Here is a 1,060,626-nt window from a genome sequence, read left to right on the forward strand (position 1 = left end):
CAGGAGTAAGGCTTGGCCATCTGAAAGCCCTGGATTGAGCGTTGCGATTGTTCGCGCAATTACATCACAACGCTTCGTCCGGCGGCGGTTGACTTCCTGTGACTTGGCTGGGAGATTATGCAATCACGCCGACCGGAACGCCCACATGCTGCATGTCGAACATCTGAGCTTGGTAGTGGTGTACAGTACTTCCAGTTTGGCGCCGTAAGGGTCCTTCGGGCGGCGCAGAACCATGTGAACCACAAAAGGCAAGTGCTGGCGACTAGTGGCTTCGCGTGCAGAAGGGAAATGGTGCGGGTCTGTCGGGGGTTGGGTGTATGTAGCTATACTTTGACAAGAGGCGTCCACTTTTGAGACCTACCAAGTGTCTTGGTGGTGGGGTCTTTTGGAGATTTGATGAGATGGTAAAAGCCGCGTCGGGGTCCCATCTGCGCTAAATGATTAGCAGCTTTCCAACAAGATCTTCCACTCCCGTCCGTCTCTTCAGGCCCGTCGCGATTGAATGCCTGGCCATCGTTAAGACCTTCATCTTTTGGCTTGACGCTTATACGGCATATACCAGAGCACCCGCTCTGAGAAGATTTTCGAAAGGCTAGAGGCAGCACCGTTGGAGAAAGCGATCGTTGCTGTTTCCACCTACGCTCGGGGAACCGCCAAACTCGATAGTCTTCCGCAGCTATCGTGGGTTACGGGCGTTCCTCTGATGGTTGGTTTCGTGTCCTCACCGCCTTGCATGAGGCCTAGATTTCGGTGGAGCATCGTGCCGATATTGTGATCTGTTTCTCCAAGTCATGTGCCCGAAAGGGCTTTTTCTATTTCGCAATAGTGTGCTGAATCCATCCCCTCGGTATGTCGGTCTACACGAACCTCCAAGTGAACAAGACCGAACGCTGGGGAAGTGTGCAGCCATTCCATTCGTGTCTTGGCGCCCCTTAGCAAACCCGACGTTGAGAGCCGCTATGTGACGGTTCACGATGGCTTCATCTGTGCTGCCAAGCTTGTTTATATGAGAATCCGTCTCGATACTCCTTGTTGCGATAGCCGTGCCATGTACCAAACATGACGCCTATGTAAATCTCCATTTCGTTTATTTGCAGTCGTATCCTCACTTTGTTATCCTAGTGATTGGAATAATAACGTGCCATCACCCACAGCTGGTTGTCGTTCTAGGAGACTGCCCTAGAATCTTGTGACCGAGTTCGCTAAGCTTAAGCTTAGCTTTCCTTCTGACCACTTGGCCCCGCGGGCTAGGAAAGGGGAGTGAGTGTATTTAACTCTATGAGTTGAAATAGTCACCAGACTCACTGGAGTCTTTCTTGCTTAAAGAGCGGATCATATCTTCGAATAATGATCGCCTGCGAGAAATAATTCTGAAGATGGTGTATATAGGAGAATAACATCCTTACCAATTGAGCAGTGCTCGAGCAATACAAAGTGGAAACGTTCAGGCTCCTTGCGGCAGGCGCCGTCAGGGAAGCATTCCATAAATAAAGGACCCGAGCAACAGAGAAGAGGAAGTGAGAGAGAGAGAGAAAAGTCCATTAGAATAGGAAAAGAAATAGAAAAATTGGTCCGAGAGATCGCCCGCGGAGAAGGCTTCCCGTTTGTGTTTTATAGTGACATCTAGATTTTTTTGTTTGCTTATCTCCAGGAGGCCTGGAATGTTTTGATGCAGAGATAAGGCGGGACCAAGCGATTATTAAGAGATTGACAATCCCGCGGGATACTGTTACCAAAAACTAACACCCCACGATGCAGCTCTACTCTTGGTTTGCTAAATACACCGGCAGAATCATAATTTGGTGGTACCAGAGGAAAACAAAACACGAACGTTTCCTTGGCTGCTGTCGATGTATAGTTTTGATGTCTCGCGGTTCTTGGGTTCTCATGTACGCATAGACATGGGTCGAGGACATCAAGGATTTCGCCATGGGCACGGGACTTGTGTTTCCTGTCGCTTCTATCAATAAAAGCTACACAGACAATGGTGCCGATGAGCGAAGGGTTTTGTCTCTCGGAAAATGATTATGTATTGTTTATGATTGTTACTGTCATGAGCACGTTGAGCAGATGCTTGCGCACACTACACCTACAGCCGTCAGAAAACGAGCTATCGGGACTTCACACCAACGATGATCTAGATTGGGAGCAAGGAATATGAAACAATGACACAAAAGAATTACAACGGCCGGCAGTTGCTGCAAATTAAGATAGCAATAAGCGTCGACGGCGCTGGACCGGGGACTCCAGATTCTGCCGATCCGGGGTAGTATATGGTAGGGCTGAACTGGTGGCTCTTGCGGTCAGATCAGTGCAATACATACCGTGCTGTGGTACTGAGGACATGGGGACAGCTTGCTGTTACTTAAGCGTTCCACCATGTTGTCATCTGCACAAGATTAGGCTTGAGCCGTTGGTTTGGCATTTGGCTACTATAGTGTGTACATGGCTTGTTTGTGCTGCAGCCGTCTTGCACAAAGTCTAAATCTTGGATATTATTTTTATTTTATGTAAGACTTCCAACGATTGGGTTCTGACTATCTACAGAGCTATCTGACTATCCGACTACTATCCGTGGACGGAAAGGTCATAGCTCCTTGTACGGAGTACCGTCTGCCGAGCCGTGCTAACTCAGATGATGTATTGACCTGTGCTCAAGCTATGTAGTTCAATGAACGAGTGCGTGTCGAGCTGACTTACTATCCCAGCAGAAAGAAACGGTCATAAGCCCAATGGGATTTTTGGTTTGATCTGATAAGACGCGGCCGTCGTTTATGTTAGACGAAATGTTGGTTTTAATTGCGAAGCACGGGTGTTCGGGCCATGTAAATAATAACGTGGCAGCAGGAAGAGAAGGTTGACAGATGGTATGGAATATGACCTCACAGAGCTTAACCAAGGTCCAACCCTAAGCAGGGCACATAAATATTTCGCGGGTAGCTCAGCAAAGGTGCAAAAAGCACGGTTCACCTCGGGGGGAAGCGCAGAGCAGCGGCAGAGCGCAGCCAGTCAGCTAGCTAGGAGCTGGGAAAAGCAGCCCACACAATCCAGGTGATTCCAACTGTGCGTGTTGCCGTGGTCGAAAATTTGAGCTCCGTCCCCCCAATCACCCACTCCTGCCCTTTCCCGCTTGCGGATTCGATTCAATTCGACTCGACACGACGACTGACGGATTTTATTATCACGAGGATATGACCACCTAGGCCGTATCCTTTCCCATCGTCGCAACACCCCATCATTGATCGATAGACGTCCTTAAAGCTACGCCTTGCTGAAAGGCGAATATATCGACGGCACAATGTCGGTCGCTTCAAAGGTACGCTCTCGCTCTCGCTCTTGCTCCTGCTGTTGCTCCTGCTCTTGCTCTTCTCTTCTGTCGTCTGTCCAGAGGACAAACAGAACAGAACAGAACAAGAACCTCCGGCCTCGACCTACTTTGCACATGTGCGAGGGCTTTTGTGTCTTGGGACCGTTCCTGCCTTGCAGTTGCATTGCTGGCATCATACCACCCCTCTGCCATTCTTCACCTGGAATCCACCAGTCAATTCAACCCGGCTAACAATGCGTCATAGAACCTGTTCGCCCTCCTCGGTATGAACTAAACCTCCACGCCCCATGCTGGCACAGGGACTTCGGAACTTGATGCCAGCGCAGACTGTGCAGATGCTGACCAACCGCCCTTCGTGCAGGCAACGATGAGGAGGAAATCCCCAAGGGTCCCGTCAAGACGGTCGACAAGACCCAGCCGCGCACCACCAAGCGCAACGTCGAGCCCGTAGCCCCTGCCGCCCCTGCTACCGCCAACACTGGTCGCCGAGGCCCCGGAGGCAACGAGGGAGGTTCGTGCAAGAGATAGCACCTTGTATCTTTCGAGCAGCAACTAATTCCACCAAAAGCTTTCCGTGACAGAAACGCCGGTCACTCCGCCAACCAGCGAAGAACCACCGAGGAGGCTTCCCGCGGAGGTCCCCGAGGCGGTCGTGGTGCCCGTCAACGAGGTGGTATGTTGGATCCCCGCTCACCATTATTTCTCCACCTTGCTGTAGCAAACTCGCTAACCCATACCCAGGACGTGGTGGTGGCTACCCCCGCGACCGCGATGACCGCCACGCTAGAGGTCTCCCTGGCTCCGAGAAGCAGGGTGCCCAATCCTGGGGCGCCCAGGAGGGTGAGGCCGAGCAGAAGGATGAGCAGGCCGGTGAGGCCATTGCTCAGACTGAGCTGAAGGAGGCCGTTGTCGAGGATGCTCAGGCTCCCGAGACCCCCGTCGAGCCCGAGGAGAAGAAGCTCTCCTACGATGAGTACCTTGCCCAGCAGGCCGAGAAGAAGGCCGCTCTTGGCGGCGACCTCGAGGTTCGCAAGGCCAACGAGGGAACCAAGACCGACAAGAAGTGGTCCAACGCCAAGGCCCTTACCAAGGAGGAGGGTGAGGACTTCATTGCCAGCAGCGGCGGCAAGACCAAGCGTGAGCGTGAGCGCAAGCAGAAGCAGACTCTCGACATCGACCACACTTTCCAGGAGCAGAACCAAAACCGTGGCGACCGTGGCGACCGTGGCGACCGTGGTGACCGTGGTGACCGTGCTCCCCGTGGTGGACGTGGTGGTCCCCGTGGTGGTCGTGGCGAAGGCCGTGCTCCCCGTGGTGACCGCGGCGGCGACCGTGGCGACCGTGGTGAGGGCCGTGGTCGTGGTGGTCAGCAGCGTGGTGGCCGCAACGAGAACGTCTCGCTGAACCCCACTGACGAGCGCGCTTTCCCCAGCCTTGGTGCTTAAGCGTCCAAGAAACACGATTCCTCGTCGACACACGGACACGGAAACAATGACGCCGGTCATTGATTGCTGAATATTCATGATATTCACGTTTAGGCATGTGGGCAATAGCCAGCTGCTGAAATATAGTTGAAACTTGGCAACGCTCTGCAGAGCAAAGTTGTCACGATCCTCAAAATGAAAAATGAAAAGTCCTTTCCTCCGATCATCGCGTCCGGTGTGGAAAAATGGTTGGCCATGTAAGGAGGCCATTTCGTTTGCATTGTACGGTAGATTCGGCTGTTAAATTGATTTCCTTGATTCTAGTTGACCTGCTCTCCACCAACATGACCGTGACTAAGACTCCGTGATATTTTAATGGAAGATATACCACGACCTGAATAAAGCGATCGTATAGTTCTGCCTAGTCGTATAAACGAACAAAATTGCCGACATGATAGGAACATAATAATCTCTTTGCTGCTTTGTTGCCACATCAATCACTCTAGTCTAGCATCAAGTTGACTATACTGCCTGGTCTGGTTATTCGTCTTATGATTCCGTGCTTGAGTATTGGGCATCAATTTGGATTCTGTGTCGACGTGATGGATTATTCATGACAATTGCGCCTAATCGATCCCGGTAGCAGTACTAGTTGCAGTCGGCCGCGCATGATAATAACCAGCTCGCCATTGATACATCGTACCACCTATCGGTTTTAAAACCATAACGCAGGTGTCCCAAGGGTCGTTCATAAAGAACAAAGTCTGCAATTGAACAAAAGGGTAAAGTCCCATTGATTTTGATCTTCAGTGTGAATACAAACCTTGAAATGATAGGTGTCGTTGGGGTCGCTGGTGGAAGTTAGCTTCCTGATATTGTTCGAATTATGTTGATCTTCTTGAAGGGAGTCTTCTTGCTCCGAGATTGTAGTGATACAGCTTGACAGATACAATCGACAAAAAAGAAATCTACAAGATGATGCCACTTTAGACTTCGTGCTTCATTGATAATAAGGACGTCGTTGAGCGAAGACAAAGTCCAGCCGTACAATGCGTACTGTATTAACAAAGGCATTTTTCTTTAACTACCACGTCTGTAAGGAGAAAAGTATTGTCTATATAAACACCACATCTCCTTCTCGATCCAAAGCCAGAAAAAACACAGGGCACATCAAACTCATCTAACTCACAAGCTCGAAAGACCAGAAAACAGGCATTTTTCATCTCAGAGCTTGTAAGTACAAGTCTCATCTGATTCCAAATAGTCCAACCATCAGCTGTATCATACTCACACAGCAACATTCGCTCAAAAAGGCAAACAAGATGTCTCCCTCCAACAAGACCACCCACCGTGGGGCTGAGCAACCTACTGTTGCTTCCAATCCCAGACATGAAACTACCACTCTGCCCAACTTCACCTTCGGATTCAGCAGCGCATCCGCTTTCGACTTTCACATACTCCCCAGCCCCACCCGACTACCTCCCGTCGTCAGGCGCGAAGACGCTACGATAGGCACCCGGCCTGAACCTGCACTGCAGTGGGAGTCAGACCTGGAGTACTGCATCGAGGCAGGGACGGTCGGCGAGCTGGACGCCGAGCGCGGATGTGCTTGCCGCTCTTCCACTACTCCCCCCTCCCCTCCTCGTGTTCCAGCCCATACTCTTTATCCCCCTCCTTCTCCTCCTTGTGGTCTTACTCCTCCGTCTCCCCCGTCCAGTCCTCCTCACACCAAGATAAATGGTGCTACATTCTCCCCCCCCCCTCTTCCTCTTCCTCCACTTCTCGCGGGAAGGCGGGCGTTGATGGCGTCCCGAAAATTCTAATCCGCAGGACCCATAATCCCGTGTCCCCGGGGGGGAGAATCGTCTTGTCTCCACGATCTCCGGCAGTCCAATGTGAGCCCGGAAGTTTCATTCCTAGCGATGATGATAAGTTGTTGAAGGTTGGGACCTGGAAGCACGAGGAGGCGTTTGAGAGGCCTTGAGTACCATGGCTACGTTTGGAAGTAATCAGGCGAGTGACGATAACATGTGTGTATGGTTAGGTGAGACAAAACATACGGACGGACAAAAGATAGAAATGTAATTACCAGATAATAGATTTGTGTTCAATGGGGAATTATATTTGCTTCATCTGCTACCGAAAGTGAAAATGTCGCACCAGACTAGTGTAGACAAGGTCACATACAAATGCAAAAACATGCAACACCGGGAACTCCCCAGTGATCACCCAACTGAGTACTAACCCAGTGCGTATAGAACTTATCGCTACGCCGCACCCCTCTGAAGGATTGCTTAGTTACGATCTTGTGCGCTCGAAACGCATTAAACACATGTTTTTTCGTCTTGCACCATCTTTACTTTGTGCCCCAGCAATGCCACGACCGAGTGCTCGAAATAGCAGTGTAAAGTTTTGGTACAACGAACCATAATCGATCTCACGATATGCCAGTCGACCAAGTCACACCGGATAATGGAATATGAACTGCATAAACATCTGCACGAGTTGCAACACAACCTTACGGGAGGTGGATGCAAGATATCTTCAGAATCTTCACGCCAAAGCTTGCTGCCTTCTTGGGAGCCTTGCTATACCTGTTGTAATTTGTATTATTAAGCAAGTACCCGGTGATGCTTCAGGATCGGCCAGTGTTTCTGCTGTGTAGATGATGTGAACTGATCTAAACAGCCGGGTCTTAACGTTTTGCCTCGGCTGATTGGCAAGCAATACGGTGTCTGTCACCGAAATGCGGCTGATCCTCCCATCGCCCTTATACTAAAGACTGATGAGGATCGAATGTCAAAGTAGACAGTGACAGGGACAATAAGTGTAGTTCGTGTGTCAAAGTCGAGGTCTCGGTTTTTATTGCATCAATCTGCCCCCATATAAGAGATAGGTATAAAAAAGTCAGTACCCAGTTCAATATTATCTAAGCTGAAGAGACCTTATAATATGAGTTTGAGCTATGTTTGAACAGTACGTTGTGGTCAGATTTATAAGTAAAGATGGCGAGTTCTGGTAGACGAGTAGATTTTCAGTACAATGGGCTGTAAGTGTCCGAGGACTTGTGGGAACCGCTTTGCGTAGTATAATTTGTTTCCTGGCATACCAGGGCCCCTTGCCAGAACAAGTGGGACAAGCTAGAGCCATTTCACGCCTGAGAGGCTGACAGGTACTCATGTGATGCTTTGTATAGTATTTTATTGCACTAATTCACCCATCTAGCCGGGTTCCTGCCCCAATCAGACCTCGGGAAACCTGCTTGTGGGGCCAATTTTATTCTTTGATCTATATAGTAAGATCACAAGTAGCGGCTTGTATAATTAGTGTATAGATATCTTAGAACACTTGCAAAATTCGTATTCGGGCTAGTAGTTACACACGTATCTAACAAGATAATGCAAACATATTTAATTACTAGCCATATAATCATTACTACGTTGGAGCGGCTATCCAGAAGGTCTACTTCGATATGCAGAAGGTCTCTAAGCCTAATCGGATACCCAAATCTCCTCAAGGCATATAATTAAATTAGCAGTACTTCACGAGGCTGAAGGGGACTTGAAAGAGATCACCAACATCATCACAGAATTGATGATTTTCATGATAATGGTGACGGCTTTTAGAATTATTTTGGCTATGTGTGTTTATCCAAGATTAAAGCAATAATTCGCCAATTCGCCATCTCCTTCGTACGTACTTCTTCGATTTGAGAGCTATCACTTATAAAGCTATTGCAATTTCAAAGCGATGTCGAAGCCCTCCTATTTTTGTCTTGGTAAAGCGTCTGTGACGCGGCTTCTCATATCAAAAAGAACAGTGTCCTTAAGGTCTCTAGAGGTTAATAGCGGCGACGAGGTTGGCGCTCTATTACTACGTCGCACGAAGATTGCTGCACTCTTTCCTTACTTGACTACTAATAGGAGTATTGTGTGGTCACACGCGATGAGACTTGATGATCTAACACCTTGTCAAGTCTCGCTTTGGGTCCATAAGCCACTCCCGAATCAATTCTAGCCCGTAAATATCATGGCTGCAATGCGAAGTACTGAACGGCTTTTCCTGCCACTCAACCGTCCCTCCCTGCATCAATCTTGCCCCAAATGGCTGACAGCACCCGAAATCGATTAGAACCGGCATGTTTTCCGTGTCCAACATAATGTTACTTGGTTTGAGATCGTTGTGCGCTAACCCTAGTGAATGTAGATGGTGTATTGCCGACTCCAGCCTCGCCATAAAAACCTCTACAGCCAGGTTTCCGCACGCCTTTTGGAAATACTCTACCAGAGTATACTCGTATCGTCTCAAGGCTATTCCTGTCAGGCGGCCGTCTCTTTGGTAGCATCCGTAGTACTGGGCGATGTTCTTGTGAGGCGCCCGTGAGATCTGCTCCACGATCTTTGCCTCAGCCAGGAAAATATTACGAATCCAATGGTAATCACCATCCTCGATCCACATGAAAGACGGCCGTTTGGTGAATATATTGACGTCTGACGCCCAAGTAGATGGTAAGATTGTCAGTTCTACACCTGCGCTTAGGTCTGGGTATATCTTTTCGTCTGGCACTCGTTGTAAGGCTGGTATCACCTCTTCTATCTTGGTATCGAGCCTGCTCTTAGGTACGATTGCAACATATGCATCGCCATTTTCGTAGATTTTCCAATACGTTGCGAAGACTGGTTGATTTGTTTGCTGTGTTTCCACTATTCCGCTAATATCGGCAAACGACTTTATATCGTCAGGATGTGTGATGCTACCAATTGGTGCTGTCATGGTGGAGAAGCTTGCGAAGGAAATGAAGAGCAAAGTTCGGTTGTTCAGTTCATAGGGTCAAAAACAAGGATGGGCACTCAATGATACAGTTACCAAAAGAGCGAAGATGTGATACACAGCGAATCATTATATACTGTAGGGAATTGGTAAGCTGCTGTTGCTACTTCAACCCCGCATTCGACATTCCAGGTACGCAAGAACTAGGGTAAGCTGAAGCACTTCCGCATGCGGTGAAGTGCGATGGCAATTTCAACTTCACCTGCTGTCTTATGGCACGTCTGACGGTAATGCTGCTTTTGTTGTATTTTACACCATGGCTTACGTTGACAATCGTCCCATGCCAAGATGCTCAGGAGCTTTCCAGGTGGATTAATATTGGTAAGCGCACACACACCAACGAAGCTTTCCCATGCATTATATGTTGGTCGACCTCTACTTGACTACGTGCATTCCACTGGATTGCCTATGATGAAGCCGTTTGCGTCTTGTATCTCGGGTGGCGATGATCATCGGCATGTGACAAATATTGCGTTGGTGTTTCCTTTCAATTCCCTTTTTGGTGAGGATACGTTGCTACGATGGCATTTCAGTCTGTCCAGATTCGTCAATCCTTGGCGCTTTAATGCTTGGGTGTGCATTTGTTTCGTGGTGCCACTTTGCAATGAAGTTACAAGCATGTATCAACGCAAGAACACGTTGGAATCAGGCCTTCTCCAGTGGTGATTGTTAGTTTCGATTTTTTTTCCCTTGTTGAATGCGTTTCTGTAGCTAAAGGAGCAATAGAAAATTCTAGTATATAAGTCTTCCACTTTCTGTAATTTTATATTTGAGTTCGATCGTCACAATCGTTTATACGTTATCATCATTATAGACCAACCGCTGAAATCACTTACGAAAGCCCAATATGTACGTTATAACATATCTGGTTGGATGGTTGTCTAATTTTGTATTAATGTTGCTATAACAGGTGCTCACAAATAACTACTATGAAGACCGTCTATGGACCCGGCGGTGTTATGTCTGAGACGACTACTAGGAAATCAACGAAAGATGACTTTTTCGCGGATGCGTCAAGTCATACGAGAGAGTTTCTTTTATTTCTGTCACAAATTCTTTTTTGAAAAAAAAAAATTTGAAAAAAAAAGGGGGGGGGGGGAGGGAGAGCACTAGGTTAGGTTAGGCTGTAGGTCGGAGAGTTATTACTATTACTGTTCGGAAGTGTTCGTTTATCATTATTTTTAAGTTCCTTTTTCCATAAGAATTATCACCCTCGGCGCAGAAGAATCACATTCATTTGTTCTTACAAATAGCATCTCAATTTCATGAAAGCTGCTACTGGCATTAATTACACCGAATTTAGTTTTGCGTATTTCATCATTACCGTAAGACTTGCACTAAAGGAAGGGTAAGGGTCTTGATAAATTTGGCGTATACAGCCTAGAGCCTTGTGTTTCAAGGACTCATTATTTATGCACTCTTATCGAGGGCTTATATTACCATGGTGTATGGTTTCTGTGGTCGGTCCTGAGCCAGTCTAGGAGCAAGGGACTAAGAGACTTTTCCGGCCATAGGAGCCTCCAAGAATATGCTGTGCATTCACTAAACAAGCTGTTAGAACCAGCTATATTCGCAGTACAGTCTCAGCGCGTCTTGAATTTACTCTTTCTAACATCACAAGGACCTCGCTAACGTAGTAGTGCGACGACTGTTTCGCGGGAGTTCACCAATCATATCTTTTGAAAGTACCGCTGCGCAGTCTACTCCGAACGTGCCCTCGTTAATTTTGTGCGTACTTTATTCTTTGTATTGTTGAACTATAAAATACTCTACTCTCGCTTCCTCAAAGAACCCATACTCAGCAGTAAAATATTCCTTGCATTGTGTTTAGAAATGGAAAGCAACACGCTTCGAAAACCCTTGACGCATTCCGCTCCAAGAGTAATGTCTGTTATAGGACGACCATTACTAAGGGCTGCTATTGCGTGAACGTGAAATCAAGAAACGGAGCAGAGTAGATATAGGAGACTGCTTGAAATGTAGTGATTTGACAAATAGACAATTGCGTTCACGATCGGAATATATTAGTAAATGTGTCGGTTTTACCTTAATTCAGAAAAGAGAAACCTTGATCTAGGCAGCATATTAAGTGAATTGTGCTTCGAATTGTAACAACATCTTAGCGGGCATGGTTAACATAAATCATTATCCAGTTTAGCTATAGCACCACTTGATGGAGGGAAATATGTTAACACTATCTACGTACCGGCTATCGACTATAGACTATCGAAAATCTGTAAGGTATAGTACGCTAGGAAGTTGTGTAAAGGTACAATGAAGAGCCGATAATGACGGTGTCAGTAGAACAGCATTGCAATCGCAGTTGACAACTAGTAACTAGTAAAATAATTTTATTTTTTTAGTCTCTCGACTGAGTGACTGAGTTATGAATATCTAGTTGAGAGTGAGGTTAACGCTGAACCTTTCCACTTGTAAATCTTATAAGGGGCAGAAGTTCAAACTAAGGCTGTGAAAGTTGGGCGTAGGCTTCTGATTAGCGCAGAACATATATCTGCTGGTAAAAGACTGTTAGCGATTGGACTAAGAGACAAATGCGAGAGCTTCTAGTCGACACCTCGATAAACGAAGAATAATCATTGCTTCGACTTCCTGAGTTAGTCAGACTCTAGCACACTCTGTGCAATGGAATTTTAGAACAATCCTTACCCTTGATAGCCTTTTATGCTTCCTTACGTCCTTTACTATAGATAGATAGCATGCAAGCTTTCAACATACCTAAAAGCGAATATGCCACATCTTCCTCTTACTTAGTTTGTCGATTGCGAATCCATGCTTCTCGTTCTAGGACAAGAAAGTTGGACAGAGGTGTGCCACATAAAACACCAGCAGGAATGCCCTGTGATAACGCAGATCAAAGGTCCAGCGACCTCTTATCGCCTCGCGCATCCCCTTCCTCCGAATAGAAATCAACCGTCTTCGGGGTGATGAGCTCTTAAGCGTGCATCGCCGAGTGAACCATCTACCAAGTAAGATTTCAGAATACCTGTTGCTTACCAGTTTTACCCTGCTAGGGGGAAATGCCTGAAAGATGCGAGCAAGTCGAATACACAATTATGAGTAGATATTGGAATGGTGTGACTAGGTGGCTCCCAAAACACAAATAACATATCTAATTTGAGCAGCAAACAAGGCACTGTTGTAGCGCGAATCACCCTACTTGGTAGTGTGATTTGAAGTGTGTTGATTCATGGAGCATAGATCTGGTCTGGCTATGGAAGCAATTAAACAGTCAAAGCGACAAAATAGCGAAGGTTCAGACACTGCTGCTGTTGTTGAATAACAAGTTTAATTTTGATTGCCAGATTCTTATGCAGATTCCATACTGCAGCTGATCGCTATATACTGTCCCCGAATCGCTTGCCATTTATCTACAGCGAAAAGCAAAGGGTATCATGGCTTTTCATGACCGTCTAGTATCGGTCGGACCGTTTTCATACGCCGTGAAAATGCCTTTTCCGTCTTAAATCATAACGCCGCCTAATGCAAAGGTGTGTTTCCTCTTGGTATTATTACATTCCTGCGTGCCTGAGCGCAGGATCAAGGAGGCCATTGAGATCGTTGGGCTCAATGAGTTGTCTCATCTCCATCTCATCATGTTGCCACTCTTGTTCGGCCTCTGGGAAGTAATCGGGGACATGTGGTGTTGCAGGGGCAGAGTAACCCCACTCTTCGCCCAACCCCGGAGTAACTGGCTGGCTACTAAACGGTGAATGCTGGCTGTGGAACGGCGAGGCCATCTCGAAGTTGAGGAAGCTGACATCGGGAACGTTGGGAATGGCTGGCACGTTGGGCATACTGAAATCCTGCGCAAGTGTGGCACCGAGGTTCAGGTCGAAGTGGGTTTGCAGATGGTTCTGCATCTCAAGCTGTTGGACGAACTTGAGGGGACAACCAAACCAAGAACAGCAGATGGTGCGCCGAGCCATCTCATTGGTGTTGGTGAGTTGGCCAAGCATGTCCTGAGGCGCAGAGGGCTGGTGACTCAATCTAGCGGGCGGGTCTGCTCTTGGTACGTCCAGATGGACATGGCGAATGTGTTTTTCCAGGCTGGCCTTGGTTGCGAACCCACCCTTACACCCATCGCTCAACGGCCAATTGGCGATCTTGGGATCCTTGGCGCTGGTTACATCAAACTCGCCGCAGACGAAGCGGTAGCCATCATGAAAACTCTTGATGTGAGCTTGCAGGTTGGATTGCTTGCTGAAGACCTTGCCGCAGTTGTCACGTGTACAAAGAACGTTCTTGCGGCCATCTTGGACAAGGCTGGCATGCTCCAATTCCGTGTGGGATTCCATGTCGTCTCGGCTGGGGAAGATGAGGTCGCAAAAGGTACAGCTGATGTGCGACTTCTTCATGTGCTGCTGCAGCTGCTCCATGGTCGGGAAGCCGGTGCGATTCGTCGCGTTGTCTTCCAGGTCCTTGTTGCATTCCTCACACCAAAACTTGATGTCGGCGTGCTCCTTCTCGGTGTGGCGTCTGAGGGAGGAAGCAGTATCGAAACCGGCTATACAGCCCTCGTGCTTGCACTGGAAGGCGGGGACCTTGAGGTGCTCTGCGCGAATGTGGCGCTGTAGAGTCTGGTGTTTGCGGAAAGATTGGTTGCAGGGAGGGAAGTCTCGGCAGCGAAAACGTTCCTGGCCCTCGTGAACGAGCTGATGACGGCGGAGACGGGTGCTGGTCAAGAAACTCTTGCCACAGTCGGGCTCTTCGCAGATGTGTTTTCTCTCAGTCGAGTGGGAACCGCCGAGGTGCTGTTTCAAGTGTTTCTCCTCGAGGTAGGACTTGTCACAGCCGTCGTGGGGACACTTGAAAGGCCGCTCGTTGGTGTGGGAGCGCAGATGAGCGGTCAGGCGGGCGGGCCGATTGAAAGCCTTTTCGCAGCCAGACCAAGTGCATTTGATGGTCTTGAGATCCGAGGGGAACTTCTTCCTGGGCGACATGCCAGACATGGGAGTCAAGGGCGTAGTTGCTGAACCGGCAGCTGAGACGTTGTCGGCGTCGTCGTCGTCGCGGTCATCGTCATGGTCGTCGTCATGAGCGAACGTAGAGACGTCGGAATCCTTGGCATCATCGCCGTCATCAAGGTCGGGATAGACCTCTGGGGGCGAAACATGTTAGCTGTTGTGAGGGGCGGGCCGCCGGTTCAGAAAGGCAGGATCTCACCATCTACCAATTGAGTCTCCTTGAGCGTGCTTTGTGCCAGACGCCGACTCCGCTTGACCTGCGCTGGAGGGTACTCTTCGGACTCGGGGGTCATTCGCTTCATGGCTGTTGAAGGCCAGGCCGGCGATGTCAATGTGTTTTGGACTGGGTTCGATGCGATTCGACTCAACTCGGCTCGATCCGATGTGATCAGAATGTCACATAATGGAACCTCTCAAGAAGACCCGAGCCGGCGACTGTTGGTTTGGAAGAGCAATTCTTTGGGAGGGACCCCTCCAGAGGAAAAGTGAATTTGAGGTTCGGCTTGTGAATTTCCTGCGCTAACTCACAAAATTTAGTGGGGCCTCTCCCATTAGCTCAGAAGGGTCCCTGCCAGCGGTGCTAATCAGTGCCTTATCGGTGCCACCGGGCCTCTATCGGGCCAATGAGACACGAGCCACCAGCCACAGCTTCTCCATCCCGCGTTGGAGCCTTGGAAGACTTTCTTCCCGTTCGCGTCGGCTTCTTCAGCCTTGCGATAGAATTTTTGCATTCCACCGTTGTCCAGCTTTGTCCACGCCAGCCACGACCTCGCTGAGAACCCCATCCACTCAAACCACTCAACTCGCCCATAATGTCTGACTACGGCGGCGGTGACGACGATGACAGAGTCGATGATGTCGGCGGGTGAGTCTCCCCTTTGTCCTTTTCTTTTGCTTGTCCCGCCCCTTGCCAAATGCGCTTGCGGCATGACATGGCATGGCATGGCATAGGCATGGCACAGCACAGCATAGCTGACACCGCGGCAATAGCGACGAACCCATGTTCGACGACGAGGAAGAGGTCGTGGACGATTTCGACGACGAGGTCCCCGAAGACGACGATGGGTACGGGAAGTCCCGCGCTGAGGCAGAAGAAGACAACGTCGTCATCTCGGGCGATCCCTCTGCCAATGCCAACCGCGCGAGGCAAACAGAGAAGGCCCACAAGGACAAGAAGATCCCCAACGAGGAGCGGAGCACCACACCATATATGACCAAGTACGAGAAGGCCCGCATTCTGGGCACCCGCGCTCTGCAAATCTCCATGAATGCCCCGGTCTTGGTCGATCTCGAGGGCGAAACAGATCCTTTGCAGATTGCCATCAAGGAGCTCCGCGAGAAGAAGATCCCCCTCATTGTCCGCCGATACATGCCTGACGGATAGTACGTGCACCTATAACTCAACACCACTTTGAACCAGGCGACGCTAACACACCTTCAGCTACGAGGACTGGACATGCGAGGAGCTTCTGCAATAGACGAGTCAACACGTGCTGAATTTGGGTGGCTGTCCCTCGGAATTTACCCTCCATGTCGCAGTGCTGGGATGTGGTGCAGTTGACATGGATAGTGGAACGAGAAAAGGTGCATTGAGCGAGGCGTTTTCTGGTTTGCTTCTAGGAATATAGCAATTCTCCTGAATCGCTTTCCCTCGCCATCGACCAGGTGTTCCTGATGCTTGTAGCAGCCCGAGTAGTGCCCTCCCGGTTCCTTGAGCGCCTCAACATCCGAAGTGAGCACCCCACGTGGGAAACATATGGCACCGTGGACCGACCGCATAAACCCCCCGGGGGATATCCTCCACCACGCTATTTCGACATGGCTTATAGGCAGTCGAATCGCCGCTTGACGAAGTCCTGTCGAGATCATGCAGGAAATGTGATAGCGGCATCCTCGAATGATAGGACGCCTACAATTCGTTGCCACCAGCTGGGTTACGACAAGGAAGATAATGCAGCAGACAGTTTGCCCGGCATGGGTTGCAATCATGGTGCCGTTTCTCGCGCTCAAACAGGAGTACAGCGAAGCCTTGCTTTCAAACCGTAAGCTAGCTTGGCAATAATCCTATTTTTGACCAAATCATGATTGTTTGTACTACATTTGACCGATTTATAAAAAAATAATTAAAAAAATTAAAAAAATTTAATTTAATTTTAAGGATATGGCCAGTATGTAAATGGGAGAGATGTATCACGTATGCTTGAGCTCTGATTTACAAGATGGTCAAGAAAGAGGATTGACCTGATATTTCCGACGATGAACATTTATCCCTTAGAATGGCATCAAGAAGTGTTGCTCAAAGGGCGACGAAATGCTCGTGATCATAGTAGCCCTACAACTGCAGCCGTATGCATGCATCATCATTGACTGGCCTCATTGTTAGACAAAGAAAGGAATTCGGCATCCAACTAATCTGTGACATATTATATGCTTCTCCACTTTCTGTTCATCTGCTACATATGTACAGTATGCACGTATATGCGACCGGGATGTACTCTAATTGCTTAATTGCCAACTTGGACTCTGTATTGGCTGGTGCTCTCAGGCCCTTCCTTCTGTGCCCCACAAGCAAATGACAAACGTTCAAATCCCACAGAACAGTACCTTCCTACCAGCCTCCCCCTGAAGCCCTGGAGCCCGTTCTCAGTGTACCAAGGTTAGTCATTACGAAAAGAACAAGCATATCCGTTGCAATTTTTGTAGACACATGTTACGCCTTGCCATGACGTCTTTTCCCTAATGTCATCTGTCAAAGCCAACGAGCATCTACCACATCTAGTAATCTATCACGTCGGGTATTTTGTACACTTGTCACGATGACACGATATCAGGCACAAAGCGTGCAGACTGCATACTTTCGAACACGAGATTTCGTTCGGAGGATATCTGCAGGATCTGCCAACCTGACCCAATAGGAATCCGACGCAAGCCCGCGGTTTGGTTGCAGGATTCCGTATCTGAATCTGACAAAGCCGCATGCAGTATGCCGGTGCCCGCCTCCCCAACAGGCAGTTCCTATTCGCCGCAGCCCCGGAACTGTCAGCGGGGAATTAGATGGCTGGGGTCTTTTCGACCTTTTCCCATCCCTAGCTTTCTCTGCCATGAATAGCAAGGGCAGTCTTCTGATAATGTAACACTGCCGTATGGAGCCCGTCTCTACCGTGTTCGTCAGAAATCCCATGGTGATCCTGGTCTCACCAGGCAGCTTTCTTTCATGCGGATGGTTGGTATTTCTGGGGCCATTTAGTATACGCCGAGCACAGTCCATGTACTTGACGTCGTTGGTCTTGGCACTCAGAATCTAGTCAAAGCAGTTGAAACTCAATACAAATAGGTCTTGCATTCCACAAGGCTTCGCTTACAAGAACATGCTTCCAGTCTGCAACGTTGGCTCTTGCAAATTATCCCTTATACAGAAACAAGAAACAACCCTTTCGACCAGAACTCAATTTTCCAGTAGTCATCATGCAAATCTTCACGATACTGGCGAGCGTCCTAGCTGCGGTCGTCTCGATATCGGCAGCACCAACAACAGGAATGGCAAAACGCGAGATTGGAGGTGTACGCCACCCTCATCCCTTTGCTTGACATCTCAGCAGCATGTCTAACATCCGACTCGTAGGTACTCATCTGCCATGGCGCGAACGCAACAGGAGATTGTCACTACGAGGTGTATTCCCTGCAAGACTGCCACGACCTTCCCGCCGGGCTCTCTGGCAATGCGTCGACCTTTGCACCTGATGGAGATGCCTTCTTCTGCTACCCTCGAGCGTAAGTGCTTTCCACACAATTCGGCTTGTCTAAGGATTTCCTGTCTGATCAGCTCTGCAGAGGCAATTGCTCGCAGATCTGCACATCGCCCACGGGCTGTACGTTCGGTGCTGTCTCCTTCTACAACCCCGTCAAATACGACCTGAGCTCGATAAAGTGGGATACCTTGATCAAGTCCTTCAGCTGTCACCTGAATGCGACGACAACACCCTGGCCGTCCTCCAAAGCATAGGTTTTAGACAACCTTGTGATAACCTAACGATCTCATCACACGATGCGATTGACGATAATAATTATGCTTCATACATGAGCGGAAGCAGCAGTGTTACGGCATGCTACGGCATGCCACGACGACCATGGGAATGTAAAAGTGGATAAACAACAAATACATTAGCGGCGCTCCGGGGGTTCGGCGTTCGTCTTGGCTTATGACGCCAGGACTATGTATTCAGCGGGACCCAACAGCTTAATTTCTCCAAGACGGGCGCTTCACAGCGGGGTAGTGCCCCATCTGCCGGGAGGGGTGGACGGCCGACTGACCCGATCAGGTGTCGAAGCTAGGTATTAATGGAACAGATCGGATCTCCCGAGCTTGGGTATCTTGGAAAGGAATGCTTTACTGTACATATTTGGCTTTGAAAAGTCTTAATCCATTGTAATTGAATATCCAACAAGAGCCGCGATCGTCGTGTTTCTATCCTAGGCCCCAAGCGGTACGTTTGTCGAACCAGCTATACTACCTATACTCGACTCTTTCCATTGTCGTGTACTCCAATTGCATGCTTCGCAGCGTTCAAACATCGACAGTCCGCTTATTCAGCTCCAGACCAATCCTCACGATGTCTTTCGAGACTAAAGCAACGATTGCCAGCTTCGGCGGAAAGCTGCTGAAGCTTTCCCACCAGTCTTCGAGCACTAAGACGCCCATGGATGTCAACCTGTACCTACCTCCCCAGGCCAAGACTCAGAAGGTCCCTGTCCTGATCTTCTTATCCGGCCTGACTGTAAGCTCTCTGTTTCCTCTAAACAAAAACATCTGCTGCATAGTCATGCTCCTATCAAGGAAGCAATGCCGGGGCATCGAGTCGAATCCACGGCTGAGCCGCAGATCATGGATCTACTCGCAAACAAAACATCAAGAATGCTGACAGAACCTTCCCACCAAAACAGTGCACGCCCGCAAACTGCTCCGAGAAGGGCTTCTTCCAGGCGGCGGCCTCGGCGGCCGGCATCGCCATCGTGTACCCGGACACGTCGCCGCGGGGCGCGGACCTGCCGGGGGAGACGGACTCGTGGGACTTTGGGGCGGGGGCCGGGTTCTACATCGACGCGTCGCAGGAGCCGTGGTCGCGGCACTACAACATGGAGACGTACGTGGGGCAGGAGCTGCCGTCGGCGCTGTTCAGCAGCGAGCAGGGCGCGCAGCTGGACGCCTCGCGGGTCTCGCTCACGGGCCACAGCATGGGCGGGCACGGGGCGCTGACGCTGTTCCTGAAGAACCCGGGCAAGTACCGCAGCGTGTCGGCGCTCGCGCCCATCGCCAACCCCACGCGCTGCCCCTGGGGCGAGAAGGCCTTCTCGGGGTACCTCGGCGCCGGGGACAGGGAGGCGTGGAAGCGGCACGACGCGACGGAGCTCATCTCCGGGCCCGAGTGGAAGGGCAAGGAAGTCCCCGCGCTCATCGACGTCGGCACCGGCGACAACTTCTACAAGCAGGGCCAGCTGCTGCCGGAGAACCTGGAGAAGGCCGTCGAGGGCAACGGCGTCAAGGGCGTGACCGTCAGGTATCAGGAGGTGAGCTGAGCCCCCCCTTCCCCCCCATCCTTCTTCCTTCCGCCTCCACTGAGTTAGCCCCCCTTTTTGAAGAGTGGTGAGCGGATGTTGGGTTGTTTATGATGCTGATATGAGTTGTTCTAGGACTATGACCATTCGTACTTTTTTATCTCCTCGTTTGCCGAGGATCATGTCAAGCACGCCGCCAAGTATCTGTTTTAGACTCAGTGTGATTACAAGAGACTGCAGAGATAAAAATAGAAATAAAAATAGGTTGCAATTACACCTGAAGTCTGGTCAAGATTCGTGGTTGCAATGCGGAAAACATTTGTTGTTCTTCCAGACCACCCGTGATTGTTTCCTCCGGTGCCAATGTATCCATATCCATATTCATGCCAGTCATATACATGCTCCCAAATCATGGCTATAATTCAACCCCGAACGCCTGCTTGTTCGCTCGACCGACTATTCATCACCCCCTTCAGAGCCACCATTTGTAGCAGGGTCCGCTGGTCCGTTGCCGCCCACAATTGAGTTGACAAAGTCCTGGTACTTGAAGACCTCTCCCTTCTTCCGCGAAGCCCCCGCTGTCATGGTGCTCTTGGTGAAGGCCCTGCGACCACTGAAGCTAGCCATGATCTTCTCGACCTCGCCCGGCGTCAGCGCTCTCTCACCGGGCTCAGGCGCCGTGTTCAGCAATGCGTCCCGCAGTTCGGCCAGGTCGACCTGTCCGCTATCATCGTCGTCAAAGGCAGAGAATGCTGACAATAGCTCGCTGCTGGGCGACATTGCTGATAGCGTGTTCGCTATGCTGTTGAGGAAGACGGCAAGGGTCATGGTCTGTGACCCGCCCGGCGGAAAGAACTGGGACAGCTCTGATTGACTCGACGAAAGACCTATAGGGGGCAGTTTTAGTTCCAGCTTCCGTAGTGGAGCGCATGGTGCACAGCCATGCCCGACGTACCTAGTTGGTTCAACATGTCAGCGACGTCGTCTCGATTGACGGTTCCGTCGCTATCCCTATCCAATATTTGAAAGCCGTCTCTGAGGATGCGTAGTTGTTGTGGTTGCAATTGCGAGAGTGCGTTGCCCCCCGATGCAGGCACCGGGAGCTGAGTCCTGATCTGGGCGGGCGACCCTAAGCGCTGGGAAGCCATGATACTCTCCGGCTGAGGCAATGGCCTCGGTGATCGTCTGGGTTCTGGCGATAAGGGGATGATGGCGGGTAGAGAATCGTTTCCGAGTCGCGAAGGGGTTCGAAGGTGGCTAGATGCGGGCGCGACTTTGGAAGGCGAGGCCGGGGGTGTGGACTGTCTGAAAGGTGACGATGCGGCGGGAGATTCTGGTCTGCGGAAAGGAGAGCTTCGAGGTGAACCGTAGCCCAGAGGTGATGGTTTGTATGCAGCTGACATAGCCTGGGGGTTAGAGGGAAATGATTTTAGTGTATACTCTCTAAAGGTCTTCTCCACCTCGATCGTCATACCATGATGTAAGTTGGCAGAAGCGGTGTCTGGACTAAGTGTCTTGGTTGCGTTGCTAGCTCATGTAAACAAAGCGGTCTGTTGCGTGCGAGAAAGGCAGTCAATCGTGGAGACGACGAGGGTAGAGTTTACAACGTGGATATGGTCTTGTCACGATTTTTGTGAGACGTGCTGCCAAGTAGAGTGCATGGACGACAGATTGTCGTGAAAAGTATCCTGCCGTTCCTGATGTTACTCGTGGGGGTGCTACTCATGAGTGGTTGATGGGAATGAGGCTATCGGCCAAAGTAAACAAGGTGACCAGACAACGATAGCCTCGCCCCTGCGGCGGCAGACGTGGATGGCACGGATCACAATGGTCTGGGGCTAGATTACGGAGTAGACTAACCATTTTACCCCACTTATGCAAACCCCCCCCTTTTGCAACACTATTTCCGGGGTTCCCGAAACTATACTTCTAACTTCGGATAACGTTTTCAAAGCAATTTCATAGTAACTCGATTATGATAATTAATCCTATCGTCTTCTACGTGCCTTTTTACGTGTAGATGGTGTCATTGTGACGAAAGAGTCAATAGGAAGCTGATCTTCGTGCGGCATTTCACGTAACCTCTTTTCCAACTTGTCTTGCGCTGATCGAATATCTGGCAAGCTACTGAACACCTTGTTGGGATCTTTTTCGACTGTTTGACGTTTATCTGGTTTGTATTTACCAAGTTCAGTATCGAGGATGAAGTTATCTTGGTGTGTTGTTGCTATTTCAACACTCATCAAGTCGATGGTTTTGACGCCTTTCTTGAGTAGCATGCTCACGTCCCTTGGTAGCCCTGGGTATTGACGTAATACGTGAGAGACTTGATCCCTATATTCTTTCGAGGTTTCTGGTGTAAATGGAATCACTTTTAATTGATCTTTCGGTTGTGGTGGTGTGATAGGCCTTGAAGGAATGGTAGGAGGGAAGAGCTCTGTATCCTCAAGTACTTGTGAAGGATCTGGGGGCCATATACCAGTCTTCTTCCAACCTGATTGTATGATCTCCTCTGTAAAGGCATCTTGAACAGCCAAGCCATAAGCTTCTAGCATTCTTTGCTTTTGAATAGGTCCTGTTGCTTGCATTCCTTGATATTTGGCCAGTCGTTGATGATACTTCCATTTGAGGGACGAGAAACACGACTTATCGAGTGGTTGTAAAGCTTCACTGGTATGAGCTGGTAGGTATACAAGAGCGATACGCATCCTATACGCTAACAACATGAAACGGGGGGATACGTGGGTATTATGGCCATCGAGGATGAGCATCCGCCACGATTTCGGACGGCGACTTGACTCTCGAGGTTTGGTTTCAGGACCGAATGTATCCTCTAGCCATTCACAAGCAATTGTGGTGTTTGTCCATCCTTTCGGACTTGCTGTGTATTCTTGTTCTTCGAGATCTTGTGGTAGCCATTGTGCTTGAAGATGTGTGCCTTTTAATATATAGACCACGGTGCCATGAATACCCAACGCGCTTACGTAGTGTAGCGCGGTCATCCAACCAGTTTGTGGTGACTTCTTTATACGTGATCGACGAGATCTCGACGTTCCTACGACTGTTCCATTACGATTCTCTCCTTCTTGAACACCAGTTTCATCCCAATTGTATGTATCTTCGGGCTGTATATCGTAATAGGTTCGAGTACGGTCGACGTATAAATAAAAGTGTTTTATGGACTTGGAATTGATACCATCGATTCGATCAGCATCAACAATACGTCCTACTTTAGTCTTGAGGTTATGATGGCGATTCAAGAACTTATCTACCCAATTACGACCAATCTTCACAGCTTCGTCAACGGGTCTGAGCCCTGACGCGATCTCACAAGCGAATTCTCGCACGATTTTCTTAGCCGGAGCACGTCCGCAACGTTCTTCGTGTAATATCCATTCGGTAAGCTCTTGTTCTTGAAGATTTGAGAGTATTTGATCGCCTTCGTGGGCTCGTGAATGTGGTTGCGATCCTTTCCTTCTTCGTGATATAGTGGAAGCCACTACTCCAAAGCCGCGGGCTGCGCGACTCTGAAATTCGCCGTTTTCGACCAAATTAATTGCTTCTTGTAAGTCGCGTTCCTTTGTTTTACCCATATTGTGAATATAGTATCAATTGAACAAAAGGTGGTGAAGGAATCACGTAGTTACAGTTCAGAGGGAATCTTCGACTTCTCGGAAATTGCGTTGCAAAAGGGGGGGATTTGCATAAGTGGGGTAAAATGGTTAGAGGTTGGCTGTTTGGATGTTTGGCCTGGAAGTCCAAGCTCCCAAAACCGCCAAAAAGCGTTGGCCTTGGCGCGAATACCGAGACGCAGGGTCCCCGTCCCACTGTCGCTACCAATGCCACTACCACCACCGCCACCGCGACGGTGCAAGTAGCTTATTTACCTACAGCCATTTGTTTATTGTAGGTATGGAGTCAGGTTGGTTCCGTACCTACGGACTTGTGAAAAAGAGAAAGAACAAAGTCGTCGGACTGTAGCTCGTGAGTTAGGACGAAAAGATGAGAGAGCTTCCACATGCCGTCTAGGTACGCTTCATGCTACATACCATGAACAAGTACAATAATGGGCACATGAGCTAGTGCAAGAGTGTGCTTTGCACGTGCTGTTGCGATTTTCGACTTTTCTCACACCTTTTGGACAAACTACACCAACCTACAGCATTGTTCATCAGGCCCTTGGAATTGTCCTCGAGTCAGGTTGCTGACTGGCTGAAGGAGGAAGCAATGGCACTGGTGTGGCATCCATCAGGTTTCTCTCACAGTAGTCGTTGGCGCTAACTGCAGATATGGGTTTAATTTGAGATTGAGTTCTCCCCTTGTACTTGTAGTTGGCACCAAAAACTTCCACGAACATTCCATTTCTCTTCGCAAATTATCTTCAGCAGGGGTAATTTTTTTTTAGGGGTCCTGCACGTCAGCTTGTCACCATACTCTGTATGCTTTACCTGCGATGATGAACTTGATTGCCATGGAGGAATCTTTGCAGCTCCCATGACATGGTCCGATTTCTCAACATCATCTCGTTAGGAATTGGGGCCCCAAAACATGGCAAGGAAACAAGCAGAATAATAGCGTAGCAGATAGCCCCGTGTCTCTCGATCCGGTCGCTACTTTAGGCTTCCCATGCACCGACGCTTCCCCCCTCACTAACACCGACTTATCTACATACACCCTCATTCCTAGTCAAAAGATCGGCCGTCCTTCCTCAATCGCATGTTCTCCTGGTGGAAATGTTTCGTAATGGCACGGAATTGTGGGTGAAATGCACTAATAGCAAAGGATGGAACCAATACATTTGCGAGCGCACATAACGGCAAATCTCACAGCCTGCCACAGCATCCACGAATGGCAACGGATGGCGCTGATCTCCAAGACCCCTTTTACATCCCATCCCAATCCCATCCATAGAAATACTCCGGACAAAGTGTCTGAACCGGGGGCCCCCAATCCCAAAGGAGGTACACCACTTTCAGCCATAAGACGCACTGCACTGCACGGCACGGCACTGCGTTTCTGTCACTGTTACACGAAAAACTCCTTGTGCAGAAGCGACATCGTATTCTCGGCCCAATCGAGTCAAAGTTGAAACATTTCTGCTTCTGCGTTGCGACGATCTCTGCATGTACGCATCCCAAGTGTTAGAATACCTTGCAGGTGCATATCCAAACCCCGACCACACGACAGTACCAATACACGAAGCAGGCACCGTCCCGCACGGGACGGGCCACTATTAAGCTTTCCACTATGGCTTCAGTCTCGGGCACCGCGAGGCCGTACATACAGAGAGCAAACACCACCCAGACCATCAACAATGGCCATGCTCCCCCGGTAAATCACGGCCACCGTGCGTCGCTCTCCTCCTTCCCATCTTCGCGATCCCCCTCGGCAATGTCGCACCACTCGCGACCCTCGAGGTCACCGCAACCCCCCTTACAGGCCGATCTCGATCGAAACTCGAACCCGAGTTCGAAGTCGAACAAGACATCGTCCATCAGCAGCAGGACGGCATCATCCTCTCAGCACTCGTCCCTGGCGCCAGTGCCGAAGAGGGTCAATCCCGATGCCAACCCTCCGCGGCGAGTGAGGTCGCAGTACCCAAGAGGCTCGGCGGATAATCATGTGGAATACATCCTCGTCGCCTCGTTCGACATTGACCGGGGCCCGATCATGGAACACCAGTTTCCTGTTGCTATAACCGGAGATGAGCACATGCTGGCCGAGTTGATGTTGCCGGATCAGGCCCACGCCCGCAATCAGGACTGGACCATCTTCTTCCTGCACAAGGACAGCACACAAGAAGAGGATGAAGAGGAGGCTAAGAAGAAAAAAGCACGTAGAGCGCGGAGGAAGCGAAGGAGGGACCGGGCGGCTGGTCTAGTTAAGCACGATGGCGACGATACCGCCGATGAGGAAGACGACGACGACGATAACGACGACGAACATGATGACTTGGACGACGAATCTAGTGACGACGATGAGCCAGAAGGCGGAGAGGGCCCGCCTTTGGTGTACGTACTGAATCTGGTTAATACGAAGCACGACAAGACGGCCAAGAGAGGAGCGGTCGTGAAGGCCATGGCAATATGCACGAGACATTCTTTCCTGCACATATACAAGGTTGGTTTATGACATCATTTTCCACTCTGGAAGGCCGAATTGCTGACATCGAGAAGCCGCTTCTATTATTAGCGCTGGAAGAATACTTCAAGTCGCCTGTGCCAGAGACTTTATCGATGCTATACGATGCCGTCAACAGTATGGATTTGTCACTTATGCCAAAGCTGAGTCTTCTGGAAAGAAGCCTCTTGCTGGCAAGTGACAACAAAGATCTTTTCGTGGAGAAGTTCGCCCAGATGATTGAGATCCGCATGGCAGAGGATCGAAGAGGGTCGGTCACAGAACCGTTGGATGCAAACAGGAGCCCGCCAAAGCTGCAGGAAATCTCTCGTGCGGGCACAAAGGCTTATTTGGCTGGTTCATCTGGTCATGCTCTGCCTCGAGATACCCATGAGTTCGAAAGCAAGGTCCTCTACAAGGGTATTCCCATCCCCGTCAAGGTACCCACTGCTGTCATGCCAGAGACCGTGGGAGACTTTTCCATCATCAAGCTTATCCAGACCTTTTCGGAACCGCATGCAAAATCACCTCAACCTTTCTCGGTGCATCCCCACCTTACAACGAACGGACCGAATACTCATCCTATCATAGTGCTGGCCAACGCGCTGCTCACACAAAAAAGGATCATCTTTCTGGGCCATAACATGCCCTCAGGGGATGTTGCCGAAGCAGTACTTGCTGCATGCGCCTTGGCGTCCGGGGGCATTCTGAGGGGATTTACCAGGCACGCCTTCCCTTACACAGATCTGACCAAGATCGACGACTTGTTGAAAGTTCCTGGCTTCATTGCTGGGGTCACGAATCCCACTTTCGAGCTTCACCCGGAATGGTGGGACGTATTATGCGATATTCCCAGTGGGCGCATGAAGATTAGCAGCAGGACTGAAACCGCACCCATCACAGAGGGTCTAGTTTACTTCCAACAACAGCACCCTAGCTTTGCCAATTTGGTCAGTGGCTCATCGATATCCAGCGACCTGACCGGAGACGTGGTTTTTATGAACGATATTTTGAAAGGCATCGCCGCGAGGCTTGGCGAACGGGTCATTCGTGCGAAGTTGCGCGACTGGATAGTCAAGTTTTGCAGGATAGCCGCCGCTTTTGAAGAAAGTGTGTACGGAGCTAGTGCGTTGTATATTGGTGGCGACGACGCCGAGAACAGCAACATCGGGCTGAGTGGGCACGGATATGTGTGGGCAGACGATACCGCCAAGCAGAAGGAACTAGCAGGCAATGTGTGCAGGATCGAGGGTTGGAGAAACACTCGAAGCTATTACAGCTTCATCCAGGTACGATTCTGCTTCGAAGAAAACATCCCACGTCCAACCACTAACTCAACAATTAGGACCTCGCGCAGCTGTACACGATCAAGCCTCTCAAGGGGTTGGACCTGCATCATTTGCACGATCGTCTGCGCACACAAAAGCTCAACCCGTCTCAAAGTCGGGAGATCTACATGGCCTTCTCCAAACACGTTTACTCATACGACGAAACGTGTTTGCTGCTTACTGTCGCTCCCGAGTCTCATGCTGGGTTATTTTATCTGGCCTTGGGTCTCTTCCATAGAGACAAGGACGTGCGTATCAAGACTACGGAGCTTTTAGAGAGGATTAGCGAGCACCAAGCCGGGCAGCACTGGTGGAAAGGGCTCAGCCGATTTGAGAAACTGGCTTTCCATCGTATCAAGAGAGAGGCTGAGGCTGAAATGCGCATCAAGCTAGAGAAGGAGGGATTCAACGCCGAAGTTGATAAGAGAATCAGCTGATTGTGCTGCGGGACTCTTATTATCAACGGTTGGCTCGAAGTTTTTCGGAAATTGGAAGGAGATGATAAACGTGCAGAAGACCATTATGCTCGCGAGAGGTTGATTTTGTTCTTCTACTTTTTTTGCTGTATTGCTTCTAGATATCCCGACGTAAAGTGCTCTGTAGATGGGTGGAATTTCCGCTTAGCTTGTCAGCCGATCTATTTATATACCGGTTTACTTTTTCAGAACCTAAATGTTCAGGATCATACCGTCCGATATTCAATTCCTGTAAGTCGTACCAGAAAATCACTACGAAGCACATCTACAGGTACTAGTGAGTCCCCATACCATCGGGAGGTCTGTATATGTGACGCAAACAGTGATGTGGAGACTCATATGTATGTTTTAGTCCTAGTTCTTAGTTGACTTGTTATAATTATATTTCGCGGGTTTATGATGCCACTCACTCCTACTATGTAAGATATCGATTTCAATTGCATGTTGCTGATCGTCACGATCTCTGTTCTACATGAAGCCAATATCGCTAGAATGTCCATACGTCATAGTCGAATTTGGCGTTGCCTACAATATAACCGTTCTCCTCTTCATTTCTTCGTTGCATGGTTTTTATTATATTGTTATGCTTTTATGGATGTCCGTGACATCGAAAGTTGGCGCAGACCTTTGCAATGCACAATTTTTGAGTGCATCTCAAGCATAGGGAGAGTTCATTGGATTGGGCGCGACGCTTAGATCTTTGTGATATAATCACAGTTTTGCTATCGAAGTTTCTGTACCACACAGCACGCTCCAGTGGAGACACAAACGGGCAGCCGGGACCATTTGAGCTGGTGGAGAGTATAAGATACCACATATGAGATCAATTTAGATTTAGCACGTGGGGAAGAACTAAAGAACCTTGAGGAAAACTTCAGAGACGGCTCGAGGTATGCCCTTTGCATAATCGCGGGCGTGTCGTCGGTACGTTCGCACAAATAGTACATGCTAAACAATGTGACAAGTTTACGATCCACTGGCCTGAGCGTCATGGTGATCAGTTCTGGCCCCACAGAAGCTTCGAGAATCGATATTGCGGCTGGCGATTCTGACCGAAACACGGCGGCTGGTGGTCAGCAAGTGCGACAAGGCACCTGGGGTTTTAGGCGGCGTTCGGTTGGTGACAAGCTGCAGGGACTCCCGCTCGTGGAAGCATTGGCCCCCTGGACCCTGCTAGACTTTCATAACCCCAACGGATAACTGATACTTGTACAAGGATTGGGGGTGACCAGGCCGCCGGGAGCAAGCGCCCGCTTAACCGCATTGTCTACTCCAAACGGGCTCACCAGTCGATCGATAACCTGCGTTTGTGCCAAATGCTGGGAGAAGTTCTGGAAGAAGTAATGACCAGACGCAATCTGCACTATCAACGCAGGTTCAACCTCCCATATTTCTATGGTGACGGGGTCGATTGGATAGCCACTATGGGTCTGATCCGTGGCAGATGACCACTGAGGACACCGCTCTGTCGCCTGTAGATGCAGCGCTATGTAAACAAACTGCAACACCCTGTATCTATTGGATGAACCGCTCCATACTCAGTGAATACTGGGCCGCCTCTTTGACGAGTGGAACCCTCCTGTGAAAGTACCAGACACCTGGGTCTGCTCTGTGGAAGGGTGCGGGGGCAAGTAGACGGAACCCAGGAGAATGACGATTTGTCGAATTTCACAAAAATTTCCCAATCCCCAGCCTGACGATTTTTATTCCCCGGGGATGGGAAGAGCATTTGAACAGCACATCACAACTCGTTTTGTGCAAGGGAGATAAAGTACTGGCCGGCTGTGTTTGTGCTGTGCTGTGCTGTGCTGTGTTGTGCTGTACTAGGCTGATAAATCGATCAAGGTCGAGGCAGAGACGTCAAACAAAGTCGCAAGTGTTCCCCGATATCTATCAATCAATTCTCGTGGTTGAAGCTCGTCCCTCTCTGACTCCAGTCCTACTCCCGTCCTACTCCCAACCTTTTCCACCTCTCACCTCGAACGCAACACCACGCAACGCATCGACCATATTCTGTCTCTTCCTGCAAAAGGGTGTTACTCCTGTCTGCGCAACCGACTTACAGCCTCCTTGCTGGTTTCCGTCTCGGTCCAGTATCCAACCAAGTGACGAGCGTTCATCACCGTCTATCTTTGTGGCAGAAGAGAGAAAAGTTGCGCCGTGCCAAGAAGAATCCACCAGCAAGTGCAAGCCAGCAGAGTCAGTCATTGAGACTCTTGCAAGTTGTGCGCAAAACAGCAGAGTCACGGAAGCAAGGCAGTTTGGGGCATTATATTTCCTTTGCTGAGATACAGTTTCTCTAAATAAGCGCACAAGGTCGTCGAGTGTGGCTACAACTGAAACGTTTTTGCAAGCCAGAAAAAAGAAAAGAAAGAAGATAAAGAGATTTGCTTCTTTTGCGATCGCATACTCCAACTCCAGGACGTCGATTCATGTGCTGGAGCCTCGCTGTCACTGGACTTGCACATCTACAGCGGCGTTTCTGAACCTCCCAAGACCGAGCCCGGGGGGTCCCTTCTTACCTAAGACAACTAAAAGGGCCTAAAGATTGCAGGTGTGGGTTCCGCAATTGAGCGCAGCACTACGCAATACCCAGCGGGTTAAGAGGCACCGGCTCTAACTTATTTTTTTTTTTCTTACTTCGAAATCTTGCCATACGCTTCGCTGACCCAATGAAGGGTTTATTCACCTCAAAGAAACCCACCTCCCCCAAGAAGCACCCAACCGGCGAGAACGACGAGAACAGAAACCCTCGCCACGGTTACAGCAACAGCAACAGCAACGGCACAGGCAGCACAGACTCGAAGCCACACTCGCCTGTCAAGCCTGCCACTGCTTTACCGCATCCATACCCACAACCGCCCCCCCACTATACGCCCGCAGTGAAGAGGGAGAGGGAATCTCAACCGCCCAGAAAAACCACCAGTGCCAGACCCGCTTCGCCCGCATTGCCTGCGCACACGCAGACGCACACGCACACGCCGACCTCGAAGGAGCAATCCCCTGCAAAGCCACGAAGTTCACGACCTTTTGGTAGGCAGAACACAGATTCCTCTTCTTCCCGTCGCAGCAAGAAGATTGACCCCAATACCCACCCCCTCAACCTTCCCCCCGAGGAGCGAGCCAAGCGCCTCTCAGCCCTCTCCAACATGAGCAACCGCAGCTCGACCGACAAGATGGACATTGACCGCGAGCCCTCGGCCGCCCCTCCGTCGTCGCCGCCGCCCGCGCAGCAGCACCCCAACAACTTCACTGTCCCCGTCACATCGCCAACCAATGGTCGCAAGACGCCGCCTACGAACGGCGATGGGCCGGTGCCCCCGCCTCATCGCTCCAACCCGTCGAGCCCTGTCCCTTCTGCGGCAGACGAGGCCGAGGCCTACAAGACCGCGGGCAACAAGTATTTCAAAGACAGGGACTACAAGAACGCCATCCTGCAGTACTCCAAAGGTAGGTGTCTTCGCATTCCCTTCGTGCCGGCCTTGATGAGTGAGACCTCGCTGACTAATCCCATCTCTCAGCTGTCGAGTTGATACCGGACTCTGCCACCTATCTCAGTAACCGTGCCGCTGCTTACATGTCGAATGGGCAATATGCGTCGGCTCTGGAAGACTGTTCTCGCGCTGTTGATTTAGATCCCTCCAATGCCAAGTTCTTGTTGCGGCTCGCCCGCATCTACACCAGCTTGGGACGCCCCGATGAAGCCCTGGTCACCTTTGGCCGCATTCAGCCCCCGGCTTCGGCCAAGGACATGGCTCCTGCCAGGGAAATGCAGCACCATATCAAGGCTGCCACTGACGCCCTCAACAGCGGCACATCTGGCTCCATGGTGCTGCACGCCCTTGACCAGGCCGAGAGATTCCTCGGAGTCGGCGCACCAAAGCCTCGTAAGTGGCAGCTGATGAGAGGCTCGGCCTACCTGAAGATGGGAGGCGTCAACTCGTTGGGCGAGGCGCAGAACGTCGCCATGTCCCTCCTGAGATACAACAACTCAGATCCCGAGGCATTGGTCCTGCGTGGCCGTGCCTTGTACGCACAGGGTGATAATGACAAGGCTATCCAGCATTTCCGGAAAGCCATCAGCGGCGACCCGGATTACCGTGACGCTGTCAAGTATCTGCGAATTGTCCAGAAGCTCGACCGCATGAAGGAGGAGGGCAACACCGATTACAAGGCCGGCCGCTGGCAAGCTGCTTTCGACAAGTATACTCAGGCGTTGGAGGTCGATCCTACGAACCGAGGCACAAACTCGAAGCTTTACCAGAACCGTGCACTTTGCAGGATAAAGCTCAAGCAGTACGACGAAGCCATCGCAGACTGCGAGAAGGCTATCAGTCTCGATTCTTCATACATGAAGGCCCGCAAGACAAAGGCCAATGCTTTGGGCCAAGCCGAGCGGTGGGAGGACGCCGTCAAGGAATGGAAGGCCATTCAAGAGATGGACCCCGAGGACCGCAACATCGCCAAGGAGATCCGAAGGGCCGAACTCGAGCTCAAGAAGGCTCAGCGGAAGGATTACTACAAGATCCTCGGTGTTTCCAAGGACGCCAGTGACAGCGAAATCAAGAAGGCGTATCGCAAACTGGCTATTGTCCACCACCCCGACAAGAACCAGAACGATCCTTCAGCAGAGGAACGTTTCAAGGACATTGGTGAAGCGTACGAAAACTTGAGCGACCCTCAGTATGTTGATATGTCCCCGTGATTATTATACGCACAACGCTAACAACTTAACAGGAAGCGGGCCCGTTATGACAGTGGCGAAGACCTCGTCGACCCCTCGGACATGTTCTCCGGCGGTGGTGGCATGGGTGGCATGGGTGGGGGTATGGGCGGTATTGACCCTGAAATTCTATTCAGCATGATGAACGGTGGAGGCGGCTTCCCCGGCGGTGGTGGTGCCCGCTTCTCGACTGGTGGTGGTGGTGGTGGCGGCCGAGGGCCTCAAGGCTTCCCCGGTGGATTCCACTTCGGTTGACAAGAGGAAGGAGACGGAGGTGGTGACGAGCCCCTAGATCAAGCAGAATTTAGGAGGCGCCGTCGTCGCGCTGGACGTAAGCGGCGAGCTGCGAGCTCTGACATGTCCGGTGACGACAACACGTCCCGCAACGCCGACCTGGACGATCGAGTAGCTCAGGTAAAGCGCCTGGGTATGTTCGTCCTCGCTGCCTTGGTCTTCTTGCCTCGGGCACTGGCGATCAGCACAATTGTGCTTGTGGTCCTTGTGTATACGGGCGTTGCCTTGTTTTCTTAAGCTATGATCTTTTCCAACGGGTCATCATGAGCATGGCGGACGATATTCATGACATTCATGTAAGGGACGGTGAAATGATAAAAGACCTGGTTGGGGATAGACTTGATTTGCATCATGCATATCTGCACTGGAAAGAGAGCACCGATATCGATAGCCCAAATCATTTACAGGCGTTTCCATGGAGTTGCTTATTTTATGAACACGGCACAACCAATTGGAGCTGTTTTGGTTCATGCGGTTGGCAGCTAAGTATGTAATTTGATTGGACTCGAGTTGTGCAATTCAACCATTACACATGAGACAATTAGATAGAGATTCTACGTCTATAAATTGAATAAGTTTTCCTGTCGCTTACACATCTCTGGTTTGGCGATATTTCGTGGACTCCCCGTGGCGTTGTTCACCACCGTACAAGGAAAGTACCTCAAAATCATCCATTGGCGGGCAAAGGAGCCATTGTTTCCGCACGCGGAACTTGGCCTAGACTACTCGAGAGATGCCAAGTCGACGTCAGCTTACCGTAACCCCATATTTGCGAAAACGAACTCGCTATCAACTTGACTTCCGAACTTTTGGTGCACCCCTTTCAAGCGTAGTACTTACTGCCTTCTCGAGTCGGTCATGAATTGTAATCCCGATTTTAGTCAAGTGTCGTAAAAACGGTAATTGCCGAACGGTAGTTCTTCTTAGACAATTCTATACAACGACGAAAGGGTAACGTCAGGAACTTTGTAGAGTTATCTAAGTAACATTCGCATTATCAAGTAATAGTTTGCGTAACATACCATGCGTTTTCGTCAAGTATTAACTACTTGGAACCATTTTCATAGCATATTACGCCACGTATAATCAAAGAAGTGTGACGGCTTTGACCAAGGCGAAGCTACGCGATCATGTAATATGTATAAGTGTCTCGCGATTAAGTCTTTTTGTTCTTTAGCTTTCTTGACTTCACAATACATACGGTAAACAACGATCCAAGTCTTCGTGCTCTGTTGCGACCGTGACAAGAGGCCTAGCAAAAGCTCAGCATATGTAAAGTACTCATTCAATTTAAAATATGTGTATGTATAATTATATGCATAAACTCACCAAGTGCGCAGGGTAACTAGTTCAGACTTACCGGTATGCTGTCGGTTGTTTTATAATACCCGATACTACATCTGGTACGGAGTTGATATACATAGGAGACTTCTATTAATAGCAGAACTTGAATGTTCACGAACAGCGTATGGCTAAAGTGACTTGATATAGCCGGTCGGCCTGTGTCGTGTCGCGATTGCTTCTTCCGACTTGGCCTCAGCATACCCCACAGCTCGAGGTGGTGCAATTGTATAAGATCCCTAGATCCGAAAACCATTAGGCTACGTTTGGCTCTCTGTTATGACCCGGTCACGTCTATAGGATCGGGCTTCATGGAATATCCGGCAGATGCAGATTAATGGACGGCCAAATGACAGTAACAGCTCTGGCACGTTATATAAACATACCAAACTTCAGTGGCATTAGGATGTTGTCCGTTTGATGGTCGTCATATGCATTTTTGTCGGAAACAACTCATGACTTGAACGTTGCCGACGATGAAAGCAATAAGTTTTCTCCTGGCCATCGGCGCCGCTACACCGACCTCGGCGCTCTCTTCATGGCGCCGCGCCGCAGGTGACATCACGGTAGATTTAAGCAAGACTTACCAGACCATGGACGGGTTTGGATGCTCCTTCGCCTTCCAGAGGGCCAATCTGATAACGAACATGTCCGACAAGACAAAGCAACGCCAGCTCCTCGACCTGCTCTTCAACACGACCACGGGCGCCGGGCTGTCCATCGTGCGAAACGGCATCGGGTCCTCGCCCGACAGCAGCAGCGACCACATGAACACCTTCGCGCCCACGAACCCGGGCGGACCCAAAGCGGCGCCGCGGGACAGCTGGGACGGCAGGGACTCCGGCCAGCTGTTCGTCAGCCAGGAGGCCTACAGGACGTACGGCGTGAGGACGATATACGGAGACGCGTGGAGCGCGCCGGGCTACATGAAGAGCAACGGGAACGAGAACAACGGCGGCACGCTCTGCGGCGTCTCCGGGACGAGCTGCCAGAGCGGCGACTGGAGGCAGGCCTATGCGGACTACCTGGTGCGCTACGTCAAGTACTATGCCGATGCAGGGGTTCCCGTGACGCAGTAGGTGTGGTTTCTGATTACGTTTTTCCGTTCTTTCTTTTCTTTCCAAAATGTGTGTATATATATATAACAGTATTGGTATCTGTTCTGACTTCTCTGATCACAGCCTCGGCTTTCTCAACGAGCCAGAATTTGCGGCAAGCTACGCATCCATGTCTTCGAGTGGTGCCCAAGCTGCCGACATGATCAAGGTGCTGTCTTCGACGCTGCAGGCAGCGAACCTGTCCTCGCAGGTCGGCATCGCGTGCTGCGAGTCCGAAGGCTGGGGCAACCAGGTCAACATGCTCAACGCCATCAAGTCGGCCGGGGCCGAGGCCCTGCTCAGGACGGTGACCTCGCACACGTACACGGGCGGGTCGTCGAGCCCCATGAACACCAAGGTGCCCGTCTGGCTGTCGGAGCAGTGCGACCTCAACGGCCAGTGGACGGCGTCCTGGTACGCCAGCGGCGGAGCCGGCGAGGGGCTGACCTGGGCCAACAACATTTACGCCGCCGTCGTCAATACGCAGGTCTCCGGGTACCTCTACTGGGAGGGCGTGCAGTGGCCGGATCCCAATACCAACGAGAAGATGATCAAGGTGGCCAAGACGGCGCCGTACGACTACGAGGTCTCGAAGAGGCTGTGGGCGTTTGCGAACTGGAGCCGGTTCGTCAGACCCGGCGCCGTCCGGGTCGGAAGCAGCGGCGGAAGCGGTGTCAAGAGCGCGGCTTTCAGGAACGTTGACGGCAGCGTGGCAGTCGTGGTGATCAGCACAGGGGGCTCGGCGAGCGCTGTCAGCGTGAGGATCACAGGGTTCACGCCGACGACGGCGTCGGCCTGGGTGACAGACGCTGCTCACAACTGTGCCGAGACCAACGTGACTGTCGCTGATGGCTCGGTAGTGGGCACTGTTGCCGCCAGGTCGATAACGACGTTCTTCATTCCCGGGCAAGCGGCGGCGGCAGCGACTCCGACCTTGAAGCCGTTGAGCAAGAGAGGCTGGCGCTTTTTGTGATGCTACGGGTGTGTGACCTGGGACCCAGGGGTCTGGACGCCTATACTTGATGTCTGTCTCTATTTAATAACATACAAGTAACATAAAAGAATGACCGAGCCCGTAAATATATATATATTTGGAGAGAGGGGTCCAGATCTTGTACAACAGCACGCTCAGGGTCCGTTGTACGACTGCTTGAATCTTTAACATGTAATCAGTCCTATGATGTTCTTTAAGGCACATATGCCTGCGTTTTCTTGCACACTCATATAACCAGATGTTCGCTCATCACACAACTATGGAGCCCGACACTAAGACACGACTGGTCATGTCATCTCGCCCAGCCGTTGCTGTTGTAGGTGAGATGGACCATGTGCTGTATCGCCTTGAACAGCCACACCACCAGGCACAGTGGTTGAAATGTGTTTGGCCACTCGAAAGCCAGGTAGACAATTTCCTGGAGGGGTTCTTGGTGGGATCAGGGGATGGTATAGGAGGAGAGGTCCAGTGCCTGAACCTTCCTGCCTCATTGTCGTGGAGACACTGTTTTCAACGGTGACTCCCGTCTGTGTGATGCCGCTACATACAGTAGACTGTCTTCACAACTTGGACTGGTGGCCCCACATAGCAAAAGAGAAATATTCTAATGCCAAGCCGCAGCTGGCCGGTAGGTGACGAGCCCACAAAACTTAACTCAACACACTTTTACTTACGCTGGCTTACCCGCTTTTGTGAGAATAACGATCCCAGTTTTTTTCCTAGCTAGAGAAGAAAGAGGAGACTAGGTGAGCTGAAAATTGTTACTTCTTATTTCCGCATAACTGACCAAGAATCCATGAAGCAGAACAGCTTTCCAGCCCTGCTGGCGCAATGGTAGCGCGTTAGACTTCTAATCTAAAGGTTGTGGGTTCGACCCCCACGTGGGGCTTCTTTTTGAGTTTATTTCAGACCATTAATCTGCTGGACACTGTTTCTTCTTTTTTTATTTATTTATTTATTTTGGTTTCTTTTCTACTTGGCAACTCAAATATCCGGTGGGTGTCATGGAGAGTTAGCACTTGCAATGCGGCTGGAGTGGGGACAAAGGACCATACACATACAACCTGGATGGCCCGGTGCACGTTTACCAGTAGGGGCCGCGGTGTGCTGTTGTTGGTCCTGTAGTCGGTGCCGTTGTGTTGTTCTTACTGTAGAGTAGGCACCATTTTTTAGTTTCAGTATAGAGCGCTGCCCAATTGAGAGCAGTTGGTGTCAACAGGGTAGTCAGTGTAGTTAACATTGACAGAGTTGTTCAGCTGAGTGCTATGTTGTCCAAACGCATCGTGCTATCTGAAGGTAGTGTCTGGGCAACTATGATTGTCTAACTGCTGGACGTTATTTATTCCCGTCCTATGCCTGGTCCTAACTAGTGCCCACACTCTTGTTGGCGTTTGTATCCTTCCCACCGCTGCCTGTGATCAATGCGACACTGTCCATGCAGCCAAACCCAGCGGCTACACCACCTTCTTCGCTTTGGTCTCCTTTTGTCCTGAGCAGATAGCCTGCCTGCTCGTTCAGTTGAATGCCGCGGCCTTCCGAACTCTTCTCCCGCTGGTCCCAAATGCATGTGCCGTAGATACCTAATTCACAGATAACGCCACCCGTCTCTAACTTGCCGTTACGTAGGATGGTGTTCTTGACCGGTGGTGGTGTGATCAGCTCCATAAGGATATACGCACCCCAGTGGTCTTCCGGCTTCGACTTGAGAAATCCCGGAATCGCCGTCCGGTAGACGTTGTTCCCGCCGCCCTCGCGCTGCGGCTTGAGGACGTACTTCTTGCACTCCTCCGCGTCGAGCGCGAGCTTGCGGGCCTCCTTGCCTGCCGGTGATGTGTCGAGTGGATAGATATTGGTGAACGTGGCTTCGAGGTCCTTGAGCGCCGTGTGGGTAGCCGGCGAGAGAAAGCGGTGGAGGATAGACGACTTGGAGGAGTCGTCGGTGTTGGGCGTTGCGAGGACTTGTTGCACTTTCTTGGTTCCAGCGACTTGTGTGAGCACGGTGGGGCACTTGATGGCAGCGGAGCGCTCAAGGTGGTAGCGGGCATCCCATGCGCTTTGGTCAGGGTAATCGGACGGGCCATAGCCACAGCGCATGTAAATCACAGCGACTTCGAAGGTCAGATGGGGTAGCTGAGGTGAGGTGTAGAGGAGTTGTCGGCCCTTGCCTTCCGCGAGCTTGGTGTGCTTCAGGACTTGCGAGAAGGGAAGTCGGAAGACGAGGATGCTCTGGGGTGGGCCCGAGACCTGGTATTCGAGATGCTTCTGATCGAAGATGTTACGCTCGCCATCTTGAGTCAAGAAAATTACACACTTCTGGTTTCCTGTTACGGCCGCCCCATAAGCTCTGTATGCTTGCGTAATGCCATGGGCTAACCCTTTTGTGCTGTGGTTGTCCGGAAGGGTAGTAAAGCCTTTAGTGACTGGGCTGGAGAGCAGGTTATACTCATGCACTGAGAGATAACGGTGCAAGAGCGAAGTCTGGGCCGCAAGACCGCCAAACGATGAAGCGATGGTGTTGAATTCCACCTGTTTGATCTGAGGCGTTGAATCGGGACGCTCCTGGTGCACCATGTAGTCGGATCTAAACAAGCCGAGTGACAAAGGCTGGACATAACCCTCCTCCTTGACTTTCAAGTGTACTTTCCAGAGAGCTTGAGTGAAGTCATCACTGTCGCCGATTCTGTAATTTGTCAGCTCATGATATTTCGTCCAAAAGGGGCGAGAGCTACTCTTTCACGATCTGCGCAAGAAAGTCCTCATCCTTGCTGATCGAAGCATATAACTCATTGTAGGCTTTTTGAACGTGGAGTCCTTGGTCGAAGCAGAGTTTTGGGAAGGGACTTGGAAAGAGCGTGACAGGGACAGCTGTAGCCAAGATATTGCTAGGATCTGCCTCTGCTTTAACAAGATTGGGAGGTGGGCGAACAGTAAGTCCATGTGCGATAGACCAATCTTTCACCACTTCAGTGAGTCTCTCGCCTTCTGAGGCGCTTAGTTCAGGAGGGTAGGATGACATCTTGTCTGAAGAATCCCGTATAAGTATCTATGCTGAAAGCAATATGAAAAGTTATACTATTGTATAAGTTAGCACTCCCGAAGACAAGTCGTGAATTGGCTGTGCAGATATTTCTGTAGCTACCTTTTGATCAGAGGGTTTTTTTTTTGGTGGGTAATCTTTTTGTACGCTGTTGTCTCACGGCTGCTGCTCTTCCGTAAGGGGGATCTGGTGAGCAAACGGATGAGCAAGTGGCAGTCAGTCAAACACAGAAATGACACCACTATGTATGTCTTCGGTGCGTGACGTGACAGATGGAACGAAGTGGTTAACCTAGAACTGCCCCACTTGAGGAGCACGATTGACGCGATCACGGAGCTTAGCAGACGAATTGACAAATTGGATGGTTGATTACAAAGCTGACGAAGAAAGAGTATATTCTATGCTCGAAACTAACTATAGCAATTTCAAAGGACTTCGGATAACAGTTCAAAACAATCCAAGACATAAAGTATGTAGTATGTCCTTAATGGTGATCATTGCGTCATGCTACTTCAGACAACAGTACTGATTCCGAACGGTACTGATTCCGGATTTCACATGCACAACACAATAATATCAGTTTGGGCTTCAAATACGATAGAACAGAAAGCCCTCAAATGCCAAGAAGATAACTACTCCGACTCAACTCGCTGGAAGGCTTCAGCTTCGACTCCGACTCCAACTTTGGCTTGGATAGTGTTATTGGCAACATCAACCAGATGGGTGTGACGTCGAGCTCAAGAAATGTATTCCGCATGATGTGAAATAACAACTACCCCGCCCCCACCTGAACGAACCGTGTGCGGTAGAGTTCAAAGCTCAATCGCTTATCTTATCAGTAAGTTAAGTGCCACAGAGTGCTACTGTATGTACATACAAACGTACCTAGGATATACTTTTACACTCTATGTACTAACCTAAGGTTAGTTATATGTGGAGTTACACAGGCGCCACTTCCGCGTCGCGCCCCGCACATCCCCCCAAGCACCAGCGCGTCCAGCTTGTGGATTTCGGATTTACAGTAGGAACACCAAAACGGGACATTAAACATTCAACATTCGGTTGAACTGCCGTCGTCTGTCTCTGGTCGCCACTCCTTGTCAAAAGTTTACTCGAAGTCGAATAACGGGCAATTTCATGGTTGGCGAACTCCCCATTTATTGGGCAGCGATTTCCTCAAATGGTATGATGTGGAGCAATCTGGGAGTGTTCAGCTCTGCGATAGCCAACTCTCGCCCGTTTTGCGGTTACTCTTGACCTTGGAATAGCCGCTCACTCCATATCTTTTTTTTTTCTTTTGGTGTTTCGGAGCATTTTGCACTCTGCCCGCCGAACTCACTCTCCTGAGCTTCTTGGACCGAATCCATACCTGGACCGCCAGTTGACAAATCCACCATAAGCAACCAAGTATTTGTTTCTTATCACAAAGTCACCACCCAGCGCATACCTTCTGTCGCAACGCCAACCTGACGATCGGAAGCCATTCTCGAACAAGCCGAATATCTGCAATCGCGAACAAGGTAGCCCCGCAGACCTCTCTGCCTCTCTGCCCATCACAGCTATCCCAGCATAGTACACATCTTGCATTACCCTTTCTTTGCGAAGCTCCTCATAGCAATGAACTGGTGAGACCACCGGATTGCGTGCCTCATATTCTCAGATTCGGGTTCAAGCTTAGCTTCCTAAGGTAGGTACGATAAAACGTCGACTCTAATTTATCGAGCAATAGTCCCTTCCTCCATCATATTATCTCCCCCATGTAGTTCAACAGAAAGCTTCAAGTTTGGCACCTTGCTATTGCTGCTGGAAGCTGCCTGTAAAACCCCCAGCAACGAAAACAATCACTGATTCTAACTTTCCAGAAATATTCTTCGTCCAACTTTCACCAACACCAGACCGCAGCTCCACTCATTCTCAGATCTGCGATGCGACAGTCTTTGCGACGAGATGACAGCGACTGTTGATCCCTGGGAGTGGGACACCGATAGGGTGGTACAGGAGCTCTGCACGGGAAAACGAACATGGAAACCATCGACCGACCCGCCCAAGCTACCCAATATCGAGCATCTCCGAGAAAGCTTACGAGAGAACGAAGTTGACGGGCAGAGCCTTCTCGGCTCAGCAAGCGACGCGCCGGACTTCTGGTTTGATCTCGGGATCAAGGCGATCAAGCATAAAGAAACACTGAGGGATGCCATCACCCAATTCCGTCGCGCGAGTCGCAAGTACAAAATCTGGAAGCTTCGACAAAAGGAAGATGACGATGACGATTACAATATCTACAATGGGGTGCTGGGTCGCCTCGACGAAACAAGCAGGAAAAGAAAACTAGAGGAAGAGCGCAAAGATGAGAGCGCAGAGTCTGCATACAACACTCCCCAAGCAATCTTGTCTGGGCCTTCGACGCCAGCTGCACCTCTTCAAGCTGCAACCCCTACAGTGTCTTCACCCGCTGCACCACCGACTTCGGCAGCCAAAGCGTCCCAGGAACTTGCAACTGCAGATGGACCTATTCGCAAGAAGCGCAGGATTGCCCCCGTCACGCTTTCTTCTGACGTTAGTGCCGAGGGTCTTCGCAATATGCCCCAGGGTAATCTAGTATCCGACTTGACACCCGAAGAAGAAGAAGCGGCTGCGACAAAGCTTTCAGGAGCCTACATTGGCCCATATGTCCTGAATAGAGCAGACATAATCGAGTTTCATTTCTCTGCTCAACCACTTGCGAACGAGGATTTAGAGTTCGAAATCCAACAGGAATCTTATCCGATCGGGTTGAGAAGACAGCGTGCTCGTCTCGTCAAACGCCGATTGGCTAAACAGCAGCATGTCTTCAGACCTAGCAAGGCAGACATGGTTCTAGGAGGCGACGACCCGGAACACGATCAAGTGCTGCCGGCATGGGGCGAATCTGACGACGAGTACGATTCGGAGACTTGGAAAGAGATCGTGGAAGAAGCAGATGAACGTGAAAAACTCAAGGAAAAGCCTCGCACCGACCTCTCGAACGAAGAGAAGAACACGATTGTCGACCAGATTATCTCGGAGAAAACCGCTGCTTGGGAGACTGTCAAGTTGCCGGCACTCCAACATAGAGCCAATCATATGTGGAACAAAGCTCGCAAACAAGGGCTCAAGCAGGCTATTGACAGAGAGAGTCGACTCATTGCTCGCTATCGTCAACGACTGAGTAATTTTCGAGAAGAGATTGTCAAGCAGCCGTGGACAAACGAAGCGGATGTTAGGAAGGTTGAAGGAATCTTCGATCAGACCATCGTTGATCTTGAATACTCTACTTGGCTCCTCAATCTGCTGCTGTCCCTACATGAACCAAAGAAGTTACCAAGAGCGCCTCGTCGGCAGCGACCAAAACTGGCCAAAGAACAAATTGTTGGCTCCGATGAGGAGATTCTGGCAAGTGATTCAGATTCTGACGAACCTGAATTCTCCAGCTTCATCATCGATGATGCATCTCAGATACGCGATGAGGTCATGTATGAAGTCGAGGATGACGGGCAGACGAACCTCGAAGAGCCCGCAATTGTCAATGAACTGATTGAAGTTGGAACCAGCAACAGCACTTCCACTAAAACGTCTGAGGGCGTCGAGCACAAGACTGGTGCTGCCGATGTGCTTCCTTTGGAACAAGACGAAGAAGACGTGCCCACGGACCTTGCCGAGGGTACAGATCCCAGGTCCTCAGAGGTGGCTCCAGCTGCAGAGCATGCCGAAGGTCCCCAGGACCGACATACTGCTGTAGCCTCTCATGCTCCCGCTTTGCCGGCCGCTTTCGCGCGCACCATTCAAACAGAGCGTGCAGACGCAGACAACAGCAGTATGCTGGACGTAGTGGATGAGGAAGACGTCTTGGACCTGACCGAGCCCAAAATTAAGGTCGAGGAAACGTCGACTCCAATGCCCAAAATCAAGCGTGCTTCAAGGACTTATAAAGGTGTAGAGCTGGTTGATCTTGTGACCCCCGAGAAAGGCAAAGCGATCGTCAAATCGTTTCAAACGCCGAGTCGCCCTCAGTTCGTAAAGTCGAAATCGCTTGGACTCTCACAATTGCAAGAAAACGGGTTGGCTGAAAACCAGAATATAGTCCATGAACTTCTGAAGAGCCTTGATGAGGTTCACCGGTCTACTATTTTCAGCTTTGCACTGTGGGAAGTGGACGAGCTATGGAATGGCTTTGTTGTCCCTAGCCTTCACTCTCCCTATCTACCCAAAACCCCGCTCCGGTCTGAGAATGAGCAGGACTTGTTTTACGGACTGCACCTGGCCCGTCTGTTCGACGCTTACCTCGGAGATAAATCGCAGCACTTGAGGCGTTGGTTCCAGTCACAGGCCGGCAGGATTGCTCTCGAGGATAAAAAGGACTTCTTTCCAGAGTTTGTATCCTCTTTGCGGGAGCTTTCTCTCAACTACAGCATTGGGATGACCCCCAAAAAGCCGATGGCTACACCTCTCTCATCGCCCAAGAAAAGCACCAAGGTCTTGGAGGAGCCAGAAAAAGATCTTGAAGGAGATTTGGATGATCTTGATACAGATGAATCATCTTCAAATGGCAAGAAACGCAAGACAGTCATTAAGCGTGACCAGGCAGCCTTGAATCTTCGCGAGAGTGACCAGCGACGTGTACAAGAACAAGCTGAGCGAATCAAGGCATTGCGGACAAAACTGGCACTTTCGAACGATATTACTGCAAGCCAGAACATGGGTTTCATCATCAATGAATCCAAGCAAGATGATCAGGGCTTCATATATGTACCAGAAAACATCGCTCGGCGTATCAAGGATCACCAGATATCTGGTGTACGCTTCATGTGGAATCAGATCGTTGTGGACATCAAGTCTAGGCAGGGCTGCTTGCTCGCCCATACAATGGGACTTGGAAAGACTATGCAGATCATTACTCTGCTCCTGACCATCTCTGGCGCCGCTGCATCAACGGATCCATCCGTGTCCTCGCAGATACCTGATGACCTCAAAGAGTCCAAAACACTAATTCTTGCACCTGCCTCTCTTGTCAATAACTGGTACGATGAATTCATCATCTGGACCCACGGTTCTAAGCATCATCTTGGTGAGGTGTACAAGATTGATGCAAACTACAAGGAGCCTGATCGATTGGAAACCCTTGAATCATGGTCTACGAAGGGTGGTGTGTTGCTCATCGGCTACACCCTGTTCAGACAGCTGCTCATGCAGGAATCGGAGAAAATCGACGCACTCCTCCTTGAAGCCCCAAACCTCATTGTTGCAGACGAGGCGCATTTGCTGAAGAACAAGGTCTCTCTTATCAGCGAATATGCAGCAGGTTTCCGGTCGCATGTCAGAATTGCTTTGACCGGTTCACCTCTAGCTAACAATGTTCTGGAGTACTACTCCATGATCAATTGGATTGCCACCAATTATCTGGGAGGCACCACAGAATTTCGACAAGACTTTGCTCAACCGATTGAAGCTGGACTTTCTGCTGACAGCCTGCACTCTCAACGAAGAAAGGCCCTCGTGAAACTACGATCACTAAAAGAAACGGTGGCACCCAAAGTTCATCGCCGGACCATCCACGCACTAAAGGACGAGCTTCCACAAAAGACGGAATTTGTTATTTCAGTCCCCCTTACAGATATGCAGCGTAAGGCATACGAGCTCTACATGAATTATGTCTACGTCAACGGTGAAACAGCGAGACTCTTTGCTATTTTACAAATACTTGCATTGCTTTGCAATCACCCTGCATGCTTCCGAAGCCGCTTGATAAAGGCGACTGACAACAAGACGGACGACGGCAAAACGAGGAACGCGGCCTTGCCTCCACAACTAGTAAGCGAAGAGCTTACACTGATTCGTCACGCCGATGTTGCGGGCGCAGCAGGTGAAGTACATTCTTGGAAGATTCCACTATTCAACAAGATAATCAATGAGAGCATTCGGCAAGGAGACAAAGTATTGGTCTTCTCTCAGTCCCTACCCACTCTGGACTATCTTGAAAGCGTTCTTAACCGTCAAAAGCAGAACTTCATTCGATTGGACGGCTCGACCACCATGAACAAGCGTCAAGATATGGTCAAAGACTTTAACAATGATAGGAATACATTTGATGTCTTTCTGATCTCCACCACAGCTGGAGGTCTTGGCCTAAACATTACAGGCGCTAATCGTGTGATTATCTTTGATTCCAAGTTCAACCCACAGCACGAACAACAAGCTGTTGGCCGTGCATACCGCCTGGGACAAACCAAACCGGTTTTTGTGTACCGCTTGATCTGTGGCGGCACGTTTGAAGAGAAAATGCAAAACAAGGGTGTGTTCAAGTTGCAACTTGCGTCTCGTGTAGTAGACAAGAAAAACCCCATCCCCAAGGCCCAATCGTTCCAAAAGATGTTTGACAAGCCCGTCGAGCCTGAGCAACAAGACCTGTCAGCGGTTGCTGGGAAGGACAATGTGCTGGATGTTGTACTCAACTCAGAATTGGTCCAAGGCATTCGATCGATTGTCCTGTCGGATACTTTCGAAGAGGAAAACCTCGAGGACGAACAGCTGACCATCGAAGAGATACAAGAGGCCAAGCAGCTTATTGAATTACATCAGGCTCGTCTTACTGGGATGCCAATTGCCGCTGGTCATCATCCATTGCCACCTATAGCCTCCTCCTTTTTTTCGGTGCCTCCGCCTGGTGGGTTGAATGACATATATGCTCAGGATGCAGTTGCACAATTTCATGCCGGCGCTTCAGGCGATGGTCCACGTGCGCCACATCCTGTAAACGGTTCCATGGGTACGGCTCCTACTGCGCCAAAGAGCCTGGAGGGTGCACCACACCCCTCTTTCCAAACAGGCACAGTACAGCCGGTGTTGGGCCCAACGACACAAGTTCGAGAGGCAGTAATTCAAATGGGAAGTACTCTTTCGGCATCCGAACTGAACTTCTGGGGCAATGCCAATGTCCTCAAGGGGGAACTTGGCAGACTTTTTACAGCAGGCGAAACTGACGCCGAGACCAAAGACAAAAAGAGGCAGGCCGCCCAAAGTATTGCCAACGCTTTCCGAGATTCGGATGGGCAAAGAAACCACCACGAATCAGCCCAAGCAAAAATTGCGCTTATTGAATCAGCACGCTCATCACATCTCATTGAGGCGATCTTGGAGGGCAAGTATACCCCCGAACAACTGGCTTCGCTAAGCGGGGATGCTATTCGTCAGCTCTCACTGGAGTTAGCACCGGTCTCCTCGGATGACCAAGGCAGCGAAACAGCCAAAGCTGCAGACGACAAAGTTCACAGTGCCGACCAGATAACAAAAGCTGGCGCTAGTGCAACCGGGCCTCAAGGGGTAAATAACCACAGACGAACACAGACCCATAACCCATCGGGTAGGGCCATGTCTGCCATTCATCCTGAAGTAGGTGTTCTTGGTGACGAGCACACGTGCCGTCTTTTGCCTCCCATATGACACTACAAGACTTGACCACATGACCATCGTTGCTAACAAGCTTAAAGCAGCAGAAAAGCGCAGAGCTCCCGTCCGTCTCCCAGAGAGGAGGTTCGGCTCCGGTTCCACGAAAGTCGCACAAGCACGACGACCAGGCGGTCCTCGAAGAACTGAAAGCCGATAGAGAGGCTAATAGCAGAGAGCCTAGACTGCCGGACTGGGCTAGGAATGCAGTTGCGAGTCAAGGTCGACCTGCACCTTCATCCTCAGCATCGCCTGTACCGTCAACTGCGCCACTTAGGCGCGCCAGAAATCCGTTTCTCTAAACCTTTTGGTGTTTGTATTTCTTCAAGATGCGTCGCTTTACATGACATCTTCGGGCGTTTGGTTGCATTTCCTAAACAGCGCTTGTTTCATGTCATTATGAGATACCCAGATCACTGACGATAAGCATTGGCATTTGCGGCTTCATTCGCCAAGTCATTGGGGGGGGGGGGGGGGGGGGGGGGGGGGGATTAAACGTGACTGGCAATTTGGTAAGGCAATGGGCGTATGGAGCGGACAAGATTTGCGATAGACAATTGACGCACTTTGAGACGCGTAGAATGACGGAGGTATTGCTTTTGGGGGGTGAGGAACTTTGAGCGAGTTGCTACCCTCTCACCTTATATGGATAGTACTATTGACTCGGTCTCAGGTGTGGTGTGTTCTAGGGCGGCAACTGCTGAAACGGAACGGTCCAGTCAGGCGGTAGATAAGAAAGAGGTGTTTGACTCGCAGATCAGATAGATCTCTGCTCTAGTCTAGCACCAGACTCTTGCATAGGACCAAGACCAATATAATCTAAAACCAGGTGCGTAGAGTGCACTGGATCAGTGCTTGGATTGATTTGATTGATTGTCGCGCTCGTGACAAGAGAGAACCAAAGTCGGTACGGTAATTCGTAGTGGTGTGGTGCGTGCGCCTAACCTACATACTGCACTGTGCCATATGTGACTTGTATTAGGTAACAACAATGGGGCAAGAGGGCACTGGAGATCAGTTCAATGTTCCTGCACCCCAGACTATTACGTCACACTAGTCTCGCATGGGATCCTGCAGTACACACATAGCACATACGGATCCGTACGTTGTGCTTTGTGTGGGAGCCGTACCACAGACGAAAGAAAGCACACAGAGCAACTGCAGGTTCCGACAGGTTGCTTAACCTAGTCTAGTCTAACCTGGTCTAGGTCTCATGCAGGTTGTCCTTAGCGAGACTGACTTTGGAGCTTGTGATCTCTATCTGTACCTAACAAAGGCAATCTCGCTCTTGTCGAGCGTAATTCTGTGAAGCTTGTTCCTTCAAGTTTACACAACCCCTTGTAGTCATGGTAAGTTGGTTTTGTTTCTCGGGGCCGTGTATCACCTTGCGGAATCTCTAGAGGCCGTTTTCGGGTCAGGTCGATGAGCTCTGCCTCCCCCAGCCTCCCTATCAGCAGACCACGTGAGCATCTCATGGCGAGCACAGAGCTGACCTGCATCATGAACAGCCCTCGCAAAACACGCCGCTGCTGGCCGACGACCGCCGTCGAGAGCGGCGCCGCTCGTCTCTTGACTCTGCCATGACTGATTCCGAAGACGATGCTCTGCGCGGCGATGCCCCTTCCACACACCACGGCCGATCATGGCACCTCCGACTCCGCGAGGCTCTCATCTTCCTATGGGCTTTGCTCGCCACTGCCGGTGTCCTCATACTCGCCATCTGGATGTCGCACAACTCGCAGACACAATTCTCCAAGCCGAGCGGAAAGCGAAACCTCATCTTCATGGTGTCAGATGGTATGGGGCCAGCATCGCTCTCGCTCACACGGTCCTTCCGACAGCACATCGAGGGGCTTGAGTTTGGAGATACCCTGACACTCGATAAGCACTTTTGGGGCAGCAGCCGAACGCGAAGCTCCTCCTCCCTCATCACCGACTCCGCAGCTGGTGCGACAGCCTTCAGCTGTGGGCGCAAGAGCTACAACGGTGCCATCTCCATGCTCCCTGACCATACACCTTGCGGCACAGTCCTGGAAGCTGCCAAGAGAGCCGGCTACACCACCGGGCTTGTCGTCACGACCGATATCACCGATGCCACGCCTGCATGTTTCGCCAGCCATGTTGATGTACGCGAGCAAAACGACGATATCGCACTACAAGAAGTTGGCGAGGGCGCACTTGGCAGGGTAGTCGATCTAATGTTTGGTGGCGGCCGATGTCACTTCTTGCCGAACGGGACGCAGGGCAGCTGCAGAGCTGATGATATCGACGTCGTCTCCATCGCCAAGGAGAAGCACGGCTTCACCTACGTCGACGACCGTGCCGGCTTCGATGATTTCTGGGAGGGCAAGAACGACGTTCCCCTGCCCATCCTTGGACTTTTCGCTCCTACCGACATTCCCTTTGAGCTTGACCGCCGTAACATGAACGAGATCTACCCAAGCTTGAGCGAGATGGCCAAGACTGCCATCAAGGCTTTGGAGAAGGCTACTGCTCACAGCGACAAGGGTTTCTTCCTTATGATCGAGGGCAGCCGAATCGACCATGCTGGACATATCAACGACCCTGCTGCTCAAGTGCGAGAAGTGCTCGAATACGACAAGGCTTTCAAGCATGTTCTGGAATTCCTCGACGAGAGCAAGACCCCCGGTGTCCTGGTGGCAACGAGCGATCACGAGACTGGTGGTCTTTCTGTTGCAAGACGTATGTCACCTCCGCAAGAGCTCCCCGCACATGGCCAATCATACTGATCAAACTGCACAGAAACCAGCATTGACTACCCCGACTACCTGTGGTATCCAGCTGTCCTGGCCAATGCTTCATACTCTTCTCTGTATCTGGCTCACAAGTTGCATCAGCACATCGCAGAAGGTAAGGATCTTTCAGGGAAGATGTTAAAGGCCTATATCAACGAGAAGGTCGTTATTCCGGGACTCGGCATACTCGATGCTTCGGACGATGAGTTGACCCAAATTGCCGAATATCCCATTCTTGCTCAGCAGTACTTTGCCGACATGGTCAGCCGACGGGCTCAGATTGGCTGGAGCTCACATGGCCACTCAGCTGTGGATGTGAACATCTACAGCTCAGGAGGACCCGGCACTGATGCCATCAGAGGCAACGTTGAAAACACTGATGTTGGCAAGTTTCTAAGGGACTATATCGGCGTGGACGTTGAAGCCATCACCGAGGAGCTGCAGAAGAAAATGAACAGAAAGCCCGAATCGACCGATGCCAGTACCGTCAAGGTAGAGCGCGTGGGGCACGATCATTGGGCCGTCCATGAAGATGTTGAGGAGCAATTGGAGAAGGATGGTGTTGAGTCATCCTAAGCCTTTGTCTTCCCTCTTGTGTAGCTCAAACTGTTTTACTATTGCATCGCATTTTAGGGTCTAGGTTTTTTCCATGTCGTTTGAAGGTTCGATGAACAAGCACTTGGAGTCATAGCTGTTTGTATTTGTTCCCACTGTGGGGGACCATATCAATCATATTTAGTCAGCATACAAGATACCCATATCGGATTGGATCTACTCATCAGACCGGCCAAGCCGTTTTGGTTTGGCTAGATATCGCTTGCGACTAGCAATCTCGGTGAAATAGTCTTGCACGCAGCTTCTAGAACATCGAGCACTGGCGTATTTGGCTTCTGTTCTTTTCAGATGAGTATGCTGCGTGTGTCACGAAACTGGCGGTACCCATGTTTCGCGCGCGGCATCTATCCGTTGTGCGTTGCTGGATTTTATGGGACGGTTTTGTTCAGTAAACAGCAACTTGTTAGCACAAAAACTTCGCGCGGTGATTATATCAAAACTAAATGATTTTCCCTCACAACATACATATATTGATTCGGCACTCGACGATGGTCTGGATAGTCTCCACCACACATATACTCAGTAGCATTGATTATGCAGGTTTTAAAATCATATCCTCACAGTCTAGCCAAAGCTGACTATGATGTGGAAGACATAGAAGATAAGAATATAATTATAAATGAAAAGATAAACATAGGCAAGTCAATCGTGTTCCCCAGGTCGTTTGTTCACACGCTTCTGTGTCAGGGGTCCCACGTAGCGAACCCGAATCTCCATGTGGTCACAGCTTGCAGCTTGCTCACAGTCACTTGCTCCTTTCCTCGCATGCCGGCTTGTTATATAGCGACATATACGAGAACGGGGCAGATGAAACTCTGCGGGAAGTGGAAGAAAAGTGAACAATCATCCTGGGACAATATGTTTGATGTGTGCTCATTGGTTTTTTGAGGGGCTTTTTATTTTATTTTCCTACGTTGCTTCTCCTTAGCTGGTCAAGAGAAACATCAATGTCATTTTCCTCGTAGAAAGAAGAGAAAGTTGCAGACATATTTCCGTTGGGCTTTACTGGTGGTTCGTCCTTGTTCTTCGTTGTCACGTCACCGGGTTGCGCCTCGATGACGGGCCAACCTACCTTGAATGTGAGCCGAGTATAGAGACTGAGAGAAAACCCCCAGGAGAGAACCTTGCAGGAACGATGACGGGTTGCTTCCTCTTCTGGATTCTCTCCACTGAAACGATATCTGCCACGAGATCCATCTGTCTCGAGATCACTGCTTGACTATCATTAGGGCGCGGCTTTTTGTGTTTTCGACGTGGTTGTTGCTCGTGGACTGCTACTCCTTGGTTCGCATACCTTGAATAGCGACATCCCATCTTCAAAGGTTGTCCCTGCACCACTCTTGCCATATCGTCGTCTGCGAGTTTTTAGGCGTATTCACATCACAGCCCTTCACCAAGCCTTCACTGACAAAGTGGGAAAAGATTCCGCACGAACAGCCATTGCCCTGTCCGGAGAACGTGAGAAGCCATTTGAACACTTAATCAAAAACGACCACCCCCTCCGCATCGACATCCTTCCTGTGAGTTCCAATTAAAAGAATATTTAATTTTGGCCATCCAACAAGCTCTCAGCTGACCTGGTCGTAGTTCAAGTTATCGAGCAGGCCACAGCTCCCACAGCCCGCCTATTCAATATGTGTCAGTTCATCCATCTGAATGCACTGTGCGGCCACCATCGACCGATTGTCTTGGCCGGGCCCTTCTGCCAAGAGTTAAAGCGGCAGCTCCTGGCCATTTACGGCCCGGTCTACGACTACTACTTGCCCGAGCTGGCGGAACCGGCTTCCATTCCGTTCCGGATGGACCCGGCGACCTGCGAGCCCAACGCGACCAACACGTTCGTGGTCTGGATGTGGTGCGGCTGGGAGTGCCGCAACAGCTATGACGCCACGGGTGCCATCGAGATACAGTTTGGGGGCGGCGCTTGGAATGCACCGGTCGCTGCGCCGGTACGTGCCCTTGGTGAGCCGGGTGCTGTGTTTGGTGTTGAGAGGGTTGGTGTGGGCTGGCGGGACCAGCAGGGGCCAGCCTGGAGGGATATCGAAGGAAACGGCTGGTGAAAGCAGGGCGGCCCTGCTGTGGTGCATATGGATGGTTAATCAGTTGGATGATGATCAGGCTCGAAGTGAAAAGGAGCCTTGATACTCGTTGCTCTTCTCAGGTCAACTTGGAGAAGACGGCGTGGTAATTTCCCAACGCCTTGTCAACTCTGTTACTCGTAAGGCTCATGCCAACCACAATGTTTCAGTGACTCCTCGGTGAGTTAGCAATAAGCTTGTTCTTTGAGCCGCTAATGAATAAATCGTCCATTCGCTCAACCCAGTTGCTATTCCTTTCGCACATCACCTTTCCACACAGTCAATTTTAACCGCGTCCAACGAGCTCTCGCAACTACGGCGGTGACCTAAGCCTCCCTGACAGTCGCTTAACCAGCATTCCCCGGTGGCCGTCCTGATACCTTCGAGCTGCCTAACCAACTAACCTCTTTGCTGCTCGTGGCTGTGGTACGTCGTTGATCTGTGTCATCAGCTCTCCGAGTCTTCTTTGGGCACACTGAACCTGAAGTAACACTGATATTCTCCGGCCTACCCGAATAAGGCAGCAATGTAGGGCTTCGAAAAGAACCAGTTCTCCAATAACCCAGCTTCAAAGTCGCCTCACATAGGAAAGCCGCTAGAGCAAATCAGATATCGAATGGGATTTCCTTTTCACTCCTTTCTTTCTCTTTTTGCTAGCCACTGTTGCAAGGTCATCTATCGCCTCGAAATGGTCAGTCTGAGCAGATGTTGCCGTCGAACCGCACACTGGAAAGCAGCATGGACTGTGATGTTGCAGCTGCCTGTGCAGCCAGGGCTAATTACGTGCGTTACGACTCAAAGTCGTGGCTATCTTCCATGTCTTCTGGATTTCATATGTTATACTCTCGGTATTCTGTACTCCGAAATTCTTTTATTCTCTCTCTTTTGGTAAGTATTGATGAGTGAGTCTACGTGAGCGAGAAGCTGGAGACAATGGATCTATTACTCAGCGGTCTTGTATACAGCCAGTGAACATAGCATACTGTTGATCACCGGATCGTTGGCGTTAAGCATGCGACTTCCGGGAACAGACTTTTGCGTGCTAGATTATGATGATAGTTGGTATGTATTGTACGGGAAAGTAGCACTTGGGCAGATTTGGAAAGAGTGGCGTTGATGTCGCCTGGGGTGAGTTTATCGAGTATCAACTTATTCATATCGTCTCATACAACATGAAGATTGTGCATGAATGAGTAATCCGTAAGTTTGAAGCATAAACGGCTGTTCGGTTGCCAATTTCAATGGCAGCGTCTCAGGAGAAAGTAGAAGTCTAGATAGACTTGTGGCATAGAAAACAAAAGACTACGGCTTCGCGAAATACAAATGGAGCAATGGTACAACAAGAAAGTATGACATTGGTCTCGTGGGGGCCACAACTCGCTAAGGTTAGAGACGCTAGAGCTCCGGCCAGCTCCAGCGGGGTTAGTGCTCGTTTCCGACCCACCGGCCACTGTGAGCGGGACACCAGATGGAGAGAGCTACAGTGATGCTACAGTACTTACTAACCTTAAGTAGTACCTAGCCAAGTAATATGGGCAGGGGGGTCACAGACGCGGCTGCGCTCGCTTGGTGACGCCGGTTGGTTGCGCGAGGGCGAAGGTTTTTGGAACAGCACCAGGAGACAGGAACGCAGCCGTGAACCTGAACCAGCACAAACCCCGATGCAGTTGTAACATCAATCTTCCGCGTCGCACAATTCCCAGCACAGGCGCGCAACCATGGTCGGCAAAGTTAGCGAGCGTGTCCTCCTACGGGAAGGTGAGTCCCCTTGTTGCTGTTTCGTCGCATTCCATCGCCAGATTGTCCCCCTGTTTGGTCTTGGTGTTGAGGCCCGCCGAACCCTCTGCTCTCTGTTGCCGGCATGGAAGCTTACTGGCGGCGCCAACTAGGACTCGAGAGGACCGACAATGGCATGAAGCAGACCAGCTGGCCCGACGTGCCTCCCATCAACCAGAAGAACTACTACACCGAGTACATGAAGCGGGATGACCAGGTCCTCGCCCTGCGATTGCAAGCCGAGGCCACGCGAGATCGTCTCGTGCAGAGTGCTAAAGACCGCGATCGGGCTCTCGCGCGCAACGGAAATGCCGAGGTCCCCCTGGCCTTGCCCGATGCCGACCAAGATGAGGCCGCCGCAGTTGACCCCGATGCCATGCTTGACCCGAGCAAGATCATCGTCATCCATCCCGGGAGCCAGAACCTGCGGATCGGCTTTGCGAGCGACGCCCTGCCCAAGACCATTCCCACCACCCTTGCCACCAAGTTCCCCCAGACCGAGTCGGAGATCCACGAAGCAATCCCCCGACGCAAGTTCGAGGGCAAGAGCCAGGACGACATCTACGGGGAGGAGTGGTCCAAGAAGTACCAGAAGCAGTGCAGCGACTTGAAGGTCGACATGCGCGCCAACAAGCGCAAGGTCTTGCCAAACTCCAAAGAACTGGTTACCAACTACAATCGCAGGACCGAGCCCGAGAAGATACCCACACACAACGATCCCTTGCAGATCGAGTGGACAGACATCGCTACCTTGGAAGACCCCGAGTCGCCAGCTTCGGCCTTCCTCGGCCAGGCCGCCCTCAGGGTCCCGGACGACTCAAACCCAAAGTTCAAGCTGTGGTGGCCGATACAGCATGGCTGGCTCAACGAGGATGAGTACGCCACGGCAGAGCACCTATACGACGACTTCGAGACCTTGTTAGACAAGGCCATCAGACAGGAGCTGGGGCTGACCAAGAACAGCACATGGAAGGAGTACAGCTGCGTCTTCGTAATACCTGATCTCTACGACAAGCGATACGTCGAGGCAGTCCTGAAGTCATGCATGACCTGGTTCGAATTCAAGAGGATATGCTTCATCCAGGAGAGCATTGCGGGCTCTTTCGGTGCTGGCTACACCCAGGCTTGTGTCGTCGATGTTGGAGCTCAGAAGACTTCAATTGCCTGCGTCGAAGACGGCCTTATGATTGAAGACTCACGCATCAACATGAAGTATGGCGGCTACGATGTCACCGAAACATTCATCAAGATGATGCTTTACGACCAGTTCCCTTACCAAGAGATCAACCTCAGGAGGCGCTACGACTTCTTGCTTGCCGAAGAGCTCAAGATGAAGCATTGCACCATGTCTCAAGCCAACATCTCGGTACAACTCTACGAATTCCACCTCCGTGCACCTAATCAACCTACCCACAAATACCAGTTCAAGACCTACGACGAGGTTATCCTAGCTCCCATGGGCTTCTACGACCCTGCAATCTTCGACAACAGCACCAAGCTTCGCGGCCGCAGGAAACTCATCGATCGCTCGTACAATGCCTACGATGTCCAGGTGCCCGACGACCCCCAATCAGCGGCACAACTCGCTATACTGGCATTAGTCCAACCGTCCGTGGCCGAATCGTCTGTGCCCTCAAATGGAATCAACCCGTCGGATCCCAACGTTGCCACACCCAGCAAGGAGAAGCCGGCATTCAACTTCCTTGCACGAGCAGAGGGCACGCCGATGGGTTCGACGACTGCCAGCCCCGCGCCTGAAGGCGCCTCGACTCCGGTACCGCCGCCGTTCGTCTTCGGTAACAGCGGCACAGCTACTGGGACCGACTCACCCGCTCCTCCGGGCCCCAATGGCAGGAATGGGACCTCGCCTGCTCCGCCGGGCATGTTCGTCGATGCACAGGTACGGACAGCAAAGCAGATTGCTGACGAGAGAGATGCCGTCCTGCCTGTGGCGCCTCTCGATATTGCCATTTTGACTTCTATTCAGAATGCGGCTAGAGGCGACGAGAAGAAGCTTCGTGACTACTTGGGTTCTATCATGGTCATCGGTGGCGGCTCAAAGACACCACTGTTTACACAAACGCTCGAAGAGAAACTAAGGGCGAGACGACCGGATTTGTTCGACCGTATTCTGGTGTCCAGAAGTGCTAGAGATATGGACGAGCAAGTCGTTGTGTGGAAGGGTGCGAGTGTCTTCGCGAAGCTTGGCACCAACGATAGTTGGATCACACCTTACGAGTTTGAGCGACTCGGTAGCAGAATTTTGCATCACAAGGTGCTCTGGGCTTACTAGAGGCAAAACCAGGATGCCCTCTGAATGCATTGTAGACAAGACCAAAAAAAGAAAAGAAAAGGACATTTGAAAGTAGCGGTTCATGATGGTCAAAGCAGCGCGCGCTATGAAACACATCGTAATTTGATCAGGATGGAGTGGAATTTCCTGGAGGGCGTTAAGGGACTGGGGATTAGGAATCTGCTATATCAGTAACGGCTCACGAAGACTAGATTGGGAGTTCGATTTTCACTTGGAGAAATCGATGACATCAAAAGCCTAGAAAGCGTGACTCAATCGATAAAGAAAGTTTCGGACCTCGCCCAGCCTTGAAGAGATAAGAAGTTTGGTGTTGCCATACCCCGGATTGGTGCCTCGTCGTTCAAATAGATGTTGCTTGTATGCCCAAAGCACAGCCTTTTGTCACTCATACATAGTCTAGTATAACACCAGAAGCGAAGGTTGGCCATAACTCGACGACGGAACGTCGCATGCTTACAATTCTTCTGCGGGCATCACGAAGACAGCGTCGCAAAATCTATATAAAAGTGGTCCTATACGCAAATGATACATGACTACTTTGTCTTTTTTCTCTGTCTTTCTTGCTACGGTGGGCAGGCTACTTCTGACTAATTGTGATTGAGTTGCTACGTAGTCTAGACTAAATCGACATTCTTTGCGAGAGTGAATAATGAAGCAGAGAAATTGCATGCACATTTAAAATGCTACTTACATACAGAGTATATACATATTAAATCATCTGTCTCGTAATTTTATTCTTTCTTCATGTTCACCAACTAAACTCGGGGCTGATTAGTGACATCACATCACCGAGAGCTGGAAGAGACCACTGGTGTTTAGTTCACCTGTCAAGGGGTTGTAGCGCCCCTGCCCAGTACCGGAAGCTCCACAACCCGCGAAGCTGGCAAATGACAGACACAATAGTACGGGCACCTTCTCTTATTTGTTTCGTCGTTTCCCATTGCTCTTCCAGCTTTCCCCTACCCTTAATAGACCTTTACCGATATGTTGTAGGATAAATAGAACTTTGAGTACCACTTCCATTGACGTTGAATCGGCTTTGCTATCACAGAGTGTCAGAACCAGTAACCATTGCGAGCGACTGCGCCATCTCCCGTACCTGCTCTTGCTAGGGTAGCTCTTTCCATACATACTTAGCCCGTGACCACCGATCTGAGTACTTCTCGAGGTTTCGACCTCGGACTCAACTTCTTATCGGCCACTCTCTTCCCATTCAGCTACTTACGCCTGACTTCTCCGCAGTCATTTGCTCCTCATCTCGCAACATGGCTACCGAGATCACCATTCGCCCTCCTCTTAGTGAAGAGCTGTCTAAGCCTGACTCAGAGTGGTTCTGCCGGACATGGGCCGTCGCGCACTCAACGCTCTCCATGTGGCGGTCCTCGAGGAACGTGCGTATCACCTACACGGACCTCAAGAACGGTTCCGTCGACGATCTCGTCGAGTACGAGAAGAAGGGCTCCCTCAAGACCGTCGCCGGCGTCGACACGGACCTGGGGAAGGGCGACTGGAAGTGGCGCGGCAAGGGCCTGCTCAAACTGATCACGTCCGAGTGGAAGGTGCTCGGCTACGGCCAGCTGCCCACGGGCGAGGACGGCCAGGTCGAGCGGTGGATGGTCATATGGTTCGCCAAGACCATGTTCACCGAGGAGGGCATGGACATCCTGACGGAGCGCAAGGACGGGCTGCCGCAGCAGACCCTCGAGACCATCAAGAAGGGGCTTTTGGAGCTGAAGGACGCCCCTCATCTGGTGAAGCTGGTGGAGGAGAAGATGCAACCTGTAGAGGTCAAGCTACCCTGGATATTAAGCGATTCTTAGGAGAATGCGCGGCAGGGATGCGTGATGTACGACGAGGCTACGGATGAATGGGGCATTGGAAGGCCCGATGGGAAAGGAGATCTGTTTGTCTGGTGTTGTGAGGCGCAGCGATTTGTGCCTCGTGGTCACTATACCTGGGCTCAAAGGGTCTGGGAAGCGGACGCTGCTGCCAGGAGAATATTTTGGCGTGGTGTAATGCGAACTCGATGAACATGGACGCCGTACTTACCATCTTCCTCTGTATGATGTACTATGTTACTACATATAATCTTGTGTAAGCGGCTGTAGACGCTGGGCACCATGTCATATTTATATCTATTATTCTAGGGTATGTGGTTGCTTTGCATGCCCAACCGAACGTCCCAAGTGACGGGCCTGTAGAGACACGGATTTACTGACTTGTTATAACTTCCAGGCCGTCAAGCGTTTACCCCCAGTCGTGATAGCTGCTACCCGTGTAAAGGCCGCGTTTTTGTTGTTGTGTCGGCTACACAGGGGCTCCTTGCCCCGGCCTCAAGCCGTCTTGTGACTAGCGATGAATGCCACTCGACAGGATAATGATTTTATAGAGTATTCCTGAACGCACCACACCGTATCATATGTTTGCATGATAATACAGGAAATATCCGAAGAAAGAATAGACGCATACGAATGAGTAAATCTTGCGAATCGGACAAAATAATTTAGACCGCGTTTGAGCAATTCCTTCCCCTTCGTATCATCTATTCACTGACAGGTTTCCAGGTGCTAATATAGCATTATCCAATATCGTAGCCAGCACCCCTGTTTCTTAAGTAATGACATTGACGAGCGGCTTCGCCGGGCTTTTCATAAGAGGCTACATGCTTTTCAAGTACTGAAATATGTCCTTGGGGTTAGTACTCGACTATAGCTTAAGCGCAACTGTTTTCGGACATGGTTAGTTCATAGAGCAATCATATGATTTACTTAGTCTAGCGATAGATGTGCTTTGAGCTACGCATCAACTTCCAGTTGCTACTTGAACTCATTAGGATATTAGTTAAGAAAGAATTTTTTTTATGGAGATGAATCCCGAGTATAGGTGAATTTGAGATCGAAGGTTGTGCAAACGGCTAGCGCTCAAGAATGCCAGGGCTCGCTGAATGAATTATGATGAACCCAAGTAGTCATCGAAATAGCAGACAGCACGGAGATCATTAACTCCACTGAGAACAACTTAGCGCACATTTTCTAGATGGCATCATTAATAGAGCAGTCCTGATTGAGAGCCCCCCCGTCTTGGAGGTTCTGGTGTTCTAGTGGCCCGCGAATGTGCCGACGGTCAGCGCCACTTTCAGGCCACTAGGACAAGGAGCACATGAAGAACCTGTTGAGAAATATCGTGACTACTAATCGAAGAGGAGACCCTCCGATCATTCCGTGAATTGGTGGGCCCACGATTTTCACGCCAACGCACGAAATTAGTGAGTTTGTAAAATAGCTGGAATAATTATATTCTCAAATAAGAACAGTGCCGATAACACAGTTACAAATTTGCCTCTGTGGCGCAATGGTTTAGCGTGGGTAATTCCCTGACATACACGTCCAACTCAAAAAACTAATGATCGAATAGGCGTCAGACTGTAAGTCTCCATCACAACTTCGGTTGTTGGAATCGTATCACTAATTCTCCCTCAGTCTACCATGTGGTTTATCTGAAGGTTGCGGGTTCGACTCCCGCCAGAGGTTCAATACCTTATAACAAATTCTCTTTTTTTCCTTTTTTTGCTCATATCGTCTTTTTGCCCACTTATTTTATTTTAATGGCAATGCACACACGTATGTTTGGCAAGTTGACGACTGAGTTCGGGCGAGAGGGGTTGCACACGACATTGAGAACACAGCTATAAGAAGAGAAGGGTACCCAAAAAGGAAGGTATAGTACGAAAGGAGGGACGTTAAGAGCAGAGAAAGCCTTACACGATACGAAGTTTAGCATCTGCAGGCGTTAACTAACAGGAAGAATGTTCGCTAAGGCTATCATTCTTCTAGCACTTCGCCAGTATGGGACTTTCGTGTCCCACCCGCTTCACCTCGTCGCCGACTCCTCGACTGGATCTAGATGGGCGAGATAATATGGCTCAACCGATTGCTGTTTCTAACTGGCTCCTGGGCTTCATAATAGTCTGATTATCCCAACACTATGAACCACCTTGTGTACTGCCATATTCTGACACTGTATACTGCTCAGTCATAGCTAAGGTTTGCATTTCAGTATGTCGAGACCCACGGATTCGCGGCTACGAGAGTATACAAATAGTGAAAGCACCCGACATCGCACGTTTACGAGACTTGAATTCATGCGTACTCCAGACCTGGTATTTGAAGATGTTTTGCACTTTGGTGGCCATCTCCCTTGGCTTGCTTAAACGCTTTGCTCTCCTGAAAACCTCCCGTGCCATGGCTTTCTGGCGCCCAGCTCCTAGTTGCATGGTCTTTGCCATCGTGATTTCCAAAATATTGTAATCTAATGCTGTTCCAAGCGTTGTGCTGTTTAGCACTGCGACTACGAGCTTTCGAAGCTACCTATCTAGGCTTGCCCGCTCCGATTTAGGGATTGACGAAGCGAGTGAGCCACCAAAAGAAGTAGATTGTACGAAAATCATGATGCTCCCGTCAATAATGAATGCCTAACTACTTGCTTGGAAAACCCTAGCTCAGTAATCAAGAAACAACCACGGTGTTTTATATCTCGGTACGCACACCAACTCATCTTGTGGGACGGTCCCGGTGGCTGGCCGATAACTGGTTCCAGTCGCTCCGATCGCTCTCTCTGCTTCAAAACCCTCCTGAATATCCCAGACTGGTGCACCGAGAGCACCCGTATCAGCCCACCAAAGACTTTTGATTGACGGATAGCGTGAAATGTTCCAGTTGTGAGTACTGGTGTCGTGTGTGAGATCTTGTACTCACCCCCCTGCTGTGGCGTTTGCCACAAAGCTGCTGGCCTCCAATATTGCCTACGTCCTTTTTGCAAACTGCACTGCATAGTGTAATATCAATTCAATACACCTGACAAACCGTTAAGGATCTCCCATAACTCCTTTCGCCCAAACATATAGATAGATTGCCTCTCACATGCCGTCCTAGGTTCGTTTCCCGATATGGGGCTCATGGTCCTCTTGGGTTCATTACGCTTATATAATGAGCACACCCAAGCCTTGTGATTTTCAAGCCGCAGCTTGTGGCGGGACCAATGTGACAAATCCTTGAGGTGCGGCGGCAACAGGAGCCGGTGCGGGAGCAACAACCGCAGAGGGGAGAACAGGAGCGACCTCGGCTGGTGCAGCCTCGGGCGCAGCGGTCACAGCCGGTGCTACGGTGGCTTCTGACGCAGCAGCGGGCTCTGAAGCTGCTGCCGCCACAGATGATGAAACCAGAGCTGCCGATGATGATGACTGAGCAGCAGCAGCATCCCCATTTTTGCCGTCCCCCTGGCCCTTGTTGGCGTTATTGTCGTCACCATTTTTCTTGCCATTTTTATCATTGTCACCCTTGTTCCTATTGTTATTGTTGTTGTTATTGTTATCGTCCACGATGATGGTAACATCATTGATGATTACAGCACCTGTGACACTCGGAGTCAGTATTTAGTCGTTCTCGCGATAAGCCGAGCATGGGAAAGAGAACACGACAAAAACAAAACCCGCTTACCGGCTTGAGCCGCGGCCAACTGCTCAAACGAACCAAAGACCTGCGCAGCCTGGAGCTGGAAGAAAGCGTTCGACTGTGCACAATCGGTAAGGAAGGCACCCGTGTCTTCGATGAAGAGGTTGTTCTGATTCGGCAGGATGATGGACGCCGGGTCGGCAAAAACCTGATTGATCTTGGGGGCCTGAGCGCCAGCAGGAAGGATGAGGCTCTGATTTAGCTGGCCGAAAGGGGCATTGGGGTCAAAGGCTGAGATCTGCGGTGCAGCAGTGGGCGCAGAGAGAATACTAGCACCGCCTATGACAACTGGTACCGATGGGGCCGCAATAGTCATAGTAGCTGCTTCAGATACCATGACGACGATCTCAGACTCAGGCTTGCCATTGTCAGCAAGGAGCTGCTTGATGAGGTACCGGTTCGATGCGCCCTTCGATCGCTGGTCAACCAGGGTCTGCACGGTTACAATAACTGTGTTCTAATTTGGCAAGTTAGCATAGATGAATGTGAAGTTCAGGTGGAGAAGCTATGCTACTCACCACTTGGCTAAAGCGAGCCTTGAAGTGGTTGACACGAATGTTGTTCTTGATCTGTTCCAGCTGAGTCACAAGAGCTACTTCCGCCTGAACAAGAGCAGCAAACTCTTGCTCAATGATCTGCTGCTGTGCTGCAAGCTGTTCCAAGTTTTCTTGCACGACAATGATGTTGGTCTCCTGGACCTCCTGAATGATGGTCAATGGGCTTCTCCTCTGAGCCCTTGATTTCCACCTCAATCCTCGTTCAGTAGGGGGCTGAAGGTCGACTGTCGGTGCTTCGAAGGTTGTTAATTCATATTCCAGGTTGCAAAACTGTTCTCGTGCTCTTACCAGAAGTAACCAATGATGAAAGACCCAAAAGGCCAGCGGATATATGTATCAGCTGCATGATGATGATTGAAAAAGCACTCTTCAAGAGGCAAGGAAGAATAAACAAACCCTATCGAAGGACTAGAGAGTAAAAGTAAAGTAATATTATCGTAAAGAATAATGCTGCCTCTAGGGCGCTTTTGAGAAATGAAAGAATGTGATATGGAAGAGAAGGAGGAAACAAATCATACGATGCGCGATAAGAAGATCTTTACCTGCGAAAGGACTCTTTCGTTTTTATACTTGCCTGAAGATCGTCGTAGACGATGTCTTGATCCCACCGGATGATGTGCCATCCGCCCGGTATTCAGATCTTGGCGAAGCGGCTCCTCAGTCCTACCAAGGTGTCAAGCCTTATTTCCCACGTTATATTAAGCTTTTTTAAAGATGGAACCAGTGCAAACGCACTCCTTGAGACCGGCACCATCAAGCATCTAGGACGGAGTTCTTGAATTGTCATCACGGTGTTTCTGGTTTTCTGTAACGACTACAAGCTGCCCGAGCTTAGCCGCGGCGCGATTGATTGTATCCTCTACATGCAACCCCGTGAAGTATTTGAGATAGTCCCGGCATTGGGAGATATGGGGTTGGCAGTCATCGGATGCAACTTTGCGACGAATCATCTGAAAGAGATTAGGATGGCAGTTTCTGACAGGAGCATCCGTGCCTTCGGGCTTTGCCAAGAGCGGTAGCGACAAGGGTTCACTCACCAATGGGGCGAGCATGCTACCCTTGTTGGAGACAGAGAACAACAGGGTTCTGAGAAGACATGAGACCCACGCGAAACGAGCTCCTTCAAGAGCCTCAACAGGCATTATGCACCAGCCGGATCAAGTGAACAGAATTGCGTGCTTCTTAAACAACTGTGCATGACCATCATCGAACGTTTTGCTCGAATGAAGAAGTTAATAGTGACGCCTTCCTGGGTTGGTGAGATCTAAAGGCACGGATTTCGCAAAATATCGAAGTAACGACAGGGCTTCTTGGTACGACCGACAAGCTCATGCTTACAAGTGTGTTCTGACACCGAAGATAGAGTATAATTACGGCGTCCACATCTCAGAATGTCAAACGGCACGAGATTGACAAGTGGATACTGCCTGATAACTCTATTCTCTGGACCCTGGAGAAACAGGATAATCTGGCAGGCCATACAATCTGTCCTTACTGGTGGGTGCAAAGACATGGATGGGAAGGAGGTTCACCTAAGTGCGGACACCGGTCATATACGCCAAATCTAGGTTGTTGTCCAAATGCCGAAACAAGAGTGGCTGTGTAAGTATCAGTCTTTTCCAAGAATGAAGTTTACGAAACGTGACATGGGCGGATCAAGTGAAAGGGTTTGTGGTTGTAAAAACATGTTATGAAGCTTGCTTGACAGATCCGCCAAATCGACACATTGTCCTGTTCTCATAGCTTGATCGGATCAAGGTCTTGTAATGACCGTTTCATACCTTATTACTGGTCTACCTTACTCTTAGATATCTCAACGTTTTTGAGCTTATGTTCCTATTCCACGGAGTCCACAGACTATGACGGCTTGAGCAAGTGTCGCCCTTAAATGTCCACGGGTCCTCGTGAAACAATGGGTTGTTTGAAGAAGTTTGTAGACAGTAGTTATTGGTGACAGTCCCACAATCGTTATACGTTCTCCAGCATAGATGTGGTTGTTGGCATACATCGCTCCGCTCTAATCGAGCGTTCAGTTGGCGCTTTGATATCCTGAGAAGGGAATGTTGTTGAGCAAATTCAACTCAGTAGAACGGCATCGCTGACTCCGTTGGTTGGAAGTCCAGCTGCTGACCTGTAGAAAATTATTTCGAACTTTCCGGATCTGTGCCGTGAGATTTTAGCGGTCAGGTAGGAGCCAGATGGAGGGTACAGTATAATCTTTGTTGATACCACCAGGACTGTCCGTGGCGGTCCAAAGAGTTCTAGATCTTCCCCACATCACGAACATGTTGTGTAGTCGACTGCGAATTCCGAGGCATGTCCTAAGTCTGCCCAGCCGGCAAACTAGGAACATTTTAGTGTTGATCAGTGGGTGAACATACCTCTTGCTTGCATTAGTGATGTGCCGACTAGCCCATGATAGCGCTTGAATATTCGCTCGCGAAAAGAAATCGGGGTCAAGTTCGACTGAGGGTGTTTGCTATTCAGGGTCCTACCCAGTGACGTCTTTGTGCATGGGGGCTGCGTTCTGGGGCTATCGGCGCCCCCGCACCATCTACCCCACACAATGGGCCCAATAGCTGTGAGCGATAGTGGAGATGACGATGCTTTCAATGGCCACCTCGGCGTAATATTTACGGTGGGCAGTGGGGTTATATGTGAGCTTAGATTGAAAGACGTCCCTTTTTACCGCTGTCAACCGTTCAACAGGTTTCCTGCAGTTCACAACATTTCATACACCTAGACCTCAGTTGCTATTCATCACTAAGGCCAAACGATCGAAACTACTATAACCAAGATACCTTCGTACAATTACATCTAAAGCTGCGGAGAATATTATAAACAACATGGGTTTGTGGAGAAGGAAACCATCAGCGAGCTCTTCCGAGGGCAGCAATCTATCAGGCACAGTAACGCCTGTCAACAGCGAAGAACAGGAGCTCAGCAAGACCACGTCACGTTTCTCCAGGACATTTGGATGGTCAAGCAAACCGAAAAAGCCAAAGCCGGCCCCAGAAGACCCCGTGCTAGACCGGCCATTCACACAACAGAATCTTGAGCACCAAGCATTGTTCGAGAACTTTACATTCAACTTTGGCAGGCGTAAATTGAGTCACGGAGGCCGAAGCACAACGAGCGGCATCAGTCCAAGCGCCTCTAGGAATACTAGCGTGGACTCCAACAAGCTGCCATTATTATATCACGACCAACACTACGGCGACCGGAGGGATACGCATCCCAAGTTCAGCAACTCGCTAGCCAATGAGGCTCCCAAGGAAGTGCCGGGGGAGGAGTCGGATGGTGACATTCGAGAGCACCTGACGATCGCAGCACCAGGCCCACCGTTCGATACATTGTCAACTCGCAGAAATCTCAGTTGAGAACTGCCATTTCAAGGAGTGATACGTTATATAAGCGCCCTGCCTGGTCAAATAAGTGATCATCCAGTTAGAGCTTCTTATTTCAAACCAAAAAATAAATCCCACCACACGAAGGTGGATACCCATCTATGGGGGGAGCGGAGTCGGCCACACAACCAGATTGATGCATGATTTCACGATCAGGGGCAGAGCTCCTTTGCTACATTCAAAAGCTGAGCTATGCTTCCCACACAAAGCAGGATTAGAAACGTCCAGCTGTATGAATTGTTCTTGGTGTATTCTCATGGGAAAAGTTCGGCGTTTGGAGCCCCCTCTATGATTTACGATAAGTCATGACGAGGCTGAGTCGTTGATCGTCAGATTTTGTACAGTACTGGTCTTCAGATGAGAAATGTTTACCAGCTTGTATTGTAGTCCAGGATATCTCAGCACTATAATATTCCGTTTTCAGCCCTTTCGGTATACGTTCTCGGCAACGCCAAGTCCAGGGTAGCTTAACATCAATAGAGAGAGAGAAGGCTTAGCATGTTTCCCATACGGATGCACCCTTTTTTCTGCTCCTCCTATTTACGATACTAGAACCCCCAAAGCTTCTTGTTGGCCAAAACCGTACCACTGAATTATCCTACAAGCCCAAATCAGCCATCGTCTGCGCCGACAGGACAAACTCCCTGGAGCCCTCCACCTTTGCCACCCACTCCTCCCTGTTCTTGCAGAAGAACTCGAACCTAGGCTTCAGCCCCGCCTTGTCCCCGTCTATTATGCCCGTGGGCACGACGGCCATGACACCCTTGCGCCTCGTGGCCTCGTTCCTGACACGCGAGCCGCAGATGCTGCAGAAGGACCGCTCAAGCGTGCTTCCCGAGAGAGGCGAGCCGTCCACGTACGTCTTCAGGACGTCGGGCGGCGTGACGGTGTATTCGAGTTGCTTTTTATGGGATGTCAGTATGCGTCTTGGGAGGGAGATGTGTTTTTAGGGGAGGGCGAAGGAAAATGAAAATGAAAAAGAAAGATAAAGAAGAGGGAAAATAACGTACCTCGGGCTTGAATGCAGCGACAGAAGCGAGTATGGTGCCTGTGCTCTTCTGGCATGAGATGCAGTGGCATAGGTTGGTGAAGAGGGGCTCGCCGGCGATCTTGAGTTGGATTGCCCCACAGAGGCAGGAGCCTGTCCTCTGGGTTGTCGAGGTTGCCATGTTTTCCTGAAAGAGTGTATTCGGAGACGTCTTCAGGTCTTTAGGATGATATGACATTATCGAGAAATTGGGTCGGACCTTATAGGGGAATGTATATATAGTTATGACTCGAACCGATGCACCAAGAGGGGGGCTGGTGCCTGGGCGGGTCTTGGTCTGGCAATCGAGACGTAGGGCTCATCTAACATCAGCGACGATTGAGCTGTCAATGGCGCTAAGCCTTACGTTAATTGTGCTAAAATAATGACTGAATCGTATCGAAAGTGATGGAAGTAGGCACTGAGATTATATAGGGTTCCCCCAGATGCCTGTCGGTTTAGGTAAGCGCTTCGTTCCATGAGTAAACTCTATATCGGGGGGTCCACACCGTGGGATCGTTTGCCCGGACGATTAATTTCAGTTGCAATTCCAGGGCGCAGGACGATTGCTACGCCCATTCATCTTAGTGCTTTTTGGTCTAAGACTCTGGTCTTATTGAAGGCTACTTTCTGCAATGCGATTTTCCTGACCCAGGCAATGGTGGTTCAAGCAGGCACCCGTTGAGGTATGTTTAGTGAAACAACAAAAATTCTTTGGCGGTGATGCTAGAGGTGTAATAAACAATACATGCATCGGAATATAGATGCAAGAAAATTAGGACAAGATTTGATGTTTGAGTGATGACGATCGTACGAAGGAGCTATGCGGTTATACACATTCATTTCTACCGCATGAGCAGTGATTGCCTCATCAACTACAGAATGAGGAATTGATGCAAGGATATTACAGTATATATTAGAAATTATAAGTGCTTGTAATTACTACGACATATGATATCGAATACCTTAAGTAGAGGCCAAGCCCTTGGACGGCATACGGGCTTTAAAAAAGAATAAGCATCTTGCCCAACATTATCATATCGTACCATGTCTCATGATTTCTGGCAATGTCCTCATGTATAGAAGATATTGCCCGCCCAAAGTACCGCCACGATCACCAAAACTTTTATGCGAAAGTCCCGAGTCAGCACTTGTCCCAAATCATTGAAACGACTCGATCCAGCGTGTCGGTTACCGTGGCTCTCGTAATTTTCATTAAGCTTGATGTCCGGGATTCTCTTCCTCTCCTCACTATTTCGCCTCTTGTCATGGAATTCTGATCTGTCTTTAGCTGAGTGGTTTGATGTCGATGTTGGTTTGGCATAGAATAGCCATTTGGTGAGTGCCTCTGTCGCATATCGTGTATCTGAACTAAGGCAGATAAATAGAGCACCTATGACAACCATCTCAAAGTACCTGCCGGGACCTGCAAACCAGGCCAAGCCAGCATAGCGTTTCCAGATACCAAAACCAAGCTTTGCAGTTGCATCACCCCCCAACCAGATGTGGTACTGCAGGACGTATGTCTCCAATGATATTTCCCCCAAAGCTGCAGGAAGTGTCATGAAGGAATTTCTCAAACGTCTGTGAGAATTGCGGAGGATTAAGAATGACAGAATTGGAATCCATGACATGTAAGGATGCGCATCATTGTACTGCTCCTTCTCGTGAACTAGCTTTTCGTTCATCACAGTGAAGAAGAGGATGAACAAGGCGGAAAATGCACAGGCCAGAGGTTTGATGGGTTTCGTGTGTGCATCGGGAAATACAAGTACTGATAATGCCGGATCAATCGAGCTGGAACGACTGATGCCCGGATTCGGAGCCTGCGACCAGCTGGAAATGGATCTACTGTCTTTGATGACAGACATTCGATGAACGATAGATGCCGTGACAATTCCGAAGAATACTATGTACCGGTCAAGAGAAAGCCTGAAACGTGCCTCGGTTGCGTCCCAATGCATGCGGAAGACATTCAGGCATGCCCTGCTCAGCAACCGCAGAGGTTGTTGAGAAAAAATGAAGTAGCTTGTGACGATAGCTGCAATGAGAACTTTAGCAAAAAGCAGTACTGGATCTTGGTTGAGATTTTTGAACACTCGAAGTGTGAGGAAAACCACTAGATACCAGAACGTAATAAGGGGGGCGAAATAGTAGAAGCTATAATCTGTTTTCATGATGTATGGCAGCAGGGCACTCAAGAAATTGAGCCGGAAAATGACAGCGGCTGCTCGCCGCAAGGAGTAGTCCTCTGTTTTGAGCAGGTACATGGTATGACCATAACCAGACAAGAAGATGTACCCCGAAACTAGAAGCCGAACTAGCTTATACACCCAAAGGGTCTGTGACGCATGATTATAATGATAAAGCAGGATTAACGCCTGCATCCATCCTTTCCATTCGTTGGATTGATCGCGAGATAAGAAGCCTTTGTCGTTGACTGCATCAGAGCCGAAACGGGCTCTAGCTTCTTGCGTCGAGGACGCGCTGGCAAGACTGCTGCTGCTCTTCAGAGAGTTAAGGCTGAGCAAAAAGAATATGAAGCAGCCCTCCATGAATGTGCTGAAGTCGTAGTGTCGGTTAATTTTCACAAAAGTATGGCCACGGTCGGCAATTGCACAGTATGCAACTACAATGAGGATAATACAAATGGCTGCCTGGACGTGAAGCCCGACAGAACTCGACTTTTGCCGTTTGAAGAAGCCAGAAATTGCCAAGCAGACGACTGCGACCGTTGCACCGAGATAGACGGCGATCTGAAGTAGATTCTTCTTTGGATATTTCATGCAACATGTTATCTCATTCGGAATCTGGTGGCCTTTTGCAGCATTGCATCGAGCATTCAACACGACGTCGATTTTGCGCTCTGCAACCTGATCCTTGACATGAATACCGTTGGCTTCGTACGTGTTGATGGTATCCGATGTCATCTTATTGTAGGTCCAGAGCACATGGGACTGTGCATCCCGAGGAAGACCTCTGAGGTACTGGTTCATTTTGTCTATCCTTTCAGGCGTGATCGTTGTTGCTCTATTAGCGGAAAGCTCGTCGTACCAAGGTACCAGAACAGGTGCAAGTAAGATCTGATTTGGAGCCTCGTCGTAGTTTCTGCGCAGGTCGTTGCTTGGAGAGCTCAAGGTTCCATCTAGATTCGAACCGAGGTGGATTTTGATGCTCTCAACTCCATGCTTGAAAATTTCAAAGTACTCGTCACCACCATGCCGAGCAGCCCATAAGCCAGGAGCTCCTATAACGATAAGTGCAGCTGACTCTTCATCCTTTGACTTGATTGTGCCGATATCTGCAAAAGTTTCCTGTACTCGAAATTTGGTGAGTTCGCTGTGGAGGGCAGACGAGTTCAACCACGGATCCCAGATGAATTCCAACTTGACACCTTCCGCTTCGAACTGGAGATTGTCATGCTTGGTGTCATCCACGAAAACATCCAGGAGTGCGACATGTGCTTTCATATGGTCGAGCCTAGTTGCGGCGGCCCAGTAAATTTGTCGAACCGTTGAGTCGCCCGCGAAGACAACCCGGCGGCCGCCTAGGCAATCATGGAAGGCATCTCTTGAGTATTCCACCATGCGACAACTTGCGGGCTCCCATTTCTCAAAAGCCCTTTCGGGGTCCCAATTCGATGTCCGCGCAGGCCAGTTGCCATGACTTAGAAGTGATCGGCAATGATATGGATCATTTTGCGCAATGATTAAGGTTAGGCACGCGAGCAGAGCTGTGAGCACAACAAAAACTGGGGTAACGGACTGAAGCCCAAATCCCAGTCTGCGTCCGTGTTGTGACATTGGAACCACAAGCTGCTGCCCATCGAGTTGTTACATGTAAATAATGGCCGAAGAAGATGACTCTCAAGAGACAACAAACAATGACCGAAAAAGAACCAGCAAGTCCATTTTGCGAAGAATCCGAGCTAGTGGAACCTTTCATATCGTTCTTGCCCTTGGCGAGACCAGGCGTCAGGCGAGGGATCTAGGGACCCTCCTGGGGAGCTTTGCCAAGACGATAGAGTAGGAGCGAACTGGAAAGGATGTGGTAACAGAAAGGCCGATAGGAGAGACATCCAGGCCCGAGCCTACCTCACTTGAGTCAATGTATTTGTTTCGAAAGGATAGCAGCTCCGGATCGACAACATGGGGAAGTTGCATTAGCTTTGGACAATCCTTGTCGAGATATAATTGTCTTGGATGGGAGACTTTGACAACAGTTGCAACAGTCATCTTCACAAGGGACAATGCGCGGCGGTGTGGAATGGGATGATCGAAAAACCTTTCAAGCCGCAGTCTTTGAATTATTCGTTGTGTCAAGTATATGTACGCCAGTCCGGACACGTACTGAATAGGTGTTTGCATTCGTTTCCACTTTGCTTTCCAATAGCATGGGTTGAAGTTGGAGTTGCATAGGGAAATAGGGCACGCGAGCACTTGCTTGGTTGCTATTCATTGTGACGGGGTGGGCCGAGATAAGGAGAAGAGCAGAGGAGCTTGATTTGACCTTGCGCAGGATAGCGAATGCGGATACCAAGTCTGCGCTTTGTGGCAGCGGTCAGATGGCGAGCACTGAACACACCATCTCGCCATAGTAGGCCCTTTCTGGTGTTGATCAGTATGTAGCCATTGAAAAGCAATGATCTTCATTATGAAGAGTTCATCGAAGGTTAAAGCTGAAAACGCGACGGTTGTGCTGTTCAGAATCCGCGGTGCCAGCCTCTCATTGTAGAATGTGGGTCGTGCCATCCCATTGACACCTCGGCTCTGATTATTTAGCGGACTCCGACTAGTCGGTGGATCGGAAACAACCAAACGCAAAATCTTCCTCATTAAAATATTTCTCCAATGCACTGCCAGTCACCAATTGACTTGAATGCCAGACGTTCCTATGCTGCTTCGCCTCAGTCAGGACTGCTATATACGCCCGACGCTTACATTAAGACAAATGGCCTTTCCGATGGCGTTACAGAACTCGGCTACAACGGCACGCACACAACCGCCGCCAAGAGATCAGAGGATCTTTTGGATCGAGCTCTAGACACTCAACCGCAGCTGTGCCTCATCTGATTCAGCCGTAAAAGGTAAGGATGCCGGGTCCCGGCAAGTGAGTGTCAAACGATAGTTGCAAGAGAGGTGCAAAACTCTTTACGACTTGAACTGATAAACCGTCTTCTGCCATGCTCGGTCAGCCTTCGTCTGCTTCCACGACTGATCTTGAGCCGGATACCCTCTGCTTTGAGCGTATAAGACAAGAACAAATTTCTTACAACATTCATTGAGTGCGGACCCTCCTGGCTTCTAGCGTGGAGACTTCTGCAATTTCTTGTTGTCACATCTCTGTAGAATGATCTTACATTTGCTATACCGTGTAGTCCTCAACCCCGCTGGAATGGAGCCTTGACCGTTGAGGCATTCCCGGACACACCAAAGCGACGGTAGAGGAGAGAGAGAAAAGAACAAGAGAAAGAAAGAAAAAAGGCCTGTGTGGTTGTACCAGAATCACTCAATTGATGGGTACTATTTTCGAAAACAAGGTTCAGGTTCGAACGAGGTTCACCGGATTTGTCGGTCACCTCACAGAGCTTGCATTAAAACACATTTCGTCAGATTAGACATTGCTTCTATTCTGTAGTTTACATCCAGATGACACAAGTACAAACATATCCAGCTCCAAATCCAGACAAACGATGCAGCTGATAAAAACCATTGAATCAAACCGTGTACTCCTGCAAGTATGAAGACTAACTAAGCCTTATATATCACCATACTACTCGCGCTCCTATCTAAGCGTACCACTCGCCGGCAATCCATCGGTTGAAGAAGTCCAATGAGCCCTCGGGCTGGTTGAACGGAACCATGTGGCCGGCTTCGTAGATTCGCATAAACGTAAGGTTGCCGCTGGACTTGACCTCACCATACTTCTTGTCGCTAACCTCAAGAGGAGACAGCTTAGCCTGGTTGTACTTCTCCTTGCCGTTCCAGACAAGCTCCTCAGTCCACGCCTTGTTGCCGAGCCAGTTGCAGATATAGTCAGCATCACCAGCGTAGATCAAGACGGGAATCTGCTTGATGATATCGGGAACGAGCAGGTGGAAAGGCTTCGACCAATCTCCGTTGAAGAGGAAAGCACGGTTGACGTCGGTGTTGCAGCTCTCATAGTCATTGACCTCAGCGCCGACAGCCTTCATGACTTCGGGCTTGTTGAGGTATTGAGCGATCCATGAAGTTTCGGTGTAGCACAGGTTAGCCTGGTCCTTGCACTTCTCACGGATATCGTAGACATTGTAGCCAGAACGCTGGAACGGTCCAATCATGGCATTGTTACAGTAAATGGCGCTGGGGACACATGACCAAGCACTGCCGGAGTCGTAGCAGTTCTGGATGAGAGACTGGCATCGAGGAAGAGCGTTATCCATGGACTGACACTCAGCCTCGTCGAGAACTGGGCCATAGTTGCTGCCGTCATCACCACAAGCCATAGGGCGATACTCAGCGTATTGAGTTTTGGGGTCGGTCAGACCATTGCCGATGGCGATACTCTGGAGGTTGATGTTGCGGTTCTTGTGGGAGAGGATCTCAGATGCGAAGACAGGAATGTAGTGACCGGCGTAAGATTCGCCAGCAATGTGGAAAGGTTGCTTGCCGTACTGGGGGAAGTTGTGGAAGAACAGGGAGAGAAGAGCATAGATGTCCTTGCTGGCCGCGACGGTATCGGAGACAGATCTGCCGCTGTAAGAGTAACCGGTGTTGACAGGCTGGTCAATGAAGATGACCGAGGCGTTTGCATTCCACGAGAAATCGTTAAACTTGAGCTTGAGCTTGGAGTCGACGCTGGAAGGGCCCAACTCCATGAAGAGACCCATCATGGAAGAGCAACCAGGGCCACCGTTCAGCCAAAGAACAACGGGGTCGTTCTTGGGGTCGTTTCGGGACTCGAAGAACCCTGCACAAGTAAAATTAGCATGCCAGAGAGAATATAACTGCTGACGGCCGGGGAAAACTCACAGTAGAACAAGTGCTTGTCGTTAGCCTCGTCGTCGAGGTAACCACTGTACTGCTTGACCTTGTCGACACCAAGAGCTGAAGGGTCAACGTTCTTAGCCCGCAGGTTATATGCCTCGAGGGAGCCGTCGATAACGCGGTGTTCCTCGCCGTTAGTCTTGGTCCACATGCTCTGAATGTCAGCACCCTTGACGACATGATCCCACTCGCTGTCGGGCTTGCGGGTGTGAGGCTTGGGAGTAGAAATCATGTGCTGGGCCTTCTCCATAAAGCCGGGGACCAGGAGCTGCATCTCATCCCAGAGGCCTTTGGCGTCCTCAGGGATCTTGCCCAGAGTCTCCTCGATCTTCTCGAGGGTAGACTTGGCGGAGCCCGAAGCAGAGCCAAAGATAGGCTTGACGGCATCCTGGACGCCTCCAAGAACGATCTGCGCATGCTGAGCTACAGCAACGGAGCCTGCGCCGAGCAGTAGCGTTGAGGTCGCTACTCTCATGGTGACGATGATAAGATACGGAGCTGGGAGATAAGAGAAGCTGTAACCGTCGAGGCACAGGTGATGGAGGCGCGACCAGATACGATATCAATACGATACCGATGGATCTGGGGGTTCGGAGGAGAAGATGATGATGGATGAATGATGAAGGAGGATATGAAGAGAGGAGGAGAGAGCTGTCTGGGGAAGATGGCTTGAAACGACCTTGAGGGTGCGAAGGCGCACTGGGGCAAGGAGCTTCGGGATGAAGCTGCCCTGACAACCAGGCTCGAGCTTTAAGCCGATGGTGCCTGGCATAAGTTGCTCAGTAACATGAGGATGCTGGGGTTTGGCGGTGCGCTGCGCCTCCCTCAAGGGTCTTCTTGCTAAGAGTCTACCTGCCGCATTCGGAGTAGATCAAGCTATCTCCACTGCCAGCACAACGATAGAGGCGGGGCCTGGTCTGATAAGCGTCATAGGTCAACTGAGGTCCGAATGACTCGTCTGGAGATCTCGGCTCCCAAAGCGTGTGCACGCCCCGGCCATTTCGGTCACGAGCTTCTCCGTAATCTATCCATGTATCTAGCATGCCATATTGAACGCCAACGGTTCCTGCATTTGCTCCTACATAACGAGACATTCTGCAGCAAGGTTTGCCTTGATCTTGATATTCAGATATGACTGCGAGCCAGTATGATGCAGGATGATTCATCGTCGTGCCAGCATGTCCCCGCGAGTGTTTGATCAGTAGTGTCCATTGTAGCAGCGGTTCGTCAAAGGCCAGTGCTTGTGTCTACAGTAAAGTAATACATACAGCAGTTACAGATCCGTCGCACGCAGGCACGTTGTGCAAGGAAAAGAAACACTGACACTGGTAGCAAGCGCCGCTAGGTTGGGTTGAGCTGTCCCGCACCTGGATCGCAAATCCGCTCGCCTATTGCCCCACGTCACCGCAGTGCGAAATATTTCGTATGTCTTAGAATTGCGGGCAGGATAAGACTCACAAACAAGAAAACAAATCACTTTTTGATCCCAAGTAAAACTTTTTTTTTTTCTCACAACCCCTCTATCGTACCACAAATATCCGTTCAAATGTCGCGACAGATCAACCAGCCCAGCAACCAGATCAAACTCACAAATGTCTCAGTTGTGCGACTGAAGAAGGGCAAGAAGCGTTTTGAGATCGCATGCTACAAGAACAAGATCCTCGAATGGCGCAAAGGCATCGAGACCGACACAGACGAGGTTCTGCAGATCCCCAATGTCTTCATCAATGTCAGTAAGGGACAGACGGCACCGAAAACCGACCTGGCAAAGGCATTCGGCAAGGACAAGCCTGTGAACGAAATCATTCTCGAAATACTGAACAAGGGCGAAATTCAAGTGGGCGAGAAAGAGAGAGATGCAGAACTGGAAAGGGTGAAGCACGAGGTCATATCGATAGTCGCCAGTAAACTCATCAACCCACAAACAAAGACACTGCACACTACCACCTTCATCGCAAAGACATTGGACGAGCTGAGCCAGGCGGCGCATCAGCAACAGGGCGACAAGAGTGCCACCGCCAGCGGCACCGCGACGCCAGCTACGGGTGAAGAGGGCGAGGCGGTCAGGGCGAAGACCAAGCGACACAACTGGACTGGCGTCGTAACGACCAAGAGCGCAAAGAGTCAAGCCCTGGAAGCCATGAAAGTTCTCATCGACCATGATCCCAAACTGTGGAAAAGATCGAGAATGGAGTTGCGGGTCACATGTTCCACGAACGTCCTCAAGCAGGTCGTCAAGGCACCGAAAGCAGCAGAAGGCGATGGCGAGCCGAAGGTGGCACGAGGAACCGTCAAGGACACAATCTTGAGCTATATTGAACAAGTACAGAGTCAGGACGTGTTGGGTTCGGAATGGGAGGTGGTGGGCTATGCCGAGCCTGGCGCCTACAAAGGTCTGTCTGACTTTCTGAGCAATGAAACCAAGGGGCAGGGCAGAGTCGAGATATTGACGTCGTCTGTTGACCTCAAGGATGACGTTGCCCAAGATTTCTAGTTTCAATCCTATTAGAGCATGGCAGGGAGTACGGCATTGATAGACCACGGGGGTGACGAACATAAAATGTTGTCGGAATGGCAATATATCACATTCACGGGCTAGAGAACGGCCACTTTTCTCGAAACATTGTATCCTGAGTACTTTAGCACGTTTAGATTCATGTCTCATGTCATGAACTCATCACCTCATTGACCCAGGAGAAAAGTCAAATCATTTCAGGAAGATGTCTCTTCATTCATTCGTGTAGAGTACATCCATGATGCCGAAAACCCTTGGCAAAAGCAAATGACCATGACGTTTTTTCTCGTTGATGCGTAATTCCATGTCCAGCCTTCACGCCAATCCGATCTGCAATGATGACCAGAACCAATGAAACCACTCCCCCACTGCCTCCAGACGTTTAACCACCCTTCTTCTTGGAGACACCGACAGTCCTACCGCGACGGCCAGTAGTCTTGGTGTGCTGACCGCGTACACGGAGACCCCAGTAGTGACGGAGACCACGGTGAGCGCGGATCTTCTTGAGGCGCTCGAGATCGTCACGGAGCTTGGAGTCGACGTTGTTGGCCAGGACTTGGTAGTCCTTGCCGTCGACGATGTCGCGCTGTCTGTTGAGGAACCAGGCGGGGATCTTGTACTGGGTAGGGTTTTGAATGATGGTAACAATACGCTCGAGCTCTTCAGATGTGAGTTCACCGGCACTAATAACACAGTTAGCATCTCTATCCGCACATCTGTCTCGTTGCTGTTCTTGTAGTGCATACCGCTTGTTCAAGTCGACATCAGCCTTCTTGCAGACCAAGTTGGAGTAACGACGACCGACACCCTTTATACGGGTCAATGCGTACATGACCTTCTCTTCACCCTTAACGTTCGTGTTAAGGAGACGCAAGATCTATTCAACCCGGTTAGCCAATTGGTTCCAAGCATTCTCTTCGCTATCGTGCAAATGCGCAGTCGTCGCGGGGAAACCGTCGCCGTTTTGCGGGTAGGCGGTATTGATTTTTGGGGACTCGGGGATTGGAAGGCAGGGCTGACTTACGAACTGGAAGTTCGTCTTCTCTCCGGAGACCAACGACATGATGGGCAACCGTTGACTTGATGTTGCCTTAGATGTCGATTCCTGGGATCGTGAAGTTCAGATCTTGGGGAAGAGAGAGAAAATTGGCTGGATATTTCTGCAGGGTGGGACTTTGGTAAGTGATTAGGGTTGCTCACTGAAAAAGGGAAAGTGCCGTCAAAAAGTGTGGGTGGCCAGAGCTCAGGCCACGTGACCCGCTCCCTAGCCGAACTTTGGAAATCTATGGATGGATGGCCTCCTAGACTTTAGCAGACTTTTCTTCCTCGTGTTAGGTTCAACAAAAACCACTGCTGCAAGTCACGCAGCACCTTGCGAATGTCGACGCACGTCGGGACAGATGAAATACGACTACCTTCAGCCACGTAGCCGTCGCGGTACTACTGTGTTTTCCTGCATCTGTCGCACAGCTCCAGCCTATGGATAGTTACAGATGTTGGTTTGGCACAAACGCATAGTCTTGTGCCTCCGTACGGCGTTGATGGAAAGGCTCCAGATTATCAGGACCGATGGTGAATTTTCACCCTCGGGCTGTCCTTTCGGTTTTCGCCAGCTCCCGTTTAGACATTCAACAAATGCATGGACGTGGTGATTGCATTTCTGCTTCGGGATATACATCTATCTATCTCGGGTTCCCTTCTGGTGAAAGTTCATCATAACTCGAGAGTTTCTTTCTCTTTCCGAATGGCCAATGATGATTACTTTACATCTTTTCTCGATGAGGTACAACCCTCCTGGGAGTTTATTCACACTGAAAATTCTGAGGCCTGAGTATACTTGTTACTCAATATCCATACACTCCATATACATCACATGCCACATGAGACTTCTCGTTGGCATGTACATACTTCGTAATAATAAAAACATTCAATTAAGCACAACTATCATGGCTTAGATGCCTACTCTCGTGAATACGCCATTTGGAAGTCCCCTGGGACAACAGTCCATCGCGCATGCCTCCACACATCATGTACACGTACTGATTGAATATCCATTCTCTTGGTACTGCCAGAGATGCATATCGACGTGCTCCGTAATATGGAAGGCCGACTGCCGCTGCGTATGTCCTATCTCAGTGGAACTGGATATTACCGAGGTCTATATTGCTCCGGAATCGCCATCCTTTTTACTGAAGTCATGTCATGTTATGTTAGCGTCATCAACGAAAGGCCGGCGTTCAGGTCGTTCACAAACTCATAAGTAAAACTTTTTAATTTTTTTTCCTAATCGGACGTTACTAATAAAATTGTACAAGCCATGCTGCGACGAAATAGCTCGGGGGAGTCGGCGAGAGAACGAGCACGAGCAGTTACAGAGAGCTTCGCTTGGTCGTCATGATTGGGTTGTAAGCTGATCGTTGGCTACTTGCAATAGTAAACAATCCGCAAACGATAGGGTTTCTTCCCGCTCCAGATGTAATTGTAACACACAGAACACCATGGAGTCGACCTCGAAGACTGGTGCCAAGAGCAACTTCGAATTTGAAAAGCAACATGCCGACAGCCTTTACCAAATCGTCAATGGTCCACGGAGATTAGATGGAAGATCTGGGAGATGATATTACTACCAGTTCACATCAGCTGGTCTGTACTGGACAAGAACCAGTCGATAATTCTTCATGCCTGCCAGGAGTCACAAAACTTGGCCATAGACTATGAGCGGTTAATTTGTGCTGTTGAACTGGAATACGATTGGATCAATTCCAGGAATGGCTTCATTACCCTATCCGCCTTCAAGGCCACCTGATATCCCGTTCATCGGACAGAGCACCACTTTGTTTTATTGAAGGCAAGGGAAGGTTCTTGGTGCCCATGTAGACGTATTGCAACGAACAACCAGGGCAATTATGGCCGTTATTGGGTGTGCACATCAGCGACCAATGACTCTATAGTCTTTGGTTATAACGACACCAACCTCGTTCACCTGTTGCTTATGTTGACCTCGGAAGCTCAGCGAAGACGTTATGTAGGATTTGGATTGCATTTGGTTACAAGTGACAGACAAAAGCTGCGCACACTGCACAAGCTCTTTAGCACCGGTGAATATACTGAGGTTGATTTACTCGACAGTTGAGCAGTGGGTGAGGCCTTGGGGATGATATAAACGCAGGGAGTATCTTAGTGTCTCGAAGAGCTTGAAGTTGTGAAGGACACTCCCCGATAAGACAAGGTGTCGAGACCCTGATTTGCTCTTGGTGGGAGGTAGTGGGAGCCGATGCACGAAACGTGTGGTTTGATACAGAATCACGTAGGTGCGAAACACCCCACAGCACGCATGTTAACGGATACGGAGAGTCAGTGGAATATTAACGATCACCGCCTGACTGGAATGCCTGCCATCGATAGATGTCCATCCCAGGATCCTTGATGTTCACATACAGTAGATTCGAGGGTGGGAGACGCAATGGACAAACATGTATCTTCGAAACTCTTTTAAATTCGAAGTTTGTGGTCCCGTATGGAACCGGAAATAAGACTTCCAGTAGGTCAGCAATGCTAAATGCCTCTTGTTCCGCGCATGCGCAGCTTTGGTACATAAAACACCCCGTGGTCTAGGGTCTTATAATCTGTGGAGTGATGTAACTGAAGTAACTCCACTTAATGCAAACAACCACCCAAGCTGGGAGGTTTCATGGATTAAAAACAACAGTCCACAAATCAGAAAACTTCAGCCGGCCATCAAGCTTGCGAATGGCCAGGCTCGCTTCTAGATGGTGCGAAATAGGGAAGCATTGGGGTTTTAACTGATTAATGATTTATGAGCAAGGCCTTACACATCTTCGATATAAGAAGTAATATTGAACTGATTAAGTAACGCCAATATCGGAAATTGAACATAAGGCTCAAAGTATTCAAGAGTATGCAGACTACACATATCCATTATATAGACAAAGTATATTATACATTGCACCAAGCTGCGGCCGCCATGTTCACAATAGAGTTCTCATTTCTTCGGTAGTTTTATAAACAATTAAGAAAAACTCCCTCGATAGACAATCAAAAAATTTACTTAGTCTAGAACGAGGAACTCGAGTATCTAGAAAGTAACGTGTTCGAATACGAGGAACAAACATATTCCTGTTCAGTGTGGCACATCCCAGGAGTGCGAACATGTTATTTCATGTTAAAATGTTTCTGGTGAGCACAGCTATGATAGCGATCATCGCCTGAACTGTACTAGGTTAGATTTGTTAGATGTCTCTCAGCCTGGTGTCAGCGACCTTAGCAAGCTGGCAAGACTTGGCCCATCCCCATCATGCCCGATGATGTGGCGGCTTGCGGTGTGGATCCGTCGAATGACCATTCTCGTCTCAATCGTCCCAAGACGTTCCGGAAAGGTGCATCGCCGGAGATATCAGGTTCCGTGACACGCACTCTGTTTGCGTTGTGGGAATGTGGCATCTGGGGTTGCTGGGGACGTCTGAATAGCCTACCAGCCCACTGCTCCAGTACGGCCCAGCGTTTATTTCACTAGGCATGGTTTACGATAATTCCACTATTAATGCGCTAAAGAAAGGAGAGGAGAGAGGACATGGGTAACCTTAATAGGTACAAGTACCCTAAAGTTAGTGGCCTAGCGGGATGCGAGGGGCAAATGATCGCCGCCAAGGAATTCCATCTGCCGTGTCAACCAGTCACGTTCGTTCTTCAATCCTGTCAGTGGCGCATTTGCAATGCATGTCAGATGTTCCAATTGATTGCTGTAGTTATTGCATATACGCAGTGCCTTTACCTTTTTTGCCCCTACGTCACAAGAATACCGGAAATTAAGTGGCATTTGTGTTGGATTAGACGAGGCGAACAGGCCAATTGGTGGGGTCGGAGCAATGCCACAGTCAACATTTCGTATAGTGAGAACAGGCATCAACCCACGCTGTGCAACCAACAGTCTGCTTCCCAACCTTGGACAAATGCGGTAGAGTCTAGTGCTCAGCCACGCTTTGGCAGTTTTGAGCAGACAGCAGAACGGGTGGTGGTGGTGCTGTGTTTCGCTTTGGTTTGGATGCTTGTAACATCCCATCTTCTCATTGGCTTCGAATTGCTATTCTCGTACCGGGACTTTCCAAGGGTCAAATACTGGCGCCTGCATATCCTCGACTTCGCCCGCTTTCTCTTCTGCCCTACCCGCTAGGCTGGCTAAGCAGCTTTCTTCATCTTCTCGCTCCCGGTGCATGGCTGAGCCAAGATTCGAGCGCGTCGAGGAAAGGGGTTGATGAAACACGGCGATCTTGACATCCAAAGAGGACTAAGATCCTCAGTCCCCGCTATTTCCAGAGTACCCGTGTCGCCGATCCGACAAGCAAAGCAACGGGTTTCTTGTTCTCTAATTCATTGTTCGTAGCATATCTCTTATCATCATTCCTGTTGTTCGACTGTTCTGTTTCCTTTGTTCGTATCTTTTGCGACTGTTCGGTCGCTCTGTCACCCAATCCCAAAATTGCGATTTCCGCCCAAAGTGTGTGACTGGACTGATTGATTAACATGTCTGAAATGAAGGACGTCGAGATGGCGAGAAAGGACGAGCGTCCCGAGGGCGCATACCAAAATCTGGCCGAGCCTACGGAATATAAGTCGATCAACTGGAAGAAACTATTCTTGACGCCGAAATACATACGTATGTCCGAGTCGATCTGGTACTATCATTCAACAGACTTGTAACTAATATCGGCTCCACTAGCATGGTGGATTCTACTGATTATTATAACAATTATCACGGTCTTAATCACAGTATATCACGACAAAGTCGTCGAGGTTTGTCATACAAGATCACAGTCATATTTCCGTATAACCATGTTGATTGGTTTATAGATCCTACGGCCATTTTCAGAAAAAGTTCGCGATGTGCCCGCAGGCTGGCTGATCCCGATAGTCATTCTTATCATAATCTCGTTTCCGCCTTTGTTCGGCCACGAGATCATCGGATTGTTATGTGGTGTCGTCTATGGGTTATGGATCGGATTCGCGATCGTCGCCGCCGGCACTTTTCTCGGCGAAGGTGAGTGTTATGACACGTTGCACAAGATGGTTACTGACATGAATCCAGTGGGCACATGGTTCGCGTTCAAGAAGGCCTTACGAAAGAAAGCAGAGAAGTTGGAGAGAACAAATTTTAACTATGCCGCTCTTGCCAGAGTCACGAGAGACAGTGGTTTTTGGATGGTGTTTATCATCCGCTTTTCGATCGTGCCGTCGCATTTCTCCACGGCCGTCTTCTCCACCTGCGATGTCAAATTCTGGCATTTTTGCGTCGCAACTTTCCTGACGCTACCGAAACAAATATTCATCGTCTACTTAGGTGTATTGCTTGTGGCCCAGGATGCGAATAACAGAACGCAAACGATTGTGCTGGTCATAACGTTCCTTGTCACGATTGTCATGGGCATATATATTTGGTTCAAGATGAAGAAGGCTAAGGACATTTTGTTGCAAGAACAAGCCACGAGACAAGCGAACTATAGCATGGAACAGTTGGCCTTAACTGAGAGCACAAGCACGTCGGAATCAGTGATGAAGCCAGCAGGAAGCGGAAGTGTTGGAAACGCCAATACGATGTGGGACACAAGACCCGACGTGAGACAGGATATGTCAACGCGCTACTCGGTAGAGCCGCCACAGGGTGTGGTAGGGATTGCTTATGGCGAGCCATCAATTCCCGGGCCAAGTGTTTCGCGATACAATACGACGGATTCGAGAACAGATCTACCAAGATATAACGCGACAGACTTGGAACCCAGCCCGTATCAAATGGTAGAGCCAAGACCGGCTGCCCCGTACTATTCGATGGAGCAGAAGCCTTACTACCAAAAACCTTCGGTCCAAGACGCGCCGCCTCTCCCGTCAACAGGTCAGCCGCAGACGGGGCGGGAATGGGTATGATGGATTTGATTTGTTATATTATACGGGATTGGGATTTGCGACATTTTACTGCAAGGCGCCTGGAGTTTTGACACAAAGCTAGACTATTGTTGATGTTATTCATATTGCCTAGATTGGTACCAATATAACGCCAAAAGGGGGGAGTGATGTGGCACTTCTGACCACTATATGTTGCTCCAAGCTGCATGGAAATGCCGTGATGAAGCTTTGCATGTCGCACCTACAGCACAGCCTCATGCAGAGATACGTACCATGTGCATGAAGTCAGTGTGGCTCGCTAAGGCATTCTGCGAGGCTTCTTCGGGCCTAAAATTGGGCACTCAATCTTACAGTGGGAAACCACGATGATAGATTCTTATCTTACATTTGATTCCATCTGAACCTATCCAATATATCTTGATTCTCTTTTATAGTCTATAATTACCTGAACTTTTGCGAAAGCTCACACGTGAGACCATACCGTAGTGAACAAGCCCAGGTTTTGCGCTCCCCTTTTTTATTTGCGGTTCTATTTTGGCGTATACAACTGCGTCCCTGGTGATTGAGCGATGGTCTCCTGCTGCCTAGCTAACCAAGTGACTTCATGGGTGACGCAGTAGGAGCGGTCGGCACAGCAGCCGGCCTGGTATCGCTCGGCTTACAGCTCTACAATGGTATATCGACGTACCTCGAGGCGCTCGAGAGTCGCAAGGATGACTTGAAGTCGGCACAGGCACAGCTGACGAACCTGCGAAGGTCGCTGGCAGTCGTGGATGATGTGCTACCACAATTGGCATTGATCCGAGGTTCCGCGGTCGACACCGTGTCCTCCTCATTAGAGCAGTGCAAGGCGGAACTGAGCCAGCTGGACATTTTTGTTAAGAAACTGGTGGGCATATCTGCTTCATCCTCGACGTTCAAGGAGCGAATGAAACTGTTGAAATTTCCCTTCAACCGTCATAATTTAGCAATGTTGGAGGAGAGGCTGCATAAGACCAATAATGTATTTCAGACTGTTATAAGTACTTTTCATCTGTATGTCAGGCTTCAGTTTCACTGAGAACGTCGTTAACAGCAAGCTTGCAGGCTCAATTCTCTCGACATTGGAAGCAAAATATCGGAAGTGAAGACGGATATGGACCAGATCCCTGAACTCAATTCCAAGGTCGGCCAGCTGTTGCTCGAAATCCATGGTTTACGGACAGTTGTAGAAGATGTGACTACAGAAGTCAATTCCACGGCTGCCGCCATACATGCAAGCAGCACTACTGTAGGTCACCTCCAATCTGGTGTCGAGGCGTTTGCGCCCAAGGTCGTTTCTCAGTTGAGCACTATTAGGCAGGGTTTCGATACTGTTGCAAAGCGAAACGACGTGAGCGAAGTAAAGACTATTGTCAAGAACAATGCCGATGTCCTAAAGCAGATCACCACTGCTATGGATCACCTAACCGGAATGACAGATAGTAGTCTGCCAAATCTGGCCCAAATGAGCAGCACCCTTGCTTCTATGAATCGAATGTTGCAGGGCTTGTCAGAAACAGAGCGATTACTTGACGTAAAAGATCACTGGCAACCAGGTCATCGTCGAGCGGCAGTGTCACGGTTGTTGGCCAAGCCAAGCCAGACGAAGGAGTTGTATGACTTGTTACCACCGAATTGGACGGCCACGGGCTTGCGAAAACGTACTCGCAATTCTATACCTCAAGTATTCTACGGGGATGTCCGTAGGCGGCCACGTTGTTCTTGTCTTCACCAGAAAGATCATACTACGAATCAATGGAGCCTTGGATATTTCTGGATGCGGTCAGAGAGACGGACCCACGGTCATGCGCCCACCTGCGAATATTTCAATGACAGTGTTAGACAAACGTCACGTTTGTTCGATTTGGTCGTAGCGGGCCACAACTCCATTCTATCCGTGGGCTTGCGCCTGACCTTCGCGATAACCACGGGAGCTGGCGCCTGGGGCATAAGTCCTAACATTACTTTTCGGCCTGTGGTTGATTCAAAAGTTTCGCCTGTGTTCATGGTTTGCAGATTACTGCAGCATGTCCTTTGTTTCACAACAGAATGGAGCGATGCTGAAGCATCGCGTGTGCTCCAATCTGCTTTGCAGACAATAATGCAAATTTACAAGGAGAAAAGATCAACGCCCAACGATGTTGACGAGTTCGGAAAGTCAATATTACACCTGTGGGTACAAACATATTCCATGGCACAGAGCATTCAAAAAACGATGCAGGTGGGAATTTTGGATTCATTCGCCACAGAGCTGGTACGAGCAGGTATTCCTGCAAATATTCCTGACTTCAATGGAAGGTGAGTTAGTCTAATGAGTTGTTATCAAGGTGGCTTTGCCAGTTCACCGCTTGATTTATCGCACTCATGTCTTAATGCACATATAAGTAGAAGTCCGGCTATGAGTCTGGCTGCGAATCAGTTCGAAACCTATGCCATAGGCACTTTACGACTTCTTTTTGAAGAGGCACCAGAGTTGTACTTCAGTAGTGGAAATAATTTCCGCTACAACGGGCACGCTTATTTTTTGAAACAACATCTTCTAAATGACCGAACTCATGCTGAAAGTAAGGCCCCTTTCTTTCCACCGACTTTGTTGTAATTAGACTAAGTAATGATGAAGTATTCGATTCTGGGCCACTGAGTACGGCAATAATTACAAATCACTACGAGCAAATTGACTACATTCTTTCCCACCAAACCGCGATCTTTGAGACCAATGCGCTTGGACAAACGCCTTTGCATCTGGCGGTAAAAGATTTACGCATGCTTAAGAGTGTGTTACGTGTTTCGGAGGCAAATTTAGTACGTCTTCGAGACAACTCCCGGTGTCACGTCATCGACTATGCTATGTTACATAGTTCAGCCCGGTGTCGAAACAAATCACGTTGGAGTGTTTGTTCCGGCTGTGATTGCTCGGATGCTTTGAATATGCTGCTTTCTATTGACGGTTGTCTCGAAAGCTGGCTTGATGGCATGGAGTCGCAGCACTTTGGCCAGACTAATCTAGTGATTTTTTTCATCCGGGCGTCACACTGTGTGAGAGAACGACTGTTGGGAGAAATCAGAAGCAGACGACTACAATTGAAGAGGATAGCCTTGGAAGTTTTGAACGAGCGAGAAATCCAATCCTACGAACTATCAAAGGAAACTGTGCTGGATCGTTATACAGTTGATGTCATAGCGTGCTTGAAGAATTATGGTTATGAGGTAACTGAATTCCTCGGCTTCGGCTTGTACCATCAGATTCATCCGGAAATGCCTTCAGTTGCAGCGTCATTGTATGGGCGAATTGCCTCCTCGTTCTCTGGTCATAAACCGGCCCATATTGTGGCAAACCTGATCTATGAGTTGGGATTTCGGGATGTCGACATTGCGGATAGTTCAGGGTACACTCCGCTGATGCGGTCACTTCACAGACCTTTTCAGGATATTCACCTTACACTATGGCTTTTGGACCACGGTGCTGATCCTACTACAAACTTTTCCACGTTGGACGCCACAGCGCGTTGGAATTTGGGTCGGAGGCCGTATAGTTGGAGTCGGAACTCGCTCTTGACGGCAGCGCACCTCATACTATGCTGCGATGATGTTTGGAATGGTCCTCTTGGCCACTATTCGCAAAGCCAGGATAAAGAAGCGTTTGCCGCACTTATCATGCGTGTCTCATCACTGGATGTATTGGACTGTTGCGGATGCTGCTGTACAGAGAGCGGATGTAGTCCCGCTTCACTCCTCTTCTTAGGCCTCTGGCGATGTTTCGGGTCGAAAAATAGAACGGACTCACCCCAAGCAATCGTTTCGTGCGTTGTCGATTATTTCACGAAATACTCCGTCGATTTGACAGGTCATAACTCTGTCTGCTTATCGGCTTTTCGTATGCTCACTTTCGAAGCCCTGGGGATGACTCATACTTGTTGTCAAGGAGGGGCTGAGTGCAAGTTGTCTGACAACGAAATCACCGAGGTCTGGGATTCAGAGAGCCGCTTGACGGTTTTACTAAAAACGCTACAAGTAGAGTTTGCGAAGAGCTACCCCGAGCTGGGTTTGAGTTTCGTCGATTTTCTCACCTCGCAATGGGCACCGCGATTGGAGAGGGCTGTCCTGGAATTGAAAAATCAGAAAATGAGCGAGGACGAACTTGCGACCACACTAGTTCTGGGTGTTCGATGGGATAACGAGGAGCTTGCAGACACGACGGTATCTTCATCGTCAGAATCAGAATCGGAAGACGAGAGTGATGGTGTACACTACTGGATTGAGGAGCTCAAGAAGATTGCGAAGAATGACCCCAGTGCTAGAAAGTGGTAGTAACCACTTAATATGTTTGGATACATTTGACCGAAGATGTGCTTTCCTTAGACCCTGAAACAATTTCCCGAATTTTGCATAGGCTTATACTCTATATCAAGCTCTGTGATAAAAGTTCTAAATCTTATCATGACTTATGTCTTCAATCAGCTCACGTGATCGTCTCCCACCGTGAACTGAGCTGAATAAAATTAACCAAATTCCATAATACGAGCCTCAAAGCACAAATAGTTATGTTCGTTACATATCCGTACCGGGGGGAATGGTTATAAGAAAGATCTATGTGGCTATTAAGGAAATCGATCTCGTGGAAGAGCTTACCACCAAGACTGCCTTCTAAATGAGCAATGGCTCATCGTCACGTATATAACAACGTTGTACTTGGTCAAGATGTTAGTCAGGCAGTTAGATTCATTTAATGTTGAGGTGATGGGTGCATGTGTAGCTATTTTAACCTCCCGAGGGGTATAAGGCGTAACGGGCTATTCATTCTATAATATAAACATGAAAGACAGGGGTCGAAGCCAATTTTTACCACTTTAGCATGCATTCCGAGTCTCTTAGCCGCGTCTATTCGGTCCTCAAGGCAGGTTTTGTTCCTTGCCATAGCTTACTCGGATTTTGGTGCAAAGGGGTGAATGTTTTTTGTTGGTTACAATTTGGAAGGGCCAGTAGTCCTCTTAGGTCATGCCACTAGCCTGTTTTCTCTCTTCCTTCTTTTCTTTTTCTTTGTCAGGATGTAGTAGTGCGAAGCGGTAGTACTATTCTGTGTCCTATATGGAACACCCTCTGATTTAACACTATGTATAGACTTCCTTACAAGTGCCTATACACCTGTCGGAATACTAAATGCGAAAACCAAACCAATAAAACACCACGCTCTTTGCCGTCAAACGCCAGTATATGCTTGCCGCAAAGTCTCGAACGCCAAAGCTATCCATAGATAGTCCACCATCATGAATCCATTTGTATCGTATCCTTCATATAGTCTCGCTGACATGCCTTGCCTTGCCTTGCCTCTACGAGGCAGCCTTCTTCTTTCTGCCACCCCTACCCTTCTTTTTCGGCTCGGCTTCCACTTCATCGTCACTGTCGGTGTTGTCGTTGGCCTTTGCCTTGTTTTTGGGCTCCTTGTCCTCCTTCTCGCTGACCTTGGCGACAATGTCTTGCAAGAAATCCCACTGAGGGTTCACCTCGACCGCTTGCTTCAACATCTGGGCAGTGATGCGCTTGGAGTTCTTGTCCTTGGCCACATCGGCGCTCTTAGACACGATCTGGACCATGAATAATTCCAGGGCCTTGCCTACTGCAATGGGGGTTTGTTGTGCGACCTTGCCGACCTCTTCATCTGCCTGCATGATGCGCTTGATGCGTGCGGTCGGGAACTTTGTCTTGACGGGCGACTCCATGATCTCTGGTTGCTGTGCCACCTGGGCAGCTGCAGTTCTTCGCGGTGGCATGGGGCTACCTAGATCTGAGGGGTTTGGCAGATGCTGATCGAAGGAGGGTGGGAACTCAGATTTATAAAATTGAGGTGGTTGTGGTGGAAGGTAGTGGCTCGCCGGGGTTTCGGCATATGCAGAGTAGTAAGGTTGTGGGCCAGAGTGACTTGGTGCTGGCTGTGATATGACGTAGTTGGGTTGAGGGACTTGAGCGAACGGATCTTGTGCCTGTGGTTGCTGCGGAGGAAAATATTGTTGACGAGAAGAATTGGGCGAGGGAGCGGTATAAGAATTCAAGTTGTTATAGTTCGCAGGCGAAGAATAAGTCTGGTGGGGCTGTGGCTGACCGTAATGTTGCGCAGCTACTGGAGCTTGAGCTTGAGCTTGAGCTTGAGCTTGAGCGTGAGCGTGAGCGTGAGCTGGAACTGGCACTTGAGCGTGAAGTGGGTTATTGTAGACTGGCGGCGAGTTCGAGTATCCAGCGCCAGATCCAGGACGAGGGACGGAGGTGAGATTCGGCGCAGATGTGAATGGAGCGGGAGTATTTGGATCAGGCCCACCGGACGAGAAAAAGGACGAAAGGTCTGGCGACTTGGGCGCCCAAGTGCCTTCCTCGGTAGCCATTTTCTTTGTTCGGACTGATTCTGGTTGTGCTTCTGGTTTTGGTTCTGGCTTTCGACCTTTGAGCTACTGTCTCAAAGCGCGACAATCGGCACTCTCTCTACCCAGACAACAACAACTACACACTTGCACACTTCTCCCTTCCAGACGCTGCCAGTCGCCTGTGGTGTTTACAGCAGTTGAGGTACGTACTAAGCTTGTGGCTTGATAGATACCAGCGCTGCACAACCTTAGGTAGATGGTGACAAGGGTGTTTATCGATGGAGGGGCTAATGCAAGGACTTGCTCGATAGCTTCGAGAAGCGAACGAGACTCTCGACAGACTTTCTCTATGCAGCCTCAATGCAAGTGCATAAATGCTTGTTAACAGGATCAAGCTTTGATGTTCGGATGGACGAAACCGCAGATCCGAACCCGGGGTAAGTCCTGATGCTTTCCGCCGCCCTTGGGGTTCTTGGGAAAAGGGCTTAGGCAGGAGGCAGTTCACGCACAGTTACTGTTGGAACCGACCTGGGCAGCCAGGCAGGCTACAATGGTCGGGTGTGGTGGGGTCGTGATGCGACAGCTGTGATCGGGTCTCGACAATCAATCCTGTCAGCTTGCGAACTTCTCATTAGGCGAGTGAGTGCTTTGAGCTCGCGCCGGATCAATCAAAAGCCGTGTGTTGGGCTGGGGTCATGCGAACAAATTCGAAGGTCGAGGGTCGAGGGTCGAGGCTTGGTGGGGTTGTCAATTTGGACGCTTCAGAACGGAAAGCCCGAGCGTTTTTTTCTTTCTTTCTTTCTTCCTGGCCTTCCGAGCTCTACAGTGGCCGCTGGGCGGCGCTTGAGCTTTTTTAAATATCCAGTCCAACAGACTTGGACCAAAACGTTCAGGGGTCGGGGATGCACCTTAGTGAGCTTTTCTCATTTCGAGGCAGGATGCCAGCACAGCCACCCGAATATTTCCTCAAGGCTCAAATGCAGATCACTGGATCCTCCATCCACCCCACGCTTCTTTTCAACAAAAAAATCGCCCGGCTCAAACTGTCCACAGCGGTAGCTTCATCATCATCACCATCACCATCGCCATCATCATACCTAGTCCATCGTCATCGCAACCATCGACAACAACGACACGATGTATCAGGCTCGCCACCAAGCAACGCCGAACCTGTCTGCCTCGCGTCACATCCTCGCTTTACCCCCGGGCTAGCCCGCCGAACCGAGAGTCAATTTGCTTCTGTCACCACCCGTTCTTCTAGGCCCCCGGCACTCGACGCGCTAGTGAGTAAGCTCTAGCTTAGACGTGCTTAACATGCATGAGCTGAAGAAAGCTCTCCCTCTCCTGGCTACAAGTAGAGTTTGTCTACTGCCTGCTGCAGTGTAAAGGAATGTAGTATCACCACTGCAGCTATAGTTGCATTGCATATGATATGTCTTCTGCGTCTTCTGCCTCATCTGTGCTCGATGATTTATCACAGTATGGTTCAGGCTTGAGGAAAGTCCCGTTTGCTTCTCCTTTTCAATCACAGCCTTCTGGACAAGTGTCTGTTGAAGCTTTCCGCGCATATTCGGAACCACCTGCAACCTCGTCATGGATGATGACAGACGTATCAAAGAGCTTTAATTGGGAGATCATATGCATGGACGGACTAGAAGCCGAGTGTTTACATCAGTACACGCTATGGTTCCTTATTCGTTTCCACCCGATCGATGATCCGTTACTTGATCTAATCTGACATGACAAAACGCTGTGCACGTGTTGCTGATCCCGTCTATTTTATCTATGCCCCGTCTACTACGACGGTATGTTATCTTTAACGTATCGTACAATACTTCTCAATCCCCTCTGTCTGTCTTCAGTTGAGCTCGCCAAGAATAGCGCTGCAACTGGCCAAGCATGAATGCCGCCGGGCTCTTCTCTGCTAGCAACGTGGATCTTGTTCTTCTCCAAGAATTTCAGAAGATTCTCAATCTCTGGTGCAAACACCTCTTCAGCACCGTATGCGAAAAACATGCCTCCTGCAGGACAGGCTCTCTTCCACCAAGACAGGTCCCTGCAGTTACCCGGTGATATCAACGGGTCATCTGCCCTCGATTGCTTACCCACATATTCTCGTGCATACTGGTGCAGGCTCCCGGCGTCGAGGTAGTCGCTTGCTGTATTCTTGCGCCTGTTTGAGACGAGCGTGACCCACGGCGAGATGAAGGCAGCCATTCCGGGTTTGGGAAGCTTCCAAGCACTGCTCTCGTCCATCTTCTCTCTGTCGCACCCCCGATCTGCTATATGCAGAAGCAAACTCAAGAGCACGGTTGCGCCCGCACTGTCGCCGCTGACGCAGATCTTAGATGCGTCGCCCACCATGGATACCACGTGGTCATAGCCGGCGATGGCTTCGTGCATTTGCTTCGGGAACGTGTCATCTGGCACTAACGTGTATTCCAGAGCAAAGACCGCCGGGTTGCTGAAACCGCTATCGCCCAGCAACGTCAGCCAGGCCAGTAGGAATTCTAGATAGAAGTATGAAGATCCCATGCTGAACCCACCACCTGCTCACACATTAGCTCGGATCCTCGCATTGGCTAGTCGAAGACGCTCTCACCATGCGCATAGTAGATACAAACATCCGGTTTCTTGGTAGGATCCTTTGTAACCCAGATGCCCTTGAATCGTTTCTGCAGCCCATCAGCCTCGTATCCTACAAGATCGTACACCCTTGGGGGGAGCAAGGCAGACTCACATCAACGTGCTCGCGCCAATGTACCGGCTTCCGCAGAAAACCATGCCTTAGCATCCGAAACCTTAGAAACGGCAACGCCACCGGCTTCGAGAAGAACACCCTGCCGACCTTGGGCGGCACGTTTGCAAACGCATACCGCACGCAGCGGATCACGAAATCCTCGAAAGGGCTCGCTACCTGCACAAAGGGGCTCTGCTTTGAGGGGTCCGCGAAGAAGCGCTCGCGAATGAACTCGTAGGGGAGTTTGAGCACTATTCGCTACATGTCAGATGCCACAGAATAGGTGAATTTTTTTTTCTTTTCGGGCCAATTGGGGATTGGTTGGCCAGCTTACGAAGGAAAGGGAGACACTGCAACGCAACCCCTACGGTCTCGAACAGTCCGACGTGTATGAGCAGCTGCGGCGCAAGGAAGACGCAGAAGACGATGCAGTCCAGGTAGGATATAGGACCCAGGATCATATTGAACAGCGGTAGTGGTCGATAAAGCACATAGCTGATTGGCAAGTACTCCGTCAGAGATTGGTTCAAATTCAACAAGAAGGGGAAACTATGCGACAGTCCGTATTCAAGAAGAACAAAAAAAATCCAGGTTAATGAATGCGCAATATACGCGATTGAATGATTCTATGAAGCACGTGTTTTTTTTCCCCCTCCCCTTGTTTCCTTTTGAAACATTCGACAATTGCAAGATAGCTTGCGACTCGCATAGAAAGTTGGCTTGGTGGTGACGTCGAGGACTTTGTCACCCAGGGAGAGCCCGGGGGACAATGGCACAGGGCTCCACCGCGAGCGATTAGTGCATGTCTGTAAGCCCCCCCGGCGCTGTGAGCCCCCTCGGAGCTCTACTATGGGATACTCGAATTAAACATGATAGATCTACGATTTGTTTTACCTTCGAGCATATTACATGTAGGCCAAGTACCTGTCAAAGCTGCTCAGGGCCAGGATTTATGGGCAATGACATGCGCAGCTCTCCAATGACTGACTTGAGTCCACTGCACCTGTATCTCCAATCCTCGTTCTGAGGTTCGTTTTAGGTTGAGTTTTGTTCTTTCTGTATTTGGTCTAATGTAGTCTTAATGATCCGCGAAGCCGCGCCTAGTTGTGAGCAACCTTGAGGATCTCGGCCTCCATGTTCCCAAATGCTCCCAGCACACTTCCGTACTTCTCAAAGACACCCTTCTTGTAGCCCTGGTCGACTCTCTCGATCGCGCCCTCCTCCGTCCATCTCTTGCCGATGAGCTCATCGAAGCTCTCGCCCTCGCTCCTCTCAAGCGCCCAGACAGCCTTGTACGCACCACCCAGGGCGCAGGCGTTCCCGCCGACATCCAGCTTGTAGACGCCGTCTACACCGCCCAGAACGTCGCCGACGACACGCTGGATGGCCGGGTTGAGAGAACCGCCGCCGACGAGGTAGATGCGGCGCGGCTGCGCGGGCAAGCCGTCGCCGGGGCTGGAGACGAGCTTTTGCGAGCGCAGGCGCATGGACAGAGCCTGCGACTCGACGATGATCCTCGGGTCGAGAGCCGCGTCCCATGCCTCCTTCTCTTGCTGCAGGTCTGAACCGTCCGCCCTTGCGCTGTATCGCCAGGTGCCCGCCTTGATGTTGGGCACGATCTCCGGGAGCGGGAAGTAGAGGCCGAGCCTTGCGCGGTCGCCGGATTCGGATGTTGAGCCCAGGGGAGGTGTGTCGAGCACGTGCTTGTTGAAAGGCGCCCATGGATCGCTTGGATCTTTGGGACCTGCAACTGCATCGCGTACTTTTTCGCGCGCGAGGCCACCATTCTTGTAACACAGCATGAACATGTAGTGGCCCGGGTTTGCTGGGTGGTTCATGAAATGATAAGAAGGATCTGGCTTGTATGTCGGCGTAACCATGAGGAAAGTTGTCGATGTACCCAGCGAGACAATCGCATCGTGGGGCCGAAGCGGCAAGGCAAGAATGGTGGCCGGGTTGTCACCTGTGAAGGGTGCGATCTGACAGTCCTTGCTGAAGCCGTACTTGGACACGAAATAGGACGAAATAGCACCGATGCTACCACCGCCGTCTTGCCGTACCTCTCCAAGCTTATTGCGCAGCTCGGAAGCCGCTCCCTTGTCGCCGGCTGTAAGCTCAAGTAAGGAATCGTCCCACTTCTCGTTCCTGATGTCCCACAGGTTCATTCCTGTAACGTCGCCAATATCTAGGGGAGCGATTGCACCATGCAGGACGGACGCAAGGAAAGAGGAGACGAGTGAGATCCGCGCGGTCTTGGAGTAGACCTCTGGTCTCTTCCTTCGCATACGCATGATCTGTGCTCCTGTGAATCGCTAATTGCCAACGTCAGCGACCGTTCTTCCTCAGCCTTACTTGGGGAACTTGCGTGGTCGCAAACCTACATGATGCGCCGAACTTCCAGTGACATCCGCCAACTTCTCCGCACTGCCGAGATGCCGATCAAACAGGTCGCACTCGGCCTGTGTGCTGTGGTCCTGCCAGTTCGGGCCGTACTCGTAGGCAAACACATCCGCCAGCTGGTCGTGCAAGCTCTTCCCGCCGTCCAGCCTCCCCAGGGCCTCCTCGCCCCGGGCGTTCCAGAAGACGCTGCCGTGCTGCTGGCACGAGCCCGAGACCCCCTTGATGTTCTCGACGGGGCACTTGTTCGCCTTCAGGCGGGCGAGGACCAGGTCGACGGCCTCGAGCCACATGGCGACGGGCGCGAAGACCTCACCCTCATCCTCGTTGGTCAGGACGCCCTTCTTGATCTGGTACTTGGCCGCGAAGTCGGCGTCGAAGTCGACCTTGGCCTCCGAGACGACCTTGAGGTCCGAGGATACTACGATCGCTGTGCGTTGGGGAAGGGTTCTTGTCAGTGAAAAGGGCGACGACCTTGAGGTGGGGAGTTCGGTCGTACAGGGCGCCGGTCTGGTGTGCAGGGTGATTAAGTTGTGGGGGGAGTATTAACCTATAGCATACCTTTAAGCTGCTGCGTCGACAGGTCGAAACCTAGGTATAGTGGTCCGGGGGCCATGATTTCCTGTTGGCCTCGAGTGAGTTTCGTTCCGTGGCTATGGTTTTTTTTCTTCCTAGTCTGTCACCAATTCAAAGGCACTGAGGTGAGCAGGAGAAAACATGTTCGAGAAATGTTCGGAGGAAGACCCGGTAGTAGTGCCACACTGCTGGAGAAGCGCATGTCGGACCCTGACGCAGTGACGTGGGGTTGAGCTCAAAGTACGGAGTATATAGCGGGGCGGCATGTCAATCAGCCTTGCTGCGAGGGGCAATTAGGCTAAACAGAAGCGCTCCAATAAGGTCCCGAAATTCATGGCTGTTCGTCGAGTATCGTGAGGTCCAGCTTGTCAGGGCTCGGAGGCGAGCTCAGGTAGAATGCCGAGTCACAGTAATTCACAGTCGCTAGGATTCGCTCGCTTCTAAGGGTGCCTTGGAACACGTACCCAGATACAAATCAATGATTCAGAATGATTCTTTGTTGTTGGTTTTTTGGTTTATTTTGTTTCGTATGACCTGCTCGTCAATCTTCACAAGCCGGTGCACAAAATCCTCCCTTCGGATGTGAATGCTGCATGCTATATAGCAGACTATCCCCCAACGCCGTCTAATGCAAGTTTCTCTGAAATGGAAGACAAAGTACAAATAGTGTACATACACAAGCTTCCAAATCTAACGGGCTCAGCTTCCCCCAGCCTTCCGCTCAGTGGTATCATGGCCGCCGCCTTTTATGTCAAGAACAAGTATCCATGGGATTTCCCTTTCAACGCCAAAACAAGTATGTGCAATAGGACTGAGACTAGGACGTCCGCAATTAGTGGGACTTGTTGTGTCCATTACCGTGGTCGTGGTCGTGGTCGTGGCCTTCGGGCTCAGGGCTAGACTGCGGGCTGACATCGCCCGGGATGAACTCGTCAAACTTGGGCGCAACGGCAGCAGCACTCGGCACGAAGCGCACGCGGACTCTACGAGTGCCGCGGACCTTGCTACCAACGCGGGTGCGGATTTGTTCTTCGATGCTTCTAGCTCGTTCAACAGTCCAGGCGTTGGGCACAGCAACTTCGACGTCGACCAAGTAGTTCTGACCGGACTTGACACCAGAGACATCTCGTAGCTCGATCTGGTGGCCCTCGGGAATATCGGCAAACGTAGTGCGCAGGTGCTTGCGGACCGAAGTCTTGACTTCGTCGTCGATGCCCTTGTCGGCCAGTTCAGAAAGGGCGGAGATTGTGTTCTCAGCTCCAGCCTTGACCACCATAAGCGAGATGAGGAAGCCGCCGACGGGATCCAGCCATGCTGCGTTCTCAACAATGTTTGCACCGAGGATGACGGCGAGCGTAACAATGCCGGTAAGACTATCGATTCGGTGGTGGACGGCGTTGGATGCGAGGACAGAAGACTTGCGCTCTTTGGCGACCTTCATGGCTAAAGGAGTGTATCAGTTAGTCGACGTGTTCCCAATGGCTGCAAGCAATGTAAGGTTCAAAGACATACTAGCATGGTATAGCCATTCCTTGATCGCGACGGTTCCTGCAGCGAGCCAAGCGGCGTGCAGGCTGGGGACAATGTCGGTGCTGCCGTGGTCGTGACCGTGTGCGTGGGAATGGGCGTGCTCCATCAACTCTGCAGCTGCAGCAGGATCCAGGAAGAAGTGGCCGTAGAGAGTCAACAAGCTGCCGTAGCCCATCCAGACTCCACCAATTAGAAGCATGCCGGAGACTCCAAGCGAACCCAGGCTCTCGATCTTGCCGAACCCGGTCGGGTACTTATCCGTGGGAGGCTTCAAGCTGAAGGAGAGTGTTGCCAGGGTGAGGATGTCGGACGCAAGATCAGTGACGCTGTGAATGGCATCTGCCACCATTGCCTTGGAGTTGAAGACATAGCCGCCAATGCCCTTGGCAATTGCCATGCCAAGGTTAGAATAGAGGCCCAGCCGAGTGATGCGAACACCTGCATCGTTCTTGTTCTGCGAAGTCAGATAGCTGTTGTCGTGATGGTGGTGGTGACCGTGGCCGCCGTGGCTGCGGGTCTGCGTCGTGCTCATGATGAGGAATGAACGCTGGTGTTTCGGTCTGCGGTAAGTCTCCAGTAACGAGGGAGTGTGGAATTCGGATGGATTGGAGTCTGAGGAATTGGAAACCGAAGAAGTTTGCAGCACGCGACACGAATATAATGAGTTGGGGTTAGGTGTCCTCAAGGGGTAACCGCGGTGCAAGTTCTGGTGCAGGGCTGATGTGAGGGACGACTGAATTGGATGGCACTCCTTTCGCAAACGAGTTACGCGGCCCAGCCCCAGTAGTCTCAGGCCTGCGCAACGTCGGCCAGACATGGCGGCGGAGGCTTTGGAGCCCTTCCTTTTTATCCCCTTCCCCTTTCGCTTTTATTAGCTGGCCCAGTCTGCTCAAGTACCTCTTGAGTCCTACTGCTGTTCACAAAAGCGAATGTTAGGTAACCGTGCTGCGCGTGCTACACCTCCAAGAAGATAGTCGCATGCAGACCCAAAGATAGGGCAAATCCTAAAAATCAAGGTGCGTCCTAAGATCCCGTGCCTGTATCGGTAAGCCGGGCTGGGGGTCTCTCGACTAGCACATCTATATCGACGACATCGGATAGGGTGCTTTGAAACGCGCGATTCTGGATTGCTTGCCCAGAGCTGGGCTACGTAAGCGGGTGCGCCCGTTGGTCACGGCTTGTGGGCGGCGCAGACAGGGTACGCGTTGCTGTAATTAGACTCGAGGAGTATAATTCTCCGGGATAGATGAGACCTGCTTCTTCTCCGTACTGAAGATGGAGACCGAGATGGTGAAAAAGAAAACAAAAGAGAGAACGCGGTTAGAGGCCTGTGGAAAATCACTCATTGCAACGCGTTCCACTGACTACTTGATTGTCCTGGATACTGATACTTACTCGGATCTCAAGAATCGGCTAGCCTGCGAGACAAGGTCGGATAATCAGCATGTTTACCGACCTCGCGTTGTATCTATCATAGCCGCTAAACCCCTTTAAGTAGTATTCAGTACTTCACGGCGGTGAGGAGCTGTATAATTATGGTGGGCTAAAAGCACAAATACGTACGGTACTGGCTTGATACGTCCTAGACGTGAGACTCCATGTCTGTTCTCTAAATAAACAAGGGGAGTGAAAGGTTCCATTGGACTTGGGGGGAATCCTTTACTCTGCAAAGCATCATGTGTGGCAACCGATCAAGCGTGAAAGAGAGGCCATGCGTGAGCTGTAAGCTTAATACCGGGTACCGGGCCCAACCGACTGAGGATTAGCGTCCCGCAATCACTTTGAGACGAGCATGACAAGACTAGCGCCAGTGGTGACGACTTGCACTTTGAAAGCATTGCATTGTGGTTTGCGTTCACCCATGCAAGTCGAGAGTATCACAATAACGACCCTTGGAAGTCTAATCAACCGTTGTAGCCAACCAAGTAGCCACTCGGCAGTCATATGCCGTGAAACCAGAGTTAAGGGGCTGGAAGAAAGAGACCGTCCAAAAACGGCAGTGTGACATTTTCCCATGTTGCGCAAACCATATATGCGTATCCCTTACACGGATCCCCTGGCAGCACCAACCGTCACGCCCAGAAGTGCGAACACGCTGAGCGGTGCCGTTGCGGCATTGCAGGAATTCTTCACGGCGCCAACCTCGAGAGGTGTGCCGGCGTCTACATTAGTGCTCACAGGAGCTGGAATATCTGTCGCCAGTGGCCTGGCAGACTATCGGGGCACAAACGGCACGTATCGGGTCAATAAGACATATCGTCCAATTTACTACTCAGAGTTCATAAAGAACCATGAAGCACGGAAAAGATATTGGGCTAGGAGTTTTCTCGGATGGACAACACTGCACAAGGCTAAGCCCAACGCTGGACACTATGCGGTAAAACATCTGGGAGATCTGGGTCTGGTCCGGAGCGTCATCACTCAGAATGTTGATTCATTCCATCCGAAAGCTCACCCGAGCCTTCCCACTACCGAGCTACATGGATATCTACGGGCAACAGTCTGTGTTTCCTGTCAAACCGAACTTCCCAGAGACGTCTTCCAGGACGAACTAGCCAGGCTGAACCCTGCCTGGGCCGCATTTCTCCAGGAGATCATAGCATCTGGAGCTCTCGATACGGAGAATCCAGATGAACGAAAGAGGAGAGGTATGAAGACGAACCCCGACGGTGACGTCGACCTTCCAGATGCGCCGTACACCACCTTCAGATACCCTGCGTGTCCTCACTGTCTCGCCAACCCGCCAACACTAGCCGAAGGTGGCAAGGCTACGGTCGAAGTCGATTCCGACGGAGCATTGAAGCCGACCAGTAACGCGGGTATATTGAAGCCCGCTGTTATCATGTTCGGAGAAAGCGTCCGCAGTCAGACCAAGATAGACGCAGAACAGGCTGTGGAGAGTGCCGACAGACTTCTCGTGTTGGGCACCTCACTTGCGACGTACTCGGCGTGGCGGCTGGCCAAGAGAGCGAAGGATCGAGGTTTACCCATTGCCATCGTCAATCTGGGAGGTGTGAGAGGAGAGGAGACCTTCTTTGCAGATCTAGATCCCTTGCAGAAGGGAGCGCAGGGCGCGCGAGTGGAGCTGTCGACGGATGAGCTATTGCCAAGGCTTGTGGAAGGGTTGCGGCAGTCGTCGGATGTTCAGCACGCTCGTGAAAGCATAGAACATGAGCAGCATGGCGGACTTGTTTTCAAGGATATGATGTCTTGATTGTGTAGGGTATATGATGTACATGAAGCCGCACGTAGATTAATAGAATCCAGAAAAGCTGGGGGTCGAGGACTTGGGCTTCTCCGTCGTACTTTCCGAGCGTGATTTTGAGTCTGGTGCTGGCGTCGGTTCTGGCTTGGGTTCGTCTCTTGCGCCGGAAGAGTGTCTCGGCCGATCTGGTCGCTTTGGAGTTTGTATGACGTCGTCTTGTTGAATTTCCCTTAACACGTTCTCCCACTCTTTCTCGTGTTCAGCATCTCCTGTGCCCAGGGCCTTCTCGACATCGACGTCCTCTCCGCGCTGGAGCTTCTCGACAACCTCTCGTAAGATGCCGATCTTGGTTTCGGCTCTCCTCATGTGAGTGTTGAAGTCTTTCCTGAGGGAGATCATCTGGATGGACATGGAACCGATGAAGAGGAAGATGACGATGTAGAACGTGGCAGGGTTCCAGTCCTTCTTGGGCTTCTTGAGGGTCTTGGGGGGTCCGAAGTTGACATCAGGCCGCTTCTCCTTTGGGCGCCAGGGCTTTGGTATTAGGGATTTCCAGAATGAAGGTTGCGCAACGGTTGGTGCTGAGCTGTACTTGCGCATGGCGGGGAGGACAGAGCGTTGGCCATGACGGAGCATGGAGTTTCCGACTCCTGCCGGTGCTTGAAGCATTCGGCGAAATGCAACAGCTTCCATTTTGTTTTTGTTTTTACTTTTTTGTTGACCAGCGATAAGGAGAACAGATGCGTTCAAGTATGTCAAGTTGCAGCGAGCAAAAAGTGTCCGCCGGAAAGCTGCGACTCTCTCTCCCCTTGCAAGCCAAGTCGACTTTCTCTAGTCTAGGTTAGTCTAGTCTAGCGCAAAGGTTGCAACTCGGCAGCCATGAGACCGGCGAGGTCTACGTACATAACTAACCTACATGCATATGAAGTACCAAAAGCGTGCCCCAGAGGGTTGCCCTGTCAACGCCGCTTGACTATTTCTGGCAATTGGTCCACAACTACAACTAACTTACGCTGTGTTCCATACCCGCAAGTTACCCGCCGAGCTTGAGCACCCTGCAGTTGTCTGTATGCGAGTGTGAGCACTGGGCGCAGGCATTGCTTAATCTTGCAACTTGTGACCGCATCATCGTCGCCTGAAGCCTCTTTTCCCCAAACTACTGTACCGAGTACCAATTGAGCATTCGCTACCAGCACCGACGAAGCATTTTTCTAGCTCTCGTTCTTCTTGTGCGGTCTGGCGTTTCTTGGATACCCTATTAATGATTTGCTCACGACGACATGATTAGATAGAAGCCATCACCATACATGGCTTCCTTCACCACACAGGCCGACGCCATTCGGAGCGCCGTCACATCCATTCAGACATGCACACCCACCATATCTGCCACATTGAAAGAACTTTTATTAGGCGCCGACGCCCAAGGAGACCTCACGAAACCCCCACCGAAACCGAAAACAACGAGAACAACAAAACCCAAAACAACGACGACGACAAAGCGAGCCCCTCCGGCCAAGGCGCAAAGCCCACAGCAAGATGGACCAGACGCCAGCGGCCTTTCCTCCAAGGAGAAGGCACTCTTGGCCACCCAGGTCATAAACGCGACCTTGAAGACTCTCGGAGAAGCAGCCAAGAATCCCTCGCCAAGAACTGTTGCGCAAACATGTGCAGATGGAAAACCTGTCAAGTCTACGGCGAGGGCTAGGCCCAGACGATCTAACTCGGTGCCTATGACACCTCTTCAACCGCGGACCCTTAACAGGGTATCAACGACCCCCATGACGGCAAAGATTACCAGGACACCTGCAATATCAGCAGCCTCGAGCGGGTGTTTGGCCACCGTCGAGTGTGCCCGCGCAGCCTTTACAGCCCTACGAACCTTGTCGAACGCCGGCAAAACTGCCCTGCCAGAACTGCAATTGGAGTCGGGAATGTCCTCATTCATCAGCAAGCTGATCGCGCTGAACCTCTATGAACATGCCCTCAAGGAGTTGCGCTTGCTCAAGCGTCGCCTGGAAGCCATGGCCAGTGGTGCCGCTGGCAAGAAATCCAAGCCAGCCACGACAGCCGAGCCAGCTTCTGCCGCCAAAACATTTTCTGACCTTTTTGACTATCCTGCAGTTGGTGTTGGTGGACCTGTCCTTGCCCTGATCATATCTAGTCAGCTCCAGGCTTTGCGCATCTTGTACGGGTTGAAGAAATCGTCACATCTGGACACGGCTCTACCCTTCCTCCTGGCGAGCAGTCCGTCATCACCATCAAGTCTTTTGCTCCTTTCTTCGAAAGACGAGAAACCGGACCGTGTCAAATGCGCGAGGCAGCTGGAAAACTTGGCGCAGAGCCTTCTATCACTCACGCCGAGCGTTGCGTCTAGAGATGATGCTATAGCTATGGAACCGAGATTGAGCCCTTCGCCCGAAACGACCATTCAGATACAGTCTTTAGCATTGGTAACGCGGCTGCAATCTTGGGGTTTGTCTGGCCACAAAGGAAATGTCGATAATGATATCCTGCTTCCTCTCTCGAAATGCTTGTCAGCGTGTTCGCGGAGGAGTGTGCTAGAGCCCCTGGCAAAATTCGACAACATCAGCCACGCTTTCAAGCAAATCTCTTCAATGATAGAGACTGTGGGAGCCCGTCCGTCCGAATCCTCGAAATCACCGCTGGCTGCCATTTACCAAGTGCTTGGAACAGCCTCCAGGGATGCAGGCAATTTCAAGGAAGCCTTGGTGTGCATGAAGAAACTCAAAGCGGTCACGACACCGCAAGAAGATTCACCAGCACGTTGTTGTTCCGTCACGGCACAGCTAATCGCGCTCTCACTCAAACAGTCGCCATCATGTGTCAGCGAAACCCTGCTGATAGAGGTCCTGGAGGGCTTGCAAGGCTCACTCAGTGGCAGCTCTACCGAGCTGGATGATTTGCTTATCAGCGTTTGCCTAGTACGAAAAGCCGCAATACACCTAGTTCTCAGCGACACACAATTGGGGAAAGAATCGGCGGCGATACGGGATAACCTCGAATCAATAATATTGCAACTACCACGATTTGCTTCGAGGTGGCTCGGAAAGCCACCAGCGGCAGACAGCTCAACCAAGGATCTATTACGTTTCGAGCAGCGGCGGCAGCTTCTTTCCAAATACATCACTCCTATAATCGATTCTGCGCTCATGCTAGTAAAGTTTTTGTTGGACAGAAGCAAAATTACATGGGAAGTCATGGACCCCATACTTCAAGATAGCCTAGTGGTTCTGGAACACATGGGAGATCTCGCCTTACTCAGCATCAAAAACAATGCGGCCGCCTCTTATCACGTTAAAATCTCACATTTCTACTACCAGCAACACGTTGCTTTGCGGCAAAACCCAAAAGTCAAGGACAGCCAATCTCTACTCGCTCTACGCCGATCAATCGAAGCCGTCAAACAAAGATCCGAAGCCGAGCAGGTGAAAGCGCAACTTCTAGCCAAACAGGAGCGTCTGGTCGAGCTATGCAGGACTTCTGGTCGGAGAGATGACGCTACAGATACTTTACGGTCCATCAGAGATACACTAGTTCGAGAGGATGTTATCACACAGGTCACTGCAGCATTATCAAGCCAAAGCGTCCTTCAAGCGTGGATGTCTGCCGACAAGGTTGCGTCACTGTCCAAGACAGTGTGTAACCTGGCTAAATTGGATCAAAACCCTTGCGACTGGACATGGCTGCTGACCGGTTCAGAGAAGGCAACAGCACTAGAGCACGATCTGTACTTTATCTACTCTCGTGATGCAAGGAGTCGGAGGCAGCTGAAACCAGGCGACGCATATGTCGGCAAATTACTTGGCGCGTTCGATGCTCACACATATCCTATCAGACAACTCCGAACACTCGTCCAGCTGATCTCAGTAAACCTGGACTCCCCAGAAAATGTCTTTCAGTGGCAAGAACAGGCCGTAGCTTTGTCTGCTTCCATCGATGTTGAGATGCTTGCACAGGATTCCGGGTTGGCTCATTTTCTCCCTCATCTTCAGGCACTGACAACATGCATCACCGCGCTTGTTAATGGCGAACTTGAAGTGTCAACTATACAGAAAGCGTTGAACATGTGGAATTCTGTGCTTGAACAGTCGCATACCACGGACGACATCTACAAGTATATCGACAATCCGGCCCAGCTTGTAACGATCCTCCAAGGCCTTGCTGACTTTGCCAGAATGAGAGGATGCAATGGCTTGCTGGGATCGATTTTGTCTGTTTCGGCAGCTGTCTCGAGGAAAAGTGGCGACGATAACCCTGAGCTGTTCCTTTCCCAAAACACAGCGCTATGCCTTCAGCATCTCACCCTCGGTCATTCGAATAAAGCGGAAGAAGTTTTGGTTGCGACGCTGAAGTTTCTGGGACAACAAGCCGTGTCTCCTGAGGCTACGGCAAACCTGCATCTCTGCTCGGCTGAGTTCCAGATGGCTATTGGAAACTTCGACCTTGCTGAAAAGTGTTTAGCTGATGCTTATACTGCTGCTACAAGTCCGGCTTCCGACAGGTTTCCAAAAAGCAGTCGTCTCGCAAAAAAGTTGTCTCTAGCATACGCATCTTTTCTGCACTCGATGCTTGCACTTGAGCGTGGTCAGTCGCATCATGCGTTACAACAAGCCAAGCACGCCGTGCGAATTCTTTTTCACGATTGGGTAAAGCTTGAAACCTTGCGTGGCGCAGCTTTGGAGCACAACGACGAGGTGTCACAGACCGAACTGATGGAAGTCGACTCTAGCTTTAATAGCTCACAATGCTCTCAAGCAGAAAGTAACCGAGCCAACACGGGTCCAGAGTTCTGGGCCATGGTGTATCCCTTGTTCCGATTTGTCATGCGGCTTTCTTCAGTATACGCGCATGTCGGAATGTACCAGGAAACCATATATTATGCCGAACAGGCGCAGAAGATTGCGGTTAGTACTGGATCTTTGGGTCATGTTTCGCAATCGCAACATTGGTTAGCCTCAGTATTAATGACCGCCGGCAAGCCTGAACAAGCTCTTGAATTGGCAGCCAAAGTTAAAGCGGCTTTGCTTGAGATCGAGCCTACTTATTCCGCCATCGAGATGACTTGCCAATTGAGTCGAATATACCGTGATGCCTCAGATTACGACACCGAACTGCATCTCATGAACATGGCAGAGTCGATGTTGCAGAAGTTGAGTGCTACCAACGCAGAAGTTGTTCCACTTGAAGTCGTGGCTCAGATGGAAAAGCTTACGATCAAAGAGAAGCCGGCTACAAAAGCTACTGTGAGGCAAATCAAGCCGAGAACGGCAACGGCGACCAGGAAGGCCGCGGTAAAGAAAATCGGTGCTACGAGAGCGAAGATACCTGCGGAATCCAAGGTTCTTGTAGCTGCGGAAGATACGCAGCTAGCATTCCTGCGGGCATCTATCTTGCATCAGAAGTCTGTGGCATCTCTTGACAGCAAAGACTGGTCGGCAGCTGTCACGTCACTCCAGACTGCATATGAACTTTCCAAGTTGTCAACCGATGTTACACAAGAGCGGTTACTCATGGCTATTGCACTTGTTGGCCAGAGCTTGGAGCAAATGGGCAAAGACTCTGTCTTCTCTGTGATCCAGGACTCGACTTTGTCGTTTCCTGCCATTGCCAGTTCGCCGAAGGACAAGTCAGATCGACAGCCATCAGTAAAGGCAACGCCGCCGCGAAAGACGCGCCCCGCTGCGGATCCTAGCTTTCTGAGCAACCTACAACAAGCCCAAGATTATCTGCTCGAAGCACATTCCATTGCGAGTCTCAACGGTAATGCGAGGCTTGTGTATCGAATTGCTGCCTTGCTTCAAAATGTCTTCATTCTCCTGTCGACAACATGCCCTACAAGATCATCCGGCATTGGGCATCCTGCCCATGCTACGTGTTCGATTGAGTTAGCCCGAAACTTGGTTTGGCGTCGCGAACGCAAGACTCTCCGACTTGATCTCGATAAGTCTGAAAAGGCGGAATGGCCAGTATTGATGCAAGCCGCGGATCCCCGACGATCCAGCCTAGGCTTCTCCGTTGACATGAACCGATTTCAGCGTGAATACGTTGACATCATACCCAAATCATGGAATGTGGTTTCTATTTCTTTAAGCGACAATAAGCACGATCTTTGCATCACCAAGCTTCAGGCCGATCACAGTCCATTTGCCATTCGACTTCCTCTAGAACGCGCCAGCTCAAGGGATGCAGACTCCGAGGTTTTTGATTTCCTACAAGGTCGTACAGAAATGGTTGATATCATTCAAGTGGCTAACCGGACTTGCCACGATGCTCGCGACATGAGTCAAAAGGGAGCAAAGTCAGCATGGTGGGCGGAGCGTGAGGCTTTGGACGAGCGAATGAAGGATCTACTAGAGAACGTTGAACAAACCTGGCTCGGCGGATTTCGTGGCATCTTTGCGCAGCACCATCGCCGGTCCGATCTACTTGCAAGGTTCCAAAAGAGCTTCCACAACGTCCTTGACAAGCATCTTCCTTCCAGACAGCAAGTCCGTGGCAAAAGAAGCAAGACCGCATCTACTACCAAAGTCTCGCTCGACCCAAGGATTTTAGATCTGTTCATCGGCCTGGGTGACGCTACGATTCCGGATTGCGATCTTGACGAGCCACTCACAGATCTTTTGTACTTTGTCGTGGACATTTTACAGTTCCATGGCGAACGCAATGCGTACGACGAAATCGACTTTGACTCAATGGTGGTGGAGACTTTCGATGCACTACACTCATACCATGCTGCAGTTAAGGGAACCAGTCAGGGCGATGAGAACGTGCATACCATCCTTGTGCTAGACAAAGCCCTGCATATCTTCCCTTGGGAATCACTACCCTGCATGCAAGGCGTTGCTGTGTCACGGATTCCCTCGCTGGCCTGTCTCCGGCGCTCCATCTTAGAGCAGCGGGCATCCCCTGTCCAGCATTTCGAGGCTGGAGAAGATGGAGAAATGCACAGCAGCGCCTCCAACAATGGGCATCACATCTCTCTGCATTCTGGAACATATATTCTCAACCCCGGCGCCGACCTAAAGTCAACAGAGGCTACCTTTGCTAAACCCCTAGCCGCACTGCCACCAACCTGGTCTACCATTGAGACTCGCGTTCCAACCGAGTCCGAATTTGAGAAATCGCTAACGCACTCTGACCTTCTCCTCTACTTCGGTCATGGCTCGGGTGCCCAGTACATCCGAGGCCGCACAATCCGGAAGATGGAGAAGTGCCGTGCCGTTGCCCTGCTCATGGGTTGTTCATCAGCGAGTCTTGCCGACGTCGGTGATTTCGAGAGCCATGGCCCGGTTTGGAACTACATGCTCGCAGGCAGTCCGGCCGTCGTCGGTACACTGTGGGATGTCACAGATCGTGATATCGACCGCTATGCAGGCAAGGTCTTCGAGGAGTGGGGATTGATGCCAAAGGGCACTTTTGCAGAGGATGGACCGAACGTTAAAGGCAAGGGCAAGGCAACCCAAAGAGGCAGGAAGAAGAACGTCAAGGCGGTCGAGGAAAGCGACGAGATGCGGAGTGGTGCGAAGACGAGTCTTGTGCAGGCGGTGGCCAAGGCCAGGGATGCGTGTCGCTTTAGATATCTCACTGCGGCTGCGGTCGTGGTGTATGGCATTCCAGTGTACATCAGCAAGTGAGCTGTATATATGATGTTCCGGTATAGTATACATCAAAACATGGACATGGTCGGGATATATGCCCAGTATTGTTAGATCCATTGCATGCATGGCGTTCAGGGGTATAGTGGTGGTTTATTTAGAATTGAGGTTATGGTACCTCAATTCAATTCATGACAAAATGATTTAATATGACTTGCATTTACAGTATATATGATACAACGAACTGTATGGTGTCTACTACTTTAAACTCAGTGCTGGACCGATTATAGTGGAGCTCAGTCAAGTCCGATCAACAAGAATCGGGCTTGATCAACAAGAATCGGGGCTGATTTACATCAATCAACTCAATTTAACACCAATCAAGCTTGATTAACAGCAATCAACGAGAATCGACAAAAACCATGTTTGATCAATTATGATCCTATAAGATCAACTGTATGATTGAATTTGGCGAGAAATCTCCACTTGTCCAGTATTCACATTTCCCTCGCATTTTCCTCCTCCGCTCGGCCTTCTCATATACCACCTATACGCATGCCGACTCCTTTTCAATTAGGAACATCACCATTTCAGAGAAATCACTTACTCCTGTGCATGAGCTCACCAAAATGCTATCGAGGCCTATAGCATAAATACCACTATAAAAGATACGGTTCAAGACACCGCCAGAAACAATCAAAATCAAACCACACCAGTCATATAAACACTCGTTGGGAACACAGCCCGTTGTTAGCCAGCCTTGACCTCTCGAAACCATTAAAGACTCTGAATCTTCGTATCGAGGCTACTGTCTCACACTTTGAGAACAAAACAACAACAACCACAGTTACACCGAACAATAGACCATCAGCAGCTCCAACGATTATACTGAAGCGCGACACAATCAGCTTAGAGACCAGCAACACCACCACCAATACCCGAATCACAACGAGACACGTCTCCGATGGGAAGGAAGGGGGAAAAATGAATAGTGGCTCGACAGCGATGAGCCCAGAAGGAACCGCCGTACCGGCCACAGACCCATGCCGCGTAACTGCCCGCAAGATCGGCCGGACACCAGAAGAGCATGTCGCCCTCGAGAAAGCGCTGGCCCGACGCCGAGCCAGGCGCGCCGCGAAGACAGCGGCAGGTTCCGCGGCGAGGAGTCCTGCTAGACCTGATGCCGCGGTCACCGACACGATGACGACGACGTCGACGACGAAATACAAACGCCACGCGGGCTCGGCGTCGAGGTTGTCGTCTCTGCCTCTGACTCGCCCGCGCCCGAACGAGGATCGCCAGCCGGCTGCCCATGGGGAGCAGCGGAGTAGGGACGATGACCAGGGGGGGATGTCACTGCGGGACTGCTTCCGGGCGATGAAGGCGTTGCGGCAGGAGTCCATACGGGAACGACCGCTGACTGCGAAAGAACGTATGAAGAATCGATCAGGAAAGTCAAGATACTGAATGGGCAGCGGCACCGCCATGTCGCTCGTATGGAGCTGTTGGGGCGGACGCCATAGTTACTTGATGCACGAGAACGAGACAACTAATCAATGCGTATTAGCCCTGAAGACGGCCTCTTGCCGTGTGTGCCTCCCCAGATCTTGATATATATCGGAGGCCAACGTTCTTCGGAACCACCGACGATAAGCCTGACTTCATACTGTTGAGCTACTCTTTACGAAATAAACCACCTATAGGCAGTATGCCATCCAGAAGTCTATAAGTATGTGCTAATAATATGTGACAATTTTGGCAAATACAAGTACATACGACCATAGCTCCTAGAAAACTCGGCATCCCGTCCGCTCTGCCCTAGATAAACTGGGAAGCGCTGGATTAGTACTCAGGTGGGTGACCACTGGGGAATCCCCGGTGTTGTATGTATATATTTTTGTGTTTTTTAGTGGGGGCTAGGAGCCCCGAGTGAACCCGGGGAGTTAGTCATCAATCTCATTGATTTATATTGGCGTCGACACCAGCAGTGGCCTCGTGGCCTATTATCTGCTGGTGTCGAAACCACTAACCTGTCTTCACATCTGCTCATTACGGCCGAATAAGTTTATGAAAGATAAATTGACTGCATGGCTCGAAAAACGCATATCGCTCTACAGGGGAAATGGCAAGTGGCGCGCCGTGCGTGTGAGAATGCGAAAGTCTTGCCAATACTAATTCGTAGCCATAAAAACGATCACATTCGACGATTCCCGTAGGGCAGAGCGGAGGGGATACCGAGCTTTCTAATGCGTATGGTCGTATATGAGCTCTTCTCACTATAATGAGGTATATGTTTATTAAGTCCCTATTTGTGAAGCATTGAGAGCTTGTTAATAACTGAAATGAGTTTACACAATTTTGAATTTGAGCGAACACAATAGGCTAATCATCTCGAGTTTCGGGTAGGCCCTAATATCATGGCCTACCATTCTAATCCGGAAGGTCACAAGTATAATCAGGACAGATGCATTCGTCTTTCTCCTCCAAAATAGGTTAACGAAGAAAAGGAATACTTGTGCTCTCCTGAGCCCCTTGAAGGAAGTGACCGTTTGGGGCATATATGTCAGAGAAGATTGGCATATCTCGGCCATTTACTTTCTTCTCTTTCTTATCCCTTTTCGATTTGTTTGTGTTTGGTATCGCTTGGGCAGTGGTAAAAGACAGAGTGGGTGATGCGTTCACTGCAGCTGCTTTTGGGGCCACGTTCGGATCATCGATGATAGCTCTTCTTGCTTAAAAGAAATGGATGTGTAACGAAATTGTCATGCAATGTAATTCGTGATCAACCAAATTTTGATATATATCCAGAGCTAATCCCTGCTGCAATACTTCTAATAGATTTCATATTGACATCAAAAAGCGTTTACCAGTTTTCCGATTGCTTACTGTAGGATTGGTTCTAGTCTATTGGACACTACAAAATGACACAGCCATCTATACACTCCGCGTGAACCGTAATCGCCCGCATTTGAACAATCTGAAATTGTATACTGTTTCTGAGCGCGGCTTTTGAAAAGCATCATAAAGTATGCAACCAGATATCGGAAAAGCTACTCATCGTATTCAATCCGGATGAATTTCTTAGGTATATCCCATAGAAAGTACCTAATCATACAGAAGTCATGTGCCGCAAGAACTCCACACAAATTTAGCAACCTGCGTTGGAGTAGACTAATTATTCAGGAAACCATACCAGTCCGCTGCTACGCAAAACAGATCTTGGCGTGTTCACCGCCCTGTTTCCTCCCATACACGTATAGAACAAATTCTACCGAGGCCCCCGACGGCACTAATTCGATGTCGAGTTTCAACCTTTTAGTTGCGGGCCCAGATCCTTTCCTCGGGTAGTCTGGAAGGTCAGAAAACCCGACATCGAGTTTACAGGAGAGCTCGCCAAGTTTCCGGACACTGTTAGTTATCCTTGCCGGCGGCGCCTCGTCATCACACTGATAAAGGTTGAGTGTGAAGAACTTGCCAAATAACTCTTCTTCGTAAATCTGGTAGTAAGAGTGGCGAACTGGTTCCATCTTGGAAACAAGATCTCCCTGATATTCCATGCATTAGTTCAAGTCATGTCTACTGTAAGGTAGAAATAGTGAGAGACGTGAGAAGTGCTTTAGATCTTGGATCAGAACGTACCCGCCTTAGATACCACGTCATCTGGTTGGACGCCACATAACATTCCATCAACCTGTCCCATCGTTTGTCTTGCTCAAGATGACGTGACGAGTCAAACTCGGCACTGCAAGATATTCCATAACTAGCCCGAGATACCCTTGACTCAACTGCTATCGGTGGTACCCTAAATCCTCCATCTTGCTGATCGTTTTGTGCCTCAAGGAACCCCTTGATAACGGCACCTCGACAGATTGCCGTACGCCTATCAAGATATATTAGCCATGATAATGCATCAGTATTAAGTGAACGCCGCAGACGTACGGCTTGATTCCACCGGACTGAAGCACTGCAATTTCTGACTTGGAATAAATGTTCTTAAGATACTCGTATAAGTATGGACTCCCTCCTAGTCCCCCAACAAGAATGATGCCCTAGTAGAAGTCAGCAGTGATATTCCCAATAATACTTGTTTCCGAGCTTCGCAGTCATATTTACGGTTACAGACAGGCCCCTTTCCGCGGACTTTCGGATCTGTCCCTCGACAAGCTTCGAGATATCGGCAAAGACGCCCTCAAACGCCTTTTCGATATCGCAACTGGTTCCTGAGTGTTAGCTTTGTAGCTCATATGGGTTTTCTCAGACAACTCTCACCCATCGAAATAGATTCGCCCGTTCTTTATATGCGGTTTTCGCTTGGTATCGTCAAAGCTCGCAGTACCTTGACCCCTGAATGCCTCGGCGGGCAGCGAGACGATATATTGCTTCGCTGACTTGGGAGACTTGAACTGTGGTTTGATGCCGTATTCCCATTCGGTTCTCATGACATCCCTGATTCCCTCTTTGCTCAGGCGTTTCCATTTAGACCCAAGCCGACCACTGCACATATGCTCGAACGTCTGGTCGATGAAGATCCCGCCGCAAAGCCCGCCTGTGTGGGTAATGAATGTTAGCTTTTTTCAGTGACGATAATATTGAGCCATGCTTGGAAAGCGAACCTGTTCCAACCACGGCTTCTTGTAATATGATGGGTTTCGTGTCCTTCACTTCGTAACTGATGAGATCCTAAAGTGTTATCTATCAGCCACCTCTCCGGAAATAGTCAGCCCAAACTACACTTACCACTGTCCCACCACCTGCATCGCAGATCACGTAGACATTACCTGGCCGGACGCTATTGCCTTGCTCAAGGAGTGTTGAAAGTGCAGCAGCCTCTGGCTCAGGCGCAAATGTCAATTTTGTGGTCCCTGCCAAACGGAAGTTGAGGATACCAGATTTCTTGGCGGCGTCTTCCATAGCCTGTCTTGCATAGCCCTTCCATATTGCTGGAACAGTGATTATGACATGAAAGGCAAGGGCTTCGATCACAGACTCCCCGCGTGCCTTCTCGATCGTCGACATGATGTGTTCCCAGAGCAAGCGCAAATAATCAGACACCAGGTCTACCGCCGTCTTCTCAGACTCCTTCAGCATATTCCGAGCCTTGGCCAGAAAGCTGAATTCGCGGAGCTCCGGGTCAAGGTCTTCGATATGGAGCAGGAGAAGCTTGAACCATCGAAATGGGTCACCATCGGCAGGAATGGAATAGCCCCAGGCTGGCTCGCCGGCATCATTGTACCAGAGCTCAGTTGGGACTTTGCCCTCCTCGCGGGCATTGTCTGGCCAGGAGGTAATAAAGTTGATATGGCTACTCTCCAAGTCGGCTCTCGTTGACCAAGCCACTCCGGAGAACCTGTCTCGAAACGAATATCAATATGCTATTTGATGACGCCGCAGAAAACAATTTAAATTCCTGTGCCGTCTTTGCTTACGTTGTTCCAAAATCAATACCAATCACCAGGCAATCCTCAACATCGCTATCATCGTCGCCGACGCTGAGACCTTTCAGTATATTGCTGAGACTGCCTCCGAATGCCATCACAAAGGCTAACTGCGGTGCTGTTGTGATCTGATATCTCGAACGTTGAAGTCTGCGCAACAGCCAACCTCCGGGGTCTATGAAGAATACTCTAGCATTGATTCCAGGTGCCGTGTTAGTCAAATGCGCAGAAATCTTCCACTAGGACAGTGTGAGATCCAGAGTGCGCTCGCATGCCAACGCGTGCAGTTCCGGGGCGCGGTTCAAGATTCTTTGGTGTCGCTTTCAAAAGATGTGTGTAATGTCAGAAAGGAAAAGCGCGGGTGGGACAAAGTGACTTATAGGCTCGATACTATAGTAAGAACGCACAATTAGATCGAGTTCAACACATATCTCCAATTTGTTTTTGTAATGGAAGAGTACCTTGAAGCTCGGGTGTGAACTGCGTCAAAACCTTGGGTACCAGGGTTAAGAAGATCATGAAGTAACTAGGTTAATTTCTTTTTGTTGGGCAGTGTAGAGCAGCCTTCCAATTGGTCACCTCTTCATGGGTTGCAATGCAGTTGGTTCTGTTTGCGGTCGACGTTTCAGCCCCAGAACCAACTGTTGCTGCGCCTCCCACAGCGGTTGTGCATGTTGGAGAGGCATTTATTTCCAATGTTGGATTGCGAGGCCATGGCCAACAGGTAATCTTGGATAGACAAGTTTCACGAAGCGCCATGGAATGGCCCTTATCAAAAGTCCCCTGTAACACAGGATTGCGTTCTTTCGAATATGCAGGTGCAGAACATGTTGTTTGCATTTAGCCGTCCACTTTGCAACACTCTGTACACTGCTCGACAACCACCATACTATCATTTCTAAGCTTTCCGTGACATGAAACTCCTCAGATCAGCTGAGCGAGCTTTCAACGCCATGATGACGGGCTCGGAACTAGAAACTAAGGAAACCCCCCAACATGCTACAAGAAAAACGATGGCCAGCCCAGTAGCTGGAAATATTACTAGCACGGTTAGCGCTTCGAACGATTCACAGGCGGATCGTTCAGATAGTGATAATGAGGTTCCCGCTTCACAATTAATCACGTCTTCTCGAAGCCGTCAAACTTCGTGGGATGTTCCGCGACGAAGAGAGCGTGCCAAAATACCAGAACAACCAATTGCTCCGGGCCAAGACGATGCCCGTTGGCGCGAGGTATTTGACAGATTTGAGCACCTGTCAAAGGACACGTGGAACATCCAATCAGCCTTGCAAGAGCTGCATAAAGAAAGGCACGAGAAGTTGACCTCCAAGTCAGACCTACTGAGGGCTCAAAATGAGCTAGAGCAGGCCAGGTTAAGTTTGGAAACAGTCACCAAGAAGTGGAAGAAGACGGCTTCGGAGCTGAACAACTTACGGTCTCAAGAATCGAGGCTGTACCAGCTTCTCGACGCAGACCTCGACGGTTTGGTGCAAGGGCTTCGCTACGAGATCAGAAATTTCTCCTTTTCTTTTCAATATTCGGCCATCAATTCACCTGAACAGTTTTTGCAGCCACAAAGCGACGGCCTGGAAAATTATATGGTTGAGGCTATGGAAGAACTCCATGGAAATCATGGCCATCGCATATCGGAGACCATGGGCCCCGCCCTTGTCCAATCCTTCCTCTGGAGAGTACTCGTTTCCGAAATATTCGAGCAATTTCGTTGGGCACCGCAATTACAATCGTCTATTACCGACGTATACAATATCTTACATCCAGGTGGGCACCGTTCGGATCGTTTCCTACCACAATATCCGCTGACCAGAGTCTTCTTAGATCGCGATTGTCATTCTAGGCAAGGAATATCAACGGGGCGAGAAGCTGAACGAAAGTTTCAAATTTGGAAGGCTACTACCTCGGCCCTTATTCTCGAGTCTATGGAATGTGAGGGCGAGGAGAAGTGCCGGCGACGGATGGTTAAATTCACTAGTGACATTTCCGCACTGATCATTGATGTCGTGAAACCATTTGCATTGGGTTCAGACAAGATATCGGATCAACTCGAACTTATTATCAATATGTTCATTGGTCTGGACGAGAAAATCTGCAGGCAAGCGACACGCGTCGACTGGCTTTTTCCATCTTTGCAACACTCGGCACAATTCAACCCAGAAACAATGGCAGCAAGAGGAAGGGAGATACCACCAGAACCGGGACAGCATGTTGACATGATCGTGGCACCTGGCTTGAAGAAGCGAGGCAGACATATGGGTGAAGATTTTGAGTCTGAGTATCTCCTATTGAAGATGGACGTCATTTGTACTCCCTCTTCGAAGGGGCGTGGTGGCAAGGGACAATGTGGCCAAGTTGATACCGAAGTAACTTGATAATTTCGTTATAACGGGCCAAGTGTCGGATATAAATGGATCAACTGCATTTTCGGTAGCGAATAGTCTTATTCCAGTAATTTGGAAGCCAAATTTTGCAAAACATGTCTTTTACAATGCGTCTGATCATTATTTATCGCATTCTCCTACGCACACAGCTTACTTGCTAAGTATAGTTGACTTAGATCAAGGATCTGTTCGCGACTATCTCCAAATTCTATTTAGCTTCAATGCACGGTTGCTTGCTGATTTCGAGTCTTCGACAGTACTGAGTATGACGGTGAAGAGAAGAGAAAATTACATCGTCAATTTGCGTGGCAGTCAGCTTGGACATTCGATTCCTGGAGTTTGTGGCAGTTGCGACACTTTGAGAAGACGAGGCAACCATCGCCTTCCTGTACCATAGTCTGTACACGAGTTATTGCTCTCAACTCTACTTCCTCATAACCTAGGTAGTAATTACATTCTTCAAGCGCCCCAAACTATCCAAAACCCGAGACTGTGACACTGCCTTGATGGCAAGTTCCCCTGCAGGTATCCTTACATAGGCTTGGTTGGCGGCTAGCAGGCACAGCAGCGGCGCAGCAGCACAGCGATTGGCTGTCCATTATCTGCAACTGCACGACGAACCAACATGTTTCATCAATATGTACTGTCGATCTCCAGCATGGGAAGCCGACTAAACCACCAGGCCGCCAAGTTGCCGTGCGATCTTGAATAATTTTCGGAAAAGGCGAAGTCATGGGTTGCCGTCTCATGTAGCTGTGTAATCCTTGTTCGCTGGCTGAGTCTGGAGGTAACCTGGATAGGGTGATCAAAATCAAGGGTGGCAGGCCTCAACAGCAGATTCCGGGTTGCTCGCAAGATTGATAAATTATATAAGAGACTGGGTACTGCAACATATTATTGTGGAGTGTATATCCATAAGTCAAAATCCTGCTTATACAGCCTGGCCTTGTATCACGTCTATCATTTAGCCTCAATCGAGTACTCGAATCCACCTCGTTGGCAGGGAGTTCTCATAGTTTTGTTCTCAGCCATGAGTGATGCACCAGAACACGACATCTCTCTCGATTCAGTGGCGATGGATGAGTTGAGCAGCCCAATGGCAAGGGCTCTGCTTGACACCGTCGATAATCTCCGGGAGCTTCAGATCGGCGAGATTGTCAACTTGCCTCAAATCATCGTGGTTGGCGACCAATCTTCGGGTAAGAGCTCCGTACTTGAAGCTCTTTCGAATGTCCGGTTCCCCACTAAGGGCGACCTTTGCACCCGCTTTGCCACCGAGCTTGTGATGAGGTACGCCCCAGAGACGAAGATTGATGTTAGGACTGACCCTGCCGGCGGTGGCTCTTCTCAAAATTTCAATCGTACCACCTTCAACAAAGATGCTTTGCCTGAAATCATCAGAGAGGCCACAGAAAACATGGGAATTCACCCGGGAAGCTCAAAAGGCTACTCTCAGGACGTCTTACGCGTGGAAATTGCAGGACCTCATGTCTACCCACTCACACTTGTCGATCTGCCGGGCTTTTTCCATTCTGAGACGGAAGAACAGACACAAGAGGGCAAGGAGATTGTTCAGCAGCTCGCCGAACGTTACATGAAGCAGCCAAAAAGCATTATCCTAGCTGTTATAGCGGCGAACAACAACCTAGCCAATCAGATCGTTGTTGAGGAGGCCAGAAGGCATGATCCCAAAAGGGAGCGTACGCTCGGTGTGATCACGAAGCCCGATCTTGTAGCACCGGGATCACAAGATGAGAGGAAGTGTCTGCAACTGGCCAGAGCTCAGGAGAGCGTGCACAAGCTGAAGCTTGGCTGGTATGTTCTGCGTAATCGACCCGAAGGAAAAGAGGAGATGAGTGCAGACGACAGAGATGCTGATGAGGAAAGATTTTTCCAGACGGGTGCGTGGTCCAACATTTCTCCAATCAGCCGTGGTATCACTCCATTACGGAAGAAGCTCAGCAAGGTCCTTCTTGGACACATTCAAAAGACACTACCTGGCTTGATCCAGGATATTGAGAACAATTTATCCGCACGCAAACGAGCTCTTGATCAACTTGGAAAGCCTCGCTCAGAACCTGAAGACCTAAGGACATACCTACTCGAGATCACAGAGAAATTTCAGCGTCTTCTACGTGACGGTACTGAAGGTCGCTACAATGACGAGTTCTTTGGCGATCTTCATACCGACTGCGAGACCCGCAAATTACGGGCTGTACTCAGGATGTTGAACCGTGCTTTTCACGCAACGCTGGCCACTAAGGGGGTGGATCGCATGGTTGAATGGGAAGACGACGAAAGGAATCTACTTTACGATCGTGTCTTTCCAGGTGTGCTGGGCGGCATACCCGAGTATCTAGAGTCATATCTCGACCTCTTCGACGGATTTCCCGAACCTAGTGTTATTTCTGAGATGGATCTCCATGACGAGCTTGGACACCTGGCAGCGGCTAATCTGGGAAGTGAGTTTCCAGGTCAGCCAAATGGAAATCTTAGTTTACAGCTCTTCAAGATGCAAATACGGCCATGGGACGGCATCGCCAAATTCTATCTTGATCAAGTCATCGATTTTGTCAAGTCTTTCGTAGAACAACTGTTCCTTCACCTCATCGGAGGAGACAAGCAAACTTCCAATGCCATTTTGTTGTTCTGCGTCGACCAATTCTTTCACGATAAGAAGCAAGTTCTCAAGGATAAGCTACAGGAAGTTCTCAGGCCATATAAATCTGCATACGGTCCACCGCTTGACGTAGAATTTCATACTACGTTCGTATCAACGACAGTAGGCCGTGAGGCAGGGCGTATTGCAAGCCTACTTGAAGAGAAATTCCCGGCTGCATTCGTCGAGAAGGGAGGGAAGGGTCTTGTTCGCGATCATGTTGAACAGGCTCTTAAACATTCAGAGAAAGCTAGTGCCAGTGAATTCGGCATTGAGAAAGTTGTCGACTTGACGATGACACACTTTCAAGTACGGGAAGCACTTTTTCCTCAATTCGCAGTATTCGCAAGTTAATGCTAACACGTACATGCTCTGTAGATATCCCTCGGAACATTTGCCCAGAACGTGGTGAATTTAGCTGTTGAGAACTGCCTGATCTCCGATCTTCCAAACATTCTCACACCATCTATGGTCATCGAGATGAGCGATGAACGCTTAAAGATGCTTGCTTCCGAGTCAGAGGATATCCAGGCAGAGCGGTATACCCTTCAGCACGAGGTCAACATACTCATATCCGGCCTGAGAAAGTGTTCACAATGTCGACCTCACCAGAGAACAGGTATGTCTAGATAATGGGTGTCAATAATCGACTGACACTCAATCGCTACTTGGCGCATAGCTGATACAAGTGAACAACAGTGCTTCCCAAAGCCTTCACAAGCTTTTCCCCCACAACCTTGAGTCAATCGTCAGCGTCCAGTGATACCTCATGATTGCTTCCCATAGATAAATCGGGAAACAGTGAAGTAGGCCCCTCTAAGCTCTACAGGGCCGTAGGTGCTCTTTATCGCAAAATTAGGCAAAGTTTTCTCTTTAAAATTAATGTATTCTATTAGTATAAACTTAGCTCGTTATCTTGTTTATAATTATTAAACCAGGACCACTGTCTTGTCCCTTGGTTATGGGCCTCACGATGAGCTCACAGGCTCGTTCGTAGACTGATTAATAAGTAAAGAGTGGAAAGGATGAGTTCGACGACTAAAATACTATTAATTAGCGATAACGAGCTATTCTCGTTATCTTCCGAATGTTTTGCTGTAAAAACTAACGACTAACTGCGTAAAAGTGTGAAAAGCATCGTAAAGAAAGCTATTTATAAGTCCCTTCTCTCAGACCTTATAATGATCAGGCCGAGAACAACTCCGACAAAGTTATAGGCTTGTTATATCGCACTGTTATTGTCAGCCCTTATAACTTAGTGCTATCCGCACCTATACTCTTACATTAAGCTTATAACTTAAAACACTATTGTTAATGATTTTAATATCGAGTTACTTATAATAATTATTTTATAATGATATATAATGAAGTAGTGACTGTTGGCTGTATTATTACTACAAGGGAGCTAAGTGGGTCGTACGACTTTCGTCGAGGTTGTTCAAGGTCTGATCATTATAAGGTCTAAGGGATGGAACTTGTAAATAGTCTCCTAGGGCATGCTTTTACACTTTTGCACTGTCAAGTTGTTGGTCTTTGTAGCAGTGCGTTCGGAAGACAACGAGAATGGCTCGTTGTCGCTAATTAATATTATTTTGGTTACTAAGTTCATTCTTTCCATTTATTTCTCAGTGATTAGTCCGTGAGTGAACCAGCGAGTTCGTCGCGAGGCTCATAACCAAGGGGACAAGACAGTGGTCCTAGTTTATTATATGTTAATTTAATTTAATAAATAAACCAGATGGTATTTACAGAATAAGTTTTTGTTAATACTAAAGGCATTAAGTACGATGATAGTGAACCAGGACCACTGTCTTGTCCCTTGGGTTATAAGCCTCACGACGAACTCGCTGGTTCACTCGCGGACTGATCACTGATGAATGAATGGAAAGAATGAACTTGATGACCAAAATAACGTTAATTAGTGACGACGAGCCATTCTCGTCGTCTTCCGAATGCACTGCTGCAAAAACTAACCATGCTACCGTAGTCAAAAGCGTGAAAGAGCACGCCCGTTCGACTATTTACAAGTTCCATCCCTTCGACCTTATACTGATCAGACCCTGGACAACCACGACGAAGGTCGTACGACCCACTTGGCTCCCTTGTAGTATTGGTACAGCCAACACTCACTACTTCAATAGTGTAATTATAAATATAATGTAAGAAATATATAATCGTAACGAGCTTACGAGGGCGCTTATAGCCTCTTCACAAAGTGTAACTTTGCCTATCGTGGTGTACTGTCGTTATTAAGGAACATAAAATAACGACCAGGCTTTTGATACGGACCTCTAATAATAAGAAAATCGTAATTAAGCTAAATGAAATCCCGTTTGGCTATGCTAGCGAGACCTACATCTTGTGTTGTATATGGGTTACACGTTTCCGTGTTAGAAGCTGCGGGGCAATTGATCGTTTTACGCTAAGTAGGTTCGTCCTTAAAGCGCTGGATTAGTACTCAGATAGATGACTACTAAGGAATTCCCGGTGTTGTTAGTTTTGTCTTCTGTATTTTATATTCTTTCTTATTCTCCAATGGTTTTGCCTATATATCTATTGTTACAATACGAAACTGTCACATACGACCAGTATCGTTTTCTGCCCAACTATGTGAATTAAAAATTTAAAAGTCTTGTCTCAGCGAGGGCGCGAGACGCGGTATGCTGAGCTACTAACGATCCTTTTTTTTTTTAAGGCTTGACCATGCGGATGGCCAGTTTCAGGTCAGACAAATCAAACGGAGATCCATCCGAGACAGGGAGAAATAATGCTCCCACCAAAAAGGAACATCCAACCATTATCCAACTACTGAATAGAGCCACAGCCCTATGACAACTTTCCGCCTGCCCCTATACCGTGTACCAGTTCGCTAGCGTGAACTGAGATGCTACGGGAAAGACAATATAATCATTAGTGTTCAGCGTCACCCCAACGTCATAAGCACATAGGGTACCAAAGGAAAAATAAAAACAAGAACAAAAACAAAACCGAGGTTTCGAAGTGTCGTTTGAGTACAAGTTACGCGAGTATAGCTTCGAAAAACCCGAGACGGTGGGCGTGAAAAAGGCGTGTTGTGTAGACTACATCGTTTTATGGGGCGTGTATAATTACATAGAACGTTGTATTCTCGAAGTGACGGTATTTTTTGTACATCGTGAGTGGTGTAGTAGCTATGTACACAGAGCTGCTTGGGGTTCGGACGCCTTACACAGTGGGATTTCGCGAATGGATGATGTCTTTCTTGTGCCGAGAGAGGATCGAAAATGTAGAGACATGAATTTCAGCGACTCGGCAGACGGGCGCGCATGTGGTATTGGGTGTCTCATATAAAATGTATACTGGTGAACATCTCTAGCGAGGAGAAACCGTGCTTCTTCTCATGGAGAGACTGTCAGCATGCCATTTTCTAAACGGCCTAGAAGCGTTGATGTTGTCCTTTGAGAGCTTAGACTCCATGGATGACACAGCTATGGAGCAAGTATCAAAAGAGAACGGGCTGTTCGGAAAGTGCTATTCCTGTACAAACCATGACTCCTTACCTGGAGGACAAGGAAAGCAATCGTAACGCCGGGACGAAAGAGCTCGCCGGGATACTAGCTGGGACCGCGCAGGCGTGTTGCTATACGGCCTGGGAATCAAATTATACTTTTGCTAAAATTAGGAGTAGTTGTTGTTGTGCATACCCCTAAGCAGATGTTATACACCCTGACATATCATGATGGTATTTGTTATCTGCAATTACACTAGAGCATATACTAGTTTATCTTATGACGGTTCCCGGGACTAGTCTAGACTAGTGTCTAAGTTGTTTCTCTAGGTCATGAGAATTGGATCGTACGTGCAGATCTGAACGGACAGCCGCGCAAAGGAAAGCGCAGACAGTATGGTCTGATCTTCCTCATTGCCAGAACACGGAATCACCCGGCCATCAAGGAGGTCAAGGCCTCCTGCTTACGAATACATGGCCAGCCAAGACTACAGTGATTGGTCTTGGCGGCCTCCTTGTGAAGTCAGATCGCCCAGTCAATACGATATGCTATGAAAGCTAATAGCGGTGGCCGGCGTTGCCGATTATGAAACCGGTCAGTCCGGACAGGCCGGATGCACGAGTCAGTGAGTATACCAGGGTCCGGAAGCACAATCGAATCCTTCCGGCGCGAATATCAAACCTTCGTCTTGTCAAATATTATCTATTTCGGAAGAGAGAGAAGTAAAGGAAAAGGGGTGGCTCAGTCGTTAGGTAGATAGTGGGACCCGCGATCATGCTTTTGGGCATCTATTGATAGCTGATCACTAGCCAGGGATGGCCATGGGGAATTAGCTCAGTATCCGCATTTGTTATCATGGCGAGTTAAGAATGAGCTAGATCGCGGAAATCTTTGTTACGACACATCATGTAGTTTTATCACAACGTGACCCTGTTCGCAAGTATTGCACTTTGATTTCGCATGTAAAGAGGAGGGGAGAACAAGGGACACTACCCTTGGTAGAATGACGTTTCTTTTTAGCGTCTTGGTTGGTTGAATATATGCACATGTCGCATTGTGATACTACGCCAAATCTGCGTGTGATGGCCTTGATGTAGCTAGAGCTTCATTGCATGAAATTCTGTGACAATAACTACATGACGACGATCTTCCACTCCGTCGCTTCTCCAATCATGTTTCTTGACGGGCGATAATAAGCCCTACCGAGGTGTGTCTCGGTATTTTAGAGTCTGGGGTATAGCCCTCCATGACCGAAGCGAAGTCCGGGGCAAAGGACGAAATAGCTACTTGAGAGGAAGATGGTGGGTTGCAAAACGCATACAGCCTTGATTTCCGTAGTATTCCAGTTCGAGGTTCAATTTGTGCTTGCATAGCCGCAAATGTTCCACGTGTTGTATCGGCGGTCCTTCATGCAGGCAGGCTTATGCGCAATACCGAGAGCCGCGCGAACATTTAACCGCAGATTTCTGATTGTGGCGTTTTTCTAGGTAGGGGTTGATGTCAGACCTGTCGTGGAATAATAGATGCTTCATCGAATAGAACCGACCGGTTCAAGGATTAAGACAGTTGCGCTATAACCAGTCAAAGCAGTGCACAGTGTCCGATCAAGAAAGTCGATATCTCTGAGGCATGTTGCCGCACTGTGATTGGTGCGGAAGCAAAAGCATGGCAGAGATTTCCCCATGCGCGATGCTACATATGAGGAGATGTCAACGGTCAATAGTCGCGGCTAACCCCGAATTGCCATGTTTGTGGTATCCGCACTGCTGGATAATCTCGCGGCAAAGATACACATCCACTGATTGCTGAAGTCTGGCATTGAATCGTTGAGAGGCAGCGGTGGTCATGTGTATGAACAGGTGGACCTTTCAGGAAATTCTGTAAAATAATAGAGTTGAGTTACACGGAGTTGTCGATCTTGGTAATGCAGCCATGATCATACCCGGGGACTCAGCCCAGCCTTGCCTATGTAGTTCACCGAGCAAGCTGTACATCATACGCAAATACGCCAACAGGCCATGGATGTCCTACGAAGCACCAAACGGAGCAGCGCCGAGTAGGGCGACAGCGGGACGTTAAACAGAGATTCCCTTGCACAGATCTTGACAGTTACGTCGTATCGGGGCGATCATGAACAGCATGAGCAGCCAGTCGCAACTCGAGAATACGTTGTAGCTCAGAGCAGGGACCAGTTTGTGCCCCTGGGTTTCATGGGCATTCGCGTGTAGAAACCACCATGCCACGTTGGGTGTCCTCAGCCCGGTCGTTAACGAAGCAGGGCTGCTAGGCATGTATTATCGTTTGTTCTTTGCGCCCCCTGATCTGCGCAAATCTTGACGTGAGAGTTTGTCGTGGCTGTACATAGTAAAGAGGCTTGTACTAGACTAATCCGTATGTACAGTAGGGAACCAGGGGGCCCGGAAACTTTTCCGGTGGAGTTGCATACACGAAACATGTTCTTTGGAGGTCAAGGGCCCCTGCGAATATCATGCTCAAAGACCCCGCTTTCCGCTCTTTAAGTTTCAAGGATTATAGTTCATACCTACATATGGAAGTATTGAGAAGAGCTTGCTTAGTTCCCAGAATGACATCGATGGGTGTTTCTGCAATCACCGTCTTGTAACGAGACTGCGTCCTCCATCAAGTCACGAGACGCTGGCCAGAAGCGCGCCGGCTCCACAGTGGGCTTGCATAACACAACTGCGTTAGCATGAGCTGCATCTCCACCAGATATTGGGTGACGGTTTTGGAGAAGGTATAGTGGTACACAATCTATTTGCCCATGTGTTACCAACAGTCTAGAGGTAGAACCCCAAAAATTTTTGATCTGCATTTGTTGCTGGAGCGGGCCGAACTGACGTGGATGTCTCGGTTGGTTGCCTGAGAGATAGGTCTTTCGACGATGAGCTAGAGCTGGCTCTGACGCGTCGTTGTCGTGTATTCCTAGACACATGATAGGCGAATAAGAAACTTAAGAGGCACAAATACTGTGACACGCTGCCACAAGCGCATCTCGCTTGGCTGTGGTCGTATCAGTACGCCTGCAAATATCTACCAATGTCGGTGCTGTGACACGTGCGACTTGAAAATAGGGTTTAAATACCGTCCCAAATTTATCATTGGTTGTAATTTTGCAGTCCTGTATATCCTAAGCTCGCTTGGGCGAGTCTTGTGCCCTGATTATGGTCTTGCGATGCTGGTGGCAAGACTCCGAGCTTTTGGTGGCTTGGTGGTGTTGATCAGGCTATTATGTAGCGGATGATGAGAAGTCTTAAGCGCAAAGCAGGGCTATATCACAGGAACCGTAAACAATACAGAGCGATTACGAACAGAACCCGTAGCACGGTTGGATATCGAGTGCTGCAGAACGGTTAAGCTCCGTTTAGAGATAAAATAGAAGGCAAGTCGCAAACACGTACTTTTGCAACATTGCATTCATTAAACGATACAGGAAATTTAAAGGATTAGTAGAAAAGAATCTCACTGGAACGTCGATGCACAATCGTAGAAGGTAGACTAGAATAAACAACTTAAATCTCCGATGCGTAATGTTTCCAGTATAGGACTGCACATGGTCAATCACTTCATTATCAGACCGTTCGATGCCAGCATTCGAGAATAAACGTGGCGAACTAGAGTCACCAGCGTCGAGCGAATGCGACGGCGCTGTCTTGGAAATAATCAATCAGAAGTCGACCTCCTAATTTAGGCGTTCCCGATTCGATTCAAACTGGGATCTCTGTCCGAACAGAAGCACTTCGGAGATTAATGTTGACGAGCAAAGAAATATCCAATGACCAGCCGTGGGCATTGAAGCGCGCCAAGAAGCTTGATAGAGTGAGGTTGCAAAATGATTATGGTTGCATGGAGCGTAGATTCCAAAGCAATCATCGCATTGGGTATGTGGACGCTTCAGGTGTCGAGCTGATTTCAACGTTAGACTGCTGTGTGTTGCAGGTTACACTGTAGGCAGTCGTGATGACTTGACACTGTCGGGGTGAGACAGCAACAATCTGGTATAACGTCAGAACGAGACAATCTTTTTGTCATGGAGGACTGTCAACAGTCAATGGTAGTCGTGCCAATCCAAGACCCCGGTCCGGCTTTTGGATGCAAAGTACATGGTTATCTCACTAAAGAGGCCCTAATGTACCATCTGCCTTAAAAATGGTGTATAGAGGCATGGCAAGGCGAGTAGTCTGGCTGGACTAGCAAGACCAGCCAACGCCTTGCGAGGGTAAGGTGCTTGGTAAACGTGATCGCCCATCGCAAGGATGATCAAATAGCGTTTAGTCCAAAGCTGTACCTTGAAATCTGGACGCGGCTGGTCTTGGGGGATATTTTTGAGAGAGAGCGCCCTATGACGATCAATGGTCTTTGATGTTCTGGACTTTGGTGGCCGATTTCATCTTTACAGTCAAGAGATGACCATGTCACAACGACGGCGTCACCCTGCAGTTGACAAAGGACAGTGTACACTTGCAACATGACAGCGAGTTTAGTTAGCGATAGTAGTCAATCTGCTGCTCCAGAAGCTTGGACTGTAACCCCAAAAGGGGCCCCTTCGCCGACCGCTGCAAGGGGAGGTCATGTTCGTGTAGGGAAAGAAATCTTGATAATGCTGACAAACGGGTGCACGCAAACTCTATGCACGCACCAAACAGGCATCAAGCATCAAGGGACGATGGTATGGTGTCCTTCCGCGACCAAACTTGAAAAGCGGGCCGCTGAAAACCGCCGAGCTCCTTGAACAAATCAAACGTCTAGAGCAACACAACTGCACAGGGGACCGATGAGCACCCATGATCCGCTTTGGAAGAAACCCTGAGTGAATGCCCTCGATGGGGTTTAGCCGGTTGCAAGGCAATATGCAACACCATAATCAGATTGGAAGAGAGAAGTGCTGCGACTGGTATCTTTGTTGAGAAGACCTAGGAAGGGAAACACAAACGATGAGTTCAAGAGATGAGATCGTAAGATACCTTTGACAGAACTAGGCAAGTGGGCGGCCAGCACAGACGTGTCGTTGCTGTCAAAGCTCGTGATGGATACCATGGACATCATGGCAGCAGAAGATGACACAACGATTCGTACGGCTTGCCAGTTGACAAACGTAGCCTGCCCTTGGATTTCAGACGAGGAAGTCATGTAACACAGTCGACTCAAGAGTCTCTTTTGGGGATCAAATCAAGCTCGATATGGGAAACCCCGGACAGTGCCAAGCTGCACCACAAGGAGCTCCCCTCCTGACTTGCAGACTGCTTCTCCACTCACCAGCTGCCACTGCACATCTGCAGGCACCACTTTTCTCTTCACTCTCCCCCAGACAGACATTGTCCAGGCGGCCCCCAATCCCAATAGGATTGCTACAGATTATCACTTTCTCCCCACCCGAGCACCAACAGAATCCACAACTTCTCAGCCGCCGCCTACTCGGGCAGAGGAAATGCAAGAAACAATCATTCGCCGCCCAGAAAGATATATCAACAAAATGAAAGGAATTAAAAACCCCGATCTTGGTGTTCACCAGAACGAAACGATGATAGACTAATGCATGGTTTCCAAGCTGCCAATTCCTTTTTGTCTCGTGCCGATCGTGATGCGGCGCTATGCCACTAACACGAAAGTCTGCAGTTAATCAATCTGTCAAGTGTCAGGATGCACTTCATATTGAGGAACATCCAATGAAGATGGGGGATCACACGCTGCGCTGTACCCATCGCTGTGCATTGACTGCAGTAGCCATAGAGTAATAAGGAGCTTGCAAATGATACAGTCCATGGTACATAGTACAGCACTCTGACCGTGAACTTTATCATTTGCAAACATGACCTGCAAGTAAATATTAAGCAGCCAACAACGATTACAGCCGGGCTCGTCACGAATGCCTATTCGAGGTCTCAAAAAGATGCAAATTATCATCCCTCAAGCATGGGATTTGGCTGAAGAGGCGTGCGGTCAAGTTCTAGGTTTGAGAGCAGTAAGTGGCGGCGTTGATTGCAGGTATCAGTTTTGAGATGCGGTGCAAGTATTTTTGTAGAGAGTATAGCAAGAACCTCCTGCTGAGTGATCTCGTACCTTGCAAGCAAATAGTATTGCAGAGCGGCCATCGCCACACGAACCGCCCTTTATTGGCATCATTCAGCTGTTTCATCGAACCAGGAACTTGCGGCAGCAACCATTGTCAGATCTAATTGTGCTTCGCTCTCGCACTCCACGTTTATAGGTTGCGGTGAAGAAGACGCGCATAGTACTCTATTTCGCAACGCAGGTTGAAGCTAATAAGTCATTTTCGATTTCCCACAGCCGGCATCCAATTAACAAGCTCGAGTCCGTCCCCCACCCGCACCTGGACGCTTGCTAGTCAGATAGGTACTTCTGTCAACTAACTGGAGGTCTGGGTTAACTTGACCGTGGACCCTGGAAAGAAAAGGGCGAACAACCTCACTCTCAGACGATTGTCATCTCGATTATCACTTCAAGGCGTCGGGCTTGGGGTTTGTTTTTCAAAACAAGGCAACAGGGCTGCCAGCTATGCCATAATCCTCCCGACCTAGCTGCGGAGGGTACATGAGCACCCTCCTCCACAGCGATCGTTCAAGGGCTTGCACAATTGCCTCGAGGCTAGTGCCATAGCACCAGGCGCGAAAGCGCCAAATCTGTTAGGTTTTGTCACGCATCCCTACACTTTACTTTCCACGTTACCATTTGTCTTGCATAGCGTTTTACTACTATTCCGAGACATATAGGCCTTGTACTGACGGTAGCCTTTAAGCTGCAGAAGCAGCCCTAGGCGAACTGAGTCGCATCACGAGATGATCTGATGAGTTGAGTGTGCGGGAAGGACGGGCACCTCGTACTGCATCTGCATCTGCATCCTCTCTTCGCGGTCCATTGTACGGAGCACCAAGAAGAAGTAAGGTGGTGTACGCATGTCGAGGAAACTGGGTCTTCTTCCCCACATCCTCTCTGCGGCCGGCCACGCTGCTGAAGTTGCATTGCCCAATACCCATACCCGTATCCATAATATCCCCTGCCCCCATGCCATTACCACCTGGGCTTCGACCTAGTCTAAACTAAACTAGCAGCTTGAGCCACCTCGCGACAGCGACAGCGACAGCGCAGCGCCAGGCCTTTTGACGACGCCGTCCCTCTACCGCGGCAGGACCCCCGGTCACACACTATCCGTCTCCCGCCAATCTTCTTCTCTTCAATGTGCCTTTGGGTGGATGCTCACCTTACTTTTTGAACTTCGATCTTTGTCTCGCCATCTTCCTTTTTGACAGGTCGAATCCTATGCTTTTCTTCTTTTCTGTCCATATATAGCTCTTCTAAAAGCCTCTGCAAACCCCATGAGATACGACTCTACGACACTAGCGCTTCTGGCATCTCTATCCGGAAGGCCGAAGTTGTTACTGCAATATCCGGCCGCGCGGGGCCCTGGAGCTCAACAGGAGCAGGACCGCAACCAAAGAGCGAGGAGTTGAGAACGACTGGTACGCCCTCCGGTTGTTGCGATTGTTGCTCAAGCTGCGCATTGTATACATCGCTGCCTACCATATTGCCTCTGAAACCAAAGAAACGCAGCTGAGCAATGTCCGCCGAGCGAGTCCGCTTAAACCTGCAATCATTCTCTAAAGCTCCCCATTACCGTACTGAGACGGAAATTCCTGCAGGCCTACCCGGACCTACCGCCGACTTGACCGGATACCCGATTGATGCGATCGACAATGGTCTCACGGATCCCACGCGCCCACACAACATGATGGAGGCAACCGAATTCCCGGATTTTTCATTTCCTTACCACGGCATTCATGAAGCCAATCACATAATGACTTTGGAGGATCATGGCGCCGATATGTTCGCAAATGCCACCGCGGGCTCTATATCATCAATTGGAGAACGACACGACTCGGTGGCATCCGGATCCAACTATGCCATGGGCGAACTACCTGTCAAATCGCAACCTCGTGACGGCTCCGAACAGGAAAGCCCTGCGAGCAATCAACACGGCACCAACTCAATGGAAGATAATATGTCGGATGAGTTCGGACTGACCACAAAGCTGCCAGGAGATAGTCAGGACCTTGGGATTTCATCACGGGACCCCAAATCTGATACTCATCCAGCTTGGAGTGAGCTGAAGACAAAGGCCGGCAAGGAACGAAAGCGCCTACCATTGGCATGCATAGTATGCCGGCGCAAGAAAATACGCTGCTCTGGCGAGAAGCCGGCTTGCAAGCATTGTCTGCGCGCGCGCATTCCTTGCGTGTACAAAGTAACCACTCGAAAAGCAGCCCCACGCACCGATTACATGGCCATGTTGGACAAGCGGCTCAAGCGCATGGAGGATCGGATTTTGAAGATTGTGCCCAAGTCAGAGCAAGATCCCACAGCGGCACATGTTGTGCGGGCTCAGGTAAAGCCACAGCTTCCTGGCTCCGTGTCCAATAGCAAGCAGAACGCAAAGAAACGCGCTGCCGACGAGGCTTTCGGGGCCGATTTCGATAACTGGGCGCGGCAGCCACCAAAGGCCAAAACGGACGATCTCAACAAGCCGGCATCATTGCAGGTACAAGAGCAAGAGGACGGGAAGCTTCTAGTTGAAGGCCGCGAGGCCCTGCCTTCAAAGGAGATACAGATCCATTTGGCAGACGTCTTCTTTGAAAACATCTATGGTCAGGCTTATCATCTTCTCCACAAACCGAGTTATATGAGGAAATTAAAGTCCGTTGCGCATCTAGCCTTGACACGAAGAATCTTAAGTGCTAACATATCACAGAGCCGACGCTCTACCACCAGTACTGGTGCTATCTGTCTGCGCCATATCAGCACGTTTTTCGAACCACCCAATATTCACCAACAAACCACATTTCCTGCGTGGCGAGGAATGGGCAATATCTGCTCGCGACATAGTGATACGGCGATACGAATGGCCGAATATCACTGTCTTGACCTGTCTCCTCATTCTGGGGCTACACGAGTTTGGTACTTGCCACGGAGGGAGAAGCTGGGCATTAGGAGGTATGGCCATCAGGATGGCATTCGCCCTCCAATTGCATAAAGACCTCGAATACGATCCAACAGCCGCCAACCCCGCCTCTCAGCTGAGCTTCATCGACAGAGAGATCCGCCGGAGGACCATGTGGGCATGTTTTTTAATGGACCGGTTCAATTCTTCAGGAACGGACCGTCCGATATTCATCAAGGAGGAAACCCTCGGGATCCAACTGCCAATCAAAGAGAAATTGTTCCAGCTCGATATGCCGGGCCCCACGGAGGATCTCGACGGGAAAGTGCCACATCCGGTACCTGAGGATCAAGGACAACTTTCCAGTGCGAAGGATAATATGGGCGTCGCCGCTTATATGATTCGTTCTATCTCGTTATGGGGCAAGATCATCAGCTTTCTAAACCAAGGCGGAAAAGAAGCAGACCCTCGCTCCATGTGGGATTCCGACTCCAAATACTCGTCACTACTCAAACAGGCCGAGGACTTTGCACAAGGACTTCCTGATGGCTTGAAGTACACATCTGAGAACTTACATTTACATGACACGGAAGGCATGGCGAACCAATTTCTGTTCCTCCACATATCCATACAGCAGAACGTCTTGTTCATGAACCGCTTTGCAGTTTCCTCTCCTACAGGTCTTGCTCAGTCCGACGTACCGAGTACCTTCATAACGCAAGCTGGGGCAAAGGCATTTGCGGCAGCAAATACGATCTCCGACCTGCTAAGAGATGCCGACACATACCTCATAGCCGCTCCGTTTGTTGGCTATTGCGCATTCCTTTCGAGCACCGTGCATATATTCGGTATCTTCTCAGGCAATACCGCGGTGGAACAATCATCCAAGAGGAACCTGACGACTAATGTGAGGTTCTTGCAAAAGATGAAGCGGCACTGGGGCATGTTTCATTTCATGTCAGAAAATCTTAGGGAACAGTTTCGATCTTGCGCGGATGCCGCGCAGAAAGGATCACTATCCACAGATAAGACCACAGCATCCCCCATTTTTCAATATGGGGATTGGTTTGATCGCTACCCACATGGAGTTTCCCAGACAGACTTCCTCGACCCAGCTTCAACAAAGAAGAAAGACATAGGCGATGATGCTGTCCTTGGCCAAAAGCCGGATGCATACAATACAGTTGAGGAATTCTTCAATAAACTGTCACCGCCACAAAGTCAAGAAGGCCGAGACGCGAGTAATGGGCCGATCCGACCATCAGCAGCCAAACGCCGGTCATTTGCTGGCGCTGCTGGCAAAAAAGGCGGTCTGCCTCCGCGGGGTGATGCCTCGCAGCAATTAGAGCCTCTTCTTACTGATTTATCCTCTTCGATCCCAGAGCATGTGCAACAGCGTATTCAGGCGGCTCAGCGCCATCAATATGCCGCCCGTCTCGGCGGGCAGACCAGTGAGCCTACCTCTTTGCACCTTGATGTCACTCGCGACAGGCGCAACTCACACCAGTATACAGGAGCCGCTTCTGCAAATGCTGCATACCACGCGCTCTCGCCGATCAGTCCAATAACGCATGGCCTTGGTCATCAGTTCGCCGGGCACCACGCTGCAGGGCATGCACACAGTCATCCGGCCTTCTACAACAACCCCGATTTAGTTGCACTTGGGCTGACCAACAACACCGGCATGCTACCCCAACTCGACCGCCAGATGGTTTTCAACGCGTACGGTGGCCTCGATCCCACAACCATTAGTGGGCCCGAGGGGATGGTAGACTGGGATGCTTTAGCTAGTGGCGGTAGGCCGAATGGTACTGCGCCTGGCAATCCAGGCCGCGAGGTTGGTACTGACGGACTACCACATAATTTTGCCGAGCCCTCCAGTGCTTGGTTCATGCCATTCAACCTGGAGGCTCCTGAGCTTGGTCAGGAGCTCAATGCCACTGGAATGAATGGCATGGATACTTTTGGGGTATTCAGCCCAAGTGGCATGGGAACGCCAACGTCTGGACCAGGCCTTGGAATGAGGAGAGGCTCGCATAGGTGATGTCCAGAAATATGAGGAGAGGGCGTATGAGTAATAATCATGGCCTGTGTTTTGGGTTGGATGCGCACCAGTGGCGATCTTGCAAAAATTCATTTATCAGCAAGGCGTTGGATTAGGACGTTCGTTATATGCTAGACCGTGGCCTTCGTTTTCATCTCAGCGATGAGGTATCACTACATAATGTGGGCCGGGCTATGTCTGCGAGCTTTAGGCGTCAAATATTGTCTGGTGTTCTTTTTTTTATGTGTATAACGGATGAGATCGTCAATCGTGTCTGGCACGTATTGGTTCGGGACCTTAGGAAAAGTGGCAGGCTTGGGAGATGTGTTATTGGAAACCGGTGTGTTTGTATCGTCTGTTTTGTTCCTTCTGGGCGGGAGGAGGAACCAAGCTCACATGAGGGAAGAAGGATGAACTATTCGATACACATCCGAGAGATACATTCGAACTTATGTCCTGGACATTCGCAATTTAGCAGTGGACAACAAGAAATATTTACTGTCCATCGAATCCATTTCAGCTTACAAAGATCAACGTGGCGTAAACATGTATTTTTACAGGCCGTCCGCCTGCAAGTGCCGATAGCCTTCACAACTGACCACATCGTATGATTCAGCCCAGAGTGTCAGCTCCATTGTTCCGCAAGCTCAGTGCCTTTCGATTAATTATTTATACAACACGGCATTCGTCTCCACTCGGGCAGTCGTCATCGGGTTCGCGTAGCAGTGTTGTCCCGGTAAGCAAGAATACTCGATTACATCGTAACATTCTAGCTTACCAACCTTTGAGATTTCCATCTCTCGACCCAGACATGACGTCGCCACCGCTTGTGGTATATTTTGTGCTGGAATTGTAGTTAGAGGTTGGGCACGATGTTGAAACGGTGATAATATATCTTGTGTTTCTGATGCGTCTTTAGACTATTTGAGTGACAGTGCAGAGGAGTGTGGGTCTTGTATACAAAACCTCGTGTCGTCCAAACAGGTAATCACTAGCTGTTGGCCGTCTGATTAAACGTGCGATCCATATAGGCCATCTCGATGCCCGTTATCCCCTCCGATGTAGACAACGAGGTTTTAAGTAACAATCTCCCAGATCTTGGCTGTTTTATCAAGAGATGCAACAGCCAGGGAACGACTATCTGGCGAAAAACAGGCCGCGGTTTCTACAAACTCTGCTCGTACAGCATTCGGGACGGGTTGCCTTTCCTCTAGAAGTTCCTCTTCCCCCATAAGTGTAGAGCGCGGTCTCCAGATACAGTAGCAATGTATTTGCCATCCGTGCCAAAGTCAGTCGTCTATAAGTCTTGTTTGTGAGCCGAGATAGTTGTAATAATTTACTGGTTATTATATTCTATATCTAGAATGCATCGGCAAGCAGCAAGACCTTATGGGCAATAACAAGTAACGTACTCTGGCAAGCTTGTCCTCGTTTGCTTACTACAATGGGAAAATTCAATGGCTTGACTCTGAAGCGCTGTGTACCCTTTATGACCGTAGTTACTTTTCCGATACGGTATACAGAGGGCGTCACCGTGGTCATCACCGTGACTGGGCCGCCATGATTACCATAGCTGCCTAAGGCACTAATATGTATATTTGTGTATGACCACGGATCCATAGATCATTAAGTAGCTTATGAACCATCCCTTCTACACGATTCCTTAGATATCCTATATATGCCCGTGTCACTTTCGAAAGTGATCGGTCTCTAATCTTGAGCGACCTTTTTCCCCCACCCATTCATAAGCCCTTGATGGTATATGAAATGGTGGCAATTATAATAATATCGGTACATCAAGGTTGGGGGCCTTGGCCTGGTTTGTTAGCATTACGAGTATGATGTTCATTCTGTATTTTATTACATAGTTAGCAATTCCGACATCCCAAGCACATACGACCATAGCTCCTAGAAAACTCGGCATCCCGTCCGCTCTGCCCTGGATAAACTGGGAAGCGCTGGATTAGTAGTTGGATCGGTGACGGCCAGCGAATCCCCAGTGTTGTATGTTTTTTGTTGTTTTCCTAACGACAAAAAGCGCGTTAGATCATATGGGATACGCTAACCTAACCTAGTGCTTAACTGCGGGGATCTGACCTGTAAAAACAGGGATAGCAGTCGTTGATCTATGTACTGTAAAGCTTTGTCCACTTTGTCGTCCCGTTCAGCAGGGCCATCCAGCGTAATCAAGCTTCGACACGTCGGGCAGTTTAGGCAGAGTCAGACGCAGGTCGATCGCGGGGCGCGTATAGGATAACTCAGTCGCTCAAACGTGCGCTCTTACTCCGTAATACAGCAACGATTATGTCTCTATTCTATGGCATTTCTCGCTAAAATGAACGTCGATGCATACCGCCATCTAGTTTGTTCTCGTTCCCAGTTAGTATACTCCTAAGTCCCTTCTGACGCCCTTTCCCAGTAGGGATTTGGCTCCTGGCCAAAACGGTGGACAGCCTAGCCAAGCATGCCTACAAAGAAAGTGAACGGACCGGCCCGCTGCGCTATTTGCTACTATCAATATGGTCTACTTTAAGCAACCTGGCGAGTGTGTAATCCAAATCAGTGACTTGAACTTTTCTTAGTTAACTCGATCGGGAATATGAAAAGCGCCGTATCAATATGTCATGTAGCAGTCAAGCCGTAACTATGTAACGACGCGCATAGCCAATCAACCTCCCCAAGCAGATATTTAAGCGCCGAGGCAGACATGGCAGATTCTGATTAGCCTTATAACCTGTGCCCTATTTCCAGGATTGTTTTGCAGCCTTTCATCTTGCAGCTTTGAAAACCCCGCTTAGCATTCTGATAGAAGCTCATTCCTGTTGCAATCATTATCGTTCAGGGCGAAGCCATCCTGCTAGTCCCCAATATCGTCAAAATTATCCATCAAGGGGCAAGCCATATACCGTCCTACACAAAATGGCACCCCCCTGGTGGGAAAAGGTGAAAAACAGGATCAAAAAGCGACGGCAAACCTCCATCCTAGAGCCCACGTCAAATCCAACTTCAATTCCATCAAGAACGACACCTTCACCTACTTCGTCCCAGCCTATAGCTGAGCCAGCACCCGGGACTTCGTCACAATTACCAGCTTCTAAGCTCTCCTTGGGGGCAGATAAGGACTCGCAGCTGCCGAATCCTCAAGAGCGACTTTGGCACGAAGCCTACGATGACCTTGAAAAAAACGAGCCTAAAGTGACTCAGGCCTTTGAAAAGATCATAGCCGCTAAACTTGGCCAAAACGAACCGAGTACTCAGCTCGATCAAGCCGCTGAACACGTGATAACAGCTTCGTGGAAGCCAACTACCGTTCAAATGCATAAGTTAGTTCTTGACGGATTGGATCGGACGGAGAAAACGGCATCTGTCAAACAAGGTCTTGGGAACGTCCTGCAAGCCGTGCAAACTGCGAGGGTACTTATGAATAGCGCTGTACAGTTCGTTCCACAAGCCGCCGTTGCTTGGGCTGGAGTGTGTCTTGGGCTGGAGGTATGTTCTTCTAGCACAGGAAAACGGTCTATTTCTGACTTACGGTAAACAGGTTCTATCAAACCCCATTGCTGAAGATCGCGAAAATCGCGAAGGCATCATCTACGTACTATCGAGAATGGAATGGTATTGGAATCTGGCATCCCTTCTTCTCGATGAGAACAGCAATGAACAATCATTCGCAGGACTACGAAGCCAGTTGGAGAAAAACATCCGGCAGGTCTACGAGAAGCTTCTCTCATATCAGCTCAAGAGCATCTGCCTTTACGATCGCCACTGGCTTGCAACCATATCTAGGGATGCATTGAAAGTTGATGGGTGGGCGGACCAGCTTAGCAAAATCAAGGAAGTCGAAGCTGCTGTCCAAAGAGATATGGAACAATACAACACTGAAAAAGCCACGATATGGCTTGGGAGGCTTGCGGATACTGCCAGCGCTATGGAGAAGAGTCTCCAAGACATTCACTTGACCATCCAGAATCAAGCATTGCAACAAGAGAGGAGATTCCAAGATGACAAAGACAATCAGTGCTTACACGACCTTTTCGTGACAGATCCCCGCAAGGATAAGAAGCGCATCGAAGAAACAAAAGGCGGCTTACTCGAGGGTTCTTATTCCTGGATTCTCGAGCACGATCACTTTATTCGATTTCGAAACGACCGTCAGAGTCGGCTGCTCTGGATCAAAGGTGATCCTGGCAAAGGCAAGACTATGCTTCTCTGCGGTATCATCGATAAAATAGAGCAGAATCCGTCAGATTTGCTGTCTTATTTTTTCTGCCAAGCCACTTCGAATGAATTAGACAACGCGATATCTGTAATGCGAGGCCTGATCTATAACCTTATAGACCAAGATCCTTCGCTTATTAAGCATGTACGAAAGAAGTATGATGACAAACGCGAAAAGCTCTTTACCGGTGCGAATGTTTGGTATGAAATTCGAGACATAGCGACAGCTATATTCGAGGACCCGAGCCTCAAAGACGCGACTATCATTATTGACGCCTTAGATGAATGCAACACTGACCGAGAACTGCTACTTGATTTGATTGTCAACTCTTCAACTGTCAAATGGATCATTTCTAGTCGCAATTGGTCGGATATAGAAGCGAAGCTTAATAATGCGAAGCAAATGGACAAGCTACATCTCGAGATAAATCAAGATGCCGTAGCTAGAGCTGTCAATTTTTATATCGAGTATAAAGTGGACCAGCTGGAAAAATCCAAGAAGTATGACGAGAAAACGAAGGATGCCGTCCGGCATTACTTGACTAGCAATGCCGATGGGACCTTTCTGTGGGTAGCCTTGGTTTGTCACCAGCTTGCAGATCAGAAGGTCCAAAAACGACACACGATTGGAACGTTGAGGTCATTTCCACCAGGTCTTAATGCGCTTTATAAGAGGATGATTGAACAAATTTCTGAATCGAAGGATGCCGAAGTTTGTCGCGAGATCCTGGCTCTGGTTTCGACAGTGTATCAACCTGTCAGTGTGGATGAATTAAAGGGCTTGGTCCTGTCTCTCAAAGACCTTGGCCAGGACGAGGTTCAAGAAATCATTGCGTCATGTGGCTCTTTCCTGACTCTACGGGAAGGCAGCATCTTTTTTGTGCATCAGTCCGCCAAGGATTTCCTACTTGAAAATGCATCTGATGAGATCCTATGCTCTGGTATCCAACACCAACATGGTGAGATCTTCGCAAGGTCTTTAGACCTTCTCTACAACACGTTGAGACGCGACATTTATGATCTGCGTAATCCTGGGTTTCCCGTCGAAAAGGTCAAAACCCCTGCGTCTGATCCTTTGGCTAGCATTCGATACTCTTGCATCTTTTGGGTAGACCATCTCCAAGACTCGGGAGTTGTGACTAAGGCAGGCATGAGTAAGGAGTCGGAGTTTACCAGTAGTATCCTGAAGTTCCTGAGAAACAATTATCTCCAATGGCTAGAGGCTCTAAGTCTAATGCGTAACATCCCGGAAGGTGTGAAAGCAATAGAGAAGCTGGAGAAGACACTGGTAAGCTTTTATTGTGCTTTAAACAAAGCTTTCACATTATTAGTAGGAGAATCTAATAATGTACAGATCGAAACTAACTCACAAGAATTGCAAAGTCTTGTCAAAGATGCTCGCCGATTTATTCTTTCGCAGAAAGGAGGCATCGAGGTCGCTCCATTGCAAGTTTATACGTCAGCCCTTATATTCAGTCCTACCAAGAGTTTGATCAGGAGATTATTTAATAGGGAATACCCTTCTTGGATCAAATTAGCGCCGAAAGTTGAGGCAGATTGGAACGCTTGCTTACAGACACTCGAGGGCCATACTGGTTCGGTATGGTCCGTCGCGTTCTCGGCCGACGGGCGGGTAGCGTCCGGCTCATCCGATTCTACAGTCAAGCTATGGGACGCCGGCTCTGGCTCTTGCTTACAGACACTCGAGGGCCATACTGGTCCGGTATGGTCCGTCGCGTTCTCGGCCGACGGGCGGGTAGCGTCCGGCTCATACGATGATACAGTCAAGCTATGGGACGCCGGCTCTGGCTCTTGCTTACAGACACTCGAGGGCCATACTGGTTCGGTATATTCCGTCGCGTTCTCGGCCGACGGGCGGGTAGCGTCCGGCTCATACGATGATGCAGTCAAGCTATGGGACGCCGGCTCTGGCTCTTGCTTACAGACACTCGAGGGCCATACTGGTTCGGTATGGTCCGTCGCGTTCTCGGCCGACGGGCGGGTAGCGTCCGGCTCATCCGATCGTACAGTCAAGCTATGGGACGCCAGCTCTGGCGTCTGCCTACAAACGCTCGATGTTAACCGCATTATAAACTACATTTCATTTGACCCAGATAATAGCTCCCATCTCTTGACCGATGCAGATGACATATTTCTGACGTCATCTCTTACCGACCTTATGCCATCGACCCGAATTGCTTTATCAAACGCTTATAACCAGCATCGATATAGTATTAGTGCTAACCGTGTATGGATTGTTCAAAATGGTAATAACCTTATTTGGTTGCCTCCAGAGTGTCGTCCTGTAGCGTCAAGAGTAGCAGGATCAACGATCGTAATAGGTAGTAGATCAGGTCGTGTCTTGGTAATACGACTTGCTACGGCGGTAGGCGCTTCACCCTATGACGAGTTTCTATCCTCCAGCGAGGCTGTTCACCCCGCCATCTTTTGAAGCTAGTATAACATAGATCGTATAGGACAGATAGATATATAAGACTCTTCGCCGATAATTCAATATAATACACCACTTATAATTAGAGCTTCGTTTCTAGTTTTGGTCGAAATAGTGATAATATTTATAAGGCCCACCCTTCCGTCTACACTTATAGCCCGGACAGGCCCATTTAATGCCAGTTAGCACGTTTTCCAACGTCGTAACATTTCTCTCTTATTTCTCATATCTTTGTAAAGGAGGGTCTTAGGGGTCGAGTTCAATATATATCAAATAAATATACCCATAGAATTTTGTAGAATCTTGTAGTATTGTCGATTTACGATTCTCTGCGAACAAGCTTTATGGAATTACCTGCTTATAAACATATTAACAGTACCATTGTAAGCTGTTAGTAAAGTGCATTACTGTGTTATAGGACTAGTTGTCTGTCTCCTAGGCTGTTCCATAGGACCTGTGCTAGGGAAGCACAGGGCAATAAGCGCTGCTAAGAATTCCTTTGAAAACTCCATCACAGATCTAATAAAAGGGCAATTACTCTTCTTCTTTAGCCTGATATAGACTGCAATAACACCTATAACATTTCTCACAAGCGGCTTTATCCGCTTACATACTGCAGCTGGCAGATTGCTAGTAGCTGCCGCTCCCATAGACGTAGGCTTGCTCAGCCCTGTCAGACTGATGGAGAGTTCCCTGCTTCTAACAGTTACAGTAAACCGTATAGTGCCTAGCTGAGTCCAGCTACAAGGACTCTCTTAGCTGCCCATCGGTTCGATAAATATCCAGAGCTTTCAGTCCGGGTGAACTGAACCTTCAGCTTCGCGATTTGAATTATTTGCCTATACATAGATGCGATCCAGCTTGTCAAGATTTAGAGATTGTGGCATATAGGTTACGAGGATCCAGTACAATCCAGTCCTTGTGGCCCACGCCCACGCCCACGCCCACGCCCACGCCCATCAGCTACATTAATATGCCAATACCCCGATAAGAATTAAGACGACCACGGCACCACTCACGGCTATTCTTATGATAGCGACAGTCGACAAATGAGCCCCGGTATTTTTGTTTGAGGACTGTAATGGGTTTGACGTTGGCGTTGAGGCAGTTGATGTAATTCCAATCAAGGCTTGAGCAGCAGTCTGGTCGTGACTCAACCTTGCAGGAATGATATCCTCTGTTTGACATGTGATTGATTGGCAAGGGATAGATCGGCAATATTCAAGAAAAGGCGGCGAAGCTTGACAAGTATACCAGTTTTTGTCATCATCCGAGTCATCGCATCTTTGCTTGCGAATCTCGTTACAATGGCCTGATGAGAAACTTGAGGGTCGAAGGTCCAGTTGGGGGCAGTAGCCGGATCCGTCGGCAAACGGGTCAACCGTGGAGCAGCCGATGAAGCGTACTTTGGCAATATCACGAACATAGAACTTGCCTTCCGATAGGCAGCTCAACTCGAGCTCGGTATTAGGGTTCGACATTAGCTGTCAAGCAAAGGTATGCATGGGAATGCAAGCGTGTTAAACAGAAATGAAACCGGATGAGCCCAGAACTTCGCAATACTTCCTTCAAGTGAAACGACTATATGTCGTACCCGGGGGCAGCAACAGTAGACCAAGGCACCGTACTGAAAGGTGCATCATTTCCTAGATCATGGGAAGCCACAATAATCTACCAGCTGAGCTAAGCACTTGTCCAGATCAAAGAATAAATACATCAGTCAGGACTCTGGAGCATTTGCTGTGCGATGTAGTCTGGAGCTGAGTAAACGAAAAGCGTCCCGAGGATAGTCTGCAGCAGAGGTGCACCCTTTTGAGATGTCATCGGGATCAATATGCGCCGCATAAAGCGTATTGCCAAGGGTGCAGATATGGTGATATTGTCATAATGGAAAACGAGGGCGAGAGCGAGGCTTTTTTTTTTTTTTTTTAATTCTTTTTTTTTTTTTTTTGTGGCAGAATGTCATAAGAATTTACCAAGTCCCACGATGACACACGAATGATCAATGATGTCTTGCCAGTATCGAAGTCGCCCACGCATCCATGGTTCTATAAATGGATAGAGGTGCGGAATAGTTCAAAAACAAAAGGCTCATGATGAGACGAGTTCGGGCTCAGATCCAACTCCCAATTGATTCTACTTGGAGGTAGTGTCAGGCTTTGTTGTATTAGCATCCAGCTTCACAACAGTAAGTAGTCCTCAGTACTTAATATGACAGACATGAAGATCTGTCCAAAAATTTAGCACACTGGAGATTACCAATCGTAGGATATTGTATTCAACAATGACACTACTGCATGTCAGTCTTGCCAATCTTTGCCAGTCTTCCAGCACCACTTGCAGTAACCACTCCTACCACTGACACTATTCAATACTGCGGTTTGTTCTAGACTAGTCTTGTCTAGTTAGTCTGGCCTGGATTGGATTGGTTCAATTGGCCAACCAACCCCACCATTTGAAATCACTTTAGCCGGGGTTTTCCCACCTTTCTGTTCGCACCTGCCCACAATTCAATTTTGCTTGATGGCCCCCCCAAAAATCCGTAACTTTTTATCCAGCGCCTCGCGATCGACTTCTCTCAACCTCAACGACAAGCCTGACAACAGCCAGTCTCACCCAGAGTCCCGTCGCCCATCATGTCTTCCCCCGCTCTGAACAAGATCGCCGCCAACAGCCCTTCGAGGCAGAGCCCCTCCGAGTTGGAGACCAGCATTGCTGGTGCTCTGTACGACCTCGAGAGCAACACTGCCGACCTGAAGGCCGCTCTCCGACCTCTGCAGATTGTCTCTGCCCGTGAGGTAAGATAAAGCAAAAGAGCCGATGAACGTGAATTAGATTCCTAGATCCGCGACTTGGTCCTGTTCCTACGATGGCTTGGAAATGCTATGATACATGAAAAAAGGAAGATGAAGCAAAGAAAGAGAAGAACCACGACATCCCGAGCGATTCGTATCCTACCTAGACTTCCACCACGACATATATCATATTTCAAGCCACTTAGCAATACAAAACATCTGAAGGAATAGGACGGGAAGCGGTCCAAGGAACATTCATTTCCCTTCAGAATGTCTGTCTCCTGGAGCTCGCCTGCTGACTTTGGATCTTGATTAGATCGAGGTTGGCCACGGCAAGAAGGCTATTGCCATCTTTGTCCCCGTCCCTTCTCTCCAGGGATTCCACCGCGTCCAGCAGCGGTAAGTTTTCCCTATACACGCATCCTCCTCGACACAACCCGTCCGGCCACTAACAAACCACCAGCTTGACCCGTGAGCTCGAGAAGAAGTTCTCTGACCGCCACGTCGTCTTCCTCGCCTCGCGCCGCATCCTGCCCCGCCCCAAGCGCTCTGCCCGCTCCCGCAACACCCAGACCCAGAAGCGTCCTCGTTCCCGAACTCTGACTGCTGTCCACGACGCCATCCTGACTGACCTCGTCTACCCCGTCGAGATCGTCGGCAAGCGTCTCCGCACCAAGGAGGACGGCAGCAAGCTCCTCAAGGTTGTCCTTGACGAGAAGGAGCGTGGTGGTGTCGACTACAGACTCGACACCTACTCCGAGGTCTACCGCCGTCTCACTGGCCGTGGTGTCACCTTCGAGTTCCCCCAGTCCGGCTCTACTGAGTACTAGGGTTAGGCAGTAGCTGCACGGTGGGGAACCAAGGCGAACCGGAGTGACGAAACCCGGCGTTTTGACATGGAAGGGCATTCGGAAGGTATTGGTTCAGCATACATGACTTCGATGATAGCATGAATGGACTTCTCTTCCCGGCGTAAATACCAAAAAGGGCATGGCGTTCAGATAGCTTGTGATATTAATTAACGAGCATGGTTTTGATGACAAGCCCATAAATCCACTTCTTCTGTCTCTTGGCTCCATGTGATGTCCTTACTTAGTAGTTCACGTATGCCCCATCAAGAGGAGGTAATTTCAATATACATGTACCCTCGTTTTGAATATCATCTACTGAGCTTTTGACGAGCCATCAACCTTCACTCAAGCCCTCTCGTAAATGTCGTGATATATATTTCAAAATACAAATGTAAGCTAATCTCAGATAGTAGGATATATTTAGAATTGCACCATAGTGTGAATTTCGGTCGAAGTTCACTACGCATATATTACGTCCGGCGCTTCCGTTCTAGCGGATGGCACACTTCTGGTTAGAGCAGGAATCATCTTCATGAATAATATGAGTAGTATCCAATTGTTCATCGTGCGGTACTACCTATCTCGTAGGCTGGTCTTGGCTTCACTGACAAGCCCTTAAGAGGGCTGCCGCTACTAACCCAGGACACCACGAGGCCGCCAGACGGCATACTATCCTGAGTGGGTCCCGAATCGAAAAAGAAGGGCAGAACAACTGATCAGGCCATTCTTTGCATCCCGCCCTCCTGACGTGTCTGCCATAGTGATGCTGGATTGATGACTCCACCTGGCAAGCGCAAAGCGTGGACGGCATCATGGGAGTTGATAACGCCATGGGCTCGTTTGTTCTTGACCCGCAGGTGGCAGGAACCAGAAGCAACTCTCTGCCAGGACTCGACCACATCATGATTGAGCTCGTGATCCCAGGTACCAAGTCTTGTAAGTGTAGCTTGCCTTCTTCCTATGATAGATGACGGCGCATGCTTCTTCATGCTTGCTGTTCCAGAATACCATACTTTCCAGCTGCGGCATACTTAGCGCAGCTAGGCTAGCACTTTTTATTATTATTAGTGTATGAACACATTCTTACGAGGGGCCGTCTTTGTTAGAAATGATGATGTGAGTGTTGGCGATCGTGGACGGGGCCAAGTATGGGATAGCCAACAGGAGTTGGAAAATTGTCGACCATCGATCACATACGAGATGGAAAGATCTTCAAATCGACGACTTCTCGAGGCCAAAGCTTCCAACCAACGTGGGGTCTGCGACCGGTTTGGCATCTACATGGTCCAAGTATAGCGTGTCGCTGTCCAGTGCCGATGTAAACTGGTCGTTGAATTCTTCAAAGATGGATACTGTTCGGAAGTAATCCGGCAGAGCGAGAAGAAGAGCCACAATATAGCCGAGGTGCGAGGAGCCTCGACCTGCTGGCCATTGACCCAGCCGTGATTTGGGTCATGCCATCTGGTGTCAGCTACCTGCTGTTGGACCAAATCTCCGTCATCTTCATGTTCGAGTCTAAAATGATGGTTCTTGAACCAGTGTTCCGAGTCGCTGGGGGTGGAAAGGCGCTTAGCTCCAGTCCCAGACAACCTGTGGGCTGCCAGGTGTGAAGAACAGAAAGCAGCTTCAGCATGGCATATCTGACCGTAGGGCTAATATGTCGTGACGTTCATGGCCATAGCTCGGTCTGCTGACAACGGCAACAGGTATACCGTGGAAGCTCAATATCCAAACAGATATGTCGAATGAAACCTCTTCGTCGGGTAGTCATATATCCGAGTTCCTGTAAGCGTCATGCCTATAATATTAGTCAGAGAAAGTTCTTTCGTTCGACAAAGACTTGCCATTCTTTGCAAACGGCCGCGCAAGTAGTCCAGCCGCGACGCTTTTGGTGTGAGATTTCCTCCAGGTTCATAAGACGGATATCCGCATGCAATGAAGCCTAGGAGCTACCATTTCTTGCTTTGAAAAAGAATTCTTTGGCGCTGTCAAGCATCCGCACACAGGAGGCGTTATCGCTCTGTCTCTTTGACACATCGAGATAAAAGCTTGCTAACTGCTATGCTGTATTACGGTCAGGATTTCACACTTAAGTTGACATATGTTGAGTGAGGATCCTGCAAGTGTGATAACCAATTAGTGCGATAAGGGGCAATGATGGGTATCACACCCCGTTAGTAATATACAATAGTGTGTCTGCAGATACGATCTGTTGCACCCAACAAACCAATAATTGTCTACATCAACCGGTGCTAAATACTTAGCTACTCGTAAGTGTGTTTTTTTAAAAACGTGTAGAATGCTTTTGTTGTCTATCTTAAAAAGGGGGTATCATGTCTCTATCATTATCCAGTCTATTCCTGACTGATCTTTCCAATCCCAAGCACGCACCAATACGCCAGCTCTCTCTTCTCTTTTCCATCTTTGTCCTTGCCCGCCGGAGCACTGACATGGTCACCGGTGGGGTCGCTCTCCCACTCCAGTCTCACAAACATGGGTATCTCTAGTACATCCTCATCCTCTCTCAAGGGGCCGTCTCCCTCAGACTCGCCGGCTTTCTTTAAGAGAACTGATTTGTGCTCGATGTTGAGGGACGCCGGTATGACCTCGACGACAATACTGACCCAGTTGCGGCCGCGCTCCCAGACCTTTCCGGGCTCAGCTTGATGCATGCTGTCCGCGCGGTCACGTCGCACACGATCCTCCTTGAGGACCTCATTGATGTCATAGTCATCCGAATTGGCATCGATGGTGAACTGAGGGCAGAGTACTGTGACTCGTGACGCAAACCGGCCAGGAGTGGTATTGGGCGTAGCCAGACTAACCTTGATCTGGTCAAACATGAGGTTTTTGAATGTGAGCAGGTATTGCGTAGGTTTCATAGGGGTGAGGAAAGTTGAGGGAACCGCAGGGGCTCCAGGAGGTATGAGGGGTTTGATGGAGATGGAGGGGATAAAGCCTCCAGCCACCAGCCTTATGCGCCACCGCGTATTGTTCACCTTGGCCTCTGGCTTGCTCAGGATGTGCCGACATGCAGGACATCGTTTGGCCCTCTTGGAGCGAAGCAGGTGAGGAATGGGCCATAGATCCTCAGAGAATCGGGCCCCCTGTTCAACTTGGGAGGTGGCTTGGGATTGCGTGACTGTGCCATCGAAGCCAGCCTGTCGTAGGTCCGAGATAGAATTAGCCTCGTCAAGATCAGGTAGCCGAAAGCCCTCCTTTGACGTTTCAGCTTCGCGCATGACTGCGGGTCTGCTCTTTGTCTTGGTGGTAGACACGTTACTTCCTCCACCCGAGTAGAGGCTCATGATCCGGGAGAGTGCCGTGGGAGAACCATATCCATAGTCTCCCAAAGTTCCACTTAGACTGCCAGAACTGGTGTTGGAGTTGGCGAGTTGAGATTGATAGAATGATTTCATGGCTGCAAAACGTGACTTGGCGGAACCTGTATCGACCTCTGCATCCTTTCTCGCTGGCAGAGCATCAACAGCTGCAACCGGGATGTCGCTGTTCCCATCACCATGGCGTATCTTGGCCAGTTGGCCAAAGATGCCCTGAGGCTTGTCGAACTTGACGCCGATCTCGGACGAACTCCAATTACAATATGAGCAGCACAAAACCCAGGGGCCGGGTGCTGGCGGTGCTGCGTTGTCTGCCGTGAGATGGGAGGCTTCCGGTGCTGGCTCAAGGGACTGTACGGCGAGGGGACCGACACAGACCGGACATTGGAAGCAACTACGGGTGCATCTGTAGTGGATGTCGCCGACGGTCAGCCATTGGACGACAGGTGAACAGATCGAGGTGCAAGTTAGGAGTTGGAGAGGGGACTAGGCCCATCCTGTACGCTATGCTATGCGATACGACATGCTATACGGCACTGTGTACCTCGCCATGGATATGAAATGGTAGCACATTAGGGTTGTAGGGTGCATAGAACGCGTGGCACATACCGGTTGCCCTCGGTCTTTACGCTGCTAGCACCGACCTCGAACAGACAGCTGGGACAGTAGATGGTCACAAGCTCCTCGGAAACGCAACGCGGACAGCGGATTTGGTTGCAGTCGACGCAGTACAGAAGGTATTCTATGGGGTACAAGCTGTAGCTCGACCTAGGAGCACGGGGATCGAAGGCATGATCGTCATCGTCGGGTGCACCTGCTGTAGAGGGAGAGGGTGTGTCTTCGGACGAACGCGTGCGTCTCGCAGAATCGTAGCATGGGCATTGAATGTAGCTGTAAGGATTGAATGAAGCCATTGCTGGTTGTAGGCGGTGCTACATGGCCGCAGAGTAGTCGCAAGAGCTGACGCTGCAGTAGATGTCTCGTCAAGACTCAAAGGCACGAAACGAAAGCCAAATCGGACCTTGTGCTTGCATGATGAAAGTCGTCCATGTTTAACCCAGACAGGTTGAGGCTCTATCCTATCGATAAGCACACAGCTGGGGCATTGCAGCTGAATGACTAACTAACGGTAGTTAGTGCCTGGCAGACCTGCGAACTTTCAGGTGCCAGCAACTGTGTGAGACGCCATGTATAACTTCAACCTGGACTACGGTACAGTAGGTATTCACATACGCAGGCAACGAGTGCGTTCGTGTAATCTGTACCAAGCAATACTTAAGCAGCTCGAGAGAACGAGAACAGCATCTCTCTCCGGCCATAGCCTGGCTATGCATGGCCGTTTCACACCAATTGCATGTGCAGCTATGCGCTAGGGAGAGTCCGACTGTTTTCAACCGAAGCCCTTCGCAGATGCAGCGTTAAGTTACAGCCCAAGAAGGTGCCAGGTGCATTCGAATACCAACCGGTACGCTTATGAGCATAGGCAATATAGTAGGCCAGGTAGTGACACCATAGGTCTGAATCATACTTTCCAACGTCTGTCGGCATGGCTACCAGGATGCCCCCAGAATTCCAGAATTCCAAATTCCATAATTACAAGACTCCAGATTGCCGCCGGCGCCGTAAAGAATCTTCACGTGAGGGTTTTGTCCTGAACATGTCATCGCCCATACCATGCCATGTAATTAGTTTTGGCCCAGACTCCACGAGCTTCGATTGTGAAACAACTAGATCGTCATCAACTGTCGTGAATCCTCCTGCATGTTCCTACCACGGGTTTCTGCTTTGTCCCATGCTGTAGTCTATATGGCGGCATTCCATCGCGGCTCAGTGCGCTTCCCGCTTCCCGCTTCAGTAGAGGCAACGTTTCGACGCCGCCATGTAAATCAAATGTCTGACGCGTCTCACCATGATCCACCGACAAAACCCTTGTCGGCGCGACATTCAGCATACTGTTTGCCGAAGGCTTGCATGCGAACTGAGAGACCGGACCGTGTACATGGTACTATCTATACATAGTACCAGTGGGAGGCCACCCGTTTTTCGCAAATCCCTTCGAAGCTATGACAGAACGATCAACCTAGGTTAGACAATATCCTAGTTCCAAGGATCTGGCTCGCTAATCTGATTAGGTACAGCTGAAGGGTCGGACACGCCCCCGCACCTGGCCGCCGCAGCTTGTCATCATAACGCCACCAAAGTTATGAATTACAGGCGTTTGGAGGGTGGCCAGGTGGGGTTCGCATCTAGCTAACAGTCAAACGCGCCATGAACTGTGCTTGTATGTTGGCTGCAGTAGACCGTTCCAGGGGCAGTGTACACAACACCAGATACGATACCTAGCTGCAAGCAAAGATGGGGATACGAGCGAAGCGAAATAAGCTATCTAAGCCCTGCTCGGGCTGAGCAAACACAGACTACACTACACTAGGCTATACCCCTAACAAAGTCGGGGTGCTTATTAGATTTGCAACAATACAATGTGTCGATGGGAACGGCACTGATCAGCTCGATGGCCTGTCTGCCTTCCATGGGCTAAAGGCCTTGTCTGGTTGGACCTGGAGTTGCTGTTCACCAGGGTATTAGTCTAGGCGACTTCATCCCATCCGCTACGCGCAATGTTTCTTCAGGTCGGGATGGCTTGGCTGCAATTAGGGTTTCCCATTGCCAAGGCCCGGGAGCGCACGACTATCACTATCCGTTATCGCTGACCCCACCAGCTCATGCGTCCGCCCATTTATTAACACGGTCACAGCAAGCCACCTTTTCTCGAATATGCAACATGAGTTGTCAACTCTTGAACAATGGCTGGCTAGAACACTTTTGCCGGAACCTCCAGGGAAGCGCGTCCGCAAATGGTCCAGCTCATCCTGCAGGTCGCATTCGAAGCCCGGACGCCGAGAGCTGCAGCAACTCTAGACCACATTCCCCAAAGTCCGGTCCACTCGGTGTAGCTGTGGCAACTTTAGCACTAATGAGATAATTACGCTACTACGAATGTAGTGCCTCGGAAGTAAATCCTACTTCCTGGGCATTAATTTCTAGCTTTCAGTGAGCGGCTCAGACGGCATACTTAGTTGTCAATGATCGGCAACCACCAGGTTCCAGTTCCCAACGTTGGAACTATGCAGTAAAGTTACAGCGATAATCTGGCGGTCATGGATAACCCATATCCAGCCTCCCAACTTTGTGATGCCATATCCGTCCTCGGCAGATAGCTGATGCCGATGCGTCTTGAATTGGCGCCAATTGCAAGGGCTCTAGCTGATCCGCTGAATGCAGCAGCAGGGATGTCAAGTCCCCTGCTCCTTGGACCAAACTATCGGTGCGGCCAATGGGGACCAGTGGTGTCACCATTCAGCTTTAGGTGTTAGTCGGAGGATAGTGAACTCCTTGGCTTGATGAGCTCTTTTATCTACGCTTGCGTGATCTGCTCATCTCTTGTCGTCTCATTCCAATTTTACGTCCAGAAACAGGTGGGGTTCACATGGTCTGCCGTATTCAAGGACTTCCCTTGAGAGCTTTTTTTTTTTTTGGTTTTTTTTTGGGTCTTGCCTTCTTGTCACATATCTTCAAGGTTACTGCCTGTGACGATCAACTGAGACCCCCGAATATCACGATTAAATACATTGAGTTGTGGATCAACATATCGCTGGAAAACTGTCGATTTGATGCGCATGCCAACCTAACTATTTTTTTGGTCCTTTTGTGGCCGCGCCAGGAATGCGCCGGTGAGAGAAATCCGAACCGCAGACAACGGCGGTCCATTTATCTGGTTATCTGGCACGAAGCGCGGTTGTCAGCCTCATGTTCAAAACGCTGTCTTGAGCACTCGACGATATGTCCCAACTCCGGCATTTCTCGTTATATAATGGAGTCTCCGAGCGATCAAGAGGTTGGAAGCAGAAGAGATCAGAAAAGATCACAGAGGAGCACCCGCGGAGTCTGGGCACAATGCGATGGGACGGCGCGGCGAGGTCCAGTTCAAGATGGGATTGTTTAAGAAGGGTAAGAATTCGACATCATGGAAAGAAATTCAAAGCGTCTCGTGTGTACGATGCTGACGCGTAGGCTCGCAGGATCCTGAATTGTGGAATCGTGATGGTGACTGCTATGTACATTTGTACGGGCGTGGCCAGTCTCGAAGAGGACCAGCCTTCAAAGTCTCGTTCTCGGCGCTTCTAGAGGCAAACTGTTACCCTTTACTGGACAGATTCACCACCAACGAAGTCTCGGAAATAGCTTCGTCTTCTGAAACCGCCCCAGACCATGCGCATTATGCCCGAATGAGTAATCAGCCACGAATCGAGCTTTATATCCCAGCGCCTCCTGGGTCGGACAAGCAGCAAGCATATAAGTATCATCTCAAAACTAGAAATTTCTTTGCCTTTGTATTCCGGAGGTCGCTAGTCGGGGAGTACCTTGGCGAAGCACTTGAAAATCTACGCCAAAGCGTGCAAGAGTTTCGCGCAGCCGACGCAGACAACATGGCGGATCTGATGGGATACATGGACGAAGAGGGATATCTGGATATGAAAAATCAGCCAACTCACGCATTAGCGGTTATTCGTTTTGCAGAGGCTTTTCAAATACATGATCTTTACGTCGAGGCCTTTGCGCATTGCTGTGGTATGAGCAACCGGCTCTTTTTAAGCCCAGAATATCAGGTAAGGCGATTGAATGTAGCAATTGAATACATACTGACAGATTTAGCTGATATCTTCTGTCACACGAAAGCTTTTGCGACAAGCACTCCTCGAGACGGATGTGAAACTCGGGCAGATATGTAAGATGTTGAGTACGTTTTTGCAGGATGAGCTTTCGGAAGCTTATCTAGGCCTTCACTCTGGCGGACGAGCCCATCTGGAGCGATTTAGAACCTTGTTACACGGTTTCTACGCTGCCAAATTCGGTTACTATCCTCCACCATCCATCCATCCAAGTACCACCATCTTCGAAGTGGATATACTCCGAGAACTTCGAGATGACTTCGAAGCTCTCTACCAGTATTTAGTTGACGAGACCTTCGACCCTTCACAGGGAGTGCTACCCTCGGCCCAGGGCGGTATCTGTGCGTTGCAAAGCGTTCAAGCTTTTGATGCGAGAAGCAAGTTCATGAATCTTAGCCATCCATTCCCACTACTTCCAAATGTCCGTTCGCAAAGTTCTTTAAAAAGAATGACATGGTTTGGCAAACATTCTAAACTCTCGACAACTCAAAAGACTGAGCACCACGTTGCTCTACTTCGAGCGACTAACGAGATTAACATCGAGCTTCTCGACAACGATCTTGTGAGGGCATACAGGAGATTTGAGGAAGACTCTATTTATTCACCAATAAAAGGAGACAAGCAAGAACAGCTCAACCTCATCGATGCACGGAAGGTTAGGTGGATCCTCGTCTACGCAATGTACCAAACGCTGAGGCAGGTGACTCAAGTGCCTATTGAAGTTAAAGATTCTGCGGGGGCCCCTTACAACCTTTGCATTTCCACTACGAATATTCCTCCTTGGAAGGAAGATGCATTAATGCCTTTATCTGTCAGCAAACAATTGGATCGAGTGCCACGGAATTTTTCTATTTCGACGGATGGTCAGAGAACCGACTCAGAACCCCAAAGAACAATCATTCCTACAAGTTTCGATATCAAACCTGATATCGACTACCTTGGATTGCTACAAAAAGATGAGTCCGTCAACATTGAAGGCAGCGCCCCTTCACCAATCGTTCCAGTAAGCCCGGCTCGACGCGCGAGCATAAAAAAGGGTCTATCGAGGCATCGTACATTCCGGCGCTCTTTACGGCTGTTTAGCAATCATGAAATTGCAAACCCTCCCTCGCCAGTCAAAAGGCAGTCGCAACAATATCATGAGATCGTTGTTCTCGGTTATGGAAATGGAACCCATGATGTTGAATTTAACTTAACCGACGACGAAAATGGCATTGCTCTTACGGTTTCAGAGATTAAGAACTCATCAACAGCATCGCGCTCGGCGTCAACCGCCTCTTCAATGAGCGACTCGACAAGCGGCAGCGCATCCGAAAATGGAAGCGCCTTGACTTTGGATACATCTCTATCTGACTCAATGGCCAACAGTCCGTCAAAACCGACAAAAGCTGATCCATGGGAATCCCTTCGCAGCAACAGCCTCCGTGTCCGTGGCCAAAACACTGAATACTCGACTAAAAGAGCTATGTCGATGTGCTCTGGATCAAGACCTCCGGCTCTATTGTTCTCCACCGAGAAGCCCAACGATATCTGTACGAAATCGATCAAACCCCAGAGATCACGGAGTCTTCTGGATCGCTATCGTAAATCCTTGGAGCCTGCGCCCCTTAAGGTTCGCAGAATGCCATCGGTAAATTTTGAGGATGACGACCACAATCTGTCCAATGGGTCTGATACAATTAATGAGAATATCTGGGAAGATGTCGACATGTTCATTCAGTCCCCTGCCAAGAGTCTTCAAACGGACGTCAACTGGGACCATTACAATGACCTTGGTGGCTTGACAGACTTTAGCAAAATACACCCTAAGAGGGCGAGCACTATGTTTTGAAATTCATCGCAGCATGCCTCGGAAAGATAAAAAGGCCTATGATGAGGGTGTGCACTTGGTTAGAACGCCTATGGTGAGGCAGCAGTCATTACTTGATTGAATTTCTTTTGTTCCTTGATACCCATTATACCCAATTTTCACTCATTTGTCGTATGTCTGGTCAGCATTCGACAGCTTTTTTTGGACCTGATGAGGTCTTGTTAGGCAGTGCAGGCGACTAGTACTTAGTGGAGAATATTCACTACCTGGTCTTCTCTGACCTTGTGTGTTTGAACAAATAAATTGAGAATGGCTCGATTGATATCGGTATGAACTGTCACAAGTCACGAATTCCAAACATGAACAAGAAGTCAGTCGTTGTAAAATACAAGGTCTCATGCACTGTATGAATCCAGTCAAGAGAGGGAGCATAAATGACTACGACTGACAAATTATGTTAGTAGTAACAGGACTTGGTTCCAAAAGCTGGCACTGTCTGCGTGCACTACATCATATATGAAGGCTACATCGAACTATAGACCAACTGTGTTTGCTGGCGAGTGTCTAATAAACAAGGGAACAACTAAACAGCCAGGCTAGCCAAAAGTCTATCTGGTTCTGAGCGGTAAAGTGTGATAGAGACTGGTTCGTTGGCTCTAACCGGGGATGTTTGTTGAAATGCGAATCGAAATCAGCTGGCGCTCAGAATCTCGGCATTTCCATCGTGGTGTTAAGGACCTGCGGCTAGTTCTTGCAAAATAGAGCCTGATATGTTAGGAAATGGTCACCAATTGATACCTAGACATTTAGGGACTGCACAACTTAATCGCGGTGGCGCACTATTTCTTGGTATCACTTTAAAATGATTTCCAGTCTATGCACTGCTCCCAGGCATACGCTGCCTTGAATATTGTACTTTCGTCCCAAAATCGACCCACGATTTGCATACTAGCAGGCACTCTGATGTCTTGATTTGCCTTCGACGCAACGAAACCAATGGGCATCGCAAGGGCAGGATGTCCGCTAGCATTGAAAGCCGCCGTATTTTCTGTCATGCCCTTGTTCGCATCAATGTGCTCTAGCGGACTCGCATCCGCGGGTGGAAAGGGAAATGACGGCCGCAACGTCGTCGGCATGATAAGTAGATCGTATGTATCCAGCGCTGCGTCATAGTTATCCCTAAGTTTCCTAGCCAGGTTGACGGCCTTCGAGTATGCGAATGGGTAATGCGTCCACCCAAGCTCTCCTGAAAACAGACCTTCCTTGCTGAAGACACTCATCTTCGACAGCGCGTCTTGCGTATAAGGAAAGTTTTTCTTCTCAAAGAGGTCCGTCATCATGAGCTGCCTCCGCCCAGTCGCTCGACCAAGCATGCCCATGTGATTGCCCATCTTGCTCATGACGCTGTAGATCGTACGCGCCGAGCCGTGCATGGGAACCGAGACCTCTTCGACGGTGGCACCCAGCTTCTCGAACTCTTTCGCCGCAGCAAGGAATTTGTTCTTCAACTCCTCCTCCAAGACAGGGCTAGAGATGCCTTCATTAAGTATGCCGATCCTCAATCCTGCTGCGCCGGTTCTCCCACTCCTGGACAGCTCCCCGGCGTATCCTGGCACCTGCCCTGGGAAGGGGCAACCGGCGACCTGCCGGTCATCAAGCCCGTCCACGCCAGCGATCGCCCCCAGAAGCGTCGCGCAGTCCATGCACGTTCGGGCCATGGGCCCGACGAAATCCACGCTGGCATCATTGCTCGCGATTCCCGTATACGGCACCAGGCCAAAGGTGGCCTTCAGCCCCCAGAGCCCGCACATGGCCGCCGGGATGCGGATGCTCCCACCCTGATCGCAGCCGACGCCCACGTCCGTCGCACCGCTCGCCACCAGCGCCGCCGTGCCTGAGCTGCTCCCGCCCGCCGAGTAGCCCGCGGCCCACGGGTTGTGCACGGGTCCTGTGGCCGCGCTGACGGACACGGCGCCGCGCGACAGATTCTCGCAGACGGCCTTGCCGGCGATGGTGCCGCCCGCCTCGAGGATGCGCGTCGCCACCGTGGCGTCCACCTCAGGCGTCCAATCAGTGAAGGATTCCGTGCCCAGCAGGCACGGCACCTGGGCCAGCGCTATATTGTCCTTGAGGCATACCGTCTTGCCCCGCAGCAGGCACGAGGAAGGTGCGGTGTGCGTGCAGTCGCAACGCCACGCCCATGCGTTCAGCGGGTTGTCTGCTTTGTCCGGGAAGTGGACGCTGTTCCGTGGTGACTTCGCAAAATCTGGCGTTGGTGTGTAATCTTGAGACCTGGTCGTTGAGTCACCTGCCATAGTCTCATGGCCATACGGTTGATTTACTCACCGTCCATCTCTGATAGGGACTCAAGAACCCCTTTCATCCTACTAAGCAGTGTGGTATACTCCTCGATGTCCTTTTCCGGAATCTCATATCCTATGGCACCGGCTACCTCGAGCATATCTTCTCTACTGGCCGCCATCTCGTTTGGCGCGCTCACAAAGAACCTGTATTAAACTCTTTTTACGAAGCTGTTGACAATCACAGTCTGAGATGAATGCACGAAGACTTAAGTACCATCCAGAGTGAGTCGGGGTCCTGACAAATAGTTCGGAGGATTGTACCCGCCGCAAGTTGGAGACGCTTATCATCCGAGTTCAGGAGCTTTCGGCGGCGGTCCGACGCTAGCGGTACGCAGCGTTTATACATCCGATTACGACTATACAGGATACACCAACAATGTTCAGTCAGGTGCCTATTTCTCCGCCAACATTGCCCGTTATTAGTACTTGAAAAGCATCTACAGCCTAGTTTCACAATACAACTGTTCTATGTATGCTGTTGTGTATGATTTGTACGGAAACTGACCTATGCGATTTTCCAAAGCCTTGACATGTGCTTTGAATACAGAACTGAGCGTTGCTGCAATAGAAATCGTGCTTAGTTAGACCATGCTTCCCAAACCGGTATTTCCTGAGCTAGCTCTTCGGGTACGCCGAGATTAGAACGCGTTTCAGGCGTAGTGACGCCGTTTGGCAAAAGAAACGACATGTTATGCGCAGGTCTTTAATGGTCTTGTTGCCTCGATTGTAATGGGAGACATGACTGCCATTTATAGATCATATCCTTATTCACGCAAAGTGTGCATTAGATCACCATGAGTAACCTGCTATAAGAATATCAGACGCTAGCTTTTACACTGCGGTGACAACACATTTGTCTCATGTTTGCTTCGCTCCTCGAAATGCTCTTTGTTCTTGGTAGCTTTAGTGCTATGATTGTGCCATATCATAATATAGCAGTAACACAGATGTGTGGCATCGATTTGATTGAATCCAGAAAATATCCCCATTGAATCTTATAAACGCCTTGATTTGTATTGTAGTATAAATTACGATACCATTGCCCATTTACCGATGCCCATTTAGTCCGCTTAGGTGTTTTTAGTATCTCTTACCTTCTTCAGAGGAAGCCATTGATAACCGAAGATGACACCCTAGAGAAATTTCTGCTTATTCCTCAAAGCTACATCGTCTGTATAAGTATATCCTTGATCTGAGCCGGAGTTGACTGGAGAAACCAACGACGTCCCTGCAACAGTCGCTGGTGCAACCTTTTTCAGGATAGATATCGTGGTGCCATTTTTAGCATGGGCTTACGGATTATGTTCTTGTGGCTTCGCACCTGTTATCCAAAAGCTCGGTTTGGTGTGAAACTAGTTTGAAGGATTTCTGCCACTTACATCCTGCATATCGAGGCGGAGATTTTAGTCAATGAAAGGATCCTGGCACAGTTGGCATGGCGTCAAGCTTGCTTTCGGAAATGTTCACGATGAATTTGTGGAGGGCTTTAGATGCTTGGTGTATAGTAATTTATATGTGAGGTGCGAACAGGGCTGTATATGTGTATATTCGGGAGTCCAGAGGCAATGGCTATATTATAATAAATAATGTTTCGATAATATCAGTAGCAAACTTGTTTATAGATGTACAGTGTATTATAGATATACTAATTTAACACAATTAACTCAAAGGTCCATGGATACGATCACACTAATATGGGGTTGGTAGCTTTCGGCCTCAATGAGCCTGTGATTTTATTTTAGAACAGACGCGCAGCACCTACCAGTCGAGATGTGAACGAATTTGATCTCAGGACCAGCTTCGGATGCCGCTGAGCGATCATACCCGTCTTAATAGCATTAAACATATTCGTCGCTGGTAGGGTACGTGACAACACCAAAGTCCCGGTTCCACAAGTCGTCGCATTTGAGGACAGCAATGACAACGAAGTTGGATTTTGATGGACCTTATGCCGGGGTCTTCAGCTTACAGGTGGTGGCGCACCATGTCAATGGAGCAGAAAGTAGAGATCACAACAAAGTATCGCGGAGTTTCAGGCGGACTTATTTCGCCATGGCCACCCTGATTCTACATTCAGAGACATAGGGACACTGCGCCTAGAGACTAAGGAGCATAACTCTGAAGGGCTGTTGACGTCAGTTGTTCCTGGTGAGCTCGTCTCTCATGAGTTTTTCATGGGAGGTCGCCTCAAGCACGATATTCCGACGGGGTCCTTTCCGCTCTGGCTATGACTGGCTGAGCTCAGAACTAAGTATTATCATACTAGAGCATAAAAAAGTCATAGAAAAGGCGGAAGATGACGACGACAAAGAAGACGCAGAGGAAATTATCACCTCAGCCCAGAAACTACTTTCTCTCCTCCGCAAGATCCTTTTAACCCAAGAATGCGCGGAGGCCACTGTCCTCTGTCACAACGATCTTAATCTTCGGAATATACTAGTAGATCCCGAAGACAAGATCACAGCTATTGTAGACTGGGAATGCGTCTCAGCACTACCGATCTGGATGGCTACAAAGATGCCTAAGTTTTTAGCTGGAGAGAGCCGGGAGGAGGAGCCGAAGCGGGATTTCTATGCAGACGAGACACCCTCGGAAGCCGCAGCCCAAGAGAAGGATAATGACCCAAATTTCCTGGATAACGAGGGTAAGAATCAACTCTACTGGATACACAGGATGGAGTGGGAAGTGGCGCAGCTACGGAAAGTCTACTCGGCAAGATTAAGCGAGCTCTGGCCGGACTGGCCTTTGGAGGAGAGCTATATGAAGGTCGACTTCTTTGAAGCAGTCTTGCAATGTAGTGCTGGAATCTTTCTGAAAAAGGTGAACAAGTGGGTTGATAGCATGGAAAGGGGGCATCTCATACGATGGGCGGACGCTTAGAAGTTGGAGCTCAACAGGGCACGGACGAGGTCGTAGCGAATCTTTTGCCAGCCATGTCTAGTAATGCTATAGGTTTATAACTTGGGTCATAAGTATTAACGAATAGAGTAGACCTACCTGTCGATGATGATGCAGCCGTGATTGGCGTTTAATAACGCTGACATATAGGGTTACCAGGTTTCCAATCACAGTGGATATCCTTTCATGTTAAAGAAGCTCGAAGCAGGAAATTTGTGTCAATCCAGGAGTAAGTATACTCTAACTTAAATGCACATCGCTCTGGCGTTAGTCACTCACAATTCCATGATCCCACGTCTCCGTTTCTAACGGCTCATCGGCAACACCGACGCTTTGACCGTATAATGACGGCTCACCATGATAAGAAGATACCTCAGGTCGGCAAGGCCCCACAAACCTTCCACATATGCAGAGGGTTGTTAGACATCACGAGAATATAGGACAGAAACCAATCGCATAGCACAAGAAGTTTATCTTTTGATTCATCAGTTTCGCATCTACATTCGCAAAAATTCTAGCACAAATGAACTAAACATATCTTCTAAATATCCGCAGAGCATATATTATTCCGGTATATACTTGACTTGTCGGACTGGTGCTCTCACCAACTTGTGTCCCTGCTCTATCCTCATCCTCAATCTCATCGTTGTCTATAGCGACTGCTCCTGTCATTAAATTTCGGGCCTCGATAAAAATCTCAAGGCATAAAGCATCGGAGATGGGGGAACCCCGGAATATAAAAGAGTCCACGTCCCCTTCCTAGAATCCCCCCCCCCCCCTTCTGGTTTTTGAAAAAGAAAAGAAAACGCACATCGTCTTGGCCAATGATACTTACAAATATACTTTCCTTATCTCCCTAGACTCGAGAAATTCCACTACGAGCCTCGTAGGGCTTGGTCCAAAGGTGATCAGGCAGTGACAGATCTAGCTTACTGTTCGCTTTTCGATTCGTTCTTGACCGAAAAACTAAGAAAGCTTGTACTGTTCGAGAACTTTGATGAGCAGTATCCGTCATCTTTTGCGCACTGCGACGATATGCGAGCGCCCGACCTTTGGGTCGGTCGAGCAGTCTCGAAGGACAGTCCAGAGCTTGAGCATCTTTCTTCGTCGTCTGCTATTGACGCCCGCCATTATTTGACGCTGTCAAGTCAGGATGGAGTTGGTCTCCCCTTAATTTGCCGGCGCTTACTTCGTAACTGTTTAATGCTCAAGATCCAGACAAGATTGACGATATGTTGGAAGCAGCAGAATCGACGGCTTTGAAAATGCTGAAGCTTAAGTCGTTGGAAATTTGGAATGGACGAGTAGGATCGCAGCACTTCTCAGATATCAATCCGAGGGCAGCGGCTGCGCAGTCCTAAGCTGGAAAGTCACCTAGAAATTTACCTTGCAGCTTCGTCTCATCAGAGCCTGGAAATCTTGCCCTCAGTAAGGGTGCACCCAGCTAATAACAATTCAACATCCGCTGTAAGAGAATATCCAATCCTTTATAGAGATAGAGACATCATGGGCGAAGAAGGGGTAAACACGTCCTCCAAGCGCGCAGTGAGATAGCCTTTCAAGCCGTAGCCGCCACGGCTCCGAATTCGCTTACCGTCAGCACCTTATATGAGCAGGGCCACGTTCTTGAAACCGTATGGGACATTAAAACATTGCATTCATCTGCGCATATTTTAAGCCAAGACATCTTTTACAAATTTGCATCGATGATAAATCGAGGTTGCTTTCGCGACGTCTTCAAAACACTTACTCCTAAGTCATCGACCCCACACATCCCCTCCCTAGCACACTAGTTAATCTAAAACTGGACACAATGCCGGTCACGGACTACATCGAGGTCACCATCTCTTGGCTATTCAGTAACTTCCGTGGACGAGACGATGGACTCTTCATCACAAACCCGGCCTTCAAATCGTGCTCTAAACCCACGATTGCCATCACATCGCCCGACTGTGGCGAAACCAACGCGCAGCTGGGTCTAGACTACACCCATGACGGTGCCGGCAAATTCCCCGAGTTGAGCTGGCAAGTACCAGGAGACTTAAAGGACGAAGTACAAGAATGGTTACTCGTGTCAGAAGACCCGGACGCGCCCTTGCCGTCTCCCATTGTCCATGGGTGAGCTTACACAGCGTTTTATTTTTATTTTTAGAGATGCGGGCCTGCTTTTCCTTCTGAAACTAGGTCATGATAGATGTGCTGACAAGTTGAACAGTATATATGGGGGCATTCCACCGACCAGAACATTTGTAGTTGCATCGGACTTTGCGGTGGTGGATGAAAGCAAAGCTTTGTTGAATGGTGGGTTTCACTACGGGGTCAATAGACGGGGATCGGTCTATATTCCGCCCCGGCCATTGTTGAACCATGGAGTCCATCGGTGTAGGTTTCTCCTGAGGGGTGTTTGGAGTGGTAAATGTGAGCTAATCGTGTTTAATCAGATTTCTTTTTTATCGTCGGTCTCAGCGAGCCCCTCGATCAGGTCGTACTGGCCGCCAAGGCAACAAGAGAACAAATCGTAGAGGAAATCCAGGGGAAAGTCATCGGATGGGGCCAGTGGGTTGGGAAATGTGAGAGGGTTTGGAAATAATCGCACGTTTTGGCGGCTCAGTTCTGCACGGTGATGGCTTGGGGATGTCGCAGAGCTAGAATGCTAGTGTTATTATGATATTAAGGCACAATCCTGTGAATCTTCACTTAACCGTTCGTCTGCTTTGTGCAGCCAAACCACAACTTGACCCGATTCAGGGCGCTATACCTGGTGCTATACCAGGGCCAGGTGCAAGCAAAGTCGGCTCAATATTCCAGTCGAAATCATCCATGAAGCTCCAGTCAATGTTTGCTAGAGGATCTTGTAGCAGGATAGCAGCGGGTGTCTCGCCTCCTTCAACCGGCGGTGGTTGACTCTTAGGCCGCACTGTGTAAGAGTCCATCTCAGACTTCCAGCGGTTGAGACAGTCGAAATGAATACTCGCTCCCAGCCGTTGTGAGAATGATGAGATCGGCTCCTCTTGCCACCTCGTGAGTTGCGCATAGTTATTGATTGATTCTAGCAGATTTCCCAGACGGTCGGGAAGATCTCTATCCTGGACTACTGACCGCCGACATGCACTCATAACGTCCAACGCCGCTTGCTCAGACTCCTTATGGATGAGAAAGTCCATATAGGACGAGCGCAAAACCTTGTAGATGATACAGAACGCAGTGAGGAGGCTCCTGAAGTAGAAGTGGGGCATGTGCCTTAAAAAGCTGTGCGAGCGTTCTAACTCCAGAGCAACTGAGACAACGGTTCGAGCTGTTGTATAGGCTCTGATAACATGCCGTTTGAGGCTTTCAGGATTATAGCCTGGTAGGGGTATTAAGTAGTAAGTTTGAATCTCCAGTTGTACAAGTATAGCATTCCAACGATCCAGGTCGTCTAATTATTTTGGTCAGCTCCCATATTCAAGAGGTTACCAGAAGATCATACCTGCACGTTCTGAGCAAATAAGACCTCTTATGTGGTCGAACTCTTCTTCCAGATGTCGAACGACGTGCGAAGAAACCCCTCTCGTTTCGTCCAAGCAGGCTGCCATAGTTTTGCTAACTCGATTCGCAAATTTCTGGCACTCGAGCAGCACACGAAAGCTTCCAGGCACATGAAAAGGAGTATTTCCGTCAATGACGTTCTGCACGGTTTGGTTGAAACTGCTACCAAGCGGAGGGAGACCTCGATACTCAGCCATTCTGTATGATGTTCAGTAGATGCATGTGTCTGCTAGAGAAGGTGTGACTGACCTTTGTGATGTGATACAATATCCTGCCCAGGTGTAGTGGGCCTCTTCATCGCTAAAGTTGTTCTGGAACATACCAATACTATACTCTGGATTCGAGCCTTTTCCAGAGTGGATGCCCAACAGCAAAGCAGCATTCATGATGACACCTGAAAATATCGAGGTTGGGTCATTGAGAAAGCGGACGTCAGGGAATACCCATGTGCCCACAAGTATGAGCGCGTTAATTGAATGAATTGACAAAGGCAGCATGGAAATAACTGAAAACAATTCGCGTCGTACTGCACCCATAAGGAAGCTCAATGTGCTTGGCGTGCGTGCATAGCGGCGACATGCTATCATGATGATCGTCCAGAACAACACGCTCCCCTGGTCGTAGATTTTGTTGGGATCTCGGTACCGTACAATGGGCATATAGGGATGAAAGTGCTCGAAATATCTGTACATGTCAGTCGCAACACCATGTAGCCGAGAAAGAACCCACTTTTGAAAATAATAGTCTATATCCTCACCCGAGAACGGCTGGTTGTCCAAAGCTCTTGGCAGACTTGGTTCCACATTTGTGTCCACCACGAAAGTCGTCGCCGGAGTTTGTGTAGCGGAGACAGTGGGAGGATTGCCGTTCAGTGATATAGTCGGCCCGCTCAGGTTGGGCGATGGCATACCAAGACGCGGCAACACAGGCTCTTTGAAAGGAGCTGGCACAACGAAGCTCGGCTGAGCCACTGGCGTGGACCGATCGCCAACACTCTGTTTAATGGACTGAATCTCTTGTACCAGCTCATCCAGCTTACTGTAAAGCAATCAGAACACTGTCCTCCGAATTCGTTCAAAAGCAACTTACCTCTTCCTGCTCACGCGTTTATGAGTCTTATCAACCACACACTCCAGACTCAATTTGGCACAACGCTGGCAAGGCTGGATTGGATCTGAACTAGGGTTACACCGAACCTTGTGGTAGATCGTTCTTAGCGATGATACAGTTTCGCGCAACCGGTGTTGTAAGACATTGTACTGACCTTGGCATCTCGGCAAGAAGTACACGCAGTGTTCCTTTTGATCCTTGTGGCGGTTACATTTTCTTCCGGCATGACGGCGGTAAATGTGAGAACGGACCAAGATTGGTCCACGTCTCGCCCGGGCAATACAGTTGCAGACCGCGCCTTGGGTATACAAAGCATGCCCGTGGCGTCGCAAATCCCGGGTTGTCGGCTCACTTCTGCTTATCATGAGGAAATTTGAAGTTCTCGGAGCCGCGTCGGCGGGAGGGGAAAGGACCAAAGGCCCGTGCGCTTTAGAATCGCTCAAGCATTATCCGGCGATTTACCCTAGACTAGCAGCCATGATGCTTCAAACTTCTCGGACTGTAGTTTTCTATTTTCGGTGGTCTGCGGGCGCCACCTCAAGGAGTCAAGATATGAAGTGCAGTATTATTTTGCGAAGAAGTAGACCGACGCAAATTTTTTGGTCACAATAAGGTCTTCAACATATGAAAATAGTGAATTTTGACAATACTATGGCGCTAATGGCGCTGACTGGAGAACAAAGAACTAACACTAGGTTGACTTCGCGAGAAGGACTTGATCTCTTATTGACGGATTGGTGGAGCGTTTTTGGACCGTCAAAAAATGTAACCTAGTCGATAATAATTGAAGTCCAGTGATGACCACCATGCCTTCCGAGGCGAGCTCTGATCTCAAATCCCTATACAAGGCTGCCGTTGGAGCGGATCTTGTGTTAGTATGTGGCCCCCATGGTTTACTTGCCTCGGAGTGATGTCTCATGAACAACCAAGTGATTGTTATCGAAGTAGTCGTCGGTCACCATACAGAGCATTGTCCGAAAATAGCAGCAGCTCATGGGTATCAAATCTGCCTTCCTGTGAGACATGACCGACGCTTGAAGGAGTCTAGGGGCGCATGCGTCGGTCGTCTTAAGTGGTTTAGCGCCTGAAGGCTGAGCCGCTTTTCTGGGGCACGTTTAAGCAAGACGGCCCCTCGTTCGTCATTCCGAACGGGCTGCTAAGGACGATTTATCTTTCATTTCTTCAAGAAATGCTTTTTTGGGTCTTGATTACAAGATCTAGTGTTTCTATGTACGTCTCACTCGAAGCGAAACAAACCACCACGAATCGTCGTACCTGAAAAATGAAGAGCTGGGAATGAATGTGCTGCTATTATGCCAAAGCAGTAAAGAACAGCCCCACGCTGCATCACAGTATCAATAGGCTTCACAACACCGTACCACTAAAGAGCATGCGTTGCATGCGTACCAGCGGTGCTATTGGGATATAGTGCTAGAACATATGAACATATAAGCTGGGGGGAGAACATTCGTAACAGTTTATTCTATAATAAGATGGCTTCTGTCGCTTCAGCTTCGCCCTCGGCGCAAAGCCACCGCCGTACCGAATCTAACGAAGACTCCGATTCCTGGCAATATATTGGATCCAACGTCGGGTCGAACCCAGCCTCTGTCTTTTCCCCGAGTCCAGTCAGTGGTGCTGGAAGTATGAACAGTTGGGTTATACCAAGATATCCGAATCACGTTGAGCGTTCGCCGCAAGGAATGTCGCCATTAGATCTAAATACGGAATCACAGACCGCATTCTCTACGTCTTACCCCGATCAGACAGCAACTTCGCTAAAGCCAAATGCTGGGGGACTCAACACGCAGTTCATAGGTAGCGTTCCAGGCGGAACGGAGCAGTTTGCACCGGATCCGGACTTCATGTTTCAGGAGCCGTTTGACAGTAAGTAGGGACCCGAAACAAATCGGAGCAGTTCGCTGACAATCCTCTCAGGCACCTTCGATCTCTCAGAATACTACAATCCGCTCGATGATTTCGATGCCTCGAGTATTACTGGACTGGAGGGGTTCGATATCCCAACCCAAACAGCTGACCTCAGCGTTCCAGCGCACTATCGCTCCTCCGAAGACCATGCATTGCCATGGAATGCAGCTAATCTTAGGAAAGATGAACAGGCGTTCGAATTCATCTCTTCTGATGCGTCGCAGCACTCTTCTTCAAATAGTGGCCGCTTGTCGTCCAGTCCTGTTTCGCCAGGTATTAAATTAGAGAAGGCGCCAAGCCCTCTGCGAAAGATTCAAGGGAAAAACAACAAAATTGAGAAGAAGAAGGCGGAGCCAGCGAGTAGATTTGTGATCATGACACCAACAATCATCAATGCCTCTGCTGGTAAGCCAAACCCGTACGAGTGCTTTGAGGCGATGCGACCCTCTCATAAGGGCAGAAAAGGTCCTTTGGCAAATGAGACGAAGGAATCTGCTCTTCAGGTGAGACGACGTGGGGCATGCTTCTGTTGCCATGCACGGAAAGTAAAGGTGCGTATTTTTCTTTCATTGGGGTTTCTACACACTGACATCTCCCAGTGTGATACACAGAGGCCATGCAAAAACTGCACCAAACTCACAGCTGCTGTGCCTCAAATCATGTGCTGGCAATTTCAGGACTTCCTTCCTGTGCTATTCCCGGACTTCATACGAGGTCATTTTAAGAAAGACCAAATGGCTTCGTTCTTCAGTCAACACATTGAGAGCTTTACTATTGGCGGGGTTGAACAATCCTGTGAAGTTGAACTCTTCTCAGGAACCCGTTTTGACTCTACACTCACAGTTCGAGCAAATTTCTTTACAGCAAAGACTAGCGAAGTCCTCCAACATTGGCATATGAATGTCGGCATGAACCAACTCGACCTGCAGACTCGTGATGCTGCACCGATTGGTATTGATTTGGATAATGCACCATATAGAGACGACCTGCGGAAAAAGACTCGAGATTATATCCAAAGAATTACGCTTGAGCCGCAATTCGCTGAGCAGGTCACAGATTCATTCAGACACACAGACTTGCCATGCAAAGTACTAAAGATTGTGCAAAGGTTTAGCCAGAGATCTGACGTAAGTTCAATAAACACTCGCGGCATCGTTTCACTAACAACGATCAGTCTTCAATGGTGAAGAAGGCATTATCGATATATGCTATGCACTATATCTTGACTCGCCATCTATGCATGACCCCCGCATCTATTCACAGTCTTCAGGGTACGAATTTGATACCTCGAAATGTGCCTTGGCTCACTCCCCGGGTACTCAATCGCCAAGTGAAATCCATACTCGACGAGCAACTTCTCAAGGAAATGCAGTCTCTTTTTGATGGCTTCTCAAAATCGTTGAAGCCCAAGTCACGAAAAGAATGGGCTCCGTGTCTTGCCGCATTTCTGGTATTATGCCTCTTCATGGAAGCTTTAGAGACCGCCGCGGATACCTTTGTGGCCTCACAGAACGAAATCAACATTCGCAATCAGGCGAAGCCGGGGTACAAGCAGGATTTTGCGCGGCAAATATGCAAAGAAGTTGAAAACATGCCGTTCAAGCAGTTTGCGTACCAATTCCATCAGGTCTATCAGACGCACACCAAAGATGCAGCGACAAAGGCCTTTAATCCACTTTTGGATGGTAGTTTCGCTGAACAAGGCGAACTGGACGGGCCAACACACGAGATGGTCTTAGCATTGAGAAAATTGCTCCAAGGCGACTCTTGTAAGTGCTACCACTTATTACATCGTGCGGGCATGATCAATTCTAACGGGATGTAGATTATGAGCTTGACTTCCTGGTGGCTGATCCGATTTTGCCAAACGAGGGGACTCATCCCTTCCCTCGTGATGTCTCATTGAACTACACAGGTCGTCTACTGGCAAGGTTCCTGTTGTCATTCGAGGATGACAGGTATCTGTTCGATGGCAGATATTAACGACATTGTTCAAGATAGTCATAACGGGATGATGCATAATTAATGAATGCCGCGTGGAACATGCAGTTGTGGTCTAAGAAAATATCTCCACGATTCAATTGTAGGCTCGCACGTCAAAGCTTTTCCGAGGGAAGTCGATGTAGTGCTTTCTTTACACCTTGGGGTTCATAACATGTAGGCGTTGGAACCTCTTAGAATGGCTTTCATCAGGCACAATGGAATGTTTGTCCTATATAGTCCTGCTGACGCACTGTGATCTACAGCAGCAGGGTGGAATGGACGGGTTGTCTAGACCCTTGCGTTTATCTCCCACTGAACGATAAATTAAGTTGCCACTCATGCGCATTGAAGTCGCAAGAGGGAGGCATATTGTGGGTTTCTATCTAAAGTGTTTTGTTCGGCCGCAGTCAAGCAGTGCCCGAACGCCATGAACAGTGCGGAAGGAAGCGCGTTGGTTGACCTAGTTGGCGCGACGCTGTGCCTTCCCAGACCTACCTTGCATAGACTCGTAACAGCTTGTCCATATTCTCGGAGCTGTTCTTGCAAATCACGAAAGATTGTTGAGAAGGAAAGGTTGAGTGTGAAGTTGAAGAGAAAGAAAATTTGTGGTGAAAGCAGAGATTGCAACCTTGAAGTAGGAGAGGTTGGTGGCCCACTGCGAGGGTGGGCAACGAACGAAAGCTTGCTCTGCTCACGTGACCCGCCGTACCAGCGTCGGTCAAATCTCTGCCGCCGTCCGCCGTTGTTGTAGACTTTTCCTTTCTTCTTTACACTTATTTCGCACGAATAATCAACCGATAACGATTCTCATACTTCCTATCGGTCATATTTGCATGCTAGACCAACCCGTGATGGCCACCGATTATTCTTTCGTGATGTTTTCCTTTAGAGGGAATTGCGTATTTGGTGGCGCTCGGTACATATCATCGTTAAGTGATTGAGGCCAGCTATCGTCGGGGTTACAATCATCGTAACGCAGCAGTACAATGCTTTCTTGGGCCCTTCTTTGCAATCGCCTCTCCATTGTGCAGTGTCTCGGTCGCAGGAACTGGAAGCGCCGTGTTACTGGCTGACCGGCAGGCTCGGGCATGGATAAAGCATTTGAAATTTTTTTTTTTTTGAAAAATATCACCACAATATGGCAGTACTACGCCACCCGGTCCCCTAGGAGTACTTGCTGAGTAGACGATTTTGCTCTTGCCATTTGGTGGATGATGTTCGTACAAAAATTGGGTTCAACGTACTGTTCCTCAACCTTATTGAACAATTTGACCATGGTAGATGGTTGCGTAACGGAGTTTCGAATGGTAATTCGGAGATGGGACAATGGCGATTTTTGGGGTTCATACTGCGTAAGTCTATGTAATGGAAAGCGTCTCGCCCTAGTATCAGCCTCGCCATTGCATGCTATTTAATTGTTTATATTCGCAGGTGTTTGTCGACACCATTGCGAAATGTGCAATTCATTGGGTCCAGCCTGATTGTCCTCAAAGGGCAATTTTGAATCGCTGCTTTCCGATTCTGGCCACTAAGCGTTCATTGATCTGCCGGTTCTCATTGGCGGAGGTGTTTGGTGGGTTCAATGGGAAGTATCATCTCGGAAACGCCATGTGCCGAGCACGACCCTACTTAGCCACTTCCATCGCCCTTCAGGAGCACAATTCCCGATCCCCCGCAACCGCGTGTCAAAACGTATGAGTTACAGTGTTGATCGCATCGCGCCTGTAAAACCTCAGCTTACCTCGTAGGTACAAGTTTTGCATTCAGACCTGTATAACGTGCTCGGCAGCATCCCTACAGCCCTAGTAAATCTAAATACCATAGTTTAATTAGTTGTATACTCGACACGTACTGCACTTCAGCAAAAACAATGGTCACGACACGCTCAGCATCCAAGGCCGTCTCACAGGCTCCGAATCTTTGGTATCACGCGCCGGATCGTGCGACGCTCTACTGGTTTGCGATTTCGCTTCCACTCGTGATTTGGGACAGCATTTATGTGCTTGGACGCCCGTATACCATGGAGGGCGGCTTCCGTAAGTTCGATACTACACAACACGGCTGTTGTTCATGTGTAACTGAGACATCTTGCTGTAGTCAACTGGCCGCTCTATGTTCCTTATATACTGTACGGCAAGACCGACTATGTTTATGGTTGGAAGGCATACAATGAGCGCAACGGTTTCACCGCAGCGCAGGGGACTTTGAATGTCGTCGAGACCGCCATGTATCTTACCTACCTATACATTTACTTTGGTCGAGGCAAACCCGTGGGCGGAATTCTTGGTGGGGAGAAAAGGGTCTTGCAAGGCCGTCCCGCGGGATTGGCAGCGCTGCTCGCTTTCAGCGCTGCGGTCATGACACTAAGCAAGACAGTGCTTTACTGTGAGTGCGCCAGATGCTGATGTTCGTGGTATTGGACATGCTGACTGAAATGCTAGGGGCAAATGAGTACTTCTCGGATTTCGCTAACATCGGGCACAATAGCTGGCCTGACTTGATTACGCTCTGGATCATTCCCAAGTGAGTCCCGGTCATATGATTCGAGAAATGAGTTTATTAACAGTGATGTAGCGGTGCGTGGCTTGTTCTCCCCACTTACATCATCTATGTGATAGGTGGAGAGATCATCGATGGATTGGCAGCGGCTTCCACGGGCACAAACAGTAAGCTCGAGTAATAGCCGTCCTAGCAATCTTAAACGCTCGGTGATAGCTTCGATCAGTAACATCTCAACCCGAATGCAAGCCTGGAAATGGAATGAGAAATCTATCAAGTGGTGTATTACTACTAATCAGAAAGATAAATAATCCTCTTCATTTGTGCCCCATTGTGTCGAAACATCTGCCTCTCGGTGCATCCTCATATCTTAGACTGATGGTTCATCTTGTGTCTCCAAGAACTTTACTACCACTGGAATGTATATGGTCTTAAAGCCCCTAGACTGGGCGACCAGCTCGCATCATATAGTGGACACAAATAACTGGTTTTTCGTCCCAATTCTCCTTATGTTGGATTCAAATTTCGCAAAACAGTCACAACACAGTCGACCGAACGGCATAGAATTAGGTGCTGAAGGTTATGTGGCATCGGTGGTGAGTGGGGGCGTGCAGGCTTCGGAGGCTTGAGACCAGGGCCTGGTGAGTACTCGATGATGATGTGAAGTCGCTGTGGCAAGTAGTAATACTAGCCAGACCAGGCTTGGAACCTTTAATTCCACGTATCGCGCCCTTCGCGGGTTCGGTTAGCTGGCCTTCTCGGGAATTGGAGATGAGTGAGGCACATTCCCCAGGCTCATGCGAATGTCCTCACACTCGGGAGGATCTGGTTATGGTGACGTACGGAAAGCTGGTGGTGTTCCATCTAGGCTCATTCGCAAAGGTGGTGCACGGGGGTATATGTCCCAGAGAGCGGGCTTACTTCAGGCGCGAGACGCTTTCGGCTGATAGGACTAGGGTTGGGGGTACTAAACCTTACTGACAAGTTCGCTGTTGCTGGTATCAATATGACCGTCACCACCGTGAGACATCCCTAACGAGGTGGAGACGTGGAGGGCTCCGGAAACGGAAACTTTCGACGGGTCGGAGCGGCCATCTATTTTTGGGATCCGGGGCAGGAACATGATGGAATGCTGCCCTCATCCAGGAAAGTTTGCTTGAAGGCAGCGAATAACATGGCCAACACCGGCGCGTTGTGGACTGGCAGGGAGACCACAAAAACGCCCGCGGCAACCTCCTGAAGTGAAATTTTTGGGTATAACTTGTGGTAGTGTCGAGATTGGAAAAGTTGATATACTATCATTTCATCCCTATGTGAGAGGCATGCTATCTGTGTTCTTATACCACTCGCAGCTTTCCAATGATATCTTCAGCAAAAGACGTTGTCATGAACCTATTCATGTTATTAGAATTTGTTTGACTATGTTCTACCCATGACGCTATGGTTATGCAATGCCAATCATTGTTTGCAAACCGAAACTGTGCCTCTGGACCAACATTGACATGATGTAACAACAGTAAGTTTTGTAGTGTATCTTATTGAAGAAGAAATCATGGCGTCAGAACTGATATTCAACTGTGCATGGCATGGCTGTCCAACCTGCCTAGAGCCGGATGTGAGCTGATGGAAAAGCAACGCGATTAGTGGTTAGATAGATTGTGCTTGAAGATACATAAAAACTCGTTCAAGGGGTTTAATAATGCAGTGGATGGTTCGTGGTGATCGATTCAGATTCATTTCTACAACCTTTTGTGCATCTTACATGTTCACTTCTGATCTAAGCTCAGTTCGAATATAGCTGGTCCTGACAGAACCATATGCTAATGCTGTTAGACATTGCGCGTGAGTTTTGGACAATGAGAGGTGAGGAAGATGGAAGCCTTTCAAGATATGCAATGTTGATGAGTTCAAAGCGCTCACTGGTCGTGCCTAAGTGAATAACGAAAGGATAGACAACTCCTCATACACCTCTCGTAGACCTTCTCGCATTTTATTCGGTGGCATGCCACCGGAGTCTGCTCTAAGTAATAATACCATCGACGTCGACTATCGTCACAGTTGAAGTCGTTCACAGTCTTCGTCGCCAAGGAGTATGTGAATAATCAACATCGACAGCTTGCCTCCCTCTCGTTTATTCCGCTTATGTGTCAAGACAACTGGGTTCCAACCCAGCAGGGCCAGAATCTGTGAAACAATATCATTCATTCAATGGCTCAAGGGACCAGGTTTCAGCTTCGCATCAATCTAGCAGCTGCAGAATCCAGATAACCCCAGATCAGAAAATTCGCACCTTCTTTTCCGCACCTTCTATTGAGGATCACTTTGTCCATTCAATCACTTGTACGGCACAATAGGATTTCCCTTCTAACACAAGAAGTCAATCAGGTCACGGAAAGTGACGACAACAAATGTGGCAGACTTTTCTTGTGTGTCACTAATTCATTGCAATCATCTCAATTTTCACAAGTCTTTCCGAGTCATCTCACAATGCCTTACTCTTCTCGACAAGCCTATCGGGGCAGCAGCCGTGGCCACCGTTGGACCAAGTTTGAGCTTGACATCGTGCTCAGTCTGATCTGCAAGCTTGAGCACCTCACATCGTCACCTCTTACTTTCACTACCAAGCTCAACGAAGCTCTCAATAGCACGGGTAACCATATAGCCTACGACGACGACATTCCTGTCGATGATGTGCGGGCTCTGCTTACCCACATCGAGAAAGAAAAGAAGGGTCCTCTAGCTTTCATCGAGCGCCAGCCAGCACCTCATCGAATCACGCGCATGAAGAAGCGAGTATTCGAGAGGAACATCTCATTCACTGGTTCGCAGACTGAGTGGATTGCTGGCCGCCGGGATGAAGTGGCTGCAAAGAAGCAGCAAGATCTACGTGCTGGTTCTCAAATGACATTCATTAATAGTCAAGGCGTTCAGATCGAGAGATGGGTTCCAGGTAGTGAACCGCAGCCGGGTGCATGGCCGACTCAGACAGATACATGGGCATCTCATGATATCTTGAGGGGCACAGCTGGTCTGCCTCTTGGATGGGACAACCAAGGCAGCGTCGGTATGACCCCAGCTTGGGGTTACCCGGGCAGTGTTGGCATGACCCCTACCTGGGGTAATCTAGGCGGTATGGGTGCTACCCCAGCTTGGAATCACCAAGGTGATAGTGGCGGAACTCCTACTTGGAACCGTCAAGCCAGTACAAGTGAGACACCGGGATGGACCATTGAAGGCAATGGCGGCGCAACCCCCGCTTATGGACAGCGTGAGTTTATTCTTATACTGGCTGGCGACAGAACTCTGCATCTAATACTGGTCATCGATAGTCCCACCACCAGGCCTAATTTTTCCTCCGGTCACGCCTCGTAGTGGCGGGTGGGGTGCTCCTCCGTCACTGATAGTTGGCATGACCAACCAGAACACATCCGCCAATGTTATACCTTGGCACACAGCGGAGCGCCTTGATACACAGAATGATGCGTCGACCGCTGACCCAGTAGTCTTCGATCATGAGTCCAGATGGGCAAAGGAGGCAACAGAGACGCACAGAGCTACTGCAGCAGAGAATCAACCTCTTTGGGACGCTCAGTATTCTGTTCAAGAGAGAGAATTGTAGAGATCAAACATCTCTTCTGACCCCTATAATAAGCCAATGCTGCTCACCTATAGCTTAGTCTCCACAAGTAACAGTGTTATATTGTCCTCTCTGTTTCCTTTCCCGCTGCTTTGATTCCTTGGAGCTGCACGAATAGTCGGCTGCCATTGGCCTGTTCAACACGAGGTAAGCACATACACCACACAGCACCCGGGTCAGCACATTCGGTACCCAAACTGACGAAAACGATTAGCGATGTTTTACCTATGGTTCGAGTGACGACTTTCTCCGTCGAAAGTACTGAGGGTTCTTCATGCCAGCATGAGAACACTCAGATCTATAATCTTGTAGCCGGTATTTGGTACGGATGAATCTAGAGAAGCAAAAGGCATGGGTCTTTACATACTAGCATGTTTGCGGCTATCGTAGATAATCAATCAGTGATGACCACACACATTTGCCTTCTCATATCATATCAACGCTCCTCGCCCATGGCAGCTGCTCCGTTGGCTCAAGTCATGGTTTGCATTTATAGGTAAGCGTTAAACAATAAATGCCTTAATATCCGTGCGCATAATATTATAATGAGTAAGGAACATTGCCTTTATTTACTAAGGTCAGCCGGATATCAATCCTTACTATTTCAGAAGCTTTGGGTTCAAAAGAGCATCGCTTAAGCTTGTCATTCGAAATTAAGCACTAACAAGAAGATTGGCAAGTTTGCGGTCTCAGAGAGTCCGTTTTCACCTAAACACATCAGACTGGTTCCATGGAATCAGTCTCGCAGTCGGATATTGTCTGGCTTAATTACATCTGAAATGCAATACTATGTAATGTGTGGAGTATGTTCTTGGACGCGGAAGCCGGATATCCCGACTAGGCAAATAATATGTCGGGTCGTTGCAGCGGATCGCTCAAAGTGAAGATCAGCGACCACTGCAATGTTGGTTGCTGCAAGTTATTCTACCACATTGAAATGCCGGCATGATAACGCCTTGGCTTGTCGTTACTGCCGTTACGGGCGCTTAGATTTGCGCGTGGCTCAGCAAGCGGAAAGTTGCCAGGAGCCCAAAGTGCGAAGTACTTTTGTGATCAGCATGCCATCGCGAGCTTCCACCAGTTTGGTCATGGTTCAAAATGTGTGTACAAGTCTTAAGGCCAGGAATTGTTACGAGATACTGATTGTGGTCTATTTGTCACCAGTTTAGCACGATAAGCACGAACCCACAATGCGTGGCTGGACTGTCGTCATCAGGGTCCTGTTGAAACAGGGCTGGCAGTTTAACTCAATGGAACGACGAAGGGCTTGGTGCTTCGGTACTCCCAACCGCAAGCCACAATTATCTGGTGGGAACTGGTACTCAAAAGGCTACCTGGAGATCCCTGATCTATTTATGCTAGATGTGTCTTTTTCTAAAAATGTGACTTCGGAAGGTGTACTGAATCATAGAAACTGTGCTCGGGGTAATGAGCTTCAGCAAGAAATCGCATCAACTGCCGCGCCATGTCCACGCTCAAGAGACTTTGCGAACGCAGACATCTCGAACAGAGCTATAATGCGCTTGGATGTTTTTAGGGGGCAAAAAAAAATTGCTGGAAGAAAGTTGAGTTGTTCTGGCTCTGAAGATCGGCATTAATCTAACTTGTAGTAGAGCCAGATCGCAATTGATACTGTAGCTTTCACAAGGTTCACCCCACATGGAGCCCGATTGAGTTTCCATTTCATAACCCTACTTAATATGACATATTGTATGCTGGAAACAGTGCGGCTCTGCTGGGGAGGTTTATCTACGATAACGGACGTAACGATTCATGATTGAGCTCTGATCTATGATCAATTATTTGGGTACCCTTTGTTCGTCAAAGGATCGACTAACCTAGCGATTCCTCGAAGGGCTCAAAGAGACCTGCGAGACAACTGCGAAATTCTAATGACACCGGTCCTCGGCACGCACGCGACAGTATCACAAAACCTTGAGGTCATCACCCGCCAGATTGCCGTCTTGTCTAGCCCTATCATCGATTGGGTGAACTGCGATTTATGTTCCAGACTATAAAGGCATGATGCACAAAACAACGGTTCAATCAGCAAGGAAACTATCAAATGTCGCTTGTCGCATCCTTCCAAGCTAGTATTTAGATCATTAGCACGTCCAATTGGCGAATCTTCAAATTCTTAAGACTAGACTAGGTTAGCCCTGACCAACATCGGACTGTCAGGTCAACAAACACCGGTATATTCACACGGCAGTAGCAGGCCTCATCTTTGATCTTTCGTGTCGCGTCGCAGCTATCGCGGGAGTAAAAAAAACTTTATACTACCTGGGAATGCCCTGCAGGAAAGGCTGGAACCAGTTGAGCCAGCTAAGCCTACAATGGGTTGCCCCCGAGCGCTCACGGACTGTTGAGCGGCTCTTGGCGCTGACTTGCATATGAGCCATGCTCTGGAGTCACCTTCACAAGTTATCATCCCTCGTTCTCCCCATCTCCATAAACACCATCATCTGTCTGGCTAAAACAGTCATGAGCAATTGGATTGGAAGTTCAAATTACTCCGTCCTTGTACAATCCAACATGACTCCTGAAAAACAAGACTGCCGATATGCACTTCACACATTTTCGCGGAGTACTCCCGCGTTTTCACTAGACTGCTGTCACGGACCGGCCATTCTACATGCTAAAGATTCGCACCGCGTCGGCGCTGTCTGCAAACTAGAAGACGGATTCTCTTCCCGAGCGCTTCCAGTACGACTTGTGGTCATACATATCACTCGCGTAGTGCTCGAGCATTCTGCTCATTCCAAATACGCAACAAGATCTCCCTTTACCTAATTCATGCCACGATAGTTATGAAACCAATGTTGAGAAAGTTCTCCTGTAGCAATTATCCAGTAGATGCTTATCGAATTAGAACGGTGTTCCAACAACGGCTAGTAGACCAGTCGACAAGCGATCATGCGCCAAAATCTTCACGTATCCATACCGCATTGACAATTCCAGACTGGGAGCTTCCCTGGTTCATGTAAACGCAGGTACAAGTCGGAATGGATTGCCACTTTTCATCGAAAAAGTGATACCCACACCCACACTCACATAAGGTACGAAAGCCTACTCCGACTGACTAGTAGATCCTGGTTAAGCTATATATGTACATGGGTCCGGCACCCAAGCCGGCCGATGACTCTGTATCACTGGGTTCCCCATCTGTCTCCTTCAACTCTGTTATAGACTCAAAGTACCTTCCCTGCTGCATGCTACACGTGTTGCTTTTCCTGGTTTCTTGCTGGACGAGGGAAGGTCACGTCGAAAAGCAGTATAATGCAAAAGGATACCGCATAATTGATTGATGAGCTTGCGATGAGGCTTTCTACGTGGGCAGTGTTGTTATCATATGGCATTGTCGCAGTGTTAGCTGCATCGAGTAGCGGTAGCTCCTCGTCTTCGACGATAGCCCCGGCTTGTGGTGTAAGTCAACTCACCCCACATCGTCATGCTGTCTCGAAACCAACCACGACAAATATTGTGGACGTTTGAGAGACTTGGATATTGAGGACGAGAGAGGCTGACAAGACACGACCACCTGCAGTTGAAATGCATCACAGTAGAGGCGCTGCAGTCCACTTGCGGACTCAACACGACATGTATTTGCACCAACGAAGACTTAAAAGCCAAGATTGAAACTTGTTCTTTGGCGAACTGCACAATTCGAGAAGCTTTGCGTAGGCAAATTCATACCTCACATACTCAATATGCAGTGCACCCTAGCTTACGAGTACTACCACAGAGACGAAGGAATACTCATACAGTACCTGCGGAATTAAAGGCGAAGACAGGAGGCCGCTGGTATGGCATCTTGGCATTGCCTTCATGTTGACCGGGCTGGCAGCCTTCGGACTCCGTTGTCTCGAGAGATTGCGATCGCACACGTGGGGATGGGATGACTGGGCGATCACCGTAGTGTCAGCCATACTCATCCCGATGGGTTCGTTATGTATACCACTTTCAGAATCTGGCTTGGGACTAGACATGTGGACTGTGTCACCCAATAACATTAACCAGGTTCTTTACGTGAGTTGATCGGACTGATACATTTTATGACGGCAAGGTATGCTGACTTATGTGTAGTATTTCTACTGGGAGGAGGTCTTATACGCCTTCGCACTGGGACTAAACAAGATCTCCATCCTGCTCTTCTACCTTCGTGTCTTTCCACAGCAACATTTTCGAGTCATGGCATTCGTCATGATAGGTCTCGAAGTTGGATTCGCTCTAGGGTTCGGTCTCGCGGTCATTTTCCAGTGCGGGCCTCTGGACGGTGCGTGGAGGAGCTGGGACGGCGAATATCAAGCTAAATGCGTCAACGTAAACTACCTGGGATGGTCAGGCGCTGGCGTGAACATCTTCCTGGATATAGCGACCCTAATGTTACCTTTACATGCCTTGTCAAAGCTTACTATGAGTCTGAGGAAGAAGATCCAGATATTGGCAATGTTTGCAGTCGGTTTCTTCGTCACCCTCGTCAGCATCTTGCGTCTCCGGGCTATGATTCAATTTGGTTCGACCAAGAACGTCACTCGTAAGTCGGTCATATCACTTATCCATATGTCATGCACAGACTGACCAACTCTCAAAACAGAGGATTACGTTGAGGTCGGCTACTGGTCAACTATCGAGATCTCCATTGGCATAGTTTGCGCTTGCATGCCCGCCATCCGTGCTCTGCTGTCGCACATCCTTCCAGTCGTTTTCGGCGGAAGCAGCACTGGCGGCAGCGGTGCCCCCACCCAGCCGTACCCGTTCAAAAGCGAGAAATCCCGACAAACAGGCAAGGCGTCCAACTCAGCCGGGACTTCTGACATAGGCGCCAATAAGCGTAAAGTGGAGAGGTATAACAGATACGGAACTTCAACCGAGATCACAGTACAGAATGAGTGGGCAGTAGTGGGAAACCTGGCGAACCGGAGCGACGTCGAGCTGGTTGCGCTGGAGAAAAGGCTGGGCCTTAAATCGGAGCCGGGCTATGTAAACAATCGGATGGCAGAGCTAGACCGGTGGAGTGGCGACAGCGAACATACGATGGTGTTGCCTATTCAGGGGCGGCCGAGTCATTCGCTCTAATCTGCTATATGCCTTGCGCCGGTATTGAAAGATAATATTCCTTGTCTTGCGGGCAATTATGACGAATACGAAGAATTGAATTATACCCATAGTCGGAACAGGAAAGGAAGGGAACATGTATACAATATAAAGCGTGAAAGGTCAGAGTTCATATGTATTTTTGATAACTTTGCGATCTACCTACAGCATAAGTTTTGTACCGATACAAAAGTAAACACGACAGCGTTCGTTATCTTGTTGGAATAAGAACCATTGGATCGTGTAATAAACACGTATGTTCTATTTCCAGACTTGAGTGCCTCCACGAGCCTGCATGCTGTCATTTAGGATGACGTGCCAACTATTACTCTGTGTAATACTAGTCTAGTTGAACATGAATGGAGAAACACGAAGCTTAAAAGCAGTGGTAGGCAAACACAGTTAATGGTCAACAATGCGTAGAGTAATTTGAACTGTTTTAGAAACACTTGTACCACCGTCGATGTCTTGCGCATTCATTATTGTGGGCATAAAGGATCACGCATAATCACGTTATCATTCAACATAGACTATATCATAAGTTGAACTGCGTCAACAACCACAAATACGCCGTCTATGAACATGCACATAATGTGTACGAACTCTCCCCATTGATGCCTTGTTGAAGTGAAAATTATCTTTGGCAATGCGTTGAGCCCTTTCTTTATCGTAAGACCTGTGAAGCAATCATCTCGATATATCTCAACGTACCGACAGTCTTTCAGGGTAAATCAAGTCCCATTATGGTGTTAAGACTTATACTAATTTTTCATCCACGAAGCGATCGAGCTGCCTTCATATTAGTTAAGCTCATTAATCATGGGATACATAGATGCTCACCTCATGAACTACATCGTATTCGTTCATCCATTTTTGGAAGGCCGGGCTGTGCTGTGGCGCGTTTATATCCATAGTCACCGGCTCCTGAGCTGCGACGGGTTTTGGTTCGCTGCTGTTGTTCATGGCTCTGTAACGCGCATCGCGGGATTCTTGCTCTGGCCCGTCTGTCAAGCTGTTCGCTGCTGCATTTCCAAGACTCATGGTGGCAAACTTCTCAACTCTAGGCCGCCGGAACTGCTCGAATAGCTCAAGTAACTTCGGGATGTTCGCATTGGCATGATTCCTCCGTCTAAGGAGCCTAGCCAGGGCGACAGCTCCTTCTATTCCCTGGCTCACGCCGTTAGCAGCATGTGGCACCATTGCATGCGCTGCGTCGCCTAGCAGTAGCACTCTGCCGCTGACACCCCGCCAAGTCTTCAGAGGAGGAGCAACGGCAATTGGCCATCTTATACAGCTCTCAACATGCTCTAGGCACGCGTGAAGTGGGTCACCAAATTCGGAAAATATACTCCGCAGCTCATCAATATCTCCAGGGGTGTTCCAGCTGGCACTTACGCCGTCTGTCTGAGTCGTCCCGTAATTCATAACGACAAACAACAAGTACAATTTGCCGTCATCTGTTGCCCTAAAAAAAGTAAAGCGGCCCGGTCCGAGTGTACCGTGGCCCGATCCAATGTCCATGTAGGGTGCAATGCGAGGATCGGACGCAGTTACGTCCTCACTGAGCTGCGCCTGAAAAATGCACTCAGTCGTGAGGACAGGATCAAGAATTTGAGATGGGAACAGGAGCTTCCTTATTCCAGATTTGATACCATCTGCACCTATGATTATGTCTGCCGTATACTCTTGATCGTCGGCAGTCCAGACCCGTAGAGGTGTCGCATCCTCGTCTAAGCGTTCAACTCGTTTGCCAAATAGCACATGTACTCCAGAAGCGACAGCAGCCTCATAGGCAATCCGTTGCAACGCCGGCCGGTCGGTATGAACCATGTCTGATCCAGACGACCTGCCGAACGTTATCATTGGTCCACTAGGATCTTTATATGACCAGAAGCTGAACGACTTGTTTGGGACGCTAATGCTCTGCAGCTTCTCCCAGAGTCCAATTTCTTTCAAGGCTCTGGCTGCTGGAGACTGGACTACGATGGTACCGCCATTTGTTTGTAGGTTTGGATATCGTTCAAGCACTTTGACGTCGTGTCCATCTTGTGACAGTGCCGCTGCCGCAGTGAGACCAATTGGCCCAGCCCCAACAATGAGGATGCGTAGATTGTCAAGGGCAACCATGGCGTTTGTTATGTGGGGAGTCAAGGAGACAGCTCAAAAAAAGTCCGCTCAGATGGGTGAGCCAGCGAATAACCATACCAGCACAGTAATCGTGTCCAGCCGTGGGAGCAGACAATTATGTACAATTCAAGCCTGGCAGTGTATTGAATTTCAAGACTGTTGGTTTCCGTTTAAAACCCCGAATTCTACACACGTCAATATAGCTGAGCCCCGTTCAATAAGCATTCGCCGGTCCTTCATAGCGGCGGCTCTACCCGTTGGTGATTGTTCCCCGCTCACATGATAAGTCACATATGTATGGAGCCAAGAAATCTAGACACTGGCGGAAACCATATAACTGATACCGGTAGTATCTACTTACAGCGTCACATCGTTCCAACGGTTAAATTCAAAGAATCCTCAAGTCCCCACCCGGCTGGTAACCTATTGATTGAATATGTGCCAATTCTGCAATGCTCGTAAGCTGTACTGGTACATACCTCATTGCATTGCCATGTGCCAAGAAACAAGGATCAACCGAAGCGCAAAAGTTCCAATGGCCAGAAGACAAACAAGAACAACGCACAACTGGTTGTCTTTTCCTCTGCGGTCGCCGATTTGTCAGCGCGTCTGCGGCTCGACACCCTGATTGGGACCCTTGTATTACTTTTTTATTTTGGTTTTAGTTTCCTCCCAATGTTTCCTCTGCGGAACCTATTTGGTCACCGCTATTTAAAACTGTTTTCCCATACTGAATGCCATTCTCTCCATACTCAATGGCTAGTGCGAATACCTAAAAAGATCACAACACTATGGCAACTCCTCCAAAAGACGACTTGGTCGAGTCTCGCGAAAAGGCGGTTGAAGATGGCTCTCTGGGAGCCGGTGATGACGCCATGCCCACCACTGATAGCCAGACCATCGAACACGAGCCGAATTCTGTGAAACAAGTGCTTCACATTACCGTCACGATGGCAGCCCTAATGATCGCTTTGCTCCTAGTCGCACTCGATACTAACATTCTTGGTGAGTGCTGCTCTCGGCCCTCTTCCTTACCTCCTGTCTTCGTTTCGCGACTTGAAAGGTTGACAATGGCACCCTTCAGCGGTTGTCATTCCAAGGATCACCACCGATTTTGGCAGCCTAGATGATGTAGCATGGTATGGTTCTGCTTACTCTATTACCAAGATGGCTTTGCAGCCTACCTTCGGCCGCCTGTACTACACTATGAGCCTAAAGATTACCTTCTGCGTTTGCGTCGTTTTCTTTTTGGCTGGTTCTATTATCTGTGCGTTAGCGCCAAACTCGCCTGCCCTGATAGTTGGTCGTGCAGTACAGGGGTGTGGCTGTGCCGGTATACATGCCGGCGTCTTGAGCATCATGGCCTTCCTTGTATCGAAAGAGAAGATGCCCATTTTCATTGCCATCCTTTCCAGCGTGTATGCGGTGTCCTCCGTACTTGGACCTGTCCTAGGCGGCGTCCTGACTGAAAGTCGATTGACTTGGCGCTTCTGTTTCTGGATCAACCTGCGTAGGTGTATCTTATTTTCCCTCTTGCGCAATTCTCTTCTCGTGCTTTAGCCCCACAACAAAGCAGCCTTATTGACAACAAGATCACTTGGCTGATCATTACCTGCATGTAGCGATCGGGGTTGTCTCCATTTTAGTCACTATCTTTTGCTTCCGCGAGCCAGAACGGGAATCAACAAAGATGCCTCTTCGCGAGAAGCTATCTACTCTCGATCCCATTGGTAGCTGCATTTTAATTGGAGCTATCACTTGTCTTATCCTGGGCCTGCAGTGGGGAGGCATAACACTGCCTTGGTCTGACTCCAAGGTTTGGGGATGTCTTGTGGGCTTTGCCTTGTCAATGGCCGTGTTCATTGTACTTCAGATCCACCGGAAGGAACGGTAACATCCACCCTATACTATCGTTGTCGTGTCTTTGGACTAACGTAGACAGGGCTCTGATTCCTATGCGCATCCTAACGCAACGCACAATCGCGGCCACCTGTGCCGTTGTAACCTTCCAAATGATGGCAGTGACTGGTCTGACATACTACCTCCCGTTGTTTTTCCAAGCATCCAGAGGCCTTTCGCCAACCGACGCTGGACTTTATCTGCTTGGCTTTGCCTTGCCAAGCCCCGTTTTTTCTTTTTTCTCCGGCTTTGTGGTGACAAAGACTGGACACTATATTGTATGGCTTCTTACCGGTGGATCTATATTGACGGTTGGTGCTGGACTTTTGTCAACCCTTACCATAGACAACAGTCCGTTGAGGAAGATTATTGGGTTCGAGTTTCTTGCCAGTGCCGGATTTGGCCTCGCGGTTCAGCAGCCCTTGGTCGCCATCCGAAACGTATTAGTAGCGGAGGACATGCCAATGGGAAATGCACTGTTTGTGTTTTCACAGGCATTTGGAACGGTTGTGGGATTAGCCATTACTCAGGTGATCTTTTTGAGCACTCTAAAAGCTAGACTGGGGAGCCGGCTACCGGACGATCAGGTGGCTGCCATCATTGAAATGGGAGCTGGAAGCGTGAATCAGAATCCGCCTGAGCTAGCTCCATTCGTTGCAGCTTCTTATGGAGATTCCACACAAAATGCTCTATACTTGTCAGTTGCAAGCGCTGGGCTATCATTCGTCTGTGGTTGGCTACTTGAGTGGAAGAGTGTCAAGCGGGAACCACAGAAGAAAGACTAAAGTGATTAACCTCCAGTGGAGAGTTATCATATTTCGGATAGCTTTCCACGGAAAGCTATGGTTGGAATGGTGTTCCCGGCGTGAATATGCCTTGGCCACTCTGCATTGCGACCTGCAACCTCTAGTGATCAAGACCCACTGTATACCACTCATCCTAGAAGATGACACAGCCTGAGAGTGGAACGAGGTAGTTTGGATAACTTGCAGGAAAATCTTTTTTTTCTTTCTTTCTTTTCCTCGTAAATTGGGAGATATCAAAACTATTTTCGGACGCGTGTTGATTGGATGTGAATTGCGGGTGACAGATGCGAAAGGGAAATATCATTGTATCATATTTACCTCCTTTTGGGCTGGCCACATGGACCAGTTATATACTAGTCTAGAGTGATATTGGGCCCAGATTGTATGGTCTGGGAAATTTAAAAAAAAAAAAAAAAAAAAAACCCCCCCCTCGACTCACTTAACGTCAACAGTTCCGGAGAGACATTCTGTAGATTTTGAATTCTAAGATTGCTGCAACGCGAATTTCAACGAATAAACTTTTTCTTTCGGGGTTTCAATTTTTTTAATTCTTTTTAAAACCTGATCAATATGAGGATTAGCTCTAGTCTAACACTAGATATTGTGTGGGAGCATCGTAGTTACCCTCATTGGAACGGTCACTTTTCAAGACCTAGTTTCTGTTCTAATCCCCAGGGCTCAACGATCAGCGAGCCACAGTGTTACTGCGCCTTTTCCATTGCTTCATACTCGGATCCTACGGCTTTGCGACCGACTTTATGTGTGTTTCGTATGCGGTAGTATTATAAACAAACAAAGAACTGATACGTAAGCTATCCGAATCATCACTGTAGGCCTCTAAGAATCAGATACTCGCCGGGCCGGGCCGCCGGCCGCCTGGGCATCTATGACCCTAGTGCACGTATGTGTTCGTTCTAGGGAATGGGAAAGATATTTACCGGGGTCGTAAATTACGTATTTTGTCAGTAAAATTCCTTGTCCAATTGTAAATCTCGTGGATTCCTGTTCCCTGGTTTGTCCTGCTAGGTAGTAAGCATCCTTCATGTATGTCAGCATTTAGCGCTGCAGAATTCGCAACAGTGCCGAGTAACCTTTTATTATTATTATTATTATCATGGTTGTCTTCTCTCATTTCGGAAGGTGACCAACGTGAAGCCATACAGTAGTATTCATCCGAGAGCATGGAGCAATCACTGCGAGAATCTGCGTTGCCCATGAACACCTGATGTGGGTGCGGCTCTCTGAAAGGTGATAAAAAGATCGATTGAGTCAGGGACCCCTACGCCATCCCACGTACCCTGGAACGCCAAGGATGTCGTGCAACCAGAAGTCGTGCAACCAGAAGTCGTACAACCAGAAGTAGTATAACCGGAAGTCATGCAACCGGAGATCGTGCAACGGAGATCGTGCAACCAAAGCAGTGCAGGCGGAACTCCATTCCTATATGCAAGTTCGGCATGTCTGCAGAATACGAAACGACGTTGGCTATTGTAAGGCAGATAAACCATCAGATATAGATTGAAGGGCCACCACACGGGAGCTTTTGTCCGAATTATGACAAGCATTGAGGCATAGCCTCAACACACTGGATCAGAAGAATAGACACAGCGCACAAATGAAATAGAGGACAAGCTAACGAGGGAGCATCTCTAGGATTTCTCACGGAAACGGTGACGCAGCATATACGGAGAGCCTATGTCGAAGATAGTGATTACCAAAGCGTCCCACCACCGCACGATAAGTCACTGGTTAATTCCGATAGACTAGTATTTGCCCAATGGTACTGCACAAAGCATCGTGAGAAGAGAGATGAAATAAGTGTGTTTGTCTTAAGCCTTAGCTCTTTGAAGCGAAACCTACGTCCTAAACTCAGTCAACAGTATCGTGCTAAGGTCCATAGTCTAGACAAGATATTCAAGTCTTGGTAGCCTCTCTATACCAAAAATCGGTTCAAAAGATCCCTGCATGTCAAGAAGAACCTTTCCTCTCTCCATGTAGCAGCCGCCCAATCCATCTGCGGTGCTACCTCCGCGTTACATCTGTATAGTGTGCATTGCCGTATATTGATATTGGCACCTACGCAGTGTGCACCAGTATGCAGGCCCTTGATGCAGTCAGCGTAGTAAAGGAACGTTTGCGACATCTAACAAGTAACGGGATTTAAACTAAAGCAGAACTTTGAAGCAGTAGAATCGTCAACCCACACGGGTTACATGAGAGGATTTAACCGGCGGGCGCTTACTTATGGACTTTCGCAGAAAAGTGATCATCCATCACGACGAGCAGGCGGCCAATACGCACGGAACTTGCGTGCGTGCATGTATAGCAGGGGAGAGGTAGCAGACTCGACCAGGAGGCTCTCTTTCGAGGGCTATAGGGGTCAACGTGGGGTTGGTTATCAAGCTTGGCAACTGATTACACCATCTGGTGTGCCAGAGAATAATAGTCTATACTACTAGCAAAACAACAAACACAAGAAAGAAGGTAAATGCAGTAAATGATTCAAGGGAATTTGCATGGAATATTGCGGCGCGGCACGTACCTAGGTAGATAGCAAACCATATAAACATACAAGAGTAGCCCATGATTCTAAAATTTGAGAAGCAGTCTCCGTATTAAACATTCAACACCATATCATTCCTCACTCCTCACTCAACATGGCTCCTATCGAGCCTGTTCCCATTGCCGTGATTGGTATGGGCTGTCGATTTCCTGGTGGAGCCAACAGCCCAGAAGATCTGTGGTCGATGCTTGCTGAAGGACGTAATGCCTGGACAGAGATGCCCAAGAACCGTTTTAATCACTCTGCGTTCTATCATCCCTACCCAGAGATTGGTGGGGATTTCACTAATCATAAGGGAGGCCACTATCTAAACCAGGACATTGAGGAGTTTGATGCCAGCTTTTTTGGTGTTTCGCGGTTGGAGGCCGAGGCCTTTGATCCACAGCAACGCCTAGTCCTGGAGGCATCATGGGAGGCGGTCGAGAATGCCGGTATTCCCTTGAACAAATTACGAGGCTCCAACACCTCGGTGTACGGTGTGTGAGACTTGATTTGCCTTCTTGAAGTGTTTGAAGGTGTTTACTAACTTCTTGGCTCGAAGTGGCTGTGTTCGGGCATGACTATGAGCAGACTATTATGAGAGATCCCTTGTCTCTTAACAAGTATCACAACACTGGAGCAGCACGCACTATAGTGCCAAATAGAGTTTCATATGTCTTTGATCTTCGCGGTCCCTCAGTGCTGGTGGATACGGGATGCTCCGGCAGTCTGATTGGTGTGAATTTTGCCTGTCAAAGTTTGCGTGCAGGAGAGAGCGACATGGCAATCGCTGGTGGGGTAGGAATTGTCCTTTCACCAGAGACAATGTCCGTCCTATCTATGCCTGGGTAAGTTGCCTTTGTATCTGTTGTTGCTTGGTTCTATGAACACGTTCATGTCATTGCTGTGCGTTGGAGAATGAGGAGAGATGAAGATGGCTTGAGATGAGGCGTTGCATTTTTGGGGTCTCTATTTTCTTCTTTTTCTTTCTTCCTTTCTCGACACTTTTCCTGACCCAACATAGTGTCCTTAACCCTGAGGGTCGATGCTTCTCCTTTGACGATCGAGGGAGCGGGTATGGTCGCGGAGAAGGTATTGGCATGGTAGTTCTCAAGCGTCTTGATGACGCGATCCGGGACGGCGACAACATCCGTACTATCATCCGGCACTCCGCTGCCAATCAGGATGGTCGCACCAACGGTATTACATTACCCAGTCAGGCTGCTCAAGAGGCCCTCGCACGAAAAGTGCTCCAAGAAATTGGCTACTCCGCGACCGACATTCAATACGCCGAGGCACATGGAACCGGGACTAAGGCCGGAGATAATGCGGAGCTCCGTTCCCTCCGTAATGTGCTCTGCGAGGGTCGACCCACTGACCAGCCGCTTGTGATTGGCACAGTCAAGCCCAATATTGGACACACCGAGGCTGCCAGCGGTGCAGCGGGCCTAATAAAGACCATTCTCTGTATGGAGAAGGGCCTCATTCCCCCTCATCTCCTGCTAAAGAACCTCAAGCCTGGGCTGGACCCCGAGGGCTGGAATCTCAAAGTAATAGCGCCTACTCTTATCAACACTTGAGCACAAACTAACATACATTGGTTTGATAGATACCCACGGAACTGATGCCGTGGCCCGCCACGAAGACCACTCGGAAGGCTATTGTGAATAGTTTCGGCTCTGGAGGCACCAACGCATTTGTAGTGCTAGAGTCTCCCGATAGCATCACGAAAGACCTTTCACAAGGTAAGCACTAGAATTTCCAGCTGCAACATTTTTGAAAAGTTTAACGCTCATATGGAACGATACACAGAAGTGAAAGGCCACCAGAACGGCGTTCATACAAACGGGCAAAATGGTCATGTAAATGGGCATCAGAGCGAGAATGGGCACCAAGATGTTGATCAAAACGGCACACGCACGGGGGATGAAAAAGGTTCCACAAACGGTACAGAAACGCATAAACTTCCTCGCTTGTTTACTCTGTCTGCTAGATCCGAGTACTCTCTTAAGCATGGATTAGAGAACCTGGCTGGTTACATAGAAAATCATCAGGATCTTAGTCTCGATGACTTGTCATACACACTTACAAGTCGTCGGTCGCACTTCCCATGGCGCTCCTCCGTTCTTGCCGTGGACCTCCCATCTTTGGTCGAGAGCCTGAAGGGGAAAGAGGCGTCACCCGAAAAGAGCCATAGTCAAGTCGCGAACGTCTTCGTATTTACCGGCCAAGGAGCGCAATGGGCACAGATGGGACGCCACCTACTCTCAACGAATACCGAGTTTGCTCGCTCCATCCAACGGTCCGACGAGATACTCAGCGACCTCGGCGCCCCTTGGAGTCTTTCCGAAGAGCTCTCGCGAGATGGAAAGTCTACGCGGCTTAATGACAGTAAGTTGAGCCAGCCTGCAAGTACTGCTATACAGATAGCTCTCGTCGACTTTTTGGCAAGCTTGGATGTACACCCGAAGGCGGTCGTTGGCCATTCCAGTGGCGAGATCGCGGCGGCCTATGCCGCTGGTGCTTTGACCCAAGATACAGCAATGGCTGCATCATATCATAGAAGTTTCCTCTCCGAGGCTTCTAAAAAGGTAGCCGCGCAAATCGGCGCTATGATGGCGGTGGGTTTGGGCGAAGGCGAGGTTTCCGAATACATAAGCAAGCTCAGCACATGCGATGGAAAAGTTGTCGTCGCTTGTGTCAACAGCCCGTCAAGCACAACTGTTTCTGGTGATGCTCCTGCCGTATTGGCACTCAAGCAAGCCCTGGACGCCGATGGAGTCTTCGCCCGCGCTCTCAAGGTCGACACAGCATACCACTCACACCACATGCAACTAGTGGGTGATCAGTATTTAAAACGCCTCGAGAGTCTCCAATCGACCAACTCTTCCGATACGGTGCGCTTCTTTTCGTCCGTCACCGAGAAAGAGAAGAGCGGCGGGTTTGGCCCGTCTTATTGGGTTGACAACCTTGTTTCTCAGGTGCGGTTCTCCGGCGCCGTCCAACTACTGGGCAAGGAGCTGGGCCGAACGCCCCTGAACTTCATTGAGTTAGGTCCACATAAAGCGTTAGCGGGACCTCTACGGCAATCCCTGGCAGCTTTGCAGGAGCAGGGGTTGTCGTACAGCTACATTCCTACCCTGGTCCGGGGTGAAAATGACTGTAAGGCGCTAATGGACACTGGCTCCGCCCTGTTTAGGGCTGGATGCACCCTGGACGTTGGCGCGTTAGCTTCACTCGCCCTTTCTGGTTCGTCCCCGAAGGTTGCAAAAGATCTTCCACCTTATCATTGGGATCACACGACAGTGCACTGGGTTGAGTCTCGCGTGAGCCGCGAGTACCGTTACAGAAAGCACCCCCACCATGATCTGCTCGGCTCCAGAGTGCTTACATCGCCTGACGGACATCCAAGCTGGCGCATGTTCCTTGGCACGGAAAGCCTGCCCTGGCTAAAGCACCATGCTGTCGACGGCTTTGTGGTGTTCCCGGGGCCGGGCTATATCGCCATGGCCATCCAAGCCCTCAAACAGCTGAATGATGACCGCGATGGCGAGGAGTTGGTGACGGAGGGATACCGCCTGAAGAACGTGTCCTTCAAGAAGGCACTGTCATTGCCGGATGACTCCGGGGACTCTAGCAGAATCGAGGTCGTGTTGAGTTTTAAGAGGTTAGCCGCTGCCGATACTTATGACTTTTCCGTCTTCTCTATCTCAGAACAGGGCGGTAGTTGGCAAGAACATTGCACCGGAACTATATCGACTATTCTCAAGTCGCGTGGCGAGGATACCGTCGCCCCCAACCGGGAGGCCGAACTTCGCCTCCAATCCCAGCTGGAGACACTGCAGAGTGCTGAGGAATCATGCGTTCAGCTTGTCACTCACGATGCGCTGTATGCCGATATGACTTCCAAGGGCAATCAATTTGGCCCTACCTTCACCATGGTGCAGAGTGCCCACCTGAGTGACTCCAAGTCCTTGAGTAAGGTTCTCGTGCCGGACATCGTCTCAGCCATGCCGGGCCGCTTCATGCAGCCGCATATCATCCATCCTGCGCTTTTCGACGCGCTTATGCACGTCTGCGCCCACCACTTCCAGCAGAAAGCCAAACCAGGATCCACCATGCCCACTTTTTACTCCGAGGTCATTATTTCTGCCAATATTACAAGCCAGCCCGGCGACGAGCTTTATGCTGTAGCTAGTCTAAGTGACACATTTGCCTACTCGACCACGTTCAACATCGTGGCATTCCAGAAAGGGCATAACGGCGAGAGCCTCCCCGTTTTAACTGTCACCAATGGAGAGTTCCGTCAGGTCGGGATTACCCAGGAGCTGGAGCAGACGCGCAATGACCATATATTCAAGATGCAATGGGGCTTAGACGCCAAGTCCATCACGTCCGATGTTTTGGAATCGATAGTTACGCCCATGCAATGTGACACGATAGGTCTCACCCAGGTGGACAAGGTCAAGGCACTGTATACTGCCTGTGCTTATTATATTGATGCGAGCACCAGGGAGATCCAGGAGAAGGGCCTTGCTGTAAGCGACGACCACCGTGCTCAGCTTTTCAAGTGGATGACCAGTTTCGTGGGAGGCCCAGAGTGCCACGATCTGCTCAGTGGTGCTCCTGTCTCTTCAGAAGAACTAGCCATGCAGCTTGAGAAATTCGGCGTCGAAGGTCTACTTGTGGCCCGACTCGGTTCACAGCTGACTTCCATTCTCACCGGAAAGACCGATGCACTTTCTCTATTCCTTCAGGACAACCTACTGTACCGTATCTACCACGAAGACGAATCTCGGCGCGCGAACCACTACTTAGCCGAATACGTGAGGAGGCTCACATTCCAGAATAAGAAATTGAGGATTTTGGAAATCGGCGGCGGTACAGGAGGTGCCACGCTGCAAATGTTCCAAGCCAGCAGCCCTGACGGAGAACCGTTCTGCTCTGAATATATGTTCACTGATATCTCGGCCGGATTCTTCGAGCCGGTTCGTACCACGTCCCTCAAGGACTGGGCCCACATGCTCTCCTTCCGCACGCTGGACTTGGAGCGAGATCCGGGGGAGCAGGGTTTCGAGACCTATGCCTACGACCTCGTCGTGGCATCGAATGTCATTCATGCCACGAAGTCTCTAAAGACTTCTTTGTCGAATATCCATAAGCTACTGAAGCCTGGAGGTGCCTTGGCCTATGTAGAGTTGGTGAAAGAGACGCCGTACCACAACATGACGTTTGGCCTGCTCGCCGGGTGGTGGCTAGGGGTAGGGGAAGGCAGAGAAACTACCCCGCTGCAGTCAATCAAACAATGGGATCATGTCCTACAAGACTCCGGGTTTTCGAATGTCGAACTTGGCGTTCACGACTTTCCAGAACCTGCTCGCCAAGCTGCCTTGATCAAGGCAACTGCCCTGCCTGTGTCATCATCGGTCAACGGGAATGGTCGGCATGGTGCTCCTGTCTCGATCCTAAGCGCATTACCAGATAGCGACGATTCAAATACGTTCTGCAGCGATCTAGCGGTCGCCTTGGAAAACCACGGCTTCAATGCGACTCTTCGCAAGTGGTCGGAGACTGTGGTCGACGTCGCGCATACCTATATAGTTCTAGACTCGGCGCAGTATCTTCTCTTCAACCACGCTTCACCTGAGCAGCTCGCGCATCTTGTGCAGTTGGTGACGAAAAGCTCCAAGCTGTACTGGTTTACTTTTGCGGACGGTGAAGATAAAATAGTACCAGATGGCGCCTTGGTCACCGGGTTTGCTCGCACCGCGCGTAGAGAGAACAAAAGCCTCCAGTTTATTACTCTTGATGTTCAGGATAGCATTGAACACCATCGTGCCGATATCCTTTCTCTGCTACCGAGCTTTCTTACTTCCACGGAGGCTAAAGTTGCCATAGACGAGAATGTCGAACTGGACAGCATGCTCCGACATGGGAAGATCCACATCCCACGATATGTCCCCGATCGCAAGCTGGCGGCGGCTATTGTCCCTAATTCGCAGGAACCGGACTTGCAAGAAACCATTTTCCACCAGACCAGTCGGTCCGTACGAGTTCATATTGAAAAGCCTGGTCGACTAAACACCATAAACTTCGTGGAGGAAGAGTCCGGAGAGATCGGCCTCGATGACGTAGAAGTCCAGTCCTATGCTTGGGGAATGAGCTTCAAGGACGTCGGTGTTGCTCTTGCTCAATGGCGGCCTACCGAGAAGATGATCGGCGAGGGAGCCGGCATCATCACCCGCGTTGGCGCCAACATGGCTTCTCGATATGAACCTGGCGAACGAGTTGCTGTCTTCACAGGAACGCCATTTGCTAGTAAAACGATTACTAATGGTCACTTCGTGCACAAGATTCCTGACTCGATGTCTTTCATTGACGCAGCTTCCATACCTATCCCCTTCGTGGCCGCCTATTACGGACTTGTGGAGCTGGCCAGCTTAAAGCGCGGGCAGACCATCCTCGTGCACACCGGCACAGGCTACCTTGGTAAAGCAATAATCATCCTTGCACAGCACATAGGCGCAACCATCATTGCCACGGTCAATAATGCCATGAAACGCCAACTTCTGGTAGACGATTATGGCATTCCCGAGAGCCATATATTCAGCTATCGCACCACGGACTTCGCAACGGGCGTAATGCGTCTCACGGGCGGGAAGGGTGCAGATGTAGTCGTTAACACGCTCACCGGTGATGCTTTCAAGGCATCGTGGGAGTGTATCGCCAAGCTTGGAACCTTCCTCGAGTTTCCCAAATGGGAGATTTACAAGCGCTCTCAACTGGACATGAGTGTCTTTGATCGAAGTGTCCGCTTCATGTCTGTGGATTTGTTTGTCCTAGCTGAGGCGCGCCCACAATACGTTCAGGAGCTTTTGCATAAGGTATTTTCTTCCTTCGAAGCGGGCCATTTCTCATTGCCTCCCATCACCACACTGCCTATAGGAGATATCGAAGAGGCTTTCAAGCTTGTTCAGACCTTGGAGAATAATAACAGGGTGGTCCTCACCGCGGATTCATCTTCCAAAGTCATGGCCAGGGCCCAGCAGCTTCGCCTCCGGCCGGACAAGACATACGTTGTTGTGGGTGGCCTAGGGAATATTGGCAGACACCTATGTAGTCACCTGCAGAAGCGAGGTGCCCGCTATATTGCAGTTATATCCCGTCGAAAATCAGACGATGCTACCCGACACGCTCTAGAAACGGAGTTAGCCGAGCATGCCAACTCCGTAATCACCTTGGTATCGTGCGACATCACCGATACCACTGCTGTTGCACAAGCGGTGGCCCAGATACATGATGACTTGCCGCCTGTTGCTGGAGTTCTTCATGCTGCCATGTTTGTTGCGGTACGTTTTCCTCCGTTCCACTTGTCTTGTTGTACTTATTATATCTCCTTTGTGCTAGTCGTAGTTGCTAGAATGTTGTGTAGCTAATGCGAATGCTAGGATCGAACCGTCGCTCAAATGACAGTCGAAGACCTTCAGGCGTCCATCAGGCCCAAGTATACCGGAACAAAGAACCTGAGTGACGGGTTTGCGGGTGAAGACCTCGAGTTCTTCATAATGCTATCTTCTCTGGCCGCCATAGTCGGCTGTGCCGCTCAGGCCAACTATGCCGCTGCAAATGCTTACCAAGACATGTTTGCGCTCGCAGAAGCTTCAGGTGGCGTGAACAAGTTCGTGGCACTCGATCTTCCCATGATTACGGAGACCGAATACATCAATGATCAACGCATTGCACGTCTTGCACGGGAAGGTATCGAGGCAGTTTCCGTTCGGGAAGTCCTCCCTTTGTTGGACTACGCAATGGCTGGCCGTGCTTTCCGCGACGGAAGCAACCAGATCGGTTTCGGCCTGAGTCCTCAATATCTTCTCGATGCAGGATCACCTATTCCTCCTTTGCTTCAAACTGTCTCTGGCAGCGCCCACGCAATTGGCGGCGAGATACAACAAAAGCAAGAACGAAGCCTCGACGAGCTTATCGGCCACGCAGCGACGGCAGAGGAAGCAGAAGAGCTCATTCTCGTGGCCATTGCCGAGAGACTGTCCTCGTTAACGGCAGTAGATTCCTCAGACATCAGCCTAGATGCCCCACTTACCGACCTAGGTCTTGACTCTCTCATCGCCATCGAAGTCAAGAGCTGGGTTACCAACACGCTGCAGGCTCCGGTTCAGACCGGCGAAATCATGGACTCGGCTGATCTACGAGCTTTTGCCTCGCTTGTGACTTCCAGATCGGGCCTGGTAACAAGGGACAACCAGGCAAACGGTACCAATGGCATCGACGAAGCAGACAAAGAGCCCGTCGCCAATGGGTCTTCGGAACGGAACGGCATATTAGGAGACGAGGTAGTGCTTCCCAAGTTCCCTCTTCAGTCTTTGGAAGCCACTATGGATGCATTCCTACAGTCGGTATCTGCCTTAGGAACCGAGCAACAGCTTGTTAAGACTCGCGAAGCTGTTACCGATCTGCTGCAACCCAATGGCATCGGCAAGCGCTTGCAGGCACGACTCCAGCAGCTTGCCGATGACCCCAATGTCGATAACTGGCTCAGCGAGTTATACGGTACAGCTCTCTGGCTCAAGACGCGTGACCACCGCCCTCGTTTGAACAATTTTTTCGGCACGCACCGGTTGAGCAAGTCGCCGCAATCCCCGGCTGAGCGCGCAGCCTTGGTCTCTTTGGCCGCGTACCGCTACAAGCTGTCGCTTGATGATGGAACGGTGAAGCGAGACTACCAGAACGATCAGCCCTTGTGCATGGAATCGGTGCACTGGCTGTTCAACACAAACCGAACGCCAGTAGTTGGCTGTGACCGCGTCGATCGATGGCCAGGCAACGACTACATCGTAGCGCTGCGGCGTGGGCACGTCTACAAGGTCCCACTTCGTGATGCTCATGGCCAGATCCTGTCTCACGACAGGTTAAAGGCCGTATTCCAGCTAATCCTACAAGAGGCGCCGGAAGAGGTCAACATGGCTAGCGTTTTGAGCACAGCAAACCGCGACGCATGGGCCCAGATCCGAGGCGAACTCATTGCTACCAGTCCCGAGAACGAGCAGTTTTTCTCAACAATCGAGAAGTCTCTATTTAACGTCTGCTTTGACGACGGGACGCCCGAGAACGCTACTGAACGCGGTGCGGCCTTTTTGCTCGATGACAACGCCAACCGATGGAATGATAAGACAGTCTCGTTTATTTTTTGCGCCAACGGGGTTTCAGGTACATGGTATGAGCACTCCATGATTGATGGACTAACAGTATACGGTCTACAGGAGGCTATCGCAGCGGCTACTGTAGATCATGTTGAGGTCGATACTGATGTTACTCCCGCCGATCTGCAAGCAGTGGCATCCGGATTTAGCTATGTTCCGTTTCCCACGACCCCTGACCTCACGCAACAGTTGAGTAATCTGCGGCAACAACACCTTGCCGTCGTACAGCCGTACGCGCTGCACGCCTATGATCACCATGACTTCGGTGCGAAATATCTCCGGGGGCTCAAGCTACCGGCACGTTCGGTCTTCCAGATGGTACTTCAAGTCGCCCTTCGCCGGCACTACGGCTATAACCCTGGTTCCCTTGACGTCATCAGCCAGGCACAATTCCGTCGAGGCCGTGTTGAGACCTTCAATGTCCAGACGGCCGAGGCTGCTGCCTTGTGTGCCGCAGCTGAGGATGCATCCATCAGTGTCCAGGAGAAAAAACAGCTCTTGGTCGCGGCCATAAAGTCACATGCGCGATGGGTTGCTAACGTTGCCCGTGGCAGAGGTTGGCATAGACACGTCCTCGCACTGCAAGAAGTTCTAGAGCCTGACGAGGAGCTTCCATCGCTGTATTCAGATGCGGTTTACGAGAAGACCAAGGAGAGGAAAGTTTTTACCACGTTTGGCGACAGTGGCTGCCCAGAACTCGGCGGCTGCTGGGCCGACAAGTCGGCTCTATGGCTGTCATGTGAGGTGACTGAAGATGGGTACGTTCGCCGCTTTTTTGATCATCACCTTGACATTCATTAAGTTTTTGTGCTAACTTCTTTTCTCCTGCCAGGGCGAGGCTTGTCGTTATCAACGGTGATGGCAGGGGGGAGGAGTTCATAGAGCACGTTAAAGTGGCTGCAGATTTAGTGAAAGGGATTATTGAAGCCTGATGTGTATCGTATTCCCAGTTCAGCCATACAGAATAGATAATATGAGGTTGTCATGACAATTATGTGGAGTATTTTAGCCGGGCCAGGAAGTCATCGTTCGGGAGCATCATTACAGGAGCCAGCAATCATATCCAAGCAGCGCATTGCATCGCTAATAAACCTGTCAATGGATGACATGTGTCTAGAAAGAAATTCTATAGAAGGTCTAAGGTGATATGGTTCAATGAAAGCACAAGACCCGGAGAAAACTGATAGGCTTCAACACCTCGATCTACGACCTAGAAACATGTACAGCTTTCTGGTGGTTTACAAGACCGTTCTGACTAGTTCAATGGATCTCTGATTCCAACCACTGCTTAAATCAAACACCAATAAGGAGCGCCTTGATCCTCAGAAGCCTGGATATGGGATGTTGTAGAGGCCGGAGATGCGTGCCTTTGTACTAGCCCAAAACGAGTACAGGGACTGCCCGACAATATTTCAGGATGATCCCCCAAACCTCTTGCCCATCCCCATTCCGTGCGTCTGTGAGATAGGATCAAAAGCCTCATAAGCGAAACATTATCGCGCATCTACGCCAAAAGTACCGGGCATGTCTCGCACGCCTCACCGGAAGTCTTCTGGACGCGAAAGGGGAAAAAGAAAACGGCTGTCCCAAGGGAAAGGGGGGTTTGACTAGATGGTACCCAGCAGAGAAGATCAGTTCGCCCGCTCGAGGATGAACGCACCCCCGGTTCTGCTTTTCGATATCTGTCCTCCCACGCAGGTGCGGGCTAGTCATGATCGTGGCTCCCCAAGAACCAGGGGGGGCATTGAGATATCCCCCCCCCTCGCCCCTTGTAAAAACAGACGTCTTCCACAATGGTGCGGTGCCGTTCGCGATCCTCGGCATCTCCGAGGGGATTCTCAAAAGAAACCCCACGGCCAGATCGAGTGTGACCTCGGGGAGAAAATTATATATCTCATCACAGCCGGGCGTTTTCATCTGCATCCTGGGGCAAGGTATGGTGCTATATAATGTCAAGATTTACTTCTTCGGATGGCGCGGCTAGCGATCCTTCGGGATAAGAGAAGAAAAAAACAAACAAAGAAAGAGCCGCGGTCCGCGTGGGGGGCCAGCGTGGGATGTCTTCATCTTCGGTCGGGGCTTGGCTTTCACGTCTCACCGAGGGATCGATAGCCAGGATGCGTAGGAGAGAGGGGACCGAAAAGATCGGTCTCCGGGGTAAATCGTGAGGTTTCATTTCTGCCTTTTTTTTCCTTTCTATTTTACTTCATGTCTCTTCTGTGTGGGAGTCTCTCATCGCTTCTACGGTGCCTATCAAGATGTATTTCCGGTCACCTGGGCGGGCGGGAGAGAGAGACATGGAGCTCGCCATTACTATCGTGAGATCTCCCGGTCGGCTGAAATGGTCTTAGCGTGGGGAATGCAGCAAGTCTAGGGAAGAGCAATGCGTGATTATTATGATTGCATTTTGGAATCACCAGGGAGCTGCTGCTCACTATCAGATTTGAACAATCCTTGATGGTAATTTCCCAGGGCGGTGAAGATGGGAACGCGGAATACGCGATAAGCGATGAGAAAAAAAGAGTTTCGGTGAGCGAAGGTGAGACCCGCGATGTAAGCATGGTGGTGAGACTTACTTCTTGTTTTCCACCCGTGGGAAGCCACGTGCATGAGCTGGTCCTTTTCGTCGTCATGGTCGCTCGGGCATGCATTTGATCCGGCGCGGCCGGTATACTCTGCAGTAAAACCTTGCTGCATGAGTCGCTCACCGCTTCCTACCGAGGTGTGCATATATTGTCAAGGTTATCAGACGCTTCACCTTGCATTCGCCCGGCTGGTATGTCAATTCTGGTAATAAACAGTCTCGGCATACTTCTTTCAAAGCAATAATGGTCTATTAGTGTTGCATGCAGTACATATTCATCCAATCGGCACGGCCCGGTGTGAGAAGGCAGTTCAAGCGAATAACGTTTTGTTGCATTGCAGGCATATACCAATACTCTAGCTATAGTCCAGTCTAGAGAAACCAGTCCTCTATGTACCAATATGCTCACTGGCCACCCCTTTTCAGTCTGTAGCCCTGAATGTCTACCCACTTAGAGCTTGAGGCTCCCTGCTAAAGGAAACATTTCGCAATCGCTAGTGTAGAAATTATGAAATCCAAACGACGACGGATAACGAAAAGCTGGCACTCCCGAGGAAATTGAGACGAAATGAATGATAACGCGTGGGGGGTGTTAAACTCCATACTTCCCCCTTCACACCTCAGGTCGAGCAGTTATACCAACAGGGAAGCGTGGCATGCTTGAAGTAAAGAAGGCACACCCGAACGCCAAAATTCTCCAATCAAATGATGCCCAATCCTCCGAATCCAACGAGACATGGCGACTGAAGGAGTGTGTGCAGAGAGACACCGCTGTCTGATTTTGGGTACCGGTCCCGAACCTAGTCAAAAGAGGGTGGTCAAAGCAAAATTTCGTCGTGGATAGTCACGCCACATATGACAAACGTATGACTTGAAATAGAGATTGAATATGCCGCTTCCCGATCGTGTGTTAAACACTGGTTTGACCTTGCGGGCAACGCAAGAAATGACCTAAGAGTTTCGGGTCCGTCACTCCCATTGTTGCATCGTACAACGTCTCACAAGACCATTTGCGAATAATTACGATTGGGGACCGAAACTTGTGTTGCAGTTTGACTGTCCGGGCTCACTCGGTCACCGCCATTTCATCACCGGTCAGAACCAAGCTAGTCTGCATATGCATTCCTCAAGAGAATGCCTCCTGCTCCTGGCTGACATTCAGCAGCAGACTCGCATTTTCCTCTTGGGGCTTCAATGCGGAAGCCTCATATTTCGACGCCACCTGCACTTCGAATTACCTCGGACATCCTTCTTACTGCATCGAAGAAGCGTTACCCGGGGTCATGGCATGACCCGGGCTAGGGGGACGCACATAGTCCACCTCGATTTCGAATCTGGGGATGTCGTTCTTGCCCAGAACATTGAACAGCTTAGTGAGGTCGTCGCCCCTGTAACCACTCATGTCGTAAGCCTCACTGCCGAAGAAAGCTCGCTTGATGTTGGCTCTTAGGGTCCAAATCTTAGTAGGCGAGTGATCAAGGGGAGTGACATTGTCGAACGCGTCCATGTGCCCGCGGACATACGCTACTGTGGTGTCTTGTAAGGCCCGAATCGAAGCTCTGCATGATTCGAATATGCGCTGTTCGCTGTGATGAAGCCAGTTAATCGTGATCCGCGTATCGAAGAGACGTGGGTTGACCCCTGGGCCCATTGGTCGAAAACCTGGTGGGGGCGGTACTTGCGCAGCTGGAGTCGGGGGACCAGATGGTCCCGAAGCCATGCTTGGTCGGGGAGGAGGCGGCTGTAGTACTGGCATAGCTCCAGGGCGGTACATGGGGGGAGGCGGTTGCGGGGGTCCTGTCCAGCCAGCAGTTTGAGGTGCAGGCCGTGCTACTGCACGACCTGCTGGGTGACGGACCGGGTTTATGGCCTGACGGATGGGCCCGTCGTCAGCAAGCTCGTCGTCTGTCTCACTCTCGTATTTGCGGTTTTTTTGAGTCTTGCCTCGCTTGCGGTTCTTCTTGGAACTCTTAGAGGATGCACTGTCTGGTTTAGATGATGAGGCTGGCGTGACCAGTTCCTCGTCGGAACTCTCCCAGGTCGACAGCGCGACACTCGTGGCTGCAGAATGCTCAGAGCCGGACATGACAGAAGCCGTATCGTCATCACTTAGGTCCTCAGATTTCTTGTAACTTGGCAACTGGCCATAGCCATTTGTCTTAATGTAGACTGCGGTAGCCTCCGCAGATTTGGCGTGAAGAGATTCGAAGGCTTTCTGAATAGAATCGCACGGTTCAGAGGAGATTAAGGCGTCACGTTCTTCGTCATTCGAGCGAATTGCAACCGCTTTCCAACCGCCAGAAGGCTCTTTCACAGTGGTGATGGAAATTGTATCATCCTGGTTAGAAATGAATTCACAGTTGTCTGGACATAGATTTTTCGCTGTTAGAGGCAATACACAGATTAGTGGTGACTTGGGGTGGGATTACCGATAATTTGGCTCCTGTAATCGAATACAAGAGAAAATGACTGGGATGGCTTCATAATTGCTGGCGTGATAGGCTGCGAACGGTCAAGGTCGGGAGCGAGAAGACTATAGAGACGAACTAACATGGGTTCTCATTGTTGGGCAATTTTTAAAATAAAAAACTGGTAATGGCCGGGAACTTCTGTGTATTTATATGTGGATGGTAGCTGCAAGTACCCACGTCATATTCCGAATCAAGGTTGAATCGGGCATACCATGAGACTGAAATACCATTCATTGGACAGGGCGGTAGTCATGATGCGGTATGCTGGTAATTAAAGGACAGGCTTTTTTTTGCAGGGCGCTCTGCATCTCGAGATCATGCTGTGTTACCATAGTGACTGGCAAGGTAGTGAGCTTGTTTATGACGTGGTACTTGAACCGGTGTACCGCTAGAGGATCTCAGACGTGCTTCTGTCAAACACCATCCAATGCTTTTGTTAGACAATCACAGAAATACGCAGTAGTACAATCAAGCAGTCATCGGGAGGATGCAGCCTGCCATGATGCAGCTTAAGCTTGCCCTTGTGCCTTGATTCAGTTGGTATCTCGTGAAGCTCATACTTCCCCGTGTCTAGAGCATGTCAACAGCTGCCGATTGCCGCCTCTTGGATTTGTTTGGGACTGAACGCATGATATAAGGACCCATATCCTTGACCATCAACGTACAATTTCAACCACTAGAAAAGAAACAAGGCTCTGAGAATTGATTGGTAGCTGTTACGCCGATCATTGTTGCCCAAGATCCGGGAACATGGTACGAAATCAACTCTCAAAATGAATGATAGTACAGAGACAGAGAAGCAACTTGTTCTCGATGTCCACAGACATGTTCGCATCGAAAATGGAAAGAACAGGTTCGATAAGGGAAACGTTGAGGTCAAATAGTCCTTGTCGTGTGAAATTTTCTGGGACCAAGTCAGCCGCATCGATGAAGAACGCCATCAGCTTCCAATGCAACAGGCAAATACTGTACATAATCCCAGCGACAACAATAACAAAAGAAACTGCGACTTGGCGTGTGTGAATTGATTGTCCTTGTCAACGTGACAGTGTTGTCTGAATGTTCAACAAGGTACATTAAGGTTTTACGACAACATCAACGCGTCTACTGCCAATCGCGAGGCTACCAATGATTCGTCTCATATTGGTCGGGTCTTCGTGTTCCAGGCTTCACGGCCCATGCTTCGCGGGTCGCTGCTGGGAGAAATCGCCACTATCGCTCGATGTGGTAGTGATCAACAATTGAGGGATTCTATGGGGGCCACGGCTTAATATGTATGATAGATGCGATAGCCGGGTCGAGTGGTTCCATTGTCCGTGATTGGTCTAGATTTTTCACCGGCTGCCAATGATTCCATGCGCCCGGGTAAGAGACACGCGGGATCGACAGTCCTAATCCAGGGTGCACCATCTTCCATGACACTGCCTGACGGCAATTACCAGCCTTAGGGGAGCAACAGCCTTCCCACAATCGTCATCCCGTGTCCAAATGTCCCGTCGCTCGAATACCTAAGTGGTGACAGCTAGTCGTTCGAGCCTTGATTTGACTGCGTCTACTAATGCCGTCTCACGCTCCAGAAGCCCACGGACATTGCTGATTTTATTTCGTCTGAGATCCGTCGGGATACGAAGATCAGGCGCTAAAGCACCCGACTCTTCTCCATTGCCAGACGGCTTGGCGAGGCTCTCTGCCTGCGCTGTAAGCTCTTCTTTCAGGTGTAGAGCCTCATTGTATCTATTGCCGAGCTGTTTGAAGCGTGATGAACCGTCCACTGGCGGGCCGCCCGAGCCAGTGATGCTGGCATCCATACCCTTCACTTCACCAATCCATGCCTTCTCTTTGTCGCTTAGCTCGCGCGTCGTCGCCTTACCGACAGTGCGGCGCATGTTCTCCAAGCGCTGGCTGAGTCTTTCTCCTCTTTCCTTGGCGGCCTGGAGCCTCCGCTCGACAGCGGCGCTGCTTGTTTCTGGCTCGCCTGCTTGATCTTCTCCTGTAATGGCATCGACTCTGGACTTGACTTCGTTGGCCTTGGAGATTTGTTTCCTGAGCTCGAGCTGTAAGTTCTCAAGTCTTCGAAATAGCTCCGATGCTGCGGTGCCCAGACGATGCGTCTCCCCACTAAGAATCTGATGCGCATCGGTGAATACCTGCAGCGTAACGGGCGAAAGCCGAATCTCCTGGTGTACAATAGCCTTGTGTTTGCTAGTGTTGAGTTTGACAAGCAATTCAGGCAATGCTGAACCTTTCTCGAAGATATGTGGTGCCTGGAATGTGGGACGTGGCTCATAGAAGTCCAGGGGCTGTGCCTCATCCTTCTCAATGACGACGGGCGAGGCAGAACCAACTGGCTCGAAGTCGTCTACCGGCATCTCAAACATGATGCTGAGGGGCCCATCCGGAGTGGCTGTCAGAAGCATGTAGCCAAGGTCAGGGTCGCGGATTGCGACTACTGCCGGGATAGGCTGAGATGGTTCGACTGGGATCCTATGGAGTCTTTCGCGGGTTGAACTTTGTCCCTTCACAAGCAAGTCGATCCTGAAATCAGACCCAGCCTCGGAGTCGCTCTGGAGTTCCTTTTCTAGCCTGAATACCCAAGGTGACAATGATATATAGGTGATGCTGGCAGTGTTCGTAACGTAGAATGCGTATCGAGATGTGACATCTGGGCTGAACATTGGCCAAGCATCTTCGGCCATCTCTAGACTGCCCAGGGTATCAAGCGTCTGGAATGTTAATAAAGCCGGTATAGGCTCCTCCTCTTGTCTGATAATTCTGGATTTGCTTCGGGGTGGTAACCATTGTGCCTGGACGCCTTCCACATCAAGACAAATACGCAACTGGCCGCTTGATGATAAAAGGCAGACAACATTCAGAGACAAGCCCTCGTGATCCATGTCGTCGACTTCAAGCTCTTCGTCCTCGCCCATCATGAGTTCATCTGTGTCGAGCTTTTGTCCAATTGTGAATATGTCAGTCAACTCTACGTCTAGATCATCCTCAGTATCAGGACTCATCTCCAGGTCGAATGGCCCTTGCAACCGCGGGATTATCCCTGGTCTGGTGGGCCGCGTGTATACCTCGGCCGGCGGCTCTCCTAGAGGTCCGTCTATTTCGACTGGGTCCTGATTATCGATGTCGGTCATCCAGTCGAGTTGCTGCTGGGTCAGCAGCTTTGCGCCCTGGGAAACGACCGGGTCATCTTCGTTGGCCGCAAGATTGGCCATGATACCCACGGTTAGGGACGGGATCAGAGTGGGTGGCGGCGACCATCTGCTTGGGAGTAGTGGACAGAGGGCATATACGTCCCCTTCCCTCATGGCCACCCATAGCGTCATGGGAGCCCAGCCACCGGAACCCCTACCAGCAAAACAGGCGGAAGCGACATCCATCTCGAAGGAGTCGGCCGAGAATCCTTTCCGCGTGGTGTCGGTGGAAGCAGCAAAGTTCTGCTCTAGCGACGTGCCGTCTGCCAGCTTGATCAAATCAATGGTTAAAGTAGGCTTGTCGAAGGACCATCGGTCAAGCGGGTTTAGTTCCCAGACCCTCACGACAGCATCAGTGGTGACGGTCACGAGGGCCGAGCCATTGACTCCCAGCGGGTGCCATAATGCAGACGCGACGGGAGAACGGTCGACGACATGGGTTGTCGGGCCCAGAGTCCACCATTTCGGCTTGATGACCTCATTGCTAGGCTGCGAAAGATATGAGAGGTCAGGGACGGCACAAATACGAATGGTGTGTGTGGTCAAGACAGCCAGGTAGTCGGCGAACGGCGAAATGACCAGCTGGCTGATATCAGACCCGACAGGAACGTTGATGGTCTAGAGGATTAGTCAAAATATCGAAAGGGTACACGGAGCGCAGAGGCGACTCACTCGAAAGCCAGCGTAGTCCTCTTCAGCAGCAGCTCGCAGCAGCTCGTCATGGTGCTCGTGCTTGACGCTGATCCCGGAGCGGCCTCTTGTTGTTCTGTCGTGCCATCTCTCTTTCAAGTCGATCAGGTCGGCCCATCTGACCTCCTTCCCGACGGCGACAAAGACCTGGGATCCGGAGCGAGCGATGGTGCGCGTGGGGCCGGGTTTCGACTTTGCTTGGGAGGAGAAGGCAGAGCGCTTGGACTCGTCTGTAGAGGGTGAAAACAGGTTGGAACCCGGAGCTGGTTTGTCCAGCCAGGCAGGCGTGTAGCCTTTGATCTTGGGCATTTTTCGACGGTGAGAGCGGAATGGTTCGCGGCTTTATCGAAAGTGCATATTCTGCCTGGACAAGGAGAAAGATGGGGGTCTCGCTTCTGGAGAGGTTGGGGGGTCTGTTGGATGCAGGTTGCGTTGGTCAATGGCTTGCTGCGCTGCTGTAATTAAGGGAAGGTTGGGAATTGCCCAGTTCGCCCTGCTGACAACTAAGTTATGTTATGTAAACTGTCTTGAGACTCGAACTGAAGCTCTAGCGCATGCGGCCTGCAGTTGAACTTTTTTGGCGGAACAAAAACAGTAGCTGAAGTTAGCAGCAGCAAGTAGTGGCAGTCCCCCAGACCCCAGATCCCAGATCCCTGCCTTTGGCGGCAGCAGCTTCGCAGCTCACAGCTTTGAAACCTGCCCCCCTCCCAGCGCGACGCGTTCTACACACGTTCTGTACTGCACTGCAGTTACTGCGTACCGAAGCGTACATACAGTAGTCTGGGTTAGTTAGTGCTCCGTAGCGCTTGGCACCTCACTGAAAGCTTCCCACAACGGCCCGAGCTTCCCAGGAAAGCCCGCCTGCCTCTCTCAGCCTTCCTCATCAAGTCAATTTCCTTTCATTGGTTCGGCCTCTCATCAAACGCCCACAAGCAACTCTCACATACTTCTGCAACTTACCGAATCCAGCACTTGCTCCCCCGGGGACTCATTGCAGAGCACGCCTAACAACGATGCGCGGAGGCTTCAGGAATACAGTCGAAAGACTGGACCGCCCCAGTGCCTACTACACAAGCAGGGTGAGTCCACACAGCCCGCTAAGCTGCACATGATATGTGACCTCGAGTCTGACCCGGGATTCCAGAACAACAACAAGCGCAGGCGGACTGATCGTGGTCGGGAGGACCGAGATGGAGACTCCGAAATGGCTGACCAAAAGCCAGAGGAGAAGCCCGAAGAGGATCCTCTGGCCAATGCCACCACACTCTACGTTGGCAACCTGTAAGCCCTTCCGCCCATTCACCGTTCCTCAGGAGTAGGGCGGGCGCAGAGGCTGTGACTGCCCACAGTCTTGCCCCGATGCCTGCATTGGTCGCCAGACCGTCTCAAACCTGTTGTTCCGTGCACCGAATCACAGCACCCCCAAGTACTAAGGCGTCATGCAGTTCCTTCTACACAACCGAAGAGCAAGTATACGATCTCTTCTCCAAGTGCGGCGAGATCAAGCGCCTGATCATGGGCCTTGACCGCTTCCAGAAGACGCCCTGCGGCTTCTGCTTCGTGGAGTACTACACACACCAAGATGCGCTCGACTGCCTCAAGTACGTCGGCGGCACCAAGCTGGACGAGCGCGTCATCCGGACGGACCTGGACCCCGGCTTTGAGGAGGGCCGCCAGTATGGTCGTGGTAAGTCCGGCGGCCAGGTGCGTGACGAGTACCGCGACGACTATGACGAGGGTCGAGGCGGTCTGGGCCGTGCCATCAAATCCGAGAGAATGATGGACAATGAGCGAAACCGGGACAATGAGGGTGATGACCAGATGGAGAGAGACTACGGCAGATTACGATAGTCGCGCAGAATTCTATCTGACTACGGTGTGTTGTATTGATATAAAGATACCCTCAGGGACATTGAGCCAGAAACTCGGAAGTTGGGTCACGAAAAGCAATGGAAAGCAAGGTTTATTTGATTTTGTTGTTTAGATTTCGTATCCCTCGGCTGCTGAAGCCGAGCCACTGCTCTATTTGTTCATGTACAGCGAGCTCAATCTTGAAGCTCGAGTTGTCTGTTACAATATTGTACAGCTGGGTGCCGACCACGTGCCTTGCACTTCTTCTGCGGCCCTGCTGGACCCCCAACGATGTCCGCCCGCTCCTTCGAGCCGTGCCGGTGAATAATGCTTCTACTATGTGAATTGCTGTTGCGTTTCGAGCCGATTTGCCGGTGCATGGCAACGTGCATTTCCGCCCATATCCTGTCCAACACCTTAGTAACCAGGAGGGTTGAGTCTTTGCGATACTCTGGTCCACTTTGGCAGCTCTGTGGTTATCTTGGTCAGCCAACGCTCTAGCACCGAATGGAAAGATCCCGAGCCCATCTTGACCTGCAAGCCCCTCCCCCAATTACTGGGCGAGGCAGAGGAGCAGAACGGGGGGGGGGGGGGGGGGGGGGAGGAAAGACACTCACTGTGAATACCCTTCCTATACCTCTTCTCCTTGCGGTCGAACATGGTGTACTTGTCCCTGGGCAGCATCTCGGCCTCGGTGGGCATCTCCTGCTTCCAGACCTCGAGGCTCTTGAGGGACTCCCCGCGCTTGGCCAGCGCCGCGTCCAGCGTCGCGACGACCGAGTCGACGGCCCGCAGTCTTCTTCGTTGTCTGGTCTTCTGGAACTTAGACAGGCGCCATGGGATCTTCCTGTTTTGTTGGAAAAAGAAGGGGAATGTCAGCAAACACTCTCTCCCGCCAGCCCCCGACGCCTCGTGTGCTTTCGCATCTTTTCTCTCCCCCGGGACGTCATAAAACATACCACAGCAGACCGCTGGAGAGCGGACTCGTCGCTCTGAATGCGCCGAAGCCGAACATCGTTTGTAAGTTTGCGTGTGTGTGTGTCTTGGGTTGGTCGGTGATCGCACTGCCCCCTTCGTTGCCAGAATCTCAGCGGCCGAAAGTTGGCGTCGGAAAGCCTCAAAAAGTTCAGTAGAGTCGAGTCGGCTTTCCCGCACGAGCCACAGTGCATCCCCCGGCATCTCCACAGCTCCGTCCAACCGCTAGGGAATGTTCCACTAAAAGTTTTCACCCCACTATTCTTCACCTGACGGGAGCAAGTGTAGAAGAAGTGCCCTGTGTTCGTGGTTTGTGCTGCTTTGCAACAGAAATGCGCATAATGAGCTTTTTGTGCTTTCGGTTCCCCTGTTGATCAATATTCACGTCGCATTCCAGATTGTTCAGATATCACGATTGCATACTTATATGTGGAGTTGCCATGGTCGTGCTGCGGCTCCAGAATATATACCGTGGATGGAGTGCCTTTTATACATCCTGGAGTCGTTGGGTTTCTCCGTCATGTCGCATACCACAATGTATGTTACTCGTCAACGTCGATTGGAGGTTGGGCTTGAATTCATGGTTCAATATGAGATTATATCACAAATGCGCACTCCCCGTGAGGATCCCTGCAGGATGTGGGTTATAATTTTGACATCATGGAAGGCATTTGATACCGCCAGTTCAGACACTGTAAGAAAGCGTTGGATACCCATAGTATTGTCGCGAGATGGTGGGCTATATTTCTAGATACTGAGCTACATTCATTTTCTATTGCTCTATGTGGTCCCGTCAAGGATACCTACCGACAATGTGTAGCTGATAGCATGTCCCCCGTGGAGAGTTGGACATACAGCGTAGTAACTAACGTTAGTAGCGACGTATTTATCAGTGGACGAGTCACTAGGGTGTGTATTTCTCAAGCACAACCAACCTACACGCAACAGCGTCCTCAGTAGCCTGGAGGTGTTACTTCCTGGCTTTCACTCGTCAGTTGTGGGCTGAGTGAGGGAGGTGAGATGCTTTCCAAAAACATGAAGGTCATCAGTGACTTGATGAAACCCGCGCGGTTGCTGGCCCTCGCGGTAAGCTGGCTCCTAAGTGACCGAAGCCTCAGTACTTCGGTTTTGATGTGACGGATCCTGCGTTCACTTCTGACAATCTTTGAGATGAAGACTAGCCAAACCTTCAGATGATGATGACTTTGCTTTCTTCGCAACTCCTAAACCCCAACCCTACCACAAATGGGGGGCAGTCTACGTCCTGCCAAACGAAGGCACCAGGAAATCACAATACTACGACACCACTGAGAATCTGGCCGTCGAGCTCCAAGTGGCTGCTTATAACCAGGCTTTGACTTATCAGAGGGCTTACGGATGATGCTCAGTTCTACAAGGTCAAAGGAAGTGATGGTAAGAATGAGGACGAGTGGCCAATACTTGCGTCCCAGGCATACTATCCGTGGTGTATGCTCTCTTATATCTAACCCCTATCCATCTTAACCGCACCAGTCACGCCTACAAATATACGGAACATCCACGACCGCGACGTATCCGCACATGGGCCCAAATCATAGGACAGAATACGCATGCTTCACATGTGCTACACAGGAAGCAGATCCATGCTTGCCATACGAGAGAAGGTCAGGCTCTTCGATGATAATTCTGAGTGCCAAGATCCGTTGGCGGCGTATTTTGACTGGGTCATTGAGCAGGAACAGTTGTTGTCTTTCTGGCGTGTACAATCCAGTCTCATAGATGTTTGAGTTACGTCTAAGAGCCGCATTATGTATTGTTTGTGAAGATTTTGTCACAGATAGGTATTCAAGGTGTTTGTGAGCTGGTCATGTAGAATGCATCAAAGTAGAAAGATTTAGGTAAGCTCGAAAGCCCCACCCCAACAAGCTTCCTTCTGTCAGTTGCAGGAACAGGGTTCTGATTGGAGCGACAGGTGGGTCATATGAGGAGTGGGGGGGAAACCGAAAGACGGCCGGGGGCCCCAATCTCAGACCCTCCAGCTTCGAGGTCGCAGTCGAGGTCGAAGTCGAGGTCCTCCCAAGCCGGCGCCAAAGTTGAGAGGATTCCGCAAACCTAAACCCGAACCCGAACCCGAACCGGTATCTGTCTCTCGTCAGTCTCTCGACTTCCCAGGCTCACAGCTGAGAAGTTGTGCCAGAACGGCGCAAAGCGGTTCCCCCTCCGCCGCAGACAGACCGCCAATGATAGTGCGGTAGGTGACAGCATCCATCTTGCACCTGACTGCAACCAACCGAATCGTTTGCCATTCCTTCGGAGCTCGCCCAACATGTCGTACTACTTCGTGATAATCGGCACGCAAGACAACCCGCTCTTCGAGCACGAATTCGGAACCTCGAAGCAGGGCGGAGACGGGCTGTCGCGGTTCAGCGACGAGTCGCGACACATGAACCAGTTCATCGTCCACTCATCGCTCGACATCGTGGAGGAGGTGCAATGGGGGACTGGTCAAATGTATGTTTATTCTCCTCCCCTCCCCTCCTCAGGGTCCAGTCTTTCGGGACCGGCTTGCCCTGCTCCCCATATGACGAAACCCAAGCATACAAAGAAAATCAGCCGGGACTGCTTTCCTCTTCGTTATTCTTACCTCTCGCGCAGGTACCTCAAGAACATCGACCGCTTCTTCAACTCGTACATCTCGTGCTTCATGACGCCGAGCAACACCAAGTTCCTGCTGCTGCACCAGCCCATCCCGCCCACCGGAGGTTCGTCCTCGACGGGGGCGGCGACCTCGACCTCGACGTCGTCGCGCTCCAGCACGAGCATCGGCGCGAACCCGACGAGCCCGCAGACCGAGGAGGCCGTCAAGAACTTCTTCACCGAGGTCTACGAGAACTGGGTCAAGGCCAGCATGAGTCCCTTCTACCGCCTCAACCAGGAGATCACCAGCCCCGTCTTCCGCCAGAGGATCGCGGCCGCGGGGCGCAAGTATTTGTAAGAGAACGAACGGAAAAGGACAAACAGACAGACGTCTTCTACAGTCAAGGGAAGGGGGTTCAAAGAAACAGGGCAATCAACAACGGCATACGGCTCTCTCGAGCACTGGGGAGGGGCCCCAGCGGGTTCCAGCGATTGTTGGGAAGTCGCCGTTGGCAATTAGAGGCGCCACATCTGATACCAGGCGGTTCAGGCTGAACACGAGCATCAGTACGGCGTGTATACCCATCGCGACTCATGCGCTATTACCCATGATGGATGATACGATACCCACGCCGGTGCATGCTCTTCAGCGAAAACATTGGGAGGTCACTCAGTAGCTTGGTACATCGAGGTACATTTTGTGGAAGAGGCCTGAACAAGTCGTGATAGAACAGCCTCAGTCATGGACGGCGTAGCCAGAGATTAAATGCCTCCCCTCACTTGTGAGCATGGAACCATGGTAAGCACCAAGTAAGCACTGCCTGAGGTGGCGTTGGAACCGCGTATCAAGTATCGCAGCAAGATACCCCAACGCCTCGAGAGACGTTGGAATACCCTACAAACAAAAGCATGCAAAAAGTCACAGCAAACAAGACAGGATATGATGTTCATAGCAGCGCCGCATCAAGGCAACGCGTCAATATATTGAGTATCATGTAGCTTTGCTTTAGGCTGGTGCTCTGGTCGGTCCCCTTCCATTTCCTGGAAGTAGGTCCACCGACAGGCTGCCCGCAAATTAATCAAATCATACGCGTGACCATATTCCCCTTTGTGCCAGAAAAACGCCGATGAGTGTATCATGCCAAACCATGTCAAATCACAATTATGGTAGGTAGTAGTTTCCCTCCCCTACCGCCGAAAAAGCAAGCAGAACTGTAGTATCCGCTTAACCACCGAAACCGTACAGGGTGCGGCCCTGGCGCTTGAGGGCGTAGACGACGTCCAATGAGGTGACGGTCTTGCGCTTGGCGTGCTCGGTGTAGGTGACGGCGTCACGAATGACACCCTCGAGGAAGGACTTGAGGACACCACGGGTCTCCTCGTAGATCACTATCAGAGAAAACACTGTTTAGTATCTGGTCGTTTGTTCGAAAAGTAACCAGCGCCCCGAGAGGGGTTCTAGTATGTGGCAGTGTAGACAAGAGAACTTACTAGCTGAGATACGCTTGACACCACCACGACGAGCGAGACGTCGGATGGCGGGCTTGGTGATACCCTGGATGTTGTCACGAAGAATCTTTCGGTGGCGCTTGGCACCGCCCTTGCCGAGACCCTTGCCGCCCTTGCCGCCTATGGGGGAGAATATAAGTCAGCATGCATGACCTGGACAGAATGAAGTGGACGAGAGAGCGCCTGTTGCATCGTCGTCAAGAGACGCGTCGTAGGGGTTGAGGTCACAGTGTCTGGAGGTACCAGGCGCGTCACGCTGATAGCGAGTGAGGCCATCGCCAAAAACCCCTCCGCTAGTGACCACTCAACGCCGGCGAACCGCGACCATACCCAATGCGACGCGTAGATGGGATGCGACTGCAACGCGAATAAAAACAAAAACAAATAGTATGCAACTTACGTCCAGTCATCTTGATGGATGAGTAGTGTGTGAAGATGTGTTTAGTCGATGGAAAGTGGATGCAGATGCTTGGTGACGCGGCGTCAAGAAGATTGATGGAGATGGATTTGTGTTGATTGCTGTAAAGGGGAAAGGAGGAGAAACAGTAGACGTAGAGGGTACGGGGGATAGTATTTATTTGTGATGGGGGGCCCTGCAGCTACTGATTGTAAGGCGTGGACTGATTCTGTGCTGCTGGGGCACTAGTCTGTTTTGGGGTTGCAATTGCCTGGCTGATCTTCCAAAAATCAGCATTTGTCTGGGGTGGTTTGTTAATTCAAATCAAGTGTCTGATCCGGGGCGCAGGAACACTGCTATGCGCTCTTGTTTTTTGCTGGGCTTTTCGCCTATGTAGTTGCCCAAATCAAAATGGCCCGTGCTCTGCGCTATAATCCAGTGCACCACCAGCCGCAGCCGCAACGCGAGGGTGGGTGCATGGCCCGTGCTTTCTTTGGCAAACAACATCAATAACTATTAAGGTTACATGAGTCCCCGGAGGAAGATGAAAGTCGATGCGTAGTATTGCTACTCGGTTGGACATGGGACAGAAGAGAGCATATTTCGGCCATTCATGAAGATGAGCAGCAACGGCAATGAAGCTAGTGGGAGGTCATGTCAGAAGCAGGTAATACCCGCGACGCGTCGCCTAGTCGCCCACCTGATGCCGCACGTAAGGTTTAAAGAAAGTGATACTTGGTTTTGCAAAGAGCAAAATACCGGCAGGACAGTTGCTCTTGTTCAGACGGATATGCAATCTACTATTTAGCTGGTATCAACGGACCTTTTCCCACGACTTCACTACAAACAGCTCACTTCTCGGACGACAATCACTACCCTGGTCTATTTCCTATTTCCATGAAGCGGGACTTGGTGATGCATATGCAACTTGCATGACACGGGCAGTCACATGAGCTAGAAGCGCATTGCAACATCTCACGGGGCTGCTACTAACTACAGGTTTTCTTCTTCTTCTGTTGCTGGTTGATTCGTAAGTCGAGTGTTTCTAAAAGTACTCTGAGCTAGAGGATAGGTGTGTTAAAATTCACCAGATAAGTTCAGAGAAAAGAAGCTAAAAAAAATCTTTGGAAAGTCCATGAGATCGACCAAAGCATGAGCTTTGGTCTTTCTTGATATCTCATATTAGTTTGTGTCGAGACGGGTACTGATGATTCTCTGTACAATCCGGCCCTCCAAACCAGCATCAGTAGCTTCCCTAAAGTTACAAGACCCACGATCCTAAAAGTACTGTTACCTGCCTATAGGTAAAAACACCGTATGTAGGATCTATCCTATGTAGTCCTGAAACATGTAATGCTTCCGCAACTTTCCTGATGTCAATACCTGAACGCCTTTGCCATGCCGAATCAATTTCATGCTCAGACCATCAAGTCATCCCGTCTGGTCTCGTTACCTCATAATCTTAGAGCCCGGGGATACTCTTCCGCCCTTAAATGCATCAGACCGAGCCAATGCCGCTGAAACGAAGCAAATACAAAACCGCTTGACTCTGCAGGCGTGCAAAGCTGAAAGCATCATGCCCTGAATCATGCCATCATGGAATCTTCATAGCTGTCATCATCTTCAAGGCTCTCAATCGCCTCCTTGATCTGTTGATTCGCCTGGTTTTCCAGTTAGTACAATGCACAGAAAAAGAGTCTTGTGGAGAGTTAGACAAACCTTCGGGTCCAGATTGAGAGCAATGGTGTAATGTTTAATCGCCGAGCCGTTGTCACCAAGGGATTTGTAGAGTTTTCCAAGGAGGAAATGGACCGTGGCTTCATCAGGCGCAAGGTTCTTGAGTATCTCAAGTTCCGTCTGGGCAGCCTCTAGTTGATTCAATGCTAACAAAGCACGGGCTTTCTTGTATCGTGTCTGGGCAGCATTCGGTGCCAACTCTGTAGCCTTGCTGAAATATTGTAGCGCCTGGACTGTTTGGCGCTGCTTCTCCAACACATTTCCGATGCAACATATCAAGACAGCATTTGTCGGGTTGATAAGAGATGCAGAATGGAAGTGGGTATAGGCCTTATCGTAGTTGCCTAGCTTTTCATATACGCGACCAATACCATAGTATGCGTTGTAATGGCGGCGGTCAGCCGAAATTGCTTGGCGGTAGGCTGTGAGGGCCTTCTCGTACTCCTCGTTCGCAACATGTTCGTGCCCTTGTAACGTGTAAGCATAGGCGAACTTGGGATCCAGCTGAGTTGCACGCTTGAAACAACGCAATGCTTGTTCATGATCACGTGCCAGAGACCATGCATTGCCAAGGGCGCACCATGCTTGTGGGCTATTCCATGATGAATCGACCAATTCGTGAGCCAGGAAAGATAAATCGATTTCTCGCTTGAGAAACCACAGAATGGTCGAATAGATTTCCATATCTTCAAGACGGCTCGGTACCAGAACACGTAATTTTCTATAGCACTCCTCCGCCTTGCCGTATGCTGCTTGTTCGTAATACGCCCGGCCCATCTGAGACAAAATCCAAGGTGTATTTTTGTGACCGGAAGGAAGCGAGTTGTATGCAACTAGGGCATCAGGGCATTGAAATTGCGACAGAGCCAAGTATCCAGAGCCAAAAGGTTTTAATAAGCTGAGCAGAGACTTCAAGGCTTCCTCGACCTTGGTATTGTCCGACTCCACCGGCTTCGTCACCGGGGGATTTGGATGTGCTTCTTTAATCCTTGGAGCTTCGGCGTGATCGACATCCATTCCGTGCCCTTCTACGGGTTTCCGGTTTCCGCTGACTGCTCTACCGACACTGGTTCCCGTCGCAGAAGTTGGTCGCATGATCCTCGAGATCGGGGGTCTAGCCTTCTTCAATTCCCGAGTCGGCCCAGCTCCAATTGTCGAAGCTCCAGAATTGGCTTTTGTGTTTGTGCCTTTGAACATGTTTATTCTCGTGCTTCTTCTTGGTGGTGCACCAGGCTCTTCCGACGGCTGTCGTGGCTGGACAGGATGACCAGATACGGTTCGCTTACGCTCGACCCCGGGTACTGCAGAAGTCGAGGCCCTAAACATCGGAGGTGGCTGGTCCAAAATTTGCTCGTCTTGCACCTTCTCTTGAGCCCGCAGATTTCGCCGCGTACCAAGCCGGGAGGTGGGTTTGGGAGGCGCATCGAGTAGAGTCGATTCCAGAGCTTGGGCATTCCTCGTTCTCCGCACCGGTGCTTGTGGAGGCTCGGGAGGAAACCCATTCCGAGTTATGGGAGGATGGCTAATGTTTATTGATGGTGGTGTATCCATTCCTTCCGGCACCGGCACATTGCCAGCTGTCATTCTAGAACGAGCTGCACTGATCTTTAACATGAAATCATTCTCGGTGATGGATTTCGATAATAGGTTGTTGCCAGTGAGCGCACCGTTACCATCAGCAGAACCTTGGGAATCGAATGGATCTGCAGGGCCAAAATTAGGTATTCTCTGAGCTGCCTTCCTCAGCAGCACTGGTTCCAATGGGTTCGTCCCATTTTGTTCGGCCAGGATACCATGTTGTTGTTGTTCCTCTTCGAATCCTTGCAACAATGCCTCGTTCAGTCTGAAGATGTTTTGTGTCCTGACATGAATGCCCATGTCACACAGTGCCATAAAGGCATCCCACATGAAAGGGTTGATCTTCAAGGACTCCTCAAAACAAAGTGCAGCCTTAATCTTATCCTCGTATGCCCTGTACAGTTTGCCAAGGAGACAGGCGACACTGGCAGAATCTGGATTTGGTGCTCGAGTCGATGCGCCGTGCTTTCCAAAGCTGAACTTGTTGGTCCATAGACCTCTTGACTTTTCCAAGGCAGCGATGCCGTCCCTGTAACGGTCGAGAACGAGACAGCTCTGTGCAAATATGTAGGCGCACCCCAGGTGTACACCTCTGTATCCGAGAGGCTTGCTGAAATCGTAGGCAGTCCGATAATCGCCGAGGCGGAAGTAGCACAAGGCAACCAAGTAGGCGGTCTCGCTGGAGCGCGGGTCGTGTGCGCCGAGTCGTTCTGCATAAAAGAGTGCATTTTCGTAATTTATGTTGTCGAGATGGTAGTAAACAAGCTGTCTCAGCTGGCCGGTTACGGCTTGAGCTGTGAGCCCCATGATGGAGGCTGCCTGTCAATGATGGGAGAGGAGGTGTGTTAACACAATGGCTACTGACTCATGGCCATGAGGTGCTGTTGATGCGATGAACTACCATAGACTCCGGTATTGACCCCTGGGTATCTCGAAGTGGCGGCTGCGTCGGCTGGAGATGATGGCGCCGATGCTGAGTGCGATTTGTAATGGCCGCGAACACGGGAGCTAGGCCTGTTGGGATAAGCAAAAGGGCTGGCGCGACGATGGGATTAGAATGCTTGAATGGTCTTGAGCTGGAAAGACGAAGACGACAAGAACATGTCAGGCACGGTGGACGGGTACTCGGTGGGATGCACAAGGAGCGAGGGCTGGCGCAGGTTGCGAGTGGTGATTTCCCTGAACAAGCATACGCAAGCATATACTTGGCTGAAATTGGACGTGAATGGGAGCGGAAGGTTGGGCACGAGCAGCAACATTCCTTGTCGTTACGGTTGCCGCCTGTCGTGATGGCGATGGTGATGGGGCTGGGCGTGTCGCAAAAGTTGAAATGGTGACGGTTCTCTGCGTCAAGATCCCCCCTAGTCCCTCTGCCCTCTCTGTTCGAGAAAATGGAATCTGGTCCGACGGATGGGAAGGGAAGGGAAGGGACGATTATTAGCACTTGACTCCAGTCCTTCACAAAGTTAACCCTAGGCACAAGGTGGGATGGATGGGTTGACAGGCGTTTCCTAGTTGCCGTCCAAGCTTCGCGATGTTGTGGTGACTTTGACGGCAGGCCTCTTTGATTGGCTGGCCGCTTGGGTAAACGCCGTCTTTCGAGACCCGGCGCCCTGGCAGAGCAACAGCCAGTGAGCGCCTAACCAAAAATGACCATGGCCAGTCACATGGCCTGGTCCGCTGCCACCAAATTCAACTTCAGCCTCACCATCAATCAAATGTCCGAACTGCGACAGTACATACATAACTACCGCTTGTGATCATCCAACCTCCCCGCGCTCTGCACTCACGCGCGTTGCACTCACGCGCGTACTATTGCACTATCGACAAGCCTCACTGCCATTGTGGTCCGGATTAGCAGCAGCAGCAGCCTGGGCCCATTTCTGTGATTTGGCAAAAGCAGCCTCGGAAAACTGCCAAAAACAATTAGCTGGTCTTACTTACGTCACACACAACCTTTGACCTTCGTCCAACTCTCACTGACCTGCTCAACTCGTCCAGCCTGTTTGGAGATTCGGGTCCCAACGTCAAGCATGGCGCAAAAAGCGAGAAAGGACAGGGCCAAGTCCAACGCAGAGTCGCTCAAAAATCTCCATCTGGGAACCCTGATTGTTAACACGTGGTTTGTACTGGCCAACCTCCTATTCAAGCGCAGATCGTTGTGGCTCTACGTCCTTCTTTCTATCCCGGCCTTCGCCTGCGAGTATATCCTAGAGTCTACGGGGCGTCCCAAATATGATCCATCGACCAAGGCCCTGAAGACAGCCGGCGAAGACCTCAGCGCACCCGGATTGACCGAGTACATGTGGGATATCGTGTGGGTCACGTGGGCCAGTGTTGTTGCGGTTATTTTCTTCGGAAACGGTGGCTGGATCTTGTGGGCTGCCGTTCCTGTCTTTGCTGTCATTAAAGGATGGGGCCTCTTCGGCGCAGCACGAAACATGGCTGGTGGTATGCAACAGCCACCAGACGCTGCTGCCGCCGCTCCCGCGCCTGTTGGGAACCGCAAGCAACGACGAGCTGCTTGAACGACGGGTCGCCTCAATATCCTTCTGTCTTTGACTACATACCATCTATCTACGGGCTGTTCTATGCGGCTTTGTGACACTCCAGCTCTCTGGACCATTCTTCCAGGATCTCCTTCGGAACATCTTGCACCATGACATGGATGTGCTCTAGAGACCGAACACTCTGCAATGCGACCCAATTCTTGAACCAGAGGACCCGGTCTTGGCCGCCGGGTCCAAGTCTGTCCATGAAGAACCTCTTGACGAATGCCTCGATAGTCTTTCGACTTTCCGGGGTCATGTCACCTGTCTGGGTATCCGTCTCGACAAGGGTTCTTGACCATACAACGATATGGGCTATATCGGGAGTCAGTCCGTATGGCCAATCATTCAGCAGTACCCGGTAGTCTGAAGGATCCTCAAACGGCGTCTTTGATTGGGGGGTGAAAGGCGGTATGCCCCAAGCTTTGGGCAGTCGATGGACAAGCAGGTACTGGGACATGGAGCCATATTCTGCTTTTGTTTCTCCTGTCCACTTCATGTACTTGCGGAGATCTGAGGGCTTGCGCTTCAGGACCGAGAGATTATTCTCAGCTATCGGGATCGTTCAGCTCCATTTCCGCAGATAGACAACAAAACTAAATCATTCTTCTTCTTACTGACCAATGATCTGCCGTAAATCCTCCCAGTCATGATATTGGTACTCCTCATCTGTCAATGAGAGTATCCACTTGTCAGTGTCCGTCAAAGGGAACGGCGCCTCTGCCGTAATCTCCCCCATTTTTTGCCTTTTTCGACTTTCGGGGAAGGCAAGGACTGTCAGTTGGGGGGCTGCTGTGCTTGTGTTTGTGCTTGATAGCGACAAGGTCTACACTGCGGGAACTCCCACTTGCGTGGTTGACGGGCCCTCAGTCAAGACGAGGGTGGGGGCGCTTGGCGCGAGGTCCGAAGCATGTCCGGCATGCTATGAACTCTTGCCGAGCAGGTGACTTTGATAGTTAGCCTAGCTCAAGTCTTGGCGTCTACTTCGGAATTCTGTGTGCTCAATACAGTAACCGATTCCGCGGAAGGTCTGATACTGACACAGGAACCTACAGATTAACAGTAAGCAATTTAGAGGTCGTCAGATGCAATCGCTGCTGGGCCTTGCTCCCTGCAACCTGAACTCTGTCCTTAAAAAGGTGGAAGGAAGACCCCGGGTTGTTTATCGAGTCCGCTAAACTCTGTCGTTACAGGCCAGCTCCTTCGGTAACTCGATTTTTGTCCGCTAGATTGTGGGGGGTTTTCACGTCTGGCAGCGACTGCTAGCGATTGCCAGCCAGCACTTCCAGGGTGCGGCTCTACCTACCGGTATCTCCTCCAAGGCTATTAGAGCTCTAAAATTACAGCTTCCCGCAGTTCAAGGGTTCTTTCCGGCCCTCCGCCCTTCCCCCACGTTCAGGGTCGAAGCTCCTCAACACTTCAGCTTGTGGTGGGCTGATTTTCGAAATAATTCCCAACCCTTGCTTTTGCGCCGGACTCTTCCTCGAGAATAGTCGCTTCGTTTATAACCTTGCGGCGCCAATTCCACTTCCTACCTGTGGAAGATCGGACTTGTTCCCCTTTTCCTTTTCCTTTTTGTCTGAGACGGCAGTCGATCAATTGTTCATACACAACTTTCCACAATGAGCTCGTCCGCATCATCTCTGACCTCGAGTCAGAACTTGAACGGGATTATCATCCCGTCTGGTCTGCTTATTGTCGGCACTCTGATAGTAAAGAAAGAATGGGCACCCTTCGCCGTTCTCCTGGCTCTAGCTCTGGGCAGCTTCAAATACTTCAGCCAGCGTATGTACCAATTCAGAAGTCATCATTGTATTTCACTTACAAGATATCAGAGCCCAAGAAGTTCCTTAAGCCGGATCTGTTCCAGGACCTCGAGCTCAAGGAGAAGACCATTCTCTCCCACAATACCGCCATGTAAGTATATCGTCTTGTAAACCCATATTTGTCTTGGTAGACTGGGATGCTGATAGTGGTAGCTACCGTTTCAACCTGCCGACCCCCAACTCCATCCTCGGCCTGCCCATCGGTCAGCACATCTCCATTGGCGCTGCTTGCGAACAACCCGATGGCAGCGTCAAAGAAGTCATCCGATCCTACACCCCAATCTCTGGCGATCACCAGCCCGGCTACATTGATCTTCTAATCAAGTCTTACCCCACCGGAAACATCTCCAAGTATATGGCCTCCTTGAACGTTGGCCAAGCCATCAAGATCAGGGGGCCCAAGGGAGCTTTTGTTTACACTCCCAACATGGTGCGGCATTTCGGTATGGTTGCCGGCGGAACGGGCATTACTCCCATGCTTCAGATCATCCGTGCTGTTATCCGAGGACGCCCCACCGGCGACAGGACTGAGATCGATTTGATTTTCGCCAATGTTTCTCCCCAGGATATTCTTTTGAAGGAAGATCTCGATGCGCTCGCCAAGGAGGACAGCGGCTTCAGAGTTCACTACGTCCTTGACAAGCCTCCGGAGGGCTGGACTGGCGGTGTTGGTTACGTTACTGCCGATATGATTACTGTACGTGCTTGGAATACCCAATCTATGAGCTTACTGTACTGACCTAGACACAGAAATATCTTCCCAAGGCTGCTGATGACGTCAAGGTCCTTCTTTGCGGACCGCCCCCAATGGTCAGTGGCATCAAGAAGGCCACTGAGAGCCTCGGCTACAAAAAGGCTCGCCCTGTCAGCAAGCTCGAGGATCAAGTCTTCGCTTTCTAAACGCCTTCCGTATGGAGCTGGCGGAGCGTGCATGGGCACAGCACTGATATAGGTCCTCAATGCTCACAAAAACATTAAGCATGAGGGCCAGGGTAGTATTCACGTGTAGGCATGAGTCTGAGCTGAATATCTCTACAAAATACTCCAGCTTAGTGAACAATTGGTCAATTTGTTGGAGGCCCTCAGCTCATGCTACATGGTCGTAGCTAATGCAATCGAAGCCGCGAGTCATTTAAGATATAAACCCCGTCCATTCGATAGAGAATAGAAAGCCATTGTGCCATGATACCCGGCCTTGCAAAAAAAAATGAACTACATATATATCGGTCGACGACGCTTGGCGATTACTTACATTACACTTGATCTTTGCCAGCCACAACTGTACCCACGGAACGGACACTTTGAGGTTTGAGACAGCCATCGTAAAAAAGAAGACTCTTTCTGCACCCTCCCAGCCTCCTCTTGTGACAATGTCTCATGTTGGCAAGGTCTCATGTGATATTGGTCAACTTGCATCCTATTTTCGTAGCTCGACTACCCCACGCTGGTTGTGACGCACAATATTCGGTCACCGCGAGAGGATGCCGCTAAACCCCATTCTGCGACCGAGGCCGCCTCACTGCGTCTGTTCAGCCCGATAGCCTGCACGACGTACCAGACAAGACAGCTCCAACAACTTGGTCTCAATGCTACCCCGTAGATTTCTGTATCAAGACGTCAGTTTCTCAACTGTGAAATTGTTCACGCACTTAACTTCATCCTTTTGAACCGATCGTTTCCGTCCCCCGCGTCGTGATTTATGTCGTCTCGGTGAGCGCGGACGGCGCCGAGCAAGGTTGCGATGTTCATGATACAGCGCATCTCGCCACTCTGCATTTTGTGTCAATTTTTATCGTGCCTAATGACATTTTGAGGCCACTCCGGTCAACCCGAGATCTTCTAGCGATGGGAGATAATCAGCCATATGTCACGATTCGGACAAGGAGGCCTACGGATGGCATGAGCATTGGGAGCAGTGGTGATTCTACCGTACGTGGACGAGTGAATGCCCAGGAAGGAGGACGCCTACTCACATCATCTCACCAGTATGGGTCAAGCGCCGGAGATGACAGGACTCCGGCGACTACCCATGATATCAGCCGTGTCAACTACCATGTCAAACATATATCTGACTTTGCAAAGTCCCTTGAAGATGTAGGTATAATTCGGCGGCAGCTTTAGATACACGAATACTGATGCAGTTGGCAGTCCGCTGCACGGGCGTTCCCAAACCGCGGGCTATCCCAGAGGTATAAGAAAGTCCAGGCACTTCTCCTACATTGGACATCTGACGATCTCTTCGTGCTCCCGGAGCTAGAGGACCTAGAGCGGTGCTTTCGAGAAGAGTACAGTTGGAACACCGATACTTTTCCCATACCTTCTGACAACTCGCATTTGGAGTTGATGATGAAGATCGGCCAGATGGTCAAAGAGCATGAGTCTACCGATACCCTGTTTGTCATTTACTACGGTGGCCATGCAAGAATAGACGAATCCAGACAAAGTACCTGGTGCGGGTAAGCAAAAGGCTCCACGAAAAATTTGGGCGTGTCTAATCATTTCGCAGGAATCGAGGCTCAGATTCGCCCTGGCTGCAGTAAGAGTCCATTGCCAGATGTCTCTTCTCGCATATATTGGCTAACGTTCCTCAGGTGGTCAGCAATTCAAACTTTACTTGAACGTTCACTTTCTGACGTTCTCATTCTCCTTGACTGTTGTGCTGGAGCAGCAAGTGCCACGTTCCCCAACGGTAATAGCATTACTGAAACTATTTCGGCGAGCAGCTGGGATGCCATTGCGCCTGATCCTGGGAGGTACTCTTTCACAAGCGCTGTGATAGAAGTCCTGCAAGAGTGGAAGCACCGGACATACTCTGCTGCAATGTTGCACGCAGAAATCCTAGCTCGACTGAAGCATCCGAGGCCTATCATGCATAATGGTCGAAATTTCGAGGCCCGGTCAACTCCAGTACATTTTATGATGACAAACAACCACAAGGCGCCCAGTATCGAGATGGCGCGGATCTTGTCAGAAGACAGGATACCCCCATCACCGCCCGCAGAACCAGAAAACGAGCCTCAAGCTATGACTGGCAGATCCGGGGTTCCTCAGGACGCCGTGGCTTCCGAGCCGAATGAAGACGTCCCTCATGTCATGATATCGTTGGCACTAGAAGAGAACCAAGCACTTGATGTCAATGCATGGGAAAGCTGGCTGGCGGCGTTTCCAGCAATTGCGAAGTACGTCAAGGTACAGGGAGTGTTCAAAAGCCACTCAACACTCCTACTTCTATCTTTGCCAGTCATGGTTTGGGATCTATTGCCCAACGATCTCGCGTGCAACTTTATTGGTTTCATCCGATCAAATAATTTAGCCGCTCAGAGCAAAGGCGAGCCATCAAGTCACCAGCTTGCAATACCGACAGGTGCGGAGGAAGAAGCAATGTCAATCCTGTCAGGCACAACAGCAACGACTTTTTCTGGTACATTTTCGTCATCAGCAACACAAGCGAGAGAAAGCCGAGCACCTGGTCCGTCTATTGAGGGCTTCAGCCGGCGCAGGACTGCGCCAGCGTCGGAAATTACTACAGCCACCTCTAGTGAAAGCATATCCAATCAGATGATAATGAACCAATCCAAGGATTCGAGAAGAACCATATCGACTTCAAGCCGTAGGGCTCGTACCCGGCCTGATCTGGCCCCGCATGTACAATCTCGTCTGGAATTATACTTTCAAGACAATCCCTCACCAACCGTTGGAATAACGGAATTTCTCGCATCCAACCTGGGTGTCGAGACTACTGACATTAATGTGAGTTCCCCGTTCATTTGAGGAAAGCGAGCTTGTATTGATCGTTCGCCAGCTATGGTTCCTGCATCGCCGAGAGCAGCAGCAAGTGGACAATAAATTGCGAAACCTACCCATTGCCGACCAACGTCCAGAGCCACCAAGGGAGGGTGCTCGAATGATCCTACCAGGTCACCTCAACAACTTGTTAGAGATTGTATCTCCCGACCAGATCCTCCTTGTCGATATGCGCGCAAAGGTAGAATATGACAGGTCTCACATACATGGTTCCATCAACTTCAGGGCACCGGCCTCATTCGTCCAAAGAGCCCCGCTAGAAATAATTGAGAAAACATTGACAGATGAGGCCAGTCGAGAAACTTTCAATGGTTGGTATACCTGCAAATGCATTATCTTCTACGATCGGCACGTGGAATATGCATGGGAAAGTCCAACCGCCGAGGCTTTGATTCAGAAGTTCCGCAGCAAGAGATGGTCTGGCCAGGGCTTCATCTTGAAAGGCCACTACCGCGAGTTCTCAGATTCCTTTGACAAGTACATCGACGGTCAGAGGATATCTGGCAGTGCCAAGAAGTATTTGGAGAGCCTGCAAGAAAAGTCGGCCCAAAAGAAGGTGTGAACCCCATGCACAACCCCCCTTTACTCCGGAGTAGACTAATTTCTCCCCCCTCTGCAGAAGGAAAACCAAGAGGAGTACGAGGACTGGCTAAAGCTACTCGAGGGTGAAGATCGTGCGCTACCAACAGAACTGGCACCCGCAGTGAAGACAGAGCGTGCAGAAGCAGCAGAGAATCACCAGAAAGACCTTGAGATCGAACTGGAACGACGGTTGCCTCACCTATACCGCAAGGTCCTTGAGCTCAAGCCCGACGACAACTGGAACATCAAAGCCCCGATTGTCGAGCACCTGTCAAGGGGCCTGGAAAAGATGCACCACACCGGAAGGGGTGGTGTAGGTGGCTCGAGGCAGTCGGGCTATGCGGACAAACTCCAGCAGGACAGGTATAGAGGCGACGTCCGCGATGTTGCGGACTCGGATGACGACTCGCAGGGTAGGGACGGTGCGAACCAAAAGACAGGCGCCAAGTCGCCGCCGGAGGACAGCTCTGGAACAGGCGGTGCCGATTCCAAGAAGGGTCGAGGACGCAATGTCCTCAGGAACATCCTGAGGAGCGGGAGGTGATCCCGCACGCATAAAAGGTCGAAGCTTGTCGCTGTCAAACGAATGTTTACTGAGCTTGGGACAATCTGGGCCGCCTTGAGGCTCCAGATTAGTTCTCTGGGGCTTGGCTTGACGCTTTTTTTGCGGTCGAACCATTCGTGGGCACATGCCTGGTTTGTAGACTCGGCATATTATTTGAGCCAATGGATGCATTAGGCACGCGGGTATCAGGACAGAAACAGCCAGGAAGCTTATTCCGAGATGCGGCTGTCCGTGCTGTGTGGTGGGACGTGGTTTTTCTACAGCCACGATAGGCGACTCGCCGGGTGTTTCTATTCACTAATTAGAATATCAAGACATTCAAGGAGATTCCCTACAGTAGTTGACTGCGACTTGTTTCCGGGACGGGGGTACTGTGTTTATCGTGATGTCAGAAGCGATTTGTCCAGTGTTTCTATCTACGTCCTCGTGATTTCCCAATCGGAAGTGGGGAAACAACCGTCTCATCGGGGTTCTGCCACAACGATGTTACCGTTTCCGTCTGTGTTGGCATGGCACGATCATATTGGCGTCACTTTGATACTTTGTTGTGACAACCCGGCACTGCACCAGAGGCCAAATAGTACACACGAAGGTTGGGGCAATTGGCCAGGCACCAACCTTCTTTATCCATTCTGTTCCAAGTTCGGGTTTTGTAAGTGTCTGGCTTGGAGGAGATGCTCAGCAACCGGCTCCGAAGACGGCTCCAGACGACAACGGCTGATATTCGACGTGGTCCTGTAAATATCAATGACCATGAGGACCATATCCTCTCAAAGCATCAGTACCCTGGGGTGGCGAGCATTGCAACCCAGATGGAGAATAAGAGTTTGGAACTCCCAGCCCAATCTGCAGGACGAAAAGGGAAATGAGCTGCGCTCTTCCACGTTGCGGAAACGCCATTTGCCGGATCAACAAAGCCAAGTTTACAACGCTTGACAAAAAAGTGCAGCAACTCTTGTGCGGATCGCCGGCATGCCTTGGGGGAGAGGTCAGAAGTCATCCGAAGTCTTGAATGGAACAGTAAGCAGCGACAAGGGGTTTCCTCTGTTTGTTTGTGCTTTGACAGAACTATACTTCGTCCGCTGGGAGGTCGAAACAGGCCGAACTGCCCATCTGCCAATCGCACGGATGCACCATCACGTCAAAGCTTGGATCTCACACACACCAAGCTGTCAAAAGGCCCGGATGCGTCGCGATTGCATTTCCGAGAAGCGTCCAAATCGAGTAGAGCTTGCTAAACCCAACAGCCACAATGTCACCCATATATGCTACATAACATTGTGTTGGTGCCAGCTTGGGATCTGCTCCAGGCTCAAGAAGGCTAACTTGGGTACCATGGTACGCACTTGGCAAGCAGCAGCACAAGAGTTCGCGCAAATAGTAAGTAGCTCCCAAACGCCCAGCAGATTTTTTTTTCTTTATCGTACTTTGGCAGGATAATACCAGCCCGATATTGTTCTCTACTTTACTAGCAACGCTCTATATTGTCTAAGATTGTTACCTTGCTGCCTTTGTCGCTAGTCTAGTCGAGTAGCATGACACGAGTACTGCCGGTATGGTTTCAGAGCAGTGAAAAATACGTTCAACGTCAAACGTCTAAGCCCTACGCCAATGTGAACAAAGGGAGTCTAGGGAGCCCTTTTAGATGAACGTGCAGGAATTGCCGGAGTGTCAAAATACATAGTGGCCCTTGGTCTCCGCCGCACGTCACTTGAACTCTAATTGATTGAGGCACTTGAAGATCATCAGCTGATTCTTGCAGAGCCTTGCAGAAAGACCTGATTTCTTATTCCCACTCGGATCCATCGCCCTAGTTCTAGACATAGGTTTTGGTATTTCTAGACTGTTGATATGTCGTAAGCTGACAAGATCAGCCTCAGCGACAGTTGGGCGAGTAATCTAGCACCAATTGGATGTCGCATGCCCGGATGAGATGGGGGGCCGCTCGTTTGTGGGCGACCCGCACCGAGATCCAGGGACTACTGATCTCTGGGTTTAGGCTTGCAGGGCGCCCGCCGTCAGAGGAAGCTCATATCTTGCTTTTACAACCACTTCCGTTGATAATCGAGACACGGATCTAGTGCCCGTGAATTCACGTGGCTGAGAAACATACATATATGTTATCGTGTTTAGTGATCATGCATTCAGCTCAATTGAGCGGATCCTGAATTCGAAAAGAAAAGAAAATAGGTCCGTCAGACATCTGCTGCCATGCTATTACCTTGCCTTGTTTGTTCCCTGGGGGTCATTACGTATACATCATATCCCCCCGTCTCGCCCCGTTTTCCTGTAAGATGCGGCATATCATGCATCGATAATCAACCGACGGACAGAACATGAGCAAGATCGATAACGCGCCTCCTTGGCCAGGGAAAGCCACATTACAGCCCCTGGTCAAACACCTTGAGTGGGTATGTGCAGTAACTTTGTCACTTACAAGCCACCCGTCACCGGGGCCCCTGGTAAGAATGGAGGGTCGTCCCAAAGATCAAAGGCCGATTGCCAGCCCGATGAGGACCCGTGGCGATCCCAGCAGCCATCGTGTACGAGTATATCCACGCTCAGGGATCTGGACAACACCGGCATCATAAGCGAAACTCCAGCGTGGTCACCCACCGGACCCGCCAAGAGCTTCGCTTCGAGCTCTGGAAAGTCATCCTGAAGATGCGATTCGACCGTGAGATGCTCCCCTGTCGCAGCTAGGGGCCCCCCCTGCTCACCTGCCATGCCCGCCGGTAGGGTGGGATGCTCTTTGTCAGAAAAGCCCCTGACCGAAATAAGTGATGACAGGTGCTCGGACCAAGAATCGGGAAAACCTTATGGGCGGCGGGCTCTGCTTGTGCGTCCCCGGGTTGCAGCTCCGGGTTTTTGAACCCCGGAAATGCCTGTCAGCACAGAGCAGCCTGCACCATGAGGCGTCGTTCAGCATGAGGCGGGCTCATCTATACTTCTACTGGGATTCATCTCGTTCAGGTGAGCGCTGGATATTAATTGGAAACTCACTTTGTTGGTTAAAGGAACATTCCATGGGGAATGTAATCTGTCTGCAAGGATCTCCCACTGGGTGGGGCCCCCCTCGCTTAACGCACCGGCGAACGGGAGTGGAACCTAACTTACTGTACATAGACAAGGGAGTCTTTGAACTGGCATGGGCAGCCGGGATCTTGCGAATCTTGGATTTTGTGACCGTGACAGCAACCCCAGCCGACTGGCCCGTGGATTTCTCTCGGTGGGGTAGGGAGGAAGGTCGTTCGGATATTGAAGCAAACTAATAAATTCTTGGGGGAAATGCTTGCAAGCAGTATTATATCATGACGGGATTATCGACGGGGGCACCCAACTCGCCGTTGTGACGATAGACGGCCTCGGTCGGCCAACAACGGGACTCACATCTGACTTTACCACCCTGTCTGCCGCCCCCTGAGGCTGTCAAACTGTCAGACTCGGCCGACACTTCCCACAGTGGGGCCCCCTGTGGGTTGGGATATTAACAAGGTTGTCCGAGATATTACCTCTCATAGTAGATGACGAGGAAGAGCTTTGATCACTTGAATTCATAGTGCGGCAGTTCGCAATTCATTAATGTGAGAAGATGAGACTACATGACTCGTATGAGATTGTTCCCACTTTCGATCTCAACGGCTTTCGCAAATATGCTGATCATACAGATTCTAGTTTCGAGTCTCGACCGTACAATCAGCCGACCCCCTCGATTGTCGTTCTGCATAGTAGATGAATCATTACAGTCCAAAGCCAATCAAATTAGCTGGCTATTACAAAGTGCTGTGCCAGAGTTTGCAGTGTCCTGGGTCTCCATGTTCTGCAGAGGAGCATTAAAAGAGCACGAGTCAAACGCCATACGCCGAATCGCCTCGTGTTGCGATGATAATAATAAAAAAGTTGGCAATACGAAAACGAAAGCAGGGCCTGACATTTACCCATTTTCCTGCTTCACTACCCAAGGAGCGATACTTCTGCATGGAGTAGGATAACAATATAGCTACTGTGCGGTGAGGGCCCAGTCTTTTATTTTGAACCCTTGACAAGGTGGGAGCCGCGTCATTCCAACGAGTCCAGGGTCACATCGGCGGGTGAGCAAGGGTTATGCATTTAGACTTTGGTACCGACAACGGTCAACCAGGTTTGTACATATTATTCTGATCTGACCAAGTGTCATCTAAACGTCTTTTTGGGGACTGTAAGTGGGTGTGACGGATTACCAGAACAGCTCTCCAATGTGTGTATAGTCGCGTTAGGATACCAAGATCCTCCAAATGACATCACGAATTAAAAAAAAAAAATTTAATCAGGTGTCGTAAATGCACCGTCATGACCTCTTCCCTCTGCCGGTGAGCAACACGGATATTCCCTTTCAAGGACCAGGGTGCAGAGTTCGGAATATTTGTTACGGATAATCATCCGTTTCCGGTGTATTGACGCGAAGCGAGATCGCCGGGGATCATGGTTTGCCATCGTACATACATCAAGAATCCGATTGATTATGAAAATAAATAAATAAATGGGGAAAGCAAGGACTACAACATCTCCATCTCCGGGACCGTGTCAGTGCTTTTGAACGGCATTTGTGAACGAGGATTTGCTCAGCAGCGGGTGCGAATGAAGTTTTCCTTCTGACACCAAGGCCCCGCTGCCATACAGTAGTTATGCGTCCGGTGTGGCAGCCACAGATCTCAAAGTTTGCGGCTGGATGTGATATATCGAATCACGAAATGCGCTTCGTTTTGGCATGGGAAAGTGGTGACAGGTCGCCGACCGAAATCGAAAAGCAAACCCGCCAGGGTCCTTAATTATGAGTGAGACATACAACCTGGGTGCCGTGAGGCCGTGGCTGGTGATTTACGACCGTTGAGATGACCGTTGAGATCATGGTGGCTGCCAGGAGAAGAAATGTGACCACATATCTCGTGCTCTACAAGTGACACGGTCCTCTTTTTCTCTCTACTGGATTCTTCAATATGTCTTGGAATGCCTGCAAGTATTTCTGGATTGCACAGAGTTTTGCTTTTTTGTTCTTGCTGTGACACATCCGGATCTGTGTATCTATGCTCGGACGGATAAGGAAAACTGGTTGGATGAAATCCGGGGGTCTCGTAGCAACTACCATAGAAAGCAGCGACTGACAAGGTGTCCATACTACGGCGTACGACCTAGGTATACAGCGGGTGTCTAGTGCTCTGTATTTGACGGATGACATTAGGGTAACGCAATATTAGGTCTGCCACTGAAGCAGAACCCCAAGATCTACTAGAGGGACATGCCATCTTCGGGCGCTTGCTTTTCGATCAGTAATAATCCCCGCTCGAATATGCGTGATTCCGTTTGTGTTGCAAGTAGAATGGCGGTAAGAGCTTACGTCGACGATGTCATCCAGAGTGTCGGGTGGTTTTGAGGTCAGCAGACAGGGCATGTCATTCGAGGGTAGCACAGCAGTATGCTGAAAAGACGGATGAGGCTGGTACCACATGCAGTTGTTGTCTGTTTTGAGTGATCTTGACGGCATAGTTATCTTCCGCTGATCAGATAGTAAACATTTTCTAGGACGTCTGAAACTGCCTGCGAGATTAGCGAAGTTGTGTAAGAAGCCACAGCCTGGTTTCATCTCCCTGAGGTTGTGGAATCAGGATGCCCATTTTCTTCTTCTTTCTTTTCTCGATGATAATATCACACTATTTCGATGAACAGTGATGGAATCTTTCATGATACTTGTTCCGTGTGTGCGGATGCAGAAAATACTGAAAGCAGACTTCTGTTAGCTTAGAGAGCTGGCGCACTTTGAAATAAGAAAGCTATTTGATTGCGGAACTTCCTCAGTCGGGGTCTCATCAATTGTATACATGGCACTTTCTTCGAACACTGGCTGAATTGTATGCACCTGGATCATGCACTTCTCACGCGTATGTTCAGTTAGCTGAAATGCAACGATGCCTTTCCGGCGATTTGGTTGACAGTGATGGTCCACCGCATATGCAATGTTGCGCTCTTGCGGGCAGCCTTTGGTGAATAAAGGTATGCCCAAGAATCAACGCCATTGCTGTTTCCCTACATAGTGACACATGAAGTCGTCCAGGGCCGATTGGAGGATCTTGCAGATTGCTGGATCCGAAACTAAGGGTTCTCTCGAAGCCAAGGGGCCAAAGGCCCGCAGGCCCCGGAGACAGGTGTCGATCCAAGACTTCAGGGCGAGCCGAAAGCCCTGGACCCCCAGGTTGAACCCCGTCTACATGCATGGCATTTGAGAGATCACCACTCCTTTCCTGATCCAGTTATTGTCGCGAATCCTGTCCGATGGGGCCAAACGTCGAAAGCTTAACAATGCGGTCTTCTCACATGGAGCTAAGATTTCGGCTGAACTTGACAGACGGACGCACAAGCCCCATCAAGACTTGGCAGTTGTGACTTCTCTAGAGCATCGTGAGTGTCAGGCACGCATCAGTCCAGGATGAAAAAGAAAGCACCATAAGAGCGCTCCATTTTGGGTGCAACATACACGAGGTGGCTGCATGCATAGCACAGATTTTCTCTGGCCAGCGACTACCATGCCAATCGGCTCATATGAGCAGTTCGATTCGACGCCGCCGGTGGATAGCCGCATGGCGACAAGGGACTAGAGAGCCATGCTGCCATGAGGAGACCAGAAAAAGAAGTGTTGAAGATTAAATGCACCCTGTGTGTAGCCGGAAAAGCAATATAGCTCACCACTCTAGCTTTCAGTAGAAGCCAAAGCAAGGTGTTGTTCTCCAGAAGCCAGGATCAACCCAAACGTCGGAGGCATCTCGTGTTCAAGGTACTAGAATGTGTACTGCATACACGATCTTGCTCGGGATGCTATGTATGCGTTAATTAATCGACATTGCAGCGCTTGTGCAGCAGGATCTTAGGGAGCTTTGCTGCAACCGAGCGAATGTACATCAATCAAATCAGAAAATCCAGTAGGTTAGGTGAAGGTGGCACTGAGCCAAGAGCTAGCACTAGCGACTCCAGAAAAGGCTCAATGACAGCGGCTTCTGTATTGACCAATATATTCAATAGTGGGATCGCCAGGTCTGGTCCTTTGGCCTTTCTATAAGGGATCCTTTCTATAATAAGCAGTGTTAAACTAACCCAATTGCGCATAATACTATGCGCAACCGGCGTGCCGCAATAAGCACGCGGAAACGCGCCGTTGCGTACTTGTTAAAAGAGACAAGAGCGATCACTGGCACTACTGTACGTAGAATGGATACTGCTAAACTGCGTTTTGATTTTTGGAGGGGAAATTTAAAGGAAAAAGACATTGCATCTCGTAGCCGGACCTGAAACAGAAGATGCATACTCACCCTGTCCCTGGCTTGTCAGCCTTTCAACGGCACTCTCAATGGTCCAAGCTTTGTACGATGGCGAATGTGCAACAATCTGAACTTGAGGAGAAAACTCTAAATCATCGCATCGTTTTCGTGTCGTGGTAAATAAACAAAAATTAACGTACGGTACAGAGAAGCGGTACGAGCTTGGTCGCCTTCAACAGCTTTTGTTACATTGCAGTCGCTTGTGTAAGCAGTCCTGACGGTGTTCCTAGTTTTATACTACATGCGTAGTCTTTTCTTTTCTTTCGATGGAAACTGCGTCACGGCTAATCAATCTACAAAAACGTATTGCTTCTGCATGAAATACATGCGGCTGCTATTGAGCTGTGTTGACGATTGTGTTGATCCTAAGAATTGTCATTTCGGAGAATAGGATCGGGGATCCTGGTTCTCTCTGCATTAGCAAAAGGTTTCCACCAACCGGAAACGCTTCGTTCAAATCCGCAAATCCAAGAAATCTGCAAATCTGCCAATGCATTATATCCGTTTACAGAATATGACAAACATCGGGCTATGAACAACGCGATCAAAGTAACTAGACGTCGAACGCGAAATTGGCTTCGACTTGCTCAACCAGCAAGTCCGGGGACATTGCACGTCGAAGGTAGTATTTTGTTTGGGTAGGGTAGGGTAGGGTTCGTAAGCCATCATCGAGAAAACTTTATTCCATCGTATTCGCGTCCTTGGCACGCTCGTCCATGTCGACCAAAAGAGCCATTTACACACTACCCTGTAGACGATCAAACAGCCCGCAATTCGACCTCCTGAAGCCCTTTAAAATGTGATTGACATTTTCTTTATTGATGAGTGTCGTGAAAGGACGATCACTTGTATGATGTATACTACTTTTTTATAAGAGACATTACAAGATCCTCTGTCTGGCATATGTACCAAAGCACTGCAATGCACTGTGAAACCACTGAGTCTAGATGCAAGCCAGATGCCGCAAAGTTCTCAGGAAGGCGCCCCGGAATGCTCGAAAATCGATGCTTCAGGACTGAATGACGATCAGCCCCGGCCATAGCATTTACGGCACACGAATGTTTAGGTAATAGACGTGCCAGCTTTCACCTGTTCTTGAGTGCCCGAGCGCATCAAGGTGACGGCAGGGCTTTTCCAGGCTGACTGACAGCTTGCTGAAGAACCAATCGCAATTCATCAAAATTCTGTTTTGACATTTTTGACGTGCCAGAAGATTGCAAGTCTCGGCACGGATCTACTCTGCAGCTCGGATGATGAAGATCCAGAGATCATTATCTGACATTGTCTGTTCGCCCCGCGCATTCACATCTCCAAACCTTGAGCCGCATTACGGGGTTTTGTTTAGTTTTGTTTTCCATCAAGGCGCGCACAGATCCAGATAGCTTCAAACACAAGACGTTTTCAGCCGGCGGGTTGTATTTTGACGTGGACATCCATCACAGTGCATATATTCTTGTGATCGATGAAATCATAGCACCGTGCAACAGTTCGTGCCTGTTCTTCAGCCTCTCCAACGGTCTGATAAGTGCAAACCTTGTTCTAATCCTGTCCTGGTAGTGATGAGCAAGCAAATGGGCAAGACGGCTCGTTATGCGGATCATCAGCCGCGTAGGTGCCTGGGCAACATCGGGGGAGGCGCGATAAAAAGTTGCATGCCGAATCGTCAACAACGGCAGGTGCACCAAGTGAGCACCAAGTGAAGCGAAACCTACCCAGGAACTAGATTCCTGCTAACGCGACCCGAGCATAAGGTAATGGGTTAGCTTCTCCGGTGTACTGTGGTATGGGTGTCAAAGCCCTCGGTAGAGACCTCCACCTGAGCCGGCAGCAGTCTCCATGACTCGAGCGGAGAACCCGGCCGAATAAGCTGTCAGAAAAGGGAAGGCCTGTTTGGTAAAGAATCGTCAAATCATCGCGATTCTTTCGGTGAAATACTATTTGCGCGCTAGACAGGCCGCCGCACAAAACAAGCAACACGGCAGCCTTCTTGATCCCCATTCGTCACGGGTAGAAAGTCAGCTCTGTCATGCAACTACTATTTGTGTGCAGAAGATGGGTGATGATTGGATGGTCTGGCCTCTGTACAATATCACAGATCTCGCCCTGGTCCGATAGGACTCCAAGCACGAACTTTGTGACAGCGGCCTTTCCCTCTCGCAGTCTGAGCGCTGATGACGATCTCCAAGATTTACTCTCCGACCGGAATTTCGCTACAACGTACAAACATCAGGCAATAGTCGGTGGTTGGATCTGAATCAGCTGAGACGGCCAGCCGTGAAACATAACAGATGAAGGACAAGCACATAGCGTCATAGTAAACACTGTCATCAACAAATTCCAATGTACTTCGAGCCGGGTCATCATAGTTCGGACTAAGTAACGCAGGCCGCATGGCAATTTGGGGGCCCTCGTGTGACCGGGTGGTGTCTGTTTGATGAAGTCGTTCTTGATTACACCGGTTGCACACAAAAACACCCAGAACGATAACGCCATTGGTAAGTAGTGATGTGAAGCTTCTCACGCAAGGATATGCATCAGAATTCAGAAACCACTGGCGCCAATGCCGTAGGTGTATAGCCTCGTGCAGTAGAGCACCTGCAGCAGCAGATAGAGTTTGTTTGGTTCGCTAAGTGGCGGATGCCATGATTGCGTTAGCGTACTGAATGCCGCTGGGAATTCTAGGTTGGCTCTCCCAGCCCGCTGACAAGTATCCCGAACACCATTCCTTCCAACCGTAATTGCAGAGAAAGACATTGCCATTGAACCTCAACCTAACAGCGATCTTGCAATCTTCACGTCAAGATGATCACCACAACAACAGGTAATCATTGCTTACCGACTTGGCATTTTCTGTACCCTCTGGTCAGATCGGGCTCCAAGACTCAACATATTCAAGCCATTTGCCCAGCCTTCGAAACTTGTCCGGCAGCAAGATCTCCAACTCAACACATGGCTTTGCCGCAGTGGAACAAGGCGATAAAACCCTAAACGAAGTATGAAGAGTCGCAGTCAAGTCTCATGCACCCGGAGGCTTCTTATCTGCGTGTATTTGGACCCTTTGTTCATGGCAAATATTGCAGTCGAGATATAACCCCGGGTCAGGAGACCCGCCTCGTAACGTGCCTCTACCACGAAGGCGGACCCAACTCTTCGGTGCGTATCAGTTGGTATCCATAAGACGTCTACAGCCGAGAACTGTGCACGGGAGCATTCCCTTGGGTCGGGAACTTGCATCTGCTGAAATGTCGTTGGCTACAGAACATGGCGGCCTAGTAGCCTTGCCCGTGTCCCTTACTTTCAAAGCGTGAAGTTGTATTATTGAGATTTGATACTCAACGGCTATCGAATTCTATCCAATGGCGCTACAAGTTCAACGCCAAGACACGGGCTCGTAGAGAAGTTCTGTGTTCTCGGGATGCAATAAAGTGGCTTTATTAACAGGATAGGGCCTACAACAATATGAAAACAGCTAACCTAGGGCGGAAAGCATAAAGAATAAGTCCCATACTGGTCACAACTCTCTGGGATACACCACCTGTCAAGTGCCTGCAGTCTGAATATGCACTGGTACGTGGTGGTTGTAATGGTTGTGAACCACAGCATCCTTCATCGTTCCATCGGGCAATTTCATCTGGACCTGTATGTGGATCATAGCGAAGAACCGCTCTAGACCGGGGTCCGCACCCCCTGGTTAATGCAGTACGTACCTGTGCCCTTCCCTAGTCGTCTCTCGTGTCACTTCTTGTCTCCTCCCCTTCGCGCCGGGTCTGCCTGTCGTCAGACCCATATCCATGTCCCTGCTTGAGCATCTAGTGCCACCAAGCCTGGCAGTCTCATCAGTCCGTTGCTAATGCCCACTAAGGACGACGCCACAAGCTCCAGGTAGACCTACTTGTGGAGGTGCGGGAACTGTACATTCCCTGAAGTATCAATCTGTCTCTCCTCTTCTTCATCTAGACTTCCGATACAGTTGCATTTCATTATTGTCTCTTCCTTGCCTGTGCCTTCGCTGCTCAGGGCTCTTTGAGGTTTAGTTCTTCTTCGTCTCAACTCATACTCCATAGTTGAAAGGGGTCCTCCTTCCAACTTCAACACTCAAAAGCATTTAGACTCCTTGGTCAAAGTGCTTCTTTCGTTTCTGGTTTCTTTCGACTATTCTTTGCCTAAAGCATCACTTGACCAGTTATATGCCGATCTCGTCTGAGGCTTTGCTTGTGTCACTTGTCCCCGGGAACGACTATCTCAAAATCGACTTCAAGCATTGGATGTTTCTACCGTATCCAAGCTCTCTGCCATTGCCTCTTTAGGGACCATCCGTGCGTTTTACTCGTTGATCCACCATCGTCTAGTCCATGAAAGAGGTCACAGCACGATTGCTACAAAAGAAACACCCAATCGCCTATCCATTTGACTGCCTGGCTCCGCGGACCTCGTTCACTATTATCCTATCTCAGCAAAATTGTGGTCATAGAAATACCTATATCAGCGAAGATATCCTTGGGTTTCTTGTCTACTTTTATATAGACATTATCATACTGGGGGGGACCGTGCTCGGCTTGGGAGCAAACATTGTCTACTACACACCAACCTGGGAATTTCTATTCAAAGAACGAGCAAGGGATACAAGAAAATAACCACGAATCGCAAGCTGGTTCAACGGCCGCAAACAGCTCATGTCATACCATAAGGGTATGCGAAAATAGATATTCTCGGCTCGACAACTATATATCCCGAACTTCAAGTTGAGGCAAGCAATTCTTTGTGGATTGATCTGCATTTATCCACATATCTGACCAAGTAATTAACTAACATGCCTTTACAGGAACCAGACGTTTGTTCCAACTTGTTATGGAATATAGTTCATTTCGAACTATCAAGATAGATCGTACTTACAGACCACGAGAAGAAATTCACAAAATGTCTACACTCGCCATGCCTTTTCCTCAACACCACACCGGTTTCCACCGCGAGTTCCAGTGGCAAGAACCCCGTCATATCGATATTTCTCGACCACGAAATGAGCCTGAAAAGATTGCTCTGCCTTCCATTCGACAGGTAAGCAGACAAATGAGCTGGGTTTTGAGACTGCAAACTGATCAGAGGTTAGGCATTCCCAGAACTCCACTTACAGGTGCAGCAAGGTATCCCCTCAAGGACACCTTCTGCCACTTCACCAACCTCCGGGCCTTCTGGAGTATTAACTCCTCCCGAATACACCCACTCACCTAACCAGAACAAAAGGAGGCGGCTTTCAATCGACGGTGACAGGGACATGGAGAGACCTAGTCAAATACCTCGACTTTACGCCAGCCCGCCTCGAGTGATCTCCCGGCACCAGTCTCCTGGCATCAGTCGTCCAATTCCTGAGCCATGGTCGGCTTCCGGAAGGACTAGCCCATATTTGAAGAACTGTGCCATACCATCCATGCGGTCACCAAGAGCAGTCGAATTCCGCGAGCGAATGGAATCGCGGCTCAGTTTGCCAAGTCTACCTCAAATGGATTACGAGCGAAATGTGGCCATGAATCGAATGAGGAGCATTTCTCGAGATGACTTTGTACAGGAGTCTATGATACAAGGCATTCCACACATGGCCGGTGTCCCCATAGAGGCACCCGCTCCGGCTCACTACCGGGCACCGAGCTATGAATATGCATACCACCACCCGACGAGAGTTCAATCATTGTCGCTAGGGTCGATACACCCACTAGACCGCACGCCATTTGCACCAGGCGCCTATGGCCACCCCTTCCAAGAGACGTTTATGCGAATTGGAGAGCTGGGTATGGGTATGGGTGGAGACAACAAGCAACGAAAGCGCCGGGGCAACCTTCCAAAGGAGACTACGGACAAACTCCGTGCTTGGTTCGTGGCACATCTTCATCACCCATACCCAACAGAGGATGAGAAACAGGAGCTCATGAGGCAGACTGGATTGCAGATGAGTAAGTCTTCAACCAAACTCTCACAAATGTCACAAAGTGCTAATATTCCCTGTTCTTCCAGACCAAATTTCTAACTGGTTCATCAACGCACGCCGTCGCCAGCTCCCAACTATGGTCAACAACGCTCGTACCGAATCTGAGGCCATGGCAAGCCGTGGTGGCGACAGCAAAGTCTTGCCTTCAACTGAAAGGGCGGAGTACGAACACGATGGCAAGCGGGCCAGTGTGCCGCTTAGCGATGGCGAGGGTAGCGCCTATGACGAAGTCGACATGGACACCCTTGCTCGCCGTAGGTCGGCCAACATGAAGCGTGGCAGTATCTGAGCAGGATTCTGCCCTGTAATTTTATATTCAATATCTGTGTGTTATTACTGGTCGCTAGAATTTATCTTGGGAAATGGGGATTATAGGAGGTGGCATCCTTCAGGCAGGCTTCATGTGTTTTTGGCATCATCACGGAGCAACTTAAAATTGGGACTTATGGCCGGCTTCAGAGGAGCCAGCTGCAAACAGCGCTATATTATCAGGGACATATCTTTGCTTCACAGAAATTGCAAGGCGCATGGAAGGTTGTAGGTTACTATGGGACTTCGTGTGCCCTCAAACAAAGGTGGTCATAGACCGGTCTATCGAATCAATTTAATCATCACTACCAAAGTTTGTCTTTCTTTCTTAGAATCAAATCGGGCAAGTCGTGCGAAGGAAGATCGTCCAGGGAAGGCTTGTTGAGGCGTCCAGGTCATATGCCACTCTTGTCAAAGCGGTGAGCTTCATGCATACACTCTGGCAACAGGTGACCAATTATCCGTCATTATGTCACGCATGGTCGTACAGATCACAAGACTACGTTCTTACTTTTTTAATCATGAGAATTGCACCATGGACTTTACCGGTTGCGGGATCACCCGATCGATATATTAAAACTAATCTATATGTGCATACACATGCCAGGACGGCAGACCCAGCAGGGCTATTGTTTTGTTTTTCCCCTTTCCCATTCTCCATCCGCACTCGCAGCTGAGGTGCAAACACATATTCTCAAACCAAATCGTGCATATCCCATGCACTGTGCGACACAACCATCTCCTGGAATCCCAAATGGTTTGTCGAGACCCGGTGCCAAGATGGTACCAGTACCAAGGTATGCTGGATGCCGTCCCATGGTCACCGATCCGATCTCGCCCCTTTCCTTGGGCCTGGAACGTTGCAGGGCACCGGCATTGTGAGCCCCAAGAGCATCATCCGGTGTGCACATATTGTGGCTGGCTACTTGCATTCTCCATTGTGTGCATTTATCCCGCACAAACAGTTACGATTGGTCAAGGCAGTGACAAAGACCAAAATCCAAAAACGAAAGAAAGAAAAAAGTACAGTTTCGTGCCACGGCGGTTGTCGTCGAATCTCCAATAAGGGGGGGGGGGGTGTCGGTTGTAAAGAAAGGCTTTCCACACCAGATCCGGTCTAGGCAGCCCAAGCCTTTGCATCAGCGAGATCATCTGGGATAGACGGATGATGATGATGACGAAGGTTGGCCTGCGAATCCCTCCCCCTTTCGGCAGTGGCTCACCCAAGATCCGGGGCACTCGCGGTGACGCCAACATGACGGGTAGCCCACGCGCCTTACGAATACGGCCTCTATACTAGAAGCTATTTGCCCACCGGACGATTTACCGAGAACGTGATTTTGGATTACTATACAACATCTTGGCGAGCTCGGGCCCCTCGATCTGGAATATCGCATGACTTTGGGTTCCCCTAGTTCTGAGCGTTGTCCGTTTCCCCCTGGTTTAAGTTTCTGTAAGTCAACGCTGGCTAGACTGTGTCTTACTGGGCTGCAGTTTGCTGCAAGATTGCTGTCTCAGGTCTACGTGGGTAGGCACTTGAGTCGTTGTGGGGAAGTACACATGGTTGGTATGAATCGTTCCAAGACATGCTAACATGGAACTCATGGCTTTGGGGTCTCAACTCGACAAAGGGGCAAGCAAGACATTGGTCCCTGGATTGAGTCTCAGATATTCTGAACGGCTTGGTATGACATAGGTGGACGACCGGGCAGTTGGGTCCATTGGTGGGTCCTGATCTATGTATAAAGCAGTCCGGTGGGAGCATTTAGAGTCAAGGAAAGCGACAAAGCGTGACAATTTGTGGTCTGATGGAAAGTTCTAAATGTTTCAGAAAGTACCACTGTGTCGGGTTCGCATTCTTCGTGAAGTCGGCCACATGGTATCCAATTCCGACAAAGGTTGTCCTTAAGCTAAGAACATATTGTTCAAAACGGTTCATTCTGATTCGCTTGTACTGTGTAAACCACATTTCTTCAGACGAGAGATTCCTGCGATCAAAACCCGAGCTCAAGTATTACCGTACTAACTAGAGTGCTGTAGCATGTGCCCGAGACGTCGATTGCAGTAACATAGTATAGTGTAGAGCCGAGCAAAATTCCGCGAATAAGGCAGCTATTATGGTACAGCTTGAGGACCTGCAAATAGAGCCGAGTACATACAAACAGCACTGTTTCGACAGCTAATTTGATCCCTCCACCTTTGGTCGTCGTGAACGTAGCTAATAACGAGTAGCGAAATGCAAATAATCTCGTGTCTGCACGGTACTGTAATTGGCTCTCCATCATAAGCTAAAAAATGACAGCGGCTCTCGCTGACGACGGGTCAAAATCATAGTATGGAATCTGACACGCCATGTGGGTATTTATACCTGTGGTTTAATGATGGTCATGGACGGCTTCGATACTACTGGATGAGCAGTAAGACTAAGCCCACCGGAGTTACCATGATAGTTCTTTAAGGTTTCTCTTAGCGTTCTGTCAGTCGACGCGTCAAACCCGCATACACGACTAGGTTCGAACGCCAACTCACCGGCTTAGCCCTTGGATCGTGCTCAGGAGGCGCGAAGGTTTTGACGGCCGTCGATCCGGATTCCAGTCCCTGGGAATTTAGTGCAGGTCTATTCAACTCTTTGGGAAACCCGTAGCGTTCGTAAGTTTATTTAGCCGAGTTGGTTCGACGCAAGCAACCTCAAAGAGTCCGATAGTCCATATTTAGGTTCGCAGTTTTGCGCGAAAAAGGCGCACTGCCGATCCTGTAAACGGGTTCCTCCACTCGAAAGCTTGAGGAACTACCAAGTATTGCATGGTCGAAACCCCGTGATTGCTTGGTAGCCGAGGTTCATCGTCAAGTGTCCTGTAAAACAACCAGAAGGTGCTAAGAGATCTTGCTTGTGCGTTTCTGTCGAATCCTGCATGTATACCTGTTGATGAGGGCCTGTGCGATAGCGGTCACTCATGAGTGGTAATATTTCGAGGCTCTCTCTGGGAAGTTTACGTATTGTAGTGCATCGTATCTAGCATCAAAGGACGTACAACGTCGCTTGTCTGCCAAGTATCAACACACTCAGTCGATCTTATACTAAGACTATAGCCTCCCCAATTTTGCAAACCCTGATTCGCATAGTATATGAGTCAAGGAACCGAATACGCAGGCGTTGCGGCTTTGTCTCACAAAAGTACCCGGCACTCTGGATGTGGCTCGAACTAGAATATGTTCCACGTAAGCCACACCCAGATGACATCGTGACCGAGAACGTTAGCCCTCCGCATTCCGCATGTGCTGAAAGAGGCGTCACGTAGGTTCCAACGGCTCGTCTAGTGTGGTCCTTTTTCAGAGTTCCTTACGTCAAAACACCGTGGCACACACAACATGACTAAGTCCCCTCATCGACTGGTTCCCCACGACGACCCGAGACATGGGACAGTAGTCTTGTAGATGGACATCGTGGAAGCCGAGTCGAAGTACCTAGATGTGCCAGTTGTACTGCGCAAACATAAACGCCAGATCTCCTCATATTCTTGTATGAGTTCCTGGATCGACAGCTGTTGAACGCACACTAAGCCTCGCGGTCTCTAACTGTGTCTCTGCCCGGACGAGAATTTTGTTTCTCCATAACTCGGCCGACGAAAAGTTCCCTACTGTGAAAATTATCTCCGTGGAATCAAGTCTGGTGATCTGCTGGCCTGACATCAGGCGGGCAGGTATGGATTTAGCCAAGAGCAGGCGCGCACTCGAAGACGTCGCTATGGTATCGATCATGGATCGAACAAGATCTTATTATGATGGCCCATCGCAGCAGAGTAAGCAAGACTAGAGCCTCATGCACACGTACAATAACACGAAGCGACGTCCGGGTACTAGCAAAAAAAACATAGCATGGAGGATATGAATAGCAGTGCCTGCCTACCAATAAAAAGATTTCGTTGACTGAGTGGTGTTGTCATCGATTTCAAGTTCGACGTGTCATCGGCACTCGGCCTCACGTTATGCCGACTCTCAGGCCTGCGAAGGGAGCTGAGAGCCGGGAAGCTGGTGCCTATCTGCAACGGGCAATGTTCGGGCCCTGTGATGTACTGTAGTAAATGCAAGGCTGAATACTCTAACAATTGACGGCTACCGTGTTGATCTAATCACAACGTGCCACTTAGCGATGCCGTAGTGTCCCGGAGACCGAAACTCGGACAAGCACGATGCCGCCGACTGATGCCTCCGCAGAGGGCTCTTCATCCAATGAGTTGTGAGCTTGAGGACAGAATACACAAAATAGCTTATTTGACTAATACTTCTTTTCAGAGCTTGTACATCTTGTCGAAATCGTAAGCTGAAGTGTGATCGCGTCAAGCCTGCCTGCACTCGATGTGCGAAGTTCCAGGGAGAATGTGTCTATCCTGAGTCTCGAAGAAAACCTGCCTTCAAGCGGAGGAATGTAAAAGAGCTCGAAGCTCGTTTAGGTACCGAAACCCCAAATGGTCGGCGTGGTGATGTTTCGTAACTAAATAATACCATACAGCACAAGTGGAGGATCTCCTCAAGCAATCTGGGGACAAAGACTCAGGAGAAGAAAAGGCAGATGAAATATTTGATTTCAATTTCGCCGACTTCGCACCTACTACTGAAGATGTATTCCTTCAGGGCATGGATTACACACTCCCATCGGTTCCAATTGAAGGTGGCGCCATGTTCTCGATGCCTCAAGCCGATCCCTCCATGCCATTCACAGCCGCAGATGGCACTCAAACATCTGGCGCGGCCTTCGGGACAGAGCTATTCGGCTTAGGTATGTCCGAAACGCTGCCACCTTTCGAAGTGACAGAGGAGCTGTGAGTACAGCTGAAGCGCCTTCTCAGGAAGGGTCTAATGTTTTGGCCACAGGAATCGGATCTTCTTTGAGCGTCAACAACATTTCATTCCCATTGTACAACCCGCTAGATATTATCAAGCTTACTACTCAACACCTCATATGAAACCGCCAATGTGTCTTCAGTATGCGATTTGGACTTTAGCGTCCAACGGTCACGAGCAATATGGCCATCTCCATGACATCTTTTACCAACGCGCTCGGCAATACGCAGAAGCCGACGAGTTAAAGGTATGTCAGCCGCCATGTTAGCATTGCCTAGAACACCGACTTATGAGAAACAGGGATTTGGAGAACACTTCATCACCGTCCAGCATGCTCAAGCATGGGCCCTGATAACCACGGATGAGGCCAAGTGTATGCTGTTTACTCGAGCAGCCATGAGCGGAGCCCGTGCCATTCGTTTAGCACACATGATGGGCCTTCATCGGTTGGACGGAAATGACGAAGATCTTTCTCCTACACTGATGCCGCCCAAAGATTGGGTCGAGCTTGAGGAACGTCGACGAACATTCTGGGGAATCTTCTGTCTGGACAGCCATAGCTCTGTTTCAACCGGGTGGCCACACTTGATCGATCCTTGTGAGGTGAGTAGATTCAACACTTTCCATGTTTAGACTTTGTTATTGAGTCCCGCCTGTAGATTACAACGCATCTCCCGGCGTCAGAATCCGCCTTTGTAAGTGGTGAGCCCATGGAGACTTGCATGCTCCATGAGGCGTTCAAGGGACCGTCATACTCCTCCTTCGCTGGAGCCATACTCGTCTGTCATCTCTTCAACCAAATAATGAGGCACGTCCATAGGCCTGGCCGAGAAGACCACCCTGAAAATTACGAATACGGCGAGTACTGGCAGCGACACCGCGGAATTGACAACACAATTTCTAGCGCTTTCATGTTCCTACCTGAACATTTTAGACTCCCGGAACATTACCGGGATCCGACTGCGGTCCATACCAATTTAAACTACCATGCGTCACTCATCTGTCTACACCTTGCGGCGCTGGAGAGAATAGATGACTACAAGCTCGCGGACCACGCGAAAATTGCAAGCGAGAGTCGCTTGTTCACCGCGGCACAAGAAATCGTCAATATCATGAAGATGACAAGTCACCTGAAGACAAACCCTGTAAGCCTACCTACCTGGTTCCGCGGTGCAACAGAGTCGTGGCTAACACGCGTCACAGCGAAGTCCAATGGCGGCCGTAGCTCTCTACTGCGCGGCATCGGTGTTCATCTATCAATGCAAAGCCAACCCAAGCCCGAAGAACATTGACAACTTGGACTTCATCGTCGTCGCCATGGAAGCCATCGGCCGCGAGCACATTATCACTCGGGCGTTCCTGAAGCAGCTCCTGGTGGACATTGAGCTCAACAACATCACGCAGATCGGGCGGCCGCCCAGCGTAGACGACATGCCGAACACCATCACGGTCGGCAACCACAGGATCCCCCTGCTCGCCCGGACGCACATCAACAGGCACTCCTCCAGGCCGCAGCCGCCGCTGCCGGGACGCCTGCCCCTGGGCAAACCCCAGGGCATCGTAAACCCGCACAGGATGCGCGAGTGCGGCATCGGCTGGGGCAGCTCCATCAAGGACAACGGCACGGGTGCCGGGCTGTGCACCTACGCCGGGGACCACGGCCTGAAGTCCATGCTGGGCCAAGATATCACTCCGGGCTCCATCATCCCTGACGAAGGGAACGCCGCGAAGCGCAAAAGAGGCTCACACGGGGACGCCAGCACGACCGAGCCCGGTCAAGATCAGGACCCGCTGCTCTGGGGACCAACAGCAGCAGCAGCAACAACAGCGAGCGACACGACGCCGTCATCGAGCTCGACGCTGCCGACCGAATCCGGCGACCCCGAGATCCCGAGCACGCGGCCCGATGTCTTCGCGTCGTTCCAGCGATCGCCGTGGGCTCACCTGTCGCGGGGCATCACAAACAGCCTTCCCTACCGCGCGACAACGACGGCCGCGGCCGGACAGGAAACCCCCGCGACGGGCCCCGCCGACGAGCCCATGCCGCCGCCGCCTCAGCCAGCACCAGCTCAAGCGCGAGCGCGGGGTGCCCCCGGCCCCGCAGCCAGGGAGGCTGCAGCAACGGCGCCCCTTGACCGCGCTGGCCTGTTCACGTTCGCCCAGCGGCTGACGGGCTCGGCGACGGCGGTCGTCGCGCCGCCGGGGAGAAGCGACCCGTGGTTCATGGCAGCTGCCGCTGGGGTTAACGGGCAGGGCGGCGGCGATGCGGACGAGCTGGACTGGGAGGCGCTCGCGACATCTGCGGGCATCGACGTGGCGGCTTTCCCTGGTCTCGTCGCCAACGTCGAGGCTGGCGCGGGGAGGAACCATCCTGGTTGAGGAGACGGCGTAGTTTTGTTTTTCGGGGGTTTTTTTCTTCTTCTTCTGCCTAGCTGGGGTATGTCTGGTTGGTTGGGACGATGGCCTCGGAAGGAGGAAGAGGGCGGGCCTAGATGGGACGGGCACAGCACGGGATTTGTGCGGAAAAGGAGTGCACACGGGATTTGGACCATTGGGCGCGCCACCCGTCCTCACGTTATTAGACGAGGATCGAGGCACCGGATCAGTAGGTTACAAGGAGCGATGACGAGGACGATGATGCATGTTAAAGATACCAACTCTTCTCGCAGATCCAAGCATACAAAAATACTTGAATGAATAATATTGCTGTTACAGATTCCCAGCACAAGTACATGTGGGGGTAGAAGGTGCGTTTTTCTTCTCTTTCTCAATATTGATCAGCCGGAGCATGATGAGATGAAATGCTTCGACTTACAAAGAGCAAGAAAATTTGTGTTAAATGTTTGCACCACTTTATTTTCAACTCTCACCGTTGCTGCGCTCCGCACGATCTATCTCGATAATACAAAATACCCCAAATGCAGAGAAATCCATATACATTCACACAAATATATGTATATATGAGGCCTTGCCAATATTCTTTCCCCCCCTCCTTTTTTTTTTCACTAACCCCCCAAGCTCAGCCTCCTTCTGCTGTCGGATTGGCCTCTGGCGGCATGGGTTATTCTCTCATGTGCAGGAGATTTATCCTAAATGGCTGCGACTCGTCACGCATGTCTATATGTGTATACGTCCAAAGTATACCTCCAACGCCTTCCAGATGCTTTATTTCAATGCATTATTGTATCTTCCAATCCCACCCGAAACAAAATCTAGTTCTCTGTTTGTAACTTGGTATCTCTCACGAGATCTCCGCTTGCTTAGTATATACCCTGGGTACGGTATTGGAAGGTATCATAACTGTGCCACAGTCAGTCACAGCTCTTCGATGGCAAATCCATCCAGGTATCATGGTAGTACTTACAGTCGTGTGTAGTAGCTGCCTAATGACTTGGCAATCAGGTCAGTCTCGACGAAGTTCTCGGCTTCTTCAGCACTCAGATGCAGCTGGAAACGTTGCCGTAAAGTGGCGGTGACAGTTGTGATCCCAACTGCGAAGCACGGCATCTTTGAATCTCGACCCATCATGCTAACAAGGTCGATGATGTTATCCGCAGAACGACGCAGAGCTGTTCGTTGACAGTTAGCTTCTGGATCGCCCTCATGCCCGATAGTTAGCTGCTCACCTTGAAATGCTTGTTTACACAGCTTTTTGAAGTCGTCGTAGTCTTGAGTTCCAACGCCGCCGAGGACCTCAAGGTATTCGTAGGTGAATTTGAAAGGCGCAGCTTCGAAGCCCACGGAGCCTGGCGAGTTTGACAGCATAAAGCCAAAGTCGATATGAACAATGTGGCCCTCGTTGTCGATGAGAACATTGCCATTGTGGCGGTCCTTGAGCTGCAAGACATATGAAATCATGCTGTATGCCGCAAGTGACCGTTTGAAGGCATCCACGGCAGCTTTGTGCGGCTCGCTATCCGTAGGACCAAACGTCTTTATAAAGTGGTCCCTGAGCGTAGCAATCCGCCTCCTCGGGTTCTGGCCAGATTCGATCAGTGCAAGTGTCAAACTTCTCTTCAACGAGTGGAGCGACACGCCGTTGGTGATGGTCTCAATCAGACCAGATGACTCTCCCGTAACAAGGATGCGCATGACTTTCACCCAAACAGGCGTGCCGGCATCGGTCCAGATCTTGTCACAAGCTTGTATGAGCTGACATGCGAAAGCCTCTTGTCGCAGATCAGCTCCAGTCTTTACAATGACACTGACGAGATCCCAGTTCTTCATCCATCCATAGGGGGACGACTTCCGAATGCGCTCCTTCTTTTGCTCCCATGCTTCACCGAAAACTGCCGCACTCGGGTCGTCGCGGTCTCCTTTGCGTCTCACGCCGCCAGTCATTGCGTCGTTTTCCATTCGTGCCTGACCTGCGCTCTCGTTCATTCCCGTCTCGAGTTCTTGTTCAATCTCGGCAGCTTCAGCGGCTACATTTGCAGCAGTCGTTCTTGCAATGATCATATCGAAAGTCGGCCCTTGGGGATCGTTCACTTCGAAGTTCTGTTCCTCAAGGTTCTGCATGCTGGCAATGATCTTGGCTCTGATAGCTGCCACCTCCTGCTTGGGCCGTTTGCCACTAGTAGCCTCGAGTTGGGCCAGCATTTGCGAGGCAGTGCGCATGTGCGTTGCCAAAGCCGAGAAGTCGGGCTGGTCGGCCGAGTTGTTTTTCGGGTTCTGCAATGTCATCCTTCTCAGGCCACCTGGGCTACTGGACCTCGAAGTAGACGTTGCCGAAGTCCGGGGTGTTGTCAGAGTCAGTTCGGACAAACTCGAAAGAGTGGTAGTTCCAGACGGCACGCGCTGGGGCTTGGATGGTAGTTTGCCGTGCTTCTTATTGGCGGCTTCATCGTCGACCGGTTTGAGCATTGGCGAGCTTCCTAGGTCACCCGAGCTTGGCTCGAATACGCTGTCCACTTTTTCCTCCTTCACAGCTGGCCCGATTATACGTTCGCCAGTTGAGACTCGAGGGGCATCTGACAGGTCAAATATCCGTTTGCGGCTCCCTTGTTCGGCCAAGAGTGTGGTCAACAATCTCTGGTTATCAGGCGATTCTGGGTCGAAGCAGAAATCATCCCTCAGGATCTCCACCATGAGCAGATATGGCACCTTCTCGGCACTGTTCAGAACTGTGGCTTCGGCCGGATTCACCCTCACTATACGGTGATGCCGACTCTTGGAAGGAGAACCATCGACCAGTGTAGGCGGGCAGATAATCGGAATGTCGAGTTCGGCAGGCAAATCTCTGGCTATCAATGCTAGTTCTGCGCGTAGAGCACTGAGACGGGCTTGTTTGGGTACAATGACCAAGCGATTGGAGATATCTTCGAGTGCCGTCAGGAAGGCTGTCTGACAGCGGAAATAGTTCTGGCGCAACAGCTTTGCTTTCTGCGCCGTGGTCATCTCCGCCTGGCTTAGGAGAGTCTTGACGTGGTGGGAATGCCGTCGCGAGAGGCCATCAGTCGGACGAGGGAAACCGGCAGAGACGGGAGTCGCAGGCTGCGTGAAAACCCTTGGAGAGCGCACATCGGGCAAGGGCAGGGACGAAGAACTAAGCCGTGCCTCCAAGATCTTGCTCTCGATGAAGTCGGGCTTCCGCGGCTTGTCGGGGGCGTCTCGTTTGGTTGAGCCGGACGACGAGGGCGGGCGTGCCACGGTCACGCGCGGGGACTGCGGCAGCTGTTGTTGCTCTCTGGCTACCTTGCCTTCCTGGATGGTAGCTGTTGGTGCGCTCGGTACTCGGTTCGGGTCGCGACGCCTCGACCGCGTACTCTGGGCCGAGACAGTCTGGCTTCTCGTGATCTTGGCGGGCTGGTTCTGGTTCTGGGTCTGGCTTGCCTCGGATATCACGTCGCCATCCGGAGTGGTTCTTCGAGCCTGCGCGACCGCCAGGGGCCCAGCTATTTGTGGGAGGAGCGGAAGACCAATGCTGGCCAAGACAAAGCTCGCGAGGACGGTTACGGGAAGGGTGTTCTCAGTGATCTTGTCGGCCCTTGCGGAATCCGAGAGCCCGAAGACAATGTGTTGGACTTTGTTGTAGATTCTCCGACATGTCTTGAAGGGCTGGGCCTGTGGTGTTGACGCTAGATCGTGAAGGTAGGTTTGGAACAACCAGAAGGTCTGCGAGCAGATTGGATCGATCAGCATATGACATGGGCTCTGGTAGTGACACGGATATAGACCGTTGACAGGGCCACGAGCAAAGAATTCAAGGGTTCCTAACCAGTAATGCGGCGGTGACGGATTCTTGGCATAGGTCTAGCAGAAACTCTTCCAGAGCCATGGACTCGTTGTCGATGCTGATGATGAGGTGACATAGCTGCGGCAGGAAGAACTCGATGTCCTCGTAGGGGAACTGTCGGAGTTTGGAGCACAAGACATAATGTATGCCAACATGGTCTGCATATCGTCTAGAGAGGAGGAAGAAGCTAGTTTAGAGACAAAGACATCGGGAGAGGGGGGCGGCGCATTGCGTACAGGACAGGATAGGGCAGGGCGGGAGAGGGGAGGAGACTCACGACAGGTATGAGACGGAGAGGAAGGGGTTCTGGTTAAAGACATCACTCTCGAAGAACCTCTGAAGCAAGTCCCACGACATAGCTAGCGAATTGTCGTCGCTCACTGGGCTACATAAGACGACGGGAGTAGTGGTGGCTCATGAGGCGGGCGGGCCTCAGCTCTGGGATCTAGACCTAGACATTCAAATCTGGCAAGGGCAATGGCAATGGCAAGCTCGTGTTGTTCATGACCGTCCACGACAGCTTCGCCTGGTCGTCTCGTTTTCTTCCCAGCAGAAAGCAGAGGGGGGGAATAAGTGACTGGGCAGACGGGGGGGACGGGCTTCCCTGAAATTCCTCAAAATTGTAAAGCTGTCTCTTTGCGATCAAGTCATTGATTGCAACCCCCAGGAAGGTAATTGACCAATTCATTAACGGGTACCGCAATCTAGCAGAGACTACGGGGACTTCGGCGCTGTTTAGTGGGGGGGTGCACAAGTCAACCCCAAACTCGGTGCAACTCAGCTGTGACCGCAACTGCTGCAACTACAACTCCTGGCTTGATGATCGATTAGCGACAGGATACAGTATGTACATTAACCTGGGGGTATAGTCGCCAAGTATAGTAAGCCATGTAGCTTAGGACCGACAGCTTGCAGGTGAGCTCCGGCTACACACTGTGTGAGCACCTGTCATTACCTGGAAGCACAATTTAAGTTACGGCGCTGGCTGCATGGCTGCAAAACCCCGTCAGAAGGTCCGGCGTCTAGAGTCCAGAGTCCAGAGTTCAGACAGGTACCTCGTCTTGAGCCTTTGACCCCTGCGCCGCTGATTCATCCATGGCAGTCGTAGCGGCTGTAGTAGTGGGCTCCATCAGGATTGATTGCTGCTGCAACTCCGTATTGTATGTACCTTGAACCAGATGAGGCTTACAAACACCTAGGCTATGTACCAACGGACCGAGGCGAATTCATACCTCCTTTTCCTCTGCTGATTCATTGAAGGGCGCCCGGGACAAGTAAAAGCTCCCGAGACGCATGCCGTGCGAAAACGTGTACAAGTCTTGAAAACGCTTCTTCTTTCTTTGATTCTATTCGGCTACCACTTACCAGAGAAGAGAGGTAAAAACTTTCACGAAATAATACCTCTGTTAATTATTACAACCCAGACCTGACCTGAAACAAACCCACTGTAGACCCAAATTATTCGCTGCAGGAAAGGCGATCGACATGGGACATGTTTTGACATGCTGCACTTTCTTCACACATGGTTGGATTTGATAGACATGCCGTCAAGCTATCTCCCATAGCCTCGGAAAGAACACACTGCCAAAGAAACGCAAGAGGCTCCGATCCCCTCATGCTACCGGAGGCTCTGAAACAGAAAAGCCGCATATGGAGGACACGATGATAATTAGCGGCCGATTCCCTGTGCCTTTGCCGGATTGGCTCAAACGTATTCCATGAGTTGGTCCCCTCGTCAGCACGTGCAGGACTCTCCCATATCCTACACCGTGGGAGTCGGATCGAATATGCGAGCACTCTCCACTGCTTTGATTTCTCTAGCAAGCACAACCCTCCTTGGCTGCCTCCCTCGGCCCGTTGAGGCTCACTCTCTGCTCCTCGCCACCGCGGCTGACGGCATTTGACGCTCCTGGGCCTCTCGTGCTCTTCAGGGATGTCTCCGGGATGGCGTTGGCGATGGCCGTGAAGACTTCGGAGACGTTGTGGCCAGTCTTGGCACTCGTCTCGAAGAAGAGCAGGCTCTCCTCTTCGGCGTAGGTTCTGCCCTCGTCGGTGGAGACTTTCCTGGCATCACCGGACTCGTCGGCGTCGGCGTCGGCGTCGTGTACGTCGGCGTCGGGGCTCTCGTTTGTCAGGTCAAGCTTGTTCCCGACCAGTGCGATGACGATGCCGGGAGATGCTTGCCGCTGCAGCTCGGCGACCCAGTGCTTTGCCTTGATGAGGGACGTGGGCTTGGTGAGATCGTAGACGACGAGGGCCGCTTGCGCATTACGGTAGTACATGGGGGCCAGAGAGGCGAAGCGCTCCTGACCTGCCGTGTCCCAGATTTCGAACTTGATGGTCCTCGTGGGTAGGTTGCATTTTTGTGTGAGGAAAGCGGCTATGACGGGGGGCATGTGGTCAGAAGGGGCGCATTCTCGCGACACAAGACTGGTGCAAGGACGTTACCTCCGATTGTGGGCTCCTTGTTCTCCTGGAAGTCGTTGTTGACGAAGCGGAGTACGAGTGACGACTAGAGCAGAGGCATGGTTAGTCGCGGGTGTTGCGCTGCGCTGGAGACTGTGATTGGAGTTCGAATTCGAATCTGAACCCGAGTCCGAATTGAAGCTATCCGCGCACCTTTCCAACAGCTGCCTCTCCCAGCAGCACCAGCTTGACGCTGCTACTCGGTTTCGGGGCATCCGCCATGTTTGTCGTGTTCGTTTACGGGAACGAAAAGTGTGTGGTCGGGGTGTTTTCAATTAGATGAAATGGGCGTTGTACTTGTTATCTGAAATGCGATGGGGGGGGGTTTTCGAAGAGGATGGCCAAGTGCGATAGGGCAGGCAGAGAGAGATACCGAACTGGAACTTTCGTGTAACATGACGACGGGCGCAGGACCATAAGAAGCGCCACTGAAGTACGCCGTAATCCCGTGCGGATTGCACTAGACTAACCTAGGTGAGCCTTAGCCTTAGACTAACTGAAGCGAGCTGAGCAAACGTCAGACGTCAACTTGCACTACACGCTCCTTGGCCTAGTGCGGGACCACAGGACACGCGGAGGTTGGAACATCTCTGGCACCGTTGCTGTCACCGCCTAACCTAATTCTGATGCTGGCTCTGACGCTTTGCCAGGCGTCCTTCTTATCAGAGAAAGCCGCCCCGCTTGAGTGGCAGTAAGAAGAGAAGAGAAAAAAAAAGTTGCAGAGCTCTTAAGGCCTGGTCTCTGTGTGATCTAAATCTAGTCTGGTGTCGCAGCAGGTACCCAAAAAATCCCAATTCACTTCAATCTTCACCACTTTTCATATTGAAGCAACCGCCGGACTGCCACATTCTTCCCAGGAAGCCTTTAGAACTAGGGGCACTGTCAGATAGTCCTCGCACTCTCTTTGACCTAAAACCACATCCCCCATCTCTCTTGACCATGGCTCCTTCTTCCAAAGACCGGAAGATGACCATGTTCGACGAAAGTGAAGACGAATCCGATGGAGGCGCACAACTCAAGGTCAACAACGAATACGCTGCACGTTTCGAACACAACAAGAAGCGGGAAGAGCGCCACAGGCTAGAGGAAAAATTCGGCAAGGGCAAACCCCAGGACCACCAAGACCACGACGACGACGAAGACGATTCCGACGATGAGACCGAGGATGAGGATGGCTACCTCGCAACCGAAGAGCTCGATGCTCAGCTCATGGCCACCCTCGAAGCTCTCCGCAAGAAGGACCCTCGCATCTACGATCCCGAGGCCAAATTCTACGACCCAGTAGACGGCGCCCCCCAGCCACAGCCCAAGGAAAAGAAGGAGAAACCAGTCACACTACGAGACTACCACCGCGAGAGAATCCTCGCCGGCGACACGGGAGCCGACGAGGACCAAGAGCACCCCCAGACATACGGCCAGGAGCAAGACAGCTTGAAAAAGTCCATCCTGGGCGAGATCAACTCCCAGATCAAGGGCCACCACGAGAGCGAAGACGACGACGGTGATGACTTCTTGAAGCCCAAGGCCGGCGAGGCAGAGCGCATCAAGAAGGAGCTGGCATCCGACGGCATGCATCCGTCGCGGGCCGCCAATGTCAAGGGGGCCAAGGCGGCCAAGGGCAAGAAGGCCTTGTCCAACCTCGATGTCGCAAATGCCGAAAAGGACCCCCAAACCTACCTGTCGAACTTCCTGGCTGCCCGCGCTTGGATTGAGCCCGGAAAGAACAACTGGCAAGCTTTCGACTCGGATCAAGAGGACAGCGATGGCAAGGCTGACGAATGGGAGGTTGCCTACAACCTGCGATTCGAGGATCCCAGCAAGAGCAACGAGGTTCTCAAGTCCTACGCCAGAGACGTCGTCGATGCCAAGTCCGTTCGCCGCGACGAGAAGTCGGGCAGAATGAAGAAGCGTGAGGAGGAGCGCGCACAGAAGGAGGCAGAGAAGCAAGAACGTCGTGAGGAGCGCAACCGCCTCCGCAACTTGAAGATTGAGGAAGCAGAGGCCAAGCTGAAGCAAATCAAGAAGGCAGCTGGTCTTTCCGGCAAGGACCTCGACGAGGACGAGTGGATCAAATTCCTCGACGACAAGTGGGACAACGACAAGTGGGAAGAAGAGATGAACCGAAAGTTTGGCGACGAATATTACGCCGAGGGTGAGGGAGCATCGGATGACGAAGACAGCAAGAAGCACAAGGTCAAGAAGCCCAAATTCGATGACGATATCGACATCAAGGATCTTGTGCCCGACTTCGAAGAAGACGAGCTTCCTGATGTGGTACTATCTGATCTTGAGGAGGCAGGAGAGGAACAAGAGGAGGTCGACGACGACAATGAGGACGAGGATGAGGACGAGGACGGCCCAGCCCGCAAGAAGCAGAAGACGACCAAGGATCGTAAGAGGGAGCGTCTGACTACTCAGAAGGAGGCACGTAAGGAGCGTTCCAAGATCGAGGCTCTTGTTGATGCCAAGATGGATATCGACGATCCCATAATTCCAGGTGGCTCGTCCAAGAAGACTCAAGGGTCAAGGTTTGCCTATCGGGAGACTTGGGCGGAGTCTTATGGCCTGACAGCCAAAGACATCCTCATGGCACCCTCTGATTCCGCCCTGAATGAATACGTTGGCCTGAAGAAGTTGGCACACTTCCGACCAGCCGACAAGAAAGCCAAGGACAAGAAGCGGTTGAGTAAGAAGCAGAGGTTGCGACAATGGCGAAAGGAGAACTTCGGCCCCGAGGCCGAAAGAGAAGGTCCTGCTTTCGTTTTTGGTGATGGCCAAGTGAGAGGAGATGGCAAAGAGGCGGTCGAAGAGGAAGCAAACGCCGTCGAGGGCTCCAAGAAGCGCAAGAAGCGCTCTGGACGCAGCAAGAACAAGGCTGGCACTGACTGAAGACTCGGTAGAGACTGGTCAAGGCGTTGGGAAATTGATACCAAATAAGACTTTTTTCTTCCTTTTCTTGCCCCTGTCAATCCAATGTCAAAGTAGATACCGTGATCCCTTGTGTCTGCCAATTTTTCCGTACCGTTTCCTTGCTTAAAAAACGACAACTTGCTTTTTTGCCCCCAGCCTGGCAGCATATCCCAACACGCTCCAGGACAATTCGAGCTTACCGTACCCTCGAGTTCCATGACAACGTACTATCTACAGACGGCAGACAGGACAGAAAGCTTATATCTGAAAGGGAGAGTGGTTGGTCCGAGACGTACATTTATAAATGCAGATTAATACAAAGGCCCCTAAAGCTACTATAATACTGTATTCAAGGTCGTTATGAATGCGATTCTCAACAATGGCAGGAACCAAAAGCCCCGTCTGGTGCTCTGGTAGGCAACCTCCAGCGCTGTATAGTAGGCACCCTAAGGCCTTCCCCCCCCCCCCCCCTTTCTTCTTCTGATGCCTCAGATTGTTATGCACGGCGCATCCTGACTCGGCCTTATATCTGCGCGAAGCTGGCGGTTGTTGTCTTCCCTAGCTTAGGCGATAGGGCTCTCCTACTTGTCGGTTGGAAAGGCTAAATACTGGTCGTGTTTCATCTTATCCGTCTATTCGCCCTTCCATTGTCCCACCCGATACTGACCAATGTTTATTTTTATTTTTATTTTTATCTTATTTTTATCCAGTGTTTGTGTCCTGTCAGCTTGACATGGCAGTGTGTCCGGCTCCCTGGTCATGATGCGATATTTTGTCCATAACGCTGGATATATATCCCCCGAGAAGCAAGCAAGTAATGCCATACTTGTACGTAGTTGCTTGGGATTTGTTCCAATACATCTTGATTTAGTTCTGACCTCGACTCTCATACCAGGTAATTATGTCGCCAGTCAGTAGCAAAAACAAAGTACGCTCTGGACCGTGGCTTCTAAAATGTTCAGAATCAAGACGCCTTCGACTTTGAGAATGGCCGTCCCGAGGTATTCTTTCCGGCTTTCTCGCCAACTTTTGTCCGGAATGAAACCTTGCTTATCTCTGTTCGAAGCCCAAGCTTGATCTCATATCAGTCCATGATATTCCTCGGCCTGAGCTCCAGACAAAAAAGAGAAGAAGAATAAGAAAAAAGATTTGCTCGAAAAAGCTGTTTGGTCCTACGACCATCGTTTGGCCCATAAGTATGCCCAACATGTCTATTACTAATTACCCTCCGGGACATTTGTCGATGGCAACCTCCGTGGTCCCATCTCTACGACAGGTCTCAATGCCCATCATCTCCGGGAGCCAATCTCTGTCCCGTTTCTCCTCGTACTCGTGTTCGCTTCATTGACTTTAGCACTGGCACTTACTCCGCGAGCTGTTGAATCGACTATGCACGCGTAGCCTCACGAGAGCATTAGCTCTGTGGTGCGAGGAACCTGGCCGTGTTACATATTTCGTGTTCTGTTGAGACCCGCGTCCCGGACGCCGCGATCCCCCGAGCCAATCATCCCGTGCTCGGGCCACTGTATCGATGTGTTTCTCCAAGACGATGGGAGAGAACCCCCAGATCGATGACCGGGCGACAAACGCTGACTAGTGAAGGCTCGGAGGAAGATCCGCTTCGAGTTGACCCTAATCAGGCCTTTACTTACACTAGCTCTAGGGTGCGGGTTCTCTTATTCGTGAATAAGGATCTCGGGGGCAAGCGGTTCGGATCTTACCAAAGCAAGGGCATTAGGGCAGACGGGCCGTTTGAAAACAGAAGTAGATCACGGCAGTACTTACCCGGGTGACCCCCCGCTGGCTGGCTGCCTGAGCTGATCGCATGTTTTCTAAAGTATAGGTAGACATAAAGCTCATGCATATTCCCAGGTTATGCCGACGGAAGCAGAACCCAGCGAGATGCTCTAGACTTCCACAGAAATCTCACAACCTGTTGGGACGGCGTAAAGTACCGCATGGAATGTCATGGGACATAGTAGGGCTTTGTCATGCATCGATGACTAGGTTTAACCTTCTGCGGCTCCCGCGACAATGGTGTCGAGTCCACTGATGTGGCCCTTCTTTCCATGCACGGCCGAATGTACCGCAACACACCCCAAGGCAGCAAGAGAGAAGAAGAAGATCAAGCAGAAGAGGGCCGGAAACGCGAAAGAAACAACTAGTTGCCAGCGAGCCTCCGAGAGCCTAACAGACCTTGCGACCTGGCCCGATCAATCAATCGGATTGCCAGGTTCGCCCAACCCGGTAGGACTTGCAAATGTGGCAGCAAGGCCAACCACTCATTGGAGGAGCCCAATATGTGACGGAATGACAACTCTGCGCATGCATTTGCGTGAGGTGTGGTGAATACGCTCTAGCTCTGGCCGGATTCGGAGGCCTTTATTATGCACGGTTGGTGCCCAATAAACCCGACATTGCCGGCAATGGCAATTCAGGTAATTCGAGCAAGGCTGAGAGACGTGGAAAATGATCAGATTGAAGGAGGCTTTGTAAGGAACATAAGAATATAGTATCCACATTGCCACGCTTTGCATTTGAAAATCAGATATATTCCCATTGATCCTTGAAACTCCCTAATAAGTTTGGCTCGCCACATAATGTGTTCTTCCCCTGAAGAAAATTTCGAGCACAATTGAATCGTGCAAGGAGATTCGTGATTTCTCATCCATCGGGCACCAGCCTCTCGTACACACACACACACACACACACCTTGTCAATTAGCATGATTCCCAGAGGGCTCCGGGTATCTCCCATATATACAGCCTGGTGCTGTCTATTCGCATCCTGCAGATGAAAAAGAAAAAAAGCTTGTGTGATGTCTTCATCGTAAAGGTATCATAAGCCGTCATAACGTGAGTGTCCTGTCCTTCCAATATTCAGCGGAAGCGAGCCGCGGCGGCGGCGCTCCGCTCCTTGATCTGTTGATCTGTTGAAACGTATAGTCTGTCAAGGTAATCCATGGCTTGCGCATCCTTCAAGATTTTAGCCACTTGGATTCCAGCGCTGATTAGTTGGAGAATGTTTCTATCATCCTTCAAGGGGCGTGATTGATGCTTTGCAGCATGACGCATTTCTGCAACGGAGTTAGACCGCGCTCACCCATGCACCGCAGAGACATTTGGAGTACATACCTAGTGAATTCTCCAGAATGGTAACAAATTGCTTAATCTGTCCATTATATAATACCCTGGCCTGTCACGTACAATGTCAGTGGCCGTTATTTTTTGCATGCAAGATATCGTCCTTATCATCAAGTTCGACTGAGCTGGCTCGTCGATAAGGTCCCTGGGGGTGGGAAGGTGCGCAGTATGACGCAGATAAACTCACAGGGATTCTCCTCTTCGTTGCCAGTCTTTTCAGTAAGTAAACCCATTCAGTCCATTCCCGGTCCTGTGGGCGCTCGACTGGCCTCATATCCTGGGTGAGAGGAATAGGAAACTGATACTTTGCGACAAAGTCATAGGCACACTGTGACAGCCTGTCATTCACTTGATTCAAGACACTGTCTTGCTCCTGCACCAGCAAATTCGTTGGGAGATGTGGAAGATCTCTCTCTTGCATGGCGATGTAACTAGGAGGTGGCCGTTGCAGGAATTGATGAGGGCCATCAAACTCATCTCTGTTCGATGGACGCCTTTGAGGACGGCCCTTGCCATGACTCTTGGACTTTCCAGCGACCGAAGAGCCTGTTCCATTTTCTAGGCCATAGTCGGATATACCTGGCGAAGCGATTATATCGTCAACAGAATCCGTTGGTGAGTAACCTCCTTGGCCATGTAAATCCCACCCGTGGGAGGTTGAACCGTGGCCGACTGTGTAACTTCCCGAGACCGGTCGAGATGTATATACCGGCGATGATGAGAAAGTCGACTCGGGTCGGCCATTAGTTTCGAACGGCGCACTGATTGGAATACTATAAGAAGGACCAGGTCCACTAGATGGATATGCAACACTTGGTCATGTTATTATGACAGTCCCGTCATGGGCTCAAAGGCTAATAGCGGTGTCCCTTACCTTGACCGTGGGTAGGTGTTATCATAGGTACCACCTTGGTATGGGTCGCTGTATGCGATACTTGAGTGAGTTAGCCTAACCATAGCCATCGTGATCGGGAGATTTCTGAAGATCGCACCTGCGGGATGGGTTCCAGGGTCCGTTCGACATGGCAGTTGTCCTATAGGCTAGTTCCGGCTGGGTCATGTTCCTTGGCGGGAAAGTCCGAAAGCAGAATCTCAACCTCGAAGACTATATCGAGGGAATCAAAGACAGTATAAGTGCGCTTGAAGTTCCTCCAGGCGGCAGCCTTCCGTTTGGATAAATCCGTGATTTCCGGGGCTCTCCAAGTACACGGGTCTAAGGGGGGTTTTTTTTTCTCCTCCAGAAAGGCGGGATACAAAGTTGAGAAGAATGTTCAACCTGGGATATACTGGTTCTCCGGGGAGCGGTGTGCTCAATGTTCTCCGGCTGACTGGATGAATTAATGGGGCCTTTGTCCTAGGGAAATTTAAGAGTCCGCTCCTGGAAAAATGAAGATATTGCTTTCAGTTAATGGAAAGGTGTCAAAGTACCCCGCGGCAACGGTACTTGAAAGCAACTTTGGCTGACTTTCCTGTGTTGCGAGTGATCTGTACAGTGATGAAGTCGATGATCAACAATCCTGATATTGGGGAGGGATCACTTTCTTTATGTCCACCTCTATACTCTTGAGGCAAATAGTAGTTTCGCCACTTGGGAACAGATCTGTCGGGTAGATTGACCTTGTAAAGCAGGTTGTCTAGGATGTCAGCCGCCCTGAAAAGGTTCGTAAAACCCGGGGCGATGGGGATGTTGATGCCAACGTCACTCGCAACAAGGGGTTGGCTTGTGACCTGGAATCGCCGTAATCTCAGTATTTCGCTCAACTGAACTATTCTCCCAACGGGCGAGGATAGGCCTTGCAACGGAAAGTTTGTTACCCGCAGCAAATGCAAGCAAAAGTCAAGTCAATCGCGGCAATTCAGTTAGAACAATCAGCTATGGTCAAGGAGCACCCCTGGAACATGTTGCAACTCAAGCCTGGAAGCTTTTCCAGGACGGGCGAAGACTGAATATGTCATCTGAGTAGTGGGGGCACATCTTATCCCAAACCAGTGTAGGGCATCGATTGGGCTCGAAGATGGAACCCAACCACCGTTGCGAAAATGCGGTACTGGTCTCGACGGGCAACTCTGCTCTACAAGGAATTACCTTGAGAACAATGGCGGTGACCTGTGGTTCGCAACCCTTCGGGCGGCTGCAAAGAATTGGGTTCAAGATGTGGCACAATGGGGTAGAAACCCAACGTTGCCGACCTCAGCAGTGCCCGCTTTGCCAACACGCGCGGGACCACATGTACAGAAACGAATATTGCTGGCCACTGGTTGCTGATGCCACGGCGAGGGACTGCTCATCAATTGGCTCAGACTGATAGGGCCATAATTGGGCAGTCAGAGATGAGGACTTTATGATGGTTTTGGAGCCGCAAAAGGCTGCGTCGTCAACTTCCAAGGTTTATGTGGTATTGCCATCACTCATCGAGACGCAGTTCAAGCGCAGGTTTGTTGTTCTATGCCAGGAAGGTCAAGCAGAAAATAGTGCTGTAGTGGGGATGTCGCTCAAGCCCGGCAATCTAATGAACGACAAGGCGGCGGGCACCAAATAACTAAAATAAAAGTAAAGCCCAAACCGACTGTCCATATCAATGTGTTCGTATTCTGACTCGACAATGACATAGTAATCACAATGTCATGATTCGTGTCGCTTGGAGACATTGTATACTTGTTGCGACATGAATGATAATAATAGTACAGCCGTATTTCAGGTAGTGGTTTATATGGATGCCTAAAGCTGAAAGGCGAGTATGGGGCTGCGTTCTTGGGGCTTGATGAAAGGCATATGTCTCCGGGACTTAATCAAATGCCAATGGCTTTATTTTATGAGCTGTTCTTAGCCAGTCTACCAGTGATGGCCTCAGAGTTTGCAGGATCTTGTCCCGATAGCAGCCTGTTACACTTTACAAAATGCGCCACAGTAAGGTAGATGAAGAAACTGTTAGTATACAGCTGCGAACAAAAAGGGTGCCTTTAATTGCCCACATCCTCGCCGGTATTGAAATCCCATCGTCCGTGGGATTGAGTTGCTGATCGCGACGTGTCCACTGGATGCTGTTATTAATCAAGAACTTCATTCGATGGATTTAGAATCCAGTTTACTCGTACTATTAGAAATGAGAGCTCCAATCACGACTGTTCTGCCAAAATTTTAAGTTCTTACAGTGGATAGGATAAATATAGCCGCGTTTCCGGTCTCCCTTTTTTGACAGGGCTCATAGGGCTATTTTGCTCTACCCAGGCGGCCGGTCCAACGTTCCAAGCGCCACATGTACGGTACTTGGGTTGGACATGCCTCAACGCCTCGGAGGGAGAGCAAGTTCATATGCAAAATAGTTACGTTCTCCGACATCAGCGCATGAGATATTGCAGTATGCAGTTATCATTTGCTTGGATCAGACTATTCCGTGTTTGTCGTCGGACTGCCGCGCGCTTAAGGCAACTTAGCTGTGATGTCGAAAAGGACCCTGCGACCTACGTAGAAGAATTTTGGAATGTCCGAGGGGTGGTTCGGTTAACGTTGCGACATGGCTGAATGATCGCTAGACTGCTGTCCAACGTTCGAGAACAGGGGGTTTCAGGAAAACGCTAAGCGATTGCCGAAAGGATTGCAGACCTTTGCAACAAAACGGGCTCATTTCGTGTGTCGGATCCTTCAACTAAAAGCATTCTGCTCGTCCTGAACGGTGCGGGTCCTCCATGGTTCGCATGCACCAACGACGGCATGCTAAGCTTTTCAGGAGGGGGGAGAAATACGGTTGCCTTGAGGAGAGCATGATGAAATACAACGTATTCTGTAGGGTTCGCGTGCTCTTGAATTTCAGATTTGATCTGACATAATCAGTAGATGTGTATGAATGTCGTCTGGTCGCCCGATGTCAGCCATGTACTACGAAAGCTCGCTGCTAATGGCAAGTAATATGAGGCCAATTGAGGAGCAGCCCTTGCTGATCCGACAGCGGCAACGCAAATTTCACCGCAGGTCCAGAAATGGTAAGTTGGAAACAGACGGTTTGACGACTGGGCTTTGGTGACCGTCGAGTACCATATATGACATCTGGAGAGTTTGCTGACTTATCCGCGCATACGTCGCCGCGGCGCCCCATCGGCGTTGTTGTGACGTGGGCGCGTGCTACCATAGGCTGCACCGTATGCAAAAAGAAGCATATCAGATGCGACGAGAAAACACCTCTATGGTAAGTAGTCAACCCGTAGGTACTCACTCATCAAGGTTATATATCTTTGATGAGATCTACTGTTGCGTCACCACAGCGCATTCGCTGCAATCCTTTGGCCCCCATTTGCGCATCACTTTGGCAAACGTGCACGCTAACAGGAAGTGCAGCACATATTGCCTGCGACATGGCGGAGAGTGTATATATTTGGATGTAGAATTTGGTATACCAACCAACGGTAGAGACAAGGATTCCGAAGTGTTTCACCATGTCGACGATAGATCATCGCCGGTGTCTCTGGGCTTGTCAGACAGTACACCACGAAATCCATTTGTTGGTACTGGCTGTGATATACCATTCAAGTCACGACCGTTATTTCAGCTTTGTATGTAAATTTTCTCGCACTAGGTGCAGGCTTACTCACAGTACGCCGCAGTCCTGAGTACTAGAATCCTCCACTCAGTACCAATAGCCAGAGAAAAGGATTCATTTGTGTAAGTTAAGCAATATACTATCTTTGCCCGCTAGGCTGATACTGACTATGATTCGCAGCGTCTACCGTGCCCTATCAAACCCGGGTTTCCTCCACGCGGCTCTTTTGATGACGACACTGCAATGGGCGTGGTCGACAGGGGATAGCGAACAATTCCGAGTACCATATCTATATCATAAGCTGCAAGCTATACGTTTCGTCAACGAGCAGTTAGCAGAATCCGAAACTGCAGTGGACGATGGTACCATTGCGGCAATCACAAGTCTTGCTCTAGTCGAGGTGGGTAATGAGTCAAGCACGGATAGAGGACCTCGACTAATATCACAAAGAATTGCTTGGGTTCTGCCGATGCCGTAGCATTCCACTTGCGTGGGCTGATCAGAATCAAGGACCTGCAAAGAAAGGTCGCTGGCAAGAGACCCATGGGCCTTCTTCAACGACTTATTCTAATGTATGTCATCGATTGGTTCCACCGAAACAACCAAGAGACTAAGACCTGCTCACAGGGCTGCACGTTGTATCAAATCACGACCGCCATATGACATACTCGATATTCTACAAACAGACGACACTCACCAATCTATGATCATATCATTATTGGGCATAGCGATACGTCCGATCCGCCCGAATCATGACATATTTGCCCTGAGCCGACTGGATCTTCCATTCGAAACACTTTCAGACTGTTCCCATGATTCACAAGCACTCGACAATACCTCCATTGGCCCCTTACAGTCCGTTGATACCAGCAGGAGCGATTTCATCTCCTGCTATTTTTACCTTTACATAATACTTCGTGACCAGTGGATAGACTCGTTCGTACTCAACTGGTTCCTAGAGCAATTACTTGCCGACGTCTGCAGAACGGAGTCTCTAATGCAAAAGGGCCAATACAGCCAGACTTTGTGGTTTTGGACCGTCATGTTCGGAGCTTCAGCAACAGTAGCTGCAAAAACCACGTCTTCCTTAGAGGAAAATCAAATGAAGGCAACGAAAGATTCGTACATGGACAAGATCAACCTCGCAAGCCAGCTACTCAAAATCAAGAGTTGGGAAGGGGCAAAGTCAACCATGCAACTTTTTGCTTGGGAGGACGGCTTTGACGGGGAAGAAGAGCTCAAAACTTTATGGGAGGAGGCTGTTTGGGCGGATGGTAGTCGTCGTCCGAAGCTACCATTGGTCTAGTATTCCCTAAGAAGGTGATGTGTTGAGTATAGGCTCGACGTCAAGTATCGTGGGCTATGCAAGAACGAAGTTTGTTCTGAACTGTGAAGATGTCGAACACGGTCGAGACAGCCAGCGTGGATGCATGCAAAGCTGGGCAGACGATGACATGGCACCTCTGTTCAGGGTGGAACCAACAAGCAGAAAGACAACTCGATGTGCATATATATTGGGGTGGTGTCAACAGCCACGACGAAGCAAGTTCTCTAAGCCTTAGCTTGTACAGTAGACTAAGTACAACATTTTGTTGCGCAGGCCGCTACCAATGAGCCCATACCGATTGAGATGCTCGCATGCTTCGAAGGTCGTGGGATGTTACTCCTCGGGCGTCTATATTCTAAATTGAGTTGTATTCTGCATTGGCTGATGAGACGCTTCCCGCATCTGTGTATACGGGAACGAATGAAACGATTGCCATTTCCCTTGTTCGGAACACGCCGAACCACTCTGGTTGTGGGAAATGGCCTGGTATTATATTTGCCCGGTCAGCAGGCGTTATGACTTGTAGGTTCATAGTGTATGCAATGTCTGCAACTTGTGTCCATTGAAACTTAGATCACACCCTCAGCATTAATCACGGTCCTGCGGTCCAAAATTCCGGCCAAAAACTGCATCGCTGGTGTGTGTTGGTCATTTGGGCATGGCATTTGTATCCGACGACCTAGCCGCGAGAAACGTGCTAACCTAGATGTATCGGAGACACCCATTTTGAACAGCCTTGAATTTCCTTCTGGAAAGATGAAATCTTCTGGCTCGGTCACTCCCGTCCTAAAAACGGGACTACAAGAGGCAAGTGGCTCCTTTCACGTTTTCTGCGGTGTAGTAAGGGTCCCTTTGAATGATCGGCTGTCGCGATTCAGCCCACTACTACGGCTCTCGTGCATTGGCGTCGTGGGAAGATGTACTTGACCGACAATCATCATTTCGGAACATCTCCACTCCGAGGCTGGTAACACGAAGGCTTTGCTTGAAATGATGGGTCAAAAAGGGAGAAGACTGAGGCTTTCCGCAATTCGCGCAATATGATTTCGTGATTCCGGAAGGTGTGCTCGTTGTCATGTGTTCACCTTCTGAGCTGGTCTGCAGTGCTGCGTTGTCGCTGCAGCCATAATGCCTCATCACATTGTGGAATCAAACATCTTCTCTCGATTGATAGGCTGTTGACGACGCTGTTCTCCACCGGCAACCATAGAGACCCGTTGCAAAACCAAGGTCTTGCAGGGTAATACTCCAATAGGAAGAGTTGGTTTGACTCGCGCCTATTACACGTGCAGGAGCAAAGGGCCAGCGCAGTAATCCCAAGACATGCGACCAATGTGACGGCCAAATGGGAAACACGACGGCGGCAGCAATCCTCTCCAATCCTGGGAAAGAGTTGGCAGTTAGTTGAATTGCAACTTGACCGCCAGAGCGAATGAATACATGAGAGAAATGCAAAGCGGAGACAGCAACAGTAGCGTCGACCAGGTCTGACCCTGGCAGTTCCGCCAGCCATGCTCCTTTCCCAAGACAATACTCACGATAAAACCCGCTTGAGCCCCGGCTCAATGCCCAACTTCCTCTTCTTCCCTCTTTTCTTACAACCCAACAAACATTTCAGCCCAACGACCCAATATTCTCAAACCCTCCTCTACATCTTTTGCAAATCCTCGCCTCATTTGTGCATCGACGCATACCGCCCTGATCTCCCGGCTGTGAAATATCATCCCAGGATCATCTCTGTACAACTCTTTCTGCTGTCGACCACAACAACATTCAACAGCCCAAGGATCCTTTGTACGCGAGACACATTATTGTCTTGTATTCCGCGAGGACTTCATCCGTCAAGGATTATCACAAGGACAAGCACTCCAGCTGTGTCTGTTCCAGGAACAATGACTGCTTCTGTCGCTCCAAGCTACAGTTCGTCTCTAGATATGGACAACGTCCACACTCCCGCGAGGTATATTACACTGCTTTCTATTTACTACCGGAGCTTTATTTGCAACCATCAAATCATGTCCTACGCTCAGTCATGTAATTTGCTTTTCACATTGCGACATACCAGCCAGTGCTTGGTAGACGCAAACACCGAGGGATCAGGACTCCAAAGGACATTTTCGAGGACATTACCATTACCCAGGAAAGGATTCCCATGGCTTCTACTAGGATCACTCAATCACTCCGGATTGAACACTGAGAAGCTGTCCCGGCCTCAGTTGGATACACAAAACAAACGAAAGAAATTCTTGAGACATAGTCTCCCCAACATCTCCAATGAGAGATGGTAAGTTTCACCCGCAAGCATGTGACTCCGAGCATCCCTTTCTGAGGACGACAAAGGAACCTGCCCACAGGTTCGACATTACCGTAGCACACCGGAAATGGATTTCACTAGTTCTCCGATTTCATTCAATGGATTTTCATCTGACCAAGGATTATTTTCACTGTGGACGGTTCTTTTCGACAAATCGGATTCCAGGTCGTGTCCCAAAACTGCTGGGTTTCGCGGACACATTTTCTACTGAATCATGGACTTGCTCAACATTTACTTTGTTCAACTATCAGCGATGTTCAGCAACCAACTTGGCTGGATCATTGCAACCGAAATGGACTGGAATTTTCGCCCCATGGATTTTTCTAGGATGGTTCACTTCAACATTTCCCGAGGTCTCGAGTTCTTTCATATTCACCTGTAGTATCTCTACCTGGTCACTGGAATTTTCTTTACTGGACGCTGCGTGCTACTCTTCCTGGAGTTACTATTATGCACAATTAACGGTACGTATAAGCCATTTGAATCGGCTTGAAACGGTTCACTTCACCTAGCTCGCGTGTCTTAGCCACTAACATGCTTCCTTTTGTGCCTGTAGGCTCTTCCAAGCTTCCTGGCGCCATGGACTGCATATTTGCATTTCTTTCTGTTTCGTTAGTCAATTTCGATCCCTGGCTTGGACTCTCCGCACCTGGAATACCACCAATGGACACGACCAGCATAACCATGGATACCAAACTGGACACTCGTTTATTCGCCCCTTGGATTGACTTCGACTGATACAAAAGCTTGGTTTGTGCAACATACCCCGATGATTGTCTAATGCTAAGCTAACTAATATCGCAGAAGCCAAAGTTGTGCCAAGCTTGATTTTCTTTTCGTCTTTTGTATTCGGCGCATATAGTCTTCCTGGGAAAGTGGGCAACAGAACACTAACAAAATTAGTGAATACAGCACATACTCTCATAACATGATGAGCACTTCCAACGGACATTTCTATTCTCATACAGTACCTGCGGACCTTAATGGTTCGATATGGGATGCTACTGCAGCAGATGGTACACAGAACTTCCATGGAGAACCTGACTTTTCTTTTTCTTTTGGCCACATTACTCCCAGAGCCAATGGACAGGACCCAACAGAGGATGACGTCTCCGGAAAATGGATGTCCACAGAGGAAGCCCCGGTCATCGCAGAGCCCATGCGAAGGATCACTTCACAAAGTTCCACTGGCAGCAGCCACAAGAACAGAACAATCAAGGCATCTTCGATGAAGAGCCGCCCAAGGATACTGTCTACTGTATCTCATGGTTCACACATGTCAGCTTTCGACATGACAGGTAACGCTCAGGCAGATGCCTACCTCCTACATGACTCAGACGCCCACTCTGTCTCATCACAAATGTTCTACCCAACGCTTCCCATGAGCGTCGGCATGGATGGGCTACCTTATGCCCCAGATATGCTAGCTTCGGGCTTAGGTCAACAGCATATGGACCCAACCCAGATGCATTTTGATGCTAGCTTGACAGGTAACTCTCCCACAGCTTCTTGGAGCGATTGTTTGAGCCCAATCGGTGGATCTCGCACCCCCAGCCCGGCTATCACAGAGAACCCATGGAGCAATGTGCCAGTCGGATCTTCATCGCAAGGCAGCGTTGCTTCTCAAGCTATTGGACTCCATTCCCCAACGTAAGTACTATGGAACGTGAGATATATGCATGTCATTAACGATATTATAGTTTGAGCCACCACACTGGAAATGGCCTAACCGTAGAGGACTTCTATGGAGCTGACCTTTTGGAGAACGCTATGATGCCCCCTGCATTCACTCGCCGATCCAGCGGCGACGGAGAGTCGACTGCACGGGACCACCCACTTTACAAGAACGCCGTGCCGAGGGCGGATGGTCTTTTCCACTGCCCCTGGGAGGGTGATGCGTCCTGCAACCACAAGCCCGAGAAGCTCAAGTGCAACTATGAGTAAGTTGAACGATATCCCATTCTCTAGAGAGCAAGACTAATATCCTCATGCAGCAAGTTTGTCGACTCCCACTTGAAGCCTTACCGCTGCAAGGTCGATTCTTGCGAGAATGCCAGATTCTCCTCCACGGCATGCCTTCTCCGACATGAGCGTGAGGCCCACGCAATGCACGGCCACGGCGACAAGCCATATCTGTGCACCTACGAAGGATGCGACCGTGCTGTTCCTGGATGTGGATTCCCACGCAACTGGAATCTCCGAGACCACATGAGGCGTGTTCACAACGACGATGGTACGGCCCTGACCATGTCCACTGGATCTCACTCCTCCAGCCGTGGATCGCAAGCTGTTTCGGCCAAGGGCCGCAAGAGGAAGAGCAAGGACTCTGAGTCTTCCAGTGGCCGCAAGTCGTCCTCCAAGCCTACCGCCGCTGAGGAAGCTGCCGCCGCCGCCGCCAAGGCTGAGGCACCACTCATGGAGCAGTGGTGGGAGCACCGCAACGCCCTCCAGTCCTATCTCCAGCGCTTCGACAACCCTGTCGCTTTCGAGGTCTTGGAGCAATCCGGCGAAGCTGGTGACCACTTCGCTGCCATGGAGAAGATCTCGCGCAGACTGAAGAGGTCGCGTGAGCCTCACCGACGTGCTCACCAGATGCACTACTCTGGCTAAGTGAACGCAAGGATTTGTTCACACGCTCTCGACATACCATGCCTGATCAGGAGATCAAGGCACACACAATCCAGCTTTATGGCATATACATCGCTCTGATGATGGCCGGAGCTGAGGAAACCAAATGGACCCGACGGGTATGGTTTGTTTCAGCACATTGCTGGAACTGGAAACTCCCAAGGCGCTGATTTTCCATCCCTCGGGATGCAAAGTAGGGCTTTACCGGATGTCTATCCTGCTGAGGATACCATGAGGACTAGAGAAAGAGGACGCCGCAGCCGCGGCTGCAATTATGAAGTTGATCACGATGCAGTGTGTTTTGTACGGGTCCAGTTGACCCTTGCTAGTGTTTTGTTTGATTAGCTCGTTTTATTTTTATTCTATAGAAGGACACGTCGCGGGACAATGTAGAGCAAGAGCTCATCAACAGGAGGAAGTGCCTATATGGCTTTGTTTGTTACTTGATTAACTGAATCTGATTTACCACAATTAATTCTGGGCCCATCGTGCGCAACCCGTGATATCTAATCCACTTCGATTTCGCAAAATCCTTGTTAGTGAACTCCAAGGACTATCTGTGCTTAGTGCTGATAGGTGGACATGGTATCTGAAGAGTTGATGTATAAGCGTCTAAATGAAAGTATCATTTTCTCGTATGCATGTTGTGGTGTTGCGTGTTCCGTCATTCCCACAAGGAGTCGGTGGTCTTGACGTTAGGGTGTGTCGTACACCGCGGCCATAAAAACAAGAACTACAACCTGGTCCTGTCTATCCCCAGTGGAAGTCCTGTCCTATTTAATAGTCTATATACACAGAGGAACGAAAGTCGTTCAATGATGGCTAATGACTGGTATTAAGTCTAGTAAGAATAGAAAAGTAAACCTTACGCCAGAGAAATAGGATATGATAGAATAAAACAAAATAAATCGTATATGGCGATACGTGTTGCGCATGACAACGGTAGCATGTAAATGAAAGTGTGTGTAGAAGAAACGGGTTTGGCTCTGGCCACCGCTTCAGAAGACGTTGCCACGGCCTTGGTCCTCTCCCTGGTATGCTATGTAGACGGTGGTGCGGTCTTCCGCGGCCGCCGGGATGGACAAGGTGTCGGTGAACCTCCGACCGTTTCGCTGCGGCGAGAAGAGCCTCTCGGTGTCCTCCTCTTCCATTGAGAACGACGAGTCCGTCCGTAGGGGCGGCATCGCGGGGTATGAAGGTTTTTGTGTGTATTGGATGGTCGGGAGCGGCTTGTTGAGATCCGCGCTGGGCGACTTCCTGTGGACCGTCGTTGGTCTTTGGAGGCCAACGGCGAGAAGCTCGTTACTCAGTGGGCTTTCGTTCTGTATTTGCGCCACGGGCTGCGGCTGCCGGAGTGAGAGGTTAGGCGTTGAGGGCCCGTATATGAAGGTTTGGAAGCTCGCGTGGGAGCCCGTGAAGTTATTTGATGGACTTGACAACTTAGTGTCATTGGAATAACGAGATGACTTGCGTGAGCGCATGCTGGCGTCGATGACTTGGGGGAGGTAAGTAGCGAAGAACGGCTTGATCGCTGGGATTGAAGCACAGATCTTGAGGCCCATTGTTAGCTCAGACCTTCAGAAGAAGCGATGACCTTAGTTTATCACTTACAATGCCAACATAAAGCTCGATACCACTTGCCAACCACACAGCCCAGGAGTTCCATGTGGTGTCATGGTTGGTAGTAGTTGTCATGATCCATGAGAAGTAAATTCTGACAATGCCAGCGGCGCAAGCCAAGAACCCAGCACCAAATAGTCCGACGACAATGATTCGTTGCTTCCGTGGCAGCTCCAAATTAATAACGGTCTGCATTGGTAAAAACACCACGACGAAGTCTGTGATGGTGTTAATGATACCAGCAGCCAGAAGATGTGCTGCCTCGTTGATGCATTGCTTCGGCTTTAAGGACAATGTCCAATAAGCAGAAACCGGACTGTAGTCAAGGTGAGTGATGATCAACTATGGGTCTAAGGACTTGTACTAACCTGCACTGGAAAATGGATACTACGATGAAGATAAATGCATTCACGCTAATTACAACCGCGGCTGTGAGGACTGCGATGTTCATTCTTTTGTTCTTGGAACTTGATGTAACACGATGAATCATGGCCAACATGGACAACTTTGTGGTGCTGGTTGACAAATCGAAGAGGATCAACTCAGAAAGACTACGCGATGAGCATTAGCAGAAAGGCCAAGTCCTAATGCTCCGTAGATTTGAATTTACCTAAACTTGAGCGATGGAACATAGAGTCTCGGATCAACATCCCAGATGTGTCTGTTCCACTGGAGACCTACTTCACCATATACACCTATAACAGCAAACGCTGTGGCGGGCACCTTGGGGATTTGGTGAGCATGATACAGATGACAGACAGGTTGCTACTTACAAATGCAAGCAAGATGAGGACATCATCAAGGCCAAATCCTTTCGAAATGAACCGTCGCGTGTACATCCGAAGGATGATTATAATAGTGACCAAAGAGACCAGCACGATCCCAACGATCTTGCCCGCTGAACCTCGAGTCTCTGGGTTGATGTAGTTAGGCACAGGCCAGCTGGCAGCGACAGACGATGAGGATCCAGACGACATGGTCGCAACTAGTGCCCTTTCCTTAACAACACATCGGTAATTGGTGATTGAGCTGATCAGTATCTCAATGATAATGTTCTTTGGTTTGCAAAAGGTCAGAGCAGTTCTCGAAAAACCATAGTTTCTTCACAGAAAACTTTAATAGGCCATCATCATATCAACAATCTGAAAACTTGGTATTGAAGGAACAAAATGAAGTTGACGAGACCGGACTAAGGTTTGGAGACAACCGTTGTATTCTATACTCGGAAATTTCTTGAGTGAGCCAAGTGGTGGCAACAATACCGGATGAAATGCATTGCTTCCTTCATGTGCCGATGTTGCCTTACGCCCGACGTCTTTCAATGACATCTGTTTACAATGCTCCACATGTTCATGACAGCAGCCCAGCCGGAACCAGTAAGACATGGGCAGTAGTTGTTTTGTTGAGGCAATGGGTGGTGGGTCTGTATATGGTGTAAGGTGAAGCAGAGCCGCTTCAGTGAGCTGCAACATGATGCCCGAAAGTAACGTCGGACTAGGATGGTGGCGTGTCACATGCCCCCCCTGCTCGTAGTGTTAGCACGTTTGTCAAACGACGTCAGCGCAAGCATAAACCCTTGGCAGACGAACGATAGCAGTATATGGTAAGAACACCACTGATCTGTCAGGGCCTCGCTCAGTGTCTGTGCTCGTTTCGACTTGGCAGTTTGCCAAGACCATGGTTTCTGGGGGCAAACACTACCAATATCAAGCCGAAGATGTTATACCCGTAAGCGCTTGATTGCGACTGGTAAAACACCCACAGACCCGTTTCCGAAGACACCCTACGGCTGGATCCACGGACGGCCAATCTTTGCGGTCGGACACGTTTTGCCAATGGCGAATACTGCACCGCATGAGCTCCCCGAGTATTTGACGTTACAGGTATTGGCATATCATAAATGAGCGAGTATTTGCATATTGAAGAATTGCCGGAATGTCTCTCGGCAGGATCTTGTGAGCTTTGAATGGTTAAGTTGGCGGCGTAGATTCATTTGAATACACATGACTACAATTTCTAATGCCTTATTAAGCCGTGCTGTTCAAAATTGAGCAAAACTCCGGAGTCGTCCGAAGCAAGTGAGGAGTGGTACATGGTAAGGGTAGGCCTCGCGAGACTGGAGTCTAGAACCGGCAACTATTGAAGCCTTTCTATATCCACATGATCTCCATCTAGTATAGCACTCCTGCTAGACCAAGGTTGCGTTTGACAGACAAGAAACGAAAGTGCCACTAGGCATGACCTGACTTATGATACAAGCTGCGAAATAAAACCAGAGACTAGTTACATAAAGCCGAGTCTAGATTTGACTATAAAATATGACGGGAATGTGGTTTTGCAATAGGACCTTGATCGCCTCTGTGAGTAAGCTCAACCGGCAAGCTGGGTGATATCCTTCAAATTTTCTGAAACCCCGGTAGACCATTTGCGAATTTGTCGCCTCAGCACCGCTTGAATGGGTGTTCGAGTCGGCAACTTGCCTATTGTGATTGATTCCAACCTTGCGACAGGCCACCAATCATTGTATCCACTTGAGAGTGGCCCGGATCTGCAAGAGCCGAAGAAAGCGATTCATATAAAGCTAGACAAACTTGACTGCGGTCATAGCGTTTCGCCATGGTAATTGCCATAGGATGTGCTGAGATAACCTGGGACTTTGGGAGCAAAAGGCAGCGTCACAGCGTGATATACCTTTTGTTGCATTGTCCGTGCGCTAATGCCACTATTATGCCCATCCGGCATCCCGAGTCGCACGAGGAGTACAAGAACATGACTGCCGAGTTGTGGCTTCGTCGCGATTGGCTGCTCAACAAGTCAAGTTACGAGACACATATGACTAGTCGCGAAACGTGGCTTTGGCGTCTGTCAAGGGAGGGGCTAATGGAATTGTGATACGCGGCGTTTCATGCGTCAAACTCGAGGTGAATTATCTGTGACGACGCGGGGAACACCGAGCGCATTCCCTGATTGCATTTAATGTTTAAACTAGAACCCGCATGTCCAGTCCTCGTAATTGTCGGTCTGTTCCGTATATATAACCAAGAATGAGGCAACGTTAGTAACTCTGGTTTGTAGATTATTGTCTAACCTAGAGACTGAAGGTAGTGGGCTAGCCGTAGTTGAGTTGCCTGGTAGTAGAGCACCTATTGGCGCTCGCTCCTTGTGGCTGCTTTTAGTAATGCTGAATTTGGTGCTTGGGGTGAGCATGAATCCATTGTAATATGGGTACCTACTGGTGCCAGAGTACAACGGCTTAAAAGTACTTCTTGCACACGGAGAAGTATGGCATGAAGTTAGCATGTTCAAAAGAGCGTGAGGAAGGTGAAGGTCAAATGGTCACTTTCAGTTGCCAGAAACTGACTTAAACTAGTCTACCAGAAACCCATTCAGAATAGCTTATCGACCTGTGGTGGGTCATGTGACCCTTGCCCCCCGTTGACTATAACGTATCAAAAAGTTTATATCATATTACCGCTTTTACTAAAACTGTTACATTTGCTTATTGATCAAGATGCTTTATTTGGTTTGAAAAGGGCTAGAACAATACAGGCGCCATGAAACAGATTTCACGTCTTGGACGAGAATTGCAAATTTAGCCACCATGGTGCAACTGTGAACTGACCTCAGGTCCCTGAATAGCTTCTCGCCCTATTCATTGCCCGCAAAACTGAGTTGGAACTTCTTGACTAACATGTTGATTGCAAACCACATTTCACTTATGGTGAGCGTCTTACTAACGTAAATGAAGTGGCCTGTGAGAATGGCGCATTTCCACGCACGTCTTCCACAAGTTCGGGCCGACTTGTCCACCGTTCCGGGATCCATTGATCGGGCTTCCTAAAATATGTCTCAAGCCGTGCGAGTAAGTACCTCGGACTCACGATGGTCGCATTGTCCGGCACGTAGGATCTGGTAATCGTCACACCTCCCGGAGGCGACCGTCGCTAACCTCCTGTCGGCACGGGTGTGCAAAGTCCCAAAGTTTTGTTGATTATGGCGTTCAGGCACAATTCAAAGAAACCCTTTCCAGAGATATCGATTTCGAGCCCATCAGTACAGCCAGATGGTGGTAAGTACCGCGCGAGGTCGATTAGCCTGATACTATACAATGCCGAGGGTCTCTGATCAGCATGGTCTACCATGGAGGCACTATCATATTTTGCAAGTAGTGATCATACCAGTACCAACATCAATATCTGCTATACGCAAGCTCTCAATTTCTGCTTATAGATAATCATCTAGCGTTTTCAAGCGATTCTAGTTGAACTGTTTTTCGCTTACGAGGTATGTTTTGTTGCCTGCGTCTTCTGCAATCTCTTCCCGCTGCAGCACATAGTGACTCGACTAGAGCAATTCCTAGTTATTTGTGTTATGGGAACTCCAGCCGTATCCGAAGTTAACATTTCTCTCCTGGGCTTCTTCCTATCGATTTTCTCGATGAAGGATAGCTTCCGTGTAGTCTTCTACATACTCATGAGAATCACAATGAGCTACGATCAGGCATGGGTCTTTCGACTTCGCAGTACCGCAACAATCGACTCTCTCGGGACTTAGTCAATCTCGAATCATCGCTATCCTACATGCAAATAGGTTATTGTCTCCAATTGAAGCGTATCCTGACAGGGCCTGCTTGCAAAAGCAACCCGATATGCTCAATGCCTTGAATAGGATTGAGGGGACACAACTGGGACCCAACGATGACAATTCGGTAGGCAAATAAACGAATTCATCCACCGGAAATGTTTGAACACAGAGCTCGAACATACGGATAAGGGGCGAAAAATATTTCAATGAAGTGCTCTAGTCAATAGCTATATTTAATTTACCTAGGCTGTCTAGTCGGAGGTGATGGCGCCTACCACTCAAGTCTATAAGAGGTTATCAGATTGAGGTGTTCAATATGCGGCTTAATAAAATTTTGGTGACAGCAGTATCTTATCTTTGTATTATAGCCGCCATTCGTAGACTATCTTGCACTAACCGACGTTCACAAATCTAATAGCAACGTCAGGGTTGTGTGCTACTCTTATCACGAGAAGCTTCCCATTATGGACTAATATCAGATAATATCGTAGTATTAAGGCCATTAACGTGACGCCTTTAGCCTTAATAATAACATCAACCTCGATGATCAATAGGACCCATCGATCTGGGGGTTTGATTACTCGAGAGCGATTAATAGATTTATAATACGATGCCATGGCCAATACCTTCCCTGAATCGGGCGCGCCTAATATCTGAATGAACTAATGTGGGTGCAAAATGGAAAGGTGAACAGACCCGCTACGATTTTGGTTTTGATTGGCATGAAACTCTAGGAAATGCTCCTTCTAATATCGGAGCTCTCATGTGTAACAATCTCGACAAAACACCAATGATTGGCTCGCTATAGAGGGTAAGTGTATTCAGAGACTTATTCTTAAGGAGGGAAGAAGACTTTTATCGTGGCTAGTCGTGAACAAGGGCTTTACGCCAGATCGTTACACAGTGACACTTGAACGATAAAAAGCTTTCTAACCGGTCGATATAGAATAACTTCTTCAATTTAAATGCATTTAATCAAGGATAGACCTTTTTTTTTTTTTTTTTGGTTTTTTTTGTTACTTAATTATTAATTGATTAGGAAGTAAAAGACAATAAGAAGAAAACCGAAAATCATGTGCTATAATTTGAATTGATTTACTCTACAGGCTTGCTTAAGCATACTGGTGGACATCTGCCGACGGTCCGGAACCTGGACCCGCCGGAAGGACCCCGCACAAAGATCCACCCACAAAAATTGGAGGCAAGAGACTCTAAATTCCCAAATCTCCTAGGCCAAACGCCGAACTTTTTCGACTTCCCTTTACTACACACCAACACGAAAAAATCCTCACCACTAGAGCAATATAGTGGAAGACTGCCCATCATGTCTAAGATCACAGTCGCCGGAGTTCGTGGCAACATCAAGGATGTCCTTGACTACTCTCTCAGTCCGTATTCCCGACAAGATGTGAACGCCAGCACAAATTAGACAAGCATCCATTTTCGCTAACAGGAAAATAGATGAGAAGAAGCGCAACTTTCTGGAGACCATCGAGCTCCAGATCGGCTTGAAGAACTACGATCCCCAGCGTGACAAGCGTTTCTCTGGTACCATCCGCCTGCCCACCGTCCCCCGCCCCAACATGTCCATCTGCATCTTGGGTGACCAGCACGATTTGGATCGTGCCAAGCACGGTGGTGTCGATGCCGTACGTCTCTCTTCTCGACTCCTTGGAGATAAACCGCCATGCTAACAGCTCTACCAGATGAGCGCCGATGACTTGAAGAAGCTCAACAAGAACAAGAAGCTCATCAAGAAGCTTGCTCGCAAGTACGATGCCTTCGTTGCCTCCGAGGCCTTGATCAAGCAGATCCCCCGTCTCTTGGGTCCTGGTCTGTCCAAGGGTAAGCACCAAAGTCCTCTGATCACACTCATCGAAAGCTCATGCTAATATTGTTTCTGCGCAGCCGGCAAGTTCCCTACCCCCGTTTCCCACGCCGACGATCTCGCTGGCAAGATCACCGAGGTCAAGAGCACCATCAAGTTCCAGCTGAAGAAGGTTCTCTGCATGGGTGTCGCCGTCGGCAACGTCGGTATGACCGAGGAGGAGTTGGTCGCCAACGTCATGTTGGCCATCAACTACCTTGTCTCCCTCCTCAAGAAGGGCTGGCAGAACGTTGGAAGCTTGGTCCTCAAGGCTTCCATGTCTCCCCCCAAGCGCATCTACTAAGCGGGTGTCGTAATCGATGGAGGATGTAGCACTACTGGACTCACAATGGTGCTAGCAATATGGACAATAATTTTAGCACGTTAGACAAAAGTAGCAAACAATTGAGCGAACCTCCACCGCAGATCAAGACTTGACTCAATGCGAGGACTGTGTACAACATCATATATCATATGCGAAGCGCGATGTAATCTGCGCACCCGGGAGTGGTCGCATTCCACTGGTAAAAATTGACCGACTACTTGGAAAATGCTGTCATGCACCGTATCTTCAAATGAGTATTCCTCCATGGCCAGAATCGACAGTCTGTCTCGACGCATTGTGCCATTGCGTGTCAACAATTGGCATCATCCACTTCCGGGGTAAGCATCAGGCTTCATTCCGTTTACGAGATGAACAAGTGAACATTTACGTCAACAACCTTATGACCAAACCACACAACAACGGCTGAGTTTAGATCGCTCATCACCTTCTGGATGATCGCAGGGGCTATAGAAGGCTGCAATCTTGCCATACGAATCGCTGGCCACCAGCCATCGTCACGACACATCAAATTTGGGCACAGATGACAGACTATGGGCAGCGCATTATCTGCACCTTGTCAATGAGCCCATTGGTCACTCCAAGAGCGATTAAAAAAATCTATATAATTCGAAAACGGTATGTCGAAGACACCCCACAGTCACAAACCAGGAGGAGCTGGCGTCGGCGGCTGATTAGGAAGAGCGTCTGCTTTGTTTTAGGGGGCCGGGAACGGAAGGAAATTCACAGAGAATAAGTAATAACCCTCAGCAAGCCGCATAGCGGAGCCCTCAAGATGAAATTAATTTATTACTTGACGGTAATAGATCAACCCATACTGATGATAAAGAAGAAAGGAAAAGAAGAATAGAATTGCGGCAGCGTCAACAGACTTTTATGGTCAACCGATCTGGCGACGTGTGGGGCTACTGCTGCCCTTTTCCGCCGGCGGTGAATGGCTAGAAACTTGGGGGACGACTCACACTAGGCGGTGGGCCACGACCAGTTCCAATGCTCAGCCAACGCCCGTGGCCAAGTCGCTAACCAGTCAGCTGCCAGTGACCTGGAGGTCCGACTGCGAGAAAAACAACATACGATTGGTATGAAGGTTCCCAAAACCTTCCATCCTTTCAATGTTCGTTTTGCTGTCACATACTGTGTAAAGGGTACTGTGAAATCGTATGTCAGAGCTTTCATATCATAAAATATCTAGATCTATCCACCATGCGCAATACCAACAAAACGTCTACCACTCTTAATCCTACTTGGTCTATGGTTGCGCACAACTACATCTTGGATGCTGTAAGAAAGCCTCCAGTGACCGCGTCCATTAATCTATTGGCAATTGCTGTCTGAGGTGGCAGTCGGAGGTCTCCCTCTTTGTATCCATCTGGTGCTGGCTCGCCCAAGCCACTGGTTCCTTGAAGAAGCGCAGTTCTGACTTCCTCGAGTGGAAACCACTTCGCGGACTCAAGCTCCGGGTCGTTACCAAGGTCAATCTTCTCACCAGCTCCAGGCTGAGCTTGTCCGATGGCGCCAATCATGAGGTTTGCGGGATACGGCCACGGTTGCGAACTGTGAATCACCACTCTGCCCACAGTGACGCCACTCTCTTCCCAGACTTCGCGGCGTACTGCTTCTTCGATCGACTCACCGGGTTCAAGGAAACCTGCCAAGGTTGAGTACCAGTAAGGCGGCCATCTTTTCTGCCGACCAAGAAGCATCTTTGTTCCATCCGCAGAAATAACAGCCACAATCATGGTCGGATCCGTACGCGGGAAGCAAAGATTTGATACTCCTTGCCGTGTCGGACAAGGGGCACGCTCTCTAGGAGAGCCGCCCTCGGGAACGCCAGCCAAATCCGTGGGCGGGCACACTCGTTTCGCTCCTGCATTCACCGATAGGGTCTTCTGACCACAACCTCCACAGAAGGGGTTGCGAGCATTCCAGTCAAGCATAGCCCGGGCTTGAGCGTAAATAGCAGCTGGGAAAAGTCAGCAACCCTGCTATTAAACTGCAAAGAAAAGAGGTCTTACCATCGGGGGCGTCCAACGACAGGTGACGAGCCCCAGGTAAGAAATCAATGCCCTCCTTGGCCTTGATTGCATCAATAACGCTCTCGGCCTTTTCCTTGATGGAGCCCTTGGGAGTTACATCCACCGCGAAATAAGGCGCTCCAGAGTACTCCTTCCATTCAAATCCCGACTTCGTCTTCTCGTCAATGCCAAGTAAGAGAACAACTGGGTGAGTGATGTCGGAGTTAAACGTCTTGAGCCAATCCTGTTCTGTTTTTCCAAACGGTTCCGGTCCTGTAAGAGACTCAACCTCTGATCTCCCCACGTAGGCCAACTTGGTAGGGTCTTTGACCGTTGGCGACAGATTGTTCATAAGCAGAAATGACGCCGTAGGATGCGCAAATGCCGAAGACAAGAATGCATGATCCACCCGCAGGAAAGAAACCCTGTTCAACGGACTGCCCGAGAAGTAGTTGGCGACTTCACGGCCAAACTTTCGGGAGAGCATCGAATCGTCTTCTGCCAGAAGTGGAAGATCCGGAATCGCGCCTGCCATACCGTTTGAATTTTTCTTTCTTATAGAAATAATAATACTGTAGAGAGAAACAATATAGGACCGCAAGCACAGATCACAACGTTATCTGAAATTCGTTTGAGGAATACACTTTGACAGATGAAGAAGTCTTTACGCTCAAAGTCGCTGATTAATGATAAAGCACCGCTCGCCGAGGTCTAATGTCGTCAGGAGTGGGTCGCCAGAAAGACATCTTTGATGCGAGTTATCTCCGGAGCACTCGCACAAATTCCACGTGTATGCACTTGGGTATGAACCCGACAGTTCTTACTAAACTTGGCCATCCTACGAAATGGGCCGTAATCGATCAATAGTCATCAATTACTTATCTAGTTTCAGCGCATCCATTCCATGGTGATCTTGCCCTCATGTTCAGAAATCATCGATACTGGTACAGCACAACTCGTGTACGGAGTATGTAGTCATTATCCCCGCAAAATCGGACACCTGTAGACCAAGAAAGCGCTACCAGCCCCTCCAAGCCTGTCGCCTGTCAGCTGGCGGATAGCCATGAGATGCTTTCACCGATTTACCTTGCTTGCAATGAAGGCTTACACACTGAGTACCTATATATACTTGACACTGGGGCTGCATGTTTGAGTTGAATCACTAGCTGTTCTCGAGCCTTTCAAGGTTCCTGCCATAAATCAAAATCCTCATATCCGAAGATGAGATCTTTGGCCGAATCAACGTAAGATTGAAAACTTACGAGATTATCGTCAGGTCTGACTGGTCGCGCAGAGCTCGATGGCAAGAAACGATCAAGCATAGTTCCAGCCTTTCCGACCTCCAGCGAGCCGTCAAGTTCAGCGGTCCCGACAGTCCATGCGTGTCAGGATGCAGATCTGTATGCTGGAAGGTATTTCTGCTAGGCCATGGGTCTGATACGAAGAATTGGTCCCATGCATTGCTAGAATCCCGAAGCACCTACGCTTCCCTCAGAGATCATTTCTTAAAGTACATCAAACACCCGGAACATTTGGCAAACGTAGACAGTGATCCGCTCGCGGACAATCCTGACGTGAGTGCATATTCCTCCAGCGAGAGTACAAGTAACTAAGGGGGTTCCAGTCACCATGGAACACATTAAGGCAAGATGAAGCTCTGCGAGCAGAGATTCTGCAAGACGTGCAGCGCTTGCCAGATGAGCCATTCTACCACGAACCCCGTACCCAAACTCTCATTCTTGACATTCTATTCATTTACTGCAAGCTCAATCCAGACGTTGGCGGTTACCGACAGGGGATGCATGAGCTTCTTGCGCCTGTAGCTTACGTGCTGGAACAAGATGCCATTGATCCCAATGGCACGGCGATTGGGGGTGCTGCTGATCTGACGATGGTGGAGATGCTAGATGCGAATTTTATCGAGCATGATGCTTTTGCACTCTTTTCCAAGCTCATGGAGCGTGCGAAATTCTTTTATGAGACAAGCGACGACTCGAAGATCAGTCAGTCAACCATTGTAGAAAAGAGTCAACACATCCACGAAGTCCTGTTGTACAAGGTCGACCCTGACCTCTCGAGTCACTTGAAAAACATTGAAGTACTCCCGCAAATCTTTCTGATGTAAGTCCTCCAGGATATATCACCGCCGTGTACTACTGATGACATTGCAGCCGCTGGATCCGACTGCTTTTTTCTCGCGAGTTTCCTTTCGACCAGATGCTGGCTCTTTGGGATACCCTTTTTTCCATCGATCCGTCACTGGATCTCGTAGACTTGATTTGCACAGCTATGCTTCTCAGAATACGCTGGGAATGTAAGTACTGGTTCATGAGCAATAATGGGCTACGAGCTGACCTAGCACAACAGTACTTGAGGCGGACTACTCTACTGCTCTACAATTACTGCTCAAGTACCCAGCTCCTCAGGCTCATCACGGGCCGCATACTTTCATCGACGATGCCGCGTATCTCAGAACTCACCTCAACACTGATGGAGGCTCCACGCTAGTCATGAAATATACAGGTAAAATACCTGAAACCGCTGAGAATTCTCGGCCAACAACGCCAAGAGCATCGGGCTTCGAAGCACGGCACAACGCTCGAGGGGCAAGATCACCGCTCTCGCCGTCACGCTTGCCGACTCGCTTCCTCCAACAACAGGGCGGCGTAGAAGCACTATTCCAAGGAGCAGCTAAGGGCATCCTTGAAAGGAGTGAGAAACTAGGTGTGAACCAAGCAGTGCGTGACGCTTTAGTCGAGATCCGACGCAACGTCAGCGAGGCTAGGAGCACGATGAAGGCAAACAGCCGTGATCTCTTCTCGGAGCCCGGCCCAAACACGATAGCGATGCAGGCCGTCGACGCCCTGGACCGAAGGAACAAACAACTAGCAGCGATTTTAGATGAGAGTTTGGAGAATCTTAGGGCCCTAGTGTCATCAGATATGGAGGACAAGAAGAAACATGCCGAGGCACTAGAAATAGCGGTGGCCAAGATTCAATTTGTTAAAGTCTACCTGGAAGACTCCACGGTAGCGCTACCGGAAGGTGAACGGCTAGCAAGCGAAGTGCCAGCAGAGGTTTCGCCAGGGCGCACAGAGCCTTATCTGCCTACTGACGCCGTCTCAGCGATGGCCATTGGCACTCCTAGAACAGAAGAAGACCCCCATGAGCAAGGAACAGGCCAGGCCTCTGCATCTACCCTGGTAGCGGAAGCAGCGGAAGCCGAACAAGCCAATGCTCCGGACGCCATGGACACCGACCCGCCATCGACCTCCCGAACCGCGACACCCACCCAAGCGGCGTCCCTCCAGAGGCCGCACGCCCCAATACCGACGCGCTCGACCCTGGCGCAGTCCTCCTTTGCCTGGATGCTCGAGCCAGACCAGTCGGCATCCTCGGCTACCGCTCAGAAGCCGTCGGCCTTCGAGTCGTCATCATCACCATCGTCGTCGTCGTCGTCTTCCAAGCCGAGGCCGGCCAACAAGCACCACAAAAAGCCATCCGCAAACGCCAATCGCGAGAAGACGGCCTTCCTTTTCGGTGAGGTGCCCTCGGGTGCTGACGATGGCAAGGGAGTCCTCCCAGAGGATATCTTTGGCTTACAGCCAATGGGAAAGAGCAAGGAAAGAGGGAGGCTGTGGGACGATTGACATGGGCATGGTTGAATTTTAATTGACAGATGTGCGTCTTTGCTCTGTAGCATGTTCCGTGATGAGCAGATAGATACTATGTGGGCTGGCTTACATATAATTATCATACCCGAAATCAAGACTTTTTATTCCCTCGTGATTATGAGACCCGATACGCTTGGGAATTACAAACAAAGTGGGAAGGAGGTTGGGAGTGAAATTTTTTTTTGTTTATTCCTATCTCATTAATTCGTGCAAGGATATCGAAGAAAACAATCAAATTGCAGCGAATGTGTTCCGTATCCGATCTAAAATAAAAATAAAAAATGAAAATAACGCAAGTCGCAAGTCTAACTGGCCTGTGAAACAGAGCAACAGCTCTGTAGAATCCCATGAGATTGCCCTGGAGCACAATCGTCTTCTTCCGCAACAGTAAAAGACAAAAAGAAAAAAAAGGGATCTTTGTGAATCATACGCATCTTTTCTTTTCACCCACTCTCCCACGATTATGCGCTGGGGCTGCCGAAAACAAAGATTGGATATGTTAAGTTGGCTCGCATCTGGCTGCTAATACAACCTCGCCCGTCACAAGAAGCTCCGTCGCGGGTAGCTCACGCCCTCCACGGCGGGCTCGTCGACGAACCAGCTGCAGCGCTCGCCGGTGGCCTCGTTAACAAGGGCGGCGGGCAGCCCGTTACCCTGCTCGAAGATCTCCTTCATGATGTCCTTCTTGCCGCCTCCGGTGGCCACGAAGGCGACCTTGACCGAGTGCGTGACGACGGGGAGGGTCAGGGTGACGCGCCGCGGCGGGGGCTTCGGGGAGTCCTCGATCGGGGCGACCCAGGCGTTGGTCTCGCGCAGCAGCTCGTGGCCCGGGAACAGCGAGCAGGTGTGGCCGTCGGGGCCGGTGCCGAGGAGCAGCAGGTCGAAGATGGGTAGCTTGACCGAGTCGCGGCTGGCGAAGGAGCGCACGAGCAGCTGCTCGTACTGGTCGGCGAGCTCCTGGGTGTCGGCGAGGTACTGCGTGTCGATGGGGTGGACGGTGGGCTGGCTGGCGCCGGCGGGGATCTTGTCGAGCAGCTCCGACTTGAGCAGGGCGTAGTTGCTGTCCTCGTGGTCGAGGGCGACGGCGCGCTCGTCGGCGAAGAAGATCTCCCACTTGGCAAAGTCGACCTTGTCGTCGTCCGACCGGGGCGCCGACAGCAGCGCCTTGGCCAAAGTCTTGGGCAGCGAGCCGCCGGACACGCCGACCTTGAAGACGCCGTGGCGTGTGATACCCGCGTTTTGTGCCTGGATGATATACGCGCGGAGGGCCGGCGCCAGCTCATCGGCTGTTGGGAAGGCGAAAAGGTTTGGTTGTTTACCCATTTTTTCTTTTAGTTGTGCGTCAAGGGGATGGGGGGGAAAAAGGTGTTCTGTGTCGTGTTGTGTTGTGTAAGCCGGCGTGGAGTATAATATGCACGAAGAGAGTATGTTTGTTTGCGTATTGGTTTGCTTGCGGCAGTAAGTCCCTCAAGGTTGATAGAAGCGTTAAAATTATGTACTAGGGAATTGAGGAGGTCGAACTGGCGACGGAGGGGAGTTTATTGAATTCGTTGTGGTGTGGTTCTCCAGAGTAAAAATAAAAATTAAACCGTCAAGTAACCTGCGGTACGAATAAAATGCAATGACGATAGTGGGGGTTTATGGAGCGGTTTGGTTTTGGTTTTGGGTAGCTCTCCTACTAGTATGGCCCCGTAAGGTTGTTTTCGTTCAGATAACGCCCGAATCAGAATGCCGGAAACATGGTACAACAACCTTGAAAGTCCAAGGACCAGGCACCATACTTTGTCGTTTATTCTCAACAAGTCTGGTCCTAATCATGACGACTGGCTTGGAAGGGTCGTGCTATTTTATAAACTACGATTGTTGGGCTCTGATTAAGCCTCAAGTCTCTCGCTGTACTCCATCTACACCACCATGGGAGGGACCCGAAGTGGGATATGGGATGTGGTACGGAAAAAGGCGGGGTAGCTCTGCAGAGGAGATAAATTAATTACCGCCATTTGTTGTGTTACGGGATGAAAATAAATCCAGGTCAGCTACATGGCTTACGAACCATCTGCATATTGCACGTCCCACCATGTTTTTCTTCTACTACGTATGAATTTACTTGGGGAGTCGGCGGAGCAACCCTCGGCAGATGGTGCCTTTCCTCTACTATGTAACCTAGACTTTTTGGGGGAGGGGGATATTTCTACAGTATGCAGCGGGGGTGTTTTGACGTAGGGAAGCTTTCCATGATCAGGAAATTTGCGAATTAATGGGTCGAAGGACGAGGTAATTGCTTGGCGTAGGCCCGCGCGGGAACACCTCCGTAACAGAGGCCCCGAGGCATATACCTGCCGTATCACTTCTCACAAAATATCCCATTCATTTTCATGCCCTAGTCTATACTAGACTAGTCATGAATAATATTGGTCTGCTTGGTAGACCTCATGAACGAGAAAACGTGAATAAAGTTTCGCCTTTGCGTTGGTTGATAAGAACATGCCAGGTACACCTACACTGGTAGATACCTACCTTTCACATGTCGGCAAAGCCTGGTAACAAATAGGAATTGGCTGATAGTAGCGGATCATCATCATTAGCTCCACTGACTGCACGTCACTTCGAACTCTGCCCTGGAGATACGCCACACCTAATGTCCAAGACGCTATTCTCGCTCTCGGTAACTTCGGGGCGCCTGTTCATCATGACGGTATACTTGCATGAATGGCTTCCCGAATCCTCAAAGGTAGTTGTAGTTAGTTATTAGCCTTGGGTGGGCATCGCCGCAGGATTGCGGAATCCGCACTCGACAGACAAGTGAAAAGCAAGTTATTGGAAAGGTGCTTATGCATATTCTAAATGATTTCAGCCATGAAATGTCAAAATACCCAGTGCTGGGCTACCAGTCTAACTTATCATAACTTGAAAAGTTTACGCGGCGAACATAAAACTTCCGGGCACCTCAAACTTAGTCTGTAAGCATCCAAGTGTCGCAGCGCATCTCGGAGAGCCTACCTAAGCGGACGGACTCAAATTGAGAGAAAGCTTAGTGAAATAGGATGAGATGTGTGATTATTGTTATATTAAGATGGGTGGAAGCCCCAAAGCGACTGCTTGAGCTCTTGTGTCCACTGCTCAAGGGGATGTAGAAACTTGCCTTGCTGTAGGCAAACTAATCCTTCTACCAGACATCGATCTGGTCGTCTAATATTGATAGGCACATACTCATGTCAGTTTCGCAAAATTGGCCGGAGATAAAAGTCCACATGTTTGTACACACACTATTTGCATCGAAAATACACCAGACAAATATAGATTAAATAAGTACAACAAAAACAGAAGTTGTTTAGAAAACCCATGACAAAGGCCTTCTGAAAGCCCATTCCTATTACTTGAGGCGAATCCACATGAAGTCCGGCCGGTGCCGGCTGGCGTCGATGAGTCGGCGAGTTGACCGACTCAAGTTCAGTTAAGTATTTCGTTTCCCAGACTGCCACACTACAACCACAGCAACTTCGTCGGCAAGCTACCTAAAATCATAACGTCCCAGGTGCATTCTGGACTACTATTTGCCTCTCTTGCATTTCTGGGCGGCAGCGAGAATGGCACAACCTAAATACCTCACGGGCGATCCAGCGGCTCTAAACGAGTTCATCGACCGCTTTGACGTAAGCAATGAGTTTTCATGGCTGTTCATCTTACTAATGCTGGACCTAGGTTTTTCTTTTCGACTGCGATGGTATGTCACGATTGATTAGCACGAAATGCCATGGCTGATCCTAGATATAGGGGTCCTTTGGTCAGGAGATCATCTTTTCGAGGGCGTGGTAGAAACCTTGGAGATGCTTCGTTCTAGAGGTCAGTATGTTTCAAATTGTTTTGCTAAAGATCAACTTCTGAACGTGGTAATTTGCAGGCAAGAAAGTTGTCTTCGTCACAAACAACTCAACCAAGTCCCGCGCAGACTATCAGAAGAAGCTGACGTCTATGGGCATTCCAAGTAATATTGAGGAGATATTTGCATCAGCATACTCGTCCGCCATCTACATCTCGCGCATATTGAAGCTGCCGGAGGGAAAGAACAAGGTTTTTGTGATCGGTGAGAGTGGTATCGAGACTGAGCTGCGCACTGAAAATGTCCCCTTTATTGGTGGTACCGACCCTGCGCTGAGACGAGACATTACCCCCGAGGACTATGGCAAGATCGCTGACGGGTCTTTGTTGGATCCCGAGGTGGGAGTCGTACTTGCAGGTCTGGACTTCCACATCAACTACCTGAAGCTTTCTCTTGGATTTCAATACCTGCAACGCGGCGCTAAATTCCTTGCTACGAACCTAGACAGCACTCTTCCGAACAGCCATACATTCTTTCCTGGCGCGGGCTCCATATCGATCCCACTGGTGAACATGACGGGTCAACAACCGCTCTCTCTGGGCAAGCCTAGTCAAGCTATGATGGATGCTATAGAGGGAAAGTTTCATCTTGACCGAGAGCGGACCTGCATGGTGGGAGACAGGCTCAATACTGACATACAGTTTGGTGTCGAAGGAGGTTTGGGAGGCACACTCGCTGTACTAACAGGCGTTAACAAGAAGGCCGATTGGGAGGCAAAGGACGCCGTCGCCGTACCTGCTTATTACGTTGATAAGCTTAGTGACCTACGAGCCGCAAAGTCGTGATTTCTTCTGCAGAAGAACACCAACGGCTTTCAGCACCCGATGAGCTGGATGGCCATCGGCCAATCGTGGATATAGAATTAGAGGAATCTAGACTTAAATAAACCTGTCTACAATGAGACCACACTCCAAGCGGACTAGAAGCCTACACTCAAGCGGTATTCCCATTTAGCCTAAATGTCTTAGTCTCTTTGGATCTTGATGATAAACTCGCACTAGCTTGTTTATATGACTATTTGATCGCTGTTTCTATCATAGAGTAAGAATACTGATTGCTCTGTAACCACATTTCGAGCCCTTTGGACCCTTTTCGTGGTTAGATTCTGTTACTTCCCCCGCATCATAATTGCTCCAACCCCAGTTTCCCGTTTTCCCGTCAGGCTGCATACATACCGCCCGAGTAAGGTGGGATCGGGCGAGTATAAAGCTGGACACAATGAAGTTGTCAGTACGAGCAGTTTTTATCTATACTTAGGACAAGTTATTTATGTCCAGGTATATTGCCCCCATCGCCAAGTCTGCAGAGAACATCCCATTTGCCATATCGACATGGCAGCACCACCTGTTCCCCTGACCGAAGCGGAAAAGGAGCATTTCCTCAAATATGGCTATTTACACCTCAAAAACTGCTTCAGCCGCTCCCAAGCCGCTGAGCTGACCTCGGGGCTATGGACGCGCCTGGGCATGTCCCCCGATGACAAGTCGACCTGGACCAAGCCGCGGATCAACATGCCCTCGCACAGCACGTTCGACGCCTCGGCGGTGGCGCCCAGGGCCTGGTACGCGATCTGCGAGCTCTGTGGCGGCGAGGACCGTATCGAGGCCGGCTCGCGGCACTGGCGCGACTCCTTCATCGTGAACCTGGGGTCACCCGAGGGCGAGGGCAGGCCCGTCCCGCCCCGGGAGCTCGACAACTGGCACGTCGACGGCGATTTCTTCGTCCACTACCTGGACAGCCCCGAGCAGGGCCTGCTCGTCATACCGCTGTTCACGGACATACGGCCCGACGGCGGCGGCACCATGATCTGCCCCGATGCCATACCCCGGGTCGCGAGCTGGCTGTTCGAGCACCCCGACGGCGTGTCGCCGCGGATGGTGCCGCGGGACCACCCGGACTTCGCAAGGGAGAGGAACCTGCAGTGGTACTGTGATGCCACGCAGACTTGCGAGAGCTTTGTCGAGGCGTCCGGCGAGGTCGGCGATGTGTACCTGCTACATCCGTTGATGATGCACTCGGCAACCAACAATGCCTTGAGGATACCCCGGGTCATCACGAATCCTCCAGTGAGTCTACAGGAGCCTTTCCGTTTCGAAAGAGAGGACGGAAAGTATAGTCTTGTCGAACAAAAGACTATTCAGAGTCTCGGCGGCGAGGAGAAATTGAAGGGGTGGAGGATAACGAAACCGAGAGAGGCGGTCATCCCAGAGAGAGTTAGAATACAGGAGGCCATGAAGAAAGACGAGGAGAAGAGATTAAAGGAAGCAAGAGAGCTTGCTGTTGCAGTTTGATTTACATTTCACATGTGCGTATAATTCCGCCGTTGCAGTTAGAATATAATTATACTTGTGACATGTTTGTTGCTTGTAAGCTGGGAAGCGACCTTAGAGTACTGCATATGATCTGATGTTGCCCGATAAGTCAATACATACGCTACTGTAAACATCGTAATCGATACACGACCAACAAATAGGAACATTTACTTCTCATGAGGCTTTGGAAAGGAAGCGGTTGTTGAATAAGGTGAACACTACAGAGGTGTAATTCTATTGACCTTCTGAGCGCTGTAAAGTATAGCGATATGTAACCCCACAGCGGTGTTCAGTGGGTTTCAAGACTACGAGTGCCCCTCCATTTAAATCTTTTCGCGCGTCACTCTCGCGATCTTAGTTAATTACCACTTTACAGCAGCCGAATTTTTCCCCATAAAGCAATTCCAAGCAACAATATCTGAAAACATAGTTACTAGAGGAAACTTCTACCATATATCCTTGATATGTCATCAGAATCTACAGCCGCCATGCTACCGACAGAGCTGACTTTGGTCCTTGCGGCAACGAGGAACATGGGCATCGGCCATGCTGGTGGGCTGCCATGGACAGGTCTGAAAAAGGAGATGGCTTATTTTGCAAGAGTCACGAAAAGGCTGCCTTCCGATGTAAGGAGTTGTCTACCCAATTCCATCGTGTTTCTTCATCTCACCCGGAGTAGGCACAACCTTCTGCTATAAACGCAGTGATCATGGGGCGCAAAACATGGGAAAGCATCCCACCCAAGTTCAGGCCGTTGAAGGGGCGCCTGAACATCGTCATCAGCCGTTCTTATTCTGATACGGCCGAGAAAGCGGCTATTTCCGAGGCCCAGCCTGTCAAGGTGAACTCGCTGGAGAAGGCTGTCGAATATGTCAACTCCAGTGCTTCAGGGAACATCGAAAGGGCGTATGTCATCGGCGGAGCGCAGATTTATAGCGCCGCCCTGCAGTTGAAGGAAACAAAAAGAATTCTGCTAACCAAGGTCATGAGTGACTTTGAATGCGATACGTTCTTCTCACTCAAGCTCTTTGAGTCACAGGGTGACAGCAAGTGGGTGAAGAGCTCGAAAGAGGAGCTCGATGAGTATACAGGGGAGACAGTACCAGAAGGCGTACAAGAGGAGAATGGGACAGAGTATGAGTTTCAAATGTGGGAGAAAATGGCTTAGGAATATTTAGCACATACTCTTCGTGAGGGTTAGAATTGCAGTGCAAATGAGTTGTTCGCGCTTCTAATTGACCCGTTCCTACTACCACTATAAGACCGAGACGCGGAAAGCCGCCTCGAGACTACTAGAGAGGTTTGTATATATAAATCTTTTTTAGACGGTACCGGGGAGTCACTTTCTAACGAACACGGCATATTATCCGCAGGCTGACGGATTGGCTGAGCGCAAAAACCAAGCCGTGGTAATCGCAACAGTGTATGTAGTTTTACCTTTCCGCGCCTGTCTCATTGAAACTGCATACAAATATAAGTAGATAAGGATCATCTAGCACAATGGACCTGTTGTCGAGCGGCACATGAAAGTAGTAATTCTATCGATTAGGCGAGTTATCCGCAAATCCTTATTGGATATGTCACCACATCCTACCCGAACCAAAAGCATAGACTGCTCTATTTCTAGAAGTTTACATGGTATTGTTCTCTCAATATGCTCCTCTTAGCAGCAATTTTTCCTTTTGGTCTTACAACAATCAGTCTCGGCACCGTACCACCTTCGATCGCCAGGGACTGCGAAAATATGCCACGTGACACACCCGTAAACCCAGTTGCATGCTGCTTGTATCTGCACAGAATCATATCTTACCTTTCCAGTTTCTTCTCACGGATAAATGCGCTTGAGATCAGGCAAAGAATGATCATGATTATGACCGGCAGACAAGCCCAAGAGGTCGCAGTCGCATAGCAGTCCCGAACAACATTTGCCACGTCAATGGGCAATTCTCGGATGTAGTCGAGGGACTCCCTGACGCGCTCAGCTATCTCATCCGCTCGACTGTCGCTAAGGCGAACCGCAAGTTCTGTCCTCAGAACTTGCTGTAAAACAGCTGTCGAGATGCTGATACCGATAGTCGTACCAAGGGAGCGGAACAGGTATGAGCAAGCTACAGCCACCGCCATGTCCTCAGGAGCGGTGTTCGAGATGACTGCAATAAGCGTTGTCGTAATCGATATTGACGCCCCAAACGCGAGGAGGACCATAGCCACCAGTACACCCACAAGGGATTTCTCGACCACCCCTGAGAACAGCGCTATCAATACCAGACTGAGGAGCACGATGGCGTAGCCAGCAAGCGTCAACCAATAGTACTTGCCAGTCCTCTTCATAACGAAACCCCCTCCGAGCGATCCAATCAGACCGGTTACGGTGCCCGGGAGGAACATCAACCCGGACTGAGATGCCGTGAGACCCAGAGCACCCTGGTAGAAGAGTGCCACGAAAAACCATGATCCCATCTGCGCTGCAACACCAAAGAAATTGGCCCCGTAAGCCGCCAATACGGGCGGGTCCAAAATAACGTGACCTGGCGCGAAAGGGTGCGAGGCGATCTTGTTCTCGATCAAAATGAAACCCACGAGGAGTACCGGGGTCAAAGCAAGCGGGACAATGGTTTCAGTTGTGCTCCAGCCCTCGTTGCTGCCATTGTCCAGACCGAAAGCCAGCAAGAACACCGCAGCGCTGAGAGTGATGGCTCCAGGGAAATCGATGCGCTTGAACTTCTCGATCCAATGTGAATGATCAGTCTTGGGCAGGTCGAGCACGAAAAACACCGCAGACCATGCGATAATTGCGATGGGAAATTGACCAATGAATGCCCAGCGCCAGCCAATTGAGTCAGCCATCTAAACCAATCAGCATGTTAGCCACTCCTTCTGATCGTCATTGGGAGAATTCGTCCAACGGGTACAATCAAAGATTCACTAGAACCTGCATAATGTTTTTGGACTACTTACCAAACCACCCAGCGGAGCACCGCTCGCGATTCCGGCTGCGAAGACGACGTTGATATAACCTTGCCAGACACCGCGGTCTCGTAAAGAAACCAGGTCTGTCATCAAGATAGAGACAACAGCATTCATGCCACCTCCGCCCATGCCAGCGACGGCTCTCGAAACGCATAATTGAGTGATATCTTGAGAAAGTCCACAGCCGAGACATCCCAGGCCGAAGACAGTGTAAGCAAATAGCAGGCACTCTTTCCTGCCAAAAATATCACTCAGTTTCCCGTAGAGGGGTTGGAAAGTCGTGAGGGTCAAGAAGTATCTGTATTAAGATTAGTAATTACGATTTGTACTCGAGAAACTTGACACTTACGACGTGGCAATCCAGCTGGTATTGTTCAAAGCCTTCAGATCAGAACCGATCTTTCCATACGTTGCGATGACTAAAGTTTGGTCCATGGCAACAAGGAAGATCTTCAGTCATGTGTCAACGAAATTCCGTGCTTCAAGCGAATATTACTTACGCCGATAGCCAGAGCCGGTAGCAAGGAGGCCATGTTGACTTTTAACTTGGGGCCATTGTCGTTGACTTGTTCGCCAGATCCATTCTGAGCACCACCATTTGCTGCATGTTCGGGGTCTGTAAAAGTCCCATTGCTATCGAGCTTCGCAGGATTGCCGTTTTCTGAGGAACTGGCACCAAGCAAGGGTGCGGTTTCCGACGCTGCTGCAGCTTCCTGGGGGATAGTTTCTCTGGACATCTCGACGACGTTCGACTGATTCTACACACCACAGGCGACAACTATCTACGCTTTGTTTGATGCTTCTGCCTCACAAATCGCGAAAAACTCTAGTGCCAAAGCAATCCGTGGCTCCCGGGCGTCGGAGCATCTCCGATTGCGTCAACGCGATCGGCGTTATGGCACCAAGTCTTTTCCCCGCTGAAGAGGAGCTCCAGCACATCGGGTACCGGAGTCACCCTATCGGCGTTTTCAAGAATTCACACGCTTACTGGTATCTTGCAATTTTCATTACCCAAGACTTATGAGGCCTTTGGATTTCGGTTGAGGGCATGTTGCCGATGACCAATGCCACATCGCATTCAACTGCAGTTACTGCATAATCTGAGAGTGGTTGTAAGAACGCCTGGTATTGTCAAGTGGCGGACACGAACATTCACGGATGTCATGGTTGGTAATCACCGAGCTTGGCTTGTCATGAAATACAACAAACATCGGAAGTCGTTGGTATGAACAAGTATAGTATGGCCATCGAGTTAGAACCTAGTGGAGCTGGGTTGGGAAGATTCTGCGTTCCATGCATGAGGCGGAGGAACTTTAGACAGGCGAAAAAGCAAATCTCCGAGAGAAGCCTTGCTCGTTGTGTAGACACGTGAATAGCTAGAAGACAGATGCTGGCTTGAAATCAACCATATTGCGCCATACAAGCGCGGTCGGCGGCAGGGACTAGAAGCACGACCTCTGGTTACAAATACGAAATTAAAAAAAAATTAAAAAAAAAATTCGTGTCCAAAAACAGCCAACACGTCCCCAAGGTTTCCTCTAACGTAAAGCCAAGGCGCAGCAAATCGACCCTCACGACTCATCTTCAGCCGACGCGGTCTTACCGCTAATGCAGGGACAGACACACGTGTGTATCAAAGCTGACATGCACTTTTAAGTAGCGCATCTTTTGGGGGAAATCCTTGGGTCGCCTTGGACGGTAAACTTTATAGATGAGGTCGGTTTTTATTTATTTATTTATTTATTTATTCAACCTGGAAATCTGGAATGAGCTGCCAGAGACCGTTCAAAGAAACCATGAGCACTGCATACGGTAAGGCAATGATACAGCACATGTGAAAGGATCGCTAAATCTCAGCGTTAACCGAGAGTATGCACGGCAAATCAAGCATAATCATGGCTGCATGAAGGATTGACACTGCAAGCATGGGGAGATCAATCGTGGTCTCCGACATGTGTTTTCCAACATAGTTACTGGGAGGCTGGAGGTTTGTTCGAGGCTTTCCGGCGCATCCTAATGGTCCAATGGCTTGGGGTGGGTACCAAATGATGGCCTTGATAGGGTGCAGACGGACCCATGGATCTCCGGATGAAACGTTCGGGAGAGCAAATGCTATTCCTGTCATTTGCGCTTGATGCGAAGCCATACTCCAGGCTTGCCAGCGCTTTCCAGGGAACACCCAAAGATTCTGCCCATTGGGCCATCCGCGCGCCGTCATCCCCTCCTCTCCTAGGCCGTTCTAGTGTTTAGTCTAGTTGACAATGACGAAGCGGCTGTGGCTGGGTAGCTAACTTACTTGATACTACACTTCTGAACACAGTCGCTGTTGTCTCACATTCCAGGGGAAATTGAAGAAAATAAGACCTCATGTTCAAAAAACAAAGAGCAAAAGGGGGAAGACACCGTTTGTGTCGCCATAAGAGATAATAGCTATACCATGTTCGTCACCTAGTCATTTTGCTGTCTGTATTTCAATGTTTTCTTTTGTGCTACATCGGTCAAAATTATATCTCTGCTACACAACGCGTTGGTCTTCATCTGAGTGCGGGCCCCTATCCAATCTCGATAAAGTTGAGGGTTGATCGACTTACAGTTTCATATTGCTCAGGGGTCGCGACCCGGAATCATTCAATGATCTATTGATGTCATAGCAGCGGATCATTTTCTACCAAGGCACAGCCCATATCAATAAGCCTCTTGACGTGAAGGGGAACATCTCTGGCAGCGGGTCGTGGGACTTTGAACACTTGGATCTGCAGTCTGGAATTCTAGGCACCTCCACATTGCTTGCGTGAGATTTTTTGTACCTGCATTAGCCCGACTATAGGACAGGGTTCGGCAACCCACACGACATTCGGCGGAATATATCTGCAACCAGACCAACGGGCCTTCCTTCGCGTTTCTATTCCGGGGATAAACGAGGGGGCAAGGGAATGCCATCTGAAGGCATGATTTCTAGGCCCGCACACTCAAGCGTAATTTACTCTCGTTATACTGCATCAATCGCCTCATTTTCGCCCGCGTTCCTAGTCCTTGCCGTCTTGTAACACGGCCACTTAATCATGGACACGACCATGCTGCAGACCCCGAGGACGGCTGGCCGCTCGCGTTTCTCAAAAGCGCTGCCTATGCCACCCCCTCCGCAAGAAACTTCCCAGGCCGCTTCGCCAGCTTATACAGTGCCTCGAAAACTACCAGATCTGCCCAACGTGGCGACTTCAACGGCTTTCCCACCCAGGATGGATAGTGTGGGTGCTCGGTTCGCACCCAGACCTCAAGAGCTACCATTGCCGGCGCTTCCGGCAAAAGCATCAGAGCCAGAACTCCAAAAGAAGATGCCGCCGATACCGAGGAAAGCGGTAGGATCACCGCCGGCTGTGGGATCATTGCCACCACCACCAGCCCAGCCTGCCCAGACAGAGATGGCGGATGCAAAAAAACTAAAGCGTGTCTCCTCCATCTCGAGTCTGTTGTCAGCATACTCAAACACTTCCTCAGACTCTGTACATAGATCCTCACAAGGAAGTTCAGTCACCAAGGGGAGCGTGGCTTCCCTCTCACCAGAGAGGGAGGCAGGGCGTGGGGAAGTGAGGGAGCATGGCGCAAAAGCGTACAAGGCATACAGCAGGAGTCCGTATGAGGAGCCGTCGCCCGAGGAAAAGGAGATCATGATGCATGAACCGTTGCCGCTGCCTCCGCCAATGAAGGAAGCATCAAGGCCGATCACACCACGCGTCGGACTACCCTCAACGCCACGACCGGGAATGGCACCCTCGCCCCAGATCACTGACGACTCGTCGAGCCAGGTGACTCTGACGAGCGCATCGCCGCCGAGGCGGGAGATCTGGCGGAGAAGAGCATCCTCCAAGTCGGATCGTAACATAGCGGTAGCTCAGCTCAACTTGGGCCTAAGTAATGGGTCAACGGCGGAAACCACGGCGCCGCCAGCGGCACCCAGAACGTCGCAAGAGTCCTTAGCGGATCCGATGATGGCGATACCGAGCGAGACCATCAATAAGGCGTCACCGCTACCGCCTAAAGCAAGCTCTGCCTTACCAGGTCGCAACGTCAAGCCACTACCGCGGCAACCAGAGGTGCAGACCACAGTTGCGCCTCCGAAGCCTCCTAAGGACTCGCCGACACAGAAGAGTGAAGCGGCACCTCTGTCCGCCCAGCAAGTCAAAGCAACCATGAGTGCGGCTTCACCACTGTCGTCGCCCGAGCCACCGGCCAAGTCAATCAGGCGCCGCGAGGTAGGCTCGAAAACCAGCACTCAGCCCATGCAGGCTCAACAAGAAGCCAGCCCCGCTCAGCATTTGCGGGAAGCCAGGAGCGCGATCAGTCTGAGATCGGAAGCCGAACGGAGCGAGCGCATTCAGCGGGAGGCGGCACAGGAGAAGTTCCCCGAAGAACTCCAACAGTTCCAAGAGAGCGCGGCCGCAGCGGCTCTTTCATCGCCTCGAGCCCGTCGCCCTTCGAACCCTCCTCAAGCACCCCGGCTGGCCGCGGCACCCCAGCTGACCGTCACGTCACCGAGGGCAAGAGCAGCCCCGAGGGTTCCGGTGGAGTACAAGGACCAGGAGCCCCTGCAGCTCACGCCCCAAGAAGAAAGGAGTCTTTCAGATGCCATCAGCAGGGTGGTGAACCGCGAGAACTGGAACTGGGCGCAGGCGAGCCCGAACAAGCAAGGTGTCTGGCCGTGCAAGGAACTCACTAGCGATCACATAGCATGCCTGTCTGACCACAGGCGCTGGCTGCACATGGAGAACTCGTCCGTCCCGATCGCCTGCATGCTCTGCCACGAGGGCGAACGGGGCCACCGCCGCTTGTGCAAGACCTGCGGCATCCGGGTCTGTGTCGGCTGCGCGGACGTCCTCACTGGGCGCAAAATCGGGGAGCTGGACTTTGATTCATTGGCCGGCAAGACCCAAGACATGGGCAAGAGCAAGGGTGTGGCGACCGCTGCACAATAGAGAAGGACGTTTAGGGAGAACGATCGAGATGCGCCAGGACGAGCGCCTTCTTCCTTTTTCTTCTCCTTCTTTTCTTCCCTTTTTTTCTTCTTCGTTTGTTTTGTACTATTCTAAAGATATCAAATTGTCCTAGGCTTTTATAAGGACTATAGGGATACTGGCATATAAAAGGATGTGGGCGGTTATGAGGATAAAATTGGAAACCCGCGCCCTGGAGGAGGGAAGTGTATATAAGATAGATACCACATCATGACGTTCCGAGAAGAGAGTCATGAGACACCAATTAACATTAACATTTTGTTAAGAGACTGCAATGCTCCTAGATATTTGACATGTTCCGGTATTTAAATATGGTTTGTAAGACTTGTTAACGTTTTGCCCTCGAGGCATGTGTTGGTGGAAGCGTTTCCGTAGGACAGACACCTCGTGGTCGTCATTTGTTTCTTCAGGAAAGCAGCCTTAGCTCGCAAGAGCAGAGCCGATGAAAGGTCGTGATCGTTTCTGTCCTCGAGCCGGTTGTGATCTATGGCGAGGGGTCTCAGTGTCGCTTGCCCCGTGACCCTTATTAATTACGTATGGATGGAGTTAAGCACAGTATGCCGTGCCGAAAGGCATCGTTATCGAAGACAATTGGTATCGAAGGCAGTTGGTAGTGCTAACTTAAGCTCCGGGTTACCACGCGCTAACAACGCGGCGGGGGACTTGGGGTACCTGTAGCACCCAGTGCTACCTACAGTAGGTAGCCGCCTAGCAGCCTAACCTAGTAGCCTAGCAGAACCCTGGACTCCCCACTAATTTAAGCTGCGTAGTGCTGGACGGGGGACGGCACTCACCCCCTTCTGAACGCAAGTAAACATAAACATCCATTGAGTTAACATTGCACCCAACAAGCCGCGGCCAGCATGTCTTCGACAACGGGGCTGAGCCGAACCCGGTCCATACGGCAGCCGGCAACATCCAGGAACCAGTCGACGCAAAAGGACGACCCCCCGACCAGAAATGCAGCCAGGAACCCGTCGCCGAGCCGACTACCTCAGGTCAAACCCCTGACACGATCGGCCACTACGACAGCAGCTTCGTCCGCATCCGCCGCTGCCCGGAGCAGGGCGGGCAGCACCGCGACGGCTTCTACGACAACCACGGCATCGGGAAGGTCACTGGCAGGTCTATTCTCGGGGAAAACGCCAGGGGCAGCGCGGCGCGCGAACCCAACCGCCCCTGATGATGCGCCTGCGCATGCGCCCCTGCCGTCCAGGCCGCTGGGCAGAGCACCTTCGATCCGCCAGCTTCGCGCGCGCGAACCTGCCTCCACAACATCCTCCACAACGACGTCCACAACGACGGCGACGACATCAGCAGGCGTGAGCAGAAGGGTGCCCTCGGCCGGCGTAAAACGTCCTACATCTTCCGGTGGTCTGCCCTCTCCTACGGCGCCCAAGTCCCGACCGCTCGGCCATGCGAGAGCCAAGAGCACCGCGACCGCGCTGTCGGCCGCGACTACACTCCGACCACCAGTCTCGAATGCGCCTCCCTCGCCCAAGACGACATCGATATCGACCCCAACAAGACCGCGCACCAACACCCTCTTGTCATCTCACACCCGAAACTCATCTCAAAGCACAACGACGGCAACCACAGCAACCCAAGCCCCGTCGGCCGCCGCACCTGCAGCAGCAGTAGCGCCGCCCCGCCGCCCAACCTTCAACACGAACCAGCAGCACTACTCGCCCCTGAAATCCCACGCCCCAAAACCCCTGACCGCGAGCTACCTGGCGCCACCATCGCCCTCCAAGCTGCCCGCCAACCTGGCCATCAGCGCCGAGACGTCGCGGCTGCAGACGGAGCTACTGCAGCTCTCCCTCATCCACCGCGAGGCCGGCGCCGTCGCGCGCCAGTGGCACGACAGCGCGCGGAGGAAGCTGGGCGCGAGGTTCCGCCGCGTCGCCCGGGAGCACGACGACTTCTGCGTGGAAGAGCGGGACGGCGTCGAGGGGCGGAACGCCGCGGCTCTAGTGCGCTGGGGATCGGTAAACTCAATATCTGCGAAAAGTGGCGGGGAGGCAACAGCGGGAGGGTTGGAGGACAAGATCCAGGTCCTGGATCAGGTCTTGGACGGCGTCTGGGCCCTCAGCGAGCCCGGTGGTCGGTATAATAGGGTCGTCGAGGATTTCGAGACATGGGCCGAGCGCATGGCGGGTGTCGTGAGAGCGAGGAAGAGCGGGAAGGCAGAGGAACATCTAGTCCGGGACGGCGAGATCTTGTTCGTCAGCGATCTAGACACGAGGTGGAAGGACGACTGTGCCGGCCTAGTGAGGAAGCTCGAGGGGTGGAGAGGGATGCTGGACGGGATCGGGCCCGCGCCTGGAGACGTGGAGGACAGGGCGCAGAGATCGAGCCTCTCGAGAGCCCTGGGAGGGTCTACGAGCCTGGTAGATGACATGCTTGCGGAAATGGAGCTCATGCAGGATATCGAGAAGGAGGCGCGGAGGTCCGAGGACGAGTGGATCGAGAGGATGAACAAGGAGCTCGAGATTGGCGATCACGAGACCCTGGACCGGGAGGCTTCCCTGTGGAAGATGATTATTTGAGAAAAGGTCGTGATGAAGGGAACGTATCACGAAAACCTGTCCAATCAATCCCGAGCGGGTTACATGACTTCGGGCGTTTCGCACTTCGATGCGGAATTTCTGAGCACTGGCAGCCGATGGGAGTGTGGCTGAACTATAATGTATTATAATAGCTGTGGTCCGTTTCTGCCGCGGCTCGGGAGTCGAGAAGTGCAGGCCTCTTCGCTAGGGAAACCCGGGACTCACGAAGCCTTCGTCGTTCCGTTTTTCCAGCACCAACACCTTCCCACATGCGAGGACAGAGGGAGAAACAATGAGGGACAGCTGGGAAATCAAAGGCCAAGATGGTTTGTTGGTGAGTTTCTTGGTTCTGCCATCCGCAGGGCGATTGGGAGAGATATGATACATGATATGTACAATCATAATACAACAATAACAATAATAACGACAACAGTAAACAAGATCCTATGCAGCAATGCAAGTCCTTGACCTACACGGCCTCCTTGACTATCCTGGGCGCTGCCTCGGAAACAAACGTCTGCGCAGGCTGCTGTGAAGACGACGGCGGCGTCGGCGACGAGGGCAGGACGCCCTCCAACTCTCTCGCGGGCAGGTCCACCAACCTGAACTCGTGCCTGGCCGGGAGCTTGAACGTGCTCGCCGTGGCGAAGAACAGGGACTGGTCGGGGGTGGCGTCGAGGCTCTTGAGACAGGCGCGCATGTAGGCGGTGATGGCGGCCAGGTTGCGGGCGTCGACGTCGGCGCGGCCCTTGTAGACGTTGCGCCAGACAGCGGCGGCCAGCACGGCGTCCCCCTTGGTCACGCCCTCGTCGTAGGCGGCGATGACGCCCCGCCACTGGATGAACAGGTCCTTCAGGTACCGGTGCCGCAAGCCCCGCGACGTCAGCCCGTGCACCACGTCCATGCGCTCCTCGGCGTCGAAGAAGAAGTGGTCCGTCAGCTGCTTCTGCCACGACCGCGCAGAGTCCGCCGGCAGGTTGCGCAGCCGCGCGTACATGAGGTATAGGTGCAGCATGGTGATCTGGGACCAGGTGCTGAAGGTCGGCTGGAGGTCGAAGTCTGTTTGGGAGTACATGTCAGTTTTTCTTTTTCTTTTCTTTCTTTCTTTTTCTTCTTTCCCTTCTTCCTCGTCATGTGTTCTTCTTCTCAGGTCCTTTCAAAGTGAATAATCTGGTGTATATATGTATGTATCGTGGTGCCGAAAATCAAGGAGAGAAGAAACCAGAAAGCCTGGGCAAAGTGTGGACATAGGAATGTAATAGTACGGGGGATGGGAAGGGAAGGGAAGGCGGGGGGCAAACGTACCGGTATGCCACGTCGTGCTACCTGTGCCGATCTCCTCACCCTCCTCCGTCTTCTTCACGGTGCCGTTGCGCTTGTCCGTCTCCGAGATGGTGTACGCGGCCTCGGCGGCGGCGGCCTTGTAGATGGTCTCGGTGGCGGCGTGCACCTGGTACGGCTCGGCCACGGACCTGCCGATGAGGCTCCCGAGGTTCTTGAGCCATGACTGCTGGCGTTGCGCCGAGGTCCTGAATCCTCGTCTTTGCTGCTGAATGGGCGTTGTGGATGATGGTGATGCTGCCGCCGCCGCTGCTACGATCTGCTGGCGGCTTAATTGTCTTGCGAGGGCGAGGGACTGAGCATCAGTGGATGATGCGACGAGGCCGCCGTGTCGCGTTGATAGGTCCCTTAGGAGCGTTCGTCTGCAGCTTCTGCATGCCATTTTAATTTAATTTATTAATGTGTCGTGCGTATTGCTCGTTGGCTCGGGTTCGTCTCAATTGGGTTGGATGGAGGGGAAAGCCTTTGATGGGATATGGTGTGAATTGCGGTTGGTAGTGAGAGGAGGGTCTTCAGGGTCTTCGCGTCATTGACATCTCAGGACTTTCTCGAGGAGAGAAAAAAAAGTGCACCTAGTGAAGCTTGAGCTGCGCTGATCGACGCCAGGGATTAGAGCTCCGGAGGCGGTGCGTCGGACGCTAGTGGGCTCAAGGTGCGTACTGTCGTATTCAGGTGACTTGCAGTAACCTTGAGTAAAATAGGCATAAAGAGAGCAGTGTAGAATGTATCTGCCCTTGCAAGGACGCGGCAAATTGTTTGGTTTTTGATTTTTAGTTCTTAATCCTAGTTTTCACGTATCTATCTGCACGGAAGTAGTCCCCCATCGTTCGCCATGTCCTTTTGATAGGAGTCTCTCGCAGGACTTGGCATTATATAATGTAGCTGTGTCTGACGCTGCCAGAGGCATTTGCACATTCAGCCGAACATCCAGAATGGAGCATCATGCAAAGACTCAGTTCTCATATCGAGAAAACACCAGAGACGCGTTGGTGCCACCAAAGCCAAAACTATTCGACATGGCTGTGTTGACCTTTTTGCTCTGCGCTTCCAACGGCACCAGATTGAACTTCGGTTCGATGTCGGGCTCCACCAAGTTCATCGTGGGCGGGATAGCATTCTGGGGGAATCGTCAGTACATGTCTATGAAAGGGGTTGACAGTATGTGACCCACATCTGTGATGGCGAGGACCGAAAAGACAGATTCTATGGCGCCGGCTGCTCCGAGGAGATGTCCAATTGATCCCTTGGTACTGCTCACTGCTACTTCACCGTCCTCAGCATAACCTTCGGGTCCCACCATCAGGGACTGGATCGCACGAGCTTCTGCAGTGTCGCCAATCGAGGTCCCTGTAGCGTGAGCGTTGATATAATCGACCTCGCCTGGCTTGATACCACCGTGCCTCAGTGCCATCTTCATGGCACGATAAGCACCGGATCCGTCTTCTCGAGGCGCCGTCATTTGGTAAGCATCACCGCTGCAGCCATAGCCGTTCAGTTCAGCATAGATATGCGCTCCTCTTGCTTTGGCATGCTCCAATTCTTCAAGGATCATCACAGCAGCTCCTTCAGCAACCACGAAACCATCACGGCTGCGATCAAAGGGTCGGCAGCTAGATCGAGGATCATGGTTGAACGCCGTGGACAAAGACCGTGACCTGCCAAATCCAGCAAAGGTCAATGGATGAATGCAAGACTCCGAGCCGCCAGCAACCATGACATCAGCATCACCAAATGCTATGAAGCGCGAAGCGTCCCCTATGGAATGAGCCCCAGTGGTGCAAGCTGTTGTCGCAGCATGATTTGGTCCTCGAAACCCATATTTCATGGCTATATGACCTGCTGCCATATTGATAAGAATCTTCGGCACGAAGAGTGGAGATACCTTCTTGTAGCCCTAGAGGTGAACTTTATTAGTACCTAGATATTGGTCACACACAAGAAGCAACCGAGTGGACTCACGCTTTGATTGAATGTCAGGCTGGTGTTGTAAATCTCGTCGAGGTTGCCAATACCGCTCCCAAGACAAACACCGGTGGCCTCAAGCTGCTCCTGCCGTTGCGGCTCCCAGCCAGCATCTTCAAGAGCTTCTGATGTGGCAGCCATTGCATACTGGGCGAAAGTCGACGTTCTTCGTTGCTCAGTAGCAGTAAGCCAATGATGCGGATCCCATCGGCCTTCGTTGGTACTTCCTTTGGGCACAATCCCTGCTATCGTGCTCGGAAGATGACGCCACTGATTTTGAGGCTCAAAGTCTGCGACGCTCACGATGCCGGACTCACCGGCAAGGAGGCGAGTCCATGAACGTCGAACGCCCACACCCAGAGGCGTGATAGCGCCTAGACCGGTAACGACAACCCGGCGCATCACACTTCCACAACCTGGACGTCGGGGGAAAAGATAGCTCGGTGCGAGTTACTGGACGCGGGCATTGTATGAAACACACGACCAACCACCAATCAAATCATGGCTCTCGTCTATATAGGTATGTCGCGTAAGATTCCGAAAAACATGATTTTCCAGTCGATAAAAGCATTGATCACAAGGGCAAGTCTACAAGATATGAGACTATTCTTTTTGTGGTTTAGACTAGTCCAGCTGAGAGCAGACAGGGGGCTTGGGGGGTTGCACCTGCTGGAAAATCAGCTTCCCGGTGCCACGTAATGCAACGCTACGTGACCATTAGGATCACATATCGCATATGCTTTCCAGTATCTCGTCTTGATTCGTTTGCGTGAATCCCAATTTATTACTGAGGCTACACGGATATGGCTTGATCGGAAACTCGCCTCGATTTCTCAAAGCCGCGCTCAGTCAGTTGAGGCTAGGACCCATATCTTACGTAGGCCGATCTGGCGGCTGTGCTCTGAAGTACGTATCTGTATCTGAGAACACGTTTCAGGCCAAAGCCGTCCTAAACAACAAACTATTCGACGCGGAATGAGTCAACCGATTCGTCGTCGAACTTGCATCAGTAACGACGACTTCACAGATAAGAGGTTGCGCCACTTTCGAGGAAGCAATCGTCGTGTTTCTCCATCGTCAATTCGGCCAAGGTTGACACTTGGCCATAGTCTAGCTGATTTCTCCAGCCTCAGATCGCCTAGATCGCCCTATCAAGACCAAAGCTGTGCCGCATATTGGTTTCAAAACACCACCAGATGCTCGACGGAATACGCCTTTTCAGCTTATCAGTAGGCCGCTAGTTGATTCCGTGGACGGCTGTGAGGTAAATTGGCCAGTGCGTCCCAGCCTCTGCGGTCGGCGATATCGTCTTTCCGATCTCAAGATTCATGCTCATCTTGTCTTCACCACACTCGCAAACCTTGTTACACGATAAGCTCAGTATAGACACTTATTGCGTGCTCAATTCTGAGTCTGTTGTTGTTTCCATTTCTCCGGGCCTGTACTTGACATCAGCCATACCCCCAGAATATACGACCACGGAAGGCATGGTAGTTTAGCTCCATCTTAATATCCCAAACAGTCGTGAACACCAGGAAGTGTGGCACATCGTCCAGTAGGAAGGCGAGATTCCGACCCGAAGCTTATCGCAAATCGCTTTATCCTATTGCAGGTTGCTTCATGTTTGTCTAGGATCCACAGAGTTGGACCTAGCCTGCCCAGCAATTCGAATAGCTCTCTTGGACATTAGATCACCCCTATATAGAACTCACTGCTTCCCATGTGCTGTCTTCCATAGTGTCGATCTTCTTCATACGCCAAGTCCACAAGATGGATGACACTTCCAACTCGAGGCCGTCTGGAACGGCTAACCGAGTAAGGATAGTGGAAGACGATGATCGATCATGGAGTGACAAAGACAGCCTGGAAGTCAGTGGGCGAGAGTTGGCCGAGGGCTCAGCGGCGTCGAGGGACAACGACCCTGTCGCCGCCCTCAAGAGGCGACTCTCGGAATGGGGTGAGTCTAGTGTCCATAACAGTCAACCTTTTGAAGAGGGTGAAGAGTACGAAATGCTTCTAGATCCGAACCTACCCGAAGAACACGAGAGGAAGATGCAGGAGCTGGAGCTGGATGATCCGATGGGAGATGGCGAGTCGAATTTCAGGGGGCTTGATGAAATGGAAGACTCACCGTATCCCGAGGTTCGAGCTGCCGTCCGTAATTACGATGAAGATATGCCCTGCAACACGGTCCGGGCATGGACGATTGGGTTGTTCCTTGTTGTCATCGGTGCTTCCATGAACACCTTGTTCTCGCTCAGGAGCCCGTCGATCGGCCTCGGCGCGCTCATTGCCCAGATCATTGCATGGCCAATCGGTCAAGGCTGGGAAAAGATCATGCCCAAGAAACAGTTTGTTCTCCCGGTGCTTGGTATCAAGTGGAGCTTGAACCCTGGGCCATTCAACATCAAGGAGCACTCCATCATCGTCGTCATGGCGAGCGTGTCCTTCTCAGTTGCATATGCCACGGACATTATCCTGGCGCAACTTGTATTTTATAAGCAAGATTTCGGCATTCCCTGGCAGTTATTACTAACAATTTCAACACAGAGCCTGGGTTATGGCATCGCTGGCATGATGAGGAAGTTCCTTGGTAAGCCAGAAGCGTGCTGCTAAAGAAGTTTGCTGATTGTCTTTCTAGTATACCCGGCATCCATGATATGGCCCGGCAACCTGGTGTCAGTAGTGCTGATGAACGCCATGTACGAGAAACATACCCCCAACGATCCAACAGTCATTGGAGGAAACATGCCCAGATACAGATGGTTTTCTTATGTCACACTGGGCGCTTTCTTGTATTATTTCATTCCTGGCTTTTTCGCCCAATTCCTGAGTGTCTTTGCTTTCGCCACCTGGCTTGCGCCAAACAGCCCTGTCATTAACCAGCTGTTTGGTGGATCGACCGGTTTATCGCTGCTTCCGATCACCTTTGACTGGACACAAATTGCAGGCTATATAGGCTCCCCCTTGATCCCACCTTGGCACGCTATCGCAAACACGCTTATCGGTGTTGTGGTGTTCTTTATTGGTCTTGCCTCAGCCTTTCACTACACCGGTGTATGGTATGCTCAGTTCCTGCCCATGAGTGATGCCTCTACATACGACAACACAGGCTCGCATTACAACACAACTCGTATCTTGACGCCGGAGTTCACATTAGACGAAGAAGCCTACAAGAACTACTCCCCCCTCTTTATCAGGTATGACGGTATTTACTCACGGAATGCCAAAGCTTGTCGATACTAATCAATTGTCCAGTACAACATTTGCCATGTCTTACGGACTATCATTCGCTGCTATTACCTCTCTTATTGTGTACACCTACCTCCATCACAGTAAGACGATTTGGCGCCAGTACAAGAATAGCACAACTGAGAAACCTGATATCCACATGAAACTCATGCGGAAGTACAAGGAGGCACCTACCTGGTGGTACATGACCCTCTTTTCGGTCATGCTGGGTCTAGGGTTCATCACAGTATTGGCATATCCTACCAATCTCAACTGGTGGTCGTTCCTATTGGCAGTTGCCATCTCGTTCACCTTTGCGCTGCCCATTGGTATCATCCAGGCAGTCACGAACAATCAGATCGGTCTGAATGTCTTGACTGAGTTCGTATACGGCTACATTCAGCCGGGCAGGCCATTGGCACTCATGATGTAGGTTGAATCAATAACCCGTCGCTAGTGTGGGCTATGTCATGCTAACCCGCACAGATTCAAAACTTTTGGATACATCACAATGTCTCAGGCTCTGGGCTTTGTTTCCGATCTCAAATTTGGTCATTATATGAAGATCCCACCTAGGACCATGTTCTTGAGCCAGGTTGTTGCCACGACCTTCTCTTGCTTCATCCAGATTGCAGTGCTCAATTTTGCCTTGAACAATATTGATGACGTGTGTACCGTGACGCAGCCTGAGCATTTCACATGCCCTGGAGGCAGAGTCTTTTTCTCTGGTGAGTAATTTTCTGTCCTTTCTCAGCTACGATTCTGACAGCTCAATCAATCACAGCCTCTGTGATCTGGGGTCTCATCGGACCAGCTCGCATTTTCTCCCCCGGCCAAGTCTACTCAGGCCTCTTTATTTTCTTCGTGATCGGCGCAATCACACCCGTGATTCTCTATTACGCCGCCAAGAAATGGCCCAAGTCGCCAGTTAAATACCTGATGGCGCCACTGATATTTGGTGGAGCCGGTGCAATCCCTCCTGCAACGCCCCTGAACTATCTCTCTTGGGGTATCGTAGGCTTCATCTTCCAATATCTGGTTAAGAAGCGCCACTTTAATTGGTGGAGCAGACTCAACTTCCTGACGTCCTCGGGCCTCGATCTCGGCCTCGCCTTGTCTACGTTGTTTATATTCTTCGCCTTCACGCTGAACAATATAGACCCGCCTGATTGGTGGGGCAATCGTATTGTCGCGGCGACCATGGATGCCAAGAATACTGCTATACAAATGGTCTTACCGGAAGGTCAGACTTTTGGGCCTGCTACATGGACTTAGATTTGTGGTTGAATGATGTGGAGCAATCTCGACACGTGGTTTCGCACGTGTATAATTCTAGCTTTCAACGGCAATGAACATTCATACCTTGTTTCGCTGCACATTGATTTTGCCAGTAATTCTTCCAGTTTTGGTTATGGAAAATCAGTGTCCTCGCATAGGTGATCAGTAATCAGGGAACTCTGGAGACTTAGCAACTAAGCGAGCTTGAGCCTTTTTCTTTGTTTCTAACCCCGGCGACTCTCGTCCGTAAGGCAGCTTGCTCTTCACAAGGCCGGAGCATCGAAAAATGCGCACTAATGCATGGTATTTTTGGTTTGCGTGCTAAATTCCATATCATCACACGTGGAGTTTGGTTCACCGAGCTGGATATAAACTTTCCGCTACAAGATCTTATTTTTTTTTCTGGTGACACCAAATGACCATGACGTCCGAGGCTGGATCTGCCCGGGCCGTTTGATCGGGAAACCTAATCGGCCTCCCCGGTGCTTCTGATATGTGTCGGGCAGATCACAATGTCTTGTCGCATTGCTATTTCTGTAACCCGCGGCGCGTGGTTTGGTGTTTCTGTTTGAGCCTCAGATTGACTCTCCCGGCCGCAAGTGGTTGTTAGTCGTCGCAAAGCCCCTCTATCACGAATCTCTGGCCGTTCTCTGATATTTTCATACGCGGTGTTCGATGTAAGGACAATTGGCTACATGATGTGGGTTGTACACGAAAAGATACCTATCTGAATGAATGGGGCCGGTTTTGTTTCTTTTTGGGGTTTGTATTTTTCCCCTTTCCTTTCCTTTCCTTTTGTTACGTTCTCTCCCTTACTTAGTGTTCGGAAAGGGTAGATTGGCTCTACCTTTTCGGAAGGGTGGGCGGAAACTTAGAGCGATTCGTCCCACGCCTTCTTACGGCCGAGATGTACGCTTTCGCCTATTCCCCTTCAATGCTTTGTTGCCGCACAGCGCCATTCTAGGGATAGAGAAAGAAAGAAGAAAAAACGCAAGGGGGAGAGTGAGAGACAGAAAGAAGGTGAGAATTAGCGTGACGACTAGATGTGAGGGCGCTTCGGGTGTGCTGTGAATTGGGTTTCTTTTTCTTTTTTGTCTGACGCTCTTTTGTGTATTTATTTTTCTTGTGGTTGGAGATTGCAAATGTCCCTTTTTTTCTTCTCCATCTTGGGTCTTGTTCGTGGATATGATATTTGCGTCACGGTCGTACGAAAGGGGGCTCTGAGAAAAAGAATGTAGAAAAGAACAAGGAAGAGAGAGCAGCAGCAAGCATTTGCACGAAACCAATATGGCCCTTCGGGTCGGCATCATAGGCGCCGGTATAGGTGGGCTCAGTTCCGCTATTGGTCTCAGGCGTATAGGTGCTGAGGTAGAGGTGAGGAGCCTTTCCATTTCGCGTTCCTTGCAAGGATGTGAGACTTCCCCAGTGGCCCGATCTCTTGTTGACCAGAGAACATTTTGGGTAACACCGGGAAATATTGAACTGACCCCATGTCCGGTGCCGCTATCGGTGCGACGTTTCCTGGGTTGATTGATGCCAGAGTTGACTTGGTGATTACCCTAGATATTCGAGCGGTCATCCTTCAAAAATGAGGTCGGCGCTGCTATCACCATCACGCCCAACGGCTCGCGTATATTAGACTCATGGGGCTTCGACGAGGTAAAAGCCCGAGTCACGGAGGCGAAGGTCCTCCGCATGGTGCACGCCCACACGCTGGAGACGGCGTTCATGGAGGATCTTGCCGATGTACCGAGGAAATTCGGGGCTAAGATGGGCTTCTACCACCGTGTAGACCTGCATACTACCCTGAAAGAAATGGCGCAGGGCGAGGAAGCCGACCAGCCCGGAACGCCGGCGACAATCAGATTAGGCGTTGCCGTGGTGGACATTGACTGCGATACCGGGATGATCGCCCTGGCGGACGGTACGACAGTAACTAAGGATCTGATCATAGTCGCGGACGGGATTCGTTCACAGTTCATCAGTAAGATTACAAGTCACGACGATTCAGTCAAAGAGTTGAGTTGGTCGGCCTACCGGTGTTTGATACCCATGAATACAATTCTATCGGATCCTGCAACTCGGTCAATATTCGAGAACCAGCCTGCAGGCTACTGGACACCATTCTACATCCCAAAGGCCTTCTACATGGTCGCATACCCTTGCCGCGATAACCAGACGTTGAACATCGCGCTCCGGCACAAGACACAACCCAAGGACCGTGACAAGGAAGATTGGAACTCGGCGGCGGCGCGCGAGGATGTTCTGCAGGCGCTGAAGGACTACCATCCTACGATGGGAGAAATCATCAACAAGGCATCAGACATCAAGATCTACAAGCTAGTCAGAAGGGAGCCGCTATTGAGATACTGGCGCGGCCGGGCCGTGATAATTGGCGACGCGGCCCACACCATATTACCTACACACGCCCAGGGAGCGGTCCTCGCCGTCGAGGAGGCGGCGGCGCTTGAACTTTTGCTGGAAGGCCTAACTAATTCTGCTGATGTTCCCTCGAGGCTTGAACTGTATAGCGACCTCTTGAAAAATCATATACACGTTGTCCAAAATTTAAGCGAAACGATACCAGGCACGAGGGATGAGTATCGGCGGAAAGCGGAGGAGCTCTGCGGAGATGAGCTTTTCGGTCACCAGGCGATGAACTTTTCGACGCCTGTGCAGGAGTTCTTCTACAGTTACGATGTCTGCAAGGAAGTGACGCGAGGTATGAAGGAGGCAGGTATCATGAAAGACAATGCTCATGTATCAGTTTGAGCAGGATTTGTTCATTTGATAGGCTTCGTTGTACACGAATGAGCATCAAAGGGGCGGCGTGCTTGCTAAAGCTCAGAAGCGATTTCAAAGCATGAACATTGCTAGATAGTGATAGACCGCACAATAAGCACCGTAGAGTCTGGTTACTATCAACTATAACGTGTGTTGTTGTGACCATGCTACTTGGCTATTCCATAGAAGACTGTAATCCTGGAGGATTTACTGCCAAGACCTACCAGGAATATGCGGTATAATTCTTTTTTCTTTTGTGTGTTCTTCTCAAAAGCATGCATATTGACGTAGGGTCCAGGAAGATCTGCTGCGATCGAATTAATCCTTGAACTCACGTGAGATTTCTAGATGCTGTCATAGAAGCATGCTGGTCTCACTGGGCACCGCAAAAGCAAAACCACAAGCGGGATTAGTATTATGTACTGTACAAGTTTACCGTCTCATCAACAATCCAACCTCGTGGTGGCGCTTAGCGATACTCGGGAGACGTCTCGGATTGTCCTCGGCAGTCCCTATGCGTTTCGACAACAGCAGTTTTAAATATTCAGCTACGTGCGCAACACTGCCTGTCAATGCTTGACGTCATGAGACCATTTATCTCAGACTGATAAATAGTTAATCGGTTGAATTGAGCCAGACCTCCTCATTGCCATGATATGAATAAGATCTTGCGTGGTTTTTGCCTCACACCGCAGTGTTGCATCTTGGGTGACTCATCGAGGGCTAGCGGCCCGCTGTCTGAGAAGCGGTGAATGGCAACCTAGGGGCGACCGAGGCAAGTTCTTGATATCAGCCATTCAGAATACGAATGATGCATTCGAACCGTGACGCCGCCCGGCGACGCGATTCTGGTGAGATGCCATGCTTGTTGACTTGTATGACCACAGGCTTCACAGTGACGTCGATGCGCTGTGGAGTGGTGTATGCCATGTTGACCTCAACATACCGCGAGCTCGCCTGGAAATGTACATCATAGACGGACATTCGATGGATTAGTCATGCTCACGTGCCTGCAAGATTCATGCGAATAGTGATACTAGGCGGCTGGTTTGGAAAGAGTGGCTGGATTGACACACGTCGGCTGCGGATGCGAAGGGACAGCGAGAATCGGCACAATTGCCGAAGCGCTGAAATCTGATGGAGATCTTTCAGCTGTGCTAGGGACTCACCTCCACTGGAGCTCATGCAAAGTCAACTAAAACAACAATTATCTGGGTTCACAAAGCGAGCCGCAGTGACAGTTGTCAAAATAGATTGGCCCTTGTGGTCTTTAGAGGCTCCGCCGAAGAGGCCAATTCAGGTTGTGGTAAAACGATGAGTTTGGGTACAGCAGGCAAAGGCAAAGACAAAGGCCTCTTGCGGTCCATCGGTGCGAGCTAGAGTCGTATCAGAGCGCTGTGCTAAGTACTGTACCTCTAGATGGTCGGTGGTAATTTTCAGCGGGTAATCTACAGGGTTTCCGGTCGACTACCGAGACACAGCCACAGACCTTCCCCTCTGCCATCGTGTCGGTCTATCTGTGGCTTGCCACCGACCACGAATATACAAGTTGCTTGCAACATTATCCATATCCCATAGACGAAAATAGAAGAAACCAAGACTAGCTCTACGCTGTTTTGATGGCGTCCGTTCTACTAAGATGGGTTAGATGGAAAATTAGACATTGGTAATAAGGAGAGTCGAGAAACAGTCCTATGATGTCAAGATGCGTGCGGAAAGAACAAGTGACGCTACTGACCTACTTGCTTTTTAAGTGCCAATGCTATGGCCTCGGCAAGTGATGATGGTGCACCATCTAACTCCCTTGCCAGTCAACCTCAGATTCCATAACATGGAACAACATTTACAGTACAATAAATAGTAGCAGGGTTGAAAAGGTCCATTTGGTAAATCAGTGGAAGATGATTGTAATAGTCTGCCGATTGTACAGGTTGTTATTGCTTCGTGGCGCGTGCTATGCTTAAGTGCGTTGGTGCGCTATGGTAAGATCCACCGTGCACCCAGAGGCATATTTAGACGTCTTAATACACTGCCTTGTCTATAGTGACAATTTGTGCTAATGAAGAACACAGGTTCGTCTCTTGGTCGCTGTATACTAATGACCAAGGACTGCAAGGGTTTCCCCCTCACATCAAGTATCAGGTGGTGCTTTGCTCAGGGTCCTCAGGACCGCCAATTGGGACCAGAGCCTCCATCGGGTCTTATAGCAGCTTTGCAATTATTACCAGTACGGCTTCAATATATCTTCTCAAGGACAGGACTTCCCTGACAATCATAGGACCGAGCCCATAGTAACGGAGTACCCACTCGAATAAGCGTCCCTGAACCGAAGCGCCTGTTCAAACACGCATTCTCCCCTGTTTCGTAATCGTTACTAGGTTACTAAATGTTGACTTTGTCTGTAGAGACGTCCCCTGCATAGCACGTAAACGCATAATAGAGCGCAAGCTCAGCGGGTATCTTCGCTGTGTTCGTGGTTGATCTGCATGGTGACTCAACACTGCCCTTCTCCAAGTTGCCGCAAACGACTTGTTGTACTCGGCGAACACCGACTCGGAGCCGCCAGTACCCGCTAAAAGCCCTCGCAATGGGCCTGGCGGCCTCTTGAATCACATGCTTGTAAACACGACGAGAGAAATGTTGTTTCTGCGAACGACTCTGGGTAAGTTAGTCCAAGTCGGAGATCAAAGCAGCTCGCAGCATATGATAGAAACTGCAAAACAGTGTATTTCAGGTGACCTGCCAGAAGTTGGCAATGGTCTCACTCTAGGGGAGAAAAAACAAAACTTTAGCGCACCTATTCTACAAATCGTAAGCATAGCATGACTCCCAAAAATAGACGCCTCGATGCGTCTGCATTAGAGATCTAGATTTGCCCACACAACCACATTAGACTCCGAGCATCACGTCAGCATTCAACTATGAAAACATGACACAGTGCCGTGACTTCGGGCCTTGAGTTACAAATTACCCATGCAAACTACGGAAACGGTCATGACTCCACAAACACATGACCCTCAGCACGCACTCTGCCGTCTCGGTATATCTTATTGCGGTCTTCCGTGATCAGGAGGCCAATGATGGCATGTCAGGAAGCCTCTAGAGTCAGATGGCTGCCATCGACCAACAGTTCTACAATGCTGGGTCTGTTCCGCGTCGGTTTTAACGGTACCATGATCTAACGGATATGTTTGCTGTGCATGTCCGAGACTAAGCTTTGTCAAGAGTCTTCATCACGGCTCAGTAGATCTCCAGAGGTACCCTTTAGGAAGCACATCCAGATTCCGTCTTGGCAACTGGGTTCTGGGGATGGGGGTAGTTAATCACTTTGTATTTTCAATGTCGAGGCTAAACACCAGAATGGATGCGGTCGGAAACTAGTCATGTAGGATATTCTGAAAAGAGAAAGCCCTGGGTGATATCTATTAACCCCTTGAACCCTATTTCGCAAGCTTCAAACTCGGGAAGGATGCCACTTTCCCCTTTCTGAAGGCTCACCACAACCGTCGCTTCATCATTCCTTGTCTTCTTCTCATGATTGCTCCTTCGTCTCATGAATGCTTTCCGAGAAACTGGGGTTGGTGCTTTTCCTGATTTTCCTGATTTTTGGACCAATGATAATTTGACCTTTTCTCCCCCGCCCTTGTCTTTCTAGTCAGCTACACCGTGTCCAATGAGGATTCGGAAGAGCGCTTTCACCTCTTAGCTCACCTTGAATAGTGTGCCACTAGCGAGAACCACATCCCAGCCATATGGCAATGATAGGCTATAAACTATTGCTGACATGTTGGATATCAACTTGCTATCATCCCCTTCTCCATCTTCGGTCAAACGTCCATCACCCTTTTCCAAGCTCCTTGTGATGTCTTCTGTACCCGTGTTAGGAGCCACACCCAGCGTCTCCGCGCGGTATCGTCTCGACGCGACTAGCTTCTTGACCACCATAAGCGCTCTCGCGGTACCTGAGATATGGTACGGGTCTTCAGGGGAAAAAAAAGTCCGGGCCAGAAGCTATTCCCATTCGCCTGGCTCCAAGATGATATTTTGATCATCGAAAGTTTCTCCTCGACCCTGCAGGAGCATTGCAGCCAGAATTCAAGATCAAACCAATACTGGATCAGGAAGCAGTTGGAACCGACAAATCTTGCTACATGGCGCTATATAAGAGTCAATGCACTTTGTTTACGGCTTCAACTTCCAGCCGCTTGCAACACCACAGTAGAGCTATCACATCCACCTTGGTTGCGAGGTTTCATCTACGGTCAATGCAGTCGGCGTCCAAAGGACAGATGGCCAATGTCACTAATATGCAAGTCATCGTATGTCCTCCAGCATTTACTGCATTAGCACTCTGCAGCTTGAGTCTACATGACCCGATAGACGCTGTCCCATGTAGAATTGCGTCTTCTGGAAACATCTGATGATCGCTGCAAGTTTAGAGTGGTTTGATGACACCGGACAGTTTCAGCTCCTACTATGACCCATTCACTGGTTGCTGTTTTGATTAGATAATTTCTGCGATAATCTCACGTCAACGAATCGCTCTTGAAGTAGGGCTGCTGCTCGGTGAAAGAACTTCTGGCCCCCGTCGGCCTCGACGACTACTAGATCCGGATCCAGTTGCACTCCTGAACCTGCATAAGCGCAATGTTCTCCTTTCACTGCTGAACAGATAGCTTGAGCCTCGATGGTTGCATTGGTGGCCCGCAGCGCAAATATTGGAAATAGTAGATTTGCAACTGTGTAAATTGATGAACAAGTCTCATGCATATGCCCAATGAAAAGATTCAAAGAACGTCCCTTGCTCGATCGCCTGCAGACGCGAGTACACTATTCCTATGGCTATAGTGGAGTGGTCATGGTGGTAGTCTCGTCTTCTTGCGAGTCTAAAGTATCACTTATCGCATACCAGTGCGCGGTATGCAAAGGGAGTCAAACAACTATTATGCGACCTGATAAAAACCATGTCGTGGGTGACGGAATGCAAGCGCCTCGACGTCGGGAGAGACTGCAAGGACCTGCAAGTGCCATTTCGTCCCGGAGTGCCGGCAAGACTAAACTAAAGTAGAGGGTTTCTTGATAGGTGCAGGGAACAAGGGATCACGAAGTGAAGATGTTTACACAACTCCGTTTCGTCTCGGTTGGTCCTGCTCTGGTCCGCGTGGACCGATTGATGGATATCTCCTGAGGGTGAGTCTGTGAGACATTCACTGCATATAATGCCTCGGTGCAAATCTTCTGGCATGCCCATTATAGGCAGTGACGAATGTGGACTCGCCTAGGTTAGGTTAGGTTAGTGCTGGCGGGCAAAATACAGGTCTCTGGGCCTACCTCTGGGCCTACCTCTTTCAACAGTGCTGCTGGGGGCCAAGTACCGGTACGAAGGACGGTGGCGTTGTGCACTGACCAGATGCACCTTTCAGCTCCCTCCTCAGTCCAGCGCCTGCCACTATTCGTCCGTTTCCTCTCAGCATATGCAAGACGCGACACAGCCCACTCAAGTACGATGCTACCGCCCAAGACCAGGGCCATCTTTTGCCGCGCATGACCAGCAATCGACCACAAGCGTTAGCTACATCCGTTTACTCCTGCTTCTGCTCCTGCTAGCACAAGATTTTCTCCGGTGCCTGCTGGTGCTGGTGCTGATCCCGCCTGCGCACTATGTATCCAGGCTTGCTAGGGTTGTCTTCGCTGCATCTCGGTGGGCACTTCAGGAGGAGAGAAGCCAACGAGGGCATGTCCCGAACGACCTAGCAGGCCCAGAGACCGCGCAGTTTCTGCGAGTTTGCACACCAAAGAAAAAATGAGCAAAATAGGCGACTCCAGTTATGGCCTCAAGATGACATGGGTCACACTGGCGACGCCGGGTCGGAGCGGGAGTGAGAGAAGATTATAACCCACCCCACCTCTCATCGTAACTTTCAGTCTTACCCTCCTTCTTCTCTTCACGAGTACTTCGTCCTCCATTCTCTTCTTCCTATTTGTGGTAGCCAGGTGTGCAAGCTTAATACCCTGTCCTGGGGACCGCCTAGCTCCGAAATCCATTTTCTTATTATTATTCGTCTTTCCCATCCAACCTCGTCACCTCGACCAGCGCTACGCTGTCAACCGCCCTCGGATATTCTTAGTCACTTGTCCTGTGTCATCTCTCTTGCCAACAACTCTAGACACCATTTGCGATGCCAGTCCAACTACTACCGGCTTCTGCCGCGGCCTTTGCGCCGAGAGCATCATCAGTCAACGTCGTCCTGGGCTCAAAGGTTGAACCGTGGTTAACACAAACATTGAAGCGTGTCAACAAGGTGAAGCGCCCACTCAACAGTGTACCGCAGCACCAAAAATGCCTGACCGAGACCCTATCCTCGCCAAATGCTCTCTGGACCCTGACGTCAATCATGCTACCAAAGGCACCTGAGTCCGAGTTGCGCACAGACTCCAATCCACTGGTAGAGGCACTATTCAACTATCAACTGCTCCACATCGAAGCCTATATCGTTCATGTGGATATGGTTCTGCGAAATGAGGTTGCCTTCAAGCTGACGCCAGATTCCATCGAGGCTCTGATTGAGTACCACAAGGATGTCCATTGTGTCGACGCCAAAGCCGGCACATATGACTGGTCGGAAAAGGACCAGCAAGCAAAGAAGATGCATGAGGATTTTATCCAGGCTATCAACCGCTTCGTCTTCCGAACACACGTCTCTGCTCTCGAGGGACTAGAAGAAGAAGGTACCGGCGAGTTGCTATGTGGAAAGAGTGAAGAAGTCAAGAACAACATCATGATATTGATGAAGCCGCTACTCCCGCCTCCCCCGAGAATTGTCGATGTTGTGCGCCAGCCTCCTCTGCTTCCCAGCTCACCGGCAGGAAGTATCTGGTCACAAAACACGCCATCGCCCGCCGCTGTCTCCGGCCCTGTTGATTCCTGGCGGGTACTCCCTTCGAGCCCAAGTGTCACATCGACATCTTCCGACTCCACGCCGATATGGGCTAACATGGCGATGACCGAGGTACAGATTCCTTCGCCGACCCAGCCATACAGCCAACCATTTTCCTCTGCTGGGTACTTCTATAGCTCGCCAATGGTAGCTGCCCCTATTCCTGCGTTGCCGTTACCTAGTATGTTGACATCACAATGTGGTATTGGCGCTGGTTTCGGTGGCTTTGGTTGGGATCGTTACCACGAGTATGCCACGACCATGTGACAACAACCGTCAGAACGGGATCACAGTCCCCGATAATCACATCTCCTGAGGACCAATGAGTTACAGCTCACGGTCTCATCTCCATTCGCACAGGGAATTTCGGCAGGGAATCATGGCATCCAGGGCATATCGGCGTTTTGCATCATCACAACAGCGACTATCGGCACTCGAAATCCTTCAGCACATAATATCCAGGATTTTTTTTTATTGATTTAGCAAGCGAGCGTTTTTCTTTCTTTCTTTTTATATTTCTTTTGGGGCATCTCACATCACTACAACCGCTAGCTCGGTCACAAGCTATACCTTTTCTCATCATGGCTGGAACCGGGAGGGTATTTTTTTTTTTGATTGCATTTACAACAGGGCAGGTCTTTGACATAAAGAAGACCGGATTTTCTTCTCTCTAAAATAAGAGGTATACGCAGCAATGCACCACCCATACCCCGGTAAAGACCGGACAAAGATCATTGGTTTATCGGATTCCCTGGTTGTTTTTTTCTTGGTTTTATATACGGCATAAAGCGGCTTTCTTCCGATGATACCCCATACCGCGACTTGGAACGACCACCTCCAACCTGGTCTGCGCACTCGCTTCAAGTTTTCTTTTTCTCTGAACCCGGCCTTGGATTAATGTCATACGAATGAGCGGACGACCTAGCCACGAATATCTGACGAACTTAATGACGACTTTAGGATGAAAGAATACGGTTCAGCTTGATGCTGATTACTTCTCTTCGCCGAAAGCCGATTAAGTGAGGGGATTCCGTGGGAATTTGGACTGCGTCCAAACACCAGCAGGATTGTTTCAGCATTTCATATCGTAGTCGAGACGCATATCGGAGGTTATGCAGTCAAGACAGACACTGGTTGTCGACATCAAGGTTTCATATCCTCGATGGCGCCGTGGCAAGATCGGTCGCCATCAGGAATGTAGGCGGGACTTGAAAGCATCGGGTAGAATCACAAGCAAACAAGCTGGGCATCAGTACACGATAATTCTTGCGGGGCAGGAAGATGCATGGCCCTTTACTGTCGCCATCGCTTGCCGTCACCCTGGCCACCCGACCATATGCCGTAGAGCATTTGCTCCAAGGTCGAAAAGTGCCGCGCCGAGGGAGCGTACAAAGCCATACCGCCTGCTAGTCAGGTCTGTGCTTGCGTGCAGCTTGGGCGGCGGCGTCTTCGGCTGGAAGATGTCAAACCTTGTGGCTCAGTGTGGTGGAGGTCGGGGTGACCAGGCAGCTATCGTAGTTCATCTCACTACATCCTGAACTTCCTTGCTGGTACAGAACATGTCCACAGGGTAGGAAAGGCGTCGACCAACACGAACGTGCTGTGCATGACGTGAGCGGAAGGCTAGAGATGCTGGTTCATGGTGTCGTTGATGAGTGTCCTGGCGGCACTGCAACGCATCATTTGATTTTGGTATTGACTTAGTAGTTAATTGAACAAATACCGTACACATCTAGTCTCACCATTATCACGTGCGCAAATGTTTGTTTTTTGGACTCATAATCTTGACATGCACTTATTTCTGACTTCCAGGGTTATACGCGAGATGCCTCCACATCCAGGGTACGGGATGACGGCAAACAACCATTGCCTAACGTGTGGAGACGGTAAGTGCCAAATATCTTACAAGGCATTTTCCGTGACCGCAGTTGTATGCGTGCTAGGCAAAGCCAGCTGCGCAGATCTTGGGAGCGCTCGGTTTCCAGAAGCATTGATGGAACAAGAGACAAGACAGGCAGAGCCGTCGCCTTCGCCGGTGCGTCCCCCAGCCCAGTGGGTAACTTATGCAGTGCTGAGCCGCAGTCATGCATGCATGCCACTTTTAACTTTACACCCCCAGTGGTACATTTCAAAAGCCCGACGCAGCCGAGAAACAGGACCTCATCGTTTCAATGTATGTGTGTATGTATGTATGTATGTATGCATGCATGCATGTGTGTGTTCTGCTTACTATTTTGGTTCTTCTATAATACTTCCCCTGTTAATCTACTTACATACCCCAAAGAACTATGAATGCATAGATAAGGGAGCGTTGCAACTGCATGTATATACATTCCTTGTCGGGCGGCAGATGGCAAGGATCGGCACGCAGCTTTTCCCAAACGAGGCTTAGAAAAAGCGTTGGTTGGGTCCATGTAACTTATAGATAGGTGTAAGTATTATGTTGCATTCTGCCGTCAGCGTTCTTTTTAAAGGAGACAAGTACATACATACATACATACGTAGCGTGTGTCGTCTCTCGCTCGATCATCTTTATTATTAGTCAAACAAGATCTTAGGCAATCTTCGATTGTTCCCGTCCTAGCAAAAACAGACAAAGTCCCCTGTCACAGATCCTCGGGGATGAGCGAAGAACACAGGGCCGCACACATGAACCAGAGAGGAATGTTGTCGTCTTGAGGCTCCCAAGTTGTAGTAGTAACAGTAGCAACAGTAGCCGCAAGGCTTTGCTGGTTCGACGGGCTGAATGAAACTGAATCGTTCTCGCGTCTGCAGTGCTGCCTCCCCACCCCCAGGTAGAAGTACCACAACGCGGCCGCTAAAATCCTCAATGCAACCGCACGCACGGCTGCACGGTTTATCTGACCACGGACAAGGGAGAAGATACTGTGAGTTTTCCTAGTGGACGACGTACGAGACATGTGTCGGGAAGTTTTTAAGTAAGCCGCGCTGCTTGATGAAGGTAAATGTTTTCAGGGCTTTAATGGTTGGCATACTGCCTTGCATGATCTGGTTGTACAACGTTGCCCCGGTCAGATTTCTGGCGTCCATGCCCGAAGCATATAGCACTAATAGCATTGCATCACATATTTTTATGTTAGTTATCGCATAAGAAAGGTAAGAAGCAGGGATAAAAACCGCTGCTGTCTAATCATCGACTGTATATGCTTGACAGACTTTCCCGGTTTGACAATTGATTTCGATTGTGGCCCGGGTGATAGATGTGACTACCGAGTTCTTATGGTATGTGCGGAGTTCTCATGTCTTATCTATACAAGACGGATGTTGAAAGCATAATTTCCAATTCGGAAGGCTTATGATACCTGTTGCTTTTCTGGCCGCTCGTTGTGCTTATACGTTTACAAGCTAAATTTCACCCTCATGCGTGCTACATCTGGTGATCTCCCGGGCCCAATACATATTCACAGCCGGGGAAAGGACGTGCTGGAGTTGAAGGAGCGATCTCTATAGCCCACCCCCCGCTACAACTTGTAGAAAGTCCCTGACCCAGAACCGGCAGACGTGAAACTGGGAGCTGACGCCAACACAGGACATAGGACACAAGACACAAGACACCCAGTTCCCTATGGTCTTAGAGCTCCTCGCGACTGCCAGCAAAAGAGAAGAATCTTGTTGGTGCGCTGCCCCACTCGTAGTCGCCTGGTCCCCCGTCAGAGGAAACCCTCCGGTACGCAACACAAAATGTTCTTTCGACCTGTAACTGCGCAGCACTCAGTACTATCGCAAACTGCTTCATTCTGTCGCCGCCGACTTGCATTTCCCAACCACTCCATTAGTGCACGGTTTCCGACCAAGTGGTCACCCCTCTCCTATGTCCGCCCTGCCTATAAATTCATCCAGTGGTTATAGTCGGAGCCCCGTTGATCTCGAGGTTACACGTTCGAATCCGACCTTACCCTCCAGGTAATCCTCAGGTGATATGTGCCCACGACCCTGAGCAAGTGACCGTGAATTCCACGTGGTAGACAGGTGTCTTCGGACCAGTCCCAGGTGATTCGATAGTGTAGGCAGAGATGTAGGCCGTCAAGCGATGGCCAAACTCTTTTGCATTTCGAAACCACAGTTCCATTCACCCAAACATGACTCTCTTTTCTTTATTTTCCTTTTTTTTTTTTTTTTTTGCCACGCAGCGAAATTCATTTCCAACCTCATTTAAATCGACGTCGTGGTCAACCTCAATCAAGATAGATAGATGCACGACAGGACTCCCAACCGTGCCGTCGCCGAGTATGCTATTCTGCGATGCTACTATTTAACTTGCTGGTAACATTGATTGCCAAATAACCATGCTTTATGCGCGACGCTTCACAAATTGTAAATTGTCTTGTAGGTTTGGTAGGCCGAGAGGAACGTCGGGACCGCTTGATATCAAACAACAAATCATGCGAGTTAACGTCGAATGAACATACCGCCCCGACCATTAGCTTGATCAATCATTTCCATTCCTGTTGTTCTAACGCCGGCGAGGTGCATAGGCACGCTGTGGATCTGCTTCTCAATCTGCGTTCTGACTTGGACATATTTATCAACCATCGTGCGTGAAGATTTCTCTGCTGCCAGTCTTTCATAAGTGCGATCTGCGCCCCATGCCTCGCGACTCAAGCTGGCAAGAGTGACGTCGATATCCCGCGCTACGGCTTTGCCAATGTCAATGGGTTGTTGAGACCGATCTGCCCTTGGCGCCGGTCGCAGATACGCCATCAACATGGTCTTGAGCTTCGCGCCGAAGAAAGTCTCGCCCTGGTAGTTATGGATAATGTGCACTGTAGCGACATTCTTGCCAACGATCCGCGGTGATGCATATTGGGATTGTCCAACCGTTATGATGGCCTCATGCCACTCGCGTGAGATATGCTCAGTGCCTTGCTTAGGTTCAACGCGAGCCCATCCCATGTAGATACCATTTAGTCGTAGGAGTAGATCGCTTGGGACACCACTCAAGTTGGCTGTTGGGATGCCAAGTTGATTACTTCTCTGTCCGGCACCTTGCACAACTATTCCGCTGAGCTTGACAGGAAACGGCTTTTCCGGCCCCGTGTCGGCCCCGACCACTTCGGGTGGGGCGTCGGACAGCATCGGGGCATGCAAAGGGTCGTATGATACGTCTCGAGCGCCATCAAAATTCTGCTCCAAGGCGTCGAACTTGCTTTGCAGGCCAGACTTGGCGTACGCGATACGCTCGGCATGCTTGACGACGAGCCCAGGTTTGCACTTGTCCGCGACCTTCTGCACGCGGCTGTCGACAAGCAGCCTGGCGGGCCCGATGTATCTGTTGGCCATGGTCGTGCCGACCACGGACGCAGCTTTCAGACCAGCCTCAAGGGGCATGGTAGAAAGGCTCGCGCCACGAAAGATACTAACATCGCTGGAGGTGCTGGCGATGCGAAAGACGGGGCTCGGACAGAGAACTTTCTTGCGGCTCTCACCAGCACACAGTACCAGACGGAGATAACCGTCCGAAGCCGATGCAGGAATGCGTATGATGCACGTCTCACGAACAGTCTGCTTGGACCAATTCTTGTCCTTGGCGGTCTTTTTGGCATGTTTGCTGATATCCCTCTGCCACGCCCGTTCGTCTGCTTCGGACACGTCACTTGGGATGGCTTCGTAAGTTGGAGTCACGTCAATCCAACCAGAAGAAGTTCCGAGCAGGGTGCTCATGTTCATGCCCATATTGCCGGAAAAGCCTTTGCGTTGGAGCCATAGCGACCTATCTGATGGAAGCGGCGCATCGGAGAAGATTGTGACTGTGACACTGGTTGACGGACCCTTGTAGAAGACCAGACCGGATGAATGCCTCAGGACACTGAAGTGCTTAGTTGCCTCGAACGGATGAGATATCAAGCCACCCGCGAAGTAGATTGTCTCGTCGAGAGCATTCTTCCAGAAAGAAGTTGAACTCCCGGGCTCTTCAGGAATGGTAGTTTCTGTGCTTGTGACGGAGCTTGACTCTGCGACGCTGGGTATCAAGGGGAGAGTGTTTGGTCTTGGTGGTAGAGGTGGTCGAGACTCCAGCTCCAGGGTGGCAGCCTTCTCGATCAACTTGTCGTCACTGTCACCTTTTCCGCCTCTGCCGTCTTCATCCTGATCCTGGAAGTAGTCGTCTAGTATATCTGAAATATCGTACGGTGGAGGTGGAGTTAGGGGTCGCGGTAGTGGTTCCACCTGAGCATGTTGAATCTTTTGAGGCTTCATATCGTCTTCATCCGGCTGCAAGCTGCAGCTGCACCTTTTGGCAAGAAACGCCTGGCTATTCCTCTGACCCCAATCAAGATAGGGGGTTTTTTCATTGATAAAGTAGCAAGCCGCATGGGGCAGATCTGGGCATGATGATTTATATGGATTCACTGCCAAATGAGCCAAGACATTGTCAGGCGCCTTTTTGGTTTCCTATGCGTCGCTTCCGAATGTCAAGAGACTACTTTGTACAGCGAAATGCGAGCTTGCGATGAATGTGTACCAAGGGGGCAAACGCACAATCCCATCCCCCAACTTCCCCAAGCATTGGGAGCTGGAGCATTGCTTAATCAATTGCCTTTGCTACAGTGCCTACTGAATGACAGTGCTAAGGTTAAGGCAATCCCGGGTTGGTGGACCCGATAGCGCCTGGAACGCCCCCAAGAACCCCAACGCCCCCATGGCTAGCTAGGTTAGCCTATGGATACTCTACTGTAGCATTGCAGGCATCGCAGCATCACAAGCATCGCCCGCAAAAGCATCCCTCTCGACGAGCCTGGCCCAATCGGACATTTTACCGCGGTCTCTAACTTCAAGTCTTGCCGATCCCCAAGGAAGGCTGCACTGACGTGTTGAGCTTCCAAGTGAGCTCAACCTCGATGAATTTAGCTTTTCTCTTCTTATCTCGCAACCCTTTTCCCCAACTCGAATAAACCTAGATATCATCAGAAGCGACCATGTAGCCCTTGCGGCGTCGTCGCTGGCCATTCTTCGCTTCGAGATATTGAATATAGTCTCAAGTTCCAGATAGTACTATCACCATGGCGTCCCCTTCATCCGCAGCCTCGTCATCTCCACGGGGCTCCCCCCCATCTTCACCGCATGGCGACCACCAAGACGCCGATTCCACCCCCGTCGAGACCCTCGTTCAGCATTTGCTTGAAGCTAAGCGGTCGCTATCATCCATGGGCCAGGTCCTACGGGCAAACGAGATCGTGACAGCAGCTCGACAAGCCCACACGGAATCCGTCATCCTCGGAGCCCAGGCCCAGTTCCTGCGTCGCGGCATCAACGACCAGATCCGCCTGCTCCTGAGAGCCCGCCGTAGCATGAACAGAACCTATGACAGCGGCAAGCGCGAGTTCAAACAAGTCATCAAGAATCTCGATGTCGCAAACGGCCAGTTGGAAACTACCATGGCGGTCCTGACGGAACAGACTGTCGAAAGCGCCTTCAGGCCGAGAGGTGAGGACAGAAAGAATCTGCTGGACTTTGTAGATGTGGTCCAGGTCGACACGATGCACAGTGCCTTGAAAGACAACATCGCCGCACTACAGGTGAGCCGTTCTAGTCGGTTGATACATGACAAGTCTCGACTCTCGTAACTAATCCGTCGTCGCTCCTAGAGTACACAGACTTCATTCGACGGTGATCTGTTACGATTCGATACCGATCTTCGGACGCTCAACAAGACCATCTCCTCCGCGCCTTCGCCGCCGTCACCCTCTGCCTCCAACGCCTACCCTCCTGTCCCGCTTCTGTTGGCATCTCTGATGGAGAGCTCTCATGAGATGGCTGAGCTCCTGGCCTCTCTCACGACCCATTTCGATCTCTGCGTCACTGCTGTGCGGATGACCGACGGAGGTGCAGCTTTGGCAAGAAGGAAAGCCGCAGAAGCATCGCAATCCCAAGGCGATGTCAATGCTGTCTCCATATCCGGTGTCATTGCGGAACAAGAGTCACACATGGCCGACGAAGACCCAATCTCCGCAGAAGAGCGCACGGGAATGCTCCAGATCGTTGTGCAGGACGCCTCCGAGGTGCCTGACGTGGTCCAAGAGATCAACGAACGGCTTAGTAGCATGGAAGAAGAGTATTGCCACTTGGTCGAACAGACCGATCAAGTGAAGGCTACCTATACAACGACCATCGATGCCTTTCGAGTGCTTGAAGACATTGGGACCCGATTCCGAAGTTACATCGCCGCCGAAACCGAGTTCCGCGAGCGGTGGGTTGCAGAGCATGATACTATCAGTATCAAGATGGACGAGATGGAGGAGCTAAGGCTATTCTACGAGAACTACGCCAATGCATACGACAGCCTGCTTTTGGAAGTTGAGCGACGAAGAGCACAAGAAGAGCGAGTCCTAAGTGTCTGGCGGAAAGCCAAGGATAGTGTGGACAAGATTATTGAAGCGGACCGGAAACAACGGGAGACGTTCAGGCATGATGTTGCCGAGTACATACCTACCGATTTGTGGCCGGGAATGGACGGTCCCATCAAGAGGTGGGAAGTTTTACCAGTTGCAAACGGCCCAAATGAAGAGGGTGGATCTACTAGTACACCGGCGCTTGACAAGAGTACTGTGCAGGCTGCTGCTGCGAGGCTTGGGCGTAATTTGGGCGATCGGCAATGATGAGGGCGTATCTGCATGCATTGGGCTTATTAGCAGGCGTTGTGGTCCAGTCACAACTTGACTCCTATGGCGTTGGGATATTGGTGTTATGTGAGTTATGTACAGGTCGTCTCTGTTTTTGTGTCTTGGTAGGGTTGGATCGCTTGTTTATGGTTCGGTTGCACTCCAATTCAAGAAGTTTCGCCTCATAATTGATTATAGTTGAAGCCGATAAATTCATTGCAAACGCACACACTCAAAGAAGAACTCGGACAATTTCAAGGACGAAGAGACCCTAGACTTTGTGGTTCAGAGTGTGGGGCTCTCGATACTTGAGAAACATGATGCGTGAAAGAAGCATTAATTTCCAGCAAACAACCAAGTGCATCTCAATCAGTATGTAGCGAGTACGTGGTGAGTAACCAGCTAAATAATACATACATATATTGAGTGGTGAATCTGGTCGAACATTCTATAACTTCATACATGTGTGTCGTACTATAATATAGCCTATTATATTACCCTTTCCACTAACTAACCACCACATTTCTTCTACCTTTTCTACTCCGGACAGAATTCTAAAACTTTAAGCCTGAAAAGCTGCTCCACCTTTTAATGGTACCAGCAAACACACCAAATAGCTTGATAGAGATTAAAAATAAAAAAAATAAAAGGATACATGTGACATTCATAGAAATCGAAGTTTACAGCAAAAGACTCTCGATCGGGGAATTGAACCCCGGTCTCCAGCGAGTTGTTGCTCAACGAATTTCTCCGACGAAGCACTGACAAGCTGGCATACTGACCACTATACTAATCGAGAGATGATTGGCTTTCTTGTTGAATTTTCGTGAAAAAATGGTGCTTATGACCTAATGTGCCCAATCGATCCACTTCTCAGCTTTTAGTTCGTCTCCCACCTACGACAACCTTTATCTCAGTAGGCAGACCACCTAGTGGCAGTTATCGTATGTTTAACCAGGTGATATTTACATAGAGACATAAGATATTGTTTTATTATTTGTGGGTTTATATTTAAATACATGTATCAGGAATGTGTCGATTCATTACTGAGGTAAGAGGTGCTTTGTACTGCGCATTTTCGGTCACATTGTTAATATCATCTGGTGCACTAGAGTCAGTAACCAGCCGGAGAGAAAATTGAGAAAATGGCCAGAGAGAGTGGTCGGCCATATTAGTCAACCACTCCAAAATTCATCCTTCTTCCATTATCAAATAATTCGGTTCTGTATTCATGAAACAGCCCGATAAGTGCCCACGGATTTATGTAACAACGCTCACCTGCTGCGGTGTCTGCACTGAAAGCCAGGTCAGCATTGCTACATCATCCGCGGTAGTCTCATTTGGGTTTGCGTCGACCTTGTCTCGCCCAGAAGGCCGGGGAGGGCATTTTGAACCGTCGCTGAATATCTACATAGTATCAAACCGCAGTCTGCAGAGCCTGCTCTTGGTCAAGTTGAGTCAATCTTGGCGTGCACGTGTTTGTGCCGGAAAAAGACATGCGATGTCGCGGCTCTCTGACCACCCTGACGTTGTTGGTTGCAGTGAAGCTTCCCAAGTGTCTCGCGGAGAGAGGGAGGGGGGAGAAGCCTTCGGGTTTCGAAGCAATCTACCTTTCTGATGGAAAACATGATCAGTTAATGCGCGAAATGTGGCCACTTCGACTCTTGATTTTCTAGCCAGTCTCGACAAACATACTGCTCTCCTTGAGTCAACACCAGCCGCTTGGCTGCTATAGTATTGCGTGATCTGTTATGATACTTGCGTCGTCGGAGATTCGACACTAATGCACAACTCATGCACAAATGGGAAGGGGTATACTTGCGCGAATCATGAAAGTCCTTGGAATCGATCATACAAACACTTCTCGACAGTCACATTCTTCGAGCAGCATGTATCAAGAGAGTTTAACTGTATTTTTGCTGTTATGCAGCCGAATTTTCAAGCCCTCAAAAATAGATAGTCATAAATCGTATCTTGTCGTTTTGCGGCTATGGCTTCCGATCCAACCTTGTCCAACTCTACTAGCGACAAGAGCCACTATCTAGCCATTACGGACTCGGCCGCTTTTACCGGAGGAGCAATGAGCCTGACCTGAACACGACATCGCCGGCCGACCGCGAAAATTCGCGGAAGTCTGTTAAGCCCAAGGGCAGGGCACTCCATCGCAGTAGGGCACATCGCCGACGCATTCGCCGGTCCCCTCGTCGTTGCACCAGCCACCACCACAGCAGTGGCCGTCACAGTGGCAGCGAGCGTTGAGAGGGTGCTTTTGGTTCAGGTCAGCCCATGCGAACAGGCGATGTTGTCAGGGGAGGGGGTGTCAAGACTTACGAGCGAGTTTGCGGGAGTCAGAGCGACTGCGTTGACGGCGGTGACGGCCATGAGGATGGAGAGGAAGGCAAAGGTCTTCATGATGACGAGGCTAGCAAGGCGACGGATGACTGTGTGGAGGATGGTGTGATTTTGTAAGATTGAGACATCGTTGTCGCAGAGTTTGAAGGACTTATATATCCGATTTTGCATGGTGGTTCACATATGCTCACCTCAGAGCTAAGCGACCTTCACCAGTTGGAGCCTAGTTGCCCAGCCCTATACGAACGCAATTAGGCTGGGGTCGTCGCTTGGTTGAGGCTCTAAAAGGCTCGGCGGATCCTGTGAGATTCCTTCAGACTTGGCGGACCCAGTGATCATGCTTGTATAGGCAGGCCAAAGGTTGAAACTTATATCTTGGGACAGTAGGGAATATCATAGTTTGTTCTTGGTTTTGCAGGGTTCGTTTAGCCAGGTATGCACTGTCAGGTATGCATTGTCAGGACATGCACAGTCAGGCACGGACATGGCATGGGGTATCGTCACGGGTCGTCGAGCACACTAGGGCTGGAAGAGCAGTCATGGTGGCAATGTCTCTATTCATCTTCTCCATACAAGGTCATGCGGCCGATGATTTCCGTTGAGCTGGCAGCCTCTATTACACCTGCCATCGTCAGCGTTAGCCATTGTTCTGCTGTGCTAAAGGGTCGTCGATACTCACATTACCCCTTTCTTTTTCCACATCCCAACTGCTTCGCCGACAGTCCCCTATATTATGTTGTCGCCGATCCTCACATTACCCCTTTTCTGTCAACTGCTCCGCCGGCCATTCCCACCGCGGATCGTTGCTCCTCTCTGGTGTTCTTTGATTGAGTACAAGGGGAACCAACCTCATTCTACTTGTCTTTCCTTTGTTCCCTTGTCTACTGTTCATCTTCCCCATCTTTGATATCACTCGGCTTCTGCTCCTCGATCAAGGGAAGCATTGAGTCTCCAACATCGTCGAGCATGTTGGCGGTTCGAATTTTATCTAGTATGACTTCCTTTGGAAAGTACCCAAGGGTCTGAGAGTAGGTCAGATGCAGGATATTGACCAACGTCAAATTCGAGTTATTCCGGTATTGGGTCCATGTATTGCGAATGTCTTTCCAGTTGAAGACATGCCGAGTCTTGCCGGCTAGCTGGATCTCCGTTGTGATGACTCTTCCGAGGACCTCGCGCTGAGCTGAATCGGTTTCCGAAAATAGGGAATATTCATATAGAATGCTAGCCATGACTTCTACCAGGAATTCGCACATGGCTTCCGCAGCGATCATGCCAGGATTCGCGGATTCTGGCTTCCAATCCGGGCCGAAATGTTGGCGGAAGTATTCCTGCCCCTCTGGAGCAGGATGGTGTTCACCAGTTGGATAGGCTTGCGTGTTGGGAACCTCTGGTTCGGGTGTTGGCAAAACGTTGATGATCAATTTGTTGACCTTCAGGCCATGACGATAGATAATTCCCGCCATGTCGTGCCTTTCTCTTCGGATGGGAACGTTTAGCGGTGGGTATGGAAGCTTTTGCACTCGGGAGCTGGCCGCAATTGGTCCCGCGCGCAGGACCATGCTCAGAGCAGTAGCGAACATCATCACGTAGTTGTTAAACTTGATGCTGTGCATCATGTGTTTGCCGCGAAGATGCCTGCGGGAGGACTCAAAACTCATGGAAGAGTCCAGATCGGTGAGGTTGACTTTGAGCGTATCAACGAAGTCAGTCAGGAACGGGACGGAAGTCCATTGAGACCAGAGCTCTCTGTCGCCGATGTAACTCCAGTCCAGAGTCCAGGTGACGGGGTGCTTCTCCAACTTTGCCAAGATATCCATAACCTCGTTACAAGTTTGCTTATTTGTTGACATCAATGCTAACCAAGGAGCTCGGTACCGGGGATACTGGAATCCGACGTGTGTGTAACGGGCGAGGTCGCTACAGGGAAAACCGATCTTACTTCGGGATCTACTGGGGTCTGAATTCATCAGTATCACGTTTTCGATGACCATGAGCCGGAGCTCAGTCACAAAATCGGAGAACAGATGCATTCTGTCGTAGAATGCTGATACAATTTCCTCTTGGAGGAGTTGGGGGCGGTCTTCTTTCGTAATTGAATGCTGTTGGTCGTAGTGATTTGGTCGCAGCTGATATCTGGTTGCCTTGATGAGAGAAACAACATGCAGCTAGAGAAGCCTTAATTGTGGCTTGCCAAAAGACTAGTAGGCGTGGGGTGCGGCTTCAGTCATCGACAACTGCGTCTGGTCGTGATGTTCACAGTATTGGTGACTTAGCCGCATCAAGCGGGTCTCTTTTCTTTTACTCGAGTTACCAGTCACAATCTTCGGTCTTCCTATTGTTGTCGTTGAGCCCTAGTCTTTTAATCTCGACGGCGCCAGGGACGAATCTACAGGTCGACGCTTCACAACTTATTAAGACAGATTTGTCTTTCTACTCGACGAGTCGATGGTTTTGAGAAGCATGACGCACTTAATAGCTCACAGGCAATTGCCGTGGTAAACGATACTAAAAACCGTCAGCATTCGCCCAGTTATCGAGAGACAGATGAGCAGCATGCGAACAACGTCAAGAATAATAAGTCACGGATCTCCCTCAGTCCCACAACACTGAGTACCACTGGCTGATCCAAGGACGACTTACTGTTTCCTATGATTGCCTCGCCGGTGGTCCGTCTAAAGGAGTATTGCTATTCTCATTGGCAGGATACCAGAGATAGTATTGTGATTCCGGAGTCGGCATTTCTGCTCTTACACTGCCGCCCAATTCTCTCGGAGGTGTAAGCCCGGACACTTCTAAACGTCCTTGCTCATCCATCTCATACACGGGCCGTGGTGACCCATGTCGATGCCATGGCGTATTTGCCTCGTTTGGAAGACCATGTGAGGGAGTGGGCACAGGACTCTTCTTGAGCATACCGAGCGGATCCCCGCTGCTCTTTGACTGGTTCGCGGGAAGCTCAGCAGGGTTCCGTCGTCGTTTGGATCGTAAACGTCTCCAAATGAAGAATGCTGCGCCAATTGCGATGAGAAGAGCAACACCCGCACCAACACTGATGCCAATCACAGCACCAGTCGTAAGTGCCGGGGTGGAAGAGCCGGATGAGGTTGGTGAGGCTGATGAAGAAGGCGAAGCTGTGTTACTGGCACATTTGGCACTTGCTGTACTAGCTGGGGACGAGTAGTCAGGTCAGTCATACTTGCTGCTGCCCAATATAATCATTTTAGTGAGGGTTGAGTTGGTACCTACAAGGAGCAATAATATGATCGCAGTTGTATACCACTACACATTCGAAATCAGTAAGTGCTTCTCTGAGATGGGCTGCGGAACTGCTTGGGTTAGTGGAACAACCACAACGAGCTCCGTTGGCCCGGGTAGGGAATGGTTGCTCCACAGACATGCCAGAAGGGGTAGTAAACGATTATGGAAATTACTAACTGTTACATGCTGTGTTGCCATATACATAATAGTCTTGCTCGAAGGTTTGCCAACACCGGAAACCCCCGTTATTGCTATCATAGCCGTTGCTTCCCGTACCGGCATATTGTCCTTCGGCAACCTTGGGACCGAGCTTGGCGACAAACTGAGTATTAGTGTCGGTGAAGAGTCCTACGGTCGTGTCGCAAACCCAAAGAGCAGTTTGGCCTGACTCAGTGGCAACTGTCGCAACATCTTGAGGTGTACCTCTGTTGCTATTTGGGTAGTAGGCAATTTGCGATGATAGGATGCCAGACTTATCTCTACAATCAGCAAGGACCACGTGCTCCGACATCGTTGGGAACGGGTTAAAGATGAGTGGCACGCGCGTGCGGCCTTATCCCTGAGACTCGACGCCGAAGTGTTATTAAGGGTCTCAGGCATGGAATGGCATTTCTGACAACTCTCGCACAGATCGTAAAATTTGGTCTCTGAGAATGGTCGCTGAATAATAAGCAAGAGAGCGAAGAGGCATGAGCTTTACTGTGTACAGAGTCAAGAGAAGAAATATCACCACACGTCGTACAACATGGTAAGCGAAGGACAACTGAAGTCGGCGCATCCTGTTCACGAGGCTCAGCCAAGCTGAGAAACATCCCTGGCATCCCTCCTTTCTGTTCTGTGCTGTGTAACTATAAACCAATAAAAAGCCAACTGAGATGCACCTTTGCGTGATGGCGCCACGGGCGACCTTTCGTGATGCTGCCGCAACCCCTGTTCAGTCCAGGGTCTCGCCTAAATTTGGCTGGGATTTGCGGGTCGGCAAGCTTTCTATTCGGAGTATCCTAACCCTTGGAACTTTGAGCCGTCGGGGGTCTGGATCGCTTAACTTGCTGCGCCGCACAGCTCGCAAAATCTGTAATAAAATACTCACAGCGTAATTGTGGCTTGGCTAGTTTTACTAATAATGAGTGTACGACAAGATATAATCAGCTGGGGAAACTTCCTATATGCTTAATTAATACTTCTAGATCCTAATAATACACTTCAAAAATGACCTTTGCCAAATTTATTGTGGAACAAATCGCTTCACAACGGTGATTTCTCCCTCTGTGCGTTTCATTACGGATTCTGCAAAGACAGGCGCTGACTCAGCCCTCAGATAGTTTAACTTTGCAACATGACCACATCTTGTGAATGACGTGTTAATCTAATCCCTCATGCTCCTTTCAAGAATCATACATCAGCGATATGGGAAGCCACTTCTCTTTCCTGGAATCGATTATTAACTGGACGCAAACCAGGAGCGTATTAGTCGGAGTGTCCTATACATATAATACTGACCATTAATTGGGGTCTGCGGGGCTGCCAAAGGTGGAGACTCCGGTGTATGTTTGCTTATTCTACCGTATATGCCTCAATTCCTTCGGACTTGAGCCAGAGACAAGCCAATAAGTGTGGTCAACTAGCCACCATCACATTGAAAGACATACATCACATATTACAAGCTTAAGTTGTCGCAACTGGTTACACACTGGTACGGCTATCGCTAGTCTAGGAATTGGGGTACCCTGAACACTGACACGCAACGTGTTGACAAAAAAAAAAAAGTGCCGCACCCCTGTAGTGATAGTAGTTAGTGTTGTGTGTAGGGGTGCGGCACTTTTTCTGGCAACAGCCTTGACACGTGCGACGAAACGTGCAGGGATTACTTTTTCTTGGCTACTCATCAAAAGATGTCGTAACTTCTGAAACTATCAGGTCCGTTATCGAACAAATTGTCTGACAACACAATAGAAACGAGCTTTCATAATCTGCGACCGTCTTGGGGATGCAGGTATAAGCCGTTGAACGACTAACTTGAACTGGGAAATGGTCGGCTACTTGGGACGCGTCAAACATTCTCCACAAATTGTGTGGTCACGATTTCGTTCATGCAAGTATCTTGAACAAGCGACGAAGGGAAGAGTGTTGATTGATTGAGATATGGTTCTGGCTACGGAACCTATAACAGGTGGGCAGATGGAAGCAGCACTGAAGCGCCACCTTCCCCAGAGTCTGACGAGCATCACTTAGCGTGGCTCGAAGTACCATCTCTGGTTATCCTGATCCTTCTTAGTCGCAGAGAGGATGTCGGCGCCAGACTGAGTAGAGAAGTCCTTCACGGTGAGCTGGCCGCGGCTAGACACCTTGCTCGTAATGCTGCCCTCAGCAGTCAGCCCGGTTCGATCTCAGATCATGGCCTTCAGGAGGACATGGGGCATCCAGACTTACGTATATACATCGTATCCATTAGCTGAGCTTGACTTGATAGTCCAGCGGGCGGTGGGATCCGTCGGGGAGATCTGCGGAGTAGAGACAAGCGTGTTATCGCCTGTAACTTTAGATTAGTACGGTATACAAACTGCAGGGTATAAGACGGGAACTCGCCGGTAGCGGTGATGAAGTATCCGGTAAGCACGTTGATGATCAGATACTCTGCGTCGTCGCCAGAGCCTGCCACAAGAGCCAACTGCCATTTCGCATTGTCTGTAGGGCTGCTGCCCCTCTCGCTATATTTCGAAATGAGTGAGTTCAACGAATCTTGAGATTTCAAGGAAATGTTTGCAGTGAGGCTCACTAAGTTCTGACATCTTGTCCAACGTTCAGGCCACCTCCCCAGGAGTTGGCATTCAATTTAGGGGCCTGGTAGGGCACGATTTCATAAACACCGGCGCCTGTGAAACCCATATTGGACGAAGTGATGATAGAGGCTGAGATAGCTCGATATGCTGAAGATCTCTGGTTGAGATATGATAAGATTGTTCGTACCCGGGGAGGAAGGGGCATCTTATAGCCAGAGCTGCCCATGGGCGACCGTGAGTATCTCAGAGCTTGGTGAGTCGCCATCAAGGTTGAAAGATCGCCATCCGACTCTGTGCATATTCGTGACTGGAGACGCTTCCCAATGTAGCCGTTTACCTCACCTTGTGTCATGTATCGAGACAGTGATAACCAACTGGAACAAAGGATTCTGACCGATGAAGCAATACTTCATGCGCTCTCCTTACCGCTGACGACAAATTGTGTTGGGACGACCCCGTATTGGTGCGATGAAACCAAGCACACCATTACCAAGACGTCTTCCTCACACATGAATCCTGGCCAAGTTGATTACAATTACGCTATAAGAACAGCTTTGTGTATCCAATTGACCTCCATCTGCATGAAAACATCCCTGGATATTTGCGCCTCCTGCCATTAAGAAGATTGCCGCGTTCAGGCGGCAATAGGATACCAAGCTCCTGCGTTATAGTAGAGGTGGTAAGCCTGCATTGTCTGAAGATTTTGGCGACAGACTTCCCACGATGAGCAATAGCTGTCTTTGGGTGTATTCGTCCAAATTAGCAACGGGGATTTCCCGGAGAGGCCGCTACTTAGCTGTGTATATACAGCTTGACTATCTCGACTTGATATCACTTGGTTTTAGATGCACGAACGTCCACTCAACGTTTGTTACACGTCGCGGGGTCATTCAATCTCGCGGGTGTGATGATTTGACCATCAACTCGACCGGCATTGATTGGACTATGTAACGGTGGAGCTGAAATATTTGAAGCCACCATGACGCTTTAATGCAGAGATCGATGTCGTTTGCCCCAAGAACTAAACCTTATGCCCAACCAATTCAGCAAAGCAAGGCAGTCCAACCCCTGCGGTTAATGTAGAGCTGTGAAAGATGAGCACGTCGACGAATCATATCTTCTTGGTCTCAGACAAACAGCATATGCACTTCGGTCTAGTCTAGTGTTGTAGTTAAATCCACAGATGCAGCTTTGATGTTGTAGAACGATCGAACCTCTCCAGCATGCCATTCCGTTACTCCAACCACAGGTCTACCTCGCTAGTGACGCTGCCGCCCCCGATCATTGGCTAATGGCGCGCGGGGTCGTGAAACCAGATCCGGCGACGAACAGGTGGTATTTGGAGTATGTGTAACAATAAAATTCTTGGTAACCCTGTTGAACATACATGGAGGCCACAATGCTTAGATTGCAATATTGGTCAGTAGACGGCTGTGGAGCACGTTTCGCAACGCGACTGACATTGTATTCAATACGAGGACCTGGAAACGGCTCTATTATGCAAGAGTGGACCTTCCAGAAGATCGACGAACAGACAAGTCCAATCTCGATGGCCTTGGGGTCTAGGATCATTGTCTACTCGGCCGATTGAAGTTCTGGCAAACTTCTTGAAGAACGGATTCGCTGTGAATCGTCTCGGCCGGAATCGTACTGGTGCTTCGTGCCTGCGACAATCTATCAGCGAACCTCACGATGTTTCGGGTGTCTACCGTTTGCGACTTTGAATATTTCATCTTGTATCATCAAGTCGAAATATATCAAGGCTACACCGCTGTGACGTATGATGGGATACTTCTCCATATGAATATGGAGTACAGCGAGTGGAATAGGCGGCAATGTACAAATCTTGCGTCTGTTGCCTCGTCGTTCAGGGTTTTGATTTGCATCTCCGCAATACTCCAAGTGCCGGGCAGCGGTCATGAACCAACGTGCCAAACATCACCTATGATACTGAGCCAGTAGCAATGTCTTGAACCTTGCGTGAGGAAGGAGTTTCGCTAATAAAGGCGACACACATGCACACTGGATTTGTCTCCCTAATCGTTCGGTGTTGGATCTTAGTGACTACAGAACTTGGTACCGGAAATGATAATAAGCGAGAGTGGAGCTGGTAAGAAACCCATATCAGCTTGTATCTGTTCTTTGAGCCCCCGAACGATATAGTTCGTATCGGAGAGGAAAATGAAAATGTGAATATGGCATTGTGATTTACTTCGATCGAAGGTTTTGCGGGTCATAGAATTGCCGGGCATCACTGACCGCGGCCGTTGCTACTAGAGATTGTCATCTCAAAAGAGTGAACCCACGGATCCCCAATACTTTGCAATAGAACAAATCCTTTGGCGTCACAGACTTGGCAGCAGTTCGTCCGACAAATTGGAAAGCTTAGAGAACTTGGAGTAAGTATGCGACCTTATCTACCAAGTGATCCCAACGTCCTTGATGACAAGAACGACCAATGCCGCATTCCTTCGTCATATGAAAATGATTCTGCTTCTTGTCAGAAACTCTGCAAGAGAAGTCATGCAGAAGCTAAGATACGACTCTGCGCCGACCATGGCCGCTTCTGGTCATGTTTCAGAGAGACTCAACAGATCATGACGAATCCTTTGAGAGGGAAGATATGACCTTCAAGCCGAGAAAATTTGGGGGTTCAACAGGCAGAGAAAGGAGAGGGCAAAATGAAAGATATGAGAGCCTTCTGATTGTAGAAACTGGCATTCATTCAGTTACTGTGGCTCTGGGCGCCGATAAATCCAATCCGATTCTCATCCCATGTCGTAGAATCGTTGGTGTAACATGGGGAACTCGTACATATTTGATTAGTCCGAGAAGTGGCTCGCAACTCGGGCAAGTTCCAGCAACTTTTCTTTCTTGAGACTTCTTTCGTCGTTGCTGCGCAGAGTAATGTAGCGGCGGCGGCAACGGCAACGAACTGTAAACTGGGGAATAACGCGGGATGGCTCTTTTCGTTTCTTGGTAATGCTAGTGAGGCACACCCTCTTTCGGTCATCCATGTAGCATAATATATCTAGGCATGTGGACTACATTACTACAACCACGTCACGTAGCGTAGCGCCCGTGGTGATTGCAAAGCCGTACTGTAGAATTGTTACGCCAGTCGCCGCCAGCTCCACCAACTGAACCACGATTTGTGCTGTTATTTATGCGGCTCAGAAGTGTATCACAAACTCGACTTCCGATCACGTCAGTATTCTTTGTCGTCAGGATGGTAAGGGCGGCACGAAAATGACTTGCAGTGGTTCGTCTGCTGCGTCTCATTTAACTAGACCAGATCGTCTTTAGTGTCGTGTCTGGCTTGAAGGGTGAGATAGGGAACTCCATGGCCCCCGTCTTTGCAAGACAGCTTCATGTGGATCTTGTGTGGCATTAAAACACGATTTAAATGATCGCGAGTGTGGAGCTGTGGGCTTTCACGGGGGTGAACGCATGACGCGACGCGCAGGGTTTTCTTAAGTTCTGTCAATAAAGAAAATTATTTTTGATTTCTTGAGGAATCACAGGCCCCCCGAGGCACGAGGCTTGCCATCTGGCTCTCTGGCTCGCTGCTTCCGAGAGTCCGACCTGGGGGCTGTGCTGTAAGGGCACGAGCCATGATATCCAGGCTGGTCTGGAGAAGAATGGAGACGGGAATGGAGACGAGAATGGCGATATTGAGAAGGGGGAAAGGAAGCTACCTACTGTAAGGCACAGACGACTTGTGCGCATCGCGAACTGCGTGACCCTCCGAAGACCCTGACGCAGGAACACATTGCGTAATGCACGGGGAGTCGACAGGACTGAGCCAAACAATGACTGCGGCACGGCCCATAGTGAAGCTGTCAAAAAAGGTGTGGCCGTCAGAAAACCCGCCGTCGAGTAGAATTCCATGCCGTGCCATTGGGTCTTGTACATTCTGCTTGTACCACCACTAGGACTAGCGACCCTCCAACTTTAAAATAGACTGCATTAAAAACGCCCGTTGAAAACGCTGTTGGTGCCAACTCAGATCTGGCCTTACTCTAAGCATCGCTCAGCTCAACCGCCAGCGCACTCACGATGTCAATTACAGCTAGCTTCAGAGGTGTTCTGCGGCGGTGAGGTTTTCTAGTGGCAGACTCCTGAGCTATTCGAAGGATGACATGGCTCAAATGAGCGCAATGGACAGGCCCACCATAGACTCAATGCAGATTGGCGGTGACGATCCGTGCAATGTAACCCACAACGAGGATGAGAACGCCCCACGCGTTATCTCGGCTGTCAAATTTCGTGGCCCTCATGCCACCAGTCGCACAAAGGCCAGCACAATTTCCCGTTGCATTCGAGCGATTTGCTCTCTTCGCGAGTATTGGTTCTTCAAACTATCTATTGATTGATACTATTGGTACGATATACACACCAAAAGGTTATGTCGGGTTTGTTGCAAAGTCTATTGTCGTCGGCTTTTCCCAATGTTAAGCCCCCGGAGCCGAAAGGGCGGTCGGTGACGACGGCGTCCGACGCGCCAGCCTCCGCCATTGCTGATCTGCCGCCTGATGTGGCTCCAGACGCGGTAGTATCAGACGCGCTCGACACCCGCGCAGGTCTGTTGGATGCGCTGGTATCAGAACAAGTCGTAGCCCAGGCAACGCTTGCTGTCATCATCTTGGCCACTGTCTGGCTTCTGGTTACCTGGTATCTGGTGCGCAGGCGCCGCCGCGCGAGAGCCTCGTCGACGGCGCAACTCGTCGCCACCGCAAAGCGCAACGATGACGAGGTCATCCGTGAGAACGTGCTTGCCGTGGTGGATGAGCGCAGCATCGCTTTCGAAGAACGAATCCAAAGAACGCTGGCTGAGCGCATTATAAATCTGGAAGTTCGACTTCACAAGGACCAGGATGCGCGCGTTGAAGCTGAGCAGAAGGAGGAAGCTTCTATTGAGGCAGTACGAAACTCATTCGACGAGCATATAGGACGCCTTCAGAAACAGCTGGACGAGGCTCACGCTGAGCACAAGGAAACCCAGCAGCACAACGACACAGTCCTCAACAACCTGCGAGACAGCCTGAGCGCACAGCTCAGGACCCTGGAGGAGAGCCTGGAGAAGACAGTACAAGGTCGTATTGAAGCCACCCACGGCAGTTTGGAGCAGATACTCAACGACCACACTGCGTCCATCCAGAATGGGTTTGAGAAGGCGCTGCAAGACCACACCGAGCTCACCCAGGACAAATTTGGGAAGTCGCTCATCGACAGTACTGAGGCCACCCAGGAAACCTTTGAGAAGGTTTTGAGTGAACGCACCGAGGCCATGGAAGAGAGCTTTGAGAAGACTTTCAGCGAACGCATCGAAACCATCCAGCAAGATTTCGAAAAGATTCTGAGCAATCGCATTGAGGCTATTGAAGAGACCATAAGGCGACGCGTCAATCAAAGGCTGGAGGCTCTTGAGTCCAGGATCAAGTTGGACCAGGAGGCCATCGACGACTTGCACACGGCGATCAGTCAGCGGATGGAGATATTGGAGGAAGGAGTACGGATTATTGATGGGAAGCAGTTGGACCAAGAAGCTGCCCATGTTACGCACAGGACTCTTAATTCCCGCCTTGAGGCCGTCGAAAACAGTGTTCAGGCGCTAGAAAAGAAGACGCGTGCTACTGGCCAAAGGATAGAGGCGATCGATGACAGCTCCAGAGTAATTGATAGCAGGACCAAAGCTCTCAGCCAACGCATGGAAGCTGTTGAGGATAACCTTAATGTGGCTGAAGGTCAGGTCACGCTGCTCTCACACGACGCCGGTCGCGGAGTCGACGCGATCGAGAAGCTGCAGAAACATGTCAAAACATTACCTAATAATGAGAGAATACGAGAACTGACCGTCGCTTGGGAAGAGCGCTTCAACGAATTGGAAAGCCGCACAGAACAGGCACAGCTGGCATTGGAAGATGCACACCCAGAACCGACACTCAGTTGGTCACATATCGAGTCCGTGGAGATAGAGCCTGTCGGGCCCCTGTACACCAGGCCTTCCTATAGCCATTCTCAGAGCTGGGGCCACTCACCCACACTTTCCTTCGACGGCTCTCTGCCGCCAACTCCATCGTCCAGCGGCCGCTCATATTCATTTTCCAGCTCAAATACACAACTTACGACACCTACCCACCAAAAAAGAAGGCGCATAGACACGGCTGGGTTTACAGACACGACATTTTCATCACGACAAAAGCTGTTTGCAGCGCGGCAGCAACATTCCAGGAAAAGTTCTTACATATAGTCAACTAAGGTGCACGACGTGATTGAGGTATAACGAATGGATTTTTGGCGGTCGATGAAAACTCTGCTGCGACGAGCAGTGATATTTCCTTACAACAGCATTGTATGGCGTATGAGCCCTTACTGCCAATCAGGCAGTTATTTCCTTTTAATCAGCATTATTCTATGGCGGATCGACACTACCGCATACTAGCATTGGGCTTTTCTATGTCAAGCATCATGATATCCTGGAGGTTTGATCATGTACCGGTGGCGCAAAGAGCACTTGCTTGGGAGTTTACAGTCGTTTCAAAGTGTTATTATAGATACATCATTGTCACATAAGCCACTCAATTAATTCATGCAAAAAATCGGATTTGAATGCCTTTGCTAGTTGTGAAACGGTAGGAGCAAGTTCTCGAGATAAATGTAAGTTGTATTGTTATAAAAGAAAAGCCTCTGACAAGAGTTGCTGCAGCCTAGGCGATGACGACATCCAGTGAAGCCACACGAACCTACATCGTCTTAAAGAAAGTTGCATAATACAGTTGCGCCGTCACCACTTTCCTTTCGACTCTTGTGACTCCAAATCCTTCCCGTCTTCCTTGACCTGGTATGTCGTCGTGACTACGATGCCGCCTTCGCTTTCGCGCCGCCCGCGGCCGTCGTCCATGTTGATGCTTGAGGTCCCCGATGTTTGACTATATGTCGTCTTGCCGCTCACGATGTCCTCCTCACTCGAGCTGAGTATTTGAGTACCCACTTTAGTGGTATGAAATGGTAGAGCGCTTCTGATGTTCGACGTCTTGCTCTTTCCAGAGAGCGCGTAGGTGTTGCTCCCCTTGTACCCAGGTGTATTGCTGCCGGTTCCGTCCTTCGAGGTCGATTTTATCCATCGCTTGCTGGAGAAGAGCGGTTTGATGGCCGCGGCGTTTACGGCGATGATCGCGACGAACTGTGTGAAAAATTCTGTGAGTGGACTGTGATACAAGCCAAAGATGACCGGTTGCGCTGCCGAGGCGTGAGGGGGCACAGATGGACCTACGGTTTCGCGGATTGCCCAGATAGTACACGTGTTGATGGCTTCGACATTTTGGAGCGAAAGCACGCATCTCAGAAGAGTTGCCACCATAACGAACACACCCGAGCATAACAGAGCTCCAATCGCAAGCTTTCGCATTATCGTTAACTTCACAGCAAAAAGAAGTGGAATTGGGATGGCCACAATCACCATATCCGTGCTGTAGAGAATTAGCGACGATTTAGAATTGCGCTGTTCAACACTTCGTCCAGAGTACTTACGTGATATTCAGGACTGCGACAGCTATATAATTCGCGGTCTTGACGGAACAATTATCTGGTGATGATCAATGTTAAGTTAGCCCCAAAGTGCAGCTTCCTTATTGACTCACATCCTGGAATAGGAGATACTCTCCAATTATCGGTTACCGGCAGGCACTGAGTGTATATGATTATGAACATGATGAGGTAGGTTGTGACGCAACCAATGCCTGCCCATTTCACGATCTTCTGCTGGCTGAGACCAAGGCTATTATTTGTCAGTATACAGTATCATACGATTCACAGCCGGGCGCGAGTAACTAACGTGACGCGGTTGAAGAAACACAGCATACAACCCTTCAGAGCCCATATGAGAGAGACATAAGTGTTCCAGCCGGTGAACAACCACTTGGAGCCAAACTCTCGCCTGCTTATTTCCTCTGGACTCATTGCCGCCGCTTGTTCTTTAGTGACACCTATGTTTGTGTCATATCTGCCTATTTTGGAGTCAGATAAGAGGTTTTCCATCATTTCGTCCGGTTCGTTTCGGTGCAACGGGGAGTCTTTACCAACTATTGTGACGACGGTGATGTCCATCTAAGGGAATCGGGGTCAGCTGCAAAGGTTAAGTGGTCAAGCACAGAAACACTAACAGTCCAAAGAACAAGCGCAATCAGAGAAAATATGTCGTCTCCCTTCCAGCTGTTCTTGAAGCCTACAGTTTTCCATCTAGCATAGATTCGGAGCAGCAGGATGACGACCCCGAGGGTATACTCAACCCATCCCTCTGCTTGGAAGGGTGTCTCAGCAGACATGGCTACTATCAGATACAACTTACTACAGGTGAATAGATCGTTTCTAGAAAGACGAGAGCCACTGACAGCGGCATAGTGAACCTCGCGTGGGTGGGCGCTCTGCAGCTTTTCATTTGGCTCTTCCGTAGCCTGTTTGGTCATGCAAGGGTCCAGATATCATTAGGAGATCCCTGGACGAACCCCATACTAATAGAGCATGTACTCACCCGGAAGTTTTACCACCTTCTGGCGATATTTTATGACAGCCTTTACCTATAGGTGCAGGCGACTGGGAGCATCCACTGGGCTGAAGGGCCGGCTCAGAATAGTGAGTATCAGCCGGGCTTCCTAGCAGGCTTAGCCTGCCTTAGTTCTCGGGTAGATCTTCTTCCCCTGGAGCGCGAGAGAGAAAATCTCCATCCTTCGGTCCTTTACGGTCTAAAAAGCTTGGAAATGGAGATTGGCAGCGTGGTAGCTCTTGTATCCTTCTGAATCGATGACTTCCATTTGCATCGATTCCGAGTTCAGATGGAGACTCCTCAGTCTCGAACGTCTGTTGTCCACTAATTCGCCCAGGGCTTAGCGTAAATCAACATATTACACTATTATAGTATCCCCACTCTACAATTGAACAACCTCGAATCAGGAGAATTTCAAAAGGAGATCAATCATGTGCCGTACTGATGAGCGGACTGACTTGGCTGTCGTGATCAGCTGGTACAAGAAATGGCCTGACAACTTCATTGGTGATCGACGGGCCTGTTTTCTAGGACAGCCTCGATAGGAAGATACTGTATTCCTCGTGGGCCTCCACAACACACGTCTGACGTACAGAAAGAATCGGATCCGAATACCCGGGCACCATTTGTTATGATAACACAACCGCGTCCCAAAGGTTTGCCTCTAGATATTAGCAAATTAGTACGAATCGATGGCCGGATTCTGTCAGAGATGCCTGCCAGCCTGCAGCCTGTTTACGCATCCCGGGCTTACCTCCGCAAAGTGAGACATTGTCATTTACTGGAGACTCCTTGCACGAGTCAGACAACTTTGACAAGTCTGAGTTTGGGGCATTTCCGCACGACCTCCCGTGCACTATGTGCAAAATATGTGAGCTACGATTTCGCAAAAGAAGCCGGATCTAGCTACTTAACCATACTAATCCTATCTACTAACTCAAGCGATATATATCAAGGCTGCGAAGAACGTACGATCATTGCAGCGATGGTGTAGTTTAGTGAGATCTGCAAATTGACATCAAACGACCGCGAAACACGATCAAGCATGCTTCAAATCAGTTTCAGAAAACCAGAGACTGGGCGCGAAGAGTAATCACGGGTACTGTAGTCATGCATGACGAATTCAGGTGTAACACGAACGGAGGCTGAAAACGTTTTGAGGTACAAGTTTGATATTCATGCAATCCATATATACATGGATAATGAGATTTTTTATCATCATTAGTTCCGACTAAGAAAAGATCATCATCTTCTTTATTGGACCGTGTTGCCGGCAGTGTCGCCTTTAAACACTCTGGCCGGCCATCCTTGCAACGTCGATCTCTCATCCACGACATCGCCACCCATGACGAGCGTATGCTCCATCAAGCAGCTATCGTTCTGCATGCTGGCACCGGACAGCAGTCTGCTTCCAGTCCTCAAGACACACCTGTCGCCAACGTGTAGCTCGTTGAGGTCGAAGGTACCACGGCTATTGATGTGGCCAACAAGAGATGCATCATCTACAACACATCGGTCTCCCATCGTCAGCAAATCAGGTTCGGTAAACATGAGGCTCGGCGCTCCATTGACGAACAATGCACAATCCTTTCCGATATTTGCGCCCAGCGCGCGGAAGTACATAACGATCCAGTGGGTGCCGGTGAGCATGCCGAGAATACCGTGTCCACGGTAACATTGGCGTCGGATCTTCTCAATAGAAAGGAAGAGCTGCCAGCGTTGGCAATAGCTGCTCTTATCCCAGTCATAATTGCCGGGTTTTCGGTGGCCAATTATTGCCCATTTCGCAATAATGACAAGAAGGATGGCGAACAAGGCGATTGCAGAAGTAATTATAGCGATGGCCGCGGTCATGAATCCCCAAATGTGAAGCGCATCCATCCAGAAACCATACCCGAGGTATGCATCGAAGTTGATCCAGTAAATGATCTGAATCGACAAAATGAAGGGAACATTCCACAAGGCGGCAGTGAAAGCGGTGATGAAGGTCGAGTAGAGGAAGATGACAAACTGGCCCATAACCCAGTAAGGCGCTTTCTTCAGGTAGAAGGCGCGGCCGAAGGGGCTCAGGTTTTGTTCTTCCGGCTTTGGCAGCTCTTTCTCATATAAAACTTGTTGGCTGGATTTGGCGGACAGATTGGCCGCAGGATGAATTGCTCCCATCACCAGATGGTGGCTACTGGCCTTGGGGCTGAGAATCATTGGCGACATAGGGGGTGTGGATACCAAAGTTATTGATGAGCTTGAGCTGGCCCCGCCCGGGCTCATTTCATCTATCACCACCTTCATACGCTTATCCTGGGGCTTCTCACTGAAAGCAGTGTCAACGCAGAGTTTCTCTGGGTCAGCTTGCTTTGGACGCGGCCGAGCTAGATGAATTGCATCGCCCCCACGAGAGCCGACCCACGTAGTGTCGTCCTCGTATGATTTTCCGCGTCTTGAAAGAGCACCAGAGCCCATGACGGTCTTCTTTCCGATGGTGACGCCGGGTAACAAGCACACTCGGTCGGCGATCATGGCGTTATCATCGATCTTGACCTTTTCCGAGCTGATGGCGTCCGATGTGACAAGGTGGGAACGCGAGCCAAAGACGACATCGTTGCCAACGTCGATGAGATGATAGTCGCCGATTGATGGACCAGTGCCCGGCCAATATACTCGCTTTCCAACCTTGCCGCCTAGCAGTCTCACAGCAACTGAAGTTCCTTCGTAGTGCTGTCCAAAGATCTCAGTCATCTTGTGTAGTTGCGCAACCGACATGAGCTTCTTCATGAGAGCCATCCGCCACCGATCGATTTGGCTTCTTGAGGCCGCCGGGCCGGGTGACATTTTGCCAAACCACACGTCGAGTAATAGACGGACAGCTACCGCGAAAGCAAAGACGAAGAAGGGACTGAAGGTGGACCTGAGAACCAGCGCAAGGTAATGGTAGCCAACTCTGCCACTAGATGCAAACCAGTGGATGACACTGCGGATAGGGTTGGTTGTTTCGATTGGCTGTGACATGACGAGACCGAGCAGACCAAGAGCCCACGGCACCATTGATAGAACGTAGCTAGCGAAAGCAAGCGGCATTGTGAAGAAGAGTGTCATCGCCCAGTGTGCCCCTGGCACTTTCGACGCCGGCGAATCGCGGAAGCTCTCGTCGGCGTCCTCCAACTCCCACGCAGATGAGTTAGGACCGATACAGGTGTTGTCGGGAACAGTACAGCCGGGCGCAACTATTGAGGCCTTGTTGATCACAACATTGCGACCAATTGTGATCGGTCCGAGGTACATAGTTGTATTCCGCTCGCCGGCGAATGGGCGGATAGTGCAATGCTCAAGAACCGCGCCGTCCCCAATGCTGATGAGATCCCATTCGCCGGTACGAGCGCCTCCAAGGGTGACGTTCTTGCCGATCTTTGCGCCCATCATCCGGTAGTAGAGACACTTGCTCCAGTCTGACCAGCCAAAGAAACCCATTCCCGTGATATCTGTGATTTTTTGCACCAACCACCATCGCGTGTGATAAGATCCCCACATGGGATAATAACCCGCCTGGTACCGTCCGATAATGACCCATTTAGTAAGAATGCCAACCCATGGCGAAACAAGGCTAATGAACACCTTAGAGGCGGCAATACTGAGTATGAGTATGAGAAGTCGTCCTAGAACGGACTGATTGGTAACCCAATTCAAGGTAGAGCTGAGAATGCACAAAAAGAAGGTCCACTGGAGCGCACGGCGCATGGGGTATAAGACGGTCATGGGGACCAGTTGAAGGAACATCAGAGACAACCTCGTCGAGGAATACTGCTTTTCACAGAAATGAACGTCTTTTTCGTCCATGGAGCTCGTGTCTGATCCGCTTACAGAGGCGCCCTCCTGCTCCAGGTATTTGGCAATCTCGCGAGCCGATCCGTGGTTGAATACAAATTCAATTGGCACGGATACTCTGAACTCGCCTCGGATCATCGATAAAAGTCGGCCAGCAAGGATGGAATCGCCACCGATTGAGAAGAAATCTGTTGTAACCTCAATCTCTGCAGAACTTCTCGAGAGCACCTTTGCCATGATCTGAACTACCGCCTCATCTAAGTTGGTAGCGCCTGCGTTATCAGCGCTGTTGAGCTGCTCCTCTGCAATCGCGCGGAGAGCCTTCTTGTCGACGGTACCACATCCACAGAATGGCATCGGCTGTTCTAAGTATTGTATTCGTTCGGGGATGTTGTAATTGTGTGTTCGCGATGGCAGTAGCTTCTTGAGATCGAGACAAGACGCCGCACCGAATTCCTTGGATACCTCCGTTGCCGATCTTGGTGCAAGAAACATCTCCAGTCGTCCGTCATGGGAAGAAATATCCACATATGCCTCGAGAAGAGTTGGCATAATCTTGCTGGCGACTTCTTGTAGTTGCGCTGGGTCAAGAAGACACTTCGTCGCTGGGATGGACTCCGACAATGGTGCATCGACGGGGGGACATACTGCTTCCCAATGCTTCTCTACAAAAGATGTGCTTCCAGTCTGCTCTGGCAAGCTGAGTCGCTTGGCTAGGTTGGTTCGTAGGACCTTATTGTTCCTTTTGGGCACATCGTCCATATAGACGACCATAGTCGGCCATTTGGCTTGCTGCAGAAGAGATCGCAGGGCCACGTGAAGCAGACGAATGTCGACTCTCGGCTTATCCTTGGGCGTGACCAGCACGATGGCGACGACTTCCTGCAGTACGTCGTGAGAAAGTCCAAACGCTAACGCCTGAGTGACTCGCTCGAAAATGGGGCTGTCAGGGTCAGCTGCAGCAGAAACAATGGCGTTCTCAACTTCAAAGGGCGAGATGATCTCGCCACCGCGATTGATCACTTCTTTGGAGCGACCAGTAATGTAGAGGAAGCCATCCTGGTCCATGTAACCCAGATCACCGGTGTCAAACCAACCTTCCTCATTGAAAGCTGATCTGTCCAGGGTGCCATCAGGTCTTAAGTAACCATCAAAAACTGGCGAGCCACGAACACTGATACGGCCTATAACGTTGGGAGCCACCGTGTTGTTGGCACCGTCGAGGATGGTCATTTCTGGACCGACTGAGATTCCCGAAGTACCCTCACGATCCAACTTATAATCTAATGGTGGAGTCGAAATAGGCATACATCTAAAATATCCAGTCAGTTCCGTGCCTGTGTAACGTTTCAGCAGGGACTACTTACTCAGTCATACCGTAACTTGGCAACACGGTGCATTTGAAGGTGTCTCGTAATTGCTCAGCAAGGGCAGGCAGCAGGCCACCTGCCGCGTTGCAGATGAGTCGGATTTTACTTTTACTCATATCTGCTTTCCGATGAATACCCTCGTTCAAGATCAACGAGTGCATTGTTGGCGAAGCGTAATACCAAGTCGGCAGCTCTTGATCAACCAGGTCCCAAAAGAGGCCGGGATCAAATGCCGAGCAGCAAATTGTTGAGCCGCCAGCAAAGATCGGCGCGAAAACGTTTCGTACAAGGCCTCCCCTGAACGATGGTCAGTTATCGTTGCAGGCGGGGAAATAAATTGACTTACACGTGGTGTAACGGCATCATATTCAGGCACGTCTCTTGGGGCGTCAACCCCCAGGATGCAATGACCATCTGAGCTCCGCTGATAGCTGCCCCTATTGATATCGGCACGAGCTTCTTGTTTCCTGATGTGCCACTTGTGAAAAGCTGAATACACGTATCCTTTGAGCCACTTGGCGTAGGGGTGTCCAAGACAGCTAAGCTGGCCCCCGAAACGTCTGTGACTGTGATGCTCATATTCGACTCTATCCGCGCCAGACATACTTTAATATTTGCGTCCGAGACCCATTGCTCTCCCAGTGCTAGTTTCTCATAGTCCTCCGTCGTTGTCAACACGATTGTGGCTCCGGCCTGGAGTACATCTGCCTTGAACTGCTCAACTCCCACAGCTGGAGTTACAGGGGCAGCAGTATAGTATGTAGATACTGCGATGATGGTTGCTGCTAATAGAGGGCCATTTGGGAGCGCTACGGCTACGACCTCTTTCCTCGTGGACCGCGTCGAAGGGAGGCGAAACCCTTCGACATATTGTTTGAGTTGGCGATGTGTGATAAAATCACCAACAGAGCTACCGTAGATGGCAGGAGTCGGGAGGTCCGGAAGGAAGTCCACGATGGACTTGGCATGAAGTTGACAAGAAGCCATTGTGAACGCCAAGTCGGGATTCCCCAACTATTTCTCTTTGGAAGGGTCTTCGGTCGGTGACCGGCTTGGAAGAGTTAAGCGATAGGAATCAAAGCCAGTCTAGCAGAATGAGTTTGTCACAGCTGCCCTATATACTAAAGTAACTTCACGACCTAGCCAACCTGTCGATAAGGTTTGGCATCACACGTTTATATGTCCACCCTGCAGATGGTACATGTTACCTGGACATTATCTCGGATTCTCCTCCCAATGACACACTACCTTTCGTGTTACTTGATAGTACCCGCACCCCCATAACGGCTCATAGTCTTCGCTAACAATGACTCCCGGCAGGCTTATCACTGATCAGGGGGACTACCCTACACCATAACGGCTTCTCCTTCCTTTACCGTGTACAATCTTCGGTGGTATCCACTGGCAGAAGCTTCACGCTTATGTTCTAGAGTACATTGTGATAAACTATGTAAACTGGAGCCAGAGCGGCCGTTCATCGGCATTGTGCCCCGTCGAGAAGGTAGAAACCGAAAGATGCCCTATCCGGCGGTAGTCCCAGGATGTGATTGGCGATTTCGCAGTTGCAAGACTAGATTGCCATCTCCGCGATGCCCCACTGGGCTAGCAAGAACTGCCAGACTTGGCATTTGTCGACGTGCAGCACTCGCCGTTCCACTCACTATCTGTGTCATTATCTCAGCGCACGGCCGGCATCCCTTGCTGGTGCAGATGCAAAGCGCGTACTATGAATGGAGTGGACTGTTCGTTTCTGTAACCGATCTGCAATCAGGTTGCAACGCCAATTGCACATACTCGATGACGGTGTGTGCATGCCAAGATCATTGGCGAGAGAAATGCTTAGGGGCAATGGTGTTATCGACAGCAATCCCAGGAAATGTTGGTCGTCTAGCTCCACCTTCTGCTTCAAGTAAGGTAATCTGAGTCGCGGTAAACGAACAGAGAAGACATGAATCCCGTCCTGTAGAATAAAATTAAATTCTTCTATAACGTTGCAGCGGACCCAGGCTGGTTGTTCCGATCCTGCATTGTTTCCGAGCATTGTGATTGGTTCAATCGTCAATGCTTGTTATGCGTGTGCAAATAATTGTTCCGTGGCTTTCGTCTTGCGTGACCGTTGGCGCAATTGACTTTGAAAAGGTAAGCGAAAGGAACCCAAGAAATCCACGTGGGGTTGCATACTTTCGGACATGCTGCCAGCCATAGGTTCGCTGTATCTTCGTCCGATCCGATTCATGATGAAAAATTGGACAAGACCATACCGTGAAGCGTCCCGCCGAACTCACGCCACAGAGTAGCTGACATCGATATGTCCAGCCTAAGCTTAAAGACCAAGCCCCTAAGGTTAGGTAATGTTTCAACGGCGGGCCGCGGGAGATCGGCCCTCTAGTGAACTAGTCGCAGGCATTCTATACGATCTTGGCGGTAAAGCTTGCTCACCCGGGCCATCTGTTCAAGAGATGCACAAAGTCTTGTTACATAATGGAAGATGCAAAGATCGAGCAAGAGAAAACACAAGAGCGAATGCAAGAGCTTACACAGGGACGCCTCTGACGTAGATCCGCAGTGCTTGCATTCGGATTGCAACCGTCTTCTCACTAAGGTTGGGTAGTGGTCATGACATCTTGGCAGCCCCGTTGTCTTTGCGCTGACATGTGTACCATAGTAGTTCGTGCGGTACGGAGTATTCTTGGCTCGTACATAGTGTGCCGCTTGTCATCTTCGGGAGAAAATTTTCCAAATGTGTCTAGCGGGCTTGACGAAAAAGTCGCCGAGTCAGCATCTACGGCATATTGATTCATGATTGCCGACGTTAGGGACTTTTCAAGCCACTATTCTCTAGCTCGTGCCCACGAACCAGTAGTACTCTCGGATCGTTGACGTTCCTTAAGCTTAACTAGCCAGCTAGATTTATTCCCGATTTCGATCTTGGCGCATAGGCTCTTCGCTTCACCATTCTCAATTGGTCGCCGACTTGGATATAATCGGTTTCGCATTTCTTATATGACTACATACAGTATGGGGCAGCAACGTGGGGGGACTACATGGGGTTACAGTACATATAATATTGCAACACAGGTATGTATTCAGCGCGGTCGCTCAAATTACTTCCATTAAACTAGAAGTTGCAATGCGCCATTCTTCCTTTGTTTGGTTACACATTTTTGCAGGCAGCTCGCCGTGAGGCATGCAGATGCAATGCAGTCAGAGTAGTAGTCGAACATTCCAAGGCGGACTGATATTCCGTCTGACCACCTCGTCTATCATGCATCGCGCGTGATTGCAGGCGTCTGCACGATAAACTGGACTGATTGACCTGTAGACTGTGTCTGCACGATAAACTGGGCCGATGGAGCTGTTGGGGGCAAGATCTGCGGTCTTGGCGGAAACGAAAATTTCGGCTTGGCGTTGTGGCAGCTCGCCTCAGCATCTTCAGCATTATTATGCGGTATATAGGTCGCAACAGTGAGACAGTCTGATTGCTTGGTGCAACTTTAATGTGGCCTTTTCACGTTTCTGGCACAGCCCTAGTCTCTTCGGGACTGTATGCGCTCGTGAAACAGGAAGGCTGGGAGGGATAGCCGTTGCCGATTGCTTGCCATGCCGGAAATCGGGACTGAAAATGATCGTCAGGAACCGGTGCATTGGATTCCAGATTGATCTTCACCTTAAACCCACGGAGAAAGCCGCTTTGGAACTGTCACATGCGTGCGCTTCCGCGGGGCCTTGGGCTGTCATGTCCGCAAAGTAATTCAGAGGACATGACTATCACTTGCCGCTCAGAGACTGCCAAGATTCGATAAAATGAAGCCGCTCCGCTTAGAGCCCTCACCATCAGCATTCTCACCAACATGTGAGGATTGACGCTATTACACTTCGCCCAACCACGCCGAACCTCGCTACGGGCATCATCAGGCCGACAACTTATGCAAGGTACCGGACCCACACCAAAATAAGGTTGTCGGTTATGATGAACCTGCGGAAAGGGCGGCGGTGGCTGTGAGTCTCAATCATGTCATTTCGCCAAGCCTAAAACAAGTCCGGAAGTTCCAGTGGCTTGCAGAAGATAAGGTCAAGATGCGAATAAGACCAGTCGCATGCCTATGCGTGTGCGCATTTATGTTGGAGGTGCTGGAGCTGCATGCTATCTATTGAAAGAATTACTGTCGCATCAGCTTGGCGCAGCTCGTATATCTTGTTGCAGGGTGATATGGTGTCTCTACCACCATGTCAAGCAGCCTTTGGTTGAAACCGAGGTTTCCGCAATCATACGGACCTATTCTAAGCGTCTGCGTGTCGCTTGTTTCTGCTCACATGGCCGCCCTCCGGAATGGTTCTCTCGGCGTTGAGGTCGCATCGCCTCGATTATTCAGCCCCGCTTAATGAGCGAACAAGCCACTTACTTCATAACGTTGGATTGCAGGCTGACAGCAACACAGGCTGAATCTGACATCCAGCTGAGACGGAAATTTGGGATTCTGAAGGTTTCTAAGCTGGGAATGACGATGTGGTGCGCATCACGAGATCGTGAATCGTGATCACTCAGGCAGGGGTATCTTTGCTGCTATCCATTAAATCTAACCTTACCGTACTCAGTTCAGTGCGATAACGAATATACGAACGAAAAAGTAGTGTATGACGATCATCACCACATCTGTCGTCAAAGCACTTGAGCCTCAAGCCGTACTTTTGTGTACATGCAAACATCTGCAGTGCTGAGATAAGAATGTGATCTATGTTTTGGATCACTGACAGAACCACAGAACGAGCCGTGGTCATCACACACCGACTCTTGTATACAGTACGCATGCCCTGCAGTGGATATGATTACCTGGCCATCATATGAACCGCGACTTGGCTCCTAAAAGATGCTAGTTCTCATTGAATCCACCGAACTGCATACTTTCGAGGCTTCTCGTTTTTGTTCTGTGTGAACAAGTTACAGCCTTGTCATCCTGTCAAGATTTAGTGGACCAAGGAATACGGATAAGGCTGTAACAGCCAGTCAGACTGCAGATTTCCCAAACAACATTATTTCAAGTGTCGTATAGGACTTTTACTGACTAAATGTTCTTACAATTGCCATTCGCAACAGTGTTAGGGACGACCCTAGCCCCTTAAAGAATAACTAGTCGACCACACAGTCAATCACAGCGGTACCAAATGCAGCAAACACATAGGCATTAATGCACAAGGTAGAACGTGGCACCATGAGGTTGCCGGCCCACGTTGTGAGTGCCAACCTGTTGGAACTTTGTGGGTTCTTTGGTTTATCATTGATATATGGATCCATAGACTATTAGACCCGCCGACCCACTAGCTTACGTCTATTGTTATCTATTGAACGTAGTCCCGGTAGTTGATGTCGATCCCTCTCTGTCCCTGTCCTATTATATCCGTCAAGGCTGGGGATTAATGCCCAGCAAGGTCGGATCGTCACATGCCAAGAGATGATAAGCCGTACTTTGGAATGCCGAACCAAGACTCGGTGTTGGTATCGGAAAGAGCTCGGTGGACCGGTCGAGTGTTCTGGCCGTCATAACCGGGTGACACCAAAACCTCTGGTCTTCCCGCATACCGAGCGTCTTGTTCTCGAAGCTCGGAATTTGGCGTTATTGATATCTATTCGACATGTTTCCACGAGTTGCTCATCATTGCCTGGGTCGGACATGGTTGAATTCTCTCAAAGCTATGTACAAGGACTGCTTCCTGGATCATTTACCAGTCTCCAGTCTACTCCACCACATACTGATAACACACACGTAGTGTACACGCGTACTTGACCAACGGGGTTATCAATTCCGGTAGTAACATCAAAGACAGAGTTGGTCACGCAACTGGCAGCGGTTCTACAAAAGATTTCACGCGATACGCGCTGATTTGTTGTATCCATAATTTGGTCATTGTACATGCAAGAAAACTAGGCAAGAGCAGCTCCCAGGTCATCTAACGGGTGTAGTGACTGGCACGACTGTCGCTCGGAATGGACGATTTTCACTCTTTTCGCGCTTTTCACGCTTTTCTTGACCCTGAAGACGAACGGGGAAGACATTGAGCGAGACCTGATCATATCAGTATGGAGGACTGCGAAACTTCGACATGCTACATGCTACATGCCACGACACTCTTCCTCGTGATACAGGCTCTACCGTAAAGCCCGATAGATTGTGCCTGTTGGCACAAATCATACCTCTCGACGCTAAGGTTGGAATAAATAAACAATTGATGCAACACTCAAACATCTTTCAACCAGCAGAAGTCGTCCAAAGTGAGTTATCGGTAACTTTCTTAATCGCTGCCGAAATACTTACAGTCAATTAGTTTTCGAACTATGCCACTGGGATAATGTGTCGTGCTTCATTTATAGAGGTTCCCTATAAAAGTTGTGGCCGATATTCTGTCCATGAACACACTCCACCGACAAGAAATAGATCAGAAGTGGACATGACCGTGACTGCTCATGTACGTCCTTCTCCATCAAGTCTGAAGTTTCTGCTTGCCTAGAAGCATCAAACTGAGAGACTTCATCTGAGGTTTGTCTGAGTACCGAAAACCTATGGTACAAAGAAACAGCTATTCAAGGTCTGATCTCCGCTGGGTAAGTGCTCTAGGGCTTTTGCACAACATACCTGTCCACGAGTAAGGAAATATTACTTGGGGCCCTGCCCGTGACCGCGTGGTCGTTCCTTTTCTTAGTTGGTTATTCAAGATATCTGAGAAGACACGCATTGTACGCCATATTGTATCATCAGCACCTGAAATCAATCTCATATCTTGGTGCGTACTCGGGATCTGGTTCCGCTGAATCAGACCTAAGTTCAATGTCTACTTAGAGATATGGCCCACTTTCATTGTTTTACATAAGCAATTAACAGGCGAATGGTTGATAGGACTTGACGGAATAACTCGACCTCTGCGTATACTAGCTGCGGAACATGACTCTGGAGCGTTGGCGGCTGCAACACGCGCTACGCGGCATGGGTAAAGATACGGCAGCGAACGTTTTGGTCTAGTATATTGGCCTTGGTGAAGATGACATTTGGGTCCTAAAGAAAAGTTGAGAGGGTTGTATCTGACGATATCTTGCGATTCATTCTTTGATACCCTGCATTTGTGCATTTTGACGATCCATGTCTACAACGGGTGGCAAGTCAATTTCGAAGCTAGGGACCGCCACTTGGTTCACACCTCAGGCAACGTGATGGCGCCACACGGAAGGTATTATTGGCAATCGCAATACTTCATAGGATTGAGGCGTAACGAAGTTCATTATAGCTGGTAAGGAAGCAGAGGTCGTGACGTTCGAGACACCAAAACCAACAACTTCCGTGGGGCCCCACAATCGCTTGAATCTCGTGATCCACAATCGTCCACAAAGCCGGAAACGGCGCAGCACACAAAAGCTCCCCTCCTTCACCCCGCCTCGAGGGGTCTATGAGGCTTGCAACCAACACCGAACATAGCCTCTCGCCCCTTCTGTTCTTTTTCTCTTCTTCAACTCATTTTCGTTCCCTTTCTGTGATCTCAACATCACCTTTCAACCCCAAACTCTGCGGGCATCAGAGCAAGGATGAACCCCTCATCATCGGCCATGGACGTCGACGCGCCGACTGGAAAGCGGCAGCGATCTCGGTCGCCTGATAAGACGGACATGACCCGGAAGAAGACTGCTAGAGACGACACTGTCAAGGCGCCACCTATCTTACTGACAACGGAGATGATGCTTGATAAGAGCCCTGATCGACCAATGACCCCGAGCGGGGGCAGACCGAGATCAAATGCGCTGAGGGACTGGACTCCTACCCGCACATCCTCGCCCGCCAGGAATCTTCAAGCTGCGAGCAGCGACCACCAAGTCATTATGGCAGGGCTTTGAGACATATCGTCAGAGACGAGCTACTCAATTTTGAAATGGCTTCACAAATGCTAATGCCTACTATGAGACAATTCTCGACGGCTAAAAGCTTCTACTTTGGCCGGAAACCCCGCCACCGACGAAAATATCGTCAACTGTGCACAGCTGATTGCACCACTTGTTTATCGCACGAAAAGTTTGAATCGATAAGATATCTTGTACTACTGCTATAAATGTATTGGTTCTGCGAAAGGAACTGTAAAGAAACACCCAAGTATGAAAAGGAAATATGTTACCCCGGGGTATCAGTAGTGAATCACTACCACGGGGAGGTGCTGTTGCACCAAAAACTCCGAGAGATGATGCAGCGCTCTGAGATCAAGTCAACAATACACAGATAGTGAGCTCAAGCGACTGAAAAGCCACGAGCACACAACTATCCTGGCAAACGCCCTAAATTCTTAACTCATTTCTTAGCCGCCATAACCAGAACCCCCACCAGAGACCGGTGCTGGGATATATGGACCAATCCGCGCAGCATGAAAGCCACGATTTTCGTGTCGAGATCCAAGGGCATTCGGGAACCCCATGGGCGAACTTGCTTCAAGTCTCACCCAGCACAATCCAAGCCTCGATAGGAACTTCTGCACCATCTTCGGTATAATTAGAGACAGTGTCCAGATCCGAATCAAGCAAATCCCAACCGCGCTGGCAATCGTCGTCTTTCTCTAAATGCGAATCCTCGCGAGGCTGTACTTCCGGGAATTCATCTTCCACAGGAGGCGGTGTGGAGGCCGGCGAAGGGTAATATGCTTCTGCTGCGTTCTCCGCCGTTGATCTAGCCTGAAAGGCTGCAGCCACAAATTGGTCAAGGGCCACGGAACCTCTCTCATCAGGTTCTCCTTGGTTGTGACCGGCATACAGACTCTTATGTGGGCGCCTTGCCGGACGAACTTCGTAAACGATGTTAGAGTGGACGATGGTGTTGAGGTTGAAGCCGGAACCTCGGGCATGATCATCGTCGTACAAGAGTCCCATACGGTACAGGTCTGCATCGCTTTCGACGATGTCAGACATGTAGACCGTTTCGGGGACTCGGAAGGCTTCTTGCCGCTCAAGTTTGGGTTTCTGACGGCAGCCATCGCTTGGCAACCAGACATGGCTTCGTGCCAGCGCGGCGCCGTCCTCGCCATCAATCACCCACTGTCGGGAGTGCTGCGTTGCTTTCCTCTGTCGGTTATTGTGGTTTACACGGGCATTTAGCTTCTGCTGTGCAAAGCGACAGGTCTGCCAGATTTGCGGCCATTGAACATAAGGGTGTTGATCGAGGTTGTGCTTGAGACCTTTCGCGATTGCCGGCCTCAGTGCTTTGCCCACTCGCCTGAGTTGTCTGGGTGTTGGTCCTGTTGGATTTGTACTTATCACGTCCATGATAGGCGATTTACTTATATGGATTTGGATGAGAGGGCTGTTTGTACACGTATAACTAAGGTCGAGGCAATCCAGGGGATGGGCGTGTACTGCGCAAGGCTTGGAAGCAATGACTAGATCGGTGAAGATGGATATTTAGTGCACCACGTAGAAGCCTGGGCTAGAGTGTTTTTATAGCAACCGAGCACATGAATACTCTGAAAATCGCTGTGCTCAATGGATGAGCATTGCTGAGTACTGTTGTGAGAGTCATCATGTCGCACCTTTTGCCTGCAATGCCATACCAAGTGTGAAGCCGTACAATGTGATTGGTGCTTCTACAGCAGTGACTCACAAGCCCAGCTCCAGTGGCGCAGTCCTGAGCAAGGCAGAACTAGTAGCCTGTAGGGTGGGAGCACAGCAGAGGTTTCAGCAAAATCTCACTTCGGTTAAATCTCTATCATCTTGCTGGATTAAGGAGTCATCTGGGAACACTGCCCAGCCTGGAGCAGGTCTGCCATGGTCCCAACCAATGTCGTCCGCAGTGGCTTGGGTCAACTGAGGGCTTCATTATGACTCATTCTGAGTCCCGGCGAGATGTCCCCAGCTACCACTAGACAATTGCTAGGATGTTTTGCTAATGTCCGAGGTCATTCAGGGTCATAATACATAGAGCTGGGCATTTTGAGTCGTGAGTTGTAGCTCAAGGCACTGCATCTAATGCAATCGATGCCTCGTTCGCATGTGGAACAATTTCGCCGGCAGCCCGCTGGAGTCCCCCCTCCCCTCCCCTAACGGCCCCCAACGTTAGAGTTGATTCGTGGGCAGTTATCTTATCGCTGATTTTGATACTGTACAGTAGCTTCACGTCAAATGCGACGTCATTGCTTGTAGCCGCCCGCCAACTTAGCATTTCGTTCTAGACTACGCGACGAACACTAAACGGGATCATACTCATGTGTTGCATTGCCAGAGAACGGACTCGCGGGCAAGCCATCGTTACGCCAGCGGTTAAGTTAATGTGTCGTGTATGCATATGCTCGCACAATACTTAGCCCTGAGGCGGGATGAATCAAGTACGGAGAACCACAAATGCTGTTACCTCGAAACCTTGGTGAATTTGATGGGGAAGGTCCGCGCTGATCGCAGCTGTCCTGAACACGAAACAAAACAGCCGTCGGGGTCAGCGACTCGACCTCCAATCCCTCAATCCCCGTTCTCGCGTATGTAGACTTCGTAAGGTAAAAGCTGCATGAAAATGCATTAGCAGATGGATGCGCAGCTCTCTTTTAACTTCATCCTGCACATATTCCAAAGCTTATTGAGCGCCTGATTGAACCCAACCCTCGATTCCGCTTCAGTTACTCAGTCTACACCAGCACGCAACACCAGCGCCCAAGATAAGATGCCTTCAGCCTTAATGAAGGTGACGCTGGCCGCCACAGCGCTGTCCAGTACTTCCAACTTCTTGGCCCAGATTCTCAACTCCTACCGCAAGGAGATCCCTTTCGTCTTCGACCCGGCGCAGTTTCTCCGCTTCGTCGCGCTCGCCTTCCTCACCGCGCCGCCCAACTACAAATGGCAGCAGTACCTGGAGCACTGCTTTCCCTCCTACGAGCGCCGCCTTCCACTGCGAGATATCGAGAGCGGCCGCAAGGAAAAGGGCGACGACAGCGAGAAGAGAGTCGAAGTGGAGGCGCATGAGAGCCGGCAGCCCCAGAGCCCGCAGGATCAGAAGACCCTGAAGCTCAACTGGCGCAACACCTTTGCAAAGTGGTTCATCGACTGCATCACCATTGGCGCGGTCCTGAATACTGTGGCGTTCTTCGTGTTGATGGGTGTTATGAAGGGGCAAACGACGGCGCAGATCGGTCACAACGTGAGATATGAGACCATCCCTCTCATAATCGCGGGATTCAAGATATGGCCGTTGGCATCTATCGTCAGTTTTAGTTGCTTGCCGGTAGAGAAGAGACTCATCTTCTTGAACTTTGTAAGTGACCAATTCCTATTGCACCTCTTTTTCGGTAGTTCTCGGGGACGCAAGCCACGGTGTTCCCCAAGTCGCTCTTAATCACCGAGACGACTGTAACGAGCCCACGAATAAATGATACACTGACATTTTACGTACTCAGATTGGGCTCCTTTGGGGGATTTACATGAGCTTGGTTGCTGCTAGGGTTTGAGGAGATCCTATACAGGACAATGAAAATACAGGTCGTCCGATTTGAATGATTTACGGCTAGGCAGACGTCGAATGCGATACATATCAGTCATTACATATAGAACCTAGGGATGTTGAAAATGATACGTCAAACACTACTTGCGCTTGTATTCCTATTGGCTTCAGTGGGCGACTGCTGAATTCAGCATGTCGTGATTCTCTTGAAGTGGTTGCGCAGCAATTCAGCGAGCAATCTGAACCAGATACACAAAATCAAACCTATTTCATGACAACGGACCTACGCCAACACTTGACTGCTTGTATTCATCAATTGCCTCTGCGCATTCGTTCTTCCCACTTCACACGTTATGCTTACGGGTTCTCACATTTGTATAGATCCAACTTGTGTCAGCCTGCTCAATGGATCCAGAGATGTCCTAGATTATTAGTTTTACACCTCCCTTCTCTTCTCTAACTGGCTATTCCAGAAGATGTGCAACAAACTACACATCGGTCCGGTTGTCTTCTCGATTGCTGACATGAATATAGAGATCGGCGGTCGAATGTAAGCAGTATATCACCCCGAGATCGATGACATGAACGGTTTCATAGATGATCTCTTCAACCACATGAACAAGGCCGGCATTTCCATCGGGCTTGTGTAGCGAACCTCGAGCGGATTGCTCCGAAATTCATGCCTTGGTAATAAATTATCCAGTCATGGGCGCAAGTCAAGCAGGTAGTTAAGTGGTTGTTTGTAAATAGCGAAGGTAGAGCTCTTCGGCACTTGCCAACCTCTGCATTGTGTTGGCAGCTGCAACCGTCTCTAGATCGTAACGTAACCTCGTTCTGTGCTTGAATCAGAAAATTACCCCCTTCTTCCTTCTCCACCCAGTTTCTCAATGAGAGAATTCGCGGCGAAATTAGAGGCTAACGCACCGTACACAGCTTCTGCAAGCTGACACATCACGGCTGAACAATCTTCCCAGTCTGTCTCTACGGTGCCATTAACGACACCTACGTACCTTGTTACAGATAAGACAAATGCATTACTGCCCGGGCAAGGTATCTGGAGCAATTGGACGTGCAAGGACTACTTAGGCAAGGCTGACAGTCATGAGTACCCCGGAAGATATGCTCGCGGTTGCGGTGATGTCAATAGCGAGTTTTCAACTCCTGCAAAAATTTTCTAACAAGACGGTCTGGCGGTAACTGCTGGAATGGATCACAACTCAGATGGTGTAAGGAAGGAGACTGAAGACTTCTAGGGTCGGATAAACGATATAGATAGCCCGTTATCATATCAATCGACCAGGCACTTGGTTCATGGTCATTACGCCTTTCCCGACTACTGTTGCGACTTATCACTATGAACATATCATGATGAGTTACAGCAGCCGCCATTTTCCCGAATTTCAAGCCAATCTAACTTGTCAGTAAGGGTGCGCAGACAATACAACCTTGGGGGCGACGGGCGAACAATTGGCGCATCTTGTATACGATTGTGGTAACGGATGATCTCTCGACCTGAAACAGGTGATTTCCCGCGCCTTCATGTTCGAAAGTCATGAAGCCATTTCGGAAGTGCAGAAAGAATCGAGTCGTCTAGCGGTGCTTTTGGATCCTGTAACGTCGAGTTCATTGTTCGGCGGCATCTGGACCACGAGCAGAGGATCGAATGAGACAGGTGGTGTTAGACGGTCGCTAGGGTGAGCGTGGTGAAGAGGTCAACGCCATGGTCGCGTTGAATGATTTGAGGGTTTGGCAACCTGTGAAGGATGTTGATCCATCAGGCCAAGGTCCGAGTCAACCTTACAAAAAGAATCTGTGGGCAGGTCACTCGCTCCCGACTCTTTCCGAAACTACATTCAGGAGTCCAGCAAATATAGCCTTGGCTTGGAGAAGATACCTGTGTGTGGTGCTTCGCTGAATCAGGAAAGGAATGCCAAATATGCACCATTGACGAGAAAAGAAAATAGTCTATAGTGGTTGCAGTTTGTTGACAACCAAGTTCAGCCAGAACAAGCTTGGCCAAGCAAATGCCAACATTATATCTACTTCAATACCTCGGTTCGATTTGTTAGGTAAGTACCGACTTGGTACCTGGGTAGTTTTCCTGTGTTTACGAAACGTATCGTGTTGATCTGATCCTAGTTACGAGATAATTTGGTTGCTATCGAGTAGTGCACTACAACCAGATCGTGGTCCGAGCGACTCATTCGAATTGTGTGGTGACTAATGAAACACATTACAGTGGCCATCGCATAGCATGCTCGCGTTTCAGAATGTCCTTCCGCAATATGGCTGTGGTTTGTTCGACAGCACCTCGCTCCTTATTCCTCTCGGTATCGCGAGACACAACAAGTCTGAGTCTTTCGAAAACTGGTGCCTGGAAACGACCGAGGTTCGTCGTCGTTGCCGAAATAGCGTAACTTGAGGCTCTACGCACAGTCGCGAGTCGACCTCAACATGGTAAGGCTAATCTTACATCTCTCGTTCAATAGTCTCGGCGCAGGCTCAGTTGCCCAATGAACAGTTACGACAACAAAGACCAGAGCATCACGAACCCATTTGTGCATCAAAGTGGCTTGCATAGCCAATGCTTTCTTCGACAGGCCAGGCATTCGCACCGAGGTAAGTCTGAATTAGGTTCTGACAGCCTTGAAAGGGGTGTGTGGTTTGTCCCAGTGATGTGTTTTGGCAGGTTAGGTGCCGCCTGGTTGGGAAGCGCGAGGGGAGGTCTGGGGGAGATCTAGATTGCGTAGGCTTTGCGCCGGCTGCATGACCTTTCCCACACGCACACACCACATAGCGTCTTGGTATGGGCCAATGGTTTCTACGTTGAGACCTGACCGGCTACCGGGTACGACAGATTCTCTCTTACTAGTCGTGTTCATTTAGAACATCATGAAGGAGTTATGACCACTTCTCTACGCGCCTTCCGAGGCACCACGGCCCTGAATGCCCCCTCGGGCTAGACCACCCCGCATTCTACTCTCCTAAAGATGGCGCCCAGAGTATTCCCCCGCATCGTCGTCTACCCCAGGTCCACCCATTCTGGGGCAATCCTGCTAAGTGGACCGCGGAGACATCATCGTATGGCAATCCGGTAGTAAGATGTGCCATTCCTACTTATGGTTGCTACTGAGGGAAAGGGGCGATTCAGCGAGCGCAAAGGTAGACTATACCTAACGCCCCGCACCCGACGCGGCAGATTTTCTCGGCTGTGAGAGAAAGTTATCGTGAAATAGTTATGTTTGCTAGGAGGAGGTATCCCAAATTTTTTTTGGGGAACTTCGTCAATGAGGAGACTCTACAACCTGCTGAGGAGGCCAAGACCAAGACTGCTGAAAACGTGGTCAGCTGTTGGTTGATCGACCGTAGGCAAGGGTTAGGGAATATTCCTGACATGCTAATCCAGATGTGTCAATTGCTGCGATGGGGGAACCCGCAACAATGCAGATTCGCGGATCCAGCGGTCTTGGGGTAACACTGCCAAGCAATCAAGCGTGTCGAACGCTAACGCCGGTCATCTTCGTATATATTCCACGCTGACCGCGGTCAATTCGTTGGGATCCCCGACCTGTGCAACTCTGTTGTTGGTAAGAGTTCGTTGGGCAATTTTACCATATCTCAGACTATCTTCATAACACAATCATGGCGCACGACCCCGAGAAAGCCGGCGTGGAGTATATCCCGGAGGTCGAGCTCACCAAGACGGCCACCGAGGCCACCAATGCCTGGGAGTCGGAGTACACGCCCGAGGAACAAAAGCGCATCATCCGACGTATCGACCGCCGGCTCGTCACTACCGTAGGAGTCATGTACTGCGTATCGTTGATGGACAGGTAAGCGATCTCGGGCGAACTCTTGCCCCATTCTTGCACAAGTTTCCCAGCAAGGATGTCACGGAGTGCTGCTAATACCCTTGGCAGAACTAATCTTTCGGCCGCCAACATTGCCGGCATGGTTACAGAGCTCAAGCTTATTGATAACCGGTACTCCATCGTCACCCTCGTCTTCTTCGTGACGTACATTGTCTTCCAGCCCCCTTCAACAGTCATCATACGCAAGGTCGGACCCCGTATCCACTTGTCGATCATCACACTGCTATGGGGAGCCGTGATGATAGGTTTTGGTTTCGTGAAGAACTATTCGGAACTGGCTGCGTTACGTTGCGTTCTGGGTGTCCTCGAAGCAGGATTCTTTCCCAGCGTTGTCTATCTTCTCTCTACCTGGGTAAGTTCTGTAATTTGCGCATCAGCGCCAAGTGCCAAGGATGACTGCTAATATCGTCTGGATAGTACACGAGATGTAAGCCTGCGCTCGATCACGAGGATGAGGTGTGACGTGCTAACGATCCAAAGATGAGGTGGGCAAGAGATATTCGTTTTTCTACGTCATTGGCTGTGTCGCCTCTGCATTCGCTGGTATCCTAGCATACGGCCTTATGCAGATGAGCGGATTAGGAGGCTTGACGGGCTGGCGATGTGAGTGCAACTGTCCGATATATACACCATCAAAGGTTAACATTGAGTGCCCCAGGGATTTTCATCATGGAAGGCATTATCACTTGCGTGATTGCAATTGCCAGTTATTGGCTTTTGGTCGATTTCCCAGATGGCAAACGGGCGAACAGGGGCTTTCTTAATGAGAGAGAACGAGCCTGGGTCGTTAAGCGGATCAACGCCGACCGCGGCGATGCGAAAACGCCCAAGTTCGAGATCGGAAAGTTCGTCAAGGCTGGCCTTGACTGGAAAATCTGGTGAGACTTGCACCTCGAATCGTTGCTGGGCGGGCGGGCTTTAACATGATTCCATCTAGGGCTTATGCAATGATCTTCTTCAACACTACTACCGTCACCTATGCGTTGGCTTACTTCCTTCCGATTATCCTCCACACGAACTTGGGCTTCTCCATCGGGGCTTCGCAGTGCCTCATCGCCCCACCTTACGCGTTTGCAGGCATAATCATGTTCGCCTCGGGGTGGGCGGGCGACAAGTACCACCTACGAGGACCCATCATCATCTTCAATATGCTGCTGTGTCTGATCGGTACACCGATCATGGGCTGGCACCCGAACCCGTCGGTCCGATACTTTGGTGTCTTCCTCGTCACCGCTGGTGCCAACTCGAATGTACCCGCAGCTTTGTCGTACCAAGCGAACAACATCAGGGGCCAATGGAAGCGTGCCTTCTGCAGCGCGACATTTGTCGGCTTTGGAGGTATTGGCGGTATCGCTGGTAGCTTGGTGTTCAGGTAAGGACTTGACAGAATAACAAATTTCCAGCTGGGTAATAATACTAACTCCAAGTGTAGAGCTGAAGATGCCGCGACTGGATACAAGCCGGGTCTATATGCAGCTATTGCGTGCGCTTTGCTTAACATCATCCTGGTCCTGCTTGTAGACACGAAGTTCTTCTTCGACAACCGTGCCGCAGACAGGGGTGAGAAGGAACTGGAACACGACGAAGACGTAAGTTCCGAGCCCAAAGCCATTCATATAATTTTCTTATTTTTAAACTGACCCATGATTCCAGGAGATACGCGAGCGAGGCTTCCGGTATACCTATTAGGTGAAGGCGGTTAGGCATCCAGGCTCATAATTATACGGTGGCCGCGTTGGCGACACGTGGACGTTCAAACGAAAGGTTGTGTGGTAGCCCCGCAAGTCAAGTAGTCCGCGGGTTGAGAATACCCCTGACTTAATTAAAGAAATTCGAATCATTTATAGTGTTTGTACAGACTGGCATGATCTCGTGACCCCACACCTCAGCGCAACCCACAATGTAGAACTGATTATGTTGCTGCCTATCCAGTCCAACGAAACAGTGGACGTAATCGCTTACGGTGTGTTAACTTCTGTCAATTCCGGATCCAGCAATTTTGGGTCAGAGTCGTTGTGACTCCGAACTCCGTATTCAATATACGGCATTTTGCAACTGCACCACTATTGTGCAACTGAGTTTACAGACGCCGATGTGCACCACCGAATGATCTGGGCCGGCGCCTAATGGATATAAAAGAGTTCCCAACACCAACAACGATTTTGGCGCCAGAACAATGAGCAGAAGTTATCGTGCACAGAACACAACCCGACTTCGATCCCCAAGGAATCTAGTATACGACGCCATCCAGTGACGCCACCCCACCATTCATTCCACCCGCCATGCTCGCCGAGCTTCCCACCCCCAAGTCGTTGTCGCCGGATTTCGCACTCTCCCCCATCACCCCTGACGACATCGACGGCCTAATAACGTGCCACCACAACGCCTTCAGCAGCCCGGCGGAGCGCTACTGGTGGGCGCCCGACCTTGGCGCCATGCGCGTCTTCCAGCGGAGGACCATGGCGCTGAATCTCACCAAGCCCGGGCGGCGATACTACAAGATCACCCACAGGGCCTCTGGCAAGGTCGCCGCGTGGACGACCTGGGTCCTGCCGAAGGGGTTCGAGAGCCTTGGCGGAGTTCCGGCGGCCGCTGCTGCCGCCGATAATCTTGTCGTGGGCGGTGGTGAGGAGGTCGTCGATGTCGAGGAGGCGACGAAGGATAAGCTTGAGGGATTGTCACCACAGGAGAGGGCCAGGAAGATCGTGGAGCAGATCGACCCTCCGGAGGGTGCGACTAGAGACGCCCTGGAGCTCGTGATCCAGCAGGAGGAGGAGATGCACCAGAAGTACGGTGTCGAGGAATTAATTCGTGAGACGAACCCCTTTCGGCTTACAAACAACCCCCCCCCCCCCCCCCCCCCAAGAAAAGAGTTGTGTTATTTTGATCCCGAAACTTACTGATCGTATGTTAGTTCTTGCTCTCCTATGTACTGACCCTGCCTTCGAGCGCAGGGGGCTCGCGAGAGCTCTGGTCGAGCCCATGTTGGCTGTCGCCGAAGCCGAGGGCGTGCCGGTGTGGGTAGAGGGCTCACCCAAAGGTGCAGGATTTTATGAAAAGATGGGGTTTGAGACGATTGAGACGACTGAAATTGATCTAGGTCGAGGGAACAAAGGGCTCACGGGCAATGTCACAATGTGGAGTATGAAGTGGACGCCGCGAGCGACCCCATTTGAAGCCCAGTGAAATGGTTACCTAGTTTGTACTTATAAGAGCAACAAGACGTATACGAATGATAAATTACTCGGTTTGAGACCATGCGAAGAACGTATCATCCTCGACTGGTAATCGATTTTATTTTAGTTCTTGCAACCTTTGATCAGAGCATTTATACTGTTTGGGTTTAGACTGTTTGTATAGCGATGCAAAATAAAGACCAAAGTTTTCGAGCACTCATGACGCCACTATGCGCGGCGGAGATATACAAACTCTCCTCTCTGACGAAGTTGGTACGACGTATGAGGAGGATCTGCCATGAAGTTTGTGGTTTTAGCGTATCACCTGCGTCGACATTCCGATGCTGGGTCACGTCAACGCGGGTCGGCGATTGATCGGACATACGCACAACGCCGCTATAGATACCGTCTCCTCACTTCGTTCGCATCCAGCTAGATACCAACACAACCAATTCAGATAGGCACAAACTCCACCTTTAGAGAGAGAATTGAACAGTATTCCTTGATCACTAACTACATTCTAACCATCGATCAATATGGCGCAATCAAAGTCGGTACAGCGGATAGTCTTTGGAGCGATGACATTGGGCAAAGAAGGTGCTGATCGTCCACATAGTCTTTTGCCATTGAGTACGTTGCTGATCTTATTCCAGGTGCTGAACAGGCTCGAGTTCATTCACTAGATGAAGCTGGCAAGATCCTTGACGTCTTCCAGGCTCATGGACATGTCGAAGTCGACACGGCGCGGACTTATGCCGGCGGATCAACTGAGGAGTATCTCGGCGCACTCGACTGGCAATCGCGCGGCATCGTTCTGGATACGAAGCTCTCGCCGCTCAACGGCAGCCTGAAGTACACTCACTCGCCAGAGGATCTGCGGCGCGGTCTGAATGACTCGTTCGCGGCGCTCAAGACCGACAAGGTAGATATGTGGTATCTCCATGCACCGGATCATTCCGTACCGTATGAGGAAACGCTGCGCGAGGTTAACGAACTCTACAAGAAGGGCTACTTCAAGCGCTTTGGCATCAGCAATTACGCTGCATGGGAGGTTGCGCAGATCAGTGAGATCTGCGCCAAGAATGGCTGGAAGGGACCGGACGTTTATCAGGGAGTATACAACGCACTTCATCGTGGTGTGGAGCCGGAATTGTTTCCCTGTCTGCGGCATTACGGGATCGCATTCTACGCCTTCAATCCTTTGGCAGGTGGATTTCTGACGGATCGATACCAGAGAGACACGGCGGTGGCGGACCTTGAGAAGGGCAGTCGGTTCGACCCTGACAGGTCGCAGGGAAGAAATTACCGGGGCAGGTATTGGAACGAGACATACTTTGACGCGCTTGACGTGGTGCGGCCCGTTGCCGAGAAGCTGGGCATTAGCACGGCGGAGGCGGCGCTGAGGTGGATCAGCCATCACGGTGTACTGGCAAAGGAGAAGGGCGACGCGATCATAATTGGGGCCAGCAGTGCTCAACAGCTGGATGAGAACCTGGTGAATCTGGAGAAAGGACCACTGCCGGAGGAGCTGTTGACGGCTTTTGATGAGGCATGGGGAATCGCAAAGGCGGTCGTGAAGCCGTATTTCAGAGAGAGAGCCTGATGTCTTAAGACACCAATTGCTAGCCTAGCCCATGGCATGGACTGTGAGTGGATGGGATTTTCCAGATGATATCGCCAGCCACGAGTAACGAGTTGATACTGGCATATTTACTTAACCTACTGTTTTGGCGCGGGAAGAGTGCTGAAATCTACTGTAGCGAGAAGCCCATTGTAGGTGCTGCCGCAAGTGCTACTGTACCTGTACAGCACGGAGTAGACTGCCAGAGATGATGCGCGCACAGACGCGATTGACGATAAGATAAAAATTTTGGCGGGGAAATTCTCGAGTCGCAGCAATCCGCTAGACTAGACTAACTAAATGAACGTGGGACGTATTCTGCAGTGCTGCTGCATACTCAAACTCAAGCTCCGTGCGACATCCTTTTTCTTTTCCCTCCTCCTCCTCCTCCTCCTTCTTCTTTCCCTTCTCCTGTACAAGTATTGCAGAGGAGGACATGCGGTTGCGCATGCAATTACTGTCAAGATGGCTTCCGAATCCCACTCAAATTCTGTGCCCTCTGAAAAGCCAGTCGCCCCTGCTGCTTCTGCACAGTCGAAGGGCCTTCCAAACACAACCACTGAACCAACTGCCTCGAACAGCGAGCGCGAGCCCAGAAAGCGCGACTTCGATTCCGGTCGCGGCAGAGGCCGGGGACGCAACGGCGGTACCAGAGGCGGGAGAGGCGGGAGAGGCCGCAAGAACGACTTCTCCAAGAAGGATTCCAAGTGAGTATTGCCACATGAATATGCACCTATGGGCTCTACCGAGTAGTTCATACTCTCCACTTCACACAACCCACCAATGCCAATGCCAATACCAATACCAATACGAGCTAACCCAGCACGGCGCAGCGACCGACGAGGAGACAAGCGCGAGGCCCCGACTGATTGGCGAGAGCGAAAACGCCAAAAGGTAGACGAGAGTGGCCGTCGCGTTGGCACAGGCGAGGATGGGCAGAGCTACATGAGCATACAGTTCTCTAAGGAAGAAAAGGACGCCGAAGAGCGCAGACCGAAGCGCAAGGTCGCCGTCATGATTGGATACGCTGGCACTGGTTACCATGGCCTGCAGATCAACCACAAGGAAAAGACCATTGAGGGAGATCTGTTTGGCGCATTCGTCACTGCCAACGCTATCTCCAAGGTCAACGCAGACGACCCCAGGAAATCGAGCCTCGTGCGAACCGCGAGAACTGACAAGGGTGTACACGCCGCCGGTAACGTCTTGTCCCTCAAGCTTATCATCGAGGACCCAGACATTGTCCAGAAGATCAACGATGCCTTGCCCCCCCAGATCAGAGTTTGGGGCATCCAGAGAACCAACAACTCATTCAGCTGCTACCAGGCCTGTGATTCGAGATGGTACGAGTACTTGATGCCAAGTTACTGCTTGTTGCCCCCGCACCCCGAAAGCTTTCTGGGCAAGAACGTCCTCGAGTCGTTGAAGGAGCACGGGAAGGAGCACGAATATGCCACCCGGATGTCTGACGTCTTGGGCTACTGGGAGGATGTCGAGAAGAACGAGATCCAGCCCATCATCGACGGTTTGGAACCTTCAGTCCGCGAGCGCGTCTTGAAGAAGCGCCATGCTGCTGAGACGGAGAGCAAGGGCAGCAAGATCTCCAAGATAGAGGAGCCGGTCGACCAAGACACGGCGGACGCTCCTTCTGCCGAAGCCGCCTCGGCAGAAGCCCCCGCGACTACTGAAACTGCAGACGTTGTGATGAGCACATCAGAGGAGACACCAACGGAGCCACAGCCTACCGACAAGCCACAAGAGCCGAAGCAACCGAACCCCGTTGACGTTGCTTTGAAGCAGATCAAGGCCGCCTACGTAGCAGCAAAGCGCCGCTATCGCGTCTCTCCTGAACGCCTCAATCAGCTCCAAGAGGCCCTAAATCAGTATCTGGGCACGAATAACTTCCACAACTATACTGTTCTCAAGAATGCTTCTGATCCGTCCGCAAAGCGAACTATCAGGTCTTTCGTTGTCAATCCTGAGCCAATCCAGATAAACGATACGCAATGGTTGTCCATCAAGGTTCACGGCCAGTCTTTCATGATGCACCAAATCCGCAAAATGATGGGAATGGCCGTGCTTGTCACTCGGTGTGCAACAGATATTGAGCGCATGGCACAGAGCTATGGCAATGACAGGATAGCCATCCCCAAGGCGCCGAGTCTGGGTTTGTTGTTGGAACGTCCTGTTTTCGACAACTACAATCAGAGGGCTGTAGGTAACTTAGAGAAGCCCGCCATCGACTTTGCAAACTACGAAAAGGAGATTCAGAAGTTCAAGGACGATTTCATTTACCAGCGCATTTACGATTTAGAGGAGAAGGAAAACTCGTAAGCATATCCTACGAAGGCATATAAAATGTGACCAGCTAACACCATATAGGTTCCATACTTTCTTCCACCAGATCGACAATTTCAAGTCGGATTACTTCCTCTGGGTAACAGCTGGTGGTATCGCTGCCGCGCATCAGCGCGTCGGACAGGCTGATGACATGCCTCAAAGCCTGAAAGAGGAGCTTGGTGACGAAGACGAAGCTGCGGACGGCGGGGAAGAATAGAGGACGACTTTGCCAATCTGTGAGACTCTGAGGCTCTGTAGGTTGTCGTGAATGAATGGCACCGACCACCCGATAGTTGCGCCATGCATATGGTGAATTAAAAAAGTGCAATACACCCTACAGTCATCGTATATTCTTTATTCACGGCCCTTCTAAAAAGGCATGGGTATCAGTAAATTAGTCAATGCGCCTCGTGACCTTTTCCGTGCCATGGTTCCCGAACGCCGTAAAATCAACTCCAGCATAGCAACACGATTGTACTCACTCACTGACCGATCGCGCATTAATACGGACTCGCGAGCTTTTTACTTCTCATCACCGCAGTATCAATCCCCGCGGCGTCCAACTCGTTGGCTTCTCCCAATCTCATGCCGTCTGGCCCTGCTGTCCCCTCGCCCTGGCCTCCGCGTCCCTCCTCTGGCCCTCGGTGCGCTGCGCCATGAGCGCGTTGTACAACTCCTGCACCCGCAGCGCCTTGGCGTCCAGCTCCGCCTGCTGCGCGGCATCCTCCCCGGGCTTGCGCAGCGGGCCCTTGATCCAGAGCGCCTTGATCTCCCGCGTTATCACGAGGAGGTTCTGGATCTCTGTGATCTATGCTTTTTTGTTAGCGTTTGCTGCGGCCAGCCATGAGAATGAATAACCGCAGGAAATGGGAAGGGAAGGAACAGGAAGGATGATGGGGGGGGGGGGGGGGGGGGGGGGGGGGGGGGGGGGGGGGGGGGCTGTACTAATGCGTTTGTCTCCGTCTCCATCCTCATCTGGTTCAGAGCCTCGTTGTCCAACGCGCCCTCCTTGGGTATGGGCGCCGTGGCGGCTTTGGTCATGTTGAGGAAGCGCCGCAGGATTGCGGCCATGGCCTTGTTGTGGCGATCTGCGGGACAACTGGATCAGTCATGTCGTGCCTTGAGGTGTGTTTGTGTCCATGGACGCTAGGGGCTCATGGTTGGTGATAGGCAAGGGTGGAAGGATGATGGACAGCGGAGAGGGCCGAGCTAGGGGCCGGCTTACCCAAGAGCGTATCTTGCTCTTTCTTGCGGTCCATCTTGACGTGATTCCACAAATGCTCCGATTGTAGTCTAGGAAGGGCGATGGCGGGTGATGCGGTCGCTGAGCGCAGTCCGTTCCCAAGCGGTTGAGGCTTGGGTGAGGTCGCGATGTGGGTCACGCCTTAGGAACGCAAATGAGAGGGGATCACGTGATCGAGCAACTTCCTTGCAAATTTCAGCTTTGAAAACAATTTTTTGTCAATTTGTTAAAACTCAGGTCAATCTAGGTTTGGCATGATATTAGATTGCCTGAGAACATCCGGATCTGATGTGGTCGGGGTGTGGAACTCAGGGGAGTAGACACCTTGCGACCTGTGAAGGCACTTATTGATCCTTTCCTCAGCTACTATTCATTTGGCAGATCGTTATGGGTGGAAAATTGTAGGCGACCCTACCCATATGTTGGACGTAATACTCATAGCAATTAGATCTGAACAATCACCGGCACGGCAAACTTTGTATCGTGATAGGAAACCTCCAACATAATTTTTTGTTTTTGCAGAATCAATCAAACAAGTAATTCTGGTATTATATTTCAGCCATTGTCGGCCATGAATAAACCACAATTGACACCTTGTGGTTAATTTCAGATTCACTATCATAAGACTATATTCTAGGGTATTTTACATGAAACAGAATTTCAAGGTCCAATATTAGTTTTGGACTGCCTCAGACGTGGCGATCATTTCTCTTGTACTACCGGCCTATCTAGGTCGAAGCAATGACCTCAACTCGATTGTGTTTGATGACAACAGCTGTTGGTTTCACACCTGACACTCAGATTTACACTTGCCAGTTGTTCTATTCTTAGACCATTACCAGCAATCTCTGGTAACAACCAATTTCACCCCTCGAACAGAGCATGTTGGGTCGCCGGTCGGGCCGTTACCTACGTCACATACAGCATGTAATGGATGCCCCAGGTACCCACCTGCGGCGACCACTCAGGTAGCCTTCAGTGGTACAGAGAATAGATCTATTCCTCAGCCGCAGCACCACATACCATCAATAGGCCTACTAATGATCACCATACGTGTCATGGGCCCATCAGTAGGCAATGCCCATCTTGAGACGAGAATGTCAGACTGTGACATCATGTTCACTACTGATTCACGACATACGGAGGCGGGCTCTCTGCTATCTGCCAACGACGAGCCCAGGCTCTTTCAAGGTAGTGGTGTTCAGCCGTTCAAGTAGAGCAAAATATCCGAAAGGACCTGACGACAGTACGCTACGAGGCCACTCCAAGAGATGATCGTCAGCAGTGCTCATCAAATCAATAGCCAGATGCGCGCTGCGGCTTGCCCAACCGTCCATAAACCAACGCTTCGGGGACTGGTGCATGATAGCGCACCAGTAAACGAAAATGACCAGGGCTCGCTGATGACCCCCGAAAAGCATGTTAGTGAAATGGTCGGATACTGCGCCAGGCCATCTAAAGAAATGTGCCCACGAGCGAGGATGACCATCAGTCTCCTGTACCCAGGCTTTAAGATGTGCAATGGCTTGGCGACATGCTTCGGCATCCTCCAAAGTATCTTCAGCAAGTCCAATTCCATCGAGGCCACTGACTCTCCTCCATACCTCCTTGTCCATGATAGGCTGGTACAAGATATGGCGATCGTCGACAAATTTCTTCAGGGGGCTACGTCTAAAATATGGCGTCACAGTTTGTGCTATTTTAGATGTACTGCGAAGGACCTGGAAGACCTCCATATGACCCTGTGCAACATCGGGATCAGCCTGAGCTATGGCAAGCTGAAATATGACCACGAGGACACCAAACAACAGAAAGGCCAACCAATTCTGCTCAGTAACTGTGTGATAGGATTTTCGGAAGATTTCTGACGCTTCCAGGTTATAACGGCATGCGTCGGCTCGTAAGGCTGATGAGGATGGTCCAACTTGAAGTGACTGGTAGAGAGTCCAGAGGCTCGAAGCACCGCGCTCGAGATATGCATACCGAGCGGCCTGCGTTTGGAGAGTCGTCCTCCACATGGCTTCTTCCCCAACAGTTGCACAAGGTAGTAGCCAGACCTCATCCAAAACCCATGATAACATGCATCGAGCTGGGTTTGCGGGCTCCGAGAGGCTTAGAGGCAAGCCATATAGTCGATCCCGCATGGCCCTTCTTCTCTGCATCCGAGGATTACCGGCCGCAATTGACACGGAGCCTACAAGCAACAAGCATTTCACGTGACTTCGGGACTCTTTCGAGAGTGTGACATTGCCTGGACTATAGTCGCACTCTTCGCCACGTCTCCGACAATTAGCGCAGACGGGTGGCTCAAGGTTGCACTGAATGAGGTTATTTCAATGTCAACAGCATGAAACCGAACTCATGCTTACCTTCACCCGCCTCTTCTTACACTGACCGCAGCCCTTGTAACCCGTCAATATGAGGAGCCATAGTAGTGAGGTTCGCCGCGACTATACGCACATTTCGTGTCTTGGAGTGAAATTGTCTTGAGCCTGCCATTTGTGCCTTGAAACTAATTCAAGATATGTGTGTTTTGAGGGCATGATTGCTCGCGGAAAAACGACGATACAATAAACGAAAAGACGGGTAGACATCCATGTCGCGACGTATTCCAAGGGAAAGTCCTAGGCGCGCCGCCGGCCATGAAAAAGGATCGATCCCAGATCCGAGAAAGCCAGGGGGTTTATTTGCGCGATTCCAACTTCGGCTTAGTGTACGAGGGGGTCCACTAGTCTAGGTATGCGTAGAAACCCAAGCACCTACCTGCTAACCCAGCCCTGAGCTGAAAACTGAGGCACGCGACGCGATTCCCGCTGTGACAAGACGAACGCGCGCACATAACGCCATCCGAAAGTTAATGGTTCTCTAATGTTGCCAAGTTGACAAGACATTTATCCGATATCACGTACTCTTTCAGCGAGCGTTTACGGTGCGCGAACAGGTCCATAGCTTCCGTCTCCTCCTTTTGATCATCACCATGATGAACGCCAGAATTGCACAAGTTGTGGTAGTTCATCCTCGCTGTCACAATCATAGAGACAGATTGAGGAGCGTTCGATTGTATTGTAAACGATGTGAAGCTCGGAATCATTTTGGTAGGTCTGCTATCACATTGTCGCGGATTGCAAGATTCTTCATGGGGGCTGTCCTGGAACCGAGTTTGTTGGCATCCACAAGACTCTCCCGGAGCGCTCCTTGCTGCCACCGAAGAACATCCCCCCATTGACGAACAGTCAGAAACTTTCCGCCCGGAAACTTCAAGCATTTTGAGAGAAGGGTCAAGTGCCATGGGCCTTATCAAACTCTTCAGGCTGATCGATTGCTCAGTCGTGACGATGGACAATGTTTAGCCGTAAAGGATATACATATTTCGACCCGCATGTCCCAGTAAACATTAACACGCACCAACAGGAAATTACTCCTCAATCGTTGCCCTTCCGCCATGGTGACAATGTTAGCAGGTATTTCGACAAATGCGTAATCGACACCGATAAGCAGACGATTTTCTGCGTGCTTTGATGCAGCTCTTCGACGGGTTCTGGCAGTCATGATAAATGACCTCGTGTCGTACGCCTCTGGTACTCCATCACAAGAGCTTACCGAAGAATTGTCAGTTCTCTGATCCATGCTGTAGCCAGATCTTATTCTACTACTCCCCTAAAGACTGGACCGCTGTCTCTCTATGAGTAGGAATTTGGTGAACCGCGATTTCCATTGCACGCAATGTGTTTGCTACGGGGCATGAAATGATGGATCCCTTACTGTTGCGAAGACTGGATGATCCCCATGAATGGTCCGTCGCATCGAATACTGCCGCCTTATGAGCCGTCATTACAATATGGCATGATGGAAAAAAGAGGTCATCTACCGACGAAAGTGGTGGTATGGACCATAAAGTTAACCACCGAGCGGGTATGAAAGTCGATGCCAAATAACGGACAAGGGCCGGATCACCAAGGAACATGAAACTAAGGTTAATCGAAGCGGTGTCGTCATGGCGCACCAGTTTTTGCCTCTGCCATTTTCCTCTTCTCGGTCTAAGCAGAGAGACGACCGATAACATGAGACGGAATCAGTTCCCCTAAGTTCTGGTATGGGACCCAATGGAATGTCAGAGGCGGCAGCCGCGTGGCCTGCCATGAACAGGAAAGTGCCATGCGAATGGATGGATAGAGTTCCAACGTACTAAAGTCGTTATTGGGCCAAGATTGCTGTCACGTATATACGAGCCGATGAAATATCCGCGGATATAACCGAGACCCCTCTGCTATCAGTCCTATCCGTGTCCCGAAATCAAACACTATAGCTCATTGTTCGACTCCATCCCGATGCAAGGGAAGCCAATCATCGTGAAAATATCTTTAGATAATGCATGATCATCTGGATTTACATATGCTAAAGGTTGTTCACGCATGCAGGTACCTCTGGCAGGGCTTGGCAAAATGCCGACTGATTCACCTGAGCTAGATCTGCAGTTCCTGGCATGATCGCGTTGTTCTTGCGCTCTAGGCTGGGGCACTGCGAGAATCGCCAGGTTGGATTGCGAAATGAAAACAACGATGCTAAAACTGGCTATGCAACTGACTTTGGGTCGTTTATGCCTGCCTTCACTAGTACATAGGATGACTAAATGTTTTTAAGCTGTGTGGTACTGAGCAACAGGTGTTCGACTTCTACATGACTAAGCTCACTACTCAGTGGTAATATAGTCACCTCGGAGCCCGTCAGTTTTGTCAAAGCTGGTTACAGGGATCCTATCAGACGAAGTGTAGAGCGATAGCCGCTGACATGCCTTTGCAAAAATGTAGCCACAAACAAGCTTTGAAACGGCGTTACAACTCTCGCCCACATTCTCCGAATACTATTCATTGGTGGATGAAATCTGCATGCAGAATTGTTTTCACTATATAGTGCGTGGAGTTCTTATCGCTCGCAGTCCCCATTACGTAGTGTCTTGAGCCAACACAGCAACATGGTACCTTGTAGGATGCTGTCCATGCTCTTTATCATTCATCACGACAATAAAGCGAAGTGCTCCGATGGCCGCGGCTCCGAAACATTCATATCGAATCCAATCAGGTGCCGTTGCAGATTGCTTGAACACCTTCCCGATTCGGCCGATGGCTTCCCCACGTTAAGGGATGTGGGCCCGGCTCCCTTCCTGGCTTCTGCTCATGTCGAGGACCAGGTCTTCCTTCTCATTGACAAGGAGCCGCCCACCAGCGTAGCACTCACTACCGGTCCCACATTAGCGAACAGGTCGATAGGCCAAAGCGTTACACTATATCCACCTTGATTGTGTAATAGGGATGTTGCGAGTCCCTGAAAGGCTTGCAACATTTCGTGTCCGCATGGAAAGATCGGCATCGTGGCGACATGTTATCACAGGTTCATATCGCACTCATGGGTCTTCAACCAAACCCAATCCCGCCCCGGTATATCACTACTGTAGAATACACCAACAAGAGTCGATGTCACCCTACAAACTCCAAAGACTTCTACAATGAATGAGGGGTTTTGCGTTGCTAAGCATCAGGAAGAGAAATGGCGCAGATCTTGTTCCCGACGCGTGTCGGATAATGTCAACATTTAACCATAAAGATGCAATTAGCTATAGAGATTGTAGCAACTGCGCAGCCACTCAGCGGAGCTTAAAAGCTTATTTCAACTGATGCCAATACCCTCTCCACAGCTTGGCTCTCTTGGCTGGTCATCAGCAACACTATGGTTATTTTTCTAGAGCCCGGGTGTTGCTTGGCTGCACACAAACCGCATGCCGCATGCTACTTAAGCCCCCCTGCCCAGGTCTGGGCATGCACTCTTCGTCCTCGACGGCATTTCCAACATGCCACCAAGGTACCTGATAAGCATGAGAACTAATTCACGAGGCACCCCGCGATCATACACTTCAGGCCTATTGGCTGTATACGCACCAGCGGCTGTGGCGTTACTTTGCAGCATGAGTGACGCGTAAGCAAAGCCACCCTTATCGCATGCAGATCCCACCCTTGAGTGAACCCCCGGTCAGTCTTTACATTTAGACCCTAGTATAGGGCATTGTTGTCATTCAGACGAGGCGCTACGATTGGGCAGCGCAGAATGCAGACATAGTTTCTTCTAGCATTCCTCACAATCGTGTCCCCTAACTTCAAGGTTCGGAACATCTTCAACTCCCAGAGCACCACGAGCAAAAACAATGCAGAATGCATTCCGATCCTAGGAATGATAACAAACGTACCTCACATGGACAGCCCCAGCTCACTTGACCATGCTCGTTGTTGTAGATCAGGAAGGTGCTTGGCATCGCTTCTTGATGCAAGATCTTGATTCGAGGAAAGATCTAGAACCATGGAACGGTCCTTGAGCCTCGAATTCGTGATGGCTTGGTTCTATAATGGTCTGATATATCACAGTTATCCCTGTCTGAGCCACTATAGGTCTGAAGTATAAAGGAGGCTCATATCTCTTCTGTCTGTCAGTGTCATTCCCAGATACAGTCCACCTCATCATCTTCTGACAAAGTCAATCTCGTAACCTTTGCTTCGACTATTAGCTCAAAGCCGCTCAACAGCCACCATGAAGTTCGCCACCGTTTTTGGTACTCTTCTCGCCGCCGAGGCCGTGCTTGGTGCTCGCTTCACTGAGCAGCGCCGCCAACGTGCTGCTGAGCGCAAGGCCAAGCGTGCTCTTGATCGAACAAGTCTGCCCCGTATCAAGGCTGATGACAGTATCGTCGAGGGCCTTGACATTGGCAACGAGACCGCCCACGTCGAGTACTCGACCAACTGGGCCGGTGCCGTCTTGATCACCACGGGCGTCAAGTCCGTCACGGGAACCATCGTTGTCCCCACCCCTTCGACCCCCTCTGGCGGCAGCTCTCGCACCGAGTACGCAGCTAGCGCCTGGGTCGGAATCGACGGCGACACTTGTCAGACCTCGATCCTGCAGACTGGTGTCGACTTCTACGTTGAGGGCAGCTCGGTCTCCTTCGATGCCTGGTATGAGTGGTACCCCGACTACGCCTACACCTTCTCTGGCATTACCATCAGCGCCGGTGACACCGTCACCATGACGGTCACTGCCACCTCTACCAAGGCGGGCAGTGCTACCATCAAGAACGTCACGACTGGCAAGAGTGTCACCCACACTTTCACTGCCCAGACCGACGCCCTTTGCGAGACCAACGCCGAGTGGATCGTCGAGGATTTCTCGTCCGGAAATTCCCTCGTCCCCTTTGCTGACTTCGACACTGTCACATTCACTGGTACGTCAACATCTCCATAACATCCAAGAAAGCAGAATAGAACAAGAAATTAGACGAATAATGATTGCTAACGAGCCCTTAGGCGCTTCGGCCACTACCAGCAGTGGTACAGTCGGCGTCAGCGGATCCACCATCTTGGACATCAAGCAGAGCAACGTGGTCCTGACTTCATGCTCCACCTCGGGCACATCCGAGGTCATTTGCACTTACACTGGTTAAATGTCGTATTCTGTGCGCTTCAACGCGACCGGTCACTGCATCTCAGATGTATGGGGCAGCTCGGTGCTCGTCATGTCCGAGGAACATCAAATAGTGGGATTGTATATAGTGCCTCAATTGTTACACCCCTGACAGTATCCAGTAGTACAAATTTTAGAAAATTGTGTGGTTGAGCTGCAGATTGGGCATATCAATGCGCATTTTGAATTCAATTGTGACCATTTCTTGTCCCTTCCATGAGACAGACAATTGCTATCAGGTCAATAAATCTTGAAATCACCGCTGGCTGATCGAAATTAATCTTATTTCAACAAGTAAACAATAAACAAACGAAGCTCATCCAGTCATGGAGATCTATTTCTTCACCCCGCCATACACACAAAAAAATCCTACTTACCAATAGCTGTGGACAAACATGCTGTTCTCGTAAGTAGTATTCTTGGAAAACTGTCCAAAGTCCTTCTTCGCCTTATCGTAGGCCGCCTTCGCCTCCTGCGCTCTCCCACCATCATCACCGTCGTCGTCTCCCGCGGCTGCGCACTTGGCCAGCTCCCGGCGACACCTGCGGTACCGCTTCACGACACGCGCGAAGTTGCCGGCCTGGTCGCGAACCCGGCAGGTCCAGCAGCGCCTGGAGATGTGGCGACCCTGGTCGACGGTGGTGTCCAGCACGGGCGGGAGCGCCATGATGGTGTCGCGGGCAATGACCCGCGGCTCTATGGCGTGCCCGCAGTCGCGGACGAGCCGCAGGCGGCACGACGGGCACGACTGGTGGTCCTCAACCCACCGGTCCAGGCAGCCGCGGCAGAAGGCGTGCGAGCAGGGCAGGATGACGGTGTCGGCGTCGCTCCTCGGGGAGTCCGCCGACGGCTTCATCTGCAGCTTGGTCTCGTAGCACAGGCAGCAGGTGATGTTCTGGGGCCGGTCGATGAGGAAGGTGACCTTGGGGTCCTTGAAGCAGTTCTCCCGGTCGTCGTAGGCGGGCACACACTCGTGGTCGTCGTCGATGCTAACCGCCGGGTCCGGGAGCCACAGCTCGTCGAGGCTCTGCATGAGGGATTCAATATCCAGGGCGTGGCGTGGGGGGATGCAAGCACCACCCGCGTGCGAAGGACCCCTGCTGCTTCTATTGCTGCTGCTGCTGCTGCTGCTGCTGCTGCTTCTGCTGCTGCTTGAACTACTACCACTACTATTGCTACTGGAGGAAGATGCCCGCGATGACCTGGTTCGCTGCCTTCGCGGCATCTCCTCCTGACGATGCAGCTGAGCCCGCGTCGTCCGTGGCGGCCCAACGGCTGGTGCTCGGTACTGCTCAACAGCACTATCCGCCACGGCTTGAGATCCTGGGAACGGTACCAAGCCCGCCTGAAAGGGCGAGGTGGATCTTGCGCGAGGCGAAATGCCTGGCTCAGCACGAACAGCTCGGGCACCCCTCGGGGACGAGTCCCTGACGGAACGGCTTGGATTCATTGGCTCGTCCAGATAAGGGATCTTTCCGACTATGCTGCGACCGATCTTGAAAGTCTTGATTTGCATGAGAATTCAAGAAGAGAGTTTAGTCTTTGGAAGGGTTCGAACGCTCAGCGTCTGTGTTGTATATGTGACTTTGCGATTTGTTTTTGGTAATAGGAACTGGTCGGCTGATACTGTCGTTCGAATGTTGGACCAGTATTTTCAGCGCATTTTATACCCAGTAACATGTCGCAATGAAGACAAGGACGGCTTTATCTATGCTGATTTCCCTTTATCGTTGTAGTCGAGTTACCGGTCGAGGACATAGAATGTGTCAAGAGCATGTTTCTTAGTTGTGGCATGACAATGGGATTAAAGCCTGCGATCAATAGTGCTGTAGATATGATACCTAGATCTTGACTTTGTCAAAGGTCGTTGTTTTTCAATCAGTTCGACTCGGAGTCTTGTCTTGTTGCATCCCCATACTATCGAGCTTCGATGGACGCATGCTCTATATCGACACTGGAAAATAAGTACACCCAACTTCGCGATGCACCAAGGCGACACTTTGGTTACAGTACTTCCAAGGCTCATCACAACCCCCTTTAGGTGAGTTGACCATCAATAAGCCCATCGCCGAGACCATGCTACATAGTCCTTTAGTCAATTGTTTCATTTCTGGTCACAGATTAATAATGAAATGCCCAGTAAGTCAACTTCCCGAAGTATGCACGATGCAATAGAGCGTAGTTTGCGGTCTTTAGGAATTGTCTATTCACGAGAAAGTGTCGTTCCATCATTGCAAGCCGTTTCAAGTCCACCAATATGCGCCAACATCAGCCATTACTGTACAAGCCCCAATTTGTTCTGCTGGCATACCTGGTCGCGCCTCTGTGTTAGGAATTTGGATCTGCGCTCCTGTTGTGTGGCATAGTACTGACATCGGTGCAACCTTTCAACGGTTGTGCGGTCAATGTCAGTTACCATGGGCATATCGTTTCTTGCGATCTTGATACATGTCAAGTTGCATTGCTGCAATGCAGCTCAGAATCCCCATTCAGCCACTGCCAGAGACCTTCCTGGCTGCCTCGACCTCTTGTTGCAGTGCTTTTAGTTGTTCCATTATATCATCTCCTGCTGCCGAATCAACTCGAGTGAGCTCTTCGCCTGTAGCAGCAGTATCCTCGTCCAATCTGCCTACTTCACTTCCAGTCCTTGGTCGCCCAGTTGCGCCAAGCACATCTGCGGCACCAAGAGTCGGTTTGCTACTCCCTCTTGCCCTTGGCGGCGGTGGTGGAGGTTTGGCCACGGCACCTTCTTTTTCGCGGCTCACCTTGCGCGATGAGGTAGTTTCGACACTGTTACCCGATGGTCTTCTCACACTAGAATGGCGAGCTGGGGGTGGTGGAGGAGGTGACAGCTTTGGTAGAACGTCCCTGCTATGCGTCGCAGCGCCCGCTGCTCCTAGGTTCTGGTGCGCCATGGGGTTAAAACCCAACGCGCTTGGTGGCCTGCTGTCGTCACTTATTACCGGACTGGAAACGTAAGTGGTGCCTGTAGTAGATGGGCTCGCAAGCGTACTGCCCTGCCGTGTATGGTTCGGCCGTCTTGGTGGCGGTGGTGCTGGAGCAGCTTGGTGCTTGTCTGGGCCAGCATTCACCTGGAGACTGCTGGCTCGGGACCGAGTCGATTCGAGAGAGCTTCTAGGTTGGTCATCTTCAGCCTTATCTGACAGAATAGACGGCGGCTTGCTGTCTGTCCTACCGTGGCCTTGACGCCGGGGAGGAGGAGCAGCGGGCTTCCGATGCGCACTCGAGGTAGTAAGTGTGCTCGTCTGGGACCCTGAGCGAGGACGAGTCGTTCCGGCCGGTGAAGCCAGAGGTTGTGGACTTGTTGTTGTTGTATGGTCTAAGAAAGCCTCTGGCAACTTCCCTGCAGCCTCTCGGTCGAAGGGCGAGTCCACATCTTCCTCGCCTGAAGCACGCAACGGAGGTGGAGGCAACGGTTTGTTGATATCGGAGCTTGACGGCGGTGAAGACTGCGAGAGTGATTGGGTGCTAGACTTCCGATTTGGGGCCGTGGTAGGAGATGACGTGTCGACAGAGATGGCTGGAGGCGGTCCCTTCTTGACTTTATTGTTAGCTCCAAGCTCCATCTTGATAAGTTTCCCGTGCCTGGAACTGGGAGGCGGTGGCGGCTTGCGGCCCGACGCAGGTTGCACATTGGCCAGAGGAGAGGCTGGAGCAACGGTCGACTCATCGGCCTCGGAGATCTCATGCGACGTTCTGGGCGTATCCTGTGCAGGATCGTATATAGATTGCTTTGATACAGAGCTAGCATCCGTGTTACTTGCGCCGTCTGGAACTGTAGCCTGCTGAGATCCCAAGCTCAGGCTGCTCGCTGTAGCTGTGGCGCCTCCTGGGCCAGGCATGTTGGCATAACCCGTCAAAAGTAACCTTTTGAACGAATCGACATCGAGCGCTGTTTTCCCTCCCGCTGGTGCCTGGCCTTCTTGTTCATGTGCACTCTGTTCCAGGTCCTGCAGTGTCTTGGAGAATGGATTCGCAGGTGGAAGAGAAGGCCAAGGGTCGCCGTCGACGGCATTATGTTTCTTTTCGGGTCTAATCGGACCGCTATTGAAAGGGTCGATGTGTTCCACGGTCTCCCTCTCATCGGTACTGCTGTTGTCGCTGTAATCATCCGGCGGGTATCTCCCGACGGGAGTGGCATCCTCGGGCGATGATGGCGGCGGCGATTGCACGCGCACTTTCTTTATGATCTTCTTCGGCCTGGAGGGTGCTGGTGTCTCGTCCACCCGACGCCCGCTCTCGCCAGCATCGGGGCCGGCGGACCTGAATGTCGTGAAAGGCGGGGGCGGTCGGTAGGCAGAGCTCAAGGGTGAGGCAGAGGCAGATATAGATGTCGATGCAGAGGCACCGTCGAAGAAGATGGAACCGGAGCTGGGGAAAGTGGACGCGGGCGTAGGGGTGGATGTAGATGTAGAGGTAGAGGTAGAGGTAGAGACAGACGTGGGTCCGCTGGATGTTATGGCTGTTGACGAGGGGTCCTTGACCGTGGTTCGGCGGAAAGGATTGTTGGAACCGAACCCTGTGTCGGTGACGGGCATGGTGAAGGGACCTGGGGAGGAGATCCGGTTATGTATTATTCAATTGTTTCTGGAACCGTGGGAGCCATTGCATGAAATGAAGGAGAGTTGTGCCTGAGAGTTGGGATGACAGACCGGAGTTCAGCGTGGCCGATCTTCCCCCTCATGCAGCGATAAGTTACTACAGGCCAGCCCAGCAACGTGGGAAAGGTGTCAATCGGAAGGGCCGGCGGGAATGTACATGTACATGCACATGCTTGGCTGCGGCTCTAAGTTAATAACTCAACAGGAGCTCAGCGAGCCATGACGAATCCAAATCCCTCCTCCAAGATAAACCTTAAAAGGGCCGGCTAGATGTGTGAGTGAGTGACTGCGACTGCGACTGCGACTGCGACGGTGACGGTGACTATGATTGTGCTGCCAGGTATAGGTTATGCTGTTCCGTGTTAACCCTAGTCAACCCTTATACACAATTCCAGAGCGAGCAAGCAGTTTGTCGCAGCACGGTTACCTCCAATGATTGTCTTATCCGAGGCACTTATCATGTCATCTGTCCGCCCTCGCACGGACCACAATGCTATACACAGGCCTCCACAAATTCCAGATGGTCTACATACTGTACGGATCCGTAGACGAGAGGAGAGGCAGGGAGGCTGATAACTCGTGCGTCGGTTTCACATGAGCTCCAGCGAATACGGTTTAAGTGCGCCGGCTGCACGAGATTCCCTGGGCATGGATGACTCGGAGCTATAACCTAGTAGTCTGGGTCGTGAAGCTGTAGTGGGGCTCACATGGACTCTTGGGTTGCAGACTAACGACGTTGATAGCCCAAGCCTCTCCGGATTAGATGGCCTCCTAGTATTCGGACGCTGCTCTGCTGCTACTTCTGTATAGGCTGTACGCTTGACTGTTTATCGAAGCTCGAAGACGCACGTGTACCGATGCTATGCTACTCGCATCAGTGCAAGATGGATGTGGATATGGCTGCACTTGGGGAATTGTGCAAAGCAGACTGACATCGTTTCAATGCACGACACGTATGTAGCGTTTCAAAGCAATGCCAAAACCAACAGACACGGGATGGCTACTGTAATGTGTATGTAATGCATTGTGAACGTGGACCAAACATTGAACACGGTGTCGACTGGAGCTTTCGCTATGACATGACGGGTCCTAAGCTGAGTGAACTTCCAACACGGTCGACATTTTCAATTAGGCTGGGAATTAATAAGGCGGAACATGGACATAACAACGTTGACAGGTTGATTGAGGAAATGGTCGTGGGCTGAGAGTCTTCAGGCTGTACTACTAAGCTCGTGGTGAGATGGACAAAAGCTGAGTTGATCGGTATTGAGAATATCTAATAGTTGGCAACATGAATCAAATGGAGAGACTTGGGCGGTGAAAGTGGGAGCCACACGCTTGTTGTGCCTTTGGTTCCATCCAACCATGGATGTGTAGGGTCGGGGGAGGCTTTGAGTGTAATAGCCCCACTCTGCTGCTCGGTTAGTCTCGAGTGGATCCACGCGATATCCCTTATCGTTGACGATAGCGTACTGTAGAGCAAAACGGAAAGTCAGGGCCCTCCCCAATTGAGACAAAAGTAAACACGCGCATGAGACGCGTCGTTTCTCAGCAAATCGAGCAAGAGCAAGTAGTCGGGATGTTCAAGTACATTCAATCATGGCATCACACATAACTATGCTTTGTACAGTTAGGTTTAGAACATTTTAAAGCCTCCCATTGGTATAATTACAGAGGTTATCTCGTCACATCGTCAATGATCCCTAGCCATCCTTAGCAAAACAGGCGTACACCTCGACCATCGATATGTACAACATCTGGCACACCAGATCGTGTAACAAGCCGCCGCCCAAACGCGCGCTGTACCTCCCGAGGCGTCACTGAATCGCCTGACTTGGCCTTTAAACCTTGCCTTCCTACAAAAACAGAAACCAGAACAATGACCTAGACCTTCCGCTTGAACAATACACACAAGACGCATCTGTGTACCCTTTCCATGAACGCCAATAAACTGCCAATCCAGATAACGCAAAAGCACAAACATCAAATCAGAAAACAGCTCATGCCTATGCCTCGGCCTTGGCTGCCTCCTTCTTTGGTGCTGCTGCCTTCTTGGGAGCGGCCTTCTTCGCCGGTGCCTTGGCCTTGGTTGCGGGCGCCTTGGCCTTAGTTACACGACCGGTCTTCGTCTTGCTTGCGGCGGCGGCGGCGGGCTTCTCCTCCTTCTTAGCAGCAGCAGCCTTCTTAGGAGCAGCGGCCTTCTTGGGGGCAGCAGCCTTCTTGACGGCAGGCTTCTTCTCCTCGGTTTCCTTCTTGGTGGCGGTCTTCTTAGGGGCAGCCTTCTTGGTGGTAGCAGCACCCTCCTTCTTGGGTGCGGCAGCCTTCTTAGCAGCAGGCTTCTCACCATCCTTGGCAGCGGCAGGCTTGGCGTCCTTGGACTTCTTGGACAGCTTGACAGGGCCGGAAGGACCTACGGTCAGGTTAGATTAGGTTCAACAGAACGTCCAAGTGTTGAAACATACCCTTAGGTTGCTCAAAGACACCCTTCTCAACACCAGCCTTCAAGGCCTTGTTGAACAGAGAGTCGAACATGTTGTCAGTAACATTGATGGCGTTGTTGGCCTTGACGAACTTCTTCAGGGCTTGGCGGCTGAGCAAAAATTAGTGACGTGTTCATATAGTGGAGGTCTGACGCGACGGCGAGGCATCTGAGCCGTGGGCTTTGGGAGCATGACTAACCTGGTACCATTGCGCTCCTTAAGCTGAATGTTTGATAGACACGTCAGTAAAGTGCTCGCAAGAAATCGGGCGTGTCACGTGTGGCATTGGGGCCTAGGCAGCATTACTGCCCTGGTGGATTCATGCTGCCCGACCACCAATGTTGGACATGACATGATGCGCCGGAAGCAAAGGTAGAGGGATAATTACAGTTGTGATGCCGTATGTGATCATATCCTGCAGGGTATTAGCATTTGACGCGTCTTTCGGAAAGACTGGTTTCTATGGGTAGATCGCAAGCACGTACTTGGTAAGAAGCATGGTTGCTCTTGGCCTTGGTGGTGGTGGCGGTGGTGTCCTTCTTGGGTGCCATTGCGATTGATGGGGGTTTAAAAGGGCTAAAAAGCGGTTTGTTATATTGCGAGGGTACTGGTAGATATTAGATCCGATTGAAGGAGAAGTCGATAATTGGCTTGAGATGGATTTGAGACGCGTTGATTCGATGCGGAACTGTGCAGATGGAAAGATCAGAGGCGGGAGGTCTCGGTCGGGACGCGAGGGCAGAGTGGTCAAGTGTTTATATACTAGAGCGGGGGGGTCTCGCACCTTGCGACTGATTTGACTTTACTGATTGTGCCAAAAGCGGGCGGGTGCGTGTGCCCCAGTGGCCCGAACTCCAAAGTTACAGGGGTTCTCTGTCTTCGAGCTACCAGATGCAGGTGCAAGTGCGATCATTCATTGATCCGACCTCTGCTGTATCCAACTAGTGTGACTAGTGCTGCCAGTTCATACTGCAGCCAGTCAGTCAGTCCCATTGCCAATATCAATACCAATTCCAACACCAATACATACTCTTCTGTGCCCATGCCATCCCTCCCCCCGCCTAGGATAGCATAGTACAGCACAGCACAGCACATGACATCGCGCCAACATCATTTTTTTTTTTTAATTCTAAATCCAGAATCGTTTAATCCTACTAAAATCTACAATACCTGAGTGGTCAGCTGCCTCTGAAACGCTGTGACTTTGCCTCGTTCCAGTCTAGCTCGTCCACGTTGGATCGTCCTGTCCGCATGCCCACAGCCTCAACAGCTCCAGCACAGCAAAGCATAGAGCCAGCCCTGCGTGCCCTGCCTGTCCGGCCTGTCCTGCCTTGCCACCAGAAGGCTTTCTGGAACATTTCACCTGGATCTGATCCGGCACTTCTCATGTTTGGGCCGAAAATACGCATTGCATGTGGGTCAGTCTCGATTTTTTTGATTGGCTGCTCGTCATGTTCTGGGATGATTTTGAGTTGGCAAGTTCTGGCACCGCAAATACTCTGACATCCCTCCTCCAGCTCCGTCCTCACCAAACCGCTCAATCATCCCCCGGATCACCTCCCATCTCGCGTTCCCTTCCTCTTCCCTTTTATTCTGCCTCCCACACCAATTGCGTTGAATAATGGTTCGAGTCATTAATCTGTGGCAATCCCGTGGCTACCCTTGTGGAACAAGGAGAGGCTGATCTTATGCATCGTGTTAGTCTAGTATCAAGTTTCGAACCGAACTGCACTCCATATTCGTGATATCGCCCAATTCTTTGCATTCCATCGTTAGAGACAACCTGTCGCGTACAGCATGAGCACATCACAACACTTCAATTCCAACAGTTCTCTGACGCGTCATTTCGACCAAGCAATTTGCCATCGATTGAATCTAGCCACCACAGCTTTTTTTTACCACCAAGCTTCTCCAGATCGGCAATATCTATCGCGCCCAGCATTTCCCCCACCCCCGTTGCAACATGAAGCTATCCGCACATTTCGTCCAACCATTTCAATTTGCAGACAACAATACGAAAAATGGTATTAGAACTGCTTTCGATTCCATGCTGGTAATACATGGAGGCATGTGCAGTCAATTCATGTTTTTTTCTTCTTTTCCTTTTACATTGCATCTCGGTTCTAATGCATTCATCAAGACGCGACTTGTTTTGATGCACTGTCGCGTCGTCGGCACTCGACCTCTTCACAGAATCTCTCGACGACAGTAAAGTACCATGACCATGCAACAACTTTGCAGGTTAGCTCAAGTGAGCTTATGAATACTTTAATCGTGGTTTATCAATTTTCTAATTGTGACTAAGTTTACCACTTGACGGCGTAGGAGACAAGTCGCCCACTCGGTTCGACTCAACGAGCTGACCGCTATTACAAGAAGTGCACTCTTGACAGAGTCTATCTTCAGTCTTATTGACTGCAAGCTGACTAGCCGTACTGTGTGGCACAAGGCCTACTGTGCAACTTCTGAGCAGGTCTGTATGTTCTTCAGGTCTTGTTTTTAAGAGCGTAGGAGGGCAGGCACAACCATCTTCAGCCGATAACAGATCTGATGAGAAGCTCGCAACTCATCACATCAACACACATTTCGTACTGGACACCACGTTTCAGGCCACTCCCGGGGATGGAATTGAAACGACATGTTCACATTATGCACATACTCATGATGGGCATGAATTGGGAGCGTTTCTTGAAGCGAAGCGTAACGTCGAAAACGCGACGCGCTGAGCTTGGAGCTTTTGTGCGCGAACTAGCGCAGTCCAGCAACTCAAGACCACAAATCAAACACCAGCTATATCAACCCCCCAACCCCCATGCAGCTCAATGTTTCGAAACCACTTCACAGGATTGTTGGAATCCTTCGAGAGCATTCCATCATGTCTACATCATCGCTTTAGAATGGCTCGTCATTCTTGCATAGAAGCCAGATGAAGTTTTTCTAGACCAACATCTTGTTTCGAGTGCATACGCGATAAATCCAGCCTCCAACTCATCGCTCTCTCGAATAGCGGAGATGCTACCGAGAAGATTCGCAACGTCAGTCAGTAAGTGCTTGTTGGCTGATGGGTTCACCTGAAGCCATCCCCATATTCTTGGCTATTTGAACCAAGCGCGTAGTGGGCGTCTTTTGCTCCACATCCCCATAATGATGTCGCAGTCAAACTTACCTGAACTCTGCAGCATGAGGCGCGGCAAATATTTTGTTTGAATTGTTATCCCATGCCCTTGCAAGAAGGAACCTACATAGCCATTGAAAACACAGCTCGAGAATTTTGAGAGTCAACAGGCTTGGGCGGGAAGATACAGTATCCAACTCTATTGATCATATCTTTCTTCGAGCTCCCTCACCTGGAGCACACCAGCGCATATCACGTCACCCATTACCCAGCGACTGAATGAAATGAGGGATCTAAAGGTCTCACTTTGTCCATATTTCTAAAGCTCATGGAATAGGCCAAGCAGACCCTGCTTATGAAACCCGTCTACACGCAGCTCACATACACATCAGGTGGAATTTGAAGCCATAATAAGATATCTGAAAGGTTAAGAATAGCCAGCAGCACCGTCACGTAGAATCCTCGACAATAGATGTAACATGTAAGTTGTGCCCGACCAAGGGTACATAAAAAGAATTTACGATTTCAAAAGCATTTAATGACATAAGATTACTGTTCATCGGCAAAGTTCTTTAAGTATAATTACGTAATGTTTTTGATCATTCTACTAAGAACATAGACCGTATTATTGTAAATCAAAAGCTGAGCTAATTCATGGTCGACCGATATTTAGGTGGTCCGTGCGTGAACTTCAGTATGACGCTCTTGCCCGCCTCATCTCCGATCCGTCAGCTTCAACTTGTGCAGATGTCCAAGCGTTGTCAGAAACCTCCTTATTTTCTCAGTACAGCAAAAAAAAAAATTTTGTTGCGTTGAAAGACCATAAAAAGTGAAAAACATACAACACCGGGGAATCCAGCGCTTCAAGGATACATCTACCTAGTGACATGGGACCATCTTCCCCATAACCTATGGTACGGTATCGCATAAGCTGCTTACCACGCTGGAGTACGAATCCCGCCCTCGGTCTCATACGCTTTGTTACTTAGAACAATGTTGGATATATACCGTAATGCAGCAGTTTCTGGGATCCAAAAGCTAGCCATAGCACTGAGTGAAGTAGAATCTAAACCGGAACGTTCAATTCAAGTCCGTTGCCTGAGTGTAACAGCGGTCAGAGGCTAACCTTCACGTCAGGGCAAATGGTGTACTCACTTTAACATGTCTGAGGATCACCGAGACCAGCTGCTGCTGCTGCGAGCAGGAATTCCATAAACCCAGCATTCGTCTCTTGCAGATTCTTGGTGTAGTCAGAGTCTGTAGGATAGAACGGGCACGAGCTCACAGTGCTCCCAAAGCCAAACTCAACAGTGTAAGCATAGATCAAGTTGAGACTCGAGTCGGCGTAGTGTCGTGAAAACGCATAGTCATCGCTGGCCCCAGACGTAGGATACAGGTATGCGGACTGCTTCACCGTGTAGGAGCGGCTCGCAGCGGCGCTCATGGCCTTTCCAACGGAGGTGCCGACGCTCTTTGCAGTGCTCAGCTCGGTAGCCGAGATGTACTCGCCGTATTTGGTGGTTGGAGAGTCGCTAGTGATCCCACGGATACTATCGTAGGTTGTATTCCTGAAATTTTTGGTTGGGTCGGTACTCTGGTCCGTATCACTTCCCCAACTGTACAAAACATCGCCAGTGTACGAATGCAGGTCAATAAACCACCGCACCTTGCTGAACGTGTCCATCACCCACTTGATACTTTTCGTTTCCGGCTCGGAGAATGCCGACGTGCCGCGGTAGACCTCCGATGACGGGCTGCTGGATGCTACCTCTTCTCTTTCGCTTGTAGCCCAGTGTGACGGAGCCCATGCGAAATCGAAATTCCGGTTGAGATCTACTCCAATTGAATCTGCACTGCCGGTTGAAGAGGCGGGATTGCGGTTCTTGCGCCAGCAGCTGTTGGAAGATTGGTCGTAGGCTACTCCATCTGGGTTGCTCAACGGCAAGAAGACGATGCCTGTGCCTAGCGCTGTGAGAACGTTGGCGTTGGTATACGACTTGCTTCCGTATGTCAGACCTTTGCCGTACTTTTTCGCGTATAAGAGGTCGGATATAAAGTAGAGTACGTTGTCTGAAGATCCGCGCTCACGAGCATGGATAGCGCCATTCAGAAACACACGATACGTGGTGTTACAAGTTCCTTGGCCGCCGACCTTTCCGCCCGAGAGTGTGGCACCACCGTATGTCTTGTAAGGAGTAGTGAAAGTCTCGATGCCATACTCCTTGGCAAGACCGTTCAGCCCTGAGATGACTTCTTTCACGTTGAGGATGGTGGTCATGCTCGTCGCGTTGCCACTTCCGATCCCTCGTGGGAAAAGACTACCGGCACTGAATCTATCACCCGTGCCAATCGCCTTGCCGTAGCTCTGGCGACGATCGACCTTTCGGGCTCGGGCGACGCCTCCTTGTCGTTCCTCCGGAAGCAGACATGCTGCGGCAACCTGGACTAAGCCAACAATGCCAAAGATTCTAGTCCACTTCATTATCGTTGGTAGGTGGGCTGAGGACTCGAAAGATGTTCAGAACAACATCTAAGTGAGACGCTTAGAATCAGGATTCTCTCGTTTTATACGTAGTAGCATATGGTATGGCCAGAACGCTGCAGGACGGATAAAAAGCTTAACAAACGGATCGCATACACAATCTGGAAAGCCCGTTCTTGGCATTTATGTACCATCCTAGTCATAACTCAGTTGATTGGTGGACCCCACGATGGTGGAACGTGCATTCCTTAATGAGTTAGCATGCGAACCGTAGCTAACATCCCAATCGGGCAGGTAATATATAGTAGGTCGAGACTCTCCTAATCGCTCGATTCTGTGGGGGCGGACCCGGCTCTGATATTCATATTTTGAACTCAATTGCATTGCGGTGAGTCTTATAAGTGAAGTGCGACAATATCGAAGGGATTTCGAGTCGTGCTTCGGCGCTTGCATGAACCGTCCTAGTCAAGTGAAGTTCTTGGGAAGTTTTGGCGCACATGATGGCGATTATATGGGCTCTGTCGCTGTCGGCTTTAACTATACATTTGGAACTTCATACTAGTCTAGATCTCAAGTCTGGCTCTGGTATGATTCGATTTGGTTGTAGTTTGGGGCCCTCGGCCAACACGGTGCGGCTCGAGCGAATGATTTTTTCAAGGTGAACCATGATATTTACACCTGACCGAAGCGTTGGCTGAAGCTTATCAATTGGCTGACATCTTTAGCGATCAAACCATAGGCGCTGTAAGGCAGATGAATGTCGAGATGCTGTTCCCGCAACGGGAATGGACCCTACTTCTACTGCGAGGGTGATGTTTTGAGGTTGTCGAAACTGTAAAGAGAAGGCCGTTGAATTGGGGGCTGCACGATTACGTGGAGTCTATAGAGCGCTTCGATTTATCAAATAATAAATAAGTATTACTAACGAAGAACTTGTTAAATGAAACCCTATCTTCCTTCAACCCTGCCATTCGAGTCAGGGTGGCTTGCAAAAAAAGTAAAATTTTGAACATACAAAACCAGGGATTTCCCAGTGATCACCCACCTGAGTACGGATCCGTACTAATCCAGCGGTTTAAGGAGATGTCTACCTGGTGAGACGGGACCATTTTCCTTACAGCAAGCTCAGGAAACCGCGACATATTTTCCAAAAGCGTTCTTCGCTAGGCGGTGTATTGCGCTAAAAGCTAACATCGCATCACTTATGCAACTTCGCGCGATGAACATGGTAGACTGATAATGGCGCCTCGTGATACCGAGCGTTGTCCACGCTGGCGATGCAGTAGCGACGTGGGCAAACTGCGCTGCCAGGGTTCAGGGGCCGACAGGGGCGATATAGGAGGTCGCATTTGACTGGATACATCGCTGAGCGCAGCTGTAGTTCCACGTTAATATAGGCGTAGCACTCTCCTAGTGCGGCTGTGTCGGGCGCCATTGCGACAGGCCACCTGCGTAGTGTTCTGCTTCGTACTCCTGGTTGACGGTGGCATTGCAGTCGCGTTTGCAGGCCTGAACCAGCAGGTCCGAATGTGTGAGGGCCATTCCTAAAATTGGCTCGAGCACGCCTTCGCATGCTCAGCGGGGAGAGTATTGGGGCCTGATAAATACTTGATTCAGGCCTCCTAAACGTCACCTGGCCGTTGTGCCTCAAGAACCTCGGTATATATATGGCAAATGGGATATTTGGGTTCGACAGATAAGATATCCGCCTAAAAAATCGTTGTATCGTTCGGGTTCTTATACAGCAGACCTAGCGCGCCTTGCCACGTGCATCACCCAGGGCTGGGCGGCACCTGTAGTGACTTGTTTACAAGGCCAAAGCCGCCACTCTAACCTAGCTCATTCGTAGGCAGCGTTATGGCTAGGGCGCCCGTCCACGCTGTTACCGGCAGAAGGGCAATACAACTTAAGAGTTCTGATGATTTCTCGCTGGCTGTTGTTATGTTCTGTGGTTATTGATTTATGGTTGGTTGCGTTTCGCGTTGCACTTCCTACGAGCCTCTGCTCAGGCCATGGTTTTGCAAGCGCATTCCATCAAGCGCCTACACGTAAGCAGGCAGAGTGAGCGAGCTGATTCGTGGTCACGGTCTCTCCAAAGCCAGCTCGTGCTGTCACGATTGATCCTCATCCGATTTAGTATAGCGCATTTATGCCGATACATTTCGAGTGTATCATCGTTTTAAGCTTTTGATGTATAACTTGAAGCCGGGTGGGTAGTTGCAGCACTTATTGTCCAACTAAAAATCTTATCTACGTAACGCGATCGGTCCTTCTTGCGCCCGGTCTCATGCTGCTACGGCCCGTCCAACACTGGACATCATTCCAACGACGTTATGGAAACGCGTCTATACGGATGACTAATGCCTATACCAGGATTTGGTCAATAAAAGTTCTACGGCCACTCGGCGCATAAAGACCAGCATAGTTAGTGGCATGACCAGAGGAATAATAGAGTTGTTTAGCCTGGCGGGCTAACAACGCGCAGACATACAAAGCACCTGTCTGCACGTGCTAAAGCCGAACGCTTCGGCTTGCGACCAAGCGGGACGGATCGTTGCCTCAAATTTCGAAAGCAAAAGCGCTAAATGCCTTTTTAGTTTTCACCACTACTGCTCAACACTAACCACACCTCGTCGTTCTGGCCTTTGAATCGTAATGAACAGCTTTCGCCGCACCCAGCGCTTTTGACCAGCCTGCTCGTAATTTGACTTTTAGACGGACGGACAACGAGAGGTCTTTGTACGAAGCGAAAGAAGGAAGATGGTGAAGATGAGGAGCGAACAAGCCGAAAAAGCATGGCCTGCGGAGACAGCGGGACTGTACATCCAGGTCGAGCTGGCGTTGCGCAAGGCGTCGACGCCGGCGAGCATGTTGTCTGGACTAGGGCGCCCGCCAGAGAGGTCAGGCCCGTGTCCAAGGCCGTGGCCGAGTTGGTGTCGGGCTCGCTCAGGATGGTGTCGACGATGTGCGGACGCCGCCGGTGAAGATGTCGGCCTGTGTCACCCTAGAGACCTGCTTGTAGCCAGATTGACCAGGATCTCTATTGTAATAATCTAATGTACTTAGTATTAGCCCCTAGGGCATGTTACTTCGTTGTATGATGGCCGATCGCCTAGGCAGTAGCTCGACCGCCACTATATCCACTCACGAACAGGCATCGCTTAATAAGCTTCAAGCTGAAGCGAAAACTTTGAGACACTGCCTCAACTCCTGCATAGTTATCGATGCGGTCATGGAGTCACAAATAAGCAACATGGAAAACCACGTGGACGGTGCTGACACAATTCAATGCATGGTCTCCACAAATGGCAGACCAGTCAATGGAAAAAATCGAGGCAACCGCCAGACAGGTAGCTCGCCTGATTGAAGTTCTCGAAGCCAGATATAGGTATCAGGCGTCTCATTCCCGCCATACAGATACCTTGAAAGTTTAAAGTATGCAATCTAAAGATACGTAAAAGGGTTACATACAGTTAAGAGGCACTATTTACTAAGTTACAGTTTCCGATAATAAAACATCTATGGATTCATATTTCTACTGAAGGATGGATGTTTGTAGGGTTTGTTCGATTTGCGGCTCATGATATCAAAGACCATGATGGCAAAACTGCACCACTATATAGGTTCAAAGACCCTACCTTCGTCTTGTAACTCAACTTCCATCATATCGGGACTTCCAAGAAGAATTTCCGTCACCTTACCCCATGCCTCTTTCAGTTCAAGAGAGGGCTCGGCCGGCGGCGAGCCCCAGAGAGTCAACATTGCTCGGGTGCCTCCATCATTCGAGATCTTGTATTCCAATCCACATGGCAATGGCGTCGCCATCCACTCGAGGAAGAACTCCTTTAGTCTGGGCATGTGTTGTGCTGCGTGCGTTGCGGCAAGAAAATACGGGCCGGCGAGACTTTGGTCGAGCTTGTACCTGAACCAGCTATGAGTATCAGGTTTGATGTATATGTTACTGTCGTCGGAGTCGCCAGATTCTTCGCCAGCGGGCGTATAATGACCTGTAAAAAACCACTCTCCAGACGGAGTAACCTCGTTTAGTCTGACAATCACCTTCTCGAGATACGGGAAATCGCCACATTTATCAAGGCGAGGGAGCGACGATGATGACGATACGGGCCAGAACACCTCTGGACTGACCGTAGCGTTATCAATGGTGAGAGTATGCAAACGCCGCGATAAGCGGCGTAAAGCGACACTGAGTGGATCATGTGAATCTTCATCGCCACTATATAGGCGAGGCGGGTTCCAGGTGTGAGTGTCAGGGGCGCGGGGACCATGGTAAAGCGTGAAGTGTCGAACAGAGTCAGGAATCGTCTGCAAACCTGCGGCAAATTCTTGACGCATCTTGGTTCGGCGGGCTAGGTCACTCCGCTCGTTATCTGACAAGTTTCAGTCCATTGTGTGCACGTTCGGCATCTGGGCTGCTATATCGCAGCAGGCCTTAGGAGACAGTTTGCGGCTGTAGGAATCGTCACCACAGAGAAACTCGGAAATAGCTGGCAGTAAGGGAATTTTGCGGTTATCATTCCGAAGAATTTCCAGGACAGATCTATCCCAGCGCTTATACCGACGACGAAGTACGCCGTAGCGATCAGGTACCTTATCACTAGGGCAGCACGCCGAGATGCGAAGAGATATACCGCGTCGCTCCTCGAGTTTTCCAGCAGCCGGTGAATTCCAGCTAGCGACCGCGTCGAAGAAGGGGAGGATGGCATCCGTGAAGTAGCGACTATTGAGTTGTTGCTCCTCCAGCGTCTCTTTGTACCATGCAAGAGATTTGGCATCGTATTCTGGAAGTATGACCTCGAAGGTCATATTGCGAATATATGACTGCCGAAGGGGAGTCACGATGTCGCGCAGCTGTTGCATCTGTGTCGACCGTATTTTTAGTGACACAAAAGTATTTTCCTCTACGTAGTCCTGCCAATCGCGGGAAATAGTGGCAAACTCGCAAGCTGATTCTGGGTTTGATTTGACGGCCAAGTGCACGATTTCTCGCGTCACTTCCGGGGGGAGCGATGACCAGCCCGCCATGATTGCTAGTCAAGCTGGAAACCGAACTGAAAATGGCGACTGGCTTAATTGTAAGATTCACGTGAGCCTGATGCCCTAGAGCGAATGTAAAGAAATGTAAAGAACTTGGGGTGTGATGGCGGCGAAGTGTGGTCCGCAACTACATGATGGGACTAACCTAGCAGGTGTTCCATTAAGGATGCGTGCGAGAATCTTTTAGCAGCGTTAGCATGTCCATTGTTGCATCGGGGGCGCTGAATTCCCCTGTCCAAGGTCAAGCCCCGCCTGTAAAAATAAATAAATATTTAAAAGACCTATTTAGAGCCGTCCTTTGGTGGATCCGAAGCTAGGTAGCCAGGGGTTTTTTATACTACAGTAGGTATTCCGCTAAAGGTTTATGGCAATACTGGGGCATACTCCCTCCCATTGATCTCTCCTTTCCCCATATAAATACATCACTCAGAAGAAGAAAAAAGGACAGGAATGGTCTTTTTTTGTACAAATTTGACATGAGAAGTAGAGTAGTCATCAGGGGCTTCTCATTCTAGACATTTCCTTAGACTCATGAGATTCCATGCGTCGAAAAATGCCTGGCATTCCATATCACGTATGTAGCCTTTCTTACGATGCCACGCCCATACAGTATGCCTCACCAGACCAAAAACTGTCGGTAATGTCAGCAAAGAACATACAGACGCATAACACCGGGATTTCATGAGGTGGACAAGACTTACTTGACACACTCGCCCACCGCGGGATTTCATTCATCTGGTGATCAGTTAGCATCCATGGTGACCGGCAGTCTGCTGCGATTCATTGCGATTGAACTTGTTCCAGCGATTTGAAGGAAAAATTGCACCGGGGACTTACAAAACTGATTTAGTGTTATGCTAAACCGTGCGGCAAAGTCATAACAGCCATCACCGCTGATGGGCTCTGCGTATAAGTTACAACTGCTCGAGATGCCCGTCTGTGTTGGGTCTGACAGCGTGCAGAAGGCACTCGTTCCAATAGTCGTTGTAGTTGTTGGGTTGACTGTGGTAGTTGTGATCATCTCGCTGGTCGTGGTATCTAAGGAGGTCGAAGTCGAAGAGACCGTACTTGTAGTTGACGTAGCTCCAGTCATCGTGCCTGGTTGGGTTGTATTCACACCCACTATGTATTCCCAGCCAGGGCCAAGGACGCAGTACTGGAAAAGTTCAGAGCTGTCAGTACAAAGTAAATGCTAGGTATCACATTTTGTGAGAGTATATATGTCAACTTACAGATGCATCGACCCATAGGTTGGTGCAATCCTCGCCTGTATATTCATTTGCATCAGTCTTTGATTCTTGCTCCTATAACTCCAATAGAAAGAGGTGGGATCATTTATACGTCATTTTTACTTACCTACAGCCGGCTTCCACTCATAGAAGGCTGCGAGGGTAATTTCGTATTGGTCGAGAATGTGTTGACATGTGGCACCTAGATTTATCAGAAATTCCTGTGATAAAAATGTTGAGCAAGTGGAAGGATACGAGGTTTTGTGTATCTGGTTTGGAAATCATCGCACGTACCGTCTACAGTTTCATACCAGGAAAGACATTCAGTCGTTGCATTTGTGGTAGCATTAGTCGGAGCTGGGGTGTAGGATGTCACGGTAGTGGTAGTGTAGTTTGCTGGAAGTAGGTAAGTAAGTAATGAATCAAGGAAAGACTATGAGCCCGCGATGATAACCTACATGTGTTGTCGTAGGATGCTGCGCAGTATGCTATGTTGTTCTGGAGCACGCAGTCATAGTTACTGGAGGTATTCGCTGTGCTGGTACTGGGATTCCATAGAATCAGATTGTCAAGTGGAACGCCTTGCCACCGTGCAAACCCGACGCATGATAATTCGCTATAGGTATTTTCGAAAACGTTGAAGCAATCCGAGACTGAGCCAGATGCCAACGGTAGACTTGCTGTCGTGCTGAAGTTGTATATTGGAGATGCCGCGGTCGACAACGCCGAAACGTAGACTGTGGTGCCGGCTTCTGTAATCGTGGCCGATGTGCTAGTAACTGTGAAAGTCCCTCCGTATCCGGCACACGTTGAGATAGAACCGACCGCCTCTACGCAGTAGTGGTATCCATGGTAAAGATTGGTACAGTTACTGTTGACTTCTGGATTGAGAAAAAAGAAATTGTCTAGTGAAATACCCTGAGAAACAGGAATCAACGAACAATCTGTCAAGAATTGGTGAGCGCTGTTGTCTTGGTAGTGCATCCAAGGAACTTGTGGAAAAGCTTACAATCTCCCTCCTGTACCAGATACCAAGATCCACAGTCCGCATTGGATTCAGGTCCTGTATTAGACGAACTAGCAGCCGCCGACGTGGCAGTCGTTCCGCTGACATCAGTGACAGTCGAGACAGGATATTCATAGCCTAAAGGACTGCTGACACAGATGTTGTGTCCGACATTGTAATCACAGTTTACACATTGCGGATCGATGAATGGATTCCAGGTCACCAGCTGGGTAACAGTGATATTGTTGGTCAGCGCGATAGATGTGCAAGTATCGCTTTCCTGTGCCAAATAAGTCTGGCATGTGTTTTGAATGCATAGCTCCGTAGCATCATTAGGCCAGCCGACACAGCCGGCTGGGAGGCTGTTGTCTGATAACAATTGGCTGGTTCCGACGCTGTATTTCTTTGCCACCTCATCACATGTCAGACCGGTAGGTACCGCGATGGCAGATCCCGTGCATGTTGAAGTTGTGGTCGTTGAGTTGTTCACAATAGTGCTGAAACATGGCATCAATACAAGCCAAATAAATACCTGATCCTTACCGTCGGATGATAGTATCACTTTGGATTGGACAAGAGCACAGCGGTTGGTGTTGTTAAAGCTGCTGTGACGCTGCAAGATGATGCGAGGACCTCATACTCGGCAGCTAGAGACTCATCGTACATTCTGGCATCTTCCATCTGAAGCCAGAAAGGCTCTAAACCGCAGGTGCCGCACGGGTTTGAGGCAGTTACGTTGTAATCCGTGCCATTGCCCGTGATGAGGTAGCAGTACTCATCCGTGACGCTATATTCGTAAAGTCAGTTATTCAATACACATATTCTCTCCCAGAAATGGGTACCATGTTCTTACCTGTCTTTAAGACACGTCAGGTCGTAGCTAAGGAAATAGTAGTCTACCAGCCCGATCGGTCGAACAGAGACACCCTGCACTTGTATATGGTTCCTAGCGTTGCCGTGCCCGCGATATATTCTGTGGAATTTATGGGTGTATCGGTATAAACGTCGTCAGCACATGCCTCTAAGACTCCAGAGCGATAAAAAGCAATCGAAGCCAAGCAAGCTTCGGTGCAAAGCTCATCTAGCTCATCACCGGTGAGACCGCCCCAAGTGTACAGAACGTTAGGATTGATAAGTTGACTCGAATAATCCAGTGTGACGGCAAGTGCTGCCAGATATTCGCTGGAGATGTCACTGGTCTCATCGGTGGCAGTGAAGATGGTCAATGAGTTATTACTTCTGGCTGAAATTGTCACCGAGGCGCCTGCGTCTCTGCCTTCAAGAGAGGGTACGGGGCCGACCATGAGTTCATCCTGACTGGGCGACGACGACTTAGCGCCTGAAACAATCCTAGGCAGAATTTTGCAAGCAAGCAAGGACAAAAACTGCATGAAGCTCCATGGTGGACGGTAGTTGAATCCAGATTGTATCAAAGAGCGCGACCGCCGAACGTAGTAGTAGGGAGAACCGCATGTATTATGGGCGACCTGGGGCACATATCAAGCCATTGCGCTCGCCAATCCCTTGGCTCGGCTACATGATGAAAGAACTGATAGAAATCACTAAGCATAACGACAAGATAATCGAGATTGTGCTTAGGGATTCCCGGCCCCCGGTTTTGGTCCGAAGCTGAGCATCCCAGAATGCCCCCATTCAGTTCTCGTTAGCACCTAGGTCCTGTCTTGGTGATCTATCTTTTAGATCCTGCAGACCCCGGCCATGCAGCTACTGAGTATTCCGGGGCGTATACGTGGGACCATTCTGCAGAGACCCTTTGTGTGGCAGGCTTCCGGCGACGACCTGGTCGATTATTACTTGCACTTCTTATTTCTGATATATTAACAGTTAAGCCAACATGTTCATTCTTTTTGTCGCAAGGTGTTCTCAAGGCGTTCTGATACTTGGAGGAGCTGTCTTCGGTTCACTCTTTCGTCTTGTTGCTCATCACGGCTTCCTCACTTGTTGCAAGGAAGCACTGGTTACTTGCAACATGCCTCCAACTATTGTTATGTTTCAACTTGTCTTTTACTCTCGGCAAAGAACAACAGCAGCAAGTCGTTGACGAATTCGACCCTTATGGCCACCACGTTAAAACGACTATTATCCAGGTTCAAAGGACACCGTTCCAGCGTACCATAGGGGGTCTTGACGAAAGATATTTCGTGACATTCTTGCCTGATCCACCAGTTGACTTATCAGCAGGTATGGTCCAACCTAGTTTCCCGTGATACTTCTCTGGAGACGTGCATTAAAACTCTGGACCAGAGTCTCAGTGCTATCACCGTTCTAAAGCGAACTTTGCCTGACGCATCCAAGCAGGTTCTGGCTATGGCCTTTATGGGATAAAGTCAGAATCATATGCAGCTGTAAAGGATGGATGGTTGTGCGATGAGAATGGCAAGCGGCTTAAAATTCGCCATTCCCGCAACGCGACCGGAGTTGACGGTTTGGGGCCCGGCCACAATTATATCGTTGGTCTGAATCTCGAATTGTTAAGCAGCTGTTGGTGGGCTCCTGTGCTGAAGGATGAGATTTTAGTCGATGACCCAGCGGCTCCGGGGGGCAAGTTTCACTGACTTCCCTGTCAACGAGGTTACTTTAAGAATTCTGGCATGAAAGCAAATAAAACGATCAAACTGTCAGCAAGTTCGACTGTGCCTTGACATTAAGTAATCCTTTATGCGCTAATGAGATCGTGCCGCAGAACACAAATATAAGACCACGCATGCAGAAAAGACCATAAATACAAACTTCACTGCCAACTCAAAAGATCCTCGGCCCAGTGTGGTGACTCCTCGGCATATGGGCAAATAAACTTGGCCATGGTTGAACGCAAGGGTTCGCACAGAGAATCCATACCCTTCTTGACAGCATTAATAGCTTTTTGCATCCATCCGTCAAAATTCACGCTATTCGTTGTAGAAATATGGAGTATAAAAAACCGCCCAACTACGACTTATGTAAGAAGGGACTAGCTGAAACAATGTTGATAAACGAGCAAAATTGAAAAGTTTAACCAATACTAAAATTGGATAACGGCCCAGGAGTACAAAAACCCTCCAATATGTCCCTTGCGCAGTCACGCGCCACTTCTTGCAGGAAATTCTAGAACCCGATGCAGAAGAGCTGGTCTCGACGTCGTCTGGCTTACTCATCATGTCCAACCCGCCGTACCGGATGAAGACAATCCAGCAGCACGAGCGGATAGTTCGGCAGCGGACCACCCCGTGGCCAGCCCGCTCTTGAACCTGTCCACGTCCTAGATCTGGAACCACTCAACCTCTTCGTCGTCGGACCAGGCCGATCGGACCCTCCAGCTCACACATATACTTTACCTTGGACTGGACGAGGTATTTATCCCCCGTTAGGTGCTTCTCAATGTGGTAGAAACACGAGGTTATGCCACACGCACGAGCTGATATGCGCACGAGTTCCGCGGGCATTGACGCCACTTCCTCGCCGGTGCGGGAGCCCCTCGCTACGGTGCTATCCACCATACCAGAACAATTGGCCGTCGTCGGGGAGCCCTTTGGAATCCAGATGCTAGGGAGCCACATAGATTTAGACGCCGAGGTGGATACCGTATTGTACAATGCTTAGAATTTTGAGAAGAGTGTCTTGTTTTGGGGTCCAAAGATTGGCTTGATCTCACGGCGGGACCTGGTTAGGGCCGCGAATTGGTCTTTCCCGCGCAATCGGGAAAAGTGTCGGCGACTACCTAAGAGCGACGACCGTAATAGCTTTGAAGTCATACGTCTTCTCCAGTCTCCATTCTAGGACATGACTTAAAGCCCTCAACTACTTGAGTACGAACAAGGCCGACTGGGGGCATGGTGATGTCGACACAAAGGTGGTAGTACAATCGCCTGGTGACCGTCCAGCCCTTCAAGTCTCTTTGCTAGGTTGAGGAGCTGTGAAAATTTCAATCATTCTGTCTTTTTCTTCTTGCACGGTACGGCTACTGACTCATAAGTTTCATCGACAAGACCAAGATTCGAATAGGAGGGCTTTGACTCGTTCATAACTGTCCTAGTGAATGAGAGTCGATAATGGATTTGCAAAATGCTTGATATATACAATAAAGAGACCCGCCCGGTCTTGTGACGCAAAGGTTTAACCATGTAGGAGATTATTGGAATGTCACAAATCGGGCATGAATGCAGGACCTGCACGTGAGCTAGGGTGAGGCTCTTGAGAGTATTGATGATGTTACCGGCGAGTAAATGGGAAGATATGTCTCGTCAGCACAGTTGCATATCTCAATTATCTCCCCAGGCATTCTTCCGACCGACGCGTCTTCGGGGATGGACTGCCACAGCTACCTTTGACTGTGAAGGACAAGCTCCGCATACCCCTTGAGGTCACGGCACTCCTGCACTCATATACCCATCAAATTCACTCCGGCATCAAGCATACGAATTTGGTTGTGTAAAAGCCCGATAAAATCGTAAGGAAACGCGGGTAGTACCGGTCATGTTGGGATCACGGCGAACCTCTCAACGGCTTTAACGTGCCCTAGTTGGCATTGTCGTTCAAAGAGCGTGATCAAGCTCAATTCTACATGTTAAACTGGCTATTGTGATGCCTCTTTGAGGATGTCGGCACCTTCGACCACTGTCTGCATGTCGAAGTGTTCTATGAGGCTTGCGGTCTTGATAATGCTCAACTTGTCTTTCCCTAGTTAAGCAAGCAGCGTGATAGGAGGCGAGCGTGCACTCACTTCAGGTGCTATACTTCAGCCTGTTCGAAAATGCACCGCTGGGGCTCCAGATTGGCGAGGCAAGAAACCGCCCCTGGTTCATTAGCCGGAGTGTATTGAGGCGCCGAATGTGGATAAGATAATAGAAGGCGCAGTCCGCCTCCCAGGGCAGAGCGAGACGCGCAGGATATCATGCGCTCGTGGTGGACCGAGGAGCTATACGGTGCTAGACACTTCATCTTGGATCGTCATCGGGACAAGCTTTTCTCTGTGGCGAGATCGACCTCGCCATAGTCTTTCCGGGCTGTTATTCTGGCAGGCATCAAGTCCCGCTCGATACTTCGAGAAGTGTTCCAAATATTAAAGCAAGACACGATGACGATGATTCAGGTGAAAGCTTTAATATATTAATTGATTAGTTAAAGTCATAATCACGATCAATGTTGACGCTTTGTTTACACTGCAGTATGGCAGTGAATACGAGGTGTCAAGTTGTAGCCAATGAGAGGCAGACAACGCGGTTCTTACGAAGCTGGCATCTTACTTGCAGAACTCATGTTCTCTTTACTGCCTTACCTGATTGGGCAGGTGGGAAGCCATAGGCCTTACGTGGATTTCTATTAATTGATTATCCCCCAGTGTTTTCCTACGTGCGTTATCACCATATCAGAATTGACCCTTAAAGCCCAGAACACAAGTTGACTGTTTCAATTATGCAATCTGCACCTTTGATTTCGTTTTTATTGACCTATTTAGTGCAGTGGAGTGCAGCTTCGCTATCATCAAATCGTATAGTGGATGCCGAGTTGCTGGTCGAGAGACAAATACCGGCAGAGCCTACCAATGTCACAACTATTGTGTCGCCGAAAGGCTTCGAAATTCGCTATAGCGAGCCAGGTAAGCATGGGGTTTGCGAGACGACGCCAGGTGTGCATTCTTACTCCGGATATATCAGCATCGACAATGAAACAAATGTATTCTTTTGGTTTTTTGAGGCTAGGAATAATCCGAATGGAGCACCTATCACTCTCTGGCTTGAGGGTGGGCCAGGTGCGGACTCGTTATTCGGGCTTTTCGATCGTAATTTGTCCCAAAATTTCGCAATCATATGAGTGTACACTTACAGTAAACCAGTTGTTGGACCCTGTTACGTGACGGATAATTTTACTTCCACCTTGAATGCGAACAGCTTTAACGAAGTGAGCAATTTGCTCTTTCTGTCCCAGCCCATCGGCGTTGGCTTCTCTTATGCTGGTAATTCTTGATTTCTTCCCACAATCTGATAGTGCTGCAAGTCTAACAACGACTGGGATAGAGGCCGTTGTCGGCATCATCAATGCAACAACAGGTTTGCCCCAAGAAACTTTGACACCGGATGGCCGTTACGCAGACGTTGATCCATTACGGACAACTACAAGCTCGGCCGCTGCTATTACTGCATGGGAAGTTCTGCAGGCATTCTTCGACGAGCTTCCTACATTTGACGGACGGATTCACTCTAGAGAGTTCAACCTATGGACTCTTAGCTACGGCGGCCATTATGGACCCGCGTTCTTCGACTATTTTTACCTGCAGAACGAACTAATTAAGGCCGGGACTATTGACGGCATTCAACTCGAAATGCAGTCACTCGGTATCTTCAATGGAATCATTGATATTGGTATACAGATGCCTTATTACCCAGAGTTCGCTTATAAAAACCAGTACGGCTTGCAACTCGTCAATGAGTCGATATATGACTTTATGAAGACAGCTTATTTAATTGGTATGTGACGTCCAGGCCTTTACCGGCACCGTACTTCAATGACACAACGAACTGAGATAAATCACCTCAAGGCTGTTCCGATTACCTCGAAGCTTGTCACGCCTCCGATGTTCGCACTTTTATAGGCCAAGTAATCTGTGCTCAAGCCACCGCGGTATGCCGTGTTATGGTGGAAGGACCGGCCGAAGCACTGAGTGGTCGCAGCCCTTACGATATTCGAGCGTTGGCTTCAGCAGATCCCGAGCCTGGATACTGGATCAATTATGTTAACACGGCGTTTGTGCAGAATGCATTGGGCGTCGATCTCAACTACACGTCTGCATCAAGCCAGCAAGTGCAGGAAGGCTTCCTTTCCTCCGGTGACTGGGCGTACAGTAAGCTGCCAGAACTGGAAAACCTTCTGAATCTCGGTGTCAGGGTTGCGTTGATCCATGGAGACGCTGTAAGTTGTTCTCCCACGCCTGACCTAAGGCCCTTTCGAGAGCTCTCCCGTATTCTGACATTGCCTGCAGGATTATCTAGCCAACTGGATGGGTGGAGAGGCCATTTCACTTGCGGTGAACTACACGCACTCGACAGAGTTCAGATCTAGCGGATATGCGCCGTTCATGGTCAATGGAACAGAGTATGGAGAGTCCCGCCAATATGGCAACTTTAGTTTCACGCGAATCTACGAGGCTGGGCATGATGTGCCGTTTTACCAGCCATCAGCTTCTCTGGAGCTCTTCAGGAGGGTGCTGCATAATCTAGCCGTATCGGATGGAGCACGAATGTAACGCCTACAACCCAGAGCAATGGGTCGGCAAGTGCCACGCATGTAGAATTGTACATCAGTCACTATACTGATTGAATGCAAATGTACAATAGCTCCATGAGTCGGCTTTTCTGCCTGGCGTTTCTCTGGGCTGAGTGATGGCTGCCCGTCTCGCATGTATATATATTTATCCTAACACGACTTAAGTCGAAGCACGTCAAGACAACAGTATTCACAATAGGGATGGCACCGTCGAGGTTTCGAGAGCTTGTGAATCAACATGTGTTATGACACCTTCGAAGCATCAAATTAGTAAATTACTAGAAACACGCATAGGTAATTGGTCCATCCTACCAATGTAGTTGGTCGAGTTGCTGTTGATTCAGTAGCCGTTGCTTAGCTGTGAATCTATCATAATGTCACGAAATTATATCATTATGAGTTGCTAATATAGACAGTTGCTAGTAAGCCAGTAATTGAAGACATTCTGATTTCATTGTCATGTTCAGATAGTGTTGGTCTAGGCGCCTGGAATGAAGCCGGTGAATTCCCAATCGACACTGCGGGATGTATAAAAGTAAAGGAAGCTCGGCAGCATTCGCGTCTCATTACGCACCATCCTAATCAATATACTCTTTGTGAAAACAAAGGTGAATGAGCAGCTGGTGGCTACCCAAATATTCGTTTCACCCTTGGTCTGGGGTACAAGAAGAGAAGCAAACAGACAAACCGTCGCGATAAGGGTGAGCGGTGAAATCTACATTTGCGTACCACTTTCATACTTCCAGTGTTTCGCTACGACTGGTCAATCACTACCTCGTGACTAGACATGAGACGGCAGCAAAGACTTGGTTCAACTTGGTACGTACGAGCTGTGTATTCTCGCAGCCGTCCCGTCATCTGATCAGAGTATAACAACGCAGAACATGACGGAGCCCATCTGCCAGCGAAGCAGCGCGCCCCTATCTGATGGAGCCAAGACCGTCTGCATCAAACTGCGCCAACTTTAACCTTGACCTTAATGCTAAAGTGAAAGGCCGAAATACCGACAGGTGATACAAGAAGCCAAGTCAAAACCAAGCCTTTGCTACGCCTTAGCTTAATCTCCAAGAGCATCACAATAAGCGATATGGAGTTCGTTTACGTGCGTGCAGATCTTGGAAACTTGTCACAGCCCGTTTCAGCGGGGTTTTTAAGATACAACTATTCTTGGCAAACTGGTTGCTATTTCTAGAATCTCATTGGTTAGAGATTGTTTCAAGGCACCTCTCGTCTGTTACACGAAGGCCTCTTCTATAAACGCATGGACTCTGAAGATGTCAGTCGTCTTGATGATGCAATGCATGCCCATCCTATCGCATGCTTATGCGGCGGCCTTGCTCCAAGAATAAACATTGCGATGCCGTGGCGCCGAGCTATCTATGAACTGTGTAGCCATGGTCCGTCTGTTCCTGCCGGGGCTTGGCATGCTTGGGGGGGGGGGGACGAGTCCTTTCGAACCGGCGATCCTCTCGCGCCATTTGGAAGTCATCTGAATAAGACCACGTAGTCCGTTTGGACAGCATGCTTTGATCTGTCACATCAGTCATCAACAAGCATGCTCCGTCGAAGCCGCGTTCCGCCTCGTAGGCTAGCTTGTCATTGCATCATGAAGATGCGCTGCAAGTGGTCCATCCGGATGCAGTCCTGGGCTACATAATGAAAGAATGAGAAAGCTCTTTAACCGTATGGGGAGCCCCTGCCGCATGACCAACCCACAAGACGTGCGAACTCAATCCTGTTCCATGGATTAGAGGGCTCGTCAGGGCTTGTCCCTCGGAGCAAGACATCCAAAATGGATTTCGGACAGCCGAAGTGACCTGCCGATCTCATGAAGCTTGTCAAGACTGCTAATCTCGAGACCGCCAAACCCAGTGAGCAAGAGTGGATGCTAAGAAAAGGCCGCGCGTCAGCATGTAGAATAAGGTATGAATAAGGTGGGATGATGGGTCTGTGGGGCTGATAGACCCGTCGGCTATACTTCTTTAGGTCTGACCTCATGCGCCTGAAAAGCTTGGCTTTCTTGAGCCAGCTCTTCCTTCTCCATCACGATACAACCGTAATGTACGAAGCACACGTACTCCTGTGGGGAGGTTTCTCCTATCCTGAAATGCCCAGGCCTGGCGTTTAGAATTTGACCCGTTTTAAGTTCATTGACATCTGTGACTTGGGTCTTGCGCTGATGTCTGGAAATCTGATCATGACTTTCGACTCGCTCTTGTCTGTGGAACAAGCTGGCCCAACGGTTTCTGCATACAATATAGATAAGCGAAAGGGCGAAGTTATACATGACGACGCTGAGAGTGACAGACTACAAGGGTGGAATGCAAAGTACCACTTAATCCTTGACGACAGGTTTTGCGTAAGAGGGGGCGCCAAGCTTTACTGTCTCTGACATGCGATCGACACTGTTGCGCGTTTGCAGGCGATATCCCTGCGAGCGGAAGGGTTGCGTGTCGGGTGGCAGAACAAGGGCACTTGATTTGATTACGGTTATGCCCACGAATTAAGCTTAAGCTTGAGCGTCGCATGCCCATTTCTTGGCATCTGCAGGTCTGTTGTCGGGATTCATGGGGCCAGAGGAACAGCCGAGAGAAAATTGGAGGCGCGAAGTGAGCGAAGTTGCTAGGTTAGGGAGGTTGGCGGCTGGCCGTCGGCTTTGTTGTAAATCTAGTAGCAAGCTGGCTAGCACTTAGGCGTGTTGCTTCAGTGCACCGAAATAATTACATGTCATTCTTGCCTCTCCCCAGCAATTGGCCACTGTCGGGAACATCTAGATGCTGAATATTGGTGGTCTGACTTTTTACTTCTAGTGGCACGATAGTGCGCGGCTTGGATGTCCATGCAAGGGATAGGGCGCGATCCTATCGTATCTGCTCAATAATAGTTCCAATCAGTGACGAGGGTTTACGAACTAATCCTTCAAACACGCATGCGCCGCAAATAGTCCCGGGACGTTGGTGAGCATGGCATGATTGATGTACCATAGTATTTGTAGCGCATCCTATCAGGCGGCTCTGCGGCGCATGGAACCGGGGATTGGGAATTTTTCCATCAGTGGGAATATCATAAACGCGAGTATTGCCTGCTCCGGTGGGTAAGTTAAACAGACATCACAAGACAAGCCCAGGGGAACATGACCTAACATAGGAGGTCACAGCATGGGCAAGCCTGCAGATTTCGGTAGCCGAGCTGACGTCGGAATAAGATTCTGGTTGCTTTTGTTCTCCCAGAGTGTCGGTGTCGCACAGAAGTCCCGCTATCACGAGCTACGCTGGATACGGCCAGCGCAGCTCGCTTCAGAAGCGCCTCTTTTGGTCATGAATCTAGACCTGCCTCATAAAAGACGAGAGAAAAACTGCTAGACCTGTTCGGATTGGATTGTCAAAATGAAACCAATGACGATTGGGACATCTTTACCTTCATATCCTACTTTCAGAACGGTGGCCATGTCGCGAGAATTTTGTGGAATGACGATTGCAGAGGCCGTTGCAGATAGCGGCAACTGGATCCGATGATATGAGGGCATAATATTGGTGTTGGAGCATGGTTGACGGATTTCAGTGGATTACTGGACGCCACCATCGCAGGTCAATTTTGGGGGCTGGTTCTCAAGCAAACAATCGACGAAAACTCTAAGAAACCCCATGTCGGAAATACTCCCAAAACGGGCGATTATCTCAAAAAGAACAATTAGGTTTGCTTTAATGTACGCGCAGCCTATTACAGCGATGAGCATTTTGTTACACTGCGTGAACGGTTGTGGCACACGAAATCTATTTCTTGGCAGATGACTTGGCCCATGTCGGGGGCACAACGACTCAGAATATTATGTTACACGTGAGCACTCAGTCACCAGGTGCTCTGCCAGTCTTTTTGAGTCGCTTGGCTTTGCAGTTGCACTCTCACGCCGTAGTATATGTAACATAGTCATTGTAGAGTAACACGTGGTTCACGGGGTTCATCCATGTTTTGTTAAACGTTCGATTTGTGCCCCAAAAAGCAAAAGCAAACCAAAAGCATTTTGAAAGTGACGAGATGTGCATATGACACTGATTGTCAAGAAAGAGGCCACCAAACTCCCAATGGAAGGGTAGACGCACAGAGCCTACCCGTCCTTCCGCATCCCGTCGAGACGATTCGGGGACTGCGCATTTTGTGGCCAAGCGGCGTGAAATAAGCTTCCGTGTTATCAGACTCTCCCTGGCGTGCCCATCTGTTCTTGTTGGGTATGAGGAGAAGCTAATCCCCGTTGATATGTGCAAGATACCGCACTGCATTTGTCTGTGTGTGTGTGTGTGCGTGTGTGTGTGTGTGTAACTTGACAGCTTTGTCCCAGGACGATCGCCGAGTCATGGTATCATCTTACTTCAACTTGCATTACGGCAGTGCGGAATGCGACAGTTGAAATCCACGATAGAATATCAACTTGGTGTTAATCACAGAATTGGCTCGGCATAGACTCGGCGTTGAAAAGCTGGCACAGGCTGGCCATTCACATTTATTCTGTCCCCCGCGCTAAAATGCAGTGCAGCATGTATGTTCAGGGTCGGCTCTTGGATACTCCCAGCTATTCGCTCTGTATACTCGTTGAATGTGAAGGAGTAAACGAGGACCCGCATTGGGTCCAACCACCTTCGCACGTGCAGCGGGAAATACATCGACGAGCTGCAACAAAGCATGTGCATAGAATTGGCGCTGAGGTTGGACTTCCTAGGAGTGTATTGTGTATACGCGTCAACCAATCTACTCTAGTATAAGCTTATCCAAGTCAAGTAAGACGCTCACATCAACCGTCATTAGACCGGAATGGCGTTGTCAGCTTCCCTGGAGGATGCGGATGGTGTCAGATGGCGGCGGCGATGCGGGCAAGCGTCGTCTTTTTATTGGTTTCCGCCAGTGTGGACTAATGAAATGCTGCAAGCCTCCCAGATGCAACTATTCGTTGACTCGCAAAACCACAATATTGGCAAATGAAATGAGTATCCATTCTGACATTCAGCTGTCAGGAAACCACTGCTCCAGTGACTAATGCCACATCAAGCACCATCGTGTTGCGTTATTGTTAATGCTACTTTACGGGGTCAGAGTGGATCTCTATAGACACTACTCCACAGCTGTCGTCGCTTCGAAAAAAACTTTTTTGTAATAACCGAATACTCCAAATCGCCAAGGACACAAAGTAGCTTGTCACTGACTAGGGATCCATCGAAAGGAAGACATTTTGGGTTTGATAGCAATTGCTATGGTGCAACTCTTGGACACATATACCGGTAACTTGAAACGGGCTGGACCTGCTACTGTAGGTGGTGCTCGTTACTTTAGTGGCAGATTAGAAGTCGTCCAAGTCTTGTTGCCTTTAGCTTTGTAGCACGTCGTCTGATAGCCAGCGTCCACGAGTCACCGCCAAAGTCTGACGAAATACCCGCGACAATGCGGGTATGAGCCTCACGTCAGATTTGGTACCACTTAATCGCATTTAACAATTTTTCGTACCACTAGTCAATACCTGTAAGGCGCAAATCACCCATCCATTGTCCATGAATCTGATCATCTGCTGCTTAGCTTATGAGTGGATATGTTGGTACCTGGCATCAGGTTGCTGACTGCAGATGTCGCTTAAACTTTCATAACGCACTTTTTGAAATGGATATCAAATTATGGACTACTGTAGACTACGGTGTTCTCCAGCACTCTCAAGCCCCGGTAAGCCAAGCGACTCAGTAGGTCACGCTCAGTCAGCCAAACCGACGAGAGAAAAAAGGACTCACACTCAATTAAGGCCCATTCTTAAGATCGGTTCAATCAGCATGTCCGGAATCCCGTCTCCAAGGTTTACCAAGGCTTATCGCTACAAAGTTTCTGTCCGCAGTGAGAGCTTGGCCATGGCTGACCAATGGATCGCATAGCTCGGGAAACGACGAGCCAGCCACAAAGACTTGGCTAAAGGTTTTCTAGGCCTGGGCTCCGGTTTCCAAGCGAAAGTCAGTCTGGCGGGGCTAACAGCAGCTTTAAATTGAAGCTTAAAACGCAACGGGGGATCCTCGTGGCCGCCAAGACTGATGAGGTCTCTTGCACGCTAAGGTAGAAAGAATGAGTCTTTGATTGTTTCCCACTTAAATCTTCCATATCTCGTATACTCCTGGTTCCGAGTTCCGGCCGATCCAGAAACTGTAAGCGCCTAGGTTAGGTTCGAGACATCTCAGTGTTCTTTATTAGAAACCTTCAACTCTGGAAACTGCAGCATCACCCAGGACTTGCAAATCCTTTAACCTAGTGAAATGGATTGCCCAATCGGGATAAGCTTCCCCCCAATGAACCATGTATACGAGACCTGCTTTTGCTGGGTGGGACTAAGTTATGTGCTTATTGGTGGCAATAAGCTGTTGGGAGGTTCTTACAGAAGCAATAAAGCCTGCAGGGCCATTCCTTCCTTTGACCACCGAGCCTCGCGTCCGCCCAGACGATTGCGACATACCTCACATAAGCAGACTGAGGCGTTGTTCCGCGGTCAGAATCCGAGAGGTATGTTTGCAATGTTCCACTTCCACAGCAGTGTTCTACGATCTGTTGCCTTGAGTAAAACAGATCCTCTTCATCGACAATGTGGGGGGCCTTAGGTAGTATCAACCCCGGTAAAGGTATTGTTCATGCCGACCGACCGCCGAGCCTCCACAGTGACGCAAAGTAAACTTGGAACCAAGCAGTATGTATTTTGTGGGATCATTCATCAACGCCAAGGGCTTGTGGAATGCTGATCCGTTGCAGAAATCAATTGAGCACGGCAGTTTGGTCTTACATTTCATTGCTGTTATTTTTGCAGCTTCGTGTGTCACAGTGTCCAGTCGCAATCTCATCTCATCTTGCAATGCCGTGCCATGTGATAATCACCGCGGCACTGACAAGTAACGGTAAGTGTGACCCATGTTCTTTCAAACCGGCAGCCTGCAGCATTTCGCTTTTTATAATGCTGGAAACATGACAGCCCCCTCGAGTCCGCCGTCTATTATCTGGTTCTGTGAAACTCTAAAAGATTTCGCGGAACGAAGTACATCGACGACAAAAGGGACTCGCACTGGACCAGCGTAGCCAGCAATGAAGCCTGTGTAAGTGATCAATCGCTTGTTCGGCTGTGTCAGACACGCGCAACCTGCAGAGATGACAGGACATCCCAATAAAGATTGCGGGTGTGATCGAGTCCATGTTGTGCTCTATTGATAAGCACCAAATCAGGAAATACTCCAACGTAAACGGATGTCAGAGTACAAGTCGGGGGACACATGAGATCGGCATGGGTTTCCGTAAGACCAGCGAGTTTCTCGCGATGGGCTAAGATTGTTGTGCCGTGGGCAGTCATATATTGGACCAGGAAAACAAGCTGATGGATATGAGGCAGAGATCAAGCACAACGCCTCTGTAATATATTGACGGCGTATCGGATTGATACACTTGCGATGGTTTAAAAAGCGCTCTGTACCTGCAATCTTTTATACGAACACAGCCACGTAACGGACAGGCAACAAGACCTTGACCTGCGCTATGCCTGTGACAGTGCCGTTAATTAGTTAATTCGGTGGAGCTAGGTGCGAAAAGATGGATCTCTGCCGTTCGTACTCTGTGAGACCCTCGCTCTGTCCTGTCATGATTGTCAATCGACTAGTTTTAGGCGCAAATAATGATTATGTGACGCCCTTTAGTGTATTACGAGGTTCGAGGATATCACCTACCTTAATATTGACATCATAAACTGGGAAGTCAAAGTCAAGCTCAAAGTCAGATGGTGGCATAACGGAGTTTACCGCAGGGTACGTAGATGTGCAGGGGCGGCGATAAGTGCACTGCACATGTAGGCAAGGGCATTCTCTTGGTAAACACTGCACTGAATAATAATCGCTAATGTGTAAACGCAAGAAGCGCAGCATGGTACTACTGTATGATACTAGGTCAAGTATCAATGGTAAAGGTAGGGGGCATAATTGAAGATACCGATACGATAGCCTGCCCTTGGCAAATTTTTGGTGCATTCAAGAGCAAATAGAGAGTCTTTCAGTGGGGGAGCGGTGGCAGTTGGACCCCACTGCAGCACCACCGCATCTACATAGTTACTATGTACCCTGCTTGTCTGCCTGTCGCCGTAAAATAAGCTTGTTGTGATCGCTGGGAACTGTATTTCCAACCGAAACATCCCTGGTCACTCACTAAAGCCGCCCATGTTGCTTGGCGACGTGCTCCCTCATCTCCATCACAATCGATTACTCGAGGCATCCGTCTATCCATTAGACTAGGTTAATTATCTGACAGCCTTTAAAGTTTTTCAGTGTGCCTGGGTAGTGTAATCGACAGACCAGGAATACCAGGAATGTGTTGATTAGACGTCAACCATTTCTTCCGAAGTCTCACCTTGTCGTGTCGTACATAGGTACTGTCAACTGGCCCGGATCACTTCAATCGAGCACTTCGCAGACGCGGACTTTGCTGAGTCAACCATTGACGCTTGAAATGTCCCGTTCCAAAGCAGCCTGACCAGCAAATCAGTGAGATATCTGATCAGGCCGGCCGCTGGCAGCAATAGTTGTGCATTACCTCGGTAATTATCTTTTTTCACGTCTCCAAGTCGTATCGCCAGTCTCTGCTGGTCGTTTTTTATTTTATTTATATTTATGTTTAAATTGTTTCCCTCACGTGGCAGTGCCGCGGAGGTTCCCTTTTTCCATTGCAAAATAGTCAGCCAGACTTGCGCGCCCATCGCCAGCGATCGTCATCAGCCCTTTATACATGGAATCCTAGCCTAAGGATCTAACTCGACGCTGCTGCACACTGCTGCAACCACGGCAAAAGAAAGCGTCTGTCTCTAGCAAAAGAAACTTTACCGAACGATTCGGCAAAGTCTGGGCCCTGTCGAACTGCCTTCAAATCAGCTACCTTCGATGGTCAATCGGCCAAGGCGTTCGATCGAGTCAGAACTATTGGCACTCTAACCTCACCAAAGGTTTCCATTTTACCGTACCAACGGCAAAAACCGAGAGCCAGCATTCGTCAGCTCAGATATAGTGGGGGTGGTCCCCTCCCAAGTTTTTGGTGAATCCTGGCGTTGGTCCTCGAGCATAAGCGCACAAGCACACACTTCGGCGCACCCATCTCCCATCTCCCACATTCCGTTGCCGCCAAAGCACTTCAGATCGAGTCACTTACATACTCATCTAATATCTGGTTGGCATCCCCCAAACGAACCAACCGTAGCGGCTTTGAGGCTTGTCAGTGGTCAAACAGTCTTCTAAAGTCGGATATTCCCAGGATAGCACACTTCAATTTCTATTGCCGACGGCCACACAAAGAGTTGCGCATTCTCAAAGAGAGAGAGAAAACCATCTCAAGTCTGTCAGCACTTGTCACCAGTTTTTCGCCTTATAATTGCTTCATCAACGCGCATACACTCGGCTCTTCCAGCATAAACAGGTACGTTTGTGATTTCATTTCGTTCGGCCTTGTGACAACAAATCATCCTAGAGTTGAACGTCCTTGAATGAAATTTAAGTCTTTCTTGTGCGCATGCTGCGCTGTCGAACTGCCAGCATTCCTTCCAGTACGGGAACAGCTGTACTCCATTGCCAACAATAGCAACCACCAAGCACGGAGCCATAATCGACTGAACATGTCCACCGACAGGTTTTGACAGATTATCGTTGCAGTTTGATCCACCCGCTTCAAGCGTTGACGGGACGATTTTGGCAGCTCATTCTGGCAAGATCCCAACTCCAAACTCAGCTAGCCACCTGCGAGACGGACAATTCCAGTCGAGCAACGGGTCAATTGAGCGTCGTCATTGGTCTCGACCCACTGTATCTGTTCATATTACGGTGGATGGATCCTGGGCGCATGTTCTACGTATACACGTGTTTACGTAGCGGGCCTGCGTGTAGTGTATCAGGTTATATATGGCACAAAGGCTACCCCATTTGCAGCAGACTCGAGAATCCAATACCCTGCCTGTCTCGCAAGCCTGCCACAGCTAAAACCTGCCCCAACTACGAGCCCCACGCAATCGTTGATTTGGCCTTGCAGTGAGAGCAAGGCGCTCGCACATGACCCAAGGCGGCATATATCACGCTTCTGTCTCTCACTACAACAATAACAGCCGTACAATCACCCGCAAGTGGTTCGATCAAGGTCACTAATCCAGCATCGTCCTCAGAGAACGAACAGTGTCGCAGCTCGCCCCGTCTCAGAGCGTCAAGACTCCCCTGGCTCGCTGTCTCAACTCTACTTGGACGGCTTTACGTGGACAGGAGGGCTCTAGGATCCGCAGCCCACTATCTTCACAGAACTAGCGTCGTGGAGACTGACTTGCCGCGCAAGCTTCTTATTGTTGGCCTACCAGGTCGGGGATTAAGCAGTGGCCGACCCATTTTAGGACGATCCACATAACTTGCGAAGCTCAATGTGGATCTGACGCTTGTGGAGGAGACTTGAGTTGGGACCAAGCGAAGGGAAATCTTGGCAAAAAAAAGGTTAAGGGCTCAAATTACAACTTTAATCGTTTAACCTTCATATTATAAACACCACCTGCATCCCTCTCGCCTGAGACCATCCTTCCCACCCCAACCCAACCCAACTTCACAACCACCTTTGGTTACGCAATACTCTGCACCACAACCATACTCCATTTTAGCACAAAAGAAAGAGAGCGAGAGAAAATGGAGACATACCATGGATTTGTGCGGACACCGGCAGACGCCATCAAGCTCTTCGAGGCTTGCAGATTAGGTCTCCTCCCGAGAGTACAGAGGCGGCTTTCAGAGAAGGAGAGGCAGTCGATCAGGTCTGGGTCCGTCTTTGTTTGGGATGAAAGAGAAGCTGGCATGCGACGATGGACAGACGGAAAGTCTTGGAGCGCCAGCAGAGTTTCCGGCAGTTTTCTCACTTACAGAGAGATGGAGGGAAAGCGAGGCAGCGGGTTCGGCAACTCGAGACGCAGCAATGGCAGGACACCCGACAGCGGTCGCTTTAGTGACGAAGATCCTGACGGAGAACCAGAAGGCTATCGATACAAGGCGGATGGGCTCATGAAGCAGTCTTTCAGCATCACAACCTCGCAAGGCCAACACTTGCATCTCATCTCATACTATTCCCGGCCGCACCCTGGAGCTCCAGACCTACCACAACCGAGCTCTGATGCCAGCTTGAGACATATTGTGCCCACCAAGGGCATGTATCCAGAGTCTAGCATGCATGATTCCAACCCGCCGGCACTTACACGAACGCCTATGCAGTCATATAACACACAGCCTCCACAGCCGGAGCCGTCACACTATAACCCTTACGGTTGGGGGCCACCTCACCCGGCGTGGATGGGCGCTTGGCCACCATCTCCTGGTGGAACCCCCCCTTGGATCCCGAGAATGTCACCCGATGCAAAGAACGCAATCCCTCGGCTACAACCCCATCCTCACCTGCTGAGCCCGCACATGCAAGGCCCTCCACAACTACCGCCGCCAACAACGCTTGCTGCGAGTCAGCCTTCGCTGTTCCCTCGGCCACCTGTGTCCTACGAGCAAGACCGACTTCCACCAGTAGCTGCTAGCATCTATCCTTCTATGCCATCGATACCCGCCGCAACGTCACCTCGTTTGGCCCAGCTCCAGCAAGCAGCCGCTCATGCTGTTATGATTGATCCTCGCATCTCTACTACGAGTGCGCGCAATCCTCAGGGCCCATTGCCTGCTATGCCCACCACTGCACCTCGGCTTACACCACCCCGGACTCACAGCGTATCTCCTCCACGCACTGCGGGATCGGACAGTGCCAATCAAGCTTCTACCCGTGCGAGCTTGTCAGCTCTTCTCCATCCCACTCCCACCAACTCGGAGCCAAGCAGTGCCAATCCTGCCAGCAGTGGTAGCGCAAACAGCTCACCTAGGATGATGGCGGCAGCAGCAGCAGCAGCAGCAGCTGGTGACCTGTATAACAACCAGGATCACAAGTCTATCCGTGCTTTGGACAGAAAATTTCACATTTAGAAACGAGCTAAGGCTCTTTGTTCGCTCGTTGGGGCATATGCCCTTTGTTCTCTCTTTTCAATGAGCGATCAGTCTCCATTGATTTGCTCAGCTACAGTGTTTCCACGGTTTGCGGCATTGTGCATACTCACGGCGTTTGGAGGGGGGAAAATGATTCTGGGCTATTGCTCGCTATCAGCAACTTGTTTTGGTTTTTTAGTACAGATATCTCTTTGAGCGCGCATTTACGATAGATGGTCACACTGTCGACCTCACGGCGGAGTTACGGTATGGCTTACAGAATGGGCTCGCTAAGCTTAATGGAGCAAACACATTGTTCATGTAAATAGTTAAACTTGCATATACCAAACAGGTTAGAGGTTCTAATCTCGCCTAAGCAATCAATTCAGATGCATTGCTCAACATTTAGCTGCTCCAACTTGCGCCTAATCACATCGGCGCGTCTACTTGAATGGTGTTCAAGATTTGACAATATTTGACAAGATTTCCATATGAAGCAGAGTCAGCCGCCATAGACTAGACAGGTGGCACAGGGAGAGGGAACGCGCAACAGCAGCCTACTAGCGGCTCTCAATCTCAATCTCAATGAAGATTCTCCACGACACAGTCATCTGAATCTCGACCACTCTAATGGAACCACTACACACATCTACGCGGCAGCAACTCCACAAACCAGCCGAAAGACCCTGGCCCCACGGGAGGCAGCATATATCTGCAGACCTCAAGACACAATGCTCACTCCTAGGGCATGTGGTCACATACGTAACACTATACCCAGGGCCGTGGAACCCTAATCTCGGCATCATAACAACCATAATGAGCCTTGAACTTTGTTGCGGGCCTGCTCTAATATGCTTCATTCTTGCTCTAACACGTCTGTTAAGGAGCGCCATGAGCGCGCCCTGCAGCACACCGGCAAGACACCGCGGTGATTGGCCTATTCGTGGGTGTTTTCCTATGCACTATTGCTGGCATTACGACGACTCTCCAAAGAAGATAGCATGACCTGGGCAAGGTTGTGGCTTGGCGTCTGCAGATATTGCGTCCAGCATTATGTCTAGAACAAAACTTGCTCTATTTCGTGGAGCCCAGGGAGCCATCGCCTTCAAACAAGTTAACCCAAACCAAACTGGGCCTGTGGCATGAGCCGATCAATTCCCCCAAAAGATACAGCTACCGGCAGTTTCGCGGCTCTAAAACCGATGATCGCAAGCTTATCATCTCAAGTCTCAGTGCCAATCAGGGAGATCATTATTGGAGAAGCAGCTTGATACGCTTCTCAGGCTTCACCAAAACGCTGGCCCCCGGACCTTAGTCAGCCTCGGCGCGGTACTACCGGCTGGCTTCTCGTCGTTAGAAAGCCAAGCACTACAAGCACCCTGTCTTCAAGACTAATTTCTCTTGCTTTGCTTTCGCGCATCGTCAGTGGATAGATAAAATGACGTCCGATCCAGCACAGAGTCGTGCGCTTCGCAATAACCTATTGGAAAGGATGGCTTAGACATTGGGGGACCCAGTAAATACACGCGTACCGTGCCCACAGTCCCTGGTCTGGACCGGGGGGCTTCCAATGCCTGATCGAACCTCCACCGTTGAGCTTGGAAACAGTGCAAGCAATCTTTTGCACATTGTCTGCTTGTTCCTCTTCTTATGCTAACTTTGCCCGTAATTGGTCCCACGTACGCTTACCGACGTGATTCGCAAATAGATGGAGGATTTATATAAAAACAAGAATAAAAATAAAAATAAAGTGTTCTATGCTGTTGTTCGGATACTGCCACGTCTTTCCTCATCCTTTCCCCTTCCCCAAAGGATCTGCTTGCACAAGAGTTTCTCTCGGCGTCAACTCAAATAACGGAGCGATGATTCCGTGTACATGCAGCGACCACGTATGTCTTCATGGCAGCGTATGCATAATGTTTCAGGACTTTCCGTTTCTTCTCTGTCCACTCTTCCGATAATAAACTTGAACAACCCCCCCCTGGACCTAGAAGGTTATTTCAGCGGGGGGATGCAACGACGTCGTTCCAGAAACAAGCTAGTCTCATTGGTCGCTTTTCTATTATGCCACGCGGTCGTTGATTATGCTTGTGGAGGATAGGGTTAAATAGTGCCCGACGCCGTTGTGGAGTCCGAGGGGGGCCTCGCGGAGATGGGAGATGGAGATGGGAGATGGGAGATGACGAAGGTTGTATCCTCCTGTGGAAGTTGTTTAAGCCCCGATTCGACTAAGTTAGTCGAGCCGCCGAGAAGCCAGATACGTTTCGTTCTTTCTTTTTCGGGTCCCGAAGACCTGGGTCTGTTGCCCATTGGGGGCTGTGCAAAAACGCACGATGGACGCACAATGGATCTTGGTTCACGAAGCTCGGAATTGCGATGTTCAGGGGCAGGTTGCGCCTTTGCCGAGGCGCAGCGCTTTTTGCTTCATATCGTCGCATTTGAACATATTGGACGGCGAGAAGTTGACCGTGGGATATGTGCGTTTTTCTTCTTCTTCTTCTTCTTCTTCTTTTTTCCCCTCCCCAATTCCTTTTTTTCCCCGCACACCTATTGGTAGCACAGACGCCTCAGATGGAGAGAGAAAGAGCGATTTTGCACTCGTTTTCTCGTACACATATTCGCTCTTTCGATAACCATTGGATAGTTTGACGTTTCCAAGCGGCAATGCAAGTGAAAGGCCAAGCTATCTCGGCAGCTTCTCCGGCAATGCTCTAATCGCCGTAAATCCGACCTGGCATTGCCTTCTCCGAGCTTCAAATATATGGACTTCGCTGCCCTTTCCAGTGCCGTAGTCTAGGCTGCTTAGAACAAGCGAGCGTATCGTTGGCATCTCTTCAAGCATGGAGGACAAGGCCATCTCCGAGCCGGCTAAGCGTGTAAGAAACATTGGAGTTTACAGTTCGGGATTGTGCCCCCTTGAAAGGGCTCTCAATACCACGAGTAATTATCCCGTAAGAAGCAGGTGCCTTAGTGCCGCCATCAAAGCTTTAACTCCGAGCTGGGCGATCGCTAGACTAGACTAGGATCGGCTTTTGAGCACTTGTTAGGGCAGTATTCGAAAACTGGAGGCGAACATATTCAACCGCTAGATCTGCGTATCATCAGTCGCGGTTATATTTGAATTTGCCATGGATGTCTATATTATACAGTGGGCCTGGTGGTGCCTCAGCGTAGCTTGTTCTTGACCCAGACGTGCATTGCTCGGCACCAGCGGCGTTTGGTACTCTGGTCAAGGGAGACGAAGGATTCTCTTCCCCGGCTATTGACACGGTGATGTTGCTATGCTCTCCATCAAATGCCGAGCATAGCTCTGGATACAGCAGATTATTTTCTCTTTGTTTGCTGGTTTTTTTGCCTTTCTCGGCATTTCGTGCGGCTAGAACTTTTCCAATCACTGGTACAAAACGTGGACTGCTCCATGAGATTTGCAACGTCAACCTCAGTATAGCCAGGCGTAGTAAGTCCTAGGCTAGTTGAGCAATCCTCCTCGACTTCGGTAGCGCCTGTTGAGACCATGAAGTTTCGTACTGATCGCATCAGTGGGTCGTCAAAGTCTGCAAGCGCTTTGTCGAATATCAAAAGTCCGGATCTCCCGTGCTCGGTATAGCGTCTCCTGAACCGTCGTCCAAGGTGCCACGCTACACGTCGCGTAGAGAAGCAAAGGCCGTCCCTGCTTCGCTGTTGGTTGTGCACGATTGAGCATGATGGTGGCAGAATATACCTACCAGTTATTATTAAGTAGGCTATGTGGCCACTTAGCCACCCTTCTAACTCAGATTAATCTTTGTATCGATCTAGTGTACAGGTGGCGAATCTTCTACGTTTTAGCCATCCTTACCATACTCAGCAACATCAAATATACCGCCCGGAAGATTCGATCTTTGTTCCATAATCAAAATTATTTAGTGCTTCGAGGTATGCTAGTGTATACTACAATATGTCCCAGTGGCCCGTTTCGTTTCAAGTGCATGGAGCAAGGCCATGAAGATACCATCTTTTGTCAGCGGCCGGTGGGCCCAAAATTTTATTAAAAAAATTGGGTGGTACTCTAGCAATCATGGATCTCAAGTAATTTAGTAACACGGAATTAGCGATAATAGCTAGCAACGAGGCCAAGATGAACGTCGCCGAATGTTTCCGTTATCTAGTTTGCTAGCCAAGTCGGGGCCACGGCAAAGTGAAGAAACTCCTTGACCGTTAAATGTAAGAATTGAATTCCAGATGGCTTCTAGAGAATTATCTCGTCAACTCTGGGGCCGAATTTGCACGAGTCGTTATGGTGTAGTTTCTCTTTCTATAGCGCATCTATTGTCTTGTTCAAAGCGAAACGTGTTGCAAGCGGAGAAAGTAACTGCGCAGCGAGGTCCACCATGGAAAATATCTGAACTGCATGTGTATGGTAGAATGTTCAAAAGTTTCCATTTCATTGCCGTCCTGAAACCCCTCGACTGGTGAGTTAACGACCAAGCTTACCCATACGAAGATCTGAACATCGAGACGTCAGTATCATATCTAAACTATTTTGGACATGATATTGGCATGATGAAGTATATATGAGGATCGGCGTCCTGATTGTTATTTGTGAATGCAGTTTCCTCAAATTCAGAATTAGGTATCGAAGGTTCGGCATTAGATAATTCCTCGGTACGCTTGGTGATCAGTCCGGTTTGGTGCTCCTTGGTGGTTTCCATCCCATGTCTACTCGTGGCAAAAGCCTATCTTGCATCAATTCTTTCATTAATACATCTACTCTCCCCCTTTTCCCCAACATCTTTGCAGTAAGAAGTTATAGGTCCAACCTTGAGGTATCTTCAGCCGGGAGGACCTTTTGAAAGACACTATACAATTTCTCGGCTTTTTTCCTTCTCCTGTTCTTTTTCTTTTTTCTCGCAGCTTTTGAATAGAGACCTAATCGCTTCGTCCGTGGTTGTGGCAAGCCCCCCAGGACTTGAATGCTGTTTCGGAGACAACGAAAAGCCTTGACCACCGGCAAACGTATTGCAACGCCGTGGAATGCCTCCGGAGGTCTCTTGCATTCGAAGCGGCAACGGAAATTTGTTGCGGCGCTTCAACAATTGCGATCGCCGAAGATCGATGCCGAGAACAAGGCTGGCTTCTGCACCACTTGCCACAATCTTAGATCACAGGTATTTCGAGAGTGTAAATTTAAGAAGCAACATCCTGATGGGCATGTTATTTTAACATTAGCAGCACCGGGACGGTTGATATTCGCACAACTGACTTCGATCGCAAACTCGTTATAAATCATTCGAAGTGCCTGATATCGATTGATCACGTGCAAGGCAGCGACCGTTGCATAAAGAAGAGTGGGAGGGGAAGCTTTTCGACGTGAGGTGAGGAAGATAGAGGCAGATTAGCGAGCCATAACGTGAAGGGCTGTCAGTCCACAGTATTTTGATGCGAGTGAAGGTGCAAGGCTCCCAACATTCAGCTGGCACCCGAGTTGCCCCACGCCCTCATCTCTTAAGTCTTTATATTTCGGCACATATTAATCTTAGTGAGAGGAAGAAGAGAAGAGAACAGATATTGAGGCTTTCAACTGCAGTTAGATGATGACTAGGAAGCCGCAACTTCCGAGTTTGTCTGTATTAATTAGAGGTGATCACCGCAAATATGTTAGCTGACGAGTGATAATCAGACCGATGAAGGTCTATCGTTCATCTACCAGAAAACAGAGATACTCATTCGTGCGATTTCCGCAGCATACATATATCACGGGTTAAGACGAGACCAGTGTAACATATGTTAGTAGTCATATTATAATAGCAGCAACAGCCAGGCAACCAGTTAGGCGAACCCGGAAGCATGAAGGTGTGGTTTGTTTATCGGGATGTCGCGGCATGCAACCGGACGTATCAGTTGGATTTCTTCGTTAGCGATAAACACCAAATATTAATACTAGCACACGGGACTTTGATACGGCAAACTGTTACACGATAGGTGATGAATATGTTTCGCATATCCAGGTAGAACAGTCCACTGTCCCTTGCCAAAGTGCATTCGCTGGCATTGTGGCTCGTGCGTGTTCGTGAAGAGAGAGCCGTAAATGTTTAAAGCAGACTTATGAACAAAAGGTCATCTGCATTAGGCTGGTATGCTCGGCATCGTCTCAAGATATGAGATCGTCTGACAAAGTTCCAGTTTGACACCACGTAATGAACAATATCTATTATGATGCAGCACATTCTTGGTCATGCGCCCGTAGTATCGTACATCGAGCGGAAGGAACACGTGGTTTGTTGTTACACATAATTACGAAGAGCCGCCGGTGAATGTTGTTCATATCCATATCGGGATAAACGACCTCATCCATACACCCGGGGCTAGGTGGCGGCGACCGAAAGCAGTACCCATAATTGGTGATTGATAAGGTTCCACACCAACGCCCGCCAATTCCCAGCAAGATGCACACGTTTCACAGCGCTACACCTCAACATTAGAAATGGATCTCAGAAGGGTGTCTCTAGTCTGTTGACATATTGCATGCTCGCGTAGTTTGAGACCATTCGGTAGAAACTATTTGAGACAACATCATATGCGCCGAATTTGTGTTACGGTTACACAAGACACGACCCTACGTCCAAGAGAAGAAAGCGTTGACGAACATGGCTTGGCTGTAATGGCGCTTGGGAGTACTAGCAATCGCACCTGCCGTACCAACGGGGGAATGCTGTCGTATCTCTAATGGTCTGGACTCCCGAGAGATAACAGATCAGTCTGTCGAAGCCCAGACCGAAGCCGCCATGAGGAGGGCAACCCCAGCGTCGCAAGTCTATGTACCAGTCGAGATTGTTCTGCATTCTCCTCTCCTTGCCATCATTGGCAATTACTTGCTCTGAAGCAGTGTCCATGCCGTGAAGTTTCATGGAATCCATGAGGTTATCGAGACGGTGTTCGCGCATCGACCCGCCTGCTATTTCACAAAAGTCGGGCACGAGGAGGTCGAAACATTCTACAGTCTCACCGTGCCCCGGAGTCCCGAGATCACCCTCGGATGCTTTCATGTAGAAGGCTTTGATGGTGCGAGGATAGTTTGTCACGAAGACCGGTGTTTCTCCTTGACCGATATGCACCGCTAGGTAGCGTTCATGTTCTGTGCGAAGGTCTTGTCCCCAAACCGGTGGGATCTCAAATTGCTCATCCGAGGCATTGAGTATGTCGATCGCGTCTGTATATGTGATACGAGGCCAGGCCGCTTTCATCAAGCCCTGCCATCGCCGCTCAACTTGATCCACGGGAGCCAGATCCGACAATCCTTCTGCAGTCCTGGTCGACAGTTCTTTCACTGTCCTCGAGCCAATTAATTCGGAAGCAATATGCCTTAACATATCCTCGATAAGACCCATGACAGACGCCATGTCATTGGTGAAGCTCATCTCGGCCTCCAGCATGTAAAATTCACTAAGATGACGTGGTGTATCGCTTTGCTCCGCCCGAAACGTAGGAGATAACGTCCAGACATTACCGAGACCCTGAGCCAGAGCTTCCAAATGGAGCTGTCCTGACACAGTCGTGTAGACTGGACGGCGGAAGAAAGATTTGTTTTTTTCACTGTTTGATTGCGGCTTCTCACCAATGTTGGCAACATTGAAGACTTCCCCGGCACCCTCGCAATCAGATGCGGTGAGTATTGGCGTATGGGTCTGGATGAATTGTCGACCTTCGAAAAAGCGAGTCAAAGAAGCAATGACTTCAGAGCGGAATCGGAAAAGTGTGGAGTTGTAGGGTAACCTCGGGCGCATGTGAGGCATTGTCCTTAGATATTCCGGACTTTGATACTTTTTTTGCAAAGGAAAGGTCTGTTGCTATATCAGTATACCATGCTACCTGGGATAATCTGTTGAGCCAGCCATGTTGGCATACCTTGGCATCTGAAGCTCCTAAGATATCGGCGCTCTGGACCTGCAGCTCGTGACTCTGGCCTTGGCCACGTGATGGTACCCAGGATCCATGCAATCGAACGGCTGCTCCCGTTGTCAGACTGCATCACAATTATTAGTTCGAGCAAATTTCACAACAGATAGATCGGGTCTCATTCATCCCACCCTTCAGCTTGATCGGCGGGCACCACAGCCTGCAAACTGTCTATCGTTGTGCCGTCACCCAAGGACACAAAGTGTTGTCTTTTTTGAGCTCTCACAGATCGAACATATCCGTCAACATGAACACCAGCTGTCGGTTCCGTAGGTTTCCAGCTGAGGTACTCGGCCACAGACTTCGGTAAGGTTGATTTACAAGCTCTGAAGTCTTGCCGGCCATAACGCACCACCCTTCGGATAAGGGGTCGCGCGGTAACGCGTAAAGCCGACATTGCGCGGCGGGAAGTCACAACTGCTCCCGTAGATTGTGTTCAAGACCCCCACACAATAGTTCCAGCCAAAGAGACAGGCACAACTCAAGAAATCATAGTATGTCTTGTCGCGCTCTTGCATTAGATGTCCAGGTTTAGATGAGTTTGAAGATAGCGGAATGAGATGTTCTGCCGGGCCCGGGTACGCAAAGCTCGGATCACTGGTAGACTTTAGCGTGCCGCGCTCCGAAAGCTCGGCTCTGTGCTAGACTAGACTAGACCAAGGTTAGACTAACATTTCCGCCTGCAGCTGGAACACTCTCATGCAAATGCAGCCTTCAACTTCAGAAGGGCCCATCTCACAGTGTGAGAAGTAAGGAGCGCAATATGTAGTGTGTTAAGGCATTATCAGATTGGTTGGCTGGTGTGCTGTCTTGGTACTTAGGGTGTTGCTAGCCTTGCTGCATCAACCTCTCTTGTCTGGAGTACATCCATGCATTGTAGCGAGACCCTCGAGGGTTCGCCGCGGCCTGCTGGCATTACTATCGTATACGTTTCCGGAGTTACTTGCTTTAGTCGCTTAGCCGTCCCCACTCAGCGCTCAAGCCTTTCTCTACTGTGTGTGTCTTGTTTGCTGAGTAAATACACACGCTTGTGGAGACTTCTGAGGTGGTGACCTTGGCCAAATGGTGTTGTCCCAGTTCGCGCGTATGAAGGCTACGCTAGTTCGACCACTCCACGCACTCACTTAGTGGAAGACCGCAAGGGTAAAGATGTCTCATCAAGTCTACATCTTATCGTTACATATCCCCGTCGTACAAGATCTATGTGCTACCGAGATCTTTTCTCATGTTTGCAAAATCCAAATAGTTGGGAGCAGAATGTGACACCCTACGGACGGGTATTTTTCTGGGTGCAATACGAACGGGGCGAAATCTTCGAAACATGATCATGTCTATTTACAGCCCATCACCTTCCTCCCTCACTTCCTGTCGACTTTCATCTGGGTGTTTTAGACAAGCAAAAGTGTTTTCAATATATTTGTCTCGCTTCTTTGCGTGAAGGATGGCCAAGATCTTCAGGCTAGTTGCCCGTGACCGGCCAGCGGCCATGCATTGGCTGCTTTTGTCTTCACTTCTGGAGGTTACTACAAGTATAGAAACTACCCCATACCTCAATATTCTGTGGTTGGTTGTCATAGTTAGTCATCTCTTTCGACCACATCATTGAGCCCCGTCAGTGATTCAACCTCGTTAGTGATATACACCGGTATGACGCAGCAAACCCGATCTGTTGCAAAACACATAAACCTTTAATCATTCACTATCTTGGTCACTCCACTACAATATTTATTCCTCATCAACTCATCAGCATCAAACATCATGCCGTCGTCCAGGCCGAAGCCAAGTGACGTTGCGGCGGAGACTAAGAAGAATGAGATCCCAGAGATTAGAGCCAAGTACTCCCAGATTTGGCCATGCCATTCTTACTTGTTTCAATCACCAGCGCAAGAGCTTGTATTGGACCCGCGAACGAATCAAAGCCTGCCAGCGCCAATCTTCTGTGAGCATGTCGCGCATAACGAAACGCTGTGGCTAAACAAGAACAGCTGTCCACCATGCAGACCCTGTCGACTTCACGATCAATTGGGAACGAGACTCGGGGTGTCGAATACCTTTAATATGTGCAGCAAATGACCGGAGGCCTGGTAAGTGTATAAATTCTGGGACTGGACTTGTCCTGCGACATGCGAGAACATGCGTGTTTATTGTCACATTCGATCGTCCCAAGGAAGGTTTTAACTGCTCACCAACAGAATGAATACTGACGTTGTTTTTGTAATCAGGCGGAGACTGGGAAACTGGCGTCGTGGGTATGTGTAACTAGTAGACGGACTATACTAGAGACAAAGACTCATTCATCCAGGCTACGAAGAGCGCTTTTGCCGCCGATCTAACCTTAGCGCATGCCTGGCTACTCCGGGCCCAGGATCGAGCGTAGGATCCAACTATCCAATCCCAAGCGAGGGTGGCATCTACTCCGAGTTTGTCGTCGTCTTCCGAGGACCACACGACACTTACAAGAAGCTCCCACAATGGGTGGATCTTCCCGTTGTCTCTATACCTCCCGCGCGCTGGCCGAAGCTCAGTCAAGGAGGGTTAAAGTATGCATTCCCTCTGGAGCGCCAAATGGTAATGAATAAAATCCGAGCCGGGCTGCTCATCTGTGCTGCGTACGGACACAAGCAGGTCGTAATCATGGATTTTAGCTTGGGCAACAGCAATCGCAACCCGCCGCAAGAGCTTGCGGAGCTATGGAGAGAGGTTTTCCTCTGGGATCCGGATCTAAGAGGTCGTTTCCAGTACGTGGCTTTTGTGTTCGAGGATCCGTATCAAAGCACAACGAAGCACATCCTCGATGACATTACGAAGAAGAGCAAAAGTGGCGGTTCGGGCTCGAAAAAGTCCAAGTCTTCCAATAGCTCTGGTTCGAGCTCCAGCTACTCCACTCCAAACGATCATGACATCTTCTGCAGCGTGTTTGCACCGAATGAGATCCAACGCGTCATTTCTCGGACCGACCCCCGATGTTCTTTGTCAACGCTTACATCTTGAACCGGGGATTCTGGGGCATTTCTTTTGTATCCAGCTTTGTTTCTGGGACATTCATCAGGTGGCTAGGTTCTGAGGGCGTTGCGGCAGTTTTGTGGTTTTGAGATTGTCCTGTTTACTGCTTGCCGCTTTCTCTATAATTGTCATTTAGTCATACCGAGTGGCGCAAGCCATGTTTCTAGTTTTGGAACCAAGGCAGATAACCCATAATACCAGGGCTTAATGGGAATATACGGTATTTGAACCATGTTTATAGCTACTTGATTATGTTGTCCAAGCTAAAACTGTGCAGAGTCAAGGTCGAATCATTTCTTGGCCTCTTGACCTCCGGTCCGGTACGTATCACTGCTTGCTCGGCCAAGATAAGAAAACGGCCCGTATTCAAAACCATGAAAGTACGCTCAACTGTGTTTCGCTTAACGCCATGTTAATAAGATTTCGAGCTCACAGCAACACGAAAAGTCATTTAGCGCATAAAATAGCAAGCACTACAACGTGAGTTGCTGAAGCTGCTTGAAATCGCCGGAAGATTTGTCCGGGCCTATCGTCGTCCTACATTGTGCTGTTGTGCAGCAAGGTGGCTAAACTCAATTGGAAGACTAACGCGCCCTAAACCTTAAGCCCGGGGATTGTGTTTATTTCTAATCCCGAGGAGCGTGTGCTCCGATTCGAGCTCTCGGAAGTCTGGAAGTCTCACGATATAAGGTATTCCCATCGAAGATACCACTATTTCGTCAGAGGCGAAGAGCCGCCCGCAGCCTCCTGCTCAACTGATATGCACTGCTTAATATACCGTTTATTATTGCCAGGCATGGCTGTGACCACACGTGTATATAAGTACCTAGGTTAGCACAATTCATGCATTGTGAGAAGGTTGTGTGCATCACTAATCCGTAAACTGATCCAGAGTTTGCTGGGGCGACGGGGCGTTCCTGAGTCAGTAATATTAACCCTTGTCGACTCCAGAGACGAGCATCCTCGTAATCAACAGATACAGGACACTTCCACATGCTTCCATCGTACATCATCTCAACCAACTTTTTGTCTTTGTTTATTTCAAGCCCAATGTGCTGCCACTTGGAATGCTTTCTCTGCAATGTCTCAATGGAGCGCTTACTCTTCTGTGTCACACTGCCAGCTGCGTGTCTAACATAAAAGTTACACAGAACCCAGTACCTCTTCTGTAGCAAGTGTGCACCGATCAAAGGCCCCGGGATGGGCTTGCATAAACCTCCGACTCCTCCGCTTTCCAAGGCGAGGCACCAGAGTCCCAGAGTCATCGCGCACACGAGGTACTTCGAGAAACACTCTAGACGAACACGCCTATAAGGGCGAGCTACCCCGACACAGCACTGCGTCGCGCAGCATGTGGGAAATCTACCTATCGACGATCATGTAGCTATCCAGGAGCTGCCATCCGAGTACCCGTTACAGACGACAGATCGCATTTCATTTGCGACTACATGCCATTCAAGCAGCCCACCAGATCCTGCACGCTTTCGACCGACCTGCAGATGAAACGAAGCATCTTAGTCAACATCACATACAACTCTTTCCAAAATGTAGCATCGGCGATGGTCCAGCCAACCAGCTTTCCACTGGAGTACATTGCGCTTTACCGCTCTTTCAATTCAGACTCGCTGATATTGCTGGAAGCACCTCACAAAACAAAGGGACAAAGGAAGAGTGACCAATGCCAAGCGTTCTTGATGTCAATTGATTAATGTCTAGGATTTGAGTTGTGAGGATGCCCGACCTTCTGTGGTTGTGCTTGGAACTTGGATCCACCTCTCTATACTACGTTGGCGCAATCTTAGAAAGGCCAGAAATTCGACTCAGAGCACGAGAAAGATGACTAACAACACCATATAGACTATTTATCCTCTAGAAACCGCACTCATACCATAGGCAACATACTACAACGAACTCCACGACGGCTCGACAAGCCGCCTCCCATCCACACCCTCAAGACGGTCATTTCTTTGAAAATTATGTAAACTCGTCCGCAACTGCGAGGTTCCGCAATTAGGTACAGCTTCCTGGTAACACATGGAGCTGCGTGTCTCGGGCGCGTCTGTTTTTCGCAGTTTCCATCACTAGACAGACGAAGCACAATCACTCCGAGACTGCTTGACGAAGAATTGCGCCTCACATCGACCGAACGCATAAGCCACAAGAGGAAAGAAGAAAAGAAAAGAAAATGCAAGCAGAAGACTCACCGGGCGTGCCCAGGCTTGTGACTTCTGCAGGGTCTTCGGACCAGTGACGACAATGCCGCTATTTTTATTGGTTAAAGATGTTGATTGCAACTTTGTTGCAGAAACGCCCTGGCTGATGATTGATTGCATCCACAGGGTCCGATTGGACACGTACTTGAACTGCAATCCTCATCCACCTAGCTACACTGCTCTCGCAACGTCTACTGGATCGAATCAGTCCTGTATCTTCCTTGAAGGATCTCTGTGGGTCCTAAGGATGTTTGAGCATAGGCCCACGCACGGTGGCAGACCATATCGTCATTCATCGTCACTGCGTGGAATTTGCCGCCTCGTCGTTGCTTTTGATCGATCTGAATCATGTGGTGCATTGAGTACTTTCCATGCGGTCTTCCTGAACAGGGACAGCACCATCTCCATGCTTGGAGCGTGTTCCAGAAGCAACCAAGTCGCCTGCACCATTTTTTTGTCAGCTATAGATAGCGAGCACTGTGCGTATTTCATAGTCAGATTCAATTCCCGGATTGGTCAATGTATCTGACCGCCTGACTGATTATCGCGACCAGCTTGGAGAGTACCTCACTTTGGCTAAGCATATTCATGACCGGTAGATTTAGCTTGTCCATAATGCAAAGGATATATGAGTAAAAATGTGTATTCTATCAGTTTTGTTCCACATCATCAGCGTGATCACCTCAACTCAACAACGTTCCAACGTACTAACCTAGGTTGGTGTTATTGACTTTTGTTGCATAATGTAGCCAATAGATGACCCTTGCTAGTTGTGAGAAATTTACCGCAGTCCAGTTTCAGGGCTGCGACAACGTCGACAAGAGTCGCCGCCCAACACGTTAGGTGATATGAACCCAACCATTCTAGTATTATGAAGAGCATATTGAGCCGGGTAAACCCATCAAAAGGAGCGTCATCGAGTTATCGAGGTAACTACCAAGCGGGTTGCATGAGTATTTCCACGAAATTGTCGTTATTACATTCATTATAGGCTTTTCTTGAGAAGATGACGCATGCAGTTTATGTCCGATGGCCCCGAACATCAGATAAGACTGTGTGCGAGTACTCACGCATCAAGCGCTGGCGGATCAAGGAGAATTGCAGAATGGTGGGTCCAGGAGTAGATGACCACCGATGAACTCTGTTACTGAATATGGATGCTGGTGGCAGCTGAACTTTCTTTAGAGCTTAAAAAAGATTCTCCTAAGAGTGACTAAAGATGGAAAAATTCGACAGACACTTGGGAAGCCCTAGCTAGACCATCTTAAACCTCTGGATGGCTTGAAGAACGTTTCTTTTCAGCGAAGCAGATAAGAATTGTTATCTTGGGGAAAACTCACTTCCATTCCACTCAAAAGATAAGCTATTTTACCTAGAACAGGTATTGCGCACTACTAAAAACCCCAGCATGCTTAACCATGTACCCATACTAGAATCTTGTAGGATTTTGGGAGTGACGCTCTTCTTTTGAAAACAAAATATACATCTTGTTGATATTGTTAGCATCTCAGATGCCAGGATGCTCTCGAAAGACCTTGAATAACTACCTTCATGGCAACATCCTAATGCGTGGGCATAACAGCTTTAGGCTATGAAAGCTATAATAGGATAGTTACAAATTTGAAGTCCACCCTGCAGATCCCGTATCCTTCAAGATATTTTCTCAAGTAGTAAGATGCTTAACGCTCACCGTGCATCAACAACTAATACTGGGATTAGACCATCGGATAATTCAACTCACCGTACACGTATATTTCGGCAGCGTATCTGCCATAATCACGGGTTGCATTTCTGTACACTGAATCGATCAATTAAAGTGGTGCTTCGGTATATACTGCGGGTCAGCATCAAAATTTACAGCTTTGCAACTGTCTGTCATAATATGTGGCTCCAGTAGTCATCGTAAGATACAGTTGAGTGCCTCTGTACTTGGTGGTACCTTGACGAGTTAGGGGCAAAGCTATACATATGGCTAACAGCTGCTCGGTATCTGATATCCTCAGCCACCAGCAAGCACAATCACGGAGGTGATTCCCAAAGCGGTAACAATTCTGAATGTGTCCTGAACCAGAGATTCTGCAAAATGCGAATCTCATTTCAAAATCTGCAAACCGACAAAAGAACCTCGCGCATGCCCAGGGTACCATGTTTATCCAGTGCAGGTTGCAACACCGTTGACAGTACGCTAGGCGAAGTTCGGCCCGGCCGAATGGACCCAAATTAGGGGCCGGGTGGTTTAGGCTCTTGGTCATCCTTGCTAACCTAGAACGTATGATGCACAGGAAACCGGTAATCGACCCTACTGGCACGGTAAAGTAACTATATCACATCATCCTAGGGTGGCGGGTTGGACCGCTATATAAGTCAAAGAAATCATGAATGGAGCGCATGTTAAATAGTGCACATGATCACCATCTGGGCCTACCACTATGCTTCTACCCAAGTTAACCATATTTCACAAAAGCAAACAAACCCGCTGGCAATTGCTGGGATAGCTGGCTCAGATGCCGAACCAATGGCAGGACTGTCCTTGCATGCTGCGGGAATTTCAACATCAAAGAGACTTAGGAACCGCTTCACTCCGCAATTAATTTCTACCAGTACCCGCACAAACTCTGCATTAGGATTGATTCGATGTACTGTATGTAGTCAAGAGGTTTGGATCATTCCAAGCAAATGACCAAGTCTTGCTATCTTTGCACCCTCTGTCACCATTCGCAAGATACGGAAACAAGGAAACACTTTGCGTCAAGTACGCATGGCACGGGCACAAATCCCGTGCTCTTGAACCAACCGCACAGGATCAATAAAGAAGCCGCGCTAGATCTTTGCGGTATTGTCCGTCCGTGGTGGAGTTGAGTTAAACCTTGCGGTCTGGGTCAACGAACGAGCTTATTTTTTTAAGCAAAGATTTATTTCAGTCACTCTCGAACAGTGCATGATAGACAGTGCGATGAACGCAACGGCTCAAGGCATGTATATTGGGTGAAACCTAATGCACACGTTATTAAATGGTGCCATATGCTGTCAGCAATTCGATTTACTTCACCAGGCGTTTGGGATAACCACTCGCTGGCACATCAAGCGATACGAAGGAGCCACAGCTCACTTCAGTCAAGCTTGCAGCCGGTATGTGACATCCGGGCATCCGCAACAGGGTATCCTCCACATCAACCATGGAACTTTGTCCGGCAAAGCGGCTCAATTTCTATCCGTATGTGACCTAGGGTTCGCATGGAGGACACCCTATTCGCTGTTACCATATCCTATGTGACACAGTATACTGTGGGAGAATTCCCACAAACATTGTGTAAGCAAGAGAGATTGTCGTAAGCGCCTATCGTCCAACAGGATGAAGCGCCAAAAGCGAGCAGTGTTTGGAGGTGTGGAGATGTGTGCATCGAATGACCTGGTTGTCGGGAAATGCCCCATGCGGCGAGCGAGGGGCGAGGCATTTCATATCCTGGAGGCCATACTATGGCCGCCATAGTAGTGGCTGATGCTGTGTGATAGCAGGCATCTTTTGGAAGGGGACACGCCATCGATTCAATGCTTAGCCGTTGTTGCCAAAGGCGAAAATATGCACGGCTACCATATGAGGACAGAGCGCTCTGAACAGCGAAAATAACGCTGAGCTGCAAGCGGCTGGGTATCGTCAATAATGCTTGTTTATCTGACATTCCCCGGATTGAGCCCACTATGGAGACGATTAATGTTCCACTGTATCCCAGTAACTCATGCTCAACAACCTTGCTACCTCAACTCGATGGCGATAGCAACCCGCAGTAGTGCCCATACAGTGATACCCTCCAGAAACTCAACATTCACTTGGTACTTCAGAATGTCTGGGGGGACTGCAGGATCGGGCAGGATCCAGATTGACATGGACTGAAACCCCAGCGAGCCTACGTGGTCTGCAGAAGGGTAGCATTGCTTCTGGGGACAGACCTCGATAAGCGCTAGACAGCACAACAACTAGGAATGACTGAGCAGGCATACCATCAGATAGCACTTTGCACTGTGTTTACGACGATATCTGATTTCTTCGTGATCCAGGAAGCAATATATTGCCCCACCTTGGTAGAGCCTTGTGGGCTCTGCAGAGTTTCCTGACTCGCACAAGTGAAATCTGATCCCACAGCACTACCCTCTTCACTTTGCTTTCCTTTCCTCTCCCTGTAACAATGATCAAACAAGGTTGAGGAACGTGGCGAACCACCAGTCGCTGGTCAACGGCACCACACCAACCAGTGTCTGATATTATGCCTGTTATTCACCTACACTCCTACATTGTCAACATACCAGTGGTTCTTGGATTGTCTTTAGACCAACCAGCACAAGTCCAAACTGGCTCCTAGTCTAGACGTTGATTTGTCCACAGACCTTGACGGAGCTTTTCGACCAGCCATCCTGCATGCACACCTTTGTCAATGCATACCCAACTAACATCCGGCCTACAGTAGCATCCACGAAAAGCTCCCTTCTCTGAACACTTACTGACATATCAGGTGGCAGCTGATGGAAGTCTCTCTCAAACGTCGTGGCGAGGCGTCATGTTACGATAGCGTTTGACTGCCTCAAGTATACGTTGGTCTTGGCCAGTACTTTGAACGTTTGGGCTATACTGAAATAGTAGAAGTGCAGAATGACCTGGTATCTACAGCCATGTTGCAAGATTGAACAAAACCATAGTCGGCTTAATAGGAACCACTACTGGCTTATTGTGTCTACTCGCGAGCCACATTAGCAAGACTGACACTATTGACCCTAGCTAATTAGCGTACGATCATATAATACAGAGCATCATTTTAGGTTTTACCCAGCTACTAGATCCCGCCAACATTTTCGACACTGTCTGAACAGCAACCTCGATACAAGCATCTCCACCGAGTCTGCCTTTGCACATCGATTTGCCTTTTGAACAAGAGCCCTACCGATATTTGGCGGGCACATAACCAGAAATCGGACAACCAAGAAAGACCACTGGCCAAACCCATCAGTCACCCTAACGTCCGCGCGAACCGAAGACCTTTGGCGTCGTTATTCACTAACCTAGGGTATTGGCAACATCACAGCGGCCCTATGTCTGCCCAAATATGTGCCATGGTCCAAACGAGCCATCCGCCATGCTCTCGGTCGAATTGGCGGGCGTGAACCAAACAGTAATTATCTTCCCCCCATCCCTCGACCACAGCCCGCACCTACACACATATCACGGAAGAAGCCTTCCAGTCGAGCAAATCAGAGCCGGGGGGGGGGGGGCACTTTGGCAGGTCGACCAGAAGTGATAGTCCTTCTACATGGTACATGGTGGGGGTGGGATTCGCATTCTACTGCACCGCCTCCCAGGAGAGACCGTCGTCTTCACAAGCGATCGCATACGGCAGTGTAACGCCAAAAGGTTAAAAACATAAGAACACCCAACAAACCTTTCCCCCCCTCGCCCGCGGGAGTCCCAAGTTGGACATGAGAAATACGACATCTGTAGTGTAACACTTTGAAGAAGAGTCCCCCCCCGGTGGCTAAACGTAGAACGTCCCCCATCCGTGACGGCGCCCTCATGATTCTGGCAAACACAGATCGACACACGGAAGGGCACAGACGCCAGGTAATACATCGCTGGGCCCGGCTGCAGCGATCCACCAATACCAGATATAAATACGAAGCATCGGTCCCTTACTTTTGACGAGCTGTGCAGTATTGTGCACCATGGGGGGCCATGATCTTCAGATTTCTCTCCTGTTTCAGATTGTCGGGCTTTTTGCACGATCGACATGCATTGGGGTGTCAACTGCATATGTCATGGTATTATATGGTGATAAGTTTATTTACTTTCTCTGGTGTCGGCTTAAACTGCAGACATAACGCCACGCTTCCCCGTTTTTCGATAAACTCAGTGGCTGCATCATGCATCAACTCCCAAAGACCCCTTTGCTGTCCCAAGCCGCATCGCTACCAATATGCAGGCCTCAGACCACTAAAGTTACCCAGCGTGCTGGTAAGGCTCTCATCGCCGTCCTTTCTCTTTTGACCCGCAAGCTACATCGACCAACGTCAGCGTTTACTATGAAGCTAATGCAAGGGATTTTTGTCAACAGTTGAATGCCAAGACAGAGTGTGGAGTGGGAAGGGAGTCTTGTGTAGGGGAAATGGATAAATTTCCACAGTGTACAGCACAGTCAAGAACTACTCCACCAGAGAAACGAGTGGACCCGTGCAGACGCGCCAGCAGGCTTTCAAAGAACGTTTGCGCGTAGACAGATACTCAGAAAATGGACGTTGTACTCACCTCAAGTTGAACACCCTTGTGGAGGTGTACGAGCCAGTCAACATAACTCTGGGCCTCGTTATTCCTGTCCTCAACTAGCATTCTGGCGAACTCGAACTCGGCACCGTCAATACCCTGCCTTGCCAGCTGGATAGTGAGGGCCTTGGAACCTCGAAGGGTTCTAAGGAACTCGACGATGTTGCGGACCTGCGCATTCAAGTGGGTATCAAGAACGGGCAGACTCGAACTGTAAGGATCCAGGGCCTTGAGACTGTCCTTACCCTCTCCGAAGAGGTCAGCAAGGAGATTGGGCGATGTCTGGTTGTGGAGCCAGATGAGACATTGTTGACCGTTATCCACAATATAGACCCCGCCAGGTTCAACACGTGAGAAGGACGCACGAATGCTGGGTGGTACTTTCAGGTGGCCATCTTCGTCGGGGAAACCGTCCTCGGGGGCCAAATTATGGATCGGGAGCATGCGTGGATAGAGATAGACAGAGAGTTCTGCAGGACCCATAGAGCGTATCATACGCAATTCGTGTATCCTGCGATCAGAGCTCTCGTTACCACCCTTGAATGCACGACACTTCAACGTGCCAAGCATGTACATAGCATATTCTTTCATCCTCTCTGGCATGATCAATTGTCCAGCAGGGTGTGATTGTGCTGTGAAGTGCTTCCTATAGTTCGCCAGCACATCAATAGTCCTTGCTGTCAAGAAATCGCGTGTGTCCTTCAAGGTAGCGGATGTCGTCGCAAGTTTGGATGCAGCTTCTTTCGCAAGGATGGAAACTACGGCATCTTGGTCGATCATCTTGATGCACTCACGCGTAACTTCGCTGACACTAGCAATGATATTGCAGCATCTTACGCGACGCTGGCCGGATGCTGTAGTATAAAGAAGTGCCGCCTGGAAATGCGCATCCAGCTTGGCGTCCAGCTTACCGTCGTAGCCAAAGGTCACACCAATTGCTTTGTCCGCGTCAATAACACCAATCTCAAGATCAGCTCCGAACGTGTGTTGCTGTTTGGCATAAAGTTAGCCTCCCATCTTACGTGATCTGATCAATATAATCCTGGTGCTGCTCGTCTAGACCCATGCCCAGGACCGGCGAGACTAGCGAGATGTATAGCTCGGAAATTACCAGTAAGGGAGGAGAAAAACATAGACACATCGAACTTACAAGGAAGTTTCCATGATAATCCTTAATTTGCAGACCATTAGAACACCGGACTTTCATTAGAGCTTGGTATCCAGTTTCTCTCTCGACAGTGTGCTTAATCTCTAGCGAGAGCTTGGCATTGTCACGACCGGCCACGAAGTTGGGATAGTAGAATGTCTCGCCACCGGAGAGCGAAGCGACGTGGCCGATAGTTGCAATGTCTAGATAACCACCGGATGGCGCGGCCAAGAAAAAGTCGACTCCTATTCCTGAAGCCACCATCTTCTCTGCAGCCTTCTTCCAGGCAGGATGCTCCGCATGATACAGCTTCTTGTCGAGCTCACCTCCGGGATGCTTGCCGTCATCTCGCATGAAAAGGCGACCGGGACCGAAGGTTGGAAGAGCGGAAAGCGAGCAAACAATCTTGCCACCAGTCTTGTCGAGTGCAGCAATCGCCGAGTTGAGAGTGGACAGTAGTGCAGGTTCAGGATTCTTGACACTGGAGAAGAGGGTAGGCAATCTTGTCAAAAGTGATGTAATGACTGCCCTTGACTCGTAGGGATCAACGAAGAGGCCAGTGTTTAGAGGTACGAAGGGGTCTTCCACATCTGGCATGACCATCATTTGTGGTTGTTCCAGTGACGCATGGCAGTTGTAAAAGTGGATATCCTTGTCGTAAGTCACAAAACCAACCTTGGCTCCTTCCGGTATCCTCCGCTTTGGTTGATCATCGTCATCCTGTTGGCTCTCGCCTCCTTCCGGCGCATAGAGTGCAGCCAGAATGCCCTCGCAGAAGGCCTCCAAGAAGCCCTTGTTGAAGGCCTCCTGAGTAACATCGATCAGGAACAGCCAGTTCAAACCAACAGGTTCTCTGGTGTAGTATTCCTTGGGAACTGTGAACTCGACCGTGCCACGGCATAGCTCTGGTCTCTGATCCCTGTCTACTCTGACGCCCTGCGGTGTTGTCGCACAGAAGTACTCTGATGGGGTGTCGTTCGGATAGGTGCATAGATTACACTGGAATTTTGAGCCGCCATTGCGAAACATCATGAAGGGGTTGATGTAAGCTCTACATCTCCTACATCTGGGAGGGCCTACGTCGCCGAAGTCCAGCAGGGGAATCTCCAGCTCACCCGGTTGAAGCTTGGCAAGGGGTTGAACAATGAGACCCAACGGAAGGCCAGTGCTGTCCAAGCCTTCCTTGCTTGCCGGGATGTTGTTCAAGGTCAAACGGGTGAACTTGGGAGCCGAGTTGCCCTGATCGTACGAGACGAAGGATGTCGCGGCGGGGGGAGGGACATGGCGCTCAAAGGTAGGATAGACGTTCCTGAAGTAGTACTGCTGAGGCACATCTCTCGAGACTGGGACGCTTGGGATGTCGTCTGGTGAGACTTGGGCTCCGGAAGCCGGGACGAAAGCCGACAGGGGAGGACCAGAATCGGAAGGGCCGTTCCTGGCAGCGAACTCTGCTGGCGAAGCGGCAGCAGGGTTGAAGGGCTGACCGGCGGGAGCTGGAAATTGGGCTGCGAACTGGCTCGGGGTTCCTGGCTGACCAGGGAAGTAGCTGCCTGCTTGCACCGAAGGATCGGCGTTGAGGAAGGCGGTCTGAGGGGTTCCGGCAGGCGGGATGCCGTTGAAAGGCTGGGACGAGCCAGCGGGGGCGCCGACGGCATGAAAAGCGTGGCGGTCCTTCTTCTTCTTGCGGGATTGTTGCGGCGCATCTGCAATTCCAAGACCAGCCATCTGGGACGACAGATCCGGTTGTCCTCCATATTGGTCTTGGTCGTGTGCCTGTCCATGTGCCTGTGGCTGTACCTGTCCCAGTCCCAGTCCCACGCCCTGTTGTGGTGCGAACCCCGGTGCGGCTACTGGGGATGGTGCGCCGTAGTACTGCTGCCCTGGGGGCGCCGGCGAGCTGTAGCCTCCCTGCTGGTGGTACTGCTGGTGGGCAACCTGAGGATTGAACTGCTGAGAGGCAGGCTGGCTCGTCCGGTTCGGGTCGTTGGGGTCGAGCTGCTCCCCTTGGCCGAGCGCATGGTACATGGAGTGGTCGGCCATGTTTAGCGGAGGGGATCGCTGGTGTGTATCCGCGGTTGGGTATGCGGAAGGGGGCGGTTTTAGGTGGTTTGTTGTACAAAAGAAACGCTTCGCAGAATGGATCACGAGACAAGTTTTTCCATACCAGCTGTGGAATTTTGTGGTTGTAACAAGCAAATCAGCTCAGCAAGAAATACGGGCAATAATTAATTCATGGGTAGGATTCATTCTGGACATCTGGCGTTCTCACAAGCTAACACAACTAAGTGAACAATAAATCCCCACCATGGAATTGAATTGAACGCGACCTGGACCTGGACCGGGACTCGGACCTGGGCCGGGGGTGCAAAAAGTGCCCCCTAAAACTTGCACTGGGGGGAACCCTACGGGCTTCCAGGGACAATGGACACCAGTCAGTAGCAGTGTTCTGGCCACATCTACAGTACATAGGCACGCCGTACTGCTGAGATACAAGTTAGGTAACTACTGGAGATACCTAACCTAGCAGGCCTAGTTAGTTAGATTACCTTGTTCCGAGGGGGTTTTTCCAGCGCCGGCTGGAAGCTGGAAGCTGGAAGCTGGAAGAGCCTCATTTTACCCCACCAAGTTGACGTTTCTGCTGCAGTGCAGGGAGTCCGGTCGGATACAGACATGCTAAGTACATAGCATGGGATGATCTCACACGCTAAAGGTTTCCCGCAGCAGGGCAGCTAGGTTACATAAGTTACATAGCAAAGCAACGCAGGCCTGGCAGGGCCTCAGCGCGAACCAAGTCGCGCCTCGGAGGAGACCCAAAAAGGGCTGCCCATCCAATGGCTGTGCTCGTTGGAACAAAGCTTCAGTCAACACCAAGCCTTTACAAAACTGGCACCATCGCCATCTCCGCCAGCAGGGCTTGTCATATCGACCACGCGGACATCTCACCTAGGCAGGGGGCAATAATTCCATCTCGGAAAACTTGATAACTTGACTTTGAGAGTGAATGTATTGTTTGATTGATGCCAGTGGCATGCGCCGCTGCAGCACATAACGGTCGCACATTCCTTTCATTCTCTGTCGTGTTGTGTCCTGTTTGTGTTCGGTTTTGCCCTCCTTCGAGGTCCTTCCCTTGGACGTCCCGGAGCTAAACATCGCATTGCTCGCTCGTGGTAGCAGACCTGAGCGCCCCCCCCAAGATACCCCCGAACACCCAGTTAATCGCCCATCATGTTCACCTTTACGCCCCTACAAGGCGCCAAGTCAGACTCCACGGCTGTCCAGTCCATACTTGAGCTTGATGGCGGCGTAAAAGTGCTCGTCGACGTCGGCTGGGACGAGGCCTTTGATCCACAGCAGTTGAGGGAGCTCGAGAAGTACGTATATACACCACCTCTCGCCAGTACCAAACACCTCCGCCTGGCATGACATCTGTATTAATCCCAATGACAGGCAAGTCCCGACCTTGTCCCTCGTCCTCCTCACCCACGCGACCGTCTCCCACCTCGGCGCATTTGCGCATTGCTGCAAGCACATCCCGCTGTTTGCGCGCATTCCTGTCTATGCGACCACGCCGGTCATAGCCTTGGGCCGAACACTCTTACAAGAGCTGTACATCTCTACACCACTCGCAGCGACTACGATCCCCAAGTCCTCCCTCAATGAGGTCTCGTACTCATACAACGCCCAAGCCGCTGCCACCGAATCAAACATCCTTCTACAGCCACCTACAAACGACGAAATAGCCAAATACTTCTCGCTCATCAACTCCCTCAAGTACCTGCAACCGCACCAGCCCGTGGGATCGCCTTTCTCGCCTCCATTGAATGGTTTGACTATCACCGCATACAACTCTGGCAGCACATTGGGTGGAACCATCTGGCACATACAACATGGTCTCGAATCTATCGTCTACGCCGTAGACTGGAACCAAGGGCGCGAGAATGTCTACGCAGGCGCTGCCTGGCTGGGCGGAGCTGGCGGCGGCGGTACCGAGGTCATCGAATCCTTGCGCAAACCGACAGCTCTTGTATGCAGCAGCAAAGGCGCCACCAAGTCATCTTTGCCAAGAGCCAAGAGGGATGAGCCTCTGCTCGAATCGATAGAGGGGTGCATCTCAAATGGAGGCACGGTATTGATACCCGTCGACTCCGGCGCAAGAGTCCTGGAGTTGGCATACCTGCTGGAACACGCCTGGCGGCGGCATGCTGCCAAGGACGGTGGTAAGCTGCACTCCGCCGAGCTCTACCTGGCTGGTCGTGGTATACACAGCACTATGCGCTACGCTCGAAGCATGCTGGAGTGGATGGATGAGCGGATTGCGCAAGAGTTTGAAGAAATCGCCGATGTGAATAAGAGACCCAATGGTGCTACCAACGGCACAAGTCAAAAGGACCAAGGCTCTCAGGGAGGTCCGTTTGATTTTCGATATCTCAAGTTGTTGGATAGAAGAGGCCAGGTTGACAAGGTCCTGTCAAGGCCGAATGGCGACGGCTCTGTCGGCAAGGTCATCTTGGCCAGTGATTCAAGTCTCGAATGGGGTTTCTCCAAGGATGTTTTCAAGGCTCTGGTACAGGACCCCAAAAATCTGCTCGTATTGACTGGCCTTCCCACGACACCCACTGGAGGCAGTACCACACTGTCAAGCACCTTCTACAAGTGGTGGCGGGAGTCTGTCGAGGAAAACGAGAAACACGGCGCCGAAGCTGTCGGTACGGGTATTGGGACTAATGGCGCGCTCATACAAGTTCCTGGCAAGGGTCGGGAAGCAACACTGCGGGACGCTCAGAAAGAGCCCCTCGAAGGAGATGATCTTGCAGTCTACCGATTTTGGCTCGCTCAACAACGTCAACTACAAGACACCGTGCAGACCGGCGGCACAGAGACACTTGATGCCAATCTCGATATTGATGATGCCTCCTCAGAGTCCTCGTCCGATTCCGGAGATTCCGAGACCCACCAGCAAGGAAAAGTCCTGAATGTGGCAGCGACCTTGGGCAGAGCAACCCGAAAGAAGGCCTTGGTAGCGGATGAGGATCTAGGCCCCAACATTCTTCTCAAAAAGAAGGGCGTTTATGATTATGACTTGCGTGGCAAGTCTGGCCGAGATGCCATGTTCCCCTATCCGGTACAGAGAAAACGAGCAGACGACTACGGCGACCTGATCCGCCTGGAAGATTTCCTGAAGACAGAGGAGCAGCAAGACGACGACCAGCACGGTCTTTTGGATGGCAAAGAGGATTTAAAAGACAACCTCGGAAAGAAACGCAAATGGACCGATTCGGCTCCCAACAAGGGCCTAGGTACCGACAAGAGACCTAAGCTCGAGCGCAACGCCTCAGACGATTTCGAGATGGCTATCGCCGATGGTCCCGTGATCAACGAGCTCGATGACGTGCCGGACGATGAGGAAGACACGTCCACGGGTCCATTCAAACTTGCGCTCACCACAGAACAAGTCACCATCAACATGAACATCACATTCATAGACTTTAGCGGTATACATGACAAGCGAAGCTTGCAAATGCTTATACCCCTAATCCAACCACGGAAGTTGGTTCTCACCGGTGGTAGCTCCTTGGAGACGGAAGAGCTATCAACGGAGATGCCCAAGATCATCCAGTCACAAATCGACATCTTCATGCCGGAGATCGGTTCGACAGTGGATGCGTCTGCCGACACAAATGCATATTCCGTCAACCTGGCACCAGCTCTCGTCAAAGGTCTTAAGTGGCAGGACGTAGGTGGTGTCAAGATCGCTACCCTAGTTGGACGGCTTAGCATGGCCGACGAGAACAAGGACCCCGTTCTCGATATACCTATGACACTGGCAAGTGGACTGGCCGCAACCCAGTCCGTGACCCCATTCCACGTGGGCGACTTGAGACTGGGCAACCTGAGGAAAGACCTTCGGGACAGCGGATACTCAACAGAGTTCATGGGAGAGGGCACTCTGCTAGTACAGAACTCTGTCATTGTACGGAAGGCCGCGAATGCTGGTCGCATTACTGTAGAAGCAGCGGGTTGGGAGACGGACACGGTGCAAACCGTAAGGAAAATGGTGTATGAGAAGCTGGCTGTTGTCGGTCACTAGCATAGTAAGATAACACGCCCTCTGCCACTGGCGGTCGTCGATGCAGAAGTCAGGAATCGTGAAGTCAACACCGAGGCTCTGACATAGAAGATTATGTTTCTCCCGTTAAAAAGCATGCATGATCAAAATAATGACGATTGTTGTATTAATAGGAATAGGAATAGCGGAGTGGAGCCGAATGACATTCTCGAATCGCTGGATTTGAGTGTAGCCATAATATGCCTTCACAAGCAGACACTTGTTTATAGATGGCATCATTTAGATACTCACTCGACACTCCCTCCTATCTGAGATGACATAACTGCGTAGACTGCCCACATGGGATATTTATCTCTGTACAACATAGCGTATGCTTATAATTTATTGAGCAGTGGTGAACCCGTCAGACCATGGGACACCGGTGGTCACGTATAAGTACCAGCGTCGACCAGATTTAAAATTCTCTTCAATCTTTATTTTCCCGGTCCAAAGTAAGCAAACTCGAATATATACTCAAAAGTGAGTCAATTATAGAAACTTCTGTCGCTAGCGCGCCATCATCCACGACTGACAATGCGTCTAAGAACGTCCCACCTGGTTTTTGAATCTCACCGTGTTCGACAACGTCAGCGGAAGACGGAAGCCCGCCCAATAGTGAGTGGGTGCTGCGGTGGAGCTGTGCAAACCGGACGCCAGGTTCAAAGAGAATCTCCTCAAAGATAAGAGGGAGATGATGTCTTTTTTCTTCCTGTTTTAGGAAAAGGCAGGTTTTCATGCACGATGCTCGCTGGGGCAATCCGATCCGATCCGGGGACTGGGTAGGTATCTTATCAGCCCGGGCTTGTATTTTAACAGTTTAGCTTTCTCAGGCAGGGGCGTTTCTTGGAGCTTGTGATAAGAGGTTCTTTTTGTCTGTTCTGGGCTGTGATAGCTTCGGGGGGCCGTAGAGATAAGACAGAGCGAATTGGCTTGGCGAAACTGGGATGTTTGTGGGGTTCGGTTGTTTGGGGGGCAGCTTTATAGGACGATGACGGACGAACGAACACCCCCCGTGAAAAGACGGCGTGGAAAGAAGATTTTGTGTGTTCATACCTGATTGATATATAACTTTTTACGGTAGCTTCAATTCGAAATTCTGTCGTGACTGCCAGCGAAAAAGCAATGGCGACCAGTGATTCGGCGCGCGTCCTGGCGGCGTGGGAGGAGTGCGACAAGACGGATACCTTATTCGTCCTCGTCTGCACAGTAATCTGCTGGACCATTGTGCCGACTGTGAGAATACTCCGGACCCTGCTTCCTATCTCTACACGAAAGAAAGAAAAGAAAGGACAAACAAAAAAATATCGGGAATAATAGAGCTGACACGGAGTCTTTCTCTTTTTGCTTTCAAGGTCGGAATTGCGTACGGAGGATATTCGTGGAAGCGCAACGGGCTTTCTGCCGCCATACCGGCCCTCCTCACCATCGCGACGTGCTCGATACAGTGGTTTGTGGTCGGCTACACGCTGGCGTACGGTGAGGGCGGCTCCGTCTTTGGCGATTTCCGGTATGCCTTTCACCGTGGTGTCCTGTCCGAGCCCGTGGGCACGATCCCGGCTATACTCTTCAGCGAGTTCCAGCTGGTCTTTGAGGCGACCGTCTGCGCGATTGCGGTCGGGGGGTTCTGTGAGCGTGGGCGGTTGTTGCCTGTGATACCGTTCATAGTGGTAAGCCACGTTGATCATGAAATATGTGCTTGGAGTCGTTGCTGAATATGTGGACCAGTTGTGGTCGACTTTCATTTATTGCCCGTTGGCGCACATGGTCTGGGGCGGTGGATTCCTCGGGGAAGACTTGGGAGTGCTTGACTTCGCTGGCGGTAACTGAGTACATCGTGACAGAGGGGCGATACAACACATACTGACCGACAGACAGGTACGCCCGTGCATGTGTGCTCTGGCGCGACGGCCACGGCCATCAGCCTCTACCTCTCGTACCCGATTTTCCGTTCCCGGCGATCCGACCGCCGCACTCCCACCCACATACGCCTCCACCGACCAGGGAACTCCTTCTGCCAGCTGATCGCCCTGATCATCATCTGGGGCTCCTGGCTCGCCTTCGACGCCGGGACGACGCTGGCGCTCAACTTCCAGTCCGTGATGGCGCTCTGCGCGACGAACCTGTGCGCGTCGTCGGGCGCGCTGACGTGGGCATGCCTCACGTACTACGAGACGGGGAGGTGGTCGCTGGACTCGACGTTCATGGGCGCCATCTCGGGCCTCGTCATGATCACGCCGGCCGCCGGCTTCGTCGACCTGCCCACGGCCTTCCTCCTCGGCGTGCTCGGCGCCCTCGTCTGCCGCCAGGCCCTGCGGGTCAAGTCCACGGACACGGCGCGGCGCTGGCGCTGGGTCGACAATGGCGATACCTTTGCCACGCATTGCGTCGGTGGGATCCTGGCTACCATGGCGACTGGTCTTTTTGCCCAGAAAGAAGTTGCGGCATACGGCGGCGTCGAGGTTGATGGAGGCGTGTTTTTCGATGGCAATATTCGACAGCTTTGGGTACAGCTCGTGGAGGTCCTCGTGGGGTTCACCTGGTCCTTTTTCGGCTCCTTCGCGATCATTGCGTTGATTGATTGTGTGCCAGGCCTTGAAGTTTTAGCTGTCGACAAGTGAGTTGCTCAGTTTTCAAAAACCGCATGGCTTTTAACCATACTGATTTTGAGAATAGGGAAATCATGTCAGGTCTCGACACGTTTCAAACGGAAGAGTCCTTGGATCAAACGTATATCGTTGACGAAGAGGACTACTCTCCTTTCACCGGAGGCGAGATTGGCATATAACGAGGGACAAGGACTGGATGGTATTTATTGCAAGTCCGTATGTAAACTTGGTCACATCACTACAATCCAGGATACGATCACTAGTGCTGCAGTTGGAAGCTTCATGTCCGGTCGGTGTTGGTGGTTATTTAGAGCGAGGCGGACAGCGTGTAGCTGAACGTACAGGCCAGACGCGACATAGCTCGAAAGAATATTAATACGCAAGGAAAAGCGGGATCGAAGCCTTTCCAATAGATAGGGACTGGCCAAAATATTCAGCCGTGTCCCCAAGTGGAAACTTTGAGAGTTAGAAATTGATGCCATTTATCGATCGCAAATCACTATTGGGTGGCGATCGGGACAGGAGCCGCATAACCTGATGATTTTCTCCAGTGCGACGGTGTAACAACAAACAGGGTTCCAAGCAAGTGGCAGCCTTGAAAGTTGACACGATTTTAGTGGTGTCTGCCATTTGCCAATATGACCCGTCAGCTCTCCGTTTGCATTCCTGGACTTCCATTGAAGCACGCGCTCCTGGTTGTCGGTCACGGTTCACTTCCTCGAGATGCTTCACTTGGGTCCATTTGCGGCGGTTTTCGAGACTGGAATACTGGATTTCTCTTCACCCTATGGATGCTTGCCAGACTTCTTCATCTGGACTATCTGTAGAATCCGCCTGGGCAGGTCTCCCCCCCAGGATTACAGACATACGGCTCGTGGAGCCGAACCCAAGTCTCATCTGCGTCGCAGAACCGAACCTAAGCCTCCAAATTGGTCATTTGCCTCATATGCTTCGTATCCATGGCCTCGAAAAACGGTCGGTCGCTTGATTGATGATATCGAATCGGCAGGTCAAGTTGAGCGAAATGGCTTATGTGCCAGGGTTGGGGTTCATCTACACCAGAGCGTCAGTAGCTGGGACTTGCCGCGTCTCTCTCGACAGGCCAGGCTGCATTCGTACCTTTCTCTTGCCACCGGTCAGGGTGACGTTGACGAAACGGCGAGTGTAAGTGAGTCTCTTCTTCGCGCGGCCCTTGGGGGTCTTGGCCTTCTCTTGCTTCTCGACCTGAACCGGATTGTCAGACCACCGAATTCCTCGACGCCGGGGGGGTGGGAACGAACCTTGGGGGTCTGAGACTTGACTTTACCGGCACGAGCCAGGGAACCGTGCACTTTACCCATGATTGCGAAATGTACGACGTGGAATTTGGCGATACGTTTTGGCGGTGACGTCCAGATTCGAAGCGCAGCTCTGCCGATACCCTCGCGATGGAAAGAAAGTGCTGGTGGGGCTACAAAATTGTCCCACCCCATTAGCCCTAATAACAGCCACCCATTCCAGGTGGTTCGCTCTCTGGCAGCCGGCGAATGTGTCCGCAGCTGGCGTGAGCCGCGCTGGTTGTGTAAGAGCAGGATTTCTGATCGGGTTCATCGACTGACTCCAAAGGCATCCGCTCGGCAAAAGGTTAACTTCACATCTATGTATATACGGATCCGTACACACAGTAGGACCCCTTCCTTCACGGCGCCACCCAAACGTAACGAACTTACGAAATCAAAACATTCACGTAGCTCACTCACGTACATCAAATTTCACAAATCTCATTGTCAGTCACATTCCTCATCAAGGCTGGCGAAAGACATGATTATCAGTCACGTCTGGTTTATCCTATCAGCACCACGTGCATCTGGCAAAAGTATACAATGAAGCGCTACTGAGCTCTGATTCTCCACTACTGAACCTGTTCTTCATGCATCGACTGGGAGTTGTTTCCAAAGACACCTTGTACATCTGTAATTGAGAGCTTTTGTCCTCGACGTTGCTGGCGCTTTCATGGCAGCACATCGGTCCGACAACGATGCGGGAATATGAGCAACAGAAGACGCCATGTCAGCAAGAGATTGGCTCCAATTCAATAAAGCTCATCACCGAGGCACATGTTGAGTAGAGTGAACCACTAAAGTTATGGACAGTTTGTCTGGAATCCCTGATTGCAATTGGGCGCGACACCATCGTGTCTCCATATGAAAACTAAAGACACATGTTTGAAGTTCGGTTTGTGCAAGGGTTTCTAATGTCGCCATGATTGCCTAGATGACGAGACCTAACTTAATATACACCCTATCCACCGGTTTGGATGGCCATGTCACCCGTACATGTGCCTGCATTGCTTCTTTGCAAACGTCAACGTCAACCCGTTTCCCTGGGACCGACGACGTCGCAATACGTACACCACTTATAGATTCTTGTACCAAACCAGTTCAACACCCTTGCGACCGAGCAGTGACTCTCGCTTCACACCGGAATGACTGCTGCCAAGCCCTCAAAGACGGGCTCACCCAGCCCCTGTTCCCAAGACCCCGCAATACTCGGTAGGGGCCACCGACGACGGTTGGCCTCCGAGTTCCTCAACGCCAATGCGGAGAAATTCTTCTGCATACTCTAATTTGGAGTAGCTTTTGGGACTCGGGTCAATCGTTCACGAACGAGCTGCCAGGGGGGGGGGCAATATGATGTTCTTGGCATTGGCCTTGCGAAAATGTAACCTTGCCGTGATATAAATAAAAGTAATTTCGCACGTCTGCAGCAGTGACGCAAGTGTGCTCTCGATGACCTTCGCGCTCGGTGGTAAAACAGATTGAGTTGCTGTTCCCAATATAACGCTGTAACCTAATAGTAATCACCATCACGTCCAGCTATGCGCTTCTCAAAAACATTGGGCCTGCTCACCGCCGCCGCCGCGGTCACGGCAAAGTACATCGTCCCCGGAGGCCGCTGGCGCGATACAGATGGTGAGCTGGTAAACGCACATGCCGGCGCTGTGATTTGGGACGAGGATACTGAAAAGTACTGGCTGTTTGGAGAGTACAAGATTCAGGGCGCTACCGAAGGAGCGGGTGTCTCAGTCTACAGTTCGAAAGACCTAGCAACTTGGGAGCACCATGGCTTGGCCCTAGGTGGGTTATCTATGCCTCAGTCCAGCAACTAAAGAGTTGGGAGTTGCTGACAAGACTGAAATGCACAGAACCGATTGAGGGGCACCCATACATTTCCCCGAAGAACATCATCCAGCGTCCCAAGGTCGTGTACTCGGAAGTCAGCAACGAGTACCACTTGCATTGGCATGCCGATAACTCGAGCTATGGATTGCTGCTGCAAGGCTATGCTACGTCTCCCACGGTTCAGGTTCGTTGATACGTAGACTCTCGCCTGACTGTATCTACTTACGAAAATTCCAGGGTCCCTACACCTTCGTCAATGCGACAGCTCCTCTTGGCAATTGGTCGCAAGATTTTGGTCTGTTCACTGATTACAAGGATGGGCGTTCCTATGCCCTGTATTCCAATGGCGACAGCCGCGATGGCCGTGACGTCTATGTCACTCGCTACGATGAGGACAAAGCCGAACTCGAGGAGGTTGTGTACCGTTTCCCCAAATTCGACCTCGAGGCACCCACAATTGTGCAGACCGACAAGAGCTACTACGCCATCATGAGCCACAAGACTGGCTACCGTCCCAACAACGTCGTGGCCTTCCGCGCGGATAAGCTCGAGGGACCTTGGAGCCAGCCCTGGATCATCAACCCGCTGAACACGAGGGGCCTGAACAGCCAGAGTGGCAACAGTCTGCGGATCGATGGAACCAAGCAGACTACACATCTGTACATCGGCGACCAGGTAAGCTCCTCTCGCACTCCGGGTACAAAGTATCACAAGTGCCGGACCACTGGCTGACATGGCTTCGATCTAGTGGGATTCCAACTCCAACTGGGAGAGTCGATACATCTGGCTGCCCTTGAACATCGACGACGAGAAGAAGGACCTCAGCATTGAATGGCACGATGTGTACGACCTAGATGTGAAGACTGGCGAGTGGTCGCCGGTCGAAGGCAAGGAGTACTATGGCAAGGATGCAACGGCAACGGGCGATGCTTTCCACCAGGAGGCCAACTTCGCGAGCGGCGGCGTCATAGCCACGGGTATCTACGGCAACGACAGCAAGATCGTTTTCTCGGGCATCCAAGGCGCTGGAAGGCCGCAGTGGGTGTCGTTCTACTATCAGAGTAAGTCTGCCATATTACCGGCTGCTGATGGCAGCATCATCATCATCATTTGTTCTACAAGCACGTCGGCTAACCCCATCTACTAGACATCGACGACATGGGCTTCGGCGACCAGCCGGGCGGCAGCCCAGACCGTATCGGCGGGTCGTGGCAGCTACGCCGTGTTGCCAGCGTGATTGTCAACGGCAACGAAGACAAGGTCGAGACGCTGTATCAGCGCGACACGCACAAGGGCATCATCCTGTCGACGCCGCTGCAGTTGACGTTGAACAATGGAACCAACAACACGATCACGATCGGCGGCCTCTCCAATGGATTCGATTACAAGAGCGCAGACATTGACAAAATCGTGGTGTATCCTGCCGAGAACTAGACTCGAGGGCAAACCAGGCTCAAAAGCGAAGATATACACCATAGGTAGCAGTCGTAGTTACGCCAAGAGTACGTGTATCTTTTCCGATTGCCGTTGAAATGTTTTGGACGTGCAATGATGCTCAAAACACTCTGGCGCTGGCCTTCCTTTGTATGAGTTAACCTGACAAAGAAATTGGTTGAGACCAGGACATATCCTGGGTCTTGTCCTAGCGTATGGTACGTTGGCTCTCACTTGGGCGCTTGATCACCTCAACCTACACTACCTCGGAAAAGGACCAATTACAGCCAAGTAGTAACCAATCAAAACGTCAATCCCATCAAAACATGGATGGGTGTACAAAGACAATTGTGTTTATCAATAACGATTGTAGTAACGAGTAGTGGGCACGGAAATGTACAATAGCCATAACTGTGCACCTACAGCTACGGTAGATGCCTGGGTTTACACTTTACACGGCTGCTGCGTGAACTTTCTATGCATTGCTCGATCCATAGTAATCTGTAATGCACCTAATTATGCTGCCAAGCCATTCGAGGAGCTAAACTGAATACGAACCACACGCTCGTTAGCTTTCTGGCCCACCTTCTATCCTAGCTCGTTCATTTGTCAAAGCTTCATTGGTCGAAGCCCGGAACAAAGAATTACCTGTCCGCTGATAATCTTGGACTGCCCCCCAGGCGAGGTTGGGGGGTTGCCTAACAACCGTCATTCAGTCGAAGTGACCATCGACACCTTCACGTCGCGCCGCAACCACATCTCTCATCGAGTCGCCGTGGCGCGACATCAACATCTCATTTTTTCGAACACCGGAGATCCATGATTCTCCTGCTGCTTGATGCTGCTCAATACTGCGCAGCATAATACAACACAGCACAACCAACAGGGTCAGTCCTTAGGAATGTCACGCGAAAGTGGGCATCCGCGCCGCCCGCTGAACCACCATGGCCATGGCATAACATGACGCTTTCCACGCTCGCAAACGGTTACATCTGCTGTCAAGACCACTGTAAAATTCCGACTTCTACCCAGTCTGGAGCACGCTCCCTGGAAGAACCGGGGTCTTGAAGAGGCTTTCTTACCTCTTGACTACCGTGACGATCTACACACGCAAGTGGTAGTCGTTACCGTCGATGAGAGGTAGGAAAGCCTCGGAGACAGGTACTGTTGCGCTTGCGAACGTCATGTTGTCTTGTCGTGTTCTTGGTTCGGCAGTGGCGGCGAGGACTTCAAACTACCGCTGTTCAAGTCTCGCACCGCACACATTCTCTCTCCTTCAGCTGCGCAGAGTTGGTTCGGGTTTCTTCTACGGGATTTGCAGGGCAGACTGTCCTGCCTCCACTTGAAGCCTGAGTCTCCTCTCCTGCCATTCCTTGCTGGCGTGTCTGATCTGTATACTCGTGACTAAATGCTTATAAATATTCCAGGCCTTTCTTTTCGTAAATCCCACCATGGATCTTTCGACCGACTCAGAGCTCGACGAAGATGTCACTGCAACTCAACAACATTCTGCGACTGGTGACATTCAAGTAAAAAACGTGCCCGCTATTGTAACATGGCAAGACAATAACGGTGACAACCTGTCGTTAGCAGACCTGGATATAGGCATTCTCTACAAAGCCGGCACTAGCGAGGCGCTGGTCAAGTTACAGGCCAATACGAGGCTAAAGAAGGGGCCCAGCAAACCCTGTATCTATCTCTTCATCAAACCTGATCAGATACGGACGTTGACGTGTGTTGGCGATGATGAGTTTGGCAGCAGCAGCGAAGAGGAACAGTGCCGACATGCCCGCGAGAAACTCGGAACGAGTGCACATGCTATGCGGTTCGAGTTGCAGAGCCCTGCCACTTTTGTCGTCCCACCCGAATATCCCTACAAATTCTTCAGGGCTGGCTCGCAGACTGTGTGGAGGTCTTGGAAAGCCTTTGCTCAGGATACGCTTCACTTCATTGTACACATTCCCATGAGAAGTCTTTCCAAGGCACGGTTGGCGAGATTCTGTCAGGTTGCATCTGGAAATGAAGATCTGGTATCGTTGGACGATATTGCCAGCCTCTATGGTGGCAAGGGCGGCCGGATCATCGACCCCAATGTCGACGATGATGCCGATGACTCCAATGCTGGGCACGCGCCTGTGGTTCACGGCGATGAGACTGATGCTCCCCCAGCCTATGAGGAGCGGAAAACCGCTGGGTCTAGCATGTCTGGTATAGCACCACCTCTGTGTCTATCTCCAGGTAAGCCGCTTCCCCATTACTCATTACATGCATCTAGAAACGCTCGGATACCTTTATTCTTGAATGAACTTCTTTTGAGAAGAGCATCTATCTTGATAAAGAGAGTGAAGAAGCGTTGAAGAAAACCGTCAGATGACAGCCTTTCTTGAGAGAACTTGTCCTGTGGTTTTTAAATCGTAGAGAAGTTCCTGAAGATACCTGCTCTATACAACCTCACCTCTACATGGTGCAGAAACCTATGGCTTACTGATCGTGACCTGCAGAACCAGAAGTACCGTCGCGAAAGCGTCGCCGCCGCAGCAGCACGGAGATTGACGGCGACAAAGATCTCGGCGAAAAGAGCATCAGTGCCAACGATAAGATCTTACAAATCCTTTTCAGGCTTCAAAAAACGGTTGACGAGGGAAAGGTGGCGCATGAGGCGACTCTGTCCCAGATACTGGCCAAGGTGGACAAGATAGAATGCCGGCTCAGCTGCCTTGAAGAACAGCAACAAAACGTGGCCGACGAGATAGCTTGTCAGGTTGAGCCATTATGGGACGAGATGAGTGCGCGATTACAAAGCCAGGAGGACAGGGAACATGATTACATCAAGGATATGATTGACGAGGCCTTCGATGAGAAGATAGACGATAAGATACCCGACGCGGTTGATCAATACTTCAAGAACGACGAGGACGGCCAGAGTTTGGTCGCTGACATAGTCGCAGAGAGGATACAGGAAGAGACGAGGGAATTTCTGCGACATCGGCAGATCAGAGGGCATTTTACTATTACTGATAATGAATGAAAAACTGTCTACTATGAATCTCAACTTACGCCTTTGTGTGCGCTTTCCCCTCTTCACAACCGCAGCAAGCTGGTGAATGCAATGAGGAAAAGAAAAAAAAAGGAAAAAAAAAAAAGGGTAAAAAGATGGTTTGGGGTTCTGAAGGTAGTGTGAGTTCAGAAACCCAGGTCATCAAGGCAACCTGTGAGAAACAAAAAAATTAAGTCCTTGGCAAGTATCAGGCCAGAAAGCGCGTAGCCTCATCCGAGCATCGCAGACAATTCTTGGCAGACCTACCCCCTACATCAGCCCAGCTAAGAGATTGGCCTCTTTCGCTTTTGTCGCCGAAAAAGACGAAAACAGAATGCCAGTGTAGATGATGCGCCCGACACCCGTTTCTGCGACCAGGCGGTACTCCCAGAGTCCCTCAGCTGCTCCGTGGTGCGATGAGGCAGGCAGGCGAGAGGACCAAGCTGAGAGGCGATGTTCTGGAAAAACGCGTCCACAGTATGCAATGCCGAGTACCCGAACGACCAAGCCCTCCAGAAACCCACCTCCCCTCGAAAAGAGAAAGGCTTCGCGCTTCTCAAAACAAAGGCCGTCCCCGGGCTTCCGTTGGGGACAGCTCTCACGTTTTTGTTCTGGTGGGGAAATAAAACCGTCACCAAAAGCCTGGTGAAGGAAGCTGTAGAACACTACCGAGCCTACCACCCGCCTGTCGAGAGATTTCAGCAGAAGTAGAAGAAAAATAAAGACGGGGTCCAGGGACCAAGATAAGCCATGGAAGGTCTTCAACACTTGGTTTGAGTAGCTCTTGCGTGATGGAACTTGCCTGTCCTCCCTTCCTTATCCGTGACTCGTTACCGTGTCGACGCCCCACCTGCTGTTGGTTCTGCTCTTGTACCTGCGGTTGGTTCTTTGCTCTTCCCCTTGCCTCCGCGCCGTCCTTCCAGGGCTCGTGCCGGCCGTGTCCCCTCGAGTGTGGAGCCTGGTGATGGAGAATGTGAGTTGGGGTTCGTGGAGGATGAGTGATGGGGGTGTGATGACAGAGTTTAAGTGATGTGCTGGGCGTGTTGGGGGTGGAATCTTTCTCTTTCTCATCCTTTTGCGTGGATGGCACCTGTAGCGGTGATGGCCAACGGCGCCTCAGCTCAACGCGCTTTGACAATGGTGGAAAATGTGGGACATGCGATGTTTCGTCGAGTGGAAACGATGTGACGATCTTGAGTTGGGTGATAAGGATATTATGAGTTTGAAATTACTTACCACAACACGCTTTATCCCAACAACCCAGGCGAAGAGGCTTGCTGGGTTGTTGTCGTTGTCGTTGTCGTTGTTGTTCTTGTTCGTGTCGAAGAAAAGAGTGAATGTCAGAAGCTTGTAAGGCTGCAAATGATGGCATGCTCGCAACTGACTGATGTTGGATGTGGTGGAAGGGAAGGTCTGTGTTTGAAAGCAAAAGCACCAATTTATAATGGGCGGATCAGAGCTTCAGCATAGCTACTGATTGTGGGAAGACTCAGTGATCTAACGGGGACCCACCTGGAGTGTGATTTCGAGTTTAGTTTCCGCTCATTGGTGGCATAGAGTTGTCAATTCAGGTGGGGCCGTGTTGGGGCGTGTTGGGGAATCACCCTAGAAATGGAATAGTCACTCATGTCTTGCATCACCAACCACCTTCGCGTCGCCCATAAAATCGTACATACAGTGACTACTACACGAAACGCTAGGAATTATGTGTACCTGGACGCGTTCCCAATCAGTCAGCTCTAAATACGGCTCGGTGCAAATTCCACCATTGCCCCATTACTTTCGCTGCGTTTAGAAAGCATTGCCAGGCGCGGGATCAGTCTCTTGGCATGGCGTGAAGCATCATGATACTCCCTCTCTATTTATGTCTTCCCATCGTTTAGGCTTCAAATTGGCACTGATAGACGTTATAGTGGAGGACATCATGAGACACTGCTTGTGCAACATCAAGTGCAAGTAGTAGGCAGGTAGAAGCCACAGCAGAATTCGCTGCTTTAACTGCCCCAATTGTGGAGGGGAATTGGTGATTCATTTTTTTCGCCACAGTGTCTGATTATTCAAGAGTTCCTTACGTTGCCTTTGGAATACACGTTATTGGGGAAACGATTGTAGTTGGAAATATTGATAAGGAGATTTATGTGCACACGAAAATCTTCCTCAATATCTAATGGATGCCTCAGGTGTCCACCTTGGGCAACCACTGTAAGTAGCCTTCAGCAGAACAGGGGATAGCTTGGTTCTTCAACCGCAACACCATGCTCGATCAATAGACCTATCTTTGATCACCAACTGCGCGACGTGTCCATAAATATCTGTGATAATATTACAGTGAAAAAGAGATATACATAAGCAACTATCTGTTAATTATTGGATTGTGATCTCTATTTTGCCCACCAAGGTTTTCTTCTCGTCCTGATGCCAGCTCTATGGCAGTTCTTGTCCTGATTACACATAGGATAAGACATGAAAGAGATCCGGTGCTGCAGTTGGCGTATTATGAGATCTGTTCTTGTTGTGTGTCTCCATGGTTGTAAAATGCGAGGTGTGACCCAACAGGGAGGTTTCGGTTGGAGAACCAGGATCGGCCCGCTCGCATCAATCATTTTCTCGCCTGCGCCCTCTCACCTAATCAGGTTCCATGCTGTCGGGTCATCTTTTAAGTTATCCACACGAACGCCAGTTTCGTGTATGCCTGCCTAGTAAGTAAGCAACGTGCAGGAGCCATAAGTCCCTTGCATGACACGCGATAAATGCTCATGAAGTCGAAATGGTAGGTAGGCAATTCATATCATAAACATATCTTCCTAAATTGACTTGCCTGCTAGCAGGGAGTTGTGCATTAACTCAGATCATTGTAATAAGACGTTTGTGCCAGTGCTCCAGCGTCGCTAAAAAGCAAAATGCTAGAGAATTCCCATGAAGGGCCAGCTGGAGCCAGGGTACAAATTAGGAACACGTGTAACACGCTAAAAATATGTGTCACCTTTCAGTGTATGTACATCGGATGGTATATATGATCACACGTCAGATTATATGTCAGATTGCATTGGAACTTTTCGACCGTAGTATTGATGAGGCGCTGGCTACTAAGAGATGCGACCATCACACATGACATGGCACTTGAAGGTAAGAAAATACAAACGAGACTTTAATTTTAATGTTACCAATATTAGATTTCTCGGTTTGGGGCGTCGCCACCTGAATATGTTGAGACATAGCAGATCATCTTGGTACAAAATGATAAAGGCTTGGATAGTTTTTGTTATGGACAATGCGGTCTCAACTCGTTTCAACATTACAGATTTCTACATCGTACTTTCAAATACTCAACATCGAAAGGACATAGATTGCGCAAATATGATAGTAGAGATATAAAGTTCTTCATTACTGTAGCATTCGCCAAGCACTTTATACGACCATGTCTGATGTATCAGTCGATGACTTCTGCGAAAGAACCCATCATCAAACGTGTTAATCTCAGAGGTATGCTAAACATTTCCGTCGGGGCCGGATCTACAAGATATATTCTATGTCTTCTTTCTAAACCGTATCACCATCAAGACATTGCCTACGTTGTAATCAAACTCGTCCTCCAATATTGCCACTTCCAGCTGCACAGATGTGTATCATCTATCCCAAGTTTATAGAGCGTGGTGACTTTGTTGGAAGTTCGCCGCGCACCGGCCCAACACTCCTCTATGTATCTATTATGACAGACGATAATTTCTGTCTTTTTAAACTCAGCATCCAGGACAGGCCAGTATATTTGAGTCGCCGCGAGGCGCAACCTCAACTGAACTTCTTTGGATGTTTTCAATCTCAATTCCCTGAAGGACTGGTATCGCATTGGCGAACAGGCTGAAGCCAAGAACAATGAAGATTGCGTAGTGATTCATCTTTATTGGATGCGCGTTTGTTTCGAGCAGTGCTCTGAAGATCGCAAGTTAGTCTTGCCTGGAAGATTCTGAGCTGGTCGGAGCCGGGCACGTACATGAGTGGATCACTGACAATAGACCGAAGTTGGGAAGTAGATTGCTTATCGTGGTGTAGTTTCTCTGATGATATTTCAAAAAAGACAGGTGGTCCATCGAGAGCTCTTGAGCGCCTTATATATTCCCGTCTCCTAGTATGCTTGTGGAGAAGTCATTTTCCTTCGTTTCAATCACTTTGGACGTATCTGTCGTCGAAGGAAGAAACTCTCTAAGCGACAAGGATAGTGGCTGAGTTTCAGATCCTGAGTAGCCCCTAATGTGTGCTACATGCTGACCACCCGATCCGCTTGCAACGGGCAGCGCCGGAGAGTAAAGGCCAGCGAGGAAATAAGGAAGCAGAGATGCTTATAGGAGGCGTCCGTGAAGGCTTTCAGCACCGGAATGTAACACGATAATGAGCCTACTTGTAAGCGCATAGCGCCATTTGCTGCGCACTTCCTACTTCTAAGAAAAAAATACCAAGGGTTCATGCTTGATGCATTGACTAGGTCTGCGGACTCTGCCCCCGTGTGATTCCAAAGCCTCAGTTGGATCGACCCCGTGCAACATTTTGCGGCCCGATGGCTTACCTGCACAATTCTAGGATGCTGTATCAGTCCCTGACCGGTCTTAAAATACCAAAGATACGAAATGTGATAGAGTTCCAAGTAAGTCTGCTGCTTGCATCAGCGCCGGAATCTGCATCGGCACTAGTCCCCCAGTAAGATCGATGTTGTCGAAAGTGATCCTAGGCTGTGCTTCGCATAGTCCGTAACACCCTCGGCCAATTTGGGGTACTTTGGCCTTGGCTTGCCGTAACAATTGTGGTCCCGCTACGGCCCGGCACGAGTTTTTGGGAATGTACCGTCTTTGACGGTGCGCTAAGATCGCAAGCTTATCCAAAATACAAAAATCTATATTTCATACAAATTAGCAATAATAATATGTCGATGCCATCACTAACAATTGAGGTGATTATGATTGTGGCGGATCACCGAACCGCTCGTTGTCCACCGTTTGACGTAGCATGCGGTTGTGGATGCTCCTACCACTAATGACGAATTGGAAGAGACCCATTCATTCTATCCCTTACTTTGGCCGAAAGTAGATGTGATAGGATGCGCATGAATCCTTCCAATACTTGTGCATGGTGATAAGAACGCTCTGACAGGGTATAATACAGACAAATCATTGTTGACGAGCCAGGAGGGATGGGTGACCCAACGACCCGGGGACCAATAAGATGACATAGTCTCGTCGACCCATGAACTCGATAATGCCAACGTCTGTACCGAACCACGACTTCCGACGAGAGCCGGCCCGCTAACTATTGCGACTTGACCATGGAGTTCGGATCTACAGTACGAAACCATGGTAGATCAGATGTGACTGAGTGACTTCCAGCACCAACTCAACTCGTTAGGGCATTCACTGTTGCGAAATTTTTCGAGATGATAACTTAAGCTCGATTACTACTATTTTTTGACTACTACCTTTTTTGATATCTTTCGCAATTCTATCACGTAGTTATTCTGAGACCTGCGTCCCCCGGTGGCTTCATGACAATGCAGTCATTTCTGCACTTATACCAGGCAGTGATTTGTTGGCACAGCGCTTACTTGGGCTCTCTCTACGTTTCTTGGACTCAAGAAGTAATTTCAGACATGATACTGTCATCTTCGGTTTAATAGAAGAGTGGCACCAGCGTACATCTAAGCAAAAGACGACGCCGCCACATGGCACGGGTGGACAAGGTCTTCCAGGGAATACTGCCTAAAGCACGATCAACGACGGGATTGTCATGAATCTCTCGGTGTTTTAATTCAAAGATACGATTATCATCACCAGCTCTGTGGAGCATTTTTCAAAACCGTCGGCACTTCATCGTAACGCTCCCATGAGCTAACGTTCGGGACTCCCGAACGAACCAGACTCCGTAAGTTATATCAAAGCGGGAACAACATGGAACGTTAAAATAAATGACCGTAGGAAAGGTCCATCGACATACGAGCATTTATAGCCCATCCATTGTGCTACAAAGAATGCCCAGCTTAACGTCCATGATAAAAGACCAGGAAGCGCTCCTCGTATTACGTTTGCGCAATCTATGAACAGTAAATGGGAGTGACAGGGCTAAGAGCTCCGACGGCAATGCCAGCAATGAATTGGCCCACGATCAGCATTGTAACTGAGGTCAAACCTACCTGAAGTGAGAATCCAAGTACGGCGATTATAGACCCAATGAGCACTATAATTCGGCGATCAATCCAGTCTGCCAGGAAAAACACGATAGAGGAGCCTATTATGCGCAGCCCGTAAAGCACTGCACTATGCCACCAGACTCTTTAAACGGAAATAATACCATTGGAATATAGAAGCAAGTGCTTCTAGGCTAAGGTTAACGATATGATTTCACTCTCATAGCTTAACAGAAACCTAAGGTTTATTAGAAACAAGGCCAAAGCCAGATTACGCATAAAGAATATATACCTCTAATAGACAGGAAGATACCAGAAAGAAATGCTACCAGCTTCCCTATTTTGGCAACGTATCGGCAGGATGGTAAATTTGAACTTGGTGAGAGAAATTAAGCCGCCAAATCAGATGCGGTGAGAAAAGTAAAAGATTGTTTGCTAAAATTCTCGATACCGGCCGCCTGCTGCTTAATATGTGCACCTGCCGGTATGGTTCCTCACCAACCAACAATCATCCAAAGGTTCCGGTGCAATGTAACCAGGAAGCTAAGTGAGCTGTTGACCCGATTTACTGATTCCCTAACTTAACAGACCGATATTGGTCTTTGCCGGGAAATACTCGGCTATGGTCGCTTCTCTCCAACAAACATGACGGAGAAAAAGCTAACGAGTCTCATATACCTCATTTCTATTCAATTATAGAGCTGGCCTAATTCACCACGAAACTTGGACATGGTCGGCTGATTTCGAAAGAAAATTCCCAGCAAGAACTTCATCGGTTACTGATTCGAACTGGACCTGGTCGCAAGAGAGTGTAGAATCTATGCCAAAACTTCTAGTTTAATATTTTGGCCCATCTCTCATAGAACTAGAAAAACGTGAATCTCGTCTCAAAAAAGTAAATGGAAGGGGAGGAGGAGGATGAATGAACATCGGCTGGCTACACGCACGCAAGCGTTTAAAAGCTCCCCACCTTTTCCCATATAAACACGAGGTGAAGAGAATCAAATGCCAGCCAACTTGCCCCATATACGACACGCGGTTTGGCTTGAATCAGATCAATGTGGGCGGAAGAAGTTTCCCCATTAGGCACATCTTTTGAGGGTCGAAAAAGACAGCCTCCCCAATATTCCACACAGACCCCAGAGGTTCAGCATAGAAACCAACGTGGCAGCGGTATTTGAGATCGGCAATGGAGCAAGGTTCTTTGAGAATAATATGAATATAAATAGAGAGTGTTCTGCCTATGAAATATTGAGTTGAGCCGGGTAAGCAGTGGGAGCGTAAAGTACCCAGTTAAGCAAGATGCGTCCATCACATCAATTTCGGGCAGGTTTGGCCATCATGACCACCCAAATTGAGGTTTCCCAAGCCCAGGCATCATGTTCAGGGTCATTCTCTACTTTGACAGCTTCGTCCGTCATATCTAGTCTAAGTCCTGGATGGAACCTAGGTATACCACTTGATGCATTTTCTACCGAAGGGAGTTGGAACAATGCAGTGGTTGACTCCGGTACCTCTGATAATGTGGAGATAGCCGGCTTCAATAGCATTCGGATACCAGGTATTTTACCCACTACTGCGGTAAAGACTAAAATTAATTCACAAGTGACCTGGGCCTACCATTTCACAGGCACCACCAACGAAGGGGACTTGCCTGATTGGACGATGCATTCTACGTGGCTCCAACGCGTGTCAGATGTCATCGATATGGCCACCGATCGTGGATTCTACATAATCGTCAACGCTCATCACGACTCGGCTCTTTGGGCTGATGTGACTGTATCTGGGGTCAATTTGACTATGGTCGAAGAGAAGTTTTATAGACTTTGGTACCAAGTTGGCGTTGAACTTGGCTGCAAACTATCAACTGTAGCCTTCGAACCCTTGAACGAGCCGCCGGAAACAACTTCCGACCACGCAGCTGAGTTGAACAGATTGAACAATATATTCCTGCAAGCGATCAATGATACTGGTGGTTTCAACTCCTAGCGAGTTATGACCTTGATTGGCCCAGGAGAAGACATGAGCCGTACGGGCCAATATTTCCAGCGTCCTGACTCCACTTATAGCAACCCTTACGCACTGCAAGTGCATTATTATTCGCCATGTAAGATCTCGTCCCTGACATACCACGCTCTGAGTGCTATACTGAAAACGGAACAATCATAGATGCATTCACGTCAGCAGCATGGGACAAAAACCATATGGGGCTCGGATGCGGATGAAGCGGCCCTCGAGATAGATTTCTCCCTGCTCCAAAATAACTTCACCGATATTTCTGTGGTCGTCGTGGAATGGCTTGCAAGCTCAGTCATGACGGAAACGGCCGGATGCTGGAGGTACTACGACTATCTGTCGCGTATGGCTGCGAAGTATAACTTCGCAACGATCATATGGGATTCCGGTGCCGATCACTTGGATCGCACAGCGCACTCTTGGCATGATCCAATATCGCTTAGCGTCCACTTCAATGCCTTTGGAGAGTATGAATAACAGTCTCCCAGATGCGAATTTGGATTCGTCGACAACGAACCAATTCACCTGGGCATACATCTTCAATAAAGTCGGCAATAATGTACAAGATTATGACCTGCCATTTGTTTTGAATGGCAACTCTGTTAGCGAGGTGGCCTATGGATATTCCACCCTTGTCGAAGGGACACAATCCTACCTCGAGGATAACAATATCACATTCTCTGCTTCGTATCTATCAAGCTATTTTTCTTCCACGAGCACTGACATCCTAGAGACCATTACAATTTCTTTCTCTGCTGGTGCTGCCATACCGGTGCAGATAGTTCAGTGGGATACGCCTGTAATCACTACCAGTAGCGCACAGGCTATCTCAGGGTCCGACACGGCGGTTTCAATTATCTGGAATGGTGTCGGCAGGCCAGCGACTGTGGGTGCATATAAGTCGGACGGAAGCTATCTTGTGGACGGTTGGACGATCTACCTGAGACCGCTGGAACAAGGTAGGATGACTTTTGGGGGGCAATGAACCTACCCCTGTAAGTTCTCTTGATCGGCATCGAGCTATCCGATAGCTACAGATGCTAATATCAAGTAATAGGGGGCCAAGAAGGAATAACAATTACGGGCAGCGCCGCTTCTGCAGACGTTGCAGCTAGCCAGCCTACGACCTTCGTGATCGACACTTATCCCCGAGTTGCCGGGAACAGCGCGAATTTTACACTGACAGTAGGAGTGGGTGCCATATTAAGATATCTGTGATTTGAAAAATATGTGTCACAGGTCGCGGACGATGTGATGACGCGGCATTGAAAGTAATTTTTGCAAAATAGGATGCAAGAGTTTTCCAGTAGCTTACGATTGCATGACTTGCTTCGTTGCCACATAATAGACGGAATATCGAGGAATGGGCGAGTCATAATAAATGCATGATATCAGAGTCATGAATCTGCTAGTTACGAAAAGCTGAGCGCCGCTGCTAATTTAGTAGCATATATATGCGTACGAACCTTTGCCTTGATTAATTTTTGGCCAACGTGGCCGATCGACCTACGCGCCCAAGGTTAAATGATCATGAATAAGGAGTGTTGCAAATACCAAGGCCAATCAGAACGAGAACTCGCACACTGCCCCTAAAGAAAAACTTAACAGTTCACCACCCTGAATGGCGTGATAACTGGATTATTAACAAAATCATTCTCGTCACAATATCGAACCAACGAACTAAGGAGTTCCGACGAGACCGAACACAGAAAGCCTTGTTGCTAATGGCGAGGCGTGCACATTGAGGAAGTTCTCGATGCAGCCGTTCGCACTGGATAATAGGTCCCTTACCTCACCATAGAGCACTGGGAGGCGCCTCCGAATATTCTGATGGCGAAGCACCTCCTTCTTAGTGGAACGCGACCCCATTAATTTCCCTCGGTCAGATCCTGGACCGGGGTTCCAGAGTTCTTAAATGCCTTGGGTATTGGCTACTACACGAAAGTGTTTCAGTGGCCTTCGTCGGGCGCAGCAAACAACGAGATATCTCCAGGAGCACACCTGGTCCTTCGGGAGTGCCCTACATTCAGTATGTGTTCGTATCAACGGCCAACCGATGCCACCTTTGGGAATTTCGAAAACGATTGCGGACATCTGAGCACATGCAGAGGGGGAAAATATTGTGGAAGTAGTGGTGTCAACGATCAAGTGGAGTTATTCAAGAACTTATGTTAGCGGAACCTCAGAGCGCTATTATCATGTCGGCAGATATAGTGACGTGTAATGCGAGACCGCCATTGACCGAGGACGTTGTTCCGATGATATTTGACGGAAGACGTGTGATGTGGGACGCCGAAGTACAGTATAACGAACATGCAAGAAATGATTATAATTTGTTTACCTGAGAGCCGCAGAGAGGTCGTCGTTGTAGTTTCCCCCAAATAATAGATCAAGATAGGTGTCTCTTTCGCCTGTCCGTTGGTTGAGAGAATATGGTGTCCGGTGCCCTAGCCTGGCACCTGCGCGATAAATGTCCTATTCGAAGAGATGTACTGGCAGATGGAACTCCATGATCACAGTTGAAGCATTGGGAGCCCTCGTCAGGATGTTGTAAGTACCCATTTCGCCTGGCTTCAATTTGGGGCAGACCGCCACTCTCTAGTTCGTTGGTAGCTCCGTGATGCACTGATTGTACTGGTCATTATGCTGATTAGTCTTGGTTCGGTAGCCGGAATGAATCATGCGCAGGAGCCTCTGGTATTGTAAAAGTCGATGACATTGTATTTTCAGTAAACGCGTGTAACTATGTCGAGGATGAAGGGTGCGGGCTCGTCCATGTTTATTAGGGGGATGCTGTAGATGGAGACAACGCTGTGTTGCGGGGTCGACTTGCCTAACCTACGCTATTGTACGTGCTCGGACAAACTTCTCGAGTCGGGTTTCTCGGGTTTCTCGGGTTTCCAAGCAACTCTATTCTGTGCCAAGACATTTCGAAAAATGCCCGGCGCCAAGGCCAATTGCACGACTGTAAGTAAATAAGCATTGGAAATCTCTGTGGTAACCATCCCGAGTTATGCGATTTGTGGAGTTTATCATGCATCAATTGCTGCCTTGGCCTCAAGGCTGTGCTATTGTTCAGTAGTATGTTGACACAGCCCGACTATTTAGCATTTTGTTGCAGGTTCATATCAGCATTGCCATTTCTACAAATTGAAGCTGAGTTGCCTGAGATAGGCCTGGAAACCCTTCAACCTCCATCTTACTGTTCAATTCTTTTCTCCAGATTCCTGTATTTCAAGTCTAGCCTCATCTTCCACCATGGCGAAGATCCGATTTGTGGTGGACCACGTCCGTTATTTCTTCGATAGCTCTTACTTCGATGGTCGCCACAAGACGAAGATACATATCCTACAGATAGTGCTGGTAATACTCATGATCGGACTGACCGGTGGACGTATTGCGACCATACCATCGGGCCGGCAGGTGTCGAGAGGTGATACGCTTGGAATAGTGATGGGTATCAAAACCCTGGTCGTCATCACATACCAGCTCGTGACCTCACATGTCGGTCGGTTTCGAAAATGGCAAAGTCTCAAGGCATATGCAGTTCTCAACTCCCTCGAAGTTTTATTTTGGTTCACAGTAATCATCATCAGCTTGATGGGTATATCCAGTTACTGCCAGGGTGCCAATTGTGGATTGTCCTGGCTTGTCGTCCTAGTTGCCACATCGTTACTGTATGTCACATCGAACGCTTGTGCATCGCCTTGTCGTGCAAAACTAATACCACTCGTTACATAGTGTACTGGCATTCTGGACAGCTGTTGTTTCAATCAGTGACCACCGTCATTATAGATCAACTGGCACGCAACGCCAGTCATTCACGCCGAAGGAAAACCAAGTGGACCCAGCATATTGATCATTATACGCTCAATATCGTATGGCACACTGGGTAGATCAGTACGGGTTGGATTGGAGCTAGAGCAGGAGGCGTTACGGATGATTACAAGGCTCACATGATGTGATGGAGACAGAGCGAAGACGACTTATGTACTGGCATGTTGTTATGCAATCAAAGCTGCCAACAGATCTTAGTGAAGGGAAGTCCGCTTTGAATACGAATATTTTCGACAAAAACCAGTAAAGTGCAATACAGGTGGGCTCGTTTTGAACTGTGTTGGTGGAGGCAAATACCTACGACAGAGTCAAAGTGTATGCCTCATACACTGTTATGTGACTTCGTGTGATTAGTGGCTGCAAATGGTTGAGCATGCTACCGGAGAGACGTTATGCCGCCGGTTGAGGCGAGATCATCCGTGAACTCCCATCTCAGATGCATGCAGAGACAACCAAAGATCGAGTGAGGTAGTCGACAACTGCAACAGGCGACCTGATACTCGCAATCAATGCATATTGTTGGTGCTATTTGATTTGTTCTTATATGCGAGGAACCCGAGCAGCCCCACAGGGATTTACGAGTCCGACAAACCCGAGCCTACATATATTCTACGTGACGGAGTATATGCAGGGAGATGTCACTGAAGCGCTAATCAAGCCTGTCGCAAATGGCAGTCGACCCCTGCCCAAAACCGCTGTGCTGCCCGCAGACTTTACGGGCTCGAATCGCGGGGAAACAACTTCGACGATCGCATTACAACGCGAGGAATGTATTGTCCCCTCAACCTTGATCTTTGAGAAGTTACGTATGTATGTGATTGCTAGTAGGGAATTGTAAGGGTTTTAGCTGAGATGAACTGAGATGTGTCGTCCGTTCTCCGTTGTAACTTTGGAGGAATGGCTGGTAGTTGGTGAATAGGGTAAGAAGAATCCATGTGTTCGGGCTTTCCAAAACCAACGTCCCGACTTCAGAGGTTTTGGTATTTAACACAGACGCAGTGAACAAAAAGAAACCTATTCCCCATCCAGAAAGGCGTTCCTCACGATAACGTTGATAATTATTGGACATCAACTCTAAGGTTTCTGGATCTTACTAACCTAGTCAGACCAGTGCTATGATTAGCGAATTATCGCTGGAAGCCAACACTGTTGTGCGGATTGGAGATAACAAGCCTAGCACTGCTCAAGGTCAAGTGTATATATCTCGACAAGGTGCAAATTGACTGATGCAGATTTACAACGCTCACTTTTTATTGCCCTTGGTAGTTCATGAAAGGGTAACGCAGCAAAGCATACTCTGTGTCATTCTGGATTGTTTCTGTTGTTGTGGTGATATCTAAAATGCTTTTCGATTGTTAAGTAACTCAACAATGTAATTGTTTTCGCACTAAAATACAGTCGATATCAATCGCCCGATTTCTCATTCCATCATATAAATTTCCGTAGCAAAGTCTCGCAATCCGAATGACTACTCTTGATGCTGGTGTCCCGAGAAGAACTTGGCCAACTTTGGAGCTGCATCCGGAGACACGAAGAGCTGCAGGTTGTTCCAAGTGTCCTCAGCTGTTGCCTCCGAAATGACGAATAGCTCTTCCTCTGTTGCGGTCAGCGGGATTTCCAGAGCTGTCCTGAATGCCTCTGGCGTGATATCCACGTTGCTCTGCCAAGCATCTTTGATCGCATTGCCCACACCGAGTGAATCACGCATGGCTAGGTTAACACCTTCGCCTGCGAAAGGCGTCATCAAGTGTGCGGCATCACCAATGAGTGTGATGCCGGCCTTGTGCTTCCAAGCCAACTGGCCGACCGGGAGCATATAGAGGGGATTGATGTCGAGTGGACCTATCTGGTTCTCAAGCCCACGCGTGATCAGTTCCTGTAACTTGGGCCCGAAGGTACCAAACATCTTCCAACGGCGCTCGTTCGTATCGACGCTTAATAGTTTGCCCTTCGCTTCTGATGTATCAGCCGTGTTGAGACCGCTCAGGGTAGCAAAATCTTCCTCCTGTGTGTTGACTGCCAAATATATCCTAGCGGTGCCGCCCACTCCGCGCTGACACATGACAACATTCCCGTCACCCGGAGCTGCAAAGCTACCTTGCCCAACGAACCCCGCGAGATGTGGATAGCGCTCCTCGAAATCTGGGATGGTGAGCGTGATGAAAGTTATTCCGCTATAGTGTGGCTTCTTGTCTGTGAGCTGAGAACGGACCCGTGACCAAGCACCATCGGCGCCGACAAGCAGGTCGGCTGTACGTGTTCCAAGTGGGCCAAAGTCCAGCTCATACTGACTTCCTCTGCCGTTTGGTCGCGCCCCCAAGAGCTTGTGCTGCCACTGAATCCGATGCTCTGGAATATGGGACATCAACAACTTCGTCAAAGCGAGACGCGAGATTTCTGGTCGATTGCCATTTCCTTCGTCGCTATGGAGGATGTTGCCTTCCTTGTCCGCTACGACGTCCGCCTCAGAGCATTCACCTGTCTGAGAGAGGAACTCATCGTACAGTCTACACGCACGAATAGCATCCAAGCCACTGCCCTCATTCAAGTTGAGCATGCCGGATGATTGCTCGAAGTCTTCGTCCGTGGGCTTGGAGCGTAAATCGTAGACAGTGAATGGGATATTTTGCTTGTGCAATAACAGACCCAACGTTAGTCCAGCAGGCCCAGCGCCTATAATGGCGATTCGAGGTTGATCGGCCATAGCCATGGTGGTTATTTCCGAAATGGCGACAGGAGTAGATGGTGATTAAGAATGGTGATCGCTCGTTGATGCAACGTGAGTTGAAGTCGCTCTGTATCTTGAGCAATCTGTTACTAGTGTCTAGCTTTGTGATTGAACATACACTGACATCTCTGCAAGATATATACGCCTACAGGATGCCTTGCGCTCTTGAGTATTGTCCGACATATGCCTTCATTGTCAGCCTTATACACGACCCCTACCAATCCTGTCTTCCACTACTGCACCATCCGGGACACTGGAAATGTCCGAAAGTACACTAAAAAGATGGTATGATGCGCTAGTACATTAAGCGACGTTCTATTGGAAAGCTTGGCAGGGCAATCTTCAAGCTCATTTTGGCTTGAGCCAATTGATGACGTACGGATCGTGCATCGGACCCGAACCAGCTACAGCGTGCCCGAGAACCCCGAAATGTTTTCTTACCAGCCAGAAGTTGAGCACTCTCGTACCCGAATCTTTTGCGACCGCCGGAGGTCTCTTCAAATACCAAGAAACATTTCAGAACCGCTTCTTAACTCCTGTCAACCGGCAAAACTGTCCCCGGCCTGCAGTATGTTCTTCTTGCTTGTAAAGACCCAAGCAGTATTTCTCCATAATAAAGTTAGTGCCGTGGCACCAGCCAGTGTCAGAGTGATTACATATATTCGGCATGAAAACTGCGATTTCTATTCTTGTTCATTCGACGGCATGCTGCATTGGATTTAACGCGTAGATAAGTTGTTTAGTTAGGCATTTAATGGAATTGTGCACCGTCGACATTGCCCGTCAAGTCCACTATTAAAAGATTCTTGCTCACAATCTCGTCTTTCCTCGCCAGTAGATTTTCCACATCCCAATGGCTGCCAATTGTCCGGCCACTCAAAAAGCTAGCGTGGGGATGCGACAACCATACGGCTATACCACCAACTAGCTCTGGTGTTTGTTGAGTAAACCGTTTGAACTGCTCCATGAGCATGTCGGTATCAACTAGTCCAGGGGGCAAGTTCACGGCGGTGACATTGGAATAGCCAGCAGCGATATGTTGCGTGAGGCTTAGACCGCCCAGCTTCGAGATGGCGTACCCTGAAAGATTTGGGAAGGCCTTCCAAGCTGCATTAGTCGTGAGATTGATGATAGTTGCACGTGTTTCTTTGGACGGGATTGAGCGGAGAAAGGCTCTCGACACAAGGAAAGTGCCTTTGGTGTTGACCTCAAAATTAGACCACCACGCATCGGGATCCTCATCCGCAACTAAGTTGCCTTCGCCCTCAAAATTCACCCCGGCATTGTTGATCAATATGTCAGCATGACCAAAGGTGCTGTTTATCTTATCAAATGCTGCGTCGACTGACTGCTTGTCGGCAATGTTGACACCGAGGGTAAGGACGTGGAGGTCTGAGTTGATCTCGTTCGCTTGTGCTTTGACAACCTTGAGTTTTTCTTCATTGGTCGCGATGAGCACCAACCCCTTGACGCCAGCTTTAGTAAAAGCAGGTACGAACGCCTAGATGTTCAGTCAGTTAGAATACGGTACTGCAATTGCACGTTTGAGATGTGATTTGCCTTGGCGCCAATGCCTCTGGAGGCTCCAGTGATTATAGCAACCTTGCCCGCTAGAGAAAGTTCGGGGCGTGTGGGGTCAATGGCTGGGTACTGGTCGTTGAACACTCGTGGAGTAAACTGGAATGAAGTGACAAAAAAGTCTTCTGGAAGAGAATCCATGGCGCTTTGTTTTGTTTCTGAATGCTTGTCGTGTAAGATCGTTCGTATAGTGCTTGCAATGAGTAGTACTTTTTGAGGGCTGGCAAAACAGCTTATATAATGGCGGACAACCGTAATGAAGCAGCGACTCGACCTTGTTGGCACTTGTCGCGATCGTATGAGTAGATTAAAGCACGTTCCAGAAATTGCGTTGGTCATCATGGCCAAACACATTTCATCAGCAGCTAAGCTTATATATGTATGATTAATTCTTCTAACTATAACTAAGTTCGTCAGCAGGGAAAGTCTGCAAGGGTGACTACTTGACCTTTGTGGATTATTCAGCACCCACGCAACTTAATGTAAGCGACATCACAAATTGGTTGTTGATGAACCTTATTAGAAGACTGCATTGCTTTTCAATTGCTTCAAGTCACCGTCATATGAGCTTCCCATGAATCTATCAGGTGGAGTATAAAACCTTTGTTCATCTGCTGTGATTCTTGACTCTTCTCGTTCAGAGTGGTTGGTGGGAGACCTGTGGAGTAATTCGTTGTTCTTGTCTGGACCTGGAATCCTGTTACTGGTGGAGTGGATAAGCCAGCCATACGGCGTACATGCATGCATAGCCAGGAAAACTGCCTACCATGTTTAAGAAACATAGCTACAGACAAGTTTGTTGAGTATAGACAAGAAATTTCAAACGCAATGCCTGGTTAGTAATTGTATTTCAACCTGGCACGGACATGAGGCATGACAGAGTTTCTGAGCGATAGGCACTCCAATTTTGTACTAGTTAGTCTAACAGTGATCAACAAGCTCCCAAGCAGTGTTTTCGCTCATCAACTCACACGTGGATAGTACCTAGTGTTCAGCATAATGTCATTGTCTGCCATGCATACGCCGTCGAGTTTCTTGGAAAATAATTTTGCCAGGAGTTCTAAGTTACAGATCAAGTGCTGAGATGTGCTGACCCCGCCTGAGCGGCGCTTCATAGCGTCCTCTGCTGCAGCAAACTGATTGCACGGACACAGCGTTCCTGCAATACAGGCACCGCGACTTGGATGGCGAGGCTGTGAGGCCACATATTGCAACATCTCCTCAACAAATGCTGACCCCCTTCCAGTAGACTAATTCACAAAATGTGTCTGAATTCACCTCACATCATTGGTCGAGCTAGATTTACGGCATCTCGCAAGCCAATTATGATACGTGCCTAATTATTCTGCAGTCTTCGTTCACCTGCACACCCTGCAGTCGGTGAGCGAAGCCCAACCAACTGACGTAGAGTGTTTGGAGCATTATCATGTATGTTCATTGCATCGCAAATTGCATTCGTCATTACGGCATATCCGACACCATGTGTAACAGCGAAGCCAAGAATATAGCCTAGTCTTACCACCCCCAACAATATCCTCGAATGTGACAGCCAAGACCAATACTCAGAAAAGCTGAAACTTAAGGACGAGAAGTTTTACTTAAAAGTCAGCTCGACCGGTGTCAATCTCGTATTCAACAGGATGGATAGAGCTCAGATTTAGAACAAATACTTCCCAAATCTGGAAGCGAATTCACAATAACGAGATCCAGCTCAAATATTCCTGGACGGACAAGGAGCTCGAGAGAGCAATGGAATGGTTTGCCCCACAACCGCGAGTAGCAGCAGGGCAGCAAAGGGATAAGGGCTGGCGAAAATAATCATTTCGACGCACGATTGGGTACTGGTTAAAGCAATGAAAAACGCAGCCGGGGCGCAAGCATTGAAAAGTAGTCGACAGTATGTTTCAATTAACGTGTTCGGCGGTTTCGATGTCTTGATACCTTACCTGTTCAACGTCTGCCATGATTCAGTAGAGGAGGCAGTGTCGGAGGGAAAGCTGATGCAGTCGAGGACTTTCAACTGGGCGTGGAAGAGGCTTCAGGGTCAAACTAGGGTCGATGCTATTGTCTAAGTTCCTTCCAGGCACTCGGAGGCAGGGAATAGTTCATCTCTGAAACTCATTTTTAAATACACTTTCACTGAAATTGGACGCACATATGGGACGATCCCATAAGACAAAATGCTGATACGTAATTCAATAGATACTAGCATGAATATCATGGCTAACGATGATGGAATAGATGTTTGATATTCAAGGTTTTCATTATATATTTTTATAGTACAAGTTCGTCGCTTTATGGAGCTGGAATCTATTAATACCGTAACATTCCATGGTCCGAATCCGTTTCTGCTGACCAGTTGTACAAGATACCTCTCGACGATTGCTTTGAAATGTGAAATGACAAATGCAACGCCCGTGTCAACTAGGCACCATAACACAATTCAGAATGTGTATAACACTAATATGCCGCGTCAAACCGAAATGAAGATTGAAGAATATGCGAAAGATGTGAATCTTATACGGAGTACTGGGTGATCAAGTCTCCGTACACATGTGCTCTCAATACCGGAACTAATCATTTTTATGACGGTATATAAATCATAAAAAATGGAAAAGTTATGTAGTCTTGAATTTTGTATGGCATTTTAATAAATGCATTGTTTCCAGTATGCTTGAGTCTTGTCTTATTTATTAGACACTTTGTGATTAGCTTTCGAAATAATCTCTGGTTATAGACACTGGCCTGAACGGAGACTTTTACCCAATTACTGTACCGGCGCAATGATGCTTGTTAGCCCCATATGTGAGAGAATCGTTCAAACTCAAGACGTTACCTAAGCGTATGCCTTCATTTTCCGTCGGAGTGCAAAACAACTCGGAGAACGGTGGTTCAATTGTCTCCCATATGATACTACGGTACCGGTTTGAGTCATCATGGCATGACCAGATTTGTAATATAGTTTTGCTAGAAGTCTCCGATTTGCTCACGCGACGATGTTGAAAATTGCGTGCGCGCGGGGCATTTTCAATGGCTTTTTGATCACCGCCATTAGCCCGTTATAGGGACCGTGTAGCATGACCCGAAGGAGCTTGTAGAAAGAGCAAACGCCAGGCTTACTGGTAATATAAATATATAAGCCAGCGACTTCAAAGATTAGTCTCAGAAATGTCTTGACAGAAACTCAAGAGACTTTTCTGCGTATTAAACCTCAGATCGATAAATGGCGACTGTTGAAGTGCAACTCCCTGTCGCAGCTGCGACAACATTTGGCAGTGTTACCGAAGCATCCACCCTATCACCACACGATGTCGATACAGTCCTGAACTACTTCAAGCCGAACGAGGACGGATCGCCGCCCGCACCGGCCTACGTCGGCGACCCAAAAACCTATGATCGCCCCTTTGACCCTCGCCCAGTCCGGGTCAAAGACCTTACCGGTCGCGAAAACAAATTTACATTAGATAAGAATGGCTTCCAAATCTACAAACACATAAGCAACGAAAAAGTCTTTTTGGACGAGGAAAAGATCAAAGATACATACTATAAAGAAACTGAGCAACTCCTGAAAGATGCGTAAGTGGTGAATCCTTATGGTAGCGACAGGTACAGGTAGATTGAATCACTGACTGTTTTCTGAAGTACCGGCGCGTCAAAGATATTCATCTTCGATCATACCATCCGTCGCCCCGATCCGAATGCACCAGTTACGCCTAATGGTACCCAGCTGCGTGGCCCCGTTCAGCGTGTGCACATCGATCAGAGCTACTCAGCTTCCTTGAACCGCGTGCGATTCCACCTTCCCGAAGAGGCCGACGAACTCCTCAAAGGTCGTGTAGAGATCATCAACGTATGGCGACCCATCAAACGTATCTTGCGGGACCCATTGGCGCTTGCCGAAGCCGACTCTGTTTCCGAGGATGATCTTGTGCCTATTGGCCTGATCTACCCGAACCGTAAGGGCGAGACGTTGTCGGTCAAGCATAGCAACAATCATCGCTGGTGGTTCAAATATGGCATTACACCCGAGGAGGTCATTTTAATCAAGTGCTTCGACTCCAAGACCGATGGACGGGCGAGAAGAGTTCCCCACACAGCTTTCGTTGACCCCAGTGCCACTGGGGACTTGCCAGCGAGGGAGAGCATCGAAATTAGAGCGCTCGTATTCCATGAGGACGATAGAGAATGATTGGTGATACACGCTCGCCCAGCTATTCACTGAGCATCTGACTGATACTCAATTTTTCTGCTGACGCAACTTCGGACCGCTTGAGACAAGGTTCGTTGCGGTTCGGATGGGAGATCGTCTGTGTTACTTCTATAATGTCTGTTTTAGTTCCATAAATAATTTCAATTGTCTGCGATTGCACTCGAGCCTGCGGTCTCATTGCTGTTTGCAACGAGTTGGTGCAAATGCCATGCCACAAAGCATCTCATAATACCCAAGCGCGAACATGACCATATTAAAGCAGCTGTTACCTCAAACTGCAAAGAAATCGTGATTATGTTGGCTGACGCCCATAGTCCCCACTACACCTTCAACGATTTAGGCGAATCATTAGCGGGAGGCGACTACCGATACATCCATGCAGGGGGGGATATCAGATCTGTGGGGGGGTTTTAAGCCTCATATATGGTGCCAGATCTAGTAATATTGATGTTGTTGTTGATGCCAATCAATGTAAACATTGAAACAGACCGCAAAAATCGAAATATTGTGTATACTTCTGCCACAGTTGTTTGGCACCTGAAGTCTTTTAATGTATTGCTCTTACATAATCCCTGCCCCGCCATGAACTCAAATAGTAATGCGAAGAGAAGTTATGTAAAGCATCCTCAAGATCGTGACGCAATAGTCATATTGATATTGCTTCTTCAAGCAGAAGATCTAGTCTGAAATAGTCATCGGCATACATTCAGGAGACTTTGTTCCGGCGAGTCGGACACTTGTATCCCTTTCACGCTGTCACATGAACGCGCGTTTCTTCTTGTTCGTTCCCCCGCAACGATGGCCAGACGTGATGAGGTCAGTACGAGGGTGTAGCCATCATCACTTCGCGGGGCATGTAACGCGAAACTGAAGCCATGTTGCCAAGCGTTGGGCATTACTGATGTCGTCTCGTTGTTTGCTTCAAAAATCCATGACGCCGTGCTCCACACTGCAGACGCCATCCCGGCTTCCCCACGTTATGCTTATACGCATTGAGGAAAGCGTTGATGTAGATCAGGTACGCCGTGCCCTATGCCGCTGATTCAAACAATGCCGCCCATGGCCTGGTGATGGTAGTCTTGACGTCGTTGAATTCATATCGACGATGTCGTGCTTGTGTCGTCGTTGTGAACAAATATGAGGCCATTAGAGAGCAGCGGGACGTGCAGATGGCTGGTGGGACCTGGTGTATATAATGAGGATCAATTCCTCGACTGACACCACTTTATTCAACAATATTAGTATCGCAAACCACTACATACCAATACACTTCACACTCTAAATCTCAAACCAACTCATTTCTTCAAGCATCATCATGTCTGACTACAAGCCCAGCGGTATGCATTACACCCTACACATCTAACACGATACTCCTGGCTAATACATGCAGAGCACGACGGTCTCCGTAAGGACGGCAAGCCCGACGGCCGTGTTGGCACTGGCGAGTTCGCCCACGGAAAGGTCGACCCCCATCAGGCTGGCAAAGAGGGTGGCCATACCTCTGGCACTGGATCTGCCGACAACTCTGGTAGCAGTGGCAGCGACTACAAGCCCACTGAGCATGGTGGTGCTCGCAAGGATGGCAAGCCGGACGGCCGCGTCAAGGGCAATTAAGGGATTCGAGAGGATGAATACCTAGTTATAACATGGCGATAGTAATGTCTCAATGAATTGGAAAGTTTTGGACTAAACTACTCACCACGTTATAGTGGACATGTGCACATGTTGCTCAGCTATTCCGTTTGGAATGTTCAAGTCCTTCATCTTTTAGCTTGTAGAAAGTCATCGTAACGCATCAAATTGGGATGGATAGAAAAATTGCGATGGATGGTTTAACTACCAGGGATTGTGTTGTTTGCTTGTATAAAGGAGACATGTGCCTGTGCGCCTTAAAGGAAGATATTCGTATTAAGTGAAGTAGTAGTAACCGACGGAGCAAATATCTTGACTTCTATGCGCACAAAATTAGAGATTCCATCCCGAATATGTGCAACTTTGGGTTGGGTTTGTCTCAACTGGATGGCACCACATTATGCCTTTACGCTTTGCCAGGTTTCTTTCGGTAGTGGGCTATCAGTTATCTCCTTTACTGTGCCATATTACTCTGCAATTTTTACTGCAGCCATTCAGATAATAGCAACCGGGTAGAAAGGTTTGACCTCACACCCACCTTAAGGGACGGGCCAATGGGGAGGACTAGGTGCAACTTTTACGAAGTGAAAAACTCATTGACTGTGATAACTTTCTAAACGAATACGTAGACTTTGCGAGAATGTCACAAGGATAAGACCGGCATGTGTGGCGGTCTCAGTATTGAAATATCAAGATTGTGTGGCTATTCAAGACCCAGTTCATGTGACATATACATAGCTCAATAAGCGGCGCCAGCATTACAAGATACTAACCTAGGTAGAAGCGGAATATTGCAGCATAGCATGGAGCCATATGAAGCACCAATTACCTACCAGATTAAGGTAGGTACACTCTATATTACGGACTAATTCTCAGCGTGGCGAAGTGTCATGTACGCCTAGTGGGTCATATGATTAAACTTGGCTAAGAACCTGCGGGGATTGTCCTATAATCATTTCCCCTCAGCCTTGGGAATCCTTCAACAAAGTCAATCCAGAATTCCCAATATCACTGTTGATACATATTTTGCTAGCTCATTTTAACTATGGGAAATTATTGTTTGAGGTGCCTATGCGTTCTGCAACCTATTAACGAACAAGGGAAAGTATGAACCTACCCCGCTATCACAATCTAGTCATACTGCATGAGCTTTTCTGACAATTCAAGAGCGGGTATAACAAGTGTTACCACCCAATCATAACGTGGCAGCACAATCTGTTGGGCTCTAGAAAGACGAAACGTTGCAGCAGCATATCCCATGACGGTTAATCGGGATTTGCCGCGATAATGGCTCGGTCCCTCTACCCGGGTGCCATGGGACTCTGCCAGCTCATTGGTTCCCGTGCTGTCGGGTCGATGCTGCTGGGACAAAAGAACCTTGACATATCCAGTGTTGGACAGAGTATCACATCACACAGCTTTATACCATACCCAAATCTATCCCGTGATTGGTGGGTGATAACCGCACATGTCCCAACATAAGTAAGCGAGGTACCAGCCCAAAATGGGTTCATGCATGATAGTTATTTGAAATATCATGGTATTGTAAAGTAAAATCCACAATGTGAGATTGTGGGGATAGACCACCTGGCCGCATCGCGGACCATGGGTACAACAACCAAACCGATCATTTTACGAACAATGCCAGGCAGAAACAACTTGCTGTGTTAGTTTATCTTGGTTTTGAGTCTTTGGCTTGTTCAAAGGGACCTAGAAAGTGTGGAACTGAGGCTACGATGTGCACAGGAATGGTGTCATTGTGGTAGTAAAACTCGGGATAGACGACGTGATGATTGGAGTTGGCAACAAATTTCTTGCTTTCTTCTTCCAATAACATGCCAGGTATTTAACACGTAGGATTTCACACCTAGCAGGCTAGCAGGGGCGGCAGGCGCTTAGGTAGTGTCAATTGGTAGCTATTATTTTGAAGAATATTGCCTATGGGATTTGGGTATATAAGGGGAGTCTCCCGAGACCCGAGGGTAACTTGAACTGCACAAATGCATATCGGAGAGACTGCCCTTTGATTCATTCTCTTTGAATTCAGTCTTCATAACATCAGCGATAACTTCTCGTGTTTTTACTCAACTCCCAACTTATGCAGGCCGACCCTTCTGAAAAAAGGCTTGCTTGTAATCCTCGGGACACCACTCGAATACACTTCAATCCGGCCAACATGATCCATCGCACCGTCCTCCTTATTCTAAGTTTTGGCCTTTTCACCAATGCGGCTCCAATCCCTCAGGGCAAGGGCATGGCGTTTGTTGGCATTCCTGACGTCCACCATCATCACGTGGCTGTAAGTTGCGATGCAACGACACAGACATGCCCTGGATGCGGTCAAGTCGAGAAAAGGAAACGATTCGAGGGAAAGTCATTTGATCATTCTCTCAAAATGTCCTTACGAGAGGACAAAGTGGGATGTATCTTCACGCAAGACGTCGGAGCTTGACCAGAGCATGCTGTGCCAGCAACAATGCATATAACCATGTTATATCGGCCTGAATCATGTGTAGATCATACTGTTAGGATACTTCCATACTGATAATTAAATGAAATTGCTCGGGGGAACGCACTGGTGGCATTGCCGAATATTTGGAGCTAATGTAACTTGGTGGTATGTATTTAATGGCCATGCAGAAGCTGTATAGAACGTAAGAAATAACTTACACGATATTAGACCAAAATTACTCGTGTTTGTTATGAATAGTCGTTCGAACAGGAGATAGCCTAGTAGGGCAGCCGTGTTATATAACTATGCAGAATTATAGACTAGCCCGGAAGGCGTGTTTAGTGCATTCAGTCGCCATAATATTCAGAGCAGACCAATCTTTTCCCAATGAATTTCTAAAAGTGCTTATAAGTTATTTCATATCCTTATAATAAGCTTGCTATCCCTTTATCGAGGAGTCTTTTGTACGGCGAAGGTGGATTGACTATTATTGTTAGCTGGCATAGTGGAGTTTTACTGTGCGGCTCCCCCTCGACAAGTTCAAATGACTTGCTCATTACAGAACAGACAATAAACTACTACGATGGTGTCAAACGCGGAACTAGGCAGAATAGTAGAATAGTAGGGATTTGTAGTGTACAGAAGGTGTTGAAGTTGCCAATCTCTTGTAGTATGCACTACACCTGGCACTGGGATTGGAACAAGGACTTTGCGATTTACACATATTTTCATTTTGCTCATCAGCAGCTAAAGTTCCCTTCTCGATATGAAAATATTGAAGATGTTGTCGTTGATATAGAAGTCGAATACTCATTGTGGAGCCCGTGGTAAATCGGTGAAATGACCTTAACGGGTATTGTGTTGAATTTTAGCGCTGCTACTTGGGTTCTCTGCTACCCCACGCTCCCTTCTTTCTCACAGCTTAAACACGTTCCTCAAATAATTTCAGGCTCCTTGAGAACGCCAATGTATCCGATTCAATAAATGGGCTACCTTGAAATTTATGAGAAAATAACATAAAAGTACATCATGTATAAGTATTCAACAAAACCAAGACATGAACATATCCGACCCCGATAACCCAGGAGAACTGTTGCCAACTCAATATCAAACTACGAATTAATCAAAAGCAAGTGAACCCTGATGAGAAGCTGAGACAATGTTCAACCCATGACTCGGTCGATAAATCGCCCAACCTGGGAAATAGATGGCTTTTGCTGCGATGGGCATCAGTATGTATTGAACAAAAAGTTTAGTTTGAGGACACTTACCATCATAGAAAAGTGATTCGCGTCTATTTTCCCGGTAACAATTTGAGTGTCCGCTGGCAACAGCGTCTCCCAGCCTGCCGGACCGAAGTCAGTGCGCCGTGCGACCATGAAGGCCAGTCCGACAGAGTTGTGGGGCAAATGCGTAGGGAAACTGGGCTTTCCAGCACCGTCAGCCACGCTTTGGGAGGCCCAGATAATAGCGAGCTTGAGAGGCTTCTTTGGCTTAACCGCGGTCGAAATCGGCGACACTGCGTATGTGTCCAGGACGTCGACGGTGGCATCAAAGTGCGGCACGAGATAAGGCGGGGGCTGTACGTCTCCGAATAACCCGATAGCTTTGCAGTAGTTGTAAAAATGTGGCGGCAGCTTGTCCATCGTAGCAGGCATTGGCGAGTCTAGAATCAATAGGGTGCCAACCTCTTCGCCGGCTTCGAGGAGGAGCTGTATGGCAATGTATGCCATTACCCCGCCCGAGGACCATCCTCCAATATGGTACGGGCCCTTCGGTTGGCGTCTCTGAATCTCGCTTATGTAGGCTTTCATAAGATCAGAGATGTGGCAGTTCATATTTTCGGGATCCCGTGCATATGGGCAGTTGAGACCGACGATTGCTGTGTCACCGTCAAGGCGGGGAAGAGGAACATAGCTGGAGGATGAACCTCCACCGTCTGGAAGAAGAAACAGTGTCTTCTTCGCGGTCTTGGGAAACCCTTGAAGAATGACTGAGGTTGCCGGGCGGCAAGAGGTGAAGGATCGAGTGCTCTTGATGTTGTTCATCGCTTTTGGGACATTCGTCGGCATCACCTCCGACTCTAAGCTAGAATCAGTAGGGGTTACGCATTCTTCAGGAAGGGAGACAACATCGTTGCCGCTGTTATTGCTGCTGGCGTAGAGCCTCTCAGTCTCCGGTGTTAGGAGTCCTTGAGAAGAGTTCGGACTAGCGCTGATGCAAAACTGGCGGATGTGCTTAATCGTGGGGTAGGCAACAAAGAATCCATCCTCAGCTTCCATTTCCAAGCTCAACTCCTCTCTAATTCTGCTCGCAATCACCATGGAGAGGAGGGAATCGATTCCGACGTCAGCCAAAGGACATTCGTCAGTCAAATCCGCAATATCAACGCCAGTCTCCTCGGCAATAATATCAAGGATGGACTTGAATGAACTAGGTGGTGGCAGATCGATGCGCTTAGGCGCATCAGACCTCACTACATTTAGCTGAGAGGTACTCTGCTGAGGCACAGATGATTGAGTAGGGCCCGAAGTCTCGATAGTCGCTGGTATGGGTAGAGGCACATGCGCCGGCGCAACTTCCACCACTGAAATGGCATCTTCCACTTCTGGTTGCTCTCTGTAAACGTTAAGCAAGTCCTTGAAGTGTTTGATAGTTGGATATGTCATGAAGACCGAGTTGCTCTCATCTTCTATGTCTAACCCCAACTCCTCCTTGAACCTGCTATTGATCACCATAGATAGCAACGAGTCGACGCCCATATCAGCGAATGCAGAATCATCCGAGAGTTCATTCTCCGCAATGCCTGTTTCTTCGAGGATTATGGCCAGTGCGGATGGATATTTGCTGGTGGCTCTCTTCGGAGTCTGCCTTGTAATGACTGTGGCTGCTGGCAGATGCACTGCAACAGTCGCCGTTGCCGGTTGAGCCACTACATGTGCAGTCACTACTCCGCTATGTTGTGTTGACTGAGGTTTTAAAGACACCACGGCACGAGCAGCATTGACTCCTGAGGAACCGCTAAGCTCTCGCCCTTCGTTCGCGGCTTGAAGAACCATGTCGAACGCCTTGCGAGGAATTCCGCGGAGCTAGACTCGTTAGTTATCGCAGTACTTCGGAGTGTAAAAGGCTACGCTGGAAACTTACCGCCACACCCTTGAAAGAGGCAGTGATACCCTCCTCATCCAGCACTACCACATCTCCCTTGTACATTGTACCCTCTTGACGTATCATCTTGGCGTAAAGCTGATAATTAGCTGTGTGTGAGACATCTTTGAAGATCCGTAGGGAATCCCAGCCTCTGTTCACATAGACCTCGTGCTCCAGATCAGTTGTAGCCTTAGCATTCATGGTGAAACCACAAATCTGAGTGAATCCGTCAATGATAGCTGGATGGCAGACAAAGTCCCCATCCTTCTTCACACTGTTGAAGGTTGCGTTGCTTACAGCCTCAAGGGTAGTACCGTTTAGTGCGATGTCCCCGGAGCTTCTGTATTCTTTGTGGAACTTAGCAAGACCGGCAACCATCTTGAAACTAACGTCCATGTTGAGCTTGAAGGCCTTGCCACTTTGAACATCTTGAGTAACTTTGTCGAATAGTTTGACTTGCTGGTTTCTTGTGGCAATGAGCGCTGGTAGCAGATCTGAAGCGTTGCGGAAGACCGTCTTACACGTCGCATGTTCGATTATTGATTGCCCTTGAGCCTAATTCACGCTTAGCATTCACACCGAGCGGCCTTGGGTGATATGGAAATACTCACATTGACGGAGAAAAAGGAGAACGATGCCGTCTTTGTGAGCCAGTCAACCTTGGCTGAGGCACGGAGCATCTGGGCGCCCTTGCCTTTGGCAATCAGAGCTCTCTCGACTTCCATGTTTGCTACATCGACGAGGCGATCTTGACTAAAGGGCATATATTTGTCTATCAAGTACTTGCCAACAGTGAGTGCGATCTCCGCGTAAACAGACTGTAGTTGGTGGTTAGCTTGATAAGTTGAACAGAGTTGAGGTTTTCAAGCTTACCGGTGTGCACAGAGGAATGTTATTCACGAAGTGACCCTGTACAATAGGCAGAAGATCCGAGCGAGACAGATCTGACTCTACCAAAACGTAGGCCTTCTTCTCATCCGACTCCTCTCTCAAGATCTTGTGTACAGTGGTACTCTCAATTTTGGGTTCAGGGCGGCGTAGTACCGATGATGGTTCTGGGACTTTGGGCCCGACTGAGTCACTAACCTCTATGGTTGCTGATTCTCCTTTGCGCAGGGACCAATCTCCGACATACTGTATCCAGTAACTCTTCAAATCCCAACTATATGTTGGCAGGGGAATAACTTGCAATGCAGCCTTGAAGTCCTGATGCCAATCTACCCAATTGATATCAACACCCGCACGGTAAAGATAAGCAAGGGCTTCAGCAAGGAGGGGCCAGGTGTCTTTGCCCCGTTGTATGGAGGGGATGGTTGTAAGACTCGATCCCAATGAGGCCTTGATCATGGACGAAACAACGGGATGAGGCCCAATTCCAAGAAAAATTGACTTCTCATTAACGATACGACCATCTGTGTAGGCAGAACGTAGTGTGTCATGCATGTTCACCGTCTCCCTGCAGTGGCGAACAAGGTAATCTGGACCGAATATCTTGTCATCTGTTACCGTACGTCCCAGTAATGGTGATAGCACTGGAATTCGAGGCTTATTGAATGTGATGCTCCTGGCCGCGGTAGCAAATTCATTGAGCAATGGCTCAACTTGAGAGGTATGGAAAGCAAATGGAACCGACACTGGGGTGGCTTTTACACCCATTGAGGTCAGGGCAGACCTTAACGAGTCGATTTGATCCACAGGCCCGCCGAGCACGATGTCATTGGGTCCATTGATGCAGGCTATCTCAAATCTCCTGCCAACCACTGATGTTTGGATCTCCGCCGCCGATGTCTTGACGGCGAGCATACCGTGTGTATTGGCCGTGCAAGAAGACTGGAGAAGCTTAGCGCGCTCGCCGACAAGATATATTGTATCTGCATCGGAGAGAACGCCTGCGGCGTTCAGAGCTGCGTACTCTCCTAGGCTGTGACCGACCACAGCATCTGGCTTTATACCCCAGGACAACCAAAGCTGAGACAGGGCTATCTCCAAGCAAGTGACTGCAAGTTGAACCACAACTGGAGGGTATGATTCGATGACATTGGTCGAACCTGTAATCACCTTCTCAAATTCTGGATAACCCAAGACGACGGCCAGTTGATTGAGACGACGGAAGCTTTCGCGAAAGTGCGAAAGTTTCATCAAATCACTGCCCATCGCCATGTACTGAGAGCCTTGGCCGGTGAAGGCAAACACAATTTTAGGAGACAAGATGACGCGAGTGAAGCCCTGCTTCTCCTGTATTGCCGAACGAAGGCCGATCCTTACATCTTCTAGGGAAGAAGCAACAACTGAAGCGCGGTGATTGTGGTGCTGTCGACGCGCAGTTGTTGTGTATGATAAATTGGAGACCAGGGGAGGCGACTCATCGACCTTGTCGTCCAAAGACTGTAGTAAGGCTCGCATGTTGCCGAGAAGAGATTCACCACTCTTGGCACTGAATGCAATGATATGGCTCGTACGGTCGTCTTGTGCCGATGCTACTTGCTGGGCTGGGGCATCCTCCAGAATCATGGCTGTATTACCACCCGGCGCACTGAAGTTGTTAAGAAGTACTTTCCGCGGTGCAACTCCACGAGGCCAGGATGTGGGCTTGAAAGCGATATGCACATTACGATCCTTCATGTCCGACGGGAAGGTATGGTTGATAGTGGTCTTGATGCCGCAATGGGGAGGAATGCTGTTGTTACGCATCATTAAGAGCACCTTGGCTACACTGGTAATGCCGGAGACAGCTTCACCATGGCCAATGTTGGCTTTGGCTGCGCCCAAGTACAGTGGCTGACCTCTAGCACGTCGTTGTGTATCTGGCGCAAATGTGGCCAGGACCAATGTCATCTCTGCAGCGTCTCCATGCTGAGTCCCCGTTCCGTGCATCTCGATGTAAGAAATATCATTAGGGTCTACTCCACTAGTAGAAAAAACTTTTTCAAAAAGTTTGATCTGAGTGGGTGCATGTGGCCGTGTAATAGAGTCAGACTCGGCCGAATGATTCGTTTTGACATCGACAATGACAGCTTGGATAGGATCACCGTCTTGGATAGCATCATCAAGACGCTTGAGTAGCACGAGACCAATTCCCTCACCGCGACAGTATCCGTCGGCGCCATCGTCAAAGGTCTTGCAATTACCCGTTTTCGATAAGAAGAAACCGCGATCTAGGCCAGCATGCCCGTCGGGATTGGTGATAACATTGGTGCCCCCTGCTACTGCAGTATCCACATCGCCCATGCGCAGCGCGTTGACGGCGAGCTGCATAGCTGCAAGACTGGACGAGCAGGCAGTATCAACGACATAGCTCGGCCCAGCGAATTTATGGCTATAGTTCATTCGACCGCTAACAAACGGCCGGATACCCCCCACGATAGAATGGGTCCCAATCAATTGTGTGCTATTGGTCTCGCCATAATCGTTCGAGGACATGCCAAGGTAAACCCCGATTCGTTCTTTTTGTGTCGAAGGGGTGGCGTCGGGTACGATACCTGCAGTCTCCATCGCCTCATACGTGACCATGAGTGCTAGGCGTTGAGCAGGGTCCAAATAGGGGGCCTCCTTGGGAGAGATGCCAAAGAAGCGAGCATCAAACAGCTCAGGGTCATTCAGCCAGCAACCCCATGGCACGGCACTGGTATTCTTGCTTTTTCCACTCGTATCAACATGAGTTTTGACGTCCCAGCGGTTTGCAGGAACCTCGCTAACAGTGTCGACTCCCTTTGAAAGCAGCTCCCAGAAAGCCTCTGGGCTCTCGGCTCCTGGGAATCGTCCAGCGAGACCGCACACGGCGATTTTCGATTTGGAATAAGGAACATACTCAAGACCATCCTTTTCCTTAGTAGCGTCAATGGAGACAACCTCAATACTAGGTCTTTGCGATTCGGACATGTATTTTGAGGATACGTATTCTCTCAGCTGTGCTTGCATTGTCGCTTTGGTTCCGACGGGCAGGACTTTGATGCGGCCGAGGTTGCTGTTTTCAAACAAAATGGTTGGAAATTCTGCATTGATCTTCCCCCAGCTCAAGGGTTCACGCAGACATTGCTCTGCGGCATTTCGGAGTACTGTATTGAAAGCTCCGGCGCTGACTAGCCTTCCTGTCGAGCAAGAAACGATAGGGACTTTGGAGACGTAAGAAGCCCAAGTCTTGGCAGTTGTTGTCTCCATGATGCTCGTAACATCTTCCGTGGTGAACAAGTGTGGGGCATGCGATGTCACATATATGGGCAGTGTGATAATTCGCTTGCCTAACAGTGGTGAAGCTTGTTTGAGCTTCTCAAGTACATCTGGCGGGCCGCTAATAGTGACACCAGCAGGCGAGTCGGCTGTGATGTAGGGGCGTGAATGAGTTGGGATGTGCTAAAGAGATGTCAGTTATCAGCATCGCTGACTTTTATCTAGAATAGGGAACTCATACGTTAGCATGAGAGAAGTCACTAATGATTATTCTTGCAGTTGCGTGCAAGACGTCGATGACCATAATTGACCACGACTTATTCTCAACCTGAGGCTGAATCCGATCGCGCATCTCGACGGCGCATAGGACCAAGCGGAATGACACGGCTACAGAATGCACCGCTAACGGAAGAAGTTCAGCAACTGAAGTTGCACAACTAATGGCCGCCGCCGCCAGGCCTCCTGCACAAAGGCCTAAAAGGTACGAGTCATTCGGCGTCGGGTATGATTGAGTGCCATCACTATGTACCCTAGAAGTTGATACGTTAGCATACAGAGTTATTAGGAATACTATCATTCGCGTAACTGCACCTAATAAACTCCGCCAGATGATAGGTACAAGTCAGTGCCGTCTGAAGAGCAGCATGAAGATCGCCTTCGCTCTGCTTTGCTAGTAGCTCAGCTATGTTGGCAAATCGCGGGAAGGTATTTCGTTGATGGAGCGGCAAGCGGCCAATCTCCACCTGCAGACCCTTTTGGGATTGCTCGAAGAAGGCATTGAGAACAGGGTTGGTGGTCAAGGTGAGAAGATGTCTAAACCTAGCAGACACATCATACGTCTGATCACCAAAAAGATAGACTTTCAATGTGGCCGCCATCATACCATTTGTATATAACGTTGAATTGAAATTTTTGGAACAGATTGCGATCAATCAGTGGTGTAGGTACACATATCGTTATATGTTGTGTCAGGTTTTAATATTTTGACTATATGGCAATGGCCGGTGATTGATGGCAGTCTACGTGATTCCTATTACCTGGCAGCTTCGAGCAAACAGTATTGAGTTTCAATCCGCCCAGCGGGCATTTGGCTTAGCTAGAAAAAGTCATGTGGCTGTTTTCTAGACGTGGAAGGTACCCGAAGAATGTCCTTGTAGAAAAACACGTAGTCAGGCTCGGTATAAAGCCGTTTGCGTCCTGTGCCGCATTCATCGGGAAGTGGATCATTCTGGGTTAGTTCAAAAACACCGTTCAAAGTTGCTACATGTCAGTTCGGAATATCCAGTAAGAGCGATTCAGTACGCGCAATGTGATGCAAACGATTTCGATAGATTCAAAGCGTACGAGACTGTCTACATCGTCTGTCCATTGCCGATCCAATGTCAATGATACACTTTATGGCGTCTGAGTGTGCTACTGTAGTTTCTAAATATTTCGCTAGTGAGTTGCGAGTCATGTTTCCACGTTCTAGAATTTCTGATCAATAGATTTCCCATGGAGCCGTCCAGTAATAGATCACGACAGAGAAATTTGTGAGGGATGTCAAAAAATGAGTGAATATCTCTACTTAAATCAGTTCATAGTTTCTAGACTCTTATAGAGGTATATAGATAAATAAGCATACTAAGAGTACGGAGTTATATTAGGCATACAGCTTTCACCCATGCCACAACTTGAAGGCGCGATGTATTTTTCCCGAGACTGAACCTTACAACGAAGATTGTGCTCCTGCCAGACATCCAGTCGACCGCTCCACTACTATTACCACTACTACTGCCACTGCCACTGCCAAGGTGCTACCACAGAAAAGGTATCGTGGGAGCCTTAGTGTTAGTGGTGATTAAGTGTTAGAGCACCGTGTCAAGTGGTGGTCACAAAGCCGCTACAATCTTCTTTGTGGCCTCTTTCACTTTCAGTTTTAAGAGGGCTTCGATATCGGGAATGATTCCTCCACTAGACTCATCATTGCAGCGGGTGATAAAAGTCTTGACAAGATGCACTAAACGTGGTAACTGGCTCAGTACTTCTTGAGCATAAGATCTAGCCAATATGTGTTTATTGTGTGAGGACTCCATCCGAAGGCTTCCGATTGCTGAGGCTGCGCGTAGTACTGGCGGTGTCTGAGGTGGTGAGACTGTATTCTGTGACGAGGAGCCGGTCTCGCTAATGGTCAAGCAGGCTGCAACAGATAGGCAATCTAGCACGCCAAGAAATGATGTTGCCACAAGGAGCTGAACCTGTCTTTGGTTGCAGCAACTACACGAGAGAATAGTTGCCAATTTGTCTGGTATGGAGGTATCAAAAGCAGGATGGTTGGTCGCGGACTCAAGCAATTGTGGCGACATAGTCTGAGCGCCACTCAAATCGGACATATGTTGTTTTCCGCATAGTCCCATGGATGTATTCGCGGCTAGATGACCGCTTTGTATGATATCTAGTAAGGTAGACATACAGTCTTTCTTTATAGGGTGTTGAGGAGATGAATTGAGGACGTTCCCTTGCACCGTGACCCTCTTAGGCAAATTGATATTTGGAGCTGGCCGAGTCCGGCGACTGTGCAGACTCATAAAAGGAGGCTCTGGTAGGACCTGGTTCTGAGTTTCCAGAAGGTTTATGATACCTTCAAGGCTGCTTGGCACGGTTGATGCGGCCATCTGACAAGATCGCCAGGCATAATTGTTGACAATCTCTTCGGGGATTTCAGGAGATAAGGTGGCATTTCGACCGTCGTGTGAAGTTGATGTTTCGCCACATGGAAGTTGTTTGTCTAAGCCAAGGTCGAAGTCCAGGTTGTAACTGCCCAAGCCGTCACCAACAAAGTCAAATATGTCAGTAAGGTCGGTAGAGAAGTCGTGTTCATGCATGCTGTTGTCGTCAACAATAATGTTGTCGTCCAAATCGGGGTCCTTTGACCACGACTGCACAGGCTGCAGACTGAAGTAGCTCAGATCGGATTCTTTGCTCTGCCCTCGTTCTGGTGAAAAGCTTCTGGATATTTTGGAGCGCTGCGCAAGGCTATAGCAACAGTCGATGTTTCTGTTCCGACAGCGGGTACACACTGGTTTTTGTTTGCCACACTTGACTTTAGCAACACCGCATTGATCACAGCTGTCCTTCACACGTTTCCGTGTATGACCAGAAGTTTGGAACTCGGGATTTTCTGGAATAAAGACAGCCCACTTCGGTGCAGATGAGTCCATGGTACTAAACTAAAGCAGAAACGTCTAGCGATTCATAATAATTTTGGTCTCTGGACTTGTGGTAATATGCTCATCTAAGTATTCTCATCTAACTGACCACGTACGAGGTCTCGTTCTATGGTAAGACCACGCCACAGCTCTACCTATAGGGCTAAGATGATCCGCCGGAACATTGAAAATATTAGACAACCTGTACACAGATCCCTGCAAGGAGGATGTGATCAAGCAGCTGCATGATGCATCGTAGTTAAATGGGTCCAGGGAACAACGCGCATGGGGCAGTGTGTGGTAAGCAGATGGTACCGCCAACCCTCCGACGCGCTACGCCACGAATTAGTGCGATCTTCAGGGGACTCGCAATGGCCTAACCTAAATTCCAAGATCGAAATGCTCTGAAATCGGTCGAGAATCATTATCATATCATTCATCGAGCTCTTTGTTGTTCCATCAGCTCGAAGTACTATGGCCCATCCGTTTGGGCATTACTAATGTCTGGCGGCATAGTTATTACAAGTAAAATGGATTATTCTTAGTGGACTTCTGGTAATTTGGGCTATAAGTGTCGGAGGACTTGTAGAAACCATTCTGGTAGGTTAAATATGAACAAAGGACTCATAGGCGGGCATGCCTAAAGAACTGTGGGCACGTAATCAGGAGCTCTTATTGAGGCAATCCGTATTGTACATATTGCCAGGCAATATAGTTACGCCTCAGTCAGTGCTCAGTGCGCAGATTCGCTTCTGAAGACCAGAAAGTATACGCGTGTGAGCGGAGCTCAGCAATTTCCAGGGTTCAACGTTTGGCAAAGCAGGGACTTTGCCTGCAAGCCCTGATACTGCGGTACGGTGGAGCTAGCACGGTGCATACCAAGCCTACCAAGCAAAGCTTCAACAACACAAGATGGGCTCGGCGCCTTGGTTAAAGCTTAGTTACTGCCACGTGAGATAGTAGCACTGACGCTCTCAATGGTACCCATTGTCGCGTGGCGCTTCGCAGGAGCTGACTGCAAGACCTTTCGAACTCTGTATTATGCAGGGACAGGGTGTTCTCTACGCAACGTTCACAGCTCTCGCGCGGTTGCCCTGCGGCATCTATACGTAGCAATACGTCCTGCCATGTACTATGTCACAGTGACTAGCTTGCCACGAGAATATATGCCTCAACAAGCTATCCTCGCAGGCTGATGACCAGGGTCGGGATCCCTCTGGAGCGCTAGTCTATATATTAAAGCCTTGGCCTGTTGAGATTGTCGTTTCTTGGCATACTGCTGACATGGACAGTCGACATTCGATCAAATTGGTAAATCCTTCTGCATGATACAACTTGTTTTAGTCAACAGGGCTGGATCTAGAATTCGGAAGGCTGGAAAGGCCTTGTACGGATTCACCGCTGGGAAAGCTTATTGTACGGGTTCTACTCCAGATGGACGGCATCGGGGGTTTCGGGGGATTCGATCCTGATAATGCGGGAAAAGCCTCTCAGAACGACCGAAAGCACCCAAGCCCTGCATCAGCCAATTTGAGAAAGGACCCGACGCGGGAACATCACGGAAGTTTCATTGTCATGAGTGCAGTTGTGATGCAATGAGCCCGAAAGATGGTTCGGGACAATCCTGTCGAGCGACCATGAGGAATATTCTGGGAAGTGCCGGCATTATACAACAGTCAACAAAGAGAATGGGCAGATCACGAAATGATAAACAGCTCGTCAGTACGAAACTGCTTATCTATCGTACGAGACATTCACTACTACCTCATCTACCACAATCGCACACTTTGACGCCCAATCATGTGCCCTTCAACGCCCTTGGAGACGTACGCAGAGAAAATCTGCACTGCAGCCAAACAGATTAGTACTTGGTGCAACGAAAACCAACATCCTCAACCATCTCTTGGGCCGTCAGCATCTAGTGTCACCCTACCGCCGAATGCGCCAGTAAAGATACTCACAGCACGAAGCCAATTGGTTGAAGCTGCGTTCAAAATCCAACAGCTAGCTATAGAGCCGAACGAATATTTGTCTCGCCAAGCGGTTCATGTATGGTTGTCCAATCTCCTACCTATACAATTTCGTGTTCTGACTCTCAACCAGTATCAAGTCTTAGCCTCGGTCCACTGGCTCAGTCACTTCCGAATCTTCTCGTTCATTCCACTCACTGGCTCGGTCCCACGCTCCGAAGTCGCGGCATTAGCAATGGTTCCGGAGAACCAACTCAAGGCTACTGCAAGAATGGCCATGACGTCGAACCTTCTGTGTGAGCCGAGCCCGGGCGAGTTGGCGCATACAGCTGCTTCGAGACTCTTCGTCGCCAACCCTGCCGTTTTGGACTGGGCCCTTTTCATGGCAAAAGGCTCGGCGCCGACAGCATCAAAGATGGTCGAGGCTACCGAGAAATGGGGCGCCACAACATCGATGACCGAGACTGCCTTTAACGTGTCCAACAACACCACCCTGACATTCTTCGATTACATTTCACAGACTCCGGATATGGCGAAGTTATTTGTGTCGTATATGAAAAACGTTACATCCAGCGAGGGAACGAAAATTGATCATTTGATCCACGGCTATGATTGGGCCTCGCTAGGAAAAGCTACCGTTGTTGATGTGAGTCCAGCAAAATATAATGCGATGCTGCTCGACAGAACTAATCAATCTGGGCAGATGGGCGGTTCTGACTGCCATGCCTCAGTTGCGCTGGCGTCCGCCTACCCGGACCTCAATTTTGTCGTGCAAGACCTGCCACGAACCATAGCCAACGGGCCCGCCATGCTTGCTAAACAGCCTGACAGTATCCGCACGCGTATTATTTGCCAGGAGCACAATTTCTTTACACCTCAGCCAGTCATGGATGCGGATGCTTACTTCCTCCGCATGATCTTTCATGACTGGCCCGACAAGGAAGCGCTAACCATCCTGCGTCACCTGGTGCCGGTGCTTAAAGCTCGACCTTTCAAGCGGTCTCAGCCTAACGCGTCCAATGTAGCACGTATCATTATCATGGATACCGTGCTTCCCGATCCTGGAACATGTCCCACAACCGAGGAAGCGCTGATGCGCGTGCGTGACTTGGCTATGCTCCAGGCCTTCAACGGCAAAGAACGTGAGCTGACGGACTGGAAAAATCTGCTGGCGGCTGCTACGGCCCAGTCGGGCGAGGGTGCCGGGGAGCTCGAATTACTTCGTGTCCACCAACCATTTGGTAGCTTAATGAGCCTCCTTGAGGTTGTTTTCACAGTGAGTTGAATGATTTCGAAATTGTCAGGGATAGGCAGTTGTTGTAATTGCCTACTTGGTGTGTCTTGTATAGTGAGAATTGTAGCCTTAAACTTTAGTCACCTTGACATGATAATTATTTCTCTCAATGAACGTCTTTGCTTGAGCCGAGGCTTGTTCGGTAGTCAAATAAGGATAATTCACATATAGGTGCAAAAGTCACCGGTGTAGTTTTCTTGAGATGCATGCGAAAGTAGGCTCTAGACAACGAGGTTGAACTAACCTAGCTATACATACATATAAAGTAGTGTACGCATCCGTTTTTTACGTACCAAAGGGCCCTAAATGATGACCCCGCAGCAGGCTGAATGCCAGGCGCGGTGAGTGACCCAACTGCCACGGATTCTCCCAGACCAGGTCCCAGTAGCAAAACGCTGGCATCAGATCGTAAATAGATTGGTCGGAGCATCAATCCGATGACACATTTTCAAGGCCGATTGGTCTAATGTCCGGCATGGGTGTTGAGGACCAGTTAACAGAAAGCATCACTGCACAATAAAACAAACATTCTCGTCAGGCTTGGACTAGGTTATGGTTAGACTAGTCTAAGGTTAGTACTAACTTAAGAAGGATACCCAGAAAATTGAAAACTAATGTAGCACTAGACTAGTCTAAGGTTAATTAACTGATTAAACGACCGGGGAGTTTAAGTTTGTTTTCGGGAACTTGAAAGAAAAGAACCCCCTTCCCCTACCTTCATTCCCAATTGCGAGCGTTAGCAATTCATCATCAATGCCTTCGCCTGACTATTGCTTTTGAGCCTGTCTCAACGGCCTCACCATCGTGCGGGCCTTTCCCATGACCCTTGACGCTTCTCCATTCAAACAGTAGCGCCGGCACGATGCTCACAGCAGCGATGGCTGTACCGACGTAAAAGGTGGTCGTGATAGCCTTATTGTACTGCACCAGCACTGCCGGTAACAAGTGCGTTGGCACAAAGTCCCGCAGGTCCGTTGCGCCGACCTCTGACAGCGCTTTGGCAGTCTCTAACGGAAGAACGGTGGCCAGGTCCTTAACGAGTTCTTGGATGAATACGTTCTGAGCTGCGCACACAAAAACTGCGCCGCCAAGTTGCTGTCCAAAGAACATGAGGGATGCTCCGACCGGCACGTCCTCGTTTTTAAGTACCACCTGCGCCGCCAAGCCGGACTGCTGCATCCCCATGCCCATGCCAAAACCAGCCAGTACTTGGTAGCCAATCCACTCGGCGTTCGGACTGTCCACACGCAGGAGCGTCATCAATCCTGCGCCGGCGGCCATGAGAACCGAGCACAGGATGATGGGCGGCTTGTAATAACCGACTTTCGCTACGAAACCACCAGCTAGTATACTGCTAACCACGAGCGCCAGGATGAACGGCAGATTGCGGATCCCGCTTTGGAGTGCGTCGACCCCGTCAATGGCCTGAAACCAGATAGGTAGGTAATAACCCATGGAAAGCATTACACCGCCGATGCACGCAGAATAGGAGACACCAGCAATGATGGAGCGCTGGAGGAAGATATGTGGCGGCACAGTTGCCTTCTCTTTCTGCCATGACTGCGTCCATATCCATAAGGCGAGAAGCACGCCGAATAGGACCAAGAGTGCGATGATACGTGCGTTACTCCATGCATAGTCGCTCCCGCCCCACTGCAGTGCTAACAATAAAGAAATGATTGATGGAGCGAAGAGCAGATTGCCAATGGGATCCATGCGGAGAAGCTTTTGTTTGAGCGGTAGATCCGCTTGCTGTGGTGGCGAGAGGTGCAGAAAAAGAACCACGATCAGCATGGACACAGCGCCGATGGGGAGGTTGATGTAAAAGCACCAGCGCCAGGTGAGATGCTCGTTCTTAGTAAAAGCACCACCAATCAGGGGACCGATGACGGATGATATTCCAAATATGGCACCCAATGCTCCCTGGTACATTGGTCGTTTCTCCAAAGGTGCCATAGGGATCATGATGACAATAGTCCCAGAAAAGACACCAGCAGAGCCGCAGCCGGCAATGGCTCGGCCAAGAATGAAAGCGATCGAACTCGGGGCTGCTCCACAAATTGCAGACCCGATCTCAAAGAGCAGCACTGCGGCGAGAAAGACGAATTTGTTGTCGTAGAACAAGTACAGACGACCAAAAAGAAGCTGTGTGATGCAGCCACTGAGAACATACGCACTTCCATACCATCCAATATCCTGAATGGAGTCGAACTCGTCTGTGATTTTGGGAACTGCCGTTGATATGATAATTCGGTCCTAAGTGCATTCAGTTAGCTACGCTATTCTTGGCAAGAGGGTGCGGGCTATTGCATACCAAAGCCACCAGAAACATGGCCAGGTAAAGAGCAACCATGATGAGCGCGACAGTTCGGATGGGAGGATACTCGCCCATCCCCTTGGCTCCATCTTCACGCTGTTGGTCAGTGCCCTCTTTCTCGATGCTATGGCCTTCATTTTCGCTACGTGGCAGCTCAACTGTGCTGAGTGGCCCAACCCCCGACCTCGATGGCTGATTCGTTTCTGTAGCTGTTAACACCATCCTTTGTCTTGTGGTATAGAAGTCTTGTGTCGTCAAGATAGTCCGTTTGGAGTCAATCAGTGCTACGTTTTTGGCTTGAGCGACATGTTCTTGGTCTTAAAAAGAAAGGATGTTTTCCTTGAACAGATAGAATTGCCTTGCCCTTGATTTGAAACTGCTAATAAACTTGTCATTGACTGCTATACGCTGCGGTGGAAGCTGCGGAGAATGTTCCGAAAGCTGCGAAATATCCGAAAGCCCCGGGAAACTCCTTGAAACCCCGAAGCCGCCCCAGCGATTTCTTTCCTGCCGAAGCAGCATCGCTTGGGTTCGACTGTACCAATGTCCCGGTGGTTATGTGATTCGGACAAAAACTGTGCCTAACCTGTTTTAAGAACAAAGAGGATCCGACGCTTCTCAGACGTAGTTTATGCACAATGAGAGTCAGGTCACTAATGACTCTATGATCTGCCATTATCTTATTTAGAGTAATTTATGGGCTCTTGACTATGCATACCTCCCTGAAGTAAATTATCCCAGAAGTCCCAGTCAGCCACCGCCGAAGAACCCATGTTGTCTGTCTGCATGGCCTCCATCTCATGCATTGTAAGGGGTGTGTCTGTGAAGCCTTCGCCAGAACCTTGGCCAATCGCGCCGACGTCGTATTCATAGTCGGGGGTCTCGGTCAGTTTAGATCGCAACTTCCCAATGATCGGTGGTACAATAACTTGCTCGAACCCGTTTCTCACGAAGTTGAACTCTCTTGACTCCCAGGCCCTCACGACTAACTTGCAAACCTCTGCGTTCAACTCACTCGATCCCTCTTCAGCAAGCATGGGGTGATACTTAAAGACGTCTTCTACCAATTGCCACGCCTTGTCCACTTGAGTCCCCGGCTGTTGGCGACGTAACTCTATCAACATGAAAACAAAGGCATCAAGCTGGAAGAAAATATCCATGTGCCAACCAAACCCGTCTAAAGACCTGACTGACTTTCCCAGGACATCATATTCGACCATCTTGAGACTTGTAACAAATAGCATGTCATGCTCTGATTGGGGCATCGACTTGCCTCGGTCCTGATACTGACAAGGATGATGTGCCATCAGCCGCATCTTGCATAAAGCCGACCGCGCTCCGCCAGATGACAGCAGATGGAGCGGCAAGGCAGTATCACAGTATCTGAGGTACATGCACTCTATCCGGTTCTCGTACTTGCTAATCAGGCGGTCCTTCTCCTGAAGCGAAACATCATGGCTGTTCAGTGTCTGCGCAGCGGTGCTCAGAAATCTGCCCAGTTCGTACCTCAGGAGACAAAACATCATCTCCGTGGGGCCGTTGTGAGCCACGGGCTCTTCCCGCATTTCTGGGCTGAGGTCGGAGTCGTTGAAATTCCCGGGCAGAGGGAAGTTGGCAGCATCGGAGAATTGGTAGGTGCTTTGCGACCCTGCCAGCTGTGCACCGCGCGCATCAATGAGGAGAATTTGCCACCAAACTCTTCTCTGCATCTGAACGTCGAAGATTGACAGCTCACTCGAAGCAGGATTTTGGTGCAAGCCAAGCAATTGCCCCATTCTAACTGCTGTTCCTGAAAGAAGCCAGATGGCTTGGGGGTTGTACAGTTGCCGAGCTGCGATCTGTAGACTCGTTTAGTTGGTTGCAGGGAGCAGTAAACTCGCAGGCGTTGCTCACAATATGAAGTGTAAAGGCTTGCAGCAAAGTAAAACTCCGTACTTTCATTACACCAGCAGCTTGCAAAGCCTGCTGTGTTGCGAATAGGTATCTCGAAAGCAATGTCTTTTGAGGTTCCCCGAAAGTCGTGCTGCAGTCTTCGTCACTCATAGACATGACAGCTGCAGTGTAAATGGCAAACAGGAGAGCTACCGTTGGTCTATCGAGCGAATCAAGATTCCTACCAGCCTCTATGACATGCATCTGCACAGAGGACGAATGTATTACTTTAGATAGAGGATTAACATTCTGAAGAAATGACTGCCATAGACTGAATGCATGCATGGGTTGAGGATGCATATCCCGATAGCCGCTATCACTTGGAGTCCCCCCAAGGAGGACATGGCTTGGATCAGAACTGGGGCCACCTGAAGCTTCCATTATGGTGCCATGTTGGCTCTGTGCCTTCGATGTTGTAGGCTCTGGGAACTAATTGATGTCAGCTGATTATCATGGCAAGCGAAAAGGCTCAGACCGAAACGGGACAACCAGACCTCGTCGACGAGTCCATGCCACAAGTTCCTGTAGCCAATCAGCTCTGCTGGGTGAATAACTGTAGTATACCCTACGGAGCATGTTTACATACTGGCCGAAGCTGGGCACGGGTCCGGATGCGCCGGCAATATCACGACTAACCACAACCGGCGTAGTTGACGACTTCATTATCGACGGCTCCGGCACGCTTGTATGTCGTCGACGTGTATATGGTGCCCGCGAACCAGGAATACATTCCAGACCTGTTTCAATGCAACTGATACAGGAGACAGATTGCACGTCAGCATGACCCTAGCGCTGTAGATATGAGATTATCTACCTTAAGCATGGCATCTGGCGATCGCAGCGTACTTTGCGCTTTTTACAGGCGACACAAGAGTATTGCTGCTGTAGACGGGATTGCGGCACTTCTTTGATACTGACGGGAGATGAAATGCTGGCAGAGGAGTATGTATGTTCTGACATTGTTCGCAAGAGATGGCATTTGCCAAATCGCTCGAGCGGTGGCCTAGAAACGATCGTGATGTCTTGTGAGCCTGCAGTGTATAAGATAACTCACAGAGACGTTTGAGGTTGCACACTCCCAAGCGACTGGGCCAGCGACTCTCTATCTCTGGGTGCTGCAGCAGTCCCTGCGCCCGCGTGGACTGAGGTGGTATGCTCAGAGGCAAATTGGATGGGCTGCCTAAACGGCGGGCTAGACCTCTTCAATCCCTGCTTGCAACGCCATGGCTTTACGTCCCATCATACACCCCACGTAAGCATAGGTATGCAACATCGATTCCTCCAAGTCTTCTTCAAGCAATTTGATCGCCCTGTAGGGATTGCTGTTGATAAGCTTCTAGAAACATGTCGCTGAACCCAGTTTGAACGAATCAAGCGACGGAGAATGCATTGGTACCTGTAGATCATACTCATTGTGCACATCTAGACTTTTTGTCATGGGTAATCGCTACATAGAAGTGTTATGGTATCAAACCCTCAGATGTTTGCATCAATCATTGAGAATCAACTCTCTACGCCTCCTTTCATTTATACTCAGAGGCTATCATACAATGGCGCCGCTTCTAGACCCCGTCATAGCCTGAAATATAGCGCGAGTCTGTTGGACAAGTCAAATTCTACAGACTCCCGACCGTATCAGTATCAGGGATTTCATCCAACGCCCTCGCGATACTGCACTTACGTTACCCCATACATATGTGATTAGAAAGCGGGCTCCGACAGGTTTGTTCTCTAGGGATACGAAATGGCGACGAGCACCGGAGTCGAAATAAGCAGTCGGACTTATTGGCTGAACTATGGCGGGGATCGGATTGTGGGGTCTTTCTCAGAGCCTCTCCCACCATATTTTTGGCTCTGAACTACGCAGTGTTATTCAGACAGTCTGACGAATAGAAGATTTTACACAGCATGGGTTTACGCCAGCAACTGAAGTACCTGTACTTTGATTGCGACTGATCACAGGTACTGCTTCAGCTGCAGAGATGAAGTACAGGGATCTCACCGGGAGACTTGCTGCGGCTGGAAGCTTTCGAAGCGGATTTTGTACCCACGGATCGAGCAGGGTGGGACATAGCTGTGCCGTATGCCTAACGAAACATCGTTCGTCGTCGGCTGATGTGGCGTCCAATAACTACATCTTAGCATCGTTATTCTGCACGAAGCCACCCATCGGGCCATCTCACCAAGTAATCATATCAGTGATCCTCCGGAAACATAGACCCATAATTTGGCTGCGCGTGTTTGCAAGCGAGCGCGATGCTGCTGCCGGATTACTTCTGTGCCGCAAGGGATTGCCCGTGCAAATCCCCGATTTGGTTGTTTGAACCATGCGGGAACTTTTGGGAACTTTTGGGAAACCCCGGGGAGCTAGTGTAGTGTTTGATGAAATACTCTGGAAGACAAGCAATAGACAAGCCATAGACTGCCGGTGAAGCTGTAATTGTCTCGCCAATCTGTAATCTAGACAAGATGCGCACCCTGATGCTTCACGGACACGGAACGAGTGCATCTATCTTCCAACTCCAAACAAGTATGTCACCCTGCGCGCCTGAGCAATACTTGCGGCTTACTTAATCACTGCAGGTGCATTCCGGTCCAAGTTGGACGATAGCTTTACATTCCACTTCCTGGACGGCTTCTACACAGCCCCACCCGCACCAGGCACTGATATCGTCTTCGGTTCTAAAAATAGTCAAGTGAACAATAGCTTTACTTGGTTCGCAACATATGATCTCACCTCTGTTCTCGATGCTATCAAGAAGATCGATGAGTACATTCAGTTGAACGGACCATTTGACTGCGTATGTGGATTCAGCCAGGGCTGCTCGCTCGCTGCTAGCTTGCTGCTTTACAGCCGTCAAGAGGGCCGTTGCCCGCCTTTCAAGTCGGCTGTCTTCATTTGTGGCGGGGTGAGTTTTGAGGTCCTGGAAAATCTTGGATTGCGTGTGCCACAGATTGCAAGAGATATAAGCAAAGAGACAGGCCGTGTCCTTCAGGCTAGGGCTAGTGTTTTGGCACGTCTGGCCACCGATCTCGACCAAATTGAAAAGGGTGTGGGGTTGTGGGATGATACAGATGGTCTGATTCATGATCCCACGGCTCTGCCGGCGCTGTCTGACTGCTTTGGTCTTGATCTGACCGCATTTTCACGAGAAGTCATGATTGATATTCCAACTGTACATATCTACGGCGGGAGGGACCCTCGCTGGCCATCTAGTGTCCAACTTGCGTACTTGTGCGACAGTGATAAGAGAACAACGCTTGACCACGGAGGAGGGCATGATATTCCGAGGTTGACAGGTGTTTCCAGAGATATTGCAGACACATTCCGCAAGTTGAAAGCAGTCTGAACGTGCCATAGCGTTTGTTATGACGAAAGGGTTATCTGATTAGATGGTCGAGCTGTATCTAGTAATTAACGCAGCCTCTTTCTCTTTTAATTGCATTCCCAAGGTATGTGCTTATTATTCAGCAATTCAAATATCAAGTAAATGACACGGTGGCGGTTTGGTTTGACGTGGAGCTATTAGAAATATATGTTTATTAAATTTAAACACTCATGCCCATCGTTACACAGTTTGCTGCTTCGCTTTCGATAATCTGAAGTCTTACCGGCGACCTACGTGAGCGATCGTCCAACACGTTCATAGTAAATAAGATTGCATAATACGGATTTCGAGAGCAACTCTTTTATTAGTAGCTGTGTCGCCTCGACTAACTCAACGGCAAGTATTGCAGGGGATAGCCTGTATGAGAAAGAGAAATACTTATGGTAATGTTTCTTGCGAATGTGTTGCTAGCTCCTCTGGAAATAGAATTCAGATCTTCTGCCCGGAGAAAATATGTGAAATCTTCACGTTGTGTTGGTCTGTCATCTCCTTGCTCGGATTGAGTGGAAAATGTGCTTTGAGACTGTCTGCCAAGGCGAAGTTCGTGCCATACCTTCGCTAGCAAGCCAGACAAGTCGTACAGTATCTGTCACGAAAGGGAGTAGTAGTTGTCATTAATCGCACCGAATGGGAAGTGCATGGAATGTGCCGCTTCGGGCTTATCCCGTGACCGGGATATGGCCGAATCGGTCATGGAAATGGCATCTACAGTTTTCATTGGTCCAATCCGTTTCTCCGGAATTCTACTAGAACCACGATACACCGTATCCTCAGTGTTTTCGGTGCCAGAAAATCAAGGAATAGAAAGATCTTTGGCAGTTCCAAGTGTCTGGATCGACCCAGGGCTAAGAAGGACGTCGCATGTGTAACTCATAAGCCGATCTCATCCAAGAGCATCTAACGAGTTCTTTAAGATTTGATCGTCGTTGTTTTATCGCTCAACTGATTGGTATCTGTATCGATTGCATCAAACGAAACCACTTGAGTTTGCATCTCAATACAGCGGCAATGACAGATCCAAAGTACCCCCCGAGTCACCCCTCGGTGCCCCCAGTGAGCTCCATGACCATACAGGCTCCACTTGAATCAGAGAGTATGCATAGCGTCAAAGGCCTTATAGCCGTGGTGACCGGTGCTGGCTCCGGGATTGGTCAGATCATGGCTACAGCGTTGGAGCACAACGGGGCCAAGGTGTACATCCTCGGGAGAACACTGGAAAAGCTCAAGGAAACGGTGGCAAGGGCGGTAAGAAAATCATCAGATAAAATATGAGAGAAGCTGAAACCACTGACAAGCGAAGAAATTTGGAAACATTATACCAATCCAGGCCAGTGTTACCTCGCACGACGATCTTCAGCGCGCCGTCGATCGGATCCGCGACGAAGAAGGATACATCAACTTGCTCATCAACAACGCGGGTATCAGCACCCCCAACTTGGGCCCACCCAACACTCGTCCCGGGCCGAAATGGTCGCTTGGGCGGGTACGCGACTACTGGTTCTCTCGAAGCTACGAGGACTACCTAGCCGTGATGCAGACCAATACGGTTGCCAACCTAATCGTCTCGTTCGCATTTCTAGAGCTTCTAGACCAAGGCAACAAGATGCGCGAGGCAGAGGCTGCCCTGCGCCCTAACCTCAACCCAGCCACTGCTAAGATGCGCAGCTGGGTCAGCTCCCAGATCATCACCACAAGCAGCATCGGCGGCTTCGGCCGCGACCATGCCGCCTTCATCTACAATGCCAGCAAGGCGGCCACCACCCACATGATGAAGCACCTCGCCACGTACCTGGTTCCATTCGGAATCAGGTCGAACATCATAGCTCCTGGTTGTAAGTACATAGTCTCTGCGCGAAGTTCAATTGATGCGCCCAAGCTAACAAGGTTAACAATCAGTCTGGCATACGGGGATGACGGACGATGTTGCGCGGGGTATTGCCTTGACTGGAGGCGCTGTGCCCAAGACCTTGATCCCGGAGCAAAGGTTCGGTACCGAGCAGGAGATGGGCGGCACTATCGTGTATCTTGCTTCGCCGGCTGCCGGGTATTGCAATGGGTCGGTCTTCGTGATTGATGGAGGATATTTGACAAACCACCCCAGCACTTACTAAATTATCGCATTGGGCAGTCTAGAATATAATGACCGTATTTCATCCCCCCGTTTTTCTTTTTCTTTGAACTATACTATTGGTAGAGCAGACCGGAGTTACCAGTCTAGTGTTGATTGCATCGGCTGTTTTTGCCGGATTTGATTGTTGAGTAGTGGTAATTATGCTAACCATAAAGGAATCATGTTAAAGTCTTCACTAAATACTTCCGGGTTAGATGATTAGATTAAAACATCTAAATTGTGGTATTCAACACGAAGATATAGATTGGCAATGCACGGGGAGCTTGCGGCTCGTGTCTTGGCAAGAAGAAGTCTTACATCACTGCGAGCAAAGGTACTCGCGCGTCGATATATTTCTAGCCCTACAATTTTAATTTTCAAATGCAATTGAATCGATTGTCAAACGAATATGTGGGTGGTATAATTAGACTGATGGCCCTGCGGGACCAGATGGTAACGCACGACACAGTGAAAGAGTAAAGAAAATAAAGAGATTGATACATAAAACTCAACTATCTTACATCGCAGGACGCAAATTCTCTCGATAATGATTTTGCTAGAACGAAAAGAAAATAGATGCAAAACATCAACCCTTCGCCATTGTCGTCATGTAAGGATCGAGATAAAACTTCGAGGCATTTTCCTTCTTATATGGCCCTTCGTTTTTGATGGGTATCAGACAATTGTTTACCATACCATGAATGTATGACCGCTTTGCCAAGTTTTGGCGTGTTTCAGTTTTCTTTCGGTATGTCTCAACATCCTCTCGATTCAGCGTAGCAAACAGGTATTTGGATGCCACACCCAAAATCTGCCCACCCTTCTGACCAAATCCAAAGGAATTCAGGAGAAAGGCCTTGATCTCTGGTACCTTGAGATTATCCTGTGTCGGAAATGCTAGGTACTCGAACTGGCGTAGTTCCTCATCTACCGAGTCCAGCGCAGCGTTCCTGGGGATGATACCATCTTTCATTGCCTGCAGACAACCATTTAACATCCATGCAGCAGCCGCGGCCTTGGGGTGGCCCGTGAGGGACTTCTGACAAATAACGGGTATAAGGCGACTCTGACTCCGACCAAGATGTTGCATTTGTTGCTGGATGACATGTGCTTCGTTCTTGTCGTTTCCTTTTGTGGACGTTCCATGCATTGAGACCATGTCGATGTCATCCACACCTAACCCCCAAACTGCGAGTGCTGCTCTAAGGGGAGATATACCGGGCTCTAGCCGGCGCAAATCATCCCCATATAGTAGTTTCGCAGCACGCCTAGGATTCATAGGAGTTGCCCACTTCGTAACTGCGTTGTCGTCCAGGATACTTGGAATCAAGGTAGCTTTGGGCTCCAGACTCCAGTTGGAATCGGGCGTCGTGGCTTCAGTACTGGGTGTATTTGGTGAAAGGCTTGAGCTTGGAGTCGAGTAATTGCGCTCTGCAGAATGTCCAGCCACGAAGTCATCCATACAGGCTCTACGAAACCTGACGTCAAGCCATGGAGAGTGCGACGCGTTTGGTGATTCGCGCGCGTTAGTAAGTATGCCCTGGCCAGGGGCGGGAACCGAGCGTCCAATCCCGTCAGAAGCCATCGTAGACGAGGCAATGACCGCGTATATGGGAAGGCCCATCTTGAGCGCGATATCAGCAGTACAGATCAACTGCATACCACAACCATGTGATTCGACAAAGCCCGCCCTGGTTTCAGACATGGGACGAGACATTTCATGCGGTAAACGCCCCATCTTGAGTTGCTCTCTGGAGTTAACGGTAGCCTTCATGGCTGAAAAGTTGTAAGCTTCCTCTTCTGCAAGGTCATCTACTCCACCAACAAGACACATCTTGGTCTTTCCGGCTAGAAGTGATTCACAAGCAGCGTCAAGAGACTCCAGACTTGTAGCACAGGCGCCAGTGAGGGTCTTAATTGGACCAGCAGAGCCCATGAGCAACATGTTAATCCATGCGGCGGGTGTGTTGAACAGCGTTTCTTGCATGACGTCTCCAGGGACAGGTTTATCAAGATGGTCATCCTTGTACATCTGCTGCAGCTTGGTAAGACCGCCCAGAGAAGATCCGACGAACAGACCAAACTCGGAAAGATGGAGGTGTTCATATACTTCGTACGGATCAGTGATACCAGCGCTGTATAGCGCTTCGGCGGCGCCACAGAGGGCATATGTCGTGACAGGGTCGATTTGCGAAGCGATGTCTTCGGGTATGCCATATATGGACGGACTGAAACCGGTTGGTATTTCACCTGCCACTACGCTATCGAAAGCTCGTGACTTTGGCACATATACAGTAGCGCCTCTCTTGAGTTGAACCTTGAAGGTGTCTGTTCCAGCTGCTGCCCAAACATGGGCTTTGTCACCGTTACGAGCCTTGAAGGCGTCGGCGGTAGCTCTTGTTGCATCAAAAGGGGATAGATCTTGCTCGAGAACAAACTCTTGCAATGATTCTTTACGATCAGGACAAAAGCCGCCGGCTCTTGTAGACTCGATCATACGAATTCCAGTATGCGCGAGTATATGATCGTGATATCTTCGTCCAATATCGCCATCGTTGATTGGATCTCCGGTCTCGCGATCAACCCAGCCAATGTAACGGTTTCCTGACTTGTCCAAACCATCAAAATGCCTGATAAGACCCATCATCCAGGCTAGCTCTAGGTATGCACCTGATGTAAAAGCAATCCCCTTCTCCTTCTCCCAACGGGTTCGAGAGCTGCCCCATGGTCCCAGTTCGGAGAAGCCGACGATGACGATAACTCTCTCTGGTTCTACCATATCGTGCAGATGGTCCAACGATGCCAGATCCTCATCGTAGAGGGCCCATGATGGAAAACCCATATCGGGGTTCCATCTTTTTAATTCTTTAGGGTTTTTGATAACGAGTTCGTCTTCTCCAAGAAGCTCTTGTTCAATTTTGTCTTCCTGGAATATGATCCTTTTGATAGCTACAGCATCATGCAATTCCTGCCTCGCCTGAGCTACTTTGGCTTTGAGTTGCGACAATCTCCCCAGGCCCCCACTCAAATCTGCCAACAGTGGTTCCTCGGTTGAACGATCCATAATAGGATGAGTCAGTAAGCATAGCAAATTGAGAGCCATCTCGGTAGTCGAGAATGTCAATGCGCCATGCTTCTCGATGGCTTCGGCCACAGGTCCGTTACCAGACATTAGCCCTGTACCACGTGTCCATCCAACAACTGCACCACAGACGGAGAGGTACGGAGACCATGATTCGGACGAGAAACGCTCAAGAAGAGATTCCAGGCCAAGCTTAGACTCTGAATACAAGCCATCGCCTCCAAATGAGCCATGATTGGGGGAAAATGGTAAGATGGCCATAGTGGGTTGGGAGTCCAATCTGCGCGACCTCTTCTGATCAGCGACCGCGCCGAGCACACGGATGCAATTGGTTAGCATGACACGGTGTGCAAGCTCCGACCGGCTGCCGATTCCATCGATCTCACTACCTATTTCTGAAACTGCGGCGAAAGGGATGACCGCGTCGAGGTTACGGTTCAGACCTTTTTCCGAATATATGTACTCAATCATTGACTCGCAGTCCTGCTTTGAACCCTGATTAAATGGAAGTAGCAGCAAATCTGAGCCATTGGCCCCGTTCTGCTCGTAAATAGTTTGACACATGCCTGCCGAAGCAGATGGGGCACGACTTGTAGTCATGATGACTCTAGCGCCACCCTGCAGAAGGCCTTGTACAACGTCGATGGCGATAGATTCTGGACCTGCTCCGATTACAAGCACAGTCATGCCCGCAAAGCTAATCCCGAGGTCGGTGGATTTATGCAATTCAGCGTGATATATCCGGGTCATTGTTTCATCCATAAGCCACCCGTAAGGTGATTTCCGCTTGATGTGAAGGCATGGCAACTTGTCGTCAATACCCTCGACTTTTAGTGATGTGCACATTAGATCAGTATACTGAATAGCTCCATGTTTCGCTAGTCGTGAAATTTCGGCAATTTGCGTTGTTCCATCTTCAAGCAGAGTGGTTTGTGGCGCTTTGGGATGTCCAGTATAGCGAAAGAGAGGCCCAGCAGCTTGATGCTTCTGCACTAATTCATAAATTGCGGCTAATGAGCCCCCTGAGATGCTTGAGAGCAATCTTTCGATAACTGTATCGTAGCAATTTGCGAATCGAAGTGCCGTCGCATCTAGTTCATGGTTCTCCAATTGACCGTGGTTATAACACAGTTCAAGGAGCTTAACTCGAGCCGTATTCCATGATGAGGCAAAGCGCCGAGCCTGTTTCCTGTCGAACTTCGGTTCTACTCCTGTTTGGAACTCCTCTCCAAGCTCACGCTGTAATAAATCAAGCTTATTCTGGAGCGTCTGGCTAGCGTCTATTGATTCCTGCAGTCTCTGGAGGCCCGAGGATTGCGTTTCTCCTAGATGGTCGTGAAGAAACTCCAGGAGTTTCGACGATAACTGGCCTTGTTCCCGCTTCAGGTCATTCAGTTGCGACTCGTCTGTCATCACCGGTAGTTGGCCATGAACCGTTGATTCTTGGTCTCTTGTTTGTAAGTCCACCTTCTCTTCTATGGCATATGACTGGACGGTTTCACTGATGAAGCTCTTCACTGCGTCCGGGGAATCGAGCCGAACAGCTGGCGCCGACGTGGCCGCTATCAACAATATCGCATCCTGCCTGCTTGGCCCTAGAGCCCAGGAACTGGAAATATGGGATTTGATGGTATCCAAGCTCCAGCCTGTTGGCATTTTTGCCGAGACGAACCTCGCAATCAAACTAGTCGATTGCTTTCCAAGCCTCCCCGAATGGGATGGCTCCAGGGACACTGCAAATCGTTCAAGACTGAGGCTCTCCAAACCGTCTGGTAAACTTCCAAACTCGTTTCCAAGGTCTGAGACCAACTCATTCTGCATGGTGGACCGACCTAGGTATATGTATTAGCACAGTTTGAAATTCAAAAATGAAAATTGGGGACTACGGACCTCCAGTCAGCTCTTTCAGTGATTTAGATAAAGCTACAGCTTGCCAATCCTTCTTGAGCTTGAAAGAGACTAGATTGCGGATGATCAGCCCTGCGGATATCGAGACATCTTCGAGTTGAGCACGGGCATGAGGTTGTTGCGTCTGAGCCGCCGGTATTGTATTCTCAGTAATTGGTGGTGCTGGAATTGGCGCTTCCGCCAATCTTTGCTGAGTGCTTGTGGAGTCGTTGGTGACTAGCTGCTCCTGTTTTCCAGCATGCTGGTCACTTTTGAATGTGATTTGGTGTACATCTTGCTCATAAGCCAGAACTTTGTACTGAGACGCGACGGCTTGCTGGACTTGTTTGGATCCGTATTGGCGTTCAAGAGTCCGGCCCAACAAGCCGCCTAGGACCCTTGACGGTCCAAATTCGATGAAACGTTGAGCTTTTCGCTCTTCAGATAGCATGGCATCTTGGGTGTCGATCCTTAGCGGCCAGTTAGTGTTCAGTGGGCCTTGGTGCGTATCGGAGGATCGTAGCACATACCATCTTACAGGAAGCGCTACCTGATGACTATGATCAATAATTAGTTACTGCCTGTGTATCCAAGGCTGAGATGAAACGTACGCAAGAAGTTCGATCAACAACCTGTGTGCAATTTCTCTCTGCTCTTCATCCCCCATTTCTTCTGAGATGGAAACACCTGTTGGGAGCCCCATTTCTGCACCAGGTTTGGAGTTGTAAGTGATTCCGTGCAACTTCAACTGCTGTGAATTAGCCGCAAGGTTCACAGGCGTCGTTGCAGCTACAAGATGCCAGAAGACCGGAACGAGGCTTCGCGCAGGAAGACCCTACCTAGGTTAGGTACATACGACTTCGGCGCAGCCGACTCCCAAAACTTCGTCATATTGCTATTGGGGGTACATGAACGTACGGTCGAACACGTCTGTTCGTTGCCCATACCCTTGCTGCTATCGTAACGCGGGCTGCCACCGCCCAGCTGCATCTCACTAACAGCACGGAAAATGGAAGCATTTAGGAAATCCCGATACTCGGGGCCTGTCCTGTGCCACCCAACGTTTGCCCAAATTAGAATGAAGCCTGCCCCACCAATGCCCCGCAGCCATAACCAACTGCAGCCAACGGGAAAAGTCCAAATTCGGAGTACGCACCTCATCATCACCACCTATTATGATTATTTCTTTTTGTTATTTTGGATCAATTGTCTAGCTCTAGAGCGAAAGGGGTTGCCCTACGTATCATGCACGTACAATGACCAAAACAGTCAAGCTCAGACAACCCGACCAAAACGGGTCAAGGATTTCAACCGGGGGCCCGGGTTTGGACCTGGACGGTTTTACAATATGACCCGGCTTCAAATTACCTTACAGAAATGATTGAGGAACATTACCAAGATCTTGGTAGACATGGAACATGCACCAGCTCTATTGTCTTCATGCTGTCAATGTCGCCCATCTACCTCTGTACACCTTGACCTCTTTCGACATCAACGGACTCGTCTGTCTCAGCGTCTCTATTAGATTAGACAATTCAAATGGATGGCATGTGGCAGCCAGCAAGGTCTCATGCGAGGATTAGAGTTGCCGTATCACAGGAAGCCCAGGGATCATGGTTCATCTCTGCAACACCAAGCGATGCCGATATTCTCAAATACCATGTGGGAGGCTTTTCGAGATCGGTACCAGCAAGGGGCAGATCTCTGGTTCAGGATACAGACCCCGACCTTGAGGTAGCCATCTCATTTCTTGAGTACCTCACGTCAAACGAATCACCACAGAATGCGATTCATATCGCCCTTATTGCATTCCAACAAGACTTCTTTGGAAAAGGAGGCGTTTTTGCCTTAGCAGCCCAGTTGCCGCACCACTCAAGAAAGCGCTTCCTAACAGTCTACTACGGCTCTCTTCAACTTGCCGGTCTACAGGGCGAGCAGGTACCATCGCCCTTGATGCTTGGTGGGGTGAGAGAGGACGTCAGGTTAGCTGCCATCTTTGGGGGACTAGGACCGATCAATATCAAATGCCTCGAAGAACTGCGCGAAGCGTACAAGGTATACAAGCCTTTAGTCGAGAACCTAGTCAGACCAGCGTCAAAACTACTGAAGGATCTGGCGAAGACAAATGATGCGCTCGATTTCCATGGAAACTTTGGCTTTGACTTGGAGCGGTGGCTAGACTACCCCCTTGAAGCACCACCTACGTCTCACTTGGCCTTGGCTCCCATCAGCTGCCCCTTGATTACATTACTCGGAATTTTGAATTACCTTGTAGTCATCCAAGTACTTGGGTTCACCCCACAAGACATGCGCAAGCGATTTATCGGGGTCACCGGTCACTCCTTGGGTGTCCTCGCGGCACTGGTTGTAACTAGATCCAAGGATTGGGTAACCTTTTACGCTTGCGCCTTATATGCAGTTGAGATGTCATTCTGGGTGGGACTTCACGCTCATCGTGATGGAAAACTCGCGTCTCATTCATCAGCCCGTCTGGGCGACAGTGAATCCAGGATGTTACGCGTTCGGGGTCTTTGTGTCAAGGATCTGAGCCAGGTAGTTGAAGTTATCAATCGTTATTTGCCAGAGCCTGCCCATGTTTACCTGTCAGTGGTGAATGAGAGGAAGTCTCACGTAATTGCGGGGCCCTCTTCTAGCCTCGACGCGGTTCGGTTGAGATTGCAGCAGCTGGGGGCTGATCCAGAGGTCGATCAGACCAGAATTCCCTTTCACAAGAGGAAACCTGTCATTGACGAACAATTCCTGCCTATTTCAGCACCATTCCATACCCAGCACCTGGAAGAAACTGTTGACAGAGTCCTGACGTCGATGCATCTACAAGATATTCCTGGTGACTGCCTTGGTCCTCCTCTTCGGCACACAAAGAATGGAATTTCTGTTGATCTATCGGATGGGCCTCAGGGTACAAATGCCATAGTACGTATGATGCTTGTCGAGCAGGTCAACTGGCCAGAGTGCATCGCATTTGCGAAAGGTGCACAAGTCCTCGACTTCGGACCAGGGCTACCTGGTTTGCTTGCCAGCAAATGCCTAGAAGGTACGGGCAGCAGGACTCTATCAGTCACGGAATGGGACTTGTCTTCAAGTAGCATAGGTGACGCGGCCGACTTTTACACATCAAAAATACACACAGGACACAACTGGGCAATCAGATATCTGCCTTCAATGTCAAAATGGGGCATGCGGACGAAATTTGTCGAAGTTCTTGGCTGTCCGCATGTCATGGTAGCAGGTATGACACCCACCACTGTTTCTTGGGAGTTTGTCTCAGCTGTCATGAATGCTGGGTACCATACAGAGCTGGCAGCCGGAGGTTATGTGGACTCGCTAAGTCTCCAAGACGCCCTGCACCAACTATCGTCAAGCATACAGTCAGGGAGGGGGATTTGCTGTAATATCATTTATTCCGACCCCAAAGCTATCAGTTGGCAAATTCCGTTGCTACGAAATATGATAACTGAGGGCTATCCAATCCACGGCATCACCATTGGAGCTGGCATTCCTTCGACTGAGATTATTGATGATTATATCAAAACATTGGGTCTACGTTACATAGGGTTGAAGCCGGGGTCTGTCAAGGGTATTCTTGCCGTTGTGCAGATAGCCCAGCGGCATCCCAACTTTTCCATTATCCTCCAGTGGACAGGTGGAAGGAGCGGTGGTCATCACTCCTTTGAGGACTTCCATGAGCCTCTTATAGAAACCTACAGCCGGGTGAGGGCATGCAAGAATATCACATTGGTGGTAGGTGGCGGATTTGGCGATGGCCTAGGAACATTCCCTTACTTGAGTGGGGCATGGTCATGTTCGCGAGGCTTCCCTCCCATGCCTGTCGATGGTATACTACTTGGAAGCAGAATGATGGTTTCAAAAGAAGCGAAGACAGCTCCGCAAGTCAAGGAATTGATCTTGGAAGCTGAAGGGGTTGGAGATGAGCTGTGGCAAGAATCCTACGATCGTTCCGTTGGCGGCATCATTACTATAACTTCGGAGATGTCTCAGCCAATTCATGTTCTGGCCAATCGAGCTGCGGTGCTCTGGAAAGAACTGGATGAAACCGTTTTCGGTGTGAAGGATCCAGTCACTCGACTGTCCATACTGCAGGATAAGAAGCAATGGGTCATTTCTAAGCTTAATTCGGACTTCCACCGGCCATGGTTCCCTATAATGACCGACGGGCGTCCTTGTGAGCTGCATCACATGACTTACCGGCGAGTTTTAGTCCGTATGATTGAACTCATGTTTGTTGGTCACCAGAACCGCTGGGTCCATGAGTCTTACTCCGACCGAGTTGTGGAATTTGTGGAGAGGATGTTTGAGCGACTGCGAAACGGGCTTCCCACGTCGCTCAAAACCACCGAGCCTGGCTTCTTGCTAGAATACGTCATGCACCAACTGCCGGAGGCGGAGAACGAGTTTCTTCACCATGACGACGTCTTATTCTTCGTGGATCTGTGCTGGAGGCGTGGACCTGCGCGAAAGCCAGTTAACTTTGTGCCTGTTCTTGATCAGAACTTTGAAACTTGGTTCAAGAAGGACTCATTGTGGCAGTCAGAAGATGTCGACGCTGTCGTCGACAAAGATGCGCAGCGTGTTCTAATTATACAAGGGCCTGTGGCAGCATCCTTTTCGAACAAGGTTGACGAGGGAGTCAATGATATCCTCGATGGAATTGTACAAAAGCATATACAACTTCTATCAGAAGATAGTAAGCTGTCACATCCAACAACTGAATTGGAGATATCGCCGAAATTAACTATTCCCATGGATCAGGCCATAGATGACTCTACATTCCTTGAATTCACGGATACAAGAAACCTTCCGAGTCTCGATTCGTTTGTGTCAGAGATTTGTACCCAAGTCTCGCCATGGGCTCAAGCGTGTATGACAGACTGCACAATTAGGCAAGGATATCGCACGGTCCCAAACCCGATTCGAATGGCCCTCGTACCATGTCCCGGACAGCAAGTCGTTATCAATCGTAATGCCTGCGGGGTGACGAGTATGATAACCATATCGAACATGGACTCCACTTCTGAGCAGGAAGTGCCCTGTATGATACTCAAATGTGACGACAGCAAGAATATCAAGGTGGTTTTGGGCCATCGATCGTCAAACCGTCAATTCTATTCTCTCACCTTTGATTACCTCTATCAGCCACAACATATCGGTGCAAGGCTGCTTGAGAACACCGAAGGACGGCTGAGAAAGATACAGGACTTTTACTCCAACCTCTGGCTAGGCGGATGGCCATCGCATGTCAGACATGGAGACATTCACAGCACATTTTCGGGATCACCTGTAGCACTTACCGAGTCACTGTGCAAGAGGTTCTTAAATTATTCAGGAGCACAAGGAGTCTGTGGCGTCAACCTCCCGATAGACATTGCTATTGTCGCGGCTTGGGAGGCATTAGTACTTCCGCTGCTCGGCTCGGGGTTTAATGAGGACATAACAAAGTTACTCCACCGCTCTATTAAGTACCAGTATTTACCAGGAGCTCAGCCGCTGCAAATGGGTCAGACTGTGCAAGCCACATCGACTGTAGATTGCTTGAGCAACGAGGATAATGGCAAAGTCGTCACGGTAAGTGCTACGGTACGGCACGAAGATCAGCCCGTTATCAGAGTAGTCAGCGAATTCTTCATTCAAGGTCTCTGTGAAGAGGATGAGGGCACTTTCAAAAACACCGAAGAACAAGTCATACGTGTTGATGTTGCATCTAAGACGGTCGAAGCTGCTCTTGTGAGCAGAAAATGGGTCCTACTCGACGAACGGAACCTATTGGGTAAAGTGCTTCTCTTCAAATTGGCCTCTCGGAGAACGAAACAGACTTTGAGCGTGACGGGCTCCATATTGATTCAAAACAAGTCTCCCCATGTCAAATGCGTTGGCCGCGTGGTCTTTGAGAGTTGCCAGCCAAGAGCCGGGAATATTGTCCTGAATTTTCTGAACCGTTACGGAAACCCCAACAGTCCGTGTCAGCCTATAAAGAACCGCGAAGTTGTATTTGAGGATATTCGAATGCCTCTTCGAAACGATGAATACTCGTTGGTCTCGAAAGACGACAACCCGATACACACGAACCACACTTTTGCATGCTACACGGGCCTGCCAGGTATTATCGTGCATGGAATGCACACAAGCGCTATCGTTAGGAGTGTTGTGGAGAGGATGGTTACTGGCAATAATATAGACCGATTCCAATGTTGGAAAGCAGACTTTCTCGGCATGGTGACGCCCGGAGATAATCTGAAAATCGAATTCCAGCACGTGGCCATGGTTTCCAGTCGTATGATGTTCGAGGTGAAGGCCTACAAGAAAAGTGACAAGACTCTGGTACTGTCAGCAGAGGCAGAGATTGAGCAGATCAACACGGCCTACCTGTTCACGGGTCAGGGCAGCCAGAAGGTGGGCATGGGCATGGAGCTATATGAGACCAGCCCAGCTGCGCGCATACAGTGGGACCGAGGAGGTGAGTAATTTTATTCCAGCCGCGTGCAATATCATCAGGACTTATCATGTTACTAACGGATGGCGTATCAATAGAAGTCTTCTTTACCGAAAACTATGGTGAGTTGAGTCTTACTGGCTTATCTATGCTCATCAGGATAACATTTGAGGCAGGCTTTTCGATACTACAAATTGTGCGTGACAATCCAAAGGAGTTGACAATCTACTTTGGCGGTCCTCGAGGGAAGTATGTAAGAGATCAGTATCTCAGACTCGCAAATTTCCAGCCCGGGTCAGCTTCAGAGAAAGTCGCGGCGCAGTCAGCTTTCCTTGGTCTTGACCAAACCTCAAAGTCGTACACATTTCGACATTCAGAGGGTCTCCTTTTTTCTACACAATTCGCCCAATCAGCAATTATGCTGGCGGAGATTGCAGCTTTCGAGGATTTCAGATCCCACGGATTGGTGCAGTCAAGATCACAATATGCAGGCCACTCCTTGGGGGAATATGCCGCAATAACATGCATGGGCGAAGCTCTCTCTGTTGAGTCCCTTCTTCGTGTCGTCTTTTACAGAGGTGCCACGGTACAAGGAACCATGTCAGCAGCAAGAGAGCAGGGTGCCGAGTACTCTATGGCTGCCATCAACCCTGAATCTATCGGTAGGACCATCCAGTTCCTCTCCCATGCTGAGACTAATATTGCCATTTATAGGTCTTACGGAAGTACAGCTTTTGAGTATAGTCGAGTTGATATCAAAGCAGAGCTCATTGCTGCTTGAAGTGGTGAATTTCAACGTCGCTGACAAGCAATATGTCTGCGCAGGTCACGTATGTACTCTCTCTCGGTTCCCATGAAGGTTTTGTACTTGACTGATGTCTGACCTTCCCATCAGAATCGAGCTTTGTGGGTCTTGAGCCAGGTGCTGGATGATTGTAGTAAATTCAAAAGAACTGGGCTTTGCTTGACCCAGCAACTGCAGGACTGCGTCGGAAACTCCATGGCGAAGCCCCGGGACTCTACACTTCAACGCTCCTTGGCGTTCATTCCACTGCTTGGCATCGATATCCCCTTCCACTCATCGCTGCTGAAGAAAAATATCGAACTCAGCCGCGAATTCCTCGAAGAATCGATTCCCAAGAACACGATAATTCCTAGCAGGCTTGTGGGTCAATGGATTCCTAATATCCTTGGCCAGTCATTCTCTATAGAATACGATTTCGTGGCCGCGGCGTATCAAGCGACGGGAAGCAAGAAACTCCAAGAGATACTTCAGAAGGTAAGAATAGTTACCTGACATGCTGAAGTACGCCGCACGGCTAACAACTCACAGTATTACCATTCCGTGCCCACAATACTCAGGTGAGCCGTATTTCCCGGTATCTTGCTGTCGAGTATAGAAGTATAAGCTCTGGTAGAGAATGAATGGCAAGTTCTCACATCATTCAGAGATTGAAATTGCAATCCCTATATCTTCTGTACAGAATCATTATCAATTATTTCCGTCCAATGACTAGATTTAATCTATTTCAGACTACTTCGAATTTGCATTGTCCTATAAGAACATGAGAATGCGACTTCTGTATAATTTGTAATTTTAGGTATGAGAGATACATTGACCAGCCGCAATTTTGATGGCGTGTCTATACGGCTGCTGGTCCTCTTAGCGAATATCAAGCTATCTAAATATATAGCGTCAATGTCATATTCCCAATGGACACACGATTCATGCGCGTCGATGATGTTGATATACCATGCAGCACAAAGTTTCATTGATTTCCGGTTGTTAAGAAAGCGACAGTCTGATAGTGCGTAGTATTAGGCTGCAAGCTAATTAATTGGCTCGAGGTCAGCTTCTTGCTAAGCATCCGCAGCGATGATTGAATTTCTAGATCAGCATAATTCACGATTAACCAGATTTTTGAAAGGATCAAGAAAACGTATGCCCTAAATCAAGCGACTGAGTTTCCGCATATTCCCGGTTTTGTGACAGAAATAAACCAAGCGCGCGGGGAATGTACGAATTGAGATAGATCCCATTTGTATTGCCCCGTCAGCATCAGCCCGGGATTAGGCCAAAATCCGACAGATCCCACTGCGTCCAACTGAAAATTGGCCCGAATATAGGCAGAATTTCTTTGCGACTTCGTTTACAGGCATCTGATGGATCTTATGGCGTGCAAATTCAATCCAGAATGGTTTGAGCCGGTGTCCTGTTCGCGATAATGGCACAAACGCGAATGTTTCAATGCCAAGCGGAGGAAACGGGAATCACCACCTGATGGAGAGGTCTCGGTTCCAATATATAGGCTCTGTATGGGTTCCTTTGGCACGAGACATTACCGCAGTACATTGCAGCGTACCTAATTAGCATGATCGTACCAATGGCGCCCAAGTCTATGCAACTACTCTCAGCAGTCCTGCTGGCGTGTTTGTGCCTGTCAGGGGCACAGGCCCACCACACGGTGAAGAAAACCCTGACTGTGACATACAAGAAGGGTGCGCCAGATGGAATTCAGCGAGATGTGATATACATCAATGGGCAATTCCCAGGACCGGACCTCGTATTCGATGAAGGCGATGATGTGGAAGTAAGTCGGCTTGGTGCTTCGTATTTGTCATCGAGATACATACCTAACATCTGGACCAGATCACCGTGAAGAACAACATGCCTTTTAATACTACTATGCATTGGCATGGGCTTTTGTAAGTCCACCTATTTATCTGGTCGTCCAGGTTTTCATACTGACGAACAGGCAGAATGCAAGGTACACCTTGGTCTGATGGCGTTCCAGGCCTCACACAGAAACCGATTGAACCTGGAGAGGACTTCATTTACCGATTTAAGGCAGAGCCTGCTGGAACATACTGGTGAGCGCGGCCCTGAGGATTGAGTTTTGTATGTACGGTGCGGCGCGGAAGCTGACCACGTTTCAAGGTATCACTCGCACAGCCGTGCTACTCTATTGGACGGCATGTATGGGCCTTTATGGATAAGGTCTGAAAAACTAGCTAATTTGTCAGATACCGAAGCATTACTGACAGGATTGAATAGGCCCAAAAGCGATGCCGCGACGCCGTACAAGTTGATCTCCAGCGACAAGAAAGAACTCATTGCAATCGAAAAGGCTGCTCGTGATCCGGAGCTACTGACTGTCTCTGACTGGAGCAATTTCACATCTTGGGAATATATGAATGGTATGGTCGCATCTGGTCTGGACATCTTGTAAGGAAATTTTGCTTCAAGTGTAGTATGGGAAAGAACTAACTGGCCGTGCCTGAAGCTGCGTAGATAGTATCCTTCTAAATGGCAAAGGCGAAAGTTACTGTCCTGGTCAACCGTTCCTCCAGTCCGAGGTAATGAGTTACATGCAATGGGCTCTGGGTGAACCAGTAAACGACAAAGGGTGAGTAAAAGAAAAGATATACATAGGAATGAAAATGAAAAATTACTGACTTACCTGTCGATACCCAGATGCTTTCCATTTGTCTACTCTACAGAAGGTCCTTTCCTACCTGGCAAACCTGAAGCTATCCCAGATCACATGTGGAAAGACTGCATACCTGCAAAGGGCGAGAACGCGACGATTTCGGTCGATGCCAAGGATGGATGGGCCAGTCTCAACATCGTCATGGCATCGACAATGAAGGCTGTGGTTTTCTCAATCGACGAGCATGATCTGTGGCTCTACGAAGTCGACGGTCACTTTGTTCAGCCTGCCAAGTACCAGTGGATTGTTTTGCTTCCCGCAAAACGTTACAATGTCTTGGTGAAGCTGGATAAGACGCCAGGAGATTATACCATCCGCATTCCGGATCAAGGCTTTTCGCAGATCATTTCCGGATTCGCCACGTTGAGCTATAAGCACGGGAAATCCTTGGGTCCGACGACCCCCTGGATCACGTATGGTGGTCTCAATGCCAGCACCGAAGGCGTCGGCTTTGCCTATTCTGACACTCTGCCGCCATATCCCCCAATCAAGCCTGCCGCGAAGTCAGACGTCGCCCATGTGTTTTACTTGTACCGCTGGGACCAGGCTTACACGTGGACGCTCGGAGGCTCTGCCGTCATGCCTGTCGATGCATGGGCATACAAGCCGCTACTTTACAACCCCCTCTCCGAGGCTGCCAACGACACGACGTTGGTAGTACAGACAAAATTTGGGCAGTGGGTGGATCTCATCATTCAAGTCGGCTCCAAGGCTGGCGAAGAGCAGGAGATCAACCACGTCATCCATAAGCACGCCAGTAAAGCCTGGCAGGTAGGCGCAGGATCCGGCGTCTGGAATTTCACCTCGGTGGACCAGGCTGTCCAGCTGCATCCCGAGCTGTTCAACTTTGAGAATCCACCTTACATGGATGTTTTCCTAACGTCGTTCGAAGGTCCATCGTGGATCATCATGCGCTATCAAGTCGACAATCCGGGCCCTTGGCTAATACACTGTCACTCCGAGATACATGTCGCCGGTGGTATGGCTATGGTCATTATGGATGGAGTAGATAAGTGGCCTAAGATTCCCAATGGGTACGGACCTGACCAGAAGGGTCACTTCTGAGTTGAAACGTTATAGGAGTGATGTGCATACAAGTGGTCGCGGCGTATGCTCCTGGGCCTCGAAAACTTATTCATGGTCGATTGGCAGTAATAATATTAGTTCACGTAATCATCTAAATCAACCATCTTGAAGGATATTTGAAATGTTTATGTGACCATCATTTGAAGTGAAGTATGGATTCAGATGAGGCTCTCTGATGTTCTTGACTAGAAACACCAGGTACAACAAAGTGGTACAATGTGGTCGACCCGGGCACTGGTCTTGCACATCTCTCTCACTGTCGCTTTTGAGGGTATTCCCATGCTTCTGTATCACTACTTTCGCTTCTTTATTGATTTATGTTACTTTCGTACTTCATATTGTCGTTTTCGCTTCTTTTCGCTCTTTTCGCTACTGTAACTACGTCCCTGCCAAACGAGATATGAGACGGAGGCACCAGGGGCAACCCTTATGATGCTTAGTGCAAGCTCGAAGCGTGTCTCCTGGAGGTGGTTTCTGAAGGCCGTCCTCCCAACTCATCAAAAGCGTTACAGGATTGCTCTTTATCTTTTACATGAAGCCGTGACGCCAAATTTTACTAACTGAAACGCTCACTGAGACAGCGAGCAAAGCTTCGATCACCGTGTCAGTAACGCAAACCTTGCCAGTGTCTGCCATCGAGTGGCTCTAGTCTCTCAAGCTTCTCTGCACTTTCCAAAGTCCTGCCGCCCACCTCATTATGTTAAAATGTTTACTCAATACTAATCCTCCTGCTCGTGTGTCTGTGTAACACCAACCAAGGTCACGCTGGCGTCGCCAATGGGTTTCGCTGCTGTTACGTTGACGCAAGGAGTTGGACAAGTGACCGTCAACACGACTGGCTCAACTAGCATCCTCTTCATGGAAGTTACTAAAGTCCTGAGCACAACAGAAACCACACAGACTGATACAACAGAAATGGACAGCACACGGAAATGTCTACTGCCACGACGTTTGTCACGGCCACCCTCGAGGTGATGGACGTCGTCTCCTCGACCCTCTCTTTCACCGGGACCCTGAACGAGACGGTGGTAACCACCGCGGCCGCCGCGCAGCTGACATTCTACATCCAGGTCACCAACAGCCTCGCGGCGGGGCAGTACGTGGTCGCGGACTCAGACCCGCTGACGTTTCGTCTACATGGAATTGATTGCTGGCTCCAATCATGGCGCTTAGGGTGGCATTTAGCAAGATACCGATAAGGTTAAATATTTAGGAATTGGCAAGAGCACTTCCGCGAAGCAGGGGCACCATGGCATTCATCTCTACCGCTGTCGGCTGGCGACACGACCCACCCAACCGAGTCGTCACGGTCTGTCTGTTGCTTGCGCAGACCATGCCAACCCAGTCAAGTGTCACATACTGATTCTCCAGAATGGCTTAAATGCATGGTAATCACGTTCTGGTTCTGGAGAAGAAGAGATAAACTCGCACGTGAGGGGGAGCAGGAGAACCTCGATTGACCTATATACATTTGGCGTCTGGCCACCGTCACTATATACATCCACGTTGTGACACTTTGCGCTCTCAAACGCCAGCCTCAGACCACACCACCGTAACTACTCATGATATGTGTTGTCGATACAAGCCTCGTGGTTTAGAGCTTCACGGTCGATCCGATGGGGCCAAAACGGATGTTGGACCAGATGACTTGCCTGTGGACATGGGTTAGCAGCGACTTCCTTCGGGATCGAACCATTACAGAGGAAAATGGCAACTTACGCATTGGGGATGCTGGCCTCGACGTCGGATGGGACACCGGAAGTCGTGGCACAGTCGCCTCGGTCGGCGCCAAGAGTGCCGGCTTCCGCGACGGGGTAGGACGAGTCGAGCCACAGCATGTTAGCATAATGCTACTATGTGATCAGCAATGCATCTCTTGGGCTCACTGCATCTTTGCACACTCACGTCATCCCAGATAGACATGACCAAGACCATGGGGTTCGAGGTCAGGGCCGAGTTGAGCTTGGTGAAGCCTCCGACCTCGGAAAAGCGGTCACGGTCGTCAAAGACGTCGAACTCGGCAGAGCAGTAGTCAGGCGTGATGGAGCTGCTGTCCGGGAAGCCGTCGTAGGTGGGCTGGGGGATGAGGATCTTCTTGCCGTTCTGCACAAAGTACTGGGTCAGGTTGTTCTGGGCGAACGAGGTCACGACCGTGAACTTCTGGCTGGTGTCGACGGTCTTGCTCTTGCCGTAGAAGTTCTTGTTGCCGTTTCGGTAGGGATTGTAGTCGCACCCATTGGCGTCGCAGTCGCCAGCGAACCGATCCGCGGAGTATGTACCACCACAGCCTGTGGTCTGGCAAACGTGGTAGGCGTTGTTGGTGCAGGGGTGAGGGGTCAAGGCGAAGGAGTGAGAGTTGGACTCCCTATCATGTGTCAGCAGATAATCTGTTGCTAATGCCTTTCGAGACACGAGGACACTTACCAAACATCAATCTCCGCGCAGCACGCTCCGTAAGGGCCAACGCCAGCATTGGCATCGTTGGTCGATGGTACCCAGCCTTCAATGTTGGCTTTGCCACCGACGAACTTGAGGTCACGGGCACACTGGGCGTCGCAGTATCCTGTTCCATACTTGGCGCCGGCCTTGTTGTTAGTTTGAGTGGACATACCACCATCGGCGGGCATGGCGACGAAGTAGAGGGCGGCGTTCAGCCCACAATCGACGGCCGACAAGTCAACATCAAATGCCAGTTCGTTGCCGGACAGAGTAAACTGCTGGTACTTGTCGGTGCTAGCCATCAGATACATGCGAGACCCGATGTTTGTACTGTAAGTGCTCTTCGTGATGAACTTGAGTGTCAAGGCGTTACCACTGGTCGTGGCACCATAAGTTCCGGCGTAGTCTGCGCCTTCGAGCGCGCACTTGGTAGTGCAGTCAGTCTCGGTGCTGCAAACGGAGGTCCACTCGTTGCCATCATAACAGTTGGTTGTGCTGCTGACGTCGTGCAGCCAGCGCCAGTTGGCGTCAACGACGACCTCGCCGCTGACCGTGGAGCATGAGGAGCTCGTACATTTGCTCCAAGAGAGCTTTGGATGGGTCTCAGTCTGCTGAGTGCCGACCTGTTGTGCGGCGGCAAAGCCTGCCAGGGAAACGGTTGCTACAAACCCTGAGATCATGGTGTTGAGGTTCAAAACTAGGGAGTTTACCGGTGTGTCGTTCTGCCCACAAGACTATATGACAGGAGCGGAAGCAGACTTTATATACTAATGAACTAGCAATTTGAGTCACCAACTGCAGTTATCGCCTCGCCCGTGGTAGCCCAGACACATCATGCGACACAGCATGAACGGCCTAGATCAATCGATGTCTGACATATATTGAACATCGACACGGAAACATCGCAACGCCGTGCCGAGTGCTTTGATATTCGAGATCCGTCATGGACAAAAGGGGCGTCTCGTCCCACAGATCCGATCTGATACCCCTGACGTATGAATTGATTCCTTCAATCATCAGCCTGCTTCGCCTGGTCTAAGCCTTGGCCCCCTGGATATACCCTGGTCTCGCTGCCTCCCTCAGAGGTTAACCTATACTTCAACTCAAGAGTTCCTCATCGTCCGATGTCCAGAGTCGGCAGGTTTGGCACCTCTATAGCTGGGGAGACTTGATCCTGGGGATGTTAAGAGGAAGTAGCGTGGACGCCGGAGAACATTCATTCGTGCAAAATGTCCAGCGTAACATTGTGTGAAACTCAAAGCTTCATTCCGTACAATGCCAAGAAATCTGACTTAGCTCAGTCTGGGGAGCATTGGTTCCCGCAGTACCGGACACACTTCGTGACAACGCGATACCACATGATCGAAGTCAAGATCAGAGTTTGACCAATAGCCTGGTCTCGGTTCTCGGTATGTTATGAAAAGAGCACCCCTCACCGGAAACAGGTCGTCCGATTAAGTGGCATTGACATTGGAGAGTGTGGGGTAAGATATCCGTCCAGCATCTCCGGGCTTGTCGCTAGTGGTGGGTCATTTCGGCCGGGATCGACACGGCAGTCTACTGACTGATCCGGCATAGTGACCCTTTGAGAGAAAAATGTGCCTGGTTATGTTCTAGATTCCAGGTGACTTTATTGGAAGAACATACAGCAGATTTCACTGATCTTGATCTGCAGGGCCGCACAGCTCTGGATCATCGACTGTCAACTTATGTATATTTCTGTGCGTGTGAGTTGCGACACCAATGTTCCTTGCCTGTGCCATGCTATTAACCCAATCCCTGGTTGAGAGTCTCCATTTTAGGTATCAATATGTCAACTGTACACGAGCGGACCAAGTTCGGAAAGTGAATAAAGAGAGAAAGGGCTGTGCAAAGACCTGGGGCTTGGTGGTATCGTCCAATTATAGGGGACGGAAGCGACATGGGTACGGCAAACTCGGTATAATCGTGTGATAATATGTCGGGGTTGGATCCGCCTACCGCGTGGCGACTTGCTTACGGTCTTATCGATGCATTATTTATGGCTGCCAGCCGCGTAGGTCGGCTTCCCCCTTGCCAATGCGTTGTCGGTGTAGTACCTTTTTGTTTTTCTTCCCTCTTTTTTTTCCTCTCCTCATTCTTCTTTCGTTTTCCCAGATTAGTGGTTGAGGAAATTGAAATGAAAGGCATTTGAATTATCTCCGGTCTGCACCTCATGTCGAGGCCCTCCTTGCTCTATTCATGCTGCCATGCAATCACAGACCAGGAGTGCCTGACAAAACTGGCGTCGACGCGCAAAGGCCTTCTACCTCAGTAGCGAAGATCTCTTGGAGCGGAATTCCACTGGTGTGCATGTCCTCATTAATCCAAATATGTACATCTCCCAATGCAGTGGGCAAGAGATGCTGTACACATGCGCACTGATAAACAATCTGCCCAACCGCTGTTCGTAACTCAACTACTGGCTAAAGAACTGACCAGTAGTCATGGTTGATTAGACTGTGCCCAGGGAAGATCAGTTCAACTACTCACCAAGGTCGAACCAGTAGGATCCTGTATCTGCGAGTTTGATGAGCAATGTAGCGTCCTTAGTAATCCCTGTGCATATACCCTCCTCATTGAAGATCCGCAAAGACTCCGGTATTTCGTCGAGCCTGGGAAGTATAAAGGTGTAACCAGTAGCAGTACTGCCAAATAGATGATTCCCGACCATACTCATTTGTTATGACACCCACTTGAGTTGCCATGACTTCATCACCTATTCTTCTCATACTCGGCGCGGGATCAGGTGTTGGAACAGCAGTCACAGAGCGATTCGCAAAGCTCGGCTACAAGATAGCCCTTGTCTCACGCCGGAATTCCAGCCCTCCCTCAGTCACATCAGAGGGGTACCTAAGTATTAGAGCCGACCTAGCTGACGTTGACGCGTATAAAAGCATATACGACTCCATTCGTGAGACGTTTGGTGGAGTTCCTAATGTCATAGTCTTCAACGCCTACGGTCTAACGGCCCCAAGCGAGGAAGGCAACATATTCACGGTGCCATTGGAATCGTTCCGTCATGACTTGGAGCTTGCAGTGATTGGCCCATATGTTGCTGCCAGAGAAGCCTATCGGCTCTGGACCGAAGATAATGATGAAACCAAGAGAACTTTCATCTACACGGGCAACATCCAAGCGAAAAAACTGTTGCCCATGCCTGTGATTACCTCTATGGGTGTGACGAAGCGCGCAAGCTATTACTGGCTGGGTGTGGCAGACAAGTTGTACCGAGAGAAAGGCTTCCGGTGAGTCCCGAGTCGTCGGGGGACGGACAGATAAACAAACAAACAAACAAACAAGAGCTGACGTGCTGGATATAGTTTCTTCTTTACAGATCAGAGAAGCTCTCAGGGCGGGCCGAACAATGTTGCTGGACCGGAGGAACACGCTGAGATGTACGAGAGAATAGTCAAGAGTCCGGATGAATATCCATTCTACGCCACCTTTGTGGACGGGAAAGGGCTGGTACAGTTTGAGGATAGTGAAGAGTGACTAAGGTTAGTGACTCGGGGAGGGGAGCACCATGTTAAATAGTCGTGGTTGAGATGGGTGTGGTAGTGGCAGAAATACTGCGTAGACTCTAGCGTACACACTCCTGGTCAAATGAAATTGTCCATTCCAATCCGTCTGATCATACTGTGCTTTGCGTACTTGGATGATGCTTGGAGCGTGGCCTTGATATACAATTGAACGCCTCCTTGACAGTTTTCGGTGAACGACCTTAACATGGCACTGATCTGGCCCCCGCCTTCACCGAAGGTGCCCCGCCCACTGCCCCTCTATTTGCATAAACATTTTGGTGCCGGCTTCTAGCTCCCAGCTCCCAGAGCCCAGTCCAGAGTCCAATTGCACGAGCTTCCGCGCTGTTGACTGCTTTTTCTTTTGAGAGGCAGCTATAGCGACAATGGCAACCAAGGGCAAAGAAGCCACACCCAGGTAAGCGCCCCATCTCTACCCCCGAGGCAACGCACCCGCCCCCACCCCTCGAAATCGAGCAGAGACTGATCCTAGGTGCACAGCGGCAAGGAGGCCGGATCTACGAACCCGCGAGGTATTCCGTATGCGCCATTCGTCGACAAGGTCGAAGACTATGTCACCTCACGCGAGGAGGTCGAGCCGACCCTGCGCCAGTTCCAGGAGATGATCTCCAAGTACCAGTTCATGGAGCTCAACCTGCAGAGGAGAGTGGCGGGGTTAGAAGACAAGATGCCAGATATCCAGAAGACCCTGGAGACCGTGCGCTTTCTACAGACGAGAACAGTATGTCGAAGAGGGGGATGAGCATGTCCGCTTTGCTCTGCTCTGCTTGGCTCGGTTTTGCTTTGCGTTTACAGCAGCTGCAGCAGTAGCTGATGTTTGTTTTACAGGAAGAGTCCGACCCGATTGAGACGACTTTCGAGCTCAACGACACGCTGTACGCGAAGGCCTCGGTGCCGCCTACAGACGAGGTATACCTGTGGTTAGGGGTACGTGCAAAAGGAGGCGGCTCGCGGCCTTATTATCAATGCTAACGACGGCATACAGGCAAATGTCATGCTGTCGTATCCGATTGATGAGGCAGAGGCACTACTGGAACAAAAGCTTTCCGCAGCCAAACAAAGCTTGGCAAACTGCGAGGAGGATCTGGATTTTCTGAGGGAACAAATCACGGCAAGTCACGCGCTATTTCTATTTTTTAGGTGAGAGATTCCAGGCATATGCTAACAGAAAACATAGACGATGGAGGTAGCGGTTGCGAGAGTATACAACTGGGACGTTGTTCAGAAGCGCAAAGATAAGGCTGACGAGGAAGGCAAGGGCAGGAGTAAAGAAGGCAGCAAAGGCCAGTCAAAAGATTGAAAGTCCAAAAAATGACAGATAAGGGGGTTTCGACCTTGGATACGCGCCGCAGCCTTTTCATTTGACACCCAAAAGGCTACATTCTTCCGCCAAAAAAAAAGCACAAGGCATTTAAGCCAGCGGTGTGGTGGTTGAAGTAGTGCAAAGAAGTCGTCCCAATCGTCAGCCGCATTTTACACTGCGGGTTTGCTTGACAAGGACAGCTTTGTGGCTGCGCTGCGAGGCAAGGTTGGTCAATTCATGAAGTTAGTATAGGCGCAACTAGACCCCGTGCCGACGTCGAGGAGAGGCAGAGAGGCCTGACGTCAGATTCCAAATGTCATTAGATTAAACCACCAAACATCTAACAGGGAAGACGTTTCTTAATCACCGAAACACAGCAAACACAAAGTGAGCTATGGGAACAGCCAGACTAGCTGAAGCTGAAAACGCGACAGCTGTCGCGTCCTCTCAATGGGCCTTGAGCGGCCTTCCCTCTCAACTCCAAACTTGCCCCTGGGAATGCCATAAAACACTTCCCACTTTCGTATTTACTTTCACCGTTTCGATAGATTGAAGCTGGCCGGGCTGGGGTCGGATGGTGGGGACTGTACCGGGGGGCGCTTTTGCTGTGTAGATCCATATTCTGCCGCAGAGGCAGAGAGCTGCTGAAGGACCCCCTGGCTCTGCCGTAGTTATTATGTAACCAAACTTCTCCACGTCCAATCCACGCACAGCCGTCCCTCATTTTCGTTCGGTTGAACTAATTTGCTGTACAGAACTTAGCGGTTGGGCACCCCTTATTGTCATTAGCGACAACCCATCAGCCCAAGCTGCTATTCGGCGAGAGTCCCTTTTCTCTCCCAGATTGCGGAGACCCTGAGACCTAGCCTCTGTACCGTATGTAGAAACCTCGAGTCCTGACTCGACTCGACTTTGCCTTGACAATGCTGTAATCAAGAACGATAAGACAATCCCCATCCCTATCCCAATCCCTGCATATCCATCATCCCTGAAGGCTAGAAGTGCTGCGTCCCTACACACTGCGGAATACATATTTCGCTTCCCATACCCCACATCTGCTAGTATTCCATTTCTATCCTATTGCTCACCGCACCTACAAACTCTCAAAGTTGCTTCACTCCACCTCCCATCGCATCGCACCACACAAAGCGCAAAAATGGCAGCACAAACGATGCAACTAGACCCCAAGTACGACGACTATGACTTCCCGACGACTGCTCCCGAAGCAGCGAGCGGCCATCCCGGCCACCTCAGCGAGCAACAGCAGGCCCAGGTCGTCCAGCTGCGCCTGATGCTCGAGCAGGAGGGATACACACAGAGGTTGGACACCCTGACTCTGGTACGGACATTCTCTCCTCGTCTGGACATGGGCACGCACAGAAGCACACTTGCTAAAAATAAATCCCCCATGCAATAGCTGCGTTTCTTGCGTGCACGAAAGTTTGACGTCAACTTGTCCAAGCAGATGTAAGACACTTATCTATCCCCTCGGCGGTTACATGGCCGAAGAGCGAGCAGCTGATCACCACCACCGCAGGTTCGTCGACACGGAGAAATGGCGAAAGGACACCAAGCTTGACGAGACGGTGCCCATCTGGGATTACCCCGAGAAGGAGGCTCTCTTCAAGTACTACCCTCAGTACTACCACAAGACAGACAAGGTATATCTACATCTACATCCATATCTATTCGCCGAAGGTGGCGGGGGGTGGTTTTTTTTTTTTTTTTCGTAGCCGAAGCAGATCTTGGCATGTGCAATCATCTAACACTCTACAGGACGGTCGCCCGGTCTACATAGAACAAATGGGAGGCATCGACTTGACTGCCATGTACAAGATCACCACAGCCGAGCGCATGCTGACCAACCTCGCCGTCGAGTACGAGCGCCTCTCCGACCCTCGTCTGCCCGCTGCCTCGCGCAAGGCCGGTCAGCTCCTCGAGACCTGCTGCACCATCATGGACCTCAAGGGCGTCGGCATCACCAAGGTCCCCCAGGTATACTCATACGTCAAGCAGGCCTCGGCCATGTCGCAAAACTACTACCCCGAGCGCCTGGGCAAGATGTACCTGATCAACGCGCCCTGGGGGTTCAGCGGCGTGTGGAACGCCGTCAAGGGCTGGCTCGACCCCGTCACCGTCCAGAAGATCCACATCCTGGGCTCTGGCTACCAGAAGGAGCTGTTGGCCCAGGTGGCCCCGGAGAACCTGCCCAAGGCCATCGGCGGTACCTGCGAGTGCCCCGGCGGCTGCCAGCTCAGCAACCAGGGTCCTTGGCAAGATCCCGAGTGGGCCAGACCCGCCAAGTGGGAGAAGAAATCCGAGACTGTCGTCAACGAGCCCGGCACAACGACTGCCCCTCCTCAGGGCACTGAGCAGATCCCCATCGCTGGCGGCGAGGGCGCTGCTGCCCCTGCCCCTGTCCCTGCACCCCATGCATCCTAGGAGGGGAATCTGGCATCTACCGGCACGATTTGTAAAGGAGACACGTTCTAGTGTAGACTCTTATGTTGGGCTAGGTGGTGGCCGAGCGGCGGTGAGGACTTGTTGCGGTGTTGTTGCGACAGACAAGAAAAGACACATGCGTCCCGGTTTAGAAAAATGGAGGACGCGTTTGTGATCTGCATACTTCATATAAATAGGACGAGCATAAATGCGTAGAGGCTGCAGGAATAATAAACCTGACCTTCAAAACAGGCAGGCGTTAGACAGGGTACCAAAACCGACGTACTCCCAGATCGTATACAGGTGTCATGTAAATATTGATGCTCGTGCCATGTTCATGATAATCTTCGCTGCTTCGTGCCCTGCTGGTATCTCTCATTCTAAAACGCCATTGTCAGGCAAAACCCCAAGCACCACTGCGACATGGCACAATCCTTCTTCCCTCATTTCTTTGTTGGTTGCTGACCCAGAGAATGATTCCTCGTCACCTCTCGGTGACAACATAGCTGCCGGCGCCCCTGGCCCTCTCCATGCGCGCCACCACGGCCGGCATATCCCTCTTCAACCTCGCGAGGCCCTCCACCGCCCTCGCGTATGCCTTCTCCACGTCCTCCTGCCTCTCCAGCCTATCCATGCTCAACCCACCGCCGCCGGCAGCCTCATGCCCCGCGCCGGACGAGGAGGAGGACGGCCCGTCCTCCCTCGCCTTCTCGGCGGCCAGCGCCTCCTCGTCCCGCGCCAGACCCTCCCGGAACGCCTCGGCGTACGCGCCCGCCGTCGCCGAGGGCACGGACTTCTTGAGCGCGGCGATGTCGCGCAGCAGGTCCTCCTCCTCCCGCGTCAGGTCCTCGACGCGCGACCGCAGGCGCGGGTCGAAGGGCGTGTAGACCACCTCGGGCTCGCCGGCGCCCCTCGGGAGGGAGCCCGCCGAGTCCGGGGACAGCACCGAGAGGTCGTCGATGTCGAGGCCGTTGATGGAGAGGTTGGGCGCCGAGAGGGCGAAGGTCTTGGTTATGTACTGGAGAGAGAGAAGGTTTCGTTTGTTTAGCTTTCTTTTTCTTTGCCTCCCTCTTCTTGTCTCGCTAGTACTTCGCGAACGGGTGGGAGGGGGGAGGGAAACAACTAACTTCGTCGATCAGTTCCTCTATCCGGTTCCGCAGCTCGTCCTCCTCGCCCTGCGCGCCCTCGACCGGCGGGAATGCCTCGTTGATGTGCTCCGCGGCCGCGCGCCGCACGTTGGCTAGCAGGTAGGTCAGGTCCTCGGGCGCCTGCAGCTCGATCTTGCGGTAGTGGGCTGCCACGGCCGTGTTCATCTTGGGGGGGCCGTAGGTGTTTTGGGTCGTGTTTGCCTCGTGCGCGCAAGCTCGCAGTAAATAAGATGTCGCTGTCGCTGTCGCTGTCGCATTGTTTACTTTCCTGGGTTCCTAGTTACATGGGGCTTATCGCTTCCCCTTATCGCCCAGCGGGGCGGTTGGAAGGCAGGCAACGTGGGGGCTTGGTGCAGCTGTGGCTTAGGGGTCCTTGGTAGAGCAAGTACGCTGTGCGTAGAGTAGTTACGTCAGACACTGTGAAGTCGACCGGACCAATATCATATTAGTCTAATCTAAGGTCATAATACACATTATGTAAGAAATTTTGATTATCTCACTGATATACTCCACGACCATCTCCTATTATTCCTCTTCTTCCTTTTTTTTTTTGCCAGCTTTTCCGAAAAGTGTTGGCTGTGATACCATTACAACAACTTCTCTGGAGTAGCAGTCCGCCGTGTAGGTTACAGAACTAAGAGTGAGTACGTGGGACAGAGTTCTTTCAAGGTTTTATTCAGGTGCAAGTACCTCCATATCTCCATAAAATCCAATTACGTTGCTGAAGTTCAACTGTGGCTCAGCCATCTGATTGTGTAAGGCAGGGGCGGCGCTCGACCACGTAGCAGGCTAGCAGTGTCTCTTTAGAAGGACAGGCCACAAAGCAGCGAAGTTTGTTCTGACAATCATCTAATCTAGTCTAGGACAAATCAAATATTGCTCAAATTCAGAGACAGAGTGCTTGTGCAAACAACCGCACAGGCATGATGTCCTGATGGCAGTGTTGGTCGTCGGGATATAAATTATACACAGACTGGACCATGGAAGACGAACAAACTTGGTCGAATAATGTTTTAATGATCTATAGTCGTGCAGGCCTTTCATATTGTCCCAACTTGTGCTGGCGGTATATTTCGCTGCGCGACTTAATCGCCCTCTTTTTTAAATCAATGGGATACGTGGGCAGAAGTAACAGAATGTTGACAATATAAATACTTGCTACGGTATGAACCGATTATTCCTATCACCATTTTATGTATATTCTTTAATGGTACATTGCCAACAATCGAGATGAATACTACATATTACATGCTCTGGGATTCCTGGATGATCCTGTTGACCTCACTAGTTTTTGCGACCCAACAAAGACTAGAAGAGAACAGGAGAGAGAAAGCAGAAGAAGAAGAAGAAAAAAAAGGCTTGATAAGCAGGGAATCATGAGCCTAACACACTCATTGAATAATATGATAGCCAGTAAGTCCCGATGAACGTCTGGTGGTTCAGACTGGGCGTACTTTATAGACCACTTCAGATAAACTCGGACGGGTGGTGCCATCCCGCAGCCTTGACTGAACTCGCTCAGCTTTTGGCACCGTGACTTCTGTGGACTCCAAGCTTCGCATGATTGGCTCTGTAAGGGCTTCTTTCAGGCTGCCAGCTTCTCCTGGCCCAGGCACGGCAAGATTCCGAACCTCTTCCTTCCGGGGTGCATGTGGATGGAAAACAGGTTTTCTCCGGGAAAGAGATCACAGCGTAGCGTATGCTTAACGCTCGTTGTGCACAAAGAGTGCTTCCCTGCGCTTGGCCGAGGTAGCACGGGAAACATCGCTAACATAGCCAGCCGCAAAAGTCCTAGCCGTTGACGAAACATTGTCAAGTAGTATCACCGTAGAAGAGCTTACTTGCCGGATGGGGCTGCCCCTGGGTTTTCCATTCAATATTACAGCCAATCATGCAAGAACCCGGCATCCCCTTCTTTTCGTATGGCACAGCAGGAGGAGCAAATCCTAACGGCAACTGTTGGGGCTTGCAGAGTGCTCTGATTTGAGGCGTATATCGAGGCGGATGTTCAGTATGCCGGCCAAAAGTATGGTGTGATTGATGAATCTCTTGGCGCATCCTTGTAAGGCACAGCGTACGAACGTTATAATGGCTGGGGGCTAGGTTAGTTTGGTCACGCCCCGTGGGATCGGAATCCGCTAACCAGAGAAAAAAACAGCCCGGCTCTCGCTCTCGCTAGAGTCTACCCTGTTCTAAAAGGACAATGCATGCATGGCAAAGACTGACCGGGGAATATCGCTTGTATGTAGTTCTTATTGGCTGATTTGGATCGCCTTGTTGGGCCTAGCCAAGAAATGGAAACTTTTCACAAGCGCGTTGTAAACATATAACCCTTTTTGTACTGTAGTGTGCACAACGTCCGTGATATGCCGCCATGTGGCCCTGCAGACATGATACAGTGTACCAAACCACCAACCAACAAAATCCTGAATCTCACTCGACTTGATCTAATTGGCCGCCAATATGGATGCTTGTATCTTGAAACCCTCCGACCTTTCTTCCTTGGCAGTGTCATGGAACTGCTTCTAATATAATGTCGCCTTTTCTGCCTAGACCAGCCCGAAAACTTCTACTTCGATTAAGGCCCCACCTGCTCCTTTGACATCTCAACTCCGTGTAAGATTCTCCTATTCCAATAGTAAGTTGAGGGAACCGCCACCAGAACCTCTAATGTGACTTACATGGAACTTGCTGAAATATATTTCTACCTTGATTGTCCGTAGCAAGGGCGGGGGGCAACGGCATCGGTGGTGGCGCGAGTACATCCTGCACCCCCGGAGATAATAGGTTCTGGTGCTGCAACCGGGAGGGCGGTCACTGAGACCGATGCTGCGAGCACAGCAAGGAGGACGTGAGCGATGGTGGCGTGCATCTTGAATAAACTAGATTGGCGTACGGGTAATCAACTAAAGCTCAGAGGTGACGAATAAATGTAGCTGAATTGTTTGTAATTGTTGAGAAGGAAATTCTTTTCTCAGCATATGTGTGGTAAGAGAGACTTGCACGTGTTTACAATGCAATCATAGGTTTGATTTGCTGGGCTTGGCTATCCTTTTTGAGTTCTTCGGCTCACTTGAACGACCCATCAATGCCATCATTTGTCGTGTTCAGGTTCATGTATCTACACGGCACAGTATATTGAGGGTATAGCCAGTCTGGTAGGCTGTGCCTGGAAGGATTGCGCTCCTGGACTAGTCACCGGCCGTAGGATCCACATCACGGCTTCGCTTACTGCTTATGACTCAAAAGGTTGCAATTGACTGGACGAACAAACGAGGCCATGGTTATGTAAGGTCTAGCCAATTCATGGGACCGTTGCGTGACCAACTGCAAGGTGCGGTTGAGGGCTGCCGTGACCTGACTTTGGGGGCCTAAAATATAGGACCCCCCATCTAGCGCTGTTTGTTGCTGTATTTCAGTTTCGGCAGCAATCCACCCGTCTCCACGCACTCGGATTCGACAATCATCGCGATCCTCAGCAGCTGCAGCTGCAGCAGTCTCAAGACTAGTCGTCCATGATCGTCGACAAATATCTTATGGAAGAGCCTGACGCTGTGGAGTTTTCAAGTGACGAGACCGATCATGGCGCTTTGTGGCCTATTACAGCGGCACGTCCGCTCGTGAACCTCAGCCGGCCGGCAGTCTGGGTTGCTTGCTCTCAGATATCGATGCTTGATGGTCTCAAGCCAGTTTGAGAAGTGGCATTTCGTTCATTCATCTGTGCATTTGCTGGAACGCGAGACGTTGATGGCAATATCCGCCTCATGTGCTTATGCGGCACAGAAAACCAAGGAATACACCCGGGTATGGTACAAGGGGGCTCGCCCTGATTGGGTCGCACCCCCTGCCAAAGTGACCGGTACAGTTTTCAAGGCCTATGGGCTACCATCTATTTTGAGATACCCATGCATTTTACCTGAGGTTGGTTAGGAAACACGGATTCGGCCGGTTCCTCGGCTGCATGCCCATGCTGACCAGGGAATCCCATCCACCATAGGGCTGGGCCGGTACCCAGGAATCACGTGGAGATTATAGGATTCCTAGGACAACCCATCTTCCCACATGTTGTACGATACATCCGTTTTTGTTATGTGATGTGGACCGACTCTGGATCTTGCTTACTTACGCTAGCAGTTGCAGCATATCGTAGAGCTGGCAGATCCAAATGAAAACTCGTCAATCAGCACTGGTAAGGAGACTGAGTGCGCAATATACACAAACCAGGGCACTGTCGAATTCTTGCAATCAATTGGCCTGATCTATCATATTTTGGATCTGGTTCCGACTGAATTTGTGGTATTGTCCGTACTTGCGACGACCGGGGAACCCCCCCATTAATTAACCTCTATAGCATCAAATCATTGTGTCAGACCACGTCCAACAATATCATTACATCATATCACATCTCCTTTAGAACCAAATCAACTTAATGATGCAGTCTTCTGGCGGGTCGCCCTCTATGCTTAGTATTGCCCATAGCAATCACTTCCAGGATTCTCGAGACCGCGCGAGATAATACCCCCACCAGTACACCCAGCTTCTACATTCCCATCTACCTGCCTTGGGGCAGGAATAACAGGTAGAGCGCCCGACACTTGGGCGAGGGCGATAACGCTCAGAGCAAATGTGATAATTTGGGACCGCATGTCGACAAGTTGACGCGCGCTGTGAATTCGACAACTGATACTCAGGTTAGCACATGGAGTAGTTCGAGGCAGAGGACTAACAAGAGGGTAGGTAGTAGGACTCTGATATACTGAATCTAAGGCGACACGGCTTTGCGATCTTGAGCATGAAGACTTAAATGCTTGAGAGACTAAAAGAGTAATTGACCATTATGCCCCCATGGCTTTTATACACAGATATTGGAGGCCATGTTGGCTCTGTCATGATATCTGGAAATATTATGGATCCTACGGTGTGAGTGTTCAAGTGCCAATGTGGCACATATACACAGGTCATCAATCACATTTCTGCCTCAACCCATCCTTGCTATTATTGGACGCTAACCTTTCGCATTGCCGCGCGTATTCAGCCCCGTCGACTATGATCCTTCTATTGGCGCTTTACATTGAGCTGCCTAGAGTCGTACCCATGAAGATGAGAATATAATCTTTGTGGCGTTTACCGCGCCTCTTCACCTATGATATTAAGTACTTCACAGACATCGGTTCGAACGGCTGATCCTGTGCGCGGCCCCCAACAGCTGTCATCCGAGCAAGCCTGGCAGAGCTGACATTCAACGAGGGTAAGGTATGGCATCGATGAAATTCAACACATCCAAGAACTTAAATTATTTCACCCATCCAAATACACTACGGGACTTGCATGCGTTTACCGGTTCGCCCACTACACATCGAAGACCACGGACTGCGTCCTGAATACTGATCCATAAACGAGTGTTTATGCGCATCACAACCTCGCCAGCTCAAAAGGTCATATAGCATGACAATGAATAAGGAAAATAGAATCACGTATCCAGCGGGGATTTATTCAAAAAGAAACGAGAGAAAGGCGAAAAAAAAAAAAAAAAGAGAAACAAGGCTGTGTAATGTTTTTGTCATTCTACGATTCTTTCTCTTCTATCTCTGCAACCAGACCTATTTCTCATCACGATATTTAGTAGCGGCAAATACGAAAAATCTCCATAATTGTGCCATGATTTTTCAGAAATAACCACCAAATCCGTTTCACCGTCGCAACATATTCAATTCGTGCTAAGTTCCAGCATTCGAAGCTCTTTTGCAAAACTTCATGAAACACGCCCACTCCTCTTCTAATCCCGAGCTTAAATCTGGCCCACCGGAGTTTGGAGATAACGTTCTGGGGCAGTTACAGTATGCATGGGAAGGAATAGCCTGTGATCCCCAGCTAAAATCGTTTCTAGTGCAGAAGTTGCCAATTCTATGTAAAGAGGTCGAGCTCTTGTAACCCAGGATTAGTTCAATTGGTCCTGCAATCTCAAGGACCAAACGGAGGCACTTCGACAGCGAAGCGGGCATGGCAACTAGGGAAGATGGGTCAGTCTGGCAGAAGCAGGTCAGGCACTGAACGAGCCAGAGTCATAACTCACTCAGCAGTTTCGACAGCCTTTTCTGGATCTTCCAATGCAAACTGCTTGCATGCTTCGACACCGTAGCCATTGTCAACCGTGCGCAGTACATCTCTGAAGTGTGTCGCCTCGTGAACAATAGTGCTGCAAAGCTTTGTGAGATCACTTTTCGTTTGGCATGGAATAGACTGCAGTCCAAACTTACTCCCACTGTGAGCGATGGCCTCCAGGTGGCACCACGGTCTCATCGAAGTACACACTGCAAATTCTGACGTCTCCGTATGTGCCGCCAATCGTCGCGATCACGGCACTGCTGACGCAGGCACAGTCATAGCGGAATGTTGTGGCTAGATCCGGTGCGAATTTCTGGAACACCGGCCTTAGTATATCGTCTCACAATCTTGCGCCTCTGATCCAGATAACATTTCATACCTTGAAGGCGGTCAGGATTCGATTATACCTTTCGGTACTGAACGCGCCGTACCAAGTTGTCTGGATCTCGCTGCCGTTGGGATTGTCTTCCAGATGCTCTATAGCTGCGAACGACTTGTTCGTGGCTCGCTCGATAGCGATCTCAAGTGTGGCTATTTGCGAATCGGTACATGACGTGAAAGTTGCTGCCAAGCTTCCTGACAGCAATGGCAGGAGGCTGAACAAACGATATCCCCGCATCTTGCCTGTTTTATAACTCGTGATCTGACGACAAGTGTATAAGCAGGTCAGGATTCAGTTTTCCTAGAGGTTTCTCTGTGGCATTATTTAAAGTGGCATGCCCGTACCCTTGCTTCTTGGCAAACATCTTTTAGGAAGGCCGATCGGATCCAGTTCCGCTCGGCATTTGGTGTTTTAAATGAGTACGTTACAATACCTCGTATTGAAGGCTTCCTCCAAAGTTAGAGATAGCCGTTAGATAAGACACAGTCAAAAATCCACACATCCATACTACTAGACCACTAATATTCCACGCGATTGAGTTTCGTGATGGTTTGTATGAATATAGTGCCATTAACACCTCGCCAATTGATGGAGACTTCTAAATGCAGAAGAACACATCGTATTTCCTATTCTGACTGATCGCTTTTTTGGCAATAATTATTTTTCCAGAGTATGACACCATTCTCGGCGTCTTTCCCACGCTAGAAAGCGCAACTGAGAATAACCTACCCCTGTCATAGCTCGCCTCCATGAATGATCTCACCAATTTTGTTCATCGCATAGGTTAAGCTCTACCTATTCTCCACATGTGTGGGCAATTGTTTTTAGACGGGCAGGTACAAATAATACGAGCTGGACCTGGGTCTTCTTTTGGCTTCTCACTGTCCGTGTCGAAGAGGTGGCCATACTCGAATGCAGGGAACTCCAGCCGGCAGCGGTCCTCGTCCGGCTTGTCGCTTGTCGTCGCAGCTGCTCTAGTAGAGCTTGACGAATGGCTTCTCAAGACCGTTGCGCAACTTGCCCTCCTCTCTAATTCCGCTGGTCAACTTGTGTGGGCAGTTTGAGCCCGCGCCACCGTATCCTGCATATAGTATTAGATCTTGTGGAGACGCCTTAGTATAGTTTTGATAGCTAACATACTACGCAGATATATAGCGGCAGAAATCGAATCCAAGTTACGACAAACGGAAAGAGAACGTGAAGACATACAAAGCGCGCCTGGCAGCTGCAGGCATAGTCGATCAGTCTCGATCAGCCGTCATTGTTTAGATGCTTCATTGAACGACAAAGCCATTATAAAATACACATATACCCGTGGCAGAGCTGCGGCTGAGAGGGACTACTCATTAACCCATGACCCGAAACTTGACTTACTGATGTGAATGGTAACGGCCTGGGTTCAAATAACAGGAGCACGTATATAAAACTAGACTGTAAGAGGTTGAATGAATGAAGTGATAGGTATTGGTAATGAATTCAGCTAAACCCCTTTCGCTCCAGTAATCTAGGGGCATACGGTCCTTATGTATCAACAATGAACAAAACGCCCCATCGGACGTAACCCTAGCGAAGGTTGAGGGTGGAAACATGAAAATTTTGAAGAGGGATTTATGGGAATCCTGGCTGAAGCGATGTGGCGTTGATGCGCAAGTTAGAAGGGGTGAAAAAAAAAAAAAAAAAAAGGACAGCCAAGGCTGGAAACGAGCCGGCCAGGAGATGGATATTTTGCGTTCTACAAGAATGAGACAGGTATGAACCACACTGTATTGTATTAGTCAAAGTCTTGCATTGAGTTTGATAATCGTGCTAGATGTGATCAAACCATACACGAGACCCGATTGGTTTGTGAAACCGCACGCTTTCAGTTGGAGTTCCGTGAATCTTAGGTATTGGGAATAGACACTGTTAATTTCCTTGGCATGAAGTCGTTAGACTCGACTATGATCAATGCAAGGGACCGGTTGAGCGCGTTGGAACTAATTGTAAACGATCTCGTTGCCGGCTTCTTTCGGTGGGTCTTATCAACAGCAAACTGCACTAGTTTACGGGCCATCTCCATTGCAATTTCTTAAAGTCATTGTCATATAGAACCTGCACTCCACGAAATTACAACACTACTTTCAGATTACCATGACAAACTAGTAATCTTCCCTTGCTGATTTCATACTAGAAAACGACCAATTTTCTATTGACCGGATCTGTAGACTACTTCTAGACTACCGAACGTATTTACCATTGTCTAGACCTCCGTCGCTACTCTGGCTTGACAATTTGCGTCGGATTCTCTCAAGAAATCACTTGGAGTTGAAGTAGGCCCAGTTCTGTTTCGTTGGTTGAGCAGCGCCGACCTGTTACCAGAAGCGCTGCAGGGATGGGAGAAAGGGGTACACTCTACAGAACCAACACCTCATACCCTGTATGCACCTACGCTGGGTAATGGCCATTGCGAGAAGAGCTAGTTGCCGTGGTGTGGCTATCTTGTCATGGAGCCCATGATCACTTGGAGTGGACGTTGTCTGTTATGACAACCGGCAATGCAGCCAAGGGAGCCAGTTGGCCTTGGCAAGAGGTGCAAATCGAAACCATGGAGAACATTGGCTCAATTTTAGCAAACATACTCAATTACCAACAATAATTGATCAGAATTCAATCAGAAGATGGTCAACACTGTTACCCCTTGACTTGGCGGAAAGCGAGAAAGTTGCAGCGGTTTAGATGTTAGTTGATAGTGAAGTTGCAGCGACAAATAAAAGGAGACTTTCATCTTTGGATATCACACATACCCGAATTCTTAGCCACAAGTCAACGGCTTTCTCAAAAATCAGAACTGAAGGCTAAGCACAGCTTTACTGCTTCCTCATTGATTATCTTGATCAAATATCACCAGCTTACAAATTAACTACTCCACATTTCCAAACACGATTCTTCACTCACAATGGATTTCATGGCTATATCATCGTCATTGCTGATTCTCAATTACTTCACTACCTCTACCACATTGCCAGATAAAGGGAATACTTTACCATTTGATGTAAGAAACATCTGTATTGTTGCTTGTTCGATCTAATTTCCTTGATGGATAGGCAAGACAGATCACATGCCCTTTGTTAGGCGATGTTTGCTATGCTCAAGGAGGATGCTGCGAAGGTGTTTGCAGCGGTTGGAGGACAGGTCATGGTACCTGCGTTTTGTAAGGGTCGTATTATCATGGGTTGTTGCGCTGAAAAGACTTATGTAATGGACTGATACTGTAGCGCTAATGCGTTTGACCATATTAAACAATGGGAATGGACTTTCATTATTTATGGAAATATCTGTCTCATAGCGAATGACGTGAAGCAAGATCATTGTGCACAATCAATCTATTGCTATTCATTTGGGGTAGCCATTGTCTACAGAACTTCGAATCCAGCAACAAAATAACAGTTTGAGTTTACAAGATATTCTCTCTTCTCTCATTATGAACCATAATCTCAAATACAGGCAAAGAGCACACACGCATATTTGCGACTTCGGCCATATCTCAACCATGGAAGTGTCTAGTCTAGTCAATAGAGCAACAATCGACATGTCCGAAATGAGTCAACACCTTCAGAGACGGCAATTACCAGCCAGTTCATGTCCAGCGCCATTTCGCTTTACTCGTTCACCGTATTAACTTGCTTGTTGAAGCAGCGATCAACCAACAAAATGATGCGCCTGTAAAGTTGACAGGTTTTGGTATGGTAGTAACAAACCTGAATACATTGACTGGGGAGTACCTACGGATAAGGCCCGCCAATGACAACCACAAGACGTTCAGTCTAGATGACGATATGCTAGCCACTCTGCTTAAATTTTTATAGTGGTTAAGATAAGAAATTGTGTCATCGAAAAGGTCCTGGGGGGGTTGCGTGGGTGAGAAGCGCTCAAGAATGATGGGTATGAGAAAGCAAAGTTGCAGGCAGTCATATTACCTCGGCGGGTTAGAGATGACACCCAGACAAGTCTAATAGCTCCCAGATATCAAACTGAAAAATGTATACTCCATAGCGCAACTCAATTGAGCCTTAGTCTTAGTGGCTGCAGCGTTCAGTGTAGTGGGGCCTATGGCCAGGCGGGCAGGGTCGCTAAAGTGAATGGTTGACTTTGTTCTGTTGTGCTATTTGTCCTTTACCAGTCAAAATGTGCGTTCTGCGTACTCAACCGCTCATGCCAACACTGTTGATACTAAATCTGTAAATGTCTCATGGATAATATCAGGTATGCTGCAAATATGTGTGGTCTTGGAGCTATGCAAATTCGTCACTGGTTTGTTCCGGTGTTTTACATAATATATTCTAAGAATTAATCCTGCAACTCTAAAGGAACTTGCCAATATCTATAATTGCTGGTATCCGTCATCAGCAAGACCCCGCAGCGTGTCCTTCAATGTCTCGTCTGCCCATGCCTTTATCTGCTGCTCGATTTCTGGTACGTAGAGCCACGCCATCTGCTTGGGATCTTCCAACGACTTGTCTACCCAAACTTCGTCCTTGGCGAGCAGCTTTTGCTTTTCAAGTGGTAAGCGTTTATTGTTAAGTTGCTTAGTAAGGCTAAGAAGTTTATCAATGCGATCCTGCCGCATTTTCTGCCAGAACTTCAGGCCATCGTCCCATCTCAGGCCCGATGTGCTTCGCAGTGTCGCGAGTAGCAAAGCCAGGGACATCGCGTCTTCGAATGCCTGCGAAGCACCATTTCCAGTTGTTGGCGGAATAGCGTGTGCCGCATCACCAAGAATAACGACACGGTGATGTCGCGCAGAGGTCCAGTTCTGCAGTCGAGGAACCGCGTAGAAGACCCACATGTTCATGGTGTCAGCGTTAATATCTTCCAACACAGATTTAACAATGTCAGGCCAGGTGTCGATGTTTTTTCTGGCATGCTCCTTCAGCCCTTCCTTGTCGGCCATGAGCTTTTCCCATCCTTCTCTTGGCTGATCCTCAACTGGAAACTGCGTACCCGCCAACATGGCCGATCCATCAGGCCTTTGAGGTGCGAGGACAAAAACGCCGTTCTGTGTAAGGACGCTAATTGGGAACTTATAATCTTTATTTTCTGGGATTCGAAGCTGACTCGTTGGTGTCTCCCATGTCAACGCTGTCATGCCCATGAACTTCTTTTGGACACCAGGAGCGACATATTCTCTCACTTTGCTGTGAATTCCATCAGCACCGATGAGCAGAGTGGCATTCTCTATAGTTCCATCGCTCAGTTCGAAGGTAACGCCGCTCTCTGTCTCGTCAATGACTTTAGCAAACTTCTTGTTGAACTTGATCAGGATGCCCCGCTGGAAGCATGCTTGGTAAAGAATGTCGAGAAGTTCTTGACGGTAAATGCGGAAGGCCTTATATCCGTACGCCTCTTCATCGCCCAGGGGATACTTGTCGACCGTATCCTCGTTTGCATCTTTGTAATAGACATGCTCAAACGCGAAGCTCTTTTCCTCCAGTTGGCGGTAGACACCTAGACGATTTAGAATGCTGAGTCCATTGGGTGAGAGCATTAAAGCCCCGCTAGAAGTTTTAGAGGCAGAATGGGTACTGCGCGCTTCGTATACAGTAGCAGGAATACCCAGGTCATGAAGGGAGAGCGCCATGGCTATGCCTGCTAGTCCACCTCCAATAATTGCGACATTATCTTTTGAGGAGAACATGTTGGAATTATGGGTAAGTGAATAACTACTGAGTTGAATGTGAATCTTCTTCAATTGAGTGAGGGAGAGGCCTGAAAATGTTGTCTCTTTGATTGGTGGTGCGTCGAGTGTTCCTTAGTGTGGGTTATTGTGAACTGGACAGTGGACTTCAACAACGACATGAAGAACGTCGTGCAATTCATATAAGAAGAAACAGATGTCGCATATGGAGCATTGAGCGCCGGATCCGAATATCAAATCCGAATGAGGCCATTCTCGAAGTGGAGTGGATTCCTCTAGCTTAATCCTTCGACTGTGTTCGGACCCGGCGCTCGGCCGAGTTGTACTATTGTTGAGGATGTGGCTGAGGTCATGTATGCGGAGACCGATTTATTTATACACGTAGATGTAGCCGAGCCATGATCGACTGCTAGTTTCATAATTAGACCCCAAGATTCACATCACAAGAGAAATTGGTGTGAGTATCCTTTGATGTCCTTCTGAGTTACTTATGCTGATTACTACTAATTAAAAAGCCACGGAAAGTAGTCCCACCTTGTTGAATGGATGTAACTCGCTCTAGTTGAGGGACTTTCTCCTTTATTGAGTATAGCCAGAACCAGCTCATCAATCATTCTAATGATTGGATCGGTGCCTGAAACAATGCAACTCAGGTCTCTAAAATCCCATGGCACTGCCTCGCGCGAATGTCATGTCCGCCGATTCGGACGAGTTACTAAGCCTACTGGAAAAACGCAGCAACTCGGCCGAGTTCCGGATCCGAAGTCGTCTTCTTGCAATCCCTCAGGAAGCTTTCCTTTCCTGAATTACCAACCTACTATTTCTTATGTGTTTAATACAATCCCGATATACATATAAAGACTCTCGTTCTTACGACTTACTATCATTCGTTCTACTCATCAGACATACTCATCAGACATACTCATCAGACATACTCATCATACTTATCCATCGCTTCAACATTAGCGCGGCCTTATTGTCTCTACTAAATATACACAACATACTACAACAGCAACTAGCTTAGTTACAACCACCACCAAAACAACTTCTCTCAATCCTATACCTACAAAATGCATTTCCTTATGATCGGAGGCAGCGGCCGAACTGGCCAACTCATCATAGAAGAAGCACTTAGGCGTGGCCATCAAGTCACTGCCTTAGTGCGTACATCAGCATCCCTGGAAGCCAGGGACAACCTCACCATCGTTGAAGGCACGCCCCTAAACACCAGCGACATCGGCCGGGCATTCAACGCGACCTTGGAATCAAGACCAACCGCGGTGGTGGTCGCGCTCAACGCCCGCCGTACCAGCGACTCGCCCTTTTCCGCACCGTCGCCGGACACGCCGCCGCGCCTGATGGCCGACTCGGTGGCCAACGTCATCAGCGTCATGAAGAAGTATGGCACGCACAAGATCATTATCAACAGTTCCATGGGCACGGGCTCGAGTATCGAGGGCCTCGGCGCTCTGGTGCGTCCCGTCTTCGCGTACACCAACATGAAATTCCAGATGATCGACCACAACGCCGTGGACGAGGAGACAAGGGCTGCCGGTGTCAACTTCGTGCTGGTCAGGCCCGTGATGTTATCTGAGGGTGCAGCGTCAGAGGTCAAGGTATACTCCGAAGACGGAAAGGGGGCCGGCTGCAAGAAGATTACGAGGAAAAGTGTTGCTCGGTTTATGGTTGTTGAAGCGCTGGAGGGTGATAAATACGATGGACGAGCACCTGTCATCAGCAACTAGATAGGCTGGGGCACGGATTTGTTTGACAGCCTTGCGAAGAGATTGATCTTGGCATGAGTGGTGCTTCTTTGTAAAGCATGGGTGGATAATGTTTCAGGTAATTAGATACACTAAATGGAAAGGTCGGTGGGGCTAGTTTGTATAGACGACATACTCAATACACATGCAATGACAACGCTCTATTCTCATTGGAGTGATTTCAGTGTTATTTAAAGACGTTTTTAGGTTCCTCGATCGATTGGCATTCGCAGTTTTCCTTCTCTTTTTCTTTTTGCTGCCTCTAAGCTTGAACGAACTTGCTGTCTGAGGACAGTTAGCAGTGTCAAGCATGCATGGTGGAGCAGTGCGTAGCGCCAATGTTAGAGTAAGCGGCACAATCCAATCCACTACCATGGCTTCTTCTTTGGCACTTTCGACGCTAGCCTGATGGCGTGTTCTAGCTCCCATATGAGAGGCAAGTATGAATGGGGTACAATACCTGAAATAATCAAGGCAATGGGGTTCAATATCAAAGAAGCTGGATATAAGAAGATGGAGTAGAGCCGATCAGTGTTCTGTTGCCGATAATAAATTGATCTCCGTATCCTGTCTCATTGAGACTCCTATGTAAGGGTGAAGAATATGGAAAGACATCCGCCCATTGTCCATGAGGGCAGGATTCTTAATGCATTGTAGCACTAGCCCGTCAAAGGCCTCTGAGACCCATCAGTTTCGGGCTGAACCGCGGACGATTGTCTTTGTAATGTTACCCGGTACGCAGGAAGCTCTATCGAGGTTGCAATTTTTCCAGCTTCTCCCTTGTCCATGGTGAATATGAAATGATCTTGCGACTGAAGACCGTACTGGACCCTGTCCATTTGGGCCCAAGTATTACACGTAGCCATGGGCCACATGAAAAGCGAATCTGCAAATTCCAATTCTTCGGGGGTCCCGAAAGTAAAGACTCCCCTCCAGGAGTCGTGTTTCTCCGTTTCTAGCCCGGTGGGGTACAACCTCACTCTCACCATGTCTTGTTCAGGCGGGCCACCAATGAATGCGGTGCCGATTGTTGGCCACGTTTCAAGCACATCAACACCGCGAACTGTCCAATCGGATACTCGAATGCCCGGCTCTTCGTCATCTAAGGATAAAGTTATGGAAGAGTTAGAAACGGGATCGCTGTATGTACCCGTATGGGACAATCTTGTCTCTTCCTTGCCCGCTTCTTCCAGTGCCGGTAAAAGCGTCCTGAGCGCAGCTGTCGTGATACCCAGCACGGTCCCTCCAGATGTTTCGGGGCCGGCGGTCAACACCTGAAGCACAATGTCGTAGTCTGGTATGAGGACAAAGTTTGAGTTGTAATGAAAGAGATTACCCATCTTCGTGTACAGCTCAATCAGCCGGCCACCCTTCGTTTCATTAGTGAATCTATAGATTTCCCAGGGTGTGCCAAGCAAAAGATTAGAGGCTGACGTCGAAGAGACTGGCTTCAGCCAGCGACGTGTGTTTACTGGCGAAAGTTGTTCGTTTTTCAAGATGGAAATGCCAAACGCAAGCATATCTGAAGTACTCGAGTAATAGTCACCAGCACTACTAGTATCAGCAGTCGTCGATGGGATTCAACGATCAAGTGTCGTACTCACGCCTTCTCAAGACCCACGGTAGCCTTCCACCAGGTATCATCAGTGGGAATGGCTCCGAGACTGTCATTCGGTTGGCTTGCGAATGTGTGGAGCATCCCAGTCGGCTTCCAGATAGTTTCACGAACGTATTCGGAGAACGTGACATTTGCTGCCACCTCTACAGCCCAGCTTATAAGTGCAAAAGCAATATTAGAGTATACTGGAACTTTGAAGGGAGCATAGACAGGTGGTCGTTGACCGAAAAGGTCCCAAAACACTATCTCATTTTAGCACGCTTCTTTTCATCGCTTCGATGTCCTAACTTACACGTCTCAGGACACGCTGGCTCTCCCTTTAATGAGCAGTTTAGCTGTAACGAGTTTGGAAGCTCTGGGAAACCAAGACCTGTCCAGTTCCCATCAGAATCTGTGCTTATGTCGAGTACCACTATTTCCATTTAGCAGCCTTCACCCATACGACCGGGGCCACCTACGGTCTGATGGCGCGCCGAGATGAGACGCCAGTGCTCCAAGGGTAATTTCATCCCAATCCACGGTCCAGATTGGATTCGGCTTACGAGCCTGCTTGTTCAAACCTCGAAGCTCGGGCAGCCACTTGGTGATTGTGTCGCTCAAATCCATGCCCTCCGTCCTTAGGAGGGCAAGAACAGGAAATAGTTTCGATGTGCTTGCTAATCGATAAACAGTGTTCGAATTCACTTCTTTTACTCCATTTGCCCCAGATTCCGGTGGAGTATAGTGAAACTCAACTATAGGTTTGGCCTCATGGATTGACTGGATGCCAAACGATATTGCGGAGCCATTAATTGAAGCAGTAGCATTCTGTAATGCTTCCTTGAGAAATGCTGCTGCGGTTTGCACATGCAAGCTGGAGCTGGGCGCCTTTGGTGCTGGCAACACTGCTCCCAATGGCGGGCACAAGCCATCTAGAGCCGCCGAAGCACCTTTCAAGATACCAGAGACGAGGAATGCATATTGTACGAACAATGATCCGACATTTCGGGTTCGTGCCATTTCTTTCAGTGTTTATGACGTGAGGGTGTCTACCTCACCTTACTCTAATATGTCGGTGAATGTAGAATGCGTGCTTATATTAACATCAGGACTATGCAACGATGGCACGTCAGTCTCATCGGAGTTCGGAGTTGGGCCAGAAACCTGCAACTAGTCGCACGAATTGAGTAATCATGCATAAGACCTTTCCCAAAGCGTGCCTAGTCGCATATGAATACCTGCCGTATCAGGATCACTACGCGAACCTCGTTACAGCGGATTTCAGCGGGTTTGTCATCGGCTCGACACCGTTCTTCCCCAAGAATTGAATTGTTTCGCAGCCGCAGCCGTATGGAGCACATAGGAACTTCACAGACTTCTAATCAACGGGATGTGCGGTGTTACGGAGTGCACTCCGGACTGTATTATACCTCAGGGTTGTGGTGTTGTAGTCATGAACATGCTGTGGTCGAGATATTTTGGTTGCTACTGGACAACATAGATAGTGGTGTTTGTCATTTTAAAGCTGCGAGCGAGGACAAGCTCTTGTTGGTCAATTGCACTGCCGCTCTTCAACCATTCAGTGGCAAGCTTTGAAGCCGGACTCCTACACTCTAACACTCTACGGCTGTATCTTGCATAATCTTGCAGTTGTTTGCGCTTTTGCTAGAGTAGCGATTATTGGCTCCTGAACGAGTGCGGCCTTGTTCCGCATCATAAGAGCCCCAAAGTCGGCGAGGAGAAGACCAGCGTCATTGGTGTCATTTCTCCTTTGACCTATCATTCAGTCACATATCACTTCCGAGTCAAAGCCCCTGTCGCGATCAACCGTCTTCCCGAGGAGGTGGCTTCCTCTTTATCCCTTTAAGATCTAGCACACGGCATTTGACACGACCACGATAGAGGATATCGTGGGTGTTGAATTAGTGTGAACTCAAAAAAAAAATGCGGATCAATGCACGTCACCCTCCTGGACCGGCCGCATGATAAAGGTGCACGTACGCGGTTGGCATATCAGTTTGTCAGCTTTCCCAACACCAGCTGAAACGCATCCGGAAATTTCGATGAAGATTTGCTCGGCAGAAGTACATCACCATTACCACGTCGAAGACTCTTCTCGGGCGAGAGACTTAGCTCGCGAGCCTCGACCAGGGAGGGGGGGGACAATGAGATCCACATGGAGCAACGGATGTCTCGCAGAAAAACATAAGGTTGAGAATACTACACTTTGTCCGGAATTGTGGCTGCAAGGCAACAAAATGATCAATGCTTCAGTTTCCTTGGTCTCTATGCAGCGCGGCTGCTGAACCACGCACGCTGAGCCCTGCAACGTCATTCTGTCTTTTGTTCGACGAATGTCCTGCATCTCGCTGCTTCTTTCGCATCACGCTGGGTATTTAGCACCCAACCAACAGGCGGAAAGTTCCCCTCCCTGCCAGCCAGCGCGCTGATATTTCCGCCAGTGTGGAAAAGCATGGCTCGCTAATCTCCTCGCCTGCTAGCGCGCAGCCCAGGCGTGCATATGTGGACCTCAGCTGAAGTCGAATAAAGGCTCTGGAAATGGAGATCTCCGCTGCGATCCTGGGGATGACCCAGTCCAGTGGGAGGAGGCTACTCCGAAAATGGTCTTGGTTCCGATAGTTTGGAGGAATCTCTCCACCAAGAAATAAATGACAGGCACTCAATGATCAAGGTTGAGGGATGCCGGCCCATTAATAATAGGAGGGCGTCCTCTTCGAGTTCGTCGCAGCTCCAAATGCGCGCCTAGTCCGTCTCAAGATAACGATATTCAAGTGCATCCTCATCGGCAACAGGTCATAAATCTTACGTCTATCTCTCCTCAAACCTGCTATGCTGCACGTAACGAGAGTCGAGAGTCGGTGGTATGGAATCACAGGGTGCTAGCGGTATCAATTTCCGCAAGCTCGACGCTTCCAAGTCGGAAATCCGCCTACTCGAACTTCAACCAGCAGATGACATCGATCAGCCACCGGTCTGTCGCCTTGTCAATGTGGCGCTCACGGACAACGTAGAGTACGTGGCCATCTCATGTGCGCTGTCGGAAACAGAGACCGAGAATGTCGTCATCAACCATAAGAAGGTCTCGCTGCCAGCAACGTTGGGCGAGGTTTTGAGACACATACGAGCGGTATTCCTGAGTTCGCCAACGCAGACGGATAGATCTCGGTCGCCAACTAAGGAGAAGAAAGGGCCTCCAAACTGGCTCGTTCAAGCTATGAGAAATGTCAGATCAATATTTCCGGACTCAACCAAGAGCCAGTTTGAACATGGCCAAGGAACTCTATTGGTCTGGCTAGCGCCGCTTTGCATTGACCGGAGGAGCTCTTCGGAAACAGCACAGCAGCTGTCACACATGGCCATGGCTTACAGATCCGCCCAGGTGGTCGTCGGATGGCTTGGGCCGAAAGCTGAGCTGACCGATGTCGCGCTCGAGGTTCTGCAGCAAGTAGAAGATGCATTCCCAGAGCATTTCGGCGAGCCGGAGGATAAGAAGTTGCACCCAGAACATTATGCGCCACAGCACTCATGGCTGCACAAGCTCGCCTTTATGTGGGAGCATGGGCTTGAGGGCCCTTACTACGCTGCGCTCATGGATTTCACTGAGAGGCCATTGTTTCATCGAACGTGGCTCATTGACGAGATTGCTATGGCCCGCTATCCTGCCTTCCTCATTGGCGACCGATTAGTCCCCTGGAAGCAGGTCATCACGCTGAATCAACTCTGCGAAGAGCTCAGCAGCGAGTCAGATGTTTTCCCGTCAGGCCTTCGTCCAGTGGCACAGTCCTGGCCGCTGGGTACCATCTACACCATGTTAAAACATTACGAGGAGAGAAAAAGAATGGAAGCACAGGAGGAGCCGTCGAAAACGGGCGCGCTCAAGCAGTATGAGCTCAAAAAACAAAGACAGCAAGCCACAGAGATTGCAGGGGCTGGCGAGCAGGCTCATGAAGAAATGAGAAAGGAAAAGGCAAGACAGGGTTCAGTAGCGGAAGGCGTAATTGCGGGCTCATAACCCTTGCAACGGTTAGCACTCTGTTCAGTCTGGAATGTGCGTGTTGAAGAAGTTGCTTAATAATTTGGTCCTCGATAATTTAACCACGGGATAGCAACACCATAATGGTTGTGGAAGGGCTGTGATGGACAGCCTGTCAGGCCAAGATCTATGCTTTACGAACAAGCTTGTTATAGCAAGCGTAGAAAGCGGCATTGTATGCTCTAACAGTTTGATTTTTGCCGTAGTGCGCGATGAATTACGAAATGACGGTTCTTGATACTAGTTGAGCCATACGGGAAGACGGTTATAACCTGAGTCCGTCAAAATCATTGTGCCAGCCGAAGATCGGTCCGATCATCTGTTGATGGCGTTTGACGTTTTACACTTCTAAAGAAACGTGTTGAGTATTTGTGGTTCACAGAAATTTTCGGGCCCAATTCCATGCTTGCGACTATATGACAGCAAAGGTCATTGAGTGCTCGGCTTATGCAACAGTTGTAACGAAACATTCAGATTTATCGCTTTCATTACTGTGATATATGAGGTTGAAATAATAAATGGATAGGGTGGACATATTATGAGTTATCGTTTTTTACGACTTCTGCGTTCCCAACCTTTACGCCTTGTATTTTGCTTTCAGGGCTTTTGCACCTTTGGAGTCAACAGCTTGGAGTTCCGTCAAACCTCGGAGTCTGAATCTGGAGATCCACTAAATCCAAGTGGTTGGCTTATTACATTGTTAACAGCCTAAGCAAAGGGAAACGTCGGTGGCTTCGTCTTCATTCAAAGGCTGACTATCATTGGTGGTCAAAATAGGGTCGTTAGAGCTCTAGACTCCCGACAGGATCAAGGCTAATACACCAGCTCGATGCTGCTCGTGGGTATTCAAATACCAGGACTTAAATCTATTGGCTAGGACTAATAATTCTCGTATAGCTCAAGAACGATCGGCAGCCGCAGGATCTGGCTGAAGTGTGCTGTCACTAGTGCCTCGAATCGTCGAGGAAGTGGGAATCTGGACTCGTAGATTGAGGTAAGCTCGGCGGTCATGTAACGTCTTGGTAGACAAGGATCCATGGCAGTGTATCCGAAGTAGAAGGTCATCTAACCACGACCTTCTTTTATCTCTCTCCAAGAACCTTTATCATATGTATGTAAGATATCAAAGATGCACTCACACTGGAACAGAGCGACTCTGGATGACACAATATGCATGCACTATCCAAAATTCTCAGCCTATGGATGTAAAGAGTAAGATATCAAAACATATAGGAACATTTCTGGAAAGGAATACTGTATAATAGTCCAAACTTCGTAACACGTGAAATTATTGCGCTTAGGGTCGGCTAGAAAACATGACAGGGAGCTTATCCAAGTAGCTCAAGGGGACCCTCATGTGTATTGTGCTTTGGGATAGTCGGGGCAGAGGTATGTTATTGCAGTCTGTCCCAGTACAGGCGTCAAGTAAGTTTTAAACGACGTAGCGGCATTCATCGACCAGAATCGGTATTTAAAAAGTAAATCTATCTTGCAGAGCTAAACACAGCCATGTCTTATTCCATAAGTTGCCGTCTCTAACGAGGCCACCGCAGGTCGAAAGTTCTCGTGAGATCTAGAAAGATTCCCAACACTTTCAGTAGCATATGGTTGCAAATCCATGTTAAGGACGTCCCAGACAAACAGCGCTTGGTTTTCGAGATTTTCAATCGGCGTCCCGCTTGAATGGCTTGGGAATATAAGCCCAGACAGAGACCTGTACGGCACATACCCCTTGTGACGCTTATACCTACCGCGACACTTTGCTGTCTATACCGCTTCTGTCACGGATTTATCTTGACAGAACACCTGGTCTCTCTGCGTAATTTACCCAAAAGTGCTTATGACAAAGTTGTTTGGGAACACTATTCGCCACTCTTCTAGAACAGGAGTTTGAGCGACGACAAACATCCACACTATCTTCTTTTTTTCTTCTGTTTTTCTTGTAGTGTCTAATCACGTGTGAGGCATCTGTTTCTCGACAGAGCTTCATTCGTATGTTTCTTGTGACTATAGTTCACCTTCCGATCGAACACCAAACAAGTGTAATCAACATATCCAGGCACGTTTGTACCATAAGTACATGGAGTTGATGGCTTCTGACAGTCCATTGTGGTTTCTCTTATCAACGCAGCCAGATTCAATTCATAGCCACTCACGTTCGTTGCGACGAGCCTCGTTCCAACACCCATTGATCTTTAGAAAGCCGGGGAACGAGCAGAATAATGGTCATAAGGGGGGTTGGGGTTTGTTTTAGTTGGAAAAATCATGAGAACTCACTTCGCCTTCAGTCATGTGTGCGATGAAATGGCAAAGGGCCGCACCCGATCGCTGAATTCACGGATCACACGACCGCGAACGTGTAGCAAGCGCATGTTGTTGAGAATTAGGTCCTTGCGAAATTTGTTCTTGTTGTAATCATCACAAGAAGCTGCAAGTATTCGCGTGATGCTGTTCTCAACGGATGCAAACAATATCGAATTTGGACCAGGCTGAGTGGGGAACCTGGGATAAGACCCCCCGCCTGAAGCCGCTGAGGCTGAGCATTGTCATTGATACCCAATGAGCTGTAGCCATGGCGAAGAACGCCGCGTGCTTTCGCAATACAAATGCGACTTATTGAAGGAGTTTGGGTCTCCCGCTGTCTTGCAGTATCGAAAGAGCATTGCAATTCGAGTGGTATTCCGTCACCGAGATCCTGGGGGCCGCAGCAGGACTATCGACTGGTGTCTTCCAAAGAATGCCTTATTATATCGGTGCAGTCATGGCGTATGGGAAAAGTATCAGCACCACAGCAGAGCGACCACCTTGAGTTAAGTGTGTCTATTGCAGCTGCCCACACTACGTACTGTATGTACCTAAGAGAACGGTTCCCACTGTATGCTCGTGGCGGGGGACGTTAAACATCAGCAGCCGATCCACTGTTTACCCCAAACCTTCTCCATTCCAGTGCCCCATTTCCCCAAACTCGGCATTTCCCACCGTACCCGAGCATAACCTTCACAGTCCGATTCCCAGAAACGACGGATAAATACGTGGTAATTGAATGAAAGGAGAAAGAAACAACAAGAAGAAGAAACACATCTTGGCCGCTGCCGGCAGAGATATTGATACCAGCATCTTGGGGCAGTCAAAGGTCAAGCTAAAAAAAAGAATTTAGATTTCCACAGCGTTTATGTACCCGTCATACAAAATAGAATAGCCATCTCGTCTGACATATCGCGGAATTCACATTGGGTGCTAGAGGACATAAGCTTCAGCGTCTTTCCGCCCCCGCGGCTAACCGACAGCACGACTTGGGTATCGCCGGATGGGGAAAGTAGCTCATGGCATCCGCGACGAGCCGAATGGGTTTTGTGTCATAAAGAGCTGGAAATATGTCAGAGGGATTACTGATAGAGGAGGGTGTGATTGAGACTGAGACACCATTTTGTCGCTATAGCGGAAAACGGTCCATCTTGTCTCACATTCCAGAAAGAAAAAGGAAATTTCACCAATTATCGCCATCTGAAGAAAGAGAAGAAAAGTAAAAGCTGTATAATTGGAGTCGCTTATGCGATAAGAGACCTTGAAATATGACCGAAATCAATGTCACAACAGCCCTACTAGGCTTTGTGGGACTAAGCACTGCATATGTAAGAACGTTGTTGTTTGCTGCGTCGACAACACCCCATCAGAGAGCAATCGGGACTAACACATGTACATAGGCCATATGGATCGTAGTCTATCGTTTGTACTTCCACCCACTCTCCAAGTACCCAGGGCCCCTCCTGGCCAAGATCACCGACGCGCATCAGCTGTACCACGCATGGAAGGGGGACCGCCACCTGGAGTTCTGGCGGCAGCACACGCGGCACGGGCGGGTGGTTCGGTTCGGGCCCAACAGCGTGTCGTTCGACTCCGGGGAGGCGCTACGGGACATCTACGGGTTCCGGTCCAACGTGCGCAAGGCCGAGTTCTACGACGCCTTCGTGCACCCGGCGCCCAACACGCACAACGCGCGGGACAAGCACCTGCACGCGCGCAAGCGCCGCGTCCTGAGCCAGGCCTTCAGCGACGGCGCCATCAAGGAGATGGAGCGCTACGTCCTCGCCAATGTGCGCACCTTCTGCGAACAGGTCGGCCTTGGGGCTAGCGAGGAGGGCAAGGGCTGGACTGTGGCGAAGAACATGGCGGACTGGTGCAATTACCTCGCCATGGACATCCTGGGCGATTTGTGCTTCGGTAAGGCCTTTCACATGCTGGAACGGCCAGACAATCGGTACGCATTGGAACTGGTTTCTCTTGCGACCACGAGACATTTGATTGTGAGTATTGGTTCCTGCGATGATATGAACGTTGGCTCATCATGTCACAGTGCGGTACCATGCCTCTGGTCGGCAAGCTCGGCTTGGACAAGGTGCTTTTTCACAGGATCGCAGCCGGTCGTGCCAAGTATATGGCGTACAGCAAGTCGCAATTGACCGAGCGCACCAAGCTGGGCGATGACACAGACCGAAGGGACTTCTTTTATCACTTGCTAAAGGCCAGAGACCCTGAAACGGGCCAGGGCTTCACCACACCTGAGCTTTGGGGAGAATCGAACTTGCTGTAAGTTACAGAAATAGCCACTTGTAGTCAGGGAATTGACCAGATATCAGCATCATCGCAGGCTCGGACACGACGTCAACGGCAATGGCCGCGACGCTCTTCTACCTCGTGCGCAGCCCCACTGCGCTGCAAAAGGCCACGGAGGAGGTTCGCACCAAGTTCGGCGACGTCGAGGACATCCACCAGGGCCCGGCTCTGACCAGCTGCGCCTACCTCCGCGCCTGCATCGACGAGGCGATGCGCATGTCCCCCTCTGTCGGCGGCATCGTGCCCCGCGAGGTCCTGGCCGGCGGCCTCACGATCGACGGCGAGAACATCCCCGCCGGCACCGTCGTCGGCGTCCCCCACTACACCATCCACCACAATGCGGCCTACTACCCGGAACCGTTCGTCTACAAGCCCGAGCGCTGGGTCGCTGGCTCCCACAAGGCTCTCGGCACCGTGAGCGAGCGCGACGTGCAGACGGCGCACGGCGCTTTCTGTCCGTTCTCGATCGGACCCCGAGGATGCATCGGTAAGGGTCTTGCCTACATCGAGATGTCCACGACCATAGCGAGACTTTTGTATCTGTATGACCTGCGGAAGTCGCCCGGCTTTGACCCGGCGGAAGGTAACCCGAGTAATGAGTGGGGAAGGCAGCGGGTGGAAGAGTTCCAGCTAATTGACCAGTTCACAAGCCTGAAGGACGGGCCCATGGTGGAGTTCAGAAAACGCCAAGTAATGAATGGACAGTAAAGACCGGTTCCAGGTTGATTCTTTTGCTCGGGGGCTCTCGGTTCATTGGAAACTGCGTACCGTCAGTAGCTACTTACAAGTACAGTGTATTGTGCTCGATTGTTGATGTGTGCGGTCCGTGGCGGACCGAAAGAGAATGTATCTAGGTGCAAGCGGCCCAATGAGATTCAAGCATCGGCATAAGGAAGCCGCCCATGTTAAACACAAAAAGCTCGTATGGCCTCGGTTGTAGTAATGCTGGGGGGGTGGGTGTGGTATCTTTTTTGAAAGTGTGGAGATCTGCCGGTAGAGTGGATCGCGCGCGGGGAGAGCTCGCTATACCGCATCCGTAATAACCGCTGTGTATGATGGTCTCGTGTTCTTGCACGGCCGATGCTCGATGTTGTCATAACCAAAGAGTGCCTCCAAACTTTGCTTGCGAGACCCTCATTTCCTCCAACCATACCGAGGAAATCATTAGTGGAAAAAGCACTACTTGACCCGCAATGGGTGATAGTTGGGGTCAATGCTACTATACGCGCAGCTGCCCTTGCAGGAAGTCCTTTTGTAGACAAGACCGTGGCGATCTCTGATAGCGAGTTGGGGGAGATTATGGCCATAGAGACATGATATAAGGCAGAATTGCCCCTATGAATCTGGATTGGAGAATGTAGATACAGCTTAGTACACAAACATCGCAAGCCCTCCAATATGGCCGTCATGTCGCTGCAAACTGTTGCAGTCTCAGTCCTCACCTTGAGCACCCAGCTCCTGGGCACCGCGCTCGGAGCTCCCACGAAGGAGCACGTCGAGCGAGCAGCGTGGCCGTACGGCCCCTTGGTCACCGACGGTCGGGACATCAAGGACACCAATGGCGACACCGTGGTGTACGCCGGCGCCAACTGGCCGGGCGCGGCCGACGTGATGATCCCCGAAGGCCTGCAGTTCCAGTCGATCGAGACGATCGTGACCGAGATCAAGAGCCTGGGGATGAACTCTATCCGGCTGACCTACGCCATCGAGCTGATCGACCAGATCTACGACAACGGCGGGGCCGACGTGACCATCGAGAGGGCGCTGACGGACGCCCTGGGCGCTTCCAACGGTAGCGCCGTGCTCGGCGAGATCCTGGCTAGTAACCCGTCCTTCACCGCGGGCACGACACGCCTCGAGGTGTACGACGCCATCGCGGCCGAGTGCGCGGCGCAGGAGATCTACGTGCACCTGGACAACCACATCTCGCGGGGGGAGTGGTGCTGCAACACGGCGGACGGCAACGCCTGGTTCGGCGACACGTACTTCTCCGTCGCCAACTGGACGCGCGGGCTCGGCTACATGGCGGAGCACGGCAAGGCCTGGCCGGCGCTGGTCTCCATGTCACTGCGCAACGAGCTGCGGACGCCGGACGACGACGAGGCCCTCGCCAACAGCTCGTACAACTGGCAGGACTGGTACAAGTACAGCAAGGAGGGCACCGAGGCCATCAACTCCAACAACGCCGACGTCCTGATCTTCCTGTCCGGCCTGAACTTCGACACGTACCTGACGCCCGTGGTTCAGGGCACGGCCTTGACGCCCGGCAACGAGACGTTCGCCCTGTCCGACTTCGACGGGTACACGGACAAGCTGGTGCTGGAACTCCACAACTATGCGAACAGTGCGACTGACTGCACGAGCTTGCAACAGAGCCTCTACGACGACGGTTTCCAGGCACTACATCCCGAGGACGAGGGCACTGTCAATGTCTTCCCGGTGGCTTTGACAGAATTCGGCTTCGCCCAGGATTCAACCACATGGGAGAGCGTGTACGCGACCTGCATTGCGGATTTTCTGATCAAGGAGAAAACCAGCTGGTTCATTTGGGCACTTTCTGGAAGTTACTATATCCGATCTGGAACTCAGGACTATGACGAGACGTGGGGCTTGCTAACCCATGACTGGTCGACATGGCGCAGCCCTGAGTACATTGAGGGTAACCTTACCGCTTTGGTCGGTTCGACTGCATCGCCTTAGAAGGGTAAGAGAACAAAAAGAAAGAAAAGAAGACACACTAGCAGAAGAAACGGTGATGCTTCATAATGATTCATATTATATTTGAAGACCGTAGTGATATATGTATAGCGTCTGCATGATGAGCTATTCGTGACATGACCAGGGCGGCAGTTGACACTATCCTGGTTTACTTGCAACAAAATATATGGCCAGTGGTGGCCTTTCATTAAATCTAGATGGCGCATTGTATGCCATCGGCTTGTTGTGTCTATGCTATGTTGTGATAGTGAGCAGACGGTAGGCGCTCAGAGGCGCGTCAACTCTTATTTCCACTAGTTATGAGCATTCGAGTCTAACCAGGAAACCCAGCTCGCGCCATCTTCTTCGCTCGGCCATCGCGCCGATTGTGATTCGCACGTGATGACTTGTTGGCCTCTTTGTTTTTGCGAGCGTTCTCCGTGCTCTTTTCACCAGTGGGGCCTGCTGCGCTGCCGCCACGACCACCACCACGTCCTCTACCTCTTCCTCGACCACGGAAGCCACCACGATTAGAACCTCCAGCTTCTTGTCCAGACTCTTCAGCGCCGGAGTCGGCGCTTGCACGCCATGATGTCGGTGCGAGTGCTGTTTGGCCGCCTGTGAAAGATCCTGCTGCACTGTACTTCAACTCCAAAGACTTTAACTGCGCCGGATTACGATTGAGCATTACTGCCCAGCCCTCAATGGCTTCATCCGTCATTCCCGTGTCTTGTTTGAGTTTCGTTCGGTAATTACTCCGCCGCGTCTCCGAATCTCTGCCCAGCAATTTAGGGTCGGCCTTGAATGCTCTGAACAAAGTCTCTTCATGAATATCCTTCCGTTTCTGATCGTCCGCATCATCAGCTAGTGCATCGTTCACCGTGAATCCGGCATCAGCTGCATCATAAGTATCGTCCCGCTCATCATCATCTGCGTCAAATGCGGAAAGAGCCGATAGAATTGCGGCCTTATTTGGTGCTGTTGATCGATCTTTGAGCATATCATCCGCCGTCTTCTCAGGGTTTCTTTTGCCAAAGTGGAGGTTATCTATGTTGTGGGAAAGATTGTCAAGTTCGTCGTCATCAAAGACATTATGGCGTGTGGGGAGCAAGGGAGGTGTAGCTCTGGGCGCAAGACTGCTCCTCCGCCTTCTAGTTCTCTCAGGTGACCTATATGATGTTAGTAAAGTTGTGAATAGAAGTTGGGAAGAGCACTAACAGTTCCTGTTTCCGATCTGCCGAGGCCAGATGTGGTGGCAAATCGTCTTCCAACAGATGTGCGATAACTTGTTCCGTACCGTCTCGAAATTCGTCTAGAAGTTTAGAGATGAAACCGGAGCCAAGATCTGGAAATAGATCGTGTATTTGGGAAATCTGGCTCATTTGATGAATCCTCAACTCTCCGATCTCTTCATAGTCCTCGCCATCCACAACGCCTTTGCCCTTGTCGATCTTTCGCTTCACGAGTCGTTTGGGTCGAATATTACCACCAGGCTTTTTGTAACTCTCCAAACCTGTGATGACCGACTTCAAACGGGTTGTGGTCGATCCGGATAATTCAAGTCGATGTTGTACGAGCTTGAGAAGTGGTGTGGAAGTGACCAGTTCAGCTACCATGGAGTCATTGCTACTCGTCGGACCAACCTTGTGGGAATCGGCTGCTGCCTTGAGCGAGTAAAGTTGGTCTATGAGGGTTGAGTATTTTGGTGATGGGCCTTCGGTCAGTCCAATGAGACACAGATATGCCGTGGCAATAATAGTCTTTCGAAGCGGTGGATTCATGATCTTGTAGCAACTAACCAAGCCGTCGGCGAAGTCATCTCCAGCCATCATAAAAGCCGCTGTGTCCGGCGATGTATAGATCAAATGATTCAGGTGCTTCAATCGGTCTTCGGGTATGCGTAAATCACCCTTAATTCCCGAGTCCAGTGCAAGAATGAGGGATTTCTTGATCCCATGAAGTGACGTTTCCAGCGGCAATGGGTGCTTCTCGAACACGTCCACGAGCACAGAAGATGTCCTCTTCTTTCCATAGACCCTGCTAAAATCCGACAAAAATTCCCACTGCAGAAGTATAGAAGGTGCTCCGGGAGATTTGAGAAGTCTTGTCGTGAGAAGATACCCATGCCTCAAAAGCACCGCTGCCGACTCGGATGACCCCAAGATACTGATACTAGAGCGGGCGGTCTCCCGTGTGAACACGACCAAGAATTGGCTGAGCGATTCATCTTTGGTAGATATCTTCCGAAATTCGTCTTGTGGTAATGACAAATGTGCTTCGGCCAGAGAAACCCATAAAGAGAGACAAGCTTCCCATTCCACCGGTACGATATGATCTCGCCATGGGGCTTCAGGAAACGCCGCAAACGCGGGAAGCGTTGGTGCCATGGCTATCTGTTTCTCAGATCCGGAAGCGCGAAGAGGCACAGAGGTCTGGGTGGTTTAGAATAAAAAATGAATGATAATTGGTCTCAAAAAAATTTTCAGTTCCCTACAAGCCGGCTCGCCAAACTGAGTTTGTCGTTATTAAGACTGGCCGAATGACTCTCACGATGTCATTGATGTGAGATCTGAGCTCCATAAAGGACCCACAATACTCCGTCCCCTGCCCAAACCAGGAAGGGGCCACGGGTGGCTCATTCTTAATCATCCCGTTATCGATAAGACGAAGAAGCTCGGCGCACAAAACCTGTGGCTATTTTTTGCGTCTGGGACTGGGGGCTAGCGAAAGAATGTGGGGAGGGGGTGCGCTTCGAAAAGTTTCGCGATAGCCTCCTTTGCGACTTCACAACCTCCCTCTCTCACACTTTCCATTCCGCAACTTCATCACTTTGCCGTAACGTACAGTTCGAGTCGTGAAGTCAGCTTCTCTCACCACATCAACCCACCCAAACCCACCTACTCGCAAACATGTCTTCTTACCAGAAGGGCGACAAGGGCGCTGACGCCCCCGAGGCCAAGACCCACCGCATCAGAATCACCCTCACCTCTCGCAAGGTCCAGGCCCTCGAGAAGGTCTGCACTGAGCTCCTCGAGCGTGCCAAGACCAAGGACCTCCGCGTCAAGGTGAGTCTCCGCGCTGCTTCCCGAGGGAACGCCCACGCCGTCTCCGTGGACACGACTGACAGAAGTAGGGCCCCGTCCGTCTCCCCACCAAGACCCTCAAGGTCACCACCCGTAAGACTCCTTGCGGTGAGGGTTCCAAGACCTGGGACATGTGAGTTACCACTCGGTTTCCGGAACACACGAGCGTTCCTGTCAATACTGACTTTGCGACCCCCACGAAAAAAGGTTCGAGCTCCGCATCCACAAGCGCATCCTGGATCTCCAGGCCCCTACCGAGATCGTCAAGCAGATCATCGTCAACATCGAGGCCGGTGTCGAGGTCGAGGTTACCATTGCTGCTTAAATGCTAGCTAGTGGCTAAAACCATCGGCGTGGGAACGAAGCAGGCACAATATAAAGAAAGCTGGTGGACATTTAGATCACTGCGTGGCGGGTTTCCTGAAAGAAATCTGCCCAGGTCCATTCGTATCTGGAGCAAATCAAAAACTGTTGATCACACACACACACACAACATATCCTAGACACGTTTGCTTTAATGGTGATTTAACAACGTGCATGTTCTACCTCGATATAATAAGGACGGTCGCTTATCCAGCCGAATGAAGATGTGCTCTCACGAACCTCCATGACCATGATGTAAAGCTGAACTCGCACAAATGACACCGTCGTCTGATTCTGAGTGAATATAATGATACGTGCCAGCTCTTAGTCCGGCCCATGATAGTCGTTCTCCCCTAAACGCCGTCGCTAATGCAAGTCCGGATCACAAGTCTATGTCAATAAAGAATGCCCAATTTCGGTCATAGTCGGTAGAATTATGTCTCCCAATCAGAAATCCCATACACAGTCCTCTCGCATCGGCGGCACCTCTGGCATCAAATCCGGGAACCTGCCGGTTCTGCTGCTTTCCTCATAAACCTTATGGACCGCATCTGTATAAGCGCTCTTATCCTCTGGCTCGGTGAGAGAATAGTAGGTGGGTGGTCCGTTCGGAAACCATATCTTGGTCCAGCCGCTTCTGGTTTGCACTCCGGGCTTGTCGTTTTTGTATGAGACAGGCATGTTCTTAAATCGAATGATTCGTGTGCCCATCTTTGCGACGTAGGAATCGAGAGGTGGGTGCTGCTTCATGCTTCCAGGCTGGTAGGGTGAGTTCGCCCCTTGTGGTGCAGCCGAAGCGGCCGATTGCCCACCAAGCCCACCCACACCACTGGCCAGTGAGTTAGAAGGTGCGCCAAAGCCATTCGTCGCCGGTTGTCCGAACGGATTCGACGCCGCTGGTGCCGCTTGTGTTTCCATGGCTTGGGAAGCAAGCGCATTGTTTGTAGAGGAGAAGGGACTAGATGGCGTAGGAGTTCCGAAAGCAGTTGCCTGAGCTGATGGTTGGCCGAAAGGACTCGTCGCAGGTGCGCCAGATGGTTGTGCAGGGGCTCCGAACGGAGACGCATTTTGGGGTTGAGATGAAGTCCCAAACGGACTGTTACGGGACGGTTGTGAGGATGCTCCAAACGGGCTTGGGTTGGAAGGTTGAGACGGCGCACCAAAGGGACTAGAACTAGCTGGTTGTGATGGTGCTCCAAACGGGCCGGAAGTCGAGGGCTGTGATGGCGCACCAAAGGGGGTTGGCTTTGCGCCCATCTGTGATGGTTGTCCAAAGGCACTCGTCGTAGGGGCTGCTGGCGCACCGAACGCACTCGTGGACGCTGGTGTCCCGAAGGGATTTGGTTTTGCGCCCAATGCTGATGGCTGACCGAAGGCACCCGTCTGTTGCTGAGCTGCCGCCGCAAACCCAGATGAAGCGTTGGCAGGTGCTGCAAAGGGGTTGGATTTGGCCCCTAAAGATGATGGTTGACCAAACGCCGACCCGCCTCCCAACGATGATGGTTGGCCGAAAGCTGATCCCGAACCCGCTCCTCCCAAGGCTGACGGCTGACCGAACGCTGAAGCTGATCCCTGCCCCAAGGCTGATGGCTGGCCGAAAGCAGATCCGGAACCAGCCCCCAAGGAGGATGGCTGTCCGAAAGCCGAGCCTCCTGTCGAAGCGGGTGCGCCGAACGGGTTGGGTTTTGCGCCCATCTGCGACGGTTGCCCAAAGGCACTCGTTGTAGGCGCCGCAGCTGCTGGCGCGCCGAAGGGACTCGATTGCGTGGCACCAAAGGGGTTCTGATTAGCAGATGACCCTACGGACAGAGGGTTCGCCCCAAAGCCCGTCCCCCCACTGCCTACGGCAAATACACCCGAGCCTCCTTGTGTATTCTGTTTACAGATGTCATGACGATTCGGGTGGTTGTTCTCGGCGGAAAGAACGAATTGTATGGCACCGTCTAGGTTGCGCAGAGCGGTATCCATCTGTTTCTCGGCTTCGACACACATGGTTTGAACATCTTGTAGCTGGATCCTGGGTTAATATAGCGACACAAGAACTTGGTATTAGGGAGAGCAGGCCCTGACGTACTGCTTGCTGGGGATTTGGGCTTGATAGTACGGATAATCTTATCTCTTCAAAGCTTTGCTCCCTCGGGTATCCTCCGAATAGCTGTTCCGGGGCATCTCTTCCGGGGCCATAGGACGACAATACCCATGACGGGCGCTCATCTTGAAGATCAATCTTGATGGCGTCCTTTGTGATCTTGTAGGCATTGCTTCCGTCGGCAGAACTCGAGCCGCGTCCAAAGGCTCCACCAGAGCTGCCACCTCCAGAGCTCAAGGCACCATAGCGGTTGTTGTTGGCACTGCCGAAGGGATTCGAGTTGGCGCCAGGGTGTTCGAAACGGCAATTGGCTGTTGAGAGGGGTTGGTCAGCTTGGAATCTGTAGGCCAGTCTCATGGTCATACGACCGAGATCGAAGCACAGATTAGTGAGACTCACATCCATTTCTGCAGGTGCCCTGCTGGTAGAACTTGCAGAGGGGCGCCATATTGGCCTCAGATTGTTGTTACTCGGACAATGATGCACATAGGTTGAGATGCGTTTCTCATTATGCAGGTTTGGATTGCAGCCTTTCAGCCTCGCATGCATGATTCAAAGGCAAAGCTTAAAAACGTTGGAGAATCATTTCATTTCACAGTCCCCATTTCATTTGTTATTAGTCTTAGCTTTAGCTACATCTAGCTTAGCTTACTACAGCTCATAAGTATAGACACTAGACTAGACTAAAGTTGATGTACTTTAGTAAAACATTAAAGAGGAAAATAATAAAATGATAAAATCATACTTTTATATCTTTTATTTTATTTATTAAATAATACTTATTTATTATATTATATAAATACGTGACATTTAAAAACAGTGGGCCCACCGTGAATAGAACGATGGTAATCCCAGGGTATATATTCATTGCCACAGACCCTCTAGTGGAAGGGCTATATGTAACGACCATTCTCAGGGAATCGAACTCTAGACCTCTCTTAGGCCGCTGTCGCGCTGATCCTCCCTCGGAGTTGTTATTCGGTAGAATCGCCATTTAAAAACAGCAATAGATAAGAATAGGTGGTTGGCGATAATCATGGTGCAAAAGCGGCCATCGGCAACCGCCGCGATGTATACCCACACCGACAGATAGAGCTTCATTATCGGAGTCATGTTATTGACATATCGCGGTCGTGGAAGCAATCAGCACCGGATAACACTGCAAGCCACAATTGCAATGAGGAAGAGGATATAAAACAACAGTGGTTGCTGCCGTTGATATGATATCACAATCAAGTCTACACTTTATTTTTAAATTAATTAACTCGAAGTTTGTCGCCAGTATGTTTTGCAACGCTTATGCGCTGCTATTAGCCCTAACAGGCCTAGCTCAAGCAGTGCCAGTACGTTATGACAAGACTCTTTGTAGACATGAGATAACCTAACAAGATGATTAGTTTTCGAGTAAGGTGCACAAAAAGACAGCTCTTGTCCTCATCGATGTCCAGAATGACTTCATCACTGGATCGTTAAATAACTCCAGAGCTCCTGCTATCTTGCCTAAGATCTACCAATTGTTGGATGACCACGAATGGCCATTTATTGTAGCGTCGCAAGGTAAATAACGGTTACATCAGAATCATAGGCATCGTACTTATTCGCGACAGATTGGCATCCGACTGACCACGTCTCTTTTGCATCTGCCCACCCAGGGAAGGAATCTGGCGACTCCATCAACATCACCTTTCTGGATACTGCTAGTAAGATTGAGACGCAAGGACTCTACGCGGATCACTGTGTACCGGAAACCTGGGGCGCGGAGATCGAGACAGGCGTTCAGACGCGCCTGCACTACTTGGAGGGCTTCCGCACACCCGTCAACTATATCAAGAAGGCTCAGAACCACTCAGTCGACTCCTACTCAGCATTCGCCGACAACCAGTACCACCAATTTACCACCCTGCATTCAGAGTTGACACTACATAGCATTGAGACCATTGTTATTACTGGGTTGATCACCAATGCATGTGTGAGAGGTACCTCCATAGATGGCATCAAGCTGGGCTACGAGGTTGTCTTGATTGAGGACGCTACTGAGACTTTCTCCGACGAGGCGAAGGCCAGTACTATCGCTGAGCTAGAAGGGTGGGGTGAGTTGTTCTGATCGCAGGAAACGTTTAAACAACGACGCTGACAAGAAACAGGAGTCCAGGTCATGAACCTGACTGACTGGGAAGCAGCCAACCCAACTGGCATTCAGGGAAGAAGACGTTGGGAACTGTGAGCACGGTACCTGAGTATTAGTAATTAATGGTGTCTGTTGTGAGACAAACAAAGCAATGAAATCCTCAAGATAAATGTACGAGGTATAATCTTCAGAAATGATTACCAAAATCACATGTTATATTTATAAATTGGGATCTGCTGTCGAAATTGTTCTTTTCAAAACGGGAATAGCCGGATAATGTTACAAAAAGTTCGAGAGTTGAGTGAACAGAGGTGTAGTGGAGAGTTTGATTGCCTATCTTTGTCGCTCATGGTTGAGCACTTGTGCGAGTAAGAGTATGCGCTCAGGTCAACATATGAACCAATCAAAATCTCCAAAATTGGACCATCGCAATGGCCAGCTTGAAAGTTGATACTAGTAATGTTGTTAGCACGCCAGGTGACAGGTGAGTGCACTTGAACTTTTTAGTCATCACACCAGTCGGTGCTCGGCCATCGTGCAAGCTGCCTCGAGTTGTTTGATGTCTGCGAAACCTTCGCAAGGAATAGCGGTCACACCAATATTTGGGATCTCCTGTGTAATTGTCGATCTAGTATATATGACCTGACACGACCGAGAACCTTGTCAAATCTCGATACTAGCTTGGCAAAGCATAATGATAAACACAGGATGTTCATGATATTTCGAAAGAGCCGCGCGCTCCACCAGCGGATCGGGGAAACTGACAGACATTAGACCCAGCAACCTCAAACCGTGGCCAGCGAGTGCTCGTACATATTCTCCTTGATTGGTTAAGAATCCGAAACGCGCAAACCGACGTCATCAGTGGATTCATGAAGGGCAGAGAAAGGGATGACCGGGTCTATGGCTGCATACTACATAGGTAGCACCTGTGTTGCTTCCGTACATCCAATCAAGTCTCATCCTGTTGCGAGCACGTCTCCCAAAAATAACGAATTCCGGAATATGAGGTGATCAACTGATATCATCACTGGTACAACAATGCATCAACAAGAGCCCTTTCAAAAGGTTCAGACCTCGACACCGTTGCTTCAGTCTCCGACCAGGCGTCTGGGCCTTGACCCACGTGCAGTATTAGCAGCGCCTTTCATAGCTCTAATTACTTTTTGGCCGCATTGTCGTCCTATATCTCCTATTGTGTAGAGCGGAGAGCCTGCGGAAAAGTGTCAACCTCCATATCCACAATCGTGTAAACGCCAAGCGACGAGCGCCCGATTCGCATCGAGACTCCATCTCCGCGCACAAGGTCCTAATGCCATTTCCCTGCCCTCGCGATTAGAACTGCATCTTTCCGTTTCTTTTTCATGCAATTTTACAGTCAAATTGATAAGACCCTGACGTCGTCCGGTAGGTAATGGCAGTCTAGATCGCGAATCAATGGGTTTTGGGTCCACTTACCCCAGTGCATGGATCTGCTGATCCCTGAAACAATCGCGATCTGTTGTTTGATTGGTCATGTCCGCAAGACCCTGATCATCAACCCCCCGAAAACAGGTTTTTTTCGCTGAGCCACACCACCATCCACAGGACGTCTCGCTTACAAGCCCCCACAGGACCCTGAGCTTCCCGATATCTTCGAGTGTCAACAAGGATGATATCATTCTAAATACGTCATAACATGTGGCTGATCGAAGAGTCAACATGTTAATCGACCGGAGCATATAAGGTGTCCAGTAGTACCACCCTAAGAAACTCTTTTGACCCGTATCAAACTACAACAATCATCACAGCAGCCAAGCAAGCTTACTATACACTTTTTACCAATCACAAGTCTCCACTACACAGACCAAAACCAACCCACACCACATCAAAATGTCGAACGGTGGTCTCCTCGGCGGTCTCTTGGGCGGTGTTGACAACGTCCTGACCGGAGGCGAGTCAGCAAACAACCAGGGTGGTCTCCTCGGTGGTGTCACCGGTGCCGTCGGCAAAACCACACAAGGTCTCGGCAACGGACTGAACGCGACCGGCCAAGGCCTCGGCAGCGCCGTCGGGGGAGTGACCCAGGGAGTTGGCGGTGCTGTCGGCCAGGTCGGTAGCGGCGTCGGCAGTGCCGTCTCGGGCGCTACTGGCGGCAACCAGCAGCAAGGATTCAAGAAGTATGGAATCTAAACACACAAATATGCTCGCGCAAGAGCAAAAGCATTGGATGATACGGAGTCATGAAACGATACGACATACATTGGGCAACGGAATGGGAATCGGGTTAACAAGACAAACACTACATGGCATATTAAGAAAGCGAATTGAAATTTTATCTTTAACAACTGCACGATTGTATCTTACTCATTAGTGCACTAACTATGCAAAAGCGGGACATTAGGAGAGGCCGATGCCATCATCCTAGTCCGACAAAGTCAACCTGTGAAAGCACTCCATTTGAACACATTCAATCAAATAATACCTGTTCTCCCGTTCTTCTACCGTGTAAGCGGCGATTATCCATATCAGCTGTACCTTGGCGCCACCTTCCGGTAGTGGTGCTCTAAAGAGAGCAAAGGGACGTACCCGCCTCTCGGTGCGCAGGAGATAGGTTGATTTGATTGACAGTGAAGTACAAGTAACCGTCGAATCCCACCGACATTGTATCGACTCAATTGATTCTTGGGTCCCATACAAATGGTACAACCGTTCCGTTCTTTGGATTGAAAAAATTGACCGCATTGTTCTCGTTGTTGCCGAAGTATATATAGCCATCTGCAATCAGAGGTAAGTAGGGTTTTCTAGAGATTGCAGGCGGCTAGACTCATCACCTGCAAGGCCTGTATCCATAATCAGTGAGCAATCGAGAAGGAAGAGGGTACATACTGCTGTCAGTCTCAAAGCCGTCACTTGCGCCCTTTTCACCATGTGACTGTACGCCTGACTGAGCTAGCAACTCGCTTGTTTGGCCTCGCGCTCGCAGCAAGGAGGTCGCAATGCTGTAGAGGTAACGTGATGCAAGAGGAACCCAAAATAACCTCTCCACATCGGCAGACAGCGCGATCCCATCGGAACCAATGGGGAGATCGGATAGCGGCATAACCCCCGGGAGTATAGTAGATTGGCTGACCTCAAATGAAGGGAAGAAACTGACTCTGGAATCGCACCGGGTGTGCGATATCTGAATGTCTCCAGCTCTTGCCAGAACCAAGATCGACGATGATAATTCCATTGCGACCCTCAAAACTGCTGTCGGTAACGTAGGCAATACCTTCGCCGGACTCGGAAACCTCCTCCCGCAGGTCGAACCGAACATCGTTCAGGTAACTGTTTGAGTAAGCTACCGTTTGGGTGAAGACAATGGTCTTGAAGACTTGGTCTGTCGACAAGTCAACCCGGACGAGCTTTGGTCCTCCGTATGCTGTATAGACGAGCTGCCCGTCCGGCGTCAAGACTCGGCCTGTGTCAAAAGTTTAGAGGCGGTCTTTCTGGTCGGCCACAACAGACCGAACGCCAATCAGATAGTCTTGGTAGTTTGCTCCAGTTAACAATAAGTGTTAATGGGGCACCAAATGGAAGAGTCAGCATAATCGACTCACTTGGCGGGCTGGTGGTGTAGTTGATGGCACCACCCGGTGGCTGGTTTATCTTAAGCGATGGGTAAGCCGTCTCGGTGGTGACAGACGTGAGCCCCCCCACCGTGAAGACATTGTTTGACCCGTTGCACACATTGGTTAGATCCAATCCTGCTTGTAATCAGCATGGCACGTGTGTCGGTTCAATCTCTATGTCATACCTCCGGGATAATTGGAGAACTTCCTTCCAGTGCTCGAAACTGCGATGCCGGTAGGCCATTGCTTGTAGTAAGCATGTTCGATCTCCAGAGCAGGTCCGCAGTATCCCGGATCACTAACAAAGCTGAAATCGTGCGCGCCAGCAAGCGCCGCGGCGCCTGAAGAAATAACGGTGGACTTCATGATCAGTGGCTGATAAAATTCGATCTCTGAATAATAGATGCGGGACACACCTCCTATGTTTTCGAAGCAAGCAAAAGCTCATATGAGTCCTGCTTATCAATCCATGTTACTCAGCCGTCACGCAATATCAATATCGCGGTAATTGGATTACTCATAACGTGTTCAATTGGGTGATCCGTTGTTAGCGACGTATTGGTGTTTGTTGAATCCTCAAGTCCCCGCATTCCAGGTGTTCTTGGAATCCTTGTATTGGCATGAATGCTACCGTATTCTAATCCCCTGCATTAGTTTTCACTGACCACTAGGATCTAGTGGCACGCGTTCCGCGGAAAGTGGACAAATCAAAGATCTAAAAGAAAATAAATAATTCGTAATTTCTGGTATTATATCAAATGGAGAGCTGAAATTAGTGCTGGCTGACGTATATCAGAGATATTCCAGTGCTCTCGATGCATGCATTCCAGGAGCGATTTTGAGTCCAAATATCGAAATTGGAGAATTACAAAAGCTTTTGGTTACATCCATGGAAACATCTTAAAGTACACGTCCTTGACTCGGCCAAATTCCCACTGTCTTCCAGAATGCCCTTCCATCAAGGACACGACCAAGCAAGGGCGAGTCTCTGGGCAATGCCTTGACGCCTTCTTCCTCCATCAACTCGCCTACCCAGACCTGCATTTGCTTTTGTTTCGCAATCTCGGCATCCTCCACGCGAATGTTACCAGCTTCAGCATCATATTGTACCTTGATTGCCCAGTCCTGCACGAGATCCCACCAATCGTATGTATGGAGGTCACACAGAAGCCAGCGCTTCGCAGGAGTGAAGTTCTTATGCAGTGCGATGATCCCCCTTGCGACATCCTCGCCATGGATGAGATGCAGGGCGCCCTTGCCCTTGAGTTCGTCCTTTGTCTTGACTACGCGATCAACCCAGTTTCGAGGCTGCCGGGCGCCACCGTACAGGCCAGCAAGGTTCATGACCGCGCCGTTGGCAACCCCCATAAGCTCATCTTCCGCAATGGCACGTGAGTTGCTGGTGTCATAGGGCGAGTCGTCATTTTGCCAGCCCTCGCCCTTCCAAATGCTTGTAGCACCGAGTTGGATGTAGTGGGGCTCACTGCTCTCGTGGGTCTTTTTGTAGAGCTTGGTCAGGTGACTTGATTGACCTTTGCCCTTGAGTGGGAATACAATAACGACGGTGACAGCTGAGGGCAATCTCCTGAACTGTGCAGGGTCTTCGGTATTTGGGTCATACTTGAAAGGTATCGTGCCGTCTCGGCCGGTCGTTGATGTGGCCGCATAGGATATGTTTTTCTTCTCAAGCAGAGGTATCAAGAAATCCGAGGTCCAGCCTGCTCCAAGGATGAGCAAGTCAACATGGTCAGGCAATGGTCTCAGCATGTCTTCGTTCTCCATGTGACGTACTAGAATTTGGTGGTTTTCTGGAGATGACCAGTAGAGTTGGCGGGGCTATTTTCGTTCGGCAATAGGTGAATTTTAGGTGTTGGGGCTTCTGAACTCTAGACTAGCGTGGTTTCCGTTTCTTGCGGTCTCCGCATTCTGGCGCCATTTTGTTTCTTTTCATCCAGCTTTAACTTATTTTCAGCACCGTGTCGCAACCGATTGCAGTCATCATTGAACGAATATCGATATGGATCCAAAATGTTTATTTACGTATATACAAGAAGGTAATGACGGCGCTAACGACGGTGCTGACTGCTCAGCCTTGATAACCAGCACCAAGGGAACGGCCATATGACAGGCGATTGCGTGAAAGATAATAACGAGCGACGGAATGTGAAGAAGACAAATTCCTGCACCACAACAGCTTGGCCCCCTTTTGAAGCTATGATCTGCCAGGGTTTCTCCTGCAAACTTCGCATGAGGATTGCTACTTAAGCAGCATTGATTCTATCGACTAGGAATGCGGCGGCATCATCGGCATCTGCGCCATACGACAAGTGAGCCGCCGTGATAGTCAGGGTGCCTGCGCAGACAAGATCTCCAAACGCGCAGTAGATCTTGGTCTTCGAAGTAGGGTAGTTGGCAATTCGACCATTCGATTGCAAGTACTGTGTGTCACCAAACAAGACAATGCCAGCGATTCGGGAGATAACAGAGGCACTGAGCTGCTCCACTGCCCGATGGGTCATGGCGGCGCCTTGACTGTGGTGGGCGTTAGTCGTACATCACGATCTGATGCCTGATGAGCTCACCTATAGCCTCCGGCTACGATCTTTGAGTTCGGGCACTGAGTGGCTGCCTGAGTAAGAAGCTGCGACATCAGCGCAATGCCCACCGGATCAGCGCCGCCCGGAAGGAAGTTCGTAGAAAGCAGCGCAGCGTAGTCGACACCTTCAGTAGCGACCTTCGTCGCCCCGAACTTGGCTTTGAGGCCGTTGGATACTGGCGGGCCAACGATGGTACCCTACCCATTGTCAGTGCAGCTCAGACGGACTGCGATGTGGTGTCGGGATAAGGAACTCATGGTAATACCTACCATGTTGCCAACTTCGGTGCTTCCACGCGACCAGATAAAGATCACATCTCGACAGCCCCCAATAGTGAACTCGTTGGAAGTGGCAGCCGTCTGGCGCGTTTCGATGACAGGAACAGGTCCGGCCCAAGCGAAAGACGCCAATGTGAGTGCGACGATGGGGAACTTCATTTTTGTTACGATATGGGGATGAGAACAACAGATGAAAGAAGGGCGAGAAGTGACTACTCAGTAAATGATCTGGTTGCAGAACTGCCTGGTCTTCGAAACTGTCGTGGTGAATAATTCGTATTCAACCCGCGTATTTATAGACTTCGAATAGCAGCCAGTCCGTCAACTTCGAAGCATGAGCCTCGGCTTATAATGCTGTTCTCCTCATTATGGTCATGTTTTGGAACCATGATGCAGCTGTGTCTACATCGACTTGAGCTTCTACTAGTCTTGGCGCTCGGCTCTTCGTCTTCTTGGTATCTGGGGAAGTTGCAGTAGGGGCTTGGCTATGCCTCATTGTGGTCGGAATCCAATGCTACCACGGCCTCGGTCCCCAATGTTGAGAAGACAATTTCGCGAAGTCATGCATCTGGCTTTGAGAGGTCGACAATAGCTCACTGACTTGTGAGCTCAAAACCATTCACTGGTTTCGCAAGTTTTCCTCTTTTGGGTTGGCACCATCTCCAAACCCCGTACCCCAACTTGAATTAGAGAGCCCGGCAGCAGTGCGCACCAATGACATGACGAGATGGGAGTCACGACCAGCGAAGCCTTGTGCTTCTCCGCAATGAGCAAACGCTGACTTGCTCCCACAGCGGATATCGTCTAGTAGTATCCATAGAGCTCTCAATGATATTCTAAATTACTTGGTCAGGTTATGGGAGTTTTGAGGCCGAAACCTTCCTACCTCGGTATCCGCCAACGCACTTTGAATGTCCATTGGCGCATCCAACCTAGCAACCACACCTTGGGCGAATATACGAAGGCTCTCCAGGCCTCGGCAAAATACGTAGAGGGTAGAGATGCGATTGGCGATCTCTCAGTCTACTACTGCTGAGCCCAAATTGCATGCAGCGCATCAAGCTGTGAGAACATCAGGCGCTCTTTGGTGGAATACCACAAAGGCACATGTGTCTAGAACTTGGTATGAAGTGTGCCTGGAGACACCGGATCGGCAACTAGCTCCTATAAGTCTGAATGGAACATCAGGTAGAGAGGTCTTTCGTGGCCTCGTTCACAGGACACGGACCGCTTGAGTAACGAATGTCCCAGCTTACCGTTGCTAGATCGACTTTGTAGCACAGGATCACATTATGAAGGTCGGGACCAAAACTGACTTATCGCATCAGGCATATTTGCTCTGATGCTTTGCGTCTACTCCTATGGTAAAACTAAATGGTCAATCCCTACCGTCTGGTCATCTCGCTGGACCTTATTAAAGAGACTTGCAAAACGAGACTTATAGATTGCTAATGGGCGCAATGTGCATCCAAAGATGCGGTGACTCACTAAGTACTGCGATTTACGTTACTTCCCGTATTTCGCTGCGTTCTTCATCGACGCTATGTAGCGTCCGGGCATGTTTTGCTGTTCAATGCTGAGCACGGCGACAAGGTATTCACCGTGGTCGAGCTTATAGGGTAACAGATGAAGAGTACGCAAGTTAATTAATCAACTCGCTCAAAATGGAATTCAGATCAGATGCGATTGTGGTGACTTGATATAGAATAGCAGCAACAAGAATCCAGTGTGACCATATCAAACATTGGAATTGACGTGTCGATATGGCTGTGATTAGAACATCGAGAGGCTGTATCACCTAGAGCATGCCCTGACCATGAAAGGCAGTCCATTGCTCAATTGGCTCAGCAGGAGTTATCTAGAGCCCCTTCCGTACGTTTGTACGAGTCGCGGTCAGCCCTACCAAAAGTTGCGATTTAATGGAATTGGTAAGGCGCAAGCCGATCCGCGGTGTCATCTCAACTAGGGTCGCCTGCTCGGTGCGTCTATCCCCGACATGGCAGATTGAAGGCTGCAAGTCTAGGATGAATTAAAGACATCTGCATAACGCTGCTTGCTGGGTCTACCCCGTTTACATCGTGCCAATGACTCGGGTCAGGGGGCTTCGAAGCCCGTGTTTCGAGGCGACAGATAGCGTCCAGGACGGCCCGCGCTGTCGGGGCTAGTTTTAGCCCAACGTTGGCGCGACGCCGTCTGATGTCGGCAGTGTCGAGCTTCCATTCACGGCTGTCTGTCACCGATATACACGGCGAGATATTCGAACATCTGGTAAGGAAGTGTGCTCGAGATGAGATGGAGACCTTTCATGCACTGTTTTGGGCTTTGCAAGCGTCGCCTTTAAGCTTATGTTCTCAACCCCGGCGCCCGAACAGTTAGACATCAGGATGAAATCTAGAACTCTTATTGCTTCATCATCTCTCTTGCATCTTGTCCATCGTTCAGGAAACGGGTGAAAATGGTCGTGGAGTCACAGCAACCCGATATGTTTGCCGCTGTGTCGATAACACTCATCGCGGCGGCGGTTGCAATAACGTTGCGGTTCGCGGCTAGGAGGATGACGAAAGTCCCTATATGGTGGGACGATTTCATGTGTATTGGCTCATTTGTAGGTTGTTAGGCTTTGCATGGCCATCTTTTATCGCTGACGTGTGTTGCAGGTGTTCGGTGCGGGATGGAGCGCACTTCTCATATTGTGTAAGCATTCTCTCGACATGCGAGTCGTGCTCAACCGGAACTCTAACACACCAGGAAAGGGTCATACTATGGGTTTGGCCTGCAGCTCAAGGATATCGAACTTACACCGAAAGAGTCACTAACCAAGAGCCTGTTATTTTGTTATCTTGCCGAAATATTCTATGCACTTTCTCTTGCATGCGCCAAATTTGCTGTTCTTGCCTTCTATTGGAGGATGTTCCGAACCTCGAACATCAAAATCCCTATTATTGCGCTAGTCGTTGCGACCACCATATGGTTCATATTGAGAGTACGTTCCGAAGCGCACTGGGTCAGCGAATAATTAAGCTAACGTCCAGTAGACATTTCTTGCGATATTTCGTATGTGGATCTCCTAATTCCGACATTCTTCCTCATGCGTGAGCAGGCATCATGTACTGACATCATTCTATAGACTGTGTACCCGTACAGGCCTTCTGGGACCGCGAAATACCAAACGCGACATGTCAGATTGACGATTCGAAGTTCTTCTTCGGTACCGTTCTAGTTCACCTGATCATCGACCTTTTTATCCTGAGTTTACCTGTCTATCAGGTTAGAAAATTACAATTGAAAACAGCGCAAAAAGTTGGAGTGATAGCCTTGTTCATGTTTGGAACATTGTAAGAACCCAGCCAAGATCGCTGATCGAGTACCAAATACTGACCTGCCAACAGGGTATGCATCGCATCGGTGATCGTGTTGGTATACTCCATTTCGTACGACACGAACTCGCCGGAAATATCTTGGAATGTTGCACCTATCATGTACGTTTAAACGTTCACATTTGACGCGCCGAGGCTAACAACCACAGGATTTGGGCTACTGTCGAAGTCAATCTTGCAGTTATATCAGGTAGGCTTGCTTGAAAATGGATGTTGAGCTTGCTAACACGATTCTAGCCTGCCTTCCGATGCTTCGCCCGATATTCCTGAAGGTATTTAAACGCATATTCCCCAACGCGTCGACAGAATCCAGCAACGAGCAGAATAATCCGAGAAATTTGAAGTCGCTCATCAAGATGTCGGCGATGAAATCGAAGACGCGGAGTATAGATGATTCAGATTCAGTACATCAACTCACCCGCCCAGACAATGACGACTGTATGTCAGATAACGGCGATGAAGAACAACATATTTATGGTACAGGGTTGGCCAAGGTTGTAATCACAGGGAATGGAGCTCGTTCTGATCTTGAGCGTGAGATTTCGCTTGCGCCAGCAATGGGCGGTATCTTCGTCAGAAGTGAAACGATTGTTCAGGTTTCGCAAGCTAATTAGCCAACATCAATCAATGAGACCCAGGGTCCAAGTCATCAGATCCGACACGATTCTATCATTAGATCAGCCAGTGCCACTATGAACTCGCTCACTGTATTCGGGCGGATTGATTGATGTGCTGCTCTATAAGTTGTTTCGGGGATTGGCCAGTGAATGGTATTGTACGAGTAGGCCTATCTGCCGACCGTCGTGAAGATGTCGAATGTGACATGTCCGCAGCGATTCGCAGTTACCTTTCCCATTATCACGTTCAATCCAGAAGTGAAAGGCCGAAGAGAGCACTGGGGCGTCTCAGTCACCTACCTAGACCATAGACAATTGCCACTGAGCCAACGGTCATGGAGAAAATCCCATTTGATCATAGTAATCCCGTGTATGGATTGGGAGTCTGGGAGTATGGGTAGGGTGTTTGTTTCCCGTTTCCTTAGTGGCTGCATAGCGCGGGGTACTGACGTCACACGCTTCACGTGCGTTAGGTATTTGAACATACATCACGACATGTCGAGATACGTCGTGAAGAATGATGGAAAGTATGTCAAGAACTACTTCACAGACCTAAATCCGTCTATCGGGTCTAGAGGTAATATGGTAGTATGACCCAGCAGGTCAGTCCTCAAACAAAATCATTTGTCCATGGGCATTGTTTCAGTTCACTGCGTAGTAAACATACTCAGGACCAAGAGGTTCTACGTTGGTTGACTAAACTGAGCCGCGATACCGAAGACTCGCAATCGCTGTGCACCAGGGCACAGTAGACAGTATGGCACTTCAAAGGCTAGAGATAACAGATGGTCAAAAAAGAAAACAAAGAAAAAAAGAATTATTCGTCCCAGGTTATCATTCCTTGGCTACATATATTACACGTTGTCTTGGCAGAGCTTCAGTGGGATGGCGCGCAAGTGCGCCTTGAAGATGTGTCTAAACTTCTTATAGCTTAGGCTATAATCAAACTATCCACTGTACCCATTGTACAATCGAGGCCAAGAACCAGATGTGCATTAGCACCTCCAAACGTCGAAGCACGCCATACTTATTGCCAAATAGCAAGCATGGTTACTGCCGTAGCGCTGCAGCCTTTTATCATGTCTTCTTTGTCGTCCTCGTCATGTTCTCGTCGCCACCATCTACTGCGGGATACTCTCAGCTTGACCAACAACCCGACACAGACGATATGGCCGGCCCAAAGTTCTCTGAACCCGCCTCAGAGCTGTACGCCGAGGATGCTCAGGGCAGCGATTTCCGGGCGATTGACCCGGAAAGTGGTGTAAAACGTGGGTTGAAGACGCGCCATCTCAGTATGATGGCATTAGCAGGCATCATTGGGCCTGGACTGCTGGTAGGATCTGGAGGAGCTCTGTCGAGCGGTGGACCGGCATCTCTGCTGATCGGGTTTGGTATCATAGGTATCATTGCTTTTAGGTGAGAAGGAGCGACAAACCCGGCCAAAAATATGGTAGCTGACAATGCGCAGCATTATGCAGAGCTTGGGCGAGCTCACAACATTATATCCGAGTGGAGGTGCATTTACAAAGCTTGCTGACCGTTTCGTGGATAAAGCTTTTGGCGTGGCAGTAGGATGGAACTACTTTATTATATGGTTCGCAGTGCTTGCCAATGAGTATAATGCGGTAACCAGTATATTGGTGTTCTGGAGCGACAAGGTTCCAGTATGGGGCTATTTTCTTCTCCTCTGGACAGCTTTCCTAGCATTTCAATTGTTGGGAGTGGAGACATTCGGAGAGGCAGAATTTTGGCTGGCACTCATCAAGCTTCTGGGTCTCGTGGCATATTTTCTTTTCTCGATAATGTAAGTTGCGGCAGGTATCAAGTTTTGATTCAGACTGACTGGGTATTAGCTATGTTTCTGGGGGCATCAAAGGTGTTGATGCTATCGGGTTTCGTTACTGGCACGACCCGGGCCCATTCGTGGAAGGTTTTAGGGGAGTGGCAGCTGTGTTCGTCTTTTGCTCTACTTTCTATGCTGGTGTCGAGTCCGTTGCTGTCGCTGCTACAGAAACACGAAATCCAAGAGTAGCTGTGCCATTGGCCATCCGTCAGACCTTTTGGCGAATTGTCTTCATTTATATGGGATCGGCATTCTTCTTCGGTCTGACCTGTCCTTCCAATGCTGACGGCCTGATCAACGGAGCGAGTCGAGCATTGAAGAGCCCAATGACCATTGCTATTCAGAACGCTGGATGGGAAGGTGGCGTAAATCTCATCAACGCATTCATTTTGGTAACCTGCATTTCGGCGATCAACTCGTCGATCTACATTGCTTCCCGAACTCTTTTATTCATGGCACAGGATGGAAAGGCGCCGAAGTTTTTCGGAAAGACTGACGGCCGCGGCGTTCCGATCCCAGCTATTGTCTTTGCCAATGCGTGCGGAGCTATTTCTTTGATGAACATCAGTACCGGAGCAGGGAACGCGTATAGCTATATTGTCAACCTGAGTGGCGTGTCAACGTTCTTAGTCTGGGGTTCGATCTCATTGACTCATATTCGGTTTCGAAAAGCTTGGAAGGTTCAGGGTAATCGAATCGAGGATCTGCCATTCAAGTCCTGGGGCTATCCTTGGTTTGCATATTTTGGCCTGGCCGCCAACGTCTTTCTAGCCCTTGTGCAAGGCTGGACAACTCTATCACCATTTGATGCAGGAACCTTCGTCGATGCATATATTCTGCTACCATTATTCTTCATAATTTACTTCGGATATAAGCTTGTATTCCGCACACGGTTTTGGCGGGCTGACGAGGTAGACTTGCAGTCTGGGCGGAGGCGTGACTTGGATGAAGCGAAAGAGTTCGAAACTGGAGAACTTGGCAGTCGGCAAAGCCTATGGAAGAGACTGGCCAAGAATTTTTAACGTGTTCTCAATCGCTGAAGACGCGCTTTCCAAGGTCAGTATGTGTCAACAAAAGTTTGAACAGCATTCAATCGTTATTGTTTTGGCAAAAGCCACATGGCATTTCCGGATCACGTTGACAACAGAAATGCGGTCTGACGTTGGTCGCAAAAGTGCATGCATGAAATTGCCCGGAGATCCGAGTCTTAGCTATGACAGCGTTTACATTCAACGCAAGAATAATCAAAGGACAACCGCCTGGAGGGTTTGCGCAGAGCTCGATCTGGTAAACTCGCCACGAGTGCTGAACCTCATTCGCAGCTCCCATGTGTAATCGCACAGTTCGGTAAATGCATGAGTCGGATAATAATTAAGGGTTTAAATACTTTTCATGTCCACAACAAGCTTAGGTGAAACTACCCCGGGCTCCGCGCTGGAAATAAGGTTGCTGCATCCGCCCCAGATGTTCCTGACCTTGGGTGGCTACTCTACCGATTTAGCGTTTATACTCTTTCTAAAGCCGGTATCACCGTCTTACGCTGAACTCTATTATTTCTGGAGGCTGGTGGAAGCTGAACTCCCTTCATGGCAAAAGCAAAATTTTGTCAGTGGCTAGTCTAGTGGTTATTGCCACTGCAAGTTGAAATTGCGATGTATTGAATAGCGGTAATCTGTTCTCCATGAGATAAAGGTAAGCGAACCTTGGCAAAGCATAGGTGAGGTTTGACGGGCTATATCAAGGGCTGTTGACCGTGGCGATGGACTTGGTATGGCTATGATGTTGACCAAGTATCAAAGTTTGGTGCGGTCATTGGCCATACAAAATTTTGAGTTCATGTCAACCATAGAAAGACATTATTGGATCTTGGCGCGCAGCCAAGGCTGAGCTGGACATCCGTGGGAGCAACCGATCGGTGAGCTATGTTAGATTCTAGGTATCACAGAGATGTAGGAAAAGCACCAATTAAGTGTGATGTCGAGGCCAATACTGTTCAATCGCACCAGCCTCTCAGGGTGTCCGCCCCGGGAGGCCCCCCGGGTTAGGGATATGGAATAAGTATTTAGACCTCCCAGCTGAAGATCAATAATGACACAATTCAAACAGTTAAACCATCTCATAACCTGTTCATACCGGAGATCATATACTACGCCCTTAGACGATGCGCCTGCTCAAGCTGCTCGCCCTCTGTGTGGCTTCCAGCACAGTCAATGCAACGTTCTCAAATGTGACAGGTATCAGTCCGAACCTGACATGCGCATCCGGCACTTGGGGCTGCGAAAAGTGTACGTCATCCGCCTTTTCCCTCTTTAGACTAATTGGAGAAAGAAGTATATGTTAACTGGTTCCTTGAACAGAAAAAAAGCGGTTCATCGAATATCCGAATCTGTCACTCCTGTGTTTGGATGATTGCGGCCACTTGTCTGGAGGGAGAGCAATGCACTATCGACGGCGCTGGAGGATGTACATGCCAACCATTAATTTGAGATTATTCAGGAAGTCAATATGGATATTTCATGGTTCTTTTCACTGCGATTTGCAAGTAGCATTTGATTCTGGATCACCTGGTGATGATGATTTGAGATTTGTTATTGCTGTTCAAGTATTGGTGTAAATGCAGCAACGTTGACGATTTTTTTGCCAAAGCGTCTCACACGAAGCGTAACGCTCTACCGAGTATGCCCAAGTAAGACCAGATAATTGAGCCAGGTGTGATCAATTACTGGCAGACCTAGATAGTCAAGTGCCTTAGCAGGGTTTGTTGTCCAGCGTTATGATCCCAATTCGCATGAATGTTGCGCGTCTATTGAGTCGTTGTATGTAGTAGCTGCGCTACGGCCGCCATTTTCGCAAATTCCAGCGCCCGTTGCATAGGTAGTTTTGCGCAGAGCGAAGCAAACTACATGTAGTTGATGAGAACATTTGAGGCGTGCACTCTTTGTGCCGTTTTCAGTTGGATCTGAGTCATTGAAGAATGCGGTGTGTGTGCACTTTGTAGCCACCTGATACGTGAACATGTGCAGTAAACAAGCATTGCACGACTCCTAGCCTGTTCTCACGTGTGAACTTTGGATATTTCGCTGAATATAAGAAATCTGCAAACACTTACAAAATGCAACAATCGATCAAGCAAGGGGGTTCAATCGAGGAACAATCAAAAGTATGGAGCTAGGGTTCCTTGAAATGACCGCTCTTCATATTATCTATTCCAGTCTAGTCTATATAAACAAAGGGTATCTCGACAATTATCGTTAGATAAAAATATTTTCGAGGAGGTAAGTAATCTCCGTCGACCGATAGTCGTCTTTCGCAACGTACGCCAGACCCGTTTGGTTAACGTCAAAGATGAAATTATCCGGTTGATCAACTGTGTACTGAGGCCACACAAGGCTTTGGGCAGAATCGTTGAGGTTCGGGTTCAATTCGTTTATGAATGCCACCCATTGCTTGCTCATTAGATCGGCTAGCTCCACGAAAGTCTCGGGCTTGTTATCAAACGGATTGCTCGCATACCCAAGACCCTGAGTATTGTCGAAAACAAAAGCAACCTCTTGGAAATGCGTAGCTCCGTAGATTTGTGCTATTCCGTTCACGTGGACATTCCACATGTACGAGTAGACGGGCAGATTAGCACCAGCATAAGATTCTGCTGTAAGTCTTCTTCCACTGTGCTGTTGATAGTCTCCAGCAACAGCCGATACTCTCTTGAACTGCAGGCCATAGGGATAGGCCGGAGGCGTGGCATTGTAAAATCCGGGAATGCCAACAGCTGGATCGTCAGGGTACAGCTCGGTAAGAGTCGCCACTTGGTTGCTGTCAAATCCTAAGCCTGTCAAGTACGCTTGGAATTGCGCCGTGGTGTTGATGCCTTGCTTCGCGTATCCAGTACCCTCGTCAAAGTTGTTGCCAAGTAGGAGTGGAACATGGGCAAATTTGCCGTCACGCAAAAGCTCGGCTCCTTGAGCTGTGATGAAATCGCCATCAACAACAGCGCTGAGCGTAGGGGATGTGACCCCCAGAGGAGTTGTACCGTTGAAGATGTCATTGAGTGTCTTCACTGGTAGCTCTCTCAAGCAGCTCAATCGGTCAGTGGCGTTAGTGCATCCTGTCTTCTCGACGAGAGCGTCAAAATAGGTTTGCCAATTCGTAGCGTTGGCAAACTTGGCGACAGGACTTCCACTCTCGAGGATGGCACTTCGAAACAGGTCGTTGTGGTTTCCGTCGTAAGCCACGAGCTGCATGCCTAGAGATCGAGCACCGGCCGACTCTCCCCAAATAGTCACCTTCTGAGGCGAACCGCCGAAAGCTGCGACATTCTCCTGAAGCCACCTCAGCGCCAAGCGCTGATCTCTGAAGGCAATGTTGCCAGCACCAGCCTCCTGCAATTCCTCGCCGAACAGGAATCCCCAGTAAGACAATCGATAGTTGATTGAGGCAGCTACAATCGGCTTGCCCTCCTTGACGGATTGGTCAACAATATACGTAAGATTGTACCTCGGGTCGCGTGACCCGCCGTTGACGTAGCTCTGTGGTGAAGATTAATGTTAGCAAAGGCCGGATATCATCAATTTCTTATTCAAGGGAACTTACGCCGCCGTGGACCCAGATGCCCACAGGGAGGTCGTCACCGGGTTGTGTTCCAGCTGGACGGACAACATTAATGGTCAAGCAGTCCTCAGAGACAGGATTTCCCAGGTTCAAAGTATCCGAACCATAGCCGATACACATCAAACTGTACTCGGTTGCATTTCGAGGTTCAGCAAACGATGTTGTAAGTGCTTGGGGTGGTGCGAATCGAAGAGAGCCAGTAGGAGGTTGAGCATACGGTATACCCAAGAAGAAGTCCTGGTCATAGTACTCGTTGTGTAAGCCGTAGTATGTCCCGTTAGCAAGGTCCACTAAGGGGCTCCTAGACGAATCAGCATTCTGACGTGAGCCCGAGTGTCGGCCGTGAGGGTTAGAGAACGCCAGGCCGGCAAGGGCCGAAACGATTATGCTGAAATTAAGCGACGGCATCTCGGGCCCGGTTCAAACAATGCTGTCTCGGAGTACAGATTCGACACGGAGAGATCAACCATTCTCACATGCTTTGGTCCAGGACCGATCGTATATATGCGGCTCAGGAAGCCCTTACTGTTGGGTATCCATAATACCGTTCCACCATTATAGCAGCTAGTCCCGGGTCAATTCCGGCGACGATTCGTTGAAAAGGTCTAGTCTTCACCCAACCCCAGCTGCCCCGAAGAACCCCGAGGCCAATGGAGACTCCCCACACATGCTTGACATACTGAGGTTTGGCTGAACAAGGATCAGTCAAGTCACGATGTGCGCTAGACTCCTCAACTTTTCCACCCCAGGAATGGTCATTCCGACACACAACTTGCGAATCTTCAATAGACCTGCCGATCACTACCTCGATCGGTCCTTTACCAAGATTTTCAAACCAGATCGAAGAATGTGATGTGCGGCGGGTTCCCTCATGGCTCAATAACCTGCAGGTACGCAATATGCAACGAGCACATCACGTCAGTATGTTATGGAATGTTGCCTCCGCCGGCCCCAGGAGAAGCCGACTCGCTCTTTTCTTCAGGACACGCAATACGGGGCACTACCGTCACCACAGTACGTCGTATTGTCTCCTTCGGAACAGGGAGCCCATGCTCATAGCGGTCCTTAGCTTGTCTTGGGTAATAATGGCATATTATGCAAGCCTCCCAGGCCATTTCCTCGCTAGAATCACGCCAGATGTAGTGGGGTTCGGCTCCGGCAATCGCTAACAATAATTGTAGTCTCTTGAATGTTTGTCAAAAATGCGTGCCATTGGCTTTGGGCTTGGAAATTACGTCTTCTACGACATATTAAATGGTGCCATACACAATATAAACTCAATGGTAAACAACCAATCATGGTCACGAATGGTCAAAATTAAGTAAGAGAAAAAGCGAAAACCGGCGGCCTTAGCTGCACAGGAGTTGAAAAATCATATGACTTGAACATGAGATTAGCTGGTTTAGACAGCGTCGTCTCTCCTCCTGCCAACCCTGTAGGTCGGTTCTATGGGCTTTAACTCAAACGAACCATCGCCGCTTACTTTACTAAGTCGCTGGTGTTCCACGCTTACTTCTTCCGTCTTGACGATGCCGCTTATGTCTGAAGATGCTTCGGCTCGAACCATTCCTGCGTCCTGCAAGGCTTCTTGCGATTCTTGCCAGCCTGATGTTGACATGATCACAACCGAGTTTCGCCCATAATGCGATGGGTGGGCCCCATATCGCGTCGTCCTTCTCGACTTTGTATCTGGTTGAGTGGTTCCCCGATTGACGCTGTACGGAGCGGTGTTGGATCTGCTTCGAAAGTAACTTCCATGACTTGACTTTAATTCCTTGTATAGCATCCTCCTGTAAAAGTTTAGCAAGTTTCGCTCATATCATATAGCCCTAAACTCATGAAAGACTGAACTCACAAAACAGGTATGCACGCTGCCATAATGGTGGCTGCAGGTTCCGTAAGAGTCCATATTGTCAGATCAACGCGATCATATGTGATATCTGTGCTTGTCATGTTGACTACTAATACAGCTTTGACAATGCCAGTAGCGCCGGCACTGATAATTGTTAGTCAAGCTGTTATAGTTGATTTAGTTTAACAAGTCTTTCTTACATCGCTCCCAAGCTCATTGCAATGGCAACACCGATCTTCTCCCGTCGGAGCATAACCATACCCATCAAGATCTTCCATGGAAGAAACGCAAGCACAAAATCCAGAAGTGAGGAGTAATCTGCGGCTGTTAGCGACGGAACGGACACAATAGGGTCCAATTGACATACAAGCAGAAAACAACTGATATTTAAGCAAGCTCGTCCTGTCCCAACAGGTCCCAGGAACGCTGCTATCAAAGACTCTCTCGGTAGGCGTGCATTTGGCGAATCCAAAGATCCAAACAAGGTTCATCGATATGTTGATGGTAACAATAACGAAGATGAGGAAACGTTTTAACCAAGTGTTCAACATGATTCGGTATAGTGTGAGCGCAAACGATGTTTTGCTGATTGTCGTTGCCATAATTCCAAAGGCTGCAACGAGAATGGTGCATAGATTGATGGTTTTCTTGTTCTCAGCGCTGATTGTCCAGAGGTGGCGGCCGAAACCCAGAGAAGTGATGTATGTATTGATTGATACTGCAATCAATAAGGATACCTAGGTATCATAGCTGTCATTAGCAAGTTTCACCATGTGTGTAAGAGATGGGGCACAACATACCCAAGAAACAATCATCAAGTGGTCGTCCCACCATAATCCACGGGCACGCCATAGCTTGCAGTATACTCTCAAGATTAGAAATATGGCACTCAGGGCAACCAGTGTCCAACACGAGGCGAGGAGCCGTGGGCCTCTGTCATCATCCATGTTTGTATCGGTCGCCGATGTGCAATGCACACCCTGTGCAGCATCAAGATCTTGGGAGGCGATGATCTCGGAAGAGATGGGATCAGAAGTATTCACAACGGGACCACATGGCAGATAAGGTTGAGTCGGAAGCCCTGTCAGGATCTGACATGCTGAAACACTTCTCAATCTCGATGTATCAATCAAGCGAAATGTGTAATCTTCATCCTAGACTCTCCCCTGCGTCCTTCGCGTTGAGGCCCAAGGACCAGTACTGCACAAGTGTCATATGAGGCTAGTGATCGACAGCACTTTAGTTGTTCACGACTCATGGCACCACTACAACGTATGCTCCAATTGGAGAGGTTGGCAAGGGAGAATGGAACCTAAAGGTCTAACTAGCGCACCGATCTCAAAACATTGACAAAGCGTTACCAAAGATCTTCTACATACATACATTGTCGGGCCACTCCATACTGTAACCGAGGTGAGAGGCACAAAGGGAATTTTCGAATTGAATAGGTATGTCTTGGCTCGAGAGCATTCGTGCCTGAGTTCTGAACGCTTCATGATCGAAATACCGAATCGCCGGTGAAACGACGGCGCCAGCGGGCTGCGCCATTGCAAAGTTCTTCACATGTCATAGCACAAGTCTTATGCAGAACAAACTTCGAGAAGATCAGTTCTAAGTTTACTCTGCGCGGCTGACGGCTACTTGGTGTCTCCGAGCCATCCTTGACTGCTGAAACCCGGGGGCCTTGCAGTATTTCAGGGTTCATTGCAAATGTCGGATCGAGGACTTTTTAAAGTTTGCACTAAACGTGTCGACCCAGATATGCATGATCGAACCTGTGAGCTAGCTAGACTTTTCCAAGCAGGTCAACTGGCAAGACCCTTTCTAGGCAAATTTAGGACCTCGTGTTCCACAGGGCATGAAGCAATCAATTGCGACGCTGCGGGACAGTCCCGAAATTGTCTCCAACGAGTGTAGGATCCGCCATGTTGCCGGCTAGATCAATTGCTCTGCTGTAGTCTAGTTCCGCACCGGTCCGGTGGCCGTGAGCTGAAGCTTTATAGTCACCATACCGTTTCCGTTCCCATGCAATCTCAAAAGCCACGCGGTCGATGGGGATGCAATTTGAGTTCACGCGCGGCAGTGGTATACAAGCTCCTAACGTCTGGGGAATACTGTGGTAGATGCGACATCACAGTTCGATCCAAACCTCACCAATCTTCGGAAATTAGTGACTGCTACACCGGCATCATCAAGTCCGACGGCCACACCGACTTGTTCAGCTTATTTGCATAACCCAGGACGGGCCACTGGAAACGACAGACGCTCCGAGAATCGTACCATATTCTTCGGAATGCAAGTATTCGTTGAGTCAACCCCGCCCAGGTCTCCCTGTGCGGTGGAGTATTATAGTGTAAGACGAATCGCACGTGGTATCCGTCTACCAGAGTACTACTAAGACTGACATAAGTGAAGCTCAGGGATTCCGGTGCCATTGATGACCGCAGAAATCCATAGTACTGATGTGATGTTGTATCCTTGGATGCGCCGATGTGCGTAGTCGTTGGTGTGATGTAACGTTGAATATAGTGTGCTTGTCATCTTCTCCCTACTAAATCCGAGCCGTTAGTTGCTGACTTCTGTTAGGGTATTTGGGCTTGATTCAAAAATCCAATCGCTGTAGAGGCCCTCTATAACTCTCGACACATTCCACCAACGATACGTGAATAATCATCGTGGTTTCTAGCGGGTCTCGCAAGCTGTTCATTCGGGAGTGAACTAATTAGCCCGGGCTGTTGAAGCGCAAGCTGAACGAAATCGCAGGTCTTTGCAGGATTAAAGTTTCAGCCCGAGGACTAGTCAGAGGCTTATGGTCTGTTACCGCTGACCAGGAACGTTGTAAGGGGGCCATGCGTCACTGTGCTCGTCCGGAAATTATGGCAGTAGGCTGCTTTAGGAACGTCATTTATACTTCTTAACAACTCTTCCATTATCGATGCCAGTGGCTATCCAAATATGTCACTAGGAGAGCACCGACTATCTCCTTTACATCTCTTTAATCAAGGTGAAATAGGCTATGCTCTTGAGTCAATATCCGCATCTTCGGCATTTATTGTGACCCATATCTCATCATTATAGCCTGATTAGTTATAGAATCTGGTTAAATGAATCACGCTATATATCAGTGTTACATCCTCAAGAATCTCTCTGGGACCATGTTTTGATGGACGTGTTGGTGGTATGTCTGAATGATGTATTTGAACGGCGTTGATGAACCCCGACAGTTGGTGCAATCCTCATGGATTTGACCCTTCGAAACTGTTCGATTCGAGTTGTGCCGATTCCAAAACTAAGCACGGAGTAAACAATAACTGCGGGTAGACTATCTAGTAGAATCGTCACAAAAGTTCAAGGTTTACTGATAACAAGAGCGGTCTTTGTACATATAATTTCTATTGTGCGACCGTAAACTGGGGTTTGAGAGGATGCTGCCTCCCCATAACTAGAATTACACAAAACACTACATGGTCTTGCCCAACCGATGTCAAAGAGCATGTACCATGTTCCACTAAACACTATAGGCTGCGTCTGGGAATTCGCAGCCTTGCTCGGCAACTCATTGGGCTCATATGGTACCGGGCTATGTACTACAGGAAGAATGGGCATAGTTTGACCATTATCGTTCCTGTAGACTGACACAAGATTAGGCACTGTAGGCCGACAAGATCCATGGAATTGCTCTTTTTAGAGTTTGACATGTTTGAGAAGATGATGGAGTCGGCTAGAGTCGTTCGAATGCCAAACAATTGCAAATTTTCCGAGGCTACGGCAGGTGGGCGAGCATGAGACGTGTATGTCTGTCTAAATTGGAAAGGCTGCAAGTTTCAGATACGATGAAGGTCGTTCAATTCTTGCGTTGTATGGGGAAGCTTAGATTTGTTGCGGCTCATCTGACAAGGTTCCGCGCACTCGGGGGAAGACTTTTCCGAAGCCATAGATCGATGCAACTGCAGAGTTGCTAGAAACCTCATCACAAGGAGCGTTGCTGATGGTGACGTAGACGAGCACTCTTCTTCGCCCATCCACAGTCATTCACCTGTTTTCCTATGAGCATACTGGAACATGTTTGATCTACCAAGTCCACACATTCATGGTCGCTGTAACTGCATATCATAGTCTTACCCATGTCCCATGAATTCTCCGGTTCGAGACGTCGTAGTAATCCCTTTACTTTTCGTACATCCAATGAGACCACGAAAAGAATTGGCTTGAAATCGACAGAGAATACACCCATTTTCCTCGCTTCACGACTAGATAATCCTAAGTTGGTATTGAGCTTAATAGTAGCTTGACTAAGTGTCACTAATTTAATAGATTGTTTCGACCTCACTACTTGCATGGAGATGATATAAAAAGCAACTCAATATCCACTGATTTGTCAACTTAACCAGTGGCCAAACCATCCCCCACTATTTTCAAGCGAGCGCCACTAAGAAGCACTGACCCTTGAATCAGGATGCCTTCGCATTCGCTGACATCATGCAAAGAGGTGGGTTTTAGTTCTGCACATGTCCAGGCCAACAGAAACCTGCCGAACTTACGTATTCCCCTGGAGTGGTGCCGATCGAGCTCTAAGTGTTCAATATCAATACAGATGTGTTGGCACCCGTAATCTTGGTTAGAAACATGGCAAGCCCCGCTAAGAAGCGGAAGCTGAACAAGGACGCCAAACAAGCTTCACTGCCTTCCAGAGGACTTGAGTACTTCTTCACAAAACAAAAGCAGAATGGGAATGATGCGACTGCTTCAAAGACGGAGGCTAGCACGGTGGACGCTGGGCAAGATCATCAGATGACGGATGAGGAATTTGCCAGGAAACTACAGGATGAATGGAACCAAGAAGCTACAACAGCGGAAGAGAAAAGAACATCACCGCATCATGCACTGGTGCAAAATAACGGGGCCCAGGAGAATTATGACGAGCCTAAAGTAACCACAGATGCCGTGACGAAGCAATCAAGGTCGTCGCCCATACCAGTGCCACTTCCAGCACCACTTCCTGCAACGACAGACGCAAAAGGCAAGGGCAAGGGCACATTGTCATTACAATCCGCGGCGGCATCCGTTGACAGGGTTTCGGAGACGATACCCTTTGATCAGAGCCCTTTAACCTTCGATCCTAGCGAGTACGTGCCGCAACTTCAGGCGCATTGGGCAAGCGAGGACGGCAATGCCTCTTACGCGCTCCTGACGCGGTGCTTCATATTAATCAATAGCACAAGCAGCCGCATCAAGATCGTGGACACGCTGGTCAACTGCCTGAGGATGATAATCGAAGCTGATCCTGAAAGTCTCCTTCCAGCGGTGTGGCTGGCCACCAATTCCATCTCGCCGCCGTACGTCTCGCTCGAACTGGGGCTAGGGGGCTCGGCGATCTCCAAGGCGCTGAAGCAGGTCTGTGGGTTAGATAGCCGCTCGATGAAATCGTTGTTTGACAAATATGGCGATGCCGGAGATGTCGCATTTGAGGCGAAGAAGAAGCAGAGCTTCACTCTGCGGAAACCGAAGCCTCTGACCATCAAAGGCGTATACCAGGCGCTGGTGAAGATTGCGAACAGTCAGGGCCAGGGCAGTGCGGAAACCAAGCAGCGACTCGTGGATCGGTTGTTGCAGGATGCGCGGGGTGGCGAGGAGAGCAGGTTTGTGGTGCGGACATTGTGCCAGCACCTGAGGATAGGGGCGGTCAAGACGACGATGCTGATTGCGCTGTCAAGGGCTTTCCTTTTGTCGCGGCCAAGTGGCGCGGATTTCCCGCTCCGGTCTACGAAGGAGCTGGCAGCGCTCAAGAAAGAAGAGCTCGCAGAGGTCTGGAGCAAAGCCGCCGAGATTGTGAAAGCCTGTTTCGCAAGACGACCCAACTATGATGACCTGATCCCGGTTATGCTCGAAATTGGCGTCTGCGAGGAAATGCTGATAAGGTGCGGACTAACACTGCATATCCCTCTCAGACCAATGTTGGGTAGTATTACCAGGGATCTCTCAGAGATGCTCACGAAGCTCCAGGGTCGAGACTTTGCTTGTGAGTTCAAGTACGATGGCCAACGAGCACAGGTGCATTGCGACGAGGCGGGCAAGGTATCTATATTTTCGCGGCACCTAGAAGTCATGACAGACAAATACCCAGACTTAGTGGATCTTGTGCCGAAGATCCGCAGCGAAGGCGTCAGCAGTTTCATCATGGAAGGCGAAGTAGTAGCCGTGGACCGGCAAACCGGAGACCTGAAGAACTTCCAGACTCTAACCAACCGAGCGCGAAAAGATGTGGCCATCGGAAGCATCACTGTCGACGTGTGTCTGTTCGCGTTCGACCTGATGTACCTGAACGGGCAACCGTTGCTCAACAGGTCGTTTCGTGAGCGCCGGGATATGCTCAAGTCCCTGTTCACAGAAATCCCGCACCACTTCACCTGGGTCAAGTGTCTAGATGCCACGTCACAGGACTCGGAAGCGGTTCTCGACTTCTTCAAGCAGGCAACGGATACCAAGTGCGAGGGGATCATGGTCAAGATCCTGGATAACCTCCTGGACCTACCTGCCCCGGAGATAGACCCGCCCCCGGACATGCCCAAGAGCGAGCCCTCGACCCCGTCGAAATCCAAGACCCGGTCCAAGTCGGCGGGCAATACGACGACGGAAAAGAAGACGCGCCGCAAGCCCCTACTCGCCACCTACGAGCCGGACAAGCGGCTCGACTCCTGGCTCAAGGTCAAGAAGGACTACTCGTCATCCTTTGACACCATAGACCTTGTCCCCGTCGCGGCATGGCACGGACAAGGCCGCAAGGCCAAGTGGTGGTCGCCCATCCTGCTCGCGTGTCGCAACGAGGAGACGGGCCAATTGGAAGCTGTCTGTAAGTGCATGAGCGGGTTTACCGACGCGTTCTACAAAGCGAACCGGGCGAAATACAACGATGGATCCGGCGAGGGAAATGGCGAGGCAGACGACGGCCAAGAGGAGGAGGGGGACGGGGAAGATGCGCTGGATGACGGGGATGCTGAAGACGCGGAGCGGAAGCACAGGAATATCCGCAGGACGAAACCGAGTTTCGTCGAATACAGCGGACATCCGGATGTTTGGTTCGAGCCTCAGGAGGTCTGGGAGATGGCGTTTGCCGACATCACACTCTCGCCTACCTACACGGCGGCCATCGGATTGGTCAACCAGGACAGAGGCTTGAGTCTCCGGTTCCCGCGTTTTCTGAAGAAGCGGGAAGACAAAAGCATTGAGGAGGCTAGCACGAACGAATTTCTTGCCGGGCTGTTCCGGAAGCAGGAGGCAAAAGCGCCGGCACCGCCTTTGAAAGAGGAGGGCGACGAAGACGAAGAAGTGTAGCATGTCAAGCGTTGCACCACACCACGATAAGAGATTTAAATTATTAGATATCATAAATATACCCCAGACGGCGAGAGAAGTACGCCTCTACTCTTTCCAGGCCTTGTACACGATGCGGGCACCATACTTCTCGCCTTTCCTGACAAGCACCTGGCTCTTCCACTCATCGACGTTGATCGCATTCACAAAGCGACTGGGCTCGACACAAAAGCCACTCCGGGATCCCCTTGCTGGGACATTCTCAACAGCAGGCACGTCAATGTATTTGCCAGTGTAGAACTGGAAAGCAGGCTCCGTGCTGAGCACCTCGAGGTGGATCTTGGACTCGGGGTGGTGCGCAGAGACGAGCTTTGTCAAAGGCTGGTTTCTCGTGTCGAGGGGGCCAGAGCTGGGCGATGCTGAACCGTCGACCACGAAGCAGTCGTCGATATCGGGGTCTGTTGCGCCCAGCGTGAAAGTCTTGTCTGTGGCGACTTTAGAGAACACCTCGGGGCCTCCTGTTGGAATGCCGTCAGAGTCGACAGGTAGATAGGAAGGAGTGCAAAGTTGCACCACAGTCCCCTCAATCGTCTTGCCACCGGTCAGGTTGAAGTAGCTTGGGGTTTGTCAGTACGTGTATGTTCCACGATGCGGACCCGGTGGACAACTCACGAGTGGTTGGTCAAGTTGACAACCGTCTCCTCTGCGCCGCCGACCAGTTCAGCCTCGTACTCGATCCCGAGCACAACGACCTCCTTTCCAGCGACGTTTTGCGTGCCGGTCGTATAGATGACCTTGACCACGACCTCGCCAGGGAAACCCTCATCGCCATCCTTACTCGTCAGCTTGAACTCGACGCTCTCGCCGCCGTCGAGCCCATCCACGCCGGGGATCTGCCTAATACCGACGGGCTTGGGGCCCTCCCAGACCCTCTTGCCCCAGCCCTCGACGCCGCCGTGCAGGCTGTTGGGCGCGTTGTTCGCGGCGAGGGGGTAGCTCGAGCCGTTGAGGGAGTCGATCCTCGCGTTCTTGATGCGGTTGGCGACCCGGCCGATGGTCTCGCCAAAGTACGGGCCGTTGTGCGACACGTAGAGCTCCTGCGTCGGGAAGCCCTGGACGATGTTGACGCCGTCGACGACGAAGGACTGGATGATGGCGCCGAGTGGCAGGAGGGAGATCTCAGGCCCGCTAGACATGGTGGTTTTGGTTGTACGATAGCTAGGTAAGGTACAGTAGGTAGCTTCGGTAGGTAGGTAGGTAGCTAGATTAGTGGGTGGTATGCGGGGTAGGCCAAGTATGTAGGTTAGTTTGGAGAGTTGAACAACACGAACTGGTATCGTGGCGAACTGTATGTGTCTTTGCTTGTGGATTCAAGTAACAATCAAGTAGTCTGCTAATACTGATTGAGGAGGACACGAGAACGAAAAAGAAATAAGAAATAGAGAACCCTACCCTCACAGGATCACAGCAGATATTTGAGATGGATGTCGTACAGATTCAGGCTATTTACCAACATGTGGTGAAGCGCATGTCACTGTCCCACGCGATGGTGGGGTTTGGCGGGGTAATTGGAGAGCGATGATGTGCAGCGAGACGGTTTGCAATTCACCGGATCCTCCGCCGAATCCGTGGATTGCAGTGTATGTGCTTGGGGGCCACTTGGGATTGGGGCGTTTATAGGAATTATGCCAAGGCTAGTACCAAAGGTGCCCTGCTCCGAGCTGGAGAAATGGGATGTGTCATGCGCAGCTATGATCGAGAGGCTCCGCCAAACCTGTGATCCGCCATAAAAGATGATTTGAATTCATCTATATGTAGCAGATTGTCCATGCGGCTACAGCATATCATGTGATGTATGGCTTAGTGCGATGATCTCGGCTACATATCTTCATCATTAAAATCAAGCTCAAGCCGACCAGAACCTGCTGTGGGTTTGATACAGCTACAAGCACCGACTACCAGCTATCGGCAGCGAGGAAGATCGGATATCTTTCGTCGAACTATTTGAGCTTACAGGTCGATTTCTGAGCGAATTGAATTTGCTTCATCACGATATCTGTGATGTGCTTGTACGTACGATACGGAAACCATTGCCCGCGGGATTGGCGCCGCCACCGAACCTTACATTATTAGGCAAAAGTTGGACGAAGCTGCAGAAATATCAATCGTTCATCTCCTGAACGTACTCGTAGACCTCGATGCGCGACAAGCCAAGTGTTGCAGTCCTGCATATTCTCTCAGTTAACCGGGTGGGAAAAAAGAAAAAAGGAAAAAAGAAAAGAAAAGCGGTTGTTGGTTGGGCAATGGTAGTTGGCGATGACAGTCGCAGTTGCATATTGTAGTAAACCAACCAGCCATCCTCCTTCGTGGTCGCTACCAACCAATGGCGTGTGTTTCTTTGAACATCTGCACGGGACGGGGACTATTTTAAGGCAGGAGCCATGATCCAACACTATCGCCTTCTAGACTAAGCTTGGAACCTGTCTCAAAATCGAGCTCATACCTAAGCTGACTCTGCATTTCCACACACCCCATACACTCACACAATCAAATAATGAGGACTTTGGATTACTGAGTTGAAATACCGATCCCCAAAAGGTAACGACCTCGAAAACCACACAAAGCACCAAAGTGAAGTTGACCTTCTGTTTTCTTCTCTCCACTCTATCGACTGCTACAAATCATCACCATAAACGTTGTCGGCGGGATCTTATATCATCACGCATAACTCGGGGTACGCTATTATCTACCTGGACCCTGACGTACGGAGCCATCCGCTATGTCAGGCCCGTATTCACCAAAAGCAACTCCCAAGCGGAAGCGGGATGATATCATCAGCGAGACGCCCGCTTCGAAGTTATTTACAGCCTCAATCTTCACGTTTGAACCTCCTAGCTCGCAAGACTCAATTGAAGATGGCAGCAGTAGTCCTCGCACCAAGGTTGCTAACAAGTTTCGCGACCTTTCACTCGAGAGAGGTGGGGGCGGGGTTCAGGTCACATCGACGCCAGATGGCATCAACGGTCAACGGCCAGTAGCCCAGGAGCGCCCGAAGCGATTACCAGATCCCGTGATCTTTGGCTTTGGCGGCGGAACCCATGAGGTGGGCGGAAAAAATAACATGCAGCTGGACGGTGACGACAATGTCGCCCGGAAACGCCATAAATACATACAGTTCGAAGGGGACATATCTCCTGGCGCCAAGGGAGAAAGCAGTGCTCAGGCAGCCGAGCCCGTGGAGATTGACGAGAAAAGAACGCTCACTCTGGAGAGTGGCGTGGACCCGAGCTTGGTGAGAGTGGTTCGAAACGGATCTCTGGGCGGCCTGAAGAAATCCTATCCCTCAATTAATCGTTTGTCGGATTCGAGATCTCGTGGTCGTAGGCGGTCGGGCACACCGCCCCTTCATGCATCTAGGCGTAAGAGCACAGGGTCAATGGAGGAAGCACCGCCTGCCATCGTGGATCCTGTTCGCGCGGCATTGACCTGGCACGAGGACGAGATCACGGTCTACGACTCTGAAGACAAGGATGACGATGGCACAGGACTGAACGGAATCGGATTCAGGCCTACGCCTGCCATAGCATATCAGCGAGCACAGAAACGGAAGAAGCAGCTAGCCGAATACAAGAAGCGCGAGGAGACCGAGGCTAGAGCCCAGCGAAATCAACGGCGCCGAGATGCACTCGGTGGAGGGACAGAATTACAAAGACAGCATTCTGCGAGCCGCGTTCACTTCTCCGAAGCGGAACCTGAAAAGTTGGTCATGACTTAGAAACCAGGCAGTGTCCTGTAGCGCAGTGTCCTGTAAATTTATCAGCAATTTTGCAAGAGCAACCTGGTCAGTCATTAAGAGATTTCCACAATCTATTCCCAAGACGGCGGGGAGGGGTTCGAATTTGCAGCAGGGGAAACGCTCTTCAAGAGCTGTTTGACTTTCATGGTTATCTTTGAATTGCAAGGCTCCGTTCTGTGTGGAGGAAGACGGAGGCAGCAATCTATCATTTCAATTCCCTGTGCTAGATCTCAGGCCTTGCCAGATCGACGACAGGATGGTTTATACAATAATGGTACAAATGTCAAGCTCTCCACTGGTCGAACCGAACGACGAGGCACGAAATATTTTTTGGGACGTTTTTCTTCGTCTTTTTACCAGAATTTGTACCAGCTCCTTTGGGAGTCCAGCTTGGCCTTTTCTCGTGCCTCTGCTCTGAGACGAGCGACTTCGTCGGCCTTTGCCTTCTTCTCTGCCTGCTTTCGATCAATGACCTCTACTACCCTTGCCATGGCTTTGCGCTCTTCGTCTCTTTGGTACCGGCAGACCTCAAATTGTACGACGGAACCCAGCATGAAGGATGCGGCAGCCCAGTTGGCAGCCTTGGGTATCCGAGCTGTATTTTGGCCATGCCAGTTAGCGATGCGAGGGTGGTTGCTGGGTTTTCTGGGTGTGCGACTAACCTCCTGCGAGATATCGAACCATGCCCAGCACGAAACCCGAACCGATACCGGTCATGAAGCCCTCCCTGGCACATGGTATTTGGGTGACTTTGGAAAAGTCGTCGGACTTTATAGTCTTGATACCGTCCGAGATTGTCGGCCGCCTGTTGGGTTGTTGGTCGTCGGCGGGGGCGCGCGAGACGGTGCCGTCTCGATCTTCTGGCTTGGAGCCGTGAAATATCTCGTAGACCTGGGGTTTGTTGACATGGTCGGGGGGGTTGACCTCTCCCGGCGGAGGGCCTCGAGGCTGTGGGAGCGAGTTCCCCTGATCTTGTGGCATTGTGCTGTGTGGACTCGATGATCCGATACTGGTGGCGTGGCGGCTCCCAGCACCTGAAAATCCTCAAAGCGAGAGCAGCAGTGTCTCGTCTCCAGTAAAAAAGAGCTATGACGCCTGCGATGCTCCCGAAATCCCAATTGATGCTTCCCAGGGTGGGGGCTGGGGCACACCGTGCATCATCTTGTGCCTAACCTTGGACTAACCTAGGGTAATGTAGTTATTATGCAACAACTGGTACATTTGTACATTGGGCTTAGTCTAGGTTAGGTTAGTAGATTGGCGCAACTGCACGGTGACGGGGGTCGCGTACTATGTATGCAGTAAAGCCTAAGTAAGTTAGCTCTTTTTCCCTGTCTGTCAATTTACGCGCTCCCACGTCCATGTTCGCGTCAAACCGAGACGCCGGACGCGTCCTTTCAAAGTGTAAAGTAAGTTACTCGTGTTAGTGTTAGTGTTGGACTTCCCGGGTTTGGCATTTGATTTTGTACTGGCCATTCATACTACCACCACCAAAATAGTTGCCCTAAAGCCTCCCCAGAACTCCCAATCGACATTCGAGAGTCCCTCGAACCTCTCAATTCGTTTCTGTATAATTGTCCCGAGTTCTCAATGACGTTCAAATCCACCATTTCCATTTCAGACAACTCGTAGCCCTCCCCCTCCACTCCCTCCCGGGGCATATCCTCGATTTCACGGGTCTCACTCATACTCGCGCTCGACACCCGAAACCGCGACAATGCCCAACACACATCTTAACCGCAAGCCGACCAAAGGCTTTGCCCGCCGCGGCGGCAAGAGGGCTTTTCATGGCCAGCGTCCCCAGACTTTCGCCGCGACGTCACGGGCAGAGGGCACATCCGCCGACGAGAAAGCCGAACGCGCCGCCCTCGTCAACAGCATAGACGAGTTCATGGGCTTCCCACGCTACGAATCCGGCAGGAAAAAGGAAGGCTGGCTCGTCAACGTCCAGCCCACCACCGTGGGGCTGTCCGAGTCTGATGGCGGCCGGGCGGCGTTGGACTGTTACTTCATCGAGGAGGACGGCCAGACGTTCAAGGCCACTGTCGAGTACGAACCATATTTCCTCATTGCCGTGCGGCGAGGCCACGAGAGCGAGGTCGAGGAATGGGTAAAACGGGTCCCCGGCGGCGGCGTCGTCAAGAACGTCAAGAAGATCGACAAGGAGGATCTGAGCATGCCGAATCACCTGTTGGGCTACAGGAGGACCTTCTTGGAGCTCAGATTCAGGAACGTGAATGATCTAATGTCGGCTAGGAAGGAGATAATGCCTGTGGCGGAGAAGAACCGCAAGGCCATGGGCGCAGTGGATGTTTATGCCGAGGTCGCAGCGTGAGTACCACCCCTGAGACCTCGAGGTCGAGGCTGCCATGGAAGAAGCATGAGAAGCTGACTACGGTGGCCACAGCGAACAAGCAGGCTTCGACCTCTTTGATGATTCACGAGATGACGATAAACGACACAACGCTTCTTTCGCTGATGCGAGCGACTATATTGTCGATATTCGGGAATGGGACGTTCCCTACCATGTAAGAGTAATGATTGATATGAGTACGACGCCCCTGCCCTTCTACCGTTTAGACGCTCTTCCTGCTAACGCGGAATCAGGTATACGAGTCGGCAAGTGGTATTTTGTAGAAGCGAAACACGGCATCACCACAATAAAACTTAATGCAGAACGTCTCGTACAGGCCGACCCGGTCGTCATGGCTTACGATATCGAGACGACAAAACTTCCGCTGAAGTTTCCCGATGCTGCTATCGATCAGATTATGATGATTTCGTACATGATCGATGGCCAGGGCTTCCTCATCACCAACAGAGAAATCGTTTCGGAAGATATCACCGATTTCGAGTACACCCCGAAACCGGAATACCCCGGACAGTTCATGATCTTTAACGAGCCCGATGAGAAGGCTGTCATAGAACGCTTCTTTACACACATCAAGGAGGCGAGACCGACCGTCATCGCGACATACAACGGTGACTTTTTCGATTGGCCATTCGTGGAAGCGCGAGCAAGCATCAATGGAATCGACATGTACCGGGAGATCGGATGGAAAAAGGACAGCGAGGACATCTACAAGTGCACCTATGGTGTCCACATGGACTGTTTCGCTTGGGTTAACCGTGATTCATATTTGCCTCAAGGAAGTCGTGGTTTGAAGGCTGTCACCGTGGCCAAGCTTGGTTACGACCCCGACGAGCTCGACCCCGAACTGATGACACCATATGCGGCAGAGCGACCACAGACTCTGGCAGAGTACTCGGTCTCCGATGCCGTCGCGACATACTACCTTTACATGAAGTACATCCACCCTTTCATCTTCTCTCTATGTACGATTCTACCGCTGGGCGGTGACGATGTGTTGCGAAAAGGAACAGGTACGCTGTGTGAGATGTTGTTGATGGTGCAAGCGTTCGAGCAAGAGATTGTCCTACCAAATAAGCACGTCTCGCCAAAGGAGTCATTCTGGGATGGACATCTGCTAGATGCTGAGACATATGTTGGTGGCCATGTCGAGAGTATCGAAGCAGGTGTCTTTCGGGCGGACATTCCGGTCAACTTTGCCGTAGATCCCGGTGCTGTAGACGAGCTTCTCCATGACCTGGACGCGGCTCTGAAGTTCAGTATCGAGGTCGAAGAGAAGAAGTCCATGGATGATGTCGTCAATTACGACGAGATCAGAGATCAGATTGCGGAGCGCTTGCTTCAACTTAGGGAGACGCCGAACCGGAACGAGAGACCGTTGATCTACCATCTGGATGTCGCGTCTATGTATCCCAACATCATGACGACGAATCGTTTGCAGCCAGACTCTATGATTCAGGAGTCCGACTGCGCGGCTTGCGATTTCAACCGACCTGGAAAGACGTGCGACAGGAGATTACCATGGGCATGGAGAGGAGAATATCTTCCCGCGAAGCGAGACGAGTACAACATGATCAGACATGCCCTGGAGAACGAAAAGTTCCCTCCCAAGTGGCCCAAGGGTCCGATGAGGACTTTCCAGGAACTCTCCGAGGAGGAGCGGGCTGCGCTCGTCAGGAAGCGTCTCACAACATTCAGTCAAAAGGTGTACCACAAGATCAAGGAGCAGACCACCATCGTACGGGAGGCGATCATCTGCCAGCGAGAAAACCCCTTCTATATCGACACCGTCAAGGACTTCCGAGATCGTCGCTACGATTACAAGGGCAAGGCCAAAGTATGGAAGGGCAAGACAGACAGTCTGAAGTCGGCTGGTGCTTCTGCATCAGAAGTCGACAACGCTAAGAAGATGATCGTCTTGTTCGACTCGTTACAACTTGCGCATAAGGTCATTCTGAACTCTTTCTACGGTTACGTCATGCGAAAAGGCTCCCGATGGTATTCCATGGAAATGGCGGGTGTGACCTGTCTGACGGGTGCTACCATTATCCAGCTTGCCAGGCAACTGGTCGAGCGACTTGGGCGTCCGCTTGAGTTGGACACGGATGGTATTTGGTGCATGTTGCCAGCAACCTTCCCGGAGAACTTCGCCTTCAAGCTCAAAAACGGCAAGAAGCTTGTCATCTCGTATCCTTGTGTCATGTTGAATCATTTGGTGCACGCCAAGTTTACCAATCACCAATATCAGACGCTGACGGACCCGAAGACCTTCAAGTACGAGACACACAGCGACAACTCCATTTTTTTCGAGGTTGACGGTCCCTACAAAGCCATGGTTCTGCCGACGTCCAAGGAGGAGGACAAGAACTTGAAGAAGCGTTACGCCGTCTTCAATGACGACGGAAGCCTGGCTGAGCTGAAGGGCTTCGAGGTCAAGCGACGTGGTGAGCTCAAGCTTATCAAGATCTTCCAGCAACAGATCTTCAAGTTCTTCCTTGAGGGGGAGACCCTTGCAGAGTGTTACACTGCTGTTGCCAAAGTTGCTAATCAATGGCTGGACGTCCTCTATAGTAAAGGGTCGACGCTGGCTGACGAGGAACTCATTGACCTCATTTGCGAGAACAGAAGCATGTCCAAGACGCTGGAGGAATACGGGAATCAGAAGTCGACATCCATTACAACTGCCAAGCGTCTTGCTGAGTTCTTGGGAGAGCAGATGGTGAAGGACAAGGGGTTAAACTGCAAGTACATCATCTGCGCCAAGCCTCGAAATGCTCCCGTCACTGAGCGAGCTATTCCTGTGGCAATCTTCTCCGCCGAACCCGAGATCAAGCGAAGATATTTGACCAAGTGGCTCAAAGAGGAGCCGTCCGACATGGATCCTCGTGCATTGCTCGACTGGGACTACTACCTCGAGCGTCTTGGCTCCGTCATCCAGAAGCTTATCACTATTCCAGCCGCCCTACAGAAAGTCCGGAATCCTGTGCCCAGAATACCTCATCCGGACTGGCTGCAGAGGCGAATCAACATCAAGGATGACAAGATGAAGCAGAAGAAGATGACCGACATGTTTGCATCCAAAGGACCGCTGGAAGATATCACCAACATATCCGCTTCACGAATGGACGATCTCGAGGACTTTGGCGCCAAGCTTCTCAAACCAAAAAGCACGAGCGCAGCCATCAATGCTTCACAGATAGCACCCAAAACACAGAAACGCAAGTCGCCCGAGCCCGAAAGAGAGAACCTCGATCCCTTTGCTGCTCTACCCAAGGTTATGCCGGATCCCTCGGAAGACTATCCAGAATTCCTGGAGTACCAGAAGCAGAAGTGGAAGATTCAGAAAGCAGCCCGTGCCCGACGCCGACATCTTTTTGGTGAGCGTCGTGGCAACACAGGAAACACCCTTCAGCAAACATTCCGCAACCAGGCAGAAGTCACGTTTAGGAATACGTGGCAAGTCCTGCAGCTGAAGACCACGGACAATCCTGGTGTTGTGATGGCCTATGTACTCATCGATGCAAAGATTCACACCCTCAAGGTCAAGGTGCCTCGAACTGTCTTCCTCAATCTCAAAGGTAAGGATCTGCCTGAGATTGACGTCGAAGGCTGTGAGGCCGAACAAGTCAACCACACCCTGCCAAATGGACACTCGTCGACACATCTGTTCAAGCTCACGGTGCCAGAGGACGTGTACTTCGCCGAGGCAGACAAGTTCTCCCTGCTGTTCAACCACCCTAGTGTTGAGGGAGTCTATGAGAAGCAAGTGCCCCTCAATATCCGCGCAGTCCTACAACTGGGCAATTTGGCGACCATTGACGAAAGCCGACCTGGCGTCCTTGGCCGGGGTCTTGAGCAAGGATTCGATTTGGGTAACCTCAAGCGGCCGCTCAAGCCCAAGCCATATCTCGATACTAACCCACTGGCGTATATCTATGTTTCGCACATCACTGCAGGAGAGAGGCAGATCTTCGGGCTTTTCTCCACAACCGGCGAGCAGGCACACATCGTCATCCTACAGAAGAACAAGGACGCTAGTTCCGACCTGCCAAATGTCGGGAAGATCTACAATGAGTTGCTGACAAGAAGGATGGTCGAAGGGGAGGGCACAAACTGGCAAGAATGTTTCGCGTATCAAAACACTCTCAGCTTCAAGGTGACCCAAGTTACCACTCGGCGCAAGGCACATCTTGAGATCGGCGACTTGATAAAGAAATTGAGGAAAGATGAGCTGCGACCTATGATGCTGGTCGTCCAGTCGTCTCAGAGGAGTCAGCTAGTGCACGACGTGCCTATCTTGTCTGATTTCCCCATCCTCCCCCTCAAATACGACCAAGCAGATAGTGCCCTGCCGCCTCTCGGGTGGCAATCCGTCATCGCGAAGCGCCTCGTCACCCACTACCTCAACCTTGGGTCCTGGATCTTGCATCTCACTGCCCTCGCACGGTATGGTGACATCCCTCTGTGCAACCTGGAGCGCGATGATCCTCGCTTCCTAATTGATATCGCCTATGCTCGTCGGCTGCAAACTAACAACGTCGTCTTGTGGTGGTCCCCAGCGCCTAAGCCAGACCATGCTGGGTACGAACAAGACGATGTTACTGGGTCTCTTGATACTGTCAGCATGCCGTCGGTCAATAACCCAGGTACATATGCGTCCGTGTGTATCGACCTGGACGTGCGAAACTTGGCCATCAACACTATTCTCACTTCTTCTCTGATCAACGAGCTTGAGGGATCTGACTCCATATCTTTCAACCCCGCTGCTGATTCTCGCGGTGACGATGGATCTGAGGCACTATACTCGGAGAACGCCTTCGCCAACGCTGGTGTGCTGGTATTGCGTGAAATGGTCAAATCCTGGTGGGCGGAAGCGTGCAAGGGCAGCCCAATGGCGGATATTCTTGTGCAGCATCTCGTGCGCTGGGTTGAATCGCCCGACAGTTTCATGTACGACCGCGCGCTGCACTACTACGTCCAGATGATGTCGCGAAAGGCGCTTCTGCAGCTGATGGCAGATTTCCGGCGGGTCGGCTCGCAAGTCGTATTCGCCGACTCTAACCGACTGTTGCTGCAGACCACGAAGAGTGAAGTCGGCAATGCCTATGCCTACAGCCAATACATCCTCAAGAGCATCAAGGGCAAGCCACTCTTCCATTTCATCGACTTGAACGTCAAGGAGTATTGGGACTACCTGGTGTGGTATGACGAATTCAACTATGGCGGTAAAGGCTGCCAAGAGGTTGTTGAAGCTGAATCGCAAACGCTTGAAGTCGTCATGAACTGGCAGATGAAGATGTTCCTACCAGTCCGCCTACAGGACACATTCCAGAACTGGGTCGTCGAGTTCATTCAGACTATGCACACGCTCAAGCGGGGTGTCACGAATCCCGACTCCACACCGCGCATGACACAGCTGCCGTTCAAGAGTCTCACCCAGATCGATGCCGTCGATGAGGAAGGACGTGAACCGATCATCCTGACCTCTGCCTTTGAAAAGCCGCTGAAGAAAGAGATCAAGTCCCTCCTCTCGACTCAAGCACGTGAGCTCTTGCATCCCGAACTTGCGTCCGACTGGTCCTTCCCATTGCTCCCTGGTAGTCAAGACCTAAGCAAGCCGTCATCTGTCGGGCGACCCAAGAAGAACTCGGCGCTCCCGACCAAGAACGCTGTGCTGGAGCTAGTCAAGTCCCTCATGCAGGTCCTCTCTCTGGATAAGAACATTACAAACGAGGCGCGTCTCCTTCGAAAGGAATTGCTTGCCATGTTCGACGTGCGCGAGTTCTCGAAAGAAGCAGCCTTTGCGAACCCGAGCTCCAGTCTCAAGGTCCCGCAGTGGAGCTGTCCAGAGTGCACGCTGGCCCGGGACTGGGATCTCTGCCGTGATGAGGTCCTGCTCCCGGACATGGAGAGCCTCATGGCCGGTCTGCCCGCCGACGCCAGCCCGGAACAGGTCCAGAGCGAGCTGAAGAGGGCCGCGGCTGTCAAGCCCTGGACTTGTGGGTACTGCGAGGCCGAGTTCGATAGGTTGCGCATCGAGGAGAAGCTGCTGGCTGATGTAGAGAGGTTCATCATTGAATGGTCAACGCAGGATGTCAAGTGCACCAGATGTGGTGGCGTCAAGCTGAACGAGTTCGCGGAGCACTGTACGTGCTCGGGCGCGTGGACGGAGAGCGTTAAGAGGGATGAGGTGGTTAAGAGGCTGGGTGTTTATAGAGGAGTTGCTGACTGGTTTGGATTGAGGATGCTGAGTGAGGCTGTTGGGGATGTCTTGGGTAGTCTATGATCACAGAGGTGCATGTTTCCAAGGCTATAGGACTTACTGCATGGTTGGCGTATATTGTTTTAAAATACTTGTAGCTTTTGTCTTTGGTCAATGACGAATAGATACCACTCATTTACACAGAAAATTGTTTTAAAGTGATGCGTTCTCCATGCTCTTCTGGCGACATCATCGAAGCAGTGGAATAAAAGAACGTGGCGGATAGTATCCACTCTTAAGTTATAGTGCCCGCTCATCAGTGTGCCCCAGCGACAGTCCTGAGGGGACTTGTCTGACCTTCTACGCCTGCAACTACATGAGCGCAACCAGATCTTCCTGGGAAAAGGTCAAAGTATGCGCAGAGCCTCTTATCGTGTACAACCCGAGCCGGAGCTCTCTGCCGCCGGCGGGAAGATCCCTGTGGCCCATCAACCAGTACTGTAGAGATAGGTCCCAGCCTCCTATATTTCCGACCTTACGAAGCCCTTGCTCCACCGTATGTATAGTGTTCTATCTCCCTTCTAGCTACTCACTGACTTTTGACCAAGCAACACAAACAAGTCGCGTTCGCTATAAAACGTATTGATTTGTCAGCGGGGCGAGGCCGCGTGACTCGATGCGTTGCCCTCGGTCTACCTTTCCCCATTCCACGTCAAGTAACCTGATGAAAGTGTTGACATTGAACCCGTATGGTGGGCAATGGCTAGAAAGCTTCATAGCACAAAGGCCTATAGAGACGTGGTTTTAAATCTGTCGAATCTATTGCTCTCGATTGAACTCTTTTCGCCCAATCAGCGGAAAACAACTACATGTGTTGGGTTCAAGACATAGTGTACGTTCCAGATGGGCCTCTAACGGCATTGCGGATAGGCGTCAACAGCGTTTGGAGTTGAGCGGTCAGCTGGTCTTCCGGGGAAGAGCTCGTAGGATTCGGGTCGACCGGCCTTCTCACCACCGTCAATCGCGGGGCATGTCTGGTATCTGGTAGGTCATTTTTGTTGGCTGGACATTTCCGCATGATATCTCGTAATGCGAGTCAACCGTGGATTTGCCTCCCGGATTTTGTCCAGATAGCCCAATAGGTATCCCTCCCACAGGAAACTGCCTCCCACCTTGAACCATAGGAGGTTTCTGCATCGGAAGTGTCTGGGGAACAGGTTGCTGGGAAGCGAATAATGGCGTCCAAAAGGTTTGAAAATCGAGTCGGAAAGTCCGCCACTTGTCCTTTTGCGTCTGCGCTCCATGCCAAAATATTTTCGAGATTGTCATATTTATGCCGGGAGCATAACCACAAGTACTGCAGTGGAATGTTCTCTCTGTCCATCTGGCGTTTCCACTCCTCGGGGTTTCTAGCCCTATGAATTTGGCATCTTTATCAACCGGCAGAGCATTTCGTGTAGTTGTGGATTATCTAGCTACTTTGTACAGAGTTTGGATGCGGTAACGCAGTAATTACTCTTTGAAAGCGATCGCATCTGGGCTGGAACTACATAAAAAAAGAATTTACTCAGCTTAGGAATCAACAGAAGGGCGTCGCATCGTCAAGTACACACAGATTCCATTTCTCGCAAAGCCTTCTATTGATGCCTGTCGCACTTGCACCAGTTTCCAAATTTTCATCATAAGCAGCCTTGAGCTCGTTCCAAGTAGCCGCAGGGAGCAGACCCAATTTGTTTTCCATGAGTGGATCCCAAACATTAAATTCGTACTCCGTACCTGACGTGAGAGGACCGCTGTCATTCTGAACCGTTGTCAGCGCTTTTGATTTTCGACTCGAGCCTCGACGCGCGACCCACGCTTTGTGGACGATCTGAGTCGTGATAATCGTTCAGCCAGCCATTTGGCGAGTCACCAGTGCTTGAAATGCTTGTCGTTTGGATTGATCAAGACAAGATGCTATTTTGATCTGATGAGTTCGAACTTCGAATGATGACCGCCTGGATATTGCATCAATATTCTGAAGCAATATTAAATATGACGTATAAATGGAACACTTACCTCCCACCCAGCGGGCTTGAAGTTGGCAATCGTTTTCTAGTGGCAACCGTGTCCACGAGCCGTTCCAGGCCATTGATTCACTTGCAATGGTCCATGCAAAAAGCACCTGGAAGGTTGTTCTGTCTTTCACTAACGTGAACAGTTTGTTATTAGATTTGGTCTTCATGCAGAGATGGAGATATCGTGTATCAGAGCTGTCCATCAAACATAATGGTGCACGGGCAATTGAGCAACCGGTAGAATGAATCGATACGGTACGATAGTGATTAGACCAGCTTTTCTTCAAAGCATAGATCCGGAGGTAACGACCTTCGTAATCCAGGAGAGTACCAGGAATTCGTTGGGCGATATTGTTCCATATAGCTACACTGGGCATAAAGGAGTTTAACAATTGGTCGCAAAGTATTTCGATGGTGTCAACGGTCGTGCTTAGATTTGGAGGAAGCCGCATGATTTGTAGTGCTATGTTGTATTGATAGAAAGGGTCGTTTTGAGCGACAGTCTGATGGTTATCACTAGCTGTTGCCATTATGTTTTCTTGTCTGTGTTCGAAGATGTAACCTCAGAGCCGAACGCTGCTGGGAGATTGTCTTGGGTTTTATACTTATGGGCGACAGTTTATCACAGAGAACGTTCCCCCAAACCGAGGCTTGTTTACTTGAATCAGTCTCAGAATGTAGTTATGAAATTCATTCACTTAACTATGAGTTCGCTTGTCACTCGTATTGGGTTATTGTAATCTCAATGAATCAAGACAATTTGCATTTCCACGTTATTATGAAAATATTTCTGGAAAAGTAACAGCCGCTTTTGTTCCCTGCACCTGTTCGCACCTCCTCTAGAATGTCAAGAGGAAACGTTTCACAACCCTCTACATGCCGGCTAATCTCAAAGCGAACGAACGTCAAGACTTGAAGGTATATGCGCCTAATCCCATTTTCGTCGGAGTCAGAATGTGGTGTTTGGCACCAATGATTCGCATTTACCCAAAGTCTGGGCAGGGCTTGACAGCTCTCAGTCCTTTGTAGCTCAGTACAAATCACGAAGCAACAGTTTTGTGGACCTACTTATTGAATGGTGGGATGTATGCTTCACTGATCCTGCTGTTCACCAATTTGTGATGGGCAACGTTCTTTATCTCCCGCTGTTGGAGACCGATGTATTGTGACCGCAGAAAGAGCCACTATCACCATTTGTCAACACAATTGTTCATAGCACATATATAAGTAACCAGAATGTAAGAGGAATCAGCGACTAGAAGTACAATTTGACATCCGAGCCACTGAGTACGAAGTTGTAAGGCCTGGTATAATTCATGACTAACAACCAACAACTAATATTCCTAACATATCTTTGATCTGCTAACTTAAACTTGGTATTTGCCTACCATGAGAGGATATTTGTTTGCACAATCACATTAGTTCTTGATACTGATTAATGTTGGATGGTAAGCTTTGTGATTCGCCGGCTTATTACGTCTGCCTACGGACACAGAGATTCTCTGTCTTCTTTCTCTGATTTCGTCTATGCGCTGGTCAGTGAGTTTCCAGCCTTGAGGGGAACGAGCCGCTTTCCTATAGCCACAATTGCCGTAGATCGCAGAGAACCGCTCCTCGCACAGCGGGCCATGGTTGCTTGATAAGAGTTTAAAATTGGAATTGGCGACCAAACAGACTGGAGAGGTTTGATATCCCACTTGTCTGCCCCCAAGGCTTTTTAACCAAGTGAAATGCACGAATACCTACTGGAACGTGACGGGTATCACTCAATTCGTGGATCTCAAACTTATGCTTATTCTTTCCCGCCTTGTACCTCATTAACTTTCACTATCAACGTTTCGTATTTATTCAAACGTACTTCTTGCTCCGACGCATGGATCATTTGTGTCAGCTTAGAGCGATAACGCCATGCTGGTGGGTTTATAGAGCTTGCTCGTAGGATTAGTGCTTTTTAAGTTGTGAAGCTACGCGAGTGCTTACAGTGGCTATCACAACAAATTGTGCAATCAATCCATGAACCTAAATCGATGCTTCAATGCGCGCCCGGGTTGATCGCATGAGGATTTATATAAACGTTCAGTACTTCCATTACTTCGCAGACACAAAGACCATGAAAGCAGAATACGGGTAAGCCCTCAATTCTGACCCGTCACGTTTGAAGGCTGGTGCATACACCAATGGAAACATTTGCCCGAAAGGACCATCAAGATGATCTTTCCAGCTGCCGTGAGGCTTTGTAAGCCAATGTGAGGCGGACGATTTGACATTGATATAATTTATAATCGATGTGTTACTGACGGGACAACTTGATCCGAGGCCGAATCCGAGGCCATCGGCAGAGCAACGCTAATTACCGGAATACTGGCCGCCATAACCACCATTACCGACCCCGGGCCCACTGAAAGTCGGGATCGGGGTCGGCAGGTAGGCTCGCATCCTTGTGTGTCCAAGGCAACCAGAAACGTGGTATATATGTATGACTGCTGAAATTTGAAACAGTGGAAAAGTATGAATTTCCAACCAACTCATGTTCAGCAATAAAAATCGGCCATCATCATCATGGCTCTAGTCAAGATCCCTGGACCGCCGGGTTATCCAGTCATCGGCAACATTGCAGACGTCGATCCCAACGATTCTCTACGCTCTTTCGTACAGCTAGCAGATAAGTACGGAGAAATATTTCGACTTACTTTCCCAGGAACCAAGCTCGTAATCGTCTCGACGTTTGCTTTAGTTGATGAGCTATGCGACGAGAACCGCTTCAGAAAGGTTCCCGCCAGCGTGTTAGCTGAGCTCCGCCACGGGATTCACGACGGGCTTTTCACAGCGTTTCCCGACGAGCCGAACTGGGGCATTGCTCATCGTGTGCTCATGCCCGCATTCGGGCCAAAGAACATCAGAGACATGTTCGACGAGATGCACGACATTGCTTCTCAGCTTGTGCTAAAATGGGCCCGACAGGGCCCAAATACCCGGATCCACGCCGCCGATGACTTTACTCGGCTTGCTCTCGATACTTTAGCTCTGTGCTCCATGGGATTCCGCTTCAACAACTTCTATTCGGAGAAGGAGCATGAGTTTGTCAGCGCCATGGGAGAATTCCTGATGGAAAGCGGTCGGCGCCCGCAGAGGCCGCCACTACCGGCATTCCTTTTTCGCAAGCAGGACGAAGAGTTTGAGGGTCACATCCAAGTTCTACGTAGGACGGCGGAAGCCGTACTGAAAGAGAGGGCCACCAACCCCAAGAACGACCGGAAAGATCTACTAGCTGCGATGCTGCGAGGAAGAGACACGCAGACCGGGGAGAAGATGAGTGATTCCTCAATTATCGACAATTTGATCACGTTTCTCGTCGCTGGCCATGAGACTACATCCGGAACGCTTTCTTATGCCATGGTAAGTCTTAGTAGGCATATCACGCTCCTCTACCTTCCTGAATGAATGTTTAACTCAACACGTCTTGCAGCACCAACTCCTCCGTCATCCTGAAGCGTACCGCAAGGTGCAAGAAGAAGTTGACTCTGTCGTCGGAGACGGCCCTGTCACAGTCGACCACATGCAGAAGTTTCCTTACATAGAGGCAGTAGGTCACGGCCCCCATCTCATATCGATTGACGGACCTTGACGCAATGATGTAGGTGCTTCGAGAAGTCTTGCGCCTAGACTCGCCAATCCCTATCATCGCCCGCAACGCTATCGAACCAGAAGCCCTACTAGGCGGGAAGTACCAGGTGAAGCAGGGTGACTCTTGTCTGATGCTCCTCACAAAGTCCCATCTGGATCCAGCAGTGTTTGATGATCCGTTGGTGTTTCGACCGGAGCGCATGTCGTCGTCGAATTTTGCGAAGCTTCCTAAGAACGCTTGGAAACCATTTGGAAGTGGTATGAGAGGTGTGAGTGGATGCCTAGTGATACTAACTCGTCACCACATCGGATTGGAAAGACATGCATGCTGCTCTGCGAAGGATGTAACACAAGACATTGCTGCTGATACTTTTGCGACTATAGTGTATTGGACGACCATTCGCATGGCAAGAGTCGATTCTTGCCATGGTACTTCTTTTCCAGAACTTCAATTTTGAAATGGACGATCCCGACTACGTTCTGGAGCACAAGCAGACACTGACAATCAAGCCAAAGGACTTTCACATCAGAGCGGTTCTCCGACAGGGTCTAACTCCGACATCGCTGGGCCGCCGCCTGAATGGTGGCACGAATGGAGTAGTAAACATTAAACACGCCACGGGGCCCTCCAGACAGTCATTACCGAGGCAAGCGAGTGCCCATGGTCAACCAATGACTATTCTATACGGTTCGAACAGCGGCACATGCGAAGCAATGGCGCATCGTCTTGCCTCGAATGCCCCTTCGCACGGCTACCAAGTTACACGGTTAGAAAGTCTGAACAGCGCCATTGGAAAGATACCACGGGACCATCCCGTCGTAATCTTCACGTCGAGCTATGACGGAGAGCCGCCAGATAACGCCAAACAGTTTGTTCAATGGCTCGAATCAGTCAAGAGCGGGGAGTTGGCAGGTATCAGATACTCCGTCTTTGGCTGTGGGAATCACGATTGGGCCCAGACTTTCCATCGCGTCCCCAAAATTGTGGATAACGCTCTGAAGGCTGCTGGTGCTGACAGAATGATCGAGATCGGTCTCACCGACGCCGCAAGTGACGATGTTTTTATCGCTTACGAGACATGGGAAGACAGCGTAAGTCCTCGAGATCCCCTACTTCAATCCTGAACATGGCGCGCTTCTAATGTTGACCCCGAACTCAACTCACCACTTACATTCGCACAGACATTTTGGCCAGCTGTCCGAGCCGCATTTCCTGCCGATAATGCCACCTCGTGTAAAGGAGTTGCAAGTACTCTGCAAGCACACATATCTGACATGCGCCTGACGGTGCTGAACCTGGACATGGGAAAAGCGCGTGTCATTGCCAGTCGTCCCTTGACTGCGGAAGGAGAACCCTTGAAGAAGCACATAGATATCGAGCTACCGTCCGGATCCTCCTACAGAGCTGGCGATTACTTGACAATACTGCCATCTAATCCTCGAGAGACAGTGCTGCGCGCCCTGCGAAGGCTCCGCTTGCCAGTAAGTTAAAGATCCTGCCTATCGTTTGATCTGATCAACTGATACGGGATACATTACAGTGGGATGCTACCGTGACTATCGAAGACAGCGGGTCCAGGCTTCCGACGAACGTCCCAGTGCCAGCACAGAGCATCCTTGGTGACTACGTTGAGCTTGGACAAACAGCGACGCGCAGGGATGTCAGTGCGCTTGCCGATACAGTCGGGATCAGCGCACAAGACAAGAGAGCATTGCAGTGGCTTGGCGCCGACGGATACGATGCTGAAGTCGCAGCTAAGCAGGCTTCACTATTAGAACTGCTAGAGAAGCATACATCTGTCGATATCTCCTTCGGGCAATTCCTGAGCATGCTCCCACCGATGCACGTGCGGCAATAGTAAGTCCCTCCATACCACACCTCCGACATCATGACATACAGTAGCATATGCTGATCATGGTCTCGCGTAGCTCCATTTCCTGCTCACCTAGGAACCCCCATGTAGCATCGCTCACATTTTCGGTGATCAGAGGGGCAGCACGATCAGGCCAGGGAGAGTTCCATGGCACTGCAAGCTCGTACCTTGCTAGCCTACAGGCCGGTGACCAGCTTCACGTTTCCGTGAGGCCATCGCACGATGCGTTTCACTTATCCCCTGATTCCAATTCGGCTCCCCTCATCATGGTCGCCGCAGGAACCGGCATAGCTCCGTTTCGAGGCTTTATAGAAGAGCGCGCGACCATGATTGGCGCCGGACACGAGATTCCACCAGCGGTACTGTATCATGGATGCCGACAGCGTGGTCGGGATGACTTGTATGACCAGGAACTGAAACATCCGGAAGATATTGGCGCTGTTGCTGTTAAGAGGGCGTTCAGTCGAGAGCCTCGCGAGTCAAATGCCTGCAAATATGTGCAAGATAGACTATGGGTCGACCGACATGATCTGCTGAAGCTGTGGCGCCAGGGCGCATTTTTATACATATGCGGCTCCAAGGAGATCTACAAGGCAGTTGGAGATATTGCAGTACGCTTCAAGCTGGAAATTGCAGAGTCCAGAGGCAAACACCTGACAGAGGCGGATGCGAAGAGTTGGTGGGCCACGATGCGGAATGTTCGGTATGCGGTCGACGTCTTTGATTAGTCTCGAATCTTGTAATCTGTAATCTTGTAGTATAGACCCGGTCAGTCGCTCGTACTTTTTCAGAAAAATATATACTCTCGCCTCCAAAAGGTTTAGTATGTATTTATCAACTTGTGGTCATGAAAAAGTCTTCCTGTAGAACATTCCAGTTCGCAGTCCAGAAGTCATCGATGGCTGATGCTTCTGCATCGAGCAAAGGCGGTTCCTCTGGTATGGGATCCTCGCCACACGCCAATGGAGTGAGCATTGAGAGCCCCTCGAGACAAGCCTCCTTACCGGCTGTGCTTATCCCTTCATGGATGGAGGACCCTTTAATCGCGGCGTTGACACCCCCAAGCGTTGCGGACATGATGACAAATTCTTTTACGTCGTTCTGAACTGCTGTAGTGCGATGTTTTGACCACTCGATCCCGACCCGAAACAAGGAGAGAAGTTCAAGGCCGCGAAGGCTCCCAAATGGTAGCAGCGTATTCGATAACGAAGACCCGGAACAGTTAGCTGAAATGGCTACCAGTTCCGAACCGACGACGTTGATCGCCTGGAACAAAACAGCCCTATACGAACCAGAACCGTAGAACATTAGATGGGTGTATTCATCGCAATGTGATTCAGCTGTCGCGGCTGCCTGGGATGCTCCGAGAAACGGGTCTCGCGCAAGAGTGGGATGAAAAGATGAATGACACATCTTTAAAGCGACGTCTAGACACAGATCCCTTGATTGCAGACATGCCGGATTGCTCGATGCTACGGTAATGTATGGTATGTGGAGTGCAAAAATATAGCGGGTCATTATCATGTCGCAATAAAGTCGCTGGAAGTGACCCACTTTTGGCGAGAGACATGCCACATGGGCGTTGAAAGCGCGACGGGCGGTCTGAAAATCGTCGCTCAGTTTGACGACCTCTTGGTAAGACATACGGCCTTGGATGCCGTTAGAGGATGATGCAATGGCTAGCCGCACCGGAAATGTGTGCGCGATAGCAATCTGCAGAGATGTATCCGTGCGATGCGTGGGATCTTGAGTCACCAAGTCGGCACCAGAATCAAAGTCTAATTGCACATCGTCCAAGTTCGTTGGAATGGCACAATCATAATCGCGAAGTGAAATTAGAGGAGCTCCTCCGGCGTCAAGTGATGCATCGAGCTCCAGTTCAAGAATTGTTGCCCATAGTCGGCGACGAATCTCAGTCTGCGCTTTTGGCATGCCTGGCAGGTTCGCCGGATCCCGGTGCAGCCCAATTGACATGGCCGACCGTAGCAATGTTCCTGACCTTATCCATGCCCGGTCGCCATGTACTTGACGCATGCATCTCCGTGCAAGCTCCAGCAAACACGTGTTTTGCATGCCGGTAATGGAGAGACCTGCCTTCTCGGAAGAGCTGAACCACGTCATGGCCTCGTGAACCCACTGCAGTGCTTGGGGCCGCAACGAAAAAGCGTCGCGGGATAGGCACACACCTAGAGCAAGGCAGAGCTGCACCTGGATCACGAAGTAAGCTGGCGCACTCGTTGGCTTTTCCCAAAGTGTTTCGTAGTCATGTTGGAAGGTGGGAATGTGTACGATTCGATAAATGCTCTCGAAGGTGCGAAGGTAGGCATCTATGAGTCTATCTGCCGTATGCTTCGAAGGAAGATGCCGGCCATAATCACCAATTGTCCACGTCAGTTTTTGATTGGCCTTGATCACTCGACAAAATGATTTGCAAGTCTGCAAGGCCTGCCACACTTCCCCTTTGCTGGCAATCTCGTTGTCAAACCAACTCAGAGTGTCAGGGAACTAGTTGAACGTTCGATAAGCATAGCGTGGCATGGAGTGTAGGAAACGTACGAGTAACAAGGAATGCATCCAGTTGCTCGGTGCTGAATAACGTGACTTCACAATAGCACCTCGCACGGGAGCGGTAAGGCTGTCCAGCGCCGAAGCGATGGGCTTGGCTTGAGTTTCACCGGCATTGTGATCGGTATCGCCCGGTCCAAGTGGGCTGGGTACTAGAAGGCTGGCTACCGTCGAAGGAAACCATACTTCTCCTTGCGATTGGGATAGAGGATCAAGGGAGTTGCCCCGAGCCTGCGTCGTTGCGTCCTGGATCCGATGTGGCGTGGAAGTGCCATGGCCAACGACAGGCTCATCTAAGAGTGCATGAGGATTGCGTGGAGAATTGCTTCGTCGCGGTTGATCCTCTTCAGAAGCATACGTGCACGTCTTCGTCCTTGCACGTGTGCAATTGCTACAAGGTTTCTTGTGATCGCATCGCAGCTTTTTCCTGCGACACTGAGTGCATGCACGAGCGCGTCGGCGTTGTTGAGTGCGCGACACTGAATTGCTAAGTCCAACATCCATTGATTACTGCTAGAGTTGGCTGTTGAGGCGCTCAAAGATGAGGTCGTGTCTTCAGTACGGAATACTAACGTTAGTCTAACCTAACCTAGACTATTATAGGTTAAATGGAGACATTGTAGAATCTTGAAGCACTACTCCGTACAGATCAGTAGATAATAAAGTAATGGCTGAGTTACGACCACTTCATCGTGCAAGGTTTCGCAAGAGGGCCGCTAATTTTTACCAGTAGGCTTCTCAAGCACCGTGGAAATGTTGGGTAGGGTGTCATGAAGGAAACGCTTTTCAGCCATTGCGGCTCGTGTACGCCAACATGAACGGTACACGTAAGCGGCCTCGAGACGTTCCCCAGGGGGTAGCGTTCTCGGACTCGGGCATTAGGGTCGGGGTCGGCATCGGGTCTTCCCTCGATTGTTTTGCCCAGAGATTCGCCCAGGCACAATCATTACGACTAACTAGAGCAAATCTTTCGAGTCGAAGAATATTTGACAAGCTAAGTTATCCAATATCGAGAATTTCCAAAAAGATTTAAAAATTTCACTGAATACATAGGCCTTGGGGCATGGCTACAAGAGAGGCCCCCACGAACTGATACTGGAACTGAACTGAAAGCTTAGAACAGCTACGCAGGGCTCTCCAAACCTCCGACTCCAACATGATATTCTGAAGCCCGCACCAAAAAGCTATCTGCGGTCTCTTTACCTTGCTCTTCGTTGAACTTTTGAGCATCAAAGTCGAAAGATGTTATGGGGACATTTTCATCCGTCATGTGTGCTACTCGAAGTAGAACATCAAACCGGTCGACAATTGTAAGCATCATTTGGGTCCTGTTGGCACGCGGGCAAGGTGGGGTATATTTATCATTGATTTACATACATACTTTCTTACTATCCTCGAGTGAATCATCTATACCCAAAATCTCATTCCCCATGGACATCGGACGGCGTTGAAGATGTACTCCTGTATTGAACAGCTTGTCCAGCTGTACTGTATCCTTGACGACTTCACTAATGCTGCAAGATGCATGTGCGCTGTTCTCCCCGCGTTGTTGTTGCATCTTCCGAGCCAGGCTGGCTAGTGTTTCTGGGCTATTGTTTATTGAGACACCCTGTAGATGGTAGGCGAAGACATTGATTTGCGAATTTACGAGTGATGAAACGCCAGGATTATCTTCATCCCGCCCGAAATTAACGTACGCAAATGTCACATTGTTGGCTCGGTATACAAGCTGCGAGTTTGGGACCATGTTGGGTTGACGAAACGCACATAACTGATACCATTGTTGACATTGAAGGAAGACATCGACCGTGGCTTCACTGCCTGCAAATGGTTGATAGTTCTAGAGGAGTTGGATCCAGGCTGCTTGTATGACTTCGCCGGTGAGGGGGAAATCAGAGACGATTCCTGGACACACAATACCGGACCTTGGACTCGATCTGGCCGCAATGTGACAATATAGCTCTTATACTATGGCGACTACCCCACATCAAGAATCTCCTCAACCTCAATCTCGCGTGCGATGACAACGATGCATGGTTGGCTGTGGTTTGAGCATTCTCGCCTGCATAATACCGAGGCCGTGGGAGGTGGGTCTTGGAATATTCGTTACCCTTCGCAAATTTCTTTCCCTTTCTCGGAAAACTGCTTTTCTGTTTTGGACGTTTTAAATATACACCAGCGCTAGGTGATTATACCATCTTTGCGACCTCGCATTGGGTGCAGAGATCGACAATAGACCCCGAAACTTACTAATGCATGCACCCCAATTTGATACTCAAGCCAATGAGTTCGTGTGTCTTGTGAATTGACCAGCTCCATGTACGACGAAAGGAGAACTCTCAATCATAAACACAATTGCTCTGCACCTGACAAACAGGGCTCTGGCAGTATGGTGATTCTTTTGGAGGCAGGATATCTAATTTGTAATCTTGCAATCTTTTTCATGCGATCTGTCTGTATTTCAAATCACGACGATAAAAGACGTGTTTTACCAGCCACGTTAAATCCTCTTCCCAAACTGCATCGACAACTGATGAAATTGAGGAAGCTTCCACGAGTCACTGCGCGAACAAGATCCGTCAACAAAGGTAGCCCTTACCAAATTCACGGTCTTTTACACCCAGGGCTTAGTTCCCAGCACCGGTTAAGACGACGACAAAGCTGCCTGCCAGACAGTCTTGTATATAGGTCATCCGAACTACCAGGGTAGCTGAGCAGAGCGGTCGCCATGTTTCAGAGCATAATGTCCTAAGTGCACCGAGGCCTCCAATGGGAAGGGAACAAACGCCGGACAACGAGAAGCAGGAAGAGTCCAAGGTGGAGCAGTATCCTCACGACATCAGTGGATGGAGATGGGCTCTAGCTATGATTTCGATCCTGTGTTCAATCTTTTTATATGCCCTGGATGCAACCGTCGTTGCAGATATTCAGGCCATCACTGTTCAGAAATTTGACTCCCTGCAAGACCTCTCGTGGGTTGGGGTAGGTTTCCTGATGAGCGCTACAGCGACAAACCTGGTTTGGGGCAGAATCTACAGCTGGTCCAACTCCAAATGGCTCTAGATCTTCAATGTGGCACTCTTCGAAGTAGGCTCTGCCATCTGTGGTACTGCGCCTAATATCGAAGCCATGATTGTGGGCCGCGTCATCTGCGGTATCGGTGGATCTGGACTCTACATAGGTGTTATGACTTCAATCGCTGTCACCACGACACTTGCGGAACGCCCACTGTATATTTCTGGCACCGGGCTAACATGGGGCTGGTATAGTTCTGGGTCCAATAATCGGAGGCGCTTTCCAGGAATCTGATTAATTGTATCCTTTCATGGAAGTAGATAGCCTCATCATGCTCCTTGACTGCTGTAACCTAAGTAGACATAATTGATACACGACAAGATCTGCCTGTTGCATTTATATTTTAGTGGGGTAACGCCCTGACTAACAATGAATTTAAGCACGTCCAGTGCCTAATGACAAATGCCTATCAAGATAATCTACGACATATTTTACCATATAACTATGGCTTTGGAGACCCTGCTAGTTATATATATATATAATTGTAATAAGTTATATGTGAAACGGTCGCTATTTGTTTGTTTACTCATAATTATTATTCTAGTGATCGTGGTCCTTCGATACATTCTCGTCTTTCGACTTAGAATCCAACCAAAGACCTGATGGCGTTCGCGATGGGCGGTATTGATGTGAACAATACAGTAATAGTGCCGAATAGGCCCATTGAAAGACTCGACAATGCCGCTGCACGTGGGTCAGTGCGCAGAAGCATTGCAGTAGCAATAGCTGATGAGTTCGCACCGAGCGTAACTCCTCTGGTGACATAATCATCTGCCGAGATATTAGTACCCACAAAGACTTGATCATGTAGCACGCGATTCACCTTCAGGTATTTTGAGCCATCCGAGAATCTGCTGCCCAGCGAGAACACCAACGATGCCACTCGCAATGGCAATTGCCGCAACGGTGTATGTATCGCCGCCCAAATTCACCACGGCGGGTGTTGCGAGGGCGAGTGTGAGACTCCGGGCAGCAAATGCTAAACTGCGCTCCGCAGTAATGCCAATAGTATAACAAATATACGGGTACGCAAATAGAGACGCTATAGACACGAGAATGTTTGGCGTCACTATGGCAAAGAAATGCTGGCGAAGTTCTCGTCGATACTGGTACATCGGAAGTGCTAGAGCAACAATGCTCGCATCCAGAACGCTTGACAGGATATCACCAGCTCCGGGGAGCTCATGGCTGCCATTCCAGAGCTGTAGGTACTTGACCCCAGTGCGGTATTCAGTCAAAGTGGTTGTTAGATCACGACTTATGGCAAGGCCAAGCACCCAGATGATGAGAACAGTAGCGAAGGATGAGACCAGTACAGGATGAAGGTATCGCCTCCAAGCAGCGGGCAAGGCGATAGCACCGAAGTATGTGAGAACCCCAATACTCAGATGCGTCGGCATGCCATAGCCAGCAGCATAATATGCCGGGATGCCCACGAACATAAACAGGAAACTATACGTAAGCACGTCAAGATGTCGGACAATGACAAGTGCCCAATTCTGCGCTCGGGAAGGTGGCGGCGGCGCTTGTGGGGGGAGCTCTGAGCGTTCACCGTTTCCATTTGCCTCCGGAGGTGTGACTGGCTCTGGGTCATGGAGTCGGATCTGTGAGGTCGTCTGAGAAGCAGCAGCCGGCGACGGGATCGTGAGATTCAACGACGACGTTGCAGGCGATAATGCTAAAGCATCGCGCTGTTCGCCATTCACCGGGGTGGTGGTCATTGGTATCTCATCACCCTGAGGACCAAGCTCCTCAGCACGCTCTGTCAGGGTACGTTTTGAGGTCCCTGAAGCTAGCTGAATGGCGCGGGTCAAGTATGCTGTGACTACCATCATTAACAGAAAGCCAATGACTGATACTGTTAGTAATTGGCGACTAGCAGGGCTTTGGCGTGCTAGAGTTCGGCTCGTAATGCTCACCAAATACGGCTATGATCTTGAACACCTCAATTACTCCAATGGGTGGACTCAGAGGCAGCAATACAAACGACGGCGTGAAGAAGATGCTGATCCAGCGCAGTGACCAGCCTCCCTAAGTCCTGTGAGCCTCATATCCAAAGACCTTCGTCGCAAATAGCTCACTGAAATATCAACATAGCCGACAAAGCGACGCGTGCGATGCTCGCCAAGAACCCATTCCGAAAGCAGAAGCGCCAGAAAGAGGATGATGAGACATGCAACAGAAGCCGGAAACGAGACGCCTCCCATCTCCAGCAGCATATCGACACCGAAGCATGCTGATAACATGGCCAGAATCCCGGCAGGGACTGCAATCCATGATTGCGCGCTTATTCGCCAGGAACTCCGAGCCACCTGTGCATATCAGATCATGGTGAGCGGGTATTTGATAGACTGCCTCGACCTACAAGTTTCAGTGCTACAGCGAAATCCTTTGCACCACTTTGAAATGTCGTCTTCAACATCGTGCGCTGCTTTAGATGTCGCGATGACGCTATGGCACAACTTGGAAGCACTGAGCGCTTCTGGATTGTACATGAAGACTGGCGCCGACTTCGGCGATTAAGCAGGCAGGTCGAGTCGCTGATCCACTCCACTAACCTAGCACTAACTAGAGCCATTCAGGCTCCCTAAGGTTTAGATTTAGCACCCATGACTATATACCACAGCATCATGTGCAGCAATTACCAGATAGAAGAACCACATCAACACGTGTGCAAAATGTTCCTAAGAAATAAAGACAAAAGGTAAAAGAGATCGCTAAATTAGTATAGAGTCAGAATCTGTTCACAGGTTGGTCTGTGAATCTATTAAACATGAGTGAACGCAATGCGCCAAAACCATTCCTTGTCCATTAAACCATCGCATGAAGACAACCCCCAAGGCCCCTAGACGGATCTCGTGTTGCTCAAGCTGAACAGATCAGATAATAGCGACAGGGATTTGAATGCGCTCCCCCCAAATCTCATTGTGAAAAGTTCACTTTCTCGACATGTGGTCTCGGCAGACTAAAAAGTGAAACTTTGCCTTACCGAGTTCCAGCTTCTGCGCAGCTGAGCGGTGGCGGTTGACAGCTCGATATGCCGTCTGAAGTCGTTTCATGACGTCGAGCAGGCCTTTATGGTCGACAAATCGCTCCAGGCCCTTCTCATCGACCTCGATAAACATTCGTTCCGAGTCAGAGCAGACCTCGAGTTCCTTTTTCTCCGCATAAACTGCCATACATGATTAGCGATCGGCCCTGACACTGCATGAGTAGGCTTGCACATACCGCGAAGAGCGGACAGGGTGTTGTCAATCTTCTCATTCGCCGTGAGCTTTACCGGCTGCAACTTGGTCACTCTACCACTGATCACTGCCCCACTCTTTTTGCACTGGACCGCCTTGCCCTTGTTACTGATGTTGCCTCGGGCCCGGGTCTGTGTCTCTGACTGCTTGATGTCCTTGGCACAGATACGGTAGATGAAATAAAAATGGCGAAGGTCCGGAAACAAGCGCAAGAACTGGGCGATCTTGAGAGGGCAGTGCTTCAGGTGCGCATGAGGCTTGTTTTGGCAGAGGCACATGAACGGAATGATGTGCCAGTCGTGGCCAGTGTGGGTTTGTTTCCAGTTGAGACCAATGGAACGAAGACCTCGGAGTTGATTTTGGGTAGCTCTTATATTAAGAAAGTCGAAGTTGATGTATATTCCAGTGAAGGTCACAACAACTAGGTCCTGCTTAGCATGAACCTTTGCTCGCTCATCGATCTTGCCAGGTTGTCCTTTCTTCAGCCGGAAGGGAGCAACCCAGAGCGCGCCTTGGCCAGTAGTGTCGGCCAACCATTGCCTGTATTTCTCGTAGGCAGCATGGTCCACATGTGCAATGGTCCAGCGGTGATTCCATGTTGACACGTCTTTGGCAGCGTCTGTGTCTGTGGCCCAAGGCTCAATGCCCAAGATCTGGTCATTGACACCGTTGATTTTGGGAAAGACACGGAAATGGTGGACACCTCTGGCCTTCATTGCCTGCTCCCAGACATGAAGGACAACCTCTAGTGGAACCTTTGAATACAGCTGCGAATCTGCCATAGCGACCCAGTCAAGCTTTGAGGGGTGATGTGTGTGTATAGTTACAATCAGAAATGGAAGACCGATTCAAAGTCATGTGTAGTAAGAAGGGCTTGTGCAAATGTGAACCGTTGTGGGAGATTATAGATTTAGGCATCGGCGATTAGAACATTATAAGGGATGTGGGAGTTAGGTAGTAGTCTTAAGAGACTGGACACAGGAGGAGTTGCGATATTAAATAGATGTGAATATCTGGGGAAGCTGGAGTGGAGGAAGGCACGTTGGAAATGCTGTTGAAGTCAAGACCATGTGAATACACGGACAGATAAAATTACCAAATAATGGCAACAGCGACGATTAGAGCTCACCCGGTGGCAATACGTTTCAACGCCAGTGAACAATGACAGTCACGTCGGTCCGCCTTGTAAGAAGGAGATGATGCCACGCTGTCGTGGGTGGAGGTATGATGAAGAAGAGAATATATGTTATTATAAGGAGTGCGGCCCTTGCTGATTGGCCATGTGAACAGTGAAATGCTTTTTGCTAATTTCGAACACAGAAAGTTCATGTGCAGTCTATGTAACTTCAAGTGTAGTAGAGCTGCTGGGTAGTGTCGTCATGAGAGAAAGAGGGAGTGTTGTTCAAGGCAAATTGATAAACGTAGAAAGACAAACAGTAAGTCGTCATATGAAGTGGCCGTAATGCCAAAGCTGGCTGGTAGTTTCCAAGTGTGGTTATGGAGGACGGATTTGCCAACTAGCTAGAAGAATCTCCACTGAACACGAAAGCTTGAATTGCTTGCTTGTAGCTGGATGGAGTGAAGATTAGTATGAATTAAGGGCTTCGATCGATGGTAGATTCTCCTATCAGCTATTGCCGCCTGGAGGCTATGAAAATACGGCAGCAAACTTAAAGACACGAATGGTAGAAGTATATGCGATGAAAGGCTCTTCAAACCCAGCCACACCGAGCAAATCTAGACCAATTTCAAATAATAATTGAACGCTATGAAGTGGGTACCTGCCTATGTTTCTTCTATCTAGCTCTAGTAGTCAGTAAGTAGAGTCATCCCTCACTGCTGACTTCAGCAACTGGTCCTATAGTGAGCCACCCAACATTCGATCCAAACCCCCAGCAAAGTAGAGGCCTAAACTGAGGAACACGGTTTTCAGGCCTTTAACGTGGTGACGACTGCTATATAGTCAACGTGAACTCGGCAAACTCAGGCTGGTAGCTCGGAGTGAGGAACTATCGAACGCTTAGCGACTAGGTTCGTCGTGGTTTCAGTACCACAGTGCGGACATTCAGTCGAGGATGCCCATCACCGGATTTGCAGACACAAGCAGAATCCAAAAGTTGATTTTGATGCAAAACTCGGCGGTTCTCATGACAATTCGCCGTTTCGGAAGGCAGCGCTCATTTCCTCATCTCCGCTGCTGTCATCTTCCGCTAGTGTCCTGTCTTCGTTGTAAGGGTGTGCCAAAAAGTCTGAATCGTATCGAACAATCCATTTTGGCGCCTTCTCTCTATAAAGATACGGGGGAATATAAGAGACGCGCTTCGCCGTCAGAACCCTCATACGAACTGGAACAAGTTCAGGTGAGATATCTGAAGCAGCTCCGTCGCCAGCATTGTCAGGTTTCAAAGGCCCCGTTGGTTCATCCTCTTCCGGAAGCTCTGCCAACGTGTGCTTGAATGTGTCAAGCTTGTTTTGAAAGTTTGCAATTACCTGGCGGATCGACACGTCCTCTCTTTGTCCGACGGACCAGGCGGGATACTGTGGGTGGATGCGTAGGTCTAAACGGAATTCCGTCTTACGCACAGAGCAACTCCTAAGGCATTCCTCGAGGTTGACACTTTTGAGTAACATGGGCCGCATCCCAACTCTTAGAAGTCTGAGGTCTACGTTAGTAAGACACAGAGTCTCAAGGTTCGGCGGCGGAGTTTCAATATTGCAGTCGCCCGAGTCGAGTTGTAAATACGTGAGAGCAGTCATGTTTGAAAGATCCAAGCACCTGCTACGCCGCTCCAGGCGGCCAGTGTAACCCGTATATTGTCCATAGAAATCGAAATAGCGGAGGCTGGTGGCTTGCAGCGAAAGAGCGCGTTGAGATGTTTCCAGATCGTCTTTGAAGAAATTATAAAACGAAGTGCCAGTTCTGTGATAGTTAAGCTCGTGCAATACCAACGTCGTGAGACCTGATGGTAGTGACAGGATTTGTTCCAGCGCATCGGGCGATACAATACTCTCGCGAAAGATAATAGACTTTAGGGCGGTCTTGCTCCGAAAAGCACTTAAATCGGGGTCCGATTCGGAGATTTTAATCTTCACGCAAGAGAGTTCTAACTCGTGCAACTCCGGGAGTAAGAAGACGGGACATGCGGGGCTCGTCTCCCAAAATCTGAGGTGGATGCTCGTTGTCCAGTGCAGAGTTACTAGGCCTTGAGTGAGCTCAAAGTTTGCAGCACGGAGCTTGGAATTCGCCACTTACTTGATCTCAATTTGCTCAATGGTTTTTCAGCTTTGGGGATCCCAGAAAGCAAAGAGGCCTTCTCAAAAGCACGCATGTATGCTTCCTTATCTGCTTTCCAGATACCTTCGTCGTTTTTGCCTATCCGCGAATGCCCATTGCAGAAGGGGCTCTCTGAGACAAATGTCCCCAGGCAAGGAAAATATAACAGATCAACAGGTTGAGTTTCAAGGCGGTCGTACTGCCTGACCGAATACAACAATTGCAGTTCATGGATATAAGATGCACGTCGAGTGTCACTCCGGCAGAGCTCCATGAATTGCTCCATCGATGCGCGTTGAGTGATAAGCGCTCGAGAGTACAAGCATATCTCGGCGACATCCCTGAACTCAGCGCACGTGCAAGCAACCGATTGGAGAGCCTTCGCATCATCAATCTGTTGGAACACCTGCAGGATCAATTCGCTCGGTAACTGCTTGAGCGACATTTCGAAGAACTGCCGAGGGATTGCCTACGGACTGATCTCGGGTGAGATTCTGTGAATTTGGGTGTCACTGGCTTGATGGAATTGGGCTGTTGGTTGAAGGGAAGTCCTGTTGGCTACGGCAGACTCCCGCTGACGTTAAGCCACTTGCTCGTCACTCCAAGTACCTATGCATGTTAGCGTTCATAGCTGGCCCCAGCTGCCCACTTGATGTGTGCTAATCTAACCTTAGGTTAGACCGACCTAGGCTCAGCTCGTCTGATTCACCTCGGTTGTGGTTACTAGCAAACCCAGAACGCTACAAACCGTATTTCTCCCCCATTCAACACGCTGGCGGACAGAACGTCGATCTAATAAGCATCATAAAACTGTCCTTTTATCGCGTGCACGCGTTGCTGGAACATGATTTGGCCTGGTTTGAACTCGCTGACAAGAGCCATTGTACAGTATCGGTCACCTAATCCAGTGTCAGATTCCAGAGCGCACATAACTGGTTCTTGCGTAGGTACACTGGGTATCACCAACCAATGCTCTCCAACCTTCCTTCACATTACTACCATTCCCCAGGTCCAAAACCGGAAATAGCCACACCACACGTTGGCATGGCGTTCGATCGCCGTTTAGATACCTACCATGGACATTTTGCGAATTGAAGATCCGATCTCGTTATTGTAGCTCGACTATTGGATTCAGAAGGATGGTTGGCAACAGGATCATAATTTAACGGTGGTAAGAGAAATCCCTTGTCTCCATATATACCATTTTGGCAATGCCAGGCACAATGAAGAATAACTCAAAGTCCAACACTAGGGACGATAACTACTTAGATAGTCTTTCGTGAGAAGCATAATTGTGTATATGACCCGAATTGGTAAGGCGACTTAGTTTGTTGTGATTGGTATCACACGCATGACGATTCCATCCATATAGGAGTAAACCACAATCGCACTATTAATAGCTTGAAGCCTCTGATATCCCATCCAAATTTAGTGTCATGAATTAAATAGAGAACTGAAGAGCGATTATGCTCTCGTTCACGAATTCAATCAGTCGGTAGAGGTGCTTAGCCTCGGACTTATAAGAGCAGCCACTTACAAGGGCAATCACTTACTCTTGACGTCGCTAGGCTATTGCAGGACCAATCTATAAGGTAGGTTATGCAGCTCTTAACCCTGTGACAAGAATTTAATAGTATCAACAGTCCTATACCACAAACATCCAACGTCTTTTCAACTCTAGAAACTCAATTTTTATGCCGTCATTCGTTCAGCAGTTACCTTGGGCCATGCCATGCGAAAGACGAGAATTGAGTGGCAAATAACCCTCCAGCCCTGTAACTAATTCATAGCCAACTCGGTTGCATCGCCATTAGAAATGTGACAATTGATCAAACGCTGAGACACATGGGAGCAGAGGCTGTGTAAATATTTGTATCAACTACTATGGATCTCACTGGTGGCACGATTTGACATGCCCATGACTTACTGTACGTACTACCAGGTCGGGGGCCAAACATCTAATCTCAGGGCCAAGTATGTGTCTCGATTGAGTACGGCACAACAGATCGCCCGTATAGTCCTCATTGCCTGATTGGGTGCCACTTTCCACTATTGCGGAGTTCCGCCCTCTAGTGTTCCATGTGCATAACAACTTGGGATCCACCTCAACTACGCGACCAGGCGACGTATGCTTTTTCTTCATTATGAATGTGCATTCGGACGTGGGGTTCGGAATTTTACCCTGTGCGACTGCCCCGATAATGGGACAACTTGTGTTACTAAGACTTACTTAACGAATTATAAACCCTCGGGACCAGAACAGTTGCAACACGCCGGCATGCTTCGATCGGGAGATTTATTCATATTGCTTTATTGCCTCTCATAATTACATCTAAAGACCGAAACATCTTGATGTGGCTATGGACCTCTATGTCATATGAGAAGCTATTGCAGCTTGTCTCGTGCGGTGATATCTTTCGAGCATGGCGGTACCGTGCTGTGGTCCTCTAAAAGACAAGGGGTTTGCTATTAGCGACATTCATAGGACATTTGCGTCCAATCATCATCCCTCATTATGTACTCCAGCTACACCCTGATATCTCTGCACCTTCCTTTCTTGTTTAGCTTCTCCAGTATAGTATTGTCGTCATTCTTCCATTGCAGTTATGATATATGTATGATCCTTGAAGAAGGATTCATCGGAAGAGTCCTTTCACCTTGCCCTGAACCATTAAAGCGTTGGTATTAGTCAGATCCAAGGAACATGTAAAGGCTCTGTATTGTGCCTGCTGTGAGTTTCGTATGACCCCTACAATGTGTAAGCATCTGGCCCTACAAGCGTTGCTCAATCTGCGATCTTCTGCAATGCACGAGCTACATGTTTTCAACCTCCCGAGGGCTCTAGGGCTTGGTGATGATCTGTATGAGAGTTGCACATATTGGCACGTGGAGTTAACCCCGAAAGCCATCCTAGAATTCCGCCGTGAAATTTCCACTAGATTTGTGAGCATTGTCGCCCCCAAAAGATATCCAGCCTCAAGTATAAATCATCGAGTAATTCCTCCTAACACAACGACTATTAGCACGTCAAGTTGCCCACAATAGAGCATTTGGCCACCAAGCCAAGTAACTAACCCATCAATACGCCTAATCAGCTTGGTTATGTATCTACGCACTTTGATAGTAGCAGGCTTAGCCTCGCTGATACACGCCAATTCCAAAGATCTCACAATCGATCTTGGATATGAGACGTATACAGGTGTTCATAACCAGCTTAGTGGTTTAAACATATGGAGAGGGTATGATCTCAAATGCCGATTTATGTCACTGCTAACGTTAATAAGTATCCGTTATGCGGCCGCTCCAATTGGGGATCTTCGCTTCAGAGGACCCGTTGAGCCAGAAATTACCGGGAATTCGGCGCAAGCTGACAATTTTGGGCCGCCGTGCTTTCAGAGCACGGCCATCGGGGTCCCTTATTATCCACCCAATGCAATCGCGAACGAGGATTGTTTGTTCCTGAACATCTATGCACCAGACGGAGCCAAGGATCTCCCTGTCTATGTTTACATCCATGGTGGAGGGTATGGTCTCGGAGACGGAAGGCAAGACCTCTCTGCACTGATCAATGAGAATGAAAATTCATTTCTCGGCGTTTCTCTTAATTATAGAGTAAGCTAGTCCCTCAGTCGGTTTTATTTTTATTTTCTTTGCTCTAGCTTGACTGAAGCCTCCTAGCTTGGCGCCCTCGGCTTTTTGTCTTCAGAAGATGTTAAAGAGAATGGGGTTTTGAATGCAGGTTTACTGGACCAGCAATTTGCTCTGGAGTGGATACAGAAGAACATCCACCTTTTTGGCGGAAATAAGTCCGAAGTAACCATCTATGGCATTTCTGCCGGTGCTGGATCGGTATTGCACCATTCGTTGGCATATGGTGGTACTCAAGGCAACAAGCTCTTCAAAAATGTAAGGTATCTCGTTTATTCGGTATAGTGGCGTTATTTAACCCCGTCTAGGGTATGGCTGCCTCGCCTTGGCTCTCTCGGCAGTACAAGTAAGTCATACGGTGTGAGGTACTGACGGTTTTATTAATCATGAACATCTCAGATATAATGACGATTTTCCGACATCCTTGTACGAACAGTTTGCCAGACTGAGCGGATGCGGCGAGGAGAATGACAAGCTATCTTGCTTGCGTGGGAAGGATAATGAAACGCTTCAGCGTGCCAATAACGAAACAAATTATGCTGGACCATATGGGTGGTGGAGCTTTACTCCTGTCATAGATGGGTCTTTTATACAGTCTCTCCCATCCCAGCAATTGTTTGAAAAGAAGGAAGTTAACGGGCAGAATATGTGGGTCAGTTACAATGCAGATGAATCGCCCTGGTTCGTGCCTCGGACCGTTGCCACTGAAGAGGATCTTCTCGACCTACTACACGTTTCGTTTCCACACTTCGATGAAGACGACATTGCTTCAATTCTTGAGGTATATTCTCTATCTGAGTACGGGAAAAACTCATCGAATCCTCGCCTTGCAACAGCAGGAGATAGCGGTCCCACTGCAGTGGACGTTTCGCCATTTGCCATCGGAAACCAACAGCGCGCATACGTTATTATAGCCGAATCATCCTATCATTGTCCCTCATACTGGTTAGCCTCGAGTTTTACTGAAGACTCCGCCAAATCATCGTATGTGCACACCTATACCAACCCGCCCGCTCTTCACGGACTCGATCTATACGCCTACCTAGGCCAGTCTGACGGGCCGCCTTCGCTACTAGGCCAACCTTTGCCCAACCAAGGCCCTGATTTCGCTCACGCATGGCGTAGAATGCTTGGTGCGTATATCAAAACCGGGTCTCCCAATATTCCCTGCGGCGTTGCCAAGAATCCTCATTCTGACGTCTTATCGAACTGGCCGAAATGGGGAGAAAACCGCCTGGTGAATTTCAATCAAACTGGAGGGACTCCTACATTAGAGGATGTGCTCGGACTTCATATTTGGAATATCACTATTAATAATGGCCCGGGGTTAGAAAATGCATTTAGAGAGGTCGATGCTGAAACGTGGGAGGGGGGAAGAGGCAAGAGATGCGATTTTTGGAAACACATGGCTTCTAAGGTGCCAATGTAGCAGAGGTCTTGTCACCAGTGCTCCCCATGTTTGTGGCTGCAGCGGAGTAGCTGCGTGCTGCAGGAAGGCAATCTTCAGAGGCCTCTCTTCACTCCCGTTGACAGATTCTAGAACCAAGGGATGTTCTTAGTGTGGACTACGTGTCTGAACATCAGTACTGCACATCTGACGGGTTGCGATGGGCCTGGGACTTTCAACTGTCTCAATCTTGTATTCGGGAGTGTCAAGAATAGTCAAGAACATAGTCGAATAACTCCAACTGGTCACGCTGCTTGATCAGGAATCACCACTATCGACTCCAACTTGTGTGAACTCTAGCTTGAGCCCTTGCCGCCCGTCGTTGCATATGTTTGTAACATGCGCAAGTTGCTCAACTAGTCACCTTCACTAGCTTTATTATCAGGAGTGTTATTTTCAATCTGTAATTTGAAGGCGTAACCACCAAATCTAGTCTACATTGTGTGACAATTCTAATAGATTCATTGCCTGAGTCGATCGACTCGAGTATCCAGGTGAGACACGATGCCCTAGCTCTACGTAATCAGGTGCAGTCAAACTGCAAATCAGTCGTGAAATTCCGATGAATATGTCCTGCACAACCACAAAGGAGAACAAGCAAGAAGTTCAATGCAACATTCTGAGGATCTGGTTGAAACTCATACTGCTACGTTTAGCCATTACTTGATAACTAAAATGTCTAAAGGCCAAACACATTAGTCACAGCGCCATGGGACGGTGATCAGCTGAGGACCGCCTGTCTCTGTACATGTGGGGGGCGAAGGTGTTTGAAAAAGTATCTTACTTATCATTGGTATATATTATCGAGGGAAGCGGTGGTCTTCAGGAAATAATCCGCATCGCATCCCCGATCGCCAACGGTCTGGGTTGCTTTTCTAAGAACATATTGCCGTCCCAATGAACTACCGCGCCAATGCTTTCGGATACAAGATCCATGGTCTAGCCAGCTCTCGTTCCAGCTACTTATCATGCATCGGTCTTTCGTTGGGTATCCGCGCTTCGGTAGAGCAAGCCTTTGGGTCCATAGAGTTATTTGGAGGGCATGAAAGAATCTGAGAGGCAGCTCTACTACATATATGCACATTGGCCTGGCTAGAGCATCTACTTGTGGGCGAGTTCGGCATTTTGTCTGTACCTCCAGACTTTCGCATCAATCTTAAAGAGACCTCTGATCATGTGCCGATCTTGGTATGTGAACTGTAACGCTTGGATGCAACCACGGAGATTATTGCCACACTGCATTGAAATGCATGCGCCATTTGCTATTTGTGCAGTCCAAGGGAACATCACCTGTGGGAATGTTGCCCCCTTACTATTTCCAATTACGCGCACAAGCATCATCGTCCCGTCTCAACGTTTGACTGAAAAGATAACGGATTGTGGCCCAAACAGATAGGAAATAGATACTCTTTGACGAGTGCACCCATCGGGGTCTAGGTACGCTAGTATCTGGTCCAGCCGCATGTTCAAATGCTGTGAGAAAAAGACCTACAGAAAGGAACCAAGTGGCGTAGACTGTGAACTTACGGGCTTGCAAATAATCGATCACAATGATAAACGTGCTGCGACGATCTGTCAGTCTAGATGCATGTGTTCAACTCTTGGCTTCCACCACAGGAGAATAGAGTCCGTGTTCATAAAGTATAACAATCAACAACCATAACAGTGTAACAGCGTGTCATGCAAGATTGCTGCCAATGCGTCAAATGGGGGGGTACAATTCTTGAGTTCAGTTAGTAACGCAAAACCTTAGTGTTGAAACCTCATGCTGGAGGACTCCCGAGACTTTTTCTTATTTCGGGTGATTAGCCTATTGTATGCATGAACAATGGCATGAAATCTGATTCTTGCAGTGTTGATCAAGATTCCATCCTGCGGCTGCCATGCACCCAACTTCGGCTTTGACAGCGTGTTCGGCGATTGAATGGTGCGCCACCACGTCCAACCACCTCCCTTCAGCATGCGCCACAAACCAAAAACTTCGACAGCACTTCGCTGCCCGTGCTATACTGTTTCACGGTGCAGTGATTGCATACGTACTATTAAGTTTGTTCTCGACAGCTGCCGGAAGGATCAATTTAGATCATCCCACTGTTTTATTGCAAGCCATGCCCACTTGATCACGATATCGTAATACTCCACTCCAACGGTCCCACAAGTCGAGTTACCACGAACTTTGAAGTCATGCACATCGGCGCGGCAAAGTCCCGCTTGACTGTACAATAGGACCTAGTACTAGACTAACTAGCCGATTACCGATCTGCATGCAGCCCACGATTGACTTTCTATCGCCACTCCTAATCCCAAAGGGTAACATCAGAAGCATCTGAGATACCTTTCTGGAAGTGCAACAGACGAATCCGGCCCGCCACCAGAGCCAAGCCCGGACCAGATTTCCGATCTGCCAATATCGCAGGTCACTATGATGCTTAAGGTATCTAGCATCTGAAAACGCCTTCTCGAAATAAGGTTATATGTCTGAAATAGCTAAGACCGACGTGATATGCCTTGGCAGATATTGTGGGTTATATGAATAGGTTAGCACGGCTTGCGTCGCGAGCTGCAACTCATTGATAAGATGATAAAAGCAACGAACCTGCAATTTTGCCAAGACGCGGCTCGTAGTATCAAGTAGTCCATCCATTCATTCAGCTGTGCGATGCGTGCTTTGGCTATTCTAGCCACCCTTCTGGGCCATGAATCTCTGGTCCACGCACAGTTCATGACGAAGCCAGGGAGAAGACCAGATGCGAGCTCTATACAGGAGTCACCATCAGCACCAGATGCAATTCCAACGTCGAAGACGCCGAAGACGCCGAAATTAGACGCAAGTTATTGCGTGAACACAGCAACATCACGGAGTTGTTGGGGAAATTACAGTATTGACACTGATTACTATGTGACGACACCCTATACAGGCGTGACGAGAGAGGTATGAGAGGATCAATAATGTTTTCCCAGCTGTATGACTAAACTAGCGACAAAGTATTGGTTAACTGCGGAATCCACCACACTTGCACCAGATGGATATGAGCGCGAAGTATTGGTCTTCAATGGTTCGTTGCCGGGTCCGACAATTGAAGCAGACTGGGGAGACGAGGTCGTTATTCATATTACAAATAACATACCTGATAATGGGTGAGCAAGGGCTTCAGTCAACCAATGTCGGTTGCAACGCTAACAAACAACTAGCACTTCAGTGCACTGGCATGGTGTTCGGCAGCTCAACAGTATTTTCAGCGACGGTAAGTGCCCATGCAATCCCTGAAGGAAGTCAGGCTGACGCACGAACAGGCGTACCAGGAGTGACCCAGTGCCCGTTAGCGCATGGCCAGACGAAGACCTATAGATGGCGTGCGACGCAGTACGGAACCTCGTGGTACCATTCGCACTTCAGCTTACAACTCGGTGAAGGTCTCCATGGTCCGATCGTCATTCACGGACCAGCAACTGCAAACTATGATATTGACATCGGTCCGGTCGTGTTACAAGACTGGACCCACACCAGCGTCTTCACCATATGGGAACTTCTGCAGAGAAAAACGGCTGACGTCCAACCAGTTGGTGAAAACGGTCTCATCAACGGGTTAAATCCCTATGATTGCAGCCAATCCAGTGACCCGGCCTGCATCGGCACCACCGAGCGTTTCGAGCTCACCTTCCAGAAGGGAAAGAAGTACCGACTTCGTATCATCGGTACTCAGATCGATGGCTGGTTTAAGTTCACTATTGACGGCCACAAGCTCACCGTGATCGCAAATGATTTTGTACCAATCGAGCCGTATGAGACAGATAATATCGTCTTGTCTGGTGGGGAGCGGTATGACATAATCGTCGAGGCCGATCAGCCAGTGGGAAATTACTGGCTTCGTTCAATCTACCAGACTGCCTGCAATAGGAACGATAATCTCAACAAGAACAACATCCGAGGCATTGTGCGATACGTCGGTGCGGATACCTCTGAAACTCCCACCACAAGCGTCAGCAAAACCATTACAAATTCGTGTGGGGACGAGCCTTACGAGAGCCTAGTTCCCTGGGTATCTCACGATGTAGGCAGCAGTGACTTTGAGGATTCATTAGGCATGACCGTTTATATGGAGCCGGACCTTACCTTCAAGTGGACTCTCCGCACCAAGACGCTGATGGTCGATTGGCAGAATCCGACGCTATTGGATATTTACAGAGGCGATGAAAAGTTCCCTCCTGAGAGTAATGTAGTGACAGTACAGGCTACCAACGAATGGGTGTACTGGATACTTGAGGACCAAACCGGAAGAGATATTTGGCATCCTATGCATCTTCACGGTCATGACTTTTATATTCTGGCCCAAGGCTCAACACAATACGACTCTAGCGTGAAGCTCAACACCAAGAACCCGCCGCGAAGAGATACAGCAACATTATATGGTAATGGATACCTCGTGATAGCCTTCAAGACAGACAACCCTGGGTAAGCCATCTCCGCGAGCCACACCCCGAGAAAATTACTAATGTCTACAGCTCTTGGCTCATTCATTGTCACATTGCATTTCACGCAAGCCAAGGCCTCGCTTTGCAGCTAGTCGAGAGACCTGCAGAGATACCCGACCTGATTGCCGCAGATGTCGACCAACTCAACGAAACGTGCAGAACCTGGGTCCCGTTCTACAATTCGGCATCTCAGGCACATTACAAACAGGATGACTCGGGCATCTAATTGTCCTCTAGCGGTAGTGAATTTTGTCCTGGTTTTGGTTTTGAGGCGGTGATGCTACGGCTGTTTTGCTGTATGAGGTGCTTATACCATATCTTTGTTCGCTTACGGTGGGAAATGATGCATACGACTACGCGCGTTAGACTTTTCTTGATAGTAATGATACCTGTTGTTTCCATGACTAAACAAATTTTTCTGGTTAAATGAAAGGAGCAGTGATGTGGTCAAATCGAATGCCGTTCAGATTTTCATGACATGAGCTATCGTTGTCGCACTCAGGTCTCGGGTGGTATGTTTACCATAGCGCAAGGGCCCTTGTGATATACGGCGGCCTTTCAACGCTAGGTTAGTGCTCAAGTCCCCCAAACTTACTATAGCGATTAAGTTAACTTAATACCTACTAACGAAGCAGCATTCTACCAGAGAAAATCCGTGCCGTCTTTTCAGTGTTCTCTGCCAACGTAACAAGATGCAAGCCGAGTTCGAAACCTCGCTGCTTTTTTATTTTATATTTTCTAAAAAATTTTTAGCATAGAAACTGACGAGACATATGATACTGTCACGTTTATATTACAAATTGTAATTAGCTGTTGTCAATGCGTCATGGCGACAAGGAGCTACACGTTTCAAGCGGCGACTTATAGGACAGGACGAGGTCATTGAAAGTGTTTAAGGACGTGCACCAGCTTCAATCGGCTTATGTACATACCTGCAGCACTGTCCGACTTCCCCACTGTCTCTGCAACATTTTCACAACACCAGTCATCTGCTCTGACGCTACAGGCAATGGTAGGAAATGGCTCAGCCTTCCGCAGCAAGGCAATCACCGCTACCATGACTCTGCAATTCATTGACAACAGTTCGATTGATTCCAACACGAGAAGACTGATACGCAGTCATGCCGCCAAAGGTAAGAACATCGGCAAGGGACGGCCAAGGCGGAAACCGCGTCCAGCTGAAGGTTCGCCGCTATTGTCTGTTGGTGGACCAAACGAGCCCCTTGTGGCCCGTTCGGAAAATGCGCAACGTATCACGATAGAACGTCCTCACTTTGATGCAGTATCGCTTTGTTCTACATTCGAGCTCAGTTCCACATCGAGGCGCATGTTTCGGCAAGGTGTGTGGTCAATTTCCGAAGTCCCCGTTTGCCTACCTAACTTAGTCATTGCGAATAGTCTTCTCGTTCATCCGCGTTGAACTCTACCCAAGACAACTTGAAATTGCCATTGAGCACGACATGGCCAGTTCTATGTGGGTGAGGTTCATTTTTGTTGATGAGGCATGTAAGTCACGCGTCTCCTTTTGTGTGGGTCTGTTGCTGGGAGTATCAAGACTGACACGCAGAAGACTTCCACTGCATAATAGCAATGGTTAGTGCTATATCAGGGTTTCCATTGATTGGCAAAGAAGATTCAGCAGAATCATTGCGTCATCTTGCGCACACATTCCGCTTGGTGAACGAGAAGCTCTCTGGGCGCGAAGCAACTGCAGACACGACGTTTGCTGCCGTGGTTGCGATGACCCAGTATTATCGCTTGAGAGGAGACCACAAGCAAGGCTTAGTCCATCTCGACGGCCTTCGGCATATGGCTTGCATGCGTGGAGGTATATCCCACCTTGCACAGACTCATCCCGCGTTGGCTCGAAAGATATTTAGGTGAGCTGATAATGTGCCTTGCATGCAAGCACTAGTTAATGGTTCACAGGGCAGATTTAGAGTTTGCTCTTAACCTTGGAACGCCAACAAAGTTCTCTCACGCGGACATACCCAGTGATCATATCATCAAGTTATTAGACAATACGACACATACACTTTCTTCTTTATGGCTATCGACAGTCTTTGCCCAAGTTCCAGAGGATCTCAGGGAAATTACGTTCGAAATTTTCAAACTTGCGCAATCGATAAACGCGCACACTAGTAGTGCCCAAAAGATCGATGGCGATTTATTTCACGACGTTATCATCTTCCTTGGATACCGACTCAATGCAATAAATCCCCTGTCTGCTCCGCCAATTTCGCATGGCCTATCGGACATGCTGTGTTTGGGTCTGCAGTCTTTCATGGCATCATTCTTTGCTGGACTCAATCGGAAAATGCCATCGTTGCCAAAGCTATCTGCGAGGATTAAATCAGTTGCAGTGGAACCTTCACACACGTCCCAGTCATGGCACAAGTTGCGTCTGTGGATGTTATTCATTGGCCGCACCACAATTCTAAAGCAGTGCGAGGATTCGTGGGTTTTACCGGACATCATCACTAGCATTCGGTATCTTGGCATCTCAAGTCCGGGTGGCTTGCAGGAGACCTTGTCTCAATTCCCGTGGGTCAATTTGTTACATGATGATGTATGCGAACGACTATATGTCAAGATATCGACTGACCTCCAGATCCCACCATTATTGGTCATTTAACTAAAACCAGGGGTTCACCGGGAATTGAATAGAACCGCTATACTGGACTGCTGTCGCTGGGTTTGACTTTCCAACTCCCTTGAGCTCCCACAACTATTCATGCTTAAATCCTAGCCCCACAGTCACCTACTCCGTATTATCCAATACTTCAAGTAATTACCACCACTCTCTGCCCCAGGCCACTCTTGTATACGAAGGTAGGCATACTCTGCCCCGTAGTTTTAACCCCCGTCCTGGTTTTTTCTCTTTCTTTTTCTTTTCTTTGTTTCCATGCGTAAAAAAAGAATTTCTATCTATAAATTTTTACACATCGAACTAGCCGTGCAAGCAACAACCACAAAGTGACCGGCAGCAAGGCAACCAGCAGCGGTTATCTGACAAATGGCTCCCAATTACGGTAGCGCACAGCATTTATGGTTATTACCACGATGATTACTTCAATAGTCTCGTCTTACCAGCTTCTTAATAAGAACTCAACTGCAAACATGGCGATTTCATTCGGGGATACCTCAAGGGTGGTCGAGACTTACCACCTTAGTTGGTCCCACTAAACAGCTGCGCAATGACAGTGACATCCACGATTTAGCCTAAAGGTTGCACAAGCGATACCCCAATTCCCAGGATGGCTGGTGCCGGGAACGCGGGGCGATGTTGCAACCCTCGATCTCTTGTCCCTGGAATTTGGTATGCTAGAATCATGAAAGCCATGGCTCGGGGTTCGGGCAATCTCTTTGTCGAAAGCTGATTGGAGGAATACCTCGGCACAGCGGAAGCACTATGTTAACACGCAGATGAACATTGCCATGCGTCTATTCGCATGGCCGTGCGGAGCCGCCGTCACCGCCATGCAAATGGGCCGGATTCTATAAGAGATCCAAGTCTTGGCTTCTGGATTTCTTGCTGCTTGGACATTCCCGCCTCGGTTGTTGACTCGCTCTACTGCCAGAAATCATCTTGTGATGTTGCGCTCTCTGTACTTGGCAGCCTTGTCGGCGACGGCTTTGGCAGCCCCATCCCCGAGGAGTCTCAATTCAGACATCGCCATATTGATATACAATGACTTGCAAGGTCAGTACAAATTCAGAGCGAATAAAATAATGTGCTAAGTTTATTCAGGAACCGCCTCCGCAGGCGCAGACTCCGGCGTCATCGTCCTAGAAGCGCGGTCATATAACGACGCCAATGCAGCTTGTGCAGTATTGGGCGAGCAATTGTGGTCACCGAGGAATGGGACCTCAACGCCAACTTTAGACTACCTCAAGTATCTCAATTCTGAAAAAGGAGAATCACGGTTCTGGATTGCTTCCAAAGGAACAATCAGTAGCACAATTGACTACGATGGCCGCACGTCTAGAACAGCACCCTCGACTAAGCTTCCAGTCCTCTGCACACAATCTGCTCCATTCTCAAATGAGACAGTCAAGGATACGAGTGAGAAGTGGCAAGTCATGGTCCACTCCAATAACGAGTATTTGACTGGGTAAGTATTCCCTCAACACCCGCCCGGAATGACCTCTGAAAAATGTAGCTTCCGGGATCGTTATAGCTTCCGGTTCTTGGGTGTTCGTTATGCTTCACAGCCCCAACGCTTCACATACTCAACGCCATATGTCGGAAATGGCGACCAAGTATCAGCCTCAGAGTATGGTTCCCAGTGTGTTCAGGGCGGCAACACAGGCTCGGAGGATTGTCTGTTCTTGAACATCTGGACCAACTTCTTGCCTGGACCTCATTCCTCCAAGAAGAACCTTAAACCAGTCATGGTAGGTCTATCTTGAACGTGATGACGCATGTGCAGCTTAAATAACAACTGCAGATCTGGATTCATGGCGGTGCCTTCACAGGCGGTACTGGAAATGATCCGACAGCGGATGGTGGCAACCTGGCATCGCGCGGCGACGTTGTCGTGGTCGACATCAACTACAGGCTGACGACTTTGGGCTTCCTTGCTCTGAACGACGGCAAGACCAATGGAAATTTCGGACTCGCAGACCAAGTCAATGCGCTGGACTGGGTAGAGAAGAATATTGCGAACTTTGGTGGCGACCCTCATCGCATCACAATCTTCGGCCAGTCTGCAGGCGCCGGCAGCGTACGTGCTCTTATCGCGTCTCCTAAGGCCACCGGCAAGTTTGCAGCGGCAATTCCTCTTAGCAACTTGGGTGGAATAAACTACGGCACTACTTACTCAAAATACTACACCATCGACCAAGAGATGGCAGTCGCGGGTTATGCCATTCTCAATGCTACCAACTGCACAAATGCAGTCTCTCAAGTTGATTGCTTACGAGCTGTGTCGGCCTATGATCTCGCCAACCTGGCCACAGTTGCCAGATATCCCGTAGTAGACGGTACGTATCTGGTAGCCGATGAACTCCAGCTATACGGCTCTCCGCTTAATGTGCGCCTGATGTTGGGTACCACCCGCGACGACGGAGCTGCTATGATCAGTTTTCCTAAGATTACAAACCAGTCAGCATATCTAAATGCCTCCGGGTTCTCAGTACCGCCAGCGAACTTGTTCCCCATACCAGCACTCGAAAACCAGACGCTCGCACTGTACAATATGAGTGCACGACTAGCGACAGATGGCATCTTCCGCTGTATCGACCAGGCCACTGTCAAGACTGGGTTAGAAACTGGTGTCTTCCAGCCGAATGTTTACTACTACGAGTTCAATCGTACATATCAGATACAGGGATGGCCCGCACTTGACGTATGCGAACCGCCAAAGACTGCAAGCCACCCATATGGTGACCCCAATGGAGAATACTTCAAATGCCATTCGGGTGAGTTATATTATGTCTTCGGCAATCTGGTACGTCAAGGTCTGCCGATGAGAGATGAGAATGACTTGCCCTTCGAGCAATTTGTACTTGACTCTTTTGCTTCATTCGCGAGAGCTTATGACCCCAACCCGGACCTTGGGTACTTGAAGGCTAGGGGTTATCACAACACGATCGATGAGCTGGCTAAAGCAGGCAAGTGGCAGCCATCCACGAAGAAGAGTCTGACAAAGCGAACGTTACAATGGCCAAGTTTCCAAGGCCCTTTCACGGAATTAGAGCAGTGTGAGGCTTTAGGCTTGAGTATCGACTACTATGAGAGGCGATTCTCTTAGAAACCCCTTTCTGTGACCTATGAATAGGGCTCAATGGGTAATGGCACAAACTCTTGTTAGATAATTATTATAAGTACTTTTCGCATACTATGATCCAAATAATGGCATCCGTTCCGAAGCCTCACTCATTTGATCAACTAGTAGTGGCCACGCATGGTGTATACAACGTTCAAGGTCATCAACGCAATTCGGGGAAATACGTCCGGTAGGGATTTCTCATTGAAGAGCAATATTAAATCATTAATGAGACGATGTGGTTTCTTCGTTGAAACAAGAACGATTCTATACTAATTTCTTCTTATCGGGGTTCTCTGTAATACAGTCATTATCATATTTTCGCGGAGCAATACGTCCGTGGTAGTGCTCCAATTTGATCACGCCATCGAATCACAACACACGCAACTTAGCACTAAGCTAGGAGTCGCGTAATTACGACATCCATTATCGGATGCTTGCCGAAGGTCAGCAGGATATAGTCGACCACTCATAGCTACCAACTTGCACATCCGTACATGTGGAGATTCAAACAAGCCCTTGATTTTGTCAAGCGACAGCCATGCCTTCTGCAACCCAGCCCGCAAAACCATTCCCGGTGTTCTTCATAGGTCATGCTGGAGTGACACTCTTGTTTGAGGAACAGCGCAGTTTCGATACTATCCGAAATAACTTACGTGAGATTGGCAAGGAAATACTCGCTCTCAAACCACGCCCCAAGGCGATCGTTGTATTTAGTGGGCATTTTGAAGCCGGTGAGATTCATGGTCCAGGTGTGATTGAAGTCAACGTCAAGAAGAATACGTACATACTGGTAAGTCCGTCTCCCGTTTCATCTGACACTCCCTCTCACAATTCGATACAGCATGATTTCGTGAACGACTTCCATGACTCAAAACCGTTTGTATATGAATACGAGTGGCCTCATGAAGATGCTCCCGAGCTCGCCAAAGGTATCTGGCAGCACCTGAAGGACTCTAGTATCAAGACCAAGCGGGTGCAGCGCGGCGTTGACCACGGTGTCTGGGTTCCTTTCAAGGTCATGTTCCCTGAAGATGACCCGCTGGATGTGCCTATCATACAGGTCTCGACGTTTCACGGGTATGATCTAGAGAGTCAGATTCGACTTGGAGAATTGTTCAACTCTTTCAGGTTAGAATTCGATGAATCAAGAGCGCCTTTCGAGGTACTGACTTGTTTGCAGACACGAATACGTAATAATTGGTTCAGGAATGGCCGTGCATTCGTTTACTTCGAGGGAGGAAATTCAACAAGCATCAACAGAAGAGGAGAAGAAGGCGGTCGCAGCCCAGGTCCTTCAAGAATCGATGACTTTTGATGAAGCGCTCCGTGATGCGGTGGCCAAGGTCAGCCCGGAAAAGCGTAAGGCCGCAATGCTAGAGTTGGAGTCTCTGCCTGAATTCCGTCGGTCGCATCCAACAGTAGAGGTTTGTAAGCTGTCGATTTCGCTCGAACATCATACTAACAGACATCTCAACAGCATTTTACACCGCTATTAGTCGCTGCGGGTGCTGCTGGTGATGCGCAAGTGGAACCACTTGGGGAGAACATAGTCGAAGCGGGATTCTCATATCTCAACCTACGGTTTACATGAATTGGCATTTCCTCGAATATGATACGAATAGCATAATATATCTATGCATTTATCGAAGGCTCAAATGAAGAGCCAAAACCATTGTTCCCATGATTAACCAAACCATGATACAAGCATTTGGTTCTGTTGAGGACTGGTCTAGTCTGTTACGTGAGAGCTCGAAGCACCAATAACGCCCAGCGACTAAGTCGGTCTCTCAGTCTGCTAACATCAAGCGATGTAGACCCCGCGACAATATACCATGCGGGCATTTCACCAGGCGGCTGCTGGCGCATCTAAAGATGCTGTTGCCCCGCAAATACATACCATATAGACAGCTCTCGGGACCGTCAACCGGGATAACCCCACACATGAGCACGACATTGATAAGGTCAAATGCGACATTACCTAGTAGTTATTGCGATTCTATGCGACTCGCCATTGGTTGCCACTCGCGCTGCCTCGCTGCCAGTAGTGTCTTCGGTGTTCGATACCCAGCAGCCGATCCGTGGCCGGGTCCGGGTATGGCGACATCAAGTCGACCCATGGCGATGGCGGGCAATAAGAAATCCAGGCCATGTACTTGCTGAATTTTAAAACTGTCCCATGGTGACTGTGCGTATGCTAAGGATGGCTTGAATGTGTTAGACTTCGTCCTGCATAGTTTGAAGCAGCATGGGGGATCAAGAAGCAGAGTCGCTTGCATTAGCGAACGCCCTGCCCGGAATAGTCACCAAGAGAACACCAGAGGCATTGAACAAGGAGATTAAGGCATCAGTCAATATTTCTGACAACGCCGTAACGACTCCTGATGCGAATAGTGTGCAGGATAGTGTTTTAAGTCAACAAATTAAGAGAAACGAGAAGCAGATCATTGTGACATGGACAAAAGAGGAGGAGAGACGAGTAGTGCGAAAGGCAGATTTCATCTTGTTGCCTCTGTTCTCCGTGAGTACCGACGCTTCTGGACGAAATGTGGTGGCTGACACAGAAGGCAGTTGATGTTTACATGGATGGCCATCGATCGCACCAACGTGTCCGGTGTCCTCACATCTACGTTCCTCGCTGACACTGGTATGACCAGAGACCAAGCGAATATAGGTATCTCCCTGCTATGGCTTGGTATTGTGCTACTAGAGATTCCCTCCAACGTAGGTCAAACTTGGACCATCACATCTATCTGGACACAACGTGTTGATGATTTCCTAGATCGTTCTGCATCGCATCGGACCACACTACTGGATCCCGGCGCAGGTCATTATTTGGGGGTTGATTGAAGTCCTTCAAATGTTCGTCCGGAATGCCAGTGGTTGGTATGCCGCTCGTATCTTTCTTGGTCTCGCAGAAAGTGGTTTTATCCCTGGTGGCCTCTATACCCTCTCCCGATGGTATACTCGCGACGAGATCACCAAACGCACCACCATTTTCTTCTTCGGACCATCGATATCTGCTGCATTCGGATCTTTGATTTCAGCCGGTGCTCTAAGCATTGCCGATAAACGCGGTTTAGCTGGATGGCAGTGGTAAGGTCAACCAATACGCAATAATAAGCGCCTACATGCTAATAGCTCATAGGATTTTCATTATATGCGGAGTTTCGACAATTGGTTTGAACAGCCTCCACTTAATGTTTTCGAGCTTTTGCTGACCTGTAAAAGCGACTGGTATCCTGGCATTTGCACTCGTTCCGAGATCACCCCATCATACTGGGCACCTGTTCGGTGGACTGATCAAGACGCGGGGTTGGTTGACGGAACGTGAAGCTGACGTCTTCGTTGCAAGACTCCTCTTATCCGATCCTCTAAAAGGTCAATCATCTACCATGAAAATCACCCTGAAGGACGTGTGAGTTGTGTGGCTCTGAAGTCTAGGCGGGATTCTGCTAATGTCCGGAAGTACCGATGTTCTCCTCGATCGAACGACCTGGCCTTATCTCATCGTGTGCCTGAGCGGCCTCCAGGCCGTCAATGGTCTATCCACCTGGGGCGCCACGATCATCCAGTCTCTTGGGTTCAGTAGTGTACGTGCCAACTTGCTGAACTCACCAGCGCCACTTCTTGCTTCCATCTTCGGCGTTGCGCTGGCGTCAGTCGTGGATCGGACAAAACGATTCGGTTATGCTATAATATTTGTCGCAATCTGGACTCTAGCAGGATTGATCGCTCTTTATGTAAGGTCCATGTGTCCTTCGAGCTCATTATGTTGTGGTCCTAACGAATTAAAGCACCTCCCAGTAACGACAAAGTCTTCTTGGTCGTTCTATGCAGCATACGTCGTAACACAAGCTTCTCCTTCTTGGCAGCCAATCAATGTGACATGGTTGTCGCTCAACACCAAGACGCCGCAGCAGCGGGCCATCGCCTACGCTATTTACAGTGAGTATTCCCACCAATGAGCACCAATACAAAAGCCCTACATCACAACTCACCACAAATCTCAGTTGGATGTTCGAATCTCGGTGGTACATATGGAAACCAAGTATTCAGAGGTGTAAGTCTCCTTCCATCTGAGAAGTGGCCTCCATAGCTAATCAAACTTGTCGCTGGCAGAGCGATGCGCCGCTTTATCGTAAAGCTTGGGCAGCCTGTTTAGCTCTTGGTGCTGTTTGGCTAGCGGTTGTCTTGTTGCAAACAATTGCGTTCCGCATCGCAAGTTACCGGTATTCGCGGAGAATTGGTAATGCGCCCGAACTGGAACCTAGAACGTTGTACTACGATAAACAAGGGCGAGCCCACCGATATTACTGGTAATCCCATAGGCGATCACCTCAGGCGCATTCTGCTTGGCCTAGCAGCTCACATTGTCAACGAGTTGCGCCCAAGCAACCAAGCTTTTGGAGTCTCAGAGGACGGACTTTCAAGATATGAAACTACGAAGGACCTAGATTACAGCTGGAATCAAGAATTGCCCACCTCATGCAGAATCCACGTGCAACTCACTGGCATACAGCCTAATGTGCTAATATGCCACTTCCCCAGTAGCCGACGCCTCCAATAAGCCCCCGCCCCCCAGTAGGAAAATAAGCCGTTTCCCCAGCGTGCTGATCAACCATTTCCGTTTCTGTCTCCAACTTCCTATATAGCAGGTCTTCGCTTCCCCGACTCGACTAGACATAGCCGTAAGCCGGATACTGGTCCCTTGCGCCACGTAGAGGCGACTGCTGTGCTCGGGTAATATTTTTTAATTTTCGTACTTTTTCTGTGCCTGTCGTTCCTCGAGTAGTTGCGGGGATCCCAACAAACCTGCACCGAGCATGAATTCAATTCCATGTGAGCTGCTCAGTGACCAGGGTGTGGCTAGATCTCTTTGATAACTACGACCGTACGAACTGGTAAGCCGTTCTTCTGAATCGTCGCACCAATGGGTTCTACCGTCCGACAACTTGATCCGGTCCAGATATGATGCTGAGTCGGGGCTAAAAGCAACGACATCTCCTGTGGCCGTGCTTTGGGTCAAGTTGCCCGGTGACAATACACGAATTGAGTGTCGAGGCGCTCTGTGCAGCTCCATAGCTCCATTTGCACTTATACCGCCTCGCTTTTTATGTAATTGCTGGATACGTGTTAGATTTGATGCTAGATAGTATTCTGTGTTAGGATCTTGACATACCCAATCCATGATGGATAGAGGTCCTAGCCGACGATCGTTGTGGAATGTGTGTTTTATAGGAACGCCAGGTCTTCGGACCAACGTCAGTACCATGGGCACGTCTGACGCCGGGTTTGACTCAGATATGACTTTGATTCAGATATGAAGTGTGTGATACAGTAAATGTTTGTCTGATCAAGGTTGTACGGGATGAGAGGAAGTTGTAGGAGATGAAGTAATTTCCAACGAGGTAACTTAAAGTTCATTTTATACTCAGGGCAGCTAACGTTAGTTCGGGTGGAGCGGAGGCCTCATTGGGTCAATCCGTCCAAGCCACCGACTGCCACAGCCATAGCCCCCAAATGTAGGCGCGAAGAGGCAGTGCATTTGTTTAGAAGCGCAATGTCGTCATCTGGGGAGTGTTTCAAAAATCTCAGCGTAAGCCGACCCCTTCAAAAATCACCAATTGCCCAATAAAGGTCCATGAACAGCTGAAAGTCATGTTTCACCATTATCAGAACTACCGCAAGTGCTGATGCAGACTGTGTCGACAGCCGACACTAGACCAGTTCAGGGCTCGTTGGGCAAAGCCTCAGTGTGTGCAAGCCCTGCTCACCGAACCACAAACCAACCACACGTCAATGTCTTGTGGTACTACTCGACACAGGCCCTTTTGCCGATAGATTCAATCTCGTGAAAAAATGTGACGCCAAACTCGGTGAGATAGGAGAGGTCGCGAAATAGAAAGTATCTCGACATCAAATCTCGTTTGTGAGGTGTGCATTGGAGACTTCCGACGCGGCGCCTCAGGAAAACCCATGACGATCCACTGTCTTCATCTGATAAGACAGCCAACGGGAGTACCCCTAACACCAAAATGACAATGCCAGAGAAGAGCAAAGAGGCTGCGAGGAAACAAAGGCACCGGGCGAATGTGAAGTCGAAACTCGAGAATGAAAAAAACCGTCAGGCGGAACAAAAACAAACGTTTGTGTCGGTATCATGTCACTGCGCAACTCCCTGCTCTTCTACAAGGACGGATTTCTGTGAGCTCTACGCGGCAGTCCCGCTTGCAGTCACCTCGGGCGATTCGAAGACATGGACACGCATCATCCGTTTGATCAGGCTTAAACCAGCTAAGGAGGGCGATCCTCTTGAGTGCGATCTTTTCTACGCATCGTTAGATGATGGCTACCATTTCCATGCCCTATCATATGCATGGGGGAGTTCCGACGACCCGCTACCAATCCATGTGAATGGCCGCCGCGTCAACGTAACTAGAAACCTGCACACGGCTCTTTTTCATCTCCGCAATGATAGAGCGACAACCGTCGTATGGGTTGATGCAATATGTATCGATCAGGGAAATCTGCCAGAAAGGACTGACCAGGTCAAACACATGCCACAGATCTACCGTGCCGCCGCTGAAGTCATTGCTTGGCTTGGAAAGGAAGCAGATGGAAGTGGTCTTGTCATGGAATACATCAAAAGCTACGCCATCGGCACGAGTGAGGTCTTAAGCCGACGTTCAGAGCCGACTTTTTCCCAACTCGAATCCTTATGGGCTAGACCCTACTGGAGTCGCATTTGGGTAGTTCAGGAGTTGGCATCGGGCTACAGATCAAGCGGCAAATGCTTTATCAAATGTGGTCATCAATCCGTGCCGTTTGACCAGTTTCGACACTTTCTAGGAGATTTCCTGGACAACTATTTCTACACAGGACACGATAGCGTGCTGGGGCCTAAATTTCTACTTAACCTGAGTATCATACCCGAGGAGACATCTTTCTTGGAGATTCTATCCAAATCTGGCGCGCTGGAGTCTACAGACAAGCGTGATAGGGTCTACGGAATTAGGGGCATCTCACCCGAATTTTACCGCACCAAGATTCCGGTGGATTATGAAATCGATTTTCAAGAGTTATGCAGAACCGTTGTTTCAACATATATCAAGAAAGAGAAGACACTGGATATATTATGCCAGTTTGGAACATTGCCACCTCAATACCCGTCCTGGGTGCGCGACTTGAGCAATGTTAATCACGGAGTATCCCTGTCAGCCCACTCTGCCTCCGTTGGGGGTCAATCCAACCCGACCATCTCCGACAGCATTCTCCATGTCAAGGGGAAACGTATTGGCGTAGTCGAACTTGTAAGAGGTCCTTACAAGTTCCCTCCCCTGGAATCACTGAAGATTGGCCAACCATGGCCCACGATGCCGAGGCTGAAGAGACTGGAAAACTTCGTCTTAGCAGCAATGGGAAAGCGGCATAGAGGCTCACCGTCTGGGAATCTCCATGAACGCTTCATGAATATGGTCTCGGGGGATAGGTGGCGAGGTACAGGCATGCACGGCCTAAGGGTTTCCCTAGACCCATACGAGACTTGGGAGTCAGTCAGTCGTTACAAAGAAGCCTCGCCCGTCGATGAGCAAATGATGTTGGAATATAAGTACTTCACCTTTCTCTTCAGCCCACTGATTGGTCGAACACTTTTCGCAACAGCTGGTGGCAATGTTGGCGTCGGTCCGCCCAACATGCAGAAAGATGATATGATATGTTTGCTTTACGGGTGCAGCTACTGTGTTGTTTTGCGCAAAGTTAAGCAACGCCACTACGCTTTCATAGGGCCGGCCTATGTTGACAACGCAATGAGTGGAGAGTACGTCAGGCAAGAATATGACGATGAGGGAGCTCAAATGAGGGAGGAACAGTTTCATATACATTGAACCGGCTAAGGGGGTCGTATCAATGGCGCATGTGTAGGCCTATGACTAGTAGGCTCCCGAAGGCTCTAGGACCCCTCCGGAGTTTACGAAAGTCTCTACTACGGTTCTAACTAAACTGAGGTGCTGTGATAAGCAGTATTCGGTTTTGTCGCACCATCTTGTGGGATCCTCTTGATCTTGGCCAAACATCGCGAGAGGATGTATATGACGATGAACCATTCTGATGTGCTTCTTACAGTCTGCAAAGAGTTTTGCAACTCATTTTTTCTTCTAGCTTTCCACCGTTCGTGTTGTTGCATATCCTCGACCACCTTGTTCCTCCATGAGAAGTATGTCTCTCGTATTATAGATACAATGCTGCCGAGATCGAAGGCAACGAGCAAGGTAACCAAGCCTACAGTTGCCGAAATGATGATGGAAGGACTCCGTGTGTCAGGCTCCGGAAGATTCGGAATGGCTCAGAGTGCCTATAAAGTCAGTGATGACCGGGAACCTTTGATGCGGGTTAGCGCGCACACCACATAGAGTGCCAGTAGAATATAGAAGATGCTCACATACGTCAACAACATGACATTCTGATTTAGATTGGTGGAAGTTCTGCTTTCAGTAATCGCAGCTCAAGAGAATTATTATGTATAATCAGCTACAATAATCAAGATGTATAATTCTACTCACGATCTGCAGTAGCTCTTTGAGTGTTGAGTCTAGACGATTGAGCTTGTCGGTGATGCTGCCTTCAAGGTCGGCCAACTGTTGCAGGTCCACGACGCAGCCATTGTACTATATGCAAATGACTAGTGATAAAGCTACGGGCAGTTTGGAATATCTTGGACGATTTGCCTTGATTCGGCCAATTTTTGTGCGTCTTTTGCCAAACAACGCATCATATCAGGACTTTTGCCTTTCTGCTTGAAGTTGGGCAAGTCTCGGAGAAGCCCTTCCACATTAGCATCGATGACTCAAAACCCGCCCTGTTCCTTGTTCGGATAGCAGATAGCCAAATAAATAAACACAACTCACTGATTCGACAAGGTGCTTATCATCAAGTTCGTAGATTTGAATCCATCTTTGGGTCACACATGCCATAAATTGTATGAAGAATTCGGCTCCGTTAATCAGCAGCCACCCGTACGGTAGCGGACTAAGGCACAATACGAGCGCCCATGGTCCGTGGACCGATATCGATGGCCTAGATCTCTATGCATTAACCTAATGTAGTTTGGAATGCTGAAGCAGCCCGGTTAAGTGTTCTTATTAGACGGAAAGCAGAGCGAAACGCAAGTGTCTACACCAGGACCTTCGGGTGAGGTCTTACGACTCTGCAAAGACGTTCGAAGCCGGTATTGGATTATCTTATCAAGACGCAAGATTCTGATACATCCTCAAAGGAGTTTATCAACATCCAATCAGGAGACACCAAGATCCGACACCCTACAAGAGCCATTCTTTACTACCAACTATCGAAATGAAGCACTATTAGTGATAATACTGATCTGGTGCCCTGGTCCCTCAACGAAGATAGCCCTGAAATGCCAGTTGTCTCTTTGCCAAATGTATCGAGCCACTCTGAAACCAAGATGCCCTTGGAGTCTGGGAGTACTTAAGCAGTAATGCTGAGGCCAGATTATTATTTCTGACACAATGCCATCCGCCATGGAGTCAACCCTTTACTGTCGCGATTGTTTACTTCGTACTTGCTCGCGAGGAACAACTCCACAGCTCTCATATGAGTCGCTTCTAAGTCTCTACGCCTCACAGCAGTCCAAGAGCTCATTTGTGCAGAAGAGTGAAGTGTTTGGTCCTGATTGTTGTTGTCAATGGGTTTAGCAGTACTCCGACTTGAGCGAGGTATGCAAGATGCAAAGCCTTGAGCGAGTGATAGGCTGAAATGCACCTCCGGAGAATTCCTTTAAAATTAATATTCCGCAATGTGGCTACACAGCAATCCGGTTTTCTAATTCCCCTATCACCTGGCGGCACGGCCAGAAAGTTTATGATTATAGTACGCCAACTTCATGTTTCAACCGACCCTCTTCAAAGTCGACTTCGCTCCAGTTGGTTTTCTAAGTCTTTGAGCGTAAACAGTCGCAAGCGCCAAGTATCCTCATTGTAGGAAGGCAGTCAGACTCGAACCGATAACTCATGCTGATCATTCAATGGAGGACTGGCGCGGAGCTAGGAGGCTAATAATGGTCTCTGACGGTGTGGAACAGGTCTTGAGATTCAACGTTTCCTTCCTTAGTCTGGTCTAGGGCACTTGACCCCCACAAGCCGGAACCAGGAGCGACGGTCCAGTTCTGTAGTGCTCGATATTAAACCGCGGAGCTCAAAAGAGTCCCCGGAGCTGCTTCCGCGCACCGCTGGTCAAGAGGAACTCCAACGGTACCAGAACAGCAGCCGCAGCCATCATCTCGTCCTCACTCATGCAGCTGACTATCTGATTGAGACGGGCAGGTCGGCTGCGGCGTATACAGATCCATGACTACAGCCAGGCTTGGGAGGCGGATTGGACTCCCAAGCCAGAGGAAGCAATGATCCAGGCTTGCTCTATGGCACTCGGCAGACTCCTGCCTTTCATTGAACGAGGGCCTATAAGCGAGTCAATCTTGGACCCTTTCGAGGCCTTGCAAGTTCGAGCCTCGTGATTTCGAGTTCTCACACGCTCCTTGCACCATTATTGACACGCCTAGTCCCTAGCTCTGACAGGGGCTCCCGACCACATCCTTTGCCCAACCCTATCCAAGACGTCGAACAAGCAAGAAGGAATGTGGGGAAACCTTAACGATTGCGGCAATGATTCGTTTGTACGGCTTGAATCCACGGGGAAACCCACTGAAGGACGGGAGGAGATAATTCGCTCTGGTTTGATGCCGTACGTGTTGCGTTTTTAGCAGATCGCTGCAAGAACGCCCAACACTAGGAGATAAGTTCCAAGAGTTCCCGGCTCACGGGACGGCAAGCCACGCTTTCGAAAGCCTTAGTCCACGTACGAACTGACGACTTTTGATTCTAGATGTGATCGTGAATCATGATAGTGCGTCGATGGACGCCTCTCGGCTGACGTGGATGGTCAGAACTAAATCCGGAAAACAAACAGCGTCGAGCCGCGAAAGAAATGGCCATGGCATTTGCCGTAAGGTGTGGCGAGCTATTTCAACTCACTGGCGATTGACTCCTCGCCACCATTCGTCGAATCTGTCGATGATTCAACCGACTCGGCGCAAACCGCGCCAATCGCTCGATGGTAACGTGATTGGCATCATATCAAGAGGCGACGGACATGTCAGAAGACCGAGACGGCATGCCATGCCCAAGATACGAGAACCCGCTAGCGAAACTACAGATATGCACGACCGCCGAAACGGGTACGGTATGCACTTGATTGGAAAAGCTCACCGTCCTTGCTGGCGATATGATGTATCGAGCCCAAAGAAGAACAATGCGCCCCACAACGAATGCGACGCTGCGATATCGAATATACGATTCTTCACCATATGTGCCGATCCAATCAAGCGGTTCCGCGATAGCCGGCGGGACCTATGACCTCTAGTCAGAGCAAAGGTACTTGTACTTCGAGTGAGCTTGAGCAGGCTTTGAGCAATTGTGTTTAATGCAGTGTGGGTCGTGGAAACCTGGATCTAGACCGCTCAATAATTCCCGAGAGCTATTTCCTTTTTCTACTGTCCCTCTACCAAGTGGGTCATACTGAAATTCACGATTTGTTGCGACTGGGTTGGGACTGGGGATGGGAATTCCTCAAGATTTCCCGATCAAGGCAAATCCCCGATAAACACGGTATTTCTTAGATAAACTGCGGTATTCCCCAGGCCTGTAGATACTTCTTTCCAACCCTAGTTGTGGTTGAAATCATAAATTCTTTTTGCACCCTCCTCACTTTGCCTTGTCATCGACTCCCTGCCACGTAGGCTAGCGCATGAAGCGACATCCGGGCTCTGGGATTTGCGGATTTGTAGTGGTTTGACAGGTGGGGATGAACGCCCCATCTTATTTCGACCCACCGATCCTATAGATGATTTATAAACACCCGACAGTCTCTCGGCTCAGCAGCTAGGACGGGTACCAGGCGAGCCTTGATGAGTTCTTTTTTTGTGGGAACACGAACTAGTCGAAAAACTAGCCTCGGTATCGCTAGCAGCAAGACACATCCATCTCTTGGCAAGTCTCCTTCCATAAATACGTCGCTGAGTCGCGTTTGTAATCCGGATCATGATCGAGTGCATACAAATTTCGCCATTCCCCCTCATCATATGATGCCGGATAGTCTTGCCAACCTTGGCTGCATTACCGAATACCTCTGTGTTGCCACGGCGGAACTTTCCTGTGCCATTGCAGAAAAGTTATAAATGCCGCAAGTATACAACCGGGTCTCGGAAATGTCTCTTTAGAAGATTAAGAGAATACCACTTTCTCCAACGATGCTGTTTAGTCAGGAACCGTCGGGCGCAACGCTGCTGGGCCTTTCAGCCCTAGCCGGCCTCGTGTTTCATCATGCATATGCTAGACGGGTCGAAATAGACTTTTACGTCTGGAGTCTGCTTGGCCTTGCAGCAGTGCAGGGCCTAGTCATCGTCTTGTGGGCGGTCAATATCTGGCAGGTTCCCTTTCCGGCAGCCTTATATATCCTTGTCAAGTGCATGCTGTCTTTCTCAGCCAGCCTTGTGAGCTCCATCCTGATATACCGTGGCTATTTTCATCGAACGGGGAAGTTTCCCGGCCCAGTGGCTGCGCGCTTCAGCTCGCTGTGGACCGTCAGGAAGAGCTCGGGCGAGTTCAAGTTTCATCAGCGCCTCAGCGATGTGCATAGTCAATATGGGGATTTTGTGCGTATCGGGCCGCGACTTGTATCCATCACACGAGCGGAAGCTCTGCCTCAACTGATGGCACTCGGGAAAGGCGTTTGGTGGTCACACACGGGAAGCGACCACACAAAACAGAGCTTCTCGCTCTCTCGTGTACCGGAAGATCATAAACAAAGACGCCGACCTTGGGAGCTGGGATTCAGCGAGCGATCGATCGAGAGGTTCGATCCCGACGTCCAGGAAATCATCGGGATATTCTTACAGCAGGCCGAGGAGCAGGAAGTCGTGAGTGTACCCGCCGCGATGGGGAGACTCTCGTTCGACATCACCGGACTAGTGGGGTTTGGCCGCTCCTTCGAGAGCTCGTCTCGACAAGTGGCGCATCCCGGTCTGGTTGCCATGCGGAAAGCTCATTACGTGCTTGGAAGCTTACGGTGGATGCCGTGGCTCATGTACTTCCTCAGCAAGCTACCTGGCGGCGGGAGTGATTTCGTCCCCTTCCTCGACCTTTGTGCGGGTGTTGTACACGACAGGCAGGCCCGGTATCGGGCAGAAAAGGCATCTGGAATTGACGGCGACGAGGATCGTAAAGATGTCATGGCGCATGTCCTAGAGGCCATGGATGAAGGTGGACCCGGTGCCAACTCTACGGCGGAGGCATTGGAGAACGATAGCCGCGCTATGATCGCGGCAGCAACAGATACGACGCAAAGCGCGCTTGCGAACGCACTATGGTTCCTGGCTGCAGAGCCAGCCCTGCTTCAGAGGTTCCAGAAAGTTCTCGACAAGGTTTTCCCTGGAGGTGCTGACTCTTTCACCTATGCAAAGCTTATCGGTAATAATGAAACACTGGAATGGGTTGATGCCATAATACATGAGACCCTCCGCTTGCGCCCATCTGGCATCAGTGGGAATCCTCGTGTCACTAACCCGGAAGGGCTGCTTATTCCAGAATCCGAATTTGGACCGGAAGTGTTCATACCCGGAGATGTCGATGTGCTGGCGCCGACATGGGTGATACATCGCGATGAAAGATGGTTTGCGCGCCCCCTGGAGTTTCTCCCAGAACGGTGGTTGCAAGGATCTACCATACATACTGACAGAAATGGCTTTTTCCCATTCAATATTGGTATGATGATGAACTGCGCAAAAATTGCCGACCGTAGCTAACGCTTGATTTCGCTAGGTAAACATGCATGTGTTGGGAAGACGTTGGCTATGCGGGAAATGAGAAGCTTGGTAGCGAGGGTTGCGCTGAGCTTCGATCTTCAATTTGCAGAAGGAGACGATTGGCAGTCGTACGAGCAGAAGATCCAGGACGCTTTCACACTAGCTTCGCCGCCCTTTAGACTGATGTTTCAGAAGAGAAGTAGGACAGTGTGATTGGTCGGTAACATGTCGCGGGTTGCATGGAGATATACTGAAGATTGATTCACTGAAGATTGAATTATTGCAGACCATTTAGCACAGGATCTCGCTGAAGGAGCTGCAAGAACTCAGAGATCTGACTGCTGACAGATTGATCTAAATCCTTTTCGCTGATGCTTCTTGCGATGCCACTCAACGCGCTGGCCGAATGCACGTATCGCCTTTTGATGCCCGGTGGCGCCCTTGTGAAGAGTGCGGTGCATACTTCTAGTACGTCAGCCCATAATTGCTGTAGGGACAACCGAGGCTGGACACTAGGTGGAACATTATAGGCGGCTGTCGCCGTAACGACGTCTAGCCAGTCTTCGGGTGTGGCTGTTCTGCTTTCGACAATGATGACCAGAATTGCGGATATGTGCTGGCCAAGCTCGTGACCAAGTTGGTCGCTTTCTTCCGACGTTGTTAAGATATTAAGCAGGTCTTTGCTCAAGATCGACCAACCATCATGCTCTAGAAGAGCCTGGACCCCATCCTCTTCTTTGAGAATGCCGTCAAGCACGCCTAGCACTAGTGGGCGCGTTGCGACTCCAACCCGCGCTGCAGAACTTGGTTGGTAAAGATCCACGAGTAGATCCATGAGACCCGTAGCCTCTCCTCTCAGAGTGGGGCCATCGTCTTCTCTCAACCAATCACCTAGGCATTTGAGAGCCGCCAGCAGAAGCCGGTCTTCAGATGCGGTTTCGTGTTGAGAATCCCAAGCCAATGTCTTGAGGGATCCTGAAGCAGTATGTGCCACACCGGCGCGAGCTTCCGGATGCAGACCTTGAGCCCCAGAAACTGCAGCATCCCAACGGTCTCTGAGATATTCCATTACGAGAGACAGCGTTTCCACGACTGAATCTCTGAGCTTTAGCAATAGGTCGGGCTGTACTTCACTAAATATGTCTTCCGAGTCTGCTCGCTCCATCATGTGGAGCAGATGGTTGATGAAGAAAGAGATGACGACGAGGCCAGAGGTGAGCCTCTCGGAAGTGGCCGGATAATCCGAAGTGTTGAGCTTCTCGAGCAATGTTGGCAGGCATGCGCGGATGTCAATCAGAATGAGGTTCATGAAAAGATGAGGAACTGCCTTTGATGTGTTGAAAACGCCCTTGAACAGCATGTCGCTCGCAGTATCGCCGTATGCCACGAGAAGGTTGGCAGCACAGTTTGTATACGCTTCGCGGCTAGCAGCTGTAGGCTTGGATAACACAAGGCTATGTATGAATGTAACGATCGGTTCTAGCCACGTAGGTTGCTTTAATAAAAACTGGAAGCAGGTCAGCCAATGCATTCTGACAAGAACGAAGCATAACGAAGAGATGTACCGAGTCCAGTTAAAGCGAGGATAAGCGGAAGCTTACGTTGGGATCAATACGACTGAGGAGCTTGCCTAGGAAATCCAGTAGTGTTACAGCATCCGTGCCTTTGTATGATGCGCATAGAGCAGCGATGGCCTGGTCGATGCGGGTTGCGAGCGCACTTGCATCTCCAGGAGCACTGCCATTAGTCCATGCCCACGCCAGAACAGTCAAGGCCATAGGCTGCTTCGGTGATATCTCAGTGAGCGACGACCAATCCAGAATTTCCAAGAAAGCAGTGCTCCCATCGTGAGAGGAGCTGGCAATTGTAAGGAGTGCCCTGAGAATGACATCTGTCGTCTCTTCCGAGCTAGATTGATCAACATGCACGTCCATACCCCTGCATTTGGACCAAACAACATACCTCTGCAATAGACCATCAACCAAGAGAGGTACTCGAGCAAGAAGCTTCCCGTCGGACTTTTCGTCATCTGGAAGCAGAACCGCGAATGTGTAGATAACGTGGGCCGCAAGGTCGAGCATTTCCCTTGCATCTGCCTGCTTCGCACCAGACTTTGACCCCGTCCGTAACAGACGATCCAGGAACTTGGATGATACGGAGCTCCACAGCCTGGATATCACAGCCTGGTCGTTCCTCAAGCCATCATCAGTATCCAAGGTTGACTTTAGCAGAGCTAAGCCAACGAAGCGAGAAGTGTCATCCTTTGCTTTCAAAAGCTGTGCGATACTCTCCACCGGTGCGACAGTAGTGGCATTCGGGGTTGGCTCCTGAGTATCTTGTGGCTGGGGTTTGTCCATTTCCTATATCTGATGGGCTGGCGTAGTCCATGCAAATTTTACGTTGCGTTCGCCTCCGCGATCATTGGTGAGAACCAAAGAAGGGCCGGATTAGATCGAACAAATTAAGAACATCAAAATTTAACAGAGAAGCCGATTGATCGTCGCCGAGAACGGTGTAATCCAGATCCTCACTGCATGTCAATGAGGAAGTTCGAATCAGGCAAAGATATGAATGAATGAATAAATGAATGGATGAATGACTTCACTAGGTTAGGTTAGTCTATATTGGATTTGCGGCATCTCGAAGTTTCGAGGCCATCATTTGCTTGCAGATTTCGAACGTCCAAGTCAGTCACCTCTCTCCACAGCTCCGTAGGCGGGTCACAATTCAGTAGCAGCCACTAAGTTAACTGGCTGGCATTACACGTACAGAGCTGAGAGTAAGTTAGCTTCACCTGGGGCCGTGGCCTCGAGCTGCTTATCGGGGCTTATCAGTGATCTGAGGTACGTAACCAAAGCCCCCCTGCAGCGCCCTGTGGCCGACCCCCTACATGCTCATGCTCATGCTCATGCTCCAGCCGTCGCCATCGCTGGAACGCCAGATAGTCTTGGACGCCAGATGATCAGGTAACCACTGTAATCGCCAGACGATCGAACATGGCAGTTGTTTCTGCCGTTCACCAAGTATGCCCAGTAGGATATCTATAGGCGAGGAAAGCTCTTTTCCGGCCTCGCGCAGCACCAGCGATGCACCGCCGCCCCGAGCCGCGCATGGGCGCAGTCTCGACGACAATGACGACGATGGGGACCGCGCATTGCTCGGCGCCCCAGAAGATAGTGACATCCTGGGCGACGACCCCTTGGATCATCCCGTGAGCTTCAAGCGGAAACAAAAAGAACCCATGCTCTCGCAGCCTGCCCGTCTGCTCTCAGCCATCACCGGAAACCGTCTCGGCACACCTCCACGATCTCCGAATTCACGATCGCCGCATATCTCGGGCGCAAACACGCCGACTGGACTACACGGGCTCACAACCCCCACGAGGAACCACGCAGGTGGATATGCGACGAATGGGTCGAAAGACGGGATACCGCTGGACTGGTACGTCGAGGGGCCCGGTCGCAGAGTCGGCTACGAGGATCTTACGGCCATCGACTGGATCTTCGAGTATACGAAAGAGCGACAGCGACTCCGAGTCCTTTATTCGAGCGCGTCAGGAATTGTGGGATATGTACAACAGCTGCTCGACGCTTCCCAGACTTGGTTCATTCTCGTTCTTACCGGCATTGCCGTTGGCGCATTGGCAGCAGGCATCGACGTGACGTCTGACTGGCTGGGCGACCTGAAAGCCGGCTATTGCTCGTCGGGGCCAGACGGGGGCGCGTTCTACCTGAACAGGGGATTCTGCTGTTTCGGATACGACCAAGGTGCCAAATGTGTGGGATGGAAGCCGTGGGCTGCCGCGCTAGGAATCACGAGCGCCGGCGGCAAGTGGTTCATTGAGTATTTCTTCTTTTTGCTTCTCTCCGTCACCTTTGCGCTGTGTGCAGGCATCCTGGTCAAGGAGTATGGCCTTTATGCAAAGCACAGTGGTATCCCAGAGATCAAGACTATGTTGGGAGGGTTCATCATTCGAAGGTTTCTTGGTGGATGGACACTAGTCACCAAGTGCCTCGGCTTGGTACGATTCAAGGCCCTTTCTGTCGTCTGAGTATCTAGCTGACAATAGTGCAAAAAGGCTCTCGCCGTCGCATCAGGCATGTGGCTTGGCAAGGAAGGCCCTCTGGTTCACGTAGCTTGCTGCTGCGCAAATCTGCTGATCAAGCTCTTTCCCAGCATCAATGGGAACGAAGCACGAAAACGCGAGGTCTTGTCAGCAGCTGCTGCATCCGGTATCTCTGTTGCCTTTGGGTCACCCATTGGCGGGGTGCTTTTCAGTCTCGAGCAGCTCTCGTATTACTTCCCCGACAAGACCATGTGGCAGTCATTCGTCTGTGCTATGACCGCTGCCGTGATGCTCCAAGCTTTCGATCCGTTTCGATCTGGCAAGCTCGTCCTGTTCCAGGTCCATTACGGCTCGAGCTGGCATGGGTTTGAGATGATCCCCTTTGCAATGCTAGGCATCATGGGCGGAATATATGGTGGTCTTTTCATCAGAGCGAACATGGCCGTAGCGCGGTGGAAGAAGTCCACCACCTGGCCGCTTCCGGGACCCTTGACGCAGGTCGTTCTTGTCGCTTTGCTTACGGCGCTCATCAACTACCCTAATCTTTATATGCGCGCTCAGTCGTCCGAGCTCGTCACGAACTTGCTGTCGGACTGTACACAGATTCTGGACGATCCGCTCGGCCTTTGTAAAACTGGTGCCGCCACTGCGGGCACCATCGTGCTGCTCCTCTTCGCAGCTATACTTGGCTTCTTTCTGGCTTCGATTACCTTTGGGCTTCAGATCCCTGCTGGCATCATCCTGCCCAGCATGGCCATTGGCGCTCTCACAGGCAGAGCTGTCGGGCTTATCATGGAGATCTGGCAGCACAATCATCCAGGTTTCATCGCATTCAGCAAATGTGAGCCCGATATCCCCTGCATCACGCCCGGGGTCTACGCCATCATTGGTGCCGCCGCAACTCTGGCAGGCGTCACCCGCATGACCGTATCTATTGTGGTCATCACTTTCGAACTCACGGGTGCGCTCACGTACGTCTTGCCCATCATGATTGCGGTCATGTTGTCAAAATGGGTAGGTGACGCCTTTTCGCGCCGCGGCATCTACGAGTCCTGGATTCATTTCAACGGCTACCCCTTCCTGGACTCTGGCGACGACGGCACCGGCGCCCAGAGCATACCGGACATCCCGGCGGGGCAGATCATGACGCGGATCGAGGACTTGGTCGTGCTGACGGCCACGGGGCACACTATCGCCTCGCTGCGCAGCGTGCTCGACTCGTGCGAGTACCGCGGCTTCCCCGTCATCTCGGACCCGCGCGACGCCATCCTGCTGGGCTACATCAACCGCTCCGAGCTCGTCTACAACCTGGACTCGGCGACCTCGATGAGCCCCTCGCGCGGCCTGCCCCCGGAGACCGAGTGCTTCTTCTCCCACCAGCCCCTCGCCGACCCCCGCACCACCCTCGACCTCCGCCCCTGGATGGACCAGACCCCGCTCACCCTCCCGTCCCGCAGCTCCCTGCACCTCGCCGTCTCGTACTTCCAGAAGCTCGGCGTCCGCTACGTCCTGTTCACCGAGCGCGGCGGCCTCGTCGGCCTCCTCACCAAGAAGGACTGCTGGTACGTGCTGAACGGCGCCGAGGAGAACAGGATGGACGGCGGCCGCGGGGGTGCCGCCGCCGACGTTGGCGGGCGGCTGGGACGCACGAGGGAAGAGGGCGTCGGCGTCGAGGAGAGGGGTCTGCTGGGCCGCGAGAGCGGCGCCGACGATGACGGCCTCACGCCCGGCTTGCTCGAGCGCGATGCGATATTGTAGCGACATGTAGGGTACTGGGCGTTGGCCGTCTCGATAATAGAAGAGTGCTCTAGAAACTACCAGACTGGGATCCCGAGGGGTATTAGAATAATAACTCGAGATGTCGATCAGGAGGGAGGTTCCCTGAACCGGGATGATCAGAGGCCGAGGCAGAGGCAGGTTGTTACGATTGGACGCAGAGACGGACCGTATGCAACGGCTTAGAAGTCGCAGCGTTGGTGTGACGGATAGAATTCGCATGTGGACATGATGATACAAGCTACACGGATTCTCATTTTGACATCAGAGGGCGAAGTATGTTCCCGGTTGTACGTCAAGCGGCCTCTTGAGCACAGCAGTTAATAGCTCTGAATAAGTATCTCAATTACGGACATGGTACTTCCTTGCCGTCCAATGTCATTCCTGTCATTCCTGTCCTCCCTGTGCCGATATACTTTGGGGGGGGGGGTATCATTTCCCTTTTCGCCCCATGAATGAAGAACGCCTAGTATCATGCAAATGCAAACTGCAAACCGCAATGTGTGCCAGTCCTCTCATCTCGTTCGGCGGGTTCTCACTTTCTCTCCCGCCCCAAAAAACAAAACCAAAAACAAAACAATAGTGTTGAATCTCACCTGCCCACGGGCTGTTTTCCTTTCCGGTTCGACGTCATGAGCTTCAACTCGAGGTGGTAAAAGGAGTTCTTCGGCTGCTTCTGCCCGGGCCTCGCCTTCATGTCGACTTTTTGCCGGCAGATGGGACACGTCTTCTTCATATGGTCGATGTGCAGGGCAGAGTGTAGGCACTCTGAGCAGAACATGTGGCCTGTATTGTCCCTTTGTCAGCAGTTGTTGCGATGACGATGACAATGAAGAAGAACTAGAGCCTCGCAAGAGAAAAGAAAAAGAAGGAAACAGATTGGGAAAAAGAGAGAAAGAACGAAAGAACGAAAGAACGAAAGAAAGAGAAACATACCGCAATGGGTGACGGTCAGGCCCGATACCTCGTCCATGCAGATGGAGCATTGGAACTTGTTGAGCTTGGTGCGGTTGTCCTCCTTGGGCTTGAGCAGCTCTGGCGGGACCTCGTTCGTGCCCGTCAGGTCCAGCACGTCATCGTCGCCGTCGTCTGGGCCCAGCACGGACGACGAATCGCCAAATAGACTGTCCGCATCCTCCTGCTTGGAGGCCTTACGCTTCGGGGGCAACGGTTTCATGGGCCGCGACCTCGCCGAAGCCGAGGGTCGCCGGGAGGTGGCCTGCGGCGTCGTGCTGGCGGCGGTGTGCGATCGCTTTCTGGAGGGAGGCGGGGCCATGGGTGTCTGAGGGTCAACGCCGGAGGGCGACTCGCCGTCGCGTTCTATCTTGGGCGAGGTGAGGTCAATTGTGCTGGCTACGCTCGATCGCCTTCGAGGCCTACTTGAGGCGGCCGTGGGCGGGCCCCTCGACGTCGTTGAATCGCGGCGGGGAGGCATGTTGTAATGGTTGGGTGGTATCTGTAGCTGTAGTTGCAGCAGTGAGGTGGGCTCGAGGTTCGCGGCCTGGTATTGATGGGGAAACTGCGCAGATTGGGTCTCGGGGCCCGTCGGGCTGTTACCGTGCGAGGGCAGCGAGGGAGACGAGAAGTCGCGGGTCAACAGGGCAGCAACGTAGTCGTCGCTGTTTGGATGGCGGCTACAGCCTGCTCCTGTGGAGTTGTCTGGCGGGAATGGGTTCTGTGGCTGTGGTGCAGGAAACTGAGGGAACAACGGCTGCCAGATGTTGGTGAAGGAGTTGGGCCAACTCGATCGTGTTGTCGGCGTCTGCGTCGGGGTCCGGATGGAGTTTGTACTTGGACTTGGAGTTGGACTCGGGTTTGGGTTGAGATATGGATATGGATATGGATAGGGATATGGATAGGGATAGGGATTGTTTTGCTGGTTGGCGTTGATGTCGCCGCTGATCCTCGGCGGGGCAAATGGACAGACGCCCGCACTGGATAATCCACCAAAATAACTGCTGTTCGCGTCCCCTGGATGTGTGACTTCTCCGCTTACTGGCATCCGCGACGACTGGCCGTCGCTGTCAATACCGCCGAACGCGAACGGGCTGTAGTCGTTGTCGAAGTTCGTCGTTGCTGCTGTGGGTGCGGTTGGTGGTGGCAAGGCGGGCGCTTGGTAGGGATCGAAGGCGCTATGTGGGATAAAAGTAGAATCTAGTGCTACGCTCGAGGGCGGGTTCGGGTCCAGGTTCGGGTCCAGGTTCAGCCCCAGATTCAAGTTGTCTGGCCCGAGCATGGACAAACCAAAGGTATCTGGGAACGATGGGAGAGAACTCGGGGCAGCACAACTCGTGAACAACAAATTGACGTTGTCCCCGGAGAACGGAGTGAGTGGACTGAAGTTGTACTCGAGCGGCCGATACGCTTGCAAGTTCCGAGGCGAAGGATTCAGGGCGGCGCCGCTAGACATGAGACCGAGCCTGTCGCCGTCACCGTCACCACCAGTGTTTGGATGGTCCCCCAGAGCTATATCATCTAGAAATCATAACAAGTTACAGTCAGATGATATCTCCGTCGGAGTAGAATCTCAAGTCAGAACAAACAGGATTGATTCAGTCTTTTTCTTTTTTTTCTTTTCGAAATGCAACCGGGAGAGTCTAAGAAATGTCAATATATACCTGAAAAGCTCTCGAAGCCATCGATCTGGTGGCCATAGTTTGCGGCCATGTGGATGCAGAATGGCTTTCTTTTGTGATCTCGCCAGTCGTCGTAAAATGTGTCGAGTCAAAAAGATGTTCAGTTGTGACTTGGTCCTTGCTGCGCTTCATGCCCACTGGAAGCTGTCTTGGATATGGATGCTTCTTCCGATGTCGACCGTGTTAAATGCTGTTTTGCTGTCATGTCCTCGGCAGGCACGTGTGCGTCTTCTGGGTGGTGAATATTGGTGGCTTTGGTGGTTTACTGGTCGAATGTTCAACAACAACTACAACAACAACAACAACAACAACACCCAACGGAAGCCAGGTTCATCTGAGCTTGTGGTCTTATACACAGTCCCGCGTCGGTTGCAAGCGTGTACGTGTATGTGTATGCGAATGTGAATGTGAATGTGTGTAGAAACTAGAATTAATTACAAAAGTGTTGGGCTTTGAGGATTGAACCGCCTTTCTTTACTATAACAAGTGCTTATTATGAAGCACCATGGAAAGGTCGCAAAAGCAATGCACAAGAAACCTGATCATTCATCATCATTTTCCAAGGGTGGGCGATATGCCTCCATCGTACTCGGAAAGACGCAACGCTGAAAATTTGTACCGCGGCCATGTCGGAACACATCATTCGTAGATTAAACGAGAGAAAAAAAAAAAGGGCCAGGCATGCGGCGGCCTTGGAGCATGGGAGCATTGGAGCATGTAACATGTAGCATGGAGCATGGAGCATGGAGCATGGAGCATGGAGCTTGTAGCATGGGGAGCCTTTCCTTCTGTCATCCCATACAGTAACTAACGTACATGTGGTGAGTGTACGGATCCGTACTGTGGTGTGATATAGGTCCCATGCGATGCCCACGTCGCAAGATGCAAAGTACTTTTGAGTACCATGCAGCGTCGGCGCCCGAATGCGGTGGATTCTGGTACCCTGTAACAGAGAGATACTTTTCGCTTGCTGGCTAGCAATGGCTGCGGCCGTCAGTCTTGTAGCGAGTGGCCAAACCAAATCGGAGCTGGGTTACATGATTTGCAAAGTTTGGGAGGTGGCATCGGACAGCTCGCATTTCTTTGCCAATGCGAGTTTAGGAGGCTTTTTGTCCATGGCTGTAAAAGGTGAGTTGCTGGTAGTACCAAATGCGGAGTTCAGCAGGGTTAGCGTTGTGTGTCTCGGAAGTGTTACCCATGGCACAGCTGGCCCGATAGTGCTGCTGGAGTCATCAGACTCGGTACGACACACCCGAAGCCTCACATCGACCTTGGAAATCTCACATTCCCAAACTCCTAGACAGAGCTGAATGTACGCCACACGTTCAGATTTTGTTCTCCCAGACGCCATGACTACGCCCAAATGCTCATTGGCCCAGACGACTCAGTTATCAAGAAGTAGCGAGGTATAGAGTTTCGTGCGCCACTTGCTCAAGTGCTTCTCATTACTACGGTGACGTCCCAGGCTAACCAGGCTGTCTCCAGGTATGCTCGTTCATGGTAGGCACGGTTAAGCTTGAAAGTCAAGATGGCAAAGAGAACAGGATGAGACCCAAATAATTGGCAGTTTCCACGAATGTATACACTTGTTTTGGCGGCTGGGTACGATACCAACTGCATAAAAACAGCCTGCTTGGAAGCCTGTTGTACATATTTCGCAATAACAACAGGTAAAGTACACAGTAGAACGCGACAGAATTGGCCAAAGCTAGTTGGACTTGTATTTCGCACTAAGGTTAGCTACATAGGTATGTATGCGGCCGAGTTGGTTACGGAGCCCTTTTGGTGTGTTCGTACTGTGGCTAACTCAGAACTTCGCAGATTACAGTATGTACATACTTGGTACCGTAGTGTGGCCCTTCCCTGGAACGACAGCAATACCATACGTAGTAAGTTACCATACACGCGAACCTTTCCAGTGCATTCATCATATGGATGCATCCCTGCAGGCGACGGGAAGCTCCCCCCCCCCCCCCCCCCTTCTCCACAGCGGGGCTCGACCGAGCTGCTGGGCTGGAAAAGCGGCCTGTCTTATCTGACCTACGGATTCGCAGAGATTTTGTTGAAGCATGTCACGGTCATGTCTTGCTCATTGTCAATTTCATGGTACTTACGAGTTTGTTTACTAGCCCGAGTGCCTACAGTAGGTAGGTGGTGGGCTCTTTTCGGATTTCCGCACGTATGCCCTGCAGTGTGGGTCATACTTAGGCATGGTCCTTTCGCAAGCGTGTACGTGTACGGAGTGCTGTATTGTCAGATCGTTTGCAGATACGGCCATGTATGGCAAGTCCAGCTCTACCGTACTGTAGACGGACTACAATATGGCATTTCGCTGGCCAGAACAAAGCACATGCATGCCATATAGATACTGTAGGCTACACACATGTAGTATATGTACATGGTGGGGGATTTTGTCCATACTTACGTATAGTAGTAGTCCCTTGGCTACCAAGACTGTCCCAGGGTTTTGCAGCTGGCGGTCGCGTCCCACTTTTCACCGCTGTACATAACTAACCTTAGTAACTTACCAAGCAATCCGCAGGTCTGGAGTAACCTATTCCAGTACCAGAACGAGTCCACTCGTTCTCGAAAATCTTTAGCATGACTAGCCCCTTATCCGTGACACAATGATCTATCTCGTCATCCATGTTGATTCCAATCGCCGGTGCCACATTCGACAGACACCTTGGCCCCAGACGTCCTCCTCCGCCATCAAGGCCATGTGCAGAATAACAAGTTAGCAATGCTTAATCATGCAGGGTGTCACGTCAGGCGCGCATCCACTGCGACCTTCGTGCGCCTGGCCCGACACAGAGCGGTGCATAGCCAGAGACGTGGACAACGGCAAGCATGGATATCACCACCGTCGCAATCGCGATGGCAATCGACAGTCGCAGCCGCACATCCATCGCCGGAACCCATCCCGGAGCAGCTTGCCTCTCAAAGTCTGGCCAAACAATCCGAGGCCAGATTCAATGAGATCGGCGTCCAGCATCTCAGCGCCCATGTCTACGATCAGGTCTTTCCAGGTGGAAACACCCCGGCGCCGAAGGAGTTGGTTGAGCTATCAAGAGACCACCTCCGGCGCCATGATCTTCTCGGAAAGAACACCGACAACAACCCCCCTATTGCCTTCGATGTACCACCAATACACGGGCGGACCCTCGATGAACATTTTCACAAGCTAGGCGTCGATTGCGCCGAGCCATTCCTCACCTACGCAAAGCAGTTTGCCAAAGATAATGCGCCTCCGCGACCGAGGAAATGGGTGCGCCGAAGTGGTTGGACCAAGTACTACGCTGATGGACGATCTGAGCCTGTTGAGGCGCCCGACGACAAGCTCCTCTGTTTCGACACCGAGGTCATGTGGAAAGAGAGCTCTTTCGCCGTCATGGCCTGCGCAATGAGTCCCAACGCATGGTATGCTTGGCTGTCACCATGGCTTCTCGGCGAGTCTCAAGACGACAAACACCTGATTCCACTCGGAGACCCTTCCGAGGATAGAATCATTGTAGGGCACAATATTGGATACGACAGAGCAAGAATTCTGGAGGAATACGACCTGAAGCAGACCAGAAATTCATTCCTCGACACCATGTCTCTGCATGTAGCTGTGAATGGCATGTGCTCACAACAGCGGCCTACATGGATGAAGCACAAAAAGAGCAGGGAGTTGCGGGACAAGATCTCCAAGGAGACAGATAGTGCCGATCTCGCGAATTTATTGGCCAGCACCAACTTTAGGGAAGAGGAGGAGGAGCTTTGGGTCGAGAGAAGTGCCATCAACTCGCTGAGAGATGTCGCAAAGTTCCACCTCGACGTCACTCTGGATAAATCTGCTCGGGACGATTTTGGCGGATCGAGTCGGGACGAGATCTTGGGCAAGCTTGACCACCTCTTAGATTACTGCGCCGCCGATGTCGCCGTGACTCACAGGGTCTACAAAATTGTGTTCCCAAATTTCTTGGAGACATGCCCGCATCCAGTCAGCTTTGCTGCGTTGCGGCACTTGTCGTCGGTCATTCTACCAGTCGACGAATCCTGGGATGCATATATCGCCAACGCAGAGGCAACATATCACAAGCTGTCCGATGCCGTCACAGAACGGCTGATAGGGCTGACGGAGAAGGCACTAGAAGTGAAACACGACTCGGAAACATGGGAGAACGACCCTTGGCTGAGGCAACTCGATTGGTCTGGCATGGAAGTCAAGATGGTCAAGGGCAAGAAGAAGGGCGACCCTCCAAGGCCTGCCGCTCGTCAAAAGATGCCTGGGATGCCGAAATGGTACAAGGACCTCTTCCCAAAGAAGGACGAACCAATCAATATCTCCGTCAGGACACGCATAGCGCCGTTGTTGCTCAGGCTCATGTGGGATGGATATCCTTTACATTGGTCGGACAAGTATGGGTGGACATTCAGGGTCCCTGTTGCCGACATGTCGAAATACAGGGAAACCCAGCTTGTTCGTTGCGACCTAAGTGACGAGCCCATCGAGGCGCTCAAGGAAGATCGCAACAACTTCTACTTCAAACTACCCCACAAGGATGGTCCTACTGCACGGTGTGCGAATCCTTTGGCCAAGGGTTACTTGACATACTTTGACAAGGGAACGCTATCTTCCGAATATGCCCTCGCCAAGGAAGCCCTCGAAATGAACGCTTCTTGTTCCTACTGGATCAGCGCTCGTGACAGAATCATGTCGCAAATGGTCATTTACAATAACGAAAAGATACCAGGATCGGCAAGCGGCGGCAAGAGTCCGCATAAGCAAGGATTTATTCTACCCCAAATCATTCCCATGGGAACAATCACTCGAAGAGCTGTCGAGAACACATGGCTTACAGCTAGTAACGCAAAGAAGAATCGTGTGGGTTCCGAATTAAAGGCCATGGTTCGAGCACCGCCAGGCTATACTTTCGTGGGAGCTGACGTCGACTCCGAGGAGTTGTGGATTGCAAGCGTCATTGGTGATGCGATCTTCAAGCTACACGGCGGCAATGCCATCGGCTTCATGACACTGGAAGGCACAAAGGCTGCAGGCACAGATCTGCATTCTCGAACGGCATCCATCCTCGGCATAACCCGTAACGATGCAAAGGTGTTCAACTACGGTCGCATATATGGCGCGGGATTAAAGTTTGCTGCCACGCTTCTCCGACAATTCAATCCGGGCCTTTCGGAGACGGAGACACTTGATACTGCCGGCAAGCTCTATGCCACCACCAAGGGTACCAAGACAAATCGAAAGGCTTTATACAAGCGAGCCTTCTGGCGTGGTGGTACCGAGTCGTTCGTCTTCAACAAGCTTGAGGAGTTTGCCGAGCAAGATAAGCCTCGCACTCCCGTGCTTGGTGCTGGCATTACAGAGGCTTTGATGGGTCGCTTCGTCAGCAAAGGTGGCTTCTTAACCAGTCGTATCAACTGGGCTATCCAGTCCAGTGGTGTCGATTATCTGCACCTCCTCATTGTCGGTATGGACTTCTTGACTAGACGATTCAACATCGACGCCCGCCTTGCCATCACGGTGCATGACGAAATCCGCTACCTCGTCAAGGACGAGGACAAGTACCGGGCAGCCATGGCGTTGCAGATCGCCAACCTCTGGACCAGGGCTATGTTTGCACAGCAGGTAGGCATCAACGATCTACCACAAGCCTGCGCATACTTCTCGGCGGTGGACATCGATCATGTGCTCAGGAAGGAGGTCGATATGGACTGCATTACGCCCAGTCATTCAACATCTATCCCGCCAGGCGAGAGTTTGGATATCATGCAGCTCCTCGAAAAGGGTAAACAGGCATATCTTGATCCCTCGATCGTTCCGGAGAAATTCGCGCCGAACTTGGACAACATCTCCTACACTCCACGAGTCCCCGTCATGGAATCTCTCAACGAGGTGACAGCCGCGGACGACCTGTCCTTTTTGAAGGCCCAGATCACCAACGATGATGCAGAGCTCCGCGATATTCTAAAGAACCAGAAGAAATCGTCAACTTCAGATGCAGGCGGCTCGGGGTCTGCCAGCGGAGCAACGGGCTCCGCCAGAGGACGGCCAAGGAAGATCCTGCCCTACAGTAGTCAGCCTCAGCTGATTCCTCACATGTATGAGCCGTTTGAGAGCACAAAGTTTACGAAGAGCTTTGACGGCGGCAAGAATAAGAAATGGGTATTCGAGCGCATGCCGCCAAAGTCAAACAGGGGCTGGGGTCCACGAATCTGAGCCTCTGTCGTTGCGATATAAGATAGTTGAGTTTTGAAGAGGCAGGCTGTAGCAACATCAGCCTACGCGCTGCTCTCTTTTGTGCGTGTACGATGTTGGACGATGTTTGGACATGTATCGTGATGTAGATATTACTGGCATATAATATGGGAGGAAAGGTGGACTCGATGAGCGGTATCAAAAAGCGATCAGGTTGCATAGGGACGGCGTTGTGGCTTAGGTCATACCATGGTGGTTGTGCGCTTATTGGCGGCAACGGATGTAACTTATTGTACAATCATATAAATCTACAAAAACACCCGTCAAGCGCACCTCTTCCATCTCCCGAGCTGGCCTATATCTGTAACACTACGTAATTCTTTGATGCCCTTGTATATATATCGCCCAAGCCGAATACTAAAGATGCCACTAGACTAGTCAGACCCTTTTGAGATGTGCTCAATAAGCGGCTTAATACTCAACGACTCAAGGCGAACCTTGTATCATTGAACAATTCAACAAGTTTAAAACTGGATGCGCAGTGTAAATTGAACTAGCTGCCAGGCCAGTTACATGACCGTATCAATGATACAGCCGTCTATTCAACTGCGTAGTTGAGTTTAACACTGTCCAAAGTTAGACTAACTAATCTCTAACCGGGCGCCACCTATCCTATAGACCCCCGTCACAGAGCTCTAACCTATTCATTGATGGTGACATGCTTGGCAACCCTCGAGTTTACCAACAGGCTTAGTAAATCAGGCCTTGCATAATGGCCGACGACATCTATGAAAGATTTCGGCTTGTCAATGTCTCTCAAGTTGACTTCTGCTGTGATGATTTTTTCCTCCCCATCGGAGATAGCCTCACAGAGTGGTTTTCCATCTGGTCCGAAAATCATCGAAAACCCTCCGCCAGGCTGATGAGCTTCTGTTAAGACGCTGCTTGTTTTGATGAAATAGGGATAGGTTGGACTTACTGTTTTTGTGACGGGGTTTCCGGTGAGCATGTTCTTCTCCAGGTTCTTCTCGGTAAGGATCTGTGACGCAATAGCGACGAATGTGCACCCTTCCATCGCCATGAACTGGCTAGCCCGATAGCTCGCCTCACCAGTCTCATGATAGAGCCAGGCGATCTTTTCCGGGTCTGGCATCTCGAACTCCGCCGGCCAACTGGCGATGTGGATCTGCACACCTTGCGCATACTCGTGGTATCTGAGCAGCGGCTGAAGATGCTCCCAGCAATTTAACGCACCGATCTTGCCAAACTTGGTGTCGACTACTGTCTTCAACGATTCGGCTTGCCCATCACCCCAGATTGTTCTTTCTACATGGGTTGGCTTGATCTTGCGACGATGATGGAGGATCTCGCCCTCCTCCGATATGAACGACTGGCCCATGTAGAGGCTGGCGCCATCCCGCTCGCTGTAACCAAGGACAACCACCATGCCGGCTTTCTTAACGGCTGCTTGGATGCGCTTCATCTGGGGAGAGTCACGAGCCATAGAGTTGGCCATGTATTCGTGGACCCAGCCTCCATTGTTGATGACAGGTGATGTCCACATTTGCCTATGCCTAATGCATGAGCACGATGGAAGACGACAAAGAGAGGGCATGCATACCAGGGATACCCTGGAATCCATACTTCAGGAAAGCCCAGCACTTGAACTCCATCAGAAGCAGCCTGCTCGATCAAAGCAATCGTTTTATCAACGCTTCCCTCTAGATCCAGCCAGACGGGCTCGGCTTGAACAGCCCCGACTTTGACGATTTTATCCATGGCGAAGAGGGGACCGAAAACTTGCTCTGTCCTGTAAGAACAATAGTATCAAACAGAGGCGACGATGGACATGTAGTTTTTATATGTAAAAAAAAATATCATCGGCGATAGACGCATTATTATAAACAATACCTTCCTACTCCGGGAAGCGCATCTAGTCAAGGAGGAGAAGCAGATCTCCGCATGTTGACTTAGACGATACTTGCAGTATGAACCACAGCTTCTCTAGCTTGGGTCGCCTGTGCATCAGTGACAGCAGAGCCCCCCCCCGCATTTGAACAACAGATACGAAGATCTTAACCACCAACAAGCTGTGTCAGAGCTGGTATCCGTTGGCTCTAGACACTTGTAAATGCATTGACGTAACCAAGTCCTCCCAGATGCGTGCAAGATACCGTGATTCTCTGGCCATAACCCCGCAATTAGAGGCTAGGCTCCATCGACTTGATAGCAAACTCCTTCCATGTCCAGTCCGATAGCAAACTCCTTCCGTGTTCTGAATTCCCAAGTGCAGCTAAGAGTGGAACAAGCTCGGTGTTTCTGCAGTATGTTCTATGTCAACGCTTTTGAAGTGCTGCGCCCAAGATATCCGGTTACCGATTGCACGTTATACCATCTGCTTAAAGCAATCTACCACGTGTTTCCGCTCGTCCTTGAGTTGACCCTGTGCTGAAAGACGTGGGGAGACGCGATCTTTCTAACCGCATTGCCCCTTGATACTAAGATGGCCATCTCGCGCACTGTAGTATACTAGCCCGCTGTGGTGTTCGTCGCTTATCTGCTTCACTTTCGCACGCATGATAGTACTTTTATTCGTAATTTGTGTCAGCGTTTAATCGACTAATAAACTTATCTTAGTCTAAAAGAAATAAAATAAAATATACGACAAAATGGTGATAAGTTCGAATGATATCGCGCAAAAGGTCTGTCCCATATCCCTAAATGGACTTATAACTGTGTTTAGTCCGTATTCTCACACCTCCTTACTGCCATCAGTCCTCCTCGTGTCAGCTGCTGAGTTTTATTAATTTCTATAGAAATACCTTGCTATTGACTTCAATCTAGTGGCAGAATTTGGTACTTCCATCGCTAGAAAGCCGCTGTTTAATTGTTCTCTTGCACGTGTTCAGTATCGTAGTCAGGTAGTATATTTGCTAGTTTAAGCTTCATCTCATAAATAGCTAAAAAGCGCCCTGTGTTTGGTTACTTATTTGTTCCAGGTCGAAAACATATTTGCTCGCCGAAGTCGTAGGCTTGATGGCCGTGTATGTCTGGGATTTTGACTTGGTGATAAATTTGGCTGGGTTTATCCCTTTGGCATCAGGATGATTGGTTTCATCGGACTGAATGCTTTGTATTGGCAAGGCCCGAATAGTACCGTGTGGTATAGTGGTGTCGGAACCGTCGTACTCAACGGAATCTCCCTTGAGGGTCAATTAAGTTTCAATTATTTTGGCGTTGGCTTTGAAAAGCTTCAACATATCTACGTGGCAAATCGGAGGATTTGTGCCTGATATGAACAGGTGTCAAATTGACTTATCATATATTCAATGCTATTAGATGTGCCGCACGAGAAATAAGATCTTTAAACTGCGGAGCTGATGCCAGAATTAGTGAATTTTCCCTGTTTCGTGCAAGTAATTTTCCCCTTGGATGTAGCTAGTCGTTATGCCACCTACTTTGTCTTTGTTTTATTGCTTGGTCTTTCAGCTAAGATTGTCCCATTACTGAAATCCTTTTTAAGGTCGGAAGTGGTGGAACGAGTCTTAATGGAGCTGCCAAGCCGGCATTGACTGCCAATGGACCATTCAAAGTTACTTCGGACTTGTGTTCGGCATGTGCCAACCTCTTATAACTCGTAAGTATCAATTACCTTATACCGATTTCATCTATTTAAAGATCATAACTCAATAGTAATAAGGCATGCAACACTTCCACTAGACTAGTCGATGAATTGCTGATTAGGATTGGTTGGAGAGTTTCTTACCGGCAGTAATACGCAGTATCCACTTCCAGTATATAATGGAACGCGTATGTGGCCTATTCCGTTATATAACAACTATGATAGTCTATGTCTTTGCAGATATAATACAATGCAAAAGAGCAGTGATGAAATTACTAATAAAGGACTATAAGGTATGGAAAGAAGATATTTTGTGAAAGAACTTAAATCAAAATGAAATCATAATGAGAGGCTGACTTGTCGAAACTATTTTGTAATATTAGTAGTTAAATATATACTTCCAGGCCGAGTTATCTACTGAAGTCGAAGATAATGGCTCAAGACGGGTAATATATACTAAAATGAATCTTCAAAGTGCTGAATTGCGAGACGCAAGATCGATTCGATGGCCAATTCTCAATTGTCGATGTAGAAGACAGCGTTCAGATCTAATGATATCAGTTACGATATCCGGGATTGTTATAACTGCCATATCAACAAGTACGAAGCCGCCGACTTTACGCGACACGATGCATCTACGAGGGCCGATCTGTAAGATTTACGCATGTTTTGATGCTACAATAGCAATGGATGGATGAATTGGTCAAATTAATAAGGCCTGCCTTCTTGGAATCCAAGGGACTTCGGCTGTTCTTAAGGTGCGTTACCGGCTATCGATGGGGTGTTCGAAGTTCTCTCAATTAGGTTTACAGGATAATCCTTAACCTTATCGGGGATCTGTAAGCTTACAACCTTAAGTTATAGCACAAACTCAAATGATAGAGTGAAATATTTTGATTACTCGATTATCCACTACGTGAAAGCAACAACACTGATCTCCCTAAACAAAAGCCTCCCAATCGCCGCTACCTAAAGGACCTGGATTATAGTTGAACCTTTTACAGCTTTTCGAAAACCTCAACAGCAGCTTTAGCAGTGGAAGCTGCACTAGCTGGGTTCTGCCCCGTGACAAGACGACCATCAATGATGTGAAAGTCATCCCAAATTCCAGAGGATCGTTCATCTGTGAGTTTACCACATTAGCATTCATGCTCTGACAGCTTCGATTATGTCTTAGGAGGATATATCACTCACAAGTGGCGCCCAGTCGAGCCGCGATGTCCTCGACCAACTCCACCTTCCAGCTCTTGAGCTCCTCCATGATCTTCATGGCGTCTTCAGCTTCAGTGGTGAAGCCTGTGAGCTTCTTTCCCTTGATCAGAGGCTCACCGGTTGTGCGGTCGATCATATTGGCGAAGATAGCGGGTCCGTGACAGACTGAGGAGACAACACCGCCGTTCGCCCATACCTGCTCAGCAACGCTGCGCAAAGCAGAAGCAGTGGGATAATCGATCAACGCGGCATGGCCAGCCGAGGCATAGAAGAGACCGTACTTTGAGCCGTCTAGGTCCGCAGCCTTGGGCATGTTGTCGAGCTTTTGGCGGAATTCGCTGTTGGTGTCATTCCAGGTTGCAAGATCGTCACCACTGAGGAAGTCCGGCTGCTGAGATAGCCAGTCGGGTGTGTAAGTGCCGGTTTCCGAAGCGAGGTCGACTTCGAATCCAGCGGCTCTCAAGACATTGTAGGGATGTAGTGCCTCGCTGATGAACACGCCGGTAGTTTCCTTGCCGTTGAAAAGACTGGCCTGCGCAGAGGTAACAGCGATCAAAGCACGACGAGCTGGCGACATAGTGGATCAAATAGTTGATCGTACTTGTGATGGTTATGTTTTGAAGAGTGGTAAGCGACTAAATGGATCTGTAGGGTGGTGAAAGTTTGATTACAGAAACGGTGGAAGCGAGCTCTTGTTATAGATGAATGATGATGTTGTTGGATGATGTTCTGCAAAAAGACAGATCAATTGGAAGGCGGACATCGCCCTCTTTATAGATATCAACTTGTATCCCTACGCATTAATCTCATAGTTGATGAGTTCGGAGTGACGGAGATGCTGGAGTGCTCTTGGCGGAATGTTTTCTCCAGCAATCTGTACGTATTGAATAGGACTTTGTGTGCACGAGCAGGTCTGCATAAGAACGTCTAAACTCCACTTCAGCTGCGTCAGGACTGGACTAGACAAGATGTAGCATGCATGACTCCGTAGTGGAGCGTCTGGAGTGATTCCTACTGGTGACTCGTAAGTTATGAAGGAGTCGCTCCCATTGGTCGCATTGCCTATAATCCCTGCCCACCGAGAGTGCACTAGGTTAGGTCTTTTATCCACGGAGCAACTCCAGACTTAGAAGGAATTGACATTAAGCCGAGCTTTGTGGACATGTTACAAAAGGACCTCACATGTCTTTGATGATTAGCAGTATGATGTCCCTTCTTAGGGTACGTTATGGTATATTATAGTACTGACATGAATGTGTCATATCTCTCTCTATGTATGCTTGGTCAATTGCGTTATTTGGTCAAGTCATCCATTGCGGGCATTCTCAACTGTGTTTCTAAAACAACACATCAGGCGCGCTTTTATCTCATCCTCATTCATTGTTAAGACACCCATGATCTCTACCAAGACTTGGTCCTTCAGAGGGTTGACTCAGTTAGGCCAAAGTACATCAAGGTCGGCCCAGAAGTCTACGTCGAGAACCATATCAAACAGGTCGGTGCCGAAGCCTTCGTTATTAGTCTGGATGTCGTTGAAGTCAAATGCCCTGTCGGTCCAAGACGCCGAATTAGTCATTGCTTGTGATTCAATCATGGCCATATCCATAGCCACTGTCGTGTTGTTGGTCGTTCCTCGGTTTCCAAACGCATCGTTCTGAATCTTGGCATCTGTTAGCGAATCAACTCTGATGATGAGCTCCCTCGCAATCTTTGCTGCATTGGCTGCTACCACGAATCCTACCCCGAAGATGTCAAACACTGCGATTGCTAAGTCGACTGCTTCTCTCGCTGATCTTGCCAACGATCCGTGTGGATACGAAACCAAGAATCCAATGAGCGTCATGGCAGCACTCCATTGCCATTGGAAAGCCTCATGCCAGCCATTCAAGATAGATGTTGAGGAAAGGACTTGATGCGTTATTTTTGACAGAGCTATCGCATGCGCGGCGCACTTTGCACCGACGCCTTCGGTTAACAGGCCAACAGTCGACACTGTGGTTAAGGAGATCAATGGCCGATAGAGGTCGACACACAGGTGATGGTACGTCAGCTCTAAGAGCACACGCTGCCGCTGGAGCCACATGGGTGCAAACTGTTCGAGGTCTAGTTCGGTTCCGTCGGTGGACAATGTCAGCCCGCCATTCTTTCGATTCACCCTAAGTGCCATAGGCACTTCAGCAGCCCACCCGTCAAGGTCCCGCGTATGTGGGCTCAGACACTGCGCATAGTCTTCTAACGCGTGCGCGTTATCCCACAGCATCTGCCCGTCATCCAGTACCGGCTCTTTGGCATAGAAGGAGACGTGTGCTGTCCGTACATTTTGATAAAGCTTAGTTTGTTGAAGATTAAAGCTCAGCCAAGTGGTGTTCATCCCAATGGGCGCGAAGGTTGATCCGGAACCCACGGCGGCATCTAAGTCATCCCCAGGTAGGTCAGGCATAACGTGATGGTCGCTCAGCAAGAATGGCCGGCCAAGCTTCATCCCGATCTTGCTATCGACTAGGTAGACCGCCCACCACAAGCGCCTCCGCATCTGTCGCTCCTGCTCGGATATGGTACCAGGAGCCTCCAGGTGAAGTCCAAGAGCATGAGCTGTTCGTACGGACAGGGCACAGGCAATATCTACCATATTGTGGAAAGAGCCGCCACAAAGATACGCAATGCAGAGAAGATGGCATTGCAGAGTTGCAATAGTAGGACTTTCGGATTCTAGCGAGAGCAACATTTGAGCTCGTCGATAGTGCCATCGACCTGCGATTGTGGCATCATTGTTTTCTGCAATAGCACCCTGACGTTCGCTGGGCAATGCTGAGATGCCGACTTGCATGCACATGGCGAGGATAATATCGACTAGTGCTGACGGTTTGCGGAAATTGCTAGATCTAACCCACAAAGATTGGTAGTGCTTCTTGAACTGCCTTTCGTCAACGATCGGGACGAATGACGTGTGGTATGTCTCCCAGAACATATTTATGAAGTACTCCTCCTGTACCGGAGTGAGATACACAGCTGTCGATGCCAAATCATTTGCTGATGCCGCGACATGACGAGCCAGATCATCAAAATTAGTAGCCGTTCTTTCGAGGAGCGCACTGCTGCTGGCTGATAGAGGAACCATATTGTTTGTGGAATTGAGATGTTGAAATGAAGTACTTAGGAAAGTACTCAAGCGATTGGTATAATAATAAAGCGACGAGGGGCCGAACCAAGTCTCATTTGGTGAGCGTCCTGGGCGAAGTCTAACACCGTCCCAGTACCTTTGCTTTGGCTCTTTTTCATCGCGATGATCGATACTTGGAAGCGCAGACGCGATCGATAGATACGAATCGGCTGGCGTAAGCTGTTCATTCTCGCGCTCTCGCTGAAGCTCAGCTTCTAGTTCTTTGACTCTGACCTGGAGGCGCCCAATCTCCCCATGGGCCTGTGACAGCGTTGATACTTTCGTGTTCTCGTCATTACTACAAGTCCGGTTCCTTGCTTTGCAATTAGAACAAGGAAAATTGTTGTCGCATTTGATGCGATGAACCCGACAGGCGTTACAGGCTCTGGCGACCTGAATCCGCTTCTGTTTCAGTCGCGTGGATTGATACTGGTGCGAATTATTGCGTACAGTGCCGCCTGGGTACGGGCTGTTAGTAGCCATCTCTAAAAACAAAAGAGATTGAAGGGTAGGCACATCAACTTGGATATTGCAAACTTTTACCAAATCCTAGGTGCCGGGCCGAAGCATGTGCTGTTAGGAAATCGATAAGTCGGCCGCTGCAACGTCCGCCTTGTAAGCACTACGTCCGACCCCTCCCGAGATCCACGCATAATAATCGCAAGGATACTGGACTCGCTCCCATTGGTCAGTAATTTGTCCATTCAATTTGTCCATCCATGCAAATTATGCATGCGAAGGTTTACATGAAGTACGGTGCACTATATATAGTGTGACTGTATCGCATTCTCACGTCTGAGCTCCCTAGCAACTAACTAAGGTTAGGTTAGGCTTTTGCAGGGCCGCATTGGCGTGGGAACGACACCCAGCCTGTTTACGCCTCGATAAAATACCCCAGGTGGCGATGCTTCTCTTCCGTCTCTTTCAAATATGAGGTATTGAGAACGCAAACTATTTCGAGCGACCAAAAAAGAAATGCCCGGCCAGGAGTCTGCCTCGTGTCTATTAGTTGCGATGATGTTCAGCCCTGCTCAGAAAATAATGGCAGTATTCAAACCGACCAGTCCTCGGGTTCTGTACTTTGATGCCATGATCTGAGCGCATTCAAAATCGTTTCAAGCTGAACCGCGTATATAAGACATGCATATTGAACCAAAGGCTTATTTGATATCGGACGTTATATGGTCCGTTGGGCCTGTCGTAATCTTGCACGGTTTTGCGAATGGCTTTATCCAGCGATGGCCATTCCTGAGGAGGCAACGGACAGACGAACATTGCCGCTAGAGTGCTTACCTATTAAAAGCTTATCCCGTACAATTCACATTACACACTACGGCGGTCGCCATGTCTACATCGTCAGTGTATCTAACGTTGTGAGACAATCAGATGCGCCGAGAGCTGGAGTGCACTCTCCTTGCTTATTGTGTCTCTTGACACTGTTTGAATTTCGGTATGGGCTGTATAGCATGCTCGACAACACGGCTAAGACTCTAAAACCTTCAGCTACCCCTCACTTTAACTCTCTAAATACCATACTTAGATGTGCATGCTCCGTAGGGGTAAATAGCTCCCGCGCAGAGACCCTGCGTTGTCAACAACGCAAATATCATCAACCAATTGCTCAAGCCTGCCGTATTCTGATAGTCTACATCACTGGGAACTCTGCATATATACCATGAACCTGCAATCCATATTCACCGCATGAGCGATATTGGAAGAATACACAGACAAAAGCCAATGATTTTTGTAGACTTGGGGCACCATGTACTTTGACAATATCGGACTGAAATCGCCGCCCAAGGTACATAAAGAAGTGTATAATGCTCGGCTCTGAAGACTGCACCACTTGGATTTCTCAACCGACCACAGGCATCGTAGACTGGTATAGCTTTGGAAATTTTCGCATACCTACAAATATGCTTTGCGTCTTTCCATTCAGTCTCATTTTCCTCCCTTTGATCACACCTGCAGCATGCTACCCACATCTCGAGAATCAGTGGCAGAGTCGCGAGATTGCTGCTGGCGGTATGGTGGGTTGCCCTGTGCAGGATATGTATAACTTGACATCCGTACCGCAAGCTGGTCTACTGGGATTGACCAAGCAGGTCTTGTCCGCCTGTGTGGTAGGCGGCGGTTCGACTATCAATCGCATGATGTTGCCCCGTGGAGCAGCAGGTGACTATGATAACTGGGGCAAGTTGAATGACGAACCTGGATGGGGGTTTGAAGGCTTGATCCGTTATTTCAAGTTCAAGAAGGTAAGTGCCTAATCACCATCTTGCCGAGATTGCTCATATGCTCCAGAGTGCCATGTTCCAAGAACCCCTTCTATATCTAGTATGCGACTATAATATCACCTGGGATCTAAGTGTATACGGCGATAACTCGCCTACACGTGCTAGTATTTCTTCATTTCAGTACCCAGGGCTCTTTAAGTCTGTATGCCTTCCAGCAAGATCAAGACTGGCAATAACAAGTACCTCAGTAGCAGGGTACGGAGAAATTCATTCTAGTCTCTCAGATCGACGGTGGCAGTGGCAAAGCCTACGGCATAATTTGGTATCCTGTACGTGTCAGAACTGATCAGTAAACATGCATCTGCGTTCAATGCTAACATGTGCAGAACGCCTTAGGAAACAGAGCTATTACCCGTTCATATGCCGTTACCGGATACTACGACCCCGTGGCAGACCGCACTGATCTTCATATATTGACTTGCTACTGGCTGAATGAGGTGCTCTTCGACGCAAAGCTAAAGGCAAATGGCGTCCGTATTTAAAAGCGCGGACTTCTCTACAATGAAGGGGCTACTTGGATTAAGGCCAAAAAAGAAATAATCTGGTCACCGGGGCTCTCCATAGCCCGCAAGTCCTTCAAATGAGTGGTATGCTATTTCCTTCATTCCTGATAACCTTGCCTAGCAAATTTTCTCAGTACCTGAAGCGCGCGCCTAAGGCCTGCTTGGCATTTAGTACTGAACAGGTAAATAAAGTCGGTTAATAGTCGTATATGTATCGGGTCTTCGTCACTCCTCGAGCAAGCGGGTATCGAGTTGCTCGTCGGTCTGTCTAGTGTCGGCAGCAATCTACAAGACCATCCGACCTCTTTTATTCCTTAAACTGTAAGTTAACTCTCCTGCCTATTCGACAGCCACCGAATACACAAAATAGAGACAAAAAATGTTGACCCGAGCCCTCAATACATGACTGAGAATCAGGCATTTATCGATTGGGTTTACGAAGTGTGGGCAGAGAACCGGACGTATTTGGGTCTTATACTGGAAAGCCCAAGACTGATAGCTGACTACACCACAGATCGCCTGTCCATGACCAAAGGCAATAGTATGTCACTTATACCACTTCCGCAGCTTGCCTCTGATGCATGGGCCTCCATCCTTGATACATTAGAGGGTCAAAACTCCGCGAAGTTTCTCCCAATCACATGTACGGCCAAGCAAGTTGCTGGCTTTGAAGCGCGACGTCTTCTAGCCATCGATATTCTAAAACTTACAGATAATGCCGCCATAGGGGTGCAATTCAGCGGTTACTTGTGGGGGGGGGGATGTCGTAACAAAGGTCCAAAGCCGGGGAACTATCCTTCTTATCCCACAAGATATCTACGGCGAGCCGATTGTCGACAATGAGTTTTTGATATAACCTAGTACTAAGCCTGTAAGGTATCATAATATCCTTATAGTGTATAATCACACTTTGAAGAGGAGGCTTCCGATTTTACATATCACTAAATGTGAGGCCTTGACCTCAAGTGCGAACAAAATGTCTCTGGCGCACTAAGCTTTTTCAGCTGTCAGGTTGTCGGTAACGACTTTTAATATAGAGTAGGAGGCTTGCAAAAGAGCAAGAATATTGGAGCTATTGTGTTCACATATTTGTCCATCTTCACCATTTTAACTAGGCTGTTGTGACGATGAGCGTTAGTTTATGCGTTTATTTGCGGCCTTAATTTGTTCAGCGCCTAATAAGGCTTCGTGCTCTGGATCCACGTTCTAACTAACCTAACGGTTAGTCTAGTCTAGCCAAATGATACCCCAATAGCTCCTGTGATACTTTCAAAAGTTTAAAGCACGGACTACATTTTACTCCAAGGCGAAGTTAACAGCCATGTTGAGTTGGGAGGGGGCTATCTATGAAATAAGTGGCCGAGATCGAGATTTGGGATACAAATAGCTAAGCAAATTAAGTTACTGGCATGGGTAGCTGGGCAGTTTCTGTAAATTTGTTGCCGGCAAGAATTAACGATCGAAGGTGACAGAGAATGAGTTAGTCGTACTATATATTTGATCTAGGGTGCGGAATCGATCGAGCGATCGTTCTACCCTACCAACTTATCAAAATTAGAAAAGTAATCTTCAATAGCCTGTCCAAGAAGAATGCGAAATCTTCAGTTTATGCCCATTCTCGAATAAGATGTGTGGTTTCCACGGTCCTATACTGTACTTACACAGGCCGATCGCGATGACACAGGATACTGGGTTGCCTTAGCAGCTGGACGTTTCTTTAAAGCCCGACGAGCTTTTTGAGAAATGTGCTCGACCGTGTGAGGTTTTGGTTAAAGTTCAGGATAATTCACTACGATGATTTATCGCAATGGAGACTATCCCCATTTGAAGCACTCGGATGAAATACTTGTGCGAAAGCATCGATGGCCCTGCTGCGCCTTTAGGATTCAGAATGGGTCCGGAACCGCCGAGCTGTGGGCATGCCAACCAGTTGAAATTTCGTGGAGCTCCTGCAGAGCTCTAAGCAGGCCTCTGGAGAAGTTGATATATACTACAACGATTATCGAGTAAGTGATTCATTGACAAATGTGCATGGGCCCAGAGAGAGCAGATATGGACAAGTAAAGTGGACAGCTTTAAGTGAGATGTATGGACTTTCTAAGAAGTGGGACCTGCTCCTTGGCGGGTATGCTAGCATGCACTAACAAACCTTACCGATTCTGACACTTGGTTGCAACTAACATTCATGAGTAATGCTGTACTGCGAATACATGGAAGGTTTTATGAATGGTATCACGCCCTCAGAGGCGGCACTGCTCACTCGTGGGGCGTCTGGTTGCCGCCGGCGCCATCGGTTATTACTGCTGCTCCCATCCTCGCCATATTTGGTGGACTCTTCTTACATTGCCTTGACTTCGTCAACGGTGTTTAATCTCGCCAGCGCCAATCTGCTCGCGGTTGCAAATTGCTATGAGTACCATAGGATTTCGGCGGCCTGTCTTTGCCGAAGTTATCTTGGGCACATCATCAAACCCATGGACTCGGGATGCCTTCATACTTTTCCTCTCTCGGCACCATTGTATGGAAAATCTTGAGTTTAGCGTCGACGTCGAAAAATATATCGACATATACACCAAATCAACTACTAATATCCCAATGTCAAGTACTAAACGCTATTCTATAAGTTCGTCCTGGGAAAGATTGATGCAATCCTACATCGAGCCAGGGGCACCTAGAGAGGTCAATGTTTCTGGTCGCATACGAGACAATCTGTTGAATCTCCCTTATATACTCTCTCCGCCCAAGCCCTCTGAACTATATGAGGCCCAACGACTCGTTTCTGCTCTTGTGGACGACTCTCTGGCTATATTTCTCGAGTCGGCTGGCTCCTCGCAGCCCAAGACCCCGATAATAAACCGGGATACAGAATTTGGAAATACAAGTATGCCTATGGGAGGAAGAGTCTGGAAAAGCATGACTGGCATCCTTTGTTTCACTCGGAAATAAAGTCATGTCTTCTAGGTCGGAAGCTCGCTCGACAGCGTGCTGTATAACCTAGTCGACTGGATATCGCAAAACGTTTTAGTCCTCCACAACTGGTTGGTCTGCCAGGACATCATGATGCGCCCAGATGAATCAAGAAAAGATCATCGCGGAGCAACACAACGATAAACTGCAAGGTCCCCAGAAATTGTAACGGCCCAGACGACCAACCAAATCTGATAAAGGTAGGAAGTTTCGATGTAGCCCCGCTACTTCTTCCAGAGCTCGGAATAAGTTCCGTTAGCCATTGACATCATATGGAGGGGAGATTGTACTTTTAATTTTTTCAAGTATTAGATGCTTGTTGATAGGATAGCCAATTCACAGTACATTGAGTGGGCCTGTTACATGAAATAGCTTGACGCAAAGCCATCTAAACAAAGAGCCATCTACAACTAAAATAAAAAATAGGATCATAAAGGTGGCGGTATGTATAATGACTTCATTTGATACCACGTAGAAAAATAAAGCGGCGGATCCCCTTTGCACGCCAGGAGCTGGATGTGACACACTCGGCCTACGGAATGGAGCGTACAAAACAAATATCCATTCATAAACCGACCTCATCGTTTGTCAACTCTCAAGTCCGTAATTGGTCGGAAATATCACGAGCACAACCCGTCCAAGCTCTAAAACACCGAAAATACCTATTCCAGGGCTCCTGCCTAATCTATGTCCACATGATACTTACACCTAGCAAAGCATGTGCGACTGCAGTCACATACCCACACGAAGTTATTCGAACAATATTGCAAACGCGACGGAAAATATCCCTCGTTGCACCAGTCGCTTCGGCAATGCCAAGAAATAATGGAGGCCCATCTGTGCGAAGGAATGGCACAATTTAGTCCGAGTAGGACGATAGTACTGCTGTCTGTGATCATTAGTCAGGGTGCTAATGGTTGACCAATCCTTCTTTGTATATCTTGCTGTAAATCAGGCTTTTGGTCTATCCTACGCGGCTTCAACGAGCAAACACGCGATTGGCTGAAGTCTCGGAGGATGATCCGAGCCGCTAAGTAAATCGGACCTCGAAACATCTGGACCGGGTCTAGATTGCGTTGTCCCTCGCCGAATGTTAACTTTGTTCCAAACCTTGTTTAAGGTCTTGATATGAAAAATTCAGCTGCTTGACAATTTTCACTTTGATTTTGGCAGTGGCGGGTCTCCTGTATTCTAGGGGAAGTTATCCCGTTGTATTGTACATATCAAGCACGAATTGCCTGACATCACGGCTTATTTTTGGCCATCGAACAAGCTCGTCATCCATTTTCAAGAAAAGGATCTGAGAAATCGGGGCCAACCGAAGCCCTTCAATGGTAAATATGTGATGTGTGTGGATTTGTGCAAGAAATACTAATCTCAAACTGGTGGGAGCTTCGGAGGATCCACTGAACCAATAACAGCCCCTCCTATATGGTCAGATATTAGTAAGTCTTGCTAGCTGTGCAATATGGTACTTAATTCAACACGAGTTAGCGCAGTTAGCCACTTAGCCACCACTAGACTAGTTGAAGTTGGATGCAATTACCATTCTACAATTCAATACCATACCCCGCAACGTTAGCTTAGTTCCCCCAACCACGGCTGATAGATGACACAAACAAGATTCAACGGGAGTCTCTTTGAGTAGTATATAGAGATTCCCAACACTCAAATGACACTTCTACGGATATCACATTGTATGTGTAACATTCACAATCAGCATTCACAGCATATCGGTTGTTACATGTCTTGCAGTTCATAGCTGTTCTCGATATCGTTTTCGAATCACACTTCACTAATCGAATGAAAGCGTCCCAGCCAACACTATCTTGGCGGATACACCTTCAGCCGTTGATCGCTGACTGCATGGGCATGTCGCGTGTAATATATTTTTGGTAATTGCTCAGAGCTTGTAAGTCTACCTCACCGCAGCGTGATTCACATACCCTCATATCATGTCCCTCTCCCACGGCTTATATGGACAAGGCAACGTACTGTTGCTACCTCCAGTCATGGATGACACTTAATACTCGCTATCTCATCTATGGGTCTTACACTTGCAATATTGCATTTCCACACCTTAGGCTTGTCTACTGTTGTCTAATACCTGGTCAGTAATACTTGGAGCATTCTAATATACTAGTTTTTTATTGCAATTCATCCATACCAAAAGGCCATAACCAATAGGACGATAATGCGAACCGGTACCTCTGATGGAACACATAGTACTATAGAAATCCTTAGTCATTATTTTATCATATTGCAAGTGGAAGGTGATTCAGTATCAGGTTCAACTGTCAAATGTGCTATCAATTGATTGAGCTTTACTCGGCGTGCCGATGCTTTTACTACCTACATGCAGTTGACCGTTGCGCAACATATGGTTGGCCAGGTCACGGGATCAGGAAGAAGGCTATACTCGTGGGAGCTGCTTGTCAAAAACATAGTCTCGCCACGAGTACGTTCGATGTTGTTGATACCAGTTGCGACGTTTCATTCTAGGCTTTGGCAAAGACTAAGGAGATCCAAGAGGTTCAGGGATCCAAGAGATTCAATAGGGCTGGGTATCCACCGCGGAGCCGCTAAAAGTCACAAGCAACCCGATCCTAATGGATCTAAACCCATCTGACGTTTAATTCAGACCAAAGTAAAGCCACTGCGATCAATTTATTTGCTGACATTCTGGTGAACATCAGTGATATACCTGAAGTTCTTAATTAGTAGATATTTTCATCCCTAACACTCTGCCAGATATCCATTTTACGTCTGGGGTTAGCTACTAATTCGGATACTGACCTCTGCATTTGTGAGTTTAAGATCCAATAGTATGAACACTAGGCACGTACCCTGCAATGAGGTGTTTCCGGTGCCCACTCCGAACGCGTTCTACGAATCATTGCAGCGCAGTGGCGTGGGCGAGCATTTTCTTTTTAAGTTTACCTCAACGTACAACATCCATCAATCGAGCCGCTTTAGCGATGCTGCATCAGAATGCGCCGAAGAAAGCAAGTCACTAACTCGGAATCACGGAGTTGACGTGACGCTGCAGTGACTGACCAGTCGACCTTGCAGCGGTCATTGCTCGAGAAAGACGCCCCATTAACTGCGCATTAGCAGCGCAAGGCAACCGTGATGCTTCATGCAAGGAATGTCTTGCAGCAAGCCTTACGCTCTTCGTTCCTTCTTGTCGGACCTCGCAGTCACTCTGACTCTTTCGAATCATATTCATGTGGAAACTCGGAGTGGCATGGAGATGCTTGGCAATTGTCTGCTTTTCTGTGCGCATGACTACGAAAGGCTGTAAAAACATATTTTAGCGTCGTAGAAGAAGGGAAATCCTGCTTCGCAACGTGAAAGTCGGCTAAACTTACAGCCTTTGATGTACGGCTTGAGGGGGGCGTGTATTATCTCAAGGAGTCTCTCGATGATCCATTTTGCAACCATAATGCTTGGAAGGATCAGTAGCCCTATTAGCATCATCTAGATTCATTTGATGCTATCTTCCAGCTTGGAAGTTCTCTGTATAAGAGAGACATTAGAAACGTCCCTGTGATCACTACAGGCCCCGAGGAGGTGACAATCAACTGTAATCTTGGCAGCTGTCCCGGCTTTAAGTGGGTCGCAGCCACAACTATGAGCGAAAAGAGCTTTCGATTTTACGTGGTAAACATGATGGCGTCTGAAGAGGCTAAAGATGGGTCGTTTGTGTCTATCAGCAAAATTCGCGGAGGAGCTCTTCGTCGGATTGGTGAAGCTCTACTTGACGAAACTACTCTCCCGTTCTATCGTAAGATGAGCAATCGTCTCAAGTGGCAACTAGATATCGATCTCATTCTACTTCTGAGTCTAAGAGCCTTGAGATTGGCACTGCAGTATTGGATATAACTGTTGGACAAAGACAGTCGCTTCTAGCAACGGATCAAATGAGAATCTACGAGACAGCAGCTGCGATACACATTTGAGATTGTCTAGAAAAGAGCGGGCCACTCAATGATGAAAATGTAGATCCCCACCTTTAACACCACTTGTTGTTTCTGCACATGCATGGTCAACTGTCGAAGTATCAGCTTTGGCGCTCAGTTGACCTCTGCGAGTATTACGCACGAAAAGTTGATAGCGTGATAATGGTCGTCAAACTATGCTGGTGTAGAAGATTATGTAGTAGCATTGCGATTCGACGAGCGAAGGAGTCGGCATCAACATCTTCGATATTCAGAGCGTTGTTTCCAAGCAAGGTAGGACGAGGCTGCATTTGAGCATGACTGCAGGCACGATCGTGTTGATCGTTAAGCCTTTTTTTGCTTTTCGCGCATGAGCTGAAACAAAGATGAACCAATTAGGTTAGATCAAAGTCTGCCGCGTTCTTTTACCCTGACTTGTCGGCCCGTGCTGATTTGACGCATTTACTGTAACCAATAAAGCTAATGCGATCGTGGGTCCTACATGACGAGAATATACATTAATGTGCGATGAAGTGGCGCTCAATTCTCGTCGCAGTATTGCCATTTATTGCAGATGGATCATGGCAGATATGTAGACACGACTCTAATTAACTCTAAGACTTTGCAGAATCCTATCTGACATGAGTATCGACTCTCTGAAAAATTGCTGGGAGGCTATGAGATGTCTTCTCTAGTGTAGACTCTGTTGTTATCTTCGAATATTCACCCCTGTCATTCGGTGTCAAAGAGATCGTCTCATTACTTTTTCGGCTTTTGGTTGTCTGTTAGAAATTGCAAGCTCTAAAGTTTGGTCTTGAAACTCATTTGCGTGTCTTCCAGTGAAAACAGGGATGCTGCTATAGAATTTTACATGTTGTTGTAGGTAGATGGAGCTTCTAGGAATACACGGATGTTGGTCCTGCCGTACTCGAATGAACTGACAGAGACTTACCTTGGACCTGTTGATGGAAGAAGTACTATTTCTGTCGCAATCTGGGATACATAATAGGAATATCTAAGTACATTCGTTCAATTCACACCTTGATCATCCGCTTCTCGAATTGCAGCGTGGGCTTGGCTTGATAAATTTAATATTAAGTGGGAGCATTCTGTGCTTCAAGATTATAATCGTCTTGAGCAACCCAGCAACACCGCTTGAGGCTTCTAGATGCCTAATGTTCGACCTGATAGAGCCAATATAGACATTGTCTACACGTCTGATCTCTGTGCAGAACACTTCTGCCATGGTCGATACTTCTATACTATCGCGTGTCATAGTTTTAGAGTCTGTTCGAGGGTAGTGGTGCTGAGTTTCTCACCATTTTGTCTTCCCGTTCCACCTGCATCAACACATACCTTTTTCGCAGGTCCAGACCGGCATTTAGATGAACAAGTCGCATGAGATTTGCTTCAGCAACAGGGTTGGGGAGCGAGATTCCTGCCATCTTACCGTCCTGGTTCATACCAGAATTTCTGATGATGGCACGAACTTTGTCATTATCTCTGACAGCATCATCAAGACGCTCTAGAATCAGACTCACAACGAAGTTACCCCATACTGCCCATGGTAATGATCTGATCAGGAGTTAAGACCAATTGAGTTCCAGCAGCAATGGCTATCTTTGGTTCCCTTGCTCGAAGTGCATGGCATGCCTGGTGCAATGCCACCATGCTTCCTGAGCAACCCATTGTCCACTATACTCAAGAAGCCCCTGAGATCAAACCCGTAATTAATTATATTGGAGACAATTATAATTCGTGTGCCAATCATATGAAACTTAAGTATTCTAGATATGTTCTTGCAACCCATGCGCTTAACACTGAAAGTGTGCAAATTAGCATATTGTATCTGCTACATACAATGTGATAGGAGTAGATGGTTTGGCCGCGCCCGCAGATTCACACGTGGGACACGAAGCAATTAATCAATGGCATAATCCTTGAAGTGGGCAGATGTATCAGAGCGTTCAATGCCCTCTAGTGTCTGCCCGGCGTTCTCGAGCGCCTCTTATGTCGTGTCCAGGGAGATGCGTTGTCGTGGCTCAAGACAATAAATGTCAGCTTACCCGGTGTCGGACTTCTATTGGGTATATAAGGGCTGAAATCATCCATATATGTTAGATAGTAGGACTCAGCGCGTCAATACTAGCATCCTAGCACTCCATTGCAACGCTATTGTCTGACAATAAGCTTCATGAGGGTGTATGTTGAGGAAACGCGTATCAAAAGCTCCGATGTCTTGATCCAAGAATTAGAGGCTCTCGATATCGATGGCCTCTTTCGTCTCGGGATCAGGATGATACAACGAATCCTTGTTCCATCGGTCCACCGGGATATCACGCCAGCCACTTCGTCACTCGGAAAGCATGTCCCAGAGCTTGTCTGGATTGTCTGAGCCACCCGGGAGACGGCATGCCATACTAATTATGGTAATACGAAGGGAATATGCTCGGGCATATTTGCCGGTAAAACCACTCTAAGGGGAAATACAAATCAGGTGTAGGCCGAAAAAAGAACCCAACAAGTACAACAGTGAGCATATAATTGATAGCAACTTAATTCGTTGATACCGTACATAAATAATGTTACAAGGAAGAGTGTAAAGGAGACGCGGCGACAGGTTAGAAGTCGGTGGAGAGGTCACCCATGATGTAAGAGCAGAGACTGTCTCGAGATTCAATCATGAGTAGCAGGCAACAGGATCTCCATCCATATTGAATTACCTAGAAGTCCAGCCCAATTTTCTCTCCATCCGGCGATCCCTTACAGCATCAATCTATTTCAAGATAGATACATTCACGTCTGACCATATTCTCAATGCCATCTTACCACAGTATTAATAGAATCCACTCAACAGACAAGAAACATGGGGCAACGTGCTCGCTAGAATGAAGAAAAAAGATTGCTGCAAGACAGCCAGCTCAGGGTAGATGCAAGCCCTGGCAAATTACGATCCCTCCTCCCGGCTGCCTCAGCTTCAGGGAGAAACATCGTTAGCGGGATACGGACGAAGGATCCATCACTTCTGGCACTTTTTTTCGCAGAGGAATAGATAATGAGTGAGATGAGAGACAAGTGCGGTCCAAGGCGGCCTATGTCATAGATGATTCTGAGAATGGGCCTTCTGGGGGTCTGGGATAACATCTGACACTTCGTAAGCGGTTGCGAGATGACACTTCTATCTTGTTAATAGTGCGGTAGATTCTCAGGGCGATGATATGACCGCCGTAGATCCATCAGGAGAGAAACAGTGCCATCTGGATACATTATCAGCCTACATTTTCAACCTGGACTCCTGACACAATGAATACTCTATTCGCAGACTCTTACGAGATGCCACAGTTTATGGTGGGATCCATAATGAGACGCGTCACGCCCCTTCGAGGCTCGGATGAGGAGAGGCTTGAGCCAGGCGATGCGGCGCAGCGATCTGAGCGAAGGATCTTCGTTCTCAAGTCCAAGCGTTACGGCACGATGATCCGCAATTTTAGCTAGCTCGCGGCACCCCACGAAGCTTGCCAATACCAATGAAACCATATCACCCCAGCCCAACTTTACATCTGTTGAGGTCCTCCAATCAAGATCTTACCCGCGTATCCGGTAGTCTAACTCACAATTCTGTTCAACCCCCCTGGAGAGGTTAGATACCGTTTGCTTTGATGCCTGCGCACAACTAAACAGCAACTTGGATGCAGGTCCCGGATCCAGAGAACAGTCGGCCATCTCGCAAAGGATTGGGACCCAGAAGCAGACCCAACGAAATCCTTCTTTATTTGCCTACAATCTAAGTTCTCGGGTCCTTGACTCTCCAGATGTCGACTGATTCATAATACTGATAGCCAGGAGATATTCTACCTCAATTGGTTCCGTTTTGAATCAAACCAGAAGCATCGTAGGGCTCAATTCATAATGACCGTCCCAGACGATTACGTCCCAGGTTTCGTCTGCCAGCTGGGCACTTGCGACGTGGAAGAATGGGGCTATGTTCATTACCAGCCGAGCATACCAGGAAACGCGCTCTTCTTGGCTATCATCGTGCTCTTCGCAATTTGTCAACTTGCTCTGGGCATATATTACAAAACGGGACTCATGGCAGTATCGATACTCCTTGGCCTGGCGACGGAAGCCCTCGGTTACATCGCTCGAATACTCCTGCATACCAATCCGTTCGACAGAGCATACTTCTTGTGGTACCTGATCTGTTTGACCATCGGCCCCGTGTTCATTGCGGCCGCCATCTATTTGAGCCTCGGCCGGATCGTCGTAGTCTATGGGGAAGATATAAGTCGGATCAAGCCTCGAACTTACACTATCATTTTCATGGGATGCGATATCATCAGTCTCTGTATTCAAGCGGTCGGTGGAGGTATCGCTGCATCGACACCTATCACTAATCAAACTATGGTACTATACGCCTTCATTGGTCTTTGCTTGATCCACTTTCCATGCTCGTAGCTCCCTGAAGCCAATGCTGACAGACACATCGACACTTGCAGATCGATCTTGGAACACATGTTCTTATCGCAGGTCTCTCGTTTCAAGTCGCCAGTTTGTTTGCATTCACTGCATGCAGCCTTGAATTTCTGTGGCGCGTCAAAAAATATCCAGGTTTGCGTAATCCGGAGTTCGCCGACCTCGTGAACAGCAAAAGATTTAAGTTGTTCCTATGCTGTATGTACCCAAGAACTCAACATCATCCGTCCTAGAAGCTGACGATCGGAAAGCACTATTCATAGCAACGACACTATTATTCATACGAACGGTTTTCCGGTCTGTAGAGCTCAGCGAGGGGTTCTCGGGGAAGTTGGCAAACAATGAGGTCCAGTTCATGATTCTAGATGGAGTCATGGTCATTCTTGCAACAATGTGTATAACTGTTTGGCATCCGGGGTATGGATTTCAGAAGCGATGGAACGATGCTAGATTCCGGTTCCGCACACCCAAGGCCATAGGCGATCAAGAAGATCCACAATCAATCGTTGCTGGAGGCTCGGAGGGCAGCGAGAAAGTAGAACCTATGGCATCTGAAGCCGTAGCCGTCGCGAGTCGAACCCATTCCCAAAAATGTTAATCTGAATAGGCGATCATTCTTGTAATTTCAGACGCTTTGTTCTATTATTGTGGCCCGGGCTTGGTGGAGCTTATTGGGAGCAACCAGGGACCTTCGCTTCACAACAAGGACACATATGAAGGGACATGAGAACATCGAGCATCATCCATCATAATCTTTCTAACATGAGCTACATTGTCTAGTACTTCGTCATGTATGAAGATTATTGCACAAGCTGTCCTCATATCTTTCGAATAGAAGAGATTTGGATGGTGTCGCGGCTTTATGGTGATGTGGATCCAACTCCATGAGCTTGAGCTCTCGTCCTCAGAACTCTTGTCATTCTTTCAATTACCTACATCACATCACGTCACATATTTCACCACCCCAATACTACGTCATTAAGGCTGTGAAGTGATCGTTGGTACAAACCATTGATTAGAGAGTACTGACACAATATCAATTCCTATTATTGGATGAGTGCCTCGGGGTGTGTGTTTTGCTATGAGCAGTACTTTACTTACCGATAAAAGCACCAATTCAAGCAATATTAAGCCTTGAACTATCGATAGTAGCTAATCTTGGGATGTACCATACTTCTGTCGCGATCCTTCCACCCTGCGAGTTGACCTTCATACGGAATCGTGGGCTAATGTAGCCAGGGGCGTGGCGAAGATCTTTAAGTCCGAGATGATTATACTGCGTAAAGGTTTGCGAGGGTCCACTCTGTTCTAGTCTTGCAGGGTATTATTTTCTATTCCTTCATCAACATTGCGATTCTACTAAGGCTTTCGCTTAATATGTATGGGCAAGCCTTTAGGGACATACTTTCAAATGGCAGCCGAAACCACGGCGAGTTTGAGTCGCACCTGCTCCTCGTTGGAACAACGATATTGTGAACCTCAATCAACTAGTAAACGAGAGCAAGGGACGGTGACTCAGGTCTTCCCGTTGAAACATGGGCCCAGCCACCTAACATGTATATAACAAGTGTGCTACCGCACACATAGCTATTGACTAATTGTCAGACGTAGTATTGTAAGGGAGTGCTAGGGTGCTAGTTATGACGCACTGAGCCCTAATCTATCTCATATGGAGGATTATAGCCCTTATATACCCAATAGCAGTCCGATACCGGATAAGCTTTGAAACTAATACTCAACTAAGTAATTTATTCATTTATTTCTTGCAAACTTTTTCTATTTTAAACAGAGAGTTGCCTCTGTTTGGCTTTGTGGTATCTGTATTATATCATTGAATCCGCTCATAGCATCTCGACCTCCATTTATACGACCACGTCTACAACGCTCACCACCACGATTCTCCGGGACAAAATGTGCCTCAATAGCAACGTGTTTCTGGTCTTACGGACGCTCATTCCTCTCCTCAAGCTTACTCTTGGTTCCTTCCTGTCTTTCCAGCGTTTATGAGTCCTTGGTGGCACGCCTCAGTTGCGTCCTGATATCCTCTGACTGGCGGTCGTTCTGGTAGTGCAAGCTCCTGCTTGTTGTGAGAGCCATGCTATACGTACCTGTAGTCTTGCTATCGCTTGCGGTATATTCCTGGACAAGCTGCGGAATGCAACGGAGGTGGGTTCTGTGAAGGTACAAGTTATCCCTCCTTCTGAAGCTGAGATTTTGAACTCTTCCGGGGGACCGTCCATTGCACTGGAACCCACAGGTTTGAGACCCCTCCTCTGGCGGACAGGGCGCGTCTTCCTCCTCATTCTCATTCTGTTCATTGACATCCGCCTGGCTCTTTGAGACTTCCTCCTAAGCATCCGTTTTCTTTCTCTCCTTCTCGGTCTTCTTCTTAGCCTCTATGGCATCTTTTGAACTTTCGTGGATTGGCCTAGATTAGTCATTTTGGCGATTGTGTTCAGTTTTTCGGGAAAGAGGTCGTATGATGAAAGGAAAGGCGGTTTGGGTGATATAAAGCTTCGCTTCGTCGTATGTGATATTTGTTCTGGTATTGATCGAGGCGTGATCTGCTTGGTTTCAAGAGGGGCCATTTTTGTTTCGATCGTCGCAGGAAGAAGGAAGCGGGGAAAGAATTTCAGAGGACGTGCAATAGCTTCGCCGGAATACAAACACGGCGGTGCACATTATCTGACGCGCATAGCTTTTAACCATCACCCACGGCCACAGAAATCATGGTTGTTCCTGTTGAGAGCTCTTATCATGCAGCTGCTTAGTTCGATAACATGTCTACGTTAATCGTTAGAAGGGTATAGATACGACTTAACACCCTTGATGTGAACCCTTTTGAAGATTAACCTTGCTAATTCTACTTCCACATTAGAAACTGAGCTTTTGACAGTATGCCCAGAGTTATCTCTAAGCAGCCGTGAACTGTGGCTAAGTATACCTGAGCTGGCATATTAAAAAGCCTGATGTAATGAAGATGATGCTTAGCTTGTGATGATTAGAAAGAGAAGATTAGGTCATATTAAAATCCACTATGCGGCTTGATCAAAATACTAATTTCTTTTATTGCAAATACTAGTACCGGGCTTATAGTTTCTTTCGAGATGTGCAAAACTTCGAAGATATGCACAACGGTTGTAGATATGCTATTTTCGGTTATAATTAAAACAGCGCTTAATATAGATCGAGTATATGTGCTATTTAAAATAGCTATAACTCAAGCACTACATTCAGACAAATTTAAGAGTTAAGGAAGTCACATATGTTTTATAAGACCATGCGCAGTGTCTGTGCATTAATGGCTGCTAAACCTAATATACCATATGTATTGAGCTACAGTATGAGTCTAAGTATATTTCACACTCGTCAAGCCCATCGAGGATGACAAAGGTGCATTGTGCTGTTGCGTTGTATATTGTATGACGCTTGAGAACAAGTTTGACAAAAACTTCCCAAAGGATTTCGATGCTCTTTACGCTCCGATTTTCGAGGATTTTCAGCCGCGAACTTTTTAAAGTAGGGTGACGATCGAAAGGCTGAAGGAACCCTAGAGACCTACCACAGCACTTCGTTAGTCGTGATAGTCGATTTTGAAGAAGAAATAACATAGGTCAACTTTACTATCCTAACTTATTCTTATCCGAGTCTTAGCAAGGTGTGATGTAGTAACTAACTTATCATAGCCGGGGTGTGCCGAAACCCACAAAAGATAAAAATCGACGTTATTTAACCATTCGGTGTAAACGTGATTATCGAGAAGCTAGGTGCAAGTGCTAAGAAGAGGTAAAGGGTGGCGATCTTTGTATTGTTTGAAATTAGGATGTGCGAAGCTTTCAAGCATGGTTGGAACTACATCATTCCTACTTGCATTCTGTCGCTTGCCCTTCTGAAGTACCTCGTTAATGAGTCTCGTTAAATTTATCACAGGTTAATAGCGAGGTTCTTTTGGATCCGAGAATTGACGCATTGTCTTGTAATAGCCGTCGATCCGTATGGTAAAATCCTTGTCCAACCCTAAGACTGCCGACTCCCTATCGACAATCTTGATGCAAAGATTGGCCTTATCGAGAGGATGTCGCTCGATTCGACGCCTATCACGTCAATTTCTGGGGAAATAGAGAGCTCTTTCTCAAGCTCATTAGAATCAATTTGTCGGTCGCCTTTGCCGAAAGAAATTTTTCGTACTGGTGGTATTCTTAGAATACGTAACAAAGTCTCATACAAGTAGGGCGCCGCATAACAGTCCCTTAGCTGCGTATTACCCCATCCGGATACACGACAGCAGTTACCAATCCAGCCAGCCACCAACGCGCATGTGCTGACTGGATTGGACGTCGACTGTGATTAGTTTTGGTTCAATGGTTTGTCACCTCGTTCCTCGATTGTACGAGAACACGTCAGGCGAAAGACATGTCTTCTCGATTTTCGCACATTTCACCAGCACGCCTCTGAAATTCCTGCGTTTAATCCGAGTTCAAATTCGAAACAGAAGGAGACATGTTGCTATATAACGTGATATATAGACTGATGTTATAATACGGAGTTTGAAATCGGACGCGCAAAGTTTATTCACGTTTTCTACGTTATATAAGTCGAGAAAGGTGAATCATGCCGTTGCGGCCGTTGTAAATCGTACGTGTATCTGTTACAAAATAATGTTTGTTCACTTATAATGCCAGAGCAAAATCAGGAGTCTTGCAATACCCTCGTACATTATCATCTTAGGGTGGCTCGGTGAGACCTGCATGAACATAATTAAACAAAAGATTGATGAAATATAAACATTTCAAGCCTCAGATGAAAAGCTTGAAAATCGTGAACAGAATTTTCACCACAATTCTCTGTTACAATACCCAACTCGTCCTGACAGATTATTTCCTACATACCTCTCCAAGAATCTCTCCGAAAACTTTGGAGCATAAGCGCATACATCTTGAAACAAAACCCACCATAGTCTTTGTGCCTTGCCACACGAGCCTGCTACACAATATTTGCCGGACCATCGCTGACTATCATATAGCCTGCGGGATTGGGGATTTCTACTTGATCTTAACGTTGCTCGCGTTGGTATATCGACAGTGTTCTTATTTAACTGCCCAACAAGACTTGACCATGGCATTGGCCAAGGGCGATCAGAGTTGAATAAGATCAAGTGAGAGATACAGCAACTGTTTTTCCGATACTAACTCTCGGATGCTATGGAAAACCTGATTGGCCTATACTCTGTTTCCCTCTCTCATGCCGTCCCGCAAGACTTGGACTTGCTTTTTGATTTCAACCCACAGTATGAGATTTTCTAGATCGTCATCATGAGTATCGATGCCAATCCAGTCGTCTTCTAGGTTCTCCATGAGTCCTCGCGGGTTTGGCTTATCACTCTTTGACCTTCGAGCAATTGCAAGAAGTGCAGCCACGAAGGCTTCCTGTATGTATGCGAAACTGAATTTATCGGTAATCTCGGCAATCGCGGGGCACAGTCTATCCGGGAACTCGACCTCTTTGTTATCTGCGAGCTTCTTCTGCCAAAAGTGACAATATGCGACACGCTCATCGTGGTCAGGGTTGGGGAACAAGTATTTTCTGTCGAATCGGGACGGTCGTTTCTGAACACATTGTTAATAACGACTTTCTTGTACTTCGTGAATTGGAGGTGTTGCAAAGATCTGCCTACCGAAATACCAGGGTCTAACCGCTCAAGATGGTTCGTGCTTCCGACCATGAAGATACCGTCGTTACTCTTCAAGCCGTCGACTTCATTCAGGAAATAACTTCTGACGCTATCGTTGATGATGGAGTCCAGATCCTCGAATACGAGATAACATGGCGCGAACTCGCGGGCCTTGCCGAAGACCTGCTTGATTGAGTACTCTGGGCCGGCATACTGATTGCCTATCAGCTTGTTTCAGGTTAAGAGACTTACGACGGAAATAGCACGCACCGAGAAGAGACTCCGTACGTAGAGGGTTGGGATAGGTGTTGGCTCGTGGTCGTAAAGTGTACGCATCATCGCCTTGATGCTGATTGTCTTTCCGTTGCCCGGCGGTCCGTAGTAGATGATACCTCGCTTCCATGGAACTTTGAGATGTGTGTATGTCTCGCGTGAATTGAAGAAGGACAGGTGATCGTCAATGATGTTATTCTTCATCTCGGAGCTCAAGATGACACTTTCCCAGGTGGCGTTTCTGATTGAGTCATAAAGCTCCTTGCTCTTCTGCCAATACCCGCCGTCGAAGACCCAGACCTCATCGTGTAGATCCGCATTCCAACGCCCAGCCTCCAGAATCAGCTGATGCGCTTTGCGCTTGTTAGATGTGAGGATATAGTAGTTGGACACGACTGGATACGGCTGTTGACCATCTCGTCCGTCGATGAGATAGACAATAAAATCATCGTCCTTCCACTTGTACAGGTATTTGCCGAACAAGGTCATCTCGCCCAAACCACCCAACGCGCCATCTAGCCGGCGGGTGGGCGGGATGTAGAGATCCAGTTGTAAAGAGTCAGGCAGGCCGCTGGTGCTGTCCTGCAACGGTTCAAAGCTGGCATTGCCTGCTGTCGCATAGCTCAGTAGATTGACATTTCCAGCAGGCGTAACAACAATCTCCAGGTTGGGGTATTGCTTCGTGAGTGCGGCAGTGATATATGCATCCGTATTGGTGCGTCGCGCACTGCTATGCTTGAAGTAGGCTCTCGTGGTGGCATCTTCGCCGTGGTCTTTGCTGGTAGATTCCGGCTCGCCTAATGGCCCCGGGTGGGTCAAGACGTCCGCCTGTTGCTGACGTGTCTGGAGCCCCAGCAACATGTTCTGCTCACTCATTCCTCTCCATGACAGATCTGCCGGGATATTCTGATCCAGTTGCGGCTCACCCGTTCGTGCCGAGTGAGCTGTCAAAAGCTCGGCCTGTTGCCGACGTCTCTGAAGCTCAAGCAACATGCTCTGCTCACTCATCCCTCTCCATGATAGATCCACCGCTTGGTTCTGATTGGTTTCCATTCGGTTCATCGTGACTGTGACTTGTGCGAAAGCTTGATAAAAAGAGAAAATTGATTATTGTAATTGCCAAAGCTGGGGAATTGACTACTGAGAAGCCATGGGATAGTGGCTCCGTAAGCCGTAGGAATTCGGCTGCCTGGCGCCATCCTTCGCTGATTACCCCAACCACTTGATGTTGCATCGCCCCGGGGGATCGAGTCGAAGTGGCATGAAATGCGGGGACAGCTTCACGGCGCCACTACAACATGTAGGTACTGCCAGGTGCCAGGGTTCGTCGAGCATCCTGGCATATATACATGAATAATTCGAAAACGACTTGATATTTAGCCCTTATCCCGTGAGATTGGCCTGTTTCAAGGTGGGACAGTAAGGTCAATGGCAAATGTCCAGATCTTGTAGTAACGTTAGTGGGATGATCGATGGCGCATCGAGCACAACCACAGTCCAGGTCTTGGCGCTTCTCGTACTAATATACGGATTATATCAAGTGGATATGTATGGGGCAAAATAGGTGAGGATCACGCGCGTGAGCACCAAAAGCCAGCATCGGCTTGAATATCAAAGCAGTAACATTCTACTTAGTACTTTAACCAAATGTTTGTCATGACAACCATGTACTCAGTTATATTTGATGCATCGTGTATGTATCACACCATTTCCGGTATGTCAGAATTTCAAAACAACACGGTAGTTGGAGAACTTCCTAAATGAACCTAACGAGTACTGATTCACGGTGAAAAGCAACTGCTTCATAGGAGGTTTTGGTTCAAGCTTGGGAGCTCTCGGTGTTTGTAAAGAATCGGTGGGGCCACAAGGCAGCTATTTGTCAAAAACATACGCTGTAAACAAATTCCTCCCAAGCTTTGAGTTTCTTCCTTCCCGCCGCTGTTCCTCTTTTTTGGCCGCCGCGATTGGCACTGAATTTTGCGTCGAAGATATCTCACAACCATATCCTAACATCCACAATACTTCTATTGGAAATACACTCTACGTAAGAGTCGCATTCTGAGTTATTTCACTTTCGAACTAGCAACAATGGACGCGACGGAAGTGGCAAAATTGAATAAGCGGATGGTGAATTTATTCTCCATATTGGGAGACATCAGTCAAAAGGTCAACACTCAGGTGGCTGCGATGAGTTTTGCGCTACTAAGCCTCACCCACAAATATTACAGTCGAGCTGCAGCTCATATCCCGGCAAGGCACAAGTGCGACGAGAAGCTATGCAATGTAGGACATCGCTCTCATACTACTTAGGCATCTTCATACGTTTATCATATGGGAATCACAGCCATACACTGGGGAGCTGGGCCCAGAACCAAACAACTAGCAAGCCCCGTATGAGTAAAGTTTGGGGACAAAGAGAAATTTACCTTCCTAGAGGTTACGGAAACTGAGGAAATTTACCAGCGGCTCTGGATCAGTAACCACTTCTTGCCATACCATGGTCAAATGCAGTAGTTTATCAAGCTGACAGGAGAGACACATGTACTGAGAGCACACGTGAAACCGATTGATAGATACAGGAAGAAATAGGCTGTCGTCAGAGAGCTTAACTGCGACTATGCGATGAAAATGAAGGTGAACGGATGCTGTACCATGTGCCGGCGTCACATTTACGTATTGACGAGGAACGTCTCTGGCTGAGGCTACACCGAGGGGCGACAATGTCGTGGATACAAGTGGCAAGAGGGCCTCCCCCTTGTTGGCGATTCAACATAGAGAAAATACCGTCCTGTGTCCGGAGAGCGAGGAGGCTGACGAGGATATTGACAAGGGGGCTGCACCAGGATCAGTGGTTGAAAGAGAAAACGGCCAGACGTGCGAACAAAGGTCCTCCTCCAAACGCACCAAAGGACCCAAAGGGTGATAACATACGGATGACTAGATGTACAAATTATCACCAAGAGCATCAAGAAGTGATTGTTATTGTGTAATTAGTTCATCAAGCGCTGATTCATATTGAATGTGCAACCTTCTAAATACCCGCCCACGTTCAAAAGCAAATAACAAATAACTGGCAGGCATGACTTATGAATGTAATGTTTATATTTCAAAGCTTGTATTGGAATATTCAGTTGTTTGGTGGCCTGGACGCGTCAAGATTGGATTATAAAAGCGGTACCGAAGCTGTGTTTGCGTTGCCTAGAGAAGCGTTTGTGCGTCCCCTGACCTTTTTTATCCTTTCTTCTTCTTCCTACGCTTCAAGGAACCACAATTTTCGTTATTTGAAACTTGAAAAACAACAGCATTGACAATTGACTATATTATCACATAAAACTCATCATATAAACAACGAGATGTCGGTGTGGTGTGTCGTGGAAACCTTTCGTAGTAATGTCTGACGTTCGGGGTGATATGTCCTTCGTGCGCGGCCCTGGTTCTGATGAGCTTCCGGATGAGTGTTTAGAGCATAGTGAGACTATTAAGGGACAGCGGGCGATTAACGCTCATTTTTTCCGGCCAGAAGTAGGCCGAGTTCAAGGGGCGCGAACTGGTGTTCAATATCTGGATTGAGGACAGACTGGTAGCCAAGGTCAGGAGGCAGAGGGTTTATTTGATCCCGGTGGCTTCAAGATCATCCATGATGATGAATTTATGGGTGCTGAGGCCCGGTGAGCAATCGAGTTGATTGAATTTGTGGTCCACGCGTGACCTTGTGTTGTTGTAATCGAATTTGATCTGTTCGAAGCTGGTAAAGTATGCTTTCGAAAATGCCAAGTTACCTTGGAAATGGGACTTCTCGCTCCCAAAGGCCCAATTCTTCGCTCTCTCAGTGTACTATCTTCAATATCGCTACTTAAGTGCCTGATTGCTTTACGTTGCAGCCTCAGGAGCTCACCATGGAGCGGGCAAGTATACTTCCAAGAATTTATACTGGGCTGATTTAATTGTATTCCCAACAATTGAACAGTGGCAATCCTACCACCAACGGTTGCAAACTTATTTTCTTGATTATCCACAGCGTCAGTGCCCATATCTTAGGTTTCAGGCGGAGACCTCAACTCGGATTATGTTGAGCATACGGCTCGCTTTGGTCCCTGAATTCTCTGCCATGGTTGGCACCTGTCTCTAGAAGGTCTTTGGGTCTCCTGGATAAAGTTAAGTCCATCTCGATGGCATATCTGCACGAGCACTGATATGCTTTGACCCATTCCCCTCCAATCCCATCTCGGTCTTTCATCATGTCTCATGCCTCGTTTCCAACTGCTGCGACCAAATTCCGAATCAGTCTCCAGATCTCCGTCGGGAAGTACACGACAGCGCAATCTAGCACCAAAGTGATTCATGTGTGCGTCGGTCAGGTGAGTATCGTGATAGTCCACCGAATCTGCATTGCGATCCAACCGCCGAATCACAGGACATACTTCATCCGTGTTAAAGCACTTCCCCATCGATGACGAATACAAATCGCCATGATACTCGCTCCAGCATCCATATTCCTGTGTATTCGATCCCAATTTGCATGATCAGAATTGAAGAAGTCATACGCCACGCGTTTAAGTGAAACTGAACGCAGTGTAGATCGTGGTGGGGTATGAAATAGACATCTATAATCATCCTCTGTCGCTGGGATCTTGGCCACTAGATCCATCGTAGTCTTCTGCTCCACTGGAACATCGTAGATCTCCTTTCATGCTCAATTACTGGTCAGTCTTCCCAAGTAGTTTCTTTTCCTCTTCTAGGAGAAACGGAGCCGCGTCTGTCTTCTCTGGTTATGTATTACCCATTTTTGTTTTTTCCCCTTTCTCTTCAAGAGAATCAGGTTTGATTACGGTGTATTTTTATTTCATACATACACCATATCTGACAGGTAGGAATTGGTCATGAAGACACAATATGTAGGGGTTATCTCCCTGAGTCTTCGGGTATAAGTTGTCCGTCACACAATCGTCCGTTCCGCAGCGCCTACATAGGGTAAGTCAGGATTCGGGTCATAGTTAGCGTCAGAGTTAAGGGAACGTGGCCGGCGAGTTATACTGCGTTGGTAAGTTCTCGATGAGGGCAAACTACGATGGAATGAGTATCTGTCACCATTGGGGTGGGTGGTCTGAGCTGGAACGGGGATATCGATTATAGCGGCAGATACGCCTTTCAGTTGCCATCAGTGTGAGACAAAGGCATTGGTCACGCTATCTAGGAACTCTTTTCTATGACGATTCCATCTTCTACTACTACCCTATTCCAATGGCCTCCTAATAGACACCAGGAAGGATTCTGTACTTGACAGCCTTCTTGTACTTCTCCCAGTCCTCACCATACTTCATGCTGCACTTGTCATCATCACGACCATCACGGTGGATGAGAAGGACCGCAAAGTAAAGAATGTAGAAGTAAGTGAACAGCATACCCCAGGCACGGGCAGGACCTTGAATGACCTCGCGACCATCGGCCATCTTGAAAGCACCGGGAACTTCACTACCGGCATTCAAGATGACATAGCCAGCGACGCCGGTAGGCAGCGAGTATGGCCAAGACTGGATCCAGTCGCCAAGGTAGTTGACGTGTCGGGCAACACCCCACCAGCCGGAGGTCAGGAGACGTGAGCCAGTCTTGGTCTCAATGTACTTGAGGTGAGCAACCTTGGGGTCGTTGGGGTTGGTACGGAAGGTATTCTTCTCGGCGTTGCTGAGGCGGAAGATGGTGAAGCCAGTAAGAAGAACAGCCAATACGCCACCAGTGTAGAGCCAGCCCATCTGAAGAGGGTAGACAGACAGATAGCGGACCTGCTGAGAGTACATGAAGGGGAGCCAGCCGAGATCCCCAAAAGCCAGCATGAAACCAAAGCCGTCTCTTGTGATATCCATCATGGTGAGGATGGCGGGCTCCATCCAGAAGCTGTCCATGACGTAGAGACTCTGGACGATGGTGATGAAGACCGCGCTGTCTGTGACGTAGCCATAAGTACGGTACTGCTTTGCGACCCAGGCAACGTCGATCAGGATCCATCCCAGAAGACCAGGGCGAACCTCCATGAAGGTCTTGATATCGATCTCGCCAAAGAAGGGAAGGGTGACACGGGGGTTCAACTCTCGGCCAATGTAGAAGTCGTAAATCATGTTGCCGGTATGTCCGCCAGCGGCAAGCTCGCGCTTCTCGGGGTTGCCAGCCTTGACGGAAAAGCTGGCGACGTATACATAGATGGCAAGAGCGAAGGAGACGATGATGTTGGCGGTCAGGATCTGTAGGTAGTTGTCGGTGATATATGTCCAAAGGGGGAATTCTGCGCCTTGGGCGATGGTGCCAGCGAGACAGACAGCGAGGATCAAAGAGCTGGATGCAAGACCTGGTAAAATTATGCTGTCAGGTTGTGCAATTCTATGAGGGATGGGAGGGAGTGGTCCAGCGGCATACCATTGAACTTGTACTTCAATCTGCCACCAGATTCAAGCTCGGTGCCTTCCACTACTTGTCCGGGGAGCACTCGGAACAAGAAGAGGTTGAGGAAGTAGTAAGCCAGTGTCCAGCCCATAGCATCCCAACTGCACAAGCCCCAGATACCATCTGCGGGCCATCCCGCCTCGGCCTTCAGAGTCTCGAGGGACAGGTTCTTGGGATCGAGAAGAGAAGGTATGGGACATCCAGAGACGTCGTTGCAGCCGAATGCATACACATATTGGAGGATAGGAAGACCGAGAACGATTCCGAGGGCGCCAATGCTGATTGTGACATGTCAGTGGGTTCTTCTTTGTCGCATGTCTTAGACGCAAGATGGATATATGATGTGATGCAGATGATGGGACGTGAAGAACCACTTACGGGCCGCCAAACTCATAACCTGGCTTGTGCTGGGTAGCCATGGTGTCTGAATGGGAATTTGCTGTTTTCAAGATTCCGACGGACGACTCTCGTGACAGCCAAAAGGCGGAGGAAGAAAAAGGGCGACGGGATTCGAGTTGGCTTGGACTCGAGCGCAAACGAGATAAATGTTGACGTCGTCGAAGACCCTTTTTATTGCCCAATTTAAGCTATTTCTCCATGGACAGCTCCGACCAATTAGACGACACGATTGTGTGCAGCTGCAAAGCAAAGCAGCAAAGCATGCGACGCTAACAGATCGGATTGCTTGGCTTCCGTGTGGCACCACTCAGAACATCTCAGGTCTCGTCCCCTCCAGACGGACTTGACCTCGCAGTTGGTGAGGTATCCGTTGCGCGACTACTAACTTATGTACATGGACAGTGTGTACTAGGTTAAGTCACTTATGTAAGAGCCGGATTGTGCACTAATGCTAGCGCAGGCCATCTCGAGATCGGCTTCGGCTTCTCGCTTCTGGAGAAATGGACTGGCTAACCAGAAAGGGGAACCGGCAGGATAAACACAAATGGTCCGAACCTCTTTCCAGGCACAAACGAAAATGGTCTGTCTGACCTGCAAGTTGAAACATCCGGGAGGGTCCGCCAACCAGACGAAGGAATGTTTCGCTGGTGGGGGCAATGAATGGCTTTTGGGGGGAGTGGGGGGGCTGAGCTCAGAGTCCAACTGCCTGGCAGAGCTGGGGCTGCATGGCAAAAGAAAAAGAAGGAAGAAGAGAAGAGCTGAGGAAGATATAACTACCTTGGTTGACTCTCTGTCTGGGGCAGGCAGGAGAAGAAAAAGACGAGGAGAAAAAGACAAGGCTATAACTTAACTTACGGGTGAGTTAAGTTAGTAAGCTACAAAGCAACGCGGCGGCACAGAACAGAACAAGCTACAGCTGCATGTGGTGCCGCAGAGCCGTCCAACCCGGCGCAGGTCAGGGAAACAAATACCAATTACAGCACAGCATGTAGCCAAACGACAGGTGTCGTGTCTTGTCGTCGTGTCGGGTCGTAAACCTTCCTCAAGTTACGTACATACTGTAACACGCAAATCTAATCCACCCACCCATCCATTCTTTCATTGCTTATTGAACTCTATCGCCTTCGTCAATTTCCCATCATCTCCTCTGCGTGAATCGCATTTCGCTCGCCACCTTTCCTTGATGACAATCTTCCTCTTCTGCACCCAAGCGCAACGAGCGCTGCCTCTTCACATCTGCGCATAAAGTAGGTGTACTGAGTCCGGGCCCCCCTCCCTTCAACCCCGATACCTCCGACCAGAGACCAACCATGCGCCTCTCATCATCACCAGCGACCACATTGCTCGCTGTGCTCTCGCTGGCCGGCAGCACAATTGCAGCAGCGGCCGATGCAGACAAGACCACAACCGCAGAAGCATGCACAGCGACCAACACGAAATCAGGTTCCTTCTTTGATCTGCGCCCGGATATCGCCCAGAAGGCCCCGAAGGACGGCTCCAAACTCAAGAGCGGCGTGCCGAGCAAGGACTACAAGGCCAACGGATACGACTACGGCTACAACTTCACACTCAACATCTGCGGGCCCGTGGTGGAGGAGGTCGACAACGTCAGGGGCGACATCAGCCAAGAGCACTGGAAGAACATCAGCGCATACTACCAGACAAAAGGCGACATATACAGCCTCGGCTTTTCCAACGGAGACCTAAAACCCCGGGGCCGGAAACTCGTCTTGCAATACACCGGCGGTTCGACATGCGGCCAGGCCGCCAAGAGGAACGTCGACACTGTCGTGGACAAGAGGAACAACGTCCACAACGGTGCCACCTACAAATATTCCGACTATGAGGATGACGAGGAACGCTCCGTCCAGTCGTCGGCCGCCAAGGCAGCCAAGGCGACCAAGGAATCCGACAGTTCCAAGCAGCGCAAGTCAGCCACCATATCCTTCCTATGCGATAGAGACCCGACGGCCGCGTCAGCTGCCGTCTCCTTCGTCGGCACTGACCCCGATGAGTGCGCCTACTTCTTCGAGGTCCGCTCGTCCCATGCTTGTGCCGGCGCAGAACCGCACACGCCGGGAAGCGTAGGCCCAGGCGCTGTCTTCGGCATCATCTTGGTCATCGCCATCCTCGTCTACTTTGGAGGAGGTGTCATGTACCAGCGCAATGTCGCCAACCAGAGAGGCTGGCGCCAATTGCCCAACTATTCGCTCTGGGCTGGCATCTGGTCTTTCGTCTCGGTGAGCCAACCCGGAAAACAACGGGCATTCATTTGCTAGAGGCTAACTTGCATCCAGGACATCTTCATCGCTGTGACGTCATCCTGTGGGAGAGTGTTTGGCAACAGCCGAGGTTATCACCACCTTTCTGGTTCACCCTCGATAACCAGGCAGAGCCGAGATCGGGATGCTGAGAACAGGCTAATTGATCAGTATGATGAGGAGTGGGATGATTAACGTCCGGTTGGCTTATCTGTTTCCATAGAGTGTACGCAGAATGATTCAATATGGGTCAAATTTGGGATCAAGGCGTTCTAGGCGTTCAAGAGATGTCTGTGATAATGGATTGTCCATTGCAGAAGATACACATTCAACAAATCGCAATATTACTGATACGTTATGGTAGTAGGGCCAGCCATCATGGCTGTATTCTACGTATCACCACAGATCCAATGTCATGAATAACTTTGCTCCATTTTTTTTTATTGGGGGGTTTTTTTTTGGTTTTTTTTTTTTTGCCAACGAGCTCAGCCCAATACTTCTCCGATTACAATGCTTATTCAGGGTGACTGGGAATGATGCTGATAAGAAATCTGCTAAACAACATCTTCATTGGTGTTGGCGCGCGTGGCCCCTCTTCACTGAGCGTCATCATCACCATCCAGACATACGTCACCGAGGCCGCCCTGAACAGACAACCCTTCCCCAAAACCATGTACTACATTTGCATTAGCGACTTTGTAATTAATCTCTTATTACTATTAATAACGTTAGGTTTGAAGAATGTATGACGACTGTTTTTCGAAAAACCAAATGTTTACCAATGCTTTCGTTGAGAAATGATGGCCCTTAATAGCATGATCTTCATTGCGCTATTCTTTTCATCTCTTGTGGTTTCGTTTTTGGTAATTGTGTCCATCCACGACGTCTCCCTTACTCTTCGTCTCCTTCCCAATTGTCATTCTCGTATGGTCCAAGGACGTGATTATATCCGTCATGATACTCCCCGACAAACTTGATCCCCGAGGCTCGAAACATTTGTCTCAAGGCATCCAACCCAGATGATCGTCTGAAAGAGCCGCTAGATTCAAATTTCGGGTATGGCCGGAAGGTCATGTGTCTCAGAAATGGAAAGGCTCCTGCTTGACACTCGAACGCGAGGTCTTGGAACAACCGCTCCATCCATGCTTCAAAGAGTCGAACTTTTTGTTGCCTCAATGCAGCATTCTGCATTCTTTCGACCTCTTTTCCCCACCACTTCTCTATAAGCTCAAGCTTCTCGAACGACTCTGGCAGGACATTTGATATGACTGGTGGCCGACAGCCGATCGTAAGGCGTATAGGGCAGTCTGCGAGGCTGGAAATATCCACGGTCAAGACTTTCAGTTTTGTAAAGACCGCAAGGCAAGAGATGCCGGCGAAATCATACGTATCGCAAAGGGCGTCACGTTGCCATCTTGAAGGGATCGTTTCAGCATGCAGAGACTCCCGCTTTTGCCGCCCCCTCCAGCATTGCTGTACCCAGATCAATAACATCGCCACATGGATACCGATTCGGATCATCGTCTTCCACCTCGGTGTTCCAAGCCTCTTGACCGAACGTGTAGGTGAAATATTTGAGCTTTTTGCCTTACTTGAGCAGCCGCTCGATCCAGTAAGGACAGGTGATTGAATTATACAATCCGAGGTCTTCCACCAGGCGGAGCTGCTTGGCTACGACCTTGGCTTCCAAGGGTTCGTTGCGCTGAGCCATCCAAACGCCATCCGCTGGTCGTTCTATTCCGAAAAAGTAACTGCAGTCGCCTGCATCGCATTGCAGGTCTATTCTGGTCGCACGTGGGTTCGGGAATGCGTTTGGTAACGTGCTATCAAACTCCGTGTTATCGGAGCGGCGTGCGTGATTGGCATGACCGCAGCCGTTCTGAAGGCGGATGATCCCCAATGCCTTCGAGGATCATAAAACACTGCCGACACTGCGCCCAAGGCTGTCGACTTCGTCCTTGACACTGGTTATTTCCGGTACAGCGGGACCTTCGTATGTCGTCACATGGTAGCTGAAATAGGACATCATCACAATGTGCCATTTCGTCGAGGGGGTAACAAAGAACCACTTTCATAAGTTCGTAATAGCGAAACGGTACACTGTTTCTAAGTGACGAGAAAAAACTTGGGTAAAGTTCGTTTATCCATTCCAAAAGAGGTAGTTGTAGACACTTATCGAGCAGCACCACCGTATCATGCACATGATGATACCATGAGTCCGGGTCAAACCAGATGAGACAGGCGACGTGCCTGACTGAAGTGCCCATTATGTTGGACAACAATGCTAAAAACATGACCACGGGCTTGATATGGTGACTTAATTATGACGTTTTGATACAGAAAAGGCATGGCGATAGATTCGTACTGTTGTGAAGTCAGGCACAATCAGCGCAATGCCTGGTAACGTCCCCTGGTCTCGTTGCTGAGCACCTAAGTGCCTGTGACGGGAGGATTCGGAATAATGTACGAGAATATCTCAGTGAGAGCCGCATTGGGAAGACTCGAAAGTGACGGAGGCATCGTGTGATATACTGATAGCCTGTGTCTAAAATAATCAATCAGAAGCACGAGCAGGCTACTGTGGTGCTAATCTGTGGTGCGGAGACAAACCTGGAAGGTGCTGTGCTGAACGGTGTCATGTAAGTCACAGAAAAGATTATTCAACGACCGTTTTGGGGAGTTCGAGTCGTGAAGATGAGCCGGTTATCGCTGGCGGCTTCGAGTATTGATGAACGATGAGTCGAGCGTCGTTGATGATGATGTTGATACGCGCGTCTACGAAGACGAGAGGCACGGCATATACAATCGCGCTAGATTTTTTAGAAACGGCAATTTTTTAATTTTTTATTTAATTTTTACAAACAAGAGAAATCCCGAACTTCGGTGAAGTTGCGAAGAACAGTACTAGTTGTAGGCGTGGGAAAGCTTGATGTGCCGTCCGTGAGTGTTGTCGGTGGCTGGTGGGTGTATGTGTGAACAGCTCTGCAGCTCGAAAGGATAGCTGCAGCGAGATAAGCTCTGCAAACGATCATATATCACATTTATAATAAGTAGACTTTCAAGAATATTTGTTTAACGTAAAGCTGCAGTTTGTTGAACCTCAAATATGTTCCAGACTTTATTATTGTGCGAGATTGGTGGCGCTCGGAGATGAGAATGATCTGGGGAATATGAGGCGTCTAAGTTTAGGAGAGTGATAGAGTGACAGTCCTGTAAGAGATCCATTGGTTGCATGGTTAGGGGGAGGAGGGGTCTAATCAGATGGTGGACGACTGGTTCAAGAATATTTAAACTCTGCAATACATTGGAACTTGTAATGTTCTGAAGTCTTGGTCTTGGCTTGTGCTGGACTGAGTAATTGAACCGATTCTATTCTCTAATTATGAAAGCTTACTGGTCAGGTGCAGACAATATCTCATTGTCAGGGTGCTTCCTTCCGCATTATGTTGTCTATTCTACAAATATAGTAACATCCTTATTCGTTCTTGTCCTTGTTCATCCCCGCATGCGCCAAGCCAAGGGCTAGAAGCTCTTCATCTGGCCGTCTATATGAACCACCGATTCGGTCCCACAAGGTTGTGAATTGACCGTAGTTGTAGTTGAAGTATAGATGATGCATTGTATGGCAGGCAGCACCGTTGATTATCTCGTTCTTGGAGACATATTCCCCGTCGTGGATGACCACGGTCCATATCTGCACGAAGAAAAAAAGGCCCAGATATGTATATCGGTGCAGCGGAAAGAGAAACGGGTACAGATGGTATGGAAATGACTGGAGAAATCCATCGACCGGGTGAAAAGCGACGGAGGCATACGGGGTTGGTACGACCCATTTGTGATGTGGCTTATGAATGTACTTGTACACACGGGGGTGGTGCATGAACCGATGGATCCAGTATATGCCGAAGTCCGTGAATAGTATGACCAACGGGAACTGGGCGATGTCATACCAGAGACCCGGACCGTCTGCCATCGTAGCATACAGCTTGGAATAGCCTCGAACTTCCAGCAGAAATAACGGAGTTGTGAGAAGAGCAATGTATGGAGTGGATGCTAGAGCATGCTTTATCTCTAATGAGACTTGGTTCTTGAGGACCTTCGGGTGCTTTAATGTCGCCTTGTCGAAGATGAAGACGTAAGATAAGGTGGCACAGATTAGGTATAGGACGGTGCCGAAGATCCTAGGAAGTGTCAGTTGAATCATGAATATATCATAAGGGTAAGACATACCATGTCAGCATGTATAAAGTCAGGGTCTGTCTCCAGATGTTGTCTCGCTGCCATGCACTCGTTTGATCTGTTCGGGCATTGTCGAGGACTATGGACGTGTTGTTCAATTGGGAGAAAGCACCGTTTTCTATGGTGCCCGAGGGAATGCACTTTGCATAAAGTTGATCCAGCACAAGTGAGTCAAAGACTTCCAAGACAACGTCCATTTTGCAGACACCGGCAGGTTCTGTGTTGAGTATTGGCTCATACGAAGCAGGCTGACAGCAATTGAAGGCTAGGTAGATGTAAGGGTCATCAAGACATCAATATACGGCTGGAGGCTACTTTTATATACATCCAGCAGAAATTGCACTGTCGCCATGGCCAAATAACTCGCCCTGAGCGGCGAGACAGAACCATCAATAGACTCGAACTTATCGTGCGATTCATGGGCCATACGTTGCAAATATGGTACCACATCGAGCTTAGCGGCCATATCTCCATATTTCCCAAACAGGTACCAAAATTGCAGAAAGCTTGGCGTTCATTCAATCTTCCGGGGCCGCCGTACGGGTCGTACTTTCTTTTCTGTCTTCTCTACCACGTACGCTCATTTGCAATCCCTTTCTTTCCTCCACGGGCGCATTCGACCTCGCGTTGTATCAGCACACCGGAACCACATAGCACCATGATTGCTCTCGATCTGGCTTGGTATCCATTCTGGAAATTTGCCCCGCAATGAAATCATGCTACACGTGCCGACCGCGTCGGCTCAAATGCGATGGCGCGACTCCAGCTTGTCAAAAGTGTGTCGCGAATGGCGTTGTCTGCCTAGGCTACCAGAAACCAGTCGTATGGGTCGGCGGTGCTGCACTGAAAGGCCATTTGCAGTCATGGACGAACAATTCTGACCCAAGGCCTTCGAGGGCACGCGGTCGGCGTTCCCCTCCAGTTGCTGCAGAGTCGAATCAGATCGGCCATCCACAAAAGCTCCATGTCGTCGAAATAAAGTCCCCTCAATGGGCCCTGACAGATCCAAACCTACAAGACCTGACCTACAAAGAACGCTACTTCATAGATTACTGTAAGCAGTCCGCACCTTAGTTGGGTTCCACGTCACTGCGCATCTCTCTCTTAGGTGGACGTTCGGGACTAGCAGTTGTTGTTTGATGAGTAGGGGTTGTTTGGTAGAGTTGATGAATAGCGAACAATACCTAGCCAGTACCGTGCTGACAATCCTGTTTCAAGATGAGCATACACTTTGTCCAAGCTTGGTGTTCAGTGACACCGCAAGTAATCCGTTTCGACGACTTGTCTCCATGATGAGTGCGTTTCCTGGTATTTCAAATGCCGTCATGGCACTGGCAGCGTGTCATCAATCTCACAACTTGACTGGTACTCCACTGCTCCTGCAGCAGAAGGCTCAGAAGGCTCTGGAGACCAAGAATCATGAGATCGGGGAGGGCGTGGCCAATCATTTAATGGTCACCCGAGCAAATCAGCATCAGAATCAAGGCCAGAATCAAGGAGCGTTGGAGCAGGTACTAGTCTGGAAACAGAAAAGCATCAAACATCTCTCTGCCGCCATTGCAAACTCCGACACCCAGCATAAATCCGCTGCAATTGCGACTATATTCCTTCTCGCGATACTGGAGATGTGGGAGACGGGATGGGGCATATGGTACTCTCACGTCGAGGGCGCAAAGAACTTCATCGAGGATTTGCACAAGACAAGCAGCAATGAACCAGCGATTGACCTGAAGGGTATGATAGCTTCCATATCAGTGTAGGTTTCTTGGCCTCCCTTACCGTCCCCCGACTTCACGTTGACCGCTTTCAGGTACGAGACGTTCGGTGCCACCGTGCTGCGCCCTGGACAGCTGAGCAAGTCGCTCCGTTCCCGCTTGAACTCATCCGATGGCGCCTGCGATCTGCCCATTACAGGATGTCCCTCGTCGATCATGGATGCCATAGACTTTGTGAACTCACAAAATCAAGTCGAATCGCAGCGGCTATCCCAGCGGGTCGAGGAGAACAGTTTCAACCCGGCGAGCATATCTGGGCTGCTTGCGACGCTGGACGACATTGACCGATTTGATGCAGAGCGATATGCCAACGATGCACACTCGTCTCTGGCTCCAGGACACATGTCCATGGAGTGTTTCGTTCACTTCTGCCTTGCGTGGAAGGTGGCTGCCAAGCTATACACGACGAGGGTCATCTTCACCATCACCAACATGGAAACACACCCACTGGCTCCATCAGTCGACAAGTTAATCAGCCATTGCAAGGTTGTGACGCGGGAGTGTCCCGGGATCAAGTGCTTCGTCTGGCCAGTCTTCATTGCGGGGGTTGAGTGCGATAGCCAGACCGATCGTGAATGGGTATCCAGCGCATTGGATCAGTTTTGGGAGCTTTATCTTGGCGCGAACCTGAAAGCAGTATCCTCAATCCTCAAGATTCTCTGGGGGAAGAGAGATGCATATAGGAGCTGTCAGGGTGAGCATAAATGGAACTGGGTTAGGGAGCTTCATCTGCTCAACGTAGATTTGGCATTGGGCATGTAGTTGGGTGCCCAGAGCACGTAACCATTGTTCAGGCGTGGCTGCTTGCATTCTTATCATGCATGGAAATTCAGCCCTGTCACAACCGTAATGGTGACATGTATTGGTCAACATAAACTTCAAACTTTGTACACTAAAACTAGTCAGACCTTGCTTAAAGCCATGAGGTTTTGCTCGACGGCAGTTTCGGCTCGATCTGTATAGCTACTTGATACATCTGCTTGATTGAGCCTCGAACGTTCCATGGAGTGCCTTGATCGCTTGAAAGGCGTAGTTGAAACACGCTCCAAGTCATTCTCCGACAGTCCGTCTGCATGGTATGGCCTCTGGTAGACGATCGCGTCAAGTACATCGCACTACCAACTTTCCCGGCGCACAGGAAATTGATCATAGACTGCGAATTACTTCCAGCACGTTATTCAGAATGGGAAACCCACAGTTCTGGTCTATTGTGTCAGGGTCGTCTTCCTTACCCCAAAGGACAACGACGGTTCGAACGGCAGTAAGGACAAAATCTTACACCCCGCCGTTCGTCGATCAGATTTACCTAATATCATGGGGATGTTTAGTAGCTGTTGTCCGTTGTAATGCTACTCTCCATCAACGCATCGTGTTCGAGCTGAGCCTTTCTGACTCCTTGCGCGAGCTAAACCGCCATGACAAAATGAGACAAGAAAACTAGAAGGCGAGCTTACAGTAATGTGATCATTCAGTGCAATGCCACTTTATGGGCTACTAATTTTAATGGATTAGCCCCGTGACAAATATGAGTCTGTCTCGGCGTAGTAAAACTATGTACCCAATCAGAAACATCATTGGTGCTTGCGACAACCTTCTAACCACCTTCCTATCGCAAGCTAGTTTTGTGGAACGGATGACGAGGACAATATCGCGTTGATTCAATCTCGTGGAAAGAATCTATTTACGATACAGTATCAAGATTCTACACGCCAGCCTCGGTACTTTTGTCGGGACCTTGCGTTGACCCGCATTTGGCCGGGAACCAGACTCCGAAGTGACGGAGCACATCCGGGCCACGATAAGTCCATAGTGGGGGGTTGCACATCTCACATCTCCTTTCATCCCTTCTGCATCGAATCCATCTAAGACCTGACTGTCAAACGAGCTTGGCTTCTTTTAATCAAGATGTGGTCAATTGCCTTACTGCACTTCTTCATTGGAGTGCAAGCTGTCGATCAGGTTCGCAATGCAAGGAACTTGGCACCCCGGCAATCGTACGGCTCTTACAACACCACCGACGGCGAGACACTCGAGGTCGTGCAAGCTTATGTTCCGCCTCGTCAAACCTTAGACAGCCCGATCTGTCGTCAAACGCTGATGCAACATATTTTCGACAACAGCTATGGCATTCCATACGTCGCTTCCTACAGCCCCCCTGCCAACTGCAACTTCACTACGACCATCTTAAACCTCTCTGTCTCATCTCAAGGCCGGCAGTACGATAGGCTCGCACTCCTCTACTTAGGCGACAATGAGATTTGGCGGACAAGCACTGCCATGCCAATTCGTTCTGGTATCCATTGGTCGTACCAGAAGGACGTATCAATATTTTATGCACTGTTCAGAGAAGAACAGAAGCTGATTTTTAGCCTCGACAACATTCTTCAAGGCGACCTCTACACCGGTCCATACAATGTGACACTTGAGGCTCTCTACTTTGACGATATCTACGCCGAAGGTTTTAGACCAGCCGAGGAGATTTACCCCATCTCGAAGCAAGCGTCGACGGAAAACACGACATCCGTTTTCTCTCTTCCAGGCGACAGCGGAAGCGTCAATCTAACACTTCCGCGCAACATCAAGCAAGCAGTGGTGTCAATCATAGCCAGTGGAAACGGCGCCGAGGAGTTCTGGTTCGCAAATGTACCCAGTGACTACACCAACACATTTCCAAGCCCTCTTGGCTCCCTTAGTGGCTACGGTCCGTTCCGCGAGGTGCAGCTTCTCATCGATGGCCAGCTAGCGGGTGTGGAGTGGCCATTCCCCATCTTGTTCAGCGGTGGTGTGGATCCTGGCGCTTGGCGACCCATTGTCGGCATCGACACCTACGATCTGCCCACTTCCGAGATCGATGTCACGCCGTGGCTCTCGGTCTTGTGCGATGGCGATGAGCACGAGTTCCAGTTGCTAGTTATTGGGTTTGATGACTTTGCGGAAGATAAGATTGGCGCCGTTGGCTCTAATTGGTATGTTGCTGGCTCTCTCTTTGTCTGGCTCGACGAGACAGTCAACCAGACCAAAGCCGGTGAAATTAGCATCTCGGCGCCAACAACTCATTTCGACTATGATGCCGTTCTCGGCACTGCCACGTCTGATGATGGCGCGATCACGAACACTTCGTTTTGGTTCTCGTTGGCGGCCGAGAGAAGAATTTCCATCAGTTCGACCATCGAGACACTGGAGGGGAACAAGACTGTATCGTGGGATCAGCACATCACGTTCACAAGTATCCAGAATCTGACGAATGAGGCCTTGAACCAGTCCACCTCCATGAGCACCAAGGGAAGTTATTCGGGCGCCTTTTCCGACATTGTTTCGACCTACGAGTACCCACTCAACCTCTATAGCTCGTACGATGTTTCCGCTGATGGCCCGGTTACCAACCCGGGGTCCGTGTTCTGTACAGCGGACCGAAGTCTACTGACGGGCGGAGTAATGCTGCTGCCATTCATGACTGGCCTGGTCGTGGGCACAGAAAGCTTTGCAACAAGGCAGAACGTCACAAGCATGTACTACTGGAACGACACCATTGTCGAGGGGACAGGCGACAACAACACGTGTGAGGGATCGGCATGGTTGTCCTTCTCTGGCACCCCAGGGTCCAATGCTGGCGTGCGCGAGTTCTCACAGTACTTGCAGGAATTGAACGATTCGTGGGTTGAGCGGAAGCAGGGTTGGAGCACAATCCAGGTTCCTAGTACGGAGCTACTATTGTATGTATAGAAGGAAACAGTCTTTTCGTACAACAATCTTCGCGCCAATATGCACGATAGTCGTAGTATTCATTCAGATATCTAGATAAAATTCTGCAAGACCTACCAATGGTCACATTAATTCTTCTCATCGTTCATCGGATCGAACGCAATCGCCTCCGTATTGTCATTATTCGATCACCCCCGGCTGATTACGTGAAGTTGTTTAATTGTACTTCAAACCTTGCACGCGAGACGACAAGAATCTTCCGCTTTCTTTACAAGGTCTAGGCCCTCATTCTTAGTCGGCCCCTTTCGGTCGGCGCACGCACCCTACCACACGCCATTACCACCCTCGGCAGCCAGGCCCATAGGCAGTACGTCGAGGATGCCAAAATCCAACCGTGAGCATCACTTGACACACTTCGCACCGTTGCTGATATATGCTAACCATGGACATTATAACATGCCGCCGATAGCATACCAGCCCGAAGGCCTCCGTCTTGCGAAGAAGCTCTATGAGGAAACGCTAGATGAATTTTCGTTTGCTGGTGTTAGAAGAGTTGTTGCTGAGCTATCAAAATCAATATAGCACGAGCTGGTTATTCTCACGTCTCGTAGGCTCCATGTTCCCGGTTATTGGCCGTAATCTCTATATATATTTGGAAGAGTGCGTCATTACGTCCAAGAGATAGACATCCATTTTATCCTTAAATGAGAATGGTTTGACATGATGCTAGAGCTTCTCACGCTTGAGCCCAAGGTGTCTTGTTACCCCTGACTAGTCTAGGTCACGACATTGTATTCGCCAGCAAGTGATGCGCATGAGTTCAAAAGAAGTTGAAAAACATGCCACAACAAGGCGGAACGGAGAGGTCATAATAAGAGGAGCGTATACCGTCTGACGGAAACCATTCTGCGAGCTGATAAGGGAGGAAGAGTGGGCGCTAGGAACTTTTGAGTGATGACTGGCAAAGCATATAATTCGAACGTATTTATTGTCCTATGAGCAAAATGGCGATCAAATGTCGTTAATAGACCCTCATCTCAAGGTACGTTGAGCTTCTTCCAACAAAATATGATAGATAGCACGGATACTTGCAGTGTCGGTACTTTTTGTCGAGATCGATGAAACTTTATGAGCGGATGACAGGATGATCTCGTCTCAATGTCTCGCTTGGCTCGAAGGGCAAGCAAGGTCAGCAATCCGGTACACAGGCTCTTGAAGTTATCTTCAAGGTTGGTCGAAATCTGCCGAGAGCTTTCGGCTTACCTCCAATGTCTACCGTTCTGAGGGCAATAAGCCTTCTCTGTGTAAGCAAGCCATAAACTTTTTTTTTCAAATTTTTTTTTGGAGCTGTTGAACTTTTGGATAAGTAGAAACACCAGGGTAAGTAGTACGAAATGCGGCACTGGCGACCCTTTAGACATCCGGCTACTTTATCCATAGGTGAGACATGCATGAACTACAGTCACCTGACGTATTTTGCCGTGAGCACCGGTGCTGTTCACGTTGATTTCATACTGACCAACGGCTAGCTCACTTATCTGGATGAGAACTGTTATCATTTAACTTTGGCTCTCATCAACGTAGCAATTGCTTTGGAGGGGATTCAAATCCTTGTTCCACATGGGATGCGAGGCTTCTACTTCTGGATGTGCCACGCCCTATTTGAGCTGAACGCCATTTTTTTATTCTACTGTCCTCATATCTATGAATCTATCATGCACCACATGAGTGTAGATGTGACAAGACGATTTAGAGTTGTCATTACATTGTAACTAAGATAGTACCATGAGTTCTTACAACCTCAATCTAATATTAAATCTTGCGATGCTTCTCTCTTCTCCCAGAATCAGATGGAGACTGAAGCAGTCGTTTAGTAAGAAGTTCGGGGTTTCGTTCATTTTTGGGGTAGGTCTACTGTAAGTGCCTCCATCTCTGAGTTCCAGTACATTACTGCTGTTGTCTCGTGAAACAAAGTTTGTGAATTATGATCAGCTTGGTGAACCATCTAAGATTTTGATTGGTAACGTGTATCCAATTGCCTACAGACTGAATTCAGCGAGCTATGACTCGATGAGCAGATTCTGTACCGCATTCAGCACCCGCCTGCTATTGATTGCCACAGTGTCAGTAAGGCCTGTAAGCTGAAACCCAGAGACTTCGTCATACAATGAGTATTATCCATTCAACAACGGCTCGGACTAGGTTTCGACATTACCAACAATCCCTCTCACAATGCCGGAACAAGATCATTGGCCGAAAGATAGGCATCGAGGCCAGCGTACTGACAACCCACGGGTGCGAGAGGTTGAAACAATGCAGCTCTTCGCTAATCAGTTCTGGATCAAGGCCAGGTAAGAATGGAGACTCTGGTCTGCTCAAATCCCGCCACCTCCAAATCTGGTCCCTCCCATCGATCTCGCTCAACGTTCCCCTTTCGGCTTCTTGCGCCCAGACGTGGCCGAGCCAGTTGTTCGAAACCGCCTCCCTCCAACGTTCAAGCAAGTTGGCAAATATTTCGGGGTTCAGTAGAGCATCGAATATCTCCCCATACTCGTCCTGCTTCGAATCTCCCGGACGACCATGCTGCCACAATTGGTGCATAGCATGGACGGCTTTGTGGTCGTCGAAAGGATCGAGGATCTGGATTGGCGCGGCGAGGCCCTCGAAGGTCCCTGACGCCAATACCTGCTCCTCGGTGGCGTGGATGATGATCTCCGCAAGGCACACCATGTACTCCTTTCGCGGCTGGAGATGGGCGTTTACAGAGCGATCAACCACAGGGAGAAAGAAGGTAGGGCCTCTGCCACTCCAGTCAAACGCCACTGTCGCGTCGGCCATGAATGAGACAGCCCGTGCCACGGGACGATAGCCGTTGAGTACGGACACCGAGTCTGGGTCGTCTCCATAGAGCTCATAGGCAGCGGTCCAGTTCAGGTGCACTATGTCCGAGCGAGGGTAGAACCAGGTTTCGCTGGTGCGATTGACGGCACAAAGGTCGGGGATGCCCTTGGTCTCTGGTATCTCCCACAGAAAACCGCCGTCCTCGAAGGCGACCTGGCGGGCCTCGCGGCACGCCTGGGCGAAGGCGGGCTGTTTGCAGTTGCGCAGGGAGATATAGAGGAGGTCACAGTCGGTTTCGACTATCTCCTTGATGGGCAGGTCCAGCTCAGCAACTCTGGCGCGGGCCTCGCACAGCCTCCATATCTTGAGCCGGAGCTCGGTCGGCAGCCTGAAAAAGCAGGTGAATTGTCGATCCATGATAGCGGATTCTCGGGCAGGCGTAGTTTAGTAACGGCCTAGGTACTCTGAAAAATAGACCACAGATAAGGGCAAACGCAATTAAGGCGAGGTGATTGAAGAGCACACCTCGAAGAGGATGGATGCGGCTAGCAGATTATTTCTGGCGCGTGACGGGATGTTTTGCGGTTTTTTTGGTCTTTTTTTGAAAGGATGTTACGGATTGTAGTGGTGCGCTCAGTGAATGCTTACTTTGCTGCTACACAGTAGACTAAGGTTAGTCTGAGCAGGTTGAGGCTCTCGGAGACGATCCTGGTTGGTGCGCGCGGTTCCTGGCTAGATTCATCGTAGCAGCCGTTCTAGAGCTTGTTACTATTTCGATTTACGTATTGGGCAATTCGGCGTCGACTATTCTGGACCCGGCGCTGCAGAAGTAGGGCAACGAACGAACTTGGCTATGGTGGTGGCTTCTCATAAGAATTCTCCAGGATGACGGTATCCCTACCATGCTGCCGTGGAGCCAGGACTTACCACTTAGTCATGGTTGATTTACTAGCCATGATCGACTCCGGGAAGAGAAAAGTCTTCAATACAAATATAAGATGCCCGCAGGCCCGCAAAAGTTTAAAATTAGGGTTAAAGACTCGGGCCCGGCCGGCAGGGAATAAGCGCCGCCAAAATTTCTCCTCACCCGGCTAATACCACGTTTATGTGGGCCTCGAGAATGCAGGGGAAAGGCCTTAAACTAGTTTGTACTCCATTAGGACCGGAATACGAGGTGAGTAAGCCAATGATTCAGCTACTATTTCAATCAAAGGTTAATTTTATATTAGACTAGACGGAAAAAAATTAAGCATCGAATCCAGTGCTAAGTTATAGTCTCATATATTTTATGGGCTCGAAAATTAACAGTCTACAGTTCGACGGTAGTGTATACTCCACCATCGCCGGAATACGAGACGAGTAAGCCCATGATTCAGCTAGTGTTTTCATTCAAACGGCAATTTCATATGAGACTAGAAGAAAAACACGCAACAAGTTTCAGCGGTAATTAATATTGTCACATGGTTTTATGGTATCGAAAATTGACGGTATACCCAGTGCCCAACTATAGGTCCTACTCTGATCTGGCCGATAAATCATAATACATAATGCCGGAAATGTTTAGCAAGTTATGGTATCAATGTATTACGTTAAAACCTCAAAACCTGTGGACTTGATAACGAGATCTCAACTCATGTACTCGGATCTCAGGAGCACTAATAAGCGCAAAATTATCCCCATTGGCTGCACACGGCCACACGTCCACTCAGGCATAGTCAGCCAGTTAAGTCCTCCATCCACACTGAGGTATCGTTTAGTTTGACTCAGCATCGCAAAGCTCGTGCAACACGCCCGCCTTCCTAAACAGAAATTCTGACGCTGAGGTAGGAGACCATCTCCCCTTGTTTTATGTACAAGCGATTGTACTCAACAGATCGCTCAGAGCCTCGTCCACCTTCGCAATGGCATTGGGGTGATTCTTGATCTTCTTGGTGGTCGGGTTGCTGGCCAAGGCGTTTGTGATGCTCTTGCGTAGATCGCCAGGGTTAGGCGCTCCCTTGACGAGGGCCTCGGTATCGATCAATGTGAATGTCTTGCCATCCAGGCCCTGCATAGTCTTGGGCTGCACATCGATGCTGTCGGCCTTCAGCGCATTCGCGATCAGCTTGTACGTATTCGCATCCCAGAAATCCTGCTTGCGGGCAATGGAGATAGTATTCAACACCGACTTCATGTTGGTCAGCTCCACTACCTTTGTCATATCGCCCCCAAGCTTTGCAACAGCGGTAGAAGAGGACCGGATCTTGTTGGCAATATCGACAGCCTCTTGAAGCATTTCGCCGAGCCCTGGTAGGGTCTTGGACTTGCCCCACTTCGCGGGAAACAAAGTGCGCGGGTCTTGAGGATTGGACGATTTCCAAGTTGCTTTATTGATCTTGTTGACGGCATCCTGAGGATCGGGTGTGAGATCCGTGCCGATGGTTCCCTTGGGGAAAGGAGAGTAGTCTTTGTTCCGAGCCTGGATATACTCAGCAAATTCGTCAAAGTTGCAGCTATTTCCAGGTCCAGTCCCACGGCATGTCGCGGCAACGTCTTTGTTACCGCTTACGTCGTTGGCCAGGACGGAAAGCCGGTAGGTGTACCAGTAGAACACAATCTGCCATGGATTGACCAATGCCGAAGCGGCGGCTTGTGAGGCGAGGATCAGGACGACCCCCAGGATTAAGGGTGACTTCATAATGACGAAAGGACCAGGTTGAAACGAAACTGAGTGTTATCAACCAAGCAAACCAAACCAAAAGAAAAGCGACAAACGAGTGACAGAGTGTGCGAGGTGAATCAATCAACGGCTCCACGTCTCTATATGAGAGTACAGGTGTACATCAGCGAATAATCGGCGAATTAGGAGCGAAAGATCCCGGAGAAAATAAGAAAGGCCGAAGAAGGATCTCGTGAAAGATTCATCGACTATCGAGTCCCAATATCGGTCTATTACTAACAGCTGAAGCCCCAAAACCCAACCGGATGAATCCTACCGTCTTGGCGAGTCTAAGGTCCACTGACTTTGCTGCTCAACGTCGGACTCAGCATGCCGTGAATTGATGCCTGTGATCCTAGCTCGAGATGACGATTAATCGATTCGGGTAAAATATATGGAGAATTGTACCATACGATCCCCATTCTGCCAAGCCGCCGATAGACTTTAACGACCGAAGGGATCCGCTCGGCTCGGCAACTCTACCCCCACTCGTGCGGTGGGTATATTGTTAGGCTTAATTGTAGTAATTGATAGGATTGGCTGTTACCCCTGGCCTAAGGCCCGTTTGGGCGAGGGCTGCCTTGTAATGCTAGCAATGTCTGAAGCAAAATTGTTATAGTCTTTCCATGAGTCAAGCGGCCGGTATGGTCAGCTGTCCAAACAGCCACCTCGGCTCGCTTCCTGATGGCCGCAACTCGTAGGACAAAGGAAAACTCAGCGAGCTAGGCCCTTGGAAATGTCGAACTACCAAGGACTCATGGAAGCGAGAAATTGTCCCATAATCTACCTATCCTGGTAGACTAGTGCTTAATAGTTATGTCCCGCCGAAGATTGTATAAAGACTGCCGAATCGCGACAAAGTTCCCGAGAAACTTCTGATGACTGACCACAGCTCTGTCCTTTGAATCTTGTCTGCCTTCCTGCAGCAATATTTGTACAATGAGACCCTGGCACTCTTCTACGCTATCTTTGGCTGCGCTGGTCAGCGGTGCCGTCGTCGCCGCCGCCAGCCGATCGGGCACCATTGCACACCAGCAACCGGACTTTGGCCTGTCCGTCTCAAATCCAAACTACTTCCGCGAAGCCAAGCACAATGCCAGCTACGGCAAGTCGAGCTTAGAACACCGTTCCGCCAATCTAGGGGTCTCCTCGGCAAGCAGCCTCAATGGTCTTCTCTTTGAACCCAGGGATACCGTCGAAGCAGGCGAGGGAGCTCTCTTGTGCAAGGACCGTGCATGTCCAGACGGAAGGTGAGTGACTGCCATTCCACACAAAGAATTGTCTCATCTGGAGAATAAGGATCTGACCTACATCTCGTAGCTGCTGCTCCAAGGACGGAATCTGTGGTTATGGACCTGATATTTGCGGTGCGGGTTGTACAAGCAACTGCGATGCAAAGGCGATGTGTGGTGTCTATTCAGAAGGTGGTAGCATCTCGTGCGGCATGAACATTTGCTGCAGCTCTGGTACGTCTCAACTACTTTACATGGCGGCAAACCCCTAGAGTATCTATCTCGCTGACCAATGACTTCAATAAAGGGGGCTGGTGTGGCACTGAGGAGACTCACTGTATCGGACCCAACAAATTCTCTCTATGCCAGGAAGGCTTCGGAGCCTGTGAGATCATTCGGCCCAAGACCTGCGGTGAAGACTCGGGCACGTCCAACGGCAGGACCATCGCGTACTACCAGGCTTCCAACGTACGCAACCGAGCCTGTAACCGTGTCTCGCCCGCCAACATCAAGTCGGATGGGTACTCACACCTGTACTTCGCCTTTGCCTCCATCGATCCGGCAACCTTCGCCGTGGTTCCCAGTGACGATCAGGACATCCCGCTTATGAAGGAGTTCACCGCTCTCAAGTCGTCTACGCTGCAGACTTGGATTGCTGTCGGCGGTTACGATTTCAGCAACATCGGCTCGACGCATACCACTTGGAGCGACCTCTGCGCGAGCCCTGCCGCAAGGGGCGCCTTTATCCAGTCCGCTGGCCAGTACATGGACACCTACGGGTTCCAGGGGATCGATTTGGACTGGGAGTATCCCGGTGACGAGACCCGTGGCGGCAAGCGCGCCGATATTGAGAATTTCGTCTCCTTGGTAAAGGAGATGCGTGAGGTCTTCGGCACCAAGTATGGTATCAGCTTGACCCTTGCCCCCGACTACTGGTACCTGCGTTGGTTCGATGCCAAGGCTATGGAACCATATGTGGACTGGTTCGGCTTCATGTCGTACGACCTTCATGGGTCGTGGGACTCTGATGTCAAGACCCTGACCACGATTGTGCGCGGCCAGGCTGATATCCGCGAGATTAAGAACGATACGCTACCCCTATGGTATGCTGGTTTGGATCCAGGCAAGATCAACTTTGGCGTCGCCTGGTACGGTCGTGGGTATACGCTTTCTGGTAAGATGATTGTCCAAACGGCTTTGTTGTGATCCGCTGCTGACTGGGCCAGACGTTACCTGCACTACCCTCGGGTGCCCCTTTCAAGGTCCCAGCAATCCCGGCAAGTGCACCAACGGAGCCGGCGTGCTCTCACTCTTCGAGATTGAGCAGATGCAGAAGGAAAAGGGCATCGAGGGTCGTCTCCTCGAAGGCGCCATGATGAAAGAACTCGTCTGGGACGACCAGTGGATTGGCTATGACGACGCTGAGACGGTGGCAATGAAGAAGAAAGTCGCCAACGATCTCTGTTTTGGCGGCACAATGGCCTGGAGCATCGACTTCATCTCCAGCAACCCAGACGATGACGAGCCGGCCAAGTCGACTGATGGTACATGTGGACCCAAGCATGGCGGCGCAGTCTGCGAGGGAAGCGGCTTTGGCGACTGCTGCTCTGTTGCTGGCTGGTGCGGCTCCACCGAAAGTCACTGCGGCTCAGGCTGCCTCAGCGGCAAATGCACGGAAAACCTGCAGACCACCGACGGGACGTGTGGAGTCGGCTCCCACAACGCCTTCTGCGGCGACTGGCCTGCCGGATCGTGCTGTTCCTCGTCCGGCTACTGCGGCAGCACAGATGCCCACTGCGGTGATGGATGCCAGTCTGGGGGCTGCGACTACTTCGACGCTGAAGAGGAGGAGCAGGAAGACGTGTGCGATTACAGCCTTACGTTTGACAGTCTGGACGCGCTGGCCGACAAGGCGAGCGACTACTCCGTCTACTGTACTGAGATGTATACCCTCGCGGTGTTGTCGGCGAACCAGAAGAAAACGCTGCAAGAGTTCCAGGATGCCGATGAGAACTACGACAACCTCTTTGGGTACTACGTCAAGTATGTCAAGCACCTGGTGCCGGGATCCATCACGCAGTTCATGCAAAACGGGGGCTACAAGTACTTTGAGTGCACTTATGCGATCCAGGGGGGCAAGAAAGATACCAAGGCCGTCGACTGCCCGCAACCTAACAAAGCAACCAGCACAGTCAACAACATCGAAGTGACGTGGAGCTTCCGCGACGAGAAGAGCTTCTATTCAGATCTGGAGGAAAACTACGGTATTGATCCCGAATGGGTCAAGTTTGGCGACACGACGGTCAGTCTGGCCTGCAACCAGCCGGCACCGGTATGCCATGGCACCATATGTCAGCCAGGAGGATGCACCGGCAAGATTCAGCGCTGGCTGGGATATCCCATGGAAGCCGACGACATTTCCGTACATAACCCCAAGGACGCCTTTACTGCCGCGGGCGACCCGATGGGCAAGCTACCCGCCATGATTGAGGCGACCTTGTTCGACATGGTGCTCGGCCAGTGGGGCGGTTCTGGCCTCGACGCCGTCCAGATCTTCTCGCTGCCCGTCAGCTTTGCCGAGCAGGCCGTTCACGCTATGGAGCGCGTCAAAGAGATCGGCGAGACTGAGAAGGAAGAGGAGATGAAGAGCCTTATCATCACCATAATCTCGGCCTTGCTCGCTATCGTCCCCTTTATAGGGGAGGCGGGCGCCGCTGCCGCCGGGCTGACGCAGCTCAGCCGTATCGCCATGATCGCGGGCGCGACGGCCAATGCTGCCTTTGACATCTACACCATCGTGGACGACCCTGAGAGTGCCCCGATGGCCGTATTGGGTCTGCTGATGGGTGTTGGGGGCGTCTCGGCTGTGGGTAGGAACGCGAAGGGTTTTGAGACGATAGGCGCGAAGAGGCGGGACTTGGATGTGACAGCTTTGAAGACGATGGGTGAAAAGGTCGAGGAGACTGCGGTCACGATCCAGAAGATCGTCCGCAGCTGTAAGCCCTAAACAGGGAAAATGGACAAACAGGCCGTACAGTACTTAGTAATGTTAATAGTGGAACGCAATGCTCAATTGGGTAGGAAAGGAAAGGAAAAGAAAAGAAAACGAAAGAAAAAGGCAAAGAAGCATTCTATCAGAATGACCCATCATCATTTACTCGTGTCATTCTCATTGCAAGTTTATATTTACGGTAGTTATTCCCAGGCACTTGGTTCTTCCACGGTTGTCTTGCAGGACCTAAACCTGTTGGCAATCCCAATATTCTCATTTCTCACACACGTGCTGAAGCAGTGAACGCCTTTACTGTAGATAATTCACTACCACTAAATTACCTTACTGCGACTTGTTGGTCGTGATTTCTGAACCAGCTGAAGCTTTGTCCACTCGTACCGCTTCACTTGAGGACGTAGCATGGGCCGGAGCGTGGCCCAGGAGAGCCTGGGAGTATCGTTGTCTTTCAAGCTCGTGCACCAAGCCCCAATCCCCGATTTCCTCCTCAAAGAACTGATCCAGGTCGAGTCCGCTTTCTTCAGCCTCGTCGGAAATACGGAGGTGAAGACCAGGTATATACTTCATGATGAGCAGCAGCGCGCACGATACGGTGAACGAATATGCAGAGATGGCAGTGATCTCGGCAAACTGTCGTCCCACTTGGATACCTTCGCCATCAATCGCACCAGGTGCGAGAGTTACGCCGTCGAGCGAAGAAACCACGGTGTGTTAGTGAAAGAGCCAAGCCATGAAGCCGTGCGTTACTTACTGGATGAAGTGGCAAAGATGCCAGTAAGGAAAGCGCCGACCATGCCTCCGATGCCGTGCAGCTTGAAAACATCCATACCTTCGTCGATTCGCAGCCAGTCGTTGATATTATCCATCAGAGCGCAGACCACCGCGGTTAGGAAGCCGATGACGGCGGCGAGCCAGACACTTACGTAGCCGGCAGCCGGTGTAATGCCTACAAGCCCGGCGATTGCTCCTTCGCAAGCGCCGACGACGCTGAAGCGACGCTTGTGCCGGATGTAGTCCACGAAGACCTGGTCTCGTCAGTAAACCTTTTGAAGCTCAGAGATTTTGGTCGCTACGCTTACCCATCCAATCGCACCGGTAGATGCTGCAGTGTTGGTGTTGAAAGCGGCAAGCATGGCACGAATCGATGCGTTGAGGGCGGAGCCGCCGTTGAATCCGAACCAGCCAAACCAGATAAGAACAGTGCCGAGGAAAACGAGCGTCGTGTTATGCGGTTTGCCGTGGCTCTTGTCCTGGGGGTTCTTCTTGCGCTTGCCGAGCACAAGAGCGTAAGCAAGTGCGGACCAACCTGATGCGATATGGACAGGACCGCCACCTGCAAAGTCGAGCGATGGGAGCTAGGACCGCGTTAGTGGCGGAATCATCACAGAGGTCTCCAGAGTTCCCTACGTTGTACAGCCACCCATTGGCATTCCAAGTCCAACAGGCCACCGGGCAGTACACGACAGTCGCCCAGAAAAAGCCGAACACGAGCGATGGAATAATTCGGCCGCGTTCGAATGCGCCTCCGACTACGATCTGCACCGTGCAAGCACAGAAGAGCAGCTGATACAGGCAGAAGACGATCTCCGGGATTGTAGCGTTACCAGGAGACGGTGCAGACATGACATTCTTCAGACCAAAGTTGGCCAGATCACCGATGAACGGTCCGGCCGTGCGGCTGTAAGCCAAGCTATAGCCCCAGAACATCCATTGGAAAGTCACAACTGCGGACACCATGAACGACTGGAAGAGCAACGCCAAAGCAGATTTGCGACGAGCCAGGCCGCCATAAAGAAGCCCGATTCCGGGGATGATCAGCCACACGATATAGCCACAGAAGATCAGGTAGGTGTAATTCCATTCGTATCCGACATATTGGGCGTTAACATCGACCTCGAGTGGGTTGCCGCCATCGGGCATGGACTCATCATAGCTCGGCTGAGTTCAGAGGTCAGTCACCCAAGCGGTTCAAGGTTCAACGAACAGTACTTACTGCCTCGCTCATGATAGCTGCGTATCCTTTGCGCTGAGCTTCTAGTTGTCGCTCATTGATGAATCAAATATGCAGAGAAACCCTCGGGCCTAAAGCCGCGATATTGGCGCCGGCTAACAGGTCGTATATGAACGCGACCTCTGCACCTCGGTCGAGACCCCGACATCGTCACAATCCCCTGACATCAATGACCCGAGAGATTGGAACCATTGATTGCAAATGCCATTTATTCATCGCTTATCAGTGTTCACTACGGTGCTCGTTTGGACTAAGCCAGTCAAAATCTGGGGAGAGCATGCTAGATAGCTCGAATACCGCTTCTTGGAGTAAATTGAGGGTCATTTATTGGCCAAGTATATATTCCTGGGGCTTCAGGGCTAACCTAAGATAGAAAAAGTATCCGCAAACCTTGCTCAGCTCGGCTCGTCTTATCTCTTGGCGGCGCGGCATGAAGATCCACCAGCTGCCATGCCATCGGAGTCTTTGACTGCGGAAGACAGAAGAGCATTATGATCAGTGCCGTCACGAAAGCACTGTTCGGAGGCTGACAAATGATATAGCACGACACGGAAAGCCGGACAGACGAAAGTTCCCAGTCGCATTAATTTGGCATCCATTGGTGTAATGGCAGTAGCTCATCTCCATCCATACCGTGCACATGTGCGACAGAGACTCGGTGTCGACAAGATTAGACTGGAGGACATCTCATGCCGGCGTCATGCTGACCCAGCAGCCATGAAGTAGGGAAACATTAATCCCCACCTTGAGTACTGCTGGCCTATCGTCTTGTCTTTCGATAGTCTTGAAATATTGCAGCAAACGAAAGGTGGCCATGGCCATCTGTGTCAATGCGAAATTCTGACCAATGCCTATTGGGCTGATGAGCTTTACGTTGACGGGACAGGGGGATGAGTCACTCACAGATGCGTGGGCCTCCATTGAAGGGAAGGTACTCGTGTCTGGATCAGTTAACATCAACGAGGCGACAACCAGTCCGACAGGAGACCTACCCGGGCTTTAACGTCTCCCAGCGTTCGGGGCGGAACTCTTCTGCGTCCTCTCCATATATGTCCTTCCGCCGATGCACAGTCCAGATTTGGTAGTAAACAAGGGTATCTTTCGGCACGAACACGGGAGATTTTCCATCGCGGCCGCCACCAATTGGCAGGACTGTATCCCGCACAGCTGCTCTTGAGTTACTAGGGACTGGGGGATGGAGTCTGAGAGCTTCTTTGACCGCCCAATTGAGGTATTTGAGATGCTTGAGCTGTTCCCACGCTGGGTTGTCATCTTCAAGCTCACTGATCTCCTCGCGTATCTTGGACACGACATCTGGCCGACGGGACAGCTCGTAGAACAGATATGTCAGAACGCTAGTAGTCGTATCGCGACCCGCGAAAAAGATACTGATAAGATGATCTCGCACTACATCGTCGGGCTCGCCGGACTTTAACAATTCATCCAGAAACACATACTCACGGTACTGCTCCTTGGACGTCATGGTACCTGTTCGCCTTCGTTTTGCAACAAAGTCGTCGACGTAACCACTCACGAAGCGGGCGAGATCGCCAAGCTCTGGATCAGGGAATATCTCTGTGACCCATCCCAAGCGGCGCCGCATTGCGACCTTCAGCATACCGGTATCGAACGAGGCGCCAAGCCTCACATCGCTCGCCGGAGCTTCGCCAAGAACATCTGTAGGCTGGCCAAACATGAAATCAGAGATAGTATCAATCGTAAGCATTGCGAATAGAGACTGGAGGTCGAAGCGACTTCCGTCCTTGGGCATTCGCTTGATCAGCTTAGTGATATGCCTGTCGAAGCACTGCAAATCTGATATCTGATTCCTGACAAAGGCGGGGCGAAGCATTGCGCGTGAGTGTTGCCATTCGGGGCCATTGATTGTGAATATGGAATGGGACCCAAGCATGATTTTGAAGACTCGGCTGCGCTGTTTGGGGATGATCCAGTCCTCGAACTTTGTGCTCAGTATTGCTTTGATATTTTCAGGCTCAACAGTGAGGATCGCCATGGACGTCTCCGGAAATTGTTGGTGTTGGAATGTCCGGCCATAGGTCTCCAATTGTGCCGCCCTTAGCTGCAAGAACCTATGTTCTTTCAACGCTTTTGCTGACTCGAGCAGGAAAGGTATCCCCAATGGATTGTTCGGATATCTCGGTACTGGCTCGCACCCATATTGCGCCATCTTGCTGTAGTATACATGGTTATAACGCAGGTAGACCTGTGTGTAAGTTACAGCTAACACCAATACGATACCGACTTCCTTGTGTTGGATCAGCAGAGGGTCCAAACGGAAATAGAGCGCATCCAGCACTAAAGCCAGTGCGATCACAGAGGTGGAGACTGAAGCCACGATATACTGGTTGGTGGCGTGGCGGCCGAGCGAGCCTCGGTCTAGTACCTTTCTTGCCATGATCTCAATGACAGGGAGCCACCTTCTGATGCCGAGGATGGCCAATAGTAAGTCCTTATGTGCTAAGTGTATTTGTACTCGACTTTTTATATATGTGTCATCGGCGGCTCGTATATGGAGAACATGATATGATCGAGGTACAACGTTGGAAAGTTGAAAGCGATCTGAACTCAGTTTATGTGCCGATCGAGTTACCCCACCTGTCAGCGCACCCATTCCCAGTGCTAGTAGTTGCACATGCTCGCATGGTCATTAATAACATGACGGTAGTGATTCGGTGGATCTAGTTGGTGGTATCGGATTAAGACATCGTCTAAGATTTGAAAACTTACACCTATCATAAAGGTAATGCTCTTTATCCCATTTTGAAATTTGTCAAATATTAATGGCTGTCGTGGCCAGGCACGTTTTAAAAAAAGTACCCTCTCTGATGATGTCAGCAAAACATGTGTACTTTACCCCACTCACCTTTCCTATAAGTGCCCGGTTTTCGATGCCTTGAAACTGTTCCTAGGATCTAACCTAGGAACTCGTTTGCTGGTGTTGTATATGAAGTTGAAGTTATGAATGGAAATAATGACGGGCGTCTTACGGACTGCCGGGCTAGGCTAATGCGCCTACGGCCTTATACTCGACAGCGGAGTAGCTTTCTTAGTCATGTCCGCCCTTTTAGGTCTCTCGTAAGCAGATTTTACAGGGATAATAAGAGCTCGTCTCTACGACCATGTAGTTGGTTTCCTGTTGAAATTAGTGTACTGAGCTCGAAGAATGTACGAGGCCTGAGCAGGCGTTTACTAGTCTCAGCAGCCCTGGATGAGCAAGATTATATGGCCTGGAAGCACCCGAGCGGAAAAGCGGCTAAGTAGATGGGCATCTATTATGCTAAGTGAGATTCTAGCTGATCATGATGAGCCCAGCTACCATCATCACGAATTGACTAATTACATCTCGTCACTTGCTCCGGGAAGCTGATTAGGTCGCTTGTTACCTGGCCCGTTGTCGAATGAGGATAAAAAGCTATAGTCTGCTGTTAATGTATCGATATTACTCCGTGTACAGATGCATAGTATTTGAAAGGATCTGAATCTCTTTCCTCGCCTGTATCGTGGACCTCGAGGGCTTTTGGAGACTTCCCAACCGCACATTTTGTCACGGCGACTTCCACCAGGGCAATCAAAGGCAAATTTTAGCTTCATCAACATAACAACACACTAGGTTAGGTATCTAATCCTTGTATATACTTTTACAAAAGTTTCAAAACTTGGATGAATTTGAGTTCTGTACTAATATATCTAGCCACAAGGAATCTGAAGTATATATCTGAAATGATATAGAAGGATAATAAAATTTATCGTTATTTGGGATATTTACGGGTTATGTTATATAACCTAGTACTGGGCTATAATATACAGGCTAAGTATATATCTACAAAATAGTATACTACTCTCGGGAACAAATGACAGCCTTTCCACCACGAGCGTCTGGAACCCAGTCGATGATGCCAGCCCTCTCCGCCGTATGCCAGAAGCGATGACCCAACCAACTACCCTCGCCATGCTGCTCAGCATACCGCTTGACGGTATCTTCCACAAGCACACGGGCATCATCAGTCCTTTCGACGACCAGCAGAGCGCGTAGGAGCTCATACTGAGCATCCAGGTTGACTAGGAAGCCAGTGGAGCTGAGCTTGCGGTAGATGTTGAACGCAGTCTCTGGGTCGCCTGCCGAGGCGTACCCCTTAATGACGCGGTCGTAAAAGATACGGTCCATGTCATCGAAGTCAAGCAGGCGACGCCGCTCAATGAGCTTGTTGACCGCGGCGATGTCAGGCGGGCTGCGTGAGAAAAAGTGCTCCACTAGCGTCGTGTAGATATGCGGAGAGAGCTCGAGGCCTTGTTCATACAGATGGTCCAAGACGGCCTTCACGGATTCTTGAGCTCGGTCGCCGGACCGGAGGAGCAGATGTATCATCTTTCCATAAGTCTGGTGATTAGCATCGAGACCAGCTTGTTTCATGTTTTCGAAGACGGCTGCCACAATTTCGACCTGCCTCTGAGGGTCCCACGCATCGAGCCGGGTAAGTGTACCCTCGAGTATGACGGTGAAGGTGGCGGCATCAGCCGAAACACCCGAGGCCTCCATGCTCTTGAAGATGGCTTGTACCTCCTTCTCACGGCCGTCCAGGATCAGAGGTCGCAACAGCAAGTTGAAGGTGAAGATGTTTGGCGTGATATTCTGCCTCTTTGCCCATGCCAGCAGGGTCTGTACCGCACCATGATTGTTAAGACGGATCAAGCCTGACATGGCAGCGTTGACAGGTTCGATGGTAGGTTTGACTGCATGGCCCTGCTTCGTCTGTTCAAAACGATTCCAAAGCACCGCCATCTCCTCAAGGGCAGTGATAGACGCTGCCGGATCATTACACTCCATCAGACCAGCGATTCGTGTGGTCCATATGGGTACGTCGAGCTTTGCCCCAGAGTTGACCAGGCGGTCCCAGACAGTTTTCAAGCCGTTGACATTCTGTGCCTTCTTGCAACCGTCCAGCATGACGTTCCAAGTCTTGAGCGTTGGCTTCAAGCCGACCTTGGACAGAGTGTTCCATACCTCGATGGCCTTGTCGGGTTTGTTTAGAGCCATGTAGGTGTTGATGAACGAGTCGAAGAGGTGTGGGTTCTGCTGCAGTCCTGGTTTGGCTGTTTTGCTCTCAGATGGACCCACAAACTCGTGCCATAGGCGGTCCACCTCTCTGGCGTTGCGGGTGCCGTAAGCTTGGCTCAGCTTCTTCTCAAAGTACGCGGTGCCGTGCGAGCCTCTCGCCGTCCTCAAATGGGAAGATCTTGGCGATTCGCTCGGCGTTTCCTTGGCTGGAGTAGAGTCCTGCAGATGCTCCTCGATGGTTGGCCACTGTCCCATGATGTAGCTCTCAGCGGAAGGATAGGTGGCTTTGATGGCCTTTCGAAGCGCCGCCTCGCTGACGCCAGTGAAGCTCATAAGGTTGGCGACCTTTGTGATGAATCGAGAGGCACCTCGACGAGAGCTCGAGTTGCTTCTCGTACCATCTATGAGGAGCGCGAGAGTTGCCACGGCAAGAACAGCCAACTTATCTCCCAGCTGATTAGGGGCGTACTGGGGGAATAGACTACTGAGGGCTAGGGAGAAGTTGTTTGACCTCTCGTATTTGCTGATGGCGAACTTGTCAAGCCTGGGAAACCAAAACCCGTCGAGGATCTTGTTCTCATCCTGGGTTGATAGAGCGACTTGAGACCTGGGTAGTGAAAGAACCTTCCAGGATTCTACGAGATCTAGAATGACTCTATTCTTTGTGGCCAGATGGTCCTCGAACGCCTCTATCGAGGTATAGTCATCGGCAGAGGTATTCATCTCGCACAGATAGCGGACCAACTCTCCAGTGAGCGACAACCATTTCTTGGGGTTTAGATCACCAATATCCACGTAGACGCGGAAGATCTCGGCTGCCGATGGTAGATCAGGGTTGAGGACATCTCTCTTCTTGTCATTGAAAACTTCGTGCATGAGACTCGAGACAACGGTGTGGAAGACCTTGGGTATATTGACACCTTTCTGCGTGATGGTGGGATAGAGGACTGTGCGTAGAAACTTGAACGATTCGGCCGTGGGCGCTTTGGCATCCAGCATGTCTTGCAGCTTGCCAATGTCCTGAACGAGTTTTATGCCGAGGGAATTCGTGTGCGTGGCATCTGCAGCAAGGGCATCGGCCGGGCGGTCGACTATTTGTCGAAAGAGAACGGCCATATCGGCATCAGCAGTCGCATTGCCATCTCGCCGTAGTGATTTCAAGGGCTGGCGTGACCTCGGCCGCCTGTCTTCCTGGATCACACGTCGTATACTGGGCCTCGATGAATGCCCTCCGCTCTGCATGTCGGTCCCTTGCGCGCTCTGTGTTGGTACCGGATCCTCGGCCTGGCGGTCACCTGCAAATGTCGAGGCAGCGGCGCCGGGCAAGTATGAGCGCTGAGAGCGCCATTGCGACGTCTGCAGGGCAGCTTTCGTCGCAAGTCTATGGCGACATACGAGACAAACAGTTCTCGGCGCACTCATAACATCTGACGGTTCGTGATGGGCGAGGTGTCGGTGTTTGGATATGCTGTCGCGATTGTCCCTCTACCTTTCCCTTTACGGAGTACTTGACTATGTTCTCATACCGAATAGAAAAAAAGTTGACGTCGCGCCCGAAGCTCATGGCATCTGCAAGATTTAGCGTCGGGGTTTATTAGCGGGCTTCCCAGATGGTGGAGATCGATGAGCCCCCCCCCCGTACCGAGTACGGAGCAAGGCTTCCAAGGCCTGTATCTCTTATCAGTCACTGATCAGCCCACTGATGAGCCCATTGATACACCACCGAGAGCTTGAGCTTCAGCCCACGCTACACATGTGTGAAACGACGTCACTGTACGGATCACCCCCCCCTGTACTTACAGTGGTGCTCAAACTCACGATACGGATTACACAGTACTTGACTACTAGACCAAGGTTAGGGTAGGAGTTGACGTGCTTGACATAAGTTCAACTGAGGATCCGCTGTCTGGGGCTTGTGATTTATCTCCCTGCAACCGACAGATTTCACCTGACAATTGACAGGCCCCAAGTCTTGTCTTGTCTTGTCTTGTCTTTGTTTCGTTTTGGCACACAGTGACTCTCTCTCCCCTGCGGCTTGACTACGACCATGACCACCCTCGTTCCTCGTACTCCGTACACGGAAGATGAGTTGAAGCAATTATATCCCTCCGAGCTCAAGCTCCAGTTCGTCCAGATCCTGTTGCGGCATGGAGAGCGTTCGCCAGTTTCTGCGCGGTTCGCCAATGCCGGTCTGCCTGCCTTCTGGCCCTACTGCAGTGCAGTCCGCCAGATGCGCAGCGCCGTCCTCGATGGCTCCTACACCTCACCGCAATTCACCACATTAGAGTGGAAGCGTCGACTGGAGGCCTTCGGTCCGAACGACGAGCCCGTGGTCGCCTCGGGCCCTCGAGGAGAGCTGGACGCTATCTGCGACATGGGCATGCTCACAGACAAGGGGAGAGAAACCACGTTCAACCTGGGCGTTCGCCTGCGCAAGCTGTACGTCGACCAATTGGCCTTTCTGCCTTCCACCATCAACGACGCCGACAACTTATACCTCCGTGCCACCCCGATACCCAGAGCTTTGGAGTCTCTGCAGGAGACCTTCCTCGGCTTGTATCCCGCAGGAACGCGCGCACCCAACTTCCCACCGCCAACCATTCTCACGAGGTCCATCTCCGATGAGACCCTCTTCCCCAACGATAATACCTGCCGACGCTTTGCCGCCTTGTCGAGGGCCTTCGCGCAGAGAGCTGCCGATCGATGGAACGATACCGACGACATGAAATACCTCACGAAAACGCTGGGCAAGTGGATGCCCGACGAACACCCACGCGTTGCCGTAGATGGCAAGCCCAGGTTGAGCGGCATTATGGACACAGTCAACAGCACCCTGGCACATGGACCCGAGACGCGCTTACCGAAAGAGTTCTATGACAGGAAGGCCCGGGACATCATCGAGAAGATCGGCGTCGAAGAATGGTTTGCCGGATACAAGGAAAGTCAGGAGTACCGCACGCTGGGCATCGGTGGGCTCATGGGCGATGTCGTCTCGAGGATGGTTGGCTCGGCTGAGCGCAGCACTGCAGATGGCGAGTACGAGGTGGCCCATAATCTAGGCCAAGGCGCGCTGAAGGCAGGTAGCGGTGCCGCCCCTATTCGATTCGGCCTCAGCGGTTGCCACGACACAACTTTGGCTGCTGTACTGGCAAGTATGGGCGCTTTCGAGACGGATAAGTGGCCACCGTACACCAGTCACATCGCCATCGAAATGTTCCGCAGAGCCGACCTGGCCCAGCCTCCGACCACGAAGCCCACCACGCCGCCAGTGGGGGGACCATCTGCGCAGAAGCCGCCTGGCTGGTTCAGCAGATTCTTTGGGGGCTCAACCTCATCATCAGTCAAGGCTGGTCTCCCGCCCCCAGGCATCGGCAGGAAGAAGATAGAGGAGCTGAGCGCCGACGATAAAACCAAGATGGACGGCTACTACGTGCGCCTTCGGTACAACGACGATATCATGAAGGTGCCCGGCTGCAAGCCAGCAGGTAAGCATCTAGACGGCGACGAAAGCTTTTGCACGTTGGAGGCATTCAAGGCTATTGTCGACAAGTTCACACCGCAAGACTGGAGGGGCCAGTGTAGAGCCAACCTTGGTGCGCCAGGACTACCTGCGAAACCCGAACCGGCTGGTTACTAGTTGAAGTCGCGTAATATTGTTGCCTGGTTGCATTAATGGTTTTGTAGACCTTGTATGACATGGTATATCGACACTCCCTATATAGACAGAGAGGATATAGCAGATATCTGTTCATGGAATATAGTTCTCCATAGCATAAATCTAGATCATTTTGTAGGACATCGTCTCGTTGTCTTCTGTCGATGTGAGAATAGGTCTACTGTCTTGCTCGACGAGTATTTGAATGCCATGTGCTTGGTGTTGATATTTCGCCAAGAACCCTCAACCTGTCTACTCAAGTCTCATGTACACCTTGTCGGGCCAGCCCAGCACTAAACCTATTCAGCTTCCAGCAATGTGCCGCGTGAGAGATTTGATACTGGTCCAAAGCACATGACGATGAAGTCTCGGGCGAGAAGGTGCTCTATGGACTGGCTGCTGCTGCTACCCCCGGTGAGCCGACGTTTAGCTGTTCGGGCAGAACACAGCTGCTGATAGCTTCCAGGTCGTTCTGCGAGAGGATGTAGCTTATATTCCCTTGTCTGCACTTTCGGTTGTGCTCGGTGTTTTAGTTATGATATTCGTTGCGTGGGTCTTTGCAAATCTCCTTCCTCGGCACCTGTAAATCTTGTCCGGTATATACCAACTGTCAGAATAGCACGAGGGCCATTAGTCTGTAAAGTTGCATTTCTCCGAAAATCACACTGTCGCCAGGCCAATGGTTTCAGAGGGCGCAGGCTCAATGAGGGATTGAGGAACTACAACTATTTCTACTCTCTAGTATGCGATACATAGTCCGATCGGCCTTGAAGCTTACTAAATAGAAGTACCAATGCCGATGATGAATGTACTATCAGCATTATGCAGACAGTGGCATTCGTGTCAAAGGAAATGTGTCCAAGTATAGATCACGTCTTTGAAGTTTTTACATCAATCCGAAGTGTCACGACGCACGTTACACTTCCACAGCATTCATCGTCTGCTAAAAATGACCAGTCCGAATTGACAGTAACACCGACCCAGACGGCTGGGTACGAGATCGTCGTACGAATCAAATAAAACCCCGTCAACTTGCAGTTGAACGCGTTGGTCTAGCGGCAGAAAGAGCAATAGGCTGGCGGCACGAAAGATCAAGCGCCTACGCTTGCTGTCGTCGACCTCGCCTGGAGCCCGGGCTCGTGCTGGCGGTTCCGGTAGACTGGAAAAGAAAAAAAAAAAAAAAAAAAAAAGAGTGGTAAATGCCGATAACCGGGGTTAGTGGAGAGCAAGAGGGAAAGAAAAGCAAAGAAAGGAAAATGATCAGAACGATGCTGCTCTGCTGCTGCGCCTGTACCGGCTCGCTGATCTCTTGATTCCAGAGCTTCCGGAAACTGGGCCATCGAATTGCTCTTTCGGGCGACTATGCAAACTGTGGTGGAAGTCGTGATGGCTGCCATGACCAAAACAGAAAGTTGAATTCGCTGCCCGCATGCGCGTGGATAAAAAAAGAAGCACGAGCAAGCACCGCAACCAACGAAAGAGATGCGACGGTGCATTACGCATTGCCGGGTACCTTACTGTAGTAGCGTTTTCCCACGCCATGGCGCAAGGGTCTTGTGGAGTCAAAGCGCCCAACTGGGTACTCGTGCTTAGTACCATGTAAAAGGGGTTGACGGGCAGGGGCAGGGGGTTCATTTCGTGCGGAGAAACACTGTGCCAGGAGCCCTTTTGAGTTTGGTTTTGGTATGGAAGATGCACATGGGCTTGCAGAAGTCAGAGTCGCCGGGTCATCGAGAGATGGTGTGAGACAGATGAGGGAAGAGGGGCCAACAACCTTCTAACCTGCAGCAAAGAGATGAAGAGAGGCATCCCGTGGCCGAGGCAATGATGTTTGGTAGCAACAAGGTAGAGCAATATTACTAGTTGCATATTTGAGCAACGATAAAATCGTGTCGACAGCTGTGTTAGCACCACATATAGTCCGTATGTATGTCTGGCTGCATCTGTGATACCTATATCCCCCGAGTAGGTGTTCAGATCCCGTGCTCAATTCAAAACAGAATTCGTGCTGCGAACACTGCAGAACGTCCCACCAGCACGGTCAGGTTTCAAGGGCATCGGAGGCCAAGCAAGGCACTGACAGCTGCATAACATGTCAGGGAAACAAAAGGGAGGAAGAAGCACTGAACAATTAAGATCTGATGAACTGCAGGGGGGCTACTATTTCCCTGGTGTGTGTACTACGTAAGGGCGTCGCAGCTACCATCGGGCCATGAACCTACCTACATCCTAGATCCAATGCAGGAAAACAAACCCCGCGAAAGGGGTCGCCATAATCGACTGCGCCTTTCTGGCAGGTTTGAGAATAATTGCACTGCCGACGATACTCTTGGAAGTGTCAAGTGTTGCAAGCTTGAATTTAACATGACTCGGAGGTGCCGTGAGCTCTTGAACAGTATTCAGCACTCCGTACGAAGATGCATCGCCTACGTATGCAGAAACTTGTTTCACGAGCTCTAAGGTTAGCGCTCTCAATATAGGCGACAACGGGTTACCCCCCCCCCCCCCCCCCCCCCCCTGCAGAGGCCACCTGCGCTGGTGTAACAGAACCCCAAGGCGCTATGGTTACATCTGATGAATTGATTGGGGGAAACGCCAGTTCAGAGCCGCGAGTTGTCTAGACCTCGTAACGGAGGCGATTGACAAAGAAAGTGGCGATCCGTCCAAGTATGTACTGTATGTATGCTTAGACTCAAGGGACTTGGACAAGAGACTTGATCGTGACCGAGAATAGGTAACAAGCAAGCAATGTTAGATAAATTGAATGGTTGTTATGCAGTTGCGTTGCTTCTAGATGCCACCCCAAGATACATGTGTAATTTGGTCCCTGACGGGGATTTACTGTATTGAATGAGACACAGGTAGAAGCGAGGGAAGCTAGCTGTTTGTTACCAGCAGATGCACAGTGACGGTTTACACGAATCCCATAAGTTCGCACGCGATGAGTTGGGCCCCAGGCGCCCCTATTTGTTCTTGCTGGCGCTAACGCTAGTGGACCAGGTGAACGGGGTCGGCCGTCGGACAAAAGATCTGGACTTGGTATTTGTGACTTGCATGCATACGGTCGTCGAGGATTACCGGAGATCCAGCGCTGGTGGGAGTGATTGAGAGTCCTAGGTATGGTCATGTTGGATGGTGGATGGGTTGAGTCCGACATGCTAGTTGAAGTTCACCAAGTACAACCTATTCATCTCATCATCTATGGTCCAAAGGGCACGAACAATGCTGTGAAGAAGGCTTTAATACTTTATTTCAGACCACCTATCACCTCACTGGTCTTGAACTGAAGCCAAATTGAATGGTTCCAATCAAGCAACGATTGATCAACTGGATGGGGAAGCGTGAATCTTGCTGTCCACCGTTCGAAATCGAAAGTCGCGTGATATATGCAACTGACGGCTGCAGGTACCCAATCCGCATTAACTGTGAGATGAGATACTCGTGAAGGTCCCCTGCCGCTATCAAATATTGTCATCCCTGGCTGAATTCATCAAACTTAGCGCAGCCAATTCGGGCAGTCTAAGCCCAAACCCCAGTCCTTTTAGCGATTTGACCCTTTCCGAATGGGTAATAGAAGGGCCCCTCCAGGGCCCTGCACCATGGGCTTTGCATGGCTTTGCATGGCTTTGCATGGCTTTGCAATGGCTCCTGCACTGGGTAACTATGGGCAGTTGTAGTTAGTTAGGTTAGTGGTCTTTCGCTTTCCACGAGGTCTCCCCTCCTGAGAGCAGACGCAGACCCGAGACGCCAACGCCAGAGCAGACAATTCAGAGTGGCTCCTCATTTGATTAACCACCCCCATCTCCATCAATCCAATCTTTCCCTTTTTTTCTTCTCCTTCACTCCGTCTCTCACCCTCTCTCTGTCTCTTGACCTGCTTTTCAACCCCCCTATGGTCATCCGATCCTTTTTCTCGTAGACCTAGCATCCGCTTTTTGGATCTTCTCCATTCTCATTTTACCTACGCTCGTTCACTATATTTTCGTAATATTCTTGCCTCTTGAAAGCTTTGTCCCTCAAGCAATCTAGTCCGCCAATCTGACCAGTCTCCCCCCGGACCACAAAGCTACAAGAAGCTCCCAAGAAGTTATTATCGAATTAGTACTCGGCTTTCTGTGTGCAGCTGCTAGACACAAGGGAAGTCTTGTTTGTCTTGTCTATCTTCTCGACCTTCGTTTCAGGGCAATTTCCCCCTAGGCGCTCGCTTTCTTTGGAGGAGTTCATAGTCGCCCCATCTTTGTTCGACCTGGCCCCGATTCGACGACTACATACGAATACTGTGTTGGATCAAAGAATTTCAAATTCAATTGCTGTACTCAATATTTTGCCCAGTCAGAATTTTATTCTGTCAAGTTCTGGCTAGTTGCTGCTTACACGTTCCGATACGATAAGCACATCATACTCTTGCTTGGCTTCCTCAGCAAGCGGATCTGTTTATTAAGCTATCCCGGAAAAATCAAGCTTCACGACGTCTCTAATATCAGCTATTCACGACACAACGTACACCGACCTGTTGCACATAGTCCATATCCGTACTTGTTACTGGTTACCTATTTCAGTATTTCTTTCGCGACTTTCGAGATACCCGCTGTCTTCGAGTTTGTTCGTCATTTTGGACAAATTCAAGCTACAATTTCGCTTTTATTTTTATTTTTATAAGCCAACAGCTCTTATAATATCCCCAGGCACAGGCTTTGCTTCGCTTTGCTTGCTGCCTCTGACGGTCCGCACATTCCAGTTCGGCCCTCAATCTGTTCATTTGCCTTCCCCGTGCCTGATCTCGGGCACGTTTAATCCTTCAAAACGGCGGTTCTATCACACGCTCAGAGGGACAGCCTTGTCCCTCCTCATCTACTCGGGATGCAGGACCTGTCCATCTCTGGTGTTCCCACCGGGCCATCCCAGGGGTCTGCCAACCGGTTCGGCCATGCCTCGAAGCCCTCCCAGAGCGAAACCGGCTTCTCTCATGGCGCTTTTGCTTCCAACATGTCGAGCTTTGGTGACAGACGTCGTGGCAACATCCCTACCATCAACACTCAGCAGATGAACAGCCAACAGATGAACCACCACCAGCATCAGCAGCAGCATGCTGCTCCTCCCACCGCTCAGGATTTGACCACTCCTGGCTCCGGCTTCGACATGAACTTTACGCCTCTGCTTCCTTCTCAATTGCTCCTCGGTAGCCCGTTCCAGCCTGGTACTCCTGCCTTCGCCAACAACCAGTTCCAGAACATGAATGGTTTTCAACACGGCCAGCAGCAGCAGCAGCAGCAGCAGCAGAATGGCATGGGCAGCCCTGTTCAGCAGCACATGTCTCCTCAACAGTACCAAGCCATTGTCTCCCCTTCCACTTACGGTGCTCCTCAGTTCTTCGCTCCTCAGTCACCTACCGGGGCTTTCACCAACATTGGTGGCCAGATGCATATGCAGCCCACCTCGCCTGTTCAGATGAGCCCGACAGCCATGGTTACTGGTACTAGCCGGACTGTCTACCTGGGCAACATTCCCCCGGACACGTCAGCCGAGGAGATCCTTGGCCACGTGCGCAGCGGCCAGATTGAGTCTGTCCGCCTTCTTCCCGACAAGAACTGCGCTTTCATTTCGTTCCTCGATGCCAACGCCGCCACCCACTTCCACTCTGATGCCATCTTGAAAAAGCTCTGCATCAAGGGTCAGGACATCAAGATTGGCTGGGGTAAACCTTCCCAGGTCCCGACCTCGGTTGCCCTTGCTGTCCAGCAGTCTGGCGCCTCCCGAAATGTCTACCTGGGTAACCTGCCCGAGGAGATTTCGGACGAGGAGCTGCGTGAGGACCTCGGCAAGTTTGGTGCCATTGATACGATCAAGATTGTTCGCGAGAAGAACATCGCCTTCATCCACTTCTTGTCTGTGGCCAATGCCATGAAGGCTGTTCAGCAGCTGCCTCAGGAGCCCAAGTGGCAGTCCCCTCGCCGGGTCTACTATGGCAAGGACCGATGCGCTTACGTCTCCAAGACCCAGCAGCAGAACGCCGCTCAGTACCTCGGCATTAACCCTGGATATGCTCACATGCTTACTGGCGCTGACCGCGAGGTCATTTCCAGCGCTTTGGCCCAGCAATCCGTTGCAGCGGCAGCTGTCGCTACCACGGCGGGCGGCATCAATAACCTTGGAAACCGTACCATCTACCTAGGCAACATCCACCCCGAAACCACCATCGAGGAGATCTGCAACGTTGTACGAGGTGGTCTACTCCACCACATTCGATACATTCCTGACAAGCACATATGCTTCGTGACTTTCATCGACCCGACCGCCGCTGCTTCGTTTTATGCGCTGAGCAACATTCAAGGATTGATGATTCACAACCGCCGTCTCAAGATCGGCTGGGGCAAGCACTCTGGTCCTCTCCCTCCGGCCATCGCTCTGGCTGTCAGCGGTGGTGCCTCCCGCAATGTGTACATTGGCAACCTGGATGATACGTGGACCGAGGAGCGCTTGAGACAGGATTTCTCCGAGTTTGGTGAAATTGAACTGGTCAACACCCTTCGTGAGAAGAGCTGTGCTTTTGTCAACTTCACCAATATCGCCAACGCTATCAAGGCCATCGAGGCCATCCGAAGCAAAGACGAGTACAAGAAATTCAAGGTCAACTTTGGCAAGGACCGCTGCGGCAACCAGCCGAGACAGCTTCAGCAGAGCCACGCTCAGTCGCCACGCGATGGTGCTTCGCCTCCCCCGCAGGGCAGTGCCAATGGCGTCTCCCCAACCGGTGCCACTTCTCCTCAGTCTTCCGGCAGCCCTACGAACATGCTCGGTCACGGCAACAACCCACTGACGCTGTATCTGAGCCAAGTCTCTCAGCAGGCCCAGCACCAGCAGCACCATCAGCACAACATGCTTGCTTCTCAGCAAGCTGCGCTCTTCGGTACTGCTTCATCGTCTCCAAATGAGCTTAGCCTCGAGGTTCCCCAACAAGGCCATCTCGGCCATGGCCAGTCTGCCAGCATCTCTAATGGCTACCCTGGCTCGAACGGGTCCCAAGCACCGACCACCATTGGTGGCTTGTTGGCACCTGGGCGCGGCTCTCACAATCGTGCTGTCAGTTTGCCTGCGTTCAACGCTTTCGAGGAAGGCGGCAACAGCCCTGTCAGTGCTATCGGCACTCAAGCGGGGGAGCGCCGAGGTCACCAGTACCAGGCAAGCTACGGTGGAATGGGCTCCGGTTTCGGGCTTGCCATCCAAGGCGGACTGAACGGCTGGGTCGAGGAGGAGGTTGCTAACTAAGGTACTACGAGGAAGTGAAATTAGGGAAAGACTAATATGTTGTAATCACGTGTCGAATTTTAGTTGCAGGGTTCTTTCGGTTTCGTCGGTACGGTCCGGTGTTTTTATATGATCTTTTGTAAAAAAACCTTTGAATCGTCTTTCCCTGGTTAACTGCCTCGCAGTTGTAGGAGGTGGCATGATGGTGACATGAGGCGAACTATTGCCTCTGATGTCAGGAGATACGAGAGACGGGGAGGCTGATAAGAGTCTTGTATGGAACGGAACCATGCATGTGCGACGGTGCTTCTATCACGCAGTTTTACGGATATATAATACATCATCTGAACTTTACATGATGCTTTTTTGTGTGCGTGCAGGGGAATGTCGTGGCCAGGTTTTCCTCGCAGCTGGGCACCTCTGCTCAACCAGAAAAAGGTTTTAGGAAGGACAAGACAGTTTTAACCCCTTCTGGGACAGCACGCGTGACAAGTTTGAAGCTCGAGGTGCAGAAAGTTTCTTGCTTTGAACAACAGACAGCATGACGTTGTGGAAAGCGGGATTTTCATCTCAACATGTAGTGTCTCATTCTTCGTACTAATTAGGTATGGCACTATAAAAACAGTGGCACCACTGTTATTTCGAACAGTAGTTATCATGGTATATATCCGTTGCCATATTAGGATATGTGCAAGTCCATCTACGTTTGCTACCAATCCCTGCTCCGCTCGTCTGCCTTTTGCTCTGCCTCTTCGGCAGTTTTTGGAGCGTTCTGTTGGATACTTCGTGTACCGGGCTGATGGTCATTTCGGGTTCATTAGTCGGTAAACATGTGCCTATACAAGGTCACTGCCGCTGTAGACTGGTCTGTTCGAGGAACGAGATACACGGACATGGTATCGTGAGGATCCCAGGTTTGTTCGGTGATTGGGGTAAGGATGGAAACTGAGCCGACGGTGCTGTTATACTTGACATTTAATAATAAAAAGGTATCTCTAGTCGAGCATATGCTGTAGAGTTCTGTACATAACCATACATTATATGGCCATAATTATTACCACAGACCGTTAAGCCATACAGACCTCTTCATTGATGTCATTTCATGGAGCACCTCTTTGGTGATGTGTGTGACGTCTTCGGCAGCAAGTACGCCGCTAAATTCTCGTCGGAACGGATTGGTATGAAAGGCGTCATAGCTTATGCGGGTTGTTTTTCCATAGCGCCTTGGGTACTGTATATATCCCTATAGAAGCACTCCGGTCTGACCTCCTTGACCTGGGTCGATGACGATCTTCTGCTGCTTCCTAAGCACAAAGCCTGGTGGCGGGTTCTCCATATCTACTCCATCGTCGATCGTATCCGGGACTGCTCTCAAAGATGGCAAGGGGCTTTCCCAGGCGGATATTGCGGGGTTTCTCCACGTATGCAAAGGCATCGCGACCCCGGGACCTGGCCACATGTTTGCTTGTGCGTTGTGGTGGCTCAGCCGTGGCTTTTGGAAGTCATCAAAATTGATGTGTTCAATGTTGGGCAACAATCCAGTTGGAAGTTTCCGCCTGATTACGCCAAAGACGGATTGTATTGCAAGCTCGCGACAGTTCCGACCACATGTTGACGAGCTCGTCTCTACAGTCACAGAGCGGGATAGAAAAGTAGGACGATTGCCATCTGCGCGATGATGTGATTAGGATTAGGTAAAAGGAACTGTACTCAACGATGTTCAGCAAGCATACTGCAATATCTTGAACGGTCGCCGGATATGATCATAGTGCCACTTGTTCCTCAAAACGGAAGTGACTCTAGGAGCAGGGGGCCGAAGGATTCGGTATAGGTTGTCATACGGCCTTGCCCCACGCGGGGTCATATTTGGGATTATGGTAACAAATGCTGGGGTCTATCCATAACATGACTAGGACGAATGATCTGAAACAACACTACGAATATAGGGGTCGTATGGAAGCTGAAAACTCACGAGAACTGAAAGATTTGACAGGCAGTAGATATACTGAAAATGGAGCCGCCATAATTGACATGCTGTCGGAAAGCACTATAGATGATGGCACACTCTGTACAGTACACACAGGTTTGTCTCTGGATGCCCAGAGCTCCACCCCCGAAACTCCACGCCCGAGAGTCCGAACTGCTGGACTACGAAGGTGTAAACTGCAGCATAAGGATCTGCCACATGTCACCCCATGTGAATGGGATGCTGTATCCCTTCCCCGGTGCATCCGTGGCCCCCTCACATGCGAGCGAAAATCTGGAGTGCGTGCATCAATAAGAGCATACCCGCTGTTAAGGTCTTGCCGTCCTCGACTTCCCGATAACCTCCTTGCTGCCGAATGCAACCAAGTTCAAACTTAAGCTTTTCCAGTCGACACTGTATCTACCATGTCTGCGTACAATCTTCAGGGGAAATACGCCATCGTCACTGGTGGTGGATCAGGTTGGTCAAGGCGTACCACCAACAAGGACTCCAAGTGCTAACAGACACATCAGGTATCAACTATGTGACGGTCACGCTTCTTCTCGAGGCCGGTTGCTCCGTGATGATCGCAGATCTGCGCCTTCGACCCGAAGCTGAGGAACTCCTGTCCACCTACACGGGAGCAGAACCTGGGTCGATCAAGGCACTCTTCCATAAGACGGACATTGGTAACTGGGCGAACATCACGACGCTTTGGGACGCAACTCTGGAAGCATTCGGCCGCATTGACATTGTCGTCAACGGCGCAGGCATCTATGAGCCTCCTTCGTCTACCTTTTGGAACCCGCCAGGTCGGTCGACCGTCGCGCAAGACGACGCGAATTCCGAGAAGGGAGTTTACAAGACCTTCTCGGTCAATGCCTTGGGTCCCATCCGGTTATCGCAAATCGCGATCGAGTACTGGATCGAGAACAGACACAAGGGGATCGAGGGAAACCTATTCTTCGTAATCAGCGTGGCGGCCTACATAACCTCCCTTCACACGCCACTCTACGAAGCCAGCAAGGCGGCGATTATGGGGTTCGCCAGGAGCCTGGGGACACTGCGAAAGCTTTTTGGCATCCGTGTTGCGGGCATCTGCCCTGGCGGGGTGTATACGCCGCTGCTCCAGCAGGACTACACCAGTGACCGGTTGACGGACCCGAGGATGTATCTGCAACCGGAACAGTGTGCCGAGGTTTGTTTGGACATATTGCAGAAGCCGCAATATGGTGATGGAAACATTGTTGAGGTCGTACTGGTGGGTACGGTGGAAGACTCTCGAGTGAATGTCCGCGAGGTGCCATTTGAGAGGGTTTATCTCAATGAGGGCATGGAAGGCGTGCCGGACCTTTTCGCTGGTGCAGAAGAGGCGTTGATCGAGGCGTTGAAGGTGAAGGGCATGGGGGGGCCTGAGCCTTTGATCAAGTGATGGGCTCTTGACCCATGTATGGGGGCGTTGACTCTGACGTCGCAAGTAGTAGCGAATAGCAGCCAGCGGGTGCCTCGCAATACCGTAGACCAACGGCTGTCGCCAACATCGGGCTCCTCAAGCAGAACGAGCCAAATTGTAATTGAAGGTGAAAGGGAAACACTCATTGGGTTCTACAGCGGTTGCGACACGCCAACATGACCATGACAGACGCTTGATCCTTGTATACTTTATTGTGTTGTACGACATTCACATGTCCGATAAGCGGTGGATGGCTGATAAGAGCATGTGAGACAAGACAAGAGAGACAAGACAGGAAGTAAAGATTGGGCCTCGTCGCTGGCCGCAGTTCGGGGCTTGTGCAATGACTGGGTTCCTACTACATACAGATTAGAGAAAGGTGAGTCATTGCATGGCCAGTCAATCCGCCATCAAATAGAAGCGATTCAAGTTGAGTTAGTACATGCAAAGGCCCCAGAACTGCAGAGTCGAACTGAATTGAATTGAAGCTGAATAAAACCGAATTAAATTGATTTCACGGTTAACCCCACCATTTGCTGGCTGTCCGCCTCCGTTGCCACACAATTCCCAATCCATTGCCCCGCAACACCACAAAAGTGTGTCAACTGCTGGCAGCATCAAGATAATTCAGGACGACATCTCGACCGACCGAATTCAGGACCACACTCGGCAGCCGTCAGTCGACATCACTGCGAAACGCGACCATGGCCACAGTCTCAGATCTCGCCGAGCGCGTCAAGGACGCCGTTATCGGCAGCGACAATGTCTACATTGATACAGACGTTGTATGTGCCCAAAACCCCCCACCCCCATTTCAATATGTTCAAATATTGCAATTGCAATTGCTGATGTACACTCCAGGGCGTGGACGACGACACCGCCGATGGCTCCAACGCCAAGCCCTACAAGTCCCTCGCCCACGCCTACATCCAGAACATCGACAAGCCCGCCCCCCGATACCAGGTTCGCGCATCCACCACCGGCCCCGTCGCCGAGGGTGAAGACCCTTCTGTGCGCCTGCAGTGGAGGGATCCCGCCAAGAGCGCCATCAAGAAGGCCGACGGCGCCCTCAGTGCACACAAGAAGAAGCTCCAGAAGCAGGCACAGGCCGCCGCCGACGAGGAGAAGCAAAAGCTCGCCCGTCTCGCCAACCTCGAAGACGCAAAGAAGATCGTCCTGAAGCAGGACTCATCCCTCCCCAAACCCCTCAAGATCAAGATCGGACGCAAGGATATCGAGCTGGGCGATGGCGAGAAGAAGGGCACCAGAGTCAAGGTCTTGGGCAGGATCCACAGGCTGAGGGCACAGAAGCAAGCCACCTTCATCACCTTGGTCGACGGATACGGACACCTGCAGTGCGTCCTTCAGGCTGGCGACCTGACCAAGAACTATGATGCTCTGACCTTTGCCCAGGGCACCTCCTTGGCCCTATACGGTGAGCTGCGCAAGATCCCCGAGGGCGCAAGTGCCCCCGACGGCAGGGAGCTTCACGTCGACTACTACGAGGTCTTGGGTGCGTCCCCCAGCGACCACGACGCCATCACCAACAGGGTATCGTCCCAGCAGAACCAGTGGGACCCTCAAATGCTCGACCAGCGTCACCTCGTGCTCCGCGGAGACAACGCCTCGTCTCTCATGAAGATCAGAGCCGCTGTCGAGAGAGCTTTCCAGAAGGTCTACGACGACCTGGAGCTGACCAAGGTGTCGCCCCCGGCCCTGGTGCAGACGCAGGTCGAGGGTGGTGCCACTCTCTTCAGTGCCCCGTACTACGACGAGGCCGCTTACCTGACCCAATCATCCCAACTCTACCTCGAGACCGTCCTGCCCAGCCTGGGAGATGTGTACTGTATCGAGAAGTCCTTCCGTGCCGAGAAGTCTTTGACTCGTCGCCATCTGTCCGAGTACACGCACGTCGAGGCCGAATTGGATTTTATCGAGTTCCCAGACCTCCTCGAGCATCTGGAAGAGGTCATCTGCCGTGTTATCGACATCGTGCTCGCCAACCCCACCATTGCCGCCTATCTGAAGGAACTCAACCCTACTTTCCAAAAGCCGTCGCGTCCCTTCCTGCGCATGAAGTACACCGATGCCATCGATTGGCTCAACCAACAGGACCCCCCTATTCCCAACGAGGAGGGCAACCCTCACGTCTTCGGTGATGATATCGCGGAGGCTGCCGAGCGCAAGATGACCGATGCTATCAACAGGCCAATCTTCCTCACCCACTTCCCTGTCGAGATCAAGGCCTTCTACATGAAGAAGGATCCTGCCGATCTTCGTGTCACTGAGAGTGTGGACTGTTTGATGCCTGGCGTTGGTGAAATCGTTGGTGGCTCCATGAGAATGGAGGGCTACGACGAGCTTCTCCAAGCATACAAGAACCAAGGTATCGATTCCAAGGACTACTACTGGTACACGGACCAGAGAAAGTAAGTTTATATTCTCACTCGCCCTCGCCGTATGGCTTTACTGACAATTCTTCTCAGGTACGGTACCTCTCCTCACGGCGGATACGGTCTCGGTCTTGAACGTTTCCTTGCTTGGATCGCTAACCAGCACACTGTCCGCACTACTTGCTTGTACCCTCGCTTCATGGGTCGATGCAAACCTTAGGCAGTTTTCGAGCTAGACAATCAGGTTGCAGCTGTTAAAGATGATCTCTAAACATAGACACAAATAGACAACCAGATGCAAGTTGACCAATGAATTTTTACTGCAATCAATCTGTGCAATATTCGCCACGCTGCCAATACAAATTGTCGCGTCGATAGTTCTCACGCCTTTCTTTCTTTCTTTCTCTCGTCGCGGCTACAACATGGCCAACTTTTGTATCAGATCCGTGACATGTGTCCTTGACCACAGTGAGTCCTGATACTCTCGCAGTAGCTAGTAAGCGAGGAACAATTTACGAACCCAGATCCCACACACGTTTTGCCATTCACACTCCCACATCGGCCATCGGTCGAGATACTACCGGGACCGCTGTCGTCCCTCCGCAGATACCATTGGACGAGCAGCTATCTCCGAAATTTGAGGCTTTACATATTTTACCGTTGGCGTCACATGAGCCATCTGTCGTAACGTTGGGCGACGCCGAGCAGGCTCTAAAGTTAGACTGACAGCCGGCAACACAATGGGTTATTAATACTCCGAAGAATTTAATGAACAATGTTCGCTATCCCCGAATCCAATATAGGGCAGGTGCAACCTTTAAGTATGCGTTGGAAAACGAAAGACAAGAGAAAAAGTGGAATGACAGGAATTCATTCTCCAGCAGAGCACCTTCCGACGCTACCCTTCATTCTCGACAGGCATGGCCCACCGGTTCATCAGCAGAACAGCTATCATGGGACCATGTGCGTAAAATATGCGATAGGTCTAAGCATGGGCATTACACTGAATAGCCAGCTTATCTTCGCGCCTTTGGTTAAATCCGCGGGAGCTCTGGACGGATTCGCCGAAGGAATTGGGTGTAGAAACGTTGGCCATGGTGGCCAATGACCTAGAAGACCATACTGGAACTTGGAACGCCGTTCCCATGTATTATTCTCTTGGTCGCCGGGACGCTGACAACCTTCCAAGGTTCCCTTACGCCCAAGTTCCAACTCTAACTTCTAACCGCGCTCGTGAACTTGTTTGTGAGAGAGGTCAGGCTACAAATGCTCTAGTGGACGTGATTGACATATAAACAGCTGATTAGGCAATATATCAAGTATCGGTAAACCTGCTTTGCTATCGAAGCTGGATCTCATCTCGAGGATAATGCTCTCTGGATTGTGTCGACGAGCTTCCCCAATATCACTATTATATACGATATCGTTACTAATGGACTACCTCATTTTGATGTTGCTCCAATGTAGATTCACGAGATTTTCGTGCAGTAGATTCTCAAAATGGGAATGGTCATGCCGAAGGCAAGGAACCGAACTTGCTTCGACTCTGTTGCCCGTATTCACCTACGCATGTATATATTGGCATAACAACACTCACTCACTACAAGTACAGCTGATGGCGGGGGCAGACTGCAAAAGTACTGGAACTGTAACTGTGGATGCACACTGCTTGTCTGGTATAAAAGGGGGGACAATCGGTGCATATTCGCCGGGACAAACGACAGATAAAACCATCAAGTCATCCAAGTCATCCATAACTCATAAACTTTGGCATCACCTCAATTTGGAAAATAAGATTCCAGAATAATCTCCGTCTCCTAAGCGCCATCGAAAACCAAAAGACTTTGCAGATCGACCTCGCCGAAGCCCCGCCGGCGCAACAACTCCCGGCCACGGTGAACAGGGAACTCAGCTACGACCATGATGCTCATATCCCGGGCACGAACACCGGCTTCAACTAATAGCTGCAGCACCGCACAAAGCGTCTTTCCTGTGGCAAGCACATCATCCACTATCACCACCGGCCCGCCTCTGGGAATCACGTTCCGATTCATTTCAACCCTCTTCTCTTTCGAATCGGGGGATGCCGACGACGAAATATGCGACGGGGACTTTGCGACGGACACGGTAGGACGAGGGAGCTTTCCAGCTTCGCGGCCTAGCATCAAGGGTACATCGACCCGTAGGGCCAACGCCGATGCATAGATAAAGCCGCCGGCCTCGCAACAGGCTATGGCCTGAACTTTGGTCCAGTCACCGCTAAAGTGAGTTTGGAGCAGAGATGTGCATAGCGCCAGACCCCCCACCTGCTGGCAGATATCGAGCACGTGGCGAAACTCGATACCTGGGCGTGGAAAATCGGGTATCGGACGTACCATATCAGCCAGTCGCTGCAAATCCTCGTGGGAAAAGGGCAGCAGGCAATGTTCGGCGAAATGTTCTACCGCCTCCTTTCCAGTTGTGTTATTATCGAAGATGAGACTCGGTCGGTAGTGCGAGATACACGGATTTGGTCCATCAGCATTGATGTTACTGTTTTTGCTCTTGTCGCCAGGGTCATCGCCGTCATTGTATCCCCAGCGGACCCAATGTGCTCTTCCACTAACTTCAACACGAACGTCGAGCAGCCGGCTCTCTGGTACCAAATGCGACAAGGTTGCGACCGGCGCGTCGTCTCTCATTCCAGTTATAAACAACACGTCCACATCCACGTTTTCGTGTACTAATTTTAGGAAGTGTTCCTCTGGCAGCTTGGGCCGTTGGTGCACCTGGTCTTGGAAAAATGCTGTCAGCGTTGGCCGGTGTTGCTCCTTGTAAGCACGATCCCCAAGAAGGCGGTTCAGGTCCGCATGGGTAGCTGTCGCATATTCTTTCTTAGTCGCATCGCTAATACTGACCACGCGTGCCGTTAGATTTGCTCGGGAGCACGTGTTGAATATTGTAACCCAGATGCTGGCGCAATAGTCCTTGCCGACGCCGCTTTCGCCGGTGACGAGAATGATGAGCTTCTGTTTCATCGGTGGTCTTGGAAGCGGGCAGGCGTAAGCTAGCACATTGTATGGGTCTAAAGTATGCTTGAGACGGGCCAGCCGAGGCCTATTTGGCCCGAAAGCTTGAGCTGCTAATGCGGCATCCCTGGGGTGTGGCCCGAGGTCAGCACTATAAGCTCCGGTACTCACGGGCAACAAGTTCTTTGCGACATTGTACACCCACTGCACAGCAGCTCGAGCGGCTTCGGTTTCATCTTGATCTCGGGGCCACACACCAGTGACGACACAGGCAAAGTCCCAGTCCCGACAGCCGAATGCAGTGGTGTCGGCAGCCATGTCGGTGATCGCTCCGCCGCCTTGCAGCAGATGCAGGTAGCAGAATGGTGAAGGTCGAGTCTCAATAGCCGCCACTAATCTGTCGGCGACGTTCTTCTCCCCGATGCTTTTCAAGAATAAACATCGCTTGAACGAAGAGGTTTTACCGCCACCGTGCCCGCCGTGCATCCCAGATATGTACATTTCAGTGTCGAACAAACCAACACTATCCACGACGTTATGATTGTCTTCGGCCCCAAGTATTTCGACCACAGCCATGGGTGTCTCAGAGGCGCGTCTGCTTGTAGAGGATTCGAACATGGTAACGCCAAGATGTACCTGGTTGGCGTCCCAATAAAGATATGCGTCTGCAGAACAGTTCCGGGGCAACTCTTTGGCGATGAGTTGATCAAAATCTTTCAGCCTGTGCCGCACCTCGGATTCATTCATCAGCGGGAGAACCCAGTTGCGAACTGAAAAGTTCAGAGCTGAATAGGCCTTGAAAGTCACGCTAATCACGATGCCAAAGTTTGTCCCAGCGCCTCTTATTGCCCATAACAGATCGGCTTCATTGTCGGGGCGCACTGCACCAGCCGGTCGATGCCGGGCTGGGACGCATCCGAAATAGAGAACCTGGCCCGTTTCAACGCTGACAATCACGGCACCTATGATGCTGTCGCACGCAAGCCCATGGAGCCGCGCCAGATGTCCAATGCCGCCTTGTAGCCATAGCCCTGCACCCACGCTTGGACGCGCCCCCAGGGGCACTGTCACGCCCGCCGCCATGGTCTTACGGACGATATCTTCCGTCTTGCAGCCGGCTTCAGCGACAACCAACATACCACTATCAGGGCAAGAACCAGATTCTCCTCCATCCTCAACAGCCGGGGACACGTATACTTGACCGAAGGCGCTCATATCTACTGAGACGACGTTGGGCCAGAGGCAATGGCCGCTGTGACCCCCACCGATAATTGTCAGACTAACTCTATGCTCCAGGGCCCATAAAACACACTGTTGAATGTGATGGACCTTTGTCGGTCTGACCGTCGAGGCGGGATGGTGGAGGCGAGCCTCTCGACTTTTGACCATCCTATCGCCTTTCACCAATGGCACTTGTGCTGTCAGTCGTGACAATGCGGTCGCATGTTGGGTAAAAACAGCCACGAGTTCGGGCGAGCTGAATAAAAGACGATCTGGGTGGGCTTTCACATGACAGCCCAAGGCGCGGCAAATCTTACGCCACTCAACTTTGAGAGCCTTGTACACATATGCATCCTTCGGGACAAATCCTGCAATGAACGATGCAAACGAGTCCAGAATTTCGTCGTCATCTGGCACGCTAATCATCCCAGTAGGGAAGGAGGATGTTTGATGGCATGTCAGTCCGTCGAGGTGCAAACTCCCGTCGCGATGAAAAACTACCACGATTCCAGGTTTTGGCAGCTTGACAAGCTTTTCCAGTGCCTGCTCTATGAAATTTCGTTTAGGCTTCATGCCGTACATGCTGTGGCAGAATAAGATGACATCAAAGTTGTCGCCGCCATCACTTGTGTTGGTGTTAGTCCCGTTTGCTGCCTTGATGTCCCCAACAAAAGGGGCTCGGTGGATATCGGCCGGGCTTTCCAAGCAAGGCAGAGGGGAATCAGCTTCTGGGTGCAAGCATAATGACTCCTCCAACCTTGCAGCAAATAACAGGTTGGGCTCAAAAGCGACGTATCTGCTAATCTTCCGTCTCAGAGGACCTGGCAAATGTCCCAGTACGCTCTCCTGTCCAGGTCCAATTTCTAGCACCGAAATATTGGTGGGTGAGTCAAAGAAAAGTGTCAGCAGCTTGGATAGCTGTGGAATAATGAAGTCTTGGTATGTTCTCCATCCTGAGCCCTGCACCAACGTGTTGAAGCCAGCGTTGTACTGTGTGTCCGACAACGCCTGCTTGGCGGAAGGTGTCGTTGCTTCCATTCTGAGTGCTAACTTCAGGGAGTCGAGAGTAGCCATTGCAGTGCGGCATAGGAGGTAAAAACTAATGGGCTTGGAAGCAGTTGGCGACTGTGTTAACCGTTGGAAACCTCTTGGTGGTTGACGGTCTACGTGAGTGAGCAGTCCCGCTGATTGTAAATATTTGTAGTTTTGCTTTGCAATCCAAATTTAAAGGTGAGAGTGTCAAAACCATATATTTCAAACAACAAGTGGTAAACGTCATTTAGCCGAAGTCTTATTAATGATAGACCAGAGGAGCAATATACGTGGCATGTTACGACCAAAGTGCAGTTCTATCGTAGCTTCGCGTTATTTTTCTGACCGGTGGGCGGCTACTGACGTGTTTGCTGTGCCCAGAAACAGCCAGTGCGCATTAGATAGCCTGCCAGCGTGACAGAACCCAGATAGCAATCCATGATGCATATACGAAAGTCCATTCGTACGTAAGCCCCCTGACCGGTGAAGAATATATGTGATGGTAAGGACACATGACAACGCATACCATGGTGGGCCTCCAACATAAGGCAGGATGGATGCAGGACAGGACGTTTCAGGTCGGAGCCTAATGTATAATGTCAATTCGCATTCGCCATATCCCGGATCCGATCCAAGCCACGTCTCTGGGAGTGAGTACTGGCGAATCAGGACTACGTTGTGCGGCAAGAATGCACTTTGCCCGTCCACATACATGCATATACCTGTCATGCAATGCGGGAGGACCCTCGGGGTCGTAAAAGGCGTATCAATCAGATTTTACTTCTTCAAAGTTCGATTTTATTCCTATTCCTACAGGAGACGTCATGGGCCAAATGTGATCAGGAAATGAGCGAAATATTTGGTGATTGCAACACATTAGGCAGACTCAAAGCGTTGTATATATAGTTGCCCACTGACTTAGACTTCCAGGCTGTGATTCAAGAAGCTGTACGATAATAACTCGACGCCTGCAGATAATCTCAATGGTACACAAAAGTCATACTCTATCACTGTTATATGTAATCCATATCAATACCCTACAGCCTTTTTCCAAAGTGCACCTCAGCCCCATCGTTGTCGAACCACCATCATCAACTCAACGAGATTACGTACGAGAGCTCTACGCATGCAATTGTACATTATGTCTACCAAACCAAGTTCCACATCCACAATCTTGGTCAATGGAAACAATAATGGCCGTAGATCTTCGTTGGTAAAGGCGACTCCCGCCGAAGAACTTGTAATGTGTGACACGGACGCACAGTGTAGGTTCATCCTCACATACATTGCGAGGTTCCAAGTCTAACCTCGGTTGATACTCAGCTGCTTCGCACCCAGGGCTCGCCTTGCAACCACAGCTTGACTCGTTGACGAGCCAAAGAGCCCTGGTGTCATCCCAGGGCTCCCCCGCAGCAGCAGCAGTGCGAAAGATTCTGTGTCAAATCGGCGAGGATCCAGATCGTGAGGGTCTGTTGAAGACACCTGAGCGATACGCTGAAGCGCTCCGGTTCTTCACCAAGGGGTATTCGGAGAGTACAGAGGAGGTCGTCAACGATGCGATTTTCACCGTCGACACTCACGAGATCGTCATCGTCAAAGACATTGATATCTTTAGTCTCTGTGAACATCACATGCTGCCATTCACCGGAAAGGTAGGTCGCACCCTTCCCGCCCGCCGTTTCAGTTATTATTACATAAGGTCTTTGCATCTTGCTGCTCGGTACACATTCACAAGCTAACATGAATGAAAACGTCAAGATACATATCGGGTACATTCCGAATGGTCGGGTGCTCGGATTGTCAAAGCTTGCGCGAATCGCTGAGATATACTCGCGCCGGCTTCAAGTGCAGGAGCGCTTGACAAACCAGGTTGCAGCAGCCATAGACGAGTTGCTTAGTCCAAAGGGTGTTGCGGTGGTCGTGGAATGTACGCATATGTGTATGGCGATGAGAGGCGTACAGAAGCCGGGGGCCGTGACAGTCACTCAAAGCATGACTGGTTCGCTGGAACATGACCTAGAAGTGCAACGGAAGTTCTATACTCTGCTCGGCCTGGGACAGAGACGTCATCTCTAATCATTTTGTTATTGTTGCGACTGGGTACAATCTCCTTTGATACATAGTGTACGACATATGACAATATGAGATCCACTTAAGTTGTTTTTGCCGGCCCAAAAACGAAACGTTGTAGGTATGTCATCCATGACGGATTGTCAAAGCAAGCCAATCTAGTTGAGTCTCGGGCAAATCCAACCATTAATGTTTCAGTCTGTACGTGTATATAGGCTATGTTCTATGCTAGGGGATCTTCAGCAGATTCCCAAGCGTTTGGTTTATCGCCTGGAAGTCCCGGTCCCTTGAACGTATACATGAGAAGCAATGACAAATGATCATTTCATAGGCACAACAATGATAATACTTTCTTTGATCCCCCGTGGAGACTTAGTAAGGCTATATCCTTTGGAGATTCTATGAATGGCGTTAGAAAGACAAGCTGAAATGACTTAGTGATTGATTAAAATTGTATAGTAAAGTCGTTCCATCGTAGATACCATCATTCTTTAGTATTATGAAAATAAGAACTACAAATACACAAGAGTGACCAGGTACCACAAGCGATAGGAAATATCTGAGCGGAACTAAACATGGTATCGGTGGAGAGCGAAAGCCTGTGTTAGATTAGTTGTTCATTTGAGGTTTCGAGTATATAATCTCTTTAATGAAAAGTAATGAATAGGTGTTTATTTTATTTTAAAAATAAGAGCTAGTGCTCTTTAATAGTTGTATATAATTTACTACCTACACATGGTTATACATGGACGATTAAAAGGTTGGTTGAAAACCCACTGGCTGCCCTATGAGCGTTTGAAAGAATGTCGGTTAGTTCTCCAGTTCTACCTCCACATCAATGGGCAGAGCTTGATCGAGGATCGATATCATGAGTTGTCTAATAAGGGGTAATAGGTATTGCTTCCCCCGTTAGTGAGATACAATATTCTGACGCTGTAAGCATGATGAGTTGCCTACAAAACAATTTGATGACCGTCGACGAACACTCGACGAGACGAATTGATTGCACGCGATGCACCATACTTGCCTCTCCCCAGCAACTAAAAGCTAAGAATGAATACTTTTCATTTGGCTTTTGAACCTGTCGGCAGACCTGATTCTACTTTACGGACGGGAAGAAAATAGATAGGGTAGATACATATCATGGCGACATGCTGTGACGCGGGGATCTCCAATTGCGGGGGGATGCGAACGGCGCCCTTCAACTGACATGTAGTCAGTCCAAGCGAGACGTGCATATCAGCTATATATTCCCAAGGCGGCAATATTTATTGAATTTTCCTATCCGTCAAATTGCCAGTTCTTTAGAGAAAGGAAAAGATATGACGCAGTCTAAAGCGCAAGCACCAAAAGCGTTCGTTTTCGATGTGTTTGGCACCGTGGTCAACTGGCGCCAAAGTCTGGCTCTAGGCCTCGCATCCGCAGCGAAGTCTGCAGTATCAGCCAAAGGCACGTCTGACGATGCGCCTGGCCTCGTCGCCCGCGTACAGAACATGACGCATACTGATTGGGAGTGGTTCGCTACTGAATGGTAGGTTGCTTCGAGATGTATCATGCACGACTACTCTATTGACTTTTGATACGCAGGTATACTAGATATATCCACTTCGCACAATCAGCGCAGCCCGGAGTCACCGATTTCCTGCTCCAGGAAGAAGTCCATAGGCGTACGTTGAGGCTCATGATCCCCGAGTACAAGTTTGAGGGACTTTGGACACCGGACCAGCTCGAGGAATTGGTCTTCTTGTGGCATAAGCTTGATGCCTGGCCAGACTCAGCTGCTGCGATTGCGCGTCTGGCCAAGCATGGGCCGGTCGTCACCTTGTCAGATGGGTCTGTGCAGCTGCTCAAGGCTTTGAATGACCGGAACGATCTGGGCTACACCGACATCTGGGGGTCGGATACTTGGACAGCATATAAACCGGACCCGGCAGTATATAAGGGAGCTGTCGCAAAGCTTGGCCTGCAACCTCATGAGGTAGCGCTTGTCGCGGCTCATCTTGGCGATCTATGGGCTGCCAAGAAATGCGGGTTGAAGGCATTTTATGTGGAGCGGCCCTTTGAAGAGCGATATAGCAGAGACGAAATAGAAAAGGCCCGCTTGGACGGTTGGGTGGACTTATGGGTACCTTACGGCAACGGTGGACTCCACGGTGTTGCCAATCGCCTAACCTAGAATAGTGAATTGGATGGTGGAGACAAGAGACTAGTTCTAGTTTAATAGTCTACCAATAGTATATACTTACATTGACCGTTGAACACTCTGATGTCTGGTCAAACTTGCTGCTTAAATTTTCCTTCTTCATGCGCGATATCTAAATGGGCAATGGTCAATGGGAGGCCCTGCAAATCAGCCTATGCGACGCCCGCAATCGCTTTCACTTTCTTAGACGAAGTGATCAACTCGACGACTCCTACCGTCCACCAGCGTTTCGTCCATCCCTCTTTGACTGGTAGTCGCTCCTCCGAAAATATCGCTTGCACACGATCGCTATCGACCTTTTTTCCATCGCCAAACACGTCGAGAACGAACGCAAGCTCGCCCCATCCAATACCATTTGCCGCAGCTGCCGGGTTGAGCTGTTTGTTGGCTGCCTTCTGCTCCTCAGTGCGTCGCTGACGAAACCCCACCAGGTTGTCAGCAGTGAGGGTCTTTCCATCAGACGAAGATGCAAGCAATGCGTCAACAAGATCTGGTTGCTTGGTGTGATTATCGCCCTGCGCATAATCGCGACGGGTAAGCGATATATCATGCTCAATGACCCCAGGAGTGCTCAGCTGGTCCAGGTTGAGGCACGGCCTGCCGGCGGAATCCTCCTGGCCCGGCTTACGAACTCCAAAGCGGGAGAAAGCCAGAGCCCAGGGGTTTCGAATGTAATACCAAATCTTCGCGAAGAACGAGCGTTGTTTGGGTTTCCCATCTGCCTCCCGTTCGATGAAAATCGCATTGCTGAGTGCTGCGCCCAGAGCATGCGACAGGCCGAGCCTGTTCATGGCCAAGGTGAAGTCGCTGACACGCGCGTTGCGACCATCGCGTGGGAGGTAACCATGGTTTGCAAGGCTGTTCAGAATGGGACAGGGACTCCGAATATCATCGGGCCCTGCAGGGCAATAGTCGCCCTTTGTAAGAGTTGTTGATTCTGACATTGAATGAGAGGGCTTGGCGGTGGGCTAGATACGCTACTGGTTGGCTGTCAATAGCGCGCTGTGGGTGATAAGTCTCGGGCCGGCTGGGGATCGAAATGAGAGAAAGAGTGAAGAGAATAAGAGCAAAACGACAGAAGAAGGGATCTTCACAAAGACACTCGAGGCAAAGCATGTGACTGCCTCGCTTCAACCCATGCCTTTGTCATCTTCCAATGACGCCGCTTCGTGGCGGCCATACTGCGAGCATCACAAGGCTCCGGCGCGGTGCGAGGCAACTAACCTAGGCGGCAGCGGTGGTCAGAATAGCGCCAGGGTTCTTCGGTGGATTCACTCACGTCAGCGGAAAGCTATGCCCTTCGCATGGGACCATGATCGCTTATTACCAGGGCCAATGTTCATTTGGCCAATGACGAATCTCAAATGTGATATTGGTGAGTCTGGTATTCTGCAGGCTTTGTGTTTGGTTTACTGGGGGAGCTGAAGCTGAGTGCCTCGCATCTTGCAGGCCACTCAGCCACTTATGCCCATTAAAAGTTCAGGGCTGCAAAATATCTCGAACTACCAACCTGCCAAACCGAGAATTTCCAATCGTGTTACATCGGACGAGGCAGGAAGATGGGGGAACATCAACGTTCTGAGATCATGGGAATCAGCATATTGTATTAACCCTGAGTAGCAGCCCGACAGCGTGCAGGCCGCATCGCGGGGTGAAGACGGGATGTTGTCATCTACACCAGCGGCCGAGGCTATGCTCGTTGCGCAAGGCTCTTGGGCCTCCGACGACTCTGATTTTCTGAACATCCAGACTCTGACTCATGCGACATGGGCCCATGGGTATTGTTTGTAGGCCAATGAATCAGCACTCGCTGTAGCCACGCAGCGATCGACTAACCTTGGTCTAGTCTCAGGGAATCTTTAGGTGAGAACATGACTACGGGCTGCGGCAACATATAGGCTGCGTACTGTTTATGCATCGTTGAGCTGTTGCCGGCCCACTGAATTGTGCCGTCAGCTCGGTTCAAAATTCAAACCGGAAATGCCCTAGGTTAATAGAAGCAGGCTTAACGCTTATGTGTCAGACCGGGATTCAGCGAAGTTGTGTCTTTGCGTTCTTTTCGAAGGTCGGCGCAGTCATTGGCTATAAACCAATTTTAAGTTGATCTCAACTAGAGGAGGCGATTGTTGTTCCAGCGCGACGCTAAGACGCTACAAACTCCCAACGATCGATTGGGGATGTGAATATACACAAGGCAGGCGTGACGAGGACTATAAGAAGCCATTGGTAATGCGTTCACTCTTGCCCGCTCTCGCAAGTGTGTTCGGCCAAGTGCGCAGGCGACAACAAAGCACTGCTCACCTCAAAAAATCCCGATGCCATACTTTCATGCTTTTGGACTTCCATAGCGCCATGCTCCTTCTCGTCAGCCTCCTTCGCCTCATAAGTCGCAAAGCGCAAAAACGCGATGCAAGTGGAGCAGCACCCACGGCTCACGAAAAAAGATCTCTGACAGTAGGTTTGGCATTAGTTGACGAGGTAAGGGCCCAGTTCATCGAGCTCAACATCCAGTTGGATGCCGCGACGATAGAGAGCGACTTGCGGCTGACTTTGAGCGGAAAAGACGTCACCGGTAAACTGTCGCAGACGTCAAGAGAGCAGGGTTACTTATATGTCGTACGACCATTACTGTTTATAATAGTGGGAGCCCGGCAGCTGCCTGGGTGCATGTCTAGACAGGTTTTCCAGCATCTAGTCTGGCACATCAGGAACCGTGCGAGCCAGCGTTCCTAGTCTTTGCCACAGCTGGCAGACTGGCAACACTGGGGGGCCTGATGTCATTGTCGCCCACGCCGTGGTAACAATCCTGTTAATTTCTCCACTAGGCGGGGCGCTTGGCAAGGATCAATGAGGACATAGTGCTGGGGAGATGGTACCAATCCCCACTTTCAATCCTCAAGTGACCCCAGACGCCGTGTTGTCCAGCTTTATCAAGTCAGGGCGGCCGCAGCCGTCGTCCTGGCATCAGACCATCGTGAGGATACTTTGTGGGGGGCGGGGCGGGTGTTGCTCAGCGAGAGCCGTCCATAACAATCCCAGAGCATAGTGTTACAGACATAACTTCCAAGGACGTTCAAGACCGGAGACGGTATTATAGACCAAATATATATGTGTGTGTGTGTGTGTGGTGTGCCCTCCACTGCACCAGAGATTAGCTTTCTGAGGTGGGCCGGATGGATGAATCGAAGAGAAAAAACAGGACGTGTGGGATCACAATCCTTACTGTAGATCTTAGCCTTATCGGATTGCTGGCTGGGTGGCGACTCGGTATCTGATTGGCGAGAAACAGCAGGAAAGGCGGAAAGACTGGACAGAAGGCCCCCAAAAATTGCCAAAATGCCAAAATGCCAGAATACCAAAAATGCGCTGGAAGCACTTCAGTCTTAGTGGGTTCCAGCCATGGGTCTAGACCACCGTCGCTGTCGGCCTCCTTGGATGGCATTCTTCAGATTTCCCATCATGCGCAATCAAACAACGGCAATTGAATCTTGATGGGCCCCTCTCTCCTCACCCTCTTCTCCCAACAACACACCAGAACCAGTGGGAGCTCTCATTCCATGCTTACGTGACGACTCCCTCCTGGCACCTGTCGCGCAGCTATGAATTTGCAGCTACCCGGCGCATGATCGACATTTCGTTCGCATCATGAGCAGACATGTTTCCGAGCGCGTCCGTGAGAGGGAAGTCCTGAAATATGCTACCGTCTTGTATGTGCGCCTTTAACTTGGTTAAGAGAGAGAGAGAGAAAGGAGAAAGGAGAAAGAAAAGTTTTTTTTTTTTTTTTTTTTTTTTGGGAAACAAGGAAAGAAACTCAAAAACTAATGTTTGTCCCTTCGCGAAGCTGCAATATCACCGACAGTACGCTTCACAGTCAAGGTCCCTCAAATCGCCGTGCCACTCTTTCCTCTGCCGACGCCAGCCTCAGTGCATTTGCTCAGCTCGGCGCTCTTCGGCTCGACGCCGCACGATGCCTCATCTCCGTCTTCGACGAAACACGACAGTTCGTCATCGCCGAAGGCACTCCTTCCAGCAGCTTGAACCCGAATGCCACCGCGACTGACGACTACTGGCTCGGCTGCACCGCCCTTCCTCGCTCCGGCCGCGTCTGCGAACATATGCTGACCGACGATGGCGATCCATCGCTCGGCGAACTCGATCCTTCCACCTCGGGTCTGCTTGGGCCTGCGACCTTGCCCGTAACCGTCATACCTGACCTGGCCCAAGACGAGCGCTACAAAGACAAGCCAGACGTGACGGACCGACCGCACAACAGCTTTTACGCCGGTGTACCTCTGCGGACACCCAGAGGGATAAATATTGGCACCTTGGGGATCTTCGACGACAAGCCACGAGACGGCCTAGACTCGTCACAAGTCGAGTTTTTGCAACATATGTCGTGTGCTGTCATGAGCCACCTAGAGCTCCGACGGTCAGCCGAGAACTCGTCCAGAAGCGAGCGTATGGTCCGCGGCATCGGCAGCTTTGTCGAGGGTAAGTCGACCATATCGAACCTGTGGCGAGGCACCCACGCAGCAGCCTTCGAGAAAGGTGATGCCGAAGGGAAACTCAATGCGAACCAGCAGACTCTGCAGCAAAGCCACGTAGACCGAGACTTGGCCTTGGATGAAAGCGCTCGGGAGTCTTCGCGCGCCGTATTTACCACCGAGTCCACGCCACTTCATGGCAACCACGAAACGGACCCGGAGCCCTTGTTCGAACAGGAAAGAGAGTCATCCCCGTCGCCACCTCCCGTACCACCAAGCGAAGAACCCGTAGCGGCCTCTTTGCAGGATAACTCTCAGTCGGTGACGGACAAAGGTACCACGCTGACCAAGTTCACTCTGACCTCGACCGGCTCGGTGGCCAGCGCCGCCACCAAGTCATTTGCGGACGAGATCCACACAACCGAGATCAGGGAGGCGTTCGGAAAGGCCGCCAACATCATCCGAGAATCAATCGAAGTGGAAGGCGTCGCATTCCTGGACGCCATGGTTAACACTTTCGGTGGCCTGGTTTCACGTGGTGCAGACAGTGAATCTGCCAGCTCTGACTCGCATCCCGACACTTCAGGTGGCGAAGGAGGCGCAACCGAAGAAGAAAAGGAGCCCAAATTTTGCAGAATCTTTGCCTTCTCAACGACTGATGCCTCAAGCATCGACGGCAAATCCAACCGCACCCAGATTAATGTTCCGCAAAAATTTCTGCGAAGCCTGCTCCGACGATACCCGGCCGGCAAGACTTTCCGATTCGATAGCAATAACGAGATTGTCTCTGGCGACTCAGAAGAAGATCAATACCAAGTCCCGGGAGCGGGAGGGGCCGAGGCACAGGCCTCGCTGCAGGTGCGCAAACGAAATGTTGCGCAGTCGCGACAGTCGGAGGGCAATGTTCTCTCCTCAATACTTCAAGGAGCCCGGAGCGTAATGATGGTGCCGCTGTGGGATCCCATTCAAGAGAGGTGGCATGCAGGCGCGTTCGTGGTAGGCAATCCCTTTCAGATTAATTTCCCCATTCATCTTGCACTACTTTGTGCAGGTATCCTCCCCTGCTCGCGAAGTTCCATCGGGCACACTGAAACGCGGAAGCCTCAAGAAGCAAATGCCGAGACTCGTCTGCACCCAGAGCAGAATGCTAAAACCAGACCTTGTAGTGGAGCAAAACCGCGGATCGAGTCTTCACAATGGAGAGAGAAGTGAGTTACCTGCGTGCGTTCGGATCAACCATCATGGCCGAGATCAATCATATAGAGGCTACGCAATCCGAAAAGATGAAGTCAGATCTACTGGGGTCTTTGAGCCATGAACTCCGGTCGCCATTACACGGTGTCCTGGCGGGTATTGAGCTGATACAGGACACTGAACTCGACGCATTCCAGGGAGACGCCCTAAACTCTATGGAATCATGTGGGCGGACTTTATTAGATGTAATTGAACATCTTCTGGATTTCAGCAAGATGAACAGGTTTGTCAAATCGACGAAAGAGCAGAAGAAAGCTAGAAAACATAATCGCAGCGGCCGCTCAAGAGAGCAACAGGAGTCCTTTGAATCAAAGATGCTGCCCATCATGGCAGATGTTGACCTGGGTGTCTTGGTCGAGGAAGTCGTTGAGAGTGTCTACGCCGGATTTGGTTATGAACGTCTGCGAATAGGTCAACCTGACCAACATGGACCCACGCCCGGATCCATGTACAACCAGGACCCTTATGCCTATCAAGACGGCCGGGATGCAGCGCGGTTCTCCACTGGTGGTGTGACCATCTATATTGACATCGACGCAAAGGAAACGTGGACCCGTCATATCCAGCCTGGAGGACTCAGGCGGATCATCATGAACATTCTTGGCAACTCCATGAAATACACCAATCAGGGCTATATCCACATCAAGATGAGGCAGGTCAAAGTACCCTTGAAACGCAATCGTCACCGGACCAATCTCGTACTCACCATCACTGATTCTGGTAAGGGCATTACGGCGGATTTTCTGCGCCACAAGCTCTTCACTCCTTTCAGTCAAGAGGACAGTCTCCAACCAGGAACGGGCCTAGGATTGAGCCTCATCCACCAGATCGTCACATTGCTGAACGGGTCCATAACGGTTGAAAGTCAGCTCGAGCTGGGAACGAGTTTCCAAGTCACGTTACCTCTACCAGCAACAAAATTCGACGGCGGCCAACCCAGTAATCTGGGCCCCAACGCCGACTTCCTGAGAGGGCTCAGAGTGAGTCTTCGTGGCTTCAAGGAGAAAAGGGACACAGCGGGACTTCCTAATCATCAAGCCCCGATCGAGCGACAGATTCTAACGGATATGTGTCACACTTGGCTAGGATTGGAAATTGTGACCGAGGACGATGAGGATACTCGGCCAGATTGCATAATATGCAGTGACCAAGCTCTGGAGGGTTTGGCAAGCGAGCCCTCTGGACTTCTACCTCCAGTCATTGTCGTATGTCAGAATGGAAGCATCGCTCAGAAGTTGCTCCAGAATCGCCGAACTGGGGAAAGCGGCCATTTCTTCGAGTGTATTTCACAACCGTAGGTGATATTGCGATGTTGAATCATACCAAACTAACCTGGCTTGCAGAATCGGACCTCACAAGCTTTCGAAGGCATTAATATTAGCCATGGAACGTTGGGGGAAGTTCACTACCTCGCTAGAGCCGTCGGCTGACGCAACTGTCACGTCAATGCCTGATGCCTACATCCCCCCACAGAGGAGCGATGCCGAACATTCAGAAGTCAAAGCACCTCCTTCATCAGCCCCACCGCTCCACTTTAGCCTCGCGCAGATGTCGCTCAACGAGGAGCATGTTGGGTCTGGTACAACGCAATCGATTGACACACAAATGCCTAACACGTCAACCCACGAATTACATCAATCTTATGAGAGCGAACAAGCTCCAACAAGCTTCTTGATTGTGGATGACAACAAGATCAACCTCCAGGTGTGTTTGGCAGGCGGCACCACTCCGTTTCTTGACATCGTTCTAATGATAAAACGTACAGATTCTCGTAGCTTTCATGAAGAAGATGAAGCGCTCATACAAAAGTGCACAAGATGGGCTTGAAGCACTAGGGACTTACGCCGAGACTCCGGGTCACTTCCGCTGTATCTTAATGGGTACCTGCCTCGTATCTGATCCTCTCTTCCACAATCGCTCTAACATATCATAGATATCTCTATGCCGGTAATGGACGGCTTGGAAGCGACCAGGCGCATCCGGGAGTTTGAGCAAGCGCGAGACCTGCCGCGTTCGACGATCATTGCTCTTACTGGAATGGCATCTGCTAGTACACAGCAGGAAGCATTTGGCAGCGGTGTTGATTTCTTCTTGGCCAAACCCGTGCGCCTGAAACAGCTGACCGAGATCCTGGCAGAAAAAGGGATGAGTTCACCATCAAGAAGCGAGGCAACAGTTTAGTGATCCATTATCGATTCGGAAGTCTGGAAGCCATCGATCCCAATTCTACGCTATGTCGATGCACAAGATCTTCATTTCATATCAACTGTTCCAATGGCACAACGAGAAGATTTAATCAGTTCACATACGACAGCACGCAGCTACATACATAGTTGCAATTCATATTTGGAAACATGAGGACTATAACCATGACGCGTAACGAAGACACGAAGCGTTTACTCATTTCGTTCTATCATAACAAGAGATGAGATTTACCCGACTAAGTATCCTAACCCTGACTGCTCTGACTGTTCTGACTCTGATGTATTTCAAAATGTGACCACAATCTTTTTCGCCGAGACTCCTTTCTGAAGCAGATCTATGGCTTTTTGAACTGACTCGAGGCCATGCCCAACCACCTGGGGCGGCGGTGCGGGTACGAAAGAGCCATCTTCCAGCGCGCCGGGCAAATATCTATTAAATATTGACGAAGCAAGGTCCTTGTCACCCTGCCAGACATCGACAAACTTGGTCTCAACTCCACCCGGAAGAGGAAAGCGAGGTACCATGGTGAGCGGAATCAACTTGCAGTTCTCAGGCGAGCTCAACGCCACAGCAGCACAGGCCTCCACTATTGCAGGGAATTGCTCGGATATGAACCCACCGTTTGCTATGGTACCTGCAACTGTCTTACCCTTCACGGCCGCTACCAGATCGTCCTTGACCGTCGAACTGTTGTAGTCGAACACGTGGCTGGCGCCGAGCTTCTTGACATACTCAAAATTCGCCGGTGATGCAGTGGTAATCACCTCGTAGCCTGCAGCTTTCGCCAATTGAATCGCGTTACAGCCGACACTGGTCGAGCCGCCCCAAACGAGGACTGTCTTGCCGGTGGGCTTGGGGTTCAGACATGGCGGCTCGAGTGCTAGGTACTCCGGATGGAAGAGCGTTTTAGCGGCGACGCCGAGACACAAGGGGAGGACAGCAGCTTGCTCGAAGCTGATTGCTGCCGGCAAAATCGAAGCGCAATGCTCCTCTACCAGCACGAACTCCTGATAGCAGCCCGTGGCATGGCCTGCAACTCTGTCGCCGACTTTGAACCTGGTGATGTCGGATCCGACGTCGACTACCTCACCGGCTACATCGTAACCGAGGATCGCTGGGAACTTGAGCCAGGTGAAGACCTCCGGCCCTAGAGCCTGCTGGGCCCAGTCGACGGGATTGAGCGCAACAGCTCGAGTTCGAACGATGACGCCGTTTTCTTTGAGCTCTGGATAGGGCGCGGGTTTGACCTCCAAAGTGGTTTTCTCAGCAGTGAGATATGCAGCCTTGTTGGACGGCATGATGTATGAAATTGAAAGATGCTGCTTGGCAGTTGCTGAACTTTGTTGACAAAGGATGAGCGGGAACTGATGAAATTAGCTGTCTTGGCTTGTTATTAACAGCTCTCTGCTAACTAATATGTGTACTCAAATCTAAGAACGTTGGAGTCTGGTATTTTTATACTTATTTACGCCGAAGGACATGTAATCGAGGCTCGGAAAGATTATCCCCACGCCTCCCTTTAACCCCGTAACGGAGATAAACTATTGCCCATTTTGGGGCCGAATCATACTCTGTAACACATCGGTCAATTAGCGTAATGTAAACCTTGAGACTATGGCGTCAGATAGCTAGTAATTGGACACGAGGACTTTGCGGTGCAGATTCAAAAGCGAATGTACGGATCATCACCACAAGCCTCGACGTGTTTTTGGTGATTATCAGTTGATCGCATCAATTCCTTCTCAAGCCGTGGCCCCAGATGTTCGTCAATACCGTTACGCTTTTATAAGTTGGCTGACCAATATGTTGGGGATAAAGCTCTGAATGCGAATGACATCCATCCTCTACGTACGCTCTTTAACTGAAATCAGAAGCGATGCCTGAACAAGCCCCAAAACCACCTCATGCTAATTACTGATACCATTTGACTCGCCGTTGCCGTTGTGTTTAGCCTCGAAATGTTCCAGATTGAAGATGCAGCCTGTACAGTTTTTCCCTGATTCGTTGCCCTCGAGAGAATCCCCTTTCCGGACCCCTTCTCCATCGGCACGCATGACAAGGGTCGCTCGATAACTCCGTCGATCCGGCCTTGGTGGCGATCATGTGCTCCTCCGCGAGCTCAAGAAGCTATGATGGGATCAGCACGATTGAGCACAAATCGCAGTCCAATGGGCATAATTTCAACTTGACATGTTGAGTACCTCAACAACAGTTCTTTGACGGGTGGCTTTCTCTATTCGGAGGTTCAGCGGAGTGCCCAGACTGCGGAGCTTCCTTGTTAGTGGAGTTGGTGGTGTGTATAGTCATCTTGACATGGTGCTGAGTTGTGAACGTTTGTTCAAAGATTAGCGTTAGATACCGGATCATTGCTAGGACGTACCATTTGGAGCAGCAAGGTCTCTAAGCGGATTGCTTCAAAAAAAATTAAAGCTTCTAACGCCGTCTATGGCGCCAATATGCAATGGTTAGCGGGAATACATGGCGCCCGAAGTGCCTCGTGGTAAATAAGCGGTCGCTTAGACCTGACTGAGTAAGCTAATCAATCGTGAGCGAGCTCCGACTCTCTGTGAGGAAACGGCCATATCACAGAACATCTGCAAGACAAGCACCATGTTCGTCGATTCATGTATGTACCTCAATAACCCTGGGCCAACTGTAGTTGCAAAGAGAAAAGCTCCTGGGTTGGGCTGATATTGAATTTCGGACCAGCATTACTGCCATTGTGCACGGCGCAGGACTTTACCCGATTGCCTCCAAATCTTTGGCAAGTCCATGGCGCCGCCTGGAGAGTTGGCTGAAGCGTTCAAGTAACCTCGGCATAAAATATTCGATCGTTTTGTGATTCCACTCACGACCTCAGGAAAAGGAGAAATCACTACTGTGCAAGTGGACCATGAAGCCTAACTTGGTACTAACTTTAGCTAGGGCTTAGATGCCCGTGGCACCACCTACAGCAAGGTTAGCACCTGTTAGTGTCGGGAACGGGTTGCCCTTGACCTCTTGCGGACTTTCAGCTGGACAATTATCGCAATAGCCTCATCGAATGCGTGCGCGTCGCTATTTTGATGTTAGCCTAGACATGCATCTCTCCACAGTTCTTTAATTGGTGGCTTGCATTATGTACTTCGTCAATGGGATACGATTACTTCAGATAAATGTCCATCAGGATTCGGGATCCCAAAGATTCGTTCGCTTCCTCCTATCTCCTTTACCAGTTCTCCAAACCCAGGGGATGTTCAATCGTTAATACATTCGTTCTTTTGAATCTTTCTTGATACTAATAATAACTACCACGATGCTCTCTGCAAGGTCTCTACTAGTCAGTGTGGCTGCATTGGCGCATATTGCTTTCGGCCAACCCGTTTCAACAACAACGAGCGCTTCGGCTCCGCAAGTAAGACATGCATGCCGAATATGTTCAACCTAGACTAAACCGCAGTTTCTAACAAATTAGTGCACCAATGATAGCCTACTGAGCCTTTTCTGTGAGGATGATCACAGAACGAAAGCCTCGTCCTTCTGCGCGAACTTACTTCAGACGGTTACTGCTACCTCTACTGTCCAGCCGACCACGACCATTCTCACAACGGTAACAGTTACTCCTTCAACAGATGTTATCACTGCAACCAATGTGATCGGGTCTACCATCACCACGATTGAATTATCCGTCACCACGATCCTCACTATCGTTACGACGACCATCAGCACATTGACAGTCGTTGACACCAGCTTAACCACCGTCTCGATAACCGATTTCACCACCACAACAGACGTAGCGACTACGACGGTGACATCTACCACTGTGGAAGTCAGGTAAGGCCTATCCATAGCCTTGAGACCATTATTCGTAGGACAGCGTGAGCTAACACACATAGCGTAACGACTGTCACACCGACTGCGACCGTTTTCAAGCGCGACAGCAAGTGCGGTGATGTGCCTGACTGGTTGCGCCCAGTTGCGACGAAAGCGACCTCGGATCTGGCCAGCGCCTGCTCCTGCTTGATGTACCCTACTGCCACTACCATCACTGTGACAGTAACGGGATCGCCGATCACAGAATCTGCTCAGGTGAGATGTAGACAACTAGTGGCCATCAGGTCTGGAATTCTGACAGATTGCAGACAACTATCTCTACCATCGCGAAGATCACAGAGACTGTGGACTTTACCAGTGTGACCACCGACGTAGAGGAGATCATTACAATTACCTCTCCATTGACATCCATCGTCGAAAAGACGGCTACAGCGACAGAGTCAACCACGCTGACTCTCACCGAGCAATTCACCGATGTTTCCACGGTCACAGTTACTGACACCATCACAGCGGTTGCGGCCACTGCAACGACGATAACCTCGACGGCTACTATCGTTGCTACCACGTTCACACTCGCGCCGTAGGGCCAATTAGCGAGCATTATCTTGGTTAACTCAATCTTGCCTATACGTAACACGTCTCGATAGCCAAATGGACTTTTGAAACAACCGGAATCGTGATATTTATTCTTCTGTGCCCCGGTGTGTGCTTGTTGCGTCAAAGTCTCCTTTTTATTTCGTTACTTATATAAGAAATACCGTGGTTTACAGACGAGAAATCGCCACCAAGCTTTGTTTCAAAAGAAGAAAAATACACAAAACGCCCGTAGCCGTAAACTCAGCTTTCTAAAATTATGCTTCTTTGAATTAAAATTTGAAAAATAATCTGGTACGTTAAGATATTATTCTACTTTATAGCTCCGGTAAGATTGGATACACGCCGCGACCTCGCCGCGGCTACGTTAACTCCGAAAGTGTCGAAGGTTCTAGTTCGGTGGCTATTACAAATAGGGAGACTATCCTATGTCGGGGATAGCCAGTCTTTTCAGGGGTAGTTACGTTGGTTAGGTGAAAACCAACGTCGCATTAGACACTATAACGTAGACGCTATTAGAGCGTAGAGCACACGAAGCGTACGGGTTTTGTCCAGCCCTTAAGGCAAGGTTTACCGTACGGTTTAATTCGGAGAGGTACCGAGGGACTTAGAGTCTTACGGCGTATTTAATAATAATAAAATAATAAAATATTCTACTTTAAAGTATTAAGCTGGATTTCTATTTTAAATCTATATGTTTTCTAACACTCTTTTAATATTTTCATAAGTTTAACTTTATAAGATCCTTCAATCTCCTGCATTCTGCGCTTTCGAAAACAATAAGGATGGGAAGAAGAGAAAAGGAAAGGGAAATAAAGAAAGGAAAATAAAGAAAGGAAAATAAAGAAAGTGTGGAATGGCTTCTCCATTCATTTCTTTCCGTACAGTTTGGGCGACAAATAGATCTATTCAGCGCTATCGTACGAAGGAGAAGAAGGGATTCTTCCCCTCGTACGTGGTCTATAGATAGGGGTTCACCCGCACGGCTGCTGGCTGCCGACAGCCATATCGTGGCTGTGGTGGCTTACTGCCAGCACGCCGGTGACTACCTATACTACGTAGTCAACCGTCGTACGAGACCGCGAATAGTATATTCCAACAGAAAGGAAAATAAAGAAAGGAAAATAAAGAAAGGAAAATAAAGAAAGGAAAATAAAGAAAGGAAAATAAAGAAAGGAAAAAAAAAAAAAAAAGGAAAATAAAGAAAGGAAAATAAAAAAAAGGAAAATAAAGAAAATAAAAAACGCTTGGTAGCAATGTATCGATTATGAACTATGATAGCTATCGACTAAAGTTTGCAAGGGCTTGTAGCTACAGTTGTGTACAAAGTAATCGTATGATCCATCTCCCTCACTATGACTCCACTATTGCAGTACTTGAACGCTTAAATAGAAGTCTCCTAAATGCACCAATTTGATCTGTCGGGAATGTATGGTTTAAAAAGGTTGATCCAGGAGGAATTTCCTTTTTACGGACATCGTTCCAGGAATGACCACGCTAGGTTCCGAGCAAGAATGTAAGAATGCATGACTTCAATGGATTTTTATTTCTTTTTCTTTTATTATTGGTATTATATATCTCATTCCAATAGATGAGAGAAACCGGTCACTAGGACGAACGGTAATTCTCTATGCTATCATCCTTTTCTTCTCAAGGCACCAGTCCGATACCGAAGAGCAGGAATATAGCCGTGCCGTCATGATTTGAAACCTAAGTCCCATCATCGTGTTATCCTGCTTAACAAACCAAGCCTGACAAGTGTAGCCTTATGCTTGGAATGATTGCCGCTTGCCGGACTTGGAAGCCTTAGCCGCGTTTGTTGTGCCAGCCGCTTTCGTGGTGCTAGCTGCGGCGGTTGTGTTTCCTGTGCTGGCACCTGCAATCTGGAAAGCAATGTTACCACCAAAGGGACCGTTGCCGTTGTTGTTAACAATCTTCATGAGACAAAAGTTACTTTGTCCGCTTGTAGCATCGGTTCCGGTGCAGGTGAGGCCGGCAGGGACCTTGACCGAGAAAGGCTGCAGATCTGATTAGTCTAACCGAAGAGAGGACGGGCCTAGAATAAGTCCACTCACTGCATCGGCACCAACATTGGTGGCACGCTTCTGGATACCAACGGCTTGGAGGGCACGTGTTACCATGCGCTGGACCACATTGCCCTGTCCGTTACCCACCATGTCCGAGGTGGCAGCCAGCTGTGTGCCCTTGGAGTATGCACCCGTGCCCGTCTCGTCGACCACGGCGAAGAGCTTTCCAGCCTTGTTGTTTGCCGTGCCGTCGCTGGTGACGATTCTCCAGGTACCGTTGATGGAGCCGGTGCCGTCAGCGGACACTTGAGGTAGTGTGGTGCCTGACAGTGCCATGGCATCTGCCAGGTCGGACACTTGGAGTTTGCCGTTGGCTGTAGTCTTGCCAAGACCGTCCTTCATGGGGTCGTTGGCATTGCCGCCAAAGACGGTGGTGTCCTTCTCGGTCTCGCTGTTGGCTCCAAACCTGGCCACGACTGCACCTTTGATGCCAAGAGCGGTGCCATTGCCACCTTGATCGCCACTGGATACGGTGGGGTTAGCAAAGGAGATGGGAAAACATTCAGACGGCAGATCTCTTACGTTACGACTTGAACGTTGCCATGTGCGCTGATGAGGCCAACAGCTGAAAGAGTGAGAGCGAGGATATAGCTGGAATGCATTTTGAATAGATCTATATGTCTGGCGTTGATGCAAGATGATTGAAATTGAAAAAAAAAAAAAAAAAAAAAACCAGAGACCTGAAGTGAAGGTGAAATGTTTGAAAAAGTGATTATTGAGAAGTGAACTAGACAGACCGAATCAACCGGCTGTAGATGGATGTACGAAAGCAGAGAAAAGCGAAACTGTGATGATACTGATGATGAGGCCAAAAGACATGACGCCCGAGATGAGTATATATACTCGCTGGATCATGATCATTCACGATGGTTTTGGCCGGCATAGCCGTCCTGCTCCTCGGTCTGACGGACCCCAGCCATGAGGCTGTAACATGGCCACCCACCTCTGAAATGCTCTTCTGGCACGATGCACTATGCTATGGCGAAAAGAATAAGCAACCATGACCCCTGGTTCCCTGTACAATCGTATCGCAGTAGTTCGGCAGATCCATTCTGTGGGAATGTCAAGGGAGCCCCTGGTCGTGCTGGGCGGGCTGCACGGCGAGGTTGAAGCAGGGGTTCATCACATGTGGGTGCATTTACTCCGCTTGGCTCTCTCCACCCATGAGACACAAGGGATCGCTGAAACCTGGCTGAGGTCCAACCACGGGTCTTTCCAGCGTCAATCTGCGCGTCTAAGAGATCTCGAAAGCTTGTCAAAGGTGCCATGGCGGGATCGACGCGCGCAAGCTGGGATCCTACGATTTTCTCACGGAACTGCAACCTCCCCAGATCGCCCATGAGAAGATCTACGTCGATTTGCAGGCGATTTCAAGCAAAAATTTCTGTTTATTTCAGGCAGCATCAGAATTAAGCTGAACAATTCGAACCGAGACACAATTCTTGAATGACAAGACGGCGTTTGCAATATCTGCAATCAGATGGCAGAATTTGCTACAACCATAGGACGAATTGTGCGCTCGAAACAGCTTGCTGAGACACCTAAAAGATGTCACGAACGTGAACTAGAGCCTCAAAACCGGGGTTCTAAGACAGTATGGGCGCCCGGGGGCCAACTAGCGTCCCACTAGCTAATCCCCAGGGAGCGCGAATGGTGCCGTACGAGCATGTCTCAGGGCAGTACTCCACGACATTGTCCAATGCGACTGTCAGAAACACGATGAAGCCATGCACAACTGGTTCAGAAGGACAAGTTCTCCCCGCGCAGCTTGTTTATTCATGTGTCATTGTCTACCAATGCTCAGGGGAGACCCTTTGTTTAAAGATAACTGGGTCGCTCGTTCGGGACCAAGCGTAGTCGGAAGCCAATCAAAGGAAGGTACGCTAGATTGACGAGGAATTACTGAGACGGGCGTCACGCTGGAAATAACGATAAGTAGTATTAACCTTCAAGCTTGACAAGAACAAAAAAGACATAGCTGGTTGTAAGATGGGATACGCATGAATAGGTGGCACAGGCAAGCTGATGTCGGCTCGTCCACCTCGACGAGGCGGGGATTATTAGGCCCATATGGCTGTAGAATGAGTAATCAAAGCCCAAGCGGACTGACTTGCCACCACCTGCACGTTGCAACGTAACTGCAGTACAAGAACAGAGTATGTAGCGACCCATCTGACCAGCTCTTTCATGCCCCGCAGTCTCGGAGATCGGCATAGCTATTTCTCTGCCGGAACTGAACTCGAGTGTTGTTGCCAGGAACTGATGCCGGCTGGGATACCAGATCGTATGCCCGAAGTGGGCGTTTATTTCTCATTCCGTAGTGAACACATCGCGCTTATATACAATACTCTAGATGCCGTGTACTTGTCTGCAGTACGATTAGAAACAGCTATATCAATGCGTCCGGTATTGTGAAGTCAACCATCTCACGCGTCCAAGCGAACACATCAGCTGCAGGCGTTTATCTTGAGGCAACTCTTTAGACACGAAACTGACGGTGGCGACGTGTCCAAGTTCATTTCCATTTGGCGTCTCAATTAGTTTCACTAGAGCCTGACCCTCCTCGTAATCATCGATGCATTTGATGACTGTATCCAGCATATAATTTCCACAGAAGCGCAAACCATCTAAAGCACTGCAAGTATCAGCACTGGTCTTCAGTTTCTCCACGTGCTGCCTGAACCGGGCGCCCAGTTTTCCAACATTCGACAAGGCCCTGTCCCTCCACACATGTCCTGGTTGGTGTGCAGCCCGAAGCCGCCGTATTCTTGGGCACCCATGTTGCATTAGAAGGGCCGCGTAGAAGGCGCCGGCCTTGTTACTATCCAGCGTCCAGTAAGTGCTCCTCTCGTACGGGTTGTTGCGGCCGTACCCACGCTGCTAGTAATCAGAAAGATACGGTTCCTGCAGATGATCTCACCACGTTCTCGATATATGACCCATCTACCATGGCGCTAGGGCTTTTCCGTGGGATACCTTTGGCACCAATGGCCGTCATTCGCGATATTTCAAGTAGAGATGCATGGAGAAACTTCAAGGCTACGAACGCTTCAACGTGATGTTGTCCTAACTCAAGAACTCATCTCTAATCTCCTTAACCAACCTCTTACAGATTTGGAATCCTGATAGCGAGAATAGAAACGTGTTGAAGAACTGGCTTAGAATAGCTGTCCCTTTCCATTTGAGCGGATTTTCAACGCCATTTCACATTGACTTCATATTGTACTCAGGTAACAGCTATAACAGATAATGGCTGTAACCGATATAGAATGCTTCGAATGCCCAGTTCTGGGTGAAATATATTTAAGAAAGAAATAAACCCACGTAGCTTTCTCCGGCTGATTTCGTCTTATTCCTAAAACTTTGGCCAGTCGTTATTCAAAAGATGGGTCGGTGTTATGATACCCGTTCACCAAATCCCATGGCATTCGCGAACGTCTGATATATTCCACCCTCCAGCATGGCCAAAGCTATAGATCTGGCAGTATAACTTTGAGGATCTTTCCCCGCGGCTCTATGAGGACAAGATTGTCCATTTCCATGCTCTCTGGAGTGGCCGAAGCCGCCAGGCGAGAGCCCTTGAATGTGCGGAAGAAAAGAGCAGCCCCATATCGAAGCTCCATGTATGCCAGGTACTTTCCTATGCAGACGCGGGATCCAGCGCCAAATGGTGTAAAAGCTGCTTTCGCCACCTCCGAGGTAGTGCACTCGCCATCGTGCAACCACCGCGTATGGTCGAATCTAGGAGTCGTTAGTCTGTTTCGACACCCGGCCTACTAAGAACTCACCTCTCAGGGTCTGCAAAAAACCTTGGATCTCTATGCATTGTCCAAGCCTGTGTCGCGACTTCCGTGCCCCCTGGAATATGATAGTTACCGAGCTTTACACCACCTGCAGGAACGACTCTGGGCAAAGGCATAGGGGCGGCACCATATAAGCGGAGAGTCTCCTCGATTACGGCCTGAAGAATGGGAATCTTCTCAAGTTGTTCATCGGTGAACGGTTCTTCGAGCGCACCCAGCTCGCGCTCGATAGACTCTTGCAGGTCCGGGTGTGACAACACTGCCCAGATCAGATAGGTGAGCGTATTTGAGGTCGTATCTGTGCCTGCAATCATGAAAGAACCGGCTTCGACGCAAATGTCGAGACTGCTCAGCTCACCATCGTTCTTCTCGGCCTTCCCCATAACCTTCGAGAACAAATTGGTGCTGGCTAGATTCCCAGTCTGCATACTGTTCGCAACAGCAGCCTGGCCCTTGTCGAGCAGTACCTTATGTGCCTGGAACCAACGAGATCCGCCAACGAACGGAACACATTTCAGGAACGCATAGAGCCAAGGAAATGAGAGGGCGCCAAACGCGGCCCGGTTAGCAATTCTCACCGAGCCAAACCAGGGGTCCTCCTGATCTTGGAAGTCAGTACGGTAGGATGCTGAAAGCTGACTTTGTTAAGGGCTTTTCATACCTTTCCGGTTTTGAGGGCATCAAACGAATCACCGAACATGATCTTCGAGACCACGTCGGAGGCCATGAAGATCCACCATTTACGAACATCAACTTCGCCTCGTGCTAACTTCGCATCATGGCGCATTCCTTCAATAGCAGCAGAGACTTTCTCGACGACCATGGACTCCCACTCCGTACGGAGAGATGTGGCCGTAAATCCTCTACCTAGGAGCTTCCTTCTTTGCGCATGGTCGGCGGCATTCGTCATTTGGAACAACCCGTAAGGTGGCTTTCCGGCTTCAGTCGGGCCAAAGTAATGGTAGTAGTCGGATTTATTGAAGTGACCCCCAATTTTATGGATGGACTTGTATGCGTCGATGTCTGCAACGAAGACCTGGCTTGGACCGGTTCGAACGAAGGGGCCATATCGTCGATGGAGTTCATGGTAGTACTGGACTTGTTGTCTTGATAAACTAGCAAGGGTACCCGGAATTTGGGTGTACTTGGCGTACCAAGGACCTGGGATGCTGTTGAGGGGATTGGCAAGAGTCTGGTTTGGTCAACAAAGCAATGGAGAATATCAGCAATAATACTGACCTGGTATAGTCTAAACACCAAATAGCTCGCGAGAAGCGCCAAAGGCGCAGCGACGTACTCGAAATCCGTCATAGAGATTCTTTAATGCTGATAAGCTGGGAAGTAGCGACGATTTCGTTGGTTTGTCTAGAGACGATTTGTTCAGTTACGAGGTTAGATCTCTCATAATTGTTGAATAAGTTATTACCACGCTGCTGAGAGAGAAGAGCAACCATTTAAATAAATTATCAAGAGTCTGAGTGACTGGCAGGATAAGCTTGTGTGGCGCTGACAAATATTCCAGCGTGGCTATTTGACATAAAATAAAGATCCCCATTCGTCACAGTGTTCTACCAAGACTCTAAGCGTTCTCGCTGGTTGACTTTTAGTCATCGCGATATGGCATGCTTACCCAGCAAGCTGTAGGCTAGGTCAATGGGCTGCAGGTTCATAATGCCGCATGTTAACGTTGTGTACAAGTGATATCTGCCAAGCTGTTTGATTCCATTTAGCTGTGAAGCCGAGTCCCGAGATCTCACAGACTCCGTCATCTAGAGCTCAACTCCCGATGACTAATCGAATTCAAACATGACCCAGCGCTTGTTCATTTAAATTGCGCTTACTCATCGGGAGTTGAACTGTTTGTTCTTTGCCTATAGCGCGCTAGTCAGTCTTTTGCTGCACTTAAAAAGTCACTAGTTCATCGCGAGTTGATGCTGGTTTTGTGGTTCCAGGCTCCTTGGCAATTCGCTTTAAGGTAACATGATGACTGGTTCTTCAATCTATCTTAACCTCTAGATTCGAGCGCTTTGTTCACGGCACACCGACCAAGTCTGATCAAGTTCATCACAAATTCTTCGAGCTGTTTGAAACGCATGCTGTCCGCCGGATCTAGCGCTGCAGGACACATATCTTTAATCAGCTGTGGGACCTTTTGTAGCAATATTATATCCTCCTCTGCCTGAGAGTTAAGCGGGCTTGTCAAAACGTTGCAAAAAATAGTAAGGCTGGCGGACATCGGGTAGAGAACGAAGAACCTAAATATCTGGTCAGCTCCTGAACGGCACTTGAATATGGTGTTGAATTTACCAAAAGTCTCCGGTCTTGAAAAACTGGGATACTATAGCAAGGTTCCCCAGTATCGACCGACTGGCTTTGAGGGCAAGAAGTTGGCAGGACGTTATGTTCGCCTTGTGATTTGCCGCTCGAATCTGGCAGCGGCCACTTGCAATATGAATCAAAGATAGTAGGAAGTAGTATTCAAAATGTATGACCACAACATGGATTTGTTTCGATTTGTTCCAGTCAGACTCAAGCCGAATACTGTAAGATGGCGCCAAGTTCGGTCGATATCGAGTCGGAATGGACATCCGCCACGTCTCAAGCTCTTCATCGAGTTCCCTGATATCCTGTAACAGCTGTATGTCATTCTTTTGAAAAGCTTTGGCGCAATATAAGAGTCTTATCATCTTGGACTTGATGATTGTCAGTCGCATGTCTCCGGGAATGAGGTCGCTGCCGTCCTTGAAACTATCAAAGTCGTCTATCTCCTTGTACGCGAGCGGCAAGGTCAAGTCACAATGGTCGTCATCAATGATCGGCGGATACCCTGCCCGGAGACAAATATCCTTGTCGTACATGTAGCAGTGCCAGAAGACTCGGCGGAGGTATTGGCTGTCAGAATATGCGTCTTCCAGGCTCCAAATTGGTGATGCCATGCCTGACGGCGTGAGGTGTGCGCCGAACATTGATACAAACCTGTATGCCACTGAGAGGTACATGGCAGCGGTCGCAACATTCCCCGAAAAGATACTGTACATACACTGGGTAGATTTGTGTCAATTCCTGGCGCAGCTACAAATAATTCGTTCATGCTTACCATCATAGTACACACTTGGAGTGATTCGACGCACGGGTTTGCAAGGATATCGGACATCATGCGATTTACGCGGGCGGCACATTGCTTCGCAGTGACAACCTGCTGTATGTCGAGCCTGCCTTCCATATGAACTAAAATGCATGTGAATGAAAGCACGCATGCTTTGGCGCAAATGACGTCAAGAGGTGACTGGCCCTGATCGTTCGCGTATGCCTTGTCGATAACATCCATAAAGGTGGCCTCGTTGACAATGGGAAAGACGTATCTCTTAGTCGAAGCCAGGAATATGGAGAAATATGCATCCACCATGATTCTTTCTGGAAGCTCCCAGATACCTTCGATCCGACTAGAAACTTCTTCCCTTGACTGTAGTTGTCGCCATGTCAATTCACTTGTATCTTGTCCTTGAGACATGTAATATGCCCCAGTATGCGAGTAAATCCATAGTTTTCCTTCCTCTGAGAAGAATGGGATCCCATGATAAGAGCTTATGCCACCAAGGTGGAACCCATTGAAGTAGAATCCACCCAGGCCTGCATGAGGTATGCTCTTGACGACTCCAGTAGGGAATTCTGTGGTTTCGTTGAATGACTCATCCTGAATCGGCAACGAGATTGAATTTTCAGGTTGATCACCTGTCCGAAAAGTTGATAACAGATGATGTTCGGCAACTGGAGCATCAAGCTCTACGTCATGGTGAGCCAGGTTGGCTCCCACGTTTCTTGGGGTTGTTTGTCAGTGCTGAAGTAATTCGAAGCACAGCTCCACTGCCGGGTTGGCATAATACCTCTTCTTTTTCCGCCGCCCGAATGGCCGGTTGAAAGTACACATCAGACCGTGGTGTTTACACCAATCGCAAGGCCTCGAGTCTGAATCACAATGGATCTTTGAGATCCACAATCAGTACTTGTTACAAGTCTGTCGGAGGAAATGCTGGCCCGGGGCTGGATTGGATACCTTACGCTGATGGCAGGCATCACAGGAACGCCTTCTCGTTGTACCCCCCGATGAACTCATTTTTGCCATGTTTGTAACGGGAAAACTTGCCGGTTGCTTTTTCTTTGATGACTGGCCCAAGTTGTAGGCTTTGAGCTACCGCTGACTAAGAGGAACTTGATTTTGCCCCATTTTAACAGCCAATAAGTCCCGACTATTGGCCTATTAGCTTTGCATTAGTCTAGCTTGGGCAATTTAGGCGATTGACTGTCAGGACTCAAACAATAAAAACTCGATACATCTTATGAAAGTCACTTGTGCTTTCGACTTCTGACTATGCCCTAGTCCGACAAGAACGTCATTTGTTTTAACCATGATATGCCTATTTATGTCTCGGAGCCCAAATCATGCACAGCTTTGTCAATATAAATACCTTGATATAGATTGATAACGTTATGTGAGATGCAAATCCTGACTGTTGGTGCCACGCTCGTTCTAGTTCTGTCCGCGGGAATGGTATTCGATATTGGGTTCATGATTCAGGTTTCTTGCTCGTCACAAAACTCTAAGATGGTGATCCAAAGTTGCGCAAGCACTGTACAGGAAGTATTTTCAAATCATGGAAGCTCGGGTCCTAGTGGACAATTTTATAAGATATGTCGTCAACCAAGCCGTAATGTTGGGTCGGGGCTATTCAAGGATGCTTTACTTTTTCTCTTGCTTTCTGTCTCGAGGCAGTGAACGTATCGGTGGGTGGTATTGCTGGTATGGCTAACGATAGCCTCTAACACCACCAGCCAAAGCATTTTGTCTCCAAGGAAATGTACGAAGTATTTTCGGTGATTCAGACTCATCGAGACGAGGACGTGATGTCTTATTCATCTACTACAGTCATATGTACAGAGTATGGATAGAGACTATGATGATACAGTCCCGACCACTCCACGACATGTAGCAGAATTACTGAATTTCTATACCTTTAACTCGAACGTCAAGCCCTCAATATTGGACCTGCGTAATCTGGATCCCTTGCCGTCACAAACACCATCCATATGAGAGGTCTTCAGATAAAACGTCGATCCGCTAGTAAATGTCCTTCATATTCCTTCCACCAACAAGATAATCCATAAACTTATGCATGAACCGACGGATCTTACCCCCAAGATCGAAACACTCATGTTTGTAACCTACCATGCTATAACTGCCTCAATGGATGGGCACGGTGTGAGTTGATTTATCTACACAAAACATATGTTCTAGTAACTTTTGTGGCAGATCGACAGTGGTCTTAACCATGAAAGGTCTTATTTGGTTCGACTCAACCAGTCTCATGGCCTGCACTGAGGACAACCTCATTCTCTAGCTCTTTCGCCATTCGAGATTGGAATGTATCGCCGCCGTTAGTGGAAGGCTTGTGCGTTGGATTTGATATTCTTTCGTTACTCAAGTCTCATGTTTTCTTCACACTGATAAGTTGTGTTCAGAAAGTCAGAATTGTTTGGTTCTAACTAGACTAGACTAAGTTAACCTAGTCTAGTTGAAGCTTTCATGGACATACAGCAAACATTCTTATATAGTATTAAAAAAAAGTTCAACTTGGGTCCTGGGCGCCCTGCACGCGATCTACCCGGTGTCGATCGGAGGCCCTGGCCGGCCTCTTGATAGATATCAGCTTGTCCTGTCCTTTTTACGCCTGTGCTAGGCTGCGCGACGGGGTGGAAAATCTATTCTTTTCGGTGTTCCTCGGGGTGGGTAAATCCCTTCGTTATACCGCTCATAGCCTTATTACGGGTTTATTAGCCTTACCCGGGCTTAGATTATTACTTGACGTAAGTTCGATTTAGTCTAGATAGGATTTATTCGGAGCGAAAGGGCGCGCTCTAATACGGACCCGTACAACCTGGTAATTAACAATTACCTGTATTACCCTCTTGGTCTAGAAGCTGAAAGAAAGACCTTCGGTCGTTTCGTTAGGCTCGTATACAGATACAGTTGATGCTTATCTCAGGAGCAAGGTTCTCCGCAGCCCCCTCCCCATCTCATTAGTTGATGCCGGGCTCAACAAGACTTTCGGGAATAGTTAACGCCGCCGCCAACTTCACGGCCGTCATGAGGGAAATATTCCAGTCGACATCTTGCCTTCGCAGTAACTTGGGGGTGCTAGCCACTGACGATGAGCTTGAACTATGAAAAAGAGTGTGAGCTGTAACCGATGAGCTTCAGGCATCATGTGGTCCCCCTTTAGAAAGCGAGGTGTCACGTGGTGTACTAGCTTTGTTCAATCGTCATAGAACACATAACAGGCGACTTGCAATTGCGACGACCAAACCTATGGCCCTTGCTCGACGCCGGAGGTCTGAGATGAGATACAGTTGCTGTATATATCTGTTAAAATATCTTGGGCATATATCAACGACAGGGAGTCACTTTGCTCGACCTATACCTGAGTCCGCCAAAATTTCGTGAATTTTAACAATTACCCAGGTTATGAAGTCTAGCACTAACCAAGGTTAGTCTAACCTAGTCTAGTTTAAAAAATACGGGGTATAATCACAGTAGCAGTCAGTGTTGACCCCGCGAAATTAGTAACTTGTCACCTCTTTGAGACATCCCAGTGACTGAAGTCCCACTCTACCACTTCCTTTCCAATTTATCACTCCCATTCTACCTGCCCGGTATGACAGCAAACGAGATTCCGACGTGCCGTTGGGGCATCATTAGTAGGGTCACGGCATATCTCATAGAGGACGCAAGCTAACAAGTGGCAGCCACTGGCCTGATCTCATCATGGTTCGTTGCAGACCTGGTGATGCAACGCTCGGATGCCAAAGCCAACCATGTCATTCAAGCTATCGGCTCGTCTTCTCTAGAAAAGGGCCGCGACTTTGCTGCCAAGTATGTGAAAGACGTGTCGACACAGCCTACCATCCATGCAAGCTATGAAGAAGTCTACAATGACCCCAGCGTAGACTGCGTCTATATTGGCAGCCCTCATGGTTTCCATAAGCGAGATTGTTTAGCCGCGATCAAAGCAGGCAAGAATATTCTCTGCGAAAAGGCGTTCACCATCAACGCCAAGGAGGCCAAAGAGGTCTTCGAAGCCGCGAAGGAAAAGGGCGTCTACGTTGCTGAGGCGATGTGGTTGCGCCATCGTCCTATGGTTGCGGATCTACGAAAGCTGCTGTATGAGGACAAGGCCATCGGCGAGGTGTTTCGTACGAGCTCGGACTTCCAGATGTACCTCGATATCGCCGGCCTGCCATCCACATCAAGGTACAAGGACATCAACCTCGGTGCTGGCTCATTGCTGGACATTGGTATCTACCCGTTGACCTGGGCCATCCTGACACTGGAGCCTGATACGCCCGGACCGAGGGAGCTACCAACGATCAAGGCTGCCCAGTCATTCGTCGATGGTATTGAGGTTACCACCAGCCTCATCCTCCATCATGGCGTTAGCGGGCGCCAGGCCGTGGTCACTTCCACTACGGAACGCAAGGATGGCCCAATGAAAATTATTGCTACCATCGACGGCACCAATGGATTTGTCGAGGTTGAGGGAGCAGCCCCGTCGCACCCGAAGTCTTTTACCGTCTACCCCAAGTGGACCGGCGAGAAGAAGCCGGAAGGAAAGAAATACGATTATGACAGACCTCAACAGGGCTTCATCTACGAGGCTGACAACACTGCTCTGGACCTTGCAGCTGGCAGAAAGGAGAGCACCATCATGCCTTGGTCGGAGACAATCCGGGTGCTGGAGATCATGGACGAGATCAGACGCCAAGGCGGTACGAAATACCCTGTTGACTAAACAAAAACATTAAATTTCTTTTGATAGAGCTCATTCAGAGTTGCAACTCCCGCGGATATGGGCCCCATCAATAGACAGTACATCCTCCAATCCAGATCATTGAAGTCGCGGCCTATAAAGACGCGTAATACTTGCAGCACGTGCTAGACTAGACTATAGTTCATCTCGGATGTCATAAGCTAAACAGCACTGGGTGGCATACTAACAACAGCCGTCTGGAAACTCAATGATACGTCGAGTTGGTGCTGCTGTGTAATGAAGGGCTATCTCAAAAGCCGATCAGTTCTGCAGTCAGCAGCAGTGACAGCTGAGTTTGGCGGATCCTGCAGGCTCAGCTGCTACGAGACATGAGTACTTGCTGGCTATCATCGCGCAGCAGCCCAGAGGGATGTGCTCAAACAGTAGCAAGTCTCTGGTGGCACTTCTTTTCTTTTGTACGACGTCACCGAACTCCAACATCGACGACCGAATTCTGCAATCAGCATGACCCCCAAAATGCAATGCTGAAAGCTCTCGCCAACAGAAAGCCAATTTGGCCACCAAGGTCAAGCCACTAACCTAAGGGTTTGGGTTCACCACGTTGCTTGGTGGCTGGGCACATAATGAAACTTAGCGCAGTGGTTTGTTTTTCCCCACCTACGGATCCGTACATGAGCTGCTGAAACCAAGAGAATGTTGCGTCACTCCGGGTCAGAGCTCCTGATCGATGATTCTTTTTTATCGATTCAAGCTCAGCTGACGCGAAAACTCTCACATTTTTGACATCGTTTCACAAACTCATAGTCCTGAAGTTTTCTCGGATTCCGGCAACTCAGAAAACTTGCTTTGTGCTGTTATGCGCATCTTCAGAACATATGCCGTCGCTGGCGCGCTGGCTGTCCGCGCAGCAGCCAGCGCAGTCTCGCCGCGGCAGTTGCAGCAGCATATCATGCCCAATCCGGACTCGACTTTATCTGCCCAGGGACCGAGAGAGACTGGGGTTGGTCATTTCAGCGAATGGTCTCGCGAGAACAAGCGACGGTTTCTCATCGACTGGCAGGCTGGAAGATCCTCGGAATGGATCATCGTGCAGGGTAACGAAGGCGGCGACCTGGACTCCATGGCAGCGGCTCTCACGTGGGCCTACCATCTGCAGCACTCCACGGAGAACGCAACACATCCGGTCAAGGCGATTGCGCTTCTGCAGACGCCCACCGATGCCCTGGACTTGCGCCCCGAGAACAAGGTCGCACTGGACAACTCTTTGATGAGCTCAGGGCACTCGGATTTACTCACCTTGGATGAATTGCCTGAGGACCCACAAACCCTGGCAAGTGACATCAAGGGCATCATTCTGGTCGACCATCCAGTGCCGCTGAGGAAATGGAACAATGCAGCAATTCTCAGCATCTTCGATCATCATCACGACAAGGGCGCAGGACCAGACGCCAAACCTCGTGTGTTCGAGAAGGTGGCAAGCTGCACAACCCTGGTTGCTCGGCAGATGCTGGACGAGCTGGAGGCTCTTCCACAGGAATACCACATGCCTCACGAGCTGCTCGAACTAATCTTGTCCGCGATTGCCATCGATTCTGGAGGTCTTGGAAAGGCCACGGATGAAGACCGCAAGACGGCCGAGAGGGTCCTGAAGCGGAGCAACTGGCGAAAAAAAGATCTTGATGACAAGATGGAACAGCTAGATGATAAGCTCGGCAAGGCAAAGAAGGATCTTGGCCATTTAGGCCTTCGTGATCTCCTCCGAAGAGATTGGAAGGGCGACTTGGTCGACACGCCGTCGCCACGCGTTCCTACTGTAAGCTTAGGTTTCTCGTCAATCCCGTATTCGTTTGACGACCAAATCAAGAAGACGGAATTTGAGGAGCTATTCGACTGGTTTGCGATCGAAGCAGCCTGGACTGCGCAGGTCGGTGCAGATATCAGCGTCGCTTTGAACAAGTACAAGATCCGGGACAAGAATGGCAAGAAGAAGAAGATCAGGGAGATTGTTTTGTGTGTACGCAAGGATGTACGTATCGATGAAGAACAGGCGGACAGCCTCTTCCATACTGTCTCGAAGGCTATCGAGGCAGATACGACGTTGAATGTCAAGCCGTGGCACCGGGCCGGCGAGCTTGGAAAACGACAAATGGTATGGACACACGAGCGCGCCGATGCTGGCAGGAAAGTCATTCGTCCAATCGTTGACGCTGCGGTTGAAGCATGGGACATGTAGATATTGCGTTTCCTCACTGCCGCGGCAGACAAAACACCTGGCGAACATATTCAAGGAGCTTTGTTTTGGCACAGCATAATAACAACCACCAAACGCTACGTCGGGCAGGCAGACGGCTGCGGTAAGTAAGGTGAGTAGTAAATTGAAGGGAATCAACAGGAGTGATGCACCCCCCTAGAACGACCGCATCTCACTGGTTCCACTTCGACGCGTGCGCGTATCAGTGCTTGCATCTAGCCAGTAGCAAAACATTGTGCACTCTTCTTTTGTGTCACTTGAATGGCGGATCGTGCAACCCAACCAGCCACCGTATAGCTGAGTGCCTACTGCTCCAGAAGCAGAAAGATCGTCTATGGACACTGTAATTGGCATGAGAAACCGGTACCCAGGTCGAGTGGAAGGTTAAACGGCATACGGATACGTGTAAGAAACAGTGAGGAGAAGAAAATAAAAATAAAAGCAAACAATAATGACAACCCCCACCTTACAACCACCCTGGATTTGCTGGATCACAAACAGCATATCTCATGGTATCGAAAGTCGCCGCTTTGGATATTTATAAGACTTGTTCGATGTTGTTCTGAGCGAAGTTCAGCCTCCACCAGCCTCCAGAACCGGCAATGGAGTTAGGCGTCGACTAGGAGACCACTGCCGGCTCACCAACTTGTCGCATTACGGGAGCGGAGAGGGGGATTATAATAGCCAATGTGCAATAGCAGAGTCTGGGCGAGATTGGGGATGATTCATATTACTTCGCCTATCTTATAAATCTCATGACGCTGTATCATGCATCGTGAGGTGCCATCAGCAAAAGGTATCCCCGTGCTAATCCTCCCATGTCATATCATGTAAATCGTTCCCTGTATCAATAACCCGTTTCTTTCCCTTTCTAGAAAACAATATTCCTGTTCCTGTATGTGCTTATAGCAGCCACGAGACCCATTTCTTGTAGAAAGCACCGGCAGTGTCCGGACCCTTGGCAGCCTTCTTGGCGGCCTGCTCAGCCAGGAACGCCTCCTCCTCACGATCAATGATGTCCTTTCCGGTGTAGAAGTCGCACTCGTGTGGTCGGATGCCCTTGCTCTTGGTGACGATCTTGTGGCCGAAGATCAGGATGAGATAGATTGGGATACCCAGGTAACCGGTGATGAAGGTGGCATACTTGGACTTGAAATCGCCGGTGAAGACGTCGAAGTTCTTGGTCAAAGCGATGATGACACACATGACCAGGGCGGCGTAAGAGCCGTAGATACCGAGAGGTGCGTTGTAGGGCATGGCGCTGTTGGGGATGTTCTGGGCCTTGCGGGCGCGGCGGAACCAGATGTGGGTGACGAGGATGGAGATCCAGGTGTTGAGTCCGAAGATGGTGGTCAGATTGACAAAGTAGCCAAAGACGGTCTTGGAGTCGTCCGAGACGTTCATGAAGGCTAGTAGACAGAACAGCGAGGAGGCACCGAGAGCATAGATGGGGACACCGTCCTTGTTGGTTCGTCGGAAGATGCGTGGCGCGTCACCGTCGGAAGCAAGACCGTACAGAGTACGGCTGGCGATGTACAAATCGGAGTTGCAAGCCGAGAAGACGAAGACGAGGATACAAGCGTTGAGGATGTGGTCCAAAACCTTGATGCCGGAAAGCTTGACCGCCAAGACAAATGGCGATGCAGCAGCGCCCGTGCTGGCCTTGTTTGCGAAAGCGAGTTCCTTGGAGTTGTAGGGCACGACCATACCGAGGAGAAGGACGGAGAGGATATAGAAGACCAGGATACGATAGAAGGTGAGACGAATCGCACGTGGGATGGTCTTGCGAGGGTTCTGAGCCTCTCCGACTGTGACACCAACCAACTCGGTTCCCAAGAAAGCAAAGGTAGCTATGACCATGGTCGACCAGAAACCGTAGAACTTGCCAGCAGCAATATTGTTGGTGTCAATGTAAGGAGCAAAAGCACTGACAAAGTGTTAGCGGCACGATCGAGAAACGAAACATCTAGCAAACAGTAGCAGCAGCAGCAGCAGCAGCAGCAGTAGTGGTACTCACCCAGGATCCTGCCAGTATCGGAAGCCCGTGCGTTGATGGTTGGGTCCACCACCCAGAGCAATGACCAAGGTCAAGATGATGACACCGCAGATGACGATGACCTTGAAACTGGACAGCCAGAACTCGAATTCACCAAAGAATTTGATACCAAAGTAGTTGATGACGATGATGATGACCAAGACTATCGCAATCCAAACACCGGGATTCACTCTGTCTCTCGGTAGCCAGTACTGCATCACCAGCGCAAAAGCAGTGAGCTGGTTCGGCGTGACAATGATATACTTGAACCAGTAGCTGTGCAGAGGAGTACGTTAGCAATCGATTTGCATGGCTGCGGTTAAATCATGGCTTCCAGACTGTTCCCGACACCCGCCAATTATTATTTTTATTATTTTATTTCCTCTTTTTCTTTTCTTTTCCCCTTTTCTTTTCTTTCTGGCTCGGCATCGCGCATTTCAGGGCCCCGTACCCCCAGTAAAACTGGCGGAGCTGGAGTCGTGTTTGAATGCCGAGCGCTAGGCGGTGGCACAGCACCGTTGATAACGCGGGAAATGCGGGGAGGACAAACAAAAGCTTTTAGTGGATAGAATGTGGGATTAGCACTGACCTGTACCCCAAAGCAAATCCCAAACTGGGGTCGCAGAACCTCGACGCATAGCCCGTGAAACCAGCACTCATGGGCAGCCAAGCAGCCATTTCACCCAGTGCGGCCATGACGAGGAACACGATCATGCCGACGATGGAATACGAGACGAAGATGGAACCGGGACCGGCTTGCGCTAGGGCCTTGCCGGTACCGATAATCAGACCCGTACCGATGGCACCACCGATGGCAATCATGGTAATGTGTCGCGCCTTTAAGCCGCGGTGCAGCGCCGTGTCGGTTGAGGTCTCGAGACCTCGAATATGGCCTGTCACATCATCGCCTGCGCCGGCGTCGTAGGTGGTCTTCTCGGCATCGTAGCCAGGTGGCGTCTTGTCGGAAGAGGAAGAGCGCTGCATCTTGAGAATGGTGCGCGCGTTGGCGCTGGCTGTCCTGTGTTCGATTCCTGTATTCTACTTGCGCGCGAGTGGTACGCGAAGCTGCGAGGTAAAACTGAAGCTCAAGTGCGATGTGGGGGGGGGGGGGGGGGGGGAGCCAGGTGGTGATTTCTTGTGACTTCTTTTGTGACTTGTGAGTTGCGAATTTGCTTCTGCCAAAGAATGACACCGACAGTGAGACAAAAGCTGAGCTTTCTCCGTGTCGAGGCTGAATATTGGAGCTTGCTGAAGCTCTATTGTAATCAAACCAAAGTGAATTGATTTGAGTGTCGCACCACGCCCGCGAGACCGGACAAGAAATGGCAGAGACTTATTATTACGAACCACCGATGAACCAGCTACTGTAGACTCGCCGTTGCATGTCCCGGTGCGAGGTACGCTCCCTCTAATAAGTAATCGAGGACTGGACTGGGGGGGTTGATCATCCCATACCATACCCAAACCCATGCCCATAACCATGACCATGGCCACGGGGAATGGGGCATGGAGATTGCGTCGCCAAGGCCTCAAGAGCCCATCCTAACCCTGGCGGCTTGACCGAGATGCTCACAAGCGTACCTAGGTAGTCAGCGTCTTATCTTTCCCCATTTGTCACTTGTATTGGCACACGCGACCAACCAGACTGGCAGCGCAGCAATCCCCTCTCTCCCATACTTTCGTCTGCGTATTTCGAGAGAGGGCGAGAACCGTTTGTGCTATGAAATACCAAGCCCTTAGTATCGGATATCCTGCGACGTCTGACTAGATGCGCGTCCTGCTATGGATCATAAGCTTCATTACTAATTAAGATTTGCCGCCAGTGGTTTTATTTATCGTTGCTTGCTTTCCTCTTCCTTCTGCATGGCTGTAGTATGCCATTACCAAATATCTGGGTCTAACGACAGTAATCATAATAAAAACTAACTCGTCAACGACTCGAACGGTTTACCCCGCAAGGTTTTGGTGCGTGGCCCCACCAGCTGAGCGCACTGCTACCCTGCGAACACCTTGAACACAATATATAAGTACCTACCAAGAGTGCCGTAGGGTTGCCAAACCACACAGGAATGCCCAGGCAAAGCCAGGCTCTTGGCATTGTAGAAACGGTCGCAAAGTTCTTGTCGTGTCTTGTTCCGCGCCGTTACATAGTAAACGCATCCAGCTTCTCCATTCAGCAAAGGTGGAGCGCATTGGCTTAGGTGCGCCACCAGCGCTGTAGTGGGCTAGCTGGTCCGCTCGCCAAGGTCGCCAAGGCAGAGCCAGTCTCGGCCGTTCACCATTATCGAGCTGTGCGGCCAATAGTTATCGCTCTGGATATCAGGACAAGAACTTTGGCGAGGATCCTTGCTTGCGCAGCCCTTCTGGAAGTTATCTGTCGGTCCTTTGCTAGTGAACAGTAATGGCCATGTTCGGGATAAGAGAGAGAGAGAGAGCACGGAGTATGGAGAACGGATCTCGGATGAGGCACTTCTTCAATCGTCTACTGTAATGATCAATTGAAAATTGTCAACCATTTCATTCGACAATGTTGATTGTTGTGACTCGCGTCCCTTTTTTTTTTATCGCACCATTTCAGTGCAATAAATATCTCGTAATAAGCCAACCGATGTCACTACCTAAATCCCAACGCCTCCCAGCCACCTAATGTAACTTTTATGCTGCTCCTTTTAACGTGTCGCTCTGAAATGAAGGACCGTCCCGCGTGACACGATATGCTGTAATGGTATCTCAGATTTTTTAGCACTAATCAATACGGCATATGCAGTCTAGTGAAAGAGCACAGGTGTGCCCTTGGCTTCAGGTGGTTGATACGCCTCGCTTTCGAACTGTGGGGATAAACGTTAGCTGTCAGCTCAGGTTGAATCTTCAGGCCATGACAGGTTTTTGCAGATCGCGGAAGTGCGGCTGACGAAGGTCACCGTCATATTGAAACATACCTCGAGAAAGTCCGTCGCCATGACGATCACCATGAACGCCTCGGCCAGATCCTGAATTTTGTCATCTAACGCTGCCTCCATCTTGCCCGCGCCGGCGCCAATGCCGGCAGACCGTTTGAGGACGTGCATAACCAGCATCCTATGCTCGGTCAAGAAACGTCTGCCTTGTGACACGTTGTGCGAACCGCGGCTGACGATAGCCGCCCCAATTATCCGTGAAACCTTCACAAGCAGGGCGTAGTGGTTTTCCAGCGCCTTGAAGTCAGACGAGTTGACTTGCAGTTCGGGATCCGCTGCGAACAAGCCCGACGTCTCTAGTGAACGGAAGAGATTGGCATGCAGCACATTCTTGGCACCGTCGCGCGTCTGGCATAGCTGCAAGAGAAGTGCCAATTTTGCATTCATATAATGCAATAAGTCGGAATTTCCTAGGAGAACCAAGTTAGAATATTCATGCTGAGGGGCAAAGAGACTTTTGTGTTAAAGTTTAACGTCACGTACCACTTCCGTTCACCTGGATCCAGTCTTCCATGAGTGTGCGGAGGGAGTCGACAAGGATGCCGATGAAGTTGAGCCGGTTAAGCATATCAACCACGTAGTTATCGCTTTCGTGTCTGCCCAGGTTGACCAAAGTGCTTAACAGGATCAAAGCTGCTGTTTGGCAAACGGCATCGCCGCCATAAGCGTCATCGCAAACAACATTCATCAGTCTCTCGCCAAAGACTTGAATTGTCTTGGCAGTTTTTTGACGCCCCGAAAGCAAGCCGGAACCATGATCTATAAGCGCAGTCATGTAGCGGTAGCAGATGTTATAATACAGAGTGCGCAGCTCAGGCGTACCGGACCACTTTGCGATTGCGTTGAGGCATATTTGGAACAATTGAAATAGCTTGTCGCTCACCAAACTGCCGATGGCACGGCTCTTTTTGTCCCCTCCTGACATCAAATTGAAGTCAAGGTTGAAGACGAGCACCTTTGCCAACTTAACAAGTTCAAACGCAGCAATTGGATTTTCGGAACCGTACACCTCCAGGCTGGGAAGTATAGCTTGAAGGACTTGCAAGATGAACGAGATGCGATTTGTGCCTTTGAAGTCGTTGGTTTCGGTCATGACCATGAGCAGCTTTGTCCAGGCTCTTAGGACTTTATGATTACGCGTGTTGACTTGTTTGAAGCGATTCAGATACCCAGCATATAACTGGATCTGCTCCTCTTCGATCTCGATAGGAGCAAGATCCTCCTGAGATATGATCTGCCCGGAGGAACGTGTCGCGTTACGTTTGAGAAGAATGATCTCTTTGACTTTGGTCAAGTTGTATAGAGCATCCCCATCCTCATCATCCTCAAGGCAAGCTCGAATGTCGAGATCCCGATATGCTCTGAGCTCTGGTGGCTCTGTTGAAAACTGGGATTCTTGCGGTAGAAAATCGTGGAATTCAAAAATGGACGGTACTTGTATGGCTTCACCGCCATCGACTGGGATCTGACCGCCCAGTGCGTCAAACACACGCCGTTTCAGCGCAGGCAAGTGGCTTTGTGACACGCTGCAAAGCTCATGCGTGATGTATTCTAACGCCATCGCTCTGATGGAAAGATAGTCAACGTACCCATGTGCAGCAGGCGCGACAAGAAAGTCCGGACCTGCAGGTTCCAAGCCGTCCCATGAGGAACTGGGCTGTACCACTAGTCCTTGTAGGAGGAGATGAAATAAGAAATCATTTTCCCTCAGTTGCTCAAGGACGAGCCCGGAAGAGAGTCGCGAGCTCCAGAGGGCTTGAAATATCCTCATAGCCTTGTACTTGAGATCAATGAGCCAGGTGCGTACGCTGCCTTGGTCGTCCGTGATGGGAAGTTCCACAGGCATGCCGAGGATAGAGTGGAACAAAGCGGCACCCTGGGCAAATGCCCCGCTAGGGGCGATGTCGATTGTGTTCGCTTCACACTGGAAACCCAAAAGCAAGTGGGCAACTGTGGGGCGATCTGGGTTTGCCTGAATGCATGCGTATAGGAAATCCAAGATGTACACTTTCGTCTGATAACTCGTCGACTCGGCTTGCCTGTACATGTCCAGCGGAGTTCCCATCTCAGCGACGAAGGAACCCGCTATCGACTCTGCGTATCCACCGTCTTCTAGAGCCACGATAGCCTTGTTGCGTCGCAAGGGTCTATCAGAACCATGTTGCCATGCAGAAATGATTCTAGACGAAGTAGAGATCTTCTCTAGCAACTTCAAGCTTGCAAGCGTCAGATCAGCGTGACCAATACCGCAGTAGCTTCCGAGATCAGAGATGATGTTCAAGCTTGTCATGAGACCATCTTCGACAGAACCAAATGCGCAGTTAGAGGTGGGGGTGAAGACCGATCGAGTTTGTGATCGAGGTTGGGATTTCAGCAGCGGCCGTACAAGGTCAAGGTAGGTGGGCTGCAGGTCAAGGACCTTCGTAATAAGTTCCACACTGCGGAGAATGCTAAGTATGAGAGGAGAGTCCGGGGCGGCACTGCCGACTTCTGTCGGTTCCTGGTGTATCGTGCTGAGCAGCGCCTTGATGACATTGGCATCATACATCCACTCCATGATGCGCGCAAATGGGTGAAGCGTGACATAAGTTGCCAAATCTTTCGGTGCGATGGCAGAGTCGACGGGGATGGAGGTCTCATTCGCAAAGACGATCAGATCCTCGTTGAAAGTTGATAGGCAGGTGAGCGCGAACTCCAGACATGTATAGCGTAACATGCGTTGTTGAACAACGTCCGTAGAGTCTTGAGACCGAACACCAAACACATGGCCGAGAGCAAAGTCGATATATGGCTCGATGCCCGGATGTACCCTAGTGGAGACACCCAGGCTCTCCGAGAAGGGCAGCGTATCGTTTAGCGCTGCATAGCCTTCAGGTAGACACGACAGCACCGTCAGCAGCTGCACAAATGCGCTCACTTCCTCGTGCCGAGAGCTCATCTCTTCGAAAAGCGACTCCATTATCACAGTAGGTGATTTAGTAGCGGCCTTACTGTTACTGGAAATAAAAGCCCCACTGAGACAGGCATCCAAATCGGCCCAGATGCCCATGCTCTGATCAAGAGTCTTGCGCGTGAGCACCGCGCGTATGGCATTGAATGCGCACGCTCTGAGACGTGGTGGGACATTGCTGCTGATTAGAGCGAACACCAAATCGAGCAGGTAAGGCTGCTGATGTTCGAGGAGGAATTGACGTGCTGTATTGCTGTTCGATGCAAGCTTTGTAATGAGACGCAAATAACACTCAAGCATCATTGCCGATTCGGGCTCTGTTTCGGCTTGTTCGTGATTGTTAAATCTTCCGGCCTTGAATCCTTGAGGTTGTACGGGGGCGGTTGGTTTCTCGCGAATCTTCTTTGTGAAGAAGTCTAGCTCTTTGAAGATTTGGGGCCATGTCAGCGACAAGGTCTTTCTCATCTTCCCTGATGCGTGAAAGCCGTCGTCAAGGAGAAACTCATGAGCCGACGTTGCGGATTCTGCATCTTCGGATAGAGACTGAAGCATCTCGCAGAAGGCACTGACGAGAGGCGTAGAGGCTCTCCTTGACGCCCATTGCAAGAAACCTGAGAGATGGCTATCAGGGTCTCCCCAAAAGGCATCTGCTGCCTCGGGACGCCCTTCGTATGTAAACGCGATGATGAGTAGGAATCTTTCCAGGTCCAGATCTTGCTCGTGGCCGGGGTTCATCTGTCGCTGCTCGTCCTCCTCTACCCGCAGTTTCCGCAATATATCGGGCAAGTTTGAGACGAATGCATCGACAAACATTTCGACCTGACTCGCGAGAGCCTTCTGGAAAAAGTCTGAGAAGGGTATAGTGTCAGGCGGCAATGATGGTGTTTTGCGTTGAAGCCATTGCCGGATACCAACGCGAGCAGGGTCCTGCCATTCAGACGTTTTAACATCGGCCACCACGGCCATCAATAAGTCGAAAGCACCGTCTTTCAGGGCCTCTGTAAATATCCTCGCCCTTTGAGCGTCCTCGGCATCAATGTCGACACCCTGGAGCAGAGCCCCTGCGGCATCGTCCACATACCACCCACTGTATTCTGACAACCACCAGGCTTTGACGCCCGCGTGAAAGAAAGGGACCATGCGCGTGTTGTCGTCGTCGGATTGTTTGCACATGGTGGCGTTGAATTTACGAGCGAGGTCGAGATCTCCGTTGCCTTCCGTGGAGCCAAAAACTGTGATGAACGAACCGAGGGCTGGGAATAGGTGAATAGTGGAATAGTCGTATCGATCCACGTTCTCCACCAAAGCAAAAAAGTCGGTGAGATGCTGAGGTGTAGCGATACGTTTGTCGACGGCATAAGACAAGACAACAGCCAGTAGCTCGTGTTGCTGAATGAGACTGACACGCGAGAACTCGATGGTCTCCCGCAGATCTGCCAGGTTGGACTGGCCCAGGAGGCTCAATTTCTGAACCTGGTCGGCAATTCGTTGCTGCCAGGACCTGATGTGGCGCATGCCTTCGATACACCTGGGTACGAGGTTCGTGGCCTTTGCCGAAGGCGCATTGCCTAGAATCAGCTCGGAAACATAAGCCCCCAGCCAATCTTCGACCTCCTCTGGAACCTCGTCGATCTTGGAAAGCTCAAGAAGGAGTCTGATGCAGTCTAGCAGGTACTTCCGTTGTTGGTGAAAGCGTATGAGGGCGCATTGGCGGCGGGGGCGGCCAAGTAGACGCTCGTCGTCTTCCGACTCGAGGATGAGTCGCGATGCCTCTAGCTCGTCCAGATCGATCTCGTCGGCCACCTGAAGGGCCATCTCTTGGAATTCCTTGGCGACCTGGTACTCATCCCCGTCAATCTGTATCTTGCCTGTGCGCGTTACCTGGTCAGCTCAATCATCTGTCAAAGCCCGGGCTGCCTGTGTGGAAGCGACGCACCCGAGAGCACGGCATCGCGGCTGGTTTTGGTCCTGGCTGGCTTGTCCAGGAATGCTGCAATCTTGTCGCTGAGGGCATCCAAGGAGGGGCCGAGGATCTGGGGAAGGTCGATGCGCTGGTCTTTCGGGCGGTCGATGACGGACAGCAAGGCTCCGTGGAGGGATTGGAGGGCCTCCAAGAGGCCGGGTACAGCTTCAGCCATGATTTTCTATGGCAATTCTATCTCATCGTCGCGTGTCGAAGGAGCAGTGTGTGACAAACACCGCGATCAGGCCGCCGTGGAGCTTGACCAAGCTCTGTTTTCGGACAATTACCGCTGTGTGGCCCTGGGAAGGGATAAACTGGCGGAATCGCGTGGCTGAGATGTCGAGACAGACTCGGCGTGTACGCTGTTTGGCGGGTTGCGTTGGTGATACTCGTCTCTTGTTGTTGTTGTTGTAGATATCGACGGTTGTTGTGACGCTGCACTGTATCTGACCTAATTTTCAGCGGGTGTTACCTTGCAGCAGAGGCAGAGGCAGGCAGGGTCCAGGGGGGAGCTTTGCTAGTAGGCAAGCTGGAACCCGCTACTCGGTAACTACGTATTCAGGATAAGTTACTATACCTTTTTTTTTTTTAGTGGGGATCTACCCTACCTGGCCGCCCTGACGCAGTTGAGTTACCAGTCTGCACTCTGCCTGTCAGGGAAAAAAATAACGTAGTCTAGACTAGGTTAGATGTGCATGCTATTTACAGCAGGCGGTGAACCGTAACGCCGTTTCCTCGTCGCGGTTTCAGCTCAGCTGCAGTCACTTTTAACCTTCGGCAGTTCGTTCCGGGGAGGGCGCCTACTGAGGCTGCGACTTGTTGCGAGAGGTCTCACCTTCAGCTGTTGATTTACACTTATACTGTTTATACTTATACTAACTAACTATACCGCCTGTAGCTGAAAGGCTGGACAGGCCTCCTGGCACTTGTTTTGTTATTCGTTTGCCTCGAATCGTCTCACTGTTTCTTGCCTTGTTGACGCTCGCACCATTTCTGCTCGGGTTGCAGAGCGCGCGTGCGAAACTCATCCAGCCTTTCGCGACTTGGTTTTTGGCGTCTTACTGAAGCACATGTAGCCTACAGAGCTCGACAACATCCTTGCCCAGCCATGCCATGGGGAGAGACGGGACTTTATGAGATCTGTGTCAACCCGTCATTTCTTTCCTCCTACCCATCTCTCTTTTCTTGACCTCCTGTATGTTGTTTATTTTATGATGTTATGAGATCAAGCTTGGTGCTTTCTGTACTTGGGTCGCCATGCCTCCAAAATCCACAAAGTCTACACAGTCACAGCGCGCGCGCGATGTCAATCTGAAAGACGCTATAGGTCGGTCATGCCCCATATGAAGATATATATCTATATCTATATACATATACCTATATACATATGTCTATATAAATGTCACTTGCTTTTGCTTGTACTAAAAACCACGTATAGATTCTATCGAGTCTTCTGGTGCACAAGATCGACTCAATGCTTTAGACAGTGGGTTTCATCTACCCCTTGCACACATCAGTTCTACCACAAAGCTAATACCTGACCACTCACACATAGACCTCGTCTATCTCTTCGGCACCCGTGCCAAACTTCATGAGTCGTGAGTTACGCCGGCTCTTACTCCATCTTGGCAGTACTGACCACGGAGTGCCAGTCATGAATTCAAAGACAAGGACTACCACAGAACGTTGGAGGCACTCTTTCGGTGCGCCATTTCGGAGAAAACCAGTTACTACAAGCCCAAGAAGGGATCGACAGCTTCTGCCGCGAGATTATCCAAGTGTGCCGAAGCCCTCCGAGTTGTGCTTGAGCATGGAGCAAACAAGCTCAAGCGCAAGACCTTGATGGCTGTGATTGACCACATCACTCAGACTCTGCCGGCCGCCGAAGATGACTATGTTCAGCCTCTTCTGTTGGAGTACGTTAAAGCGCTTCTGGCTCTGCTCTCCCACGCCGCTGTTGTAGAATCCCTGGCAACCCTCGAAGCGGCCATCTGGCTCGACTGCATGGACTTCGTCCTTCAGATCGTTGATTGGCATCTGAAATCGAATTCTGGAGGCTTAACATCCTCTCGTGGTTCGCCAGCTCCAGGTACACCCCAGACATATTCAGTTCCCGCGTCGACCTTTAGATCGACCGCAACATCCTCTTCGCAGCGCGCCAGCCCTGGCATACACCAGTCTGTCCTCCATAATCTACTCGAGTGCATTCAGCGCCTTGTATCTGCTTCAAACGCCCCTGTATTGCGGCGCTCCCAGAATGTCACGAGCACCGTTTTGCAATGCATGCAACCTCGCTCATTGGGAATATCATCGGTTCTGCAAGTTGGGTTTTCTGTTCTGAATGGCATCGTGCAAACCACCCAGACAGAAGACACCAGGTTTACCAACAGACTCGCAAGCGATATTCTTCCGTTGATTCGGCACTCCTGGCAGGCAAAGACGACATCGCAGGAAAATGCCCTTCTCAATGGTATTCAAGTCGAGGCTCTAAAATTGCTTTTTAATTTGCATCTGAACATTGAACATCTTGTCCAGCAGGGTGAGCCTTTGCTAATCGCGGAGTTGGAAGAACTCTGTGACATGCTCTGGACCGAGTACTCCCAACGAGAGGGCCGCAATCAATTACAACAAGAGGACCTTACTTATTCGACTGTCCCTCAACATCCCCATGCATTTACCGTCCCCATCTTTGCTCTACGTCCCCATAATGTAGAGGCAGAAAGAAAATGGGCAGTGGTACATATTCTCGCTCTGTTTGAGGCAATGATCTGGAAACGATCACAGTCTCAACAGGATGCTCCCGAGGATTCCGAAAAGCATCCACGGAAAAGACGGAAGATTGCCGCTGGTTCCAGCAGACTGCGCCAGAAGCTTCAGATGTCCCAAGACAGTTTTCGGATAACGGCTTTACAGCTCATCCCATTCTTCGTCTCATATGTCCAGATGTCCTCCGACGACGTTGTCGAGACTCTGTCAGAACTCGTGGTCTTCGTTAGCCACAAAAACTCAAGACTTTCTGTCTGGGCTATGATTGCCAGTGCTAGGTGCATTTCTCTTCTGCCATGCGACATTATCTTGCTAACTCGTATTGTAGTCTTGCCCACACCACTGTCTCTACAAACAGCGCATTACTTCCCATCTGGAAGCAGCTTTGGTACATTGCGGCCCGGAACTTAAGTATATCAGCCGATTCTCGCGCCTCAAGTGTGTTGTTGAACGCTATCTTGTCACAAGAAATCCTGTCTTACCATGAGATATCGGACGACATCAACAACATGATTACTGCGGCCGACGTGAGCGGACCCGCCGCCGTGGTGGACTCATCCATCATTCTCATGACGAAATTGTTACAGCTCAGGAACTACAGGCTCCCAAGCGCCAGCCATGCTACCTCCAGTCACGTAGTACGATGGTTGTTCCTGAGATGGGATCCCGGTAAGTTGAACGACTATTATGCATTATGGGGGCCTTTCGCTTACTTTCGCAGCTGATCCGCTTTTCGTATCGACCTCCTCGCTGCATGTAGCCCCACTAGACATAATCAATCTGCTTCGTGCCGCTTACGGACTACCTAATATGCTTTTATCGGGCAAGCCGCAACTTATCAAAGGCCCCATTGGTGAGACTTGGAGTATGCTTCAGGAGCGAATGGAGATGTTACGTTATCTACTTCTTCTCGAAGACGATGTACCCACCCTGGCAAGGTCGCTAAACGACGCATCTTTCCAGTCAGTTTCCCAAAATGCTGAAACTGCTGATTCACAGGCGGTAAGAAAATTGGTAGCTGAACTGCTGCATCCCAAGACCGAGGAACTGCAAGCATTGTGCCAGAGCTGGACCAAACGTGGAGAAGGCTCAACTCAAATCACCATTGACAAATTCCGAAGCCTTATCGACTGTCTTGTTGTAACAGCATTCAATCTGGTCTACCTCAACGATTTGAAGTCCAGACATTCGCAGGAGCTTGATATTACGGCGATACATTTGCTGAAAGATGCGGTCAATGTTGCCTCTGCGACGTCGGAAGGCCAAAATTTCATGGAGACTGCCTTGCGGACGGTTCGCCCGTACCTACCTTCTTGCTCAACAGAAGCCCTGGGCAACTTGTATCAGAATCATCCGCAGGTTCTCTTGTTTTTTTCGGAGCTGTCTGGAGAGTTCCGTGACAGACAATCTCAACTTTCCTTGTCAATTCGAGACGATCTGATGGACCTTGACGAAGAATTTGGATCGCAGGAAAGCCACTCAAGCACGATGCTCAAGACCAACGATGTTTCACGTCGAGACGCACAATTGCTCGACTCGGAGGCTTTTTACTGTGATACAGCGCAGAGACTAAACTTTCTGAGTGTCGTACATCGAGATCCTGGGCAGATCGGCCTGATTCCACCTCGCTTCCTGGAGGACTTTCTCGCGTTGTCCGATGAAGAATTTCTGTCCTGCCGTCTTTTGAATAAGGAACTGTTTACTGGCGATTTGATCATCAATCAAGATGACGCCACCAGGGTCACAGAGCGACACGCGATATTGATCAGTTCAACCAACTACTGCAACTGCGAAGTCGCTTTACATGCCTGCATCGATATCGTTGAGGGTTTCATTAACATCTGGTCAGACGAGAGAAGCGAGCTATCCCATGTGGTTTGTGATCTTTATGAGCATTTTATCGAAAAGGCGCTCCCCAACAATGTAATGTCGCCTCGGACCCAGATAGCCCTTGCTCGGCTCCTGTTTCGCCTCACCGAGATCAACGAGAAGTTTCCTGAGAGCATCAAACTACCTACAACCATCAAATCGTTGTTCAATATGCTTTCGGACGGCAACATTATCATCAAGTTTTTCATCGGAAAGAACATGTACCGCGTGTTCTATCGGTTTGTTTTGAAAACGCACGATCAGTACTGCGTCGATGTCGTCGACTGTCTGCCGATGAACTCTGAAGTACCCGAGGGTATATCAATACGCTTGTACGTTTTGAGCCAGCTTGCCAAGCACTGGGCGACTGTCCTTCGAAGATGCGTTTATCACATATTCGAGACACCAGGTACACTCCTTGAAGCTACGCGGCATGCAACATACTGTCTAAAAACTATTGCGGCCAGCTTGAAGTTGGAAAATGCCCAGGAGCTCTTTGACCTCTACGCACCACAACTCTTGTACACTTGGCTTAACTCTGATACGATCGAGAACATTCCATTCGGGATTTTCGGCTTTGACACCCTTGACGACCTTTTGAGAAGAGCACAGCCTGAAGCAGCAGCTATCATGATGATGCGTGGGCAGGATGCCGACTTTGCGACTTTCGCTGGAATGCTTGGCCTGAAACCTGCGGAACTCACCAAAAGCTGTTTTTCGAAACTGTTGGCTTATAGCATGGCCTACGATATTAGCACACCAAAGTCGGAACAGCAGCACGCCAGCGGAGAAAGCCGTATACGAAAGCTGATGGGTCGTGAGGAGTTCCTCAATCATGTCTATATTGAATTTGCAGATATCATTGGCATATTTTTCGGGTTGATCGACCAGGAAGACCCAGTCGAGAAGTCTTGGGTTAAGGACGAAAACTTCGCCGCAGCAGCTGCGTTGATGGATGAAATCAGAGACCTTGGACACTCCGACGTTGAGTTGTCGGGCAATCAGCAGCCTTCCTTCCGGGCCAAGTATTTAACCCGCGAGGTGTCCCTTTTGTGCAGTCGCACAGAATACGGAATTAAGGAGGTATTCACACCACCACTCGTCGTGGCCGTAGCAAGAAGGCTGTTCAACACCATCCACCCAGCTTTAGGGCCATTGCATGCATGCTCCGTCATTCGTAAAGTAAGAGTCCTGATATGTCTCGCAGGAAGGCATGCGTACGAGTCTTACACGCTTGAGATGTTGTTACATTCGATTCAACCGTACTTGACTGACCTAGAGTGTGCGGACGATGCTCTGGGGATCAGTCAATACTTATTGACACGCGGCGCTCCTTGTCTGTCCCGCGCGCCATCGTTCATGGCTGGATATGCGCTCTCCACACTGGCCTCACTTCGAGTGTTCCTCGAGTCAAGTCAGGCAAGCACCACTCAAGAGAGTCAATTCAAGGCGACCATGAGCAAGGCACAGAAATTTCATGGTTGGCTCAGTCAGTACCTTGAGAAGTACCAATCCCCACTACTGCGAAACGAGCAGCAACAGAACTCTTTCAAGTCCATTGCACAGTCTGCCGCGAGTGTACGAACCTCGGGCAATGCAGAACGCGGAACACACGAGAGTAATTTGCTATTGGAAATTCTCCGAGATGAGGATCGTGACTACCAGCTGTTGAACAAACCTTCACGTCAAGCAGCACTGAGAATATTGGCTAAAGATTTCAGAATACCTGCCCATCCCCATCAGGATGCTGTCGACTCTGACAAAAAGGCACTGGAGCTAGCAACTGCTGTCTGGAGGACAACGCATACGCAACCAGAAGGTGATGAATACCAGACCTATCGGACTTGGGCAGGTCGTGTCATTGGAAGGAGTTTCGCCGCATCTGGCCGCATTGACCAGAGTTTACTCCAAGAGTCTAACCTGTCCAAATACCTGAAACCCTCGCAAAGCACCACAAGCTCAGAACAAGGATTGATCTCGTTGCTGGCTTCTTTGACGGCCGGTGTAGACTGCTTCACAGCAGGGCTCGCGGAATCAGCGCTGCGAGGCATTATTTCTGAGGCTGCTTCCCAAGAGGATAATAGTCTCCTGGAAGCCTGCCGGAATGTGCTATCCGAACAGTTGTTGTTGACCTCCAATTGGGGTGTATATCAGACACCTCCGTCAGACGAGCTACCAGTAGACGCTGTTCCCGAGCCAATAGCATTCGCAGCAGAAGCGCTTGAGAACGCATCGTGGGCACAGCAGCTTGCGATCCACCTCTCCCAGTCCGTAAAAGGCCATCTTATCCTCGCTGCCCTACCTCAGGTCTTGTTCCATGTTAAAGGCTTTGCTGAAAATGCGTTCCCTTTCATTGTTCACCTCGTGCTGCTGTTTGAACGCGACAAGCAACAATCTGCAAAGAAGAATATCTCAACAGCCCTCAAGTCATGGCTCAAGGCATCCGCTCCAGATGTCAAAGATCGGCTCGGACTTCTTATCAATGCAATTCTCTACCTCAAGGCTCAGAAACTGCCTGGAGAACATTCCATCGCTGATCGGTCTCAGTGGCTCGACATCGATCTATCCATGGCTGCTTCCGCTGCTACTCGATGCGGCATGCACAAAACAGCGTTGCTTTTGATTGAGTCATGTACGGCTGAACGATCGCGTGGGTCTCGTCGCTCTTCTGCTATTCATTTTCAGGAATCCACGGATATGCTTTTGGAGATATTTGAGAACATTGATGATCCGGACGCTTACTACGGCCTACAAGACAGCGCAAGCCTCGGTAGTATATTGGCGAGACTCGAGTACGAAAAGAACGGCGCGAAAAGTCTCGCCTTTCGAGGTGCCCAGTTCGATAGCCATCTACGAACACGAGATCCAGCGATAAGAAAAGACGAGAACCACCTTGTCGGGACACTCAGCACCTTGGGACTATCGGGTCTATCGCACTCGCTTCTTCAGGCTCAACAAAACCATGACGGTACCATTGCGGCTGTCGAGGCAACATTCACAAATGCCAGAAGGTTGGAAATTTGGGATTTGCCCGTGCCAGCCTCGACGGGAAGCCCCTCGGTCGCTTTGTACAAAGCTTACCAAGGCTGTAACCAGTCCACCACCACGGCGGGGTTCCAGAAGGCAATCCATGCAGGTTTCAATCAAGTCATGCAGAATATCATCCAACACGACACCAGCACGGCTGACGTAAGGCGTAATCTTGGTGCACTAGCCGCCCTGACCGAGCTTGACGATGCGCTCGCCGTGGAAACTTCTGCAGAGCTCAACCAAGTTTTGGAGACATTCGCCCAACGGTCGCAGTGGTTGAAATGTGGAAGGTAAGTCCATCTACGCTCGATCAATATCCAACATACTGATTTTTCCCTTGAGCTACTCCGATGTCAGCCATGTACTATCCACTCGAGGCACAAGTATCGGCGTGCTTGGGAAAAGCCTTCAATCAATCCCAAAGAGTAACCTTACTCTACGTGACACACGATTAGGGGAAGCGCGATCTTTACTGCTGTCCTCGGATATTTACAGGTTTCATCGGGCACATCAGGAGTCTCTGAACATCGCCACCTCCTTGAATGACTCCATTGACCAGAATCTGGAGTTAGGACTGACCATTGATGCAGCGGCAAAAATGGAAGTCGCCCATGCTTTATGGGACCATGGAGAAATGATACCCTCGATTCGGATGCTCCAGAGCGTCGATAAAGAGTCCGACTTGAAAAAGCAAAGTGTTGAAGTCAGGCGAAGCGACCTGCTTGCTGAAATTGGCCACCGAGTATCGGTTGCGCGGCTCGAGAAGCCTGACAGCATCCAACGGAATTACTTACAGCCCGCCCTCAAGGAGCTCAAGGGCAAGACAGATGGCCAAGAAGCTGGTAAAGTTTATCATCAATTCGCCATGTTCTGTGATGAACAACTCCAAAACCCGGATGGTTTGGAGGATCTCAATCGCCTTCAACATCTGAAGCAAGGGAAGAACGACGAAGTATTACAGCTACAACAGCTTGTGAGAAGCGCCAAGGACTCTCAAACCAAGGGCCGATACCAGAACCATCTGTCCAAGGCTAAACAATGGCTCGATCTTGATGATCAGGAGCTCCGTCGCGTCGAGCAGAGTCGTGGCGAGTTTGTCCGACTTAGCCTGGAAAACTATCTTTTGTCCCTCACCGCCTCTGACGAACACAACAACGACGCATTGCGATTCACTGCGCTTTGGCTCGAGCGCTCGGATGAAGATTTTACCAGTGAGACTGTGAAGAAGTACATCGACAAAGTTCCAACCCGCAAGTTTGCGTCACTGATGAATCAACTTACGTCGAGACTTGTTGACCGCTCGCAACTATTCCAGAAGCTCCTTTTTGATCTCGTATATCGTATCTGTCTTGAACATCCTTACCACGGTATGTACCAAGTGTGGTCGGGTACGAAGTCAAGGACGAACAGCAAAGATGAGGTTGCTGTCCTCCGTCAAAAGGCTACGGAAAAGGTCGCCAAGAAACTTGCCCAAAACGAGGCTGTCGTCACTATATGGCGATCAATCGACAAGACGAACAAAGCATATCATGGACTCGCCATTGATCGAAACGATGCACGCTACAAGGCAGGACAGAAAATTCCCATCAAGGATTGTCCAGCCGGAGCATCGTTAGTCGCAGCACTTGCACAGTACCGAATTCCCCCACCCACCCTTCAGGTCGAGCTGTCACCTGACCGAGACTATTCTCGAGTCCCGCACGTCATGAAAGTCGACTCTTCAATGTCTATAGCGTCTGGCGTCAGCGCCCCGAAGATCATCACCCTTGTGGGCAGTGATGGCAAGCGGTATAGACAATTAGTCAAGGGTGGCAGTGACGACCTACGTCAAGATGCTATCATGGAGCAGGTTTTTGCAGCTGCCTCGTCAGTTTTGAAGCTCCATCGATCGACACAGCAGCGAAATCTAGGAATCCGAACTTACAAGGTGCTTCCTTTGACAGCTTCATCTGGACTAATTGAGTTCGTCCCCAACACGATTCCATTGCATGAATATCTGATGCCTGCGCATGAGCGCTTTCATCCAAAAGACCTCAAGGGCTCAAGTTGTCGTAAGGAGATTTCTCAAGTCCAGAGCAAGTCCATCGAGACGCGGCTGGCCACCTACAAGAGGGTGACGGAAAAGTTCCAGCCTGTCATGCGATACTTCTTCATGGAGTATTTCGTAGACCCGGACGAATGGTATGCCAAACGAACCAATTATACCCGTACCACAGCTGCGATCTCGATTCTAGGCCATGTTCTCGGTCTTGGCGATCGGCACGGCCACAATATTCTTCTGGACTCGGCCACAGGTGAGGTCGTTCACATCGATCTTGGCGTGGCCTTTGAGATGGGTCGTGTACTGCCCGTCCCTGAACTTGTTCCATTCCGCCTGACCCGAGATATCGTGGACGGCATGGGCGTCACGAAGACCGAAGGTGTCTTCCGCCGCTGCTGCGAGTTCACCCTGGATGCACTGCGTGAGGAGACATACTCTATTATGACTATTCTGGACGTATTGCGATACGATCCTCTATACTCGTGGTCCATCAGCCCTGTGCGAATGGCTAAGCTACAAGATACCAGACGCGACGAAGATGCTGGAGATGACGCCACAGCCGAGAGCGTGATCGACTTGAAGAAGAAGGGTCCTGGCGGCCTGGTCAATGAGCCAAGCGAGGCAGACAGAGCTCTTGAGGTGGTGAGAAAGAAGTTAAGCAAGACGTTAAGTGTCACGGCGACTGTCAATGATCTTATCAATCAGGCAGTGGATGAGAGGAATCTGGCCGTGCTTTACTCTGGTTGGGCTGCGTATGCGTAGGTACAGGGAGTCGCGCGAGTATATACTATACTTATCAAAATTCTGGCCTGCAGGTGGAAGAGGTGGATTGAAGAGTACAATACCGAGAGCTCTTCGCTCATACAGCTCCATACACATAATAGAGATCATATAGCTTCAAAGTATATAACCGATTCAGCTCAAATTTGAGCGAGCCGGTGTGCATCGCAGCTGATGGCTAACAGCAGCAGTTTGTTTTCATCCAACAAATAGATCTTGGGTGTGGTGTGGTCGACGTTCACACATGGTTCAATCCAAGTGCCGCAAGGCTGGCTGCATGGCCTTTCTTGGCGACAGCTCATGAAGCACACATTTGTGCTCTTTCCGTCTCATGTGCGTTCGATATTCGCGATGGCGACCTGTCAGCTACACCCACGCTTGGTGTTTCAGCCCCAGGCTCGCTGTGATGGCGCCCGGGACTTGTCGTGACGGAGTTGCGAACCGGCGATCATTGTCGCAGATCAACCCCTGTCGCTTTATTTAGACAAACGATTGCCAGGCATCATTGCCGAACCATTGGGATTACAACAACCCTTCAACAATAAGGCTGATCTCATGCACATTTGATAGGGAGTAGAGCTTTCAGGTCTCTCGATAGCATATATAATTGCCTGGACCCATATCGTGCTCCACTTGGGGTTATATCGTCTGCCTTTCCAAATTTTCATTCTTTGGTTCGATCGTCATTCCTTTTAACCGGTGTGTATAATAAACATTCCTTAAACAATACCTATACCAAGTAGCATCGACTCTACCGGGGACCATATACTTTTAAACTTAGAACAAGAGATTTCCTGCCGTCACAATGAGCTGTACCAACCTCGCGGGCGATCTGGCACCGTTCTGCGAGCCGGCCAACAACACAGAAGTCGGGCCCGGTGACAAACTTATCAGTATGCTACCACACCACCGCCATCTGTCGATTGCTACACACGCCCATGGATCTTTCTAATTGTCTTTTTGCCACAATCCTCCAAGCCGTCTCCTCATTTTCTCTACACCCGCATCGCTGTTTTGTAAGCTAACACGACAGAAAAAGTCCGCTGGGACCCGTCCTTCTTCGGCAACGCCAGCACGCTTGTGCAGATACAGGCCGACTTTGGCCCGGCCGCGGGCGACGACCCGACGCCGCTCGCCGACGTGGGCTTCACGTCCAACTCGCTGCGCGCCGCGACCGGTTCCTACCAGTGGGTCGTTTCGGACTCCATACTCAACTCCACCGCCGCCGACGCGGGCGGTATCAGCGCTCAGCTCTATATCGTCGCCGCCGCCGCCGATGGCGGCGTAGAGAACAGGACACTGGGACCGCTGGTGAGGGTGTTGCCCACGGAGTCCGGTGGTGGTGAGAGTGGCAGTGGTAGTGCCGGGCCGAATCTGGTCGCAATTATTGTCCCTGTTGTGCTGGGGGTCTTGTTGCTGATGGCTGTTGTCGGGTACTTGTTCATGAAGAGGCGCAATCCGGGGTGGAAGCTGAGAAGTGTTTTCGGTATAGGGAAGGGCATTGGGTATGGCAGTAGGAAGAGCCGGGCTGAGAGGGCGATCGATACCGGCGGGGTGGCGGGTAATGGGGTCCAGATGGGCGACTTGGGAATCAGTGGTCCAACGAGTGGGAGAAACGTGTTCAGGGAAGAAATGAGGCGGCAGGAGGAGGCAAGGGTCTAGTCATGAGAAAGATATAACTTTTATTTTGTATTATTACGTTCCACTAACGTCCTTAGCACTCGCGTAGCATTATGATCTGCTTATCACCTCACACAAGCCCTTCGTACTTGCTGATGTAGATTTGGAAGACAAGAGTTTCGCAAAGAGCAATGCCTAACAAAGTTCTGAGTGTTTGTGATAAATTCGTATTTTTAAAATCATCTATCGGAAGTCAAATTTCTCATTTCTTATTCTGACAGAATGTGGTGGTTATTAGGTAAGATTAACAATGATCTATTTCTTATACCCCATGGTTATGTTAATAGAATGTGACAACATTCTATACAAGGCGTTTCATTGGAATAGAGTAATGTTTAGGTGCGGTAACCGGTACTTTAGTGGAAAGTAGTTGTGCCTTTTCAGTAGTTATTGTGAGGTTTTATCAGAGTAGCGAGCCTGAAACTACATATACAATCAGATTTACCACAAAAACATCGCCTCTTTCCTCTCTACGACAAATGTAAATCTCGCCTCGTGATTCTCAGCCCTTCCGATAGCTGCACTAGTTAAGTATAGACTTCCAACCCCCATGATCCAATAAAGTTCTAAAGCAATGGACCAACACGCACAAACACCACATAGTTTGCACACCGGAGCGCCTGTCTCGTATGCCGAGAACACATCTAAACATGATAAAATCCTCGATAATCAGTAATCCAAGAAGCACCGGTCAGATACAAAGGGTGTGTTTTGACGCCTTTAAGACCACTCCTTGGCTCCGCAAGGCTTCAGCAAGACGGACTTACACAGAGCCTGAAGACCGAAAGACCACGAGCAAAAGGTTGGCACGTGTATGAATTAGATAACTAGTCTAGGCTGTTGTTTGCTCATTGTCGTCTTTGGACATCGAGAAGAATCCGCAATGAGTACCATTGTCGGGATGTGGTTCTGCCCAGGTTCAAATTGGCATGACGAAAAACGGAGATAGGCGACTGATCTAGAGCACTGACTGACGACCTCTTATTTTATTTTATTTTTATTCTTGCTTTCCGGCGCTCATCATCGAACTATACAGAAAAAAGGTGGTATGTAATATTATGCATTATTGACATTAGTACAAATCTACAGTAAGTGGTCCATATCGACAACCGCAAACCGTTTACCACGTCCTCTATCAATTCCCAGAAAGAGAACGCCAAGCTTCAGCAAGATGCACGGCGGCGTAGCACTTCCCACGTGTCACCTTATGCTCATGATACTTTTTATGTCCCAGCCTCGCGAGTAGCCAGCTTTGGGACATGTTCGCAGTTACTCTCACTGAATCCGAGTTAGTGAAGCCTCAATACCCACCAGTCCATTCGCTAAGCCTTACAGCTCCTTGAGCGACTGGCACAGGGCTGGCTGCAATAGAATTTCGTAGCGCCTCGCCCTCCACGAAAACCACCCAGGCGATACCAGCTTTTCGATCGATCTCACATTCTGTGACCGGGCCAAAACATTCCATAGCTTGTCTCAACAATGGTCCTGTGATGCCTCTGGCGAGTGTTGCTCCCCTGATTGCGGCCTTTGTGACAACTGGCTGGGTCTCGACGTCGGTAATGAAGTCGGGGAACGTCATTCGAGGATCCAGCACACCAAAAGAGCCGGCAGGCTGCCATTCATTTACAGCATTTGTCCTCACGCAGTGCTTGGCCAAATGGCCCGTCCCGCCGCAGTTATAGCAGGACCGTGGCTGTGAGCAGTTCCGTGCGAGGTGCTGTCCACCACAGATATAGCATGAGAATCCAGATTGAGGTTTTGGACCATTTGCAAGGGGCTTCCGGGCCCGCATTGGTCCTGTGGGGACTGCCGATGTATCCAAATCTTGGTTGACATGCACCTGGTCTTCGGAAACAGCGTCAGGTTGCAGCAGTTCCGGCGCCGGAGGTGGGAATGGATGTAGGCCTGGAATTCCATTCGATTTTGGTGCTGGCTTATTGGGCGGTGGAGTTCCATTAACTACATTCTTGTTGTTCCACCCATTGACCTGAGGCTTGAGCTTTTGAATTGGAGGATCTACTGTATGGTTTCTTGCGGTGTGTCCGTTTAACTGATTTACTTGTGGTTGAGGTATCTGCGCCTGCATCTGAGTTTGATCCGGTCTCGATATACCATTGGTGGCGGGTGATGCTTTCTTGGTGCTCGGCTGCCCGAGCTTCCCAATGACCTTGACAGCGGGTATCGATATACTAGGCTCTGGTTCCGGGATGGAGCCGTTCTGAGACTGCAAACCGATCCCTTTCCTATTCTTCTTGGCCTTCTTTGAGGCTTGACCATTAGTGCCGCCGGACTTGTCCTCGACGTCTTTCTGCGGGGGTTTCTGACAACTACCGTTGTGTAAATCTGGTGGCTGTTGTTGCTTCGGGCCTATAGTTGGTGCTGCCTTGGGCTTGGGCATCCCCAAAGGCTCCGACTCTGGCTCGGCGGCTGGTTCCGGTTCCGGTTCTGGCTCAACCGCCTCCTCGTCAGACTTGGGCTCCGGCTCCGGATTGGGCTTGGATTTGGGTTTGGGTATTATGGAGTATTCATCGTTCTCTCTCTTCCTCTGGTATTTGGTGAGACACTGTTGACATAGGAAGCTGGAGCAATATGGACATTCAAAGGCCATCATGCCACCTTTCTTGGCGCACAAGCCGCACTTGAACTTCTTCTTCTGGGGGACCTTGACGCAGAAGTCGGAATGTAGACACATTTTCAGTTTTTCGTCCCTGGTGACTGCGCCAGCCTCTTTCCATCTCTCCTCTTGCTTCCTTCTCTCTTCGGCTTTCCATGCTTCCTCGGCCTTCTTCAGAGCTTCCTCCTCGGCCTTCTTCTCGTCCTCCTTGGCTTTCCTCCTGGCGGCGTCGGCGGCCTCTCTCTGACGACGCTCTTCTGCGAGAATTTTGATGCGCTCGGCCTCTTTGCGCTCCTGCTCCTGGAAGAACTTCTCCATGTCCTCATAGGAATGAAAGCGGGAGCCACCAAAAGTGAATCCGCCATGTCGCTGCCCGCTGCTGAAGAATGGTCTGGGACCGCTGGAGCCGAAGGGAAAGTCGTAGTAGTAGTCATCATCGTCCTCATAGTCCGAGTACCAGTCTCCATCGTCGTAGTCGTCTTCGTCAAAACAATGGCCGCAGGTGCAGGTGCCCCGGGGCTGGGACAGGGTATCGTACCTGTTGCGGCCGGCGGTGCTGGAGAGAGTCTCGTAGGCTTGCTGGACCTGTCAAGAGAGGGTCAATTGGGGGTGTTGAATAGCCATTGGGGCTCAGGAACTAACCTTCTGAAATTTGGCGGTGGCTACATCTTGGTTGGTGGGATTCTTGTCTGGGTGATATACACGGGCTAGCCGTCGGTAGGCTGCTGTGATGTCTTGTAGTGTGGCGGAACTGGAGACTTCTAGCTCGGCATAGTAGTCAAAGGCCGGAGCTGGCGGCGGCGGCATCTTGAGAGGCGGGCGAGAGACAGATTCAGAGACAGAGACAGAGACAGACCCGGATCCAGGTAGAGATGCAGATGCTCAAATTGGCGTTTGCTGCTTCGCTTCGTTTGTGCTCGGAGGGGCGGTCATCAAACCAAACCGACAGCAGCGATAGCGGTGGCAGCACGTGAGATTTTGGGCATTTGACTCGACCTGACTTGACCAAGATCAATTGCCGCTGCACTCGATGCCGTACGAATACGATCAAAGAAGCTGCCCAATTGAAGAGAGTCACAGAGGTCAGCAGCCTCAAGCTTCAACCGCCAGAGGCTCTAAAATAATGAGTGGGCTTTGTCTGGTGAGACATGTGAAACCTGGGGATGGTTGCTTCTTTCCCCAGAAAATGTCCGCCCAGCAAGCGGATAAGGGCTGAACAAGTTGGAGTGTGTTCAGGCGTTCATGAATGATTTCTGGCGACGGGCTTCTGCAAGGGAAGTGGTCCACTTTTTAGACGCGTTGAGTCCTTTCCCCTTATTATGTACAAATATATACGTATATGTTATTCTATACTCCGGTTTGCACGCGTGTATTTGTAGCAAAGTGGGTGAGCTGCAACGTTCAATTCAATCACGGAATTGGTCGACTCAGTAGTTATCTTGTGAAGAGGGCTGAGGTAAGCAAGCATGACTTCCGATGTAGCAAGTTGATGTGCTAAGCTTAATTAATGGTTCATGTCGAACTAACTTGTAACACACACATCTCTATACCTACACTCAAACGAAAGCTTTACTTACTCACACAGTTCTGACAAAAAAGCATGCTGACATGGCCGTTTCAGCTTTTTGTGAGGCAGCCATATTAAAGTAAAGTAAAAACTCTTCTCTTTGCTGCGTCCCGTCACTTCTACATGTGCGGATACGGGCACTTCCAATGAAATGAGGGGTCAGCCCGTACCACAGTATACCTCCCACATTAGCGAGGGGCAGCCTGCATAATGACAAGCAATCGAACCCCTCCACACGTTGAAGGCCGAGGAGGGATTCTTCCACATGTTGCAATTCAGCAGTCATAACTAGAAATCCGCACAAGCATAACATGGCAAACGGGACTTCATACTGTGATGCCGTACAGCATGTGTTTGTTTCAGTTGCGGTTCCGCAACCTGGTATTATAGCAATACATGAATACATGAATACAGAATAGCGGTAGCCTTGAGACAAGGTCAGTTCAGCCTCGAGATCAGGCGGTCAAGAAGTGCTGCCCACATCGGATAGCTTTTCTACTACTAAGCTCGACAAACCTAACCCATTGACTTCAGGCAGTCACTTCCTGGCTTGGAATACCTTCTCCTTCTTTCTTTGCATGAGCTTCGGCCTTGGCCCGCTTCTTGCGTGCCCTCCGCACTTCGATTTCCAAATACTGCATTTCACCCTGCACTGTAACTAATCGTGGTATGACCTCCTCTACGGCCTTTATGCTTTGCCCCTGAGCTTGACGCAAGGGCATCGGGGTGAGCAGTCCAAACCAACGCAGCGGGTCCTTCTTCCGAGCCTTCTTCGCCGTCTGCTCCTCACTGTCGGCAGAGTTGTTGATATCTCCTGAACTGTCATCTTCCTCGGTATTCTCTTCCTTTGCCTGGGGTGCGTCGTCACTATTCTTCAGACGGTTTCCGGCTACGTCGTCTTTTGCTACTTGAAAGCTGAGGACACCTTCTTCGGAGCAATTGACTTTCACCCTTCTCGAGGCCTGCATCCGATCATCGTATAAATCCCGACCGTATCTCATGCCCCGCTCTGCAGTGAAATTGGCTCTGGCGATATTTTGATATATGCCGGTCTGCAGGTTGCGGAGTTCCGTGCGCAGGGTAGTGTACTCGTGGAGAAGATGTAGATACCGCTCCAAGAGCGTATCAATCTCGCGGCCTTCCATCCTGTATCTGATTCAGTCGGCCTCACGTTAGGGTGTCGAAGGCCTGGATGTTGGTGCCTGCATTTGCTGAGGTGGTGATGTGTCTGGTATCTGGTAACAACGTCGGGTCTTCAATCGGGCGAGATTGACAACGCTAAAGGTGCCGCCATCCACACAGAACCAAGCAAGAACGTGGCAGGTGGGGAACTACCTTGTAGGGCGGACTCGAAATTATCAAACTTGATCACCGGAATGTCTCCCGTCCTGCGAACTGCTCTCTCGCAGTTAATATCAACACTTGCGATCTTGAAAATCAACATTATGGTTGTCACACGCAGTCCGCAACGCTAAGCTCCATCTTTATTTTTATTTCTATTTTAACGCTTCTTGTCTTAACCTTTTATCCACGCAAGAACCATTGACTGCAATAGCGCTGCTGCGACGATCTTTACTGAAAGAGAATGTCTGAAGGTCTGAAAAGACATTACCGTTGCTACATAGTACATTTTCGCAAACACGGGTCACCAATTGAACTCAGCTGCCGGGAAAGGGATATGTTTCTCCCCGGAAGATAGTGCTGCAAGTTTGTCATGACCGTTGTTTCAAATAATCGCCGCCAGTCGCCGAGAGCCCACCAGCAAAGGCTTGGGAGACGATATTGAAGCGTGGTGAACCAGGATCACGGGAAATTAAGATTGCAGCCAACGTCACCGTCATCTCATTTTCTTCATAACCCATGTTTTCTAATCACGCAAGATCCAACAGACCATCGGCTATCTCCTATCTAATGCAGTAATACGATATGTGTTGGACTTGGCCCGTTTCCAATATTCCCACGATAGCTTCCAGTTGCGAGTGCGGCGTTTGCTGTGTTACCCACACACAGCCTTGCCAGCCTGGCGCACAACTCAGCACATGCACCAGCGTTGCCTCGCAGCTGCGATGAGTTGTGCTGGATTCGTATGCTGCATACTCCAAAGCCCATCTCGGCCAGTCGCACAACCGTCGTGGCTGAGCTCATATCTAGACGGCACATTGGCACGGCAGTATACTGCGGAAGCTGCAGAATACCTCATCTTTGCCTGCAACGTGTCTCGCAACACTTGCTCTGTCTTTAATAACAACCATGGACAAATGCACAATACGGGTTCACCTGTTACGGTCCGAGAGGCGAGCTCAGTCTCGTTTGACGAATCGTATGCAAGATGAATTATCCGCAGGCCATGCAGACTATTATGCCATGCCTGGATGCCAAAGCACCCAGCCAGGACGTGCTACTGGTTTTGAAGCCATGCGTGCCGTCCACTTCTGCACCGTATATAGCTTGGCACTAATTTCTCCCTTTCTTCACTTACCACACCACAACTGATTGATCCGAGGTACCATGGACCGTAGCCATTTCAAGCTCAGCGCTACAGGCGCTTGTAGTCGGCAAGATAAGATGGACTCCTTTGTGCAGACTGGCTGGCTGCAAGGGCCGTTGGTTGCGCCGTGCCGACACATCCATGGACTGTGACAACCAACCATGACCTTTACCATGTTGGTGCACAATCCTCACTGGCTCTTCATGAATTTAAATCGTGGGATTGGTCGGCTTCATGTGGTCCCATCCTGTGTCGAGTATGAAAGGCTATTCTTCAAGCGCTTACATACAGTTGGGGTGTAACCAGGTAAGAGTACACACATGTCTTGTTCTTCTGTTGGACCCTGAGAGCCAGAGGGCAGGGCCAACATTCCCCTGCCGAGACCCATGGCACCAATGGATTTACGCACTAAGGTTAGCTACTGGCAAGTATCACCCACCAGTAGTCACTAAAAGGAGTCTAGTGGGGGATCTGCGATCATGCACCTGCGCGCTGTTAGTGATCAACAAGAAGCTTAATGCGTGACGGTGGACCGTAAGCTCAATGGAGCCCTGAGCCCTGAGATATCAGACTTCTTTCATGCTCAGCTCAGAGTTCACACATGATCAGAACGGTATCGAGAAGTTTCACTCCCATGATTCCCCAGCTATTTCTGAAGATTGTTGTTGACCCTGTATTCCCCCGCTGTGGCCAGGCAGCCAGGGAACAGGGCTCTGAGATGAGTATTAGTTAATGTAAGTATCGCTGAAACCATCCTAGGGAGAACGCGCCTCGATAAGTGCAATCTCCATGTAAGTGTTATAGTGTAGTCTAGGTACTTTTCTGGAGGCCAGGAATCCCCCAGAAGCTCCTCCTGCGACAATGCGAAATCTCTTTTCATATGAATCAGCTACCACATACCAAGACATTGACAAACATGCGGTCATAGATCAGCGCATGGCTTCTGCCGAGGGGGGGAAACGGCATCCACAAGCTGCACCAACGTTGGTGATTAGCACGGGCTTGCGGCAGTCTATTTGAATCTGCTGGAGACTGCAAGGTAGATTGGCCTTGGATGGCCTATGATTTTGGGGTGCTCAAGTCCAAACACTTTCGATGAAGGAGGAGCCAAGCAACCCTCTCGCCGTATCAAAGTGGTTCTGCTGCTATCAATCAGTGTTTGGACCACAAACTGAACCCTGGCCACCCGAATGATCTTCCTGTTCTTCCATGCATCTTCCAGAGATTTTCTCATCTGGCTCCCCTTTCATACTCGAACTCGATAGTGAGATATTCGAAAACAACAGCAACAATTGAAACACAAAGGCTGCGCCCCTGGTCTGTATTTTTTTTCTTCTACCGCTTCTACCGATGACAAGCGATTTATTCATTCATTCAATCAATCATTCAAATTTCAACAGCTATTGTCACTATTATTATTGCTTTAGCGAAAACTGCCCGCATCCCATTAGCCGCATATCGCTTCCAATTCCCAGATAATTCCGGGTCAAGCTCCCTAATCCCCGATTGATTCCCAGGACTGTCGCTGGGGTTCCTTTTTTTTTTTTTTTTTTTTTTTAATATCTCCCCTTCCCCTCTCTAATACGGTCCCCAGTAAGTTTAATACAGGCCTGGCCAAACGCTGGCAAAGCACAAGCACGAGCACGAGCATAAAGCACTGCAATCATAACAAGGGCCCTGCAGACTCCAGTCGGAGTTCCAGTTGCAGACCCCCCCAGTCGAGTCGACCCCCTAGTCGGTGCTAGCATTTGCCAATCGAGAGCAACTGTCTGGTACTCATTCGTTCATTCATTCATCAATACCCTGCGTATCTGCTGTTGGGTTGCTGTCGCTTCCGCTTCCGCTTCCGCTTTTTGCTTCCCACTCCTCACAGAAGGTCGAGCTCGGAGCATCTTAGTGTTTCCAGTGTCCAGCTTCCAGCTTCCAGCGTCCAGCTTCATTCAGTCCATCATCAGCTGCCAAATCCATCCCAGCTCCTCTCGCCAATCCTGGATCTGGATTTCATCATCGCCAAAAAACCATAACCAAAAACCAAACTGCTTCAGTGCCCACAGCAAGTCCGGCCACTTCCAACTTTACGACCTCTTTTCCACATACCAAAACACACGACACAAAGCCAAGCCAACATTTGCCAGTTTCTCTTTGTAATCCAATCCCCCAACTTCAATTCTACCCAGCTTCAACTCATTGGCCCGACGTTGCTACCAAAAAGAAAACAACATCTTGTCATTCTCTTTCCACTTCGCTCGACGAACACTTTTTTTTTCTTCCCTGGTTGCATTAAAAAGGACCGTACCATATAAATTGAGTTAGTGATCGATAAAACCACCGCCGCAGGGCCCCTCTCCGTTCGATATCCCAGTCCAGTTCCATTACAGAAGCAAAACCGTCCCCCCGGTCCAATCCCTTGCAGGTTCACCAGCAACAACAAGATCGAATCAGGCCAAAACACCAATCTTCTGGCCAGCACTTGCAAAATCTAATCGTCTTCCTCAATCGCGCCATTAAACGACCTCTTTCGTGTCGCTCTAGCCAACCGTCTTGCTAGAACGCAACGAGTGCTAGGCTCTTGCCTCACCTTTTACCTCTCTGGACCTTGCCCACGTCGGCGCCGCGAAGAACGTCTCAGTCCAGTTACTTCCCTCAGAAGCATCTCAACTACAGAAGAAAACAAAACAATGGTTGTCGCAACGATCAAGTCAGTCTCGCTCCCCTCCATGCCCGCTGATTGCACGTGCACAAGACCCCGAATCGCTGTCGCAACGGCTGTCGCTTGGATTTTGGAGGCGGTCGAAGCCTCTCTCTCGGCAGACACCGCCAGGTCAAAGATCCACCTCTGCGTCTTTCATCATGATGACGCTTCGCCTACGACCATGCCTATGCCTATGCCTATGCTCTTCCCTATCTATTCCCGTGCCCTGCGACGATACGATTGTCACATGCAAATGTAATGTGAATCTGTAGGCTAATCTAGATACTCGCAATGCAGGTGTGTAGTAGTCGGTGACGGTGCTGTCGGCAAGACATGTCTCCTCATCAGCTACACGACGAACAAATTCCCCTCAGAATACGTGCCCACCGTCTTCGACAACTATGCTGTCACTGTTATGTGAGTCGCATTCTTCCTCCTGGCTAGCTTTCCCACTGTGATACAGCCCTCCTGGACCGGATGCATGCATGGCGGATCTCCTGGAGCAACACCCCATGCGCGAAACCGCCGCCGTCTTTGGTTAGGGAGGGAGGGGGGAGGAGGAGGAATGGAACGCCCTATCTTGGCAGGGAGTTCTTGTCACTAATCCGACTCTCAAATAGGATCGGAGATGAGCCATACACCTTGGGACTCTTCGATACCGCCGGACAGGAAGATTACGATCGTCTCAGACCTCTATCATACCCACAAACAGATGTCTTCCTCGTCTGCTTTAGTGTCACCTCCCCCGCCTCATTCGAAAACGTCCGCGAAAAGTGGTTTCCCGAGGTTCACCACCACTGCCCGGGTGTGCCCTGCCTCATCGTTGGCACGCAAACCGATTTGAGAGATGACCAGAGTGTTCGGGAGAAGCTGGCAAAACAGAAGATGCAGCCCGTGAGGAAAGAGGATGGCGAGCGGATGGCCAAAGAGCTCGGTGCTGTCAAGTACGTCGAGTGCAGTGCGCTGACCCAATATAAGCTCAAGGACGTTTTCGATGAGGTAAGTTCTCCCAAGCTTGACCCCCAATTCCAACCACCATTTTCTAGAGCTCTCTGTCTTGGTTGGTTGCCCATTTTGCTGACAGAAAACAGGCAATCGTCGCAGCACTGGAGCCACCCGCGCCTAAGAAGAAATCACACAAGTGCTTGATTCTATAGGGCCTTTCTACAAGGTGCCGTTATCCCTTTGTAAACCAGTATGGTTTTCATCCAGGATTTGGCATGGAACCAGGAGACGTCCTTGTTTCTCCTGATTTCCACTTTTATGCACTTTCGTCATAGCGATCTAGAGCCTCGAATGAACCAGCAATGTGAGATCAACCGGTGATCATCTCGGGACTGATTGTTTTTGAGGAACTTGTCCCAGCCCAGGTCTGGTGGAATATTGGGACCATGTTGAATGTGCTCACGTATGGCCTGCAGGCTAGAATCAGGCTAGATGGGTGCACGACTTTGTAAATGGTTCTTCGAGAGAATTCTAGACGTGCGAGACGGTACGGCAATAGTCACAAACATTGCGCAGGTCGGCGGTTATCCCCTGAGCGGATGCTGCCTTTTTTTTTTTTTTTTTTTTTGGTTTATTCATTCCGGGCACCGCAGCTCCTATCCCCCGCGGTTACTTCTTATTTCTTGCCATACATTATTCGTACGATAGGAGCAGGGTCAAGGGATATCTATACATCTTGGCAACGGCTTTGATTGGACTCAGTTTGGCGATTTGGAGTGCATTGAATTAAAATCGATTCTTTCAACTGTCTGTCTGTCTACTATGTAGGCAGCCGTCTGTCTTACTAGAAACCATGAGGTCACTGCAAAAAAACGTCGTTGTGCCGTATTATTCAGTTGAAGCGTTAGCATCGTGGCCGTCTAGGAGTTCTTCCCCCCAATTTTTCTTTCTTTCTCCCCATTCAGAGCGAACCAGGAATTTTGCGACTGTCCAAAAAGCCTGCGCTCCTTGAATCTCTGCATACTGCAGTCAAACACTGTGGTCGTCATCTTCAAGCGTCTTGACGTCCCGATCCATTACATTTTCCCAGACGTAAACCAACTCTTCACCTTGATATTTAGGAGGTGCACTTATTGCACCTTCGGATCTTGCCGCAAGTGATAACTGACCCTACCTTATGACATTTTGGCAGCCGTTCGGACTTGGGCGGCAATCCACAGAAAGAGTAGGTGAGCAGGGAACTTGGGCTTTGCTCTCCATACTTGGAGCCTTTATCATGTAGGTATCGACCAATCAAGCGAGATCGGACCACTTATCTTCATTCTCCCCGTCTTCTTTTATAATGCCCCCGCGATACTGGGGGGGCGGCGGTCAACATAGTTAGCCGCGTAGCGCTCGCTGGGTTAGAACTGCTTCAATCGGTAAGATGAAGTTGCCAAGACCCCGGCGGCGTCTCTGGAGATAGCACTCCACTTCTGGATGATATGTTGACGACATATCGCCGTGCTTTTCCATCAGACGTTGTTCCTTTATCAATTTATATAGAATTGGAATACCAACGAGATGAGGTTTGCATCTCTCGTCAGTCTTGCTTTGAGCTGGCAATCGGCTATAGTTTGGTCCTGTGGTGGTCATGGACAGGAGCTCAAGCATTGGAGTCAAGAGGAACTGGATGAGTTAGAGCGTAAATGGGGCATTGAGGTAAGCCTGACAAGTCTAGCATCGTGACCGCAAATAAGTTTGCGCTGATTCACGACAGTGGGGATTCACCGGCATTGGCTCCTTTGCGCACTTGAAATACGTCAAGTGCCTCACGACACCCAGCGAGCTGTTCGATATAGCCATCATCGGAGCGCCATTCGACACGGCTGTGAGCTACCGTCCAGGTATGTCGGGATCGTCCCGAGAAAGGTCCTAAAATACTGACAACTCCCAGGTGCCCGCTTCGGCCCTCGTGCCATCCGCCACGCCAGCTCCCGCCAGACCTCCTTCCGGGGCTTCAACACGCGCGCCGGCATCAACCCATACCAGAACTGGGCCACCATCCTGGACTGCGGCGACATCCCCGTGGTCCCGATCGACAACGCCGTGGCCCTGAGGCAGATGACGGCCGCGTTCGAGGAGCTCGGGTCCCGCCCGCCGCTGTCGCCCGTCCACAGCAAGCCCAAGCTCATCACGCTGGGCGGCGACCACAGCCTGGCCCTGCCGGCGCTCCGGGCCCTGCGGCCGCACTACCCGGGCCTGCGCGTCCTGCACTTCGACGCCCACCTCGACACCTGGCACCCGGCCAAGTACCCATCGGCCTGGGAGAGCACGCAGGCCCACTTCAACCACGGCTCCATGTTCTGGCTCGCCGGCAACGAAGGGCTGCTGTCCAACTCGTCCGCGCGCCCAAACGTGCACGCCGGCCTCCGCACGAGGCTGTCCGGAGATGACTACAGCGACTACGACGACGACACGGCCCAGAACTGGGCCCGCATCAGCGCTGACGACATGGACGACCTCGGCACCGCCGGCATCGTCAAGTCCATTATGGAGACCCTCGGCACCGAGGACCCCGTCTACCTCAGCCTGGATATCGACGTGCTGGACCCGGCCTTTGCGCCCGGCACGGGAACCCCCGAGCCCGGCGGCTGGACCACCAGGGAGCTGATCCGCGTCCTCAGGGGCATCGAGGGCCTGAACCTCGTCGGCGCCGACGTTGTCGAGGTCAGCCCCGCGTATCAGGGCGCCGGGGAGGAGACGGCGCTAGCGGCTGCGCAGGTCGTGTTCGAGGTGCTGAGCAGCATGGTGAAGAAGGGCCGGGAGGGAATGGCGAAGATTCCCGGCGCGGAGGCTGGCATAGGGGGCAAGGATGAGTTGTAGGAAGGATGTGCGGTGACATAGGTGCTTTTGGCAAGTTGAAACTCTCAAAAAGAAGTGGCGGACGATTCGGAGAATCTTGGTCATCTCTTTGGTCTCTGCGATGATAACCTTGCGCGAGTCGAGGTCTAGTCAAACACCACCTCCTTTCTTCTTCAAACTATTTTTATATTATACTTTGAATATATTTCAATAACAACAAAGATACCCTTTCGTGTATGTAACACGGTCAATATGGATATCAGAAGTGTCTTGTGAGAACGATGATTCGGAAGCTATCCACAGATCCATGGCCCGTGGTTAAGTACACATATTTATCTTGGTCCAATGCTTCTAAATTTCCAGCACTTTGAAGTATTGAGGGAACCATGGGCGAGTGCTCTACATCTTGTTGTTGCAAAGGCGGCGGTGACTGCGCATGGGACGGTTGTTGATTGTCCTGCAGCAGCATCTCGATTCGATGCAGCTTAATGGTAATATGCCAAATGTTGCTAAGGTTTGGTATACGTCAGATCAGATCACACTCACCCAGCTTCATGTGCCCACAACGGGGCGTAGCTGGCACGATAAACCTCACCAGTAGACACTTTAGTGGAAAAGTCGAGAACTCCTTGGCCTATCCCTAGAGCCCCGCCCAAGACGCCATGGTTTTTCACGCCTGTGTATGGTTTAATAACCAGGCCGGCAAAGCCCTCTCTGAGGCCGATTCCGAGACTTTTCCCCGACACCAGGAGCCCCGATTTTCAGTCTGTGACAGTGCCATAATCAGGCACTTCATCACCCAGCAATTTTGGCAACATGCGTGATCCTTCTGCAAAGGCCAGGGGAAGATCGACCATCACCCCTTTCGAATAATGATGAAAAAAGCGCCCCAAACTCGATGCAGAGGCTAGAGCCATTGAAGCTGCCACATTAGGCTTTGGTGAAACAGGTACACCCGAGCTGGTGCTTGGTCGGGCATGTGTTTCGCTTGGAAGCAATAATTTTGTGTTGAGGTGTGCTGACAATGACAGGGCTGAGCCTTCAGTAGTTGTTGTGAGGTGCGATGAGGCGACATTATCAATGAGCAGACTTGAGGCAGACGAAGTCTCCATATACTGGGGCTCAGTCTTCTGTTTCGATACTGCTTTGATAGATGCTCGATAAATCTGAGCAGGCTTGATAAATATGTTCGCAATGGACGATGACATTCTATAATACGTTGCGATCGCAACTGAGGTAGTACCTGTGACCGGATCCCAGCGCTGATTCTTGATCAGTAGCTCGTGTAATGAATGCCTGATTACGATTAGTGAACGAGCAGTACCTATCGTGTATGCTAGGCGAACTGACAACATCAGCTTCTTTCGATCGATTTTGAGGTGCTGATCAAGTACTTGGGAGGCTACACCGGACAACTTAATCACCCTCAAAAAAAATTTTTTTATGTCCATACTGCTGGTTGATCACTAAGAACATCGCAGCGGAGCTGCTCCAATAGCAGTTGCGCGTGAAAAGAGCGAACTGCATCCTTGACTCCCGAGCTCGCATGAAGCTTCTTGGCAATGACCCGTGCTGACTCGACGACTTCCTTCGACAGGCAAAACCTTATTGCTGTAGCGAGACCATCTGCGGTCAATAACTTGTAAGGAATAGGTTTCGGCCCGACGTGGGCTGCTGCTACCATATCTTCCCAAAAGGGCTGGCTACTTCTTCATGAGTAAATTATTCCAGCATCATACCCAGCAGGGATTACTTACTCGCCGAAGAATGGTATGATCGTGGTCGGGCATCCATACCGAAGTCCGCATGCCGTTGTGCCCGTGCCGCCGTGGTGGACTACAGCTGCGACTTTCTGAAAGAGCCATTCATGAGGGCAATCGTCGATATAATACACGTTGTCGTTTTCAAAGTCTGTTGATCCAAGCTTGCTCCAGCCGCGTGAAATGACGGCTCATACCCCTGTTAGCCGCACAGCTTCGAGTACCATGGCTGTTGTCTTTTCATTGTCTTCGACTACTATGCTCCCAAAGCCGATATATATGGGCAATGTTCCACCGTTCAAGAAAGCCTCCAAGCTGTTCGGTGGGGCGTAGGAGGGTGCCTCTCGAAAGAAAAGGCTATATACATCTGTAACATAATGTTAACCATCATCGAATACATTGATGGCACGTTTGGTATTGAAGTACCAATATGGTTACCCCAGTCTGCAGGCTTGGGTATAAGATCCGGGGACCGACAGTAGATGAATGGGATCTGTATCGTTTCTGTCAAACACGGGCCTTCGGATAAAGTCACAGGTTCCAGGTCCAGTGTGTTCCTCCAATATATTCGATGGGCCACCTGATCCATAGCTTATAACTTCGCCCAGCAGTAAATGAATTACCTATACGGATCTGTGCCAAGTAAAAAGCCCAATGTTCTGTCCACCAGCGCTTTCACAAGGCAGCAAATAAATCTAAGATATATAACGCCTCACTTTGTATCGCAAAATGGTTCTGTTATTTGGCTCCGACTCTATGGTATTACTACTACCCTCTTAGAAGCCGAGTACGAGACTTTCTCCGATACCAGTAAACACCACCCGATTGAAATTAGGTTGTTATTGAGGAGAGAGAGATCTGTCAAGCACGGGCTACAGTTGACATCACTGAGAGGCCTCGATCAGGCACAGCAACCACATTTTTGCTTGAGGGAGATATTTGCGGTAGAGAACATATTGATCAGTAGACAGGGATATATTATTCCATTATCTGTAAACAGTCGATGACTTTGGTCGTCAGATCCATAGACACCGATCCGTACTCTTTATTTGAGAATGCGCTACTAAGCGAATTGATTCTCTGTTTAAACAGGCTCATGGGTGCATAGTCCAAAAAGCAAAGAGATACTAGGCTGTCCGCTCATTTGCAATTCGATGAGTTGTGATTGCATTCCGCAGAGATACCTCAATTCACGTGCCATTATACTGAGACTATTGTACTCATCATTCTGTCCGGCACTTTGTCGTACTACCATGTCTGTCTTCTCCGAAACCTCCATGTAAGTTGACTCACGTATCTCGATCGAATATTTGGTCGACTTCGTACCCTTAGCAAAATGGTACATTCACGATGTTGCAGTATGGCCGAAGCACTACCGTATATCGCAGTGCAGATACAGCGGTATTGTTTTATAAACGCTGGTTGCTACTACCTTTGCACCTGTGTAGGCCTTTCACTGTGGCAGGCTTCGGTCTCATTAAGTGCGCACCATCACATCACAGCCAACCACAATACATAGCGCCATTGATAGATAATCCGGTACGACTCAATTGATCGAAACTGCGCCTTGAAGAGGTAACGCACTGAAGAGCAGTACACGTTGACAAAACATTGCAGGCCGTATACAGCCTCGCCTCCTGTTGAGAGCAGTAGTGCTAGGTGGAAATGGTGAAACTGTACCGAAAGCCCAGTATCGTCACGAAGCAAGATCGGCCACTGCGCACATTAAATATGCTCGGTAAGCGACCAGTTCTATTTAGTCCGCTTCCAGCATCTCAATCAAGCATGAATCTAACTCTGGTCATTTCAACGTGACGACGGAGCGATAATTAACTTGGCATATGCTTTTAGACTGACATTTTACAACGTTAGAAGAGGCTCGCTAAAGGCGCTGGATTTCCCCGCCGTTTTACTGTAACGGATGCCTCAGGTCTCCATCTGGAGCCTCAGGTACACTTAGGGCAAAAACACTAACCTTAGGTAGCCTTCAGTGCAACAGAGCTCTGTTCCTCACCGTTACATCACACTTCCTATCAATAGACTACAATGGATCACCATACGTGACGTGTTTATCAAACTGTTCCCTATTTATCTCATGCAACCTGCTTATGATAATATGCAGTAACCTAGTGCCTTGCACTAAATCATGCAGCCTGCTTATAAAAGTTTGCCTGTCCAGGTTGACCGATCGCCAAGTGGACCGTGCAAATGGCCAATCAGCACTTTGATCATATGTTAATGGAAATAATACCTTGCTTCCTTGCATGATAGCGTCAGTCATACACAGACACCAGACTGCGAGATCCACAATTCGAACCGCTGGAGGCGCACATGCACTAACATATATGTACGATAGTATCGTCCCAGTACTTGACAGAAGTTTTAGAACATGAGCTCATCTCTTACATTGATAGTATTCACAAGCCGCAGCTGGTAAGATGATCGCAAAGATAGGACTCGTCTGTATGGCGCTTTCTCAATGGTATTTGGCTTCTGCGAATCAATTCCCTCTCACCTTTCTAGCACGAGATGAGGTATCTCCCACTGCCGCCTGTCAACAATCGGTATGTGCCGGCTTCAAACCCTTTTTTGATTGTTTTTCGCTAATCGGTGGTAGTGTGCGGAGTTGACATTGGAATTCGGGTCTGCCGTCCATCCCGGTGGAAATGATTCTACTTTCGTGATCTGGGATGCGAAGCAACAAGAGGTTGTGCCAGCTTGCCGGGTGGAGCCCACGACTGCGGTCCAGGTTTCGAGGATTATCGATATCCTGATTGGACATTGGTGCCGATTTGCTGTCAAAGGAGGTGGTCATTCAACAAATCCAGATGCGTCCAACTCCATCGGTGGTGTCACGATCGATTTGCATAACATGAACCATGTCGAGATCTTGGACAACAGCACGCGCGCCAACCTTGGGCCTGGCCTCATCCTCTATGAGGCCTACACTGCTTTGGAAAAGCACAACCTTACCACTGTTGCTGGGAGAGTTGCCGACGTAGGAGTTCCAGGTTTCACACTTGGCGGAGGGTTTTCTAACCTCGGACCACAATACGGTCTGGCGGCCGACAACGTCTTCGAATACCAGGTCTGTGTTCACAAGAAGGGCTTGTTCCACCTGCCGCATATTCTGCTGACCGTATGAAGGTTGTGTTGCCAAATGCAACGATCGTTAATGTATCTGAGACTGTCAACCCCGACCTATACTTTGCACTCCGTGGTGGCGGAAATAATTTCGGGATTGTCACAAACTTTCAAGTTCGAGTGATACCACAAGGAACGGTGATGGGGGGCCTGAAGACTTACCATGACAACTACACGGATGCGCTTACCGAACAATCATACGAGCTCACAACGGTGTTATCTAATGATACATACATGTGTTTTTCGAATCGCTACTACTGGGATCCGGAGCAAAATCGCTATCGGATGACTTTCAACCAAGCATATACTAAGCCGGTTCTTAAACCAGCTGTATTCGACGCCTTGAATCAGATACCATTTGAGGATAGCAATATTCGTCTCGATTATGTGAGCAATTTTACCACTGATGAAGTTGCTACGTACGGCTCAAGGTTAGTCTTACTCGTATTGTCTTTTTGTCTTTTTCCCCCTTTGGCTCCCGTAACATTTTTATTGCCCTAGACAGGGAGTTAAATCTTTCACAGACGCGTCTATGCCACAGTCACACATCGCCCGTCCCAGAAACTACACAAGGATATATTGCAAATTTATCGCGATGAGGTTGAAGGTGTTAAAAACGTAGCCGGTTTTTCGTCGTCGATAGTCGTACAGGCTCTGCATCTGAATGCAATACAGGCCATGAAGAACAGAGGAGGCAATGCTCTCGGTGTCGAGTCTGATGTGCCTCTTACCGGTATTTGAATTTTCGATTCTCCTCACGTAGCAAAACTAACGTGATGGCAGTGGTACTTTTGACCCTAGGATGGACAAATAAAGTAGATGACACCGTGATGTACGCGTATGCCGACAGATGGGTCGAGCGAGCCACAACGGCGGCCACGGAGATGGCTCTCCTGCATCGGTGGAAGTACATCAACTACGCTAATTATAACCAAGATCCTTTTTCTGGATACGGCGAAGAAAACAAGTTGAGACTTCAGAGGATACAGAAAAGCATCGATTCGAAAGGCATATTCACGTCCCAAGGACTCTGTAGAGGTTCCTTCAAAGTCCTGTAGGTCTGTTACTAAAGATAAGGTTGAACTGGGTGTAACGAAGCTGTCCCGCTAATAGAAGCCATCTTGCCGCATGAATTTCTATCAGTGATTGTAGATATTTTCTCAATCACCCTTCAATAGAATTACCCATGTGTTACTCTAGAGAAGACGATCATGCTGCGAGCTCCCCACTACTAACATCGGATATGCCATCCACCATGGCCACCATAGCCATGTAGCCGCAGTCTATTATGATAAATACCAATCCGACCAGACCACACAACCATGAAAGCGGGACGCCACTACCTACTTCAACGACGTCTCTGGATGTAAAACTCTCAGCTTCTCACTGTTGGTTATATTGTTCCTGCGATCTCAGAATAGTTCAGGAATCATAGTTAAAGCTGACAGACATCTTCAACTTACTATTGTCAGTAACCAGGGAATAGACGAGACATAATAGTTCGTCCTGGACATTTTGGCAGGCTGTCGACCCGATTCAGATGTGTCTGTATCCCTGTCGCTGTTATGAAACATATAATTATCTGGAACGAAATTCACACTCGAGTAGTATCGCAGGTTACTATGCATGGAGGGGCTGATAAGGTGTCCACAGTGACCCTGCAAGAGGGGGACCGTCTGTTTGCGTCTTTGTGCACCGGATCTGAGGCAAGCGTGCCGTCACGGCATACGCACATGGGCGAGAGCTAGTGTTCATGGTGATGGTTCAACGTAAATAAAATATTATCAGCAATCTCCGGATACTTATGCATCGGTAAGTGTCCTCACCTAACCTAGCTATTTACAGCGGTTGGGGCCAAAGAGCTTTAAAAGAGCTATGGTGAATAAGCTTGACCACGTGAATAGGGCATGCTTACGCGACCACGTATTTCATTGAGTTCCGCGATAAAGCCCTTTTGTTCTTCAACTTTCTTATCTTCACAATGCACAGGGTAAACAGGAAGCCAAGTCTTCGTGCTCCAGTGGCCAAGACTCCATTAGAGTTTGGCACTCAATGTTGCTGGTCTTCGGAGACATAAATCAGGTGTGCCGGACGAATCCAAAATGCTTAAGCTTGTTAGTCTCGGCTAATGAGGTGGGGAGCTGAAATGCGACCTACATGCCCCACCACGGCTGTCGCTCAAATTGCATAGGCGTCGTATATTTATATCAAGAATACCCATCAATAAACAGCTCCAATGAATCAAGGAAGATACTTGTACTGTCACTATTTTGTTGAATCTTCTGAATCTGAAAGCATTGTTATAGCAACACATCATGGCTGAGACTATGAGGACTTGGAGGTACGGAAAGCTCACTGGGAAATTGGAAGATTTTCTTGTTAGGACTGAGGCTGCTCCATGCCCGGAGGAGAAATCCTTGACGGAGAACCAAATCATTGTGGAAGTCATCACTGCGGCGTTGAATCCAGTGGACTTTAAGCTACCCGAGTCAGGATGGGTGGGAGAGGTGATGATAAAACGACCTGCCACGCCCGGTCTAGACTACTGTGGGCGTGTCGTGGCGAAGCATCCCAGCAACAGTTCCGTTGCAATCGGACATCTAGTGTTCGGCGGACTACCTGGAGGGGGGCAATGGGGAACCGTTGGTCAGCGTACCCTCACGACTATGACTGAATGCACCATTCTTCCAAAGACCATCGACCCAGATCACGCCGCGGCAGTGGGGACCGCAGCAACAACTGCATATCAATCTGTCCTCTTCCATGTCAAGGAAGGCGACAAAGTTTTCATCAATGGTGGTAGCGGTGGTGTCGGAACTTGGGCCATTCAATTTGCCAAGGTGAAGGGTGCCGAAATAGTAGTGTCCTGCTCGACCGCCAATGTGGCCCTGTGCAAACAGCTCGGAGCTGATGAGGTCATCGACTACAAAAAAGCAGACTTATTCGGCAGGCTGAAAGCTTACGGGCAAGTCTTCGACGTTGTGATCGACAATGTCGGCAGCACTGAGGTTTACGATAACCGTCTATTATACCTCAAGGCTGGGGGATGCTTCGTTCAAGTGGGCACACCAATGACCAACAGCTTCATGCTTAACCTTGCCTTACGGCAGTTCTGGCCAACAATCCTAAACCATGGTCAAAGGAGATTCAACTTTGTACGACAGAATAATGCCTCCGAATATTTTCAGCAAATTGGGCAGTGGATGGTCGACGGCCGCGTCCGTGCAGTGATAGATGAGAAGTTTGACTGGGAAAATGTGCCCGCGGCCTTAGCGAAGCTGAGACGAGGGCGTACACAGGGCAAGATTGTCATTCAAGTTGGAGAGATCTGAAAGGATTCGAAGTTCATAACTAGGTGTGAGCATGTGAGTGGGTGAGAAGCCCACTCTACAACCTCGATGCGTCGACACGAGGACAGGCCGCGGGGGGCTACATAATCACTTCCTTGTGGCTTAGTAAAAATATATTGGTTATTGAGGGCGGTAAATGTATTGCGCCCAAATTCAGATAAGATTGATGTCGTGAGCTACGACAATCTAGGTATGCCACCAAGACAAGGCAAAATGACCAACGTTAACAACACATTACTTGAATGATATTTCTCTCGATACACAATCACAGGTGTAAGGGGACAACAAGAATTTCAGGCTCTAATTCTCACCTAGCCTCAAGCTTTCTCTCGTATAATCCAGCTTTTTATGGCATTTGATTTTGTCATGTTCGGTTCTAATTGACACGCTCATGAATTATTATGGTTTCGCCCAGACTCCTTACAGCTTTGTGACAAAGTGTGAGTATACCTGTTTTCTTGATGTTACTAGTCCGAAGAATGGGAAGCCAATTTTGCACTCAATCCGAATTGCCGACAAATTGCAGTCTATGGATAGCAGCACGGTGCTTTTTTGATTACACATGCGAGCGCCAGATACAGCGTACATTCAACGCAGGTAAAAATAGAATAATAAAAAATGCGTCAATCCGGGATAACATCGAAATTTCACCTTGAGAGGAAATATTTGCATTGTCATGTGAATCAGGCGATGTTCTAGTCAATGCCAAGCCAATGCCAAGCCAATGCCGATTGATGAGAAGATCGTACCTGCCAGAGCAAATGACGACCATATACATTCGTCATTGTGGAGAAAGTGTCTAGACTCTACACCAACGCAACAGCGGTGGGAGTCGACTGAGCGCATGTATGGTCGTTCCTTGCGTAATTTGGTTGAGCTGGTTAGTCTCGGTACCTCTTCGCACAGTTTCATGGCACCTAGGTCCGATCGATGGGGGCGGACGAACTACGGAGACTTTTCTTTCTTGGAGATTTTGCGCAATGCCACTAAGAATATCGTCGACCAATTTATTCCAATTCAAATAGAATTTGAATCCATGATTCAGTTTCTGGAGCTAAAGCTCTACCAGATCAGATCTTGAGCCTGCAGAACAACTCTCTCTCGTGTTGAGAGCCGTCCCAGCTACCTGTTTCCCATGTATATGTAGTGTGCTACCTTACACAGAAACCTACTGATACTTAACCGACTAATCAATCAAACTACTCCTCATAACCTCGTCCTATTCTGACATCTCCTGCTTCAAAATGGACAAGTGTGTCGTTCTTGATCCAATCACTGAAAGTCTCTTTCAATAGACATCTATTATTCAATGTTTCAATAAATACTTCCGTATTTGGTGGTGGGCCACAAATTATGGACCATTTCGATGATAAAGAAGTAAATGTAAGTACAAAATTCTGAGGGGCCATATTGTTCAGATGGCGTTCATCAACTCGTAGGCCACGTTGGCTATTATGGTAAGTAGCAAAGATTCGTGAGGGTCTTACTCGCAAGCCGAATGAGACAGCTATTCATGTGGATGAATCATCAGTTATTGTATCATTCGAGCTTGTAGACTGGACTCCCATGGTCGAGCACTGTGATTTATCGAGCTACGTATCGGACGGATCACTGCCGGCTGCGGGATGCAAAATCATTTACAGACTTACTTTGCTTGATTCCTGGACAGATACTTATTTACTAGAGCGTATTTCTGGTGTTGGAAACTATAATAAAAGGCATTACAGCATGTGTGGACGACAATGCCAATCATCGAGTTTGTATATCCTTCGGTCGTATTCTTGAGGTAATTCGATGTTGCCCTATCTAGATAACACCAAGACAAATACGTCACGCCAAAAAGTCAGTGTTGGACAGCTCTAGACTAGCTTGCAAGCATGTCATTTATAGTTGTCGCAAAGGATTAAAGTATACATTAACATACCCGCGTCTAATATTTTGCTTTTAAATGGTTGTTACCGTGAAATCAACGCAAGACTCATAGCTCTGTCTTGCACCCGTTCCGTACCACCACCACTGCAAGATCTATACCGAATACACTGATTAGGCTCCAGTCGCCGCAAAAGGAAGTACTGAAGACGGGCAAAACTTACACAAGATCCACCATCCGTGCAGGCATTGCCTAGATCCGAAGGGATTGTAACATTGAAGTCGATCTGACCCTTCGGCGTAGTGCCGCCGTAGAATGCCTTCTCATCAGCGTAGCCCTCGGCCCAGCTAATCAAAGGTTTACCCAGAATTTTGTTCGTTCTGGTATCAACCACGCTCACATTCGCGTTGCCCGTGTGCGGAATTGTGAGTTTGACTTTCAGGTTGACCACCTGGCCCGGCGTATACTTCTGCACGTTGGCCAAGTTGTCAGCGTACTGTATACCTCGACACTGCCATAGATTGCAAAGTGTGCTGTTGTATCCATTATCGTTAGCGGCGAGCTCAGGAAGACCTTCCACGTGTGACGTCTGTCTCATGTTAGTCAGGACGTTTTTATCCACAGTCGATGGAGATGTTGAGTAGAAATCGAAGGAATGTAGAATATGTGAACGAGGCGTACATTGTCGGCTTTAATGTTGTTTACAACCGATTGCCCACATGCAGCAACTGAAGCGTTGCCAACCTGACGTGCGGGTGGCGAGGAAACGTAGCCATGCGCAGCCACGGTGTTGGCGAACGCCAGAATGGACATAATATTGCCTTGCATAGCTGCGAGATCTTGTGGGCTGCTGCAAAGGCGGTAATCGTAAGTTGTGACAAGTGTACGGAAGTAAATGTGTGTACAAACAATGCTTCAGTTGAATTGTTGTTGAATTATCAAAAGATAACGCTCTTATATTTTATTGATTGCGCTCGATCTGAAGGGAAAGACAAGTACATGTCCAAGAAGACTCAGGCGGCCGCTCGCACATTTGTTCATCTATTCCCGAGGCTTAAGCGCTAGTAATCCAATATACCATCCGCCGATCAAGCTTTACGGTGAGCCATGTACCCGGCAAAATACGACACGCTTATATGAATGCCCCTGAACCATATGCCGGGTAAAGCACAAAGAACAAGTAGCGGCACCGCAAATCCGGAACTCCAGCCTCCGGAAGCCACAACCACTGCGACACGCAATTGTTGCGATAGTGAGATCATTGCAACCTGATCTCTTTGTGAATATATGTAACAAGGAGGCGTCCTGATCCTAGGTACTTCGGGCAGGGGATGCAACATCCGAAAATCTGTGCCGCCCTGCCAATAACAACCGACGTAGTGTTGATTTGCTCTGTATAAGAGATGCCAATGAGTGTCACTTGACAAGCTTCGGACGAGGCAATAGGCAGCACGATTCAATCCAGTCGGACCGAAACCTGCACTAGGAAAGCATTTTGTCGTAACACTTCATACAACTTGACTACTCATCCTTGAACTATCCCCATCAGAGAACAGCTTATCATCCTCCTTTAGCGGCGTCTCTGTTAATTGATGTATGACTACAGCTCTCGAACTCTGATAAATTCAAACACATTGAAGACAATAAAATGGATGCTTGTCAGTCTTTTAAGGATAATTAAAGTTATGGCTTATCGGCTTGAGAGAAGTCCAAACGCACCAGGCCCAGTATGTCCTATAGCAGCATAGATATGACCACACATTTTGTAGTTGTTATATTATATCTCTGACCAAACATCGCACCAGTATCCAGAATCGCGGAACCTTCGAGGCTATATTGTAATTTGTCATTGAGGTTATTCCCCCATCCTAGTTTCAGCCCTGAGTGAGTGATGTCCCCAATATCTAGAGCAAACTGGCGGAATCATTTGATGAAAGGTTTGCGTATTTCTAGATTTTTAGCGGTCTTTTATCCTAAAATATAGCCGAAAAGAAAGTGTTTTCCGATCAAGTCCTTCTCAATCTGGGTAAACACTCTTTTTCTCGCCATTTCGGGTGTTCGCCGATTGTAAGCATTGGATCACCGACCAACTCCGAAAAAGTGCAGCCATGGCCGCGACAAATGCCACTAAGAGAACTGATTGATGTCGGGAGTGATAAATACCTCATCATCCAAGATTTCTGTGCCTAGTAATATCTGTTAAAGTGACCTTACGACGGGTGATAGTTACTACTTCAGAGGTTTGTCACCTGGTACGAATAGAGTTTTTGGCGGAAGAACAAAAGTTTTGGCTCTGATTGTAAAAGCTTGGGGTGTTTCTCCGTTCACTAGTCTGGATATTTGAACAGGTGAGTAGAGCCGTAGCGTTTCATAACAGCCAAACAAAGCCTGAGGTGGGGAATATCAGAATATGACCACTCGTGAGGCTCACGATCGCCTAAAACGTGATTGACACTCTCCGATATCCAATCCTGAGTCTCCGGGCTCGCAGCTAAGAGGTAGAGAACGAATGTAAAAGTGTGGGCCTTTGTATCATGGCCGGCGAAGCTAACGGTAAACATTTTACCTCAGTTTCACGTTCTGTAAGACCCCAGAAGAAGTCCCTGTCGCCACATCTTACGACTTCTGAATGAGCGAAGTCTTGAAGTTGCGGTCGGCGAGTTTACCTCGGGCAAAAGAATTCTTTTTCTCTTCGTAGACTTATGTCATGTACTTCTGGATGAAGTATACGCATGATGGATCCGCCAATACTCGTTTGGGAACCAAGGGTCTGCGAGGAAACTGGTATTTCAGAGAAACGAGAATGAGAACCCAATTGTCCAGAATCATCTGTAACAAATCCTTATAACTCACGGAAAGGTTGGTTAGAACAGCTGCCCCTCTCTCTCGTCGTCACCTTGAAACTCGGAAAACTTGCCAAACTCAGCTATAGATATAACATACAGGGACAAAGTACGTAATTAATCAGCAGTCGCCCTTGTAGATAGCTTCAAGGTTCAGTAGCAGAGCACGCAATGTGCTACAACCACACTCTCAGACCACACAACGACATTGTTTTGGTTGTTGAAGGACGAGGCTATACTTCTGCGGGGCTTCGGCCACTATGTGTCTTGTGTCTAGAAGGACTATTGTCAGCTTTACGTAGCAATTGCAGAGTACTGACTGGTCAAATGGGATTGTGCTATCTGTATCAGAAATATCACGTGAAAACTCTTCTCTACTACATCCATCACAGCACCAGGATCCGCTATGTGAAGCCGAACATTACGCGGAGACACTAGAATATAAGTATCCCCCAGTTCATGATGCAAAGTCATACCTACAAGACACCTCCTAGCCTTGATAGTTGTATCTTTTGAAGCTGCTATTATCGAGTCCGAACAGAAGGCGCCTGACTAAGGACCGCACTAGGCGGTCAGATACTAACAACAATGATTTGACACGATCAGACTAAATGAAACGGATCAGTGCGCCAATCTTGCGGCCCATTACGAAATTGGAGCATAATTAGGTCCCGGATTGGATCATTTTGCCTAAGAGGGGAAGCGGCATGGCCGCAAGTATAATAATTTTGTGATACAGCTGGACAGCTTGATACCGAATGGAAATATGGGTGTTCAAGTCTGTTGCTACCAGAAAACGCTGCAGCTGTGATGGATTTCTTGCCTTATCTTATGCTGGCAATGCTCCGAATTAGAGAGGTTTTCGGGAGTCCTTGCCACCAACAGGTTTACTCATATTGTGGGTTACTATCCGAAGTTTTATCTGATGAGGCCTAGTTATAAATCAGCAAGGTTCCTTGCAGGAGGCTCAACAGCCATGCACGTTAGACCGTGAGAACTTCACACAAGGAACCTCATTGGTTCACCAAATGCACGTCTTCTGCTGGTATTATGGAAATTGCAAGGTTTGAAGGCTTAAGTCAGCATGCGGAAGGGGTAAGGCAGGAAAGCTGACAATGAAACTATTTACAGAAAGTTTGAATTAATCTAGTCTGAATCGAGACTTCTGACTTGAGATGAGTAGAATCAATAATTTGCAATCGTTGCGCAACCGTGTAGAGGCTAATACCAGATTGTGCGCTGTGACGTTTACGCTTGAACTTGATGGTGCAGGTCAGGCGTCCGGTTTCCATGCCGGAGATAAGCGAGCTGCTGACACCTCGTCTCTCCGCTCCTAACAACCATCACTCTATACTTGCACCGTTGAGACAATCGCAGTGCTGAACAATGTCTGCAACAAAGAGCACACCACACGTTGCCATCGTTGGCGGTGGCCTATGTGGACTTGCATTGGCAATTGCACTAGAGAAGCGCCACTTTCTGTACACAATCTATGAACTGCAGTCTACCTTCTCCGAGATAGGTGCTGGGCTGAATGTCGCCCCGAATGCAATCGCGGCATTCAATCTGATCGAGCCGGGACTTGGTGATGCAGTGATGGCTTTGGGGACAAGGAACCCCAATCCGGATGTGTGGATGGTCAACAGACTCGGCGCTCCGACGGACCACTTCCCCGATGCCTATCCGATCGCTCAGATCATGGCCCCAGGCGTGGGACATACCGCAGTGGGTCGATACGAGCTGCTAAACCTTCTCGCATCAAAGATCGACCCAGCACGGGCTCGTTTTTCGAAAAAGCTCGTGAGTATCGACCAAGATCAGTCAGCGGCGACGCTACACTTTGAAGACGGCACTTCGGATGTGGCCGACCTCGTTGTGGGTTGCGACGGCATTCACTCTGCCGTTCGGAAATGCATGCTTGGAGCTGAACATCCTGCCGCGGGAGCCAGGTTTACCGGTATAGCTGGATATCGTGCAGTTTTCCCGATGGAGAAGCTCGTCGAGGCGCTGGGCCCCGAAATTCCACGCTCCAGTTGCATCTGGAGCGGGCCGGGGGGTTATGTAACCATGTATACGATCGAAGGCGGAGAGAAAGTCAACACAGGCTTGTGGCTGAACAAGGAAGAATTTCGGGAGCGTCTTGCCAATGAACGGTGGGTGCTACGGAACCAAAAGGCGGCCCTGCTAAAAGATTTCGAGCAATGGGGGCCGGCGGTGCAGAAGATGATGTCAATGATGAGCGAGGAAACTCAGTTGTGGACCTCGCATCAGCACGATGTCGAGCTCGACTCGTACTTTGACGATCGGATTTGCTTGATTGGTGATGCCGCTCACTCGATGGGGCCTCACTGGGGTCAGGGGGCTTCACAAGTAATGGAAGATGCGTACGTAATGGCCGAGGTGCTCTCTCAGGTTGGATCTGTATCGACGACAGACAACAAGAATCTTTTAACCCAAATCCAAGCGGCCTTCGCAGGCTGGCAAGATGTCCGGAAGCCGCAATTTGAATGGCTTGTGAAAACTAGCCATGAGGCTTTTGACTTCTGGGCTGGGTTTTGGAGATCGGATCTCACCGATAATGGCATAAAGAGAAGAGAAGAAGAGGCGAGCATCTTATTGAGTAGAATTTGGAATGCTAACATCGGAAGGCAGGGTGAGATGGCTAAGTGTGCGATGACGAAGGTCTTGAGGACATCAAGAACTCCATCCTCTGCATAGACATATGGAGCATCAAGTGTTTGGAGCGTTTACCTCATACTGTGGTATTCTTTTATACGCTTTGTTCAAGTCTCAGAGCCCCAAACAAGATCAACATTTCTGTTAGGATCCAGATTTTATTAACAGATATCATGCCAACGGTTCGTGACGATGTCACTAACAAGAAACGTAACACATGCTGATAAAACCTAGCGTAATCCCAAAAGTCTCAGAGCTTCTTTCCACCTTCAAGATCCAGCGTTATTGTCGCCGAATAGCGTTCGTTCCATCAAATTACCCTCCTAGCAAGTAGTGATCAAGAATGAGTAACAAGTAAATCTATTCTACGGAAGTAAAGCTGTCGTCATGGTTTTGTGGAGAGATGCGAGACGCTCGGTGATATCCACCACGACCTCGGAAAATCCATTCCCCATTTAGACACAAGCGAGCAGAGTTCTTCCCTCTTTCCCGGGACTATGTTAACGAAGATCCGACCACCACAGCTCATTTGCGGCTCTGAATGAACAGCGCCGCTTTCCTGACCGATGCGGAAGACGGCACATTCGCCCTTCTTCGCCTGCTCAGATCCAAAGACGGACAGGTTTGCCGCAAGATCGTCTCTCACTGCATCTGCCGCGGTAGCGCACCCGGCGCAGCGGATAGATGTGCACAGGTGGTCCTTGGAGTTCTTCTTCTTGGCAGCAAATTGTATCTTCCTGGCATGTGGCTGGTGCCGCGATGGAATGAAAAGCGTGGACGGGCCAAGAAGGGTGGCGCAGATCTTCCAGTCTGTCTGCAGATCGAGATGCCTTTTGTTCGTCGCGCTCACACGACTCAACAGGCCACCACTCCCGGCACTGAAGAACATGTCATCAGTGTGCCATCTGGTCTTATCATACTCATATGTCGCAGTTGTAGCCCGCAACGTGATCCAGTAGTTGTCAAGGCCCCTTTCCGAAATGAAGTCGTTGACGAAGTTCAGTAGCGGTGATAGTATGGGCAGAATGGAACCAGAAAGCGTGGCTGTTTGCCATTCGTAAAGACTGGCCGGAAAGTCATCAGGATCAGTGGACAACACAGACCCGCAGTAGCTCCAATAGGCCTCTCGCTGCACGGATATACCACCTTCTATAGCACTGGCGGCTGCTGGTAGTTGCTGCTTGCTGTCGTACGTCAAGAACTCGAAGTCTAGCGACGTCCCGGAGTATGCCCGCATTTTTCGTGAAAGAATCATGTTTAGGTTCGGGTTCAAAAGAGTGTGGGGAATTGCAGTAATTCGAAGACATTGTTGTTCTATTTTAGTTGTTATGCATTCTGATGGCGCAGTGCATGCTCTTGTAGGACGCTTATTGGTTGCCTGATGTGAAGTGACTTACAGTCCCCAGGCACCAAAGGCCCCCGGCAAAAGCAAGCCGCATGGAGCGGACCCGCGAGCTCAGTTCTGAGTCTATGAATGAGGATAACAGGACTAACTTCGAGACAAAACCTGCGTGAATCGACTATCGTTGAATGATTTAAATACTTGCGCTAATAAGGGACTGCTCGTTGAATATCTCGTAAGCAAATCATAAATTGGAGAACGCACAATACAGCGAGCAGCACGCAGGCATCTGGCAGGCATTGGCAATTGGCTGCGGTCAAGCAACGGGGCAATCGCCAGTAGGCAGCGCTAAACTCTAGCGCTGTCTAGGGCCGGTTGGTACCCAGGTTGCCAGGTACCCGTCTTGACAACTACTACGATCGTTGGCTCGGGATTTTTTTCAATGATCTCGCAAAGATCTTGTTCCGTTTACCAAAATCATACTGGCAGTACCCAATGTGCTGATCTGCCGATAGCCCCATAGGTCACGTCATCATTCCTGCTGGGAGGATCAGGGTTGTCCACCGGGGATATCAAGATTTGAATGCGGCAATAATAACGCCGGGGAAACGTAAGAACTCAGAGCTATAATTATGGGTCATAAATTAACGTGTTAGACCACCGCGACAAAGCTTAGTGTTAACGTTCGATTAACTACAAATCCCCTCAAGTCAAGTGTTTGTGTGCGTTGAGTTATTGTCCCAATGTTTCAGGGATGAGGAGTCTGGAAGCTTAAACCCAGAGCATTGCGCCATTAGCCAGTAGTGTTCGTCAAGTCCTAAGCGGCGCAAAACGTGTTTCCACGATCTGACATTTATCCTGATCTTTTTCATGGTACTTGCACAGCTGTTGTCATAAGCTCAAGTTATCACCAATCCAAACATAGTCGGCAGCCCTATCTACGCACACGATAGTACATATGGAGGGGGGATTAATTGACCATATACAATATGCTTTTCATATGTACACAAGGATTGGTATTGAGAAAACTTCCCCCACTTTGAAAGGGCAAGAACACGCTAAGACTCTAGTCAAAGTCCGCTAAACCGCTTTAGGTATGTCGGAGCCGAAGTGGTCCGTGGCGCTATCGTGAGCCACATTCAAGGCAGGCAAGCTCTCCCATCACCAAGGCGTGGTGCATCTACTGTCAATCTACCAAAAGCTCAATTCTACCTGGCAGCTCGGTGTTTCTTTTCAAGAGGGATCACAAGGATCGATGGATGCTGCGGCGCCTGCTGTCGCTCAAATGCCCGGTAGTACGGGGCGAAGGCTGCTGAGAAGTTGCAATCACTGCAAGGCAAAGAAGACAAAATGCTCCGGTAGGCACTTTTAAGTGGTTTCTTTAAATTATTATTAACAATCGACAGGGTATCCGGCACCCTGTAATGGGTGTGTTGTAAGTTTAACGTACAATTGGCATCTACGTTGTGTCCCATTGTGATGTTCGCGCTTGTTGCGGCTCTTGTTGAAGAAGTTGCCTCTCTCGTGCAGTACAGAACTCAGCACAATTCTGATGCATCACTGCATTACTTCTTCAACTCGCTAAGACTTTACAGCGTCGAAACATAGAATGTCGTTTCAGCAAAGCGAATGTTCCTCGGCGAGCCTACTGTATGTGAATTACTGAACAAAAGCACGAAGCACACTGACAAGATGCCGAGCCAGCCAATACCGACCTCATCGTCCTGACTGCACCATGTGCGAGCAAATCTACGAAGCCCAAGCCAAGGATTGATGTTGGTATCCATGATATTTATATTTTGTACCGAAGAAGTTGATTGTTATTTCAGCCAATTAAACCTGTGCCGGACCTTTTTGTCGACCGTCTTCTTGCTCACATTCGCTCACCGGAGATCCTTAAGTACAATAGGCCTTACATGGTAAAGGTAAGTCCCTCAAGAAGTATTAATACTTATGTATGCTGACACATAAAAGAATGGGTTATTCGGTTTGTTAACTTTATGCACAACTTTTGTGCCCTGCTAACGATGCTACCTCAGTTGGCAATTATAGTTTGATGTTCTTCTCGGATAGTCGGCTACAACAGCTGACGATACAACTATGCAACAACAAAGTTAAAGAATTGTTACAGAGAATTTCGTCTGTGATCAGGTCGCGCATTGGTCACTCTCATCAGGTTTCACCAAGTACCATTGAGCGGGTCGCAATTACTGGTAACAAAGCCTCTCAAGATCCCACAGTTTCGGCTTATTGGATAAAATGCAAGTTAACCCCGAGAACTGATGATTACATGCTGACCAACTTAGCATATTTTGATCGGGTACACCCGTTCTATCCTTTCCTGGACCAGCGGTTGTTTGAGTCTATTGTGTCAAGCCCTCAGCTCCCTAGTCTCTTGGCGGAAAACAAAGCATGGTCTGCTTTGTACTATGCCATATTAGCTTTAGGATGTCAAGTTACAGGAGGTGGAAGTTTCGAACCAGGCAAAGGGGAAGCTTGGCGACTGTTCTCAATATCGCTGGCAATATTGCCAGATTTGATGACGCTACCCGACTCCCTCACTGTCCTCCAAGCCATGGCAGCCATGACTATATACTCGCTTGGGATATCATGTTTGGCCATTGAGCATCTCATGATTTCCGAATCCGCTAGAAGAGCTCAAAACCTCGGCAATGCCAAGTTAACAGGGAATGCCTTACTCTGTTACCAGAAGGTATTCTGGGTTTTATATTTCGTGGAAAAAGTCTCCAGCTTCCACTTCGGAAGAAACTCCGTAGGTCCACTCTGTTTACAATCATCACTGTCGATGCTAAATTTCATGGTAGCTCTATTGACACGTGTTTCAGGTTTTCTGCGATCATGACATAGTCTTCTCTGTTCCGTCGGTGCCTGAGGCTATCTTTGACGGATTTGACTGGTTTTTAACCTGTGTAAGATATGCACGACTTCTGTCGCGTGCGGCGACCTCACTGTTTTCGCCGGGTGTTTTAGGTAATCCAAAAACTTACTACCTCGCTGCGATCGATCAGCTTGAGGACGAGCTCAAAAGTTGGTGCTGGTTGATGCCAGAAAGCGTTCGGCCAGGCGAGATCTCTGGTCGCAATCTCACATATCTGAACAACGTTATGCGAACGGCAGCCATTTGGATGAGCTGCCTTCATCACAGTCTTCGACTCAGTCTCTGTCGCGCTACTTTACACCTCGAATCAGATGCCAAGGAAGTGGTTAGTCCTACACGACAAGCTACAGCCACAAGAACCATGATGGAGGCTGCTCGCTCAATTTTAGAGCTTGCGACATTTGTTGACGTCGAGCCCTATACGCCACTCTGGTAAGCTGAGCCCAATCACCGCATCATCTTGAATTCATACTCACGGCTCGTTACCAGGGTGATCGGTGGCATTCCGCTGACGTCTTATTTTGTTCTTTTTGACTTCGTGATTAATAATCCGAAATCTGCAGAGACTACCACTAACTTGGCGCTTCTGGATATTGCTGGTGGTCATTTCAGCAGGATAGAGTATGCTAGTGGTGGGTCTCTGCCAGGTTCCCTCATTAACGGGTTTGCACATATTGCAAGGGAACATGTTAATTCTGTGATATGTGATGGAGGCCGCGCTCCGCAACATTTGGCACTATTAGCTGCGGACCAGGATAGTAGAGTCGATGCGGCGCTCAGAAAGTCGCATCCTGTGACAGAGGATGTAAACATCCTCTTTCCCGAGGCGACCAGCACCAATCCCTTTTCTACCCCAGGGTCCTTCTCAGCCGTATGTTCCAGTGTCCCCGTTATCTTTGACTCGGTGTTCAAATGAATGCTAATCTGGTCCCAGATGACACCCGATCCCTCCCTTATGGCCGACGAGTTTCCATTAATGGATACGTTGTTCTTTCCGATCAACGATATCCCTATTGAAGCCGATGGACTATATGGGGCGGGCACTGACATTATGGACCTGTTCAATACCTATATCCCAGGCATAGACCCCGGCTTTTTCAACCAGCCATCCGATGACTATTTTACCCAGCAGCCCTGGAACTGATGACTTCTCTCTAATTTTGTCAATGCAATATTGGAAGACACCTGTCTACAGATGATAACGCGCACGCTCCCCGTCATCCACCTGTTCAGCTGTGCTACTCGCCGATCTCGTGGTAGTGGAACACAAACACAATTTGACTATGCTATCTTGACCTTGGTGCAGATTTAAGAAAAAGAAAACTCCTATAAAAATATTTGATGAATATCTGCCAATACGATGTTGTGCAGTGAGCTTTGAGCAAGAGTATAAAACTGGTATGCGACCTAAAAATGCCCCATCTACCACCGACCAAAAATATCAACTCAAGTTTATCATACTCCACCATGACTCCATTGAGTACTTATATCGCCGCAAACACCAGAAACACTATATCCACTTTAGAGATGCTTTACCGGCCAAGTGGGTCATGCTGAACTTCACGATTTATGTAACTGGCTATGGCTGAAAGCGTGGATCACTTTTGCGCTCCGTTGACAGTCCCACGATCCATGCTAACGTAGATTGCTTTGTTTCAAATCGATATGTATGGTTCCCTAGACATACCGGAAGTCTCAATCGCTGCTGGCTATTTATGTGGGCAATTGCCTCATGCGGAAAGTCGGAGCCGAAGATTTATTAACTGCCGAAAAGGCCCACATTTGAACTAATCCGGCCTTTGTAGAATACTCTTCCATGCACTGGAAAGAGCAGGTGTTAGATCCACCAATGATTGCGTACATGTATTACAGAGTGGTTTCATTTGGCAGTGGAAAACAAGACCCATAATTCAGAGCAGGTTTTTGCGTGGCAGTGACATGGCCACTGACCCTTGACATGCTGAGACTGTAGAATATAAATAGGTTACGTTTGTTCTTCTCGTAGGAAATAACATCAAAGCAAGAAACTTTACAGACTTGGAACACGTACTTAGTATGTTGACATCCGGAATACCCTCAACCACTGTTGTGGCTTGCATACTTATCAGTGTGAGTGAGAATGTACCACAGCGAGGCACAGTGCAGCGTTTTTAGTCGAAGTGTTTCCACCTTTGGTCATTATCTTCGAGTTATATCAAACAGTGTGGCCTAAAGTGGTAGCCCCGACAACTGACATCAAGACAGCTTCCAGTAATATGGATTGTAAGAGGCATTTACAACATATATTTCCACCAGCTCTCCGGCTACCCTGGGCCAACACTAGCCGCTGCCTCAGACGTAAGTTATTCCTATACAAGGCTTTCCATCACGACATTGTTCAAGTTTTCTTTCTTTAGTGGTGGTATGCCCGCAGCTACACCAGCGGTCACTGGCACGACATTATACAATCTCTGCATCAGAAATATGGCCCTGTCGTACGCATCGCCCCAAACGATCTCTCCTTTAGCACGCCCAGCTCCTACAAAGTGATCTATGGGCACGCAACAAATGGTCGCAAACTGTTTCTAAAATCTGAATTCTACGATCTATCACATGGGCGGCCCGACATCGTCTCTGCTCGGGATCCCGCCGAGCACTCTGTTCAACGACGGTCGTTGGCCCACGCATTTAGCGCCAAGTCATTACGCGAACAGGAGGATATTGTTCAGGCATACCTTGATAAATTTGTGGAGAAGATGGGGGAGCTTGGTGGTACGGAGGAAGGCGTGAATGTTACTGAAGCATACAATTGGCTAACGTTTGATATCATTGGTAAGTCTATTTGTCCTCAATCCTTTGATGACTTTTTATCGCCACACTTGGCCCAGTTGCCGTGGTGAACTCTGCGATTCAGCCACAACTACTTACCGCTAATTATTAAATATCTAGGTGACCTCGCGTTTGGCGAGTCCTTTGAAGCTGTTGAGAAAGGCGAATCACACTTCTGGGTTTCGCTTATATTGGGAAGCTTTTACATCCAAACATTGGCTAGTATCCGCAAACGGATACCCTTGTTCTCCCTACTACTTCCGTTTTTCGTCCCACCGTCTTTCCCATCCAAGTTCCAAAAACACAAGGCGCTTACTTTGGAGAAGACACGCAAGCGTATCGCAATGGGAGATACCGGGCGTGCAGACTTCTTTAGTCGTCTTCTACGGTCAAACTCAGCCCCTTCGGGCAATATGGCGACCGATGATGATGACACCCACCCCACACAAAGTACTGGAAAAGACAAAGGGGCGGAGTTGGACATCCAGTATCTGGCGAACCAATCCAACATCCTCATCGTCGCTGGCTCCGAAACCACCGCAACCTTCCTGGCTGGAGCAACTTATTTCCTCCTCCGCAACAAGCCAGCCCTGGCCAAACTCCAGACCGAGCTCAGGAGCACGTTCAGCGAGTTCTCACAGATCACTGGCGATTCCGTGACACCACTCCCGTATCTAGGCGCCGTCATCGAGGAGGGGCTCCGCCTCTTTCCTCCAGCTGGTTTTGGGCTTCCGAGGATCTGCCCCGGCGCAACTATCGATGGGTACTATATTCCGGCCGGCACAACGGTTTCAACGGATCCCTTCACCATGACTCGTGATCCAGCGAATTGGGAGCAGCCGGACTCTTTTTTGCCTGAACGCTGGTTGCCGGGTGGGATCGGTGGCGGGAAGTCCCATGATAACAAGGCAGCGAGCCAACCGTTCAGTCTTGGCCCGAGGTCTTGCTTGGGGATTAATCTGGCTCGGGTTGAGGCAAGGCTGACGCTGGCGAAGTTGGCGTGGAAGTATGAGTGGGATCTTGCGGAGTCTAGTAAGAACTTGGATTGGTGGCGGGACATGAGGATATACACGCTTTGGATGAAGCCGGAACTTAGGGTAGTATTTCGGAACGTTGATTCTGGATCTAAGAGGCTGTGAACGATTTTTTAGGCTCGTATTTAGTGTCTACTCTGGTTCATCAGGCGCAGGTGTGCCTGCGAAAAAGGTTTGGCGATTCTCGGCTGTTTTTATATACTCATCTCTTGGTACGTGTGTAATCTATTACTCTGTATCTGTCCTCCTGTCCGGACCGATTGAGCAATTCTTGTATATTTTTCCACAGTAGTTACGAGCGTCAAATTAAGGCCTTGGCCTTAAGAAAGTGAGATTTTATAGCACCTAAGGTCGTTAATCCAAGCTCAATCACCAACGCATCATAAATATTCTTGTTCCGTTGATAAAATTGTTTGCTGGCGACTGTAAATTAGTTGCATTGCTCTTGTAGTCATAAATGTGGAAATCATACAACGAGTCTATTGAGACTTTGATAAGACACGATTCTTGCCGGGACTATACAATGATATCACGGATGTGGTCACGCATATGTCAACCCCAACAAGTGATTGCATCATCAATTCGCACAGCTGTTATAAATAATTATTCTTATGCACATAGTGGAGTTCACATCTATTGTTCGATATATTCTCTTGCGCTTCATTTTGTCTTTTTCTCCTAACACTGAAGCAATATGCAGGTTCCTTGAAATTAACCTCAAATATTTTGAGTTGGTACGGATCCGCACATGGCGGCATCTCAGACTGTAAGAGGCAGAGGCGGTACAGTTTGCTGTATCTTAGTGGGGCGACAGCACTTTCAGCACATTAGTTCTAGACTAGTCTAGGTTAGGTTAGTTGGTGTAAATTTCAGCCACTGGACCTATCGAGTTTTGGTCCATCACCACAGTACATTACAATAGTAGCATTCCATTCTATCAGGCAGTGTCTAGAGATGTAGGACGTGAACGGACATGAGTGCCACCTTTCTCTTATACTACCCAAAACAGTCGGTCATCCCAGTATTGCATCCTGCCTATACATGCCATCAATCAAGTCAGGTCTTCCACGAAGCCCAGCCGTTCTCGATTCTCGTCGCAGACCCGCGCAAACTCAAGAAGCAATCTCCAAACGTATAGCAACATATCTTCGTGTCTCAAAACTCTTTCGCTCCAAGCTTTCCCTGACTCCGCGATATATTGTGCCGCAGTATCGCCTTTCTTATCTTTCGTAAAATAGTTGAGCACGGCGTACAGATCCTGCAATGTATTGTCCAGTGGCACGAAGTGCAACCACGGCAACAGGCGATCATCATGCCACTCCGCATATATAGTGCTCTTGAGGGGTAGCGACGTAGACAAGAGAAGACTTCTGAACCGAGCACTGAAGCTGTTTCCATCGATATCTGGAATGTACTTTTGCTTGAACTGTTCCTCCATGGGAATTACATCGACTTGGCTGAAGTATGGTGTTAAATAGCTGCAGTCGTCGCGGGGAAAGCATAACAAATCCACGAACCCAACGTCTGATATGCCTCTTAACCATTCACCAATATGGCCCTCGTGATCAATCGAGATGTTGTAGGGCGTCGACGGCATCTCGAAGGTTGAAGCATTGGCTCGACGTTGCTCGACACCAGACACAGTAGTGCCATTGAGCATTTGGACCAATCGAAGACGTTGGAAGTGTGTCCAGTTCTCCTTCTTATGGCGCCCGCCGGAAGCGACACCACGCCAAACAATACCGTCTTTCTTCAGGATCCAGGGCGAGCCATGGCTGTTGCCTCCAGAGTAACGAGCATCATCAGTCAAGTACATGGCGCCAGGGATCAGAATCGCGTTGTTCATAGGCAGTTTGCAACCGCTGAAGAGTGGAATGAGCGACTGAGTCGTAGACATTGTGATTTGTTCGACGAAAGTCCCGTGTAAGCCTCGAAGGTGAGGTTGGAGGCAAGGATCTGAGGCTGCAGTAAAATTCTTCACGAATCCATTCTGGGAATAGGAAGGGTTCCAATCGCTAGGAAATATAGGCCGCTGGGAGTAATCCTCTAGTGCAGGTGTGTTTCTTGCAGGAGATTCCGGTGCGCAAGCTAACCTGGTCAGATTCCAGTATTTGGGCGCTCCTTTTGTGATCCATTCTGGGTTGCTTGCATACGCTGACCAGATGTCTAGGTCGTCCAAACCCTTGAAGTCCTGAATCGTCTCGGTAGGCGGCGTAATTTTCTTGTTCAGCTCTGAGGCTTTCACCAGCTCGTTGATCTCCTCCCACTTTACCAAAACTCTCGTCTCGTCCATATAATTGATCGGCATATCTACATCTGGCAAAAATTCGGCCGCTTCCGCGATGAGAGAGGCCCACAACCCCAGCCACGGCACACGGTCCTCCCCATCACCAACACTGTATGCCTTCCCATCGCGGACTCTCACGAGATTGTCCCAAGTTGACGCTTGGTACGCTGTAAGTCTTGCTTCTGTGGCCCAGAATGGTCGGATGTCGTGTTCGATGCGGTCAAAGAACTGTTCAACGACGATTGCATTGTGCCTCATCGCATACTCAAACCATTTGTCGAACCCAGGCGGGGGGTGTCTGCCCCTTCGAGTACGATATTTGGCAGCAGCATCTCCAATCTTTGTGGATCTCTGAGTAAGCAAGAGATCATGGGTTCGGCCTGCATCGAGTACCAGATCATCGATGGGGTGGCTGTTGGAGGTGGGCTCGTCGAGCAGCTCTAGGAACTTGTCTAGCGTCGAGGCGGAATTATGTGAGGCCAGGATGAGATCGCTCTGATATGAGGGTCGGAATAAAATGTAAATTACAATAAGGACTGCTGGAACAAGGCTATAGGATCCCAGTGCAACCAGCAACCTAGGACGCAGGTTCGGTAGCCCGTGCCATGGCCTGAAGCGAGACAACATGAGGTACGAACAGCACGCAGCCGAACCATGTTTGCGAAGACAGCGAGCCTCACCACCACTATGGCATCCAGTCATGGTTTTAATTGCTTTGCGACATGACACTTACGAGCACTGCATGCACCTTAAATCCGCCAAGCCGGTCTTGGCGACTTGGTTTGTTCCGCAAATGCGCTTTTACGAGGAGCTTGGCTACCACCCACACCTCTTCACGGCCCCATCTTATGCCAAGTCGGGCGTAGGATCCATGCTTTTGTTCTCGCTATGCCTTGTAATTGGAGGTTATAATGCTGCCTGGCAGTGCGACCCGTCCCTTAACCGACAAGGCTGTCGGTCCAATTTCAAAGTTACCCCCGTAGACCCACCTAACCTAGGGGGATTTCAAGTAAACAAGTACGGTTAGAGCATTTTAAAAAACTTTATTAAGGTTACAATTAAGCATAGCTTGAATGTGGTTTGACGTGCGTCCAATTGCGTCACACTGCGGACAAGATATGCTGGGTTTGTTTGTACGTTACAATTGTTTATTTCCAAGCTCCCGATAAGCTTCCGTTGAGATGATGTAGAATGACCTCGAAAATGACCAGACCTGGTGCCTCTTTTCAGTAAAACCGACTACTATAATATAGGGATGGGGTAGGTTCACGGGTGAGGCTAGTGATTGCTTGAGTTTGCCCGGCTTCTTTTTCTTTTCCTTTTCCTTTTCCTTTTCCTTTTTTTTTTTTCGTGCCAATGGCTTTATCATATACACAGTAACTGCAACTTTTTGTTTGAGTCTATCGTTGAAAGCCAACAGTTATTGTCATATTGTCTCTTGCTAGTCTATTGGATCGATTGGTTGAGTGCATACCTGACCAGCGTCTTACTCAATATCCTTCATCATATGCTGCTCTTCTGAGTTCGCACATATTGCAAATTTCGACCTCGTTCCCGAAGATGGCACTCACGAAGACGCGACACTCCTGATTCAAATCTGGCTCAGAGTGTACAGGCGAGTGGTATTGGCCCTAACTGAAGCGAATGACCTGGCCCACCTTGACGTGAACTTCTGGATACTTTTCTAACCTTTCGCAAGCTTGGGATTAGGGTCGCTCATGTTCTAGCGCCACTGTCCCTTAGTTGGTGTTTCTAGCACTTCTGTGACAGCTGTGCTGGGTGCAATAACCCGCGCTGCGGACCTAGAAGTGTGACCGCGTACTTCAAATGTGGTAGTTGTGGCCTAGGGCAACTGCATTGAAACATTCGACCATCCGTGTGCCATCTCAGAACGACCCAAGCGTTTGTGGCCAGTCTCATACGTATGCACGGCACTGTTCCCTGTGCGCGAGCCGACGGTTGCGCAGTCTCCTGAAGCAGACGCCAGGAATATGTGTATGACTTTCTCGAGCATATCTGAGTTTGCATCTGAGTTTGAGCATATAAAGACTGGGGCCTGAGCGGCGAGTAAGCCGAGGTGGAATTGGCCATGAAACCCGTCTGATCGATTATCCTCTACCCGACTTAGAAGTGTTGCCAAGAATCGCTCGTGATGCAGAATTTCAAAAGGATCAGGCCGATACGCATTCCCGCAGCTAAAAACTCATTCATTACCTATGATCACTTCGTCCCAGGAATACGGCGATCAAACACTCTGACTGCAAAAGGCTGTATAGATTAGGTTGATGCTTGAGCACACAACTTGTCCATGATAAGCACATATATCAATGAAATGAGGCAGGCTGTAGCACCCAGATGAGGCGGGATTAGTCATTCATGCAAGGTGACAATGCGTTTGACAACCCCAACTCTAGCTTTTGTGTCACAATGCCGCACGTACTAGCGGGCTGCGTGCTTGGGCGGAGCGTGTCACCGTTGGTGGCTTTGTGCTCAGCGGTATTAGAGTTAGAAATATCCAGGGGTATATGTTCAGGCCTCTACTATTAACAGTCCTGATTCTTGAATTTAGAATTCAAGTGATGGTATTATTTCATTTCATAGTGAGAGGATACGTTGCACTCCCTAGCGAAAGCAGTCTCCTAACCTACTCTCTCTTACACAGCACTTTTGGCCCCGCTCTGGAGGGAGAGAATTCGCCCTTAAGTACCCTGTCAGACAGACAAGTATCGGGTTATTTATGGATCTAATTACAGTAGTTACTTCTGCTTCTTTGTATAATTCTTACAAGCTAGCGAATCAGCTTGTTACTGTCAAGAAGTGGAGACAGGCAAGGGGTGCCTGGAGCCACTAATTCTAGGCAGACAGGTATTACTCGCAATTCAGCCCTACCGTTAGCCCAACCCCGCTTCTCACTAATTGGCACATCTGTGTTGCCATTGCTACAGCTAACCCCGCGTTCCATTTTATTCTGTATTCATCGTAAAATTGCGCATGCCGTCCATTGTCACTCTGCTCTTGATGTGCCGACATGCGCCTTCTGAAGGCTGAAGCTGATGGCCGTGTCGTCTTGATAGAATGTTTTCCGCCAAACATACCCAAATATGCTATCCTGTCCCACACGTGGGGCCCCCCCGACCAAGAGGTCACCTTCCAAGACATCAGCGATGGTACAGCGGCGAGCAAGAAGGAATATCGGAAGATCAAGTTCTGTCAGAAGCAAACCGCCGCTGACGACTTGCAGTACTTCTGGATAGATACGTGCTGCATTGACAAGACGAGCTCAGCGGAGTTGACCGAAGCGATCAACTCCATGTTCCAATGGTATAGAGAAGCGCAACATTGTTACGTGTACTTGTCAGATGTTTCAGCTGTAACCGACGACGGTAGGCAGCCCGATCCTGCTTTACGGCTCTGGGATACTCAGTTCCGCCAGAGTAACTGGTTTAAGCGCGGGTGGACGCTTCAGGAACTTCTTGCCCCTGGATCGGTCAAGTTCTTCTCTGTACAAGGCGACATTCTAGGGAACAGGATGTCTTTGAAGAATGTTATCCATACTGTGACTAATATTGAGGTGTCTGCACTTGATGGCCGTCCGCTCTACGACTTCCCCGTGCACAAGAGACTGCAATGGTCGAGCAGTCGCACGACTATGAAAGAAGAAGATGCGGCTTACTGCCTGCTTGGGATCTTTGGCGTCTACCTTCCACTCATCTACGGAGAAGGGAAGACAAGTGCGATGAACCGAATGCTAAAGGTGGTTGAAGAGAAATTCGGACCCTCTAATGACCTATCTCCAACTCAGTCATCCAACTTGTCATTTGTAGCTCCGATGTCAATAGAAGAAGCTCATATACTAGTTCCATTCGGACGAAACGACGAGTTTGTTGGTAGGGAGTCCGTTCTGCGAGAACTGGTTGTCAAGATTCTGCCAAGTGGGAACAACAAGAACTGCCAACGGACGGTGCTCGAGGGACTTGGTGGCGTCGGAAAGACACAGATCGCACTCGAAGCTGCATACCGCGTTTTCGAACAGAGCCCGAACTGCTCTATCTTCTGGGTCCCTGCTCTTTCGCTAGTGATGTTCGAGAATGCTTACAGAGATATTGGCGAAGCGCTGGGAACGCCTGGTATGGATGACGACAATGCAGACATTAAAGAACTAGTCAAGACTACGCTGGAAAGGAGCAAAGGAGATTGGCTCTTGATAATCGATAATATTGATGATATTGGTTTGCTAACTAGAGACAAGGGTTTAAAGAGCTGCCTACCATTCAATCGGAAGGGGTCGATACTCTTCACTACGCGCAATCACGAAGTCGCTGTGCGACTTAACATTTCCAAAAAACACACATTCGTGGTTGAAAAGATGAGTGAAGCGGAAGCTGTACAATTGCTTCAGAACGAACTCAAGGAACGACAGTATCGAGACACCCAGGCCACAAAAGACCTCGTTCAGCATTTAGTGTTTCTACCTCTCGCGGTCAAGCAGGCATCTGCCTATATGGCACGAACACGCATCACGACAGCTGTATATCACAAGCTTTGTCGTGGATCTGATAACGCCCAGATCAAGCTTCTCAATACCGGGTTTGAGGAGCTACAACGATACTCTGATAACACAAACCCGATCACCCTGACGTGGTTAATCTCATTTCAACATTTAGCAGAGTCGTACCTACTGGCGATAGAGTATCTCAAGTTCGTATGTCTACTAGCGGAGAAAGATATTCCAATGTCTTTGCTACCGATTGGCAAGGACGAGGAAGCACTTCCGGAAGCTATTGGAATCCTGGAAGGATATGCTTTTGTCTCGATACATGAGCAAGGCGACTCGTTTGATATGCACCGATTGGTGCGACTAGTAACACGTAATTGGATTAAGAACGACTGGGAAGCATATTACGCAAAAGTGGTACATCAGCTTGCTAAAGTGTACCCAGTTCCGAAGCATGATAATCGACAATTGTGGACAAGGTACATGCCCCACGCTCAAGTGGCTATCGAACTACATCGCGAATGCATAGATAAAAAAGCGGCAGCAGATCTTCTTTTTGTTGTTGCAGATAGCTACAATGAACTTGGGAGGTATAAAGAAGCAGAGCAGATGCATCGACAGACACTGGAGCTGACCAAGTCGGTGCTCGGTGGTGAGCATCCGTCAACACTTAACAGCATGAACAACCTGGCTCTTGTATTTAACAGTCTAGGGAGGTATAAAGAGGCAGAGCAGATGCATCGACAGACACTGGAGCTGACAAAGTCAGTGCTCGGTCTTGAGCATCCGTCGACACTTGACAGCATGAACAACCTGGCAAGTGTGCTTGGCAGCCTAGGGAGGTATGAAGAGGCAGAGCAGATGCATCGACAAACACTGGAGCTGACCAAGTCGGTGCTCGGTGGTGAGCATCCGTCGACACTTGACAGCATGAACAACCTGGCAAGTGTGCTTGACAGCCTAGGGAGGTATGAAGAAGCAGAGCAGATGCATCGACAGACACTGGAGCTGACCAAGTCGGTGCTCGGTGGTGAGCATCCGTCGACACTTGACAGCATGAACAACCTGGCAAGTGTGCTTGACAGCCTAGGGAGGTATGAAGAGGCAGAGCAGATGCATCGACAGACACTGGAGCTGACCAAGTCGGTGCTCGGTGGTGAGCATCCGTCGACACTTGACAGCATGAACAACCTGGCAAGTGTGCTTGACAGCCTAGGGAGGTATGAAGAAGCAGAGCAGATGCATCGACAGACACTGGAGCTGAACAAGTCGGTGCTCGGTGGTGAGCATCCGTCGACACTATCTAGCATGAACAACCTGGCAAGTGTGCTTGGCAGCCTAGGGAGGTATGAAGAAGCAGAGCAGATGCATCGACAGACACTGGAGCTGAAGAAGTCGGTGCTGGGTCCTGGCCACCCTTCCACCATACGCAGCCGGAACAATCTACAGAATCTTCTAGACTCTATTCATGTTGGAGGTGATGATGATCAGTCAACAAGTCCTAGCGAGTCGGAAGACGAAGGCGAAGGTGGTACGACCTTGTAATAGCTTCTAATAATAAACGTGAATGCGTTGAGTATAGTATAGTAAAGATTGTTCGGGTACGATGATACCCGACTTGTCTTTTAATTGTTTCTTAACAGTGAAACGCTATATTACAACGAATCGTTACTCGAGCTATCATAGATAATACACGCCTTCTTCTGGTGGCAATGGTACATCTAACTTTCATGCATTTTCCTGTACTGCACGTGTTATTTGACAGTACGAGGTGATGGCTTGACACGATTGTCTCTTTTTTGATGCACCAATTGACTCTGCATAATATGTTGCTATGAAGTTATGCATTTTGAGCGGAAGTATCGTTGACAAGTCCAGAAATGGCCCAGTACTTGTTGGTATGGCAGGGTACATAGAAGCGGAATGTATCCCTTGGAAGTGGGCCTAAAAGTGAAGTGGAAGAGAGAGTGGGTTAGGAGGCTGCTTTCGCTAGGGACTGTATGATAATTCTCTCAATCTGATGCTGTTGAGGTAATTATTATTCCTAGAACGTTCCAGTAATATTGCGGATATTGCGGTAGCGGTATGGTTGTTTGCTTTGATTGGAGGCGGCGGGTTCCTTTTCTTTTGTCCCTTGTGTGGTTCTTTGCTTCCAAAGGGAGCTGGTATGTGGCGCCCGACTGCTCCAACAACTTCTCTTTCATCAAGTTGTACATCCATCGCAAGGCCGCCAGTTTTGATAGGTTTCTTAGGGGCTTACTCGCCATTCTTGCTCCTATAGTGAGGCTATTGACAACACCTGAACTGAGCGATACTATGGATGTCTTGGATTGCCGTTAGGCTGCAAATTCCTCGGCCGATGTGCCACTGGATGATATAGAGCTTTCGATGATTTGCGTGAATCGCACAATGCATGGGTGGCATCACGCCAGAAGGACGTCCAGGGTGGGACTATCTTCTGACAGCGTTCTCCAATAGTCCATGCAACAAGGCAACTGGCAGCTAGGTGGGACAGACCCTTGCTTTACTACCGATAAAGGATCTTTTGACCAGAATTGAATCGATAACGTTTTTGAGAACTTAAGCAAAGACTAATAAAGTTTCCCTATCATTCCAGTCGCTCAATGTGTCCCAAAAACAAGTTACATATCTACGCAAAGGGAGCCGACGAGGTCTGCCCCTCCCCCTCACCCCCCCCACGCCGCTTTTCTACGTAGTATGTTGTAAGTTTAGCTGAATGAGGTACGCTCCTTCTTTGGAAGTAATAATAATTGACGCTGACATGTGGCTTTCCTGACTTGAAAATTGCTGTACCGCCCAACTAACCAGCTTGTCATCACCACCAAGTATTAAAGGTAAACGACTGCCACACCAGGGTTGCCATGAGATTTATAAACTATCTTAATAGGACTGAAGGTGTTCGATCACGAGTAGGAAGCTCAGGAACTGACTCTTTCCAACCAACTCGGTGGCAAATACTCGTCGTAGGAATGAAGCAATGATTATGCTTACATATCCAACCTCGAGACAGCTTGGTGTATGGGCTTTGTAAACTGTAGTTTCCTACGTATTCGTGACTGCTTTCATCATGTGACTTACCCATGGGAACAGAAAGCACCACACCAAGACCGCCCGCGACAATCGATAGGATATAACTGGAACCTGTAAGTTTCCCTCCTGAAAAATAGGGTCGTGAGCAGCTTACACGTTGTCAATAGCTTGTACGATGATAGCTAATGCCTCGGATTGTTGCTCTGCGGAAAGGTTCAGGAGACGAACTTTTGCTTGATTGACGAAAATTGCTCCTATCATGCTAAGTACTAAAACAATGCCGCCAAGTTGAGGTTGTGAAATCTTTATTCAACGTGTCCTTGAGTCACGTGATGAGTATCATCCCTCTACAAACCATCATGAACCCTGAAGCCCAGGGTATTCCCTCTGGCTCAACCTTGGCTTGAACGACATCATAGCCTGCCTGGTCGAATGCACCGACACCGAGAGCCTTGAAGGAAGTATAGCCATAGATCGTACTGGCCATAGTATCTGGCTTGCACAAATTTGTCAATGTAGAAAAGAATTAGCCGGAGATTGGTTCTGGGCACTGAGAGGCGGGCGAGGAACAGCTGTGTATGGTTTCTTACACATGAAAGAGCCAGCCATCAACTCGAATATTAATCCAAGAACATAACATAGAATATAAATAAAAGAATATCAAAAAAAAAGGTGATCGCGTGGCTGTTGGCAATAATAGCAAAAAATAAGAAGCATAACAAATGGCAGAATTCGAAGCGAAGCCTCGATCGCACTATCTCCTTGGTTTATTCTGTCAAACTTATTCCAAAGGTCCTAGAATGGCAGCGCCTTGTCGGAATTACGCACAGGACTGAATTGAAAGAACAGGGATACTAAAGTTGATACCCATGATCAAGGAGGCCAAGGCACCGAAGAAAAGAACAAAGCCACCCCAGTGGATTTTGTAGCCTCTGCTTTTGAGTATAGCCTGGCATAGGATCGAAAGATCGCAGAAGCCAAGCATTTACTGCATAGGACACTCCACCAATGACAAGGGTGATGTAGAAAGCCTGTGAGTGGTGGCCAGGAAAGTCTAGTATCTTTAAGGAGTGATGCTCGACATACCCAGCGCCAGGTAGCATGGCTCTCCGCAAACGCGCCACCAATGCCTGACTCGCTACTGTACCAATTTCTCATGATACAGCTTCAACCGAATGTAAAATGGGCTTTCGGGAACGCTAGTGTTCACACTGAGCAAGTTCAAGACACCAAAGTATATGCTGCTACCTTGTGCTCCCGCCATGGCCCGTCCGACGATCTCGGCGTCCATAATCGTTGCTGTGTCACACAAAGCGCTCCCTGGCCTTGAAGAAAACCACGTAACCTATTTATATCCATTTTACGTTGTATGTCGCATAGAACTTGGGACAGGGTAGTACGAGAGCGGACGAGCACAGAGGGAACGCGACTGACAACCAGGCGGCCTTTTCAGCCTATCGAAGGCAGTGATATTGGCCTAATATCATTTAGCATGTAGGGATTTTGACTACTCTGATGGCCGAAATCTTCACCGGCTGAATATACGCGACAATTGTGTTGTCCAGGGCAAAGTGCATGTAATTGGATATCTATATGTAGTCCAAAGTGAACTTTGCTTAGGGAGTCGACAATTGCCATGCCAGCTGGCTCTCCGGTCAGGTCTAAAACTGTCGCTCGGTAATAGTAAGGAGGCTCAGCTTGGTTGATTACTCAACGGAAACAACCAGTTGCAATGTTACGAGCAAAGTCTTAGGTTACCTCTTTGTTCATGGAATATATACAAGGAACCCTGGGAAGAGCAGTAGAGCTTGTTTAATTTGTTTCGTGCAGCTATACAAAGCACTCCGGCACCGAGCGCGGCTTTTCTCCAATACTGGATCGGCAATTTTCCAGCTGACAAATTTATGAACGTCCACTTAGCGCCTTCATTTCCCTGTGTAAGGTAGCTACCGGTAAAGTTCGATGCGGGGTAACTAGGATAGATGGTCATGAGGAATCACCACTCAATAAAATTACTTTTGTGCAGGATTAGCCGTGAATGACACATTTGTTGTGCCTGCGATTGATATGTTAGAGACATCTTTTAGGTCGACGAGGTGATCAACGAACAAAGCCATCGAAACTAAGCTTCTCCTCGACATACAAGCAAGCAACAGACTCTATACGAAGAGCAAAAGCCCAAATCATCAAAGGTACTTGCGCACGATATCATCTATTGGAAATGGCTATGAGCAATCCTCATTCGCCAACGATGTGTATGTCAACGGGAATCCAGGTCGTTATAGTCGGTGCTGGCTTTGCTGGGCTGACCGCGGCGATTGAGTGTCACCGGCATGGCCATAGCCCCATCGTAGTAGAGAAGTTCCCATCTCTGAAGCCCCTGGGTGATATCATTTCGTTTGCCCCGAACGCTGCTAGGATCTTCCAGCGCTGGCCAGGCGTTGCACGGAAGTTGGACGCAATTTCTTTGAGGGCGCCGGAGCTTAACATCAAGTCCTTCAGGGGCGACACTCTGTACAACCAGGTCTGGAGCCAAGAAGAAAGCTCCTGGGGTATCAGATTCGACGGGCACCGCGGTGAGTATCACGACATAGTGTATCGGTATGCCATCGAGGCTTGCGGTATTGAAATTAAACTTGGAGCAAAAGTAGTAGATTATTTTGAGGATGACAGTTCGGCGGGGGTGATCCTGGAGAATGGAGAGAGGATAGTAGGAGATGTTGTCCTCGCAGCCGAAGGTATCCGTTCCAAAGGCCGTACTACGGTGCTCGGGTACGAAGACTTGCCTAAGGCTTCGGGATATGCTGTGTATAGGTCGTGGTTCTCGACCAAGGACACCGTGGCGCAGGACCCTGAGCTCGATTGGCTGGTGAAGCAGGGCGATAAGCAAGTAGCCTGGCTTGGTCCAGATGTTCATTTTATCGCGGCGACACTAAAAAGTGGCCAGGACATTAGCTGGGTCTGTACGCATAGGGACAATCAAGATATCGGCGAGTCATGGCAGTGGGAAGCGCCCCTTTCAGACGCGCGTAAAGTGCTGAGGGGTTGGGAACCAAATATTCAACGCATACTTGATCGCACTCCCGAGCCCTTGATAGACTGGAAGCTCGTGTACAGGGATCCGCTGGCCACTTGGATCTCACCTAAACGCCGCATTGCACTGATCGGTGATGCAGCGCATCCGTTCTTACCAACCAGCATTCAGGGTGCAAGCCAGGCGATGGAAGATGGGGCAACAATTGCTGTTTGTCTCCGAAAGGCGGGAAAGGATCAAATACATGGAGCAGTAGAAGTATTTGAAACCCTCAGGTATGAGAGGGTGAAGAGCGCGCAGAAGACGGGCGAGCAAACAAGGGAGATCTGGCATAAGGCTGATTTTGGAAGTGCGACGAAGGATCCCGCAAGTTTCCGACTGAGGCGGGAGAAATGGCTCCTGGACTTTGACGCTGAGGCATATGCAGAGAAGGAGTACGAGCGTACCGCTGAGGCCATCAAAGCGGAGGGCCTCTTCGAGGCTAGAGCATTGCATGTTCCGGCGGGCCGCCACGGGTATCTTGAGTATAAAACTTGAGTTAGGTTTCATCGAGACGGTAGACAGTGACCTATGATCAGGATTCATGCATATTCAACGCAGGCATGGCGTAATCGAGGTAGTCAAATTGAAGTAAAGGTCATCTGATCAGATCTGTTAAACCATTGCAAGTAGCTGGCTCACTAATATCGCCATACCGGCTTAGAAAAGAAAGGATGGAAAGTTTCTTTTCAGACCTAAAATAGTCAATTTTGTGGTAGTAATTATGTGGTCAGAGAAACGCGCACTCATGATTTCTCAACATCAAGTTGCACAGAGCTGTGACGGAAAGATGAAGAAACGTGTATCAGTTCCTTGATGCCATTAGATATTTTGCTGGACGACTACACAAACCTTATTTCTTCGATTGTACACTCGCTTGCTTTCAAAGCTTCCCCATCCATAACGCCATCCACGTAGCATTCACCGATCAGCTCATACATGCCATGGCCGTCTGGCCGAACTACAAATGGGACTTCCGCCCCGACCAGCACGCACAACCGATCCCCAACTTGTGCATCATATGGCAATTGTCCGAACCTCCCATCTCTTGTCACACAAAACTTACGACCTCCAGCCATGCCCAAAACCGCGTTTTCCAGACTGACCACATACTTGAGCTTATCGGCGGGATATTTCACGTAATCGGCCGTCTTGCCTTCGGCCCTGTCGGTGTAATATTCCATCAAAGGTGGAAACGCGTCAATGGTATCAGCAGAGGGTTGATCCCGCATTCCAGTCATACCGCAGAGCATTGTGCGGGTGAATGCTTTTGATCGCTCAGCATCTGCGGGAACAGCTTCGAAAGGTCTGCCGGCAAGCTCGTAGCGGTCCACCGCCCATCTACCGATGCGCTGCACGGACGCTTCGGATGAATCTATTGGGGCTCCACCTATGGGCGAATCCCACAACTCAGGCCGCTCTGAGAGGCACATCTCCATGTACGTCGGCAAAGCGACTTTGACAACATCAAACTCCCGCCCCTGGCATTGAAGTACTTTGCCGCCGCCGGAGAAGCTGATGATGGGTTTCGAGAGACCTCCAGCATGGAAGAGCTGCTCTCGAATGTTGTAGCTCATAAGTGTATCCATTTCACCTAGTAAACGCAGATCAGGAACCCATGAAGGTATGCCCAGTCTTGGCGTACGCGGCCGCGAGAATAGAAGTTTGTCCGGTGCCAGACCTAGTAACTTCAGACTTTGCGTCTCCGCTATCTCTTTTGCCGCAAATTGTTGAAACACGTCATCCTTAGATAGTTTGTAGTCCGGTACAACGCCTGAAGGCCGTCCTGGCAAACTCAGCAATGCGTAGACGTGATCGCGGTCGTCTGTGCACAAGAAACCGACTGTGGCTACAATACAGTCGAACAACGTGCCCATTCCGCTGTAGTGCTTGATCAAAAGCATCACTGTGGCATTGTGGATCAATTTCTGAATGAGAGCCGGCATGCGGCTCTGTGTATCGCTTGCATTTGAACCTCTGTCTCCGACCTTCTCCCGATTCTGCTGCGTTTGGACTGCGAGTTGTATAGCGCCCAAGGACTCCAGCTTGAATGAGAGCAATCCCACACTATTCCATGGCAACTCGATACGCCCGGCATACATTATAGCTTCTCTAGCAAGAGAGGTTTCTTGGACGACCCACTTGCGGCGGAACCATGGGCGCTCCAACAGACTTGCTAACGGTTTCCAATTATGGCTCAGCAGGCCGGGTTGACCCTTCTGTTGGCGCTCTAGCATATCGTTAACCAAGGCTTCTGTCTGCCGACTCAGCTCTGCTGCATCGTGCGTATCAGGTGGAAGAAACTCTAGTGCCTCGCTCACTGTTTTTTCCACACCTTCCAGGCCGTCCTCATCAGGCCCAAGCCAGATAAGAACGCGTGTGGCCAGGGAATAGATACGAGGCATCAACGACACCTGGTGACCTTTTTCGTCATTGTTCGTTTGGTCGATGCAGATGGCATCGGCCCAGAGGACGCGCGTTCTATCTGGGAGGCGGAATGCCACGAGAGCGCTAAACAAGCTTACTGTTGGAGATAGGGAAGCACCTCCACACACGATCTCGTGGACCTCACGAGGATTTCCCCAGCAATATGAAATAGCCTCATATACTGGATTTTCATCCAGTGACACTGTAGTTACTGAGACCTGAACACTGTCTGATGGTTCCCCTGGATGTAGATGAAGAAGACGAATGGTAGATGATTGCTCGAGTTTTTCATAGACGTACTGGTGCTTCTTCGCCATTGTTGACAGTGTTTTAGCTTTTACTTACACCTTCTATTATCGTGTGGCAGGATGTGCAGTGGGACGCATTATGACTTGACACTTTTGATGGCTTCCTACCGTTCACGGACTTTCTTTTTTTTTTCATGTGTCTTGGTTGTTTTGTATTTGGCCACCTGGCCGGCTTTTACCGACAGTACAGGCAGACTTGTCTCAGGCTAAGTCCGGGTCTGGAGGTATTACCGAATTAGAAAGCAAGTGGCTGCTTACGGTAGCGTCGTCCGCATGTAGTATGCCGGCTCCGGTACCCTGGTAGGGCGGTGAAGGTTAAATGATTCTTTAGTGTTACTGAGTACGGAATGATGGTAAACTAAATCGACAGATGCATCAATGGTCTCTTCTGAAGCATATGGTGGCTTTTGTGTATAGCCAGGAGCCAATGCTTAACGAAGCTGCCCGGTGAGATCTAAGAACTAAGCCAATCACAGATGGAGGTATGGACCCATGACTCGCGTAGATACCGATACTTGGCAACGCCCACATACTAGTTTAATCTCAGCAAGTGAGGGGTGCACTAGTGAGATCCTGCGTATTGATCCTTCTATCAACTCAACAATAAGTATTGAGTATCAGGGTCCTTGATAACATCAGCTGTCATACCCGGCTTGACCCTCTAGCTTTTCCTATTTGAATCAGTAGCATACTGTATGAAATGCAACTTGCTACTTCTCTGTTACAGAGAAAAGCTGGAGACTTAGGGGTTGGTCTGAGGTAACTTCACAATTATGTTCGTCAGGCATACTGTCAATATGTGAAATACCTTGTTACCTGCGGTGTAGCAAGCGCATGGCTGATGCTAGAGACATTAAAGATAGTGATGTTCCTTCTAAACGATGATGGTGATGGTCGTACATAGTTTGCAAAATCCATGCTTTCGTACCATGCGAGGATTCCATCGTCTCAAACGATGCTTCTTTCAACCTGAAGGCCGTCTTGAGGGCTGCTTCGAAAGTGATACGGCACCCTTTGGCTTGAGAGATACGGTTCCTCTCAATCTCAAGTCACTAATAATCCACGGGAAAAGAGAACTGGCGACCAACAAAACCCCAAGCCAACAATTACAGGATGTCGTAGGAGTGGAGATATCCCGTGTCTCAATCAACTTACCGTGAAAATCATAAATCTTAGTATCTCATATTACGCTGATACTGCTTACACGCCGTACGACGAAGTAGAACGATTATGCGAACAATATGGTATTCTATTCGATATTGCACATGATTCCTCGCTTCCTAAAGAAGGATCGGGTGTCGATATAACCACCAGACTGTGAACAAGCGGTCGCAGATGATTGAGACCTTGGAAGATGTTAGATATTCTTTAATTGAGTACTTGTCAAGGCTAAGAAAGTCAGTAAATAGAGATAATAGCTCATACGACTACCGGCACGTGCTCTCGGTAGATGATATCGACACCTATGAACTGCTATGGAACTGTGTAGATAGAGCAGTACTTAGCCTGCGGCTGAGTAGATTGCCGATTTGAATTGCGCGATTTTGGAAGAGAAAGATTGGGAGGAACTCGATACAGATGACATGATCTCCTCGAAAAGTGGTTTGAGATGTCCATGAGAGGCACTAGGGAATAGGATGGCTATTGTGAAAGGATATGGTAAACAAAACACGAATAATGCCCGGTCCTGAGACAACAGCACGCACGGATAGAAGGCGCGTTATGCAAACATGTTCTTCTTATGGATGCGGCATTTACAGGTACGTTGAAATATCACTCATATGATAGTTGAGATGATAACATCGACTGATATGGCTCTACAGGGCTCGGCATGTTGGATGTGATGAAGCTCGCCCAAGCTGCAACCAATGTGTCAGCACCGGGCGTTGCTGTGACGGATCTATCTCTTTTTGGTCATAAAGGGAAGCGGGTCGCCCGGTCAGAACTCTGCATCCATTGCTGTTTAACATAAGGGCAGGCTTATTCTCCAGAACAGAGAAATTAGACTACCCGGGTAGCGTGCAATGCAACGCTTCCAACTTGAGACTTCCGAGGAATTCTGGAGATAAGTTTAAGACGAATCCTTTAAAACTCTTATATACACTTATACTCCCCCCCCCCCCCCCCCCCCAAGCATATGATCCACAATACAAGTAACTAGTATGACTCATTCATCCCATGAGAAAGCTAATCGAGCTGCTAGCCCTATGTCTTTTGAATTCGTCTACTTGCAAAAGTGGCTTTGACAACCTCGAAGTAACCCTATCATGCTGTCCCATTATGCCGGCTTCGAGATACTTTTTGGCTCCTAACAAGATGCACAAAAGCATATACGGAGTGAACTAATGATTATAGCTAGGTGGTAAAGTCAGAAAAGCGGCATTTCTAGTACCCCAATTTCGTCACCGAAGGGGTGCCTTGTGCGAAAGACGTTGGGGCCCATGTTCGGCCAACTGGCAATGCAAGCCAGCATGTTCAGCGAAGTCCAACAGTCGCTTTCAAGGAACCATCTTACCTTGATGAATTGTACAACTAACCTCGGCGAAGAGAGACCTCGCTTCAATAGCCTCACCGATGCCCGCGGTTCTATACACTCGTTACTGTGGCAGACATTCTTTTCCCCACCACGCGGACACCTCAGGACGAGTTTCAAGAACAAGAGACGCGAAACAGAAGGCGGATTGATTTCGCAATGCGACTGAGACAGTGGCATGACGAGGTCACTGATTATCTCAACAACAATAACTCCACGGTCTGCATGGCACGCAGCCGGGATAAACAATGGGCTGCCACCAGAATTTTGACATTGTGCTACAAAGCATTGAGAATCATGATATCCACCTGTATAAATGATCACGAGATGACTTTCGATGACTTCGAGACCGACATTTGCCACATCATGCAGCAGGCGGAGAGACTTGTAGTGCCACTTACTCATCAGATTACTGGACAGATTCGTCACACTTAGCTACAAGCATCTTATTTCTCTCTGGAAAGTGGAGTAGTCCCGCTGCTATATTATGTGGCTTTGAAATGTCGCGTGCCCCAAATTCGATACCGAGCCCTCACTCTCAAGAAAGATACCCCTAATCAATAGGAAGGCGTGTGATACAATACAGCCGCTGCGCTGGTAGCAGGACAGATTGTAGAAATAGAAGATTGTAGGAGGCAGCATGATGGTGAACTTCCCGCCTTGGCACGTATTGACATGGTACAGGTTAGAGTTGATCAGAGGACTCTAAGTCTGCTTCTTGCAGTGTGGACATCGAGATATGGTAGACTGCAAGGTTGAGCGGGTACTAAGCTAGTAGTTAATAGTTAATTCAGGTGTTTATCGATAGATGGTTGCATGAAATCGCCACTGGTTTAATTGCATAAATCAATTTCAACTGTAATAACTCACACAAAGACTCATCATTCATTTCGTTCATCACAAATGCTCACCGGTCTGGCATAAGCCATCGCAGCATACGGACTACGACGCTTATCTACATACACACAAGAACTCCAGTCGTGCAGATGAATTTGCAGAGCATCCTGATGAGAGACAGACTTTCTCGGACCCTATGAAAACCATGCCCCATCATTGCCCCATATCTCATCGAACCGCAGATTTCCGAAGGAGTCAGAAGGCAGTTCATCAACTCCGTTAGTTTCGTGCGACGTGGCTATCGTAGATGAAGAAGCTGCTGCGGCAAGACTGCCGCCCATCGGCATCATTGGTTTTCCCGAGACATCATGCATGGGCTCGCATGCCCAGGCCTATACGTCTGCCGTGGTTGGAGTTGCACTCTTGCAACTCCCATTACAGAAATTGGTCATTGTAATAATAGCGAGGGGGTCACGGCTCTACATCTCGGAAAGCATGGGGAGTAGGTAGAGGTGGCTACGGACGTTGTGGCGGCCGCAGCTAGGAAGTAGTCGACGGGGTGAAGTAAATATGGCTCTGCTTCTAGAAAGGGGAGACCGGGTCCATATTGACGACAACGTGGTTCAGAATGTGGTCATGAATTGGCGTAGCGGCGAAGAGCTGATAGCTCTGCTCTTGGAAAATTGACGGGACCAAGTCCGAAATGCCGAGATGTGATTCAAAATACAGTCGGCGACAATCAAGCAGTGGCGATCGCGGCGTATGCCAATCTGCAAGTCCGACGGCGGTCCTGAAACTGCGAATGTCAGCTACTCATGGGGTTTGATACTCCTTGTCGTCGCAGAGTGGGACTTCAGTAGCAACTTCGGACCTGCACACTTAACCTTCTCGGTTCTTGTTACCGATTTGATTAAGGTTCAGGTCATCGTCCAAGTTGAATAGACAAGGTATCCAGTTACGCAGCGGGTTGCAGCGTTTCTGCGCCGAAGCGAGAAACGACATAGAGCAGCGTTGCGATACTGATTCAGTCTGCATAGATACGTGTGCTTATCAAGAGAAGCTGCTGGACTAGGGTGACTCGCCACAATCCCCGCCTACTAACGATAGCATGTCCTTTGACGATTGTAAATGCAAGAGCTAAATGGAGAGATGTTTAATCCGCCTCACTGAACTGCCCTCTGGATCGCAATCATGGGTTGTTCCTCCATTCCTTCATCGTCACTTCTCATGGCTTTTTCCGGTCTGAAGCCATTGACCCAATAAGACATAGAGTAGTGCGAACCAGGCTTGGCACATGAGTCCAAGCATGCTACAATGCACCCAGGTAGTGCAAGACGCGTGCAGGCTGGAATCATCAAGAGAAGGCCAAGATTGCGGTGATTGGCAGGAATGTGCAGCCGCCACATTACGGTGCGATGCCGTTGACAAGCGTTGGGTCAGCACCTGTCAGCTTGCTGATGACGACGTCCACTGCAGTGTTTCAGGCCTGGTATACATACGGAGTAGAACAATCGTCCAAGGTACAAACTTCTGACAGGTAGCCGAAGTTTCTGTGGATGTGCTAACCAAGTGGCCCTCTGCGGTGAGCAAACGGGAAAGACAGGGATAATTTAAAGTATTTTACATTGGCACCCAAGCTTTTCGGCAGTCGGTAAGCACGTGGTGTCGGTCTAGGGGACCGCACTTGGGTTAGCATAGTCCTAAATATCGCTGAGACCGAATCTCCGGGGCTCGTATTCGCTACAATTATATTAGGCGCTACCCGTCTTTCAGCCTAGTTTGGAGCTGCCATAGAAGCTTAAAATTGTTCCTCAAATGCGACGGCTTGAAGACCCCGTTGAAAAAAGATTAATACGAATCATGGTGAAACGTTAGGTTATATTGCGAAAGATCGCCTAGAGACTGACTACGAACACTTAAAGGTATAAATCATTGAGGTGCAGACCTGCGGTGAGAGAGCCTTGAATGTCATTCCCCAAGCACAATCTTTTGTCGCGTTCGCTCTTTTCGAAAATCAATCAATATGCAGATCTCTCGCTTTCTCACGTCCCTTGTGGCGGCTTCCACGGCGCTGGCCGCTCCTACCGAGCTGGATAAGCGCGGAGTGGATATTTCTTGCGGCTCATTTGGCTCGCTCGATAAAATTGGTTATACTATCTACCACAACAACTTTGGCGCCAGCGACGCTACTTCCGGCTCGCAGTGCACCCACTTCACTGGAGTCAACAGCGATAAGTCAATTCATTGGTCCACGGCCTGGACTTGGGCTGGCGGTCCTGGCCACGTCAAGTCTTATTCCAACGTCGCTCTCATGAACGTCAACAAGAAGCTGTCCTCCATCTCCTCCCTTACGTCTACTTGGAACTGGTCGTAAGTACATCTCCTAGCTCGGATCAAGCACATAACTGAAATTAGTGTTAGGCAAACCGGTAACAACGTTGTCGCCGATGTGTCGTATGACCTGTGGCTCGCTCCCACTTCCGGCGCCAACGATGCCTACGAGATCATGATCTGGCTTGCCGCTATCGGTGGTGCTCTTCCCATCTCCTCGACCGGCAACGCTATCGCTACAGTCACGCTTGAGGGCCATAGCTTCAAGCTCTACTATGGCTTGAACGGTGGTGTCAAGGTCTATTCTTTCGTTGCTTCCAGCCCTGTCTACAGCTTCAGCGGTGACGTCAAGAAGTTCTTGACCTACTTGACCAGCAAGCAAGGTGTTGACGCTAATTCCTGGGTCACTCACCTCCAGGCTGGTACTGAGCCCTTCACTGGAAGCAACGTTGTTTTCACCACGTCATCTTACAAATTGACGATTGCGTAAACTTCGCAGGGTTACCAACTCAGAAGAAGACAAACGTCCTGCTTCGATATACTCTTGGCAAGTCCAGGAAATAGCGCAATGGTCAGTGCGCTTTAGTATGGACTTGTAGAGGAATGTGGCTGTGAAAGCAACCGAATAAGAGGACGGGATTACTTTTTATAGATAATAGTAATTGATTGAATCAGCAATGTCATTAAAGCAATGGTTCCATGATGTCAATATAACATATGTTGCACAAAGAAACAAAGTATTGCTCACTAACTTGGTTATTGTATGTAAGTCCCAGGTAGCGGGAGAGCTGCGCCCTGAGATTTTTCGACCAGCTTTTGTCATCATGTGCAATGGAGCTGGTCAGGGTTTCCGACAAGTCCATAATCTTATTATCGAGCCTAAGTCTTGTGCTCCACCTCAATCTTGGTGCCTTGTTCAGGTGTCTTGGTGAAATTTCCGTCGGCCATCTCAACACCTTTAGCTACGTCGTGGGTATCCCCAAAAGGTCCATCCATCTGCTCGAGCAGTATTTTACGTATTTCAGGCAAGAACCGCCATATGAACGCTACTAAGAACATCTTGGTTCACATAAAGTATGTCGAGTGCCCAATTTTAGCACCGGAGCTGCGACCTGGGACTACGTTTAGACAAGCCGGCGCTCCTCATTTTATCTAGGATAGAGCGGAGAATGACGAGTTTTTTGAGGGCTATGTCCGTATGTGCTTAGAAATACCATAGTTTCTAGATACATTATAAAATTCCCACTTAAATGGATAATTTATAATTTAATACCGAACGTCAAGTCTCTTGCCTCGTTTTCCGTAATGTAAAGGTAGCGACCTTGGCGTATGAGCACAGGAACTGCGCATTCTGGGCTGAGGTCTGTTGGACACAGTTCTAATCAAACACTTCCATGCCGAGTCAATTTTGTGAGAAGGCTCCCCAACAAACTGCACGTCGTACCCATTTTAGCTGCTAAAAACAATACCGTTAGCTGTAAATCCGGCAGCACCTGTAAAGTTTTCTGTCGACCTGGATCCCGTGCCAAGAGAAGCCTTATACACAAAGGTATCCAATCAATGCCGATATATACAGACATGACTGACTGAATTCTTACCAAGACCGTCATTAGCAATTCTAATTGATGCTGAGTTGAGTCGCACGGCCAAACTATTGGGATGATTTCCACATCTAGCACAACTTTGCCAGTGACAAAGTCATTAAATAGCAACTAATAAGACATATACGATCTCGGAGTAACATATCGGTAATTAAAATTTTCGCTAGTATGGGGACTGATCCTTGACGAGGAGGTAGAGATTGATAATCTGAAGATCGAACATGTGGTATTTTGATTGTTAACACAAGAGTATGTCGATAATCAAATGTTACTGCAAATAAAAGGAACGCGATTATTAACAAATAGCATGAATGTAAAAGAACTTAAGAGCTTGGGCAAGGCGTGTTGACATCAATTATAATCTTACTAAGCATTAAGGAGTGTTTAACTCAGGACGCATGAGAGACTGCCAATAATTCCAGCATCGGCGGCTACACAAATGTCGCAGATCAGTATAGGCAAACCACGCGGCAATGGCGATCCGCCAAACCCGCCAATTATTAGACCTCGGTGGTAACTTTGAACAACCAGCTCAGGTGGAATTGGGTTGAGCTTTTCTCTATTCTTTAGGACAATAATATTGTCTCTACGCCCGTGGGACTTGAACAAAGTAGGCCTCTGTGGATGTTGCTTAAATAAGTCTTCAAGGTTAGTCAGGTATGTAGTGACACCTGGCAGATTGTGGTTGAGAGCGGAGGACTTTTTGGTGCTACCATCCAAAAGAATGACCATTTTGAAAATGGCTTCATCTGTGCCGTAGGGTCGCATCTCTTGCTTGTAGTTGGGGTTAAATTCGTGCCAGGCGCAGTCTTCACGAGGTGGTTGGATCTCAGGAACAACCCGGATTTTCGTTGCACCGTAAGGTGATATGATTTCGGTGACCTTTGAAAGATTATCTCTGACTGCATCACGGAAAGGAGCGCCAATAGGAGTCACGAAGTCCATGTTTTTGGAAAAAGAAAAAAAGGACCACCCAAAAAGAAACCCTGATGCCCTTCAGCTCTGCAAGAACATTTTCTATGAGTGACGACACAAGGACCATCGCACTCACATTCCGCTGCTGTAGACTTATTTCAACAGGTCGCCGTCAGGAACCATGTGCGGAGGGCCTAATATCGGAGAAAAGTTTCTGAAAATTGCATTTTCTGTGCGGATATTAGCACAGGTTCTGGCCCGAATGCTCAGGATCTGGCTTATGAGTCAAGGATAGGAATCCCGCCAGATGTACAAGTCAGCCAACACGAAATAGCCACAGTACAGAGAGGTCTAGAGAGTCTTACGTGGAAGATGGAAACATAACGAACACTCGTGCTTCACCTTCAAAGTCCTAACCTGATGAATCACGCTTCTTGGGCCTGTTAATTTTGAGTAAAGTATAACCATTGTTTGGCACTGCAAACGTGTCATGCGTTATAGTGATCGGCATGGGAGGACTTGTGTTATTCAGCTTCATGATGTCCGCACCTTACCAAACCGTGATCTTACCTGTCGATCCCGAGGAGTGCAATATAACTATGGGTTCGTTTCTAGCATCATCAAAGCTGTTTTGATAAAGAAAGAAAGTAAATAGAATCACTAGCCATCATTTTATAGATGGACGAGATGACTTCCTTGCGGATTGATGCCTCTGCTTTCTACATATATCTAAGGATAGGTGTCACCTCAACTACATGCACTAGTAATGTAATTCCAGTCTAATCCATGAACAACAAGTTGATAGCGGGCGGATTACCGGGCGAGGGATGTAGGACTCAATAAAGGCATCAGTAGGCTTGTACTTCATAGCTCCCAAAGAAGTCACACCTTATACACGCATTTCACAGCTCCTAGAAATATCGCAATGCTTCGAAGGTTAGAGATTCCTATATAAGTAATAGTCGCAAAGTGATCGCTGCAACCGAAGTTGCCTTCAATCCATTTGGCGGTGAAGTTGACACATCCAGCGACTATCCGATATGGTAACATCGCGAAACCCGTCCTTGACATTCGGGTGTCTTGGACTGACAGCGTAAAGTCTATTAGGATTTGTTGCTGCAAGCTGGTTAAGAACTACAGACAGTGGCCTTCGACTGTAAGCTAGGTTCATACCTAAAGTCATGCTGAAATCGAAAAATAGGATGCAGAATAATGGGATCATGGGTGGAACATCACATCCGCGCCATGAAGGGATTTTAATGCCATTCGAGTATTATATATCAAGCAAGGAGGCTGTTCATGTATGGGAATCGCAACACCTGGATCATCTTATGGCGCATGGGGCTCCATGCAAGCATCACTTCGGCTTCAGCAATAACAGCTCACTGATGGTGTATTATCGTGCATGTTTAGGTAGTAATGAGCGCATAGCCACACGCATCTCGCATCTACCCCTCATCGTTTGGTGGTTACTTTGCTTATCAAATTGCGCTGTCGCGGCGGTGGGTAAAGCACCTCTGTGTATCATATGAACCAACCAATCAGTGCCAGTTACCACAGGCCTACTTTGATGGAGCTGCAATATCGGAACAGATCACGTCAGATATCCCCGGCGCAACACGTCATTGAAGCGCACTGGCAAGGCGCGTGAAATCGAAGAATAAGAGATGGCTGGAGATATCAATGTTTCTTTCAACTTGTCTAGGGTATAGCATTAGCAATTAGAGATACAAGTAGAATTACCATGTAGCGGCTGCGAGCTGGTTGCCAGCCCGCCTTAACCAGAACAAAATTCTTCAAATTGCCTGAAGCAGAAGATGCTCAGTAGGGTGAATGGGCACGGTTCATTTTACCAACTTCAACCGGTCTGGTCGAAGCGGCCAGCAATAGTAGAATTGCAAAACTCCTAATACTTCGGGTACCGACAAGAGTTTTCTCAATCAATTATATTAGTCTTCAAGCTGCCTCATCAACAACCCTTGTACTAACCTTGGTCGCCAAAATATAAATTTTGGCTGCAGGTTTCTGTAACTGAACGCGATGCTATCGCCCTTCAACGTGCTTGACATAAGTATTCGCGGGAGTGCCATGTGGGATGTAGGCTTAGACAGCTCTAGCCTTCGTATAATTCCTTCATTTAATTCCTTCTCTATTGCGAGGGAGCCTGAAGTTTTCAGGTTCTTTTCAGACGTCCAAAATACTCCATCAGGAAAAGGCTCCCGACTAAGCCCCCCAAAAATATCCGCGAGAGTGAAATTCGTCAAGACTTTCGAGAGCTTTCTGAATCTCCTGGCTAATACCGAGTTTCTCTGCGGGAGTCAGAGACTTCGATATCTCTCCTAGCACATGGCCATCGACGTATTCTATAACGACAAAAGTACAAGTTGTCTTCGGCTCGATCATATTGCGAAAAGCTTAGGCACAGGAACCTTTCTATTTGCTGACAAATATTAAAGATTATGTGCTTCTAGATGGGGACCCGCCACAGAACTTGACCACGAAATGGTCGCCGACTTTCATCACAGTTACGGAGGCATCGGAAGGACTCGGATTTATGTTGAGGTATATATTTAGGCACTTGAATGGAGGGTAGGGTCCAGAATTCTGTGAAATATTGGTTTGCGAAGAGAGCATCTAAATCAGGAGAAAGTGCAGTGTAAAACTGTGATCTGCCGGCATATCCCGTGTAGGAAGTGTGGCTTTTTGCGCAAAAAGAAATGCAACAACATACAACCTAGTTCTAAACTAAGGTTACTGTACTATGTACCTCCCTGGCGTGAAGGGATCATTTGCCCCGCATCTTGTGCTACGGGGATAGGGAGGATCCGTAACACATAAGCCGCACTGCCAAACTAGGGTGTAGATCTTTCGGATCCAGTATTCGTGATGTAAAGGGCCAGTCTCAGCGGGGTTAATGTAAGGGATCATAAGCATAGCTTAGGACTAAATTAGTAAGAGGGACTTGTCAACTCCTACACCCTCTCCGTAAACATACTTATAAGGGACATTACGAAACAATTTCAATGAAAATCCGGTTCACTTCTATATACTCTAATTCACGGTGATACAAAATATTCATTCAGGATTGGTAAACGACGAAGCATATCCGACTGCCACGTGCAACCCCGCTTTCAGGCAGCACCTCATTGACACATGTTTCCGTACAAAGTATAAGATAAGCGACATCCGATCAAGTTTTTAATATACTTGATTAACTTTTAAATCTGGAAACCAGTCTGCCACGGGTAACCGTCATTGGCTCGCTTTCTAGGACTATTGCAACGCCGAGGCCGGACACCTACATATCCCTGTACCATCCTCTGTCACGATGTCGACGGAAGTAAGAGAGTTAAAATATTAACATAATCAGGCCGGAATTGATCGGCCACAATCCTTGGCAGAGCGTTGGTCTTGCTAACTTGTCCCTTAATCTAGGCAGGAATAACCTCATCCATCGTCGCCACCACCCTTGATGGTGGTTCCACGACGAGCTCAGTAGCAACATCTGTCACGCTCAAGCCTTCGTCTGTTTCTAAACTCAGCCCTATCGCTAGAGCGGCTAGAGGAAAAGAGATAACAGGACTCAAGATTTTTCAAAGATCGCCGGACGACACGACGGCAGCCAGAGCAATGGAACTTATTTCAGAGATGAACGCAGACATCCCCACTGGAGGCACGGACATAGCATATGGGGAGAGAGATTCTCATCGAATCCGTTTCTGGAAAGCCAAATCAAGTAGGGCTCCATTAGTCCTCTTTGTCCATGGCGGTAGTTGGCAAGTGGGGACATATCTGGACTCAGTTGGCTCAGCCAAAGTTGGCCATTTGACCTCCAGAGGTTATGCATTTGCTACCGTCAACTATACACTCATACCGTCGGTGAAAGTCGAGGAGCAAGTGCAGGAGGTGGCTAACTCGTTGAGCTACCTGGTCAAGAATGCGAGCAAACTTGACTTAGATTCCGAAAGAGTCATTTTGATGGGCCATAGTTCTGGCGCACACGTTGCTACCTTACTGGGCACGGATACGAGCTATTTAGCGAGGGCAGGGATGAGTATCGATATCGTGCGAGCTGTCATATCCTTGGATGGCTCGAACTATAATGCAATGGCGGAGATTACGGATAGTCCGGGCCCGGTAGCGGAAAACCTGATTTATGGACTCGGTACTGACCCGAAGCGGCTACGTGCCATGTCACCTACATACAACGCGCGTGCGCCTAATGCTCGCGCATTCTTACTCCTCCATGTGCTGAGGCAGGGTGACATTCGCCAAGTTGTCGAGTTTGCGGCGGCACTGAACGCTGCAGGTACCGACGCTGATATACACGTATTCGAGGGCCAAAGTTTCGAGGGCCACATGCAAATGCTTCTGCGGCTTGGCGACTCAAAATATCCGGCGACATTAGTGATGGATGACTGGCTCAATAAACACGTTCCAGTAGCCTAGTCTCTATTGATCCGATTATATCGACCGTTCATATTGAAGATTTACTCAAGGCCTCTAATAAATTTCAGTATGCGAAGAGAAGTCACTCACATGAAAAATCTATTGTTTTAGATTCTCTAACTTCTATTGGCAATGCTACTATACAACTATTGGTTATATAATTCATTCAAAGTATAGTAAATATCTCCATTCCTCCACGGGCTTGCCTATTAAACAGTGTACAGATACGTGGCGAGTTAGAAGGACAATACCTGTCCGGCATGAGAAGCGACGTAAGCCTTGACATTTGCCGAGCCCAGGAGCGTGTAGGAATAGGGTACAGAGGTCAGGTTACCCTCTGGAGCAAGATTCTGACTGCCGCCAAGATCAACATCATTCACCACGGCGTAGCCCTCGTAGGTATTATCGTCGGTGAATATGGCCTTCTTCGGGCAATTTTCGAAGGTTGAGCTTTCGACCAGAACTTCTGCGAGGTCACGTGTGTTGATGGCAGTATCTCCAAGGTTGGAATAGTAGGAGCTAAGTAGGGGTTAGTAGGTTAGTAAAGGAATCAAAGTTGAAACCGTCCTGGGACACTTACTTATACAAGTGACCCTGCAATTGACTAATTAGTGTCCAATCTATAGTGCTCATAGAGGGTTCAACTTACAGTACCGAATCTGTACATTGGGGTCCTCGAATTGATGTTGTCCCACCAGTTGTATGCAAAGGTAACATGCAGGTGACCCACATCCTCGGCCTCATTCTTAGAAGAGTGGCCAACAAGGCATCCTTTCCACTATCATATGATAAGCTGAATGCAATTGGCGATGTCATCGTCCTGCAGCTTACATGGTCATGGAAATAGTTATTGGTGATCGATACCCATTCGGACGCATGGACAGTATCTACAAGGCCGTCATAGTAATCTTTACCGTGATCAAGGTCATTCGAGAAATCGGAAGAATCAACCCAAACATTAGATGACTTCTGAATGGTAACACAATCACCATAGTCGGCGAGAACCTTCGAGATCTTCATGTTACGGACGATAACATTGGACTGGCCCAAGATAGTGAGGCCAATTCCGGTAAGACCTAGTTGGAGTAAGCGAGGACCGTTCTGAAATTTAAAGAGTGAGGAACGTACTGGACCCCGGCAAGCCAATAATGGACTTGTCCGAGCCGACCTCAACCTTGGCAGCGCCCGATAGAGCACCACTGAGCAGAATAACATAGGGACCCGTCGCATTGGCTACTGCAGTAAACTGAGCCAGGGAGGAGACAGTGGTAGTAGTTCCACCTGTGCCGCCGGTCGTACCTCCATTCTGCGTGCAGAACCCAACGGTGCAAGCATCCGTAATGGTAGCTCTTTTCTCAATGGTACGAGCATCTAATGTACCATCTTCAGTTGGTGTAGGACTGGCAGCCACCAGGCCTGCAAATGAGGCGAAAAGAGCAATGGCTTTCATGTTTCAAATCGCACAGAAAGTTCGAAGTTGGCACGTTTGATTGAAGGAGCACACTTATTTTAACGAAGAATCACAGTATTTCTCCCATGATATATAGTCAATGGAATTTTATTTTGTTCGCTTCGGAAGCGTGGACGGAGTATAGCACCCCCAATTAGTCCATGTATGACAAGATACCTGCAGCGAGCCTCAAGATAATCCTCCAATAAGAACGGAGCGTTAGGGTGGTACACGGAACCAGTTCAGCCGCTTTACTATTATGTCTTGGCCAGTCCATCGCCTAAATAGTTCCAAGCAAACTCATTAATATACGTGAAGACGACCACCTTCCTGAATACGTCTGTTCAAATGATTGTGGCATATTGGACGCGAAGACAACATGATTAAAGTTGTAATATGATGGGGCTCTGTTAGTTGCCACCTGTGTGCTAGCAGCTTTTGGTAGCGGGCAGCTGCGGGATGTCCCTAGCGTCGTGCTACCGCTAGACCAACCCACCGTCTGGATATCTTCCTTTGGTTCAGATAGGGTTCCAAAATATCTGGCTAACAAGTATTATATCCCAATTTTCTCTTTGCCTATTGGGCGAAACTAATACGGGAAGCTAGATGGTGTGAAATGGTGGAATTTTCTTATTTATCGTTCGCTCGATTCGTGTGAGACATGTCGGCTGTTTAATGGCCAATTAAATGTTTGAAAAACGGGATAAGGAATAAGCCGAGCAGCCACAAAAACCACAACGTCTTCCAAGCGAAATCATTCGCCTCCTGATCTCGGTTTAGTAACAATGTCTTTGTCAGCATCGCTGCGCCCAGCCAAGCTGCACCTGATTCTTTCCATCCGGCGCTCCAGAACCAATATGACAGGAGCGTGAACAAAAATAGTCCGCCGGAGGCGACCAATCTAGCATTCCAATCGCCTATCACAATAGGGATTGTTTGCCTCCCAGATGCTTTGTCGCCAGCCACATCTCTAAAATCTTGAACATGGACAGTTGTCACGATTGCACAACCGATAATCAGCATCCAAGTTGCCAATTGATAGTCTGTAGCGATGCTCCTTTGCAACACAACCTCAAGCGGCCCGGCTAGGAAACATGAGATACCAATTCCGTTCAGAAGGTTCTTCAGAAATGGGTCAGAACCCCCTTCGAAATGGTTGTACCACAAACATGCTCCTAGCTCCAGCAGCGAGACGTTCAACCCCCCGATCTTTGCCGCGAGCAACACCGTCAGGGGATACAGGAGACAAAGCAGGATTCTAGTCTGTCGCTCGCTTATGCGACCTTGGGGAATAGGCCGCCAGGGCTTATTGATGGCGTCCTCTGTTAATCCTCCCAATTGATTGTGGAGATTGAATATGAGGAGATGACTCCATGTCCAGAGGATCATCGAAGGCACAGCTAATAGTACTTGGAACATGGAAAAGTCCGGACCTCCATACGCCTTGTGTGCTATCAAGCCATTGAGAACCCCAAAAAACACGCCGACAGTGGGCAAGTTGAAGATGTCGTTGCGAACGAACAGCCAGGCGGTGAGAGCATGGTAAGAAACGGACGCGACAAGGGTGTTCAAGGACCCCGTAGATGAAAGTGAGAATCCGCGAGTATCGAGGATCCTAGGATGATGGGTTGGATCAGCGCGAGGCATGGCATCCGTCGGTCGTTGGCTGCGATAAAACGCCAGCGTAGAATTAACTTGCACTGACAGCACCCTGATGCAACACCAAGCCGACGAAGGGGGCTTCTTAAGGAAACCCGCGCTACGTTTCCACATGTCTTGTTTTACGGGGCCTCGACCAGGATGGATACACAATAGAGAGGGTGATCTGCGGGTTATTGAATGCGTGCGTCATTTGGGAAATAGCCACGCATCAAAGCAACGGTGCCGGTGCGAGTCAAGGAGATGGTAACTCAATCCGGAAAACCGCTACGTTACGCTAGAAGTGAGGCACTGCAACTAACTCGACTGCAATTCGTTTTAGGCAGAGCTAAGGGCCTTGGATTAGCAAGTTCAGAGGATTCGCTTATGCTGTTTTGATCCCGAAGCCCCGGGTCCCCGTTAAGGTTCGATGGATGGCTAGGAACGTGTTAATGGTGCCGCGTTCCTTTGGTGAATTAACAAGAATCTTGATCCAATGGCGTGGCATGCTGGCCTATTTATATGATAGTGCAACAATAGAGTTGAGATAACACCTAGCGCAACCTTTTGTCTCATGCAACCGATAGACTATAGAAGAACATACTACACAAAGAGTTTGTGTCACCACAATTGCCAAATCCTTCGAACGTCCTCTTCCAGTGAGGCACCAGCTGAAGGGGCGTGAAGTTCGTGGCGATGGCAAATTTAGGTTCCACATGCCAAATGCAAGAGTACGAATGGGTCAGAACCATGCTCCATAAGCATGAAGGAGTTGCACTAGGATCATGGGATTTGCATCGTCTTGACTGGTTCCTTGTGGTCCTGCAAAGAACTCTCCTGATGTGGTGCCCCGCTAAGACTTGATTGAGCCTGTGGGGACATCTCTAGGGTCCCTTGGATGTTTCGGGTACTTTTAGTAGTGGCTGTAGCACCACTGTCGGCGATTACTGTTTGCTACTTGTGCATACCATGATTCCATGTTCGCACGTTGACTACCGTACTTACGTTGTAAATGACTCGGCATCATTCCTCCTCCCTGCCCTCCTCCTTACTGTGTACTTGTAACGACTCTGTCCCTGGCCCCTTCCCCTTGAAGCCTTTGAGGGATTTTCAGTGGACTGCAGGCGAAGTGACAGGTTGGGGTGGTAGGGGTTTCGCGGCATGCAGTGTAGTTTCCGCGATGCAGCAACATCATTTCGCATGTGATCAAGTAAGTATTCGTTTAGTCAGAGCCTCCGAGACAACTTGCTTCTAACTAGTCTACTATATGCTCAAAGTGATGAGTTTTGCTTGAAAGCTGTTGCAGTGTGTTTTACAAGTAAAGTAATCTTGTGTTTAATTTTGTTCTCCAGTCTCCGTCGATTCTAGACCGGGGCCAAGGCCACAAAATGCACCCACTTTGTGTGTCTACTAGTCTAGTGTCTACTGCAGCATCCGGTGCCAATACTAGTATCTCAAACCCAAGAAATTCCTGCGGGTCCAACACGAAGCATGAATTTGCGGCGGTTAATCCGTACTGTAAGTTCGAGTTCCAGAATCCGTAGTACATAGGAGTAAGAAGAATTAATGCGCGTTAAGAATCGCCAGTTGCGGACCTCAGGCCAGGAACCGGTAGCGTACCAACTGATCCACATGATGCACAGCTGGCTCGCAGCTCTATGCGTTAGCCCTGCCCACAATACTATGCACAACTCCTGGCTTCATGGAATGATAATCTTCTGTTATCATATGATGTGATGGTATATTTCGTAGCATCCGTTACGACATCGCCAAATTGTTAATCAACTGCAAACCTTGGCTTCGTGGTCAAGCTTCTTAGGCCATCCAGATTCATGGCCAACAGTAACATGCCACGAGTGGAAAGTTAACTCAACGTAAGATTGAACTTACCGACAATCTATGAATGCATATTAGATGTATGGTACTCCAAATCAAGCTCACCGCTGGACTATAACTGGACGACGCGCCAAACCCTGTTCGCCGTCATCCCCACTCCCGGGATCCGGCTTAGTTAGCTGTCAGATTCCGTAAGACTGGTACGCTATTTCCCAAGCACGTGGATATCGTGCTGTCCATTGCGCATCGCGGTTCGACAATTTGAGAAGCATGAGTGGTCAGGCCTTCGACTTTGACTTCGGCTAACCTTCCCCACCAACAGCAAACATTTGATCGCGCAGCAGGCGGCATGGCCGATACACACATATCTTGGGACCAAACAGACATGTTTCGGTAGAATCTGGGGCGCCAGTACGACCTACGATCAGGATTGAACAACGCACAAATACCCGATAAAAGGACCAGGCCAGGGCTTGTGGATTGCGATAAACGTGCTCTTAGAGGTTCAACATGATCAAGACGAGTCATGATGACGATGCATGTGCTTGATTCATTTACAGTGAAAAGCAAGAACCAAACTTCATCGGCCTTGTGTGCATGCACACAGCCAGCCGCAAAGGCGATGGTTGACAATGGAGCTCTTTGCCACGCTTGCGGAGTACATCAGAAGTTTCCAAAGCCGAGTTGTGCAATCCCTTGCTGTGATACGTGATGATGATGGTCAAAATACCCGGTACTAACGTGGCTAGTGTTAACTCAATCTGCTCCTGCACATATGAATCAACTTGGAGGTTGAATCAGTAAATACGTGGAAGCAATTGACCGCCGCCAGTGCGTATGGGAAATCCGATATGCGATTCTGGCTTGAAAACGACCTTTCACTTCAAACTCAAGTCGCACGGATTTGAGGATCCAATCATTTGGAACGATGTTCTTAGACCATACAAGTCAGTCAATGTCAGTATAGCACCCGCCATATTGCTTCGCTTCTAAGCCCGTTGGCGGACCGATGACTAGAAAGTACCATAACTTCTCCCATAGCTCATCGGCTATGAAGAATGTATACTGCCGGTACCAAAAGAGGATCAACTGCCCATCAACCGAAGTCGGTAACCTTTGCCGCTTATGATGCAGGGGTTGCGTGAGCTCGCCCGAGGCCCTAGCTGGCTCTTGCTAACTACGTGGCATTACACATGCCGAAGTGCATTCCGTATATGCACAATGTCCCTGCAAATCTTCCATGGTTGTTTTTTGAAGGACATGCTGCAAGGGTTGAAATCCTGCCCGGACGCACCGTGTGGCATAATGCAAGGGCGACCGACGTGCATTGCGCAAATACATTCCTGGTTGTTTTATTAGCCATGGATTTTGTCGAGATACCATGTAATGTTGGAGAAAGATGAAACCACACGCTTGAGGGCCCTCCTGCTTGCTGAATTGTGCCGATCCAGTTTGCGAAGGAGGCCATCTTGATTCAAATCTAGCGTGGCCCGCTCTCCGATATCCCTGAGCCTTCCCACAATCGTCCAGCCAGGGTGGCGCATGCTAAAACTCAAAACGACTACAATCAATTTCTACGAGACTCTACTTGATCCATAGTATAAGAGAAACAAACGATGAGAGCCGCTAAATCAATAGATAACGATATAAGCGATACTTACAGAGTCTAGTGGTACAACATGGGATAAGATAGCGTCGTTGTGGTTTGACTGTTCGAGTTTGCGTACTACAGCCACGTTCGCTTTTAGGCCGATAACTTTATAAAACAGTATCGAAATTCCTTTGTTCCTAATTATGAAGAAGGCGAGCGCGATCGTTTACTTCTCAGAACCACGATGTTTCGCAGCTCCCACAAGAGTCGTTTTGGCGGAATAAAGGAAACTAATGTGTACTAGCTAGCTGATGTGCTACCACAAAAGAACACAAAAGTTTCTAGCTCTGCTATGCATCGACTTCACACAGCTGCCTTATTGTCACGTGTTCCTGACACTGTATCGCCTTCCGCAGCTGGGTTGCTATTATAGGTTGCTACCACGACGGCGCCTAACCGCTGCAACTGTATCGTTTCCGCATTCGTGGGCAGCTTTATTAGGACAGCACATAGACCCCATCAGAACCATGTATCAAACTAACCGAGGTTAGTGTCATCGCCCGTCAGTCAGAGCAATAGTCTCACGCTACACTGAGCTGACGCTTTGAGGTCATCCTCTGCGCCGTTGCCCTCAGCATGGCGCCACTGGATCTAAGCCCTGTCAAATGACCCCACTGTTGTAATTGGTGTTGCAAATTTCTTCCTTTCGCAATTTCACGCCGCTGCGCACCGAGCCTGCCGCTTTCGTGTCGCAATAGTATTGCTCTTCGTTCTCAAACCAGGTATTTAGAGATGCATGGATGCATCTGCTTCTCTGTTTCCTAATAAGGTTGCTACAAAAATGTTTCCACCACCAGGTACACCGTCAGACTTTGTCTTGCATACGAGAAAACCACTGAGTTAAGAGCTTTCATTGCTACTTTTGCGTGGCCCAGATCGCGTGGTTATCTGGGAGTGTCACGTTGGAGCTGGTACATCTCATGAAGTATTTCATTTGACTGCGTCCGAATAATTCATTTAGCAGTAAAGAAGAAATCCAGCTTTCATGGACTGAACACTAGAGTATGGAATTAGGATATTAGCAACGACAATGGCAGCCAATGGATCTAGGCTCTCTCAATAGTCGTGTCTATCAAGTTCAAGTAATGAGGCCTCAAATTAGCGCCAGTAGTCATTCCAACTGTGGAAGCGACTCTTTCGCAAGATTCCACATCACCGTTTTAATGCATCCAGCAGATCATGTAGAAATGACATAGCCAAATCGATACCCAAGCTTTGGGTATGCACATATTACTCTCATAAAAGTAGAAAGTCCCCCGGCTCAGTAATTGTCTGACATGGCCCGCCGTGTTCGGCGAGTGGCTATAGTTGAGTAATCTGACCCACCCCAACAGATCACCATCTATCTAAATCAGCTTGTTTTGAATTTGCATCTTCAGATTGCATGGTATGCCAAGAACAAGGCGCAGTCCTCTTCATAATTCAAGGTTGAGCTTTTCGAAGTCTTTGGAACTAGATTTAACAGGACAACAATGTGTAGGCTCAAAGCCTTTCATTAATTGAAATTGTTGAGGATATCCCATCCGAGCCCCCCCTTGAGCTGAAGTGCCGGAGGCGACCACTGCTGATCAGGTCTCGAATCATGGGCCAGTGCACAAGCTAGTAGGTATATGGCATTCTTTGCGACAAGCTTCGGACGATTTCCTTAGCCAATGGCCGATCTTACAGCATTCCCCGCAAACTTTTATCAATGTATAGTATCAAAATTGGTTCCGATTCTGTGCTCTTTGTTGCGATTGGCTGTTCCCTTTTATTGGCAATGCTTCACCCCGCAGGATCGAAGTCCACTATTGGGCTTTGAGCGTCGCCCATGGCCTGTCAGCGTCCGATGTTTCGCCCTGTAGTGATATATAATAACAAGCCAACGTTCATCGGCAATAATATACTTAGCAAACCTCCTATTAAAACCAATATGCCGAGTACACTATAGGGTTGCAACGTTTCGAGCCATGTGATTGCCAAGGCATATTCGAGCGCGCACGTCCAGCGATATGTGGTCATAATACAATGGCCACAAGATGTATAAAGCCAACAGATTCAGCAAGGTGTAATGACTTGCGTGTCAAGTACATCGCATCAGCATGTGGCACAGTAGCGTGATCAGTTTCTTCCTTCTCACCTCAGTCGTATCGCAGAAGACACCAGTAGACGAAGGTCTGCTGGCAGATTTCAAGCGCTATGCCACGTTTGCCTCAGCAGCATACAGCTCTAGTTGTGCCCAGCCACCGTTGGGAAGCGTCGTGGAGCAGTACTTCAGCGACATCACCACCAGCACGCAAGCTACTCTATTCAGGGACGATGCTACCGAGGAATATATCATATCGTTCCGAGGAACATCTGATGTCCAAGATTTCTTGACGGACTTGGATCAGGACCTTGTACCTTGCGTCGCACCCGGGATTGATTGCTCAGGTTGTACGGTAAGTGAAGGCCCTGGAGCGGCTGCGAGGAGCTTTCATGCGTTAGTCGCTGATGACTTATTTATGTATTCAGTGCTCTCAAGGCTATCTGCGTCAATACAATGCCGTTGCCGAAGAAGTCAAGACTGCTATTGACACCGGTCTCAGCCAGCACCCTAACTATAGCCTAACAATCACCGGACATAGCATGGGCGGCGCGCTTGCTTCACTCGGGGCAGCTTCACTGCAGGGCCAAGGTTTGAGTGTAACGCCCTACACCTACGGCCAGCCACGCACGGGTGATCAGGCCTATGCCGACTACATAGACTCGACCTTTCCAGACACCATATTCCGCGTGACTCACAAGAACGACGGCGTTCCTCAAATACCATCGCAGGATGATGGGTACCGACACCATAGCACAGAATACTGGCAAAGCGAAGACCCACCAACGATAAATGACACATTCCAATGCCAAGGACAAGAACCCACCGATTGCAACCAGAGTGAGATTGGATTTGGTATCGGTAATGATGGGAGAGGCATTAATGCAGCTCATTTGAGTTATCTGGGGGTTAGCATTGGAAATCCTCTTGACCCAAATGCAGCTTGCTGAGGTAATATCTGATTTGGTGGGTGGGTGGGTATGATGCAGGTGGGAGATAATGGGACGAAAGGACTTCAAAAAGCAAGACAAAGCAACATTTGTATGTGACGCGATGTGGTAGATCCCCGAATGTTAAAATTCCAACGCCTGACCTTGGGTAATATTGTGCCTATCTGATACCTAAGATCCAGTTAACTATGACACACGGTGCCAACCAAAAGATTGTCTCCCACCGCAGCGGCCGAGATGATTATTGGTCCGCCCGACAGATCCGGCGGCTTTGCAAGATGGGCTCGGAGCGCATTATGAAAATAATGGGGCGTGATGGTTTAGCGAACTAAATTGATCAAGACTTCAATGATTGAATTTAGGTCATTTACTAGGAAATGGATTGAGAAACCTAATTGGAACAGCCAGGCTAGGTGCTGCATCAGCTACTCAACAATAACACGGAGACGACCGGACAAAGGCTAAGCATTGAAAGGACATGATTTATTCGTACTGGCCATGTCTGGGCTAGTATAAACATCTCTATAATTCTTCTATTTCTATGGTCAGGAATGAGCCGTATCAGCGACTGCCTTTAGCGATTGTACCCGTTTCTCCAACACCTTTTGGTGTTTACGAAAGTGCGCTGCTTGTGTGAACAGTGCTTCACTTTGCTTGAATTGATAAGAGCAGTAGCCTTGAACTGGATGATTTTCTTCCCCCTCTCAATCATCGTGTTCCGGACCAAAGCTTTGGATCCCTGAAGTTCAGGAGGAAGGTTGTCCACTAGATGGATGTCCTCTAATAGAGCAGGTAGCGGGTCAGATCTGAACCTAAACTTGATAGCGAGTGAATGCCATGCTTCTTGTTTGCTTCTTGTTTGCGTCTTTTTCTAATTCTAGCACTGTTGTCATCCGCGCGAGATCTCTGTATAGATTTGTAAGCCTGCCAACCAGCTAGTGGGCTTTTTCAATTAAAAGGCAAGTGAAATACGATTAGAATATAGCATTAACGGCTGCTATAATATAGTGAATTTTATGTAAATCAACAAACATACAATAAGAATAACCTATCCATTTTCTTATAAAATTTCATAAAGACTCATGATTATATGCGACCTTCCACCCCGTTTCAATCCACCTCGCCCTTTAAAATTTGCGGTATAGCTCATGCGTCTAGCTTCAAGTTTTCAGAGTTCTTAGTAAGGCCTTTGCCCAAGGTAATTACCAGGGGGCGAATATCTAGCAACGATGTAGACACCACCGTTGGCGGCCGTAGCATTAGCCATTCCAATCTTGTTTGTAGACGACCACATGACTTGAGCTAGAAGGCGGTGTCTATCAGTATTGCCTCGAGTTCTTTAGGCTTCCGGACTCAAAAAAGGACTTACTATAATGGCCATAAGCCGCAAAATTGCCTTGGGGAATGATCTCATTATTATAGTTAGAGACTTCAGCTACCCAGCCTTGAGCGCCTTGTGTTAATGGGTATAAGACGCCGTCGGAGTTACTGTATTATGAGACCTGGTTAGTTGCGTATTCAATAGTGATATAACAAGAAAAGGGAGAAGATAGAAAGGAGATGTGACCAAAGCTAATACGTACAAAGAATAGGCCAAATTCTCTCCTTGGTTAGCTCGTTGATCGGATGTAGAATGCATAAGACTGTCAATCGACGCAAGGTGGTTGGCCCATTGCTGCGCATCCGCGGCCAAGTTGTCGTCCCAGATAAGGCTCTTTAATTCTTTTGTTAATCGTTGGTCGTTCTGAGTCTTTAATGTAGTAGCTTGGTCCGAGGAAAGAGTCGTAGGCTGCGTGGTCCTCTTCTTAACGAATCCCTCAAGAGAATTGTTAGCTACCCGTGCATTAACGTAGATTATCTGGCTGAGGACGAATAAGGGCATGAGTATGATCTTCATTTTTTAAATCGGGAGATTAATTAATGTTAGGGAATTGAGTTTGGTGAAAAGATAGTTATGTTAATTAAAGCCAAAGATAATGATTTAAGCTAGAGATTCTCAAGGTTTTATATCCCATTCAAAGAATGCGCCCTCGATATAGTGTTAAACCGGATAAGAGGCCATTTAAGACAAATAGCTACTAATCATCATATTGAATTTCTGTAAACATGTGCTTGTTAGCCTGAACATTCGTGGTTAATCCTATTGACTCGTGGTTGCCACCGGCTAAATGCAACCATAATAAGGTTCACGGGTTATTACTCGTCGAGACATTGGGGGATAATTGCGTTTTGCCTCTCTCGATATCATAGTCCACTAAATCTTCTACATCCATCGAATAGCATAGCTTTTTCCCACCAGTGCGGTATATGTTATGAATCGCGACTGGTGTTCCTTGTACCTTAGTCATTTTATTAAAAATGTCAGAAGTGTCAAAATGAAAGTCTAGCCAATAATAACGCCTCCCAGGATCTAGAAGTCTAGGGTTGAAGTAAGACATGCTTAGTTCCTTCAATTGTCTAAAAGGGTGTAAGAAATGACTTACGGCGATAAATCTGACTCGCGAAGAACATTATTGCCACGATGCATTCCCTTAAAGCGTTTGCTAAGAGTAAAGTATAGCCTCTTAAAACTAGGACTTTCATCCTCTTGCGTCAGTGGCTGAGACTAGCCTATTCTAACAGCCCGAGATCATAGACGATTTTCCTAAGATTGTTGTCAGATTCGAATACATCTCCGGGAGGAGCTTACATGTTTCCAAACTTCATCGGATGGAAAACGTGCCCTCTCGTTAGGACTTGAACGGAGTAAGTAATTTCTTAAATATATCGAATCTAGATTGTTTACTTCCGAATGTTTTAGATACTCTAGCCGACGCAAAAGGTCCTGCCGTTAGCGTTCCCATTATATCACGATACGTATAAAGTAATACGTAGCCGATCTTAATGAAATGCGTTCTCACCACGTTATATACTCGAGGCTATAATATACGCAGAGCTCGGTACACTGTGACAAGATGTACCCAAGTCCATAGTTGTGCTTTCCAAAGATTGATATTACTAGAATACAGCTAAGGAAACGGCAGTCCAACCTTTGGAAGCGCAGTTGAAGCCTGCTCAGCTGGGCCTCTCCAAAAAAACCCATGGGTTGCCAGGGTTTTGGTCCAGGTAATGCATGGCCATGGCAAACTCAACAAGGCACTGCGGGCTCTTCCTAGATCCCTCAGGTGTTCTGCCGTTTTTACTTAACCCGCCGTGGAAGCACTCGAGATGGTTGTCTGCGCCAATTAGTATTGTATGAGCTCAAAAAAATAAATGTATATATATGGAAAAGAAAAGAAAACCCCGAAAAGGAATTTGCAGCAGACTTACTGTTTACGTCCGGAGCTTGGCCTGCTCCTGCTACGGCATGGAACATCTCATGCATAAGAGCACCACTACGAGAGAAGTGTGCATCCATCAACTGGCCGCTTCGGGCCGTGGTACCGTTGATAACGTCTCCAGCCAAGTCGGTAAAGAGACTGCCACCTTGGGTCCCTCGAGGATGGCAGAGCACAAACAAACGCCTATTACCCGCCACAGGCGTAGTAAAAGCATAGGACTTTGTGCACTCCGAGCCTGGAGATCCTGGCGTGAATTTTCCTGGAACAGCAAAGGCATACCCTCCCATGGCCGGGATCCAGATGGGTACAAGCCCTTTGTCCACTATATAGGGGGTAAATGTGGGTATATCCCTGATTTTCACATTCTCCTTCTGATTCTGTGCATTCAGTCTGGTGTAAAACGAGCCATCAGGTTTTTGAACCCAGTCGGAACCCGACCTCATTTCCTGGAAGTTGTCGCCGCAGAAGAGCCACGAGTTGGCAATTGTGCCTCCTCTTCCAGTTGATGCCAACACCTTGAGGTCTCCGAACCATCCTGAAGGCTCATGTCAGTCTGCACGTCCATAAGCTGAGAGGGAGTGGCGTATGGGCTCTCAATGTTTGAAAAGGGTCACTGACGTAAAGTTTCATCAAAAGCTTGCTGGTTTTGCGGCACAAACCTACCCCCCTGGAAATTGTAAAATAACCCTATGAAGGCTCTTGCGCTGAAAGCCACATGTCTGCTGGTGGCGTAGTTATTGAGCTTGTCAACGGCCTTGCCGGCGAGGTATTCGATGTCTTTGAGCCATTTGTCAATCTGGTTCTTCTGGTCATCGGTGGAAGAACCAGCACCTCCCGCAACAAAATTGAAGTCTGCAAGGCCTCTGATGTCTAACGACTGGCCAAGCGACCGATCCAAGGGAAGGAAATAAGCCTTGACTTGCACAAGCAGAGGCACCAAGGTCAATGCCCAGTGGAAGAGCATGATGTTGGGCTTTGGAGTGCTGATCTGCGGCTGAATTAGAAAGCTGTAGAGGTCAAAGTTGATAAAGAATCATCAAGCGTAGCACCCGGCAACTGGGCACTTGGGTGTTTGGACAACAGTCTTGTCAAGTCTGAGAGCACATCATTTGCGTTTATGATGGCGATGTTGGTCCAATATCCTCAAAGGTAGTCTTCTATCCACTGCATAGACCACGTGGAATATGGTATTGTGTTGAGTCAAAACGGTAGGGCGAGGATATGTATAAGCGTCTCCAGAAGTCTCTGGGAATTACCCGACTGCGCTGTGTCTCCTAGTCTAGTCACGAGGCTTGAAATGACATGAACCAGCATCCTGAGCATGGTATACATCCTGTCAGCTTGCCAAGGCCCCAGAGTTGGGTCTATTAGCTCAATCCACCGTAAGCTGCCAAACTCAATTGAATCGCGATGTAACGCTGCGTAACGAACGCTGCGTAACGTACGCCAGCAACCAAACTATTAGTTCCTACCTTGGATAATATCCAGCTGATGTTAGGCCGAACTGTCTAGCCTTGAGGACGTTTCCTACGGCAATGTCAGCATTGCATGGGACGACATGCATGGCAGGCGATCGCGACAGGGCATGAGGCAAAAAGCCTATGCTCGATCCTTGCAGTTGCATGTCTCCACAAAGCCAGCCCTATACAAGTCAATGGCGAAAGTCTCGTGGAGCCTCGCGCGCGGAACAACAGGCTCCTCAATGAAGGGCGCTGGTTTCGATAGCATTTCCCTGCGTGCGCTGGGCAATATTGATAAAACCCTAACCCTAAGTCTCCCTCCCTGCGTCTTTGTCTTGCCTCCCTTGATGCTCTCCTCGGCCACAACCATCTCTATTCCCCCTGCGACGGAGACAATCGGCGAGGTGTGGCCGATCACGACCCAAGGCACCAATACCGTTTATACGACGGTGACCACCACGGTCATCATCACCATTCCCGAAATCACAACATCCATCATCTCATTCTCGAATGTCGAGTGGGACGGAAATGATCCGTCCGTCTGGTTTTGGTCCAGCGTTCGACCGCCCCCCATCTACTTGACCACTACCCTTGGTGGGGAGGCACTTACATGGACATACGACTTTGGCCCGTTCCCACCGGCAACTGACTCAACTGAGCCTCCGTCAACCTGGACTCCCGGGTCAACTTTGGTGCGCACCTCAATCAAGCCGAGCAGCGGCACCGCAAAGCCAACCTGCACATCCCCAAGCAAATGTGGTGAGCCGTGTGACGACTGCCCGCCAGCCGGTCGTCGCGGGCCTAAGCCGCTAAAACTGCCCTGCATCGGGTTTGGATGCTGGGACATCGGTCCTCCAGGAAGCGGCAGTGGCAGCGGTGGTGGTAGCGGCCCCGGTAACTGTATTGGGCTTGGGTGCATAAACATAGGTCCTCCAGGAGGAGGAGGAGGTAGTCCAGGAGGAGGCGGAGATAGTCTAAGTAGCTGTGCGACGCCGACAACCGTCTCTGACTGTGTCGTGCAGTGCGTCACGTCCCGGCCCTGCACGACCGATTGTTTCGGAATCATCGGCTGCGATATCACGCGTACAACAACTACCACGAACAAAGCAAACGGCACCCCGGCACCTGGCGTAGAGTTCGACGATGACGAGGACTGGGGCCCGGATGACATGAACTTTGCCAGCATGTCGGCTCTTCTGCCAGAACTTCAATCCATGATCTATGACCAATTCTCCTCGGATCGCTCTACCGGCCTGCCCGATTTGCCTACGCTCCCGCCGACGCAGGTCCCGAGCCCGACCGGTGGGGTCTGCGTTTCGAGCACGACGTGGGTTGAAGTTGGTGGGCCCAGAGGTGAAGCCACCCTCACCCATACCGAATGTGCATCTTGGACTATGCCCGACCCAGAGCCAACGGACAAGCCCACAGAGCCCGATCGTAACCATGGCTGGGTCGTGATTTCCTACTCGGAGGTGACGCTTACACAGCCCATCGGAGGCCCGTCATGGGTTCGTTCGTACAATGCCCATGCAACGACCATCGATGGCCATATTGACATTTGCGAAGACGACTCTATATTTAAAAAGACGGGCTCCGATGTAATCGCTGATGCAAAGTCTCCAGCGCAGTTGGGTCCTTTCAAAGCTCAAGGCTACGATTGCGAGTACACGGGGACCGAAGGCGGCGTAGGCACCCTCAAGTGTAATGGTCTGCCAGATGGCAAATGTGAAAGACTGGAGCAGGATGTGGTTTGTAGCCAGTCGGCGACAGCGAAGAGTTTCATTAGTTGTCGTTTCTAAACAAGATACCTAAGGGAGAATGTTAGAATAAATGATTTATTGTATATCATTCTACGTCCTTACAATTTATACCATGAGCAACACTCTCGCTAAATCTAATCTGCTACAATACACAAACAAGGACATAAAAATCAATACCCATATCGTCGAAACGCATATCACTGAGCTCAGGTTTACTGATCTGAGTAGTTTCAAGTTGGAAACATGATCCAAGCTTATGGGTGAAAGTATGCCAAATAACATCTTAGACCTGAGTCCAGCTTTTGACTTGATCGAGAAGCGTTTTGATTGAAAGCTTCGGCTTATTGGCAATGTTTTCTGGATCCTTGTCATCGTTCTGATCTTAGAAGAGGTGACTCATACGAGGCCATGGATCCTACATAGGCTGATCTTCTGCTTTTTGACGGATTGTTTGTAAACCTGAGACAAGTCTAATTGGGCCACTTTGGATAGTGAAGGGACAGGCTAATTTACAGAGCTATGACCTATATGGCCGTGGCCGAGGAATGACACAAAGAACCGTGGAGTATGGTGCAGTGGATGTGTGATTTGAGCAAAGGTGCTGTAGGGGAATCGGTGTATTGAAGTTTTCACAAGTGCTATCTTGTGCTCTTGGCGCGGCGACCACAGTTTCCGCGATTCCGCCGCTTATTGCCAAGCGAGCCCCAAGCGATCCTCTTCCCAACGAAAAGTTTGGATGGTTCAGCACGGTCTCACTGCAGGATGCAAGGTCGGGAATTCTGAAGTCGCACAATGGTACTATTTCCAAATTTATGGAAGGCCTTGGAAACAGCTCCGAAGATGTCACCGATGCTTCTGCAAAGGCCCTCTTGAGGGCGTGCGCTATGCTACCAGCCGCGATTCACGATCCCTGGCAACTCTGAGGAATCAGAAGACGCGTATGGGCCCGCACTGCAAGACGTTATACAGAATGCTTGCGAATGGGAAGAACCCGATCTGCCAAGCGTGACAAGAGAGACGGTTCTATATACGACGGGACTGGAAGCATCACCTCGCGAGTGGGAGCAGAAGTAGTTTTGAGAGGTACGACGGAGCACGAATACAACTGTCGGCTGGCATTTGCTTACCCATTCAATATGCTCGGGGCTTATGAAATCGTCCTCAAAGGACATCTTGAGGATTCTTGGGATCAAGCGGTGGTCGAAGTCCTGGGCTATGATCAAGTGCCAGCTAGCCGGGTCATACAAATGCCAACGTCGGAGGGGGCTACTTTCGGCGACTTTATCCAGCGATCTAGATCATGTACGTCCAGGAGGTTCTAGATTCGGTGCCAGCCATTAACAAAGCTGATGAGGAAATGACTGTCGGCTACCGCTTCCTGTGGAGCTCCAGAATATGGATCCTCAAAGACACGGACGACGGAGGCGTCGATTAGGGATATGCGCCTTTCCGTAGGATAAAGCGATCACTCGATAAAAAGCAAGTACGGAGTTCTCTCCTTGCTTCCAATAGCTCCAATTTCTCACAGGAGAACCCAAAACATCATGAGAGGTTGACCGAGTCCATCAAGCGTGACTTGAGACCATTAGCGAGTACAATTGCTAAGAACACAGATATTGAGCATCATGAAGGCCCTAGTAGCCGGCATAGAACAATATCACCCATACCGCATGAGACAAACATTTCGCTCTCAGAAATCGAAAAGCGTGCGCAAGAAGGTGAGGAACGACAGTTTTGGGTCAGGTCGAACATTCCCGGCAGTATATAGAAACCTGTTAACTGCCTCTCTTCAAAGTACCCGAATGGCAACCAAGGTGACGACCTCCAGACCTTGATTGCTGACACCTATCGTTATCTTATGGTCTCTTACGCATGTGGGCCGACAGAATATGACTTCAAGGTACAGACATTAAAGTCAGAGGCCTAATCCTGGGTCTGTAAGTTCTCTCTCCCCCCCCTCTCTCTGCGTGTGTGCACATCCCTACCGTCTACTCTTTCGCATTAAAGCAGGCGAAGGGAAACAAAAACCCACATTAGGAACTAAAGCTATTAATCTTCTTTACAGCTGAGAATGTCCTGAAGCTTCAATCAATACCCCGCTTCCTTACATCTATTCTCGATGGCTAGTTAGTGTCGGTGCCATCAATGGGCATGCCCTCGGTCACCTTCACTCAGCTCCCCAATCACTTCGTTGGATATTTTCTCAAAACCTTCCCCGCCTGGCAGCAATACTCGGCTTACGAGCCTGCTAGCGAGTCTCTCAAGTTCTGCGGATCCACCTAATGGACCTATGGTATGGTAGTAGCTGAGTCGACCCTCAACTCCTACAAGAAAAGTGTGAGTCAAATGAATGGTACCCGCTTGACCCAAATACCCAGTTTCCTTGTGAAAAGCTCCCTTGTATGACGAGCCAAGTCTCCGACGCATTTCATCAGAGCATCAGCCCCTTCGCGGCATCGGAAGTTAACAACATGACGGTAGCAGCTCACAGCTAACACGATGAATAGTTGTATGATCTTGAGAGACCCAGGACCGACGCGGACTTCATAACATATTGTCTCGAAACAACACAAAGCAGGGCCGAAAATGCATTCGGCGTCATCCATGAGACCATGGCGGTATTCGACTGTTATGCGCATAGCAATGTCAAAGAACACCACCAGGCAGCATATGTCGTAGTCAGAGAAGTCATAGAAAGCTACGAGAACGCATACTTAGCCGAATTTCATATCGATTTGCGGGGCTTCATGCAAAAAGCCTGGAAAGGCCCTCTGCAAAGCTCATAAGGCGCGGGTGGCCAACTTCGCCATGCTGTATACCCCGAGACATCTGACCGACTTACAAGACGTATGGGACCGCACGCGCCTGGCAGCCATAGCATCTGCTAGTGTATATGATATATGGTTTTCGACACAGATGCTGCAGCACATCAGCGGCTACCGACTGGCCATCAACCAGGGAAGTAAATTTAACTTCGACACAAGCATCTTCACATAATCTAAGAAAACAGTACACATAGTTCGTACTACGATTCCGTCGGAGAACCTTTCCATTCTGTGCCATTCTAGTAGTCTTTGTGATGCACGTCAAATTGCGGGTAAAGGAAGGTATTTGTTTCCACTTGGGGGAAGAATCACCTGAGCAGAAAGACCTGCCAGTATTAAACATATGAGGGAAAGCTTTATCAGCCGCCAAATTCTTTTATAGGACCAACCTACTATTGACACCATACACAAGAGCACCACAAGGCACACTTAAACGTTGCGCCTTGTGGGCAGCTTTTAAAACTCTTGGTCACAAAGCAATCACCAGTAATATATAAATACGGCTATGCAGCGTCACAGTCAGCCGTCTACGTCGCCAAAATACTAATACCACTTGATTCGTGGCTGGACATATTTGCGTTAAATTCAATTTGAACCTCCAAAGCTCCAGCTTTGTAAATGCCAGACCGTTTTCCACTCTCTGTGACTCGTTGCCACGTGTTGGTCCAATGGAAAAACTGTGTTTATCATGGTCTTGAAATCCACAATCATCGTGAAATCATCAGAAAATAATAATAAAGTCTATCAATAATGCCATATCGTTGAATTCTTTGACCAATGTTTTAATTCTTGTGCCCTCTGGATTGTTTGCCGCCATATTCATGACGGCTATCAAAGTTGCACGAATGTCCTTTAAGATAAAAATAGTCAGCCCGCATCCCTCGACTATATCTAGAGCTTCCGCGCACCGTCACCCCTTATGTTTGAGCAGATGGATCTATCAGTTTATACAAGACTATTGAGAAGTAAACACGAGACTTCAATAGTAAAACTTGTTAAGATCGTCATGACGTTGGAAACTGCAGCTGGCCTACCTAGACGATTCAAGCAGGGTTTCAGGAATTAATGTCGAAATATATCCAGACATCTTCTCAGACGCGCCAAAGATAACAAAACGTCCAGAGGAACAGTATTGGAATCTCATTTCTTTTTGGATATTAAGGAGGAATGAGTCGGCTCCCAGGTACTCCGAAACCATGGTGGTTCTCTATAGCCTCCATTTGGCTTGTTCTGGCTGAAAAAGACTCATCTGAAATTGATCGTGGCAGGATAAACACGGCAGATCGGCGTCCGAAAGCACGCCGTGATCACGGATGACGTTCGGTCGTGGACTTTGCTGTATATGCGGTGATGATTGGACACCTTTCTACGGGTATCATCCAGTCTGTGGAAGAGCTCATCATTGATCCTATTAACATCATTTACCTGTAGATCTATAATATCGGCGGTTTGCTCAAATGAACGCGGGGATGGAGACTGGGCGAAGGGATTGCGCCAAGATCCTATACCACAACCCCGTAGCGGCTAAGGCATGAAGATTGCTGGACAAAGATATCCAAGACCTTCTTATCTTGACAACAAGGTGGTTTCGAAAGTTCTACACGCAGTGTTTGCTCGTCAATGACAGACGAAATACAGTCGAGAACTTAGCCAGATGGAGTCGACCACGCTCCCAAAGAAGCAAACCATAGAGCTTCAACTACTTGATTGGCTACGGAAACTTCTTTGCGAGCCTGAGGTTCAAGTTTGGTATGCCTATTCCGCTATAGCGCTCCTAATCCATTCCCGCGCTCGGACACACATTCTCTTTCCAGTCTTCGGCTAATATTAAAAACGGGCGCATCTCAATTTGCCTTCTGGACGGCAGATATTCTGATACTTCTAACTGGCGCTAAGGATTGGTTAATGACATCTGTGAAATGTATAAGTACATCATGGATTGAGAATGGTACCAACTTGCTCAGTTAGGTATGCTGATGAACATCTATGACGCGTTTTTCACGTACAATTACGATGAATCTAGTACACGATGATCACCATACTCACATGGAAGCCCTTGCCACGCACGCCCACTGTGATAATCTAAAACACTCCTCCAACTCCCCCGGCAATTCTTTCTTGGAACAAATTGTGGATTAGAAGCGCTACCACCTTAGGACTGAGATGCCAAATACAGTATTTATAATGATCTAGTAGCTCAAAATAAAAAGCACTTGCATCTGAGTTTTCAATAGAGTCCTAGGCACAATTGGGTAGATCGTTTCTGGCCGTCTTATTACTGGTGAATTTCGTCGCAAGAGCTTATCATTTCCTTTGTAGGACGTGTAGTTCGACTCGTAACTTGTTGTGGTAAACGCAGCATGGCATCAACTCGCGTAGATTTACAATAGCTACGGCCGACTAGGCTCACTTTACATAATCTCTTACAGGAACACTTTGTTGCAGTTTGTGAGCGTTTCCAACATATGGCTCTCAAGATGACAGAACCATATTATGGCAAGTCGTCTTAAATTCGTACAAGGAGCCTAGGTCGCCACTATGATGTGCGATAAAAGCCCAAAAAGATATATGTGTAGGGGAGGGGGTAGACTAATATGTACATACTTAACCAGTCCCGCAAGCAAACTCCCGATACTCGGTGGAGATAATCTTAGCTTCTTGAAGATAAGGATCGAAAAACTCCTCATTTGTCAATCTCGAACTTAGAAAATAATCATCCTGACGTTATTCACCACTAACACGTCATTAGGGCTTGCTAATGATAGTTCAAGAAAATGGACTATATAAATTCTTTCATTACAAATACGATCGGATACTTTCTATCTATATCTCCCTCTCAGTTAACTAATAGGATAAGGTAGTCTACAAATGCTAGGAATAAGTGAACACTATAACTAATCGCTTGAAAATCGTATACTTAATTTAGTTTTATAGTAAGATAAGTAAGCAGAGATTGAGTGAACAGTCTCGTGGTATTCCTAAGTTCAGGCATACTTCCAAGACCACCCCGAAGAACTATATAGCAAAACCAAAAATACGTCCCAGATTCAAATGCAATAAAGGTCATTATCTGTAACAATAACAACCATCTACTACATAGATCAATGTATCGGAAATGAAAGGATCGGCCGGACATAGTTAAACTTTGTACCTGGACCGTTCTTGAAACCACTATCGTCCACCTTCATATGGTCCACTGAACCTATTTGGTAATATTGGCAGATACGATATAATCGATGTTATCCATCAGAGTAACTCCGAGCTGCCTAATACTCTCGTAGGTTGTTGTTATAACAACCCGACTGACGCCCTTGAAGGTGTTGTCGAATCTAGCTTGGATCATATTTGCCCGGAGGGACAAGGCAGGTGGAGTGAAGATAAATTGCTCGAAGCCGATACGCTTGCCAGTACCGTCATAGCCACCAACGGCGATCTTGCAATTAATGGGGGCCGAGACAACGTTATCAACGGTGCCAAGAACGCAGCCGAACCACAAACTGTTGAGATCGAAACTCACAGCGTTCGAGCCGGCATACGTTGTCGTAATGGCAGCTCCCACGCCACCGAGCGGAACAATCGGAAGCCCTACCGTGTTTTGCCTACTGTAGGGCACCACGCCTGAGATAATATCACCGTCAACTCCAACTCCTGCTTTTATAAGTGCTAAAATGACATGTGTTAGTCGTACTGCTCAAACTGTGGTTGGGTTTAATCTAGATACATACTCATCCCCTGAAAATTAAGCCCCTTGTAAACGCCTAGGGCAGTCTTTGGACCACTCTGCGGGGTGCGATCTTCGAAAGTTGCGAGAACTGGGACAATCCTAATAGTGCGAAGTTCGATGCTATGCTTCTCGAGATCCAGATCGCGTGCCTCAAGATCTAGCTGCTCCGGGAAAGTGTAATGGATAGGCTCTGCTTTCAAGGCAGTGGTAGCCATCAAGACTAGAGTAATAATAGACTTGAACATCTTGAAACGATTTATGATGATGATGATGGTTGTGAAGTTATTATTTGTTGAATGTGGATAAGTGAGGTGATGTCTGAACTGTGATCTCTGTGATATATGGATAGTGAACGTCTTTTATAGACGATTCGAAAATATCAAATGGCTTTATAACGACCAAGATAGACGTGGTTGTTATTCTTCACCATGAAATGATGAATCCTGTACAAAATCAAGAGAAATGGACGACACTAATATGACGATTCAATTATGATAATAGTGCAGAGAAGTGAGACCATTTAGTTTTTCGGCAGCTAACCCTTTCTTTTGGTGGCTATAACGTTTACATTTCACACATCCTGTTCAGTAGTAACTAACCATTCCTAAGATGAGGCATTTATTCACGATTCGAGGGATTGCGAGTAGTCAGAACATATTCCGACTCGAAAAGATTAGTTCTTGAGAGAAATGGAAGCCTTTATAGAAATGGCCAAAATTTTACAGTCAAGTGAATTAGTCACTCTCGAGATAGGTATATCCCGTGCTTCCTAGTTATACCATGTCAAAAATCATATATTGTCCTTTACTCCTACATCAACGAAACTCAAGTTTTCCAGCAACCCGAAGCTAAGGTTAGCGTCACCTGAGCCTTGAATTCCTGCAGATGTTGAAACTTATTTAGGAATTGTAGACAATTTCATGTAGGTAGATATTAAGATTAGCGTTAAGGTTCAGTAATCAACAAGTTCCCACGATCTGACGCAGTATTAAGCAGTCTTTCACAAAGAAAAATATTCTAGATTCCTGGGGTTTCAGAGATGAGCTAGTTCCCGCTCGTGTGCCGTCCCAAGCAGGATCGTTACCGATTGATCGTGACACTTTGGTTGTAATTTTGACTCTGTATGACAGTATGATTCCGAAAAAGAAACCACCACATACATTAGGCCTTCACATTTCAAATATCATTTTAATTAAAATAAAATAAAACCTCCACAATCTAGTTGTATGCTCTCCTAAGACAATTGAAAGACTTTTAACACCAGGCCTTAGCTTTAGCGTAAGCGCCAGACGGCTCCACTGTATTAATGAGTACCCTAGGTATAGTATATTAGACCTGTTAACTTCCTAGTCCTCGATCCGGACTAAGGCGAACTAATACGACCGGTAACTTGTATGGCATGTAATGAAAGCTTTATTTCCAGTAGTTATTTTTGCCGGAATCACTTTTCCCTACACCCCTCCGAGAAACAAATAGTGGTATATGACCCAATGATAGCCCTAAGCACTTATGGCTTTCTTCCTTCAGCTCTCTTTTCTATTCAATCAATCTACTTACACTCGTTTCAATTTCACCTAAACAAAGTCGAGACACAGGCTGTAGGTTCCATTTTATTTCAAAGATTCAATAATCGAAATTCTTTTTTTCTCCTTCTTCTTTGCATATCTTTCATTCAATTGTTCCCCTCCGCGTGAAACTTTATTGTCCCTAATATTTGAAGTTCACTACTAGCGTCGTGAATATGCTAATCCTGGAAATAGGCATGGGTGCCTGGATCACAAAACGTATTAAGAGACGATGCCAGTCCGATTACCCCATTAGCGGTGGCTACGACACTGGCTGTGGCTGTGGATACGGCCACCACTAAGACTCGGCTAGATTTTGTCATCGTCAATCCTGCGGCTAACAGTTAGGGGAGGGGCCGGTGATATGCGGGCCGACGCCGTTTTCGCCTATGACTTTGGTAATTTAAACTCAGATCCAAGATCAGGCATAGTAATTCCATATTGTCTACCGTACTCAACCAGCTCTTCAGGCGTGATATTTGAGGATAAGGCAGGGGAAAAGCCGGATACTACAGCATATAGCGCGCGATATCTTCTGTCTAGCTGTTCGAAACTCCCATAAATTCTCTGCTTCCGTGGCAGAGGTTTTTCACACTCAATTCCCATATCGATACAGTTCTGGCAAGCTGGTAAGTTATCCTCCTCCTCGCCGTCGTTAGGCCTGATCTTTGGCTCCGTTCGAAGACATTTATGTTTTTTAACCTTGTAGGCATCATAGCTGAGATTCGTGCGCTTCTTTGTAAAACTGGTACTCGCCTCCTCGCTCTAGCATTCTCTCTATGTTGGGCTTCTATTCAATTTGGAATGTCATAGAACTTGGACCATTTGCGTGTGGTTAAGGTTTGGTGAGCGTCTTCTGTTGATGAAGATGGGCTGAAAATAAGAAGGGTTGGTGGAATAGTCGCGAATAAGGAAGGGTCACCTCGTCCTCGGCCAGAGCCTAGCAGTGGCTCGAGACTGTTACCTATAGTGCAATAGATATCCACCATTGAATTAGCGATCTCTATTTCCTAAACTTGAAGCGAATATAATAACACTCTCCTTTAGGCGCGTGAAATAAAGGGTTATGAATGTGTAACGATGATTACCGTTTACCTTGGTATCGGCGTTAGACATACACATGTCGCCTACATGTTGAGATTTTGGAGTCTCACCTTTTGTCACTCACTCTAGGTGTCTTCGACTTCCTTAGGAGGAGTCTGATCAACTATGAACACTGTATTGCGTGTGGCTAATTATACAACTTAGAGGCTTATACAGACACAAGCCGGTGAAAGCTAAAATAGTCGTCTTGCTGCTTCATCAAAATATTGTCCTTGATTGTAGGAAATCAGATAATTGGCTAACTGTGCACTAGTTCATAATAACACTATTACGCTGAATTGGTATAGTAAGAGTGGAAGTTATTCATACTAAGCTGGAGCTCTCTGCAATACCGTGAACTCGAATTGTTTCCAAGACTTTTTGTACAATTTTCTTTCCCAGTCCATGTAACCAGGCTTTCTTCAGGCAGAGATTGGTTAAATGAGTATACATATATAAAAACGGATCATAGGACAAGTTTCAATGGAATATTATAACGAGCATCAATGTAAGAATGGCTAAACTTCTTCATGCTACAAGTGTCTTTTTGAAAGGGAACAAGAAGGGAAAAGGAAACCCTGGTATTACGCCACCAGCATCCTAATGGCGATGACGGTCAAAGGTTTACTGGGACGTGAAAGTTCCTAGGACATTGTCTCAAGCCACGCAGTTATCTGGCCTGATTATATGCAACCTTCCCTGGCATTGTGAAACATTGTCTCTTTTTTGCGATGAATATTGTTCTATTGAGTACCTACGGATTTCAGAGAAATGAGGGTGGTATCTGAGCCATCTTGTAGATTCGGTGGCGTACTAGTGACCCACAAAGTATACGCGAGCTGACAAAGCTTTTGGACTTGAAGTACGGTAACCAAGAATGCACTATTGTACGAATCGATTCTCTAAAAATGCTGTAACAGAGGGAGACTGTTGGCGACTTATAAGAACTATACTCCAGCCTGGGTAGATAAATTTGCACCTCGACCTGGTTGAACAATCAACAGAGTAACGTTTCTCGCTTTCAAGAAAATGATCAGGTCGTCGTAAATGGAAGATATTGCAATTGCTCGATCCACGTACCAGCTGAGGCCGCAGAGGCGGGAAATAACGCTTCCACTGGTTAGCGCTCGTTTGTGTGAAGAAAACACGTATCAAGGACGGGGAAAAAACAGTGTTGCCCAAGTATGTCGTCGTTGCGCCACCTGCAAATCGGGGTGGTGGAACTAAATATTGCTAGTAATTGTCGGGACTAGTGCTGTAATACATTCACGCTTTGTTCTAACAGCAGCCGACGAAATAGCAGCTTTTGTCCTCCGGAGTACACTCCATAATAAATGTCGTATTTACTATAGTTTGCTCACAGTGACTCAAGCCGCCCACAGGGAACTTCGAAAACAAAACAGATTTCAAACTCCGCCGAGGGGGATGGTCCTTGCTTCTTGCCCGTCTGCAATGAAACATTCATAATCGTGACGCGAAAACTGCAAGACCTTGATCGGTTATACCGATGTGGAGGTGCATGACCCGTCCTGGATTTGCTTTTGCTCGTGAAGTTGCAGTATTTGCTAAGCTACAGCTATGGTAGCAATTTTCGTGTAAAGACATTCTCGTGATTTTTTATCTATGACCTGGTCGGATGATGTCTCGTTTTCTGTATTTACGTAACGTGGAAGCAGATGATCGGCGCCGCAAATTGCAGAAGACAAGTGATCTCAAACAAGATATACTGGGTGTATGCGGATAACCCCGCAGTGTTCGCCTCAGCCGTCAGAATCCACTGGCACCTCCCAAATCTTCCCGTTCTCGATGGAGATCTTGCTCCTCAATTCGCCTGCTGATCCCCTGATGCGTCTATATTTGCACATTAGCCAACGGGCCATGACACCAACCATGAATGTTAGTTTGACGACACTAGCGTTTGTCCGGATCTTGATCTGAGTCGTGTCCTTCTTTTCAACATTCTGCCTCCTGCGACGACAAGATAGGCTGCTCTGCCCAAAGTTATTGCACATCATTCATTAGGGTCGTATACAATTGCAGTGGTGCAAGGCGCACTCTAGCATGTTTTTTGCATCTTATTGACAAGCCCAGCCCAGCCTAAATTCAAATACTCAGAAGATCTGGACATTAGGATGCAGAATATTCAACTGTTAGATCATAATGGTTGCCTAGTGCCACCAGATAGGAAAATGCCTGAGGTGCACGGTCCACCCTTATTAGATAGCCTTCAGGGATCCCTTAGAATAGCTGAGGAACCACGCCACTGAAAAACACTCTACTGAGGATCAATATACATACATTTGATCATTATCACGATCCTACAGAGTAGTGACGTCCATCACATAGACTCCATTTGTTAAACGCCTTCCAAGTCAGACACTTATTCGATCAATTCCACGAGTGCTCAGAGACAAATGAGGACAGCTTCAAAATGCGCAGGTAGCCGCAGCAGCATAGAACGTTGCGCATGCTAGTAAGTAACGACACAATTGTACGAACACCTGAGCAGGCTATCCATTGATGAAGATACTTGTCCAAAGTACCCTTAATACGAGACTTCCTGTTCCGGACCTGGAAGAGTAGGGATGTTGAGACAAGTCGTGAGCTGTGGTGTTTGCAGTCACTTCTCCGTTGGTGCTTGGTCAAGCATCCTCCGAAGAACATCTATATAAAGTGAGCAAAGATGCCCGGAAATGTTGAATCCAACGGAGCTGAAGTCTCAAGTGTCATTCCGAGAGTGGATGTGATTAGGGCGAGACAGACTAAGAGGACGAAGAAAAGGACATAGCCGAGAAATACACATCCACCGACAATAGTACAAGCAGCCTCAGCAAGGCCATAAGGAATTATGATCCCATGACTCCGTATCGGCTGAAAAGAAATAAGGCTAAGAGGGCGTGCCATGCTTGTCAAAAAGCACATCTCAGTTGTGGTAAGTTCGTACTCCATGACCAACCTTTTCTATATTTTATTTTCGCCTTTACCTTCCGACCGGAACCGTCCTAGTTGTATTTGTCAATAATTTTCGACGTGCCATATTGTCTGTCTTTGATGACTTAAATCCTTAACTAAACCATTCCAGAGGATGAGAGACCATGTCAGCGATGTGTCAAGCGCGGTCTTGCCGACACTTGTCAATATGTTGTGCGCAGAAGGGTAAAGTATCTTTTTATTACGCCTCATGAGGTGACGATGCCGTTTCGATACTGAAACACCCGTTCGATATGTTCTAGGCCAAACCGTCTCGAGCATTGGGAGAGATTAGGTTCCCCCATTGATCAAGGTACAACTGACATTTGGGGAGCAAGGCTAAGCACGTTGACTACGAACAAGAAGTTGACGTCAATCTCTTAGGGTACTTGGAAGCTTGAATCCCTTCATTCAAGGTGGTATTAGTGGCAGTGGATTCAATTTGGAAGTTTTTCCGTTCGTATGACATTGCCAAATCGTCCATATCTGCTAATCGTACCAGTTATCACAAACACGAAGGTTCGATGATAATATAGAGTGAAAGTCGTTCGGTTGTCGATGAGAATTGAATTATGACGTGATTTGAAGCTTCACTTTAGGCCCTTCAAAGCAGCGCTGATTCAGGATTTTTTTTACTTAAGTTGAGATATCCTAGAAACAATATAGTTGTGATACTCACTAAGTGGAATGATTGATGCCGCGAGAGTGAGCAACCAAGCACACTTGATGGTTGTCTCTAGGAAACACATGCCCCACGACAGATCGACGTAGTACAGCATGGCTTCTGTAATATAATAAGCATAATCCGTTGACATAAGTCGTCATGAACCAGTCATCACCATCAGTTGAGAACGTGACAAGGCATGATGCTTTGAAAGGATACAGAATTTATTAGATCTGGGCTAACCCCAAATGTTCAGTATTTACCCTTGCTAGACTCATCGTAGAAAACCAGGTTCGTTTTCATATGTACCAATTACCTTCTGGATTGGTGTCCTATGCAATGCGAATCCGTCACCTTCTGTTTTTTCTTTAAATATCAGATTTTGAGGCAATAAGACGACATATTGTCCTTCGTTTTATGTCAAACTAACTTATCCCGTAATAATGGAACCGTACACGTGAACCGGTCTGACCACTGGGTTTGTCGCAGCCTCTGTGACGGAATAATCGCGTCATATTTACACCAATGCACCGCTAGTGCAAGGGATACCGAGAAATGCATGTCTTGATTGGAGCACTCGCTCAATTGGCATTGTGAGAATGGAATGGAAAGGAATGGAATGAATCTAGGCGGGAAGGGATGTCTCTCCTTCGTCTCATTCTCGAATGCAGCGTGGGGCTGGCAGTAAATATCCCTCTGGGATTGATGAGTAGTCTTAACTACCGGGGTACATGCGCCGTGATCTCAATGCAGTGGGCTGTTGGCTATATAGTGGCGTACTTCATCACGAATGGGGACGCAGGATCGGGGAAGTGGCTGAGTAGTATTGACTGTAAGGCTGATGCGTGAGCCACCGCTCGTCGAGTTGAAGGAATCAGCGTTGTCTAATTTTGTAGTGCAATGGATATGGAGCCATGTGAGAACAACCATTCAGTAGCTTGCGAGGTAGTCGCGTTGTTCTTAGCTGTCCGATTATACAGGAAGGAGACAGAAGATCAACACGCTGTATAAGATCTAGACGAAGACTTTACAGACGGGCTCTGAGGAAAGTGTGCTTGGGACATGGCTTGGGATGTAGGCCCTACGGTATGGCTTGAAGAGCTGATAAGACTGTGGAGAGACTCGTCGCCATCAGGGGTGATCTGAAAGAACGAATCATGGGCCATGGTAAGACCTCGTTCGTCCGCTGCAGGTACATCCATTAGTTGCCAACATTGCAGGTTAGCAACACGCTAGACCCTGTAGGTAGACCCCGCAAGTAGACCCTACAGGTAAGGTCTCGTCTCCGGTTCCGCTTTTCAGGGCCGTTGATGCATATCGGATCACAGAGTTGTCAGATCGTATCAGAGGGGTGGTACAAAGCATCGGTAATTTAAGCCTGCTCCTTTCTTCTCATTTTGCAGTCCACACTCTGATTGATTTGATTCCACCAGTCACAACGACAGAAACGCTTCAGTACCTGAACTGCCTAGCGAAATATACATATCCCACTCGGCTGAAATGGTCACAAATTCCCAGTGGGACACCATATTGTACAAGCATGGTAATCCAAAAGTCCTCCACGTCACACAATGAGGTCCCACGGCTTCGAGCTTGCAACCGATACTCGACCAAATATATCGTCCAGATGCGTTCAATTCGTATAAGTTGCAGGGACCTCCACCTGCGTGGCCATATTTCTCAAAGCAGACACTTCCCCAACGAGGTGTACTGCTGTGCCGCTCAATGTCAAATCAGTGGGACCGAGGCCGAGCCGATCTACCAGACTGGTGTGAAGAATCATCACCCTTTCTTGCTCAGGCAGGTCAACTGTACTTATGTCTTTAAGAAATGAAAGTATCTAACGAGAGGTTTCCGCTTCTCGTTGCACGTGCTTCGCAGAAAAGACGTTCACGATGGTTTTCTTTAATCCAAATTGTTGGTATTCCGTTTCCCTTCTTTCCCTATTGGTGACCGTCATTGCTTTTCACCAAGAATACACGCAATTCTACTGCCCTCATCAACGTCGCGCATTAGAGAGCCCACCGATTCGGAGACGCTAGGTATGTTGAAAAATCTCCTGTTCTATACTAGGCATCCACGTGAAAAGTTTCGTGTCGTAAAGCTATTCTCATACTGTCGTGTGGGCTATGCATCAAATGTCTAGTTCGCATGATGTATTAAAGCTTCACCCACTAAAATTCTTGCGAGAGCACAACCAGCATTGAGCTTCAACAAGCAGAGGATCTTATCAACGCAGCAGTGGCTCAGCAAGGTCTCTAGAACGCACAAAGAGTCGCGAATCCAAGCGAAACACATATGTCTCAAAGCACTCGGCTGAAGCGCAAGCTGTCAGGAGCAGGAAGCACGACGGTGAACACCTAGCACCCAGCCTCAACTCCAAAAGACACATTTGGCTACAGTGGTAGCTTTAAGTGTTATGGAGGTGTTCATCTGGGGCTTGTGCCCGATCTGGCTCTACAGACGACCCGGAACCGGAAATATGTTGCTTTGAGACTCGTTGATAGCATTAAAGGGATAATATCGCAGTCTAGACAAATAATGACATTATGTAATCGGCCATTTGCAAGGGCCTCAAAAAGAAAAACCTTTCTTCCCGAAGTTGGCTTTGCGTTACAGCTCTATAATCGATAATGAATCCACCACTAAGGACCAATCTTTCTTCTTCGCTGGTGGCTTTTTTTTTTTCGAACCATTTTGGTTTATAATGCCGAGATCCGATTTTCGTTAAGCTCCCTTACTCCCGGCAATCCACAACGTAGCAGCAGTCACGAAGAAAACAGAGCGGGCAACGAGGCACCCACACCTCGTACGACATCACCGTTCAAGTACTTGCGGAGAGCAGCCTCTCTCTTCGCAGTGAACTCCTTCTCATCCATGAGCTAAAAGTTCTTCGGCACCATCTTCCACGAAAAGGTCAGCGGGAATTATACTGCACTGAACAAGCTACCCAATAGGTAGGCCATAGTAACAGCCGACCATCCCTGTTTTGGAACCACCATCCAGAATACCGAAAAGGGTGGAACCTCGCGCGTTCAGGATTCCAGGGATAATGTTAGGCACGTAGGTAGCAAAGATGAGCGGTAAGTTGCGGTCGCGGATATGTAGCCAGGAGCCTGGCATGACAACCCATATGGACTCGGGCGGGACATCGGAAGCATTAAAGCTTCTGATACAGAAATCGGACACGCGGATTAAGGTCAAGTTGGCGCTGGAGAGGATAATGGGTGATATTCGTAGCAGGGCTGGGCCTACTGTCTGGGCGGAGAGTTCTGATGCCATTGTTTTGCGATTACGCCCAGGATAGGGAATGTTTAGTTTTGTTGTTAGAGAGTTATTTACGATGGAGATTTAATGAGGATTGGATGAAGAGTGCTAATCAGCGCACGTAATTGGACTTGATATGACAATTCCAAAGGTCGTCGTTTCTATATGGTCTTTCTGATCGATTTCTCGTGCCTATCTATAGGGGAGTCATTAGCTACATCAACCGCCAGGCGTTCTAGTGTTGAGATAGGTCCCAACCACCTATATTTCAGGCTTACCAGCCACTATCTACTGTGTACATATATAGCTATCGCACACATAGCTACTCCCTGATACTTAACCTATACATCAATCCTTCTACTCCATAATCTGTCTCATTTCAACAGTGAGTACACCTTGATTGGAAACGTTTCACAACTTATTTTCCGGCCGCCAGCGGGTTATAACCCTCGCAAAGCAGACCATCACGCGTCTGGACCCAATTTTCGCTCCCCACGCACTGGGGACACCAGAAGACACCCGTGGGGTCGTACTTGTCCTTTATCTGACGAAGTCGGCCGTAGTTGGAACCAAAGAAAGACCACTGCCAACCGGGCTCCATAGTATTGGCCTACATGATGTTAGCAAAGAGCTCTTCCCAGGGATGGAATGATCAGAAGGGGAAGGAATCTGTACCTCATTGAGATAGCATCCAGAAGCAGGCTCGAGCTGGCGTAAAAGGTTCAGCTTGTTGTAAGTCATGTCATACACGAGCTCGGCGGCTTGTGCCCGATCCACGGCGTCGTTCCACTTGCGGCTCGTGATTACGTGGACGGCGGCATCGCGCCACGCTGGATTGAGGGCATTGTCGACAGGTATCTTGCTGGCCGTCATCGTCCCTGACATGGAAAAGTTTGGCTTGCCATCCTGTTCCTCTTTCGTTAATGGTTTTTGCACCCCAAACAGGTTTGTGTTTTGAATTTCTTACCAATGTCCCAGGGTTCTTCGGTCCAACCGCCTCGAGCGTCTGTATAAATGCGTCTTGGTTCTCCAAGACAGTTTTTCTGGTGATAAATCTTGACGCCGTGATCTCCTTGAGCGTGCCAGCACTCTCGGCGGCAGGGAGGAGGCTCATGAGCTGGAACCAAGACGGGGAATTGAACTTCGTGATGCTGTAGGTGACGGTGGCATTTGATGCGTGGAGGAGATCTATAAACGGTTGCTGGACCTTCTCGGCCGTTGTGTTATCCTTGTTGTACTGAAACATGGAGAAGGCGATGCTCCAGGTAGGGTCGCCGCCCATGGTCCAATACCCGGAGAGACCGGCGTCTTGGGCAGCGGGCATAAGCTTGTGGATATCGGCGACAAGCTTGAACCACTGTTTAGACGTCGTTCCATTCTTGGCACTGATGTTAAGACCCATGAGATTTACCGAGGGCATAGTGTACGCTTTCATGGTGACGCTCGTGATCACACCAAAAGTACCACCGCCTCCGCCGCGGATGGCCCAGAAGATGTCGGCATTTTGGCATTGATTTGCAGTAAGGAGATCACCATCAGCAGTCACTAGAGTGGCTTCGATGATGTTGTCAGCGCCCTGCCCGTACTGTCCAGTCAGGGTGCCGTGGCCACCTCCTGTTGCCCATCCAACAACACCAACATCCTGGGGTTATTATCAGCACTGGTGTGACAAAACATCGGAATGGGACCAGATACCATGGAAGTTCCTCCAACCGTGACGACATTATCCTTCGCCGCTGCCGTGTAGAGCTCACCGTCTTGGACACCGGCGCCAACGGTGATGGCCATCAGCTGCGTGGCGTTAGCAGACAGAGAGCAGTTCCCAGACAAGCTGAATTTCTCGTTAAATTCAATTTTCTTCAGGTTATGCGTCCAGATACTGAATCTATTAGTTTCCTGCGTTCCAAGTGATGACAAGGCGTGACTTACGATAAGCTTCCGTAACCGATGTTTCTATGCAACCTCACGTCAGTACAATACTACAAAGAGTTTCTCGGTCGTTCTTCTTACCTCCCAGCTCCATTATGACCAGTGTTCTTGATATTGAGTCGTAGATTCCACTTCTTGACAAACTTCAGAGCAGCCTTGATATGGGCGACCTCGGTGGCGTTGACAACGTAGGGAGGATACAAACCAATATCACAGCCCCTATCACCGGCATAAACATCGCCAGTCACGCTCGTGCCGTTGGGGTAGATGGGATTGCAGCTATCGTTGGCCATGGCGGGTGCAGGGATGCTGACCGGGTTCGAGGAGTGCCAGACAGAAGTGCTCCAGCCGGCGATGACGGCTTGGCACGCGGTTTCGTTGTACTCGGGTCTTGCTCGGTAACAGACGGCTCCAGGGGGTACGGATTTTATGAGACGCCCGGCAACGGTCGCGTTGAGAGAATCCCACTCAGGCGCTGCAGGCCAGCAAGGGTCCGTAGGCGCCTGCGGGTTAAACATTAGCAGAGACTTCGGAGGATTCGTCAAAATGGCTCGTTACTCACACATCTGCAGTTCTGCGCTGTTGATAATCCGCACATCAAAGCGGCAACTGCGACAAATGATACCAAGGATTGCATCTTTGCAGTTGTCTCGGGTTCGGATCCTCTACCAGATGTGACCTGTCGATGTAGTTTCGTTGTGTTAAACCAATGTGATTCAACGTATTTGCTATGTTCTAGGGCTATTTAAATAGAAGTCTAGATGGCTAATTAACAAGAAATGGTCTCGAGGATTCTTTACATGATATAGACTTTATGAGAAAAGGTCCATCGATCATGTACGCTGATTAATGCAATCCAGCACCGCCCCTTTGGGTGTTACGAAAAATCAAATAACCCCGTCGACTCATGTCAATTTCGGAGCGTATACTGGAACGACGCTGGAACAGCCTTCAAGTCGTCGCCTTTGGCACTGTCACGTACCGTGATCGACGTCATCCAGCTGTAATCATAGTGTGTCGAAGCTAAGCGCCATCGCCGGCAGTCCCGGATTGTTCAAATCCTCTACGGGCAATAGAGCCAGCCTAAACTGTATAAACGAAAAATCACACGAGTTAAACGGCCCTTTATTTTCCTAACAAACTTGTGGATTTATACCGTACGCTCAGCCAATTCGGGGGTAATCATTAGGGAGGACCCCACCATGGTTGAAGAAGACAAACGGGTTAGCCTCACGACAAATAAAATTGGCCCCAGTGGGTGTTCCTCAAAATTTAGTTCCATGTCCTGTACCGCAGTAGTGTCTACTGATCGGTGCTCATGTATATTCGTCTAGGTTAATCTCTTATGAGCTTTTGGATGACGTTTCCCACCCTCTTCCGCTCCTTGTGATCTTCCATTCTATCAAGCGACGAGCGAGCCGCCTATAGTGCCATGACCCCTTCCTCTGCCTGCCATAATTGATATCTTAGTAGAGTCTCTCAAGTGAAGGAGTGGTGGCTCAAGGGTGGTGGCTCTTTACCGGAGGGCAACTGATGGCTTGCTGGGCTGTAGGCTATGCCCTGGCTCTTCGAGCACCCCATAACTTAGAGGCTTGGGGCTTAGAAGTGGAGCTGGTTAGACTGACTTTAACGTCGGCACTAAGCCCAACATAGTATCTCCGGCAAACATAGAAATCAATTTTCAACAATCGCACCAACTCCTACAGTACGTATGGCTGTGGTCAGTCAGTACGGCTACTAGGTGGACCAGGAGTTGAAGATGCCTGCGCTATACGGGGTTCAGAGCCGGACCGTATATTTGAATTTTCGTACCAAATACGAGTCATAATACCCCTGACTCTGGAGACGAAGGAGTGGTGGGCCGAAAGGCCCTTCATGAATAGCTCGTCAGCCGCTCACCAGAATTATTGATAGAGCAGACACAGCGAAAGATTTTAGCCCATAATGCGACTTCAGTTGCTCAAAGATATGTTTGACGTCCTTCACTCCACCACAGTCGCGTGTTCACTCGTTAGCAGACCGGACAAGATTGATTACCCCCGCGTTATAGCGTAATTGTACATCCTTGGCGATAAGCTACTGTGATGATTGACTGGTACAGTTGATTTGCATCTCGTTGCTGAAGGCTTCGTGATTGGATTGGCTATGTGCCCTAGTGACTTGTTATATTGCCCGTGGAGGTTAGCTTTCCTGTTTACTAGATTTTTGTAGTCGATGGGGCTGAAGTTGGACATATAAAGTTGAAAATAAATGCGACACGCGTTTTAGGAACGCGTATAGAGTGGGTCTGCGTTAAACCATCAAATCTAAATTAAATCAGCACCATAGGACGTGGTAATCTCATCATCTGTAGCAGTAAAGAATTAGTGGGAGGTTAATGAAGGGGAATTCGAAATGTCATGATTCTATGAAGGAAAATTTACTGAGTTGACTAGCTATAGAGTAGGTGAAATGGGCGTTTGGGTCTCTCCAGCCAGCACATTTAGCCACATGGCCGATAGGAGCAGCTATCCTTTTTTCTCCAGCAAAATGATCAGGTTATAATCTTACATCGCTCAAACTGTAAAAGCAAATCAAAATATGTCGTCGTTGACCTATCTAGTGCGCCTTTCTAAATCGGCCTGCGCGGAGAGATAGCTATATTGTAAGGGTATTCTAGGCCTTAAAGCCACCAGATGAGTTAGCCCAATTACCTGACTGTTGATCTGAGAGGGAGACAACTCAAAATTTCACCCACCCGTCTCTGTGTTCCAAACGCCTTGAATCCCGTACCAGTCTTCCAGGGTAGATGATCAGAAATATCAACACGACCATCAATATAAACGCCGCGTCGAAGAGGTAGATGAATATTTCACGAGAGGCTACGTAACCATCCGTACCCTGCAGAAATTCAATAGCACGAACAACGCTTCGAATCAAGATGAGGAACGTCACCGCCATCACTGCCAGAAGGTGTTTTTCCCAGTGGACCGCTGGGTCCTGGGAAAAGGGGCTTATACCAGAGCCGTTGCCGAGATCGCACTTCAGCCCGTGATAAACACGCCAGGCGAACAGCATAAAGATAAGCAATGCCACCAACTGGGTGATTAAGCCACCCAAGAGGAGGGCCCTGGATAGCGCAAAGGAGGACGGATCCCCGGACGCAGTGACAGTTGACCCAATCAGCTGGGAGGCGATGCAGCCAATGTCGATGAGGACGTAGAGCTTTGTGAGCCAGCGCGGGCTTATGAAGATGTACTCGGCGGCGTTGAGGGCGACGATGATGCGGCCGAGCGACATATAGAGCGAGGCGGCGAGGAATGGCGGGGCCGAGAGGAGGAGGAGGTTCTGAAGGATCCAGGGGCCGGCGACGTTAGGCTGGGCGTGGGAAAGATAGCGGCCGTAGTAGCCAAAAACTTCGGCTGCCGTGAAGAGACGGGTTAGCCATGCCAGCCAATCACTTAAAGATTCCGACGCAAATACGGCACAAGAAGCAAAAGGTGCTCACCAATACATCCGAGGAAAAACGGGACGAAGAACCAGGCGCGGAACATGAAAATATACACCAAGTGCCCAAGTGCGGCCATACTAAAAAGTGCCATGAAGGCAAGAGCCGGGGGCTCACTAGGACGGTACTCCCAAAACACGACGATCATAGAACCATTGACGACGGGCCCGAAAGGAGGGTGATCAGGCTGCATCGCAGACGCCATTGTGAATCAACTGGACACGTGTATACGCAATGGAGAAGATAAGATGGAATAAGTGCGACCTAGGAAAGGGCCAATGAAAGTCAGAGCCGGTATAAACAATGTATAGAGAATGCCGATCGATGAACTGAAGAAGAGGATGGCGAAAATAATCTGCATTATGAGACACAGAGCATGTAACTGAGTCTTTAAGAAAGCAGACTTTTAAAGCGAGGCCCGAATCCCGAAGATCATTATTAGAGGTTTCCTCTATTTCGAGGAGTCTTAAGATTGTATAGTTGTCGATAGGACTCTGTCATGCATGTCCCGACTACTAGAAGGTTACCAGTCTCGCTAACCGTAGCCCCCGGTGGCTCTCACGACGAGAAAAAGTCCGTGCTAGCAGTATAGTCCGTACTTATCGAAACATCAAGATTCGATTGGAGTGTTTCGGTCGGTAATTTGTGAATCATTAAATTAGAAATTATTAAAACGAAAGTGATACAGAAATGGAATACGAAAAATAAGGTGTACCATTAAGCGGCAAACAATTGAATGTGCGGGTTACCGACGCGCTCTAGCTCGAGTGAGGCACTCTATGCCGCGCTACGACAGTGCACCGCTTTCTGTGCGTTTCGAGACGGCCGAGCTACAAACAATACTAAATTGGCCTGTTAGCCTGCAGGGAGCCAGGTTTTTTGAAGTATGCATAATCTTCGATGGGTCTCGATCCAGGTGGAGGATCCGTCAGTACCATCTTTCTCGCATTGGGAATGCGAAAATTTGACCAATCGGATGAATGTATCGTCAGATCCTTGGCCGAATCTGGCTGTTCCGCCCTTAGCGCCGGGCGTTCCTGCAGCCCTGCTGTGGAGATCGGCAACAAAAAAGAGAAGCCGCAGCAAGTTGCGTGCGTTGCCGCTTGCTATAAGTGCTAATTCGGTGGTTTGCAGCGGCCCAGCTCTCGTACTTCGTACCTCGTACAAACACTCCTTGTTGAGTCCTTCTTTACGACAAAGAATCTTCCTGCAGTGCTGCGTAAAAACTAGGTCAACATAGGTAGTCAAACATGACCAACAGATTACAGGGAAGAAAAGATATGACGTTATGGCTATCGCCCTCCCGCGAAGTAGTCTCGGCAACAAGCAACACAGTCGTTGAAAGACCAACCAAGAGGAGGAAGCCGCATCGCAAGTCCCGCCATGGTTGTCTCAACTGCAAGCGACGCAAAGTAAAGGTATGTACCCTGTGGAGGATTCCACTGTTCTGCCTGATATCGAAGCACCAATGAAGCGGGTATCACCTTTGGCTGTCTTACCGCTCATAGTGGTTAACAAATAACTCTGAATAGTGTGACGAGAATGGTCCAACGTGTTCGCGATGCATCGCTTTCGGTATAACTTGCGTCTACAAATCCATCAATCCGCCATTAGCAAGTCCGGACCAACCGTCGTCTTACAAGCATGTATCGAAAGACGGTACGCTCGCTCCTCGCGCCTTGGCTACAGTCAAGCCGTTACGGAGGGGAAGGGGACGTCCTCGAAACAACTACAGTGCCTCTCTTGAACCCAACCTAGCTTTATCATCCTCGGTCTCTGGCAAGGAGGTGGACACATCGCTGGCGGACACACCTCCGAGATCAGAGCTCAACATAGGGAACAACCATGGCTTTCATCTTGAAATCGATGACATCGAACTACTCTTACACTTTACCTCCCGACTGGCACGAGATTTTGCCCCATCAGGCGACCTGAATGATGCCATGTCCCGGTTTTGGACGCACAATGTATCACAATTGGGCTTGTCTCATCCCTTCATCCTATACCTAGTCTTGGCTTTAGCAGGTTATCACCTTCACTTCCAAGAGAAAGCAAAAGATACGCTGCCGGAGGCACTCGCCACTTCGTCCCAACTTGTAAGCGATGGTTCTACCCCGAACCAGGATCGATACCAATCACTCGCCAGCCGCCACTTTCACATGGGTCTGACAGGTCTCAACAAGACGTTGCGGTCAATTGACGAGACGAACTGCGGGGCGCTCTACATCGGCGCGACGCTGGTGTGCTATTGCGCATTTGCCGCGGGGCCGACCGCGGCGAACGACCTGCTCATCTGTCATACAAGAGGCTGCCGTCCGGGCGAGATTGACGTTCGATGGCTCCCCCTCACTCGTGGCGTGCGGCTCATACGGGAAAGTTTTGCCACAGACGTATTGTTCTCCGGTCTGCTGGCTGCTTTTGGGGGAAAGACAGCCGAAAGTGAAGAAGACCTTGATGTCGTAGACGATGCATCACAGAACACGGAGGGAAATGAGAAGCCCCGTGGCGTAGATGTCCTCCCAACTTATCTGCAGGAGGGTTTTGCTCGTATGCAATGGGAAAATCAGTTCAATTCCCTCCGCCAGTTGATCTCGACAACTCCCTCTGCACTTAGGAAGGATGCAACACCAAGCGAAAGGCTGGAAGTTCAACGCACCTCCCTGAAAGCCATGGAAAACTTGCACCTAAGATATAGCGCAACATACGGAAGGGATCTTGACGGTAACTACGACGGCCCTCCAGATGGCCAATTCATTCTGGGCTGGTTGTACCACTTGGATGAAGACTTCGTCGCACATGTACGGTCCAGGGAGCCTATAGCCCTCCTGGTACTCGCGTACTTCACACCACTTCTCCACACGTTAGCTAAATGCTGGTTCTTGCGTGGGTGGCCAGAACATTTGTTGGTCCAGATACGGCGAATGTTGCAGGAGGATGGTAGTGCCGCAGGTGAGCTTGATCTGGCGGCTTGGATAACATGGCCAATGGCGCAGATTGGACTGACCGGTTAGACAAACGACTTGGGTTGTGATGAGAGTTCATGTAGTGAGTGGTGATGGCGGTGTTAATTGCTTAAAGACGGCTGATGGAGGGCAAGATTTCGGCGAAAGGACGCCATATCGATTGTATTGATGTTGTCATTCCATGAGACTCGTATCAGGGTAGTATGCGTGTGGGGTAATAAGGTTCACAGACGGCGAATATGCACCTCCTATTAACGCAAGGACTGGTCTCGCTGTCGCCATGATAGTAAACGGACCATTCGGATCACGCTACAACGCGACACGGAAGGAAGCCAGCATGACAGTAACGGTGCATCTAAGCGCTCGAAATGATTCTTACAATCATACGAGGGCGGAAAGCTTATGCTTACTTGCTTGCTTCCTCCGTTGGATATGTTATCTACGGTTTGTGGCTTCCGAGGCCCATGAGGCAACAACAAGCCGAACTAGTGAAGTACCTTATGGTGGCACAAAATGCATAGAACTGTTGATGGAGATACTAAGCTTTCAAGATTGTAGGAGCTAGTTTTGTTTAGGATCTTTCAAGAGCCACGAGGAGAGTGTTTTGACAATGACCCAGGTTGTCCCTTGACGTAGGATACGGGAAGAGAAAATGGGGTAGCGGCTACTTTTTTCGAAATAGGTAGGAAAAGCTCAAGGATGCCTACTGTCGAAACGAACAGTTGCTGATCTCCCTCGGTTGTTCGAGTCTAGAGGAGAAACGGGTTGTTGATTAAACTGTTCGTCGACACAACTTCGGTCCCCATGAGATATGACCCGTTCCGGATATGCTCCCATTCTAGGTCGTCGATTTCGAGCATCCACGGCGGATGTGTACTAAGTTTAACTTGTTTGAGAGATGGCAGTCATGGTGGTCCAAATGTTGCTCTGGGATAATCTTTCCAAGGCACTACCAGCAAGAACGGCCGAAACAAGGCCTTTCTCCTCTCTATGCTGTCGAATTTGGACTTGCTCGAAGGTTGTCATGGGCGAAAGCGGAATCTGGAATACCGTTTTCCAAACCCGACCCCACCACCGGGCTCAATGCTGAATACTGCTTGCCGCAAAGGCAAAAGCTAGAAATCAGTATCCTGCACTCGCGGCGGAGGAAACGGTTCCGCGAGTAGCCACTTTGCTGAGCTGACTGTAGTTTTCGGCGTCCTTGTCTTTGCTCGCGCTACAAGTTTGCCGTAGTACCATAAAGTTCATGCTCTCCATTTAAACGATGCGAGGCGCATTTGAAATTGACTCTTGTTCTGCTTTATATACCTACCAAGGTCAATTGATCGAAAATCGGCTGCATTGTTTACTACGACCTCTGCCTGGTTCATCCCACTAGACTAGAGGAAGCCTGGTCTCATATTATGATGTCATTATTGCAGACATCACAACCCTTGTGCGCTACCATTCGCTGGTAATAGCGAATTGCAACACCTCTGATTCATTCCCAAAACCGCCAATCTCTGGCTAAACAACATTTAAGCGTAAAAGCGTGATGTGATGTCATGCCTGGAACCGTTTTCACCTCTGTAACAACCTCCCGATAGTCCAAGTTATTCAGGGTCAAAGTCAACACCGTCTCCGGAACGATTTGCAATGCTGCCGATGAGCGTTCTCGCCCCTCGAACGTGTTGATTCATACTCGTACAGACAGCAACCAGTTGAAGATCACTATCGCACCCCAAAACTGTTTATGTTCTTCTTCATCAGAATGACCAAGCATCGTCGCACCGGCAATGTAGAGCGTATCCCCATCTCTTCTCTCCTTCCTAAGGTTGTCGCGCAATGCCATAAAACCTCGTACGGACTCCAACATGAAGAGAAATAAAACATGATCGCGTGCGGGTTCGCATCCTGTGTGTGCATCCACTGGTCACCCTCTTTCACGGCCACTGTGAGTCGGGCTCCGCTGGATATCATGTCGAGCCACGTCGTCAAGTCCTCGTCCCGGTGCCGTCGAGGGATTTGTGATATCATCTCAAGTTCTCTTACAATGCAGATAACTAGCGCAGTCGAAATTGATAGCTAATAAATAGCTAACCTAGTGACATGTCTTACTATTCTCCATGCAATGGCTACACGGTGCTCCTAGAGTGCTCCTTTAGCCTGCTGCTTGCATGTGAGAGTGCCCGGTCCCCTAACGGTTAATGGTTCACGGTAACGGAATCTGCAAAACACGCAATGGAACCTTGAAAAGAAAAAGCCAAAAAGGGCGTTTTTAATTGTTGGGGCACGCCGTTCTACTAAGAAACCTTATCTGGTTCAGGTGTTGCAAACGGGTGTTACTAGGGTATGTAGGGCCAGTGCGCCCTTTTATGCCCAATGGAGGGACCACTGGGGGATGTATAGTCCTTCTAAAGAGGTCCCGTTGGTTCCGTTTAGACTATCGCAAGTACCGGTTTATCTATACTTATTGAAGGTGGTACGGGAAAGCGGGTGCGGTGTCGTCTTCGGATAAGTCGTGCACATATCCTGCAGGTTTCATCCGGAAACTCAGCCGAACATGAGAATAGGCCCTACGAAAGTACGAATAGAAGGAATAAATAATTACTTTTTCAGTCAAGGACGGCGTCTCTTTTCTTTTTTTCTTCCTCCTTTTCTTTTTTGGCCCGCATGGCGAGTGATGAGCTAGAGGGCCACCTAGCCATTCAGAAGGCTTGTGACTGCACGGGGGCCGCAGCAAAGTCTCTTCACAGAACCAGCAACGCCTGGCATCCACTCAAGGCCATCGACTGGCCGACCGACCATTTTGGTCAGGTCGCTGATACCGATTCCCATCGCTTCACAAGCCTGCCGATTGATACCGAATGGATGAATTGATTCGAAAACTATACCTATCGATATCAAACATGATTATTAGAGCGATCGTCTAGTAGCAGGTGGAGATGGACATGGCGTCCGACCGGTGCATCTTGTTTTCAAGTAATGCGCAACAATGGAGGACAATACGGGCGACATGATATACAATCATAACCATCGGCCCTCGTCCGGAAAGTCTCGACCAGATGCCCCATAAGATGGATGAGCTGCTGTTTGCAAACTTCCTCTAGTCGTTGATCCAACTCCCGCAGGGTCCAAGCAGTAATCTTTTGTCTCCTAGATGAGTCGCAAACCGATACTCGCACCCATTTCCCCGATCTCGCGGATCATGGTCAGTGGCAAGTGAGGAGCATCGATTGGTCAGTTGATAGGATCTTCTTACATGACACCAACTCGTTTATCGCCTTATGTAATAGCAGTCCAGGCTCAGCAGCCCACACCTGAGGATCACACAAGACAGCTGGAGCACGCTGGCAGTTCTAGGCTAGACGAACCACGTAGCCAAAGCTTGGTGGCTGCTGTCATATTTGCTTCGGAGGTAAGTTGAACTTTCGAGCACTTTGTCGCCTTTGCTTGTGATGATGCAAGTTGACCAGAGCGAGGATAGCTGCCCTTTATGCTAGAGAGATGTAGTGTAGTAAAAATATTCCGGATGTTAACCAATTGGAAGCGCTAAAGTAGATGCCGACCCTGCCGCGTCTGCTCGTCGCCGTTAGTTGATGCGAAGCAGGCCAGGTGAACAGGGCGAAAGGCTCGACCGCGAACATTAACCTAGGACATGAAGCACGTACCTATAGTTGGAACCAATTCGGGGCTAAGACCGTGAACACCGCATCAGGCCTCACCATCATCCAGAAACGGCCCCAAATGCGTCTCCAAAATTTGATACACCTTCTCATGTAATTTCCGTGGCGTAATCTGTTTGAACTACGAGCTATACTACCCGTCTTTTAGGCTGACAAGTAGACGATCCTGCCTCTGAGGCCCACCATTATGCTTCCTTACCCGATGGCAGAAACGACCACCATGACTCAATTAGCCATAGACAGGTTGCTTGCCTTCGGTTACACAACCCTTCAAACAACCGATTGTCACAAATATTCGAACCGTTTCAGCAGGAATCTGCGTCTTTGCTGGGTACATCTCGAGCGATGAAGGAGTGGTCCTTTCGTTGAGAGATCTCTGCGGCTTTGACTTGCATGAGACTGTGAGCTCCACTCTAGAGCTAGGCCGACTAGGATTCTGGCTTATTCTAGGATTTCCGACTCTTGGTATCTTACAGCGGGTACCCAAATAGATGACATCCTCGCTGGACGGCATTTAGAAGCCTTATCAAGACGTAAATGGTATAGTATCGGCAGGGCAGGTCTGGCTCGACAGGAAACGGTGGAACGGGCGTCAGTGGGTAGTAAGCGAACGACTTATTGCGTTGTAGGACGTTTTGGTGTTTGGAGCATTGATCAATCAAGAGGAGCAAGGGTGTCGGAGATGCGGGTTGACGGACGATGAAGGTGGCAAGCTCTCGACGACGTGCTTCCTACCGACAATATTCTACATCGAGCTATCCAACTACCACAGTAGTCACTTTCTGCATGTAGCGGCATTATATCATACAAGTGCTCTTACGTGTCATGCTCAATCGGCGGTCTAACTGGGATTCTTCCCTACCTCTGCGGATGCAGGACCCGAGTTCTAAGCGGGCCAGGCCCAGGCGTTCGCCCACCTCTCGTCGAAAAGCTGCCACAGCCAACTTCACGTCCATCGATTGCAATGCCACCGCACGATTGTGCTACGGTAGTGCCGACGTCCCCTCTATCTTGCGCACCGCCGCGAAACAAGGCATATGGCTGACCTGGCAGCTCGAGGACGCTGTAGGGGCCGAGGGCTGGACAGATTGGATCTCGCAGCAGGTCGTCGCTGGTCTCGAGGTAGCCTTGAAGGAAGGTCTCTAGAAGATGGGGTCCGCTATGGCTCAGGCTTTCGATAGTGCTTCGGAGGCTGTTGATAAAGTTTTCCAATTCGCCAAAGACCATCCTATCGCTACGGCAGGGTTGCTGATCATCCTGGCGGTGGGATGCTCGTCATATTCGTTCCGGTGTTTGTCAAAACTTTGGGTTTTGTAGAACTCGGTCCGGTCGAAGGTACGTTGCTTATTTGGGAGAGACAGCACACTCAGGCTTGCGTGGAGTCAACTTCCTGATATTAGCTTGACAGGGTCATTTGCCGCGTGGTGGGAAAGGACGTATCCCCGCTATATCCTAACCTAGAACTATCCCTGTTCTCACACTTGTAGCGCCTGGGGATGATCCGGGGATGATTTTAATGTAACCAATTGGAAGGAGGAAGCCCACTGCCCAGCTCCGAAATACTGCATCATCTTGTTCTCCCATCACTGTGTCTACTTCATTATTTCTAGCCGCAACATATGTAGGAAATCCGATTGGAACTGTGCGCTGGGTGGCCCCGGAAGACCATATTGTAAAATTTCATCAGTGGTGCAGTACCTTTTCAGTACGTCCTAATTGGGAAGTTATAGCGCTTGGCAAGGCCCGCTTCTGACAAATCTGCGGACGGAGACCTCACCCCACCCTCCATTCCTCACCTCTTCTTACAACCCTCCTTTTTAACCTCGACCGCAATGTACCAGAATGTGTAACTGACATAAGAGGTTCACCGCAATAATTTGATAGCAAAAGTTTCAATATGGCCCGCCAGTTTCAATTCGTCAGTGCCTCGCAGCCGACGGAACACGTTTCCCCTGAGTCTCGAAAGTTAAACCATTCACATGTCATGCGTCATGTACATGCCAAGAAACGACGCTTGCGAACCCAAAGATATCAAGATGAATTAATCAATGTCGGGATGGAGCAGGATCTGACGACCTCCGATACGGTTCTCTCAAGCCCTCTCATCCAGAGATTCGCCAACAGCAAGGATCCATTTTCCTCCTTGGCAAGACCGCTTTCATCTGAGGAATACTTCCTACTGGATCACTGTATGTCTATAGATGCTTTGCCTAACTATGCAGGTCTTTTTTCTCTCTTTTTAATTTGGGCGCACATTCCCCTGTTCACCCCACCCACCCAACCACACGACCTTCTCCGTTCCAGTATGCCTGATTTGATTGCAGACATTCAGGTTGTTGTGCCATACTCTATTGGACACTGCGATTTGTTCGACTACAACGGAGACCACCGGAAACAAATGCTCCAAGAATGGGTCGGTCTCGCCATTACTGACGACACCTTCATGACCGTTGCGATTCTCCTCAGTACATGTCGCTATATTCTATTGGAACGACCCGGCGACCCATTCTTCACGCAAATGGCTCTGCGGTATAAGCAGATATGCCTCCGTTCGTTGCGCTTGGAAATTGAGAGCAAACCGTCTTACGTCAACATAATGAGTGTTGCCAAGGCATTAGCACTTGCGGTAGATGAGGTAAGACTACTCGCCGCATGGTTTGCATGCGCTGCCTAATACCCAGGAATGGGTAGCTGATGTACTCTGTTTCAGGTGATTTCTGGTGAACACGGCATTGCCCGGAAGCATTTGCATGGTGTGCTTGCTATGGTTCAGTTTAGCGGTGGCCCAAAATCGCTTGGTCTAACAGGTTTACTAGAGAGGATGTGCCACAAATTCTTGAAGGCGCTAAGACTCACAGACGCAAGGCATAAGCAGCCAGGCGCGGGATGTTAGCTGTTGTGTTATAATCTCCGTTCTTCCACCCACGGAATCCGAAGTAATTGGGATTGCCTCTTGGGCTTAGGGTTAATCCCCTGTCAATCGCGGCGGTTTGTCACGAATTCTGACGCCAAGAAGTATAACTTCCTTATCGGGCGATAGTCCTAGCTAGCTGGGGTTCTCCTTACGTCGATATTTATCTCTGGTGATGCAAACCCAACTTCGTAATTTGCTCAACAGGGTCCTTTTCATTCTTCTCGTCCATCATCTTGATGTGAACTCACTTGGACCGATTTATAAGTAGTGCAGGTCATTAGTGGACCACAGGCAGTCATGGAACGATCAAATAAACTTATAAGAAGAGGCCCCAAACCAGTTCCGTCCACCAAAATCATCAAGCATTTTGCTCTGATTCTATCCATTTATACACATTATCTATCTTCATATCAGCTGCATAAATCTTATTGCAACATCATGTCCTCTTTAGCCACAGCCATTCCCGCCGGTTCTTGGGTTCTTGTGACCGGTGCCAGCGGATTCCTCGCCTCCCACGTCACCAGCCAATTCCTAAAGCGTGGCTTCCGAGTTCGGGGTACCGTTCGGGACGTCAGTAAATCTTCATGGCTTGTTGAAGGTCCTTTCAAATCCTACGCAAAAGACGGTGTCTTCGAGCTTGTGGCCGTACCTAATCTCGGAGCTGACGGCGCCTACGATGAAGCCATCAAGGGTGTTGCGGCTATTTTGCATGTCGCCTATGTCACCAAGATCGTCCCTGACCCGAACGAGGTAATTACCCCAACAATAAACGGCATCCGGTCTATCATGGACGCAGCAATGCGAGAGCCCTCCGTCAAAAGGGTCGTGTTTACTAGCAGCGCCTTGACCGCTTCAGCGCTCACCCAGGGCATCGACAACGGCACGGTAGGGCGAAACTCATGGAACGATGCCGTCCTCGAGGCTGCCTGGGCCCCGCCTCCTTATGGTGTGTCGCATGCCATGGCTAATTATCCCGCCAGCAAGGTTGCTGCTGAAAAAGAAGTGTGGAGGCTCGTCGAGGAGAACGAGCTTCCTTTCACGGTCAACGTCGTGTCTCCCGCGGGAATTATCGGGGAACCCCTTAATAAGACCCACATAGAGGGACAAGCAAACTGGGTTGTTCACGCCTTTAGAGGTAACAGGAAGTCCATGGACCCAATGCTAGCTTGTGAGAACCCCAGCTCTTTTTTGACTTGAAGCCTTTTCATGCAGTCATCTGACTTGATTTCGTATAGCTTTTTACGGTGATGTGAAAGACCTGGCATTGATCCACGTCGCAGCCGTTCTAGATCCCGAGGTCAAAAATGCACGCCTACAGAGTTGGGGACATAGCACTCACTGGAACGATATTTTGGCTGTTCTGCGCAAACTCCGTCCGCAGAAAAATTTCATAGAAGACTACCCTGATCCTCAGCATCTCAAAATATCGGTCGACCAGTCGGACTCTATTGCGCTCCTGAAGAAGTGGTCCGACAAGGATGGATGGACGTCTTTGGAGGACAGCGTCTTTGAAAACATCACTACCCCGTACTTGGATGATTGATATGTTAATCGATCTCGAATATATAGCACTTCATTGTCAGCTCTTGAGTCCGTTCCCGTCTGTCCGTACTTGTGATGTCTCACCCATACAGAATTTGCAAGCTTGAGAGCCAAGTAACACCCTGCTATTACTACTATCCCACGGGTATTCAATAATGCGTCAACTTACGACAAATATAGTACGTGCACGTCTCTATGAACCCTGGTTCAGTTTAAAGATTCGTTAACTACCACTTTCTCATCCGTGCACATCGCGAATGTGCGAGTGCCAGGTGATGGAAGGTCAAGCTGGTATGACATCAAACCTGAAAACACAGACCGTGATAGATGGAATCGTTACCGTTGATGGCGTACGTCTTTGCGTTTGTAACTTGGACACATTTGTGGCCCGATTTGAGCAAACTCTGACGAATCAAGATGCCATGGTAGAATGAGGTTTGTGTAGGAGGGTTCCAGGAACGTGACTATCAATGTCAGATTTGCTTAGCGGAATTAGTGGGGTATTCTTCATTACTTAATAACGATGAGGTGGTTGAGTCTATTCAGATGTTAAAAATAAAACAAGAGTTGGCGTCGTATCCATCATTGACGTATGTACCTTACAACGTGGTTGCTCAAGTAATGGTCGGGACAGCTGTTGTAGCACTATTCGACACTCGAACAACAATAATAGTTTCAGCAAAAGCAATGGGTCCGAAGCTCGTCAACCGTGTCGTGAAGGCCTGCGACGTTTAACATTACATATTCATTATGGTTACTTTAGATGTTTTAGATGTTCAGAAACTAAAGCACTGACCTTTGAATGTGAGGCTCCCGAATTATCGGTGGAGGGAAACATATCTTGAACTGGCTAGGCATTTCGGTAGACTTGGTTAAAGAGAGAGCCTGAAAACGACAGCGCATAGTCTGCAGAACACAGACAACAGGGTGTCTGGAATATCAGATATGACCTCGCAACATTTCCCAAGAAGATATTGACGAATTAAGAATTATGTATAAGCAAGTCGTCCAGACATGACTGCAGCCAAAGTATGTGGAAATGTTAGATTGAGAATGAATACTGAACAGTGGACACTGGAGATCGACATATGTGGCAATAGTACTAACAATGCTCAAGCCCCTGGAATTTTGATTCTAGGCGTTCTCATCAGAATTACATTAGCCACGGCATATCAATAATAGACGTACAGGCCCTTGTCCACTTCTTGTGCAATTGGCGTATAGCTCCAGTTGCTGAAATAGGCTGGTGCGCCACTTGATGCGCCACCATTAGTAGTTGCGAAGACGCCGAGCAGTGTGCCTGTGTACATTCCGCCTCCTCCGCTCAACATCGCAGCTGGCCCTGTGCCGAGTTTGACAGAATCTACAGGACTGGTAGATGAAGAGGCTGTGAACTCATAGTACGTATCGTTCACGGTGGTGATTGTCAACCGGACTCGGTCCCATGACTCCGGAAGCAGAAGTCTGAAGGTTTCGGGTACTGTTGTATCGAAGGAAGTCGAGACCCAGTACGCTTCTGCTCGGAACTGTAAGTACTTCACGATTTTCGCCTTTCCAGAACAACTCGAGGTACTATTCGACGTCACGGCGATAACGCTCAAGTCAAAATGCTGTCCCTGTGACAGGAAAGCAGTAATACCCGCTTCCTCGCCATGAGCAGATGGATTGAACTCGACCAAGTCTACTGAGAACTCGAACAAAGTGTGCGACTGTCCCTTTCGAGCGATGAACGACTGTCCTTCTTGGCCCGGGATAAAGCTCGCGTCGGCCGTCAGGTTGGCTCGCGAAGGTAGCAGTCGTAGAGTGTTCTCATGACCTACAGCTGAGATGGCGAAATTGTCAAACGTCTCGTTTTGTGCTCGCCAGGTAACGAAGTTCTTAGGAATCTGCATGCCAGGCCCGAATCTCAGGGTTTGCGAAGCGTTCACGATAGGGCCTTCACCAGGTGGGCTTAGTTCAGCCGTGGGAAGTTCCCAGCCAGACATGACACCACGGACCGGCTGGAAGGTCGGCCATTCGTTTTCGTCCCAAGTCACTGGATATAGCACCGACTCCCGGCCCATTGGATAGACTGCCCATTCTGGGCCAGATCGTGTCGCTAGTGCCACGCCCCACCACTTTCCATTCCTGTCCTGGAACAAGTCGCCATGGCCCACAGTCTGGTAGTATTCGTCTGTGCCTCGATTGGTGAGTACAGGGTTGCCCTCATAGAATTCATATTGTCCATCGATGGTTTCACTGCGTAGCATGGCAATGCTATGATTGAGTTGAGTGCCCCCATTGGCGACGAGGAGCCAATGGTACCCGTCCTTGAGGTATATGTGGGGACCTTCGGGCGAAGACTCCCCGTTTCCGTTCCAGAGAACAGCTGGTTCGCCCAACACCTCTTGAGTGGGAAGGTCAATCTGGTACTGGGTAATTGACCAAGGCCCAGTGCCGTTTGCTACTGTTACATATGCCAAATCACTGGCATCGTCGAAGAAGATGTCTGGATCGGCACCATACGTAGGATTGGGTACTTCCCACGGGTCAGACCATGATTCATCAGTGTACGGATCCGTGGTACGAAACAACAATAGGTGAGGGTTGAATTGCGCAATCGTGACAAATGCCGTGATGATATAAAAAGCACCTTTGTGATAACGCAATGTCGATGCCCATGTTCCGTCGAATTGCAGGGGGTAAGTAGTCGCGATGTCCGGAAATTGGTCCACACGATTGTAGGCATGGCTCACCAACCGCCAGGTCTGAAGATCCTTGCTGGCATAAATCGGGATGTTGGGAAATGTGAGGAAGCTGGATGTCGTGCAGAACCAAGTGTCATTATACGCGCCTTCGGTGACGAAAACGCAGGAAGGATCTGAATTCCAGCCCGGCAGCATAGGATTTGTGTAAGTCGAGTTGGTCTCGGCTGCGACCTGCCATGCGGCGAGCTGTAAAGCTGCTGCCACCCAAGAAGGGGTTCTCATAGTGCGTATACTATAAACTCAGTCGGCGATACTCCTTCATTGACATTGCCAGTGGGTGAAACACTGAGGCTTCTGCCCACACATTGATACGTGTATTTCTACCCCGGATTCAGTTCCGGAGAGTCCATGGTGGGGTTGCCGGAAATCCCGGCAGCGCAACTTATAATGTTACCAGATCAAGTTGCTCGACTAGACCGCAATATAGAGTTCAGAATTCAGGGGGTCATGTGTGCAGTCCTCGTGTGAATGTGCTCCATAATTGTCGCTACGTGCCGTATGTACTCCGTACTTGGCAAAGAGCTAGGACAGAAAGCTGTTAGATTTTCGCGGACATTCCGTCACCGGAAATGTGCGATCTAGTAAGGGGCTCGCAAAGTCGGCGTTTGGCAGTGTGCTACCTAAGTGCAAGCTTCCACACAACATATTATCTAACTACCTAACCGTGGCGGAGAAATGTAGGTTGACAAGTTGTAGCAAATGTGCTGCGTTTGTCGTCATGCATAGCCTCTAAGGGTAGCCGTCTGTGCTATACACTTGCTTATCGCCGAGAGAGAAGACGGGGCTTCGGAAGAGGTGCCTTTCCGACTGCCGAAAATCGTTCTAACCATGGGCTTATCAGATGCTTAGATTATCGCCCGGGCGACAGACCATCGCTGTCAACTTGTTTAAATCCACACCTACACACCTACACTGCAGTCTGAGCTCAACCCGTCTCCAATCCCCACGAAAACTCATCATCGACTCAAGCAGTGACATCATGGCTGACGTAGAAGGTGTTGCGCCGGCAAAAGCCGCTGACACGCTTACTGACAGCCAAAAGCCAGCGGAAACTACAGCTCCGGTAGCGCCTGAGACGACTGAGACGATTGAGACGACTGAGTCTGCTGCCCCCGTCGGTACTGGGAAAGCTGCCGAGCCAACCACTAGTGCAGCAGCAATCCCAGAAGAGGCACCCGAAAGCACGCCTCAAGCTCAAGCTGCCGACAAGGCCGACACTGAGCCCGCAGTCGCTCCTGAGAAGCCCGATGAAAAGCCCGATGAAAAGCCCGATGAAAAGCCCGATGAAAAGCCCGATGGAAAGCCCGAAGCCGCCGCAAGCGAGCCTCGGACCGTCCCTGCCGGTACTCCGCTGGAGCAGCTGTGGGCCATCGCCCAAACCAACGGCCACCCGGAAGTCTGGGGCGTGACTCTGGCGGACCCCGAGACACATGTGCCGTCGCAAATCGTCTTCCAGAAATATCTCAATGCCAATGATGGCGACCTCAACAAGGCCAAAGAGCAGCTGATCAAGACGCTGGAATGGCGCGCCAAGTGGAAGCCTCTCGACTCTCTGTCTAAGACTTTCAGCAAGGAGAAGTTCGCCGGGCTGGGCTATGTCACTTCTTATGGTGGTCCGACTCCGGAAACCAAGGAGGTCTTCACCTGGAATATCTACGGCATTGTAAAGAACATGGAGTCTACCTTTGGTAACGTGGACGAGTAAGCTTTTCTCCTTGTACCCATTCATTTTGTCCTGGGGTCACCCGCGATCGCAGAGTGGTTTAACCCCCCCCCCCCCCCCCCCCCCGGCAGTCTATTTATCGAGACTAATACCGTCAAAGGTTCATCGCATGGCGCGCTGCACTGATGGAGCTGGCCCTCCAGGAATTGTCACTTTCAACCGCCACAAAGCCCATCACCGCTACCGAGGATCCTTACAAGATCTACCAGGTGCACGACTACAAGTCTCTGAGCTTCTTCCGCCAGAACTCGGCAGTCAAGGCGGCCTCGAAGGAAACGATCCAGGTGTTCGGGTTGACATACCCAGAGCTCCTGCGGGAGAAGTTCTTCGTGAACGTACCCGCCATCATGGGCTTCATGTACGGTGTGATGAAGCTTTTCGTTGCGCCCAAGACCATCAAGAAGTTCCACCCCATGAGCAACGGCGGGGCACTGGCTTCGGAATTCGGCGAGAGCAAGGTCAAGAAGCTTGGCGATGCGCTGCCAAAGGCCTACGGTGGTCACGGCGAAGACCTGCAGATCCAGGGCAAAACTACCACGTTGGAATAATTTGCTCATGTGAGAGAAGCGAGCGATCCGATAGTGCGGGATGTAAACTTTTCTTCGTTACGTCTCTAGAAGAGACGTGTTAACCCCCTTCGCTTTGCGATTTTTACTTTCTGCTTTTGAGCACGGGGAACGATGATACCATTAGAATGTAAAGTTTAATTGAATCATATACTAGACATTGATCAAGATGTTATTTCGATATCCTCCTTGAACTCATTTCGATTGTATTGTTCCAAAATTCAACTTCTTAAAACAAATCAAGTGAACTAGTTATAACGTAGTTCACAAGCGAGCTGGCCACCCAAGGAAGCTGGCCACGCTAATTAGCATAACATATAATTCAACCTTTTACCTCCATTTTCATCACTACTTCCAAATGACTTTAATTAATAAAGAAGCTCAATTAATCCTTGCTATTCAAGCTATTGAAAAAGATCCAACATTAAGCGTACGGCGCGTCGCAGCGATATATACAGTCCCTCGTTCAACGCGTATGACGCGAATACGCGGTATTCAACCTCGACGCGATACCCGACCTAAAAATCAAATTCTTACAAAACTAGAAGAGGATACGATTATTAAAAGGATAATTAAGCTAGATTCCCAAGCATTCCCTCCCCGGTTAAGCGCTATAGAAGATATGGCGAATCGATTACTACGCGACCGCGACGCGTCACGCGTCGGGAAGAACTAGGCCTCTAACTTCGTCAAGCGACAACCACAACTCAAAACGGTATTTAGTCGCAAGTACGACTATTCTAGGGCTTTATACGAAGATCCAGAACTTATCCAAGGTTAGTTCGACCTCGTACGTAACACAATCGCGAAATACGGGGTTGTAAATACGGATATTTACAACTTCGATAAGACCGGGTTTATAATAGGACAAATCACCCCATCGATGGTCGTTACCAGCTCCGAAAGGAAAGGCAAACCTAAGCTAGCCCAGCCTAATAATCAAGAATGGGCTACGGTTATCCAAGGCGTTAATTCGCAAGGCTAGACGGTCCCGCCGTATATCATCGTTAAAGGCAAATACCACCTCTCATCTTGGTACGAAAACAGCTTAATGCCGAAGAATTAGAAGGTCGCTATTAGCCCGAATGGTTAGATTACTAATAAACTAACTACAGATTAGCTAAAACACTTTAACGCGTATACAAAAAGCCGGAAATTAGGTATATACCGGCTTTTAATCCTTAACGGCTACGAGAGCCACCATTCGGATGCTTTCGAATAGTATTATAAAGAGAATAACATTCTTACACTTTGTATACCTGCCTATTCATCCTATATCCTTCAGCCATTAGATATAGCATGTTTTGCACCTCTTAAGAAAGCGTACAACGCGCAAATTAAACGTCTTATCCGAGCCCGGATTTCCCATATTATGAAAGAGGACTTCCTCCCGGCGTTTTACGAAGCATTCGAGAAGAGTATAACCGAAAGCAATATCCGCGCAAGCTTCGAGGGAGCTAGACTTATCCTTCTAAGCCCGGAAGTAGTGATATCGAAGCTAGATATGAAATTACAAACGCTAACGTCCTCTCGGCCCCCTACGCGAGAAACCCGACCTTAGGCTTCGAAGACACCGAACAACCCAATCGAGGCTACTTCACAATCTGAATTTATTAAATCTCGGATCGCCAACCATCAAAATAGCTCTCCAACCTCAATTTACGAAGCCATCGACCAATTCGCGAAAAGAGCGCATGGGATTATACACCGGATGGCCCTCCTCTAAGCCGAGGTGACTAAACTACGAGAGGCAAATACGGTTATTAGTAAACGACGTAGGGCTAAAAAAACACGTATTCGGCTTAGAGGATCACTTAATATACAAGATGTAAAAGATCTACAAGACCAAAAAGACGTTACACAACAAGTACAACAAGAAATACGTGAAAACGGTAATGGTTCGGGTCGGGGACCGGCGCGCCAACGACGCTATAGAGTGTGCGGGAAGCCCGGGCATAACGCAAGAACCTATCAGATTGAAATAGAATCATCTGGGCAAGAGTATTCAGAGTAGTTTTAATTGATTTACGGCGTTATGGTTACGAAATTCAGTTAAATTACGTATTATGCTAATTAGCGTGGCCAGCTTCCTTGGGTGGCCAGCTCGCTTATAAACTACGTTACTCAGAAGATCCACAATACATTGAAACAACTATTTAGTATGATTGTAAAATTAGGCAGACTTGACCGCCTTTATGATATAAATAACAAAGAAGTCTCTTTACTCGATAGACGTGGGTAGATTGAGAAAACGTGCCAAGCTGTTACCCTAGTTGCGCTCGCGTTCGAGTATCCTCATAATCTTATCTTCGATCAATACAGCAAATTACATCATAAATGCACCGCAGATTGTGGCATCACCTGGCAAAGTGGCATGATTAATATTGACAACCACATATTGATGTATATTTATACATCTTGCTAAGCATGCGTGGTCATCAAAAGCTCTTGCGCACCATTCCGCTACAGGCGGGATTGTGTAAGGCACCGCTGCTATGGCTGCTCTTGACTGCAAGACCGTGAGATCAGTCAAATATCGGGTTTCTACAACTCCGTTATGCTTGTAAAAAAATTAACATTCAGAACAATATTAATAAAAAAGCGTCCCTGTATTGTAAAGGCTATTGACGGTGTGACTACTGATGAGTGTTTGTACTTGGTCGACCTATTTGCAGCCTGCATGGCTCTTAGTCCCAACGATTTGTAAACTTCCCAGTCGAGGCCGTGCTCAACGTCCACTGACCGGGAATTATATCCAATACCAACCGATGGGTCGAACTTCAAAACGTGGGAAAGCTGCACGAGAAGTGGGGTAAGCGGCACAATTCCGCCGCCAGCATGACCACGGCTATCCCATTGATGTTCGACCTTGAGATTGTGAATATGTTACTGCATGCAGGCCGGGTTCTCTTTGGTTATCATTGTAATCTGACAGGCATTCTCGCCTTTAGCCTAAATAACAGAAACAGGCGGGTTGTACATTATACACGGTGCATGCTCTGCACATGTACACTCTCATCGCATAACCGAGGACCCACTCGCAACCCGTCGTTTTGTTAAAGGAGGATTTATAAGCAAACGGAGGTCATAAAAACACCTGACACTCTACAACGCGGAGGTTCTGATTTGGGTTTTGACTGCGTACACTTTCATCAGATATATGCAGATTTTGCTCGCTTGTCCCTGACAGATAGTCTTCTTATTACAGATCTGTCGTCAACGATAGTGGAAGTTCAAAATACGCCAAGAAAGGCTCCACCTCAGTGACGATGAAAAAAACCGAAATCAATACCAAGTTTCAGGTCCAAGCAGCCCTTGACTTGCTCCAGTTATTTGATATTTTCGTGGATACGTACAAGACAGTGAATGACCATCCCATCGGCGTGCATATTCTTATCCCGAAGACAAAGTCGACGTCAGGCAGGAGGCCTATCCTTGTGAAATTGCATGGAGGGGGTTGGCACGAAGGGACGTCGGATGACTGGTGGCGACCATGGTAAATCTTTAGTTCTGCAGTCTACAGCCTTGTGACCTGTCCTCAAATGCTGATGTGAAAAAAAGGACACTAGAACTGGCTCTCAAGCATAATGCCGTGGTTGTGTCCCCAGACTACAGGCTTATGCCAGAGTCACAGTTCCAGGATATCGCCGACGACCTGCGTGACTTCTGGCGCTGGGTAGACACTGACTTCGAAGCGCTACCAGGGCTCGACGTCGACACGAGTAACCTGGCCATCGTTGGAGAAAGTGCGGGCGGCCACCTGTCAGCGCTGTCCGTTCTGCTTGGTTTCTCCAAACAGGCTGCTGTTGTCATGCTTCAATATCCGGCCCTGGCGATCCGAAAGCATTGCGATTACGTTACCCGCGCCCCGGCCCCTCAAGTGCCCGTTTCCGTTCTGGACACGTACCTTGCAAATGTCGACCCGAGCAAGTTGCTCACTCGGGCCGAGTTTGCCACGAGAATGGACCTTGCCTACGCGTCGGGGCAGAGCGGACGACTTGTTGATCTGGATAGGTATCCGCACTTGGACCCGATCAAGAGTCTCGAAACGGCCGACAGGATACCGCCGGTTTTCCTGTTCCATGGCACCAACGATACCAGTGTTTCGGTGAAAGATTCACAGTTATGGGTGGAAAAGCTGGAGAGGTTGCATCCTGATGTACCCATTCATGCAGTCTATCCTCATGGGGAGCACGTGCTCGACCAGGAAGCCACACTGGCGGAACCTTGGCTGAAAGAACCTATTGCTTTTGTTGAGCGGTATTGGCCAACCAAGTAGAATGGCACACCTCCACACAACACTGGAATACATGCAGGGAGCCTTTGGTGAAGTGTGGCATTGCTTGATGGTCCGCCACAGCCATGCAGTTTCCGTAGCGATCACATTTTTGCAGGCAGGCTAATTATTCCTTGTAGTGTGTGAGATAGCACCAGTTAGGCCACTCAAAGATTTTCCGTAGTTATTAGAGGTCCTAACGGGCATCATCTATGTCTATATCATTTTCCATTGGAATAGGTCTCTTGTAACATAAAAGACACAATTTCAGAGACCTCGTCCTCGAATTTCTAGCATCAACCTGGCGTTGGTAGTCGTAGTGGTTAATAGCCATCGAGGACTCTGCTTTAGTACCAAAATTCACGCGGAATAGGTCAAATTACAAAAGTACTGTTTAAAAATCAATTCGGCGAAATTGTTTCTGTTATTTTCGAAGCGTTAGCAGAGGCTACTTGTAGCTACCAATCGCCTTCTCAGCACCCAAGCCTACACTTACGCCACGCCGTAGTACAGCTCGCACTCTATCCAACAGGTGCAGTGGCATTTGGAGCTTCTGAATAACTATTCTTATTGTCAATGGCTAAACAGGAAACTCAACAAAACAGTGGCTTGGGTGATGCGCTTGTGATCAATATAATGTTCTCCTGGCGTCCGCGGAGGGATATATGTGAATTTTGAAGCGGCTAAATTATGACTTCTATCTCCAGTGATGGTCTTCCATACAACAGTCACAAATAATCATTATTCAGGCGACTTCAGTGCTGGTCTGGAGGATGTAGATCTTGAAGCACAACTCAATAGTCGTCGCGAAGGCTTCTTACCAATACTTAAGAAGCCAGTTGTTGTATCAAACGTTCACCATTAGCTATTTACCTAGCTGTAGCGTACGTATTTAGCACATCGTCATTGATATCCCCATTTTGAATCTGCACCGTCCCCATACCCAGAAGGTGCCACCAGTCCCTCCAGCTTGAACGAACGACAGGGTACCCAGGCATGACTAAAGCTCAGTTGGTCAAGCTGTTGGCGTGGGCAAGTCCTCAACAGCGAGCGAAGCCTTAGCAGTTTGTGACTTCCCGGCAGAGGGAGAAGCCTTCGTAGTTGGTGAAGTCTCGGTAGGGAGTGCAGCCTTAGTAGTTGGCGAGTCCTCAGCAGCTGGCGAATGCCCGTGAATGGGCAGAACCTCGAAACTAGCCGAAGGTGCAGTGGAGGGCGATCGGTTGTACTCCCAATCAGCATCCCATCTCTGTTTGTCATAAATCTGCATGAGCTTACGTGAAACGGCGCCCTGGGTCACACGTTCCTTGACTGCCTTTGGCAAAGGGTTCTCATCATCTCTCCTGGTCTGCTCGGCAGCAGCTGAGCTCGAGATTTTCTCGCTATCAGATCCGTGGCCTTCATATAGGTTGTATGGAACAGCGTTAATGAGTGCGCGCCTGCGCGCATCCCAGTCCATAATCGATACTCCGTCAGCACGCGAAGCTTGAGAGTTGGCCAGCTCTTCATCATCGATGATAGCCCGGCTACTGCTCGAAGCATGATCATAGATCACAGTTTGATGGCCGCTCACGGCTAGCTCGTCGATCGGAGCTTTCTCATCCCTCAAAGTGTCATTGTTGTTTGAGTCGCCGGACATGATGGCTTGGATGGTTTGGGGTGCAGCGATTGAGCTTTCTTGGTACCTTCTCCAGAAAATGTGTCTTCTTTTGAGATAGTGAGATGTTCCAGATTGCCGCTTGAAAACAAGGAAGAGAGCTTTTTGGAGTCAAAGGTCTCTTGTATTTATAGACCTTTTGAAGCGCGATTCACTCTCTTGATAAAAAGCTGTTGGGATTAACAGAGAAATCGAGAGTCACTACTATGCTCTATTATTGGCACATATGATTTGTGATGCGCTTTCACCGAGCTGGGTTATTCGTGCTTGATTCTCTATCGTAGTACGACCATTACGTTATTGTGCACCGAAGTCGTCACACAGCAAGGCCTATCGCAAACATGACAAACACCAATGAGAGATGTCACCATAGGTTAAGATTAGTGTGTTTGGTATCTATGGCGAATGATTACAGAGTGTTGTCGTGAAACAAAGGTTTCTTTGCACGGCAAAAAGACGTTCCAGATCCACCGTAATAACCAGTTACTCTAGACTGGAAAACCCTATCACGAAACATTGCGCGGTAATATCTGGCGCAGGTGCTGTTGCATGGCACATGCTCTACCTTTTGCGAAACGTAACACAAAGCGTGTGATGCCGAGCCCCCAAAACCCACAATGCCTTTAACCGTGACGCTAAAGTGCTCGGTTCAATTACATCCTTACGATTCTCAATCCTTGGACGAGCAAGGCCTTTCAGAACCAGCCAACCAATAGTATATATCACAATGGCGTGTTGGAAACGTAAGGCGACATGGCTATAAATTAGGCAAGTATAGCTTATTTGTGGAAGAAAGATTTTGACCAAGGTTCACGGTTCAGTATAAAAAGACAATTTACGACTCGTAGATCATAATGCATGATAATTTCAGTGAATCTTTTTTTTTTTTTAAAAAGGAAAAAAAAAACCTAACTTATGATATGATTCACAATGAAAGCATTAAATGATAAGGAATAATATGAATCTTAGAAAAATGACAGATCGCGCGACTGGTACATAGTTAATATCTGATGTTTCTTGAACTGTACAAAGTGTTGCACGAAAGATAAAATCTCTATCCTTACCGACGGTTGGTATATAAGTAGATTTCAGCGTTTCTATGCCTTCCATGTGGTAGCTTTCTTGATCTACCTCTCATGACTTGTTCAACCCTATTTGAAGGTGAAGCAGTGAATCTCAATCAAAATATCGAGAATGTGTTTGAAGAATTGCAGCTGGATATGCTTAAATGGTGCGACGATCTTGAGGTAACTATGGTAGCTTTCGTATGGTGTACTGACTGTTTGTTCTAATAGTTTTAAACATTCAAAGTAGCTTGGCCGCCAGCATAGAATGTCTGGACGGTTTTGGTATTGAAGCGCTGAGCCCTACTCTCTATCACATATGGAGGATTATAGCCCTTATATACCCAGTGGCAGTCTGATACCGGATAAGGTCTGACAATGAGTCTGATGTCTCGCCCTGGTCCTGCTCAGCCAGCATAAAACGTGACAAGAACAGTCGGGATGAACGGAAACTAGAGGTAATAAACCTAGGATAAATTACAGAGGGAATAATCTCTGGAGGTGCGATGAAGAATGCCACTGTGGTCATTACACTAGAACAGACATGATACATGGTGGCTACATGAGGCATTTGACCTGTCCATGTTTATCTGTATGGCTAGATAGGATTTTTTGGTATGTGTATTGATAATTTGTTAAGGAGTGTGTTAAGATATGAAAATAACGTGGTATGTTTGCACCATTGTGGGTTGGAAAGCAAGGATATCAATCAAATCTTACCAGCAGGGCTGAGTCGAATCATCAACGGACCCTTGTTGTAAACAATGAAAACTCTTTGGCGTGACACCCAGTCGTTTTGTCCGGGCATGAGCTCTAAATCAAAGTTCCAAAGCATCCGGGTAATGACCAGCCGCATCTCCGAGTAAGCAAGGTTCTTGCCGAGGCAGTCTCGCGGTCCGTAAGAGAATGGCTTGCATGCACTCTTATTATCTGCCGAGTACTTCTGGTTATATAGCGGATGCCTAACAGGAAGCCAACGTTCAGGCGCGAACCTTTCAGGATCTGTGAAATTAAGGGGCGAGTGGTGTGTAGGCCATTGGTAGATGGTGATGTAAGTCTGTTGGCGGTGTCAATCCATGCTCTGTTGAAAGTATGTCACTTCTGGGGGGAGTGGGAGTGCTACATACACCCTTCGGCACAAACTGTCCACCAACAGTCTCGCCTGGTGATACCCGTGGCGGTGTCTCGGCGGCGGGTGGATATATACGAAGGACCTCCTCAAGACATGCCTGGAGATAGTGTAGTTGACCTGTAGAGTTCATATTTATTTCCTCTTCGGAGGAGAACGCCGACCGAACTTCGCTCGCAAGTCTCTGGTAAACTTCGGGGTTCATTGTCAGGTGGTAGGTCAGACCTGACAAGGCAGTAGCTGTTGTTTCACTGCCAGCAACAATGAGAGCTAGGGAGTTAACAAGGATCTCGTCATGAGTCATGCCCTTGCCATCAGAATTGTGACGGAGAATGTACGTCATGAAATCCTTTCGACTCTCGTCGACACCCAGGGCCAGCCGCTTCTCTGTTTTCTGCTTGGCGAGTTCCCGTGACTCGATGAACTTCCTGATGTCCTCTTTTCCATACACTAGTAGAATCAAGGGCTTGAGCAGCCAATAATGATCAAGGAACATCTTCACCCCACCAGCCTTGATGCTAGAGAATATCAAAGCAACCCAAGGGTGATAGTCACTGTTTGCCAGGGAATTGAAGGGGTCAGCAAAAGCGAGCTCGCCAATGATGTCAAATGTTGTGTAATTATACCATTTAGTCATGTCGACGACTTTGCCCTGTTCCATGTTGCTCTGAAGCTTACGAATAAGCAGGTCGACGTAGAACTTGACATATCCCTCTTGATCTTGCAGCGCGGTGCTGGAGAAGGCGTGTGACAGAAGCCGGCGCTGGCGCCGGTGGTCCTCTTTGTAGGTAGGAAAGAGTCCAACCCGCCCACCAAGTTGGTAAAACTCGATGGTTTTTTCGAATTCTGGAGCGTTGCCGCGCGGTGCGAAGACATCCGGCCACCCTATAGAGCCATCGACAGAGAGACGATTGGGAGATATTCGAACAATTGGCCCATAAATCTCGTGCATCTGCTGCACATCCTTCGCCAGAGTGCCTTGAATTCGCTCGTGGATGAGGTATGGGAGGTAAGAGATGGCGTAAAGCCTCGGTCCAGGAAACCTGGAAAGCGGGTCGAGGTAAAGTCGATAGACGGTGAGAAGAATTCGATAGACTATTGACTGTCCTCAAATTAGCTTCGCCATACAGCGAGGGTGATGTCTGTTGTGAGAACTCACAGTTCCGATAAGAGCTGTAATAGCTGTTGATAAGCTAATGCTTAGCAGACTGTCTGCGCTGCTAGTGAGGGTACCCATGGTAAGGGGCTTATAAAGTGTTTAGATGGTTTTGACGCTCAAATAACAGCTGGGATACTTTTTTGCTGAGAGAATTGACGACTGCACATGGTTTTACAGTGTCTACTACGTGGTATATCAGATATATAGGCGTTATGTTTTCGTCTGCGGGTTTCAATTGGGTCCGAGAGTCCGTGATTTTACATCCGCGTTTATAAATCAAGCATAACCTAGTGGGGTTGTATATTGTTATCCAATTAACATGTTGCGTTACGTGACACAGACCGAGCATATACTGTGTCAAGTAGAGTAAATTAGGAACAGTGTAAGAAAAGTAGTCTAAGGTGCTATATTGACAATTGCTACGTAACGATCTTGAGGATTATAAGAAGTTGAGAAAATGGCTGTGCAAACAGTTTTTTCATGGGCAGCATGATTTGGCTGGTAAATGGCTTGTTAGAGTAACGGGTACAAAATAAACCGCATGTTAAGGCCCCGCCACTGCAACATTTAGTCTAAGGTTAGGTTAGTGAGTAAACCATGTAACGTTAAGAGGCTGGCACTCCACTGGGCAACCATCACTGCATTACTCAGTCGTAACGGCGGCGTAGTTATTAGTACTACAAGGAAACACTCACCCCTCTTTTTGCGGTTTACGCGTTGAACACTCCAATTGAGATGATATTCACGGCTTACAACCCGAATTTGTTCCTTGATAGTAACGCCGCGTAATATGGAAACAAGCTGGCTCGAGACCTTCCCTTTTCACTGATTGCGGAAACACAGCACGAACAATCGCTGTCGCTCGGCCTTTTGACCATTCGGACAGGCCGGCAGTTGGAATAGTCTGGTAGACTGCCGTTGCAGAAAAAGGCAGAGAAGAGCGACTAGCCGGCGCGACCCGACCGTAGTCCATGGGTGCTAGACTGTTCTTCTACATGAGCCTTGACAACAGATAGCTTTCCGATCATGTAAATTCCGACCATACAGAGATTTTCTTCCAAAGACAGCACTGATAATACTGCAAGAATCTGATAATCATGCCTCCTTTGATCCTCACCTATGGTGGCAGTATAGCTGATAATAGCCTTGCTTTTTGGTGATCAAAGTGGGCTATAACATAATGGTTGTCGAGAATTTTTCTAGTCTATCCTCTAGTATTAGTTTACGAACGATGGGTTGGCAGATAGACAGACTTGCGAGGACTGGGACTTAAGGTTTTGCGGCGTCTAGGCCTCAAGTCTGGCTTCCGCAACAATGCAGTCTAAGGGCAAGGCATGGCAATAGTCAATAAATCCGACACACAGAGGGCGATGTTCGAGGCGAACAGGACCGGCGAGGGGTAATAAAGCTTTACTACTGCCTTCGAGATAAGGAGGAGATCTATGTCGGGTTATATACGATACTACTAAGGATCGTATTGAACACGATTTTGTAGGAGAGAGATATCTGCATCTCGCGCGAATCGTGTCTTCAAGTGAAAATGTATTGACATCCAAGAGCGAAATGAGCCGTAAGGACGTAGTCTCTGATGTGCCAAGAACGGGTGAAGTACGCTATCGCGACGCCGAATGTATAGTAATTATCTGGATTGTCGGATCCAAACATGGTTCTCCGGGTTCGCGATCGTTAGCCATCGGCGTCAACAATAACATCAAGTTCATCCCTTTTACAGCCCTTAAAAGGCACTCTGACAGAGATGTTAAGATACTCAAAGTTCTGAACAAATATTTCAAGTATAACTTTGGCGGCGGAACAAAAAAGGGTAAAAAGGGTTATGTTAAGGAAGAGGAGATGGTGACGGCAGAATTTTCCGAGACGTAGGGTGGAAATAGAACATATTCTCAAGGCGCTAGAAGACGTTGACGACTTCTGTCTTGGACGCCTGGCTATTGTCAAACTGGACTCATGGTCTCGTGACCGCGCCGTCCTTGTTGGAAACGCCGCGTATTGTCCCTTAGCAAGCACAGGAATTGGTAATACTTCCAGCCTAGCCGGTGCTATCCTTTTATCATTCTTCTGCCTTTCTGGAGCCATTTGCGTCCATTTTGCAGAAGTAATGCTCTCGCACGTTCTATGATCTTGTGATCGACCCTAAAAAAGCGGCCACAGCCGAGACAACTCCTGAAATTATCGAAAGTCGCTAGGTTAAGCCGCTAACAGGAAAGGTCATGCCAATCCGTTGTTCTCGTCTGACCGATGTGCAGCGGATCGAGTTGCCTGCTGAGAGCATGCCAGTCCTTCTTACTGAGTACATAGGCGGGATTCCTGGCTGTCTGGCCTCTCAGGTGTCGCCCAAACCACACCCTGGCGCAGACATGCAATGGAGAGGGCAGTGCCTGGCTAGTGCACACGCAACCACTCCTGTGAATAGAAGAGGAAAGGAGAGTTTCGTGAAGTCTAGAGATGACTTGCCTAAAGTGTGATTAATTTATTCTCAGCATTGTCACAAGGAGAAATACCACTATCTCAAGGGCCTGAGACTTTCTGGGCTTGCAGGGTGGTTATAGTTATCCCTACAATGACGAGTGACACGGTGCTAACCGTCCTGTAGTATCCACCTACTTTCTAGTATAAGTCTCTCGACCCATTAAATACACTCTGTACTACGCTCTCGTTCCCGATTTTCGAGAATCGACCGTGTAATTGTATCACCGAACTCTGTTGCTAATTCTAGGGGTTTGTGGAGACCGAACATGCTTCAGAGCGATCACAATATCTTGTTTAGTTGCGCCGGTTAATTCTTCACAGCCACGATGGTTGAATGCTTTAAAGGAGCTGGGTTGGGTCAGTACTTTAGATGCTTATAGTTAGCTCCAGGGTCAAAAGGGAACGGTGAGAGTCCCCTTCGTAGGGCTCATGGTAACTATCGTTGTTGCAAAAGTGGTGAGTTGTACCACTGTTATGGGACTCTGACCGAGGAGTCGGGGGTCACCTCGGTTCAATCGCGCTGGACCTGGTTTCAATCTGGGAAGGGGAACACACCAAATTCTACTATAAGTTCTACACATGGGATCATCGCAATGATGCTTACACAAGAAACATGGCAAGCGTTCACGACAAATATTTCAGTGGTACAAATACACCACTTCGGTCAAAATTCCATTGCCACATCTAAGAGCAGTCCGCTGACATCTGCAAATGCTCATCAAAAGCAACCAAGCCACAGCGCATGGCTAACACGTCTCAACACCTGCAGGGTAGGGCTGCTTGTGTCCTGCATCCTCCGCATCTCCCTCGTTTCAACAAACTTGTCTTCGATCTTACTCGTTTGGGTATTTATGCCAATGGCTCGTAAGAACCAGACCCAGTGTGTGCCTGGCGGTTGGAGAAAATGTAGTAAATGACCATTCCGACGATGGGGAAGAGGAAGACGATGAGGCACCAGAGGACCTTGTGGGAAGGCGGGCGGTTTGACTTGAGAACCTCGACTGCGTGCGGCATTAGCAACTTGGGGATCGACACGGCGAATTTGTGGCGGATGCAAATGACTTGACTTACTAAAGACAATGATGTCGAGAATCAAGACGACGAATCCGATGATGCCACCGCCAGTGCCGTACTGCCAAGCGTCACCGTGCCCGGCGGTTGTGATCTCACCGGCCATGGGCGCGGCCAATGCGAGAGTCGCCAGGCAGAGCTGGAGGAAGATGGTGAGCATGTTCTGGAACATTTCAGCGACTTGTCTTTGTGCGATATGGATGAGTTTCTCGATGTCTATTCGGATTTCAATTGTTGCCGGTGAGAGGGGTAGAATCACAGGGACGGTTGCGAGCTGACGCCTCCTCTTTATTCGGGCGAGGATAGGAATGGATGCCTGCAAGCTGCGTTGGCGTTGGTGACGTCACGGTGTCGCGTGATTTTGATGTTGATTCTAGCTGCGTAACGCGGGAACGTGGGAAGTGGGGGACATGGGCCAATCACCAAACCCCCCGGGGTTTCATTGTTACGCAGTCATAGTCTTGCCTCAAAGAATCACAACATGTGCAAGCCCCGACAGAAATATTGGAGATGCACGCATCCAGGGCCGAGTAATATAGTATAGACATAAGCCAAAGGGATCATATACTAACAGTATGCTTTTGCGCTATGAATAATCTAATCCCTCTCATTGTGCGTGTTGCCCAGCCTCAAAGTTGGGGATTGTGATGACGCCTGGCCGCCCCCGCAGTCATGTCTCACAGCGCTAAGGCTTAGCGCTGTCTCGGCGAGCGAACATCACATTGGCCGTTTTCAGAATCCCATGGCCCTGGCATAACAGCATTCATATGAGCTATGTACGGCCAAAGGACGAAGATACATTGGACAAGGTAAGCACCGTTCCAACCCATGTCAGAGCAATTAGTTTCTACTTCCACAGTAGTACAGTAAAGTATACGACCTAGCATTCATTGCCTTGGTCTAGGTTAGCGGCTAAGCCCCCTTCTAAAGTCGGACAAGCGTTGATCAGGAGTCACGTTGAATTAGCGCAGACTATGTCCAGTGATATGAGTGTCCTATTTTGATATACATCGGTAAATGGGACTACCGAAAAGATCAAGGATTGTGGCAAGAATAGCAGCGATTTTGTTGCAGCCGTATTATGTTGTCATTTACATTTCGGTGGAATGGTCACTCGGCTTCTTAGAGAAACACAAACAATGATCCGTGCTGTTATAAGGATAATATCAGTGATATATTTTCGTACTTACTGGTGTACCAAATGAAGAGGTACAAGACCGGTTCGCGCTCATGGGATACAAGTCTCGGCATCAATCCCACAAGGCACACGAAAAGACACACGAAGAAAGGAATGGAAGACAATTAACAAGCTCCCAGAGCCTCTCATGCAGGATGAAATAAATGAGTAGTGTATGATAATGGTATAATTTACTAAACATTTTGCTCTCACAATTTATGAGCAGAGCAGTAATCAACGGCTTCTAAGAACTACCGCTAGTCCTCTCAAATTAGAGCAGCTGCTCGCAGGGTCCGTGTCAGGGGATTTACCTATTTCACCGAAATCGCTGCCCTCGACAATTCCGAGGCAGGTTGAAATGTTCCAAAGCAGTTTAAACAATTCAAGGAACCGTAGACATTCCGGGGATATCAGTGAGCCCTGCAAATTTATCGGCTAAAATCAGCTCATGGGATCGCTCTGAGACACATGGTCGGGAGGTTTCACTTACAGCTGTCTATATCCTCCTCCACAACCGCGGGCTTTGTACACTTCATTGCCTCCTCTGAGGACTGGGTCTTTAATCCGTCGCAGACGGTACCATTGCAGCGGCCGTTCATCGCGCGCTGAAGCGCATCGCCTTGCCAACCGAAGACGTAGTCCCCATGTTGCGAATAACCACCGCTGAACCGTGCTTTTAGCATCGCAGTCCGAGATATAAGTGCGGCTAGCAGGAAACTCACTTATCGTTCGTGCTCCACACGAATGGCTGCGAGCCATCCTCAGGCCATAAATTCCTGTCATTGAAGATTCGAGTCTGTCAAAACCCGACCCAAATTAGCAGCTAGACTAGACTAGACTTCATCTGGCGCCATTGGAAACTAGAGCTCGAGCCCAAGGCGACCTGCACCACGCCGGGGTAGCACAAGTTCCAACACTTGGGTCAACACCGCGGCTCATTACAGATGGAAAACAGGTACGGAGCTAATATCACTTACATCCCACATGACTTCATACATCACTTGGGGTATCTTTACGGGATGGGTTTCCGGGCAAGTGCCAGACGCACCGACATCATAATCGGAACCTCCCGAGATCGGGTAGGCGATGTGGCTCTCGTGATCGGGGCTATCGGTGTTCTTTCCATCCCAACAAGTAGGAAAAGTGATAACCGAACGTATACCTCCGGGGCAGAAGTCGCTCGGAAGCGCCTGGCTGTCGGGAGCCCCGCAGTTGATGTTGCTATTATCCCCCGAGGCCGGCATGCAGCGGTGGCACACCTTGCGCGCCGCGCCGGGCGAGCGCAGCGAGGCATCACCGACAAGCATGCGGAAGCCGGGCGTGAAAGCGGTGACGTTCGTCTTCGTATCCGGCGATGGGATATAGTATACCGTGATGCCACCGTTGGCATCCAGACCCTCGCTAACGAACTGGGGCACGCGCTTGTAAGTTCCGTTGCGAGCTCGGAAGAAGAGGACCGCCGTCCAGTAGTTGGAAAAGTCCTCCAAGAACGTGCAGCTAGTGCATGTGGAACCCGATGGAAGATCGTGCGTCTTGGGGTCCATGGAGGCGTTGAAGGAGTTGCCCCCGACGATTTGGTGGAGATGCGGCGACGGCACGGAACCTGGGTTGACCAGAGGGTCGAGTCTCTCGACCACGAGCTGCGAACAGCTGAATCGCATCATGGCCATGTACTGGCTGATGCCTTGCCTCACGAGGAGCGCGGCGGCGAGGGTTTTCCACATCATATTGCGTGAAATGACTGCTGTCGTCAGGAGTAAGAAGAACTCGTAGTCGCAACCTGGTCAGCTTGTGTTGATGGCATGGTTCGCAATTGTTATTTACGGGGTTTCCTCGCAACCTTTTAACGTCAAGTCCCTCATAGGTAACGCTGGGCATCGGCCATTTTAAAATTTGCTCACATATTGATTCAATTAGGCGGGAGCGGATAATGGGTATACCAACGAATCACCAGAGGTATCGGGTGTATTCCGGTCATAAGCGCTTTGAGAATCTTATCGTGCCAATGATGTCTCGTCCAGGTCGAGCTTGTGCGCATATACTATAAGCAAGGTGCCATATTCTATGTGATTGGTTCGGCACTTCACACACACAAACTGCATGGTCACATGATAGGTGTGACCGTGGGGTTTTATATCTTTGTCCGCGGTTTCCTCCAAATGTGATAATCTGTTACATCACAATTCTCGGCGTTGAAAAAGTTCTTTTTTGGCAGCTCCGGTATTAGTGGAAATTGCAGAAATTTATATTTCATATTGTTTGAATCCTTTGATCACCATACTTCAATATTTGGTAGGTTTCAATGTGCCATTCTCATCTCTTGATTGCGCATCTTGTGGAAACTCAAAAGCAGCTGATGTATGATCCCAATTGTATGAAGCATGCTAGTCTAAAAGACGTTGGAACGTGGACGGTATCGTTGGTGAAGAAAATAAATTCATAATTTGAAAGACTTAGGTGTGTCAAGAGAATTGGGCAGAAAGTTAGCCCTATTTTACTCTCTTTGAATTGTAGCAAAAATTCAGGAGCAGGCCATACTGGGGGTTTAAGATTGCAGAATTGCGGCTGGTGATGTCGGGCTAATTACTGAAAGATGTCCCATTTAGTAAATAACAGTATGTGACCCTTAGGGTATCTCAAATTCTAGGAATAAACCCAGTTGGCCTTGCTGTTACGGCTGGATGTAGGAGAAGAGACCCGCACAAATCGACGTTTCGATTTTCAGGGTAACATGCATAACATATCGAGTTAATTCATATTCCAGGTAGAACACCGTAAGTTTCCTCGATGCAAATTTCTGCCTGCTTGCAATAGGCTAACGACTAGTCATCCTTCTTACCCACAGTTCCTCCTTTCCTAAACCCAAAGTACGAAATAGCTACTACCAGGGCGGTGGAGGCAAATATCGTCCAGAATGCAGCACGGTATCCCTCCATAAGGGAATCTCTGTGATCGACGATTTGAGAGTGCTCAGTGACGGATGCCGCAATGGCCGCTGTGACGGCCAAACCAACACTGTTGCCAAACTGAGCCACCTCGTTAAAGACGCCTCACGCAAGAGATTGTACTTCTGGAGGGAAAGTGTCTGAGATAACCAAGTTCGCGGCCGTAAAAAGGACTGCCTATATATGAGTACATTAACACGCTCGATAATATGAGGAGATGTCGAAGGACCACTCACCGTCGGGGTTCATAGGCGAGAGGAAGAGAGCCCAAAACGGAGCAAACTGGTAGTTCTCTCCAACTTTGATCGTTGCCATGAGTATTGGAGCGATCACAGTGACCAAGCCGGAAACAACACTCAAGGTTCGAATGCTCACACGGGAAATAAGATATGCTGTGGCGATGTTGGTAGCTGCACCCATTATAGGGTGTGGGATGAATCGGATAGAACTTTGTAACGCAGAAAGTCCTTCAACCTCCTGAAAGCTGCCGGGGCATATTTTAGCACCTTCTGGGGGATCCACAGTTTTAATTACATATAGAACAGGGCGTTGAGGCACTCACTAGAGAGTCGTAAAATACTCAATGCCGTTTAGGGACGCCCAGCAGAAAAATATCGATACACAGACGGAAGTAAAGGATGCTTTACGCCACAGTGCATTAGGAATCAGGGCTTGTCGATCCTTTTTCTTTTGGCAATGCATCCAACATGGGAATGTTATCAACAGAGCTGGCGATACTGCGAGCAAGGTTGCATTTTGAGCATAACCAATGCTGAGGTAAGATGACGTTGTGTTGGCAAGAACATACATCAACAGTCCTAGGGCTGCACTGAGTATAACAGCGCCCACCCAGTCGATCTCAGCCAAACGCCTTGTCCACTTCTTACTTCCATGATGACGGGGGTTCGGAAGTGACCATATGGAAGCAGTCGAGAGACAAAAGTTGATTATAGCCATCATGTAGTAGGCCCATCTCCAGCCGATTGTGTCTGTGAATATACCACCCAGAACTAGACCGAGAGCATAGCCTAACGGCTGCCCCACCCCGTTCATGGCGAATGCAGTATTTCGCCATGAGCCCCTTGGAAACGTATGTGTAATGAGACCTACCGCAGTAGGTAAGCACATGGCAATAGCGACGCCCAGAAGAGTGCGAAAGAGAATGATTTGGAGAGCTGTCTTTGCCGAACCAAGCGCTATAGTAAATATGCAAAACAGATAGCTGCCTGTTATCCACATGGGCTTGGCCCCGACAACATCGGCTATAGCGCCGGCCGACAATAACATTGTGATGGCACAGCCAGATTTCGTGAGTCGTGATGACTCCTTCGTGACTAAGGCAGTTTAGAATTACCATTGTACAAGAACGGCTCGTTCCGCGCAGGCATGGTCTGCGACACAGAAACTGTGAGATACCACGAGGAAAATTCCGAGAAATTTGCCCCTTGGTTCAAGAACGAGTTCTCTGGAATTATACCTAACCTCTAATCCGAAGAAGAGACCACGACCCAGTTTGTCAAACACCAAAAGCTACCCCTCAAATCGACCAAATTGAATAAGCTGGGCTATAAGGACAGTGTAATTCTTCTTGGTGACAGCTCTCACACAATGACGCCTTTTCATGCAATGGGTATGATCACGGGTCTCGAGGACGTGCGTGTCTTCTTCAGACAGTTCCGTGATGAAGCCGCCGCGCGTGTCGCAACTGGGAAAGGGCTACCTCCTATATGTCCTACGGGCACCATCGCGGATTACACGGCTCATCGGCTGCCTGATGTTCACTCCATAGTTGACCTTGCACACGAACACTACTATGAGTTGCGTCATGGTGTCAGATCGCCCGGCAAGCGTGCACGCAAGGTTTTTGATCATCTCGTCAGTCGATGGCTTCCATTCCTCGATTGGACGACGCTGTATGCCCGTATCCAGTTTGGCAACGATCGGTTCAGCGACGTTGTACGGAAGGAAAAGCTCCAGGATAAAGTCATCCATAGGGCGATGACTACTGCTACAGCCCTGCTGTTCGGTTCAGCTATTGCAGGGGTCTATGTGGTTGCGAAACCACAAATTTTACTTTGGTGATGGTTTTCTTTTAATAATCAACTTCATTCAAGCATGCTAATTCTGACGCCATCTTCGGAATGGCTGGCAACAAAACGTCTGGAAGTCTACGTGGTACGGCGCAGAACCCTGATCTTGATCCCAGAGCTTGATAAACCACAAGAAACGTAAAACCTCATCCTCAATATATCAATCAACGAGTAACGATCATATAGTAGTATTCCTCCTCTACAAAGTCACCAATATGTTGAAATCCATCATAAATCCAATGTCTCCATCGCAAAAGCCTTTTAAGCTCAAAAGTTTCCAATTTGCCACTCGTGCGCGGTCATGACGGGCGAAGAGTCTGTTTTACTGATTTTTCAAAGAAGAATAACTTTAATTGGTCTTAGGAGTTGTTCTTGATCGGTGGCCTATCCTGACTAGTCTAGAGCTTAAGGTTTTAACTGTAAAAGTTGACGACGATGTCATAGTCAGAAATACCGGGGGTGTCTCAATTATGGCGGCGCGGGCATCGCTCTTACTTTTGAGAAGTGAGTATGGCGTCGCCTGTCCATTGGACTTTGGCGAAATTCGGGCCGTGCCTATAGCCGTTTGCTCGGCTAGGGGCAGCTCCAATCCAAGATTACCACTAACTAGTCTAAAATACGCTTACTTCGTACCGCAGCATACATGTAACTTCTCGTCAGCCTGCTACATCATTGGCTCAATACCGACAGTCCGAATGAGTAGTACGTGACGATGGCTAGTCCACTCTGTGCGGATCAATCTTGGACCTTGTCTTACTATAGTAAATGGGACAGAAGGCGTTCTAGTTTCCCTTGAAGTCCTCATGCGCCATTTTTAGCATGTTATGGGACGCCGCAAAACTTGCCATGCATGCATAACGCCATCGCCTCGGTTCGAGTTTCTCAATGTAGGCAGAAAACTTCACAACTGATATTGTGTAAATAGCACTTGCGTCTCTACCCCTCACTGCAACCCAAAAAGAAATTCACATGAGCGCATCGTTTTCTCGTGGCCAATCAAGGCCCTGTGTAATATAAACTAATCTAAAAGAAACTTGAAAAAGCTTTTGGGCGGAAGCCTCGCGAGGTGGCCCCATGCTCTCGCCAGGCAGACGCCAAGTAAATCAGCATTTTTGACCTACACCGTAACATTTCAAATTTGCGCAATAGAGGCGCAGCAATATCATGGTCAGATTACATCTATGAGGGAGTTTTGTCAGCGGTTATCATAGGTGCCACGCTACAGCTGTCTCAGGTGGCCATGTATTTAGATGTTGGCTAAATGCGGTAGTTATGATCAATTTATGATCAACTAATAAATAGCCGTTACCGCCTCAAAAAGGTGTATGCTTTTTTCCCATTGTTAATCATATACAATTTGAACTTACACACATTTACCATCATTGCGATCACGATATCCGACTCATTTACAGACAAGAAAGAAGCGGTATTCCTGTAGTCACCGTCACTAGCCAGCCAAAAAGACAAGTAAAGCAAAATCAACAATCAAAGAAGTGACGCAATGAGTGCGCCTGTAGGCAGCATGGGCGGATCAGGCTGGGAGATCCGCGGCGAGAAGCGCCACGATGAGTCCTTCTACAGTGAACACCGCCAGCGTCGCGACGACGCCATTGCCCGCGGCGAGGACCCTTATGCCGGGTACAAGAAGCAGGTCGCCGAGAGGCAGTCAGCCTCGCACTCCGGCGGACTTTTGGGCAAGCTTATAGGCAAGGGTGGCAGCAGTGGCAGCAAAACCACTGCGACGAAAGAGAAGAATGACAGTGAAAAGGTAGCTCAGAAAAAAGATGGTGAAAAAGTAGCTACCTAGGTTTGGTGGGTTCCTTTTATGGATTATATGTCCATTGGGATATATGGATTGTTTATATCTGAAGTCCAGGACGTTCATGGCCTACATGATATCTGCTAGAAGCTGTACGTTGTTTGTAACACGTCGTATCGCTTTCTAAAGTGTCACTAGGCCTCCAATGATGGAACAGGGCTACAATCAAGCTATCATCAGTTCATTCCACGGTGTTGTGACAAGGCATGGCAAGGGATGGTGTAAGGCAGCCCACCAAGGTAATCTTCAACCTTTTGAAACCATAATGGGCCCTTTAGGATACCATATTGTACTCGAGTCACGTAACAATGAATGTGAATAATTGAGAGGATGCGAATCTATGTTCAATGGTACGGAAGGGGGTTGACATACAGCTGATTGTTGCTGGATATAACTGTTCCGGCATGCCCCCAGCATAGCCATCTCATCTTTTTCTGGTTTGCTCATCTATTTGTTAGGTACTCAAGATGTTGACCAGCTGTATCCGCTATTTTTAAATTCATAAGGATTACATATGTACTGACTCTATTCGTGATTTATGAGGCATATTATGAAATCTGGTCTGAATGTATCCCAATAATAGTGATCAGACTCCCAGAAGGGTTGTAGTAACTTCGTGAACTTTGAGTAACGGAGACCCCTGGATGTTGGAGTCCCAGTCTCGTCATGCGTTGACAATAGCGGTGCCCTTGTACGTGCTTTATCTTAGAGATGAGAAATAATATCGTCTTTATGTGCCATTTCTTAGAGCACCCCTAGACATATACGCTGATCACGCTAAAAGATAAAGCATGGTAATAAAGATTCAATGCTTTAACGGGGGTCTATTATGATAATATAGTCTGAGAAACAAAGGAAAGTTAACGAGTGTATGAGAAATCCGTCTCCGTTTTATCTAGGTCCTCGAACCGGTCACATTCAGCCGTAATGGCAGGTCTCTAAGCCTGCATCGCACTGTGGGATCGTGGTATTCTGCCATACTTGATTGAATGAATGAAAGTCGTCGTTTGGCTACTCCTAGTTCCTCCTAACGGCCATATAGGTCGAAAAACCATTGAAAATCCGTGCAACTATTTGCAAGAAGTATGCATTTTTTTGTTACACTTTCCAATCAATTTTGATCACACTCCAAGTCCATTAGAGCTTAGAAATTCGTTGATCGTGCTGTACGTGATATTTGCGGTATAGTCCTGCACCCTTGGTTAATAACGGAACCATTGAAATCAAAGTATTACATACTAGATTGAGACCATGACCGGCGCCTGGAATCACTGCTGTCTTGAATGATGTTGTTGAAGAAAAGTATATCTCCGAAAGATCCAAAACAGAAGTCATGTTTCCAGTTACTCCAGCTAGACAATCGGTGCCGCAATAGATAAGGTCACGTTCTGCAGATTACACATAAATTAGCGTCCAATACTTCCATAATAGTATGACTTCACAAATCCGTTGCCTTTTAAAAGATTGTTCTTACCTCCTGTCGCTATCAGTACTGGCGCTTTGGAATAGATGGTGGCATTCCCCATGTATGCCGCTGTTGCCAACTCCCCGACAGTAATCGGCGCCTGTGCCAAAAATGCAGCATCCAAAATCTCTGGATCAAAGGAGCCTGGTGCGAAGAAATCAGTTTGCACTGCAATAGTATCCTTTTGAGCAAGATAACCAGGAACATAATCGGTGAACCCGTCAATGGTATTGGCCTGCACCAGGTGGAAACCTATAAGACCGACTGGCTGATAGGCGACAAAGTGGCTAAACCCCGTCAGAACTATGGCATCCAACATGTCTGGGTCGGTTGCAGCTAATGCGTAGATCATAGCTGACCCCAAGGAGTGACCAATATGAGCTATCTTTCCGTAGCTGGTCCCCGTGGAAGACAAGTTCCCTGTACGAGCGACACGAGAGAGCGCTCCTAGGGCTGCAACTTCGAGAGGAATTTGAATCTCGTTGATAGGGTCGCCATGAGACGACATTCCGAGACCTAATCGGTCCCAGGAAAGTGTAGAGTATCCGTGATCGAGTGCAAAATTGACGTAGCTGTAGTTATGGTCGTTGAAGGGGAAATCCCAGTAGCTGCGATCAAAGCCGAAACCGTGAGTCAGGATTTGAAGTACGTCAGATGGACCAGATTCGGGATCGCAACGAGTGGCAGCAAGGTTGTAGATGCCGCTGATTGTTGTAGTCTGGGGGTTTTGAACCCCATCACGGATGGCTTTGAGACTGTTCAGAAGAAAGTTGGTCGCATCGAAGTTTGTGAGTGGTGGCGCAAAATTGAGTGGCGTGTTCTCGGCTGATATGGTAACTGGGATTGTGATATTCTGGCACAGACTTGTAGCTACAGTGATTTCAGCCACGCCTAGAGCGGCGATGATGAGAAGTTTCGGGGAAGGCATTGATTTCAATAGTGAGGAAGTAGCAGAAGAGAATGATGTTACTGGTGATGAAATTGGTGGATGTGATCTGGATTCCGTTGGCAGTAGTCCTCCCTTTATACGTCTTCTGGAGCCACCTCAACCGGAACTACTATGAGTGATTCCAATATACGAAGTAATCAACTAACTACATGCCTCTCAATTCGGCATCATTTGTTGCGGAGTCATCTTTGGTGATCCGCATCTCTGAGGTAATTCCAAATTTCGTCGAATGTTGTAGTAGCCTCACTAAAGTCGGCGTATAAACGCCTGTCGCCTTCCTAACCATGAAAGCGCCATCTTCATGTCGCCAAGTCACGGCACTCTGAGAGATATACTTGGGTGCCTTAATCCGTCTGACAGATAGTGCTGACATGGCGGATACCAAAGATAACAGGCTGTCGGGTAGAGGCGTCAGGCCATTCAAGAGGTTCGGATTAGATTTCCAGATTTCCCGGGCGGATAACATGACAGGAAACTTTTGGTTAAAATATTTGGAATTAGTCCTATTTACTGTCGTGACTGCAGAGAATATTTGCTTTAGGTAGTGGGATATGGCTTGGCGGAGTTCTTCCGCTGAACCGCCTCACTAGTTGCCTGCATTTGCGTATTCGCTTATTAGCATGTTTGCTGCGCAACGCTTACTTTGACACTAACCTTAGACTAGTAGCTACGTCATCTCACTGAGAACACCTCAGAATATTGTAGCTACTTTATTTATTGTTGTGCTTGCGACTATGCGTGAACGCGTCGTAGGGCACTGATTTTGACACACGTGAACCTCCGAATGCTGCTTCATATTGATGATGGCCCCATGCCACATGACTAATCACAGCCACAAACACTCCCAATCGTTGACTGTGGGTTCTTCAATAGCAAGCTACGACGACATGGACCCTTTGAACTATGAAAATACATATCAACAAGGGTTAGTCCTGCATATCAAGTCAATCTTCTAAGCGAATACGCAGTCTTCAAGAGCCCGTAGAAGCAGAAGTTTGAAGTTCTAATATCTTTAGACTGAGATCGGACTGGCCATAAAAGAAAGGACATCTCCCATGCCAACGATGATTGAGTTTGAGCCAAAGCTGTTGCCGCTTGCCGCTAGATACTCATACTCGCCGCTTCACAATCATGAAGCTGACACGATTCTCAGCCATTTCGTTGCTGGCCACGTCTGCTATTGCTCGCACAGGAAAAGAACCAGTTGGTCATACATGGCACCCAGCGGGACCCTTTGATAGTTAGTATGCCGTAACAATTTTTTCAATGTCTGACACTTCTCAGGTCGTTCTCCTTGCCCTGGACTCAATGCACTAGCTAATCATGATTGGCTTCCTCATGACGGCAAGAACATTGATCTGGAAGCCATTCAGTTCGCGGCTGGCGCTGTCTACAACTTTGACCGTGATGTTCTGGTCAGCGCCGTCCAGAGCGTGTATGACTTCAACCTTTCCACCACTGGTAACTCTTCTACTTTCGATCTTGGAGACTTGGCCAGACACGACACAATCGAGATGGACGGCTCTTTGTCGAGGAACGACATCTACTTCGGAGACGATCTGCATTTTGACCCTGTCGTCTGGGCCTTCACTGCGGACAAGCTTGGTCTTTACGACCTTACAGACGAGAACGGTATATACGTGACCATCGAGAGCGCAGCCAAAGCCCGTGCGGCACGTGTTGCAGAAGCGATGAGAGTCAACCCAACTTTCAACGCTTCTCAGGCCCAAATGATTGGATCGCCAGGAACTACTGCTCTGTACTTGCGTGTACTATGGGATTCTTCCGTGAATGCTACACACAAGGATTGGGTCGAGGCTTTTTTCGGTAAGTTTTGTACACCCTCTTAATGACCACGACGAGCTATATCCACTAATCCTGGGACACAGAAGAGGAACGCTTGCCGTATCGGGAGGGATATGAGAAGCCTGAGGAGGTAACCACCGGCCAGAGCCTTGGGGCCTTGGTCGAAGCGGTCATTAATGTGGTTGTTTGAGCCCTGAGGGTTTGCATTGGCGACTACTCTGTTAACACAAGCCATCGGGACCCTGTTGAATTATTCCAAGTTGGTAGTTATGAGACTCTATGAGATAGTAGATGAAGAGCTCTACATATCAGGTGTATAATTGGCTTCCATATCCCCATACTCTTTTGATCATCTGATCACGACTCCCCGGCTTTCTGTGTAGTGAAACGTCCAGTGCCGGCGTGGCTGTTCCCCTTCAGGTGAATGGCAAGTATTTATTTGAAGAGAATTTGTAGACTGTCTCAGCTTCCTCAATCATTTCTGATTCGAACCAGAAGGCTTCCTTGCGCCTGGCGGAAATACCTGTCGCGAGAATCATTTGCCAAATTGGGTACATGAAAACGCCATTGCACCGTCAACCTGCAAGCCAGACCCGATCTTGATGCTGCATGATTGCTGTGTAATTCGTGCACCTCGCCGAATCTTTGCGAAATACTCAATATCTAGTTGGCAAATATCTCGCGCCTGCCATCCTGCGCCTCTTTGCCAAGACCATCCGATCATCACGCTGTTCTCCATTGGCTAACATGATGTTATGCATGACCAAATTCGCGGTACTAGCCCTCTTCGGTGGTTAGCTTGAGCCGCGGATGCTTTTCAAACATTTTAGCTTCGCAACTCAGCCTCAACAGCAGAACTGGCCAAGGCTTCAAAAGGTCTGAGTTGACAAGCGCCCTAGAAAGCCCATGCATGCTTTCAATGGTAGAGGTGGGTCTCAGCTAGTTATTTGGAATGCTTGGAACCATGACAGCAATATTATGCTGCAAGCTGACGTGATCTTCGGTTTTCTCACTGAAGGGGGGTTAATGAAAGTTCTCACTATATAGGAAAACCATGAACGCACGCTTCCAGATTTCGTTTCATCGATATCCACATGTTTACGTCCTAAGTACTTCTCCCAGAACGCCTGCCTGTAACTTAGTATGGCTTTTAGACGGACCTCGCCATCGCTTCTAGATGGCTGCCTGTCTGCCAACGGGACTGAAGTTATCCAGGAAACAGGGAATGCCGGCGGAGTGGAAGAGTCTCATATATACAAGTCTCGACGGCCACACACGAAATCTCGAGCGGGTTGCCTTAGGTGCAAAAAGGACAAACGGAAGGTTCGGAAAGACTTGATCTTTGGGTGCATATGGGCCTTGCTAACGAAGTGTCACCCCAGTGCGACGAGCGCAGTCCTAGTTGTTCCAGATGTGAGAAAAGGAATATCACGTGTGTGAAGCCAGAAGGCAAACCGAGACGACGCTCAAAAAGTTCGCACGACGCAACAGGAGTAGCGTATGCGGAATGCGGACAGTGGGTTGACACGGACCTCGTTTTTAATTCGAATATTTCAGTCTCCTGTTGCAATGTCGCAATGCCGGTGTCTGATGCTGGCGCTACCGATCTATCAGCTTCCTTACCACTCCAGGAGGATGTAGGTCAGTGGGATGATAGTTGGGGGCTTTTGGACACACTAGCTCCTCTGCAGCGGGAGCTGTACAACTATTACCTAAACCACACTGCTAAGAGCATTGCAGTTGATGACGCAGAACTACATGCATTGAGAACAGAAATAGGAAGCCTTGCTTCGGATAGCAACATCATACTCAATTCGGTTCTCGCCCTGGCAGCAGTCGACAAATGTCACTGCTTAATCTGGGATTCTGCTCCGCAACCCGAGTATCACGCCCAAATTACTGGTCTGCTGCTTTCGGCGGAACAATATCATTGGCAGGCGGTCAGGCAAACACGAAGCGATGCTGTGCACATGGGTTGTTACGATCATGTGATGGCCAACGCAGCATTGATGGTGCTTTATGGCTGTGCTAGTCACGGCGTTCGTATCCGTCTAGCGAGCAAAGAATATGCTAAAATGCACCTGGCAAGTGAGCTTGCGCCGGTCCGACTGCAGTGGATGTCGTTGATCTGGGCTGTTCATATTGCGTATTCCGGATTGACGAACACGAAACCGAATTACTTCAGCGTGAAGGGGCACCAGTGGGCCTCGTTGGCCCAGCCTCACCAAGACATCGTTTGGCAAAGCTTCGAGGAAGAGCAGCAGCTTTCTAGCAATGAGGAGTCAACAGACAGAACTCGACGATTGTTCTCCCCCATAGTTGCTGCGACATGGGCCAGTGCGGTTGGCAAGTTGCACGAGCTAGTGAGCGTTGTCGTTGGCTCTTATCAAGCATATTCTCTGTTGAATGAAGAACAAGAGAATGACCTTTACCTGCAGTTTGGGGATGATTATCTTTCCGATGTCTTTGTATGTATGAGATCGCTAAACCTTTTACACAACATCTTTTCTGAGGTTTTCTCGACGGATCTCCCCACAAAGCCATCCACTTCCTCACATGAGACAGGTGACACCCACGAAGGGTATAAACCTCCAAATGGTCTCTCAGAACTTCAGCCCTGGCTCCGTGGCTATTTGGCCCGTGTCACTTCCAGGACGCCACACAAACCTCTTCGCAGGATTGTCATGGCGTTTGTCCACAAAATGCCCCCGAGATACTTCAATCTCCTGCAGACGACGTTAGAAGCACTACCAGAAAATTTCGATGATGATAAGAATCCGGACCAAAAGCACTCCGTTCTGGCCAAGTCCAGTTTGCACAAGCTCGTCATTGACATATTCGCTCATTGGCTTGTCCTCGTCATGCTGTTGGACGGTGTATGGTGGATCAGCGATATCGGCACATGGGAACTTAACCGGGTGATCTTAACGATGAGGTCGTTTAGTGTTGTCGATAGTAGAGAGCTTGCTGATAACTGGTGGCCGCATAATATGTATATTATCAACGAAAAATTGAGCAATGTGTGAATCAGAACGATATTTACAGACGTTTAAGCTTATCAGCCATTAGCGGTACTTTCCACCAAGGATGCGTCGGGACGCATGCGCATACCCATGCTCAAACCAAGGTCCTTGCTGTAATTCGTAATCGGTGGGTCGACGTCTTTTAAACGACATACGTTCCACCATTCCGGCGACGCCTCGAAAATTCCTGAGGGCGTATACCTTATAGGAAATCGCTAGTGCATAATAGGTTCGTGGCATGTATACCACCTAATGATTACTATGAACAATATCAATTACGCATGCGGAAATCAGATACGCCATACCTGTGAGGATGATCGAATGCCTCGACTGGCTGGATGAATTTCCGAAATGACGAACCCGGAACAGGCGGACGACGCTATCTGCCAAGGCCGATCGACTGCGCCGCCTGATTGGCTATTTGCAGCTACATATCCACTTATTCTCGTAGGTGAGTATCGAATAACTAATTATGCTGCCGGCTGTGAATTGTCAGTCCAGTCTTCTGATTCTCCAGTCCGATGTACGATACATGACAGGGACATCAACCAGAGCTGGATGCAAGCGATCCGCATCTTGAGGAATGACCTTTTGTTTGTGTTACAGATAAACAGAATTGCTGGTTTCTGTAAGTCGCCGGGGCCCGACATCAGCACTCGGGAACATCGTGCCACCAAGACCCTAAGAACTTGGACTCATCTGCGTTCACAGGAGGATTTCGCCTTGTCACATCGTCGTGTCTCTAATCGCCGTCATGCTGTTTCGCCATCTGTATACAGCGATCGTAGTAGCACAGCTCGCGTTCCCCAGCTGGGCGCTGGTAGCGACTCCGATCGACCAGCGCAGCGCCCAAGAGGTTGTCGAACAGCTCCAACTAGTGCCCAACGTCGAGAAGGGCTACTACATTCAGACATTCCAGGACCCGGTCACAATTGCCAACCGTTCCCTCAGCACCGCCATTTACTACCTGCTCGAGGGCACCGCGGGGCAATCCATCTGGCATCGCCTCGACGCAGCCGAGGTATGGCACTTTTATGCTGGCGCGCCGCTCACGCTTTCGCTGTCGCACAATGACGGCGCGCCGGTCCAAAAGCAAGTCTTGGGCCCGGATGTGTTCAGCGACCAGAGTCCACAGGTGGTCATTCCGGCTGGCACGTGGCAGAGTGCGCACTCCTTGGGGTCCTGGACGTTGGTTGGCACAACGGGTAAGAAATGAAGCTGTATTCTGTACTCGTGATGCGTGGTGGGTGGCTAACGATTGTATGCCAGTTGCACCAGGCTTCGTCGAAGGCGGATCCGAGCTCGCCGAGCCTGGCTGGGCGCCGGCGGGCAATTGCAGCTCAAGCGCGGCTGGGTGAGTTTAGGTGCTAGGGTGGGGCTGATAGTATACATTTCTAGCGACACGGAATGTATGAATTTGCGAACCTTATCGGCAACGCATGTAGATCTCATCTTTACAGACAACGGGCGCGCGCATCAAACGCTAATAATAGCTCTTTTGTGTCTCATCGCGGAGCATTTAATACCTAACTGGTTCACTCATGCTGCTAAGATAGGTGCCCGGCTCTCGCTACTATGTGACCTGAGTTTGTTCCCGTTGGCCGATTGTGCGAGCTCTACTCCTTCGTTTTCGCCTGCAACTTGCAGCCCCTGTCTCTTGTGCGTAAGTCCGTTATGCCCCAGAGCCCGACGAGCGCTATGATCACTGGCAATCCAATCCCTGGGATATGTCTCTCCGTTGGAACGGCCTTGGATACTGTTGATTAGACGATTCAGAATGACGAATTCAACTTTGAGCTTGATGCCGTAGACACATGGTTTGAACGCGCCCTGTAGATAGAACAAGTCGGCGCACTGAATTCCAAGGAGCGTGATATCAAGTACAATGATAAGTACATTGGTGTAAATCAACTGCCGTAGTATTTTTTTCTGGTCGTTCGACTGCGCTCGATTAACCCCACCAGCGGTGGCCGGTGCGGCCCAGGGACGCTCTAACAGAGGGGAGGAGTCGCGTAGGTATTTGCGAGTCTCATATATGTAGAGAATGCTCAGAGCAGTTTCCTGGACGAAGAAAACTACGAGCTGTAGGCGGTCCCAAATGAGGTTGAATGAAGTCAAATGCGTGTTGACAGTTGTGGATTGCTGCAGGAAAGATTGGCCGCGTTAGGAACTGCCTGTGCTTCACATCCATCCCCTTGAATATACTCACTGCTAGGATACCAATCACAATCGTCGGTACCGAGAATGCAATCGAATTGAAAACGAGAAGATATTTGATTCCGTTCAACACCTTGGTCTCACGCACAAACAGGTGTAGCCGCGAGTATAGGACCCAACCTTGCGGGACCACCATGATCAGCCATGTCAGGTAGATCATGGTTATCGATGGTACGACATCTTTCCATACACCAAAGTCCGCGAGAATTATGAAAAGAGGTTGTAGAATGACACCCCAAGAGGCGAGTGCGCATGACCAGAAGTATAAGCCACGGCGTCGTTTGAAGAGGAAGAGCAATGATGTGTTGATTTCAACCCCGATGTACCACGAGATTCCTGTGAAAGCGGCTATAGTCATCGACATGGGTAGATCTAGTCTAACGTCGCTCATCTTGCAATGTTGGATGTCATGTCTTGGTGTAGTTGGAAGTAAAAAGACAGTACCAGGAGGCTGGACGACGATGCGACGTTCCCGGGCGCGCAGATGCAATTTTAAGTTTGATTGAATTTGAAGTGGCACAGATAGCATCTCAGAGTGAGCAGATGTTGGCGCATACACAGGCGCTCGCCCGTCTTTCCTTGATAAGCGTGTGGCTGCTTCGATTTAGGGGCTGACCCGGCTTATTTCACATTGGCAGATGCGATACCATGCATACACGGCAGCAATCTTACTCAGAGACTGCCGACGGTTATGTCGAGCTGCATCCTTGACGTATCAATTCCCTCACACCATGCGCCTATCTCGAAAACAGACATGGTGCTCAATTGGGTTCTCTCTCTACCATGGCCCGCGCCAAGCAGGATACGTGCGCTCGCAGAAGAGCACAGAAAGCCCGTTAGCTGCCGTACCCCTTCAGTGAAACTATGTCTATGAAATCAGTGGTGTTTTGATCATGATGCCCAGGCATTGTATTCCACTTTTGGCAAACATCCCCATTGGCCATGCTGTATGAATGGATACACAGACGAGGTAGGCTACCGCTGTAGTCTAAGGTCAGGCTAAGTTTAAGGCGGTATGTGGGTGGGTGTAGGTGCTAAATAAAACCGATGCTACTGTGGTACACATGCTGACTCCGTACCCCCACCCCCATTCAATTGAACTCGGCCGCTACTGTACGGATCCCGTACTTACCGCTTGAACTGCTCTGTCTTTACCCCTCACAGAGCTCACCTCAGCTGCAATTGCCGATCAGTGATGCAAGGAACAACAAGCAAGTACCAAAATTACCCTCCTTGACCTCGACCTCAACTTCTCCCCGCCTGGGCATGAGAGTTGTTTTGATTTTCTTTGGATTTCGATCGAGTCGTCCAGCTAGACCACAAAAACTAACACTCTTACACACCGCCCTGTTTGCTAATACACAAGGGCAGAAGTCGCAATACCTACATGCAAACCACAATGGCGACGACACGTACGGCCAAGGATGTGATTTCAGCTTTGAACCTCTCTCCACATCCAGAGAAGGGCTATTACATCGAGACATTCCGTGACCCGAAGGCATCCTCCGACGGTCGCTCGTCAAGCACGCACATTTACTACCTCCTGGAAGGTGAAGCCGGTGTATCGCACTGGCACCGAGTGCTCGACGCTGTCGAAGTGTGGCACCACTATGCCGGCGCACCGCTACAGCTCTCGCTATCGTGGGACGACGGCGAGCCTGTGCGCGACCTAGTTCTCGGCACCGACCTCTGGAAGGGTGAGAAGCCACAGATTGTCGTGCAGCGCGGAGAATGGCAGCATGCGCAATGTCTAGGGGACTGGACGCTTGTAGGGTGCTCCGTCGCACCTGCTTTCGAGTTTGAGAGCTTTGAGATGGCCAAGCCAGGCTGGGAACCCAGGGGTGCGGTCAAGGAAAAGTGATGTACGTCGAGAGAAGCAGTTGCTTCGAATGAAGCGATACAAGAATCCAGAGTCATCACCGCGAGCATCGTGCTGGCTTACCAGAGAGAAGTATCTTCTGAATGTTACGACCTAGGTACGCTGAGATTCAGCCAACAACTCATGTCCTTAAATACCAAGACTGGCATTCATAATTGCTTTAGTGTACGAGCAATCTCGTCTTACCATAAAAGTGATTTAGTGGTGCCCAGCTGCCGTTGCCCGTCTCCTTTTTCATGTCGTCAAGGTTGGCCGTGGGCGCCAAAACACATATCAACAGAGCCATCCCTCCATGTTATTTAATGAGTGTTGATGACCATGCCGTGGTATATTACGGCCACAATCGCAGTTAGTTGTGATTCGATTTGATACTCGCGACAATTGGTCTAAATTTATGGTAAATACCCAACAGTTGCTATATCAGTTGAAAAGTGCGTCGTTCATAGCACTCCAGAGCATTCGGAAATGTGATTTGATCTCACCATTGTTGTTTTTCTGGGTGCAACAGTCATATTTCCAGCGTCACACTGTTGTATCTCACTAACGGGGTGCAATACCTGTTACCCCTTATCCCACTAACTGACAATCACACATATTGAATCCCGACCATTGAAATAAAAATAGCTTTAGCATACACTGAATGTTTCTTCTTGTCTCTGAATACACAGCCTCGCCCTTTCCCTTTACTAAGATAGATCGCAATGTTCTATTTAACCATGGCTACACCAGGGCCCACACTGCATTTAAAGTGCGGCCATCTGTATCCTTCTGGATCGTCATCGGAAGTCGACATGGGTAGGAACTTCCTTGCGTGTTTGCTGCTATCGGCAAAGGTGGTAAAGCTGACGTGACAATAGAGAGTCTCTTGCAAACCAAGTCGTTCTGTTCCGTTTGCACCAACGAATTGAGCTTACAACACAAGGCCTTCAGAAGTTTCACCTATCAATTGGCTATAACTTTGAAAGCAAGTGAATACGAGCAGTTTGACGCCGCTGAGCTCTACGACATTGCTCGGGATGAGCTGTTCAAGAGTTTCAGGCAAGATTCTCAGGAGGCTGCAGCTGAAGATGGCGGCGTCACATCGAGCACTGAAGCGCTTGACACTTTGAAGCTCAGAATGGGACTTGTGACCAAGTTGAGGGAAAGACTCCTGAAGGAGGTCCAGGACGTTTACGGCCAGAATTTGGCTCCACGCGGTCATGGCAAGCTTCGCGTCTTCGTTCGCCTAGTGTACCTGATCTTCGACGCTTTCCTGCACAGGATCCTCTCTAAGGATACTTGGCTCTCAGACGAAAATGCAATGATGGGAGTCATCGATGGGCATATGCATAGAATGGTCACGCACGCAAATGTGAATGTAATCGATGAGGACCACTGGGATGAAATTGGCCAGAGGTTTGTGTTCTGGGTGGATGACATGATGGACTAAGAAGATATACTCTGCTTGGTGAATACACGAGCTACACCCGTGATATTTGATCTATGTTTGTGATCAATAAAGAATAACTGTTACATCAGTTGAAACGTAACTGTCGGTGTACCTTTGTAGTGAATAGCCAACAACTGTTACATCAGTTGGATCGGGTGTTGTCGACAGAATTCCAGATCATTCGAGACAGTGATGCGAAGTCACCATTTTGAGATAATAAATAGCTTCAGAAAAGACTTATCAACTCTTCATCTCTAGAAAAACACGAACTCAACCTTTCCACGTCCTCCACAACAATGACTACACCAAATGCCAAGTTGCATACCAGGTGCGGCCATCTGTATCCTCGTCATGCCGACCTTGGTGGGAATTTCCCTTGCGTATCTGCTGCTACTTAGTATATGCGACAACGCTAACTGGAAAGTAGGGAGTTCTGAGAAGATCAAATCACTATGTCCTGATTGCGCAAACGGCGCAGCAGTAGCTTTCGAGATCAAACGAGCTTTCACCGACAAATTTCCGCTGTGGCCAGACGTAACGGGAATTGAGCAGGTCCAACCAGGTGATCTCTACGAGAAGGGCCGCAGAGACATATACGAAAAATTCATAAAGGATGCTGGGAAGGCTGCTGAGGCTGGTTTTCCTGCAAGCTATGAAGCACTTGACCACTTGAATATCCGAACGGCGCTTTTAGATAAGTTTGCGAGATTCTTCGTGGAAGAAATCGGCAAATTCAACAGGAAAAGCGACAAGCAGAATGAGGCGGTAGTTCCAGTCGACGCGGTCGATGAGACTGACCAAGCCGACAAGAAAAGCGGTAAGGGAAAGGAGAAGGCTGTTTCAGCCGACGAGGTCGACGAGTCTCACTCTGCCGACAAGAAACGTGGTAAGGGGAAGGAGATGGCTGTTCCACCAACCGAGAGTGAAGAGTCCGACAAGAGTGAAGAGTCCGACGACACCGAGGAAGGTGTAGGATCCGACGAGTCCGAAAAAGGCAGGACTCCAAAATTCACTTTTCTTTTAACCATGCTCTTCGACTCTTTCATTTGTAGGATTCTCTCCAAAATCGAATGGCTCCACGACGACAAGGAAGCAATGGTGAAGTTTATGGATTCGAAAATGCATGAGCTTATTAGCCACGCAGGTGCGATTGCCGATGAAGAGGATGATTGGGAGTTTCTTGGCGCGAAGTACCAATCCTTAGTGGATTCGATAATGAACTGAGGGAATCTATGATGAGTGCACGAGCTACACCTATTAAATCGAAATAGGGTTCACTACGGTCACATGAGCCATAGAGATGAATGAGACGAGCTATTGTCTTTGCAATTATTTACTTGAAAGCTGGCAGTCTCCCAGGACTCGACGCGTTCATCCAAGGCAACGATCCAAATATGTCGTATCTAGCCTCATCCCTGGTCTTATGAATAAAGGCCAAAATCTCATGAACTTAGAGTTCATTATCACAGCTATAAGCAGTGTTACCAAGATGCCTTGTACGACCGTCTCAGCGGGGTACTGCCTAGAATCAAGCAGGGTTGAGGCACAAGCGCCGTGAAGGAACCAACAAGTGTAGGGCTCGCTTTATCATCGATAAATATATCTCTAAGCCGGTCTAAGCGGCTCCCAGCACTAACCGGAACAAGCCACTCCTAAAAACTCACTCAGGGGACAATTTTCTCGATAGCCAGATCATAGTATATTCGCAGACTCGGCCGCTATTTATGGTGCGAAGAATGTCTATATAGGCTATCTTCTAATAAATTTACCCTCGGCCTATTGTTTTTGGTGTTTATTTTTGTCTCATGTCTAATGGGGCAGCTATCAAATGAACCAAGGGATGGGCCCCTGATCTAATGGAAAGTATGGAAATCATGTTTGAATCCTTAATTTAGTTGATGTGTGGTTACAAGCGCCCATGGAGTGTTTCACTATTTGGATTGATATACGAACTGTAGAATGAATGAATGACTTTGGCTTCGACTCTAATTCCATATTGTCATCAAATGCAAATTTCACCATTTTTTTCTTAACACATTTGAAGATATTCTGGAGTTTTAAGCCGGCATTAATGAAACCAGCGCCATCCCACGTTTATCGAAGTTAGGTCGCCGCCTAAATATCTCAAACAATTGTCAGCATTCCCAAGTTTGACAAGTGGTTACTTTACAGGCTGGGTACTATGACCAACCGTTTCGTTAGGAATGATAGATCCTTACACAGGAACACTATGAAGATAATGGCACCGTCTGAAGTATACCTACCCACGATCAAGATATAAAGCTACATATCACACATGCGCATATATGAACCAGGTTCGTAGAAACATTTGGCCGGCTAAGTTTGGCAAGAATATTCCAGCATGCACGCAACTGGATAAGTTGGAAGTTAACGGACAATAGCAAGGAGATTACAAAATGGTACTCGTGACAGAGGGATACATACTATTTCATATTTGGAAAATCATCTACCAGTATGTGGAATATGGCATAAAAGTTAGGGATAGCAGCTCAAGACAAGCTCTCAAGTTAGTCCCATATCGAGTATTTCGACATATGACTACCACTTTAGAGTCAGCTTCAAGATCACACCCACCAACGTATACCAATGTAATTATATCAGGTATAATAGTTCTGATAATATAACAACTCAGTAGATCATATAATCAATATTGTGCCGCAACAGCGAGCGGCACCCTTTCCGTTAAGCGGTCATACGAGCCAACAACTCTACGTGCCCGCCCAAGTGCTTCTATTGGCAGTGCTGAATTTGTCGACATGACCGGCTCTTTGTTTAATGTGTCCTGTTGGCTCACACAGGTCACAGCCTACACACGAGCCGAGCTATATATTCAGCGGGTATATATTATGCTCAAAGGGTCGTCCGGATATGTCCCATACCACCCGAGCATTCCCACGAAAGTAGACGCGCCGCGACAATGAGCAGCACTTAGAAGCCTGGATACATCCTAATTAGGCAGCAGAAAAGGAAAGGAGGAGGAGGAAGAGGAGGAGGAGGAAGAGGAGGAGGAGGAAGAGGAGGAGGAGGAAGAGGAGGAGGAGGAGAATAAACACACATCGCCGCTCACGTGACTTCAGATACGAATGTCGCTGTTCGGGGCAATTGGCAAAGTCTAGAAGAAGAGTGAATAAGAGGGCTTGGCAAGATATGAAATTTGGACAAAGCTCCGAGGCTTGACAAAACCATGGCGGCCTTCAAATCCGAGATCGGAAAACTAGTCATCCATCGGGTCTATGACCAGATCAAGGTCGCCGATTGGCTGATCGAAGCCTTATCATATAACGACAAGTAACAGAGAGAGTTCATCAAGAAGGAATTCACGAAACCTCTCATTCAAATCTTCCCTAACGTCATTGACTTTGCGATTGACCACTGCGACGGGGATAATTGGCAGAAAGACTTGGGGGAAAGGTTTGACAGCGAAGTCGTCAGGGTACTTTCACAGTATAAGTATACATAGCATCTTAAGAAAGTACTACTCAAAGAAAACGAGAAAGAGAGGGAGAGAGAGAAAGGGGAAAAAAGAAAAAGAAGAACAAACTCAAAGATCAAACGACTGCGACAAACACTCATTTTCAGCAGAAGGATCGGAGATGCAGGAATGAGGGTACTCTTCTTTTTACTAACATCAAGCACGACTAACTTGTCTAGTCTGGGGTAACGTTCAATTTAGTATCAGCCCTTAAGTACCAAGAATGGCCCTGCGTGTGCAATGAGCTTCATACTTGTGATCGCTACATCTAACCACCACTCTTTTGCTGCTACTTGGTGTTTATCACAAAGTCCAGGTAATATGTATCAGGTGTTGTGTTCCCAAATACGACTTCAGGATGTCGTCGCTGGAGATTTACCGAACGCCCTGTCCCTGGAATATAGCCGGCTCATGTGCTACAAATAGCTTTCACGTCTTTCTCTCTTTCGTCCAACTTGAACCCTACCATTCCGCGTTAGGTCCTTGACAATGATAGAATGAAGACCACTGTGCATCTGCACTATTCGATCAGCTGGCTTTAACTTGAAGGACTGCGGTCTTCAATAAAGAGCCAACATACCACAGTTAGCGACATTGGTACCGCACACAAACATGCAACGTCACAACTCTACAATGAGTATGGATTTGTGATTGTGATATTGCACAAAGGGAATGAGTGCCGTCTAGGCGTATATTATTTCCAATCTCCTCCTCCGTCTTTCTCTCTTTCTCTTCTTCGCCCCGAACCAAAGTTGCAAGTTCCTGAACCGAGTATAAATGTACAAATAAAGTTTCATTCTCGGCTCGTGTTCCTCTAAGCCCTCGCGCGCCCCACAAAAAAGGATTAAAAAAAGTTCGAGATTGATGCAGTGTCCTCCAACTCCAGTCATGAACGCTCGTAACACCGAAATCGCCCCAGCCAATGCTAGTGAATTCCAACAATATGCTTTGCCTAAACCACCAACACCGATGCCTTAAAAGCAGTAACAATAAAACCCGCAAGCAGGTCGCTGTTCAAAGAGGGCCAGATGCCTAGGGAGATGTGTCCATTTCGAAGAAGTTCTGAACCCCTTTGGTGGTATCTACACAAATGAAAAAAAAGGGGGTTTCGAAGATGGGCTAGTAGGTCTCTCCAAGGTCGGCCAAGGTGTTTCCCGGGATGCCAACGCTAGATCGCCTGGATGAGGCGGCGCCACTTTGCCGCCTTGGCATGGGAATACCACTCGCGCCGCCGTCTGTGTCGTACTTGCTGAAGGTTCCCCTGCGACTTGGTGTACGGCCTTCGTCTGCTTCGTCGGCTTCGTCAAACTCGATTGGCTGACCGATACTCTGTGAGTGGCCGTGGCCGTGACCGCGCATGCTACCACCCATGGAGCTGCGAGGTCGCAAACCCATCGGTGTCCGAGCCCCAGTCAGAGAGGCTCTGGATGGAGGGCGTCCGATTTCCGAGCGAGATGCTGGTCTCTCGGGTCTCGCAAACTGGGAGGACGAGATACTAGCTCGGCTGCTGGGACGGGACATGGAGACTGAGCTCGCATCGGGATCGTAATTGTTGGTCCTGTTGGGCAGGGGGCCGAAGGATAGGCGGGAGACGCCAGATGAACTAAGCCTTGGTACATGCTTTACAGCACGGCTATTGTTGGTAGTCTGACTCGGAGTGTCTTCGGCGGTAGACGAGGCAGAAGAGCCAAGACCGCGCTTCCGACTCCGGACAGTAACCGAAGAGGGTATTCCGCCAAGGACGGAGCGGGGCGATGCTCTCGGGGGAGTTGTGGTTGGGGCGGGCAGCTTGGATCGAGCGTTCTGGACGCGGGCTTCAAGGCGTTGCATCTGAGCCGTAAGAGTACGGATGTGGTTGAGTGATGCGGATGGCGGTACTCTGTGGGATGCTGCACGGTTGGTGGTGGTCGGCCTCGCAGCAGCAGCAGCAGCGGGACTACGTGTCTGGGTAGCGGCACGCATGCCGGCAGGTCGGGTTGTGGTGGAGGAAGTGAGCGCCCTCGGCTTCGGCGTGACGCTTTTATCGGCAATGGATGGCAACCTAGACCTCTTTTGGGAGGACGGCGCTGGTGTCCTTAGCCGAGAAGAAGGCTTTGGCAGCGAAGCGGATGTGTCAGACCTGGGCGGCGATGGCGGATCAGTGAGCATTGGTGCTCCTTTTCTTGGCGGTGGCAGAGCGATCACGTCTGGAGGGGTAGTGATGAGTGGTGAGCTCGCCGTCGAGCGTGGTGAGTTTCCGAAGACGGGCGATTCGGGAATGGAGATATCGGTGGAAATGGTCGAGAGGTGGCGGTTTTCGGCCTTCTTGACCTTGTCTTGCAGGATCTCCGCTTCCACCTTGAGGTCGGACAGTTCTTCGCGCAGTCGTTGGGCCTCGATTCGCAACGTCTCTCGCTCTTTCTCTCCTATCCTGACCTCCTCCTCCATCATGACGTTGCGTTCAATAGCCTGGTTGTACTTGGATTCCATATCCTCGAGGGTCGAGGTGGTGTTTCGGGCCTGCCTTTCAAAGTCATCGTTGACTACCTCGATGTCGCGCAATCGGAGCTGAAGGGTTCTGTTTGTGTCGCGGAGGGTTGTGATCTCCTTCTCCAGGTTGGCCTGGGCCGAGTTCGCATCCGACTTTGCCTTTCTGCACTTCTCCTTCCACTCGTCGACTTCAAACTGCAATCCTTCGGCCCTCTCCCTCAGTTTTCGCTCTCGCTTGTCGGCAGCCTCCAAATCCTTCTCCAGCTCGGCTTCCAGTTCATGGCTGGACTCGCGGAATTCCGTCAGTTCGGCAGCTAACTGCTCATATTGGTTTTTGTACCAGGCCAGGGTCTCCTCTGTGGTCATGTCGCCACGAGGCGGGGAAGATGGTGGTTCGGCCATAATTGTTTTTTTTGTTCTTGTTGTTGTTCTTGTTGTTGTTATTGTTGTTGTCGTCTGTTAGTATAAAAGAAGAAAGAAGGTACGAGAAAGCTGTCGCGCCAAAGATTCAAAAGCACAGTCAAGTATTTTGAAGTGAGCAGAGCTGAGCTGGGCAGAGCTAGGCAGAGCAATGCTGGGGGTTAAAGGGCATTCGAACGCTGTCGATATAGCACCTGCAGAGGAAGAATATTGCAGAGCAAATGCGGCTCGTGGCGGGTAAATGCAAGACTCAAACGGCCATTTGGGTCGGCTTGGTTGTGGTTGTGTCTGACGGGGTGGGGAGATGTCAGTTACTGCAGTGTCATGGTCGTCGCCATCAACGGAGGGAGCGAGAGGCAAAGGCGCACGCTGGGGGACTGATGCGGTGGTCTGTCAGGTGCTCGCTCCTTCCGACACAGGTCAAGTCGCGGTTTTTGCTGCGTTTGGATGGGGCGGGTTTCGGTATTTGGTGGTTTGTCGCCGGCTCGCTGCTGGTTGTTTGTCCTTGTCGTCAGTTGTCGCCCCGAGCAAATGTTGTGGGATTTGCTGGCTTATCGCATCGTTGAGGTCGAAGTCGTCCACCCTAGTCGAGGAAGGGGGTTCTGATCCTCGCGGAGGAGGTTGGGTTCGTGGTCTTGTTGTTCGCCGTTCACAAAGTGGGTTGCGGATGGATATCACTGCGTTCGCTCCTGCCCATCTGTTGATTAAGGACTAGTGAAGACCGTCTCTCTCCTTTGGGCTGGCATGACGCTAGGCTGGATGCGGGGCTAGCCGCTACCATGGGCAACCCGTGGCGCCTGCAGATGTGCTTGCGGGTGGGGTCATATGCTGCTAGGGGGTGTGTGCAGCGTCTACGCGTGTATGTACATAACCAACAATCATTATGTTGTAGGTTAACTAGACTCGAGAGTTTGGCGTCCACTAATCACATATCAACCACTGGAATTCTGTGCTGCCTGCATCGGAACACGTGCAATCACCTTTCAAAACTCTGGAAACATCCTGCCATTGCCCCTCGATGGCCGGCGGCACCTGCAAGTACAGAGCTAGTCAAACCGCCTCTAGTTCGCAGCTCGCCGCCTCATCTAAATCATCAATGCAACCTTCTTTAGCTTCATAGCATAATACTGTAATCTAGCATGTGTAGAATCACAGTACCCATTTTTCTTTTAGCAGATCAGCCCCCCATCATTTGGGCGTCAATTCCCGCTAGACCTTCCAAAGACATCCGCTGCACAATGCACGGGACGGCAATATAGTCACATGTACGAATGATGGCTGGCATCGTCTCAAACCCGCATGCATATGTCGACTGTTCGTCTCGCATGGCTTGTCCGTACCGCTGATGGTGTATTTCATCAAGTTCATCTCATCTTGCGTCTCTCTGCTGCACACGATGTTCTCCCATTCCCATCACTGACAGCAACTGGCCGCCAGGGAACACCACCTGTGCCTGCACAAACTTATCATGTGTTGCGCGGACCACAACGTCCCCAGCGATACTTGCTTGTTCCCAGCCAAAGCTTACTCTCCAACCGCCTCTCAAACACACGTCGCTTATCTTGCCTTTTGACCAAGATCGTGGGCATGCTGGAAGGAGTTGAATCACGACAACTTGCTCCTTGAGCTCCAACTGAATTGTGGACGATTGGACCAAGCATTCGACCACGCCGGCACAGCCGCCAAAGTTGCCATCAATCTGAAACGGGGGATGGTTGTCAAGAAGGTTGGGCAGAGTCGACTTGCTCAGCAGCAACTCTCCATGGTTCTCGCAGCCTTCAGCATCTTGCAACCGCGCGTGCATGTTGAGCAACCAGGCCCGGCTCCATCCCGTGTGGCCACCACCGTGTGCAGCTCGGCGTTCAAGCACTTTCCGCGCAGCTTCGGCTAGCTCCGGCGAATTTGTTGGGTCAATCACGTCTCCGGGATGCAGCCCGAACAGGTGCGACACATGGCGATGGCCTGGCTCGTACTCTTCATAATCCTGTGTTCCCCATTCCTGTATCAGGCCCGCTTCGTTGATCTGCAGAGGTGGTAGTTGCAACATCATCTCCCTCACTTTCAGTTCCCTCAACCCGCCACGGTGTCCGAGAATGCCAGCACTCCAAATGTACAATTCAAAAACAGATTTGACGATTGTCATGTCTATGGCTGAACCTTCACAAAATATTCCCGGCTCTCCTGACTTCGACACGTACGTGTTTTCCGGAGAGAGGGAGGGGCTCGTCACAAGATATAGCCCGTCGGCTGAAGGCACCAAGAAGTCTTGGAGAAATTGAACGCACCCTTCCAGTATCGGGAACAGCCTGTCGTGCAGGGCCTTATCGTATTGGCGCTGCAGCATCTGAACCAGATCGATACATAGCCACACACCGCCGAGAGGCCACAGTGTCGCGGGCATCCACGTATCTTGAGGGTCCGTATCCGCCCAAATATCTGTGTTGTGATGTCCACACCAGCCTCCACAACCATACATCAGCTCGGCCGTCCGTTTTCCACGTTCTGCCATCCTCTCCAGGAGATCAACAAGAGGCAGAGCACATTCTGCAAGATCACAAAGTGGGGCCGGCCAGTAGTTCATTTGAATGTTGATATTGATCGTGTATTTGCTTCCCCACGGGGGAGTGAAGCTTGGGTTCCATATTCCTTGCAAATTCGCGGGCAAGGCCTTGTGGCCAGCACGGCTGCTTGATATGAGCAGGTATTTCCCATAGTTGTGGTACAAGGCAATCAGGCCAGCGTCTTCTGGATCCCTCCGTCCAATCCTAATATCCGTCGGAACGTGGCTATGGTCCGGCCACAGTCGCAGGCTCGTGCGGTTGAACAACTCCTGATAGTCCGTTGCATGTCGTACCATAAGTTCCCGCCACGTCCCGTGCAGTGCAGTAAATACATCCTGCCTAGCAACAGCCCCCGGATTATCGTGTCGAAATGCAGTATGTGCGCCAATCGCAATAAGGCAATCCGAAGAGTTGACTTTGACACAGTTCCCTGTTGCTGCCACCGTTCCATGGTCTGGTGCCGATTTCACTCCAAGCACACAAGACAATCGATTACTGAATGCACCGCCGGGAAGTGCATCCATATGAATGAACGATACCTCTTCGACCTGGTCATGTCCCACCTCCAGGCGATCGAAAAACTCGTTCGTGTCCCATTCATGTTCGCCCCGGCGGCCGAGTCGCACACTGAAGCTAATTGGTCTCGAAGCGGTCACGTGCATCACCAACACACTGTCTGGGTTGCTTGCGATGACATCTCTTCGCACATTAATGCCGTTCACCTCGTAAGTCACCGAAGATATGGCGTCGGCAATGTTCAGCCAGCGGCGATAACTCTTGACATTTTTTTCGTCGTGGCCAAAGTCCAGATAGGCAGACCCTAGGGGCTCATAGTGTCGCATCGAAGCCGGACTCGAAAAAAACTCATCGCGAACCAGCTCTTCTGCGTTCTGATGTCGACCGTCTCTAATCAGTTGACGTAGTTTCGACAGATGTTTGGCGCTCCGCGGTGTGCGATCTTGCGGGCCACCATACCATACTGAGTCTTCGTTGAGTTGAAGGAGCTCGGTTGAGGTACGGCCGTGTACCATGCATCCCAAACGCCCATTGCCCAATGGTAATGCCTGGGACCATTCAGTCGCAGGTGAGGTGTAATGAAGGCACAGATGTTCCCGGTCGTGCTCCATGGCGAAATCAGCGCATCAGAACTTGCTGGTTCGATTGGAATATTTCATGATTGGAGGACAGCTTGGACAGCTTCAGAAGATTGCTCCGGAGATCGAATCGGCCGACGGATCGGCTCCCCTTCTTGCACGGAGGATTTGCAATTCTGGCAGACTTTAAGCCGACGCGTCATAACGGCTCCGATACATAACTGCAATCCTGGCCGTACTCAATGGAGCACCTACCCGACTCTGAGAATTGGCCGACGGTTATTTAAGCTCATTCTAAGCGAGACTGGAATGCGTCCCGATATCCCGAAGACCATGACCTGACAAAGACGCACTAGTAGGTCAATGTCGGATGGCAGGATGCTCATACTAATCCCGAAATCCATTCCTCCCAGCCATTTGCTCATGAACTAGGCCCTGTCGGCAGGATCCAGCCGGCGTGGTTGGACGGAAAATCTGTGGACCTCGGGAGCGTTTTGTTCGACCTGGGGATTGTGGGGTATGCAGTCGATCGCTGTACGCGGGCTAGCCTTGTCCGGGGAAACCAATCGTCGACCCCTATACTCACCGACACCCCCACCTGTTCAACTTATCCTATCATGAGATGCTGGCGAGGTCCCTGTTTCTGGGCAAGCGAGACTCAACCTTGACAGGTATGCGCCAATGACATCCGATGATCGTACTGTCGAGAGCTCCAGGATGCATAGCCGAATGGCCTAGAGCTGGGTTGGAGCTTCGTACCAGCATTCCGGCCCGGTCTTCAGGTTGAACCCTTGAGGAAGTGTAGGGTCACATGCAGCAGATGTGCAAGACACACGGCTGGGACAACATTCCTGGTCATATAATATGCCTGGAGATCGCCTCTCTTTTTTTTTCCCCCTACGTCTTAACCGCCGAGGTCTGGGAAAGTGAACATTGCGACTGCTGGACCGGTCTGCCCCAATTCAAACGGAACACATACTTGGGCATCAAATCGGAAGTTGAACCACTCGCCCACCATGGCAGAACGCGGCCACAAGACCGGCGTCACGCACATCGATGCCGTTGAAACGGCCGAAAAGCTCGGCACAACCGTCGACGAGGTCATCGCCACTCGCATCACGGAAGAGGACATGATGCGACACTCCGCCCAAGCACTGACCTTCCGCTCCAAGACCGGTTGGCGCATCTGTCTTATTATGTTCGTCATGGGCTGCAACCAGGCGGGGTTCGGTATTGATTGGGCTGTTATTGGTGGTATCAACGCGTACGACAGCTGGCACAACTACTTTGGATTCGCTACTACCGGTGTCGTTATTGGAACTATCAATGCGCTCATGACAGTTGGTACCTTTGTCGGCGCGCCGTTCTTGGCGCTTGCTGATCCCTTTGGGCGTCGTGGCGTCAACTTCCTGGGCAACTTCCTGGTCGTCATCGCAGCACTACTGCAGGGCCTGGCCCCAAACCTTCCGTGTTTCTTTATTGGACGACTGCTATTGGGTTTCGGCACTGCTCTTTGCACCGCTCCCCAGTACATGGCTGAGATTGCCCCAGTCCATCTCAGAGGTAGACTGGTTGGCGTTTTTGGTGCCTGTTTTCAGGTTGGCAGTATCGTCATGAATGCTGCCATGATGGGCTTTACCCAGTGGAAGGGTAGTGACTGGCAATGGCGAGCGCCTTTGAGTATGTTTGCTTCTTTCTAACTTGCTGGAAATACTTTTTGCATGTGCTAATGTTAGGTCATTTTTCAGTCCTCGAAGGTCTCTTCCCCTTCATCGTCTGCGTCACGATTTACTTGTGGTGTCCCGAATCTCCGAGATGGCTCGTTATGAGGGGCAGGCACGAGGAGGCCCGCCGCGTTATTGCCAGGTACATGACAACAAATGACGACGTGAACACCCCCATCGTGGGTATGATGATAGCACAGATCGAGGAGTCGTTGGAGGAATCCAATACCGGAATCAGGGCTGCCTGGGATTATCGCGTCTTCTTCACCAAGCAAGTCGGGTACCGCACATTTGTCCTGCTCATCTACTCCCTGTTCCAGTCCTGGAACGGCGGCGGCATCATCGGACAGTACCTCACCCCGGCCCTCGAGACCATCGGCATCACCAGCGACCTCGACCAGCTCGGCATCAACCTGGGCCTGACGGCCGTCTACTTTGTCTTCACCGCCTTCGGAGCCTACATCATCGACTTCGTCCGCCGCCGCACCCTGATCTTCTCCGGCCTGATCGCCATCATCCTCGCCCAGACCGCCGTCACCATCACGAGCTGGAAGTACACTGAGAACCCGACCAAGGCGACAGCCTCCCTGACTCTGTTCTGGATCTTCAGCTTCCAGGTCGCCTCCGCCACCTTGATTGCCACCATGCACAATCTGTACCCCGTCGAGATTCTGAGTCTGCCCCTCCGCGCCAAGGGCATGGGTCTGTACGCCATGTTCCAGGGCGCCGCGGGCGTGGTAAACAACTACGCCATCTCTCTGGGTATCGGCATTCTCGGCTACAAGATCTGGGCCGTGTACATCGGATACAACCTGGTGCAGCTGGTGCTGAGCTACTTCATCTTCCCTGAGACCGGCAAGCTAAGTCTGGAGGAAATCGACTCCATCTTCGAGACTAAGAACACCAACCCCGTCAAGCTGAGCTTGAAGATCAGCAGGGCCAAGAAGGAAATGCGGAAGGCGGAGAGGCAGGGGGCCCATGGTGCTTAGATGGTGGTGAAAGTGAACACCAGTCGCGCAAGTGTGCGAACTGCGCATTACCAGCGAGCACGTTTAGTTCTTTCTACAAGACTATCATCTAAGGGTCCAAGACTACTTAATTCAACGTATGGTAAATTCAGCCTTTGATCTTATATAAAGCAACTAAATTTCGCATTTGTGACATGTGGCTGCCACTAACGCCTGTACTATAATTTTGATCTAAGCTAAATCCGAAGGCAATAAATTATACTCCCCACGTGATGTAGACTTCTCAAAAATGCCGTGTATTCAACGATACCTCAATTTTAGACGAGTCTCAAGTTTATTGACTTGCAATGACCTACACATAAAACGAAACTCGACGTGGTTCCGTCAGGGAGGGAGGCGGTTTTCTTTCTCTTTTGGATTAAAAACAACAAGCGTACAGTTTCCCACAAGTAGGATTTAGAATATTTTGAGTGTCCACACTCTTTAGTGTAGTCTTAAACGCGTCATTATATTTTGTCCAGAGTTTTTATCAAAGGCTGTCTGGCTCTATTGCCTTTTCTTTTCGAGATTTTGGTAATAATCAAACCTTAGTGCTCAATAGTTGAGTGTTACGATCTGAAGGCTCGAGGCTCTCACCTACCAGTATGCCTTTGGGATTAGCATATCAGCGACTATCGGGCTACGTTGCATGCTAGTCCTCTGGTCACTCCCCCAACGTGAAGACAGAACATTGCTGGGAGTCTGAAAAACCGTGCCCATCAACGCCGATCGCACAAGGTTCATCGGACTGTTCACGGCTGATAAATTCTTGACTCAGCGGCAGAGCAACCCCTATATTCTTGCCTAACGCAGAGCCTACGCTACAAACGGTCTGGCCGCTACAACGGCTCCCAGCCCTTGCTACGCTTCAACACCGACATTGACCTTTACAGCTTTGGCGGCCCCATGGACAACCAGCCAGAGTATCCCCTCATAATCTAAGATAGCAGCATTCGGTACGACCATTCGCATTGAGGTGTATCCACGTACTTGATGCTGGTGGGGTGCTTCTTCCTTGCTGGCAAAACGCGGCGGATGTAAAGATCTCCTACGTTTATAATGTCATACTTCGGCGCCGCGTTTGGCTCCTTGAAGCTATCCAGCACACCCAGGTCGACATCTGGATCCATGGTCAGGAAGAAAGGAAGCGAGTATCGCTCCTGCCCCGTCTGATTCCTGACCCGGTGGACCGTCGCAGGGAATTGCCCGTTTGTCTGACGTTCGAGATATTGCCCGACATTGCAGACCAGCGTACCAGGTCTTGGGGGCGCATTGACCCAAACGCCATCGGCATTGAGCACTTCGAGTGCGGGTACATTGTCTTCTTGCAACACTAAAGTCAGCCAAGAAAAATCTGCATGCGCCCCCAACCCAACGCTGGCCTCATTATCCGTCGCGGTCATCGGTGGATAGTAAAGTGGCCGCATGCCTGTTATCGGGAATCGAAATTTGTCGTCCAGAGCAGCTTCGTCAAGGCCGAATGCTAGTGCAAATATGCGGACGAGCTTCATTGATAAAGGGAAGACATGGCTATCAGAATTATGGCTCAGCTTGAGTCCTCTTCGGGTTCTTGGTTGCATCTCGTTGCCTACTGGTAGTATTTGTACAGCCCATCCCGCCACCATGGTGCGCTTTCTGGCCAAATATTCTGTGGTCGAGTGATATGAGCTGGAGGCGGTTTCCCAGTTCTACCTATATAGTCTTGCTCCGGCTCGATGGCACAATCACCCATGGTGAAAGCTTCTTTGATGTCTTGTTCATATTAGAAATTTTCAACGGTAGACATCGGTCCTCGAGTTAATCAAATGCTCACCTCCGGATGTTCTAGGATCTAGACGTGTTTCTAGCATGGGTTCATAACCTCGAATGGCCGGGTTCTTTTGTACGTGGGCTATCATCTTTGTGTCCAAGTCGAGCGCAAAGAATCTCCTGAGCAGTGAGAAAGTTTCTGTGATGAGCTCCAGGGAAATCCCGTGGTTTCTGATGTAAAAGAAACCACACTCGTGACATGCTTTGAAGATTTCTTTCGCAATTTTCATGCGCTGAGGAAGAGGGCCATCTAGCTCAGTCAGGTCGATGATAGGTATAGACGTGAAGCCGGATGCGTTCTCTGATACCACTCGATACGTCGCTTCTGATCCAGAGTGGAAATATACATGTTTGACATCCTTTAATGACAATTGTCAGATTACTTTTCAGACAAAAGCTCTACGAGACGTGACAAGCGACTTGCATCTTTCATTGAATCAAGCTGGCTTGATCCCGGCTGTATCACCTCTGCCATGATGCGGTCGTCTTTTCGAAGATGATTATGATAACGGTCTTGAAAGTCGAGATAAATAATTATTAAAGGATAATGTTAGATTGGCATTTCGTTGCTTACGAGGGTAGTGCGAGAGATGGATTAGATATACGAAACATCTCCTCTCATACCTGTCAACCTGCCCCACCAACCCCCTCCTTTTGCGTATCCATCGGATGATGTGCTATCTGTGTTAATTTCATCAACCCTGTTATCCATCGACGAATGGTAGGATCTGGAGAGATAAGGATATGTGCATCACTTGATGACGGGAATATTCTACTGCGTCCGCCACATATAACCGTAGTTGTTAATCCTCCTGCGTCACTCATGAACTCGATCTCTTTCTTCTGCAAGGGATAATACCCCTGGGCTACCTTGTTTTTGCGGCAATATCTCTCTCCTAGTGTCTTCATATATCATCAATCTTTTTGCTTCACCTTACAGCAAGGATCACGTAATGTTCTTCATCTAGTACTCTAAAGGCGTCGTCTGCGGAGAAGGTACTCTTCAAGCTTGACTCTTTCCATCCTTAGTAACTGTTGCCTTGCGTACTTTACTAAATGCCTAGGTAGGTGTTGAAAGTCGTGATTAGACGCTCTGTGGATTGAAACGACCATATACCATGGAAAGACTAATTTTTGTTTTCACGACCAGGCTAATCTCAGCAATGCCTATGTGTGTGGGATGCAGGAAGATGTAGCCATGTATGGAACATAGTATAACATAGCTGTTACCTATTTTTTTCTTAGCAAGATCAGTTGTGCTATACCCCGCAGATGTTTTTTCTAACTTGGATTCCGCCGCGTATTTTACTGCCCGGATTGGGGCTAATCTGGGCCAAATTGGCCAACAGGACTTGTGTGGCCCACCATGTGAACCATGTATAATGACTACCAGCATAACTCAAATTTCATGGTTCCAAGTAAATCTCGAAGCCTGAAAATAGATAGCTGATCAGGTCCAAGAGCTCTATCCTCTGCGCTTATTTATGGACTTTCTCAATGGTTCCTGTTTTGTTGGCGTACAATACGTTCTTAGTAGCTGTTTCAAGCAGACTAAACTCGGTGAGATTTTATTGTTCAAGAAATCGAACGGACTTTTGAGTTCTATCTGCTCGGGTTTTTTCTAGTCGATGGTCTCATCACGGTCGTTGTAGCCATTTATAGCTTCATTGTCTTTCCTGGTACGCCATATGACACCACGTTTATCGTCGCGCCGAGGAAAGGTCAAGGTGTCTCAAGCGTATTTTGGATGACGGGAGACAGGAAACAACCAATAACTTTAGTCAGGACATACGTTCTGACTATCCTGTCCATGTGAGAGCCTTCACCTAGTTTGTCAATCATTGGATACTAAATTGTATGGTACCGAAGCTTTGGGATGATATTGTCGGCGAGGTTACAAACACTGTGATACAGCTCTACCTAAAGAACAATACCGAGCACAGCTAGTCGCTCCATAACATAATAATTGAGCGACGTAGGTCCAAGTTGTAGTCTAGTAAGCTGAGACTTCGCTGCGCGTCAGTGGACTGGCAACTCCTTCCGAGCCTTGTGTTGTAAGCAGATAGCAGCGGCTAAAAGGCGTAGCGTTTTGTTTTTAGCGTATTTCATAGTTCAGTAGCTTGTTCCTTGGGAAAAGCATTGTGAGTACGTTTTAATGACATCACTCAGGCATCGCAAAATCATTTTAATAGAAAGGTGTTCAAGCCGCATTAGGTTAGTGCAGTTTTCGCAAACAAATTATTCCTGACACGCACTGATTATCCATGACCGCGGGTCGGCAACTAAATACAATTAAACTCGATACGACATGAACCGTTTGTCTGTGTATAACTCCATGACCACCAACCTAGTCGGATGCAAGTTTGATTGCGTAACCAGTGTCGAAAAGGACGGCTTTGGATATTTTACTACATTGGTGGTATCATTGGTGACAGCTACATCTACAGCTAACTACTGTACAATTCGAGCTTTTCTTCTGCTTTTTGACTACAAGCCGTCAGTATAGTCCTCTATCGCCGGCGCCCGCTCATTGGCTGAGAGGGTTGTGAGCCTCTGTGGCGTCGATCTTACCAACTTTCGTGGCCGCCTCGATATCTACATCTCCCGTAGGCGCCTCTCGCTTCCTTGATTCTTCCTTGGCCACACCATTCTCAAAGTCAGTCATACTGACCTCCTTGGAGACGCTAGCAGAAGACTTGACCTTGGGCTTCTCCTCCTTCAACACCCCCTCGGTCACGGCAGCACCGGTGGCCCCTCCCTTGCCCTTCTCGAAGTCAGCCATGGTGATTGCGGGTGCCACAGTGGCGCCATGGTGCTCGTCGTTCAAGTGCTCAGTTTCATGGATGTGGTTGGTGGTGTGAACTACTTGACGTTGGATGGTCTCCTTCTCAATTACAGGTTGGATAGTCTCGTGGATGTGGCTGAAAATTTGTTAGACCAAGAGCCAGAAGCAGAATGTGACGGCAATACTCACTGGTGAATGTGCTGACCCTCTTGCGTAGGGGCAACCTCCTTCGAGTGTGTTGTAGCCTTGACGTCCTTCTCATCATGAATGCTGGCAGCCTCTCTTGCAGCCTCCTTCTTGGCGGCGTTGTTGCGGTGGTCAATCTCACGCTCCTCCTCATTATCTTGGTAAATGTGTTGTGTGGGGAGGACATTCTTGTCCTTGACAGGTTGAATCGTGGTGTGGTAGTGGTCCTGGTGGATTTCCTTGTCGATGACAGTATCCACCTTCTCGTGCTCGTGTGATTTCACTGTCTCATGCTCAACGGCTGAGGCCTTCTCCTTGTGTACTGTTGTGCCATCATGGTGAGCCTCCACAGTTGTGTCAACCTTCTTGGCAGCCGGTGCCGCGACCTTTGCCTCGACCTGGGTTGCCTGAACCTTGGTGTGTGCATCCGCATCGGCGGTTTGGCCTGTGACAATATTCTTGACTGAGCTTGCCAAGTTGCTCAAGGCGCCAGTTGGGAGTTCAGAAGCCATGTTGATGATTGGCTGGAGGGTAAACTGGTGTTTGATTCAAGGATCTTGGGAGAGATTTAGTTTTCTGAGGTCGTTTGGCGGAAGAACTGTATGGTAGTCTTCTGTACGGAGTAATATGAGTATAATGGTTGTTCAAAGCCACACTCGAGTGGAGGGGGCTGTGTCATTATATCGTTGTTCTGACAAGGGCTGTGGCTAGTGTGTCAATTGTACGTCATGCCCACTTTTTCTTTTTTTCCAAGGTGTCAATTTCAAGTTTCTGCTCGCTTACAGTTCCAACGATGGCATCTCCAGTTGTCTAATAATGACGAACTTGTCCTGCATGATGGCTGTCTTAGTATTAATTTATTTGGTGGCAATTGCATGCGAGCTCACAGGCACACGCAAAGGCGCGGCGCCACAAAAGACCAATCGAGGCCTGTGACCGAGGCACCACGCCCCCGTACCTGTAGCGTTACTGCAAAGAATCGCGATACTGGCGCGATTTTTCAACAGTGACGCCACGCACACGAGCGCCAAGCTTTCTGTAAGCGAGTGTCGACAATGCCAATGGTGATGAATTTTGTCCACAGCGGCCCGCATCAGAGCGGAACCACGTGTAAACTGGGATGCGAGGCGTTGATGACTTCATTTGATTTGATTTGATTTGCCGCTTGACGTTGAGCTACCGATGTCTATGGTTACATCAAGATGGCCGGACCTCGATGATCGCTCCCCACGCCATCGAGCCGCATGTGCCCAGACGCAAACGAAAGGACTGTCAGCCCGGAAGACGTAATTTCTCTCTGCACAGCTTGAGCTTATCAAAAGGCAAACACGATTCCAGAAGGCCCGATCTCGGGATCTGTGATTTTCCGTCTCTGCTCCGTCCCTGCAAAGCAAATCTGGAACTGCAGCGATTGGTTGCTCAATTCCAGACACAGTCCAGCCACACGTTCCAACACCAGGTGGACTTCTTTCAGGACAAGAGCTAATAGTAGAGTACGGGCTCCGCATATGGTCAAATCGGTACTTTGCTTATTTCATCCTGGTTTTCTCGCATGGAGCACATATTTTGAGGCTCATTAAGCCCATGCTGTTCCATCACTAAGATACTCGTTCAGGGTCAACGTGCCTTTCTGCCAGACGTCTGCCAAGGTCCCATTTTTGTCTCCGCTTGAGCTTGGTTATTCGCTAGTAGTTCGTTTCAGGGTTTATAGTTTCGAGAGACTGCCATTAAACATACAATTGGTGACATGTCAGCGGTGAGGCTTGTCTGATATCCCAAAAGTCCTAAGTCAATAGGTACATTTTATTACAGCACGCGTCAAAGGTCCCGAATCAGCTATGCATTGGATCGACAAAACAAAATTCAATCACTGTTCTCTTGCTTTCAATAGATTTTTCAGCTGAGCTGAACGATATTCATCTCCAATCATCAGAATAATGAGTTATGATATTGAGTCTCGATCAATGTGGCATAAGTGATATTATATACCTAGAAAACCACCCAGCCAATCCTTTTTACCCAAGGGGACGCCCTTAGCCCTCAAGAACTGGTAGCCTGTTGAGAGATGGAAGAAGAAGTTCGGCAAGACATGAGTTAAAAAGAAACCCTGAAGTGTAGTTTTATGGTCCCCGCCTTTGAAAGAACTTGAGATTAATGATAAGCGATAAATTCCCATTACTATAATACGACGGCGTGGGACAGGACTGCTGGGTAGAATTACTCACAAGTCGAACTCCGCTCCAAAGTCAGTCGCTTGTGCTTTTGCCAGGTCGAATGCCTTGACAAGGTCAAGCGTTCGATCAATGCGCTTTCGCAGCTCCTGGAATGTCTTCTCATCTTCCTCCCACAACGTCGCCGTCTCCCCAGACAAGCGACCCAGGTTCGTTTGGACAATCCTGCTCACAAACTGTACCTGGAAAGAGAGTGGTAGTTGGTCCTCAACAAGACGTTGATTGACGAATGAGTCTGGGTCAACGCCGTTCTCTTTGGCCCACTCATCCGATTTTGCCAAGACGTGCGCAAACGTCTCGAGGCCCCTGGCGAAGGTCGAAATGATGAGTTCGGGGATGCTGAGGCTTGACATATCGACGAAATCTTGACTGCAGATAATGTTAGTCCGTAGGAAGTGACTTTGTTAGGGACGTGAAACGGTCGCTGATCACTATTTAAGGAGAATCAGTTATTTAGGAAGAGCACGTTTGTCATCAAAGCTGCCCCTGGTCGGGTATGCAATGCTGCGGCACAGCAGACCTAAAATAGGATCAGTCGCTCTATCGCCAATGGCATCATTCAGACTATCCCGCACCATCTCACTGAACTCTTGCTTGATAGGTGGGTTTGACAGGGTACCCTGTCAAACCGTATGGCCGCACTGCATACCAGTCAAATCGACCTCCCCAGATAAGGAATGTGCAAATAGCCACCACGTATCTTACATTTGCGGGGACTATGAAGCGGGGGATATCAGAGCAGGTGAGCCCAAGTCAAGTATGTAGTCTCTTGTCAGCATATCCAGCCCCAGTCAATCAGATAGATCGCCCCCTCATCTTTAAATTTCCTGCCTTGCTGCATAAAGTCGATATGTCAATCACGTATCATGCTTTGGACCCGGTAGGCAAGAAATAAGGTTATTGGAACTTTTCGCATGTCCTAGCTTGAAGCACTTGAAAATTTTTGGATGTTGTATTTTGCAGGCCTCTCTCTTAGAGAATCTGCAGTATGAGCACTCTCCTACGTGTGGGGAAACCCAAGAGATAATCATGTGATAATCGTGGATGGTGTCAGCATTCGCATTCCAGAGAACCTTTACGGTGCCCTCATGACGGCAAGACCTACCGAGGGTCTGCTCGCGATATGGTTAGACTACCTTTGCATTAGTCAACATGACGAAAAAAAAACCCTGGCAAGCAGCGCTTATGCGGTCAATCCATTATTAAGCAGAAAGAGTGCTCGTCTGGCTTGGACCTGCTGTCAACGCATACCAGGCTTATAGCCGGATACTGATTGAAGAAGCTATCGGAAACATATCAGTGGGCTGAGGAGTGGCTGATTGAAATACTACGGTTATCATATCAAGTAAACTGCCACTATGCAACATTTGTTGAGCGCCTCAAGACAGTGACTAGAAAATCCGTCGGAGGGGCAATAACCATTCATAAGAAATTATTCAGAATCGATAACGCTCGCTTCTACGAGGCTGCATTTCTTCTTCAACGCGGGTTAAATGGAATTAAAGACAGAAGAATCAGACGGGATGCTCAGAAGTTTCTGAACGACCGAGGCCATAAGCAACAGACTCAACAAATGAGTATAAGATCCCTCAATCTGATAAAAGATATCAATGGAAGGAGCCTTAGAAGGTTGCCATTCATCATAGGAAAGGATATTTGGGGGTCAGTAGTGTTGAGATAATGGCAGGCGATTGTGTAGCCATTATCAAGGGGGCTCAGGTGCCGTATGTATTGCGTCCGCTGTTAGCTGGATCGTATCGGCTTATTGGTGAAGCGTATATTGATGGGGTGATGGACGGTGAGCTTGCGGCAGAGTCAAACTTCACTCCATTGACGTTAGAATAGCGATATAGTCCACCTATCATAACTGACTACATCAAATGCCGCGCTTGCTTCTGAAAATGAGCTCTTAGCAACTTAGTCTGAGCTATTACTAAGCAGTCGCGAGATTCCACACCATGACCGAGATTGGAAGTTTAGATACACCAGGGAAGAGCTCACTCAGTCAGCACATCAGCCAGTAGGGGTATCAAATAAAATGGGTCACAGTACAAACCCAAAAGACAAATAAGATCTATTTCGCCGTTCATTTCAACTGCAAGGATATTTATTGGGCCCCCAGACGGATAAAATTGCGCTTGGTAGACATAACACAATGTCCCGTGGGTGTCTTTGGGTTTACTATTTCATACTTCACAGGCTGGGTGAAAATGAGGCTTTTTGGTAACAAACGCATTTAGCCAATCAGGCGAACGATTCTAGTGGACTGGTGCGAGCGATACCAACTTGAAGGCCGGAACTGGCACGTACTTCTAACTTTGCCGTGAACACAATTTCTTAAACATATTAACAAGGTCTGACGAACCCATATAACATCGAGAAAAGACAACAGAAAAACTTGCCTTTCCGGACGTGGCATACAGGACAGGCAAGGGATATGCAGATATGTTAGGAACGTCTACATACGGAGGACAAGAACAAATAGCGGCGTCTGTCTCACAAGTTACTCGCAAACCGCGCTTGCTTCACTCTACTATCAGGTTGGGGCTAATGATGTGCCCAACTACTCGGTGTGCGAGTAGACGCAAGGAAAGGGTCAAAAACAAATCCGGACCGTTAATGATGATTGGGACTGTGGAAACCACTCAGCATAAGATGAAAAATTACCCTGGAAGGTAGCGAATGCTGTCAATTATTTCTCTATGATGCCGTCCCAACAATATGTATTTGTCACTTCCAAATAGAACTCAAAAAGAAGGGCATCGTTTATACCCAGCCTGCTTAACGCAAGACACTGGTTGCTAAAGATATTGAAACTCTTGGAAATAGATAGCGTGAATGAATATGCGATAAATGATCCACGTCGCCCCATTTTCGGAACCGTTAATCCGTATATTATCAATACTTAGTTTCACCGCTGTTTTCGAAACGCTTATGGATAGAAATACCACCACGGACAGACAGCGGACAGCGTAGAGGTCCCAGCCATGACGGCCGATCAACTATGCCTTACGCGAGAACAGCAAGGCCCAGCTCAGAGAGCCAAAGTAGACAATCAATGCGTGCCATCCCCCGACCTTAAGCGTTAGCGATAGAGTAGCCCGAATCACATACCCATTGAGTAGTGTCAACGAACACCGACACGATTCTTTGGCTGGGCAGAATATGAGCCGTTAAGACAGTGACTTCCAGGCCATGGCATCGGTACTTCAGATTCGTCAAGAAAGCTTCGTCCCAGCGCCAATGATGCTGGGCATCGTCCAGATATAGCGCCGAGTGGGCAAACTCTGCAGCGTACCAATCACAGAACTCGGCCAATAGCTTCAACATGGTGAGGGCTAAGTTCAAGAAACCACCACCATATTGTAGTTGTGCCACTGCATCTTGGAATTTGCATGTAGATCTGCAGTATCTGGAAGCGGCGAAGGTCGAGTCTTCCCCCAATTAGAGCATACTCTCTCTCTTTTGTTCTTCGCTCCAGTAATCCGTGAGTCTGCTGTTTCGATACTCGAAACTGGTATGGTGAGAGTTGACTATCTCGTCGCAGATTGAGCACGTGTGAGGTCCCGTGTGAGTTCCCGTACCACTTTGGGTAGTTCAACCTTGAACATCGTGCGAGCAGTGCTGGAACACTGGGATGAGTCGCGGGTTAGCATGCCTCATGGGATCAAGTGAGAACTTTTCAGAAATCCTGTCAGAACAACGGAAATTACGATCTAATGGTTATGAACTTCGCACCGTTGTTTGTTTCAAGCTCAAAAATTCCATATTAGATGGATAGATCACCAAATTGGAAACGATTAACCGAGTTCGCGAATCGCTTTATTCTGGTCCGCCCGCCTAACAGTCTGTCCCGCTGCTGGCTATGGCGAACAAAGACCGGGGATTCGAAAATATTATCTCGTGAAATCAACATCTAATGCTGCGAAATCATTGGGCTCATGCTTTGGTGGCACGGTGATTTTTGTACTGTTGTTGGGCGGAGTGAAATGTGTTGGCTAGGTCAGAGAGGTCTAGTAGCAGGTTGGTGAGTACCACTAAGGGAAATCAATGAAACCGTCGTGTTTATGGGTGTTGAAGAATAATATCTATAGGATAGTGAGTGTTACATACCGAAATAGGGTAAACCCAGTCACCTCGGAACTTTCTTCAATCCCGTGTTGTGGAGAGGTTCAGCGCAACCAGGGGACAGAAGCAGATGATAAGTTCGACCGCGCCCGGCAAGAATACACTTGTTGTTCCAGAACAAAAGAAACGTGGGATCTTTTGCATCAGCGGCTTCGACAATTAAAGTTGTTCAGTTGAGACGAGTTACAAATTGAATTGAAACTACACTTGATCACATCCTGCTCATCGAAGCAGTGGAAGAAGGGTGCCATTCACAGGTCAAGGCTATAAGCAAAGGTCTAAACTCATAACACAACAGGACACGACACGGACCACCCGAGGGCAAAGTCGCCAATTGTTTGTCTTCTGATAGACTCGGTGTGCATGAAGCGGGATGGGCTTGGCCCAAGCGGAAGGTGGACAATCAGAAGTGGCGTTGAACCCACAATCAATTGTTTCGCGACCTCACAAGATCATCATGGAATCTGAGGCTCAAATAAGCATATCTCTTCAAGTTCGAACCAAACAGAACACAGCTTAGCTAGCGATGGCATTCCTAGATTGCCGAGATAAGGGTTCCTGGCACGGGTATGCACATCATTTCTGCGCTTGCGGAAAAGGGGAGCTTCTTCAGCCCTACCTTGGAGCTACCCTTGCTCATGCTCAGAAAATCGTACGATTCTGACATCAAGCGCAACGGCTGCACAGAGGATCGAACTATGTATGCTTGGGTCCCCGGCTGGAACCTGTCAGACCCTTAAAACCAGATGGCCTGTCGACTTTGTGTTAGTATGGAATACATTGCCTTTTGCATACATATCATCCAGAAGTGCGTCGCCAGGCTCAATAGAGTTGCCTGTGGTACGGTTGATTGACCACTCAATAGACTACAGTACGGAACGTCAGGAACGTCAGGAACGTCACGTCACGTCGAGATGCTTTGCGGCAGCCCCACATTGGCAGCAAATACGACTTCGGGCTTGTACATACACATGAAGTGATGCCGTCCGTGTCAGGGAGAGCGAAGAGCGCACAGGTGCCGGACTTGGTTGTGCGGGTCTCAACGGTGATAACGGACGTCCAAGATTCAAGCGATACATTTCGGGCAAGCCCGTTGCACCGTTCGGTACAGCAGGTATCGCGCTATTGAGCCGCCCAAACGAAGTCTTTCCACCTCTGTTTCGATGCGTGGATGTCACGGGAAACAACATGCTTAATACTGTAATGAAACACAGTGAGGTTCTTCGGTTAATTCGCACGAACAACTCGCAGCACAGTCAGCAGCCGACAGTCAAGCAAGCGTGAGTATTGCGATGAAGGATTTCGTGACCCGAAACACCCGATAAGCCGAATGTGACATGCTATACGCAGCAAGATTTCGGTAAGAGGATCAGCCGAGCGGCAACTAGCCCGCTCGAGCGACAACGGAAGTTCCCCAAAAGGTGAATTCCACCATATTAGTATGTGGTCTGGCGATAGGGATTGAAAGCGTCTTCAACAACCACCTGATTCGAAGTAAAGTCAATTGGCAGCGTGTGCACGGTTGTGTACTTTAGTATAGCGTTTGCATCGGATTGGCGGACAAGATGTTGGGGACCTGCGACATTGAGGTGTGGAGCGACGAGAAAAGGAGCGAAAGCAAAGAATTTGGAAATCCATCCACGGGAAAGACGAAGATGCCCAGCAGCTACTGCGCGGGACCCGAAAGGCCCCGGACCTGGCACTGGACTATGCAGCTAACTTGGTGAGGTAAGCTCGACTTCTGCAGCCGGTTCCAAGTGGGCTAGCCTCAAGGCAAAGTGGGATGGACCCCCAACAACGCCAACAATTGAGAGCAAACAGGGGAGGTTTCTACATAGTATTCTGCTGCACACAACATTGAAAGCAATGCGCCGCGACAAACCATCTTGCCCAGAAAGAATATTTGAAGAAGAAAAAATTGCTGCTAACGATGCGGGTTACTCACATACATAATGTTGATATCTCGAAGAACAGGGTCCTCATGATATTGGATGCCCACGAACAGTCAGCTATGAAAATATTATGCAGTGGATTTACAGTAAGCTATGCACTCCTTTGGCTGCGGCCAGGGAGCTGAGCTGCTATTTTGTACTCTTCCCCAGACTAGACTATGCTATCTTGGGGATAGTGTCAATTTGTGTGTTGAGTTTTCGGGCTTCTACTAGAGTCTTATAGGACTCCCCTGTCAGCTTCTGACCTTGATTAAATCCTGCGTATGCAGAGATAATGCAAAGCTGACATACAGCAAGGCAAGTGTACTGTACCAGTCGTGTCACCGTACCATGTCGCAATTCAGATTCTATGAGATTCGATGCCCTATGAGGCCTTTTTGTTCTTGTTCGGCGTTGAAGATTCGGCGATGGATCATTCGGCAATGAGATCTCCAATAGGGCCCCAAGAAAAAAAGAGTGCTATGAAAAGCCGGCGCCACTAAAAAGCCGTGTGCGTTCTAACAATTATTTTTTGGGAGCTGTAGCGCGCATTGGTCAAGACCGAATGAATATCCGTAACCACAAATCAACACATTGACCACTTTCCCAGCGGAATGGGATGGATGGCATTGAGATTGGCAATGGATCTCGTTTGAATCTTCCCCAACACCCCGGGCCCTGTTACCATTGGCTCGCTGCAAACTTAGTGGTTGCACAGTTCATGGTGGTAAGGTAAGTAAGCTCTGATACCTAGGTCAGAATACCTTATCCCGCGATCCCAATCGCGGAATTTGTGTTGCATAAGCCCCGCCATAGCTCAGCTGCTACCTGTCTATCTATGGTAGAGTAAGTGAGTGAGGACGAGGATGAGGAAAGAGAGGTACACGTCCAGGAGAGATGGATACGTGCGAAGATGTTGTGTACGCAAAGTAAGTCTTGAGTACCGTAGGTCATCAATCATTGAGTTTGAATTGGGTGGATGCATGTCGCAGGTTGCCAGTCTCGCTAGTCTCCTTGACGTGGTGGCTCGGAGTATGGGATGGAATGGCATGGGATGGGGGACATGGATGTCGGATTATGGGCAAGAAAAGAGTAGGGGTAGTTTAACATGAACTAAAAGTATTCAACCACATTGGATCAGCCTTGTTGGTGCACCCCAGCCCCGATGAAGGAGCGATAGTCAAAGTAAAGTTCTTTTTATTTCAAGACCTCCCACGTCTTCGGTCTCCGTCTTGAGCCTTCCTTACTGCTCTTGCTGCCTCTATTGCCATTTTCTCCTACCCATCTTCTCTCCCTCCCTCATAGACTCGGGTTTTCTTGTGGAAGCGGTGGACGTACTTTGCATCTTGTCTGCTTTGTGTAAGTTTGTATACCTAATGCAAGGTCAGCCATCTGGCTGGCCAGCTCACCGTGGATCCTCTAGCATTCCCGTTCCCACTACCGTTCCCATCCCCCAATCTATGACCTGGAAGAAAGAGACCCCTCGCACGATCTGCCACTGGAATGGCATCTTCCAGAAGCTCGTCGCGTCGCATGCATCGCATTGCGAGGACGAAGGCGGGCGGGGGTGTTCGGACAGACAAGCCCGCATAATCGCAACCATCTCACTCTGCCAGCTCTTACATAGAGCTCCCCAACTTCGAATGCGCCGTCCTAGACCCGGATTTCGGACCCCGAACTTCCAGGTGGTCCCTTGTCCCACATCCAGGTTCAGGCGCTGGTTCAGGCTCTGGCTGCAATAGATCCTCAACAGAAACTCCCGAAAGGAGTCCGCCAAAAGCGGCCAATGAAAAGATCCGAATGACCGTAATAGGTTGCGGGCTCTTACTACCAATTCTCACGGGTCCCATCATTGATTACTCTAAAAACGTTTTCTCGAGGATTGGCGAACTCGGTCTCTTTCCCGGGTCATCCCACTACCACATTTACCTGATTTCTATCTTGTCAATTCACTTCCCTCCAAACACAACAGTGGATTCTGTTACATTAGTTCTCGTTCGGTTCTTCTTTCTTTTCCATATGCTGACAGCAGATTGAAACGGGTTGCAGATATTCCCCAGTTTGTTCCAGTTCCACGATTTGCTCTTTCCACATTAGGGAGCAACCGCCGAAATCTACGTCAGGTGGCATTCAATACAACACAACACAATACAATACGATACAACACAAGCGACAGGCACAAGGTACGCGCACGTGTGAAAAACCTCCCCCGATTCAGTTCTAATCTTCACGGCACTCCACTGCAATCTTTTTTATTCTATGTTATCTTTTCTACTTCTTAGACGGTCCAATTGGTTTTGGACTTGTAGATAACGGATTTCTCTCATGCCTTCTCTCATGCTTTCTCTCATGTTCGTTTTCATCCCAGATCTGGCAGCTTACTTACTCTTATTCGCAGTGCTGAATTGAGATTTCTCGCCTCTCAATTCCACCCTTCTGCCGTAAACCCCCGCCATTGCACGATTCGCGAGCTTACTGGGAGCTCGACTCGGGCAGTCTCTGTACATTAATGGTCGTTTAGATCTTCTTCTATTCCGCATAATCGATTCGATACCCTCCCCACTTTCGAATCCCGCCACGATATCTCCCCTTCCTCCGCCATCCGACACAATGGCGACAACCAACGGTTCCGGCCCTGCTGCCAATGGCAACGGCGCAGTCAACGGCAACAGAACCGTGCCCCAAGCCAATGGCAAGGCGTCCTACGCTGAGAAGCACCGGATCGCCGACCACTTCATTGGTGGCAACAAGATCCAGAATGCCGCCTCTTCCGAGGTGAAGGACTTTGTCGTCGCCCACGACGGTCACACAGTCATCACCAACGTAAGCAACGCCCCCGAGTGAAGCACCAGATACACAGACAGCTGACAGGAGACCAACACAGGTCCTGATTGCCAACAACGGTATCGCTGCCGTCAAGGAGATCCGATCGGTGCGAAAATGGGCATACGAGACCTTTGGCAACGAGAAGGCCATCAAGTTCACGGTCATGGCCACCCCCGAAGATTTGGCAGCCAATGCCGACTACATCAGAATGGCAGACCACTATGTCGAAGTACCTGGCGGCACGAATAACAACAACTACGCCAACGTAGAGCTGATTGTGGATATTGCCGAGCGGATGGACGTACACGCCGTCTGGGCAGGATGGGGCCACGCCTCGGAAAACCCAAAGCTTCCCGAGTCCCTCGCTGCTTCCCCAAAGAAGATTGTCTTCATCGGACCTCCCGGCTCCGCCATGCGTTCGCTTGGTGACAAGATCTCTTCCACAATCGTCGCACAACACGCAAAAGTGCCCTGTATTCCCTGGTCCGGAACTGGTGTCGACAAGGTAGAAGTTGACAGCAACGGCATCGTGACCGTCGAGGATGACGTCTACCTCAAGGGCTGCGTCAACTCTTGGGAGGAAGGTCTGGAAAAGGCCAAAGAGATCGGCTTTCCGATCATGATCAAGGCTTCGGAAGGCGGTGGCGGTAAGGGTATCCGTAAGGCCATGTCGGAAGACGGCTTCGAGCAGTTGTACAAGGCAGCTGCTAGCGAGATTCCTGGTTCCCCCATCTTCATCATGAAGCTTGCTGGAAACGCGAGACACTTGGAGGTGCAGCTGCTTGCTGATCAGTATGGCAACAACATCTCCCTCTTTGGCAGAGATTGCTCTGTTCAGCGAAGACACCAGAAGATCATCGAGGAGGCCCCAGTCACAATCGCAAAGCCTCCTACCTTCAAGGGGATGGAGCAGGCTGCTGTACGTCTGGGTAAGCTTGTCGGCTACGTTTCGGCCGGCACTGTCGAGTACCTGTACTCGCACGCCGATGACCAGTTCTACTTCCTCGAGTTGAACCCTCGTCTGCAAGTCGAGCATCCTACCACGGAAATGGTCAGCGGTGTCAACTTGCCCGTGGCTCAGCTTCAAATTGCCATGGGTATCCCTCTGCACAGAATCCGGGACATCCGTCTGCTGTACGGTGTTGATCCCAAGACGGCTACTGAGATCGACTTCGACTTTAGCACCCCACAGAGCGAGAAGACCCAACGCAGGCCCCTCCCCAAGGGTCACTGCACGGCTTGCCGTATCACCTCGGAGGATCCCGGTGAGGGTTTCAAGCCTTCCAACGGTGTTCTGAGGGATCTCAACTTCAGATCAAGCGCCAACGTTTGGGGTTACTTCTCTGTCAGTACAGCATCTAGTATCCACAGTTTCTCCGATTCCCAATTCGGTCACATTTTCGCCTACGGAGAGAACAGGGCTGCCTCGCGGAAACACATGGTTGTAGCATTGAAGGAGCTCAGCATTCGTGGTGACTTCAAGACCACCGTCGAGTACCTGATCAAGCTGCTCGAGACCGAGGCCTTCGAGGACAACACCATCACCACTGGCTGGCTTGACGAGCTCATTTCCACTAAGCTGACTGCCGAGCGTCCCGATCCTATGCTTGCCGTCATCTGTGGTGCCGTTACCAAGGCCCACGTTGCAAGCGAGGATTGCATCAACGAGTATAACTCGGGTCTGTTGAGAGGACAGGTGCCCTCAAAGGATATTCTCAAGACCGTATTTGGCATTGACTTCATTTATGAGGGCTCGCGTTACAAATTCACCGCTACCCGTGCCAGCTTCGACAGTTACCATCTCTTCATCAACGGCTCTCGATGCTCAATCGGTGTCCGTGCCTTGAGTGACGGTGGCCTGCTGGTTTTGGTTGATGGCCGCAGTCACAGTGTCTACTGGAAGGAGGAAGTTGGTGCAACCCGCGTCTCTGTGGACGGCAAGACCGCCTTGCTTGAGCAGGAGAACGACCCTACTCAACTCCGAACTCCCAGTCCTGGTAAGCTCGTCAAGTACAACGTGGAGAACGGCGAGCACGTCAAGGCTGGCCAAACCTACGCTGAAGTCGAGGTCATGAAGATGTTTATGCCTCTTGTCGCTCAAGAGGATGGTATTGTTCAGCTCATCAAGCAGCCTGGTATCACCATTGAGGCTGGCGACATCCTCGGTATACTGGCACTGGATGACCCGACCCGTGTCAAGCAGGCCACTCCTTTCCTTGGCCGCATGCCTGATCTTGGTCCGCCCCAGGTCATCGGAAACAAGCCTGCCCAGCGATTCAACACACTGTACAACACACTGACCAACATTCTCGATGGTTTCGATAACTCCGCTATCATGAAGGAGACTCTGGACGAGACGATCAAGGTCCTGCGCAACCCCGAGCTTCCCTTTAGCGAGTGGAACACCCAGCACTCTGCCCTGCACTCTCGTATGCCTGGCAAGCTGGATACTCTTCTCACCCAGGTCATCGAGAAGGCCAAGTCTCGAAATGCTGAGTTCCCCGCCAAGGCCCTTTCCAAGACACTTGCCCGGTTCCTGGATGAGAACGTGCCCGCCGGCGATGCCGAGCTTCTGAGAACTGGCTTGGCCCCTCTAACCGACGTCCTAGACAGCTACGCCGAAGGCCAAAAGTCGCGTGAACTCAAGGCTATTGCGTCCCTGCTTGACATCTACTACAACGTCGAACACCTTTTCTCTGGCCACCGGTCTCAAGATGAGGATGTTGTCCTGAAGCTCCGTGACGAAAACAAGGAGGACTTCATGAAGGTCATTCAGACTGTGCTTTCTCACAGCCGTGTTGGCTCCAAGAGTAACCTCATTGTGGCCATCCTCGACAAGTACCGACCCAACCAACCCAATGTTGGAAACATCAACAAGCACTTGCGGCCTTCGCTGCGTCACCTCACCGAGCTAGAGTCTCGCCAGACTGCAAAGGTCTCCGTCAAGGCCCGTGAGATCCTTATCCAGTGCTCTCTTCCTTCTATCGAGGAACGTACTGAGCAGATGGCGCATATTCTCAAGTCGTCGGTCATTGAGAACAAGTATGGCGAGTCAGGCTGGGAACACCGAGAGCCCAACCTCGAGGTCATTCGCGAGGTTGTTGACTCCAAGTACACTGTCTTTGATGTCCTCAGCAAGTTCTTTGCGAATGAAGATCCTTGGGTTTCCCTGGCTGCTTTGGAGGTCTATGTCCGCCGCGCTTACCGTGCATATACCCTCAAGGAAGTGCAGTACCAAGCCGATGAGGCCGATGCTCCTTCTTTCTTGACCTGGGACTTTGCTTTCAAGAAGGTCGGCCAACCTGAGCTTGGTGTAGCTGCAAATGGAGCCTATACTTCGGTGCCTCAAACCCCTACCCAAGAATACAGCTTCAAGCGCATCAGCTCTATCAGCGATATGTCCTACCTTGACAAGCACATCGCCGAGGAGCCTACTCGCAAGGGTGTCATTGCCTCGTGCAAATACATCGACGATGCTGAGGAGTACCTCCAGAAGGTGCTCGAGTCACTTCCCAAGAAGAAGACTACCGGCAAATCCATCCCGGATCTAAGCGGCAAGCGAAAGCCAATTCGTTCTGAGACCCTTGACGAGCTGTCCAACGTTGTGAACATTGCTGTCGCTGATGCTGAGTCCACCGATGATGCTGACATTCTCCCTCGTATTCGTTCCATTGTCGAGGCTAGCAAGGAAGAGCTTCTGGCTCGCCGCGTACGCCGCGTCACGTTCATCTGCGGCCACGATGACGGTTCCTACCCAGGTCATTACACTTTCCGAGGTCCTGACTACCAAGAAGATGACACCATTCGTCACAACGAACCTGCCCTTGCATACCAACTCGAGATGGGTCGTCTCTCGAAATTCAAGCTCTCCCCTGTCTTCACGGACAACAAGAACATCCACATTTACGAGGCCGTTGGCAAGGGTGTCGAGACTGACAAGCGATACTTCACTCGTGCCGTCATCCGACCTGGCCGTCTTCGTGATGAGATCCCTACCGCCGAGTACCTGATATCTGAGGCTGACCGTGTCATTAACGACATCTTTGACGCTCTCGAGATTATTGGCAACAACAACTCCGATCTCAACCACATGTTCATCAATTTCACCCCCGTCTTCCAGCTTCAGCCCGAGGAAGTCGAGCACTCGCTGCAGGGCTTCCTGGACCGATTTGGACCTCGTGGCTGGCGTCTACGTGTAGCCCAGGTCGAAATTCGTATCGTCTGCACTGACCCGGCAACTGGTATGCCATACCCTCTCCGTGTCATCATTACCAACACCTCCGGATACGTCATTCAGGTCGAGATCTATGCCGAGCGCAAGTCGGAGAAGGGTGAGATGGTCTTCCACTCCATTGGCGGTACAACCAAGATTGGTGCCATGCACTTGTTGCCCATCACTACTCCTTACCCCACCAAGAATGCTCTGCAGCCCAAGCGTTATAAGGCTCACTTGATGGGAACTCAGTACGTCTACGATTTCCCTGAGCTTTTTCGTCAGGCCATTCAGAACAGCTGGGCCAAGACTGTCAAGGCTCAGCCTGCCCTCGCCTCTCAACAGCCTGCTCAGGGTGAGTGCATTGACTACATGGAGTTGGTCCTTGATGACTCGGACAAGCTTGCTGAGGTAGCACGTGAGCCTGGCACAAACACTTGTGGTATGGTCGGTTGGATGATTAAGGCCCGCACTCCCGAGTACCCCCGTGGCCGTAAGTTCATCATCGTTGCCAACGACATTACCTACAAGATTGGTTCCTTCGGACCTAAGGAGGACCACTTCTTCAACAAGTGTACTGAGCTTGCCCGTGCTCTCGGTATTCCTCGCATCTACCTGTCAGCCAACTCTGGTGCCCGTCTCGGTATAGCTGAGGAGCTCATCCCTCACTTCAAGGTTGCATGGAACGACCCTGCTAAGCAGGAGGCCGGCTTCAAGTATCTGTACCTTGACGAGGAGGGCAAGAAGCGATTCGAGGACGGTCCCACCCGTTCCGTGATCACTGAGGAGATTACGGAGGAAGGTGAGAAGCGACACAAGCTTGCTGCCGTCATTGGTGCTGAGGATGGTCTTGGCGTTGAGTCTCTGCGTGGCTCCGGACTCATTGCCGGTGCTACCAGCCGGGCCTACAACGACATCTTTACTGTCACTCTCGTTACCTGCAGATCCATTGGTGAGTTATCTCGACGTGTAATTTCTTTTTTGGCAGATTTTCGCTAACAGTCTTTAGGTATTGGTGCTTACCTTGTCCGTCTCGGCCAGCGTGCCGTCCAAATTGAGGGTCAGCCTATCATTCTCACTGGTGCTGGAGCTCTCAACAACCTGCTGGGTCGTGAGGTCTACACTTCCAATTTGCAGCTTGGTGGTACCCAGATCATGTATCGAAATGGTGTATCGCACATGACTGCCAACGATGATTTCGCTGGTGTCTCCAAGATAGTCGATTGGTTGTCTTTCGTCCCTGCTCAGCGCAACCTGCCTGTTCCCATCACTCCTAGCGTTGACACCTGGGACCGTGAATGCATCTTCACACCCCCTGGCAAGGCTCCTTACGATGTCAGGTGGCTCATTGGCGGTAAGCAGGACGAGGAAGGCTTCCAGCCTGGTCTCTTTGACAAGGACTCTTTCATCGAGTCTCTTGGTGGCTGGGCTCGTACTGTTGTTGTCGGTCGTGCCCGTCTCGGAGGTATCCCCATGGGTGTTATCGCTGTCGAGACCCGAACCGTCGAGAACATCACCCCTGCTGACCCTGCCAATCCCGATTCCGTCGAGCAGGTCGCTCAAGAAGCAGGTGGCGTTTGGTACCCCAACTCTGCCTTCAAGACTGCTCAGGCCATCAACGACTTCAATCATGGTGAACAGCTGCCTCTCATGATCCTTGCCAACTGGAGAGGTTTCTCTGGTGGTCAGCGTGACATGTACAATGAGGTCCTGAAGTACGGTTCGTACATTGTTGATGCCCTCGTCAAGTACGAGCAGCCCATCTTCGTCTACATTCCACCTTTCGGTGAGCTTCGTGGTGGATCTTGGGTCGTCGTTGACCCCACTATCAACCCAACTGCCATGGAGATGTACGCCGATGTTGAGTCTCGTGCCGGTGTCCTTGAGCCTGAGGGCATCATCGGTATCAAGTACCGCAAGGAGAAGCAACTTGACACCATGGCACGCATGGATCCTACCTACGCAGCTCTACGCAAACAAGCTGCTGAGGCCAACCTCAGCAAGCAGGAGCTTGAGGAGGTCAAGGCTAAGATGGTCACCCGTGAGAAGCAACTCTTGCCCATCTACGCCCAGATCAGCATCCAGTTTGCTGACCTGCACGACCGTGCCGGCCGCATGAAGGCGAAGGGTGTCATTCGCCAGGAGATCGAGTGGAAGTCTGCTCGTCGCTTCTTCTACTGGCGTGTGCGCAGAAGACTCAACGAGGAGTACATCCTCAAGCGCATGGCTGCTGCCTCGGCTACCCTCAAGACCCAGCACGCGAGCGGATCCGCAGCGGCCACCCAGGAGCGCCACAGACACAAGGATATGCTCGCTGCCTGGACCGGTATTGCCGAGTTCGACCAAAGCGACAAGGAGGTTGCTACCTGGTACGAGAAGAACGCCGAAACTGTCACTACCAAGGTCAAGCAGCTCAAGAGCGAGGCCTCTGCCGGCGAGTTGGCTGACTTGTTCCGTGGCGACAAGCCTGCTGCCCTTAAGAGCCTGAAGGAGATTCTGCACACCATGCCGGTGGCAGAGCGCGAGGAGATCCTGAAGTACCTCAAGTAGAAAGGTTCAGTTGAAGAATGAGGGAGACGGAACAGGTACATTTTCAAGATGGACGGTTTATGATAAATTCATGTATAATGGCATTGGTCTGGCGATTGGCTGGTGCTTTTGGTTTAGGTGCATTGGTTGATTTGGTTTCTACGTATAGTGTGATGTGGATGAGGCGCAGCCGAGTATGAAATTACATGCCAAGTTCAAAATACTCCTTTGGTCTATGATAAGTAAATAAAAACATGTTGATTCATCATGGTGGTAACGATCGCAAAGATTATTAGTTTTGCTCGTGCGCATCAAGAGGCAGTGTCCAGCCTCCACGAGGTATCCCCACACCTCTCCAAGTCTTCCAAAATATCCGGATCCTATACTTGTGCAGCCACTGCTCGCTCACAAAGCACAGCGTGGCCTTTGGGTCCGTCCCCGGCCAGTCCCTAAACACGAAGGTCCGGAGCTCCGCGGTCCGCCAGGTCCAGAAGCCACGCGCGCGCCCGCAACGCCCGGATCTGTGGGTCTGCGAAGTCGTCGTAGGGCCCCGAGTCTCGCGTCTGGTATCTCTGAGTGCAAAGCAGAGAGGTGTCGATCAGATCGCCCCCGCCGTGCCGAGAGAGGATCGTCGTAGGCACCGAGGGCCGGTTGCAGGGCAGGTCGCCGGTTTCTATGAAATCGGCGTTGAGACTTCGTGGGTTGGGGGAGTCAGTGCGGGTTTGGCCATGCCGCCGCTGTTGGCATGTCCCCCCCCCCCCCCCCCCCCCCCAAAAAAAGGAGGGGGGGGGTTTGCATGTGGAGGAGATGGTAGATATACACCTATTCATAATATACGCAGCCCAGGAAGATGAGGAAAACAAGAAGACGAAAACAAAAATAACTCACAAATCTTATGACACTGCCCCTCCGCACCGCGTAGCACGTCCTCGAGCACGATCTGTGCTGTCCGCACGGCGCGCTGCGAAGGCGACGATACCACGTGTGTTATGTGCGGGCGCCGGTGCGCGTTAACGTACGATGCGAGTTGTCGCACCTGCTGGTGCCCGTCGTTGTAGGATTCCGAGTCGGGCGTGTCGTGCGTCAGGTCCGGGTCGGGAAGTTTGTTGTTTCTACAGTGGTTGTGCGAGGCTTTGGCGTGGCGGATTATGTGGATTAGGGGTGGCATCTTTGTATTTGTTTTCTTTTTCGATGTGGTTTGTGGATTTGGTCGGTTGGTCTTAGGGATCTATCTTGATGGATAATGTTGATGATGTGCTGTTCTTGGGATGGCCTTTTCTCATGTGTCGAGCTTGGGTTGTGTCAAATGGTTTCTGGTTTCAGATGAAAAGAAATACAAAGAGAAGTTCGTAAGCAGGCCGTCGCAACTGGGAAGTCGGGTGGTCATAATGTAATCACGGTGCTGAGAGTGAGGTTTATCCAATATGACTGCCTGCTGACGCAGTCGTGGTTGGTTGACAGTGATCAGGCGCGCTGGTGTTGGTGGTATGATATATCGTACAGATAAATATTGTCACTCCTGCTCGTCTCCGTTTACAGTGTCGTATCGTGTGCATTTCAAGCAGCCATTACGTGAATCGGATATGCTTCTGTGCTGTAGTATCGTCAGACGTGAAATCCGACTAAGCATCGTCAGACGTAAAGTTCTCAACAATATCACTTATCCCAAACAGGCGAATACCATCAGACAAATTCTAATGCTCAAGAACACACGCCGTTTGATCTGTTAGCTAAGCTTCTACCCCAATTCCAGGCGATTCGAGCATCCATAGTTATCAAGCATGAGACGAGAGGTATGATACCTACATCACCTCGTGCAACTGTTCGACCTATACGGTGATAACCATGCTATAGGCCTACAAATTTATGCTAGCCATTACTTAATGAATTGTAATTCTATATTGTTCTTCATACTCACTATGGCTTGTGCAGTGGATGTCCCTTTTAGCCTGTAGTCACCATTAAGGCAATACTCCACGTAGAATCACAACAGTGGAAATTCGTAGCCAGTTGCTTGAAGCGTGGACACGTGCTGCGAAGAATGACTCAAAAATTTCGGTCTCCAATATTTCAGTAGTAATTCATCATTGGGGATATATGTTGGCCTCACATTTAGTAGCTATCACGGTAAACGAGCTCAAGCAAGAAATTTAGTGAGGGTGAAAGAGCCTCGAAGGCAAGTCGGATTTTCTTGAGCTATCTATGGCCGCGCCTCAGAAAGATTGCAATTGATGTTGCAATAATCAGCGCTCTGTGCTGTGGTGAGGATCAATTATTACTGTCCTGCCAAACGTGGCATTTCACTCAAACGGCAGTCCGTTGTCCATGAGAACCAAGATCCCCTTCCGCCCCGTTTTAAACTTCTCTGAATTAGCCCTTTACTATGCTGCATTCGCCGTAGAGAGTAATTTGGCTTCCTATGCCAATATATCTACCAGCGCAGCAATCATCGCTGTTGAAACAGAACTCACCAGGAGAATAGCAGGTGTCCTCCTTGTGGCCGCTGCAGTAGCCACCGCGGGTGGAGCTACCACCAATACAGATGCCGCTGCAGCACTGTTCGCCATCATAGCAAAAGTGGTAGGAGGCAATGCAGTCGCCTCGCTCACAATGAGAGGACAAGTCAGCTCCTGAAGCAGACCCGACGGGAAGTAGTACGACTTACCCGAGCGAGAGCTTGGCCAGTCTGACCAGCAGCCGGGAGGGCCATGGTGGTAGTAGCACCGAGAACAACTGTCAAGAAGGTGGTGGTGCAAGACTTCATCTCGAATAGTAAGTATCAATTGAAGGTGTGTGGACGTACGGTTCTGTGCTGTTGCAAGAGTGGTTCAGTTGATGAAGAAGAAAGAGTGGCTTTGCCTGATACAGGTGGCAGGTGATTTTGCTTTTGTTGGAAGAAAGGTCTTCGCGTTCTGGTTGAAAGCCTTCCTTACATACACAAGATTACGCTGAAAATCTATTGCTGTCTTGGACCGTTCTTGCCAGTGATATTTGGTGGCCCAATGGGACGATCGTTGTTTCCATAACCAAGATAGGCTAGCAGTTTTGTTTTTTGCAACCAGTAAATTTATCAAATATGACGTTTTCGAGTAGTGATTTCTGACTATTACAAAATCACTACAGCTAGGTGAAGTGCGGTGATCTAAAGTATTGTCCTCAAGGTGACCACACCCCTTTTAGTGCGCTCGAGCTATGTTAACGATAACCTTTCATTGATTCAAGAATTCATATAATCCATGCATAATCATCCGAAGAACACCTAATTTTTGTCTGCCTTCTAGATTTTCAGTCTGGCGTTAACATCTTTTTGTTCCCTACGTCACATGCAATAGTCATCCTCATACGTGCACCACCTACCCATATTTACCTGTCGCAATAGAATCATCTGGCTTTCTTTGTAATAAGGGCTCTATTTACAAGAAGGGCTCAGGTGAGGACTTTATAGTCTGGTAGGATGATTTGCGCTGATTGATGGCTGTAGTGACGATTGCAACTCCAAATTTTGCATGTTCTGCTATCGTCATGTCGCTCGCAAAAGTTCGTCCTCACATTAAATCTCACGTTTTGATTGTTATTGACCAGATATATTTTGATATGTCGCTGTCCAGTTTCTGTATATGTCCAGATAGCTATGGTAGCTAAAATTGTAGGAGGTAAACATGCTACCTGAACCATACAAAATGGTGGCAGTACATACAAGATCTCCAATCCGACACTTGCATCGACTTGATCTTTCGATGGACACCCAAATCATTGTTGTTTAGCAAATATCTAGCCTTAAAATTGGCTCACGATCTACTATTTGGAGGATGTGCAAACTGAGCCCCTGTCACAGGCATATTCGCTGCCAGCGCTTGCAGTAATCACGAGCTGTTTTAATAATTCAGTATAGTATTCTCTTCTCAATCGAAAGATGTTAATACAAGAGTAGCTACAGCCTCGAGTGGAGAGTCATGAAACGAAGTATATTCATGGATTCGGCTCACCTATACTGTAGTATTTACTGCATGTTCTCGCCATTTGAGCTAGACTAGCTGTTGAGCCTAGTTCCCGCCTGCATCGCACTCATGTCACGTCAGGCCTCAAAACGTGCAAAAGAATACAACGAAACTGAATCCCAAGCTTCGCTCCATCATGCTACCAAAACTGGAATTAGAACTATGGTGTCAGCTTGTGTCACGCAAATCTTAAGCTATGAACGTGGGGAGAGCTTTCATCAAGCTTCAATCAAAATGTGGCATAGAGTCTGCGAGTCAGCGGGATACCTCTCAAGCCAAAGCATGCCTCACCGCTGATGACTTCTCTGCGGCTGTAAATGAGACGTGACTAGCAAGAGCCTGGAGCAAGATAAAGTTCGACGTTAATGTCGGTCCCGCATCTAGTTGTATCTAGTTACCAATGGGTCCGCAACAACCGGCCGGCACCGTTTGTACAAGGAGCAACGGCCGAACCTTAAACAAACTCGCAGACCTCGGGCGCATTGACTTGATCTTAAATGAGATCCTAGCCAGCGTTTATGGGAGTGTCGGCTCAAGGTTTGAGAGGTAGGTCAGTGGGCTCAATCGCAGCTCCAGAGCGCCCCGGCAAGACAATACGAAGAAATGTTTCGGCTTCTCGGCGAAGGTACAAGTTCCGAACAAGCAGGACCAGCAGGAGAGCTCGGAAAACTCTAACTCGACGGCCAATGATGGCGCTATGAAAAGGCTAGACCGCCGACTACACCACTACACCCTATGCAACTCCGCTGCTGTTGTTGGGCAGACTTTTGCAACCGTGGGGTATATTTGCTGCACTCCGCACATCAATTCTCGGCGTCTTGTTTACGTATCAGGACGTGTGATGGGCAGGTATTGCGAATGGCGCGGCTTCTGCGTGTCCGTATGCAGATACGAATATCAAGAGAATGTGTGGAGTTGTTCATAATGCTGCATTAATAGCTGAAAATTGCTCTGAAATGATCGACATGTTAATGTGATGGTGGTGGGACAGTAGCCTGTGGCTTGTCGGACAAATGAGGAGTTGCCACCAGAGAGTATGCAGGGACTTTGCCAATATCGAATGATCTGGATGCGTCTTGACCGAATAAGTGGCACCCTCCTACCTCGTCCGGACGGTCCCCGCCAATGGTCGAGGATCGTTGTATATCATACGCCAGCTGTGCTACCTGAGCCTGGAGCTCCGCAGCTGTACCAGAGTCTCTCACGGCCTAGCATGCTATGGCTTAATCGGCAGAATGACAGTGTAGATCATATCACATGTTGTGGAGCTGACTTTGCAACTCAAGTATTCATATTGACATTGCCAAATTGCTTTCCAATACCTCGTGACGTTCTCAGTTGCAAGAGTAAGCATGTCAACGCATTAGTCCGCATGCTCTAGGCTATCATGATGTCTTACAATACAGCAGTCCGATATCGGTAGATTTCTGTACGTTGTACTTGGTATAACAGAAAGGTAAAGTTACAGTTTGAAGTGTGTACCAAGTAGCTGAGGTCAACAATGAGCCTCATAGAGTCTTACGCCTGACAAAAAGCTACCATAGATACTCCTCGACCCATAATCCTAAACAGTGTTCCGCGCTTGTTTGCCAGCTAATCCAGGACCCTACGGGCATGAGAATTTGCAACAGTGTGAGGACACTGTCTGTCAATGATAAACTCATAATCTTTGACGTCGCATCTTGCAGCTCACAGCATCTGAGAAGAGTTTTATTTCGTGTAACAAGTGTCAGAGGAATTGCCCAAAAGGGTTTACCCGATTTAACCAAGTCTTCTTCGAGTCGCATAAGTTTGGATTCCGCAATTGGCCACTTGCGGGCCCATCACACCATCTTTCGAAGGGTGGTGTTCGGATGTGCCTATAAGTATGGGGCCGTAGGTGGTTCCATCTCGGGGAAGTCAGGGTCTGGGTCTTGAGCGCGCTGACACTCTCCGCGAACAACTGTGAGAGGGATCCACTGATAAATCTCTCGTAGTATTGCATGAAGAGAGAGGGCAATAACGCGACCGGCAAAGCCATACCGCTCCTGCATTCTATCATTGCCTTGTGCGCCATCGCAGCGTTTGTTTGGGTTATACTAAGAACAGCTTGGACAGGTGGGACCATGGGATGAGGGGTAATTGGCCAGTAACATACGATACACATGACGGATCATATTCTTGGAGGCTGGCACAAAACGTGCGAAAAGTTTTGTTGATTCTTGCCACTTGACGTGTACCAAGGAAAGTGAGGCCATTCCCAACCACAATGCGCGCCTCAACTTCTGTGTAATGAGTGTGTGTAGCTCGGAAACTTCCAGCGTCGCAATCTCCCGACATTACAGACCTCCTAGAGAGGCATACTGGCGAATGTTGCATGTTGTCAAAAACCAATTACCGTAGCGCTATAAACCTGGCAACCTCCTTCCCTAGGGCAACGGTGTGGCACTTCTCGCCTATTATAGAAAGGAAGGGTCTTGTTCGATATTGCGCATAATCAAACTTACAATGCACCTCAAGATTACTACAGGTCGTCTCACATGCTAAAGCCCGCAGCTAGATAACGGTGCGCCGCCCACTCGTCCAATCGTCTGTGGGGACCGGTCAGGATCATATCTGGCTTCGCACATTGACTTGCATAATGCGGCGTTCTGGGCTTTGAGCTCTCACAGGCCCGCTTGGCGACAAAGGTGCGGCTCGAAATATTCGGCTGCGGCAGGAATGAGGAGTCGTCAATAGCTCGTATTTCGAACTTGGATAAAATGATGTAACGGTTCGGCGTGTAAAACCGGTCAAAGTCGACGTGAAAATGTTGATCTACGGGTCGTGAGCGCGAGTCGCGAGACCGTAGGTTGGGTGAGTATCGTCAGTTCATTGTGGTCCCGATTTGCCGGATGTCACGGCTGGCATGTCGGCCATTGTGGAAGCAAAAAGTCACACCACTCTCCCCGCTCCAAGCATTCTTGGACACTCTTGACTCCATACCTTACGTATCTGAGATCTGGAGACCTCCCCCGTAGTCTAGAGTCGAGCGTCGGGGCAGATGCCCCGGATCGATGGCGTGCAATTCTATGCTTGTCATTGTGGCCCATGATATCGGTAGCTACTCCCCAGGCTTGACATCATGTGACTGACAGAGCAGCGTTGAGCCAAGAGGCACATAATTGTATGAATGTGTTCTGGGCGCTCGCGACACGTGCACGTATACTCCAGCCACTGAACATGCGTATGGCAACACAACACCTGCAGGGTCCTCGCCGAATTCTGGGGTGCATGCCAAAATCGTCCCAGGCCGACCTCTCCCGGCAGGCAATGTGCCGGCGAACAATGTCGAATGGAGATGGTCTTCCAGGCTCGTTCTGGCATACCGGACTTGGTGGCCTTGTACTACTATTCCCATCTGACGTAGTGACCTGCAACTAAGGTCTTGTGGAACCGAAGAAGTGTACAAGCTCGAAAACCCAAGTCTTTGCCTGGGGAGACCTGCCCCCATACTGGTTGGCTTTGATGTTTTGGCAATGTACCAGCAACTGGCGGGTTGGCTGGACCTGGAGCGTACCTAGGTGGTCATCGATTGTGTTTACGGAATTGGACCGACCCGTCTTCGAGCGCTCCTGGTGGAAAACTGCCGTTTCTCAAGGATACAACCCTATACTACTTAATTACACCATACATGGGATATTGAATCCCAACATCGCCACTTTAATACTCACCATCGCCCTTCTTCAAAGATGAGGCCATCGAGTAACCATATTAAGGCTCATCCGATAAAGCTTGACTGAACCAAACCACGCTCGAAGGGCGGAACGCAGAGTTGCCAACTGGCTAGCAAGACTTAGCTTTGCCAGCAGTATATGAGCCATGATAAGATGGGCAATATTCCGCGATACCATAGCATTGATCAAACTTTAACCATTGATCTGCGGCCGGTGTACAATATACAAATGAAATGGAAAACTGTCCACGATTCTTCCATGCTTCTTATTGGACGACTTTCTTGACCGCGTGCTCAAATTCCGAAACGTGTGTATGAGAAGCCGGCAGCTCTGCATTCGGTGAACGTCAAACCAAATATTGGGCATGACCCAACCAACATATACAGTTCCATACTAGTTCGCATGAGCGCCAGGAGGGATATGGTAATGTGCGGTGCTAATCCTGCTGCCATATACCCTGCCTCTCGTGACTAGCTCTCGAGGGACCGTCCACACGGAGGAGGTTTTACTAGTGACACGATTCAATACAGTTGTGAGCTCATGATATATTAAGTATGGTCGCACCTACACGTCTCGACGCCGTTATCGTGCAACCTGTCACGAGTAAAATGCCCGTTTCAGATCGTTGACCTCCATGGAGAGTAATTCCCGATGTTGTCCCAAGCAGTAGGAGTGTCCATGAGTCTATAATGCGGCTCGATATTTGTATCAAATTCTATAGAACCGTCAACGTGTACTCGTCATGGTGACCTAGCCCAGACGCCTATAACCAACCCACATCTTCTGGGTACGTCGACATGTGAGAAATCCAGTAAAACATGGGAGATAAGCGTAGTGTTGACAAGACCGACACTTCACGTTCATTTTATACTCGCATCAAGCGGCGGCACGGCAAAGCCACACATCCGCAGAACGGCCGCAAGCCTTAACCAGACGACACGCAAACCCTGGGCATCGCGGGCTGGTGCCTCCCAGCAGTTCGTGAATATAGGTGTTTTTAGTACACGCCAGATCTACGGACTTGGCATGGGCACTGGAATGCCCCGCCATCTCGCTCTGATAAAGTAGCTTCTAGCGGAATATGAAGCATTTCTTAGCACTGCTGCAAGACTAGACAGACTAAGGCATTGAGTATTTGGTGTTGCTGTTTGGCACCATCTAGCAACGAAGCGAAACTCTGTAAAAGGTTACCCCCACAAAAGCCCGTCTGTGTTACCTGCCTATTCTTGGCTTGGTAAGCTATCTAAGGTTTGCCGAACGCCCAGATCAGATGGATTTAGTACAATTCAATCTACGCCGACGCAAGGCAAATGATCTTGGGGGGGGGGGGGGGGGGGGTGGATTTGTGAAGTGGTCTTTCGATGAAAAGGATATGGAAGATTATCCCGGGGGACTTCCCTCACCGCTGCTTGCGGTGCTGATTTTCGCCAGCGTCCATGGACGAGTGTGAACAAACCTGAGCAAAAGGTCCTGGGGAGGCAGCCTTGAAGAGGGAGATCGACATTGTGGGATTTTTAACTTTCTGTACTTCGCTACCAGCTGTCTATGGTCAACACGCGCTTTCGCTTGTTTAACTTTCCAAACCCAAAAAAAGACAGACTGCGGGGTAGGAGCCCTTGTGTTGCGACTTTGCCGGAGCGCGGACTTCGCAGCGAGGATGTGTCGGTGTAAGGCTGAGGCCTTGCAAACATTGGTGCTGGCTTGCTCTATATGCCTTGGAAGGAGAGGAAAAACCGTGCAGGTTCCTTGAAAACTTCCTTCAGGTACTTGGCCAATGGGATGGCCTGGAGCGTTGTTGGGATTGCTGGTGATCGCCTGTGCATGTCAGCTTGAAAACAAGGTCACCTGGTCTTGTCCGGCAGGGGCAAGGAGGCACGTTATTTTGTTGCATGGCACCGCTATGTATGAATATGGGAAGGGCTGCCTTGAATCATGACGGTAGTATTGTGCGCAGCTCGGCTGCAAAGAATGCAATCAGAGATCATGGGACTACAAAATGACTTTCGAAAGTACTGTCCTACTGAAACATCCCGGGCTGAGCACCAATGCAGAGCAAAGTATTCTGCGACACTGTACGGAACAAAGGCTCCTAGGAATCAAACTTCGGGATCCAGACGTCGTTCATACGACATTCTCAAGTTTCAATTTCGGGTGTTCAAGCGCTGCTAGTTGGTGTAGAAACCTTTCTCTGCCGGGATAGCACGAGAAGAACAACAGGCATGTTCAGAAGCTAGAAGCAAATCAAACTGGTACCCCGGATATTGGGATTGGGGAATTTCAGACTGAATTGCACCTTCGTAAGTGTTTCACAACATATGAGAATTGTCTTTGTTCCTGGATTTCTGTCTCCTCGTGACCACGAAGAAACATGGATAATGCCAAGGCCAATTGTGTGGAAGTGCGTGGGACATGACAAGGGTATGGCTTACCAAATGTCTGGGACTTTCCAGAGTGCATAGAGGGAGACGACAGTCTTGACGCAACAGTATGAAAAATCACGCTGCTGGCAGTCAGTTTTGCCGAATGGGTAAACATGAGTGATGGCCTCACCTGGGATACCGCCTCGAAAAGCACATGGCACGGTTTCCTCAGCGCCAGTGAAACGAACATGATGGCTCCCAGTCTCGGCATCGACGATGTCCTACACGTAAACCCCGGCGACCCGGATCTGGAGATAGCATTTTCAGCGGAGGTCGGTGGATTCGTCTAACAACATTTGTATTGGGCCCAAGCGTCTGAGTATGAAGCGCAAGCTTGCATTTCTCATTCTAGCGCTGCAATCCACATCTGTTTGATTTCTCGCATAGTTCCCCCATACCCACTGGAGCGAGTGGGGGGCTTAGTAGCTTTCGATCTGATGCGAAAATTCCGATTCTCAAGGCCCACGGTTGTGGAAAGGAGACGCGATATGACATCATTGTCAAAAAGAGAACAAGCTTCCCACGTATACAACCCTGGGCTGACCAGAGCACGCACCGCGGCGTCAGGCCAGGAGCGGCTGACGTCTGTTTTCACGAATTCATTCGCCTGTGGTTTTCTCAAGCCACGGGATGGATGTGGCTAGATGAGCGGTGTGAAATGGGTGTTTTCTCTAGTGAATTGCATGTGTACCGTTGAATGCAAAAAACATCTTCACCATGCCGTGTGTGTTCTACAGCTAGCATCGTACTACATAGTATGTACACGCGGTGGAGCACGGAGTACCAGAGTTCAATTGAGGAGTTTGACGTAAAGATTGGCCCAATTCAAGTGCTACGGGGCGCGGAGGCAACGGCAAGTGCTCAGATCACATCGTGTCATGCACCACGTGGAGGATCGCAAAGTGGTCAATTGCATCCTGTGGGGAGATGAAGCCTGAATTGGTGTCTGGAGCGATTCCTCTGTGGCCTGGCCGAGGCGCAGGAATTGTGAAGGGATCGTCGGTTTTGGCCAAGACTCTTCCTCTGACAGATACGGAGTTCGTCCGGGTAACGAACACGTTTCTCACCTTCGGACGGCTTGTTGCCATTTTAAGGCGGGAGATGGTCTAGTCGATCAGGTACGCGAAACTCTAATAGACTGAAAGGGCTGCCTGAAGGGCTATCGGAAGCTTGTCGCGGTAAGAGATCTGATTTCCAGAAACTCGCTTTTCCATCTTCTTTGAGGGCAGCTGACCGGATCCCCATCCTTGTGTTGTAAGGCATAAACAGGCTGGCAGGCTCTCAAGACGGTCGCGACCATCCTCGCCTACCGAATGAAGCAAGTCTGCCGGATATCAGGTCGGGAACGGGACAAGAACTGGCCAGGGTGTGCCTTTGACTCCACCTGGTAATCCGAAACATCCACAGCTAACGGGATCTAAAAAGGCTGCCAGAAACGAATCGAGAATTTCAAGACGCGTCAGGGCGTCTTTGAACTTCCAAGGCCGGCCTTGCCTAGGGCATGGTCCATTGATTGGACTAGTTCACCTTCAATGGTACTTTCACGAGTACATCACCCACTTGGGCGCCGTCATTCACGATAGTTTCAGAATTGTGTACAGTGTGCTGTCCTAAAGCCGTTGATGGGCTATTGTAGTTGATGGAATTGAGAGACGCTATTGCGTACCGTGTATGCAATTGTGATCCTTTTTGTTGTGCTATTCTAGTTGCCTAGTTCGATGAGGGAGATGCATAGGGAGATGCGACGTTGTTCTGCGTGTAAAACCTTTCGATCTTTAATTTTTAATTTATTAAAATCGGGGGAAATCTTTTTTTTTTTGGAATGCAAATCGCTTTAAATATATTTTTAAAATTTTTATAATAATTTCTCATTTTATTTTATTTTATTTTATTTCTTTACAAATTTCTTTTTGTTGCAGACTGAACCCGCCCGGACCGTCTCTCATGTGAACCCCTATCGGTGGTACGATTGAGAAAGGCAGCCAGAAAGCGCATTTCCCTTGTGCCGAAAATGCAGGCGACCTGTTATCTGCATCGAGCATTGTTGCACTTGCGACGTGAGATGCAGCTTGCAGCGGGATCAAGACCAGGGGGGGCGCAGTTATCAAGACAATGCTAGAGAGCTGGTACAGGTAACAAGGTCCCGTAACTGGGTTGAAATCTCACGATGGTGGGGGTTTCAAGTACGTAGTGGTCGATCGAAGAGGCTCAATTTGGGATCCGGCAGGGTGGCTCATTGGCGCTTCGGATTGACCCGTTTTTGACATCATGGATCGCCGACGAGCTTTCATGTATGAATGTCGAGTCGCAGCCGCAGAAAAGAAACATATATGAATAACGTTTTCTTCAACTATTGGTTACCTACTTGCGTGATTTAAAAGGTCAGGTTGGACTTTTCGTTACTGTTCAGCATTGCCACCACAGTCCCGCCCCATGAGGAATTGATAAGGGGTGCGGCGGGTGACTTCAAGACGCCTGATTGATGAGATTTGCAGTACTTCGTGGATGGGTTTGTCATTCCCGATAACATCACAAACTGATATTATTGATCGGAGAAGCTGTCATTGTGTTACGTTGAGATACCAACACGAAGCACCAATTGGTGACTAATATCAGGCGATTAATTTCGGGCGGCAGAACGTCACCTTCGTTTGTGCGTCTTACCACCAGCCAAGTTAGTTTGGCTATGTCGGTTGCAAGATCCGATAGTACAAAGGCGTTTGTTGGCCTATTGATTTTTATGAAGTGAGTTGAGGCAATTGATGTTTGTCATACGGGTGACAGCGACCGCAAGGACATGACTCAAGCGAAAAGAAGAAAAAAAAAACCACCAAAAAAACCACCACTTCTGGTGAGGTGGATTTGAATGCATGGAGAAAGGGCCGATGAGATAAATGGAGAGACCTCTGGAGTTCTGGAGGTTTGACTGATGACAGGAGGGGAGCTGAGGAGCCCCGCGATGTTTCTGCGTGGAGATGAGTTTTTCTCTTATTTTTCTTCTTCTAGGTTACGAATAGTGGAGTGATAGAAACGAGCTTGGGCCTTTATGGTAAGAAACTAGGGGGAAGCCTACTGTATGGCCCCTGCAGTGCTAGACTGACAGTGCGACACATTATCCCTGCTTTACTTCACAGCGCTGTGGAATTCTAGTGGGTTAATTTTGGAACAACTGGCGAGTATTCGAGCGGCGTTTGTTCATGAAATGGCGAACGATATGGCGGCGGCGACAACGGCGACAACTACTTAGAGATGTATACCTTGCATCAGTCATCGCTCTGGGTTACATTACTTGAGTGATCCTCTCTTAGAAGTCTTTGCAATCCTGAAGCTGGTACACAACATTTGAGCTTGTGGGTCCCTTTAATGTACCGGTCTAAGTCCTTTTGCCCAGGTGCACCAACCTTAGATGATATTAGTTCTCTATGAAACGCGAGGAGACCGTCACCTATCATGAATCCAGTCACGTTGGAATGGGCAGCTACTGCGAATGATGACTGTAATGTAACAAAAATGTTGGAGATAATTATACTTTTCGTACGCTAGACTAGATTCTAACCTTTTTCTAGGGGCGTCCTGTACGGGTGCAAAAATTACGATGTCCCAAATGAATCGCGCGCGGGCTACATATAGAACAAGCAGGAAGACAGTGAGCTAGTCAGCCCATTGCACAGCTCAAATTATGTTTCATTGCAACAAGTGCACCACAGACGTAGTATGAATATACAAGCCAATCGAAGGTTGCTTCCGGCGAATTTATGATACGTTCATGGTAAAGTCAATTCATCTCGGCTTCGATCGCTTGGATAGATACTGTAAACAAGCACTGTATGAAGGGTACTAAAGGGTCCATTAACCTTTGATGTTGTGGTAGATGAGGTCGGACCCTTGAAAGCTCTCCCTATTACTCAACAATTTCAGGGTCTCTTCGTGCAAGTGTAGCTAGCTTCAACCATTTTTTTTTCTCTCGCGTAAACCTTGATACGAAAGGCGGCAAGGCATACGGGTCGCAGAATATGATAGGTTTTCAGTATGGCATTGTCAATCAAGCTGCAGTCTTGTCTCATCGATATTTAATATGGAGGGTGCCCGCCTTCGGAGGCCGAGCTTTGGGAGAGCGTTATCTCTACACAGGGATTGTTGACCAATCTGGATGCTTCCCGACCCTAGCGGATGTGCCGCTGAATTGAATCTGCATGTGGGCCGTTCGATTCTTGATAACAGTATCCAATTGTGTATTACTTTTGTTGCCAAAAACACTAGACGTATGCGGAAGTGTATTTGACGTTACCCTCTCGGTGGAGTATCTGTCAAAGACCAGGAGAAGGCTGAGCTCGGCTCGTATGGAAAATGGTCAGGTCCAGACTCCGCTGAATCCGGGACTGATCATCGCCCGAGTTCACCATTGGCAACCCCGCAACTTCCGGATGGCGGCATGCCAATCTCACGAAGAGCGTGTGGTGACAATATAATCGATGTCGTATGAGAGCTGCTTGAATTATTCATGCACGCTGCCACAAACCACCATCCCTCAGAAAGGGAAAGAATAGGGAAATGGGACCCTGATAGGTTCCTAGTAAACTCTGAATATGTGAAATTCCTTCCGTTGAGAGCCTCAAAGTTCGACCTTGGAAAGCTGCTGGTCTCGAAGTCTCGAACGCGTCTCTTAAAGCACAGGACAGAGATTTTCCTCTTGGCCACGCCCCATAATTCCTTGCGTTGTGGCTTGTGTAAGCTTGTCTTATCCTAGTCGTTGAGGACCATTAGCTGATCGGTGTTTGACGCAGGGATGGCAAGTGCGCCAGCAAGAGATTGTTCAACGAATCAACGCTCACTGTGCCGTTGAGTCTATACATTGGTTTCGAATTCTATGGGAATGGGGCAACATTGAACATTGGCGAATAGATAGAGTAGCAAACCGACTGCCTCTGACTGCCCACTCGAGACTAGTCATTGACAGTGGCTTTAAGGTTTGGCACTCAGCCATGTATTACAGAAATATGAGAATTTCTTATTGTTTTTGTTGATAATGCATCTCCGAACATGCTGCGTCTTTGACAGTTTCCACCCAAGGACGTTTGAAGTGTTAGTGGGTGAGCGCTGGCGATTGCCCACTTTTCAAACTCCAGTGCTAATGATGGAGATCGTGGGGTGTTTATCAATGCTATACCACAACGAACTCTGTTTTCGGATACGAAGTAACTGCAGCATGAGCAATCCGTATTGTAGGTCGATTAAGACGATATTTATATAGTACAACTATCTCGGTGTCGGATCAATTGCGAGAGTGTGATACCATATTGAAACGAAGTAAGTGGTGCGCATTGCAACGATGGCTGCCATCGGTTAATACGACGTTGCGACACTGCTAATGGTCAGCTCCGTTCAACAGAAGCTTTGATGGTGTTAATATAGGAGGCGTTGCTTTGCAGCCTTGGTGAACAGTCCGCGCCGTGCTAGCGTTGCGACATCACACCACGAAACGCCATCTGCTTGATATATGCCTCAAACCGCGAGATCTTGGGCAAAAATACAACGCACAGCGATTGGTAATGCGATATCGATCATCTAGTCTGCCATTTGTGATGGCGGTAAGACAGACTGTAGTGGAGGGGTCGGTGAACATAGAGTTTGTGTCAAAGTCGTAATGCCTAGACCCTGAAGGTGATAGTGATGTCCTAAAAAAAAAAAAGCCCCCCTCCTTCCTCCCCTCTCCTCCCCCCGGGTCCACGTTCATGCCGATAGGCGTGCAACAAAAAATTGGTGCAACGGCAGAACCTGCCGAACATCCCCGAAGGTTCGACAGATAGAAACATGGTGATGGTTATTCGTACTTGGTAGAATGTTGACGACATTGGAAAGCATTCTTATCGTAACAAGACGATTATTTAACATGGTGTTGCTGAAACCCAGACGACAAAGGCGTGTCAATGAGTCGCGGGCGCCTAAAAGCGTCGGGTTTCAGTGTACATAGTTCCTGGTCGCACCTAAAACCCGATGATGTCCTCAGCTCTGAATGTTCTGAATAAACCAGTATCATGGATGGCCGACTGTGATACTCGTAGCTGCAGAACTTCCCTGGATTGAAGTGGGCTTCGAGCAGCCAGACTAAGAGAAATACAATTACAAGTAGCACAGTAGAGCCTTCGTGCACTAGCTCACAACTCAACGGTCCAAATGCTAATAGAAACCATCTTGATGAAGCTACGTTGACGACAATTGAAATTCATGCGCAGTAGTGCATACTCGGTACAGCGTGCTTGTCCCTAGTCTGGTGGTTGTTATTATAGGGGCTGTCGTTTGTCCAATTGTCCAATGCCCGGAAACTTGGTAACAAAGCCGGCCGCTGAGTGGGCTTGATAATCGGAGAGTTTGTGGTCTGGTCACACAATTGAAAAGAAAGCTACGTCATTCTCTTGTAGTTTTATAGCCTAAGTAGCGAGTAGCGAGTACTTTTGGACACTGTCGCGGTTCGCTAATTCCCCCACGCCACTTCCAAGCACTGGACAACGCCCGAACCTGCTGTTCTCCGCGTAATATGACCCTGTTCGCGGCTCGCTCTCCTCTTGTACCAAGCAAGCGTAGCTATCATTGATTGGGATTGATGAAATGGACAAGTCTTGGGGTTTGCCTGGGAATACTGTGTACTTTGAGAGCCGTCTCTCTCATACTTTGTGGTGCTTCAGCAGAGGGTTAGCAGTGGCAAGCAACCCCACGTGTGCACGAAATATAATTGCTTGAATCGCTGAGAATGTCGCCTGAATTAACTCTGACGAAGGCTTCATCCTGATACACTCAACAACGCCGCTGGTTGATCAGATGGACCTTGGATGAGACTGGCTTGAGCGCGGATGACGTGCTGCAATGTCATGCTCTCATAATCTGGGTGGAAGCCAAGCTTACGCCGCAAACAGTTGCTCATCGCAAGCGAGCCGATAGGATTTTTTGGACGGCCATGTCGTATTCATTTCCTGGTGTATTGTGATGCTTGTATATTTCGATACAATGCCCAGGTCTTTCCACAACCCAGTTGATTAAATTTTATCAAAATTTCCAAGAAATAAACCAGATAAGCTGGAGCAGGACGACGCTGTAGCAGTAGTTGATCTGGTGGATTGCCGAATCGTCGCCAGGCTACCAAAATTACTTTTGCACCAAAGTGGCCGGGAACCCTAGTCCCGTAGGTCATTAGAGCCCAGCGCCAGTGGAAACAGGTAAGCTTCAGTTGAACCCAGCAGGCTCTAGCAATCGTCTGGGCACCGGCCTTCCACTGAACGAGACCGGAGTTGGACAGTGTCGGCTTTGGTGCACAAGCACTGTAATTCAAAATGGATTTAATCTTGCCAGGAGCCAATGCAGTACCTCGACCCCAGCGCGTTTCCAGTGCTTAGCCCCATGTACAGTCTACGTTAGTGCGTCTCCCACTCACGCTTACAGGGGGCATGCCCTGTAACCCCGGTCGCGCTCACCCTACATAGTACATGGGCCTAGTGTAAGTGCGAGACTACCCGCTTCATTGTACAGTAAGAACCCAGTCTGTAGCTTTACTGGAGACTGCAAAGCAAAGTGCAAATGCAAATGCAAGTACTTTGGCTAGGGTAAATACGTTGCATGGGACTAAGTAGGACTAGTTCTGGACTTGATGGGGGGGGATAGTGAACATGAACATGGACATGGACATGGACATTGATCCCGTTGAACATTGGATCCAATTGCGAAAGGGAAAAAAAGGATCCCCCAGCATTCATAACTACACCACCACCCGAGCGCGCCTCCGCCCCAACCATATTAGTCCTTCTACTACCCACCCTCCCGCGCAACAATTCTCCTTCTCACAGTCTGCACACATCCACTGCTGGATTGGATTGGATCGGACTGTAGTTGTTTGCTTCACGGATATTGTCTACCTACTATTGTCCTCCTCCTCCTCATATCCCGCCCGCCTTGCAACTCCCACAAAGCGGTTTGTCCTCACCACTTCTCATCATCGCATCGAGACAGGACTTCGAACACCCCGACCTAGTCACACCGTCGACATACGTCTGTTTGTTTGCTCACTTGGACTTGGACATTAAGCTTGTCCCAGTACCATATTCCGCCGCACTTTTCTCCCCTTGGCAACACACTCCCGGCTTGAGAAGGTTTGAGAGTTGTCGTGGTAATTTGCACAGGTTGGAAGAAAGAGAACGGGCAAAGACGGCCAACAAGGGAACTTATCGGTGCCGCAAGACGTTGAACAAGGGAAACAAGCAAGGACGTCCTGGACTTTCCCAGCCCCCTGCGTCTTTCTATTAGCAACGCCGCTGCCTACTCCAGACTCGATATACTTTGGCTTTACGCTCTGTGTATAACGATTCTTGGCAGCCAAAACGCCAGCTTCTTGTTGTGTCCCTGGCACCCCAGAGGCCACATCATTTCTGATCAACTCCTCCACCAGCTGGTCCGAACGAGGAGTTGTCGCGTTGGCACAACATCTGCACATTCTGTCTTCTCTTTGGCATTGCAGGATTGCTACAACCCTCCCTCCTACCACTTACCTGTCACGACCACGGTAGAGCATTTGCACAGTTGCTGGAATATTGCCTGTGTATTTCTCCCAGTCACGACCTCCGCCGTACTTGCATCAATTATCATCATCTTCTAGTAAGTACCATCTTTCACCGGAACCTGATGTTGCCATTTGCAGTAGCTTTGGGGGAAGCGAAGGGACATGCCTAGCCTTGGCCAACATACCCAGGACGTCGTTGGTCGTTGTAACGGACAATTCTGTAATTTGTCTGCCGGGAGAAAAAACCGGTCCAGGGGTCATTCATGATCACCATTCCACAAGATTGTTACCTGGGACAACGCTACACGCTTTGGGCATGTCTCTGGCCAAACCTCCCCCCTACAAAGTTGTTTAACATTCCACGCCTCATGGTGCCCCGGATTCAGCACATGACATAAATACTTGCTCTCCGCCTCGTGCTTGCCAGACAAGCGTCTGGTATGAAGTCATAAGCAGTTACAGACGGATCGATGCGGTCGTCTAACAAAATATCCACTTAATATGGAACCATGCATCGTATCGAATAATTATGCTGATAGAACCTTCCTTCTTACCAGGCTTCTACTTGCGCTCAGCCGCCCCACCAGAAAACGCTTCGCCATTTCACATTTGGTTTGAAGCCTGGAGGTTGATTTTTCCCTGCTTGCCTCCCGACAAGCCGGCACCTAGCAACCGCAGCTTCAAGTCGGACCTCGACTTTTCCTCTCTTCACCCCCCGCCTCCTTGTCTAACCCGGCAACCCAGATCTCCGGGGATGCCTTACACACCCCCAGCTCGCTCTCCTGCTTCCTCAGCTCCCGCGTCGCCCGACGTCAGCCGTCGATCGTCCATCCAGCATGGCACGCCATCGTTGAACAGCTCGCCCACCGTGGCATCTCGCCCAGCGCTGCCACGCTCGGCTTCCTATCTGACCAAGCATAGACGGACGCCCTCGGCTTCTTCTGTAACCACGCCGTCGTACGAGCTGACTCCCCCTGGAACTTCCGACAACCTGAAAGGCATGGTTGCAAATCACAACAATACCGCTGTCAGACAATCGCCCCCTCCCATTGCAGACGCTCGGGCTATGCCCCCTGGAGCCATCATCTCACCACCAGACTCCCAAACCTCTAGCGAAGATGAGGGAACTGAGGCTACTGTGCCGAGAGGTAGGCAGATAGAAAACTTGAAGGAGCTCCAGGACGCCATTAGCGCCATTCCTCAACACCGCCAAAGCTCACCTGATAGGACCTCGAAAACCTCCCCTGGCGATCTTCTCGTCCTGCCAGCACAGATCGAGAACTTGGTGGATGCTGTACAGAACAGCCTGAAGGTTGATATCACACAAAATACGCAACGGAGAATATCTCACAATCGCTCCAAGACGGAGCCCAACTTTATCTTGTCCAAATCAGCGGATGCTTCTATCTCGACGTCGGACGAGTCGGAATCGGACGATCTCCCCACCAAGCCACTTATGGTCCGCAAAAAGTCTGGCGAGCTCGTGCGCCCTGCACTAAGACCTGCAGCCTCACGAAGGCCATCAAGTATGCCTGGCACACCTACTTTCTCGAAAGCCGTCCACTTTGATTCTCATTTGGAACATGTGCGGCATTTCCTCCAGGTTGATCGTCCCCTGGCGGTCAGCGCTGGTACTTCCCCTGCCGACACCTATGAGAGCGATACGGAATACCCGTTTGATGACAAATCCGCGTCTAAAACGCCACCGTTCGAATGGGAGCTCGTCATGAACAACTTCCCTGGAGATACGATTGTGCGCAAGGCACTTCCGGCTCGCGTCGAACGTGTGTGGATGTCTCCCGATCAAAAGTCTCTGATTGGTTCTATCGCTGTAGCCAACTTGGCTTTCCAGAAGCAGGTTGTGTGCAGATTTACCTTTGATTACTGGAAGACCACATCAGAAGTCGCCGCAGAGTATGCGCACGAGATCACCCCAAGGCAGTCAGCCAATGGTCAGGACCAGTTTCAATTCACCATCAAGCTTTCGGACATGGCAAACCTTGAGTCCAAGACATTGTTCTTCTGCGTAAGATACAATGTGAACGGACTCGAGTACTGGGACAACAATGACAACCTCAACTTCCAGGTCGACTTCCGCAAGAAGGCATTGCCACAGAACGGCAAGGGCAACTTCAAGGGTGCATCGTCGCGACCTGTCAACTCTCTGCCACGGAGTAGCAGACGGTCAAACGCATCCACTGGCAATCGACCCAAGTCAGTGCCTACATTCGATGACTTTGGCCACGATGGAAAGTTCTTGAACTTTGACCAGCCAATCCACGAGTACTTGGGAGAGTCTGAACCTACTATGTTGCGTCTCAAGAGTTCCAAGTCTACTGGTGCTTTACCGAGCGACAACCTGGCCAACAGACTCTCTGCGCCCAGTGGTGTCGCCTTTGCGAACCGCTACGACTTTGGGGTGTCTCTCAACGCTGCTAAACAGGCCCACAAGGAGTCCCAAGGCAGCCCCCGCAGTGACGGCCTCTATATGAAGCCAAACAAGAAGGCTGCTTTCGCCACTCAGCCGACGCCTGTCATCCAGATGACTGATGTTTCCACTGGCTCTCCTATCCCCGGCATCGCTTCAAAGGTTCCGGGCACAGATTCACCCAGAATCTCATCGGCTTCGTACGAAGAAATCGTCAACAAATACTGCTTTGTACGTACATCCAACTGAGATACCGGCCTTGCCACATGGTGATTCCACCCTGGAAGCGTCGCGATATTGTATTCTGACTAACTTTGCGCTACAGTTCAATGGCTCCAAGCAAACGAGTCCCCAGATCAAGGATGGAACACTACAAAATGGCAAATACGACGGTACTAGCGACGAATTATTCACTCGCACTACCAACAGCACCCTCTCGAGCTCGAACGGTAGTCCCGACATGGCTGACAGATCTCAACACGGAACTCTTCGCTATGCCATCCATCAGAACCTGAATCCGTATTTTCAAAACCAGCACATCGCTATTGGTGCTTCGCCTGCAGAGTCTCCTTTGGATGGTCCTTCCACAGCCATGCATCACTCTCTCAGCCCTTCGTCATCCGCGACGGTGACGGCTGGAACTTCACCAGCACACATGGCTGGTGGGTTTAGTCCTTTTGCTGGTACGTCGCCGAACTTTGCAGTCAATACATCTTCCTTCCACGTTCACGATCGATTCCCGTTTACGGCAGAAGCTCATCCCTCGACAGCAATTAGGAGTTGAGCCTTGATAAGCCCGGCATATACGCCAATTCTCTCAACATCACAACACTTGTGTACTCGTTGTGGTGTAAGCTAAATATTTTTCGCCTCGTCCTTTCCGATCGCTCTTGATCATTTGATTTCAGTTCAGCCACTCGCATTGGGTTCCTGCATTTTCGTCCGGCGTTTTGGGCAAGCAACCTGGATCCGGACTTCGGAATATATACCCCATCCACGTACACGAAAGGTCATGGGATACGAAGAACAAAATGGTATTAAGTTGGCAGCGGTGAACGCTAAGACTCGCCCTTGAGGCCTAATCAGGCGTTCATGGTATATACGCTTGGTACAGAAACCAAGTTGGTGTTCTTTAATGCATAATTCTCATATTTGTTTTCGACGACTCTCCGCTTTAGCATAGCCGTCCACGAGACATCAGGAAGAAATGATCGTTTTCATTCAGCCCTGGTATTTTGGTGGTGGATGTTGCAGTATTCGCTTTTTCGAGGTTTGGTTGTATACTGTGGTGGTGTCAGCTGTGATATCGCATCACCTCGATGGGGCATGTTTCCGGTTGGTGCCGTCTGTTGCTTCGGTCATAGGTCTAGTCTTTCGCGTTGAGGTGTTACCTCCTGCTGGATCTCGACTTGGTCGTCTATGGCTGGAATGAGTACCAACCGCCTTGGGGTGGTTAAGCGGTGGCTGATGCACCACGGGATACCGGTATCAGGTTGGAATGCTGGGAATATAGACAAATAAATTCTGGACTTCGGTTCGGACGGGCTCGCTACGGAATTGCGAGAGGGAACACCAGGCTTGGTAGGAAAGGGACATAAAATGGTTATGCCAGGGTTTGAAATTGCAATTGAATACCGTTTGATCTTTAAAAACATTATAGTTAACTTGAGCCGTGTGGTGCCTTGAACTGAGTGGTAGTTTCGAACCAGCATATTAAGCTAGGTTAGGATGATTTTGACACAGTGTCCAATTATGTACATAGACAACAATTGTAAAACAAGCATTATTTCTGATCGCTCGTATGTCGGAATGAATAAGCCTGGGAATTGTTGGACCCTTGAATTGAAGATTCCGCGTACTTATTCTGTGACCAGCAATAAACCTCTAGATTGGAGTTTTGTACTTGCGGGCATTCAAAGCTAAGCCCGGCCAATGGGTCAGCGTTGAAAAGATATTGTTGAGGAGTGTTGCTTTTAGTCAACATAAAGAAGCATGCTTTGGAGGCTAGCATAGAAACAAGAGTCGCCTTGACTCTTATGGAATTTGCCCTGCAGTATTCTGGATGGTAAAGCTCTCTGTCTCCCTCAAACTGAAACAGTCAACTCTCCAACACTGAGTTTGCTCAAATATGTAGCTGACACCTATAATTGTAGATGTCTCTGGTGGCTTCTCAGAATGCCTACAAAAATAGACCCTCACGGCGTCAAAATTGCACTCTGCGATTCTCAAGAAGATACTATCAGGCCTCAAATTCCTGAAACAGCCCTGTGAAGCTTTGAAAAACTCCTCAAGTGTATCGCAGACGGTATCAAGGGAAGCAAGTCGTACTTGACCTAGTAGGCCAATGAGGTCACGTTGACACTCTACAGATATAACGCCGTGCAGAAGAAGGACTTTACCCTCGGGTTTTTTCCTCAAGTCTCCACCCAGACCTATATTTTGTATTGCGGGAGAGTGTATCGGGTGGGTGACCCAGACCCAGCTATGCATGCCATCTCTTTCTCTGTCAACCAGAAGCAAATAGAGTAGGCCCAAACCAAGCACGAAAAGGGAGCAGACAACAAACTTTGAGTTGTCCTTCAAGCAAGATGATGAATCTTTCAACGAGAGTTTGTAGAAGGCAGCCAAGGGCAGTGTTAAGAAGTGAATCGAGTCAAATAACAGCAACTTGATTCTGAACACGATCGACATTCCTGTGAATGTCTAGCCCCAAGAAGGGGGGGAGGACTGGCTTGCAACGAGGTTCTTTCATTTTTTTACACGTAATTTCAGGCAATTGTTACTCAAATCACCCTCTTACTTCTAGCTCACCTACGTGGTGCATAACCTAGCTAATAGGTTGCAGTGAATGGTTTTACGAACCAGAGGCTGCATTGGACAGCTAGCTCTCTGCATTAAACACAGGAGAAAATGGTCTAGAGCTTGTTGCGAAAGTCTCCTCTCGTTCGTAAAAGTAATTCATGACCTATATTCTCACCGCCCATGCTCATATTAGTGTGTCAACCTTGTTAAATTTTCTTTAATGGTCATGTCTTGCCTCCAAGATGGTATGACAGTGTCGAGACATAAGACCGTCTTTAAATTATAGGCTGCTACCTAATATAAGAGGCCTGGATTTATTAAGTGCCTCTTTTTCACAGTCATAAAACCCCAACCTCTTTCCAGGCTGGTTCTACTGCTTCAGCTATAATTTGGTCATGCGGGTACAACACCACAGCCTGATTCACCGTCACTTCTGCAAACTCGACAAACCTCGCCTGCGAATGCATCCGCGTATTTGTGAGCGTCGCGTAAAAAATCTTGCCTGCTCTGTCCCACGAGTGACCACCGAGCCGCATGGCCACTTTGTAAAAGGCATGGTTAGGCACTCCCGAGTTTCGATGCACGCCATCATCATACCAGGTTCTGCCTTTATAATACAGCTTGTGGGCCACATGGTCTGGCTGCGGATCCATGTTGGAAGTTGAAGAGGGGCCTTTAAGAGAACGCAGACTCGTCGCCTTGGACCCGACAAGAGATTTCGAATTTTGGTAGATAACATTGGCACTAAAAAGCTAAATTGCCAGGTGGACGGCCTGCCCTTGCTCCCACTGGAGTACCATGGAACCAAACACGTCAGAGACGGGCTCGTTAAGAGCGCCGGGCTGCCCTCTATACTCAGACTTGGCTGTGTGCTGCGTCACGCCGTGAGTAAGCTCGTACGCGATCACATCGAGGCTGTTGATCATGGACCCGGGCTTGAAGAATTCAGGATGGCGTCCCAAACGAGAGTGGCTATCGTCGTCACCAAACACTATCTGCTGCGACTGCGGTTCCCAGATGGCATTACGGTATCGGATTGAGTAGTGGATGTTGGCTTCGAGCTGCAGACCCTAACTATCAATTGAGTTCCTCCCCATCACAGTCTTGTAAAAGCTGTAGGTCGTCCTCGGCCCTTACATGCAGACGTTGACGTCCTGGTCTTGTCCGTAAAGATAGTCCTTTGAGGTTCTGTACAATATGCCTGGGAGGGGTTTACAGGATAAGCCTTTAACCTCTCCTGCCCTGTAGTTGACCCCTTCAAAGTTGACTGCCGCCATCCCCCAGATCTTCGAGCTGAATTCTTTGAATCGGTGGGAATATCATACTACCGAGTCTTAAATTTTGACTCGACATTATTGGCGTCAGAGTTTGCGGTCAGAGTCTCGGTGATGGCGTCAATCTGCTGTTGGGCTTCCCTCTTGACTTCCTCGCTGGCTGTCTCATCGTCAATAATGCACTGGAACAGAGTACGTGGCACGAAAGAGCATATAGCGGTCGGGATATGTAAGTTGACAGCAAGCTTGAAAGGTGTGTATGTGTAGAGTGTTTTAGGTTGTATCTTGGAAACTACTCTTAAAGGGAGTGAAGCTAAATTCACCTGGCTTTCTCGCAGATGTATAGGATATTCTATGTTGAGAACCATGTCGGAGAAACCTCCGAAGCCTGCCTGCTACCTCATCCTTGGTGGTGGGAATGGGGCGTGTCTGAGTGCAATGTAGTGCCAATGATAGTATTGTTTTCAGCTCATCAAAGGTAAGCCACAGGAAAAGTCCAGAATTCAGAACAAAGGGACCGCACTGAATGAGCTATTTATGTATGTACAGGGCAGATATTGTAGCTATTCCCTCCTCCTATTAGTCCCTATACATGACTATTGGCGACAAAACTATATCCGGCTATCCACCCTAGGCACCCCGCAGGACCTGGCCGTTGCCGCCCGCTTTGGTGGCTGGACTATTAATTGTGCTGCAGGGGGGTTCAAGCAAGTTTGGGGATCTAGAAGCAAGCTGAATAAGAGCCCATTAACTATAGACATGCCACTCGTAAATAGTGCTTTGAATCGGGGTTATTATCTGCAATCTCTATAAGGCTTCTTATCCAAAGCCACACCAAGTGTGTCAGCTCAGTTTATGCCGTTTGACTGTCACATAAATACTAGCGTTTGTTTGAACCTGGATTATGCCTTGCAATGGTCTAGATACCTAGCTCTGGGCATAGGCCCGTGTTGCCCCGAACATGAAGCTTTGTGTTCTTTATGGTCCTATTGGCAGATATGCTTTGCATGCCACAGTCAGGTTTCCACTTGGAATAGAATTCCAAAGGCCAGGCAAGGCTCGTGTTTCCTTTGCGAATTCTCTCAAGAACGTACATATCTACCACTTACTTACACAATATTCATACCTGCGGGCTTTCATCATCGACCTCTAAGTCGAGGAGATTTAATTCTTGAGTCAATCCTCATGCCCAAGGTATGAACTGACATGATCTTTCCCCCAGGCTGAGAACCCCGCGATCGTCGTTCCCGCATATCACGCACGACTGTGAATCCATGTCTGCCAAGTATCTTATGGGAATACCGTTGCTCTCGACATTGACCCAACACCTCGAGTCATGCAAAAATGAGATACAGAGACTGATTTGGCGTTGAACCCCTTAGGATAATCGTGTATCCTCGAGTCTTTATTCTATGCTTTTCTTTATCAACCATACTGGGCGGGCTAGAGCTGGTCTCACCATGTAGTCTCAGATACTCCTATAGTGGCTGCAAGTATCATACAGATTGACAAGAGACTCGGAACTTGTATGATACAGAGCTATTACTAACGCTTGAAGCGTTTTGATACGTCCATATATAAAGACTTTTCGTTCATCGGCTTCGAGGGTTTGAATGCTCACTTTCTACACCACGAAGTTGGTATTTTCGAAGTTTTCACCACCATAAGCAGCGATATACAGTCGATGACCACCCTGTTATAAGCAGCATGGTCGAGTAGGGTATGTGAGATTGTCAGATACTGCAAGACTGTAGAGTTAAGGCATCAATATACCAAAAGTTAAGAATCTTACAGGCTTAAAAACTTAAAAGATAAGTTGAGACAAGATCTGGAGACTGCGGAAGGTACAAGTAGATTTGGATAGACGCGCATCTAGATTATTACGAGAACGCAAGTCACCACATCTAAAATGACCAGAACCGTTGGCAGCTGCTACCATTTCCAATGGTCCGCGCTTTCTGCGATACTCCCATACATGCCGGATATCGGGCTGAGATGGACGATGGAGGCACTATATAGTGTAATCGCGATGTCAAGACTTCGAAAGGTATGGGTGGGCCATGTACTTGAGACAGTAGAACGAGCCAAAGGTCAAAGAGCAGCTCTGCGAGTCTAGGCAGGATTTTCAGGAAGGCAAGACGGCATATTTATAAGTGACTAGTCAATCATGACTGCCACTGGTTGCATATTCATGGATGCAAACGTTATCGCTCAATACAGACATATAAGACGAAAAGAAACAAAGACCTATTTTATTTCGCAGCTTCCTTGGCATCATTCAGCCGACCGCTTGTTGTTATTTAGCTTCAAACCTCGGAATAATTAGACTAGATTGCAAGTCTAGAGGCAATCGGAAGGGTATGGCTTGTACGGTTGCGCCTCAGATCCAAATCTTGATAGTTCTAGACTTGGGTCAACAGATGTTTCGATGGGTGCAGAGATGTGTTGGAGCATGTGACTGAAAACCCATATATTCTTTAGAGAAGGGGACGTTACAATATCTCAAATTCCCATATTTCCTACATTTCCCTACGCAATCTACTAGACTAGTCTAGCTAATGGTTGCTGACACCGACTGGACTATGCGGGGCAACTTAGAATACCATGGGCTATTCCGATTGGCCAAGATGCCACGAGTGACTGGCCGTCTGACGCCAGCCATGCGTTGTCGTTCGACTCGGGTAGTTTCGCATCGGATAGTTTCAAATAACGCTGACTTCTAATCTTATTGAAAGTTCATGCATAAAAGGTTGAATGGTTGCTTAATCTGACTATGGTATTTCCCTCTTACTCAAAACTCTCAAGAGCAGATATTCGTCTAATTTTGACCACCTATTCATCATGTCGTCCTCGAAGCCTGTTTTTCTGTTAGTCAGTGGTGGATGGCATCCCCCGGCAGCCTACGACAAGCTTAAGGTTCAGCTTGAAGCCAACGGATACGAGTATTACTGTCCACATCTGCCGTCCCTTGGACCGGCTGCCAGTGGAGTGACGTACGAAGCCGACGTGGATACGATCCGGGAAGTTGCGCTTCCACTCTTCGATCAAGGAAGGGAGGTTATACTCATTGCCCACTCTGCGGGCGGTGTTCCGGCTGTAAGTCTCTTCGACCAGTAGCCCATCCCCTGTTGTACCTTGTACCCCATTTGAAAAGCGCTAGGAATCGCATAGTAACGCAACAGCCTAGGTCGTGGCAGCTCAGGGCCTCGAAGTCGGCCAGCGTGCCGCGGAGGGTAAGAAAGGGGGCTTCAGGCACATCATATTCCTCGCCGCCGTCATCATATCCACCCGAGGCTCAGATACCCTCCAAACCCTGGGCGGCTCGTGGCAGCCAGGCCAAGGCGGCGGTGAGCCATACACTAAAGTTCGTTTGCAAGCCTCCTCCTTCACTTCGAGACGTGTTGCATGCACTGAAACTTACACGTGTAGGGTCATCTCATGAAGCTGGCCGAAGGCGCTGAAAAGACACTTTACAGCGACCTGCCGGAAGAAGAGGCCAGAAAATACTACAACTTATTCCAGCCCCACTCTCAAGATGCCTTCGAGACGCCCGTAAACTATATCGCGGCAGATCTTACAATACCAAAGACATATATAGTCACCGAGAATGATATGGCATTCCCGGCATTCGCGCAAAGGGCGCTGGCTGCGACGCTGCCGGATGTGCAAATAGAAAGCATTGAGACGAGCCACAGCCCTTTCGCGAGTCAGCCCGAGAATTTGGCGGCGATCCTTGTCAGAATTGCTGCAACTTCTGAATGAAAGTTTATATTAGCAAAAGATGGTTTCCATGGAATCCAAGTCTGATTCGAATGAAACTCAGGATACTTTCATCTCTTTTTGAACTCATGATGACCTCAAATAAGCCGTGCCACGCCACAGCAGCAATCCGTTAGCCGCTGCCCCGCTCCGGTACTCGGTGAGGTTCCGGAGTCATCTTAGTACGGAGCCTAACCACGTTACCCAAGTTAACGCTAGAGTCGCTCCTGTCGTTCAATACTCAAGTTACATCATACTACACAGTTCTCGAGGATCTAAAATCAAAAAGTATGGCATCAACCCTCGAGCGCCGGGCCACCACACCGGTTGTAGGATGGATCGGCCTCGGAAGCATGGGCACTGGAATGGCGAAGCGGATCCAGATGCACCTCTTCGACCAGGGCCAGGGAGCATTACGAGTCTACAACAGGACGGCGTCACGATGTAGTCCTTTGGAAGAGATGAATGCCCAGAAATGCGACTCGATTGGACAAATCGCGCAGGAATGCGACATCCTCTTCCTCTCGGTATGTGCCGACGCGATCTCAAAGTGATCGGAGCTCTGACTATGTGCTGGACAGTCAAGCGCAGATACGGCCGTCATATCTATAATTGACCAGATAATTGAGTCTGGCATTATCAGGGGCAAGATAGTCGTTGATACCACTACAGTCCATCCGGACACGACAAAAAGCATCGCTGCAAAATTGAGCACCGAGGGAGCCGGTTTTGCAGCCATGCCTGTGTTTGGTGCCTCGCCCGCCGCAGCTGCCGGCACGTTATTGGCGGCGTTCGCAGGTCCAAAAAATGTGTTGAGACAAGTTTCGCCCTTCATGAAGGGCGTCATCGCACGGGAGGTTCTTGTTGTGGGAACAGTGCCGGAGCAAGCGCTTCTTCTGAAGACGACCAGGTAAGACTATCGCTGACGATTGTTTGCACTGCAAGATATTTGCAAAGACTGACCACCCTCTGAAAGCAACCTCCTCATGGCGTCACTGATGCAGATCATTGCCGAGGCGCACGTCTTTGCATCCAAGACCGGCTTGCCTGCAGAAACGCTCGAGCGCTTGCTCGAGCTCAATTTTGGGCCGGTAGCTCATAGCGATTCCATAAGAATGACCACTGGCGTATACTGTCCGGGACAGGGTCAAGTGCCATGGTCTGATCTCAATCTTGCTATCAAGGATGTAGGCCACGCTATCGAGCTGGCAGAGCGGGAAGGTGCGAATCTGCCAGCCAGCCGTATCGCGTACGAAGGACTCGGGAAGGCTAGAGAGTGGGCAAACAACGAGGGGAGGGTTAGTGCAGATGAGCCACGGCGCTTAGATTCGACAAGTCTTTTTGGTGTGGCGAGAAAAGAAAGCGGGCTTGATTTCGAAAGTGACTACGTGAAGGAAAGGGATGAAAAGGCTCGTGAAGATCACGAGAACCACGGGTGATGCTCAATGATATGGTCGAGATATGGTGCAACGATATGCGAGTACTGCTGATAACAATGTGCTCCACAAATATGGTCACCAAATTGGAGGTTGAGAGCTTACAACTTGATGAGATCGCTATGTATATTTTCCTTTGCAAAACACCTGACGAGATACCTGGCGAAAAGACAGTGGAAAAGGCAATGTTCTGGACCCGGCTAATCAGAGCCTTGCGCCGAGCTCTAACTTCAACCAACCTCTCGAGTCATAGCTTACAGAGTGAAACGGAAAGATGGATGATCATCACCCATATTCTTCACCACATCATCAGGTAGAGCAAGGCGATAGTCTCGCTTACCTGCGGCCCGCTTCCTGTTTTCCAGCCATAGACCGATAAACATGGCTGTTGCGGCCAGACCACCGAGCCAAAGCATTGCGAGTGATGTGCCGTAGCCGGTGGCGTAGGTCGGCGCTTCGTCTGGCACGAAAATATTGGCCCCGATGATGCCCGCAAAGTTGCCAATCATCACCTGGACTCCGGAGCTAATGGCCCGTTTCCAGTGCCCTGAAACATTGTTCGATAGCCAAGCCAGCGCGATGGGTGTGCACATATAACCACCAAGGGAGACCAAGAATATGGCTGCAAACTTGGCATCCTGCGATAGCATGGCCTGATTAAGAAGCATACCGTAGCCAACGGTTGCTATGAGACACCCGAGCAGGATGAAACCATACCGGTGGCGAAGTCTATCAGACAGATAGGCCACTAAAAGCATTCCAACTGCGGAAACGGCATATATAGGTATTGTGCGGACTTGTGCTTCCTCTGCCTTCCAACCAAATTCGTTGAGTATCGTCGGCATAAAAAAGGTTGTCGCGTATCCAGTCGTACCGATTCCCATGTAAACAATAGAGCCCAGCCAGATCTTCCAGTCAGAGAAGATCAACTTGTAGGCATATCTGTCGAGCGTGTCCATTCGCGCAAAGCCAGCGCCGTCATCAGCCAAGCGGCGCTTGAGGATTACTTTCTCTTCTGGGCTTAAGAAGCGACACTGTTCAGGCCAGTCGACAATCAAGAAAGCAGAGATAATGGCGACGAATGATGTCGTAGCTCCCTCAATAATAAAAATCCAGCGCCATGCTAGGTATCCCTTCAGTTGGCTGAGATCTGCAATGGCGTATGCAAGCAGCTGATGCTATTAACGATCGTGCAGTATTGTAATGTCTTAAAGATACTCACCCCTCCAAACGCACCGCCAGCCAAGGTGGAACAAAACAGGAAACTCATTCTTATCTGAAACTCATGCCTTTTGTAGTACATCGATGTAAGATATATGATGCCTGGAAGTACACCAGCTTCGGTAGCCCCAAGAAGAAAACGCAGCGCGACTAGTCCTTCGTAGCTGCGGACGAATCCCATGCACATGTTGGTAATACCCCAGCTAAACATCAAGCCTGAAAGGTACAAGGATGGTCTGACTTTCTGAATGATCATGTTGCTTGGCACTTCGAGAAGGACGTATGGAACGAAATATATCTGCCGCCACATTAGATGGACCAATTCAATAGGAACCTCGTCTTACGAATAAGGCAATGTTGAACCTATTCCCACTAAGATCAATGTCATCGGCAAGTCCTTGGATTCTCCCGTTACTAATATTGATACGATCAAGGAATGAGAGCATGTATATGACGAAGAGGATTGGATAGACGTCTTGTTGCGATATGTGGGTTAGCCAACTCGTCCTGCTCAATATTCAGCAGTCCTTCTCGCCAACTCACAAAGATCAATTTTCCGCACCAAGCGGCGCTCAATATCGGCGTCGATGGTATCGATACTCAGAGACGTTGACGCGTCCATGGAAGAAGTGGAAGCCTTTTCAAGAGGGTTTACTGGGACGGTTCCATTCATGACGTCTGGTTCAATTGGAGGATCGTTGGCCGTCATGGTAGGAAGTCGTGAATAATGATTATAACACGACTTGCGCAGCAAGATAACGAGGAGCAACGTGCGGACGGAATAAATGCCACGAAATTAGTTATGACATAGAGGAACGCACCGATGCAGTGGAACTTCTTGGTGACGAACTGGAAAAGCGACCACCGGCGTTGTGTGGCACAAAATGTGGCGGGTCACCCTTTGGATTATGTCCTTCTAGAAGAACTTCACTGGCTATTGCCGCTGTCCTGAATTGTCTCTTCTCTGACGAGTGTCGGGAACTGTAGTAGACAGTACTCTAGTAGAAACCGTAAGCAAGCATGCAGCTCGTCGCATATCACGGTTCAATCCGCTCCCATTGAGGTCCATAAAAGCATGACGTGCTGCTATGACTTCAGAATTATTGACTCTATCATGTCTCGATCGCTCTGATGAGTCGCGGTGAGATACCGCCCATCTTGTACGTTGGCGCTAGATATAAGACAGCATCTGATCAAGTACAACAGCGGTAGGCTGAGGACCTTATCGGGATTTGTCGAGCATGGTGGCGGAGAGGGGTCGATTGAGAACTCCATGGTGTATTTTCAAGGGATATACGTGATCTGATTTATTGTGAAGCACAGCATTTGTCTTGGAGACTCTGTTCGGCATTAGACGCGTACTGCAACTCGGCGGTAACAATACGTGAACCAAAATGTCTCCATCGGGATCGATGGGAGGTGAGGCGAACTGTTCGTGCTTGAAGAATGGCACAGCCCCACGACCCTCATGACCTCAATAACATAGAGACAATACATAGAGACAACACACCGTAGATCGACGCGAGCACACCTAGTCTCATCGCGAATGGACATATATTGATGTCAGATGAGCTCGATGCGTTGGCGCAACTTTGTCTTCGCGCAAAAGCTTTAGACAATGATCATGCCTGCTAGCGTTTAATTCCAGTTGGCGACATCTAGGGTTACACGAACTGTGCGTATCCAAGGCCTTGCAGATGCTGTGGTTGGTTGTGCTCAAGTTATCATCGCAATATTTGCTCGCAAGCTAATTGGAGGTTATGATGATGACGAGCTCGCATCCATCGTGTTTCCTGTTGATAATTGGCTTGGTGGAATGCGAAATACGGTAGTAATGTAATCTTCCACTGAATATCACAGATAACTCTACTGTGAGAGCTTTCGGCCACCGTGCGTTGCCTTATCTTGAGGTCCGCCACTACTGAGCAAACACACCAGACAAGATGATTGTCTCAGGCGGTGCTTTCAACGCCTAATCCATCTTGTGCAATCAGTTTGCTTGTCTGGTCGGTGGATAATTTATAAGCAGCTGCGGGTTCAGACAGTATTATGCATGTTTCGAAGTACTCAAGAAGACGCAAGGCAGGCCTAAGCACTGATTTTCGGGAAACTGCAGGATTGGAACGACTTCGTGCCTGTTTTCAACACGAAGCTTATTATGAGGCTAAATCATGATTATTTTACACACTATCACAGATCCTTACTACTCGATAAATATCAAAAGCCCCAGTTGAGTTGCCACTTTCACGTGGTTGTGTCAATTGAAGATGGACTTTGACCGTCTCAACACATGACCTTAGATTCGTCACTGTAAGGGACCCCGTGTGCGACAGCTGTACGACAGCTCATTTCGGTTTGCACAAGAGTCTGTTTCTGTTTGCTTCACATCAGTTAGGACATTGTCTGCTCGATGTAGATCTTCAGGTCTCCCAGGCAAATGCATACTCTAAACTTGAAGCCTGACATTGTCGAGTTGAACTATTATCAACATATCTGCTCCATTTTGCACACTATATTTGTCAATCAAGCAAGTTGTGGTCATCACTCATATATCGAAATAAACTGTGTAGCCTCGATTGAATTGCCCTGGTAATTATGCTCAACACTTAACGCCGTCATGACCATGATCACCTGAAGAATAGCAGTAAACAGACTGACTTGGCTCGAGAAGTATACATGAGATACTTGCGATATCGAGATACTATATCGGAACATTAAGTTGTGTCAAAATTGGCGGTACAAGGTGTTCAGCGAGTTGCGTCAGGAAACGACATCCACGGGTTGGTTCGGCGGCACCTTACCAATATTCCATCGATTATCTGGAACTCAATGAAATGGAGTAATCGAGATAATCGTTTTCTTGACTCTCGAATAAGCACCAAATGAAAGGAAAAATTTGCCAGCAACAAACCCTTGCTTCACTTCAACGTAATCTTACGAACTTTACTTCACTTTTTTCCTTCTTTCCTTCACCCCACCTTACTTTATTTCAGCTCAGCCCTCTCGTCCAGGCACTACATAACTGACGAAGAGCAGCAGATTCCTCAGGTTTTGCGAAGTTCCAGCAACATAATTGATGACTGTGTGAGTGTTGGTAACTCTCAGATATTTGTCTCGGACAATTTTAAGCTCGTTAGAGTTTTGTTGGAATCTTCACTGTCTATTTGCCGGAAATTGGTCGTCGTCTGCTCGGTAGCAACATACCTCAATTCAAGTTTGGCGGTCCTTATCCTGACTATGAATCTTGGTCGATTCACAGGGAACATCACAGGCCACTTCAACGCTCTTCAGAGCCAAGACTTTTAACCTCTGCCACTGCTTCCAAAGCTCTCTGAAGCTTTTTCTCCACTTTTGGTCATCCTGCAGATCCTTGGCACTGAGTCGGGATGGCGGACGCTGATGGCTTCTATGATGTTAGCGGCAGCCATGGCGAGACTGATTCGGCCCTGATCTACATTCCCACGGGAATATTCCTGTTCTTTTGTCCACTACTTGTTGGTACACGTCTGTGGTCGCGAATGAGGAAGGGCGGTAAGATTGGCGCTGATGACTACACTGTCCTCGCCTCCCTGGTACAAATAGATCACTTGTATCATATTTTTTCTGTTCGCTAATATGCATAGTTTTTCTCGCTTCTGACAGCCGGCCTCATGTTCGCAGCATGTTACCACGGATATGGACGGCATGGCTTCGATTTGACTCGAGAGGACAAGATGAAAGCTTTGAAGTATTTCGTCCTTACCCAGGCCACCTACAAGGCCTCAATCAATCTCACTAAGTCTTCTATTCTGCTTCTCTACATGCGCATATTTGGAAAAGTTCGATGGTTCAAATGGGTTTGCATCAATCTGACCATCATTGTCGCCATGTACTGCACTGCTTCACTCATAGTCACCATCTTCCAATGTACTCCCGTCGAGAAGGCATGGGACAAGGGAATGGTCGGAAGCTGCATCGACAACGGCAAATTTTGGTACGCAAATGGCGCCTTCTCTATTGCGACCGACATTATAATATTGCTCCTCCCCATGCCGCTGGTCTATGCCCTCCAACTTCCCAAAGTTCAGAAGGCCGCGCTCATCCTTGTCTTTACATTAGGAATCTTGTGAGTCATTGATCTAACATAACTAGATTTTTCTGACGTGATATCCACAGTGTTGTCATAACTTCTTGTTTGAGACTCACCACTCTCAACCACCAGGCCGTTACACCCGATCCCACCTATGACATTGTATCAACCATGTGGACAGTCATCGAGATGAACGTGGCCATTATGTGCGCTTGTCTCCCCCAGATACGTCCTCTCCTTGTGAGGTTGTTCCCGAAAGCCATGCCAGCATCCTATTCCAACGGCCCGCTCGGAAGACCGCCGTACAACAGTGGCTTCACTAAAGGTCCCAAAGGCAGTCCATGCAAGAGCGAGGGCAGTGGCTGGAATCATATTGAGGGCAAAGATGCCATTCATCTGACCAAGGTTCGGAAGGGCGATACCAGCTCAGAAGAATATATCCTTCAGGATGATAACACCATCCATAAGACAGTGGGCTTTAGTGTTGAGTTCTCCAAGAAGCCATCGAGGGATACACTAAACACCCTCGTATGATGACCGGATTTTGACGGCCATCTTCTGTCTTCATGATGTCAGCAATGTCTTGTTTCTATTCAACTGTCACCACGGACTGTCGGTTTCAAAGCCTTGATGAGGCTAGCAGCTACATGGGCTTAGCAATTGTTGATGGTTTATCTGAGCCTGTAGGGCCTTACTCTTGTTTTCAGGAAGGGGATTGACGGACGCATCTTATCTTGGGGGAAAATTGAAGGATGAAGAGTCAAATGTGCAGAAACATTACAACATCGCTTGCAGTTGCTCCGACTTGGGTCAGTATCATTGGAGATAGCCGAATACATGCTATTTTACCCTAAAAATGGCGCATTCTCATTAGGTGCTTGTGCCTGACTAGACATACAAATTGAGTTTCGAAACTGTAAATTGCGATCTCATAGATTTGTGTTTTCGATAAGATGCGCCATTACGGGCACTTCCAATTACTCATACTCACTCTCTCGGATCAAAGCGAGAACTAGGACGAATACATAAGCCACGACCACACTGAGGTTAGTCTATGTTAGATGATATGACACCGATGTAGATACACACCCGGCCGCAGCGCCTATCCACTGGGTACCGAGTGGGCGGGCAATTGAGAGATCAAATTACCGGAAGTTTTGATCCCAAGCAACGTCTTGGCTGTGCTCAATGCCCGGAACGAGCTAGCCTCACTGCATTCACTTCCAAGTGGCGGCAAGTCTCTCAACAACCGAAAATCCGCAATATGCTTGCCGATAGGCACACAAGAGCCATTTGAATTCTGCATGGCAGATGGACCATTCGAAAGGATCTAAGCGGTTGTATGAGCAACATGCGTTACAAAGAACAATGGCTACTCAAGCACTGCTTTTCTATTCTCAAAGCACTGTCGATTCACGAGACCCATGTTCGACGCTGGGACCCGACACTCGTCCGTAAAGTCATCTGTTGGTATCCCCAATGACGCTCTCGGCCAGTCCACAGATCTTGTGCCACCCTAACACCTATGCGATACGGTGCACCACCACAATCCTCGACAGGCAATGAAATGAAATGTGCGGTCTACCAGTGAGACTGATGACATCTTCCGAGTACAAAGGGATGTGCAATATGTTGCCAATTAATTACGATTCGGCATTTGGTGTTCTCCATGTGCAGGTCAACCTAACCTTATATCATTGCACGTGTATTGAGTCTGCTTTAGGGTATAGCTGCGTAGTGAACCGTTGCTTTAAGATCGCCGATATGTGCTGTCCGCCGGATTGATGTCCCATTTGTCATATGAGTGTGTGTTGCGACGTAGTTTTCCGGCACGCAACCCCTGTAATAACCACTAACAGCCCACGACAATACAGCCTGTCGGGTTTGACGAACTGAGCGCTGGCCCCGCTCGTCTGCATCGCATCGTTCCTGGCTGCATCTTGCGCCAGCCATTTTGCCAGTATCATTCAATGTGGTAATCTCATGTAAGCATTTGTGGAAGTGAGCGACGACGTGACAAAATTGTAAATCTCATTATCATTATCTCTAGTCATGACACTCTATCCATTCCAATCTATACAGTCCAACTCCAAAAACTCGTATCGACATCCGCTTTGACCTTTGTTCTTCCTTTCCTCTGAGGACTTTACTCGGGCTTGAGAACAGCACGGAAGTGCACCTCGCCCTTGTCTAGCTTGTCCATGGCCTCCTTAATGCCCTCCTCGGTCATGGGGAAGGTCTCGGTGACGGGGGCGATGCCGTGCAGGGCGGCGAACTCGAGCATGTCGCGGTGGATCTTCCTGGGCGCGACGATGGAGCCCTGCACCGTGATGCCGTTGGCGAGCAGCGGCATGTAGGGCACGGAGAAGTTGCCCTGCGCCACCGACAGCGGGTGGATCGTGGCTCCCGGCGCCAGGATCGGCATGAGCTGGTCCCAGTCGGGCTGCGCGGAGGTGGTCACCAGCAGGCGGTTGAGCGGGTGCGATACCTTGAGCTGCTTGGCGTCCTTGGTGGCCACGAACTCGTGCGCACCCAGCTTCAGTGCTTCGTCCTTCTTGCGGTCCGATCCGGACAGGACGACGACGCGACATCCCATCTTGGCCGCGAACTGGATCGCCAGGTGACCCAGGCCGCCGACGCCCATGATGCCGACAGTCTCGACGGGCTGCGCGTTGTAGGCCCTCAAGGCGTTCCACACGGTGGCACCACCGCACTGCAGGGGGGCGGCGGCCTCGTCGGACAGCGCGTCGGGGATCTTGAACAAGAAGGCCTCGCGCCAGATGGCGTGCGAGGCGAAGGAGCCCTGGTCCAGGTCGGCCGATGCGTACATGGCACGCTCGGGGCAGTAGGTCTCGGCGCCCGTAAGGCAGAGGTTGCAGTGGCCGCACGAGTCGTGCTCGTAGCCCCAGCCGACGCGGTCGCCCTTCTTCAATGTCTTGACGTCAGGTCCGAGCTGCTCCACGATGCCCACGCCCTCATGGCCCAAAGCCATATCCGTCGTCTTGTAGTGCAGGTCCGTGCCGCACAGGCCGGAGGCTGTCACCCTCAAGAGCACCTGGTCGCCCTTGAGCTCATCGGGCTTGGTGGTCGTCGACTTCTTGGGGAGACCCTCCTTGGAGCCCTTGAAAACCGTGAAAGAAGGCATGGTGGTGATGTGTAGTTTATGTAGGTTTCGATTTGCTATACGACTAGTGTGATATGTGATTGGTCGGTAACGAAGCAGTCAGGATTCAGTTTAGATGCACGCTAGAAGGTTTAGAAATCGGGGTATCTTTTGTATTTGAGAAGAGTGTCTTTAGTCGACCTTGAGGGACAGACCGTTTCGTCAAAGACTATATATACATATTCGAAAGGGCCCGACTCGTGCATCCATAACTGCTTGCTAATCTTTCCATCTGTTATCATGATCCGCAAATGAGTTGATAGTCTATGACGTGAGATTGGTTGTATCGAAAATTCTGCATCGTTGAGCTCGTCAAAGCCCGACGTCAAGGCAGGGGTCCCGCGGCAGGAGCCAAACCAGAACGTCATTTAGGTGGCGCGGTGCGGGCCTTGATGGTGCGGCTGTCGTTCCGCATGAGTGCCAGCCAATGAGGTTGGCGGCCGGGAAAGCATTCTAAGGCATTCTATCGCAATTCTACTCTTGATGTGGATTGTCTCGGCGGCGTTAACCATGCACTATGGTGTTTTTGACAGTGGTGTCGGCCAACGCCAACGGAGAGGCATGGTGTGCGAGCTTTTTTGATGGGGAATCCGCGGCTATCGCGCACCAGATTTGGAACTATAAACGGCTTGTTCCGGCTGGCGTTAGTGACTAAGCCCACTGACAATCGGCGCACGTGGGAGTAGTTAGGAGATAAGATTCATTAACGCCCCGCAATATTTCCAATCCCAACCATGGCCTGTTTTCGGAGTTTAGACACAGGATCGATTACATATACATACAATTCCGGTATATTAATGCCAAAGACCCATGGTCACATCGCCGAGGATGGTGAGTCAGCTAACAGCGTCGCATTACGCACGTCGTGCAGTTCGATGTAAATGCGGCGCGCGCGCGCGTTTCAACGAGCAAGCTCATTGCTCTAGTCGAGGTTACAGACTTTGAGGCTGAAGTTGACAGGCATGAGATATTACTGGACGAATCTCATAATGTGCTCATCTCATTGCTTAGTGCTTTGACATGGTGAAGCGCATGTAGGCGTATGCAACGCACGTAACTTTCGCCTAACATCCAGGCCGGGTAGGTTTGCGCGGGAGTGCGGAAGCAAGAAGAGAGATTGCTAGATTATATATTCAATTCAGCCACTGCCATTCTAGTACTGAAGAGGTAAACCGTTGATAAGAAGTCATGCTAACGCCAACCATGCCAATAATAGGGTATCATGATACCATCCCAGTCTCGAAACGCATCCTATCCATGTCGTTGGTAAGGGCTCTCATGCTTCTAGCCAGTTGGTGCTGTGCCTCGTCAGAATCGTCATCATTTTCATCTTCCAATAAATCACTCAGATCCTCGTCATTTGATCCCATGTCACCACCAATCTTCTTTGAGTCCCTCCCGAAGATACGCGCTCCTCCTAGTCTTACTTCTGATGCATCGAGAGTCTCGGCAATGTCCTTGATGAGGATATCCATCGGAGAAATATAAGCAACTTGCTTCCTGTGACTAAATGCCAATACATGACCACATAGATCGCCCTTGCGTCGATCAATAATCCAAGCTCCAGAGTCTCCGGGTATACCGAGTGAGGCACCAGGAATGGTGCGGGCATTGGGCGAGGAGGCGCTCATAGGGCCCAAAGGGGGTATACCTTCAGAAGCCGCCTTGCTACTGACTTGGTACGTCTGACTCATGGACGTACGTCCGTAGATTTTGATAGAAGCAATCGCAGGCAAGATTTTGCCTGTCTGAAGACCACTTGTGCGAGCACTACACTGGACCTCCATGCCAGGTAACTCGGCTGAAGTTGCCACAGCAGTAGGCTGGAAGAGAACGGCTCGTGAGCCAGGACTCTGCTCGGGTAATTTCAACCGAGGAAGATGGTTGTCCTCAGGAAATCTGTCCTCCTGAAACTCAAATAGCGCCCAATCAATCTCATGCACGTATCCATTTGGCTCGTAACGCCTCCGGATGCCCGAGGTAGCATATATCTCACCAAGGCGGTATGTATCCAGGTGATCTTCAGCTTCCGTGTCTTCCGACGGATAGAAGTCCTTTTGGACATCGTCAAAAGCTGGCTGGGTGATGACATAGCCTTCACCACAACCTGGTTCGACCCCTGGGATGTCGCCATCCTCTTCGTATTCACCCTCGTCTTCTTCGTCGTCGCTCGTAAAGTCTGTAGCCGAGTAGTCGGACTCGGTGTCGGAAAACTCGCATGCGTAGTCCTCGCTACCGCTGCTCTCATCCGTAGATTCTGCTTCCAGGTAGGAGAAGTCTTGCGCAGCAGCGCTACTGCGCATCGGCGGGGCAGCCATTATGGCATCAAGTGAATGCGTGCGCATCTCTTCTTGGTCGTCGAGCATATGGTGAACAGTCATTCCATATGTTTTGTCATTTACGGTAATAAGGCCGCCAAAACTGACAGGGGGGAGATGGCGGTCACCTATCCAAGCGCCTATGCTTGCACCATTTTGAGGCCTGACCTGAAATCCAGGGTTGGCTGCAGAATGCTCAGCTTCTCCGTCCCCGCCTGTCTTCTCATTATGCGCCATACCCCTACTGGTCTCTCCTTTGCGCGACCGCACAACGGATCCTCTGCAGACCTTAAGACCAAACCCTGTACCTTCGTCGAAAAATGCACCAAGCTTCTTTCTCAGAATTGTACGAACTTTGCTGACGGATGTGCAAACCACCAGGACAGTCGGCGTCGTCTTCTGCGGAGACTCACCGATCGATTCTAGTGTGATCTCTACTGACTCAGGATGCTTGCGACAGAACGGTCGCAAAGCCATATTGATTTGCGGCATTACTGTCTTATTCCATTGCTCGACAGCCTCAGCGGGTAACGGGATCTGTGGGTAGAGGCGAAGCTTCGTGGACTCGGCTTTTTGCGGACTGGTCTCGGGCTTGGTGTCTAGATCTGGAGACAATGTAAGTATAATTCTGATGTCTCTGGCATGGAAACTTACTCTTTGGGGCTGATATTGGCGCTCTGGGTGGTCCTTGTTTTCGCTCGGGTATGACTGGCGTCGTTGCGGTTGATCTGGACTGTTTGCCCTCTGCCGATGGACCTGCCAGTGACGACATGGATATAGCAAGAGATGGTTGCCGCTCACGCGCAGTGAGTGGAACATCACCGATATCTTCACTAATCCTGTCGTCTAGGGCATTCACCCCATCAAGAATACTGCAAGCCTCGAGATATCGACTGGCACGTATTTGAACCTGGCTTAGAATCTCGTCACTAGAACCTGGACGAGCGAGTTCCTGCTCGACTGCATTCCAGCAAACTTGAACAGCTCTCATGTATAGTGTGCCGCACTGGATTGCCAGCTGTTCAAGCACTGATTCCGGGATGCTGGGGGACGTGGGATTGGGTATCAAGTTCTCCAGCCTTGTCCACAGTCCAATAGAGACGAGAATCATTGCTAAAGAATAAAGATCCAAGGTTTTAGTGTCGCGATTGCTAGCCAATGGTGACTGCGCCGTTGTCCTTGGGTCGAGTGGGTGGCGGTGCAATGTCGTGGACGTGGTGAATGTTTGAGGTCCCTCATCTGCAAAGAGATCAAATGATGAGATCAGCGGTTTTCGAATATCAACACCATCAAGCTGCATACCCGGCTCGCTTCCTGCAGGGCTGCAAAATGAAACGGTCGTGTCTAGAAGGTTACCATGGGTAATCCCACGCGCATGCATGTCGAAAATCGTATTGGCGAGGTTATGGGCCAAACGGAACTTGGCCTCCAATCTAGGTTCGAAACCAGGCCGTGAGAGTAGCTCGCCAAGCGTACACATGTTATCAATGGGGTTTTGCGTCAGGTTCTCGAAGGTGACGGGCTGGAATTCCTTGGGAAACTGGTACACAAGTCCCAATCTTGAATTTTCCATGTCTTCGTAATATCCTAATAGTAGTGGTAGACCTATCCAAGCACCGGGTGACCTGTGAGAATCAGTCTGCAGCCCCGTGCTCAAATTCTCAAAACGAGACATGGATGGCATGATCCCAGTCGCAGAGTAGACAGGGTCGAAAGCGGCGAACTCGAGAAGGAGAGGTGAGTATGACTGAAGCCCAGGGCGATTAAGATCCGAGTAGGCCTGTTTGCTCATGAAAATGACCTCCTGTGGTCGTGGGCTCTCGGCGATGGGCGACATCATGGGTTCAGCTTGCATAGATTTGATATTTGTGAGCGTACTAGGGTCGATCTGCTGTGGTGTCTGAATGCGAGTCGAACCAAATGGCTTCGCCTCTTCGGTCGACTTGTTCGATCTGGCAGCCCGTGCCGACGTTGCGGCCGATGATCTTGTTCGTGACAAATCGTGAAGAGTATCGATCGAGGCTGTCAGGTCCTTGATCAAGTCCTCAAACCGTCCTTTGTCCCATACCACTATTGGGAGCTTCTTATCTCCAGTTGGTCCTTCAGGTTCCTTTTCGCCAATTCTGCGCTTTGAACTCAACCACAGTGGCTCTGCCTCAGCGAGGATGTCTTTTATAGTGGACATGATACTCCCGACGAGGTCGCTAAGGCCAGCTTTGGACAGAGACTCGTCTATTTCTGCATTCTGGTTCGACGGATCCGACCATTCCAGTCCCCAACTTACCAACCTATCCTTTTGAATTTTGAGCTTGCGGTGCATGGCCTTGATCTCAGGGTCTTCTGATGAAGGTTCTTTGACAAAGTCTGAGGATTTTTTTGTATCATTGTACAGCCGGCTAAGCCTCCTCTGGAAAGGCAGCTGGAAGCCACCGAGAGGAAGGAAAGACTCCATGACTGCAACAGTGTCTGGGGCCTACTCCAGAGAGCTCAAGTGGAACAACTGGGTTGACGTTATAATGGCAGTGGGTGGTGATTTCTACCAGATGCCAAGATCTCCCGTAAGCTGCTCGCCTACTTTTATGACCCCGCGCTGGTCGGTAATTGGATGAAATGGGATTTGCAAAGCGGAACGTCTCGCGAATGCCAAACCACTGACAAATTAGTCCTGTTGCCGATTCCGAAAGGTGTGATATGGTGTTCACAAGAATCTGATACCAGTTCCCGACTGGAAAGAATTGGTGGACAAGTCGTGATGTTCATAATCAGAGAATATGGCTGCCTTTGCACGTGTGTCCCATGGTCGCTAATTTTGGTGCCTATTTTGGGAAGAAACGACTCCGGGTCCACCTGTCGCCTGGGAAGACCTTCAGCTTTGATGGAATTGGGTGCAATGGGTGTGCGTGTGTGTGTCGTCGCAAATTGCAGTGAAGAAATGCTGCTGCCTGGACATTGGCGTTGATTGAACTAACAAGTTCAGTTACACGCGAGGAGCAGGGAGCCGTTGCTATTCTGATGCCTGGACCCAGCACACGAGGAGAGGAGGAGGCTTGGACGCACAGACCATATATGGAGAATCGGGAAGAAGCTGAGCTCGTTTTGCTCAACCAGGTACAAAAATGAGGTGGTCAGGTAGTTGCAAGCCCCACTTGCCAAGGGTGGCTTTGCAAAAGTTCCGCAGGGACAAAAAACAGCGCTAATGATGTATGTTCAGCATGGTTAGGCATATGCTGAGTACAGCACTACGTGCACTGGAATTACAGCGCTAGGTGCACTGGAAACAGACACTCGGTGCACTGGAAATATAGTGCTAGGCGCGCTATAAACACAGCGCTGAGTGGATTAGAGATTTGGCTCGAGGTACACTCAGATTATACCTTTAAGTACGCTTTAAAAAATGTATCGTTAAATATATTAGAAGTTTAGTTAATATATATTAAATATAAACTCCGGCACGCCCCAGTGCGTGCAGTCTCTAATTTTGCGAACAATTTCGTGCTCGATAATGTCACGCTTCTTGCTATCATCAAGCCGGCTGAAGCTTGTTTTGACCGGCGTTCCGAAAAGCTTAGATATGATGCTAGAAGGCGGGGCGTCGACGGCTTCGAAGAGATTGATAGGAAAAGTCATCGCCACATCTCAGGAGCTTGGCTTCACGACCCGAACTATCATCAAGCTCTCGCTCGATGGCTCCACTACCTACTCTGTGTCCCTTAACTTCTGTGTGGGAAACAGTGCATGGACGGGTGCTCAGGCCATCTACGGACGTTGCGAGCTCACTATCCCTGCGACTGCCATACATTCCATGATCGACCACGAAGCATGGGTTTACCCTAACCGTAACAATTCCGAGGACCATGCTGACAACGATTCTGATCAGGACTCTGAGACAAAGTAGGCACTCACATACAGCTTCTTGCCTACAACAAACCAGCGTGCTGGAAAGAAGGCATGGCTAGCATCCAGAAAAAATGGCTGCGCATCAATCCTCATCACATGTCCTACTGCATAAAACTAGAATGGGGTCGAAGTAAATTGCTTATACCATGGTGTATTAATTTACTTGGCCTACTCTTGATCCATGATCGACAAAGAAACCCCATCTTCCTCATCCAATTCCTGCATACCGCGACGAAAGGCTTTCGAACTCTTTTCCTTAACCACTTTCTTCATGCGCCGTAGGCGGGCCAAACGGGTCACTGCGGTGGAAGGTTGGGTCTGCAACAAGAATAAAGGCTCGTCAGCGTCAGCTTCCTGCGCCTCCAATTTCTTGTGTTGCGCGAGCAATCGAGTCAAGGAAGAGGCCACGAAGGTCCCGTCCTTGCGCGGATGCATTCGGCGCAAGAAGTCGACTTCTCGTCCATCCGACACGCTAGGTTCTGGCGAAAGCACTGAGTGCAAGGCATCCCCGTGATCATGCCAGCAGGTTCCACGGCGGCTGCGAGAGAAATACGATTGAGCGTTTTTCGGGATTTCGTGACCTGCAGGGAGGTCCTGTGATTTCCTGGTCCCTGATGATATCTAGGTCGTCTGTCATGACAGCCGTAGCTTGTGTTTCTTAATGGCTGATATTTATATGTGGACGAACTGAAGGCTGGCTTCTGATGCGCGGATCGGTTGAGTGGCTGGCAGAGGTCGTTCACTATCATCCCAATACGAACATTCGCCGAACAGTTTATAGTGTTGAGGACTCCGAGAGTTACCTGTAACTGTCTCAGAGTCCTCGTTCATATCTAGAAACTCGTCAATAGCCACCCCTCGTAATTCTATTCTCGCTAGTGGTGTCAATGTTTTCAATATTGCTGGGCTGTCGAGCTCGGTTACCATCGATTTTAATGCTTGTTCCAGCTTCGCTTTATTTAGTTGTGATATTTGCTCCGTCCAATATTTCCGTTTCTCATCAACTAACGTGTGGTCCTTACGATCAAACGAGTTCTCCTGCGCAGTCGACTGTAGGGCCGCCCTGATACGTGTAGCAGGAAATAATACACCCCCTTTTCGAAATCATCTCTAGACATCGCAACATGTCCTCGATTACGCTTATTTGGTCTTACCTTGGATCTTTAGAGGTTCTAGCACACGCTAACAGTTAAGTATATACGAGGCTAAGATGGAAAATTCGCGCCAAGACTACGTAACTTGAGCAAAGGGTATACCACTCCATTTACTGGTAACACGATTATTACGTTTTTGTCCGAGAGCTAATCAAAAGGCCTATATTCTTATAGACCTGTGTGGACAGCCAACTCTGGGTAGTATTACCACAAGGGCAATACCTGTTTATGTGCCCACCGTTGAATTGTATTCGGCAGGTGTCAGCTTGCTGGTATTCAGGTGCTTTGATCGAGAAACGTGCGGGACAACCAGGAATAAACAAATTCAAAAACTCGCTCTATGGGGATATTGCTTATTCTACTTTGACTACTTGGTCTAATAGTGAACACGCATCGAAATATAGTTGAAACAGTGCCTAAGTTTAGTAACACAATGGGGCATTCAAGTAGTTTCATGGGACCTTATTTACATTCGGTCTCTTCATATAAATACATGAGACATACAAGCCACTTCCCTTTTCAACGTTTGACCAGCGATTACGTGGCAATAACAATCTCTGTTATCCTAGGATTGAGTCACATCTGCTAACCATCTTAGTTGTTGGCGGCTGGCTGGACGAGTGTAGACCCTCCATCGGGGTATAGGATTTGACCGTTGTAGAAAAGACCGCCCCTTCCTGCCAAGAACAAGATTGTGGCACCCATATCGGTGTCGTGGCCGGGCCTGCCAGCAGGGTTACTCATTTCCATATCGAGCTTGCTCTTGTTGTCCTCGCTCGACGAACCAGCTGTCATTTCACTAGGGAACACACCGGGAGCAATAGTGTTGACACGAATATTGACGTCCGTGAAGAGGGCAGCCAAGACACGGCTCAGCTGCGTTGCAGCTGCCTTTGAAGTCGCATAGGCGGGCTGGCCAGAACTTGATCCCTTCATGGCACCGGATATCGATGTCACATTGACAACCTGTGATGTGTAGCCTGGTGTAACGCCACTTCCCATGGCTAGAAGCGGCAGGAAGGCCATTGACGTGAAGTAGGCGCCTGTGACATTGGTCTGGAAAGTTTCCGACCATGACTTCTCCTCCGATTTGAGGAAGTGCTCAGAGATAGCCTTGGCATCTGACATATCTGGCTGACCGGCCGAATCTGCTTTGTTCAGCCGTGCATGCTTTGGGGTGTTGTCGTCTATGTGTACTTACAGTATTTTGTAGCGTCGTCGCGAGCAATACCGGCATTGTTGACGAGAAGGTGGATGCCATTGGTCTCCTTGCTCTCCACGTCCTTAGCAATCTTGACCGCACCATCTCTGGTGCTAATATCACCAGGTAGAGGAATAATCTTGCCTGGTCCTGTGCTATATCGCTTAGCTGTCTGCTGCAGAACTTCCTCTCTGCGGCCAGTAATGTAGACTGTGGCACCGTTGGACTGTAGCGCTTGGGTGATCATTAAGCCAATACCAGTACCACCGCCTGTTACGACTGCCTTGATGTATGAGCAATCAAACAGGCTGTTTGCCTGAAGGTCCTTGTTGTCAGCTTTTCCTGTGGGAGAGTCAGTCATGTCACTATGCGGCGCTTTGTCGAGCATGTAGAATTACCTGTTGCCATTGCTGCTTGTGGTACGATCTTAGTTGTTAGGGTAGGTTTGAATGTACTGCGAACGGATGAAGAGTTGCGACAGAGGGTTTTCAACATGGTACTGAATAATTTAAGTAGTTGATTCGTGTTGATTCGTGTCTGTATAGAAGCGTGGAGATAGTCGATACATTGTTACAGAAATTATACGTGCAAAGAACCACCATGACGACATCACTCTCGGCCCCGCGGCTAGGCGGCTTGAACAGTAGAGTAAGCGGGTGTTTGAGTCTCCAATACAAAAGCAGTTTACGAATCTTTCGAACGGCTCGCTGAATGAATTGTATTTATTGAGACATGAAAGTGTAATGCGTGGCGATTTGCGCCTCGGTGGCCGTTAAGTGATCAAGGCAATGATGACTCTATACTACGTTGCAGTTATAATAAGAAGTGCTATCTATACTACCGCATCATCGGGCTTAATCACAATCGTTATGCAGCGATGCAAACATGCACGATATCGAAAGTAATTGTTAGGCCTGGCCTGTCAGACTTGAGGAGTATTTGTTCGAGTCATGCGGTACAGAGTCAGTCTTGCATTCTCGGACCTCTTAAGTAACAGACTTTAGCATCGTCATTTCTGTGACGCTAGATCAAGAGTAAGATAGATCAAGAGCAAGATAGATCAAGATGAATATGGTACGACCGCGCACTCTATAATATAAATACGATTTAATTATTCCTCGAGAAATTTAGTGAATCAAGCGACCATGAGGATTCTGTCGTGATGAGACTAGGGCGCAATAACTGGTAACTTAATATACCTGACGCAGCTTGCACCTAAAGCGACCCCCAAGTGCCTGCCGTATCATGGTTCTCAGCTGACAATGGAAACTCATAAGAATACCCCAACTGCGAGAAACCATCCTTTGATGTTTTGACATCTATCAGAGAGCTTCTGTGATGCACTAGCGACCATCGCAACACCCAGGCGCCATCTCGACCAGCGAACACCGCTGGCTTGAACTTGGGCCAGCATGACGATGAGCGTCCCCAGATCCTCTGGACTTCAGCGATCCAGTTTAACACCAATCTCCATTGGTTCTCCAATGCGAACAGCTTTATGGTGTCAACAGGCAGGCTTGCTACATCATCAGAATTGCCGGCGCGCGTCATGTCACTGGCATTGAGAACCCGCTTCTAGGCTTCACGTTCTGAACTAGTCACAGTGCCAGTTCTGTTCCGGACAGAAAATTTGATGTCGCCGTTCAACTTAATATCGTGAAGAAATTCGAGGCCGTGTTTAGCCAGGAACCTGCTCGGACACTCCCATGTATTTGAGTTGTGGTCTGCTAGGACTTCGATTTGAGCTGAGTTGGCTCGGCCTGTGATGGGGTGGATGGCGAATATGAACTTGCACTCGCTGGCTCCTGGTGCCTGGGTCGTCAAGGCGAATCCACCTTCGTGAGGAGCCTCAAGTTGGGTCACTGTAACGTGAGACAGGAACTCCTGGTAACTCTTTGGGGACTCCATGTCTGTTGGGTCCATGGTCGTGCCCATCGTCAACTATGACAGAGGCCGAGTGTGATCTCCAAGATATAAATGCGATTGTTGAGTACTGATCTTCAATTATTATTCTCAAGAGTTTGAAATGATGGGATATTTACTAACCATGCATTATGCATTGTAGGTGTGATACAGTTTTTGCCGAATTAGAGGGCAACAATGAGTTTGTGATTCATACGTCCAGGAAGTGATACATAGCGCGATGACGATGAGTTGTCAATGATTTCATTGCTTTCTATTCTCATTTTGTTCATTCACGATGGGGTTGAACGTCATGTTTCCACCATCGTTCACATTTAGTCATAAATTGATGGTTGTTTCGACCCTATCAGTCTAGCCAGCTGACGCTAACATTTCGGAGGGAGCAAGTAACAATTCAACTCTGGAGCAATCAAATACCCGAGTTCACATTCATCGCATGTTACTGGAGACATTTTTAAACTTCTTGTTCAACAAAATATGTACATATAATTAGCTATGCTCGAGGCAGCATCATCGTCATTGATTCTCCTTTTCCTATCGTCACGTCACCATTATTGGTTTAGGCGTAAGTGATAGAGAACTCGCTAGTAGTGCCGACATCGTACTCGGATGTGTCACTGGCGTCACCAAAAATGTGAAGAGCGGAGATCTGGAACTTGTACTTTCCAGCAGGAGCGTAGGTTCCGTCAGCAAGAGTACCATTCCAAGTCGCACCGATAGGGTCACGAGAGTTCCAGTAGATGGGCGAGCCAAGAATTTCACCAAGGCTGGTTCCGTTGCTAGAGGCATCAAGAACCTCGTACTTTACCAACGGTGAGCCAAAAGCCAAGTCGGCGACGGCCACAGGCTGGACAGCGACAGTCGCGTTGCTGTTAGTTTTGTAGATGACGAAGCTGGAGTTGCTGCCGGTGATAGCAGTCAGGGTAGAATCAGTGGAGAGAGACAGGTAAGCCTCGTTAAGCACAGTAGTGTCGTGAAGGCTGCCTACAATACCCTGGTAAGGCAGGGAGAGACTTTCGCCATTGCTTCCAGTCAAGGTGATGAAACCAGAGTAGACAGGAAGACGAGTAGCGTCGACGGCAGGAGGGGTCACAGTGACGGCGACGACGGCATCGCCTCCAGCAGGAACGGTAACCTTGTCTTCGCTAAATGCGAGAGTGGCAACAGTGTCATCGAACTCGATACCCGGGAAGGGGTCCGGGATAATGGATGTGGAGAACGTGTATCCAGTGGCAGCGCCAATGGATGCGACATCGTATGTAACGTCCTCAGTTCCGAGGTTGCTGATGGTGAAGTTCAGAGTATCGACCAAGTTGTCGGTGTCGTTGAAGGCAAGGTACGAGACGCTGAGAAGCGATGTGGCGTATGCAGCATCATACGCCTGAACCAAGCCAGAGCCCTGCTGAGCGACAGGAGCAAAGATGTCGTAAGCGGAGGATCCATCGTTCAGGTCGGCAGGGCTGGCAGTAGCGGCAAGAATAGGCTCTATGACAGCGGGGTCAAAAGTACCACGAACCTCAGCTACAAGCGCAATAATGGCAGCGACGAGAGGGCAAGCCATGGAAGTTCCAGAGATAACGGCGTAAGAGCCAAGAGTCTGGGGCCAGGTGGACAGAATGTTGCCACCGGGAGATCCAACTTGGGGCTTGACATCGGCTTCAAAGGTAGGGCCCCACGATGTGTAGGTGCTAAGATATCCTCCGGTGACAGTGTTATTGGTCTCTTGGAGGAGTACAGGGGACGTCTCCGGGTCAGGGATGTCCAAAACAACCTCAGAACCAGCTGCAAGTGCATTGACCCAAGTAGCGCCCTGGGCAGCAGTGGTCATCCCCACAGCGAGAATGCCGTCGACGGCAGCAGCAGCAGAAGTTGCGCCAGCGACGTTGTTGTACAACATGATATACTTGGCACCGAAGGCGGCAGCATTGGTAGCCTTCTGGACAAAAGTGCAAGTTCCACGACGGATGAGCACTATGTAACCAGACAAGTCTGGGGTATCGGCAGGGTAGGGGTCGCAACCGCCGGCAGGATCGCTGGTGTTGAGAGAGGCAGTCCACAGAGGCAGGTTGACGCCAGCCCAGCCAGCAGGCTCGCCGAGAGCATAGCCGAATTCAGTATCAGCGCCGCCATCGACAGAGTAGTTCCCAGTGTGGAGCAGAGCAGGCGACACAACGTTATCGAAAGATGCAATGGCAGTGACCCTCTTGCCGTTGGCGGCAGTACTAGCATAGAAGAGACCAACGTCACCGCTGTTACCGGCTGAGACGGTGCAAGGAACGCCCTGTTCAACAATTCGGGAGACGACGACAGCCCAGGGCTGCTCACTCCACCCGGAAGAGCCACCAATAGACGCAGTGATGATCTGGCTACCAGCCTCATAAGCTCGGAGGTAGGCCTCAATGAGGACATCGTCAGCAGCGCTACCGTCGCATCCGAAGACACGGAATGCACCGAGAGTTACTCCTGGAGCAGCACCGGTGAAGCCAAGCTCATTGGCCTGAGCGGCAATGATACCGGCGACGTGAGATCCGTGCCCAGCGCACCCGTCATATGGGTCATCATCTGGGTGAGGGGTGTTGTAACCGGTGTAGTCATCGCCGACAATATCATAACCGTAGCTAACCAAGTAGCCCGGGCCGAAGCCACCGCCAAGAGCCGGATGAGTGTAGTCAACACCAGTGTCAATGACAGCAATCTTGATACCTTCACCGACAATCCCTTGGGCGCGGAGCTTGTCCACCTGGGTCATGACATGAGGCGAGAAAGTGTCAGTTGCGTTGGCGTCTTGTCTCTTGGAAACGACGCCAGTCTCAGGGTTTCCTGTCCAGATGACCTTGGTCTCGGGCAAAGAGTATAGACCATTGTGCCAGACATTTTTAACGCTGGGCAGTGAAAGGAGATTGCTCGCCTCGGCATCGGCAGTTTCCGCGTTGTGGAACTTGATCGAGGCGCCCTTGAATAGCGACGAGTCGAAAGTTCTTAAGGTCTCACCAAGCGAGCTTGTGTGATCGTAGAAGCTGGACGAATCCTTTGTTTAACATTAGCTCTGTGCATAGGAAAATTGTTTGGGTACCACGGCATGAACTCACCTCACTCTCTTCGAACTCAACAATGTAGGAAGCAGTAACCACCTTCTTAGGGGTGCGGCCGGCCTCGGCAAGAGCTGCTGCGCTCGCAAGGAGCGACAACAAGGTGTTTCTTCCAACCATGATGACGGAGCTCTAAAGCAGTCCTCTATTCAAGCACGCGACACAGAACGAGCGCAAATCGACCCGATAGCGAAGAACAACATTCCCAACCGTTGGAAGCGGAACCACGCCATATTTGTAGCTGCAGGAAAAACGTCCATCCAAACAACAATCCGGGGTCTGACTTGGGTGGGTCGGTTAGTTGGATCCTCATTGGGGGTATGTTGCATTGCTACTCAAGCTACTTTATTTCACCCTGGAGCTGGTGTGGCACCGCGTATGCCGGCCATGATAAGCTAGGATGATCATTACTATCGGTCGAACTTCCGTTGGCGTAATAGGATGAAAGCATTCAAGGATCACCGGGAAGGTCCACGAACTGGGCGGCTAAGTAGCATGCTTGGCAGGGGGGCAAGGGTGAGGATAGATCTCCCTCGCTTCTTGCTGTTGGTCAATTGAGCAAGTTGCCGCTAGAGTGACAGAGTGGCGCCCTTCCCATCGACTGAGCCCTCAACGCTTGAACGAGTCAGGAAGGCAGTTGACGGTTTTGATGGAGCACACGATGAGCAATGCAGCTGGTAGCTCTAGAAGCGACGAATAATGCATTGGACTCTTGTTTTGAGTTTAAGCTTCGAGGCGTGCAACCGTTTTCAGGCGACATACGAGTACACGAAGAGAGGTCGGGTATGAGACATGCTACAACGCCGTGTTTGTTCCAAGCAGCGGCTGAATGCCTACATACATTACATAGGTATTCTGGCTGAGTGCACGCGCGAAAGAGCCCCCGACATAGTAATGCGATTGCGGGAGGCTTGCTGCGGATTAAACTTTGTTTTTACCCTCACCGTCTGCTGGACAACGCATCAACTTGCCTTTTTCCTGCAACGATATTCAACATGCGCAGTGAAGATGCGTCTCTCGGGCACGAACATCGCTTTTGAGAAAGTATCAGCAAGTTGATTATACATAATCTAGTCCTAAAGCTCGGTGTTCAGCAACTGCGGGCGCTGATGCCAGATTAGGCCTAGGCTAGCATAAATTACTTATTGTACTTGTAGCACCTTGTGAAGCATGCTGTCAAAATCGCCTCCGTATCTACATCGCCAAGACACCACAACCTGCCGCATGAGGTGCTTCAAGAAACCACAAACTGACCATGTCGGCGGACAACGATGCAGGAAGAATCGCACAGAGCCATCGTGCAGCTGTATACCCATTAATGTAGTATCACACAGACCTCCCCTATCGGGACTAAAGTGCGGCTCTATGCCTGTACGTCGGACTTTTGAGACTTTGTGGCTTACTGCACAAAAGCCCAAAGCACCGTCTAAATGTTAGCTTAGCATAAGGTAATCAAAAGGACCTTTCGACTCGCCATGTAAACCAGTTCTCGGCACTCCGACCCATGCTAATTCCATATCGTATCAGTGCTGATGACAACATGCCAAGAATATAGACGAGGGGAAGTACGGATGAAGTAGAAGCATTTCTGGCAAGGGTAGGAAGTCGGTTGGCCTCAAGATCTCAAAGCCACGCTGCCAGGCTCTCTCGGCACTCTACGCTGGAATTGGCCTGGGATCCCCTTGCAACTAGTCTAGGTTGGTCTAGACGAGATACGCACGGGCAGGAAATTCCATCTTGATCAACATAAATCAGTCTTTTTGCACATGTACAAACATAGCTATGCCAATCATTCATCCGCTCAAATTCTTGTCCGAAACGATGACTTAGGTCCCATTGCTGGGTTCTTAGGGCTGGATCGAAATGAAAGCTTATGAACGCGAGCTACGAGGCTAAACTTTACTTCAGCTCTCTTGCATCAACGGCTATGCTCATCTCGTTTGGCTCAGGAACAATGCCCAATGAGATGTTGACCCGGCTATATTTGAGGTAGTATTCTGCAACTGGAACCCATACTAAGCATATAATGTATGTAATGGCGGACTACTTCTAACCAAGAATCTAGTCTAGACCAAACGAGGCTTCTGAGCTTCCTGATTTGGATGACGGGCTCTGCTTCCAAGCCTTTGGAACGCCCCTATCAATGGATCAAGTATCGTCCAAAGATATCTAAAAGATCTCAAAGATGCTTCTTCACTCAACTCTAGAAGCAGCTTGTGAAATCCACTAGCCTTTGTCCTTGCATATATGCTGACATGTACCCATAACCATGCGAGCCGTGCATTCAGTGTGTCACTACGCGGCTCTCGGCGACGTAACAGTAACAGTAGCATTCTCCAAAATCGTGCATTAACAGGTTGTCTCTTCCGCAACAAATTCAGGGGCAAATCTTGGGACACTGACTTGTCGAATTCACCATCGCGAGCACGTTCATCACGTCTTATCACGAAAGAATCACCTTGCATGATGCCTCTCAGCTTCTGAGATGAAGATCAAGAATACCTTGGGTAACGGCTCTTGGACCCCTGTTTTGCACCTGTATTTGGGCTAATAAGATCAATGCGCACTGGTCCATGCATAAAGAACCCCCCACCCTTAATTACCCGTGGCCCAAATGCTCACCCCGCACCTTCTTGTCTAATGTGCTGGTCATTGACGAAATGCAGCTTGTATATATTTCGCCTCAAGCTCTTGGCTCTGATCAGGATTCCTGATGTGGTGTGTTGCACATGCAGAGATATATCTGCAGAAAGTCGTCAGCTGCGTCGTGGCAATCAAACAACTCCAGGTATTCATTGCTGCAAAAACATGCGCCCGCTTCTTGGCGCAGAGTCGACTACTTCATAACAATGGTCATAACTGCAAATCTCACACCTACTTTTATCGATGCCATAATGCTTGGAACATCATTGAGGGCCTTAGCTAGCAACACTCCAAATTCTGCTTTCGATGTTTCCCCCCCTTAGACCATAATGCCTGCCGCGGATTTCGGCTTTTGATAGTGTTTCGTACGAATCCGGTTAGTACCACATTGTTGCGTACATTGTTGCAACTCAGTCACCTTCAAAGCGCCTATCAAGGCTTTCCGTCCTAATCTTGGATTGAATACTCGACGTTCGCGAGTTGGCGATTATTGTGAGTATACGGATTTGTAGTGTTTTGGGAATATGCTGAAACTATTCTGACCTTCGTGTTCTCAACGCACACACAAGTGACCAAACCAAATCGGGACAATCTCCCGGGGCTATCCAAACAAGCAGATTAACAACTGTAGATTTTTGCGACTCCTAAACGATCACTATAATAGTACTGGCAGTTTCAACGCCCTTAAATTATTCCAAAATTATTCCTTCAAATTCTATTACGTCGGAGCTCATCATATGATACACCAACGCTGTCCAATCCGCTACATGCAGCCAGCGTCTAATATGGTCCGTGATGAACCGAAAACACCACCAAAACATTTCCTCATGGTAGCCGCCGGGTTCAACTTATCGAATGTACCTCTCCTCGTCAAAGTCATATGCGAATATACCCACAAACGAGTGGATCACCGCCTGGGAAAGAGGAATCATTAACTCAGTCAACCCATATCTAGAAGAACGCCGTTCTATAGACACATTCAGTGGTCGCTCACGAGTCTAGAGTGAGATACTAAAGCTTTCAAACTTGTGCAAATAGAGCGCTCCTTTTTCATCATGGGACCAGGCGAATGAAGCGTTGTACCTGATTGCTCCCGCCATACGGACCATTGGCTGCCTCGTAGTACTGCTCGCTGTGTTTAACATGAAATTTTGCATTACAAGAGCTGTGGCCACTCGTGGTTCCACTAGTAATCCAGGCTATTATGAGCATTATATATGCACAGAAATCGACAAGTGTTAACACGACGTAACCTTTGCCTAAATGGCTTGCTTCGAGCATTTAAATCTCTGAGGAATTTTGATTGCGAGGTCATATTACTTGTGACTTTCGTGTCTCAACCTATAGTACTAATAGTTTAATCGATGAATCGCTCAGTGTCAGACCAGGTAATAAATTGTACTTGTCTACATCTCGATATGACGCATGCAATTGATAATGAGAACGCGCTAGCTCGGTATAATTTCTAAGAAAGAGACGCTCCAAAAGACTTCCGATAAGTAAACATAAAGTAAAGTTGTGTTCGAGGCGTTTCATTTACCATGATAATTATAACCAATGTCAAGAGTACGCTTCCACAAGTTCCTCTTTCGACCCTGAAAATACTCAGCACGTATGTTCAGGTCGTCTAAAATCGTACTCCATGCTTGTGCTTGGAGGGATTAAAGCCGGGACACTCATATAGTTGAATAAAATGTTCCTCGGTGCCCGCTAATCGAGTTCTACAGCCTGGACCGCGTCACTGGTAAGCTGGACTGTAGCATTTAATCGTGACACCATTTCTGCAGAACTCGTCGAGATCATTTCGGAGAGGTTGCGACGAGAACCATACTGACCATGGTGTTCGACTATCCGGCCCTGCATGTAATCCGAACCCTGTGTGGGCCGCTCCTTTGGCTAGTATAATATCTCAAGCGGATAGGGAATTGGTGATATCATCACAAATATAGTCTAGGTAATTGGTTTACGCATCATCTTGGTTGGCGGATGGAGATGAACGGAAAAAAAGATTACGACTTGGCTTTCCTTCCGAATACAGACTTTCCTTGGGGTATTACAGAGCCCGACACTGTTTGGCTATTTGTACAAGACCAAAGATCCAGAGACAATACTGTAACACTTGGATAAACTTTCCGTCGCCTCGCATATAGACGATCTGGAGACGGATGCCCATGAAAACGACGGAGATAGGGACCTCTTCGGGACTTGGTCCTTAAGTTTGCAATATAAGCTCTGATAGCATGTCTCCATTTCAACCACCCAATAACTCGTGACTTATAGAGCTGCCCAGTTGTTGAGAAATTGACAGGAATGATGATACACAATGCGATTCAAGTGTTACTTGTGCTGAGTAAAACTTTTGAGCTGCTTGCTTTATGAATGGAAAGGATTATGTATCTGCCCTGTTGTTCTGGGAGAATATGGCACCTAGTGACGAATGTGTCTGAGAAGACACTTGAACGTCAACCAGCTCTAAGCATTCTGTTACAACACAGAACTACGAGATGAATCAGGCCCTAGTTCGAATCAGTGATATACTCAGCAATACACTCCCAGTGTAAGATACCTTCACTGAAGTGCAGATCTCTTGTGCTTGTAAGCTGCTCCTGTAGAGTCCGGCCCTATGAGTGCACTGCTCCTTCGTGAGCTGGTTCACATACTAGGAGCACCGCAAAAGATTTGCCGTACACGTCATTCTGCCCTATCGATACACTATAGTCAAATACAACTAGACTAGATGCTAACCATGCTTGGGTCGTGGTTGAAATAGACCTGACTGGCAGCTAATAGAGACAAGCATAGAGATTTTGTTGAGATCAGCGCGGTAATAAATGGAATACACCCGCGCACTCTCACGAGCCCCATGCTTTCCATTAATTTGCACAACACCGCGAGTGTCGAGCCAGATTCCTCCATATCCATCCAAGCTCCAGTGCCATGGCGAAAGCATCTAGACTAGTAGCAATGACCGTGAAGAATCAACCGGCGGAAATTTCGTATTGTATGCAGGATTTGCCATGGTTTCCCCATCCCAAAGTACATTTGGATTCGAAGCTGCGAGTATCGCAAGTGCAACAACTTGCAGCTCCTCAATCGGGGTGTATCATTGAATCATCTTTTCCTTGAGCATCTTAGGGCAGAGAGGCTCCATGGTTGTTCCCGGAGCATGCCATGTGAGAGTTGCCGAGTGCTGGGCGTCTCATAACAGCGCATTAGACTTAATTGAGGTGGATAAGTCGTGAGTCCTGGAATACATTGCAATGCGAAGTAGTTGTTCGCAATAACACAGGCTCTTAGCAATGTGCAGTTGATTTGTTTCGGGTTGGGGCGATCACTGAAACCTAGTCTAGACTAGACTGACCGTACCATAGTCTAGTGATGATTTTAGAGGTGTTGCTCACCATTAACTAACCGTGGTTAAAACCGGATTATAGCAAATAACACAGAAGATTATAGGCATGTGTATGGGCAGAACGGACGCTACATGAACTCTTTAGGTCAGAACGGTTCCCAACACACACATGTGTAAGGTTAGTATACCACAAATGCTAACTTAGAGGCCAATCGCCCCTCTGGTTAACTGCACGCGCTGCATGACGTAGCGAATTGACTGCCCCGCCAGAGCCACTGTTGAGAATATTCGTTCACATTGTTTGCCACGACATTAGATTTTGCATACTAAATCGTTCATCTGCAGTCTTTTAGCGATCGTTGGAAGTGCTCTTTCTATATGCGACACATTCTACCGTCGACCCCAGTTCGTCGCTTCGTCACAACCAGCACAATGGCTGGCCAACAGAAGGACATCACCATTATCGGCGGCGGCATCATTGGCTGCAGCACTGCCTACTACCTGACGCGCCACCCCTCCTACTCCCCCGAAACCCACCGCATCACTCTCCTCGAAGCATCCACCTCCAACTCGGGCGGCCGAACAGCAGACAGCATCACCGATCCCGCGACATTGGCCGATCCCGAATCGCAGTCGAAGTGGAAGAGAAACCCGGCGCACGACGGCATCGCTGGAGGTGCCAGCGGGAAAGCCGGCGGCCTGCTCGCGCTGTGGGCCTTCCCGCAGAACATCGTGCCTCTGAGCTTCCGATTACACGACGAGCTGGCGAAAGAGCACGACGGCCACAAGCGATGGGGATACCGCCGCTGCTATGCCAGTCAGGTTGACTGCCGGGCCCGGCTGCCGCCTGGGTTCAGCTCGCAGGACGATGACGCGACCGCCGCGGAGGTCGCGGGTGATGCCATCGAGGGCCTGCACAGGGACCACAAGAAAACGACCAAGGCCCTGAAAAAGCTGGGCGCTCCCGAGGACCTGGATTGGCTGGATACCGAACACGCGCTCAGCAGCTACGATAACATGGGAACGCCGGACAACACGGCGCAGGTGCACCCGGAACTTTTCACCCGGAGCCTGGCGCAGCTTGCCGAAGAGAGGGGGGTCAAGATTGTTACGGGGGCAAGAGTCACCACGATCAACAAGGCCGCAGACGGTCGAGCTGTCAAGAATGTTGTCTACGAGAAGGACGGAAAGCAAGAAACATTACCGACAACAGAGTGCGTAGTCGCCGCAGGTCCCTGGACGTCGCGGCTTCTACCGAACGTCCCCGTCACCGCATCACGGGCACACAGTGTCGTCATCCAGACGCCGAAGCCAGTATCAGCATACGCTTTGTTTACATCGATCGTCCTCCCGTCTGGTTTCCCGACACCGACCAAGGAGAAAGCGCGCGGATCCAAGGCTGCCCAGGGGCCGCTGAAGAGGACGCAAGTAGTCGAGCCAGAGATCTACGCGCGACCGGACGGCACCGCATACGCTTGTGGACCTACAGACCAAACCGTCGAGCTTCCCACGACGAACGCAGACGTGGAGGTCGACGAGGCGCGGTGCGACGATATCTTGCACCAGGTTGGTGGCATCAGCGACGAGCTGGGTAAGGACGGCAAGGTCCTGGCTAAGCAGGCATGTTATCTACCCCAAGGCGGGCCGTGGATCGGTGAGGTCGGCGGCACCAAAGGTTTGATTGTAGCAGCGGGACATACCTGCTGGGGTATTCAGAACGCGCCAGGCACCGGCAAACTCGTCAGTGAGCTTGTCCTTGATGGCGCGACGAAAAGTGCGAAACTTGGCGGTTGCGATGCTTCGAGATTCTTATGACCGGACTGGATGAGTGTGCAGTGTGGCAGGCCTTTGGCCATGATTGATCAGAAGCGTAGCAGACGACATTGCAACTGAATAGAGTAAACAGCCAGTGAAATCTACGGGCCGTTATGAGCAAGAACTATCCAATACTAGACCAGGGGCTTTAAGAATTAAACCGGGTATTATAAACATAATGCTAGCATGTGATAAGTTTTCTATGATGAAAATAAATAGAGCATATACCGGAGGAACAAACGCCACATACGGCTTCCTTCCCCTAGTTCATTATTTTCGAAGTGGTACAGCTTCCAGTATTCCGCATCCGCAGGCTTGTCCTCAGCCGCCGGGTAACGCGACCAAGGTCTGCCAGGCTTGTTTGTCGCCACATCATAAGTGGTGTTGGGTGCGACTGGCTCCCACTGCATCGTAGCAGTTCCCTCCCGGTAGGCACTTTTTCTGGAGCCTTTTGTCACGTAAGACGGATCGGCAGATAAGGCACCCGAGGCGATATCAACCCCTCGGGTGGCACGTTCGAACAGCGCCAGTGCGGCCAGGGGCTGATAAAACGGGACCATGTGGCCACTCTCATAGATTCGAGTGAAGCTGAACCGACCGGCCTGCTTCACCTGACCATGAACAATGCCATCGCTGGTTTCCAAGTGCGTGTAACCAGCCCGCGAAAACCCACGAGCCTCGACGGCATCGGCTACGGCCTCGCCGCCGATCCAGTTGCAGTCAAAGTCTGCGTCACCTGCATACAGAGCAACGGTAATATTGCGCTTGAGAAGAAATCGGATGTCTTCGATCGTGTCGACTTCGCGTGCGTCATCTCCGGTGCTGCTGAACGCCTGGTTTACCGTGCGGCTGAAACTGGAGAAGTTGGTGTAGGCGCCGATAGCCTTCTGAACCCCGGGTGTGTTTAGGTAGTCTAGGAAGAACTTGTACGGGAACACATCTGGGTCGACTTCGCGTATGTCGTACACGTCGCGGCCCAGTAGCTCGTGATATAAACCCTCGACATTGTCCATGCAGTACTCGTCGGCCTCGGCGCAGACTGAGTTTATTCCGGTGAGCTTACAGTTCCCCAGCCGATCGAGGCATTTTCCGGAGCCGTACAGATTGTCGTACACACGTGATTCCGTCGATGCGTTAAACGGGAAGAAGTCATACGTATTTCCAGGGCTGACTGTAAAGTTGTAGAAAGCTTGAAATTGAATCATGGGATCAAACCAGCCATTCCCTACGAGCAGGGTGCGGAGGTCTACTTTCTGGGTACCGGGAATGGCCAAATCGTTCTGTCGCTCGATAAAGGCGCCAAATACAGGGCCGTAATGGCCTCCATAGCTTTCGGTTGCTATGTTGAACCCAGCGTGAGAATACTGCGGGAAGGCACCCATAAAGCCTTGTAGAGTCTTCCAGAAAGCCGGCGCTGCATTGATTGTTGAGTTTGCCGTAATTGCCACATTCGGGTTCGAATAAGTTCCGCACGTCTTCGAGTTTGATCCATCCTTGGGACAGTCGTCACTGGGTACGACTGTCAACTTCCCATCCTCTTCGTAGGCTGGCACTGGCTGAGAGTACGAGAAGCCAACCTGACTCGGCTGATCGATGAATAGCAGGTTACTGTTATTCGTCCAAGAATTCGGGTTGTTGTATACGTTGCCGAAATAATCAATGCCACAAGGGCCAAGTTCTGCTAATAGTCCTGTCATGGAACTTGAGCCTACATTATGTTTAGTGTGCCGATCGACACCAACTAGATTTCAAACTGGCAATACCTGGTCCGCCGTTGATCCATACAGTCACTGGTGAGTCTTGTGGGTTGCCATTTCTAGCCTCGAAGAACCACCAAAAGATGTGTTGGTCTATCTCGACATCTGCATATCCCGAGAAGCTTTTTACATCAGGATCGAGCTCGCATATCCCTGACGGCACTTCCTTAAACCGGACTGGAACACCAGCATACCCGATGGTTTCGATGAGGTCGTCAGGAGGTATCACGAACTGCGCACAAGTGACAGCTCCAATGACGAGCAGGCACCAGAATGGTAGCATGGCGACTGATACATTTGCGGGTCGTTTGCGGAGGCAACAGTTGACAGACCGGCGGGTACTGGTTTAATGGAGAGCGGCGCCAAGGCTCGATTTAAACACTGGCCACCCACTGCTCTACAAACGGTCGGAAGCTGCCATAAATTGAGGGCCATGGTGGTGCGGCTCCAACGCAGGCCGTGGAAATCCCGAGGATTGACAGCCAGGATCTTGGAACGACCAGGGGAGTTTCAGATGCCAAGACCACGCGTCCTTTTGCGTCGATTTCCGAAAGATGGTACGATCAATGAGTGCTTGAAGTTCTCATGATGTGTTCGCAAGCATCCAAGTAGATCAGTCCATGATTATTCCTTTATCTGCTCGAACCAAGAGGTTATTGCGAATGGTACAATTGCATCCGTGCTTCGCATAGATGGCAAAAGCCGCCTCAAAGAATTGAGTTTTCCTGATCAGCAGTTGCAGACCCACCGGATAGTAGATCGTCCGAACATGAGTTTCCTCACCAGCGTGACCTGCAAGATGGATTGTGAGCATGGAGCTTATTCAGACTTCTAATACCAAGCGAGCCCGGGAAGCACGTGGTCCACTGAAAATAGATTAATCGCTTATGGGGCTCCGCCAAGATCCCCAGAACCAACCGCTGCGATGGGCTCGCTAAGGAACAAGAAAGTCATGAAACCGCTTAGTTTCAAGATGGAGGGAGAAGGAATACGACGCAAGGTCGGAGAAGATTACAACTCCCAAGTCCCCGATCCTCATCTGGCTGATTCTTTGCGATTTCACGAAACTGTCATAAACCTTGATGCAGGCGATTGAGATACCATGACAGCAACGCCCATGTACTTCACTTTTTTAAAAACGACCTTGGAAGGATGCCCGGTCGGATCGAATTACATTCGAGGGAAGAGAAGGACAAAATGTCTGCGTGAGATTGGTGACACGGGAAGGACAACTTCAGGTACGCAGTTACCGTGCTCATGATGATTGAGCTGTTTTGACAGGGGGGTCGGGGCTCCAAGACGTGAATACTGGGACGCCATCCATGAAGGCATCCGTTCGATAAATCCTTCGATATCTATGCCACCACTTCATGTAAAAAAGGAGTATGAACTAAACTAATTTGAATTGCGGAAGGCTGAGATACCAGATGAGACATCACAGGCCATATTTATCAGAGTCAATCGGTATGTTGCCGACTTCTTGGCACTTTGGGATGCATCTGTTAACTTTAGTCTAGACTAGTCTAGTCTAGGTTAGCGGGTCGGTAATCTTCCGGCCCGAGCGAGATTACTTAGTGCGTCGGACATAACGATAGGCCTGTTGGAGCTTTTGAAGATGAACTTTTTGCACCCATGGTAGTTACATCCGTAGGGGCTTCATTTGCATTTTCCTAAGTATCACACCGTTCCAAACATATATCTCGGAGACGTGGGATTGTTTGCTGTTGCTGTTCATTCCTTTTGAGGCAATTCAGGAAACATATCCTTATATCAACAGCCACAATGCTTTGTCACCAGTGCCGCCGAGTGGCCGTAGTAGCAGTACGGCAGCTCGCTTCGTCATCGCGAGCTCAGAGCACTATTGTGCGAACTGTGCTGACGTCGGGACCGACAACACAATATAAGCGAAGCCTGTTTCCTACCCCGATACGTTACTCGACATCTTCCGAAGCACAAGCACCTTCGCCAAGTATAGCGGGTGTGCCAGAAAAGCCAGACTATCTCAACACTGCCGAATCAGAAATCTGGGATAAGCTCACATCTGAGTTCTCACCGTCCGAACTTGTGGTGCAAGATATATCTGGTGGCTGCGGGTCCATGTACGGCATTGAGATTGCCTCCGAGAAGTTCCGTGGTACGAACATGTTGAAGCAGCAGCGAATGGTCAATTCTGTACTGGGTGACCAGCTGAAGAGCTGGCATGGGGTCCAACTACGAACGAAAGTACCCTCCTAAGGATTAGTGGCTAGATTATAAATGGGCAATAGAAATGGGCTCCGCCAGGGCACCATGAAACCAGCGAGAAAGAGGCGGCAAGGATGTTAATCAAGGTTAAAATGACGGAGAACCCGGGCAATTATTGTGACCGGCCGCAGTGTACACTGAGTTGTATAGTAGATGTACAACAGGCCCGAAGTATAGCTCTTTGGAGAAACCAATCGATCCATATACCCTAAAAATGTTCGACTTCTCGGCGTCACCATTGGTGTCGGAAATTTTCAGACTCGTCCATATTGTGCTGCTCTAGCAGTAGATGGGCAGTTCGGGATCTGCTCCGAGCGATCTAAATATTCTATTGGGTGACACTTTGAACATCTATAACGGATAAGCCACTTGTGGCGCTCTGTGATTTTCCGCAGCTTAGAAAGAAGTATATCCTCGGGGTGAACGAACAAATCCTTGTTGCTTAGCATGGCTCCAGTACATATCAGGAAGCAGTAATCTACGTATCAGATATTATCCAAATTAGCCGATCAAGGATTAGCAGTGATCTTTTCCGACTTATTCGTCACGGGGTTGCAACTTGAATTGTGGTCTGGGAGTTTCATGGCCCGCGATACTACGTGCTCACAAACTGAGCGAGAGTCAGTACTTGAATCGAGTCTCCAGGTCCTGAAACTTAGTGCGACGCTGAAGCCACAAGTGAGCGCGAATTTAGAACAGGTTAAATGGCCAGGACTACTTCACTATACCCGCTCAACAAGTCAGAACTATGGTGACTCACTCAGGTGCATCTTGAGATTAGTTATGTAAACTCAGGAGTTAGATCCGGTTGGCCAATATCCCGGTATCTGTGGCTTCGACATGTTGGCCTTTCCAAAGCTAATAGTCAGGTTACGATCCTTTGTGCATGGCGAGGCGTGCTATTATATCCCCATACAGTTCCATGCATACCGCCGGCAATGCTTTTTGGCTTTGATCTTGCAGATGGGTACTTTTGGCTACCAACTCGCTGGGCACTACAAAACGGGCTTAATGGTGTGGTGTGTGTATAAAAAAGGCATCGAATATTCGGCACGCATAAGTTACACAAAATCACCATGGTTATACCTAGCCAGGGACCGTTTCTCCGGTCTTAGGACGGAATGAATATTCTGGTTGGCCTCATCGTTGACACCCACACCTTGTAGTTGTTATCTACGATGCAACAACGATAATCATAGTTAGGAACACAACAACCGTGGATCGGCCCGCATTTGACATTTTTCATCTCCGGTTTACTTGGTAGGGCTGTAACTGCGATGCAATTATGGTTTTCAAGGGGCGGAGCGGGCCATCGAGCAGAGATCGGAAGAGCGGAGATAGACGAGAGAGGTCTTCTTTCAAGTCACAGCAATATTGAATATAAGGTTCGCCGGACACGCAAAAGCGGTACGTAGCGCTTACGGAATCCGATATGTTTGAGTGGTGACTCGTACGAAATGGGAAAAAGCAATATGCGTGCACCGAGTACTTGCAGTCGTTTCGCACTAAATCTCCCAGCGACCAGGCACTTGGAACCCAACCCTAAATTTTGAGATGCGATGCGCCGTTGGACAGATAAGCGAGAAAGCGTATTTTGATCCCCCAAAGTCCCCAAAGGTCTCGTGTTAAGCTTCAGGGCGATCTCTCAGGTTTTCAATATTGTGGCATTTGAACCGTCATTACACAGGATGAAGTGATCTAGCCAGCGATGATGTTGCTCGCCAATCGTGCTAGAAGGCTTGAAGTGGACTGAAATGCAGGTCTTCAGGGATCTGTGGCTTAAGCCTTGTAACAATTGGTTAAATGATTACTGAACAACAACCACGACCAACATCAGCCACGTGCTCCCCCAAACCCCCTTCAGGGTCCTAGCAAATATCGAGCCCTGTTCACGTCCTTGCTTACGGAGTACACATTTGCTTTCTTACATTGCTACCGAAACTCTTCAAGGCCCAAGGGTAGAAAAGCAACGTTTTGGCAAGATGAAGACAGATCTGAGGAAGCTACAACCCGCGTCCCCCGGCCGGGAGATGCAACCCGCTCGCATCATGGCTTGTTTGCGGCCGTCTTGAGATCGCCAAGATATCAGCTCATGACCTACTCTATCCCCGAACGAC

At 49.5% G+C, this 1,060,626-nt stretch overlaps 330 protein-coding genes and 2 non-coding genes across 332 annotated transcripts in view; 172 read left to right on the forward strand and 160 right to left on the reverse strand.

The window, feature by feature from the left end:
• Positions 1–3,691: 3,691 nt before the first annotated feature.
• Positions 3,692–4,773, forward strand: BKA67DRAFT_517527 (uncharacterized protein; the record flags this gene model as incomplete). Its single annotated transcript, XM_046097919.1, has 4 exons — positions 3,692–3,839; positions 3,897–4,001; positions 4,070–4,543; positions 4,628–4,773. Coding segments are annotated over 4 exons (873 nt in total), but the record flags the coding sequence as incomplete, so codon positions are not given.
• A 1,301-nt stretch (positions 4,774–6,074) lies between these two features.
• Positions 6,075–6,575, forward strand: BKA67DRAFT_658843 (uncharacterized protein; the record flags this gene model as incomplete). The annotated part of the gene is made up of 1 exon (XM_046107350.1): positions 6,075–6,575. One exon carries the CDS (start codon positions 6,075–6,077, stop codon positions 6,573–6,575), a length of 501 nt encoding a protein of 166 aa, XP_045958823.1.
• Positions 6,576–8,393: 1,818 nt separating this feature from the next.
• Positions 8,394–9,673, reverse strand: BKA67DRAFT_565540 (kinase-like domain-containing protein). The gene has a single exon (XM_046102816.1). It carries the CDS (start codon positions 9,523–9,525, stop codon positions 8,713–8,715), a length of 813 nt encoding a protein of 270 aa, XP_045958824.1. The 5' UTR covers positions 9,526–9,673; the 3' UTR covers positions 8,394–8,712.
• A 3,123-nt stretch (positions 9,674–12,796) lies between these two features.
• BKA67DRAFT_565544 (uncharacterized protein) lies at positions 12,797–15,085 on the reverse strand. The gene is made up of 2 exons (XM_046102817.1): positions 14,767–15,085; positions 12,797–14,701 (listed from the first exon to the last, which is right to left on the reverse strand). The coding sequence occupies exons 1-2, from the start codon at positions 14,867–14,869 to the stop codon at positions 13,113–13,115; spliced, it is 1,692 nt and encodes a 563-aa protein (XP_045958825.1). The 5' UTR covers positions 14,870–15,085; the 3' UTR covers positions 12,797–13,112.
• Positions 15,086–15,379: 294 nt separating this feature from the next.
• Positions 15,380–16,045, forward strand: BKA67DRAFT_658846 (RNA polymerase, subunit omega/K/RPB6; the record flags this gene model as incomplete). Its single annotated transcript, XM_046107351.1, has 3 exons — positions 15,380–15,432; positions 15,558–15,950; positions 16,009–16,045. The coding sequence occupies 3 exons, from the start codon at positions 15,380–15,382 to the stop codon at positions 16,043–16,045; spliced, it is 483 nt and encodes a 160-aa protein (XP_045958826.1).
• A 1,987-nt stretch (positions 16,046–18,032) lies between these two features.
• On the forward strand, positions 18,033–18,570 carry BKA67DRAFT_592649 (uncharacterized protein; the record flags this gene model as incomplete). Its single annotated transcript, XM_046104859.1, has 3 exons — positions 18,033–18,128; positions 18,190–18,338; positions 18,399–18,570. 3 exons carry the CDS (start codon positions 18,033–18,035, stop codon positions 18,568–18,570), a joined length of 417 nt encoding a protein of 138 aa, XP_045958827.1.
• Positions 18,571–19,177: 607 nt separating this feature from the next.
• On the forward strand, positions 19,178–20,333 carry BKA67DRAFT_592636 (esterase D; the record flags this gene model as incomplete). The annotated part of the gene is made up of 3 exons (XM_046104857.1): positions 19,178–19,342; positions 19,509–20,132; positions 20,256–20,333. The coding sequence occupies 3 exons, from the start codon at positions 19,178–19,180 to the stop codon at positions 20,331–20,333; spliced, it is 867 nt and encodes a 288-aa protein (XP_045958828.1).
• Positions 20,334–20,576: 243 nt separating this feature from the next.
• On the reverse strand, positions 20,577–21,268 carry BKA67DRAFT_517428 (putative calmodulin; the record flags this gene model as incomplete). Its single annotated transcript, XM_046097903.1, has 2 exons — positions 20,577–21,007; positions 21,076–21,268. 2 exons carry the CDS (start codon positions 21,266–21,268, stop codon positions 20,577–20,579), a joined length of 624 nt encoding a protein of 207 aa, XP_045958829.1.
• A 4,020-nt stretch (positions 21,269–25,288) lies between these two features.
• BKA67DRAFT_283069 (spindle pole body interacting protein) lies at positions 25,289–28,392 on the forward strand. Its single transcript, XM_046095958.1, has 3 exons — positions 25,289–26,240; positions 26,297–27,529; positions 27,586–28,392. Exons 1-3 carry the CDS (start codon positions 25,368–25,370, stop codon positions 28,003–28,005), a joined length of 2,526 nt encoding a protein of 841 aa, XP_045958830.1. The 5' UTR covers positions 25,289–25,367; the 3' UTR covers positions 28,006–28,392.
• Positions 28,393–29,225: 833 nt separating this feature from the next.
• BKA67DRAFT_535877 (uncharacterized protein) lies at positions 29,226–30,252 on the reverse strand (the record flags this gene model as incomplete). Its single annotated transcript, XM_046100075.1, has 2 exons — positions 29,226–29,516; positions 30,022–30,252. The coding sequence occupies 2 exons, from the start codon at positions 30,250–30,252 to the stop codon at positions 29,226–29,228; spliced, it is 522 nt and encodes a 173-aa protein (XP_045958831.1).
• BKA67DRAFT_282937 (uncharacterized protein) lies at positions 30,246–33,037 on the forward strand. Its single transcript, XM_046095957.1, has 2 exons — positions 30,246–31,494; positions 31,566–33,037. Exons 1-2 carry the CDS (start codon positions 30,717–30,719, stop codon positions 32,747–32,749), a joined length of 1,962 nt encoding a protein of 653 aa, XP_045958832.1. The 5' UTR covers positions 30,246–30,716; the 3' UTR covers positions 32,750–33,037.
• Positions 33,038–34,878: 1,841 nt separating this feature from the next.
• Positions 34,879–36,472, forward strand: BKA67DRAFT_658853 (glycoside hydrolase family 30 protein; the record flags this gene model as incomplete). The annotated part of the gene is made up of 2 exons (XM_046107352.1): positions 34,879–35,477; positions 35,584–36,472. 2 exons carry the CDS (start codon positions 34,879–34,881, stop codon positions 36,470–36,472), a joined length of 1,488 nt encoding a protein of 495 aa, XP_045958833.1.
• An 838-nt stretch (positions 36,473–37,310) lies between these two features.
• BKA67DRAFT_t93 lies at positions 37,311–37,382 on the forward strand. The gene has a single exon. It is a non-coding gene; the product is annotated as a tRNA-Arg (tRNA).
• Positions 37,383–37,706: 324 nt separating this feature from the next.
• On the reverse strand, positions 37,707–39,909 carry BKA67DRAFT_623803 (uncharacterized protein). Its single transcript, XM_046105512.1, has 3 exons — positions 39,633–39,909; positions 39,223–39,565; positions 37,707–39,173 (listed from the first exon to the last, which is right to left on the reverse strand). The coding sequence occupies exons 2-3, from the start codon at positions 39,507–39,509 to the stop codon at positions 37,856–37,858; spliced, it is 1,605 nt and encodes a 534-aa protein (XP_045958834.1). The 5' UTR covers positions 39,510–39,565; positions 39,633–39,909; the 3' UTR covers positions 37,707–37,855.
• A 1,568-nt stretch (positions 39,910–41,477) lies between these two features.
• Positions 41,478–47,290, forward strand: BKA67DRAFT_535881 (uncharacterized protein; the record flags this gene model as incomplete). Its single annotated transcript, XM_046100076.1, has 2 exons — positions 41,478–46,934; positions 47,033–47,290. 2 exons carry the CDS (start codon positions 41,478–41,480, stop codon positions 47,288–47,290), a joined length of 5,715 nt encoding a protein of 1,904 aa, XP_045958835.1.
• A 1,278-nt stretch (positions 47,291–48,568) lies between these two features.
• On the forward strand, positions 48,569–50,320 carry BKA67DRAFT_517791 (repressible alkaline phosphatase precursor; the record flags this gene model as incomplete). The annotated part of the gene is made up of 2 exons (XM_046097939.1): positions 48,569–49,691; positions 49,752–50,320. The coding sequence occupies 2 exons, from the start codon at positions 48,569–48,571 to the stop codon at positions 50,318–50,320; spliced, it is 1,692 nt and encodes a 563-aa protein (XP_045958836.1).
• A 1,094-nt stretch (positions 50,321–51,414) lies between these two features.
• Positions 51,415–52,419, forward strand: BKA67DRAFT_535883 (uncharacterized protein; the record flags this gene model as incomplete). Its single annotated transcript, XM_046100077.1, has 3 exons — positions 51,415–51,438; positions 51,589–51,817; positions 51,947–52,419. 3 exons carry the CDS (start codon positions 51,415–51,417, stop codon positions 52,417–52,419), a joined length of 726 nt encoding a protein of 241 aa, XP_045958837.1.
• Positions 52,420–54,155: 1,736 nt separating this feature from the next.
• On the forward strand, positions 54,156–56,506 carry BKA67DRAFT_592643 (uncharacterized protein; the record flags this gene model as incomplete). The annotated part of the gene is made up of 2 exons (XM_046104858.1): positions 54,156–54,195; positions 54,327–56,506. The coding sequence occupies 2 exons, from the start codon at positions 54,156–54,158 to the stop codon at positions 56,504–56,506; spliced, it is 2,220 nt and encodes a 739-aa protein (XP_045958838.1).
• Positions 56,507–57,497: 991 nt separating this feature from the next.
• On the forward strand, positions 57,498–58,366 carry BKA67DRAFT_283360 (uncharacterized protein). Its single transcript, XM_046095959.1, has one exon. The coding sequence runs from the start codon at positions 57,793–57,795 to the stop codon at positions 58,345–58,347; it is 555 nt and encodes a 184-aa protein (XP_045958839.1). The 5' UTR covers positions 57,498–57,792; the 3' UTR covers positions 58,348–58,366.
• A 3,172-nt stretch (positions 58,367–61,538) lies between these two features.
• On the reverse strand, positions 61,539–62,940 carry BKA67DRAFT_658859 (uncharacterized protein; the record flags this gene model as incomplete). Its single annotated transcript, XM_046107353.1, has 4 exons — positions 61,539–61,936; positions 62,023–62,494; positions 62,556–62,827; positions 62,883–62,940. 4 exons carry the CDS (start codon positions 62,938–62,940, stop codon positions 61,539–61,541), a joined length of 1,200 nt encoding a protein of 399 aa, XP_045958840.1.
• A 2,285-nt stretch (positions 62,941–65,225) lies between these two features.
• BKA67DRAFT_283424 (uncharacterized protein) lies at positions 65,226–66,440 on the forward strand. The gene has a single exon (XM_046095960.1). The coding sequence runs from the start codon at positions 65,441–65,443 to the stop codon at positions 65,972–65,974; it is 534 nt and encodes a 177-aa protein (XP_045958841.1). The 5' UTR covers positions 65,226–65,440; the 3' UTR covers positions 65,975–66,440.
• On the reverse strand, positions 66,430–67,362 carry BKA67DRAFT_283481 (Mss4-like protein). The gene is made up of 3 exons (XM_046095961.1): positions 67,249–67,362; positions 67,012–67,200; positions 66,430–66,902 (listed from the first exon to the last, which is right to left on the reverse strand). Exons 2-3 carry the CDS (start codon positions 67,168–67,170, stop codon positions 66,600–66,602), a joined length of 462 nt encoding a protein of 153 aa, XP_045958842.1. The 5' UTR covers positions 67,171–67,200; positions 67,249–67,362; the 3' UTR covers positions 66,430–66,599.
• Positions 67,363–68,467: 1,105 nt separating this feature from the next.
• BKA67DRAFT_488081 (10 TM acyl transferase domain found in Cas1p-domain-containing protein) lies at positions 68,468–70,735 on the reverse strand (the record flags this gene model as incomplete). The annotated part of the gene is made up of 3 exons (XM_046096940.1): positions 68,468–68,802; positions 68,881–69,468; positions 69,526–70,735. Coding segments are annotated over 3 exons (2,133 nt in total), but the record flags the coding sequence as incomplete, so codon positions are not given.
• Positions 70,736–72,633: 1,898 nt separating this feature from the next.
• Positions 72,634–74,789, reverse strand: BKA67DRAFT_565618 (serine carboxypeptidase). The gene is made up of 2 exons (XM_046102818.1): positions 74,039–74,789; positions 72,634–73,976 (listed from the first exon to the last, which is right to left on the reverse strand). Exons 1-2 carry the CDS (start codon positions 74,526–74,528, stop codon positions 72,817–72,819), a joined length of 1,650 nt encoding a protein of 549 aa, XP_045958844.1. The 5' UTR covers positions 74,529–74,789; the 3' UTR covers positions 72,634–72,816.
• An 810-nt stretch (positions 74,790–75,599) lies between these two features.
• Positions 75,600–76,547, forward strand: BKA67DRAFT_658864 (UPF0023 family protein; the record flags this gene model as incomplete). The annotated part of the gene is made up of 1 exon (XM_046107354.1): positions 75,600–76,547. The coding sequence occupies one exon, from the start codon at positions 75,600–75,602 to the stop codon at positions 76,545–76,547; it is 948 nt and encodes a 315-aa protein (XP_045958845.1).
• A 216-nt stretch (positions 76,548–76,763) lies between these two features.
• On the reverse strand, positions 76,764–77,734 carry BKA67DRAFT_565620 (ribosomal protein S13). Its single transcript, XM_046102819.1, has 3 exons — positions 77,593–77,734; positions 77,315–77,445; positions 76,764–77,251 (listed from the first exon to the last, which is right to left on the reverse strand). Exons 1-3 carry the CDS (start codon positions 77,629–77,631, stop codon positions 76,951–76,953), a joined length of 471 nt encoding a protein of 156 aa, XP_045958846.1. The 5' UTR covers positions 77,632–77,734; the 3' UTR covers positions 76,764–76,950.
• Positions 77,735–82,109: 4,375 nt separating this feature from the next.
• On the forward strand, positions 82,110–83,504 carry BKA67DRAFT_658866 (snare associated Golgi protein-domain-containing protein; the record flags this gene model as incomplete). The annotated part of the gene is made up of 4 exons (XM_046107355.1): positions 82,110–82,242; positions 82,306–82,379; positions 82,437–82,623; positions 82,672–83,504. 4 exons carry the CDS (start codon positions 82,110–82,112, stop codon positions 83,502–83,504), a joined length of 1,227 nt encoding a protein of 408 aa, XP_045958847.1.
• A 319-nt stretch (positions 83,505–83,823) lies between these two features.
• On the forward strand, positions 83,824–87,914 carry BKA67DRAFT_691580 (uncharacterized protein). The gene is made up of 4 exons (XM_046109175.1): positions 83,824–84,518; positions 84,570–85,802; positions 85,893–86,068; positions 86,125–87,914. Exons 1-4 carry the CDS (start codon positions 84,088–84,090, stop codon positions 87,810–87,812), a joined length of 3,528 nt encoding a protein of 1,175 aa, XP_045958848.1. The 5' UTR covers positions 83,824–84,087; the 3' UTR covers positions 87,813–87,914.
• Positions 87,915–88,831: 917 nt separating this feature from the next.
• Positions 88,832–89,221, reverse strand: BKA67DRAFT_517213 (histone-fold-containing protein; the record flags this gene model as incomplete). The annotated part of the gene is made up of 1 exon (XM_046097882.1): positions 88,832–89,221. One exon carries the CDS (start codon positions 89,219–89,221, stop codon positions 88,832–88,834), a length of 390 nt encoding a protein of 129 aa, XP_045958849.1.
• Positions 89,222–91,654: 2,433 nt separating this feature from the next.
• Positions 91,655–93,058, reverse strand: BKA67DRAFT_658869 (Alpha/Beta hydrolase protein; the record flags this gene model as incomplete). The annotated part of the gene is made up of 4 exons (XM_046107356.1): positions 91,655–92,406; positions 92,460–92,532; positions 92,598–92,848; positions 92,932–93,058. The coding sequence occupies 4 exons, from the start codon at positions 93,056–93,058 to the stop codon at positions 91,655–91,657; spliced, it is 1,203 nt and encodes a 400-aa protein (XP_045958850.1).
• A 602-nt stretch (positions 93,059–93,660) lies between these two features.
• On the reverse strand, positions 93,661–95,476 carry BKA67DRAFT_283643 (D-xylulose kinase). Its single transcript, XM_046095962.1, has 2 exons — positions 94,979–95,476; positions 93,661–94,909 (listed from the first exon to the last, which is right to left on the reverse strand). The coding sequence occupies exons 1-2, from the start codon at positions 95,285–95,287 to the stop codon at positions 93,698–93,700; spliced, it is 1,521 nt and encodes a 506-aa protein (XP_045958851.1). The 5' UTR covers positions 95,288–95,476; the 3' UTR covers positions 93,661–93,697.
• A 926-nt stretch (positions 95,477–96,402) lies between these two features.
• On the reverse strand, positions 96,403–97,632 carry BKA67DRAFT_517504 (cation efflux family-domain-containing protein; the record flags this gene model as incomplete). Its single annotated transcript, XM_046097913.1, has 2 exons — positions 96,403–97,013; positions 97,083–97,632. 2 exons carry the CDS (start codon positions 97,630–97,632, stop codon positions 96,403–96,405), a joined length of 1,161 nt encoding a protein of 386 aa, XP_045958852.1.
• Positions 97,633–99,114: 1,482 nt separating this feature from the next.
• BKA67DRAFT_518044 (DHS-like NAD/FAD-binding domain-containing protein) lies at positions 99,115–100,314 on the forward strand (the record flags this gene model as incomplete). The annotated part of the gene is made up of 1 exon (XM_046097977.1): positions 99,115–100,314. One exon carries the CDS (start codon positions 99,115–99,117, stop codon positions 100,312–100,314), a length of 1,200 nt encoding a protein of 399 aa, XP_045958853.1.
• A 39-nt stretch (positions 100,315–100,353) lies between these two features.
• BKA67DRAFT_658873 (uncharacterized protein) lies at positions 100,354–100,998 on the reverse strand (the record flags this gene model as incomplete). Its single annotated transcript, XM_046107357.1, has 1 exon — positions 100,354–100,998. One exon carries the CDS (start codon positions 100,996–100,998, stop codon positions 100,354–100,356), a length of 645 nt encoding a protein of 214 aa, XP_045958854.1.
• Positions 100,999–101,612: 614 nt separating this feature from the next.
• BKA67DRAFT_516569 (peptidase family C50-domain-containing protein) lies at positions 101,613–107,960 on the forward strand (the record flags this gene model as incomplete). Its single annotated transcript, XM_046097826.1, has 2 exons — positions 101,613–107,762; positions 107,823–107,960. 2 exons carry the CDS (start codon positions 101,613–101,615, stop codon positions 107,958–107,960), a joined length of 6,288 nt encoding a protein of 2,095 aa, XP_045958855.1.
• A 335-nt stretch (positions 107,961–108,295) lies between these two features.
• Positions 108,296–109,455, reverse strand: BKA67DRAFT_565644 (uncharacterized protein). The gene has a single exon (XM_046102820.1). It carries the CDS (start codon positions 109,406–109,408, stop codon positions 108,638–108,640), a length of 771 nt encoding a protein of 256 aa, XP_045958856.1. The 5' UTR covers positions 109,409–109,455; the 3' UTR covers positions 108,296–108,637.
• Positions 109,456–110,802: 1,347 nt separating this feature from the next.
• Positions 110,803–113,848, reverse strand: BKA67DRAFT_565652 (uncharacterized protein). The gene is made up of 9 exons (XM_046102821.1): positions 113,818–113,848; positions 113,348–113,746; positions 112,659–113,268; positions 112,535–112,601; positions 112,191–112,467; positions 112,035–112,134; positions 111,861–111,970; positions 111,561–111,801; positions 110,803–111,466 (listed from the first exon to the last, which is right to left on the reverse strand). Exons 2-9 carry the CDS (start codon positions 113,452–113,454, stop codon positions 111,125–111,127), a joined length of 1,854 nt encoding a protein of 617 aa, XP_045958857.1. The 5' UTR covers positions 113,455–113,746; positions 113,818–113,848; the 3' UTR covers positions 110,803–111,124.
• A 229-nt stretch (positions 113,849–114,077) lies between these two features.
• Positions 114,078–115,846, forward strand: BKA67DRAFT_691590 (uncharacterized protein). Its single transcript, XM_046109176.1, has 2 exons — positions 114,078–115,135; positions 115,193–115,846. Exons 1-2 carry the CDS (start codon positions 114,271–114,273, stop codon positions 115,741–115,743), a joined length of 1,416 nt encoding a protein of 471 aa, XP_045958858.1. The 5' UTR covers positions 114,078–114,270; the 3' UTR covers positions 115,744–115,846.
• A 499-nt stretch (positions 115,847–116,345) lies between these two features.
• On the forward strand, positions 116,346–119,398 carry BKA67DRAFT_623839 (P-loop containing nucleoside triphosphate hydrolase protein). The gene is made up of 3 exons (XM_046105513.1): positions 116,346–118,720; positions 118,790–119,030; positions 119,111–119,398. The coding sequence occupies exons 1-3, from the start codon at positions 116,783–116,785 to the stop codon at positions 119,182–119,184; spliced, it is 2,253 nt and encodes a 750-aa protein (XP_045958859.1). The 5' UTR covers positions 116,346–116,782; the 3' UTR covers positions 119,185–119,398.
• A 10,095-nt stretch (positions 119,399–129,493) lies between these two features.
• On the forward strand, positions 129,494–132,914 carry BKA67DRAFT_535905 (fungal-specific transcription factor domain-containing protein; the record flags this gene model as incomplete). The annotated part of the gene is made up of 2 exons (XM_046100078.1): positions 129,494–130,626; positions 130,682–132,914. 2 exons carry the CDS (start codon positions 129,494–129,496, stop codon positions 132,912–132,914), a joined length of 3,366 nt encoding a protein of 1,121 aa, XP_045958860.1.
• A 2,919-nt stretch (positions 132,915–135,833) lies between these two features.
• On the forward strand, positions 135,834–139,584 carry BKA67DRAFT_517795 (uncharacterized protein; the record flags this gene model as incomplete). Its single annotated transcript, XM_046097940.1, has 3 exons — positions 135,834–136,403; positions 136,456–138,420; positions 138,487–139,584. 3 exons carry the CDS (start codon positions 135,834–135,836, stop codon positions 139,582–139,584), a joined length of 3,633 nt encoding a protein of 1,210 aa, XP_045958861.1.
• Positions 139,585–140,542: 958 nt separating this feature from the next.
• BKA67DRAFT_565672 (uncharacterized protein) lies at positions 140,543–141,124 on the reverse strand. The gene has a single exon (XM_046102822.1). It carries the CDS (start codon positions 141,063–141,065, stop codon positions 140,553–140,555), a length of 513 nt encoding a protein of 170 aa, XP_045958862.1. The 5' UTR covers positions 141,066–141,124; the 3' UTR covers positions 140,543–140,552.
• Positions 141,125–142,043: 919 nt separating this feature from the next.
• On the forward strand, positions 142,044–143,431 carry BKA67DRAFT_565676 (40S ribosomal protein S7). Its single transcript, XM_046102823.1, has 3 exons — positions 142,044–142,382; positions 142,696–142,778; positions 142,843–143,431. The coding sequence occupies exons 1-3, from the start codon at positions 142,221–142,223 to the stop codon at positions 143,207–143,209; spliced, it is 612 nt and encodes a 203-aa protein (XP_045958863.1). The 5' UTR covers positions 142,044–142,220; the 3' UTR covers positions 143,210–143,431.
• A 426-nt stretch (positions 143,432–143,857) lies between these two features.
• On the reverse strand, positions 143,858–144,254 carry BKA67DRAFT_565677 (uncharacterized protein). Its single transcript, XM_046102824.1, has one exon. The coding sequence runs from the start codon at positions 144,217–144,219 to the stop codon at positions 143,947–143,949; it is 273 nt and encodes a 90-aa protein (XP_045958864.1). The 5' UTR covers positions 144,220–144,254; the 3' UTR covers positions 143,858–143,946.
• A 377-nt stretch (positions 144,255–144,631) lies between these two features.
• Positions 144,632–144,904, reverse strand: BKA67DRAFT_565678 (uncharacterized protein). The gene has a single exon (XM_046102825.1). The coding sequence runs from the start codon at positions 144,861–144,863 to the stop codon at positions 144,702–144,704; it is 162 nt and encodes a 53-aa protein (XP_045958865.1). The 5' UTR covers positions 144,864–144,904; the 3' UTR covers positions 144,632–144,701.
• Positions 144,905–145,444: 540 nt separating this feature from the next.
• BKA67DRAFT_565680 (dynactin p62 family protein) lies at positions 145,445–147,628 on the reverse strand. The gene is made up of 2 exons (XM_046102826.1): positions 147,181–147,628; positions 145,445–146,977 (listed from the first exon to the last, which is right to left on the reverse strand). Exons 1-2 carry the CDS (start codon positions 147,483–147,485, stop codon positions 145,585–145,587), a joined length of 1,698 nt encoding a protein of 565 aa, XP_045958866.1. The 5' UTR covers positions 147,486–147,628; the 3' UTR covers positions 145,445–145,584.
• Positions 147,629–150,411: 2,783 nt separating this feature from the next.
• BKA67DRAFT_517987 (uncharacterized protein) lies at positions 150,412–153,132 on the forward strand (the record flags this gene model as incomplete). Its single annotated transcript, XM_046097960.1, has 3 exons — positions 150,412–150,579; positions 150,651–151,238; positions 151,285–153,132. 3 exons carry the CDS (start codon positions 150,412–150,414, stop codon positions 153,130–153,132), a joined length of 2,604 nt encoding a protein of 867 aa, XP_045958867.1.
• An 836-nt stretch (positions 153,133–153,968) lies between these two features.
• BKA67DRAFT_516825 (amidase signature domain-containing protein) lies at positions 153,969–155,593 on the reverse strand (the record flags this gene model as incomplete). Its single annotated transcript, XM_046097851.1, has 2 exons — positions 153,969–155,395; positions 155,458–155,593. The coding sequence occupies 2 exons, from the start codon at positions 155,591–155,593 to the stop codon at positions 153,969–153,971; spliced, it is 1,563 nt and encodes a 520-aa protein (XP_045958868.1).
• Positions 155,594–157,637: 2,044 nt separating this feature from the next.
• BKA67DRAFT_535913 (uncharacterized protein) lies at positions 157,638–158,354 on the forward strand (the record flags this gene model as incomplete). Its single annotated transcript, XM_046100080.1, has 1 exon — positions 157,638–158,354. The coding sequence occupies one exon, from the start codon at positions 157,638–157,640 to the stop codon at positions 158,352–158,354; it is 717 nt and encodes a 238-aa protein (XP_045958869.1).
• A 1,657-nt stretch (positions 158,355–160,011) lies between these two features.
• BKA67DRAFT_284107 (phosphatidylethanolamine-binding protein) lies at positions 160,012–161,039 on the forward strand. The gene is made up of 3 exons (XM_046095963.1): positions 160,012–160,490; positions 160,588–160,754; positions 160,814–161,039. Exons 1-3 carry the CDS (start codon positions 160,186–160,188, stop codon positions 160,960–160,962), a joined length of 621 nt encoding a protein of 206 aa, XP_045958870.1. The 5' UTR covers positions 160,012–160,185; the 3' UTR covers positions 160,963–161,039.
• Positions 161,040–161,116: 77 nt separating this feature from the next.
• On the reverse strand, positions 161,117–163,236 carry BKA67DRAFT_658887 (uncharacterized protein; the record flags this gene model as incomplete). The annotated part of the gene is made up of 5 exons (XM_046107358.1): positions 161,117–161,790; positions 161,842–162,098; positions 162,150–162,938; positions 162,990–163,096; positions 163,165–163,236. The coding sequence occupies 5 exons, from the start codon at positions 163,234–163,236 to the stop codon at positions 161,117–161,119; spliced, it is 1,899 nt and encodes a 632-aa protein (XP_045958871.1).
• A 1,160-nt stretch (positions 163,237–164,396) lies between these two features.
• BKA67DRAFT_284151 (uncharacterized protein) lies at positions 164,397–167,136 on the forward strand. Its single transcript, XM_046095964.1, has 5 exons — positions 164,397–164,897; positions 164,949–165,490; positions 165,539–166,066; positions 166,114–166,708; positions 166,765–167,136. Exons 1-5 carry the CDS (start codon positions 164,504–164,506, stop codon positions 166,920–166,922), a joined length of 2,217 nt encoding a protein of 738 aa, XP_045958872.1. The 5' UTR covers positions 164,397–164,503; the 3' UTR covers positions 166,923–167,136.
• A 1,656-nt stretch (positions 167,137–168,792) lies between these two features.
• Positions 168,793–169,602, forward strand: BKA67DRAFT_658889 (uncharacterized protein; the record flags this gene model as incomplete). Its single annotated transcript, XM_046107359.1, has 4 exons — positions 168,793–168,958; positions 169,020–169,307; positions 169,364–169,445; positions 169,497–169,602. The coding sequence occupies 4 exons, from the start codon at positions 168,793–168,795 to the stop codon at positions 169,600–169,602; spliced, it is 642 nt and encodes a 213-aa protein (XP_045958873.1).
• Positions 169,603–171,908: 2,306 nt separating this feature from the next.
• BKA67DRAFT_658890 (uncharacterized protein) lies at positions 171,909–173,040 on the forward strand (the record flags this gene model as incomplete). Its single annotated transcript, XM_046107360.1, has 2 exons — positions 171,909–172,689; positions 172,751–173,040. The coding sequence occupies 2 exons, from the start codon at positions 171,909–171,911 to the stop codon at positions 173,038–173,040; spliced, it is 1,071 nt and encodes a 356-aa protein (XP_045958874.1).
• Positions 173,041–175,385: 2,345 nt separating this feature from the next.
• BKA67DRAFT_565700 (uncharacterized protein) lies at positions 175,386–175,851 on the forward strand (the record flags this gene model as incomplete). The annotated part of the gene is made up of 1 exon (XM_046102827.1): positions 175,386–175,851. The coding sequence occupies exon 1, from the start codon at positions 175,459–175,461 to the stop codon at positions 175,849–175,851; it is 393 nt and encodes a 130-aa protein (XP_045958875.1). The 5' UTR covers positions 175,386–175,458.
• A 379-nt stretch (positions 175,852–176,230) lies between these two features.
• Positions 176,231–178,025, forward strand: BKA67DRAFT_636834 (uncharacterized protein; the record flags this gene model as incomplete). Its single annotated transcript, XM_046105680.1, has 6 exons — positions 176,231–176,484; positions 176,606–176,738; positions 176,804–177,087; positions 177,145–177,595; positions 177,656–177,905; positions 177,962–178,025. The coding sequence occupies exons 1-6, from the start codon at positions 176,377–176,379 to the stop codon at positions 178,023–178,025; spliced, it is 1,290 nt and encodes a 429-aa protein (XP_045958876.1). The 5' UTR covers positions 176,231–176,376.
• A 690-nt stretch (positions 178,026–178,715) lies between these two features.
• Positions 178,716–180,681, reverse strand: BKA67DRAFT_284225 (uncharacterized protein). The gene is made up of 2 exons (XM_046095966.1): positions 178,996–180,681; positions 178,716–178,944 (listed from the first exon to the last, which is right to left on the reverse strand). The coding sequence occupies exons 1-2, from the start codon at positions 180,280–180,282 to the stop codon at positions 178,912–178,914; spliced, it is 1,320 nt and encodes a 439-aa protein (XP_045958877.1). The 5' UTR covers positions 180,283–180,681; the 3' UTR covers positions 178,716–178,911.
• A 16-nt stretch (positions 180,682–180,697) lies between these two features.
• Positions 180,698–183,409, forward strand: BKA67DRAFT_565705 (putative MFS toxin efflux pump). The gene is made up of 4 exons (XM_046102828.1): positions 180,698–181,287; positions 181,367–181,792; positions 181,905–182,172; positions 182,225–183,409. Exons 1-4 carry the CDS (start codon positions 181,074–181,076, stop codon positions 182,964–182,966), a joined length of 1,650 nt encoding a protein of 549 aa, XP_045958878.1. The 5' UTR covers positions 180,698–181,073; the 3' UTR covers positions 182,967–183,409.
• A 3,058-nt stretch (positions 183,410–186,467) lies between these two features.
• Positions 186,468–195,846, forward strand: BKA67DRAFT_565711 (polyketide synthase). The gene is made up of 5 exons (XM_046102829.1): positions 186,468–187,079; positions 187,139–187,274; positions 187,342–192,878; positions 192,978–195,505; positions 195,580–195,846. The coding sequence occupies exons 1-5, from the start codon at positions 186,474–186,476 to the stop codon at positions 195,677–195,679; spliced, it is 8,907 nt and encodes a 2,968-aa protein (XP_045958879.1). The 5' UTR covers positions 186,468–186,473; the 3' UTR covers positions 195,680–195,846.
• A 2,737-nt stretch (positions 195,847–198,583) lies between these two features.
• On the reverse strand, positions 198,584–200,055 carry BKA67DRAFT_658895 (uncharacterized protein; the record flags this gene model as incomplete). Its single annotated transcript, XM_046107361.1, has 2 exons — positions 198,584–199,669; positions 200,014–200,055. The coding sequence occupies 2 exons, from the start codon at positions 200,053–200,055 to the stop codon at positions 198,584–198,586; spliced, it is 1,128 nt and encodes a 375-aa protein (XP_045958880.1).
• Positions 200,056–201,310: 1,255 nt separating this feature from the next.
• On the reverse strand, positions 201,311–204,004 carry BKA67DRAFT_535924 (nuclear pore complex protein An-Nup82; the record flags this gene model as incomplete). Its single annotated transcript, XM_046100081.1, has 2 exons — positions 201,311–203,623; positions 203,678–204,004. The coding sequence occupies 2 exons, from the start codon at positions 204,002–204,004 to the stop codon at positions 201,311–201,313; spliced, it is 2,640 nt and encodes an 879-aa protein (XP_045958881.1).
• A 394-nt stretch (positions 204,005–204,398) lies between these two features.
• On the forward strand, positions 204,399–205,546 carry BKA67DRAFT_646314 (uncharacterized protein; the record flags this gene model as incomplete). The annotated part of the gene is made up of 3 exons (XM_046105908.1): positions 204,399–204,774; positions 204,840–204,976; positions 205,045–205,546. The coding sequence occupies exons 1-3, from the start codon at positions 204,709–204,711 to the stop codon at positions 205,544–205,546; spliced, it is 705 nt and encodes a 234-aa protein (XP_045958882.1). The 5' UTR covers positions 204,399–204,708.
• A 417-nt stretch (positions 205,547–205,963) lies between these two features.
• Positions 205,964–206,561, reverse strand: BKA67DRAFT_658898 (mitochondrial ribosomal protein L31-domain-containing protein; the record flags this gene model as incomplete). The annotated part of the gene is made up of 3 exons (XM_046107362.1): positions 205,964–206,016; positions 206,164–206,393; positions 206,506–206,561. The coding sequence occupies 3 exons, from the start codon at positions 206,559–206,561 to the stop codon at positions 205,964–205,966; spliced, it is 339 nt and encodes a 112-aa protein (XP_045958883.1).
• Positions 206,562–208,401: 1,840 nt separating this feature from the next.
• On the forward strand, positions 208,402–209,495 carry BKA67DRAFT_623871 (Sedlin; the record flags this gene model as incomplete). Its single annotated transcript, XM_046105514.1, has 3 exons — positions 208,402–209,011; positions 209,156–209,266; positions 209,342–209,495. The coding sequence occupies exons 1-3, from the start codon at positions 208,827–208,829 to the stop codon at positions 209,493–209,495; spliced, it is 450 nt and encodes a 149-aa protein (XP_045958884.1). The 5' UTR covers positions 208,402–208,826.
• Positions 209,496–210,362: 867 nt separating this feature from the next.
• Positions 210,363–210,764, reverse strand: BKA67DRAFT_516590 (histone H4; the record flags this gene model as incomplete). Its single annotated transcript, XM_046097828.1, has 2 exons — positions 210,363–210,526; positions 210,629–210,764. Coding segments are annotated over 2 exons (300 nt in total), but the record flags the coding sequence as incomplete, so codon positions are not given.
• A 1,865-nt stretch (positions 210,765–212,629) lies between these two features.
• BKA67DRAFT_535929 (uncharacterized protein) lies at positions 212,630–215,165 on the reverse strand (the record flags this gene model as incomplete). The annotated part of the gene is made up of 2 exons (XM_046100082.1): positions 212,630–212,704; positions 212,763–215,165. The coding sequence occupies 2 exons, from the start codon at positions 215,163–215,165 to the stop codon at positions 212,630–212,632; spliced, it is 2,478 nt and encodes an 825-aa protein (XP_045958886.1).
• Positions 215,166–216,391: 1,226 nt separating this feature from the next.
• BKA67DRAFT_658902 (uncharacterized protein) lies at positions 216,392–216,886 on the forward strand (the record flags this gene model as incomplete). The annotated part of the gene is made up of 1 exon (XM_046107363.1): positions 216,392–216,886. The coding sequence occupies one exon, from the start codon at positions 216,392–216,394 to the stop codon at positions 216,884–216,886; it is 495 nt and encodes a 164-aa protein (XP_045958887.1).
• Positions 216,887–216,916: 30 nt separating this feature from the next.
• BKA67DRAFT_284503 (uncharacterized protein) lies at positions 216,917–218,087 on the reverse strand. The gene is made up of 2 exons (XM_046095970.1): positions 217,529–218,087; positions 216,917–217,459 (listed from the first exon to the last, which is right to left on the reverse strand). Exons 1-2 carry the CDS (start codon positions 217,644–217,646, stop codon positions 216,948–216,950), a joined length of 630 nt encoding a protein of 209 aa, XP_045958888.1. The 5' UTR covers positions 217,647–218,087; the 3' UTR covers positions 216,917–216,947.
• A 442-nt stretch (positions 218,088–218,529) lies between these two features.
• On the forward strand, positions 218,530–219,633 carry BKA67DRAFT_517156 (NADH-cytochrome b5 reductase 1; the record flags this gene model as incomplete). Its single annotated transcript, XM_046097878.1, has 4 exons — positions 218,530–218,692; positions 218,743–218,824; positions 218,887–219,430; positions 219,484–219,633. The coding sequence occupies 4 exons, from the start codon at positions 218,530–218,532 to the stop codon at positions 219,631–219,633; spliced, it is 939 nt and encodes a 312-aa protein (XP_045958889.1).
• Positions 219,634–220,143: 510 nt separating this feature from the next.
• On the forward strand, positions 220,144–223,783 carry BKA67DRAFT_284423 (uncharacterized protein). Its single transcript, XM_046095968.1, has 6 exons — positions 220,144–220,827; positions 220,882–221,189; positions 221,240–221,269; positions 221,325–222,483; positions 222,536–223,093; positions 223,157–223,783. Exons 1-6 carry the CDS (start codon positions 220,579–220,581, stop codon positions 223,661–223,663), a joined length of 2,811 nt encoding a protein of 936 aa, XP_045958890.1. The 5' UTR covers positions 220,144–220,578; the 3' UTR covers positions 223,664–223,783.
• An 8,940-nt stretch (positions 223,784–232,723) lies between these two features.
• Positions 232,724–233,449, reverse strand: BKA67DRAFT_565770 (uncharacterized protein). Its single transcript, XM_046102830.1, has one exon. It carries the CDS (start codon positions 233,026–233,028, stop codon positions 232,750–232,752), a length of 279 nt encoding a protein of 92 aa, XP_045958891.1. The 5' UTR covers positions 233,029–233,449; the 3' UTR covers positions 232,724–232,749.
• Positions 233,143–233,600, reverse strand: BKA67DRAFT_285147 (uncharacterized protein). Its single transcript, XM_046095971.1, has one exon. The coding sequence runs from the start codon at positions 233,521–233,523 to the stop codon at positions 233,257–233,259; it is 267 nt and encodes an 88-aa protein (XP_045958892.1). The 5' UTR covers positions 233,524–233,600; the 3' UTR covers positions 233,143–233,256.
• A 2,347-nt stretch (positions 233,601–235,947) lies between these two features.
• On the forward strand, positions 235,948–237,299 carry BKA67DRAFT_658907 (uncharacterized protein; the record flags this gene model as incomplete). Its single annotated transcript, XM_046107364.1, has 3 exons — positions 235,948–236,085; positions 236,138–236,975; positions 237,037–237,299. 3 exons carry the CDS (start codon positions 235,948–235,950, stop codon positions 237,297–237,299), a joined length of 1,239 nt encoding a protein of 412 aa, XP_045958893.1.
• Positions 237,300–241,509: 4,210 nt separating this feature from the next.
• Positions 241,510–244,540, forward strand: BKA67DRAFT_658908 (uncharacterized protein; the record flags this gene model as incomplete). Its single annotated transcript, XM_046107365.1, has 7 exons — positions 241,510–241,556; positions 241,613–241,770; positions 241,830–242,139; positions 242,192–242,408; positions 242,462–242,764; positions 242,821–243,306; positions 243,365–244,540. 7 exons carry the CDS (start codon positions 241,510–241,512, stop codon positions 244,538–244,540), a joined length of 2,697 nt encoding a protein of 898 aa, XP_045958894.1.
• Positions 244,541–245,273: 733 nt separating this feature from the next.
• On the reverse strand, positions 245,274–248,574 carry BKA67DRAFT_285185 (kinase-like domain-containing protein). The gene is made up of 3 exons (XM_046095972.1): positions 245,788–248,574; positions 245,526–245,730; positions 245,274–245,461 (listed from the first exon to the last, which is right to left on the reverse strand). The coding sequence occupies exons 1-3, from the start codon at positions 248,300–248,302 to the stop codon at positions 245,422–245,424; spliced, it is 2,760 nt and encodes a 919-aa protein (XP_045958895.1). The 5' UTR covers positions 248,303–248,574; the 3' UTR covers positions 245,274–245,421.
• A 1,639-nt stretch (positions 248,575–250,213) lies between these two features.
• Positions 250,214–251,084, reverse strand: BKA67DRAFT_658910 (secretion-related small GTPase; the record flags this gene model as incomplete). The annotated part of the gene is made up of 3 exons (XM_046107366.1): positions 250,214–250,776; positions 250,845–250,908; positions 251,016–251,084. 3 exons carry the CDS (start codon positions 251,082–251,084, stop codon positions 250,214–250,216), a joined length of 696 nt encoding a protein of 231 aa, XP_045958896.1.
• A 717-nt stretch (positions 251,085–251,801) lies between these two features.
• BKA67DRAFT_658911 (KRI1-like family-domain-containing protein) lies at positions 251,802–253,751 on the forward strand (the record flags this gene model as incomplete). Its single annotated transcript, XM_046107367.1, has 1 exon — positions 251,802–253,751. The coding sequence occupies one exon, from the start codon at positions 251,802–251,804 to the stop codon at positions 253,749–253,751; it is 1,950 nt and encodes a 649-aa protein (XP_045958897.1).
• Positions 253,752–256,398: 2,647 nt separating this feature from the next.
• Positions 256,399–257,930, reverse strand: BKA67DRAFT_565789 (uncharacterized protein). The gene is made up of 4 exons (XM_046102831.1): positions 257,790–257,930; positions 257,103–257,727; positions 256,907–256,967; positions 256,399–256,848 (listed from the first exon to the last, which is right to left on the reverse strand). The coding sequence occupies exons 1-4, from the start codon at positions 257,876–257,878 to the stop codon at positions 256,652–256,654; spliced, it is 972 nt and encodes a 323-aa protein (XP_045958898.1). The 5' UTR covers positions 257,879–257,930; the 3' UTR covers positions 256,399–256,651.
• A 2,766-nt stretch (positions 257,931–260,696) lies between these two features.
• Positions 260,697–262,918, forward strand: BKA67DRAFT_285681 (uncharacterized protein). Its single transcript, XM_046095974.1, has 6 exons — positions 260,697–261,099; positions 261,249–261,463; positions 261,515–261,572; positions 261,631–261,850; positions 261,901–262,022; positions 262,078–262,918. The coding sequence occupies exons 1-6, from the start codon at positions 260,954–260,956 to the stop codon at positions 262,754–262,756; spliced, it is 1,440 nt and encodes a 479-aa protein (XP_045958899.1). The 5' UTR covers positions 260,697–260,953; the 3' UTR covers positions 262,757–262,918.
• A 1,183-nt stretch (positions 262,919–264,101) lies between these two features.
• BKA67DRAFT_285703 (uncharacterized protein) lies at positions 264,102–265,516 on the forward strand. Its single transcript, XM_046095975.1, has 2 exons — positions 264,102–265,061; positions 265,118–265,516. Exons 1-2 carry the CDS (start codon positions 264,289–264,291, stop codon positions 265,146–265,148), a joined length of 804 nt encoding a protein of 267 aa, XP_045958900.1. The 5' UTR covers positions 264,102–264,288; the 3' UTR covers positions 265,149–265,516.
• A 382-nt stretch (positions 265,517–265,898) lies between these two features.
• BKA67DRAFT_285631 (uncharacterized protein) lies at positions 265,899–268,031 on the forward strand. Its single transcript, XM_046095973.1, has 3 exons — positions 265,899–266,741; positions 266,792–267,031; positions 267,086–268,031. The coding sequence occupies exons 1-3, from the start codon at positions 266,020–266,022 to the stop codon at positions 267,699–267,701; spliced, it is 1,578 nt and encodes a 525-aa protein (XP_045958901.1). The 5' UTR covers positions 265,899–266,019; the 3' UTR covers positions 267,702–268,031.
• Positions 268,032–268,717: 686 nt separating this feature from the next.
• BKA67DRAFT_658915 (uncharacterized protein) lies at positions 268,718–270,316 on the reverse strand (the record flags this gene model as incomplete). The annotated part of the gene is made up of 5 exons (XM_046107368.1): positions 268,718–269,269; positions 269,331–269,655; positions 269,708–269,890; positions 269,950–270,062; positions 270,113–270,316. 5 exons carry the CDS (start codon positions 270,314–270,316, stop codon positions 268,718–268,720), a joined length of 1,377 nt encoding a protein of 458 aa, XP_045958902.1.
• Positions 270,317–275,158: 4,842 nt separating this feature from the next.
• On the forward strand, positions 275,159–276,215 carry BKA67DRAFT_565813 (ribosomal protein L1-like protein). The gene is made up of 4 exons (XM_046102832.1): positions 275,159–275,311; positions 275,385–275,572; positions 275,630–275,768; positions 275,832–276,215. The coding sequence occupies exons 1-4, from the start codon at positions 275,248–275,250 to the stop codon at positions 276,092–276,094; spliced, it is 654 nt and encodes a 217-aa protein (XP_045958903.1). The 5' UTR covers positions 275,159–275,247; the 3' UTR covers positions 276,095–276,215.
• A 1,074-nt stretch (positions 276,216–277,289) lies between these two features.
• On the reverse strand, positions 277,290–278,879 carry BKA67DRAFT_565818 (NADH pyrophosphatase). The gene is made up of 2 exons (XM_046102833.1): positions 278,149–278,879; positions 277,290–278,096 (listed from the first exon to the last, which is right to left on the reverse strand). The coding sequence occupies exons 1-2, from the start codon at positions 278,681–278,683 to the stop codon at positions 277,399–277,401; spliced, it is 1,233 nt and encodes a 410-aa protein (XP_045958904.1). The 5' UTR covers positions 278,684–278,879; the 3' UTR covers positions 277,290–277,398.
• A 490-nt stretch (positions 278,880–279,369) lies between these two features.
• Positions 279,370–281,798, forward strand: BKA67DRAFT_535945 (rab-GTPase-TBC domain-containing protein; the record flags this gene model as incomplete). Its single annotated transcript, XM_046100083.1, has 5 exons — positions 279,370–279,392; positions 279,425–279,722; positions 279,773–280,269; positions 280,320–280,462; positions 280,516–281,798. 5 exons carry the CDS (start codon positions 279,370–279,372, stop codon positions 281,796–281,798), a joined length of 2,244 nt encoding a protein of 747 aa, XP_045958905.1.
• A 564-nt stretch (positions 281,799–282,362) lies between these two features.
• Positions 282,363–283,145, reverse strand: BKA67DRAFT_592681 (6-phosphogluconolactonase; the record flags this gene model as incomplete). Its single annotated transcript, XM_046104860.1, has 1 exon — positions 282,363–283,145. The coding sequence occupies one exon, from the start codon at positions 283,143–283,145 to the stop codon at positions 282,363–282,365; it is 783 nt and encodes a 260-aa protein (XP_045958906.1).
• A 2,264-nt stretch (positions 283,146–285,409) lies between these two features.
• BKA67DRAFT_517429 (4-nitrophenylphosphatase) lies at positions 285,410–286,487 on the forward strand (the record flags this gene model as incomplete). The annotated part of the gene is made up of 4 exons (XM_046097904.1): positions 285,410–285,475; positions 285,525–285,546; positions 285,597–285,665; positions 285,724–286,487. The coding sequence occupies 4 exons, from the start codon at positions 285,410–285,412 to the stop codon at positions 286,485–286,487; spliced, it is 921 nt and encodes a 306-aa protein (XP_045958907.1).
• Positions 286,488–286,703: 216 nt separating this feature from the next.
• On the forward strand, positions 286,704–288,236 carry BKA67DRAFT_565836 (uncharacterized protein). Its single transcript, XM_046102834.1, has 2 exons — positions 286,704–288,105; positions 288,186–288,236. Exon 1 carries the CDS (start codon positions 287,034–287,036, stop codon positions 287,991–287,993), a length of 960 nt encoding a protein of 319 aa, XP_045958908.1. The 5' UTR covers positions 286,704–287,033; the 3' UTR covers positions 287,994–288,105; positions 288,186–288,236.
• Positions 288,237–288,502: 266 nt separating this feature from the next.
• On the forward strand, positions 288,503–289,182 carry BKA67DRAFT_658922 (dihydrofolate reductase-like domain-containing protein; the record flags this gene model as incomplete). The annotated part of the gene is made up of 2 exons (XM_046107369.1): positions 288,503–288,640; positions 288,694–289,182. 2 exons carry the CDS (start codon positions 288,503–288,505, stop codon positions 289,180–289,182), a joined length of 627 nt encoding a protein of 208 aa, XP_045958909.1.
• A 339-nt stretch (positions 289,183–289,521) lies between these two features.
• Positions 289,522–291,475, reverse strand: BKA67DRAFT_285929 (multidrug resistance protein fnx1). The gene is made up of 3 exons (XM_046095977.1): positions 291,334–291,475; positions 290,973–291,282; positions 289,522–290,861 (listed from the first exon to the last, which is right to left on the reverse strand). Exons 1-3 carry the CDS (start codon positions 291,417–291,419, stop codon positions 289,821–289,823), a joined length of 1,437 nt encoding a protein of 478 aa, XP_045958910.1. The 5' UTR covers positions 291,420–291,475; the 3' UTR covers positions 289,522–289,820.
• Positions 291,476–294,046: 2,571 nt separating this feature from the next.
• BKA67DRAFT_535951 (uncharacterized protein) lies at positions 294,047–295,957 on the forward strand (the record flags this gene model as incomplete). Its single annotated transcript, XM_046100084.1, has 1 exon — positions 294,047–295,957. One exon carries the CDS (start codon positions 294,047–294,049, stop codon positions 295,955–295,957), a length of 1,911 nt encoding a protein of 636 aa, XP_045958911.1.
• Positions 295,958–296,767: 810 nt separating this feature from the next.
• Positions 296,768–298,780, forward strand: BKA67DRAFT_286012 (uncharacterized protein). The gene has a single exon (XM_046095978.1). It carries the CDS (start codon positions 296,860–296,862, stop codon positions 298,543–298,545), a length of 1,686 nt encoding a protein of 561 aa, XP_045958912.1. The 5' UTR covers positions 296,768–296,859; the 3' UTR covers positions 298,546–298,780.
• A 234-nt stretch (positions 298,781–299,014) lies between these two features.
• Positions 299,015–302,250, reverse strand: BKA67DRAFT_516928 (thiolase-like protein; the record flags this gene model as incomplete). Its single annotated transcript, XM_046097862.1, has 5 exons — positions 299,015–299,649; positions 299,890–300,257; positions 300,861–301,003; positions 301,058–301,780; positions 301,846–302,250. The coding sequence occupies 5 exons, from the start codon at positions 302,248–302,250 to the stop codon at positions 299,015–299,017; spliced, it is 2,274 nt and encodes a 757-aa protein (XP_045958913.1).
• A 1,368-nt stretch (positions 302,251–303,618) lies between these two features.
• BKA67DRAFT_535955 (OPT oligopeptide transporter protein-domain-containing protein) lies at positions 303,619–306,354 on the forward strand (the record flags this gene model as incomplete). Its single annotated transcript, XM_046100085.1, has 5 exons — positions 303,619–304,441; positions 304,490–305,048; positions 305,107–305,508; positions 305,566–305,807; positions 305,849–306,354. 5 exons carry the CDS (start codon positions 303,619–303,621, stop codon positions 306,352–306,354), a joined length of 2,532 nt encoding a protein of 843 aa, XP_045958914.1.
• A 1,290-nt stretch (positions 306,355–307,644) lies between these two features.
• BKA67DRAFT_535956 (uncharacterized protein) lies at positions 307,645–309,129 on the forward strand (the record flags this gene model as incomplete). Its single annotated transcript, XM_046100086.1, has 2 exons — positions 307,645–307,731; positions 307,921–309,129. The coding sequence occupies 2 exons, from the start codon at positions 307,645–307,647 to the stop codon at positions 309,127–309,129; spliced, it is 1,296 nt and encodes a 431-aa protein (XP_045958915.1).
• Positions 309,130–313,626: 4,497 nt separating this feature from the next.
• On the reverse strand, positions 313,627–314,673 carry BKA67DRAFT_535957 (uncharacterized protein; the record flags this gene model as incomplete). The annotated part of the gene is made up of 3 exons (XM_046100087.1): positions 313,627–313,775; positions 314,263–314,419; positions 314,473–314,673. 3 exons carry the CDS (start codon positions 314,671–314,673, stop codon positions 313,627–313,629), a joined length of 507 nt encoding a protein of 168 aa, XP_045958916.1.
• A 323-nt stretch (positions 314,674–314,996) lies between these two features.
• On the forward strand, positions 314,997–316,424 carry BKA67DRAFT_286244 (uncharacterized protein). Its single transcript, XM_046095979.1, has one exon. It carries the CDS (start codon positions 315,321–315,323, stop codon positions 316,344–316,346), a length of 1,026 nt encoding a protein of 341 aa, XP_045958917.1. The 5' UTR covers positions 314,997–315,320; the 3' UTR covers positions 316,347–316,424.
• A 767-nt stretch (positions 316,425–317,191) lies between these two features.
• BKA67DRAFT_535959 (uncharacterized protein) lies at positions 317,192–318,471 on the forward strand (the record flags this gene model as incomplete). The annotated part of the gene is made up of 6 exons (XM_046100088.1): positions 317,192–317,593; positions 317,649–317,771; positions 317,892–317,965; positions 318,023–318,114; positions 318,199–318,252; positions 318,380–318,471. 6 exons carry the CDS (start codon positions 317,192–317,194, stop codon positions 318,469–318,471), a joined length of 837 nt encoding a protein of 278 aa, XP_045958918.1.
• Positions 318,472–320,188: 1,717 nt separating this feature from the next.
• On the reverse strand, positions 320,189–322,704 carry BKA67DRAFT_565873 (uncharacterized protein). Its single transcript, XM_046102835.1, has one exon. It carries the CDS (start codon positions 322,293–322,295, stop codon positions 320,490–320,492), a length of 1,806 nt encoding a protein of 601 aa, XP_045958919.1. The 5' UTR covers positions 322,296–322,704; the 3' UTR covers positions 320,189–320,489.
• A 155-nt stretch (positions 322,705–322,859) lies between these two features.
• BKA67DRAFT_565874 (autophagy-related protein 17) lies at positions 322,860–325,138 on the forward strand. Its single transcript, XM_046102836.1, has 2 exons — positions 322,860–323,614; positions 323,684–325,138. The coding sequence occupies exons 1-2, from the start codon at positions 323,099–323,101 to the stop codon at positions 324,692–324,694; spliced, it is 1,527 nt and encodes a 508-aa protein (XP_045958920.1). The 5' UTR covers positions 322,860–323,098; the 3' UTR covers positions 324,695–325,138.
• A 252-nt stretch (positions 325,139–325,390) lies between these two features.
• On the reverse strand, positions 325,391–325,496 carry BKA67DRAFT_t95. Its single transcript has one exon. It is a non-coding gene; the product is annotated as a tRNA-Asp (tRNA).
• Positions 325,497–327,930: 2,434 nt separating this feature from the next.
• On the reverse strand, positions 327,931–328,869 carry BKA67DRAFT_658934 (uncharacterized protein; the record flags this gene model as incomplete). Its single annotated transcript, XM_046107370.1, has 1 exon — positions 327,931–328,869. One exon carries the CDS (start codon positions 328,867–328,869, stop codon positions 327,931–327,933), a length of 939 nt encoding a protein of 312 aa, XP_045958921.1.
• A 453-nt stretch (positions 328,870–329,322) lies between these two features.
• BKA67DRAFT_286273 (uncharacterized protein) lies at positions 329,323–331,230 on the reverse strand. The gene is made up of 4 exons (XM_046095980.1): positions 330,488–331,230; positions 330,299–330,331; positions 329,693–330,219; positions 329,323–329,557 (listed from the first exon to the last, which is right to left on the reverse strand). The coding sequence occupies exons 1-3, from the start codon at positions 330,819–330,821 to the stop codon at positions 329,699–329,701; spliced, it is 888 nt and encodes a 295-aa protein (XP_045958922.1). The 5' UTR covers positions 330,822–331,230; the 3' UTR covers positions 329,323–329,557; positions 329,693–329,698.
• Positions 331,231–332,538: 1,308 nt separating this feature from the next.
• BKA67DRAFT_535963 (uncharacterized protein) lies at positions 332,539–333,196 on the reverse strand (the record flags this gene model as incomplete). Its single annotated transcript, XM_046100089.1, has 4 exons — positions 332,539–332,668; positions 332,741–332,811; positions 332,868–333,018; positions 333,087–333,196. The coding sequence occupies 4 exons, from the start codon at positions 333,194–333,196 to the stop codon at positions 332,539–332,541; spliced, it is 462 nt and encodes a 153-aa protein (XP_045958923.1).
• A 3,898-nt stretch (positions 333,197–337,094) lies between these two features.
• On the forward strand, positions 337,095–339,692 carry BKA67DRAFT_565886 (uncharacterized protein). The gene has a single exon (XM_046102837.1). The coding sequence runs from the start codon at positions 337,499–337,501 to the stop codon at positions 339,341–339,343; it is 1,845 nt and encodes a 614-aa protein (XP_045958924.1). The 5' UTR covers positions 337,095–337,498; the 3' UTR covers positions 339,344–339,692.
• Positions 339,693–339,724: 32 nt separating this feature from the next.
• BKA67DRAFT_286363 (uncharacterized protein) lies at positions 339,725–341,951 on the reverse strand. Its single transcript, XM_046095981.1, has 7 exons — positions 341,256–341,951; positions 341,172–341,199; positions 340,928–341,099; positions 340,734–340,870; positions 340,624–340,678; positions 340,367–340,562; positions 339,725–340,276 (listed from the first exon to the last, which is right to left on the reverse strand). The coding sequence occupies exons 1-7, from the start codon at positions 341,556–341,558 to the stop codon at positions 339,878–339,880; spliced, it is 1,290 nt and encodes a 429-aa protein (XP_045958925.1). The 5' UTR covers positions 341,559–341,951; the 3' UTR covers positions 339,725–339,877.
• A 938-nt stretch (positions 341,952–342,889) lies between these two features.
• On the reverse strand, positions 342,890–347,811 carry BKA67DRAFT_518235 (uncharacterized protein; the record flags this gene model as incomplete). Its single annotated transcript, XM_046097989.1, has 4 exons — positions 342,890–343,746; positions 343,927–346,766; positions 346,822–347,121; positions 347,171–347,811. 4 exons carry the CDS (start codon positions 347,809–347,811, stop codon positions 342,890–342,892), a joined length of 4,638 nt encoding a protein of 1,545 aa, XP_045958926.1.
• A 7,471-nt stretch (positions 347,812–355,282) lies between these two features.
• On the reverse strand, positions 355,283–356,110 carry BKA67DRAFT_535968 (uncharacterized protein; the record flags this gene model as incomplete). Its single annotated transcript, XM_046100090.1, has 1 exon — positions 355,283–356,110. The coding sequence occupies one exon, from the start codon at positions 356,108–356,110 to the stop codon at positions 355,283–355,285; it is 828 nt and encodes a 275-aa protein (XP_045958927.1).
• Positions 356,111–357,248: 1,138 nt separating this feature from the next.
• BKA67DRAFT_286454 (uncharacterized protein) lies at positions 357,249–358,365 on the forward strand. Its single transcript, XM_046095982.1, has 2 exons — positions 357,249–358,082; positions 358,225–358,365. Exons 1-2 carry the CDS (start codon positions 357,495–357,497, stop codon positions 358,273–358,275), a joined length of 639 nt encoding a protein of 212 aa, XP_045958928.1. The 5' UTR covers positions 357,249–357,494; the 3' UTR covers positions 358,276–358,365.
• Positions 358,366–361,910: 3,545 nt separating this feature from the next.
• Positions 361,911–363,829, forward strand: BKA67DRAFT_516616 (major facilitator superfamily domain-containing protein; the record flags this gene model as incomplete). The annotated part of the gene is made up of 8 exons (XM_046097832.1): positions 361,911–362,101; positions 362,189–362,492; positions 362,558–362,567; positions 362,621–362,743; positions 362,799–363,018; positions 363,078–363,512; positions 363,573–363,729; positions 363,797–363,829. 8 exons carry the CDS (start codon positions 361,911–361,913, stop codon positions 363,827–363,829), a joined length of 1,473 nt encoding a protein of 490 aa, XP_045958929.1.
• Positions 363,830–364,422: 593 nt separating this feature from the next.
• BKA67DRAFT_535971 (uncharacterized protein) lies at positions 364,423–365,326 on the forward strand (the record flags this gene model as incomplete). Its single annotated transcript, XM_046100091.1, has 2 exons — positions 364,423–364,951; positions 365,055–365,326. The coding sequence occupies 2 exons, from the start codon at positions 364,423–364,425 to the stop codon at positions 365,324–365,326; spliced, it is 801 nt and encodes a 266-aa protein (XP_045958930.1).
• Positions 365,327–365,611: 285 nt separating this feature from the next.
• On the forward strand, positions 365,612–367,335 carry BKA67DRAFT_565905 (keto reductase). The gene is made up of 2 exons (XM_046102838.1): positions 365,612–365,913; positions 365,970–367,335. Exons 1-2 carry the CDS (start codon positions 365,853–365,855, stop codon positions 366,917–366,919), a joined length of 1,011 nt encoding a protein of 336 aa, XP_045958931.1. The 5' UTR covers positions 365,612–365,852; the 3' UTR covers positions 366,920–367,335.
• BKA67DRAFT_565906 (pseudouridine synthase) lies at positions 367,313–369,618 on the forward strand. Its single transcript, XM_046102839.1, has 3 exons — positions 367,313–367,644; positions 367,771–369,267; positions 369,320–369,618. Exons 1-3 carry the CDS (start codon positions 367,403–367,405, stop codon positions 369,492–369,494), a joined length of 1,914 nt encoding a protein of 637 aa, XP_045958932.1. The 5' UTR covers positions 367,313–367,402; the 3' UTR covers positions 369,495–369,618.
• On the reverse strand, positions 369,619–370,778 carry BKA67DRAFT_565909 (uncharacterized protein). Its single transcript, XM_046102840.1, has 3 exons — positions 370,503–370,778; positions 370,223–370,365; positions 369,619–370,085 (listed from the first exon to the last, which is right to left on the reverse strand). Exons 1-3 carry the CDS (start codon positions 370,534–370,536, stop codon positions 369,861–369,863), a joined length of 402 nt encoding a protein of 133 aa, XP_045958933.1. The 5' UTR covers positions 370,537–370,778; the 3' UTR covers positions 369,619–369,860.
• A 577-nt stretch (positions 370,779–371,355) lies between these two features.
• On the reverse strand, positions 371,356–373,156 carry BKA67DRAFT_646361 (uncharacterized protein; the record flags this gene model as incomplete). Its single annotated transcript, XM_046105909.1, has 5 exons — positions 372,981–373,156; positions 372,890–372,922; positions 371,690–372,838; positions 371,544–371,625; positions 371,356–371,429 (listed from the first exon to the last, which is right to left on the reverse strand). Exons 1-5 carry the CDS (start codon positions 373,017–373,019, stop codon positions 371,356–371,358), a joined length of 1,377 nt encoding a protein of 458 aa, XP_045958934.1. The 5' UTR covers positions 373,020–373,156.
• Positions 373,157–377,096: 3,940 nt separating this feature from the next.
• On the forward strand, positions 377,097–378,003 carry BKA67DRAFT_517735 (acid proteinase; the record flags this gene model as incomplete). Its single annotated transcript, XM_046097932.1, has 2 exons — positions 377,097–377,784; positions 377,867–378,003. 2 exons carry the CDS (start codon positions 377,097–377,099, stop codon positions 378,001–378,003), a joined length of 825 nt encoding a protein of 274 aa, XP_045958935.1.
• Positions 378,004–378,100: 97 nt separating this feature from the next.
• On the reverse strand, positions 378,101–379,847 carry BKA67DRAFT_677185 (uncharacterized protein). The gene has a single exon (XM_046108818.1). It carries the CDS (start codon positions 379,537–379,539, stop codon positions 378,397–378,399), a length of 1,143 nt encoding a protein of 380 aa, XP_045958936.1. The 5' UTR covers positions 379,540–379,847; the 3' UTR covers positions 378,101–378,396.
• A 665-nt stretch (positions 379,848–380,512) lies between these two features.
• Positions 380,513–382,582, reverse strand: BKA67DRAFT_658951 (uncharacterized protein; the record flags this gene model as incomplete). The annotated part of the gene is made up of 1 exon (XM_046107371.1): positions 380,513–382,582. One exon carries the CDS (start codon positions 382,580–382,582, stop codon positions 380,513–380,515), a length of 2,070 nt encoding a protein of 689 aa, XP_045958937.1.
• Positions 382,583–384,280: 1,698 nt separating this feature from the next.
• On the reverse strand, positions 384,281–385,840 carry BKA67DRAFT_565921 (linker histone H1 and H5 family-domain-containing protein). Its single transcript, XM_046102841.1, has 5 exons — positions 385,611–385,840; positions 385,514–385,540; positions 385,325–385,347; positions 385,108–385,235; positions 384,281–385,055 (listed from the first exon to the last, which is right to left on the reverse strand). Exons 1-5 carry the CDS (start codon positions 385,674–385,676, stop codon positions 384,652–384,654), a joined length of 648 nt encoding a protein of 215 aa, XP_045958938.1. The 5' UTR covers positions 385,677–385,840; the 3' UTR covers positions 384,281–384,651.
• Positions 385,841–389,197: 3,357 nt separating this feature from the next.
• Positions 389,198–390,819, reverse strand: BKA67DRAFT_286754 (uncharacterized protein). The gene is made up of 2 exons (XM_046095983.1): positions 389,396–390,819; positions 389,198–389,338 (listed from the first exon to the last, which is right to left on the reverse strand). The coding sequence occupies exon 1, from the start codon at positions 390,720–390,722 to the stop codon at positions 389,397–389,399; it is 1,326 nt and encodes a 441-aa protein (XP_045958939.1). The 5' UTR covers positions 390,723–390,819; the 3' UTR covers positions 389,198–389,338; position 389,396.
• A 4,301-nt stretch (positions 390,820–395,120) lies between these two features.
• On the reverse strand, positions 395,121–395,832 carry BKA67DRAFT_691660 (uncharacterized protein; the record flags this gene model as incomplete). The annotated part of the gene is made up of 1 exon (XM_046109178.1): positions 395,121–395,832. Exon 1 carries the CDS (start codon positions 395,763–395,765, stop codon positions 395,121–395,123), a length of 645 nt encoding a protein of 214 aa, XP_045958940.1. The 5' UTR covers positions 395,766–395,832.
• Positions 395,833–396,057: 225 nt separating this feature from the next.
• On the reverse strand, positions 396,058–399,316 carry BKA67DRAFT_691661 (uncharacterized protein; the record flags this gene model as incomplete). Its single annotated transcript, XM_046109179.1, has 10 exons — positions 396,058–396,408; positions 396,615–396,933; positions 397,010–397,044; positions 397,134–397,208; positions 397,301–397,402; positions 397,465–397,950; positions 398,016–398,509; positions 398,575–398,799; positions 398,866–398,892; positions 398,946–399,316. 10 exons carry the CDS (start codon positions 399,314–399,316, stop codon positions 396,284–396,286), a joined length of 2,259 nt encoding a protein of 752 aa, XP_045958941.1. The 3' UTR covers positions 396,058–396,283.
• A 1,955-nt stretch (positions 399,317–401,271) lies between these two features.
• On the reverse strand, positions 401,272–402,000 carry BKA67DRAFT_565934 (uncharacterized protein). Its single transcript, XM_046102842.1, has 2 exons — positions 401,444–402,000; positions 401,272–401,362 (listed from the first exon to the last, which is right to left on the reverse strand). The coding sequence occupies exons 1-2, from the start codon at positions 401,567–401,569 to the stop codon at positions 401,288–401,290; spliced, it is 201 nt and encodes a 66-aa protein (XP_045958942.1). The 5' UTR covers positions 401,570–402,000; the 3' UTR covers positions 401,272–401,287.
• A 1,424-nt stretch (positions 402,001–403,424) lies between these two features.
• Positions 403,425–405,252, forward strand: BKA67DRAFT_658957 (Alpha/Beta hydrolase protein; the record flags this gene model as incomplete). The annotated part of the gene is made up of 5 exons (XM_046107372.1): positions 403,425–403,791; positions 403,846–403,965; positions 404,027–404,476; positions 404,548–404,918; positions 404,989–405,252. 5 exons carry the CDS (start codon positions 403,425–403,427, stop codon positions 405,250–405,252), a joined length of 1,572 nt encoding a protein of 523 aa, XP_045958943.1.
• A 10,711-nt stretch (positions 405,253–415,963) lies between these two features.
• Positions 415,964–416,515, forward strand: BKA67DRAFT_490827 (Gti1/Pac2 family-domain-containing protein; the record flags this gene model as incomplete). Its single annotated transcript, XM_046096972.1, has 1 exon — positions 415,964–416,515. A coding segment is annotated over one exon (552 nt), but the record flags the coding sequence as incomplete, so codon positions are not given.
• A 7,427-nt stretch (positions 416,516–423,942) lies between these two features.
• On the reverse strand, positions 423,943–425,618 carry BKA67DRAFT_516712 (uncharacterized protein; the record flags this gene model as incomplete). Its single annotated transcript, XM_046097841.1, has 3 exons — positions 423,943–425,106; positions 425,171–425,288; positions 425,353–425,618. The coding sequence occupies 3 exons, from the start codon at positions 425,616–425,618 to the stop codon at positions 423,943–423,945; spliced, it is 1,548 nt and encodes a 515-aa protein (XP_045958945.1).
• A 980-nt stretch (positions 425,619–426,598) lies between these two features.
• Positions 426,599–428,344, forward strand: BKA67DRAFT_286983 (uncharacterized protein). Its single transcript, XM_046095984.1, has 5 exons — positions 426,599–426,797; positions 426,855–427,160; positions 427,207–427,305; positions 427,444–427,470; positions 427,524–428,344. Exons 2-5 carry the CDS (start codon positions 426,980–426,982, stop codon positions 428,210–428,212), a joined length of 996 nt encoding a protein of 331 aa, XP_045958946.1. The 5' UTR covers positions 426,599–426,797; positions 426,855–426,979; the 3' UTR covers positions 428,213–428,344.
• A 554-nt stretch (positions 428,345–428,898) lies between these two features.
• On the reverse strand, positions 428,899–429,580 carry BKA67DRAFT_287048 (uncharacterized protein). Its single transcript, XM_046095985.1, has one exon. The coding sequence runs from the start codon at positions 429,487–429,489 to the stop codon at positions 428,944–428,946; it is 546 nt and encodes a 181-aa protein (XP_045958947.1). The 5' UTR covers positions 429,490–429,580; the 3' UTR covers positions 428,899–428,943.
• A 6,809-nt stretch (positions 429,581–436,389) lies between these two features.
• On the reverse strand, positions 436,390–440,162 carry BKA67DRAFT_623952 (uncharacterized protein; the record flags this gene model as incomplete). The annotated part of the gene is made up of 3 exons (XM_046105515.1): positions 437,892–440,162; positions 436,727–437,731; positions 436,390–436,476 (listed from the first exon to the last, which is right to left on the reverse strand). Exons 1-3 carry the CDS (start codon positions 439,926–439,928, stop codon positions 436,390–436,392), a joined length of 3,129 nt encoding a protein of 1,042 aa, XP_045958948.1. The 5' UTR covers positions 439,929–440,162.
• A 951-nt stretch (positions 440,163–441,113) lies between these two features.
• On the forward strand, positions 441,114–443,976 carry BKA67DRAFT_518437 (beta-lactamase-like protein; the record flags this gene model as incomplete). Its single annotated transcript, XM_046098006.1, has 2 exons — positions 441,114–441,259; positions 441,336–443,976. The coding sequence occupies 2 exons, from the start codon at positions 441,114–441,116 to the stop codon at positions 443,974–443,976; spliced, it is 2,787 nt and encodes a 928-aa protein (XP_045958949.1).
• Positions 443,977–445,116: 1,140 nt separating this feature from the next.
• Positions 445,117–446,779, forward strand: BKA67DRAFT_516922 (ammonium transporter AmtB-like domain-containing protein; the record flags this gene model as incomplete). The annotated part of the gene is made up of 5 exons (XM_046097860.1): positions 445,117–445,227; positions 445,347–445,661; positions 445,720–445,813; positions 445,870–446,608; positions 446,668–446,779. The coding sequence occupies 5 exons, from the start codon at positions 445,117–445,119 to the stop codon at positions 446,777–446,779; spliced, it is 1,371 nt and encodes a 456-aa protein (XP_045958950.1).
• An 850-nt stretch (positions 446,780–447,629) lies between these two features.
• Positions 447,630–447,940, reverse strand: BKA67DRAFT_658965 (ribosomal protein S30; the record flags this gene model as incomplete). Its single annotated transcript, XM_046107373.1, has 3 exons — positions 447,630–447,653; positions 447,720–447,824; positions 447,881–447,940. The coding sequence occupies 3 exons, from the start codon at positions 447,938–447,940 to the stop codon at positions 447,630–447,632; spliced, it is 189 nt and encodes a 62-aa protein (XP_045958951.1).
• Positions 447,941–449,329: 1,389 nt separating this feature from the next.
• BKA67DRAFT_565984 (glycosyl hydrolase) lies at positions 449,330–451,409 on the forward strand. The gene is made up of 5 exons (XM_046102843.1): positions 449,330–449,716; positions 449,785–449,945; positions 449,999–450,436; positions 450,510–450,822; positions 450,909–451,409. The coding sequence occupies exons 1-5, from the start codon at positions 449,458–449,460 to the stop codon at positions 451,193–451,195; spliced, it is 1,458 nt and encodes a 485-aa protein (XP_045958952.1). The 5' UTR covers positions 449,330–449,457; the 3' UTR covers positions 451,196–451,409.
• Positions 451,410–452,646: 1,237 nt separating this feature from the next.
• On the forward strand, positions 452,647–454,223 carry BKA67DRAFT_658967 (uncharacterized protein; the record flags this gene model as incomplete). The annotated part of the gene is made up of 2 exons (XM_046107374.1): positions 452,647–453,433; positions 453,697–454,223. 2 exons carry the CDS (start codon positions 452,647–452,649, stop codon positions 454,221–454,223), a joined length of 1,314 nt encoding a protein of 437 aa, XP_045958953.1.
• A 6,085-nt stretch (positions 454,224–460,308) lies between these two features.
• BKA67DRAFT_517917 (uncharacterized protein) lies at positions 460,309–460,509 on the reverse strand (the record flags this gene model as incomplete). The annotated part of the gene is made up of 1 exon (XM_046097957.1): positions 460,309–460,509. A coding segment is annotated over one exon (201 nt), but the record flags the coding sequence as incomplete, so codon positions are not given.
• Positions 460,510–461,742: 1,233 nt separating this feature from the next.
• BKA67DRAFT_636874 (glycoside hydrolase superfamily) lies at positions 461,743–463,740 on the forward strand (the record flags this gene model as incomplete). The annotated part of the gene is made up of 6 exons (XM_046105681.1): positions 461,743–461,962; positions 462,008–462,373; positions 462,416–462,489; positions 462,589–462,805; positions 462,906–463,376; positions 463,475–463,740. The coding sequence occupies 6 exons, from the start codon at positions 461,743–461,745 to the stop codon at positions 463,633–463,635; spliced, it is 1,509 nt and encodes a 502-aa protein (XP_045958955.1). The 3' UTR covers positions 463,636–463,740.
• A 1,580-nt stretch (positions 463,741–465,320) lies between these two features.
• BKA67DRAFT_646380 (uncharacterized protein) lies at positions 465,321–466,276 on the forward strand (the record flags this gene model as incomplete). Its single annotated transcript, XM_046105910.1, has 2 exons — positions 465,321–466,094; positions 466,159–466,276. Exons 1-2 carry the CDS (start codon positions 465,676–465,678, stop codon positions 466,274–466,276), a joined length of 537 nt encoding a protein of 178 aa, XP_045958956.1. The 5' UTR covers positions 465,321–465,675.
• A 1,282-nt stretch (positions 466,277–467,558) lies between these two features.
• Positions 467,559–469,230, reverse strand: BKA67DRAFT_565996 (salicylate hydroxylase). The gene has a single exon (XM_046102844.1). The coding sequence runs from the start codon at positions 468,962–468,964 to the stop codon at positions 467,723–467,725; it is 1,242 nt and encodes a 413-aa protein (XP_045958957.1). The 5' UTR covers positions 468,965–469,230; the 3' UTR covers positions 467,559–467,722.
• A 503-nt stretch (positions 469,231–469,733) lies between these two features.
• Positions 469,734–470,701, reverse strand: BKA67DRAFT_592707 (uncharacterized protein; the record flags this gene model as incomplete). The annotated part of the gene is made up of 2 exons (XM_046104861.1): positions 469,734–470,483; positions 470,543–470,701. The coding sequence occupies 2 exons, from the start codon at positions 470,699–470,701 to the stop codon at positions 469,734–469,736; spliced, it is 909 nt and encodes a 302-aa protein (XP_045958958.1).
• A 3,082-nt stretch (positions 470,702–473,783) lies between these two features.
• BKA67DRAFT_518403 (uncharacterized protein) lies at positions 473,784–474,749 on the forward strand (the record flags this gene model as incomplete). The annotated part of the gene is made up of 2 exons (XM_046098001.1): positions 473,784–474,136; positions 474,203–474,749. The coding sequence occupies 2 exons, from the start codon at positions 473,784–473,786 to the stop codon at positions 474,747–474,749; spliced, it is 900 nt and encodes a 299-aa protein (XP_045958959.1).
• A 1,336-nt stretch (positions 474,750–476,085) lies between these two features.
• Positions 476,086–476,384, forward strand: BKA67DRAFT_658974 (uncharacterized protein; the record flags this gene model as incomplete). The annotated part of the gene is made up of 2 exons (XM_046107375.1): positions 476,086–476,107; positions 476,161–476,384. 2 exons carry the CDS (start codon positions 476,086–476,088, stop codon positions 476,382–476,384), a joined length of 246 nt encoding a protein of 81 aa, XP_045958960.1.
• A 3,384-nt stretch (positions 476,385–479,768) lies between these two features.
• BKA67DRAFT_646384 (uncharacterized protein) lies at positions 479,769–487,627 on the reverse strand (the record flags this gene model as incomplete). Its single annotated transcript, XM_046105911.1, has 10 exons — positions 479,769–480,071; positions 480,126–481,943; positions 482,002–482,559; positions 482,616–482,822; positions 482,878–486,354; positions 486,413–486,701; positions 486,763–486,990; positions 487,209–487,267; positions 487,310–487,431; positions 487,516–487,627. The coding sequence occupies 10 exons, from the start codon at positions 487,625–487,627 to the stop codon at positions 480,018–480,020; spliced, it is 6,924 nt and encodes a 2,307-aa protein (XP_045958961.1). The 3' UTR covers positions 479,769–480,017.
• Positions 487,628–488,042: 415 nt separating this feature from the next.
• BKA67DRAFT_658976 (uncharacterized protein) lies at positions 488,043–489,371 on the reverse strand (the record flags this gene model as incomplete). Its single annotated transcript, XM_046107376.1, has 1 exon — positions 488,043–489,371. One exon carries the CDS (start codon positions 489,369–489,371, stop codon positions 488,043–488,045), a length of 1,329 nt encoding a protein of 442 aa, XP_045958962.1.
• Positions 489,372–491,035: 1,664 nt separating this feature from the next.
• Positions 491,036–492,839, forward strand: BKA67DRAFT_566018 (sterigmatocystin 8-O-methyltransferase). Its single transcript, XM_046102845.1, has 3 exons — positions 491,036–491,408; positions 491,463–491,975; positions 492,033–492,839. Exons 1-3 carry the CDS (start codon positions 491,160–491,162, stop codon positions 492,612–492,614), a joined length of 1,344 nt encoding a protein of 447 aa, XP_045958963.1. The 5' UTR covers positions 491,036–491,159; the 3' UTR covers positions 492,615–492,839.
• A 483-nt stretch (positions 492,840–493,322) lies between these two features.
• BKA67DRAFT_605373 (major facilitator superfamily domain-containing protein) lies at positions 493,323–495,075 on the reverse strand. The gene is made up of 2 exons (XM_046105360.1): positions 494,938–495,075; positions 493,323–494,879 (listed from the first exon to the last, which is right to left on the reverse strand). Exons 1-2 carry the CDS (start codon positions 495,013–495,015, stop codon positions 493,374–493,376), a joined length of 1,584 nt encoding a protein of 527 aa, XP_045958964.1. The 5' UTR covers positions 495,016–495,075; the 3' UTR covers positions 493,323–493,373.
• Positions 495,076–495,366: 291 nt separating this feature from the next.
• BKA67DRAFT_287447 (fungal-specific transcription factor domain-containing protein) lies at positions 495,367–497,467 on the reverse strand. The gene is made up of 3 exons (XM_046095986.1): positions 497,459–497,467; positions 496,834–497,394; positions 495,367–496,778 (listed from the first exon to the last, which is right to left on the reverse strand). The coding sequence occupies exons 2-3, from the start codon at positions 497,251–497,253 to the stop codon at positions 495,621–495,623; spliced, it is 1,578 nt and encodes a 525-aa protein (XP_045958965.1). The 5' UTR covers positions 497,254–497,394; positions 497,459–497,467; the 3' UTR covers positions 495,367–495,620.
• Positions 497,445–498,190, reverse strand: BKA67DRAFT_566034 (uncharacterized protein). Its single transcript, XM_046102846.1, has 2 exons — positions 497,683–498,190; positions 497,445–497,642 (listed from the first exon to the last, which is right to left on the reverse strand). Exon 1 carries the CDS (start codon positions 497,830–497,832, stop codon positions 497,683–497,685), a length of 150 nt encoding a protein of 49 aa, XP_045958966.1. The 5' UTR covers positions 497,833–498,190; the 3' UTR covers positions 497,445–497,642.
• A 447-nt stretch (positions 498,191–498,637) lies between these two features.
• BKA67DRAFT_287491 (uncharacterized protein) lies at positions 498,638–499,358 on the reverse strand. The gene is made up of 3 exons (XM_046095987.1): positions 499,056–499,358; positions 498,887–499,003; positions 498,638–498,731 (listed from the first exon to the last, which is right to left on the reverse strand). The coding sequence occupies exons 1-3, from the start codon at positions 499,289–499,291 to the stop codon at positions 498,698–498,700; spliced, it is 387 nt and encodes a 128-aa protein (XP_045958967.1). The 5' UTR covers positions 499,292–499,358; the 3' UTR covers positions 498,638–498,697.
• On the forward strand, positions 499,299–500,277 carry BKA67DRAFT_287496 (ef-hand calcium-binding domain protein). Its single transcript, XM_046095988.1, has 2 exons — positions 499,299–499,402; positions 499,456–500,277. Exons 1-2 carry the CDS (start codon positions 499,342–499,344, stop codon positions 500,220–500,222), a joined length of 828 nt encoding a protein of 275 aa, XP_045958968.1. The 5' UTR covers positions 499,299–499,341; the 3' UTR covers positions 500,223–500,277.
• A 1,046-nt stretch (positions 500,278–501,323) lies between these two features.
• BKA67DRAFT_592712 (short chain dehydrogenase/reductase family protein) lies at positions 501,324–502,372 on the forward strand (the record flags this gene model as incomplete). Its single annotated transcript, XM_046104862.1, has 3 exons — positions 501,324–501,506; positions 501,562–502,093; positions 502,158–502,372. 3 exons carry the CDS (start codon positions 501,324–501,326, stop codon positions 502,370–502,372), a joined length of 930 nt encoding a protein of 309 aa, XP_045958969.1.
• A 352-nt stretch (positions 502,373–502,724) lies between these two features.
• Positions 502,725–508,373, reverse strand: BKA67DRAFT_566038 (uncharacterized protein). The gene is made up of 5 exons (XM_046102847.1): positions 508,180–508,373; positions 507,952–508,088; positions 507,871–507,897; positions 507,344–507,810; positions 502,725–507,285 (listed from the first exon to the last, which is right to left on the reverse strand). The coding sequence occupies exons 2-5, from the start codon at positions 508,041–508,043 to the stop codon at positions 502,958–502,960; spliced, it is 4,914 nt and encodes a 1,637-aa protein (XP_045958970.1). The 5' UTR covers positions 508,044–508,088; positions 508,180–508,373; the 3' UTR covers positions 502,725–502,957.
• Positions 508,374–508,888: 515 nt separating this feature from the next.
• BKA67DRAFT_517647 (putative fatty acid synthase subunit beta) lies at positions 508,889–515,106 on the forward strand (the record flags this gene model as incomplete). Its single annotated transcript, XM_046097924.1, has 5 exons — positions 508,889–513,833; positions 513,908–513,931; positions 513,986–514,471; positions 514,524–514,639; positions 514,705–515,106. The coding sequence occupies 5 exons, from the start codon at positions 508,889–508,891 to the stop codon at positions 515,104–515,106; spliced, it is 5,973 nt and encodes a 1,990-aa protein (XP_045958971.1).
• Positions 515,107–515,743: 637 nt separating this feature from the next.
• Positions 515,744–518,500, forward strand: BKA67DRAFT_566043 (multicopper oxidase-domain-containing protein). The gene is made up of 7 exons (XM_046102848.1): positions 515,744–516,400; positions 516,460–516,515; positions 516,570–516,680; positions 516,748–516,807; positions 516,865–517,035; positions 517,094–517,216; positions 517,285–518,500. The coding sequence occupies exons 1-7, from the start codon at positions 516,182–516,184 to the stop codon at positions 518,363–518,365; spliced, it is 1,821 nt and encodes a 606-aa protein (XP_045958972.1). The 5' UTR covers positions 515,744–516,181; the 3' UTR covers positions 518,366–518,500.
• Positions 518,501–519,980: 1,480 nt separating this feature from the next.
• BKA67DRAFT_517223 (glycoside hydrolase) lies at positions 519,981–521,505 on the reverse strand (the record flags this gene model as incomplete). The annotated part of the gene is made up of 4 exons (XM_046097883.1): positions 519,981–520,038; positions 520,106–520,236; positions 520,292–520,751; positions 520,811–521,505. The coding sequence occupies 4 exons, from the start codon at positions 521,503–521,505 to the stop codon at positions 519,981–519,983; spliced, it is 1,344 nt and encodes a 447-aa protein (XP_045958973.1).
• Positions 521,506–523,549: 2,044 nt separating this feature from the next.
• Positions 523,550–524,338, forward strand: BKA67DRAFT_536008 (uncharacterized protein; the record flags this gene model as incomplete). Its single annotated transcript, XM_046100092.1, has 2 exons — positions 523,550–524,091; positions 524,167–524,338. 2 exons carry the CDS (start codon positions 523,550–523,552, stop codon positions 524,336–524,338), a joined length of 714 nt encoding a protein of 237 aa, XP_045958974.1.
• A 110-nt stretch (positions 524,339–524,448) lies between these two features.
• Positions 524,449–526,068, forward strand: BKA67DRAFT_566053 (Prefoldin subunit-domain-containing protein). Its single transcript, XM_046102849.1, has 5 exons — positions 524,449–524,782; positions 524,866–525,106; positions 525,214–525,312; positions 525,371–525,496; positions 525,563–526,068. Exons 1-5 carry the CDS (start codon positions 524,751–524,753, stop codon positions 525,683–525,685), a joined length of 621 nt encoding a protein of 206 aa, XP_045958975.1. The 5' UTR covers positions 524,449–524,750; the 3' UTR covers positions 525,686–526,068.
• On the reverse strand, positions 526,069–526,453 carry BKA67DRAFT_566060 (uncharacterized protein). Its single transcript, XM_046102850.1, has one exon. The coding sequence runs from the start codon at positions 526,410–526,412 to the stop codon at positions 526,098–526,100; it is 315 nt and encodes a 104-aa protein (XP_045958976.1). The 5' UTR covers positions 526,413–526,453; the 3' UTR covers positions 526,069–526,097.
• A 175-nt stretch (positions 526,454–526,628) lies between these two features.
• Positions 526,629–528,234, forward strand: BKA67DRAFT_287576 (Sec14 cytosolic factor). Its single transcript, XM_046095989.1, has 4 exons — positions 526,629–527,027; positions 527,106–527,155; positions 527,226–527,349; positions 527,465–528,234. Exons 1-4 carry the CDS (start codon positions 526,845–526,847, stop codon positions 528,128–528,130), a joined length of 1,023 nt encoding a protein of 340 aa, XP_045958977.1. The 5' UTR covers positions 526,629–526,844; the 3' UTR covers positions 528,131–528,234.
• On the reverse strand, positions 528,235–529,569 carry BKA67DRAFT_287723 (uncharacterized protein). The gene is made up of 2 exons (XM_046095990.1): positions 529,258–529,569; positions 528,235–529,148 (listed from the first exon to the last, which is right to left on the reverse strand). The coding sequence occupies exons 1-2, from the start codon at positions 529,441–529,443 to the stop codon at positions 528,615–528,617; spliced, it is 720 nt and encodes a 239-aa protein (XP_045958978.1). The 5' UTR covers positions 529,444–529,569; the 3' UTR covers positions 528,235–528,614.
• A 5,670-nt stretch (positions 529,570–535,239) lies between these two features.
• On the reverse strand, positions 535,240–536,185 carry BKA67DRAFT_677239 (uncharacterized protein; the record flags this gene model as incomplete). Its single annotated transcript, XM_046108819.1, has 4 exons — positions 535,763–536,185; positions 535,536–535,696; positions 535,352–535,474; positions 535,240–535,285 (listed from the first exon to the last, which is right to left on the reverse strand). Exons 1-4 carry the CDS (start codon positions 536,000–536,002, stop codon positions 535,240–535,242), a joined length of 570 nt encoding a protein of 189 aa, XP_045958979.1. The 5' UTR covers positions 536,003–536,185.
• A 3,940-nt stretch (positions 536,186–540,125) lies between these two features.
• BKA67DRAFT_691691 (putative salicylate hydroxylase) lies at positions 540,126–541,658 on the reverse strand (the record flags this gene model as incomplete). Its single annotated transcript, XM_046109180.1, has 1 exon — positions 540,126–541,658. The coding sequence occupies exon 1, from the start codon at positions 541,437–541,439 to the stop codon at positions 540,126–540,128; it is 1,314 nt and encodes a 437-aa protein (XP_045958980.1). The 5' UTR covers positions 541,440–541,658.
• A 674-nt stretch (positions 541,659–542,332) lies between these two features.
• BKA67DRAFT_566076 (putative TrkA-N domain dehydrogenase) lies at positions 542,333–543,361 on the forward strand. The gene has a single exon (XM_046102851.1). The coding sequence runs from the start codon at positions 542,510–542,512 to the stop codon at positions 543,182–543,184; it is 675 nt and encodes a 224-aa protein (XP_045958981.1). The 5' UTR covers positions 542,333–542,509; the 3' UTR covers positions 543,185–543,361.
• A 339-nt stretch (positions 543,362–543,700) lies between these two features.
• BKA67DRAFT_691693 (beta-lactamase/transpeptidase-like protein) lies at positions 543,701–545,877 on the reverse strand. The gene is made up of 4 exons (XM_046109181.1): positions 545,279–545,877; positions 545,113–545,232; positions 544,807–545,062; positions 543,701–544,753 (listed from the first exon to the last, which is right to left on the reverse strand). Exons 1-4 carry the CDS (start codon positions 545,817–545,819, stop codon positions 543,862–543,864), a joined length of 1,809 nt encoding a protein of 602 aa, XP_045958982.1. The 5' UTR covers positions 545,820–545,877; the 3' UTR covers positions 543,701–543,861.
• A 1,806-nt stretch (positions 545,878–547,683) lies between these two features.
• On the forward strand, positions 547,684–548,832 carry BKA67DRAFT_536017 (uncharacterized protein; the record flags this gene model as incomplete). The annotated part of the gene is made up of 1 exon (XM_046100093.1): positions 547,684–548,832. One exon carries the CDS (start codon positions 547,684–547,686, stop codon positions 548,830–548,832), a length of 1,149 nt encoding a protein of 382 aa, XP_045958983.1.
• Positions 548,833–552,425: 3,593 nt separating this feature from the next.
• On the forward strand, positions 552,426–554,175 carry BKA67DRAFT_658995 (isotrichodermin C-15 hydroxylase; the record flags this gene model as incomplete). Its single annotated transcript, XM_046107377.1, has 4 exons — positions 552,426–552,485; positions 552,558–553,157; positions 553,208–553,440; positions 553,491–554,175. 4 exons carry the CDS (start codon positions 552,426–552,428, stop codon positions 554,173–554,175), a joined length of 1,578 nt encoding a protein of 525 aa, XP_045958984.1.
• A 699-nt stretch (positions 554,176–554,874) lies between these two features.
• BKA67DRAFT_517242 (glycoside hydrolase superfamily) lies at positions 554,875–556,167 on the forward strand (the record flags this gene model as incomplete). The annotated part of the gene is made up of 1 exon (XM_046097885.1): positions 554,875–556,167. One exon carries the CDS (start codon positions 554,875–554,877, stop codon positions 556,165–556,167), a length of 1,293 nt encoding a protein of 430 aa, XP_045958985.1.
• Positions 556,168–556,498: 331 nt separating this feature from the next.
• BKA67DRAFT_536020 (uncharacterized protein) lies at positions 556,499–558,551 on the reverse strand (the record flags this gene model as incomplete). The annotated part of the gene is made up of 2 exons (XM_046100094.1): positions 556,499–557,333; positions 557,383–558,551. 2 exons carry the CDS (start codon positions 558,549–558,551, stop codon positions 556,499–556,501), a joined length of 2,004 nt encoding a protein of 667 aa, XP_045958986.1.
• A 522-nt stretch (positions 558,552–559,073) lies between these two features.
• BKA67DRAFT_517001 (putative 40S ribosomal protein S20) lies at positions 559,074–559,572 on the forward strand (the record flags this gene model as incomplete). The annotated part of the gene is made up of 3 exons (XM_046097868.1): positions 559,074–559,229; positions 559,298–559,380; positions 559,455–559,572. 3 exons carry the CDS (start codon positions 559,074–559,076, stop codon positions 559,570–559,572), a joined length of 357 nt encoding a protein of 118 aa, XP_045958987.1.
• A 146-nt stretch (positions 559,573–559,718) lies between these two features.
• BKA67DRAFT_287975 (uncharacterized protein) lies at positions 559,719–562,302 on the reverse strand. Its single transcript, XM_046095991.1, has 3 exons — positions 562,099–562,302; positions 561,685–562,010; positions 559,719–561,620 (listed from the first exon to the last, which is right to left on the reverse strand). The coding sequence occupies exons 1-3, from the start codon at positions 562,145–562,147 to the stop codon at positions 560,058–560,060; spliced, it is 1,938 nt and encodes a 645-aa protein (XP_045958988.1). The 5' UTR covers positions 562,148–562,302; the 3' UTR covers positions 559,719–560,057.
• A 680-nt stretch (positions 562,303–562,982) lies between these two features.
• On the forward strand, positions 562,983–563,923 carry BKA67DRAFT_659000 (Isochorismatase-like protein; the record flags this gene model as incomplete). The annotated part of the gene is made up of 4 exons (XM_046107378.1): positions 562,983–563,042; positions 563,097–563,256; positions 563,307–563,789; positions 563,844–563,923. The coding sequence occupies 4 exons, from the start codon at positions 562,983–562,985 to the stop codon at positions 563,921–563,923; spliced, it is 783 nt and encodes a 260-aa protein (XP_045958989.1).
• A 1,776-nt stretch (positions 563,924–565,699) lies between these two features.
• Positions 565,700–565,999, forward strand: BKA67DRAFT_659001 (uncharacterized protein; the record flags this gene model as incomplete). Its single annotated transcript, XM_046107379.1, has 1 exon — positions 565,700–565,999. One exon carries the CDS (start codon positions 565,700–565,702, stop codon positions 565,997–565,999), a length of 300 nt encoding a protein of 99 aa, XP_045958990.1.
• Positions 566,000–566,095: 96 nt separating this feature from the next.
• Positions 566,096–567,786, reverse strand: BKA67DRAFT_677261 (major royal jelly protein-domain-containing protein; the record flags this gene model as incomplete). Its single annotated transcript, XM_046108820.1, has 5 exons — positions 566,096–566,584; positions 566,696–566,939; positions 566,977–567,269; positions 567,409–567,555; positions 567,606–567,786. 5 exons carry the CDS (start codon positions 567,784–567,786, stop codon positions 566,481–566,483), a joined length of 969 nt encoding a protein of 322 aa, XP_045958991.1. The 3' UTR covers positions 566,096–566,480.
• A 377-nt stretch (positions 567,787–568,163) lies between these two features.
• BKA67DRAFT_566091 (uncharacterized protein) lies at positions 568,164–569,352 on the reverse strand. The gene has a single exon (XM_046102852.1). The coding sequence runs from the start codon at positions 569,200–569,202 to the stop codon at positions 568,321–568,323; it is 882 nt and encodes a 293-aa protein (XP_045958992.1). The 5' UTR covers positions 569,203–569,352; the 3' UTR covers positions 568,164–568,320.
• Positions 569,353–569,681: 329 nt separating this feature from the next.
• BKA67DRAFT_659004 (cutinase) lies at positions 569,682–570,454 on the reverse strand (the record flags this gene model as incomplete). Its single annotated transcript, XM_046107380.1, has 3 exons — positions 569,682–569,952; positions 570,003–570,214; positions 570,287–570,454. 3 exons carry the CDS (start codon positions 570,452–570,454, stop codon positions 569,682–569,684), a joined length of 651 nt encoding a protein of 216 aa, XP_045958993.1.
• A 2,296-nt stretch (positions 570,455–572,750) lies between these two features.
• BKA67DRAFT_659005 (uncharacterized protein) lies at positions 572,751–574,286 on the forward strand (the record flags this gene model as incomplete). Its single annotated transcript, XM_046107381.1, has 8 exons — positions 572,751–572,900; positions 572,953–572,989; positions 573,049–573,278; positions 573,331–573,349; positions 573,423–573,630; positions 573,685–573,774; positions 573,822–573,862; positions 573,910–574,286. 8 exons carry the CDS (start codon positions 572,751–572,753, stop codon positions 574,284–574,286), a joined length of 1,152 nt encoding a protein of 383 aa, XP_045958994.1.
• Positions 574,287–575,457: 1,171 nt separating this feature from the next.
• Positions 575,458–577,154, forward strand: BKA67DRAFT_592728 (amino acid permease-like protein; the record flags this gene model as incomplete). The annotated part of the gene is made up of 3 exons (XM_046104863.1): positions 575,458–575,705; positions 575,758–576,093; positions 576,143–577,154. 3 exons carry the CDS (start codon positions 575,458–575,460, stop codon positions 577,152–577,154), a joined length of 1,596 nt encoding a protein of 531 aa, XP_045958995.1.
• Positions 577,155–579,383: 2,229 nt separating this feature from the next.
• Positions 579,384–581,148, reverse strand: BKA67DRAFT_518061 (Alpha/Beta hydrolase protein; the record flags this gene model as incomplete). The annotated part of the gene is made up of 2 exons (XM_046097979.1): positions 579,384–580,658; positions 580,723–581,148. 2 exons carry the CDS (start codon positions 581,146–581,148, stop codon positions 579,384–579,386), a joined length of 1,701 nt encoding a protein of 566 aa, XP_045958996.1.
• Positions 581,149–581,394: 246 nt separating this feature from the next.
• Positions 581,395–582,104, forward strand: BKA67DRAFT_288271 (uncharacterized protein). The gene is made up of 2 exons (XM_046095992.1): positions 581,395–581,837; positions 581,922–582,104. The coding sequence occupies exons 1-2, from the start codon at positions 581,640–581,642 to the stop codon at positions 582,063–582,065; spliced, it is 342 nt and encodes a 113-aa protein (XP_045958997.1). The 5' UTR covers positions 581,395–581,639; the 3' UTR covers positions 582,066–582,104.
• Positions 582,105–582,193: 89 nt separating this feature from the next.
• On the reverse strand, positions 582,194–583,533 carry BKA67DRAFT_507252 (uncharacterized protein; the record flags this gene model as incomplete). The annotated part of the gene is made up of 5 exons (XM_046097146.1): positions 582,194–582,530; positions 582,596–582,736; positions 582,793–582,910; positions 582,960–583,329; positions 583,393–583,533. Coding segments are annotated over 5 exons (1,107 nt in total), but the record flags the coding sequence as incomplete, so codon positions are not given.
• Positions 583,534–586,969: 3,436 nt separating this feature from the next.
• Positions 586,970–589,924, forward strand: BKA67DRAFT_636897 (DNA ligase I; the record flags this gene model as incomplete). The annotated part of the gene is made up of 2 exons (XM_046105682.1): positions 586,970–587,081; positions 587,237–589,924. The coding sequence occupies exons 1-2, from the start codon at positions 587,049–587,051 to the stop codon at positions 589,922–589,924; spliced, it is 2,721 nt and encodes a 906-aa protein (XP_045958999.1). The 5' UTR covers positions 586,970–587,048.
• An 87-nt stretch (positions 589,925–590,011) lies between these two features.
• BKA67DRAFT_592732 (galactose mutarotase-like domain-containing protein) lies at positions 590,012–591,099 on the reverse strand (the record flags this gene model as incomplete). Its single annotated transcript, XM_046104864.1, has 2 exons — positions 590,012–590,519; positions 590,576–591,099. 2 exons carry the CDS (start codon positions 591,097–591,099, stop codon positions 590,012–590,014), a joined length of 1,032 nt encoding a protein of 343 aa, XP_045959000.1.
• Positions 591,100–592,682: 1,583 nt separating this feature from the next.
• Positions 592,683–593,678, forward strand: BKA67DRAFT_659011 (uncharacterized protein; the record flags this gene model as incomplete). The annotated part of the gene is made up of 1 exon (XM_046107382.1): positions 592,683–593,678. One exon carries the CDS (start codon positions 592,683–592,685, stop codon positions 593,676–593,678), a length of 996 nt encoding a protein of 331 aa, XP_045959001.1.
• A 374-nt stretch (positions 593,679–594,052) lies between these two features.
• BKA67DRAFT_659012 (uncharacterized protein) lies at positions 594,053–594,680 on the reverse strand (the record flags this gene model as incomplete). Its single annotated transcript, XM_046107383.1, has 2 exons — positions 594,053–594,294; positions 594,362–594,680. The coding sequence occupies 2 exons, from the start codon at positions 594,678–594,680 to the stop codon at positions 594,053–594,055; spliced, it is 561 nt and encodes a 186-aa protein (XP_045959002.1).
• A 736-nt stretch (positions 594,681–595,416) lies between these two features.
• BKA67DRAFT_517906 (DNA polymerase family B) lies at positions 595,417–602,356 on the forward strand (the record flags this gene model as incomplete). The annotated part of the gene is made up of 3 exons (XM_046097956.1): positions 595,417–596,030; positions 596,107–596,249; positions 596,307–602,356. The coding sequence occupies 3 exons, from the start codon at positions 595,417–595,419 to the stop codon at positions 602,354–602,356; spliced, it is 6,807 nt and encodes a 2,268-aa protein (XP_045959003.1).
• Positions 602,357–604,228: 1,872 nt separating this feature from the next.
• Positions 604,229–604,859, reverse strand: BKA67DRAFT_536036 (uncharacterized protein; the record flags this gene model as incomplete). Its single annotated transcript, XM_046100096.1, has 2 exons — positions 604,229–604,269; positions 604,331–604,859. 2 exons carry the CDS (start codon positions 604,857–604,859, stop codon positions 604,229–604,231), a joined length of 570 nt encoding a protein of 189 aa, XP_045959004.1.
• A 2,029-nt stretch (positions 604,860–606,888) lies between these two features.
• On the forward strand, positions 606,889–610,555 carry BKA67DRAFT_518324 (bifunctional P-450:NADPH-P450 reductase; the record flags this gene model as incomplete). The annotated part of the gene is made up of 7 exons (XM_046097996.1): positions 606,889–607,725; positions 607,796–607,912; positions 607,968–608,222; positions 608,338–609,045; positions 609,136–609,435; positions 609,495–609,811; positions 609,883–610,555. 7 exons carry the CDS (start codon positions 606,889–606,891, stop codon positions 610,553–610,555), a joined length of 3,207 nt encoding a protein of 1,068 aa, XP_045959005.1.
• Positions 610,556–610,661: 106 nt separating this feature from the next.
• On the reverse strand, positions 610,662–612,896 carry BKA67DRAFT_536038 (uncharacterized protein; the record flags this gene model as incomplete). The annotated part of the gene is made up of 2 exons (XM_046100097.1): positions 610,662–612,332; positions 612,384–612,896. The coding sequence occupies 2 exons, from the start codon at positions 612,894–612,896 to the stop codon at positions 610,662–610,664; spliced, it is 2,184 nt and encodes a 727-aa protein (XP_045959006.1).
• Positions 612,897–613,721: 825 nt separating this feature from the next.
• BKA67DRAFT_566125 (uncharacterized protein) lies at positions 613,722–614,403 on the reverse strand. Its single transcript, XM_046102853.1, has one exon. The coding sequence runs from the start codon at positions 614,137–614,139 to the stop codon at positions 613,762–613,764; it is 378 nt and encodes a 125-aa protein (XP_045959007.1). The 5' UTR covers positions 614,140–614,403; the 3' UTR covers positions 613,722–613,761.
• Positions 614,404–614,694: 291 nt separating this feature from the next.
• BKA67DRAFT_691712 (uncharacterized protein) lies at positions 614,695–615,701 on the forward strand (the record flags this gene model as incomplete). The annotated part of the gene is made up of 2 exons (XM_046109182.1): positions 614,695–615,374; positions 615,456–615,701. Exons 1-2 carry the CDS (start codon positions 615,162–615,164, stop codon positions 615,699–615,701), a joined length of 459 nt encoding a protein of 152 aa, XP_045959008.1. The 5' UTR covers positions 614,695–615,161.
• Positions 615,702–615,895: 194 nt separating this feature from the next.
• Positions 615,896–617,942, reverse strand: BKA67DRAFT_691713 (LrgB-like family-domain-containing protein). The gene is made up of 5 exons (XM_046109183.1): positions 617,833–617,942; positions 617,549–617,779; positions 617,387–617,498; positions 616,291–617,319; positions 615,896–616,238 (listed from the first exon to the last, which is right to left on the reverse strand). The coding sequence occupies exons 1-5, from the start codon at positions 617,887–617,889 to the stop codon at positions 616,048–616,050; spliced, it is 1,620 nt and encodes a 539-aa protein (XP_045959009.1). The 5' UTR covers positions 617,890–617,942; the 3' UTR covers positions 615,896–616,047.
• Positions 617,943–618,403: 461 nt separating this feature from the next.
• On the reverse strand, positions 618,404–619,494 carry BKA67DRAFT_536042 (uncharacterized protein; the record flags this gene model as incomplete). Its single annotated transcript, XM_046100098.1, has 2 exons — positions 618,404–618,639; positions 618,696–619,494. 2 exons carry the CDS (start codon positions 619,492–619,494, stop codon positions 618,404–618,406), a joined length of 1,035 nt encoding a protein of 344 aa, XP_045959010.1.
• Positions 619,495–620,857: 1,363 nt separating this feature from the next.
• Positions 620,858–622,431, reverse strand: BKA67DRAFT_659019 (uncharacterized protein; the record flags this gene model as incomplete). The annotated part of the gene is made up of 2 exons (XM_046107384.1): positions 620,858–621,909; positions 621,966–622,431. 2 exons carry the CDS (start codon positions 622,429–622,431, stop codon positions 620,858–620,860), a joined length of 1,518 nt encoding a protein of 505 aa, XP_045959011.1.
• A 2,657-nt stretch (positions 622,432–625,088) lies between these two features.
• On the forward strand, positions 625,089–627,063 carry BKA67DRAFT_517893 (acetylcholinesterase precursor; the record flags this gene model as incomplete). Its single annotated transcript, XM_046097953.1, has 5 exons — positions 625,089–625,225; positions 625,271–625,598; positions 625,665–625,892; positions 625,943–625,980; positions 626,034–627,063. The coding sequence occupies 5 exons, from the start codon at positions 625,089–625,091 to the stop codon at positions 627,061–627,063; spliced, it is 1,761 nt and encodes a 586-aa protein (XP_045959012.1).
• Positions 627,064–629,434: 2,371 nt separating this feature from the next.
• Positions 629,435–631,861, forward strand: BKA67DRAFT_624035 (Cupredoxin). Its single transcript, XM_046105516.1, has 5 exons — positions 629,435–630,013; positions 630,068–630,219; positions 630,274–630,326; positions 630,376–631,534; positions 631,585–631,861. Exons 1-5 carry the CDS (start codon positions 629,741–629,743, stop codon positions 631,778–631,780), a joined length of 1,833 nt encoding a protein of 610 aa, XP_045959013.1. The 5' UTR covers positions 629,435–629,740; the 3' UTR covers positions 631,781–631,861.
• Positions 631,862–632,611: 750 nt separating this feature from the next.
• Positions 632,612–634,189, forward strand: BKA67DRAFT_536046 (uncharacterized protein; the record flags this gene model as incomplete). The annotated part of the gene is made up of 4 exons (XM_046100099.1): positions 632,612–632,894; positions 632,953–633,060; positions 633,125–633,434; positions 633,484–634,189. The coding sequence occupies 4 exons, from the start codon at positions 632,612–632,614 to the stop codon at positions 634,187–634,189; spliced, it is 1,407 nt and encodes a 468-aa protein (XP_045959014.1).
• A 480-nt stretch (positions 634,190–634,669) lies between these two features.
• On the forward strand, positions 634,670–637,379 carry BKA67DRAFT_288505 (Alpha/Beta hydrolase protein). The gene is made up of 4 exons (XM_046095993.1): positions 634,670–635,257; positions 635,306–635,669; positions 635,718–635,952; positions 636,006–637,379. The coding sequence occupies exons 1-4, from the start codon at positions 635,149–635,151 to the stop codon at positions 637,308–637,310; spliced, it is 2,013 nt and encodes a 670-aa protein (XP_045959015.1). The 5' UTR covers positions 634,670–635,148; the 3' UTR covers positions 637,311–637,379.
• A 384-nt stretch (positions 637,380–637,763) lies between these two features.
• Positions 637,764–638,971, forward strand: BKA67DRAFT_566139 (Extradiol ring-cleavage dioxygenase, class III enzyme, subunit B). Its single transcript, XM_046102854.1, has 4 exons — positions 637,764–638,118; positions 638,170–638,447; positions 638,499–638,752; positions 638,806–638,971. The coding sequence occupies exons 1-3, from the start codon at positions 637,867–637,869 to the stop codon at positions 638,641–638,643; spliced, it is 675 nt and encodes a 224-aa protein (XP_045959016.1). The 5' UTR covers positions 637,764–637,866; the 3' UTR covers positions 638,644–638,752; positions 638,806–638,971.
• Positions 638,972–639,006: 35 nt separating this feature from the next.
• Positions 639,007–639,507, forward strand: BKA67DRAFT_566140 (uncharacterized protein). The gene has a single exon (XM_046102855.1). The coding sequence runs from the start codon at positions 639,201–639,203 to the stop codon at positions 639,486–639,488; it is 288 nt and encodes a 95-aa protein (XP_045959017.1). The 5' UTR covers positions 639,007–639,200; the 3' UTR covers positions 639,489–639,507.
• BKA67DRAFT_691719 (major facilitator superfamily domain-containing protein) lies at positions 639,485–641,648 on the forward strand (the record flags this gene model as incomplete). The annotated part of the gene is made up of 9 exons (XM_046109184.1): positions 639,485–639,846; positions 639,897–640,049; positions 640,108–640,421; positions 640,474–640,505; positions 640,557–640,743; positions 640,795–641,068; positions 641,123–641,273; positions 641,339–641,388; positions 641,448–641,648. Exons 1-9 carry the CDS (start codon positions 639,574–639,576, stop codon positions 641,646–641,648), a joined length of 1,635 nt encoding a protein of 544 aa, XP_045959018.1. The 5' UTR covers positions 639,485–639,573.
• A 200-nt stretch (positions 641,649–641,848) lies between these two features.
• On the reverse strand, positions 641,849–642,516 carry BKA67DRAFT_536050 (uncharacterized protein; the record flags this gene model as incomplete). Its single annotated transcript, XM_046100100.1, has 3 exons — positions 641,849–641,972; positions 642,092–642,450; positions 642,508–642,516. The coding sequence occupies 3 exons, from the start codon at positions 642,514–642,516 to the stop codon at positions 641,849–641,851; spliced, it is 492 nt and encodes a 163-aa protein (XP_045959019.1).
• A 676-nt stretch (positions 642,517–643,192) lies between these two features.
• BKA67DRAFT_288680 (heterokaryon incompatibility protein-domain-containing protein) lies at positions 643,193–645,313 on the forward strand. The gene has a single exon (XM_046095996.1). The coding sequence runs from the start codon at positions 643,364–643,366 to the stop codon at positions 645,212–645,214; it is 1,851 nt and encodes a 616-aa protein (XP_045959020.1). The 5' UTR covers positions 643,193–643,363; the 3' UTR covers positions 645,215–645,313.
• Positions 645,314–649,650: 4,337 nt separating this feature from the next.
• BKA67DRAFT_659027 (putative cytochrome P450) lies at positions 649,651–651,417 on the forward strand (the record flags this gene model as incomplete). Its single annotated transcript, XM_046107385.1, has 2 exons — positions 649,651–651,163; positions 651,221–651,417. 2 exons carry the CDS (start codon positions 649,651–649,653, stop codon positions 651,415–651,417), a joined length of 1,710 nt encoding a protein of 569 aa, XP_045959021.1.
• Positions 651,418–651,481: 64 nt separating this feature from the next.
• On the reverse strand, positions 651,482–653,561 carry BKA67DRAFT_659028 (DUF1941 family protein; the record flags this gene model as incomplete). Its single annotated transcript, XM_046107386.1, has 3 exons — positions 651,482–652,711; positions 652,806–653,112; positions 653,167–653,561. 3 exons carry the CDS (start codon positions 653,559–653,561, stop codon positions 651,482–651,484), a joined length of 1,932 nt encoding a protein of 643 aa, XP_045959022.1.
• A 668-nt stretch (positions 653,562–654,229) lies between these two features.
• On the forward strand, positions 654,230–657,028 carry BKA67DRAFT_516930 (chloride channel; the record flags this gene model as incomplete). Its single annotated transcript, XM_046097863.1, has 2 exons — positions 654,230–655,225; positions 655,283–657,028. 2 exons carry the CDS (start codon positions 654,230–654,232, stop codon positions 657,026–657,028), a joined length of 2,742 nt encoding a protein of 913 aa, XP_045959023.1.
• A 305-nt stretch (positions 657,029–657,333) lies between these two features.
• BKA67DRAFT_288576 (uncharacterized protein) lies at positions 657,334–659,662 on the reverse strand. The gene is made up of 2 exons (XM_046095994.1): positions 657,983–659,662; positions 657,334–657,832 (listed from the first exon to the last, which is right to left on the reverse strand). The coding sequence occupies exons 1-2, from the start codon at positions 659,454–659,456 to the stop codon at positions 657,639–657,641; spliced, it is 1,668 nt and encodes a 555-aa protein (XP_045959024.1). The 5' UTR covers positions 659,457–659,662; the 3' UTR covers positions 657,334–657,638.
• A 2,518-nt stretch (positions 659,663–662,180) lies between these two features.
• Positions 662,181–666,215, forward strand: BKA67DRAFT_566152 (DNA polymerase gamma). Its single transcript, XM_046102856.1, has one exon. It carries the CDS (start codon positions 662,426–662,428, stop codon positions 665,903–665,905), a length of 3,480 nt encoding a protein of 1,159 aa, XP_045959025.1. The 5' UTR covers positions 662,181–662,425; the 3' UTR covers positions 665,906–666,215.
• Positions 666,216–666,244: 29 nt separating this feature from the next.
• On the reverse strand, positions 666,245–667,894 carry BKA67DRAFT_288879 (carbon-nitrogen hydrolase). The gene is made up of 3 exons (XM_046095997.1): positions 667,506–667,894; positions 666,864–667,458; positions 666,245–666,803 (listed from the first exon to the last, which is right to left on the reverse strand). Exons 1-3 carry the CDS (start codon positions 667,661–667,663, stop codon positions 666,585–666,587), a joined length of 972 nt encoding a protein of 323 aa, XP_045959026.1. The 5' UTR covers positions 667,664–667,894; the 3' UTR covers positions 666,245–666,584.
• Positions 667,895–670,397: 2,503 nt separating this feature from the next.
• On the reverse strand, positions 670,398–671,644 carry BKA67DRAFT_566156 (class I glutamine amidotransferase-like protein). The gene is made up of 2 exons (XM_046102857.1): positions 670,701–671,644; positions 670,398–670,629 (listed from the first exon to the last, which is right to left on the reverse strand). The coding sequence occupies exons 1-2, from the start codon at positions 671,293–671,295 to the stop codon at positions 670,505–670,507; spliced, it is 720 nt and encodes a 239-aa protein (XP_045959027.1). The 5' UTR covers positions 671,296–671,644; the 3' UTR covers positions 670,398–670,504.
• A 277-nt stretch (positions 671,645–671,921) lies between these two features.
• BKA67DRAFT_624055 (fungal-specific transcription factor domain-containing protein) lies at positions 671,922–674,361 on the reverse strand (the record flags this gene model as incomplete). The annotated part of the gene is made up of 2 exons (XM_046105517.1): positions 671,922–673,820; positions 673,884–674,361. 2 exons carry the CDS (start codon positions 674,359–674,361, stop codon positions 672,151–672,153), a joined length of 2,148 nt encoding a protein of 715 aa, XP_045959028.1. The 3' UTR covers positions 671,922–672,150.
• Positions 674,362–675,640: 1,279 nt separating this feature from the next.
• BKA67DRAFT_536060 (uncharacterized protein) lies at positions 675,641–676,657 on the forward strand (the record flags this gene model as incomplete). Its single annotated transcript, XM_046100101.1, has 5 exons — positions 675,641–675,679; positions 675,870–676,136; positions 676,183–676,317; positions 676,370–676,444; positions 676,502–676,657. The coding sequence occupies 5 exons, from the start codon at positions 675,641–675,643 to the stop codon at positions 676,655–676,657; spliced, it is 672 nt and encodes a 223-aa protein (XP_045959029.1).
• A 2,105-nt stretch (positions 676,658–678,762) lies between these two features.
• On the forward strand, positions 678,763–679,049 carry BKA67DRAFT_659036 (uncharacterized protein; the record flags this gene model as incomplete). Its single annotated transcript, XM_046107387.1, has 2 exons — positions 678,763–678,803; positions 678,869–679,049. 2 exons carry the CDS (start codon positions 678,763–678,765, stop codon positions 679,047–679,049), a joined length of 222 nt encoding a protein of 73 aa, XP_045959030.1.
• BKA67DRAFT_566160 (uncharacterized protein) lies at positions 678,888–680,000 on the forward strand. The gene has a single exon (XM_046102858.1). It carries the CDS (start codon positions 679,088–679,090, stop codon positions 679,622–679,624), a length of 537 nt encoding a protein of 178 aa, XP_045959031.1. The 5' UTR covers positions 678,888–679,087; the 3' UTR covers positions 679,625–680,000.
• A 4,631-nt stretch (positions 680,001–684,631) lies between these two features.
• On the reverse strand, positions 684,632–685,124 carry BKA67DRAFT_517697 (thiolase-like protein; the record flags this gene model as incomplete). Its single annotated transcript, XM_046097930.1, has 2 exons — positions 684,632–684,892; positions 684,939–685,124. Coding segments are annotated over 2 exons (447 nt in total), but the record flags the coding sequence as incomplete, so codon positions are not given.
• A 2,022-nt stretch (positions 685,125–687,146) lies between these two features.
• BKA67DRAFT_566167 (RTA1 like protein-domain-containing protein) lies at positions 687,147–689,126 on the forward strand. Its single transcript, XM_046102859.1, has 3 exons — positions 687,147–687,990; positions 688,083–688,257; positions 688,311–689,126. The coding sequence occupies exons 1-3, from the start codon at positions 687,496–687,498 to the stop codon at positions 688,655–688,657; spliced, it is 1,017 nt and encodes a 338-aa protein (XP_045959033.1). The 5' UTR covers positions 687,147–687,495; the 3' UTR covers positions 688,658–689,126.
• A 4,152-nt stretch (positions 689,127–693,278) lies between these two features.
• Positions 693,279–694,864, reverse strand: BKA67DRAFT_516715 (ATPase; the record flags this gene model as incomplete). The annotated part of the gene is made up of 3 exons (XM_046097842.1): positions 693,279–693,665; positions 693,734–693,943; positions 694,001–694,864. 3 exons carry the CDS (start codon positions 694,862–694,864, stop codon positions 693,279–693,281), a joined length of 1,461 nt encoding a protein of 486 aa, XP_045959034.1.
• Positions 694,865–699,252: 4,388 nt separating this feature from the next.
• BKA67DRAFT_517989 (ergosterol biosynthesis ERG4/ERG24 family protein) lies at positions 699,253–700,857 on the reverse strand (the record flags this gene model as incomplete). Its single annotated transcript, XM_046097961.1, has 3 exons — positions 699,253–700,343; positions 700,412–700,716; positions 700,817–700,857. 3 exons carry the CDS (start codon positions 700,855–700,857, stop codon positions 699,253–699,255), a joined length of 1,437 nt encoding a protein of 478 aa, XP_045959035.1.
• Positions 700,858–702,147: 1,290 nt separating this feature from the next.
• On the forward strand, positions 702,148–703,293 carry BKA67DRAFT_536065 (mannose-6-phosphate receptor binding domain-containing protein; the record flags this gene model as incomplete). Its single annotated transcript, XM_046100102.1, has 2 exons — positions 702,148–703,077; positions 703,135–703,293. 2 exons carry the CDS (start codon positions 702,148–702,150, stop codon positions 703,291–703,293), a joined length of 1,089 nt encoding a protein of 362 aa, XP_045959036.1.
• Positions 703,294–703,580: 287 nt separating this feature from the next.
• Positions 703,581–703,918, forward strand: BKA67DRAFT_289052 (uncharacterized protein). The gene has a single exon (XM_046095998.1). The coding sequence runs from the start codon at positions 703,632–703,634 to the stop codon at positions 703,845–703,847; it is 216 nt and encodes a 71-aa protein (XP_045959038.1). The 5' UTR covers positions 703,581–703,631; the 3' UTR covers positions 703,848–703,918.
• On the reverse strand, positions 703,581–704,996 carry BKA67DRAFT_566179 (uncharacterized protein). The gene has a single exon (XM_046102860.1). The coding sequence runs from the start codon at positions 704,617–704,619 to the stop codon at positions 703,990–703,992; it is 630 nt and encodes a 209-aa protein (XP_045959037.1). The 5' UTR covers positions 704,620–704,996; the 3' UTR covers positions 703,581–703,989.
• A 1,464-nt stretch (positions 704,997–706,460) lies between these two features.
• Positions 706,461–707,712, reverse strand: BKA67DRAFT_691734 (uncharacterized protein). The gene is made up of 2 exons (XM_046109185.1): positions 707,329–707,712; positions 706,461–707,279 (listed from the first exon to the last, which is right to left on the reverse strand). The coding sequence occupies exons 1-2, from the start codon at positions 707,532–707,534 to the stop codon at positions 706,574–706,576; spliced, it is 912 nt and encodes a 303-aa protein (XP_045959039.1). The 5' UTR covers positions 707,535–707,712; the 3' UTR covers positions 706,461–706,573.
• Positions 707,713–708,662: 950 nt separating this feature from the next.
• BKA67DRAFT_659042 (fungal-specific transcription factor domain-containing protein) lies at positions 708,663–709,874 on the forward strand (the record flags this gene model as incomplete). Its single annotated transcript, XM_046107388.1, has 2 exons — positions 708,663–709,093; positions 709,148–709,874. The coding sequence occupies 2 exons, from the start codon at positions 708,663–708,665 to the stop codon at positions 709,872–709,874; spliced, it is 1,158 nt and encodes a 385-aa protein (XP_045959040.1).
• Positions 709,875–710,740: 866 nt separating this feature from the next.
• BKA67DRAFT_566183 (peptide N-acetyl-beta-D-glucosaminyl asparaginase amidase A-domain-containing protein) lies at positions 710,741–712,932 on the forward strand. Its single transcript, XM_046102861.1, has one exon. The coding sequence runs from the start codon at positions 711,018–711,020 to the stop codon at positions 712,833–712,835; it is 1,818 nt and encodes a 605-aa protein (XP_045959041.1). The 5' UTR covers positions 710,741–711,017; the 3' UTR covers positions 712,836–712,932.
• Positions 712,933–714,672: 1,740 nt separating this feature from the next.
• Positions 714,673–716,306, reverse strand: BKA67DRAFT_289088 (uncharacterized protein). The gene has a single exon (XM_046095999.1). It carries the CDS (start codon positions 716,070–716,072, stop codon positions 715,026–715,028), a length of 1,047 nt encoding a protein of 348 aa, XP_045959042.1. The 5' UTR covers positions 716,073–716,306; the 3' UTR covers positions 714,673–715,025.
• Positions 716,307–717,501: 1,195 nt separating this feature from the next.
• Positions 717,502–718,332, reverse strand: BKA67DRAFT_691738 (uncharacterized protein; the record flags this gene model as incomplete). Its single annotated transcript, XM_046109186.1, has 1 exon — positions 717,502–718,332. The coding sequence occupies one exon, from the start codon at positions 718,330–718,332 to the stop codon at positions 717,502–717,504; it is 831 nt and encodes a 276-aa protein (XP_045959043.1).
• Positions 718,333–719,671: 1,339 nt separating this feature from the next.
• Positions 719,672–721,089, forward strand: BKA67DRAFT_500788 (glycoside hydrolase superfamily; the record flags this gene model as incomplete). Its single annotated transcript, XM_046097083.1, has 3 exons — positions 719,672–719,819; positions 719,893–720,759; positions 720,812–721,089. Coding segments are annotated over 3 exons (1,293 nt in total), but the record flags the coding sequence as incomplete, so codon positions are not given.
• A 1,784-nt stretch (positions 721,090–722,873) lies between these two features.
• On the reverse strand, positions 722,874–724,946 carry BKA67DRAFT_289139 (methylammonium permease 3). Its single transcript, XM_046096000.1, has 5 exons — positions 724,589–724,946; positions 724,003–724,533; positions 723,675–723,950; positions 723,347–723,620; positions 722,874–723,296 (listed from the first exon to the last, which is right to left on the reverse strand). Exons 1-5 carry the CDS (start codon positions 724,598–724,600, stop codon positions 722,920–722,922), a joined length of 1,470 nt encoding a protein of 489 aa, XP_045959045.1. The 5' UTR covers positions 724,601–724,946; the 3' UTR covers positions 722,874–722,919.
• Positions 724,947–725,293: 347 nt separating this feature from the next.
• On the reverse strand, positions 725,294–726,794 carry BKA67DRAFT_592755 (cytochrome P450; the record flags this gene model as incomplete). The annotated part of the gene is made up of 3 exons (XM_046104865.1): positions 725,294–725,457; positions 725,510–725,547; positions 725,599–726,794. The coding sequence occupies 3 exons, from the start codon at positions 726,792–726,794 to the stop codon at positions 725,294–725,296; spliced, it is 1,398 nt and encodes a 465-aa protein (XP_045959046.1).
• A 1,554-nt stretch (positions 726,795–728,348) lies between these two features.
• BKA67DRAFT_566198 (uncharacterized protein) lies at positions 728,349–731,293 on the reverse strand. The gene has a single exon (XM_046102862.1). It carries the CDS (start codon positions 731,103–731,105, stop codon positions 728,463–728,465), a length of 2,643 nt encoding a protein of 880 aa, XP_045959047.1. The 5' UTR covers positions 731,106–731,293; the 3' UTR covers positions 728,349–728,462.
• Positions 731,294–731,590: 297 nt separating this feature from the next.
• On the forward strand, positions 731,591–733,479 carry BKA67DRAFT_566199 (histidine phosphatase superfamily). Its single transcript, XM_046102863.1, has one exon. It carries the CDS (start codon positions 731,731–731,733, stop codon positions 733,318–733,320), a length of 1,590 nt encoding a protein of 529 aa, XP_045959048.1. The 5' UTR covers positions 731,591–731,730; the 3' UTR covers positions 733,321–733,479.
• A 4,253-nt stretch (positions 733,480–737,732) lies between these two features.
• Positions 737,733–740,627, forward strand: BKA67DRAFT_289204 (uncharacterized protein). The gene has a single exon (XM_046096001.1). The coding sequence runs from the start codon at positions 738,199–738,201 to the stop codon at positions 740,602–740,604; it is 2,406 nt and encodes an 801-aa protein (XP_045959049.1). The 5' UTR covers positions 737,733–738,198; the 3' UTR covers positions 740,605–740,627.
• A 786-nt stretch (positions 740,628–741,413) lies between these two features.
• On the forward strand, positions 741,414–742,198 carry BKA67DRAFT_536077 (uncharacterized protein; the record flags this gene model as incomplete). Its single annotated transcript, XM_046100103.1, has 3 exons — positions 741,414–741,484; positions 741,647–741,761; positions 741,833–742,198. The coding sequence occupies 3 exons, from the start codon at positions 741,414–741,416 to the stop codon at positions 742,196–742,198; spliced, it is 552 nt and encodes a 183-aa protein (XP_045959050.1).
• A 776-nt stretch (positions 742,199–742,974) lies between these two features.
• Positions 742,975–743,981, forward strand: BKA67DRAFT_536078 (uncharacterized protein; the record flags this gene model as incomplete). Its single annotated transcript, XM_046100104.1, has 2 exons — positions 742,975–743,029; positions 743,083–743,981. 2 exons carry the CDS (start codon positions 742,975–742,977, stop codon positions 743,979–743,981), a joined length of 954 nt encoding a protein of 317 aa, XP_045959051.1.
• Positions 743,982–744,458: 477 nt separating this feature from the next.
• BKA67DRAFT_566203 (asparaginyl-tRNA synthetase) lies at positions 744,459–746,731 on the forward strand. The gene is made up of 3 exons (XM_046102864.1): positions 744,459–744,787; positions 744,864–746,431; positions 746,489–746,731. The coding sequence occupies exons 1-3, from the start codon at positions 744,707–744,709 to the stop codon at positions 746,613–746,615; spliced, it is 1,776 nt and encodes a 591-aa protein (XP_045959052.1). The 5' UTR covers positions 744,459–744,706; the 3' UTR covers positions 746,616–746,731.
• A 1,348-nt stretch (positions 746,732–748,079) lies between these two features.
• Positions 748,080–751,807, reverse strand: BKA67DRAFT_566206 (uncharacterized protein). Its single transcript, XM_046102865.1, has 2 exons — positions 749,308–751,807; positions 748,080–749,208 (listed from the first exon to the last, which is right to left on the reverse strand). Exons 1-2 carry the CDS (start codon positions 751,696–751,698, stop codon positions 748,213–748,215), a joined length of 3,387 nt encoding a protein of 1,128 aa, XP_045959053.1. The 5' UTR covers positions 751,699–751,807; the 3' UTR covers positions 748,080–748,212.
• A 990-nt stretch (positions 751,808–752,797) lies between these two features.
• Positions 752,798–753,732, forward strand: BKA67DRAFT_592761 (GTP cyclohydrolase 1; the record flags this gene model as incomplete). The annotated part of the gene is made up of 3 exons (XM_046104866.1): positions 752,798–752,869; positions 753,057–753,308; positions 753,415–753,732. The coding sequence occupies 3 exons, from the start codon at positions 752,798–752,800 to the stop codon at positions 753,730–753,732; spliced, it is 642 nt and encodes a 213-aa protein (XP_045959054.1).
• Positions 753,733–755,048: 1,316 nt separating this feature from the next.
• BKA67DRAFT_536082 (HAD-like domain-containing protein) lies at positions 755,049–755,902 on the forward strand (the record flags this gene model as incomplete). Its single annotated transcript, XM_046100105.1, has 2 exons — positions 755,049–755,257; positions 755,314–755,902. The coding sequence occupies 2 exons, from the start codon at positions 755,049–755,051 to the stop codon at positions 755,900–755,902; spliced, it is 798 nt and encodes a 265-aa protein (XP_045959055.1).
• A 179-nt stretch (positions 755,903–756,081) lies between these two features.
• BKA67DRAFT_659057 (Chloroperoxidase) lies at positions 756,082–756,873 on the reverse strand (the record flags this gene model as incomplete). The annotated part of the gene is made up of 1 exon (XM_046107389.1): positions 756,082–756,873. One exon carries the CDS (start codon positions 756,871–756,873, stop codon positions 756,082–756,084), a length of 792 nt encoding a protein of 263 aa, XP_045959056.1.
• A 2,621-nt stretch (positions 756,874–759,494) lies between these two features.
• Positions 759,495–764,002, forward strand: BKA67DRAFT_289412 (uncharacterized protein). The gene is made up of 6 exons (XM_046096003.1): positions 759,495–759,636; positions 759,771–761,409; positions 761,580–762,961; positions 763,011–763,371; positions 763,433–763,547; positions 763,601–764,002. Exons 1-6 carry the CDS (start codon positions 759,575–759,577, stop codon positions 763,846–763,848), a joined length of 3,807 nt encoding a protein of 1,268 aa, XP_045959057.1. The 5' UTR covers positions 759,495–759,574; the 3' UTR covers positions 763,849–764,002.
• Positions 764,003–764,156: 154 nt separating this feature from the next.
• On the reverse strand, positions 764,157–765,170 carry BKA67DRAFT_592762 (chaperonin 10-like protein; the record flags this gene model as incomplete). The annotated part of the gene is made up of 1 exon (XM_046104867.1): positions 764,157–765,170. One exon carries the CDS (start codon positions 765,168–765,170, stop codon positions 764,157–764,159), a length of 1,014 nt encoding a protein of 337 aa, XP_045959058.1.
• A 1,586-nt stretch (positions 765,171–766,756) lies between these two features.
• BKA67DRAFT_566232 (uncharacterized protein) lies at positions 766,757–768,542 on the forward strand. The gene is made up of 4 exons (XM_046102866.1): positions 766,757–767,266; positions 767,327–767,685; positions 767,748–767,940; positions 767,994–768,542. The coding sequence occupies exons 1-4, from the start codon at positions 767,168–767,170 to the stop codon at positions 768,267–768,269; spliced, it is 927 nt and encodes a 308-aa protein (XP_045959059.1). The 5' UTR covers positions 766,757–767,167; the 3' UTR covers positions 768,270–768,542.
• Positions 768,543–769,809: 1,267 nt separating this feature from the next.
• BKA67DRAFT_691751 (uncharacterized protein) lies at positions 769,810–771,027 on the reverse strand. Its single transcript, XM_046109187.1, has 3 exons — positions 770,889–771,027; positions 770,355–770,829; positions 769,810–770,297 (listed from the first exon to the last, which is right to left on the reverse strand). Exons 1-3 carry the CDS (start codon positions 770,966–770,968, stop codon positions 770,046–770,048), a joined length of 807 nt encoding a protein of 268 aa, XP_045959060.1. The 5' UTR covers positions 770,969–771,027; the 3' UTR covers positions 769,810–770,045.
• A 2,809-nt stretch (positions 771,028–773,836) lies between these two features.
• Positions 773,837–775,480, reverse strand: BKA67DRAFT_659063 (cytochrome P450; the record flags this gene model as incomplete). The annotated part of the gene is made up of 4 exons (XM_046107390.1): positions 773,837–774,107; positions 774,155–774,768; positions 774,831–775,361; positions 775,409–775,480. The coding sequence occupies 4 exons, from the start codon at positions 775,478–775,480 to the stop codon at positions 773,837–773,839; spliced, it is 1,488 nt and encodes a 495-aa protein (XP_045959061.1).
• A 394-nt stretch (positions 775,481–775,874) lies between these two features.
• Positions 775,875–778,358, reverse strand: BKA67DRAFT_566237 (fungal-specific transcription factor domain-containing protein). The gene is made up of 5 exons (XM_046102867.1): positions 778,224–778,358; positions 778,054–778,151; positions 777,267–777,987; positions 776,477–777,210; positions 775,875–776,424 (listed from the first exon to the last, which is right to left on the reverse strand). Exons 1-5 carry the CDS (start codon positions 778,290–778,292, stop codon positions 776,175–776,177), a joined length of 1,872 nt encoding a protein of 623 aa, XP_045959062.1. The 5' UTR covers positions 778,293–778,358; the 3' UTR covers positions 775,875–776,174.
• A 2,521-nt stretch (positions 778,359–780,879) lies between these two features.
• BKA67DRAFT_659065 (uncharacterized protein) lies at positions 780,880–782,013 on the forward strand (the record flags this gene model as incomplete). The annotated part of the gene is made up of 2 exons (XM_046107391.1): positions 780,880–780,922; positions 780,971–782,013. 2 exons carry the CDS (start codon positions 780,880–780,882, stop codon positions 782,011–782,013), a joined length of 1,086 nt encoding a protein of 361 aa, XP_045959063.1.
• A 928-nt stretch (positions 782,014–782,941) lies between these two features.
• On the forward strand, positions 782,942–784,225 carry BKA67DRAFT_517482 (uncharacterized protein; the record flags this gene model as incomplete). Its single annotated transcript, XM_046097912.1, has 1 exon — positions 782,942–784,225. One exon carries the CDS (start codon positions 782,942–782,944, stop codon positions 784,223–784,225), a length of 1,284 nt encoding a protein of 427 aa, XP_045959064.1.
• A 733-nt stretch (positions 784,226–784,958) lies between these two features.
• On the reverse strand, positions 784,959–787,388 carry BKA67DRAFT_566243 (amino acid permease/ SLC12A domain-containing protein). The gene is made up of 3 exons (XM_046102868.1): positions 786,868–787,388; positions 786,261–786,554; positions 784,959–786,170 (listed from the first exon to the last, which is right to left on the reverse strand). The coding sequence occupies exons 1-3, from the start codon at positions 787,260–787,262 to the stop codon at positions 785,147–785,149; spliced, it is 1,713 nt and encodes a 570-aa protein (XP_045959065.1). The 5' UTR covers positions 787,263–787,388; the 3' UTR covers positions 784,959–785,146.
• Positions 787,389–788,775: 1,387 nt separating this feature from the next.
• On the reverse strand, positions 788,776–794,762 carry BKA67DRAFT_566248 (nucleoporin Nup186/Nup192/Nup205). Its single transcript, XM_046102869.1, has 4 exons — positions 794,122–794,762; positions 789,719–794,053; positions 789,218–789,645; positions 788,776–789,106 (listed from the first exon to the last, which is right to left on the reverse strand). The coding sequence occupies exons 1-4, from the start codon at positions 794,321–794,323 to the stop codon at positions 789,047–789,049; spliced, it is 5,025 nt and encodes a 1,674-aa protein (XP_045959066.1). The 5' UTR covers positions 794,324–794,762; the 3' UTR covers positions 788,776–789,046.
• A 215-nt stretch (positions 794,763–794,977) lies between these two features.
• BKA67DRAFT_566250 (uncharacterized protein) lies at positions 794,978–804,749 on the forward strand. Its single transcript, XM_046102870.1, has 7 exons — positions 794,978–795,475; positions 795,587–795,634; positions 795,704–795,746; positions 795,801–797,192; positions 797,243–797,583; positions 797,636–802,103; positions 802,156–804,749. Exons 1-7 carry the CDS (start codon positions 795,406–795,408, stop codon positions 804,614–804,616), a joined length of 8,823 nt encoding a protein of 2,940 aa, XP_045959067.1. The 5' UTR covers positions 794,978–795,405; the 3' UTR covers positions 804,617–804,749.
• A 690-nt stretch (positions 804,750–805,439) lies between these two features.
• On the forward strand, positions 805,440–806,296 carry BKA67DRAFT_659070 (uncharacterized protein; the record flags this gene model as incomplete). The annotated part of the gene is made up of 2 exons (XM_046107392.1): positions 805,440–805,527; positions 805,674–806,296. The coding sequence occupies 2 exons, from the start codon at positions 805,440–805,442 to the stop codon at positions 806,294–806,296; spliced, it is 711 nt and encodes a 236-aa protein (XP_045959068.1).
• A 4,178-nt stretch (positions 806,297–810,474) lies between these two features.
• BKA67DRAFT_566252 (uncharacterized protein) lies at positions 810,475–810,814 on the reverse strand. Its single transcript, XM_046102871.1, has one exon. It carries the CDS (start codon positions 810,806–810,808, stop codon positions 810,506–810,508), a length of 303 nt encoding a protein of 100 aa, XP_045959069.1. The 5' UTR covers positions 810,809–810,814; the 3' UTR covers positions 810,475–810,505.
• On the reverse strand, positions 810,754–811,899 carry BKA67DRAFT_566253 (uncharacterized protein). Its single transcript, XM_046102872.1, has one exon. It carries the CDS (start codon positions 811,638–811,640, stop codon positions 811,026–811,028), a length of 615 nt encoding a protein of 204 aa, XP_045959070.1. The 5' UTR covers positions 811,641–811,899; the 3' UTR covers positions 810,754–811,025.
• Positions 811,900–815,661: 3,762 nt separating this feature from the next.
• BKA67DRAFT_592770 (cell division control protein) lies at positions 815,662–816,832 on the forward strand (the record flags this gene model as incomplete). Its single annotated transcript, XM_046104868.1, has 4 exons — positions 815,662–815,681; positions 815,973–816,092; positions 816,296–816,674; positions 816,767–816,832. 4 exons carry the CDS (start codon positions 815,662–815,664, stop codon positions 816,830–816,832), a joined length of 585 nt encoding a protein of 194 aa, XP_045959071.1.
• Positions 816,833–818,183: 1,351 nt separating this feature from the next.
• On the forward strand, positions 818,184–819,485 carry BKA67DRAFT_516607 (agmatinase; the record flags this gene model as incomplete). The annotated part of the gene is made up of 3 exons (XM_046097830.1): positions 818,184–818,334; positions 818,360–818,506; positions 818,557–819,485. The coding sequence occupies 3 exons, from the start codon at positions 818,184–818,186 to the stop codon at positions 819,483–819,485; spliced, it is 1,227 nt and encodes a 408-aa protein (XP_045959072.1).
• Positions 819,486–820,006: 521 nt separating this feature from the next.
• BKA67DRAFT_592773 (uncharacterized protein) lies at positions 820,007–821,813 on the reverse strand (the record flags this gene model as incomplete). Its single annotated transcript, XM_046104869.1, has 7 exons — positions 820,007–820,174; positions 820,238–820,424; positions 820,581–820,846; positions 820,918–821,167; positions 821,222–821,388; positions 821,422–821,581; positions 821,623–821,813. 7 exons carry the CDS (start codon positions 821,811–821,813, stop codon positions 820,007–820,009), a joined length of 1,389 nt encoding a protein of 462 aa, XP_045959073.1.
• Positions 821,814–823,689: 1,876 nt separating this feature from the next.
• BKA67DRAFT_659075 (FAD binding domain protein) lies at positions 823,690–825,426 on the forward strand (the record flags this gene model as incomplete). The annotated part of the gene is made up of 5 exons (XM_046107393.1): positions 823,690–823,788; positions 823,842–824,312; positions 824,372–824,799; positions 824,893–825,101; positions 825,152–825,426. The coding sequence occupies 5 exons, from the start codon at positions 823,690–823,692 to the stop codon at positions 825,424–825,426; spliced, it is 1,482 nt and encodes a 493-aa protein (XP_045959074.1).
• A 1,038-nt stretch (positions 825,427–826,464) lies between these two features.
• Positions 826,465–828,095, forward strand: BKA67DRAFT_566268 (uncharacterized protein). The gene has a single exon (XM_046102873.1). The coding sequence runs from the start codon at positions 826,684–826,686 to the stop codon at positions 827,698–827,700; it is 1,017 nt and encodes a 338-aa protein (XP_045959075.1). The 5' UTR covers positions 826,465–826,683; the 3' UTR covers positions 827,701–828,095.
• Positions 828,096–829,662: 1,567 nt separating this feature from the next.
• Positions 829,663–830,416, reverse strand: BKA67DRAFT_518183 (uncharacterized protein; the record flags this gene model as incomplete). The annotated part of the gene is made up of 3 exons (XM_046097986.1): positions 829,663–829,743; positions 829,812–830,177; positions 830,270–830,416. 3 exons carry the CDS (start codon positions 830,414–830,416, stop codon positions 829,663–829,665), a joined length of 594 nt encoding a protein of 197 aa, XP_045959076.1.
• Positions 830,417–833,733: 3,317 nt separating this feature from the next.
• Positions 833,734–835,247, forward strand: BKA67DRAFT_566270 (uncharacterized protein). Its single transcript, XM_046102874.1, has one exon. It carries the CDS (start codon positions 833,818–833,820, stop codon positions 835,147–835,149), a length of 1,332 nt encoding a protein of 443 aa, XP_045959077.1. The 5' UTR covers positions 833,734–833,817; the 3' UTR covers positions 835,150–835,247.
• BKA67DRAFT_566272 (uncharacterized protein) lies at positions 835,248–836,600 on the reverse strand. The gene has a single exon (XM_046102875.1). The coding sequence runs from the start codon at positions 836,360–836,362 to the stop codon at positions 835,493–835,495; it is 870 nt and encodes a 289-aa protein (XP_045959078.1). The 5' UTR covers positions 836,363–836,600; the 3' UTR covers positions 835,248–835,492.
• A 1,008-nt stretch (positions 836,601–837,608) lies between these two features.
• On the forward strand, positions 837,609–840,782 carry BKA67DRAFT_566275 (uncharacterized protein). The gene is made up of 11 exons (XM_046102876.1): positions 837,609–837,807; positions 837,856–837,884; positions 838,045–838,099; positions 838,154–838,224; positions 838,279–838,374; positions 838,424–838,436; positions 838,489–838,710; positions 838,756–839,222; positions 839,296–839,780; positions 839,838–840,219; positions 840,283–840,782. Exons 1-11 carry the CDS (start codon positions 837,705–837,707, stop codon positions 840,490–840,492), a joined length of 2,133 nt encoding a protein of 710 aa, XP_045959079.1. The 5' UTR covers positions 837,609–837,704; the 3' UTR covers positions 840,493–840,782.
• Positions 840,783–841,604: 822 nt separating this feature from the next.
• BKA67DRAFT_517303 (cytochrome P450) lies at positions 841,605–843,295 on the forward strand (the record flags this gene model as incomplete). The annotated part of the gene is made up of 4 exons (XM_046097889.1): positions 841,605–841,685; positions 841,745–842,171; positions 842,277–842,544; positions 842,608–843,295. Coding segments are annotated over 4 exons (1,464 nt in total), but the record flags the coding sequence as incomplete, so codon positions are not given.
• Positions 843,296–844,241: 946 nt separating this feature from the next.
• BKA67DRAFT_592781 (glycosyltransferase family 90 protein) lies at positions 844,242–846,104 on the reverse strand (the record flags this gene model as incomplete). The annotated part of the gene is made up of 2 exons (XM_046104870.1): positions 844,242–845,915; positions 846,006–846,104. 2 exons carry the CDS (start codon positions 846,102–846,104, stop codon positions 844,242–844,244), a joined length of 1,773 nt encoding a protein of 590 aa, XP_045959081.1.
• Positions 846,105–846,904: 800 nt separating this feature from the next.
• BKA67DRAFT_566279 (uncharacterized protein) lies at positions 846,905–847,815 on the reverse strand. The gene has a single exon (XM_046102877.1). The coding sequence runs from the start codon at positions 847,566–847,568 to the stop codon at positions 847,230–847,232; it is 339 nt and encodes a 112-aa protein (XP_045959082.1). The 5' UTR covers positions 847,569–847,815; the 3' UTR covers positions 846,905–847,229.
• A 690-nt stretch (positions 847,816–848,505) lies between these two features.
• On the forward strand, positions 848,506–851,517 carry BKA67DRAFT_659083 (uncharacterized protein; the record flags this gene model as incomplete). The annotated part of the gene is made up of 1 exon (XM_046107394.1): positions 848,506–851,517. The coding sequence occupies one exon, from the start codon at positions 848,506–848,508 to the stop codon at positions 851,515–851,517; it is 3,012 nt and encodes a 1,003-aa protein (XP_045959083.1).
• Positions 851,518–852,873: 1,356 nt separating this feature from the next.
• BKA67DRAFT_536110 (uncharacterized protein) lies at positions 852,874–853,510 on the reverse strand (the record flags this gene model as incomplete). Its single annotated transcript, XM_046100106.1, has 4 exons — positions 852,874–853,025; positions 853,072–853,127; positions 853,178–853,326; positions 853,379–853,510. 4 exons carry the CDS (start codon positions 853,508–853,510, stop codon positions 852,874–852,876), a joined length of 489 nt encoding a protein of 162 aa, XP_045959084.1.
• Positions 853,511–855,010: 1,500 nt separating this feature from the next.
• BKA67DRAFT_566288 (putative monooxygenase) lies at positions 855,011–856,790 on the forward strand. The gene has a single exon (XM_046102878.1). The coding sequence runs from the start codon at positions 855,245–855,247 to the stop codon at positions 856,592–856,594; it is 1,350 nt and encodes a 449-aa protein (XP_045959085.1). The 5' UTR covers positions 855,011–855,244; the 3' UTR covers positions 856,595–856,790.
• Positions 856,791–856,876: 86 nt separating this feature from the next.
• BKA67DRAFT_566289 (heterokaryon incompatibility protein-domain-containing protein) lies at positions 856,877–859,170 on the reverse strand. Its single transcript, XM_046102879.1, has one exon. It carries the CDS (start codon positions 858,838–858,840, stop codon positions 856,939–856,941), a length of 1,902 nt encoding a protein of 633 aa, XP_045959086.1. The 5' UTR covers positions 858,841–859,170; the 3' UTR covers positions 856,877–856,938.
• A 3,946-nt stretch (positions 859,171–863,116) lies between these two features.
• Positions 863,117–863,777, reverse strand: BKA67DRAFT_566291 (uncharacterized protein). The gene has a single exon (XM_046102880.1). The coding sequence runs from the start codon at positions 863,605–863,607 to the stop codon at positions 863,365–863,367; it is 243 nt and encodes an 80-aa protein (XP_045959087.1). The 5' UTR covers positions 863,608–863,777; the 3' UTR covers positions 863,117–863,364.
• Positions 863,778–864,002: 225 nt separating this feature from the next.
• Positions 864,003–865,208, forward strand: BKA67DRAFT_624152 (concanavalin A-like lectin/glucanase domain-containing protein). The gene is made up of 2 exons (XM_046105518.1): positions 864,003–864,571; positions 864,623–865,208. Exons 1-2 carry the CDS (start codon positions 864,225–864,227, stop codon positions 865,020–865,022), a joined length of 747 nt encoding a protein of 248 aa, XP_045959088.1. The 5' UTR covers positions 864,003–864,224; the 3' UTR covers positions 865,023–865,208.
• Positions 865,209–866,517: 1,309 nt separating this feature from the next.
• On the reverse strand, positions 866,518–867,078 carry BKA67DRAFT_536114 (uncharacterized protein; the record flags this gene model as incomplete). Its single annotated transcript, XM_046100107.1, has 1 exon — positions 866,518–867,078. The coding sequence occupies one exon, from the start codon at positions 867,076–867,078 to the stop codon at positions 866,518–866,520; it is 561 nt and encodes a 186-aa protein (XP_045959089.1).
• Positions 867,079–870,376: 3,298 nt separating this feature from the next.
• BKA67DRAFT_536115 (Alpha/Beta hydrolase protein) lies at positions 870,377–871,497 on the forward strand (the record flags this gene model as incomplete). The annotated part of the gene is made up of 2 exons (XM_046100108.1): positions 870,377–870,388; positions 870,484–871,497. 2 exons carry the CDS (start codon positions 870,377–870,379, stop codon positions 871,495–871,497), a joined length of 1,026 nt encoding a protein of 341 aa, XP_045959090.1.
• A 236-nt stretch (positions 871,498–871,733) lies between these two features.
• Positions 871,734–872,947, reverse strand: BKA67DRAFT_517024 (pectate lyase 2; the record flags this gene model as incomplete). The annotated part of the gene is made up of 5 exons (XM_046097870.1): positions 871,734–872,016; positions 872,078–872,091; positions 872,147–872,275; positions 872,329–872,573; positions 872,626–872,947. 5 exons carry the CDS (start codon positions 872,945–872,947, stop codon positions 871,734–871,736), a joined length of 993 nt encoding a protein of 330 aa, XP_045959091.1.
• A 672-nt stretch (positions 872,948–873,619) lies between these two features.
• BKA67DRAFT_659091 (UbiA prenyltransferase family-domain-containing protein) lies at positions 873,620–874,594 on the reverse strand (the record flags this gene model as incomplete). Its single annotated transcript, XM_046107395.1, has 1 exon — positions 873,620–874,594. The coding sequence occupies one exon, from the start codon at positions 874,592–874,594 to the stop codon at positions 873,620–873,622; it is 975 nt and encodes a 324-aa protein (XP_045959092.1).
• Positions 874,595–877,378: 2,784 nt separating this feature from the next.
• On the forward strand, positions 877,379–878,308 carry BKA67DRAFT_566299 (uncharacterized protein). The gene is made up of 2 exons (XM_046102881.1): positions 877,379–877,764; positions 878,083–878,308. Exons 1-2 carry the CDS (start codon positions 877,547–877,549, stop codon positions 878,183–878,185), a joined length of 321 nt encoding a protein of 106 aa, XP_045959093.1. The 5' UTR covers positions 877,379–877,546; the 3' UTR covers positions 878,186–878,308.
• A 1,845-nt stretch (positions 878,309–880,153) lies between these two features.
• BKA67DRAFT_659092 (Alpha/Beta hydrolase protein) lies at positions 880,154–881,087 on the forward strand (the record flags this gene model as incomplete). The annotated part of the gene is made up of 2 exons (XM_046107396.1): positions 880,154–880,492; positions 880,566–881,087. 2 exons carry the CDS (start codon positions 880,154–880,156, stop codon positions 881,085–881,087), a joined length of 861 nt encoding a protein of 286 aa, XP_045959094.1.
• Positions 881,088–882,273: 1,186 nt separating this feature from the next.
• Positions 882,274–882,879, reverse strand: BKA67DRAFT_491144 (CAP domain-containing protein; the record flags this gene model as incomplete). The annotated part of the gene is made up of 3 exons (XM_046096977.1): positions 882,274–882,389; positions 882,457–882,575; positions 882,671–882,879. Coding segments are annotated over 3 exons (444 nt in total), but the record flags the coding sequence as incomplete, so codon positions are not given.
• Positions 882,880–884,141: 1,262 nt separating this feature from the next.
• On the reverse strand, positions 884,142–885,371 carry BKA67DRAFT_659094 (uncharacterized protein; the record flags this gene model as incomplete). Its single annotated transcript, XM_046107397.1, has 3 exons — positions 884,142–884,302; positions 884,397–884,942; positions 885,071–885,371. The coding sequence occupies 3 exons, from the start codon at positions 885,369–885,371 to the stop codon at positions 884,142–884,144; spliced, it is 1,008 nt and encodes a 335-aa protein (XP_045959096.1).
• A 594-nt stretch (positions 885,372–885,965) lies between these two features.
• On the forward strand, positions 885,966–887,666 carry BKA67DRAFT_536121 (uncharacterized protein; the record flags this gene model as incomplete). The annotated part of the gene is made up of 1 exon (XM_046100109.1): positions 885,966–887,666. One exon carries the CDS (start codon positions 885,966–885,968, stop codon positions 887,664–887,666), a length of 1,701 nt encoding a protein of 566 aa, XP_045959097.1.
• A 2,256-nt stretch (positions 887,667–889,922) lies between these two features.
• On the forward strand, positions 889,923–890,413 carry BKA67DRAFT_536122 (uncharacterized protein; the record flags this gene model as incomplete). The annotated part of the gene is made up of 2 exons (XM_046100110.1): positions 889,923–889,964; positions 890,135–890,413. The coding sequence occupies 2 exons, from the start codon at positions 889,923–889,925 to the stop codon at positions 890,411–890,413; spliced, it is 321 nt and encodes a 106-aa protein (XP_045959098.1).
• Positions 890,414–893,654: 3,241 nt separating this feature from the next.
• BKA67DRAFT_659096 (uncharacterized protein) lies at positions 893,655–894,391 on the reverse strand (the record flags this gene model as incomplete). Its single annotated transcript, XM_046107398.1, has 2 exons — positions 893,655–894,115; positions 894,178–894,391. 2 exons carry the CDS (start codon positions 894,389–894,391, stop codon positions 893,655–893,657), a joined length of 675 nt encoding a protein of 224 aa, XP_045959099.1.
• A 1,674-nt stretch (positions 894,392–896,065) lies between these two features.
• BKA67DRAFT_566301 (uncharacterized protein) lies at positions 896,066–896,740 on the reverse strand. Its single transcript, XM_046102882.1, has 2 exons — positions 896,451–896,740; positions 896,066–896,370 (listed from the first exon to the last, which is right to left on the reverse strand). The coding sequence occupies exons 1-2, from the start codon at positions 896,455–896,457 to the stop codon at positions 896,129–896,131; spliced, it is 249 nt and encodes an 82-aa protein (XP_045959100.1). The 5' UTR covers positions 896,458–896,740; the 3' UTR covers positions 896,066–896,128.
• Positions 896,741–903,404: 6,664 nt separating this feature from the next.
• BKA67DRAFT_536124 (uncharacterized protein) lies at positions 903,405–903,740 on the reverse strand (the record flags this gene model as incomplete). The annotated part of the gene is made up of 1 exon (XM_046100111.1): positions 903,405–903,740. One exon carries the CDS (start codon positions 903,738–903,740, stop codon positions 903,405–903,407), a length of 336 nt encoding a protein of 111 aa, XP_045959101.1.
• A 152-nt stretch (positions 903,741–903,892) lies between these two features.
• Positions 903,893–906,764, reverse strand: BKA67DRAFT_290026 (uncharacterized protein). Its single transcript, XM_046096006.1, has 7 exons — positions 906,217–906,764; positions 905,736–906,157; positions 905,655–905,678; positions 905,421–905,604; positions 904,693–905,367; positions 904,401–904,631; positions 903,893–904,335 (listed from the first exon to the last, which is right to left on the reverse strand). The coding sequence occupies exons 1-7, from the start codon at positions 906,289–906,291 to the stop codon at positions 904,144–904,146; spliced, it is 1,803 nt and encodes a 600-aa protein (XP_045959102.1). The 5' UTR covers positions 906,292–906,764; the 3' UTR covers positions 903,893–904,143.
• A 1,611-nt stretch (positions 906,765–908,375) lies between these two features.
• Positions 908,376–909,334, reverse strand: BKA67DRAFT_517458 (RTA1 like protein-domain-containing protein; the record flags this gene model as incomplete). The annotated part of the gene is made up of 2 exons (XM_046097911.1): positions 908,376–909,055; positions 909,142–909,334. The coding sequence occupies 2 exons, from the start codon at positions 909,332–909,334 to the stop codon at positions 908,376–908,378; spliced, it is 873 nt and encodes a 290-aa protein (XP_045959103.1).
• Positions 909,335–910,391: 1,057 nt separating this feature from the next.
• On the forward strand, positions 910,392–912,152 carry BKA67DRAFT_659099 (uncharacterized protein; the record flags this gene model as incomplete). The annotated part of the gene is made up of 2 exons (XM_046107399.1): positions 910,392–910,559; positions 910,674–912,152. The coding sequence occupies 2 exons, from the start codon at positions 910,392–910,394 to the stop codon at positions 912,150–912,152; spliced, it is 1,647 nt and encodes a 548-aa protein (XP_045959104.1).
• A 4,442-nt stretch (positions 912,153–916,594) lies between these two features.
• On the forward strand, positions 916,595–916,915 carry BKA67DRAFT_659100 (uncharacterized protein; the record flags this gene model as incomplete). Its single annotated transcript, XM_046107400.1, has 1 exon — positions 916,595–916,915. The coding sequence occupies one exon, from the start codon at positions 916,595–916,597 to the stop codon at positions 916,913–916,915; it is 321 nt and encodes a 106-aa protein (XP_045959105.1).
• A 588-nt stretch (positions 916,916–917,503) lies between these two features.
• On the forward strand, positions 917,504–919,012 carry BKA67DRAFT_566316 (uncharacterized protein). Its single transcript, XM_046102883.1, has 3 exons — positions 917,504–917,958; positions 918,094–918,404; positions 918,480–919,012. Exons 1-3 carry the CDS (start codon positions 917,667–917,669, stop codon positions 918,660–918,662), a joined length of 786 nt encoding a protein of 261 aa, XP_045959106.1. The 5' UTR covers positions 917,504–917,666; the 3' UTR covers positions 918,663–919,012.
• Positions 919,013–920,226, forward strand: BKA67DRAFT_691783 (putative aldehyde reductase 2; the record flags this gene model as incomplete). The annotated part of the gene is made up of 2 exons (XM_046109189.1): positions 919,013–919,851; positions 919,919–920,226. Exons 1-2 carry the CDS (start codon positions 919,122–919,124, stop codon positions 920,224–920,226), a joined length of 1,038 nt encoding a protein of 345 aa, XP_045959107.1. The 5' UTR covers positions 919,013–919,121.
• Positions 920,227–921,151: 925 nt separating this feature from the next.
• On the reverse strand, positions 921,152–923,605 carry BKA67DRAFT_566318 (glycosyl hydrolase). Its single transcript, XM_046102884.1, has 2 exons — positions 921,414–923,605; positions 921,152–921,359 (listed from the first exon to the last, which is right to left on the reverse strand). The coding sequence occupies exons 1-2, from the start codon at positions 923,192–923,194 to the stop codon at positions 921,338–921,340; spliced, it is 1,803 nt and encodes a 600-aa protein (XP_045959108.1). The 5' UTR covers positions 923,195–923,605; the 3' UTR covers positions 921,152–921,337.
• A 346-nt stretch (positions 923,606–923,951) lies between these two features.
• On the forward strand, positions 923,952–925,243 carry BKA67DRAFT_536132 (CRAL-TRIO domain-containing protein; the record flags this gene model as incomplete). The annotated part of the gene is made up of 2 exons (XM_046100112.1): positions 923,952–924,673; positions 924,796–925,243. 2 exons carry the CDS (start codon positions 923,952–923,954, stop codon positions 925,241–925,243), a joined length of 1,170 nt encoding a protein of 389 aa, XP_045959109.1.
• A 3,157-nt stretch (positions 925,244–928,400) lies between these two features.
• Positions 928,401–929,930, forward strand: BKA67DRAFT_566325 (Alpha/Beta hydrolase protein). Its single transcript, XM_046102885.1, has 2 exons — positions 928,401–928,757; positions 928,823–929,930. Exons 1-2 carry the CDS (start codon positions 928,531–928,533, stop codon positions 929,538–929,540), a joined length of 945 nt encoding a protein of 314 aa, XP_045959110.1. The 5' UTR covers positions 928,401–928,530; the 3' UTR covers positions 929,541–929,930.
• Positions 929,931–930,552: 622 nt separating this feature from the next.
• On the reverse strand, positions 930,553–931,266 carry BKA67DRAFT_677376 (uncharacterized protein; the record flags this gene model as incomplete). The annotated part of the gene is made up of 1 exon (XM_046108821.1): positions 930,553–931,266. A coding segment is annotated over one exon (714 nt), but the record flags the coding sequence as incomplete, so codon positions are not given.
• Positions 931,267–932,964: 1,698 nt separating this feature from the next.
• Positions 932,965–934,621, reverse strand: BKA67DRAFT_536135 (isotrichodermin C-15 hydroxylase; the record flags this gene model as incomplete). Its single annotated transcript, XM_046100113.1, has 3 exons — positions 932,965–933,312; positions 933,383–934,486; positions 934,544–934,621. 3 exons carry the CDS (start codon positions 934,619–934,621, stop codon positions 932,965–932,967), a joined length of 1,530 nt encoding a protein of 509 aa, XP_045959112.1.
• A 3,156-nt stretch (positions 934,622–937,777) lies between these two features.
• BKA67DRAFT_290157 (uncharacterized protein) lies at positions 937,778–938,449 on the reverse strand. Its single transcript, XM_046096007.1, has 2 exons — positions 938,102–938,449; positions 937,778–938,031 (listed from the first exon to the last, which is right to left on the reverse strand). The coding sequence occupies exons 1-2, from the start codon at positions 938,271–938,273 to the stop codon at positions 937,880–937,882; spliced, it is 324 nt and encodes a 107-aa protein (XP_045959113.1). The 5' UTR covers positions 938,274–938,449; the 3' UTR covers positions 937,778–937,879.
• A 1,005-nt stretch (positions 938,450–939,454) lies between these two features.
• BKA67DRAFT_566334 (uncharacterized protein) lies at positions 939,455–941,292 on the reverse strand. The gene is made up of 4 exons (XM_046102886.1): positions 940,256–941,292; positions 940,001–940,074; positions 939,769–939,941; positions 939,455–939,698 (listed from the first exon to the last, which is right to left on the reverse strand). The coding sequence occupies exons 1-4, from the start codon at positions 941,003–941,005 to the stop codon at positions 939,661–939,663; spliced, it is 1,035 nt and encodes a 344-aa protein (XP_045959114.1). The 5' UTR covers positions 941,006–941,292; the 3' UTR covers positions 939,455–939,660.
• Positions 941,293–942,100: 808 nt separating this feature from the next.
• On the reverse strand, positions 942,101–943,510 carry BKA67DRAFT_592795 (major facilitator superfamily domain-containing protein; the record flags this gene model as incomplete). The annotated part of the gene is made up of 3 exons (XM_046104871.1): positions 942,101–942,327; positions 942,460–942,707; positions 942,786–943,510. The coding sequence occupies 3 exons, from the start codon at positions 943,508–943,510 to the stop codon at positions 942,101–942,103; spliced, it is 1,200 nt and encodes a 399-aa protein (XP_045959115.1).
• A 321-nt stretch (positions 943,511–943,831) lies between these two features.
• Positions 943,832–944,305, forward strand: BKA67DRAFT_536140 (uncharacterized protein; the record flags this gene model as incomplete). Its single annotated transcript, XM_046100114.1, has 1 exon — positions 943,832–944,305. The coding sequence occupies one exon, from the start codon at positions 943,832–943,834 to the stop codon at positions 944,303–944,305; it is 474 nt and encodes a 157-aa protein (XP_045959116.1).
• A 366-nt stretch (positions 944,306–944,671) lies between these two features.
• Positions 944,672–945,079, forward strand: BKA67DRAFT_566336 (uncharacterized protein). Its single transcript, XM_046102887.1, has one exon. It carries the CDS (start codon positions 944,784–944,786, stop codon positions 945,021–945,023), a length of 240 nt encoding a protein of 79 aa, XP_045959117.1. The 5' UTR covers positions 944,672–944,783; the 3' UTR covers positions 945,024–945,079.
• Positions 945,080–947,253: 2,174 nt separating this feature from the next.
• BKA67DRAFT_677383 (Alpha/Beta hydrolase protein) lies at positions 947,254–948,608 on the reverse strand (the record flags this gene model as incomplete). Its single annotated transcript, XM_046108822.1, has 3 exons — positions 947,607–948,608; positions 947,372–947,520; positions 947,254–947,322 (listed from the first exon to the last, which is right to left on the reverse strand). Exons 1-3 carry the CDS (start codon positions 948,523–948,525, stop codon positions 947,254–947,256), a joined length of 1,137 nt encoding a protein of 378 aa, XP_045959118.1. The 5' UTR covers positions 948,526–948,608.
• A 1,069-nt stretch (positions 948,609–949,677) lies between these two features.
• Positions 949,678–950,542, forward strand: BKA67DRAFT_536143 (Chloroperoxidase; the record flags this gene model as incomplete). Its single annotated transcript, XM_046100115.1, has 3 exons — positions 949,678–949,786; positions 949,831–950,373; positions 950,436–950,542. 3 exons carry the CDS (start codon positions 949,678–949,680, stop codon positions 950,540–950,542), a joined length of 759 nt encoding a protein of 252 aa, XP_045959119.1.
• A 1,486-nt stretch (positions 950,543–952,028) lies between these two features.
• Positions 952,029–953,369, forward strand: BKA67DRAFT_498532 (uncharacterized protein; the record flags this gene model as incomplete). The annotated part of the gene is made up of 3 exons (XM_046097063.1): positions 952,029–952,721; positions 952,773–952,917; positions 952,960–953,369. Coding segments are annotated over 3 exons (1,248 nt in total), but the record flags the coding sequence as incomplete, so codon positions are not given.
• A 760-nt stretch (positions 953,370–954,129) lies between these two features.
• BKA67DRAFT_517079 (RmlC-like cupin domain-containing protein) lies at positions 954,130–954,733 on the forward strand (the record flags this gene model as incomplete). Its single annotated transcript, XM_046097873.1, has 2 exons — positions 954,130–954,580; positions 954,645–954,733. The coding sequence occupies 2 exons, from the start codon at positions 954,130–954,132 to the stop codon at positions 954,731–954,733; spliced, it is 540 nt and encodes a 179-aa protein (XP_045959121.1).
• A 181-nt stretch (positions 954,734–954,914) lies between these two features.
• On the reverse strand, positions 954,915–955,983 carry BKA67DRAFT_516589 (uncharacterized protein; the record flags this gene model as incomplete). The annotated part of the gene is made up of 2 exons (XM_046097827.1): positions 954,915–955,517; positions 955,585–955,983. 2 exons carry the CDS (start codon positions 955,981–955,983, stop codon positions 954,915–954,917), a joined length of 1,002 nt encoding a protein of 333 aa, XP_045959122.1.
• A 722-nt stretch (positions 955,984–956,705) lies between these two features.
• Positions 956,706–957,641, forward strand: BKA67DRAFT_566433 (cupin family protein). The gene is made up of 2 exons (XM_046102888.1): positions 956,706–956,803; positions 956,964–957,641. Exon 2 carries the CDS (start codon positions 956,980–956,982, stop codon positions 957,451–957,453), a length of 474 nt encoding a protein of 157 aa, XP_045959123.1. The 5' UTR covers positions 956,706–956,803; positions 956,964–956,979; the 3' UTR covers positions 957,454–957,641.
• A 546-nt stretch (positions 957,642–958,187) lies between these two features.
• Positions 958,188–958,900, forward strand: BKA67DRAFT_659117 (uncharacterized protein; the record flags this gene model as incomplete). The annotated part of the gene is made up of 2 exons (XM_046107401.1): positions 958,188–958,266; positions 958,329–958,900. 2 exons carry the CDS (start codon positions 958,188–958,190, stop codon positions 958,898–958,900), a joined length of 651 nt encoding a protein of 216 aa, XP_045959124.1.
• Positions 958,901–958,964: 64 nt separating this feature from the next.
• BKA67DRAFT_566434 (uncharacterized protein) lies at positions 958,965–960,280 on the forward strand. Its single transcript, XM_046102889.1, has one exon. It carries the CDS (start codon positions 959,210–959,212, stop codon positions 960,122–960,124), a length of 915 nt encoding a protein of 304 aa, XP_045959125.1. The 5' UTR covers positions 958,965–959,209; the 3' UTR covers positions 960,125–960,280.
• Positions 960,281–961,317: 1,037 nt separating this feature from the next.
• On the forward strand, positions 961,318–961,992 carry BKA67DRAFT_536150 (uncharacterized protein; the record flags this gene model as incomplete). The annotated part of the gene is made up of 4 exons (XM_046100116.1): positions 961,318–961,427; positions 961,472–961,522; positions 961,557–961,705; positions 961,877–961,992. The coding sequence occupies 4 exons, from the start codon at positions 961,318–961,320 to the stop codon at positions 961,990–961,992; spliced, it is 426 nt and encodes a 141-aa protein (XP_045959126.1).
• A 1,520-nt stretch (positions 961,993–963,512) lies between these two features.
• BKA67DRAFT_536151 (NUDE protein) lies at positions 963,513–965,264 on the reverse strand (the record flags this gene model as incomplete). Its single annotated transcript, XM_046100117.1, has 1 exon — positions 963,513–965,264. One exon carries the CDS (start codon positions 965,262–965,264, stop codon positions 963,513–963,515), a length of 1,752 nt encoding a protein of 583 aa, XP_045959127.1.
• Positions 965,265–966,651: 1,387 nt separating this feature from the next.
• BKA67DRAFT_516845 (Six-hairpin glycosidase-like protein) lies at positions 966,652–968,970 on the reverse strand (the record flags this gene model as incomplete). Its single annotated transcript, XM_046097852.1, has 1 exon — positions 966,652–968,970. The coding sequence occupies one exon, from the start codon at positions 968,968–968,970 to the stop codon at positions 966,652–966,654; it is 2,319 nt and encodes a 772-aa protein (XP_045959128.1).
• A 983-nt stretch (positions 968,971–969,953) lies between these two features.
• On the forward strand, positions 969,954–971,650 carry BKA67DRAFT_659121 (sugar transporter; the record flags this gene model as incomplete). The annotated part of the gene is made up of 2 exons (XM_046107402.1): positions 969,954–970,617; positions 970,686–971,650. 2 exons carry the CDS (start codon positions 969,954–969,956, stop codon positions 971,648–971,650), a joined length of 1,629 nt encoding a protein of 542 aa, XP_045959129.1.
• A 763-nt stretch (positions 971,651–972,413) lies between these two features.
• On the reverse strand, positions 972,414–974,065 carry BKA67DRAFT_290400 (2og-Fe oxygenase family protein). Its single transcript, XM_046096008.1, has 4 exons — positions 973,902–974,065; positions 973,482–973,836; positions 973,261–973,420; positions 972,414–973,198 (listed from the first exon to the last, which is right to left on the reverse strand). The coding sequence occupies exons 1-4, from the start codon at positions 973,950–973,952 to the stop codon at positions 972,607–972,609; spliced, it is 1,158 nt and encodes a 385-aa protein (XP_045959130.1). The 5' UTR covers positions 973,953–974,065; the 3' UTR covers positions 972,414–972,606.
• Positions 974,066–975,675: 1,610 nt separating this feature from the next.
• Positions 975,676–977,153, reverse strand: BKA67DRAFT_566445 (uncharacterized protein). Its single transcript, XM_046102890.1, has 2 exons — positions 976,452–977,153; positions 975,676–976,398 (listed from the first exon to the last, which is right to left on the reverse strand). The coding sequence occupies exons 1-2, from the start codon at positions 976,958–976,960 to the stop codon at positions 976,005–976,007; spliced, it is 903 nt and encodes a 300-aa protein (XP_045959131.1). The 5' UTR covers positions 976,961–977,153; the 3' UTR covers positions 975,676–976,004.
• Positions 977,154–978,374: 1,221 nt separating this feature from the next.
• BKA67DRAFT_566450 (uncharacterized protein) lies at positions 978,375–979,308 on the reverse strand. The gene is made up of 3 exons (XM_046102891.1): positions 979,255–979,308; positions 978,674–979,199; positions 978,375–978,592 (listed from the first exon to the last, which is right to left on the reverse strand). Exons 2-3 carry the CDS (start codon positions 979,030–979,032, stop codon positions 978,430–978,432), a joined length of 522 nt encoding a protein of 173 aa, XP_045959132.1. The 5' UTR covers positions 979,033–979,199; positions 979,255–979,308; the 3' UTR covers positions 978,375–978,429.
• A 4,245-nt stretch (positions 979,309–983,553) lies between these two features.
• BKA67DRAFT_536157 (uncharacterized protein) lies at positions 983,554–985,003 on the forward strand (the record flags this gene model as incomplete). Its single annotated transcript, XM_046100118.1, has 7 exons — positions 983,554–983,615; positions 983,673–983,768; positions 983,803–984,087; positions 984,348–984,530; positions 984,836–984,845; positions 984,936–984,944; positions 984,983–985,003. 7 exons carry the CDS (start codon positions 983,554–983,556, stop codon positions 985,001–985,003), a joined length of 666 nt encoding a protein of 221 aa, XP_045959133.1.
• A 2,345-nt stretch (positions 985,004–987,348) lies between these two features.
• BKA67DRAFT_659125 (acetyl-CoA carboxylase) lies at positions 987,349–994,327 on the forward strand (the record flags this gene model as incomplete). Its single annotated transcript, XM_046107403.1, has 3 exons — positions 987,349–987,561; positions 987,623–992,729; positions 992,787–994,327. 3 exons carry the CDS (start codon positions 987,349–987,351, stop codon positions 994,325–994,327), a joined length of 6,861 nt encoding a protein of 2,286 aa, XP_045959134.1.
• Positions 994,328–995,068: 741 nt separating this feature from the next.
• Positions 995,069–995,807, reverse strand: BKA67DRAFT_566464 (uncharacterized protein). Its single transcript, XM_046102892.1, has one exon. The coding sequence runs from the start codon at positions 995,472–995,474 to the stop codon at positions 995,133–995,135; it is 342 nt and encodes a 113-aa protein (XP_045959135.1). The 5' UTR covers positions 995,475–995,807; the 3' UTR covers positions 995,069–995,132.
• A 657-nt stretch (positions 995,808–996,464) lies between these two features.
• Positions 996,465–997,404, reverse strand: BKA67DRAFT_691804 (uncharacterized protein). Its single transcript, XM_046109190.1, has 2 exons — positions 996,972–997,404; positions 996,465–996,910 (listed from the first exon to the last, which is right to left on the reverse strand). Exons 1-2 carry the CDS (start codon positions 997,068–997,070, stop codon positions 996,677–996,679), a joined length of 333 nt encoding a protein of 110 aa, XP_045959136.1. The 5' UTR covers positions 997,071–997,404; the 3' UTR covers positions 996,465–996,676.
• A 16,314-nt stretch (positions 997,405–1,013,718) lies between these two features.
• On the forward strand, positions 1,013,719–1,016,176 carry BKA67DRAFT_518077 (putative phosphatase regulatory subunit-domain-containing protein; the record flags this gene model as incomplete). Its single annotated transcript, XM_046097980.1, has 2 exons — positions 1,013,719–1,015,623; positions 1,015,718–1,016,176. 2 exons carry the CDS (start codon positions 1,013,719–1,013,721, stop codon positions 1,016,174–1,016,176), a joined length of 2,364 nt encoding a protein of 787 aa, XP_045959137.1.
• A 2,356-nt stretch (positions 1,016,177–1,018,532) lies between these two features.
• BKA67DRAFT_536160 (uncharacterized protein) lies at positions 1,018,533–1,019,836 on the reverse strand (the record flags this gene model as incomplete). The annotated part of the gene is made up of 4 exons (XM_046100119.1): positions 1,018,533–1,018,892; positions 1,018,992–1,019,264; positions 1,019,332–1,019,395; positions 1,019,523–1,019,836. The coding sequence occupies 4 exons, from the start codon at positions 1,019,834–1,019,836 to the stop codon at positions 1,018,533–1,018,535; spliced, it is 1,011 nt and encodes a 336-aa protein (XP_045959138.1).
• Positions 1,019,837–1,022,309: 2,473 nt separating this feature from the next.
• BKA67DRAFT_518010 (Alpha/beta hydrolase fold-1) lies at positions 1,022,310–1,023,230 on the forward strand (the record flags this gene model as incomplete). Its single annotated transcript, XM_046097966.1, has 3 exons — positions 1,022,310–1,022,564; positions 1,022,656–1,022,866; positions 1,022,923–1,023,230. The coding sequence occupies 3 exons, from the start codon at positions 1,022,310–1,022,312 to the stop codon at positions 1,023,228–1,023,230; spliced, it is 774 nt and encodes a 257-aa protein (XP_045959139.1).
• Positions 1,023,231–1,023,374: 144 nt separating this feature from the next.
• Positions 1,023,375–1,024,792, forward strand: BKA67DRAFT_290823 (NAD binding domain of 6-phosphogluconate dehydrogenase-domain-containing protein). The gene is made up of 3 exons (XM_046096010.1): positions 1,023,375–1,023,754; positions 1,023,809–1,024,137; positions 1,024,204–1,024,792. The coding sequence occupies exons 1-3, from the start codon at positions 1,023,518–1,023,520 to the stop codon at positions 1,024,664–1,024,666; spliced, it is 1,029 nt and encodes a 342-aa protein (XP_045959140.1). The 5' UTR covers positions 1,023,375–1,023,517; the 3' UTR covers positions 1,024,667–1,024,792.
• A 125-nt stretch (positions 1,024,793–1,024,917) lies between these two features.
• BKA67DRAFT_624232 (major facilitator superfamily domain-containing protein) lies at positions 1,024,918–1,026,506 on the reverse strand (the record flags this gene model as incomplete). The annotated part of the gene is made up of 4 exons (XM_046105519.1): positions 1,024,918–1,025,835; positions 1,025,886–1,026,182; positions 1,026,229–1,026,359; positions 1,026,428–1,026,506. The coding sequence occupies 4 exons, from the start codon at positions 1,026,504–1,026,506 to the stop codon at positions 1,024,918–1,024,920; spliced, it is 1,425 nt and encodes a 474-aa protein (XP_045959141.1).
• A 2,764-nt stretch (positions 1,026,507–1,029,270) lies between these two features.
• Positions 1,029,271–1,030,882, forward strand: BKA67DRAFT_624235 (uncharacterized protein; the record flags this gene model as incomplete). The annotated part of the gene is made up of 3 exons (XM_046105520.1): positions 1,029,271–1,029,456; positions 1,029,508–1,029,989; positions 1,030,040–1,030,882. The coding sequence occupies 3 exons, from the start codon at positions 1,029,271–1,029,273 to the stop codon at positions 1,030,485–1,030,487; spliced, it is 1,116 nt and encodes a 371-aa protein (XP_045959142.1). The 3' UTR covers positions 1,030,488–1,030,882.
• Positions 1,030,883–1,031,854: 972 nt separating this feature from the next.
• BKA67DRAFT_566494 (chaperonin 10-like protein) lies at positions 1,031,855–1,033,272 on the reverse strand. The gene has a single exon (XM_046102893.1). It carries the CDS (start codon positions 1,033,096–1,033,098, stop codon positions 1,032,100–1,032,102), a length of 999 nt encoding a protein of 332 aa, XP_045959143.1. The 5' UTR covers positions 1,033,099–1,033,272; the 3' UTR covers positions 1,031,855–1,032,099.
• Positions 1,033,273–1,034,336: 1,064 nt separating this feature from the next.
• Positions 1,034,337–1,037,886, reverse strand: BKA67DRAFT_516934 (uncharacterized protein; the record flags this gene model as incomplete). Its single annotated transcript, XM_046097864.1, has 2 exons — positions 1,034,337–1,036,019; positions 1,036,048–1,037,886. The coding sequence occupies 2 exons, from the start codon at positions 1,037,884–1,037,886 to the stop codon at positions 1,034,337–1,034,339; spliced, it is 3,522 nt and encodes a 1,173-aa protein (XP_045959144.1).
• Positions 1,037,887–1,040,921: 3,035 nt separating this feature from the next.
• On the reverse strand, positions 1,040,922–1,042,356 carry BKA67DRAFT_566499 (uncharacterized protein). The gene is made up of 3 exons (XM_046102894.1): positions 1,042,085–1,042,356; positions 1,041,687–1,042,028; positions 1,040,922–1,041,633 (listed from the first exon to the last, which is right to left on the reverse strand). The coding sequence occupies exons 1-3, from the start codon at positions 1,042,179–1,042,181 to the stop codon at positions 1,041,080–1,041,082; spliced, it is 993 nt and encodes a 330-aa protein (XP_045959145.1). The 5' UTR covers positions 1,042,182–1,042,356; the 3' UTR covers positions 1,040,922–1,041,079.
• Positions 1,042,357–1,042,901: 545 nt separating this feature from the next.
• On the reverse strand, positions 1,042,902–1,043,621 carry BKA67DRAFT_536168 (uncharacterized protein; the record flags this gene model as incomplete). Its single annotated transcript, XM_046100120.1, has 2 exons — positions 1,042,902–1,043,180; positions 1,043,310–1,043,621. 2 exons carry the CDS (start codon positions 1,043,619–1,043,621, stop codon positions 1,042,902–1,042,904), a joined length of 591 nt encoding a protein of 196 aa, XP_045959146.1.
• Positions 1,043,622–1,044,174: 553 nt separating this feature from the next.
• Positions 1,044,175–1,046,728, reverse strand: BKA67DRAFT_491279 (peptidase S8/S53 domain-containing protein; the record flags this gene model as incomplete). The annotated part of the gene is made up of 2 exons (XM_046096979.1): positions 1,044,175–1,046,637; positions 1,046,699–1,046,728. Coding segments are annotated over 2 exons (2,493 nt in total), but the record flags the coding sequence as incomplete, so codon positions are not given.
• A 6,271-nt stretch (positions 1,046,729–1,052,999) lies between these two features.
• On the forward strand, positions 1,053,000–1,054,688 carry BKA67DRAFT_566512 (FAD dependent oxidoreductase). The gene has a single exon (XM_046102895.1). The coding sequence runs from the start codon at positions 1,053,072–1,053,074 to the stop codon at positions 1,054,506–1,054,508; it is 1,437 nt and encodes a 478-aa protein (XP_045959148.1). The 5' UTR covers positions 1,053,000–1,053,071; the 3' UTR covers positions 1,054,509–1,054,688.
• BKA67DRAFT_536171 (Alpha/Beta hydrolase protein) lies at positions 1,054,676–1,056,548 on the reverse strand (the record flags this gene model as incomplete). The annotated part of the gene is made up of 3 exons (XM_046100121.1): positions 1,054,676–1,054,689; positions 1,054,759–1,056,216; positions 1,056,272–1,056,548. The coding sequence occupies 3 exons, from the start codon at positions 1,056,546–1,056,548 to the stop codon at positions 1,054,676–1,054,678; spliced, it is 1,749 nt and encodes a 582-aa protein (XP_045959149.1).
• Positions 1,056,549–1,057,886: 1,338 nt separating this feature from the next.
• Positions 1,057,887–1,058,864, forward strand: BKA67DRAFT_566515 (bola protein). Its single transcript, XM_046102896.1, has one exon. It carries the CDS (start codon positions 1,058,048–1,058,050, stop codon positions 1,058,498–1,058,500), a length of 453 nt encoding a protein of 150 aa, XP_045959150.1. The 5' UTR covers positions 1,057,887–1,058,047; the 3' UTR covers positions 1,058,501–1,058,864.
• Positions 1,058,865–1,060,489: 1,625 nt separating this feature from the next.
• Positions 1,060,490–1,060,626, forward strand: part of BKA67DRAFT_290959 (uncharacterized protein) — a 1,334-nt gene continuing 1,197 nt past the window's right edge. Inside the window, exon 1 of the mRNA XM_046096011.1 lies at positions 1,060,490–1,060,626. This exon is cut by the window's right edge and continues 839 nt beyond it. The gene's annotated coding sequence lies outside the window, so the exon portion shown is untranslated.

The sequence above is a fragment of the Truncatella angustata genome (assembly GCF_020726525.1).
Source record: "Truncatella angustata strain MPI-SDFR-AT-0073 chromosome Unknown BKA67scaffold_4, whole genome shotgun sequence".
In the NCBI taxonomy this organism is placed as follows: Eukaryota; Fungi; Ascomycota; class Sordariomycetes; order Amphisphaeriales; family Sporocadaceae; genus Truncatella; species Truncatella angustata.

Coding starts and splice junctions, on each gene's coding strand:
- BKA67DRAFT_565540 (XM_046102816.1), bottom strand. CDS start 9,525: ATGACAGCACCAATTGGTAGCATCACACATCCTGACGATATAAAGTCG.
- BKA67DRAFT_565544 (XM_046102817.1), bottom strand. CDS start 14,869: ATGAAGCGAATGACCCCCGAGTCCGAAGAGTACCCTCCAGCGCAGGTC. Junction 14,702..14,766: donor GGAGACTCAATTGGTAGATG/GTGAGATCCTGC, acceptor TTTCGCCCCCAG/AGGTCTATCCCGACCTTGAT.
- BKA67DRAFT_283069 (XM_046095958.1), top strand. CDS start 25,368: ATGGCTTCAGTCTCGGGCACCGCGAGGCCGTACATACAGAGAGCAAAC. Junction 26,241..26,296: donor CTTTCCTGCACATATACAAG/GTTGGTTTATGA, acceptor GACATCGAGAAG/CCGCTTCTATTATTAGCGCT. Junction 27,530..27,585: donor GCTATTACAGCTTCATCCAG/GTACGATTCTGC, acceptor CTCAACAATTAG/GACCTCGCGCAGCTGTACAC.
- BKA67DRAFT_282937 (XM_046095957.1), top strand. CDS start 30,717: ATGAAGGGTTTATTCACCTCAAAGAAACCCACCTCCCCCAAGAAGCAC. Junction 31,495..31,565: donor CATCCTGCAGTACTCCAAAG/GTAGGTGTCTTC, acceptor CCCATCTCTCAG/CTGTCGAGTTGATACCGGAC.
- BKA67DRAFT_623803 (XM_046105512.1), bottom strand. CDS start 39,509: ATGTCATCCTACCCTCCTGAACTAAGCGCCTCAGAAGGCGAGAGACTC. Junction 39,174..39,222: donor CTTGCGCAGATCGTGAAAGA/GTAGCTCTCGCC, acceptor GACAAATTACAG/AATCGGCGACAGTGATGACT.
- BKA67DRAFT_283360 (XM_046095959.1), top strand. CDS start 57,793: ATGGCTACCGAGATCACCATTCGCCCTCCTCTTAGTGAAGAGCTGTCT.
- BKA67DRAFT_283424 (XM_046095960.1), top strand. CDS start 65,441: ATGGGTTTGTGGAGAAGGAAACCATCAGCGAGCTCTTCCGAGGGCAGC.
- BKA67DRAFT_283481 (XM_046095961.1), bottom strand. CDS start 67,170: ATGGCAACCTCGACAACCCAGAGGACAGGCTCCTGCCTCTGTGGGGCA. Junction 66,903..67,011: donor TCGCTGCATTCAAGCCCGAG/GTACGTTATTTT, acceptor TCCCATAAAAAG/CAACTCGAATACACCGTCAC.
- BKA67DRAFT_565618 (XM_046102818.1), bottom strand. CDS start 74,528: ATGAGAGTAGCGACCTCAACGCTACTGCTCGGCGCAGGCTCCGTTGCT. Junction 73,977..74,038: donor CGACAAGCACTTGTTCTACT/GTGAGTTTTCCC, acceptor TTACTTGTGCAG/GGTTCTTCGAGTCCCGAAAC.
- BKA67DRAFT_565620 (XM_046102819.1), bottom strand. CDS start 77,631: ATGTCGTTGGTCTCCGGAGAGAAGACGAACTTCCAGTTC. Junction 77,446..77,592: donor AGAAGACGAACTTCCAGTTC/GTAAGTCAGCCC, acceptor CGGGTTGAATAG/ATCTTGCGTCTCCTTAACAC. Junction 77,252..77,314: donor GATGTCGACTTGAACAAGCG/GTATGCACTACA, acceptor CTGTGTTATTAG/TGCCGGTGAACTCACATCTG.
- BKA67DRAFT_691580 (XM_046109175.1), top strand. CDS start 84,088: ATGGGTGACGCAGTAGGAGCGGTCGGCACAGCAGCCGGCCTGGTATCG. Junction 85,803..85,892: donor ATTCCTGACTTCAATGGAAG/GTGAGTTAGTCT, acceptor ACATATAAGTAG/AAGTCCGGCTATGAGTCTGG. Junction 86,069..86,124: donor TGACCGAACTCATGCTGAAA/GTAAGGCCCCTT, acceptor GTAATGATGAAG/TATTCGATTCTGGGCCACTG.
- BKA67DRAFT_283643 (XM_046095962.1), bottom strand. CDS start 95,287: ATGTGGCTCGAGGCCGTCGACCTGGTCCTCGCCCGCCTGAAGGCGAAC. Junction 94,910..94,978: donor CTGGAAGTTCGGCGCATCAT/GTAGGTTTGCGA, acceptor GTTGGCAATTAG/CGATTCACAGGAGCACAGAT.
- BKA67DRAFT_565644 (XM_046102820.1), bottom strand. CDS start 109,408: ATGGCGGTGCCGCTGCCCATTCAGTATCTTGACTTTCCTGATCGATTC.
- BKA67DRAFT_565652 (XM_046102821.1), bottom strand. CDS start 113,454: ATGGCATTCGGAGGCAGTCTCAGCAATATACTGAAAGGTCTCAGCGTC. Junction 113,269..113,347: donor GGTATTGATTTTGGAACAAC/GTAAGCAAAGAC, acceptor GTTTCGAGACAG/GTTCTCCGGAGTGGCTTGGT. Junction 111,971..112,034: donor AAAGGGGCCTGTCTGTAACC/GTAAATATGACT, acceptor GACTTCTACTAG/GGCATCATTCTTGTTGGGGG.
- BKA67DRAFT_691590 (XM_046109176.1), top strand. CDS start 114,271: ATGAAACTCCTCAGATCAGCTGAGCGAGCTTTCAACGCCATGATGACG. Junction 115,136..115,192: donor ATACAATATCTTACATCCAG/GTGGGCACCGTT, acceptor GAGTCTTCTTAG/ATCGCGATTGTCATTCTAGG.
- BKA67DRAFT_623839 (XM_046105513.1), top strand. CDS start 116,783: ATGAGTGATGCACCAGAACACGACATCTCTCTCGATTCAGTGGCGATG. Junction 118,721..118,789: donor TGACGATGACACACTTTCAA/GTACGGGAAGCA, acceptor CATGCTCTGTAG/ATATCCCTCGGAACATTTGC. Junction 119,031..119,110: donor TCGACCTCACCAGAGAACAG/GTATGTCTAGAT, acceptor AGTGAACAACAG/TGCTTCCCAAAGCCTTCACA.
- BKA67DRAFT_565672 (XM_046102822.1), bottom strand. CDS start 141,065: ATGTCGAACCCTAATACCGAGCTCGAGTTGAGCTGCCTATCGGAAGGC.
- BKA67DRAFT_565676 (XM_046102823.1), top strand. CDS start 142,221: ATGTCTTCCCCCGCTCTGAACAAGATCGCCGCCAACAGCCCTTCGAGG. Junction 142,383..142,695: donor AGATTGTCTCTGCCCGTGAG/GTAAGATAAAGC, acceptor GATCTTGATTAG/ATCGAGGTTGGCCACGGCAA. Junction 142,779..142,842: donor TTCCACCGCGTCCAGCAGCG/GTAAGTTTTCCC, acceptor ACAAACCACCAG/CTTGACCCGTGAGCTCGAGA.
- BKA67DRAFT_565677 (XM_046102824.1), bottom strand. CDS start 144,219: ATGAAGAAGCATGCGCCGTCATCTATCATAGGAAGAAGGCAAGCTACA.
- BKA67DRAFT_565678 (XM_046102825.1), bottom strand. CDS start 144,863: ATGCTGAAGCTGCTTTCTGTTCTTCACACCTGGCAGCCCACAGGTTGT.
- BKA67DRAFT_565680 (XM_046102826.1), bottom strand. CDS start 147,485: ATGGCTTCATTCAATCCTTACAGCTACATTCAATGCCCATGCTACGAT. Junction 146,978..147,180: donor GTAAAGACCGAGGGCAACCG/GTATGTGCCACG, acceptor CATCCACTACAG/ATGCACCCGTAGTTGCTTCC.
- BKA67DRAFT_284107 (XM_046095963.1), top strand. CDS start 160,186: ATGCCGGTCACGGACTACATCGAGGTCACCATCTCTTGGCTATTCAGT. Junction 160,491..160,587: donor CCGTCTCCCATTGTCCATGG/GTGAGCTTACAC, acceptor CAAGTTGAACAG/TATATATGGGGGCATTCCAC. Junction 160,755..160,813: donor GAACCATGGAGTCCATCGGT/GTAGGTTTCTCC, acceptor GTGTTTAATCAG/ATTTCTTTTTTATCGTCGGT.
- BKA67DRAFT_284151 (XM_046095964.1), top strand. CDS start 164,504: ATGGCTTCTGTCGCTTCAGCTTCGCCCTCGGCGCAAAGCCACCGCCGT. Junction 164,898..164,948: donor GTTTCAGGAGCCGTTTGACA/GTAAGTAGGGAC, acceptor CAATCCTCTCAG/GCACCTTCGATCTCTCAGAA. Junction 165,491..165,538: donor GCCATGCACGGAAAGTAAAG/GTGCGTATTTTT, acceptor GACATCTCCCAG/TGTGATACACAGAGGCCATG.
- BKA67DRAFT_284225 (XM_046095966.1), bottom strand. CDS start 180,282: ATGGTTGCCCTTGACAATCTACGCATCCTCATTGTTGGGGCTGGGCCA. Junction 178,945..178,995: donor AATACGATGTAGTTCATGAG/GTGAGCATCTAT, acceptor ATATGAAGGCAG/CTCGATCGCTTCGTGGATGA.
- BKA67DRAFT_565705 (XM_046102828.1), top strand. CDS start 181,074: ATGGCAACTCCTCCAAAAGACGACTTGGTCGAGTCTCGCGAAAAGGCG. Junction 181,288..181,366: donor ACTCGATACTAACATTCTTG/GTGAGTGCTGCT, acceptor GGCACCCTTCAG/CGGTTGTCATTCCAAGGATC. Junction 182,173..182,224: donor CAGATCCACCGGAAGGAACG/GTAACATCCACC, acceptor TAACGTAGACAG/GGCTCTGATTCCTATGCGCA.
- BKA67DRAFT_565711 (XM_046102829.1), top strand. CDS start 186,474: ATGAGGCGTTGCATTTTTGGGGTCTCTATTTTCTTCTTTTTCTTTCTT. Junction 187,275..187,341: donor CACGAAAGACCTTTCACAAG/GTAAGCACTAGA, acceptor AACGATACACAG/AAGTGAAAGGCCACCAGAAC. Junction 192,879..192,977: donor ATGCTGCCATGTTTGTTGCG/GTACGTTTTCCT, acceptor TGCGAATGCTAG/GATCGAACCGTCGCTCAAAT.
- BKA67DRAFT_284503 (XM_046095970.1), bottom strand. CDS start 217,646: ATGGGGGAGATTACGGCAGAGGCGCCGTTCCCTTTGACGGACACTGAC. Junction 217,460..217,528: donor GGATTTACGGCAGATCATTG/GTCAGTAAGAAG, acceptor CGATCCCGATAG/CTGAGAATAATCTCTCGGTC.
- BKA67DRAFT_284423 (XM_046095968.1), top strand. CDS start 220,579: ATGGGAGATAATCAGCCATATGTCACGATTCGGACAAGGAGGCCTACG. Junction 221,190..221,239: donor AGACAAAGTACCTGGTGCGG/GTAAGCAAAAGG, acceptor ATCATTTCGCAG/GAATCGAGGCTCAGATTCGC. Junction 223,094..223,156: donor AAAAGTCGGCCCAAAAGAAG/GTGTGAACCCCA, acceptor CCCCCTCTGCAG/AAGGAAAACCAAGAGGAGTA.
- BKA67DRAFT_565770 (XM_046102830.1), bottom strand. CDS start 233,028: ATGGGGATCAAGAAGGCTGCCGTGTTGCTTGTTTTGTGCGGCGGCCTG.
- BKA67DRAFT_285147 (XM_046095971.1), bottom strand. CDS start 233,523: ATGGCGTTATCGTTCTGGGTGTTTTTGTGTGCAACCGGTGTAATCAAG.
- BKA67DRAFT_285185 (XM_046095972.1), bottom strand. CDS start 248,302: ATGCTGATCGATCCAATCTGCTCGCAGACCTTCTGGTTGTTCCAAACC. Junction 245,731..245,787: donor GTGTAAACAAGCATTTCAAG/GTGAGCAGCTAA, acceptor GTCAACGAACAG/CTCTGCGTCGTTCTGCGGAT. Junction 245,462..245,525: donor GGCAGCTACTACACACGACT/GTAAGTACTACC, acceptor ACTGTGGCACAG/TTATGATACCTTCCAATACC.
- BKA67DRAFT_565789 (XM_046102831.1), bottom strand. CDS start 257,878: ATGGCTATGGTTAGGCTAACTCACTCAAGTATCGCATACAGCGACCCA. Junction 257,728..257,789: donor AACACCTACCCACGGTCAAG/GTAAGGGACACC, acceptor AACATGACCAAG/TGTTGCATATCCATCTAGTG. Junction 256,968..257,102: donor CAACGAAGAGGAGAATCCCT/GTGAGTTTATCT, acceptor TGTACGTGACAG/GCCAGGGTATTATATAATGG.
- BKA67DRAFT_285681 (XM_046095974.1), top strand. CDS start 260,954: ATGACATCTGGAGAGTTTGCTGACTTATCCGCGCATACGTCGCCGCGG. Junction 261,100..261,248: donor GACGAGAAAACACCTCTATG/GTAAGTAGTCAA, acceptor CAGGAAGTGCAG/CACATATTGCCTGCGACATG. Junction 261,573..261,630: donor AGAGAAAAGGATTCATTTGT/GTAAGTTAAGCA, acceptor TATGATTCGCAG/CGTCTACCGTGCCCTATCAA.
- BKA67DRAFT_285703 (XM_046095975.1), top strand. CDS start 264,289: ATGCTCCTTTCCCAAGACAATACTCACGATAAAACCCGCTTGAGCCCC. Junction 265,062..265,117: donor AACATCTCCAATGAGAGATG/GTAAGTTTCACC, acceptor AGGACGACAAAG/GAACCTGCCCACAGGTTCGA.
- BKA67DRAFT_285631 (XM_046095973.1), top strand. CDS start 266,020: ATGATGAGCACTTCCAACGGACATTTCTATTCTCATACAGTACCTGCG. Junction 266,742..266,791: donor ATTGGACTCCATTCCCCAAC/GTAAGTACTATG, acceptor ACGATATTATAG/TTTGAGCCACCACACTGGAA. Junction 267,032..267,085: donor AAGCTCAAGTGCAACTATGA/GTAAGTTGAACG, acceptor ATCCTCATGCAG/CAAGTTTGTCGACTCCCACT.
- BKA67DRAFT_565813 (XM_046102832.1), top strand. CDS start 275,248: ATGTCTAAGATCACAGTCGCCGGAGTTCGTGGCAACATCAAGGATGTC. Junction 275,312..275,384: donor TGTCCTTGACTACTCTCTCA/GTCCGTATTCCC, acceptor ACAGGAAAATAG/ATGAGAAGAAGCGCAACTTT. Junction 275,573..275,629: donor AGCACGGTGGTGTCGATGCC/GTACGTCTCTCT, acceptor CAGCTCTACCAG/ATGAGCGCCGATGACTTGAA.
- BKA67DRAFT_565818 (XM_046102833.1), bottom strand. CDS start 278,683: ATGGCAGGCGCGATTCCGGATCTTCCACTTCTGGCAGAAGACGATTCG. Junction 278,097..278,148: donor GTCGTTGGACGCCCCCGATG/GTAAGACCTCTT, acceptor GACTTTTCCCAG/CTGCTATTTACGCTCAAGCC.
- BKA67DRAFT_565836 (XM_046102834.1), top strand. CDS start 287,034: ATGGCAGCACCACCTGTTCCCCTGACCGAAGCGGAAAAGGAGCATTTC.
- BKA67DRAFT_285929 (XM_046095977.1), bottom strand. CDS start 291,419: ATGGACCAAACTTTAGTCATCGCAACGTATGGAAAGATCGGTTCTGAT. Junction 291,283..291,333: donor ACCAGCTGGATTGCCACGTC/GTAAGTGTCAAG, acceptor ATCTTAATACAG/ATACTTCTTGACCCTCACGA. Junction 290,862..290,972: donor GTGCTCCGCTGGGTGGTTTG/GTAAGTAGTCCA, acceptor TGATTGGTTTAG/ATGGCTGACTCAATTGGCTG.
- BKA67DRAFT_286012 (XM_046095978.1), top strand. CDS start 296,860: ATGTCTTCGACAACGGGGCTGAGCCGAACCCGGTCCATACGGCAGCCG.
- BKA67DRAFT_286244 (XM_046095979.1), top strand. CDS start 315,321: ATGCCAGTCCAACTACTACCGGCTTCTGCCGCGGCCTTTGCGCCGAGA.
- BKA67DRAFT_565873 (XM_046102835.1), bottom strand. CDS start 322,295: ATGAAGCCTCAAAAGATTCAACATGCTCAGGTGGAACCACTACCGCGA.
- BKA67DRAFT_565874 (XM_046102836.1), top strand. CDS start 323,099: ATGGCGTCCCCTTCATCCGCAGCCTCGTCATCTCCACGGGGCTCCCCC. Junction 323,615..323,683: donor ACAACATCGCCGCACTACAG/GTGAGCCGTTCT, acceptor CGTCGCTCCTAG/AGTACACAGACTTCATTCGA.
- BKA67DRAFT_286273 (XM_046095980.1), bottom strand. CDS start 330,821: ATGTCGGAGCACGTGGTCCTTGCTGATTGTAGAGATAAGTCTGGCATC. Junction 330,332..330,487: donor TGGCAACACAGCATGTAACA/GTTAGTAATTTC, acceptor TCGAATGTGTAG/TGGTATACAACTGCGATCAT. Junction 330,220..330,298: donor CGATCATATTATTGCTCCTT/GTAGGTACCAAC, acceptor ACTCGTCCCCAG/CTAGTACAGCAAGTGCCAAA.
- BKA67DRAFT_565886 (XM_046102837.1), top strand. CDS start 337,499: ATGTCGGGTTTGTTGCAAAGTCTATTGTCGTCGGCTTTTCCCAATGTT.
- BKA67DRAFT_286363 (XM_046095981.1), bottom strand. CDS start 341,558: ATGACCAAACAGGCTACGGAAGAGCCAAATGAAAAGCTGCAGAGCGCC. Junction 340,679..340,733: donor AGTATCTCCTATTCCAGGAT/GTGAGTCAATAA, acceptor GATCATCACCAG/ATAATTGTTCCGTCAAGACC. Junction 340,277..340,366: donor TCTGGGCAATCCGCGAAACC/GTAGGTCCATCT, acceptor TTTTTCACACAG/TTCGTCGCGATCATCGCCGT.
- BKA67DRAFT_286454 (XM_046095982.1), top strand. CDS start 357,495: ATGCCTTCAGCCTTAATGAAGGTGACGCTGGCCGCCACAGCGCTGTCC. Junction 358,083..358,224: donor GACTCATCTTCTTGAACTTT/GTAAGTGACCAA, acceptor TTACGTACTCAG/ATTGGGCTCCTTTGGGGGAT.
- BKA67DRAFT_565905 (XM_046102838.1), top strand. CDS start 365,853: ATGGCGCAATCAAAGTCGGTACAGCGGATAGTCTTTGGAGCGATGACA. Junction 365,914..365,969: donor GATGACATTGGGCAAAGAAG/GTGCTGATCGTC, acceptor ATCTTATTCCAG/GTGCTGAACAGGCTCGAGTT.
- BKA67DRAFT_565906 (XM_046102839.1), top strand. CDS start 367,403: ATGGCTTCCGAATCCCACTCAAATTCTGTGCCCTCTGAAAAGCCAGTC. Junction 367,645..367,770: donor TTCTCCAAGAAGGATTCCAA/GTGAGTATTGCC, acceptor AGCACGGCGCAG/CGACCGACGAGGAGACAAGC. Junction 369,268..369,319: donor TTAGAGGAGAAGGAAAACTC/GTAAGCATATCC, acceptor AACACCATATAG/GTTCCATACTTTCTTCCACC.
- BKA67DRAFT_565909 (XM_046102840.1), bottom strand. CDS start 370,536: ATGGACCGCAAGAAAGAGCAAGATACGCTCTTGG. Junction 370,366..370,502: donor AGAGCAAGATACGCTCTTGG/GTAAGCCGGCCC, acceptor GTTGTCCCGCAG/ATCGCCACAACAAGGCCATG. Junction 370,086..370,222: donor AGACGGAGACAAACGCATTA/GTACAGCCCCCC, acceptor AAAAAAGCATAG/ATCACAGAGATCCAGAACCT.
- BKA67DRAFT_677185 (XM_046108818.1), bottom strand. CDS start 379,539: ATGCAAATCAAGACTTTCAAGATCGGTCGCAGCATAGTCGGAAAGATC.
- BKA67DRAFT_565921 (XM_046102841.1), bottom strand. CDS start 385,676: ATGGCACCCAAGAAGGACACCACCGCCACCACCACCAAGGCCAAGAGC. Junction 385,348..385,513: donor TCACATACGGCATCACAACT/GTAATTATCCCT, acceptor TCAAACATTCAG/CTTAAGGAGCGCAATGGTAC. Junction 385,236..385,324: donor AAGGAGCGCAATGGTACCAG/GTTAGTCATGCT, acceptor ATTTTTGCTCAG/CCGCCAAGCCCTGAAGAAGT.
- BKA67DRAFT_286754 (XM_046095983.1), bottom strand. CDS start 390,722: ATGAAGTGGACTAGAATCTTTGGCATTGTTGGCTTAGTCCAGGTTGCC.
- BKA67DRAFT_565934 (XM_046102842.1), bottom strand. CDS start 401,569: ATGTGGCTCCCTAGCATCTGGATTCCAAAGGGCTCCCCGACGACGGCC. Junction 401,363..401,443: donor TGGCGTCAATGCCCGCGGAA/CTCGTGCGCATA, acceptor GGGGATAAATAC/CTCGTCCAGTCCAAGGTAAA.
- BKA67DRAFT_286983 (XM_046095984.1), top strand. CDS start 426,980: ATGCCGTCGTCCAGGCCGAAGCCAAGTGACGTTGCGGCGGAGACTAAG. Junction 427,161..427,206: donor CCTGCCAGCGCCAATCTTCT/GTGAGCATGTCG, acceptor AAACAAGAACAG/CTGTCCACCATGCAGACCCT. Junction 427,306..427,443: donor AGCAAATGACCGGAGGCCTG/GTAAGTGTATAA, acceptor TTTTGTAATCAG/GCGGAGACTGGGAAACTGGC.
- BKA67DRAFT_287048 (XM_046095985.1), bottom strand. CDS start 429,489: ATGACTCTGGGACTCTGGTGCCTCGCCTTGGAAAGCGGAGGAGTCGGA.
- BKA67DRAFT_565984 (XM_046102843.1), top strand. CDS start 449,458: ATGCGCTTCTCAAAAACATTGGGCCTGCTCACCGCCGCCGCCGCGGTC. Junction 449,717..449,784: donor GCACCATGGCTTGGCCCTAG/GTGGGTTATCTA, acceptor TGAAATGCACAG/AACCGATTGAGGGGCACCCA. Junction 450,437..450,509: donor ATCTGTACATCGGCGACCAG/GTAAGCTCCTCT, acceptor GCTTCGATCTAG/TGGGATTCCAACTCCAACTG.
- BKA67DRAFT_565996 (XM_046102844.1), bottom strand. CDS start 468,964: ATGGCTATGGCCGATCAACCTCGAATCGCCATTATAGGCGCTGGGCCT.
- BKA67DRAFT_566018 (XM_046102845.1), top strand. CDS start 491,160: ATGTGCCCTTCAACGCCCTTGGAGACGTACGCAGAGAAAATCTGCACT. Junction 491,409..491,462: donor TGTCTCGCCAAGCGGTTCAT/GTATGGTTGTCC, acceptor ACTCTCAACCAG/TATCAAGTCTTAGCCTCGGT. Junction 491,976..492,032: donor GAAAAGCTACCGTTGTTGAT/GTGAGTCCAGCA, acceptor CAATCTGGGCAG/ATGGGCGGTTCTGACTGCCA.
- BKA67DRAFT_605373 (XM_046105360.1), bottom strand. CDS start 495,015: ATGGGCGAGTATCCTCCCATCCGAACTGTCGCGCTCATCATGGTTGCT. Junction 494,880..494,937: donor CCATGTTTCTGGTGGCTTTG/GTATGCAATAGC, acceptor GAATGCACTTAG/GACCGAATTATCATATCAAC.
- BKA67DRAFT_287447 (XM_046095986.1), bottom strand. CDS start 497,253: ATGGAAGCTTCAGGTGGCCCCAGTTCTGATCCAAGCCATGTCCTCCTT. Junction 496,779..496,833: donor AAGCCTTTACACTTCATATT/GTGAGCAACGCC, acceptor ACGAGTCTACAG/ATCGCAGCTCGGCAACTGTA.
- BKA67DRAFT_566034 (XM_046102846.1), bottom strand. CDS start 497,832: ATGTCAGAACATACATACTCCTCTGCCAGCATTTCATCTCCCGTCAGT.
- BKA67DRAFT_287491 (XM_046095987.1), bottom strand. CDS start 499,291: ATGGCTTGTCTATTGCTTGTCTTCCAGAGTATTTCATCAAACACTACA. Junction 499,004..499,055: donor ATCACTGATATGATTACTTG/GTGAGATGGCCC, acceptor GCTAAGATGTAG/TTATTGGACGCCACATCAGC. Junction 498,732..498,886: donor TTCGAAAGCTTCCAGCCGCA/GCAAGTCTCCCG, acceptor AACACTGCGTAG/TTCAGAGCCAAAAATATGGT.
- BKA67DRAFT_287496 (XM_046095988.1), top strand. CDS start 499,342: ATGCGCACCCTGATGCTTCACGGACACGGAACGAGTGCATCTATCTTC. Junction 499,403..499,455: donor TATCTTCCAACTCCAAACAA/GTATGTCACCCT, acceptor TAATCACTGCAG/GTGCATTCCGGTCCAAGTTG.
- BKA67DRAFT_566038 (XM_046102847.1), bottom strand. CDS start 508,043: ATGGGGCTCCCAACAGGTGTTTCCATCTCAGAAGAAATGGGGGATGAA. Junction 507,898..507,951: donor TTGTTGATCGAACTTCTTGC/GTACGTTTCATC, acceptor TATTGATCATAG/TCATCAGGTAGCGCTTCCTG. Junction 507,286..507,343: donor ACTGAAAGAGCTGACTGGAG/GTCCGTAGTCCC, acceptor ACATATACCTAG/GTCGGTCCACCATGCAGAAT.
- BKA67DRAFT_566043 (XM_046102848.1), top strand. CDS start 516,182: ATGATCGTACCAATGGCGCCCAAGTCTATGCAACTACTCTCAGCAGTC. Junction 516,516..516,569: donor ATGCATTGGCATGGGCTTTT/GTAAGTCCACCT, acceptor ACGAACAGGCAG/AATGCAAGGTACACCTTGGT. Junction 517,217..517,284: donor GAACCAGTAAACGACAAAGG/GTGAGTAAAAGA, acceptor GTCGATACCCAG/ATGCTTTCCATTTGTCTACT.
- BKA67DRAFT_566053 (XM_046102849.1), top strand. CDS start 524,751: ATGGCAACCAAGGGCAAAGAAGCCACACCCAG. Junction 524,783..524,865: donor GGCAAAGAAGCCACACCCAG/GTAAGCGCCCCA, acceptor CTAGGTGCACAG/CGGCAAGGAGGCCGGATCTA. Junction 525,107..525,213: donor GCTTTCTACAGACGAGAACA/GTATGTCGAAGA, acceptor TTTGTTTTACAG/GAAGAGTCCGACCCGATTGA.
- BKA67DRAFT_566060 (XM_046102850.1), bottom strand. CDS start 526,412: ATGAGGGACGGCTGTGCGTGGATTGGACGTGGAGAAGTTTGGTTACAT.
- BKA67DRAFT_287576 (XM_046095989.1), top strand. CDS start 526,845: ATGGCAGCACAAACGATGCAACTAGACCCCAAGTACGACGACTATGAC. Junction 527,028..527,105: donor GGTTGGACACCCTGACTCTG/GTACGGACATTC, acceptor CCCATGCAATAG/CTGCGTTTCTTGCGTGCACG. Junction 527,350..527,464: donor ACTACCACAAGACAGACAAG/GTATATCTACAT, acceptor AACACTCTACAG/GACGGTCGCCCGGTCTACAT.
- BKA67DRAFT_287723 (XM_046095990.1), bottom strand. CDS start 529,443: ATGAACACGGCCGTGGCAGCCCACTACCGCAAGATCGAGCTGCAGGCG. Junction 529,149..529,257: donor TAGAGGAACTGATCGACGAA/GTTAGTTGTTTC, acceptor CTCTCTCTCCAG/TACATAACCAAGACCTTCGC.
- BKA67DRAFT_566076 (XM_046102851.1), top strand. CDS start 542,510: ATGCATTTCCTTATGATCGGAGGCAGCGGCCGAACTGGCCAACTCATC.
- BKA67DRAFT_691693 (XM_046109181.1), bottom strand. CDS start 545,819: ATGGCACGAACCCGAAATGTCGGATCATTGTTCGTACAATATGCATTC. Junction 545,233..545,278: donor TCTCGGCGCGCCATCAGACC/GTAGGTGGCCCC, acceptor AAATGGAAATAG/TGGTACTCGACATAAGCACA. Junction 545,063..545,112: donor GCCAGCGTGTCCTGAGACGT/GTAAGTTAGGAC, acceptor AAAATGAGATAG/TGTTTTGGGACCTTTTCGGT.
- BKA67DRAFT_287975 (XM_046095991.1), bottom strand. CDS start 562,147: ATGGCGCCCCTCTGCAAGTTCTACCAGCAGGGCACCTGCAGAAATGGA. Junction 562,011..562,098: donor GGGCACCTGCAGAAATGGAT/GTGAGTCTCACT, acceptor CCCTCTCAACAG/CCAATTGCCGTTTCGAACAC. Junction 561,621..561,684: donor GCCCAAATCCCCAGCAAGCA/GTACGTCAGGGC, acceptor CCCAGGATCCAG/CTACAAGATGTTCAAACCAT.
- BKA67DRAFT_566091 (XM_046102852.1), bottom strand. CDS start 569,202: ATGGAGAACGAAGACATGCTGAGACCATTGCCTGACCATGTTGACTTG.
- BKA67DRAFT_288271 (XM_046095992.1), top strand. CDS start 581,640: ATGCAACGAGCACATCACGTCAGTATGTTATGGAATGTTGCCTCCGCC. Junction 581,838..581,921: donor GGGTAATAATGGCATATTAT/GCAAGCCTCCCA, acceptor CAATAATTGTAG/TCTCTTGAATGTTTGTCAAA.
- BKA67DRAFT_566125 (XM_046102853.1), bottom strand. CDS start 614,139: ATGGTCCCAAACTCGCAGCTTGTATACCGAGCCAACAATGTGACATTT.
- BKA67DRAFT_691713 (XM_046109183.1), bottom strand. CDS start 617,889: ATGTTGAAGACGACATTTCAAAGTGGTGCAAAGGATTTCGCTGTAGCA. Junction 617,499..617,548: donor TCGGCTATGTTGATATTTCA/GTGAGCTATTTG, acceptor CACAGGACTTAG/GGAGGCTGGTCACTGCGCTG. Junction 617,320..617,386: donor CAAGATCATAGCCGTATTTG/GTGAGCATTACG, acceptor TAACAGTATCAG/TCATTGGCTTTCTGTTAATG.
- BKA67DRAFT_624035 (XM_046105516.1), top strand. CDS start 629,741: ATGCGTGCTTTGGCTATTCTAGCCACCCTTCTGGGCCATGAATCTCTG. Junction 630,220..630,273: donor AATAACATACCTGATAATGG/GTGAGCAAGGGC, acceptor ACAAACAACTAG/CACTTCAGTGCACTGGCATG. Junction 630,327..630,375: donor CAACAGTATTTTCAGCGACG/GTAAGTGCCCAT, acceptor ACGCACGAACAG/GCGTACCAGGAGTGACCCAG.
- BKA67DRAFT_288505 (XM_046095993.1), top strand. CDS start 635,149: ATGTTGCGCTCTCTGTACTTGGCAGCCTTGTCGGCGACGGCTTTGGCA. Junction 635,258..635,305: donor GATATACAATGACTTGCAAG/GTCAGTACAAAT, acceptor AAGTTTATTCAG/GAACCGCCTCCGCAGGCGCA. Junction 635,670..635,717: donor AATAACGAGTATTTGACTGG/GTAAGTATTCCC, acceptor TGAAAAATGTAG/CTTCCGGGATCGTTATAGCT.
- BKA67DRAFT_566139 (XM_046102854.1), top strand. CDS start 637,867: ATGCCTTCTGCAACCCAGCCCGCAAAACCATTCCCGGTGTTCTTCATA. Junction 638,119..638,169: donor AGAAGAATACGTACATACTG/GTAAGTCCGTCT, acceptor AATTCGATACAG/CATGATTTCGTGAACGACTT. Junction 638,448..638,498: donor CGACTTGGAGAATTGTTCAA/CTCTTTCAGGTT, acceptor CGAGGTACTGAC/TTGTTTGCAGACACGAATAC.
- BKA67DRAFT_566140 (XM_046102855.1), top strand. CDS start 639,201: ATGCTGTTGCCCCGCAAATACATACCATATAGACAGCTCTCGGGACCG.
- BKA67DRAFT_288680 (XM_046095996.1), top strand. CDS start 643,364: ATGACAATGCCAGAGAAGAGCAAAGAGGCTGCGAGGAAACAAAGGCAC.
- BKA67DRAFT_288576 (XM_046095994.1), bottom strand. CDS start 659,456: ATGTCTAGCGGCGCCGCCCTGAATCCTTCGCCTCGGAACTTGCAAGCG. Junction 657,833..657,982: donor CCTGACCGTCACCCATTGCG/GTATGTTTCTCT, acceptor GGGACAATACAG/GCCACATGTTCTGCTCAGAG.
- BKA67DRAFT_566152 (XM_046102856.1), top strand. CDS start 662,426: ATGCTTAATCATGCAGGGTGTCACGTCAGGCGCGCATCCACTGCGACC.
- BKA67DRAFT_288879 (XM_046095997.1), bottom strand. CDS start 667,663: ATGGATAAAATCGTCAAAGTCGGGGCTGTTCAAGCCGAGCCCGTCTGG. Junction 667,459..667,505: donor TGGATTCCAGGGTATCCCTG/GTATGCATGCCC, acceptor CTCATGCATTAG/GCATAGGCAAATGTGGACAT. Junction 666,804..666,863: donor GAAACCCCGTCACAAAAACA/GTAAGTCCAACC, acceptor GAAGCTCATCAG/CCTGGCGGAGGGTTTTCGAT.
- BKA67DRAFT_566156 (XM_046102857.1), bottom strand. CDS start 671,295: ATGTCGCCAGCTCGTCGTGCTTTGATCGCTGTTACCTCTGCGCAGGCC. Junction 670,630..670,700: donor GGCTCGACTGGGCGCCACTT/GTGAGTGATATA, acceptor GTAAACTCACAG/ATGAACGATCCTCTGGAATT.
- BKA67DRAFT_566160 (XM_046102858.1), top strand. CDS start 679,088: ATGAGTACCATAGGATTTCGGCGGCCTGTCTTTGCCGAAGTTATCTTG.
- BKA67DRAFT_566167 (XM_046102859.1), top strand. CDS start 687,496: ATGACCGTCCCAGACGATTACGTCCCAGGTTTCGTCTGCCAGCTGGGC. Junction 687,991..688,082: donor CTATCACTAATCAAACTATG/GTACTATACGCC, acceptor CGACACTTGCAG/ATCGATCTTGGAACACATGT. Junction 688,258..688,310: donor ATTTAAGTTGTTCCTATGCT/GTATGTACCCAA, acceptor ACGATCGGAAAG/CACTATTCATAGCAACGACA.
- BKA67DRAFT_289052 (XM_046095998.1), top strand. CDS start 703,632: ATGATGCTGATAAGAAATCTGCTAAACAACATCTTCATTGGTGTTGGC.
- BKA67DRAFT_566179 (XM_046102860.1), bottom strand. CDS start 704,619: ATGATCCGAATCGGTATCCATGTGGCGATGTTATTGATCTGGGTACAG.
- BKA67DRAFT_691734 (XM_046109185.1), bottom strand. CDS start 707,534: ATGGACGTTGTCTTGGAAGTCTTTGACTCACTTGTGCTGGATCAACTT. Junction 707,280..707,328: donor ACTTTATACATGCTGACATG/GTATGTCTTACC, acceptor GACACTTCCTAG/GATCTTCGGCACCGTCCTAT.
- BKA67DRAFT_566183 (XM_046102861.1), top strand. CDS start 711,018: ATGTGGTCAATTGCCTTACTGCACTTCTTCATTGGAGTGCAAGCTGTC.
- BKA67DRAFT_289088 (XM_046095999.1), bottom strand. CDS start 716,072: ATGGATCGACAATTCACCTGCTTTTTCAGGCTGCCGACCGAGCTCCGG.
- BKA67DRAFT_289139 (XM_046096000.1), bottom strand. Junction 723,951..724,002: donor CCAATGGGTGGCTGTACAAC/GTAGGGAACTCT, acceptor ACGCGGTCCTAG/CTCCCATCGCTCGACTTTGC. Junction 723,297..723,346: donor CATCTTTGCCACTTCATCCA/GTAAGTAACGCA, acceptor AACACACCGTGG/TTTCTTCGCTCGACGGCGTA.
- BKA67DRAFT_566198 (XM_046102862.1), bottom strand. CDS start 731,105: ATGAGTGCGCCGAGAACTGTTTGTCTCGTATGTCGCCATAGACTTGCG.
- BKA67DRAFT_566199 (XM_046102863.1), top strand. CDS start 731,731: ATGACCACCCTCGTTCCTCGTACTCCGTACACGGAAGATGAGTTGAAG.
- BKA67DRAFT_289204 (XM_046096001.1), top strand. CDS start 738,199: ATGCAGGACCTGTCCATCTCTGGTGTTCCCACCGGGCCATCCCAGGGG.
- BKA67DRAFT_566203 (XM_046102864.1), top strand. CDS start 744,707: ATGGCCACAGTCTCAGATCTCGCCGAGCGCGTCAAGGACGCCGTTATC. Junction 744,788..744,863: donor TCTACATTGATACAGACGTT/GTATGTGCCCAA, acceptor TGTACACTCCAG/GGCGTGGACGACGACACCGC. Junction 746,432..746,488: donor TGGTACACGGACCAGAGAAA/GTAAGTTTATAT, acceptor AATTCTTCTCAG/GTACGGTACCTCTCCTCACG.
- BKA67DRAFT_566206 (XM_046102865.1), bottom strand. CDS start 751,698: ATGGCTACTCTCGACTCCCTGAAGTTAGCACTCAGAATGGAAGCAACG. Junction 749,209..749,307: donor ACACGTGCTCCCGAGCAAAT/CTAACGGCACGC, acceptor GATCGTGCTTAC/AAGGAGCAACACCGGCCAAC.
- BKA67DRAFT_289412 (XM_046096003.1), top strand. CDS start 759,575: ATGAGCAGACATGTTTCCGAGCGCGTCCGTGAGAGGGAAGTCCTGAAA. Junction 759,637..759,770: donor CTGAAATATGCTACCGTCTT/GTATGTGCGCCT, acceptor CCCTTCGCGAAG/CTGCAATATCACCGACAGTA. Junction 761,410..761,579: donor GGCATGCAGGCGCGTTCGTG/GTAGGCAATCCC, acceptor CAGACCTTGTAG/TGGAGCAAAACCGCGGATCG.
- BKA67DRAFT_566232 (XM_046102866.1), top strand. CDS start 767,168: ATGCTCTCTGCAAGGTCTCTACTAGTCAGTGTGGCTGCATTGGCGCAT. Junction 767,686..767,747: donor TCTACCACTGTGGAAGTCAG/GTAAGGCCTATC, acceptor TAACACACATAG/CGTAACGACTGTCACACCGA. Junction 767,941..767,993: donor CGATCACAGAATCTGCTCAG/GTGAGATGTAGA, acceptor GACAGATTGCAG/ACAACTATCTCTACCATCGC.
- BKA67DRAFT_691751 (XM_046109187.1), bottom strand. CDS start 770,968: ATGCATTCCAGCTATATCCTCGCTCTCACTCTTTCAGCTGTTGGCCTC. Junction 770,830..770,888: donor GGCAACGTTCAAGTCGTAAC/GTAAGAGATCTG, acceptor CACCGTATCCAG/TGGCGATCAAGGTGGCAATG. Junction 770,298..770,354: donor CCAATGTTGGTGCCGATGCA/GTGAGTGGACTT, acceptor TCAGATCTGCAG/CCTTTCTCGGTCAAGGTCCC.
- BKA67DRAFT_566237 (XM_046102867.1), bottom strand. CDS start 778,292: ATGGCAAAAATGAGTTCATCGGGGGGTACAACGAGAAGGCGTTCCTGT. Junction 777,988..778,053: donor GGGCGGCGGAAAAAGAAGAG/GTATTATGCCAA, acceptor AACAACCCCAAG/AAACGTGGGAGCCAACCTGG. Junction 776,425..776,476: donor TTCAAGACCGGAGACTTTTG/GTAAATTCAACA, acceptor CCAGATATTTAG/GTTCTTCGTTCTCTACCCGA.
- BKA67DRAFT_566243 (XM_046102868.1), bottom strand. CDS start 787,262: ATGCAGCGCTCTTCCTCTTCCGACAAGACGCCACCTGGCTACGATGCC. Junction 786,555..786,867: donor GGATTTGCTTTGGGGTACAG/GTCAGTGCTAAT, acceptor TCCTCTGCACAG/CTACTGGTTCAAGTATATCA. Junction 786,171..786,260: donor CGATACTGGCAGGATCCTGG/GTGAGTACCACT, acceptor ACACTTTGTCAG/TGCTTTTGCTCCTTACATTG.
- BKA67DRAFT_566248 (XM_046102869.1), bottom strand. CDS start 794,323: ATGGCTGAAGCTGTACCCGGCCTCTTGGAGGCCCTCCAATCCCTCCAC. Junction 789,646..789,718: donor GATCCAGGTGAACGGAAGTG/GTACGTGACGTT, acceptor TGGTTCTCCTAG/GAAATTCCGACTTATTGCAT. Junction 789,107..789,217: donor TGGCGACGGACTTTCTCGAG/GTATGTTTCAAT, acceptor TTATCCCCACAG/TTCGAAAGCGAGGCGTATCA.
- BKA67DRAFT_566250 (XM_046102870.1), top strand. CDS start 795,406: ATGCCTCCAAAATCCACAAAGTCTACACAGTCACAGCGCGCGCGCGAT. Junction 795,476..795,586: donor CAATCTGAAAGACGCTATAG/GTCGGTCATGCC, acceptor AACCACGTATAG/ATTCTATCGAGTCTTCTGGT. Junction 795,747..795,800: donor CGTGCCAAACTTCATGAGTC/GTGAGTTACGCC, acceptor ACGGAGTGCCAG/TCATGAATTCAAAGACAAGG.
- BKA67DRAFT_566252 (XM_046102871.1), bottom strand. CDS start 810,808: ATGTTATGCTTGTGCGGATTTCTAGTTATGACTGCTGAATTGCAACAT.
- BKA67DRAFT_566253 (XM_046102872.1), bottom strand. CDS start 811,640: ATGGAAGGCCGCGAGATTGATACGCTCTTGGAGCGGTATCTACATCTT.
- BKA67DRAFT_566268 (XM_046102873.1), top strand. CDS start 826,684: ATGGCTGAGACTATGAGGACTTGGAGGTACGGAAAGCTCACTGGGAAA.
- BKA67DRAFT_566270 (XM_046102874.1), top strand. CDS start 833,818: ATGTCTGCAACAAAGAGCACACCACACGTTGCCATCGTTGGCGGTGGC.
- BKA67DRAFT_566272 (XM_046102875.1), bottom strand. CDS start 836,362: ATGATTCTTTCACGAAAAATGCGGGCATACTCCGGGACGTCGCTAGAC.
- BKA67DRAFT_566275 (XM_046102876.1), top strand. CDS start 837,705: ATGGATGCTGCGGCGCCTGCTGTCGCTCAAATGCCCGGTAGTACGGGG. Junction 839,223..839,295: donor TCCACTTCGGAAGAAACTCC/GTAGGTCCACTC, acceptor CACGTGTTTCAG/GTTTTCTGCGATCATGACAT. Junction 839,781..839,837: donor GAGCCCTATACGCCACTCTG/GTAAGCTGAGCC, acceptor GCTCGTTACCAG/GGTGATCGGTGGCATTCCGC.
- BKA67DRAFT_566279 (XM_046102877.1), bottom strand. CDS start 847,568: ATGGCCAATTCCACCTCGGCTTACTCGCCGCTCAGGCCCCAGTCTTTA.
- BKA67DRAFT_566288 (XM_046102878.1), top strand. CDS start 855,245: ATGGCTATGAGCAATCCTCATTCGCCAACGATGTGTATGTCAACGGGA.
- BKA67DRAFT_566289 (XM_046102879.1), bottom strand. CDS start 858,840: ATGGCGAAGAAGCACCAGTACGTCTATGAAAAACTCGAGCAATCATCT.
- BKA67DRAFT_566291 (XM_046102880.1), bottom strand. CDS start 863,607: ATGTGGCGGCTGCACATTCCTGCCAATCACCGCAATCTTGGCCTTCTC.
- BKA67DRAFT_624152 (XM_046105518.1), top strand. CDS start 864,225: ATGCAGATCTCTCGCTTTCTCACGTCCCTTGTGGCGGCTTCCACGGCG. Junction 864,572..864,622: donor ACGTCTACTTGGAACTGGTC/GTAAGTACATCT, acceptor AATTAGTGTTAG/GCAAACCGGTAACAACGTTG.
- BKA67DRAFT_566299 (XM_046102881.1), top strand. CDS start 877,547: ATGATGCAGGGGTTGCGTGAGCTCGCCCGAGGCCCTAGCTGGCTCTTG. Junction 877,765..878,082: donor TGCATTGCGCAAATACATTC/CTGGTTGTTTTA, acceptor AGCGATACTTAC/AGAGTCTAGTGGTACAACAT.
- BKA67DRAFT_290026 (XM_046096006.1), bottom strand. CDS start 906,291: ATGCAATCCTTGGTATCATTTGTCGCAGTTGCCGCTTTGATGTGCGGA. Junction 906,158..906,216: donor CAGCGCAGAACTGCAGATGT/GTGAGTAACGAG, acceptor TTTAACCCGCAG/GCGCCTACGGACCCTTGCTG. Junction 904,632..904,692: donor CGAAGAACCCTGGGACATTG/GTAAGAAATTCA, acceptor AAAGAGGAACAG/GATGGCAAGCCAAACTTTTC.
- BKA67DRAFT_566316 (XM_046102883.1), top strand. CDS start 917,667: ATGGCCCGCCAGTTTCAATTCGTCAGTGCCTCGCAGCCGACGGAACAC. Junction 917,959..918,093: donor ATACTTCCTACTGGATCACT/GTATGTCTATAG, acceptor ATTTGATTGCAG/ACATTCAGGTTGTTGTGCCA. Junction 918,405..918,479: donor TAGCACTTGCGGTAGATGAG/GTAAGACTACTC, acceptor ACTCTGTTTCAG/GTGATTTCTGGTGAACACGG.
- BKA67DRAFT_566318 (XM_046102884.1), bottom strand. CDS start 923,194: ATGAGAACCCCTTCTTGGGTGGCAGCAGCTTTACAGCTCGCCGCATGG. Junction 921,360..921,413: donor CAAGAAGTGGACAAGGGCCT/GTACGTCTATTA, acceptor GAGAACGCCTAG/AATCAAAATTCCAGGGGCTT.
- BKA67DRAFT_566325 (XM_046102885.1), top strand. CDS start 928,531: ATGAAAAAAACCGAAATCAATACCAAGTTTCAGGTCCAAGCAGCCCTT. Junction 928,758..928,822: donor GATGACTGGTGGCGACCATG/GTAAATCTTTAG, acceptor TGTGAAAAAAAG/GACACTAGAACTGGCTCTCA.
- BKA67DRAFT_290157 (XM_046096007.1), bottom strand. CDS start 938,273: ATGTTCCAGAACATGCTCACCATCTTCCTCCAGCTCTGCCTGGCGACT. Junction 938,032..938,101: donor TCTCGACATCATTGTCTTTA/GTAAGTCAAGTC, acceptor TGCCGCACGCAG/TCGAGGTTCTCAAGTCAAAC.
- BKA67DRAFT_566334 (XM_046102886.1), bottom strand. CDS start 941,005: ATGATGTGGAAAACCCTCGCCGCCGCGCTCCTCGTGAGGCAAGGCATC. Junction 939,942..940,000: donor GTGTGGAGCACGAACGATAA/GTGAGTTTCCTG, acceptor AGCACGGTTCAG/CGGTGGTTATTCGCAACATG. Junction 939,699..939,768: donor GGAGGAGGATATAGACAGCT/GTAAGTGAAACC, acceptor ATAAATTTGCAG/GGCTCACTGATATCCCCGGA.
- BKA67DRAFT_566336 (XM_046102887.1), top strand. CDS start 944,784: ATGGCGGCGCGGGCATCGCTCTTACTTTTGAGAAGTGAGTATGGCGTC.
- BKA67DRAFT_566433 (XM_046102888.1), top strand. CDS start 956,980: ATGCAAACCACAATGGCGACGACACGTACGGCCAAGGATGTGATTTCA.
- BKA67DRAFT_566434 (XM_046102889.1), top strand. CDS start 959,210: ATGCCAAGTTGCATACCAGGTGCGGCCATCTGTATCCTCGTCATGCCG.
- BKA67DRAFT_290400 (XM_046096008.1), bottom strand. CDS start 973,952: ATGGCAGAGGTGATACAGCCGGGATCAAGCCAGCTTGATTCAATGAAA. Junction 973,837..973,901: donor AGCTTGATTCAATGAAAGAT/GCAAGTCGCTTG, acceptor TTGTCATTAAAG/GATGTCAAACATGTATATTT. Junction 973,199..973,260: donor GGGCTGTACAAATACTACCA/GTAGGCAACGAG, acceptor TAATTCTGATAG/CCATGTCTTCCCTTTATCAA.
- BKA67DRAFT_566445 (XM_046102890.1), bottom strand. CDS start 976,960: ATGGCTTCTGAACTCCCAACTGGCGCCTTGAGCAACTTGGCAAGCTCA. Junction 976,399..976,451: donor GAGGGTCAGCACATTCACCA/GTGAGTATTGCC, acceptor ACAAATTTTCAG/CCACATCCACGAGACTATCC.
- BKA67DRAFT_566450 (XM_046102891.1), bottom strand. CDS start 979,032: ATGTCAAGCCTCAGCATCCCCGAACTCATCATTTCGACCTTCGCCAGG. Junction 978,593..978,673: donor TTTGGAGCGGAGTTCGACTT/GTGAGTAATTCT, acceptor ATTAATCTCAAG/TTCTTTCAAAGGCGGGGACC.
- BKA67DRAFT_566464 (XM_046102892.1), bottom strand. CDS start 995,474: ATGCCACCCCTAATCCACATAATCCGCCACGCCAAAGCCTCGCACAAC.
- BKA67DRAFT_691804 (XM_046109190.1), bottom strand. CDS start 997,070: ATGAAGTCTTGCACCACCACCTTCTTGACAGTTGTTCTCGGTGCTACT. Junction 996,911..996,971: donor CTGGCCAAGCTCTCGCTCGG/GTAAGTCGTACT, acceptor TCTCATTGTGAG/CGAGGCGACTGCATTGCCTC.
- BKA67DRAFT_290823 (XM_046096010.1), top strand. CDS start 1,023,518: ATGGCATCAACCCTCGAGCGCCGGGCCACCACACCGGTTGTAGGATGG. Junction 1,023,755..1,023,808: donor GCGACATCCTCTTCCTCTCG/GTATGTGCCGAC, acceptor TGTGCTGGACAG/TCAAGCGCAGATACGGCCGT. Junction 1,024,138..1,024,203: donor CTTCTTCTGAAGACGACCAG/GTAAGACTATCG, acceptor ACCCTCTGAAAG/CAACCTCCTCATGGCGTCAC.
- BKA67DRAFT_566494 (XM_046102893.1), bottom strand. CDS start 1,033,098: ATGCCTTCTTTCACGGTTTTCAAGGGCTCCAAGGAGGGTCTCCCCAAG.
- BKA67DRAFT_566499 (XM_046102894.1), bottom strand. CDS start 1,042,181: ATGTTGAAAACCCTCTGTCGCAACTCTTCATCCGTTCGCAGTACATTC. Junction 1,042,029..1,042,084: donor ACAAGCAGCAATGGCAACAG/GTAATTCTACAT, acceptor ACTCTCCCACAG/GAAAAGCTGACAACAAGGAC. Junction 1,041,634..1,041,686: donor CGACGACGCTACAAAATACT/GTAAGTACACAT, acceptor TGAACAAAGCAG/ATTCGGCCGGTCAGCCAGAT.
- BKA67DRAFT_566512 (XM_046102895.1), top strand. CDS start 1,053,072: ATGCGACACATTCTACCGTCGACCCCAGTTCGTCGCTTCGTCACAACC.
- BKA67DRAFT_566515 (XM_046102896.1), top strand. CDS start 1,058,048: ATGCTTTGTCACCAGTGCCGCCGAGTGGCCGTAGTAGCAGTACGGCAG.